Source organism: Acromyrmex echinatior, chromosome 9 (genome assembly GCF_024713525.1).
Source record: "Acromyrmex echinatior isolate Ae372 chromosome 9, ASM2471352v2, whole genome shotgun sequence".
Lineage (NCBI taxonomy): Eukaryota > Metazoa > Arthropoda > Insecta > Hymenoptera > Formicidae > Acromyrmex > Acromyrmex echinatior.
Window position 1 is genome coordinate 11051421 of NC_141860.1, and position 1153433 is coordinate 12204853.

A 1153433-nucleotide genomic window follows, 5' to 3' on the forward strand; every position below is an offset into this window, starting at 1 on the left:
TGTGAAATAAATAACATTCTTTCATTAAAAAACGCTACGAATTAATTCCAACACCTAATATTTAATTAATTTTGCTATGTATCATCTTATATATTACATTGTTTTGTATACTAATCTTTAATGGTTGATCTGTTTCTTTTTCTTCTTTCTTCTTTTTTTACTATTGTTATCTAGCGTTATAAAAGTCCATTATATTATAATTTACATTCATGTCATATTATTTCAATCTTACACTATAGTTTCACTTATATTATATTTTTCTACAGACTCATATTTGCGTTCACTTTTAATCAAAAAACTTTCATTCGGTTTACTAAAATTGATATTATAAGCATTTTAATGATTGACTACAAGTAGCTTTTATTATGCGTACTTCTTTTTCCGTTATATATTATAAATATGTACATTATGACATTCGTTTTCTTGTTACCAGCGTCAGAGCGAAAGATAATTTATTATGTTTTTGTTTTTTTTTCCCGACTGTTGTGTATGTTTTTAACATTGAAAATAATCCGATCGCAAAACGTCTGCTAGCTTTTTATATTAAATTTTTAACTTAAAACATTTGTTTCTTTTATTTTTTTTTTACATTCTTTGTTATCATGTTTATTTTACATAATAATTTTTGGCTCGTAGCCTTCTTTTTTCTTTGTTTTATATAAATAATAGATAATATATAAGACTTATAAGAAGACCCAGAGAGTATAAGTATATAAGATTAGCCCTTGTATTCTGCAACTCGTTACAGTCATATTTAGCTGCATATACTTTTAAATATTAAAATCATAATTGCGGTGGTTTGTCAGACCACCGAAGAGAAGCTAGAAGCGCATGAAAAGATTCTTGAATCTGCCTGGGATCGAACCCGGGATCTCTGACATAGCAAGTCTCGTGCGCTACTTACTATGTTCGTGCTCTCCAATGTATATTATATAACAATAAAATGTTTAATAATTATTTAATGATCTTACATTAAATATTTCGGAGATATTTCAAAATACTCTTGGAACGTTATTTTGAATTTTTAGAATCATTTTATAAATATTTCATAAATGTTTAGCTGAGATGTAACGCTTATCTGCAGTTACTACGCATAAACATGCGCAAAATCTGAATATATTTACTGAAAAAAAAACCAGTATATTAAATGGACTATGCAATACTTTAACTAATAATAATCTATTAATATTTACTAGACAATAATCTATATTTATACTAGGAAAACTGCTTCAGCTATTATATTGAATAAAACACTCGTTAAATTCCTCTTGAGTTTGAAAAATTGTCGTACACTCTCATAAGTGCTCTTGGCAGACAATGACAAACCACCAAGAGTATCTTTGCTAAGAACATAATGTAATGTTTTAATTAATGTAATAATAATTAAATATCACAAACTATAACTTGTGCGGTGGTTTCTTATGATCTTCTTTTTATACGCTTTGCTAAGAACATTTCTCTAACAAAAAAATTTTGATATTCAGAATCAATTTTAAACTAGGTAGGTCCCCCATATGACTGTACAATCATCGTGCGCATCACAGGCATATGAGAAAAGTCATCACGCTCGACCATGAGCAATAGGACTGAGGAAAAGAAGGATTGTTATAACTAATAAGAATATAGTAATACTAAACACTAGTTATTAGACAAATGTTTACAAAATATTTGTATGATGTACAGTATTAACAATGAAGCGGAGAGGAAAGATGAAAGAAAATAAATACTACGTAAGTAAATAATATTTATTGTTATCGTTATTACTAAGGCACTTGTTATCGATATAAAAATGTATCTCACAAATTATTGCCAATGAGCATATTTAAATACTGACATTAAACAACTAATTGCTTTTCATGTATAATCTCAGATATTATGGAGGCGAATGCGCAGCCTAAAGCGGGGAGTTTTCGATCTAAAAGTCTATTCAACGCATTAACATAGATCGGAACTTGCATTTTCGTCTTAAGAACGTCTTCAACATGAAGGCACTTACGTAAGTTTCGTATCGCAATGCTCTCCAAAACGTAATCTACACTGAGTTTAGACTAAAAGCAAGATACAGTATGGTAAATATTAATCGTTAAATTGCAATTAAAATAATACATTAAACGCGCTTGATTTACATGACGTTCCTGGAAGACTCGGTCGGGTCGATTTTCATGATACCAGAAAACGTTACTAATTTCGACGGTAACGTCAATTGGAAAAGGACATCGCTATAAATCATAAAACACGGCGAACTCGAATAAAACAAAACTAAAAAGCGACTGAATAAAATTGGAATTTTTAGATAAGAGGAAGCGAATAAAAAAGAGAAACTCAAAACTGTATAAAACTCAAAACGCGTATTTTTCATCCGGTTCTTAAAAATGGTATTAAAATATATCTCGAATACAATCAATTGTAAGATGATCGAACTTGTATATATAAAATAAGAAAGATCACGTTCTCAATTTCTCACACCGTGTTCAACGTGCGACGTCCCGTCTTCCAGAGTGTCGGTCCAAAAATACAGTGAATGACACAAATGTCAAATCAACGTTTACAACATGATCGCCCTTTCTTTACTATCTTAAAAGAAAAAAAAAATCAAGCGATCAAAAATTCGATATTCGCACGGTCAACCAGTTGAATGAATGAGACATCAACGCAGGAGCGTGCGAATAACGAAACGCAAATTTCTCCGAGACTTTTCCCGACTACAGGAAAAGGCGGGAGAATGCTGATATTACAAAAAGTTTTATATGATATAAGATTGTCGAAGTCCTTAATATACAAAAAGGTAAGAAATTCACATGACTATTTCGATTTCATGGCACAAGTGCGTTAATATTCATTTGATGAACATAATTCGATATAATTTTTGCCTTTGTTGTTTATAAATATTACCTTTGTTGTTTATAAACATTACATTGTTTATGAATACAAAAATTTATTAATCAATTATGTCAATTCTGATTATATATCAATCAAAATAGACATTGCCACTTGCTAAGTAATGGAAATAGTCGCGTAAATCTCTTTCCAAATATTTTCAGCTGCCACATGTAATTGCATATACGCGTTATCTTCTTTACCGGATATTTTATGATTTCCAGTAATAAATAGGCCGTGAGTTAATTCGCGATAACGAAAAATTCAATGTTAGTGGCCTTTTTTCTTCCGCGCTACTTCAGTACCCTTCGCTAGATACAGAACGCGAACTCCTTAAGATAAAAGATATATAGATCTATAAATACCAGATATTCTTCTCGCTCTGGCAATCTCCATTATATAATTGATAGTATAAAACATAAGTGAGAAGTTTACAATCTAATAGCATTTCTCGAAAAATATCAATATAATTGCAATTTGTAACAAGAGTATAGACTTTACATATAAAAAAAATATATTTTTTTTTTCTTTTGCATTTTTTCGCGGCAAAAATATTTAGCCGACGATCTAGAAATACGATTATTTTTAATAACTACATTTATTATGTTTTCTATGGACGGTTAATGCAGCAAAAAACGATGAGTAATGATGGTCACATTAATTGATTACAAAGACAAGGCACTCTGCTTTGAAGCATATCGTTCGTAAAAAATTATACTACAAACAAGATCGCAGACATAACATGTTTCAAATACATGTATATGCGATTTAAAGAGCTGATTAAACATTGTACAATTCCGTATGTCATATTCGAAATATTATTAACGTCAGTATGCTGTATTAAAATATCTTCTATCTTCATCCAGTAAACATTACAATTGCTCCGCAACTTCAAAGATCTTCAACGATCTTCGAGCATTATGACTTCGTCAGTATTCATAATTTACATCCCAAGATTGCCAGTGCATCTACAATAAGCCTGTAAGTATTAGTATCAAAAATTAAAAACCAATTATAGCAATAATTGCTATAATTGATTATTTATATTAATAACATTTATAACAATTTTCAATTACATGCACCCAAGATATAAATAGCACCAAATCCCTCACGCGCGAAAACGTGCAAGCAAATCGACTCGCATTAGAAAATGTTGAGACAAAATATTTTTGTATCAGGCACTTTGAAATTTGTTTGAAATTGTTCATAATTCATTCATAGTCTCTCTATATTAACTTTTACAACTAAACTGTTCTCCGTGCAAAAACCATGGGAAGATATAATTACAAGCTGGGAGCACAAATATTGTACGATCTCTTGATACCAACATATGCAACAAAAATCATGATCTTATAAGATTGTTAAGTTTAACGAATATGAATCCGGAATATATATATATATATATATATATATATATATATAAATTTTCGTTGCATATATATAAAATATAATATTGTTTAACAAAGAAAGAAATGAAAAAGAAAATTGAAGGACTAAATGTGTTAACAATTACGTTTAACATGCTTGCTGGTAAAATAAATTCGTATATAGTCCTTCATTTACTTCTTCTCTCTTTCCTTCCTTCAGACGGCATATAACGAAATATAAACATCTTTTTATTTGGATTTTCATCTTTACAAAAGAAATGCGATACCTACCATGATGTATTGCAAAATTATAGTGAATTTACTTTTTATTTAATCGTTTGTATCACGAGAAAATATTTTTTCATTAAAAATTCCTTATAACATATGCAATACTAATTAATAATCTCTCGTTTGATAGGAAAATTTTTCCATTAAGCTACCCAATACCTTCCAAAGACAAAAAGAGAGAAAAAGAGACTTATATATTTACAATGGCATATTTATAATCGCATGCACATATAAACATCTATATTTAAATTTGTTTCTTAAATTTTGATATTTTAGAGCGTCTGAGACAGCTTAATAACAAAGTCATTACGTATTGAGCAAAAATTCAATTCTCGATTCTATCATTCCGTTATGAGAAACTTGAAATGAAAAAGTATATTCCAACGATGTCCTGATTGTTTCGCGTGGTAATATATTCCCGCAAAAATCCAAATAAAAAGAAATAAATAAAAAAAATAGGTGTTTAGGTTCGAAGTAGACACTTAATCCTATCCTAATCTAATATAATCTAACCTACAAAATTATAAAGAAATAAAACTTGCATCATTGGTTGAAAATATTGAAAACAACATTGCTCAATGATGCAATTAATTAACCGCAAGTTAATGTCTAGATCTGAATAAAGTTTCCACTTCGAGAACCTGAATACCTATCCTTTTAAAAAGGCCGACATCCGCCGCAGTATCACTTCTAATCCTATAGCCAAGTCAGCACGTTCTCCGGCTTGGTCGTGTTAGGATTTATGAGTGACTGCACGTCGTCCAAAATATCGGTGCTGAACTCCTCGTTCAGCTGAAACAATAACAATTGTTGATACAAAAGACCGCAAATCAAAGGGTTTTAACAACAGGCTTGCAACAATCGTCACCATGTAAAATGACCTACCTGAAGTGACGGCAGGAGATCATCTGTTGAATCGATATTGTCACTCAAGGTTGAAAGATCCGGCGTGTCCATCGGCGCACCTCCGTCTGTAAAAGAATTCATCGAATTCAAAGTATGACTAAACAAAATGTGATATTGTGGCAAATACGTACTTATGTATTTATGGCTTCGGTATAATCGTTTCGTAAGATCATTCAACGCACAGTGCCTTTCTGCAATCGGAACAATCGCGCAAAACAATTATTCATAAATCGAAAATTGACTTAATGGCACAGCAAAGCAAGCGAATAAACATTCTTTTTAGCTTAGAATCTTATAAGCGTGATAATGGCGATGGATTTTGAAAATGCTGTATAAAAAGGCTTTATATTCCGAAAAAATTGTGAATTTCGAACGGGCCGCTCTTACCGCTCGTGCCATCCATGTTTTCGTCTATGTTTAGGAAGTCGTCGGAAGCCTGAGGCAGTGAATATGCAGAACCGAGTCCCAAGCCGCTATCGGCGCTCTCCTGGCGTGCATGCTGCTCGTTAATGCCTGACAAAAACGGATCCATGACGGCATCCGTGGTGCTCTGTCGCAGCATCATCTCTTGTTGCTGCAACGAAAAAAAATGCGTGAATATCGAAAATGATTATTACAAATGTCACGCGATCAAGCCTCCAGATTAAAGGACGACTCACAATGCCAACCTGGCGCATAATTTCCTGTTGTCGCTGCTTCAAACGTTCACGTTCTAGCTGCAGCGATTGAAGACGAATCTTCTGCTTCTGGCAGGCTTGTAGATTCTGGTTGCTTTGGATACCGGTGGGTTGTTGAAGTTGCCAGTTTTGTGGCAGCATCGCGCCAGCCGCCGGAGTTCTTTGGAGATGCGATGCTGAAGGAATGATATCTTATATGAATATACGATAAGAAATGAGGATTAGTCAACAATATAAAAATATGATTGATAAAAGTGAATCGCATTGTCGAGAAAGATTCCTCGCCAATTGATATAAATCTTGCGACCTATTTTAATTTTTGTCAAACTTCAATAATATTTAGAGCCACTACATTCCGATTTCTATTTTAGAAATTCTCAAGTTTTACACCAGAATTTCCAGAATTTAATTAATTACATTCAAATTCGGCATATTTATTAAAATAAATTAGACGAGAACAAATTCTAGTCTCCAGATGAAAGTCAGAAAATTCTCAAAAACTTGGAAAATGCGGAAGCGAAAAAATTTGAATCAATCTGGTTCGATGATTAAATAGTGAGTATCGAGAACTTTAATTCTTAAATTAATGTTTAGATTCGGGGTAGCGTCTCCATTGTAGTCTATATGTTGCTTAATCTGTAGGATTTGGGAAAAGAATTCAACTTACGAATTCGCGGATCGAACCAGGAAGTGGTGCGAGTCTGGTGATTGATGAAATAGATCTCGCCCTCGGCTGTACGCGCCTGTTCCCATCCATCGGGCAATGGACCGAGCGCGTTGGATTTGCTGCTCTCGACTGCCGCGGCTACTGCGGCCACGCTTGCGGCAGCGGCTGTTTTCCGCGGATCTTCCCATGTCGTGGTGCGTGTCAGGTGACTGCAAAAAGAAGTGAATAATTAGCGGGATAATACGTAAAGGGACAATGTCTGAAATTTTAAAGGAGGTTTATAGAAAGATCAAGATTCTTCAAACCGATTTTCACAGAGCAACAACGAGGATTTACATTCCACAAATGAGACCTTAAGATTTTAAATAAACATTTTTTTTTTTTTCAAATTAAATTCAGTCACAGCACAGTTTGTTCAGTCTCTCCGATGCATTCCGTCAACTAAACAATAGGAGTAAACAAACGAATAGATAAATGTTCGATAAACAAATATATTGTAAATTTTCAATATAAAAAGATAGACTAAAACATCGAACCAAACAAGATTGTATACGTTAGATTAAATTAAGCTTCGTCATTCGAAACAACTGAACATATTAAATATATCATTACATATCTTATTAATGTATAATTTATGATTATAACAGTCCTCTGCTACGGAAAAAAAGCGTCATCTGGGATACGTAATTTATCCTAAGAGTTCAACATTTTTCTTAATTTTTGTTTTAATTTATATCGTTATAAAACTGACGATATAAAACTAACGTAAGGCAAAACAATCGCGGTCTAGGTGAAAATACATTTATTCAGCGAATTGTGTCTCCATTAGGATTGTGCGAAATTTGACTTCCGTTCGATGTCACATCGAACACTTTAATGCTTGCTCAAGCCGCTCGATCCACGGAAACTGAATACGCGGTGCGGCGCGTACAGTTATCCACATATAGTAGGCGCGTGCTAAAAATACTCCCATTCAAAAGACCGAAGCGAAGCGACGAGGCGACGTGGGTTAGAACGTAGGTTTTAACGCCCGAAATAAAGCCGATCTCTTAATCTTGCCGATCTTTTGTTATAGAGAATAATATTCGCGATGATTCTCGCGAACGTTGTACACACTCTGGGTTAATTAAAAATAATGAGATTAGTCTTTTACATATTTCGCAGAGTTGAGTAGGTTTTCGGATGTTGAATGGCAAATAATACCATCCGCGATTAAAAGGAATAATTGTTTTTATTTGTATAAAGCAAAAATGTTTATTGCAAAAATAGGACATGTGTATTAGAAATAAATATTATATTCTGTTACGTAAACTTGATTGTTATTGAAAAATAAAGAAGTTTGTTATCTAATAACCATTCATAGTACACATATCGCATATCTTTAAATCAACAGATACTTTAGATCTCGATTTGGGCAACCGAATTATTTACTTAGCTTCCAGATTGTTATTTGATAACTTATCATTCCTAATCAAAGAGTCCTAATCAAATAAGTCTTTGTGTATTTTTTGATTCATAATTTTGTGTCACATTCATCTCGTTCAATATTATTTAAATAGAATAGACAGTGTTTTTATTCTATTGAACTTTGAGATTAAGTGAACGTGAACGATACTATAACTCATATTATTTATCAAGTAGGTACAATACTTCTCGTCGTCACAACGATGGATTTGCCGTGCCGTAGTTCGGCTTCGGACAACGGCAAAGGAACGGGAGGAAGTCTGTTTTGCACAGCACGCGCGTGTGACGTCATTGCGCGATTATATTTCTGCATCTACACGTCGAGCCACAGACGTACCTGGCGTGACGCGTACCTGCCTTGCAACGGGCACGCGTTTGTAAACACGCCGACCCGACGCGCTCGTTCAGGTCAATTTATTAATCAGATCGAAGATATTTGGACGGTACAGTTTATAATTAGCATTAATTTACTTTTAGGGTAAACAAAATCGAAGTTGGAGTAAAAATTTATTTAAATAAAAATTTACAAAACGTGATTCTTATAGTTCGAATCATTTTCCATTCATAGTCCATTTTTATTTTTTTATAAAAATATATTTCTCATATTTTATAAAATAATTGCAATTTCTTTCCTCCCTTCTCTTTCCTCTGCTTCAATATAAAACATAACGTTCTATTGATAATATATCGAATTTGACATATCTCGAATTTGGTCAGTCCGCGATTATATATACTCGCGTTCATACATTACTCTGAAAAATTAAAAACATATAGGGAATAACGAAACACCCTATATAACGGCGCAATTACGTTTCGCACCCTAATCGCGCGCTCTATGTGCGTGGTTCTCTATCGCTTTTCGCCGCTCTCGGTTGGCCGCTGTCCAATAAGAAAGAAGCGGAATTGCGCCGCGCCGCCCCTCCGCAGTTGTTACGGGCCGCGAGGAGCCCCGCGGAGGGGATGAGAGCAACGGCAGGGGGAGAGAGGAGGGAGGGAGGGGCATTGAGAGACCCGAGAGAGCTGAGAGAGCGCTAGCAAGCGCCTAGCGCGGTAGAGAATTATAAGAGTTTTGCTGTGTGTGCACGCGCGCGCGTACGGCATACGGACTCTACGCGGTGTATTTTTACTCCGGACATCACGGCGCCGGACAACTCGTAAATAGACACTCTCGTATCGACGCTCACCGTTGCTCTCTGCTCTCCTTCGTCGGTTCCGTCGGCTCTCGCCGACTCCTTGCACCCTACTGTTTTCCCATCCCTCTCGCCCTTTACCGTTAAGACACTCATGGCTCTCGTCCTTTTTACCCTCTCACGTCGCATTCGAATCGGTCCAAAGATCTGAAGTTCCAACGTTCTAACGATACGATTCCCCCAGTTCTCGCAACCCCCCAGTTTTGCGTGCGTCCGACGAAATCAAGTATCCAATGTTTGGGATGTTCTTCTTTATATGTTAGACGATCCCAGGTACATCTGTTTAAATACCCGTACATTCGTAAAATTCACAATTTCTTGCACAAAAGGTGATGCGAATCTCAAATGTCAACGATCTCATAATGCACAATTCTAGAAAGAAAGCCCAAGTAGTACATAACGTTTACAAAGCGTTAACAAAGCGCTAAAAAAGCGTATACAATCGCTTTTTTAGCGCTGCTGTGTTACTTAGGAGCTTACTACAGGGATTTCACAAGTTATTAAAATAACTGAATTTTATCACCGCCAATTTGATTTATCACTTTCAAAAAAATTTCAGAAAATAAATAGTCAATTACAAATTTATCTCAAACAAATCTTAATCGCAGCATCGAATATTTTTTGCATTTAGATTTTTGTTTGCGCAACGCTAAAAGGAAACGAGTTATATAAATATAAGCGGAATTATGCGCGAATAGGAAACTATAAAGTTGATATCTCATGAAAAGAGATTATCTATATCAAAATACGAATTATATTGACATTAATTAGTTTCGGACAATTTAATCTTCAAACGATAAATTAATTAAACGTTTTTTTGAAGGCAACATAAGATAAGATACATTGGTTGAAATATCAAATAATTTGTGTATTGAAAATATTAAATAATCAACGTGTCTAATTTGTATATATTTATGTAAAACTGTCCACGTTTGAAGAATTTAATGTATGCTCCTTTTTTTAAAAAAAAATTATTACAAAAAATATTTTCGCAAGTTATTTACGCAAAATTAAAATAAATTCTGAAAATTTGAAAATAAAACAATCCTTTAAGAGAAATATTTTCTTATACATTAAAAAAGTATATTGAATAATTTCAATCTGATACTTAAAATTCCAAGCTAATTTTCAGAAAGAAAAGAACCTATGAGAAATTTTTTATAAATAAAATATTATAATTATATGGAAGAAACGTGGACCATACAAATCAGTGAGATCCATTTTATATAGGATACAAGATTAAGATTAATGGAACAACATACGCGATGCGATTAAGATGCCACATGCGATATTTATGATGATTCTACTGACAAGCAGTCTACTAGCGGTACGTAAAATTTAGCGATAAAAACATTTCGACGCCATCCGGATTCATACGGATAACTATTTCTCGTTTCTCTACACGTGAAATCGCTGACGTCGCGACCTTATGTTCGCGAAAATGAGCAACGCGTGTTGGAACATAACGCTTCAGTTAATGGGATCCTTATGGGAGAACGATAATAAACGACCTGCACGTGAAGATCCACGAACTAAGTGCTTGCTTGATTAGTGTTTTAATGAAAGTATTTCTTACAGCCGCAATTTATTTGTGACATTTCTGTATCATTCTATTGTATAATCAATTTCTCCAATTTTTCAAAAATGTCATTATAGATTTTAATAAACAATCATTTATTTAAAAATACTGTTTATTATACATTCCAATTCAGGGTTGCCACAGAAAATGAATTTTAAAATTCCCTGATTTTTCCAGATAAAAATGAAAAATTTTCCATGAGTAACATAAAATATGTAAATTTTTACATTTAGACTTAAGAACAACGGAAAAAACTTAGTTTAATTTTGGTTGCAAATTCAAGCCAGCAAAAAATTAATTAATTTTGGAAAAAAGAATGTAGTTATGATGAAAAAGAGGAATCAAATAAAAAATACTGAATAAAATTTTAATTATTTTATTAAAATCGTTTAAAGTGCACAAGTTTTAAACGCATTTTATAAGGCATTTTCATGCTGACATTCGACGCTTGATTCTAACGTCAAACAGGTCACGTGATCAAAATTGACGAATACCAAGCATCAATTTTGATCACGTGACCTGTTTTAACGCTGAAAATGAGCGTCAAGCGTCAGCATGAAAAAGCTTAAACGTCAGATATAATATTTAAAAAATTATAACAATTATTTGAGCAAATTTCGAAATTTCAGACTTTTTTACATTTTTCCCTGACTTTTCTCGGTTTCCATGACCAATTTTAATTTCCCTGACTTTTCCCAGTTTTCCCTGTGACAACCCAGTAATTTTATCAAAATAGATGAATTAAAATTATATATTCATTAAAAATGTAAATATTTTTTATTATAAATTATTATTAAAGTAAATAAATTTATTTAAAAATACTTTTATATTTTAACTTTTTATTTTAAAAAATGTATAAATATATCTTATATATTTTTAGAGATACATTATATATTTTTTCCCGTCTTAAATTTGTGTTTGTAAATTACAAACGTATTTGTAAAACGCATTTGTAAAAATGTAAAGCAGAGCTTTAACAGCCAGAGAAGTAAAATGTTTTTATTCATTCCTTCATACATCGAGCAAATTTCACGCAACGCGCGTTGCTCACGTCGCCTTGAACTTTCGATACGTTCGCCCTGTACTCTCAGCGATCTGTCCTCGTATCTGGCATTCGCATTTGTCGTCTAAGCTCTCTCGCGTACAGGTGTGTCGGGGTCTTTAGCCTCGGTGCAGCACAGAGCGGCACGGTGTGAGAAGGTCGTCTTTACCAACGATGGCGCATCACGATGCCATCAACGGTAAATTTTGCTCGAAAATTCTATTGTCATTCAAATATATTCTGTCGTCGAGACATAATGTCTCCGAATTGGTCAAAAAATATAATATATATTCATACAATACGAAAACACTATTTAATTCTAAATTATACCTTGCGTATCTATTGTTTTTCTTTCTCATTCAAACATTTTACTGTGTTTTAGTGCCGTGTGAGTGATCCTAATGTATTATTTATTATTTTTCTTTTTAGCGCGTTTTCGCTGATTTCATTATGCTAGCGCTAGGATTTTATTACTGTCGCAGTCTCGAATCGTGAATAAAAATTCGGATGCACAGCAGAAGATAACAGAATGTGTGTTCAGTTTCGACCTTGCAACAGCTATGATGTCGCGTACAACTTTCACTTGCCAATGATCGGAAATATCCGGGTGTAACGAAATACTCCTCTGACATTTATGACAATAATTGTGTGTTCGCAAACCTTAATGAATTTTCTATTTTCATAAAGTTCAAAAATAACCGCTGACTAATGGTACAATTTGAAAAGGATCCCGCTTTTAGTGTCAATTTAGACAATGGTTCACCAAGATAAATGCAAAAACCTAATGGCTTTTCTTAATCAGTCCGTTATTTTCCGAGTTCTCTTGAACAATCGACCGAGGTATTGCGTATTCAACTCCGATAAGACGTGACTCGGCCGTAGTTGCTTCGTAAATCGGCGCGAACGTCGGAAACCTTGAACGAATGCTTGCGTCTCCTGCCTGACGAAAGACGAGCATCGCGATAAGAACACGCTCAAGTGCTAACCAAGAGCCATTGTCTCACCTATATCCAATAAAACGATCAAGAAGGAAAAACTTCTGATTTCGTGATTTTAAATACCTTGCATAATCGAGAAACGCGTACTTTTTCTAGAAAGAAAGGGCATTAATTTCTAAAATTAAAATCTAAACTTTATCAAATATCGTTGGGGCTATAAGATGTATGAAAAAATGCGCGTTTAATTACGACGCATTAAAATTGCTTTACAAGCAATTGCTATCACGTAAAATTCTCCAATACTTGGTCATATTAAAAAAGAATACTCACTCGTATATCAAATGGAACGTTTAAAGTCTGCTTTCACTAATTAGTTTTTATCATAATTTAGTTCATTATTACCTGTCGTAGACGTTATTAAGATTTAAATACTATATTACGTACAGAGAAAATAAATTTAGTTAACTGCAAACCATAGAAATAATTTGCGTTAATGAATCTAGCAAAAGTCACTTCCAATAATTAATTATTAATAATAAATTTCGATTTCTTCCATAAGAGGAATTATCATTTTTACAAACAAAGCGTGTACAGCTGCGTTATTATTAATTTTTCATTTAACGAGTACGAGCGCACACATTTCATCCAAAAATAATGTTTTCGAATAGCCTCGAATGTGTTGACACATGCGTGGAATATTTTCTTTTCTCTAGTATGATCTTCTCTCCGAGAGAGCGCATTTTTTGTCCGCTTAATTTACACGTGTTTTCCTTTCGCAGCTATACGGTATGCTTAAAAATTAAGAGTAAAAATTTAAGAATAGATTTCTTTGTAACGATGTGCAAATCGATTTTGCAGATGCGAGAAAAAAGACTATACTTGCTGATGCGATTTTTGCGAAGTGTTTATTGCGTCTGGAAGTTGCGAGAATACGCAGAAGTCAAATTGTTTGTCCGGACACGGACGCGTAATAGGAAAGAAAGAAGGATGTTTTTTCGACACTGAAATGGAGAGAGAGTATCGAGTATCTTTTTATGAGACAGTTGGACACCTTTTCTTTTTCAAGTTCAAAAATGAGGTAAACAAAGGATTTAAAATATACGCACTGTGTGATGCTTTTTTGTAATAAGAATGCGGAGTGAATGCGCGATATTAATACGCAACGGCGATGGCGTGCGATACGAAATCATCCGGTAAGCGCTCGGCACATTCGCGGCTGAAATCACGTTTCAATTACGCAAATTAGATTCTAATAAGCCTCAGCGTTGGATAAGATCCAAAAGCTTGGAACGGTCGATGGTAATTGGACAAACGTGTGCGGAAAGAAAGAATGAAGAAGAACGAACGAGTCAGTGAGTAAGTCTTCATGGAAAAGTTTTTTTTTCAACGCGCAAAAAACTGGTATAACTGGTATGAAGGCGTACTTTGGAAATTGTTGTTATTTTATATTATATTTTTAACTCTCCGTTTGCAATCATATTTTTATCCTTCATCTGTAGTATGGGTATCTTTTTCTTCAGTCTAGTTTTTTATACTGGCCTAGGCTTTCAAAAAATATGGAAAAAAACTCAGGATTACTTTTCAACATCTCTATTATATGAGATGTTGATTATCTCACTACTAAACAAAAAATTTTAAGAGGAGGAAATAAACTCCGCTTTCCTATATATATAATATATTTCGGATAAATTATTTGAGAGTGTTTCGCTTGTGCTAAAAAAGATTCAAGTTACAGAGAGTTAAATAATAATTAATCTTAAATAGATGGTGAGAGGTATCTGTTTTTTTTTAGTAATTTTTGTAATGATTTTTAATGATGTTACAATAATGAGAATAGATGTACTTCCTGCAGAAATATGAATATGCGCATGCATATTTTTATTCACTTTATGAAATTTATAATGTGTCTTTTTCGTTCTTTTTCGATAGCGAGAAACGATTAGCTTCAAAACTACAGATTTAGAATTAATATTATAGATCTATAATGTTAATGGTATTATATGTAAAATATGAAAAGTGCAAATATCACAATAATAACTTTCAATGAAAAACTTCAATGAAAAAAAACAAATAAGATATCAATTAAAATCAGCGAAAAGTATACATATTGAAAAGAAATGAGAGAAAAGAAGGAAAAATTGTATGTAGAGGAAAAAAAATAGGTATACGCAAAAATACGAAATATAAGACTTCGAAATATATAATATACGTAATATTACAAACAGTATCGCTGATATTTACGCGACAGATACTATTGTTTTGTTAGAGAAAACGAATAGAGACGGTCTTCCCGATGGTCATTACCGCATAATGCAGCGAGCGTGCAACTCGCTTCGCTGCACCTTGCATCGCGCTTTACCGACGAACTCACGCTCGCTGCGCTTCGTATTACGCCTACCAAAAAAAAAAAACGAGCTCTGCATTCTGTTTCCGCAAAAATCGCCGACGTTCCGTAGAAAATAGAATGCGCGTTAGACTCGAAAAACTGAACTTTAACAAGAAAAAAGAAAAAAAGACGCGCCCGCGTTCTTTTCAATGAGTTTTCAGATTCATTGTTATGAGGATGACACAAAAAAAATTACGCGTGTGATAAAATGCAAAAAGAATTGATTTATTTTAATAAATTTTAATATATTTTATATTGCAAAAAAATGCGCATAACTTCGAACATCATAATTTAATGTAGTTACAGTGTAAAGAGCCTTAATGGCTTTCGATAAGAATGAAATATTCATACAGCGATGATTGTCGATAATGAAATAAATAATTAATCATTAGCTATTAAAGTGCGATAAGCCACTTCCTTCCTTTCATGTGCCTTTGTGTTCTACTTCCCGTATTGGGAATGAACGCGGGAACAGGAGGAAGGTACTTTCAATTCGCGCATAAACGCGTAAATTAGTATAGGAAAAATTAGTGGCGTAACATACGGTAGAACTCCAACGTAATGCACGCCGAACCTTCTTATTTCCTTTATGCAAATTATTTGTTTTCTAATAATCTATTCTCCAATAAACCGTCCTAATATTAATTTACAAGATACATCTTTACGAATTTACATGACATTCACGAGATTCGTTAAGTTGCACTTTCTTTAAAAATCCTAAAAATAAAAAAATTTTTTAAATACCTTTATTTAACGTATTTAAAATAATAAATGTCTTCGTAAAAATGATTCACTGCGCATTTAATTCATTCGATCATTTCCCATTGATCTTCCATGCGATAATATATCAGCAAATATTGATAAGAAGTACTATGTACGCAAAAATTCAGAGCGTAATTAGAACACAATCAATCCATTAGTTTCGTTTTCTCTTAAATTACTTGATATATTAATGATAAGTTGTCTATAAATTAGTATAAATAGCGATAAGTTGTCTATGAATGATGATATCTATCTATTATCAAGTTTTATGATGTTTATATCGTAATCTGAAATAATATATCACTAATATAACCTTACTACATGTAACGAGATTCGTGTAAACTTTGGTCTAACTAACAAAAAAATCAGAAAAACAAATAAAAGAGAATAAAAAAATCAAAATTTAGAATAATATCTTACAAAAAGATCAAAGATAAACCGCTTTATATGACTGGATTTTGCTTTAAGAAAATTCTGCGTCTTTCTCCTCTTTTTTTTTTCTTTGAAAGAAAACTGTATTATCTTGCATTAGTTGTTTACAAAGACATTGAGATGTATCCTTTCGAAAAAAGCACGTTCTTTTTCAATTTTTCAATATCAGGTAGAAAACGAGCTACATAAATGGTTGACCAGGTAAGATTTCTTGAATGACCAAATCGGATCAGGTAAAGGGGAGCCTATCTTCTCGTTGGACTTCGACATGTTTAGACAAGATTTAAGAAAAAAAGAGTAGCATACAGGAATATACTTTCAGTAAATTTCAAAATTTAAAGTTTAAATTACAAACAAAAGTTCAAACACTTTAAATTTTGCAAAAATTGAAGGATTAATAAAGTTGTTCTTACAAATTTTAAATCGTCATTTGAAGTCATAAATTATTAACAAAGCAAAACAACAAGATAACGTTCAAAAACGAGCATAAAAGTTTTTAGATTACAATAAATACATATATATATATATACATATATGTTTGAGATACAATATCACTCAATTCTTATACATTAAAACGTTTCGACTCACAGAGTCTTCTTCAGTTAACAATACAATTAATCTAATAATCTAATCGCAAATTAAAAAACGGAACTAATTGTATCATAAGCAACTAAAATGTTATCCCATCATGTTTATAAGAGTATCGTCATGATGTTATACGATAAAACTAAATCCTTGTTCGAGAGTGACAATCACGTTAAGTCCAAAGAGAGAAGTCAAATGATAAAAAATAGTCTGAGAACGAAATTTATTAAAATTATGTAAGAATTGTGATGAAAAAGAAGTCTTTAATTGCTTATGATATAATTATGACATTAGTTCCGTTTTTTAATTTGCGTTTAGATTATTAGGTTAATTGTATTGTTAACTGAAGAAGACTCTGAGTCGAAATGTTTTAATGTATGAGAATTGATTGATGTTACATCTCAAATATATATTTTTATTGTAATCTAACAATTTTTATGTTCGTTTTGGTTATTTTATTATTTTGCTTTGTCAAATAATCGAGCGTTTTATATTATCGTAAATTTATATTATCGTAAATTATTATATAGTTAAACTAATGAATCAATAACAAGCGTACATCTGTAGTATATTCTAGAATTTTGTGAGCTTAACGATTTCCTAATGAATTTTAAATCAATCCCATCTTCTTAATAAAAAAAATCATAATATTCGGAAAAAAGTTCAATTTTATAATTATAATAAAAATATCAAATACAAAAATTGCGAATATGCGAAAATAAATATTCATTTCTTTACTTAATACAACTCTTCCGACATATTATAATATTTTAAAAATAAAAGTAATTACAATAAATTAAAATAAGAAATGTGCAAATACGCAATCTAAATACAAAAATGTAAATGTTTTATTATTTAAGTTCTTGTTTAAGAACTTGTTTAAGAATATTTAATAGAGCTGTCAAACCATCTAGTCTATAAAAAGATATATCTGGTCTAGACAATCAAAAATAGGAACGTATTCCGTATATTGAATATTTCGTCAATTTCAGAGATGAAAATGATGCTGATAATATCAAGATTTAAAACAGTCGACCTTGTATTAGAGTAGACAAGGGGGGATTATTGGAATAGGGAAGGGATGAAGCGAAGTATACGACGGAGTTTCCCACGACAGGTGACACGTGAGGACCCGGCAGTCACGGCTGTGCAGGTGGATCAGGTTGGGAAGCAAAGATGCTTGGTGGGAGGCCCAGGCATACCACCAGAGGCATTCAAGAGACTAAACCTCAGAGGCGAATCTAAAGGGTCCTTCTCGGGCCCTGTCCTACAGCGCCTGGAAATCGTTACCGTTTGCAACAATCATCACGTCAGAGAGACGTGATACAGACAATTCTAAAATCCACAAAATTACTTTCAAGGACAGATTTTCTGATAAATTTACTTTTTCTTGGAGAATCTCGGATAGTTTTCGAAGTTAGAAGCGAAATACTTGCAAAAAGACTATTCGTGAAAATTTGGAAGTAGAGGAAAATCCCCTATTATAAAATAAGCGTCCCTAATATGAAATAGCGGCGTTTCCACTAAACTAATAAATGCTATCTATGAGTTCCACCATAAATTTATTGTTCGTAGATTGAAAACTATTTAGTGGAAAATTCATTATTAGATCATGTCTGTAGTCATTGCAAGAAAAGATTTTAAAATTTGGATGTCTTCAAGTTTTGTTGAGATGACCTTGTTTATTATTTAATAAATATTTGGCAATAAATTCTTCATGTGAAGACAGAGTAAGATTGTATTAATAGAAAAATACGTGATATGTTGAATTACTTAATTACAAACGTTAGATTTGGTGATCGTAAAACCGTAAGGCATGAAAATCGTAATATGAGATACAGCGTATTTCTAATATGAAATAAATTATGCTTCATAGCTTCGTCACAGTGAAAATCGTTGCTGAAGTATAAATGTTATTACACAATAATAAAAAGGAATCGAAATAAACATCGAGTGCCTGTTTCTGCGATGTTTCCAACTATCTGAAAGCGAGCTAGATACAATGCATCGCATATTCATTTTGCATGTGCACTGGTTGTGTTTATTTGTATTTTAGAAATATTAAATAAAGTTTTTTTTTTTAATTGCAATACTAATGTATTTTGGGTTTTATTATCGATTTCTCGGGACATCTCATATTAGGAGCACAATTTTTTGACTTTGCGATTTGCTCACTTTTTACATTTCTTTAATTTAAAAAAAAATAAAATTTGAATTAAATTTTACATAACATTATCTTAAAGCTTATTAAATTTCCTTCAAAATGACCTATTATTTTTTGTAATTCTGCCAATACTAGATTTTTAGCATTTACCCAAAATAAATTCGGTATCTCATAATAGAAACCTTTCCTTTATATCTATATAGAGTTTTTTTATTTTAATGATAGAATTTTAATATTTCAGTCAATATTTCAGATTAATGTTGCATTAAAAAAATTTTAGTTACAAAAGACTTGTAATATTTAAAAATATAAAAGAGCAATTAATGTATATATTTTCGTTAAAATCAATTTAAAATTTTATTTGAGGAGAAAGAAACAAAAAGAAAGAGAGCATATGCTGTATATTTTATCACAAGTTACCGGAAACCTGACATGTTAGGCCGCTATCAAAAACTTCTTTCCATTCGTCTGTTTAATAGAAAATATATATACGAAAATATCTAAAATTTAGCTAGATACAAATCTAAAAAATAATTTTATTGGATCATCAAAATAATTATGTAGAACTCAAGCATAATGTTGTAAAAAATTCTAGCAACCAGCTTGAGCATCATACATGCTTATTTCGATGGTTTAACAAAATTATTCTCAAATCTGCATCTAGTTAAATTTTTCGGCAAGTTATTTCGATTATTCAGCAAAACCGTTCTTTCGGTACAAAATAAATTATAATGTGTACCAAGCTGTTCTTTTGTACGATTTTTTTTCCAAAATTCTTAAGATTCCTGCATCAATAATGACATCCATTTACCTGAATATGCTAATTAGCACATTCACACCGGTTGTATATACTACGTGACCGAGTGCTGTGACGTCCCTGTTCAGCTCCGAGGGCAAGGGACGTTGGCAGCAACGAAGAGAGGCTTAGGCTTAACGGAGAGACCGAGGTCTTTCTTTTCCCCTCCGCAAGTGATGAGAAGCGGCAGGAGTCTTGAAGCAACGAGCAAAGAGAGACAGAGAAAGAGAAAGAGCGAGAGAGGATGAGTAAACCGATACGATGATAAAGACAGTTTTCGGCATTGAGATATATGAGATTTCGATAAAAGGTATTATTACCGTTAGATAAATCGTAAAATAACATCTAATGGACCAAAGCAGATACACAATATGAAACAACCTTCCTAATCTCGAGAAGAACAAGAAAATTCTACCTGTTCCTACATAGGTACTTAGAAAAAAAAATCTATTGTTACAAATCCAGGTACATTGTTGATTTAAAAAAAAAAGGCTTTAAAAGTATAAGAGTTTGAAGAAAAAAGGCAAGATATATATATATATATATATATGAGGAAAATGCATCTTCAGAAAAAAGTTTCGTAGATTTCGTATACCTCCCTTTTTCCTCTTTTTCGCCCGGTAGTCTCGAGTCGCGTAACGAAAACGCGATGACACACGCGAAGGCAACGCGAAGCGACGCGAGACGACGTGAGTGACGCGGAGAGTGACTTACTTGAGGAAGTAGATCTGGCCCTCGGGGGTGCGCGCTTGCTCCCATCCGTGCGGCAGCGGGCCCAGGTCGTCGACCGTGCTGATGACGTCGTAGCTGCGCTGCTTCTGATGATGGTGGTGACGCGCGTGCGGTTGCGGCGCGTGTTGCGGCGCTTGCTGTGCCGACGCGTACGTCTGCTGGAGGGAGGCCGGGCTGCTGTGGGCGCGGGGATGAGAAACGGTGAGGCCGGCCGCGGCGGCGACGGCAGCGGCGGCCGCGATCGCGTTTGCGGTGCCGTTTGCGCCGCCGCCACCGCCGGCGCCTCCGCTGCCGCCACCGCCGGTACCCGCGGCACCTGCGGCGTTACCACCGCCGCCACCACCGCCGCCGCCGCCGCCGCCACCGCTGCCGTTCGTGCCACCGTTAGGCACGCCGTTGCCGCCGCCGTTTGGTGTCGCAGGAACGGCGGCACCGAACGCGGAATCCGCCGAGTTCTCGCGCGAGTGCGAGATCGAGGGGCTCTTGCTACCGGTGGACGGTGGATTGAAGAAGGAATCCGGCAGGTTGCGCAGGCGCAGCGGCACCTGCAACGGCCGCTTCGAGTCGGGCTTCAGGACGGTGTCGAAGAGAGCCTGGAGATCGGACTCGGAATTCTGGTCGACCCTGACGACGGGATTACTCTTGGACAACTGGTCCACGTCTTGATTCAGCGCCATTTTGGATCACACGTTCGCTGCTCTCTTACTACTCTTCCTCTGCCTGTTGCTTACGTCCTCTTCGTCTCTCCCTTTCCCTCTTCGTATCACCGCGTCCTCGTCGCTCTTTCTGCGCCTATCTATTCGCCGCTTCCGCGCTCCGACTTTACTCCGCGGATCACCTTCTTCACGACGCGTTACTTATATGCGTCGTATCACCCGCACGCGAACCCGTACTCCGTCTCTCCCTTTCTTTCCCTACGATCGTCTCATTCCTATAAAAGATCACTATTTCCTTTTCCACCTGTACGCGATAGAATAATACACAACGCCGTGATTGCCGTCGCCGTCGCCGTCGCCGTCGCCGTCGCCGTCGTCGTTGTCACCGTCACCGTCGCTGCTGTTGAGCACCAGCAGCGTTCCGCGCGATACCAATGGGGATAGTCTCTCTCTCAGTTCTCACCGCCCTCCGCCCTGACAATCTCCACACTGCGTGCTCCACAGATCGCTTCCCCGATCTCCGTCAATCTCGGTGTTATGGGTAGCCCACACTATTCGAGACTGCGAGAGTCTTACTCTTCTCGGAGAGTCGGTTCCACCTCTCCGACGATACGACTCGCCCTACCTGAGTGGACACGTGACGAGTGCGAGAGCACAGGAAACGAGACCTGAGAAAAAAAGAGTAAGAGAAACGGAGAAAGAAAGAGAGAGAGAGAGAGAGAGAGAGAGAGAAAGGGAAGAGCGCTCTCTCAATCTTCCAGAGATCCCGCCTATCGCTCGCTCACTGTCTGCGTTGAGCGTTCGTCTAGCAATTCGATGATAACGCACGACGTCGTACTCGATGTCGTACTGTTGTCGTACGTGTCGTTCAACAAGTCTCTTCCTGAACGGCGCGATGCACATTCGTCAAATGAACGAATTCACTGTCGTTGTTTTCGTGATCTCCTTACGCTCCACTATTCCTCGATACTTCACTACGGAGTATAACGACGACGTCGGCGGCGACGGCGACGGCGGCGAGGAACATGATACGCAAAACGGATTTATGGCACCGCGGAAGCGCGACGGCCGGATGGCCGAGAATCGTCGAGCATTAAGAGGAGCACTTTGAGGAAGTCGCGATCATGAGCCGCGACCCAACGCGACGCGGCATGCGGATTGCGGGGGAACGTGAGGACTGAGGATAAGGAGGAGGAGGAGGAGGAGGAGATGCACGAGCTTATTCTCCTCTGGAAGAGTCGCGACCCGACTCGGCCACACACCGTCCCGGTCTCCGTGTGAGAACTGCTGCTCCGATCCAACGAGAATGGTTCTGATACCTCGTCGCTGCGTTACGTCGACTCGGCTCAGCCCGCTCGGCTCACTCGGCTGGCGGCGATCTGGCAACAACCTGCGTCGCACTAATGATACCGCAGCTTTGGCAACTCTGTGCTCTGCTGTGCTGTGAGGCCGGTGAGCCTCCGGACGGACGGGAAAAAGCGATATCTCTCTCTCTCTCTCTCTTTCTCTTTTCCCCTGTCACTGTGCGGTGTCGGATCTCGCCCCGAGCTAACCCAAGCCAAGGCGAGTCAGGCGAGTGGCGTCAGCCTGTTGCTCCTTGGCGAGCCAGTGGCTCCGAAGTAGGCGCCGCTGGTGGGGGACGACGCGCCGGACAGCAAAGGGACTCTCGGGGGCTTTGACGCGTCGGCGGATGAAGGGGGAGAGAAGTACGCCTAGGCGAATACTCAATGCTACATTACCTTGCTTTTCCGTCAACAGTTTCCTCTAAAGGCTATTTCGATTACTTTCATTGATGATTAAGTAATTCAATCTGCAGAATTAAACTTAAAAAAAAGCAACTTAGAGCAACATTTCTAAATTAGTATATAATATATTATCCATACGTTAAACAATAAAACATTAATGATTCTATCTATTGACAAAATAATATATTATTATTTGACAAGTTAATCACCATTGATCACTGTTAATAAAAGTTTAACTGAGTTGTTTTACAAAAAAATTTTGAGGCTTAACACGTTTGGCTCTTCTTAACTTTTAATCGCTTTTATAGCACAGATTTTAAAACATTTTAAGTAAAAAACTCACTGTTACAACTTTGTTTTACGTTACTCAGTAGAAAAATTTTTAAGACAAATTCTAAAGACTCTAAAAATTTTTTAATCGTTGATCGTAAATCGTTCATCACGACATCGATGTGTATAATAATAACGATGCGTTAACTATTCAACAGCTCTGAGAGTTATTCATGTTAATTTTGTTCAAATAAGATTCATTTTAATTCAATTCAAATGGGATTTCTTAAATTCAAATGAGATTTAAATTTCGCGATTAACTATGGTCATTCAAAATATATCGAACTGCGATTCTCGAAATATCGAAACGTTCCAATTGAGAACCTCTGATGAGAGTCCGGAACACGAAGCAACTACTTCTGATTGGTCTGCCATGCTTTGACAACTTCTGAAAAAAAGAAAGAGAGAAAGAAATAAAAAAGATAAATAAAATACCTTCTCTCATGTGATTTTGGTAAAACTAGAGATCCTACATACAAAATGCGGCTTATATCTAAACTTTTATTAGAGAGTCTCTAGTTACAACGATTGTGAGAGCAACTATCAACGAGATGTATTAAAAACGACAGGTTTTAAGTTCGAGTGATTGTTAAAATTTAAATGATTAAGCATAAAAAAAACTCATAATATAGTATTAACTTTATGATTTGTTAGTTTCTTAGACATATATATTGAGTCATCTAAAAAGTATCCGCGGTTTTTTGTCACTAGATGTGTGTCGATGGTCATATATCTAGTAACAAAGTACCGCGGATACTTTTTAGATGACCCAATATATATATATATATATATATACATATATATATATATATATATATATATATGTATATATATATATATATATACATATATATATATATATATATATATATATATATATATATAGATGTTTAAAACTCAATAATATTCGATTTTATTTAAAACTATGATTATAATGTTATCATTCAAAGATTATCAATAAAAATGATAACAGCGGATAAAAAATTGTAATTTTTTCGCAATGTATAACCAGTATAACATATAATAGTATAAATTGATCTATAAATATAGCATTTACATGACAAAAGATCATAAATTTAATAATATATTATTCAAATATTTATATAATATTTATATAAAAAATACTATTTTTATATAAAAAAATATAAATACTTTATGTATATGTTAGTATATAATCGCAAACTTATATCAATTATCGATAATATCATCGTTCTTCTATTATCCCCAAATCCTCGAGGCCCTATTGATATTCATGAAAATTTGTTCAGGACCAACCGTCTCTAATATCTCGTCGATGATGTAACCTTCGCAGAATAAAGCCAGCAACACACTTTTTTAATATTGCCCAATAACAGCGTATTATCGATATTTGATGAACAACCAATCGCGTTTCAGCCAAAATGGCGCAACCAATCATTTGTTCACTTTTCTTTTCCAACTGAACTTTTTCTCCTTTCTATCATTTTTCTTTCTTGTAATCGTTTGTGTAACATGCAATGCCGAATCTACCTTTTTATATGTCTATGATCTAACGGATCTAACCGAAATCAAAATTTAAATACACGTTGTATCACATTGTACTTTGCTCCAGAAGAAACCAAGTACCATTAAAGAAGAAAAAGAAATTTGGAAAAAGATTCGAGATGTCGGAATTATATGGTGAGAGTGTGAATAACACGAAGATCGAGGAACATCTAGAAAAGAGCGTGATCAGTCAGGATGATTATAAAAAGATGAAGCAAGAGAATGAGAATTATCGACAGGAGTTGTATGTTTTGCGACTCAAATTGGAAACTTCCGACGCGATTGTAAGAGATCTTCAGGATTCTGGAGAGACTTTGGAAAATAATTTCAAAGAATACGTACGACAAGCAACCCTGTCATCTTCTGAGAAACAAGAAAAGTAAGAATCATTTTTTTTCGTAAAAGTTATCCTAGTACAGACAAAGTGAATACAAGCAGTTGCTTCTGAGCTTTTTGCGTTGATATATTAATGGCAAGTCGTGATCTTTAATTTAAACTGAAGGTCACAGTGTATCTGAGGAATACAAATATCTTAAGTCTGACAGTACTGACAGAGTTATCTTTTGTAACAAAAAAAAAAACAATATGAATACATGAAAAATATTATGTTTTATAACAATGCATTAAAATTTATATTTTTCTGTTTCATATTGTAATATGATTGACCAATTGTCTATCCAATCACATACGATATATTAGAATCTTAATGACTCGTGTAACAGCTACTGTTTATCCAATAAGTAAATAGTATCACTTGAAGATATTTATAAACATATATTATATATACCTCTCCTCCAGATATACCGCAATCTCCTGATGATTAATTAAAAAGACAGATTTTAAACATTTAACCGTTTGATATTTATTTTTTATTTTTCAATCAAGATTTTTTTATGTTAATCCTAATAATGAAACTTATTGTTTATTATATATTGTACATTTATAAAGAGATATATGCTTCATATATTTTATTCATTTTTAGGTATAAAGCTGAGCAAAAAGAATATGAAAATCATATTGCAAATCTAGAAACAAACCAAGTAAAAAATGAATTAGAAATTAAAGAATTACAAAAAGAGTTGAAGAAATATAAAAATCTTGTAAATAATCAATCATCTAATGCAATGGCAGATACTTTAACAATGTATAAAGAGGAACTTAGGGAAACACATATGCTGCTTCAAAATGAAAAAGAGAGGTTTCTTCAAAAAGAAAAAAATGAAAAAACATTGATGGATAAACTTGCACATAGAGAGGTTCAATATGAAGAGCTTCGACTTGATTTACAAGTAAAATAATAAGTTAGATTTATATTTATCGATTGTAATACATCAGACTAATTGGAAACATTTTAATAGAAAATAACAAAGGATCTAGCGGAAAAAGATAAAGAATTGGAAAATGCACGGGAATCTGCTAGAGAATTAGCTGCAAAACTTGAAGAATTGGAGTCATCAAATATAACTCCTGCTAGTGATATGTGCAAAGGTAATTTGTACATATTTAATTGTATATAGATTTTAACATTCATACTGTTTTAGGAAATTCTTTATTTGCCGAAGTTGAAGATCGTCGGCAAATGCTGTTGGATAAAATGAAAACGCTTTCCACTAAATATAATGAAGTAAAGCAAGCACTGGATTCGAAATCATGTGAAGTCAAGCTGCTGAGAGCAGAGAAAATCGCCATTTCCAGGAAATGGGAAACTGATATAATTGATACATTGCAAGAGAATGCAGATCTTTTGGTTAAATATAAGAGTAGAATCTTTGATCTTGAGAATAAGTTGAAGGTTGAAATGAGAAAAAATGATGAAATGGAAGAAACACAATCTGCAAACGATGACTTTAAGTAAGTTAAGAACACGTTTTTGTTTTTCAGCTAATCTGAATTAATATATCATTTATATAATAGAAAGACAAATTTTTAATTTTCAGTTACGCTCAATCATTGTTAGCCGCTAAAAAGAAAGAGCTTAAGGAGCTGAATGAAAAAATTGAGAAACAAACTATGCAGATGCTGATGCAAGATGAAGTGAACAACAACATCTCAAGACAGCTTCGTTACTGGCACTCTAAAGTAAAATTTTTGGAAGTAAGTTTTTACAAAAAAAAAAGAAATTGTATCTTGCTGTTTAAGATTTTTTTAATATAAAATCTCTTTTATACATTTTAGTTTCAAAACATAATTATAAAAGACCAACTGCAAATGCAAGATAATAAAATACTTCTTGAATCTATAAAGAATTGCACATTTCCTGATAATGCGAATTTTGAAAAGACCTATAGTGATTCACTTGTACTTATGCCAAAGAGTATTCTCGAGTCTGAACTTGCAGAGCAAGGAAATTCAACAGAGGTGATAGAAAAGCCAGCAGTAAATTTTACAAATGAACAGAAAGAATGTAGATTTGTAGATTTTACTAGTGATACTAAAAACTCTGAGAATAAACCTTTGAAAAAACATGAAAAAACGAAAAAACGTGACTATCCTATTATAGTTCATACAATTGATAACTTAAATTAATTTTATTTTACGCAAAAACGCGTCGAATGAGCCTAATTTCATCGAAATCGGAGATGAGGTAGCTCTTCTGAAGAATTACCTAAATTAATTTTGTACTGTCATTATATATCATGTTAGCGTTTTATCAAATAATTATTTGATATATATACATATACATATAGATATATATACATAAGTGAAAAAACATGAAATTATCAAAGTAGAGGAAAATAATTAGATAAGGATAAATGGATAAGATGTAAATATATTTTTTAAGCATATAATTTAATAAAAAACGCACAAGCTATTTTATATCTTTTTAAAATTGTGTTTTACTATTTACCTTTTTCCTATTCAACGCGGACCAATCACAGACTTCTAAAAATTGTCGACTTCGCTTTCATATTTAAAGATAGTGCCATATATATGTTCATTCATTCTTACATGTAAAAATCACGGATAATAAAAAATCCTTAAAAATTCTTTATTTATGTTTTCACATAAATTTACGCAATACTCACAGATAGGACATAAATACACATACATGAACTAACAAGAACAGTTCGGAATCAGAATTCATCTCTTTATCATAATTAATTGGAAGTTTATAGAAGTTGTGGGACCAACATATGAACAATGCGTTAAATTTTTCGAATTTTACTTCTTTTCGTCAGAGGACTCGCCTGTCGACGCAAGTCGTATCTTCATAAGTTTATACACATTGATACATATAGTGGTTGGCAGCACACAGTTTCTTTTGCCGTGTTTATATAAATTGTTGTTGTTTATTACAAAGAATCGTTTTTCTTGAATTATATTTGATGACAGCAAGAATTATTAAGATCATATTCTGTACAAAAACTACGAAACTATTTGATAGCGTTTGAATCGACATCCCACCTATTACGAGAAAAAGTGAATTCAACACGAACTTTATTATGTTGTTTCTCGCATTGATTACGATGTTTAAAACATAATTAAGGTAATATAATTTGTAAAACTGTTAAATAATGGAGCATTCAAAGAGAATCTCACCTAATGAGGAGCCAAAAATTCTCGAACCTGTTTTAATAAAAACTGTCACGAATGAACGCATAAATATCGACAAAAATGAGGTAAGGAGTCAATACGTAATGTTAGAAAAATTCGTATTGAAGATATTTTTACAATGTTGCTTGAAGACTTATTTCCAAATTTTTTGAATGTGTAGGATATAATTTTTTTTCTTTTTATACAGTTTAAAATTGGACGTGCCAGAGATAATGACGAAATAATATTGGATGTCATGATATCTAGAAGACATTGCATTTTTAGATGTATAGGTCAGGATGAATGGACGCTTAAGGATTTAAGCTCTAGTGGAACATTTGTCAATGGTAATGTCATTGGCTCTGGTGAAATACAAAATGTTCGTCCTGGCGATACTATACAATTTAGTCCTAATGAAATGTTTAGATATGTATTTACTCTTACCGAGAAAGATCATTGTGTCAAGAAAGCACGTATAGATGAAAAGATACTTGACACTGTACTTGTCAAGCAAAGAACATTTGCCGAAAATCAAGAATGTCAAAGAAAAGAATTAAAAAATAAGCTTGAAATAAACCAAAAAGAGCAAGTCAAGTTAAAGCAGCAACTTGAAGATCTGTTGTCTCAACAAGCTATGGCTAAAGATGATAACGAGAATTTATTAAAACAAGTTACCGTATTAGAAGAAAAAATAAAGACATGTAATTCTCAAGAAGAACATCTGAACAATATGTATTCTCAGTTATTGCAAAAGTTGGAGAACGAAAGGCTGCAGTTTGAAGCAAGGCTAAACGAGGAGAAACAGAAATGGCAAGAAGCATTAGACATGAGTAAGCAAGAAAAAGAAATGCTGGAAATAAAAATGAAAGATCAAATGGAAAAATGGAGAGAAGAACAGCAAGTAGAATGGAAAAACATGATGGAGAGCAAAGTAAAGGAAGAGAAAAACATTCAGGCCCAGTTAATGAATGAGAAGACCATGTTAGAAGAAAAATTGAAAAACCATGTGAATGAGAAGATTATGTTGGAAGAAAAATTGAAAGAAACGGAAAAAGCCTTAAAGGAACAAGAAGCCAAAGCAGAAACTTCGCAAGCAATATTGAATAGTATGTTATAAATTTATGTACAAATGTACACTGATCGTTCTATATTTATATAATGTTATTTTTAATAGTGTGTTTTTTATTAAAACTTTGAAACAATTGTTTATTATATACTACTAAATCATTGGTATTTTTTTCAGTAAATACATCAGGCGAAATTGCAAGTACATCAGAGTGTATATTCTTAAACTTGAATCAATTCGAGGTTCCGCAGTATGAAATAATAGACACGATAGATCTAACGGAAATAAGTCAAAATATCCTAGAGACTAATATTAATGAAAATATTCTTGGAAAAGTTAGCAACATTATGGATGAACAATTGACATGTGCCATATGCTCAGAATTATTTATTAAAGCAACAACATTGAATTGTGCACATACATTTTGTCATTACTGCATAAATTCATGGAATAAGAAACAGAAAAATTGCCCTGTTTGTAGGAAGCCAGTAATATCGATGATTAGATCATTAGTTTTAGATAATTTTATTGAAAGTATGATCGATAACTTGCCTACTGAACTTAAAAACAGAAGAAGAGAAATTATACAAGAAAGAGAAGGTAAAGTTTTAATTATAATAATGTGCTTTTATACATTAAATATGACACTCTCTAATTTAACTATTTAATTTGTCTAATCTATATACACTTCTGTTTCAGTATTAACAACGAAGAAAAGTAAAAGGATGTATTAAAATACGAATTGCACAAAATGCAAGGCTACTAATATTTTTATTTTGATGTTAAATATATCTTAAGAAGAATGTTTATTACTGTCTAATTGGTCGATAATTTGTACACTGAATGTTGAAGTTTTGTTCTCTAAAGTCGGTATTCATAGTCTGTTTCTATTTCAAGATTATCTTAAATAGCTTAAAATAGCTTAAAATGCTCTATGGCTCTCTCTGATTAGTGCAACTTATACAGGGTGAACCAGCTTTTTACTCTATGAAAAAATTATCGATTGTACATTATAATCCAATAGGTAGTCGATAATTTTCTCATAGGATGAAAAGTTGGTTCAACGATTCTGATTTATCCTGTATATATTAATATATATAATTTATATATATATTAATATTTAAGACTTAAATAAATATAAAATCGACTATGAATATTGCACACATGCTCTCGATATTCAAAAATTTAAGTTTTATTTTTATAAAAAGAGACCTTTGAAACATCTTTTTTTATTTCATCGTTTTATTAATTTGCATTATCTTTATATATATATATGTATAATAAATACGTCGTTGTATGTATTGTATGATTAATGAAGTATTTTTATAAAACACTTCGATCTTCTGTTCTATATTTTTATACTCTATGTAAATATGCACAAAGATATCTTTTAATGATAATCAGAATATTAAAAAAAATCTTAGAATAAAATTGCTTAATTGCGTATATCGCGTAATATATAGGAAAATTAATAAAATGTATAATTGAAATATGATAGTATAATATTCTAGAAACTTTTAGAACTAGAATTTTGTAATTTTTACAGTTAATATGCTGCTTTTTAATTTATAATATTCTTTTTTTCATTTTTGAGAATTTAAATGTTTACGATTTGCATAACCTTTACTGCGCAGAATCGTTGATAAAATGTTTTTTTACAATATCATAACATCATACAAAAAATTATAACATTCTTTCTGTAAGTTTATTTCAGTTGCCCTTTAATCTTTTGTTTTTTTTTTTAAACCGACTATGGCTGCGTTCCATTTAACGCTCACAATAGTCAGGACACTCGTGGAATCATATCATCCTTGTTATTCATCAAATATTAAACATGGACAAACAATGCTACGAAACGCAGCCCATATAGCCATTTCATTTTAAACCAAAGTGTAAGAAAGTGTAGCTAGAAGGAGCAGATCTGTTGAATCAGCTGTTACTGTTGGTTACTGTCACGTACAAGTGTTATTGTTGAAACTAAACTGTGTTAAGCCAGCTAAATATTGTAGTGACCATTAAAATGCAAAGTGCACGTTCTTTTTTTATTTGCTTCCAAATATCTAGATGTATTAGTTCATCTAACATGTGTTCAATTTCTAATAGAGAAAGTAGATTTATGAAAAAATTAGTGAATGGAAATCGTAAATCGAAAAAGTAAGATGGACTACGCTTCATATAAATTAAAAAAGTGAACGTTTCTCTTAAAACTCTGTTAAATGCAACTTCCTTTATTTTTATGTTGCAGAAAGTGGTATGACTCAAGCATGGAATTACGCAGTATCACAAACATCAATCCAACCAATACTTCATCTTCTTTGCATACCAGACGCAGAATGATAATTCGTGATAAACTTTTCATGCAACATATAACAGACATGATGTCAATGGGACAAGTATCTGACATTATAAAAGAAAGTATAGAGATTACTCATGTCAAAATAACGCAAGATTTTAAATGCGTCAATGTGTTTTATATACCTAGTAATGATGCCTCAGTTGATCAGGAAGCATTGCAGAAGTGCGCCGGAATTATTCGGCACGAGCTATCGCAGCTCCGTATCATAGGTATAGTGCCACCTATCTATTTTGTTGCAAATAAACTCTATTGCAGAGAGAAGGAGGTCGAAAAGAGATTGGCGATGATAACTTTCGAGGAAGATAATGAAATCTTGTCCAAACAAATGGAATCGGATATGTCTGATGTTAGTAGTATTGATCAGATTTTGCACAAAAAACCAGTTGTAAACGATAATTCCAAGATGGATGAATTTTATATCCAATTGCCAATAATGAAACACGATGTATTAGGACTAGATCATTACAAAATCATGTCTCGGGTAATCTATCTTATGTTTTTATTGATAAAAGATAAATGCATGAAATATTATATTTTAATTAATTATTACAGATTACTAGTGCAGTGTCCAAGGCGAAGAAAGCTGCGCAAATACGAATGTTGGATATGAATACCAGTACAGAGAAAAGCGATCCAGTTTCGAACGAAGTCGAGTTCCTAACCAAGAAAGAGCAACGAAAGGTCTTCTCTGATTTTCTAATTAAAAGACAAAGGGAAGCACGACGCATGAAACAGTCGGCTGGCCGGAAAGTATTAAATAATTTTGAAGAAGAGATAAGTAATGAAGAATCTGATTACGAGAATGATGTTGATGTCGACGAGTACATTGACGACGAATACGTCGATGACGAATACATCAACGAGCATGATAATTTCCAGGATGACACGCGAAAATGATTTCAAAATGTTTCATGATGTTTCAGAATAATTTTTATTCAATATAAATATAATACTAACGCTTGACTTTCTGTACATGTGTGTACAATAAATAATTTATTATTAATAAATCGTATTGTACAATATACATAAAATCTTGCTACAGCTGTGAAATAATACAATTAATAACAATAACAAGAATGCTCACTCTTCACTAGACACTACTATGGCCTGTGTTAGTAAAGCTAAGACTGTACATAATGTACAAACTTCCACTATGTAGTTACACCCCATACTTTTGATCCTTTTTGACTGGTGTAAATTTCTTATAGCACGCTATATAATAACTTAACTAATTGCATATCTAATCGATAAATAAAAATAATAAATCTTATTTACGACAAAATCATGCTATTCCTCTAATATTTTCCGCGCAGTAATACATCGTCATAATTTCCAAAATTGAAAATAAAGTATTATATTAATGATTTCGTGATATCTTTTAGTATCTACAGTCAATCCATTAACACGTGACCAATGTCTGTCAATTTACACGCTCTTTTACGTTATTATATTTATAAATTACGTAAAGTTCATGTGTCACGACACAAATATACATTCGTATGTCCAATTCGTATATCTCACAGCATTCTTACATCACAATATGTACTTACTATATTTTTTGTACCAGCTAATGAAACTGGAATGTCCTTTTTAATGAGAATATTTTACACTAGACTTTGATTAAATCTTTGATTCTGTATTCAGGTTTTTTTCCTCTGATCTTTGTTCATCAAGTGCTTCTTTGGGTAAATTTATGTGTATCTCTTGATCACTTATAGGTTTATAGGGACGTACATTTGACGATGTTAATTGAGGTATCGAGTCAGTTAAGGCACATGCTTCCAATACATATTTGTTGAAGGTTTCACTTTTGTCTGCATAGACATGATGACCAGCTCCAGTAATTACCTATAATAATAATTTATTTTGTATAAACAGTTGTAAGTTGATTCATTTTATAGAGCGTTTGCTGATTTAATTATTTTCTTACTTGAACATTAACATATGAGGAAGACCGGTATTGTTTAATTGTTTCACCAGCTGAATTGTCAACCCATGATCTACTGCCATAAAGTAATGATATAGGTATATTATCGTTTAACTGATCCATTCGTTTAACAATTGGATTTTTTGCCCATCCGAAACCATGCATCATCGCATGAAACGCACTCTCGCCTCTGTGAACCGAATATAATTATGTAACACATTTAATATTTTTTAATTGCATTAAAATGTTTAGTTTGCAACTTACGAAGGTGTCTGCGCATTGCATTGATGTATATATTGCGAAATTACAGCAGTGTCATCCTTCAGTACGGGAGTAAACTTCTTCACAATGTCAGGTCTTGTCTTTTCAATGAGCCACTGTCCTGTAATAAATATTTTTGCTCAACGATGTGAAAAGAAAATAATTGTACATTACTGCGTATTACTGCGTTTATGATAATACTAACCAAATGGTCCGGCAACTCTAACTGCCCACAGAGGATTCAAAGGCTGTACAGCAAACGCTATGGCTTTAACCCAGAATGGTATGTGTGTCTTGGCAACAGTATCTGAGGGTTTCTCAGGAAAGCCCCATGGATCAGCCAATATAAGATGTTTCACTCTTTCAGGATATTGCATAGCGTAAGATGCTGCAAGAAAGCCACCCATGGAGTGACCTAACAATACAAAATTCTCTAGCTGCATTTCTCTTCTCCATTCTTCCACAGAACGTACTAACTGCTCCTCAGCTTTTTGCGCTTCATTACTAAAAACAGGTCTACTACTTCTGCCAAATCCTAGAAGACAAATATAGTTGTGTTACAGACATACAAACCTGAGACAATGAACAATAGAAAATTTTAAATAGCAAGTATATACGGTTTCTGATAAGTTGAAATCCGTTATTCCTTGTTTAATTGTGCTTTTTGTGTCTGAAGCTACAGTCTCATAGAAATTTTTGAATATATTTTGATGTTCTTAAATATTTAAATATTTTGTATCTTGTTATAAAAACCTAATAGATTCATATACTGAATAAATTTATGTGCAACTACAAAGTTCAGATCTGATTAGTCATGTAGATGAGTCATGTATTTGTCAAGAATAATGGATGATAAAATAATGACAAACAGAAAGAACTTAGTCGTTAAATAAAATAACAGTAAAAGGAGAAAGAATATAATGTAATCTTTGTGTTTTTGCCATTATTTTAATGCATTATGTTATTAATAGTATATAAATCAGATAAAATCGCAGATAATTAAGCGATAGAGAACTTGATTCTTTTTATTTCTTACCTAATATATCTATGGCGTACACTGGTCTTTGGGATGCAAGTGCATCCAAATTCAAGCACCATAATGCTACTCCAGCTCCTAAACCGTGTAGTAAAACAATTGGGATCTTTGGCGATTCTTCGTTCAACGAAATGGTCCATATTTTATCCGCCGGTCCTACAACTGGTCCAATATCAACGAACCATCCTCGATATGCCGTTTTCAAGCCTAGTATTTCGATTAAATGCATAAATGTAAATTTCGGTCTTGACCTAAGTTTAATTAATAAGATTTGTCTTTTATTATTTATCTCACATGACAGAATCTTCTTCTCAGCAGCACGTAACATAGTCGAAGAAGATCCAGACCAGCTAAACCATCCCCAAATCCAGCTACTGCAGCATTTTATAAAATAAAATTATCTTTCTTGGCATGGTGGATTGAGAAAAAATTCCTCTCAAATTATCCAACTATATATGTATCAACAAAATTGAGATGCAATTATCCAATTACGTATCGATAAAACTAAGATGAATCGGCGTTATTTACAATTTGTATCAAGTCATGCTTGTATACATCATCGAGACAAGTATGCACATCGCGGATGGGGTATTAATAGTCGTTATATCACAGACCAATTATTACGCTCTTGCTCGCGCATTCGCCATGTGCACCGAAAAAGATCTAGCCAAGGGGCGGCCTTGAGATGCCTAACAAAGCTAAACTTTTAAAATCGTCGCAATCGTTGACACGATTCGATTATCTACACGCTTTGTTGATATAGCTCGTTCTTTCTTCGCGCGAACGATTTGTTGTCATTCGCGTCTTGCGCCAAATGACGTAACGGCGCGATACAATCACAGTTCATGATCGCGACGTAATCGACGAATTGTGACGGAGTTTTCCGACACCGCACAAATTGGCGCAAATGGTCAAATCCTCTTTCGCTCACCTTTTTGCTTGGACGACTTCATGGTCTGCCATGGATGCAAGATGACGACGACGGCCGATCTGCCGTCGCGATCGGGGCTCCTTTGTTGTCGGTAAATGCGGAAAAAACACGCGTGTGCTGTAACGCGATACTATTATCTAGCAGAAGTGTCTCGATCTGAATGGACGGATCAAGCCATCGAGCGAATATGCGGCCTCGTGGACCAAGAGCGGCGTGGTGGGTAACGGCAGCCGCGGAGTAGGGAGGAATCAGCTGATATCAAGTGTGCGCGCGTGCAAGCCGATTTCTGGAGCGTGTCTACTCGCGAATCTCTTCTATCTCTTGTTCTTGAGATCCTATCGAGGTTACCTGACCATCGATGGTCGGAAAACAGGTTGAACTGAATTAATTATTTCACCTGATATTTAACGCGAGAAAACGAATTCCGCTCTTTCTTCAAAACGAATCGAACGCTGGATACTTAAAAAAATCGTCTTCGATTTTAAAAAGTATCCAGCGCTTTTTTTATATAGCAAGACTTTGTTGGAACTTATAGGAGATAGAAATGGAAATGGAAAGTTACCGATCAGTGGCTTAGATGAGAAACGGCAAATTGGCATCATCTGTGTCTGCTTTAAAGTCGTGTTCCACTAGTTATAATTTAATAACAGAGAACCCAAATAGAATTTTAATAGTTATCAACCATAACTATTTAAATAATATATATTTCATATATATATATATATATATACATATATATATATATATATATATTTAAATATATAGATTCTATTCGGTTTTCGCAGTCAGTTTACATCATATTCTCTCGATAAAAAATTTCATGCATATATAAATATATATAAATATGTGTAATATTCATAAACATAGATGTATAATTATATATGAAATATTGTCCATACATGTTCATACATTCTTGTAAAATTATTTTTTACTAACTTTTTAGTGTACTAAAAATAATAATAATAATGAGAAAACATTAAAAATAATTAAAAGGAAAATTTTTGCATTGTTTGTTTTAGAAAAAAGTTTGAAATGTAAAAGAATTATACATATATATATTTATGAATATTTAGATATGTTTGCGTGTTTAGATATGTTTATACATATTTATATATAAAAAATATTTTTATATATATTCATATATAAAAAATTTTTTACGAGAGCTGTTAACGGGTTTCATCTTTTTACAATAAATTTTTTATAGCATGGGCGTAGCCAGGATCTTGTTTTTAAAGCCAAATTGTGAGTTGAAATTTTTGATCTCCGGAACTATTAGGCTTGTTTGGTTTTTTTTTATTAATTATTAATAGATAAATCACACATGTTTAATTTACTAATTTAATTAATTTTTTTTTTTTTTGCTAATATTTATTTATTCTATTACACATTTATAAGTAGCTATTTATTATTCTATTTTATTTCTATCAATATTCTATTAAAATGTGCAAGTCACTTTACAGTTTATCTACTTTCGATGGATTTAACTATCTGATATGTGTATGCATATTTCTATGTCAATCATATGTATCATTGTGCATGCCGTTACTTAGCACGTTGTTCATATCAATGTGAAGGATACATAATAATGTGTCGAAAGGAAGAGTTCAAAGTTACCGAGCCGAAACGCTAACCGAGCTTCCTGTTATATAGTTTTATTCCACCGTTTGCGTAAGAGGTGGAGCTACGTTCTGGAAAAAAAGTGTGGCGAATCGATCGCTCTTCTTATATATTTCAAAAGACATACGATAAAGCGTAAGAATGATGGATATTTACACTACGCAATGAGATTAGAAAAAGAAAGAGAAAGAAACAATTTAAGAAAGTGGAGAAGGTGGAGAAAAGCTAAAAAAAAAATAAAAAGTGTTCACCAACGCAAATTCTCGGCCTGAAGTCGATAGGATACCGGCGGAACTCCGCCATATATCCGGTTCAAGGCAATGAATCGGACCGGATACAACGCGAGTCTCGAATCTGGGACGTCAGCAAATGACGTGACCCGCCGTCGAGTTCGCGACGCCAACGAATATGGGAACCGCGTCCCGCGTTTCGATATTTTCTTTCATACACTACTCGTCCCTTGAATGAAATCTTCTGGAGAATCGCACGATACGGACGTCAATGCGCCTTGGTGATATTTCCTCATTTGAAGATCGTCATCGTCCGATGACGTGAGAGCTAGGAAACACATCGGTTCAAGGGTCGCGTCTCTACGTCTATATCGATGCACGATAAAAAAGGCAGCTGATAATGCGTCGCGATTTGACGCGAAATCTTATCACGCCAGTAATCGTGCGGCGTGTTATTGTTTAAAGCATTTAAAGTCGGAATAAAAAGCCCACGCTGTGCTGCGAGTGATAGCGCGAGCGCAGAACATTGCAAAGTCGTCCTCATCGAATTATATTTCGCCTTGATTATCGCGTTCCATTATAATTGCGCGTCCATTTACTCGTCGCAAATGCTGACCAACTTAATTGTTCACCGCGCGTGCTCGAGTTTTAAACCCGAACCGTATTACAAGTTCCAAACACGGACTTTGTGAATTTCAGCCGTTACCAAACTTGCTCGGATGAAAACAGTCAATACAAATAACGTGAAATCCTGTGTCTGTATTCTGTAACTTTTAACGACACTGTTGGTATAATTGTATCGAAGCTCATGTATTATTCTAATATTTCATGTGTCGTTTGACAAACTTTTGGCTGTAAAACAGAGAAGACCTCTCTGTCTTGTAACAGAATACTTAAACGTAATAATAAAACGATCTGTAAAATTGTTAAATTCCTAATATATATAATATTTTGAAAATATGTTATTAAATATCCTTAAATTTTTAGAAATTTTCTATTTATATCCAATCAATGCGCTTAAAAAATTTGTCGATAAATGAAATATTAGTCTTATACATATATCGTAAAAAAATTGTGCAACGATAGTATAACGATAATGGACTATTGTTGGAATGCTGGCATTGATAAGATCAAGCGAGAAGAAAACATCAAAACAACTTTTAATATTTTCAACATATTTGATGAAAGAATCACCAGAAAAGAATACGTCTTCCGTTGAAATGATTCTCGGAAGAATTGAAAAACATAGAGTGAACGGACGTAATAAAATCGTTTAAAATCGTTTTGTTTATCGAATTGTCACAGAGGAAGACTGTCTTCTAGTGAAACAAAATCGGTCCCAAGATTGACGTAAGATAATGCATCGTATTGACGCAAATGCTGCCGAGCGAGCGACTGTTACTTAAATTGGTGACCATGCGTAATGCATAGCTCGTATTGACAAGACACGTATACCAACGTATGCATGTATATGTGATCGCACCCCACACTTTTGCACGATTAATAATTACACAGTACTCCCGGTATGGCTTGACAATACGAAGCGGTGTGCACGTCGCTGGCATTGTCTCGCGAGTCGCGAGGTGGCCACGTCGCAAGTTTGTTGTAAAATCAACTAACGCCGATGATTCCGTTGACGCTTCTTCGCCCACGTCTTCATGCTAATTTTGCGAAAATTATAGAAGACACCCGACAGGGAATTATATAGGACGTATGGCGAAGGGAACTACGACGTATTTAAAAAAAATATGAGCCCCATAGTGATCATCTATGATTGCTAGAAATAATGTTATCATAAATAATATTTATGGTTATAATTTATAATATAGTAATATTATATCAACTATTAAATAATATTTTAACTAAGCGTTAGCTGAAGTTTTTATTTACACGGAATGAACGGTTTTGCCAAAATATCTAAGGATTTAACTACACTGAGAAAACACACACACTATTAGATTTTAATAAATATTTATTTGAACAGTATTAACTAAACATTTACTTATAATAAATATTTATTTAATAAAAAAATGAATCAAATTAAGTAATAGTTTTTAAATCAAATTAATTAATAGTTCTTGTGTATCGAATAAATACAATATATCTTTATATTTATAGTACCTAAAAATTTAGTTGGTATCATAACTCAAACAAATAATTTATTAAAATTTAGTTTATTTTATCAACGTAGATGCAATTCAAAAATAATTTTGTTGAACCAATTATGTCGAAATAATTATGTAAAATATTCAAGCTATTATTGCAACAATATCAAATCTTTTTACAGCATTGCTTGTCATACTTGAGTTTTCTATATAATTATTTTGATAGTCGAACAAAATTATTTTCGTATCTATCTAAATTTTTGAATATTTAACGAAATCGATTTTTTTCGCTTTGTACAATCGTTAGTTTCTCGATAGTGACAATTGCTAAATTATATATCATATGCGACAAAATAATACGTCTACTTAGAAACGTTTCGGAAAAAGAAATGGGTTCTGTGTACATTCGTGAGTCGTTGCCGAAGGCCTCGACAGAAAAGCTTCGGGCACTTTTTGCCCTCCCGACAATATAAGCCATTCATCCCAATCAGCACATCCTCTCATTGCACTCGTGCATGATTCTCATTATCCAGTCCAATTGTTTCGCGAATTCAACCGCACGGCTCGCCGCAGATCGCGATGTTCATTGTCGCGCGATAAATGCGTGACGATTGTAACACGCGGACCGCGAATGATCCTAATCGTGCATCGTATATCAATTATTCATATACATATCACGCAATTGACATGAAATGCACATACTGTGCAAAAATATGCTGTATAGATGTATGATGACTGTCGTTTTTGTCGGCGCAATATTCGCGCTTTTGCGCGGAATCCGATCCCGTCGGAAAGATCGTTCCAACAAAAGCATGCGATAATTCTCGTCGACGATAATCGCGTTACGCTATCGTGAACGACAGCGCGTAGCGTGCGACGCGGACACAACGTTGCCAAACCGCAACGGGAATGACTCCAATTTGTTTCGTGAGCACGAATCTCGTTTACGGGAATTGCAAGCGGTACGTAACGTATCGTGTGAGAAACGCAGTCGATTTCTCGGAGAGCGATGCGTTCACGGTATCAGCTGCGTCTGACGATCGAAGGAGAGGCGGAGAGACATGCGGTAGAAGTTCGCATTTGGCGAGGCGTGTTTCTCGCTGAATCGAGGAATTGGATGGACGGACGGACGAACGGATGAACGCAGGATGCGCACGCACGCACTCCTTCGCGCGCGCGTGCACGTACGTGTGGAAAGCCACGCACACTGTGCGTGGCGTAGGAATACATGCGCGTTTCGGGCGTCGTCTGCTGGGCACTACTTTCCGGCGACCGCCACTCCGTAGATGCGACGCCGAGGAGCAAAGAATGAGTGAAAATGTGAATTTTCAGGGCCGAGAGATCGGCGTCCCTACTAGCACAATTCATCGGCGCAACATTGGCCCAATATATCTTCAATGTTTAACCAATGTTTAATCAATGTTTCGCCAATGAATTGCGCTACTCGAGGTACGAATGCAGACGGAAGAGAATTCGCATAAACGATCGTGATGATGTCGCACGAAATGAATTTCCTACGATGAAGAAAACGTCTTCTATACGTTTCGAACATGGTACACAATTCTTTTTATTCTACATTTTTTGTTCATTCGCTGCAGGATATAAGTTTGGTCAACTAATGCCTCGTCGATGTAGATTAACTTTTTTAAATCTTGGTTCAATTTACTTTTCATCTTTTTCTAGTTCTAAAAATTAGAGAAAGATGATGAGTAAGTTGAGCTAAGGTTAAAGTTAATCTTTATACATTGGTAGAATTAAGCCTAATCAAAATAATGCATTGCTAAGCCTGCAATTGCTATCCACTATCATCGTTTTTATCGATATTTAATTGACAGAACATTATTAATTGATGGATTGACAGATCCATTAATTAATTGATGGAATTAATTAGTGCAAGGTATTTTTCGATTGCATAATAATTATGCTAAAGAATATTTAAAAATTATTCGATGTAAACTTTATAATAATATTTATAATATAAAATAATGATAAAATAATAAAACTTAATGAGAATAATATCTAAAATTTATTGTACACACACATCGGTAATAAAACAATTAATGTGAAAGATAAAAATATGAAGTTGCATGATGCATATTATTTGTATAATACATATGAAAGGCAGAATAGCCGATCTATACGACAGTTTAATTACTTAATAGGCAAAAACTCATCGAGTCACTTTAATAGAGTAACGGTTTTCATATAAAACATTAATAACATATTGAGGTTTTATATACTGTCGTGCATGTAATGTATGATAATTACGCAATATTTCTTATGGTGTACGTTTCTATTAACTTAATACTAATGTCCTAAGTAAATTTTCACAATGATGAATGAATTTATCGGCGAAAGACGATGGAAAGTTCTTCTTTTGACGTATCTGAGACAATGATTCATACGATAAAGGCGTGTATTTCCCCAAGATTCTGAACGTCGCTATTGTTTTATCGCCGGCTTTCAACTCTACCACATAAAAATTCCAGATATAAGATCACGCGATGAACGGATCGTCCCTATATTATTCTACGATAGCAAGAATGTACTGAATATTTATCGTATCCAATATCGTTTATTTTAGTTTAAATTCAAGTAGAACACAAGTCACTGTGACATCGAAATGATGTCAAAATGACTCCAAATGATTACTAATACTGATTAACTTTAATCTCGATTTAAATTATCCTTCATCTTTAAATTTTTAGAATTAGAAGAAGAGTTAAGTCGAGATTAAAATTAAATTGCATTGGTAGAAACAATCATAAAAGTCATTTAATTTTTCAGTCAGATATACTATTTATTTTAACATCATTCGGACATTACTTATTTTGTTTGGAAAATGTTGGAAAGTAACATCTTCAAATATCTCCAAATATCTTAAGAATCAGGGAATTCAGGAACTGCGTCATAAAAGTGTATAGATCGCATCCTGATGCTTTCCAGCAAGAGGTATAAAACATAGGCACATAGTATACATATAAAGAGTTTTGAATATTAACAGGTAATGCATAAAAAATGAACAAATTAAAGTTCTTAATTTTCTTTTCTTTCCATCAAATAAAAGACTCTGATTGGTTGATTTTCTCGTGTTTCATGCATTATGCAAAGATCTGTAACCTTAAGGGCCGTGGCACACAGAAAAACTTAAGCAGGAAGATATAAACAGAAACAAAATGTACATGTTGGATTTGTTATTATTTATATTATTATATGACCTTGCAGTCTCTATTGTAATTGTTAATTCGCTCAATGCTTAAATTCTTTTTTGCGATGCGATCTTATAATAACACAGTGACTTTCATTTGTTTAACACCGGTAAATATAGAGATGTAAATAAAGACGTAACTATTCACACGTAATTGTTAATGCTTAAATTCTTTTTTGCGATGCGATCTTATAATAACACAGTGACTTTCATTTGTTTAACACCGGTAAATATAGAGATGTAAATAAAGACGTAATTATTCACACGTAATTGTTACACTGTGTTATCTATCTCTAATTACTGAAAAACATTCAATGATAAAAATGTCGAAGAGGTATATTTTTGCATACTCGGTGAAACTGCTCGGCGACTCGCAATTCTTTCGATGGGATGACCGCGGTGGAACCCTATAAAAAAAGTATATATATATATATGTTCTTCGCGTTCTCCCCTTTCCCTTCGATTATTCATAGGAACAATTACATGGTCGCGTCATCAAGATCAGTTAGACGGATAGCGCTTCGTGGTATCGCTCCGCGCGATTTGTAATTATAAAGAGCGCGTAAGTGCATCAGTCGGGGATCGATCGGAAGCAGCTTGAAGCTGCTCAACGGAATCGGGCATCTTCAAAAATTTTTAGGTTATACCACACGGTGATCAGAGGGAATGAAACGCGAGTAGGGAAAAGGAGATGCGATGCAATGGGACTACTTCGCCGCGGCGAAGTAGTGAGTTGCACGCGTGCAGTTCGTCGCGATGCGACGCGACGCGGTGTGGCGCGGCACCTGCCGGGCTGTGCGCGCGTCCAGCACACTTCGAACGAACGTAGCAAATGACGATCGAGAACTTTACGATTGGCGATTGGTTGTTCGGCAGGGGCGCGCGGTTGCTAAGCAACGGCAACACCGCGCGCATTACCGGCCGGCGTAGCCGGCACTACGAACGGAAAGAGAGAGAGAGAGAGAGAGAGAGAGAGAAGGGGAGGGGAAGGGAGGGGAAGAGAGGGGAAGGAGGGAGAGAGAGAGAAAGAGAGAGAGAGAGAGAGACTTTTACTAGTGGCGCAGAATTTCGTCCAGAACGACAGTGGCTTTCATGGAGCGCGTACGCGGCGGATTGTAAACGATATACCGTGCGAAGCGGAGCGGACCACTCACACGGACGGGCACGCTTTCTCTCCCTCCTTTCTCTCTCTTTCTCTTTCTATCTTTCCTCTCTCTTTCTCTCCATCCTTCTCTTTCTCTCCTTCGTTCCAGTCTGTCTCTCCTCCGTCTGTCGCTTCGCGATCACGGACGGTACGACGCACGCTCCCTTTCTTGACGTATCCCCGCCGCCGGCCGCTGGAGATCCTCAGTCTCGCGGTAAAGGACGTCGCGTGAGCTTCAGAGTTTCAGGGCGTCTAAGAGGAAGAGGACATAAAGATGGCAGAAGACAAGAACGAGACTAGTCCGAGCGCCGAGGGCGAGAAGCCGCCGCAGGAAACGGCGGCAGCGTCGCCGCCGGCCAAGGAAGAGCCGACAAAGGAGCACAAGGAGGACGAGAAGAAAGTCGAGGAGAATGGCGAAGGCGAGAAGCCGAAGGAGAACGGCGAGGAAAAGACCACGCCGGAGCCGAAGGATATGCGGGCGATCGTCCTCAACGGTTTCGGCGGCCTCAAGAGTGTCAAGGCTCTGAAGAAGCCGGAGCCTGCCCTTGGCGAGGGAGAGGTCCTTATACGCGTCAAAGCTTGGTGAGTTCGTTTCGTTCTCTCTCCCTCTCTCTCTCTCTCTCTCGCTCTCTCTCTCTGTCTCTTTCTTTCTTTCTCACCAATCTCACGTTCGCCCTTCCGCCCTTTCTCTTTGCTCCGGACTGTTCCAAGTGTTCGCGCGCCAGATTCTTGGTCTATATTCCCTACGCATCGTTCAGCGCTGCACCGAGCCGTTAGATGGAACGCCGATAGAAGCCATATTTTCCCTATTAAACCGCTGGAGCGTCTCGAACTCGCGCAATTTGACCGGCCTGCCCACGATTACCTGCCCACGAACGAGCGAGCCATTGTCTCACACATATATGTATCATATCTTCGATGTCTAAAATTTCTGAAAGAATTTCCGATTTCGTCGATCCCAGTTCGATTGATAATCTGCCATTTTCTATCTTCCAACGAGAAAAACTGTTTGAATTTTCAAATTGCCTGTCAAAATCGCGTATAAATAGATAAATAGCGAATTTTCGTTTCCTCGTTGTTTTCGTTAAATCTCCGTTTTCAGTGAATATGAGATTCGAAGATCAGAAGGTCACGTTCGGAACGAAATAAGCGGCGTCCATATGGACTCTCGTTGGAGAAACCTTTGTCACGAAAATACACGGCAGGGTGCGGCACACGGTTCGACTTTGGGATGCCCTTCGTAATGCATTTTGCTGCACTCGTTCGCCGCAGTGCGAAGATGCGAAGGTCGAATAGGATCGGCATGAAAAAGAAATTATAGATAATTTCGTCTTTCATTTTGTTGCGATGTTGATATCAATTTTCTAGATTGTTTGACCTCTCGCTCCCACTTTCCCACGATAAATTATGAAAACTTTGGTGACTACATTTACACTCTGTGATATGCGGGTCGTAGTATAGCCAACGAGTAGATAATTGCGATCCTAATCGTCTAAACGAGTGGAATTGAGAAACATAAATGTTGAAGCTCGGTAATCCACGCCTCATTAGATCGAAATTATCGATCACATAAAATTTTTATTATTAACGCTAACTGTTTCATTTGTTTTTTTTTCCCCTCTTCAAGTGTAACATCGCGGGCATTGATCGCTCGAGAGATGCACTAAATAGTCGAAAAATCCGCTTGATACTGACACTTGATACCGCTACACTCCTGCCCCGATAATACAAAGCACAGGGGACGTAATAAAAACACCAAACGTCCAAACAACGATTTGTTAACGGTCAAAAGTGTAGCCCTGTTGCATTCTCACATTAGAATTTATCGATGCCCTTCGCCTTCGAACATCCCGTTCGCCACGCACGCGACTGTCGATCGGTGCTCGATCATCAATGGTCGATTAATCAATTTCGGAAACGCGGGCGTTGCCGCGAGAATTCATGAATCACGACGATCGGCTATTTATTACATTACGTGCGAGAAGGATGCCGGCTTGATTTTTCAATTATAGAAAGAAGAGAGATGTATGTATATATATATATATATCGGCCTCCGCTGGGTGTATCATATCCTGAAAGAGAGGCGGCTTTATCTCTCGCGGCCAGGGACAGTCGCGATGATGATGGTGCACGGGGGAGATGGCGAACATCGGATTCGCCAAAGGCTGCGCGCGGACCTTTTCACGCGTGAGTCACGTTTTATAAAAGCTATTGGGATTGATGAGAAAATAGCCCCCATAGAAAGATATCACGCTGCCAATGCCGGCGAATAAATTTGTCTGCCCCGCTGCAGACACGTTCGTTAAGCTGCGAGCACCCCCGTCATCGTCGTCGCGCGTCGGCTAAATAAAATACCGCTCAGTTTGTCGTTTCGATAAAATACCGGCACGGTACCATGATTCCGATAACTTTTAACGACAGCGTCAATACCGTTATATCATTGCGCAGGAATTACGTGTGGCAAAAAAAAAGCTGCGCAGCGACAATGGCTGCGTTCAGCAGAAAAAGCGGCTTTGCAACTGTTGTGAAATTTATTAATATGATCGGACTTGTTCTTAGTTCCTCATCGAATCTAAATGTATAAACCAATTATATTGATTATTAGAAATAATCTTATCTTCGATCAAAGTAGATCTGAATGCTTAATAATACTAAGTGCAAGATAAAGTTTATCTTGAAACGCGCAAAACTGAAGCTGAAAAAATTAAATAATATCAATACAATTTAGATTGATCGTCTATTTTAATAGTGAAGCTGTAAGCATCTTAGAAATTTGTAAATAATTTACTGCGAAAAATGATACTAAAGAATTTTACGACAGTTAAGTAAAATTATTTTTTCTGCTAAATGCAATCTATATAACGATAACAATATTATCGTTAAGGTTACAGAATCTGGGAACGAGCTGATAAATAATATTTCTTTTTTTGTTTTACGTCACATGACTGTCTTGAAGAAATTCAAGCGCGTTTTCTTTTCGTAAAAAATACTTTTCGTAGAAACGTTAATCCCGTCAAAGATATTCCACTCAAAGAAGTATAAATTCATGTGAAGGAAAGGGGGGATTTATATACGGGCGCTTTTGTTACGTGATTTAATTATGTGAACAATGTTTACAACAGAGCGCAATCGCTCTGTTGCTTTTTTTTTATTCATCTTTGCCGTTACAGCCCGAGGCATTCTTCCATTTTAATCGTGCGTGCGTTCACGTTCTTCGCATGTGAGCGTGAACTCCATTTGGGCGTACACGCGCCCTTTGTAGTGAAAGGGTTATTCGTCGCAGGAAATGTCGAATTTAAGATGTCGCGTTCGAAAGTGGAAGCGGTATTAAAAGTGCGTGAACTGTCGTTACTAGAACTGCATTTAGATCAATACTTTTTTTTTTTGATAACTTTATTTTTGAGAAATCATTTTTTTATTTTATCATACATATAAAAGGAGTCTTTATATTATTATAAATTCTCGATAAAAATATTATTCAACGGAAGTACCTAAGTAAATTTCTCTGAAATTTGACGGCGAGAAATTTGATTGACGGAAATTAAATTAATTGTTTTAAAATAATAATTATTAAAAAATTTTTTAAATAAAACAAAAATTGAAATTTGCAAAGAAGATTGCGATCTCGAATTCGTCTTTCTTCAATATTGAATTTTTTATTACGAACGATTACACTCGCGGATAGTTTCCCGTATTCTACGTATCTCGTTCTTGATTACTCATGCTGAATCTACTCGCCGAAGGAAATGGGCGATTACTCCTGAATAAAACAGTCCTTCCGCTCGTGTCTACACTGAGACAGCATAAAGTCCAATGAACCACCTTATTTCATGTATAATAGATATCCTCGACGACGAAAGAAAGCGAGCTCGCGAGCTGAGTTTGTTCAGATACTGCTTCAGAAGTTTAAACTCAAGCGGTCCCGAGAACCCAATAACGCATTCTTGTTTTGCACCATAATTTCTAACGGAGGAAGAACCGGGGATGTATATATATATATATATAATATAAACATTTATGTCATTTTGCAGCGAAGTTCACTCGGTATTCTGTAATCTTTTTTTACATTCCACGAGTATTCCCTTCTCTCTCTCTCCCCCCGAGATGTTCCTGTAAGAAATTGGAAGCGACGGGGAAAAAAGGCATACTCGCGATGAAAGGCGAGTGTTGGAAACGCCTTAAAGCACGGGGAGAGAAAGAGAGCGAGGGAGAAAAGGAGAGAGAGGCACACACGCGGATCGCGGTGGCGTATCATCGTCCGCTGAATGGTATCCGTTCAAAGTTTCCCATAACGCGATATTAAGACCTCATTAGTATGATAAACTCGACGAGACAGATACAATGACGCCTTTCATCGAACAGCGCTTCCTCGAAAACGCGAGCGTGCGAGCTTTCGCCCGTATAAATTCCAAATACGCTGAGAATTTTACGTGCATACGTCAGTCTATCTATACGCGATATCGCCGGTCATTCACACATAGATGATATTACGCAAACCTATTATCAGTACGTTAACCATGTATCAACCATGCATCAACGTAAGGCGCAAGAAAGAATTATTCGTGACTTTTAATTGCTTGAAATTGATTGAGTTTAGACCTCCAAATTCACTTCTAGAAATCTTCAATTACTAGTCATTGAATTTTTTTATCCAGATAAAACTTGCATAGCCGTATAAACTATATATTAAGAAATTATCCAATCGCATTTATGTCATAAGGACATAAAATTGGATTGGATAATTTTCCTTATACTCATGATTGTGGATCTTTGCAAATTTTGGACAGACCTTCGAATCTCTTTGAATTCGCGGATTGTTAGAGTTCTCATCCAGAATTCGAATCTTTAGGAGCTTTTATTTTTCCGATAATAAGATCCTGAATTCTTCGAATTTTTTTTTTACAACTTAGCTTCATCTCAGCAGCATTACGATATAATGTCACTCGCGGAATAATCGCAAAGTGCATAAGTGCCCGTTGCAGCTGTCGACGTCAAGTTCAGGTCTGAAGTGGACGTACTTTTATATGGGTATCGTTGACAATCTCGACGATCATGACGATGACGTCCAAGAAATCTTGAAATTATTATCCCGAGTAGTAATGTTATGTCTCTTGAATAAATTCTTTTTCGTGTTCTCGGATTCACTTCAGATTGTCAGATTCATGATTAAATTAAGAATAAATCAATGTATAACTTGGAGCTTTTTGGCTACGAACGATTACGTCGATTTCTGTGCGCACGCATTTACGTTGACATCCGCGTGCGTGCCGGGGGGAGGTGGAAGAGAGGAAGGGTGGAAGCGAGGTAGAGGGTGTAGGAAATACGGGTGTGGTTCGATCAATACGGACATCCCATAGATCTATCGGTGCGTACGTACCGTCGGATGAATCACACTGAAAATTATTGCTTGTAACATCAGGTCATAATTATACATGGATCGAGAAATGTTTTGCCCAAAACTTGGAAATAAACTGCCCATTGTTATCTGTTTTTATCTCAACGCAGCACAACATGATTAATCAGTTTTTATTTTTGATTTCTTTGTACGCGTTAAATATTGAAACGTTGATATAGGATATCAATTGCTTTATAATAAAGAGACAAGAAATATCTATTTATATATTTTGTACTATCGATTGGGAGGGTGTATTAAACTTCTTTGTAAATTCGCCCAATTTTCGCGTTTTTCCACACAAGACACATTATAGGTATCTAGTGATTGTTAGTTGTTTTATAGAAGTGCGGACATGAAAAATTTTTGAAAGTTTCTGATGAAACTAATAACTGATGTTTGCGATCACATTTTAATATTTGAAAATTTTTCTAATTACTCATCGTTTTCTATATTTTCTAATTACTCATCGTTTTCATTTAATCCGACTTAGTTATCACTGCAGGCCACTAAAGGAGATTGGATGTTATTAAAAGAGAAGAAGAAAACGAGAAGAAGATCAACGACTTATAAATCTTCAACTACTAGTCGTCGGAACCTTTAGAGTCTAGACAAACTTGCATAACTGCATAACTGTATGCATAAAGAAAACTATCCAATCGCATTTCTAATAAGGACGCACATAAAATTCGATTAGATAATTTTCTTTATGCATATGGTCATACATGCAAATTAATCTAGATAGATAGATAGATTCTTAGTGTCTTTTTGGATTTGCGAGCCTTAGAATCTTGTTCTAAAGCCCATGTCACACTATGTATTGGAGACTGAGTGAGGATTACGAATTAGAGATTAGAATTTGACCAATCAGATAATTTTAATTTCAATCCATTTTGTTCTAGTTGACTGAATTCTAATTTTAAATTCGCAATCTTTAATCTTCATTGTGTTAGTGTGACATGAGCTTGATACAATATATACTGCCAGTATTGAATTTCATTTTCAGTTTTAACAGTATATATCAGAGCACGAACCTAATTTTCGAATCTTCAAGAGCTAATTTTTTTACATTTTGATGATACTCACTAAATTTCTTGTGGAGTGAAATCTCATTTTAAAAGAATGAAAATTCTGCCATTATTGATAAAGAGTGTATAAATATATTTGCACTTTTGAATAAGGATGGTAGATTTTTACTCTTTTTTTTAGGGGGGAGGGAGGTGAAATTCACTTCAAAGGGAGAAAGTCTTATTCTTTTTTTGAAGTGAATCTTACTCTAAAAAATCGAAATCTCACTCCAAAAAAAGAGTGAAAATTTGTCATTCTTATTCAAGAATGCAAATTTTCACTCTTTTCACTAATATTTTTATTTTCACTCTTTTTCACTAGTGACAGTATTTTCATTCTTTTGTGAAGTGAGATTTCACCCCAAGAAATTTAGAGAGTAAGATTCCGAATTCTTTAAAAATTTACGGGTTGTGTTCCGGCTCGCGTATTTCAACACGATGCGTGCGATTTCGCGGAGCAAGTGAACAAAGGGACGTGTATCGTTTACAGACCCCACGCCACGATGCGTAGACATTCGATAGAGCGTATCTTAAAATATGCAAAACGACCGCAGTTTGACCATGACGGAATTGTTCATCGCACGCGTATGATGATTCACGTGCATATATATTGCAGGCGTGGCAAAACAGAGAAACCGATCGGCTAATCGTCGCGTCTCGGGTTATCGTCTAGATTACAAAGTATTTTCCGTTCCTTACCAGTCAATAAGCGTAATCAACGCGATGCGTCATCTCTGGCGTCTGTACGAATCGCTGATAGATTTGCTGATCGCATCATCGTGGCGAATCGACAATTTTTTTTTTATCGAACGCTGAGAAAAATATCTAGAAAATGGAATGTAATTAATTATATCAATCAGAATTCCAGTTATCTCATTTAAAATTCTAGTAGATTAGTTTAATCAGAGAGAAAATTTTGAGATACGATATTTTTAATCAGAATTCCAATTAATCAAATCATTTTTTTCAGTGTCTATAAACTGAAAAAATATGAAAAATAAGTTCAACCAAAAGGTTAAAATTAATCTATATCGGTAGAGATGAATATGAGGCCCATTTCTATCAATATAGATTAACTTTAATCTTGATTTAATGTATTCTTTACCTTTTTCTAATTTCCAGAACTGGAAAAAGTAAGTTAAATCAAGATTAAATTTAATCTATATTGATAGAAAGATGGACATAAAGAGTCAGTTAACGGCGTCGATGGAAATTATACGCGATGCTTATCGAATTACGAATGCGAGAATTCACGTGACTTTAGATATCGAGATTGATGGGTCGGATCGATAGGAATTATTTACACTGCAAAGGTATTACACGAGGCAAGTCGCAGAACGAAGCGACACTTACGTCAACGTCACTGCCACGTTGATGATTCACTACAAAAACAATATGACGGTACGCGTCTGTTGGATCCACAGCTGTTGTCTTACCGTTCGATTCTGTTTTTCGTATCTGGTTGCTTCTATGCCTACGTACACAGAAAACTTCGGCTATATACGTTTCTAATCTGATTTACGCGTTGTAATTACTGACGACATTATTTCGCAGATATGTTTTGTAGCTCGTAATATTTTCATTAGTGCTTAGCATAACGCTGCAGGTCTAAATCGAACGTCGTCATAAGAACGTAGTTGGATGAGATTAGATCTTCGCGTAGCGGATCACACTTTATCCTCGCATGCGTAACTAATCCGTGCTTTAACCTCTCCACGTCAGCTCCACATACTTTTCTCACCGTTACATCCGCCTGATTGCGATCCGTTTCACGCGAGTCACCATCTACACAGAGTAATCCGTCGCGGTTTACTTGCACACCAATAGACTGTCGTCCGTTGTTGTAAAAGTGCAGCAGCCTCTCTCGCCTTCTCTGTCATCGGAGATGATAAAAAAAAAAAACAACAAAGAAAAACTTTTATATATCGGTATACTATCATAGTCTCCTCTCTTACCCTCTGTTTAAAAACAATTGATAACTCCGTTCGATGGGGTCATCTGTCGCGCATGTCTACAGTAATTGCCGTGTACTTTTCTCCAAGTGCACTCGCACTCCCTGTATTTTTCCGTTACCTTGAGGGAATTTTAAATTTGTCTACTTTACCTTTATTGCAATGTCTACTTTATTATTTTTTAAATAAGTATTTTTCTTTATACTTATTTAATTTATATACATATTTAAAAATTATACTAAAAACGAAAAAATATTGGAAAATTACAATTTTGTTTACTTCTGGTGACTTATAATAATATTTGTTTTATATATATAAGTTTTATACTTGATATGTATAAAAGAATTTTGGTTAGGACTGAGGATTACATATGAACAAACAATGTTGAATTTTTAGAGAATTAGATTTATTTCTACCAATGTAGATTAACTTTAATTTTCTGTTCAACTTTTTCTAATTCTTAAAACTAAAAAAAAGGTGAGTAGTTAAAATTAAACTACATTGGGAGAAACGAGTAGATGGAAGATTAGAAAATTTGTACATGTGCGTGCGATATTGATAGTAGTGTGCAGTGATGTGTCGACGACACGTAAATCGTATATACAGGGTCATTTTAACATGTTTCGTCACCCATGAATAGATAGAGTGAATCGAACTGAGTCGAAAAGTCATCTATCACTTTTGCAGTTTACGCAATAATTAACGAGATATTAATTACTAAAAATTGCCAAATATCGATCTTGAATAATTTTTTACTCAAATACTATCATAGAAATCTCTCGAAATACTTTATAGAAAAACTGCAAGAGACAAAAATTTATTTTCTTCTCATAGAATTCTAAAAATTTTTTCAGAATTTTTTAACAACTTTTTAGTATTGCATTTTCTTATTTTTACCAACGTAAGAAAATACGGTATTTAAAAATTCTGAAAAAATTCTCAGAACTTTATGAGAAGAAAATAAATGATTTTTGTCTCTTGCAGCTTTTCTATAAAGTTGATAGTATTTGAGTAAAAAAATTATTCAAGACCGATATTTGGCAATTTTTAGTAATTAATATCTCGTTAATTATTGCGTAAACTGCAAAATGGTAGATGACTTTTCGACTCAGTTCGATTCTGCCTCTCATGATGGATAACGAAATATGTTAAAATCACCCTACTGAATCGGTAAAAAAACAAACTTTAGTTAAGATCCTCTTAAGTAACCTGCTGGTTTAATCTTCGCCTCTTTTTGAAAGAAATAACTGTCGCATTTGTCGCTTGAAATGTCAACAACAAAATTCCTCGGCCGATCCTCCTCCGATAGTTCGACGATATCACAAACTGCTCTCTCTTTTTCTCTCGCGTTTGTTCGCTCGGTAATGCAACGATAATAAATAATTCGTCTGGCCTGTATGGTATCGTATTAATTCGATTGTCGCGTCGATGACTTTACTCGTAATCGCACACATCTACGGGAAAGATAGTCAGTCGCTCCTCTTATCCGCGAATGGCTCGCGCGATTATTTACGAGCTCCTCTGCTCAATCCTCCTTGTTTACCGTCCGCCTCTCTTATGTGAAAGATTTAGGTTAATGAAATCAAAACCTGGCTTATCTCGAATAATGAGGTAGCAAGGAGAGATATTGACGTCACCGCCATCCTGCTTGGCCGATCAACCGCTTATCCCGCGACTTTACGAAGTAAATCGCGAAGCGACCGAGCGAGCGTAATATTCCGTTTGCTATTTATAGCCCTTCCGTTCCCTGCATAATTCATACGCGTTCGCGTCAATTCGCGCGTGCCGGCCCTTCGTAGCCTAAATTGAGTTTAATTCGTTTCTCCTTTTTTTTGTTTCACGCGTTTCGCTCGCGTTTTCTTTTTTTTTTTCTTTTTTTTTTTCGAGGTAGGAAAACGGGATACTTGGGAACTTTACACACCTATTCTCGAGATAAGGTAACGACGTTGCCAACGTCGATATCAGCGTAATGACCGCGGTGCGCAACCATCACATATCGCATAAACTGTGTTGTGCTCGTAATACCTTTATTGCCGTTCGTGGAAGTTCAGACATCCGCATAAATTTTTGAACCGAACGGTTCTGTAAAAAATGAAGACATTATAAAACAATTGTTATTCTTTTATATACCGTTGTTTTATATGTCATATTTTAGGATGCACGTACTAACACCAAGAGCTTTATAAATGATTTTTAATTTTACGTGCCAAAATTGTCTTTATTTCGTAGAACGTTGACAGTTAATCGATAATTCAAAAATTCGCTTAGAGAAGAGCTGTGAGCTTATAGTATATGTATTGTCAGTTTATTATTTCCATGTCTTTGAGTGAATATTGGAAATTGATCGATTACCAATGTCCTACGAAATAAAGACAATACATATTTGACAATACCTATTAAAATTGTAAAATAAAATTATAAAATTATGAATAATTTATGAAGATATTTATGTTGCAATTGATGTACAAATGCTTATTATGTATACAAGTATAAAATTGTAAAATATATAAAAGAATAAAAACACAATTGCTGTTTTACCATGTTCTAATTTTTAACCAATGACCATTCGATAATATTTATGCGGATGTCCGAACTTACATGAACGGTGTGTACTTTTGCTACATGTACGTGTAGAAATACCGCTGCGACGGGTTCGGGTGCACTTTCACTCGTCCGGACGTCGGCTCCGATCGAAGTCACGCGAGATTCGTGCATTTGATTTCGCCGTACGATTACGTAGTCCCCATAGGCGCCTCGGTGTCTTCCACGACGATCGATTGACGTGTATATCCACGGAAAACGCATGTTTCACGAGTGAGAGACGGTGCGCGGGTCAAAGGACGACGGTCTGCGGCTCTCCCATTTAAATACAGGCAGGGTTGTTTCCGATCAACGGCACTTCTCTTTAACGATGTACGCTGTGTGTCACTTTGAGATTGAGTCTGGAAATAATTAACTAGCCGGCTGTTAAAATCGTGCTGGGATAGCCTTTGTATTCAATGACGTGTAATCGGATTTGGTTAAACTTGAATTTCTTTCTCTCCGTTCAATGTGTCGATTGGAGACACCCTGTATACTGTGCGTGTCTCCGCGCCGGCTTTATGCGGCTTTGTGTGACCCTGGGGTGCGTTGCATGTCGCCGTCCGGTTCGGTCCGTCCGTTCAATTGCCTCTTGCCAAGAATGGAGAAAATTATTCCCCTCAATTCGACGCAATTTAGAGGAATTAAGCGATCGCGAGCCGCGAGAGCCGCACTTCTTCGACTCGTAACTTCTGAACCTTCTCCTTGTCCTTGTATTCGCGTCCTCGTATTCTCCCTTCCTTCTTTTTATTTTTTTGAGGAACCTCTCAATAAGAGCGAATCGTCGAATCACGGTTATTCTGGTTCCCACGAGACTTGAGAAATCCTCAGGTAAAAATCGCTGAGAGAACAGAAGACCCGCATTACTCGGCAAACATTTTCAGTTCAGTTCCGTTGTAAAATTATAGTCCGATATATCGCTATCATAGTATTTGATCGGCTTATAACACGATCGGAACTCCGAGCCAATATCGTGGAATTAAATTGGCAAATTCCGATCGATTAATAGCCGTTCATATTGCTCGCTTTATTATGTATAATCGATCGCTTTTCTTAATTATCGTTCGCCGTTACATTATTCGTTAATTATCCATGCGGCGGATATTATTAGCGTGCTGGTTACTCCGAAAGGGTTAATGACAGTACGCAGAAATTCTGCTGGCAGCGGCCGGAACGAACCGTTTTTCTCCGAGCGCGATCCCGCTCGTGCAGCTCCGAAGTCCGGCGCGCCGGAAGGAGCGGAAACGACCCTAAGTGCGACAAATTGTGAAAGTAATGGACAGTAATATAGTGTCTTACAAGGTGAATGAAAGCCGTCTCGCGTTGGTGCGATCGGCTTTAAATCACGCACGTTATCTCTACGGTTAACTGCGATGACAGCGCGACGCGTCGCGACCAGAATTTCATTACGCCACATCAGGCTCTCCGCAACTGTCGCCACCGCCGTCACCGCTACTGCCGTGCTGTTGTTTTATCTTTGTGAGACGGAATTTGTTTTCGTCCGCAGTTGCGTCCGCGCTTTATTACGTTTAACTGTCGTATTTGCGCTCAACGAGTTTGTATTAGCAACTGATAGAACGATGGATGGTCGCGAATAGTTGAAAGCCTCATCGACTGTTCGACGAGCTTATTATGTACGAAACATCCAGTATGGAAATTCTACGTAAATGATATAAAAATGACGATACACAATAAGCTGTTATATTTCATATATATATTATATATATATATTTTTTTTTTAATATAACTTTCCTATTCTTGCCTAGTCATTATTTTTCCTTGAAGAACACCACATTAATTATGTGAAAAATTGAGTCCTGGTAAAATGAAATGGTTTTTACATATATTATGGCTTATAATATGGTAAACAAAAAAAATGTTATATATACATGACTTAAATAAAGGATATCAAAAGTATAAAAAACTTGTGCTTTTTCAGAGCTTTTGATAGCTCAAAACTCTCCCTTATTGAGTCTCACATCTACGATATCTTTTATTCACCACATTATAGGCTACATTATGTGCGAAAACTTATTTGACTGGAACCGAATTTTCCATATAATTAGCGAGGTTCTTTTCAAGTTTTCCGACCAGAATATACACGGTCTGCATGCAACAATTACACGTTGAACCGCACGGACTGAAACCATATGTTGAAACCCAAAAGCCGAGAAAGGAGTTCCACGTAGCTTTATATCGTTGTATTTTACTGCAGAGAGGCTCGGTACATTAATCGCGACGACGCCACCCTCGTTCCGGCGAGCGAGGCACCTCGCGACCCCGGATAGTTTTTACGGCCATTTAAAATTGCTAATTTTAGACGGTGGATTTTTCCGCCACGCCCTGCAACTGCACGAGGGATAAGTTCGCCACGACAGCGCGCGAATACTCCACGTCAGCGGACGGGATTTAATAGAATCGGCTTAATCCAATGCGGCGTTTCGGATTGGCGTTCGCGGACGCCCGTACCTGTCAATAAGCCGCGGAATAGAATCATTGTGCTGTACTTCGACTCGTTTCGCTTCAATTCGTCCTTCGACGTTGGGGAGTGCGGTACCGTTCACGGTTATCCGGCGCAGCCCGGCAAATGATGCGTAAGTCGCGCGTGTTCCCACGTATTACATTCCTCCCCGATTTCCCCGTCCCGCCCGTCACGTTATTGGACACGCGGATGAATGTATACGCCGCGCTTTTCGATCCATGCGATTTATTGCGCACCGATACATTAGGTATAATCCTCGTATAAACTTGTTACTTGCGTTTGCGACTACACGAGTTGCACGTGTTCCGACGTTTTGTTTGACGTTTTTCATTGCTTTCGAATCCGTTAGGTTGAAACTCAGAGTACAGTAGAGCAGTAAACCGTAAGAAATTGACCAATCATAATCGATTATTTTTCTCACATTCGACTGGTCCATTTCTTATGACTTACTACATTGATTGTACTTTATTATTAATGGAGCAATGGAATTGGAGCAATTAATGGAAGTAACTCTATCCCTTGAATTAAATAACATTTGGTTATTTTTAATCTCCATACATATCAAAATGTAAATCAAATTCTGTATTCATCTGATATCATTTTTATAGTTAATTTCAAAATAAACATCGTCCGCATTAATGTAATGCATTTAGTAAATAATAAATAGTGAGTTAAATTTAATTCATTTTCTTGAGTTAAATCTTGCCTGCAGTGGCGATAGAAATGATTAAAAATAACTCAAATTGGATATAATTTAACAGTGTAGAATCAACCTTGCATGTCGTGACGATTTAATCATACATTGTCAGCAAGAGACTCTGTGAAATTCGAAAAGGGATACAATGTACGGTTGGTATATCCAGTCGTCGTTACGTGATTCGTGAGGGGAATTTTGTTCTCCAATGTAGTGTATCGTTCGCGACCGCAAACTTCCTTCGTTATGTTATCGGCAAAATGTATGCTATCGTACAGTACAGGCACCAGCTGCAATGCATCTATAGTACAGTAAACTCGGGAGGCTGAAACTATACCTCTTCGCACACCGCGAATGATTCATTCTCTTCGTCCGTCAACAGAAATATCGACAGTTTCTTCGATTTTCTTTTTATTTTTGATTTTATTTATATATGCAACGTGATAATACGTACACGTATACACGTGCAATGGAAAGAGGAAGGAGAGTGTAGCGAGATAGAAAAAACTGATACGTGTAGCGATAAGCTCCCACGTGGGCTTACTTCTGATACGTTCGCCAACCTTGGACGAGATTTCACCGAGTACGCGGTGATTCATCACGTGGTGCTCGCTGCTCCAGGAAATTATATGGTGTATCGCGTAAATTGATAACAATTTACGACATATCTCGCGAGAGGCGCCGTGCAACCGTCGGTGCAATCGAAAATGGAGTATTCGCATTCTCAATCTGATCGTGTTCTGACAGCCGCTTTATTCGGAATAAATAAATAATAAAAAAACGAAACGGAATAAATGCATGTATAAATTTACTGTCACATCCCTCCGTATTTCAAATTTATCAGATTTTCTTTACTATGGAGGGTTTTTTTTTTCATTTTATGTTATTGTTTCACTATATAATTGATATCTCCTCGGTATCATTTTGCCAAACAATTCAAATCCTTTTAAGACTGCGAGATGATATAAGTACATCGACATGCAAATTGCCATTTATCCGACGATTTTGGCGAAATCGGTCGACAATTTTCGTAGAAATGGTATTGAAACTTTTTTCGTCGGAGGCGCCAATGGTAAATATTTCTCGATGCCAATGAGTAACGTCGCCGTGACGCCGGTGGTCGCGTTGCGTGCGACGCCAGGCATCGGTCTAGGCGTCGCGGCGCCTTCGCCTTCGTACCCTCCCTGTCAGTCGGGCTGTTAGGTACCGGCGAAGGTAACTACACGTATATATATTTTACGCGAAAGACGCGAGCAAGTTCTTGTTGCTATGTGAAGCGGTTTCTATTCCAGCCCTATTCAATACTTCAAGCTAAGCACACGTACATATGATATCCCTACACAGCGTAAATTCATAGGATTTTATGATCTAACCTTCCTAAGATTATCCATATTCCGCTGAAAATGAGGACTTTCGTCTATCCCAAAGGACTAAGATCAGAATGAAATTCTAGACGATGACAGCGACGTCGAGATATAGTAATCGAAGAATAGCACTGTGTTAACAATGTTATGATAATTATGCTAATACGGATGCTGCGATTTAAAACAAATTAATTGGTTTTGGTTACAATCATTTTCGATTAGATAAATCCACATAAAAATATTTAGTTGCACTAGCAAGGGAATGTGCTATATTGCCAAAGTGATATAAAAATCTAACGTTACCAGTCGAAAAATCACGTTTAACATAGGTATTCTAGATGATCAAATCTATGGATCCTATGGATTTCATACCCGATTTGGAACATATTTGGCTATTTTAACTAATTGTTAGTTACAAATCTTGATAACAATGCATTTTTGAAAAAAAATATTTCAATAAACCTTGTAAGATTTGACGAACTATTAGATAAGCTCCTTAGATTTTGGGTTCAGGAACTTATCGGTCTACTTGGGAACAATTATAGGACTTTATAACCGAATATAGGATTTCTCTTATTTAATTAGACAAATTGCAGTCTGAATATTATATTTGACAAATTCTTTTTATGTTTTCCAGCGGATTGAATTTCCAAGACTTGATGGCCAGACAGGGCGCGATTGACTCACCCCCGAAGACCCCGTTTATCATGGGCTCGGAGTGCGCGGGTGACATTGAGCAAGTCGGCGAGGGGGTCGAGAATTTCAAAGTGAGTACAAGCACGAAACTTTTAATGAATCTGATTACGAGTGCGCAAACTTAAATTGTAAACAAGTTTGCTTCTTTAAGTTCTATGTATATTTGGAATTTCATTAAGAAATAAAAATGAAACGCGCGAGGGAAACTATTTTGCTCACTTCCTCTGTTCTCTTTCTAAAGAAGATTAATGACTGCGTCGTAAATAGCGTCGAATGTTATTGGTATAAATGTCGAAATGCGCGCGAGCGGAAATATAGATTTGCTTGCGTCGGAAACTTCGCCTTCAGACGGAAGTACGTATAACTGAATTACAAGACGCAGTCTCTTCCCTTTATATCAGCAGAGTAAAATCGCCTCCATGAATTCGACGAGGACTAGAGATTCTCGATAAGCCTAAACGACTAGCAAGTAACGGGCTAATTCGATTCGGCCGTACAATAGGGCTGCCTTTTACGTATCGAAATAGTAGTCCTGTATTGATTTTCAGCATTGACGTCACATATGGCTCAATGTTGAATTATTTTGAAAGCTCTCGAAACATGTTTCCTCGACTGGACTACGGACGCCATAAATAAAATGAGAGGTTACTTTCTCGCGGTCGTTTCGCTTATTAAACGTCAGGCGAAAAAAAGAACGCAGAAGTTTCCCATATCCCTGACATGATAAAGCGCCAAGAGGCTGTATTAATGATTACTTCGTAAATCGTCGAATATCATCCAAGGCGGCACTCCCGTTATCGTATTTAACGTTGTCCATATTACGGGGAGAATCAAGCTGGCTTCGAGTCCGCGAAATTTCTTTGAGGTACATTTTTCGCCAGCTGGCGTCGCCGTATGGAGAAACTTGTGCGCTCAGGGTGGTCTATTTTCGCGACTCGAAAGTCTTTTCGGGGTCAGAAGGCGAGCGAGCTTCTCGAAGCGCGTAGAGTCAGATATCCGGCCAGCACGTATAGAACAGGCTGCCTCGACTTGTCAGAGAGAATAATAAAGCGGAGGAAAAGAATGCGTTTTTTTCGAGCATACGGATCGAGAGTAATGTCAGCTTGTTTCTATTTCGCCTTGACTATCAAGATACTTTACAGCGGGAGACCTAATTCGATAAAACGAGCTCGCTTCGTCTTCCAGAAGGCCGCCAAGTGTAAAATCGTTAAACCTTCCTTATCCAATCACGATGCGGTAAATACGCGAGGAATTTTCCTGCGCGGTATAATCCTGAAAAGATAGTATATTCTATGAAAATAAAGACAATTTTTTACAAATCGATCTTTGAGAGAGAAGTTTCATTCCTAGTCTTTATCCTCGGAATGTATTTCAGGAATGTATTAGCATCTCAAAGTGAAAGTGATTTAAAAGCTGCCAGGCTTTCTACAATAAGTTATTAGTAATAAAGTTCAGTTTTCAGTCGTAAGTCAGTAACTGCAAGAGATTTAGAGACAACTAGAAAGGATTTCATTTCTTACGATTTAAAACTTAGATTACGTTATGACTGATCAATCATACAATATAATCTATTATTTGCCCTGAGAACTCTTTTGATTGGCTAAAACATCATGACGTAACGATATCTAATATAATTTATTCTGGATGTAAGTTTCCTAAGATTTATGACTTATAATTCTGTCTTACTACTAGTACGATATGAATAGTGACTAACAGCTTATTGTAGAAAGCCCATGAATCTAGATTCACTTACTTTAAAAGGTCATAAGCCATAAAACTATAAGAAATTGACCAATCACAGCCAATTACTTTTCTTATATTTGATTGTGATTGATTTCTTACGGCTTTATGGCTTACGCTCTCTTAAAGCAAGGTTGATGAGACAAGATATAAATGTTCTGCATTTTGACACACACAACATGCACGTGATGGTTTTTCCTTTTTTTTTAACAGGTGGGCGACAGGGTGGTCGCTCTTCCTGATCACAAAGCATGGGCGGAGTTGGTCGCCGTACCAGCGACATCCGTTTTCGCACTACCGCCCGGAATGAGCTACCTCGATGCAGCCGCCATCACCATGAATTACACCGTAGCTTACATTCTGCTCTTCGAGCTGGCCCATCTCACGCCCGGCAAAAGCTTACTGCTTCACAGCGCCGGCGGCGGTGTGGTAAGTCGAACAGAAGAATTCTTCTTTATATTTGTATTTCCTATCGGGCCGAAGTATCATTCCCCTTGAAAGATACGAGAAGGAAGAGATGATGAATTGGACTTTTTAATTACACCCCTTGTTCATGCTCGCATATCCTTTATCGTGACTTCAAGAACTCGACGTGCACTCGACGTGCTATAGTGTACTTACGAAAGTATCGTAATTATTATGGTTGATGCGATGTCTTCCTTACTTTCTTTCTTTTTATTAATTGCTTCTCTTCTTCCTTATAAATGCCTCGGTATATTTCAATATTAAAGATAGTGTCGATCGTATACATAATACATATATTGGAATAATACATATATTTTTAATATCCCTTCTACAATCGTAATCATTATCATAAATGATTCCGCTCGTTTCGTTATATTGAGAGGTTGTACAATTATCACGTTCAAATGCTAGATGGCTCGATCATTTTAACAACAATTGATATGTAAAAGCTATATTCTTTAGTTGTACTGAATGCACGATATTATTATCTTCACTGTGTATGAATTAATATTCTATTGCGCGCGTGATTGTATTAAGTTTCATGGCACAACGCTCAGCACGATAATAATTTTGAATTTTGCAGCAGTTCATCGTTAAAACGACAGAATGTAGACGAGCGAAAGCTCTGTTTTAGCGTGCAAAAATGCTCAACCAACAATAATGACTTTGCGAAGGGGGTGCTTTCGCGAGTTTAGACAGCTTTATCGCGGTATCACGTGTATAAGCGAGTTAATGCCTCGCACAAAGATGTTCCGCTCTCGTAAATGTAAACGGCCAGGCGTCTTCGAGGCGTGTGTATGTTACTTGGAACAGTACAAAACTCGATAAGTAGCAGCGTTACGATCGCGGTATCTAAATAGCTAAGAAGCGAGCGTCATTAACATTATTGCTTATACATTGCTAGAATGGTTTTACGGGAAGCAGGCATATGAGAAAGACACGGTACACTTACGACGTTTTTCCTTAAATTCATTACGCTACGTTTTAGCACAAAGATAATGGGGATTTGACAGACGGACGTCAATTTATATCCCGTAAGGGATTACCGTAGTATATGTAGTACCTAAACAAAATTTTATACGATAAATATTTGCACGCTCTTTCCTCTGTCGGGGATACCGAAATAAAATCTCCCCCGCGGAATCTCTCTACGAGTTACTGAAATAAAATTTGCCGAGCTTCGTTTATTCCCCCGTAGAGATCAGTTTTAAATTCTACGCCTACGACTTGAAGATTTTGAACATCTCACACAGGGTGTGAAATGCAAAATTTCATAAGAGTGACGGGTAGGTGGATGAGGTCGACGGCGGCAGGGACAGAGGGAAAGTTTAAGTACCAAGAGGTATTTCCGGGTTCTTCTGGTCATGCGAGGTGGTTTCTCTCTTTCCCCTCCCTCCCTCTCTCTTTCTCTCTCTCATCTCGATGAACGAAAAAGAGAAGCAGAAGAAGGAGATAAGAAGAAGAAGAAGGTAAAACCGTCGGGATCAATACGACTCAACAGGTTACACCCGAAGCCAACGACAAGCCATCCCCGCCAACCCCTCTCTCGACCCCCGATGGTTGAGACGAAAGGCGAAATCCACCGGGGGATGCCGGTGCGCGGATCGCACGGGGTGTGAGGGTTGCCAGGCAACCTTTCGCTCTCTCATCGACCACCGTCATGGACCGCACCCGTCTGAGACCATACCACCACCGTCGCCACCGCCGCCGTTACCGCTGCTACCATCACCATCACCGGCACGTTACTACCACGTGGCGCGGCTTTAAGCTGCTTCCACATCGTACCGGCACATTGCCACGTGTATACTTGGCGATCTGATCCGTCCTCTTTCCCAAAGAACGCACTAAGGCTCGTTTCTATCAATATAGATTAACTTTAATGTCGATTCAATTTACTCTTCATTTTTTTCTAGTTCTAAAAATTAGAAAAAGATGAGAAGTAAATTGAACCGAGATTAAAGTTAATCTACATTGCTAGAAACGAGTCTAAGTCAAGAGAAAGTCGAAATGACTTTATTTTGACGTCATGAAGGTCAAAATGATGATTTTTGATTAAAATCTGACTGTTGATTTAAGAATGAAAATAAAGTAATTTTGATTTTTTTGTTGACTTTTAAGTGCCCTTGGATTCTTCTTCGCTCTTTTTCCTCTTGTGATTAATATTTTATAGAAGGGCTTAATTATAACCAATTTCTGCAGCGGCTTATACTCTGCTTCGAAATGTTTCACGAAAATATTCTCGAACGAGAAATATACTTGAAGAGAGAATTATATATATTTCTTTATTAAAATCGGATTTTGAACGTCAAGAAACCAGCTATGATTTTTGGGATGTTATTATACGGGCCATGATCCATGATGGATGTTATTATAGGGGACATGATGGATGGTTGATGGTTTTTTCTCATCTCTTCAGTTCCAACTGTTGGAGAGGATAAAGAATCAATTAAACGACAATTAAGGTCGTTCCTGAAATTGATCCAACCGTTCACTTGTACTATAAATAGCCATCGAGCGATCCATCAGCTATTATTCTCATGAAACGAGCGCATGGCAAACGGTGCTTGTTGACATTCCCGTATTCACGCGACGTGCTCAATGCATCTGTCTCGAGCGAGAGGTACATGAAAGTACCGGGGTGGTACTCAGACGTTGTTCATGGAAGAAAGACGAGCGAAAGAGATACGACGCGATCCGTCTGAATCTGAAAGACTCACAAGAGAAGGAAAGTCCTCCGACGTGATCAGAAAATGGTATATTTTTCATAGGCCAAGTGTGGCCTCTTCTGAAGCTTTTTCATCGTACGTGACCAGTTTTTCTCGCGACTAATACACGGGAAATCGTAGCACGAGAGTGCTCGCGTTTCTCTTGTTCATATGAAATCCATTGTCGTCTTCGAGCATGAATTATCGCTCCTACATACATGCGGCTCTCATCCTCTTCGATGTCTCGACGAACAAGGGAGTGAGAAGAAGGGAAGGAGGCACGAATGAGGAGCGATGGGCGACATTGTTCTTCGAGTCCGCGGATCGGTTAATATTAATTAAGTCATTGTGTGTATCTACGTACGAGAAGAAAGCTTCCGCTCTCTGTATGGCGTCGTGAGGCGTCGCCGATGAAGATGCAACTATAAAATATTTCATGAAGATTTTTTTTTCGAATATATATTTTATATTAACTTTTAAGTTAATATAAAATGTATAATAACTTTTAAGTTAGCAAATATAATAACGAAATAACAAACATATCTTTGAAAAAAACAATATGTAATTATTAAAAAGTCGAAATATATTTTTCATAATTATTTAGAGATTCTAAATGATCTGTTCTGTCTTTGTCTCTTGCTTTCTTTCTCTCTCCCTCTTTCTTTCTTTCTTTCTTCCGTTCCTCTTTTTGCTTATCTCTTTTTTTTTTTCATTTATGCTCCTCTTCGAGCCTGGAGCACTCTGGCATCAGCTCGGTCGCCGGGTATCGAATTCTTGACAAGGGGCGGAGAGAAAGCAGCGAGCGCGATTCTCGGAAATAATGTATGCCGCTTCTGTTGAAAATCTCGAACGGCTGTGCACGCGGCCAGCGCGTTCTTTTTTCTTCTCTCTTAATCCCGTCTCATCCTTTCCCAAGACGTAGTGTTACGAGTAGCGGCCCGACGCCGCCCGTCCAATTCGACGCGTAACTGGATTTTCTCGACAAAAAGTAGCATGCGTTGCAAAAAGGGAGACTATGAGGAACGAAGGTGACGAAGTATATGTTGACGCGTATTTTTTTAAATAAAGCATGCAAAGAAAGAAAATATGAAAATTGTCTGTTCTGTTTCTCTATATATGTTTCTGCTGACTTTCGATCTACGCTGTTAAATTGATTTGGACCGTGTCGATGAGAAACATTATTTTTTATTCAATTTAGGGTCAAGCGGTGGTACAGCTCGCGAAAACTGTGAAGGACGTAACCATCTTTGGCGTTTGCAGCAAATCAAAGCATGAGGCTCTTAAAAATGCTGGAACTATCGATTATCTTCTAGAACGTGGCGCGGATTACAGCAACGAAGTCAGAAAGTACGTAGATGATGTCGCACATAATTAATTTTATTTTGTGTTTTCTTTCGATTGAGAATACGATCAATATTAAAAGGTCTAGCGAGGATTCTGTACATTTTTTACGTATCTGTACTTGTTTAGAATCTCCCCGGAAGGTGTAGACATCGTTTTAGATTGTCTATGCGGCGAAGAATGTAACAAGGGCTACGCCCTCTTGAAGCCAATGGGCAAGTACATTCTTTATGGATCTAGCAACGTCGTCACCGGGGAAACTAAAAGCTTCTTTTCCGCAGCACGATCAGTACGTAATTCAGCTTTTAGATTAATTCAATTTCTCATTCGTATTGATCAAACAAAAGCATTTTGTATCGCTATGTATAAGTATCTTTTAATACTTTAGTGTAAGATTTTATAAGCTTTATTCTTTCTTGTCTTGTTATTTGTGTGAAGATTTTTGCTGGAGTAATAATAACTTCCTTAGGATTATATCTCTGCCATATCCATGCACGTTTTATTATATGTTGTTTAGTGGTGGCAAGTTGATAAAGTGTCGCCCATAAAGCTGTTCGACGAAAACAAGACATTGTCCGGATTGAATCTACGCCACTTGATGTACCAGCACGGTAGTCACGCGTTCGTTCGACGGGCAGTGAATCAAGTGTACACGCTGTGGAGCGAGGGCAAGATCAAGCCAGCGGTGGATTCAACATGGGCGCTGGAGGATGTGCCCGAGGCCATGCAAAAAATGCATGATCGCAAGAACATTGGTAAGATCGTGCTAGATCCGAGTCTGGAGCCGAAGCCCAAACCAGCTACGCCGGCTAAGGGCAAAGCGAAAGACAAGAAGGCCGCGAATCAGGAGGAGAAAAAGGCGTCTAGCGTAGAGTCAGAGGAAGGGGAGAAAAAGAAGGAACCCGAATTGACAAACGGTACCTCAGAAGACAAATCTGATAGCGGTAAGAAAATAGAATGTGATAAATTAATATTACGTTATTTCGTATAATCTCTCGAGAATCAAATGTCCAAAGACTCGTCCGCGTTTCCTGTTCCAGATTCGAAAGAGAAGGAATCTAGCTGAATTAGCAGTAGTAACTAATCCTATAAGAACAAAGAAATGATACCCGTAAACATCAAGAATTCCCAGGAAAGTACTATTGCTGAGAGATCCATCGCTGTTATCCGAGAGAATGATAAATTTGAGAAATCCACGGATGGTATCGCGTAGAATTTACATGCAGATGATTCACAATGAGATACCTGTAATTCACATTGTATGATCTAATATAATGAGGAAAAGATAATCTCTCTCTTCGAATTTTTACTTGTAGAACATGGAATTTAAAGTTTTAATTTAGCGAATATTGCGATTGATTGCTTGCACTGTAAGCTACACACTGCTTTTCTTTTACATCGAAATGGATGTCTTTTCTTTTATCATCTGCATGTATCTATTCTACTTATATTTGTGTCGAGATTAAGAGTTCATGCGAGTTATAAGAGAATCAACTAGCATATTGCATAAGAACGAGAGAATCAACCAAATAGAAATAACAATCTTGATGCGGTCCACAGTAGTTTACAAAATATAAGAACGTTATGTTTATTTTTTCACACCGACCAAATGGTTAATTTTGCGAGGAGTTAAGTGAACAATTGTTGGATACTAGATAGTTATTAGGCAGCTTGGATCTTTTTTTTTTTATTATTGTCATTTTAGGAAATGGTAACAACTTTTCCGTACTTATCAAACAATCGTAAAGACGACATAACAGTAAGCAGTTTAATAATTGTGGATTATCCAACAATCTATCTACTTGGCTCTGTCTATTTGTATTGAATATTATCGCTGCTATTATGATATCTATATACTAACAATCTCTTACATTAATATAATATTACCTCTATTTGTAATTTAATGGGATAAAATAACATATTGCGCTAGTTTCCGTGGAGAAAAGTTAAACGCGGGGCTAAATTACTTTCGTATGTAAATTTTATGTATTAAAGATGTTTTTACGCCACCTTATTATTCATCGTGGTGCTTTTGTCACGATGAAATATCCTTTTAAATTTTAACAATATAGTCATGAAAGTCAAGAGTAATATTTAGCATTATATATATGGGGCATTTCGCTGGAATTTAGACACTCTTTTTTCATACTCTTTCATACTTTGTAGTTTTTATGTAAAATTAATTATAATCTTCAAGATTTTCCTACGCAAAAATTTAAAGGTAAAAAAAATTGAAGTGTCTAAACGTAACTGCCTGAAAACTCATTGCAATCGGTATTTTTCTATAATCGGGATTCTATCTCTTTCTTCAAATCACTGATATGTACTGATCTCTGCAACGATATATCAACGAGATGTTTTTAAGATGTTTCGAATTTCGAAAATCTGACGCAATGTAAAACCATTTAAGAAAAAATGCATTCGTTGATGTTTATCATGCGCTACAAAGTTTGGATAACGATCAGATTTAATATCTAATCTGATTATAAGAATTAACTGATGTATAACATAAATTAATTAAGCGAAAAATGTAATTAGACTGACTAATATGGCTTGAAATTATAAAAGCCTAATAGAGACATTGCTCGGCACAGAAGTGCTTTGAGAATTATCTTAGTAAATGTTGGCGTATTATTATTTCTACGTGAAAGAGAGACTTTCGAATCAGTTTCAACGAAAGGAATACCGAGCATAAGTGCTCATACAATACGCATGTCTCGTCGTTTTTATTCAGATTATACAAATCGATAATGTATTTTAAAGACTCCGAGTAACTTTTTATCGTTTAAATGAAATTTTATAAACATTTTAATGACGTTGCATCAACATATGTACATGAAGAGTAATTTAATGAATTAGCATCGTAGAGTATATCGTTTTTTTTTTCTACGAAAAGGAATGCCAGTTTAAAATACGCAAAGGCCTCACTTTTTAATTATCGCATACTCGCGTGAATGTAATTGTGTCGCTTGGACACCGAACGCGTGACTGCAGTCTGATAAATTATGTTCAAAATCCGCATTGCGGATTTTTCTTCGACTTTCGAATTTTTCGAGTTAGTTTTCCAACTGGCCGTGATATATTACGCGATGTATCGTAGGCCGTTCTGTGCGAATAAACAGTAAAGGATGCGTTATTAATGGTGATCTGTTAAACGAGAAGATTTCGTAGTAATATAAACGAAAAATTAAGGATTCTCGTGAGTTTCGAGGAGGTAAAGAAAAGGAAAAGAAAAGGAAGAAAGGAAATAGGAAAAAAAGAAAATGATCTCGAGGGCGTGTCCTCGATGGAACGCGGCTCGGTAGAGGAGCTGGTCGATGCAGAACAAAGTGTGCATATCTCTCCGGAATGTTGGAACAATTTTGATGTAGCCGATTTCGTTAGGATTTGATACTAGCTCTGTATACCGATATCTATATTATACAAATCACTATACGAGATGAAAAAGAGTCACGTGGACGAGGGGGAAGGTATGTGTCGACGATATTTCGCGCGCTGATCTCAAGTTCATCTTGGAAGAGGCGTGCGTAAGCGCCAAGAATCAACTGCCGTATCGAATCTCTCGGTCCAAAAGGTACATAATACTAATCCTTACTCGTCGAAAAACGTATCAGTCTGAAAAAGAAAAAGACAAAAAAAAAGTGTGGAAAAAACTGCGAAAAACATGGTAAATGTGGCTGCATATTTTGAGACATCTTTTAAACACGTAACGATAACACACGATAATTCCACATGAGGCAAACACGAGTACACGAGTACACGCTCACACACGGAAATACGACGACACCACACATCATACTGTATATTTTATTGTAAGGCTTTAAATGTTTCATCAAATAACTCTATTATATTATAATATATCTATATATTTGTATCGATCGTTTCCTCCTGCCCTGATTACTTTTTTTACTTAGGTCCGAACGTCGGGATAAGAATCCGGGATCTGTGCGAGGGATGTTACACGTGGGATCGGATGCGTGGGCTTTGAATTTAAAGCGTAGATTGATTAGCGCGAGGAAATGTCACTTCGGGATAATATTAATCAAACAGCCAAATTGTTTATATATAACTGCCAAAAAATTGCGTTTCCTCAGAGATATTTCGTGCTCTCTTGGTTGAAGGACCACGTGAATATATATTGCATTCAATATTTTCTGTACAGCTAGTACCTAGTGTAGCTTATATTCTCAGCTATCTCTCCCTCGAGGAAAGAGAGATAAAATATTTCAGATATGTTTTACGTGATTAGCTTTTAACGAAAAATAAAGAATAAGATCGAACTTATTACGTTAATTTACAGGGTTGGGAAAGTTACTTTTTAAAAGTAACGCGTCACCATTACTGTTATTTGTGGTAAAAAGTAACTCGTTGCCATTACTCGTTACCGTTTGTAAAAAAGTAACGCATTACCGTTACTTAAAAGTAACGATAAAAAAATCGTTATTTTTCGTTACTTTTTTTGTAATTATGGAGGATGAGATGAGCCTTCTACTCACCGATTTTAATGAAATTAGAGTCATTCGACACGTTTTTGCACAAAATGAACGAATCTGACAGAAAAATAAGTGTCGTTCTGCCCGGTAAACTGAGATTAATGTTTAAAGTTGATGACTATTGAGGTAAGGAAATTTGTCCTAATTTCAAAATCGATGAATATAAATATGTCTTCTGTATAATTACATTTTTAAAAATGGTAAAACAGGCTTCTAGGACAGTATAAATAAACTATAAGATTTATCTTTGAACATTTTTATCTTTTATTAATATTTTATATACTTGTGTTTAATTCTGTGGTATTTTATTATACAATAAATATTTTAGTTTTTAGTGTTTGTATGCTAAAGCGACGATAGTGATTGAAACAAAAATAGGCAAAAAGTTTTATTTAGTATCTATAATTTTATTGTCCGTGACGGCCGTGACCTATAAAAAGTAACGATTCAAGAGTAACGGGGTCAATTTCGTTACTCGTTACTAAAGAAGATGTAACATCGTTACTTTTTCGTTACTAATAAAAAGAGTAATGGCGTTATCAAATCATTACCAAAAAAAGTAACGAAAAAGTAACGTCACAAGTAACGTTACAAGTAACGCGTTACTTCCCAACCCTGTTGATTTATTATATTGATCATTATTTGATCGTCATAATTTTGGAAATGTTTACCTAAAGCGAATCTATAAAAATGAATAAAAATTGTGCGCTATTCTCTTTTTGATACCATACGGCGTCTTGTAATTATAAAACGTTATTTTAGAAATATTTTAATTAGAAGCGTAAAAACTATGTAAACTCTATGTGTTACTGGAATGTTTTTAGCAATCGAAAATTTTTAGATTGCTAAAAACATTAGATTTTATAAAAAACTATATATTTAATGTGTCACATTTCTGTGACGCACATTCACATTTGGATTGTTCGATCTTTTATAGTAAATTTTATGAACCAAATGAATTCAAAGTCTTTTAAATTGTGGGACAATCTGCGTAAACGGTATAAATGTGCGCAAATTATATGAAAACACGTTCAATTATTTTAAGAATTAAAAATCATATTTTGCATTATCGCAAGAATCAGATATATAATCTCGCTTATTTAGAGGGTACTCATTTATTGGGTATGCGACGGAACTCAGTTCTCAAGCTTCAATGATAAACTTTTTGACATTGGAAAAATAATTTCATTCTTGTCTCAAGGCTACGATCATTCCGCTTGGCGCGATAGAGAGAAAAAGCTAGAAAAGGAAGTTAAGAATGTTGTGCGTCTTATTAGTTATGTGAAACCGCATCAGTGGAGAGCAGGACCTACAATTTCGCGAACGTGATACATTATGATTGTGTAAAATTGTAAAATTTGTCAAGGGGTCCGGGCGAAAGCGACGTGCTTTTTCTAGCTGTGTGAGACTCTTGGATCGCGATCAGCCTCGCCGAAGATACTCACGAAAGAAGGAAAGGATACCTTCGCCCGCTCCCCATCAAGCTTGATATATAGATTGTATTTTTGGCTTATTACTGTAAGACTGACTATGTTGCTATATTAAAGATTGCTTCAAAAAGCCAATGAAACTTTATTACATCCTTTTTTTTCCTCCATTTTTGAATCCTTTATCCAATGTGCCATTAATTTTGTTTCTGAAATTAGTGATCAACTACTTTCACACAAAGATACATGTCACATCCTCATTTTTCTTAAATAAAACTGATTAATTAAAAACTGGATCTAGGGAAAAAATGCATACTAAAAGACATAATACATACATATTTTTTATTGTTCTTTCGTATAAAGATTATAAAACTTAAAAATATATATATCCAACGTGTTAAATGTTGATTTCGTTAATAACTAAAAAAAAGCGTCTAACGCGCGATATATCGTGCAAAATTTTCTTCGCAGTTTGAACAAATTGTTATAGAAATATTTTAAATATATATATATATATTTTTTTTATTTGTATTGTGAAGCAGACTTCTTCATGGACGGTATCTCGACATTGCTCACCTCACACGGATGTGTTTTAAGGGCTCCGTTTATTAATAGTGCCAATGTTGAGTCGCGTGTAAATAAATAAATTTTCCAAATGGAAATTTGCTGTTTTGCGATAGATAACATTTTAAATCCAACATACACCCTTAAAGCGCACCGGCATGTGACACGTAACTAATTATACTAACTAAAATCTAAACTTTTATATATATATATATCTTGTAATATACATATTTATGTGCTATGTTATTAAAATAGATCTTTGATGTTTTTCTCAAAACAGATACATATTTATACACGTAATTGTATAACTCTTGAGGCACTAATTATCAAAGGACGGCATAAAAATCTCTTTATATATAAGTATGTATATATAAACAGGACGGTATCATTATCATTTACCCGATTTTGTGAATCGGACTGGAATACATCTGTTTCTCCTATTCTATTATTTACACAGTTTGCCGATCACATTAATTTGTTCTGTATATCTCTTTAATTGATCCTTTTTTTTATATTTGAGAATAAAAGAATATATAATTATATATTTAAAATCAAGAATATTAATGAGTATATGAAAGCACGATCTACGAATAACTTCGTAAAACAGAATAAGAAATAGAGTAAGAATTAGGAAGAAATGATCTTCAAGCTATGAATACTACTAACAGAAAAAAAACATAAAGCAATTTATATGACAGCTTATTAAAAACTTGAAATTAATTTTTTTTTTTTCAGTATATTCATATAGCCACTATGAACACTTTTGCAGCAAATCTTTTGGTAATAATAGTTAATAGCGTAGCTGACGAAAATCGCCAGCTGCAACTATTACACTTGATTTGTACTTCAGATGCTTTGCCTCCAAAAGTACGATGCCCTAATCCATGTAAAACATAAAAATTTCATGCATTTTAAGATTTAAAGATTTAAAAGTAAAAACAGGACGGATAATCTTTATAGATAATAATATGCCTAATCGTTAAACAATATATAAAAATATAGACATTACATAAAATGCACGAAATTATATATATATATATAAAATACATTAATATTTCCAGAAATAATTACTTTTGATCGTGCAATCTTATGACAATCAGTTTTGTGCGCTTTGTATAATTAAATTATACTAAGTGAATATTTAAGTATATACTTATACTTAATCATTTAAATTTACAGCTGTAATTTGATGTTTTCAGAATTAAAGTTATATGTAATTCCAGATATACATAGATATACATATATGAAAAAAGATAAAACAATTTTAACTTCTTAATCGAGAGTATCGAATAGAAGCAAGTTTCCTGAAAAATAATAGACATATTGATCTTCACAAAGTATGAATGATTGACAGTAAAAATTAGAAGTTTAACGTTAGTTTCCATCTTCTGATAGAAGAAATATACAATCCAGAAACATTACACGAATGTCTTCTTGCTGATTTCATTTACTAGTTGCAAACTTTGTAAAATATAAATAAGCATATATATGTAAAATAAAGTTTTCTAACATTTATTTAATAACATTTATAATAAATTTTTTCGAACGACACAATCAAGCTGTTACGGTTATATAAATAAACGATAAATTTATTTCATATTAGTTGTATTAAATTACAGCTGTAAATTTAAGTTGCAGTTATAAGAAATAAAATTTTCTTTTTTCAATTAAATTTCAGCCTTAAAAAAATTTTTTTAATAATATTAAATTTTCTATATTTATATTACCTTAAGCAAGCAATAAAATATTAATTATTCTTATTTCACTCAAAATGATCTTCTAAAGTTATTGTTTAAAAGTGCAAACCTATATAAAAATAAATATACAAAAAATCATGAGATTTTTACAATTACAAAATATCCTGGGCTACAACAGACTGTGCAGCAAAAAAATCTTCAGCATGAGCATTGCATACAAAAACAATTAAAATTATAAAGTGATTAGCTTCACCGGAAATAGAAATTGAGAATTAAAACTCATCATTAACATTAGCCATTGCATACACGTGTCATATTTGAAAAGTTATATAAAATAGTTCTTCGGATATTTATAGTAATGAGATTCATGTGGACATGTACTGATCATTATAACGTTCCATATTTGTGCTCCGTTAGCAGAGGCAAATTATGGCAATTGAATAAGAATCGAATACTTTTACCTTTATATTACCGCTAAATAGAGCATGCTGTTAACAAGTCGTCGAATTGCTGCGTTCGGAAGTATCTCGTTATTGTCACGATGAGCGATGCGATAAGCAGGAAACCTGTTGGTGTACTTAATAGCATGGCAGCATTATAAATTGGGCAGTAGGGGCACTGAGAACTACCGCAAACCTCGCATATATTCAATGTGTATGTAGGCAGTGCGTCAAATATAGATTCGTTGAAACGTTCTGAAAAAAATAATAAATAAATATCAATATGCATATCAATCGCAATATAAGCAAATTAAATTTAGTGAAAATATATAAATACCTGGCGCATAGTAATCGTAAACGCGAATGGAAAGGTATCGCGACATATTTGCGACCGGATACCAACGTTCCATCGTGAAGTTTACGCACGTCTCTTCGTTGTCCAGATAATCAAAATAAAAGAGTACTTTCCTTTCTTGGAAACGTGCTCTCTGAAGATTCCTCACTTGCTTCGATAGGATGTATCTATCTAGAGTTTGCTGCTGGATTATGTAACCGGTTGGTACAGCTACATCCAACACAGCCATGCCGGACCGCATAGATTCGTTGAGATTCGTCCACCTGTGTAAAATCGTAATACATTTTTATGAGTTTAAAAATAATATTAAGCGAGATATGATTATATGCAATCTCACCTTTGACAGCAAAGATATGAGATGTGAGACTGATTTCTGCCATGGAAATTCGCTCTGGTGACTAGATCGAAGGCTTTGATCGGCGGTTCTATTTGGAATTTCTTTATATCAACGTTATATTGCACGTGCATCTGCAGAATGGCATAACCTGCACCCTTCGCCTGCACTTTTACAATTCCCCACGCTTGCGGGACCTGAAAAAAATCATAATCTTGCAAGTGAAGCGTTTCAATACGTTTCACGAAACATAAATGGTCATAAAATGTCTTAAAGGATGCGGTCCATTTGACGCTACAAATGCTTTGAAACTTTCGATTAATCGGGAAAAAAGAATTTTACTAATTGGCTAATAAAAAAATGCTTTCAAGTATTTGTAGCATCAAGTAGACCGTAGCCAAAATATTACATACCTCGATAGTTTGAAGTTTCGCTAGATTCTTGTGATTCACGATCAATGTCTTGGTCTTGTTGTCCATGGAACTAAATTCTATGTCTACAGAAAGCGAACTGACGTCCCTGATTCTCGATCTAACGGTATATTCCATTAGCGCCTTCGTCGCCCAAACAGTATCCTGAGTGGAGGCCCATCCACTGTTCGTTAATCTCTGTACGTTCAGCCATTTCACTATCGGCTCTAACATAAGTTCTTGTCGGGCGACATAAACAAGTAGCGCGTACGAAGTCGTCTCTATATTCTCCGAATCGTAATTGAAGGGTAAGCGTGGCAATCTAAACGTCTTCTGATTCTCTATCTTGCTCGGAGGAGATGGTACATGTTCTCTGCCCCAGTACCTATATTCGCCTTCTATTCTTTCGTTTTTCGCCAGGATGTTGTAGGCTTGCTCGGCAGTAGAGGCTTTCGCCACTAAGAGTGCATAGGCCACTATTGCTATCTCATAAGGTTTACCGCGCTGTTCCAACAACTTCAGGTTCCTCTCCAACCATTTGATAGCGTTGGCCGCGCTCAAGGCCACTTGAGAACCTAAGCCACCCGTGAGATCCTTGACACTTTGCAGTGTGATGAGTACATGAGCAGTGAGACTGATGTTTCGATAGGCAATTATGTCATTTTTATAGTTTAATGAGCTGTTCATCTTTCGATCCGGTAACCAGGTCACTTCATAGAATGCGCCTTCCGGTGTCTGATGTTTCAATATCCAAGAAATTGCTTGGGAGATCACTTCGGGATCAATGTAAAGATAATTCTCCCACTCATAGAAGCTAGCCTCTTGGAAAATCCGTGCGCAAAATGCCGTCAACCAAACACTCGGCATCGATTGGTTCCAATCAGTACGGAAAAAGCTAAAAGATCCGTCGGGATTCATGAACGATAACTGTTTTTGATAGCCGATGTTCATGTAGTAGAAGCTTTCCTTTTCTTGTGTGCGATTGCGTTGATTAATCAAGCGCATATATAGGGTGGTATACATATTAACGGCAAAACTAAACATGTTCTGCTCGGCACAATCCATCGGCAGATTCATAAGACTCGTTGCATTCACCGGCATTGTCGGGAAAATAGGCCCCACTACGTCACCAACCAAACTGACGGTTGCTTTGTTAGATCCGAATACATAGTAACGGTTTTCATCGTACGTTATGATCGGGGTTTCAGTGACATTCACGTGTAGATATTCTTGTATATAGGCGCGATTGCTAAGATCCAACAAAATTGCTTGATGTCGATATTGCGGTACTCCATCTGCTTCAACATGCAGATTGCGAGTCACCGAATCTTTGCCGATTAGAGTAGTCGCATAAACATGAATTTTAATATCGCCAAGTCTTACTGGTACGATGGGCAGATAAACAATGTTGACATCTTGAGCAGGGATCCAGATGAAAAATTGATGTTCGCCGAAAGAAGTACGCGGTTTGTACGACTGCACAATGCCATTGTCCTCAACGTGAATAAATTTATAGTCTTTGGATCCCGACAGTACCACTGTTGCCTCAATATTGTAATGCATGTAATTGAAGACAGACACACGAATACCAATTTGCTCGCCTTGTCTACTGTGAGCTGGCATCTCCACGTTTATATAGAAGGGTAAGACTCCGGTATACTTTAGCGTCTTCGGCAACATACCAAACCCGATACTAGGCGACATGCTGAAAGCGGTAACCATCCAATGTACTGGTCTTCGTGGTACATCCAGGTTGAAGATCTGTCGACCATGCGGGCCGATATTGATATCTTTCCACAGCCAAACATTTTCATAGTGCCTTTGGATTCGATTAAATCGGTCCTTGCGGAACTGTGCTAAGTCAGTCGCGTTCCGCTCGACGCATCGCGCCTCGTCTGTGCCGTCCTCACAATCAAATACACCATCGCATTTTTTCTCCAATCTGTAGCATCGACCAGTTAAGCATTCGCCGAAACCCTGCGTTCGATTGCATAGATCGGGTCGTCGGTATAACACAGCATCCGTGAAGACGACTAGGCCAATATAATCAAATGTGCGATTGACGTCAATACCAAAGGTGGAGGACGGAAAATATATCATTTCATCCGGATCACCGTCGTGATATTGCCAAGTGTGCGTGTACGTGCCGTTGGTCTGCTCATCAAAGTGAGCCATCTTTGAGATTACGTTTGCGTATGACAGTTCATTGCCTGCTTGCATAGTGTAAAATGAACGATCGATACCCGATAAAGCAACGTAGGCGCCAGGTTCGCCGTAAATGGCTACTTCGACGCGCTCGCCTGTTCTTGCTTTTTTGTTGTTGATAAACACAGTAAAGTTATTGCGCGAAATGCCATTCACTGGGAAGGTCAGGGAATCTGCAACAACTTCGCCATGGCGGTTCACGTAATACACCACCGCCGTTGCAATAGGAGCCATCTCAGGGCTCAGAGGAATCGCGAAAGTTTTTATATTATGTTGCATATTGTCTTCACCAGTCAAAAGTATAGTGCCTTTAGACATGATGAGATAATTAAAGACATCAATGTAGAAATTAGTCTGTACATGGAATATCATGTATTGACCGACTTTGGGATTTTCGGTAGATGTCGATATCTTGATGTGCTTCATATTCGGAGACTCATGGGCGAGCAGTAGCAGCTCGGTTTGAGCCCTGTAACCCTCGCCATCAGTAAAATGCGCATGAACCTTCATGGAGGTGATGTCGTCCAGAATTTGACTAGCGCGATCAGAATCTAGCCCGAGCTCTTTCCTGAGATCCATCTTCACGACCCACGCATCCGCTCGTTCTAGTGATGCTTTCGGATATTGGATGTCAATGTTGCGACGTCCACCAGATCGCATCTCGATGTCTGCGCGGATTTCCATCATGGCGTCCCTGAGCTGCGTGGGTCGTAGTGGCGAGTTGTCGTGAAAAGATGCAACTAAGTTCAAAGTAAACGGCATCGCTGGCTTGAAGACTTGTGGACTGCCACCAAGAAAATTAATCTTTGTGGTAGAATTGAAGATCCTTGCCTTAGAGAAACCGACGATCACCTCGTCTAGAAATCTCTCGCCCACTGTCGCAACCACGGTGACTTCTATTCCGTCAATCGACGAAGCGAAGCCCAGCAATTCCTGCATAGGATATTGGAAGTGATACGTTCCATTGAAGAATCTCAATACGGGTACTCTCTCCTCATAGAAATTAAGTATCCTAAACCATGATGGATAATACTCATTGAAGTTGAAGTATCTCTCGACTGGTTCGATCGCCGCTGAGGGATTGCGTATTCTATCCAGTGGCTTAAAACTGGCTTTTAGAGTCAGATTACCTCTCACCGGTGCGCCCGATGTATAATTTGCCTGAACGATACCGTAAATGTAAGGATCATTGTCAAAAAAGAATGCTGGCATCGTGACATTGACTTCGAAACGCGTTTGATAATATTCTTCTACAAGGAATGTCTTCTCCTCCACTTGATTCTGAGCTATTACTTGTACGATCCAATCTCCGAAAACCGGTTGATCAGAAAGCTGATATGACAGCGACACTGTACCCAGATTGCTCTGTCTGCTGAGCCATCGTCTCATAATCCTTCTATTTGGATCTAACATATATACATCCACAGGATTATCGTAAGCTTTCAACTCCGTATCGATCGGAATCGTTCTAAAACGTACTGTATCGCTCTGCATATACACGGGTTTGTCCAATTGTATGAAAATGGTCATAGAACGTTGCGAGAATATCAATTTGGTTTCATTTAAAAAAGCTTGGCCACCTGTTAAACTGTTAAACAACCCTTCTATGCGCAACTTATAGTCACCATCCACGGAAGTGGGTGGCATGCGCATCATTAAAGTTTCAGGTATACCCTCCTTTACTTCTTGATGGTCCGCTGCTATTTCCACACCATTCCGCTGAATAGACGTACGCACCATCATAGGCAGCGGGCTATGAAGAATGTTCACAGCAAGTCTGTACACTTGATCTGGTCTAACCATGCGAGACGCAACAACGAAATATGTGCTGCAAATAAAAATATTCGTTACGTTAAAGAATTTCGTATTCATATAATACACTTTTCTATTGTCACACATTCAATATAGCAATACTCACGAGTCTTTAATTATAACGTTTTCATTTTGACCTACAGGATTCCGAAAACCAAAGCCTGTATTCTGATCCCGTTCGTCATAACGATTCCATGGAAGTCTGGGAGTGGATTCTGTTGGCTCCTGGGTAAACTGACCATTTCCAGAAGCCAAGAACAATAAGAGTATCCAGACTAACATTTTTTCTGAAATATATAATTCATTATTAATTTATATTCTATGAAAATATTTGAAAATACTTTCAAAAAATGCTCTCTTGGATATTGTAATGAGTCAAAAATCAAAATGACACAAGGATCAATTTGTGGACAACACAAGAGTAATGATATATGATGTTTTCTAAGAATGTTCCAGAACAGAACTACTGTAAAACTATAATTGACATCACACAAACATAGTTTTAATTACTATTGCTACATGGAACATAATCTTGGAACATAATCTGATAAAAGATGAAGAACAATACAGTAATCATTTTATTTTTGTTTAATATCAATCAAAGATATAATAATTCACTGTATTATACTATGTTATCTATGTCTCTTTGGCTTTGGTTTTCCAAAATTCATTCCAATACTGAAAATCTGTAGTTTACATTACATACACTATAATTTTTCAGTAGTGGCAGCTCGACTGGCAGTTAATTTTGGAACATAGCTTTTGTAGAAAGCATCCAAGCCATGTTTAGATTCTCATTCGAATGTCACTCAGGTATCATTTTATTGGTCACCAAATGTTAAACAAAAACTGCGTTTAACAAAGAAAGTAGTTTTGCAACTGTTGTAAAATTCTTTAATATAATTGATTTTACTCTCATTAAATCTAAATATATAAATTAATCACATTGAAGAATTTTGCAATAATAACAAAGCTGCCTTCTCTGCTGAACGTAGCCAAAAATAAACATGAAACATCTGGGAAACACTCAAAATTAGAATATGCCTCACAGTATCAATTACAGTCAATTGTCCCCTATTCTGTATTAGCCATATTAAAAATCCATGACGTAAATAAATACAACTTTTGACACATATATGCGTCAGCCTTTTATGGGCAATACTCGTGTGACTAAGACGTTGTCGATTTTCTATGTTATTTAATAAGACGATATCATCGCTTTTCGGCCGCTAGTCGTCGATACGTTAAAAAATTACGCGAAACGGAATCGCTTTTGCAGGGTTAAGCGGCGCGCGGCGGTCAACGCCCAAACGCACATTCTTCGATTCGCGTGTCATCGGCGCTCACCTCGGGATCACGATTTTCTGATCAAGTCGAATCCAGCGTGTCAGCGTGTGTCGCGCACGATTAGCATCACCGCACTCAAGCGTGCCTACGAACGAGGATACTTAAACCAAGACGTCAGGCACGTCGGTTACACACATCGCGTGGAGTCACCAGCAAGAGGAGTGGCCCGTTACGAACGTTGCAAACTTGGAGTTTATTGTTACTGGTGAATTGATGACAGTGGAAATGCGCGGGGAATCGAAATCGGAGCCCTCGTTTGTCGTCTATGAACAGCGGCAAGGTTGCTAGCATTGAAATGACTGTTGTTTCCCCTAGATATAATCGATTGTTGTTTCTAGGTTTGTTCGCGTCACATGTTCCAATAATGGCTCGCTGTCATTGTATTCTTTTAGATCATCCAATCAGCATTTTAAATCTGAAAGAATACATCAATAGCAGTGAGCGTTCACTCAACTTGAGTCCACTGAACGCAGCCAGTGTCGCTTGTTGGAAAGCTTCCGAAGAGAGAGGAAGGATGGAAATTGCAAACATAACTTGAGGTGTGTTCTTTAAAGCTGCATTATATTCTACTTTCTATTTCTTTGCAGCAAAAAAATAATATGAATATACAGATGAATATTGAAAAGAGACAGACGTGAGAAGAGTGCAGATAGCTGCAAAGAACAAACATTGAGATCAATTAATAGATATATCACGCGTTTGATATAGGTATTGTACTGTGTATATATAAGATAACGCAAATCGATCTCGTCGAATACTATATACTCGCCACGATTCATCTTTTGCCGGTGTAGATACCTGTTATTTAAGCACAGTATAATTTTAAATAATATTGAGAAATTTTAACATGCATATCTCGAAATACGTTTCATACGTACTGTAGCATTGTTTCCCGTAGATATTTGTGGATGGATATCTGTTTTCCGTGATGGATGAACCACCTGAAAAATTACCATGCAATACGCTAACGTGAGTTACAGTTTATAACATTTTTTTTTTTACAATAGTTTCTTCATCAAAATAATTAACCAAAGTTATTAGCGATTTAATTGGCATTGCTCAAATATAAAGAAGTCGTGTTATTCTATTTGTTATTCTTCATATGTGTGTTATTTTCTTTTTTAAATTTTAATTTTAGAGAATTATTAAAAAAATAAAAATTTATTTTATTCTTAATAAATTTTGAATTTAAATCTTGATTGAAATAAAATTACGTCATTTGTTTCATTGAAAATTATAATTATAATAACGCATGCGTTTAATGATAATTAATTAGTCAAATAAAAATTGATTCTTTACTAACAGTGCCAAAGAATTGTTATGCAACAAGGGTATCAGTACTTGCTTACTGGAGGAATGGGAGAGATCTTTAAAGACTTTGCCTAAAAGTGGAAAGAAACATTTTGAACCTGATAACTCTTGGCTACAAAATATCCAGATTGAGAAAGGACTTAAAAAGCGTAAAGATTTGTTAAATGTCGAAAGAGTCGAACGTATCTCAGAATTAGCTAGTGCCGAGTGGCTACCATCCCAAAAGCGAGCTCTTGTTACTAAAAGATCTGGTCAAGACTGGAGCAACTTTGGTCTAGAGAGAAATGGTTCCTTATATTTGCTACCAGAAGAGGCATTATTCCTCATAGAAACAGTATGTTTTCTATAATTTGTATATTATATTTTTTAATAATGCTTCAATTATTACATCATATTTATTTAATGTATTCTCTTATATGAATGTATTCTCTTATAGAATTGCCTTGAACTCATTTGGAATGGATTATCATGCTCGATTCAGCAAGCATATGAAATCTTGATTGATGACTCAGTATGTACCTTGGAAGAATATAGGGTTTATAGTCAATTAACACGTTATGGCTACCGTATACAGCGCTATTTTTATGAAGAGTCAGATAAGTGCAATAGATCGGATGACCTTACTCTTGTTAAACGGAAAATTATTGTTGATCCTGAGAATGGATTGAGAATGTCTGATAATCAACCACAGAACAAGCAAAATGTAAAGAAATCAAAACTAACTTTAACAAACAATATGCCGGAAACATCGGATAAATCTGTTAATCTTAATGTGGAAAAACATGAAAAGACTACAGTACAAGAATTTGTAAAACAAGTAATATCTGATCTAGTAGACCAGGTTGTATGTAATATAGTGAAACGTCATGAAAATGAGCCAGCTACTTTCCGAGAAGTGGAAAATAATGTCATAGAAAAGACTGCAAACAGCGAAGAAAAAAATCGACATTCTAAACCAGAAATAATCTCTGATGAAACTTTGTTAGGCAATATCAAAATTCTCAGAGACACATCATGTAAAGTATCATGGCCAGGTGCTCGCATTCAACGTAACGTGAAGCAGTTGCCTAAAAGAAATGATAAAGTATCATTTCCAGAAATTTCTATAATCGATTCTGATACCAGTGAAAATTCCAGATATCCAGAGAAGCGAAAAGCAGTTTCGCAAATTGATGAGTTACATACGAAAAAGTCAAAGCATGAGGTAAGATATTCTCAAATATATATACTAATGTATAGTACAAAGAATTCGTCAATAATAATTTTTTCTCTTTTTAATTAGGTGATTGAGTTATCTGATGATGAAGTTCAGGAATTACCACGTTGTATGACAAGAATGGAAATGTTAAATCTACTACCAAATATTGCCTTCCAATCGGAAATTAACGAGAAAATTTCCAGGCGATATATACCGCACAATATAAGGCCTCAGAAGAGCACATATCAATATAATCGAACGATGATTTTAAATATGCAGGAAAACGACAAACTAGCGCGACAGAATTGCAAAAATGATAGAACTAATGCGAGACAAAACACGTCTCACTCTAGGAGTTCTCTTGCAATTAATAACAGAAACGCTTCTTTTCAAAATCAACGTTCACTCTTACGTAGTCCATCGCGATCTTTTTATTCCGTAGATCAAATGCATGGAACGCATATTAGCTTGCCTTACACATATAGATTTCCGTTCAATTACTTTCCAGACGTTTATCTACAGAATAGAGTTACGCAGAATGTATTTCATAATTTATTTGTCGCCTTTGGTAACCATGGAAACACTGTTCAGCAAAGAAGTTACACCATACAGATGAACAATTTCATGATACCGATCATAGAAGGGTATCGAACTAGACATTTTTTTACGGAGAATCAATTCCGACACAATTTCTATCAGAATATTTTATGGCAGCAAAGATTTTGTCAGCGGAGAATGATTGAAAACGCGTCGATGCACGGCAGTACACATTCTGTTGCAAGACGACGACACGATGATACTAATAATCTAGTCGGTTACGACATTATTAATCGACCTTCCTTTACGACACGTCTAGGAACTAGTTCATGGACAGAATTAAAAAAAAGATGGTTTGAAGAAAAAACTATTACAATCGACGATGAAGATTGTAAAAATTTGAATGAAAGTGAGGAAGATTGTACCGAAGTGCAAGTCGTAAAATTTCTTAATCCTTTAGTTAGTCCGAGAAACGTATCCTCAATGACAGAAATTTTCAGTAAACTCGCTATAATAAAATCAGCGCCAGAAAGAACTGTTAGAAGGAAAAAGAGCAAGTATAAGATATCGTATAATGTATATTCCTGTACACATCATTACAAAAAGGCGAATCCTGGTCAACCACTGTACAGCCTGGTAGTGATAAGGTATTATCTGGTAATTAAAAAAGTATATTTCTGTACAAATATTAACGTTTAATAAGTCCCAATTAAAAAATTACAGAAAAGAAGATTCGATCTTACAACCTGTTGAGTTAAATCGCCTGCAACAGGATGCGAAAGGTTCTCAAATAGTATTAGCATATGTGTCAATGTCGATATCATACATTCAACCGGGTATTATAACGATGCCAAACATAATTTAACTTTTTATTCAAGTAATAGTAATGTATTGTATAAGTATGTATATTTAATTGGTTACAATTATTTTGAAGCAAATGATGTGTAATATATCTATGTTAAAGATTATCTTGTAAGAATTATAAATTTTTTTTGTTATCTTAATAAACTTTTATATACTTATAAAAGATTCGTGTGTAATATACTTTCTTTAATTTTAATTTAAAAAAACGATAAAAATAAACACTATGTAGGCTTAGATCGAGATCTGTATGTAAAATAATTAGAATAATAATTACAAAACAATGTTTTATATATATATATATATACGTAACGTTATATATAATACATTATTATTCATTTTCTAGAGTTCTAGATAATAGAATCTGAGTATCTGATATTCATGTATCGAACATTTGATATCAAACAAATGTCATTTCAGTTGTTTTAAGACAGTCTCGGAAAATTGGAATACCATTCGAAATGGATTTTAATCGAAATTATTTAATTATTTCCTAAATTCTATTTGCTGCTTTGAGTAGAAAAAAAAAGCGTTAGTGATGCTTTAATATGACTGGTTCTTTCCTTTAGTTCTTTGTTGGATAAATGTAGAAACCAATCATATTGAAGAAGCACTAGTTAATTAGTTTTCTCTGCTGAACGCCAATCCATGTGGCCGTGTCTACCATGTGGTTAGGGAAAACAATCGGAATCTATTCCGACTTGTTCTTGTTGATAGGTGCCCTCCAATCATTTAGTTTTATATATACGTATATATACGCATACACACGACACGCGACACACACATATCTACTGTGTTTACGGTGCGCGTTGGTGGCGGGTTGGTGCATGTTGCGATTTGCGCTCTTATATTATTTTCACGATAGTGTTGCATTGTGTTATTTTACTGTGATATTTTGACAAGCGACTGGTTTAAATTGAAAAAGATTAATGGAGGATCCAGTACGAAAGAAAGTTCGAAAGGAAAAACCTAGTGCATCCAAAAATAATGATAGTGCAACGCAAAGCAATGAAAATATATTAGATCCCAGTACTTACCTAACCTATGATATTTTGAGAATTATCTTTCAATATTTAAATGCCAGGGACCTAGCGAGAGCTGCGAGGATTTGCAGGTACATATTGATGATACATTAATAATTCTTGCTTGATGTAATCTTAAACGCTTATATTTGATACAAGTATAATAGAATGATTATAGTTCCTGTGTCACATGCACGCGAATGGATACAAACAAGATTTGAGTTACATTCTGTTTACAATGTTTCACATGTTATGTCTTTAAATGTTTAATCATGATAAAATTATTGATATTTTATTTTATTGTCTGTACTGCAAATGAAAATACATACATTATTAACTGAACATAGCATAAAAATTTAAGCATAAAATTATTCTTTTCAGGTCCTGGTTAGAAGCCGTAAATAATGAGAAATGGACTAGAGGCCCTTGTTGCTTTATACAACTTTATGAACAGTTGTTTGTAGATTTTTTAAATGTCGAGAATCTAAGAGTTAAACCATCAGCCGGTTTTTTTTTTTTTCCTGAAAATACACCACGCGATGTAGAAGGTATATATTAAATATTTTTTATATTCTCTTAGATTACAAATAAGTAATTAAAGAAATAAAAAAACCTTATCAATAAATAGTTAGTAAATATTTTATTTTAAATTATGACAACTAATTTTTGATTACTTTAATATACATTATTTTAATTATATTATTACTATAGTAATAATATACTAGTAGTAATATAATTATATTAATACGATTATTTTAATACTATTCTTTTATTTATTTTTTTCCAAAGTTATAGAATAATCTGGGATTGTTAAAATCAATTTTTTGTTTTTGTTTAAGAGCGCATAGAGACTTTACTACCTGAACATTGTGAGACTATAATATTATATAGTAGAAGTATTATTATGGATAAAGAGATGGAAGATCCATTTCCAAATATGGTATGTGCATTTTTGCCACAAATTCCAAACGTGAGAATAAAATCATTTAAAATAGCAGACCATAGTAGTATACAGAAAACAGCCGAATATCGAGAGATAATGAACATAATTGTCAATCGTGAAACATCAGTGACAAATCACGAAACGTGTTTTATGTTATTCTGTAATTTGGAAGGCCGTACAACAGCAAAACGTTGGGCCAGAGCTATACAAAAAAGGTATAATTTATATTTAATCCAAGCAATACATATACCTAAGTAATTATTATGTCCAACTGTTATATAACAATGGCTGATAATACATATTTATTTCTTTTTGCATATATTCAGCAAAGAAAATGAAATAGTTTCTGTATGGGGTGGTGTATTGGAAGATTTTTACGCACAACATATAGAAAATGATGATAGTTTGTACAGAAGACAAACAAGACATAGAATAATTCATAGAATGGATATACCATCTTGTGTTGCTGTCCTGATTACTGGTTCTATACAGACGTGGTCCATTATTTTACAAAATCGTACAAAGGAGCAAGCAGAAGCAAGACTAAAGTTATTTAAGAATGAAATCAAGTTAAAGAAACATTCCATAGGATTTATGTTCATGTGCATAGCTCGCGGAAATGAAATGTATAATGAAACTAATGTAGAATCAACAATATTTAAAAGATTATTCCCCAAAGTACCTTTAGTAGGTTGCTCTGGTTATGGTGAATTTGGAAAATCTACTATCATTGATGAAGTAAACAAAGAAAGTAAGTCATTTCTTTCCTTTCTTAGTGAAAATATCTTTTTAGTGAAAATAAGTCGATATATAAGTCGATATTTTTTTTTGTTTTAGAAAACACTGAGGAATGTAAATGTAAGAGATCAAAATCTTGGTCTAATGAATTCTCTACTGTGTTTTTGATACTTACATATGGTTGATGTTGATGAAAAAAGACGTATGAGTGCTATGTGTTACAACATATTTTATCACTCATGCATTACTTTAGGTCTTGTATTTATCAATTTTTTTTTTTATTAGCGAGATCTAGCAATGGTGCTCCGATATTCACAGAACGAAATATGCAGTATAACGAAGCAATAAATCTGAGTATAAAGATTTGTACCTTATTTTTAGATGTAATTTGCGAACATGTGTTTTGTACGAGTCCTAAAATGATGTTACCGAAGAATAAGAAAACAAGTTATGACTTATAATAATATATTATTATATATTCGTACTATATAATGTTTTTATTTTTTTATTCTTTCGTGTTTCTTCCCAGATAGCGAAACATGTAGAACATATAGCAAGAATTATAGAAATAACAACCTTTGTCGATTTATTTGTCATTCCTATATTGCATTTAGTGCAATATGTATAGCATACAGAAGATCGTAAAAATTATTAAAAAATTAGGATTTTAAAAATATAATTTGCTTGTACGTGTATGAGTGCCTCCCATTTAGTGACACAAGTCGACATAAATACTATTCTATCTTTCTTTGCATTCCATGAGTAACAAAGACAATTGTGTTTAAGAACGCAGTGTTATAAAGACTTTGCTAGCTGAACACTGTGAAACTATGATGTTCTATTATAGTACACTTATTACGGATAAAGAGATGAGTCGACATCCAATATCAAACATGCACGTTTTTGCCATAAATCCCAAACGTCGGAATAAAATCGTTTAAATTGGAGTCACTTCATTCCATGAAAAAAAACAGCCGCATATCGGTGATGAATACAATTGTTAATCACAAATCTGTGCCAAGTCACGAAACATCGGCATGTTTTTTAATATTCTGTAATATTTTGACCTATGAAAAAGCAAGTCGTTGGCAATCAGTCATACGAAAAAGGTATAATGTATATTTAATTCGAGCAACAATACATATCAGAGTTTATTATTTAGTTGTGTATAATTTATGTTAAACTATTATACAACAATTTTTAACTTGCTAACATGTTTATTTTTTTTCATATATTTAGCATAGGAAATGAGATTTCTGTATGCAATGTTTTATCAGGTATTACATTCATATTACATATACATGCTAGTAATACTTTGCACAAAAGACAAAACAGGGGATGAATATTGTCTATTTGTACCATTTGGTATCCTGATTACTGGTTCTATACAGACGTGGTCCACGATTTTAAAAGAAGACTGTATTGCAGAGGAATCGAAGCAAAACTAAAGTTATTTAAGGATGAAGTGAAATTAAAGAAATATTCTATAGGATTTATGTTCATATGCATGGATTGTAGATATACATATTATGCAATTAATGTAGAATCAATGATATTTGCAAGATTATTCCCCAAGGTATCTTTTGTAAGTTTTTATATTGACTTTAACGAAAAACCTATCATTAGTGAAGTAAATGAAGAAAATAAGTAGTCTTTTTCTTTCTTTTTTAATGAAAATATAATCTGAAAAAACAAATATATATATAAGTTATCGACGTGCAATCGTATTTGCAATAAATTTATTTGAAAAAGATATATTAATGTATTATTTGCATTATCTTACTTTCGACTGTTAATAGTATTTCTTATACTATAGTTAAATAGTTTAATCATAACCAGTGATATCACATACTACTAGTAAAATCTATGTTCGTAATTACGCGCGCATCGACCTGATACCTGTATTTATAGTTAATATTGATTTTTTTTTATTGCACAACTGATTATTAAAAGCATTAGCAATTATTGTCATTAAAATTATTAAATCTAACACAAAAGTTTCACATTTGAGAACAACGTGAGAAATAATTATAAAATTTAATTTATTGCTTCTTTAACATTTTTATGTCTCAAGACGAATAAAATCATGTATTAATTAATTAATTATCGTGTAATCGTATATTAATAAATTAAATAGGATGTAATCATGTATTAATAAATAAGTCAAAGTAAGATTAAATGGCCCATATTTTTTCAACAATTTAAATATTTGTTAAATTGCAAATCTTGATTTATTGAAATTATACAATATATTCTCATCATAATACTTATTTGTACTTATTAAAAAAAATTCAATATTAATTGTGAATGCAATATCAGATCGATGTGCGTATAACTACGAACTGAGCGCGCGGACTTTTCGCGATATACTATTGGCTGTTTGATCGATTATAATTAAAAAAACGATTGTAACCTCGACATTTTCCTGTCAAGATTTTTTGCTCTATTTTATCTTTAGAATACGCTTTGTGAAAGTATTATGGTTGTGAGACATTCTGTATATTATAACTTTTTTTAATTTCTTTATCCCTTCACATTTATTACTTCTGCAGTATTTGTTTTGAATAATGCGAATTGTCAAGCAAGCGATTATCTATTCAGTATGATCCTTGTTTAAAATACACGTATCAGAAAAATAATGCAAATAATTCGTAATACTGAATTACTTTACGTTTAAAATTATCGGTTAAATAGCCCGTTTCGACGCTGATTTCAACGTCACCCGCGATATGCACGCACGAGATTGTACATTATTTGTTTCAAACTTGTACCCTTTTGAATGTAATTATAATCCCCCGCTTGACAGTACTTCCGCGCTTGCGATATAACATGTGAGATAAAACAAGAAAAACTAGGCCAAACGAAAGGGTACCAGCGTCTTATCGTAATACCGCCAGGATTTAAAAAGAAGTCTCCGTTTTGCGGCATCAGTAATTTAGTTGTGACCATTATTTATTAATGGTCTGCACAACTCGCAATCAATTCTTTGCTCATAACGATATTAAGTACCGCAGTAAGATGTTACCGAATCTAGTGTGGAAACAAATCTTCATTCTTGTTATATTGCGATATTCTGTTTATTCACAACAATGGGATAGCGGTTTGCGCCAAAGATACGATGGCTACGGAGAGGATTGGATTTTTATGCCTGACGGCAATGGACAGCCTCAAGTAGCAGTGTTAAAGGTCCAAGACAACGAAAAAAAAGGAATATTAGATTCAGAAATAGCTTACATAATTTACACTCGGTATCCAATTACAAGTCCAATAAATAAATATTATTTATAACAAAATGCTATCACATCTCAATTCTCTTTCATTATTTAACCATGGTTTCCGTAATATTCTTATTCTTAAGATCTAATCCGGAAAAAGGCATACGACTGATTCTAAATGACACCACAAATCTTGCTGGTTCCGACTTCAAACCCTCACGAAAAACGAAATTCATAACTCACGGATGGAAGTCGAGTGCCATGAGTACCAGTCTTATCAACATGAAAGAAGGTAGCTTGTTTTTCTAATTGATTTACGAATTCAGTCTTAATTCATTAGCAAAACGGATAATTTTCACTCTTTCGAGTAGCTTTTCTCACTCACGGCGATTACAACGTCATTCTTGTGGACTGGGAACCGTTGGCTGCGAGCACATTTTATTTGGGACCGATGCATAACACCGCAAGAGTTGGGACTAACGCCGCCAACTTCATAGACTTCTTAGTGAGAGAAACTGGGTTGAAAACGGAAGACGTTCACTTTATCGGTACACTGTCTTGTATAATACAATATTATTATTTATTTATTATTTATAAGTCGCAGTTTCATTGGCCATTGATTTATAAGGTCATTCCCTTGGTGCACACGTGGCTGGGAATGCAGGCGGTGCGACGACTTCCGGGAAATTGAGCAGAGTAACAGGTTTGGATCCAGCGTTACCGGGATTCCACATATTCGCCTCCGAGAAAACTCGCTTGGATCCCACAGATGCAGTATTCGTCGATGTCATACATTCCTGCGGTGGTGTGTTAGGCTTTCTTCAACCGCTTGGAAAAGCAGACTTTTATCCAAACGCTGGTACGGCGATTCAGCCCGGATGCTGCTGCGTTCCTGAGATAATGGGTAAAGTATTTCCATCGTTAGCGCAGATCTTTGTAACAGAAACATCTTATTCTTTCCATTTATTTTAGAGGCTTGCAGTCATGGGCGCTCATATGCATACTTTACAGAAAGTATAAATTCGAAAACAGGACTACCGGCTAAAAAATGCGACAATTGGGACTCATACTTAAGCGGTAAATGTGACAATTCGCAAGTAGTACTTATGGGAGAGCATGTTGAACATACCGCTGAGGGTCTATATTTTCTTAGAACGAGATCGGATCCGCCTTACGCGCATGTATCAGAAGTAACCAACAATAATATATCTAAATAAAAATTACAAGCAATCATATTCTTTCAAGATACATATTTCGAAATAATTCATATGACTTTGGATTCCATTTGTTGATAATAGCGAAAAAAGCAAATATAAAATATCTGGCTTTAATAAATAGTAATTACATTATTATACACATGATTGAGGTATAATAAACATAGCGACAAACCAACCATTTCTAAATATTATAATCTTCTACCTTGCCTCAAAGAAGCTCATAAAAATCTTATGCATTAATATGATGTCACTTGGGTACCTGTGTTATTTCGGGATAATTAAAAAATGTACAGCACCAACAAACATGGGAATGACTTGAAATTTAAATCGGTTTGTAAAGCAAAGTTGTAACATATTTTTTGCGATAACGATGTGTGGCTGATAGGACCATCACGCTGTCTTTAATGCTCAAAGCGTAAAGATGGTTCAGCATAACATGATTTGGTTCAGGTAGAAGAGTAGGCTCACACTGGAAAAAAAAAATATGATGGCAGAAAAAGTCTCATTGAATTTTCATCGAAATATATATTATATATTTATTATTTAACTTACGGATAATGGCGTGTCCTTGTTAAGGATAACTTGTAGCAGATGCGGCGGCAAAATAGGTGGCCCAGTTATTTTCTCCCAAGGTTTGTGCGGTGGTATTTCTTGACCATACTCCATTTGAGTACTACTGGTAACACCTTCGCTGTCTTTTGCCAGAGCTTGAAATACTTCAAAGTCAGACTTCCTTACAGAAACTAAATTGTTCTTGGAACCCATGCCGTTGTCTACAATTTTCTAACATTAAAACAACAATCTCTTTAATATGCAATACAATGAAGTATGATATGTTGTAAATAATGTACATAAAGCTGTTAAAGAAATGTAACATTCACCAGTCCAGGATCGTGTCTCCATTCTCCATCAACGAAAAATTTATACTGGTGTTCTCCTTCTGGTAGATCAATTATCGTGACGAAATCTCCATGGCTCTTTACCATCGGTAATGTTTTCCATCCAGTGAATGTCCCGCTAATATATACCTGCTTTCCACCTCCTTCCCACTTGAAAACAGTTGGTAGCACTTTGTTGTCTGCAACTTTTGTACCCTCAGATACTGTGTTAGATCTCGGACGCTGCGATCCAAAGTCTTCTCCATCCTGTTGACTGGTCTATTCATAGCCAAATAAAATAACAATGTAATATGAATATAACATATGTATATGTAAAACATATTTTTACATGTATGTAAATATTATTTTGATATCTTTCGACATTACTTTTGCAAAATATGACTCTTCTTCTTCGTGAGAGGACTGAAATACAAGCTTCTGACTAGGTTTTTTGTCGAAAACGAACGCCTGGCCTTCCTTTCCTGGAGAGGGTGGAGGATGATCTTTGCTATGTCGCTCTCTGTTTGCTGTAGTGCCGTGATGATGACCGACAGGCTGATTGCTTCCCGCATTACCCATTATTATATTTAAGTTCTTGACAAGTGCAAAAAAATACGATATTTAAAAAAAAAACAAACAATTTTAAAGCAAGTAAATTAATTATTACGCAGTAATATAAATATGATGACTATTTCGTAGGTTAATATGAGATTATTTAACATCATAATCCTTTTTAAGAAGCAATAAAAGATGATTGTAATAAAACAGTTTAAAAGTTCGAATATTATTTATTTCAGTCAATGTAAAATTCATTAAGTATAACAATGTTATTCACTTGTTTGCGATAATCTCACCTAGTGCTCCGATATACATCAACGACCAATCGAGAATGTAAACATTCACTGGTGACGTTAAAGCTAGGTCGGTCCTTCGCTCTCGAAAAGTAATTCCAATGCAATTCTATTTTTAATTCTATTTTCTTACCGATGATATTTAGATCGTTTGTGAGAAACGAGAATTACAACATTTTTATTGTAGATATGTGTACAACACGCCTATCATGTCACAAGACTTTTTATCACTTAAAATAATTACTCAATATATCGACAGTAAGATACTGCAGAATTTCGCATTACCGAAAGCATCAGGTAATGATATCGTAAGTCGATAAAATGGATAATTTACAGCTACTTTTACCACGCAATTTCTCGATAATGTAATCAGTTGGTGATAGAAAATCAATTTATAATCAATTGCGAGACGGAACAAAATCTGATAAGTTTATCGTTTGGAAAAGATACATCTGCTCGAAATTTATTCGCACTTATATAATACAAAATATTCCATATATTGACGCAATAAAATAACTATTTTCAGTTGCTTTCCAAATTATCTGAGTTTTATATCAAAACTCAGATAATTTTAACTTGTGACGTCAAAATTCAATTATGCATTCCTTTTCATTCTAACAAATGAACCTATACAGTCTACATAAGATCGAGATCATGTGCTTTACTGATTGTGAATCTTGTTAATTCAAATTAAAACTTATGTTGTCGTATGCAACAATTTTGTCACCGAAGTAAGCAATTAAGTAGTGCCTTCATTATTTGAGTATAAAATATCACATAATTTTAGACTAATAAATTTAACTCGTATCACTTGCGTGAAAATGGAAAGCAACTATTGAGAGCAAAAAGTATCAAATCATTTATAATATTAAGATTTCGCGCGCATGCGCAGTCGCCATGACAGTTTCGCGCCGCGGCGATCGTGCAGTCGTGTCGCGTCGCGATCTTCACGATTTTCTCGTTTTCCGCATTGCCGAGTGTGAGTTTCGCGTCCATACAGTGCCGGAAATACCAAACGGATTGCCGCGCGATCGTACGCCATATCCGTTCGACAATCGCGGTCGAGTCTCGCCATAAAACGGCATCAACAAGCTGCCAGTCAAACTTTTCGCGAGCAAGACTATCGCGAACGACAAAATCACGTATCGTGAATGCGCATGCGCGGCCATAACAGTTTTCACGTCGCGTCGCAATAATTCGTAATTGGCGCGAGAAGTGCTCCCGTGTTTTTTTTCTCGTCGTAAATTACGCGTTTGAACGAACATCGAGCTTGTAAATAAAGAGCTAAGTACCAGAAAGATGAAGTACTAACCGATCGTGACGTAAGTTTTTAATTCGCGTACGCGATTGCGGTTACCACGTCGCGTCGTTCTAGTTAAAAAGCAATAAACAAAATGTCGAGAGTGCCGAAGTACCGAGTGACTGTCGTATTCGTGTAATTGCGATCGTGTTGTATCGTGCCATTTTCGTGATCGTGGGTAAGTGCTTGTTTTCGTAACTTTGTAGGGATAGACTGAAATTTAGCTTTAGTACGATTTAGTTTTGCCTTGTCAGTCAATTACATTCTCGATTTGTCGTGATGATATCCGAGTATCTGAGGGTCGAGTTTGTATTTTCAAACAAGATGAAAATTACAAAAGCAAGCAAATTTACTAGATGTTAACCAATAAATAATCAGTATTCTAGTAAATTCGTTTATTTTTAATAAATTTTATTTTTAATTTTTTTAAATAATTAATTTTATAATTTTCACCTCATTTCAAAATACAGAATCGATCCCCAGATAAGATTGTTACAAACAAGCGAATAACGTTTTTTGAAGTAGACGATCCACCTGCCTGTCCCTTTTAGGAAATTTATTTAATACTATTACTGGATAATTAATCATTTATTTTGAATATTAAAAATACTGCTAACAGTACCTTTGATAGATAATAGATATAAAATTTAATATTAGTACTAGCGAATTAATCATTTATTTTGAGTATTAAAAGTACTGTATAAGTACTTAATAATACTTTTTGTGTAATAAATACTTTATTACATAATAAATACTTAAAATAAATGATTAATTGGTAGGTACTAGTATCAAATTTCTATAAGAGGCGTTCCACTTGGCACAACGTTCATAGAATTAATTTTTTATTCTCTTGTTGTTTATTAAACACAAATGATGCTCGCGAGCGTTGTGAGTGCCAAGTGGACCGCATCTGTAATGAGTTTTATGTCGATTAAATTAAGTAATAACTCGATCTTCAAATTTATTCATTATTATTATTTTTTAGCATGATGACTGGAAAATACGAGCGGCAAGAGCGACTACAGCGCAGCGATGCCAGCGACTTGTGAGTTCAACTTATTTCACGTATAATTACATAATTAATTGTTTATTTATTCGTGTGTTTTACGACGCGATCACATCCGGTTTTTTAGACGTAGGGGCGTTACATAGAAGATCAAATATTAAAAAATTTTCTACACCACATTGATGTCGCTTGTACTTGGCAAGTGTATCGCCATTGCGGCGCCAGATCGCAGCACAGTTAGTATTTTCGCGTGCACGATAAAAAATTAATTTACTGACGGGAACCGAACACAAATTTGGGATGATCGCTCGGGCTTGTTCCTTTCGAAAAATTATTGCAAACTATTGTTTTGCATTAACGAGACGAATTTAATTGAATCGAAATGAACTCCGCTTTTTCCACGTTTTCCTCTAAAGTTATCGAAATCCGTTTTTCAGCGTGAGGAATGTTGTTTATGGTAAAGTTACCGGTAGATATATCGGTCGTCGTGTTCTTCTTCGTTGCACATTTTTACTATCCCCCTCTGCTTCGCTTCTCTCTCCCTTTCCCCTTCGTTCAATTTTATTTCTTCCCCTTACCCTACCTCCCCTCCCTTTCTCTCTCTCTCTCTCTTTCTCTCTCGTCAACTTTTTCGCCCGTTTCCTGCGCGAATTTATTATTTATAAAGGCGAAAGCACACCCCGGGCATGTTTCGTCCTTCGTAGCCGACGGCTATACGCGAGAGCGCTTATATCTCGTGGCTCGTGTTACTCGCTCCACGCGGCTGCGAGGTCAGTCCGGAGGGATGGACCGCGGCTTTTTACATGCCCCCGTGTATTAAATATCCTGCAATAACAGTAATTACGGTTACGGTGCTTTGCGAAATTGCGCGGCTACTTCACCGCGGCCGCCTGCGCGGCCTGCGGCCGGGCCCGCGAACGCGAATGTGATCTTCTTATGGGCGGCGGATATCACGTGGACAGTGTACGCCGATTCCGGAGCGAATTGAGCACTCGATCCCCGAACCTCGAGTAACCGCAACCTGCTCATTTATTCTTTCCCCTTCGATGGTAGTAATCGCGAAAGGAATAGACGTGACGCGCGAAAGTATCTCCCGCGTGCCCATCTCCGATGTAATTATCTTTAAATGCACGGTGTTACATTTTAAATTAGGAGATACGTCCAAGTTGTAGAGAGCTGTTTTTACGTGGAGAATCGCGCATACCGAATCGTAATTAAATTGTTATTATAGATCATATAAATCACATTAAATTGTGTCTCCGCGGTAGGGATATGTGAATAATTTGGATTCGAATGAATTGAATCAAATCGTAGTGAATTCGTCTTTGAATTCGAGAGATTCGAAATCGAATAAAAACATTTGCTTATCGAATAAAAACACAAATGCTTGATTCGCACACCTTTACTTCGCGGTTTATAAGAGTGTTGTATTATCGTGTTGATATATTTTTTATTTGATTATTTAAAATATAAAAAAAAAAGATTTGATTCCATTGACAACGTGATAGATGCTTTCTGCCCAGTGACGATAACTCACTAACGTTTCACTTATCGAGATAGTATGAATTTCATTTAGCGCAGCATGCGGTGTATATTGATTATTAAATGTATTCCTTATTTAATGATGCTGATTAGATTAGTGTAAAAGGTTTGGATGATATCTAAAGTGGGAACATCTGTTCATGGTTTCTGGCAATTGCGTGTTCGTTTTATTACTATGCTTTGCACGATTAATTCTTATCTCGATTCTCGATAGACGTATTTACTTAAAGAACTCGAATTATATATAGAATTACGTTAAAAACAGTAATTATGCACCATTAATTTTATCAGGAGACATTTATTTCAAGAGTGAGTAGTAAAGTCTAAATAAAAAAAATAATTTTATGTTATATTTGCGTATGTGTGTATGATATTAAATTCTATATGATTTTATATTCCGGGATAGGCTTCGTAGAGACATTATTGCCTTTTGCACGTATCTGTTTTTTTGCATTAAAGCACAGCTAATATCTTTATACGTATATTATTCATTTATTAATCGAATTAAAAAGTTATTATCGTTGCAAGAGCTGCAAGACATCTTCAAAATTAAATTGGCTTTTATTCACTTTCAACATATTTTAATTGCGCATTATAAAATCGATCGTCTTTGTCATGTATCAACTGACGGAAGAGCGTAAATTCGTGACGGGCCCCGAAAGTCGTCTAGGCCAGATGTCGAGCGTTCAAGATAAAAAATACCAAAGCGTATTCGAAGAGAGAGAGAGAAAAAAAGGAGGACCAAGACGGGAGGGTGACGGAGGAAAAAGGATCGGCGAGAGGCGGTGTGTGCATGCGCTTAATCGATAATCACCGGCAAGTGGTTTCGTCCGAAAAGGGTGCGGTGGATACATCTGCGAGGTATCATCAGCGCCGCGTACAAAAGGCCGATCCATCATCGGGCCGACAATCCAAATTCAAAATTGGCCAGCCACAGTTCCCAGCGACTGCGCGTGCAATTACAATGGAGATTAAGAACAATCCAAACAACTTCTGCGTTGAAGTAACCGTGGCGGTTTTGAGACACGCCGAGTGAGAAACTGTCTGTAAAAAGACTTGGTCGTAGCGATCCTTGTGTGGGTTATTTTACTCGTTTATTTCATTTTTATTTATTTATTTCGCGATATCGTAGAGGGGACATTGTATAACGTAGTTGTAGCGTGCGGCGGGAATGCGTCGTGTTGTAATCTCGCGTTATTGCTACAATGGCGCACGCGATTTTCTGCTTACGCGCCCGGTTACTGAAATATCAAGTGAGTATCATGTGAAGCTGTTCATTGAGCGCGCGGTATGACAGATTGTCCGCTCCCGATAGAAGAGTAGCCTTCGCGGTTTGAGTGTAATAATAGGTATAACGTCAACGTCGCGTTTCAACATCTCGTTAAGTTTTTTGGCTCAATAAAGCTCTCTGCGACTAAGACCCGCAGTGGTGCTTTCCTTCTCCTCCGCGTATTATTATAATTATGATCGATTTGGAAATTTTATTGCGCTTTAATAATTCAATCGCGAGCAGCAGCGGGGCAGATATTAGTATGTTAAAAACTTTCGGATATAGTCGGTTTCTTAAACGCTCGCATTATTATGTAATGGCGCATGAAATATGAAATAGAAACGAGCGCTGACTGTCGGCTCTCGTTTCTGAAAAGGCGAGGCAGGTCTGGATAATCGTAATAATACGGAAATAATGTAAAATTGATAATTTTTTCCGTTATCTTCTGATACTTAATATCACATAGCGAAGCTTGAGACTTTTATCAGCGTATTTTTCTTTAAATTATTTTCGAACGGCAAAAAGAAGATGAGAATTGTTTCTTTTTTATTGTATGGCGAAAATCAAGTGAAGGTGCAAAAGTGATACGGAGTAAATGCCAAGCGAGAGAGAAAGAGAGAAAAGAGAAAGAGAGAGAGAGAGAGAGAGAGAGAGAGAGAGAGAAAGAAAAGAAAAGAGAGAGGTGGGAAAGGATTACGGTGCGTCAACGGCGATGACTGAACGGGCCGTAATCGCTGTGCCGATCTAATATTTCGAATAGTTCGCATTTACAATGGGCTTTATTGGCGGGAAAACTGAGGGGGTATTTTGAGCAGGCGGGACATCCATCACGGGGTGTCAACGCGATTGTCTTCCGCGGCGTTTGCCACGGGAAAGTATTGACATCGGGCTTGCGCGCAACCGCCGAAATAATACCGGTCGCGCTCATCGTCGTTCGGAAATGAATAAATGTCGTTAAAGTAATTAAAATTGGGTGCTGGTTGTCCCGCGATCTCGAATAATGACCAAGTTCCCCCGATGCGGCGATATCGATTCGCGCGACGCCCGTCCCGCCGAGGATGACGCGTCAGGAAACGCGATGGACAGTATTACTTCAGCCAACGAATTTATCCGGACGACACGGCGCCCGGCTTCGCCATTGTGTCGTATTTAAATGAGCTTTCTAATGTATTTAGCTTGAATACCGCGTGTGGCGAAAACTACTACCCCGTGTGCGCATTTTGCCATCGCTGCCGTCAATATCAACAAGAAGATCGTTTTCGGTATTCAACTTTTTTCTTTTTTTAAAAAAAAAAAGAAAAACAAATAAAATAAATAAAAACATGGTAAATTCATTTTATTCTCTTCACTCTATTCTCTCTAGTCAACATAAAAACAGAAATCTAATAGTAAAGCCCGAGATATATTCATTTTCGTCGTTGATATATGTTTCTTCCGACAATCTTTTTTTTTTTTCCTTATTAGTGAATTTCTAAAGAATTGAAGAGAAATTTGGACAAGCGTTCCCGCGATATACTATGTCTTATGCAGGAGATAATGTGTACGCGAGCATGCGCGCCGCAATTTGTGTATCTATCGCAATGTGTATCTATCGCGTCTGAATGTGCTAAAATAATAACGAGAAATTGCGAGCCGCGAGTATAGCTGCGTTTGCAGGGGATGCCGACGTATAATCGAGGCGCACCCTCTCTCCCGGCTATCTGTTTTATTTATCCGATAACACGCCATTATGGGCGAATCGTGAATGCGGCTGTGCCGGTAACGATTGGCTATTTATAATAACACGTGGCATACGGGTAATTAGTTGCGCGCAAGCCACAGTGAAAAACCGAACGCGGGTATCGGTATCGAGAAAAATTACCGTCGTTTTTCATCGCGCCTTTGTCTACTTTATTTGGACTTTCATCACCTTTTTTTTTCTCTCCCACCAACTTGTCTGGTCGAGAAACACTTTCGATCGCGGTTCCGTGCATATTCTAGTGTGCCGGTGCAATTAAATTTCGCATTGCACTCTTGACGATTTTATCCACGATTGATTTTTTAATCTTAACTACATGAGGGGCTTGCAAATAGGCCACTACTTATATAGCGCGTCAGATGAAGCGATCATAAAAAGATGGGCATCTTCAATACCTTTCATATATAATCTCATCGTGTTCCTATTCGATACTTTCAGTGTAAAGGAATATTATGATTGTTAAAAAAAAATTCATAAACGCTAATTAATTATTTATGTTTATGTAGTTTATAGTTTTGTTGAACGAAGCTAGAAATAGTATCATATCTTAGTATATACAGAAAGAGCGATTTTTTATTGAAGTATTTAAAAATTTGGCTGAATATAGATTTGAGAATAATTTTGCGTTGAATCATAGAAATAATTCTATAAGACATTCAAACATGATGAGCTATGCTACAAAAAATTTTGACATTCTTTCAATCAGCTTAAGTGTCTCTAATATCGGTTTCCACCAATGTAGATTAACTTTAATCTCGGTTCAACTTGCTCTTCGTCTTTTTCTAATTTTTAAAACTAGAAAAAGACGAAGAGCAAGTTGAACCGAGATTAAAGTTAATCTATGTTAGTGGAAATGAGCATTAAATGATTATATTGATAGTTTAACAAAATTATTTTTGAATTCGCATCTAGTTAAATTTTTAGATATTTTAGTAAAATCGTCTTTTCCGTATTATTTTTTCAAATAATATAATATGTTGCGTTTCGATACATCAAAATTAGAAAGTGACTTTGAAGCCAACGATGAAAAAGAAATTAAGAGACCGCTTCTGTTTAATTCGGACGGCTATTCGATCAGAGAAGATTATGCCGGGATTTCATAGGCTAGGGAGGCAGAGATATGGTAGCTCGGATAAAGGAGGGCAGGGGAGGCAGGGTGGCTGGAAAGTCTTGTCCATTGTGCCGGACCTGTACAATGCTTATCGACGGTGATTGCTTCATTGCGGACTAGAACGGGGATGCTGGATGTAAGGGCGTGATGCAGCTCGGCGTTATCGGGTTATCGGCCGTAATGCACACGCACGCCGACCACCTTTCTACTGGGTTAACATTTCAATCTGGAAAATGTAAACCATCCGACCCACCCTCCGCTTTGCTCGCTCGCTCCATCTCTCTCTCTCTCTCTCTCTCTCTCTCTCTCTCTCTCTATATATATATATATATATATATATATATATATCGCACTCTGTCTCTCTTGGCCGACACTCGTTCGTTTGCATATCGCCCGCTTGTTGTTCTCGCCCGGCGAACGGACAAATTTGACTACGGCGACTGCCGATTGATTCTGCGATTGTGATTCCAACAGCCGCGTATGCCGATACAAAATTAAAACGGTAGAATTGGCATTCGCACGATATTCCAACGTGAGAGCTTCGTAACGATCGATATTCATCTGCCGCGAGAGTTATCCAACGATGAAATGTGTACCGTTAAGAGAGAAAGAGAGAGAGAGAGAGAGAGGGAGAAAATACGGTGAATGCGTATGGCGTGAACATGGAAAAGAGCAATCGGGCCTGTTCTCGATGCAGTCCTCCCGACGCGAGTCTACTCAGCTGCGTCTAGATGTGCTTGTGTATTCTCTAAGCGAGATGAGCAAAAATCCGTCCGTGCGCGCTTCTTTTTTTTTTCCACTCGCCTTTCGCTTGTAACGGCGGCGAAACCACCCTCCACCCTCCCTTTCTCCATATAGGCGTGTAACGACGATGCGCAAACAATGACGAGGGTTACGTAACAGCTATGCACGATGCAAACACACCGTGTTGCGCTAAGCGCGTATCTGTAGCGGGGTGAGCAACGAGCGGTAACAGGGACTACGGTGGCGACGGCGGCGACGTCCAGGACGAACAATGCGTATCACACGGTGGCCTGTCTGAAAATGCCCGACGCTCGTTCCCCGTCGTGCCAAACCTCGCGCCAAACGCGAGCAAGAGGCGCGATATCAGTGTGCTTTCGAAAAATAGACAGGGATGCTAATGAGGGAAAGAGATAGTGAGGCAGGGAGCAAAGAAGCGGTATGCGTGATATCGAGCGTAATATCTGAAATAAATTTCCAATAATCGAGAGTTTGAAACTCTCTAAAGAATAGATTAGGAGAACTCGTCGCTACTAAATTTCTCGCGCGTCATTATTTTTGCTTGATGTTTCATTTATTTAAATTAACTTACCGATTGTATGATGAAGTTTTCTACATTGAAAAAAAAATGTACAACAACATTATATTAATAACATTTTAATTGAAAAATAATTTTGTTGATTCACACAATAATAGTAGTACTAATAATACAAATAAATTTTTAAATCCAGAGCACGTATTTTTTTCATACAGTATAGGATGTATAATACAATATAATACATAAATATTAGATAAAGTTGATATAATTAAATAATTAGATAAAGTTAATGCCTATATTATTATTGCTTTTAATTATTATTAATATGAATGTATTTGTTGAATTCGTTTTGAGATTTAATATTTTGATAACGTTCGTTTTTTCAAAATGCATAGTAATTACGCGAATCTATCTGGTAGCCGAGTCAAGTTTCTTAATGATTCAGGTCATCAATGAGATAAGATTAATTTTAATCTTAAAACTTATTTAAACTTACTGTTTTTATCTATTTCTAATTCTTAGAATTAGAAAAAGATAAAAAGTAAATTTAACCAAGATTAAAATTAATCTTACATTGGTAGAACCGGACTTTAGTGGAGCATTGCCGCACAGTTTAAATTATACCGATTAATGACGTTTTTCTAGATGCACAATATAATGAGATACATAAAATATCGATTAAAATCTGTATGTTCTCGTAGTTACGATTAATACAAATGTGTTTTACATTAAATCCTTCTTGAAATTTAATACTTTGGTAACGCTCGTATTTTCAAAGTGTATAATGACTGCGTGAATCTTTCCGGTGGTAGTCGAGCGAAATTAGCCAGTCTAGTTTCTTAACGATTCAGTGGAGCACCGCCGTACACAGTCTGTAAACTTACGGAATTTCATTGGTGACCGCAGAACAAGAGGAGGCGGTGATCGCGCTTCCACGAGCGAATGCATCGAGGTATAGATACGATGACGGGATTGTCCTTCATTACGCACGAAGGAAAGTGCAGTCATCGGCGCGCATACCCGTAGGTATGCACACACAGAGGCATTAGCTCCCCCAAAGCCCAGCCGGTATTAATTCCACTAATTGGACGTGGTTTGGGTCGCGGCAAACATCGGTCCCCTGCCGATCGCCCCCGACTTGTCCGGACAACGCGCATCGATCTCATGATCGATCGTCCTCTCGCAAGACAAAGGACGATTCTTATTCCATTCTGAACGAGTTGTTGCTCGAGCCTAGCTTTATCCTTCAACAGACAGGGTTCATGTACAATTTATCATATCCGCGGTGGTTTCGAAGTTGCAGGAATATCAGTTTGCAAACTTGTCTGACATAAATCTTTTTTCGGATTATATATTAGCGTAGTCAGTAGTGAATTTATTTGACCGTTATTAGATCGTTGTATGCGGCTACGTGAGCAATTATGATAAATAGATTGTAATACACATACCTACAGTTTTCGAAATTAAAATGCTCCACTTTTTCGCAATGCATTAAGAGAAACAAATGAGATTGCAATGATTTTATAATTTAACTATAATTTATCATTTTCGGTGTTAACTATATATTTTTTGGTAGAGAACTATAAACATAATTATTATCATTAACAATATAGCAATAATAATTACAAAAATAGATCTCTCATCATAATTATTTTAAAAAAGATATATTCTATATTTCTCTTTCGTTATCATAATTATTTTAAAAAGATTCTATATTTATCTCTCCTATCACCACAATTTTTATTACTCTATATATTGAGAGAAAATATATTTTAATATTAAACAAATAAGCTATTAATATCCATCCATAAATAATTTTCTTAAGTAAAATATTTTATATCAAGATATTTATTTTTACAATATAGTTATTCATAATTATTTTACCAAGCAATTATAACCATGAATACCAAATACTTTTCTCTCAATGCCAGTGTGTTACGATTTTCGTAAATATCAAATGTTAATTATCTGAGGTGACATATGATTGCTGAGAATGACCTTTACATTGGCACAGAGACTAGATTTGCAAATGTATGAACAGCGATTATCCTTTTCGCTTACGCTCAATGAAGAATAGGCTTAGAGGGTTTCGTTTTGTTTGGGAATCTACAAGATGACGAGATCAGCTGTTTCGAGTAAACGTACATCTATGGACCGTGGAATTTGTATGTGAGCATGAATACGGTCATGTGTACGAGTGCGTATGGTTGTGCGTTGTGCGTATGGTTGGACGTGTCGGTATAAACACACACGATAATACTCGCATCGCGAAGGGTCTCCCTAGCGAATCTGGGTCACCGGGCCGATGAGGGGTTGACCGGCCAAAAGAGAGGAGAGAACGCTAGACTCTTCTCCCCCCCTCTCCCCCTTCCTCTCGGTAGCTACGAAGCGTCTATGACGAGATAATCGGAGACCGGCTTCGGATCTACTCTGCTGTATATTTTTTTGCACTCTGCATGAACGGAGCTCATAAACACGCTTAATATACGGATTAAAAGTCCTTAAAAAGAAAAGTTAGTCTTTCTGCTCTTATCCAAGATGAGAAACGTGTCGCGCATATATTTAATTATTTAGTACGTGAATACTAATTCGACTTCCTTGTAGACTTTCTTTTAAACTCCTTTTAATCAGGAATATATCTACTCTCGAGATTAAACGTCTTGTTTGTTACATTCGCTCGAGTAATTATTTGTATCTGTGTGCACACACTGCACAGTTACGGTTTTCATCTCTGTCTCGCGAATCAAGGCACTCGATCGCGGCAAAGTTCACCTCTAGGAACTGTCGGCGGATACGGGCGCCTTGGGTATGGCACAAAGATATTAAGCACCCATACCCTAACCGTGTCGAGCTACGGAGAGCGTAGACTATCCTATGTGCTGGACTGGTGGGGATGGAGAGGCGGAGGAAACGCGGAAGCGCGCGCGGCAGAGAGGGGGCAGGTGGACTAAGGGTGGGCGAAGGCGCAAGGGGATGGCAGAGTAGGAGAGAGATCGCAAGGAAAGCGGAGTTACCTACAGAAGAAATAAGTGCGCGCGTGTAATGCTGATGGCGAATATGGTAGAGGAGATCTGAGGGAAGAGTAGAGAGGGTGGCGGAGAAGGTTGAGGTGGAGGAGGAGGAGGAGGAGGAGGAGGAGGAGGAGGAGGAGGAGGTGAAGGAGGAGGTAGAGAAGGGAGAGGAGCAGGGGCAGATAGAGGAGGAGTGGGCTCGCGCGGACGGCAGAAGGGTGAAGAAGGGAGGCAGTACGCGCGAAAGCGATCGATTCGAACGTTGGCGACATTCTTCGTCGTAGGGACAGGGAACAGTGGGAGAAAGAGGGAGAGAGATAGAGACACGGGCAGTACGTGTGTGCGCACGTGACGCAGAGGGGGATGACGAAAGAAGGAGATAAAGCGAGAAAGCAGAGAGGGCTGGCTGGTCGTACGAGAGAGCGGGAACTCGGAGAACGTGGAGGGTAGCGGGAGGCGAGGAGGGGCGGCAGACGAGAATAGTATCGGAAACATAGGAGAGAAAAATGAGTGAGAATCACATACGCGATTAACGCGACTCTCCGAAGAATCGAGAATGTGAAATGTGAGAAAACAACAGTACGGAATGAATTGAAAATAAAATAAAATAAAGAATTGTTGAAGGAGAAATCGGATGTGTAACGAAGTGAAGAAACCGCGATCGTACTGGAACGTATTGAAATGGCGTAGACAGCCGAAGAAAGAAGCAAGAGCAAGAGCAAGAGCCGAGAGACTTAGGAGACCGAGCGAGAACAATCAAGATGCCCGAGAGAGGAACAGCATGCGAAATAAGAGACAAGAGTGAAAGATATAAAAGCGGAGAGTGAGGCGAGGAGATATGTACGCGCGAGCGAGCGAGTCGAGGTGGAGGAAAGAGAGAACGTAAGACCTACAACGAAAGAAGACAAACCCGGTGAGGTAAAAGAAGAAATCCCCCCCACCATCGCGTCGCCAGTACGTTCCAGTCGTACTGTCCTCAGGCTCTCTGCGCGTCTGCGTCTGGTTGTCCCTCTGTGTTGGTAGCCCCCGGAACCGTCCTCACCGGCGTAGTCGTCGTCGTCTACCACGTCGGTGGCAGAGGTTGGCAAATAGTGGGGGACGCGGGGGGCGGGTGACCGAGCCGCCGCCACTCGGGGGAAGGTTCGAAAGGCGTAGACAGTGCGAGCCTGCCGTCCAATAGCGAGAACAGCCGCCCTGGTGGCTCCGCCAACCGGATAGTCGGTTGCGCGCACAGAACGCCCATCCTCCCCGTTTGTCGGGCTCCCACTGATGTTTTTATTTATTACATCTGTGACTGGGTAGGGAAATACTCCCGACTCGACCGAGAGAGCGTTTGCTACTTTGAGAACGAGCGACGCGCGTCCCTGCGAGTTACCGCGGCAGCCGCCTCCGTCGTCATCGTCGCCGTCGCTGCCGCCACCGTCGTCGTCGTCGTCGTTGCCGTTGCCGTTGCCGCCGCCGTCGCCGTCGCCGTCGTCCTCGCTGTCATCTCGTCGTCATTGACATCGTCACAATATCGTATTCACGGTTACGGTTCCCTCGTGCTCACGCGTTCTGTCGTTTAGAGCTCGGTGTTATCGCGATTCGCTTTTTGTTTTTTGTGACATGAAAGTATCATCGTCTTGAGCCAGTGAATAAGTTGCTAACGTCTCGCTGACGAACTCGGCGCGACAATTGTCGTCGTCGCTGTCTGCGCGATAACTTTTTGTCATCGTGTTGTCATCCTCGCTGTCGTTGTGTTATCATTGAGTTAAACATCTTCGCAATGGATCGGTGAAAATAAAATAAGTACGCGCTGAAAGTGGACTACAAAGTGGACTACAAGTTTGTTATGGACACAAAAGTTCATGTGTGTATGAAGACTGACAAAATCGTGCGGTCTGATTTGTGTAAAGACGCACGATCCACGACGTTTGTAGTGATAAGCGATACGTTCGAAGAACGTTAGTCGAGTGTAATTTTGAAAGATATCCTTCGAGTTTTTATCGAAGAGTTTATAACAATTCGCAAGGAGGATCACGAAAGAAACCAGCTTTAACATGCATTGAAACGATTCACGCTCGAGTCGTACCGATATTCGCCATCGGGCGAACACAGTGATACGGCGACGTGATCGACAGAGGCACGGAGCTTATCGCTGGCGAGAAGAGTGGCGTGCCGGAGTGTCTCGTCGTCTCTACAAGTCGTAGGAAGAACAGGGACGCGCGTTTCCGACCCTCCATGGACCACGGAGCGATGGACAGCTCTTCCGACCACAGCAGTCGTGCCAGTCCCGTAACCGGCAGTCCAAAACATCCTCACAGCCCGTCGACGCAGCAGAACCAACAGCAACAGCAGCAGCAGCAGCAACAGCTTCACGGCAGTCAACATCAACCACCGCCGTCTCATCAGCAATCGCACGGGCGTGATCAGATTCGCGATCATCCGCAGCAGCAACCGCAGCATCGCGGTGTACCGACACCGGGATCGCCCACGAGAGGTTCACCACCCCAGGGCCTTCCTCTGAGTCCACCGCCGTTGTCGGCCGGGGGCGGCCCCGGGGCACCACCGGGTATGGTGCCTCGTATGCCGGGTTTGCCGCCGCCGGGACTGGGACTGCTGGGCCAGCTCGGTGGTATGCTGAGCGGGCATCATGGCTCGCCGCTCGAATTAATGGCAGCTCATCACGCGGTTCTGCCACCAAGATCCTACAACAGTCCACCGCCGATTAGTACTAGCGATCCTACTGCCAACGAGTGCAAGTTGGTCGACTACCGTGGCCAAAAGGTCGCCGCGTTCATCATTGCTGGCGACACGATGCTGTGTCTGCCTCAGGCCTTCGAGCTGTTTCTCAAACACCTCGTGGGCGGCCTCCACACAGTCTACACGAAGCTCAAGCGACTGGATATCGTGCCGTTGGTGTGTAACGTTGAGCAGGTTAGGATTCTACGCGGTCTCGGAGCTATCCAACCCGGCGTCAATCGGTGCAAGCTGCTCAGCTGCAAGGACTTCGACATTCTTTACAGGGACTGCACCACGGCCAGGTAGGTCTGATTGAATTGATCCTCGGGGAGACGTGATAATAGGATTCTCTTATCTGTTCAATTCTTGTTCATCGATCGGATCGTTGCGATTCGCGAGCAGGCGAATTTCTAGATCAAGAAAAACTTGCGTCTGTCTAATTCGTGGCATTAAGTTTGTAGCTGTAGACAATCGACATGCTAAATATTTCGGATAAGAGAGAGAATAGGGGCTTTATTCTCGAAAAATATATGCACACAAAAATATCGTAGTATATGTTATGTGTATTATAGATTTTTATGCGATTGTGTAGGATTAAAAATATAGGCCTTCTCTCTTGAGAGATCGTGACTTAATTTCGACGAAACTAATTATTTTGATGTTGCCTCGTGGCGATCGTGTCATGTTTTGAACGTTTCTAAAAAAAAATCCTATCCATAATAGCGGTGAGTAGCAGCTGTTTGTCGACTGTTAGCCATAATTAATGCCAGTCCATTTCGATAACAAGATAAGGAGAATAAGATTCCGGAAATAACACTCACATACTGAGTACGTCTTAACGCGCTTCTTGGGCGCCGTTACTACGAACGGAAGCTACGATCCTCGCATACATTAATAACGCATGATGTCGCCGCTGGGCAGCACTTTATCTTCGCCCTGTACCTTGGCTTGGCTTTCACGCTACCAGTCCGCCAAAAAATACTTTAATTGTGTACCACCTACCGCTCCTTAAGACTTGATCATCGTCGAAAACAGCTCCTGGTGACCCTCAGGCCTTTTCGTATAGATAGTTCACGAGTGATCCTGATGCATCGTGAAATTGCTTCACGAAATTGCATTTTGTGGTTTGAAAGGAATGTCATTTCACGAATATAGCTTTATTCGCATTTAAGATAGTCACGCTAAAATGAGAGACATGCAGCTACTTTTAAAATAATATTTACGAAATGGAACAATCATTCGGTGAACCGTACGACAATCGAGAATTAAAATATCCGAGTCGTGTGGCAGCGGCACGTGCTCCTCGTTTCTAGGATTGTCACCGAGTTCCCGCGCCAACAGGTGTCCCTTTCACGGCAGTTTCTCTGAATGAATCGTCCCCGAATAGGGAGAGAAAGAGAGAATGTCGGGCGAGAGGAAGAGAGCCCGGTTGTACAAGCTCTCTCGCACCCCACCCACGAGGTAGACGACAGACGAAACGGAATGGTAAACGGAACGAGGGGATTTAAGGTCGTCAGAGAAAGTGTTGTCCTCTCTCGATGTCGTCTCCGTCAATCCGGATCATCCCATCGATCAACGTTTCGTTCTAGTCGATAGGCTCGACAATTTCATTCGATATACTCTCGACAAATTAATCACTTGCTATGTTTAATTGTCACGATATAATCGAGATTTTTCGGTATTAGCGGCGGGTCGCGAATTGCGTGGCAAATAGGCAATACTTATTCAGCGTGCGATGCGCAGTGGCAGTCACAACGGAAACGGATTCAACGCGACACGGAGAGAGAGAGAGAGGGACCGAGTGAGAGGGAACCGAGGGATATCCCGAGGGACAGAGTGAAAGAGCTAGAGAGATAGTCAGAAGGAGAGAGCGAGCGCGAGAGGTAGAAGGAGGAAGCTCGTAGGGATCGCAGGGATCCAAATAATCCCGAGTCGCAGTCACAGAACAGAGTTCCGCGAGCCGTCGGCTCGTGCGGGTCTCGTCTTTCCAGGCTACGTTTTGTCGTCTCGCTAGAGATTGCTCTTCCTCGCGATGTCAAATTCAAACTGTTCGCTCGATTTAAAAAATCGCCAGTTTTCCTCGATATTCTATTACATCTCTGTCCATTAGAAATTAATCTTACGTTTCCGCTTTCCGTTCACAAATAGTGTTATGATCTAGAAAATGAAGGCTTGTTCTCATTTCTTGAATAATTTTTTCTGATTTTGAAATTCTGTCTCTAAAGTATCATTTAGTGACATCTAAATTGGCATCTAATATCAAGAACAACATTTTCAATTCGTTGTTAGATAATCATACGTTTAGAAATATTTGTTGTATTAACGCGCATCGCGATGATGTAAAAAATTAAGCAACCTGGCTCTTGATTCTTTAGTTCGCTCTCAAAATTCTCAAAATTCTATTTCCACTGGTATTCCTACATTCTGATCGCAAAGAAACGAGATTGTAGAAAAGCGAAATGGCGATAGTGAAAAACAGGATGATCAAGTGGCTGCGACACGATCGTTTTGCGCAGTACGATCGCGTGTAACGTTGACGTCGTTACATTCTGATAATACACGGCAACGGTAGCGGCAGCAACACGGCGTGCACACGGCCGTGCCACGTCTACGACGAACGAAACCAACCACACACCCGCACGCGGACGATGTAATACGCGCGCGCATGCAGCACTTGCACACCTACGTAAAGCAGAGCGACTGCACGTCGACCCCGCGCCTCTTCTATCGGGCCAATGCAACAGCATGCGCCCAGAACCGCACCAATAATTCAGGGGGATTTTTCTTGCGGTTTACAGCGCGGCACCGGGTGCGTTGTTCCGTTCGGACGGCCCGTAGATACATAACCGATTGCGCCGGACGTGCCGTATTGCGTGCTCACGGGCAGCAATAGTGTTAAAAAGCGAGGAAAGCAGGCGACAACGACGAGTACAAAATATATAACGCCGTGAGAGAAAACGTGAGAGATTTCACTCGTGTTGGCACACGCGCGTTGGTACCGTGCTTGTATAACAAACGCACAACATGCGTTAAACTACGGGTGTAGGGTATGTTTAAATACCGCGTTATTTCTTATCGCGAGACTTCCTCTCCGTAGATGCCATCGTTCGAGCATGTCCTTAAAACGCGAATCCGAGACGGGAGGTCACTATCTGATCGAGAACGCCGACAGATATTCCTGTTACACGCTGAAAAGTAATCGACTGCGATAATTGCGCGCGTCGTATATCATGCATATAAGTCGATGCGAGCCCTACGATAATCGGCAAGAAAATAATAACGTGGCCGCGTTGTGCACAGTTAACGAGACGAGTCAATTATATTAATTAATTTGCCTAACTCGGTCGGACGAACGAAAGAACGATCGCCTCGCAAACTGCTTCTTCGGAATTGAGTCTCTAATTGGGAATTCGTGAAAAGAGGTCGCGTCTCGAGGAGACAAAGAGAGAGAGAGAGAGAGAGAGAGAGAGAAAGAGAGAGAGAGAAAGAAAAAAAAACGGACAAGACATACGGAGGGAAAAGGGACAATGCGTGGATTTTTCTTCATTCTTCCTTCTTCCTATCGAGCGCAGCGTTCAGTATACCTGATATAACAACAGCCAGTTGAAAATACGTGGGAGTGCGCGCGGCCCTGGACTATAATTCTATGCGCTATTAGCCGTTTAATTATAAAATTGTGCATAGATTAATTGGCTCCCGTAATGGCTCTAACAATGCACAGACATATTGTGAGAGAGCGAGAGACACAGGGGAGAGAGGTGGCAAAGGGGAGAGAGAAAGGAGGGGTATATAGAGAATAGAACCAATGAAAAGAGGGGTGAGGAGAGAGAGAGGGGGAGGGAGGGGGAGAGAGAGAGAGAGAGAGAGAGATGGCAGCAGAAAGCCGTTATTAATATTTATTTCCTCTGCTCGCTCCTCCCAGCTCCTGGTTGTTGCCGTGCGCCGATGCGTGGTTATAGGCTACGTAAGCTTTTAATATCTATGCGCTCGTGTTAACTGCACGAATACACAAATAGGGCTCGGTAAAGTCCTCGTATGAACGCGACTGTGCTCTCTCTCTCCGCGGCTATGCTCGGGAAGCGTCGCGATATTATTTGACGGACGTCTCGAAAAGGGATCGCTCGATTCTTTTGCTACAGCGACGTCGAGTGGAGAACTATCATCTCCTCTTCCCCCCTTCTTTCTCCGTCTCTCTTCCTCTTTCTTTCTCTCTGTATACGAACACGTATCTATCTGGTAATTGTATCGTTTACAGCAGCTGGCAGGCCTCTCGGCCTTTTTTCCCCGTTACGTATCCTGCACAGGGAATTGGGCCGCCAGCGTGATATTATAAAGGCTCGCATGACCCCATTGTTAGCATTACTTTTCATCGAGATATATACGCGTATGTTGTTGCCGCCGCACCGTTCCGTATGTACACGCGCTAGTACTCACCCACGACGTACATGAGCGAATGCGTGCGTGCGTGCGTGCGTGCGTGTCTCTCCATTAAATCTGCTTGTCGATTAATCCTATAACCGAAAACGAAGTCCACGCGTTTGCCGCTATATACTGTGCGTCAGTATCGTGAGAATAATTCAGGCAACTCCAATCGATGAAAACCGCGAGATGGATAAGCCTTGAACTTTATAATATATAGTAACAAAACACAGCCCCACTCTGGTCTTTTTTTTATTGATAAAAAGTGGGAACTATTCCACCTCGGAATTGGAAATTTCAAGTGCATCATAACGTATTCGGATGTTGGTTGTTATTGGTTATTTCATAGCTACCTATACAAGCTATTTAATGATACAGTCACGACATCAGTTTTTTGTTCATTTATTCATTTATTCGTCGGTTTAACAACTGTACGCTACAGTTGTTTATCGAGTTTGTTTAATTACTCGACGTCACTTTGAAGAGAAACCGGAGCGGTCTTCTCCATTTATAGAATCCTCACAGTCCTCGAAGCACGGCCAGCGGTCACTAATCTCTTCTTACAATCGTTCTTAATTTACGGAAATTAATTGAAAACACAAACCTGAGAGGGATGCTTTTCTTCCCAGCATCCGTCCTCCCCCAACCACGGTACCGTCCACCATCACCACCCAGCCTACTCCCGTGCTTCGCTCGTAATTCTCGGTAATTAATAATCTGCAACAAGTAATAATAAAGCCAGTAATCCGGCTGCGCGCGGCGCCGCGGCCGGGCAGCGTTCTTAATTCTAGATAATTAATGCAAAGACAAACAAGAAGGATTAAAACCGAGAGCTACCCACCCACCCACTCATCTTACTCTTTCTCTCGTTGTTTCTCCCTCTTTTTAACGCCGCTGTTCGCTTGTACAATGCTTACAAAGATGGCCGACCGATGTAGCGATGCGAGGTATACGCAATTTTTAAGTCTTTTATTTTTTTCCGCTCTTCACAAAACTTACAATGTTTAAAACACGCGCAATTATGTTATATGTTGTCTAAATTTAATTCGAAATATTCAATTATCACTCTTTCGGTATTGAACGGATCGCTAGGCGTCTGATTACAGAATGCTGCTGATTCTAATTGCGCAATTCGAAATAATTAAGGAGGGCGTTAATTTGCATTCAGGCAGAGAGAGAGAGAGAGAGAGAGAGAGAGAGAGGAGTATGTATTGGCTGCGCGTGTAACGATAAAGTCACAATATTATTATCACGATCTGCATCGTCTGCCGACTGTCTGCATGCGGCAAGATGAGATCGTTTCTCGAGGACGGACGATGGGAACCCGCGTACGATACGTCCAGAAAGGAGACGAGAGCCAGGAGAGAGCAGGATGCGAGCGGGCCCATGGCTATAATCACGGGGCCTTGATGGTGAGATACAAATGCAAGTCATCGAGGCCCCGTATTGTATCGCAATGGCGCCAGGCTCCCGTTCCGCGTTTCCCTTTCGGCGTTCCTCGATACGTTCTTCTATCATGCCGTGCGCTCGACGGAACCTGAGAAAGGTTCCCAATTTAGAGCGTTAAATACGCGACTGTTGCGCCGATACAGCGTTGGTATTTTGTATTTCCTGCCGTGCCGTTAACGTGTAGCCCATCACGATGGATCGATGGATACGGTTTGATTCAACTGCGAAGTTAATTTCTCCCGTCGTTTCTCGTATTATTATACAAGACAAATCAATTTTTTTCGTAGGACGATGATTTGCACGCATTATTTCGAAATATATATATATATATATTATATACAATTTTAGCAATATCGATTTTTTAATATTTTTACATTGTTGGAAAATTTGTGTGAAATTTAACGCATTTCACGTGTCCCAGACGATTCACTCAAATTTTTGTGTTAATTTAACAAAAAGATGAAGATGTTAGAAAGTAACATAGATATGTAAAAAAAATTAAAGATATGTAAATAAAATAGTAATACTAACACACATTTGTAAGCAAGCTGTGGAAACATTTTTCTTCAGTATAATTAACATTTATGATATGTTAAATTAATACACATTTTATTCATTCATCTTAGAATTTACGTTTTAAAACACATGATTTTTATGTTATTGGTTCATTTATTTGTAAATTATGTTCTTTAATACTAAGAATTATTGAAGATTAATTTAATACAAAATCTTTGTATGAAAGTAAATAATCTTTGTATAAAAATAACATAATCGGATTGTGAATTAATACTCGAATGTCAAAAATTCAATACAAAATTTTAACAAAGACGTGGATCGTTTCCAATACAAATATAACATATTTTTTTACTATTTTATTCTGTAGATATTATATAAAAGAGACAAATGCAGGTTCAACTATCTTCTAAGAATTCTTCTTTAAATAATTTTAATGTATAATACATCACCTGATGATCGAATGTAGGCTATGGCATTCGATTCTTGTAAATTTTATCTTGAAAAATCACAATAAGATTTTTCTGTGCAAATCGATTCTCGAGACAGACGGCTAAATTAACGGCGTTTTGACCGGAACGTTGATGAAAATGTTCGAGTTGCGTCACATATTTTTAACATTGGCCCTCGCATCACATCGCAGGAGCCGAAAAATCGATTGTTTCTGCGCGAGCCAGTGACCTACATTAAAACAGCTGATTGTAGTAGCGGTACACACGAGTCCCATTTTCATTGTTTCCCCTCGTTGCGATGCCACCCTCGTAAAGAACTATCCCCAAGAGCGCATCTTTCTCACTCGTCCGATAGGCCGGTGAAACCTAGCAACAACTCACCGAGCGAAACAAGGGGTTCTTAATCCTTCTCTGTTTTTATCGTTATCCCAGATTGGAATCGTTCCTGTCAAGCGAAGTACGCGAATATTCATTACACGTAGCAATAATGCGAACATAAATTCGTAAATAATTCAAGCGAATAGATTGATTAATTGACATAGATCGGGAAATCTCTTGAAAATCTCCCCTCTGTCTCAGGGAGAACGGTTAGGTATACATATATTTCATTATAAATGATGGAACGGACTGAAAGACTTGAAGAGAAAGGTTTACACGAAGTAATAAATGTATAGATCGCGATAAAGCGAAATTTTCTTTATCCAATCGATATTGTCTTATGGATTATTCCTTTATGCTATCGTGTCTCGTATTACGGAAAACATTCGACGCGGCCAGCTCTTAACCATCTCCCTTGGGAGACACGTTTAAGAATCTCGCGTTTATACATGCAATCGCGTGTTCACGTCGAGTAAGCCGTGCCTCGATAGTAGCCGGGTCTCGTCGTGGACGTGTCGTGCTACCGGCGCGCTCGGGTCCGTAAATCCTTTACGGCAACAATTTTATGCGGCCGCAGATTTAACGGAATCGATATCCGAGGGTCAGTACGAATCCTACCTCGACTATATTGCTTTCTTATTATCGTAATCGCTCATATCCGATAGTGGAGATTCGCATTAGACGATTAAGTTTCTTCTGCGTCTTTTTATTCCGTGCCTCTGTGTTTGTTTGCATACCTTAGATCCAGACGAGTTATTAGGGAGTTTTTGCAATACCGTTTATCCAGATATATACTATGAATAAAGTTCGTTAAGTCACGTTATACTTTTCTTAATTAGTTGTTGTGTAGAAAAAGATAATCTTATTCACCGTATCCTGGATTCACGTTATTGCAAAAACTCTCTATTATCTTCACGATCGTTATTTACAATGTCATTCGTGAAAAGATAAACTGCTTGTCTCGTCTTGATCATTCGAATGTTGAAATACATTGAGGAAATACCTTTATCGCAGTTTGTTTCGCACGGTAATAAAATATATATATATATATATAAAATTTATGAATGATTGATTAGCCGGAATGATACGGGGAACATTTCGTAAATATTCCAATGAGATACACGTTGCTCAAATTATTATTATTATTTACTATTAAGTAACAAATATCAACTTTCAACTAGAAATATCAAATTTCAACTAGATAATTACGTGTTTGCTGATATATATTTTCTTGTAAGCGTAGAATTGCTAAATGTATATACGACGCAAGAGAGCTTAATTTGCAAAAATGTCGCCGCGTTGGTCGGTGGCGTTGCGTAATTGCCACAATTATGCATCACCCCGGTAATATCGCTGTGGCATTATAATCGTCGTCGTCTTACGTCGGAATGCTGTAGTCGAATAAATTTCAAGTTTTCGTCGGCAATGGTCGGTGGAACGGTCAGCTGTATGCAAACTGCACGAAAGGCGCCCTTTCCGTCTCTCGCGAGGCGGCCTGTCACAACGATACTCGGTAATTTCGAGTGATTCGTGGACGACGTCAGCGAGCATATCGCACCCCTTTCGCGAGAGGGGTCCTTCGTGTGCACGCTAGCCACTCCAACTCGTTACACACGGTAATTAAACGACGCACGAGACCACCCGAGAAGCTAGGTGGCAGTTAGAACTTGGGCGTTTAAGAGAAATCAAGTCGTTGTTAGAACTCGTACGCTCGTCTTGCAATTATATATATATATATATATGTGTATGTGCTTATTCGGATCGATTGCGCAAACGTCGCGATTAGCATCGTATAGAGTAGTCTGTAATTTACTTTCTTCGTTTGTTACGATCGCGAGTATACGACGTGTGAAGGTGTGGTCTCAAAACGTCTTGGTGCCGCGCGATGGCACGATGCATGGCGCCGAAGTCGCGATTGTTTGCGACTTTGCCGAGGCGAAATCGGTGCCGATCGTGGAGGCAGCGAGCAGCTCGAGTCAAACCGTCTGTTTGGCTCGCGTGCCGCTGAGTTTGGCGCAACGTCGCGCGTCAATCAAAATCGGGCTCTCGGGTAGCTGCTCCTATAGTAATGATCCCTACACTCGATGTCGAGTCGATCTTACGTACATGGACGCCTGATAGCCCCTGTGATATACCCTTGAAGGGTGCCCAGGCTGCGAGTCGTCAGCCCAGTCAGCCCAGTCAGCCAACTCGACCGGCGTTTGCCGGTTTGTCGGGCGAACGGGCGAGGAGCCATCTTTGCACGCGTGCGGTCCGCTCGCGTGATGCACGCATGCCACCTCTCCTCCTTGCTATTCCGCTCCTTGTTCCTCTGTGGGGCCCATTGTCTCTAGTTTTCTCTCTCTCTCTCTCTCTCAGTTCTATGTACGTCTTCCGGCGATCGCGGATGTTTCAGTTTTACGCGCGTTTACGCACTTTTCCCTTTCGCGCACAGTTACGGATATAGGCTTACGGGATAAATACCGCGTGACTAGGAGATATCGATCGAGTGAGTTACGCGAGAATCCATAGTGAGGCAAGTTAGTGCCTCTAGGTTCTTCTTGATAGTCTTCGTGGTTGTTGATGATGATGATGCAGGAGAGAGCGAGATGGAAAAGGAAGGCAGAATCACCGCCGATAACTATTATCGATCGTTATGTGCGAACCCAGATTGGATAGTGATTCATTTATCTAACAATAAGTTGTGCGCACGATTTGCGTACTTACGGTTCTATTTGAGGATTCGTCGATTGAAAATCGGATATCTTTAGGGCGAGGAAAAACGGGCGATAGCGTGTTAAGTACGTTCTAAAATACGAGCGGTAATGTACACGATTGTTATCGTGGATCGCGGTAGGTTTTGCGATCTTGCGATATCGCGTAAGCAAGGATATTTATATTCTAAATCAACGGGCTATTAAGTTAGGGCAGAAATATATGCATTCGACAGTCGCGACTCGAGTTGTTTTGTCCGAATCGTTTTTGGCATCAGCCGAAATTGCCCTTTCATTAACACGGCATCGCGATCTCGGAGAGCCCGGCGAAGGAAACCGGCTCTAAACCGGCACGCCATTTCTGGTGCAATCTCGTGGAGTGAATCATCCGATTTCATCTTCCTTCTTCCTCTCTCTCTCTGCGATCTAGGCGATCTCGACGAGATTGGCGAAAGAGGTGGGGCGATCTCCGCGTGCATATACTCCTAATTCAAGCATAACAGCATGCAAATATAATACAAAACGATTCGGTCTACGACCTCTTCGATGATGACTGAAAAAAAAAAAAAACGAATGGCGATCCTCCAGCCACTTCCATCTTATAACGAATTCGATTGGATGCACTCAATGCACATGCACCGGTGCACATTAAAGCCTTTGTACACAAATTGTAAAAATGTGTGTTTAATATAAATATAAAAACAAATTAAACCATGAAATTTTCAACATTTTATTGTGCTGTTAAACAAAAGCTGTACATTATAATTCGAAATATTTTACTTTTACGCAGATTAAATCAGTGTATAACGGCTTTAATATGCACTAGTGCATACTAGTGCATCCAACCGAATTCGCTGTTAGATCTTTTTTGCTATTTAAGCTTCTGCAATCGGGCTCTCTTCAAAGAACTCACTAATGATTGTTGGATCATCTTTTTTTGCCACTTAAGCTAAACCTAATTTTTAATCTTGATCGGCGATTGTATGTGTACGACGGATTTCTTATGCGCCAAAAAGTCTTTAATACGCTCGACGAAAAAGTTACATTTTAATTTACATTTTCCATTGCAGGGTCTCATAGATTACTTCTCATCGTCGGTCATGTTAACGTGGTCGTAGTGTAACGCGCAATCTTTTAATTCGCTCGCTGTGTATGCCGCGCGTACTCGAGATAACGATGAATAATATGTAATTATATCATTGTTCGGAATTAGCTGCCAGCCGTTGTTGTTACACACAGTTCGGGGGCCCGTGAACGAGCAGCCGAGGTGTTATTAGCGCTTGACATTGATACATCCGACTACGTTGTATTCGCAGTGGCGTGGATATCGCGTTATCTGCTCCGATATATTTGATCGGTTCACCGATCGCGTTGGCGACGATTCCGTAGGCAGGTGCTCGCTGTATTTGTCGCTTTGACGAGGGACCCGAGCGATAAGCGTGAATTAATTAAGGCGGATGCAGCAGCGAATGATAGGGAGTTAAGAAAGAATTTTAATAACTTTGCCTGAGAGTGAAAGGATATTATTATATTTTGGAGGTTATATAAACCGTGAGTTTATTAAAAAAAAAAAAAAGAAAAAAAAAGAGAAAATAAATTTCAGGTTATTATTAATTCATAGCTCAGATAGCACAGAGAGTTTCATTCAGAAATAATTAAAAAAGAATTCGATCGTATATCATCAATTCTGAATTCATTTTTGGATGCAAAAAGAATTCTTTTCAGAACTTTTTTCGAGAAAAGAATTCTTTTGCATTTGAAAATAAATTCAGAAATGATGACATACGGTTGAACTTCTTTTCAACTCTCTGTGCTATCTAGAAGCGGATATCAATAATCAATATTAATAATGTTAATATCAAGAATAGTCGAGGATAATTTTCGATTGAAGTAGAATCGAACAAAACGGTCTGTTCGCTGAGAATCTTGACTGTTGCGCACGGCGAGTGTATCCATGAGCGAACATAGGCATGTAATTACGCGGGATTCTGGCTCTCGAAAGCGTTCGCTATTTATCAACGTCGCTCGTTATGGCGTCTTCTCAGGGCAGAGCTATCCGGCAAAAGCGGAGAAAACGTTCAACGATCGCGGATGGCGTTCGGTTCGGTTTAATTGTCAAACTCGAGAACGTTCGCCAAATCGAAATGGCATTTACGTCTTTATCGATCGTTGAAAAATCCAAGTGCATTAAACGATTTAATCTCTAATGGCGTTACGGTATATGATATACATATGTACCGCAGACAAGAAGCGAGGATCGAACCGCATCGCGTTGCGAATAAATTATAGGATGATTGTGCACGATCGTGACGTTTTGCAAGAAAAGTTATAGCCCGTAGGCCGTTGAAATTGCTTCAATTACTAACTTTACGTTTTCCAACGTGCCTCGCGATCGTACGTTCGATCGCGATAAGAACGCGCCGCCGATTTCTTTTCGAATCGTCCCGCTGACGATCCGAAGCGTCGAGAGTATTTCGCCGTGCGCGTACATACCGGAATGCGAGAAGACAGCGGTGGGGGCGGCGGTGTCTCGGGCGATTATTATCGCCTGACACAGGCCATAAAGTACATTTTAATTCGCGCACATCGCGCGAGATAAGACCGGCCTAGACTAGCTAACCGAGCACTGTGCGTGCTTGGGTACGTATCGAGAGAAGGGTGTACGTATCGTACGATATACGTAGACCGGGCAATCGTGGGACAATCAGACTTGCAAAAACGGGACTTAATTGGGCCTTTAATCGTGGCGGAATGATGATTAATCGCAGAAGAGTCTTGGGCGTAATCTGGGGTACTACGGGGTACTCGAAAACGGGCCGCAAGATAAATCGCAGATTTATCGTCCTCATGGCGAGAGAATACCGGCTACGTGTACGCCAGAAAACGATTGTAACTTAAACACCTGCGAGCCTCGCGTGTAATATCGCTGAATTATTTATCTATCGACAGATGATAGATACCCGTACTCCTGCGAGATGCGAGAAGAACCGTATCGACGATGGACGCGCGCGCGCGCGCGCGCGCGTTTAAACGTATCCAACGTGTGTTGCCGTTAACTTAATACGCGGTTTCGTCCGTAACCACATGTACAATATATGAACGTATACCCGGCTCCTCGTTGACTCGATCGTATCTCACGCCGCTAGAGAGTTTAGACAACCGTTGCCCGCGGAAATATCAGCATTGTATAAACTTGATCCCGCATGTTGGGGGATTCTATACACGCGATGTATTACGGGAATCTTCTGCTCGGCCAATTTCGGATATGAGGCTAAAGAAAGCAGACGCAGAAATAGGAGAACGGGAGAATTCCGTTCCGTTCGTCCGTCTATCCGTCGTCGCTCGAGAGAACGAGCGGTTTTGTTGGCGCGGATATTTTGTTGCTTACTCTTATTCTTCTCTTCTTCTCCCTTGACCGCGGTACTCTAAGACCCTACCATCTGCCTCTTTTTCCCGCGTTCGTTGCCCTTTTTCTCGTTTTCGTTTCTCGCCGCGTACGTAGATACTTCAGTGTATCATGTAATATTTTGCAAGGTATCTAAGATTACAGTATTAAGGAAAATCGACCGAGAAACGTTTAACGCAGATGGTTAAACGAAGATGGTTTTGACGCTTAATAATATTTTTGTGTGAATTTTTCCAATTCATGGAAATTGCGCACCGATTATTTGTCGGTCTTGTAACACAATTCTAAACTGAAGCTGGATTACGTAATTACAAATTAAATTTTCAAAGAATTTAATATTACTGAGGTGTGTGTCGGTGTGATATTTTTCGTGATAAATTTTTTAAACAGTAAAAACATTTGTGTATAGAAAACGGTCCACTTCAGTTCTTGTTAAAATTTTTTGTTGAACATATTCAAATATTAATTCAATACAATGTGATTATGTCACTTAAATATTTTGTGTTTTAAATCAATATTCAATATGTCTTAGCTTCAGAATGACACAATTTAATTTTTAGTGAACAAATAACAAAAATAATGTGTTTTAAATACTAAGACGAATGAATAAAATACGTTTAATATATAAAAGTTAATTTTACTGAAAAAAATGCTTCGACAGTTTGCTTACAAATTCCAGTGATACGTTTTTGTGTTACTCTTTTTTTACACAATATTTATATTACTTTATAACATATTGAAAAAGAGTGGACCGTTTGGAACGTGAAATGTATTAAATTTAACACAAATTTTCTAACAATGTTTGCAAAGATACTTATTAACATCGGTAATATTAAATTGCTCGTTAATTAATTCGTGATATTACGTGATCCAGTTTCAGTTAAGGATTGTGTGTCAAGATCATCAAATAATCGGCGTATAGTTTGTTTGAATTGTAAAATATAATCAAACAATAATATTATTAGATTCACTTTGAATCGGCTCTCTGTGCTTAATTGTGTTGTATTTAAGATTAATGAGAATAATATAGCACGAAATTATTTCAATTTTACAAATCTTTCAATCTATAATTGAAACATGAAAAAATTGTATATTCATGTTGACACGCGTCGAATGTTTTCGGAGGTCGATTTCATTAAAATCGAACGATCTCGCGATCGACATCCTGCTTCCGGTGAACCTGTGATGGCGTGACGACGCCGAGGATACGACGCATGGCGCAACTATATATTCCATTCCCTTAAGAAAGTTCGCAAACGAGCTGCCGTTAATGAGGCGATATTTCAGTTTTTGAATAACTGACCTAGCCCGGGAGAGAGAGAGAGAGAGAGAGAGCCCAGGATACACGTCGAACCGGTTCCGAGAGCAGTCTCGGCCGCGTCTACCCGTGGAAACATATGTCTCAGCGACGCGACTTCCCCCCTCATCGGCCTTTGTCCGGCGTATTGTACGCGCGACCGCTCGCGCGCTTGTTCCCGATTTTATCGGCTTGGTGCTCATAATTCGCGCGTTGCATGCGTATCTACTCATCTGCAGGCCTGAGTCCTCCGCGCACCTATGCGCAGCCTTTCCCCTTTTTTCGCCATTGCTTTTATCGGCCGCGCGTACATAGTATATATATATTGTATACTGTACGTATATATACGCGCATACATCATCCGGTCGATTCGGTACCTAATGGCCGTTTCAGTCTCGGACGTGTACCCTACGCTTCGATCGTCTCCTCCCTGGCCGCGAAGTTTCCTTGTCAAATCTCCTTTTTTCCCGCGTATCGCGCATGATATGTGCAACGAGAGCGCGCGCACGAGTGCACGCGGTTTACCGTTCTCGGCGAAACATATTTCTTTCTTTCTATCTTTTTTTTTTTTTTTTTTTCTTTCACCTGTAAATACCTTCGCGCCGCGCGAAATCGACTTGAAGATCGAGGATCGATCTTGGCGAGGCGAGGACATGCTTTTTTTCGTTCCGAATCACCGATCGTTTCTCATGTTAATAGACGTTTCATCGGCCGGACGAGGCCGAGAGGTTGTTCTTTGCTTCGCGACGAAAGGTCTGAAGTCTGAACAAGTGGCGGGAGGGTGCTAGGTCGATCGAACGAGGCTCCTTCGGGCAAACAAGAAGCCGTTGCTGCGGCTGCCGTTTGGTGTATACGCAACATAGTAGCGTGGAGAATGGAAAGAAGAAAGGCTAGGCCGTATCGGGTATTAAGAGAAAGAGAAGGATAGAAAAAAAAAAGAAAGAGAACGAACGAGATCGCCGATCGAGGGACACGGGCGAAAGAGATTCACTGCCGATCAGATATCGACGAATCGAAATGAAAACCAAACAAGCCCACCTCCCGCCAATCCAATCCCACCCGTCCTCGCGCCGCCGCGCCTCGCTCCATCGATAATTGATAGAATAAATTAAATCATTTGTCTTGGTGGGAAATTAAAAAGGTAATTTATATACGGATAGTCGGGGCGTACCTGACTGAGCCTCGCTCGAGAGAGGAAGTAAGAGAGAGAGAGAGAGAGAGAGAGAGAGAGAGAGAGAGGCGAGCTACACCTACACACGTGGATTCGCGTTCGTTTCCTCGTGGCGCATTAGATGCGCGAAGGAGACGATCCCGGGATGCATCATTTCGGAATTACCTAGCGCACCGCATGAGAAGGAGAGGCAAAAATCTGAGACAGAGTGCGTAGGTATATATGCGAAGGGTAAAAGGGTGGGGGATAAGAAAAGAGCGGGAACTATACGCGGTGGGTGAATCGTTTTGTTTTTGGCTCTTTCGTCTTTCGATTTATTCCTCGCTGATGAATCAGGTGTGGCTTTTTCTCTTTCTCTCTCGACCGAGGGCGAGATTACTTTTGTGGGCGGGTCGCTTTCTGTCAGTGCCTCCGAGGTTACATCCAGGTATATTCAGAGAGGGAGAGAGAGAAAAAAAAAAGAGAATCTCGCGCTAACGTTCGGCCTGTCTCTCTACGTGAGCAATTCTTGCGCTCCCGAGTTCTTCTCTCAGCTTGTCTTCCTGATTTGATGTAAATTGGAACACGAGAGTAGTGGATGGTACTCTCTGTGATATTCTCTCGCGCGATCGGATACTTCCATTTGCACGAGTGTATCAATTTCTAACATTGTATTTTTACGAATATAATATCTCATATGGGATATCAGTTTCTTTTCGCGTGGCGTCGATCTGTCGCAAGCTGAAAATATCTCTCTATCGCCTCGACAACGACTGCGCGCTAGAGTTGACGTATAAAAATATTTGTTATCATTTTAAATTGAAGATTTTAACATACGATGAAAACTCGACAAGATGCGTATCGAAAGGTTAACGAGAGGTCAGCAAATGAATTTCTTTGCGTTTAGAATCCGCGCGATGCGGATCGCCTATTGAGAAGAAATAAATCTACAGTACAACGAGGTCGTAAAATGTCCGGGTACCTACGGAGGCGGTCTCGGCGCGAGCTCACGTGTTTGAAATTACAATAAATATTAGGCGCCAATTAGCAGGGATGTTTTCACAGATGATACGCGCGCCTGATATATACCAGCCGTATGTGTACGGCTATACGTGATATTCCATAAGAGGAGGGAGGGGAATCGTACCGACGCCATGCCATGATCGTCATCGTCATTACCACCGTCATCGTTTTCAGCGGACCAACATCGAGCGCGGCGCCTCTGACGATATTGGTTTAGGCGCATCACTCCCCGCGATTGCTAATAAATAACGAGAGGAACTTGCCGAGCGTCGAGACGAACAAGAGTGAGCAAGAGTGAGGGAGGGAGGGAGGGAGGGGGAGAGAAGCGATTGCTCGGCTTTAAGGAAGAGAAGGAAGGGCTCTGCGGCGGGTCCGGGATACGTGTAAGGAAGAGAACGAGGAGGGCCCTACTTTGACGGGCCGATGGTCGGCCATGGCCCGACCGTCTGTTTTCTCAGGCAACAACAGAAAACGAAATATATGCGCGCGAAACGCAACACGCTCTCTTCCTCTCTCGCTTCCTTCCCCGCTTTCCTCTCGGATCTCTTCCTACTTTACTTCATTCTGCGCTCTCTCTGCTCCCTGTCTATCCACCACGTCGCCGTCTCGTCTCCGTCTTACCTTCCCTACCGCTCTATTGGGATGCAAAGCGCGAACAGTGTCGGTCGTTAAATTTGTTTTCAGCCGGGAATGACTGGGAGGCGATAGACCGTCGTCATCGTGGAATGATATCTTGTATGCGTTATTTCTTGATTATTTAATATTAATATTAATTACATATATATTATAATATTATACAAATAATAATTATAAATGTGCCCTATTAATGCGATAAATGATATAAAGCTACTCCGTAGCTTAAATTAATATACGCTAATTAACACACCTATAATTAATATACATGATCTACGGTTCTTAGTCGTTTGAAGAATCTTGTTGGATAATCTCTTGATATATGTAAACGATGATACGTGGACAGGTGAGAAGTGTTGGCGAAAGGTTGACGATGACTCGACGCGCGATGCCCCTCGCGCCAGTTTAAAACGAGCGAGCGAGAAAGCGATATCGTATACGGAAAGCTAAAGGGCGAGTAACAGGAAAAACAAAGCTCAGTCTCGAGAAGCGGCAGCGAAGGACGATTTGTTCGCGCCGCGGGAGTTCGGCTTAACGAAAATAAGCTAACTTCTCACATAATTCACTGAGGACTTGGTCCCGAGGGATCCGGGGCCCTCTCCCTCCACCTCCTTCTCACGAAACGAGCGAAACGGACGAATACAAATAGAAATCATTAATGGTTTTGTTTCGAGAGCTCAGTCCCGGCCCCGAGCCAGGGCGAAACGATAATGATTCGTTAATGATTGCCCGTACCCACGTCCATACGTCGTCGCTCGTGAGATTCGATTCTTCCCTTCTGCGAGGTGGAAACGACTTTGTCTTGCCCGACCGCAAGTACAAACGCTCTGGCGATGGAACAATCGCGATTTCACGCGGATCGAGTAACATTTCGTCTCGACCGAAACATCGAAATCATGGTGTATAACGGACACGAAGGAAGTCAGCAGGTATCGGCTCGGAGGACCATTAAAAACACCGCATCATACATCATTGGCTTTTCAGCACGAATGTTCGAAAGTGTTTTAAACCGTGTGCGTTAAACGATACCACCTTCATCTCTGGCCTTCGTGATAATTTTCTCATAAACAGATCCGTCCTCGTTTATTATAGTCTCAATTTATTATGTCCTCGTATCCCACGTTTGTTTCGAATGAACGACGGCTAAAGTTTGAACTTTATGAACATTGTAATTTGTAAAAGATTCTTTTAGAATCGGATTTGGAGGAAGAAAGCAGAGATGCATTTCGCACGATAGCTGCACGATAGCTTTCCACTTTGACTTCTCGACTTTTGGATTTGAAAATGATCGCTAGATATCCAACATACGGTTCGTCTATAGGCATTAGGGTCCACAGAGTACATACGTGAAAGCATTTCTTCCCAGCAGCCAGTCGGAACGCGGAGCGGAGCGTCGTCGTATCGATCAATGACAAAAATGTTTCGAACAATACGACCCCGTTTCTTTATTATAGTCATCAGTCATTCGGTATAAATATTAAATTCGCTAAAAAACTCGCCTCGACGGCTATGGGAGGTGGGGTCGAAATTGCACCGTCAGTCTGCGGCACAAAGAATACATGAGAGAGCAGCTGACCGATATCGTCGATCGAGGAGGGGTGTGCCGATCACGGTGGATTCTGTACGATCTGAAATCGACTTTTGCGATTGCTATCTGATAAAAAGGGATTACGCGCTGTCACGACGCATAAAGATGGAAACTTAGCTCCCTATAGCTCCGCTCAATTTTTATCCAATACACTTGCTGAGTAATTCAGGATTAAATTACAAGTATCGTATTTAACTTAAACCAACTCTGCCGTAGTTCTCTGAAAGCACATTTTTTTCACACACCATATTAGAAGGAGCGTGTTGAAGAGTGCACTTGTGCCGTGAGTTAATGCTTTATTGTTGTCTATAATTGCACTCGCGATCAACGTGTAACCAGCTTGCGCTTTCGCGAATATGCCAATTACTGGATGGCCTGGATACGACGACGAATCTCGATGGCGAGGAGGTCCCCGTAAATATCCAGAAGCAACGGTCGCGTCTCCTTCGTAAGTCCTCTCGAGGCAGGGGAATCATTGTGGCCGCTAGGAACAAAAGAAATTTCAAAAGAAGTAGCTGGGGGAGCCCATTGTCGTGGGAAGCGGCCGTTTAGTGTTCGATAATGAAGAACATCTGAGAGGGAGAGAGAAAGCAAAGGCACAGAGAGAGAGAGAGAGAGTGCCTCGGGAGGAAACAACGAACGTGTCCCGGGCTGTAACTAAACGCACGCCTCTCGTTCGAGCATCTACGAGAAGAGCACTTTGGCACTCGGGAAGGATAGCAGGATACCGGCTGTTCTCTCTCTTCTCTCTACTAGACAATACGTTCGACAATCCTCGTAATAGGTTTATAATTATTAACGCGACAGAATGGATCGCGCCATTAGAACGAAGACTTTTTCTTCTCAGCTTTTTTTCTCATAGTAATCCGGATGTACAATCGCATTGCGAGATATTCGAATAGATTTCTATCATTTATATTGCAAATCCAAGTGTGTAAAAAATGACTTTAATATATGTGTGCTATTAAACGTTTAAATGCGTGAATCTATTTGTATGTAGGATAGCGTATAATTTTTACACGGGAAACTGATCACACACGTATATTGAAGCTACTTTTTACACACCTGGATTTGTAGTGTATGTACTTTGCTATGTAATGCGAAGAACATTCTCAACAGCCAACATAATTTCATTCAGTCTATTTTGATCGCGAGAAAAATGCGAGTTACAATTCTATAGAGATTAACTCAGGAAGTATATCTTAAAGTGTTAAGATTTCTATATTTTGCTCGATCGAGGAGATAGAAGAAATCTCCGACGCGACCGCGCGCTTCTTTCGCGACGCGATACATGCATACGCATTTGCGTCCTCGATAACCAAGATTTCACGGCGGCCGATGATGGCGGGAACACATTGAACCGACCTCGCTCGAGAAACGGCGCGCCGTAATCGTTTCAGATAGAAAACAGGAAGCGCGAGCGTGTTGATCGACGAGCGAGCGAGTGAGCGAGCGAGCGGACGAATGCACCTACTAGTCTCTAACGCTAGGCAGCGCGCTAAATAATCGCTTCTGTAGGCATAAGCGAGCACAATGGTACTCGGCATTAATTAACGTACAAATTAGCATCACCGGGGTTAGCGAACAGTGATTACGTTTTAATGATACCAACTGGCAGCGGCGGTTGCGATTCCTCGGGTTTGTTGGCAACGCGTTGAGCTGGATACATACAGATAACTCGAGGATTGCCTGTCCCATTCCCTTTTTTTTGTATCCATCCAACGTAATTTCTATTGTCTCTCTCTTTCTCTGTCTATCTTTTGCGGGCACGTTACTTTTCCTGATTACACGCAGGAGGAGAAACGGCGCTAGCATAACTTGAAAGTATCGAAGCTGCTATAAAAAACGATATTCTATATTAAATTCTTTCGAAGGATGGTGAGCTCTTATCTATTCTCTTACATCCTTTGGCGTTGGAACTATCATGTTGCCATGTACGCTTCTCATGTATTTTTTTCCTATCTCTTTAATACTTTTCCGAAACGAGAGGAAATGGAATATATATCATTATCATTAGTCTTTACGTTCCTTTCTCGAAGCTGAGTTTGTATCTTCGAGCGAGTTAATACTTTTTTCTATAGTTGTGAAATATCGCGGAAATTCGCGGTTACTCGTTTCGGTTTCACCGCAGACGCTGTCGACGTGAACGCTAATTGCGCTAATTCGCATGTAGCGCAATCGTAACGTTATTTTGAACCGCCATGCCGGTGAATGCACTCGCCGCGCGCGACTCTTTTTTTCTTTTCCTTTTTTTCTTTCTTTATAGAAATGTCGTTGCGCAATTTTTTACTTTTTCGCGAGAGACCACGCGGAAGCATCGCGCCCGATTTTACCGTAGATCCTGTTCGTGCGAGAACGTTGCATTGTGATAATCTAACAATAAGGCGCGTCCTACCTATTCCTTCGGTCACGCTCTCGTGCACATAACATACCGATGCGTTTGAGGCACGTGGTGCACGCAAGACGTTTCGATTCACCAGAGGCACTGCTAAATGCATGCAATTGACGCGAGTATGTCGTGAGACTCATTGAATTTCTAATTACGTGCACCTCAAGTCGGAACTTTTTACATTTTTTACCAAATTGACATTGAAAATATTATTTTAGACAAATGAATTTATGCTGCGGTTCATAATTATTTTCGTGATGCATTAATCCAATCTATTTCTGTTATGTTAGAAATTTGTAATAAAGCCATCACATTAATAACTTCACGCTAATGCCGTTGATAATCACAGTAGCGTGTGGGTAACGTTAAATTTTCTTGCATTTAATACTCGTTTAACTGATAACATGCGCTGCTACCGTGCGAGTTCGCTTCTTTCCGGAATCCCCGTGCGTTCTTAATTAGTTTCCTCGCCCTCGACATTGTAATGCACCTAGCGAGGTCGTTAATACGCGAGTCGTTAATACGGCCAGTCCGGAGCACATTAGCGTTACGCGTGCACTCTTTAAGCTTTCGTGCGTTTAAGCATTAGCATACGTTCATATACAATGACGATGCATCTTGGAAACTTCATAAAAGAATAGCGGCACGAGTGACGTGCGAGATGATGAAAAAAAAAAAAATTAAAAAAAAATCAATTTTATTAAACATTGTCTCTTCTGTGTTTATCCCGCAATTTTTGGAGTTTTATTTGTGAGATAACATTTCGGATATGTAGTATAATGGATAGTCATATGACGTCGATCGCGTTATAGTGACGAAGTGCCGCAACGGAATTCACCTTTAGCAAAATATCGATCGAATTTCTGGCAAGTCTGGGAACGCCGTCTAGAAGAGAACTTCCGTTTTTACCGTCCACGGCGGTCTCGCCGCATACGAGGCATCTTAATTATTAAAGAACCCATCCGATCCTAGATGCTGAGAATCGCGAGGCGTTGCGCGACGTCCGTCTGCGCACTCCGAACTCGTTTCCTCTTCTCGACATTCGTCTCAACACGGACAGCTCGTACAACCCGCATTCGTCTACCGATCTCCCCGCCTTAGGATCCTCGCACGATAATTAGCGATCGCATTATTCCTCATCCCGTGCCTCTTACCAGCTTCGGAGCTTTTCAGCGACGCAATTTCTCGCACAATTCTGGCGCGTAGCGAACAGAAAATCAGATTGTCACTGAAACGACGGAAACGCGTCTCTACGCGGAATGGCGGACTAACGTGTCAACGATATTACACTACATATACAGTATGTATGGATCTTCTCCGTTTGACGTGCGTAAGACGATGTACGAAAGACGCACCGTGGCGTCAACGTTTACCCTCGCAATTCCGTCACCTCCTCGGATAACGAACGTTTCGAAATGTATGAAGTTAACACTCTATTAATATAAAAAAAAAATAATGACAATTCCAGTAGCACTCTTTTCGTGGTTCTATAGTTTCTTATAAAAAATAAAAAAAATTCCGTATTTTTATATTAAGAAAATAAAATTGAAAATATGGCATGCTAATTTTTTTATTTTTAGTTTTGATTTTTTAAAAATTGTTTTAAATTTTTAAAAAATTTTTTTAGTAAAATTGTACAGTAATTACACACTCACACACACACACACACACACACAAAACACACACATACGCGCATACAACACACAAAGCCTACATATTATATGTAATATATTCTACATGTCGCGTTTGTTATATGTAGAGTATATTACATGTAATGTATAATTTCTTGCAATTACTGTACAGTTTTAATAATGTATTCTAAAGAAATAATGAAAATTGAAAACTTTATGAAAAAAATTCTATCTATCGCCTTATTCATTCTCACACACCCAGATAATATCGATTTTTGGTGCTCAGCTGATTCCACCTTTGATGTCATTATGTACATTAGAAAAATCAGCTGAGATTCGTAAATCGATCAATGGTAAATATTAATTGTTACACGCTAATTACTGAATCATTTCACTTATTAAAAATTTGATTAATTTATTAATTATTCTATTTAAAAGGAATTATTAAATTTAAGTATAAGTAATCAAGTTTATTTTTGTTTTACATGATGAAAATATATTAAAATTTATTTATTAATTTTATTATTATTTCAAAATTTTTACCAAGAGGAGTGAAATTGTATGATTTCGTAATAAATTAAAAAATTGAGTTGCATTTAATGTTTGATTCTTTTGTGTTATCGAAATTCACACGTAATTTCTCGGGTCATAAACGTTTAGTAACATATAACAATAATTAATTAATTTACATGAATATTTTCTCGATCAAAAAGATACATTTTATTATGCATCAAATAAACATGTTTAATTTAATGCGATAATGACCAATCACTTATCTTATAATTTCTAATTAATAGAATAGGAAATTTGACATTTATCTTATACGCACGTTGATTATTTACAAACAGCAATGAGATTTGACTGACACTCGCACCTACAACACGTTGTTGTATTCACATAGTAAGAGCGGTGTAGGCAATATCTATGAATGTTTTCATACTTCTCATTGCTTCTTAAGAAGTTGCAACGAGTACTGAGAGATATCAAACGTGATCTTTCCCTTATATATTAACCTTTAGAGAGAGGACAAGAATTATTTTGAAAATCGTATATTGTACAATACTTTTTACATTGCATTGTAATTAAAAACAAAATGTAGACATATTCGGAGGTTACCGTATTAACAAGATTAAAAGGAGACTAATAAGAAGACTTAAGAAATTAGCGTCGCGAAAATTGCGTCACTAATGATGATTAGCTATAATTTGATAAGCGCGAGACTCGCGCGTCCTTCGCGCCGAGGAAGGTCCTAAAGCAGCTGGCGTGAATAAATCGTCCGTGGTTACACGTGTTTTTTCCACTTGCATATATGCAGAGGCCTCTTAAGATCTTAAGCGCAACGGAGCTTGAGAGTTATGGTAACCGTAAATAATCCCACGGGCACGGTAATGGCAATATACCTGAGCGCGCGGGCATCGTGATTGTGCGCGACGCGCGGTTATTTGCCCGCGCCGCGCGACGGTTCGACTCGGGGATTTCAGATAGACACTGTGTTATTATAGACGGCCCTTTTTATCCGGCGCATGGCGCCGGATGCTTATCGGCGACGCATTTTTCGCCGAGCGTGGTAAAACGGGCTGCCGGCCGCGGGGATCGAGAATACGCGTCGCGGATACCGTATGTGCTCCACGTTAATAACACACGCCCCCTTCGATTCCGGCTCGTCTCGATCCGGCTCGCCAGTACCAGCTCCTTTAGAAATTGGAGTCATCCTTCCTTCGTACTTGTGCGCCGTGTTCAACTCTATACTCGAGCAACGGCGAGTCTGTCGGACTTGTCATAAATTCGAAACTAAAATTGCAGGATAGAATTTCAGCCCTACAAGATTCCGCACGATCTTTAATAACAAACATGTCTGTGCGTTCGTTTCTTCTCCCTCTTTCTCTCTCTCCCTCTCTCTCTCTCTCAATTTAATTTTCTCTCAACATTTCCGCTAAATCACCCACGACGTGACCTACATTAAACTAATGAATTTCTCCACAGTTGATATTAAAATACACCATCGCTCGTCTCTCGATGAACGAGGGTGCGATGTTTTGTTCGGGTTAACACGCCGCGTAGCCCATGGTGCAACCGGGTTTCAGATTCAGAGAGAGAGAGATCACCCTGTCGTAATATCTCACGCGTTGCACTCTCGCGCTCGGCACGCTTGACCGTGTCTGAAAGGGCACCGCACTCTATTTTCATCGGTGTCCTCCCGTCGTCACATAATCGCTCCGCGGGTGTCACCTCGCGTTTAAAGAGGTGCCCGATTTCACGCCCCCGTCGATCGCCACGGGTGGCCGACATTCGGTTGTGCGACAGTCCTCGCCCGGGCGATGGCTAAAATGCATTCTGAATGCTCTAAAACCTCCTTGGACCGCCTCTAGAGATAGATAGAACGAAAGAGAGAGAGAGAGAGAGAGAGAAAGAGAACTGATGCAGGCAAAGATTCTCGCCGCCGCTACTGTTTCGTTGTCTCTGCCGTTTCGTTCCATCTGCCCTCCTTTTTCTCTCTCCCTCTATTTTTTCTTTCTCTTGCAAATATCGCTCACGCCCCGTTTATCGTGGTAAATAGCGGGATTTACGCATCCCCGAATTATCTCGGATAATTCGTCGAAAAAAGGAGACATCGACAGGAGGGTAGCAGCTACCGGGTGCGCAAACGTGGCTTTGGTTGTACTTGTTGATGCATTGTCGTTCCGATATTTATTTCTGCTTTATATACTTAACGGACGGGAACAAAAATTCAAAACGTTCGGTGAACAAATTAAAGCCTTCCAATTATACATGCTCAACTTATAGCGGTTGCGAACGGTATTTTTTTTCCTCTGCGCCTAAGAATTGTTCTAGCCTTTGGATTTCCAAGTCCTTCCGCTATGAGATATGTTTCATCAATCATGTCGTAGCAGCTCCCGTAACATTGTTCAGCGGAATCACGCGTGCGCATCGAAGAGTGCGTGTGTTCGGCCGTAAGATTTGCCCTGTGGAAAGGTGGGATAGGCGTTATATCTTTCACTCCGACAAATTGCCCTTAGCGCTATCTCATCGTAACTTCCGGTAGCGTTGGAACTTCTGATGCTCCTCGTACACATCTATCGCGTGCCGCGGAGCGGGAGAGACGGAAGAAAATAAAAAAACGAGAAAAAAAAACCGTGCGTGTGTTTGTCCAAGATTAACTCAATAAATAATAGCAAACGCGATGCGGCGGCGGGTGTTCCGCCTCTTCGTTTTATTATCTCGAGATGCGAAGGCGTACAGTCGTGCCATCGATCGTTCGTTTTCTTCATTTTCACAATGCAGATGCTACGGAAGAATACAAAATGATGTTGATAATGCGTAAATTGGAACTAAAATCCTACGCTATTATGTCGTGAATCATCGCTGCTCTTTATCTTGATCAGAGTTCACTAGTTTATACACTGGAAAAAATACTAAATTTTAATAAATATTCGTTTGAATAGTTCTAAGCAAGGGGTAAACCTCTGACTAAAGTTATGTACTTCAATGCTTGGCTAATGCCAAGTAGTGCCCAATTTTTATGCCCACTAATGCTGTAATAATGCCTATTAATACTCTAGTAATACTCATTAATGCCATAGTACTGCATAACCTCATAGGTTTATTATATTACACAATTCTCTTTATAAATTTACCTTTCAGTTCTAAGCAAATATTTACTAAATGCATATAAACATATATTTATTTGATACAAAAACCAACAATTTTATTTAATTATCATTTTTATTGAGTAAATATTTATTTATTATAAGTAAATGTTTACTTAATATTATTTAAAGTTTCTGATTGTTCTAGATTATTAAACAATCTGAAACTTTTAGAGTAAATTTCACTGTGAAATCCTATTCTTAAAAATTGAAAATTAGAGCTACACTTTTTCTCAACACTGGTTCAATTTTCATTCCTTAGAGTGAGATACCACTTTAAAGAATTTAGAGAGTAGTTACTTGTAAAACTATCTCTTGGTTAAAATTACTGTCGCAATATTTTCGTGACGTGACGCGCGTCGCAGATGTATATCACGAACGTCCGCTTTCCCCTTGAATCTGTCCAAGACTTGGCGCAATAATCACGTTTAAAACGCATTCGTTTCAATCTCACTCCGGTGCCCGCTCGCTCGCAAGAGTTTCCACTCCTTGCTTGGCTGGGCGAGAGATGAAATGGAAATGCAATAAAAAGTTGTAATCGAGAGTCGGAGTCGGGTATACTCGAGGGATCAGGCGAACGAGCCGGATAAAAGCCGGCGTTTGCAGATAGAGCTCCGCTCCGCGTCTCTCCCTTTTTTTTTTCTTTCCTCGGGAGAGAGTGAAAACGCATTCGACACGGAATAATGCCGGAGTCTTATTATTCCGACGCGAGCTGTACTACGTTTAAAAGAGGTCCAATTTCGCGGAGTTAATTCTTGCAAATGGATCTCGTTGACTCGCCAACGAGGTCCCGCTCTTTATTTCTCGACTTTTATTATCGTTTCTTAAAAAAAACGGATGATTGCTTCCGCCTTCGAATCGTAGTTTATTTGAACTTTCCAAGCTACCAAGATCTTCCTAAGATTTTTTTTCGCTGGAGAATCTCTCGAGGCGTGTTAGAAAAACCCACTGAACTATGTATAAAGGGACACGTAGGGCTAAAACTCTAGATATTTATCGCGCTTCGATTTGTCTCCTAATGCTCCTGAAAAAATCATTTCAGCTGCGTGGTGGAAAGAGAAACTGGACCTTCGACGATCTCGTCGGTGTTCCGCACGATTCAATTTGTCGGGTCGAGGGATCGGTCGCGGTGAGTCCGGAATTGAAACATCCGACGACGAAACGTCTCGCGCAGATATTGGGAAATAAAATACCTCGCATATTCCGTACACGAACGCCCGCGATACACATACACGTGTAAAAAGGTCGAGTTATCTGCGCTTCTCGACAAAGCCGAGGATATAGAGGTCCCCCGCGCTTGTGTTCCTTGGATTATCGTTTTCCTGACCGCGGCGAGAAACGACGATGCGGAATTATAATGCGGCGGTGTACAAACGAGTTGGCGTTTTCGGTTGTAATTTATTCGAGGCCACCCCGTAATTAGCGGGACGACCCGACGGGCATACTATTCCCACTCCTGTCGCGTTCCCCGGATTCCATTTATCACAAATCAGCAGCTGCCTCGGATACCCGTGGCCCCGCTTGCGGTGTGCTGTCATGGTGTCGGACATGACATTCTGATAAAGCTCATAAACGAAATTAGAGACTACGTTTTGTTTTTCACATTTCCGATATTTTTGCCCGCTAATTGGAAGCATAATCTTCACTCCTGGCTGAATATCTTGAAGCTTTCGGGACGTATATAAAATCACGGAGAGATACGGGATATATTATCTTCGAAAATATACGCTTGAAACAATCATGCGAAATTATACGGGGAAACAATACTGCGTAGTGTTATAACGAAAAATGAAACTTAATATATAACGTGTATTTTTAATTTAATTATACGTATGAAAGAGAAATTATGGAACAAGAGCTCTTAATTGAACAGGAACGTACATTCTACCGTTCTACCGCACTTCACACCAACCTGTAGAATCGTATTCTCACCGGTGCATTCATGGTGCGATAAACTTAAGCGGAATGATATACGATACAGAGAGCCGGAAAGAGCACACACGCGAAAATACCCAAAGCGAATGGCAGACGCAGGGACATTATTCACGGCGTCACGCTCACCTCCTTCCGTTTCAAGCGCTCCGGCTCGAGTACGTAGATTGAGGGTGGATCAATGAGTGCAGTGTTGCAGAATCACGCGCGATCGCGCTCGGTCGACACTCGGCTAGTGACGAGGAATCAGGACGCCGAATACCTCCAATTTCCTCTTCCCTTCCCCTTCCCCTTCCCCTTCCCCTTCCGTCACTTCTCGCTCGCGCTTCCGCGATCGACGATTCCCGTTTCTACGTTTCTCTCTTTGTCGTTGCCGCGCGGAGAGCAACAGCAACAGGTGTCCGCGGGGACATTCGCAGAAACTGCGAGGGATGCGAGAGGGTGGAAACGTCGAGGGCAACCGGGCGCTTCGAGAGAGCAAGGGAGAATTCCTCCTCTTTATTTATGAGCTTTTTATTCGACTTGTTGAGCTCTCGCTTTCGCCCTCCTGTCTCTCTCTCTCTCTCTCTCTCTCTCTCTCTCTCTCTCTCTCTCTCTCTCTCTGTCTTTACCGCTTTCTATCTCGTCCTCTCGATGAACGCGAGTACAAATCCAGAGAGAGAAAAAGACGAAGGGAATGGGAAAAAGGGCGGAAAGTACGCGTGGCGGCACTCCTTCGCCCGAGAGGGTGCCGGAAATCTCTCGTTTGCCAGGGGCGGAAAAAAATGCGACATTTTTCCGTGTAGCTGGTAGGGTCGCGCTTTCTGATTTTTCGTATAAAGCGACAGAGCGACAAAGTCACAGTTTAAAGCCGAATCTACTGAGAATAACGCCGAATATAAATTTGGTTGTTAACACAATTGTATATATTCATTATTTCAGAACAACAGTTTTTTCTCTTCTTTGTCATTTCATTTAATGTCGAATGTAATTTGTCGATGTTTTATTTATCTAAAAATCGTGTTAACGAATAAATCCGATTGGGAAAATTGATGAATACTTCTAACAACACTATACAGAATCGCCGCGGTCGAATCATCCGTTTAACCCAGTTTTCTGAATACCAACGCACGCCTTTAATACGCCGTTATAGCTTTTCACCGAGATGAAGATAATAAAATAGCTGGTCTTTGCACAATATTCTCCGATTTGCGCATAAATGTCGGTAGAGAGTATCTTCAAGCGAGAGAGAGAGAGAGAGAGAGAGAGAGAGAGAGAGAGAGAGAGAGAGAGAGAGAGAGAGAGAGAGAGAGAGAGAGAGGTGAGAAAGAGAGAGAGAGAGGAGAGACAGGAGGGAGAGAGAGAGAGAGAGAGAGAGAGAGAGAGAGAGAGAGAGAGAGAGAGAGAGAGAGAGAGAGAGAGAGAGAGAGAGAGAGAGAGAGAGAGAGAGAGAGAGAGAGAGATTAAATCCGCCTCTAAACTAAGTGCCGATCTTTTAACGATCTCCATCCTCCCTCTCTTACTCTTCCACTCGATCGCGTTATCGCGCGCAGGTGTAAGAAAATTTTCAACTCCGTTATCCGGAATCGCCGTATGGATCTTCGAAAAAATCAAGCTCTTCGCGCGTCGATGCACGTTTACCGCGATTCTGCCGCCAACCAACGCGATGCTGCAGCCAAGGAGTCGAGTCTGGCAGATCGTGACAACGATACCGATCCAAACGCCACCGACAAAAGCCAGTCGGGTGGAGGGTAAAAGACGAAGGGAAGAGAGAGAGAGAGAGAGAGAGGGGGGGGGGGGAAGAGCTGGAGAACACCTTGGAATCTCGTCGTCGGTTAGTCCGAAGAATACTTGCACAGTAGTGAGCGAGCCTCTCCTCCCCCTCGCTCTCTCGTCAGTTTTTCTACCTTCTTTCCTCTCTTCTCCTCTCAGTAAGTCCATCGGAGTTTCAGGTATTATAACACTTAGCCTCGGCTACCCGCCGATCCCTTACTGTTGCTGCGAAGTCTTCAGGTATACACAATGATCTCTCTCGGCAGCAGCGCGGGGACGCGAAAGGAGATAGATACGATTTAGGCGTAATCCGTCAAAGAGTTCTTTCAACGTCCGCCAGAACATTTTATCTATGATCTCCATTAAAGTTCAGTTAACGCCCTCTTGGCCCTCTTTCGCTTTCCGTCCGGAACCCCCTTCTTCTTTTTCTTCATTTACGTCTTCTCTCGCTACGCGCACGCTCGAGCACGGCTCTCTTCACGAGAACGGATACGGATTTCGACCGAAGTCTCTTTTCTTCCAACGACTCCTTTCAAAACGCATTTTCGCGCGTACGCCGCTATTACAGAATCGCTCTATTATATAATTCAATACGATGCGTGACCACTCCATTTTTCCATTCTCGTTTTTTTCATCTTCGCTTCAATATTGATTTAAGAGATACACGATATAATGCGAAATTAAAGAATATTTTATTTTTCTTTTACCTTTTCTGCGATACATATTAGGTGTTGGAATTAATTCGTAGCGTTTTACAAGTGATGGGAAGTACTTTCATTAATGTATTTTTTAATGCTCATGTGAAATAAATAACATTCTTTCATTAAAAAACGCTACGAATTAATTCCAACACCTAATATAATAAGATATTTATTGCGACTGAAACAATCAATTAACCACACCTATACACTTAATCGACGTCGGATGAATTGAACTTTAGAAACAACGAAGGATTTTTACGGCCTCCACTCATTTGATTCCTGCACAGTTGTTCTCGTATACAGTACACTGAGAAAAAAATGTACAATAATGTGTCAATTTTAATAAATATTTGTTTGTATATAGTACTGAATATTTATTAAATATAAACGTATATTTAATTGATACGAAACCATTAATTTCATTTAACTATTATTCTTTAAATTTAAGTAAATATTAAGTTAATACTATTCAAACAAATATTTATTAAAATTTGGTACATTTTTTCTCAGTGTATACGTTTACAATAGAGTGATAAAATTAAGTGTAATTTCTGTAAGTTATTTCATAACGTGGCACTTCAGTGTTTCACGCTTACCATCGTAGATTCTCTCGCCTCATTTTTCTCCGCGAGAAATATTAACGAGGGACATCAAATGTACGTTTCTCCGACGCCAGTTCTTCAACTCGCAAACGTTTCGACTTCTCAAAGTGTCTCGAAACAGAGCGTGGAGAGCGATATTCGGGCGCCGATGCCGAGGCATTGTAATTAAAATCTCCTGAATAAAGCAAACGCAATCTCCCGACTCGCGCGAGCGCGGAGGCGCGTCGTTTAATTTCACGTTCATTACATCGCGAATGCATGCGTGCACGCGTGCACGCGTGCGTGCGTGCGTGTATACGCTCTTGTAGTTGGGGAGGGGAGAGGGGTGCGTCTCTCAACGCTCAACCCTTCCTTCTTAGATATAACGCCCTTGAAAGCCTGGTCTCTCTTTGCCGTCTCGCCCCTCGACTGCTACTCCACTCACGATCCCTTCCCGCTACTCGAAAACGTATCGGGTTACCTCTGACATAATTCCGTTAATTATGATTTCGTAGTATGATTTTCTCCGTCGACTCAAACGAGCACACGAGTCACGACTACCCTTGAAGAATTATTATTTGACACGCCTCTTATGACGTGTCGTTATGTAACGCGAGTAAAATAAACACACGTCGTTATCAATTATATCTTTTCCGTAGTTTTTATTTTATTGCTCCAAAATTCATTTTTTATTCTGTTTCCGAGAATCTCAAATAAATACGAAAAAAAAAAAAAAAATTGAAACGTTAATGAATTTATTCAAGCATATATTTCTGCTTGCTATTCCTTTTTTTATATTTTCCTTTTTCACATTATGATTATTTCATGCTCATTAATAATTGCTTTTTCTGAAATTTATTTTAATTACGATAATTTGTATTATTTTCGGCATTTTAAACTGCTCGTTTTAGTGAGATATGGAAAACCGGGACCGGGTTGATCGTAATAGGTAGATCAGACAACGCAACGGTAGGTGGTACCAATTTAAACCTCATAAATGCAAAATCGCACAATGATTGCGTTCATAAAGGTCTCCGTTAGCCCGCGTGGCATCTTGGCGACCTCCTTCCGCGGGTCGTCTCTTACCGAGATAATTTACATTGATATTTATGCCGTGTCATAACCGAGTCTTCGCCGGGGGGTTGCGAAACGGATTCGTACAGCTAATCCCAGTCTTGCCGGGGGGTTGTTTTAATTGAAATCTTACTCGGTTCCTCGGATTCGCGAGCGAGGGCAGAAGACGATACACTCCATCGAAAGGGGTTAACGAGGGAGTGTTACGCGTGCCAGGGTCGCTACGCCGGTTTACTTTACACCATGCTCAGATACGAGTCTGGAAAATCTAATTTCGCATTAACCAAAGATATATTTGAATATCAAGACATATCTAAAAATGAAAATTTTTGACTCTGTTAACCTTATTAATTCTATTGTATATTTAAATGTTTCATCTATACTATGGTTCAATCATTTTTTGAAGAAAAATGGTTGAGTAGTTCTTTTCTTATAAGACTAATAAAAATATTCTGGCTATTTTTACTAAACTTATGACAAACTTTACTTGCCTGAAAGTAAAAATATCGAACATATAAAAAGTACATTGCGATTATAGTAAATCCACTCAAGTGATTATTATCTTACAGTAAAATAAATCGATACTTAAGACTGATAAACATGAACAACTTTCAAGACTTTACACTATTTTTTGCTGCGAATAAATTTTGTCTAAAGCAAAAAATACTCGTCAATAAAGTAAATTTTATAGAGATGTATAGCAATTTATAGATTTATTTTACGAAATGTAAAAAGTATACCTTACATAATTATAATATATAATGATCGCTCATTTACTAAAAAGGTAAAGTAAATTTTACATAAGTAGGCCTGTCTATAAGATGTATAGGTATGGATCTGTCAATTCTAAAATTAATTAGAATTCTAGCGCAAACATTACTTTACATTTTTTTGCGTGTAGGACCGGAATCACAACATCGAAAATTACGACATCAAAAATTGTATAAATAGAACATTGAATCTTATCTTTGATAATTTGGCGGCGCGAAGCGTGGTATATAAGTAATTCAGAATGCTCTTGGCGAATTTCCGCGGATCGCCTCACTTTTTGTCCAAATGACAAAAGTTGAGCAATTCCGCGAGATCATACCGTACACCAAAATGTCAACCGCGAGACCACTAAAGCGAGAGAAACTTTTAATTCGTTCATTTCGTCGGACTCAAAGGGTCGGCGAATGAGACTTATTAAAATTTATACAATCCGCCCTCCCCCCCCTCTCCCCTTCCCTCCCGCGTCTCCTCACCCACAATCGTACCATTATCTACCATTTATCAGTACAATAAATGTCGAAAAATTCTTCTATTTGCCAAGATGACCAAAATTCCTTTTCGAGAAAATTTTATTTTGTGGATGTTTGGTCAGAAGAGAATTGCCGCTTTCTATAACATAAATTTTGCATCTTGATTAAATTGTTATTAAATTTGTCGTTTATTAAATTTGTCTTTAGAATTAATAAATGAAATTGCGCATAAAATTTACGCAGTTATAAAAATATTTTTTCCTTCGGATATACGATAACGTTTTGTAGAACAGAAAACGACTGCAGAGGATTGAACCGCTTTTTTCTTTCTTTGGTGCGGTGGAGTATAATGTCGGGCATAAAGGAAGAGGAAGTTAGAAGATAAGGTATAAAAGCGGTTTTCGTCCTCGAGAAATTACACTTTTACTTTAATCCGCGAGACAATACCGCGGGCGGCTGTGGCCGGGAGCAAAGGGTTACGTTTGCATCGACCTTCCGCTCATCCGCCCTCCTCTTCCTCTCGTCTCCTATACTTTCTCTTTCTTTCTCCAGGAGTCTCTCTTCTCGACCGTGCTAATACTTTTCAAGGGGTTAAAATCTAATTCCTGCAACACAGCCCCTAACGGCAACCCCTCTATACGCAGTCTCGCGATGCGATCCTCTGCCTTTCTTCTCTTTTTTTTTTCCCTGTATCGTCGACTGCGAGAAGGCGCTTCGCTCCCAATAGACATAATAAAAACGCCATCTGAAATATGCATCCCTTAATAAAACTGTCCAATTAGCCAAGAATGGAATTAAGTATTTAGGGGGTGTCGGAGAAGACTTTTGCCTGGTTCTCAGGTGCTTTCGCGAAAATCCTTTCGCGAAAAGATTAGGTTCCCCCTTTGACCGTCGCGTAACGAGAGAAAACGGAGAGGAGAGAAGTGGAGGAAGACGATGCGAGGGAAACGATACTTCGTCCTGGACAGAGATTGAATTATTTATGACGTTGAGATTTCTTCGGTTGATTTTTTTATATTTTTCACCGTCGACTTTATATATATTTATTGTCAGTTCACGATTCGCTCGCTATTTTCAAAATTTTTCATTAGGTTGAATAATTTTCTCACAATTATATGTGAGATAGATTATAATTAACATTTTTATGGCGGTAGGTAAAAAAATTAAACTAGCAGAAAAATGGAATTTTCATTACCGAGTGTCGCATATCATCGTGTAACGTTAACCGTCCCTTTATGTCTCGTACGAAACGTAGAAGGCAGGAAACAGCGAAGCCGAGGTGATCGATCGAGCAAGGATCGTCAGCAGGGTCGCAGGGACAGGATGGTCATTTATAAAATTAAATCCCTGGAATATTTCAGTCGTACAAATCCCACCCCCGATGGCGTAGGGCAGGGAGGGCGGCGGTCAGGCAATCGTAAAAATTCCACGGGGTCTGGATGCATTGGAAATCCACGTAATTAACCGAAGGAATTTCAGAGTGTACGCCGGGGAGTCGATTAAAAACGCGAGCAACGCCTACAGTTAAACGGCAGGGAAATTTTTCGCGCACTCTCTCTCCCTCTTTTCCTCTTTCTCTTTCTCTTTCCCTTCTTCCGGCGCACTCGCTCGCCCATCCTCTTGCAGCTTCACCCTCGATCCATCCGCGCGTTTCTCGCTTTTTTTTTTTTTTCGTAGTCGCTGCTTCTGCTCTATACCGCTGTGCCGCCGTGTACATTTTTTCGGCTCCGATTAAAAATACTTCGGACCAATTATTCCGCAACACCCATCCGCCGGTCTTTCGCACCGCCACTCGTTCGCGCTTTTCTCTGCTTTTATTACAACTTACACTTTTTCTCCTCTCTCGTCCAACCTTCGTATTTCTCGCGTATATCGTTTTGCTTCAACGATCGTCCCATCATTGCCATCATAAAATTGGACCTTTTGATATGTCACATTCTCTAGCTTGCTTGTATCGCAACGTGTGTTTTTCCAGCCAATTTTCTTCTGTATCCCAGACTTTTTTCCGGCGAGATTGACGAATGGCAATTCCCTGACTCGCGAAAGAAGGCCAATTATGTAAATAATTGAGTAGCTTATTTGTATACGCCCGCGTGGTTCACCGACGTCATTAATCGTCAGCCTCGAGTATTTCGCCAAGTGACTGTAATTAATACAAATCGTCGTTATACAGCGTACTCGAGAAACGCACACGGAGTGGCGAAAGGAATGAAAGAGAGAAAGAGAGAGAGAAGGAGAGAGAAAGAGAGTGACGTTCGAGGGGCGTTGTGTGTACCGTGCTGCGGAGAACGAGAATCCAACGTCATTCGAAGTAAATTTATACGACTAATACACCGCTGCCGGAGGTCTTAATATCCAGCGGGGCGCGCGATGAAAGCAGGCGAGTTTAAAAAGTGCAATATCACGGAATACATAAATGCGAGATGAGGCCATTTGAATGAAGAACAAATAAATTCTGCCGGCGACTCCAGTTCCCGCCGTATCGTGTATCCAATTTCGTTTTCACGCCGGTTTCATTTATTTTAGCCGCGCAGCCACGCGTTTCCGTCGCTCATTCGGATTTATCATGTAATTACAGTACACCACATGTAATTATATACCGTCCGTGTAGAAATCGCTGCGATTTGTGATTCGACATCGTGACTATTTTTTTCTTCTACATATATCGTTATAAGTGAGATGGAGTCACGATAGATAACGATCGAATTTGATAAGTGTACGCTCTCACGCGGTTATCTGTTTAATCTAATATCTCCTGTGCTTCCGCTTATCCGTAAACGACAGGAAGTCGACGATCGATCGGTAATCGAATATCGTTAGCGTACTTTTTTTTTTTGTGTGTGAAACTGTACATTGCCATATCGTATCCCAGTAGATTTCGTATTACGATGAACCCCTCCGTGCGCGGGCGAGAGAGCGTGCTACTTTCGATGGATGCTCACTCGATATGACACGATACGAAGTATTCTGGGGATCGAGATAAAAGAATCGAGTGGGCAGAACGTGACGAGACAATGGATTGCCGATCCACTAGCCGTAATACAATCGCATCAGCATCTCGCCGTATTGTTTGCCTCGCTTTGATATCAGCCCCGAGCTCTCGATTCTTTTCCTCGCTGGCCGCAAGTTCTTTCTTTCCCAAAGATCATCTCCGAACGCGCCCCCTCTTCTTTCTTCCCTCTATCTTCTCTCTCTCTCTCTCTCTCTCTCTCTCTCTCTCTCCGTCTCTTCCCCCGGAATACGCCGCAGGCGGAATCCTTCTCGTAATTAACCTCGCAAAAGTAACGCTAATTACGGCCGAGTTCTACTTATCTCGCTTCGCGTCAACCTCACGGAGTCGCACTCCCGCAAGTTTTTTCTCGTTCTTTCTCGTCTTCCGCTTTATTAACGAGAGGAAAAACTTGAAAGTGAGGAAGATGACAGTGCACAAGCGGCGGGAAATCGTAATGATACATTCGGTGTATCTTTCATATCGCGAAGAGTGCATGAACTTGCGTATTACAAATGCTTGTACGAAACGTACGATACAGAATGTAAGTGACTTCTTGACGAATGTATAACGCGTTGTATCATTGAGGAAATGAAGAATGGCGTCTTTAAACGAGAAAAGATCGAAGGCGGATGAACCCGGGGAGATCGATGATCCGCGAGAGGGATGGAGAGAGAGAGAGAGAGAGAAAGAGGAGGAGAGGAAGCAAAGACGAGGCGAGCATGAGCTCCAGTGAGTTCGTATAGATAATAAGACGCGATAAATTCGTAACATTACCACATGAATATCCGCGATGTAGGCGGAGTAGGCACGGCCTCGCCACTGGCACAGAAACGCAGAGTGCATCAATTAAAAACAGCGCGAAATTATATACAGACTTGTGAATGTAGCATCTAATTCGCGCACTCTCACGCACGTTTTCTAACATAGCCGTGATTGCAGCTTAAGATAGACAGACAGACGGATCTGGAATTGCCACGTTGTCGTTCCAGTAGTGTCGGATATGTTGGCAAGTGAAAATTATATGTTGCAGTTTCTTTTTTTTTTGTTTTGTTTTGTTTTACTTACGGAGATCGATAGTAATTAAAAATTGCGCGAAAAGTTGCTCCGTAAAATTAATTATACGATTTATTTTTCCCTCGATCCGTTGCGTATCCGTGTTTGGCCGCGTTTAACGCGGGACGAAGTTTCCTTCGAGTGGAAAGTCGGTAGCTTTTCGAGGAGGAGATCGAAGATCGATGATTTCGAAGATGAAACCAGCAAACCCATTTCACTCACGGTAGACTGAATCAGCATTCCGCCGAGGGCTGAAGGTGAGGAGAGATGCGTCTTGGGATATCGTACATAGCGTGTACACGAACGTCTCTCGCGCTTTTAGAGAAAGAGAGGGAGAGAGAGAGGGAGGGGGGGAGGGGAAGCGGACTGGAAAGAGAGTGATCTTGGAGATTAAACGATCGGATTCCGTCGTATCCTTTTCCCCTCGATGGCGGCGGATCCGCGAAGCCGGTGGTGTGCCCTCCTCCGAGACCAACAAATTAGTACAATTAGAATCCCTTCAAAGAAAATTGATAAATTCCACCGGAACAATTTCGCGACTCATTTCACTAGGGCGCCCTTTGTTGCGCGAGTATCAGAAAGACGGCGGAGAATAGGTAGCACGGAATCCACGACAGTGAGAACTTATCGCGACAAATGGCCGCGAAATTAGCGGCAAATTGAGAGCTCATTTTTATCTCGACCCCAGCTTTGTTTTCCTTTCTGTTCTTTTCCTCTTCAGAAACGATAGTTTTGAAATTTCGTGAAATCGTACCAGCGGAATGAAGCTTCATTGATCGGCTTATAAATATCGTTTAAGATGCTAAATGCCTCAGAAACGGAAATATATGCACCTCTGTTGAACTATTTATCTCACCGAGTGAAATGTCCGAGAAGGTGTTCATTCTCGCAAGGCTACATTCTCCGTGGAATGATCGTAACACTGTTTCCAAGAGCGTGCGAAATAACGAGTTCTTCGCCTACCGTGCGAATGTGCCGCAATGCACTTGTGCTCTTATCCGAGCGAGATCGTCGGCGGCCACGCAGGAAAAGAAATTAAAAGACTCGTCCGACAATCGGACGGGCGAGGGCACGAGTAGAGCGCGCTGCGTGCACACGAGCGTTCTTTTAATTGTATGCACGTAAAACAAGGCGAAGACCGTTAATTTTTCAGTCTGCTCGTCTAACATCCGCGATAGTCATTAAATCGCGCCGCGAGGAAACGGGAAACATCGATTCTCGTGATGTGTTTATTTCCGATGACAGCAGTATAATTTTTTACGCCACGAGCTAACATAAGGATAGCTGTCCTAGCGATGAGTCGAGACACGTCGAAATTTCGTAACGGGATCCGGAATACTTTAGAAGCGAGTCGAAGTGAACCTCACACACGAGAGTTAGACCCTTTGGATTCTACCCTTTGGGTCTTCGCTCTTTCGTCTATCCCTCTTTGCGCCCCGCTCCTTCCGCCTTAGTCTCTTCTTTGCCCCGAATTTCTCCTTCGCCACGCTCCACCGCCGCTTCCGCGAGCACGGCAAACATTAAGAGCCTCTAGATTTATTTATAACTACATTTACGCGCATGCCAACCACCCCGGCAACTCCTTCCTTCTCGACCCCTGCGAACCGCCACTCCGAATTATTGCGTTTATGCGAACGCGAGGGCGGGGCGGGGGGGGGGGGTGCTCTCTGTTTCTCCGCTTTCGCAGCACACTTTGCTGCGAGGGTGCCGTCTCTGAGAAATTTACAAAGTTCCAATAAGATTCGCGGCTTTTACCGAGTTGAACGATGTCGCTTCGATGTCGACATTCACATTAACCCTTTAATTGCTAAGTGTTTCGTAGAAAGAAAGCGCTCGAACGATGGGAAAAGGAAAACGCAGCCAACAGCGAAGTCGCTTAATAGCAAATCAGTGTCTTGGCTTTTCTATTACCTTTTGAAAAAAAGATGAACGCGTGAGTTGCTACCTGATTTATCTTCCTGCTGGTGTCGTGTAAACACGATGTAACAGCCTAGAGCGACTCGCCTTATTTCGAAGGTCTTTATTAACTCGACTCGAGTAATCAAGATCAATGTGCGAAAGGTAACTGTATATACGAAGGTACATCGGTGCGACAAGAGTCGACTCTCAACGTTGCTATCTCCAGCGAGAACTTTTCTCGGTTGACGGCCCGCTGCTGATGTTGATATATATCGTTGGTTATATGAGCCCTTCCCGTTCTGCCAGTGGACTCGGGGATTCCCCTGACGGCGCCGCTTGTACTTACATCGCACCACCTCACCTCACGGAGAATTATTTGGGCTTTATATCAAGCCTTACGACGTCGCTCAACCGGAGGAATCTAATTTGAATAATACACGACTCCGCCGAGAATACTAACTCGTGCGATGCGCGTGTATACGAAGTGTTGTTCGAATGTTCACCAAGTCCGCGGAAGCGAATGCATAACTATTGCGAAAGGTTGTTGATCTATCTTTTATTCAAATCGTTATGTAATTCTCTCTACAATTTCTTTTCTTAGAACTTGAGGATTCGGAATAACAGTTCTGCTTTCCGGAAATACGAAAGATTGTAAGGATGTGACTTCTGTAAAAATTACAGGGAGAGATTAACATTTATATTTTATTAAAAACGGTAACACGAAAAATTCAAAAATCAAAGATACATGAAAAGAACGATTTTGCGGAAGCATATAAAAATTTAGTTAAGTACAGATTTTTGTAATAATTTCATTGAACTATCAAAATAATTATATAGTGTTTTCAAGCATAATGAGCAATGTTGCAAAAAGTTTTGACACTCTAGCTATCAGCTTGGATGTCTACATAATTATTTTGATAGTCAAATAAAATCTTACATCTTCAGATCTATATCTAAATTTAAATTTTTAGATACTTTAACTGTTCCTTCCATGTAACTTTTTTAAAGAATGAGAGTTAAACATTGCTCGACATTTATGTCATCTTTTAAAACCAAGACTTATCGTGATTTCGATATCGATATCGGCAAGCCGATTGGTTCTACATAAGATAAAGTAATGGTCGTATCATACACTGCAGTCTAGGAGCAATAAGGTATTGTCAGACATCGCGCATCGATTACTGCACGCGCGTCGTAAGCTTCACGGTCGAGAGGCGCATCTCGCGTAACTCCGAACTCCGTTCGTTCGGTGCTCTCTTCTCGCTGGAAGACAGCCGAATCGAATTTGCAAACTTGCAGATTGGATTCCAACTTGCCTATTATAGGGTGCGTCTGTTCCGGTTAAAAGCTGGGGGCAAGGGAATTAATGTCGATACGCCAAGGAAGGCCGGAGGATTACTCCAAAGGCTCGTATCTCATTGTCTTAGATGTTGCTCTCTGCCCTGCATTCACAATCCCCTCCCTTTTCTCCCCTCCTACCCTACTCCTTCGTTGTCGGTCCCTTGGCTTCTGGTGGAAGTAAAACTCGATAAATGGATGTAAACGTTAAATATTAACCATCTTTTCAGACTGATTATAAATCTTACTTCAGATTCTAAACAAACTTTTCACCTATGCAGCGCTCTCCTGTCTCTAGTCTTCATTTACCTTCTCTCTGCCTCTCGTGGAAACTTTGTAATGCATTTTATTTATTCACAAAGGCAAATATTCATTTACCGTGGAGACACGACGACGCGTCCGCTGCATTTCGCGTCCGGCAAAGTCACTGTACGAGAGTACACTTGCAGCCACTTTATCCTCGGCCACCGAGGGAGAGAGAAAGAGAAAGAGAGGGGGAAAATGGAGAGAAAGAACCGACCGTCTTCCTAGGCATACGGAATTCTAAAGCGTAATGCCACAATCCCTTTGATGGAGTTTCTGTAAATGGAGCCGCGTCCAACCGAGTGTCCAGCGAGCCGACGTGCTCTGCCAAGTCCTTTTATTTCCTTCCTTGGTTTGAAAAAGCGGGAATTTTTAATTTTCGAGGATTACGTTTGCCGGACGGAATGAAGAAACTGGGAAAATTCGACGGGGTTCTTCCGCGTATAGAGGTTCGTTTCAATAGCTATTTCAACAGCTATGCGAAAGCTTGTCTCTTGCTTGATTTTTTCCAAAGTCTGTTTGCCACTCGATGCTAATACCTTTGTCTCTGTGGACTGAATGACAAAAGTATCCTTCTTAGTCTCACTTCGTCGGCTCTCGATTCAAAAATATTTTACGTTCGATGAAAAATTAATTTCGCAGTTTTTTTTTCTTTCACGTCTTTCACGGTCAACTATACAGTGTGATCGATTCGTCCGCTCGTCACACTGTCTGCCTCTCTCTCTCTCTCTCTCTCTCCCTCTCGGAGAACCACTGGTTCCGTCCCAGCGGTAGCCTTTCATCAAGTCTTCATTAGGTCGTGGTAAATGTATTATGACTTCTGATTGAGTGCTGTCGAGCGTTATATCTACGTGTCTATATATAGCGAACCACTACGCTCCGACATTATACCGAGCGGCACTCTCTGCCGTCCGATATGCCTCGTTTCCCCTTCCTTGTCGTCGTACTTGCAACAGTCCGGGCTGTCTGAATTTTCCTACTATTTCCTACATATGTTGCTCACACCATGTGCAGCTATCGTATCGACGATATCATAAATTAATAAAATGGCGCCCGGCGATTTATCATGCTCGGGTAATTTAAAGTCGGGATTACGTTCAGAAAGTAATAAAAGAGAGATAATAAGCGATTTTTGGCAATTTCCGAGATATTCGCAAAATGGAGTTTAATTACAGCTGATGATTTCTTGGAAGCGCGCAACGAACTGCCAGTTCCACAGAGATCCGCCGCGTCACTTCCGTCGTCGGGACTGACTGTACCGGCGTATCGTTGACACACGTCGCTATACGCACGTATAATAATTAATGGTACCCGCGTAGGTGTGGTCCGCACACACGTATCGAAGCGGAGCGCGGCGTATATCTGCGCGGCGCGCGGGCAAAGATGTGTAATTGCGTTACCCATCGAATTCAGTTATACGGGCATGGCGAGTCTGATGCATAAAATGACGGGGCCAAATTCAGTTATAGTTCGCTTCACAAAGCGAATACGGCCGCGCGTCGTTAATATCGCGCGCCGTTGCGAACGCCGGTGTCACATTGTTACGACGGAATTTTCCGAGGCTCGAAAGTAGTCATCCAGCAGAGAGGAGGAGAGAGTGATGGGGGAGGGAACGAGGGAGAAAAGCGAGCAGATTGACGATAACCTTCTTAAGACGTGTAAAATCGAACGTCGATCAACCATATTTTGACAATCGTTGTACTGGAAGTCGTTCATCCGGAAACCTAATTTTTTTTATTGATATTTAAAATAGCTGCCATGTGCCATTGTTGAGAGAAAATTAAAGTTGCAATTTGTATTTTTTATATATACTCTTACATGTGTATTTATCGTATAAAGAAATATTTCTCTGTATGCGTGGGAAGGTAGATGGAATGAGAAGCAGCTAAAGAATCAGATTTCGTTTAGTATCTGTGCATTAATTCGTTTGGCGGGTCGAGAGTTTTTCCAAGACACCCATCCCTCTGTAAGAAATGTCTCGAGTTTATTTTTTCTCTCCTTTATGCGCTTTTCTCTCTCTCTCTCTCTCTTTCTATCAACGAGGTGAAACAGAGGGGATGAACGCGGTGTAAAAAATCGAAGGAAGAAAGAGAAAGAGAGAAAAAGAGTCCTATCCATGCTCTACCTCTTATTTTTCCTCGAAAGCTCGCGACTTAATTAATCGCATAACACAGGGCCTAATGAAATCAGAACTCCCATCCCATCTCCATTTCTATACTCGCTCCCTCGCGTTGTTCGTGCTACGTAAAAACGGAAATATTTCCCGGGAATACTTTTCCACCTCCACCGGTCTTTCTCCCGACCTATCCTCCCCCACCCAGTTTCTCCAGCGAAAGCCGAGGGTCGGGAGATAGCGAGCGAGAAATTAATTCGGAAATCGATAAATTCATTTCGACGAATTTCTCTTCGTTCGCGCTGCCGATGTGAAAAAATGAATTATTGCGGTGCGGCGCGTATTATCGTAAGATAATCGGCGATTTCTAAATTCCGAACCGTTCACGAGCGCTGTTAAAATCAAATCGAAGAGTAGTCTATGCAAGAGATTGATCAGTTACAAACGCACAATTTAGTAAAATATATAAATTTCAATCAGAATCTGCTTTTCTCCAAGATATATATCACTTAACGATAATCTCATCTCATTGTTTTTCTTTTTTTTTATCGTTACAACCCTATCATGATTAGGATCTAAGCGAAGAGCTGCAATTTTTCATTTTTTAACTTTGATCGCTTATGCCAGAATTATCAAGCAGTTTTTTTTTAATGTAACGAAAGCGGGATTTTGTGCCATTCCAATCACGATGTAATATAAAGATGCGATTGCCATTGATCTTTTTAAGGATAAAGGACAGAGAGAAACTCTAGGACTTGAGAGAAACTCTCTAGGAATGCCGGATACTCGATGAAGCGTGTATGGAACAAGCAGAATACCTTCCTTAGAGAGTTCCTTCGGGAATCGAGGGTTCGTTTGTCGATTGCTCCTGCGGTAGTATCGAGGGCAAGGCAATTTCTTCGCCGAGAGAGTCGATCACGCGTTGCCTCTTTTCTCTCTCTCTCCCTCCTTCAGGGATTAATTAAAATCTTGAACGTACTGCCGATTAATCAACGGCCCTCGATGCGCCTTACGACCTCGTAATGACAATTAAAAATGCATCGCGTGGTTTACTCGTTGAGGAGAGCAGAAGTTTGTTTTCTCGAATCGCGAATTTCTTCTTTGCACTTCGATCGATTTCATATTATTTAAAATCAAGGCATTTAATTAGGTTTTTGCCTAGTAAGAAGTGAAGAGGGATGATTCGAGATTGTAAGAAGATGAGTTTTTATTACGTCCGCTCGAAACATCCGGATCTTTCAACTAAAGATCAAGATTGTTATATTGCTGTCGATGAAACCGCTTAATCATGTAATTCATTAAGACCTCTGAGACGATTGGAGGGATCGCGAAAGGCGACGTGAAGCCGACTTAGAGCACAACGGGTGTGTCACAACGGTTCGTAACGCGGGACGACACGCTTTCCGAACACCTGATCTGTTCACACGGCGCATTTAGCGGCCGGTATTAATTTAACACCTACCGACAGGCGTCCGGCACTTCTACACCCGTTAAAATAACAAGTGTGCTGCGATGAATGCCGGAGAAATAGGCTGGAAACCCTTTGGGAAACACCGAATGTCGTTACGCAATTTTCCCGCCCACGATTAAGATTCTCATTCAATTTAATTACTTATTTTATTTTTGCGTCGAGCTAAAACATTTCGCCTCTTGGCCTTAGGTGGCCCTTGGTCTTCGTGACGATGAGAAATTACATTACAGCGAAATAAGAAATCGACAATATAAGTTCAGTAATAATTAGTCGTTGCATGATATATAATTGATTGTCGTGTATCGTTTATAGAGTGTATCAATTATGAGTGAGTTACGCTATTCAGTCTTGTCGAAGTGGTAACAATTATATATTGCGCCGTGTACACACCTCTAATAATTTATGATTATCACGAGATTAAATACGTAACCGCGGGCGATTGTTATTGCTACCGTTGTGCGTTGCACAAACCAAACGCTATATTGAGAGCCTTCATAGCCGTATATCTTTGGTATTCTTTTTTCCTTCGTTTCATGCTATATATATTCGTACAATTCCGATAGCGTAACGTTCACGCACATTCTAACCCGGTTCATTAACCATAACATTTTGGTGTGGTTAATGGACATTTAATCTTGCCATTTCGGTTGGACTAACATTCGATAACGAGCGCTTTCGAGTGTTTGTTTTGGAGCGTTTGTTCGGTCGATTGATTCGGATCGAATGAGTAACCAATGATAAGGTCACTTTATGGATATTCGCATCTGGACAGGTTTACATTGGCTTCTTTTTCCGACTGGACGATTTGATATGATATTATATTTGCACGTATTTCATACCGCGTTATTATTTCTTGCCTTTGAAAGCCGCGCTTGTCATCTTTTTACAAACATATATACTGCCTGGTAATTCGCATTTAACTGCAAATGTAACGATTTCATGAATGGACATCTGATTATCTTTTTTTTTTTATATATATATTAATATCTTCTGATACGTTCAAAGAATTTCGAAACGCAGTCAACAGAATAAATCGCGTTTGGAGAAATCTAATTTGATCCGACAAGAATATCTCTTCCTGATCGAGATTCGTCGGCCACAATTGGTGTAACATCACGCCGCGATATTGCCGGTACGTGGTGCTCGTTACGAGCGCATTTCTATCTCACGGTACGCACCGCACGCGTACGTGCTCGTCCGAGATATGCAGACGCCACTCGTCCCGAGTGCAAGCGCAGCTGCGTCTGGCGTCGTAGGACGCAGACGATAGTACGACGATAGTACCGGCTGACGGGAGCTTGTTCCTTAGCGGGGCATAATTTTTATCAGGGCGTATTCGGGGGCCCCAGATGCCGCGGCACTGCGGCAAATGGAAGCGGCCAATTGACACGCGCGTGTTTAGAAATAATGCATGCCGCTAAAAGCATTCGAGCGACTTCTGTTTCGTTGCTTACGTTCAAGCTTACGGAGAGCGTTGTTCTTTTCAGCGATAGAGATCCTGTAATAGGAGCTTGACTGAAGCGAATAAAATATATTTCTCTTTCTTTTCTCCTTTTCCTTAATTACTTTCACTTTTCGAAATTGTATTGGAACTGTTTGAATTCTGCATCGAATGGATCATAAGTGTGACGGCCAATTAAAAGACCGTTCCGTTTTAATCAAACTCTTGTTTAGAATCTTTAGAAGGCGAACACATTGTTGTGCCATAAAACTGGAAATAATGAGGAAAATCAGGGAATTGTGTAAAATTAAAATTCTTGGCTTTAAAGAAGTTTAATATACATATATCATATCTACGCGCACAGTTTCGAAATTATTAACTTAACAAATAGTGTAAGTAGTATCAGCAATATTAATAGTAATTTACATTGCTATGTTAAATTGCTTTCTTAACGAAATATTTGACGATTTCTAAATTAGGACAAAAGTACAAACAAATTTCAAAATATCATTGAAAATTATGAAATTTTGCCTGAAAATGAAGGAAAAATTATGGAATGTAGGGATGAAAAATGTAGGATGAAAAATGTGGCGCCTATACATTTAATTATCCGATGATTTTCGCTCAATTAAAAAATCATGGCAATAGAATATCACTATCGTACAATTATTAAAATGTATTTATAATTGTACATTTGAAACAACGAGCTGTTCCAAATTAGTAGTACAAACAGTTGTGCGAGTAGCACGCGTGCATGCGTGCGTGGCCGGTTGTTAATGGTGCTCGAGCAGAGTTCGCACCGGTACGTGCGTAAGGACAGGAATGACAATTCGGCATATTGCACGCGCGCTTTCGCGTTAATCACACCTGCCGGTTGCCTCTTGCTCGGATCGCGATTCTCCGCGCCACGTGTACGTGCGGGCGTGCACGTGTATCGGTGCGGAAAACGACCGGCGTGTCTTCGGGCCGAGAAGGTAAGTCAATGAGAGAGGAAGAGGAGGAGATAGCGGGAGGGGATGAATGTTGGAAGATAGAGCGAAGGAGCAAAGATGGAAGGAAGGTCGACGAGAGAGGTGGAGGATCGATAGTCTGCACCTCGGCTCGAATTGCCTCGCAGGCTCGGTGCGAGGGATCCATTAATTTCTGCACCTCGACTGTACGACGTTGACCGGTAACCTTTATGCCGTATTCTCGGCGAATCTCCCGAAATCTCGGTTACGGTATATATGAGTGCGATGATATCGGTGTTGTGATAACAGCACGTGACAGAGACGGGCGCGTCTCATTTCGAGACGACGCTGGTAGATTATTGAAATGCGAGACAACAACGTCTTGTTTGCTTCAAAGTTTTGTTGCGGAGAATGCATTTTCTCTGTGCCAGTTCATTGCGAACGACGAGAGAAATGGACAACGCCGGTTGAATCTCGCACGGTTTTGCCACTTAACTAACCGGGAGATAGATTCGATCGAACGATTTTCATCGCGACACGAGGGAATTACGGGGTGGGCGCGTTAATCCGGCATGCTGACAGCGGGCGCGAAACCTTTTTCCAGTGTCGACAGAATGATTGTTCGTATTCAATACGCAGTGGCATTTGGCAGTTGGCAGTTTGGGGCAGGCGGGCGGGAACGACGGAATAAGCTGTCAGAGAGTTGCAGGGCCGATGAAAAGTCTCTGTCAGGGAGAAAACGCTCCGGTGGGCTTTCACCATTATTTTCTCTCTTTCTCTCTGTCTGCTTCTCCTACTCCTTCATCATCCCGTGCTCTCTCTCTCTGTCTCTCTCCCCCATCCTTCTCTCACCTCACGTCGTTCCATCAGCCGTGGAGGAGGGAATAATCAGCGGAAATTCGACGGGAATATACGGATGCGCTCGTCGGATCGCGCAATGTATTCTGACGTATTTGAATATCGTCTTCTAAGGCATGTCGGAAGACGACGATATACGCGATCGATAAACTTGATATGTAATTAATGAACAATTTCCTCTCTTTGTCTGTCCCATCTGTCTCGCTCTATCTGGAACTTTTTGCATTCCCGCCTGTGGGACTTTTTCTTTCGCATGAAAGAAAGATGTTCGTCCAATGCATCGTCGACTCGGCTTGCATCCACAATGCGCGATTGCTGTAAAATATTTTCGCACCACGAAAGGACGACATTGCGAAAAGGACGTCATCGCGACGAGCCTTTCGACTGTGACGAATATCCGTCGGGTGAAAAGAAGCGTAACCGAACCCGCGATTATCGCGGAACGAAAAGGAGATCATTGGACGTCAGAGTCACTGGAGTATTTTAATTACCGCACTTGAGTAAAGTAATTACAATCAGACGCCCTTTTACGGGTTATAGGATAGACATAGACCGCTCAGCGAGTGGACAACGGAGGTAGGAAGGGGTATTGGAGGGTAGGAAAGAGGAGTCTCGGGTACCAAGGGGTCCGACATGTCTATGGTCTATGATTAGCTGGAGAGTGACCAACGCGGAACCGACCCACACCTCACTGAGCTCGCCCACTTGCGGAGGCAGGTCTAGCTAGTGTCCAGGAGGACCCTTTCAATTAATTACCTGCCGTCGCGTTAGTTAACTGGAGATTCATCGAGAGAACTCGGCGCGAAGAACCTGATAGTTACCCCAGAGATTCGGTGAAGGGGTTGTGATTAGCGCAAGGGACTCCGCACTGGCGACATGATAATCGGAGACGTCCGGTAGCGGCTACCCCTTGCAATTTCTCGTTACGCGATCCTACAGCGCGAATTCTTAGGAAGAAGAGAACCGTTGATTACGCTCGACATGTATAATAACATAAACGTAACTTACATCGCTTGTGAGCAATTGAGAAATATATCTTTCATTTTTTTTTTGTATAATGTTGGTGAGAGAGAAAACCTGATGGAAAGGGAAAACCTCTTCCCATAAAACATACTTGAGATCTTTTAACATTAACCGCGTACCGACTGTAGCTGAGATGAATTATGATGCATTCTCCGCTGCGACTGATAAGTGGTTTTCTTTTATGACTGGATGATTAGACGACAAAGAGCAAGTGGTTTACGCGGAATGTACGTAATTTGTTGTCTATATCCTCGACTATGTTCCGACTACTCGTTACGGTCACCTCTCGCGACGAGCGAGAGGCTCGATGGTCGTAAAAATCTACTGGGAAAATGGTGAAAACAACGGAGAGCGGGCGTTGAGGTGCAATATATTAAAATTTTTACCACGCCTTAATTATACCGATTTTATTGTCGTCCAAGCGAATTTTCGCAATTACCGCCATTTCATTGTCGCTGCCGAGCTGCTACGCGCACAGCGTGTAATTGTAAAAAAACGAGACTAATGGATGAGCCGCGCTGTTGTTTCCTGTCTCTTCCCTCTCTGCCGATGTACCGAGAGGCATAATTATTATACGACGGAAGAGGGCAGCGTCGGTACAGCAGGAGTGCAGATTCGATAGATAGAAGCCACCACCGGCGCTCCGTCTTTTCGTCCCTTCGCTCTCATCCTCACCTTGCAACCTTCATCGTATTCACTTTTGCTTTCATTTACAGCCAGTAATTAATTTTAGATAGATTTACAACGAAGAAGTAATTTTTTTCTAAAGCAGTAAAATTTTTACTTCTACTTCTACTTCTTTCGTTTGACATCTACATTGTTTACCACAATTACCCTTCAAACATCCTTCGTCCCGAAGGAGTGGCTCACGTCTCTTCCATATAGTCGACGCGTTTATTCCCATATCGAAAACAGAACGAACCCGACGATAAAGTCGTCGCCGTTATATTATTATTACCGTAAAACGGCACGGCTCGCAAGTAATTTAAATCCCATCCGGGGAAGTAAAGGCTCGGCGCTATGTCCGTATGTACGTACGTACGATCAGATTACCCGGCGAAGCGAGGCTGTATTTGCATAAGTCAGGTTGTCAGTCAGGCCGCGTGGCAACTGCACGACCCCCCTTGCCCTCGCTTGCCCCCGAAACAACCCCGTGAACCGGGCGAGCGCGGCCACAACCGACGTGCCGAGAAAACACTCGGCGCCTTGAAACGCTCCTCCACGCCACCGAGACCTTCGAATTTATTCCGCTTCTTCCTCTTCTTCTCGCGCCTCTCGCGCCGGCGAAATTGCTTGTGAGATCGTGCGCGGGATAGCTACACGCTCGATCCGAATCCGTTCAGAGTTCTGCGAGATACAAGATACGTTTTAGAAGCATGCTCTATTACGCGATGTATCGCGCAGAAATTACCCAACCGCCAATCCAACCAACAGCCAATGTGCTTTCTCCAATCGCATCTGGTTACCGAGTGGTTTATGCGGCGTTCCGAATAGAGAAGAAACTTGCGCGATCGTTCCATTCGCTTCATTTCCACTCGAATATATATGGTATTTCCGTTCGTCGACAGCATCGGTCGCATTAATTTTCGTATATTGGCCGAGACCGCAAGGACACCCGGTGTGCCATGGGCTTCGTGGTCGTCGTCTCGTGCACGAGTGGAGAAGGTAAAGGAGGTGGAGGTGGAGATGGAGGTGGAGGGACGAGCTCCGAAAGAAAGAACGAACGAAAGGGAGAAAACGAGAGTCGAGCGTGGCCGATTAATCATACTTTCGTAGGAATTACCCTGCTATACACGTTGGCGTTTGCAGGGTCGAAGGGCAGTCCTCGTGCTCCCTTCTCACCGGCGACTCGCACTCTGGTCTCTCCTCTCTTTCTCTCTCTCTTCCTCTTTCGTGCTTTTTGTCCGTCTTTCTCTCTGTCGCACGCGAACCGAGCTCTCATCAGACACGTGAATTACGTAAGGGCCTCGCAAGCATGTATAGTCCGGAGATTACGATATTCTCTGATTGGAGTGCCCTGTCACGAGTTCAAGGGGCAACCATGAAGACTCGCCTTAGCTCGTCCGATAGGGCAGCGCCGTGTCGGACGTGCAAATTCGAGTTAGGGTAAAGCGCATTTCATTAAACCTCGCCGGAAGACGTATCGCGAATTGCCACAACTGCGGAAGATCAACGCAATGGGAAGGGTTATTTTCTAAACGTTCAACGACAGGAATGATCTTCAGGTGATCGTACGCACGGCATATCTACCGATCGTTCGCTGAAAGCGAGAAATGACGAACGGCGATGGTTCGATTCACCATCGCTTCGTAAATGTCTGGGAAGAGACGTCGGTTGTCCGAGAAACGCAAATATTAGACATATCGCCGCGGGGGAGGTTACGGAGGGAAGAAGAGAGGGTGGACTATCGTTAAGGAATGAGGTCGAGGAGAGTATCCGACATGCGAGTACCAGCACGCCATTCGCAAAACAACGTTAACACGCGGCTCGCGTTCTCGACTGTTGTTGCCTTTCGCGACTTCTAGGATGTATACTTCTTTCACGGTAGGCGTGCGCGTGGAACGATTGTATGTACATCGTATCGCTTTTACGCTCGACGACGGTCAGGTACGGACACGTCTCGATCTCCCTTAGGTAAGGCCTTTCTTAGGACAACTTTGCCGTGAAATTGCAAATACACGTGAATCAATATCCGGTGAAATCAATGCGATCCGCATATTTTATTGGTGATGATTATTCTCGGAACTTTTTCAAGCCTAATGCCGATTAATTTTAGGAAGACATGGATGAAGATCTACAAATTTGCAATGAACGTTTAATATTTTTCGAGAAGTATATTTGGGCCCAAATGATAATCTTTTAATAAGATCGAATAATAAGATTTATTTGCAAAAAGTTATATTATATTAAAGATCGCTCGCAATTTTAGATGAAATTTGATGATAAAAACCAACGGAAGAGAGATTTTCAGCGAGAAACGAATACACTACTACTGGTTTCCGCGCTGTTTGAACACGAAATGGACAACATATGTAACGGCTATTCACGATCGAATGATTCTAGCACGGTCTAGGAAACCTAGGGAACCTAGTCGAAAAGAGACAAGGCAATTTGTAGACGATGAAGAGAAAGAGATGGTTTGCTTCACGAGAGATGGAAAGAGAAGGACGAAAGACGTGACGGAAGGATGACGAAGGAAAGTGCCAGTGAGACAGAGACGAAGTTATTTACCAAGCCATTCGCGCGATCGCCTGCTCGAAGCTTCATCGTCCCTCTTCTCCTCTAAATACATTCTCTTCCGCGAGACTCGATCTCTCGTGTATCTTTTCATTTCTCTCTCACGAAAATTACGTGAAGAAACGTAGCAATGACCTCTTGAACGAAATAGAATCTTTGTATTTGTGTTATTATTTAAAAATAATAATTGAAATCAAATTGAACACATTCTGCAATGTTCGCAGTTGGCGACCTTTGACCTCCTATTTTATGTCTAATAATTCGATAATTATATGCAACGAGTTTTTAATAAATTTTCTGAAAGGAAAAGTATCAAATCGAAGTATATTAATAATTAGATATTAAATTGGCCGATTGACCAAATATAATCAAGAATGTTATTCTGACTAGACTCTCGACTTAAGTCGACCATCCGACATATATTGCTCATTATATCCACCTTCTGCACGGTCAATTTCAGCAAACCCTAAATTTCTCTTCATCCGGACTCTCCATCGGCACTTACACAAGAAGTATCAAGAAGCACCGTGGATTGATACGGTGGGAAGAGAACACGAAGAGGGGGGGGGGGGGTGATGAGAACGAGAAGGGAGATGAGTGCGAGATTCGGGGAGAGCCACCTCGAGATATGACACCAATAACAAAAATCATAAACACTCGGATCGTTGATTAAGTCCCTTCGCGAGGATCTTCGAGGTACTTCGCTCCGCCGAGATGAGGCTCGTATCGTAGCGAGACGAGCGGAATCTCATGTCTTCTTCCCTCTCTTCCCCTCTGTCACGTAATACTCTCGGGACGAGTACGTAAGTCGGCGACGTACACACGTATACGTCGCCGGCGGTGCGGTGTGTAGTACGTACGTCCATCTTGAGTTTATGCTGCTTCGATTGCCGCCTGTAATTCCGGCGATATGAGCGCGATCGTGTTAACGCCGGCTGTTATTCGCCGTCCGCCTGTCTGCCTTTCCCTCAGCTTGTATCGATCGTCTGGAAGAAACCATGACGGACATGATTTGCTTGTCCAACAATAAATAAACGTACAATTAAGCGGAATGTTAAGTAACGACTGCCTCGAGATCCACGTTCCAGAGATCGAAGATTAAAAAGTTTGAAATCACTTTTTAAGAAATTTTTAAGACAGCGTACGCTCTCTCTCCCCCTCTCTCTTTCTTTATAATTTTTTCTTTTTGTATGTTATATTAAATATTATAATAATATTGTTTATGTCTAGTCATTATTGTTTATGTCATATTAATTGTGTATGTCTAGTAAGCGCGAGAGGATAACTATTCGAGAGGAGTACTAAATAAATAGCGATCTCTCTCTCTCTCTCTCTCTCTCTCTGTTCCTTATTCATATTTCTGCAGAACACAGATTGTATAGATATATGGAATTATTTACTATCGAAAGAAGTCTACAAGATTCTAGATTCGCGTAAATCTCGGCGATTTCAGATTTCTTGACGATACTCTAAGAGATGCAGAAAAGAAATGTACATGAGCGTTTTCGAGCGTGCGGTCGATTCACTTTCCGAGAAGTTACCCTCCGTGGCGGCTTCGTGTAACGCGAGCCAGTGCGTGCTGCTCGATCCGGGAGTACCAGGTCCTCTACGTGCGTGTACGCACTTGAGACTCCCTTGAGGAAAGTTACAAGAGACGAGAAAGAGAGAGAGAGAGAGAGAGAGACAAGAAGGTATGCACACGCGGAAACAACGCGGCGCATTGTCGCACGACGAGTGTGTATTATACCCGACACGGACGCGCGTTATTTCCCGTATTCGGTTCTCATGTCGCTGCGGCTTTGTCGACCGTGACGAGATGCGATACTTGTCGAACAAACTCGGAAATATTTGCGACACCCTGCACGCGTAGGTATCCCCGCGGCCGCGTTGCCGAGAGAGCGCAGGTAACGCACCGTACGCATAATAAACGCATGCGCATAACGAATGCGACCGTACGGTACCGCGTGTCCGGGGATAATTACATCGGTCGAAAGAATGATACGGAATTACGTGCGAGCCGATGGCAGCGGGAGATTACGCTGGCGATGCATTTTTTTTTCCTCTCTTACGAGGGAGAAATTATCGTGCGAAACTGCTTACACGGAGAGGAGCTTCTTGAACGCCACGAAGCGGCACGGAACCACTTGTCTTTCTGGATTTTCGTGTCTTTCTTGTACCTCCTCTTCCCTATATTAGTCTCCAATTATTTCAATATTAAAATACACTTCAACACTTTTATTTTAATTTCTTATATTTTATCGTATTCATCAGATATGTGCTTTGTTAGAATTATAAGGGGGTACACAAAATTAGAGATAATGTTTTAAATGGAATTTTGTATTATATTTTTTAAATAGCCCGACTTTAATCTGGTTGAAGATCCTTTGAAGGGACTCCTTATCGCTAAGACCCTTGCGTTTTCGAGGTCCAGCGATAATCGGCGTCGTTGTCTCGAGTGGCGCCGACTTGATTCCAAATTGATACAAGGCATCACGAAGGATCACGTTCTCCTTGTTTAACTAGGATGAAAAACAGATGTGACATCCATACACGGTACTTCAAAATTACTGGAAGGATTATATATAAATAGAATGTATAAGTTTTACGCGTGCCAGAGCATACCGATGTACGACGTGCCACTTGAACATTTTTTGTCAATCCTTTAACCGGGTCCAACTATGTAAAGTTCTCTGAAACCACTGAGACATTTTAAAGACTGTTTGACTGCAGCGCATTTCTCGAAGTTCTTTCCTTCTCTTACGAAAAAAAATTCATCTTTAAACATGTGTCGAGCATCTAAATATCACTTTTCCTTTGAAACATCGAAGGATGTTTCTGTGACTAATTTTTCTACTTTTGTTTCGGCACCATTCCGTTCGTTTGTTAGCCACCGAAGGTGCGAGCAACGAATATATGAGGAGCGAAATATGAAATATATTCTATATATGGAGGACTTGCGACTTGCGTGCGTGCCACGCGTGTGTGTCTGTTTTGCCAGACTACAAAGCCATCTCTCACACAATACTGAGAGCTCGGTACTGCGATATCCCGAGATAGTTTCCGTTCAAATATAGAGCTGACGTGCCTCGAGTTCGTTCTCAAGCCGCAGGTGTCAACTCTCGGCGACGCTTCCGGGCGCGAGATCTGTGTCATTACCTCCGAGAACGAGCGCGTTAGCGGGCACAGATATCCGGCACGACAGGTGCGCCCGTTAAGCTTTCGCAGCGATAAGGTATCAAGTTATCCGACTTTTTATTTTTCGCTCGATAAAGCGATTTATATGACAGAGCTGTAGTCATGCATTTCGTTTAGGAGGAGATAGATGTCTTGACTGTAATTACAGATAAAAAGTTGTAATAATATTAATATTTGCAAATTTATGCATTTAATGTTATCGAGACAGTGTAAATTTACGGATACTTTATAACTCTGTATAATGATTTTAATAGCGCAAAGACGCATATTATGCGTTCTAACAAAGAGTAGTTGTTGTTAAAAATAGCGATGTATTTTCTTAATAAAAAAAAGTCTCACTTTAATCATCTTTACGCACTTAAGTATTTGCTGTAGCGAAAAAAAAAGGAGACAGAAAAGGAGGAATGTATAAAGAAGGAAAAAGATACGTAGGCTTAACTATTATAGAGGGATCTTCTTCCCCACGCGACAAAGAACAAAACCGACAATTAGCCGTCGACGGGAGTTAATAAACAACCTCGCGAAGTATCAACGCGCGTGTACTCGGATAATTTGATACGTTCTTGTGAAGACAGATATCGAGGAATCACGGGGATAAATAGCCAAGTATTGTGTCATACCAATTAATTTAATCGTTATTAAGACAAATTTAACGATCTCGTATTATTTCCGGCTCATATAATCTCCATAAAGAATATATTTTATATATTTATGCGAGTTACTCTCCGATAGTTGTTTCGTCTATTATTATTGCTTCAAGAATTAATTCTTCTGCAATAACGTACTATACGTATTTTATGTCTTATTAGTGTAGCCTTTATTACACGGTTCTTCATTCCTATTCGATAAAAAAAGGCAAGAGATAACAAATGAAGATCATATAATAATCTCTTTTCCGCCTTCTTTGATATTATTCATGGGAATCGAAAGGTCGATGAACTGTTTCCCTTTAGGAACATCGATTGATCGTCCCAACGTCATCCGCAGGCGACGGGACTTATTCACATATATAAGTATTTACCATCACGGTGTCAATAGTATCGTCAAGTGTTAACTCTGTGCGCTTTAACCCCCCGGTAGTAAGAGTCGTCTAGATTGCTGATCTAGCATTTACGATTCATAACTCGCGAATGTGAACAGAGAGAAACGGAAACGGGGAGTGCGAAAGCTAGGGGATGTGTAAGGAGTAGGATCAGTTTCTGGACCCGGACATAAACCGTTTATTTATATGTTCTATTTAATGTTTGTCTGTGCGTTGCCTCATGGGACTCATTCATTATATCGCCTCGTACAAGGAGCGGTATTGAACGGGTCGATCGTTCCATTCCAGCAACGTTGCGCTTTCTTTCGCGAATTACGTATCTTGGATTTTACAACCGTGCACTCGTAAAACATTGAGACCAGAAGAAAATATTCTGGAGATCCTTAAGTGAAGGACATTAAAAAGGCGATCATTAAATATATCGCGGAATATGCAATAAGTAGATAAACGTTAATGTCGGCGTTGAGAACCCAACTCGTATAACGGGAAGAAATTTAAAATCCACGCGAAATTAACTTTGTGAAAATTGCCATGTGTCTTTTTTCTTCTTTGGTAAGGCGAAGTGCACTTGCTCCTGGCGTATCGTCGATTCAATTTCTACGCGATTGATCAATTCTGCGAGCGGAACGGCGCGAGAGAATAATGCCTCGACGTCATGCCACTCTCGTATAACGAAACAAACGAACGCAATTTCATAGGTGGCCTGCGCTCCGGCCGTCCGTCCGTACGCAGTATTACGCAATGAAATCTAGTTGTCCGGTCAATGGATCCGCATCCTCTGACAGACGAGATTCACATACTGTTCGAAGCTGACCGGTTGATTCGATGTAACCACTCTCGGTCTGCGCCACCGACGGTCTCCTCCTGGCCTAACGACGTCCACTTAACGCTAATAATTATTTTCATTGGGGGCTCCGCGCGTACACGGGGGTCCCTCCATTCTACACATAGCCAACTTCCTGCACGAACGGATATAAAAATAGAGCTCTGTACATCGGGACGTTGCGACCGTTGAGCCAATTCAAATACTTTTTCTCTATAGACCCGTGTTCGTATATCAAGAATCATTTATTTTAAGAGCAACATGAGTCAGAAATCGGAAATGACATTTAAACCGGATGATTCATACGTAATATTACGCTCGGAATATTAATTCCGCAAACAATGTATCCATTACTTAAACGTTTAACAGTGTAAAAATTTTCGCTTTCGGCTGCATTTATTTTGCGAAGCGCGGTGATGCAACGTTCTCGGATTTCAGCTCGTACATTTTGCCCAGGGGTGGATCATGGCTGGCCGGTCGTAATTCTTCACGAGAATACCGAGGAAGACGTGGACGGGGGTGATATAACTATACTAGGACGATTTCCGCAAATCTACCGGGCACGTTCGTCGTAGACAACGGAGAGAGAAAGAGAAAGAGAGAGAGAGAGAGAGAGAGAGAGAGAGAGGGACGGTGCGCTCGTAAATTATTTAGGACCGGGGTCCGAGGTGTCGGAGCTCGACGTCTCGATTGGCCCTCGCTGCCCAATCCAGGAGAAAATTAAATAACAACAAAACAATAAAAGACAATTGTTTCTAAGTTTTATGGCTCTCTCTCCCCGGCTCTCGCATGCCCTGTCCGGCATGGAGCTGACGAGGTGAAGGGCGTTTTATTACTCGTCGGTGTGCTTTTGGTATCGCCACTAGCCGCCCCTGATCCACGGGTTACTTTATTTAGGAGGCAAGGGCGACGGCGGCGGTAGTGATGCGATTTCATGACACCGAGCATCGCTATTCTCCGCTGTCGTTAACCCCGATTCGCTGGTCGTTTTAAATATACATATGTGCGTTCGTAACGCACCTCTCTCCATAGAAGAATTTGTGCTCGAGATCAATGCCGCGCGACACGAACGCTCGATTACTGCGACGACGACGTGTCGTCGTCGTTTGTGCGCTACGAAAGCAATTTTCAAGAGGAGTCACAAGTGGCTCTCGTGCGAAAGAAGCAGAATCAGGCGTTCTATAAAGCTCGCCGAGATTTATGCTGATTATCGGCCGGCTTGCGGAATGACCATGACGAAAGGTGCGGGGACGCCTCATTTCTGAAAGTTTGCTGATAAAAAAGACGGGGGAAAGATGAGACGTGCAACGAAGAGCGCTTGATGAAGAGGATGCTGAAATGCGGTCGGTACATACACACGATCGACGTTCCCATTTTGTGCGTCGGGTTCTTCTTCAGGTTTTTCTCTTTCTACTCCTTTTTGGTCCATCTCCGTTCTTCCTGCCCTTATTCCTCCTCTCCGTCGCGCTCTTTCGCGCGAAGTACGCGGCCGAGTCTCTCTATCATCACGGCTGTAGCAATAACAGAGGGCTTACGGTTCCCGCCATATATTGCGGCCACATTTTTATTTTGACACTAATAGCCACGTGGTATCGGCCACGAGCATGACTCGAGTCCGTCCGATCGTGCTAATCCCGCCCCGATATTGCCCGTATAAATCCCCGAGTATCGCGGACGACAAAGAGAGAAGGAGAGAACAAGTGAGAGCGAGTGAGAGCGAGAAAACGAGAAGGTGTGTGTGTGTATAGGGGTGAGAAGAAGGGGGTGTGAGTCGGCGAGATCGTGGATCCAATATGAAGTGGCGCCTAATGCTTTCCTGATTTATCGATCCAACGCGCGCAACCAGCAGCTCTTCTTGCCAACGAAAGACTCGTATCGCTAGATACATTGCGAGGAAAAGATTGCGCTCCACAAATCAACCCCGCTGCGCCGCGCCGCGTCTTTGTCTCTTGAGTCTCGAATTATCTTCGTGCTCGCGATCAATCGCGAGTCCGACTGAATTATCCGTATAACTCCTTTGTCCTCGCGATTCGTTTTCGCGCTTGGTAGACCTGCAACGTTGTTCTCGAACGCGAAAGGGCACCGCTAATTGCTAATTACTTCAATTCATTTTGCTGATAGCTGCAAAAAATTAATGGATTTCATTTTCTCTTTTTTTCCAGGTATGTAACGGATTGGATTCATTTCTCTACTGCATGTGGGAGCGACGTTTCGAGAGCGAGGAAGGTGAATGAAAAACGTGAGGATTATGATACCGCTATAAATTATATAGAGCTCATCGTTTTCTTTTTTAATCGTTACTCTACGTTATTGGATAAGATATTGGATAAGATATTGTTTAGTATACATTGAGTTTCGCACAGTCAGTTATTTCTTGCTGCGGCAACGTACGTATATTTTCCATTCCGAGGGAAAGGTAGACAAAGAGCGAGTTATCACATTGTCGGAGCTAGAGACAACCTTGTCGTAAAACGCGTTTGTCCCCCTATACGTGCAATCATCTAAATTATTCCATAAGACTGGTGTGTAGCTACTGAACGGCGTGCGTATAAAGGAATCCGGCTATATGGGCAAGCCGGAAGCGAGCGACCAGAACCGCGAGCTCCACAGTAACGTAAGAGAGACGGAGAGAAATAGAATGGGATGCAGGCATGGGAGAAGAAGAGTACGCGTTTACTGCTTCATAACTTGGCCCGAGCATGGACAATCGGCCGTTATGATTTCGGATGCTATTTTGAATGCTCTACTCGCTCACCGTGGGTGGCCCGGCCAAGCGCGCAGAACAGTGCGACCAGAAATATGCTACCTCGTAAAAGCAGGACCCTTTATCCTAACACGTTGCTACTAACCATCGCGCGTTTGTTAAATCTCTATCAGATGTTTACTCGTATATACCGTCGACAACCGTTTCACCTCGGATTCTATTCATTCTTGCGTCGCGAAATCATCGCGAGAGTCGTCAAAATATCAACTATCTTCGCCTTCTCCTTTCAAAAGTTCTATGAATATTACTTCAATATTTCAAACTGACTTTTCACTGATTTTCACTGATTTTCACTGATTTTTGAAAAAAAAATTAAAGAAAATCGCAGGATCGAGGAGGAAGGAAAGGTCGATCGATCGTTCCATTTCCTAAAGAGTGTCGGAGAGTTTTTGTAGCGAGCGTTCACACACAGACTTCCAAACCGAATTCGTTGGCAACGCGGGATATACGAGTAACTCAAGGCGAACGTGCAATACATCGATCTTCCTCTCATATTCTCATTTTTTTCTTCTTTTTTTTTTCGATATTTTCTTTTCTCGTTTATGCATAAATATCGCGTCCCGCACTCAGAAATGTGCTGGAAGACGAGGAACGCTTTTAATTTCGCCCGCTCGTGCCGCGTTAAGAAGCGGGCCGGTACGCCGTAATATCGAGGTTTTAACACGACTGTCAATATCGCGGAATAACGCCCGCAGTAAACGACATTAAAATCGTTTCGCCTCGGGCCACGATCCTTAGATCCGCGCGCGTACACATGACGCCGGTAAATCACTAGTTAACGTTTCCCCATAATGCCACGGCGAGAGCCGGAGACACGCCTCGACCATAAAAGACGACCCACGATACTCTGTACTTCGCGAGAGGTACTGGCCACCAAGGGTACCACATTCGTGACACTTTGTCCATGGTTTAATAGCAGTCGGCGCGATCGAAATCACTGTACAATCGGCCGCGGAATCGCGAAATCCTTCGATTTCAGAGTTTCAAGTGGGATCAATTTTATATAGAATTATATAGAATCTCTTCGTTATTCCCGGCAATTCTTGAATTCCATTTGATCCCAACTTGCAAAACAGAAATGATTAAAATCGAGAATAATTCAAATCACGTGAAATTACTTTTCGGATGCAATTAATTTAATGCTATTTCCAATGTTGTTATCGTTCAATCCATCGCTGCATTTACGCCGCTGCAATTCGTGACGATCGGTATTTGCAAATATCAAAATCATATATCGGGATTACATACATGTAATGTAAATATCGTTACAACCGCGCGTTATTCCGATATGTTCTTGAATTTCGTTCGACGGCGCGCAAAGTGACGCGTGAAAATATCCGCGTACATTAATAATAATTTGTGTACTTTGCGAATTGCATTTGAATAACTTATGGCCTGCTTGATAATTCAATGCCGCAAGAGACACGTCTCGCGTTAAATTCAACGCAAAATATAATTTGTCGAACAAAACGTGTTGCGCGCCCTGCTATTTCGTCGTATTTAACAACAACCGCGTTTAATCGAACGGTTTATTTTATTACGAGTAATTATCGCCCTTATTTGTACTGCGTGTTAATATTGTGGAACATATTAAACCGCATGTAATTCGCACACATGATTAATACCTAGGCGTATCGCCGGACTTGGTTGCGTTTTCTCAAATTTTTTTATTCTCGAGAGATCGCGCGATCTCTTCTTTCTTCGCCTTTAATGTCGTTGCGCGAAATCGCCCGCACGAGACAACGCGGTTGCGTCTCTTCTCGACTCTCGAAGAGAGATATAACTGTGATGTACTCCGAGAGGGATGAGCAGCATGGGTTGGAGGAAATAATATTAACATAAGCTTTATCTAAATGTTAATACGCGGACCATCGTATCGACCTGCCTACAAATATCACGTACATCGAGAATTCCCAGAGTATTTGGTAACCTTTCAGTGGGGATAGGTACGTGGATCGTTTCTCTTTACTCGTTCTCGCAAACCCCTGTGTACATCTATCTTCCTTGGTTAAAAGATAGAGGGAGAAAGAAAGAGAGAGAGCGAAACGTAGAGAAAAAGAGCCATTGGGGGGGTGGATAAGCTCTCTCGCCGCGGGCTCGGAAGCGAACGCTTAAAAATGTAATAGCGAGGAGCTCTGAACACGTCCAACGCGAAACCGTCGACGGCGCTGGGCCTCTTTATTTTCTCCATTATTCAAATATAAATGTAAATGTTGATACAAACGGATAGGTAAATGGAAAGAGAGAATTCAATTGTTCGGCGCCGTCCGTCCTGGGGAGGCGGGAAATTAGTTTATAAGGAAGCGGCGCGGCTAAAAATGTAAAGAGAAAGAGATAGAGGGAAAAAGAGAGAAAGAAAGAGAAAGAGAATGAGGGGTGGGAGCGGGGGGAGAAAAGGGGGCGGGGATGGAAAAAAGAGCAATAGATAGAAACGCTCGAGTGGAGGGAAACCGGATCGACGTAGCGCGGAATGAAGGACGAATGCGTCAAAAATAAAAAAGACCGTCTCCATTCGAGCGTGGTAAATTTTTAATTCGTCATTTTGAGAAATTCCCTTCTGCCGGAAGACCTTCGCTTGACTCTTCTTCGTTTCCGGAAAACAACGACTTTCCCGCGTGCGTGCCGGCTCGTTTCGTGGGCACGAAAGTTTCTCGGCCGAAGCTTCGGAGAGGGTCGAGTAATATCATCCGATACGTGTGTTCTCGTGTTTCCCCACGTCGGCGCATTGTTCTCGCCCTTCTCGGGCGGTATTGTGACGAAGGGCATGCCTCACGGCACTGGGCCGGGTCTGGCCCGGGCATGGCAGGGGTTGCAGCCGATGCAGAGTGCATATGCGCTGATAGCCCCGTAATGCCATCTCTAATTCCATGCGCGCGAGCTGATTCGATTTCGGCATTAAGATAAAGCGACTCTCTCTTCGGTCTTTCATCCCGCTCCGTCGTACTCGGCACTGCTTCTCTCGCGAATGTACGCTCTTCGAAATGACGCCGGGGAATCGAAACGCGATAGCAATAACTGTAATAACAACGTTACCGCCCTTAAACCCTTCGGGACCCAACGTGCCGTTGCGCGATACATACGCTCTGATGAGGAGCCACGATGAACGAAAAGCTTTATTAAGAGACGCATGCTTGCATACGAGATAATGTTTTAAACGAAAATGAGATATTTTAACGACAAGACAAATTACGCTTTTAAAACTTTTAGAGTAAATTGTCACGCTCTGAAGAGTGAAATCTCATTATTAGAGATTGAAAATTTTCAGACTTTTTCAAGACTGGCTTAATTTTCATTCTTTACGGTGAGATTTCATTCCAAAGAATTTAGAGGGAATCTTTTCCAAAGATTTTGAAATATTATAAATTATTTATTTTTATTAAAAAAAAAACGGATGGAGAGAGGTTTTTGAAAACTGAACATAACAAGCAACCACGTCTCAATCGGGTTGACCGATTATTCGATATTATCCCACGCGTTTTCTTCCAACGATCTTAATGCTTCTCGAAGTATGCGTGAGCGACGTTAATGTTCAATTCAAGATCGAAACCGACTAAATCGGTACGGTCGAGTGAATCGAGGAGACAAGAGACTCGAGGGCGCTGAATAGGTGGCAGGAAGTTTCAGTCGTTTTATCCGGATGATTCGTCTCTGCGATGGATGACGGCGACGATTATTTGTATAACGAATAACGAGGCTGACGAATCGTCCGGCTAATCTTTCGCGACTGGTCGCTTCGACGGGGTGCGAAACTCGCTCTCGCAAACGATTGCTCTTAAAACGATCGATTTACGCTTAACTTCTTTGGGCAAGAACGCTGTTCATAACCAAAACAGGGGTTTGGGTTATAATTGACAAAGATATTGCTGTTATTTTTATAGATGAGTCTATTTTTAGTAATCTTTATGTTTTCCTTCAATTAATCAGATTTTTTCTATTTCTCATAAAATTTATTTTAAAATGAATTTTCTGATATATATTATATGCCTTCTCGGAATATTTTTATAGCTGAGTCTATTTATAATAATCTTTAAGTTTTTATATATTTCTTCAATTAGTCAGATTCTTCTTGCCTCTTATAAAATTTATTTTTGTAAATTTTCTGGTATATGTGTTGCCTTCTCGATATAATAAATATACTGTTATTGCAAAATTAGTTATAACACAATCAGCAACATCAACAGTGTGCGTAAACACACACACATTATATATATACATATATATGCGAGTAAACACGAGCACGATTTTTACGCGCACTCGAATGCACTCGAAACACAAGCGCGATCGACGTGACGTTTCCAATCACATAGCCGTCAATTTGATTCGCTGGTGGACAAAATCAGTTATAATTACCGGTAATGTCTTCTCTGAAATTTTATACGCGAGTGAATTTTAATATCGCGATAATTAATTTGAAAATTATTTATAATTTTTTTTTTAAATACGATCAACGTGACACATGAGGACTGTATAATATGTTGACACTTCACATTTACGATCGCTCTTTTCATAATTTGTTATAACGTGCCGATAGACATCGAGATACTTTCCAAACTGGCGATGACAGTTTTAAAAAATATTTACATCTTAACGCATGTTATCATCTAACGATCATTATAAGACACCTGTGCGTGCGTTTAACGTCAAAAAGCCAGATAAGTAAACAGGATGGTGCCTTTGGCTGTACGTTGGTTAGTTCTGGAATTTGCTTACATGTGTTTACGGTCGATGACAGTCGGCCCGGGACATCCTTAAACGTCGAGAATCAGGGACCACCAGGGGATTTTTTTCTTAGACCTCGCGCGGACATTGTTACGGGCCCTGTGGGTAGCCCGGGTGTGTCGGCATGGTTGCGACCGCAGAGGTATCGGAGTGTGGTACGGCACGGGTCAACCGCAAACCGACAACCGTCCACGCGTGCGCTCTCTCTCTCTCGGCTTCTCTCCGACTGGGCACTGGCTGTCACGTGTACTTGTAACAACGTAACGACGCGCGCGCGGCTCCGTTCTGCGTGTGCGCTCGCACACGCGCGCACACGCGCGCCGTTCGCCGTTCGCCGCTACGACGTCGCCGTAAATCAAATTCTCTCGCGATAGACACGTGCTAATAAGAGACGAGAACGACAGGAACGCGGCAAAGCAAGATACAGGACCGCTGTTCTCCGGAGACAGCTTCGTTTCCGCCTCACCGCGATGTCGAATCAATCGCGCGCGTCCGCAAAAACGACTGCTCGCGAGAATCTCGAGCTGTCTTCTAATTATGAAAACGTTTGCGTTATCATCTTGTACATTTATTTTTGAAAAATGTAAAATATATTATTTATTTATATTGGAATCAAAAACTAATGGTGCTGTAATAATTTTATTGGAATAATCGTTTTGATATTGTAAAGGAGAGTTGTTGAATGCGTATTGTTTAAGTTATATTTCAGTTTTTCTTTTGTTTTTCATTTGATATTGGTTTGTACGCAAATGGACTTGAATTGGAAATGGTAGGTTTCGGACACTTATTATATTACACGTTTGACTTTTCACTAATAACAAATTAGTTTGTTATAAATCTTTTTGTAAACACATGTTGTAAAAAGTACAATTTAGGTAATAAAAATATAGGATTGATAAAAAGAAATCATTAATTAATATCTAATTTTTATAATTTATAAAAGAAAGATTAGATATTTAATAATTATCAAATAATAATAAAAAGACAAGAACGTCAAAGTAAAACTGATTTGAATTTATTTTTGCAATGACATTTATTTATATATTGTCAATTGCTCGCTTTTTATATTGTAGAGTGGAACAATTTAGGAAACTTGATATATTTTATAAAAATATTAATTTAATCTTTATATTATAATAATTGCAAAAGTGAATGTAAGATATTTTAGAATGAATCTTCTTTTATGAAAATGTAAAAATTCAAAATAAAATTGTATAATTACATTATTATTAACTACATAGATTGATTAAGAATTATAAATATCAGATATACCTGATGTTTTTTAAACGTCACTAACACAAAGACGTAACTTATTACTCATTTTTTATTTATATATTTATTACTAAATGTTGCTTATCTTAAGTAATACAATGTAAAATACTGAGATACGATATTTAGACGACCACGCATTCGCCAACTCTCTTCTATTAGTCAGTTGAAAGTTAGCGACACATTCGTAATGGCCGTGCACCTTTTATTGGCAATAATTTCTCTCTCGAAGAAATATCTCGCGATCGATCCCAGATATCAAGTTCGAAATTTATCGTCGAAGAACGTTCCCTTTGGAAACGGGTGATTACTAATGCGCTGCGAAGTCGACGAGAGAAGGAAATGCGAGCAGGTGCGGCGCGGTAATTGCAAACGTTTGATATTTAATTACAATTTACCCGCGCGTGCTAGCAACGAAGCCTCTCGACGTCCGATGGGATCTCCCTTTGGAAACAAAATATAATTCCCCAATTACTTCAGTGGTTCACGAACGCGACGTCCTTTGAATTATGGACCTCGACTTAATTACGTTATTAATTATCGCGGTTAAATGCGGAAGACCGCTCGAATCGGCGGACATTCCGCGCACAGTCCGATTTAACCGGCTTGCGAGCAAACTCGGATCCATTTACATAGTGCAATGAGAAAAATCCTAAAAGGAGGCGATTTATAAAACGCGTGCCCGCGGGTGCGTTTTATTGCGCAATAAAATCAATTGCGTTACGCGATAACGCGCGTATAATTCACTCGGGATATCCCGTACTCTGCGCGCGCGTACTAATAGTCGTCGCTCGATTTCCATGCGGAAGAAGAGGTTTATGCCGACGTGCACCGGCAATTTTCTCTTTTACGCAAATATTGGATCACCGAAGAACATACGGCTACCGATACAACGATAATAGATGCGCGTCTGCCGTTAATTGATGGTAATTAAGGACTATCTCATAGACGAAACTATCGCGCGCAACGACTATTCGATCCGAATGTGTGCTTAGAGTTGCTCGACAACGATTTTGCGATTTAACGACTTAATAAAGCCGCACGAATAACGGGGCGGGAGGAAAAAGAGGATCAGCCTGGGGGAAAGAGACCCATCGGGTCTCTTCGACGGTACGAATCTGCCATAAGTCGGCGTGAGTTTATGCTCGCGCAGAGGTATGCCTTTTTTCCTTCTCGCTGACGACTATCCTCCTTCCGCTTATTATTTGGATCTGGTACTCGGATATATTCTCGGATGTAGTGGTCATAAAAGCCAGACTAGAGCAGGGAAGGAGGGAAGGGGGAGGGAGGGGAAGAAGGACCCAAAGACGAGACTCGGCGTATACCAAGGTGTATCGCAAGGTGTATTGGTTGCATCGTATTAGTGTGAGGAGCTACGATTGTGCCCGCTTTATTATTTATTCCGTCGCGACTCGTAAAAAAGCCTAGGACGCGGATTTATCGTAGATTTATCATGGAAATATTGAAATGAGAGACACTGGGGCCAGGAGTCCCATCATGAAAGAGAGAGAGAGAGAGAAAAAGAAAGATCGCAGACACCTTTCCCTTTCACCCTATGTCAACATACACACGAGTCACTCACCCCCGCACAGCTCCACTCACACTCGATCTGCCGCACGCTCGCCATCCGACAAAAAGCCGACCACCGCAGTCGCTTTACGAGTCGATATATTTTATTCGAGGTAAGCACCGTCCTCTCTGGCACTTACACCTTTCACCCCCTGTTCTGCCCTGCCCTGCTCACACCTACCTTCTCTCCGTTCTAAGCCAGTCACGATCCTTCGCATTTGCGAAACCGATTTAACAACCAGATGGTTTTAGATCGAAATTTTGATCCGGATGTAATGTCGTTGATCAGGAAATTGAGATTTTTTTTTTATCGTGGATTATTCGAAAAGTTCGACTATTCTGATATAGTCCACGATATCGTGATAATTCGTAACGTGTTTGTATACGTCGTCTGAGTTAAGAAGGAGCGAAATTAAATTCCGACGCATCTTCGCGACAACACGTGAAGATTTGAATTGTTATTTTGCCGAAATCGAATCAAAGTTTCTCAACGCGCACGCAACGTTGTTACCCTCTCCTTCGGGGATAATCCGCGGCCCAAATTGGCAGGATTACTCTCGCCGAAGACTGGGCCACGTCCTCGAGATTGCCGGGATTACGCAGCTGTAACGCACGTCGCACGGGCGAGGTCTGTCGCGCCCACCACGTGCAAATACAGGTATTATCGGGTATTACGCCGAGTGCGTGAAGGAATAACGTCGTAGTCGTCGTCGTCATCGTCATCTCACGGATCGCGCCGAGTGGATTTACTGAAATCGTTCTGGGGAAGAAAGAAAGAAAACCGTCCCTCGCGTCGATATTAAAGGAGAGATAATTCGATCTACGAGAAATAATTCGAAGAGTAAAAGTAATTTACTCGGAGTCAAATTCGCGCCCTATTTTCGGGGATGACGGGATCTGTAACCTTTAGAAATATGGATCATATTTTTAGGGTCGCCTTTTGTTCTTCATTCCCCAGGAATGATCATCGCGTGTCCTCTGAAGAAAAACTGTATTTCTGTCAGTGTCAGTAATAGAGATATTTTACACCTTTGCGGGGGTTCCGAAATTGAAGTCGGTTTACTTCGAACTATGCGTGCAGGTTCTCGGAAATACGAGTAGATATATAATCGCGTTCGTCTCTATTAATGTCGACTGACGTCGATGGTGATCTCACGCTGCGCCCGTGGTTTCCCACAATTTTTTTTATATCTATCACATATGTACATTAATCAAATTCTATATACTGAGCAAACGTCATATGTGTACATTTCGAGTCTAAATATTTCGAGTCTAAAATGTTCGGCATAAAAAAAATTGTAAAACAGCTGAAACAAAAGTTATTACGATGTCTCACGTAATGATACAACGAGTATTTTCAAATCACTTTTTTGATATTATTCGCGATCTATTTCGTGATAAAATAATTTTTTATTTGACACACAGGACAGGAAAATGTAGGTATTATCTCTTTAATTCGCGCCACGCGGCCCTTTACCGAAATATATAACTGACGAAACATTCGCGAGATGATCTTCGCAAATAAGTAGGCCACGTCGAATCGTAATGTTCCCCAACGCGGCATGACATAAAAATTAAAATTAGAACCCGAGAGAGAAAGAGAGGAGAAGACGCTCGCGCACCCCAGCGAATATTATGCAAAGCTACGAGCAATAAAAATAACATATTGCGACCGAGAGAGGTATAAGTTTTAATCCAATATTACTAAGATAAGTCTCGAACCCCCGCCCGGGAGAGAAAAAGATTTCTTTTGTGTAACGCACCCCAGCGTTACATTGTGGTTATTAGAAAGTGCTCTTTCTTTCTCTCTCTCTCTCTCTCTTTATCCGGCACAACGTCGAGGGGAGAGACTTCCTTCGTTATTCCTCTTCCGTGTAACGGCACAAGGATGCATAAAATCATCCGCGAACCATATCATATGCGAATGCCTTTTTATTTCCGCACTTGTCTTTCTATCTTGCTGAGAAATTCTTGGATTTGAATGCTTACGCTAACTCGCATGGTAATTGGCGAGCGTGGAGGATTGATAGCGGTATATTTCATTACGTTATCCGACCATGAATCGCGACGTGCAACGGGTCTTCGTTAATATTGTTCTGCTATGTCTATAATCAATTAATTTTTTTCCCAATTAAACGATAAATCATTATTAAATCGAAATTAGAAATTATAAACGCGATATAATATTACATGCAATCTTCATATCGTATATGATGTACGATATGTAAGAGTACATGTGAGGAGTATATCTATCTTGGAGTATTTTCTTTTGCCTTTTTCCTGCTCAATGCACAAAATCGGACAAATCCAATCTGACTAACGGTATCGCGCGGGGGAAAGCGAGCGAATAGGGAAGAAACATCAGCGGAAACGAAGAGATAGGCACGTGGAATCGAAGGGCGAGTATTACGCGCGTCAGTCGTAAAAATTTATAATTTGGAAAATATCGCGCGGTAATAACGGCGACGGCGCTGGTGGCTGCCGATTTTCGTCCGGTATAGCGACCGGGTTTATAAAGCGGCAAATCGAAGGACCAGACCGTTGGAGGCGAAGGGGTGAGAAGGGATGGGGAGGAGGAGGTGGGGGGGGAGGGAGGGGGAGGGCGACGGCGACGACGATAACGGCGAAAGACTTTTGACGAAAATTGAAGTCGTTGTTATGACGGGAATTGCACGCGACGAGGCTTTACGAGGGGACGCTCTCGCCGACGCTTTCGCAAGTCCCGAAAAAAAGACAGAGCGCGAGAGGATAAGAGAAAGAGAGTGTGACAGAAAGAGAGGACTCGGGGAAACGACAAGAATGGCGAATGAGGGCAGGGACACGCGGAAGAGAAACCGGGGAGCGCGCGAAACACGATAATTCGGAAACAGAATGGTCGCTTGTATCATAATATCGGCAGGGGTTCTCAAAATTATGATCATTCTCAGGAAATTGAGATATTTCTTAAAGTTGGCGTAAAACGGATATTTAATAGTTGCAAAAAGTGACTCGTGCGAAGTGAATAAATTTTTTCCACTTTTGAATTTTAATATTTTGCAGCGATGGCACATAGAAAAATGTAAGATGTAAACACTGAGCGAATCAGCTAATCACGTAAAGATTGTAGGCAATGACATAAGCAGTAGCAAATATTATAAAAATGTTGAGTTACTTACTATTTACGTTTTTTTTTTATATCATAGCTCTCATTCTTCTGAACGCTAGCATTACCGAGAATTTATCTCTATTGTCATTTTTATAAAAGCTACCAGCTCATAAAAGCCAATTATGTAGCTGAGTTCCCCTAATAATACGCCGTTGACAACCACCGACACAGTTTACCAGCAGAATGTAAACGCTCTTAATATCTGATGACTGTATCGCTTCAAACCAGATGTAAGGTCACACGAAACCTGACTCCGCAATATAGATCAAATACGGAGAATAGTACGGAAAAACCGGGGTGAAACTCTATGAGCCATGACTGAATCGGGGCTTTTGTGACGTGTAAGGTCACGTGGCAAAGCGTAAAAGAGCAAGCAGCTCTCATCGAACCTAAATTCGAAACTCATTCGAGTCTCACTCATTCTACTTTCACTGTAGTCGCATATTCGGAGATATTCGACTCGTAAAGACTAACAAAGATCTCGTAAGAGACTCCGCGAGCTCTCTCGAGTCCTCGAGTAGTCTACTCGAGTTATTTTCCCATAACCCAATGCGGATGGCCCTTGTTTTCGGGACGCCTCGGAGTATTTGGACAGCGCAAGACGGTAGCGGCAGGATGCGATAAGACAACGGCGCCGTAATTCAAAGATAGTGTCGTGTTTGACTTCGGTATAGTGGGTCCTTTGTAGCTTTGTAGCTAGTCTCGCGAGAGACAAGGCGCGATATTTGCGCTTCAGCCGTGGCTGGAAACAGGAAACCGACAGCGGGAACACATAAAACTAGCGTAGTTTCGAAATGCCGGTTTCGCGTGCCGGTGTTCAAAAATCCATAAAGAAGGAGAGAGAGAGAGAGAGATTGATTCTTCTACATATTTAAATATTTCTTTAAAAAAAAAAAAGAGTGGACGTCTCGAGTATTGTAAAAAATCACAAAAGAAACTTACGAAAGTGAAAATAATCATAACGCTCGACATTCTACAAGTAAGCTTATACCGGGAAAAAATACAATTAGAGTGGAAACGTTAGTTTCATTCTCGCAGTTTCGCGCACAGGACGATATTCATCGTTCTCCAAACATTCCATGTACACGAACGTTAGACGTATATGAGAGACGGCAGTGCAACCGCCGCTGTTGCAGCAACATCAGAGAGCATTTAATCCGGAATACCGAATGCGAGAGCATACCGCCAGCCCCGAGCGATAGATTTGGGCAATGCGCGAGAACGGGGTTGCAACCCTCGTCGGTCCGAAGTGCACCCTATCCCTCGGCGGGCCATTAATAATATACCCATATTGGACACAATTCACCTTGAAATTAACCGGCAGCCGATTGGTAAGCCTGGCCAAATTGACTTCGAAATTGACAATTTACGATCGCTCGCTCGCGCACTTACTCGTCTGTTCGTTCATTCGTTCGTTCTCTCGTCTCGTTCTACTCATCTGAACTATTTTCTGGCGAGCGTCAGGCAGCCATGACGTTGAATTCATCAGAATGCCATCGCATTCGCGATCAAGACTTATATGTCAAGAAATGCGCTTTATTAAATCATAAAAGTCATAATACTATTAATAGTTACTGCGATAAATGTGTTATCGCGATAAATGTTATATTAAATTATAATGTACTATGCGATTTTTCAAATATTTCATATCTTAGCGATCGGATTCTTAAGACATTTTATTGTTAAAATGCAAATTTTTCTTTCACGTCTGGGAGAAGTCTCTTATCTTGATTTGTTAGTAAATGACACCAACTTCCCGTTGTGTTGACAAGACGTCGACAGGAAGGCATCATAAGGAATTCTACAATGTGTACCGATTTAATGTGGCGTACAGGTAGATAGGGTCAGGATGGCACACACGCGATATTCGCATGACAGACCACGCATCTAGTCTACATCTTCTCTTCTCCTTCTGCTCGACACGCTCTTGCCATCGTCATTTCCATCCATCTCTCCCCGAACGTGAAACACGAATGGCAAATATTTGCGTTACAATGTAATCATCGTTCTGCCAATAACGAACGAGCTTAGTGACGGAAAAAAACAAAACAAAAAAAAAACAAAAAAAAAACAAAACAGCGGAACTCGGTAACGTCAATGGTAACGCGATTCGAGAAAACTAATTAACGTCGCGTTCGACTCCATCCAATTTGTCGTGTGCCAAATGAATTTGCGAATGGAGAACGCAGACGCTGTTTTCTAACAGCATATGCGTTACCTTATTTCCTACCGCAGCGAATACACGCGAATACACGCGAATATAAATTAATAACCGTAATTGCGCTTGGGAGAAACGATATTCATATCCGTTCCATTTGTTTCCGTACGAAGGAAGTTTTGGACGACGCACAATGGCGGGACCTCTCGCGCATCGATTTTAATGGGGAATTATGGTTGGTTTATCGTCAGAGTTTATCGTAATGGGCGCAGGAACTGTCAGGTGCGGTAGGAATCGCGAGAAAACGCTCACGTTAAATTACATCGAGGTCGATTGCGCGCGGAGCGGTGCCGCGCTTTCCACGGAAGCGGCTGCCGCATAATTAAGACAATTAAGGTACCCGCGCTATAAATCACACCGCGCTCATCTACTTAAGGCTAATATCAGATCGGCAATCTAAGCGAGTACCACTTCCACGTACAGTTAAATACATGCTCGATCTATCTCGTTCCACCGTAGTCGCGTAACGCTCGATCGCTTCATTTTTCTTTTCCCCCTCGATTTCGCAAATTCCGTTCGTTTGTTCGTTCGAATTCGCCGCTCAAAGTTAGCGCGTATTAAAACACGGACAATTCCACCTGCGTCTTACACCTTGATGTCGATCGGACGCCGGACACCTTTCCAGCAGCGAATTCGAATCATGAATTCGATTCGATCGATTCGATTCGATCGGCTCGCTGCGTTTTGTTGAGGCCGTGTTTTTTGTCCACGTTGCAACACACGGACTACGCCGGATACGGACGAGCGGAATGGTTGGAAGAACCAAAGACGAATTTCGAAGTCGATAGATCGTTAAACGCCCCATCGCTTACGAAAGCCATGTAATTCCCCGCGAGTCGCGCCGCGCGATGAGTCTCTTTCTCTCTTTCTCCCGGGTTGTTTTTTTCTTCCCTCCCCCATTTACTTCTGTACGTTTCGTGTGCGTTGCCATTTCTTTCTCCACGCATTTCTCCGATCCTTTCCTTGCCGATTCCATTGTCGATCTGTCTGTCCTTTTCACGCGGAGCGATCCGGTTCTCCATCGGAGGTGCAACGATCATTAGGGCGGGGAACGATCGAGATCGGGGGCATAGCACCTGGCCCGATCATCGGCAACTCTTAATGCCCACACGCAATTCCGAATGAGAACCCGGCCAAATACAATACAGAAGTGTGCGCTGCCGGATCTAATCGATCGATCGCACCGTGCCGCGAATAACGTACAAAACGATCGTTTGAGCGATAATTTCCAGCCGTCTAACCGTTTCGACCGCTCGAAAACTATACTCGACGCGACTCGCTTGGCAATTAAATGCGGCGGACGTCTGTCTTATTCCGGCTGTGTAAATCACGCGACAAGAGACGGGACGGCTCGAGAAGTCGTCAAGTTTTTCGATCTTCGATCGTTCATTACGATTATGCCGCTCTAATTGCGGCTTACTCGCGTATACATGATTTGCACGAGATACGCTGGCACTCATAAATTCTTCCACGATCGCTTTCGCGGAGACATTTCTGGAGGACAACGTTCTGAGGAGGAAAGCAACCTATATAATTATCTGGAACCTTCTGGCAACGGCATTGAAACCACTTTTTTAATAATTACTTGCGATCTGAGAATATCAAGGACAAGCTGCCTGGATAAGCTGGTCGCGCGTTTACTTTGAAGGGAAACTTTTTCAAAAATTCTTGTTTTTACATTATATATATTTCAATTACATTTTATATATTTCTTTCCCGTTCTGATTATTTCGTAATAAAAGTTAATTTTCCTTGCCGTAATAATTGCAATCAATATGGCGTAAGTTGCCAGCTGAGTTCGCCCCGAAAGACGGATTAGTTTTCACGATATAAAATGGAACGAACGGTAGCGCGGCCGTTGTTGCCGCAACGCGCGTTTATTAGCGATCTTTTGATTCCTTGGCCAACGGTCTGATCCACGCCCATGGATCAATCGTTGACCCGCCATTGTTTCGCTGCATAATGCACGAGATATTGCGTAAATATCTCCTGACTCGTCGGCAGGAGAAAACTTGTGGAGAAACAAATGTTGTATATTACATGCGGAGGATTGTGTTCAATGCCGTACCTTTCAATCTTTAACAGATACTTATAAAGTATAAATTTTTTTTTTTTTTTTTTTTTTGTTGCGAATGCAGCGTAGTCGTTGGATAAATATATCGTTTCGACTCACGTTAGATTTCCGTTCGCTGAGAGAAATGTTTTAAACCGGCCACTGCTCGCGCCGGCCGGCGCCTCGTCTTATTTCGCTGATCGCGCGGCACGCAAACAAATGCGCATTATGCGGGGTCTAAGCGCTCAGAAAGTGCGCTCGTGTTTTCGGTGTAACCTGAAGCTAAGCGGTTTAAGAGATCACCGCCGTATAAACCGGCCGTCTGAGAATCGTCTGGGGATCCCGCGTGCGTGAGAAGCAGCAGTGAAAAAGGGATGGAGCGAGAGACAAGTAGCAAGGCGAAAAAGAATGTCGTAGAGAGTGAGAAAGAGAGGGCGGAAGAAGTGGGAGGAGGACGGCCGAAAAACGAAGAGAAGAGAGTGAGATACTGAGGAGGAGATGAGGAAGATTCTGGGCAACGAAGAGGCAAAGTGAGAGGGCAAGGCAGAAAGACGGGATGAAAAATTAGATTTACAAATCTGTCTTGACTACTATGAGATTGCTCGCTTACCGGTTAGTGGTGCTCAGCCTTCGTCTCGTTATTTCCCTAACGATTCTACGTGAATAATGTACGATCGTGTGAAGGATGCATGTATATAATTAAGAAAACGATCCCGAGTCTCTAAAAATGCGTCCCGATTATCTTCGATGTGTCATCCGATCGAAGGCGAAGAATTTAATTAATCGAAATTTAATTTATCATTTATATGGAGATGCATCGTCATGGGAAAGGTTGAGAACGTTCGCGATTGGGTGTTATATCGAGAGTAAAGAAAGGTAACAAGTCCCGGATATTCCCTCGCTAAAGCAAAATACATCTCTGTGTACATGCGTGTATTTCGTGCGTAACGTCCTAGTGTTGATGTGAATGCATGCGTTGTGCGTGTATGCGTGAGCGCCTCTCTGGCGCCTACCGCCTATGAAAAATGAACCTCCCTCTCCTGGACGCACCAGTATCATCGTCACTATCGTACAGATTGTTTCAACGGAGATCTTCCTCGTCTGCTTCGCCGCCGACAAAGCTCGAAAGGTGCCAGTGACGCTCATCAAAAGAAAACGCCGGCCACTCGAAACGGAACTCGATCCTATAATAAAGCACTGAATTTCTGGGAGAATAGATCGCGGAATCTTCCGTAAGATTTATTTTTAGACAGTCTTGTGAATGCAATGAAAATCTTTCATAATTTATTGCATAATTATTTATTGCATAATTAATTACGCAAGTATTTTGCCATGTAAGTATCTTAAATGTAGAACTCACGTAATTTCATTCGCCCATTTAATGTTTATATATTCAATCATTCGTGCATGAGTTTATTACGTATGTTACGTGAAGAAATGTTATTATAATTTAATGATAATGCGCAAAACTTTGCAGATTTGTTTGTTAGTTTGTCGATAATGAATTTAGAGTGAAAGTCATTTTCACGGATGATTTTTCTTTTCCCTTAGTCATGTAAGAGTCCGCTCTCGAAACGTTCACAAACGATCTACGTAGATTAGCCAACAAGACTTTTCAAATTGGTTCCTCGGGTAGTGAGCCGGGTGTTCGTTTAATGGTTCGCGCGGTTTCTTCTGGGATGCCTTTCCTCTCGAGTATAATCTTGAAATCAGGACTTGAGATCCACTCGAGGTATTGCAAATAAGACTTATTCACAGAGGAAAGATCAGCAGGCGGTCGTTAAAGCAGTCGTTTCTACATACGTGTCGTGCCACGCAGCAGTTTCCAATTTCACAGCTCACAGCTCGATTCATAATCATTGATAATTCGCAGTTACGGTATTCTCATTTCTCGCGATATCTAATCGGCCGAGACGATCTCGATCGTACTAATGAATCGAGAGACTTACTTCCGTGCTTCGCGCGCGAGGGCTGATATTTCCTCCTTAATCTTTTCAACAGATAATCGGTCGCGATGAATATCGCGACCACAACGATCGGGGTAAGACATTACCTCGATGACGGGTGTCTCTAACCACAGTAACTCTCTCTCACTGTACAGCTCCAGGCCAGGAAGACCCCCAAAGAGAGCTTCCGTTGGGCTGAGCCTTGCGGCGAGTCACCTAGCTGCGGCGGCTGGTCATCATCCTCAACACTCCCTGAAGAAGCACAGAATGGACAACGGCGATTATTACGAGAACGGACATCTCGGTGAGTACCCACAATTATTTCATTTAATATGTGTAAAGTTGCCTTAAAGTAAACCATTGGCTGCGTACAACGGACTCAACAGTGAGTGACTCTTGAGTGAGCATTCGCTGCTATTGATGTATTATTCTTTCTAGATCTAAAACGCTGATTGCATGATCTAAAAGAATTCACCGAATAACAGCGAGTGCTCCCTACTCAACCGTTGACTCAACTGTTGGCCGCTGAACGCAGCCATTGAAAGCAATTATATCTTATCGATGAATATATTAATAAGATCAGAGACCTTTAGAATCATCTCTGCTGTATTGCGATCGTTATTTGCCAATTTTAACTCGTTGTGTTTTATTGAATGATAAAAATGTGTAAATTTAAATGTTCTGATTTTTGATCGAGATTTTCGCGGAAGAATTTATACGTATAAACGCAGACGGTCGAGCGTGGGGTTATGCCAAATAGAGCACGTACGTGCAAATAGACGTACGTAGCGAGGGCCACGCGCTTGATTACTGCCATCCGTATATACGCTCTGGCATACGGTGACCCTACTGATCAATTAATTAGGGGAATCAAACACACTTGGAGTGAGCAAATTAACTGCGACTGCACCGTCGTGTTGCGGCCTGCGGTGGCGGTCACCGTTGCCCGGGATATCGTACGATCCCTTTACGTACGCAATTGATACTCGCGCTGTCTTCACATTCCCCATGTCGAATTCCGATCCAGGAAGTTCCTATGCCATTCTCAATTTATCGTGGCGTTGCTGCACCGCTTTGCGCATCCCATCGTCGTACGTAATCGTTCACTCATCGTCAGATATTTCATTAATTATCAATACTCAGTATTATTAATAACATAACGCAATTAACAGTATTATAATCTCGCACGATTTCGTTCATACTTGCGCGATATTCATCGCTCGCCGTGAACATCCGGAAGATCGATAAACGCGCATACAATATTCATTGGTTTATTTGCGCGGACTCTCTTTGTGCTCTTCGATAGCGCTTTGAAGGGTTATTTCACAGATATATTATCATCGGGGGACATGCAGATATATATATATATATATATATATATATATATATATATTAGGGGGGAGAGGGGGGAGGGGGGAGAGAGAAATGGGAACGTTATTGCCGTCAACGCTGAGAGAAGGAAATCGTTAAATCACGTCATACGGCGGCGGCGTCGATCGACGTTCGGAAATTGTTTAAGCAAATAATCGCGAACACGCCGGCCGATCAATTTTACGGGCAAATACGTTTCACGGTGCAACGTTAATGAATTAATGCCGCGGCGCGTTCGCGCGGGTCCGCGCCTGCAGCCAGCCGCGCTCGTTCTCTCGCGCGCTCGTCGGGGTAAACGTTGAAACGGCCGGCAATTAATTACGGCCGCGCGGTAATTGTATAATTGTTTTACGATTGGAGCCGGTCCCCCTGCTCTTGCCTCTCGTCGCGGCCGTATCCCGGTTGCACTCGATCTGCTCCCTTAAAATATATATATATCGGTATATTATATAGTATAACCGTCCGAGGAACAAATTAAAAAGGTTGAAACGTACGTACGTAGGAAACGAGACGTGGAGAATGAGAGTCCAATATATATATATATATATATTTTTTTTCAATTTCGCCCGGTGTACGCGAGGCACTTCCCATAACGCAATTAATAAACTCAACAAGCAAGATCCGATCGCGATAGCGGGCGCGAAACATGCGTTTCGGGAGCGCGGCTCACAATGGATTCGACACGACGCTTGTGTGAGTACGTACCCGTGCGAGAATCATCGCTTGATACGCATCTATGTTGTCTCTACGAAATTAAAAGCGGCAAAAGAAATGAATAGCGGGTGGAAAGAGAGGAGGTTTCCCCAAAAGCGGCAGCTGTGCGTTTATATAGCCGCATCATGACGAATTTGAATCACAAGCTTATCGACGGTTCCTATTTTTAATTCGATTCGGATCGCAAGATGACTCAAATCCGTAATTTCGAGAAACCGAATCTGTGTAATCGTTCGATGTATCGATCGTGAAGGCGTTAATCAAATTGACCCGGCGTAATTTATATTACGTGACCTAATGCATATCGAATTGTTTATTAGCGCGCGAACTAAGTCAATTATCCGGTCGGTTTGGGCGTTTGGGCGAGTATGACGAGCATTAGCTCAAATATGAGCGAATTTACTGTTAATAAATTTTCGACTTTCTCCTTAAGCACCCGAATATATAACACGTCACCGATGTCCGAGCGTGGTCGAGCTGGGCGAATGAACTCGATTCATCGGCGACGCTCGCGCGTTATAACTAATACATTACGTCGACGGGCGTAATCGTTCGGTCGTTTAAACGGATAGAGGCGTCTCGGTGGTGGTGGTAACGTAAATTTTGGGTAGTTGCTCGAAGAGCATGCGACATACGTACACGTGCGGAAAAGAGAGAGGGAGAGAGAGAAAAGAGGAGTGGGAAGCGTGTCGCCCTCGTTGGGTGGCTGGATGGGTGGTTGGTTGGTCGGTCGGTCGGTCGGGTGGATGGGTGGGTTCGGCTGAACGGGCCGCGGCTTGAAACGATGGTGTACTGCCAAGCGAATGCTCATAAAAGCATTGATTAACTATTGGCGGTCGTAGGTCAGCCGGCACACGGCTGGCCCGTGTACCAATAAAACCCGGCTAATAGTGACCCGACATCGCTTCAATATCATGCGTCGACCATCCCGAACCATCCCGATTCTCGTTGTCGCGTCGTGTCCGCGACAATTTTCACGCTCAAAAATAATAGCGTAAAAGTAAGTCTCGGTCGTCTCGTGTCAAGATTCGGCCTGCCCCTAATTCCAGAAATACGCGCGTTCCCCGAAACAATCGATTGAGCGAGAAATGATACTTCGATTGTACGACTACGGTAAAATAAAAATATATCTATATAGATATTGGATGCTCGTTGATATTGGCCGACGTTCAGAACACGTGGATCTTATACTTGTTCCGTTTTTAATTCGGAGAAGGATATATTCATACACAGTAAAATATACCCATATGTATTTATATCATCACCTTGCTGAAAAGTTAATTTGATTAATGATATTTATTACGAACGTACAATTTGATTAATTATACTTATAATTATTAACTGATTTGTGTTAACTTACTATTGCGTACCTAAATATCGCACCTGACTCATATATTTGACGTTTTCTCATTTATTATTCGTCTAATTTATGAGTCCTACTATACTTTTAGCTTGAAGAAGTAATCCGATGTGCTTGTAGAATTGCTTTACACATTTCCGGGAGTCACGCATATATAAGATTTTAATTGCTGCCGGCGCGCATGAGTACTTAATGAGCAGTTACGTTTTGTTGATGGTTTGATAGGGAGAATAGATTACTATGAATAGGTATCTCTCTTTTGACGATGGCGTTACTTGTATATTCATAATTAGATGTTATCAATGGATGGTGAAGAACTTAATAACTGGCGTTATTGCTAATTTGCCTAGTAATTACGATTAATATTAAAAATAGTATATTATGTAATTAAAATTGGCCGTTTTTTATATAGCTTTATCGTTTCATATTAATTTTCTAATCTAAATCTATCTTCTATGTTCATTATAACATTTATAAACATGTTTGTTTCATGTATCTAAAAAAATTAAAATCGCTGTATATATTATAGATGCGAAAACAAAGGTGTTAATTATCGGAAATAATATACTGTAAATTTATTTAGACATAAAAATACTAAATATTGCAAGTAACGTATGACGGATTATACGATCGTTGATACGGAAGTACCAAGTATATATTTCGTGTGCTTGTGTAAGTTTGTATCCAGTCCTCCTAACCGCGGGCCATCACAGCCCACGAAGTTGCGGTTGATGATTCCGACCAGGCCAGGTAGCCGCGCAAGATAATTAATGAATTGGGAAAACGATGACCGTGAGATGAGGATATGTGGATTGTATTGATAATTTTTGTCGGTTAACCGTATTAAAGGAATACGCATCGGAACACAAAAGTCGTTGGAGAACCCTGAAATTTTCCCGAGGTCCGGAATTACGCTCCGTGGAGAGAGAATCGAATAAAAAATAATCATTATGGTAAGAACGTCAAGAGTATAATCCATTTATATAGACTATTATTATGCTATATTGATATTGGAATATAACAAAAATTTACTCACACGGTCAAACTTATCGAAACATCGTTGATAAATGATTATTATTGCGGACGGTGATTCCCATGATAAATTTAAAAGTGAACTTGAATTTTTTATTATTGATGGAACACAAAGTGAAGCAAAATGGAATAGAGAGAGTGAAAGTTTTGAGATATAATCTCTATACAGTCGATCTATTATTTTTTGCCTTTGCGTCAGATCAGTAACGATTCAGTCGATTTTCTACTCCTCATCATTTATAATCGAGATTTACTGTTTTTTATCCGGCACGATGTGGTCGCGCTTGATTGTTTTTTATGAGAGGAAACAAACAGAAAGCGTGCACAATACAACGAAAAAGCGACTATATCTCGGCGGAGGCTGCTAAGGGAAATGTAAGAAGGCGCCAGAGTTAATCGGAGTAACAAAAGCACCGCATGTATTAACCTCTTCATTTTTGTAACACCTTTACTGCACGACGCGTGACCGTAAATCAATCGCGTCAAGAATTTTCGCGTTTCATCACTTTTTACGTCGCGAGGAAAGAGCTCGTGCACAGCCGGCGTTGCAAATGAAGACGTCAACGAGAGGAGGCCAAAAAAGTCGAAAGAGTTTGCATGTGCACGAGAGAGAAAGAACATGAGGCCTTTCTCTCTCGTTAGCATACGATGAGAAAAAAAGAGCATTATTAATATAATATATCCCTTTTACCGTAAATTGCTTCTCGCAATCACGCGTCAGAAAAATACAATTGTAGGTCCATCGCGTGAATGCTGAGGGATGTTCGATCGAGCCTTATCTCTGTGATTATGAGCCTTACGGCGCGGCGTAGAAAATGTGGCTAAAGCTGGCGCAGGAATGGTGAATCGCAGCACATCGTATAGAAACGTCTGTTTCGTCGTGGGAGACGCATTTGCAACGTTTCTTCGCACGTCTCTTCTTTCGACTCGTCGGTCTCGCGAGAAAATAAAGGAGCAGTCGACGAACACAAGCATGTATCACATTGACACGTCGCTTCGGCCGCAGCTATAAAATCTGTGCCGCCTTTCAAAGCTCTCACGAGGCACGACAGAATTTTAGTACGACTTAATTACGACTGTCCTCGCGCTCTGGACTGTTGTCCTTTTTATTCCACGAAGACCTGGAGGCACATTTACGATGCTCTCAGGGATCCGCTCATCCATCGTAAGATCTAGGATTCTCCGGAGATTCTGTTCCAAAGTTGTCAGTCGTCCGAAAAATCATTACTGTGTATATTTTGCGGAATTATGGATTTTAAGACTCAGCTATATGAGGTGCCATATTGATTGTATGACATCAAATTAATTGCTTTATTTTTTAATTTTCTCTTGAAACATAATTCTGTATTTCTAAAACTTGCAGTAAAATTAGTGACAAGCTGAGACGTTTGTCTGATTTGTCGCATAGAAATGTAAAATAATTGGTGAAATAATACAGCGATTTTTGACAGCTGAAGAATGTACCATGATAACAGTAATTGTTTTAAACTCTTATGTGACATATTTTGCACTGGAAAGAATTTATTACAACTTAATACGTATTCTATTTCTTTGAATGATACTAGGTAAACATTTACTTATAGTAAATAAATATCATGTTATAAGAAAATGGCAGTTAAATGGAATTATTTTTGTATCAAATAAATGTTATTTAGTGAATATTTATTTAGAATTATTTAAATAAATATTTGTTAAATTTAGTTTTCTTCAGTGTACAGGTTAAAATTAAAAATATTTTTAAAGATAAACTAAAAAATAAAACTGTATGTAGTAATTAATCTGTTATCATATTATCAATATAATGCCTCAAATTTTTTTTAGTCATGTTTGTGCCAGTCGTTGATTTATCGAAACCTAAGATATTCTGCAGTAGCTTTTCTAGAAAACTTTCTCTTTTGCATTTTGTGAGAAAACTATTTTGTTCCTTTAACACAGCACGATATTTTCTGTATTAATCTATATGTTTTTAATGCGATTCATGTATGGGACAGCGAGGTACGTTACATCGATCGCGCGTGCTCGAAACCGCAGAGTCCGACACCGACAGAGGAGATCAGCGAAAGTGAAACGCTTTTTGGGCAAAGTGACGGCAATTTCCTGCGATTAAAATCGCGACTAATTGGCTCAAAAATCTGTACAATTTCCGCACGCGGTCTCGCGCTGGCCCGGTGGCGCAATGACGATGGCGTTGCTGGTGGGTGGTGGTGGTGGTGATGGTGGTGGCAGTGTGGTGGTAGTCAACAATTTACTCGTTAGTGGTCCGACGAGTGTGCCGCGCCGCTCAATTAACTTGCGAATCAACGAGCCAGCCGCTTTGTCCGCGCGCGAATATTTCTGTGTAATTCGTACGCGCGGCCCTCGTGACCAACAAACGCGCGCGATGCGGGAAATAAAAAGCAAGGGCCGGCCGGTGGTAACCACCGGGGTGTGGGAGGGTTAACAGAAAAATAACAGAGCGAGCAAATGGGAATCGACACCGGCCGCTGTTTTCCGGCCGTAAAAGGTCGACCCGACGGCGGGGGCGAATGTCTTTCGAGAGCGATCAAAAAATGATGGGCTCGTTTGTGTGCCGCAACCGGTGCTACGCGCGTGAAAACAACCGTCCTCACAAATTAGCCGTGGCCTCTCGTACCTGGAAATGTCGAATTTTACAACGTTCTCTGCGAGAGATCCCGGCGTGGATCCCACGAATTGTTGATTCCCCCGTATGAGCGTAATTCGCGCACGTTGCGCCGCTTTAACGGCGCGGCTTAATCTTTGCTTTAATAATCGCATAAAATGATAAACAACGTCGTCCGCAGACTGGTAAGCGCGGATAAATACGGATGCGCACAGCAGAATGCGATGACGCGCGGGCTTTAAAACGCTTCAACAATTGGACTCACGTGGTGCATATCAAAGGACATAAACCTGGTCATCATAAAAATTTTATTTTAAACGTTCGTGGCTTTATTGCGACTACGTACGCGGAATTCTGTAATGTTGCTCGGTTGCAACTACTGCATCGATCGTGATAAATTTCTCTTTAGCTTCATTTGCTTTTATCAATTATCGATGAAATACAATCCCATCGTTAATTAAAAATATCCTATTATTATGTGTTATGAAGAAAGAGTATGTAACAAATTTTTATTTATATTCATTATTAAATAAATATATAATTAATAGTTATGAACGAACAATATGATTGAACAATATGTTTATATATAGTTCGGTGATATTTTTTATGCTAGATCGCGAATAATGAAAATACCTGGTGGGTATCGTACGATCGAGAAAACCGGTACTGTTCGCTCTCCGTCTCTCCCGCGCCATCGTCCTTTCCGTCTCGTTCTCTCCCTCTTTTTACGCTCGTCGATGCACAAAAGCGGCCCGTACCAGCTTCTGGATCCATCCAGTCAGAAAATATTAATAACAAAATATGATATAATGGGAGCATCTCCTGTGCGAAATACAATACAATGTTTATGCAGAGGATTAAGCGATGTTGCATGATCACGTGAAAAGTATCGACCCGGGTGGGACTGAACGAAAGTTCGCCACGCGGATAGCCGGGCCGGACTATTGCAACGCTGGCCGGCGGGCAGCAGAGGCAGATGGTTCGGGAACATGGGCCCCAGGTTTGATCCTTGCTTTTGATTAGCCCGCGGGAGAGATTTACCTTCGAGATTAGGCTCGGATACAATTTTTCGTGACGGCCAGAGCGATTTCGAAATGTAATGTTTTGTCTGTTTGTCTCTATCGTCTGACGTTTCACGCGCCTTTCAACAGGCCCCTTCTTTCTTATCTTTCGAGAGAAATGAAATCGATCGAGACGATTGTACCTTGCGTGCAAACGAGTGCGATCATGCCTCGAGCATATCACGGAGAACAACACGCGGTAAACGTCGACAATTGGACGAAATCAATCGGCGCTCGAACGGCGTCGATAGTCGGATCGCCGAAATTTCGGGCGGTTTCTTCGAGCCGATAAATTTCACGTCGAATAAAATATGCGTCGATTTATATTCGGCTGGCCGGTCCTTTTTTTTCTGCGGGGTGCGCTTTTAGACGCTGAACGAAACCCGAAATCTGGCCCCGCGGGTACGATTGAGAGAGAGGAGTGTAAGAGGTCGTTGGGGATAGATAATTTCGCGAGACGCAGCCGCGATCGTACCTAATTTTATAAATTCGGAGTATGTTCATCGGAGGGCTTGGCCCTCCTGGAGAAGATCAGCGAGGCAAAAGAAGATCGCGGAGAAAAGGAGGGGGCAAAGGAGTAGATAGGATAGGAACAAAAGAAGATTCAAGATCCCCAACGGCCTCCGGGTTGGCACTGTTATATTATGCAGGACGCCCGAAGACAAAGCGACAGAATACGTTGAGGAAATCGTTAAAAAGTTTACGAAAGGCCGGTGATCAAGATGAAGACGAAGGAGAAAGGAAGGGGTAGAGATGACGTTAGCTTTGACTTGGATGAGGAAGAAGAGGAGGAGGACGAAGAGATGGAAAAGGAGAGAATGCAGGAGAAGAGAAAGAGGCATGTAGAAAGAGAGAAAAAGATGAGATCTATGAGAGAGATGATCGTCTACGAAGCACGAGGAGTGTAAATAATACTAAGGCTGATTGTGGGCGTGGCTGACAGAACTCTAAAAACCTTCGACTATATATCAAAGGGTTTACTGCCCTTGGATGATTCTCTCTCATAGTGAAGAAGAGACGTTGGAAGAACAAATACTGGACTGCGTGCGAGAGGAGTGGGATGAAGCAGAAGTAACTCTAGCGGCACACGAAAAGATAGAAGGGAGAGGAAGGACTCTGAGGATGCGGCGCGAGGATTCGGTGTAGTCTCCAAAAGGAAAGTCCTGCCGTTTCTCTCATACGTTATTATCATTACTTACGCGAATAAGCTTGGTTGCTCTCTCTTCTTCCTTATCTCTCTCGTAATCTTCTCCATAAGCTTCTATTTATCGACTGTAAGATGCTTGCGTCTCAATACTCTCGTGACGTTCTCCATGGAAGAACTGTGAGAAATAGCGGGAAATATTTTTTTTATACGTACAACGCTGCATTATGCAGATAAGCATTGACTAAAATCAGTATTATTAACTTAATGTAACAAGTATTATACTATTATTATTTGTGAGTTATTAAATGATAATTGCGGTTAATGAAACATAGACTTGTTTTGTTCGTCAGTCGTGAGATACCTGTGCATCTCAATATATTCTGTTGTCCGATCGATCGATTAAGAAGGAGGACGAATGGTGGAGAAGGAAAACGAGGAAAGAGGAATACGGTAAAGCAGAGGAGGAGCAAGGAGGTGTGGATACCTATGGTATCCACTCTCTCCTCCGTTCTTTCCAAACTCAACAGACGTTGGAAGCTACCTCGATGGCTGCCCGCCTGCCTACTTGCTGGTCTGAGATGTTCGCCTGGTAAGCTGGCTGGTTGACTGGCTGGCTGGCTGGCTGGCTGGCTGTCTGACTGGTTGCTTGCTTCAGCTCTCGATTACTTGAAAAACCGGATTCCTTCTGCGCGAAACTGTGTTTCCCGTCTTGTGTTTATGTACTAACACACGCTCGGAGAACAATATTGGTTATTTCGTTGCATGTGTACATACTACGGTAATTGCACGTCTCTCCGTTACACTTCATTTTATCTTCAATCGGCCCAGATTCTTGCGCTTAGATAAACATCGCGATCACTGACGTACTGTCTCAATAAAACGAGAAATCGAGAGTCAGGGTTTACGATTCGACGATCGGAACGGACGCGGAAGAGAGCAGCGGTACTCGATGAGTCGCGATGTCATCGGCCGTAGCCGGAGGGTCGGTGTTCGAGGGTTAAATCCAAGGGTTTCGAGGGAGTCAGTGTCAAGGGTAAACGTATACGTGCCTAAGCACAAACACGCCCTTACAAGTATATAAGCGTGCTTATGATGGAGCAGGATGAGCGTGGACTTCGTCGTTTGGTAAGAACAATGGTGACGGGATCACGGGTACATCGAGGATAGAAAGGAGAAAGCGAGCACAAAAGGCATATCTTCCGAATAATTTCACGTGGCCCTCTGTTCACCGGTAGTTGCTCGACCGAAAGAAACGCACGGTCCTTTATCTAAAAAACGAAAAGAACCGCAACGGCGAATCGAAATCCCGCGACGCGCAAGCCTCGGGGAAAAATATTTTCGAAGATCAAACGAAACTGGCTGCACTGTTCTGAAATAGTTTCTATTGTTATCAAATTTATGCAAATTTAATTTTCGCTCGATAATATTAATATACCTACATTGACCTTTCTCTTTATGTGTGTGTGTGTGTGTGTGTGTATATATTAGGTGTTGGAATTAATTCGTAGCGTTTTACAAGTGATGGGAAGTACTTTCATTAATGTATTTTTTAATGCTCATGTGAAATAAATAACATTCTTTCATTAAAAACGCTACGAATTAATTCCAACACCTAATATATAACATATATATATATATATATATATATATATATATATAATGTGTGAATTTTTTGTTATTTAAATAAAAAAATAAATTAAATCAAATTTTTTGAAATTTGATGAAATACATCTTTGAATTACATACAGGGATATATAATGTTGTAGTTTATTACATACTAAGAGAAAAAAAATCGATTTTATGATGCTTAATAAATTCCATTTGTTGTTCATACGTGTGTGGTTTAGCCTTCATTCATTCGACCGTCATGGCGACGGCGAGTCGTAGGACGAAGGAAGAGACGTGACAAGACCGACGAGAGATACCGGGCACTCATTTAGCCTGGCAATTTATTCTCGCGTTTTGTAATTAACACCAGGAAAGAAGTAGCAGAAGTTATTCTTCTCCTACGGGCACGGGACGGCGTGGCACGGGTGGAAGCGACTACTCCGGTCAGTCTGCCTCCTCCCCCTCCGTCATTTCGCTTCGACTCGCTCCACCTTCGACTCTTCCTCACGTGAAGAAAACGTACATATCACTATTAAGCGTCAGGGCGGTTGAGGCCCGGAACCTCCTGGACCAACTTGAGAATAAGAAACACACACACACACACACATACACACACATACATACACACACACACACACACACACATACACGTATACATACAGAAGAAGAAGAAGAAGAAGAAAATGGAGAAGAATGGCGAAAGGAAGAGACGCAAATGAGAGAGGAGAAGAACGGAAAAGAGACGGAGAAGAATGGAGAAAAGGAAATAGGGGTAAGAAGTAAGAGATGAGACGACGGCGGGACGAGAGCGAAGGAGAACGGAGGAGGATGATGGAGGCCTCTCTTCTGCATGCCACCGCAGTCAGCCTCAGACAGAAAGCGGTCTGTATAATTATGGGTTGTCACCTCATCAGCTTCGGGAGGGGAAGGGCCAGGGGAGGTAGCGGGGAGCGTTCATCGTCTGCGCGGAGGCAGGGGGCGGGAGGTTATAGGAGTGCAGTCTTTAGCTCAAATTGTGTTTTATCGTCTTTCGCATTTGGCTTTAGGGTCCCAGCGACCGGAGGGTGATTGAGCCGCCCGGAATGGCCCCCTTCTTTCGGGGCTTTGCCCGATGTCTTCTCGAAAGATGTCCGTTCTTACCAGACGCGACGATTTTCAGATATAATTGTGCGTCGCATGTTCACTTTCTTGCTCGAGTATTCGCTTATACTGAATAGAGCGTTGAACTAGATGGATGTTTGACATTTAAAAAAAAGAAGAACGCGCACACATCGTTCTTATTTTTCTCTGAGGGAGACTAGCGATGTGCGTAGCGTTACGCGTCAAGGACCTCGAAACGTCTTCATTAATCGTGAAATGCCGACGCTGCATGCATTGTGGTTGGTAAATACGTATTGTCGGAGCTGTAAAATCGCGAAACGTGCGTTTTAGATACCTACAATATAACGTGTCTTCTTTCTTGCTTTTGTGTTCTCCGTTTCTCGGTCTCACCCTTCCTTTCTTTCGCGCATATACGTGCCAGTCCGTGCGAGGGCACATATACAAAAAGGGGCGCTGCGCGAGAAGGTACTGAGGCTAAGTGGCGAGTTTAGAGGGATTTCATTAAATCATATGGATTGGGGATAATGTATGTTATTGAGCGGAGCGTTCAAATCGCGCTCTATAAGTTGTAATAAGTCCAATTTTAGGGCCGGTCATGGGCCGGGTCCCGCAGTGGTTGTCGGACGATTCGGTCGTCCGTTGGCCATCGGCTGCCAATTGGCCCGCGGCCGGCACGGAATGACAGTCACTGGGACCGGCGAACCCGCCACTTACTCGTCAAACGGCCAGCCGGTCCGCCGAAATCACTGCCATTTAGATAATTTGTAATGAATAGGCACCACTCATTCCATACCCCTACTGCGTCTTCCTCTCCTCCTTCTTCTTTTCTCTCGCGCTCGATCTTGGGCAAAAGTACACGTCGGTCAGGTTGGCAATGACAACAGTATACTTTATCCAATATTTCACAGGTCGGCGTGGATGACGGGGATTCTGAGAAAGACACAATAAATCGCGATAGAGAGCCCTCTGAAACCATCGAATTTATCCTAGACCACTTAAGAAAGAATTCGAGATTTCATCCTCACCCGAGCGGAAAGGATTGACCTCGACACGTTTCAAATAGATGTGTGTTTTCGCTCATAGAATACGCCGCGGGTAGGCGTATAACGTAATTAAACGTAATTGTTAGATGCCGAAGTAAATCTACGTTATCCGAGTATATAGGATTGCATATAAACACCGATTACGTTCTAGGAGAAAACATATCGATGTTAGTTTCTGCGTGTCGGTATAACAAACAGCGAGACATGGCGCACGACGTCGTGTCGTTCTTCTCGCGAGTTTTCCCCGCGACGGGAGACACGTGCCGAAGGTACGTGGCATCGATCAAAAAACGTGACTGCGCATATATTATCGCTCCGTGCTGTCGACTAACGAAAGAAAGAGAGAAGGGAAAGAGTCGATCGCGCTTGTCTTGAAAAATCGAGGATTCGAGACGATAGCAAACCACGAAGAATAATACAGGCGTGCTGCCGTTCGATATCGAATATATGGGAAATAAGCCCGAAACGAGAAGGAGGAGGGGGAGGCATCGATACAGTCAGGCGATGAAACCCCGGGTCGGTGGTTTACCCGAGGCCCCACGGATTCGCGAGCGTATCCATCACGGTGGCTAGCTAAGGCGTCGCGCAAACACACGGGTCTAACGGCGGACGCGCGAATCAACGCGCAGATTATATGCAGAGGCTACGCGCCGCCGCCTGTTGTGATTGATATTTGGTTAAGCGGCACAGCGATCCATCAAGTCCGCAAAAGCGCTCTTTATCCTTGGCTCGCCAGAAGCTACACGTCTCACCCGATTCCGGTGAAATCCGGATACACGGCCGCTCTCCTCCCCCTTTCCCAGTCAGTCTTTGGTTCTCTCTCATCTCATGAGCCTTCCTCCCGGCCATTGCCGTAGCCATGAAAGGCGGAGGATGATCGATAATTGAATTTACGCAGTTTCTTCGCAGAGAGATAGAAGGGAGATTATAATACGTTGCGTATGTTGTTTAAATCATACGATATATAACGTAATCTTAAATGCACGTATATTCTGCTTGCAGACGTACCAAGGATGGAAAAGTCACCGCTTCTGGCGAATGGATACAATCACCCACCCACGCACCTGAGCCACATGCAGTTCATGCAGCTCGGCGGGCATCCAGGTGCTGGACATACCGCTATCCTGTCACCGGCCAGTCTACCGCATCACCTGCAAGCGCAAGCACAGGCTCGAGCCGAGCAGGGTCTCAAGGTCAACCCGAATATGACCAACATGGAAGCCCTCGCGAGGTGAGCCTTCCCTCCTTCCTTTCTCGGTTTATCTCGGCGTGTCAGGAGCGTCGAGAAACCGCAAACTGTCGTTTCTCTTGCGATGTTCCGGAAGCTGCGCTTCCCCCGCGCAGCGGGAAACATTTTCATTAACTTCCTCCCCAAGGAAGTTTACGAGCCAGGGACCACAAGTCGTATCGGACGAGATGGTAATAAGCGATGCACGAGGAGAGGCACAATAAAATTGACAGAGAGTGAAATGGAAACTCTCTCATTCGGTGCTTCTCTCAGAAAAATTAAAACTTCGAGTTCCGTTCTTCTATAGTAGTGCACCTATAGTTTTGCATCTGCTTTCGCGCTAATCGACAGTTCATTTGGAAATTGGATTTATCCGTTCTAAGTACCTCACGGCGATTGCTTTGGCCGGCGAGGCCAAAAGAATACGACTTTAAGAGGATTGGAAGAGACAGCGAAGCCGTGGAAATTCGAGGAGTCTTGACACCGCTTGATCTCTTTCTCCTTCTTGCACTTCTCCTCGTTACCCTCGACTTCTCTTTTTTTTTGCCTTCGCGTCTTCCTTCGATTTCACTTTCTCAGACGCTCGTCGTTTACTCGGTTTGGATTACGTTACACCGCGACGCACTAACGCGTCGATAATTAATCTTGTTTCTTGGATGTATATTCACGATCAAGCAAGTTTTGTAAATTTATTGAATTTTAATTTCCGACCGAGTAAAGCAGCTTAATTGTATATAATAAGTATAATAAGATTGTGTATAATTTTATAAAAAATAATTAAGAGAAATAATTGAATCTTGCATACTGCACGAAGACGTGGCAAATCTCTCGCGTTGTCTCAAGACGTGTTATTATTCATGACTCGGATCGACCTTGAAATTCTACTAGCATTTAAACCCCTCTTGTGGTGTTAGGCCATCTTTGAAGACATGAAGGCCTTCTTGAGACGGCAAATCCTTGCCGCGTTACGCGCGGTCTCAAGACGAATATCGGGGCTTATTCGGCTTCGTGAAGTGTGTGGAGAGCCGCGAAGACTCGAGAGAAAGAGAAAGAGAGACAGAGAGAGAAAGGAGCACCAAAGGAGCAACATCCTCGTCCTTACTCGAGGGGATAGACACGAGGCTAATCCCGGCATTTGTTAACGCGTTTCTAATAGATGTTCTCGGTACGTTCCTGCTTGCCGCGCCGTTCCCGCGATACACTCCCATAGCCGGCCGAAGCTTTCGAGGATTCGGAGATTCGCCTTAATTTTCGATTACATCCGCCCCGTGTAATTAGCCTCATCTTCCTAACTCTTACCCCCTTTGCTCGAGTGTTCGCTTTAGGCGGCGCGCGCTCAGAAAATCGGGACTTAACGACAGACGCAGGGATTTGATAATTTCTTCCTTTTGCTCGGTTCTGCGTTTCGGAGAATGATTTTTGGTAATCCCGTCGAATAACAAACAATAAATAATGACTGAAGACAAAAAAAAACATATTAAAGAGATATTTTTTTCTCTCACTGAACAGTCTGATTTACGCACTTCGTATATAAACTATTCTCGATGCAAAGCCGACGCTCCGGATTTTTAACGCGTCTCAATCTTTCTTAACAACATGATGTGCGTTCGTGAGTGAATGTAGCAACGTGCGAGACAACGTGTGCGTGTGTGCTAGCAACGCGCGTACACGCATACGCGCGGGCGTGTATAATGACACGGTGAAGGCGGCGCCGCACGTTTCGCATTATGATTTCAGCGCTTTGCTTTTAATTAAAATGCAAATCTATCGCGACGGAGGAGCGAGCGAGCGAGAGAGATCGGGAGGTAAGACGGATTACGTCTGGGGGCGCCACGACAAACACCGGAATATGATTAATTCAACGCAACCCCATCCTGGGACACCGACGCCACCACCGTCACCGCGTCCACCCGCTTTCCCACCCTGTCCCCGTCCTGCCTTGTCCTGCCACCCCTTAACTCGCCGCCGTATCTCCTTCTTCCCTCTGTCCAACTTCCCCGCGCCAACCTTTCGTCACCCTGCGTGACCTCTTCGACCAGTTTCCACGGATGACACGTACGGCTTTCCTCTCCGTTTACTCCTCGCTTTTCCTTCTCGCTTTTCTCCATTGACATTGAGATCCGTTTCCCGCCGTGCAAACACAACGAATCGTCAACGCAAGTCCGTGGAAACCGTGTCAGGCGTATTGACATTGGGTCCCGGAACTTCTCTTCAGGATAATGTACTTGGGCATTTTCAAAGCGCCGTTGATGCCTGATTTCCGTTTCATTTTTATATATTACGCAAACGAAGATCCGGTCCCCCCTGATTAACTTATCCATTTCTTTCCCCTATCTTTTTTTGCCCCCTCCCCCGCGACTGGTGCGATCCTAGGTCGCAAATTAACTCCGCTCCTACCGCGCTGACATCTCTTTTTTTTAATCAACGACATCAAAGGCTCTTCATTCTCGGTGCGTTCGGCAATGGTCGGAATCGTGTCGTAGCCGAGATGAGACGGAACGAGGACTCTTAATCAGTCGTGTCCTCTCACAGGAGGATGCCCCTCGCGATTATGCGACTAGTATTACGATCGCGAAACAACGCGTTTCTCCTTCCGTTTCCCTTTTGATTTTAGTCGCCATTTTATCCGACGCTTAGGCTTTCTTTTCCATTTTGTTCGTGTCGTAACCGCCTTTTGTTTTGTGCTCCACAGGTCCGGGACGGTTTGGGAAAACTGCCGAGCTGCCTACGAAGATATTGTCAAACATCTCGAAAGGTAGGACATCAAAATCGTACTAAAAAGAAAAGACAAAGGATGTGGAAAGAGGGGAAAAATCGTACCGGACCGTGGCTTGCGGTCATCGCAAGTTTTCACGCAAAAATTTTAAATGCGTTTCGAGCGCACGAGTGATAGCGCCCGTGCGAGGGGGAAGTTCCTGCAACGCCGTTCACCCGTGAACCCGTAATTCTCGATTAGCCGGAAAAATCGCGCTACATCACGGACGGCAGCAAAAATACAGAACGCAACGCGTATATCGAGCTCGATGACGCGGCCTAGGCCGCTGCTGCACTTCCGATAAATCAGTATTACCGGGGAAGCGGTATCGAGTTTCCGGTTGCGCGACAAGTTGAGTCCAGGCCTGACGTAGTAATGCCAACATGATTTGTATGGTGCGAGAGCCCTTCTCTCCTACCGCGCCGTGCACCCTATCCCTCTCCTATACGCCGCAAAATCCATCCAACCGACCGACGGCCTCCGTTTTCATCCGACACCAACACAGCCGCCGCTGCCGCCGCCGTCGCGGCCGGAGAGCGAGCCACCGAGGTTTCCGCGTGATCCTAACCACTTGTCACTTCACGGCACGCAGATCATCGTCGCGACGTGCCCGTCCATCATTCAGGGATTAAATCATTCGAGCGCCTGCGAAATACTCGCGCCTACCAACGAGCCAACGCTACTTCGAAAGGGTTGATTTCGGAAAGGGACTTTGCACCCACACCCCCTCGTCGATCTCAGCGGAGAGGGTGCGAAGCAGCAGGCTCTACTTCATTATGACTCTTTTTCTCTCTCTCTCCCTCCTCCTCCTCCTCCTCCTCCTCCTTCTTCTTTGGTCTTGTAATTCCGCAAAAACAAAAGGTTGCGAGGCACAAAGAAGACGAGGGAAGAGGCGCTACGTGCGGCATTCCGAAAATCTTGAATTTCACCCTCGCCGAGGAGGTGGTAGGTGCGAGAGGATGAAACGAAGCCTCGCGCCTCCACGGCGTCTGGCGGAGAGCCGTTAATACGGGGGGTGAAAATCGACACTTGGCCGTCCGAAACGTAATTTCCAATTCAAAGGCAATGACCACTGGTCGAGCCCCCGCCCCCGCCGCCGACCACTCACTCGGCCCCCGCACGCGCTTACCCACTCGCCTGTGCGCCGCCCTTTCTCTTTCTCTCTCTCGTTCTATTTGCTTTACCGTCGACCCCACCGTCGACTTCGTCAACCGGACAAACGCGTATTGTGATTTCAGCCTTTGACTGGTGGCCGTTCGATGGATATCGCAGGGGGTGGTAAATGGGCACGAGGCCACGGGGAGCGGATGTGGATGCGGGGAGCGGGCTGGGAGGGAAGAGGGAGGGGGGGACACGAGGGGCCGGGAAACGGACCGGAGTAGCGAGAGCGACGGGGATGGTTTGCTGTGGAAGGGCGGCGGACCGGCGAGCGCACCGTGAATATTCATGGCGAGAACCCTAGACGAATTCGGACTTGTTGCGACTGACACTGATGTAAACCTTTGTTTATCCTGCGTGGCCCGCGCGTTCGTTCATTCCCTCGAGATACGCGCCAGCAGCCGCGCAACCGAGGGCGATCCTCGAGTATTTAACTGCGAGTTAAATTCTGATTAATCGACGGCGCCGACTTTATTAATTGTTTGTCCTTTTGATTTTACAACGTTCAAGCCTGCGACCGAAGACTGCGTTGCTCCTTCTGCCGTTTGTTTCGCCCTCTCTCACCCCCTTCGCTGCCGCGTTTTAATCCCGATGATTTGTTCTCGCTAATCCATTTGATCTACTCGCTTGGAGGAAAACTCTCTCATTTCCCCTCAAGTCTATCCGCCAGGACGGTCAATTAAATCTTGTATCAACCTGGTATCACGGTACTGCTTAAGTTTTTTCTCTGTGCCACAGCCGCAAATTTTATCGACATCATTATAATTGCATCTATCGATTATTTCCCTTTTTATCATGAATAATATTTATAAAATCAAATTTTGGAAATGTATGACTGGCGGATAAGCAGTTGTTACAAGCGGATGAAGGCGGAGTTGCGAGAGACACGCGGCTTCCATCGCGCTCCCGTCGACCCTCGGCACGTTGCGGCAGCGGCTCGCGCGTTATGAAGTAAGTAATATTAATGGTTCCCCGCAGTCAGAATGTTCGGTATCAATGCGCTAATGTCGGCTTCCTGGCTTTAAAACTACCCAGTCATTCCGGCATAATTCAGGCGCATTGTCTGTCGTCGTCCAACTACCATCCGCCATCAGTTTCTCGCTGCCTTGCTACGGGTTCCTTATCGTCAGGCATCCCCTTACGCGTTGCCTGCCTCCGCGTCTCCGTACTCGTTCCCTCTCCCGTCACTCCCGATCCGTACCTTGTCCTCTGTCTCTTTTCAACCTATTCCGAACTTGGAGCTACCCTCCCCGTCGCACCCACGACGTCATTAATTACGACGACGACGGCGACGACGTCCTATCGTCCAGGACATCTGCTGGAAAATAATATTCATAAAGTTGAGCCTCGTCGTTACGATCGACTCTTTCTCTGCTTCCTTTCTCACTCCCTCTCTTTTCATCATGCTTGGGGTTCGCTTCTTGCTTCCTCTCCTTCTTTCGTCTTATCCCTCCTGCGTCGTACCGAGCGAGATGACGTCGCCCATTTACATTTACGGTCATGGTTTCGTAGCTGCCGTGTCCACAAAGAAATATATAAGTAGATGGTTGCAAAACGACGGACACGTCGAAATGCGTCGTAAGATATTTTACTTCTTGCCGCTTTGATAACCACGCGCGATTACCGCCGACGTTGACCGTCGAGTCGTATCTCGAGAATGACATGATCGAGATTATCCTATTCATTTAATAACACTTAGCTTAATATAAACGATTCGTTTCAATTCGATGAGCACATTAACGTTTTATCCGATTAATGAAAAGACTAAGGATAAAATGCTTTAATTTTCATAGAATATAATTTGATATTAACAAGCATTTCTTACGAACGTCTAAATAATTTAGAATTTTATTGTTTTTTTTTTTTTTAAATTAAACTAAATGTTCGCGGTGCAGATTCATGCATCATCATGCGTTAATATATTACATTTTATAATAACATTTTGATTTATCACGTTCGACTAACCATTATATATTATAAGACAGCAAACTAACTTTTAAATACAAGAAACTCGATAATAAAATGTACGCCATTTCGTGGAAATTACGTGGGAATAGGCGCTTATCACGTAACCGCGGATAAACGTAGATCGAAAAAATAGTATCTCAATGCAAGATCGGTCTCGGCTGTCAAACGATTGGCTTCTCTCGTCTATTGCAGCGCTACGAGCGCGGCGAAATGGTTAATTCGACTCGGCGATCACGCGGACGATAGCCGAGAGCCGTTCTCGTTCTCTTATCCATCGCGAGCGGCACGCTAATTGCGTTCAAACGAACTGTCAGCGCGCGGACAGGCACACGGCTCAAACACCTACAGAGGTACCTATAGTTACATGAACGGCACACGTACGGCAGCAATGCGACGTGCGCGCAAATACGCGTATTGTGATTAATACCGTTTACACGGCAACCGGTCCGGGCTTCGAGCTGTCAGCATACCGTCACGAGAATCCCCATAATTACGTGATATGCCGCGACGCGACGATTTCCGCCTTGTCCGCTTAATCACGCGTATATCGACATGAATTTGAACTATCAAAGGTCATGTCCGATTGTTCTCCTCCGCCCGTCAATTATACAAGGAGTAAAATAAAGGAATTTGGAGACCGAGCTCTCCATATCGAAAAAAAAAGTTGATACGTATATTAACTCCGCAAACTCGATACAATGTACGTATATTAACTCGGATTTATAAAGTTGGCATGATATTTTAGTAATGTAAAAAAAAAATAATGACAGTTTTAGTAGCATTTTTTATTGTTCTATAGTTCTTTATAAAAATACAAAAAAAGTTCCGCAATTGGTATATCAATAAATCAAAATTAAACATATGACATGCTAATTTTGGTATGAAAAGTGTGGAACTTTTTTTTATTGTTATAAGAAACTATAGAACTATATAAAGAGAGAGGGAGTGCTACTGGAACTGTCATTTTTTTTTATATTAGATACTAGAATGTCATGCTACTTTATAGATTCGGGTTAATATGCGTACATTTTACATCTACATAGTTTTCAAAGAATAATCGTGGAATTTTGACAATCTTGTAAATGTTTATATGAACTTTCTTTCATGTATGGATAATTCGCCCTAAAAATTTCTCTTCTTATTTTAATTACAACCTATATATATTTTAATTTATTCTCTTATTGCCGCGACTAATTTTCGCGATTAATTACGACGTATTATTACGTTGGCGTGATGATTGCTTCGCCAGTTATTTCCCTTTTAAAATAATCCTCAAGCGCGTGCGCCACGCCGTCAGAATGCCGTTCGTCGACGATGGTGGCCGTTCTCGCGTCTCAATACGCATAGATGGAGGGCTTTATCCGGGCATGATCGCAAGATGGCAAATTGCGTCAAAGTAAAGTGAATTATGCGCGAGAATCGCTATGCGATTATCCCGGCGCTGACAAAGCGCGCGTTTAGTCACGCTATCACTCTCGTTCTTCCATCTTTTTCTCCGTCGGCGCGTTGTTCCGTTGTATCGTTCTTCGATTCTCCCATTTGCCCACCCAGTAATTTTCCAACATAATTTTCGTATGTAATTGCCGGTGTGCGGGCGCGATTGACTGGGCAATTACTCAGATATTTAAAGAAATGCGATCTGCATTCGAAAGAAAGAGAGAGATAGAGATGGAAAAGGGGAGAGCGGATGCTCGCGATTGGGCTTTAGGGTTGCCTTAATTTTACGAGAGCGGACCTTGCTTGCGAAGCAGGTATAAAATTCATCGCCGGTCGCTTATATATATATATATTCTTCGCCTGATCACCTTCGATCGTTCTCCGTCGATCGATTATCGCCTGACAGTCCCGTGATCTAATCCCAACAACAGACGACAATTAGCCCGACGATTTTTTGCGCGACGCGTCTTCTCTTCCCTCGGCGTAGCGTCGTCGTTTGCTTGCGTGATTCGAAGGAAGATCCTGTATGGAAATCGATAGACGGTGCGGATGGTTTCAGTCGAAAAACAATAGATTCGCGACAGCAGCCTGGTTAGTTTGCGTTCGGCTTTAGGTATAACTTGATCGATCGGAGGGTCCTTCTCCGAAACCGATTATCGGCCGCTTATCGATGACGGGATGTTCTAAGGACGACACAGGGGCGATCAGGTTACGTCACGATCTTGTCGTGACCGGACGGTCGTGAGGTAGGTCCTTCACGTCCTCCGAACGATGATAATAGATCCGTCATTCTTCCACGATGCTGCGTGCACGTCTGGATTGATCGCGACGCGGCACGAAAGGAATCGTAAAAATCACGCGTCAACATCAATCGAGAGCGCTGGGCGAGAGCAGGATAAATAAAGCAGGACAGATTAATGAATACGCGAGGAATGAAAAGTGATATAAAAGCGAGTTTCGCGGTAGCTCCTCCGCGGAAGCACGACAAAGGAGGGAAGTAAGACAACGAGAGTCGGAAAGAAGAGGTACATACACTGGCTACATCACGCGCTTGTTACGTCAACGGTAAATCTTCCGACTCGTAAATTTCTCGGCCGAGCGAGTAGAAGAGGTCGTCGCGCCTTCTGAAAAGACGACAGGCTGCTCCCGAGAGAGGTGAGCGCGGAAAGGAAGTGTCTAGGAGAGACTGAGCGACATTTATTTTATTAACTCGACTAAATTATTTATCGACCGGACGTTGCAGAAAGTGCCGTGACATCGTTTGTCCGAAATGATAATTAATCCCTCAACGCTCGGGGAACGCCGACGACAACGAGTCACTTTTGTATGCAAATACTTTGCTAATATTATGCGGCATTTTGCTAGGAAGTAAAGGAATTTTGATGGATGCAATAAATAATAGAGGCAGATTATTTTTCGCGGAATAATATTACGATACAATCTTTCTTGGAAAGCGATCGTTTTTTGGGGTCATTTACGTTGAAGATACAAGCGACGAGAATACCTACTCGCGGCTTTGGTGCAAGCATAACAGTGCGTTGCACAAGGGATGGAGGAACTGACACGACGGGTATTACGGGGTCGAAGGGAATCATCCGGTAGAGAGAAAGAGAAGGAGAGATGTGTCATGTTGTGCCAACGTGCATTATTAGAACGTACGTCATCGGCCGGTAACGAGCCAAACCGAGCAAACTTTGGGATGCGAGCGACGTTGGCGACTTTAACGCGTCCACGTCGTCGTTGTCGGCCTCGTCGGGACACCGACAAAATGATGATTAATTAAAAACATAATTATAGTCACGCCGTCCGCAAACATGTCCGCCGGATACTCCTACCGGACACTAATGTACCGTGAAATTGTCATCCTCTTTAGTTCTCCTCAGTATTTTTTCCCACTTCTCGTTTCTTGTCTCGTTAAGCCGCCGTTTTTCGTCGGATATTTTCTCAACAAGATGTGGGCTATTCGTGTCGCGGCATCAGTAACGTTGACTAACGAGCTTGCGATCGGTGTGACACCGGTTTTTTTTATTATATTTGCCATTGGATGCGCCGCCTAGATGGGACCACCGGCGATGATCGCGATTTAGCCTGTTATCGCGAAAAAATTAGAGAACACGTTAGGAAACTTATTTCTTATTTTTTTATTTGTTTCATCACGCGTCTATTTTAGTAACCTTTTCCTTGAATACATTATTAAATTTATAATATCAAATTATGTCCGCACAATTTGAGTTTTTTAAATTATTTCTATAAATCGTAACTCAATATATCGTCTGTTTAATTAGAGAATTAATTTAATTCAAGAAAATATATCAAATTTAAGATTAATATTAAATTTAATCCAATTGTTATTTACCAATTGCATTGTTAATATGGACATTGCTTATTTCGAAACTAATCACATAAATGGATTGATTTATATTTTGAGACGCATGAGGTGGAAGTTAAAAATAAAATATTTTTAATTTAAAAGATTGGATTACCATTGCTCTATCTAATAAATGTAAGATTTGTTATAATTTATTTTTTTTTGTAATACTTAATTACTTCAAAATATAATACTATTTTCAGCGTCATTGTAGTGACTTTCCTGTAAAGGTTAAGCCATTCATCTATAGTTGTCCGTAACTATTATGTATCTTAATTAGAAACTAAACGATTAGTTTAGACCGTTTAGTAACGATTTGACGTTGAAATATCCGTCTTTTCACCACTTTCCGCTACTTCATCAGACGCGTATTTTTCACGCAGTATCGCGCGGTCGGCCAAGATATATTGTTATTAAATGGTTCCCCTTCGGCGCCGCACATGTCAGTATATTACGTAGTGCGGACCTCTGAACACGGCCGAGTGAGGGGTTACACGCTCGCTGATGTACTCTTATTTATACTCCCGCGACATGCGATTCCTCGCTGCACTTCCGGCGAACGCGTATACCTTTACACTCTCATCTCACCGTTATTCAGCCCTCGTGTATTCTACTAGTTTTACGTAGACTTCCGTGTATAATGGGGGCAAGAGTCGATATACTTGGAACAAATCTCGTCGAAGCCGGGCACCGTCCCGGTGCGTAACACAGATAAGAAATTAAGGAAACCTCCATTGAAGCGTGGAGGTGGCGATCCTCAACGGAGGAGCGGTCAACGAGGTCGACGGGGGCGAGCGGGAGCGGCAGGCGGTTAATTGAAAAGCGGCCGGAAGGGCGTCGTTAAATAAACCGCGGACGAACGTTCCTGTGGTTCCGCGGTGCTACCCATTCGCAGCCTCGGTTTCACTGGCACTTTTGGTAATGAACTAATATTTGCAGTGTCCGTCCCGCGTGGCCGCGCGTGTGCGCGTCCCTTACGTGCGTACACGCGTGTGTATGTGTGTGCCTTCATACCGGGCATTGGACACGGAGGTGGAGGTGTGTGGACACAATCGTCGGCGTGTTATCAGCGACCCTTCCGTAAATACGCGCTTGGCCCCGCGAGGTCGGACCCACACCACTCTCCTCTCGCTCTCCCATATCTCCTTCTCCCTCCCCCCCCTCTCCCCCTCATCTCTCTCTCTCTCTCTCTCTCGCAAACGGCGGTGCACATGCATGTACGTCGTCGCCGATGCATGCGCTTCGGCACGAGAGCGCGAGAGCGAGAACTGTTACGATATGCATACAGATCAAATAGCTCTGTGTGTGCTTTGCATTCCCGACGATTGCGCCCTCGAAATCAGATTCTTCTGCCTTCGTCGTCCACATTCTCCCTTCCTTCGGGGCGACCCCGCGTGCTTTGATCACATGCGACGTTTTGCATGGGCGAAATGCGCGATGCGTCGCGTTCTTTTGATATTTTCAGGCTTGCGTCTAATAATTCCTAGGGATCCTTGTGTATAACTTCTATTATATGAAAGGATTTATGAAATTTAAGTGCGGTTAATATTCGAACAAGTTTTTATTGACAAATTTTAACCTTCTGCCGACAATTGGAATCTTTAAGGGCACCATTGATATTTTGATTATGAATTTTGATAGATAAATTTATATTTTTTATAGATACATTTATTTGTAAAAAAAATAAGTAAAAAGTATTATGTAATCCGATTTCTATGGTGATGAAAATTCTTTGTTCAGAATAATAAAAGATAAGTATATGGCAAATTTTAGTTTGCAAAAAGGTCTTATGCCTAAATTCTAAGCAGAATCATAAAACTCGTAACACGTTCCTGTAACATTTGTAAGAATTTTTAATTATACCTTTTAAATTTTTGTTTATACCTTTATACAAAATTGTTACAGATAGTTTCGTACTAGTCATAAAATTTAGAGAAATTTCAAGAAATCGTAGATATTTACGAATAATCGTACGTCTTGCGATACATACGCATAAAATCAGAATATTAGTCATAAATTCTTATAAATTTCACGAGCTTACGATTCTGCATATAATTGACCCATTAGTCATCTCAAGTAGATATAGCTACGAAAATTACATCTAAGTTTGAAAGTATCTTATTTCAAATACAGAATGTAAACTTCACGGTGATTGATAGAGGAAGATGCAAAGTTTTTTTAAGATAATTTAAGACTTCATAGTGATCGTACAGATTATACAGATAATATTGTATAGATCGTCAATCGTCTAAAATTTTCGCTGCGGGTTTACATGATCCATTGCTGTAATCGAAAGTTAAAATCAAGAAGATGGAAAAGAAGAGGAGGAGGAGGAGGAGGAGGAGAACGAAAAGTGTAAATCTCCCTCTCGCGCGACGATATTTCCTGCGCGTGACAGCGCGAGGAAAAGAGAAACGAAGTTCTCCATCTCGGTGACAAACGAGCCGAAGTGGCAGCCACGGTCACTTGACAAGAATAATCGTTTTCCAATTGAAATCCAATAGCAACTTGGCGTGTGACTGCTGCGGCGTTGCTGCCCCTCTCTTATGTCCTCGCGTCCCACATTGATCAACGCTTCTAAAATGTTTTTGACATCGATTATGCGGAAGAGTACCGGCACGGGAATACTTTCACCGCCGTCTTGCCTTCGCCACGATGGAGATTCGAGACGATGGAGAATCGCGAGCGACCACTCTCGGGGAGAAGCCACTCGGGCTACCGAAGAGAAGCCTCGTCGGCGCAAAAAGCGGACTTTTCGAGAATTTAAATAATATCCTTTTATATTTTCTGTCGCGCGCGAGCTGCACAAGTAGCGAGGATATCGCGCTCGTACGTTTGCGCGTACGTCGGCCGTCATAAATCCAGTCGGGCGCTATGGGAGAGAGAAAATCTACAATTCTAAAGCTTTCCATAAAACACTCGACAAAACGCTTCGCCCGCACTTTTCGAGTGGCCACCGAGCCCTCCATCGCCACCTCTCTTCCTCTCGCCGTTCTCCTTGTCCTCCTCCTCTTCCTGCTTCTCCTCTTTCTCCCTTCCCTTCTCGTTCTCTTCCGCGCCTCTCCTCCCGCACACCACGAATCTGTTGAAATATGTAAAACCGTGTAACCTCTTCAATTTACATAGCTGCGCTCCGCGTACGCAGAGTGGCTGCCGCTCGTCGCGCTAATTGATAATTCCACGCACTGTACTCTCTCTCTCTCTCTCTCTCTCTCTCTCTCTCTCTCTCTCTCTCACGAGATACCTCCCCCGGGCTAGAAAATTGCGCGAGCACTCATCGACTAAAGCAAACAGTGTCGAATCGTGGCTACTGAGAATCGTTGAGCGTTACTATTCGCGCACGCGGTCGAAAAGATCGACTTTCTCTCGTATTTCTTGAGGCTCCCTATTACATAGAATCCGAACGCGGATCAAACGATTTCCGATGATAACTTTCGTGTACGTGTCGATTATATTGCATCAAAGAAAACTACTTGATCGTTCGGAACTCTGCATCGATATGCATCTACTTTCTTTCGAGATTCAGGCGATCTTTTTATCGGAAACTCGGGTCTGCCGAGAAAGGAAAAGTTCTCTCTGAAAAAATTATTTTCGACTAGCAGACGGAGCCTCGACAACGAGAAAGAGAAAAAGAGAATGGGAGGGCAGAAAAAGAAAAAGGAGATATAGAGAGGAGATGATGATGATGAAGCAAATGCCTCGGACGTTGTCTCACGTGATAGACGTCCATCATCGAGTACGACGAAAGCTCAACATCGCGAGGCGACACATAAATGTATATATATACGCCTCTGAGCACGTTGTGTTGATGCAACTATCATTTTTTCTCCTCTCGTCGCCAGTAATCGCGGTCGGTCGCTTCGTTTTCGCTTCCCTCTTCCACCGTTATCTCCTCCTCTTCCTCTTCATCCTCTTCTTCTTCCTCTTCGTTCTTTTTTTTTTTCACGCGGCGCACAACACCACGCGTGATCCACTGCGACGGCACGCCGTTGCCACTGGTATTTCGGAGCTCGCTGAACAAACAAGCGCCGATAAAAGTACCGGGGGTATACAGTACATCTGGAAGTAGGGATCATCAGTCACGACGCATCTGCGAAGCACTCTAGTTCTCTCTTCTGCCCTCTGCCTCTCTCTCTCTCTCTCTCTCTCTCTCTCTCTCTCTCTCTCTCTCTCTCTCTCTCTCTCTCTCTCTCTCTCGCGGGGCCGTCGCTGTCTCGGAGCGTTCACTCGTACCCACCCATTGCGAGCGCTAAAAACCATTTGTCATCGCCAGCGTAAATATGCTCTCGAGCGAAACGTGCATTCGACTTGCCTTCTCTCGCGAGAAATCGAAGAATTATTCTGATGGTTTGACGGCGGCGGCGAAATGTGATTTTACAAGGTCTTAAAGTTAAAAAAAAAAAAAAAGAAGGGTAATACCGTTTTATGAAATCTTTCAGGGTAAACGAATAAAAATTTTTTATTATACGTTAAAACTATTGATTATAACGATAGAACACGAGGACGAATCGATCCGCGTTTAGCTGCTTAAAAAATACACCCCGGTTTCAGTAACAATGAGAAGACAAAATGAAATCGCGGAAAATATGAAGGAGGAAAGCGAAGAAAAACGCGTTCGGCGCGGGGGCGCGGGGCTTATCTTTATTTAGTATAACCACACGTCCGCGCTCGGGGGAGTACCTTAAAAAGTTCGTCTAATAAAACCCCACAGCCATTTGTCAACGGGGGTGCGTAGCGCCCCGGGGGCCGCTCTGCTACAAAATGTATGTAAAACACATCCAGTCGACGTCGCGGCTCGTGAGGCCGTAACCGCCTACGTCTGATGGGCCGACATCTAAAATAATAAAAGTTGTCTCCGTCATTTGTCAACGCTTCCTCTAAGGAGCGACACGGCGAGTCCCACCTCGTAATTTCGCGATGTCGCAGCTGCGGACGCGTTTGCCGTCTCTCTCTTTCTCTCTCCGTTATTTCTTCACCCCTTGCGGAAGACACTGTGCTACAACGATTTCGTGTGTTACGAACTCCCTTAATTTTATGAAGACTCGTCCTCCCCGCATCCCTCGCGAAGGGAGCGCGCGATTCTCGTTACCCTTCACGGAATAAGAATTTGAATGAAGCTCGCGCGAGTCGACTTAATGCGATAAAACGCGCGCGACATGACGACGTGAGCGTCGTAAAAAGCACAAGCGAGGAATCCTGTGAAAGTCGAGCACTCATCTCCGTTCGGTCGCTTGACGATGCTTTTCAATTGCTTAACACAAATGTAAGTACACGGGAACGCACGAAGTGTAACGTTAAGTGTAACGTACACGACTCAATTGTAACAAGTACGTACTAATGTGTACGTTGCACAATTTTGGATAGAGTTAGGTGTATTTTTTAATACCATTTCTATGTCTTACAATTAGTATTTTTTAATTTGTGATGTGATGTAGTGGAACTTTCCACGTTTTTTTTTTTATTTATAGATGATTAATAATTGAGAAATGATTAATAATTATTTAATTGTCATTAAAAAATACAAGGTTACACAACCGACTAGTGTGAATACTTTCCATTTAGTGACACAAGTCGACACAGACATCATTCAGCCTTGATATTTAGAGAGTCAAGAAATAAAGGTAGAACAACTCTTGTGGTTGACTTGTGACGACATCAAATGGAAGACACTATATAGTTCTCGAATCGAGTACATGTCATTAGTGTTGTATCGATTACAACAATTAGAACGTTTGAGTGCAGGAAATTGTCTAGGAATATTGTAATTGAAAAGCATCCTGAGATGTTTGTTTGTGAAAATTGCAGCGATAAGCGAAATATTTTTTAAAAATATGCACATACGTATCTATGCATATAATACATGTATATTGTGTGTGCCAGCTTGTATGTGCCGTCTCTTGACGTTTTTCTCGCTACTATAATTATCTGCCTCTTTGAATTATATCGGACAATCGCGTGCGCTCGCGTTAAAGATTATTTACGGTCGAACGCGCTTGCATACATACGCATCGACGGTGTGCACAGACGACGATCGAAACTTTGTATACCGCGTTTTACGATACGTAGACGGTTGGCTTAATTAAACCACGCACATGAACGGTTCCCGAGGAGGCCAGAGCGATTCTGTAAGCAGCGTTTCTCTCGGCGCTTCGGGTATCCGCGGGGATCCAAAGGTGACGCAAAACGAGGCGTTTCCGTACTTTATGCCCGTCCGCCTTAATCCCTCGGCAATGCGGTGGCGGTGCGAGAGAAGAGAGGCGCGACGCGGCCTTAAAGTGAAATAATAAATAAAATAATATATCCCGCGTCCCAGTGCCGACTCGCGGACGGGGCAATAATCTAGGAGAACGAATGTGCCAGACGACTTTTATGAAACGATCCGAAAAGGCCCTCCTTCGCCGCAGCCCTTTTACGCGCGTGTGTAGCTGAAAAATAAAATTCTAACCCTTTCTCCTTCTCGAGAATCGGGAGGGAGAGATGTGCGGGAAAGGTGATGGAGAGGGATGGAAGCGACAGGATAAAACATTAAATACGGCTGCTGAACACCAGGGGCCGACAATAAAATTGTCGTAATTCCATTCGCTCGAATAATACACTTGCATAGATAGACTGTTGTGTTGTATCACTGTCTCGTCTAATGTCGATTGCAATTCGTCGACGTATAGATATGATATACGAGTATATTGCGATTATTGTAAGAGATATCGATCGTAATGCGTAAGCATACGCGTATCAATTTATTCAATGTGTCATGTCGAGTTTCGAGTCATATATTTCGAATAATAGTACACATACTATATACACTATATACACTGAAAAAAGATTTACTAAAGCTTAATACCTTAATACTTAATTCCTTTGAATAGTACTAAATTGTAAGTAAGTATTTCCTTAAAAGTAAATAAATATTTACTCATTGAAAAAAATTTAATTAATGATTATCGTATGAAATAAATATGTTTACATTTAATAAATATTTACTTAAAACTATTTAAATAAATATTCATTAAAATTTAATCATTTTTTTTCAATGTATGATTTCAATTTATTTGTACGTAATACGTAATTATAAATATTACAATTTATAAAATAATATGTCATCTCCTGTTACAGTTACTGTTACAATTTCCATGAAAATAACTTATACATATTGTTCGATAAATTTATACGTATACATTTTCCCTTTTCCACGGAAAAGAAAAAAAGGGCGCATTAGTTCTGGAATGGAGATCTCGTTCCCGTTCTCTATCGCGGATAAAACGCGGCCGAGCCTCGTGGAAAATCTCGGGCTGTCCATAAAGTCGACCTCACCCTCAATGGCGTGTCGTTTCTGCATTGAAAGAATGATCGAGTGCCGAAAGGGCGAACGCGAGCGAATGCGCCCGGCCGACCATCATCAACCGGTGGTGGTGGCGTTTGAGTGTAACCGCGCGCAGCACTCGCTTATTCCAGTTTATTTTCAAGTAACCCTTCACATTGCGCTAATGTATTTCTTTTAAGCCGCCATTCACGCCGCCCGACATTTCAATCCGGTCCATTCAGCGTCCGCATCCGCCCGCCCGCCTTTCCGTGAAACACACGGCCGATCGATCTAACCAACACCGCGCGTCAATATTCACACGACTTAATCCATTCCGGCGAGTGACTCGTCATCTTTTTTTTTTCCTTCCACCACTCCTCTCGCTGCCTTTCCCTCGCTCTCTTTTACATATTTCCCATGCGTAGTCATTTTGCGATACAGTCGCCGCTTTCTTCGTTGATTAACCGTTGATAACGTGGATTAATAGACAAAGTAGCCCCAGTTACGCGTTTTATAAAGTAGTAATTATTAAATAATTAAAATAATATGATAATAGTCGATAAAGATAAGGTAATTAAAAGTAGATAATTAAAATAATAGCTAAAAAACTTTATTGATTAAAGATTTTATTTATATGATTATTCGAGGCAAGTAGAAATTTTACGGCTGTGCCATTGCGAAATATTTGAAATATAGAAAGAGTGAACGAGAGAGGGAATCGAGGGAAGAAGAGAGAAAGATCTACGTGGTACTCCCTACTTACGTAGGGAGAGAGGGTTTGATCGGAAGATAAAAGTCCATTGCTGCGTTCGACGTTATAATAATCCAAACGTGTACGACACGCGGTGAAAAGGGGTTACACTGCATTCCTGTTCGTTTCGATGTCTATAACGGGCCGACAAAGGGGTTCGCCGATCGCGCGTGGGTTCGTTTCGACCCTATGGATCGCTAAATATTTCATTTCGCATCCCTCGAAACGTTTAATCTCGATTCAGGTATCGCGCGTATGTAGTTTTGCGCAATTCGTGCAGGTGACTACATAGATGGGTCTCGATTTGCTTTCGGTTCACATTACATCGAGAGCACATCGAGCTTATGTTGTGTTCAAGGTACCTTTACTGCAGAAAAAACAATATAGCAGGTTATATATTGATTTCAGTATTTACATTTATTTTACTGGCAATTCAAATTAATTAAAATTTTTCTTCGTGCGAGAAAAAGAATATGTTCTTTTTTTTATATCGTAAAAAAAAAAATAACTTTTATCGCGACGAATAGATGACGAAAGCGTAGATATAGAAACGTTGTATTTCCTGACTCTGATCGGACATCGAGGAGTTTCATTATTCGGGGTTGCGGTAGCTCCATCTTTCTCATCCCACCGCCCCATCTTCGTTTACATTTATGATTTAATATGATCGTCCATTGTTACGTCCCCTCCGGCTATACCGTCTCCCTTTCTTCCCGTACAAATATCTCGCTTTCTATCCTCGTTACCTATGTAATTTGGACAGGCTTTATTGTTGCTTCTTGCCAGAAGAATGTCTGCTGTTTCCCCCTTTTCGGTTTTCATCTTTTGCATTTTGTCTTCTTAACCCGTTATTTATCGCACATTATTCTCTTCTGCGTTTCTTATCAATCGCGTGATGAGTTAAGTTTATCATATAATCGAAGATGCTTTCATGCATACGTTATTCTTATATAAAAGAAAAAAAAAAAGATTTTCTGTAATAGTTTTAGAGTGCAAACTGAGTAACCTGTGTTAACCACAGTTAAAAGAACGTAAATTCCAGTTAAATCGGCGGCACGCGGCGGAATGACAGTGGCGTAACAAAGGCGGTACAAAGGGACGGTCGTGCGCGGCATATTAAATTCGCACAGAATTCGACGAACTTTTCACCGGAGCATTATGGGTCGGCTATCTGGATGATGTAGCACCGAAGTTGGGAAGACTTTTCCGAGCCAAGCTCCTGCCTCCCTTTCTCTTACTCTTTCTCTTCTACTGGTCATATCTTTCCTCTTATCTCTCTCTCTCTCTCTCTCTCATGCACACGCTTTTCCTTGCTCCCCCTCTCTTTGGCATAGCTTCCAGGGTAGCAATCTTTTATTATTAGCGCAGGCTTTACCAGACAATGAAACGAAAGGAACGGAATATGATATTGTAGTACAGAGGCCCGTCGGAAAGGGAAGCTATTGTCGGTCTCTTTGAATTTTAAAGTCAACGATCGATACGGCTCGGGGGATGCGCCTTTAGCCATGTAGCCATATAAACCGCTTCAGTCCGCCTCCTATCTCACCCTCCCGTTCCACCCACCCATCGTGTGCTCGTCCTTCGAGGTCCCTTCACTGCCACCGGCTTAGTCCTGCTTCTGTTTATTCGGGATCACCCGGTACGCGATGATTCCAAGCGAGAAACCATCTTCCGATTTGCTGTATTTTTCGCCTCGACGATACGAAGGAAGTGTGCCACTCTCTCGTGTGCACGTTGCTCGTTTCTTTTTCAATCGCGAATCCGAAGGATAATGATAGTTTTCCTGCCACTTACGATAATCTGAGCGGAAGAAGTTTGCGCAACAAGTCGATGGAAATTGATGCAAATTAATAGTGAGATATCGATATCCTGATTAATGTAGAAAGTAAATCTATGCTTGAGAAAGGAACTCGAATGCGCCGAAGTGTCGATACTTGAACGGCACGGTAAAATGTATGTATCTATTTGTGCGCGAGCGAAATACCCTTTCCTCTCTGCGAGAGAACGGAGGTCGCAAGGCCGTCACCAAATTGTCGGCGGACTAATGATAAATTGCGCCCTCGGCCCTCTACGGAAACACCCCACCCGTACGAGTACGGCGCACGGGGAATCAAATTGCAATTTGTTATTTGTAATTCCGAGTGTCGCTTAATATACTCTCGGCGCTCCCACCTTCCCTTCGCTCGCTCGAATGGCACGGAAGGGTTAGAAATTAAGCGTAGGTTGATGAGAAAGCGCGAAGGTGCGAGACGAAAGGGTGCGAATGTCATCTTGTTTCGTGCTAATAAACAGTGATTAAGCGCACGTTTCCGTTATTTTTATCGTACTACGTCTACTACGAGAGCTAAATATCGAGCCTGAAACTGTAAGTAGCACGATGCGTCGGAGCAAGGTCGTTACCTTCCAATTGTTCTTACGACGATTTCAATCTTTCTGCCGTTATCTTTTCGCTTTCTCTATCTCTCGAAGCGATTTCCAGCGAAGAATTGACATAGGGAGAGAATCGTCGGTTGAGTAGGCAAATATTCGATTTTGTCTATTCAATTTTCCAGAAAAATGACGCGGCTGCCATCTCGGGACCCCCTCCGCCTTTTCAACCAAATATTATCGCTGGAACTCGAATACGCGACGAGAGCGGGGGTTACGAAGGAAAAGAATAAGTTCGATCAGTCGGAGGGTGGCGGTTACCGTTTCGGTTATGGCTTTCGGAAGCGTCGTCGAATCCTATTCTTGCGCAAACCCGATAAGGGCTCTTTTACGCGTATATTTTCGCACACGCGTCGTCTGCATCTACGTACGTCGTACGCATCCAGAGAGTAAAATAGAAATATCACGAACGGTTTACCGTGCACTGAAAAAAAAATTTACTAAATCTTAATATATATTTCTTTGAAACATTTTAGTAAACATTTACTAACAAAAAATAAATAAATTATATAGCATAGAAAAAAATAAATATTTACTCAAAACAGTGACAGTGAAATCAAATTAACGGTTTTCGTATCAAATAAATATATGTTTATATTTAGTAAATATTCACCTAGAACTATTGAAACAAATATTTAGTAAAATTTAGTATTTTTTCAGTGTATCATCTGTATATCAATCACTTTCACATCAGAACATTTTTTTTTTGTTAAATTAAAAGTATTCAAAACAAAATTAATTCCTTAAAAAAAAGACATATATCAAGTACAAAAAAATCTTACTTATATAAAATTAAAAATCCTCAAGACAAAATTAATATTGAATCAGGAGCGAAAAGTGGAATTGGTAATAATTTCGATGAGTGTGGGTTATAAAAAAAACTTGTCACGTGGCTACGCGCCGCTGAAAACTGATCTTAGAAAAAGATATCGGATATCAATATTCGAAAAAGGGCTCTCGATATATCAGTAAGAGCACTTTTTCGTTCCACATGCCCGTTTCGCGAGAACAAAAAGGCCGTCTCGCGTCGCGCGTGCGATCATCCCTCGCGTCATGACTTTCGATTTTTTTCTCACGGTGTATTTTTCTTGAATATACTCTGCTCCGGATACGCAGGAGGGAGGGAGGGGGGGGGGATGCAAGGTACGACGGGTTAGCTGGCGGCATCAGTGGCTGTGGCAAGGGGGTCGGTATCCGTGAGTTTATTTGCGTTTTGCCTGCCGGCTGAGCATCGAGGCGTTCAGGAAAGCCGGGGAGCGATCGAACGGCGGACGACTTATCGTCGTCGAAAACGTCGAACAGAGAATCGCGCGCCATGTTACGACAGTCCCCTCCGCGCGCCTGCATCTCGCCCCCGTTTTACCCCGAGCCTCGGGGCGACGATACGAAAAGGGGTAAATCGGAATGAAATTATTTATGTGCGCGCACGTGGTCCTGATACACTGTCTAATCGATAGCGTCGATAGTTTCGGCAATCCTCCTAAAAACTGACTTGCTCGTCGGCAATGTCGATTTTTATTTGCTGCAATTGGAATTCTTATCGTACTTTTTTACACAAACAATCGTCAGATATTGGATTATTTTCGAAATAATGGGATCATTATAGTCTGCCAAATGCTTATTAGTGTCTCTGTATACTAAGAAAAAGTGATGTCACAATTAAAATCATATTACCATATTAAAATCATTAACAGCATTATTTTAATTAAAAATAATTTTGTATATATATATATATAATATCATTAATAAATTCTTCACTTCTCAGTTACTTGTTATTTCTCTATTTAATTACGCTGATGTCGTCTGCGTTAATCAACATCTGCTAAATCGTGTACAACATACATGACTTAAATATTAATCCAAAATTCTTGTCTGCGCTTCTCTTATTGCGTTCACAGATACAATCATATATCTCCGTATTACCAGAGATCTGGCTGGCTTAAGATTTGACAATGTTTTATTCTCCACCTGTGCTGTCTTGTATTTTTTCTCTTTCGCTCCAATAATCTTCTATATCTCCTTCAATTGAACTCTGAACATCATTCCTCTTTTAACCCTCTTGTCACCAGATACCAAGATTACTTATCCTTTCCCATATATCGGTCTACTAAGTTCCGTACCGCTTTCTCCTACACCTCTTGTCAAATATTTTAATTCCTTTCCTGATTCAATAAAAACCTCTCCCTCTCTGTCCTCTTTTCATTCCATTGCCTCGCGTTTCATCGCGTCACTCACAGTATTTAAACGAGACTAATGTAATTGGTGTGTTTTGCGGGTGTATGCGTGTGTGTATATGTATGTGTGTATGATTTCAGTTATTGATTTACTTCTTATTGCATTGTCTTATTCTGGTTTTATTACTGATTTGTAATAGCAATTTTGCTGACACCTAACCATTTGCAAGCTACTATTGTCTATTGTATTTATGTTTATGTTAACTATAGTCTATTGTATATTTTATGTCTATTATTTTATCTCTGTTAACATGTAGTATTTTTCATATAGCCACAATAAACTAAATTAAATCAAAATTAAATTAAATTAAATTAATGAAACAAATACGTCATGCTCTTGTTATAATAAAAAATTTTATTTGTTTCATTAACGGTGTGTTACTAAATTAACAAAATTATTTTCAATTAAGATAATGCTGTTGATATAACATCTTTTTTCAATGTATATTATAAATGATCTAACTTTGATGCTACTTCGTACGACATAAATCCGAATAGTTGATGAGACTCACGAGGATATACAATCTTTCGAACACACAGTACTTACCGAAGGGTATCGAAGATTTTTTTTCTGTGTTACGAAACTGAATCCTCCCGTTACTTTCACATGAAAGTGGCACGAAAGTAGCGGCGGGTTAGGCACGTAAAAAAGTTCACGAGGGACTGAAATTGGGGTAAAAACACCCCGGCGATTCGACGCGGCGTGAAACCCCCGCAGATTGACTTCATCCGAAACCGCGATAAGCCCCATCACGCTCTATCTTCCTTTCTTTCTATCCCCCTCTCACCCTCGTCGACCTCTTTCCGTGTGTATCTTTTTTTTTTTCTATCGTAAAGAAGAGAAATCCCGCAACGACCATCGATAGCCCTTAATCGAACGATCCACGGAGCATTGGCTTTCCCATTGCTGGAAAGTGATTTTTATTTTCCACTGATTCTAATTTATATCGGCCTTTATGGGCAACGTTGGCAGAACGAAAACGCGTCGCGACGCATACATATCCAAGATTGCAGTACGTATGCACGCGTGCGTTACGTGCGTACGTGCGTGCGTACGTCCGTAGTCGCGTTCAGAAAACCGAGGGGTTGACTCTCCGTGGTTATCTCTCCGTTACGCGTTGGCAGGCATATGCCCCCGATGCTTTCCGATGGGGTGGTGCGGAGGCAGGGTGCGTAGGTCATAATTTTCAGATTTATGTACAAATGTTTCTCTCGCGCGGACCGGGTGCGGAGCGCGCGTTTCTCTCATGGGGAAGATGCCTATCGTAAAGTTTCGCGGAGAATTGAAAAATGCTCTCGAGGCTTTTTCGCACGGGCGATGATGGAACGCGGGGTGGATCAGCCACGGCAAGAAAGCCGCCCTTTCACATCCGTGAAACGAGGGGGCGGTAGGAGGAGATAGAAGGAGAGAGAAGGAGAGAAAAGGCAGCGGTCGCGGAACATGACTGCGTCTTTTTCTAATACACCTTAAATACACCTTAAATAATACGGGAAGAGAAACGAACGAATCGAGTAACGATCGTAGTTCTGCGATCGGCGTTCTCTCATTTCCACTAGTATTTTACGAGAGACCGTAAAAGCGGCGAGTATAAAAAGCGGTTCGTTAAAATACAAATTGGCCGTGTTACGCGTTGCTTAAGCTACTTGGTACATACAGATGGCACGGACACACGCACACACGTACACGTACACGTACATAGCGACGACAACGAGGTACATTCCTCGAGAATCGGGTGGGTCCGTTTCATAATTCAGACCCTTTCTAGACACCCCTACTTCGCATACCCCCGAACGTCATTCCTGATGTATGACGCATAGTACCGGTGCACTCAAAGTGCTATCTGTTAACGAGCTTCTCTACTCGGGGCTTGTCTTACGCATTACACTTTATTACGGAAACCTAATATCTTCTCCACTGACGCTATCGCTCTGTCCAGTCGTTTGTACAGTACATTAAATATTAACAAGAGATAGTGTTACGTAAGAATATTATTCGGTTATTCTGATTACTTTCATATCCCGCCGATTCTCTCATATATAACTCTAACTAAACTTAATCAAAGGTATAATTTATTAATTTTTGATGAAACAAATTGTTTCACGAGCCACGTAATACTTAAAAAATTTTTATATTTAAAAAAAATCCTGATTTATACGTTCATGCGCGTAACACATTTTAAATCACGAGGTAGGTATGTCGGTGCGCCATGCGCGTGTGCACACACATATCTCTGATCGATCTCTTCAACGGGAGGTTGATTATAGATTTTCGAGTACACGCCAGTCGTTTTGTCGAGGCGCACAACATTAGCCTGGCTCCTTATCTCGCATGTAGGAGCACATGTAAACGATCGGTCCGGCCGCTGCGTGCGTACACGCGAGGACGAGTGGAACCGCAAGCGAAACGACGCGGAGTTTGCGTGGGTCGTGTTTAACGAAAGAGATAGCATCGTCTCAGTCTCTCTCTCTACCTTATATTCCGTCCCGCTATTTCCACTATAACTGCCGTTCCGACGCTTACGAGTACTCTCCGGATTCTCAGTGGACTGATGACAGAAAGATCGTTCTCGCGTCATCCGCTCGCTTCTCGAAAGTTATCACCTCACATGCAGAGAAAAAAAAAAAGATTCGTTAAAACGACTAAAAACTTTTCTGATTCAGCAAACCTGCAGCAGTAATGTACGGCAGCCAACAGCTTTCTATGTTAAAGCAAAGTTGTACAACTGAATAAAATTAGCGATTATAGGTAATCATATTTGTCGTAATAAGTAGTAGAGTAAATTTGTTAATATAGCAAAATTTTCTATGAAAATCAATCTAAAACATGCTGGCGTTTTTGCTACTGTAATGAAGAAAATTTGTTACACTAACCATTTTTATTGGCAGCAAAGAATTAGCTGAATTAGTATACTGATAATTACTGACATGATTTCTTTGTTGAATCATTGAACCTTTTTATGTTTAGTTATGAATATTGAATTCATGTAATAAGCTATAGTTTTTCTGAATCACGCAATCTATTTTTTTTTTATACATTAACGCTCTTGTCCGCGCATCGCATCATCGTGTTATATGTTGTTAACTAATGTCAATGGTATATTTTATCCGCTTACATTTTCCGTATTTAAACGAAACAAATGAATATTCAGCATATATTCTTGCGAGAGACTATTGTGACCGTTCATGTTAAGTCCTCCCGGCAGGATCGTCCTCTACGGAATGAATTAACAAGATTTCTATGTCCCGGTCGAAATCCGAGGCGAAACGACCGGGCCGTCGAAACGATCCGGGAGTCGTTTGACTAAACAGCCGGTTATCTCGTCGCTTAATCAGCATTGTCTCCTTAGCACCCCCGGAACGCGTAGGTTGGTATCCCGAGCGTAGAGAAAACACGGCCGTGCGACATTGAAGACGGTGTGTGTGCCCCCGAGGAAACAATTTAGCTCAATCAACATTTCTAGGCGAATCTTGGGCGTCGTCTAATTAAACCGCTGTCCCGCGCGAGGATAAAGTCGGAGGTTATCGCCGTCGTCGTATCTGATCCCCTCGGCCGGGCTTAATCCAACTGCGTTTCCACTTCGAGCTCGGGCTCGAAATCGCGCGGGGATATGCACGTATATCGCGGGGTGTCGCTTGCATGGATGTAAACGTATCCTTTTACATATATACGTGTATACAAAGCGGATAGAGGAACTCAGGGAGAGTCTCATTTCCTGTCCGCGGGGGTTCCGCAAGGGATACATAATTAGCCTGGTTCGTTGAAACGAAAGGAGGGATCATCACTCCTCCCGCTCCCGTTGCTGATCTTCCGCTCCTTTTCCTTTCATGGGAAGATGCTGTATTGATTTCTCAAAATAATGCCGACTCCTACTGTCAGAATTATATTCAGCTATACGTGGCTTTGTAAGCCATCATGAATCAAAGTTCTTGTCGCGATTCCGCCCACTCGCTCATTATTATTTTGCACCGTTTCGAATGTCAATTTTAGAGGATCGTAGAAGATCTCGAGAATGGATTCTCGCGATGTTGTGAGAGCAGGGCGATTTCCGCCGTGGAAACCATCTGAATTGTGTGCAGACGTCAAAGTCAATCGCGAGACACGCGTTGGTAAATTAATCTCAATCGTCGGGCGAGCCTCGTGTCATTTATCATGACTCGTTACGAGTGGAAAGGCGCGAGGGCGAATATACGCGGATTGATATGAAGTTAGCTACGGTAGTCTGTGTACGATTGCGTCGTGACCGCTGCTTGGATCTATCAGTCAAAACGACGAGGGTCTGAAGAAGTGAGAAGTAATTTAAAAAATACAGATGGGCACTCGGAATAAGTGATGTAAAAAGAAAAAAAAAATGTATCAAATGTCGCGCATCATTTTTTTTTTTAAATCTTAACTCGTAATAAAAATGTTTTTGATTGTGCGTTTCTACGATCACGTATATAGCGTTAGTTTTTATGCATTCTTGAAAATATAGTACAGTGCAGAACTTCAGTTACTTGATACTATATCCGGCATGAAAATGCCGATATGATGTTTATGGATTTTGCGATAGCGCTTCTCTTGTTGCCGAATACCGGCGATTATTTTCCGATAGACAAATTCCGAAGCGGGAAGTGTTTATTAGAGATACATTCAGCGTTTATTCAATACCGCTGGCATACTACACGAATATTGTACAGATGCTATTGTTGAGGATCGGACGCGTGTTTACGAAAAATTTTTTTCTTGTTTTGGGTCAAAGAATCCGCTTAAACTTTTCGCGGTGAATACATGATAGTTGTTTATAAACGAAAAAAGAGATAACTATTAATCATTTGCGATGTAAATTTGAATTTACACGATTATACTGTACTCTTGAAACGTAGCAATAATTTTCTATGAGATTTTAGCTTCGAAATAAAAGCGAAGAAAATCAGAAATTAATGTCAGAGGGTCAAACGTCTTACTTCAGCTACCCTATTGATGTTTGTGGAATGTCTGGCATTCGCTGATTGAAATCGAAAAGGAAAAGGGCTTTCCACGGGTTGCGCATGGTTTGATAAATGTTGTCCGTCTCTCGCGATATGCCGGATAATATCTGTAAGGATCTGACGGAGAACACAGAGGATAGGAAGCCCCCGGCCCTTTTTGCCGGCGACGGCATCGTTTGTAATTCGAGTCCATCGCCGTGCGATTCGCCCTTCGCGCGAAGGAACCGAAGTTTCGACGCTTGTATCACGTCAACGGGGAATCTCTCGGAGTAATTTATGATCTCGCCGCATTTTCGAATTAAGTCTCCCATTTTTTCCTCTTTGCCCCTACGTTTGTTTGAATTAGATCGCGTTCCCGCAAAATTGACGCACATCGTCGAATTCCAAGTTCTTTCTCTTACTCATAATTGAATAATTTAACGAGGTTCAGACTTCGATATCGTTTGCAGTTTGCACGATTATTGACACAACACCTCAGAAAACACTGTATTGCAATTGTAATGGGAAGAAGCCCTTTTAAGATCGCATTGCGTCTGCAACGAGGACACTCGTTACGAGAGTCGCGCAACCCCTTTAGCCTCGAATGTCACGGTCCTAAGGGTGGAATTTTCACTCGGAGAACTCGCGTACTCTGGATCATGTTACGACCCTCCTCGCAGATCCAAGTCGTTTATTATTTCGACTTGGTCGAAATATCTACGAGGAAACGACCCTCAAGATACATGCGCGCAGCGAAAACGCTTTGCCTTCCTACGAAATTAATTTTATATACGGAATATTTACAAACGAAATCTCACATCAAGTACTAGTTAGTTGGTGTATTTTTTTAACCCGGCTAACTATTTAATTCTGATACTATGAATTATTTCAACCTCCTGAGAATTTATCGTATGCAAAGTAGGCTGAAATTTTTTGACGGTGATTAAAATTTTCATTTCAATCAACGTCCCTAAAATATTTTCGTCTCGTTTGCCTGGTAGTTTTGAATGTAATAGTGTGTCGATCGGTATTACGACGTTCGGGCTTCCCGTTACTCGATAACGGGATAAACGCGCGAATAATTGGGGATTCGCGATTTAGGATAAAAAAAAAATGTTTACACGCCGCGACATGCGACGACGCGTCGTGATAAAAATTCATTGGCGTATGTGAATGCTGGAACGCCGATGGCACGTGCATCGTTTATTAAAAAAGCTGTTGGACGGTCGCCCCGGATCGAAGAGCGCGGGGACATACCTTCGCCATTTTACAGAGGCCCTTTGTCGTGCCGAAATTACAATTGCTATCGTCATTATCGGATGCGTTATGCGCACGATGCGTTTGGTGGACGTGGAAATCCCTCCCCATTGTTTGTCGCGCGCGTCCCGTTTTGATCGAAAACGTCAAAGCGGCCGAAAAAACATACGTCTCCCCGGAATTCCGATCGGAAAAATATGACCAAGAGGAGGGATCCCAGGGGGTGGAGGAGAGGGAATGATAGGGGGGGGGGGGAGGGGAAGGGGATGATCCATTATTGGATATAACACGTTCCACGTGCTAGATACGCGAAGAAGCGAGTAATTTCTGCTATAAGGATCCGCGAGGGCGATCCGATTTCGCAAAATGATCTACAAAATCCTTCAGTGGTCCTGCTCTCTCAGCCTTCGAAAACCTCGCCGCCTCTTAATGAACTCCCGCTGTTCGCGGCGGCCGTTTCTGAACGTCGGTCGGATAGGGAATCCCCGCGGAGTCCATCATTACCGACTCAAAATTAAAGCTAAAGATACAGAAGGGCGCGCGCTTTCATTTTCGGCATAGCTTATTAGTTTCGCGGCGCGCAAAACGTTTGGCGAAGTCCGCGGGGTACGATTCGCAGTAGTCTGGCGATTATTTATCAACGAATTAATAATTGCGACGAAGCACAACCGAATTTAATATAAACGTTCAGCTTACACCCCCCTCTCTAGCTAACGAGGCTGTAATTTCGACCGGTGGATGCGGCGCCTCGTTATTCCTCGTCGAGAAAACGGTTCTTTCCCCGCGTACGAGGCAACCCGCGCTCGGCTGAGGTAGGGCCACGATCACTAATTATTCCCGTATCGTCGAGATCCGTAGCGTCGTGAGCGTAGGAGCCGTATTACGCGCGCATAATGAAACCCGTATTAACGTATTCGCGCACGCGAATACGCGAGCGCGTACCTACATACGTATGGCGCGGACGGCGCGGCGCCCGCGTCGTAATTGTAGCCGTGTAGACACGGAGAGAGCACCGCGACGTCGAACGTAATATTCGACTAATTACAAATTTAATAACCTCGGTTCGTTGCCGGTTATTGCGAGGCCGCGACGTCTAAATGAATCGACTCTACGCTCTCGCACGTTCCGTCCTCCTTTCCATTCGCCTCCTTTGCCTTTTTCCTGACGTTTCCCTCATTTGCCATTTTGCTCCCGCAGATTATCGACGAGTTCGTCGTGGAAAGAGAGTTGGATACGAAACCGCGCGAAAAGTACAGAACTAAGTCGGTTGCCTCTGCGTCTTAATGGACTCGTATTACCAATTAAAATTTAACCATCGTGGAAATTAATTCATTACGCCATTCGAACATTTAATGGCGATATTTTGTCGAGCTGTTATTATGCTCGATGGAACTCTCTATCCTTTTCTCCCTTTTCTGTCACTTTTATATTACAGTTAGATTTTCGTAATATCCATGCTGGCCATTTCGATCACAAGGGTGAAACACTCTTTTTCTCGACTCTTCCTAGTTGGGGAATCTTTACATTTTGCGGCCTGCGAGGTGCGCATATAAAGGCTCTCTCCGTTTCTCTTAACACTGCCGTAACTTATCGCTCGTAGACACAGTATTTCTCTCCGGCTCTTTGAAAGCATTTTCTCATTAAAAAATTAAGGGTAGGGAGGGGGCCGGAGGCAAGCGGAGGGGAGGAGGGCGAAAAGGAGCGAAGCGGTTGCAGAGGGACGAGCGGGAGTGATGGAGAGTGAGGGGGACCGAGTTCGCGGTGCAGAAACGAAGTGTGGGTCTGAGACAGGAGGGTTTTGTGGCGGCAAGCAGGGAAACCGGGGGTAGACGGAGGGGTTGGTAAGTGCTCTGCGGCTCCCAGATGCGCCCAATATTATGTTTAATGATATTAACTTCTTACTTAATGGTCCGCGGTTCGATTCGAGGTGCGAAAGAGTCGCCGGCTCCCCCTCTTCCGAACCGCAGCTCCGAACCGAAGCCGGAAAAAGTATACCTCAGGGAATAATTTGGCGAGTCGAGTACGAAAAGAGTGAAAAAAATGAAAGGGCAAGAGGTACGTGAGAAAGAAAAAGAGAGAAAAGGGAAGGAGACTGAAAAGAAAATGAGAGAAGAGAAATGGATACAACGGTGAAAGAGCCTAATCACTTGGAGAACACGTCCATTTGCTTCTCTCCCTTTTTCCTCTCTCTCTCTCTCTCTCCTCTCTCTTTCTCTATACTTCTTGTAAAATAAATCCGCGACTACGTGGATGACCTCCGCCATAAACTTCGCAATAAAAGCCACGGCATCGGCGGGCACGTTCCCCTTTTTCTGCAGCACTGCTGCCGAGGGTCGTTCTTGCCCTTAACTCTTTACGCGCGATTAAAGAATCTGTCCCTTGGCCAAAGTGCTTGTACTACGAAACTTTTGTCACTCGAAAATTATTTTCTCTTTGCTGCGAGATAATATTATTTCAAAGAAGCAACCTCATTAATTAGATTGCTTCTTCGCGACAGTGTTAATTATTTTTAATTGTTCTATTAACCGCGATCTGTGAGGAATCGGCCAACAAGAATCAATTATGCTTAGTTGAAGGAACAACGTTAAAGTAATTTTGTTCGAAGCTTTTATCTTACTTGTTTTCGTGGTTTTATAATAAGAATACTGTCCGCGATTTTGCAATCTTCGCTCGTTTCTTATAATGCAAAACCGGAACATCGAGACAGAAATCTTAATGATTCTGAATAAGCCAAGATGGAATCCAGAGGCACGAGTGTCAAACAATATAAAGCTAAGATTAAAAGTTTCTTGTAGCTCGGGAGCGAAAAACCGCGGCGCCGCATTAACGACCTCGTAAACTGGGATGCCCGAGGAAATCGAAACAAAATATGAGTATAAAAGAGGAGCACTTATCGCCTTCGGAAATTCATTTTTCATTCGTCGTGGATATTCTGCTCTTAGAATATTTTTCAATGAATTTGATTAATTTATCATTTGGCGATATAAGCTGTGATTCTTTTATACGTGACGTCATCACGTGATAGGTTAAATAAATGCGAGATGTGTGTCGCGGCGGACAAGGCGATTAAGAACGATAATACGCGGTGTACAGTGATACGACGAGGACCGTCACGATGTGAGACCGGTACTTATCTTCCTACGCGGATCCCTTGCCCAGCGACTAGAATAATTATTTAATTAATACCCTACGTAGTGGCGGAGTCCACCTCCGCGCTCGGTCGATTTAAATCCCTCAGATTAATACGAAACCTTTCTTTTCTCTCTCCTTCTTTGTTGCAGGCTCCGTGAGGAGAGGGGCGACGCCGAGAGAGCGCTGGCTTTGGACCATAAACCCAGGGACCTCAGCTCGCACAATGGTAAGATCACACAAGTAAATCAATGCATGTATGTTCGTATATTTTAAATTTAATCATACGTATTAATTTAAAAAAAAAACGAATTCAAAGATTACATAAAAAATTGGTAAAGACTCTGATATTAGTCATCATTTACTGTAATTAATTTAACTTAATCAATTAGTTTAACTAATAACTCGCAACTAACATATGATATTTCTCATTAATATACAAATATCAACTTATAATTAATCGTATCGATAAATTGATTTTTTTTTTAATTTGATATATAATATCTAGAAAGTTTCTAAAAGGATGCTGTGAGTTATGTCGCATTACAGTTTCTAACGCTATTTCTCGTATTCCTATCTGCCTGTTGTAGTGCCTGTCATGGATTAAGTATGTAACGCGAGATTCTTAATCGTCAGAGTTCCTCCATGGAACATGGTCGATCGATGCGGACTCGAAGTCAAGTGGCGCAGAAAGATTTTTGACCGCGACACGGCGCGCTCGAGAAAGCGTATTTGTTGTTTTCTATATTTCTACCTTTTCGTTCGTCCCTTCTGACCCGCGTGTGTGTCCACAAAGCAATCGAACGACGGGCATTTTCAGGATCTCGGAGATTAAATCCGATATCGGGTTACGGCTTGGTCGCGGAGCCCTACATCTCCTTCTGATTCTCTATAATATTATAATCCGTCTGATGGAACTCTTTACGCGACGGGCCCACCTTCGTCCCGGAACACATTTCGATTTCTATCTACGTTTCGCATTTTTCGACCTGTCAAATAATGTAAACGCAAAAATTAATCGCATCTGCACATACCGGTGCAATTAGATTTATGAGATCAAAGATCAAAGTCACATTTCACGCAAGAGAGACTCTCGATCGCCATGGATTTCGACTGAGACTCGCAGCCTTCAACGGCGGCCGACGTATAGAAGTCAATTTAACGTAAAAGATGTACGATTCATTAGATCGCGTCGGGGAAGACCCGAGAAAACCGCGACCCTTCTCTTTCAGTGGCCAACGAGGTACATGGTGCTCTGAACGCGTACGTGTGTGAACGACCGAGACGCGCTGGTCTCACTATACATACGAGTATCCGTTCCGAGTACTCGTGAGATCACGAGTGGCCCGAAGCAATGCGTCAGCGCCGACGACCGTTGCCCAAACAGTATCTATCTATGTCAGGATTAAAATACTAGGATATCAAATACGCGCGCGAGCGCGCTTAGACGGCCGAAGCAAGGAAAAAGGGATGCGGAAAGAGAGAAAGAGGTGGTCGCATTGGGGGTAGGTGGACGATCGGGGGAGATTCGGGGAGTGGATAGTCCGCTTGTTCTCGTCTAAACGGGGGGATGCGCGGCGGTAAATAAAATCCATCAACTTGTCAGTTTGGTCGATGGACGCGCTTCTCGTTCTTCTCGTAACCGAACGTTCTCTGGGAAAGATTGACGCCGCTTTCCAGCGTTATCGTACCGAGTGGATACATTGTGATGTCAATTCGATTCTGATATACACCATGCACATATTGGATATATATATATATTTTACATACTTGATAGGTATACGAATTGTATCTTTAATTGATTTTGTCGCAATGTCTGTGTGTTTTCCAGGCTCCTCCAACGGTCACAGCCCGGTTCTAAATCTTTCAAAAACGGCGGGAAGTGGAAGCGTGGGCGAACAGTCCGGAAGTGAGGCAGGTGCGTCGCACCGTTCTCAAGATGACGAGGAAGAGGACGATAATCTGTCGGAGGACCTCGAGGATGACAATGAAAAGGATGAAGGTATGTTTTTCAGATGTGCGAGGCAATTGAACCGCAAGCGACAGGATCTGTGTTGTCTGCCATTCATAACTCTGATAAAGCGATCGGCTTGAAAGAGATCGTTCCACTGGCAATCAATTAAAACCGAGCGATAAAATGCGTTTCTTTCGCTTTTGACGAATGTCAAAAGGACGATTTCGATTTGAAGGCGCGAAAGAGAGAAAAAGAGAGGGGGGAGAGAGAGAGAGAAAGAGAGAGAGAGAGAGATGAAGAGAAAGGATTCGTGCTCGTGAAATAATTATATCGATTTTGCCGGACACGCCGCGTTTAAAGACGAGTTCTTCTAGACGACTGGCGGGTCAGGGCCTCTCATCCATCATCTCTACCGAGAGAGCGCGAGGGACGCTTCGGGATTCATCTTCCATCGCGCTCTGAGAAACGCACCGCAGCGGTTGCCAAGTCGCATGTAGAATCCAAACGTTTTTAATTGCTTCGAGTTTAGCGAAAAAAGAATTTTAATCATAAAAATATTAATTATTGCTTTTTTCAATTGATTTTTTGAGCACTCATTGAGCTTTGTGACACCCGTGTGCTTTGTGACATTGGATAGTCTTATTCTCTTATTGACTAATATCTCCAAAACGCGTGGCATCTACGTGAGAAGCGTCACTGTCGGGACAAAGCGATCATTAGACTTGTATCTTCAGTATTTAGTTTCATTTTTCTAATGAAAGATGGATCGAGAGATCGAATCTTCGTCTGAGCTTTACACCGCTATCCTTCCTTGCCTTGTTCCGGCGCTCCAAATTCACCGAAGCGTCATAATCATTTTGATTTCTAATCTACTCGACCATTGTCACGCCGGCATGTTAATTGGCCAGCCCAATTAATGGCTCGAGGTTCGCTCATAAAGTCGCGTAACTACGAGGGATCGATTCCGCATCACGAATGCGTTTCCAACGAAAAAAAAAAAAAAAAAAAGATAAGATTTGATCATCTCGCGTTGTCTCAATTAATTTCGTTTCTTTCGGATCGCAATTTAATGCGAGGTCGAGTCGTTAGAAGAAAGCGTGCCTTGCGCGGTCACGAGTGATTTACGGACGAATCGAGACATTTTGTAGTCTCGATGGGGGCGACGATACTGGTAAGAATTCATGGAAATCGTAAGATTATTCGTCATTCGTCCTTCGCGCTGCCAGAGGCTGGCTGGAAAATGTTGAGGACTGCCGCGTGCTCGCAAAATTAGGGGATCCCGCGTGTACTCCCGAATTAGTGGGCCTGTAAATTCCACGAAATACGCGAGTTAGACGTATAAATTCCGGGCGCGGGCCGTGTACGATGAGAAGAGGGAAGGGAATCAAATCCGTGTCTCGCAGCGTGTCGTACGCAATACATGGGTACATTTCTACCTACGATGCTCGCGGGTGATCGAAGTAGAACCACGTCGAACGCCCGTGGGAGTGTACACGCTTGTGGAATGCAGTTCTGATTTAATGAGACGTGCCACTATCTCTCGCTCTTGTTCTTGGAATCGGATTCACCGCGGATTCGTCGTCAATTTTGTATCTGACAATTCTCACTGAATTTTTCTCAGTCATTTTCTATTCGATTATCATATTTATTTGCAGTCCGATCGCAACTTTTGCCGAAACTGAACCGAAACACTCAGTTACATATCAATTTCAACCGAAACCAAAATTAAAAAATAGGAATTCTATAAAAGCCATATGTATAAACATGACCATATACTTGTATTATATACTTTTCCTTTATAAATATCATAATTTTTTGAAACAATAATTAAATTTCGGCCGAAATCGAAAACCGAAATTTCGGTTGTGTAATTTTGACTGAAAAATACACCGAGACAATTTTGTTTTAAAGTTAATACTTAAAAAAAAATAAACCCCGAAAATATGGTAGTTGTGGTACAATACAGTATTTTAAAGATTTTTACTATGCACTTCGGTAAAATTAATCAAATTTATTTTATACTTTATTGTAGTTTTATTAATGAATAAGAGAGATTTACATTAAAATTTTTGGAAATACAATGTTGTCTCATGACTATCATATTTTCAGGGTAAACTGTAAGAAAAAATTCTCTCTCCTTGTACAAGTACTTCTTCTTCATAAACATCATAATTTAATTATATAAACAATAATTATACATATTAAAATTAATATTTATGAAGAAAAGCTATATGGTTTCAATCGATACTGACATGTAGTGAGTGTTTGTTTTCAGTTTCAGCAAAAATTTCAGTCTACTTATTTGCTTTATTGGAAGATAATGTTTCTTTTTTAAAGTCTCAAACAAGCTATATTGATGCAATAATATATGTTTTTTGTATGTTTAATTGAACATGCGACCTCAATCTTTTATTCAATTTGAAAATTTATTTATTTATGTTAACCTATCCAAATTACTCCGCTTTACTCTACATTGGCTTTAAGTGCATTGTATTGCATAATTTTCTTACCGTCTTTCTGATTGTGAACATTCTTCTCATGTTCTTGTCAAGAGATTCTAAAGGCAAAGGTCGAACTCATGCGCTTTCGCGGTGAAAAGATTCCGAGAGGATGGCGACTCTTGTCCTGATAATTGTAATGGGTAGGAAGATATAGTCGCACGGAATAATGCTGAAAAGAAAAAAGAGAAAGGATCGTGTGCGATTTTAGGAGAACGAGAGATCGAAAGGAAAGGAGAGGCGACGCGTTTTCCTATCAAAAGATGCCGGCACCAAAGGTACGCTGAGCGTTAAATCGGCCAATGGCAATAAGTAACCGATTGCCGAGTGGCGTTGTAGGTGCGCGCAGATAATTAAAAGACGATACAATAAACTACATATCGTTGGCCGTAAAGCAGCCGGGCTGCTAAAACCCACGGTGTGGGCCGGTACCACGAGCGATCACTTAAGCCTGGAACCCACGCAGACATCTTGTCTCACCGCCACTCTTCGGAACCCTGCGGCAATAACCATAAGGCATCCTTTATTCCGACGATCCCGCTGGATCTCTTTTGCTGATTTTAAAGAACGATGACCACGGACCCTTCCATAATGCGACAGAATATCGGACATGTGTCAATGCGTTTCGAGTAGAACGTGTTTCCAAGAAGTGTCTCGAACGATTAGCCCAGGGTGGTCCAGTTTGATTTGCCTTTCTGGTTGTATAATATAATATTGATGATTCAATGTTTCAAGTTTGGAATTGATTTAATCGACAATTTTTTGTATGATTTTTTTTTGAAAGATACATATTATATTATATTAACGAAGAATATTAACTAAGAATTCTAATTTCACATAAACAATCGTATTAGCATCATATAAATTATATTGCTAGTCATCAATAATGATACTTCATTTCTTCCCGGTATTTCGCAGCGAGATGATAAACAGCCAGTTGGTCAGGACGCGACTAATCGTCTGAGGAACGTTGTGTAGCGTTTAATCTCTGAATTTAATTCGCCCACGTTGACATTAAATCAAAAAGTGGCGAAGGGTAACAAGTAGTCGTCGCGAGATTACGACTTTGAGACACGCACGCTGTATAAGTCTTAGTATGGGGCTTGCCCCTCGTACTTCGAACGTTGTCCGACGTTCGTTGGATCGAATTTATCATTGACGTTTTGCTCCCGACGTGGCGTTCTCGCCGAGGAGAAATCTCCACGCGAAATGAGCTCCGTACATTACTTAGACTAGACTCCGGCGTTTATTTATTATCAGAGAGAAATACTTTCTTTCCTGCCCGTTTTGTCGTCTCGAGGATATTCAGAAGGTAATAACGTGATAGTTTTGCTTCCAGATTTGTCGGACGTGCCGGAAAACCTGCCATTGCCAGCACCGGGGTCGGAAAGTCCTCCTCAAGCCCTGAACTACTCGCAGATAGCCTCGGCGGCGGTCGCCGTGTCTCAGAGCGCCCAGGACCCCTCGGTCTCGAGTACGGAGACCCTGCTGAGGAATATCCAGGGCCTGCTCAAGGTCGCGGCTGACAACGCGAGGCAGCAGGAGAGGCAAATCAACTACGAGAAAGGTCAGTGGCAGGGCTTTCTTAAGACACTTGAGGGCGCTCTCCACAATTTCATTATCTTCCAGCTCTCCCAGAACCACATTAAGAGGCATTAGTCCCTGTTCCGTCGACGAGACTCCGCTACTCCTCCCCTCGTGCTCCTCTCTCTCTCTCTCTCTCTCTCTCTCTCCCGCTCTTTATCCAGTCTCATCTACCGTCGCCTCCCTCTCACGCTTCAACCTTTGCGCTTGACTCGCTTGTACCGCGTTAAGACCATGGATACGTGAAATGAGAATGATAATAGTCGGGGAGAGCTGGACATCCGAAAGTGAAGACCTGTAGCGTAAAGGCACGATGTAACGTGCACAAATAATATACATGAATCTCGCTTTTTATCTTAACATTAACTTTTAACGAATATCTTGATACTATTTATTGATGCTTTTCTTTGCGCAAAGTGTTTTAATATCCATACGATGAATCGCAGGATATTCGTAACGCATTATTACTGAAAAATTTTTATTAAATCGATACACTGAGCTCACCTTCGAGCTGCATCTCGAGAATGATTCACGTAAATATTTTGCGCAAGAAGCTGCTTGAAACTCCCCAATGAGATATTGCTCGCAAAAACGTCGTCTTCGGCGTGTTAAGATTAAATTTAAGTGTCGCCGTTGCCGTAGATAGAGTTTGTACCGTAGATTGGTTACGATGAATGTAGGCAAGACCCATTAAGAACGAGTTGGCATGGCGCGAGATGACGTGCAGCATACGACTTCTTTCTCATTAACGCGCGTGATAAATCGGTCGGCGTTATTATTAAATATGTTCGTCGCGAGATCTCGGAACGCCAGATGAGAAGAAAAAAGGAGGAAAGAGGTCGGCGCACAGAATCGTTTCTCACGATGTCGAGGTTGTTTTGCGATTGAAGCAAACTTAACTTAACAACGTAACAAACATTTCGATATAAATCATCAAGCCGTTTATACGATATCGATTGAATCTCGTTGTGATTTGATTTTGCAATGACAATTGGCAGAGATTTGTGTTACAAAGGAAATGACGATAACGCGTAAGTGGCACAATATATAATGTACGCGTGTATTCCTATATTAATATGCTATCATATTCATATAACATAGAAGTTTGCAGCAACATTGCTAGAACGTTAGCAGTGTTGGAATATTAATTATAATGTTACTGCAATATTACTCGAATCTATGCCGTACGGAATGTATGTATACATACATAAGTAAATGAATTGCCAATTATAGTCGTTAGTTATTACTGCTAGTATGTGATAGTTGTATTATCGAAGGTATTATTATTAATTGCGATATGTGTATAACTGTAAGGGATTTCAGGAACGTCCCGTAAATTTGGAGAAAGGAATGTATGAATAAAAAGTGCTACGTAAAATGTACACGTCAAGTTGATTTCAGCCGAGCGATCGCAGTTCTTCGATGTAATATTGGTGAATATGTATTAAAAAAAAAAAAAAGAAAAAAAACACAAAATATGAAATCTTATTTTTAAAACAATTGTCCAATTTCGCTCACAAACTGTCGTCGATCGGCTATATCCACTTCTGTTTTAACATATCACTATCGATTATTATTGAATTATTATTGAAGTCTCGTATTCTTCGTGCCGATTTTCTATCATTTTTTAATTTGGGATATAAACATCGTCTAGTATATTAAATATATAGTATATTAAATAGTATATTAAAATCGTACTTAGATTGCTTTAGATACTTTTGTAAAATTACTCTCATTATATAGCATTAGAAGTACCAAGCGATTATTATTGACTATTTTTATTTTTTAAATTGATTATATTTTTTATGTAAAAGATAGGATTCTGAAATTTTTTTACAATAATTTTCCAATAATTACATTCTTTATACTGTTAAAATATTTGATTTTTTATCACTTTCCTTATTTTCATTATAATTTAATTGGCTGGTCCTGTTAGTAAATAAAAAATGTTGATACTTCTAGTGTTAAGCAACACCAGTTCAGGGATATGAAATCAAACTATCACATTTAGTGCCAAATATAGTCTCAACGCGCACAATCGGCGATTCGGTTCGGAAAGAACTGACCGACAAAAACGTATCGCAATCTTCAGCGAGACGAGCGAACTTTCGACGTACGAACGTTCCTTATCTGCGTTTTCGCAGATTTTAAGTGGTGGATCCCCATAAACGCGTCGATCCGATATCCAGCCGCGTCGAGTACCGGGTCGGAATCGCGCGTTTCAGCGGCACGTTTAATAAATTCCGAGCGAAACGTAACCCCGGGACTTTAATTACCCATTAGCCGATACAAAGTGTCATTTTCAGCCGTTAACTAATGCGTTTTGCTGCGGCCCTAACGTTAGGAATGCCGGGCATCGCGATCTTAGCGGCTGTGGTAAGGCTTAAGGCAGTTCCTCGCGGTTGCATGTACTCGGCCGACTCGTAGGTTAGATTCTCGAGGCGGAGAGATCCGATAAAAAGAAATCGACGATGCTCCGTTCGTCGTGCTTCCTCACCCCTTGTCTCCACTCTTACTGTTCACTGCCACCCTCGCGACACAACGACTTAAGGAACAGTTCTCGACGATCGTGCCCTCCTACGTGCTACGAAGTGCACGAGCACGGATCCACTTGCATAATTCGTGCTTTCCTTTCGATGCTCTCAACGACATCCCGCTAACGATATTGCCGAAACCGTGGGTTTCCGTTAAACGCGAACGGAAACAAGTACTAACGAGCGGAAAAATGTTACACTAAAAATTTTTTAATTTCTTTTTCAGTACATATAAGGGTTCTTTATCACTTGCGGATTCACAGGGAGAGAGAAAGTCCTCCTCTTGAAGTTTCGTTTTTATTAAAAAATATTTATACAAAGCGTTATATATATTTTTGATATTTCTGAAATATTTAATCACAATTTCGATTTTAAACAAATTTTTTAATTTAAGAAATTCCTATGGGTATAAAAATATACATAAATTTTATTACATTATTTTTTTTTATATTATTATAATTTTAAATAATAAAACGTTTATGAATTATATTAGGTGTTGGAATTAATTCGTAGCGTTTTACAAGTGATGGGAAGTACTTTCATTAATGTATTTTTTAATGCTCATGTGAAATAAATAACATTCTTTCATTAAAAACGCTACGAATTAATTCCAACACCTAATATATTGAAATAATACTTTTTCATAGTCTAATGTCAATAATAATCTCAATATTCTATCATTTCATATTTGATTTTAAAAAATTTCGCTTGTGAAACGTCAATGACGCTCTCTTTGACAAATTTCTGAATCCGCCAATGTTCTTGATCAAAAAACTCTTTGAACTAGTGAACAAGGAATAATAAGTTCAAGTTAAAGAAATAATATGTTACGTTTCAACTCATTACATCATCGTGTGCACTAATTTAGAGAGTTCATCGATAAAGAATAGAGCGATATCAATATCAATTTGATACAGATCTTTTAATTGTTTTTCATACATTGGTTTTCATATCGATAGTCTATGATTCATTCATCACGCAACGAGCGATTGATATCGCAATCGAGAGATCTCTTTCCCATTCCGCGACTCCTTGGTCGGCCCAATAAACGCGTGGATTTTAATAGGAAGAGACACGCTTGGTCGAGAAGCGGCCGAGAAGCCAACTCGCGGGCATCGAACACGTGAACGTTAACGAGTTCATTTGGCGCGCGTTGCGACGTTAAGCTCGGAATGCGCAGCGGTTGTTGCTGGTCGGCTTAACAGATTCTGCGCGCGCGTTCGACGCGAAGATCTCCATGCAGCGCGAGTCGATCGACAGGCCGGGAAAAGGGATGGAGGAGGAGGAGGAAGAAGAGAAGGAGGTGGTGGTGGTTGAGGATAAAGGGTGCTGCTGCGGTATATAGAGAAAAGAAAGAAAAAAAAAGAGTAGCGGCAGTCAACGACGACGACGACGACGACGACGACGACGACGACGACGACGACGACGACTACGACTACGACTATGTAGCAGGCGACGGGGGTAGCAGGGGGACCACGAGGGAAGTAGTCGGAAAGAGAGTAAGAGAGGCCCGATTTAATACTCGAACGAGCCAGCAGCTCGTTTTACACCAGATGGTTTTACATACGACCACTATCGTGTTACGAATCTTCAGCCGTATGGGTGCACGAGATCGGAGCGCCTTTATACGCACGCGGAGATACACATGCAAGCACACGCGTATCGCGCCTGGCCCGTCGATTTTAAGCCAATCCGGACGGGCCAGGATGCCTTCGATGCGAAATATTATCGATATTATTCGTCTTTGTCAGGCGGACCTCTCACGCGATCGACTTGTTTGCATCGTAGGGAGATCAAGAACCGTCATCGTTGCAGTCCTAAAAAGAGCGAAGGTTCTCGCAGCTACGTCGGAGATCTGGAAACGTTTATTTATCCTCTTGCATCGTAACTCGACTCGAGTTTCGCAATACGCTAATACGTCATGAAACACGTATGTAGATTGACGATGACACGGCCAGTGCAAACGCAAATCCTCTGAGAATCGCGACAGTTTTATTAGAAGGACTCTCGGCTCGAGATTAGATAGTATTTAAAGCAAAATACATTGCGGATGCGACAGAATGAGAATTACTTGAAAATAATCGCATACAACTAAGTTTTTGAACGATGATTAGGAAAAATTATCAATAATATTTAGTATTTTTCTTTACCTCTTTTTGAATCATATTTAAAAATTGTTTATTACTACTGTAATTTTCCCAATCTGTCAATATACAATTCAGAATCAACCAATCACAATCAAACATAAGAAGAATACTCGATTAGAATTGGTCAGTTCCTACGACTTAAGATTCCACGATCGTCTACGACTTCTACGCAGAGGACCCTTTACAGAGCGTTTTCTCGCATGGTTTATCTCGCATGGTTGTTTTCCCTACAAATGAAAAGGATAATTGCGACAAGAGGTTCATACGAAAAAAAATAATTCTATTATCTCTCTTTCTTTTTTTTTTATCAAAAATTTGCGATATTCTCATTTATCGTTCGAATATTTGCTCGTTATGTATGAAACGAGTAAGCACGCACGCATCTCTTAACTAAGAAGAAGCGTTTCGTGAGAAAAAGAAGCGATCGTCTCTGTCTCGTTACCGCCGGTAAGTTACATGCCGCACAAAAGACAATATGAGTCCGCCAAGATCCTGGCCAGGCGAACGCGGCACTGAGGCTACTATCTTCGATCCTCGACGAGATAAGAGGAGCGTAGGAGCCGTGGCGGGACCAACGACGAGGATTATGTGTGGTGCATCGTGGTGTCTGGCGTTCTGGGCCTCCATGGGGCCCCCCCAGTTAAGGCTCCTCGAGCGCGGAATATAAAGAGGGGATTGAGTTGTAGCTGCGAGTGGAGGATCTTATGTAGATTCCTTGTAGATCGTGCACCCGATTCGATCGCGATCGGTTCTCTGTGCCCGGTACCGGGTTAATTAAAATTGTAGGAGCCCCAACATCTCTTTTGCTCTCTGTCTCTTCTCTTTTCTCTCTCTTCGAAACTCTTCTGTCCCCTTTGCCATTGCCCCTTTGTGTCTTTTCCTCCCCCCCCCTCTCTCTCTCTCTCTCTCTCGTCCGTTCTATTCTCCGCCACTTTCCTCGACGCCACGAGCGACGTTTCTTCGCTCTCTTTGTATCTCCCGGCTTCTTCTTTTTCTCTCCATCCTCTTCTCTGTTTCCCTCCTTGCGTCTCCAACGGTTACTGCAACGCTGTGGCGACTGCATCTCGTTACATAAACTCCTGCGATTTTCGGCCACCACTGCTTGGGAGGCTACACTCACATGAAATCCTATTACCTCGAGCGATGATGCGGCACAACAGAGAGGCGGGACGTGGCCGCCGGTACCAGCCATCGAGTAGGTGTCTGCATTACGAATGAAACGCGAATTACCGACGTCGCTGTGATCATGGTACATAGAGATACAAACAAGACGAGATCGTTTCCCGCTCTGATCGGCATCGCGATTGAGAGCCATTACAGTCACGCAAGCAATGTCGTCAATCACGAATTTCTCGATTATCGATATCGCTTCAAGGTAGTGCAGTAGTACCACAACTTAAGACCTTCAGGATTGTTATGTATGAAACGAGTGAGCACGCACATAAAGGGAGATCCTTACACTTTCGAAATTGCGAATGATAAATATATATTGAATAAGATGCATTTGTGTCTCTTTATTGGTGAGAAACCAAGATTTCTCCGACAGGCAAACGGCAAACGCGGCACGTAAATATTTCGCAGTACAAACAGAAATGTTGATACAAACGTCCCGAACGTTCATCTACCGTGAACTTTCGAGACGTTCGAGGCGTTAGTTGCCTTCTACCCGCTCACGATCGAATGCAGACTGATTGATTTATGCTTAACCCTGCCAACCGGCGACCCACCTACTCTTCTCTCTTTCTCGTACATGGAGAGATAGGTTAGCTTAACCGAAGCTATCTCTATATCGCCCAGCGAGCAGCCATTATCGTGCAAACTATGTACGCACATGTGTATCAGCGGTACGCTTGTTTTTTTTCTCCCCTCTTCCGTACTCTCTTTATTTTCCACCTTCTCATTCTCCATTTACCTTATCTTATACACGAATCAATAAGCGATTGAGTACTTTCGCGCTATTGCTTTTCTATGTTACAAAATTAATTAATTAAATTTAAGTTTTTTTTTTTTCATGCGATTGGTTGTTACGCTGAATGGTTACGTAGCTCGATAAACCTAGAAATCACCGCTTTTACAGCATCTTTTCATTTCGCGTCTCGGCAATTTTTATTGCCGTCGACTGTTTGCTTTAATTAGCGTCAGGAGGAAAGGGGGCAAGGTATTGTCTTCTCTAGATTTAATTAAGAGTGGAATCGGTTTATTGACCTCCGAACCAGCCTTCCCTCGAACGGCCGCGACGCATCTCAGGGAATCGTTATATGGTGGCGCTTAGCAATAAATAGCTGGCACTTTTATTACCCTGTGAAGAGAGAGCAAAAGAAACCCGCTGATCTTCCCGCAGGTAGAAGATGCAGGAACAAAAGAGGCGCACGCCGTAACGCGCGCACAGTAAACAGTTTAGTTTTCAAATTTTAAACGCCATGATGCCATAGGAGATATTCCCAAAAGGATGAGAGAGAAAAGAGAGAGAGAGGCAAGAGCGGAACCTCTCTACGCCATTAAATATTTTCCACACGATGTATGTACAATATTACGTGTAACATAGGTGTATGTTTACACGCATATCCGAGAAGAGCGCACGGTGCCAGACCAGAACAACTTCCTCTGCATACATCAATTACGCCTCTCGCGGTTCCCATTATTAGCCGCCTATAATTTATTACTTTCCACCTTAATAAGCATAATAATTCCCATGCTATTCTTCGTGCCGCTTCGTATAGCTGCTACGATGGTGATGATGCTTGTTCATTCTTTCTCTTTCTATTTCTCTCTCTCTCTCTCTCTCTCTCTCTCTCCCTCGCGTTGTACATGCATATATATTATATATATATCCTATTTAAGAGAGAAGGCCATAAGTGTGCTTGCGCAGTGTTTGTACGTCTACGTTGGGTCTGACCTCTGACCCAGAGACAATCGTTAAGGTAGCGCATTGAGCTGGCGTGTCCGGACCACAGATATTTAATTACCTTCGGAGCGAAACCGAGCTGGGTCCCTGTCGGAGAATCGCGAATGCTGAAGGTGCGTTTGCAAGAAGAGGATAGATGGAGCGAATGGAATGATCGTCCAACGAAGAAGGATATTGTAAAAACCGACCGGTGGGAATCGTAACTCTCGGCTTATATCTTTGTTCTGCATGCGCTTAACTTCTACTTGCCCGCGTTGTAACAGAACTGACGGTGAAGATACCGTTTCTTGTTGCGACCGACCGTGTATGCTTTTTGGATATCCTCCTGGGGCGCGCGACACGGGCCTCTACATCTGCGTTTATAACTCAGAAGCCCGGCCTTAATATCGACTACAAATTGTTGAAGAATGTTTCGAACATCCATTATTTCATGGTCTTTTTTGTATTTCTTATTAGTTATGCCTCACTCCATGATTTTGTGAAATTATTAATTTTGTCATTAATTTATTATATTTTATTATCATATTTTATTATTTTTTCTGTATTACGGTCTCACGCGAAGTAAAGTAGCGTTTTGAAAATCAAATGTTTCCTGGTAACTTCTGTTGGTGTCTTGTTTCCTGGCGGGTTCAAGTATAATTGTCCAGAATATTCACAAGAAAGGCGCCTCTCTAATGAGACTTCTTGGCGCTCAGGTCAGGGTGGACCTCGTTGTTACCTCGTAAATCGCAAGGAAACGTAAAGACACAGGGAACAGCATACGCATGCTCATGCAGTACTCGTGGGACGCGTATGCACATGAAAGGTGTATACGAAAGATATCCCGTATGAGAGAAAGAATAATAAAAATCGCAAAGACAATACGATGTCGTCGGTCGATGCACGCCGTAGACATACGTTCCCACTTGGGTAACCGAGCTGGAGAACACCCTTGGATTGTCAATTAAAGAAATCGCAGGAGGAAGATACCGAGCTCGTATTCCTCGCATAAGCCACTAACGTAAAAAGAATCGAAAAAAGATAGAAAAGGCGAAAGGGAAGAATAAACGGTCTGCGGTCTGTAACGCGTACGAGAGTTGTGCTCCGAACGAGCTCCAAACGAGCACGGGAGATGCGGAAGGCGTTGGAGGAGAAGGAGGCGGTAGCGAAGAAACGGAGAGAAGCGGAGAGGAAAGAATTTCAGGGAGAAGGGGCTCCGATGGTGCTAGGGAGGCTAATAAATTATGCCTAACACGGGGAACAACTAGTTGATTATTTATTTAACAATAAAACGAGTCACGGGCCCTCTTCGCCCTCGGACCGACCGCGCTGCTTCTTCTTGCCGGCGTGCAAATAAGTTTCGCATTGACTTCACCGTGTTCGTTTCGCCATGGATATCTATGTTTGTCGAGCGGGGAAATAATTTCGTTTTAATGACATAAATAAATAAATAAAAATAGATAAATCCAACTCCTTCCTGAGTGAATAGAATAGGCGGTCGTCTAGAAACTTCTTTGTAAGATTCTAGGTGATAATGCGATTCACCGAGAAAATTGTGTCTCTAGTATTCGATTTTAGCAAGCCAATTAGTGTCCTCACCCTCCAGTGCTTGTATTCTGTAATTCTTAAAGATAGTGTATTATTATATTTGATACTTTCCAGCAAAAAACACAGTGTAACATAGTGATTATTTCATCTTTGTTTAGACTGAAAAAAAATTAAATTTAAAAAAAATATTTGTTTGCATAATTCTAAATATATATATTTACTAATGTAAATATATATTTAATGATACACTGAAAAAAAAATCTTAATTTCAAAGAAATGCCTCTTTGCTCGTATTTAAAAAAATTAATCCTTTCAATCAATGAAAATTTCTTTGAAAGTAAGATATTGTATTTTCGAAGAAATTTTCATTGAGAGAGAGAGAGAGAGAGAGAGAGAGAGAGAGAGAGAGAGAGAGACAGATCCAAAGAAATAATTTTTTTTAATAGGAGCAAAGAGATATTTGTTTGAAAAAAATAAGATTTTTTTTGTATAAAAATCATTAATTTGATTTAATAATTTTTTATTAAGTAAACATTTATTTACTGTAAGTAAATGTTTACAGTACTATTCAATGAAATATGTATCAAGATTTAGTAATTGTTTTAAATGTAACATTAGCAAACAACAAGGCTGTAATGATTCACTGTGTCATCTGTGTCTTTTTGTCATTGCATATAATAAAAAAATATTGCTCAACGACATTAGAACGATAACGAATTGTAGTTAAGAGATACAGAATGCACAGTTGAATTACTAGGTGTTTTTCTCGATTTCCGATCGGAAAAGATCTCACGCTGCGTGGAATAAAGGCGCGAGGTAGAAACAATAAACTGCGAGACGTTTTCACTCAACAGTGATGTCACTTAAATTCTGGATTTAACGATCGCGAAGAGACATAGATCCCAGTACTTGTCGTATTGCCACCTTGTACTTGCATACATCGTGAGCGCCTCGGAATTAAGTAACACGAATGGCCGTTTGTGTACAAAGGAACGATCGAGAGGAGTCTCTGCGAAGAGAAATCTTTGTCCCTGGTAATTTCGCATCGACGACGATTATAAACTGAAAATTTACGGCGCGTTGTAGTGAGGAGGGCGAGAAAACAAATGCAGCGAGGTAGAGAATCTTTCGTTACCTGCTTGCTGGTTCGCGACTTTGTTTCATCGTATAGTGAATTTTATTGCCTTCAGTATTTAAGTGTCATCGGGAGAAGAAAAGGAGAAGGAGAAGAAAGAAAAAGAGCACAGCACGCTTTTCCCTCGTCTGTTTCTTCTCAGAATCATCTCAATTCCACGCGATAACGATCGAAATTAATTACGCTCTGGGTGGCGCAATTCCGGCGTCGCTTACACGCACGCATCGCGCATTATCGCAATTTTTGTACGTATTTCCGTATATGATCAGACGTCGCACGAGATCGTCGCACGGCGACGTAAATTAATTCGCCGTGTTTTCCGCGGAATTAAATTAAAATCGCTTCCGCATCGAGCTCGCGCGGATAAGATCAATGCCTGCGAGGAAAAAAAAGATAGAGATTAATTACGAAGGAAATGTCGCGACGTCGCCAACGCGGTATCGATGTGGCGCGACGCTGAAAATAAAACGCGACGGAGGCGCGGCGACGACAGCAATGACGAGGAAGAAGCGAGACCAGGATAAAAAAGAGGAACTTGACCTACCGCAGTTTTAACTACCGTTCAATTATATAGTTTGCTTTCGGGTCGTTGCGCGAGCGAATAAAGCGTGTAATTTACCGGCAATAAAAGGGCAGTAGTAACGGCCGCGCGTGAGAGAAGTATGAGGAGAAAGGGAAACACTGTGTGTGTCGTTAACGACGTCGTTTATTGCCACGAGGAACGAATATTTTGTTGCAACTCGACGAAGCGACAAAGTGTTTCGATTCGCGGAGCGACGGAATCGCGCGGAGTCGCGCTTAGAGAGAACGAAACGGCCAGGATATGCGCGAGGATACGTTTTACTGCCGCCGAGTTCCGATAAAAGTACAATATAAGAGAACCGGATGCGCGAGAAGAAGAGAAAGAGAGAGAGAGAGAGAAAGGAAGAAGGAAAGAACGAGCTTTCGGGCTAAACGTTTTAAGACTATCGCTTCGTGAAAATGTCGTTGAACGCCTTTTTTCTCCACGCTGTGACGCGATAATTGGATTTCGAAACGACGCCCTCCCTCGTCAGTTAATGCGTATAATCGCGGATAATGCGCGCGATAATCCGCACCTACGACGCTAATTTTCTTGCGTGACATCAGCGAGGGATTAGACGAGGAGGTGCGGACTTAAGTGCGACGAGCACAACGGAGAGAGATGTAACTCGCGTGCATTAACTTGTTCCTTCTTCCTTTTCTCTCATAATATAATCTCTCTCTATCGTTACGTTCATCTATATTTAATTATTAATTTACTAATTGAGCGGTTGCGCTTCGCATTAAGAACTACATCAGTTTTATCTCTTCAACGAAGTCGAGTGCCGCTTATTCGAATCGGCTCGTCGTACGTATAGTGTGTGCTAGGGTATCTAAAAAAATATACAACTTCCGACACTTTTACATTCATAAAGATGGTATCAACGCTTAGGCGCTTGAGTTACTTGGTGATGTCTTAATACATTGGGCAGTTATTTACGATCGTTCGCAGAAAAGTAAGACGTGGAACGAGATGGAAAAAGTGCTGGTACCGAGAGTCGTTGAGTCGCTTCGACACACTTTCAACACGCGATGTGAAATAAAATCTGTAATATATGCGTGCCCCTTTTTATTTTTATTTTTAATATTTCCTTGGCAATTTTTACTTTCGAGAAACTCGAAAAGAGAGAAAGAAATACATGTTTTGTACTATAATATTAAAAAATAATAATGATTAATTGCACATGGCATTTCCATGGCATTAATCTTAGGTTTTCTATCTCTTTTTTTAAATTGCGATATTTGCGGTAGAAATAAACGAACGAAGAGACGCGGCTTAAAGTTAAATGCCACTGATGTAATTAGCGAATGCGACATCAATGAAATTAATAATTCGCACGGGACAGTATAATTTTAAATTACACCTGAATTGCGCGCGCAGGAAACATTTTTAATGCCACGTGGTGAGCAGCACCGCACTTATCATGGACTTTTTATGGACGCATTCGCATTTGAAAAACGCATTTGAAACGCGAGGAGTTCTTCCAACATTTGTTTTTCTCTCGTATCCTGTGCAACCTGTCGAGATAACGAGCGGACAGTCATCCGGTACAATGACAATCTTAATGATAATTTTATACCGGGAATTATTATCTGGTCGTAATAAGCGGACACTCGATTATAGGCGCGCCTCAAAGCACGCGTCACGTCGTCCCCATCGTGTTTGTAACTTGAGTGTATTGTGCAAAGATGAAGATAGCCAGAGCGAATTCATTAGAACGATTGTTAATTACGGCCTCGAATGACACGCGGGAGCTGATCAGGGGAGAAAGGGAAAGAGGGAACGACAGCTGTCTCTTGTATGGGGTGGAGAAGAGATAGGTTCCGATTTTTACAACTCGTGCTGTTTCGCACGCGATACGCTGCTGTGTAAACTGTCAGACGATCATGCGTCAAATCAATAAACCAGAACAATCCCTTACAACACAGACTTTCAAGAGACGTCCTAAAGATATCTTTAGAAAAGACGTTCCCAGGTTGTCTATTGGATAAAATGTATCGTATGGGATAAGAAGGAGTTTATCGCTAGTTGAGTGACTTTCGAGACTTGTGGGGACTTTCGAAAATGTGGGGACCATCGCGAAGAAAGAAATAAGGGCAGCAAACCTCTTTATAAATCGGCGTGTCGTTATCGTAACGACGAAATCGCCGATCTGATTAAATTGTATACTCGCGCACGGTAATTAAGCGGTGGGTTAGGAAGCGAAAGATGCGCGCCCTCGTTAAAGAATATGTATCCTGTCTCTGTCTCTTTCTCTCACTATGGATCGTTAAAGGATTATATTATTATTCGATAAATTGTGGAAAGAATCCTGGCCATACCGTCGTTTTACGGTCGCAAGCCATTAATGTCTTTGCGCTGTACATGGTACGTCGTAGCGGCATGCACGTGCAGACAGTCAGACAGTCGTAATAATGATAAAGATCCAGCTATACGTGTCATCAATTTCTCGACGCAAGAAGGAGAGAAAGAAAACGGTCAATGGTTTAGTTGCCATTCGTGCATTTTTTTTTTCATGGATCTTCTGCCGGCTTTGCTGATTTAGCTTGAAATTAATGCCTGTCTTATAAATGCAAAAAAAATGTCGGAAAAGCGTCAAGAGCGTTGACTTTTTCTGAAAGAATCCTTTGATGTAGTTACACTATTTTTAATTTGGTCTAATCCTTTAAAATAAATCATCGAAGTTTTTATGTCAAAATGTTCAAAAGACTAGCTTGTTTCACATAATTAAATGTTCATTATTGTTATCAGTCTAATATCAATTCAACTCTTGGATTGATAAAGTTTCAAGTTCTTGTTCGCATGTAACTCGAATGCGCAATAATTCCCTTGGATATCCCGTAGGATCTATCCCCGAGGGAGAGGGCGAGAATAGGATTATCTCGAAACGCGAAAACGCTCTTCGGCATATCTCTCTGGGTGAAGAGAACTTTAGCGTTGAGATATGCCGTACGACGAGATATCGGTTACATGATCGGTCGACGTAAGATTTAATGGAAATCATTCTGGCGGTTTTTAATTGCAATATCAATGGTTTTTTTTTATTTTATAGGATACTATAATGGAGTTTTAATGACTAAATTTATATATTAAACTTGATAGAGTAATGTGATATTATTATCATTTCACAAGGTGAACATCTCGAATGTCGAGGAATAAAAATACCAGATTCTTTTTATTTTTTTCGAAATTTTATAACTATAATAATTAAGAATTCTTTGGTTATGATTTTGTTTTTGTTTTAATGTAGTTCGAACAAAATTATATAGTAAATTCATGAATGAAAAGTAAAGATACATTTGTTGACACATTTTACGAATTTTTGTCTGAGTAATTTTCGAGAAAGACGAGATAAATCGCAAAACCGATTCACTCACAGTGCTGTTCGTGCGAAAATAATCGGCAGAGGAGAGACGACTTTGCATCCCCGATAAGATGAGACAAGAATCTTCGATAATCTGCCAATGAAGCTGTGGACAAGAAACCCGACGCCCATCTACGTGCGCCGGTAGTTTTAGTGCGTACCGAACTCGAAGACCTAGCTGCTGCGATCTAATCCTATTTTCGTTAGATCCGTTAATGGTTAATGGGAGGCAAAGTGGTCAGCGACCGGAACAAGGGCTAAGTCCGTCTTAAATCCCCGTAGGAGGAGGGAAACCCTTGTAGCCCTTAGCCAAGGACCGTAATCCGCATGGGATAACTATTGGCTGTGCTGTTGCTTCGCCGAGGCCAAGTCAAACTGTGCCGAGTGCGCGAGAAAGTTTTAATTATTATCGGCAACCTGGCATTCTGTAAATTTCGAGCGATAGGATGTGCTTATTTCGTGGAAAGCATGGAAATTGAATAACCGTGTGCACGTTAATATAAGCGTAATTGGAGCAGTACATTTCGTTAACTAAAAGTACATATATGTATATACGCATAGAATTTAATTACAACAATTTTTGCAATTATAACAATCTGTTTTGATTATAATATTCTTCGAGAGATCGCGAAGGATATGGAGATGTCGTTAACATTGGTCGACAATTGAAATTCAGCGGAAGGTATCTCCCGCCAAAGGACTTATACCCGGAGGACAGAACTAACTCGGGATATATACTTAATTATTATTCGGCTGTAATATGCAAGGGTAGAAACAACAATATTCTCGTTTCCAGCGGTTCAGCGCCCCCGCGGCGCCCCGCGTCTTGCGGCGGATCTTCTCGTAGGCAAATAGTGCAACATCGAGATTAATGAGGATTAGGGTGCGAAATTTATGAAATTCGAGTTCGCTGTTACCCGTCGACGGGCATTGGATCCCTTTGAGAAACACGAAACGACAGCAATCGAGATGCGAGAGCTCGCTAATTAAGATGCACGTAAGAAAAAGACATTTTAAGGAAACTTTTCGAGGGGAAACTTTCTTCTTTCCTCAGAAGAATCGCGGAAGATTACCACGCGAAACCGTACCACGATGGGTATGACGATGCAAATAAGAGAATGCCAGACGCGCGATCCCCGAGGCTGTAAATTACCGAAATAATCCGGCGGTTAATTCCTGCCCGCGCTTTATTACCGCTCTTGATCCGTTAAAATTAAATTCATAAATACCCGCCGATCTCGCGTGCGGTCTCGAGACCCCCGGGTTTCCTTCTCGTCTTGTCGTTCGTAAATATTTCATTCACCCACGAAAGTATCGCAACGATCCCGATGTTAGACATTTCGAACGGGTCACGAAAAGAAAAGGCTGATGTTTCGTAGGCGCTAGACGAGGCTTGTATACGAAGGAGAGAGTGAGTTGTAACACGAAAACTACATTATACTATTCAAACGATTGCGGGCCACGCCGGGCAAGTTGACATTGTTGTTTCTGAGGGTCGCCTTAGGGCCCGGCGAATATCTTAGCGTCGAGTGTACGCAACTACGTAGAGATATATACATTTGCCGTGGATACGTGTGTACGTGTATATTTATATGTATGCACACACATAATATCTTCGCTTGTGCGTGCCTGTGTGTACACCATGTCGTGGTACAAGCCCTCGGGGGCTGTGAACGCTATACCACAGCCTCTCTCGTCTTCCTGCGACCGTATATATATAGTAATCAATAACCATGAATCGCTCCGGTAACAGTGCCATGCACGTTCCGTTGCACCGTTATTGTTACTATGCGAGTGCTCGCGCCACCGTGAAAATTATTATCGCCAACGATCCTAGGTCCGCTTGAGCCCGCTCGCGATATCGTTCGCCGTCCGGTGAGAAACTCGTAAATCGTGATGAGCGCGGCTCTCGGAAATGTATCCGCTACTAACACTACTGAACACCATAGTCGAGAAATGCATATGAATATGTATACATAAAAGCGTAAGCGACTAAAAGCGACTTAATTATTTCATTACGAAAAGATCTAAAATGACATTGAAATAATTTGTCAAATATTAATTACACTTTCTATTCCTTTCATATTTTTCATTTTTTTTATACGGTATACGGTATGTTTTTATATAATATTTATCACTGAGGATCTTCCGAAAGAAGATTTACTTAAGAAAAATGATTTAGCAGTACAAATAGTACACGGAAAAAATGATGTATTAACAGCGTTGGCCGACAACAGTCTAATTGAAAATAATCTTACTGTCAATGAGAGTATTAAAAAAATTCACCATGCTCTTGTTCTACTAAAATGTCATGTGTTCCATCGATACTTTTTGAATTGACAAGATCGTTGAATTAACAACATTATTTTCAAAATTAGGCTGTTGTTGGCCAATGCTGTTAATACATCATTTTTTTCTATGTATTAGGTTGTTGAATAATTTAGTAGCGTTTACAAGGATGAGAAGTACTTTCAAAGTATTTTTAATGCCAGTGAAATAAATAACGGTTTCTTCATTAAAAACGCTACGAATTATTCCAAACCTAATACAAAAATGTAATATTAATGTAAATAAAATATATCGTATATAATTCAGTCGCTGTTTATATTTCTCTTAGACGTCAGATTCGGTAACGAAATTGACCGACGTACAGTCTCTCGTCATTAATTACCACCTATCTGTCGTGGTTAAAGCGGTCTCGCCCGTAGCGGTGAAGGAAGCGCGTAGGGCAAAATCCTGTTTCGCAAGCGGCTGAATACGACCGCTAAAATTAAAGATATAATTCTCGGTTTATGAGCCGGGTCGCGATTAGGGCTCGTCTAATTGACATAAGAATGATAGAACGGGCCCGGGCTTTTATAACCGAACGGAGCGGCGCGGCGCGGTGGAATCATTTCCTTACGAAGAAAGCGAGTAAAGCGCTTTTCACCACGGCTAATATTAATCCCTGCAATTTTAATGCTTACGACCCCCGCAGCCAAATTTCAATAAGGTTGCTTCTCCCTCACGGCGAGGAGCGCCGGGCTCGCATAATTGATTTCCAGTTTTTTCCAACGCGACAAACTTTTCCAGTCGTCCCTCGGCGAAACTCACGCCACTATGCGCCCGTAAAAAGAACGCAAGATCTGAGAAAAGGTATTTCGCACATGACGTAGCATCTGCCTCTAGGCAAAGAATAATTCGGACGATGCGATGCGTGTGTAGCGACATTGAACACGAATATGCTTTTAGGCAGGTTGTGTTATACATGTATCAATCGCGAAAGATAGTTTTGTTAAAAAATTCATTTTACATAGTTTTGTATGAACATGAAATCATTCACGAAGCGTAACACGCGACGATCGGAGAAACGGGAGCCGATGTACTCTCGAGATATTCGTCGCGGCATAGATTTGAGAGGCGTTTTCGCGAGTGAAAGAAAGATAAGCGAGTGAACGGAGTAATCGTTAAAGCATCTCAGAATCAAGTCGATCCGGAATAAGCCTCGGGGTGGATGCAAGGGCTGGTGTTTCGTCGACGACGATCTCTAATAAAGTTCAATTATCCCCGGAAACGTTCGAGAGAGAGCGGACCGGGGGTGGGAGCGGGATAGCAGAATGTAGAAGATATGGGAAAGGGGGTAACAGGGCGGGGCGGAGGGTACCCAGGGCCGTCGAGAGAAAGAGAAACCGGGAGAGATGATAATCTAAACGATCGCAAAGTGGGCTGCAGAAACGCGCCGAAATTGGCAATAACAGGGTGGCGAGGGGATAACGGGGGGCTAAGAGGGACGAGAGGGGGAGAGAGAGAACACAGCGCGCGTATATACCATGGGGCCCCGGCGCGAACTTCCTATTCTGGTTAGCATTCAAATTGAATCTTCGTGGCGGCCGGTCGTGAAGAGTTACCGCCGTTAATGGACCTCGCAAACGCTCTCAAATTGCTGGCAGACTGCTGAGACGACGCGGCCCTACCTAATCTACCGGCTTGATTCTCTGTCAGGCTTCATATCTCTCTTTCTCTCTCTTTCTCTCTTTCTCTCCTCGCTGCTTCAACCTGTACGTATGTCGCGAAACTTTTTGGATTCTCCACGAGAACCCAGGTCGGAAAATAATTGCTGCTAATGCGACGGTAGCGTATACACGAGTCTGCAAAAGAGTCTTTTAAAAGCTTGCGAAATGCGATAAGTGAATTAAATGTTGTTTCGAATTTTATTATACTTCCCCGATGAGGTATGAAAACGCCACACGCGAAAAATGAATACAGGAACGAGATAAATGAAAATGTTATTGAACGCGTTTCTTCTTTTGTATTCTCTAAAATCTTTGGAGTGGGATCTAACGAAATTTCACTCTTAACAATTGAACCTCTCTTTTTCAACATTGACTCAATCAAAAAATTTCAAAGAGTAAGTTCCTTTCTTTAGAATTAATATGTGTGAGCTTAATATCTCAAATTTATGTACAATTTTATTTATTTAATTAACAACATTCTACAACGTACAATTTCTTGTTAACAGCATAGCGAAAAATCTGCAAACAGTTCGGCAAACTGACGTGCGTTACGAGCTACGTGGTTCATTGCCCACCAATGTAATTCGAGAGGCCGGCGAGTCAGAGGAAAGAGAAAGAAGGGAGTCTCTTCCGCCGCCTTACTTTTCTTCCGTTAAATCGAATTAGCTTGCTTGAGTTAGAGCCCGGAAATGTTTTACCATATTACCAGTCTCAAAAATGATTTTGTGACCCTCTAAACTTTAAGAGGATAGAATTTTTTCAAAGCTCTATAATTCGGGGCTGTCATTTACACATTCACGTGTTCTTTAATTTTCTCATTTATATGCTTACACTTACCTTAGCATGTCACGTTTCGCGACGAGAGTGACTGAAAACTGGTCACCGTATGGCGCACATGGGTTTCTTAGTACCGTTCAACGAGTTTCTGGACTCGTCCTAACGACCCTCTAGCAGAGATTCGAAATGGCTAATTTAGCGCGGTGGCTCCCACGGGAACGGGGGAGTTCTACAAGTCGGAGACGGTGATAGGGAGAACGGGATGAGGAGGGAAGTCGTACGCGAGACAAGAAACATGGGCTAAGCAGGTGGAAGCGGGAAGACCAGGCGGGGGATAGAGACTCCATGTCTTAATATAATTCTATTAGAGGTAACTATGCGAGCTCTGGTCTGCCCATCGCCATTGGATTTAATCACGAACTCAGTCAACCGTGCGATATCCTCCCCGCAGCACCTCTTGGACGATGGCAGGTGGATAGAGAAGAGAAGGCTGGGAGAGACTCTTATTATTGTCAAATTAACCACTGACTATAGTTGATTTACAAATCCTTCGCACTTTCAGAATTTATGGTCGAAAACTTAATTTTCCTTGATGAAGTCTTTTCGAGAAGATGAGACAATTTCTAGTAATTATTCATGAAGAATGGAGACACTCGGTTGTCTCAAGCATTCTTGTGCGAACTAGGTAATCGAGCAATTAAAACTAACGATATGATAGGGGAAGCGAGAACTTGAGTCAGAACTGAATGAACAGTCGTATCCTTCGTATCCCGAGGTGGTTCACATTCTTTGGGGGAGTGCACAAGAACGTTTAAATAAATTTCCATTATCTTATGTGTGTTACAGCCGAGCTGAAAATGGACGTTCTCCGGGAGCGGGAGGTCAAGGACAGTCTGGAGCGGCAGCTACAAGACGAGCAGAAGGTGCGAGGTGAGTACAAGAGTACAAGAGTTTACCTGGTTGAGATCGCGGGAGGAGGTGTGTCCTTCTACGAAGCATCGAATCGAGACGGTCGGCTTACTCAAGTTTACAAGTGGCACCCAATCCGCTCCGCAGAAAATTGACTTGGCCGACAAGCAATGCATTAAAAGGCCGAGAACGCGCGATCCGCGACACACGGTAATATCACGGACGTGCATCGAGCGCCTCGAGCAGGTTCTCGAAGCCGAAGCTTAACTCGCCGATAAATCAAGAAGCCATAGAGGCACCGCGCCATAAAGTCTCGCGTCCGTGCGTCCGTCGATTCCTGCGTATCGTATTATTCCACGTTGGGGGTCTCTCGCCTTAACTCGCGTTCTCCATAACATTTTCTTCACCCACTTTAAACTCGCCCCTGACTCGACATCTTCTAGGCGTTTTCGCGTCTAATGGAAGACAGGGATCAGGCCAAGTTTCGCGATTGCCTAACCGAATTCATATCAAATATCAAAAATGGTTATAAAATAGTTATCGTTGTCGTTATCCATTTTTTTCTTATAACCCTCCATGGGTTAGTCTTAATTCCATGCTACTATTCTTGACCTTTTCGTCGAAGTTCTATCGGATATATGCAATTTCCCATTCATTCATTTATTTCTCTGTAATTCTGTAACGTGTAATCCCGAACAAGTACATCAACAAAAACGAAAATTTCGCGAGTGCCATTTATTATAAAAGCTGAATATGTTATTGAGCTCGATGAAATATCGAACGGACAGGTGAGAGGGATATACAGATAACTCTCAATTTACGCGATTAATGCGTTACCTGTAATCCACCATGTAAATTCGAATTCGCGTAAATCAAAAGCTGACATAAGATGAGAGTGTGCATTATACTGTGAAATTGCTGTCGTTTTAATCGAAAATTTTGATCACTCATTTTTCATTTTCTCCGATTTTCCTCGCGTTAAATACGTATGGATTTAGAATGACGTCATAAAAGTACGCAAACTGGGGGGGGGGGAGGGGGAGAGAGAGAGAAAGAGAAAGAGAGGGAAGGTAGCGTAGCGGGGATCAGAACTGGATCTTCGGTTCCAGCTTGCAGATATAATATCGCGGATTTTCGAGGCTCGACAATGTCGACGTCTCTCGTCTGACGTGACAACAATGCGAGGCTCGATAAATATGTAAAAGTCGGGAAGAACGGCCACGCCATTCGCGGCTTTACGAAACGCGACGTGCTATTCTATTCAAGAATAACGAGTGAAATAGTCTTTTGGTAACTGGCGTAACCATATGCCTCAGAAAAATGGTGCAGTTAAAATATTGTTCAGTGAAACGCACATGATATAAAATTTTTTTTTTTAGAGGCCTTTTCAGGGGGGGGGGAAGAGATCCGAATTAACATATTTGACATGAGATTCCTTACGATGTTTTACGATTACTGTTCGAAATGACTCACAATTCGTACAAGACTGAATTTTCGATAAACACGAGACGAATGTTATAGACGCGAATGCGTTTCAGTCGATTCTCAGGAAAAACGACTCGGCGAGGCCAGGCCCTCGCGGTAACACGAGCCTGTGACAACAGCAGTCCATTAGTCAACCAGCTCGGTGTCAATACATGAATATGACAGCCAGTCTCACGGAATATCCTATCCACCCTGTCTCTCTTTCTTTCTCCCTCTCGCGTCATCTTCTATCCCCTGCTACTTCGTTCTTCCGACCGTAACGTCAAGCGAAACCATTACTCGCCCTATGATATCGCAAATATAGTAAATAGTCTGCCCGCATTGTGCGGCCTATCGATAACTTTATCCGTGTGAACGATATATGTGTATTTCGCTCGTGTATTCCGCACGCGTGCAACATTACGTTATCACTTAAATGGCAGTGTGACGTGAGATCTCCGTGTATTATTATTGATTTATATTTTAATAATATTTAGATGAAAAAATTCTCCCTCTCGAAATGGTTTCGAAGAAAATTTCTTTTGCTCTCTCTACATTTTCATAGCGACAAGTGTACGTATATAATATACGAAGCCAAATTCTTAAAAAAATATCGTATATATTTTTTGTATTATGTACTATTATAAATGTTTTGTATGTGAAAAGGTTTTTGAAAGAAAATACTAGGGAAATCTGTAATATACATATTTTGTAGGTATGCGATTTTTGGAGAATACGTCACCAGGATGTATTATCCCCACAAAATTACGCCGAGACTCGGGAGACGGAAAAATTCCTTTCGTAAAAAATAATAGTTCGTTAAGAGAAACCCTCTATGTAATTTCGTCCCTCTGCTCAGGGCGGGTCTCGTGGCGTCGCGAGACGTAAGGCGATACGTAATTTCGTGCACAGCGAGCTCGCGGCTCGCAGGATTCTAAGATGATTGATGACCGGCCAGTCCCACAGATATTTACGCAGGCACTTCATAAGACTTCCTCCTCTCATTCGACTAATGACCGTCTTGTAAGAGATACCGTGTCAACCTTTACTGTTCGCCGGCGACGACGGCGAGGACAACGACGACGACCTCGGTGCGCTTTAACGAGGGCATATCCGTCGGCAGTTTTTCCGATCGAGTACCCCACTGTTGCAAACCCCTTTTTCCCGCAGAACAGCGCACGATGCACACGTGCGCGAACCTTCCTTGCCAAGCCATCCGGGGTTTAAAATACCAAGACAGCAGCCCACGCGCGCGCATTCGCTCGGGATTGTCAGGTAAGTCTCCGAGCGCCAATAATAAAAACGTTTAACGAGTTTAAAAATACGCGACAAAGTGTACAATGTTAATTAGGAACGTTAATGTCGATAAAAACAAATTGCTATTCCCTGGGAATGTGTCGTCAATTCTCGTCATTACGACGTTATTACGAGAGACGAGTGACAAGTGATGAAGGAGGCTTCGCTATATATACTTTTACAGGCAATTTGTGCGACAGAATCGAAATCATATATACGATACGACAGCAGAGTGTTGAAGGGAAAGGCACCGTTATTAGCCCGTTTAAAGCCCCGTTTGGCATTTTGGTAAAGGTTGAAATCTTCGACCTCCCGCCGGGTGGGTGGTCGTATTATCTTAGCAGGGGTTGCGAGAAATCCGGCTTCCTTCCTCGGTAGTATCGTGACGGCGAGGGAATTGCCAGTTGGATGCGCGACTTTGTCGACGGCGAACAATAAGATGACCTTTCGCAGCTGGTGAATGCATAACGTCTCGTAATTCTGAATGGAATAGACGAAAGAGCAACGACCTCCACGTTGGAACTCATTTCCGATTATTATCAATCTTCTGAAAAACATTAGAATGATTAAATCTGTTCTTTTTAGATAAACTTCTTGCGCAGTTCATTTTCCTCTTTTTTTCTCTCCAATGTGAAAAGAAAAAAAAAAATAGAAAAGGAGATGAACCGTGCAAAAAGTTTAGCTAAAAAGAATACTCCAATTATTAGAATTATAATTTAAATGCTTAAATTACCGTTCATTGAACACTTGAAAGTTTTATATAAGTGCTTATAACGTAATGATATACGAATACTTAACTGTGCTTAAATATCGTAGAATTTAAAACGCAGAAACAAGAAAGGCGTCATTGTTTTATCTTTTTTTCTATGTAACTGAACCATATGAGGAAATATCGTATCGATGCTTACGAAGTGCGTTTCCCACGTTTTTCTGGCGCTTACGCAAACGCGGAAGATCACATTTAAACTTTACGTTCAGATTCTTACGGAACTGGGCAAGTACACTTGGCTTGGTACTTATCTGCTCGTGCTAATATTAATATTAGTATTGAAACGATACGTGCGAACGGACGAAAGGATAATAAACACGATGGAAAGAAACACGCGATGGCTTCTGGAACTGATCCACTGGCGGATATTCTGGTCGGGCACATATCGTACCATCGAATTAACGAACGACGACATTTTCACGCAAAAACAAAAAAGCTCTCGACACACGTAAACCATCGAAACCACGGTAGCCTGGGAACCGACAGCTGCCTTTGCCGCCGGTTTACATGGAGCTGTGGCCTCTCTGTAATTAACCGAGCCGTTTGTCGCGAGCCCCGTCGAGAGAAACACCCCTTTCAAGCCCTCCTCCTACATCCCTTTTCGCGGCAATCTGCGAGGAGCGTTGTTAACTAACTTTAAGTTGTGCCGTGAGATTTTCTGAGCAAAGAAAAGATTCCGCGTGATGTTCCATCAATCATATCACGTTACTAAGCCATGTTTATCGATTCGCTTGTCTCTGACACTTTGAGAATAAATGAGAAACAAAACTTATATCCATTGAAACAGTCGTAAAGAAATTACGGGCGTACGTAGCATGGTTATTTCGTAGACAAAAACGTTTTCTCAGTAATTCATCGGTAACGCATTCGACGCGAGGTAGTTATCTTTAATGACAAACATTACGCTCAATCGTATCCGATTACAGTTATGGGACACGCTCGATCGAACGAGGCGTCGCGTCGCGTCGCGCGATTCTGATACGGAATTAATCTCTCCGGTGAAAAAGTAACTGTAACGACCTGCCGACGTGTTATCTCCGGCGTCGTCGAGCGACAAACGGAATTGAAACTGCACAATCAACTCGCCGAGATTTATATACGACTCTCCCCTCGAATTAGCCGGGCCGTAATGCTGGGATCGGGTGTCGGTGTAATTGGGACCCGAGGGACTTTCCCGCGTTTCAACCCCTCGGTTCGACCGCCGCCCACGCCGACATCGTCGTAGCATCCCCCGTTCTACTTCCGATGCCGTTTGTTCATTTGTTCCTCTGATGTCGTCACGATGGACAACATCGTCGATTGTAACGACCAAGAGAGCAACTAAAAATTATTTTACGCCAGTTTGACGATGACTACGAAATATTGGAGGATGAGGACCGTAAAAAGTAGGTCGTCGCACGGTCGATTGGCTCATCGCAAATAAAATTATGAGAATGGCTCAGGTCGATGGCTGAGGATGATTTATTGTATTTTTATGAGGACAATTATTTTTCTAAATACAATATAAGGGAGACGCAAAGATATTGAATTATCTTGAAAAAAATAATATTAATTCTTCTCCCACACATTTTTGTCTATTTTTTGCTTGCCATCCTCCATGTCGGGTCGAGAAGAAATTTTCATAAGAATTGACAATGTTGATGGCAACGTTCATATGCGTAATGGCAACTAATTTGCCGCTTTGAAGTGAACGTTTATAGCGATCGACGGAACCCTTCGCTATTCTAGCTACGTAAACCAGGGTAGAAGACGGACGCAATATTGCTCATCCCCGCCAGTTGATGACCGACGTGATGCAAACTCGCACACGCGGAAACGTGCCAATGACCATCACCCTCTTGTCGCATACGAAGGAACATCGCGTCTCCTGCATCGAGTATTCTGATTCATTGAATCCCGCGAAGCGCCGTTGGACGTTGGTCCTGGGCTGACTGTGCAGTGAAGTCACCGCAGTGGACAAACATAGGGAGATTCAGGCGCGCGTGGTGCGCGCATGCCGGAAGCTGGGAGGGGCGTATTAGCCCGTCAAGTGGAATGGGCGCGTTGTCATTGTTAGCAAAATGAGCACGAGGAACATGTTAAGCGGCGATCGAGGCGAAGCGGACGAGCCCGCTCGAAAAAGGTCGAACTTTCGAACGACGATGTCGAAACCAAAAATAACGACGACGATGACAACGAGGAGGTGCTCGTCGTGTTCCACTCCCGAATGCCCTGTATGCGCGCGCGGCCGTTTTTGTAGCATAATTCTCTGTGTACTCCCGTTTCAAATAATGACACGGCAAGAGCGTATCTAATGCACTGTGACAAAGAATTCAAAGAGAGCGCAGAGGAAAGGTTCCACCCCGATCCGTCGTTGATGACGGAAGAGAGAAAGAGATAGAGACGCGTGAGGGGAGAGGCAAGCAGCGAAAGAGAACTCGCGCGCGAGAGGCGCACAGAGAAAGAGAGAGAGAGGGAGAGGGAGAGGGAGAGGGAAAGAGAAAGACCGGGCAAAGGGTTCGACCGCGCTCATCGGCTTACCCCCTTTGTGGCAGTTTAGCGTTTCATGTCGTATTCCGACTCATTGGAAATTGAGGAATACAGAAGAGGCGCAAAAGGGATACGGCTTTGAGATAAAAAGAACGTTGGGCGGCGACGATGTGCCAGCCAGCAACGAGTACTGTGTAGCGCCACCCCGCGAAAATAAACCCTTCCCTCGCCCAGTGCCCCCTGTTCGCTGATCCACCCCCGTAAAGCAGGAACCGGCGCGGGGATACTGTGGCTACGTCAAAGGTGTCGCCGTGCCGAACTACCTTCGTGTCCACTTCGCAGACTCGACGAAGCGATCATCGGAAAGAATCTAGAAAAGAGGAGAGACTTTTCCCTAGCATACCAATTTATCAATTGAACGAGCTTGCTTCTACGGCTTTGGTCGCGTCGTAGTTTAATTTTCCGAGTTCAGAACCCTAGATTCTTGGCTCACGATCGGTATTCTAAACGGCCAGCGAGAGAGAGAGAGAGAGAGAGAGAGAGAGTGGTCGATGTCCAGCCGTCTTACCGATCGAAGTGACCGAGCTCGAGCTCGATGCCCCGTCTTTCCTCGCAGAACTCAGCGAGGTTACCGTGTGTCCTAGGACCACCGAGCTGTACCAGAGTCGAAGAGTTGATGGTGGCGGCTTCAAGCGGAGGAGGGTAGGTGCCGCGGTCACTTTGTGAACTAACCTGGCTTTGCCCGCTGTTTAATTAAGTCTCGCCTAGACTACTCGCTCTCTCCGTACCCCCGCCTCATTCTCGTCCTCTACCACATCGGTAGGAAAGAGGAGAGATCCCCCCTCCCCCCCACCCTCTCCCTTGAATTCGCTCTCTCAACTCTCCCCGTTTCCGTCCGGCCAGCCACGACACTCGCTTTGCCACGACCTCGTGAATATGACACTGGTCTCTCGGACACGCAGCGAGGGAGAGAAAGAGAGAAAGAGAAAAAAATTAAATCACACCCACTGTTACGACGCAACCAAAGGGTAACCAAAGCCGCTCTTCCGTCGTCTTCCTTTCGGTATCCTTCTCTCGCGACAGCGAGACACGGACAAAGCCAGGAAGGGTGCCGAGATTCGTTAATAACTACGAATGCGAGAGATGAAAGCGACTGTCGAGTGTCGTAGCACACGCAACGAAGAATAATGAAATTCCACGTAGCAGAGAAACGTGGTCCAAAGTTCGTTTAGAGAACGCGCGTTGATCGGATATTTCGAGATCCCACGAATGGAAACGCAATGTTCAGTCTTCGATACTAATATAATATAATAACTAACCCACGACGCACCCTATACAGAAATCTAATGAGGTGGTGTATAGCTACCTCCCTCCTTTCGCGATGTGCGTTTTTTCCCTCTGTGCGCAAGCCACCCCCCTCCCCTCTCCCCCGTCTGAGAGGGGGAGGGGGGGGGGCGGAGGCACGCGCGTATGAATTCGCTCGCGCGTAACAGTGAGCTTCCGTAATATAATTGTTAATGCGCTGATGGACCTCGGGCGGCGTTTATGCATTGCGCACGCCGATGTGGCTGGCAGCGCGGACGCGTCGTCGTCATGGGTGCCAGCCCTCCTTACCGTAAAAATAGACGCACAGCATTAGCATTAGCAGCGGCGGCAGCGGCGGCAGCGACAGCAGCAACAGCAGCAGCAGCAGCAGCAGCAGCAACAGCAGCCATTACGACACGCCTCGCTCGCCACCTCGCATTACGGATGATCACTGATCGCGAAGCGGAGAGAACGCCTCTTTAAAGAAGTACACGCGGTGTGTGCTCGTCTCATCTCGCGCGCGACACAAAGGGGTTGCTCGCGAAGAGGAATCGTTATCCGACAGCTTGGCTCGGTGTTTGCGTCAGACTTTTTCCTCTTTCACCCTGGGATATCTTCGCGCTATACTAAAGATAACGCACCGATAGCGCAACAGCGACGCGTACACGTATTTGCGCGTCAGAAATACGCCGGCAAAGGAGTTACAGTTTTCTCGATGCGCGCTCTTCCGCGGGAACAAACCACCCCTTCCCCTTTGCGCGCTCGTCATTCTATTTCCCTCGTCGCTGCAGCATTTTCATACATGCGAAGCTTAATCTCAACATCGTTACGATCGTTCATAATAGTTAGAAATCCGAAAATTATTTGATTCATACATATTATTACATTTGTTTTCTTTCGCGTTTTCAACGCGAGTCGGAAAGACGAATTAATAACACTTACCGACTTTTCAATATCATTCTCACAGGAAATTCTTCGGTTTGGTGAAATTCTGAATGCTTCCGAACGGAAGCCGGCCGATGATACTTAACTGGCTGGTGAGGGTGAGGCTGACATGCCGGAGGGGTGAATTTCTCGGTTACCTGGGCAAGTGTGCGCCGTGCGTAATATTTCCGACAGGGCGGACGGGAAAAATATACCGCGAGAGCGACGATGAAAGAAAGGAATAAAACGGGAGAGCTTATTTACGCGAGGGGGCGCATGAGCGTTCCGCCGGGAAATAGGCGGTGGCTCCGGCTTTTCTCGCGAATTTGTATACGTATGGGCCGCTGTGGTACGAGTGCAGATATACGTGTGCACATACTTTCTATGTATATACACGCTGCGGCCGCTCTTTCGCTCCAACGCGAGATAGAAGCACGCGATTTTCCGTTACGAGCGTTGAGCTCGGAAACGATTTAGCGCGTGGAGATAAAACCGCCGCGATTACTCTGCGCGAGTCACGTTATGCAACAAGAAGTTGAAAATCTGTACGAGATACCGCGGATAACGTCGCGTTAATGGCACGCATGGCAGTGTCGGGTTCTGATGATTAATCATAAACAAACCGCTGTGTGGTTTTTCACACTTCGAACTCGATGGTGATATTGCAATAGTACGTCTGTATTAGATTATTAATTAATTATAACAAATTAGAACTAACAATGTTATTCGTTTGTAAGCTTTGAAATTTCATAATAATAACGATGAATATCCATTTTTGTATTCCAACGAGGGAAACTGGGGTTAGTAGAGACTTAGGGGTAGGTAGATTAACTGAATCCACATTAAGAACAAAATATTAGAGATACGTAAACATATCTGAACAATATATTGTATCTTAAAAATATATATATATATATATTTTTCTTTAATTTAATAATCCTATAGATTTTTTTACTCCATATCATGTGTCATTCCCTGGTAAGGGAAGCTAATCGACACGTGAGAAATGCATTAGAAAAACGTTTTCTTTTCATTATTATTTATCAGTTTTCCATTTAATTTTATTAAAATATTGTTAAATATCGTCAAACATACATGCCTGTAAAAATTTAAAATTGAAAAATTGCTCTATTAGCTCCAGTCTTCTCTATCTAATGGAAACCATGAACTAAAACATCGGCTTGTCGGCGATTTAAATGCCTCAGCAGTACCAGAGCGACCTCCGGGCTCAAAGTACGAAGGGTTCGACAAGTGCATAGATTAATACACGTAGGGGAATCCGCCGTGTTTCGCGCACGATAAGCATTCCCGCGAATATTTACGCGGTGGCATTTAGAGTATCGGTCGCGCGCACACAAAGGCTCGAATGTCTAGGATGCTTGGAATCGCCGTCACACGAAAAGTCGCCGAGGGACACGACACAGGCGGAACGAAAGACAAAGAGAAAGGGAAAGGGAAGGAGAAAGGGATAGAAATAGAGAGAGAAAGCAAGAGAGAGAGAGAGAGAGAGAGCTTGTGGTGCACCTAATCATATTTCCCAATAATGCGCCACCGCTTATACAAACTATAATAAACAGAGCGAGTATAAGAAACGTCCCGGTGTACAACGTAGGTGCGCGCCACACACGATGCAGGAAATACGTTGTATGTATACCCAGGTGTTCGCATAAATTCGCGTATATACGTACATACGCGCATACACACACGTACGCATCATGCACGCGAAGGCAAACGGAGCATTTGTACGGGACGGCGCGTTTACATAGGCTCGCTCGCTCGTTCGTGCGAGGAGACGATGGCGCGAGAAATTTCGTCGCTACGGAATTTAGATGAAATTGCGCGAATTACTTGGGAGCCTGGGCGTACACGTATTTATGCTTGCGCACACGCTCGCGGGAGGATACACGTCGTCGTCGGATTCTGTGCGCGAAACACGACGTGAATGGCGCGAACATGTGTATGCGTGCTCGTTGCACGGAAATTCTGAGCGTTCTAACGTTCCGTCTTGTCGTGGAAGAGCTACGAGCGCGGAATGCAACGAACGAAGAGAAAGAAAGCGATATTTCGTAACGACGATGACACAGCCATCCTCGAGGAGGTGGATGGCCTGCCACCTAATAGTTGACTAGGAAGAACGCGGCGAAAACCGCTCGTTCGGGAAAACGGATTTTTCATGATCTCCCGCGAGATTCGTGTCGCAACGAGAATTATCGGTTTTCTATCGATTTTCCTTGCATGGCGAAAGACCGCGATTAAAAAACGTGCGAACGAATATTAGTACGGAAATCTATCTTACGGGGCGTGTGTAACGAGTAAGATTATTATGTGCAATATAGCGGTAGCTTTGAATCTCTAATGCGACCCGTAACGAGATATATGCACAGAGAAAATAATGTAACGCTCGCGCTCTCTTTTTTTTTTTTTTTCGTTGCGCGCGTAACCGACTTTGGCTCGCTCACCGACCGTGCGACCGTTAATGGAGATGTAATATTTAAATGCGCGACCGGCCAGCGTTGCGTAATGAAATTATTAATAATAACGATCGCGCGCGCTGCGGTTCTCGTAGTTTCAACTGGTTATTAGATTTTAATCGCACTCTCTCGCGCAGTGCCGCGCCGCGCCGCGTACGTACAGGGTGGGAGAAAGTACGAAGCAGGATTTCCCCGCCATTTTTTCCGGGTGTCGACAGAGGACAACCGGCTATTTAAAAGTGATTTTCCCCCATGAGAACGGAACCTCGAATTATGCGAAATTACCCGCTGGAAGGTGTAAATAAATAAACGTCCGTACGCGCGTAACTAGTAACCCGTTATTACGTGTCGCCCGGCTTCAGCACCGACGATCCCAACACTCTGAAACATCCCTCCCTTTTCTCCCTTCTAACCCTCTTCGTGTCATCACTGAAACCAACCCCCTCTTTTCCATCGGTAACACCGGTAACACGGGTGGATATGTCAATGCGGGGAATCACGCTAAGCTCAATTCCGGGCATTATCATTCTCGCGCTGATACGCGGCCTAACCGCCCGATGAGTCCATTAACAACTACAGTTATCGTTACGCGATGGTATACGAATCGCGCGTATCGAATCCCTCGTGAGTTTCGCGGCCAAACGTGTGTTAAAGAGGTATGATATATGATCTATAGCACGTATATTAATATTTATTCTTTAAACAAGCTATGTACATATGAAAGTTGTGTTTACAATATTTTTATTGAATAACACATTTTCATAGTTTATTTACTTTAGTATTTTTATTGTTATGAAATAAAATTTTTAAAATAATAAAAATCTAAATCTATTTTTGTAATAGTTAATTACTAAACTTAATGTTTTCAAAATGACTTACGTAAAGTTTCATTGCAATTTACCGATTAATTACAGATATTTAGAACAAATAAATATTGTGTCTATTTACAAAACAACTAATTTCTGGATTGCAATGTAACTTTATATAAATTATCTTGAATACTTAATGTATATTTAAATAAAAAAATTAAGATTTTGGTCATTATTTTCTCACGCACAAAAATAATAATAATAGTAATAATAATAATGACGATTTTATTGAAACGTAAATAACAAGAGAAGAAAATAAATATACAACAAGGACAGAAAGATAGATGCATTTTAAAAGATAAAGCATCAACGTAATACTGTTTTAAAGTCTGAGATCTGTGATACAACAGAGTTTAAAAGCAGTTACATATATATTAAAAAATACACATGTATATTTTAAGAAAGCACACACGACAAACACATTCACGCGCACTTATTCAATTAAACGGAAGATAATATGAGAATATCTACTGATAAATAAAATTACTACATATGAAGCAATAAATATAATGAAATATACTTTTTATTGAAATAACTTTGGATTCAAGTGATAAACCGTAGCTAAATTTTTTTTTATATTATTTTTAAATGCGATCTAGAATAATCTGTAAGATGTTTTCATACATTTTGGTTTATTTTGAAATATCTATCGTACATCTTTGAAGCGTCACGCGGTTATGATTTTCTGCGAGCAATTTTTCATACCGAAACACCGCTCGTAAATATGATTTTCAACGCCGTACGTATCTCGCCGTAAAATGTATCTCGAGTTACATTTAGGAATCTCAAAGGATAGTGTCGGGAAGTATGATCGGGTAGGATTCGATGTGTGTGGTACAGCGGAGGGGGAGAGGGGGGAGGGGAAGTAAAGGGAGGTGCTTGCGTATGAAAGACGACGAATCCGCAACCCTCGTAATACGAGTCGTCGTAAAGTAGCATTCTCTTGTAAGTCCTTCTGTCGGTCGGCCTGGCTACCATCTACGGCTTTCTATTATGCATGCGTCCCTTATTGGCAGTAAACGCGCGCTCTCACCCTCCTTCGACTGTGCCGCCACCGTCGTCGTTCTATCCCACTCCTCAGTATTCGGAATTACGGTCGTAAGCATATTTCTAATTATAACATCGCGAGGAGAGACCACCACGGACAGACAGAGAATTCCATAAATTATGCAGGAGCCGAGACTAACGCCTGAACATTTTGCCTGGCAGTAAGAACCACCCTACTTTCTTGTGCGCGAGGGACGCGCTGATGAACGTGGGGTGGGCGCTCTCGCGACGCGGAAGTACAGCCCTTTTAAAGCGATTTATCGACAGTCGCCGGCGTAACACCATCGCCAATAGTTAACAGTACTTCCGCAAAAGTGGAAAAAAAAAGATGAAACGTTTCAGAGTAAAGATTAAAAAGTAACGCGGTCGGTAACCGACATATCTCACACAGGTTATCTTGTAAAAGCGGATTTAATTAAAAAAGTACAAGCGGATTTAATTAAAAAGAAACGTTGTTTAACAAACGGGAGAAAAATCGCCGGGTTCGCTAAAAGCGAGTATGTAAGCAGCGTAATAAACGAAAAAACCGTGAATTGAAAACCGCGCCCGGTACGTATTCATGGCGACGTTAAATGAACATTGTGGCGCGATCGGGCGGAAAGTTGATTCGAGTGGCGTTATTAATGCCGCAACACGCTCCACGCTCGCGCACGCTTAATTCGATAACGTGCGGTGCCTTTAAATTTTGATTTGTCATAACGAGAATTAACGTCCACGTTAAATGCGTTCGTCATCACAGCCGCGTGTGTCAATTCGCGGGCAGTTCGTGCGTACATTCGCACCGCGGTTACACGCGCGCGCACGCAATTTCGCTCCATTCGAGCCGCTACCAATTTGGCATCGAGAATGGTCCATAGTCATTAATGGGTCGTACGCGTTAACGATTATGTTTTCGGCTGTAATCATCGGATCGATTGTGCCGATCGTCGGAGTAATAAAGCGTGATAGGAGAGGAAGAGAAAGAGAGACCGTTTTACGATGAGCGAGCATGCCGATGACAATGATGATGGCATGACCATAATTGCTGGACGCCGTAACTTTTGCGGTCATCGATGATCCCGTTCAATAGTCACGTTTCCGGCGACCATCATTTTCGATGAGACCCGGCTCAAGCTCACTACTATTATAGCTGCCATGTTTTACAACAGCCGTATCAACGTTTTTGTTACATTTTTACGAGTATGTATTACGATGTATCGGAATTTAAAGGACATTTGTGTAACATAAAATTACACATAGTTAATTTATTGGTATTGATAAGAATATCGTGACACAATTCGGCAGTTTTCCCAATGAGATTACAAACGAGACTCGATCTTATTTGTAGCACTAATTTGTAGCAAAAATTTACTTTGTATCAAATAAGAGGTTTCTTATAGATTTTTTGCATGCTGAAAACGATAATCCTTCATAACATGACTAAAAAGTAAGGTATTAAAATTCAAAAAATGCAAATTTAATAAAGAATGAACAATACATGACTTCTAATTAGAATTTAAATAGATAATCCTTTTTTACAAAATAATTTCAAAAATAGTAAAAAAAGTCATTTTTGCATATTACTCCTCAATTATTTCAGAAAACCTAACGTGCTGATGAAATTTCGCTTGCGGCGTCGTTTTGAGCATTTGATAACATATATAAGAAACATCTGGTCTGATTAAAAATAAGAAAAACATTTTATTGTAGACTAGTATAATTATAATGGAATCCTAGAAGTTCTAATCTCATAATCCATTTGGAATTTGGACGATAGGCTTCTTCGAGAGTCTCGCTTTATCGACACGCCTGAAGACGCTCGATTTCCCGATTACGGCATTCAAGCAATTCGCACGCGCGTAGGAGGGCAAAGAGGTAGAGACGATGGAAAATCGTAGAGGTCGGGAAATAGGTGGGGGTGGGCTGGGACGAGGGTAAGACGGCGAAGCTAAGACGTTCGCGGTTTCGCGCAAGAAGCCGACGGAGGTCCTTCGCCGTAATTACGTTAACCGCAACCACCAAACACCCGGTACTACCAGCACGAGGGGGTCCCAAAGTGCCCTAACCCGCGGCTCGAACCTACCACTTCGTCTACCCTTACGGCCGTTCACCGTCGAATTAGAGAGACGCGTGAGCCGTCAGCCTAGTCGTCGGAATCGCGAGTTAACCAGACTTACGTGCGATCGTGTCTGCAATTTATTCGCAGCGTACTAAATTATAAGATAGCTCACCTTTTTTTTCCCACCAGTGAGGGAACACACGCTAAAGTTATAATTTAAATCGACATTACAGAAGATAAAACGGATTCGATTGACGCGTCTTTTACGGTCGGCCTCGGAAACAAGAAATACACGTCTACGAACGTTGGTCTATTGACTATTTCAAGAGGGTTGAACCGGCTATCATGAACAAACCCACCGCCACCGCTGCCGCCGCAACTCGCCGGAAACATATCTCTACGCGTACATTGAATTAGTAATAGCGGAGGTCTTAGAGCCGAAGGGACTTGTAAGCTGTAATTGCATTAATCGCGGTGATATTTTGGGCTCAGGTGCCTTCGCGCCCGCCACGGCTCGTTAATAGCTGCCATTATCGTTCCTGTTCCTGACGTAGGACGAACTGCCGCTGTTGCACCCGAAACTCCGCCTGTCCCAAACTTTCGCGATGAACGCTCGTGAATCGCTCTGACAGTTAGGCTTTTCGGAGAGGCCTGACCCCTTCGGGAAGTGCTTTTCGTCGAAACACGTGAGATTTGATTCTAACGTTCAAGAAGGAAATTATAACGTTTCGTTTAATTATGAAAGCGTTGGCTCTGCAATGTTTCTTTCTTCGCAATCGTCTGCGTTCGTTTCACGCAACCACGATGTCGAGATAATTTACGTCTGCCAAAATATACACACGATCGCCAATTGCACGTGTTTACGAGGGAAGGTTCATCGATCCCTCGATACAGCTCATGCAGGATCGAATTGGCGGCGACTCTCGTCCCGGAGAGAGCGGAAGAGAGGCGCTTTCGTGGCGCGAATCACGAAACGACATTATCTCGCCCTCGATCGCCAGCGACGTGTCCAGTCGCGTTCGGCAACGCAGGAAAACGAGGGTGTGTGAGAGCGAGAGAGAGAGAGAGAGAGAGAGACAGAGAGTAAGAGGAAATCTGAAGAGAATACGCTCGCTCGCGTGTGTGCGTGCGTAGAACAGAAAGGACAGGTTACGTCGAAACATTAATCTCTCGCGGTAGCAATATCGGGCCGATGATATTCGAGGCACGAGTATTATACGAGGCGGTGTCATTAGTTCGCGGTGTGTGCGTGTGGCCGAGGTGAAGAGAACGAGAGAGCAAGAGAGTGAAAGAGACAAAGATAGAGAGCACGGCGCTAAGCGTTTGTAAAGGTGGTCATGTACATATATATATATATATATATATATATATGTTCATGTGGCTCTATGTGAATTCATGTGTGTGTGTGTGTGTGTGTGTGTGTGTGTGTGTGCAATGTGTGTACGCGCGTACGTGCGCGCGCGACGTTGGCCGGTGTCAGACGGTAGTATCGATATGCAGGACCGTGATAATCGATTGCCACATTCCTCGAGACGGAGCCGACGTTGCGCGCTTTGAATACGGCCAGAGCCAGAGGGGGTCCTCGATCGTGCACGACGTATATGAAGCGAACGCGCTGCAGCTATACGCCTCTGCCATATTCCCTCACTTCTGCCACTGCAGCCCCTATATCTTTCTTCCTCTCTGTCTGTCACAGGGTCGTTCGCGCACGTGTGAGCGATCCACCAGCGCCCACGCGATTCACTATGAGATCCATCTCCTCGAGTTCTTGCTTCTCCTCCTCTTCCTCTTCGCTTGGGGCCGATCTCAAAAATTGCTTTTTCATCTCGTCCCGTTCGCGAATTCGTCACGAGTCACTCGATATCCCGACGATACATCGGCGGTATATCGGAGTGATCGAATATATCGGAGGGCCCTACCAGATTTTTTTATTCATCCATTAACCGCATTGGTACCGATTCGTCTCGTAAGGGCTGCATCACGCGTCATCGTTATATCGTAGTCGTTAAACTGTCGAAATATTGTTCTTCTCGTCTATACTCAATTCGCGCGATGACGCGAAAGATGGGATGCTGCCGAACGCACGATGATGACGCGTCATCGCGCGTATTCAGTCAACAGCTGTCATTTCGCGATCGCTACAGGAAGGGTCCTATGCTTCTCTCTTCTCTCTCTCTCTCTCTCTCTTCCTCCTCTCCTTTATCTATCTATCTCTCTCTCTCAGCGTTTGCACTCACTCGCCGCCCTATAACACCCTGCACCCTTGCGCATCTCCCTCTCTCTCTCATGGCTCGGTTATTGTTCACGTTAATTGATGCGTTATGTTTGATGCCGTTGTGATAGCCATTGTACGCGGGGTGTCCACTGATAACTGAGTTACCGACTGCGGCGGCCGGAGTGCACTCAAACCTAATTATCTCGGCCCAACTGCGACTGCCGCATTGCGTTGCAGCCGCCGTTCGTCCCCGGAGTCATGCGCGAGCATTTCCCTGATGTCGATGACTCGCTCGCATCCTCGCCTACATCGAAAGTCTTGCATTACTATGTTTTTTTGATTGGATGGAAAATTTCAATCGTGATGAGAATCGTGATTTCAATTTCATAAATCCATTCTAACAGGGGAGTTTAATTATTTCTCTTGGTAACGAATAATTCGGAATTTTGCAAGAAAAGGAAGATCGAGAGAAAGAATTTTACGCCGGAAGCTGAACTATAAATATTACGTGGGAGGAACCGAAGCATTCGCCCGAAAGGAAACAAAGTCTCTTCTTTTCTGCGGCATGATTAGACAGACCTTCTAATTAACTGGTCGAAGGTGCTTTTCGGGTGTAACCTTGTCATAAATTTGGCTTCTTTACGCGCACCAACGCGTAAGAATGAGCCGGCGAACGGAAGCTCGCCACGATAAATTCCGAAAATCAATTCCACCGCAAACGAGTCGCCTCTTCGGGTCCTCTCTCGCGGGAGGGCCCAAAATGGAGGTAAACACCATCTTCTCTGACGATACAAAAAAAAAAGATATCCTCTGGCACAGTCGTTGCGTCGTTGACCGGTCCGACTATCAGAAGTCAGCGGCATCAGAGGGCTCCGTTGGCGTGGTATTTTTTTCGGCGGCTCTTTTAACGAAGAATATCCCCCGTCCACCGCGCGTCTCTTTATTGTCTGACGAAATTTACGATCGACACCGAGAATCGCGAGGCCCCCGCAATAATTCGATCATCGTGAATGCACGATGGGCGCCTGATGCGTCTACGCCTTGAAGCGACTCTCAGCATGCGGCAAAAAAAAATTGGCAGCACATTAAGCACTTTGTGGTAACGTCGTTTCGTATAATTTCTAAATCATGGCACCGAATCGAGTCGCGATCCTCGCGCAATGACCGTCGACCGGTGACGGTCCGGCAGGAGTGGCCTTCCGTTGCGAAACGGTGAAAAATATTTATCGAGGAAATAGCCAATCTCTCGTTATAACCCTCCCACCGCGAGACTTCCATTCCGACGACAATACTTTCCACGCGCATGTTCTCTCTTCCTCTCTCTTCCATTCTCGTCTTGCTCCATCTTGTCCTCCTCTTTTCCTTTTTCGTCCCCCGTCATCGTGTTCACACACATATCGCAGAAAATTACATTTTGTCGGTTGTAAAAGGAACGTCGTAAAAATCGTAACGCCGGCGACGCTGACTGCGGTGCACGCCGGGCGAAATTGCACTGGCCCTCCGCCTATCTGTTGGCCATCAACATTGCTCCGCGCTTGATAGACCCTTTGTAAAACGTCATTCTACGAGCTTTTATACTCTTGCTTCTAGGCGGACAACCCGGGCCCCGAGTAGTTCTTGTCGATTCTCGTTTCTATCACCGGCATTTGCACTACCGTTGCTTCCTCAACGCGTAGCACGGACAGTAGTACACCTAAGCGAAAGAAGTACACCTAAGTAGAAGATGATTTTATATGACTTTCTCGAAATAAATACACACTAATAATAACAGAATATACATGATCGAATGTGCTTTTTGGAGCGAGCATCGCGATAAGATTTTTATTAGAATAATTAAATCTGATTACGGTTCAAAATCAGTGAGAAGATTGTTGTTCATTCGCATTATTACGTAATTACAAGAGTGATCACGATGCTGACCATGCGCGCATGTATTGCTCGGTCCATTCGTGTATCCGTGTAGCTGGCAAAGCCCCGGTAATTAAACTCGGGAAACGTCTTAGATATAGAATGTACTTAGCACGGGCGAGATTCGCTCACCCTCTCGCTTTCAAAGGGGATCTTCGGTGGGAAAGGAGCGAGAGAAGAAGAACAGTTCCAAACGGGATCGAAGCGTTTCCTGCTATCTTCGTCTTTTCGTCGTCGGGCGTTGATGGGTTTTCCAACCCCCTCGAACTAGAACCTGGCTGCTCGAACCTGGCCCTGGCCAGTTTCGACTTGAACTACGGATCTAGTTTCCAACGCCCAGCGCGGAGGTAAAGAGAGAGAGGGGGGGGAGAAGAGAGAGAGAGAGAGACAAAATGGGATAGGGCGAAGGAACGAGAGAGGTATAGAGAAAGTCGAAGCTGGCTTCCATCCATAATGGCATAGTCTCTCTTCTGGGTTTCCACAAGTTGGCAAACTTGCTATTATTGGACAATACTGTTGTTAATTGAGGAAAAGGGAATTCTAATGTAATTCTTACATATTTTTCAACAACTTTTGTATGACTTTAATATATTTCAGATTAATATATTTCAAAATATTTTCATATTTACATTTCTTATTTACATGGACATTTTTATTTTTATCTGAAATTTTTATAAACTATTACCGATCAATAACCATAAAATGATTAATCTTAAATAATTTGACGACATTATTGATTAATGATATTAATTTGTATGATTTTTAAAAAAGATTATAACGAAACGATTATAGGTTGATATAGAGAAGATTTCGATATTATTGAAAGATTGGAAAGGTAGGAGAGAAGACGAACGAAATATCACGATTCCGTGCTCAATCTAACGAGGATTTAGAATACCAGGTGCGAGGCTATCACAGGGCTTAGGAACTAATAGAGACATATTCGAACGAAGGAGTAGGTTGGTTCTCGGGGATCCGCCCTAAGTCGTTGCCGCGACGGCAGCGAGCTTTATCGGAGTGTGCTTACGGGATTGATTCGTCGGTGTGTTCGTCGATTGCCCTGGCGGGAAAAGCTCTTGAGAGAAAGAAAAAAAGGGAAGGAGAAGGAAAGATAGAGAGCGACGAGGAGTAATAAAGTAATGGCCGCGCCGCATCTTCTTACGCCGCGCCACGGCTCGCCTTCTTTTTCCCCGAGCGAGGAGAATAGACAGAGTCCCGCAAAATAATGCTCAGGTAAGAGATGGTGCTCATTCACGACGGCGACGCGACGGTTTCACGTTCCAAAGCGAGACACCTTTGCCGCTCACGTTCCAATGGAGACTCGTCTCTCTCGCCGCGCCTCGCCTCGCCTCGCGTGTCAGACTCCGACGTTCCTCCGTAAGTGTCTACCGCGTGTCCGCTTTTCGAAGCGAAAGCGCCATGGTAGCGAGCTTTCAGGTGCGAAACCCTCTCAACGCGACGGCGACACCTCCGCCGATCGCTGTTTCACAAACGAACTCGGCCTCTCTCCTCTTTGAATTCGAGACACCCACCGCGCATACAAAGTTGGCTACCGCTGATTGTAATTACTCAGCCCTCTCCGTTAACGAGACATCGGCCCGTTGCCGCCGCTAACGCCGCCGCCGCCGCCGCCGCCGCCACCGCCGTCGACGCCGCCGCCACCACCGCCGTCCAACGCGGTATGATGGATCGCTTGCTATGCGAACACGGTGACGAAAATCGTCTCTCCGTCGCTTCCGTACAGAGTCTCACCCTTGTTTTCGCATGAAGGGCGCGTTGAGTAGATGGAAAAAGGAAGAAAGAAAATTAATTAAGTCCAAATTCCGCATTCTCCGTATTCCGTTCTATCGCTTTTATCGACACGGGGATCAAAATGTATGTGGATATTATTTAACAATTGGACAATCGACAATTGCGCGCGACGAAAATTGTTTACATCGAAAAGCGCGATTAACGTCCGTGAGACGACGACCGACGCGGATCGATTCTTCAAACGTGTCTTGACGGCGCTGCGGCATTAAAGGGGTAGGCTGTTTGGTAATTGTCGGCAAATATTAATAACTGTTGGAGGGGGACGCCAGCTCACGCGGATTCAAAGAGAGCGAGAGAGGAGTGAGCCGCGACGGGCGGAAGAGGAGGCGTCGACTACTTCGCGAGGGTGAGCCCGTCGAACCGGTTATACTTGAGAGCAAATACATAATGCCTCGATGATTTTCCTGCCGGAGGGAAGAGCTAACCGTGATTGAAATTTGGAAACTCGCTTTGACACAATTATCTGAACCGTTCTACTCAGGAAAACACTGTACCGTCACACTGATTCTCTTCTCGAAAGAAATATTACTCCATCTTTCGCGAGAATAGGCTGCTCACGCAGACGTAGACTTTCTTGTATCGTTCGTTTTGATGGATCTAGTAAAGGCTGTTCAATCACTTAGATTAGCACGATGACAGCTGTCGAACGTCAACCTGCGATCGATACCTGCGTGCGAAAGCAAGGGGTAAATTGACTTCGGACTTCCACGAAATTCCACGGAACTCGTTATGAAAGGAAGCCCCAGTGATGCGTATCATAAGAAGCCCTTCTCTTCATCCTCGAAGCAACCTCGTACCGGACTTATTCATCGCCGATCATCGGCGTTACGTTCGTGATAATACATGACACTTTGTGTCGAAAAAGGCATTATTAGTCACATCCGTTATCACCGAGTTAGGTCTCGCGTATTCTATGACTGCGAAAATCAATAACTTTCCTTAATTGATGACTCACTGGATAGAACGATAAAGAGGATATTTTTATATCCGATAACGAACGTTTAAGATGATAAATTGCATTGTTTGCAAAGTTAGATTCATGCAGTACGGAAAGCGTGGTAATTTTGCCGTCATCACAATTTAATTTGATTATATTCTTCCCTTAATATAACCGCAACTACAGCCGGTGATTGTTGTTATTCTCTAATACCTGGATACTGTTACGCAGAAATATTCCAGGCATACGTAAATCCTTATCAATCTATTTATCCATCGATAAAGTCCGCGCTAACATCGATTTAGTGATCTATCCACACCGCATCCTTCCTCGCTCGCTCATGTCGTGAAGGAAAAACGACGCGACGATACGCATCTCGTTACACGTAAACAATGTACCCGTGGCAATATTATCTGGGTAGATTGTTCCAAGGTACTCGTGGCTACGGGCACGAACGTAAAATGATTCGTTTCCTTCGATCTACGCGCCAGCCACGCGTGTAATGCGATATCATATACCTAGTTCACGACGGTGCCGAGATGCCGATCGCCAGGGAGGTCGCTCGTCTTCCATCTGCCATAATTTCGTAGATCCCTGTACTCCCCTCTCCTCTGTGCCCTCGTCCTCCCTGTACAATCTTGAATTTCGAAACGCGCCATTTTCGGACGGGGCGATCAAGCGAAAGGGCAGCGAAAGGATGCAAGACGGAAGGAACCCAATATTGAATTCTGATCGCGCGATGGCGAAAAAAAGTAGTAAATAATTGGTTGGACGTTGTCCATTCTCGGATAAACTCGCGAACGGTCAAACAAAATGGAAAAAGACTCTAAAAGTAAATAATAGGAGAAAGAAAGAGAGAGAAAAAGAAAGAAAAAGAGAGAATGGAAATGGAACGCAAACTTTCCTTTTCACGTGTAGCAGTAGAAAAAGAAAGAAAAAGTGCGAATGGAGATCCTTTCAGTCGTGAGCCGTGGCGGTGTCGCGCAAGGGTTGAAATTCCCTTTACTGGATGTTTAATGCGGCAATCTAGGGGCGTGATAAAGTGCCAAACGAATGCCGAAAGGGAATCGCGAAGTGAGCGCCAACCTCACGTCACGGCACGGTCGGTACACCGCTAAACGTTGGTACAATACTGGCACAAGCTATTACATTGTATAAACACGGCTTTCTGCGGCTCCCGCCAGAAGAGTGGCAGGCGAGCCACTTCAGAAATTGAAACGTAGGAAGAGAAAGCTGGTGTGGTTGCACTCGACGATTGAAATCGCTTCTACCCTTCCGGTATACTTTTTCCCTCTGTTCGATACTCTTTCTCTTTCTTTCTTCTTTTCTCTTTAACCCCCTTTTTATTTTCTTCCTCTCTTTTTTCCGACGAGAAGACTATAAAGATTTCGTTCCCTTTGCGGCAGCACTTGAAAGAACTCTTCGTAATCTTTCGTCTTTCTTTTTTTTCGTACGGTCCGTCCGCTCTCTAGCGCAATAGACGGTTCCTCGCCACGAAAAAGTCACGCAACGAAAGTCCATTCGCTCCTTTAACAATTAGTTCAAGAAGAACACAAGCGCGTGTCTGCGCCCAGCTCACGTTCGAATTATCACGATCATCAAATTTCTCAGAAAATTGCCGCGCCTCAGTCAAAATTCATGCAAAAGTAAGCCTTCGAGCTATTTAAGAAATAATGCAAATTCTGAGGTCTTTCGTCCCAAGACCGCTTGTGCCTCTCCTTCGAGCACCTATTTTCCCGCTTTTTTGAATCGTGCGTCGGTAGAAGAGAAGAATAACGTTCCTTGCATACTCCCGGATTAAAAGGCAAACAGTCCTCTGGCAGTGGTATGGGAACATACGTACCCGTTGAAAGGAAATTTATGGGAATTAATATTGGCTCCCTAGAGGGAGAAGGAGAGTTAGGCGGGGGTGTAGGACGATTTTAGATGTCTCGGGGACTCACGGAATGCGACTTTCCGGCATACATTGGAGGGAACTTTAAGAATTTAATTCCTGTGCGTCTCGTGCCTCTTTCCCATCTTGCTCGTGCGCTCTTTTTCTCTCTCTCTCTCTCGTTCCCTCTCTCCGTCTGTTCTTCGCACGGAGAAGAGACACACGGGACTTTCAGCGTCTTACATGCCCGCCGAAACGATACTCGAGCGAGCGAGCTCCACGGCATAATTTCATTCGCCGCGCGATCTCGACTCGCCCTTTGTTCTCTTCTTCCTTGTCTCGCGAGACAAAAGAGTTACTTTTACCTTAACTTTTGCCAGTAGATAGAATTCATATTGTTTCGAGAATCGCGACAAAAAATGTTCTATTTGTATCGAAATTCATAAAAACCTTCTGCAACATCCAACGTTGTTTTGATTTTCATATTCTTGAAATTAAGATAAAAAAGTTTCGCATCGTAGAAGGGATAGAAAATAAAAGTTTTTCAAGGGAACTTTGCGACTTGAGATTGCTCGCTTTCCGCAACTTTAGTCGCCGTGACATGGCAGAAAAATTCTCCTCCGTATCTTCGAAAGAGACGTATATCGCGTAACGTCGTCCGTATTGGTGTCGTCACGAAGCGAAAACGACTGCGTAGCAACAAAAAATCACCATTAAGCCGTCGTACGTCTCCCCGGGGATGGACCCTACATCATATAGGTAGCGGAGGAAGCGGTATTAAACGTACAAACGCGATAAGCTAAAACACTTCTCATCGATGCGCTCCACGGGGTCTTTTCCTCACGTCTCCCCTCGAATTTACTTCGGTCCCCGTCATGTGCTCTTATTCTTTTTTTTTTTTTTAGGCATTTAGGGAAAAATGTCCGGGAAAAATGAAATGTCATCATCGACATCATCGCGTGTCTCGCCTACGAAGGAGACAAGGGCAACAATGGGGAATGCATGCTGTGCGAACTGTCGCCATGAGATTTTTCTCGACGAGCGAGAGAAAAAAAAAACATGCCGTGGCTTTTAGTTGAATAAACATCGCATAGATATCGGCATAATCTATGCACGCGTGGCGTGTCTATTCGGGAAATCGATATCAAGTAAACTAGTGCAATATCGGGATTCTTATTCGTTGCATATACATTCTACGCTAACAAAAGATTTCTTTTTATTCTTATAAAATAATCAGAAGAATATTATTTACAAATTGTAATTATTTATGACCTCAAATTTAGAATTATTTTATACAAGGTGACAAAAAAGTTTGCAATTATAAAATTTTAATGTTTATGAAATTATAATCCAGTAGTAAGTGGACTTAAAACATTTTCCAACAAAGACACAGTGTAACACAATAAATCATTACATCTTTGTTGTTTGCCAATGTTAAACAAAGAATAATATACAAGATAACTAATACAATGATAACTAATACAGTTATTACAATGATAACTGATACTTCAGAATTTATTTTTTTAAATGTACTAATGATTGATAAACATAAAACTTTGTTGTCAAACTCCTGTAACTGGATGTATAATCACAACGAATTAAAGTTATAGAAAAAAAGAAACATCAAGGTGTACAGTGTATATGTGTATATCAAGTAAATAACTTTTAGCATTTCTCTCGTGTATGTATACACGGCACATCCTGTTTGACGGCTATTTAAAGAATACCCAGGGATTAGAAGTCGCAGTCATCTTGTTTTATCGACTCGAGTCTCGATTATAGTGATAACCATCTAACCAGTGTTTTTCGGACTCGGTATCGCCAACCACTAGCTCTGCCATTTCGGCATCACCACCCATCATCACCACCACGGCCGGAGCGGACGGCAAACACGATCCGTTTGATTCGACTATCATCCCTTTCTGCCCTCCCACCCTCGGGAATCGTCGCTTCTCCCCTCACCTCGCCTAGCCTTTCCGTGCCGCTTATTTTCTGCCAGAAAGCAATATCCGTTATGGCCAATAAACGCAACCGTATCGAAATAACTGACGATCATTCGTCTGTCCATGTACGTCGAATGTCCAGCGAGAATTATGCTTCTTTTAATAAAAATATATCGATCGCTTTTATTACAAAATTAATGAGGCAAATTGAATTGTGGGTTTATAAAAAACTTGTACAATTCAAATAGAATTTTTATATTCTTTAATTTCTAATTAAAAACAAAAATTCCATTTTATTATTGTTGCTAAAATAATTTATAAAATTCTAAAATGTTTTAAATTTTATGACATTTGATGTAATAGAGCTTTAGCTTGCATAATTCTTGATTAGTTTTCTTAATTATCATGTAACGCGGTCGTCTTTTCGTAACTTTGAAAAGAAAAAGGGAAACTCTTTCGAGTTCGACAAGATTTGCGGAGGTGTAGACTCGCGCGTTTTAATGTTTTTGCCCTTCGTGCCGAGGGTTGGCACCCTCGCGCGCGTCGTATTCTACCCTAGCCGCACGTATCGGCCGCACTCTCGGTGCTCCTCCTAGTCTCACCCGCGACGAAGCACATAATCCTGATATCTGTCGGTTTTCGGGCAATAAAACATGCGTCCCATACAGACGGAACCCCTGAGAATCACTACTGCTTCCGGCTGATAAAGAAACGCACGGCAAGATATCGAGTAATCGCATGGTCCCCGCGTCAACCGATGTCATCGGCTTTCGCCATTTGCCGAAGGTCGGCAGTTGAACGGAATTACCAACGTATAAAATCTTTGAATTTTAGAAAGCTTGAGAAATTCTATCTAAAAGCTCTCTATTCAGATTAAAATTAAAAGATAAGTATTATTGAGAAAATACATGTGTTCTCATGACGCAAAGTGCGCCGTTGTTTAGGTCGTTTAGATTGTTATCCATGTGCCTATCATTGAATATTACGCTTATCGTGATTACGACTGTCCGACGCCTATCCCGCCTTTTGAGCGAGGCGTCGAACCGCGCTAATGCATTCGCACGCCACAAAATACCCGGAATAAATCTATGATGCTACACACAGACGTGCATCTTTATTTCACGACATTACAGTATCAAGTCGCGAGTGCGATGCGGTATTCAAAATTATCGACCGTCTTGGAACGGCTTACCTAAGGCCGAGCGAGACCTCCCTCCTCGGGTCCGTGAATACTTATCGGCGGATCGAAGCGTTCAAAAGATCCGCTCGGTGGCCGCGAGGCAAAACGCCAAGCTATTCGGCTATTACGTTTCTGCATACGGGAGAGAACCCGGTAACCAGATCGGGTGGTCTCGAATGACCCGCGTGCTCACCCGGGGAGTAAATATTTTCATATTATTTTACCCGTGTAATTCAAGCATCGCAAATCTGGCGTCGATCGCTAAGTTTCGGCTTCGGCTTCTTCGAAGATTCTCATGTCGAATATCGGGACTGTACTTTACATCCGTTTCCTATCCGGTAACGAACCTCGATAACTCTCGATCGCGAACGGTATAGTTTTCGCATAACGACTCACGCAAGTTCTCTTTCAACGCTCTCAATCCGAAGCGTTATAAACGTGGCAAACAAAATAGCGCAGTGCGCGCCGTTAAGCGGACGAAGTCCGCGAATAAAGTACACGGCGGATGTTAATAGGATAAATTAGTTTATCCTACGAAAACATCCCGACGAGATGAAACAGATCCGCCGCGATCTCCATATATCGCGCGATAGATTCGGCCTCGGGCGTATTGTCGAGTCTATTCAAGACGCGGCGGATATTCCTGTGAATATCGCCGGATGCCACTACCCTCATCTTTAGATCGGATAAAGGAATAATACGCAAAAAGCGAAAAAGCTTTCGACTTTACGACTTTACGGTTTATATACCGTGTAGAAAGGGGATTGGTGAGGAAGAGGGAAGGTTTGGAAAAGGAAAGAGCGGATAAGACGGCTGACCCTCTCGGGATGTTTCCACTCGCAAACTGGATTTCGATGACCGATCTCCATTTCCATATGGAGGTCGTGAGCAGAAGGGTGCTGAGAGCAACCAAGAAGTTGTCACTGGGAAATTGATATTTGAACGAGGCCGTATAGCCCCATCGATCGCGGCGACGAAGAGAGCTGGTCGAGAAACTTTCGCTCGCATCGCGATTTGTCCTGACTCGTGAAGTAGGAATTCAGAATCGGCTTCGGTCTATCGATCGATCGTTAAGACACGCGCGGTCTTCCTCTGTCGATGTTACAATTTTATATACCGTCGACATCGATTCTTTCCGCTTCGCCGCGAATCGACGTCGGCGACCGAAGCACGCGTCGTAATTCTTCTTTCGAGTTAGTTTCAAACGGAGGGGGACCCTCCGAAATTAGCATTCGCACAGGATGCACGGTCTAACTACTACTATCGACGTTGCCTCCAACTATAATCGTCCGAGTGGGTACGGGCTAAGTGTAATATTATTCAACACACAGCTCTCACAGTATGGATATCGAGAGCCGTAGAGCGCAGATGCTGTCCGTCGGAGAAGAGCGCGCGAGCGCGCGTTACTGGAGCGACCGCAGCTTTTCTAGTAGGTGCCTAAGAACCTAAACGTCCTACCATCCTCCGAAAACCCTCCCGTCACGAATAACGGGTGTTTCGGTTGGTTTTGGGCCCTCGAGAAACGCGTCCTGTGGAGATTACGAGCTCATCCAGACGCTCGTCTGTCCGCCTTCATGAATCGTAATTACGCGTTTACCGCGTTACACGCGCTCTGTCTTGCTCACTTTACGCAAGTCGGATCTCCTCGAGGGTGTAACAACTCGTAACCATCGTCATCGTCCGACGCCATTCACGCGATTAATTCGTGAATACGGATAATTAACGAGCGACCGCACCCAGATTGACTTAAAGCGAACGAGTGAGTCTGACGGACAAAAGAAAAAAAAATTTGTCATCAAAACGGAAAAATCGCCGGATATTATTAACCCTGTTGTCATTCGTTGTGGCCGAGGGGCGAAACATTTAGATAGAAATGCACTGGAAAGTAATTATAAAATTGCGATTTATTACGCGCGACGTCGAGTTGTTGCAAAGGAAAAAAAATGTCGATCGCAGTAGCTGGTATTACCGCGAGAACGGGAATGGCGATCATTTTAACGAACCCGAAGGCGAGTCATTATTAATTTTTCCGGAGTAGAAGCCGGTCATTCTTGGCGCAGCCCGGGGGCCACGAAGGAGAGCAAGTGCTGCAGGTGGCGAGAATGGTCAATATAACCACAAAATGTAAATCATATTGCTATTCCCGGAGGGCTCCTCACTCTCCCTCTCTATCTCTATCCATCCATCTCTCTCTCTCTCTTTCTGCTGCTTGGCTCTGGGTATTAAGCACAGTCCGGGTAAGACGCCCTGACTCTATATTAGTTTCCACGGGTTCCTTGATTGGATTCGGCTATTACGTTTCCCGCACTGATTGTTTGCGTCCAACAGACACGATCCCAAAGCGTTATCCACAATCGACCGCGATGATGTTTCAATGACGTACAAAATACACATTTTGAAATTTGTTCAAGAGTAATTTTCCCTTTTATAGTTAAAATCGCGAAGAATATGCATTACTCGATGAAAGCTATAAGCATGTTGATTTCACATTGGGATAATTCGGTGGTATAAGTTGGAAGTTACTCGATTCCAAAGGAATCTCATGTGGATATCTCAGAATAAATCAGTCGATGCCAGGATGCTTCCACGGCCGAGGTTAAATAGCCTCGGTACCGCATTCTCATACGGAACCCGGCGATTTCTGACCTACCCGCTGCCGCGGAACTCGATATCGACGATCGAGATCTATCGTGTCCTGTCGGGCGGGCGAGCGTTAAACACACGGTGAACTTCGGGAGAGGGAGTGAGAGAGAGTCACCAGTCAACGAGTCTTCGACGTGGGGAGTCCACGCCGAGAGCGGTCAGAGGATTTCTGAGCGAGCGCACAGTGGTAGCTGATGTATTTTGACGTGCCCGATGAGAGAGGCCGCTCTCTCTGTTGACTGCATTATCTAATGGACCACCCTCCCCGTCTTCCCCTTTGTCTCACTCTGCCCCTTCGTCTTTCTTTATCACTCATCTCTCTCTCTCTCTCTCTCTCTCTCTCTCTCTCTTTCTCTTTCTCTCTCCCCCGTGTTCCCTTCGTCGCAACCTTCTTGCTCGATGCCACGACAACTCGGCGTTTCAGTTATCTACGATCTACCGCATCGGGAGACAACCGTTCGATGAGTTGCATGCATCTCGACTCTGGTTTCATAATCGACCGCGAATTTCTTCCCTTTTCTGTTATGCATCTTATGTAACCGCGTAATGTCATCGGCGCATGCATGCACATATATAATAGTTGATCCTATGCTGAATTAATTGCTGAGAGATTGCGACAAATGTTCTGGTTATCTCCAACAAGAAATATAAACAAAACGAATTCTGATCATACAAGTCAAAATTCTAATTATCATAATTAAATTTCTGGTTATCTCGACTATTTAATAAATTTAATTACAAGTGTCTGATTTATACCTTTTTTTTTTTAGTGTTGAATCTGTAAGAATTCTAATTAATGCAACAAGACTTTTACCAGTGAAAAGATTCGAATAAAAAATATTTTTAGTATTCCTAGAAATATATGGATGAGTCGTTTAATAATTTAATTAAAAGCACAAATATGGAAATGTTGCATGACATACGTATATAATTAAACTCCAAAGTAAGTATGCAATTACATGTGCTTAGGGTTAATTAAGATTGCAAGAGATACATAAGAAGAAGATACACGCGGATGATAACGATTGAATACCGCAACGTTTTTCCTCCGATGTTCGTAGGAATGCAAGAAAGAAGCTAACGTTGAAATCCCGAGATGATATTGCCCCGATAGTTACCGGGTTACCAGCCCAGAGCTCTAAGCGCGAGCTCAGTACCGAGCGCGCTCGATTTGGTCGGGAAAGAAGTTACGTCGCAGTTACATCCAAGGCGAAGTAACGTGCAAAAAGCCCGAGCATCTCGGATGAATACCGAGAGGAAGTAAGAAAAGAGGGAGAGAGACAGAGAGAGGCAAGCCGTGGAACAACAGAGTTTTTCGCGATCGGCAAAGTATTGTCCGTCGTCGTACTCTCGCGTCTCGTCGGAACTCAAGAGCGGGATCGTGCGACCGTGACTCTGGAATCATCCCTAAGACCTTAGACCCCCGCGCCCAGCCATCACCAACACCGTTCCGCGACCCGTGCAATCTCTCTCTCTCTCTCTCTCTTTCTCTGGTATTCGCCAGCATCAAATTACAAGTTCCTCCTCGATCTACGATCCGCTGTCGTCGTCGCTCGATTGGTACCCTTCGAGGGAACGATGTTTTCTGTCAAGTTTGCACAATGATCACGAACGAACTCGTTTAGACATAATGATTCCTGTCGTCGAAGCAGCAAATTCAATATTCACAATAATAATGTGGCTCTTTTGTACCACACAACTGCAAAAAAAAAAAAGAAAAAAATATGTATCATATATAAAGAATATTCCCTAGACTGTGTTTAAGAAAAATCGGGACAATATAGTCAACCGCATAAAAGGATCCCGTCTGAGTTTACAATCATGGGGATCGGCGCGGAAGACCCTCACGCGATTGCCTAACAAAATATCACGGAAGAAAAAGACTCGTCCTTCGTCGCGAGCCAGCAGAACTGGCAGATCTGGCGACTATACTCCTTGTCCTAGCCTGGCACTGTGGACTACGTCGTTGAATCCTTGGAGCGAGCAGCCCCATTCGGGGCAATTCTTTGCCGTCTCGCGTGTATCCTTAGTATGCAACGTATGCAGTCGGTTGTTACCGAAGGAGTGGTTTGCTGAGCGGCCAATGGCGAGTGCTCGAGCTAATTCTAGGGTGCCGCCGCCGCGCCATCTTTGCATCATAATGCTGTCCCCCCGTGCCCCGGCGCTCACTCGCGTTCTCTCTCCCCCCGTTTCCTCTTCACCGCCCCTCCCGTCACTGCGAGAAGTCTGCCCCCTTCTTCCTCCCTGCCCCGCTGCCGTCCCGCAACCTCTTCCCTCTGCCCTCCTCGTCCTCCTCTCCGCCCCCACCCTCTCCCACTTTCTCTCCACCCTTGTTTCGTTTTGCGTGAGAGAGAAAGAGAGGACGAAGAAGACGAAACATCAGGTGAAAGAGACAGAGAGAGAGAGAGAGAGAGAGAGAGAGAGAGAGAGAGAAAGAGAGAAAGAAAAGGAACGAAGAAAACGTCTCGGAGGCGCGTTATGCCAAAGTGGATAAGGAGAAGAGTGCACGAGAGGGAAACGGAGAGGTGTATAAGGCAGAGAGGAAAAGGAGGGGCACACAGCCATGGTGAAGAGGTAGAGGGGACGAAGGGGTTGTCTGCGCCTTGTCTGCCGGGAATCAATCACGTATCAGTGATGCTCAACCAGTGGCCACCTGCGAGACACGATCGATAGGATCGCGATACCTGTTTACGATGGCTCATCGATGGTATCCGCTGTTATGTTACTTTGAATCATAGAATCATGACGGATCCGTGAACGTTGAATTTTGGTTCCGAGCGACAACCGATGCTTCCGCGATGTTTCATCATGCACACGTATACACACATACATACAAACACGCAACGAGATTCAAGAAAAAATTCTTGATATTCTCGCGATGCTGATGTGTGGCCGAATGAGAAATACATTTGCATCTAAAGTGGATGGATGCTTTTGCACGACGATTTATTTTCACGGCGGCAATACGATCCTCTGATTACCGTTCCAGAAATGACGCGCGAGTGGAGGGCGATTAAAGCTGCGTGCCCTAATCTCCATGCTATACCGGCGCGAAAGCGAAGGGAAGGTAATGTCGTCGTACTCGAGTACGCCCACGGCGACGTCGTACCTACGCCTCGCGCTACCGTCTTACCTGTCAGGGTAGGGTAATGTTAAATCGAGAGAACGCGAGTAGGAGCTACCGTCTTCCGCCGAGCCTACCATCCTGAAGAGAATCACGACAGATCCATTTCGGCACGTCAATCGACGAAGAATCCGACTAATGCATATAGAGTTTTAATCACATATACACGTGGTTAAAAACGAAGAAGATAATTCAATGTATATATATTTTTAAATAAATTTTTTTTTTTAAATAAGAACTTTAAAGAAGCGTTCATTTGTGATATCGTTTTTGTCTCCGATGGTGTCTCAGAAGATCGAAGAAATAGAATCGAGGAGGCGTAATCGATCGAATCTTAATCTTTTTGCCCTGAGGTATCTTTTCGCGGGATTCGGGCGCAAGAACCGGTCAACGTCTCATCGGACGGAGACGCGCCGCGCCACGCCATTATTCGTCGAACCCGGCGCAACGAGAAACGATTAAGGCAGAATCGTCGTCGAACAAAGCCAGAGCCCGCGAGAGAGGTCGAGCCAAAAGTGTCGAGGGCCGAGATGCGCTCGAGAGAAGATACAATGGCCGGACGCGCCGGTTCACAATGACGGAAAATAATTAAAGCGGGCAGGGGGAGAGAGAGCCCGTTCAAAGACGCCGACGCGGGGGTCTCGACCGATCAAACCGATCGCCTATGCGCTGTATCTGAGCGAACCTACGCGCACACCCGTCGACGTGACGAATCCACGCCGTCCTACACGTGTATCTAACACGTTGCGCGCGCGCATGTTACCTGTATGAGTTCCGACACGAATTTGTGTGCGCGCATCATGGTGGATTGATTTCATATACGTCTGCATTGGTGACAAAGAACGGGACATTGGAATCCGGAAAAGAAGTCTGAAAGCGCGGCGACCAGAATGAATGGTCTGACACGAAAGAGCGAGCAAGCCTACATTGTTGTAATACTTGCGGTAAACGACAAGTTGCCTTGGAATGCTACGTGACATAATTTTAAAACAAGTACAAAGAGAAACTTTATGATAGATTGAAAATTCGTCTCGGTCAAATCACGTTTTTTATGCTGAATTTATTTTAAAATTAAATTATTTTGAAAACAAAATGTTATATATATATACTTGTATAAAATTAATTATTTTTCTTACATGTTTTATTTTTCATTAATATACTTGTTCCTTTTGATTACCCAAGTATCAAAGTGAAATAAAAAGCAAAGAAATTGATGAATAACGAAATGTAAAGAACAGTTTTTCCTTCTTATCGTATTTTTTTTTAATACTCGTTTGCATATATTCGCTTTAATACTCATATATTATGCAAACGCGGGAGTCCAATGTAAGCTCCCTCATCTTTTTAACGGCGTGACTCACTGTGAGAAATCGATAAACGATTCGTCTCGGGTGTTCGACTCGACCGGCTACCGTCGGATTCACGCACGGTAGCTGACGAGACGATCGGACCCCCGCTTAGACGTGTACTTTGAGTTTTGGGGCCCGCCGTGCTCGGTGTGAAGCCCCCCGCTGTAGAATGATACGCCAGGATAATTCCATTGGACTTTGACCACGCCGGGGTTCCGCCACCTGGGGGACGGAGATGGTCAGCGCGAATTTGCCGCGTATTTTCATCACGCCGTTCGAAAACGTGTGTCAACATTCACAAAATATACAATACGTTACAAATAATAACCTTTAGTCTATCAATGATGCTGTAAATGATCGCATTATTCTTTTGTTACAGTGGTTTATCAGAAACGGTTAAAAAAGGAACGGCGAGCGAGGAAACGGCTGCAGGAGCAGTTGGACCTGGAGATCAAGAGGCGCACACAATTGGAGGAGGCCCTCAAAGCCACGGGCGCGTCCTCGGAGCAAGTCAGAGCGATTACCGGTATGTGCGAATCGTCTTCTCTGTGAACAAGTTTTTACACCGGTAGATATATATCATCGAAATTGGAAATTGATCATTTATCTAAGAAGATTATACTTGAGAGCTTGAAGAGAAATTATACTTACAAAACGCTCTGTTCTCACGCTGAAAACTCTTTGCTAATATCTTGCTCTACAAAAAAAAAAACGTCTCGATTTTCATCGCGTAGATTAGACACGAGATCGCTGCAAATGGACGAGTTTTCTTAGGATCTCGCGAGCTCGTCGTCAGTCTCTCCGTTAAGAGCCCCGGGGCCAGCGGTGATCTCGGAATAAATTAATTAATACGCCGAGGCAGAGCAAACAGCCTGACACCCGGCAGAATATGATTCCTTACTTATCCCCTGCCGGCGGTGCAATCCCTCTCCGTCGTCGGCTGGCTGATGGCAGCCCGTTCCCCTCCGCCCCCCCCTCCCCTTTCCTGTTGCCTCTCTCCCCCGTCGTTCCAGCACCTTGACTAGGCACTGCGCGTCTCGCCCCATGATCCTCCGGCAAGTAGAAGTAGCAGCAACAAGCGGCACGCCACCCTTCTTCCTGTCACTACCAAAACTCAAACGCGAAACCCTTTAAGTGAAATCTCTTATTCCGATATAATGTTTCGTCCTGGCTCCTTCACCTCTTGCCTCCCCACCGTCTTCTGTTCCACCTCATCGTTTTCGCGTTACCTCCGCTACCGTTGCCTCCGTCGCCGTCGCCGCCGCCGTTGCCGCCGCCGCTGCTGCTGTTGCTGTTGCCGTCACTGGTACCGCTGATTAATCCTGTCAAATCCAGAGAGTCGCGATACTAATTTCAAATCAAACGGCACGTCACTCCGCCACTTGGTGTCGCGGAGTGAGTCGTAAGATGGTCACGATCTTATGGGTTACTTAGAAATTTCGCTTTCCTGCTGACGCTCAAATTTTTCCATCTATTCCGCTCGCACGTCAATGCGTTCGAGGAAAGATTTAGAGACGGAGACGAATTTTTTTTTTTTTTTCTTTTAACATCGCGTTAATCGGGCGATTGCTATCTTTCTATGACGCAGAAAACGTAACGGCGGAGGCGCGCACGAGTTCGGAGCCGCCGGAGGCTAGCCCGGTACATTCTCAGTCGCAGCAGCAGTCGTCGCAACAACAACCGCCGCAGCAACCCCTTCAGCAGCAACAGGCAGCGGCCCAGCAGTACCGGGAGGCGCAAGTACCGCGTCCTTCCCAGCAACCGTCGACACCGGAGAAGCCCGCATGGGGATACGGGCTGGATCTCATCGGTAGCCAGGCATCGGCCTTCTGGCAAAACTACCAAGGTCAGTTCTTCCAACGGCACGCTACTTCACCCTCGTCGTACCCTGTTGCGTTCGGTTTCATCGTCGATTTACAGTTCCCACGGTATTCCCACGGAACCGCGCGCGGAAAAATAAACAGGGAATACTTAAGCCACTTATCGTTAACGGAGGATCGCGATAGCCATGTCGTTCCCGCCTCCGCTTCTTCCTCCTTTCCGATATATCTCGAAACATCCCGGCCGTGTCCCAATACGTAGCGTTCCCTTCGAGTCTCGCTATGTTGTACGTATTACAATTACCTCGGCGAGAGATATTCTGAAAAGAATTCGAAAACGTCAAAGAGATGCCTGACGGGAAAGAATAAAGCGGCCCAAGGAAACTAGTCTGCTATCTACATTGTAAAGTTTACGGTAATTCGAGAAAGTAGCGGTCGCGTGTTAGAAACTTGGGGTCAAGGGAGTACGGGAAGGGGGAAGGACGATTCGAGGATACAGGTCCAGAGCCAGCGGCGGGATCCGCTAATTCGGATAATCGCATTCCCGTATTAGGATCCACTCAATTTTTCTGATCTTCCGGCCGAGTGCTTTCGATCCTCGATTACCCTGACAAAAAAAAAAGAGAGAGAAAGAAGAAAAGAGAGGAGATTGACCCCGAGGGCTAGAGAGACGGTGGAGCGGACGGTGGTAGTATGTCGTGGTGGTATCGTGCAAAGTAAATTATTCGAAAGATCTCGAGCGAGAGCAATCACGCCGCCGGCAATAACAACCCCGTGCACGAAGAGGGTAGGAGGAGGGCGGGAGAGGGAGAGAGAGAGAGAGAGAGAGTGAGGCAAGGAGAGGGGGAAGGAACCGAGCAGGTCCTGACGAGGAAACACGAGGTATTTGAATAGGGTCCCGCAGCCACTCGGGCATCATGATGCGGAATCCATTTGCAATAAACAACGGAGATTTAGACGGGGGTAACGCGGGAGAGGAGAGACAACGAGTCGAGTAGTAGCGTCAAGAAGGAAAGAAGGGAGGGGAGGGGTGACCATCGAGAAGGAACACGGGGAAAGAGGTGGTTCGACGTAATGTCGTCTGAGGTGGATACTTACGCCACTGAGGGGACCTCGGAGGCCGCCGCCGCCGCCGCCGCCGCCGCGTCTTCGAGTCATGCATTCTATACGAGCGATGGCTCTCAATCTTGTCACATTGTCTAAATAAAGAAAGTATGTTTCGTAAGTTTCGATCGTAACTGATAAATCTCTCCTCGTTACAATCTGAAGCTCTCGTTGATCCGGCCGTTAAAAAATATTTCGCGTTAATTCTATAGCAAAATGTTTGCCATGAAATATAGGTTGATTCTTCTTGCCTTCAAGATCTATCCTTTATCGTCGCCTTTATCAGCTGATCCTAAATCCCTACTAACTCTGGCTGAGCTGAATCCTTTTGTGGAAGAGTATCTACTGCTTTCAATGTCGCGTCGCATCCCTTACTTTTCCAATAATACAATCACAGTTTCGCGACCGTGTTTTCCTCCCGCGCATATAGCGCACTTACATGAGCGCCACTGACTGTAATGCAGAGTTTATGCACATCTCTCGCAAGTAAGGAAGGAGCCGTAATTTCCCCGGCGGCCAACGCGGCTCTCGGTGGCGTTACCTGTCCTCCCTTCCTTCTTCCACTCTCACGTTCCCTCCGCGCTTCCCTTAAACCTCCTCCAGCCTCCCGCCTTCTCTTACGTCGCGTTGCTCTCTTCCTTTCTCTCTCTCGCGCGTGCATACACGTACGTACATACAACGCGGTGTACGTGTACAAGTATGCACGACGCGCGATTCCTCCACGTCGTCCACCATCCACAGAGTACGACGAAGCACTCCGCCACGCTTTAATATTCAGACTATATGCAATAATTTCGCAGCAACCATAACCCCCTCCCTCTATCTCCCTCCTGATTTCGCAACACTCTTGCTTTCTCCGTCTTTCCCTCTCTCTCTTTCTCTCGCTCTCGCTCTTTCCATCCTTCTTCTCAAACCACCATCTTCAGCTTCGCCGTCTCTATCGTTTATTTCCTCCCCCCTTATTCCACCTTGCCTAACTCTCCCTGTTTCTTCCCCCTTCCTATCCTGCCCAACCGTGTTTCTTCCATCGCATGAAGAGACGTAGCACGTACGAACACACCCACACCGAGACTTTGCGAGATTGCTCCACGGTGTGGTGCACTGTACCTCCATCTTCCACCCTGCGACCGCAATCACTCTAAATCGCCGCGCGGGCATTAATATTTGATGGACGAAGTCCTCGGGAATTATTCGAAATGGGAATAATCGCGATCGAGACACGCCGGTATCATTTTTCACATCGATGTCTTGTGAGATCAGCATCAGCATACAGCTACGGCTTTAACGTCGTTAAACGCTAAACCCTTTTAGTCTTTACACGCCGCGCTCGGGCGCTTCCACGAATGAATTAACCTTGAATACCGTGCGGTCTACAAACTGAAAAAGAGAGAAAAATGAAAGTCAAACGTTGTCGAGAAGTAAAAAGTTTTAAGCTTCAGTCCCGCAAATCAAGCGTATCGCCTCGGGAGGAAAAATGACGACGACGACGACGGACGGACGGGCTCCGTCGAAGGCGCGCGCATACGCTGGATTATTTCCAGCTTTCCAGCCGCCCACGCGGCCGAGAAAATGCGAGCGTCGCACCTGCGTACGTACACGTGCGTAGACCATTACGCGGAAAGACAATAACCCCGCGGAAGAGTGATAAAGCGTGACGCGTGTGTACGGGCGATATAAAGGCTGAAGGAAGCCGACGCGCTGACGTGGGCGGCGGAGCTGGAGGTAGGGTGGCAGAGGGCTTGGAAACATCCCCCGCCTTGAATATATCCACAGGGCACGACGACGTGGTTTTCCGGTGAACAAGCCGGGACAGGAGAAATCGGACAGGGAAGACATGAGGGAAGAGGGGAAGGCGAGGGCAGCAGAAAGGTAGAGTTTCGATCTAAACGCGATGGTAGCTCGCGTGGTTGCAAGCTGACGGTGAGGTAGGTGTTGTGAGGAATATTGGGGTTGTTTCAAGACCCTCCCCGCACGGCGACCACTGCTTACTCGGGGCGTTTTCTTCCGCTTTCTTATATTTGAAGAATAACGAATCTAATTATGATCTTTCAGGGTGGATTAGACACATTTTTTTTTAGAAAAGTGTAATTAACATTTTTTTTTTTAGTTTATGAGAAAGGAGATAAATCGATCGTTATTGTTATTTCGGAGATTTCCAAGTTTACTATGAATACATACGAAAAAGAGAGAAAAGCCTGTCCTCGACTTATTTTGCGACGCCGCAGGCGCCGATTGGAAAGGCGCCGGATTGTGAGGGGATTAAATTCGTTACTCGAGAGCTTTGACGCGAATGGCATACGGAAGAGAGAGATTTTTATGTGGCTGGGAGAAAGAACAATTACCGAGCGAGACTCATCGATCGTTTTGGATATCGTCGATTTATTTTTAAATATTATTGACATTGCTGAGACTTCATCAACAAGTCGTGATTGAATTAATAATGTATTTGTATTTTCCCGAACGGACAAATTGATGCGGAGTGTCTTGGTGTAGCATTTCGATTTCGCGGTACAGAGAGGAGAATGCGGGCGAAAGAGGATGGAAAAGAAAGTAAACAGACTGAGGTAGAGGATGGTAGGTGATCACACTTAACGGAAATTTGAAATTATAAGATTCGTGCGATTCGAAAGCGAGGAAGAGACCCGGGCACCGGAGATTCATCCTCATTTCTCCTCCTCCTGCATCCTCTCTCCTTCCAGTTCCTCTGCTTTTTGTGTCTCCGCGCTGCTCCATGCGGCTCCTTGATTCATACAATTTCATGGTCGGCTTGGCGCTCAAGCGCCTATCCCCACCCCTATTCGTATCTTCCGTTCACCCCTCCTTCATCTATATCTCGCTTTTCGGCCTTCTGCTTTCCGTTCGTTGCTGCTGCTGCTGCTGCTGCTGCTGTTGCTGCTGTTCTCCGTCTTTCAAATCTCGTCTGCTTTACATAAAGATCGGAACATTAAAAACGCGATGCTACACGAAATCAACCCTCTAGACTCTTCCCTCTGCCTCCCTCCCCCTTTGTCCTCGTCTCATACCCTACATCCCTTTTTGCTGGCGAACGTCACTAACCCTCGGGTTCTTCGAGATTCTCGAGTGAGCAAGAGCATTCAGCCAATTACCATCGTTTCGATGTGATACTTAAATTGCTTTTTTCGCCGTTCGCGCAAGAACGAAACACGTCGAGTGCACTCATCACGTTGACGATTACATCCGATATCCGGCGCCGCCGCGGCAAATCCGGTTAAATCTCAAGGCCGTCGTTCTCGGCAGGTTTCGCGGAGGTAGTTTCTCGGCAGTGTGTAATCGCAAAAAATTCCTATATGGAATAAAAAGCACGAGTGTCTGGCGAGAGTGCTTATCAATTGCGAGTTATTGGTTGTCTTCGTGGAATCCATCTCGTCGCAGATCGGGTTTTCAGGGGAATATAATAATGAAGTTCGCGAGAGCGAAGGTGTATTCTCGATCTTGGGCGAACAATGCGCGGGAGTTTTTCCAGTTCTTGCGAGACCCCCGACTTGCGACCGTGCATTCTCGCCCCGTCCTCGGTTTCGATTCGGTTCGTTTTCTTCTTCTATCCATGAGGCAAGGTGGCCTCTCCTCGCGGACCGCATTGTGTCGGAGTTAATTACGTGCAGATAAATGCGGAGTCATAGAGGGGCGAGCCCTCTTCTTTTTCAGCGGACGTCTTTTTTAGGGGGCCCTCGCCTCACGCCATGCCGCACCGCCACCCCCTCCCTCCCTCCTCCTCCAAAAAGCCAGGGTGATATGGCGCGCGATGCGATGGTACACAATACCAACCGTTTAGGGCCCCGCCGAGGCCCCCGTACGACGGCCACGGCCTGAAATTGTTTTCATTGTCCGGACGATTTGTCAGGGTGTGTAAGACGGTAGCGAAACTATTAGCGGTTCATTCTTCTTGGAGTCTCGAGATACGCTGTCTGCAGAATTCCACGGGATCGAGCGACGAGCTCTCTTCTTTCTTCATTCGATACGCTACGCACGCAACGATACCCGCGAGAAATCGCGAATCTGGATTTCCAAGTCGTCGTCGCTGTGCACGTCACTTTCTTACGTCGGGCGGATCGACGGACAATATAACGGTGGCGAATGTTCGCCAAGTTATTAGAATGGAAAAAAACGAAAGACGAGAGAATACCCCCCCTCCCCTTCCCCTCCCCCTTCCTCAAAAAAGAAGTACGTGCACAATCAATCAAATCACTTTTTCTGTGGTCTTTATCTCGGCTCGATGTAACAAAAGGTGTATTCTCAACCGTTCCGAATGAAGCAAGAAAGTTTCCTTAAATCGGTCCTTCGCCTCGAGGTGTCTTCCCTTTCCTACGTACTACTCTCCACCCTTCTCCGTGAGACTCGCCGAGCGAGTGTTATATCTGGAGCAGTTAAATTGTCATTTGGATATCAAAGGGACGCGACACCCCGCGCGCGGATAAGGGCGCGAGAGGTAATTTGGCTCAGCGAAACGCAAACATTGCTCTCCGTGTGCCCCAAAGTCGTGGAATATAACGGCCCTGACGAACGCACGAATTCACACCCACGTGCCACGAAACAGCCCTCAGCTATTGTTGCTCAAAGCATAATGGAATCTCGGCCCCGTCGTCTCTAGTCCCGACGATAAAGATGGAGCGGGATAGAACGGGGGAAAGGGAGGAATGCGGGACAGAGAGCAGATCGTCGATGCCGATTCCTCTCGCACGTCCGCGTGCACGCCGGTTAACCGGGACTTAATGGCCTTGCAATTGGATTTTACCATTGCTCTTTGCTCAAGGAGGCGCCATTTCACGCTTACCGATCAGATCTGCGTCCTTTCGTCGCACGCTCGCGCGCCCTGTATAATCTTCCTCACCATTCTTCTCTGCACTGAGAGATGACTTACAAAAACTTTTATTATCTTTTAATTAAAAAATTTGGTTGTAATCAAAATTTGGTCATTGAAATTTGGATTAGAATAACAACATTTTTTAATTAAAAAATAAGAAGATTTTTGCAAGTCACATATCAAATCAAATATCTCTTTCAGGACGTTTATGTGATTTTTATGTGATTTATTTGTAATCGACAATCAAAGAAAAAAATTCCTTTTCTTTCTAATCGTGAGAATCAGTTAAATATTACCTTCGAAATGTTGATTTGGCAATAAAATTTAATTAATTAATCATCAAAATCGCTTATAAAATTTTCAATTCATTTTGTGTTTTTTGTATTATAATAACCTACCACTAGCTCGAAGAAAATGGCATAATTTTGTAAATGACGTCCATTGCACAAATCGCTCGAAAGGACAGGAGCGAGACGCGTGTGCCCGGTTAATTCGGCGCGATATCATTAAAGGGACATTTTCCAGTTTTCACCCTAATCCTTGCGAAATTCAGTGAGCAAACCCGCGGCCCTTTCACGCCTGCCTTCGTCCGTTATCCCGCTCGTCCCTTTTCCATCCCCCTTTTGCGCGCGGCTGACGGTAGCTGCCGGTTTTGCACTAATTACCGCTTCGTTTCATCCTTCGCGCGCGTGGTTCACGCCTCGTCGAATCCGCGCGTCGTTCCCGCCGCGCCGTCCGTGCGCGTTGCGAGCCGACGGACTTCTCTCCTCGAGGCGATTCCTTCAACGCTGTCGAGGCAACGGAGCGCGTTATCCGAACGCCGATATTAATCTTAAGCCGAGAACGCTAGTGAGACTACATTATGCGCGTTGATTACATAGCGGAACAGTATTGTATTATGTAGGCTATATTATAAATGCTTTGCCACACACAACATACACACGCCCTGCGCCGTTTTGTTGTTCAGTTGTCTGTCAATTTCGTATACTTTTTTTTGTCGCAGAATCGCTGGTGCAGGAACTCGAGCTGGAGAGAAAATCGCGGCAGCACCAAGCGGCCGAGAGGGACCAAGTCAAGTCTCCTCTTCAAGGTGCGTTGTATAAAAATACGAGATTATTTTCGCGCGTGTTTACTCGATAGAATTTTTTTTTCTTTTTTTTTTTAATTATTTCATTTTATTGATGTGACATTTCTTTTTCATTTTGCCATCGCGTTAATCGGCATCTTTTCACGAATACGATAGTATATTCACGATCTCGGAAAGTTTCTCTCTCACGTTCTCGCATTTGGAGAGCGCAGTTTTCGTGCAGTACGCGTAGAGCGATTTCTTGCTATACGGAATAAAGTTCGGATCTTTAATTAGAAACTCTTCGGGGGCGGTCGCGTCTCGAGGGAGGATGGGCGAGACGGTTCTTGCAAAGGCGTCAGCGGCATAGCCCCGGCATATTCGAAACTTGGCCTCGCTCTCCTCCGTGGAAACTTGTCCGAAGGAAGTTTCCAACTCGCGCAAAAACTATATCCGTAGCGCGATTTCGATGCTCCAAGGCCCCGGCCGGCGTGACGTTGCACGTAAATAATCGTTTTTCACCCGCACGCCCACCCTCTCGGGGGCTCTCGAAAGGAATTAACAAGTCTGCTCTTAATTGGCAACGTCCTTGCAAAATCAACTCCCACATCTTGGGCCAGAGCTTTTTATCTACGCTAATGTTACTTACTGCGGTAGATCTGTACCACAAGAAGAATGAGAGAGAGAGAGAGAGAGAGAGAGAAATTAAGTGGTAAAGTAGCATTTTTGCAAAAGCTCTCATTATCGATTTTGTCTTTTATTACGAAATTTATTGATTTAAAATAATATATATTATGTAATAATATTACACAGTATATGATAATATGTGATAATACATGATAATATTATATAATAATATAATTGTTGCTAAAATTTGTCCAAGCTTTCTTTTTTTTTTCACCGAATGATTGGAACCAACCATTAAGAAAAGAATAAAATATTATTAAAACACGCATGTTGAATCAAACAAAATGACGTATCCTGAGAGGGCTATTGCAGAGGTCGAGCAGATTGAAGCGATCCGAACGATAGTGGGCGCGGAGAGACGAGTAAACCGAATCACGCGGACTATTAACGTATAGTGATTTTCAATCATAAGCGACAGTTCGATAAAAAGTAGAGTGGCGGCTCGATCACAAAGGCCGCGCTAAGGCCGATGACTCGTATTTACGAACGTATGCGTACACGATAGGGTCTGACACTCAATCCCCTCCCCCTCTTCCCCTCTCCCATCCCCTTTCGCCCTTTTTCTCGACTCTCGGTTCGTCCATCTCTTCATCCACCTCGCGCGTCCCTCCTCGCGTTCATCTGCGTCTCGAGAGCCAACGATAATTAGTGAGCGGCGCCTTCTTTCTAACGAACGATCATCGAATGACCCAGCTGGTCCACCTTCACCGTATCGCGCCGCAAGGCATCACCGTAAGGCACCTACCACCGAATCCTCCGACGAGCTCCATCCCATAGCGGAATTACGCCCACGACCATTCATCTCCTGTATGCATCTTTATCCGCGAGACATTCGCTCCTCTCTCGTATTCCCATTAAGAGTCGCGACACGCCTAACACTCATGGCTACATCGGTGCTGTAAGATCTAAATTTAGCACTCGATACGTCAGTCTCCCATTCTCCTTGCTATTATCATATGCGCAAACGCGACACGTTTCATATATCCGATAAGTAAAAGTCACCGACACAGCCCGCGCTCGTTATGGCGCGCACAATCAAAGGAACACAGACTCTCAAAGTGCACCTGCGATCGCTTCTGTTTCAGAGTCGCGGACGGGTTACTACAAGAACTCCGTTCTGTTTACGAGTGCGACCTAGAAGAGGCCGGACGACGGCAGACGGGGGCAGCAGGCAGATCGGGCAGATCGGGCAGATCGTGCAGCGAGCAGCCGAAGCGAGTGATCGATCGGACAAAGCAGAAAGCGCAATTCGAAACCACGAGAGCGGACTCACACAACGAGAAGCAAACGTGAGGAAAATGGAATCATGATGGTCGACCGCGAGAAGAAATGTACGGATTCGACGAGGAAGAGCGAAACTCCGAGTGACGATCTCGCGCGAGTGACCGCGTAGACTTATTGTACAGCTCGGCGGACAAAGTGCGAATACCGAGAGTAACCGGAAGGCTCCGCGAGAGTATTTTATCATCGGGAGACTCGTAAGTTCCGGATAGAATCGTATGAACGAGCGTTAAGCGACGGTAGACTCGATTTCGACGAACGAATAAAAACGTGCGGCTATATTCACGCGTTTGTACAGAGCCGCGATCACGTTTTCCGACGCTCGAAGGGAAAACTCGGAGGGATGAAAGAGGGGGGGGGAGAGGGTAGAAGGATAAAAACGGGGCTCTCGAATCGAGATCGGTCCGGTCAGCGTTCGCAACCAGGAGGACCGATCCACACACATATCAACGATGCGATATTCGCCGATCTCCCAATTCGCGTTCACAGTGATCGTGGAGTCGCGTCGTTCGTTTCGACGACGACGGAATTCCGAAGGGAGATGTTCTCTAAATGTACGCGCCATCAATTATACCCGTGATGGATGACGGGATGGAACCGAACATTTGCGTGACTCTCGCGGTACCGAGACGATCGCGGACAGTAGACGGGGCAGAGAAATCGGGAACGAGGAGAGAGAAATAGAGGCAGAGACGAGAAAGGGAGATAAGAGAGGCATATTTCTAAAGACTGCTGGAGAGTGCGTGCGTGAGTGCATGCGTTCCTAGAGGTACCTATCTCCTAATTATCGAGCGAATTAATTAGATAATCGTTTTTAAGGGATTCTAGGCGATCGGCCGCGCCACGCAGTCGTCGTGAGACGCGCCGATTTCGAGTATTATTATAATTATTAATATTATTATATACGTCGCCGCGGCGGCGCGAGGCCCGATCCGATCGCCACTGCGAAACGAATGTCGAGTCGCGGGCCCTCTCGTCGCGACCGGCCCGATTCGATATCTCGGAATCGGCGTCTTCGGCGGCGCCGATCGATGCATCTCGACGTCGCGACGATTTTTCTTTTTCTTTTCGAGAACGCCGTCTCTCTTACTAGGCACACGTCGCAGCGCCGAGAAACGCGCCGGCTTTTTTGTAAAATGCGCGTAAGAGCGCGAAAATTGACGAGTGAGTCTCTTCTGGTTTCAACGTGGAACGAGATTAGAGCCGCGACTCGAACGCTGTATCATAAAAAAATGAGAGAGGGAGGGAAAGAGAGAAAGTGAGAGAATAAGAGTGACGTGACGAAAAAAATGATCGACTGAATGAAGAAAGAATGAACAATAGATATATAGAGAAAGAGAGAGAAAGAAAGATCGTGAGAGAAAGAGAGAAAACGAGAGTAGAAGTGTCTTATAGAAAGAATCTTACGAGTATATGCGTACGCATGTGTGTGTGTGTGTGTGTGTGTGTGATTGTGTATGTACGGTAAAAACGGAAACAACGGAGGATTCTCTCCTAGCGTCTTAAATCGTAACACCTTATTTATATAAATAACTTAGTTACTACCGAAACAAGTAAGTCTAATCCATATTGCGTGTGTCCCGCGTTTGCGTTGACCGCCCAAGAATCCGGTGAAATATCTCTTGACGAGTGCGAAAAACAAATAGAACGAGAAAAAAAAATGAAATGACAGGAAAAGGACATTTCGACGAATCCGTAAGATGCGCGCGATACAGAGCGAGGAAGACGCCAAGGATATTTCCCCGGGGATGGTCCCCGTATTTAAGATCCATGTACAAAGTCTTTTGCCGTAAGGTTCTTGTGTTGTAAAGTTCACATAATCATAGTGTCTAGTATCGTACCAGCTAAAGCCCGTTAAGACGATGCTAAACGTAGAGAAACGAAAATTTAACCACCGATAGCTGATCCGTATTTGCCATCGCCGCTACCGATTGACGGAAGGAAAGGAAGGAGGGAGGTTGAGAGGGTTGACAGGGCATTCAGGTAACGTTTTTCACGATCGAGAACCGCAGGTCAATTTTCTCGTCGTTAACGTCGATTGTAAGGACTTTGGCCGATGCCAATTAGTACAAATTAAATCTCGAGAACAGAGATTGACGGAGCGACCGATTGAACCGATTTCTCACGCGAGATAAGCCGCATTGATGATTATCGATACGATTACGCACAAACTATATCACTGTAGATGAGAGAGAGAATAGCGAATATATTTCATATCGTTTAATTTTCGGTGCAATAAAATGAACGTCGAGATGATCGCCGAACATGCAGCACGTACGGTTTTCGATTGAGAAAAATGTTACTGAACTGGTGAGGGTGATATAAAGGTGACATGGGGGGGGGGAGGGGTGTGCGCGTTAAGAAGAAAAGTGCGAGACGTTTGCGGAGCGGAGTTGGGAATGTGGAAGAAAGGGGGACATGGGGACTTTGTTGTCGCCACACATGCGAGTCACGGCGACGGTGACTAGTGACGCCGATTTCGCGACCGGACTTATACAATCTAGTATCGAGGCAAGAAGTGTATTCATTGTAATTCAGCATTATTACCTATAAATAAATAGTTGTTATTGTAAGCCGGATTTTTCTTTCATTCGATACCACCACGTGATCCTTTCCCTGAAACGTCTTCCATCTTTCAGTCTGCATTTTCTTTTCGTACGCTACATTCATTTCATGTAAATGTACCTCAAGAACTTACAAGGTTTTGCTCTCCCCTGAACTCTTTACACCTGAGAAAAGAATATCCCGTGGTTAATGAATCAGACTCTTATTCCGTTTTTCAGCTCGTCGAAGCGCGTAAAAAGTACACGTGTTTTCCACTTTGTACGCATATCGGATCTTTTCTAGGGAATAGACAAATTGCACGGCCCTCAAAGATGACGACAAGAACGGCGCGATAAGGCGATCGCCCTGGGTGCGAATAAAAATGTATTCCGCGTCCGACATCTTCGCTTGGACGGAGAAGCGGGAGAGGGCTAATGAAGGACTGAAGGGTACGGCGATGTATTCTTATCAATTTGCAGGTTCCGTAACGACCTGAGGCACGCGACGGGATCCCATTGGTCGAGACAGGCTCCACCCTTTCGGCGCGAGGAATATATTTTAATAGTAAATATAACGATAATATACCACACGAGCACGCTCCGTCGAAGCACCAGACACAGAAGGCTTCTTAATTGAATCAGTCATTCAGCGAGATCGCTACGTCAATGTCTTAATTGCTCATTCCCGCGCGTTAATTAGACGTTTTCATTTCATTGTCGATGCTGAGCGGTTGGTACAGCGCCAGCAGAGTCGAGAAGCAGAACCGGAGCTAAAAACTCGAGGCTAATTGTAGGGAATACGCAATTAGAGACAGTAATTAACACTCTGATCGATCAATTAGTCCGAATGTGAAATAAATCCTAGATACGATTCGCTTATGCATCAAGTTTCACACTATTTTCCATTCGTGAAAACAGTCGGTTAATCTTTTGCTTTTAAATAGAAAATTCTCTCTCATAAATCTAAAATAAAATACCTTGGACAATTTCGTGCCAAATACTGGCACCAGCATCGTGTATTATAATATCAAATCGGAAGAAGTTTTAATAAACGTAAAGAATATATGAATTTAAATTTACATGTGTTACTCATGTCTCAAGATAATAAGTCTTATTTAATTAATATAAGCTTATTTTCGAGGTAAAAGAAAACAGGAATTATTATCTAATCTTATATCGTTTTATTTTTATACTTTATAAAGTTGTTATAAAATTAAATATATCAAGAATATTTTTTTCTCGTTATCAGAAATCCTTGAAAGGATGCAATCTAAAATGTAACAAACATATACGAGCGTTATACGATTTTTATCTTTATATACATACATTTCATAAATTTTTATATTTTCTTTTCTGTGTAATATAATAGTTCGATCGAAGATACGCAACTATACAGGAAGGCATTAATTCAAGTACATATTTCACTGCTGCTAAAATAACGACGTTGATCGCAATGCGTCGTCGCATTCGCGCATAAGGAGGCGAAGCCAGAGGGCCATGTTTCGATGCAAATGAAGGGCTTGACTCTTGTCGCCGAGGATTGACGAGCCTTTCTCTCCCCCTTTCGCCCCTTGGGTTCCTGATTCCGCCGTGTTTCTCTCTCCTTCGCCCTACGACGACGGCCGACCCGAAATCATAAAGATAACCGAATTGCTCCAGCCCGGTACTTTTATTCCGAGGACATATTGCCCGACAATCATTCCGGCATTTGCATAATTATCGAATAAAACGGGACTGCGCGCGAGAGCGGGGATCGAGACCCCGGGGCGCGTCGTCTAACGCTCTCCTTCGCCGCGAGTACGACTAATTTCGTGCTCTCGAACTTTTTTCGACCCCGGAGGGTCGTGAACCCCTCTTTCACTCTTCGCCCGCGCGCTCTTTCGCATTTTAGCGTCTTTATCTCTAATCCCTCCCCGCGAGAAACGCGCTTGCCTATCTCCTTGTCGCGAGCGATTAGACTTAATTCGTCCAGCGGAAATGGCAAAGTCTTCTAATTAGAGTTGCAATGAACAACGGTCTTGTCACGACTCGCGCTAAGGTCGATTTTTTTCTCTTCGGCATCGAATGCTATTCCGAATGGCAAATGGTTGCAACGATAATAAAATATTATCATCCAGGTATTGAGAATAGATGTTTATTTAATTAAAAATAATAACTGACAATTGTATAAATCAACATTTTATATATAAATATTTATGTATAAATATTTTAGAGATCTTTCATTTATAATAGTAATGAATTTCTTTAGCAGCTTTGACAGCTTTTCATAATTTCTGAGAGAAATAACACTTCGTCCGTAAAGAAATAGATTATAATCACAGATACAGAAGAAAATAATTGTAATTAGATTACTGTTGCTCGATTGTTTATTAAGTGATCTTTTTTCTAATAAAAGTTTGGAAGATCGTAAAAAATCAGCACGAGGCGAAAAAGACTTTTTATCAAATTCTTTGCCAAGTCTCTCAACAGTCTGCGGAATCAGGGGAATCATAATTTTCATGAAGAAGACGATGTTAATTTTAATTAAAGCGCGAAAAATACGGGACTCCCATGAGATTCTTCGCGGTTGTATTCTTATTTTTCATCCTGGAGTTTCGTCAAGATGTCATCGTGGCTAACAAGGAGAGTTAAGCGGAGCAAAACAAGGCATTTTTGTCGGCAGCGAGCGAACAAGCGATCAGGCGACTGGGACCCTCTCGCAACGTCCTCGAATTATGCTAAACGCTCTTACCGAACCTCTGGCGTGTCCGCCCCGAAGAGACGTTCGTACCTCACGAACCAATAGGGACGTCAGGGAAAAAAACGAAGTACAAATTTGCGGGAGGCGAGAGCGTCCTTTCCAAAGCGTCGCCATAAAACAAGTACATCTTTTTTATATAATCGACATCGCGAATATTGAAGTCGCTGAAATTTTATTTTAAAAATCAAGGAAGAGTATTTAGATTAATCACGGAAAAAAATAGATTGAGTATTTCAGCAAAATTATAGCTTGCTGCACGAATTCAATATTTATAACTGAGAAGATTTGATGGTTCGACGAAGAAATAACATGTGTATGCAATTATCAGTATACTAATTCAGTTAATTCTTTACTGCAATAAAAAATGCTAATGTAAGTTTTCTTCACTCAGCAACAAAAGTACGTGCCATTTAAGCTAACATGTTTTGTTAAAAATTTTGATTTATTGATTTTCATAGAAATCTTATCTTTGTTGTACCAACAAATTTGCTGTGTTATTACAACTATTGTACTTGTAATCTCTAATTTTATTCAGTGTTTGCTACTTTGTTATTTTAATATTGAAAACTGGCTGTCTCATATTACGGTTATAGAATTTTTAAAATACAATTTTAGTTATACAATTTTTAAAATAAAATTAAACAATATATTCACAGAAAAAAAAGATTTGCTAAATCATTGAAGTTTTAACAAATCTTTTTTTCCTGTGAATATATTGTTTAATTTTATTTTAAAAATTGTATAACTGTTATGAGACGTTACGAGCGTTTCTGGATACATTCTCGACGAAATTGTCTGAAACACAACTCTGTATACACCAGCATCGCAAGGGAATGAGAATTTTCAAGAATAATACTTTGACAGGCAGATCGGGGATACGCGAAGTACACAATGGTGTGCAACGCATACGAGGTAAAACACACACTTTGTAACGTCAGGTGGTGAAGAGCGTCAGAATAGCCAGTGTTGTTACCCCGGCGCTGTGTTGCGGCGCACAAGGAGCCCGGGCTTCTCTCACTCGATAGCCTTAAGTGCCGTATCTAAGTGAGAAGCGAGCAAAAAATCTCAAAGGAGTTAATTTACGCTTCCGCGAAGAGACTAAATGCAAAAACGGAACGAGAGAGCGAGCGAGCGAGCGAGCGAGCGCGCGTAACGGGGCGCAGCGAGAGATGAGACAGCAGCAGGGGTTCGATTCTTTTGCACGAGCATGAAACCAGTAATCACGAGTGTCCGGACAGGACGAGATGAATCGTCCCGTGTACGCGCGTCACGATGAACTCTGGCGCTGAACTTATGAGGGAGGAAGACAACGTGACTTCGGGCGGCGACGAAGTTCGCGACCAAAGATAAATCCTTCGGTAATTCGACCCCTCGGTATTACAGCGATGCACCATGTGTATTTTTTCGCGCCTCTCTTTTTCATCTTGAAGCGCGTCCACGTAACCTGGATAAAAATTAGAAACGAAAGAACGCCCTCGCGATGTCCGAGGAGGGCTTTTCCTTCAGGGCGAAAGGACAGAATGTCGAAGGTTTATTTACCGGAACTCCTTGTTATCTATCGATCCAAGTGTAAACGAGCAGAAGAGAATCCTTCGTTTTACGCTATTTCAGTCACGGTTTAAGCGAGAGAAGCACGCTCTCTCGTAGGGGGAGGGGGCCATCGGTCGAGGATGAGGACGAAGACATCTTCGACGTGCGAGAACGAGCGGGATCAAGCGCGCGAACACGCTGAGAGCATCTTCGAAGGGCCCTCTCGCGATTGGCTCGGACCCACGGACGCATAATTACACCCTTGCGCGTCGTGAGAGCGGACGAGAGGGCAAGAGAGGGAGAGAGATAGTGAGAGAGGAGACGGAGCACGGCTTCGTCCATGCTCAACACTTCCCAACACGCCGCGCGAGCAGACACGAGGAATTTCGTAGTTTGATTTACAGCTGGCCGGATCCCGCCGTCGTCCATCGAGGAGTCCGTTTTGATTGCGCTTCCCTCTAATGGAGGGTAAACGCTAGGACGTTCATGAATTTGTATTAGAGAATTGGTTCCGAGAGTCGATTCTGGCCCAGGAACGATCCTCTTATGCTCGACGTAGTTTCGCCGAAACTTCGTGCGCTGGAAACCGCGGAGACCTTGACGGAAACCGTTAAAGGGCCGAAGGGAGAAGCACTTTTCGACGGCGTCAATTCGGTACCTGAGTATCGGATAATTATTCGCCGCATCATCGGCACGTCCAGGCGGTTCTCGCGATCATCCGTTCGTATCCTGATTACCTCGAGGTTGTTGCAGCTCGTGACTCTATAATTGAAAAGTTGTCGAAACGGAGAAAGAGAGAGAGAGAGAGAGAGAGAGAGAGAGAGAGAGAGAAAGACAGTAGTTTTTCTCATTTAAAAAGCGTTGCGTTTGTGTATAGAAATGTAATGATAAACAATTTGATTCTTAACAAAAATTCTACTGACACTTTTACGAAAGAAATTTATTACTTTCTAATTTATATCGTTTATGAATTACATTTAGACTTTTTGTACAAAAATGTCATAGACTCGCGATACATCTGACAAGGATATTTTAGAACTACGAGACTCCAAGAAGGATTAATTTTCTGGAACGAGTACCGCATCGGAAACACATAAGATGCCCTCCCGGGACCGTCGTATCGCTAATCTGTTTAAATAACGAAACATCCCTCCCCTAGGGGGGTGTTCACGGGCAGAAGGGACTCGTCGAGACGAGGAGACGGCGACGGGACGAGAGAGGCGGGTAAACGAAAATCAATGCATCCGACACCGAGCGAGGAACGTCGTTTCGCCTACCTAATGAAACGTACAACGTACTCGAGACTCAAGTTTCTCCGCTTTGGATATATTCCTCCCCTGAGGAACTTTCCTCACGATCTTTACTCACTTCGATTCTTCATCAAGTGAACGAAAAACTTTGATATCAAATATTCGTTTCTTAGACAAAAAGCACTTTTATAATAGAAATGGTAAAGATTTGACATGGAAAAAATTTCGATTTGTCAGGACTTTATCACGTAATAGTGTCGATCGTGTCGCATCTAAATGAGTCGCCTTGCTGCGTCGCAGCAACACGGAGCGATTCTACGATGATACAAATTTCTTCGTCTTGCTTCTTCGTATACAGCAGGGTGCGGCACTTCGGGCTGCGAGAACGTACAGAAATGGCACACACATGCGCGTACACAGCAAAACGAGTCTTACGCTAGAAGAACGTTCGCTAAACTAACTCGCTTGGAATGCGGCACGAGGGCGGGATGGCAATGCAAATTTATTCAAAACTCGAAAGAGCCCTCGGCTCGATCCACATCCCCCACCTTCCACACGCGTCCCTCCGATTCCAGCCTTTCTCCCTCAGTCGCCACTCTTTCCCGTCGTCTTTGCCCTTTCAGGAAGACGCCCGCAGGACGTGGTTCACCGCGAAAAACGGCCAATTATACGCTCGAAAATTCGGGGTATGATTCGTTCTATCATTTCGACCATTAAGATTATGGGTACACAATAGAAACGTACACAGTAAAATATGAGTATTAAGCAAATTGATCAATCACAGCAGAGATGCAAGGCAATAACGTAAGCAGTAACGTCTAAAATCTAGAATATTGTAAACTTTCCTTATCGCTTAGATCTTACTATTTAAGTCTTTTGTCATAATATTTAAGGTTAATCTACAATGTGCTCTTCCTGTTTGTTGCTTTTTACCTCTTGTCTTTTTCTCTCTTTGTGACTGTTTTATCGATAATCATGTTTTTTATCATGTGTTTCTTGACTCTTTCGAAGTTCGTCAACTTTTATCTCAGGCGACAGAAAATGAAGAAACAGAATAAAAGGCAAAAAGACAAAACGTAAAAATGAATAAAAAAAGCAAGAAACAGGAAGCAAAGAGCGCATTGTAAATTAGACTTTAAGACTCCCTTGGAGTCTTATTTTTTAAAATTATTCATGCAAAATGTTATTTAATAACATTTTTTATATTTCTAAAATGCTCAAATCACAATTTTGATTTCAAAAATATTTTTTAAATTTCTATAACTTCTATATAAAAAAATATACACAATAGATTCCGTTAGATTATTTTTTTTGTATTAATATAATTTTAAATAAAATATTTTATAAATTATACATTTAAATAAATATAATACTTTTTCAATGTAATGTTAACTATAACTTAAATATTCTATCTTTTCACATATTTGACCTAAAAAAGATTACGCTTATAGCGCACTAATCCTTCGGTAGAAAATGGCTTTCCTATTGACAAATTTCTACATCTGCCAACATGCCTATATGACGTGATAGCGATCGAAAAATTTGTGCGAAAAATTTCATGTCACGGATATCAAAAAGCGAGAAGACGTGCGAGGAAAGAGCATCGTCGAGCTTCGCGCAATCTCACAAATCCCGCTCGTCTCGACCGTAGCTTTCATCGTCTCACTCGCCAATGTAACGCAGGATCATCGTACAGATCCGCGGGCAATCTGAGAAAAATGAGACAAGAACGGAAGGTCTTGACTACACGTAGACTGCCCGCTTGCAAGTGAGTTTCTCACGGAAGAGATTTTTCCGTCTGCCCCCGATTAAGCGTCGACCACATCCGGCGATCGTTACGAGCCAAGGTGTACCGCCGCTTTGCCACACACTTACCGATCACGCCGCATTCTTGCGTGTACCCTGGCTCGAAACACGACCTGGCCCGATGAAGAAGAAGAAGAGGCGCCCGTCTTGTCAAGGTCTTCGGGGCGCCACCGATGGAAAAAACGCGCGTATGCGGCGCGATTGTGTGATCCGGTCGCCGTTGAAGAGACGACGAGCAGCGACGTGCCTCTCCTCTCCCGTTGTCGTCGTCGTACATCACGTAATAAACGATCGACAGACGTTTAGCGTCTCTTACACGCGCATAATTCGCACGCAAAAAAAGAGGGGAGGGAAGGGGAATAAAAGGAAGAAAAAAAGAAGGAACTCACCCACGTTCCTCTCGCCTCTCTCGTTAATTTCCGCATTTTCTGCCAATCATATCGCCCGCGCACGATATCCGTTTTCTCTCATAAGCCGCGTGCGTGAAAAGGTAATGCATCTAATTACCGCGGGAAAGCATCCGCGCACGTCGCGGCAGATAAATTGTAACGCCCGCTTTTCATTAGTTTCCCTAATTATTTTCTCAGTCTGACGCGCTCCTCGCGTCCGCCTGATGGCTGCCGTGCGAACGGCAACGTGGACCAAAAACCCGCCGAATCGTACAATATGCAAAGCTCGCACGAAACCAAGTTCTCTCGCGAGCAATTTTCACTCGTAAGATAAGGAGCTTTAATCGTTGTTCTGATTAACGTAGGTCACGAGAGCCGCAACGAACAGGTGAGGAATAGGAGAGAGAGCGCAGTGGATCGTTGCCTTCCTTTCGTCTCCTCGGTAATTGAAATGCTCGGTTCATTCACACCATTAACGCAATATGAACATTACACTACAATTAAGACGTCGGACAAGTCTCACGATCCGCCACTGGCTTTGTGGGCTAGATTAAATCGCCATGCTACATTTACCTCGCGCGAATATTATATTTTTTTCCTCGATGTTTAATTATTTTCCTCTTTTTCAGAAATTAATTCCATTTATCGCACGGAATATTCAGAATAGGCGCACAGATAATAATAATATAATAACATACATTTGCTTCAGGCCGCCCGATTTTCATACAACTCGGTTTGCGCGCCTATTACTTTTCTGTTCCCAACTAAATTTAACGCCACCAGCTCTCTTCTCCCTTCTCCTTCTCTTTTTCCCTTTTTTAGCGCTTGAGAGGATCTGGCTCTAGAATGTTTAATAAACAACGATATTTATTTATTTACATTCTCGGTCAAAAGTTTCCGGACGAAAACGTTTAACGATATCTTAGACGGTTACAAACGTTAATCGAAACATTTACTAGATGCAACATTGTTGACGTAACTGCAAATTGTAATAAATTCAAGTTAATAATCAATAATCGCTATTTTTGGCGATTGTTTAATTTATTCATTATTATGGCTTTCTACAATAAGCCATTATCTAACTTTTTAATCTTAAGTCATAAGACCAGATATTAACCATTTATATTCGATTTCTTCTTATTTGATTATAATTGATCAATTTCTTATAGCTTAAGCTCAGATAATGGTTTATTATAAAAAGCCTATTGTAATTACTGTCAGACCCGTCATATTTATAAATTTGATTTAATTTATGAATATTGACATTCCAGTGGAATATCAGCAATATTTAAACGCTTACAGAATTTTCACGTAAAATAACCTACTTAAATATAAAACTAAGACTTCAGAAAATATAAGAAATGACAAATTTATTAAGCATTTACCGATATATAATGCATATTTACCGATATATTATGATATTGAAAATAATTAAAATTGGGATACTTACATGTCCGGAAATTTTTAACTAACAGTGTATCTATTTATTCTCTTTTGTTTTTTCTCTTGGTAAGCAAAACGCAAGGTTAGTACAATTTATATTTAATTATATTCAATTTATTAGCATGTGCGCACATCGTAGAAAACATGGGCTGGATTACGGATCAAAGCTGCTGCTTTCCTCCCCCACGGTTCCGTGAGGCTTCATAACATTATGCAAGAGTACACTCGTTTTTCTAGCTGTACACACGATAAAGAAACGCGCAGAATCCTGGAGAAAAAGAAATAACATGCCGCAGCTAATAAGATCCAGAAATCTAATCGCATAACTCAAGTTAGTACGCGTTATTAATATAGACATCGATATTTTTATCTAAAAATTTCGTTATGAAAAATTTCGGGAGTAATAATAGCCAAGCGTTATGCGATCAAACGGGGATGCCGCGCATACCAGTATGTCGTCGCACGCGGAAGCGAGTTAAATACGTTGGATCATCAGTCGTCGATCGGCCCGCGCCAGGAAACGAGTCATGCGATAGCACGAGGCGTTGGCCGATGATCGAGGATGTCGTCCGATGATCGCAGCGGGCGGCAGTCATTCCACGTGTGTGTGTGTATATATGTTGGATCGAACGAGTCCTTGCGGGGAAGTAAGGGTTGGGGAGGGGAAGCTTAGGTGATCTACGAGAGAGTTATACGGTAATGGAATAACCACAGGGACGACGAGTAATTGTAAGAATTAACTAATAACACGGCAGCGAAGTAGGGTCGTGCGAACCTGGCATCCCCGGGGCCCCGTAACCTGTCATTCCTCGATCCCTCCTTCGCCATCTAGAAGGATCTATCAATTACTTCGCCTAAGTGGAGATCCTAGATCAGACAATAGAATTGGGGCCCCGTCGACGGATCCTCCACAACCGTATAGGTCGGTTCTACTGGGTCCGCCGGGGACCCCCGGTTAAGATTTGCATGTGCAATTAAAGCCGCGGGTCTCGATCCTCGTGTCGGGTCGTTGCGTCGCGCCGTAGGTCCTACCATCTGCGAAATTACAAGCAAGCTCAAAAACCTTGAACGTTTCACTTGAATCGCACCGATCGCGGTAGCGATCCTGAAGCCTGAAATATTGTCGAAATTGTTCTCACGTTCATTATAAATTATAACAACGATGAATGATTAATCGTCGGAGAAATTTAGTTATTCTTACTTCCTGATATCTCTTCTCTCTCCATTCTTAATTTCGATTTGATTCGTTCTTCTTATACATCTGTTAACGCGTTATGTCGTATTTTTCCGACAAGCTGTCTTCTCTCTCTGTCTTTTTTTTTTTTTTTTTTTTTAATTAGCGACATCGACCGCGCGAGAACGCGCCTTTTACTCAAATACTACGAGTACGCGAGTCGCATGCGTGGAACAAAAAGTAGTGGCAGGAACGCTTGCAGTACGCGGGCACGGTACAAAGCCAAAAAGTGACTTACCGGCGGAACGTTGAAATTCCATTCACGTGGCCGCGCTATCGCTGCGGGCTTTTCGCGCTCCAACGTTTTTAAGCCGACAATTCGCCCTCTGCCGCGCGCGCGCTGCCATACGATGTGTCATTTAATTTCCGCAATAACGCTTTTGTTACCGATTAAAAACAGAAAGAGGCACGAGGTACGATGAGAAAGAGACCGTGTGGAAAGCGCGAAACGAGGCGGACGCGGACGCGGGAGAAAGAGAGAAAGATCGGGGGTGAGTTGGGATGGAGGGGTGGTTCGAATAGGGTGGGAGCGACGACAGCGGAGAGACACGAGAGACGGAGAGGAAAAAAATGAACGAGCGCGAGCATTGTTTCGCGCTCGCGCGTCCATCCACCACGGAACGGCGGGACTCAGTCCGTCGCGGCTAAATGCCGTGAAATTGTCATCCTACAGTCACAAAGGGAATTCACTCTCGCAACCGGTGAAATATAAACGCGTTTTTCCAGCCGGTCGTTTTTCTACTCCGATTGTTTTTTGGGACGGATTATTGTTTTCCGTCGCTCTACGTTTGCCGCGCCGCGCAATCTTGCCGACTATTATTTCCACTAACAACGACGATCGCTCGTTTATTATTAATACTAACGAGAGGGTGAGGAGATGAGAGAAGGGGGGGGTGGACGAATGGACCAAGTTTTATTCGAGCCTCTCGGTGGCGAAACGAAACGGAGAACCCTACGCGAAGGTACGCCTACGATTTACGATCGAACGAAAGATCGATCTTCGCCAGATTGTGGAATAATTTTTTATTTCATACTAAAAATGAAGAACGCAACGAGGGGTCCGGGGAACGCAGAGAAATGGGAGGAGGGGGATGAACGAGCGTTCTCGGCACGGCAATTTCGGTCGCGCGGTGAGATCGATCGCGACGACGTGCAGATAATTCTTTTCTAGACCGCCTGTGGAAAAATTCGCGGCCACGGAACGTGCCGTTCCCGAAGCGAATTAAAAGATTATCCGTGTGGCTGCGGGCGAACGGGCGAACGGGCGAGCGGTACGGGCGCTTGAAATTGCTCCTTCATTTCTGGAGCAATGCACGCGAACCTTTCAATCTCGATTCGAGTCAAGAGAGGGAGAGAGAGAGAGAGCTCACGATCGATTAGGGAATTTCGAAGCCCGAGACGACGTGTCCCTCGGGTCCGCTTAACCCCCTACTCGTCGACCTTCCTCTCCCCCGTATTCGCGTCGTCCTCCGCACCCGCTTCACCGTTTCCCCCGACTCGGAAATTCAACCGTGCGTGATCCGATGGAGTCTCTCTCTTCGTCCTACGTCCTTCGCTCCCCGTCGTTGATGTAATATTGGAAAATAATGCACTGCCGTATACGAGCCGCGCGGCCCAGGCGCGGCCTGAGAGGAATCAGCACCCTCGACCGATCGAATTCCTCGTATCTCAAAGGGTAATCGAGCAAATGAGAACGAAAAGAAATCAACGCGATATAATGATACGTTTTACGAAATATTAAAATTAAAATAAAGTGCGAACAGGAGCAGGATGCACATTAATAGCGTTTTCGATCTCAGCGGGTTTGAATCGACCTGGGTTGGATTAATGACATGCTCCATTGGTTGACGTAACATGCTGTACCAACAGTGGAACATGCAACATTGGTTCAAATCCGATCGAGAAAAGAGATCACAGGCTCATTGTGAGAAGAGCGGGAAAAGCGCACATGGAAACCTTTCCGCTGATTTTCTCCCGCGCGAAGGTATTCGTTTTCAACGAATGGGTGGAGACGACCGGTATACATGAGATACGCGTTAAGATCTCGATGTGTATACGCACGGACGATGAAAACCCAAGGGCAATTAAAGGAGGAGCTTAACAAGCCGGAATCACTATCGTTTCCTCTGCATCTACTCATACTGGAGGAATCCAACGCGTAATAAGGTATGCTAGTACATACGTTCAACGTTCGCCACCGCACACTTGAAGTGCATACTTAGGCGGCGTAATACGTGTACGATATTGCCATCAATTAGATCGTTTCTTTCAAGCCGGCCGAGTCTCTCTCTCTCTCTTTGGTTCGTAGAATGCCAACGCCTATTTAAATGCGAGAGACAATGGTCTTTCTATGGATCGAAGTCATCAATTTCTACTGCGCGAATGTCGTACGATAATGTTTGTCAAAGAATAAATAAATTGATTAATCGAGCCGTTTAATTAAATCTTTATAAATATGGCTAAATCGTGCGCGTTGAAGAGTTACTGTTACAGAGGTTTTCCATACGTTCCTTCTTGAATGGTGTAACAACGAATGAGTGATACAGACATTATGATCCGTCTTTGATATCGCAAACGCGCATCGAACCGTGATATGCAAAGTAACCGAAGGAAACGGGGAAAAAATGAAAATGAAGAAATCGCGGCTGGATCTCGTTTGTCCATCGGGATTCACATGGTTGCGAAGCTAGTCAACGCAAATTCAACAATCCCAATTTCCTGCTATAGTAATCAAATCCTACAGATAGATGAGCTCTCTCTCTCTCTCTCTCTCTCTGTCTGTCTGTCTGTCTTTCTCTTGACACATTCAGCTGGCAGCTAGTTATCTGCCGAGTAGTTATCTCGCATCTTTCCCACTGGCATCGTTAGCGCCTCCTCTTCTCTCGTTGGCACCGAAGACGAGGTGAAGCCGGTCGTAACCCGTGGACACGTAAAAGTTTTGTTAGACAGCGCGTTCCGTCGTAATATACGTTTGTTTACAAGCCGGATATACGAGACGCATCGTCGTGCCATCGCATAACTGTTTTACCGCTTGAATCTTTTACTGCGTATGATTTAAAACGAAATTATCATTAATAATATTATCGACGATTAGAATACGAATGAGACACTCTCGAGTTTCGCAAATCAATATTTTCATATTTTCTCCGGTGATTATTTTGGACGTCTTTTAAAAATGCTAACAATAAATTATTGAATATTATCACTTACCACAATGCTAATCACTGAACAATCAATTTTAAACAATTTATGAATTGAAGATATCTCCAGGATGATTTTTAATACATCGATGATATTCGACGTCGACATTTTCTGTTTTCCGCAGACGCGAAATTCTTGGCAAGTGCGTTTGTGTGCCAGAGCCACGGAGCAAGAACGAGACGAGACGAGAAAAGAGTAGAAAGATAAAGGAGCAACGTTCTATGGCAAAGTCGAGGGTGAAGGAGAGCAGAAGAAACGATTGAGTAGGCGCTGGGCAGCTGTCGAAAGATTAAGATAACCCTGAAGTTAAGTGAACACGGGGTGTGCCTGAGCTGTGGATTTAAGGTGATTAAAGGCACCTGATATCGAGAATTATTATACCATATATTTCGTAGTGGCGAAACCATATTCTGACGGCTGCATAAATTTCGTATCGAAGCCAATAGTTAAAGGGGGCTCAATGGTCTCGATCGCCATGTTGAAAAGTCTCGAGGCGTTGAGTGCTTAGTCCCAAAAGATCGGACCGAAGAAAATCTTATAAAAATCCCGCATCGTCGAGTCATGTATCAACTATCGTCGTTGGCGTCACTCGAGTAATTTTTTTTCCGAAAATTCCGATAAAGCGGAGTTTACAATGAGATTTTAAGTAAGTGATGTAAAACTTAAGCTTTAAGCCTTAAGAAATTGCGATTAATCGGTTGAATGTGAAAAAAATAATTCGCCAATTTCTTACGGCTTAAGTTTTAAAGCTTAAAGTTTTACGCCTTAAAATCTCATGGTAGACGCCGCTTAACGAAGAAAAGCGAACGATCTCTTCCAAAAGATTTTCCTAGGATCCTGAAAGTACAATCGTTAATTGGGGTAAGATCGCATCGTTGCACCGTAGACTTTCGTCACGAGTCTCGAATGATGCAGGTTCTTGTGCAGGCGCAGAGAGAGAGAAGAACGGGGTGACTCCCGACCCCGTGGCAAGGCAAGGAGCGTGACTCCGCGAGAGGTAGGAATTGGTGAACCCGTCCCCACCCGATCAGATGATCCCGAACGACTTCGTGACTTCGTATTTGCTCAGCCATTTCAGCCGGGTAGTGAGCTTACTATCCGCCCCGCCGATCGGCGTATCCCTTTTCCAGGATACATAATTATATTATAATAAACTGTAACGATACACGAGCCTGGCTATCCTTGCTGCCCTTCTGGCTCGCCTCACGGCTTCGCTGTTTCTACGGGCTCGCCTCATTCTCATCGGGGTCGCCTACGACCGACCGCGGGCATCCTCCTAGCTTTTTATCGACGTGAGCCTCCGAGAAATCCTCGACGTGGTCGCTGCCGTTAGCGCAAGCAAGACGACGGTCGAGTGGAGGAAGAGAGAAACGCTAATTCCTCGCGGTGGTATTCTCTCTCGAGAGAGGGACCTCCGTGTCAGAGGGTCGAGTTTATCACTGTCATCTCTTGACGCCGCGGCTCTGCCGTCTTAATAGGTTTAATGCCCATCGTTCGCTCAGGCCCGAGGTCTGACTCTCGATAGCTGTAACCACTGACACGTACGCGTACACCGGTCCCTCCCCCCGGCACCTTGCGCACATTTTCTAGTCTCTCAGCTTCCGGGAGTATCGTCATTTAATCGACATGGCAATCGCGAGAATATAAAAAAACGCGCGTTTTATATCTCGAAATAATTTTCTTTTTTTAATTCTCACGGAAAAAAAAGAAGACGATTAAAGAGAACCTTCTTCGCAGATTGCAGACTTTGTGGGAAACTCCTTTCTTTTTTCGAAACTAAAATTTACTGACGTTTCCGAGGAATCGTGAGTGCTCCTTTTTCCATCCGATGTGCTACGTTGTTGGTTAAATCAAGGCGCCTGGGTGTGCGCCTTATCTTTCACGATGTTTACTCGGAGAGAAGCTACGCTCTACGAGCACTGCAAATATCGCAGAATGCGGACATTGTCGAGGCACATATATTGGTACAGGTAAAGGAGAGAAGTTCCGAGGCCTCCGAGTCGAGAGACGGATGAATCTTCATCTCTCTTCTCTTCTCCTCTTCTTCTTCTTCTTCTTCATCCTCTTATTTTTCTCACATTATTGTTCGCTCTGGCTGCAAGAAACAACAGTATCGATCAATATGTTTCCCCGAGCGGAGCGACCAGAGGGAACATTGCTATACTTGGTACTGTTTTGCTTACCTGATATTATTACACAATTATTTGTACGTATCTTCGAGAAAAATTAATCAAATAGAAACTACAATCGAATTAAAAGCAGTTAGATTTGGAGCATCGCAGAGAGAATCGCAACATGGCATGAGATCCGAGGTGTTAAACAACAAAGAGGCACTTCGTATTGAATGAGGAGGCGTTGGAGAGCGTGTCGGCACGATCGTACGGAAACGAATAAAAAGGAAGGTAATGAGGCAGCGAGGGTCGGGAGTCGTTGACAAAACGGATTACCCTAAGACGTCGAGCGGCAGCGTAGGTATAAGATGGAAGCGTCGCGACGCGATGTGACGCGCCTCGTCGGGGTCGAAGAGCCGAGCGACGAAGAATGAAACGGCCCGAGATCCGAGACGCTGTCTAAACAACCCTTTTCCTTAATCATTTAAGTGATTCGGTAAGCACTCGTCTCCGCTCGTCGAATCGTCGGTAACTCTTGCGTAAACTCAACCCTTTCTTATGGGAGAGCCCCTCCCTCCCCCCTTCCCTCTCTTTATCCCGCGCTGTCGTCCGTCCCTTCGTCCGATAATGATAATACTTCTTCACTCGACTGGAAAGGGAAATAATGCCTCGCCTTGATCGCGCCCCCATCTAACATTCGGAATGAACTTCACCATCGCTACACAAAGTCGCATGAATAATTACTAAAAACAAAAAAATTTACAAAGACAGTGGTTTTCTAGAACAATTCTTGTGTACATTAAGATAAACAATTCCTTAAAAAGGAAAAGAGGAATATTAGAAAAAAATTCTATATTAATTGTCGTAATTAAATTTTAATAAATATTTGTTTAATAATTATTAATAAGATACATGAACGATATTACTCAATATTTATGTGATCTAACATCACATAAGATTGCAACAAAAATTATATAAATTATATCAAGTCACGAGATTATATTTTATTTTTTTAAATTGTACTTTTTTGCATTTTATAAATATCTATTCTGAATTTTAAAGAAAATGTTCATAAAGTTCTTTACACATTAGTTGAAAATTTCATACTTATTATTTTCGTATTTAAAAGAGGGAAATTTATAATCATTAATTTGGGAGAAAATTTGGGACGCGTTGTAAAATGGAACGAAGAATTTAAAATTTAGGATTCATCCTAATTTTGGATGATTGATTATTATGTATCTTCTCAAATAACTGTCTTTGCATTAAAAAAGTTCCTTCGACTCAGTATTATTCAAAAAGTAAGAAATATTATCAAATTAACAAAACCAAGATAAAAGTGTAATTCTTTATTTCAACATCCTTATCTTACATTTTTCATAGTGATCGTACCTCATAGTCGCATGAATCAAATGCGATTCGTTTGCCAGCAGCAGTAGGTTGCGACAGATTTTACATTCGAATTGGCACGTTGGTAGGCGAAAGTTCACGAGGCGGCAGAAGTCGAAGCGACGGGCCGACGTCGAGTTCGATTAATTTTCCGGTCATTATTTTTTACGACTCCTTATCTCCAGCTCAGTTCCCTGAGCTCTGTCCTTTTCCTCCCGCCGATGCCGGAATCCCACTATATTCTGACGTAAAGATCCAACCGTCCCCGTGACAGAAACTATTGGATCCGCTTTATTCGCGCCACGATTATCGAAGTAATGCACAGTGGCGTCGTAGAGACGTCGGATCGTGCTTATTCCGCTTTACATAAACGTCTTTGCGGATCGTGATGGCCCTTAAAGATGTCCTCGAGATAAGCTGTGATAGCATTGGAATTACGACATATAGCTGAGGAATGGAAAAAGAAATGAGAGACTGTTCGTGGCGCGCAGAACGAATGAGAGATCGTCATTCTGCTCACGATGCAGGGAAATACGTCGCATATTAACGTCTCCTTCGAAGCTATAGAAATTGCTGGCGATATGGTGGGGCAAGCGATATTAAGTTGGCACGCAGTAATTATTGGACGATAAAGGAGCGCGATAAGTCAGCGAAAAATTCAATATTTCTATACGATATATCAACGTTATTTACGCGATATCTCTCACGTTAAGCCGTTATTACGATAATGGCTAATTACTTGAATACTAATTTCGCCTCAATAACCGAATCACGTGCGTACGATCGCCAATACGTCTTCGATTTACATGGCAGAAGTAAGGTGATGCTTGACGAAACTGACGCGTCGATCCGATACGATAATGACAAATTAACATGAGAGAACGAACAACGCAGCTGGTCGAACTCTGGACAATTCCTTGCGGACGTCGTCTCCGTTGGTTCCGTTTGATGGTCTCTTCTCCGTGTTCTACTCGGGGGTACAGGGAGGAGCCCCGGAGTCGGTCTGGGCGGAGCCTCAGAACCGCAAAACACCAGTCGACTCCACTTCACGGCACTCCGGCTACTATTAATTATTTATGCTGCGAGTGCTGCGCCGCTACCAACCCCCTTCGTCGTAGCTGCACACGTGTGTTGCACACCGCGAAGCGAGCGAAGGGGGCCCGGACCGCCGCGGCGCGGCGCCGGGTATCGGCATTATAGCCCGGGTATCGCGAGCCAGGGACCGGGCGAACCGGGCCAATCCTATCGAGAGCCGCAATCGATTCGCCCGGAATAATAATCATGATTGGATTCCCCGGGGTTTTGGGGGCAGGACTTTCCGGTCCCCCTGAGCGCGCGCGTCGGGCCCCGACGGTCGTTGTATTAAAAGCGCAAGGTTGCGCACTCGGACCATCTTTGCGTTCGCCGACCATCAAATCCAATCGTTCAATGGTATCAACGACCGGTGGAGAGAAACCGATGATTAATGATTGAGCAAAAAGTATATACGCACACCAGGGATGAATTTAAAAAATAAGGAGACATACGAACCTTCGATTATCAAATAAATCGCACTTAGGATGTAATTACCATCTGCCGATTTTCGTATTTTTTTCGTAACAAATCGTTTCGAGTATTTGCTCGATATTCTGAAAAGTCGTACTCGACGATGAGGTGTTTTTCCTCGTCGTCGAACGACTCGATCATCTTTAGTTTGTGATCACTCGGCGCGATCTGTATGTGAAATTTTTGGCGGCCAAGTGTCTGCCTCGTGGGGGACAGAACGCGGGGGAGAAAGAGGGGAAATATGAAGGAAAAGGAAGAGACTGCGAAATAAAAATAAATAAAAAGAGAGAGAGAGAGGAAGCGATAGCGATGGTAGAGAAGATGAGACGGATCGTGATGTGAGGACGATGATGAAAAGAAGAGACAGGAATGGGGAGGGGGCGAGAGGGCAAAAGGAAATAAAAGATGCGTCCGGCGAGGAGCATTTTTCTTTGGACCGTGGTGAAGCAGCCACCGTGTGATTACCCGGGACGAGGAGGCATATATGAGTAATTTGTATTCAGCCCGATCATCCGTATCGAAATTCGAATCTACTTAGTTCTGAGAAGCGCTGGTGCCCCGACCGTCCTCCTCCATAGCTTCGATCTCTCCACCTCTCTCCCCTGTTCCTCTTTCCCTCCCACCCCTTGGACCCGATCCACTATTCCACCCTCTCGACTTCGACTACAGCTTAATATAATATTATTCGCCGGTTTAGTTTAATGGTGCCGGGCGATTATTACGTGGTCAGAGTCCGACCGACTGGCTGGCTTCTTCGGCCTCGGGTACTCTCCTCTGTCTCCCCTGCCTCTTGCCACCGCTCTTCTTTCCACGGTGCTCTTCCTTCAGCTTTCGTTCTCTCGTACGGCTCCATCGATGCCGACGTACGAATATACGAGGTGTACGTACAGTTTACTTGTACACACGCGCACGCATACATCTGTAAAGGACACAGCCCGCACGAACGTTCGCGTCTACATACTCGCGCCTGTAGACACCCGCACCCTTTGGTAACGATGGAGAGATGGGGGGTGAGGGGAGGGGAGGGGGAGGATCCTCTTCGAACAAAAAGCTTCAAAACAAAACCCCATTATGATTAGTCCGAAGGATGGGTGGTCCAAATTACTGCAGATTCGCGTTCCCGCATCGAGAATGACGATACAACGCGTTCAAAAGTGCCTCCTCAGCTTGCACGTCGAACGCGCCGTAAAATTAGTTTTACGCACCGATTGGAAATTGATGCATATGGAAACGACGATAGAATTGATCCGCGGAGCTGTAGAATAATTCGAAAGAACGACGTTTGCATACGCGCACACACACACACACACACACACACACATATACCCCGTCTTTGCAGAATCCTGAAGATCAAGCGGATCCAAGAAGATAATCCCACCTAAGCGAGAGCTCCGCCTAATGAATCGCCGCGGAATTTGCATTGTGAAAAGGGCACGTTTATAATACATTGCTCGACGCGTTCGAACTCGTTATGACCGCGCGTAAGAGTCATTAAGAGCCGAATAATTACTCGTATCGTTCCGGACTTGATAGATCGTCCGATCCGTGGCCGGTTTGACCCGCGACACTCGGGACAGGATGAAGAACAACGGCCTCGGCAGTCGGAAAGCTGCCCTCGAACGCGAACCGTAACGATTATAAGCGGCACGATCTCGCCTCGATACAAACGAGCGCACGTGGATAATAGCATCGCCATTATGCCCGGCCCCAGCGCACGATGTGAGACTTACGAATTCATTTCTGGCTGAAAACACTTCAAGATCCCTACTCTGCAGGTTTCCACTATCACGAGGAAAATCATTGTGTTTTCCCTTACATTCGCGAAATCTCATTTATCCGTGCGGGAATGACAATGTGACGAGTGACAAGCCGCCCCGGTCGTAATCTACGTACCGAGATCGATTAAATGGTGGCAAGAAGTCGAGGTAATGCATGCGGTCTCTGCCTGTGGTGGCGGGTGGTTGTAGCCGGTAGGATATTAATGAAGATATTCAAATGAGACAAAAATGAGGGGAGAACTGGCCTTTGTCGGGCGTAAAGGTTCCACCGGTGACTCGGCCTATGTAGATTACTCTTCGCCCTCCTTCTCGAGACTTTCTTTCTCTCTCTCTTTCTCTCTTTCTCTCTTCCTCTCTTGTTCCTCGCCGCTTCTTCTCTTAAACTCTTCATTCTCAATCCGCCTTAACCTCTCCACCTACCGATCGTTTACCTCCCAGAGATTCTTCTTCCCAGAGATTCGATCGTGCACTCTCGGAACGAACGTCCTTTTAACTCATAACGCAAATTTCCATACTTCGTCAACGTGGAACAGAAATAAATTTCAAGGACGTTTCTGTGAACTCGCTAATGTATAAAAAATAAATTATTATTTTTGTTTTATTCATTGTTTTATTAATTTTTCCAAAATATTCCATCGAAGCTTTCGCTGAATCATTTCTTCAATTATTCTTTTCAACACAAATAAAAAGAGTACATTTCACCGACAAGATCTCAAAACAAGAAAATCCCATTCGCACGACGAGCGAAAGGGAAAACCGCACGACGAGCGAACTCTTTGCCCGCGCCACTCGTCGGTGGAAGATTATTAAAACGGATTAGCATCGCGAGAACGCATAAATTGCCGGAATATCGTTACACACGGAAGACCAGAAGCGGGCGAGACGCGGCGCCTCGCCTCGCCTCGCCTCCGTGAACCCGATCTGTCATTAGCGGGCTGCTTAATTCACTTGTTTCTTCAGTTTCCACTGGGATGAAATTAGAGCCGCGTTCGCGCCAGCCCAGTGGATGTCATTAAGAGCCTTTTAAATCGCCCTTAAGACCGCCAGGCCATTAGAGGCTCGCGCGGGAGAAAAGGGCCAACCCTTGTACATATCTTTTTTCCCTCCTGCCACGCCATCACTACCGCGCGCCATCCTCCAACCTCCACCTTCTGCCGCGCACTGAGTTCGTGGCTCCTAACGTTAACGGTGTTTCCCCGCGCGACGCTCCTCGCAATACGCTCGGCTTACGGGTCTCGAGACTCGGTCTCCTATGCGCGCGTACACTTTGCGCTTTATCCAGTTAGTTGCGACTAATGTTATTACGCGTCTTGGAGCGCGTTGCGACGATGGAAGGAGCCGCTCCCATCGGTGCTTATTTTCCCGCGCGCTGCGAGTCCTCGATCTCGTCGTTTAATGGGTCAAATTGGTGTCTTGGGTATATTTTTAAGATATTAACTATAACGAACTACGTACAAAATAAAAATAAGAAATCTTATAAGATGTGAAAAGCGCGATAAAATTTGAGCAATCGAGAGAAGCGAAGAAATTTAATTTAACGGCACCACATGCTACCGAACGTAAGACAGGTAGCCACCTTTCGATCCTATTTTTCTTTTCCAGAATGTTATTCTGTTCTTCAATGAGAGACACAAAGAACGGATGCGTATCGGCCCAATTTTAATTGATATTTCGTCGATGACGACGGCCCCCATTGTTTCCTTCTCTTCCATTATCGGTATACCTTTATGTTTCGCCGGTGCGATACAAAACGTCATTTTCGCCGATGCTCCTCCGTCTCAGGTCGACGATCCTATTTGTCAAGTCATTTCAGGATGCGTATACCTGCGCCGCCGGAATTTCAACTGTTCGGCGACTGGAACGATCTGCCTCTTGGAGCGTACAATGCGGCAAAAATGCATATTGTAAAGTGAGATGCCCCGGAGATGGACCGCGATAGGGGATAAAGTTACCAGTAAATGAACGCCCACCCCCCCTCTCTCTCTCTCTCTCTCTCTCTCTCTCTCTCGTTCCAATAATAAATAAGTTTCGTTATACGGTTGAGATTACAATATGTGAGTTTAAAATGTGTCTAATAGGGAGGTTGTCGCTAACGTGCCTTTAAGTCAACTTATCGATTGCTAAATTAATTATTAAATTTAATTTTGCCTGCTTGAAATCAATATTAGTTTTTAACTATTTTTCTTTCTTATAATATTATATTTTATTTTTAAAAATGTTAATATTTCATTTTAAAAATTTGACAAAAATGAAGAAAATATTTCTGTTCTTATAATTAGTGTATCCCTTCAAAGAGCAATAGTTCTATTAATGTGCCTCCAATTTGTGTGCCTATCCGCATTGAACTCATTTTAACATATAATTATTAAAACAAATAATAGATGTAAGTTAATTGTTTAAGATAATATTGCGAATCATTATTTTGATTATATTTACAATTTCATTGTAAATACTCACGTCACTCACACAATGTTTTCAATTTCAAATCTTTCGGACTTACATAAATTCCTCTAAATTGTGATACGTATCTTTCAAAAAATGTTTACTATACTTTAATAAAATATTAACTTTAATATCGTATACATCAATTTAATCTAATAAAAAAGTATCTTTTCTTATTTATTTGTGCTAATTCTTTTATAGCCTATTTAAATATAAAGGCATACTAATAGGAGCAGATACAGTAATAGACATAATTATTGAAGTCATATTTTGTAAGGAAACATATATTTTTCTTGGAGGCCAAAATTTTTATTATATTCTATTCAAGCTCAATTTAAAATATCGCGCGCGATAGAAAACATTTCCTACAAACTCCCGGAACCAGGAAGTGGTCCGTGAAGTAACTCGACCGCTAAATGGCAGATGTATGGCGAGTGATTAGCGCATGCGAGCAAATAGGTAGGATTCGCGATAACACGAGCCAGTTTTGCGGGAGAAGGTTAAGTCGCGATACTCCCGATAACCCTATCTGGCGGGGTACGGTAAATCATAGCCCTAGCTTATGAGTGGCAGAGTCGGTATTTACGATACAAGAATAAAAAAATAGTGCCGAAGGCAACGCACCGGTAAGCACCACGCCACACAGCACCGACGGCGGTCCTGTGCGACCTAACAGGTCGCGGGAGGACACGCGGTTTTTTAATTAAACTTCAGCCGCTAACTAGACAGCTCTATTATTCTCGCCGCAGAGAAAAGTAGGAAGTGGGAAGGGAGAAAGGAAAGAAAAAGAGAGAAAAAGAAAGCATTCTATCGGCCATCGTCAGAGTGACTCCGGAATAAGGAATCGCTTCTGGAATCCAAACAATCTAGCGCGTTCCCGAGGCGCGTCAACGTCGAGAAGACTAGAAGAGGATTCCATCGCGGACGAAGTCTCGGACGCGTAACTCGGAGAGACTTTGTCCGTCATCTAGGAGCTCTCTTCGCGTAGCACGGGGCGAAGAAGAGAGGTCGCCATTAGTCACGGACGGAGGAGGAGAGAACGGAGCGCCCCGAGCTGCGCAATTACCTCGTGCATTAATCTACCCGCGATGCTGATTATTAAGGCGACGACAATAAGAATAAAGCCGAATGCGAAATGCGAAGCACCGTGGCGTAAATCGCCCTAGGAAACTCTACTTAATTGTTGCACTCTATATGCTAAACGCGACGCGAGATCGGCGGTGGTGTGCCGCGACGGCGTGTCGACGCGGTAGCCGCGTGTGCGATATCGCGAGCTCCGAGCGAGCTCTGAGCGAATTATGGCACAGTCGCCGCCTCCGTCATGCGAACCGTCGAATCGCTTATCTCCTCCCTTGCCCGCCGGCGAGAACGATCGCTTGGCGAATTAATTAATCTCTCCGCCGAGAGCGCAGTCCCGTCGACCGTCGTGCCGACCCGCGTCTCTTGGAGCCTCGCCCATAAAGAATAAACAGTGTCACGAAGTTTTGCTGACTCGCGTTTGCAAATACACGGCAGAACTATCATTACGCGGCACCATCGCTCTTCCAAGTCGGTCTCAGAGCGACGCGATGCTGATGAAAATTCAGAGACCGCGATTTACGATTTAGCATATAACGTTATCTTTCATGACTCTTGCAAATAGTTTTGCCAACCATCCTCTTTTCCTTGGACACCATTGGCGGATCTAGAAACTTTTGGGATGAAGGACATTGGCTGATCGCATGCGAAATTTTTTTTTAAATTAAGTATGAAAATATAGGATATTAAATTATTTAAATCATTATAGAATATAATGATTAAATCGGACTCTCAATATTTAAAATAATAATAATAAATAAATTTAAAAGCTAATGAGAATCAGCGCAGAAGAAATTGCGCACAATTATTGATGAGTAAAAATTATTTGTTCAAACATTGATGTCTTCTTTATTTCAAATAGAGAGGAAATCTAATTGTTATATTGCTGAGGATAACTATAGCGAGTTAAAACGAAATTCAAGATTTTGAAATAAAGAAGACATCAATATTATGAAGAAATAATTTTTACTTATCAAAATAAAACTGTCTGCAACTCCATCCGCGTTGGCTCTGATTAACCTTTAAATTTATTTATTATTATTATTTTAAATTATTATATTGAGAAAATATCTTTATTAGTCTCAATCTATAATAAACGCGGTAAGTCTCAAGCCGTGAGAAATTGAACAGTCACAATGAAATATGAGAAGAATAATTGACTATTGGTCAATTCTTTATGTTAAATTAGTACCACTAATAAACAATTAGATATATGAAATAATTATTCGTTGACTGTTCTGACTAATTTTACTAATCTACACGCATTACAGAATTACAAACCAAATGTCCGGAGTTTTTGGCTTTTATCTAATTCTAATTTTGTAAATTTTAATATGGCCTATCCTATTCGCAAATCACACGTAGTCAAAGTAAACTGAACGTGATCGAATTAAATTCAATAAAAGTTTTATAGTGAACACGACTCGTGATGTCCATTATATTGGCGGATGCAGCCTCAAGTGTCACGTGGCGCGGGAACGAAGTTCCATTTGGCGTCACTCAATATTCCATCAAAACAGACCTTCGGCGGCGCGGCGCAGTCTTTTGTTTCACGATGCGGGCGGCACAGGTGGTGCCGCCAGAGCAAACCGGTAGGTAGGCACTTACAACAAAGAAGCCCGTGGCACGTAATATTCAATGACAGTTCGCCCACGCGACCGGTCGTTATAAGGGTAGTGTCGTGTGTCTCATTGTGCGATCGATAAATCATCGCGGTGGCCGAAGAGTTTTTAACGAAGAGTCTCTCGCGAGACGGAATCTCGCTCTATAGTTTTTAACTACGGAGCAAATAATAATTAACATTGAACCGACGTCGCTGAAGATTACGTACGACGACGCACGACGACGCGAAAGTAAAATCAATTGGCGAAATTGCGTTCCATCGTCGCACACGACGAAGCGCAAAGGTACTCTTCTTTGCGTCTCAATCGCGACGGCGCTTGATAATTCATTAGCCGATGTATATCATTAACCGATCCGGTTTTCACGATAATTAGAGGCGCACTTACGTCTTCGTCCATATGCTACGTGTGTACGTAATCATTTTCATTAATATTTTATCCTATACTTTGTGCGCGCGATCGCGCGTCGTTACGATGTGCTTTTCTCTTTCTCTTTCCAGTTTGAGAGATTCTCACGGATGGCTGCTCGCGCGACGATAAAATCGAAGATCGCGGCGTCCCCGTCACGTCGATCAACGGCGCTTTAGCCGGGAATATCGAGCGAGGAGAGAACGATGACTAGAACGAGGCGTGTTTGGTGGGACACGACCGGCGCGGCGGGGTGACGATAATTGCGATCAGAGCTGCCCGATGAAATCCTAATATTACAGGCGCGGATACGCATCGAATATGAGCATCTAGGTAAGCCGTCGCACCACTAGTCGCGCTGGACGACGCAAAGCGGGTTGGAAGGAGTGTGATGAGGCGAGGGGATGAGGTTGACGGGGGTGGGCAGCATAGCGGAGGGATGAGGGGGGAGGGGGAGGAGGAGAGGTCCGAAGGGGGTAGCGCGAGAGGGAGGCTCGACGCGGCCGAGCAGGTATAACCTATTGTAATCAATATTAATTACTCGAGACAATGGAATCTCATTGGACTCGATCGTTCGAGCGGCCTCACGCGGAGGGGCACCGATGATGGGCGACGGGAAGAAGAGAGAGAGAGGGCCGTTACAAGGGCCGTAGGGTGGGACATAGGGGGGACGCAGCGCGGGAAGGGTTTCAGAGGAGAGGAGGTCGTGTTTGGCTCCAACGGACGGACACGTAGTGTTGTAACGCGCTGCGCGTTTATTCGCGCGAGTGCGAGCGGCGCGGTGCGTCCGTGAGAGAGCTCGCTCGGTCGCCCGGTCGCCCCGCTTGCTGTTCTACGTTAGAGCATTATCTATTGTTGTTGACGTTATGCGTTGTGCACGCGCGCAGGCCGCTGCAGCCGATGATCGCTGCGGACGATGTTGTCGTTGGATGCTGTCGGTGCGTTGTCGGTGGCGGTGCGGCTGTCCTCCCCCCCCCCCTTCTGTACCCTTCCGCCATTTGGAAGCCCTCACCGTCAACTATCTGCCGCTGCCACCGCCGCGTCGCCGCCCGCCCCCCGAGATCCCTTTCGGCCCTCCCGATCCTTCGCGCGACGGACTCGGGGACAGGCAGGCAGGCAGGCGCGGGCGGAGAAACAACAACAAGCACAGCGGCGACGGCATCGACAACGCCATCCGATGCGAGGCCATCGGATCGTCGCCGCTCACGCCGAGCTGGCACATTCTCTCGGCCACCCCGGCAGCCGCATATCCGATACCCATACACGGAACTTACGTTCTCGTTACGCGGGACCACGTTCCGACTACGACGCGGCAACTTGGCCCTCGTCATCACAGCGACGCGTTGTTATTAGAAATTAGATAGCGTATCTGACCGCGCCAATCGGTCGACCGGCTTAAGTATGATCACAGAGTTTGGAAGTAACGTGTTACTTATAACATCGTTACCGTTAGCGTTACTTCTTTCTGTCTGTAACAGCAACATTTTTACAGTGACGAATTCAACTTTTATCGTTACTTTAATTATTATCTTTATAGATATTCAATAGATCGCATTATCTAAATAAAAATATTTTAAATAGAAATTTTAATCGACAACAAACAAAAAAGTAACACAAAAAGTAACGAATTGTACGTTACTTTCTAATGGTAACGTGTTATTTTTCTAAAGTAACGTTCCCAACTCTAGGTACGAATTATTGAGTGAGGAAACGTACAAAACGTATCGACGCGATAAATTTCGCGAACGAGCGAATGAGTAAACGAGCTAACAAACTAGCGAGCGAGCGAGCGAGCGAGAACGGCACGGCTCGTTTATTACGCCTCGCGCGGACAAGGGTTATGATTATATGAACGCACGACAGTTGCGCAGGGAAAGTCGCGATAACGCCGGGTGCAAACGGGATAATCGCTAATTATCGGACATTAATTAATTAACCGCGCGACAAAGTACTCTTCCGGCTACTTGACGACGGCGACGACGGACGAGGACAACGCCGACGACACGACGATGACGATCACTTTTTACATTGCTCGCCGTGCCCGCCGTGTCGCACGGCCGGTTAAGTAAGCAACGTTACGCGGTAGAAATTAGTTCCCAGAAGGGATCGGTTTCGCGTGTCCACCCCTCATCACAGTCCAGTGCGTGCTACGACGTTATATCTGCCGTTGCCGTTGACGGTTACCGCAGGGACGGATTTCCTCGTGGGGAATTCATTAGAGATCCAGCCACTTAGATAGAAGAATATCTGGAAAATCGCAATGCTGAAAATCGTACTATCCCGCATGGAATGTAAACACCTATGGATAAATATCTTTGCAACTTTATCTATTGTTTCTATAAAAAAAAAATTTACGTGCTTTTTGCTACGCGCAGAAGAAAAACGATGTTTTTATTGACATTAAAGCAGACTCGAATCAATCGAGCAATGCTACCTGAACCCGTCCCTGTGAAAGGGGCATAAAAATGGTCCCCTTTGTCCTTTTTTGTCCAACTCTTAGGCGCCGACGGTCCCCTTAACGGTGGCATCGTGGCGCAGTTTGAAGGAGAGCCTTATACCTTCTTGAGTCATATCGTTTCCGTTTCGAAAGCGCTACGACCTCGCGCTATAATAAAAGTCGCTCGATAGAATCGTGATATATGCGTTAGCGCAATTACGTGCTAATTAACGCAGAATGCTAAATGAGAGGAGAAAAGAATGATAATGCTCGCGATACAACGATGAAATGGGAATAGCATAAGGTAGAAATTATAACGTACATATAATTGAGAAGACGATATATGAAATTAGTTATTTTCAAGGTAACAGTTCTCTTTTAAAACATTACACATTTATGTTATATATTAATACATATGTATATGTATTTTTTTTTTATTATGTTATACATAAAAATCGGCGCCAATCTTCGTGCATGCGTTAGTCCATTAGAAACCGGTAGCAGCCGGCGTGAAATAAACGCGGCATTCTGTCAAAGCGTATAACCGGGGTAGCACAAGGTGGCAGGTGCCAAAGGCTTTCGATTATTCTGGCTTTGATCGGAGAAAGAGGTGGAGGAGGAGGAGGAGGAGGAGGAGGAGGAGGAGGAGGAAGAGGAGGCTGGCGCAGCGTAATGGGGTTTCGCCACCTCCACGGTTACCATATGCCCGATCTAATTTTTATGGCGTCGATGGGCCGCGTGGATGGTATATCGAAGTATACGACGACCTCGGGCAACCTCGCCAGAATTTATGGCTTTTCGACGCGATTTTACGGGAACTCCACTTCGCAAAGTCTGCGCGGAGTGTTACCGAAAGCCGCACTTCAAATCTCTTCCTTTCCGTAAAACATAAATTATAATTTATGTTTTAAATAATTCTTATTTTAATATAATAAATTACATGATAAATAAAGATTTAGGAATAGATTTAGGACCAGTAATGTTGATCTGTGAAGATATTTTGAGTATCAATCAGAATTTTTGAAAAAAAAAAAAAAGATAAGTTTATATTAAGATAACCAAAATTCTGATTGATAAAAAAGGTGTTAAGAATATACGCTTTAAAAAAAAACTGTGTATCAAATTAAAAGCAAAGTCCAAGCGGCGCCTGCGTTAATACTAACTGTATTAACTTATTTATTTTATTAACTTGTTATATTTATACTTGTTATATATATATAATGAAATCTAATAATGAGAAATATATCTCAATTAGAATTATAACAGATTCAACCAGAAAATTCTAATCGGTTTATTTTCAGACAAAATTCCAATGAATGCGACCAGACTTTTTCTAGGATGAACTTACTTGATGTTTATATATACAATACAATAAAATATATATAAATTAAAATTGGACATAAAGAAAAAGCTAAAATATATTTTTGCTGTAATGTGTTATTGATGCGAAATAATTGTTTCTCAGAGGTACTAGAGAATTCTAATTTTTTCAATTAGATGTGCTTAATGCGGGAAAGTGTAATTGCTCGATAGAAAGGGATAAGGTCGACGGAATATTGAATGCTAATTTAATGGCTATCAGGTTGCTATACAGTGTGCGGAGTAATTATGTTTGCGGGAAAACGGAAAAGGAACACGCGACTGTTTAAATGGATAATACGTGGGGCCATCCACTTTCTCGTAATTGACTAACTGCGGGATCTGATTTCGGTTGTAATCGCATTAGTCCCTGACATGCCATCGGATCGTCTCGCGCGTCGTGCCAGTTCTCGCACTTAATTCCCGCAAGAACGACGCCTACTTCGATGGCGGCTACAGCTGATTTCTCGTGTGTGCCTCTGCACCATAGGTACATTCTCATTTTCATAGATTGCGATCGCTATGTAGCAGTCGCATTATCGCCGCATGAAGCCGTAATTAAAGAAAAATTGCTAAAGGCGCGCGCACGCTCGCCTGTCCCGCGACAATGAATTTTACGCGTAACTTCCGCCCGTCGAAGGATTCCGATGAGCGGCTATCGATAAGAACTATCAGCCATTCTTGATGCACCGATACAAGCCTACGTCGTTGTCGTTGTCGTCGCCGTCGTCGTCGGAGTCGTAAAGCACTAACGTATGCCAGACATAAAACACTAACGCGAAATGTCGCGGTCTTATCGGTCGATATTACATTCGATGACGAGGACCGCGAGGAGAAACGCGATATCGATATTGCGATAATATAGTAGTCGCGATAGTTTTCCATCCACCTGCGGTCTAATCTCGCGAAGTGGTGAAGCGACTCGCGATATCTCGGCTACTACAGTCTCGGCGCGGATTTAAATCAGCCACGGGGCAACACACACTCTTCAAGCTTGAAAACTATCAGAGAGAGAGAGAGAGAGAGAGAGAACTATAGAGAGAAGATACGAGAGTAGTTAATGTACTTACCTAGAGGCGAGATAACGCGACGCAGCCTAAAGTAGGGGAGAAATGGATGCAGACAGGCACACAACGTAGATGCAAGTAGATGCGCCACGCCGACAGCATGTTCCGTTCACGCAGGAGGCACCGAGGAGACAAAGTAATCGAATGCTTATTTTATCCAAACTGAAGTGATAATATAACAGGCTGTAATAAAAAGCGGCGCACACTTTTATTCTTAATGTAAGCGAAATTTTTTGCGGGACGGATATTTATACTTTCATACGCGGCATAATTCCATAATAATCAGCGGAAAATGTGAATATGCATTCTTATCGTGCGCTGTTTTATTTGCGAGGGCATATATATACATATAGGCGGCGGCGTATGCGCGAGATCGAGTCATTGGACCGAGTATACCTACGGATCACGGATTTACGTGTACACGCACACGCGGCTCGCCGGCAACAAGCCCTGAGGGGGCTTCGGAGGACGGGGCAATAATTAGAAAATCGTCCCGCCACCGAATAACCGGACCCTGTCCCTTGTCGAGGCACAACCCGACACGTCGCTTCCATCCATATACCGGCGCCTGTGGCGCGAAGAAGCGAATTTCCATAGGGTCGGGTAATCTACGAAAATATTCTCTCACGTGTAATCGTCGTGTTTCGCAGGAAAAATCTGCTGAGGAAAAGAGAGAAAGAGAAGGAAGGAGAAAAGAGAACGACAGGTGGGGGGGGGGAGGGTTACGAACGACATGTTGAAATTCGCAAAGGATCATTCGGTTGATTAATAGTTTGCGCGTTTTTATTAAGAAAATGTTTACAAAGAGAATGTTTTAGATGTGCGTTGACAAAAGTATGATTTAAGAATGTATTACATGTATTTTTTATAAAATTTTATTATTAAATATAAATATTGATTATATTGAACTGTTTTATAAATATATATATATATATTCATTTTTTTAGAGAAAATATAAATTTCTAATTTCAGTCACTTTTTGCAGAGACTATACTTGATATATCTTTAAATTAAAGAAAATATACATTTTTAATAAGTTTCTACTATCATATTTATATCTTTTTATTTAGATCTTTTATTGTAATTTGTGCTCAAATATCTTTTATATATCGGGCATGTCGAGTCTTCGACAGGTGACACAAGTTCGAAAGTAAGTAACTAAGACCACATAGGAACAGCGAAGTTGCTGAACAGTGGCCGATTATGATTCCGAAGTATCCGTGGCATGTCGGCTACTTGTCTATTAGACAGTGTGAAATCTGGGAATATTTTGCCAAGGTGATCTTCGCACCTCGTAAATAACACGTGAATTTTCCGGGATTATATGATCAAGATTGAAACGTAATTAAGAATCCAAGTAACAAGTTGACGTTATTTATTGTCCTGATGGAAAATGATGGCAAAATGACGGCAAATAATATCAACTTGCTACTTGGAAAGTCATATCGCTCGGCTCTTTGTACGTTTACATTATCTTTAGAAAATTATTTTCTCTCAGTATAAAAGAAGAAATATTTCCCAAAAATAGATCGACGACTAGATTCTACAAAAGTAAAATACCGTCGCGTTTGTCAAATCGAAGAATCGAAGATTTAGATCCAACCAACTGAGTTCAGGAATACGAGATGTTGTCACACGGAGGCACCCTTCCGCGTGACTTCCTTCGCGTATGAATCGCGGATAGGTAGGATAAGGTGTAGGTAGGTGGAGAGCCGGGTCCGGGTTCCTTCATAATGAGGTTCGGTTTTGATTAGCACGGAGACTGTTTAACGGTTTGATACCTCGCCGGTAATCGAATCCGGACCTAATCTCTCAAGTTATAACCAGATTATTGCCTCCTCCATGCACTTGCTCTCTGCAACGCGCTCTCTCCACGCCCCATTCCGTACAGTCAGCTAGTAACATCAACCCTCCCCCTGTTCTCTACCTCTTCCTACACCCCCGCCGCCACCCACAACGCCCCTTTACATCGTCAGTAAGGACTCAACTACTTTGCTCGCTTTCGTCTCCTTGCTGCGATTGGCGTCTTATCGCAAACGTCGTACACGAATTGGTGGGGCAAAGCATTGCGTTATCAGAATGCGAAATATGTGAACAATATATGAAAGAATGCACGACAGCATATTTCAAATATTTATGTAATAATTCGGTCGCCAGTTGAATTTTCATTAAATTATTCTGGCCTTTCGTTCGCCACAAACGAGGCGATGCAATAACGTGTCGTAACATCCTAGCAAACATCAGCTAACAACTGTTAGTTATAATTTCTCACTTAACAATATATAACTGCAATATAACACATGTATTATATTACAGTTATATTGTTGATATTGGGAAATTGTAACTAACAGTTACGTTATTGTTAGTATATTGCTAGATATTGGAGTGCAAATGAAATCGTTGAGACCAGCGTGGATCGGTTAAGAAGTTGATTAAAAGTTGAAGAAAACAAAAACCAATTCTAATATTCATCGATCGATCAATTGACTGACCAATCAACCGATCGATTCCAATTGGGCACTTTACAAGAATTCCTCCGAATTGTCCGTTTCTTTTACCGCACTGCATCTCGCAGCGTACAAATTCTGAGCCATCATCCAATTTATATACGGCTGCCATCTTGGATCGATAGTAGTCGTACAACGTTGCGCCGCGTTATATACGCGGCATCGCATCGCATCGCATCGCATCGCATCGCATCGCATCGCGGTGCAGGTAGTCGTGTTAGGTTACAGTTTTTAAACGCGGCCAAATTATACGGTTTGCGCGCAAGGCACATCGCCCGCGCACATTTAAAATATTCCGACGTCGGATGGCGCGGGAAAGGGCAAAATAAATGTTACGGCATTACGATGGACAGCGTGTGCTCGCTTACGTTATATACGTTATACCGCGGGGTGGTGGTCCCCCCTTTAAGACCGCTGCTGCTACCAACGTCTCCCTCCCCTGAAAGTCCTCCGCCTCCCCATCCTTCTTCTACACATCTTCTTCCTCCTCCTCCTCCTCCACATCGTCCTCTTTCTTCTAACGTCATCGCATCCTTCTCGCCCTTCTGAAGCCTTTACTGACAACAGCCAGTAGCACTGTTGATGTGCGCGTGTATGCGTGAACGTCGTTCGCGTGTTTACAAGCGGCCGCGATGTAAGCGTGAGTTTGTGTGAATGTGTACACACCGACAGTAACATTCTCAGGCAATGAGTGAAAGAAGGAAGAAGGAGAAGAAGAGAAAAGAAGAAACCGAAACAGCAAAAAGAGAGTGGAGAAGGAGGAGGAAGGAAAGGAGGAAAAAAATAAGAGAAAAAGTAACCGACTCGATTGGTGGAAATGAATTCAAAATGGCCGCTCGCGACTCAGTCTCCGGCTAAAATGGCGTCGCGACTTTAATAGTCGGCTATTACGCGCAAATATGACGTTTCTATTCGTGATACCTCTTATAAAGTCGCGAGTCGCGCGTGATATCCTCCCATTCGAGCGAATAAAAAGAAATCAATTTTCTCTCGGTCAATCTTCTCAATCTCACTGTCGTGAGTTAAAAAAGCTTGAACGATTTACGATCTAAATTTTATGCGAGCCTTGCCTCATGAATTACAGCCATCGCGTACATGTCAATAAAAAATAATCCAAGAGATCTCTCGGTTTCTCCCCTGAGAAGTCAACAGAAATTGGTCGACCTGGTTATCTGCGACGAAGAAACCGATCGGCGATTTCTTGTTTCTCGCGTTGGAAACGTAATTCGCGTTCGAGGCTCGATCGTGAGTTTATTCGCGGGACCAGGCAGGTCGATCGCAGATCGACAACGCTCAAAAGGGTGTCCCGAGTTTTGAAAAACAAAGAGAAAGGGCAAGCAACCCTCCTCGCCCTCGAGGCACGTCCTCCTCTTCCTCGTATACTCCTTTTCCCTCTCCACCGCACCCTCCGCCTTTCCGTCTGTTTCGAGAACGTCGATTCCCCGCGCTTCCCTTTCTTTTTTCCTCCACCCGCCCTTTCTCTCCTCCGTTTCGCCTCGCCGCAGCACGGATTCTTAATCGGGCCCATTATCTCCGCGCGATCATCATCTCGAAAACTAATTCGTATTTTTTACTACGAAACCGAAAACTCATAAATCAAAGCTCGCGCTCGCTGAGACCCTGGCGTGGCCCGATTTTGACTCCCTTAAAAAAGTTGCGCGTCGAGCCGGGGGCCCCCGTGTGGACGCGCGTGTAGACAATGGACGCGCGTCCATTTAAGGGATTCGAATGGACGCAATTTTCTATGGAACTTTGTAATTATGGGTAGTTTGTTGGCGCGGTTGGTCGAACCAAAAGCTCTACTAGCTCCGAGCCTCTCTTTGTGCCCTGGTTTGACCATAAAAATTTTCGAATTAAATTAAAAACGGCGCACACATAACGCACGGTCCCGGCACAACCGGCGATAATTTACTGCGATGACGAGACGCCGTTCGGAAATCGCGGAAAAAGTATCGTGCGATATGTACCGGTCTATTCACGGACGTCGATAAAACTTTAATCGCCTTCAACGAGCGCGTATTCAATTATTTAACCCGTTATACTCGCACGAACGAACGTCGTGCCGTTTTTATATACACATGCATACACCAGTCGAGAACATCGTCTGGAAATGAACGGGAATTCAGCGCGCCATTCGCAGCAAGTGGCAGATGAAGTTGTGCACTCAAATCTCTACTTGCAGCAGGATTAACCTTAATCGGAATAATTGCATTGATATTCGTAAATAAAAGTCCATTACAATATGCTTCTTTTTATATTACTTCATCGACAAATTGCTGCTTGATATTTGTTTCATTTTTAATTTTAAGTATGTGTGTGTGTGTGTATATATATATATGATGCCTCGACATCGTAAATTAATCAAGACATCGCATCGAAATTGTTTTTCATTATCTTGGAAATAGCCGGTAACAGATATTAACTCGCGGCCTAATCATAGCCTGTGACGACTTTATGCCTGTCATAACTAAATGTAATTAACGAAGATCTGGAGAAAGCGATAAAAGAAAGAAGGAGAGACGAAGGGGATATTTTAACGAAACGTATTAATTTCTTATTTTCTTTCTTTAGAACAAAAAGTGAAAATGATGTATAACTCATGAACCACCAATGGATATCTACTATTTGTTTTCGTTCAATATTATACGATAGGGTTGCAAAATTGTATCGAAAAATAGATGGCATGTCATCGTTCATTGTATTTAATAATGTATCAGCACATTGTTGGGAAAGTTTTCGACGAGAGTACCGAATCGATCCCGAGAGGCATTCTCGCACGGCTGACCACCGAGATTTATACCTTGTAATGAGAAATCATTAGCCGCGAGGTGTATTAGATAATCTCGGTAATTGCCAAAAATTGGCCGGTCGTTTCCGAGTCGCGAGCGAGCCGATCGTACGAATAGCCTTTCGGTACCTGCCGGTCCGGATTTAAGAGGGCACCGTAGCCCGGGGCCCGCCGATTTTCGAGGTTTCATCTTGACGGGCCGGAAAAAAAAGAAAAGAAAGATCCGATTCCGAATTAAACGAAATTGGAATACGCATCGCAGAAACCTAAATCACGATCGAATATACGTAAGCAATCGAGATCGGCAGTCTGCGGGCGTGCGCACATTATATCTGCTTCATTAAAGAATTCATCCCAAAATTCCGTCCGCAAGAACAAAAGAAATTCTTCTATCTTATAGCGAGAGCCGATGTTTTTTTTTTAAAACAAAACTTAGATATAAAATTCTGATATAATCGTCTGACAGACGTTTAACTTTAGCGTGTAGGATGTACGAATATTCGTTGAAAAATAATTTCAATGCGGAAAAATATTGGTATGACAAATGACGGTGAGGGCGTCAGAGAATCTATTCGATTACTCGACACGTCTGCTCGCCATGAAACGATCAAACAATAGGATCGCGGGGATCGGACAGATATTAAAAAAGAAACAGGCGAGAACAGGAGATAGGGACGAATAAGAGACGAATTCTCTCGCGATCAGCAACATATGTAACCACCTTCGTTTCCCGAGAGTGAAGCACGACGTCAAAATCAATCACGTCGGATGACAACCCGATGGCGATGTTGAGAAACGCATAATACATTCTGTCGACATGAAGAAGAAAACAAAAACGAAAAGGAAATTCCAAAGCTTTTGTCGAACAAGCAGCTGCTTTCCCTTAATGAAAAACTTTTGCACGCGTGTATTTTTTTTGTTTTATGTAAGGCAAGCATACATCGGCGATATTAAATCGCAACTTTTCGACGTCATCCTGGCAGAAACGAAGGCGCGCCGTAATTCATTAGGAGGGTCGGAGTGGCGTTCTTTCGCGAAAATCGGGAAGATTAAAAGGATATGTCGGAGGGGAGGGAGGGGGGAGAGGAAGGAAATGAAGATCCAATTGGATGGGGCCCACTCAAATCGGGAGAATGCGAGGTGAAGGCAGCAACAGCAGCAGCGTCCGAAATTAAAGCCGCGTCCGATAATATCGCCGCGGCAGAATCTGCATATCATACTAGGCGTTCCCAATCAAGTAATTAACAAAAAACCGCGGAGAACGTGCCATTAATCATCCACTCGGAGCTGCTACTCGGAAACGGGCGCGTACCGAGGTATCAGATTAGCTTAACCCCTTTGAATCCGAAGCGCGGCCGCTGAAGAGACGGAGAACCCCTCGCGGTACCACTAATTTCCGAGTGACCCTCAGGTCCCGCGTTCATTTACCCTGTGTCCATCCCAAGATATTATCCGCGGTACACACAAATTGCCGTTCTCGCTCGCCGTCGTCGAAGATTCTCGCTCGAGACGAACCGACGATTTGAGATTTTGGTTGAAGGCGAGCGAACGCGAAGGGTGCCAATGAGGTTCATATATATGCAAACACGTGATGCGGAATAAAGACAATGTATCCATTCTATTGTCATAGCGTTGCATGCGCGGGAATAAATCCGTCGACTCTCAAGAATGTCTGTCGCATGCCGTTGCATAAGTTTCGCACGAATTGCACTTGCACGTCGTGCGACGTGCGACGTGCGACGCTGGTACTTCGTCACCTCGTGGCGTTTTTCCTTTTTGCGTTTCGCTCGTCTCGTTTCTCTCGTTATCTCTGGCCTTCTTTAATTTTACCGTCCTTTCTTGTTGTCACTCGATCCCTCGCACGTTCTCGACGCTGCCGGAAGGTCGATATATTTACCTCTTTCCCCCTCTCCCTCCCTTTCACTCTTTGTCCACACGAGCATTCGGAGATCATTGCGCGCTGCAACGTCCAATTATTCCAATGCAAGCCGAGTTCAAAGAGGTTAATTCCGGGGCTAATGTATTCACCCCTTTTTACTTGAACCCACGCAGATTTCGTATGTATTGCCAATTTTGCATTTATACCCCCGCTTGCCCTTCCACCCCCCCGCTCAACCTCGTGCCGTCCATGAATAAATTCATCCCTCGGTTTCGCTTTCGATCGCCTCTCCTCCCTTTCCCTCCCCTCCCCTCCCCTCCCCCCACCGCGCTTTCTTTTGCTCTTCGCGTGCCTTTCTAATTTTATTACTAGCAGATTTATGCGCGACGGTGAATGCCAACGTTTTCTCCTAGTTCCCTAGGTGAAAATTCCTCTTTTCGCGTTTCGCCTCTCGCACTTGAGCTGGCGAAGTGGAGTAACTCGCTATGCGGCGCATGACTATCGGATGATGCGATACATTAATTCTCGGTGCTTATGATTGCTCGCTGTTAATTGCATTCGAGATTTCCAGAGTGAGAGCGAGAGAGGTAGAGCGAGAGAGAGTATCACGAGAGACGAACGGAACGAAGGGAAGGAGAGAGCAAGGCGTGCGGCCGAGTGCGACGAGGAGGACGAATGCGTATCAATCAGAGCGGTGTCTTGCCCATGCAACCCTCCAACCCCCATATACGCGAAAACAGCCCCCGAATGCTCCCGCACTCTCCGCTAGGACTCTCACGCTCCTTGTCAACTGATCCCTCTCTCCCTTTCCTCGTCTCTCGACTCGGATACACAGCCTGGAGGATAGAGGTGCGTGCCATTTATCACTGACGGGGAAAAAGTGCGCGTCATCGCCCGTACCCAAACTCGGATGACTTCGTGAGACGCCTGTCAACAATATCGCCCCTTTTCGCACGACAAGAGGAAGCGGCCGCACCGATTTCGCGACGAAACGAGACCAATGCACCCTTTCTTCGCTCTCTCTCCGGCTCTTGTTCAGATTGGAACTGACTGATGCCGTAGGAAACAACAGAACAAAAAACTAAGAGAGCGATTTTGGTTTCACGAGGATATAAGAGGAGATATGTATTTTAATAACGAGATAAAACATTTATTTCAAAATATGTGTATACATCGTAGATGAATATATAAAGAACGTTACATTATTTTATAACGCGAAACTCGAAACTGTCACGAATAAGAGATCGAATAAGAGATTGCGGAAAGTTTGTCGCATTTTCATAGCACGACGTCGACGATCTACTCCCGTGGACAAATAGTTTAAGACCTATTATGGTATAAGAAAGAGGCACGCCTCGATATCGGTTGGCAGATATCAACCTGTCGAAACTCCGCTACGGAAACTTAGTCAATCTGCTGCGCCCGACCCATCCTTATTCTACCCCAATCGACCCTTAAAGCTCGGTGACGAGCACCCCGCCGGGTAGTAGTCGGTAGGGCGTCCTCACCAAGGTAGCAGATCGTATTTCGAAAACTCCCTCTTCTTGCGGAGGAGGCAAGAACTCGAGAAACAAAGAGGATGGGAGGATAACTCGAGCCAAAGAGAGGGAGGCATTCGCGCGAGTTTACTTGCAAAGTATCAAAAGCTTCGCTAGCGGACAGGTGAAAGCAAAGAAACTGAGATCGATGATCGTACGTAACCGATACATTACAAAGAGATGTCCTTGCGGGAGAATTCAGAAGGGAAATAATAAAGATTTATGAGAAAAATTCGAAAACATGTTTTGGTAAACGGAAAATTATACAAAATGAGTTGTATGTTTTAATTTTCATGATCGTGTTTTTATTATAGTTGAAAAAGAAGAACAAATGTTCCTATAAATATCAGATTGTAAATACTTCGTTGTCAAAATAATGGATGCGAATGCAGTAATATTAAATGATGATTTTATTTAAAAGTTTCAGACGAATATTTTTTGCTCACAAGAGACTCACTGATCTGATCTAACATTCAGTCATTATTTCAAATCTATTTATGTTCCATTGTTATTTCGATAACAAAGCATTTTCGACCTTTAATATGAATATTTATCCTTCCTTTTTATCTAGGAACGCTTATTTAAATTTTAAAAACATACTTGACACTCTGTATGTCCAGATAATAAAAATAAAGACTTTACAAAATATAATACACATTGCAGAATTAATATAATGTATCTGCAGTTTTTCTAGTTGATTTTTTCTAGCCTATTTTTTTCTAAATGATCGAATTCTTCATATATTCTTAATATTCATATAATTCTTCATATAATTCTTAATTAAGATAAGAGAGGTAAGTTTTGCTTGAAAATCAAAGTATCGTTTTCGTGTATCTCGAAGAACGCGCGGCGGAAGTTGCATCGGGCGGTCGCAGCATATAGTTGGGACAACGTGACGCCCCGGGCAAGCGAGAAGACGCACATACCTGTGTGTAAACCGTTAGGTTACCACGGCATAGTTATCCGAGACGCATTTTTCGCGCCCCTAACCCCATGGCACCTGACCTCGTACGGTCGACAGACGTGTGCGAGGGTGGCAGCGGCGGGAGGCGGCGCCGCAGATACGGGTCGGAACCACTACGAAAGGACCAGGGAACATGCCTTCCGGAACTCAAAGACATTCTCGTCTTGGGGACCGCGAAGTTTCAACCATCCTCGATGACAGCGGCGGAATCTCTGACCGCATGATATCCCGGGGGCGCGCTCGCTCGCCTTAAACATCCCCCGGATTGTCGGGACTCTCGCCACCGCCACCGTTGCCGCCACAGATTCGGGAATATACCCCGCGGTCGCATCGATGCCGAGGAAATATTTTATTAGCGCGGCCTAATGGATCGGAAAAAAAAAGCAACAAAACAACACGCCGCGTTGCGGAGCAGGACTGGCCGAAACGCGAGACGCGAGCGCGTAACTTTCAGCGCGCGTGTAATAATTGATTTGCATAATTATGTATGTGCATAATTATGAATTTAAAGCGTCCCGCGCGGTGAGTACATCGTATCTGATACGCTTTGGCGGTAATAGTAATAAGTTTGTGCCAGACTTGCCGCCGAGAGCCGAGCCGCGCCGAGCCACCGCGCTGCCTGCCGTCCATGACGCTCGTCGTGCACCGCGCGTTTATCGATCGTATAACGCATTTACGGCGTATCGAAATATAATACCGCCGCTCATCGGCAACTCGAAACATTTAGCGGAGCTCGGAGTAACTTCGAGAGCTTCGGTCCAAGCCGGCGGCCCGGTTGCCTATACGTTATATGCGTATGTAAGGTTGCGCGATGCATTAAACGATGCATGTTTCCAACTACTGAACCTATTTACGGAGGCCGTTCGCCGAGCGGATAACGAATGCGAAAGGCGTCTCTTGGCCGCTCGAACGTGATATCCGTCTTTATATATTTGCCGATCGACTTTTAAGCGTAATTACGGCGCGATATTAGTGCGCGCTCGATCAACCGGATCTTTCATGTATTAAGAAATAACGAGATATGAATATACGAAACACGTTTATCCTTGAATCGTAAATAGCTCAATAAACATCATAAAAATATTTAAATAAAAGAAAGATTTCTATTTTCTTGATATTTATATGCAAATTTGCAAATACACTTTTTAGTTTTATAAATGTGCATCGATTTGATTTGTTAGACTTGAGATAGAATCATGACGCTGTCATGTATTTATAAATTTGCATCTGATGTAAACATTATTATTATTAAGATTTAATTTATTATGTACTCACAGAATTACACTAAGGAATGCAAGAGACATGTGAATACATAAATACGATGAGGCATTAGCAATGCTGCTTTTATAAAGCCTATCAGAACGATGATTGACTTACATGAGATAATACATACGCAAAATTAGAAATTTATACACTAAATTTAGATGTTAATGAAATTTTACATATGAAAAATATAAAGTACAAATAAAAAATAAAGAGAGAAAACAAGACGGAAAACGGAATGGCGGCATAATTACTGATACAAATTAAGATCCTCTTTGATGAAAAATGGGAATTTTTCCCTCATTTAATTTATTCTTATCGCTCTAAATTTTACGTATAATTAAAAATATTTACTTTTTCTATAGAGATATATAATTTTTAATTAAAAATGCTTATTTTTTTCTACAAGTTTGATTCACATCACTGTGAAATAGTGTTACCATTAAGGAGCCAAAAGCGAAATGGAAAAGCGAGCGATAAGTGTGGCAAAATGGAAACTGGGAGAGTTTCCGCGATACGTAACTCGTCCGAGAGAGGAAGAGAGAGCGATAGTGAAAAGGAGATGCGACAGAGAAAACGGGGGAGAAAGAGCCGTAAAGACGAAGTTATGGCTTTTCGCAAGATTCTCCTACTTCCACCCCTAATAATGGATAAAACGATCATAAATTCGACGGGGAAGCTCTTCGGCCTCTTTAGGAAATATTAATTAAAATGTAATTGTTCCATACGAAGTCTCGAATACAGATAGGGTTACAGAACCGTTTCCCTTAGATCTCGCATCGCCCGCGCGAACCTCTTTGTTTTCGCATTCAATAACTCAACCGCGTATCTCCCGCTCTTAACAGTTAATGCGCACACAATTGAGATCACCAATCTAGATCGGCAAAGTCAAAGAATAAAATTGCCGAGGATAAAGATCGGCAGGCTCTCTCTATAAATCGTCAAATTTGTCGTTATTCCGGAATTAAAATCTGTACAGCTCCGAAAACGTGCGTTTTACATATAGCGATGCGAAATTTGATCCGCTTTCAGCTCTCATTCGCCGTCGATTAACGACATTTCCCCTGTGCGAATAACGACAGTGACAACGACAGTGAAAACGATCGTAAACGGATGTGCGCGTGGCGCATCGGTTGATACCAAAATGATCGATCGCGCCGTCGAGTTACCAAATATTTCCGTCGTCGATTAACACGCGTCGGGAGATCGCGATTAACCCGTCAACCGCGGTAGCGTAAATTCGCAAAAGCAAGAGCCGGTACAGCCGGTCGTGGTGCCGGTGTCCATAGGTATCGGTGCCGGTGTGTGCCATCGGCTCGAAAGTAATTCCGTCCGGTGCACGATATTCCCGAAAACTCGTGTTTTCGGTATATCGTCCGCTGTACCCGGGCTCTCTCGGTTCGAGCTTACGGGGTACGTCGTTTCTCTGTGAAGTCTGCCGGGTCTAGGCTAGCACATCAAAGAGAGGGCAAACAAACGGAGGGGGTGGGTTGGGTAAGGGTCCTACCGATGCGATGCAATTCGGACATGGGACACAAAGTGATGACGTCACCAACCGGCCGAAAGCCCTGTTCGTCGTCGGCCATTGTATGCTCAGTCACTGGTTTACAAGTTCATTGCACACTATCACTTTATACCGACACACCGACCCGACCGGCCGTCCAGCGACGCCCCACGATACCCCGCGCGCCGGCACGATGCTCCTGTCTGAAGCTGACTACCCACCACTCTGCCTTGTTCAGCCTCCCTCCCCCTCCCCCCTCCCCCCTCAGCGTGTCCGCAAGAGTCGATAAGATCGGGTATCGTATGAAAAATCGAGATTTTCAATTGAACGGCGATAAAATCGCCAGGTTCAACGATTATATTATAAGAATGAATGGACATTATGCTGTTATGTGATACAATTGCAACATTTTAAGATTATTAACGTCACGAGTCAGAAAAAAATATCAAGTTTCTATAAAGATACTAATCAAATGTAATGCAGTAAATAAATTAAAGTTTTAAGTTAATACTTTTGTAATAAAGTTTTGTCGCGTTTTAATCGTCATCATTTTGTAATTACCACATTTTTAATTATGATTAGAGGCAAGTATGAAATTCGAATTTCGGAGGGTGAAGAGCCATGTGTACAACTCAAACGTACAAGGCGTCGACGCGATATAGCCCACCTAGCCGAATTTACGCCATTTTGAAAGCGAGGTCGTCGATCGTTCGTTCTGTCGGAAGTCTGTCGTGGTGCGCCGCAGCTGCCACGAAACTCTCATATCCGACAATCGATCTCGGCGCGTGCTGGACTCGCCATTTTGAATGGGGGGAGGAGGGGTTCCGTTCCCCGTCGCCATTTTCTCTCTTTACGCACGAATATCGGTCTCGGTCACGAATAGCCGCGGCAGCAGCAGCGGCTCGACGACGTCGATGATCGGCACGCACCTACATCATGGGGCCCGTCCAGAAATAATCGTCCCCTGTAACGCGAGAACTACTTCCGAGCCGCTGCACTTCCAAGCGCGCCTCCTACGAATTCGTCGGGCGAGCTCGATAAGAGTTATCGATAACGTCGCAAATGTTGGAAAGAAAAACCGTTATCGAGGAATCATTAAAACTTACGATTGCGATCGTTCATTACCTTAGGTGTCATGTTGAAAACTGACAAAAGTCGCGTGCACGCGAAACATTTAATGGCAACTAATTATTCCAATTCTCATTACTTATGTGAAACATTTATTATTATATATGTGTACATATTATAATGTACATTATAATTGTACCTATATATTAGATATTTTTTTATACTATATATATATTTTATGTTTATGTATATTTTTTTTCATAAAACATGGAATGGATCTAATCGAGATTCATGATTAATTAGTTAATAAAAAGACTGTGTGCGAGGACAAGATTTTATCGCTTGCTGAAATTTGATCTCGCGGCGATCAGAGAGTATCAGAGAGACTTTCCGCAACGGCACGAGTAACGACTTAACGCGAGTTCGGTGCCGATATTGCGAAATCCGTCGATCGGCGCGTCGCTGGTTGTACACGGCGCCAAGGGGAAAGGGGAGGGGCTGTAGGGATGAGGAATGACGAGGGATAGAATGAGAAAGAGAGAGAGAGAGAGAGAGAGAGAGGGGGGGGGGAGGGGAGGGGAAGAGCAAAGAGGGACAGAGTGAAAGACAGAGAGGGGGAGAGAGTGGACAACGCCGAGCCGAGCGTACCACCCAATTACACTGCAGTTCAAACACATGCAAATCCGGAGAATAAGCTTTATTTGTTGTGCAAATTAGCCGCATATTGGCGCACCGAACGAACGGGTTTTGTTACCACGAGAGTGAGAGACGGAGGAGGTGAGAGAGGGTGGAAGCTGAGGGGTGTGGAAGCGCGGGACCAGCCGGAGGGAGGCAGAGAGGCCCTGAAAGGGAGAGGGAGGAAGAGAGAGAAAGAGAGAGACTATCGTGGGTCAATTGCTTATTTTGAATCAGGCCGGTGGTGCACCCACCGTCCTGTAAATACCGCATACTGCCGCATGCATACTGCCATCCGCGAAAAATTTATATATATGCATACACCGAAACACTATCGAAAAATTGCGATAACGATAGCGGAGACCAATCTCTGCCGCCAAATTGTGCCGCGAGCGAAGGGTGAACCCGATCGGAACAAGGTGATTTGCGATACAGAAGAACTAAATTCGGAATCGAATGTGTATCGCCCGTTTACATCGAACGTATTGTAAATCGTGTGTTGCGTGAAATGAGTATCGTAGGATGCGTGATTTTGTCGGGTCTATTGTCGGACTCTCATAATCGGTCGATTGATCATCTCGAAAAAACGAATCGACCCCTCCGACTTGCGTGGGTCTCGCGAGGAATTGGCCCGTAATCGAAATCAATAAAAATATAGACTTGTCCTGCCCCCGTGGAGAGATGCGCCCGGAGGCGCTCTTCGCCATGACTGACGAGGGGGTCTCGAGGGCTCGATCTATCCTTGAGGGACGAGAAAACCAGGGCAGAAGAGGATGAGGGACTCCGCGATAGCCCCTGACCCACGGCTATCCTTCACGGGCATCGAACTCGCGCACATCCCGCGGGATCTCTTAGTCAAGATGCGGGTGTTCTCATATATCGAGCTCGCCAAGTCGAAATACTCACGAGCAAGGAGTCTCGTGAAAGTATATACGCGCAGATAAAAAAAAAGTATAACGTATGAATCATATAAAAGGTATCAAAGTCATTGGAAAATCTTTAACCACGAATTTTATAATTTGGAATTAGTTTCCTTTTAATTTGATGCAAATATCTATTGTTTATTGTGAGTTTCTAATTTTTATACACATTTACAAAAGACTTTTGTTAAGCCTTTTAAGGATGACTTTGGTATTCTTTATCTTTACGAAATTTCCATAAAATCCGCAAGTGAGGAGAAGGATGGATTTCTAGAGCATTTCGGTGATACACAAAAAGAACCACGCTGTGTGCGGACGAATGTCGACAGTCATCGCTCGAATTAAAAACTGCGACCCTCGTCGACTTTTGTCCTTTATCACTCCGCCCGTCCTTGCGACGCGACGTATAAAATCAAAATAGAGCTTCGCGTTTTAACGATTCCCGGTCGTTTATCCAGTGACTTGCAGTCTATTGTTATCCCCGTTTTCCCGTTCTGCTCTGCCATTCTCTGCCGCCCTCTGCCCCTCTCTTTCTCTCTCACTTCCTCTTTTGCGCGCGCGTCCACCCCCGCTCTCCTTCTTTCTCTCTCTCTCTTTTTTTTTTAAATCCGCGCCGATTTCGTCCGTGCCGAGTTGAATTTGAATCGACGGTGCAAAACCGTGGAGTCACCAAGGCTTCATATGTTAGCCGCCGGCACGCGGCAATGGAAGGGTGCGCGCCCTTTCTCAACCCCGCAACGAGAAACCGTCCGGCGCAGGAGCGCGCAAGCCGCGCCGTGGAACGCTTTTTCCGACCCACTTCTCGCGGCAAGATGCTCCTGTCATCCTCCATACGCGACTCGAGCAACGCTTGGCCGAAGAAACGGATAACCAAATAATGTACGTAAACAAAATTACAAGGAAGTAACCTGCGCCGAACATTTTTTGACCGATATTAACTTTTAAACTAACTCGATTTCTCTGCGGTGACTTGGTTAATTTTTTTCTAACAGTTTTAAGCACATTTTAGACTGAAATTATCTTAACTTAAAAAATGTAACGACAAATGTAGAATAAATTTTTTTAGATTAAATTACATATGCAGTTGAGTTACCTTTCTCTTAAATTCCCTTTCACTTATCAAGCAAGATTCCTCGAGGAAGTTTTGTGTTTATTCGGAACATATCTGGAGTTTTGATACGAGAATGAAATATACGCACATTGATTATAGCTTATACCTTTAAACTGTCAAACGATGTAAATCGCCGTAACGAATGTAACGAGCGACAACAACAGGAACGAGAAAGAAAATCTCACGATGCTTTGTAAGAATGAGCGGACGATTGCAACAAATCGTGATTTACCGCGCTCGCTCGCGAAAAAAGAAGGAACGCTCAACTGACGATAGCTGGCGGCTAGACTCGTAAGTCGTAGAAATTCCATTGAGTTTCCCTCTATTTCCATAAATCACGTAACCGTGACAACAAGATTGCAATACGCTATCGCTGCGACGATGCATTTCGCTTGCTCGCGGCATCATGCATTCCGTTAAAGCAAAGGGAACAATAAAGCAACGGTGACGTAATAATAGTCACTAAGTTGCGAATGATCGGTAATAGTCTCGACTGTCTAACTAGCAGCGCCGGGATAATCGCACTTCTTGCACAACCGCAAGTAGTATTAAATCAGAATCGCGATCGGTTTAAACGATTGAATTCGATCGAACTTTGAAACTTAAATTCTTAATCACGCATCGACTGTTTGAGCGTTTCTAAAATTTATTCATAAAATAAAGGAGGATATCTTTTAATTTTAAGTTGCACATTTCGAATTCTCATATAAAAGTATGATGAAAAACAAGAGCTAAAAGTACAACGCAGTTAACAGTACGCAAAAAAACAATGTAAAAACTTGTACTTCTTTAACTCACAAAGAAAATGACGTACGTTTCATCGTACGTTTCTCACTTTGGACTGTCATCCTCAGCGATTGTATTACATTTCTTTCTTGATTAGAAAGAAATATAAGTTTTTCCATTGTTTTTTTACGCACCGTTAACTGCGTTGTACTCTCATTAGCCCTCGCCTTTTCTTACATATCTTTTAATGTACAGATATGATAAGGCATCGATACAGCAGCACGGATCAAAATGATACAAAGGCGTACCTCTTCGGCGATAGAAAAGACGAAGCTAAGGGTGCAATGACAGGCGCAGGCGTCATAGGAAAAGAGGCCAGTGAGTCGAGAGTGCCGTGGCGACACGTTCGCTTCAATCAATATGCAAATATGACTGACACTAATTATACGGAAGCTCCGCGCCCTCTTTGATGTCGCTCGACTGACTGCACCACTCGTCTACGAGCGACGAGCGGCGAGTAGGAGAGTCCTTAGTTGCCTGGTCGTTCGGCGGTATTACTACCAGGACCAGGGAAAGTGAACTCGTAACGAGTTACTCCGAACTACGAATAAATCAACCCGCCACGAGTTCGCTTTCGTTACATTCACGCAGCTTCGCGTCGGGCGGACACGATGACAGCTTAACTATCGGCTTTGTTTTTAATCGGCCTCGCCGCGCAATTGCATTTCATCGTATTTAAAGATCGGGGGTTTCATGAAGTAAAACGACGCGAATCATTCGCGTATGAGAAACAATTAAACAAATCTGCATTAAAAACGACGATTTACGCAGCTGTTCAAACAGAACAAAAAAGTCATAATGCCATCGAAATGATTTCAAAATAATTATTAAAGGCTGTATATACAACAAAAAAATCTTTAATTTCCTCTACTGTTTCCGTTATTGTTTTACATTCTCTACTGTGATTGGTCGATTCGCTTATCGCTTACGTCTTACTGTTATACGTTTTTTTTGTGTATCACAGCTTTAAAAGTCACTTTTCAATCATTTTGACATTATTGTAACCTGTTATTCTGCTTAAGTGTGAACGTAAGTAATTTATATAAATTTTGGAAGGACGATAAGTATGCGCTGAAATTGAATATCCTATATATTTCCGACTTCAACGTAAAGATTACGGTGCGCGATAAAAGGTGTATCTGGCGATGTTTCACCCCCTCGTTACTCGTCGCTTTACGCGCGAAGTCGCGAACAAACAGGGAGGAGAAGGAGGAAGGAGGGAAGCAAGGAGACGACGGACGCTCGCAACTCCTATTAAGGCCGAAACAATTCAAGTGCAGGCAAGATGGCCGACGTCGGGCTTTGAGACAGAAGCTCTTTTCGCGATGCATCTGCGCTATACGCGCGAGAAAAAGGCGTGGTTGTGGAAAAGGAAAGGGAACGAAGGAAAGTGGAACGAATGACGTCGATAACAACGACAACAGAATCGCGAATAGCAATTCTCTCTTCGACATCGCTAATTCCATTATGAGGGCAATATGTACTATTATGGAAGAAATAATACAGCCACATTCAGCAGAATGCTTGTGTTGCAACTGTTGGAAGTTTTCCTTCAGCTGATTGGATTATACTTTTATAATAGATCTAAAGAAATAGTCTTATCGTAGCGAAGAAAACTCTCAACAGTTGCAAAATAAACATTCTGCTGAACGCGGCAAATGATAAGCAGTATGAATCACACGTGGAAAGTTTCACGAATGGCGAATAGCCGAAAAATTGCGACATCGTTACGATGAACAAATTAAACGGGACGATATCTGTGTCTTCAGTGAAAAATCGCGAGGAGACTTGTTTTCCATCGCGGTCTGGCTGGCTGCGAATAAATATAGCCTCATAATATACCGAGGGCGTATAGGTATATATCGGTTAGGTACACTCGGCGGTGCGTCAACGCGCGAAATAATACCGCTTTATATGCATACGCGATTTGACGCGTAAAGCCATGATTTTTCCACGGGGGTTGCCCTTTCCCCCAAGCGCGCATATGCGCGTGAGGAAGAGGAAAGAAGAGTGGAACGAGCAAAACGTGGCAAAGTGACGGCGCGGGGGATGGTTGGCGGGCGCGTTACTACTTTACGGTTATTACACCGGAGGGCTAAAGCTCTCTTCGAAAGCCGCCATTCTTCGACTCGCCTCGGGAACCTAATCGTATCGCTGACGAGAAGCGTTTCGTCGTCTTGAGCGAAACGATGCGCGTCGAAACGCGTAATCGCACGCGACGATACTTACATCTGAAAGATTTATTCAGGAGATTTCTCTTAAGTTAGGAGAAAGGTAAAAGATCCTTGATATTGGTTAGACAACAATCAGTCATGTATAGTAATTAATACACATAGAGTAGCACTGTTAAAATAATGAAATTAGAACTCTAGTTATAGCGTAATCCTTTCATTTGAACCGAGCGCCGACAATTTTCCTAGTGACTATTTTGATTGCTATTTTTAATCTGATGGTCTCTATCATGCAATATGTAAGTAATAAATAATAAGTTTATTAAATAAATAATTATAACTTTTTAAAATAATATGATTATTAAATCAAACATGACGGATCTTTGCGCTACTCTGCTACTATCTAGAGCTTTAGAAGAAATGGCGAAGGCTCCAACTATCTTTAATTTGCGCTGGCGCGACTGAGAAAATAAAAGGACGATTGATAAATGCGATCGTCGAACACAGTCCCGGCGCGGGATGAAGTTGTCGGGACGCGCCCCAAACACTTCCCGAGAAGTTCCGCGAACTCGGCGCGGACCCACGTCAAGACATCCAAGGAGAAGACGGGGACCTTAATCTTGGTAGCCTTAGACAAGGAAACGCATATACACGGCAGGGTGGATGGGTGCACGTGCAAGGAGCCGACACTAGCCCCTGGCACGACAATCCACCATCCTCCCCATCCACGAACCGCCCCCTTCTTATCTCGGGGGGGGGGGGGAGGGGGGACCGAGTTTCCTCGGACAGTTTGCCGGCGCTAATGAGCTGGCAAGATAATTAGCATTATGTTAATGCGTGACGCGTGGGGCGGCTGTACCCGGAGGTGGCCCCCAACGGGGTAACCTAACGTTACCCGACCACTCTCTCCCGGGTAAGAACTTCCGGTCCGACCTGCTTCCCCTGCCTCTATACCCTTGCTCCCTCAAACTACTCTAACGGTGTTTGTGCCTTATGTTTGGACTATCGTAAGTTCTAAGCAACATCCAGCAGCAGCAACCCTCTCTCCCCGTCATTGCGAGCACCGGTGGTTACGGAGAGCTACGAATCTAAGGGGGAAGCTTGGATTACCGGATACAAGTTTGTGGATCATCGATCTAAAATGTCTCGACGAGTGAGTGAGGGTCTTTCCTATAGAAATAATATCACTCAGGCCTGAGAGAGAGAGAGAGACAGAAGTTCTGCGAACTTGCATCGACTTATTTAGTTCTTTTTCTACGTTTCTCCTACATTTTTTCGTTGAAGTCTTTGACTGAAGCTGACAAACGAGTCTTTAATTATGCAAATCAATGTACAACACTGTCAGAAATGTCATAAACGCGTACGCGTCTTGCATATTTTGATTGTAGGAATTATTAAAGAGTAATTCAGCCCGTGATTCTATCTTAAAAACCAAGCAAGTTTACTTCGGCATCTGGCGAATTGATCCTCTGAATCCGTCTCTCGACTTTTTGAGAAAAGAAACGAAGTATACTCCACAAATACTCCACGAGAGTACTTACGCTGGTATCTAGAGTAAACGTCCGGGATCTTGTCGGAGGCAGATACGCGTTTAGGCCGACATTCGGAAAGTTAATATCCAAAGGGTTGGTCATTCAGGGTTATATTTGCCGAACGATAGGATCACCGAGATAGGATTGTGCGCCTGGTCATCTCGTCCTGCGCACTTGTATACCTGCGATAACGGCCGGCCACCACTCCGTCGCCATGTTTGTCCAGTCTATATTTCATGTGACTACTTAGTGACCTGGACCTCGCGAATCACCAACAAAATTATACGATACGATGAGCGAAGACTGCTAATGTTGTCCACGAACATGGCAATAACGTATCAGTCGATTAAAGTCATCACTATTCAATATAAATGATGTGTAGTTTTAAATTTTTATAAGAGCTATTAAATCTGTTTATATTATTAATTTTATCTTTTGTATTAATAATTTTAGCAATAATATTTCAATTAATTATAGTCACCACTATTCATTATGGATGTACATTTTTATAAAAGCTATTAAATCTGTTTATAATATTAATTTTATCTCTTGAATTATTCATTTTTCTTTCATATTGAAAATAGAACAATATTATTTTACAAAAATAACTACCATTTCTTTCGCTAATTATATCATTTTCTACTTTTCAGATTTTTCGATTAAACTGTCACGAAGAGGCAATAAGAAAGTTCACTGCCGACTTACACAGCCTCCTCTGATTTCCAGGACTATTCAAGCGCGTCAATTAACGCGTGTAGCCCTTAACCTCAGCCTTAAACGGCCTCTGAATCGCTGGGCACATCATCGTCGTCAAGTTGATAGAAAGGAAGGAAGGAAGGCGCGATCATCGATCCGGACACGTTTCAATAACGGTTAAGCAAAGCGGATACGTATACACACGTATATCATAGAGCTATGCGTGGATCTACCATCGCCCGTCCTAACTGGCCCGGACTAATTAATTAATCATGCGCCCCTTCCCAACCCTTGGGCAGCTTATCCGGAGGCCTCGCCGGGCCAAGTTTACCGCCAAGTTGCGTATCTTCGGTATTGTCGGCAGCGGTTCAGAAGTGTCGAATGTCTCGTCCAGACGGTGCTGCTTCTTCTTCCTCCTTCTTCATCTTCATGCCACCACTCTCGTTCCTCCCCTCCTTCTCCATCCCTACAGTCCACCCTTCTCTATTTCTGCCACCCACTTGTCGACCGCCTCTGTTCCTTACGTACTAGTGCTTCACGGCTTGACTCGGTGGCACTCATTATCTTGATTAATTGACCGATGGCCTCCTCCTCGTCCCACCCTCGGCATCGGTTCCACCCCCCCCCTCCCCCCGCTTCTCAGCACCACCAGGTCGTGCCCTTCTTCTTCTGCTCTATTTTTCTTATATCATCTATCAAGTGTTTTTCGTCTATTTTCCCGCGACGTTTCCGATAATGGTTATGAGAGTGAGAAAGAGGGAGAAAGAAAAAGAGAAAGAAGGAGAGATAAGGAAGATATCGTGTTTCTATCTATTAAAATTAAACTATCCACGCGATGTGACAAAATCTAATTGATTAATATGTATGTGAAGTTTCGGTAGGCTCATACTTCGTCGAGATATCGATTTAGCCACGAGATGCAAGGCAAAAGAAAGTCCAAGAGGAAGACGACGAGTCGTCGCAATTCCATGCGAAAAAAATCGATGATGAATATCGCATGGAGGCGTGCGACAACTCGTTACCCCACGCGGGGTCGTTATTTTATTATTAACGTTCTCGCTAACACTAGACAAAAGCGCGGGAAAACTTCGACCGCGTCCCTTCGTCTTCTTCGACGTGCTCTCGACTTCTACCTCCTACCCGCCGTCTTACGCGGATGATTCAGCCTCTGCGTCGGTCGGTCGCGGCAACAAAGAGGCAACCAGGTATCGGATGGAGTCTTAATTTAAAGTTAAAATTAATTTCTCTTTTCCAAGCTTTCTCTCTCTCTCTCTCCCCCCTTTCTCACTTTCTCTCTTTTTCTCTCTCTTTTGGTCGCACTAAGAAAGGTTTCGCGTTTGCCAGCCTTTCCTCCTACTCATGCGCTCTTCCGTGATATACGAAATCAGCTCTGTCTGATAAGAACGAGTTGTTATGTATGATAAAATAAGTCTAAGAAATTAATCGCAAAAATGTAATTTTAGTATCAGAATCACATCATCTCTCGCGATTCTCCCAAAATACGATACGTTGCGCGCACGGCACGATAATAAACAGATTGCACGTGATCTGAGATGACTGATTAAAAGAAATCCTTGATTAGCAAGGTAACTCATCTTGAAAATATTTACGTCCGCAATCGTAAGGAGTGTGAGAGAGATAGAAAAAGCAAAGCCATCCAAATTAAGAGACTCAAAGGAACTTGACATAATTAAATCGCGATAATGACGCAAAGAATATCGTCGAGCTACAGGATTCGTCTCCCTTCTGTTCTGTAGGCCGACAAACCCTTCGACCGTTCGCCTCGGCTCTGGCTCGCTGATTATTTCGTCGAGTGCTTTGATATTCAAGAAACCAGGAACCCAGCAAGTTTCTATAATTATCGGGGGCGTCTTTAAGGTGTCTTTTTCCTCTTCGATGCCGCGCCGTAAATGGCATCCATTTTTCCCATTCCATCTTGACAGACGCAAATAATTCAACTATATTCATCTACAAATCGAACGAACGCTTATCTCGTATTAACAATATCAATTTTAATATGATAATTAATTTTCTAAAGGTCCTTGTGTGTAAATCTTAACAAAATGTTTTAATAAAAAATTTGTAAATAAAAAAACATTTTTTTGTACACTAAAATTATATTGAGATTTCTTTGTTCAGATATACACGTATTATTCATTGCATGGCGCAATCTAATCGTTTGTCCTTCAAACGTCAATTTACGAGGGTAGACGATTGCCGAATAGTTAACAGCCGCAGGAAACGTTGTCGACCAAGCGGGTGCCATTCGATTTTCCAGAGTCAATCGTTAAACGCCTGTACGTGAGGCGTCTAACTGAGTTCCGACGAAAGAGAGCGAGAGGTGGGAGGGTGGGGGAAATCGAGAGCGAGAGAAAGTACAAAACTCCATGCATACAAATGGTATGCTAACAAGATACATTTGTCTACGGTGGTGTATACCCCGCCGTTAGCTAGTGCGTAAGCACGAGACACGGTGGTGTTGGTGAAGGCAACGCACCCCCCCGCGAGTCGTGACGCGTAACTCCCCGGATCCTTTCCTCTCGGTAAGCAGATTTATAGATCGATTATAGACTTCGCTTATGATTGGAACCATTTGCATGATGTAGGTATATACAGTCGGTAGCTCCTCTGCTGCAGCCTCTCCCTCTCGTTCCACCCTGCCTGTCCTATCACACGTTCTGTCCCTTCCCCTCCCTTCTCTTCTGTCGCCAGCGCACTTCAGCCACCATGAATCATCCGTGCCAACTGCTCTCTTATGGCTTCACGCGATAAACGTTTGATGCGCGGTGAACGATGCGTGTAACGCGGTTGTTTGCATATTCTTCGTTTTGCTCACCTCCTTATCCCTGCGCGCAGAAACGCCAGCTCGCATCGGCGAGAATACCCCCCGCTGGCTGCATCCACCCCCTCACCTCACCTTCTCATTCTTGCGCATCCTCGTCTTATTGATAGGGATATGTAAATTCGACGTCCCGAAGTATAAATCGGCTTCATTCTCACGCTTGTTAAACGCGAATTAAAATTCCCAAACTCTTCCGTATTCTATGCAGTACGAAACAGAGACGTCGAACACTGTCGTTGGAGATCATAATTTTTAATTCAAATCAGAAGATAATTTTCGATATAAACACACATCGCAAAATATAAATAGTAACCTATCTATAATTCGATAACGATAAGATTCTAAATTATAGTATAAAGGGAGTGGGCGTATAAATATTATAAATTTTTAATTAAAAAAAGACATTAACAGCATTCTTCGCGTCACATTTTATGATCAATCAAGAGGATCGGATTGAAGAAAAGCGACCGTCCAAGTATAATCAACCTTTTTAACTTGCACACTTATTTATAATTTAATTTTAATTTTCTTAAAATAACAGTAACTGCACTTGGCTATTTAAATATCTTTATTCTTATTAAATTGTTTAATGTGTGTGATTGTAGGGCAACTATATTACTGATTATTTCATTCTCATTGTAATAAACAAAATCTTAATAACACTTTGAATAAATAACACCTAGAAATCTCTACGTGAGGAAAACTTGTAAATCCGACAAGCGGATTAAATTGCACGAATGAGAATTTATAATCATCCGCGGGGCTTTGAGAATCTCCGCGGTCTGCGAATGGCATTCGTCGAGCAAACCCGTAAGGAGGGCTGGCATAGGAAAGGGGCGACTGACGACGATGGGAAAGACGAAACCCCGTCTCGGAGTCCCTTACTCGTGATTGATTAACTACCTTTTTTTTCTCCCTTCTCCCCGACGACGACCACGACGACGATGAGAAACGTAATTATAATTTTTATTCATTACCGGGCGCAGCGGCGACGTCAACGTTGGCGGAGATCGCTCCGTTTGATTTCCCATTTAGAGGCACTCGCTTGCGGTTTCGAGATACGATTCTTTCCATCTCGCCCGCGGTGATCAATATTCATTTACAGGCCGCGGAGGGTGCTGCTATAAGGGATTAGCTGTCTACGAGACGCGCTAATCAACGTGGTATCGCGTGTCTTTTCTTTTAAATTCGTTCCCTTTGCTCGTGTCGATCGAATGAAAAATTAAGAAAGCGCCATACGTGTGTCGGACGAAGAAGAGAAAGAACGAGAAAACGTGAATGTTTAAAATTGTACGTGTTCCTTTGAAATTGAATAAATCGAGACAAATACAAATTAAACTGGAATAAATCATTGGTATCATTTTATTTTAAAGCCATCAATTATCCTGTCGTGTGCATTTCAAACGAGTCGGTGTCGAATAATTGAATCGATATAATTCAATTTCTAAAGATTTTAATGAACTGATGAAGCGACTAACGTCAGCGATTAGAAACATTAAATGACGATATACCGTCCTTTCCATCTGGCCGACCATTGATCACCATTCAAGTAGCTGTTCGTCCCTTCCGTCTCGCTCTTTCCTACTTTTTCCTCGTCCTCTCTTATCTCGCGTAGACTCTCGACTCGACTCGACTCGACACGGCATCCATTTATCTTGTAATTAGTTCCGATCGTCTTGCTTTCTTATATCACACGCGCGCGGGCTTCGTGCGCTCGAGCGGAGCACGAGCGAGATATGATTAAACCGCGCGCGTCGTCGAGTAAACCCGCGAGCTTCGCTCTCTCACGAAAGTACATTTCCAGTATTCTCCTTCTCGTGAGCTGATCCCTCGACGTGGTGCACGAAAGTGCCGTCAACAATAATCCAAATCGCTTTCTTTCGTCGTGCGACGTGCCGGCGGCGGTGGGACGACGTGCCGTCGGCAACGATTCTCCCAACGACGATGATTCTGACCGACGCGAGCAATAACTTTAAACCGAATCGAACCCCCGAGACATCCGGGAGTGGCTTATTTGCATACCGACCTGAAAATCCCGCACCCTCTGCCATTCGAAGTCACCCACTCGACATAAGGTGGCACGTCCGCGCGCGCATATACTTACACAATACACACACACACACATCCAATACACACGTGGCACGCGTACAATACACGCGCACATTGCTCGCCCTTCTCGCTGATCGTTTAGCACTTTGGCGTAATTTTTTCCACCGCCCCCGTCGTTATTTGCATAGCCGCGAGAGAAGTCCCCATCGAAGGAGGAAAAACCGAGGGCGTCGGGGCTGCGATAAAAATCGATGTCGTCTAATCGAACCAAAACAGTCGGCCCTCATTATTTTTGTATTCCAGGACGAGCTGTGGGAGAGGGAGATTGACGAACGTATCGAATTCGATGTAAGAGCCGATCCCACTCGAGGAAATGTGCCGGCATCGTGAGCGTTGTAAATAGAGGGCAAAAATGAATCTTATTGGTCCCAGTGAACTAAGAAAAGATAATTTTATAAATTTTACTCGAATTATTGGAGATTGTCTAATGTCAACATTTGCATTACAGAGAACATTACGTAAAAGAATGTTGAACTTTTTCTCTTGATATCTTTTCTTAATTCTTTTTAGAGAAGAAAAAATGTTGTGCGTCTCTAATAAGGAAAATGAAAATGCAAGAGGAAAATTAATAAAATAAATTTGTTTGAAATCTATTTGGAACGTAATAAATTATTACTGACAATCTAATCAGCAATTATTATTGTATTTCTGCGATTAACATTTTTCCTCTGGCAGCTAAAATATTTATATCTCGCACGGATCATTGATCGTATTTCGCTGTTATTGATGCGCAAAACCTTATGCTGCATAAAGTTTATTACAGTTATCTCATTTTAAACAATATAACGTGCACTTTAATTTATCATTTCCTTATCTTTAGCTTTGTTCAGGTTTAGGTTTCCTTTACAGACAGCATTATTATTAATACTTCACCTCTTTATCGCAATTTCTGTTTTACTTCACTAGTTCAATTTTTTTATACTGTACTTTAATAAAGTTATTATTGTTACTATTATTACTATTACTTACAATTCTTTTTGTTTGTGTTAGAAGTTTTCCGTTGAACGCGAATATCTCTCTTGCTTATTTCAAGATCGAGAGATCTTTATTCGCGAAACTGTAAATAATTGTATCAGACTTTCGTGTGTTGTGTGTAACAATTTTATCAAATATATGTTGCGGTTATCTCTTCAAGTTTAAAAATCGTGTATGTATTTCTTGCGTGCCGAATTTTTAATTTCTTACTCTCTGTCCTTCGTCTAGTCGTGTTCGAAACAGGCCTTTTAATGCGCGGCGAAAGAGTAACGAGCCGCAACGTTTCTTCCACTCGTATGATCTTGCGGCCTCCTTTCTCTGGCAATACCGCGCAGTTACGCTGATATAAAATAATAGTCTGTTTTCTGTTCTCGGACTGCACTAGAATTCTCTTTCTCGCTTTCGACAAATACCTATTTCACTCTAAGTTCCAAAAGTGTACACTGGTTCAGCCACAGAAAACAGATCCTTAAATAGCGCGCCGGCGGACGACAGAAATATTTCTCTCGCTAAGAAGAGGAGCGAAGAGGAACGGCGTAACTGCGTGTAAGTCACGGTATAATGCAAGGTCTATCCCTCGTAAGAGGTACACACGGAGTCTCGGAAGAAGGTTCTCGCTCCGGTATTGATAGGGTATCCCCGGGGCTCCCGTGGTTTACTGCGGGCATTACTTTGAGGATAACACCCCGGAATAAAAACCTTTATGACCTTACTTCACTTTCCATCCATTTTATTCCCCCCGCGCCCCCCGACGTCCATTTCGTACGTATATAATAACGGTGTTACCGCAACCGCGAGTACCCCATACCTTCCCCCCTTCCTGCGTTCCCATCTACCTCTCCCTGCGACCTCCTGCGTCTCGTCTCTTTTTGCGAAATAATTTACGACAGGAAAGGCGAATTATGGGACACGATCGTTTCAATTCCTTGGTCCACGCACTGGTTGAATTCCATTTATAGCCCGAGGAATTCGTAGCAAGCATTGCGAGGCGCCATGGATCTCTCCTTTTTGAATCAGCAACAGATTGCTCGACCTTCGTCATAAATGCCTTGACATTTGCACGACGCTGAGTTTACTTCAACATAAACATTGTAAAGATTACATCATGATTTGAGTTCAAAAAGTATAAGTGAAGGATCAGAAGTTTTTTTTTTAAGTACTTAGAGAGACGAGTGGCTATCAAAATATTAAATTGATAAAAAATCAACCAAAAATTAAAGTTTAAATTTCAATAAGAGTAGCAAAAGAAATTTAAGAAGTATATGAATGAAAATCTTCTATCTTGCATGTGGAGGCATCTGGAGAGAAATGGCGTAAAGCAAATGGAACTCGGTCGATATTCAATGAAATAGTTGTGAAATCTCTCGTTGTGAATATGCATATGTTGTTTTAATATTATTGTAATATAATACATTGTTTAATAAAAAGTTACTGTATATGTATAATATATATGTAGTAACTTTTTTTCGTACAAGCAAAATGATTTCCAATTTGATTAATAAATCGTAAGAATTTACAAATAAATAAGTACATTAATAAAATAAGAATTCCAAATAATATTAAAATAAAAATTTAAATAACAGATTAAATAACAGATAAGAAAATGCAATAAAATTAATTTTCTAAAAACTATTTATCGAAAGAATATTAATGAAACTCGAAACTTTTCTTGAGAAGAAGTCGACTTTGTCTCAAAACTATCTCTTTTTCGTGCTACCAGATTCTTTTAGAATAGACGGATAATATTATGCAAGCCCAAGAACAAGTCGCGAGTCCGAGTTTCGCCTGAAGCAAAGAGACGCTTTTTTATAAAAACGTATAGCAATCTCTCAAGTAATAGTATACAACATGTCAACCTCGCGATGTGGTCTCTTTAAAAAATAAAGACGCACGCAGCTCGGTGTTTGCACCCCGAAACTGTGCAATATGACACAGAGAAAGTCGAAGAGAAAGAAAGTGTGAGTGCGGAGAACATGACTGCTTCTTCCCCTCCCACCCCAGTATATACTCCAGAAGACTGGAGAGATGGCGAGGGCAGACTGGTGACGCGGGGGATGGCGGTGGTCGTCAGCGGCGACGGTTGCCGCTCGGTGGTGCAAAGGCAGACGCCTTCCCCGGGTTTCATTAACCCCACGCATTCATAATCTCGAGTGTGTTGGACGTGCGAATATAGATTGAGATGGGAATGAGACCGTTTTTGTCCCGATGGAATATTTGAGGCGCGCGAGACACCGGACGAGAGAGGGCTCAAAGGGGTGAATCTGAAAGAGGAGAAGAGGGCTATCGTTTGCGCCGCGCACCCGTTGTTTGGCGGGTAAATAGGCAGTCGATTGAGACAAAAATGGGAGGGGATCCTCTCTCCCCCACACGAACGAGAAAACGAATTCGAGAGACCTCCCCGCGAACAGCCGCTTTTTGGCTTCGTCGAGTGTTCGACAGAACGATACGCTTATCCAGCGATCTAAGTGAATTCTGTCGGATTGGATATGCGCCTAATCGACAAGGTACAGACGCCGAGGGTCCCTCGATTGTAAGAATGAACAAATGATGATCCACATAAATATTTTGCATCTTGTTTCATATATCAATCGATTCTCAGTACGAATCTATTAATAATTTAAAGTATCGTTTATTAAATATAATGGAATGATAGAAAAAAAATTAAAAAATATGGAACATAAAAATGCCATATTGTAAACTTGGATGAACGGAGAAGTTCATGACCACGGATAGAAGAAAAGACGCTCACGATGGCGAATCGAGTCGAAATTCCAGCGTGCCGGCAACTGGAGCACAAAGTTCACGACACGTCGGTCGTCGAAGAAAACACACAGGAACGAAAGGTTGGGAAGAAGAAAGACGAAGAGCAGAGATACCAGTAGAGAAAGAAAGAGAGGCAGGAAAGAGGCGAGGATCGAAGCAGCTATGCGTAAAGCGGAGAAGGTTCGCAAGAGATGAGGGAAAATAGAAGAAGAAAACGAGGAGGGAGACATAGGACGAGAACGTACGGTCGCTCTCTCCATTTCTATCCTCTCCTCGACTTGCTAGTTGCATTTGCCATTGGGTGGCTCTCGCTCACGGCACGAGAGGCGGACACGTCGGCGGGCGGCGAAGGGTGGCCACCCCGACGACATGAGGGTGGCGGAGGTGAGGTAGGAAAGCTACGACGAGGTGGGTGGTTGACAGAGAGAGTGAACCAGCCAGGCAGGAAGGGATGGCGGTCGAGCAACGCCGCCGCCGACGACGACAACGACGACGACGACGGTAGGCAATGCCGGTGGTTGTCGCGAGAGGACCGACGCCACTCGGAGTAGCACCGAGAAAGCGAACGGAACGGAAAGCGGCAAGAGAGAAAACGGGAGGAGGATTGGGAGGAAGAGGAGGAGGAAGCGAGAATTCCAACGAGAAACGAAGAGAGAGAGAGAGAGAAGAAGCGATGGTAGAGAGCGACGCGCGTATGGAAGAGACACAGATAGAGAGAGAGGGGGGGGGAGGGAGGGAAGGAAAAGAGAGCGCGAGAAGGAGGGAGGGGTGAAAGAGGGTAAGAGAGGGACCTCGGCTTGGGGTGTGCTCTGTGTGTAGCCCGGTCGATTCAGCCCCGGGCACTCGACTCCAAGCTACCTCTATCTGCCGTATTCCCTCTATTCTCTCTCTCCGCAAGCATCGCCACGGTGTTACCCACCGACCCATCCCCTCCCCCCCCCCGCCCTCCTCCCGCTTTTCCCGCAGAGGTCCACCCCGCTGCTGCTACTACTACTGCTGCTGGTGCTGCTACTGCCGCTGCTGGCTGCTGCTGCGGTCGTGACACTAGGTCCCGATACAACTTCCCCAACGACCACATTATTCTACCGTACGTCCGTACGCGCGCTACTATCGGCGTTACCAGGCTCTCGCAACCACGACCGGAGTTAGAGAGGTCGGGGATAACGAGTTAAGAATTCACTTTTGCGTTCGCTCTCAGCGTTAAAACTGGGCTCTTCATCAGCTGTAATCTCGAAAAAAAAAAGAAGGATTTAACCAATTTCGATCAGTTTCGTCAATTAAACCAATTTCTCTCAAATTTACGATCAGATCGAAAAATTTATACCGTATAATAAAAAAGATCTCATATTATCACGAGTTTTATTATTATAATAAAATGCAGAGAGGTAACTCGTATATAAGAGTTTCTCCAAACTACTCCAAGTTGTCTCTTTAGCTGCTATCGTCCAATGATCGGGGTACCTCGCGACGGCGACAAAAACCATCCTTACTCGCGAGTCGCCATCTTGAGATTTGACGATTTCTGGCGAAGAGTCGCGGGTTTCCTGAGAGAAGGAGAGGAGAGGGGGGGGGGGCGTAAGGACGGGGGGGGGGCGCAAGAAGAGAGAGTACCCGTAGTTCTAGACTCTCTCTTGGGGCAACAAGCAATGGCAGTCGCTCGTAGTCAGGCGAGACCGGAGACCCTGTGTCTCCCCCGCGAAAGAGAGAGAGAGAAACGGAGAGGGGCGGTTCTCCAGGCGGGGGCGTACGACGGCGGCCGTGTTATTTGTACGCAGACGTAAAGCAGCCACCTGGGCCAACACCGTGGCGCGCATTGGTTTCTACGTCTGTGCCGTTTGTCTGTACGTCTGATGACGTCAACCACCAGGCTCCACCCAAGGTGGTGGTGGGCCCTCGGCTGCCTCCGCGAAGCCACCTATCCTACCTACCTCGATCTCCGCCGCGAACGAGCGCGAGGTCGAAGAGAGGGTGGTCGTCGTAGTCGTAGTCGCGGGGGGCGCTTGCGCGAAATCGCCGGATCGTTTATTTGTATCTGTCATTGCCGGCTGAGGTGGCGGTAGAGGGAGAATGCCTCTTTTACTCCCAGAGGAGAATTCCCCTCCTCTCCTTCCCTCCCGCCGCCACTTGCTTTCTTTTCGCGTCTTTCTCTCGCTGTTCCCCACTTCCGCCGCCCATCACCATCGCTGCCGCCATCGAATCGCAGAAAATTCGAGGGTACCGATCGACACGCACATTGACTCATTGAATGTCTGGTAATTCGATTTTATCGCGACTTGTGGTTTTCTTCTTTTATAAGATTTCCCTTCCTTAGAGAAAAAAAATTTAAGAAATGTCGAACAGTTCGCATCGATTTATTGTGTTTTGTAATGCTTTTTACGCCATAATGTCGTACTGACTTAACTAGGTCGATAATCGGAGGTTCGCGTTTTGCAATGCAAATTAGGCAACGTCGCGCGAGAATCTTCGAGAATACGGACGGTCTTCTCGCTTCCGGCTCTAGTTGCACAGTGGCGAATTTATTTCTCGTCTTTCGCATTAAAACGTTGGGAAACAGAGCGCTGCGACGAGCGCGGGTCCGTTCACACCGGTCCCGCTTGTGGTCTAGACTAAAGGGTTTTAACCCGCACTTTCTCATCCTCCCTCGGTCTCTCTTTATATCGTAACCTAGCCGCCAGCGACCGTGTCGTCGCCGTCGTCATCGTCGTCGTCGTCGTCGTCGTCGTTGTCGTCGTCGTCGTCGTCGTCGTCGTCGTCGTCGTGGCGGTGGTCGATGCTCGGAAATTTAAAAAAAGATTCCATAAATAAGCACAAATAAGGGGAGTACACCGCCGCGACTTTGAAACCAGTTTCAAACGCCTTCACGGAGCGAAGTGAACACGTTATTAATTTTTTCCGAATTAACGATCGAGAAAAAAAAATTGTTCTACTTCGACAAAGGAGAAAGACGAAAGAGGACATTTGCAAGGAAAAAAGCGAAGGAAAAAACCACCGACTCTCTCTCTCCCCCCTTCCCCGTCCCTCCCCCCCACCCTCTCTCTCACTCTCTCTCTCTCTCTGTCTCTTTCTTTCTTTCTCTCTTTTTCCCTAATTTTCGTTTTGTGAAAATATTTCCGCGGAAAATAGCATGAAAGTAGAATCGGCTTCGGCTCGCCTCATGCTGCGGCGGCGCCGTTTTACCCCTTGCGACCTAGCGGGGTACTTTGATGAAACCAATTAGCTCGTTTTTAACGACGCGTCGTACGAGCGCCCCGCGGTTATGGGAGCGCAAGTAAAATGTCAACGCCAAACGGCTCGTCTCGGCATAGCACCGCTCTCTTACATCTCTTTCTCTCTCTCTCTCTCTCTCTCTCTCTCGAGAGAGAGAGAGAGAGAGAGAGAGAGCCTCCTGTCGAGAGAGCTCGTCAAGAGGCGTGCACAGGTGTGTTATGGTAACCTTGACTTATAAAAATAAACGGACCGTCGCGTCGATTGACCGTAACGGACGTTTTAATTGCGACCGAGAAGGCAGCCCTGTTGGCTGCGCCATTAAAGAACGCGCGCCCGCGTCGTCGCCACCACGTATAACTTCGATAATTTAATAACGATTATCTGTGATGCGGCAACGCCGCCGTAATTCGATTAAATCGTCGCTCCACCCGAGTGTCAATGCGCAACGTCCTATCGACTGCTTGCGTCGCAAGCGTGTCTCGACCATCAGCGTGCTAGCGTTCACCGAGCCAGGCTGGAAATAAGAGAGACTGGTTTTAGACTAGTTACAACCAAAATCGAATTCCACTTGAGAGATCCGAAGAATGTGCCTTTGCTTAAAATCATATAATATTATTTATCCAAAGGACATTCTTTATACTTTTAATAATTAAAGATTGAAAATACATCTAACATTTCAAAGGCTAAAAAAAAAAGAAAAGAGAGAGAGTTGAAAAAGGTTTAATAAGAAAGATTGATTTTTCAATTTACAATTAGTCTGATTTAAATTGAAAATAATTCTGAGCGTGTAAAAGAAGGACAAAAATGTTCTCTGGACTTTTAGGTTGCTATTTTGCGAAGTAATTGATTGAAGACACATTTCTTCGAGGGTGGCTGCGAGAAGTAGCCGCACGAGAAGTATGGTGTGTATAAGCGCGCGCTCGCGCGCTCGCCGGCGTTACCTTCGCCGCACAAGAAAAACGAAATTTCTTTTCCGACGCTCCAGTCGGAGCACTCTCCGAAAGAGGCGAGGTAAAAAGTGACCGCTCTCCGTGAGGGAAATATCGTGCTTCGTACCGAGCTTTTTCCCCGTTCCACTTCCTCCGACCTTCCAGACCGGACCTCTCTCGTCCCTCTCACTGCGAACCTGCTCGCGGCCGCCACCCCTCCGGATACTATTTCCTTTCTCTATCTTCTTTCTTTCTCCTTCTATCTTCTCCATCGCGTCGTTCTTCGCCGCGTTTCACGAGGCACAGCATCTGCCGGCAGTAACAAAAAAATCCTCCAACCACCCTCGACGATCCTCCGGCAGCCTTAGCTTCGCGCTTCTGCTTCTGGGATGGGTTTCCCTTCGCGAGAGTGGAACGAGAGGATCGTAGAGAACGCCAGTGCAGAGAGAGAATAGCAACGGAGGGCGGGAGAGAAAGGGAGAAAGAGGAGCAAATATATACCGGGTGTAAGGCGAAAGGAGCGAGAGTGGGCGAAATAGAGAGACGGAACGACTATAAGGAGAGAGAGAGAGAGAGAGAGAGAGGGAGGGTGAGGGAAGTCGGATCGGAGGTTCGCTATGGGAAAGCGGCGAGGGGATTGCACTGAGGAGTACGGATAGGGCTCGGGGGAGGACGGCGGCGGGAGGGAGGATGCGGAGGGTTTAAGTGCCGCCGAGTGTCTACCTCCTTGTGGGATCGAACCCAGGACTCTCCGACTCTGTCTGCGTCTCTTTCTCGGATCGAAGCAAGGCGTCCCTCGACCTCCTCCGTGCTTTCTCTCTGTCTACCTCTCTTCTTCGCTCCTTCTCAGCCCTCTCTCTCTTTTTCTCTTTCCCTCCCTCTGACGGAGGGAGCTACATAGCTCGAAGCTGCGCGCATATATATATGTATGCGCGGGTGTACGTACGAACGCGCTCGCTGGCATAGAGAGAGGGAGAAATCCCTCTTTCCCTCACGGATGCGGAGGCACGGTCGTTGCCGGAGGAAAGAGAACGAACACACAGACAGACGCGCAGAGACGACGAGAGATTCCGCTGCGAAATTCGCCGTCTCTTTCCGCCAGGATTTATCCGTCCTTCTCTCTCTCTCTCTCTCTCTCTCTCTCTCTCTTCTTCTTTATCTCTCTTTGTCCGTACCACTACGCGCCCACTCGCATATATACGTACGCGCCGCGCGGGGCGTAACCTACCCCCCTGGAAAACCACACAGCGACACCGACAGTCGGCATTTCGCTGTGCCATTGGCCCCAGACGACACTCGGAAACCCAATGGAAAGCGCAAATACGACGCCAACTTCCGGTCTGTGGAAATGAATTCGCGAAACTCCTCGCAAATCGCGCAGGACCATTCCTCTCTCTCTCTCTTTCTCTCCTCTCTCTCTCCGCCGGTACCCGCCGGCCCTCGTCGCGGGATTCGACCCCCATACACCGCCTCCACCTGCTCGCAGTCACATCCGAATGCTGGAAACTCGACGATTGGTCGTGATAACTGCTGAATCGCGATTGGTCGTACCCGCACCGCGCTTTTCCTCTTTTCGTAGAAAATGGAGCGGATCTCAATAAGTCGCCATCCTGAGAGAAATCTTAGGGAATTCTATATATTGTAATATCATGTAACTACACATGGTACCACATGTAACTACATAAAACGTATTTTTCATAATTTTTCAAAAGTCAAAATTCTTTTATTGTCAATCAAATTCTTTTATATTTCCTATGAGATTCTCAGTTTAATATTTTTATTTTATATTTATTTATTTTTTTTATCAGAGAATATAATATAATATCTTACAAAAGACTGATTATTCTTTCAATTGTAAGAGGCTGTCTACAATAAGCCATTACCTAAGCTTAAATCTTAAGCTGTAAGAAATTGACCAATGACGATCGATTATTCTTTTCATATTCGACTGTGATTGTTCAATTTCTTACGACTTAAGACCTAAAGCTTAGGTAATGGTTTATTATACAAAGCCTCTAAGAGTTTAATATAATTTTTCCAAATTTAGAACAAGAAAGTTATATATTAAAATATATATAAAGTATTCTTCAGCTGAATAGGAGGGATCAATGGCGAGACATCGTGTAGCTTCCGCGAAGACGAAGATCCTGCCAGGAGGTTATCGAGTTCGGGATTAACGGACGGGCATGATCCTGAAGGACCGCCACAGGAACGGTGGCCATTAATCCCAAGTTATATCGGGAGTAAAGCTTGAGGTTGCAACGCAGACGCGGTTGCATCGCCTTGGAATCCATTTCGGCCGCTTTCGGTCGGTGTCTTTCTCAGACGTCACGAGAATACTGAAAAAATAGCGAGTCTTGCGCAATGAATGATTCAGACAAGCGAGACATTCGCCGAAATTATTTTGTGCACCTGGCACGATATATTTCTGAAGGAACGATATATTTCTGAGACGATCGATTTTTCGAACGAGATTACATGCGAGACGTAAGACGCTAGAGGTGTTGAATGCGATTGCGTTCCCTATCGATCCCAAAAACAGAGGCTTCTTAAAGAGATGGAACATTACCTTCGCTCGCGGTACCATTTGGGAAAATATGTTTTATGCATTACTATTATTTACAGAATCTTATTCTCGATAATAACTTTCACATAATAATTGTGAGTTGTATTTGTAGTTTCTTGAAAAATAGAGCGTTTAAATCTTATTTTTCGCGCAATTCGATGAATGCAATATGATGAATGCAACGTGACTGTAAAATGAACGAATGGCGTAAATAAAGTTCGTAAATAAATGCCATATTATGTTTCGAGGGAATTCCGAAGCGTTAAAGTATGTAAATAATCTTGCGCATCTTAATCCCGATCGTTCTCAATCAAGCTGGTTTTTCTTCGAGTATTTCACGTTGCGTAATCGTGTAAGGCGAACGACGAGACATTTACTAGTATCTCACGCAAGAGTTACGTTAAGGGTTAAATATCGCTCCGCAGCGTCCTACGCGAAAGAGCATACGGTGGGAGAGGGTGGGCGCCTCCTTTTCATCCTCGCGCTTCCTTCTTTCTCGCGAATTCTTGCGGAGAAACGCGAGGGTACGAGAGACGAGCTACGCCATTGGATAATACCGGAGGCCCCGGGTTCTCCGAGGGAACCATCCATTTAAAATGTCTCCCTTAAATCTCCAACACCACCGGCAACCACCGCCGCCGCCACCACCACCTCCACCTTCGCCGCCGCCGCTTCAGCTACCGTCGACTTTCAGTAGTTGCCCCCGCCTCCACCCCCTCATTCACCCTTAGGCCACCTTCTCCCTTTCCTCCCCCTTCCCCCCCGCCTGGACCGAAGTAGGTGCCACCCTCGCTCGCGCTACCGCCGGTTTCTTCTTCCACCCCTCCACTTTTATATCCACCTAAATCCATCCATTTTAAATGACGGATATTTTCTCCTCGCGACTGTATGGATTTTCATATTTTGCGCGAGCAGGTCGCTTTCTTTCTTTCTTCCTTCCTCTCTCTTTCTCTTTCTTCCTTTCCTTCTTTCTTTCCCTCGCTGGCATTTTAATAAAAATGGAAAGAGAGAAAGAAAACGACGGGGATTGGGGGCTCCGCGAAGAGCTGCAAGGAGATAAATCCCCTTCGCTCCGTCATCACGTTCACCTCGCAAAAGCGTTTTGCGTTTCCGGAATATCCCTGAGCGGAATACTAAGGTGAACTTTCGATCAAATTTGCTGCTATCTGAAAACATACTAATCAAAGAGCGGGAACGAACGTACGAATTTTTTAGTCTCTGAGAATACTCGCGCGAACGTAAAGGAGTCCAATTTTACTTTATATTTCTTTACATATAAATGAAGTATAACATTTATCATTTTCAAATTAATATTACAATAAAGCCGGGCAAATTAGAGTTAATACACTGTTGTTATTTGTGTCTTATTATACAAAAATTTCCTTTTCATTTATTCATATAATACACAATAGTTGGTCAACGTTTCGGCAGCTTTTTACAACCATCTTCAAGATATTCCAAATAAATTTAAGTCCAATTATATATTCTTATTAAATAATAAATGTAAGTGCATTCCCAAAAAATCCTGAGTGGTTCCTCATTGAATTGTGAGCACAGTTTTTCTTAATCGATATCAAAATTATAAATACTAAACGAAAAAATATCAATTAATTTAATAACCTGCATTATATTATGGGTAAAAATTCTATTGTTGATAATAATCATTCATCGGTTTTAAGAAATTGCACATCTATTACGTTACAAAATTCTTCAACAAAAATCATATAAATTTAAGATAGTCGTTAGACACGTGTCCACGTCGGCGTAAAAAAAATCATTTAATATACATTTCTAATTTTCTCAAAGAATGTATATTTTCCTAGGAAGTTAACAAGAAGTTGGTTCCATTGAATTCTATCTGCAGCGTTATCGATTCGTTCGACGTAATAAAAATCAGTCGTATTCCTGGAGCTTAAAAGCACAGTGAAAAAAAATCGGTCATCGTAAAAGAAAGAGAGGCAAGTTGGGAGAGAGGGAGAGAGTGAGAGGGTACGAGAGGTTACTTGCGTCAGAGCCAGTTATAAGCTTCGGAGATCATGGAAGACAACGAAAGGGGGCAAGAGGTGGAGCAAGCAGACGACATGTATTATTGATGTGCCTGTGTCGCCGGCAAGCCTCTGCCTCTTCTCTTCTCTTCTCTTCTCTTCTCTGTTCTTCTCTTCTCTTCTCTTCTCTCTTACCCATCTCTGCCACTCTACTCTTCCGAGTATCTGCACCTCCCGTCTCGCTCTCCTCCCCAAACCCTCCCCATCCTTCCTTCCGTCCCTCTTTCCTCCCTTGAAAACACCCGTACGAGTCTTCCAGTTTCCGATACATTCCACCAGGAATCCCAGCCGTCGTCTCCGTCACTCGATATCTCTCGCGAGCACGCACACGCGTGCACGCTCTCAACAAAATCCTTCCCACTTTCCGCCCGGAGGATGGGAACTCAATCTCATAGTCTCATCGCGCAATTAAGTCTCTCTGCGTTTTATCCGTATGAAGAAAGTGCACGTCAATCGATCGCGTTTTTTTTGCATCTCATCCTTTTTCTAGTTAGAAATATGAAGCGTATTAGTTGACAAGAAGAGAGATCTTTATTATTTCTTTTTTTTTTTTTATGAAAGTGGGTTGTTAGAACAGCGGTCGAGCCCCGAGTGAAGCGCGCTCGATCGTTCGACCGCTCGTTCTCCCGAGGGCAAAGGCACACTGCTGCGGGATTGAAACCGACCGAGGATGGATCTGCAATAATTGCAAGTCGAGTGCATTATGCACGGTCGGCCGAGTGCGGAAAGAACGTCATGCTCCCACCGACCGACCGCTTGTGAGAAAGAAGGAGAAAGAGAGAGAAAGGGAACGCGAAGCGTTCGGAGCGGAGACGCCGCCTTCTTCCATTAATCTCGCCGCAATCGAAATTAGCATAATTGACGGAGCGGAGAATAGCGGCCTGTTCGACTCCGAAACGCCATCTCGCATAATCTCTCCATATATCTCACTCAGTGTTTTCCGATAAAGCACGCATCCGCGAAAAGACCGTCCTAGACATATAGTCCGTGCAACGTATCGAAATACGTATCTGCAAATAGACGGAATCGGGAAGAAGCGTTCACGAGTTTGTATCTCGAGATACCGTTATCAGAACAAAATCTAGCCAGTCTTCTTGATCCTCTGGATGGATTTCCGATCTGTCTAAAGGGATCACAATACCATGTAATAAAAGAGATGAAACAAACGATTCAGTGTTTAACCCTCCCCTTCTCGAGGGAGGCGGGAGAGGGGAGGGTGTTGAAATCTTTAAAAGTGATAAAAAGGGAGCCCTGCGGTCACAAATATCTAGCCAGTCGTGATTCATAATTTGCTGAAAACTGCGACTCTCTCGCACCCTCTCCCCCTCCCCGTCGCGAAAATATGCGCGTCGTTTGTATTCACGGTACGCGCGGAGAAACTTAAATTGCCGCGATTAAACTCGACACCGCGCGCGCGCGCGCGCGCGCACGGGAGATTAATGAATTTTCGGAAGCGTAAAATCTCTCGATACTCTACGCGGCAATGTTTCTACTCTACGCGGATCGATCTGCAAATTTCGCGGCGCGCTGTTCGACTGGTTTTAATAAACGAGCGCGCGAAGGGAATGCAGATCGCGCACGAGATATATAGGATAGCTACATCTCGGTGGACCGCGGGAACGAATCGACGGCTTTTTCTCGCCCTCGTCGTCCCTTTTTCTCTCCCTTTTCTCTTCCCTCGACGTCGTCTCTCTCTCTTTCTCTCCCTCAGTCCCTCTCTTTTTCACTCACGCGCGCATCTCCTTGAGCAAGACGTATCGACGCGGATTTTTTTTCCGCGTCAGTCATTTATCAAAGCCCTTCGTTCTCGGCCCTACCCCACCCACCTGATACACGCGGATCTGGCCGAAGGATTTAGGCAAAGAGACTAGACGGAGATGGAAAAGGAAAAGGGTGGTGGTGAGCGGAAGGGAGAGACGTGCCCTTCCTCGGACCACATCCGGCAGTACCGGATCGAGACCTAAAAGCCATTCTATAATAAGCCTTTCTATAAGTGAGTTGTAAATAGTTGTAAGAATTGACCACTTACAGCCGACTATGAAGAGAATATTCGGTTGTGATTGATCAATTTTTATTAATACACTTACAACTATACTACGCAATTAGAATAGAATGGGCTTTAAATATCCAATTAGTACTTGAGTTGTATCAATATATGTAATTTAAAGACAAAATTTCAACAATTACCAAATTTAATAGACTTTAAATGCATAAGACATCACGATACTTGAAAAAATATGTCGTATCGTTAATTTGTCGCAATTTCAGCGATTTCTTGTTAATTCTTTTAACAGAATTCTGTATTCTACAATTATTTTTAAAACAGAGTTCGTCTGTTATTTTTTCAATTTTGTTTTTTTAGTATAAAAATGCGGAACTCTTTTTTACTTTTATAAGAAACTATAGAACTATGAAAAGTGCTACCAGAACAGTTATTTTTTTTTTTTATTTTAATAAAATGTGCTACCTACACGGATTTTATTTTTAGATATCCATGAAATTTAGACATTCTATTAATATGAAAGAAATAATGACAGTTCCAGTCACACTTTCCATATTAAAAAATCGAGACTGAAAATATAGGGAGCTAACTTCGCGAATCTAGCATGACACTTCCTCTAAAGTACAAGAAAAAGAAAAATATTTTCACTTATGACTCGATTCTCCCGTTCTCCTCGATTCTCTCGTTCCGTCGTTATTAGTAATACAGTTTAACAAGAAAGAACAGCCGCGAAATAGAAGCGACTTGCGTCCATCGACAATCGCGCTTTTTACCCATTCTTTTTCTAGCGCTCACGTCCGTGGCGTGCCAGATCTTTCGGCTATGACGAATAATGGCAAAAATACAGACGGACGTATTGGAAGGTACGACGTAGCTGCGAACATGGTAATTAAGACCAAAGCATTAATCCTGAAAAAATTCGACGGCCGTGCGCTGCAGTTCCCAACGTTGGCTCGGGCAATTTTTGCCCGGCCACGTCCTCGCACGCAACCTTTTCCCGAGGAGAGCTTCACTTCCTCTCTGTCCTCCGCCACCCCCGTTACCTTTCGCAAGAGCTCGATCGAGTATCGGATGCTTGTGGTTTTAGCGCCAGCACGAGCGGAGGAGACCAACGACGCTACGGTAAATCCTCTGCCAACTCGATGACCTACAACGCGCGCGCGATTACGCCTGCCAGATCGCTCTTCCATTTCCGGGGAACATACTCGCCGTCGTGAAATCTTGCGAGCTAATATCAAATTCGATTGGGTTTACCCAATGCGCACTGGTGCATATTAAAGCCGTCGTTTACACAAATTGCGGTAAAAGACGTGTGTTTAATATAAATACAATTAAAAACGGATTAAATCATGAAATCCAATACATTTTATGGTGCTGTTAAGTAAAATATGTATTTTATAATTCGAAATATTGCATTTCACTTTTATCCTTAGATTAAATCAGTGTATAATGGCATTAATATGCACCAGTGCGCACTAATGCGTTCAATCGAATTCACTATCAGATTTCGGAGGCATTAGAAATGCGTTGCACTCGCGAAATTTATACTCATGGAGATATACACGTTCAATTAAATTGCAACAATAAGCGAGTTGATTCAACCCTTCATGCATTTTATCGTGTTATTCTGCTATTTTTCTAGAGGTTCTCTTTGATTATGTTATTATGCAGCGATCGAGCAACTCGAGGAGGAGCCGAAGACAACAGGTAGTAAAAGAAAGCGACGTAATTTCACTCTATTATAAAAAGGCAAGCGCCATCAACTTGGTCGTCGTTAAAAAAATTTACAGCAAGGAGGTAGTGCGTAGGTGGCAGCTAATCTGATCGAGCGCGATGAAAATGACACGTGATTGTGACAGCGGACTGTTGGTTCCGGCTGGACTCAACGTAAGAAACGTATCTTTCTATCTCCCACTCCGTTTTCTTGCAGGTCTTCTGCTTCCGAGCTTCTATAAACTCCGGATGGTGATGCGTGAACGCGAGAGCGAACGCTACGCGACCTTTTGTTATCTCCTTTGAAAGAGACGCGAGTGAATATTGCATTACCTTGCGCAGAGCGCAAGGAAAATGGAGATAGACAACGAAGGGAAACGAGAGAGAAGGAGAGGGAGAACCATGGCGTCAGAGAAGAGCGGGTCAACCCGCCGAGTTTCATAAATATTTTCTGTACAGGCGTCGCCAAACTAATTTATGGTAGCTGAAGTATATACGGGACGTAACGTTACGCAATGTAACGAGACTTGAAATGCGTTACGTCTTATTGTGTCAATTGTTAGGGAAATTTTGTAAAGTATGCAAGATAGTCGATATAATATATACAGAAATCGATGTTCATTTCTATCAATAATTTCTATCGATGATTTTAACTTTAATTTTCTTTTATCTTATTATTTATATTACTTTTTTAAATTCTGATCGGCAATTAGAAAAAAGGATAAAAGCAAATTCTCAAAGAACACACGAAAAAATGACTTTATTTTGATTCTTAAAGTTAATAAGCAGTTTAATTTTGTAACAAAAAAAATCATCATTTTAACTTTTGTTGTATTATAATAATGTAAAAAAAAAAATCATTTTGACTTTCTCTTAACTTGATATGGTCTTTGGATTATACATGCCAAGATTAAAGCTAATCTGTACATTAATAGAAATGGTTGATTGACAGAAAAATAATTGACAGAACATGTAGAAGTCTTAATTGAAATTGTATCGTCGATTCTGTAAGTGAGATAGAGCAGGTAATCTGATATGCGGCCAAATAAAGCTCTTTTGATAGTCGAGTGTATAATTTAAAGTACAATTTAAGGGCCATTCGGATAAGAAAAAAAGCGAAGAATCCTTCGCAGTGAAATACGAGTGTTTGATTAGGAACACACCGTGCACATTATTCATGAGCGTGTATGGAGTGTGCTCGTGCATATGCAAATACACGGCGTTGTCCAAAAGGCAAATACATGTTACCGTAAGATAAGACCGGTTCAAGGGCTCCAGGATTGTTGGGGATATCAGAAAGGACTCTCGCGGTCCCGATCGAACCACGGATTATTAGCGATAAGCTCTTTCGTCGAGCATGGTAAAATTCGTCCTTTCACACTCTTCCCGACGCCTCTTTGCCGCATGCACTTTATATTAGATTTAAACTTACGCCGCACTTCTGACTTCGTTAAAGGTTGACTAATTAAGCGTAAACGGCGTAACAAAAAATACAAATCAAGCGAAAGCAGAAACAAGAAAGGATCGTTTGTGCACACAGAAGAGAAGATTTTAAGTATGTTCTTCGCACTAGAATGTATAATAACTTCGGTAATAGCGTGCAGAAGTTTAATGAAAATGATACTGTTCGCAAGATGTTGGAAGAAGTTCTTTTAAAGAATCGGAGATAGAGAGCTCAGCAGCTGCAAATCTAAAAATAACTAATAGATTTCTTCTGTTCTAAAAGTCTTATACCCTAAAATATAACATGATCCTAAATTCTGCTTAAATTCGTGTCATATGTTTCTTGTTCTATACTCTACATTGATTATTAGATGATTGTATAGATGCTTTTTTTGGCTTTCTATTATATTTTACAAATTTTAATAAATATTTATTTCTCAATCTAGCTATTATTATGAATTATATTTTTAATAAATTGAAGGGCGGATAAATATGTTTGTTTAAGAGAAATTGTAAAGAAATTGTTTCTTCTTAGCATACAAATTGAAGTAATAAAATTTTAAAAATAAATGTAGAGCTACGAGCCAAGCTAGATTTTAATGCTGTGTTAATTAAAACAACAAAAGCTTATTACAACAAACATTTCGACTCCAATTGGGCCATTCTCAATGTTATACTAGATACAATTTGAATTAATACTCATTTAAACGGCAATAACATAACGAAACATATAATATGATTAGGACAGTAATTGTAATATTATATAATCCTCATTGTGTATATCCTACAAAAGTTATATGTGATTGTGAACCTTCTTAAATATGTAAAATGTGTAAAAATAAATGCTCCATTATTCGAAAAAGAATTTGACATTGTAAAAACATTACGCCGCTTGGTGGTCATCAACGGTTACCATTAACGGTAGCTACCGAGTGGCATAATGTTTTTACAATGTCAAGTTCTTTTCTGAATAATGGAGCATTTGTTTTTACACGTTTTACATATCTCGAAACGTGTTTGTTGTAATAAACTTTTGTTTTTTTAATTAACACAGCATTAAGACCTAGCTTGGCTCGTAGCCCTATTTATTTTTAATTTTACAAATTATTTGAGCCTTTTTTCTTATATTATTTAATAAAATTTTTTTCTTCTATTTTTAATAAGTTATTTTTTTCAGTGCATCCTCATTCCCTTTTTGGCATCCATTTATTAATATTATCTAATATCAAGTGTGACCTATGCAACGCAGTAGACCACGACTAAATGACCGGATACAAACAGTCTGTGTATACAATCTGTGTGTATCCGGCCATTTAGATAATTCAATTTCCTTTAAGTGAAATAATAATAGTAGCGTGGCCCCAAAAAGAATTTGGATGTTGGGGTAGGTACAGTAGACGACAAAGAATAGGATAGGTTGGTAGGGAGACGAGAATGGGAGAAAATGGGAGAACAGTGGAAGAGCAAGTCATTTGTACGAGTCGCCGAATATAAATACCAAAGACGAAGTTAAAAAGTCACCAGTAGAGGAGCGGACCCAGTATTGTGAGCTATTGCACATATATCAGCCTTGAATTACTTCTAACGGAGCAAGAGGACGTACGTCGTAAGATCAAATATTAGCATTAGTGTAGTTGCATGTGCTTATGCATACGTAATAATTACATTTCCTTTTTTTTTTTTTATATGCCTCCGAATCGATATAAGCAAAGATTTTTTAGCATCGATTTGTAAATAATATCTCAAACTTGGTGAAAATTTTTCTTAGAATTTTCAAAAATTTTTCGAAATTTCTGAATAATTTTGTAACTTCTAGAAAATTTTTCTAGAAACACTTTTTAAAAGTGTCCAAAAAGTTTATACATCTTTTTTAGAATCCTTTATGTATATAAAATTTAAAGTATTTTAAGATTTAAAAGATTTCTCATTCTATAATTTTTTAGGAAAACTTATAATAAAAGACTTCAATGCGTCATATATAATAATCACATATTCTGTTTCTTCGTGCGTTTTAAATTGAGAGAGACAAATATTCTTGACAATTTCTTTGTAAATAGTGTGATCTCTCTCTCTTTCTCTCTCTCTCATGTCGACTCCTCATAACCTGAGGGTCGCGAGCCCAAACATGGTTAAAGAGTATGATACCAGATCGTTTATATAAGAATCGTACAAATACAAAAATATTCAGTATGTTTTAACGTTGGAACGTTGTAACAGAGGGTGTACGAACTGAAGATTACATCGCAAATCATGGAAACAGTCGAAGACTATATTAGCAGCGGAAGTAACATGCAACGTCGTGACGCTCAGGACGTCATAGATGAATTTAATTGTGAACTATCAAACATGCGAGGAAAATGTTTAGATATCGGTTCAGGCCCAGGGAACATTACCAAGGAGCTGTTACTTCCGATCTTGCCACACGATGCAGAGATAGTAGGTAAGAAAATAAAAATTTGGCGGTATGCGGTTTCTTTTAACATAGAATCATCTCGTAGGCGTTGATATATCCGAAGCGATGGTGAATTATGCCAGTCAGAAATATAGTGATGAAAAACGATTATCTTTCGTTATTCTGGACATCGAAACATCGGAATTGCCAAGTGACCAAGTCGAGCAATATGACAATGTCGTGTCTTTCTATTGTCTCCATTGGTGTGACGATATATGGTATTTTAATTACTTTTTTTTGGGTAATATTTAAAGAAAAAAAACTTTTGTAAATAAAACAATTTCTATAATTAATTTTGTTATTACTTAAAAGAAAATTATGCGAGAATATTTATATATGTTATATTAATGAGTGCTAATCAACATTAAGAAAATATTTTGATTTTTTAAAATTAAGTTGCTAAATTTTCAGGCGCGCTTTACAAAATATGTATAAGTTACTGCGACCAAATGGAAAAGCGCTTGTGATGTTTCTTGGACATCATTCTGGATTCGAGGCATACCTACAACTCAAGCAGTATCCACGATATCAATCATATCTTCAGGTATTTAATAATTAAAATAAATAAAACACATTTAATGATAATATTAATATTAAATTCAAATGCCTTCTCTTCTTTAAGGATGCATGCCGTTATGTACCGTACTTCCAACGAAGAATGTGTAAAGATGTCAGAGCGAGTCTACGAAAAATGCTTGAGGACGTCGGCTTTGAAATTCTGCACTGTAGCAAAAGGGAAAAAAGTTATCACTACAGCAAACAAAGCCTCAAAAGTAAGATACTGAATAACAAGACAAATTATTATCTGTCTACACGTATAAGAATAAATTAAAGCATTAGAACAAAAATTAACCGTCGCAACTAAATAAGAATTTTTGTCTCTTTGTTTATATAAAATAAAATACATATTTGTATTTTTGCAGATCACGTATGCGCTGTTAATCCTTTCATCAAGCGACTCCCCGATGATATGAAAAGCGAATTTATAGACAATTTGCTAAACGAAATCATGAACCAAAATGCTCTAATTCCGCTTAAAAGCAAAAGCAAAAACAGCCAAGAATACTTAATATTGCGATATTATCTATTAATAGCGTACGTACAAAAACCGCCATCGGCTATTTGAACATTTTTAAATTATTTACAAAATGTGTATATTTTTAGATTATTTTTAGATAATAAGTGACGGAAGATTAAAAACAATAAATTTTAATCATTCAAATAAAATTCAATCATTATGTAAAATAATGTATTATTATTATTATAATTAGATTTATATTTTATAGTAATTTCTAAGAATGTAATATCTTTAAACGATTATTACATATATCGAGGTTTTAAAATTGATTCTATTTGCCCTTCTATTTTCCTAATATTTTTGTTGATCTTTAAGAATCCTTTAACTTAATTATATTTATTATTCTGACCGTGACAAAATAATGATGTAACATTTGATAAATCAAATAAAGAATACTAATTAATTTAAAACCTGTTACTCGATATAGTTATATTCCATCAATATCACCTTAAACAAAAATTTACGTTTTTACGAAACATGTAAAAGTGACAAAAGGAGGAAAGAACAAATACATATCACTTTCAACAGCTTATGCCTCCTACACACTAAATTTTATGTGTATATTGTACGCTATATCTTTGATTTTACAATAGTACAGCCATTTATAGAATATCGTTATTATAATTTATGGATCATATCGTACGGATACAAGAATGGGCGTTTCGGTATCGATATTCGTATAGCGGGTAATAATACTTCTAACTTTGTTCTAAAAAATACACATCCAGGCTTACAAATAGTCTTAAAACCGACATCGATCGTGTTTGTTGACACCCAGTGCGCGCCTCTTAGAAAATACGACTAGCAAAAGGTCATACGTACAAGCTCATACTAATTCCTCATAACGTATATAACGATAATTAATCGCACGATTATTTCCGTACAATTACAAAGGTTTCTCTTCGACAGTTGTTCTAAAGAGTGCAAATAGTCGTATTTCGAGCGGCAGCGCATTTCAGGATGGAAGCGGTCCAAACCATTGTGTGTGCCACGAAATATCCTCTATTCGAAATTTCTCCGCATTCATTTACAAGCTATTTTTCAGTTATTTACGTTGCAACTGACCTCCCCTTGACTCTCACCGCATAATTCATAAATCACCGTGCAAAGCAAGTTCGGAGACATAATCTCGCTGTGAAATCAACACGGCGCGGATAGAGGATTCCTCGGCTGAAAGCATGAATTTGTTGCACCTCGATATTCAAATCGAGTGTTTTAACAACGCCGTAGTTAATCGCAACAGAAGATGTATTTTAAACACCCGCCGCGTGTAACGTATATTCCGTCTTACGCTCCTGTGAACGTAATCGATAACGCGCGAAGACTTTTTTTTTTTATCTCTCAGTATATTCTAGTTATCGAGACCTTCCGCAAATACCCGCCTATTTCCTACATTACGAACGAGGACATTACCTGTCACAGCAGTAACTTTCCACGATCCGCTGTGATTCCTGATTAGCATATAATACGTAACAAACGCGCTCTCGAGTTCGAGCAGTATACTTTATACATATAATAATTGCGAGAGTCGTAAAGCATCGGATCTCTCTTATGAGTGTCAATCTGCTCTCAAATCTCACCGATTTAGCCTTCCATGGCATTTAAATTTCCATATTTAACTTTACGGAAGATAATATCATAACTCCAAAGAGCAGATTTTACGAATACGTGTTAAATACGTATATTTTATTTCGGTTTACGGAGGAAAAGCTGTAACTGGAAAATTATATAAATTCCAAATATTTTATATATATTAGATCGTCTAAAATGCCTGAAACGTGCGTTTCGAGAGCGAGATTTTCGAGCGTCTGTAATCCGAATGCCTTGCAATTAGTTTAATTATTAGTTATTAGCTGTCTTAAGATATCTTAAGATGCCTTAGAATGTCTAAATCGTTTGGGACGATATTACTGAAACATACTGTTATCGATTATGAGCTAAATGATAAAACGGAGTGAATAAGTAACGTTTTCTTAATGTATCAATCGCTTAATTGGTAGTTTCTTATTTCGTAGAAAGGACATCGAACATCAAATACGATTATTTATAGAAAAGAGGGATTATACCTGGATGAGAACAGCGAAGGATGATCGAGGGCAAGGCACAAGTGAGTCAGAGAGAGGAGAAATTATTTTGTATGACCCTTTACGCATTCTAGCATCGCGAGGTTTATCGATTAAAATCGATACATCGCGAGATATACACATACACACACGCACACATATGATGTATATTATATTATATAATCAGACACTGACATAAGTAATCGACAACTATTGCTAATAGCGGGACAAATATCTTATTTCTATCGATACTTCCACATTTTTTTGCGCATGTTTACCTCTCAGCGTGAAGCGATTAATAATTCATTTTTTTTAGACCATTCGTAATCCGAAAACATCGGATTGAAGCAATAGAGATGCCCGTTTGAAAAGAATAATTTGAAAAACGCGTAACGTAAAAGTATATTGTAAAATATCACAAGATCTACGTATTTTACAAAAATAGACACATTGAATGAGAATTGAATCGTAAGTTTGAAACTTTATAAATGAGAAAAGTCACGAATTCATAAACGTTAAAGAAAAAGATCTATCATCTTGAAAAATATCAGCTTTTTTTATAAAGCAAAATATTTAGATAAAATCAAGAGTTACAAAGAATCAATAATTCGTTCATAAATTAGGATTAATAATTTATAAAGTCGTATAGGAAAAAAAAATCACAAAAAGATCCAGCAGGGAAAAATCTATAAAAATCTTTTTTCTAAAGAATTTGTAAAATCTATAGAACGATGATATCTGCAATTCCTTAACAATCTGCGAACAAAATCTGCAAGTACCTATAGAAATCAGATCTCCGTTCAAGATTTGATTCCTTCACGGAGCTTCATCACATCGATGCTTCATTAATCACCGCGTAAAAAATCGCTACGTGGCAAGAAAGCATAGCCGAAATTACGTATAGCTTTAATTCTCGGTAGCGTTTCCTTTCGATTCTTTCGTCGCGCATATCCGATACATGCCGACTAAATACGCGCCATGTCGCTCGAGAATCACGCTTACTATAAATTCTCATTTATCGCTTGATAGCGGTAGAGAGAACGCGAATAGAATACATTAATTACGCATTTAAGACCGTTGCTGCTTAGGTACTTTCATAGTGGGATGTTCGTCGTTGGATTTAGCATGGATGAAATGCACGTAATCAAAATGCGACACGCGCGATAAAAATTACAGGATTTTAAACTTAATTATCATAAATGAAATAAATAGACAGGAAGCATGAGAAATTAAAAAGTAACACAATAGTAATTCAATAGTAATAATTCAGTAGTTGCTAGAAATCGATCATCATTATGCATATCAAATCATGCTGCCCTATTATGTTTAACAGCAGAACCGCGGATCTAAATTAACCCAATCACGGTTCAAATCATTAAATTTGGCATTCTCTACGAGATAGGATTGTCACCATAAAAGTAAAATTAATTACTTGTAATTAAATGTGATTATTTATGAAAAATCACAAAAATCTAAAACTCTACGTGCAAATTCAATTCATTGAACTGTAAAAGAAAAACTAGATTAAAAATCAAATAGATTAAAAATTGGTCACGGTTCTAATGTTATCGCAACATATTCGTTCTGGTTTATTTCTTATATATAATAAGCACTACATAATCTCACATCCAATTAACGTTTAAAAACCTGCATCGATACTATTATAAATGCACGATACTCCGATCAATATCTATTCAACTGAAATTAATCAAGTTAAATTAATCATAAATGGAGAAAGAGGAGCGGGAAAAATACAGGAGACAAAATGCGAAATCAAAACAAATTTGTAAACACAACAAATCGTTATAATCTCTCGTCGCTTACAAAAACGGAAGAATACGGACCGACGAGTCGAACTAATCGTCGATTAAAGAACGAGAGGTTACATAACCGGAAAATACATAAAAATCACGAAACATATTACGATAATAAAACGATAACGATAATGGATCGACTTGGACGAGACGATCGAACACGAGCATGTGGTCAGCGTCGAACGGCCAACGCTAATTGTAAGTATAACGAGATTCGGCGCGGCACGTCGTTCGTGCTGCCGCGACTAATAGCGAATTCGATTGAACGCACTCAGCACGCACTGATGCATATTAAGATATTACGGCGTGCGCAAATTGATGTTAAGTTTATGTGTTTGATATAAATACTGGAACGAGTTAATGTAAATTTAATATAAATATAATTAAATTTAATATATATATTTATTTAATGTAAGTATTATTTAATATAAATATAAAATCCTCAATATATTTCAATAAAAATGTATAATTCCTTGTTGAATGTATAATTCCTGTCCCAGCTACTGATTGTGCGTGTGAAATGGATTTATTATATTATTAAATGTTCGTACATTATAATCCACACTTCGGATCCTTTCCAATATACAGTGCTATCTGAAATTCGTCCAAATATCTTTGATTAGGTTCATTAGGTCATTGATTATCATTGTTACCAGGAAGTATAATGACATAATCAAAGTGATATTTAGACGGATTTCAGATAATACTGTATATTGGAAAAGATCTAAAGCGTGGGTCGAAACATATGTGTATTTAATAATATAATAAATCAATTCCATACAACCAGTGGTTGGCTCAACAAGGCATTATACATTTGATTTCTATCAACTGAGCTTTACGTATTATTGCTTCCATATTCTCAATATATTTCATTGTTTTGTTAAGTGAAGTTTTATATTATAATATAATTCGAAATATTTGCATTTCGCTTTTATTCTCAAAAGGTCAATCATGAAACTTTTTTTCCCTAAGACGGAAACGCGAAAATTGAAAATTTGTTGTATGTAAGTGACTATATATGTATATGCACAAATACCTAAAAAGTTTCAACTTTTCACGTTTTCACTCCAGAGTTAAAAAGTTATGATCGATACATTAATAAGTATACAATTGACTTTAATATGTACCAGTACGGACTATAAGTGCGTTCAACCGGATTCGCTACAAGTTAAGGAGGGAAGACAATTATTTGACAAATCATTTTGTACGGGACGCGACTATTCTCAGTACAAAGTAGATAACGTATACGTCTGTACATACCGTATTCCGCCACGAGGTGCAACGCCATCAGGCGTCGCGTTATCGATCGCTACCGCGTCACAATCATCGACGAGTTTGCTCTTTTCCCGCTCTCTTCGCGCTTCTCCTCTTTTTTTCTCGCCGCCTTCTTTCCTTTTTTCTTTCTCTTTTTCTTTTATCACGAACAAGCGTTACAATCAAACGAGCACCCTACGATGCTACGTTACAATGTTCTCGATCGTGAAGCGGATACGGGATCGTTGAACGTAAGATTCGCGCTTCAATGCATTTTTTTTTATTTTTAAAGTAATACGTTTGCTTCCTACAAATCAAGACGCTATCGATCGCTAAAAGTACAGGTAAATGTGCAGCGTTGTAAGGCGAGATTCCTCGGGATGCGGAGTTCATCGTCAACTCAGACTAATAACGCAGGCTTTCTGTAGAATATCGTCGTTGCATCATATTTATACATACATTGAGTTTACTCTACTTCATTGTAGATTGAGAACTGATGATAGCGTCGCTGTTAAAACTGATAGACGATTCAAAAATGCGGCGGCGGCTATGCAGCGGTAGAATTCTAATTTCTTCGTAATATCGGTGCAGCCTAAGTGACCGCCAGAATATTATGTCTCTTGCGAACATTTGAAATAAAGAAATTATATATATGAATATATATATATATATATGTATGCATATATATGCTTTCTTCATAGATATATATCCGTCAAAAGATTTTTTTTTTCGCTGTCTTCGACACGAATAGATCGAAGAGGGACGCAATGTCGAGGACAATAGTACGGTCAGGTACAAAGAATCGTTGTCAAGGAGATCCTTATTACACGTGGTGAGCACGAGGGATTGACGTGACGGAGGGACACGATAAACACGGATAAAAGTAGGCAAAAGATCACCGATGAACTTGATGCGGGTAATGATCTAACGCTTAGTTTATCGACAGCGGCGGACGTTTAGACGCTCCAATTTGAAATCGGGACTAAAGCAGCTAGTGCAATATCTTCTTGACAGAACGGAACGGTACAATAAGCTGAGCCAAGTCACTACAATCGTTTGTAGGCCGTTTCAAACTACGCATACCTTATAAATATACACCTGCGAACTTCGCGGTTACTCTACAACGACAGACACGTCCGTTACGGCCGTTCGCGACGCAGCTCGACGCGTTTCTATAAATATCTATTTGGCAAATCTTAAGTGTAGTCGGTACTTCCGAAAGACACCGGCACTAGAGTCGACCACCTTGGCGTTAAGCATCGATAAAGAGATTCTAGAGAGAGAGTGAAAGCGATCCTCGAATCAGGGATCCTTCATTAAAAACGGAAAAGCAATGTTCAAGAAAAAAACTAACGTCAAAGCGGTCAAGACTCAAGATATAAGATCGATAAGGTACAAATTAATAACATTGTGACGCACGCATCAATTGACGTTGCGATTAACAATCCGCGAACGTGTTCGTCGTAGCGTAGAGAATTCTTATTTTCTTGTTTCCTGTAGTTCTTATATTAACAACGATTATATACTAGCGCTACAATTTTTCTTTTTATGACTATCCTACGATTAACAACATCAACAACAACAACACATATAATATCAACGTGAATATATATGTATATATTATATCTATATATTCCGTTAGATCTAAACTTATCTCATGTATACACGCAACTGTGTGTAACGTACACGTGTACATATGTACGTTACACGAATGTAGGAAGAAAAACTACACCGATCATGTCCCAAGTAAGTATGTATGATATTCATCCACATACAATACGTGGGAAAAGATCTCCGATAAGATTACATACAGCGATTTGATCTGATCTAGTCGTAGGACATAAATGCACAGGTAAATCACACGCAAAGTGACTGTAATCGAGGAATTGGATGCAGCGTAAATAGCTTTGGAAAAATGTACTTAAAACTTATACAATTGGAAAAACAAAGCGACAAATAATCTACAGTCACAATATTCTGATATAAGTATAATAATATTCAGATGCAATATATAATTGTATAAAGAATAGCAATATGATTTCCAACTCCTCAATTGACGGAGATAACAAAGCTAAAACTTGAATAAATATCATTGGAAACCTAATATAAGAGAAACCTAATATAATTGGAAATACGCATTCTATTTGTTCACTCTTATCGCTTATATCTCAATTATCTCAATATCGTCATCAACTATATGACTGAGTATAGTTTAATTAACGAAAATATATCCAAAATGATCGTTTCAATGCCGTAACCGACATGAGAGAAAAATCAATTATCTCTATATACATATATATTAATATCGCAAACTCGAAAACAATAACGCAAGTAAAGCTCATATTAAAATCTGCTTCGTTACAGAGAGGCGAAACATCGAAAAATTTACGAACGTATAACATATAAACTATAACTAACAAGATTCGGGATAAAAAAACATTTCAAAATAAATATTAGCACACTGGATAAAAAATATTAATATGCGACGATAGAAATACAGTGTATTGTAGAATTTATGCATCGTATATTACGCACTTAATCGATTTCTTCTGTTACACCACCTCAAAATGCCGCAGAAGATACGTATTTCACCCAACGTGGCATTCGTCCAATTTCGCAAAAACTTTTATGTCCACGCATATTGATCTGTTCGCGTATATTCCGAGCGTACCAAATAGAATTAAACATACATTGCATTAAATATCGTTCGCATTATTCTTAAACCTATCTACCATACTCGAATAAAGTCAGTCGCGTCTGCTACAACCTCATGAACAATTAGTAACTTCGTTTATGAAAAAAAAATACTATCGTGATAATTAGTTGACTAAAAAATGGTAACTCTGCGTATTTTTTAGAGATAAAGTATAAAATATCAGCTATTCCCCCTCCCTTTTACACTTTGTCTCTTTTTCTCTCCCCTCGTCCCTCCCTTTCTCTCTTTCCTTCCTGTAAAGGACGCTATAGCAATTGTTCAAAGATAAATTAAATGCTGTACTTTTTATATCTATTACAAATGAAATATTAAATCTGAGAGAGGTGCACGGGATATAATTAAAAAAATTCTTAAGTTTATAGATGCACTATCGCTTGCAATAATAAATGCGTATGTCTTAATTGCTCTTTCAGTTTTTTTCTGCTTGTTAAAACTCGATAACCGCGAATAGTTTATTCAATATTTTTTCCTTCACTCTCGACAACGCTTGCAAAAAATAATGTACAAAAAAGAGCAGAATTACATAATAAAATGATAATAAAATGCTATTATTGCACGCGATGGTACAATTATAAAAGTGATATTTAACATAAAAGTGATATTTTTATATATAAATATATAATCTATAAATTATATAATATATTTATAAAATTTTGTTTAAGTTTATACAAATAATATCATATTTTCCAGCATTACATCAAAATTACGTAATTTCAAAATATTAAAAACGCAAAAATAGAAATCAACAAAATTGATATAAGCTCGACAAAATTGTAAAACAATACAGGTATAAAAAAAGAAAAAATTAAACAAAAATATATATAATTAAGATAAACATATTTTTTAAGAAGCTCAATGTAAAATGTATCGATATAATTCGTATTGAGATTCGTTCAAGTTTGTTCAAATAGTTATACTTTCATATCTATGAATATACTCTTATTCGAAAACTATAATACATGTAATTGATCAGATCAAATTATGGCTCTTTCGATGTAAGTACATGCAACGAAGGAATGTACTTAAATTCATAATTATAAAGCGTAAAGAAAAAAATTTTAATTTCAAAAATACTAAATGCCTTGAGATCGCTTATACAGTACACTTGTGCAACTAAATCGCAAACACAATTTAACGATAATTTTGTGCCTAATTGCCAAATATTTATCAACAAAAATAAGTTTATCAAAAATTCAAAAAACTAATTCAGTCTTTAGACTGATATAAAGAAACGCAATTCCTCGAAACGTAAAATATAAATAATAGAAATTGCAACGACAAAGTAACCGTGTGTTTTACTTAAGTATATAGATGTAACATTATTAAATATATTATCTCCATAAAAGTTTCTTCTTTCTCTATTTGATTTGATCATTGTTTCTCATACGATTATCGCCAAGCAGAATATGGTTCACCCCGTATACCTCTGCCTTTACTAAATCAACACGTTGAATAAATAACAGATTTATACGATAGACTTACGACGGGATAAATTTTAATTCTAAATTCGTTATTACTACGAAGAACTCCCTCATAAATACTTATATACACGTACCATAGTGAATAGCCTAAAATATCATATAATTAGAAACAACAAGGACAATGTTACGACGTAACATTTTTGATTGTCTTCCTCAAAGAGGTTTGCCCAACCGTAATCGTTCAGAATACGAAGACTCTATAGACTACAATAGAATACTGGAACATTCTCGTGCCTCCAACACGACAGTGTCAGTATTTCCACGGCATGGGCATCCTCGGAAAAAAAAAATTTACTTTATATGGAGTACTTTCAGTCAAAAATATATCAGATCACGCGCGTTGTAGACTTCTCTCAGCATTTTCCAATGTTTCTCCTCTAGGCCAAAGAGATTTCATCCTCTCAGTGTACTTCTTACATTATTCTGACTGGAATCTCCTGAGATCTGATCTTTTAATAGTCGAAGACCAATCTAAATGGAGTATCTTGGAACAAGATTTGAGTCAGTTTATGTAGTTGATTAAATAACGATGCCTTATGCATATAACAACAATATTAAATTAGCACTTAGGAAGGTTGTTTGTGTTATATTATTTTTTTCTTATTTATAATTATATATATATATAAATTATATATATATATATATATATATATATATATATATATATATATATACACCTCTCTCGCACATATTTTTCGCAAATGATCTTAATGCTTCATTAAGATCATGCAAATATGTAATCGCAACTGTCTCAGCGACTATCATAGATCCCAGAATCTCTCAGACTGCTTAATACTATGTGCAAGTAATGCAAAACTCATATTTCTCATTAAAATCTGACTTTTGGTATGTTCGGAGAAACACTATTAGCGCTACTTCTGTTATTCTATCGTCATTATTTATTAGACATAAAACAAGAATAGAATGACACAAATAGTGCTAATAATATCTCCCCGAATGCACCTATTGTCTCTTTCTCTCTTTTACTAAGCAGATGTTTTATCATTAAAGAGATCAAGATATAGGCGTTTTCACGTGAGGCATAATCGATTAAGGAATCGATCGACATGTACGATCAATGCTTATCAGTCGAATAATGATCATCGTAGTAAAAGACAACGTTAAAGTAATAGAAAATTACTTCGATCCACATTATTCGACATTTAATTTTTTTGAAGTATTAAACGATAAAAGATCAGTATATGTATATATATATATATATATATACATATATACAATTGTACCGTACATAATAGTCAAGACGTTAACTCGTCATGCCTCATGTAGCACCGAGCTGCCTGAAATCACGTGATCTCTGGTTACAATACCGTCAATACGGTGGCAAATTCCCGGCGGGAAACGGTGGCAAGAACGTTTTATCATCGCCGAGCAACTATAGATAAGCGCTACGTGCAAACGTTCTTAATCATTATTGATTCGTTTTCTTGTACAAGTGTCGGGAAAATATTACGTCCAAGTAATATCTTGCTTTTTTTTCCACGTACCTTTCGTTACAGAACTCGGATTGCGATTCGCGTTTGGTGCACCAGATTACATAACTGAATGCTTTGGACGATGCGTACAATGGCACGAGACACAGACATCCGTGAATCAATGTCGTATCCTTATTTAACACATAGCTAGACTCGTTTCGTGAGTCAATATGTATTCTCGCTAAGTGATTCGGGTAAACTAGCTCCGCCAGACGGTGACAGAGGTAACTCACCACTTTCGTATTTGCTGTAGCGGCTACTATACTCGGCCAGCAAGTTAGCTTTCACCTGTGTTCACATTGGAATATATAAAAAGATTTCACGAATAAAATATATATTATTCGTCATGTTAGAATACAAACCTTGGCTCGCTCCTCTTCCAGTTTTTGCCGCACTTCTTCATGCTGTCTTTCCAACTCTGCTCTCTTCTTGTCATAAATTTTCGTTAAGCGTGTACATTCATTTACACCTTTCTCCACAGTCGATTTTGCAACTTCTCGTTTTATACGTTCCAACTCGGCTTTGTCTTTGTGCACCTTGGCTAATTGTTTGACCTAAAGCGATAAAATATATCCAACGATCATTTTTGTTATTTCATATATTTCGTAAAAAAGTATTGTAATAGATAAGTACCTCGCCTTGTCTCGTAGCTTGCAGCTTTCGTTTAACATCTGCAGTTTCTCTATCTAGAAGCACTTGAAGCATTTTTAATTGATTGGATTGCGATGCTCTCATCACTTTCTCGACAGTTGCAAAAAGATTCTCGTAATATTTTTCCTGTAATTCACGTTCTTGTTGAACATGCGCCTTGCATACGGCTAAAAATCGTTCACTTTGACTTCTAGGTAAACCTCTGGTTCCTTCGATTCCCTCACGATTTTCCGTATCCTCCGGACATTCGGAAGTCTCAGGCATGGTCAAAGTGCTTAAACCCACTTCACTCGAAAAACTGCTTAAAAAATAATGCGACTGAATATTGTAGCAATTTCCGCCATCTTGTTTCGTATACTTACATAGTTTTACTCGACAGTCGTTTTACCAGCCTGTTGCTCATATAAAATTTCGATCTATGCTTCTCCCCGTCGATCGAGGCTTTCTGCGATTGTAACCGCATTTTTTCTTTCTCGTGCTTTTTTCTCAGAGATTCAAGTTTCTTCTCAAGTTCCATCTTTTTCTCCTTGACTAGCTTGTTTTCCATGAGTTTTTCCAAATTTTCGGCTACTATTTCGTCACTTACTATAACAGAGATGAGTTGCCAACAACAACAAAGTGAAAAAAGAAAGATAAATTGATTTTAGTGAAAATAACTAAAAAATAAAAACACTTACTATTGCTAGCATTGACTGGGCTTTTATTTATAGACGTATCGACTGGTTGAACTGCAGGACAAGGAGTGTCATCGTCCACATCCACTGTGTCCGAACTACCTAAGCCACCGATAGATGGTCTACTATGTAAGCTACTGGAAGTTGGTAAAAGACTTGGCAATTCGCCTATGGATTGTAATCGTTTAGCTTTTACAACTTCCTCCTGCAAGAATAACATTGTTACTAATGTATCATAAGAGAATCAAATCGCACGTAAAAAACTTACAGCTGGTTTAGCAGTACTAGGAGTATCGCCAACTTTACTCTTATCCTATAAAATGTTAGTAATGTTAGTAATGTTAATAAATTTGGAAAAAACAAATTATTAGGAAGCAAAAAGATTAGTAAATCGTTTAACAATATTTTAAATCATACTTCGATTTCTTCCGGTTCTTCCAAAGAATCTGTAAGAACCGATAATTGGTTCTCTCTCTTCTCCACTTCGCTCTGATATTTAATGGGATTCGCCAAAGCTTCAGCAAGTTCGCTCAAACCATCAGGAACGTAATCTTTTACGATAACGTGTAAAAACAGACTCGCTAATGGTAGGGGTTGCCCACATTCTGTTCTTAATGCTACGTGTCTATATCCTGGGCATAATCCAACTACGGGAAGTACCCTGTGACCGATTAAACGTCCAGATTCTTCGTACGCTGCTATCCTTATCGAGGCAAGTTCCGGCAAAACTACCTGAGAATGCGCAAACAACACATTATACAAAAAAAATATTTTATAAGAAAACTTACAATTAGAAATTTATACGAATTATTATTTCACCTTCTTAAATACGAACGGCTCTTCATCGTATATAGGATTAATACCATTATTTGGTACAATTTTTGTACGGAATTTCTTTCTTACGGTATCCGCTGGTAGACCGTACATGTCGACTTCCACGTAAGTCCCTACTCTTTTGTCGGTTAAAAATTGTGCGGATATTACGTGGATATGAACCGTACCTGCTATAATACCATCAACAGTAGATTCAGCAAAGGGATCTAACCGTCGATCTTTCCTTCTCATAAATTCCGGTTTTAATAGATAACCGCAACGTTTATTATACTCAAATATTCCCAGATTTAATTGCATTGACAGGTCTATTATAAATAAAATCAAGTTTACTTTAATAGTAAATGATAGATAACAGTAAATAAAAGATTACTTTAACAATAAATGATAGATAATATACTAAATAAAATTCTTATTTACCGAGTGTTTGATAATTTAACGCAACCAATTGACATCCCGCATTCCAAAACACTTGTGGCATAAAATTACTGGAATCAAATCTCGTTCCTGCTGGATAAACCCTAGATAGTTGATGTTTGTTGTAATTCACAAACTCTAGTGGTTTTTCTTTCAAGAGAGTCGTAGCTTGTTTTTCATCAAAAGATGACATTTCGTACATGCGTTTTTTTTCTACAAATATAGATGACATAAAAACTCACCGTTTTCTCAAAATATGAAAAGAATGCATATAATATTCGTATTAAGACACTTTACGCACTTTCAGCCGATTCGAAACTATTGAAGTGTACGGGTTGCACATAATTAACTAAAGCTGAAATTTCTGCGCCCGCCTCTGTCTCTTTGGCTGCAGATTTATCTGGTGCGCCTTTATCACCGATTTTTAATTTTATATCTTCCACATTAGACTCATCGTCTTCCGTACTCGATTCATCTTCTTCGTCTAAATAAAAAATCAATTCATCGAATATGCGTGTCTCTTCCATCAACATATTTGCAGTTTCAATTTCCTATTACCAACCTTCATCATCCTGGCCACTGTCTTTACTACTCTGTCTTTGTTGCAACATCGGCAGGTGAGGAATATCGCCATTTCCAATTTGCTGCTCATTTTCAGGTGCGACATCATCCATTTCATTCTGAGGTATAATATCCGGCGGAGGACCGTTTTCTCCTGCAGCAGATAGATTCGCCGTTCCATTAGTTTCATTCTCTGTGGTACCTTCAACAGTATCTAAAGCTTGCTGCTGCTTTTTCTGATGCTTTTTATGATGATGGTGATGCTTCTTTTTATTTTTTATTATTATTTTGCGCTTTAGTAACTCCGGTGGTGGAAGTTCTTGACCAGGCTCTAACTAAAAATAAAAAATACCATTCAATTACAATCATAATTTTTGCGCAAAATTAATTTAATTTCTCCATTAAGCGTAATATTTAAAAATACCTTGTGCGATTCGAGTGGCGCATCAAGCAACATTTCCCCGAAAAAGTCTCTGCAGTACTGAGCGATTTTGGCTTGCTGCCTTGGATTGCAATGATTTTCAAAACTGAGAATAACTGGGTAGTCAGATGTTTTAAAAGCAGTCTCAGCAATTGCCTCTATCACATCTCGAGCACATATTTCAGGTACGAATGTGTATCTAAAAAAAATTTACATTTTTAGTTATCAATTAAATACTTTTTTATGTAAAAGCAAAATAATTGTCATGATATTTATACCCGTGTACAATAACAGGTTCGTCAAATTTTCCATTCCAAAAATCTAATTCAACACATCGACAACCAGATAGAAGACATTGACGATAAATTTCTACAGAACTTCTTCCAGTAAGTTGATGTCCTTAATAGAAGAAACGTTTTATAAATACTCAAATTAGTGTGATGTACTAAATATAACAACATTTGTATACCTGTTAAATATGTGTTGTGACTAGAATTTATAAAGTAATGCGGAAGCGGTTGATCCATATCGTCAGACAATTCAAATTTAGAGACAGCAACAATCGGATTGTCTTCACTCATAAGATATCTCAAGAATCCGTCAAAACTCAGTTGCCCTTTATTTGCATTACATTTATTGGGTTCGTACTGATTTATAATATCCTTTGCCCTTGCTTCATTTGCGTAGGGATACAATATCTCGTTGAGGCGCGGATCTCTTTGCGACTTGTTCAAAAAGTCCACAAATTGCGAAACAGACATTATTTTACGTCTACTAATAATTCCTTCAAACACTTTTTCCACGTCTGATCTCTGAGTCAGTGACTTGTAAAAGTTGAAGAAATCTTCGAATTGAAATTTTAACAACGGCACGACGTCATTCTAAGAAATAATATTGTCGTAATAAGTGAATATATGTATGTACAAATTTTACAGTAAAACTTTTCAAAATCAATATTTACGACTTAGAACAGAACTCACTTTGCCGGATGGAAAGCCAGAAATATCGAGTGCTTTCTCAACACGCTTGCGGTCATCTTTGTTTTGTGCGAACATTTTTACTATACTGTAAAATAAATCAAATATAGATTTTATCCTATAAAAGAATCTTACAGACAACGTTAGAATTGCACATTATAGTATTACTCACTTTTTTACTGGTATCTTTTCATTTTTATCAGTAGTAAGTATAAGTTTAGTATGTGCTTTCAATAAGAACATAGTTGTACTAGTGTTTAATTGAATCAAATTGTACGCCATTTGAAAAAGTTGTTCTGACCAATGTTGTGCTATTTCTGCACGCGTTGTGCAAAAATTAATAAAATTCATATTGACAAAGTCGGAGCCGTAACAGATTGTTACAGTTTTATCTTCTAACGAGTCTTGAGAACCCATCGTTACAAGCGATTTCAGCTTTGGATCCTATAGAATAGAATTTTTAATTCGACTATAAATTTATCTGTTATCTCCTCTCTGACACACAAAGCTTAAGACATATAAACAAATGAAGTTCCTAATAATGCCACTAACACACCTCAGCGAGAACAAACAAAAAGTTTTATACAATGAACTAACTAAATGCACACAATGCTGCATGCAGAAGTATGTCACTTCATTCAAAGTTCTGCTTATTGATTTATAGGAAAACTGATCCAGCTAGGCGTGTTATTTCAATGAATACGGAACTGCCTTTATCTACCATTGGTGCTAGTGGTAGTAGGTGTGATAAAAAAAGCAAACTATGTATGGCACATAAAGTAGGTAATGGTCTATTTATAAATTAGTCAATAATTATTATGTGATGATGCTCTGTGCGTCATTGATATAATTATGGAAAAATTAGAATTCTCTTTGATTATTCGTTTTGGAACATTCGTAATTCAGTATTTACTTTATCACCAATATTTACAATACTATATTACTAAAGTGGTTGCTTATCGATACATCAGTAATGGATACATATGCAAACATTTGTTATTGTTAAAAGGAACACAAGTAAAATTAATACCTTTGGTACTTTTGCATATTTTCCTGTGCGAGTATCTCTTATAATTGCTATATCCAGCATATCCATCTCATTATTTTGATCCACCCAGTGTAAGTAAAAACCATATTTATCCACTTTCAAAGTCACCGGCGTTGCCACCCCAGAATCCTACGATTACATAGCATTTGATATTATGAAAGATTTATTTTTGCCGCGTTTACTATAATTGCTGTTTACTATAATTGCTGCATAATGTACTTTCCGATAGTGTCATGTTCAGTTGATTTGTATCGGGAAAAGAAAATGACACGAGTTATTATCATGGAATTCTAATTCCTTTTTTTTTTTTTGGCGTTGCTAAATTAGGAAGAAGCGCTCTTTTATGCCTAAAGTGACCTTTTACATTTATACTTTTACTAGCGCTCGACATTAAAACTGTCGACTACCAGCCGTAACATTAAAAATATACACGAACCTCGTCCCACTTGATAAACTTCTCTCCAGTTTGCAGCTGCTCGGAAACTTCCACCGGCTTTATGTGCATGGTGACACCTGTACCCTTATTGCTTGCCATCCTGGCTCCTTGTTACCGCAGAACTTGCGCTGTTCAACACCCAATCTTCTTTATGAACGTAGTGGCAAAGCGACAAGCGGCGTGGAGAACGGCGGTAGCGAACACGCGGACGTTGACCACGAGGATGATGATGACGATAGCGGTAGCGACGGCGACGACGGCGACGGCAACGGCGACGGCGACGGCGACGACGACGATGACGATGACGGCGACGACGACGACGACGACGATGACGATGACGATGACGATGACGACGACGGCGACGACTCCGACTCCAACTCCAACGGTGGTGGCGACGACAATAACAGCAACCACGACGACTCCGACGGCGACGGCTTCGACGACGACGACGGCGGCGACGGCTTCGACGACGACGACGACGACGACGACTCCGACGGCGACGACGTCGACGACATAAGCCTCATTGAGATTTCAAGCATTAGGAGCACCTGGATTACCGTGTTTTGGTCGCCGCTATTGGTACCAAGGCGAGAGCGACTGTCGCCGTCGTCGTCGTCGTGTTGAGCACACTTCACGCGTATAAATACACAGGTATATCTTAAGGACGTGCGCTCGACGCGTCCCCGGGGAGTCTGCGAAGGACCTCGAACGTCGAACCCAATCACTCGCGAGTCACGGGTTCAGCCGGTTCGTCGCGACTGGACGAAGATCATCCACGGAGACATTTCATCGAGGAGGAGGAGCGTGCCGTGATGATGATTGTCCGGAGCACAAATCGGGTGTCCTTAACCGAACGCGCGCGCGCGCGCGCACATACATATACACACACGCACACGCTCACGCACGTACACACAACACACACAGGACAGAACTCGTCAAGAGAGAATGACGGGACAACGATGATTGAAAACACGACTAGTCACCGACTCTCTGCACGTGTGATTGGATGTAGCAAGCACTCTCAACAGTCTCAACGCTGCTCTCACGCTGTCTCACGCTCAACCGCCCGCTTACTCGTCGTTGATCCGGCACGGCCGCTCCGAAGCTGCAGCGGCGGCAGCAGCAGCAGCATCGTCATCCTCCTTCCGCGCCGAGTATCGCGCCGCACGCCAAAGACAAGCACCGACAGCACCGCGCCGTCCGCGCACCGTCAACACCAGGAGGCGCTCTATACCGGGAAGCAGCCGCGCGACCGCCGTTCACGCTTCAAAATTCATTTCCACGCCGCGACAATCCACGATCACCTTGATCGCGACGTTGAAGAGATTCATCATTATTAATTTCTCGCGGCTTACATTACAGCGATTTCGTCCGATTAACATTAATTTATTTGATTAACTCAAGTGGCAGAATTACTGGAAAGATTATTTTTAGCTGTATAATTCTTTGTCCCTGATCTAGTCGATCTAGACTCTAGTCTGCGTTCTAATTTCCTTGAAACAGCAAAAAATTAATTTTATGTTAACAAAATTATGTATAGGATCTCTTCTTTTTAACCAAGATTCTTGCATTCATCTTTTTTTTTTCCAAAGCAGAGAACAAAAAAGGAAAGATGAAAAGTAGCTGGAAAGAATAGATCTTTATAGATATTATTTGACAAAGTAAAGTTCAAGAGTTCATCTCAGAGTCACCCTCAGCCTCTCTTGAAAACTGATCAAATCAATTTTTTATTTCTTAATTTCTTAATTTTAAAATATGCCAAATGTGATTTTTAGTCTTAATTATGAAATTAAAAAAAAGTTTGTTTCTCTTTCCGAGAAAAAAAATTCTTCAAAATTAAATTCATCTAGCATTAATCATTTCAGCAATTATTGCAGCAGCACTGCAACATTCTATGTACAATATATCCTAGTAAGCAAGAAATTTTGGAATATTTTAGTAACATTGCAGCAACAATTGTTACAACGTTGTAACGTTGCAATATTTCGAAATGTTTCTTACTTGGGATTGCAATAATATTGCAATAATATTACTGCAAGTTTCTATGTGTGTGTATGTATATATATATATATGTATATATATATATATATATACATATACTGTATGAGAAGCGACTGGCGATTCTTTTCTCTGCTTTTTAAATTACAATATGTGTTTCTATATTTAAAAAAGAAATGTCTTTCTTCACTTTCATCTTTTGGAATTTTTTCAATCTTTCCACCGTAAAAGGACATGATTATCATTATAGTATCGCTCTCTCTTCCACTCTCCTCGCACAAAGTGATTGCGGCGAGAAGGCACGAAAGGCTGTGTACGCGAGAGAAAGGCGGTGAAAGAGATTGACCAACGAGCGTTAACGAGGGCGCGAAGAGTGCCGAGAATTAACGACACCGGGGGGTTGCGCGACCCTCTTCGATTATTATCCCCTCGGATACATACGCGCGGGGATCGATTTGCGGTTCTCCGTTCCGCAAATTCCGGAATCCCGCCGCGCGGGGCCTCGTAGCGCATCGATTTTGCATTAGTTCCGAGCAATTTGCACGACGCAACGACATGGCGATGAGAATTAAATGGGTTTCCGACGGCTCGGATGATAGACTCCGCCCGACCGAGGGTCCTAGATTTTTCGGAAAATACGAGATAAAAAAAGGTCTACACGCGACACACACATGTATATGTCTTGTGTCTGTTTCTATCAATGTAATTTAATTTTAAGTTCGGTTCAACTAGTAGCATTTTCTATCGTAGCGCGTTTAAAACGAACTGGGTTGAATTAATTTAATGATGTTGCATGCTCTATTATTGAAAGAGAATATAAAATCAACCAATGATGGAACATGTGATTTCATTCCTAAGTCGATTTCACTACAATCAAAAACATAACTTTTTTGTGTAACTTTTTTTATCTTCTTCTGATTTTAAGAATTAGAAAAAGACGAAAATTAAGTTAAACCGAGATTAAAGTTAATCTACATTGATAGAAACGGATGTTAGGATGCATTCCGTTTCACGCATGATGTGCATGATGGATCATTTTACTCTTCATTAATATTCGGCCAACAAGGATAAAATGGTACATCAAGCGTGAAACAGAACGCACTCCTACGCGACAACTATGTAGATTCCGCTTTGAATTCGATCTAAAAATAAGCGTGCCCTTCCACAATAAAGAGAGGATGGACTAATCACCTACACCGCACCCATTAAATCGATCCAATCTCATCCAACTGCCATTAAACTTAAGTCAACTTGACTTGGCAAACATGTGAAATAGAACGGCAATGACAGTGACGACAATGAAGTCTCACGTTCCCGTGTATTCTCTTCCTTTGTGTCTGCAATAGCGTCTCTTATCACCAACTTGGGATTCATTTCAACGACAGTTGACAAGAAAAATCGTGATATAACGATTGAGAAATCGCAGGTCGCGGCCCTCCTAAAAAATATTTGTTGCAGATTATCGCATTTGAAGGAAACAAGGAGAAAGGAGAAACTTCAATGGGTTGCATTCCCGTATTCGGATTAAGATATAATGAAATGTAATATTAAAATATTACGATTGTATTATTATTCTTAAACACGCAATCTCTACTATGATACAGACATTCACTCTTACATCGTTTACGACTAGAAACTTAAGATTGTTCGCATACGCAAATGGACGTGATAATTTGGTATTCATTTGATATCTATACATTTCCCATTTATTTTATTAGGCCTTAGCGCGAATAATAGGCCTTGAAATCAAAAGTATTATCAAAAGCATCAAGTAGACGAGTGAAAAATATTTATCAGAAATTGTTATCTTGAAATAAATTGGAACCAAAATGATAGCAGTTATTTGAGAGCAATACGTATTCATCTAAATATTTAAATAAAAATGATTCTTAAATAATGGGAAAAACACTTCATAAATAACACTTATTGTTTAAAGAACGTGATGTGCCGTGTAAATATAGTGGAAGTAAAAAATTTTTATATTAGAATATAAGATAACATAAATATAATATATAAAAGAGATTTTTTTTGTCTTAATTTCTGTATGTTTACAAATCTATTATGTCGTCGTTTCTATTGATCGGGTCTCCCTTGAGCAACGTCACAATCATGCTAAAGAGTAAAACAACAATAAATATTTTCCATTTCTTACTCTACTACTATGTAAAAATACATATCTTCCATATTTCTTTTATTATGTATAAATTGTATTTATGTAATACTTACCAATAAAGATAAATGAAAAAGAATATAATGCAATATCCGAGATGAATCATGCAATCACGCGTGTATTTCTTCAGCTTGCTGCGATTGTGAATCTCTGTAGGATCATAAACTCCCATATTACCACTGGGAATACTAAAGTACTCGTAAAACAACCAAATTGACATCGGTATGTTCATCAGCGTTAATATAAACTGTCCGTGTATCAATAAAAGAAATACCACAAACGTATGTCCTATCAACTTTGGCAAAACTCCCTACAAATGAAAATTAATGATGAATAATTTACATACACCACATTTATATACAGGATGTCCCGTTTTTGCCAATCACTTTTATGTAGATAGAGCGGATTAAACTGAGTCAAAAAGTCCTCTACTATTTTGCAATTTTCGCAATAGTTAACTAGATCAATTATTAAAAATTACCAAATATTGGTCTTGAATAATTTTTTACTCAAATACTATCACTTTATAGAGAAGTTGCGAGAGACAAAAATCATTTATTTTCTTCTCATAAAGTTCTGAGAATTTTTTAAGAATTTTTTCAAAATTTTTTTAATACCGTATTTTCTCATGTTGGTAAAAATAAGAAAATGCAGTATTAAAAAGTTGATAAAAAATTCCGAAAAAATTCTTATTATGAAGAAAATAAATAATTTTTGTCTCTTGCAGTTTTTCTGTAAAATTGATAGTATTTGAGTAAAAAATTATTCAATATTTGGCAATTTTTAATAATTAATATCTTGTTAACTATTGCGAAAATTGCAAAATGGTAGAGAACTTTTCGACTCAGTTTAGTCCGCTCTATTTATACATAAAAGCGATTGGCAAAAACTTTCGGGCAAATATCCCCTGTATACACGTGTGTACATACATACAGATGTCTCACAACTATCGAACTTCCTCTTAAGGATATATTCTTGAGGTAATTTTGAGACGAAAATCCTAATACAAAAATGTCGAGGCTACAACAGTTTTTGAATTATATAATTGGTTAAAAATAGTGTGTAATTCGAAAACTATTATAGCCTCGATATTATCGTATTAGGATTTTCGTCTTAGAATGTTCAAAAGAATCCAGAAATAATAATAGACTCTAAAAATAAAATGGTTTTTTACTTATAAGCATTTAAAATTAGCTAATAATTCAAAAAATTATTGTAGCCTCGACATTTTTGTATTAGAATTTTCGTTTCAAAATTACCTCAAGAATATTCCTTAAGAAGAAATTCGGTAGTGTGAGACATGCTGTGTGTATGTATGTATGTATGTGTATATGTGTGTGTGTGTGTGTGTGTGTGTGTGTGTGTGTGTGTGTGTATATGTTTGTATATAAATGTATATATAAGATATGCTATATGATATATATCATACCATGTTTAACTTGGAACAACATTCTTGTGCATTCAGATAATCACACTCAAGATCAGACAGAGTTATAATCTTTACACTTCGGTCAAGGAAAGTAATGATATGTGACATTAATTAATGTCTAATAACAAATTCAATTATTTGCGTTACACAATTAGTGCAAAGCTGTTATACATGAAATTAGCAAAATTAAATGTAAATATAAATATTTTAAATAACTAAATATCCAATAATGATATTGTCATATTATTTAACAGAATATACATGTATATATTATTTCATTGTTGATTGTCACTGCATTCAGATACTTATATAAAACAGCCTTTTTTTTTAATGTACACTAATCTAGTAGTAACCCAGTAAAAAATACAATATAACACAGTGAATCATTACATTCTTGTTTGTCAACATTAAACAAGGATGGAATGGTTCATTGTGTTACACTGACTGTATTCCAAATTTACTACCAGCATTGAAAATGCTACAGTTTACATTATGTGTTACACTATAGATTTTCAGTCAATTTTGCAATCAATTCACTAGCAGTCAATTTTGGAACACAGCCACTATGTTAGCTGTCTCTCGCTGGAAAGCATCAAAATTCTGATTCTTTCTTGCTTGTGCAGGCGGGAGGAAGATTTGAAATTGGCGCCATTGCATCGCTGCCAATTCCAAAATAACCTCTTATTGCGAAGAAAGTCTCATGCGTAGAAAGGCTATCGTTTCGCGAGCCCAGCGTTGAAATTGTCAAAAGAGATGGAATGAACCTGGGTGACAAAAAGGATACATAATACACCAGAAGAAACAGCACACAGCCCGTTACAAATAGTGCGATTACGAACAAAAACGGATCCGCGATTAGGCTCATGACGCTGCTGCTTCTGCGTGAGAACGCTGCTGAATGCTGATCACATGAGATTCGCGGCTTCAGTGCTTGATAAGTGCCTCTTCCGAATATTTGTCAGTATCTGTCAGTATTCGTACTCGAATACTCGCTCACCGGTTAAACTTTTGCTCACTTTTGCCGTAAACTTCCGGGATATCGTTTACGATTATTAAAATGCACACTTCACAGGGTTGCCAATCGCCAACGGCGGCCAACGCTCAATCTCCTGCAATATCCTGCGATGTCACGGATGACAGACCATCCCTCGCCCCTCGCATTTACGCAAACTCCAATTAACTTTTACTGAATAAATTACACAAAGTTGATCAAATCTAGAATTCCTAATAAAAACACTAATCATTAAATTGCGAATTCCAATCGTTTTCGAAGAACAAATCGATCGACTTATTATGAAAGATTCATTCAAGAATTTGCAGAAAGTGTGTGAAAATCCAATACTTAATCGGCTTAATATATGTATGTATGTACGATATATTCTTAATGGAATAATTAATTCGATTTTTATCAATTTCAAACTATTCTTATATCAATCATACCAACGTGCTGGTTTTAAGTTAGACTGGCCATTGGCGATTGCTGCGCATGCGTGAAAAATGTAGGAATATTGGCTCTAATTCTGTTGGCCATTCTGCAACATATCCGTTGTTCGAAAAATCAAACGAATTTTGTGTATTATTTGCGTGTGTACAGTAACGGAGGTTTGTGTACTCCGTAATTCTCCAGCGACTTTAAACACGGTGATGCCTGACAGTTATGGAGTTATGGGAAAAAGTTATCTTAGAATGGGTGAGTAGTAATTTTACGTATAAGCGCCAAATATTATACACACAGTGTCTCTGTGGTCTTTCGTGTATTCACAATCACACAAACGTCGAATTCTCAATTTCACAAATGAATTTTTCATACCTTTTTGCTTGTATTCTTTGCAATTTTTTTATGCAAATTTTTAATTTTAATTAAGTATTTTAATTATTTTATGATCCTAAAGTTTTAAGAACAACTTTTTAATTATGTTTAATAGAGAACTCAAGAACAAATGTTTCATAGACATATGTTTAAATTTACAGATCAATTGTCTGGAAGTGCAAGACGAACCAGTGAAAAATATAATAGAACTGCAAGATGGAATATTTTATATCAATTTCCTAAAATTAATGTGAGTATATTGCAATGCAAAACCTGTTATCTAAGCCTATTGTTATTCAATTTATTATGTTATAGAAAATGGAAGAAGCTCCAGGATTTTAATCAAGAGCATATTATAAAATTTATAGAAGGCAAGTAAATTCTTGTTTTTCATATTGCTAGTTTTCTAATTGTATCATCTGCAAGTTTTTGAATTTGAAAAATAAAAATTGAAGTTAGTAGGAATACAATACTAAGTGGAATAAAAATTCCACTTAATTTTTAAAATTTTAAGTGATATATATATAACTAGGAAAATAAAATTTTATTACATTGTCTGTTTACAGAGGAATATCCTACTTTTAAAGTTAACAAAGATGATAACGAAGAACATATATACATTGCATCTTTATTATTGTTACATTTGTGTCGAGTACTTTTTGCAATACATCAATCTCTGCAATATAATATGTGTGACAACTTGAGAAACGAAACACAAATTAGAGTTAAAGCCTTTCTCGAAAGTGTTCTACCTATTGGCAAAGATATTACCAAGGAAACTATGAAAGAAGTTATTATGGAGGTAGAAGATACGTCAACATCTATGGATAATTGCAGAACACCGCGAACATCGCCCAGTAAGGAATTTTTGAATTCGCCTCTAACATGTTCTGGACGTAGCAAAAAAATTTTGATTGAACGGGTTCGAGAGTTGAGAGATTTGAAGTGTAGCTTGGCGATAGAACGATTTACTAATGCGGATTTACGGGATGACATATTAGTGCAGCACAATAGAATAAAAAAATTGCAAAAAAAGCTTGACGAAAAATCTGCGAAAATAAAGGAATTACGAGATGGACGGTTCAAGCCAAGCACTCCTCAACCATCTCGTATACAAGAAGATAATTCACAAGAGGATTATTACAAAAGATATATTAATGATATGGAAAATCAATTGAGTAAACAGCAGGATGAAATTAATAAACTGGAGACAGAGAAAGATGCTATATCAAAGGAATTATGTTGCACGCGTAGAACATCTAAACATTACAAGGAAAGTTTTGCAAACTGCGAACGGTCCTTGGAATCTTTAGCAAACAAAATTGAATTAAAGGACAGAGAACTGATAGAACTTAGAATGCACAATGAAGAATTACGCGCGCATATGAAAGAATTGAATAGAAGTACTAATCCAGAACAAAGTTTTGAGGTTGAAGATCTATCATGTCCTGTCACTCGATCATTGAACACTAGTGAAGTTTTAAGTACTGTAATTGATATTCAACTCCAGGAAGCCAAAGAAGAATCTGCTATATTGCATGCTCAAGTTGATTCTTTAAAAGGAAGATACGATCTTCTTATGAAGGATTATAGAGCTGCAATAGAATCCAATAGAGATTTACAAGAAAAGGTAAAGACTCTAGATAGAGTGCAAGCAGAATTAAATAATGTGCAGAAGGAATTGGATGTATCAAATATAGCTGTCGCAAGTTTACAGGTAGAAAAAGTCTCTCTTGTTACTCAAACTGAAGATTTGAAAAATTTACTTTCATCTAGAGAGAAAAAATTGTCTGAAACAGAACAATCGAATGTCGCATTGAGTACAGAATTGGAAAATTTGAAATTAGACATGAAGAATTTGAATGAATTATTTGAAAATGAAAAAACAAATTCCTCACATTTAAGCATTACTTTAGAACAAACAAAATCACAGATAACAGAACATCTTGCATGCATTCATAAGCTTACCGATGAAAGAGATTCGTACAAATCTTCTATCGAAAATTGTAGTAAAAAATTAAGAGATATTTTACATTGTGATAATCAACAATTTGTAGAAGTTAAAACTGATAATTTAAATAATTCGACGCTTAATCTTATCGATCTTACAAAATGTATTGAAACAATGTTACATAACTGCAATATAATGCGCGTTTCATATGAAAGTGATATCGAAAAATTAAAAACAACAATAGGTGAAACAAATACAAATCTATGTAAGCAACAATTAACCATTACAGCTTTAGAAGAACAAAATAAGCAGAATCTTGTGGAACTAACTAATATCGAGGAAGAGAAGAAGCAAAAGGATTTATTAGTAAATGAACAAAAGCAAATTATTCTTACATATTCACAAGAAATCGAAGTTCTAAAAGAAATTAAAGAGGAGAAACTCGTTTTGGAACAAAATTTAACAAATCGAGAATCACTGCTGAGACATACTATAACACAGTTAGAAGAGCTACAGAACATAAATAAAGATCTGAAATTATTAAAAGAAGTAACTGAGCAATATTCTGGAGAATACAAAAAATTTGTTAAACTAACATTTGAAAAATTGCAACATGAATATTACACATTGCATCACGATTATCATAAAGTACAACAAGAAAAGGAAAAGTTAGAGTATAATTTCAACTATAATAAGGAAGAATTATCAAAAATTCAAGTAATAAATACTACATTACAACAAAACTTATTAGAAAATGAAGAAAAAATAGATACTTTAGAAAAGAAGGAAAGAAGTCTCTTCACTGAATTAAATGAATACAAACGCAATGTACAAGAATTAAGAGATATGAATCAAACGTTGGAAGAACTATACGCAGTGATGAAAACTGAAAAAAATAATAAATTTGAAAGTCTCAAGTCGGATTACGCTAAATTATTACTCGAATTGAAAGATGCCACTGATAAGATAAATTTATTACATCAAGAAAAGAGTGATACAATGTCGCAAATAGGATTAAAAGAAGCACAAATTAACAAGTTACTTTTAGATGTTTCAACTTTAAAATCAGAAAAGAACGATTTAATGTATTCTCATAAAGAAACACTTGAAATGAAAGATAAAGAACTAGAAATAAAAGAAGAGGCTTTATTGACATTACAAACTAAAATGGAAAAATTGATCAGCGAAGCAAATGTGACGGAAAAAAAGATGAAAGAGATAATTATTAATCTTCAAGAAGTAAGATCCAGTCAGGATGCTGTCTTGGCAACTCAAGAAGCAGCTCTGAAAGAAAAGTGTCAATACATAGAAGAACTTGAAGAAAGATTTGATAATTCAAAGGATATCTTGAATAAAGAACTTGAAGAAACAAAATTATCATTACGTGAGTGCCAAATTAAATTCTTTGACTTAGAAAATCAACTTAATAACCAAAATAGGACAATAACAGAATTGCAAGACATGCTGAAAACAATAAATGTAGAACTTGAAACTAGTAAAGAGTATTGTAAACACATAGATGCAAGTCAAGAGGAAATTATAAAATTATGTCAAGAATTGGAACATCCAACCAAAAATTTAAATTCTACGATTACAAAAACGTGCTCAGACTTTGATATACATGATGTATTGCAGTATGAGTGCATTAATATAGAGAATAAGTATAAGTGTATTAATATAGACAATAATGCAAATATCTTAAATCTTATTAAGACGACTCTTGATGAATTACACAAATCTCAGAAAATTATCTCGCATTTATCATGTGCAAATATAGAATTGAATGAAGCTTTGTCAAAACAAAAAGTACTTGTAGAGAATAATGTAAAAGATAAAGAAGAAGTTTGCAGTCTCAAGAATAAAATACGAGAATTGGAAATAATAGCACAGAAACGAAATAATTATATCAAGAGTCTCATAAAAAATAAGGAATCTTTGCAAGAATCTTTGCAGAAAGTTTTCGCTATGCGCAATGATTTAGATACTATTTTAACATCAACTAAACAAAAATGGAATGAAATACTGACAAAGTTTCAAAATATTTTTTACATTGAGCATCCTATTTGCGATGAGCTTAAACAGCTTCAAATTAAAAAGACAAATCTTGAAGATACATTGTTGAAATGTCAAATTGATTATTTAGAGAATATCAAATCTCTATCTGACATTTTATGGGAAAAGTTCCTATGGACAGAACAAAAATTACATGATACCTATTTATGTTCAATACATGAGAAGGAATGTTTGGATATACTAACTAATGTAGAAGAAGATCAATTTTCTAATGAGAAAATGGTAATTAATATGGAGCTGGAAAAATATAAAACGCTGCAAACTGATGTAATGAAATCTGAAAAAGAGATAGAATCTTTCACTGCTTTAATTACTTTTTGCAATAACAGTTTAAAATTTGGTGAAATCAAGAATCAAATAGAGATAGAAAAGAAATTACAAAATCAAATTAATCAGTTGACAAAGGAAAGAAAAGATCTAAAAACTAAAATGGACACTATGCGTTCGAGAAATATAAAATTAGAGAAAAATATCGATGATCTTAGAACGGAAATGAAGAAGTTAAAATCAACGGAGTCAGCGCTGGTGGAGACAGCGTCGACGGAAATTAACTTAACCATCTCTGAAGGATCTGAAGTGCAATCCCTAAAAGAAGAGTTAGAACGTTTGAAAGAACAGAATCAACAGCTATATGAAGAAAAAGATGAATCAAGTAAACTAGCAAAACAAAAATTTGACAGTCAAATAAAAGAAATACATGCCAAATATGAACAAAAATTAGAAGATATCAAACAACAAATGGTAAGTAGAAAAATATCTATATTTTAAAATTTTAGGACTCATGTTTCACATAAATGTTACTTTACGTTAAATTTACAGAAAACACTCTATGATGAGCAAATAACGAAGTCAAGTAAGGATCAAGAGAAGATTATGCAAGAAAAGTTGCAAAATCAAATGGAAATAATGTGTTACAAGCAGAGAGATGAACTTAACAGATATAAAGCACACGTTGGCGATTTAAGTTCACAACTTTGGAATGTGGGAGAAAAACTCCTAATCGAGCAACAAGAGAAGGAAAATGCGTTACAGCGTGTAAAAGTACTAGAAACTAATTTTAAAGAATTCCAAACAAGCAAGCCAATAGCCACAATTTCGCGTAAGACTTGCAAGTACGCACAACTATTTCTTAGATAAGAAACATATTGTAAAAAAATTGTCAATTTAACGATTAATTAATCTATTATAGAATGGAGAAACAAGAAATGTTACCTGAGAATATACAACAAGCACATAAAGTAACAACACTTATAACCGAAGAAACACTCGAAAGGAGGCACAGTATTAGAAGCATGCAAGCGATGGGCAGTATATTTAAAACGGAGGACGAGGAGGAAGTCTTTGATAATGTTTATCTAAGTATATTTCGCACATTATAAATATTTCAACATAGTTGATAAAAGATTAAATTTAATTTTTCTATGACATGCATTAACTGATGTTCTCTCTTTCAGCTGATATGAAAAGAGGTAATTTCATGCCTATCACAGATATCAATCGTTTGTCTGTTTTACAAATGAGAAACTCTCTCTGTAAGCCTCACTTGAAATCTTCTTATCCAGCAGAAATGCAATTTCTTCCTCCAACTTTGACTGAAGAAGAGATTAAGGTAAGTTTCTTTTTAATGTATATTACGTCTTTGAAATTCTTATTGAATGTATTAAATATTTTATCTCGAATAATATATGTCTTGTTCATGTTTTTTGTTTTTTTTTTTTGGTTTTTTTTTTATAGACGGGTTCTTCAGTAGAAGAAAATTTTAACGATAGTCTTAGTCAAAGTCTTCTTCCAGAACAGAAAGCCAGGAAAAAAGATAGATCTCAGGTAAGAATAATGTCTATCGCGTTTTATGAAATCATCTCTTAAATATTTGCAATACTTTCAATATTTATTGATATCATATAAAATATATAGATATCATATAAAAAACCAGGTCCTCCAACACCAAGCAAAAATGGAGGAAAATTATCATTGCAGGTATTTGCAGCATATCTTTGTACATGCTATTACTGTGCATATTCTTTGCACACAGTTACAAAAAAATCTGTTCAAGAATTCGCTAAAACTGAAAGAATAACTTTTTACGACGCTTTTATTATGCAATCGTATCATTAGAAAATTATTACTACAAATTTGTATAGGGTAATGAAGTAAGAAGCCCAAGTTCGCGTATATTGAGAGAGCGAAATGTGGATAGAAGAACCACGACTACTCCTCATTCGCTGAAGAACATATTCTCACTAAAACGACAAGATGAAGTGAGTATAAAAAATCAATGTAAAAAAATAAATATAAACAATTTTATATCAAGCGATATTAATATGTTAAACATATTTTTTTAATAGAATGCAACCAGCACGCCAAAACGCAGACTCAGTAATCTTTTTCGCAAATCTCGTTTACAATCGGATCGCTGAATAAATATTGTAGCCATATGATTATGTATAAAAAGTAACAATATGTGTTAGCATAACAATTAAGAGTTTTATAACTACAAATTATATTCTCTTATTTTACATAATTTACATGACATCTGCATTATTTATTTAAATATTACGGATGTTATGTAAATTATATGAAATTAAGTAGCTATAATAATTTTAATCTATGACTATTCTTATTTTTTGTCAAATATATATTGGAAGAAAATTGAAAATTATTGTAACTTTTGCAATGATACGTGTAATAATGTGTAAATAGATTTGTGGCACATAAATAATATTTTATCAATTTATATGAAACATTCAAGTGTACAAAGCATTATCACAGAATGTACAGGAAAAGCAAGATATAAGTATATCAAGTTTACCATGTGCCTCTACAATGCCTTCACAAATAAAACTATTAAACAATTTTATCTATGTTGTATATTTATTTAAAAAAGTTGTTAAATGGTTGATAAAAGTAAGATATTTTTTTTTAATATTCATTTTTATATAAAAATGAAATATATATATTGTATTATTATAACATGAATAATGTAATAAACTCAATTCTGAAAACTTAAAATTTTTTCTTTTATGTAATAACGTATATGTTATAACGTAATGTCATCTGTCGAAACATATTAATACTTGTTCTATACATATATAAAAGCTCTATGTATCTACATAAATTAAGTTGAGATTAGATTTGTGTAATTTTCAAATCGCGTAACTGCTTTGAATACATATCACAATCCAATCGTCTAAATTTAAGAATATGAGAGAGCGAAGCTTTTAATAATTAAGATGTCTCCTACTCAGAATCAGATTCCTGTAATTTAATTTAAATCAATATATATCATGTAACTTATAGCATTATGTTCATATTGTAATATTATTCGAACTTACCATATATTGTCCCTCAACATATCTTCCTGAGTTTCTAGAAGTTCTCCGCAATTCCCTGTGCTCTACATGATCCTGATTTCGCCGTCTATTGAAAAATTATGTTCCGTTTATTTTATAATTTCAAAATAGATACATGACAGCATACTTACGATCTTGACTGGATTTGTAAAGTTTTAAGTCTGTTATCAATATCATGTGAAGGACTCGTCGAAGTATCTTCTATGGCTGCTGTAGGAGACGTTTGCATTTCTGCGGTGTTATTATTATCATAGAAAGCATTTGTTTTGGCTCCGCGTATTACCACTTTAGTAACTGGTAATCTAAAAAATGAAATGATTAGATAGACATTTATTAAGTAAATATATTTTATAATTTAAAAATGATCTATATTTCAATTGATGCATTACTTTTTTCTACTCATATTTAAATCAATAAAAATATGAGAAAATAAATTACTCACTGATTTTTCCGTGGACCACGCTTTTTCTTTTGTTTACTGAAATAAAAATGCCCATTTTCAGGTGGAAGTGCAATTATTCTGATTACTCGAGATAAAGGGACAAAAATATCAAAATTACGAAAAATTGTCAAGTGCATATATATGATCGATTTGTATACTAAAATATATATGTATTTAGAATTTTTTAAAAATTACTTTTTAATAAGTAAAATATTAAAATCGAAATAACAATATCAAGAAATGATATAGATGACACATATAGAATGACACATATTTGTGAGTGGTGGATATAGAGAACGGCGTGTCACATGAAGAGGAACATAGGCATCATTAATTTTAGGAAATATGAAGCAAAAATGATCAATTCTTTTATTTTGCTACATGTTAGTGATTAATAAAATATGTTTTTTTTTGCGCTTTTTAATGACTCTTTTTAATTTTGATAAAGTAGGATCTAGGAGCGCTGGGAACAGAAGGTCTTATTTGAAGCAATATTTATTCATATGTCTATATCACACCAATTTGTATTATTAATATATAAATAGAATACAAAGTTTTTTTAAGCTTACTTGATTTTCAATCTCGATAAAATACACACATCGTTCTCTATGCACTATTTTTTCAATTACCTCAAAAATATGATACGATAATATTATATATTTGTAATAATCTCTTATTCTAGCAGAAATGCTTTGTTGTTAAAACAAGCACGAAGTATAATAGATTACATCGAAAATATACAATTTTTGTCCCTTACATATAGTTTTAAATATACACGATTGATATATAATTTTCATTTAAAAATATATTCTTAAATTCTTTTAAGGTCGCCTGAATCAAGCGGTTAGGCTCACTACTCATGCAAACATATATGTGTATACAAAAAATAATTTTTTTTTAAATATTATGATTTTAAGTAACAATAGATATTTACAAATTAAGCACAAGCATGCAGTTATACTGCAAGCAGATCGCAATTTTTTAAATAAAAAAACATACAACTAATGATTCCACATTCTCTCTTTCTTCCTCTTTCTCTCACACGCACACTTTCTCAATAGTGCTTTAAATTTTCTAATATTTCAAAATTGTAAAATTATGATAATTATAAAATTTCGTATTTTAACATATCAAAATAATAGAGTTTTTAACAGTATACATCGATTCATCATACATAGAATTCATTCTTTTTCATAAATTTATCATAGCAATGAGTCGTAACATACTGAAGTTTTACAAATACATCATAAAATTAATAAAGCATTAATGAAAAAATGGCAATAAAATAAAAATATTATTAGTAATGGGACTGCTACCACTATTTCTACAGAACTACATTTTGCAAGCAACGTTACTATCTTATAGCAATAATAAAAGAAGCACATTAGTATGTGCATAGAATTTGCGCACTTTTAGTTTTATAATGTATATTGTCTACGTATATATTATAATATTCTAATATAATATTTTTTTTGTTAAACTTATTAGTATGATCTTAATTATAATTACAAGTAACTTATATGTAACTAGATAACACAAAGAAAATTTATTAAGCACTTGAATATTGTTACAATAAAAATTAAATGCTTTACTAGTTGCTACAGTACAAACTATATATATTGTACACATATAAATTATAATATATAATTATAACATATGACTTGAAATGCAAGTTACACACAATATGTAACTATAATACATATGCACATATAGGTAGATAATATAGTTTGCATTGCAAAAGCTAAAATATTTTGTTTTTATTGTTTTTATATTCGAGCGCTTGCCAATTTTTTGTTATCAAACAGTTACGTATAACAATTATTTTCCATTATTTTACAGTATAATTAAGATCATCCTATAACAAGTGTAACAAAAAACAATATTATATTAGATTTTCTCTATATTCGGGTACTTCCAACTCACCCAGCAAGTTCGTGATCAGAACCTTCGTCAGGTTCATCAGCATCTTCTTCTTCTGCAAAATAAATATTATTGTTTAAACGATGAAGAAAACAGGATAACTTAAAATTAATACTCTTATTACTCTTAATGCTTCTATAATTACAATCATAAATGCAATTATTTCTGCAATTTACGATGTTTCAAGTTCTCAGTTCAAGTCCAAATCCAATTTTACAGTATTACGTTATTTTAATCTTGCATGAAAACAGCAAGAAAATAAAAACTTTACAGTATTCAAAATTATGATACATTTACCAATTTCTTATTCAATTAATTTTGAAAACCGGAGTTGTGTCTCATGAATATATACATCGAGTATTTTTCAAAATAATCATAGTGACACAAAATCTTTTACCTGCTAAATCTTTCTTGCGTCTTGTGTAAGCTCGTTTACTTGTAACTGGTACTTGATCAGTTTCACCATGTAATAAACTATTTCTGTATAATAATAAAGGCTGCCAATCCTCTCCTCGTGAAGATGGCATTCCAGCTTGTAGTCGTCTATCCAGAAAGTTGAGTCTACAATTGGATACATCATATTAAAACTCATAAATTTGAAGAAAACTATTGGCACAAATTAGATGTAAAATATAGTACTTACACTAGACGTTTATCTTGTTTGAGAAGTTTATTCGTGAATTCTGACAGTATTTCCAGGAACGGTAAATTCGGTGGTGGACCTGTAGGATCCTGTTCGATACCATCTGGAGGAGTAATGACGAATAACACTCCTGCACGATGCAAGGCCGTAATTGCTTCACGATTTTTCACAGCGTCCAAACCAAAAGATAAAGCAAATCGTTTCGCGAGTTCCTAGACGTAATTAGATTTTAGCATACTTTTATCTCATTGCATTATAAATTATATATCGATAGTTACATACCTTTATCGCGGTAAATTCTTCGCTATTTCTATTCACCTTGCCCTTTTCAGCCATTATCTCATTGTATAAAATATTTAAGCTTTGTTGCATCGTTAATGCACAATTCGTTTTGTTGATGTCTCTCGCTTTCCCTAATGTGGTTTTAATAATATCGCCATAGTCGTTGTAATATTTGACGTAATGTTTAAACACATCTGCCGCAGCTTTCGTGGGAATCATATTATATACGATTAACTTGCAGTAGCCAGCCAAAAAATTTCTTCGTTTATGTAATTCTTCGATTTTAGAATGTTCATCATGTTCATCTGTGAAATAAATTCATTTTATATATTTTTCAGTAAATTTATTTAATATATCACTCCTTTATACTCTTCAAAAGTACATTACTTAAAAAATTAAATTTCACAGAAAAGAGGAAAATTATTTTACAACTTGACAAAAAATTATTGATTAATCAAATAATATCGCTAAAAAGAATATATCCTTAATGTGGTCGAATATCATTTTTGTTATTTTTGTTTACAATCTTTAAAAAAAGGACCATCTTTTTTGAGCCAATTTCTTTATAAAATTAAATTCATTTTTAATAATTGATAGGATAATGTTTACTTAACTTGTTCATGATAACACGTAAATATGGTTTTTTTTTAAATTTCTTTATAGTGTTATGTATTGTACAAATAGACTGTATTTTCCTACTTGTGTATAAAATAAAATAACATTCTTCTAATAAAAATCATTGATTTAATAATAGAGCTATTGACGAAATCTAAACATATAATTTAATTATAACAAAACGTGTCTGTATGACACATAGACTCATGTTAATGACTAAATGCTCTCATATCAAATTACTTAATTGTCTTAATTTTTTTAAATCACTATTTTATCAGCCTTAAAAAATTACCGAGTAATTTATCATAATTTACAGGATAATATTTATTTATATATTTATTGTCAAATTGGGTCATTTTCATCTCTAGTTGAAACACTGAACTGTCTAATAATAAAACATTTTCCTATCAAACAAAAAATCTAAGTCTAATTCCTAGTCTTACTGTCTCGCATATAAAAAAAGATATTATTTTCCACTATGATATAAATAAGAATTAAAATAAATTTTAAGATATATAATAAATAAATCGCTGTATGCATGTTCGGAAAATAAAAATAAAAATAATCAATCACCATCTTCCTCTTCGGAGAAGACATATTCTTGTATAAATCTATTGAGCATGTTTTGCATTGCTTGATCCGGTTCATATACCAACTGATGCATCAAGGGATTAGTATGGGTAGTCAATTGGTTGCAGAATACTACTAATAAATCACATATGGTATTGTATGCAACTTCTCTTAAGATCGGCGATGACGGCTATTTAACATTACAAATATTATTTATAAAACATTTTATGTTTATAAACATTTAATGTGATTTTGTTCTCGAATTTGGGTAAAAATGATAATTACCGTGCTGCTACTATCACCACTGACAAAATGGCGCATCAAACCTATAAACGAATGCAGTCGTTCATTCAACTGTCGACATTCATTCTCGCCACGACTACCAGAGTCTACAGCTTCCATCAAATGATGTTCGCCCCACAAAATAGCGAAGAAGCATGCGCTTATGCAATATTTAACTGCCTTAGGTGGTAGGCATCTGCGTATAAACAATTAAAATTAAAATATATTTAAACATATTTGTATAGTTTCATAAATATAAGGAAAATTACTTTGAAGGGTCCTTTGCATCTTCAATATCCTTATACAATGAATCCCATATACCCCAAGGATTCATATTGTGACAGGAATAAAATATAGAAACTTTTTTGAGTGATTGGACAACGTTAAATATTTCATCTTCGTCTGGCTCCTCATTTCCTTCAATCAAATTTCTATATTCGTCGATCGCCTCTTTATATTTATTTACGATTGAATCAATTAAAGTTGAACGAGCGACGTCACACCTATAAGAAAATAATTTGAATACTGAATGCTTTAATATATACAATTTGAAAAAAGCGATATACATACCTAGTGAAGATAGCATGACCTTCCACGCACATGTGTTCCAATGTTTTAGACGCTGTATCTAAAACTTCAGTATCATGCATTTTTTCTACAATCCCGTGAATTTTACTTAATAAAGAGTCTAAATTCATTTCCTGTCTAGATTTGGTATAAATATCTAAATCGAAATATTGCGGGATTGCGAGTAAATTTGCCAATTTTTCGGGATCCGCTCTGTACTTATCAAGTAACAGTGGTAACGTTTGAATAAAATGTTCTGTCAATTTTTGCTTATCATCGTAAACTTGTTTAAGTTCTTTCACTGACAGAATTTTTCGAGTAGGTCCACGGCCGACTGGTGCTTCGCCCGTAGCAGCCTGTTTTATGCAACACACCATCAATTCAATGAGGGATGTTTCTTTTTGATTATCCAACGCTTCCTCATCGGGACCAGCCTCCTCCAATAAAAGATCCGTCATACATTCCCAATCCTTCATCATTTGATTAGTTTCGATCAGAGAATCAACTAGATATGCCCCGTGTTCGTGTAACTCAGATTCGATGAAGAACAGAACAAGATCACGTATAAGTGGCGTATTCGGTAATCGTTTCTTACCACGTCTGGTCTTAACACTCGCCATAGTTATTTCGTCCAGACGGAATAAACGTTCGTTCAAAAATTCACCGGCCGCTTGCGCGACCGCGCGATGCGAGGAATAAACAAGCTCGTACACATGTTCGCAGTCTTTATCAGTGAGGATTTCTCTATGATGTTTCAAGATTGAGATAACGAGTTTCACAGCCTGGACCGCCACATCGTATTCTTTGTCTAACGTCATTGCGACGATTCTGTCTTTAAACTTACTTGTGAACAACTCGAGTTTCGTTTTTAGTTCCTCTGAGGCATACAATGGTTGTAATGCCTGTAAGCATTTTAGTCTAACTTCTCCAACTTTATCATGTAAAGTCCAACCTACAAAATTCAAACACGAAAATATAATATGACTTTTATTTTCATTGTGTAAAAGTGAAAAAAAATATTATATACCAATATATTTCAAATAAGAATCATCTAAGAAATTTTGATGAAACTTCTTCATCCAGACTCCGATTTCTGCCATACAAATCGCACGTATTTCCGGCAAGGTATCTCTGTATCTATGAACGAAAACAGACTTGAACATGTATGTAAGCATGTTCTTTATTTCGTCCATATTCTCTTCCAATTCTTTTCGCTTTGCCATCAAAGATTCCAATCTGTCTGCTGCTCTTTTCTCCCGAGCCTTTTGTCTCTCTGCTTCATACTGTCGTTGCGTGTTGTCCAAATTTATAGATACAGTCAAAGCAACATCTACCAAAGCTGTCATTAATTTCATGGCTACAAGTCAAATTGTTTTATTAATACACATTCTGGAGTTCACAGTAAAATTTTATAAACACAGTTACTCAGTTCGTTGAAATTTACCTGCAAGCGTTGCAGTATGTCTAAACGCTCTTACTTGTGAATCTGACAGCCCAGTTAGTAAAGAAATAACATTATCCATTAAAAATTGATCATAAATAATCGAATATTGGCACTGTCGGACGAGAATTTGAACGAATTCACAAAAATTTGCACGGAACTTCTTCCACTGTTGTCCCGTCATTATCAACGGATATTCACCACTTTCCTGCAGAATAAAATTTTATAATGATAAAGTTACTGATCTGTTAAGCATTATAATCTGAGAAACATACTTCATCAAATTCCTCGGTCATCTTGCGAATTATTGCTACATGTTCCATGGTCAGTTGCATCTCGGAAGTAATGCGACCTTTGCAACCACTTGCATTAATAAAAAATTGCATCAACATAAGAAGGGCGTTCTCTCTGTTACTTTTATATTTTTCTATCCAGTCATCAACAATAGTCTGTCAAACAATTTTGTAAAAGATTTTGGTACACAGCTTTTCTTCGTGTACTTATTAATACATAAATCAACTTACAGTGAGCGACGAACGATTATTTCTAATAACATAATAAAGACTAGCTTCATCTTCTAAACTATGCGGATGGTGTGCTCTTTTATTACGTCCTCGTCCACCGCCACCTTTGCTTTTGCTGGTGGATAGTGGAACATAGTCCGTATCGATTTCTTTGTACTTAGGTTGCTGCACCACACCTCCTTTAAAAAGTTAAAGATTATAATTTTTCATATTATTTGTATGTTACAAGGTGTGTCCATAAATATTGACAAAATACACATTCATATATACCACGCATCCTGGCACGTGTGTTTCTTGTAATCCTCATGTTAGAAGCTGCTGGTGTTGCAGGAGCTTCGAATTGTGTCTGATTATCAAGATTTCCTGATTGTTCCTGATATTGCTGTTGAGTTGTACCTGGCGAACTGTAGCTCTCAGAGGAGTAATGTTCTGGACTGTAAATATACAATAATTAGTTAATACAATAATTAATTAATCTCTTATATGCAATTTTGATATAACAACTGACTGATTATGAAGGAATATAAATATATTCTTTTAAAGTGCTTTCTTTCTTTCTTCAGTTTCTATTTTTTTTTATAAGCAAATAGAAGATGACATTATCGTAGCAGATAAAGTTATTTATTTCAATAATATAACTATGTATACAAATAACATAACTATGTATACTAATTCAGCCACAAGGAACAAACTTAATAACATCAATTCGCTAATTGGATACTTACGTAGGATTGTGCAGCGGAGTCTGAGATGGAGTCTGATTGTACGGTGTATACGCATTGTAAGAATCGTTCGCGTCCCCGCCGGAATTGTCATTCATGGGCGTCAATGGTGTCATCGGCGTATCATACTCCGGAGGCACCGGATCGTCCATACGGATCCGCTTGCCTCCCCTTCTGTGCATCATCGTGGCGTTCTCTAAGTTTTAGTGCGTCGTTCCAGAAAGATTTCGTGCCCCCAGGAAAACGCGCGCTCGGCCGCGATAACCGCGCGTTAGGTCGCCATAACCGCGCGTTAGGTCGCCATAACTGCGCGCCAGAACCGTACTTTGCCGAGAATCTCACTAAACGTGTCGAGACGCACCATTCGGATACTTTTGACAAAGCGAAGGCTATTCCTCGTGATTCTTGATGGTGTTTAAATTTAAACTCGTTTTTAGCATTCAGTGTCCTCCCTTTTATTATTGACGCCTGATTTCCGATACAACCGTCCGCGATGTCTCGGAATGTCTCGATATTTAATGTTCGTCAATTAATGCCAAATTCCGTTGCAATCGAGATAAGATGGGGACATCTTGAGACGCGTCTCGACGAATGATTTTCATTGGTCGTCCAATTGAGAATTCCCTAGATATGTCTAGATTCATGAGAACGCGCCCACCATTTTGTTTGACCCCCACCATTTTCCTTCCAGCCGTAATTTGAATTGTCTGTCTCTTTTCTCCTAACGCTTCAGTGATCGTGTCGGAAAGGACGGAGAGTGCATTATTCTATTGCATTATTCTTGTAAAGTACGTTCCGTTATGCGTTTACAGCGCTTGTAAGTATCATTTATCTTTGTTTAATATTCGATAAATCGGATAGACAACAAGGATGATATATATGATTACAGCACGGAGTGTGAAAACAAAACACTTCAGTCACGATTCACGATCCTTCGCGCGCGGTGAGGAAAAGTGGAAGCGCTTCGCGCGCGTGCAAATGTGCTTATGATTGCACAGAAATTTCACCTGAGTCATCCAGGTATCAATTTATACTTGTTTAATATTTAGGGAACAAGAATACTCGGGTTAAAGTTTCTGAACGCGGCTTAAAAATAACGAAAGTAATTTGAAATATGTCTAATGCCCGTTTTTACCGTAGATTACTTTTTGTTTTTTTTTCTAGTTCTAAGAATTCGAAAAAATGAAGAGTAAATTAAATCGAGATTAAAGTCTACATTTGTGGAAATAGAATCAAGATTAAAATGAAACTACATTAGAAATGGACATAAAGGAGGGCGAAAGGTCTGCTTTCTAGTTGAATTACATTTTTGAAATTTAAAATGAAATAGATATAATTAATATGTTTAATATGTTTAATATTCGATTAAAGTGAGAAAAAAAATTCTAGTGGAGGAATAAATAACAGATCGGAATAAATTCCTTGTAATCTACAATTAATATATTTTGTTGATTTTCAGAATGTGATTAGCTGATTTTCCTGAAGAAGTTTTGACGATTCCCTTTCGAGACGCCGAACATCGATCGTCATGGCGGTTGTAATCTGATAAAATTATTTTTCGAAGATCGGAAGGGTAAGTCTGTTATCGATGCAATAATATAAGACGCCTGCGCTCTTTTTCAGCTCTTTTATTACTCATATACTTTCGTTGTTATAATGATACGTAAGATTATACAATGATACTCTACAAGTTAGTTTTGATAAGAAATAAGAGAGGCGCGGATTCGAAAACGTTCGCGCGGACGCCGACTTTCCCGAGAAAATACGACTTTCGTGTCTCAAAGGTGATCTCGGTTAAGTCCCGATTAATTTAATCAGCGATTTATACCAGATCGGTTAAATTGTTTGAAACAAAAATTTCTAATTCCAAAATTGTCCCTAATCTTTTTTTTTAAATAACATGTTAATAATTTAACAAAATTAATAATTTGACAAAATGGTATCAAGTAACATCATTTCGTTAAGTTATTAATTTTGTCGAATTATTAATATATTGTATAACAAAAGATTAGAGACAATATTATATAATTAGAAATTTTGTACTGTTAATAAGTTGATCACTGATTAAGTTAATCAAACTTTTAATTTGCCCTTAAGAAATTCCCCAATTACAGCACTCTCCTCACCCAAATTTTTAATATCATACTACTTTGGTTTTATTAAATAATTTTATATTGATCTTTTTACGCGTTCAAAATCATTGCTCAAAAAATTACAATTCTATATATTTTTAAGTCATATTAAATCATTATAAAAAAACCAATTATAACTCATACAAATTACAATACATTCATAAGTTATGATAATGATCTCTGCGAACTAATTGATGTACGATTAGTAATTATTAATCGACGTTAATATCAGTAATTAGGTGATTTAAAGGTGTAAGCGAAAAGTCGGCATTTTTGAAAGAGCGAACGTCGATCGGTTAATCTGCGGTACAGAGTAAGAAATGTACAAAGCGGGCATGTCTCATTTTCTTCTCTCGTGCCGTATTCGCTTAATTGCCTACCTTTTTTCTAAGTTTATATGGTTTCACGAATAGTGTTACTTTCTTTCTTTCTTTTCGCGCATTTGCTTACGCTTACCGAAATCGTCACTGATAAACGCGCCGCGAAATCGCCATGCGAACGGAATCCTTAAGGCAGTCGTTATTAAGTACTATGATAAGTTTTGGCACTTACAGATTTACGATTGCACTAATTGCGAATGGTACCGGCCGCGCTCTCCGAGAAAACGCCTATCTTCTACATTATGTATAACATATGTATATTTGATATCAAATCTCCGCTGTGTGCGGTGCAACGAGAATCGCAATCCTCGTGATTTTTTTTCTATGTTAGCTGCGCTTCCTGGGACGGTATTGCTATTAATTTGTCGATATTGCTCGTAATAACACTCGACATTGTTTACTACGTTATTATCGTTCAAAAGAATTTTACAAGAATCTCCCTGCCTACACATCGCGTATACACATATCTGTCTACAAAACTTCGCTGTACCATTTAGTTTTACTTCGCTACGAAGGCCTGGAAATGTTTTTGTCGTCATTCCTTTTGACGATGAAAATTAGTATGAAAAATGCCCAAAATATAAATATGCATGAAAAGAATAATTTTGTTAAAGTATCTAAAAATTGAGATAGATACAAATCTGAAAATAATTTTGTTACACCATTAAAATTATTATGTAGGAAACTCGTGAGCAATGCTGTAAAAAGTTTTGACATTCTAATCATTAGTTTGAGCATATCCTATTCTATATAATATTATTTTGATATCCCAACAAAATTTATTCTCAAGTCTCTAGTTAAATCTTTAAATACTTTAGCAAAACTGTTCTTTCCATGTGAACAAAAAAGTGGCAGTGCTTTAATTCGGAAAAATTTATTCTTGTTCGCTTGTGAGTCACACGTGACGTTGTACACGAGAAATGTTATTGTTTTGACAAATCACTTTAGCTCGAGTAAAGCGACGCAAAACTGTTGATGTTACAACGTTGCGATGTGCTCGCATCCTTTAAATTTAAATGTTAATATTAAAGCTTTACAGCAAGAAACACAGTGTAATACAATTGACACAATGATCATTTCATCTTTGTTTAACAGTGGCAAATAACAAGAATGTAATGATTCATTGTGTTACACTGTGTCATCTGTGTTTTTTACTGGAAAGTATCCTATATGTCTCAAAATTTGAAAAGAGCTAGATATTTTGTATGCTCAGGTTGCTACAAGCCGGTTCTATACCTTTGAGAATATTAGACGGCAATTGTCGCTTGCCTTAGTAATAAAAATAGAACGCAGTTTCAATGTTTAATATTTTTCCATTTTAAGTGCAAATGTGAAGATAAAACATGTCTTGCTTATTTGTTACTTGATTATACGGTTTACAAAGTAATTTAATATGAAATGTAATGTATAAAAAATATTCCGTAATTCCGATAACAGAGAAATTATTTCAGAATAACATTTTTGAGAGATAAGCTTAAGACTTAAGCTTAAAGCAAAGCAATATTAATAAGCGAGATTGAAAATTTGATCTTATTAGTTCAGATATAGGTAATATAAATAAAACTGGCACAGCGAATGTTCAAGAACATGAACGGTTCGTTAAAAGACACAAGAAGAAGAAATGTACGTAAACGACAAATCATTGGTAACTGTTCCGTGTGTAATATTCTTACGCAAGCCGTGACCTTTTTCCACTAATAAACAAAAATTTTAAAAAGTAGCTCTCTATTCTCACATATGAGAAGCAAGGCGTTAGTGACGTTTCTTCGATACTGCTCGCCTCGAGGCACGTTATTTTTCATGGACGCAATGTGTTCAGATAGGACGTAAGGATCAATAGCTCCTTGTCCTACCTTCATGGTATAATAATCGATGATGAGAGGAATGAAATTCAAACAAGGCCAAAATCCGTGTGAACGGTGACGTCGCAGTTGTTGGGTTTATCGGCGGCCGCCATGTTCACCTCTACCAAGGTATCCACGCTGTTAATCGGGCAGCCCTTGAGGATTTTCTGCGCCGCTAGGCTGGTGAACTGCACCTGCATGTCGCTGAGACTGGGATAAGAGTGCAAATCCGAGCCTCGACTCACAGTCTTCTCTAAGTTGGGCTCGGAGCCCTGAGGAGCTCGTTGCTGCTTTACCGTCTCGAGATTCTCGATATATACGTCATTGAAAGAGCCACCGAAACCATCATACGACTTGGTAGGTGACGGCGGGTTCGAGGCAATATTATTCTTTGAACCGGGATGAAGTAGATTGCGATAACTCAGCGCGTCCTTCGATAACGACAGGCTAAGTTTACGCGAATTGTTCATCGCGTCGTTGGTGTTCTTCGTGGTAGACAACGCGGCAGCCTCCTGTACCAGAGCGTTCTTGTCGACGTTATTAGCCGAGGCGTCGATCAAGTGGGCCTGACTATTATTCAAGCGGTTCGTTAGCTTCAGTTTGTTAGGCACTTCATCTTCGACTTTCGGTTTGTTCTCCTTGTCAGATTCCGATAGCAGAAGACTCGTTTTTGGATCTTTCGACGTGTAAAGTGACGACGGACGCTCGGCCTTGATCGGTTTGTTCAGCTTCTCGTCATCTAGTTTCGATTTAAAAAGCTTCTCGTCATCCACCCGGGTTTTGTAGGCCTTCTCGGCCACTAGCTCTCTCTCCTGCTTCTCCTTGCAATCGATGACTTCCTTCTCGGCAATCTTCGTCTTCACCGTGCCGTTCTCGAAAGTGATTACGGACCTCATCGGTGAGTTATTCTGCTGAACGTAGATCTTCGTGCCAGGCGAGCCGGAAATAGTCGTCGTACTAGTCGTGTTGGAGGCCAACGTCACGCTATTCTGTATCGTCCGTTGCTCCTGTGATGGGCTTAGATTGGTGGACACCTGAAGAGTTATCGAGTTCTGCGCCTCTTGCAGAGGAGTCAGCGAACCTTGCTGAACGACTTTGAGCGGTGACGATTTCGTGGACAGTGTGGCCGTTTTCAATGGCGAACAAGTTAATTTCGTGCTGGAAATTGACTTGCCGCTAGAATGAGACGAATGACCCGACGAAGTTTTTTGCAGCACCTTGAAATACAAATTTTTTTATTGAAGAGACTATAAAGAAAAATTAAGAAGGCGAAAAAAATTAAAAAATTAAGATTAAAATTGTAAAAATTAATTTAATTGCTATATAAAGAACATTAAAATGTTTAATATTTTGATACATTTCAAATGGATAGAAATATTTACGAGTACCTTTTTTTATCAGAAGAAAATATATACGCATGCAAAAATTTTGTTACATATTTATAACGGAGCTACATCCACCTTATGCTGCGGAGAACCGTTGGTCGATTTAGTGCCACTGTTGCTGAAGTCATGACTCGGTCTTCTTGAGTTGGACTGCCTAGTGTTGGGCCTACCCAACGTTGTCGTCTTAGCCAAACTCGCATTCATTGTTCTAACTGAACCAGAGCTACCACCGCTTCTGCTGGGTGACGAATTCGTCGAGTTTTTATCGTTCTGCGTTTGATTACGCGTTTGATAACCCTCCTGATTGGTGGTGCTGGGCGGTAGAACAGATGCTCTAGACGTACATCTGCTCAAGCTTGAGCATTTGGATCTTGGCAGAGTAGAGCACGGTGATCGATGCCTTCGAGAGCTTCTTGGCGTCGAGTTGGCCAATAAACTCGAGGAGTCACCGCTGGCTTGACGCCGATGTCGCCTTGGTAAAGTGGCCGATCGCACCGAGCTCGAATCATCCCACACTTGGAAACTAGCTTGCGATTGGTCTAAACCTTCCATCATCTGAAAAAAAAGATTTGATCGATCTGATTTCGCGGGATTCGAAACTCTTCAAAATCAAGGAATTCTTATTTTTCACCTCCAATTCAATTCCAATTAAATTATTTAAATTGTTTATATTATCTCTATTTATTACTATCGTTAAATTTTCAAGTTCAGCGTTATTGATAGCGCGATACGTTGTCGACTTAGGAATTTTCATTAATTGTCAGGGGAACCGGTTAATTAGTCTTGCGGCGCTAGAAGTGCTGTGCAAAAAGTTTTGTTTTGTCTGTTCTTATTGGGAAATACTTGTATGCAACTTACCGAAGGGCTGGCGGCCCTTGTCTGCGTGGCAACGCTATGCAAATGTACGACGCGCGGATTAAACCATTCGGTGGGGGGATACTGAGCACTGAAAGTGCCCATTAACGGTGCGCCCTTCCTCCTTGTGCTCCGCCGAAAGAGCCTGGAGAGCAGGCCTATCTTCTCTGAAAAAATCCCAGAAAAGCCTTGAGGAAGGGATTTGGATTTTTTTGTGCTTTGTTAGAAAACAATAAGGATCGAGAAAGAGCTTGCCAGCTATAGGGTGACTAAAAAGCTACAATCTGGATTATATTATACGATCTACAGATATTATGTATATATATATATATAGGATATTTCGCAGCATATTGTTTATAATTGTCCTAATCAGAACGTTCTCGTTAGTCTTAAAGAATACTTAATATACTAGAAATAGCCGTCCGAAGCAACGACTAAAAATCGTTCGAGCAGCTTGCAAATATAAATATAATTAAATGTGAAAATTTTTGGCTGATGCAAAAGTTCTGAAATTCCGCTTTTAAAGGAACAATTATAAACAATCGAAAGCATTTTTAATAAAACTGATTCATCCATCACCCATTAAATAAAGCAGTCACCCATCACCATGCAATCCCTTTCCCGATTAGACTCACTGGTTGGACTGTGAGGCGCACTGTCGGTACTCGCGTATTCCGCGCTGGAAGACGTATCACTCCTTTCGGGTCGTCGCGGTAAGGACCGTGAACTTCCGCTTCTGTGTAAACGTCTGGCCGAGCCCCAAAGCCGTAGAGAGTGTCGCCTTTCGAGACGGCCGGGCATCGACCGACACCTGGCGAATAGGACTTTATCATTGGGATTTCCTAGAAGAAAGAAACGGAACAAAATTGTTTTTGACTCTTTATTACATTACATATGTAAATAAAATTAATTATATGTATTATATTATATGTAAAACGAATGAAATGCTTAAAAGATATGCTGATAATTTCCATATCTTGAAAATTTAATGGTTCTCATGCTTGCTATCTGTCAAATAAGACGAATGATCGTAGAAAGTGTCCTCATGTATCAGGTAAATTTAGATTATCACATGGAGCAGACTGACTGGGAAGAGTAAATTCTACGCGGCACGAAGACACAAATGCAAATATCAGACTGCCGAGACGACGTGACACTCCAGTTAAAAGGGTTAATATCACGACCGAGCCGCGCGTTGTAACTTAAAAAAAAAAAAAAAGTGGAATACCCTCATTCCTGAGAGTTTCATCTTGGTATATAGCCACGGGCGATACGCCGACGTAGCGACCGAGGACGAGTGGGTTACCAGCGTGAGAATCAGCCGAGAAACGAGTGAGAGAAAAGTAGGAAGATTATATATACGTGTGGTCCTTCCCCCCTTTTCACAATGATGTCGACAGCGTATGTAACGGTAGACAATGTCGTGACCAATAGCTAATATATTGGTTGTGCTAAACGCTTTTCAAGCATCGCCAGCTTCTCTATTTTGTTCTCTCTCTCATCTCTTTTTCCTTCTTTCTTGTTCTCTATATGTGTTGATGGCGGCTCTATTCTGCACGTACGCACACTCGACGCATGTTAAAAAAAAAAGAATGAAAAAGAATATACCGCAAGAAACTTCTGCGTGCGTGTGGTATAAAGGTCTCTCTCTCTCTCTCTCTCTCTCACCTGGCGATATATCACGAAACATGAGAATTTTTTGTCAAAGATAATAAAAAGCTACAGGTAGAAGAGAATTCCTCGAATTTCTGTTGTAGCAATAATCGAAACGACAATTGCGTTAGGATTTTTCATATGTAATCAACGCCCCAGGTAGAACACAAAATTATAATAAGAAAGATGATTATCAAGTAGAAATAAAAGAAAAATTCATAATATCATACAATGATGAATAATTAAAAAAATCTCATTATCATGTTCAAGAATTCATCACAAAATCATTGTCAAAAGTATATTAAATGACATAATGACTTCTATTTGACTTCTATTCTTGTCATCTTAATCATGTTATGATTTTTTGTGTTCTGCCTGAAGCAGCGTTTCTTGGCTGAGAGACACTGACATCGAATATCAGGAATAAGAATGTGGACATATGGCAGAGGGCAAACATTGTTTCTTCCTGACATTTCCGCGAACGTGGTAAAAAGTGAAATTAAGATCGCGCACTGATTTTTCGTACGCGATCGCAAGAGGAATTGATGATCTTCCGGCGACGAGGCTTGCGTGGCTACCAAGGACGACAACAACATAAACGTTCCCCCGACTCGTTCGTCGAGTCGCCAGTAGAAAAAGGCCTCGGAGAGTGAACAGCTTCGCGAACTGCTCTCCTCCTGGACACAATCGGAACGTTTCCCGAACACGTGCCGAACGAGTTTGCCTGGACCGACCGGTCTGCCGGACAAGCGAGTTCATTCTCACAAGTTTTACGAAGGCTCCGACTTCCTGCGCATCCTTTCGTGAGACACGGCGAAATCGATCTCAGCGTCACGCGTTTATCTGTTCATCTGTATGCTTTTGTTATTGAACCTCGACGTCACAAAAATTATGTGAGACATTACAAGTAACACAAACGCATTTCTATGTACTCTTTATGTTACGCCTGCAGCGTACACTGTAATGCATTAATTCGCTTCATAGTAGCGCCTCGATTTATCGACGTTTATTTTTTATTCAAATACTATCAACTTTATGGAAAAACTGCAAGAGACAAAAATTATTAATTTTCTTCTCATGGAAGAATTTTTCTCTCTAAGAATTTTTTCAGAATTTTTTATCAACTTTTTAGTACTGCACTTTCTTATTTTCGATAAGTTTCGGGCCGCTACTATGACCCAGCGAATTAATGCACCGTACTGTACATTAATTTCTCTCTGCAACACTCGGCATATTACTTAATAACAAGAATTTCTCCACTCTGTTCAACTCTATATTTAGCACTTTCCTGAAACAATTTCGATCCCGCGTAATGCACGTTCATATCGCGTCGATGTTAATGCGTTAAATTGATCGGCAATGTGTTATAAATTAACTATCTGATTGATATCGCGAGATGGTGCGGCAGGAATGGTTACGGGAAACTTTCCCTCGCGGATAAGCCTCGCGCACCGCAGGAGACAACGGAATACGCGACACTCTAATAAGACGCAGAGAACTCTGCGGTTACTACTGAATGAAGACGAAAGCACGTTAATCGCGTCATCACCCAACACCATCTTTCGTGCGCGATGTATACAGTCGATATTTTCGAAGCATTAACTTCTTGCACGATAACTTCCTCGTAGAAGCTCATAACATATGTCTATGCTTCTTTTGATTAATAACCTGTCAGTTCTAACAACATTTACACGTTTCTTACATCACGTTTCCACATTTTAACTAAAACATTTAAAAAAATGGCAAGGGAACTTTTTAAAAAATAATTTTCTTTGAAAGTCATCACGTTTACATGAAGCTAGCTAGTAAATTATAGACTTTGTCTATTAAGAAAATAGCTCGAGGTGATGTCAGGCGCAGAAAATAATTAGCGAGACTCGTCTTACCTCCGCAAATAACGTCCGCCAGGTTCGTCTGTACAGCCTGATGCGTAACATCGCCGTCTCGTAGAGTGAGCATCTCACCGTGTACGAGTGCCACCGCCTCGTCGTTGCTCATCAGCATGCTACCCTGACCTCTGGACCCGTTCACGTCCCTGGAACACCGCCTGGAGCTACCGGAGTCACGTCTAAGCCTTTTGGTCTCGGGCGTTACAACGAAGTAGCCCTGAGACGTGTGATAGATCTTTCGTTCTTGCATGAGCTTGGCGAGCGCATCGTAAACGAGCTCTCGGCTGGGCCTCTGCATAGCCGGGAAGGCGTTTCTCAGGGCTGATCTGAGGGTATCCAAGGTCGCCGCCTGCCTCTGGGAAGTCAGCTCCAGAATCGCCCAGCATAAGGCTTCTGGCAGCGGCGTGAACTGACCTTGGGAAACTGGAGCCACTAGACAGTCCTCTATATCACCTGCAAAACGGGAAAGGCTCGAGGTTAATGCGCGAACGTCTTCGTCTGGGCATCCGGAGGCCACGTTATTTTTCTACAAATTAATTAAACGGCGAGTATTCATCCGGCCGAGTCATTTTATGTAACTTGCTTCAATACCAATTTTGCTCCGTTATGATCTCGTGCGTCGGATTTTACGACCGTTCATCGCATTAGCGCCCTCGGAGATAAAATGAGCAATAAGATCATACCATAATCTTATATTTTTTTATTTATTTCTACCGTCACTGCAGTAAACTTCTGTTTGTCTTTTGACACAGTTATGTAATTTTATTTTCAAAGCTGTCGTCGATTGAACGTAATAGCTGCTCCACTACGAATCTGATGACACATACAAATTAAATTATATTCATGTTAAAGCCTTTCTAAACTAAATCGAGGCTGTTTGCATTTCCGTACGTGTAACGATACCGCTAAGTATTTCATTAAGAATATACATAGCGATGAGAGTCACGTTAGGTGGTTTTACGTCGATTTCATGATCTCATGGTTCCGTCATGGACGGAACAGAGATACAGTCATTCCAATTACGAATTAATCGAATTCCTTCCACGAATAAAGTCAAAGAACAAACGCGATTGGTGAACATGAAAAAGACGGCGAATTTATTAAGCCCAGGCGGCAACGACTCCGTGGTATTATGAGAGAATCGAAATCCTTATTCTTCCAGTCACGTTTTACGGTAACTTGGCGACACCGCGACTGCGTGCTCTCCTACATCTGGTTTACGCCCACAAAAAGAATATGGATTATTCTAAATTCGAGGTAGGACCTCGAAATTCCCCGCGTTTTGTTCGTGCGTCGAATCTCTAATGTCTTTTCGAAGTCGATACGGAGAAAGTCAATGCCAACGTCACCGTAAAACATACCGTTCGTTTATGTATTATCACAATATTGTGTGCGATAAAATATTTTATTTCAGCCATAAAAGATCCGTTGCGTCCCAGAAATATCTATTTGTGAAATCACGTTTGATCGCGCTCATAATTAAGAATTTCTACTGATAGAGAAGTTCCGTTTGAAGTACGAGAAAGTCGACTGCCAACGCCAACGTGAACCGTTCTTTTACACTTCTTTTAGATCGCTGAAATATTTTAATCAATGTAATCGCGTATAGTATGCCAGAACTCAACAATGTATTCGCGAAGCCACTTGCTCCACCGATTGTGTATAATTAAAGGTTTGAAGCCGGCGAAGAGGAGCTCTATTTAAAGTTCGTGCGATCGCAGGCCCGCCTTCTCTAAGGCGCAACTCTACAATTTCCCTGCACGTCTGTCAACGGTTGCCTTTGTTATTCGCAAGACAGGGCAAGACAGGAAAGAGCGGATCTCCAATTACGCGTGTAACTAACGTGTAGAAAACGCCCGCCTCACAAGTTCCCGTTAAACAATTGCTGTAAATAGGCCGAATAAATCCGCCTTCCTAGCTCTTCTTTGCTCTTATTCTTTCAGAGTATCTCGCTGGCAGGACAAGTTGTCTCGTTGTCCGCCTCTACACCGACATCTATCTCCGCTTGATATATACGCGTTTGCGTTTCATAAAGCCGGATCATACGCAAAAGGCACACAGCCTCGACAGCGATGTTTCCACTTTCGTCTTAAACATTATTCTCACGCTCGATGCTCATTGAATACGAAGATGTCTATTTAGACTTCGACTACTCTACACTCCGGTTATACTTAGTGAAATTATTCTCACGCTTAACATTAAACATATCCAGTCGAGACTCGAGTGTACAGTTTAGTTAATGAAATAAAATATCCTCGATCATTCAGATTCTGAGATATACGATATCTCATTTAACGCTCAGTAAAATTAATCTTGCAGTTAATCTCAGTAGTTAATCTACTTCAACTCTATACATCATTTATTTATGTGTCGTTTATTTACATATCTTTCCTCGCAAATACGACGGTCAATTGAATTACCGCGTTGTAGCTTTGAACAAGCGGCATCTATAAGAGTATAATGCTCACGTGGGAGCGGCCAGTTTCGGTTTCATTGGCGCGAGCGAGATCTTATCCTGCGAACGCGAGCGCGGCATAAAAAAAGGTACATGATCTACGTCATCGTGCCGGGGAGATCGCGAAGAAAATGAGCCATGTTGCGTTGCACAATTTTCAAGGAACTTTGTCGACGACAGACGGAAAGACGGACATCGTAGCGAGGCCATCGGGATCGTGGAACCCGATACGTCGGTTTCTGGGGCGTGGATGTTTACTGACTCGCCGCTCCATGTCGTGAGAATCCCGTCCCAAACGTGTCCTGAACATGTTCTCCGCGCGCGTTATCTAGCACTCATTATCGGCGTGCACTCCGAATTGGAGAAGTATTCGATCGACCGGCGAGATACGTATACGTGCGAATTTGTCGCGATCCATATAGCACAGAAGATTTAAGCAATATTGCTGCAATGTTGCAATTTGCAGATTGTAATGTAACATTGCAGAGATATTACAGAAATGTAAATTAACAATGCTTGCAAAATGTCAGTAATATGCTTGTAATATTTCATAAACATTGCAAACCTGTCATTCTTTAATTGTTACACAACAATAATATAAAAATATAAGTTTTTACATAATACACAATATTTATATCGTACAGTCTTTTAGTTTAACAGTCGTTTTTATGCTATAATAATTAATATAATTCATTTTATATTTAGATAAAAAATTTATTGATCTATTATTTGATGGCCATTTCATTATTTAAGTTTTATATTTATTTTAAATATGAAATCGAAAGATTGTATAATATCGAGTTTGGATACAATCAATCAATGCATCATTATCGAATAAGACGATAAGCAATTAAGCTGCTGAAAACGATTTATCGAAATATTAATTTTGTGATCGATGATGTATTTACTAACGTGAACGCAAAAATAAATCAGCGCCCAAACTTTATTGATAAATTTCATACCGTCATTTTTTGATTGATTTCAATTGACTCGGAGTAGTTTCGTATTAAAAAGAATCTGTGATTAACTTAATCCATGATTAACTTACCAAGCGACTATAATATGAATAATATTTGTGTAGTTTGTTCGGGTCACACACATACATACTTTATCCTTACGAATAAATTTATCTTTTAAAATCAATACTACATTTATTGCAATATTTTATGGTTTTATCATAAAAAATTGCTTTTGGAAAGCACATATCACTAGAAACGCGATTTATAAAAAAATTAAAGTTAGTGAGATATATGTATAGAAATAATTTTCATTTTAGAGTCTTCGTAAAAAATTTATCCAAATACATTATATTGCAATATTGCTGGAACGTTTTGTTGCAACATAACAAAAAGCAGACATCTTAACATTGTTGGAATTTTGCAATGTTTCTGCAATCTTTCTGTGCTGTATGGGGGGGGGGGGGATCAAACTCTCGAGGGAAGACTTCTCGCGTGACATCGCGAGACTTTTGCCTCGTTTGCCATCGTGATTTTCTTTTCTTTTACTTTTATTTCTTATCCTCGATCTTTCTTTTTTTGGACGATTAGATGACGTCGGATAACTCGGCTTAAATCTTACCAACTTGTTTTTGCTCTTGAAATTAAACCGTCAGAACGATACATGCGCAATTTCAGACGTACGCCGAGAACACCGACAATTAGACGCGCGCCATAAATTTTCCAGAAAGCGTTCTGTGTGCGTCAAACCGCTCTATTTGTCGTTTTGTTCCAATGTTGCGGCGCGCGATATATAAGACCGATCGGGACAGACGATTTATGGCCGATGGACATTTACCACCCAACTAGCGGTTGTGCAAATGGCCATTAACGGTTTATTCTTATTTTTGTTAGGCTTATGCTTTATGACTCGTCTATGCCTATGGGTAGAATTTAAAAGAAACGATCTCAGCATCGACGGCTGTTTCGATTCCTGCGTCGCTTTATCGTTTTACGGCTTTCTCTCGATCGCAGATCTCAATATTGCAATGTCATTTTGTTGTACAAAGCCACTCTTATTATCCGAGCACAAAGTACTCTAAATAAAATCAGGTAACTGGATCGGGGAGAAGGGAGTCATTCTGCATTTACCTTTTTGTTTTTATTGCGCCCAAGTTAAAACGTTTCTTTGTCAACTTGTTCTCAACGCGACTACGTCACGAAACTCGCGAACGTGAAGTCGACGACACTGATCCGTCGAGAAACAGTAGATATACCGTGAAGCACACCTGCCGACCTGCGGCGACCCTGCGAAAGGCTATTATTAGCATCCTGCACCTTTCTATCATTCCACGAGACTTTATTATAATACTACTCCACGCTGCCCACGTAGACAGCATTCGTTTGGCGTCCTGAAGTAAAAGGTAGAGCCGACTGGCATTCGGGTCGGTCGATCCGCGCCCACGCGAAAATATATCGACAAATATCACCGCGAGCAATGGACGAACGCAGAAACGCGGAGACAAGACACGGTGGCTGCCGACGATGGGAACGACGAGACTTGTTACCTCTTGGACTGTTCCTCGAAACGCGCGCGCGCGCGAACGCGGTGGGATCACTTCCGGTGTACAGTACAAGCTGCAGAACATGTTGCATATATCCTTATCGCTGTGATCCATCGTGTTGGTTGGCTAGTCGGGTTGGTCGGTCGGTCGGTCGGTCGACCTCCGCCGCCTTTATGGCTATGCTCATGGGAAATGGCAAAGACCACTCGCCACTCGAGGAATCACCTCGTAACAAGGCGACCTTTGAATCGCGTATATATCTACTCTCCTCGAGTCCTCAGCGCGGCTACCCGTTCCCTGATTATATGTAAATCCTTTAAGACGCCACTTCGTACCTCCGGCCATATATCGATTCTAGCGACTCATTCTCCCTCATTTGTTTATCTTACGCCGGTTTCTTTTTGTCGGATTGCGTCAGTGTGCGCGAGAGCAAATACGGAAATTGTACATTAGATTAATCATACGTTAGATTGTTGATTGCACGGTATAACAGCCGTTGACAGCACCGCGGAAACCATTTTATCTTTTCACTCTTCTAAAAGGTACCGCATTTATCCGAAAGATTAAGTAAGGTTGAACATTTTACTCTCTACAGACGATGCTCCTACAAATACATAACGCTAATGTCTGTTCCTATCAATGTAGTGTAACTTTAATCTTGGTTCAACTAATTTTACATCTCTTTTTAGTTCTAACAATTAGAAAAAGATGAAGAGTAAGTTGAGGTTAAAAAATTAATCTTTATTAATAGAAACGGACATAGATTAATTAAAGTCGACGGACTCTTAATTCATTTCCCCTCTTAATCTTGTCCATAAAAAAGAATGGGGTGATCAATTAACTCCAACGCTTATAGAAATTGCTTTAAGGATCGATACTATCAACGTTGATCAATTAAATTAAACGAGCTTCTTTCTTTCGTAAAGTTCAGCTGCAATACAGATGGATGATTTATTTAAGTCTGATAAACCGATATGTTGGTGAAATCAACCCTGAGAGCAGCAGTTTCCGATGAAAGTGAAACTCTCAGGTGCACAAGAAGATGAAGTGCATAAAGAATCTACAATTCTTTCGGACAAGGCGTGGTTAGTTAATGTCTGGTTCGCACGAAGGTTTCTCATTCGTTCCTACTGGATTTATGCATCCCTGTCAGCAGTCAATAATCCCGCCGAGACGTTAACCGACCGTTTTGTTATCTGTACGCGGAATGCGAATGCAGTTATGTAAGAGGCACGAGTCAATTATAAATAAATAGACACGCGCGTGTGTACCCAGTATTCCAGGCTGTTCTGCCGCTGCTCCTGCTGTTGCACTGTTGGAAATAAATTTTCCTACTGCGAAAGCAAACGCGAATTCTCGACGTGACACAGAACACGAGGAGCGAGTCGAAATCAAATGGAGCACTCATTAAATTCAAACGATCTGAAATGCAAACTCGATCTGAAATGCAAACTTGCGCCCACGTCGAAATCATTCCCGAGTACATGTTACATCATTCACGACTAGATCCCCGGAATATTATTTCATGTAATACGTCGTATCGTTTGGAAAATTAAATCGTATATAATTATCCGACCTGTATTTAATGAGATACGAATGGTATTATTTTTGGAACGTACTTTATAGCGTTTACACTGCAAACGCGGGATAACTTTTGAGTACATCAAGTTGGTTTTTTTATTGCTTCGTTGAATGATACGAGAACTTTCCTTTTCGCTTTCACCAAATTTCAAATATATATACCTATTTCACTTTAAGTACAAAAGTTGTAAAAATGGACCTCTAGATTTCTTGTGACAACAAATCACAGCGAACGATACGCGTTCGTGATCTTTTCGAAGAGTTATTCCACTATCGAATCCGGGTCGCGACAATGTGCAGACCACTCGACAACAGTGACAAACACATCGTGTTCGTAATGATCTTTGCCTAAGGCTAACTCAAACATCATTCGGTTGGCTCAGACATCGCGAAATATTCAGTCTGTAAATAAGAAGTGCTTAAACGATTCGCATCGTAAAGAAAATATCTTGAACGTTTCGAATAAAATATTCCAATTTAATTTGATGAAAAAATTAGAATGTTTTAATTAAATTCTCGAATATAAACTTTTAATTATTGCATTATCCAATGTCTCTTTATATATAAAATACAATTTAATCACGTCAAATAACTCGTATTACGACGTGAACGTTGCTATATTTTACAAGTTTTTATTGTACATCAAAGGTGAAATCTTCTGATTGAATTTGAGTAAAATCAGAAATTTTTAATTAGATTCTCGAATATGAGTGTCTTTAGATGTTGCAATATCAGGTCCTATATCTTTTTATGTATGACACGAATTCATCGTTATATAATTCGTATTACAACGTGCGTTGTGTATGACTGCTGTTATATTTTACAAATCTTTATATTAAAGATATAAAGAACTCGAAATCACGCGCACGACTGCAATTCAGCTATGAACGCGGGAGATTTTAACAGCTCGGAGAATACCTGTCTTTCGTGCAGGACCCAGTTTTTCAATAATGTATATTTTACACCACGCGTACGCCTACGAGCAGCACGTGGTGTCATTGGTTGCAAATTCCTATGGTCCTACGCAGGTGGCGAATGACGACATATCGCGCGGACAGCGCAGTATACTTGTGCATTTAACTACCGCCTTAAATAAAGCTTTCATGAGCTCGGTAGCGTGTCCTTAATCATCCGACGAAACGTCGTCGTTAAGTGTCATCTCGAATTATTAGCAGGAAATATTCTTATATTTTTTTTTTATCACCTCCGAATGGATACGCTGCGCGTAAAACTATTCCCGCGCTATCATCCATACGAGAAACAGAGTATATACACAGACTTTCTCTAGCCTCTCGCATCTATCGAACGTAAGCCGCTTAACTTTCCGAGAAGACGCATACACACGTACACATGTGCATATAAGGATCTGCAAGTTGCATGCGTCCATGACTTCTAGATGTACGCAAATGCGCGAGCGCATACATTATCGGAAACAATACGCAGCGAAGTTATTACGAGGATAATCAGTGTCGCAAGACACGTAAAAAAAAAAGTCGCCATTCTTTATTGCGTCATCGCGCATCATGATATAGATTGCGGTCAAGTATTCTTTTTTTCCCCTGTCGAGGCTAAGTCATTAGATCTTTTTTCATTCCCGCCCTAGAACTCTCTTTCTTTCGTCAAATATTAAATATATATCTATCCGATTTTAATAAAAAGTGTATAGTTCAGCCACACACAGAAAATAAGATTTGTCTATTGTGTCTGGAAAATTTATTTTCACTTTGCGCGATAATGCGTACAACTTTCGGTACGTTCTTATCCGGTATCGCGAATGATCATACAGAATGTCGTGACACACCGGCCACTTTCCATCCCGAGGCCTCCTCGTATATCGTGTCTCGATGCAGGTTCCGCGCGCAGTATATTCCTCTCGTGCCACATACTCATATTATAACCGCCTGGCATATCAAGAGGACGGCATAACAATGCAGAGCATTTTAATCCTTCGCCTAGGCCTAGGAGAACTGCATATCAGAGGACGATGTAGAGGGGAATGATGTAGAGCGTGCAGCCCGCGTGGTACTTGCGAGATCAATTTTTTTGTTATTGCGGAAGCCGCGCGAATCCCCGTTACGGTGATATTAAATTTCGCTGGATCGCCAACGGCGGCACGGAGACGACGACTAGATCGCGCTCGGATTTAAATCCCGACCTTACGGGTCGTGTGATTTTTCGTTCGACGGAAAGACGATATAAGCCGAGGCCATGAGAATCGACTCGTAGCCTCGATTCCGCGTTCGACGCTGCTGCATCACGCGCCGCCGATACCATTCGTTCTCTTCGCGATAAGGGCGCAGCCGTTCGCTCGCTCTCGCTCATTTGACACGAGCCATTTTGCAAGTACGATCACTCAATGCGCCCGTCCACTTCGTTATAATTGGACAATGTGCTTGTTCTATCCTAGCATTAATAAATTTATTATTAATATATTTCAATTTAATTTCTTGTAGGTAATATTCAGCAAAATACGTTATTAGGTATATATGAAGCGTACAGATTTGAGATTTTCGTTGCCTCATCGTTCTGCCTGATCACGACCGATAATGGCGTAATTGAGTTGAATCAAAAGGGATTGGATTCGAGTAATAAATCTCACGTTGTGCTCGTTGTGATGGCTGGTTTCAGCCAGTGCGGTTTTAATGATAATTAGGAAGCTTTTCTACGCGGTGAAACATTGCATCGTGCTCAGAAACGAACTATCTTCGACCTGCCACTCCCAATCGAGAAAGTTTTTATATTATTCTTGCCCATTGTTTCTCGAGCAACAAGTTGTGTAAGATTGTAGGGCTCACTAATGCGTTTCTATCAATATTTTATCCAGATTGAATTATCCGGTGTTGGAAGTGTAGACTCGATATCAGATCGCTGTTGCGTTAGTAGACTAATAATTACCATTTAAAAAATTTTTTGAGATATGACTATGCGAGAGGAATAAAGTTTGTCCGAATGATTCATATTCACATATGTATCCACTTAAAAAAATGACGTAATAAATGTCAATAACGATTTAAACCTGACATTTTTTGAAAGAATTCATATAAATTTATAATATATAAATTTGAATAGGTTTTATTTCTTTCATAATCATATCTCAAAATTTTTGAAAATTATTGATATATTTTTTTAGATTGCATTGAAACTATTAAAAGTGATCCTTTTTTTGCCCAACTATTCAAAATTTGACAAAAAAACGGTATGTATTATTCTATGAAAAATCACAAGTCAAGGAAAATTATAACAGAGGGCTAACATTTGTTGTAGTGATTTCTTATGAAGGTAGGTCATAAGGTAACACGGAAGTGATGCATGTATTTATCTGCAGATGAGGCGAATGTGGTCGCTTGACTATCGAGGCCAACGGAGCACAGGTGAAATGTCACGACTGTTTGCTAGTGATGAAATTCACTAACCGGAGATTAGGTGGCTGTAAATACAACGGTGAACGTCTAAAAACGTCGCCCTCGCGATATTAACAGCGAGACTGCACTGCTAATCTCATTTAATTGCGCTATTAATTTACTCTTGAATTCTCTCCGGCAGCTACTTAACGTCACCGATGAGCGAAAAATAAATAAGTGAATTCTCGATGAGTCATATTATCGATACATTAAAATCATTAGAAGATATAAGAGAACTTCTCTAGAAAAAAAAGAAAACTTTTCAAAAATGTTTCTTTGGCACGATAAATCGCCGTCCTCGGCTCAAAACCGCCGCCTATCCTTTTAAAGCGCAAATTATACGTTGGCGAATCTCCTTTTCGTCGTCGTAAATTAAAAGCAACGTCTTCAATTCCGCGCGGAAGAATGGGCGATTGCAGCACGTCATCAATCACGCCGAAGATATATTAGCAGATTATTGTACTCCCTTGACATTAACCTACATATGTGGAAGTAATGCGACTTACGCTTGTAGAGGCCAACGGATTTTACAAACGCAGCACCACGCCTTTCGTCGCCTCCATGGACAGGCGGTACACACCTTTGTAATTATGTCGCTCGTGGTTAGTCGTGCCTAAGAAGTAATCGCCACATTGAATTGCCTTGTCGAACAAAGTGAACCACCGAATCGGTGTCGACGACCCGATGCGTTTCTTGTCGTAAATAATTCTCCAGAGAACTGTGATTACCTCTCCGTTTTATCTAACAGCAATTTGTTTTATATATTAAATCTAACAGTAAGTATGTCCGGAACAAAGATTAGAGCCTGGACTGCGCCATAGTACATCGAATCGAGAAAAATAAGAGAGAGGGAGCGTGAAATCGGCCAATCTCCCTCTCTTTTTAAGATTATGATTGGTTGAATAGAAAGAGATTGCAACCAACCGTTTTCACGTCCTATCTCATTTTTGCCGACCGATTTTACACATACGGATAGTCTTATGCTCTACGTCCTTGGTCCAGAACATTGATGTTGATCGGCAAGTATTCCGACTCGTCCGAGTCTTCAAATCGATTTACTTCGCGGACAGAATCGCGAATGCAGCGAAGAGAAACCGATGCGGGTTTCCAATTCTAAAACGTGCGATCGCGCGGTACGACCTCGTGCTCGGCTTAAATCGGATTCCAGGACGTGTGAAATCGCGTCCCCGCGCCGCGATTCGAGTGAATGCAAGCAGACGAAGTCACGTAGCAGCGCCTAAGTGGTCCCGATACCGATGCTGTCGACAATGTCCATTCGATTCAGGCCCTCATCCGATGCATGCACGCACGCACGCCACATGGACTTAATGTAAACCGGTATACACTCGCTATTAAAGCCGATAATAATAATAATCTGGAGCAGAATTTATTTTATGATCCGCCTGTAACGCTGTAACGCTGATACGCGAGCGATTCTAGATTTTTTTCTCTTTCAACCCGCAATTTCGCGAATTTGTACAACGCCCATCATTAGCCCCGCCGTTCGCTTCATCATTCCAAAACGATTGTCACGAAGTGATAGATACCAGTTTACGAAACTGATGGTATCCAAGAAAAGCGACGTAAGAAATCTAGAAATCATAATTTTCACGGAAAGCCTGTGTGAACGTAGGATCTTAACATGAAGAAATAAGCCATTCCAACTTGACTAAACGATCTCGTGGTACGACTTGTTTCGATACTTTGCACCGCTTATGTTCGTTCCACGTCGTAACACCGCGACGTTGTAATGAATTAGTCGTAATGAACCTACAGTCGCGTTTCACCTGAAGAAACCCGTTTTCCTTAACGGCTACTAACAATAGCAACGCGATCGTATACCCACGTGAAAAATTAGCAACGCGAATGGCTACGCGATATCCGACGTACGTGCATCCGTGAAAGTCTCAAAACAACATCTTCGTGCCTATTTTTTGAAAAATATCCGGACGCGCGCCGCGAATAGAGAAAACCGGTTAAAAACCACCGGTGTGTGAGATAAACCCTGTCAACTTTTATAGTTATTTCAGAAAATACTAGCCCGATTCGTTGTACTTTGCATTTGAAGAGCGTTATTAAAACGACCGGAGACGTTTTTATCTTGTACGTCCGATCGTTTCGAGAATACAAAAGTATTGCCGTCGCCTTTTACTTTCGCCTCTTCGCGACGGGAATCCACACCACCGCGATTCTAATCAAATTTCCACGACAGGAATTCGCGCGCGATTGAGATGCAACGGGGAAGATAGTTCGGCAAATTTATGCTCAGGATGACATCTCGCTATTCCAGCCCGTGTCTTTTATCGTCGGTTCAACGAAAGCTACGCAATGTCGCGATTCTTGGCCGACGCGCGCCAATTTCCCTACCTACATTTCTTCGAAGCGAACCGTGCCAGACGAACAGCACTCCGGTATGCCACGATACCCACGTGCGTTTCGCGACGATCGGTCGACGTAAGCAAGTGGAGAAAAAGAATATACAATATATTCTCTCGCTGGTGTCGAAGATGGTGAGCGCGGGAGAAAGAGAGAGCGAGATGACGAGAAAGATATACTTGCGAGAGCTCTCCAGAACGGTCCAGTTCTCATGGATAGTTGGACGTGGTATGAGGTATTGCCCGACTTTGCCTGGTCTGCCAGGCTATTTCTTATTCATAAGCTCCACCAGCCGCTCTACAAGATGTTTCCAGCCTTTTCCCGTACAAGTTTTGTCGGATTATTCCACGATAAAGCAAGAAAAAGATACCTCGTCAGATAATTACCATAGAATATCTCAGACTCAGCACAATCGACAAAGAAATTCTTATGTTCTATCAAACTGGAGGTTGAGATTGAGATTGAATTGGAATTTAAATCTATTAGAAAAAAGAAAATCAATATCAGGTTAGTGAACTTTGCTTTAAATTCCAATCCAATCTCAATCTCAATTTCTCTAGTTTGACACGGGCTTTAGGATGATAAAAGAAAATTAGCACGTACTCTCTAAAACTTTTACAATGAATTGTCACTCTGAAAAGTAAAATCTTACTCTTAAAGTTTGTAAATTGAATTACTCTTTTTCAAGTTTGACTCCATTTTCATTCTTTAAAGTGAGATTCCCCTTCAAAAATTTTAAGGAAACATAAATACTTATAATTGATTGTTATATTTAAGAAAATGAACAAATCAGAAGATTCTAATTATATCAATCAGAATTCTAGTTATCTCAACTAGAATTATAATAGATTCAAAGAAAATACTGATTTATCCATTTTCAAATTTCAGTATTCCAATTAATGCAACCTTTTTCTAGTATATCTTAATTATTAACTAGAGAATCGGCTTAAGATAAACGGCGTTTCCATGATGAAAAATAAAATCATTATTCCTATTGTGTTTCATTCATCGGAACTACTCAGGTGAAACGTTTCCGACTTTTTGTATTTAGATGAGAAATTGTTTCGTTATTTTTATTCACAGATTTTGGTAAGATTTGTACGAAAAGAACTAAAACGCCTGTACAGCTTCCGCTCGGGTTAACGTTCGACTTTGTGACCCGCACTTTGAAACGGCATAAATTTCGCTCGTACATAGAATCGTCCTTCGCGGATTTTATCATCTCCTCGTATGCGTTTTAAACCAATGTTCTTCAACCTGCGCGCATATTATGGCGCACCGTGAGCTTATCCCGCGAAATGCGAGTGCTCCGCGAAATATCTCGATCACGCGTCGGCAAACGAAGATAAAATCCTCGCAACAAATTTAAAGTGAACTGGATACTACCGCTGAGAAAGTGTAATATGCAAAGGGGTTATTTCACGCGTGCATAGGACGTGTCGGAGATTTTACTGGTCGCTCTCAACAATCTCTCGGGAATGTTGCAGCGGGCGTGTTTTCATCGAGACTACTGATAAGCGATTTAATCCCAGACGCGATTCGCGTAAAAACGAAATATCCGATTAAATCTTTCTTTCCCCTCCCCTCTCTGCGTCATATTTAGTGTTATATTTAACGTGCGCAAAACTCGCTTTGATTTAAATCAGTTATGACGCGAAAGAACAATTTCTCAAGGACGTTGAATTTCTCAGAAATAGCGCAAGAAATAATTTCTCAAGGACGTTGATATATATGCCGCGATAATACGGAAGAGATAAGAAATTTAAGCCATGACAGTGGCATTGTTTTTGAGAATTTATTATACCTGCGAGACGTCGCTTTCGAAAGCGCAGGTTTCACTCTAAGTCAATTACCTGAATCGCGACGCGGCGCGGAAATTTTCGCACGCTCCCTCACATATTAGCCGTATTTCGCTAAAACACATAAACTGTTTTCCGTTGCACGGAACAGTTAGTCGGAAATATACAAATATGTGTACGCACATGTACGTGTCTCGCGTACACGCCTCGTGCGTGTATCGCGCTCGTTATATTGTTTTCTGCTTTTACCGTTTCTACCTCTATATACTGTGACTATCGCGGTTCAGGTCGTAATCTAAATATATACCCCGGGATGAAAAAGATACATTAAGATTGCGAGAGAAAAAGTGCGCACGAATCAAATTCATTTCATTCCTGGCGATAAACCGCTCGCCTGCAACATTCAAAAAGAGAACACTCTGAATCTTTTAGAGTGAATTGCCACTCCGAGGAGTGAAAACTTGCTCTTAAAGATTGAAAATTAAGTCACTCTTTTTCAAGATTGGCTCAATTTTCATTTTTTAAAGTGCATGCGTGGAAAGAACGGTTTTGCTGAAGTATTTGAAAATTTAGCTGGATACAGATCTGAAAATAATTTTATTTGGAGCGTTAAGATAATTATGTAGGTTGCTAGAATGTTAAAATTTTTTGCAGCATCCCAAGAACAGAATGTCAAAATAATATTACAAATTGACTAAATTATGACCAAAAAAATGACATAAATTTATCAATTCGTCAAATTGATTATTCATTTTTTATGTTGACTTTCTTGTTTTCCTTGGTATTATCATCAACGTTTAGCGTCCTACATAATTAATTTGATCCAGTAGTTATTTTTGGATTTAGCTCGAAAGTGTTAAAATACTTTAACAAAATTAATCTTTCCACGTGAGATTCTATCCCAAAAAATTAAGAGAATACCAAAGTCACGATGCAACGATGACTAATCATCGGTACTCCCGATTACGGAAATGACTCTCGGTGCAGAGATATACACGCGCGAACGGGATAGATTTTCCCTCGCGTAATGTGATGCGATATTACGATCTCTCTTGAAACATTGTCCACTTGTTTGGCGAGGAGTGCCGAGTTACTCGCGCACAATTCGCGGGCCGAGGAGAGCACCCCGGCCAAGTATCGGCTTTCCATCCAAGAAGGTAAATGCTGTATATATACGTTTGTGCTGCACGGCGTATCGCGTATCGTCGCTGAAATTCTGCAGTTTTGCACGAGGCACGATGCGCCTCGATAACGAAGGATGCCTTTCCCTTTCGCGGCCAGAATGCCACGTTCTTTGCTCTCCTCTCGACTCTTCTCAAACTGCACGAAGATCGCGCGGGGTCTCTTCTTCGGGCGCTGTGTAATTTTCCACTCGTTTCCCGTAGCGGGTCATTATATGCGGCCGATTGTCCGGATTCTCCGACGACTCCGACGAATCCTCTCTCTCGTGTCTTCATTTCGAGAGGCGCGCATATCCACGGGATTAACTCTTTCGGCGTTTACGAGCGTCCTCTTCACATTTGTTTCACGTTTTATTGTCCACGTTGTTACCTTAAACGTTTCCAAGTTGCGCGTCAATCAGCACGCGCTGTCACTTCGTTCGAATGATCATTATCATGGTAAAAAGGAGAGCCAAATGACGCGCGTATATCACGTTACCCTCTTCGAATGTGTGCCACCGAGGAGAGAATCGTTGCAGCTGCGCATATGTCACATTAACCGAGTACGCTCTGTGAACGCGGGAGGGTGGCTTTGCATTTATTATCCGTACACAATTTAGGGTGAAAGAGAGAGAGAAAGAGAAATGAACTCTCCTCCCGCGATTCGCCTCTCTCCCGAGAACGAGACCGCGGCAATAAACGTTAAAATTTGATACTCATCGCCAAACATCGCACATGTGTCACGTAATAACGTAACACTCCGCATTCACTCTCATATATGTGATTAATACGAGCCAACGCGTTAAACCGCTTCGTATAATTGCCAATCTATGTCTACGCTAATATGTTTACGTTGCATTATCCAGAATTGGGCTCGCGGTCTGTACGCAAATTATTCTCCATGCCGATGAATGTGATTTGCGGTTTCATAGCCTGTTCTTACTTTGCGTAAGAATCGAGGAAATGTAGTAGGCAGCGTCTATAAGTACGTCGTGGACGCACTTCCCGTGCGTTGGTTGCAGGTGCGTTTAAAAGCGAGCGCCTTGACCTAGACAATCGCCTGGAATGGCGTAAGATGCTTATTAACAGCGACTTAGACGATACTGCCACGCGTCTTTCTTTCTCTCTCTCTCTCTCTCTCTCTCTCTTTCTCTCTATCTCACGTGGGCGTACGCGAGGGAGGTCGCGGATTAATTTATTAGCCGATGCAATTATCCGTTACTCAATGCCGCAGCCAGCCCGTTCATTCGCGACGTGCCGCGGTTGTCTCTCGACATTTCGTATCTCGTGATGTTGATTTAAGTCGGCGAATTATCTCGTCGAAAGGTTGAGGCTTCCCCTCTCTTTCTCCCTTTCTCGCTACCGGTCTTAAATTTCTCGCGCAATTACGATCGCATTAAACACCACTCGGCTTCGCTCTCGCATCTATATTAATCACACCCGACTACGTAAACGGTGCGCTGTTTATATTACTGCGTAATATAAACTAATCGCGGTAAACGCCGATAAAGCGAGGTAACTACGAGTTTCATCATTAGAAGTATGAATATGTGTTCATTCATAATCATACGCGCTCATATTTATCGATATTATAGACTCATGTTTAACTAATCCTCATCAAACATTCAGCTAAAATTACGTGTAATTAGTTTACCGTTTGAACAATCACTAGTGAATATGTGTACGTAATTACTTAATTATTCAGATAGTTAGAAGCATCTGCGTTCTAAGAGACGTAAAGTAAACTTCCAGCTATTCTGCGACAGGTGCTAGTTCAGGAGTCTGACACCTTCTTTCAGAATCACGCAATAAGATATTGCTTGTCCAGGAAGTCGCGACGCATCTCTGGCAAATTGTTGCGCAAGTTATTGAACGAATTGAATAGGAACGCGGTACGTTAAACTAACCGAAGGAACTGTGGGGAAAATATCCGTAATGTCTCAAGAACGACAGGAAGGAGCGAAGTAATAGCGAAGTATGTCGTGTCTCGACCCCACCATCATCGAGGTAATCGTCGATCTACACGAGGAGGCGGCCACCAGGATCCAGCTGACACTCGACAGGAAGTTGCCACTCGAAAATACCGTGGCACACATTGATGGGCCCCTACAAACGTTTACACTACGGTGGTAGATGGATAGACAGATAGCTCCGTTGCTCGACTCTGTTATTTTACTCTCCTGTACACGTTTGCACATGTGGAACGTACGAAGGAATCATAGGACCGTGGGATCTCGTCGTTTGAAATTCTTATAATTGCTCCTTTTCAATTCAAGAGAGACGACTAATGGCCCTTTAAGATCCTTATAATGTTAATTAATGTCAGGTGCGCACATTATAAGCAATTTTCTTCATATTTTTACCATCAAACTCGCAGTTTTAGCGCGAGAAACATAATGTGTTAAATCTATGACAAAAATAAAGTAACAATTCAATAATATGAATATAATCCTCTGTTGATAATCGTATTTTAATATTATTCTACAATTTGGATCTTTCTTTTTCAGCCCAAGTTTTTTTATTGTTAAAAATATGAAAAATTGATCTATTTTCTAATATACATCTCTACATTACTTAAATAGATATAAGATATTTTAGGAGGCTCTTCGCATTCTTTTAATTCGGAGAAATTTAAGAGTAAAATTCCACTTGTACTAAAAAAAAGCCGATAGATTACGGACGAAGGATTAAAACTCTGAAAATAACGATAATAATAAATAACAATGAAATAGAACGTAACAATTATAATTTCTGATGGGAGGGATACTAGAGTATTATTACAAGGGTGCGATATCTGAAGAGGGATATCGTTAATCCCTTGCCCTTGACTCGCAATATTCGTCAGGTATCGATATACTGATTATACGTTTAGGCAACAACGTGCTCGCGTACAAATCTCTCGCCTCTAATCAAATGGTGAAAAGAATTTTTTCCTAACACGGGAGAGGTAATCATACTCCGAAGCTTATTCTGATCGAGCGAATAGCAAAATCGTGACAGGGGAGGCGTGAGAGGCTGACCGACCTTACGATTACAGAGACGTGTTTAGAGCGCGCCGTGGCCTTAAGGTATCGACATCGTGTTCACGGTTCGCATTTAGCGCTAAATGCGACTCCTCTGTGTCGGATTCTCTTGGCTTAACTTTGCCCGACACAAAGATTCGATTAAAGCGAATATGGGATGTAAGCACGCCATCGTCATTGTTTGCTGAATAGCTGAGTGAAAGATTTCTGACGTGGTGCTTGCTGCGATTCGAGATGGAGACAGACGATTCATGAAGGGAAAAAGAGTCAAATCAAAAGTAATCTATAAGCACCACTCATGGAAATGTCAATCGAACTGGGTAGACTAAGGGAGACCAGCCTTGGAATCCTGTTGTCAGGACTGTAACAAGGCGCCTTGCACCCTTTAACGAGTTCCAATCGACGTGCCATGTGTATATTTGTGTGAATCGAGCAAGATATTTTCTTCGAGTAGAGATATGAACTTTAAAGTCGACAAACAAAGTAAATATCAGAGCCATGCATAAGAGATGCTTCTTAGAATTGAATGAATTATTTACGTATTAATCATTTAATTGATAAATTACACTGAAAAAAAATGATGTTATCTCAACAGAATTATTTTAATTAAAAATAATCTTGCTAATTTAATGACAGTATTAATGAATTAAATTGCATTTAATATATCTTGTACAAATAAAATTTTATCAACAAAAGCATGACGTATTTATTTCATTAATGATATTATTAAATCAACAAAATTATTTTCAATTGAAATATTGCTGTTGATATATTATTTTTTTCAGTGTATATTTTCTTTAATTTTAATCTGTTCACGCGCAATCAATGAACATTTATATCTATATTTCATTCTTATAACAGAAAAATTATGTGGCGTTCTCAGAATCATATGTGCCACGATTTCTCTCCCAAATCAATTTCGCATGGTTTCCCGATAATTGAAACTTAACGGATCGTTTAAAGTGATATTTCTCGCGGGCTCGTGCATTTGCAAGCAGCATGGCACAATCATGATTTCCGACGATGTTTCGGATTGCCATTGACGTTCGTCGTAATAAAATGCGGCTGCATATTCTTTAGTTTACGCCGCACAAACGCAAACGTCTTAACAACGTTCAACAATCCATTAATACGTACATTGCAGTGCATTAATTCGCTGGATCATAGTAGCGGCTCGACTTATCGACGTTTATTTTTTACTCAGATACTACTCAACTTTACAGAAAAACTGCAAGAGACAAAAATCATTTATTTTCTTCTCATAGAACTCTAAGAATTTTTTCAGAATTTTTTACAACATTTTAGTACTGCATTTTCTTATTTTCGATAAGTCGGGCCGCTATTATGATCCAGCGAATTAATACACTGTACCTATAATGAATGAAGCACGGCACTTAGTCTCGTACGAAAAGGTTGAATCACAATCGCCACGATCGGTTCGACACGTACAAGCTAGCATTCCGCGTTACCGCACGCGTTACCATCGTTTGTGTGTTACGTCAGTGTGCGCCCGCACCTATTTATAGTACAGACACAAAGTATAGAAATAACTGGATGTCGATACGGCGACTATTAATTATCCGATTCCATATGCGTTCCGGCACGTCCTGGAGGATCCTCGTCGTTACGCGAGTCCGAGTCTGAACTCCTTATCTTCTTAATACGTTGACTTTGTCCGCATTAGCATTCGCGGCTTGCAACCAACTATATGTGCAATAAGTGCCTGAAAGAGGTAATAACGTACCCGTCGTTTTTTCTGCTATTAGACTCTGCCATTAGACCTTTACCGCAAACATCATGGATCTCATTCACTTGACAGGAATATCTTCTGATTGAAACGTATGATAATAATGAGAATATTAATTGCATTTAATATATCTTGTACAATCAGGTATGTCTAATTAATAATAAATAGTTGCTCACACACACATATTGCTGCTCGGTCAATTATTACTCGGCGAAGTAGAAGTGGTCGATGCACCGTACATGTACAAGTTTCATGACTGCGCCGAGATAAATAGCGAAATGAGAATTATGCGTGGAAAACGCGTCGCTTATCGAAGCCACGCGTCTCCAATGGGGTACCACGGCTTAATCGATCGCCCTGGAATGCCGCTACTGTCGCACACCGAAGGAGGCCGATTTATTACCTCGCGTAAGCGCACTGTAGACTGTATGGATTTCAGTTAGGGCGTGGAGGAGACGAGAGGGAAGGTCTGGCATTCCAGACAGGCTCGCGCGCGCACACCTCGTCGTCCCTTTCGCTGCGCCCATCGACGCGACGACGAGGATGCAGGATTCTGGCGTGTGCGACTCGCGTACCAATCGGGTCATTTCTATGTGGAGCGCGTTGTGTCATTTTCTTTTCTTTTTTTTTTTTTCATAAAGCATCCCGGATCTTCTTGGATCGAGTTGCTGCAGGGAAAGCTTTGCGATTCGAAATAGTTGTACAATTTTAAGTCACGTTCTTTTCACATTTATTTCATTTACGATAAAATCATAAATATGTGATATTGGAAAGTAAATAGATTTAGCAAGCTTCGAATGAAAAATGCAAAATCTCGAGCCATTTACATTTGCATGCTTTTTTCTGTCTAGATAAACTCGCAAACCAGCTGCATAATCGTACACTGGAAAAAAAGTTTCATTGGAATTAATTGGAATTCTGATTGATATATAATCAAATTAATGTAATTTAGATTAATGCAATCTTCTGTTTCGCCTATTTTCAATCAGAAATTTTTCTCAGTGTACGGATAAAGAATATTATCCAGTCGAATTTTATTTGCTTCCTTATGATAGAAATGCGATTAGAACATTTTTATTTATACATATATATGTAGTTATACAGTTGTTGCAAGTTTGTCTAGACAAACTTATGAATCAGCACGTGCGAAATACCACGACTGATTAAAACGACAAAGACAAAAGCTCCTTGCTAATGAGTCACCGCTACACGCATTTCACGCGTACTGACCGTCAGCACGTTTTGCAGTAAAGTCGACGGTAACTAGAAAATTATGCGAAAACTGCCGCTAATATTTCCGGAGCCACTCGTCGTCTTATCGAGAAAGATGGAATGCGGGAAAGTAAAGAGGTCGGATATAAGCCGGACGGCTCGACCGTCCGCGAAGTGGACAGACCAATTATGTGGCGGCGCAAAATCCGCATTATTGCACGCGCATATAAGACGCGCATTATGCGCGGTGGTGTACCTGACCTCCACATAAGCAAATAGCGGAATGTTAGCCAAGCTCGTTTGCCACACGGAGGTATCCGCGCGCAAACCGGAAAGCTCGGCGCAGCATCGCGACACACAGGTGGCCGTTTAACGTAAAAACACTTTATAATCTTCGCTCGCTGTGATTTACGACAATTAATCGCATTTGCCGCAATTAATTCAAATTACGAAAAGTCGCAAATTAATATATCCCGCTGATTTATTAATACGCTGATTCATCTCGAACTTAATATCTCTAACTTGTCACGTGGAATTATATAAACATAAAATACTATAAAGTCAAATATTTATTGTTATCTTATTATATAAATATTTACTTTTATTTCTTATATGAGCACAGAAAAAAAAATCAATTTACTTTAACATAAAAAATTGACTGTCTATATACGACTATTACGACTATAGATTTGCTGAATCAGTGAAGTTTTCAGCTGTGTTTTTTTTTCTGTGAGTATAAATATGTATATATCAATTACATGTTACTGTTGCTGTTATATTCTTCGCACATACGAAGCGGATAAAGAAGAAAAATCCTAAAGCGACCGCTTTTCGATCTGTGATGCAACTTTTCGATGTTTACGCAGGCAGCTTTCCCACACGGGGATAAAGTCACGTAACGCGTTCTTTATCGAATCGCTTCGAATAATTTTCTTTCGTTTTTGCGAGAGCGTTTTCACGGCGCATCGTAATAACGAGTCAAGTTTCTACGCCGTTGCGCGGATACGCGCGTGCATTAGCATAAGCCCGGTATGCGAGATAGCTGAGCGTAGGCGTGTATATAGATACGAGCGCGCGGAACATAAAAGGGAGCAATAAGATCGGAAAGAAACGGCGGAAAAAGACCGGGGACACCGACCGAAAAGACGTAAAGGCCGGGAACTCGAGAGAAAAAGCGCGACGCGACGTAAGGAAACGGGAGTGCATACGGGGGCGCATGGATTACCCGATAAGATATGTGCGAAGCTATTTCTGTGTAGAACTTACGTTGACGACAGGCACGGATTACGGAAGATAAGCGGATAAGGACTGTAACGCGTACGTAAAGGTCGGACACCTTCTGCGCGATTCGATCGCTTTATTTACAAGGGGTCGGTTTGTACTTTCAGCTATACCTAAGACTGAAACGTCGATATGTGAAACTTATAATATATAATTTACAATATAAATATATGCTTGTATTTATCTATAGATATTAAAAATTGATTAGATTATGTCCTGAGCATTGGGGAATGTTAAAATCATGTGGCTACGTGGAGTATTATTAACAAATGTTTCAATAATACATTGCAAAACGATTATAAATAGAATCCTCGTTACTCGAACTTATCTGGATCAAAATAAAATGTATATCAATATCCAGTCACGGCAGTTTATTATCAGCATAGGCGTTGAGTAAAGGTGAAAAACAAAAAATATAGTATAGAAAGAAACGTTCGAGATTGCAATCGTGCATTATTTTCGTGTATTGCATTGGCATTGGAATTCAAATACACCAGGGTCACGCAGGATTATCCTCTCGCTCGTAAGAACTCGTTCTTATTAAAATATCGACGCTTTCACTTTCACTTTCACAGATTGCTTTATCTTTAATTGAGCTCTCCTCGATTATCTCAGTTTGAATAAAACTGATTTAATCCGATTGTACGGTGAACGCGGTCGTGGCCGTCAGGTTGAATCGACCCTACGGCGATGCGGGAGTTAATTCGATGGTACGTACCGAGGCAGGTGATCGAGTGGTCCGCGGGTGGTCGTAGAACATTTCGCGCCCATGCCGCCCTCAAAACCTCGAGGGCGCAGGGCGGTCCGCTAACCATCAGCACACCCGGCGACACGTGACCCTTGTACCTCAGCTGCCGGGTTGCATCCACCAGGGCTGCGTTCCACCAGCATTTGGAATTCGCTTCCAAGAAACTCTGCAACATACAGCACGAAATAATCTTTTATCGCACTTCGTAGCGAGCAAAATTTTGATATGCTAAAATGATGAGCCAAATTATGCTCAAAGTTGCGCAATGAATAATTATTTTTCAATTTTCTGAAATTTTTCAATTTTTAAATGTCAATTGATTTAACGATACTCTTCTACTGTTTGTTTTTAAATATTTCTTACAAATTCTCTCCATGTTTGTGAATGAAAAAGGTATTACGGTAGAAAGATATTCTTTATGGAATTCACACGACTGTATGATGACTATCGTACGCACATTCATCGTATTTTGCATTACTAATAAAAAAAGCCGTTACGCGTCACGCGATGGAAGCCAGCGAGTTATCTTCAGAAATATATGGCTCGGTCGCTAAGTGTTTATCTCTCCGCGGAGCCGTATGGCGTTTCACCCTCGTCGTAACTCGGGTGAAACATGGTTCTACCCCTATGGATATTTCCTAGAACCCCCGCGTAGTTCCGTGTCACAGAATGAGCCGTGATAGGGTCGAGAGCCCCGGACAATGCTCATAAACGAACGGCTCCGCAGGATTTTTCTCTAGCCCTGTCTTCTTTTCCCTCTCCATTCGGCTAAACCATGAAATTAGTGCGGAGTGCTGGAATCGATCGGCGCCAACCTAGGGTGATTTATAACAGCTCTCGTTCGAATGAACCGCGATCGGTCCCCGCAATTGTGAAACAGTTTCATGTAGCTTTTTCCTATTGTATGAGCAATATACACGAAAAGAGATTAATCCGCTGTATCGCGAAAATAACGTCAACTTCTATTCAACTTTACTCTAGAAATCTGTGGATATCATTGATTATTATCAGTCCCAAATCTGTCATTGGATAATCAGTGAAATTCAATTGAAAAAGAAAGGAAATTAGAGCATTACATAATTAGAACACCGATATTTATACATCAGTTATATCATCAGCTATACACATTGAATTTATAAACTAAAGCAAGATTAGATTAGGGATTTCACGTTTTATTATTTTTTTAGTTGAATTTCACTGTGAATTCACTGATTACCAGTGACATACTTGGAACTTATAATCAGTGTTTATCCACTGATTCAGATTTAAAAAAAATTATGCTCATTCAATTTCATCGATCGGTAAAATAATTATTTTCGAGATATATATTTAGAGTATATCTTATTGTTATATGTAGTAAATATCTCTGGCTAAATGGCGCGATTTACTAGATTGTACCAGTGTAGGTAGAACAATATAAGATAATATCGGAGTGTACGCGAATGCGATCGTTAGAATTTCACAGTGGCGTCGATTTGAACCACTTTGCGAATCGCTCGAACGGAAAAGCAACGTCAGACGGGACATCGCAGAGACAAGGAGTCCAATTTAATTCCATGTAAAGAATACAATGCGCGCCGCGTGCATAAGACGATTTTGCATCTAACGGCAACGTAGGATCTCCGGACTTTCACCATCTGGAAGTCACCGTATAGCGGAGCGTACAGCGACGGCGTAGTTACCCACTACTAAATGACGGAACCTTCGTGTAGCCGCTGCAAATTACACATCCGTGATCGATCTGATCCACCGCTAGAACGGCCAGCTCGTTTTGTGCCTGTGCAACGGAGCACGGCGCAAACATCCACCCTTGCCAAGGCTGCGTTCCGTATTTCGTCACTGATGTACGTTCCGTCGTTCACGGATCACCGTTCTTTCACATACATATATAAGTCGAAACCTTCCACGAAATTTTTACGATCGCAATAACGTCAATCCTGTCGGTTGACATGACGTTTTTTTTTTTTTTTAATTCGATATTTCATAACATCTGTAGCGCTCAGTGATTTTCACATTTAATCGCAAGATATTCCCGTCTCGAGGGGACACGCCTCTGAATCACTTCGTCGCGTAATGACGTTACTTAACGTCACGAAACGAAGCGCACTTTCGATCGCAATCGGATTCTTTTATCCCCGAGGTATTATTACAATCTCTCGGAGCGGAGGACAAGCTGCAGCGTCAACTTTCGTAATCGCGGCACGATTACGACATCGGCGTGGATTTTCGACACTCCGGTGAGGATGATATTGTAATAAAGGCGCAGTGCTCGCGTGTATGGGCCGGTTTATTAAATTGCCTGCGAGGCGCAGACGGCGATTTTCAGCAGGTGAAACTTTTTGGTTACGTCAAAGCCGTGCTTCCTCGAGACTCGGTGTACGGCAGCTCTGAGCTCTCCACGTGGGAGCTGCCTCTCGGTGTGTCGGATCAACCGAGCGGACACGATCGATTTCACGAGATCGTGCCTTCCACCGATCTCTTTCTCCTAACGCGCGATCGGGACACCTTCTACAATCGAATTACTCTTAACGCGCTTCGTTTTTTCCACCCGGTTGAACACGATAAACGGAGAAAAGCGGCACTTTCGCAATTTTAAGGAAATTTCGTTCGTCTCTTAGCCGTCCCTTTCGTAATCTTGACTTAGGCTTTACGAAAACATCCTGAAACGCTTAATCATGCACTAACTGCATCGATAATCAAATCTATCCAATTTGCTCTGTTATTTATGGCTTACGCCATATGCGATGAATAAAAAGTAATTTTTATAAACGCTTATATATGTATATCGTGTATGTACACATACACATACATTTAAATATTTATTTTTATATTAATTCTGATATATATTAATTTTTAACGCGCGATACAAGTCTCTAAAAGACTGGCAAGAAAGTTGCACAGGCACGTAAAAATATCGCGTTGCATCGCAGAATGTACCCGGAGTGGGCAACAGGATATGCTGATAAAGTAGACACTCTTATTGTTCATGGGAGGATCTAACCGTGAGAGTGCGACAGTTCTGAGTTAACCATAATTAGCGCTAAACCAGCTACCATGTCTCCTGTATCCAGCCCAGCTGCACGCCAACTAACTGTGCGAAAAAGAGTGCTTTTGAGAGGGAATCGCTAAAAGCAAATTAACGTTACTGTATTGCAACGTACGTTACGCGAAGTAACACAATTCCCGTCACCGGGAACGTTTTATGTATTCTCACTTAATCTGCAGAAAATAACAACGAGCATTGTAAACGGACGCCTGTTAGGTCGGAGTTATATAAAATAGGAAGCCAGGAAATATAAACGATTCCGTATTGAATGAATCGAGTGCCATCCCTCGAGATTTCTATGATTATCTTGTATTTATTCTCGAGATCTTGTATACATTCTGTCCCCCCTAACTGTCCCAAAAGATTATAAGCTGCAGATATCGAGGGGAGTAGCGAAATGTAGAATGACTGCAGGGAATGAGGGTGAAGCATTTGGGAAACATAGGATAACGATGGAGAAGAGATAAGATGAAATTGGAAATCAGATTGGAAATTGTGATTTTCTTTACACATTTTTTTACAAAAACTGCACGGAGAAACGATTTTGTTGAATTACCTCTAAAAACTAGATGCAGATTTAAAAATAATTCTCTTGAACGATTAAAATAATTATGCAGAAAACTTAAACATAATCAACAATAATGCAAAAAATTTATATGTTCTTACAACCAGCTTTGTGAGCATCTTACATAATTATTTTAGTAATCTAACAAATTTATTTTAAAATCTATTTCTATCTAAATGTTTAAATACTTCAGCAAAGCCTTTTTTTCCTATGGAAACTTGACACACGATAGTTTTCTTTTTATATAATTGCACTATTTGACGTTATTTGATACCGAGATTGAAAGAAAATAAACATACGTTCATGTTTTGTGAGCGCGCGAGATGAAAAAAACAAATCGCGGAGAAATACAAAAGTATAGAACGAACCTATTGTTGTTCGGTGGCGCAGTGCTTGGCGCACGTAATATACGTATTGCGATTTCCGTGCCGGCAATGAACTTGCGGCAATACGGTCTATAGGGTGTTGTACGGTCGTTGGCTGCCCGTTAATTATTATGCAATATACTCGCTGTGCTCTCTCCCACCGCGCCTATATGGTTATCCTTTTAAAGCCCTAACTTGAGACGCCGCGCACGAACGTGAGCGGTTAACGGAGTCGAACGAAATATACCTGAAACTTATTGCCAATGCGCCATTCGCATTGCGGCATTATTACATTGCGACGGGCTTATCGATCTATCAAAACTCTACTAGTATTACCACAATTATATTATATTATATATATATAAAATCCTTTAATATTTATTCATCAAAGCTACTCTATATGTATCATATTTTATTTATTATTGTAAAGAAATTAATGTGTATTACATGACAGAAAAAAGATGAGTGCAAAATTTTTTTGCAAGACTTGCAAGACTTACAATACTTATATTATTGACGAAGAAACATAATATACGAAACGTTTAGCTGCTGAAGGTCGTTTCGTCATTGCGAAATTGATCTATTTATCAGCCATTACCGGATGACAGGCATCAAGGCGTTCGCCCGTGCCCGTCGTCTCGAATTTTAATCAGCAACCCCTTATAGTCCCGCGTGAGTACACGGGCTGCAAGCATAAATCACGATAACATAATTTATATGCTAATATCGCGAGTGCAGCGTGCGAATAGTATTATACGTTGAGAAACGCAAAGATCTCTCTTTCTCTCTCTCTCTCTCTCTCTCCCTCTCTTTCTAACGGGGTATACATCCAGATATTGACACATAGGCGTCGATCACATATTCTTATTTATCATATCAATAGAGAATCAATACAGATTGTCACCGACAAAATCGATACTTCCCAAAAAAATTTGTTTCTTCTAATCGAATTGAAATATAAACTACGTCTCATAAAGTTATAAGTATTATAAATGAAAAAAATTTAATGACACTTGGCTAAATTTCTTCTTGTGTTACGCCTTCTTGTTAGAAGATATTATATTTCTTCTCATATTACAACATACAATAATAATAATTGCAATTGTTATTACCATTCTAATATATTATATTATAGTTGAGAATTAACTATTATGTTTTGTTATATCTCGCACATGACAAAACTTAAAATTTATGTAAGAGTAAATTGTTCAAGATTAATAAGGTTAATTAAATGTTAAATATAAAAATAATATTGGTATCTATTAATAAGCAGAAAATAAGCTCTGACGTTAATCTAGGATTCACGAATGAAAACGCAACAAAGAGGCACCGACGGCACCCCCTTACTCGTACATTTTTTTTCAATTAAATCGGCAAACAAATAGACAATCGCGCGCGAATTGCTTCGAGGCGAATGGGTATCCCGCGGATAAACGAGTTCTCGAGGTGTAGGAGATAAAAGTCGAACTGGCTCGCGATATATGTTGCGTGGTGCTGATTTACGAAGTCGGCAATGGACGAGGACGACGACAACAGCTACGATTCCGCTTTCAACGGGGCGCGATGTCGGCCAGGAAAAAACGTCGATGAACGGAAGAACCGGAGAGCGAGGTGGCTGAACCTTGGCCGAACCCTCGGTCCAACACCGAGTCCGACCCGCTCGAACGATACGCGCTTGATTTTATTGTTCTGTTCGTAAGTGCCGCGCACTAGTTACGTTCCGGGTGCCGTTTCTCGGTTCAAAGTCGATTGCCTATTACGCTCCGACGATATTCGCAATAGGTCATAACCAAGTATAGCTCTGTTTAAGTCTTCTTTTTACTAAAACGAATTTATATCTAAAACGATACAATATGAGACTGTAGTTTAAAAAATGACTGATTTTTTTTAATACAATGCTTTCATTAAAATTACTGCAATAAATTCAAGTAAAAAATTACATCGCAATCAAAGACATCAATTTTATCACGATATTCGAGAGCTCTTATATTCTGACAGTGGATTAATCGTAGAGATTTTTGTGATCGAATGTCAATTTACAAACAAGATGTGGTATAAACGAGTGATTGTAACCAACATCGTGGTTATAAGTAGCTCGATAATAAACTATCGTGCTTTTTGTTGTCGCGGCGTGGTGACGGTGCTCGTGGCGGAAATCGCTATGCGGATGGAAAGTGTCCGCCAGATCGTTGGCTGCGTCGACCATCCCCGAGGCAATGCGCGATCGGTGTATCGTAATAACAGTGATTTAAAAACGTCACAACGAGCGGCGACGGCCGGCAATGCATTCGAGAGCCGTCGAGGAAGCGTAAAGTACCTTTTCTCGAATGCAGACTGTGCACCTGAAAGGCCTCGATAAATCTTGTAAACAACTTTGCGGATCAAAAGCCGTATCGAACAATGCCCTATTATTTAGTAACCCGAGATTACTATGGTAATAGATCCGTATTGCCGTTCGTTCGTCATTGTCGCTTTTCTACCATAAGAAGATGTAAATTAAAAATCTTTGGTCATCAAATAAAATATGTGCATACAATCCGATCACGCTGTCGCATAATTAATTAATTTATATATATATCTATATATATATCTATTAGTCATATAAATATACAATATTATTACTCCCAATATAATAATTAATATAAATAATATAATATGATGATAAAAATTAATTAGATTATTGTAAAAAAATCATATATTTAAATTATTTCATTTTATGCATTTTGTTTTATGCATTAATTGCTACCGTTACTGTTAATTATATGTGATAGGAAATTGGCATAGAATCTCGTATATAATGTTCTTCTTTGGATAAAATTAATTGATGAAACATAATGTTCTGAGCAATGATCGTATTGCACTGCGCACAGCGATTCTTTTGACGATCGTTCCGTTGAAAAGCGATCGTATCTTCGTCAATCGATTATTATCCGCAGACATCGATGAAACGGTCAATATATAGCGCGAAACCACGCGGAACCATAATATCGATGAAACATACATAGAACGGTTTCTTCAGTAACGTCTAATTACTTTAACAATTATAGAACGTTGATCTAATTCACTGTGTGACCTCGAGATTATATCTTCTCTCATACGAACAACGCTCAACACGATTTCTTGATTTTACATTCGAGATATTCCAACTTCCATAAGCATTACTTCACATTCAATTTATTCCACACGGTTTCTTTTTAACAAAAATATTGAAACTCATTTAATTTTCAATCAACTTAAGAAAATTTTTCCATCTTAAATTTAGCTACAAAGCATTAAAAATTCTTAGTTTCGAATACTTCAAAAATAGGTCATTCCTGAGAGTATAAAAATTGCTATTCCAGCATATTCAACGGTTCAATACCTTTACTGTCATCGTTATCGACGTTTCCTTATTATTAACTCTGGAAGCAAGAGCCTCGCTCGTTGATTTTTCTGCAAGGGTGCTTCTCCGCCGAGCACGCACTCGGTGAAAAGTGAGAGCACTTCGTTATTGCGGAGAGTCACGTCCTAACTTTATTTTATCACGAATAATCTTCATTTTTATTCCCAAAAACGTGATAAAGATGTGATAATGTATTGATTTTTCAAACTATGTCTTGCAAACAATTTGTAACAACTATTATATATTCATTATTAATTCAATTAATTTATTATTTATTATTAATTATTAATTTTCTATTCTTATATTTCATAATGAGAGTAAAAATAAAAAATTCATAACATCGCTTATTACTGGTGCACTTTCCTCTCGTCATTGGCTTACGTCGGCACGAGCATTAATGTGATTTTCTCGACCAGACAGTAGACCGCTGTTGAATATTCAGCGGTTACATGTTACGCATTGGTGGCGATAAATTCGAGACAAGCTACATTACGACGCGCACGGCGCCGCCGTCATCGTTCAGCGACGCATCTCTCGTTTCGCCGCCGTTTATTTCATCCATGGAAGGAATTCTGGACGTAAAACGCGAAATTTATTATCGAAGGGTCGGATGACGTCGGCGCGAGAACGTCGGCCGCGAGAACGAGCTTCCGCCGTTTAACCTGCCGCTCCTCGATTATGCTGACTTTTGCGAAATTGCTCGTAATTCACATTGTCTCATTGTGGCATAACGGTGCGGGCAATCAACGTTCGCTTTACCGTAAAGGACCCGCGCGCTACGGGTCAACAAGAAGAAGGAACAAAGAGAACATGAAGAGTCGACGGAGTCGACTCGCAACGTCTTCCAACATTATCGCTTCCGTTGAACTTTTCCGGCGCCAACGAGCAAAAAGAGCGCACAATGCTGTTTATCGAAAGATCAAAAGCGTGTATTGTCGACGAAAATTTAACGCGACAAAAACACATGAATGACGTAAAATATAACGCAACTAACCTGAAACAGATTGTAGCCCTTATCGTACATCCACATCTCGTCGGCTGGATGTTCCTTTGGACTTTCCCGTTGACCAGCGTTTGCAACGTGAGGAGGTGATCCTCGAATCAGCTGAATCGCCAGGGACCTCTGCAGAAGCAAGAGGCATCGAGAGGGCCCGGGGCCTCCAGGGCCCGTTCCATCTCCTAAGATCGAGGCCATTGTGAGGGCCCACCTAACGATATCGATAATAGGGCGGTGGCATCATGAAATCTGTAATAAGAAAAAATATATATATATTCAGCAATTTGATCTGAAATAAACTGTTTAGATTAATCAATACGTTGAATCATCAAAAGTGATCAGTGTAAATAAGAAATATTTTAATAAACAATTTCTAATTAATTCTATCTCAAAACAGAACTGATCAATAATCTTTTTATTTATTGTACGAATATAATAAATTGAAGGAAGTAAAAAATTAAGATTAGACTTTGGATTAAACGGAAAAATTCAATGAGAGATGTCAGTACGATTTGTTCCATAAAGTTACATAAAAAGGCGCCTGGACAATTTTGTACAAAGTTACGTAACCGAAAACTGTAGACACGCTTGATAGCGGAGGACTGCGAATGACCTGCAATTTTACGCAACGGAGACCTCCGTCTCTCATCTGCCGTGCTGTCTTACGTCCAATTATTCTTATCGTCGTACCATGGAGAGAGATAAAGTGGCAGCGAGTTCATCGCACTATGTATTATACGAGTTCACGAAAGTTACAGACGAGAGAGACTGCGCGAAATCTCTACACGCGTTTGTCCGTGACACATACAGCTGCTTTATTGAACGTGCTTTGCAGACTAACTCCGCTCACAGGATATACATAAAGAATCTAGGATCAGTGGTTCTCGACTCATGCAGATTTACGTTCAGTAAAACGTCCAAATAAACCAAACACGAATTACGTGTCTTATCAGAACTTCACTAATATCGCCTCTATTCAATATAATAAAAAAATTATATTTTAAATTACATTTTATATCATCAATATATTACATTATATATTATATTTATTGATTTCTATTTTATTTTAGAAAATAATAAAATACAAGCTAGATTTTTCTAAAAAAAAATTATAATTCGATAATTATAATTGGACCAACGAAAATAAATTAATTAAGAGAAAAACAATCCTATTTTCAAAGCGGATCTTAGTGCTTAAGTATTTCAGTAAGCACGTTGTATACAAATTTACATTGAAAATAGGAGAAATTATTTCTCTTAATTGATTTTTTAAACTCGCATTTGACATGCAAAGATAGTTGAGAGATTCTGCGTCGTTGTTCTTTATCTTCTAAAGGCCAGAAAGCAACGTCACGTATTCCTATATTGTATCAACATTTCCCACCTCGGACGCCTAATTGATTTAGCCTAGCCGCCCATAGCTAGGCCGAAGGGTGAAACCCTTACTCGTGAAAACTTCACTCGTGGCACCACAGCAGAGACGGAACGCCGGGTAATAAGAAAAAGGGATGGATGCTCGTCATCGCCCTGCTCATTGTCGCAGCTCTTTCTCTGGAATCGAGCCAGAGGCGCAAGATAGCTTTATCGATTCGATGGTCCGTAAATTCGATCTGACCTTAGTTACCAGACGGCCCTGAGCGGCCAAATGTATAGCAGTACATTTCCGGATAAGAAAGAGATGTGGCAGATGAGCTTTGACTTACGTTAAATTATTGGTTTCTTTGAAACAAAACACAAATATATTTTTAAGACCAGTGTTCATAATCTGTTCTTATTTTAAGACTGAAATAATGTTTTAAAATGCTAATACGGCTCTGTGATTGGCTTATAACCGCAACTATTGCATTATTTTTTAATCGGACCATAATTGGATAGTTAGTGGTACACGATCTTCTGTATCGGGTAATAAACGATATTGAATAATTCCGCTGATGATATCCTGCAGGGATATGTATCAAGAAAATAAAAGATACACGCAGATAGGGAAGGAGAATAAGATTTAATAGCGCAAATTTCTCGGCGTTGTCCGTCGTGCCATCCGCTCTTCGAACGCACTTTTATCCGCTGTATCTCGGCGTATCTCATTCTCACCGACACAATGGAGCAATTTTCGCAATGTACTTGGCAAATAGTTTATCCTATCTGCTTATCTAGAGAAGGTCGACGATTGATCTCGATGCAAAAGAAATTGTTCTAAAATGAAATTGTTCTAAAATGTAATTCAAGAATGAGGGAGAAGGAAGAAAGGATCCGTCCCGCGAACGTTTCGAGTCGTTAGACCTCCTTCGTGCCGCGAATCGAAGCTCGATTTCACCTTGTACCAGTTCGTCGGGCGGAAGGTGTTCGACCGTGCCGCATCGCGGAAAAAGGACTTCCTGTCGCATGACTCACTCGCCACGCGCGTCGTTGATCGCGACGGACTCTCATTAATGTCTCACCAATTGTGGCCGCATCGCGACACAGCCGCATGCACGCCGATGCACGCCGAGGATGCCGTTGCATCTCTGAACCTGAACCCCGATTCGCGTGGGACCGACGAGGCACTGACAACATTAATTAGCGCCCGCTCGTTTAATTTTCCCTGTCCGCGCGCTTTTCCCAAAGCTTCTTACCGCTGGAAAGCGGAATGTCTCTCTCTTTGATTCCTCATAGCGCGCGAGTCACGAGCGACCTGGATTCCCCGATCTCGTCTATTATAATCGTAATTATAGTAATCACGGCCGTCGATCGATTCACCGACCGGCAAGGCGGCAACGTCTCGTCGGAAATAGGAAGAATGCTATCTGCGTTAACACGACTATTCTCCTTGCGGTCAATCCACGGCTCGATCCCCAACCGATCGCTCGTAGAGACAAGGTAATTTCCTGCGAGATTAACACGTTTACAGAAACATACAAATCGCTACGCGGTGAAACGACGGATACCGTAACTTAATTACGCGCCGCCCCGTAACTCTATAAGTAGGATTACGTCCGGTTAAATCAAACGATAACTGCGCAGATACGTTGAAATGTTGAAGATACGATGTAATACATTCCGATCTCGTCCTATTTAATCGACACCTTTTCTAATCTAGAATACTACGTTTATAACCCTCTCCAAGATATCGTTTTATATTTTTTAAAGCGCTTTTTATACATATAACTCGAATCGAGTTCCGAATCGCTTTTATTATCTTGCTTCTGCTGAAATAGCCGCGTCATTAATTTTCTGCTGGACGACTTGTCCGACAATTTGTCGACAAAATCTCATCGCAAAATCTCATCGATAAATTCCTCCGCCGTCTTTCTCCGAAATTCTTTCCTTTTTTTTGCTTCGTTATACGATACTTGTCGATCGATGAGTATAGCTAGGCCGTAGGGGGTTGTTAAGAAAACAAACTTTCATATCCAATGAGCAAATTCATTCTTCGCGTGACATCGCATGCGGGCTTGTTCTGCGATCCTTTGATGTATCGTCGACCTTCTCGACGGCGAAGACCAACCGCCGGACCTCAGAGTGTCTAGAAAGTACTTCTCGCGCGGACCATTCTCGTAAAACGTGTAACGGGAACGATCAAACAACGTCTCGGCCTAATGGAAGTCCAAATAAAGACAAATCTACGTCCGCGCCGCCGTTGATCCCGCTGGAGATGGCCATTGAGAGCTTAAACGAGAAACGAGCAGGTTATCAATGACTACATCGACTCGCCTTCAAGTCCCAAAGTATGATGAATTCTTACGTCAGTCTGTCGATGAGAACATAAATAGAAAGTTCCGAACGGCTGTCATCTCTGTTTGACATTGTGAAAATTGCGTGGTAGATATATACGTTAATCTACGTCTACGAATTTCTTTTTAATTATGATAACTGACAGTGTTATCAATATTAATATTTCCAAGAACAGGGGCAATTATTGTGAGAGAAAACGGGAGTGAATTATCTCGAGTACGAGAGAATTATCTAGCGAAAAAGCGGAGATTCATCGAGCTATATACCGACGCGCCTTTCGGTGATTCGGGGAAAAAAAAGTTGCGTGACTCTCGCTTGGTATGACCGACATAGCTCGACGTAATAGGATATATCAAGAAACTCAAGACGCGAAATTACCACACACGCCAAGTTTCCATTTAAGAATCACATAATTGTATCCTCCGGACTCTGGGCTTAATTAGCGTTACGCAGAGAGTTCGGCTAGACCTGTCGCATTAGTATTATATGCGCTCGATTATTGCATACTGAGCGATCATTGGTACCATTTGGTACCCACATCCAAACGCGTGCATCTGTTTTGTAATTCGCTTTAAGCCGATCACGATACAAGACGTAAACGAAATAAATAACATTAGCAAGTAGCAATAATAATATCTTAAATAATATTGATATGATATTTCGAATACAGTCAAAACTATAAAATATAAATAATATCAACACTAGAGCTAATATATTTCAACGTAAGTATTAAACACTCGGTAAATTCTTTGAAGTGGAATCTCACTTTAAAGAATAAAAATTAATAGCCAGTCTTGGAAAAGAGTGACTCAATTTTCAATCTTTAAGAGTGTGGCTTCACACTTCAGCTTCACCCTGAAAGTTTCAGAGGGTACGTTGTTGATTTAATCTTTGTAAAGCGAAACTGTATAGAGGGAAACAGACGTCTAACTTCCTCGTGGCATATATTATACGATACCTAGTGAGGAGGTCAAGCGTTGAGAGTATATTCTAACATATACCCAGCGGCGTATCCCGGAAACCCGGTTCTCACGCCTCCACCTCCGGGACATTCGCGGCAATGTGGAAAAAGCGGAGAATGCACGCTATGTGCGTCGTATAAATAATAGTTAGGGGTATACCCAGGTGAACATAATCGCGGTCTTGGTTTTACGTTTTGCAAGATAGACTCTCACGTATGCTTCGGAGGTATTGACAGGGGGTCACCGAAGGGGGCTACCATGGTATCCCAAGGTTCCTCTCTCGTAATGACAAGCAACGGTAAAGCGCGGATAACATGGGCGACGTCACGCGGTGTGCCTTAAAGGATGTCAATTGTGAGCGCACAGATAATGTGCCGTACGTGAGCATTATTGAAATAACGACAGGGAGAAAGGCCTCGTCGACGATCGACGGTGTCGGTCAGTCAGTTCCGATCGACTCTGGAGAACATCGGCACTGATATCACCGCGGTGAAGTCAAACGATTGTTCAATGACGCGCGGGCTACCGCGTCTCGCGAAAATCGTTCTCCCAGGGAAGCACGCACATCGGAACAAGGAGCACGTGGGAGTGCGATTTCTGATATCCGAGTCGCTGAAATCATCGTCGACATTATCCCAGATCGCTGGCACGTGCGCTACTAGAAAGTTTTAAAACGTAGATACTACGTATGTTCCCTCCGGAAATATGGCGCAAGAAGACATATAATTTTATTACGCTGGAGTCTGATTGTATTAATTTTCAAAATGGACAAATCCAAATTTTCTGATTGGATCTATTATAATTCCTGTTCAACTAATTAGAATTTTAATTGATATGATCAGAATCTTCTGGTTCGTCATTCTTAATCAGCAATTTTTCTCAGAATGTATCGATACTTGTGTGATGTTTAATTAATAGCTAATTAACAATATTTTACTGCAAACGGTTAATCCTTTTATTTTTGTATATAAAAAGAATATTTTCGCGAGAGAAAAAATTATGCAGTAGTGAGGGGTAAATCGAATAGTCGTTGACATATTGACGTCAACTTCCGAGTTCGATTTACGAAAAATATTCACATACTCTAGAAACTGAAACGCGAATTTTGGAATTCTATTTCCATGGCGACGCATTTGGAACATTTCCAGGCACGTATAGAATTATTTGGAATGGATTCCGATCAGAATTCCGTTTGCCTAGAAAAGTACAATAGAAATTTAGGGGAACCGAACAATTCCGCTTGCAATCCATTCCGAACAACATAGTTGTGCACATAATATGTGCGCAGGGTGTATACTATGGAATTATTTAGAATAGATTTTGATCGAAATCCATTCAGTTGGTCTTTAGATTTTTTCCAGATTGTATTTTCTATAGGAAATACAGAATAAAATTCCGATCGGAATCCATGCAATTCTATGATACGTTTATAGCTCTAAATGAATTATTTACACACAATAAAGATACTTTAAACGTCGTTTCTAATTAACAAAAAACGTTCGAATAATAATGACGATGTATGATTCTCCACGAAGTGGGAAATTCATTTGCGGAAAGTAGATTTCGTAACGTACTAATGAGTAACAAGCATAAATCGAGACACGCGAGCGAGAATTTGTACATGGCAAGGATATTATATACGGCTGCTCGGATAAAGGATGTCAACCGCACTCGAGTGTGACTCGGTCCGCGACGAAGGTGGTTCAACCTGGCAGGATAAATTATACCGGACGTAAGGACGGCCGGAGTCCTTGGCGAGGTGATGGCGTAATTTTTCGCGGTTAAAGAATCCCGAGCGAATTATTGCCACGCCGAGATCGCGATAATAACCCGTTAATAGAATACGCCGCACTGTAGAGCGCAGCACGAAGGCATCATCATGAAAATAAAAGTTACGGACTTTCGAAGCTGCGTGGTGTTCCACTTACGGTAGATATTGAGAAAACGCTATTTTCTCGATATGGATAACTTCTCTATATATTCGAGTATAATTATTTTAAAAAGAAATCGCGTGTGATGGAACGGCCTGCGTGGTATTAAAATTGTTTTCCCTGGTGTGCGATATAAAATATACAAATATACGTGCGATCTTCCACTCATCTCAAGCCATAATAGGTTTCGCGTGTATGCACTAAACAATTTTACGTACGCGCGAACACACGTTATTCACGCGCGTGCAAGCAAGTAACGGCAATACGTATAATTCATGTCGTAACGTAATTCGGAACAGCATTTAACGCTTCGTTGTAATAGATAAGACGGTTTAATTCGTTGAATAGTCGGTATTGTAATTGCGAAATATCGATACGCGAAACTTTCACGCGAACAGTGGTCTTCAAGTAGTGCATACACGAGTTTCGTGCTTTCCTGTCGTTTTAATAAGTTTCGATCACACCATTGCGCATTTATTACATCAAGCGCGAAATTAAACGCGCCGATGCGTTGCTAAAAAAAAGTGAACACGTCTGTTAAATGAAAAAAAAAATATATATATATATACTTATTGAACCATCACGAAAAATTTGAGTTACATATAGATTTAAAAGACGATATATACTTAAAAAATAATTAATTACGATATCTGTTTAATAATAGCTCGAGTTAATTTGAATTACTCTGCTCACATGTATGTGTGTGTCGAAATGAGAGAGTCTGTTAATTAATTTAAACATAGGAGAAAGCGAGAGTCGGAATGAAATCGTAATTTCGTGTAATAATTTGTCCGAAAGTATCAAGTACAATCGCTGTAGGAACTTTCCACCGAATCCCACGAAGAAGCAGCGACCATTTCCGATTAGGTTGATATCCCAAGGCGTAAAATCATTTGCGAGACTACCGGAAATACAATACTATAAGGATTCGCCATATGGGGCGAATCGTAACCGATCGTTAACTAACGTCGGTTTAATAAGAGATATTCAGCGACGAAGAAAGCTGTTGTATGCTTTTTGTAAGAGTGACTTTTATGGATATAAATCAATGCGGGAAATCTTTAAAAGAGTCGCGGAGATCGTGCAAGGACGCGTACTCGCGTGCATTATTAACGGTAGAAGCGCACACGTACGTAATTACGCGTTATCAATTATCGTTCCCAACGCTTCTCTTCCTACTTATAAGGGAAACTAATGACGACCTGGCGGTGCATGGTTAATTGTTGGCACGTGGATCATTATCAGCTATTCCTACGTCGCACGCACACTTATTGTCACGCAGTATATCAGAGAATTCTCGGAATATTCGTTAATGCATTGTAAACTAAACTCGGTTTCGAAAGTCCGTTTAAGGAATTCGAGATCAAAGCTAATGAACTTTAATTAACTGAACTTTAATTACTGGACTAATTACTAAGTAAAAAAAAAACGAAAAAACAATCAAAAGAGCGATTAGAAACGATAAAACAAATTGACGTAAATTAGGTAACTCGGTTGCAAGCTTAAGTTGTTATGAGAGAGAAATCGATCGTTAATTCTCCTTCATAGAGGAAATCCTACATCACTATAGTATTATTCTATCCAATAAAGATTGACAATGTATAATAAACAGCCTCTTTTAGCGTTAACGTATGCACGATATGGTATGACAATCCATACAGAAGTCACTCGTTTTCACTTTCCATCGACCTCGAGGTTGAGCGTATACTCACTCACGTGGGTACACTCACCACCACAGAGAAGCGTCAATACCGGAGTACATACATACGCGGCCATTATTCTCGTTATTTGCCGTCAAGCCGATCAGGCAGCGACAGATCGAGTCGAAAGTCTATTTTTCCGCGGTCGCTCGAGGAGAGGAAAGTGCGATCGTAGGAGGAAAACAATTTAACCATAGCCGCAAAGCTCTATGTGTTTGTATATGTTTCTATACTCGTATAGAAAAAGCAACCATCAGAAATACCGAAAGTGCTTATGGACGAATAAACAAATGTCATTATTTTGACGATGCGCGAATGAAGAAAGAAATATATCTGAGAAAGTGATTAATAATTTACAATTTTATTTTATTTCCAATCTCGATGAGTTTTATTAATTATTAACCCAGATCTGGACAAAATAAAACTTGAAATTAAACTGTTAAATTTTATCCTTACTTTTGCTCAAATTTCAATGTCTATCAAATGATATTTCAGTTAAAAAAAAACTATTTAGCAATATAATACAGCTGTTGAAAGGTAACTTTAAATTCGTTTTTTTTAAAAGTCAATAGAACGGTAAAAAAAGCTTCGGTTGAACGAAAAAGACTCAGGATCAATAAATATAGACGGATCGATAAATATTAATTTTTTCAAAGACACGCTTCGCGTCCGCAACAGAAACGCCGTTGATTTTTGCCGAAAATCGAATTATGGGATCGCACACTGCTTCTTCTCCACGAGGAACGTTTGTTCGTGCGCACTTAATAGTCGACTTAGTAGTTGTTTTTGGAAAGGAAAGTCGTAAGAGGAAATCGATCGACGAGTTGTTGCAAAACAAGCAATGTGTATCTTTGTTATACACGCCGGTCATTAATATCTCGCTGCTCTCCAGACTCGAGATACCGGGCGGCGACTAGACCAATTACCGTTATAGCGCAAACACTGTTGCTGCCGTTAGAAAATGATTTATCGCGGATTGTTCTCGGCGGGGGATTTATTGGAGCAAGTCGCCGAGCTTTATTGAAAACTCCTGCGGGACTTGCACGGTACGAAATCGCTTTGCGCGCCCCGAGCTTATTCGATTTCTGCCGTGGAACACTATCGGTGTCTTTGAAGAAAACACGAATCGATTAGCTGTACGTATACGTGCCGTTACAGCGCCACGTCCAATTTATCAAAACGTTTATTCTCTCTTAGTTTAGAGATTTTCTGGAGCGGATCCGTGACGGTCCGACGATAACTGCTGCATCGATCTCGATGAATCGACCTACCTCAAACTTGTGTACATTTTTTTTGTCTCCATAATCTTCGAGTGTACGCACACATGTTCGAAATTTATTGCTCTCCATTTACGAATTAAATCAAGACGCTTAATTATGCGAATCAATCTAAAACACGTCATAGGACACATTGGAGACTGCAAAGGATTGTATTAGAGAATAGAATTTGATCAGTCAGATAATTTTAATTCTAATCTGTTTAGTTCTGAGTGACTGAACTCTAATTTGCAATTCTTAATCTCCAATGCGTAGTGTGATACGAGTTTAAATGGTATCCGAACGAATGTCGTTCGACATATTAATCTTGAAAATTCACCCGAGACGCGAAATTAGTTTACACGCGGCTGACGTCGCGTATTCATTTCTTGCCATAAACTCAGGTATTTATTACTGGTTTGTGAACATTTACGGATTTTGTCCTCTTACGAAACTCGTTTAACTAGCGTTAATAAATTACTCTATTCAATCGCCATGCACCTAATCTCAGCGTTAATACCTTACCAGCGTTCAATACTGGCGATCATACGGCGAGACATTAGCTCTCAATTTTATTGTAACAGACAAGTAAATGCACCACCATACGTAAGACACTTGTAAACTTTCGCACACGCGCCACTCGATGCGATATATTAATTAATTAGCGGTAATTCCGCGCGACGTAATAATTGTACGGCTGAAATTATCATATTTTATCGTTGCTCGGCAGAACGTTCGATCTTACAAGCGTGATAAGTCTCGCGAGGCGAGAATGCTAAATGCTTAGCGATAAATTTCGCAGCGGTATACCCCGCGTGCGGAAAATTAAGCGTTATTTGTTCAATCGAGCGCCGATCGATCAAACGTTGCGTATGCGCACCGTAAATTCGTGTTACATCGTCGCCGCGTCGTCAATCAACAATAAATAAGCGTGATTAATCGCGCGCACATTGTATCCTGGGTCACCGTGAGATGCGCTGCCGCGAAAGAAAAAAAAAAAAGATCCGTTCCATTAATTTTCCACGTTCCGTTAAGTCTTCACTCTCTAAGCGCGACGCGGTCGACGAGGAGGCAAATAAACGCGAAACACGCGAGTTTCTCGGTTAAAATCACTCTTCCTTTTCTTTTCTCTCTCTATTTCCTTTCTTTCTCTCTCTCTCTCTCTCTCAGCGAGACCTCTCATTTCCTCCAAGCTTACGTAAAAACCATCATTGAGAGCCTTGTTTTTAAGTGCGAGCTAATTACGGACTGCAGATCGGAGCTACGATCGTAATGTCCAACCGCGAGTCGCCTTCGCGCCTTATTTTTACCGAGCAATTGGTTAAATATCGTCACGATCGTGACATTGTCTCCGTAATTCGATATTCCGATCCGTTCGCGTGATGTAACGCCAGTTACACGGCCGTTAGTCTAGCGTAACGTCATCGTGAACACGCAGAAACGATGCTCGTTTTTTACCTCGCGGAGATTACTCGTTATATAGATTAGGAGGAGGAGCCAACGGGGTTATTTTTGTGCTTCTCGAGCACGCAATTTATAAATATATTATATTACCGTTTGAACGTACCGATGAAAAAGTCGTTTCTCGTTTATTTGAGAAGCGACGCTTTTCTTCTTACTCTACGTCGTGTTATTCTAAATGCAAAATCTGGGTCTTCTCCGCTTCCTTATAACGTTAATATAAATCTCGCTCCAAGGCTTCGCCAATAGCTTCGGGGCATATACGGTGCTTTTATAAATCTCGCAAAACGTCTTGCTCAGAAACGAGGGAGAAACCCCTAAGAGAACGAGGCGAAAAGCGAAAGAGGGATGGAAAGCTTAAGACCCTCTTTAAGGGCGAGGCTGCTCACGGCTGTACTGAACACGATTAGCGTTCCTGGTCGTCCGATGAATCCCACAGATTTCTACGTTTCGAGTCGGCTAATCTGGTTCGTTACAGCTCGCATTCACGTGAAGGACGAATCCGAGCGACGTGAAAGGTCAAATAAAGCTTCGTGTGGAAAGGCATATCCGTCTCATAATCTGGATGGTCTCTTGCCGAAAGTGCTCGTCAGGATGATTTCAAATATCTTGGCCATGCTTATAAAAAAATTGTCGGATCTAGACGTGTCTTAATCCGTCATTATTCACTCGGTTTCAAGTGCTTCTCGAATTGGACATTATGAATCGTTAAAAGCGTGTAGCGATTTATCAAGGCGCGATGACAGCGATTATTAGCTACTTTTCGCGGGAATGGTGGGAATATAATTGGCAAACGATTATTTCCACGTAAACGACCGAACGATTAAGTTATCGGCGATAATGACGGCTCAAATAATTCGACGCCGATAAATCGAATTGACGTTCCATTCGTAGGATTGTTTAATTTAACGTGCACTCGTAATTATTGCCTGACTGGTCGATCGAGAAAAGAAGGAACGAGAGTTAAGAGACGATCGTAAATCGTGCCGCGAGGAGAACGATCGTAAAATCCGCCGCAAAAATCTATGCGCGTGGATGATGCACTTACAGTCGGAAAAAAATGTAGATGTTCCCGGAAGTAGTGAGGGCTAGGGGAAGACGTGATGCAACCGGCTTGAAAGACAGGGATTCTGAAGGAGGATACGCGCGCATGGATATTACATCGCTCTAGGCTTCGGGTGTGGTCGATCATAGGATAATATGTCGTGAGAAGTTGAGTAAGACAGACTAACAGGGAAGATGTTTCCGTTTAACGCGCGGAGCAACGTGAAAAATGGTCGTACGCAATTGCATACATTGTCGATCGCGATCAGCCGACCGGATATGAGCCGCCGGTCAATAAGCGTCTCTATGAAAAAAATCAAAGTAATTTATACATAGTATATAGATGGTAAAAAAGAAATTTAATTGTAGCAAACTATATGTATAAATACATATTGAATCATATATAAATATTTATATATCGATCCCTTAAAGGGAAGTAAGGATCAGATATAATTAAATCATAGACAATTTTGTAGATAATTTTTATAGATTAAATAGTAGAAAGTAAAGATTAAATTGTAAACGATTTTGCGAGGATAGGCATTATTGAATTGGAGATTTACGAGATATCCCGTCCCATACGCTCCCAGGGATCGATATATCAATGAAAATATTTTAACGGTTGATAAGTACGACGACGTTTAACCCTCTCGCTGCCGAAGACAGCTGTAGGCGCTAGGAAGACTCCGTTCCTATATAACTTAAAGGCGACTATAGTCGTCCGGGTGGAACTGACGTTTCCTCGAGGCATTCGCCCGAGCCGACAGTTAAAGGTTTCCACTCGTACGATTTACACGCGCGATACTTGTACGCACATTGCCGGAAATTACGTTTCACGCCAGGAAATAATTCTCTTTCAATTACGTCTGATCTTCCATTTTAATTCCGTTCTAACTTAAATGCACATCTTCTTACTTCTCTCCTTTTAAAGAAATAAAATCCACCTCTCCTATACCTATATATACTCCTACAAAATTCTAATTTCTATTTGAAATAAATATACATTTCGATGTAACAGGTTCCTTATAATGTGACAACGAATCGTTGACGTAAATGTAGTATCACAGTCAGTTTCGCACCGCTCGCATCGCGATGATTCGAAAACAATAGGACTCGTTAGAATCCGCGGTTACCGTACCGCTGACAATCTCGGCGCTCATCTTCGGTCGGAGACTTCGTCGGCGAGGAACGCCAGTCCGAAAGGGAATTCCGGAGGAAGATGTACGGAACGTATGCGCGTGCGATTCCACGACGGATTTTCGCTGGAGGGATCGGGTGTGGTCGATCGTAGGATAATGCTCGCGAGGATACGAGGGAGGAGAGATATGAGAGAGGGAAGAACCACGGTTCCTCTTCTCGCGAGATCGATGCCTGAAGGCGAGACGCGCGGTCCTCCTCTTCCTCCTCCACCCATCTAACTATCCATGTACATGCGATATACGTGCGCGCAGAAGGCGGCAGCTATCTTCAAAGAGGAACTTCTCTTTCCTAGGAATTTTTCTCGGCTTTAGCCAAGGCGGTTTCCTCTCTCCCTCTCTGTTCCGTGAACTCTGGATCCGCCTCTGCCGTGTACAGGGTGTTCGAATAGTCGTCGATGCGTACGAGCGATTGCGCAAGCAGTGGCAGGATAATGGCCCATTCAAAGCCGTATCTTTTTTATTCGACGTAGTAGAGATTATTAATTAAATTAATGGAGTATTGGACAGGCAAATAGACACTGACAACCAGCCAATCGCTCGTAATAAATTCATTTCATTTTTTTATATAATAAAAATTTCTCTCTCTCTCTCTCTCTCTCTCTCCCTCTCTCTCTCTCTCTCTCTCGCTAAATTTGAATCAGTGAATTTCACTGATTATATACCTCGTGGCATACTTAAGATTGATGTCAGTGATTATCTACTGATTCAGATTTAGAGAGCAAATAAATAAAAGAAATTTATAAAATATAATTATTTTAGAAATTAAAAATTCCAATCTCGCATCTCGTAAAAAAAAAAGAGAAATATATCTTTCCTTCGGGGGCGTTTCCGGTACGAATGCAAAATGACAGTAGCCTGCAAGTGGTGTATTATCCTACGCAATTCTCTGACTACAAAGACGCGATATTGCGACAAAAAGTTGGGCAAGAATGCGCAGAAAAAAATCATCGTAGCGCCACGCTAGAAGTGGCGCTTACGGCGCAGCAAGAAAGTCAAGTGGAGGAGCTCGTTACCGTTTCTTTGAACGGACGTGTTAAACGGCGGCTGTACATAATTGAATGGTCAGTTCTATTCAGAATCAAGCATCGGATCCATCAACAAAGAGAAAGAGAGAAAGGCCGAGCGCTTTTTGCCGCCGTTCTGATGATTTGTTCATAGACCGAAAAGAAGATCTTTCCTCAGCTCGACTCTCGGCTTCGAACTAATATCTCGACAGGAGAACGGTTGAATCTCTTGTTACCGTTATTACGAGTCCACGGAGGTATCACGTGCAAAAGCACTTTGCTCGCGAGCCATTTTTCGTCGATTAAACGTGAAATCCGGAAAATCCTGTACTCGGTCTGATTTAATATTCGAATCTATATTGGCGAACATTTTAATATGTTTTTAAATTGAACATTTTTCCACCGTTTATACAGTACTCACTTTGACATTTAATTCATGGCTATAAATTAACTAAAGACATATTTAAATTATCTTTATATCGGAATCTTTATAGAGCGTGAAAACAAAACATTTTTCTCATTAAGCAACATGCTACGGAATGCTATTACGGATAAGATCAGTGATATTTCCGATTCTGTAGCTTTCATAACGACAGTCGGTATCATTATATTATCACTGCGCAACGATATTGTACTAAAAACAGAATAACAGAATTACAGAATTGGGGTACGGGATGCGATAGTCGTATTAGGTGTTGGAATTAATTCGTAGCGTTTTACAAGTGATGGGAAGTACTTTCATTAATGTATTTTTTAATGCTCATGTGAAATAAATAACATTCTTTCATTAAAAAACGCTACGAATTAATTCCAACACCTAATATTAAATGATTATGCAATAATTTCCCACGGAAACCTGGCAATGATCTCTCTTCGAACCATTATACATTACGGTACTCGAAGAGACGATAGCACGAAAAAATTAAATCGCGTACAGACCACCATGCTTGATCCATGCGAATTCCACCACCCGCCCAGATGGTATATAACTCACGCCGACGCGGTATCGGGTTCCTCCTCTTTCAACGATAATTCGATTTGGATCTCGATTTAAATCACGACGCCGTTGCGCTCGTTGATTACAGACCGTGCGGTAGAACGTAAGGGCGAAACTGTTCGCGATAACGAAACGAAGTCCGCGTCGTCCTACGCGCGCTACGATCGTCTACGGGCACGATCGATCGGCACGTTTGACCTGCCGTGCCGCCGCAAACGTGAATGATCGATTCTATGCGCGATACCCGCACGGGATTGATATCGTTCCCCGACAGCGATAGCGACGGCCGTTTCCTCTCGCGGAGGTCGGTCCGCTTGATCTCCGGTGTTATGCGGGGTAATTCATGACTTTCCGTGCCGTGACTCCAGGGGACGATTCCTGGGCTTATTCCCGGTGAAAAATTTCGCGCCAGTGCGCGCCTCACGTCAGTGCACGATTCTCGTATACCAATCTCTCAGCAGTATGTCAGAATCTTAATTTGTTTTCCCTCGGATGCTGTAATTTATGATGATTTAAAAAAAAAGTTTATAGATTTTTGCAAAATTAGAATTATATTATGAACAGGAGAAAAAGTGTTTGACTGATTAGAAAGATTAAGAATGTTATATATTGTTGTGACAATTAATGCTGATTTAAATTATATTGCAAAATGTACTTGACACTTTTGTCAGTAATTTTTCACCCTTTTTGCTATCGTGTTTCATCGGCTGAAAGTGTAAAAATGAAAATGAGATAAAGTCTATGCAAAGCTGTTCTTTGTTGCTCAAAAGATTTGAGGTGTCACCACGAAATTTGCACAAAAATATAAAAATATTTAAGTATCATTTTTAATTTGAAATGGATAGATGGGTACTCAGACAGGAGGATACAAAGTTTAAATTTTACAGAAACATAAATTTAATCGAGAAATCGATCGCTTCAAAATTCTCACTAATAAGCGATCCTTTGTACAGTTTTATCGTCACATGGCATGATAATAATTACATCACGCCTCACTGTCGAGTGTCGACTTTGCACGCCGCTTATTTTCCAGAAACGAAAGTCGGCCATTTAATTCGAAGGCAGCGCTTTGATACGCACAACTTCTTACGGTGAAACGAACGGTGATTATTATTATGGTTGCCTTATCTCTTGCGCGTATCGTCATCGGATATGCGCTCAAGATAAGGATATATCTATGCTCCTCGCCGACAGGAACCCGCGTTACTTTCCTCTGCTTAACATTTAATGTACACTCTATTTAGCGTTCAATGTCCGCAAGACTCTGTCCGCATCGCGGCCATTCGTACGAACAAGTCCCCGTTTTCGTATATCGCATCTCAATACGCGGTTATTACTTGCAAGAGCGTCAGCTCCAACGATGTAAATTTATAAGTAAAAGTAACGCGGTGCGGTCGTTTTCACAGATCCGTGCACAGACACTTTCGTATCGCACAAATTTGATGTTTTTAGCTCACCTCGTTGGCCGAGAGCTCAAGCCGCGCGAAAGTACATCGCATGTGTTTCTACCACATAAGAGGGCGAGATGACTAGCAAGAGAGAGGAGGAATAACGAGAGAGTAGTGATGGCCCCTGCGAATATCCATGTGTGTACAATCTTCCAGCTATATACAGACATACACATATTCGTTCCGTTAATCCTATATCGCTACGTGATTCCATTTTTGAACTTCACTATGATGCCTATTACGGATATTTATATTTTCTCTGCTAGATAAATAATGCATTTTATTATAGGGCAAGTCCTCTAAGAACATACAGAAAATTAAGATGTACAAAGAAAAATGACATAAAAAATAAAATTTTAAAAAATAATAATAATAATGTCGACTAATGCTTATTAAAGCCACGTCTATTTTCTGCGATTATGTATTTATATTAATAATAAATTATAATAGATTAAAAAGAAAAACGATGAGTTGATGAAATAAAATCTTAACGGTATAAATAAAATTAACCTAGTAGCATAATTCATTGACAATACGTTGGTTAAACATTGACATGTATTATTATTATTTTTACGCAAGATCGCCGTGTGAAATAATATCGTTTGCCGATCATTTTAACAAATTAGTGTTAGTAATCAATGAAACTATAAACTGGTCACGGTTCAATGTTATAATGTAAAAAAAAAAAGGTTTCAAAGATAGAGAGACAGATGTAGGTCTAACGGGCCTCACAGACAACAGCTGATAGACGAAGAGTCAAGTGTGCATCTACCATTTTGATGCACCAGAGCAATTTCCCGGCGTTAGAAAATCCGTTGAAGGTAAAAGGAAAGCTTCAGTCAAGATGCCAGTCATCATCAATCGTCAAAGTCATCCGTTGGCCGACATTGTACGATACCGGCGGCGTTATATTGTTATTATCTTCGGCGTCGTAGCGAGTATTGATCCCTCTCCACAAAGTCCATTTACTTTCTAGCTGCAGATAGTCCCGGACACGCGACACTATCCGATTACAGGAAGGAAAGCAGAAGTTCTCGTAGCTGGGAGTTTCTTTCATCTCCGTAAATTAGATCGAGTCGTAGATGACTCTTTGAAATGGTTCCCGACGAGTGTCGAGCCGACCAGCTTCCAGAGTTCCAGGAGGACATAAAAAAAGGAGGACTCTCCAAGAAAGTCTAAACCCTCGCATCGTCATAAGGCCAATGTGACGGCTGTGTACGTTCGTCACGTCTCTCCACGTCTGATCTGTTCAGTCACGCGGTGTACGCAGTAATCGTTTCGTCCACGACCTCGAGAATTCTCGCAATTCGCTACAAATTATTCCTAAATGTTCTCTAGTTCAGGGCTAAAAGTGTGAAAGTCGCGCTAAAAAACCTTGATCGTTTTGACATGATTGTACACATACACTCGCGAGCGCTATGCCATGTGAATTAATCTAGAAAATGTAAAAAAAAATATATATATATAAATATTATAAGAGAAAGCTGTGAAGTAAAAGATAAACAAATATATCATTGGAACGCGGTTTGTAAAATATAAAAACTAGAACAAAATATATGTACATTTTCTCTATTTCTTTAAATATTAAATTTCACACGTGGACTTCATAGAATATTACTTCATAGAATATTACTTGATATGATTGAGCATAACACTGTTCTAATTAATTAGAAAGATATTCAGACTTTTTTCTTCAATGGAACAGGCGAGACCAGCAGTATCGATCGATTAGCAGGGAGTTTTGATCGACGAGAATCCTGCTGGACGATACCACGAGCTATCGCAGAAACTGGAAGTTTCACCCATTATAACTGCGCTCTTCTTCGATTAGGTCTCTCTCTAAGCGCCTCTCACCGCCGCGTAGCGGCGACCTTCGAGGCCACGGTTGGCCAGTTCTGGCCTTGACAACAGTTCTGGAGAGGGAATCTAAACAACAAATTGAACTAGCAGCAACAGCAGCAGGAAAAGCTACTACTACGTCATCAAGTTCTTCCCCCCCCCCTCTCTCTCTCTCCCTCTCTCTCTCTCTCTCATCGCCACCGAAATCCGAACTCTCGGCTTATGAATAGCGGACTCCACTCTCACACGCCAGCCGGTCCATTCTCATCGTCAGCTGAATGCACCGGTCGTATCTTTCTTTTCTCCGCCACGCCCCACTCTCTGAAACGGGCTGAACGAAGTCTTACACGAATCTTTAACTTAATTCAGGAAATATCATGTTTAAAATTTTCGTAATGCTAGATGCGAAGGATTTATTCACCAAATTGAATATCATAAATTATCGAGTGATTGTATTATTATTTATTTTCTTAATTTAGGAATATGATAGAATTTTGAATATGTTACAATTTATACACAAGTCATCATGCAATAAAACGGCAGCATTCTATTTTATTTTTTTTTGCAAAACTGCTAGGTATTCTAAAGAGATTAAGTTTGTAGAAATTTCTAATAATAGCTTATTTATGCAGCTACTTTATATGCAAATTGGACGTACCGGCCATTTTACATCCATTCTTGACACTTTTAACTTCGAAAAAAATACAATACAACGATTAAGAAGAACGTTAATTAATGACGATTGGTAGCGGTTGACCAAAAATGGGTACATGACGTAACGTATTACGTAAAGTGGACTGTCCATAAAAGGACATCGGCGAATTTGAATGATGCTTCGCCGAATAAAATTACGAGAGAAGATATTTCATGTGAAGAAATAAACATAAGATGGCAGGTTTTGCGAAATCTAGCAGGACTACTTGAATATTTTCATAGGTCAATATTTATAGTCGATTATTATATTTACGAGAATTCTAAGACGTCACAAAAACTAATTAAAAAGCCATATATAGCATCTTAAGATCTTACTTAAAATGGTCTTTAAAAAAAGAATGGATTATGAAACCGTCCTTACTGATAATTTTCTAACAAGAACGATGGATTCTCAATTAAATGAAGTTGTTACAAAGTCCGTACATGTTTTGAAACATTTATAAAGGAAGAAAAATAGATCAACTTTGCAACTTGTAAATTCCACGAAAGACGACTTTATACTGAAAGTGAATCTTACAAATGATAGACTTGTCCACTCTTATTATAAACGCTTCGCATGCACGGCATAAACACGAGACGGACATTCCAGAATTTTTTGCGAGCACGATCGACGGTCAAGAATGAGCGAGGGTATCTTATAGACGTCCCGTGCGAATCGTTTCGTAAGGAGAAAGAGCCGGTTGAGAACCCTCGAGATTCAGGTTCTACACAGGACGACCTGACCGCGGAGAGTCTTGGGTGGCATGAGAGCCGGTGGTCGCGCCCTGCGCTAACCCAACCTAACGTAGCCTAAGATCGACTCCTCTCGGCTAGGATTCTCTCCGTTCGAAACCGCATATCGGCCAGCGGTCCACCGTGTACGATCCCTTAAGTAGTCACGGATATCCGCCGGCTACTTACCCTTGCAAGAACCGAAACCACTGCCGAGCGAAACTGCCTACCTGAGTACAATAACTGCGTTATAAAAGGGGGGTCTGGGAGAATCCGGTCTGAGAATAGATCGGAGGACCGTTGGAATAAGCGCCGACGTTATAAAAATTCAACAGATGCACCATAAAGATCTTCCTAGATCTTCCTAGAAGTGAGATCTTCGTTCTAATTTTTCGGATGAAGATTCCTTAGATTTTTATGTTCTCAGGCGGCACTTTTAGTAGAAGTAACGATCGCTAAAGAGGACTGTGATTGGCTCTTCGAAATCGGCATGAATGGAATTGTTGGAGGAGAAGTCCCATTCGTTTTTAGCGACAAAGAAAAATTATCTCATTTACGGAGAGGGAAGTCGACGAATTGAAGGCAACCTCGTTCGCCCAATTTCTCCCGAACGCGGCCGCCATGTGAAAAGCAAAATTTCACCTGCCCGACTTAAGTGTCATAGCATAAATTATTCAGTTATTGACCGTTTAAGGAAACGTGCATTTGTCATTGATGAATAGTTGAACAATTGAATATAATGTGCAGATACGCGGAAAATCTTTCTCATTAATTTATAGATAATGTGCAAGACATTTCTATATCAATTCTCTTTATATATGTATATTAGTTCTTACTATATAACTGTCCTCTTAAAATTTACATGTAAATCTTTATTATTTTTATTTTATCATCTGACGGCTTGCAAATAACGATATTTTCCGAAGGCGAAGATCTTCCGGATTCTGTCTTTGCCGTGGTACACTGTGAAGCATCAATTTGGCGTTTAATCGATTTTCCACGGCATCCTCTACGCCGCCACGTTCATAGAACGATCATGAGACTACAATACAGCACTAGGAGAGAACTTCATCTCAGCGAGACAGCTCGCGGATGGATTTATTCATCTGGATCTCTCATTCGTCGTGAGATGACAATACATCGGTCCAATTAGTCGCAGTAATAATGATTAACGCAGCCGGATTTCTCGTTACCGATTCACCGCGAAAATCGATCGGATTCACGGCACGGTAAGAGGCTGGTGTTGATGATTCCTTCATTGTGCACAAGTGGTACGTAACTCGCTCGTCATCGTTCGAATCGTACTCTCACGTTATCGTCATAATCGTCTCGCGGCGTAGAATCGCCAGATGGATATCCGGAAAATTACAAGATGAAGATCGATAAATTCGATCTGACGCGAGTGAAGCCGACACGCTCATCCTGGAAAATGGCGAGCAGATAACGAGTTATGAAACGTGATTTGCATACGACCGCGATGCGAGACCCCTCGGCGCATAGGACTTCATTCCGGACCAGTCTCTTTGCGTTTCGGGAACGGGATCCGGTCTCGAAGACGAATGCTATGCCACGCTCGGAACCTGTCGCGATGTTGTGGCTGGTAGCACTCTTTCACGATGCTAGAAATATGATCTCATCGTTTTATCGTGTATCGTGTATCTGATAGATATGCATCTGGTAGTTGTAGTCTAGGCTAAAACTCTCCTACGAATCTAAAAATGAAATGGTGTTAAACCCTTGTATCGCATGCAGTCGTATCGTGAAAAATGTAATGTTAATTGCTATCTAAATCACGAAACGTTAATGGATATATTATATCGATGTCATTTGTCCAGTTTTTAATCTTTCGAGATCTCTGAGAAGGCGGAGGACCGTTAGACCGCTGGTTGCGCTGACAATTATTTTCATAGAGAATCTCGTGCTTAACGATCCACATCGTTTACAATAAATGTTTCGTCTCGACCGCCGGCGAAGCAAAAACTATTCGTTATTCTCTATTATCGTTATACTAACTACTATATCATAGTAACTCTTGTTGCCGAACCGAAGCGACATGTATGCAATACAACCGGCTGTGACGACAGTCAGCGTCTTGTACTTATTTACGTATTCTCGTGTCTCGTTATCTTTTAAATGACGCAATAACACACCGATTGCACGCGTAAGCGTATGATACTTTTTCTCGTAAAAGTTTCGTTAATTCAGACATCGTTAATAATTTAAGATTTAAGATAAGTAATTGGCTATAAAGCACCTGTGACAAAAACGCATGATACATAACTAAACATCGGATTCTTATGCAATTTCGTATTTTTTTAGAAAGCAAATTGGAAAGTAACATCAAAATAAAAATTTGTCCTATTAAAAAAGCATTCTTAAAAATGCATATTTATTTGTGCATATTGTGTAAATTTGCATATTTTGTGCATATTGTCTGCAAAAAAATATCTACATAAAAATCCGATGTCTATACATAACTAACGGAATAGAACCGCCTATAGGAATTGTCCTCTCGCGCTTTATCAACAACAAATAATCCTTGATAAATAAACTCAGCTCATCTGGAAAATCTAGTCCGATGCTTCTCTGCCAGTAACACATAATTTTCATAATAAATCGAAACGAATAATACAGCATTAATTACAACAATATTTAATCGATTAACTAACAATAGTTGATTAATAGTACTATTATTGTTGAAAAAGGAAGAACTGCGCTTGTATGCACATACGAGCTAAACGAATTTATGACGTTTCGAATTCGCGACCGTCGCGCACGACTGAATCGATCGATCGATTGGCGCGTCGCAGTGCAATTAAGTGAATCGCGTCCCAGATCTTAACTGGCGATTGTATATATACTATCAAAAGTAAGACTGGCTGGTAGACTGACGCGACTTATGACCTCGCGCTTACGGTATCGTTCAACCTTTTTCATACTCAACAAAGAGATCGTTGTCCTCTCACCCGCGAGGGAGGGTAGAATCTTTCGATGCCTACGGCATGAAACTCGTATCGAAATTCAAGACGATGACAGAACGCCACGTGGGAATTAGAACGACGTGTCGTAATTATAGATACACTATAAACGTCGTTGTGACTAAATATGTTAAATACATTTAAATATAAATCTTGCAGTAAGGAAACGTGATATTAGTTTCAAATTCTCTTTTGAAATTCTTTTTTGAATAATAATATTTTTATTCTTGTTTTTTTCTTAATATGATTTGTAGAGAGAAACCTGAATATCTTCCTGCTAAATTTTTATGAATCTTAATCCGATATGTACGTTTTGCAAGGGATTAACTTTGTAACGGAATTAACTTCCGTTGTTGGCAATCGGAACCCCTTCCTGCGTGCGAACGCAAACGGAATCAAAGACGATAGCAGCGATAGCGCACGTGTGGGAACCGGGATGGAAGTAACGGCGCGATATGCATGATCGCCGGTAGCAATACGTGTATATGCAAATGTCCGCTCGCAATTCGTTTACATATGCAAAACATATGGCAATAATGAAACGAGGCGGCAGAAATTCTAAATCGCAAAGATGTACAAATTGATCATCTCGTTTATCTTGTAATCTTATAACTTTAAAATTCAAGATTCTAAACGTTTACGATACAAAATAAAAATCATCTGTTCGAAATCTAATAGTTCAAGGAACCACAGTCCGAAAATTAAAATGGATGTAGAATCCAACTCTGCAATTCTGTAGGATTTAAGAGCCCAGAAGTCCAAACTCTTCCGCAATCACAAATTCTGATTCATCCATTTTCAAATGTGTAATAATCGCAGGGGAGGAGAATATCAGGTGGAAGATTATTATTCCAGGCCGATCGTCGATTTATCCATCGTCAGTGGCACGAAATTTAGTCTGTTGTAACGGATCCGACATGAAAACCTGGGAACACATATGCAAGCGACACGCATAGCCCGATATTTCGTCCCGTATAGATGCAGGATGCAGACGGGATATGCAGGTTGTACATACATATACGCGTGACACGTGATACATAATACGCACGCACACCCATATGCAACGGAGAAAACACTATCGAGAAGTCTCTCGGTGCAGACACGGCGGTCTCGGCAGGACCGTTAGGAGGTTTCAAGGATATCCTGCGTCTTGCGCTGGCAACCAGCGAGAAAATTATTTTATACACTTAGGATCGTTAAGGATCACCACTCTCGATCACGCTTTTACGGAAAAAAAATGAAAAAAATAAATAACATCTGATTTTTATAAACAAGTAAAGATTCACATAAATTCTCGGCAAAGTGGTTTTATTGACACTGAAAAAAATTTATTACATTCTAATACGTATATTTCTCTCGATATATACTTGAATAGTACTAAGTAAACATTTAATTTTTACTTAAATACTGTTCAAAGAAATAAGTATTTACTCAAATAAAAAAAACTCAATAAATCAAATTAATGAATTTTTTATCAAATAAATATATACGTGTATTATTAAGAACTATTTAACAAATATTTATTAAAATTTAGTTTTTTTTTTCAGCATAGTGTATCTTTACATGAGCAAGCATTAGTTGTCATTGAAAAACATGCGGGAACATTCGCGTGTCGAGTAAGGCGATGATGCCGGCGCAAATAATTGCAATTGCCTTCCGTAATGAGGTATTCCGATCTCGCGAAAGGTGGAGTTTCCAAAACGCGACCGCAGGCTGTGCATGAATAACCGTTTTGAATCAGGCGATCGTGTGTATGTGTATGTGTGCACGTGTTATTTCAGTCCGCAGAGATGTGATAAATAAGACGTAGGTAAAAAAAATTGCGTATCATATAATCATTGTATAGTACGCGTTTTGTGATACATTGTCATAGCGACGCTGCCGGTGAGAAGCGGAGTCGAGCTGATCGCCGAGAGGCAATGATTGGAGAGCGGCTTATATGGCCTACTGGCCCAGTAAGGAGGCTTCGCGCGTGTCGCCCATCGCGTACTTGGCGCCAATCGGCCAATATTTCCTTGCTCCCGAGGCTTATTACCGCCTGTAATTAAGCCCCGGGGTCTCAATCGGGAGGACAAGCGAGTCCCGCGTGCACGCGCGAAGTATCACGCGGAACGAATCCGACTTCAGATTTCGGAGCGGAAGGTGTACAGCGCGGCGGCTCGGCACAAAGAGAAGCGCTAAGTTGCATGCGCGATTAATAACGCTAGATAAAGCCTCGCTAAATTACGCTTGGGTCGCGACATTGAACGTTAGGAGGATGAGGCGGTCATCAATCGACGCCAGCCGCCTTAATGGCGCGTGGGGTGCAACGACATGCTCCAAAAATGCGATAATTCCGAGCTATGCCACGCCTCTCTGCGGTAACGTTACTCTTTCTCTCTTTCTCTCTTTCTCTTCAGTTAGATCAAAGTTATAGTGGATCGAACGTGACAATCCGAGATATTAGGAAGGCAGCTGTTGCTTGCAGGGATCAGTGAATGCAACCAACCGTAAAGGAGTATAATAAAGTGCTAACGACGTTACGAAAGTGTAAACACCGAACGGCAACGGGAACTATCGAAATCTCCGGAATAAAATCAAACAAGAACAGTATTTTTAGACGAATCGTATGTGCTAAGTGAATGCGCCAAGATATGCGTCGTATCACTTGTGTCTTTTTTATTCGACGGTTTGGATAGGCCGACCTCCGCCAAGCCGTGTCAAAATTACACCCACGGCAGCAGTTTATGTTTCTAGAAAGATCTACAAATAATTGTACTACTTCCTTACATCAGTATATGTTACCCACGTGAATCCCATTTAGAAAAAACTGTCTATTTTTATCAAATTAAATTGATAATTATATTTTAATATAATTGGTAATTAAATAAATTGGTAATTAAATTTTAATCTCGGTTCAATTTATACTCTCCATCTTTTTTAATTTTTAGAATTAGAAAAAATGAAGAATTAATCTACAGAGATTAAAGTTCATTCATCTACATTGGTAGAAACGAACATAAAAAAAATTAAGGCCCATTTCTACCAATGTAGATCAATTTTAATCTCGAGGTAATTTTCTCTGTATCTTTATCTAATTCTTAGATGTAGAAGAAGATAAAAAGTAAGTTAAACCGAGATTAAAGTTAATCTCTATTGATAGAAATGGACATAAATCTAAACGGAGGTCTGCTATAATAAGATTAAAATATCGAGAACATCAATATTATAGGCGAATATTTTTACCTGCGCATAGTAATATTATTATAATATTTACTTACTGTATTTATTATGACCGATATATTTATTTATTATTTCGAAATGATCATATGCGATTGTACGTTCCGATCATCACATCTCTCTGGCTCTGCAAGTGATTCTGCAAGCGTTGCTTTCGAATTACTATTATATGCGAAACTATTCCGAAGCAGGTTGATAATGATTCGGCTCCGATTCCATCAACCAACGAAACGAGCGGGAGATTGGCCGCTTCGTTTTGTCGGTAGCTGGAGAAAGCTGGAAATTCGAGAGCTCTCCTCTCTCAGAAATCTATCGCCGCCGATGTTCGCACGTACGCAATGGCGATGGCGGTGGCCGCGACGTCAAAGTGAATTACGCGCAGAACGGAGATCGCACGAGCGGCGATAACGGCTGCATACACGGTATCGCACGTTGTGTGTTCCCGTTCTATTCTCACTCTTACTTTTCATTGCGCGAAACCGGATTTTGAAACTGGAACTTCACCGTGCACCTCTCGGACCTGCGATGCACATCGGCGAACGGAATGAGAAAACGGTGCGTCTCACGAGAGCTTCGAGCTCTTCTTCGCGTCAAGTGTTTTCAAAGGGTGATCAGTATTCTCTAGATATCGAGGCCGGAGCACAGACTTTTGCATAAAGTCGACGTCTACAATGAGACCTCAAGGCGCAAAACTTTAGCCTTAAACCGTAAGAAATTGACCAATCATAATCAATTATTCTTCTTACATTCGACTGTAATTGGTTAATTTCTTACGGCTTAAAGCTTAAAACTTAAATTTTACGCTTCAAAATCTCATTGTGAACGCCGCTTAACGCATAAGTCTCGAAACAATAGGTATATAGTAAGCCTTAAAGAATTAATTAATCACAGTCGAATGTGAGAAGAATACTCGACAATGATTGATCAATTTCTTAAGACTCAAGGCTTACTACATCTATTGTGTTTCCGAACTAATACGTAAAGCATAAGAAAATTAATCAGAGCTTTTATTTTACGCGAAGGAAGAAAATAAAGGATTTTGATTGATCCATTTTCTTTCGTTATGCAAAACTCTGTGCCCTTATCGTAGTTCACGAGGGCTAGTCAACTGACGCACTCGATCCCGAATGGTCAACAACAACGGAAACATTCTCACGGCGAAATTACTTTCTAGACACCGCGAATCCGACCTATTGTTCGTAGCTTTCGTGATATTCTCAAGGGAGATGCACGTATCACATTTAATCCGGCGATAATAGCGCGGCTCATTAAATAGATGATGATCGATTGTGCGATTACGGAAGTGAAACTCCATGATTCTCTTTTGGAGTCTCAGATTTCGAAGATATCTCTTCTTCTTTCCCAAAATCAAAATCGTAGATCGGTATTCATAGTTCGGTTCTTATTTCAAGATCGACTTAAGTAATGTCTTAAGACGCTAATGCGGCCCTCTGATTGGTTCGTGACACCTCAAAACACACAGAACTTAAGACGGTCTTGAATATAAGAATAGATAGGGTTATGAACCGCCCTTAATCAAAATCTTAAATCAAAATCTCAATAATCTTAATAAACTCAGCTCATCCCAATGAGAAATGACAATGGACTTGACATCGAATTGATATCGATTTGATAATCGAAATCAAATTTGGCGTCGACATCAATTCGACATCGATTCCAACCGATTATTTCTCACTGGAATGCCTAAGTATTACTAAAAACATCCTTTCTGAATTTCAAGGTTTTTAAATTCAGGATTCTCTCTTAAATTTTAATAATAAACCTTTAGACTTTATAATTTGGAGGAGATTAAAAGATTCAATTATACATAGAAAAAAATTTCAACCTTTTCATACCTACTACAATATTCAACACGCCACAGCATATATTCTCTGTGCCTTTTGCAATGCAAATTTATTCGGTGGATCCTGCTAACATAAACATTTTACAATTCTCAAGAATCACAGTACATCATCGGCAACACACGGAACAATCCGTAAATCTCTACGAAACCACTTGTAAAATTTCGGCGCGTGATTTGTGGCAATTTTAACCGGCGGATCGTAGAAAGTCAAGTAAGAGACGATTTATAACTTCGTTACACGGAAATTCTTCGTTCGTTCATTCCGACGAGTTTCCGCGCGCGCGCGATTCAATCCGTTCGGTCGCACAATGCCTATCTCCGAGAGACATTACGCATCGAACATCAACCGAACGTTGAAGGGAAAACGTACAAGGTGCACTCCTTTAATAAGGAGATACGCCATAAAGTCGCCGGTATCCGTCGCAAAACGGCTCGTAAATATCCCTGCGAATACAACACAACGGCCGTAGTGTTATGGTAATTCGCGCGAATGATTCACGCGTTGCGTGGAACGACAACCTTTTGACAAATTTACGGCTATCGCCGGAAATCGTTACCTGTGCAAAGCGTCCGCGCGTGTATCGTGAGGCCAATTGTACTATGTTGGAGGGAGGGGGAGGGGGAGGGGAGGGGACGGGGAAGAAGAAAAAAATTACACGACGCGATCCTTTTGTCAAACTTGTCGGAGGAATTCTTCGATCGAAGGCGTGAGACACGTCTCTACGTATTTCTACGTCTCCCTTACGTCATTGTTGAGGGTGTAAAGGCGAATTGTATACGCGAGGATAAGGCACACGCCGCGAATTTCTCCCGACGGCGATACACGATTTGTCACTTAAGTGTCGCCCGCACAATAGAATGCAAGGGAGATTCGTCTTGCGAGAGAAGATTCATTCCGCATTTGAACTTGCGCCGGCCGCGAGACTCAGCCTCTCGCTTTTTTTAAGCGGCCCGTGGATGATCGTGACGAAGGGCGTGGGAACGTCATTAACCCTTTCCTCGCGGCACGGCGCGGTGTGCGAGCGGCCTCGCAAGCGAGATTTTCGAGCGCGACGACGAGGGGATGTGTAAAATTTATGGTGGATAACATCTACCCTCGGACGTATTCAATTTCGACTTTCAATTTCTTCACAGCTCTTCTCGAAACGAGAGAGAGAAAAGATATACTTACGCAAAAGGGAAAAAATTAATATTAATCTTAGAACGTGTCGTTTTAATTTTAACTTCATCTTCGTGGACTAGTAAATATAATTAAAAATATCACGAGACTGAATGTTTGTATTGCTGTGACGATACGTTTCGTACGTGTTGAGAAAAAAGAAATTATTCAAATGTTTCGAGAATTCTATGTTGTTAGAAAAATAATCGTACATTCTGCAATTATTATTTCTTATCCCGGAACGCATACTAGAGCTAACATTACCCTTCAACGTAACGTCCATTTCTCAGACTACCGTAGGTTTCGCGTACTGATCAACCTTTGTAATTACATCGGTGAACTACGTAATTCTACTCTCTGGTCTAAGTTCACCGTAACTGTAATCAGATAACAATTTACGTGGAAGGTGTAATGACATATGCATATGCGAGCGTAAATAATACAACGTTATACGCCCGTCTATTGAACAGGCAATGGAATCCGGCAAAGAGATTCACGCAGACCTGCTAATAACGACATATAAATAGCGGCGATCGTTGCAACATTTCGCTATTAATTTACACATTTGAATATCCATTGCTTTTCACACCTGTGAAACGTGAGTTCTAGACATAGATACAAAAATATGACTAGGATAGATTTCATTTTCTTCACACATGGAATGTGTCGTAATCATTTAATTAATTAATTAATTAATTGAAATAGTTTTCAATTAATTAATTAATTAATTAATTGAAATAGTTTCAATATATTTTGTAAAGTAACAGTACAATTAATTTATAATATAAAATACAATTAATTGGTTATTATTAATTATTAGAAATATAATTAATTTCTAAACTACAGGAATGTTTTAAAATCACTGACATCGGAGACGTTCTATATTTTGCATAGCTCATAATACGACTTCGTATATCTTGTAAAAATATAGGCCTGATCCAGTCTTGACTGAAATATTAACCCCGTTGAACGATCGAATGCCACACACAAGCCAATTGCGCTCATTAACGTTGCACATAATAGAAATTCCTTCCCGTTAGGACTCGAAAGTCTTCGGCCGAGCGACGTGTCCCTTGCATACATTATTGTAACGTAAAGTCAAGATATAATTCGCACTTTCCACAGTTTCCATACACACGAAACAACGAAGCCAGCGAGCGTTTTACCTGAGCGAGATTGCAAGTAAGCGCCTGTGTTTCTAGCTTGACGTACGATCGATAGAGTAATGACGTACACTCGAGAAAGTCACTAAATTGCAAGTTGCCGTGTAAATTCAGCAAGTTCGTTACTACGGCGAGAATTAACCGTGACCAACACCCTCGGCGGTTCTGCAAATTCGTGCCTTTCGATACGCCGCTAATCGAACAAGTTATGCCCGTCAAATTGACATTTACAGCTTTCGCGCGAGAGAGAGAGAGAGAGAGAGACCTTCTCTCCAACGATGCGCGCAATTTCGGTTGCGCGCGGCTAAATTCGCCGTGTCTAATTGTCGTCCAATTGTAATTATCATCAGCCGATTATCTTCAGTGTCTTAAGAAAGTCGTTTTCATTGTCTCGAGGGTAGAGATACGTGAGATGGCTGGGTAGAGAGGAATCTCGCGCATTCTCACCTCTCGGAAATTTCGAAACGTACGAAGCAGAGTCGCGTGCCTTCGCCTGAAGGCGTCGTGCTGCTGCACGTCGTGTATCCCTACATCGTCCAAAGGTGAGAGAAATAATGAAAAAGTGGGCGGCGGAGATTGTGTCATTACCAACTCGTAAAATAGTTTGTAGGTGGGAATGTATCGAAGCGAAGAGGCGCACGCCGAGAACCTCGTTCCATTTTTGTCGCAGGCACGATTCTGCAAGCGTCGTGTGTACGAGAAGAATACGCTTGCGGCGACCACTCGTGTCGTACACAATAAAAAACATTTTGTATTTATATTAGAATTTATTTTTTCATTGATCCACTTAAGTCCTTGTCCAAATTTTGAGTCGAATTTTTAGTACATCTAAGTGTCAATTTAACATAATATAATTATAATTGAATATAATGTGATAATATTATTTGAATATTTTATAAATGAATATTCAACAATTCTTAGTCTTAAGATAACACAATTTACGAGAAAGTAAACAAATAACAAATAATATTTTTTAAAGAACGTACGTAAATTTACATAAATTTTAAGATAGATGAATAAGATGAATTAATTTAACATATTAATAATAATGTGATAATATTTGAATATTTTATAAATCAATATTCAACATTTCTTAGTCTTAAGATGACACAATTTACGAGAAAGTAAACAAATAACAAATAATATTTTTTAAAGAACGTACGTAAATTATCTTATAATTTACATAAATTTTAAGATAGATGAATAAGATGAGTTAATTTAACATATTAATATAAATGTTAATTTTAATGAAGAAAGATGACTCACAAATTGTATCAGTATACATTTTTTGTGTTAATTTTTTACATAATATTTGCGTTACTTTCCAACGTATTCATCTTACGTTAAATTAACCCAAAAATTGGAGTGAATTATTTGGGACATGTGAAATGTGTTAAATTTAATACAAATTTTCCAACTGCGGCGCATGCGAGCCATAATCAAATACGTGATCCATCTCAGAGAAATTCCCGGCGCGCGCGTTATCCTCTGATAGTGGGGGGATCCTTTTAATTGAAACTTTCAAATCTATCCAAATCGCGCGCGGACGTCAATTTCACAGGCGGTCTCTTCGTCCAAAGCCGCGAGAAACCGTCGAGGTGAGTGGGAGAGACTGATTACTGTCATTACGTAGCACGTAGATTGAAAATTTATCTCGCGTTTCCCCTCGCGAGAGCCGCGAAGCGGAGACGGTAAATAACGGGCGATAAAGGCCCGTGCGCCCGTGATTTGCATTATGGTAAACGTCGTGTGCGTTTTACGCACCCGTCCCATTTGCGGAATTTAATTCGGACTGCCATAAAGCAGTCGGACTCAGGCGGGAGCATTATAATTTCATATCAACGTCGTATCTAAGCGGTACGTAAGTAGCACCGGCGCGGCGCAAAGTCTATGATCGATAAGTCTATATCATTAATAACGTTGGAACGATTAACGGACTCCGCGTGTATACCGCGGAGTATTAATTAGGACTATTTTCACCACCTGCCGATCGGACGGCGCGCATTAATAAAATCGGCGTGAACGGACATCCTCGCTTTTCCAACCGTCGGTGGCGGCCTCCAGTATAATTATTCCTAATCGGTTTATATAGAAAACGCGCGATCACGAAGTCGACCAGGCGAACGGCCTGATCCGTTTACCATTCCGCTATCTCTCCGCTTTTACGGAATATGTAATTTGCAGACACAGACGTTCCTCTTTATCAGCTTCGACATCGACATGGAAAAGAATCGGCGAGTTAGTTTTAAGATTCACGCACGGCAAATGTAGCACGTCTTACTTTTAATTAGAGGAAAGTGTAAATCTCTTACATCGGTCAAGTTTGACATGCAGATCCGCTGAATTGAGATTCTCGTTAATTTGAGGACATTATGGTGTCAGTGTAATTCCATTCTTATTTTAAGACTGTCTCAAGTAATATCTTTAGATATTAATACGATTCTGTAATCGGCTTATGACATCTCAAAACTGTACTTAAGAAGTACGGTTAACTACACCGTCTAATAATTAAAATTCAGAATGTATCAGTAAGGGACTTGTCAAAAACACCAAATAATTTTAGATCGTCTTAAATATAAGAACCAACTATAAATACCAGCCTATCTGACTTGTCGAAACAGTTCACAGCGTTTCCACTATCCTTTTCGCAGATCTCTCACATCTTGTATCTCTCCTCTGCAAAATTATTCCGGCGAAATCGCGCGCACATCGACGTGACTTGTCGGAAACGATCTCTCATTAACGACACCGTAAGCCCGAGGTCAAATGCGCGTCGTTATTAGTAGATATCAAGGACCGATGATTCCCGTGTGTGCTTTTACTTCCGGTCGTTCCGACGATCCTTTTTTCTCCCGTCTTTTCTCTCTGGCTCTCGGTCGAGGACGGGAGTCGTCGCGAATCAATTAATTAAGATCCGGCGATCCGCGGGATCGCACCGACTTGTCGTACGTCCTTACTTTTCCAGCCTACGGGCTGGCGTCGACGCAATTATTTCTAATCACTTTAGAAAATCCCCCGCTGTGCGCGTGGTCGATCGACGACGATCCGATCGAGTGTGTGCCATCTTTCTAGGCTGCTCGACCTCCGCTTTCTGAATCGCGCGTCAGAGTTTCCTCGCCGCTTGTCTCCAGCTTGACCATAAACGGTCGATGTCTCTAGCCAACGAGATAGCGATAGATCGCTAGCAGTGTCACATTTACGAGGAACTGCATGGAGATTAATTGAAGCATCGACACGCTCCATCGAACGCGAATATAGCAGTTTTTACGTCCGCTCGAAATACTTTTATCTTTCGTGGGATATATTATCTAGTATTTCATGTGTTGGGCGTGTGTGTGTGTGTGTGTGTGTGTGTGTGCTTGGTGTATATCAACAATTTAATTATTGTCTTCAAGCTTTTTTCTGCCAAATTTTAAATAATAATTATGTCTCTCGGTCGGGGACGATAGTCACTTTAAATAATACTGAGAGACATTTCAAATAATATTTAGATATATTTTAAATAATAATTATGTAATAGTTTATATGTAGTAGTTATTAATATTAATTATTGTTCGTTTTTCAAGCTTCCTTCTGTCGATTTTAAATAAAAATCCTGTGAGAAAAATCTTGAGGAGAAGGCAGGTAATTTCTATTTATTAAATCTGCCGATGTGTGTGTATGGAGACTTCGATTTACTTCGAAAGTTCCAATTGTAAGAGTGAAACACTATGTTCGCTCAAATCTTTGCCGCACTTAATGCGGATAGTCTGCTGAGTAAGTGACAAGTGAGTATGTTGGCTGCGATCGTACCTTTTCCTACTTGTCTTGTTTTTCCCGCGGAATCTAGCGTAGGAGAAATTACCTGCGTTCGCGGCACTTCGAAAAGCCGACCAACACGATCGTTCTTCCATTAGCCTTGTTACCACCGGGAATAGGTTGAGGAACTCTCTTTCTCTCTCCTTCCCTCGGTCCACGTCACCGTAAGGTCAGCGAACGGGAAAGTCGCGATAAAGATTTTTCGAGGATGTTACATAAAAATGAATTAACTCGCGAAATTGAAGAAATCGGATTGCACATAGCGCGACTAATTTCGCCACCTCTGCATTTCGGATTCGCAATTAACATTATCTAATATAACGTCGCGTAAAGTAAGAGTTTGGATATGAAAATGTAGAGGCCGTATAAAAGAACATCTTTAAAACGTCTTACAATATATGATTTTTAAAAGTGTCATATATTCGTAGTCCGTTCTTATTTTAAGATTGTCTTAAGTAATGTCTTAAGACGCTAATACGGCCCTCTGATTGATCCGTGACTTCTTAAGACTACACTTAAGACTACACTTAAGACGAATTAAGATCTGACTATGAATACGAGTACCTTAATGACGTCTTTAAGAGGTCTTACGTCCACATTTTGAGAACATACCGTTCTCTGGATTGTTTCGAAATCGTACGACAATCGAATTTTCTGAAGCTAGAAATACATATCGCCGGATGTGTTCCTTTTTTTCAGGAGGGAGGAGAGACGCGTGGTAAACGCGCGCGAGTCGATAATTTTCTCTACCATCGTTTCTGCCACGCCACGTAACGTTCTTGGGAAAGATAGTTAGCTATCGATCAATTACGCGCTCGATGCACACGCCGGTCGCGCCCGTAAAATGGGCTTTTACCGTCCAACTTTCCTTCGGGATATATAAAAGATCCGAGTAAGAGTAAAGGTCGACTATAAATACATCGAGAATACTCGGCGGACGTAACTGCGTGTGCGGGCGCGACAAGAACCGATCGTTCGTGAAGGTCGTTGGGACCGCGCACCTCGTCGGCTTTATCAGGTACAGTCCAGTCACGTATCAAAAAAATACATTTGATGCTTTTACTAAGTCTTAATGAAGCATTCAAACTGTCGGGCGAAACGAATCCGAGTGGAACAAGATAAATCGACTCAAGAAACGCGTTTGACACGATATCGCTATGGTCACAGAAACTCCCGCGAGACATCGTCACGACAACGAACGACGATACAACGAACATCTCTACAAGATGTCGAATTAATTCACAACAATTTTCTAATTATCGCAAAATACTACCGGGATCTAAATCGTTAAGTTGAAGGGTTTATGGAATTGAATAACTTTGAGCCGGCTTATTTTCAACCTCCGGATTCCGCGCAGCCGTATTACGCGAGGAGAAGTCCCTTTCGCGATCGTAGTCCGTAGCTCGGGAATCGTTGTAAACAGTACCTAAATGACGATTTGAGCCGGGCATAAAAGGCCCCGGCGTAACGATGTACTCAGGGCGAGTACATACCGTAATCTTCTTTTGCGCCGCCACGTTCGCATTTAGCGGCTAATCTTTACGGCGACTCGACTGCCCGTCGACTTACTTAACGATCGACTTCGCGTCCACGGACGATCGCGCATATCGTTTTCGAACTTGTCTCGCGAAGATAACCCGTTTTCCACACCTGTACCTGTTTGCTATATCTCGCAGCACACGCGTCCGATAATTGCAGAGTATGGCAATTAATCTCGCAACGTAGGCACAATTTTTTGTTTCATTTCATTACATTTCTGAAGTAATTATTTATGACAAAATGATTATATTTTTTGTTTTGTTTTAATAATTGAGAAATTCTATGCACCGCATTGAGAAACGCGTACCGAATATTTATAATTTCCTTTACACCGTATATGAAGCAATACGCTGTAATTAATTCACTTACCATTACTATCTCAAATTGACGTCAGAAGTGAGAAAATATAACTTGTAAACATAATAAAATTTCTTACAAAATGTATTAATGTAGAAACTTGTATCAATAAAACAATTCTTACAATCAACAGAACCGGCTCGTAAAATTTATTAAAAACTCTTTACATCTGTTAAATAAATATAATCATACATTTTGAAATAAAGTGTACGTATTCAAAAATAAAATAATATTACATTCAACTACTGAAAAACTGTTAAATTAATACAAAATCTCCCGAAACAAAAAATAGCTTTCAATATATTTTAGGTCTATTTTATCAATTGCAAATGTCGTTTTATTGGAAAATATTTTTATTCTAATTTACAAAAAAAAATGCTTTTATTGCATGTTTTCTCGCTTCTGACATCGTAATCTGACAACAGTGGTAAGTGAACAGGAGCAAAAGTTTCTCACGTATTAATCGCTGATTTTAATCAATCTACATACATCAAAAAATACTGATAAAGATACATGCGAGCACGTATCTTGTACTTGGCGTTACCAGTCTTTCGTAAAAGACGTCAAACGGTACACGGATTTATATTTGATTCGCATGAATCAGGCGTTACGCAATTTTCGCGTACAGTTTTTCACCCGTTCGTTCTAGTCTAATCCCGTTCCCGAAGACAAATCGGAGATTATTATTAAACGATAATAGGAATGAGTTTGGCCAGCCGTTTCTTACAGCTGTTATCATTGAAACGGGAATCGATGTACGCATTGTACGCCATCGTCCCAGTATAGAATTTATATGTGTCACGATAATATATGGGCGCTAAATATCCTCAATTAATACCGCATTGAACGCGTACCCGCACTGGTGCGGCGTTTATGTATTTTTCACCTGCTTGTGCTGTACGTGCCACTTTTGTAACTCCCATGCGAGCGATTTTACAGAGCTACATGAACAGCAAGTTTTCCATGCTGAATGCTAAACGCACGGGTCATAAAGTTCGAAACGATAAACGATACCGCGAAAAAAGAGTAGTCCTAAATCTCTTGTTATTTTTAGTATTTACAAGATAAATAGTAAAAATACGAGAAAGCCGTTACAGGCACTGAAACAGTCATATTTTGAGATAAGAAATACAATAAAATAATGAATTATAACAAATCTCACTCAAGTGTAAAGCTGTAAGATTTTTAAAATTGATATCTGTCGTCTAAAGGTTATTCTTGTTTATTATTGTGAAAGTTAGATAGGCTTTTAAAAGCTCTCCAAGGGGGGAAAGCGCCGTTTATGTAAGAAGAAGATTCAGGCGACCTTTCTTCAGGATGTTATTTTCTACTTAAACGTCCTTTACGATATATATATCGTATTACCGAAGCGTTCTGTGTGAAACATCGACCTGGCGTTCGCTTTCATATCCCACACGATCGACGATTAAATGCCGCAACATTGTGCACGACGAAAAAGTCGCTTTCCCGAGGTAGACCTTTTAATCGGTGAACGCGACCAAAGGTCCGAAAACCGTCAAGATAATTAAGTAGATTGCCATGGAAATTAGATTGAGCGAGTTTCTCGCGAGCGGGGACACACAAACTAGTTTAATTGCCCGGCATTGTGTCGGAAGTTTAATGACTGCACTCATGGTTGTCTTCCTCGGGACACGCCGTCGCCATGTCGCTGAAGACAAGTTGCGACTTTAATTGCAACGCGCGTTAAACACGGAAAGCCGACGCGGAAAGCGAGTCGAAGATCGTAAAAACGAAACGCTCGTGATCGCGTCGAGACTCGTGAGAAAAAGCCACGCTTACGTTGCCAAAATTCGGACGCGAATCAATCGGAGAGTATTATGCTGGTGCAGCCATAATTTTTCACCTCTCTCACTCTCAAAATCGGAGTTCCAATCTGATAGCGCAAAAAATTATTGATCCAAAAATGATTTATCTGAATAGAATAATTTTCAGCTAGGATGACAAGATGAAACAATATGAAATTTTTGTAATATAACAAAAAATCAATTAAGAGAAATAAATCTACTTTCTTATTTATACATGTCCAATTTTGCAAAACGTGCTTTGATTTGGTTTGTTGTTACACAATCATGAGCAGAATTATTACAGTAGTAATATTACATACGAAATTGATAAACAATTTAATGATTTTTTTATACTAATTAATTTCTTAAATCTACTCTGAAATGTTTACTAAAATTTGCTTTGACCGAAAATAGATTTATTTCTCTTAATTGATTTATTCTTGTCGGTCTAATACGCATTGTAATTAAAAAAAAGGCTTCATATAATATTATGTGGCATGATTCGTGGAAGCAAAGTGAGAAAGAAAGACAAAGAAAGAGAGAAGAAGAATAGTTCGCGATTAATGCAACACATTAGCGAGAATTGTTGCGACTATACTGTAGGCGATCGTCTCTCTGGCCTCGAGGTCCCACGTTACATTATCTCCGGCTGCTTCAACCATCCGGGATGGTAATTCCGCGTTATTTCCCGAGGTCGAGGTCGCGGCAGGTCTCTTGTCGATTCGTGCGGAAAAAGAGACCATCGACCTCCGCCGAATAAATCGTCGGGACGGTCTCGTCGTGACGAGACAACGCGGTAAATCATCCGGGTTCTCAGGCTTTCAAAGGACCATCTCTCGTCGACTAGCATTAATGAAGACCCCCGCACGGCTTGCCATTATTAACGCTATTATCGTTGCGTTATTGTAAACCGCGTGGCGGAAGCGCGAAGATAGATGTTGTTTTTCTTCCTCTTTTTTTTTCGACGATGAAAGAAAGGCCTCACGTTATTTGTACGAACGAGTATCTTCGGGTAATTTATACGGCAAGTAAGTTAGACAACGTGTTCTGCTAACGAAATGCCAATCTGAGCACGACGATCAATACGATTTATCGCACCGATTAAACGGACAAACAAATTTCATAGCTGAGAATGGATTTAAATAGATTTAATTAATTTTAATTATCACACATATTTCTAATTTCCTTACTTAATTTCTTTTGATACTCTAACATTGTATTTCTACTTGTTTCCATCTCGGACCGTGTGTTTCATTATACAATGATATTACATCATTGAAGTAGAACATTTAATGAGATCTGCTCGTAAAAGTGAAATTTTATGAATAATCGATAATGAGACTAATTTCTCCAATTTCGAAAAACATAAAATGTAGTAAAACTATGTTGTTGAAATAAAACCTTTCTAAGTAAAATCCATTGAGTACTACTAATTAAAAAGTGAAAATTATCAAAAGATCGAAAAGAAAGCGGCGCGTAATCTTCCGTAATCAAAGTTAGAACTCGGCCGTTGAAAACCTTTAGATGTTATCAAGTTTCATAATCCTAAGACTCTGAATTCGCAGAGACGGTCTCGGTCGTCGCACGACGAGAGGTCTGACCGCTCTTGACCCTCGAGACTGGAATCAGGACTCACCTTGTCGCGACGAATAATCGTCGCGCTATTCCGCGAAGTCTGCCTGCTCTCGTCTAATTACCAAGGTTATCACCGATGGAAGTCAGTCCGATACAAAGTCCAATAAACAAAGACGAAGGACAAATTTTCACTTTTATAGTCCAGGAGGGTCCACCTCGGTGTATCCACAGTTCTTCTCACCCGCGATTACTTACTCGCCCGGCGTGCGTCCACCTGGATGCGACACGTGCACGAGTACGTACGCTTTGATGAATCTCGGCACTCGTCGACGACCAAGGGAACGAACGAAGAAGAGAAAGAAAAAAAGATTTGCGATTGCGATTCCCCTCCCAGCCGATCGATCCGTTTCCTTGGAGAGGATCCCGCGGGGATCCCTCAACGGGACGGGAACGGAATTTGGAGACGCGCGCGAAGGTCCCGTTCACAATCAGAAGGAACGCCGACGCGCGTCGCAGGCTTGGCGGAGTACACGATGATCGCGCGTTGTCGAGGACGATGCGGCAGGTGCAGCCGCTGCAGCTGGCACGGTTGTCGGCTTCATACTGAAGGGGAGAGATACACGGCGAGCACGATGCCGCCGCAGGCTGCCGCCGCACGAGCAGCTACGAGAAACTGGCTCCGCCGTCGTCGCCGCCGCCGCCGCCGCCGCCGCTGAGTGCTCCGAAAACTCAGAGCAGCGCCGGTCTCTCTTCTCCGTTTCTCTCCACAGATCTCTCTCCGTCCTCTCACTCTCGTCCTGCCGCTGTTCTCTTCGCCACCCCGTCGCTCTTCCCCATCGTTGTGCGTTTGCCATTCGTGGTGGGGTTTTGCTCTCCGCGAATGGAGGGGTCATTCTCTCTCTCTCTCTCTCTTTCTCTTTCTGTCTCTCTCTCTCTCTCTTTCTTTCTCTTTCTTTGCTGAAACGACGGGATCTCTCTTCTTCTTCGCATAAGATCGGGGGCCCGAGGATATTTTTGGATTTTTCTTTCGATACGTTGTCCTGCGAGGAGTCACCCGGTTTAAGACCCGTTCGGAGGGATCCTTCACGATAAATTCTCTCGCGAGAAACAGCTGCACTTGCCACGGCGTCCGAACGAATTTGCTCCGCAATCCTTCGGATTTATAGATTTGTAGGTACATAAGAATCGGATTTGTAAGACGAGAGGTGCGCATCAGTGCTTCAGGTACTTCTACTTCAGCAACAAGCTTTTGTATTTTCTTCAACGTCCACTTTTAATCTAAATTTAGTAGCATGATTTTCTACTTTCGACTGTTGCTAAGGAGGAAGTTGCTCTTTTTCAATGCTAACGCGTTCCTCGCGATTCATCCCAGCATCCATAACGAGATGTTCCACATTGGAATATCTTGATAGATCATTCTTTCACAGACCGAAGCTTGTACTTTTTACAATGACGAGACACAACTACTCAAACGTTTCAAATTATTACTATTTGCATTTTTTTTACGAGATACGAATAAAAATTGTAAACCCCAAGAAACACACCAAGTTGATGTGATTTTATTTTGATGTTATGAAAATCAAAATTATTTTTTGTTATAAAATTTGACCGTTTATTGACGTTAAGAAAAAAAAATGAAGTCATTATTGTTTTTCTATTGACTCTCTCTTTTATGTGTTCCTTGAAAAACGATTTATATTCAATTCCGTGAGAATCTCATCGTGGATCTTAGGAAATGGACGATGCAAAGATTTTACTTTCATGTCCTCGGGTTTATCGATCCAGAAAAAGGAAGCATCGACGAAAATCACAATAAAATTTCCACATGTCCGTTTCGTCTTTTCATACCTGGTCCAGGTTGGGCTCGAGTCCGGCGCGATGCGTTCCGGTAGGTCGGTGACGCCGAGAACCGGACCGGCTACAAAAACGATTACGTTTTGTGAAGAGCGAGAGAGGGGAAAGACAGAGAGCAGCCGTGGGTTACCGACGGGTCCTCTTGCCTGGATCGTAAAGATGCCCAGATGCATCGCCGAATATGGCCGAAAACACCTAAGTGCGCCCGGTAACAAGACGCCTCGTCGCGAAATGCTATACCGAGAGGTGTGAAATTTATCAAATCCCAGAGGTTATTTCCAGCTGATTTATCTAGGCAGAATAAAATTTTTTTATGCTTATTGTTAAAATGTAAAACATACTACACTGAACAAAAATTATTAAAACTTAATATATGTATATTATTCTTTGAATAGTACTAAGTAAATATTTATTTACTGTAAATAAATATTTACTTAGTAAAAAATAATAGTTAAATCAAATTAATGATTTTTGTATTAAATAAATATATGTTTATATTTAGTAAATATTTACTTATACTTAAAATTATATTCATACAAATATTTATTAAAATTTAATATTTTTTTTCAGTGTAAAACGATGATAATTTTTACATGTTAAAAAAGAACTTATAGTTTTAATTTTAGATTTTTTTTAAATGTTCATGATCCTAATAAGTCCGTTCACTAGAAGTGAGAACCAGCTTTGGTCGTTCAGTATTGCACGACTCTCCCCTAAATAAATCATAAATAAAATAGGGGATTGTTTTGAAATTTTTGAAGTAATCAATTTTGAATTTCTTAGATTAAAAAAATGAATTCGAGTCTAATCCACACTGTGATTTGATTCAATTCGATTTAAACTGTTCGCACACTTGTAGGGTGTAATCCACTTAATGCTACAGATACTTCGAAGCATTTGCTTGACTAATTAGAAAATAAAATGTTATCAATCAAAGAATGCTTAAGTGGAAATATTTATCGTTTTCTTATACTTTAGAAGGAAAATATCATGCTAGATTCGGGAAGTTGGAACACTCCATATTTTCAATTTTGATTTTTTAGTATAAAAAATGCGAAAAATGTTTAAAAATAATTGCAGAATATAAATCTCTGCTAATATTAACGAGAAATATCACTGGAATCAATAAATTATTATCAGCACGATATTTTTCCTTCAGTGCCGTGCTGTCTTTTTTTAGATGTATAGACTAATTAATATCTTTTAATTTACATAAATCAAGAAGCACAAACTATCATAGCAATGTGAGAATAACTTGATGTTTTAAAGATATGAAGGATTTCAGACTTCAACTGACAGGAAGTATCGAATGGCGCGAAATTGTCTTGCGATGATCTGGCAATTTTCACATCGCTGTAAAATAATTAGACTGATCTTTGACGGTGAGGGCGGCGTTTAGCATCCTCGTGGATATTAGACCACTTCGCACTCGCAGAGGAGCGATAATTAACGATACTTGGACTCATGTACTTTCATAAAGTCCACAACTTTCTAATGTGCTCGGCAAGTATCTCTGTTTAACCGTAACGGGGCTACGTCGCTCCGCAACACGTATAACAATATCTTTTTCACCTTTCGAAATTAAAAAACGGCCATGGCGTTAGGAAAGTTTGGAAAGTTCAGGGCAAGGCGCGTGAATTTCTTCGCGTATCAATTACAATAATCTTTTATAAATATCTAATTATTCGATCAGTCTTCTAATCGTATAATATCGCTTGAGCAATTCGATTGACAAAGGCGATATTGTTATATCCTATTCGGTATATTTCTTATTTTGTCACTTTAATGTGAGCTATTGACTTTTTTTCATGAATAAGCGATTCATACTTTGAAAGTTGACGAAGAACGTTAACTTCGTTTCTTTGCTAATATTTTCATGCAAAAACGAGAGAAAGAGATTGCAAGGATAAAGCATCCTCTGGAGGCGCATGCGAGAGTCGGTCGTTGAATGAACACCCTCTTCGCGTCTTTCATCCCTTCGCGTTCGCGCAATGACTTTATTATACGGCTCGGCTTGCAGAACGACTTTCCTTTAAATCGAAGGGACGTTTCGCGTGCCTTAGGTTGACATTTACAGTGAAATCCCGAGCAGCGGGCGCAGCTGGTTTACCATTCGCTCAATGATGCCTTAAGGATCTACGGTACCGTGGCTGGAACCTGTTTCTCTTGTTCCTGGTTGCGCTGGTTATATTTATGCGCATTTGCACGCGTGTGTCTACGCATACGCGCACGCATATCACCGCCATACAAATTGAATTGCAACTAATTATGAAATATTACCGATGCGTCGTCCCGTGTGAATGCGAGAATTTCACGCCGCGTCACGAAAATGTCCACCTAACTAAGACGCACAATCGTCCTGCGTGAAACTTATGCAATGTAGGCGCGGATAAAGTGGTATTTTATTAAAAAAAAAAAAAAACCGGAATTTACGTGAAAAATTTTGGGATAATAATATTTACGTAGACATTTCTTTCAAGAAAGTAGAAGAGTCAAATAAATCTTTTTTCTTGCATTTCAAGCATTCAAAGAAATAAATTTTAATGTTAAGTTTTAATGTTAAGTTTTTTTCTTTATTATAGGGAAGGCTCGAATTTTAATGTCTTTACAATAAACGCGTAATAATTTTAAATTAAATATATAATATGTATATTTGTATTTTTTATCTTTTCTTTCTCTCTTAAAGTGTTAGAGAATTTTTTTTTTAATTTTCTCAGAGAATCCTTCTTATCATTTCAGATCGGTCAAATTTCATATCTCAGCGACTCAGTCTATCAAAACAACGGAATCGGAGGTGACTTTTGTGTTGCCTTTCACGATTCTCTCGTCAGTGTGTGTGTGTGTGGGCACATTGCGGGGGCCGTTTGGGAAACCGCGACCGGCTGCAACGCGCGCGCGTTTTAATGCCCGGAGATTCACACGTATGTATGGCGGCGGACCGGGCCGAGTTTGACTTCCTGTCGACGGCCGAGCGAGCGGGTCGCACGAGGTATAACGCAAGCCGGATACAGAGCTACGTAATTGTACACATCGACTATGTTTCTGCCGTGTTAATCTTTGTCGTACGAGCGCGTCGTGCGACCCTTAAGGTTGCGCTCCCCCAAGCACGCCACGGAAGTGCGAAATTAGTTCGGCATAAGAGGACGAAATTATTCTACGCAGCTGCATGCACATACAGTGTCTAATTCCATATAACGGTAAAATGCGATGTCTGGCTCTTCGTGCTAATTTCATTAAAAAATATTATATAATATTTTCGTATATATTTTTATTTTTTTAAAGCATTTAGAAATCGAAAGTATGTCTTTCGACTAATCGTGAATGAATAATTGTGAAGAAAAGCTCGTTTTGCATTAAGTGACTCCTTCTTTTCCTTCTTTTAGGTTTTTTTTTTCCTGAAAGCAATACAATTTGTTGAAGTATATACGAGCCATTCTGCTCTATGTACGTTTCAGTCTACGAGTAGTAGTCAGAAGGGGCGAAAGGTCCAGATAGTAACGAGAATAGGGTAAAACGTCCCAATCAAACACTAGCAACTTGTTTCAAACGATCAAAGAGATGTGCATTCGAAACAAGTTGCTGGCGTTTGATTAGGATGTCCTATCCCATCCTTTTTATTCTCTGTAATTCGCCTCTTCTAACTGTCACTTGTTCCTTTCTCTAAAAAATTGTCTTTGTAATAAAAAATTCAGCTCTCCGAATAATATAAAAAAATCGCCTCAATTAGTATTTTATCAAAAATTTTAAATAAAAAAATTTCGAAATTGCGAAAAATTGATATCATGATGAAATTTTCAGAGAAACGTGATGGAGCAGAATAGCTCGTATATACTTCAGTAAATTGTTCGTTCATAAAGTAAAAAAAAAAAATACAATTTTTGGGATCCTAATAATAAAGGAAAATTTTGTATCAATATCAGTTATACATTTGTTTATTTTTTTTTGTTGCTCACTAACTAAAAGTTGCTACATAAGTTTTAATAAGTCATGTCATGTACGCGAAACATTAATAATAAATTTATATGAATTTATAAATTTTATTTAATGAATCTATAGAGCGCAAGAAATGTATCTTCATATTTTAATAAATTTATTTCTTTTGTTGACAAAAAATTCTCAAAAAGTGCATAAAACGGTAACATGATATAGTAATATGGTTATATGGAAATTTCCCATTATCCGTGATGATTAAATAATAATAATTAATTTAGCTAAATATATAAATAATTTCATGTTAAATAACTGTTTACATTTAATTCGTCACCTTTATGAAAAATTATCCAAAATAGTTATAATCTCTAAATCTATTGAACTATGTGTTCTTTTAATATTGATATCCACTATTACCACCGTTTTGTCTATTACTTCCAACATTCGCATTGTCACCGCCAATGTTGTTAGGAGAATTGGAAAAGCCGCCGATATCATTGCTCAAATCACCAGCATTATCTCGGCCAAAGGATTGTCCTGCTATAAAATATAAATCGATTTACAATCAAAGAATTACAAATAATTAAAATATAGATACGCGTAAAGTAATTTATTATTTTTCTGCGAAAATTATATGTTCTCTTTATTACTATATAAACAAAAGTGAAAGAGAGTGAGAGAAAAATCAAATTTTTAATAGTAAGATATTAATACTTCTTAATTTTTTAATTTGATTCTTTAATATAGGATTTAATATACAGAATTTAAATATCTCATTATTATACAAAAGTTTTTCAATACATTCTTAGAAATTTCCACTTGTCTTTCGCGTCACTTTGATTCAATTAAACGGCAGATCGCAATCTTATCGCACCTGGTCTTCCCGACTGATAACCGCTGTTGCCTCCGCTATTAAATCCGAGCTTTCCCTCACCGGAGCCACCACTTGGATAACCACCGTTACTACTGCCTCCATTAAATCCTGAGTTATTCGCAAAGCCACCGCTTTCGCTACCCGGTCGACCAGAAGAATAACCGTCATTGTTATCATTCAGTCCGCCGGAGTCATATTCTCCGTCGGCATTCGCTTCGCCCTCGTATCTAATTTGCGGTTTAAATCCATCCTGATCAGCCTCATACTCAACAATCTGCTTCCTACCATCTGGAAGCAAAACGTTGAACTCGCCTTGAGCATGGTCACCGTCTCTAGTCTCCGTGTGACTGTAATCGCTGCCGGTTTGCTGATCCTTCACTTTATATGAAAACTCGTACTTCGCCGGTTCCTGAAAAAAATGAGATATAACGTGAGATAATTTTTAAGTCTATACTAACAGTAAAAATATGTAGTCTGACAAATATCAGAAAATCCGGTAAATATTTCTGAAGAAAATGTTTCTACAATTTATCTCTGATAATTGTCTCATTCGCTTCTGGCTCAATTATTTTAATGAGATTTATATACTGTACTTACAGTACTCTCTTCTTGCGCGTTGGCATTGTAACCCTCGCCAGTACTTCTTCCTCCTCCTTCTCCCCCTCTGCCAAAACTTTCATCGCCGTGTCTGAAATTCCCTGCGTTTCCATTTGGACTTCCAGAGGGATAGCCGTTAATTCCACCGTTTACAAAACTTCCTCTATTTGAGTCTCCCGATGGATAATGATTACCATTTCCATCTCTATTAGATGGACTGTAACTGGTTGATAATCCCTTGCCGAATCCATTCGGAGATCCATAGCTATTCGATGGTCTTCCGCCACTATTTCCATTGAAGCGACCTTTACCATTCGTATTTCCATTTCCTCCAGGTACGCCGTAATTACTCGAGGGCCTTCCGTTGCCACCGTTTCCGCCTCCGTGGTTTCCGTTCGCTCCGGGAATGCCATAATTAGTCGACGGTCTTCCTCCGATATCTCCGTTTCTGAAACTACCCCCGTTGTTACCCCTCGCATCAGGAGTACCGTAGCTAGTCGATGGTCTGCCTACGTTTTCAAAACCACCACCATTGTTCCCATTCACACCAGGAACACCATAGCTAGTCGATGGCCTTCCTCCGATACCTCCGCTTCCAAAACCTTGGTTCCCATTCGCACCGGGAACACCGTAACTAGTTGACGGTCTTCCTTCGCTACCTACATTTCCGAAACCACTCACTTTGTTTCCATTTGCGGGAATGCCATAATTAGTCGACGGTTTGTCTTCATTGCCTACATTTCCAAAACCATTGCCGTTGTTCCTACTTGCATCAGGAAGTCCGTAACTAGTGGATGGTCTTCCTTCGCTACCTCCATTTCCAAAACCACCCCTGTTATTTCCATTTGAGTCGGGAACACCATAGCTAGTCGACGGTTTTCCTCCGTTACCACGGTTTTCACCAAAACCACCGTTAGGAGCGCCGTAAGAGCTAGAAGGTTGTCCACCCTCAAATCCATTTCCTCGAAACTGACCTAAACCATTTCCGCCAGCATTTCCTCCGATGGGTACATCGTAAAGTTTTGACGGACCATTACTTGCGCCTGGCCCTCCGAAACTTGTTGCGCCACTGTTTCCATTAACATTACCCCTGTTATTGAAATCCGACGCTCTGTACTGGATAGACAAGTCAGTTTGACCGCCATTCGCACCAGAGGTACCCGGTCCTGGAGGTAGATACGAATTAACCGGAGGTTCCGAACGCACCACGACTAACATGGCAATAAACGTTCCACTGATCTGTGACAAGAATTTTATAAATAAAGTATGTATTATAAATAACAAAAGTATTTGAATAATGTTAATTTTGCGTCAAAATGTTAAACAATCCTCTCTGTATCTAATCTCATATTAATATCATCAGATTAAATAATTAATTGTACGATTGTAAGTATTACATAATTTCCATGCTATATAAATTTTTGTCGAGATAAAATCTTAATATAACGTTGTCAAAAAATATATCTAAAAATACATTATATTTATGATTTAAGCACAATATTTGTTATTGATGCCAAAAATAAATATACTTTCTCATGAATACATGATCAACTTCTTCTCAACAAAGTAATTTCTCAATTTCGATATATTTGAAGATACAACCATTAGTTTCATGTTTCGTGTGAAGCTAGATATTATTTTTTCTCACCTTAAGCATATTGACGATTCTCATAATGCTCTCCAGTGACAAAAAGGAAATCGAATTTCTGTTATTCTAGCTATCCCTCTGGGGGAGACTCGCTCTCCCTGTCTCTCGTTGCTACCCTTTTAGCGCAGGATGGATTTCTCGAGGGAATGACAAACATGAGGTCTGCTCCGCTCTTTATATATCCCGGGGCTCATCCGCGTTTCTAGATCATAGTTTGGTGCAATCGGCAAGATTTACAGCAACGTTCGACGCAAGTGTGTCACAAGATGCTGCACGGGATCGATGGAAAAGAATCGGATCGGCGTGTACGTAAGCGTATGCTCACGAGAAGATTCGCGCTCTATATCTCGCCGATCGAGACTCCCGTCAGAGTTGCACCGCAAATCGTTAACTCGTAATCATCTGGAGCGCCTCTAAATCGTCTCACGTAGTATCTTTGACGTGGTCCTTGATATATCGCTCCGATCTATGCGAAAGAACGTAAAAATGTATGCTTAGCAGCATCTTTTTTTAAGCTTTATGATGTAAAACTGAGGAATTGCCTACATCATGTATATGTATAGATATAAGACTTAGAACACGTAGCGCAGACACCGTTGTTCTTTATGCTTAATTTATCATGGTGTACGTAACTGCATCATTCAATTTATTTTATTAATTTTTCCTCTGTCAGTGAAATGAACAGAAAATCCACACTTTAACGCAAGAGTCTTCAATTACAGTGACGTTATTATTTATATGCGTATTATTATCTATCTACTATATTCTATTATTATTATTATTATTATATTATCAGATATTTTGAATTGAATAAAAAATTTATGGAAAGTTTTGATTTGCAAAGCTTAAAATGTTTATATCTGGTCCTTTACGGAAAAAATTAGCCGACCTCTGCTCCTCGTGGTTGACGCGTTTAAATGCCAATGGTAATAACAAGCGCGTAAAATGTATGTTCTCCAATTATAAAAAGCCTAAACATCGCGACTTCTCTGTCTGCACATAGAACTGACGATCCACTCTGACGCAATAGACTTCTCTGTGCTGCAAACTTGCATAACGTATCCCCGTCTCATCTAACGTGCCACCGCTACCGTCACCTGCATTCGGTACAAATGCTCGGATTGCACAAATTTTCCCCGGACGACGTGCATGCACGTGCATACATTTGCACACGAAGTACCAAATAAGTACGCGAGGTAACTTGAAGTAACTCTCTAAGCATTCATTAATCTAATTGATCGTTTTTAACGTCGATTAACTTTTATCTTATTCCAATTATTCTAACCAGGATGATGTTTCAATTTTTCAGTGAAGAACGATAAAAAAAAAGTGCTTTCCTTGCATTCATGAATTTAATATACTTTAAATTTGTTTTATAATTAATGCAATTTTATTTTCGGAATATAATAATACTTAAATAATTTGAATGACGTAATTTATATAAGAATCGAGATTTAGTCTTGTGTAAATTTATATTATTATCTCTACGTTTAGATTATATCTTTGTGACAGAATCACTTCTGATAGAAGGGTTAAAGTAAATAAAATATGATGTAATAACGAGATGAAAAATCCTTTCGATCCTGCTCGATCGCTCGATTATATTTTACGTCAAGCAGACACGATGAATGCAATCTCCTTGAGCGAATACATGTCGAGAGAGGATCTTTTTGTGTATGGCATTCAATTCCTCTCTAGATACGTATCTCGTCGGCGCAAGCTTTGTGTCATCTATGTAAATCAGAATGTATATGCAGTTCTATATACAATCTTCTCCTACATCTCCATCAATTATCCGCATGATAATTCCTTATTTCATTATCAGAAAACGCAATTTCCCGCATTATTTGCTAGTGACAGATTATGGCTGTGTTCCAAATTTTACTGTCAGCGCTGAAAATTTGTAGTACAGTTAATGTAAGCTATAGATCTTCAGCGCTGACAGAGAATTTCGGATATAGCTTTATTGATATTAAAAAAGTATTATTATTGTCACCACAATCCAGTGTGCAAAATATCTAAAAATCTGTGTATCTATAAAATATCTCAAAGATGTTTCTTAAAAATTGAATTTGTAAAGATATCTTAAAAGTTATATTATTTATATCGATTTTAGACATTCTACATATTAGAAAATGCATTACCTATATTATTTCCAATAATAAGTTAAGATTTACCATTGTTTCATACGGCCTAGGTATTATATTTTTATTTTGCAATGAGTTTTTCATATAACATATATATGTATATTTATTTACTATGATTATGTTGAACAATTGATTAAGATTTTAAAAAATTAGGGGAAGCAAAATAGTTCAAAACAGAAAAGAAATTAAGAATTATAAAAGAAACATATAACTTGAGAGGGAAAACAAAAACCTCTCAAGTCTCTTAATTGAAAAGAGACAAAGGTATGTCCGTTCTCGTTTTCTTATGTATTATTCTCACGCATCTTTGTACATTCTCACATCCTTATGTTACACATCGCGCAGACTCACGTCATATAAAAGTCCGCATAGTTTGCATATGCATGATTCATAAAATTATTGGGTGCCTTCCAATAAGCGACTCAGTACGATATAGTGATCATCTCAGCCTTGTTTAACATTGGCGAACAACAAGGACGTAATGATGCACGTGTCACACCGTATGTGCTTTATTGAAAGGCACTCATTGGTTATCGTAAAATAGATGTATGAAAATATAAGATTATTTATAAATACATTGTATGTATACAGGATGTATCAAAATTCACAAATCAAAACACCACAGTAAGAATTAAATTTTCAAAGGCCAATTACTATGTATATACTATGTTTAAATGGTGAAGCGCATTTATTATTAATACTATTACACACGCAAAATTCATGAACAGGTGGCCGTCTAAACGTGTAATGTGTAATTAACTATATTTAAACTCTTTCCTCTCAAAAACTATTGTTTGAAATGAAAATATACATATAACTTTTTTATTTAATTTTTTAAAAATTTTCTTGCTGTAATATTTTGATTCGCAAAAATTTGGTACACCCTGTATGTATACATGAATGGATGCAGCATATATGTCGAATGCTATGTGCATGTATGATGTATATATAACGTTCCCTCCGCGTGTGTATGTAAACACTAAAAATGGCTGCAACGTGAAAACATCGTTCGGAATTGAGGTAAACATCTTGCTTTACAATGGTTAGAGTAAACGTTAACAAATTCTTACATACGTGTATGCTGATCGTCTGCAGTGTCATGTACACGATAATTCGTTTGATACATTCGTACATCAAGAGACTGAACAATTGGTACAAGAAGCATAAATCCGTAAAGATTATGCATCGCAGCGAGAACTTTTTAATAATCGATAAGCCTTACGACATGTATATAAATAGTAATAATCCTGATCGAAAGGTGAGGACATTCTCATTCAAGTGCTTGCAATTAACGTGTCTTTAAATCAGGTATTAATGTTTTCAGAATACTCTTCAAATGGAATTGCGACAGATGCTGCCGGACTTGGTTAATCCACGATTGTGCCATGAATTTCACTTTGTGCATCGGTTAGATTATCCCACGAGCGGCGTCATGTGCATAGCGTTGAATAAAAGGGCGGCCAGAGCAGCGTCGTCCGCTTTCGAAAATCATAAAGTGCAAAAATTTTATTTAGCATTGGTACATGGTCATATACACGAACCTCATATCGTAATCGACAAGCCTATTGGTTAGGAATTGTGATAATGCAACAATGGGTTCCAGCAAAGACTCTACACTGTTAGAGATTTTCTTAAATTTTATTAACTTTTAAGTTACACAATTTGAATTTAATTTCATGACATTACATTAAATTTAATGTATTTTTCATGAAAATTTATGAAATTTAATGTACACGTTCATTTCATTTAAGTAACTATTGTAACTTAATTTTCATTTAAATCATTCATTACTTTTAATTTCGTTCATAATCATGAGCTTCATTTACATGTAAAGGAGGCTCGTGGTTACATTTCTAACAATATATATAGATCTGTTTTTTATTTCTGCATTAGAAATCTCATCACTTTACCAAATATCAATATCTCACTTCAAATTTCAAAGTATATATTAATTTAATCACAAAAAACAGACCTATAACACAATGAATCATTTCATCCTTGTTTAATATCGGCAAATATATGTCCTTGCTGGAAAATGCTAAATATATAGTAACAACTTTGACAAAATCTCATCTTGGTTTCTTTCTTGATCTAGGTGCTGATATTCGAGAAAAAACTGGTAATCACAAGATGTGCATAAGTGACAGTATCTTTTGTGACAAGCCACGCAGATCTTACACAACACTGGTTGTATTGGAACATGGGTTTTGGAAAGGAAAGCCTGCCACTAAAATCTTACTAGCACCTGGTACAGGTAGAAGACACCAGTTGAGAGTACATTGTCATTACATTGGTCATACAGTCATAGGAGATTACACATATAGCGAAGGCAAAGATATAGAACCTCACAGAACTTACCTCCATTCTCTCAGGTACAATTAACATATCACCTTTTGGGATACACATAATTATTTTGTATTAATATTATATTTACTTTCAAGGTTAATATTAAACTGTGATATTGAAAATATAGATGTGAGAACGGCGGATCCGTTTGATGCCACTATATTGTCCGATTATAAAGCGACAAATGTAACAAAAATCTTGGACGAAAATATATTTCGCGATATACACAAACTTGTGGAATAAAGATGTTTTTGTTTTGTATAATACAGATTTTATTCAACTGCTTTGACACCAGATTCTTCCACCTCAAACTGAAAAGTAATCCTCGGCAAATGTGAAGCAAGCATTACGCAAGCGTATCGCGAGGACAGTCTTCTGTAGAAATATATGGAGGTGGTTATCATACTCGACCATGCTAATCCTAAAGCTGGCTGCTCATTCGCACCTTCAGAAATAAGTCTATGACCATCTATAACTGCAGAAACCTGGAAAACAGATATATCAGCACACAATATAACAATACATTTATTTAAAATATGTTTACCTGGTTAATGCAGATCACGCACAAATCATCGTTTTTACAAAGTTCATGTAACTGCCTTCCGATGCTTCTCTTAGTTTTGCATTGTAGCACATCATTCCAATCTTCTATTCTATAAGGGGCAGCTATCGAATCGATAATTAACAATCCTATTTTACGAGTATTCATCAGCACTGGAACTCTATGTTGTAGGCACAATACCAACTCTTCCTTTAACATTCATCAGCAATATACAATTAGAGATATATAATTTCTTTACATTGCTTTATCCTTCAATTAATAGATAATATAATATCTTAATTACACTGGTAGCTATATGGCCCACAAGTATCACATCCCCATTCACAAAATGAGTTTTGGCTATTTCTGATTTCGTTAGCAATTGTTGTAACCGTTTTGAAGGAAAAGCAGTTTCTGTGCAAATGTATATGGCACCTGTTAACATCAGTAATTTCACCATAAACATTTCATAATAGCATAAAATATTTAAAAAGGATTCTAAATAAAAGAAAAAGAGAAAAGGTTGAAAATAGTAATAGTAGAAATTTATTATTCACAAATTTGATCATATTAAATTATCTAATTTTTTTAATATATTAAGTGCTTTACAAGGATAATAATTCGTATAAAGAAATATAAAGGTATTGTGTTTTAAAGCAGAGTATTAAAGTCTTTTGTTTATTCTGACTCGTGGAGGTTCATGCATTTTTCCTAAACTTTTTGAACGTTACCAGCTCCGAGACCGCCAGCGGTTATCGGCAGTTGGACGGTGAGACACAACTGCAGAGCCAATTGTGTCTTCCCAGTACCGGCAGCACCATAAAGTTGTGTGATACCCCTACAAGGTATGCCACCCCCGAGTTTTGCATCCAGTCTCGAACAACCGGTTGTCAAAAATTTATCTTTAATAGAGGCTGCATCCATCACTGCATCCAGCATTAACAATCACACAGATAAATATCATAGTGTATATAAATATATGTGCAGTCGCAAATGTTAAAAAGGCGATTCACCTACTTTTTCTTTTCTCAGATAATATCTGGCAGATCTATCTCGAAAAGGTGATTTCCCAATAGTTTGTTTTTTTTTTTATATTATATGTATCACTTTTACATTGTTTACAATTGTTTGACAATTGACATTTCGGATAATCGGTTTGAATTTCAATGTTGTCGAATGTGTTCTGGTAAATTGGATATCAGATGGTACTCATTATTTTCCTCGCGATTGTAGCGCCGTCTTTTGTCAACGACAAGAAATATGTTAGAAGAAGAAAAGTACTAGATAATGTCAAAAAAAGAATATAATACACGTATTTTCTATCAAAGTCAAATTATGCTTGAACATTTTTTAAATCGCGTCTTATTATTCTTTTTTTTTCTTAAAACGTTACTTAAGGGCTTAAGTAAATTAATAATTATCAATGCATGTTACATAATTTTCTTATTTTTTTTAAATACAAATATTCATTTTCCTCCTCTTGATACTTTTATTTTACGTTTCTTCACGTGCTTTTTTATCTTGACTTTCCGCTTCTCCGCCTGCTGTTCTTTGACTGCCTTTTTGCGCGCCTAAAATTGAAATATGGAGATTAATTACACTTGAAATGAATAAATATATAATTACGCAGAAAAATAAATAATACTTACTTTTCTACTTTCGGGACTTTCATTTCTAGGCCTAGCCGAACTTACAAATTTGATCTTATTATTCTCGCTATCCGTTTCACTTTCGTTTTCGCTATCTGAATCGTCACTCTCCTCGGAAGAGGTACAAATATCACTTCCTTCCTTCATACTTTTACTATCTGCCTTGTGTTTATTAGCAAGAATCTCTGGTTTTTCTGCAGGCTTCGATAAGTCCGCTTTTAAGCCTATCAATGTCTTGTAAATCAAATCTTTTCCAGATTTCGCGAGATTTATATCGCGTTCCACATTGATCACCTACCAAAAAATACAAAATGGAATAAAGATCATGCATTGTATACATTTACAATAATCATCGATACCTGTGTCAATCTTTGAGGTATGTAAGCTTGCTTAAAAACTGCCTCCTCTACTTCCTGTTGCTGTGGATCTTTTTCTTCATTTCCCTCCTGCATTTGTATATCCAGATATTCGTCCATGTTATTTTCGTTTATAGTTGGGTCTGTTATAAAGTCAAACAATCCTTGGAGCGTCATAACTCCCACGTTGTACTTTTTGAAAAATGCTGAAAAAATTATATATTTCAAATATAATCTACTTTTTTAACTTCAAGTGATAAAATATTTCTTTGTCATACTTGTAATATTGCTACAGTCATTTCTAAGGAATTCCATTGCGTTACAATGATCACGATCTACAGCTTGCGAAACGTCAATGACTACGATCGATCCATTGTAATACAGCATGTTATATTCGCTTAGGTCAGCATGAACAAGCCTGCATTTGTTGTACATCTTCCACATAATTTCAATACACTCCCTGTACAATGTTCTCGACTTTGAATCTGTAAGTACAGCATCTTTAAGTTTGGGTGCCGCCCAGCCATCTGATCCCAGGAACTCCATCAACAACAGATGACCACCGGACAAAATTGGTCGTGGTGCTCGGACGCCTCCTTGTTCCAAACGCTTTAAATTAGAAAATTCCTTCTCCGCCCAGACTTTCACCATTTTGCGTGGATTGCTTAAGGAATGTACATGGTCAAAACGATATTCACCCCTGATATACTTTTCTCGATTTCTAAATGTTAAAATGGATGTTCTGTATATTTTGATAGCGATCTCATCTTTATTCTTCGACTTGGCATAATAGACATTGGCCTCTTTTCCAGTCGAGATACAACCATTTATCTCTGCCAGTATTCCTTTCTCAAACAGCTTGTGCAGTTTGTTTTTAATGCGCGAATCCAATACATTCTCAATCGTCGCATGATCACTTTTGTCTTTCATCCTTATGCGATCTCTATCGACCCGTTTATCGCTTTCGATTAGCACATTGGCCACGTAGCCTGGTAATGACGGACCCGCATATTTCTCCAAATTAATTTTATTGGCATAACGAGATAACAACTTGTGTTTAGGTTGATAATTTATTACCCTCGTAGATTCAGTTTGAGTGTTGGATCTCTGCGAACTTGTTTTTATGACAGTATTCTTCTTTTCATCCAAATCGTAATCATTATTACAATAATAATCGTCATCGATATTGTCTCCATTATTCTCTTTACTATCTGTAATGTGCAGATTGGCTACTTCTGTTTCGAGTTGCTCCTTAGGATATCCATTAGATAAAGGTTTTCCTTTGAATTCGTTCTGCCTGTACAAAATGATATAATGTAAATAAACAGCCTTTTTTATAAAAATGGATACAACAGATTTGCAAACAATTTTATAAATATTCTTAATCCTCGACTCATAATTTAATTAAACTCTTTTGTGTTTTCATTATTCTTTTTTTCCCATTATCTTCTCTCTCTCTCTCTCTCTCTCTCTCTCTCTCAAGAATTAAGAATATAAACACATGGAACTTACGCCCAAGGCAGTGTGTCCTCCTCAACGTCGCTGAATTGTCCGTCCTCGAATTTTTCTGACATGATTGTGAATGTCTTCCAATAACTTATTCTAATAGTTATTTATTACTTCTAAACTTTATGTAAACTTTATGTTACAATACGTGCTTGCAGGATATTATACTATTGTCGTCTTGCTCGCGCACTATTAAAATCGCGATATGAATCTTGTTTACGGTGTGTCTAATCTTATCTAAGAAAATTCTTTGAGCAATCTTATGCAATTATAGATTTGCTCACGATTCTGTAATAATGAATAATTATTAGAATGGAGTATCGTTAGTTCATTTGTCACGTTAGGTTCGGTTTTTAATCGCGACTGCTAGTGACTCTTTATGTTTTCCTACTTTTGTGTCCTCTATACATTTTATGTTCGTGGTTAAACACTGTGAAAGATCGTTTCTTTTGTTTACATCAATATTTAAACTACAAAATTATGTCGAGATGACAGAGAGTAAGCATCTTTCGATAATTCTTGTAAAAATACTGTCCTCTGACATACTTATAATTTGTTTCAACTTTATATTGATGTATTTTTATGTCTCTTCGAATTGATGTCGTCAAATCGATCACGCTTTTTAATTTACCATAAATACGGAAAATATTAAATTATTATTTATAAACATTAATTGTAATTAAAAATTCATTTTCTGGGCTATTTACTGCACGAGTAGAACATTGAATACTTTATATCTTTTTTAACAATTAATGCTAACAAGTGTAATATCTTTTTTAACAATTAATGCTAACAAGTGTAATATTTTGTAATATAATTAATTGTATTAGCATTCTTAATATTATTTTATGTAATGCTGTATATATATATATATATATATATATATATATATATATATATATATATATAGATTGTATAAATAGATGTTTATAAACGAGGACATAAAAAGTATACCCAAGAGTATTACAATTTTATTTACTTTGTTTTTCTACTTTACTGATGAAGTTAAAAATATATATCCAATAATTTCTCATGTAAACTTAATGAAAAATGATTTTCTAAACTATTATATTTGAACAAAGATTCAAATTTTGCACTGGAAAACTATTTATAGTTAAGTGTCGAGCAATTCAGAGTGATAATATTCGATCATGGAGAGTATCATGCGATCCATGCAAGAGTGTAACGCTATTCGTTATCCATCATATAGAACTGCTGCAAAAATGCAGATATTACATAGAGAATTGAATAGTAAGTAATCAATCTTGTCTGATCTTCTGTTGAATGAAATATCACTGGTTTTCTCAAATTCCTTTATTCTCACTTAGTGACACACGTACAATTGGAATTAATAGCAGGAGTATTCGAACGTCATAGACTCTCCATCACTGAAAATTGTGTCAATTTAGAACCGAGTGAAATTGAGGATGTTCTATCTGACATCTATTTCGCAGCACAGAAAGAAAGTAATTTCAATTTTGACGTTGACCTTGTGACCAAGCTTGCCACAAATTATATCCTTAATACTTTTGACAAGTAAGTTTTTATCTCTCCATATAATAGTGTCATATTTATAATTTCTCAATGTAATTTAAAGTATCTCTCTTTAAATATGCACAAGTATACTCTTAATAATTACAATAAAAAGGAAATTTTGAAATAATATGAAAATGTATTTAACATTACAGACAAAATACTGGAAATATTTTAGTATTTTCAGTAAAAGTTGCATTAGTATTGCTGTGTAATGGTAAATTACAAGAAAAATATGGGTATTTATATCAACAATTAGCTGATCATAATGCATGTTTGTCTCGGGCTGGTTTGCATACTTTATTAACAAATATCTGTAAAATAACAGAAATGCTAGGAGAAAGTATAGCATATGGACATGAACAGATTCAGTCACATATAGATGCCTGTTTTATAAAGGTTGTATGAACAGAACTATTTTTGTGTACATTATCTATTAAAAACGAGTTCTTTAATCATTTTGTCAATCCATTTTAGTCTCAGGGTGGTCTTGGGATTACTGAAGTAGAATTTGCTGCATGGATTATGCAGGAACCTTCATTGTTAGTCTGGATAACAACATTCAATCGAATAAAATCTGCAGAACATAGTAAGTGACAAAGTTAAAATTTCGCGTGTATCTAAATGTAATAATGAACAATTTTTACTTGCAGTTGTACATAATATCAGATGTTCCTCGTGTAAGGTAACACCGGTACAGGGACCAAGGTATACGTGTTTAAAATGTACAGGATATCATCAATGCCAGGACTGTTTTCTCTTAGGAAAGACATCGAATAAACACAAATTGAAACATCCAATTCGTGAGTTTTGTGTAAAGGTATATTTAGATTTTTTTTCTGCAATTCCTTTTTTATGTATGAAATATATTACTCAGAAACAATTCTTTCGTAGACTTCACATCGTGAAATTACAAAACTGATCCTTGAACTGATCAGAAATAAGCTGAGATTATGTCCTACCAGAACAGTGCCGGTAGAGGATTCGGTTGTAAATGCTGCCAGGTTTGTTGTTATGTAAACTGCACTTTTACGGTTTTAAAAACAATTATGCAATATTCTTTAGTAAGAAAATACATTTTCTTTTAGTAATGAAACTAGACGAACGGATTACAACTCGTTAAGGAGCACAGTTAAACGAAAAATTCTAACTGATCCACAAAAAGAATTACAAAGTATCATAATGCACTTGGAAGAAGAAAATCGACAATTGCAAATTGAGTTGCTAGATATACAGGGCACAAAAGCAGAAAGATTACAACGTCATAGAGCGACTATCGAATCTCAACTGCAACGATTGAAATTACTTAAGGTACATCAAGTTAAAGATTCTTTAAGCATTGTTCACTGATGTTTAATTTTTATAGAAATATTTATTCACCGATACGGCTCAAGTGCCACAGATTATCACTCGTATGCAAAGTACCCCGATGCTGCCATCCTTAGCATCCAGATTAACGGCTTTGCCTTTAGAATTCGAATTGAGCCCGATTATCAGGCAAGATAACACAAACCAGTCAGGAGCCAAATTGCAACGTAGAAATGACACATTAACATTGGATAATTTTAATACATCGTCACCTATAGAATGTACAACAGAGGAGAATAATGCTAATGCTCTTCCTTGCATCGAAGAGGCTTCTATGAGTACTGGATTCGCTAATATATCAGAAAGTAATCATATAGAATTAAGTACTTGGATTGGAGGTGAGTGCAAAATACATTAACATAATTAGAAAGAAATTCTTAAATTTATATGAATTTGATATATAATACTTGTTAAATTAGGAACAAGAAGGAGAGAATTGAATGCAACCGACAGTGGTTTCTCTCAATGGTTAGTCGCTGGCAACTCATCAAATTGCAAAGAGGACAATTACGTGACCAATACGGCAATTAGTAGTACAGATAACGATACATCACTGATGGCTTCTCAATCTCCGAGTGGCATTCATAGAGACAATACGCCGTCTTCCCTGCAGCGTCCTGACAAACATTCGCAACATAGTAGTTTGCAAAATATTCAAGGAGATCTTAATGATATATTAGATAGATTGCAAAATATGGTTGCCAATGACTGCTTTGACGGTAAGTTATGCAGCATGAAATGTAAATATGTACATAGCTAATGTATACACACGCTTTTGTAGAATCGTACGACGGCAATGACAATTGTAAATTGAAACGTGCCACCACAGAGATGGAAGATCTATTGACTGGCCTCATTGAAGGTATGGAATCTCGTAAAAGTAAACTTACTACTATCGTTTGAGAAGAGACATCTTGAACATAAATCTAAGTATCATATGTTTACAAATTTTTGTATCGCACCGACTGACTTTCTTTTCTTTTGCAATTTTGATATAATAATCTTAGATAGTTGTTTCTAATCCCTCCTCGGCCTGATGTATAAATCGTGCCATTTTTTTGACATTACGCGTTATCCAAAGGAGATCATTACATTATCTAATATTCTAAGCAATATGAAGATTGTATTCGATATTATTAATAATTAAATAATTATATTTATAGTGCTAATTGTGAAATGTGATTATGGACATTATATTTGAAAGGATATTTTTTCATCTTTTTTACATATATATTTATTGTCATATCTGTGCAATCATGAAAGAAACGATCTATTTTAAAGCGTATCGATAATGTGTGAAAAATGGATAATTTTTATAATTCTATATTTAATGTGTCTTAAACAAATCTTTTATGTAGTAATTAATTTACTCTCAGTAATTAGTTACAATGAATCTTTTATAGCACGGAAAACCATTGATAACTCCGTCCATTTAAATCCCTCAATGTCACGAATAATTTTATTATCGCTATTCGCATATATATATGTGCCTTGTACAAGATATTATAAAATAAGTACCTTATAATCTATGTTTAAAGTAATGTAAGTTGTTATGTCAATTTTTTTACGACGCGACTAGATAATTGATATCAATGATGTATAATCTATATAATCGAAAGTATAAAAATTTGTACGTGCATAATGCTAGCGTATAGTACAAAGTCTTTGAAATTTAATACTGAACAAAAATATATCGGACATTACTACATGTCCTTCTCTAGATGTAGCGTATCGGTTAAATAGGTGACTTTAAGGAATCTCGAGAAATGCACTTTCTCCGACGGCCGATTCACCGTCCATGCCATGACGCGGACATCGCGATCGCGCCATCGTTCAATTTCGCGTCTGGAATGAAAATCATACATACATACACTCGTTCTTGTGAATACCTATATATATATATATATATATATATATATATATATAAAATGAAAATTTGAGTTATATAATAACATTACTTACGGGTTTACAATGTCCTTGTGCAACAACACGACGGAAATGCCAATCATATAGTAGACAAAGCTCGGTAGCAGCCATTCGTACAAAATTTCCAAGATACAAGCTGCCAAATGCTTAAACAGATTATGATATCGTACTGGGCCGGATGCTTCTAGACCGATGTACGATACTCTTGAAAAAAAATACGGCCTCCAAGCGAGACTCGAAACAATACGCGGCTCTTTCTTCCTAATCTGAATATAAAATTAAAAATATATTCACAGTCGAAGTATATATAATTTAAGATATATAATTTAAGTTATATTAATCAACGTTTGTATTACACATACCATGTATACTACGATTGGATTGAAACTCGACACGACGCCTCTCTGGAACAGTTTTGGGTATTTTTTGTAGGTGTCTAGAATAACTTGCACGACATCCAGCCTTGTCTCTTTTATATCTATAATTATTCTTTGCTCAGTGGTCAGACATTCTTGCAATACATCGTCTAACAATGCGATCCTCTCGCCTTCGGAAAATTTATTCCTTTGGCAAAATAATTATTTTCTCTGTTAAAATACTCTGAGAAACATTATAGACATGTATTTTATACAAAAGATTATGATTAAGCTGAAATACATATAATCGTACTTAAGTGGGTGATTATAAGTTATATCAAATTCCCTCAATTCTTCCCATGTCATTTCACTAATCGTTCCTGTCTGGCCTGTGAGTCTTTCAATTGTTGAATCATGGAATAATATTGGAATGTTATCCTTTGTTAGACGTAAATCAAGCTCCACTGCATTACAACCCTTTCTTCTACTCTGTAAAAAGTTTAGATGATGCACCACAAAATACATCTAAAATAAACATGCTTGTCAGACAATAAGTAAAAAAAAAATTAGTATGTTTAAGTTACAAGAAATATTTAATAATTAAATAGAACAATGCATTATTATACATTTTTAGTTCCTTCTTCCTTACATTATCAAGCAATAATAAATGTTAAACAAGCCAATAAGATCAAGACACACAAAAGACTAACTACTACAAAAATCTTAGACATTGTAAAAGTTAAGCTACATCGAAGGGTGTAACTTTACATTTCGGAAAGCCGACAAACTGTTCTCAGGATAATCATATCCTCCACCACGGTGGGCCACCACTCGCATGCAATATTGTTCTCCATTACCGTGGTTTTCGGACACGGAGTTATCTTTGCTCAGGAGGAGCGGATTCACGCCAAGCACCTCTTGTATAGTGCTGGTGGGCGGAGGGGACACTCGGGCCAATTTCAATGCTACTATGACAATCATTGAGCCCCAAACGATCCAGGGAATGCAAAACTCATACAGGATGGTGACCAGCACACTCATCGCGGTTTGGAAGAAAATCCACAGCAAAACGCTATTTGCGACCAATTCGACAATACGATGCATCTTGACGTTAACTTTCCACCACGCAGGATCACGTGCTTTTGAGAATTCCCTTCACGCTTATTTTGCTATATACAAGAGCGAGAGGATTTAGGCAGGGTGTTTATCGCGTGTCTTTTACTGCGTTACCTCAGAGATAAGATTATTACTTCATAAATCACGACCACAGCTAACTATCGAAAAATGCATGACGTTAATTATGTCAAATGTGATAATTCGCGCAGTGAAAATCCTGGCGGAACACGTCATTCTTCCCCGCTCACTCGAATCAATTTGCGACAATTTGCAGAGTTCATTCGTGTGAATTTCGTACTCTTCGAATAAGTGTCTCTCGCGAGATATTTGTAAAATTAAAGTCGTCGAGTATACGTAATGATATGTAAACACGTTTTTATCTCTTCGAGAAGAGATTGTCGTTTCCCTTATCTCACTTTTTATCTCACTATCTCTCATTCGCTCTTGTCTCTTGGTAGTATGATTCGATCGCGTAGCGTGCAATTTACTCATGCAAACTCCCAAACAAAAACAAAGCTACTTGCAACTTGCGATCATCGCGACGCGAGTTGACGCGAGTAAACTGAGAAGTACCAGACTCTTGCATAGCGCATAAAGTTAGTTCTACATTAAGGCGGAATCAAATTATGCATTGAAGATTGAGATTAAAGATTAAAGATTGAAATTTCACCAAGGACAACGAAGTTTTAGTCTGATTGGTCAAACTTCAATCTTCAATCTCATTCAATGCGTAGTTGATTCCGGCCTAAAAAAATATACCAATCAAAGTCCTTCGTTTCCTTCTTTTCCATGAAATAGAGGACTCTGATGGATTGATTTTTTTATGCCTCATGTTTTATGCGTTATGCAAGAATCTGTGTTCTCCGCTTAACGATACGACTGGATACGACTCGGTGCGTTCGGGGAGGTGCTATTCGCGCTGAACGTAAACGCTATGAACGCTATTCTTGGAGCCAATAGCGCGATAGCATTAGCAAACTCCATGAACGATAGCGTAGCGTTGATAGCGTTTAAGAGGATCCTAAAGCGAAGCTCGAACTCCGACAAAGTCATTAGAGGTCGTGCCACATTCGTATCAATTTTCGTATAACAAATTCGTCGCCATAAAGCGTCTAAGTCTAATTCTAAGAATTCGACGTTATTTGTTCATGTAAACTACGTGTTTGGGAACCACTATTTCATACGTGCAGGTTGCAAAGCAATCATTTCAAGTAAATGTTGTCACGACTTGACAGCTGAGATATATTCCATATTTCATTATAAGAAACAATAAAAAATATATCAATTTTGAATTTTTTGATCGTTCTAGGCATAGACTCCACTTCTCAGACACGTATTAATGCATATACTTTAATCCTGGAGAAGGATTTTCGAATCGGTGAAAGTAAAAAAAGTATTTGTTAAAAAATTACATGATTTAATCGGTAAAACAGGAGGCTTTAGAATCCCCTTAACCAGAGAGATATATTCGTCGAAGTTAAGTTAATGTAGGGATAGTTCTGTTTTCAATCACCAACCAAACTTTTCTCTATAATTAAAATTTGTAAGGTTTTGTAAAGTATTTGTAACGTAAATTTTTAATTTTCTCGTAGTGAATAACAGAATGCAATCTCAATTGCAATCTCTATAATAGCTTGCTGCTAGGCCGAAGTGAACAATGTAAACTAAATAAAAAAATTAATAGTTACACTAAGTAAATTAATCAGATAAAAAAAAGAACCCTTAAGTATTCGTTGTTAATTTCAGAAGAAGAAACATATCTACATTTAATAAGGACCTTAAGCATCTGCAGCGGAATATCCTGCCGCGCAATAGTAACTTTTTTCCATACGCGGGAATTAAAAATTGCCAGTAACAAGATACCTCTGACTTTTACATTTATAATGAAATTAAATGCACAAGTTGAACTTCGCAGAAACTTTGAAAAGTTAAAGATGATACACAAGCAAGAATTACGTTCACTCCAGCCTAGTGGCAAACCATCAGCAGAGATTAAAATTGAGATTGCATTCATTATAATAATATTATGATAAAATTTGAAATTTACACATTACATACGTACTCTAAATTCCAAGAAAAATTTGGTGCCACTCGAGAATCGAATCCCCTCAAACATAATAATTAATCTAACTTTGACGAATGTTAAACGCTACCAATGCTACATAGTTAATCATTTTCGATTAACTATAAAATTGGCTACTTAACTTAATGAAATTGCTTAAATTAAAATTTTTTACTATAATTCTGTTATGCTGAAATTAACTTTTTTTTATTAAACAAAAAGTCAATACTTGCGTCCTCATTAAGCTGAAGTAATAAAGTTCTATTCTACTTACGTCCTTTCTCAGAACTGAACACGCTCTTTATATTTTAATCAATATATAAATACAAAAAATAAATATATAAGTCTGGGAAAGAAAAAACATTTAAAGCCATTTAGAAACATTTAAGTCTGTTTCTACAATGTGTTTTTTGTTTCTTGTTTCTTATCTTTTGTTATTTTTTACAGCTTATCTTTTTACTTCTTATCCGGTTTATGTTTTATATCGCTCGAGAAAAAAACTTATTGAAATTTCGAAAAAAACAAGAAATTTATTACGTAGCAAAAAATATTGTTGATAAAACAGTTGCAAAAGAAAAAAAGCAAAAGGTAAAAAATAAGGAACAGAAAACAAAGAGCATATTGTAGGGTTTATAAAAAGGACGTTTATTTTGCAACTTGGAAGTTTTCTTCGCGCTGATTGGATTATACTTTTAGATCTAAAAAGAATGATCCTATCTCGGCAAACAATCATTAAATAGTTGCAAAATTGTTGTGTTCTGCTGAACACAGCCAATAATGAAGATATAAAAATTGTATAATAGTTAAAATTATAAATCTCGAATGCAAAAAGATCACGAAGCATTTAGAGCGAGAGGAAAAAAGATCCAATTTTGCAGTTGGCAATTCTGAAGTTTAATCGGCCGACTTAAGGGTCTGAGCACAAGAATTGTCGTAACACTTAGGGGCTCCGCACAATAAAAGGAACAGGGAACAGAGAATAAAGAATAAGAATTTTAACTTATCAGAAATCATGTATTGTGGAATACACAGTTTCTGATAGGTTGAAATTCTTATTCTCTATTCTCTGTTCCCTGTTCCTTTTATTGTGCAGAGCCCCTTAATTAGACTTAAATTGTAGATGTAGTAACACACAAGCTTTCACTTATTATAAGCTATGACGTACAACTTATTGTCATCTCCAAGAGACGGCAATAAATACGCCAAACTTGTGCGTTTTTTACGTCTACAATTTAAGTCTTTAAGTAAGTGTTACGATAATTCTTGTGCTCACACCTTTAGTCGGAATCGGAGTTATAAATTATGTGTGACTGTGTGTTTTGAGATCGATCCTGAGAGAAGTGGGAATTGATGTTTTGGTGGGAGTGCGGAATTTATAAATTCATCGTTCACGTCGATCACTCGACTCTGTTCCACTAAAAATATGTATATCATTGCAGAATAAAAAATCGCTGAGTGAGTTGCAATTCAAAATGCTTGCCATGTTTACCTCGCAATTTTCTTTTTTATAAATAATTATATAATGTTCGAAGGCGCATGATTAAGGTTTTTTTTGTTATATTTTTTTTGGTTACATGTGTGCATGTATTAAAGAGTGATTACATTCTTTAGGATCGAGCAAGAGTATCAGCTTAAATTTAGTTCATCGTGAATTATCTGAGAACGTTTAACGAATTTCCACATAAAAATGGCAGGAGTGAAATCCAAGAAACTAAGCTTTTTCTCGAAGTTGTATCTGGCGTCGTATAATCTCGGCCAGACTTTGGGGTACGTTTTCTCTTGTAAATAACAAAATGAACAATCACGAAATTCTCTGAACTTTTTTTATATAATTAATAATTTTTTGATGCAATATATTGTATAACTTTTTTATTACTCTGTTCTAGAATTTATTATAAAGTTTTCTTTGTATATTTTTTCTTTTTAAATTAATTTGAGAATAAATCTTCTATTTCAGATGGAGTTACTTATTGTATCAAATTATACAATATTATCTTGAATCTTCCTCCTCAGATAGTACCTTGTGGAATAAAACCAAACTACCTGTAATCATTTTTCAAAATGCAGCTCTATTGGAGGTATTCAATAATCTTAGAACTTGGTTGAATATAATAAAGCAGGCAGATAATTAATTATTTTTATTAATTTCTGAAAATATATCAAATAACAAAAACTATTATATAATAAAAAAATTGTTAAAATTAAGACTAAAATTTAATTAAAATTATTGACAAACATAGCACTGAGATATAAATTTCATGAAATATTTTAGTAGATTAGAGACTGTAAGTATTATCTAGCTTCTATGTATATTTATCTCTAAAGTGTTGTGTCAATTATACATCGTTTATTATATAGAAACTTCTTATTTCAGATAATACATGCAGGAATTGGACTGATACCATCCAATGTTTTAATCACATTGGTTCAAGTCTTCAGTCGTATCATGGTTGTAAACGGAGTCCTTTTGGTTACTCCTTACACATACGCTGCTTCGTCTCTAGGTCTTCCACTAGCTCTCATCGCATGGTCCATTACAGAAACCATTAGATATTCCTATTATTTCATAAATCTCATCTCTGGTATTATGCCACGTGTATTAGTCTGGCTGAGGTAAGTTTAATCTCTTCTATCATTTTTTAAGTCTAAAATTACTTTCATATATATAAGTCGCATTAAATGGAAACATGTTTTTAGATATACTACATTCATCATATTATATCCATTGGGCATTACTGGTGAACTATTGTGTTTATATACCGCCACAAAATACGCTAACGCTAATCCTAATTCTTGGAGTTTTGTTCTACCAAACAAATGGAATTTCACATTTAGCTATTTGTATCTTCTGATAATAGTTATGCTATTTTACATTCCAGGTGAATATAAAAAGCGTGTAGATACAAAAATAAATCGTGAAATTATGAATTTATGAAATTATTCATAACTACTTATATTTTTCACTGCAGGTTTTCCACCACTTTACTTGCACATGTTTGCACAAAGACGGAAAATACTTAATCCTGCTGCCGCGAAGAAAACTAATTAATTTAAATCTATATACATTTGTTGTATATTTCTTATTTCTATAATCATATTTATATGTACAAAAAAGGGATGGAGGTGATATGTCATTATATGAAAATGGGTACACATATGTTAAATACAAAAATATTTTATAAAAAGTGTATGTATTTTGCTGAAGTTGCCAAGGCTTTGTGATAATTTTTTATAGAAATAAGACTTCTAGTTTTGTCCTAATTCGATATCCGTTAGAAAAATTTATAAAAGAAATATTTGCTTACTAATTAGAATTTCTAATTCCATTATATGTATATCAAGTCTCAATCCGAATATAACCTTCATTATCAAAAAGGTCAAGATCATTTTAGATAACATTATTTTTTCCTTGGAGTTCGGGGAGACGCTTTTATGTCATTTTATGCTTTATCATTTGTAGACATAAAACAAGGATAGAAGAATCCTACATTACCGATATAACTTTTATTGTAACCACAGACTTCTATATATATAGAAATCTGTGATTGTACATGTAGATATGTTACGAACCGGAAGATAGGTTACGCTTTACCCCGAAAATATATTGAAGATTTAAAAAAAGTATTACATACAATTTGATTTCATTACTTCTTATCGTAAGTTACGATATCGAATATTATCATACGATTTTTTATATAGTTTGATAAAAATTTAATATTGATAAAAAGAGAAGCTTTTCTAATAAACCGCATAACCTCGAAATTTTTGCAAAGTTTATATTGGGTCATCTAAAAAGTATCCGCGGTTTTTTATCACTAGATGTGTGTTGATGGTCATATTTTTAGATGACCCAATATTATATTATTAATCTTCCTGTTTCAAATAAAGAACAATGAAGCTCACGGGGGTATTATACAAGCAACATATAGGTAGACAACTTAAAAAATTGTGGTATGTGAAACGAGAACGCAAAGTGAGTGATACCAAAACAGAAGGACAATTGTTGAAATTGGGAATTGAGGTGAAGGATCCCTTAGAAGTGATCAGTCCAAAACAGGAATTTTCAAAGTACTTTTTTTCTATAAAGTTTGCATTTTTTTTCAAATTCTAAACTGCATAAGATATTAATTATAAATTGTATTTTATACAAGGTTAAAGATAGAATTTTTGAAGCCAAGACCAATAGTATTTGACGAAACGCATCCTGACTGGAAAGCTAAAGCTTGCTTGGTATTTAAGGATAATAACGTTTTGCAAGAAGGATTTCGTCAAGCACAGACATTGACGAACACTGTATGTCTGTCGAACAGTTCTTCAAATTATATCCAAGATTTATTTCCAGATTTACCGGAACATGTGGACAACATAGCAAAAAGGTATATTAAATTATTTAATTTTAATTTTATATATATATATAAATAAATATATATATATATATAAAATATTTCTTGTCATTTTAGGATAATTTATACTTCGAATATATTTGATGCTCATCAAAAAAGACTACCAAAGAGGAAAGATTCTGAAAGACCTGCATGGGTGTTTCCTAGAGATTATGGGATAACTAATCGTAGAAAAATGTTAGTGAGTTAAGAAAGATTTAAGTATTATTTTTATACAGCAAAAATGCAAAAATACATTTACACACTTATTTCTTGAATATTTTTGCAGGCAGAATTTGTCTAGGAAATTTTTACAACTTTGCGAGTCCTTGTCGGGTCCAGAAATCGCACAGAAACGATGCATATTTTATAATGGAATCACAAAGTTAAACTTAGGTAGCTTACTTAGATAATTAAATATTGCAATATTTTAATATTGCATTCAACTTTATTCAAATAACATAAAAATGTTTTCTAGATAAGGAATCAGACCTTATTCAATTTACCCTAAGCTCAGATGTGACGGTCATGTCGGCAAATTCTCTAAAACCAATAGAAAATTCTAACAGCAATATGGAAATAGATATTCCGAATATGCAACCACTGCATTACACCATTGGTTTGGACAAGACAAATTTCTACAAAACTGAGGATATGTATCGTAAGTTTAATGCTGATTATTTTCTATATATATATATATATATATATATATATATATATATATATATAAAATATATATATATATATATATATATATAAAACAATATATTTCTAATATCATAAGTATATTAATAACAGCTGTCAGTTCAACTATACCTTGGATAAACGTCCACACTATTTTTGTGCATTACGATCCCATTCGTGTGAAAAATAAGACGGAATTACCTGTGACACAGAGTCAGATTTTTAGTCGCACTTTGATAAAAACGTACACCATGGCGGCGTCCTGTGCACGGCAAAAGTTTGGCTCATCCGTGAAAAAACTACCAGAACCTGTGACTGTGCAATGCATTCAATCAGATGGAAAGAATTATCACTTTTTCATATTTCAACTCAATTCGTTAGACGCCAATGACGTCAGTGTAAAGAACTTCTGGTGTCCTTTACCACCGTTGATGCTTTATGAAAAAGCTGAATATGATAATGGTAGACCAGTAGTCGAAGGATACAATCCAGAAGTATTCAGAAGAATACTTGCGCTTTACAGAAATGGAAATTAAATAAAATCTATTAAATTAAATAAAATTGTTAAAGGATTTTCTAATCTTTTCTATGAAGAATATTTTTATTTGTACCAATAACATACTATTAATATATATCATACCAGTCATCGTTATACAATGCTTAAAAGATTTTCAAAAAGCGTGCTTGGTTGCACATTCGGATTGATTTCTTTCGATTTTACGTGGAGACGATGATCCGATGGTGGTTTTATCAGAGTCTTCATAGAGGGATATGGTTTGGAGTAAAAGTATGTGTGACACAATGCCTGCAACAATAATTTCTTATTTTTATTTATGTTATGTCTATATCTTCTTTTGCTTTCTCTTTAATGAAATGTAAGTTATGGAAGAACAGTATAAAAATAATAATTACTAATAAAAAAATCGAGGATAATAGGGATCTTATAACTCTGTGTTATATACCTCATTATCTATATGTCATTATATAATTTTGTATATTACCTGTTCAGCTGTGAGACGTTTCGATGAATTGTAAATCAAAATTTGCCTGATTAGATCGATAGCTTCCGGCTGAGCATCTTGAATAATATTTTCCCATGATGTGCTTTTGTGATAAGGAAAGGTAATTTTGTTGTAATCCGGTAACGAAGTTAATTCAGGCCAGGATTCGGACGTAGGAGAACCCAGATACTTCAGAACAATGGCCAATTGTTCGATATCAGTTTCACCCTGCAATTACAAGCAACAGGATACTGCTATATGGATTAATAATTTATTTAATATAATGGAAAAGGAATTATTTACTGGAAATAATGGGGAAGTGTTCAACATTTCACCGAATATGCAACCGATCGACCAAATATCGATCGCAGACGTGTAATAACGTGCTCCATAGAGCAGTTCCGGTGCTCGATACCACCGTGTAGCGACTTGATGTGAATACGGCTTTGTACCGTCCTTCCACATCAATCTGCTTAAGCCAAAATCCGCGATTTTCAGGATACCCTTCTCACTGATCAACAAGTTCGCAGGTTTCAAATCCTAAAATGCGATTCCAAACTCTTTAACATTGTAAAAGATTCGGATTACATACATTTGAATCTGAATTATTTTTAAATAAAAAGTTGTGTACCCTGTGCATTATATTTTTACTATGCACGTACGCTATGCCCTCCAACAACATTTTCATGTACGTTTTAATTTGTGCCAGTGTCAAAGATATCTCGAAGTCTCTTAATACTTCCCAGAGACCTGTTGGCATATATTCAAACACCATTATGAAGTCTAAACCATTTGGGAAAGCATCTAATAATTCCACGATCTGCAAACAAATGGTAATGCATGCAAATTCCGTTGAATTAATTCAGAAAATTACAGTAAACGCTTTAAATATAATTTTTCCTTGATTTGAAGAAAGCTAAGAAGATATCAGATGAAAGAAAGTTTACATAGGGATGCTTAAGTCGTTGCAGACTTTTTACTTCGCGTATGATGGATGTCGGTAGACCACCCTCAATTTTTTTAATCAGGATTTTCTTTAATGCTACTTCTTGATCTCGAGATGAGTCGTGCGCTTTCAGGACTAAGCCTTGCGCTCCTTCACCGATTTGACCATTGATAATATATTTGTCCATATTCTATTTTATTCAACAATTCATATTATTAAAATTACGAATAATAAATATTTTTTATTACTCTTGTATAAAAATAGTCGCTTATATCAATCAATATAAATAATTAAACTATATAAAATAATTAAAAGTATATTTGTTAAATAATTAAAATATAATCAAAATTATTTGTTAATTAATTTATTGTTATTAATGATTATTATTGTAAATGTAATACTTAAATACATAATATTTTATATAAAATATAATCGACAGAAACTCAATATACTTACTTTTCAAGATTTTTTATTAAATATAAATATATGAAAGGAAGATTAACGTGATTATGTGAACTAAACACTTTTATGTAAAAAGAAAATTATCAGTGTACGATATGATTATCCTGCAGCGTGGAATAAGCATGCTTTACAGTTTCCATGGTTACCATTGTGGTACACTGTATTATCATACAATCGCTTCACAGCGCATGCGCGAATCTGTCAAAGATATCATATGTTTTATCATATTTCGTGATATGCGTCAAGCAAATTTTGCAGTCAGATGCACAGTGAAAGCAATTTTTCTTTAATTAACAATCTAAAAAAAGTTGACGATTGTGTGTTCAAATTGTTTAACTTTTTTTTTTCTGTAAACGATACATTTATACATTAAGTTACATAAGAAAATATTAACTATCCATAATCGAGCCAAAACGATATCGTCGAACAACGATGAAGCAACAGATAATTGATTCCAAAGCGAATCCTAGCTCAACCGGGGAAGCAGACGACTGTCTCTTCGAATATTTACACGCCGAGCTGGTCAATTATGTTTTGAGCAGATCGTCTAATGCTACGGGCACATCTAATGCTGCTTGCTCGTCTAATGCAGTGAGTAATCGATCATGACAAGAGTAACCCAGCAAATACCAAGTTACATGTAACGTACCTATTAATTATAATTTCCTATTCAACAATATAACTATAATCTAATATATTGTGTTATATTATAGTTATATTGTGTTGAGTAGGAAATTATAACTAACAAGTACATATAACTTACTTTTAGCTGAGAATAGTACATAGTCCTGTTATTTACCACAAAAAGAACTCTTTTTTTTTTATTTTCAATAGGAAGGTGAGGAGGAGCTCTCGCGTTTAGAATGGATGGGATTTAGCGTTGGATATAGAATTATTGAACGACTGACAAGAGAGTGGAGTAGGTTCAAGGACGAGCTAGACATGATCAAGTTTATCTGCACAGATTTCTGGTCTAGCCTGTATCACAAACAAATCGATAATCTCAGAACTAACCATCACGGAGTGTACGTGTTGCAAGACAATGCCTTTAGGTTGCTAGATAAAGTTGGTACGAGCAATAGTAAGCAATACCTCAAGGAGAGCCCTCGTCTATTGGCTTTCACTTGTGGCCTTCTCCGAGGTAGTTTAGCGAATCTTGGCATTATTAGCACTGTCACAGCAGAAACTACTACGTTACCAAGCTGCAAGTTCCATGTTCAAGTTCAAAAGATTTAATAGCCATTCTGGACGACTCAAGAAATAAGAAGGTACAGAAGTGTAAAAAGGTACATATATAGCAAATCTCTTATGTGAAATATAAGGAAATATGACTAGATATTCATCATACCATGTCATATTTTTATTGTATTTAGTGGAAAAAATATATTAATATTCCCAGGGATGAAACACTTTCTGATATTCATCTTGTATAATGTTTATATCCATTTGTAAACTATGCTCCGATCCCAAAATATAATGAAAAATAAAGAATTAATATGTCTACATTTATACAACGATTTTCGTTTCACATTTTTTTTTATTTTGTTCGTCTGTATTTTGTTCGTATTTGCATTTACATTGGTAAATATTCATAAAATTACTACAAAATTACTAGAAAGTATAACTTAAATATACTTAAAATGTATAAATGTGCCATAAAAGACATTAAGAAAAATCATATTAGTTTAAAAACGACATCTAGATAGATGTATAAATTCCATATTGACAATTCATTATGTATCGTAAATAATTTCCAATTTATACGAATGTAAGAATATAGCATCAAACACAATATTAAAAAAGAAGAAACTTCCTGACGTAATTAATTAATCTTAATTATCTATGAATATACACAATATAAATGACAATCTTGATCACATACAACATGTCAATCATCCTTAGTGATAAAATCAAAAATTTCGCTTCGACTTACAAGTCCGATTAAAGCATCATTGTCGTCTACAACCACAGCGTAAGATTCTTTTTCAAGGATACGCGACACTTTACCGATTGTCGTAGAAGCTATGATCTTTGTAAACTGTTTAGTCATGATTTTCTCAGCGAAATCAGTTCCATTCACCGTACCGGATATTAAATGAGATAGAAGAGCATCTAATGTGATAACGCCTAGCACTTTTGTTTCCTTCGCATCAGTTACTAACAATTGCTGAATGTGATTAGAGGATTTCAAAAAATCTATAACATTTTGACATGACATCCCTCTTAATAATATATGCTTCTTTAGTGATAACTTTGATACTGGTAAGTTCCACCACTTTTTATTTGCTTCTGTTGAAGGTTCGGACACCTGAAAGTAAATTGTAACTTAATAAATATTTAATATTTACAATAAATTTACGATATTCTAGAAGTATAATTTATAACTTTACCAAAAAGTCTCTAGCTTCCATCCATTGATCTGACACAAATTTAGTCATGTAATTTCTTATACTGTCCGGTAAGAGAACGACCAAACGTTTATCCGCAGACAAGTCTTTGGCGACTTTCAACGCCGCCGCGAGTGCTGCACCACTACTACCGCCACACAACAATCCTTCTTCCCTAATTAATTCTCGCGCCATTTTTAAAGATTCGTCGTCTTCAGTTTTTTGCCACTGATCAATCATTTTACGATCTAAAACGGTAGGAATGAAATCATAACCAATTCCTTCTACTTCGTAGAAACCAACGCTGTTTTCATTTAATTCAGGTGGTTCTGCCAAAATGCTTCCCTTAGGATCCACTCCGATAATTTTTACATTAGGCGATAATTCCTTCAATTTTCGTCCAATTCCGGATATAGTGCCTCCAGTACCGGCACCAAGTACCACATAGTCTATATTGCCGTCGCATTGCTCCCAAATTTCTGTTGCAGTTTGGTCATAGTGCGCCAATGGATTACCAGGATTTGTATACTATATGTAACATTTAATAGTATTTATATTAAAAATATAATTCATTAATTTAAGGATGTTTTCATTCTTTAATTTAAGAAAGATATTGAAATGAAGATATTGAATAAGGCACCTGATCTAAAATAATACTATTGGGTATTTCCTTTTGCAATTTTTGGGCCACACTGATATGCGCTTCCGGACTGTCCCAAGAAGCTTCAGTCGGTGTTCTAACTATATCTGCACCCAAAGCGCGAAGCACATAGACTTTTTCATTAGACATTTTCTCTGGCATCACGATGATGCATTTATAGCCCTTGACCACTGCGGCCATGGCTAGACCGATTCCAGTGTTTCCGCTTGTTGGTTCGATGATGGTATATCCCGGTTTTATTAGACCCTTTTTTTCCGCATCCGAAATCATTCTCTCCGCTATTCTGTCTTTGACAGATCCTCCGGGATTAAAGAATTCACATTTAGCGTCTGTATAACATATAAAAATTTTCTCATCAGATTTTTCTTATTAAAGAAAATTTCTATTCTATAAAATATAATTAATATAATATCAAATTTGTACTAACACATTTCACATTTGATCCCATGAGCCTTGGGAATTTTATTAAGTCGAACGAGAGGTGTCTGGCCAATTGTACTTAAAATGTTTGGCAATATTTTTTTACGATTTGGAAACCTAGAAAATAACGCAAACATGTTATTATACCTGTTAATATCTTACAATAACTATCTAAGTCATGTTTATTTGCATAGCTCACATTAGTTTATGGCAATATTTATGACAAATTTTATAATGTTCTCTTCTTGTTTCATGACAATGTAGTAATAACACATATTTGTGTAGTCTACTGATAAATTTTGATATCTATAAGCATGTGGTGAAATTTTTCTTCTGTTAAAATTAGCACAAGGCTGTAATGGATATTGTGCAATTGCGAAAAGATGTGTAAATTATATGGACAAAATTCTTTGTAAAGCTTTCAGTTATGATAAACTTACTCCGTTTGTTTCGTATGTGGCGAATTTTCCCCATTCACTTTATATGTACATTTAGATGGTCGGTCTGGTCGTATCAATTCCATTATATAGTCTTCTTTTGTTTATCAATCAAGTAAAAATTAGCTGTAATAAATTATAATAATATAAAAGATGTTTAAAAAAATCATTTATTTGGTAGATATATACTACACAACACTGAATATAAGATCTTAATAAACATAGACCAAAAATTCAACCGTTTCTGAGATATAAACATTTTTTTTTATATGTTAGCATCATGAATGATTTCTTAATGGCTTCAATGTGTTTCATGTGATGTTTATCTCAGTGTTTATAATATATCCTAAATGTCCATTCAATTTCCATAAATACTTCATAACAGAAGATTTCAGGCAGTTATAACTGTGTAATCATCAAATAATATACATCTGCCAGTTGATAACAAATGATTTATTGTTAGTGAAATTTTCTGTTATGAAATATATAAATGATGAAATATGAATATAGGAATTAAATGAGAAGCTAGAAATTGTAGAAGCTAGAAATAAATTATCCATAATGCTAACATACAAGAAAATGTTTATATCAGAAACAGTCAAGCTTTCGACCTATGTTCATTAAGATTGTTTTATACAGTATTGTATGTACTATCTGTCATATATAAATGCTGAATGATTTTTTTTAATACTTTTTATAAATTATATCTCTCAGATATTTAAAAAATATCTTAAATTTATAAATACATCTTGAATATTTAAATATCTTAAATATTTAATTATAATATCTTGGATATTTAAATGTGCATTTAAATATATCTTAAATACTTTAAAAGATATCTTAAAGCTTATATGTATTTTCGTTATTAAGTTTAACAGCGAGACATAAATATCAATGTGGAAATAAATAAGTTACTTCTTTTGCAATTTTTTTTCTTGTTTTTCTTGCACAATTAAATTCAAGTTCAAGAATGTTCTAGAAATAGAACTATATAGAAGAAAATGTGATAACCCAGAATCTGACGAAAACAGATTTGTTACAAACTTTGTCAGTAAATACTTTATCAGCAAAAATAACGAAATTTGTCATAAACATGATAGCAAATCGACTATGGAAAAAGCCGAGCAAACGCTACCATCTCGTGACTATTTAAATGATACACAATGATTTCAATTTACTTACCACTATTATCAGCGTTAATTGATATCAAGATTAATCTATAAAATTAGTATGCCGGTTCTTGCTGGATACAGAAGCACGCTTTATCACAGAACGCGAAGCTTAAAGCAAAATACAAATGTGAAATAAAAAGGGAAGCAAATATAAGATTCAAAATGTATCTAGGCTGTATAATATATCACGGTTGCGTTATTGATCACAATGGATCACAACCTAGACCGGAGTTGGACTGAAATGCACTGAAAATCGACTCATACACGTGATTATATTCTCCTTTATCTCCCAACCTTGAATTCTATATATCACATGATCATGTTCGACAGCTGAATTTCAAGCTTCGTCATCGATAGTCGGTTATGTCGGCACTACCGATTATCCATTCGTAAAATTTATCTACAGCTATCACTGAATCTTCAAACATGCTGTTTCCAGCTGTTTTCCGTTGTATTGACTGACGTAACCCGAAGTTACATCGATAGCACGCGATCATGCCGCCGAAGAAGAACGCCGGTGCCGCGAAGTCCAGCAAGGGAAAATCCTCGGAGGAGAGCAGCGGTGGGAAGACAGAGAAAAAAGGAGGAACTTCGGTGAAGGTGAGGATGTATTTTAACATATTTGGAATTTATCTGATAGCGACGTGTGTGTCATATGTAATCAGTCTTTCAATAATTGGTTACTCCAGTTACAAATGTTGTATATAAATAGACTTTTATTATTGACTGTTATGTCATTTACGTCATGCAATTATTTCCCTGAGCATAGGTTAGACATATCTTGTGCGAGAAACAGTCCAAGATATTGGAGGCATTGGAGAAGTTGAAGGCTGGTCAGAAATTCAATGAGATTGCGGCAACATACAGCGAGGACAAAGCCAGATCTGGGGTAACACAAAGAATATATTTATATTCTTTTGATATATGAATAATTGGAGAGGAAATGTATTATAAATCTTGCATTTTGTTAATGCATTATTTTAAAGGGTGATCTTGGTTGGATGACGCGAGGTTCCATGGTGGGACCTTTCCAAGACGCTGCCTTTGCATTACCAGTTTCTAGCCTGGGATCTCCAGTTTATACGGATCCACCGGTAAAAACGAAGTTCGGGTATCACATCATAATGGTGGAAGGTAAAAAGTAATCAAAAATAATTGCCAAAACTTTTTTAAACTCTTTTGTGAATACCTTGTCTTGTTACATATCTGATGGAGTAAATATATATTATATCATTTAGGTATTGATTTTTTAAACATCTGTGATACTTATTGTAATAAACATATCTTGAATTTTTACATGAAGAAAGTCAGGATAATTTAACCCGATAATATACTTGCCATAAATTGACATATAAAGTAAAATGATGTTTTTTAATAATAAATAAATTCGTCAAATTATTCATCCATAAATTTATTGCTATCTGAATATATATAATTAGTATAATATTTTAGGAATATATAATTTTTTAATAAAGTGAACTAATCTATAAATCTTGAACTGCAGTCTCTTTATTAAATATAATTTTTCATGTGTATCTATGATTATATCTAGGAATATAAATAGTGATATTTCCTGAAGTTACCATTCATAAAATTTCCATTAAATAATTTATGTTTTTTGGGCAAATGAGAGTATGGAAGTATTAAATACAATAAATAAGATGTTCTATATACTATTCAGTCGCTTCACTGGCGTGTCATATAGATGCGCTTTTGAACGTTGTAACTTTATAGATATGCTTAAACCTGCTCAAACCAAGATAAAGCTGTCATTGCTTAGTTTTTTTTCCATTATATACGAATATTAGGATTAGTGAAGCGAACATATTTCAAAAGAGACTCGTTATCTTCGCAAACCCATGGTTTCTTGTGATGACATGCCACGTCGTGCCAATTCACTCCATCGTTGTAGAATTGATTGAGGATTGCAAGGCAATTTTCAGGAGCGCCGCCCTGAAGAGCCTCACGATTATCAGGTTGCGGTTTGCCGATGCTAAAAATGTACATATTGTCCACAATAATTCTTGCGAGATACATACATTATTGTTTTTGTTATTTTGTGTCGTATATATTTGAGGAAGTTGAGTATTAGATATACCCTGAGTATTGATATGCGTGTACATACAGAGATCATTGATTACAGAACAGATAATAACAGGGATTTACACTGAATAGAAAAAGATCTAATCACAACCGTTCGACATCCTTGATCTCAATAATGAAAGTAGCATTTGTACTCTCTTGGCTCATCTTGATATAAGTATTCTAATAGGCGTTATTTTCACATACAAAATTACAGGTTGATATATGCTATAAGAATGCGTTATAATGCGAATAATAAGTCTTACCCGCCACTCTCAGACCAGTCATTTTGGCTACGATCGTTGGTCGGCGCGAGCTTCTGTAACTCGGCGGTCCAGAACCAGCCGTTGATATGAAGAGGCTGTAGATCCGGCCGGTCACAGCCTTTGAAATCACATAGACGACCGGAGGTCCAGATGTACTTTATGTTGTCTACAAGAGAAACGTTTCATTTCGTCATCCTTTGTTTTTGTTTCCACAAATACAGTCTCAACTTGCAGAATCATGCATACTTTGAACGATGTGGCTCTTGATGAACTCGTTCTCGGCGGAGGTTTCCAACGAAACCAGGTCCATACAACGTTGTCGGCAGAAGTTTCTACCAGACAGCCAATCTACCTCCTGTCCAGTTGTCCTCGAATCGGCCCATGAGAAGTAATAGCCTTTTCCATTGAATCGTCGATGGATGCTTCCTGTGAAAAACCGTAATTAGAAGATGAAGCAAATCAGATAGGCAATAGACAATAGGCCATAATCTTTATGAATATCTTTGAACGCGAGAGTTTACCGGGAAGAGTCGGAGTGAAAGTTACGAAATTAGTGTCAGTCGTGATGGTGACCTCAGGGGACCACAGTCACGACCTAGACATTGGCACCCGTATAGTATGCTGATTACATCGTCACTTTCTAAATAAAGAAAAAGAAAGTTTTTTATGAGGCGTGTCTTGGAACGCGTGGATAGGCTACGCCTAATGAATGAATAATCGGTTATCTGAGTTCCGTACATACCACATTCTTTCGTCTTAGAAGTCTAAAAGCTCGACGATGATGTTCAGATAGTTTTGTATTATGATTTAATTCTTCAACTATTAGATTTTTTATAAGATTTTTATATGGAATAGAGAAAACAAATTCATCTTATTTTAATAAAGATGAAAAATGAATAAAAATAGACAATTAAGAAAATAATATATAATCAAGGCGACTCCATAAAAGTCAACCACAGGTTGTTTATATTTATAATACGAGATATAATTTTAATTAAAATTTTAATGAAAGGAGTCTTTCAACTTATAAGTTGAAATTATTTCATTATCTTTAATAAAAATAGAATTTAAAAAACAGGAATAATTTAAATAAAACTTAATCTTTTTTGGGATATATTTAATATATTCTTCAAAGTAGAAAACTCGATTGATAAATCTTTTATTACGAATTATTTTGATTAATAATATAGCTTATCAGAATCTAGGAGCCGGAAGTTTCCTAAAAGATTTCTTATTCTTGATCAAAATCTGGGAACCGATTCCAAAAGATTTCAAGATTATATTCTTGGAAAAAAGGAAAATTTTATTTATCTACGAATTATCTTTGTTTACAATGTAGCTTAGAACCTGGACTGATTCCCAAAAGATTTTCCATTCCAAAGCAGATAAGCATGAACGTTCTAGCAATGATATATTATCACCATTTCGATCCAATCAAAAAACGATGAACATGAAAATGCCAACCGACATTCCGTACTACTTACGAGGACGAGGACATTTCCAATTCAAATGCGTTCGGGTTATACTGCTGTCGGTGTCATCGTCACACTTTCTATAACGAGCGTGAACCCAGAAAGACGCGAGGTATAAGGCTGGATGGGCACGTATAATTAGCCATGGTGTTAACTAACGATAGATCGATGTAAGAGGACGTGTTGGACGGGGATGGCTGAAGAGTTAAACAATGACCTCGAAGCGGACCGAGGCAGAGTAGGAAGTAAAAAATCAAAGTAGAAGGAGAATTCCGTCATAGGATTATGGGTCACGGCCTCTCTTTAATAATAAATATTGAAAATACTTTCTCTAGTTCGAGGTTTTCTTGGATAAACAATCTTCTTGGATAGTCAATTGTGAAGGGAAACAGGAATAAGGAAGACTCTCTCCAGCGTGAATCTTTAAGCATCGCGGGAACACATTACTTATCTAAGTAGAAGATCAACAAAGGTTCTCTAAATGATGATTTCTACGACCAATCTAGTAGCATAAAATTAATAATGACAACAGCAATTTCCTCTATCAGCCGAGAATAATACAGCATCAAATTAATTACTTCTAATTTTTAAACAATATTTTTAAAAATTAATTTTACACGTCATTTTTTTTCATTTCTCTCTCTTTCTCATTTCTAAGCAATATAGAAATTTAAAGGCTATACAAAGGATAAAAAATTTTTAATGTTTTTAGAAGTTATTTTCAAGTTCCTTAGCTAGATTAAAATAATGATACATAAATGTGCGAAAAGTAAACGATATAATTTAATTAGGTATGGTTTATTATTTTGATATACTATATAATTTTATAATTTCTTTCTAGATCAAAAAACTGCAAATAATATGGTCAAAATTTATATTTTATATTTTTTTGTTATGAAATGTTTAATTTATGTTATATAAATGTTTCCGCTACAGAACAAACTTGCGTTGACTTTTATGCTTTTTAATAATATTGACATAAAAATGGGACTTACTCTGCGCGCAAAGTGCTGGATTCGGTGATTCTAGAATTCGACCGCTGGGTTGTGGTTGAAATTGGGCAGAGGACAACGTCACCAAAGCAGTAAGAAGTATGAATGTTATCATTTTTCTTCTTTTTACGCCACGGTCACTAAAGAAATATGAAATTAATGTGCATGAATATAATTTCCATAATCCGTTCTAATTTAAAGAAATTTACATTTAGCCTATTGTGATCATTAGTGCTTTCTTCATTATCTGCGGATTTACATAAATGTCCGAACTTTCATGAAGAAGCAGAACTCTTAAACCGGTTTCGTGATGCCAAAATTATATAGGGTGGTACCTTATGCTCAATCAGCTTTTTTTTTGTGTGACATAAATACTTCAATTAGTGTCAGTAAATATTATTTTTCTTGCAAATAATAATATTAAAATATAATATCAATTATACAGAATCCATTCTCAATAATTTTACTGAATGTTAGATATAAATATTGCAATTTTTTAAATATTAATTACATTGATTAAAATTACTTTGTAATAATTTGATTAATTCGTAATAATTTGAAATTTAACATTTAATATTTTACATAGAATGATATAATAATTGAGGTAATCTAACTTCTTATTATAAATCATCAAAATATAATTTTAACTGCATAATTTACACGTTAAATTATTTACACGTTAAATTAATTTACCAATTTTCATCTGCGATCGAGTGCTTTCCTTGTTAAATTTACCTTTTTTTCTTGTAATTGATTGTAATGATTGAGCGGTTGAATGTCTCCACCAAAGAAATGTCAAAAGAACGAATATCCACTGTTGCCTTGCAGACGTTCTGCAAAGAACTGCAATGCCTTCTTGGCAGGCACCCCTATATATACACAAGGAGGACACGTCGTGTCAGTACTTTTACCACCCAGTGAATAACGTTTTCGAGAGACTCGCCCATCACGAAGACTTTGACGCTGTACGTTTCGTGAACCGCTCGTTCCCTCCCTTTCTTCCTCTCTTGTGTAAGGAGGACCATGCTTGGGCATGGAGACATATTTCCGATGATATTTCAAGTGATGCTCAAAAACTCTTCCGTCCTCGATACGGAAAGAACCTTTTCTCCAAAAAATACGGAATATTGGAACAGCCTTGTCTTAAAGAAAAAAAAAAAAAACTTTCCTTCTGTTATTGCCATGCGGCAGCAATCGCGCGAACATGAAAGCGGACAATACGCGTAATGACATTTGGATTGCAGAATGTACTTCTAAAAATAAAATGAATAGAACAGTTATTGCAACCACGAAGAGATTTAAAACCCAGAACCATTGCATCATTTGAATTTGATATGGTTCTAATTCCGAGTTCTTTGCGCCTTACGATAGTTTCTAAACACACAATTATTCGGATGTCTGCTTTCGATTTTCACTTATTTGTATGTTAATTAAACTGTGAATAATTATTCATATTGAATGTAGTCAATATTTAATGAATGCGTGCAAAGTTGACGTATACATTGACTATATCATTTGGAAATGCCTTAAGGTCGCAATATATCTAATTTTTTTTCATGTTACTGTGTTTATCCATTTATAATCATAAGTGATTCATAGATTTTTTTATGCCGAATTCTAATCCGTAGTCAAAATTACTTCATCACATCAGATTTATGAGATATTTTAATCTAAAAATGCCGAAATAGGCCTTTTTGGCCTTTTGAATTCGAATATCTCGGAAACTTGACGCGATGGAACAATTTTGGTTATGGATTTGATTTTAACATGTCGAAAACTTTCAGGATTATATACTGCTATTTTTAGGTAAAAAAAATTTTGTACTCCTCTGTGTAATTAATGGTTATTTCTCATTACATTGACTGCGTTCAGCAGAGAAAACTAATCTGCAGTTAGTGCTTAGTGGTTCTTTAATATGATTTTTGCCTTTAGTTTTTCGCAGAATCCAAGTATATGTATAGGAATCAATTATATTAAAGAATCATTAAGTGTTAATTGATGATATAATTTTTTTCGCAGCGCCATACATCCCAATAAAAAAGTCCAATAAAAAAACAAATTTTGAAGACTTTCAAAAGTCGAGAGTCTGAAGATAATATATAATTTCTCTAAAATAATTCAAGAGAATTTTCTACTGAAACATTAATTTTCACATTTCAAAACAAAATTATTCTTTAAAGTTCAATTTTCGCAGATTATATGAAAAGTGGAAAGTAAAATCTTTGTTTGCCAATGCTGAGTGAAAGGGGAGTAAAGTACACGAAAGCATGAAAATTGAAATAACGCTGCGTCAAAAGTTCTCGGAAAAAGCATACATTCCGCAATACCCGCAAATATGTAGAATTGATTAACGGCACGATCATGTTTGCATGTTTGTTCAGCAGGACCGTTTGACTGCGTTTGACATGATGACTTTGCGAGAAAACGTAGACTTTCGCTAACACGCCCGTTGAATTTTAAGCGGTTCGTCCAGACATTTTTATGGGACCATCAAATAAATGTTAATGCGCGTGATTGGCTTGTGTGAGCTTCATTCTTAGATCCTGAGAATTTTTCGTTGTGTGAACATTTAATTTCTGCAAATTCTCACTCTACAAAAATTCAATTAGAATTAGAATAAAAATTTAGAATTAGAATAAAAATGTTACTTATTGAAGTTGTCTGTATGAACTTAAACTCAGAAATAATTTTAAAAACAAGATATTTGAGTTTCTTTTTTTAGAAAAGATAATTTGAGTTTCAAAAAACGATTAAAAATATATAGACATATTGGCGCTAATTTCAATGTCTTTTGTTATCAAATAAAATTGACCATTGGCTTTCCTTTGTCTCTCGATTGATGCGCTTAAATAATATACATGATATAACATCATGTAAGACAAGATATTAGAAATCAGGGACTCAGATCGAAATAAAATTTCAGTCCGGTTACAGTCACGGTCAGAGGTTGTATTCAATTTTCGGTTTCAGTCCGGTTCTGGTCTTTTTATCGGATTACGATTTCGATCTTTTTCGATCCCGGATCGGAAAAGTCCGAAATCCAAGCGATTTCAGCTCTTTTATTGACAACGGTGACCGTACCTATTTACATTTCAGTTTTTTTTTTGTTATGATTATGGATATGATTTATTGTAGAAAAAGGTATAATATAATAAGCATAAATTGCATATAAAAATTCACGTTTATTGAAAGAAACATTTTTTAAGGGAGTCTTTTATACATTTGAGAGCCGATTTTAAAGGTATTTTTTAAGAATTTTTTTAATGAATAAAAATTTAAGTATACTTCAAAAATAATAACAGATGTAGAAAGTGCATACATGTAAAAAAATTTTTTTTAATGTTTATTTTTTATAAAATAGTAATAAGTACTGAAGTTAGACCTGCGAACACAGTCAAACTGTGATAAAAGTAAAAGTGATATTGTTGGTCTGGAAGCAAAATTGGAGTTTTTTCTTAATGAGTGGACTTGCTATTCTCGCCTGAATTAGGATAATTAATATCACATACATATTTTCAAAATATTCACAGTTTGAAAAAATGATATGAATTTTACTTATTTTTTCCTTTTATTTGATCTTCTAAAAAAATAGAAAAAAATAACGTAAACTATTAATTCTAGTTCAGGCGATAATGTTCTCCGAGTGTAAAAGTAGAAATCGGACTAATAGGTTTTTTAGAATCATGATCACCATATTCGAAAACACGATTTCGAGAAAAACGCGTTTAAAGTTTTGAAACATTTAATAGACTTTGTCCACTGTCATTTTTAACAGGGACCCGGACCGGCCGAAATCGAAATCGATAACTCGACTGTAACCGTTATTTTATTTAGTACAAGTATCGCTCCATTTTCCGTTAGAAATGAAAGTGACGCTCAAAAGGGAACGAAACTCTGCTCCATTCAGTTTCGGTTCGGTCCGAGTCCTTGTTAGAAACCCAGCAAATGAGAATGGATTGAAATAAATTGAAATGGATTTAAATTTTCAGAAATATTGATTCACGAATATTAAAATGAATGCTTTTCAATGCATTTTTATTCATTTATAGAGAATTGCATGGAGTATATCTCTAAATCTAAAAATACCTTTAAATCTAAAAATAATATTAGCTTTTTCTGTGTGTGCATTGTGAATACTGTACAATTCAAAATTTTGAATAGGAAATGCAGTTTTTCAATTCAATTGAATCTAATTGAATCCAATTGAATCCAATTAAATCCAAAGAAAGGTATTTAAAATACGCATTTGGATAGAACAAAATTTCAATCCATTTTAATCCATTCTCGTTTGCTGGGAAATGACAGTAGACAAAATCTATATGTATATGAGTCTAGCAGTGATACTTGCTTAACAAATCATTTCATCAAATTTAATAAAAAAAGACAATAAAAAAATTGTTTTTATTTTTCATTGAAATAAAAACAAAATTATAAGAACAAAATGAAGGAAAAAAAATGTTTGCCAACTAATTTAATTTCTGTTTTAATAAATTGCTTATTATGTATATATCTCCGTTGTATCATAAATCATTAATCTTCGTGTAATCAATATCTATTGTTTAATTTGCTTTCCATGTGGAACAACTAAAACATCATTCATGATCCATTTGATCCATTTCAATCCGCAAATAATCTCTACTTTCCAAACAGTCATGTTTAATTTTTCAAAACAATTTTATTATCACACTCGACATTACCGACCGTCAGTAAATATGGTCATCAACTATATCGACCAGCCGGATAACATATGCGCGTGCGCACTCGTAAGTCTAATGTTTTTTTTACTCCAAACAAACGCTCCGACGATTGTATATGTTTTCGTGGGACCATTGCGGAGTATATTGGAATACACGGACACACGCGACGTTTTACTCCCTGCTTCCGGGGACGAGGTGGATAATCGCTGAGTAATCCGGCCCGTCGATCAGCGGTGTGTCGCGTAGAGGAGCAACAAGTCGCCTTGCCTCTCATCGCCAGCGCGCCCGTGGTCGCGGTACCTTCGTTGCACGAGCGTGGATACAACATGTCCGCTACGACCCGGGTCGGTGTGGTCCCCGGGATCTCGTACTACGCGTGCGGCGCGATACGATGATGCGCGCGCGACGTATACGATCTTAGGGGGTAAACGCGATGCGTCCACGCGCTACGTCGACGACGGCGTACGACGATCTCGCGTACAACGACGACGACGACGGCGACGACTTTGCATACGCATTGTACGACGATGACGGAGTCGGAACTTTGCCGGCTATGCGCCGAGACCAAGGACAGTCTCATCGGGATCTACGACGCCGAAGGCCAGAAGCTCGCGATCGAGGCCAAGATCGCGAAATGCCTGCAGATACAGGTACATGCAGTTATCACGGTCAACTGGCAGCTCTGTTTCCTCGTCTGCCTGATCTAAGAAGATGAGAATGTATTTTATTGAATGTAACTACTGTTACACAGTTTCTTTTTGAAAGAAAAAATTTTAAATATTAAGAATAAATATCTTAATTTTAAATACTAAGAATAAAAATCTTAAATAATATATTATAATATGTAAGTTCCATTTCACGCATAGTGTGCATGATATATCATTTTATCCTTGTTATTCACCGAATATTAAAGAAAGATAAAAATAATAACATTATGCACATCATGCATGAAACGGAATGCATTCAATATATCCTCTTATTTTGTTATATTTTTATATCCAAGAAATCTAAGTTCTTTAAAATTCATTAATTTATTTAATTCTTGAACGAAAATTGTCTTTTTCGAAAATTTAAAAAATAGAGATGTTAGGTCAAACAAACTTCAATTTTATGCATAATTCTTTTATATTAGGTGTTGGAATTAATTCGTAGCGTTTTTAATGAAAGAATGTTATTTATTTCACATGAGCATTAAAAAATACATTAATGAAAGTACTTCCCATCACTTGTAAAACGCTACGAATTAATTCCAACACCTAATATTAGAAACTTAATAAATTTTGCAAAGATAATGTTTAAGTTTATATTTCATTAAAATAATAAAACTATAGTTTTTATTTAAGAAATAATTTACTTGTAAACTCAATTTCCTTATTTTGTAAATTATATTACTTCTGATATATTTTTATTTGTAATAATTATTACGATTGCACAGGTTGTAATAACAGATGGCTTGCCACTCATGGTTTGCATAGACTGCTGTGATTCATTGAACCAGTGCAATGAATTCTTTGAGAAGACTAATCAAGCACAAATATCTCTGAAACAATTGCTAATAGATCCAAAGTCTGAACCACAACCGACCGAACCAAATATAGATTGTGTTGAGGAGACCGTAGAGTTTCCAAAGAATGAAGCTAACAATAAGGAGGAGATTATCCAATGTCAATTATCTGGCAATTATATCAATGAAACAGTCAATATCTTGAATAATTCTTACTTCATTGAGGGATGTAATAAAAACGCGAATTCCGAAACTCAAGAAATGCAAGATAATGCAAAACAGAAGAAGTGTAAGATACAGATAAAGAAGAGCTCTCCCAAACAAACTAAGAAAAAATTAAAGAAAAAAGGTCAGATACAAAAGATTGAAGAAGAATCTGAGCTTGATATACCTTCTCAAGTAGACAAGGAACAGAATGATGTCGCAAATGAAGTCATAGATAATTATATGCCTGGTAAGATTAATTTATAAAAAATGTGTTTTTTTTTTATTATTTGTTTTATTTCTTAAAAATTGTCATGTATATATATGTATATGTAATTAATGACTATATCGATCTATCGTAAATCTAATATAATATGTACTTTTAAAGTAGAGACAGAATCAAATTTAGAAATAAGAGAAACACGAACGATAGACCCAACAAAGCATGGAAGAAAAAAGACAGAAGGTTTGGAGAGATATCCTTGGTTATGTACAGATTGTAATGACAAATTACCATCTCTAGAAGCATTAGAGGAGCATCATGAAATGGTGCATAATCAGCAAGCCAAGTATATGTGTGTGCAATGTTGTAAGGTTTATGATAAATATTATGGGTTTCTTACTCATGTTAAAAGGCATAAGAATAAAGCGAAGTTCAGGTAAAAATTATTTGCTGTTATATCAGGATTGTTTAAGAACTTTGTATATATTCGTATATTAATACAATTTAATTTATTTTTAGCTGTGACGATTGTGGAAAATCATTTGTACATAAAAAAGTATTAGACTCTCATAAGACAATTCACAGCGAGGAACGGCCATATGTGTGCCAAACTTGCGGTAAAGCTTTTAGGCAGCAAAGTGCTTTATGTATTCATAATCGATGCCATTTACCTGAAACTATGAAGAATAGATTTCCATGCGATCAATGTGATAAAAGGTATAATCTATTTTTTTTAAATTACACATTTTAGAGAATTTTTATACGTTAATAAAAAAGTTTACTTTTTTAGGTTCTCAACAAAACCAAATCTTGTAACACACAAACGTATTCATTCTGGTGTCAGAAACTTCACGTGCGATCAATGTGGTAAAAGTTTCATACAGAAAGGAAATTTAGAAGCTCATTTCTTAACTCATTCACCAGATAAGCCATACAATTGCTCTCAATGTACAAAAGCGTAAGTAAAAATATAATATTCTTTTTTTTCCTTAAGTCTATAGTTAAATTTAATATTCAAAAATAAAGTAAGGCTCTATATGTATAAAACAATGAATATAAAACATGAGTAGAATAAAATGATGGCAAAGAATCAACGACATAAATAATAAAGAATATAATAAACATAATATAATAATATAATATAATAAACAAAATAATAGCTATAATAATTACATACATTTCGACTCTGATCGGATCATTATCAATGTTACAAAATATAAAAATAAAGACCTTAAGAACAATCAAATAAATTACATTAGTTCGTTTCTTGTTAACTGTTTAAAAAAATTAACACTTCTTGTTACTGTTTAAAAAATTATTTTTATATTTTGTAACATTGATAATGACCCGATTGAAGTTGAAACGTATGTAATTATTATAGCTATTATTTTGTTTATTATATTATTTCTTTATTATTTAAGTTTAATATTATATGTTTAAATTTTTTTACAAATTTTTTTGGTATTCTTAAAAATTTTAATATATATATTTTTTATGTACAATTGAATGAAATTTTGAACGAAGCTGCCTCTTTTATATTTAATACACTTCAGAATAGCATAAAAATATCATCATCATTATGATGAGATGATAAACTGGTGGAATAAAAGTTAGAAATAAATTCGGGATTTTGAAATAAGAGTATAAACTTTCAGATTTAAAACACCCTTACAATTGAAAAAACATGAAACAGTACATACTGGTGCCAAGCCGCATCAATGTGCTGTATGTGGACGAACTTTTAGAGAGAAAGGAACCTTGAGAGAACATCACAGAATTCATACCGGTGCAATGCCGTTTACCTGTGAATTCTGTGGAAAGTGCTTCCGTTTTAAAGGGATATTAACTGTAAGTTATTATTATGAAATCTAATTACACTTTGCTCTATTTAATGCGATTATCTCACATTTGCAGACACACAGGCGACAACACACCGGAGAGCGTCCGTACAGTTGTTTGGAGTGTCAGCATCATTTTACGAATTGGCCAAATTATAACAAACACATGAAACGTAGACATGGAATTAATACTTCTCACACTAAGCATCTAACCAATAATCAACAATTGCAACAGCAGCAGCCGACCGAACAAACACAGACTCCGATACAACAGCAGTCTGCTGAAGAGGATCCACTTCCAATACCTCAAACAGAATCAACGACAGTACAAGTAGATATACATTTTTTATAATATTACATATACATATATATTTTTATAATATTATTAGGTGTTGGAATTAATTCGTAGCGTTTTACAAGTGATGGGAAGTACTTTCATTAATGTATTTTTTAATGCTCATGTGAAATAAATAACATTCTTTCATTAAAAACGCTACGAATTAATTCCAACACCTAATATATATACATTTTCTTATTTGTTAAGTATTGTTTGTTTTATTGCATTACAATGGGTCCTGAGAGGGTCAAAGTTTTCAAATTTATTTCATTATAATTGTAATTTTTATGAGAAAAAGATTATAAGCAGCATCCTATATATTCTCTACTTTGCAGAATTACTGGATTCAAATTTTCTTATAATTTTTTTTAGAAGCTTTCAAATAATGGATATTTAAGTGCCTTTAAAGTTAAGTAGCACATAATTTTATCATTTAGGTGTTGAATTAATATTCTATTTTATGTGTGTACAGCAATAATAATTAAAGTAATAATAATTGAAAAAAATATAAGATAAATCACACTGCATTCAAGATAGACTATATTTAATTGAAAAATGTATGAGAAAGCGCAAATCTTATTGTTTAGATAATTTACAGGTATTTGATTAACGCAAAGGATCATTTTAATGTTGTATTTTTACAGGTAATACAAGCAGTTCCTCATGCTTCAGCATCACAACCGATAGTCATCCAAGCTATTCCAACAACTGCTATTCAGACTTTTCAAACGGATGTCACTAGTACTGTCCAAGAAACGGTATTCAGAGATCGAAACACATATTTCAATCCAGTGCCAGGGTTACAAAACTTTTTGCCAACGAACTTGCCGTATAACTTTTACAGCATTCCTAATGTTACGGAAAATGATTTAATTCAACATAGGTAAAAGTTAAGATGAAGCTTGAATAAAGACGACTATGTTTTTGTGCCGATTGATTAAAGTTGGAAAACATGCGACAATAACGTATTAAATCAATATAAAATTTCTAAATATCTAAATTGGTTTACGGTCTAAAAATAAGATACTTATTGTTTAGACATGCAAACAGAAAAGTCAATAATTATTTAAATATGTTATAATTTAAATAATTAGTTCGCATGTAATCCTCACAGAATCTAAAAGCTAAAAGATTGGAACAAAAACATGGGAACTAGTTAAATGCATAAGTACATAAATAGTATCAGCCTTTTGTATAGAATCAGACAAAATAATTATATACGTTTTATATTGTACCATTATTAGTATTGATAATACTAGATCATTGTATATATATATATATACACTTGTTTAATCACATTAATTATCAAATATACTTGGTGAACACATTTCGTAAAAATTTTTGTAATAAAAAATGTATATTTTATCTCCCCAACTCATGTATCATTACAAATGTTTGTGTTCTCATTGTGACTTTTTACGATATCTAAAATTTTGTTTCCAAGTTTTACATAATTTATGCATTATGCAATATTAGTATAAACATTTTATTGCTTATCAAATCAATTATTGAATCTTACTCTTCTTTGCTCGATAACTAGACAGTAGAGGGTTCTCTATCAGGGATAGAAGATCACGTGTAGGATTAATGCTAGATATCGAGAGGGAGGGAGACTCGTATCGTTCAATACCGTATCTATGTGTCGAAATCTGATTGCGCAAGCATAAATATTAACATCTGCTTTTTTTATTACGGAGCGGAACCGTTAATTTGAAACATTACGTCATTGATAACGTGCGTTTTCGGGCAGCTGCTATTTTTGTCGAATAATAATTCTCGTATTACTCGAAATACAAAAGAGATCCTTATAAGAATTCCGCCGGATTATACCGTAGATAACCTAAAAAAATCAGTGATTAGAATGGATTTTCATGATGTCACTCATTGCATTTTCGACATGGATGGTTTATTACTAGGTAAGAACATTTTGGATTGTGTGTGTTATAAATAATATTTACACAATTTTGTATTTTATAACGATTTCAATATTAATTGATCCAGCAAACGAGAATGGATTAAAATGGATTGAAATTTTTTTCTATCCGTATTTTAAATAGCGAATACTTTTTTTTGAATTTAATTAGATTCAATTAGATTCAATTGGATGCAATTGGATTGAAAAACTGTATTTTTTATTCAAAATTTTGAATTGAACAGTATTCATAATGCACAGAAAAAGTAATATTATTTTTAGATTGAAAGGCATAGAGATGTACTCCATGCAATTCCTATAACTAAATAAAAATGCATTCAGGATTGAAAAGCATTCATTTTAACATTCATGAATCAATATTTCTGAAAATCTGAATCTATTTCAATTCATTTCACTGTATCATTGTGCTACTGTACAATGTGATGACATATTTTTATAATGACATCAATTCCTTTTGGCGATCGTGACATTGAGATATTTGCAGAAATGCATTTTTTAAAATAATTTATATTAATTTATTTGATTTCCTTTATAATGTAGATACAGAATCTATATATACAATGGCGTACAATCATGTCACTCAGGAATATGGGAAAACGTATGGCTGGGAGCATAAAGCGAAAATTATGGGTAATAAAACTACTGAAGCTTTGCAGAATTTAATAGAAATGTTACAGCTTCCGATTACAGTGCAATCATTTGAAGATAAGCTCATTCCTATATGCAAAGAAGTATTTCTTCAATGTAATCTTATGCCAGGTAAATTATATAAGATGAAAGTGATTTAGCATTATATTCTGATTGATTTTAATTGTATGTAGGTGCAGAAAAGTTGTTGCAGCATCTTAAAAAGAATAATATACCTATCGCATTAGCTACAAGTTCAAGCGAGGAGAGTAGCGATTTAAAAACTCAAAAATGGAAACACTTATTCGATCTGTTCAATCATAAAGTGTATGGTGGTTCTGACCCAGAAGTCATCCGAGGAAAACCACATCCAGATATATTTTTAATTGCCGCAAAACGTTTCCCTGATAATCCTGATCCTTTAAAGGTTTGTTGTATATTTCAATATATATTTTATATATACATTTTTAAATCAAAATTCATATTTATTTATCTATATATAGTGCTTAGTCTTTGAAGATTCACCGAATGGAGTACAAGCTGGTATCGCTGCTAAGATGCAAGTGGTAATGGTGCCAGATCCTCAGCTTCCTAAACACCTCACCAACAACGCAACGTTGGTCTTAGAAAGTTTGGAAGACTTCAAGCCAGAAGATTTCGGCCTACCGCCATTTATAGCATAAAAATATAATTAAATCATTTGCCTTCCTATATACAAAGGAAGTATAGATTGCAAAAGAGAATATTATAACATATTTTATAGGCAGGTTTTAATCATTAATTAGCATTAATTAATTAAAGTCTGACTGATGTACATAGATCTGATTTGAAAAAAGAAAAAATATGTTTCTGCAGATATATATTTTCATATAACATATGGAAGTTACTGCCTGAAATCGAAAACGATGACTGCACATATCGCATACAAAAGATAATTCTTCGTTCCCTCCCATATGTTTATTAATAGGATGAAGTTCCAATTATAGATATATTTATGTATCGATTATATTTACTGAACGTTAACTTTTTAAGTTGACCAGAAAGACGACCAGAAAGTATTAATCGGACCTAGACTTATTTTTCAGATAAAATTTAAAATAAAATACAAAGTTTAATATCATAAAGTGATAATAATGCTTAGCAAAGTTCTTCGAATCGATCAAAAACTTAACACCGCAATATTTAAAAAAAAAATAAGATCGCAAAAATAATACTTTTGATTTTTCAACTCTCCCTTGTCTTTGAGTCTTAAAGTGTAAAGAATATTGCACATATTCTACAAAATATTAGTTATTTAATGTATAAAAATTACACAAAGAAAAAGTAAATATTTTGTCGTAAATATTTTGTTGAGAAGATAATTCTTTGTGCAATTTTTCTTTAATAAATAAAATTTTAATTAATTAAATCTTTTATTAATAAATCTTTAATAAATTAATTTATATCTTTATGTTCAATCCATGTTCTTTCATATACATATATTAACGTACAATATACATAAATATCGATAAAAAAAATTTGTTACCAGACAAAATCTGACAGATTCCTGTCAATGCCTTCTTTCATTTAATACAACTATTTTATTAAAACACTATACATATTATAATACATACAAGATTAACACAATAAAATATATCTATTTTTGACATGCCAATTCTTGAACCCTTCCAAGTATCTCTTCGGACTTCAGGTTTGATAGAGGCATGCAACGTTCTACGCCACATTCTGCAAAATTAGTAATTTACAGGGATTATGATTATATAATTTATATTAAAGTTGCATTCCATTATTCATGTATCGAAAATATAGTATACGTTATGCAAATTATGAAAATTATTTCACTATGTGGAGTGAATAATAGAACAATATTTAAATAAACAATATTTATATTGGAAAAAAGAAAAACAAATGTAAACAATTTGTAAATCAACTTTATTTTAGACTTCAATTTGATATTAGATGCTTTCTATTTAGGAGACATAGTCGACACAAATATCATTCTAATTTTGTTATTCACAGAATGCCAAGGATAGAAAGCCGTTTTTGTCGATTATGGGTGCTTTCCATTTGACACAAATTGACACAAGTGTTGTTCTATGTCACTCTCTGAATATCAAGAAGGACAGAACGATGCTTGTGTTGATTAAATGTGTCATTAAATGGAAAGCACCCTTGTTTCTTCATTCCGTTTTTTTAAAGAAACGTAACTATTGTGTCTTTAGATTTTTACATACCGTAACGTGCATACAGCTTTGGCTCAATCGACGAGCATTCCCTGATTAAAACGGGAAATCTCGGATTATTTTTTTTTAATGGTACATACTGTTGCTCGATGAAGTCTCTGCAAGGTTCACACACAAAAATTAGCAGATTGAAATTAAATTGGATCGCTGACAGAACATCCGTCTATATCGTACAACTTTTTTACCTCACGCCTTGACTAGATTTGGATGTTTGACAAAGAAGGATCCTCAACTCTTTCAAGTGCTTTCCGAATTTTACAGTAGCCATTTTTTATAGCTAAGAACTTGGGAAAATACAAATCACTTTCATCACAATTTCAACCATACACAATTTTATGTTTTGGTTAAGTTAGGTTAGAATTCCGTTGTTATATCATCTGATTCACTAGAAAGTCTAGAGACTTTTAGACCACAGACTCTTGCATAATGCATAGTGCATAAACGAATCAACTAAGAGCCATTCCACAAATTTGCATAGCCGCATAAACATATGCATAAAGAAAATCATCCAATCGTATTTTACGTTTGCCTTTATGACAGAAATGTGATTAGATAATTTTCTTTATGCATATGATTATGCGGCTATACAAGTTGTGTAAAATACAAAATATATGGTGGTATGGTGATTCCTAATCAGGATCTTTCCTTTCCTCCCATTCTATGGAAAAGAAGAATTTCGATTGGTTGATTTCCCTTATGTACTATGCATTATGCAAGAGTCTGTGCTGTAGCTATTTAAATAAAAGTCTGGGTATAATTCATGAAACTTTTTTCCTAGGATGAAAAGTGAAAAGTGAAAAATTTCTTCATTAATTTCAATGGTTAAAATTTTCACTTTTCACTTTCCATCCTAAGGATAAAGTTTCATGATTGATACTCTGGACATTTTCAACTGTTTCCTGATAGGATAATCTTAAACTTAGACAAACATGGCGAAACATTACAATTAGGAATGAATTTCGTTTCAAGTGCGACTTACATATATGATGTATCAATTGTTTTATCCTTCTTTAATATTTGGTGAACATAAAGGTAAAATGATATATCAATATGTATTATGTGTGAAACAAAACGCACACATAATTTAATAATTAGCATTTTTCTTCCAAGGAACAATTAAAGTCAATAAAAATCAAAATGACAGCAAAATGACTTTATTTTAATGCTTAAAGAGTCAAATTTTGTAACAAAAAAATAATTTTCATGTACATACGTCTATTTTCACTTTCTCTTGATATGTTCTTTAGATATAGAAGAAAGGTCTCTATTATTATATGAGATATTGAATTCATTTTGGATAAATGCTAGAAATTTATAGGCACAATTTAAAAAAATAATAGGTCATTTTGGAAAGAATAATAAATCATTTTGAAGGCAATTTAATAAGCTTTAAAATAATATGATATAATATTTAATTCAAATTCCAATTTTTTTAAAAATTAAAGAAATGTAAAAAGTCGAGCAAATCGCAAAGTCGAAAAATTGTGCTCTTAATATGAGCTGTCCCGAGAATTCGATAGTAAAACGCAAAGTATATCAGTATTGCAACTAAGAACTTTATTTAATGTTTCTTAAATACAAACAAACATAGCTAGCTTGCGCGAAAAATCAGTATGCGATACATTATATCCAGAACTCATCTTCAGGTAATTGAAATCAAGCATCGCAGAAATAGGCACTTGACGTTCATTCCGATTGTCTTTTTTGTTATTGTACAATAACATTTATATTTTAGCAACGATTTTTACTATGACATGGGAGAATGGTTTATTTCATATTAGAAATACCCTGGATATCTCATATTATACGATTTCTATGCCTTACGGTTTTATGATTATCAAATCTAACTTCTGTAATTAAGCAATTTAACATGTTTCGTATTTTTCTATTAGTACGATTTTACTCTAATTATTACATTATAAAGAATTTATTACTAAATATTTATAATATATTAAATAATAAATAAGGCTTACAATGACTACGAGCATGATCTAATAATAAATTTTCTACTAAATAGTTTTCAATCCAAGAGCAATAAATTCATGGTGGAACCAATAGATAGCGTTTATTAGTTTAGCAGATACATCGCTATCTCATATTAGGCACTTATCTCATAATAAGGGGCTTTCCTCTATATTTTATATTTATATATAATAATATAATAACTATTATTTAAATGAAGCTAGTTTTATTACTGATAATTTGCTATTACAAGGTGACTTTTACATTACTTATTTCTTCTATTCCATCGAGTAACTATACATTGCAATAATAATATTATTATAAATAGCTTAAATATCATTATTAGCATAAACGATATTATTATATAAAAAATCATATTTAGATAATGTTACATCTGTATCAACAGAGACAATTTAATTACACGTGCTCGGACTGTATTAAATATAATAATCAGTGTACTGCTGGTTATAAAAATATTGATTACTTCAAAAAACATTTCATATTATATAATATTATATGGATTATTTTTCAATACAGAAGATTAACGTATTACATAGATTCTGTTATAATACATATATGCATAGCTTCTAGACTATTAAGAAATTACTATAAATATTATAGCATTGAAAAATATTAGAAATAATTAAAAATACATAAAAAATTATTCACTGGCAGTAACAAATAAAAATAATCTTTTTAGAAAATTTATGTAGATAAATGTATGTTTTGTACTATATTTTTTTTTGATTGATCAACTCAAGAGTCGATCATTAAAGTTGATGCCCTCCTAAAAAAAACCATTTTTTAAAAGTATCTAGGTATCTTTCAAGTTTATATTTACGCTCTTCTATCAGTGTTTTAATTGCATTCGAAGTTTTCGGATGATAATCAAAATTAACGTCCGAGAATACTTTTATCTGAAACAGATTAATTGGAGATGTTTGATAACAAGTTTAATTTCTTATACCATAATTTAGTTCAGGTTTTAAAATGCACGTCACGGTATTATTCGATTTTTAAATGTGATTTTCTTCAAAAATAGTTTAAAGATGCAAACATAATTAATTGTTAATACTATTATTAATTGAATTATATAAAGTTGAAATAATTTATATCCATCGCGACAAATGATTTTTATTCGAAGCGCGCCACAGTTAAAGTTTTATCAATATGATAGTCAATAAATTAATAAGTATGTAAATTTAGAATTATAAAGTACACCTTATCGATTTGTTCATCATAAAAAACATTTCGAAGAATAAGTTTTATTACTTCAATTGTAGTAAGATCTATAAAGACAAAATAATATATTCATGATAAATCTTTATGATTGAAAAAACTATGTTTATAAAAAGAAATGTTATTACTTGGGTTTTACAGTTTCAAAATTGTTCAATATGTCAAGGATAAAATTGTTTTTTTAATGCTTATCAAGAATAGACTTGAAAATAAGAAAATGATTCTTTTCATGAAATAATGAAGTGTTGAATATAATATTTAAATAATTGATGATAATATCAGAATTTTCGGCGCAACTCAAACTGTTCAACAATATTTCTTTTAATTCTTCCTTCTGTGGATCTGTCTTTTGATATAATTCTAACATTTTATCCCAAGTAGTCCTATTGGCAGTCATCATACCAATACATTACATAAAATTATGCCTTGGTGAAAAAGTATGTATGTCTCTATCAAGAAAAGATATATACATTTAATTTATATGTATAATAATTTAATTTATATGAATAATTTCCTATTTTATCAAGTATTATATATTAATGTTCTATGCTTTATTACGCAACTTTATTTTGTAAAATTAAATGTTCTCGTCCTGCGCTACTATTATTGATAATACTTGTTACATAATCATTTTATAATGACGAAACAAAAGAAAAAAGATTCTATGAGTAATGTCACTTAACAATGTATATTTTACAACATTATATTCATTTTATGCATTACGTTATTAGAATAACATAGAATGTTGAGTGAGAGAAAACAATGAGGATGCTTTGGCTATATTGATATGCATGCCTCGTGTTCGCACACACGCACGCACACACGCACGCACGCACGCACACACAAATACAATTTATGAAATAGCTAAAATTGCTTAAAAGTTAAAGTTCAAGATCCGCAAGATGTCGACTTAATTTAAAGGCGATCGTATTCTTACAGAACCCATCACCGAGTGTACATGCCCATTTTATGGCTTCCAGTCTTACCTGCTTCATAATATAATGATCATCAGTACTTTCTAAGTATCCTATTTTTCGAAGAAGGTCACTAAGGATTGTCATTATAGTTTCCTTGAAATTGTGAAATAATAATGAATTGATTTTATATTTGGCTTATTGGTATTTGTATTCATGAAAAATTTAATTTGTGTCTCTCAATGTGCCGGAACGACAAAAAAATTTGCAACGTTTAAGTAGTAAGTTATGTCGAGTATTTTTAAATTTTATAAGTTTATATTGTTAATATTTCAATGTTTTATACTTACACATTATTTTTTCCTTTTTCTGTATACGGAAATATCATAAAACCAGATTTGTGAATACTATGCTCAGACATAATGCCGGCAAAAAAATTTCATATTAAGTATGTACAAACCGGGTGATAAAACATTTTTGAAATTAAATGTTAAAATATCTGTGACATTATTATAGGAATGTTCGATCGGTTTATAAATTCTGTTGTTGTTATTAATTAACGTGGTCGCCATTTCATTTACTTCTAATTCATTAGAATGCAAACTTATGTTATTTAACGATGCATTACGAATCTCAATTTTGACACTGGATTCACCGTGAAAAATAAAATTGCCTTCTTCAAGATTCAGTATCAGAGAAATGTCATAGAGAAGTGGTAATGTATTGTTGGGTAAACGATCAATAATTTTTAAATCATTATTGGCACAAAATACGCTGTTTGTGATCAATATTATATATAAACTGAAATTTAATAATAATTTCAGAAATCCCATGTCGATGCGTATCTGCAATGTTTTAAATACTTTTAACTTAGAAATTGATCATAAAAGTGTATCTTATTGCAATTTATAATGAGGACTGCAAGAAACGTAATAATTTAAGCAAACTGACCAAAAACGTTTTTTTTTTTTTACATAAATTATAGGATCCTTTCGTAGTTTTTTTGAATTTGTCATTCTTTAAATATAATTTTATATTTTATATAAATATATTTTTATATTTTTAACAAGACATAAATACCTACATAAATTCTTTTTTTTTTCAACAACTTTCTTTGTATTACATCTATCTATTGATTAAAATACTGTTAAATTCCAATAATTACAATTGATTAATTACAATTATCGCAATGAGATGTTAATATTAGAAATACATTAGCATAACTGCGAGTTACGTGTTATCACCTCAAAAGATTCACAAATACTGACTCTACAATTTTAATATCATAGGATGTTATAATGAATGTGTTAAGTAAATATTACAAGGACGGATCAATATAAAATATGTCCACATAAATTGACAATGAGATTTTTTTTGTTCTCAGTAACGACTTATATCGACGATTGAACTGGATATCTTGTTGTTAAATCTGAACCGAGCAGAATGCATTAGCTAATGGAACAATATGGACGTCAAGGCTCTTGTTAATCTTACAACAAAATTTTAAATAAAATGCGAATTTCAAAATCAGAAAACAATAATTAAACTTATGCTAATCCTGCAAATAATGCTGTCCTGCAAGAGACACATTATAACGCAGTGATCATTTCATTTTTGTTTAACATTAGCAGAGGGATGGAATGATTTATTGTGTTACACTTCATCAAATTTTCCTTTTAGAAGACATAGAGTGTATTTGGGGAGGCGCGAGTTATTTATACTATTCTATCATCTTTATCATTTATTAGACGTAAACAAATATAAAATACAAATAGCTCTAATAGCGATTTCCTGAACGTACCTCTGGATTGTAACGATGCAGCAGTGTAGACTGCATTGCTTTTTGCGGCGCGCGATTGGTATGAGAATTAACAGCATCGTGATTCAGACTCTCTGCTGATTATAAAATTTGAAAAATCTTGTCGCTCGGCGGCGACAACAAATGTTTCAACGAACACTATAATTCCTAATGGCACCCGCATACTATACGTAAAAACACTTGCTACACGTCAAACGTTTCCGCGTCCAGTGTGCAGAAGCCATAAATTAATGAGTAATTAACAATCATATAACGTGTATTTTATGTGTTTCCACATGTGACAGTTCATTACTAAAAAGCCAAAATGTTTTTTAACATTTTCTCTATAACAATGTTGCAAGATTTGTAAAACTTATGTTAATATGTATTATATATTATATTTCTAATATTTACAATATTATAGCGATATTACAGCGCAATCTATAATATTGCAACATTTCTGCAATGTTACTGCAAGTTTCTGTGCTGTATAAGGAAACTCTTGAGTAAAAGTCTGAACATTTTCAATCTGCTTCTTAATAGGGCAATCTTGAAGAAGACAAACATAGCGAAACATTACAATTAGAAGTGAATTCCGTTTCATGTATATGATTTACATGATACATTATTTTATCCTTCTCTAATATTGGTAAACATTAAAGATAGGATGATGTATTAATGTGTATTATGTGTGTGTAAAACAAAACGCAACACATAATTTAAAAATCTGCATTTTGCTTCCAAGAAACACACAAAGATTAATTGTAACAAAAAAAAATCGTCATTTTGATGTACGCTTATTTTGACTTTCTCTTGACTTGATGTGTTTTTTAGATATATATTTTATATTTATATAATAATAATTATTATTTATATATAGCTATTTTTATTACAGATAACTCATCATTACATTATCATTACAAGGTGACGTCATTACTTATTTCTTATTCCAAATCGAGCAAGTATACGTTGTAATAATAATAGTAATACTGTAATTAGCTTAAGTATCGTTGTTAGAATAAACGATATTATTATAAAAAAATTATATTTAAATAGTATTATATTTTTTAACAACAAAGACTATTTATTTAATTACATGTGCTCGAGCTGTATCAAATGTAATAATCAGAATACTGTGGTTATAAAAATATTTTATAAACGACTTCAAAGATCGTTTCATATTATATAATATTATATGAATTATTTTTCAATACAGAAAATTGACGTGTCATATAAATTTTGTTATAACATATATATATATATATCGTATAGCTTCTATTAAAAATTACTAAGTATTACAGCATTGAAAAATGTTAGAAATAATTGAAAATATGTAAAAAATTATTCAAGAATGGCAGTAATAAGTAAAATAATATTTTTAGAAAGTTTAGGTAAATAAATGTATATTTTGTATTATATTTCTTTCTGATCGATCATTAAAGTTGATGTTTTTCTAAAAGAAGTTCTTTTTAAAAGTGTTTAGGCTTTCTTTAAGAAAATTTTCACGCTCTTGTATCAGTTTTTTAATTGCATTCCGAGTTTTTGGATCATGAGCAAAATTAGCGTCCGAGAATACTTTCATCTGAAACGGATTAATTGAAGATATTTAATAATATGTATAATTTCTTATACATAATTCAGTTTAGATTTTAAAACGCGCGTCACGGTATTATTCGATTATACGTGACATTCTTCAAAAATAGTTTAAAGATGCAAACATAATTAATTATTATAATGTTATTATGAATTTAATTATATAATATATAATGTTGAAATAATTTATATTTATCGCAACAAATGGTTTATATTTCAAATACGCCACAACTTTTTAGTTTAGCTTTATTGATTTGATAGTCGATAAGTCAATAAATATGTAAACTTAGTAAAACATACCTTATCGATTTGTTTATCGTAAAAAACATTCCCAAGAATAAGTTTTATTATCTCAGTTGTAGTAAGTGATCTATAAAGATAAAGTAATATATTCATGATTAATAAACCTTTATGATTGAGGCTAACTACAACTATTTACAAAGAGAAATGGTGTTACTTGGGTTTTATAGTTTCAAAATTGTTTAAAATATAATCAAGGATCAAAGTGTTGTTCAAATGCTTATCAAGAATAGACTTGATGATAAAAGAACGTTCCTTTTCATGAAATAATAAAGTATTAAATGTTGTAATATTTAAATAGTTGATGATAATATCAGAATTTTCGGAGCAACTCAAACTTTTCAACAACATTGTTTTAAAATTTTCCTCTTTTGGATCTGTCTTTTGATATAATTCCAATATTTTATCCCAAGTAGTTCTATTGGCTGCCATCAAATCAATACAATACATAAAATTATGTTCCGGTGACATTCTAAAAAATATATTTGTCTATATCAATAAAAGATACATACAAGAAACAATTATTCATTTGTATGAATAATTGTTTATTTTATCAAACTTCATATTAATGTACTATGCTTTATTAAGTTACTTTACATTGTAAAATTAAATTCCCGTTATGCGCTACATTTTCATTCTATATAATACTTGTTTTACGTGTTAATCATTTTATAATGAAAAAACAAATTAAAAATGATGATATCAATAAACTGCTTAATAATTTATTGAATATTTTTACTTACAACGTTATATTCATTCTATGCATTATGTTATCAGAATAACATAGAATTGATTGGAGAAAACAGTAAGGAGACCGTTTGATTTGGCTATATCGATATGCTACTTACACTCGCGTGCGCAAGCACTCACACACACACACACACACACACACACACGCGCGCGCGCGCGCGCGCACGCACAAATTCAATTTATAAGATAATTGAAATTGTATAAAAGTTCATACCTATAAAGTTCATCCACGAGATGTTGATTCAATTTAAAATCGATCGTATTCTTGAAAAATTTGTCATCGATGATACATGCCCATTTTATGGCTCTTAGTCTTACTTGTTTTGTAATATCATTATCATCAATATTTTCTAAGTATCCTATATTTTGAAAAAGATAGCTAAGGAGTGTCATTATGGTTACCTAGAAATCATGAAATAATAATGTAGTGGTTTTACATTTGGATTATTTGCATTTATGAAAAGTTCGATTTGTATTCCTAATGTACTGAAAGGACAAAAAATTTTTGTAGAATGTTGAAATATTCATGAAGTGTGCAAAATTATATGTACATACGTTCGTTATTATATATATATTACAAAAATAAATTCAGTAAACATTAATTTGAGGATCTCCGCGCATGAAATTTTTGAGATTATTACAATTTTTGCAGGATATATATGAAACATGTTTCGAATATGTAACGATATATACATAAATGGAACATTATTCGAACAATTATTCGAATGTTGCTCTTACATTCTGTAAATATTTTGCAGAAAACTTTCAGAATGTTATTTTAAGATGTTGGGAACACTTTACGAATATGTAGCTTTAAACGGGGTAGTCCATATATTAAGTTCTTTAAAAGCTTTTGAAAAATAATACTTTACAAATTTAAGACGTAAACTTCATCTGACGGATGGCTTAACTTTTTTTTTATAAAAAAGGCCAAATTTTTGACCAAAATGACTTCTCAAAAAAATACATCACGTATGATATAGTTATACTTTAAATATATTTGATATTTAATACCGTTATATACTATTATAGTGATTTCATTATGATTTAAATATCACTACTATGATAAAATGTATGATAAAATGATAAAATCTGAAAACAAGATAATATAAAATACACTAAGAATTGCTGTCAATATGTATTCATACTATTAATTATAGCGAGTATTATGAAATGTAAAATGATTATTATATTATTATATATACCGTATTGATAATATTCTCTGTTTCTACTATAAGGATAAAATATGACATAAAATTATGTACTATAAATGTTACGGCTTATTATTAATTTATATTTATACTAATAAAAGAATTCTATATAAAAGAATTATATATAATGTCAACAATATCATATTTACGATGTAATATTTCGATTAACATTACAAAGAATACATAAACGTAGAACTAAAACGTAAAATAAAAACTAAAGAGTCGACTATAATATTTAGATATATCTTTTTGAGAGAGAGAGAGAGAGAGAAAGAGAGAGAGCTCTCTATTATCTCTATTATCTACCTTGATATATGTGGCCTCTGGTAGGAAAATAGTATTCTTTAACGATGGTATAACTTGGAACAGTAATGGATACCATGCCACACAATCGACTTCTCGCTGTAGATATTTTACAAGATTAAGGAAGACAAATCCACTTATTCTTCCATCCACAAAATCAAAAAGATCATCGATAATTTGAGCACGATTAATAACGTGTATATTCGTGAAGTTCTCAGAATTTAAATAATTTGAAATTTTTTCCCAATTCTTGATATCATAATTTACACGATAGTATCCTATGCACCATTCATTTTATATATGTATATATATATATAAATTGTTATACATTATTAAATTCATTATATACGTATATATACATATATATACATCTATATATACACATATACACACACACACACACACACACACACACACATATATATATATATGTGTGTGTGTGTGTATATAAACGTATATAAAGAATTTATTAATGTACAATACACACACACACATACACACACACACACACGCACACATATGTATATAAAAATTATTAGATCCTTTTATTTGAAATTATTGAGACATATTTTCAGATATTTATAATTATTTTTTCTTAATATAACAAACACACACACACACACACAGTCATTCAATTAATATTTGGCTAAAGTTTCGGAGAATGTAATTATATAAATTTCTTTTAAGTTTTTATAGATAAAATAATAAGTATAAAGTTGAATGACTTAAAACTTTTCAGAAGGATGTAAAACTTGACAATAGAACAAATAATATAAATCAAACACCATTAATTAATTGAACCATATTTACCAATTTGTTGTATATTAACAATAATCCAATCATTTGGATCAATTTTAAAGGTTATATTTTGATTTGGTTGTAACAAATATCGGGGTGCAGTATCGGAGAAATTCGGATTGGACTGCGTGGCAAATGTTATGGGTATCCACCACTCATTATTAGATTCCTGTCCGCAAACACATTTTTGAAATATTGTTATTTCACCAGTTGTGTAATTTTTCATCACGTTCACCACGGGATAACTGTTTTGATTCGACCATGTATCCATTATTTGTTTTATTTTATAATGTCCGTGTGGGATATCAGATTTGTCTAAAGCAGTTTGCATGGCGTTCCATAAATCATCCGGAGTAGTTGATCCATATTCACTAGAAAAAACGATCGTTAACATCATAGTCATGTATCGGGAAATGTTTAAGTTTACCATTGACGAATCTACGTGAATGTTGATGTATAATTTAATATATAAATATCATGCATGCAAAAATTTAGAATATAACTGAAAATTAATTTGGTTAAATTATAATTATTAAAAAATAATGTGTGTATGGTCTATAATTGAATAGTAATCCGATATCTCAAGAGTGTGTAATTTTATGTTTCTAATAAAATAGTACACTTTTCATCATGAATATAAAAGATATTACATTTATGATACTTAGTACTGTGATATATATTAGCTGTTGGAATTAATTCGTAACGTTTTACAAGTGATGGGAAGTACTTTCATTAATGTATTTTTTAATGCTCATGTGAAATAAATAACATTCTTTCATTAAAAACGCTACGAATTAATTCCAACACCTAATAATAAACATTTGTTACATACTGCGTGGCTAAATATATGATAAGACCCTTTCGAAATACCTCATCGGTGATAGTATTTTGTAACATACGCAATATAGTTGACGCTACAATAGCGCAATCAAATATTAATGATACAGACAAAGTACATATAAAATTAAGATAGATACGCAATGTAATACACTTATGCAATTATAAAAAAATATAAAATAGAAAACTGAAACAAACAATTCATTTGTACAATATACAGGATGTTTCAAAATTTGCTCCATCGAAGTAAAAGACGTGATACTTTGTGCTAAAACAAACTTCGCGGGCGTGAATTTTGCAATATCCTGTATATTGTGCAAAAGAAGAATTTGTTTATTTCAGTTTTCTATTTTATATATTTCTTTGCATTGTGTACATTAAGAAATTTATAGATAACCTATCTATAATAGAAAATAGTTTAATTATATTTACATAATCTTACCTTTATAATAAATTATAAAAGAAAGCAAATCTAGTCTTTTAAAGTTATTATCAAATTCAAATGTCATAGGACTCAATTTGCCTTTATCTATCCTCAAGCAGTAGTGTAATATGTCAACCACAAAAAAATCCATTGTTCGCCAATCAACGAAAATCTGAAGAAAAATTAATATGTGGAGTGAGTGAAAATAAAAAATTCCTAATTAGAAATAAAAAATCAATGTGTTCGTTATTTCTAATTTTAAAACTTCGCAACTTTACTTTGTGACACCTACATTCAATTAAGTATTCCGTGTCAAATTTTTTAAAAAGAGTTATATCTAGTTAATTACTATTAAATATATTGGAGATTACTTAAAATTGTTCAATATTAGAATATAATTCTAAATTAAAGCACATGCTATATTTTATTTAATTCTATATATTATATATCTTAATACAGATGAAAATTTATTTAATACTAGTATCACATTTAAATGTTACATTAAATTGTAATTCAAAGTTTTTTTCAGTAATAAGGACTTTGCATTATATAATAATATTAAATGACCTTGTCAATGATGTATGTATGGAAGAATGAAGCAAGTCCCTCTTTTAACCACAGATAAGACCACCAAGACGGTGTGACCAAATTACCAAACCATTGATGTGCAATTTCATGTGTTACTATCGCTGCTATTTCTTTTTTCCTATTGGTTGGATATTGGTTAGCATCGTAGATAACTGATAATTCTCTGAAAGACAGAACGTAATATAAAATGTTCTTTGTGAATATGCAATCTAATGTATTCTTGAATAATTACGTTATTTGCGAATAATTCGATATGAGAAATTTTTTGTATACATATATAATTTTTTTAATGTACAATAAGAATATTTTCTTATGTATATGAGTATGAAAAAGAGAGAAACCTCTGATGGCCTTGACCTTTAAATAAAATTATCAAAATTGTGATCTCCTGAACAATATTCAAAATGTTTTAAAAGTTGAACATCTTTTCATTATCCTAATGTCGCCAATTTTTTAAATCACATTTTTTAAATCTTATATATGTAATTCATAAAATATTTAATAAATAATGATGTTTTATATAGATTGTTTTGAAAAGCTCTTAAAGTATTATAAGTTACAAGAGTTGTGCGAAAAATAGTGGATTATATATAAGAAAATATTGATCACATTGACTTGGCCTTGAATAGGCTCTTCCAATGTTCAATTTCATCACTTTCAGATAAGTTGCGGATAATCTTATTCAGGAGATATCTTCGTTGTAATCTGGGAGATATTTCTTGGATAAAGTTACCTAGAGGTGAAGAAATTGTTCATAAATCTATGTTTTTATCATCTGTTCCCTTAATATACTAAAACTTTTATTTTTCTAAAGCCGTTACCGAGATTCGGGGATTGGATCACACTTTAGCATTATTTTGTATATACATATACGTAATTAAATTGAAAAAAAGGAGAAATTCGTAATGTTTAATATATATATATATATATATATATATATATATATATATATATATATGTGCAAGAGCGAATCAGAGCGAGAGCGCTGACGTGAAATTTTAGAGTGATGCGGCGTTTGTCTAACAATGTTTCTCGCTAGTTCAAATCCGGCTCGAAGGACCAGAAAATGTGCGAGAATGCACCGCGCGGAAAGGTTCAAGTGAGAGAACGGCACACGGTTGATATGATACACGACAGTAAAAAGAACTTCGTTTCCTTTTAATTTAACAAAAGAATTTTCTTTAATATAATCAGTTACAGAGTCAAAAAATATAATTAATTAAATATTAGATTAACAGAATATCAAATGCGGTCACCTTTTCCAAAATTGTATTTGGAATCGCGGTGATGGAAAATCTCGGCGATTTTCTCGGAAAGATTCTTTTTATAGCGGTTTTCACTAAGCGGTTAGCACGGCGGTTTTACGAAGCGGTATAGTAGCGAGACTATGATTCTGAGAACTCGAAGAACTTTTAGAAATAAGAACTCTAAGAAGTCTAAGAACTCTAAACGGTGTAAACGGTATAAGCGGTGTAAACTATTTAAGCAATCTGCTCTGAGGACCGGCGAGATCGAAGCATGTATTGCTTTCGGTCTGGGCTTTCTTCTTGGAAGAAATCCAATTAAATTTTGCCACAATCGTAATTATCACGTGGCATTGATTGTACAAAATTGATTGGCGCTTTCGATTCTTTTCTAGCGACGTTCAACGTAACAGTCATGCGCGACAGAAAATCCGTACGCGGGATTGGTGACAGCGCGTGACGTATTCGTCGGAGCGCGGCGCTCGCGTGCGCGAATTGAATTGTTCTAGAACTTTCGATGGTCCGTTGCCGATGCCTGTTTGCGTGAACCGAATTGTTTTGAAAAGACTAAAGAACAATGAATCCCTGACTTTGACGAGGCTTAATGTCAGGCTCGAGATGAAATCACGAGCTCGCCTTGTGCGTGCGTTCAATAACAATTACTGTAGGTCGACCGAAAGAATTCTTTTTTTTTCGAATTACCGATCTCAAACAATATATATATATATATATAACATTTTAGATAATCTAAACATGAAAATATGTATTTTTTTATATCTGTGAAATACGCACACATTCTAAATTATCGAATTTTGAATACTAAGAATAATATTTGCGAATAGTTTCATTAATTTTTTTTTAATTATGTACATTACTTGTAAGTGATGAGTCCCCATTGTTCCATGCCCTTAACCGGAAAATTTGGTATGATGAAGTGATCCATTTTCGGTACCTTTCCGGAATTATTGATGTATTGGATCAAGAATGGCGTAACCATTTCAGTGATATTAAACATAAATGTCATTTGCGATATCAAAGACGATCTGCACCACACATTGATGGTTTCTTTCTCGTTGGAAAGATGGTGAAAATCAATCATGGGGAATACGATAACCTCTACAAGGTAAGTGGACATTATTGGAGAAATGTTGAAGTACGTACAGGTCATATCATTTTCAAAAAATTCCCTTTGTACTAGAGGCATATTTGACAATGCCAGATATTTCACATGATGCATTACAGAAATATTAAAGATGGCTTTTAACGCGGGTTCGTCCCAACACGGAAACATTCGTCTAGCTCCTATCGGCTCCGAATACGATGCAACCAATCTACAATTTAATAAAATGTTTTAAGTAATGACAAATTTTCACTTACATTGGATGATATAAAAATTTTAGGAACACTCAGCATTTATATTGTTATATGATAATATTAGGTCATTTAAAATGTATCCGCAGTTTTTTGTTCAATTTTTGAATGAAAAAACCGCGGATACTTTTTAAATAACCCATTACAATAATTTTTTTTAAAAGAAAAATTGATACGTAATATTTTTCATTTTTAATTAAAGCTACTAAATATTACATTATACACACAATATATATATTCTAATATTAATTATTACTTAATATATACATTATAATTACATTTACATATTGAAAAATGTTTTTAAATATATTTGCAAAAAATATATTTTACAACATGTTATCGAGTATTTTTAATATTTTACAAAAGTTTATATAATACTTTTTAGTATTTTAACGTTTTATACTTACGTATTATTTTTTCCTTTATTTGTATATGGAAACATCATAAAACCACTTTCGGAAATATTATTCTCATTTATAATACCGGCAAATTTCATGTTAAGAGTGTAAAAGCCGGGTGACAATGCATTTTTGAAATTGAGTGTCAAGATATCCGTTTTATTGTCATGGGAATGTTCTGTTGGTTTATAAACTGTACCGTTGACATTAATTAACGTTGTCGCCATTTCATTTAATTCTAATTCTTTTGAATGCAAGCTTATATTATTTAACGATGCATAACGAATCTCAATTTCTATATTGGATTCACCGTGAAAAGTAAAGTTGTCTTCTTCAAGATTCATTAACAGAGAAATGTTATAGAATAATGGTACTGTATTATTGGGTAAACGGATAATTTTTAAATTATCCGTTTTGTTGGTACATAAAACGCTGTTTGTGATCAGTATTATATGTAAACTGACAAGTGTTGTGAGATTTAATAATAATTTTAGAAATCTCATGTTGATATCTGTTTTAAATGTCTTTAACTTACAAATTTAACATAAAAGTGTTTTTCCAATTGCAATTTTTAATGAGAGCTGCAAGAAATGTAATAATTTTAGCATATTGTCCGAAAACGTTTTCTACACATAAATCATATGGGATTCTTTAGTAGTTTTTTTGGTTTTGGCATTCTTTAAATAGTTTTTATAACGATATTTATATTTTTTTAACAAGAGATAAATATCTATCGAATTATTTTTTTTAAACTACTTACTTTATGTATTACACCCTTCTGCTGATTAAAATACTGTTGAATTTTAATAGTTATACAATTGACTAATAGTCTCGCAATGAGCCATTAATATCAAGAATATATTAACATAATTGTGAATACCGTTTTATCATCTCGAAAGATCCTCAAATACTGAGTTTACAATTTCACTGTCACTGATACAATAACAAATATGTTATACATAATGTTATGTAAATACATAAGTATGTATTTGTAAGGTCGTGTCAATATAAAAGATGTCCACATTTTAAACTGTGATTTTATGTTTTCAGTAACGTATAGTGCGACTTATATCGATAATTGGACTGGACGTTAAATCTTAATGGAGCAGAATTAGAAGTGAATTCCGTTTCATGCATATGATATATTTACATGATATATTATTTTATTCTTCTCTAATATTGATAGATATTAAAGATAGGATGATGTATTGAGGTGTATTATATGTGTATGAAACAAAACACACACATAATTTAACAATCTGCATTTTACTTTCAAGGAACATACAAAGATTAATTGTAACAAAAAAAAATCGTCATCATTTTGATATACACTTATTTTGACTTTCTCTTGACTTGATGTGTTTTTTAGATATATATTTTATACTTATTTAATAATAATAATTATTAATTATATAAAGCTATTTTTATTACAGATAACTCATCATTACATCATCATTGCAAGGTGACGTCATTACTTATTTCTTATATTCCAAATCGAGCAAGTATACGTTGTAATAATAATAGTAATACTGTAAATAGCTTAAGTATCGTTGTTAGAATAAGCGATATTATTATAAAAAAATTATATTTAAATAGTATTATATTTTTAACAACAAAGACTATTTATTTAATTACATGTGCTCGAGCTGTATCAAATGTAATAATCAGAATACTATGGTTATAAAAATATTTTATTAGGTGTTGGAATTAATTCGTAGCGTTTTACAAGTGATGGGAAGTACTTTCATTAATGTATTTTTTAATGCTCATGTGAAATAAATAACATTCTTTCATTAAAAACGCTACGAATTAATTCCAACACCTAATATAAACGACTTCAAAGATGGTTTCATATTATATAATATCATACGAATTATTTTTCAATACAGAAAATTGATGTGTCATATAGATTTTGTTATAACATATATATATCTAACTTCTATTAAAAATTATTAAATATTACAGCATTGAAAAATATTAGAAATAATTGAAAATATGTAAAAAATTATTCACGAATGGCAGTAATAAGTAAAAATAATATTTTTAGAAATAATAAATTTAGAGAGATAAATGTATGTTTTGTATTATATTTCTTTCTGATCGATCATTAAAGTTGATGTTCTTCTAAAAGAAGAATTTTTTAAAAATCTCTAGGCTTATTTTAAGAAAATTTTCACGCTTTTGTATCAGTTTTTTAATTGCATTCCGAGTTTTTGGATCATGAGCAAAATTAGTGTCCGAGAATACTTTCATCTGAAACGAATTAATTGAAGATATTTAATAATATGTATAATTTCTTATACATAATTCAGTTTAGATTTTAAAACGCGCGTCACGGTATTATTCGATTATACGTGACATTCTTCAAAAATAGTTTAAAGATGCAAACATAATTAATTATTATAATGTTATTATGAATTTAATTATATAATATATAATGTTGAAATAATTTATATTTATCACAACAAGTGATTTTTATTTCAAATACGCCACAACTTTTTAGTTTAGCTTTATTGATTTGATAGTCGATAAATCAATAAATATGAAAATTTATCATAAAACATACCTTATCGATTTGTTTATCGTAAAAAACATTCCGAAGAATAAGTTTCATTATCGTAGTTGTAGTAAATGATCTATAAAGATAAAGTAATATATTCATGATTAATAAATCTTTATGATTGAGAAAATTATATTTACAAAGAGAAATGGTATTACTTGGCTTTTATAGTTTCAAAATTGTTTAAAATATAGTCAAGGATCAAAGTGTTGTTCAAATGCTTATCAAGAATAGACTTGATGATAAAAGAACGTTCCTTTTCATGAAATAATGAAGTGTTAAATGTTGTAATATTTAAATAGTTGATGATAATATCAGAATTTTCAGGGCAACTCAAATTTTTCAACAATGTTTTTTTAAATTTTTCCTTTTTTGGATTTGTCATTTGATATAATTCCAACATTTTATCCCAAGTAGTTCTATTGGCTGCCATTAAACCAATACAATACATAAAATTATATCCTGGTAACATTCTAAAAAATATATTTGTTTATGTCAATAAAAGATACATATATTTCACATGTATGAATAATTGTTATTTTATCAAGTTTTATATATTAATGTACTATGCTTTATTGAGCTATTTTACATTGTAAAATTAAATTTCCAATCTGCGCTTCTTTTTCATTCTATATAATACTTGTTTTACGTGTTAAGTATTTTATGATGAAGAAACAAATTAAAAATGATTCTATCAGTAAACCACTTAACAATTTATGGATATTTTTACTTACAACGTCATATTCATTCTGTGCATTACGTTATTAGAATAATGTGCGCGCGCGCACAAATTTAATTTATAAGATTATTGAAATTTTATAAAAGTTACCTATAAAGTTCGAGATCCGCGAGATGTTGGTTCAATTTAAAAGCGATCGTATTCTTACAAAACTTGTCATCGATGATACATGCCCATTTTATGGCTTCTAGTCTTACCTGTTTTGTAATATCATCATCATCAATATTTTCTAAGTATCCTATATTTCGAAGAAGATAGCTAAGGAGTGTCATTATGGTTATCTAAAAATCATGAAATAATAATGAAGTGATTTTAGATTTGGATTAATGATATTTGCATTTATGAAAAGTTCGATTTGTATTCCTAATGTACTGGAAGGACAAAAAATTTTTATAGAACGTTGAAACATTCATGAAATGTGCAAAATGATATGCATGTTCTTTTATTCTATATATATTACAAAAATAAATTAAGAAAATAGATTAATTTGAGGATCTCAGCGCCTGAAATTTTTGAGATTATTATAATTTTTGAAGGGTATATATAAAACAGGATATATATGTTTCGAATATGTAACGATACATATATATAAATGGAACATTTAAAAATTATTCGAATATTGCTCTTACATTCTGTAAATATTTTGCGGAAAACTTTCATAATGTTATTTTGAGATAAAATACTTTACGAATATGTAGCTTTAGATGAGATACTTCATGTAATGCATTACATTCTTCTAAAGAACATTAAGTTCTTTAAAAGCTTTTGAAGGATGATTCTTGACACAAATTTAAGATGAAAATTTCATCTGACCATATATCTGATGGATGGCTTAGCTTTTTTTTTTAAAAAAAGGTCATATTTTTGTCCAAAATTACTTCTCAGAAAAATACATCACGTATGATGATATAGTTATAATTAAATATATTATTTGATATTTTATACCGCTATATACTATTATAGTGATTTCACTATGGTTTAAATATCACTATGATAAAATATGTAAAATATGTAAAATATGTAAAATATATTATGATAAACCAGACATGTAAAATACACTAAGCATTGCAATCAATGTGTATTAATACTATTAATTATAGCGAGCATTACGTGTTCGCAAAAAATGATTATTATATTATTATATATACAGTACTGACAATATTCTCTATATCTATAAAGATAAGATATGACATAAAATTACGTGCTATAAATGTTACGGCGTATTATTAATTTATATTTATATTTTTAAATAAATTTACTAATAAAAGAATTTTATATAAAATATATGATGCCAACGATATCATATTTACGACGTAATATTTCGATAACATTACAAAGAATACATAAACGTAGAACTAAATCGTAAAATAAAAACTAAAGAGTCGACTATAATATTACAGATATATTTTTATGAGAGAGAGAGAGAGAAAGAGAGAGAGAGAGAGAGAGAGAGAGAGAGAGAGAGAGGAAGAGAGAGAGAGAGGGAGAGAGAAAGGGGGGGAGGACTCTGTTACCTACCTTGATATATGTGGCCTCTGGTAGGAAAATAGCATTCATTAACGATGGTATAACTTGAAACAGTAATGGATACCATGCCACATAATCGACTTCTCGCTGTAGATATTTTATAAGATTAATGAAGACAAATCCACTTATTCTTCCATCCACAAAATCAAAAAGATCATCGATAATTTGAGCACGATTAAGAACGTGTATATTCGTGAAGTTCTCAGAATTTAAGTAATTTGAAATTTTTTCCCAATTCTTGATATCGTAATTTACATGATAGTATCCTATGCATCATTCATTTTATATATGTATATGTATATATATATATATAAATTATGCATTATTAAATTCATTATATACGTATACACACACACACACACACACACACACACACACACACACATACACACACACACACTCAATTAATATTTGGCTAAAGTTTCGGAGAATGTAATTATATAAATTTCTTTTAAGTTTTTATAGATAAAATAATAAGTATAAAGTTGAATGATTTAAAACTTTGCAGAAGGATGTAAAACTTGACAATAGAACAAATAAAATAAATCAAGCACCATTAATTAATTGAGCCATATTTACCAATTTGTTGTATATTAACAATAATCCAATCATTTGGATCAATTTTAAAGGTTATATTTTGATTTGGTTGTAACCAATATCGGGGCACAATATTGGAGAAATTCGGATTGGACTGCGTGGCAAATGTTATGGGTATCCACCACTCATTATTAGATTTCTGTCCGCAAACACATTTTTGAGATATTGTTATTTCACCAGTTGTGTAATTTTTCATCACGTTCACCACGGGATAACTGTTTTGATTCATCCATGTATCCATTACTTCTTTTATTCTATAATATTCATGTGGGACATCAGATTCGTCTAAAGCAGTTTGCATGGCGGCCCACAAATCATCTGGAGTGGTTGATCCATATTCACTAAACAAAGAACGATTGTTAATATTATGGTCATCGGGAAATTTAAATTTATCATTGAAGAATCTACGTGAATATTAATGTATAATTTAATTGATAAAGATTATGTATGTAAAAATTTAGAATATATTTAACTCAAAATTAATTTAGTTAAATTATAATTATTAAAAAGTAAAGTGTGTATGGTCTATAATTGAATAATAATCCGATATCTCCAGTGTGTCTAATTTTATTTTTCTAATAAAATAGTACACTTTTCATCATGAATATAAAAGATATTACATTTATGATACTTAGTACTGTGATATATAATAAACATTTGTTACATACTGCGTGGCTAAATATATGATAAGACCCTTTCGAAATACCTCGTCGGTGATAATATTTTGTAACATACGCAATATAATTGACGCTACAATAGCGCAATCAAATATTAATGATACAGACATATAAAATTAAGTACATATAAAATTAAGATAGATACACAATGTAATACATTTATGCAATTATAAAAAAATATAAAATAGAAAACAGAAACAAACAATTCATTTGTACAATATACAGGATGTTTCAAAATTTGCTCCATCGAAGTAAAAGACGTGATACTTTCTGCTAAAACAAACTTCGCGGGCGTGAATTTTGCAACATCCTGTATATTGTGCAAAAGAAGAATTTGTTTGTTTCAGGTTTCTATTATAAATTTTTCTTTGTAGTGTGTACATTAAGAAATCTATAGATAATCTATGTAATAGATAATAGTTTAATTATATTTATATAACCTTACCTTTATGATAAATTATAAAAGAAAACAAATCCGGTCTTTCAAACATATTATTAGGTTCCAATGTGATAGGACCTAATTCGCCTTTATCTATCCCCAAGCTGTAGTGTAATATGTCAACCACAAAATAATCTATTGTCCGCCAATTATCGAAAATCTGAAAAAAATGATATGTGGACTGAATATAAAAAATTCCAAATTAGAAATTAAAAATCATTTTGTTTGTCACTTCCAATTTTAAAACTTCGCAACTTCATTTTTTATGACGCCTACATTTAATTAATTTTTCGAATTCTTTAAAAAGAGTCATATCTAGTTAATTACTATTAAATATATTGGAGATTACTTAAAATTGTTCAATATTAAAATATAATTTTAAATTAAAGCACTCTGATATATTGTATTTAATTCTATATTATATATCTTAATACATTTGATGAAAACGTCTTATTTAATACTATCACATTTTAATCTTACATTAAAATGTATTAGGTGTTGGAATTAATTCGTAGCGTTTTTAATGAAAGAATGTTATTTATTTCACATGAGCATTAAAAAATACATTAATGAAAGTACTTCCCATCACTTGTAAAACGCTACGAATTAATTCCAATACCTAATAATTCAAAGTTTTTTCAATAATAAGCAACTTTGCATTATGTTATATAATAATATTAAATAACCTTGTCAATGATGTACGTATGGAAGAACGAAGCAAGTCCCTCTTTTAACCAATGGTGAGACCACCAAGACGGTGTGACCAAATTACCGAACCATTGATGTGCAATTTCATGTGTTACTAACGCTGCTAATTCTTGTTTCCTATTGGTTGGACGTTGTTCAGTATCATAGATAACTGATGATTCTCTGAAAGACAGAACGTAATATAAAATTATAAAATGTTCTTTGCAATCTATGTATAATGTAATGTATTCTTGAAAAATTATGTTATTTGCGAATAATTCAGATATGTGAATTTTTTATATACATACATAATTATTTTAAAGTACAATAAGAATATTTTCTTATGTATATAAATATGAAAAAGAGAGAAATCACCTCTGATGGCCTTGACCTTGATAAATGAAATTATCAAGATCGTGATTCCCTGAACAATATTCAAAATGTTTTAGCTGTCAGTTGAACATCTTTCATTATCCTAATGTCGACAATTTTTTAAATTTCATTTTTTAAATCTTATATATGTAATTCATAAAATATTTAATAAATAATGATGTTTTATATAGATTGTTTTGAAAAGCTCTTAAAGTAAGTTACAAGAGTTGTGCGAAAAATAGTGGATTATATATAAGAAAATATTGATCACATTGACTTGGCCTTGAATAGGCTCTTCCAATGTTCAATTTCATCACTTTCAGATAAGTTGCGGATAATCTTATTCAGGAGATATCTCCGTTGTAATCTGGGAGATATTTCTTGGATAAAGTTACCTAGAGGTGAAGAAATTGTTCATAAATTTATGTTTTTATCATCTGTTCCCTTAATATACTAAAACTTTTATTTTTCTAAAGCAGTTTCCGAGATTCAGGGATTGGGTCGCACTTTAGCATTATTTTGTATATACATACATATACGTAATTGAATTGAAAAAAAGAAGGAATTCGTAACGTTTAATATATATATATATATATATATATATATATATATATATATATATATACATATATATATATATATATATATATTAAACATTTTATTACTTTTAAAATCCGAAGCGCCACTACGATCTGAGTATTGAGATGTTAAACTAATAATATATATATTTTCAAACAAATGAATTAATTTCAGAAATGATAATTACGCCGATATGGTTGGCATTAAACGCAATTGATCTGAAAATATTAATAATCCCTCCAAATTTCCTAAATTAATCTTAATAAACTTATTGCGAAAAATATTGCCTCGGCCGGATCTCTTGCATTCCGTCCTGAGACATTAGACTACCGAGACCTTAGCAATAATTCTTTGCAATAACCAATATGTATAGAGAGTAACACATTTTTTCATTGTTTATGTTATTTAATATAAACGGTCTTGTTTTCTATCTTATTGTTAAACATTTTAGATAATCTAAACATGAAAATATGCATTTTTTTATATCTGTGAAATACGCACACATTCTAAATTATCGAATTTTGAATACTAAAAATAATTTGCTAACTTTAATAGTTTAATTAATTTTTTTTTAATTATGTATATTACTTGTAAGTGATGAGTCCCCAGTGTTCCATGCCGTCAACCGGAAAATTTGGTATGATGAAGTGATCCATTTTCGGTACCTTTTCGGAATTATTGGTATATTGGATCAAGAATGGCGTGACCATTTCAGTGATATTAAACATAAATGTTATTTGCGATGTCAAAGACGATCTGCACCACATATTGATGGTTTCTTTCTCGTTGGAAAGATGGTGAAAATCAATCATGGGGAATACGATAATCTCTACAAGGTAAGTGGACATTATTGGAGAAATGTTGAAGTACGTACAGGTCATATCATTTTCAAAAAATTCCCTTTGTACTAGAGGCATATTCGACAATGCCAGATATTTCACATGATGCATTACAGAAATGTTAAAGATGGCTTTTAACGCGGGTTCGTCCCAACACGGAAACATTTGTCTAGCTCCTTTCGGCTCCGAATACGATGCAACTAATCTACAATTTAATAAAATGTTTTAAATAATGACAAATTTTCACTTACATTGTATGATATAAAAATTTTAAGAACACTCAGCACTAATATTGTTATATAATAATATTATAATAATTTTGTTTAAAAGAAAAATTGATACTTAATATATTTTATTTTGAAAGCTACTAAATATTACATTATACATATAATATATAAATTCTAATATTAATTATTACTTAATATATACATTATATTAGGTGTAGTAAAAAGAAATCCATTATTTTTCCAATAGATGGCTTTAGTAATCTGTATCACGCGTAGACGAGATACAGATTACTAAAGCCATCTATGGGAAAAATAATGGATTTCTTTTTACTACACCTAATAATTACATTTACATACTGAAAAATGTTTTTAAGTATAATTGCAAAAAATATGTTTAGCAACATGTTATCGAGTATTTTTAATATTTTACAATATTAATATTTTTACATTTAATATTTTACAATATTAATATTTTTACTTATTAATATTTTAACGTTTTACACTTACGTATTATTTTTTCCTTTATTTGTATATGGAAACATCATAAAACCACTTTCGGAAATATTATTCTCATTTATAATACCGGCAAATTTCATGTTAAGAGTGTAAAAGCCGGGTGACAATGCATTTTTGAAATTGAGTGTCAAGATATCCGTTTTATTGTCATGGGAATGTTCTGTTGGTTTATAAACTGTACCGTTGACATTAATTAACTTTGTCGCCATTTCATTTAATTCTAATTCTTTTGAATGCAAGCTTATATTATTTAACGATGCATAACGAATCTCAATTTTTATATTGGATTCACCGTGAAAAGTAAAGTTGTCTTCTTCAAGATTTATTAACAGAGAAATGTTATAGAATAATGGTACTGTATTATTAGGTAAACGGATAATTTTTAAATTATCTGTTTTGTTGGTACAAAAAACGCTGTTTGTGATCAGTATTATATGTAAACTGACAAGTGTTGTGAGATTTAATAATAATTTTAGAAATCTCATGTTGATATCTGTTTTAAATGCCTTTAACTTACAAATTTAACATAAAAGTGTTTTTCCAATTGCAATTTTTAATGAGAGCTGCAAGAAATGTAATAATTTTAATAAATTGTCCGAAAACGTTTTCTACACATAAATCATATGGGATTCTTTAGTAGTTTTTTTGGTTTTGGCATTCTTTAAATAGTTTTTATGACGATATTTATATTTTTTTGACAAGAGATAAATATCTATCGAATTATTTTTTTTAAACTACTTACTTTATGTATTATACCCTTCTGCTGATTAAAATACTGTTGAATTTTAATAGTTATACAATTGACTAATAGTCTCGCAATGAGCCATTAATATCAAGAATATATTAACATAATTGTGAATACCGTTTTATCATCTCGAAAGATCCTCAAATACTGAGTTTACAATTTCACTGTCACTGATACAATAACAAATATGTTATACATAATGTTATGTAAATACATAAGTATGTATTTGTAAGGTCGTGTCAATATAAAAGATGTCCACATTTTAAACTGTGATTTTTTTGTTTTCAGTAACGAATAGTGCGACTTATATCGACAATTAGGCTGAACTTTAAATCTTAATCGAGTAGAAAGCATGAGCTAGTCTAAGAATTTGGATCACAAAGGCCTCGTTTATAAAATTTGAAAAATCTTGTCGCTCGGCAGCGACAACAAATGTTCCAACGAACACTATAATTCCTAATGGCTCCCGCATACTATACGTAAAAACACTTGCTGCACGTCAAACGTTTCCGCATCTAGTGCAGAAGTCATATGTTAATGAGAAACAATAATATAACGTGTAATTTACGTATGTTTCCACATGTGACAGTTCATTACTAAAAGTCAAAATGTTTTTTAACATCTCTATAACAATGTTGCAAGATCTGTAAAACTTGTATTAATATGTATTTTATATTACAATCCTAATATCTACAATGTTGTAGCGATATTACAGCGCAATCTGCAAAACTACAACATTCTGCAATGTTACTGCAATGTTTTTGTGCTGTATAAGGAAATTCTTGAGTAAAAGTCTGGATATTTCCAACTTGCTTCTTGACAGGGCAATCTTGAAGAAGTCAAACATAGCGATACATTACAATTAGAAGTGAATTCCGTTTCATGCATATAATTTACATGATATATTATTTTATCCTTCTCTAATATTGGTAAACATTAAAGATAGGATGATGTATTGATGTGTATTATGTGTGTGTGAAACAAAACACACATAATTTAACCATCTGCATTTTGCTTCCAAGGAACACACAAAGATTAATTGTAACAATAAAAATCGTCATTTTAATGTACACTTATTTTGACTTTCTCTTGACTTGATGTGTTTTTTAGATATATATTTTATATTTATATAATTATAATAATTATTAATTATATAAAGCTATTTTTATTACAGATAATTCATCATTACATCATCATTGCAAGGTGACGTCATTACTTATTTCTTATATTCCAAATCGAGCAAGTATACGTTGTAATAATAATAGTAATACTGTAAATAGCTTAAGTATCGTTGTTAGAATAAGCGATATTATTATAAAAAAATTATATTTAAATAGTATTATATTTTTAACAACAAAGACTATTTATTTAATTACATGTGCTCGAGCTGTATCTAATATAATAATCAGAATACTGTGGTCATAAAAATATTTTATAAATGACTTCAAAGATCATTTCATATTATATAATATTATATGAATTATTTTTCAATACAGAAAATTGACGTTTCATATAAATTTTGTTATAACATATATATATATATATATATATATATCGTATAGCTTCTATTAAAAATTACTAAGTATTACAGCATTGAAAAATGTTAGAAATAATTGAAAAAATGTAAAAAATTATTCACGAATGGTAGTAAAAATAATATTTTTAGAAAATTTAGATAGATAAATGTATATTTTGTATTATATTGATTTCTTTTGATTAAAGTTGATGCGCTTCTAAAAGAAATATTTTTTAAAAGTCTCTAGGCTATCTTTAAGAAAATTTTCACGCTTTTGTATAAGTTTTTTAATTGCATTCTGAGTTTTTGGATCATGAAAATTAGCGTCCGAGAATACTTTTATCTGAAACGGATTAATTGAAGATATTTAATAATGAATATAATAAATTAATTATTAATGTTATTATTAATTTAATTTTATATAAAGTTGAAATAATTTATATTCCCGCAACAAGAGGTTTTTATTTCAAATGCGCCAACGTTTGAGTTTAGCTTTATTGATTTGATAGTCGATAAGTCAATAAATATATAAATTTAGAATCATAAAACACACCTTATCGATTTGTTCATCGTAATAAACATTCCGAAGAATAAGATTTATTATCATAGTTGTAGTAAGTGATCTATAAAGACAAAGTAATATATTCATGATTAATAAACCTTTATGATTGAGACTAACTATATTTACAAAGAAAAATGGTATTACTTGGGTTTTATAGTTTCAAAATTGTTTAAAATATAGTCAAGGATCAAAGTGTTGTTCAAATGCTTATCAAGAATAGACTTGATGATGAATGAACGTTCCTTTTCATGAAATAATGAAGTGTTAAATGTTGTAATATTTAAATAATTGATGATAATATCAGAATTTTCAGGGCAACTCAAATTTTTCAACAATGTTTTTTTAAATTTTTCCTTTTTTGAATCTGTCTTTTGATATAATTCCAACATTTTATCCCAAGTAGTTCTATTTGCTACCATCAAATCAATACAATACATAAAATTATGTCCTGGTAACATTCTAAAAAATATATTTATCTATATTAATAAATATGCATATATTTCATATGTATGAATAATTGTTTATTTTATCAAGTTTCATATATTAATGTACTATACTTTATTAAACTACTTTGCATTGTAAAATTAAATTCTGCACTACTTTTTCATTCTATATAATTCTTGTTTTACGTGTTAATTATTTTATAATGAAGAAACAAATTAAAAATGATTCTATCAGTAAACCGCTTAACAATTTATTGGATATTTTTACATACAACGTCATATTCATTCTAAGCATTACTTTATTAGAATAACATATAATGTTGATTGACAAAAACAATAAGGAGACTGTTTGATTTGGATATATCGATATGCTACTTACACGCGTGCGTGCTACACACGCACACCACACACACACACACACACACACACACTCTCACACACACACACACACCCAAAAATTCAATTTATAGGATAATTGAAATTGTATAAAAGTTACCTATAAAGTTCGAGATCCGCGAGATGTTGGTTCAATTTAAAAGCGATCGTATTCTTACAAAACTTGTCATCGATGGTACATGCCCATTTTATGGCTTCTAGTCTTATCCGTTTTGTAATATCATCATCATCAGTATTTTCTAAGTATCCTATATTTCGAAGAAGATAGCTAAGGAGTGTCATTATGGTTACCTAGAAATCATGAAATAATAATGTAGTGGTTTTACATTTGGATTATTTGCATTTATGAAAAGTTCGATTTATATTCCTAATGTACTGAAAGGACAAAAAATTTTTATAGAACGAATTGAAACATTCATGAAGTGTGCAAAATAATATGCACATACGTTCTTTTATTATATATATATTACAAAAATAAATTCAGTAAAGATTAATTTGAGGATCTCAGCGCCTGAAATTTTTGAGATTATTACAATTTTTGCAGGATATATATAAAATATGTTTCGAATATGTAACGATATATATATAAATGGAACATTAAAAAATTATTCGAATATTGCTCTTACATTCTGTAAATATTTTGCGGAAAACTTTCATAATGTTATTTTGAGATAAAATACTTTACGAATATGTAGCTTTAGATGAGATACTCCATGTATTGCATTACATTCTTCTAAAGAATATTAAGTTCTTTAAAAGCTTTTGAAGGATGATTCTTTACACAAATTTAAGAAACTTCATCTGACCATATATCTGATGGATGACTTAGCTTTTTTTATAAAAAAGGCCATATTTTTGTCCAAAATGACTTCTCAGAAAAATACATCACGTATGATGATATAGTTATAATTAAATATATTATTTTATACCGCTATATATTATTATAGTGATTTCACTATAATTTAAATATATAAACCAGACATGTAAAATACACTAAGCATTGCAGTCAGTGTGTATTAATACTATTAATTATAGCGAGCATTATGTGTTCGGAAAATGATTATTATATTATTATATATACCGCGTACCGATAATATTCTCTATTTCTACTATAAAGATAAGATATGACATTATAAAATTACGTATTATAAATGTTACGACTTATTATTTATTTATATTTATACTAATAAAAGTATTCTATATAAAATATATGCAAACGATATCATATTTACGACGTAATATTTCGATTATATATATATTTTACAAATATACATATATATATATGTATGTTTTATATATATATATAAGTGTAAAACATTTCAAAGAATATATAAACATAGAACTATAAAAACTAAAGAATCGACTATAATATTACAGATATATTTTTATGAGAGAGAGAGAGAGAGAGAGAGGGAGAGAGAGAGAGAGAGGGAGAGAGAGAGAACTCAGTTATCTACCTTGATATATGTGGCCTCTGGTAGGAAAATAGTATTCTTTAACGATGGTATAATTTGGAACAGTAATTGATACCATGGCACATAATCGGCTTCTCGCTGTAGATATTTTATAAGATTAATGAAGACAAATCCACTTATTCTTCCATCCATAAAATCAAAAAGATCATCGATAATTTGAGCACGATTAAGAACATGTATATTCGTGAAGTCCTCAGAATTTAAGTAATTTGAAATTTTTTCCCAATTCTTGATATCGTAATTTACACGATAGTATCCTATTGCATCATTCATTTTATATATGTATATATATATATATATATATATATGTATATACACATATATGTATATATACATTATTAGATCTTTTTAAATGAAATTATTGAGACATATTTTCAGATATTTATAATTGTCTTTTCTTAATATAACAAACACACGCACGCACGCACTCACGCGTGCACGCGCGCACGCACATACTCAATTAATATTTGGCTAAAGTTTCGGAGAACGTAATTATACAAATTTCTTTTAAGTTTTTATAGATAAAATAATAAGTATAAAGTTGAATGATTTAAAACTTTGCAGAAGGATGTAAAACTTGACAATAGAACAAATAAAATAAATCAAGCACCATTAATTAATTGAACCATATTTACCAATTTGTTGTATATTAACAATAATCCAATCATTTGGATCAATTTTAAAGGTTATATTTTGATTTGGTTGTAACCAATATCGGGGTGCAGTACCGGAGAAATTCGGATTGGACTGCGTGACAAATGTTATGGGTATCCACCACTCATTATTAGATTTCTGTCCGCAAACACATTTTTGAGATATTGTTATTTCACCAGTTGTGTAATTTTTCATCACGTTTACCACGGGATAACTGTTTTGATTTGTCCATGTATCCATTACTTCTTTTATTCTATAATATTCATGTGGGACATCAGATTCGTCTAAAGCAGTTTGCATGGCGGCCCACAAATCATCTGGAGTGGTTGATCCATATTCACTAAACAAAGAACGATTGTTAATATTATGGTCATCGGGAAATTTAAATTTATCATTGAAGAATCTACGTGAATATTAATGTATAATTTAATTGATAAAGATTATGTATGTAAAAATTTAGAATATATTTAACTCAAAATTAATTTAGTTAAATTATAATTATTAAAAAGTAAAGTGTGTATGGTCTATAATTGAATAATAATCCGATATCTCAAGTGTGTCTAATTTTATTTTTCTAATAAAATAGTACACTTTTCATCATGAATAGAAAAGATATTATTACATTTATGATACTTAGTACTGTAATATATAATAAACATTTGTTACATACTGCGTGGCTAAATATATGATAAGACCCTTTCGAAATACCTCGTCGGTGATAGTATTTTGTAACATACGCAATATAGTTGACGCTACAATAGCGCAATCAAATATTAATGATACAGACATATAAAATTAAGTATATATAAAATTAAGATAGATACACAATGTAATACACTTATGCAATTATAAAAAAATATATAATAGAAAACAGAAACAAACAATTCATTTGTACAATATACAGGATGTTTCAAAATTTGCTCCATCGAAGTAAAAGACGTGATACTTTATGCTAAAACAAACTTCGCGGGCGTGAATTTTGCAACATCCTGTATATTGTGCAAAAGAAGAATTTGTTTGTTTCAGGTTTCTATTTTAAATTTTTCTTTGTACTGTGTACATTAAGAAATCTATAGATAATCTATGTAATAGATAATAGTTTAATTATATTTATAGAATCTTACCTTTATGATAAATTACAAAAGAAAACAAATCCAGTCTTTCAAACATATTATCGGGTTCCAATGTGATAGGACCTAATTCGCCTTTATCTACCCTTAAGCTGTAGTGTAATATGTCAATCACAAAATAATCTATTGTTCGCCAATCATCGAAAATCTGAAGACAAATTGATATGTGGAGTGAATGAATATAAAAAAATTCCGAATTTGAAATAAAAAATCAATTTGTTCGTCATTTCTAATTTTAAAACTTCGCAACTTTACTTTTTATGGCGCCTACATTTAATTAATTTTTCGAGTCGAATTCTTTAAAAAGAGGCATATCTAGTTAATTACTATTAAATATATTGGAGATTACTTAAAATTGTTCAATATTAAAATATAATTCTAAATTAAAGCACCGCTATCTTTTATTTAATTCTATATTATATATCTTAATACATTTGATGAAAACGTCTTATTTAATACTATCACATTTTAATCTTACATTAAAATGTAATTCAAAGTTTTTTTCAATAATAAGCAACTTTGCATTATGTTATATAATAATATTAAATAACCTTGTCTATGATGTATGTTTGGAAGAACGAAGCAAGTCCCTCTTTTAACCACTGGTATGACCACCAAGACGGTGTGACTAAATTACCAAACCATTGATGTGCAATTTCATGTGTTACTATCGCTGCTAATTCTTGTTTCCTATTGGTTGGATGTTGTTCAGCATCATAGATAACTGATGATTCTCTGAAAGACAGAACGTAATATAAAATTATAAAATGTTCCTTGCAATCTAATGTAATGTATTTTTGAATAATTATGTTATTTGCGAATAATTCAGATATGTGAATTTTTTGTATACATATATAATTTTTTTAATGTACAGTAAAAATATTTTCTTATGTATATAAGTATGTAAAAGAGAGAAACCTCTTATGGCCTTGACCTTTAAAAAATGAAATTATCAAAATCGTGATCCCCTGAACAATATTCAATATGTTTGAGCTGTCAATTGAACATCTTTCATTATCCTAATGTCGGCAATTTTTTAAATCTCATTTTTTAAATCTTATATATGTAATTCATAAAATATTAATAAATAGTGCTCTTTTTATAGATTGTTTTGAAAAGCTCTTAAAGTAAACTACGAGAGTGCGAAAAATGGAGATTCTATATAAGAAAATATTGATCATATTGACTTGGCCTTGAATAGGCTCTTCCAATGTTCAATTTCTTCACTTTCAGATAAATTACGGATAATCTTATTCAGGAGGTATCTCCATTGTAATCTGGGAGATATATCTTGGATAAAGTTACCTAGAAGTGAAGAAATTGTTCATAAATCTATGTTTTCATCATCTGTTCCCTTAATATACTAAAACTTTTATTTTTCTAAAGCATTTTCCGAGATTCAGGGATTGGGTCACACTTTAGCATTATTTTGTATATACATACATATACGTAACTGAATTGAAAAAAAGTAGGAATTCGTAATGTATATATATATATATTAAACACATTAAATATTTTAGATAATCTAAACATGAAAATATGCATTTTTTTATATCTGTGAAATACAAACACATTCTAAATTATCGAATTTTGAATACTAAGAATAATATTTGCTTAATTTTAATAGTTTAATTAATTTTTTTTTTAATTATGTTCATTACTTATAAGTGATGAGTCCCCATTGTTCCATGCCATCAACCGGAAAATTTGGTATGATAAAGTGATCCATTTTCGGTATCTTTTCGGAATTATTGGTGTATTGGATCAAGAATGGCGTGACTATTTCAGTGATATTAAACATAAATGTTATTTGCGATGTCAAAGACGATCTGCACCACACATTGATGGTTTCTTTCTCGTTGGAAAGATGATGAAAATCAATCATGCGGAATACGATAATCTCTACAAGATAAGTGGACATTATTGGAGAAATGTTGAAGTACGTACAGGTCATATCATTTTCAAAAAATTCCCTTTGTACTAGAGGCATATTTGACAATGCTAGATATTTCACATGATGCATTATAGAAATGTTAAAGATGGCTTTTAACGCGGGTTCGTCCCAACACGGAAACATCCGTCTAGCTCCTTTCGGCTCCGAATACGATGCAACCAATCTACAATTTAATAAAATGTTTTAAGTAATGACAAATTTTCACTTACATTGGATGATATAAAAATTTTAAGAATACTCAGCATTTATATTGTTATATGATAATATTAGGTCGTTTAAAAAGTATCCGCGGTTTTTTGTTCAATTTCGAATGAAAAAACCGCGGATACTTTTTAAATAACCCATTATAATAATTTTTTTAAAAGAAAAATTGATACTATTTTTCATTTTGAATTAAAGCTACTAAATATTACATTATACATACAATATATGCATTCTAATATTAATTATTACTTAATATATACATTATAATTACATTTACATACTGAAAAATGTTTTTAAGTATATTTGCAAAAAATATGTTTTACAACATGTTATCGAGTATTTTTAATATTTTACAAAAGTTTATATAATACTTTTTAGTATTTTAACGTTTTATACTTACGTATTATTTTTTCCTTTATTTGTATATGGAAACATTATAAAACCACTTTCGGAAATATTATTCTCATTTATAATACCGGCAAATTTCATGTTAAGAATGTAAAAGCCGGGTGACAATGCATTTTTGAAATTGAGTGTCAAGATATCCGTTTTATTGTCATGGGAATGTTCTGTTGGTTTATAAACTGTACCGTTGACATTAATTAACGTTGTCGCCATTTCATTTAATTCTAATTCTTTTGAATGCAAGCTTATATTATTTAACGATGCATAACGAATCTCAATTTCTATATTGGATTCACCGTGAAAAGTAAAGTTCTCTTCTTCAAGATTCATTAACAGAGAAATGTTATAGAATAATGGTACTGTATTATTGGGTAAACGGATAATTTTTAAATTATCCGTTTTGTTGGTACAAAAAACGCTGTTTGTGATCAGTATTATATGTAAATTGACAAGTGTTGTGAGATTTAATAATAATTTTAGAAATCCCATGTTGATATCTGTTTTAAATGCCGTTAACTTAAAAATTTAACATAAAAGTGTTTTTCCTATTGCAATTTTTAATGAGAGCTGCAAGAAATGTAATAATTTTAGCTAATTGACCGAAAAAATGTTTTTTATATATAACTCATGTGGGGTTCTGTAGTAATTTTTTTGGTTTTGGCATTCTTTAAATTGTTTTTTTTTATGACGACATTTTTATTTTTTTAACAAGAGATAAATATCTATCGAATTATTATTTTTTTAAACTACTTACTTTATGTATTACACCCTTCTGCTGATTAAAATACTGTTGAATTCCAATAATTATACAATTGACTAGTATAATATAATCTCGCAATGAGCTGTTAATATATTATCAAGAATATATTATCATAATTGTGAATACCGTTTTATCATCTCGAAAGATCCTCAAATACTGAGTTTACAATTTCAATATCACTGATGCTATAACAATATGTTATGTAAATGCATGTATTTGGAAGGTCGTGTCAATATACCATAAAAGATGTCCACATTTTAAACTGTGATTTTATGTTTTCAATAACGAATAGTGCGACTTATATCGATAATTGGACTGGACATTAAATCTTAATCGAGCAGAAAGCATTAGCTAGTCGAGCAATTTGGATCACAAAGGCCTCGTTAATCTTCCGGCAAAATTTTAAATAAAGAGCAAATTTCAATATTAGAAAACAATAATAAAACTTATGCTTGTCAAATAGATTCCAGCTTTTCAGTAAGAGACACAATATGACGCAATGATCGTTTCGTTTTTGTTTAATATTGGCAAACAGGAAAGTAAAGGATTTGTTATGTTACACTTTATCGAATTTGTTTTCCTTTTAGGAAATATAGAATTCCTTTGAGGATTAGCGCTATTTATTCTATTTCATCTTCATCATTTATTAAACATAAATAAGGATGGAAGGATAAATAATGCTAATAGCATTTTTTTCGAGCATACCACAATCAAGTGTCATCCTAGTTTTATTATTTATTGAATACCGTATGATAAGACGATATATGTCGACTGTATTTTCTGAAGATAAAGTAGTTATGGATCTAGATAAAATGATTGTTCGTGAATTCATTATTCGCACTACATTGGATTAGTACACATTAAAGTATTTTTATATAAAATATTTAAATATAATGACATAAAATAATCAACTTCGACAATAAATTTATTAATATAGTTTCCAGACTATTAATAAATTATTAAATTTCAACAATAATATTAAGAAATATTAGAAATAATTAGAAGTAGATAAAAATTCACAATATGCAGTAATATGAATAAAAAAATTTTTAGAAGAATTATACAAATAATTGTATGTATTACATTTCTTTTGTATTGAATCAACGATCGATCTCTCAAAGTCAATACTTTTCTAATAAAATCCTTTTCTGAAATAGTCTAAGGTTTCCCTAAGTTCGTTTTCGCATTCTTCTATCAGTTCTTTAATTGCAATCTTAGTTTCCGGATCATCATCACGATTAACTGAGTCTGAGAAACTTTTTATCTGAAACATATTAGTTAAAAATGTTTAATAACAAATGATTTCTTTTTATATGCTAATTCGATAAAGTATAATTTTCTAATTTCATTTTTATACACTATATTATTTTTAATATAACATAATATTATAAGATAAGTATACATGTATAAAATGCATAAGTATATAATACATATATTTAACTTCTTAATGGAGTAGTATAATCTATATAATGAGAAATAAATAGTGTCTCGAAATTTGTCAATCAAAATACACAGTAAGAACGTTTTTAAGAAATTAAGTAAAGAAATTTATACATTTTTATTTTAATCAATAAAGTTTGTAAAATAATAAGGATTTAAATATAGTCAATTACGGACTTTGTTTAAAATGTTTAAATTCTGAAATGCGCGCTTATTAATACTACTGCACGTGCAATTCATGTGACTGTCTAATGTAATCTGTAATAATTGGCTATACTTAAGCCTTTATGTTTCAAAAACTACTGCTTGAAATAAAAATATATATATATATAGTTTTTCTTACTTAATTTTTCAAAAATTTTCTTGCTATAATATTTTGATTTGTGAATTTTGAGATACTATACATATGAGAATCTATACATACATACATACATATATATATATATATATATATATATATATATATATATATAGACGCTATAAAAAGTAGTTTTTTATTTACGGAAGATATATAAATATTCACAAAAACTGACTGAATCATTCATCCACAATAACAGGACGTTGAAATTTTTCTAAATTTTTATTAGTTATCATCGGTTATATAAATCATCGGTTTAATATTAATTCATGAATTACAATAAATTCAGTTTATATTTTAAAATACGCACCGCTACTCAATTTTCCACAAAAATACAAAAATACAATTTAAAAATGCAAACATAATTAATTATTAACAATATTATTAATTCAGTTGTGTAAAGTTGCGTTAATTTAATTTTCTCCACAATGAATGATTTTTATTTGAAACATGCCACAATTAAAGCGTTATTAATAGTCAATAATTCAATAAGATACGTGAATATATAATATAAAACTACTTGTAATTATAAAACATACCTTATTGATTTGTTGTTAGAAAACATTTTTGTAAGAGTAAGTCTTATTATTACAGTCGTAATAAGTAATCCATAAAAACAAAATTATATATTCATGATTGATAAATCTTTATGATTGAGAAAATAGCATATATTTACAAAGAGAAATGTTATTATATTTTTCATTAAAAAAAAACAGATGCAGTTTAAAATTATTGTAAGATGTATTGTATGTCCTACGTACAGTCACCGTAATCATACAAGATCGTGACGTAAGTGAGAAACATTAAAATATACATTTTGCCATTTGTTAATAAAGAGAATTTAGATAAAATAAAATAATGAAATTGCTTTTTAAAACACTTGTTACATAGTCAGAGGCTATATCTTTAACCCCCTCCTCCCCCCCTCCCCGACAGCCAGTAAATAGTCGTAAAAAGCACGTGAAGAAGTGAAAATAAATTAGATATGAGTTTGAGTAAACGGTGGTAAACGTAACGTCACGTGCTTTTTACGACTATTTACTGACTGTCAAGAAGGATAAGCATAGCTTCGGCCCATTTTTACAAGAGTTTTAAAGCGATCATTATTTTATTCAAATTCTTTTTAATTACAAATGACAAAAAACATTAACGTCATTTCTCGCTTACGATGTCATGATCCTATATAGCCGAGGCGATTATAATTTAGAAATCTTTATATTAATTTTCATACGGTAATGGAAAGACTGAAACAGAATAATTTTAGCAACTTTTGTTAAAAGATATTTGTATATAATTCTTTTAACAAAAATTGCTAAAATTATTCTCTTTTATGTCCACCATAGATTAACTTTAATCTCGGTTCAACTTACTCTTCTTCTTTTTCTAGTCTTTAGAACTAGAAAAAGACGAAGAGTAAGTTAAATCGAGATTAAAGTCAATTTATACTATACATTGGTAAAAACGGGCATTAGTTTTTTTTTTATTGCCATATGAAATATCGTGTGTGTGTGTGTGTGTGTGTGTGTGTGTGCGCGCGCGCGCGCGCGCGCGCGTGTGTGCGTTCGTGTGTGTGTGTATGTGTGTATGAAATAAATGTATATCTGCGTGTGTGTGTGCGCACGCTCGCGCGATGATCCAGCGGTAGATGAAATTGTAGAATTATATAATCATATATTTTTACTATTATAATTGTTACTTTTATAATATTTTCAGTATGCATGCGCATACACACACATACATAAGTGCAAACTCATGTAAACAAATGAATAAACGAAAATCTCAATAAAAGATCAAATGTCTCTAACTAAAAATAATGATGTTTCGCCCAATGAGATTTTTAATGAGAGATGCAAGAACTGTATATATCATATGTTGACGCAAATTAATTGAAAGCGTTTTCTTCATAAATCATCCGTTAGTCGTATTTTATTTTTATTCTTTAAATACGTTTTATATAGGTATACTTTTACATTAACAAGAAATAAATATTTATTAAATTATTTTTTTTAACAATTTACTTTATAAATTATACCTATGTACTGATTAAAATACGGTTGATTTGCAGTAATTACAGTTAATTAATTACAGTTATCGTAATGAGCCGTTAATATTAGGAATTATATATCAACATAATTGCCGTTTTGTCATCTCGAAAAATCCCTAGATACTGACTCTGCAATGTCAATATCTCTAATGCCATAACAAATATGTCATGTAAATATGTTATGTAATCGTGTCAATATAAAAGGTGTTCACTGTTTTTGAACTTTTTATTCTCTGTAACAAATATTGTAATTTATAGCGTCAATTGAACTGAACATCGATCTAATTCTCAGGTCAATGAACATTAATTTAATTCTTCGCTCTTCAAGGGTTTCTGGTCCTCTTAATGAAAGAAGAACCGCACCCAAGACAAACATTCTTGTAATTGCTTGCATCGTCCCGACACCTATTGTACACACCTTCTCGTTATTAACTCTTGTTATAACTTTACGATATATTTAAGGATGAATAACGTTATCTGTAACAAGAATTCAAAGAACTTCAGAAATAACATTCTTTCTAAAATGTGAAAATAATTGAGCCAATTTTGAAAAATAAGTGGCTCAATTTTTAATTTTTAAGAGTGAGATTTTACTCTCCAAAGTGAGCTCCACTCTAAAAGTAACTCTAAAAGAACGTATTTTAATCACAGATACACACACACACACACACACACACACACACACACACAAACACACACACATATTAAAGCAATCAATTGATGAAGCACATAAGAGATTCCTTTTTACTTTATTAAAAATTAATTTCTGCACATTAATTTAAAAAAAGAAAACAGTTTCATCAGTTAAGTAATCTATGTTTAGCATTTAGGTTAATGGAAATAAATATATATATTTAAAATGATTCTAAACAACTGTCTCATTTTTTATTGTTAGTTTTTAGAATTAAATTATAATATAAATTTAATCCAAAGCCTATTAAACATGAGTTTTCTTATTTATAAATAATATACAAATATGTTAGAATACATATTTAAATACAGTTATTTTAGAAAAAATATATTTGTCGCATATTTGCTTAATATGAGTAATTTATATCATATAAAACATAATTTTTATGGAAGATCAAATACGAATTTTTACGAATACAGTCTCTCTTACATAAATACTGCAAAACATTCCGAGGTGTTTAAAACGTTATTGAACTTTAATCATTTTTTTCTTTTTTACATTTGATGTTACGGAGTATTCCAATGGTCAATAATAATAAGATTTGTCGGAGCATCCCTTTGTTCAAGTTTCGGAGGTAAAGAGCGCTCACTCAAAAGAAAAGTAGCGAGCGTATCGCGCTTAAAACGAGATCGCGATCATGAGTTCTGTTATTTATATTAAAATGTTCGCCGTTGGTGGTCGCCTTGAGACAATTTAATTCGTTCGTAATTAAAGCAAATATTGCCAGACCGATCATGTAAGAATTAACTTTTCCGTCTGACAGGTTCTCTAGCAGCTTCTCGACGCAATGGCAAACTGAGAGATTACAAGTTAATTAAACAAATCTATCATTTGTTCTACCGAAAGTCGGCATATTCTCATTGCTGCGTATATTTCTTAATTCTGGGTCTTCGTTGTTACGCGTGATTTATGCTACGCGTACACACATATACGGAGTGCCACGTGACAGGTGTATCTATTTTTAGAAATCTCATTTAGAATATTTAGATCATTAATTCATCGATGTGTGAAAAAAAGCAGCAAGATTCAAAAGAACGTAAATAAATTAATTAAAAATTGATTGTGAATGTGAAATCACGTAAAATTCCACTTTCTCACCAATTTAATTGATTTAAGCAAATAACTTTTTTTGTTCCAAGTAAGAAATACTATTTTAATGTAAAATAATAAGAAATTTTATCTATAAAATTAAATTTGATACTGAAAATAAAGAGAAAGTTTTTATATGTTATATTCTACATTTTCATTACGTTCTATATAAACTTTGATTATTTTTATAAGTTCCTTTAATGTGTATTGTAAACCACACTTTCATAAAAAAAAAAAAAAAAAGAATTTTCAGAGCTTAATTCTTGCGAATATTAATAAATAAATTACATACATGCGTCTTCGAGTCAGTAATAATAAAAAAATATGTGATAATTGCAATAAATAAATATAAATAAATAAATAATTTGTTGCCAGATTGAATTTTTACAACGTTGTGCAAGAGTTGCGTCACATATTCTATTACAAGCACGTTTACAATAGATATTCGTAACAGATAATTACTGCGACGCAAGTGCATGTATGGAATAACGGACTAGCGATCCCCAATTGTGCGAGCGGTACGATAAGTGGGGAAGGATTTTCGGATTGCGCCTACTCGCGCGATCGCGCTCCCGTTCGCGAGGAAGGTAATATTTAAAGCGCCGCGACGAGCAGCACCGATCGATACGTTGATCTATCGTCATCAACGAGTGACGCCGTGACGTCACTAAGGTCTAAGGGAGGCTACCGGTGTTTCTTTACCATCCACGATCGACAGTCGCAGATTAGGCTTCTTCGTAACCGACTTGACTGCCGTAGCTGCTTCTGGTCCTGGAAATTTTTCAAGCACATCTCCACTGCATCATGGTCAGCCGCATCTCCACCATTTCTCTTTCTATAGGTCAGTCTTGTATTCAGAATATTTTCAACAACATCCAATGTCTAAAAAGTAAAAATTGAAAGATTTGCATTGCAAGCTAAATAAATATTGTGCACGTTGAATTGATTTTTTAAGATCGGAAATTAAAATTTCTGTGAACTTTTTCCTATAACGCTAAAGAGAGATTAATCGTAGAATTGAGATTAAACTTGGGACGTTTTAATGATTCTGTGAGACTTCAGTGGAGCGCGTTTCAATACAACACGATTATGAGACGGAAGTTGAAATCTATTCTTCATTTACTTTCTCGTTTGGCACGAATTTGTGAGATATCTTTGGGTTTCGCCAACTGATTTAAATCTGATTCTTTAAAATTGGTGCGAACGTTGCCTTCCCATTTTGTCGCTTCCGCTTGGTGCCAAGTTTTCGATTTGCTTTTTTACACGAGCAAAAAAAAAATAAATACCAAGCCTAACCTAAATATATTTTTTCAATCAAAAAATCTCTCTTTAACTTTTCTCATTATCATCACACAATCTAACATATATATCTAAATGTTATTACATACTCTGTAAATGATTGACTTACTGTTTATACAGAGTTATTACAATATTTTCATTTTCAGAACTTGTTTCAAAATATTCCATTGCGTTTGAGTCATAAGTCATTCAAAATAAAAAATATTGCAAACCATAATGTAATCGTTGCGGCATCAATTCTGCTGAAATGGCAAAAAGCAATTACTCTTCTACTTATTACTGTAACTTGCCACTTTATGTGTAATTATTCGATTAAAATCCGGCAAAGTTCTTTATCGGACGCACGTGCCACTTAATCTTATGTCGCTTCACGGCAAATGACATCAAAATTGTCATTTTGGCGTTAAAATGATATTTTTAACACCACAACGACATCAAAATGACGACATGAGTAGAATTGATATTAATTTGCACTGTACATTTACGCAAATTTTCGAGAGAAAAGTGCTAAGATATTTTTCTGAAGACAGTTTAATTAACCATGACAAATTGCCATTGCATTTTACGAACAATTGTTTCTCGCGAGGGACAATAGTAGAAGAATTTGCGTACCACTCATTTCATAATTATTGTATCTATAAGATAATTGAATTTCAAGAACTGAGTAAAAAAATTCAGTTCACAATAGCTTTTACGTCAACGCGGTGCAACATACTGATTTACGTTTGCATCAAAACAATCGGAAAATAACATTACTTGCACGAGACGAATACGTGCAGTTTACTAGAAAAAATATGGATGATGAAATAAAGATGAGTTCTATAGTAACTTTACTCGAAGATGTTTCATATTTTCATGTCTTTATCCGAAAAGCTTCTCAAAAGCTTTAACAAATAGAATCAGTGTTAGAATGATATTCAAGAATAATCACACTACGTTCACTTATGACTCTAACGTAGATCTAAGCAAATTGTCAATCAGAATTTTATGATGACAACAAAGCGTGGAAATTTTCTTGAACAAACTTGGGAAATGTTTACAATGACACAATGCATCTCTTGCTTGTGACATATATTAACTGTTTTTGATGCAACACGTGTTGATTCAACAGAATTTAATGAATTCGTTCGCTACACTTTTAACGTTACGTAGCGGCGTTTTTTTTTCTATCATTTGCAATATTGAGATATTCTTCTTGATTCTCATACACGGAAAGAACAGATTTTGCTAAAAAATTTAAAAATTTACTTAGATACAGATATAAAAATAATTTTATTGAAAATAATTAATGGATGCTCAAATATAATGAATAAAAAATTTTGACATTCTAACAACTAATAAACGAACGTCCAATAATTACTTTTATATAGTCTAACAAAATTAATATAAAAATAGTTGTGTGTGTGTGGCTCTAAGACTAAATCAAATATAAATAAATTGTCTACATGCGCTTCTGCGATCTAACAAAATTATATCCAGGTCGGTATTTAGCTAAATTTTTAGCAAAACTGTTTTTTTCATGTATAATTTTGGAGAAAGAAAGAGAGAAAGAGAGAGGGAGAAGAAGAGAGAAAGAGAGAAACTTGATAAACTCATTCGTCACTTGATATTACGCAGTATGTTTCTTCTTTGATCGCAACATCAAAATACTCCTATATTGACGCAATTAATTTCAGAAGGATTTAACTAGCTCATTTTGTGCATATTTAACATTAATTATCAGTATCACTGCATCAATTAGTAAGTCAGAAGCAAGCCATCATAATTCTGTTAGTCCGCGTAAATTTTATTATCTTCTCCTCCTACTCCAAGTTAATATTTCCGCATACACGCGCCTAGATGATATTGTTTACAATAGTTTGATAGGAAAATAACTGAATAATGAAAGGAAACCGCTGTTAGAAACTGCACTTTGCAGTCAATCGCGGTAATGCACAACTTTTCAAAGATTACAGATTATCGTACATTATATTAATTTACAAAAAATGTTTTTTTTTATTGCTTTGGGCCAGACAGATTTTTTTGTACACTTTTAGATGCTGAAAACGATACTGCAAACCAAATTTCAGCATAAGAAATTCTTATCAATCGATATTGCGTTCAATTAATGAAGATAATAATAAATACATACACTTGTGTCATCCGATAACTGTTGACGTCTATTTACTTAACTCCAATCAGTTACAAAAAGTTGATACACTAATTTCAATAACTTCGATGTTTCTTTGCGAGATGGCATAGTGAAAATATGCATCTTTATCACGAGAGATATGGCTAAGGCTAAATGATGTCGACGTTACAAAATGCGCATTATTTTAATTTCACTTCGTGTGAAGATGTATAACATAGGAAAATTTGGGCGCGCGTAATCAATTTATACGTGCATGACATATCGTAAAATTTTGCGGCTTTATCAAAGAAACGAAGTGTAAATAATAATTATTTTCTGTTCGGATCTTGCACGTGTTTTCACATGAATTTATACGGTGTACGTGAATGCGATATAGTTTGAATTACGTGTTTACAGCGTAAATTCTACAGATATTTCAGACATTTTATTATGTAAAAAAATTTTTCTAATTTTAGAAAAAAAATTAAAATTAATATTAAGATTAGAAACAGAACTGCTTATATGAATATCGTAGGTAAAAGAAGTACTTACTATTACGATCAAAGTTAGATGTTGGAACGATACATTTGTGTATATGTATTTTTAAATAAATTTATTAGATATATGACTGGGTGCTGATTGCTTTCGTACTTATAACAATTGAACTAAAATTAAATATTATCATTTAGGCGTAATCTTAGATGGTGTATCCAATTTTAGACATTTTGCATTGTTACAAGTACCGTATTGTTATCAGAGAAAATTTCTCAAATGAATAAAATCATTTTGACTTTTTAGAAAAGGAGACTAAGGATCATGGGACCAAGGAAGATATCGCAGATTTTGAGAAAGCCATGGAAATATGTGGTAAGTCATTGTGAAAGAGCATTTTATTGTAAAATAATACATAACTAAAAAAAAAATATTAGAAATACATAAATAATATTATAAATAATATGAATAATAGTCACGCAATTTTCAAGATTCTTATTAAAATTTGCTATAATCATTTATAGGTAATGGAAGATATCAATATACTTTTCTGCTGGTTTGCGGCGTGATGTTCGTCTGCGTCGGCTGCCAATTTGGGGCGAGCGCGTATATCCTACCGTCAGCCGAATGTGATCTAAACATGAAATCCGAAGAGAAAGGATTGTTAAATGTCGCTTTTCTTGCAGGTAAATTTTTTTAACACAACATTTCACGTGTCCTTTAGATGATCCATTCAAATTTTTGTGTTAATTTGACAAGATGGATATGTTAGAAAGTAACATAAAAATATTATGCAAAAAAATTAATACAAAAAGTGTAACACTGACAGTCATTTTTGTCATTTTCGTTATATAATTCTTAGAAGATCACCTTTTTTGAATTGTGTGATAATTTTGACGATTTTTGATGAAGTTCACTTTTAATGAAATTGATAATGGTAATGTTTACCTGACTCACAGTGATAATTTGAAAATCACATTTTCTGAGTCGTGTTACTTTTGAAGTAAAGAAATGATACAGATATATTATTTAATGGAATTACACATGTTCAATCGCTTCAGGCTCGGTGTTCAGCGCACTTTTCTGGGGAGTCTTCGCAGGTGTCTATGGAAGAAGAAATATTCTGCTGATAACTCTCTTCGGCGACAGTATCGTTATGCTGATCACGAGTTTCTTGCAAAATTTTGAGCTGCTGCTAGCGTTCAGAATTATAAGCGGATTCTTGTAAGTATAATACAATAATGAAAACGGCAAATGTGTAACATATTTTAATCGTGCTTCCATATGATTTTTTTTTTGTTACTTTTAGAATGGGCGGACCCGGTTCCTTGATATATATGTACCTCGGCGAGTCTCACGCGGAAAAATACAGAGCGAAGAGCATCTGTTACTTAGGTTTTTTCTTCACTCTGGCTTGGTTAATATTGCCTGGTAATAATTCTTTTCTTTAAATTATCGATAAAAAAGAATCTAGAATTGCTTTCTTTAAAAATGCTCTATTTATGTAAACAATTAAATGTATCACAATAACAGAATAATATATGAAAGCCAATATTAACTTATGGATTTGTTCATTCAGGTTTAGCATGGATAATAATACCATTGCCGATATCCTTCAATTTTTACGGTATTCAATATAATTCTTGGAGATTATTCCTTGGCGCTATTAGCGTACCAACTTTCATTATTGCCGTAATAACTTTAACGTATCCGGAAAGTCCGAAATTTCTGGTGTCGCAAGGCAAGACTGACGAAGCTCTCGCGATTCTTCAAACAATCTATGCGGTGAATACAGGACGTGATAAGAACGAGTTTCCGGTAAGTATCAGGGAAAAATAATTTTTATTTTTCAAAATAGCATTACCAGAATCAACTACTGATGACGTCATGTACCTTTATTAGGTGAAAGAACTTCTCTCCGATGCCGTGTTCGAAGTAGAAAAGAACAAGACGCCATTGTCTTCCTCGGACATGCTGATAAAATTGTTGAAAAATATTTGGTGGCAATTGCGCATAACTGCAACGCCACCTATCTTAAAGTACGCTTCTCTCTTGTGGATAATTTATTTCACGAATATGTTTGGGTGAGTATTTTTAATTTTCTAATTTTTGAAAGAGTCTATCTTTAATATATTCTCTTTAAAAAGCACTTAAAGAGAGAATTATGCAATTTTATTAGGTGTTGGAATTAATTCGTAGCGTTTTACAAGTGATGGGAAGTACTTTCATTAATGTATTTTTTAATGCTCATGTGAAATAAATAACATTCTTTCATTAAAAACGCTACGAATTAATTCCAACACCTAATATATAAAATATTGTCAATGAAAAGAGGATTTCTATATCCCAGCAAACAAGCTGATATTATTTATCGTCATTTTTAACGTTAAATTGACATTATATTATATAAAGACGTTACTTGAAATGACAATAAATAACGTCAACTTGTTTACTAAGATATTAAACTTACATTCTCTTCTTTTATTTTTTATATTGTTAATTTTGGCACAATAATCAAGAATTTATCTGTTATATAAATAAAGTATTACTTAATAAAAAATATTATATACGTAATATTATATATGTATTGTTTTCTATCATTATTATCGATCATTTGGGTAGGTACTACGCTTTTAATCTCTGGCAACCGGAATTGTTCAATCGGTTCGAGAACTATCATCAATCGCATCCGAATGTATCCGTGACGGTTTGCGAACTAATACGTGAGTCGCAGACGTTAAATCACACTGTTCCAGAAGAATCGCTCTCGCTTTTAACAAACAAAGGCACTACGGAATGCAAGCCGCACATAGATGAACGAGTGTTCATTAATTCTCTGACAATCAACGCTGTTTGCTTGTTCGGTAATGTCGCCTCTGGATATCTAGCAAATAGAGTTGGTCGTCGAACAATGCCAGGTAAGAATTATCTTTAATGTGAACAGAGGAGAGTTTTTTAAATAATACTGTATAAATAATAGTGTCGTTTGATAAATTAGCATTATCTACAATTTTTTTTTCTCTTTATCTCTTTTTAACGAGAATAAGATTCCGACGGTTTCTTCTCCCTTTAGTGACCACAATGATGATAGCTGGCATCGCTAGCTTCGGTATGTACTTTGTGAGATCCTCGCTGCAGATCCTTATAACTGCCTGCGTGTTCACTCTGATGGCAGCCACGGCGAATTTCGTGATTACCAGCGTTGCGGTCGACATCTTTCCTACGCACGCGTCCGCCGCCGCGGTGTCCATGATGGTGTCCTTGGGAAGGTTCGGCGCGGTGACGAGTAATCTCGCATTCGGTATGCTGCTGGATCTCAGCTGCGAGATCCCTATATTCCTGGTGGCTGGTATCACCACATGTAAGTACAACGAAATGTCTATCTCAGAAAATATTTATGACGACACCAACATAAAATCAATATTGCTCAGAGGATCGAATTTACTGAACAGCTTTCCTAAAACTTGGATCTAACGGATAGAATAACTTAGTGATGTTCAAGTAAAAAATAAAAAATCCACTTGATTTGATAAAAAAATGAATAATTGATTGTTTTCAGTTGGCGGATTGTTATGCTTCCTGATACCGAGTAAGGAAAAGAAATAAATGTTATTTCGACGCTCGAGGAAGAAATAAACACGTTAAGAAGAGAACAATCTGAAGTGTTTCGAATGAAGTGTTTTGAATGAAGTGTTTCGTGTTAAAGTTATGGCATTCAAAAAAATGTAATTAAGCAGTAAAATGCAATAAAACGTAAGCAGTAAGCAAATCAATATTTTTTATTTGCTATTGTTTACGTTATTTATCTTATACAATTTCTACTGTGATTACTGTAATTCACTTACTGCTTACGTTTTACTACCTTACGTTTTTCTGTGTGTCATCGTTTTTTTGGGGGGGGGGGGGGGGAATACGAAAGAAGGCCTACTGTAAATAATAAGCATTCGATATCGATAAGTTCTCGCAAAAATCTATACGCTTAGCTTTCATAATCGCATCAAAACGTTCAGTGAGATTAGCATAATTTATTTTCAACCAACTTATTCTGAGAAAAGCGCAAATTTACCGATATTTGTTTAATTACTAAGAATTGAACGACGAGCCGTCCTTTATCAGTTATTAATTTTATCGGCTCGTCAATGGTGATCTAATTTCACTGATCGACGATACACATTCCATATCGTTTTATTACTAAACGTTTATCGATTTAAGTCATTTGTAAATAATTATTTCAATATTTATTAATTCGTATAATGCGTAATATGTAGGTAATACGTTAATTGCCGCCATGTATTTCGTCGCACACGTGGCAGATGTAACGAGCGATTCTTCGTCGCGATAATGTATAAGAATAGAAATAAAATGTATGACAGAAGGAAAAGGTATTTTAATTATCATGTATGAAAAAGTATATATATATATATATATAGGGGCCAACCATTATCTGAAATATCTTACGTCAAACAGGGACAAACTAACGCACTGCAATTACGCACTAATCATCGTGCAACAAATAAAAGATACTTATCTATCAGTTTCTAAACGAGTCGGATTAAATATCGTTTCTTGGTAAGCCCCGCAGGAGTTTTAGGGTTTAATCACTCGATATTTATGGTGCACCTATCATGCATTAAAATCGCGTCCGTTCCTCATATTATCAATAGATAATACTAGAGGCCACATAGAAGTTTCTAAACTAGAAATCTATTACCATCGCGTTTTGTCAATATTAAATTATTTTTTTAATATTAAATTATTTTAACATCGTCTTAGAAAAATTTTTTTTCTCTTTAAAAGTTTTCTTATGGCAAAATTATCAAGCTAAATTTTTCTTGCAAAAACGTTTGTAATTATTTTTCCGCTGGAAAAGAATTAAAATAATCTACCGCGTAGATGTAGTCGTTGTATACGTAATATCACTAGACACTTAACATAATATGTTAATAATGAGATTCGTTATTATTAAAGAGATACAAGCAGGATGTGATTTTGGTGATTGATGATTAATAACACGTGGGATACAAATCTGCAATTTCGTATATTTGTTTTATTTCTTTTTCGTAAAAATGAGTGGAGAGAACTTCCTTGATCTTCGATATACGATCACGTTCGCTCAGTAAGCGTGTTATCTCGTTTCAGAATCGAATACAATGATATATTGAAAATAATATTATGAGTTCTCGGGAGTTACCTAATAATATCGTTATTTCGTTACACTATTCGCACTTACTCTCGGTACCTGCTTTCTTTATTATTATTCGTCGTTTATTATTACTACCATTCGTTATTATTGTTATCGTCGTCGCCGACGTAATACATAATATATACATAATATGTATAATATATATGCGTATGCGCGTGCGTACACATCTTATGTACAATATATACAGCAACGTTTGTTTTATCTCGATTCTTCGTTGTGCACTCCTTCCGCATCGATGTATAATATATATATAATATATATATATATATTTATATATTTATATATTTATATATACTTTTTTTGTTGCGTATATTTTATTGCGCGTGATTCGAAAATGAGAAATCGCGATGCCTGATCGAAAGCTCTTTCATCCGTGAATGTCATCGATGAATATCAAAGCGAATATCTGCGCTCGTCTGCGTCGTGACTTAATTCCAAATTCGAAAGTTAAACAAAAAAATTAACGCCAATATTTGCATCGACGAATTTCGAAACTGTTGTTACAGCGAACGATTAATAAAATTATGTCCTAAAAAATAAAATATATTGTATAATTACTATTTAAAGAATTTATATTCCAATATTAATTATTAATATTTAAAGATTTTATATTTTTCTTATTTTCATATCCAAACTAGTATTTTCAAAATTATTATAGAAACTATCCAATAATTTGTCGAGAATTTTTCTCAATCAAACGCAAGCAATTAGAAATGTTACTTCTTAGGTCATTTTTTCTTTGAGTTTCCAAATTCGTCGACGAATTTGTGATAAAAATCGATCGATCTTTAAAGAGACGATCACAATCGATAAATCATCTGCGAAGAATAAATTTTTTATCAATTTCGCAAGGCTACGATTTGAAGCGCGCATTCGCGATTGGGAAAAATCTAAGTTGTCCGTATTATAAAGCGTGTCTCTCTACTCTCCAACTATTTGAACTTTTAAAAAGCACAATATCTCGTGGTAAGGCACTATTCGTTTATTCGTTACATTCTAACGGGCTTAAAATGTACCCCCAGAACGTAGGACACGGTAGGAATCGTCGAAATTCATCTATAGATTCATCTATAGATTTATAATTCAAAATCTTTTCTCTCTTGTTCTTTTTACTCAAAGTTCAGTCCATTTGGTGTATACTGTTAATTTCGAATGAAGAGGAGACAAGATGAATGAATTTGGAAAGAGGAAAGATACGTATGAACCGAGAGCTTCCTCTTACTTTTCTTTCTTTTCCAAAAATATGGAAATATCGTAATACCTGATGCTGATGAAGCGCTTACAGTACTTATCTGTAACAGTAGTATTTACGGATACGCTGATAACCGCTAATTGTCTCTCTCGTTCTAAACACTAATTAAATGTAAACAGTGAACGGCTATATAAAGGCACTATGTGTCACAGACGTAGGGTCCTTATAGGGAAATCAGCTGCCTTCATTCATTCATTTGTGCAATTTTACCTTTAATTCGTCGTTCCATTTTACTTCCATCTACGAATATTTCCCGTGGAACTCCTCCCCCCCTCCGCTACTCCCACGGCAACCTCATTTTATTTTATTGTCACGTATTTTTTTTTTCTCCGCACGAAGAAATTTTGAAATCAAATTCTGATCTTAATGATAAACCGTCAATTAAATAAGACTTGAAGGCATCTAATCTCGCTAACGAGGAACTATCGTATTGCATGTTGTGTGTCTATGGTTTAAAGATTATTTAAACCTAGCCCACAGACACGTGGAGTGGTCGGTCGGCCGATAGCAGTTATGAATTAGTAGACGCTAGCAAACGGCTCTAATTGTCGTTCGGTCGTTAACATTAATGTTATTACTCTCTCGTTATTACTACTACTAGATAATAGCACGTCGCGTCGCCCGAGAGAAACAGTAACTCGTCGAACAAGTGACCGGCTCTTTTATTGGTGAAAGCCAATCGTTCTGTTTGAGATAAATCTCACAACGAATAGGCGTAAGAATAAATTATTCTTAATCAGAAAGCTCAGTCTTGCTTGACGTGCTTCAGAAAAACAGTCATTTGCCGACGTAACAATCTCTCTCATTACGCGCGCGTGAAATAAAATTGATATTAATCTGTATTCCATACAGATTAACTTTTATGTTAAAGAAAACATCGGATGAAAAATGTATTAAAAAATTATTAGTAAAAAATATAATTTGGAAAAAAAAGTATATATATATATATATATTTGAATGATATATATATATATATATATATATATATATATATATATATATAATTTTTAGACAAAACAGTTCGCATTGATAATCACCGAAAATCAAGTAAATAAAAGATAATATATCAAGATTAAATGAATAAAAGATCAAAAAAGCGGATTGTAAAAAAAGGATAAACTAATAAAGCGCGAAAGGATATGAAAGGAAAAAGAAAGCAAAACGAAGAGGTAGAGTGAAGAAGACAATCCATGCAGATGAATCTATGTTTTCTATGTTTCAGTCGAAATGCAAAAACGTTCCACGCAGTTTACGAATGTACACAACAGATGTATTTAGTCTTTCTTATTTGAAAAAAATCTTCATCGAAGATGTATATTACATTATTCACATCCGAACCTCCTTTTCCACTTAGATCAGTGTAGACTCGTGCTTTCGATCATTTTTACGACGCTACAAAAATTCACGAAAATTATCAAGAAACCCGAAAGATTTCTCCACACTTTATATTATGTATAGATACAATCTATAAGTAACACTTTTATGTATCTACAGATATTTCGAAAAAAACGAAAGATAGAGCAGTATGCAGAATGTCGACGAGATTGACAATGATACAGAAAACATAATTATAATAATAGCGTTCTATTAAAAATCATCCAAACAGACAGAAACGAAACTCCGTAAAATTTTAATTCACATGAGATAAAAGATTCGAGAAAAAAAAAGAATATCATGAAATAAACTTATTTTCTTGCTTCTTTTTTCGATAATAATTCATTAATCAGATTTATTAAAGCGAGAGTTTGCTATTGGACTTTCTGTAAGCGTAGATGTTTTTTCTTCTTCAAAGTTTTTTCCAGGAGAGATTTATACGATTTTTTTTCGCATTTTCACGATCGTTTCTCTCTCGAAATTCTCGAGACAAAAGAGAAATCGCTCTCGCATTTATCGCGACGAGGCATGTCGCAGGGGAAGAAGACGTCCGAACGTCCCCGCAGCGATATTTATGTCGTAGGACTGTCCTACCATTAATTTTAGAGTGCGCCTTCGTAAGTTTCTTTTTGTTCCTAACGTACGACCGCGACGGCTCTTTTGAATGCTTGAGCGCGATAAAACGAGCACAAAGAGGTACAAATATGAATCATTACGTATTTTGTATGCGTACGCGTAATATACGCCACGGCATAGATCTGCGAATCGACACGAATTACCGACTCCTCGCATCATATTACATTTTTCGTTAATTAATTAGTCCTTTTTTTATTTCTAAATTATTCTTATCGTATTTATACTGGTCGTCTTTTTTCGATTTATTGCAAATATAACATTATCATAATATACGAATATAAGGACACGGACGTCGCTGACAAATATTAGTACCTCAAGCTCAAGACGGTAGGTTTAAATTACTTGTAATCGGATTCCCTTGAGGATACGAATGACGTGTCTGTCTCATAAATTGTCAAATGCAGCTCTTACATCGCGCGGATAGAGGCACGTAACAGCATTTCAAACACATTCCAAGGCGGTGCGCACGTTCTTAATTCGTGGCACAAGAGGCAAAGATGGATCTCGACCACAACAACGTGTTGGAAAACAGCGGGAAAAGAGACTACGAAAAACAAACCGGAGTCATCCAAAGCGAACAATCTGCCGGCGGACGTCCCCTCATTCCTCGTTACAATTATTTTCGCCGATGATCCAACCCGACTGTCGCGCTCTCTTTCTCTCTCTCTCTCTCTCTCTCTCTCTCTCACACACAACACACACACACACAGTTAGCTACCTATGAACATCTTTTGTATACGTCTCTGTATACATATCAATATATAACATTTAAGCGGCGTATACGCATCACAATATATCGTTTCTCGTAGCTCTTAATCCGTTCAATTATTACAAAGTAACGGCCACTTTTACGTTCGATAAAAGCGGTAGTACGAAAGTAAAGTAAGGGTCGATCAGTCGATTGTATATGTTGTGTATGTGTGTTTCATGTACGCGTGTATGTGTATTGTGTATCGTGTACTTGCGTGAATGAATACGTATGATGGTACACGTTTATATCGTATGCACTTAAACACATTGTTCTGAACACCGTGTACGCTCTTTCCTTTTTTCAAATTCATTCGTATATTCTACAGAGTATGTAAAAAAAATGTCCGTATATATGCGTCTCGTGTATAATCTTCTTCAAGTAAAATTTCCGTACATCGGAAGTCAACGAGGCGTGCATAGCTACAGCCAGAAGAAAATAAAAAACAATACAGAAGCCATCCTTCATCTTGGTCGAAATGTTTCGACGACTAGCGCGACTAATTGTAAGCTAAGAGATGATCCTCGTGAAACTATCAGCGATACCTCATTCCTCATTTCCGATGTACAGAATCTCTTCCGTTAATTAACCGTTAATTAATCGTTAATTAACCGTTATATGCGAACATCTCTCTCTCTCTCTCTCTCTCTCTCTCTCTCTCTCTCTCTCTCTCTCTCTCTCTCTCTCTCTCTCTTTCTGTTGTTTCGCTTGTTTCGTAATCGTAAAAAAAGGAAGAAAGAAAAGACTCGCGGTCAAACTCTTATCACAGTACATCGTATTACTGTAGTATAAAGCTCCGAATCAGGAGGCATAATTTTTTTTCTTTTTTCATGCGAAACGAGCTTGGCACGTGGCGCACTTTTATTTCCCGAGAGTACGCGCTGCACCAAGAAGGGAAGCTGGGAAGGCACAGTGTATGTACATGTACTATACGTATGTACAGCACCGAACGACGATCGGAGATAATACACCCGGGACTCGTGGCACATCAATCGCTTTCAATTTTAAATCGATCACGCGACTATTCGATTCAGTACAGGTCCTCTCGCGACATAGGACTCGCCATAGAACTTATGTTACTGTAGCAGCCACGATTTTTTCTCTATTTCGAAAATTAAAATTAATACATCAATTAATAAATATCTTATTTAAATAAAAATTAATTCATAATATATAAAAACTCATCAATTTATATTTATATTATTATGTTACTTAAGATTCCGTTTCGTTTTGTATATTTTTAACTTTCTTAAAATAACGATATCTTAGAGAAAGTTTGCAATCTGTATAAAAACTTGTAAAGAAAATTGCAATTACAATTAAAAAATTTAAATATATATGTATATATCAAACATGATTAATATAGCATGATTATTTTTACAAAGTTCTAAATCTTTAACGTTTAATTTTAAACGTTAATTTATCTCTTTTGTCAATAACATAAGTTCTACGAAATAACGAATTTATGTACAAAAAAAATTCATGATAAGTTTCTTTTTAACTTATCAAAAATTATCAAAGAACAGGGATGTTCAATTATTTTCTGTGCTACGTGTATTGAATAACTATCTTCTTTGTTTATTATTAAATGCCAATAAATCCCTGCTGTTCTCTGAATTTTTTTAAACAACTGACAAAAGCGATTATCCAAAAAATATTTTTTAAAGAGCGATCATGAAATAGATACTCTTTATCTACTGTTTATCTTCTCTGTTTCGTCGATGTTACTCTTTGCTCCATGCTTCATCTTTACGAGACTAAGAATTTTCCCTGCCATGTTGAATTCAGAATCCACGCGCGCGATTCGCGAGTTAGCGCGCGTAGACCATAAACGCAAGTGACTAGACCTACCGGAAGCCCTACCGGAACTCTCTGCGCTTCCTCTGTCGGAAATTCTCACACGAATCTCGAGAATAGCATCGACGCCTAAGCGATCAGAGAATAAAATTAAAAAAAGAAAAACTACGAATCAAACGCACACATCATAATGATCCTAAGTCCCATTCGTATAAGTCTCGATGTGAATCTCTCCGTTCATACGCGCTCGATGAACACGCTCGCGAACGATCTCGTTCGTTCCCGTCTCTCATTCTATTGACGAAAGTGGAACGCGACGTTGTTCCTAAACGTATTATTTTAACGGCGTGTACTTTGGTAAGACTGCTGGGGTTGTTGGGACGACCCCGGCACGTGCTGCTGAGGATCGCCCCCGGCGCACACACACACGTGTTCTTTTTATTTATTATTAACACAGCTCTCGCTAGGACGGAGCTAAAGGCCACGGTCGCCGCATCATTATCACCGATCCTCTTCGAGAACAACGACGACAACGATGACGATGACGACGAGGAGGAGCAAGAGGCGCGAGTTGAAAACGGGACTTGACGATACTCTTCGGCCTGGCCAGTCTTGGGGATAATCACCTACACGGCGCCAGGAGCACCTCGAGCCAACACGGACAGGAAGTGACTTCCTGCCGCGAATACTTGGGTCCCCAGCCTTTGGCGAAGCTGATGCGGACGGAGTTAATGTCGACGGGGCCGGAGGTGGTAAAACCAGCGGCCTGACCGCCGCCGCCGCCGTATGGAAGCTGCATGATCTTGGCGCGGTCAAAGATGTTGAGACAGAAACCCGGTGGCACTCGGTAAACCAGTAACGTCCTCGATTCCGGATCGTCCAAGGTGGGCGAGTTCACGAAGATTGGGCTCTCCGATCGATTGTACGCCCATACACCGTCCGCTTCCTGACTGAGCGTTAGCCCTACAATAAAAAATGGGATTTTTCTTATCTATATATTGAGATCTTTAGGAATTAGTACTATCAAGTGGATATACATTATGCTTTTTAAAAATATTTTTTATTTTAAATATAAGTTGTACAATAAAGAATTAAAAGTGTTTTATAAACTCTCTAAATTCTTTAGATGGGAATTTTACTATGAAAAGTATATGATGATAGAGTAAAATGAACCAAATCTTGAAAAAAAATTTCTGAGATCGGACTTACCAAGACCGATTTTGCTGCGCGTACGCTGGACCGCGGGCGGAGCATTGTGATTTTCAACCAGAGTCGCTAAACAGAGACCGTCGCCATCATGAAGAGAGTCGAAGACATTCACTGTCGATGGTTCCACGGGATACAAACGACCAACTCGGCCGCCCAATTCCCAGTACGCCAAGGTGCACCATTCCCTCTGTCCTGTCTCACCTGTAAACAATAAAAAAAAAGGAACATTTAAAATTGATCTAAAATATGATAAGAGTTACTATTGTTTGTCATCGATCAATGACCGTAAATCGTTTACGACATTCAGTATTGTTTATCAACACTACTTATATTTTTTTTGTGCTTGTCATTTACGAATTAAAAAGTCGTTATCAATACAATTGTATCAAATATATTAAATTTCTTCTTCTAAAATACGATCGAATTGTGATAAATAAATGCGAAATAATATGAATGCATTATTATATGCTAAAAAAAAAATGTAAAAAGACGTAAAAATTTTTTTATATATTTTATGAATGTGATCTTTCAAAAGTCTTTTATTAAGCTGTCTTTGCGTGACGATTTAACCTAAGTATAAAAATAAAATGTAAATATTCGAATTATAAAATAATAACAGCATAATAATGTGTATTGAGGATTTTGGTTTAATCAAAACTCAATCAAATTTCTATATTTAATTAAACACACATCAATCTATGTATGATAGCTTTAATGTGCACCAGAATATACTGGATAAGTCCAATCAAATTTGTCATAATAAGCCATGTTTCAAATTTCCGATATACATCAGTACTAAAAATCTACAATATGTTATGTAGATTTTCAGTTCTGGCGGTGTAATGGGAATAGACACGGCCATAAACAGAAGCAGGATACAGTATAGGATACTTCTAGTCTATTCTGCCTAGCTCTATCCAGTCAAGAAGAATAATACCGAGACTTCCGCTATTGTTGTCAGCTCAGAAAAAAAGTTTAAATCTATCTCTCATCACTATTGTTCAAAAACTATTTTTCTTATCTGCCCTGTCATATCTGTAAATAATAATCGCTATACGTTTCAGGTATGAAACAGGCATGACATACCTTCAGTAAAAATGACAGACTTTATCGAGCACAAGCCAGACTATATACTTCTATGACCGTAAAAGGTTAGAGCATTGTCTTTCTCCTAATCGCGTCTGTCGAAAGTAATATTCGGAATGCTTTTCCGAACATTTTATCTACCGGATGTCGGCCCGACGAGACGTTTCTCTTCGGGATTCTTTGTTAACGAGTGGTCCTTTCCGGTAAAGAGGTTTACACCGAGAGATTACAAAGGGACGCCGGCAAATCTCTCATGCTTTTAATCGTCACAGCATCTCCGGCGGCGTCACCGTCGCCTGGGATCGGCGCCAGGATCCCGCAGGCCGGATGTAGCGGCTGAGTGAAATAAGAATTCGGAGACGGAGGAAGACATAAGACGTACCGTACGATGGTGCAACATCGAGTGCCGATTTGTTTTGAGCCCAGAATACAATGACACGAGACAGTCACGGATTAATGTTAACACGGCCATCCGGTGTTAACGTCTTAGTACGTCGTGTTATACACGGTCTTAATATTATTCTTATCGATTTAATATTTAATATTATGGAGGGTCATTTAATATTTACATAATAATTTTTCCTTATATATGTATATATTTTTATCGATTCGATATTAAATATTATTTTAATCTTTACTTTCATCAGTTTGACATTTATCATTATTTATTTCATATTTAATAACATCTAATATTATATTTTAATGTTACACATTACATGTAAATAAAATATAAATTAAGATCCATTTTAAGCTTAGAATGGAAAAGCCATTATAAATTATGATGTCAATGAAAGCTTTCGTTATAATTATTTTAAATAATGAACATGTGAGATAATTTTCAATTCACGTTGAGTACAATTTCTTGTGTAGAATGTTGGACGATTAATTTTAAATTCATAATCAAATTATATCCAATTTGAGTTATTTTTATCATTTTTTTATTATCATTTTTATCACATTAATAAATAAATTTAAATTTTTTTGAAGAGTTTAATGAATAAACCTGCATGGTAATTTCATTCATAAAATTATACAAAAATTAACATCAATTAAATATTTTAATGTTAAAATCCTTTGCTTACTCTTTTTTTATATTCTTCCGCTCCGCGACGTGATTCCGAACGAGTAATTTTGCGTCACCTAGCGCGCAGCCGTTGAGGATGATCTCCCACGTTCGCGATTTCTTGCCGATGATCGGTAACGCGATCGACGAGTGTAGCAGAGTCCCGGAAGCCAAAGGAACAAGAAGATTCAGAAATTCATCAGATCGGAAGCTATGGCACGAAAATACGCGATGCGACCGAAAACAGCCTTATCGCGACCGCAATAAACATCGTTCGATTTCCGAGGCTCCGCTCGGACATCTCGAGGCTTGACTCGGTCTGGCTCTCTCTTCTCACGGGTCTACACGACACACGACGAGCTGGCGTGTGTGTGTGTGTGTGTGTGCGTAGAGCAGCGTCACGCACGGGAAAGAGAAAGATGGGACGCAGGCGGGCGACGGCGGCGGGGAATCGGGGAGCCCCTTGCTTCCACCACAGATAAAAATAGATATTACGAGTTTACCGCGGCGCCAAGATTGCGGGGTATCGCGACGATTACGTCATCGGTAGTAGCGCGAGTGGTTGGAGCAAGGACGCCTGTCGCGTCGCCCGCCGTCGCCACCGTCGTCGTCGTCGTCGTCGTCGTCGCCGTCGAATTTTCATGTTTATCTGCGATCGTCTGCGGTCTTTCAGCAGTTTCTGGCTGCCGCCGTCGCGTTGTGCGTTTTATTCCCCATCGAGTTATCGCATCGCGGACCAGAAGCGCGAAATCAACCGCGAGGTAGATACGCCGGATATACAGGGTGTCTCGAGAGGCGACTGCCGTTACTGGAAATCCTCTGGATATTTGGGGGATCGCGTACGAGGAGAGAGGTCTGTTCTTTGTGGCTGAACTATATAGAGTACACCTGTTGCATTGAACAAAATGTTTTGATTTGTGAAATGTTTTGTATCAACAAGAAGTACAAACAAAAAATTCTAATCATATCAATTAGAGTTCTAGTTATCGTAATTGAATTTCTGGTTATCTCTAGCTAGAATGTTTGAGTAGATTAAACTGTAAAGGTTGCGGCCATATGATGCATTTTCCTGTTAGATTTCTTGCGTTTTATAATTAAATTATTACAATTACATTACACAGAACAAAGAATTTCTAATAATCTATTAAAACGCAAACAGGAAAGTACGCATCTTATGCGTACTTTCTGCAGACTTTAAAGTGTCTGATTTATACGTTTCTGAATCACGCTGAGAAAAATATTCTGGTTGATTAACAAGAAGTATAAACAAATTACAAAACGAATTCTGATCATATGAATCATAATTGAATTTCTGGTTATCTCGACTGGAATGTTTGATACATTTAACAAATGTTTGACCAACACCTTTCTGATTGAATCTACCTGAATTTCAATGAATGCAACAAAACATAGTTTTCAATATGTACTTAAAATACAAATAGATGCATAAAAAAATAAATAAAAAATAGGTTATATATCTGTTTGAAGTTTAACGAAAACAAAATAAAAAAGTTTTAGTGTAGTTCAGAGACAGCAACAAAAAGCAGATCTACTCGCTTTCTTTCGATGCACCGAGGCACTTGCGGCGCAAATCGAGAGATTGTGTTTCGAGGTTCCAAGTGATTTAACGAGGAGATTTCGCGAGTTTCAAGCGTACGGAAACGGACAATTTAATTTAATAGGTACAGCGAGCGCATTAAATCCGTCATTTGCTGTCGGAATTCTCGATGTTGAAGTAAGAGCGCTTCTCGATCCGACGATCGCGTCGCTATCGTGGGAAGGGATAAATCGTGGGGATAAATGCCACGGGGAGGAAACGAGCTAGCGAGGGACGAGTTAGCGAGAATCGTGAGGTGCGTCCCGCGCGCGATACATACAATAAACGCAGTCACTAAATGTGGGCCACGCAGAGACGCGCGGCGGGCGGCGTATGTAGCTCGGAAAATTGGAAGCAGACCGAAAGCCCTGTAATAAAGCAATTCTGTCGGTTCTCTGAAGATCACGATAAAGAAGCAATTACGGAATTGACTGCAGCTTGCCGCGGCTCTTAAGTGTCCTCATTTCTCTATATCCGAGATAGAGAGGGAGAGGGAGAGAGAGAGACAGACGTAATATTTCACGTCGCGACGTACGTCCGCGAGTCTTTTATTTTCGTAATCGTTCTCGTTTTCAAGGATTTCAGCTCGACTAAGAAAAACCTCTCAATGAATTGATGCCGGCGACCGCACCATGCCACGAGAATTATCCCGCCGTCCTTTGTACTGCCAGACGGTGCAGATAACTTCCAGTTCGTTAAATTAATAAAAAAAAAAAAAAAAAATAATGACAGTTCCAGTAGCGCGGCTTTTCATAGAGTTGTACAGTTCTTTTTAAAATAAAAAGGACTTCCGCATTTTTTATACTATAAAAATATTATTTTTAGTATAAAAAATCAAAATTGGAAAAGTAGTAGCTGCAACTCTCTGTTAAAATGTAGAGCGTAGAATTCTAAAATTAACGAGAAATGAATAACGCAGGAATTACGATTAAATTATTAGCACAACACTTCTTTTCCAAGTGACGTCTTCTACATTACGAAATTTTTTTTACTTTCACGGAGGAACTGTAGAACTATGAAAAGAGTGTTACTGGAACTGTCATTATATTTTTTTTATTGAACGACGCGCTAACTTCGCGATCCGGGGTGTCGCGATCGGAAAGGATCGCGTCTAATGGCCAACTTGGAGTTGGTCGCGCAGATATTTATCGTTTGCAGCGTACGCAGATCTCGAGTGTCGACCTTCCCAGTCGCATACCAATCGCCACGCGGAGCGATACGCAAGGTGTTTGCACGGGAGCGTGTGTAAACACGGATGGGAGAAAAATAACGCTCGCCGTCCCGAGACACGCGACAGCGTCGGCTAAAGTGTCTGGAGTCTCGTTTGGAATGCGATACCATCGCTGCTGCAGTTGGTTCTGCTGCTGTTGCTACCGCCCCATCGCCGCTTTGACACAGAACGCGTATACATATACATCTTGTAAGATGAAGCATAAATGATGAAACTAAAATCGTAAAATAAAAGTGGATATTAAACTTATTTAACTTGTTCTGTAATCGAGTGAGCGTAGCTGTGATTGTAATTGTAAAAACTGAACGATCACAGTCGAGCATTCTCCTCATATTCAACTCCGATTGGTCAATTATAATCGCTTACAATTATGGTTGCGCAATTGTAGAATAGGCTTTAAATAGACAAAGTCGCGATCGTGAAAGAGAGAAAAGGAAGATAGAAATTTGTACGTACGTACACTGAGAAAAATTTATCTCAACTATCTCAAAAATTATAATAGATGCAATAAAAAAATTCTGATTTATCCATTTTTAAACAGAATTAATGTAATCCGATTTTTTTTTCCAGTGTCAAAAAACGTAATTGAGATCGCCCAACAAAAGTCAGCTGAATCGTTCATTACAGAATCGATCAATTATTTACGGATATCAAGTTCGCGCAAAATTTCCATTTGTTACACATTAATTCTAGAAAAAAGAAAATATCGTATCCGCGAGATTACGGCTCGCACTTGTCCAGTGTTGCGACGCACGCGAATAAATTCGGACTCTAGAAAAAGAAGCGCTCACGGGACCGTTCGTAATAAATCATCGGGGAACGGCCTTTCCGATAATAAATTTCGGGGTGAACGAGAGAAGGAGACGCGGAAGAAGCGGAACAGCCCGAAAGCGAATTTCGGGAAGATTGGATGCAATTACTTATCGACGCGCCATACCACCGCGATCTGCAAGAATAATGCCCGTCGGTCTTCCATTTCACCCCCGACGCGACTTGCGCACGGCTTACCGGGGGGAGTGTTGTTTTGATCGGCCTGATATTTTACGATCGTAAATTAATCCAGCGAGATTTATATTTGCCTGGTTCCATGCGCACGTTCCATTCGATTTGTGTTCGGGCGAGGAAGAAACGGGGTAGACAGGGAGAACCGCTGTGGTTTTACAATCCGTGCATTTTTTAGAAGAGTTAACATCAACGTTCTATCTGTGCGACGTCGTCGTGTCCGCGTTTCATGTCGCTTCGGTCGATAATAAAAGCCAATTGTGAACAGCGCTTTAAGTAGATCGCAAACGACCGATGCAAAGCCACCAGAGTGCCAATGTGTTTTCCCACTTGGGTCAAACACCCTGAAGCTTAGATAAGATTCCCAACCTTAGCATGGCCGGCCAAGTAACTGCGTACGTAACGTAGGTGCACATGTACGTTGACGATCACGGTTGTTCCGCGTATCAAAAAATCTTGCACATAAAAAGATAAGCCAGTATAAAAAGATAAGTCGGTACAAAATTGAGAGAATGTATGGAACGTAGGAAAAGTACTTTAAGAGTTGTAAGATTTCCATCCTTCATTCATCGCGATGAAAAACTTGTGAATTACGTGATATACGATGTAAAATATTTCTCACCTAAAAAGAGTCGCAAAAACAGCTTAAAACGTAGACGTATAAAAATTTAAAGCATCGTACTTTAATTATTTTTATCACGCGTTTGTTTATCAGAAATAAATCAGCCAGACCTCTTGAAATCTCCGTGCAGAAAGTTACGGAAAAAAAAAAAAAAAACACAAATTGTGACGCAAATTCGCCTGACAAAATATCTTCCTCGCCTTTCATATCTTCTTCACTAATCTCGCGTTAATCTCTGCAATTGAATTTCATAACATTACATATTTCCAATTGAATCGTTTGTCTACATTTTTCCTTCTCGTCCATCTTTCCTTCGATTACCAATGTTAATTTAATCTCGGTTTTAATTAATTTATGTTTTTCTAATTCTAAGAATTAGAAAAAGATGAAGGAGTAGTAAGTTGAGATGAAAATTTAACCTCATTGGTAGAAACGGGCATAAATCCGCTCGCTGGATCTTTCTAATCTCGACTCTGATTCCAGCGTATCTACGCCTATATCTACGCCTACCTCTCCATCTATTCGAAAAAAAGAAAAGAATTTCGCGGTCCGTTCGTTCACGAGGGTACGCGTGTACGCGTGCCGGCCAGCGAGGGATAAGCGCACGCATCGGGGTCGACGGCTATACGGTAAAGGTAGTAAAGGCAGCGGCCGCGTCTCGTATGCCGTATATATATATATATATATATATGTATATATCGGCGCTCGGAGAGACGTGACCCTTGTCCTTCAAACGGCCTTTCTACGACCGTGCGCCATAGCGGCGTATAGGTGCGCATTGCATACCTAACGACACGCGCTCTCGCGTACGCTCGCGTAGCAAGAAAGCCAGCCATCGCGGCCGCCTGACGCACACGCGTGTGCGTGTACTCTCGCGCGTATACTCCAAGTTGCGAGCGCGCAACTCCAGCCTATAACCTACAATTCTCCGCTACCAGGGACGTACTTGCCAAATTCCTCACCTTCGTCGCGGATATACCGTAATCGCCAAGTCCCCACTTTGCCGAGGACAATGTATAAAACGTTCATTTACTTCGCGCTGTTTTGCTTTTACGTTAAAAGCGCTCGTAGCTTGTTTGTAATTTATTTAGATAATATCACATAAATTCATCTTGGATAGTTTTAGCATGTTACAAATTAAATAAATGTAATTAATACTGTAATATTGAGTGAAAATTGATCGAGGAATGTTGCAACACGAATAAGCGAAGAAGGCTAATAATATTTTTGTACATTTTTATAATTAGAACAAACTGTAATAATTATTACTTAATCTCGAGACTTTTTATGTTTATTGTAAGAACATATAATAGTTTACTGCAATTTATGTATACCTATTTTGAAAGCTTATTATATATTGAAAAAAAGGAAAAATTATTCTAGAATATATTAATAATGTAATGTGTTTTGGTCTAATTTATGATCACAGATTATTCATCAAGAACTTACCTCTTGTATTTCAATATATATACATTGGCGCCTAAGAAAGATAACATAATATATAGATCATTTATGAATATTCTAATTCAATTCACCAGACTAGAGCAAATACGTTTTTACGCGCGTCTTTATCTCTCAACAATCCTTATTATTTATTGTCCTATTGCATATGCAGCGTATCGTATAGTATATTCATTAAAGGCTAAGTATCGATTTGATCGGCAAATTAATCTCCGTTAAAGCGGCGCGATGCACTTTTTACTTCTTACGCGCAATAGACCCTCGTCTATTTTTGTTCCCGCAGGAAATGCAGTGTTCGCTAAAAATAGTCGCCGTATCCGCTTCCGTATCAGATACCGTGACGCGAGACGAGACGATTCGGTGGGTGTGAAACTACGAAGGAAGGACACCCTGTATATACGCATGATACGTACATACACTGTCATATTATATGCATATACCATATGCACGATTGCACGCATGTACCCGTGTGTATGTGTGTGTGTGTGTGTGTGTGTGTGTGTGTGTGTGTGTGTGTGTGTGTGTGTATATCTAATTTGATAGACGAGAGCGAACGATAGGAAACTACGAGTTTAGCCGAGTGGTGTTTGCCCGTGATAAGATGAGCGTAGCGTGTCAGTGGCGCCTGTGTTGTGTACCGAGAGACTCGGAATTTCAGTTTATTTTGAAGACCGCCGAATCGCCGCGCCGCCCAGGACGAAGCTCTCAGACGCCCAATTTTGTAGCCGACGACGCCAGATTACAGGGAAGTCCCGTAGGAGGGATGAGTACTGATACCGAAGAAAGAAATATCTTTATCTCCTTCCACTTATCATTTATTTGTAAATTCTATCTCTGTAAAAATAGAATTCCATCGAGAATCGGCTTTAACACTCCTATCCTTAAAAAGATAATCCCCCGTCGAGTTCCAGAATAAAGAAACCTCACGAGGGAAACTTTATAGCTCTCACGCATTTTGCTGAAGTATATTTAAAAATTTAGATCTGAAAATAAATTTTGTCGGATTATCGAAATAATTACGTAGGACGTTTCAATTGATTGCCAGAATGTCAATATTTTTGCTCATCATGAATTTCCTATATAATTATTTTGATGATCCAACAAAATTATTTTTCAAATCTATTTAAATTTTTTAATATTTTAACAAAATTATTCTTTTCTTTCCGTGCATATTCTTTTCTTTTTTTTTTCGAAATTGAATATTAAATCTGGCACATCGCGCAGATCTCCCTAAGAGATGCGCATAAAAGATTTTGGATTTTCACTAATTAAACACGCAATTCTATCATCTAAATATTGCAACTCGCAAATATTTACATAACCAGTGGCGCTAAGTTAAGTATGTTTAGATAAATACGAGAGATATGTATACGAATTATCGCACGGAGGCCGTCTGTCTTATTGTGTTGCGACAGAAAAACTTGGAATATGCGTTAATAAATACATGCTAAATACACGATTAGAAATGATAATTAGCTATGATAATTAGCTGAATGTCCGTCAACTGGATCTCGAACCTTCGTGCTTTCTTGGGTTCGACAGATCGACCCAGACAGAATAAACTAGAAGTGCGCACGAAGGAATCATTTTCAACCTCGTACATGTAATCGGAAACGAGGAGAAACTAGATGGCTAGACTAATTGTAAGACGTGCGAGAAAACCGGATTACCTTGAAGGAGAGATCAATGAAGATATACCACCGTGGTGATCCTTTTCGCGACGACGACGACAACGTTTGCGTTACTTTTCCTCGGGGAAACCGGTATACAATTTCGCCGAATTTCGGAGAATGTTTTATCGCGAGCGTGTTACGAGTTCGTATTCAAATACATCAAAACTTGAAACGTCGAAGTTGCGTAATTTGTGTAATATGTGTCAACCTGGTCACGGAAAGTACCGTCAAGAACTGACCTCGCGAAAGCAACGCGATGCCGTTCGATCGAAATTTATTACGCGACCTCGCGAAGGAGATTGTGATCGCGCTAGGAACATGTTTGTCCTCGAAATTCAATGGAAAACAACGTGCATATGTTTTCGATTAGCAAAATAATGGAAAGACCGTAATCGCGTATTTTATCATTGCTTCGTAGATATAAATACCGTTGAAGTTTCCTTATTTACACACACACACACACACACACACACACACACACACACACACACACACACACACACACACACACACACACATATATACACAAGCATTATTTTGTATCAAATATTGCGACTGTCAAAATATTGTTTGACGATATTAATCTCAAAACTCTGCAGATCACTTTGACTTTCACCACTTACTTAGTCCACTTGGATCGCTGAAATACAGTTTGTGTTTTTCAAAAGATTTTTTGAGAAGGCTCTAAAGTATCTGAAAAAATTCTGGGATATTTTCTCAACGTTTATAAATACAATTGTACAATTATATCACACGAAACATTTATTTTTTGTACGTGTCGGAATTTGAGACAGGAATCGACAAAAAAGTCATAATTCAAAGTTGAAAAATCGCCTCCAAATTCTTACGTGCACTGAACAAAAGAGTTTGGTAATAGCTACCAAATGTTTAATAAAACAATGCTAATTAAATATTTGGTTAATACAACCAAGAATAATTTGATTATACTTTCCTAAATATTTAGTAAATATTACTAAACGGTTACTGTTTAGTAATACTTAATAAAGATTTAGGAAAGTAAAATTATTCTCGGTCACATTTTAACCAAAATAACTATTAACTTAATAAACTATTATCAAGCTCTTTCTTCAGTGTGACCTGAGGAGGATTAATTTTCTGAAAAAATAAAAGTATTTTCATGTGTAATTTTAAATATATCAGAATACATGATAAGAAATAAGAATGCGCTCTTTCGATGTTCTTTCTAAAATTTTTCGACGCTACTTTTGGATATCCAGCAGCGACGATAGATATCCAAATAGGTGCTCATAACCAAGCACTCAGACGGAATCGATAAAAAAAAACTCACGTGAGGATACAGGTATATGTGGGTGGGAAACTCTCCCTTGTCCAATCGAAACGACGCGACGGTATCGGCGGGAGCCACGCGCGTCAGAGAGGCGACGGATGACCGCGTCAGCGAGTCGCCAAGTCGAGGACAGACGCCTTTTAAACGAGACTAGCGGGAAAGGATCGTCCGCGTCGCGCCGGCGAGGCGCAACGCGGTTTGACTTTCGCGTGGGATTCTATCCACGACGGCTCGAGTCGGGCCATGAACGAGCATTCAAAAAAATCGCACGCGTCGCCCGTGCGATGAGACGACGGCGACGACGACGGCGACGACGACGACGACGACGAAGCCATAAACCGCTCGCTTCCTGCGTCGCGCCGCCCGTCGCTTCTGAATGCATTACGTCGCCGTCACCGTCGTCATCGTCGTCGCCGAGCTTCAGTCCCGCACGCAAACCTGACACGCGTGGCATAAATATCGGCGGAATAATATCGCCACGTGCATTCCGAGAAAATCGAATATCTCATCTCTGACAGGAGACTCCGCGCATTGTTCGAGACATATGCATTGTAAAAAGAAAATAGTTATGATTGTCGAGTAACAAAGTGATATAATAATGATTGCGAGTACAAATGAGATTGAGTAGATATGTCGTTGTAAATTATTTAATAGAACGCAAAGAACGACGCGTGTATAAATAGATCGAAGAATCGAAGCAGCGTAAATGCAATATGCATTTATTAAAACTTTGATCGCGTCAGAGTGTCGCCACACCACGCGTCGCTGAATAGGCAAGAGATAGATCCAACGGATAAAGCTCGTGTTTAAGAATTGCATCTTCCCCGAGTAACTCCCACGCAGACTTGCAAAATTACAACGCGCATTGCGTATATAGGCGCGCGCGTATAGGGTGTCTCCTTCAGACTCATTAAATGTCAAGCAATCAGCGAGTTCTAATTCAAACATCAAGTTGAACGAATCGCTTGACTTCTTTCCAACATTCCTCATGAGAGAAGAATCCATTTTGAGCAATTTGAATCCATTTTAACAAAGATGTATTATCGAAAAATAGGACAGCGGATAAATGACACCGCGTATACATGCAGAGGATATACAAGTATATTCGCAACGAAATGCGTACGCGCTGTGCGTACGTACGTGCGTAGTGTACGTATGCGCGCATAGTAAACGAAGGCATAAAATCATCGGGTGTTTGCTTAAGTGCGTGTCATATTAGAGAACGGTACAGCGAGAATATTATTGGCGCCTGCCTGGCAGCACCGCAGAGAATGCGGCGCGTGTTGTGCACGTACGGAATCTAAATAAAATGTGAGAGAGGAAGAGAGATATTATGTATGTACAATATACATAATATATATGTCTCTCTCTCTCTCTCTCTCTCTCTCTCTCTCTCTCTCTCTCTCTCTATATATATATATATATATATATATATATATATATGTATATATGTGTGTGTGTATACATGTATATATCGGAACATCAGGCATTGTGAAACAAGTAGGCGGGCGCGTCGCGAATAGTATCGCAATAAAATCGTTCAATTTATTTCGGTTCTCCTGCAAGCGGAGAGTGTCGGCCGCGGCACGAGGGTCTAAAAAAAGACTTCTCGCTTCTATTACGCGCGAGCGCACGGCAGCGGCGGCAATGCTCGATCAAAAGGACACTTGGCAACGCTTATATTTTCGTTGGCCCTTATCGACATCGTACCATTGCACCCACCCGCAACCCCCTGCGATGCACCGCCAAGACTTTAATAGACTAAAGTCTCGATACAGAACTTCGTAGAGAACTTTGAAGAGGATCGATATTACACCCTCATTTACAGCTACGAAAGCCATATCTAAGTTCGAAATCCTATGTTTGATAGGATTATCAGAGTGTAAATAAACTTCCGCCTTACGGTGATCGATAAAGAAAGGTTTGAAGTGTGTTGTTTCTATAATTTAAAAAAAACCCGATACTATTATTAGTATACAATCGTACACAGAAAAATATCATTCTACTGCTAAGAAACGTGATTACTCAACTTACTTTTTAAAGTAATGGTTACCTTTAACAAAAAATGTTTTTTTTTTTAATATTGTGTAATTATTACGAATTTTAGAAACTCATTATTATAAGAATATTATAAAATCGGTCGAAGAAACTTTATATAATAAGCAAATCAAATTTGTTTTAATTTAATAATTTTGATTGAAATCAAATTTACTAAGAATCAAAATATACAATATTTTGAATAAATTTAATACTTATGATAAGCTTATAACAGATTTACGGATGTATAAACTTTTAAAATAGTCGAAATAAATAATTATTACTTACGTAATTATATATATTTCTGAGCGTACAGTATATATATTTCTGAGTGCGGAAAAAAAGTTTTGTTGAAGTATCTAAAAATTTAACTAGATACAGATTTAAAAATAATTTTATTCAAACTATTAAAATAATTATGTAGGACACAAACTGGTGGCTAGAATATTACAATATTGCTATCAACATTTAAGCGTATATTCTACTATTTAACAAAATTATTTTCGGATCTGTATCTATAACTGAATTTTTTGATACTTTAGCAAAACTGTGTACAGCCGTGTTTTTTTTTCAGTTTCAAATGACTTGTTACCGTAACCGAGGATTAATAATCACTTTTTTCAAGATTAATAAACAACGTAATATACATAATCAAAGTATCATAATATACATAATCAAGTCAATATACATAAGCAATATATAATTTTCAAGAAATTATATATTGCTTATGTATATTGAGTTGATTACTCGTCTTGAATATATAAACATCTATAATACGAACATTATTATTAGTACAGTAGTGTACAAATCTTTAAAAAATTCAACAACGATTACATCATATTATAAATAGATATTACAAGATAAGACGGAGAAAAAAATTCCAGTCGACAAACAGTTTATGAAAGAAAGAAAGGAACCTTCGGTGGTCCTGTTGAACATATGTATATAGATATACAAGGCTACGATGTGAGGGGATGTACGTGAGGCGCATACAGGAAAAAAAAAAGAAAAAACTCGATCATAAAAAAATCGGGACGTGGGAAGGCAGAAAAAAGTGCACAAACTAGCGCAGAACTCGACAGCGATGCTCGTAAAAAGAATCAGGTATATCCCAAGATCATAGTCACGACCCTTTCAAAGCCAGAGAGCTCTTCTGAAGAGCGAGTCCATAACGCAGGACACGTGTTTGAAGATCCTGAGATAGAAGAGAGAAAGAGATACGAAGAAAAAAAAAGATATGAAAAAAAGAGAGATCGAGAGGGCTTCCTAGACGATTCTAAAAAAGGCCAGTAACAAGAACCTTGGGATCGTCGTCGTCATAGGCTTCCTTGTCATTGTCCGCAAACAATGCGTCCGTAAGGAGATACGCCGTAAAACGCGGGTACATAACGCAAGCGTTACGCATGGTCGCCATGTGGCGTGTGCATGTATAACCAGTACACACACACACACACACACAAGCGGACGCATGGGGAGATACGTGTTGACGCTTTGTAATGGCAGAATAAAAGATGGCCCGACGCCAGTGAAGGCGCCACATACCAGGCGCCGCCTAACCACTCTTTTCCTCCGTCCTACTCTCGCGCGCGTCGCGGCCGTTCGAAATCTTTCTCTTTCTCTTTCGCCGATGCACGTCCTTCTCCCACTGACAGCTGTCTCTCCTTCTCTTCTCTCTCTCTCTCTCTCTCTCTCTCTGCTTCTCATGCATTCACCCTCCGCACTTCGCCTCTATATCTTCGACTCCTCGACTCGCTCGCTCTCCTCATCCGCAAACACGCACCCTCTCTCTCTTTCATTCTCCGCCCTCTCCCTCAAGGCATATTTTCTCGTCTCTCTTTCTCTCTCGTATTACTTTATCCTCCCCCCGCGTCCGCCCGTTCCTCTTTCTGTCTTCCTCTCTTTTTTTGACCAATTCTTTGACCCTATACAAACAGGGCCGCGTGCATACGCGCGTACGTATGCGTAGTGGAATGTGTGGGGATTCAAGTCGCGCGCGCGTACTTTGTTGCGTGTATGTACACGCATAACGACGACGGTGCATCTCTCTCTTTTTTTTTCACCGGTTCACACCCGCGGAGGGCCCCCCCCCCGGTCTGATTTCTTCTCTTTCGTCCCTTCTTCCTCCCCCCCCCTTCTGCCTTATCTCTCGTTCTCGCACACTCGTTCGAGATACGCACATCGAAACTGCGTTCGATAATTTTGCAAGAGCGCTTCGGCGCACAGTGGCGTCGGTAGTAGGACGAAGTTGAAGAATTGCTCGCAAAATTCGAGGAAGAGACGATTATCGAACGATAGCGTGCGATTCTCGTGAAGATTCGAAATGTATCGCTCGAATGCATGAAACTTTTGTTACGAACAAAGTTGGTTACGTTCTAACATGGTAAATGCCAATTGAAATTGCAGCAATCCACGACATATGCTAATTTCTTCGTGAAAATCGATCTTATCATTGGCGGATTAACTCTGTCTTGTTTCTTTCTCTGATAAGACTTTCCCGGAATCAGAAACTCTTATGTCCATTTCTAGCAATGCAGATTAAATTTAATCTCGGTTCAACTTATTATTCATTTTTTTTTTCTAATTCTTAGAACTAGGAAAAGATGAAGAGTGAAATTGATATTAAAATTGAACTGTCATTGGTGGAAACGAGCAATAGGCATTAGTTGCTTTTCTATTTTCATATAAGTGATCTTACTACTTCAGATCCAAAGTTATATATTTTATATTTAGATATATAATGATGTCACTACTTGCTTATTTCGATGACAAAATTATCGACAAAATTATGAAGTCATAACACAGGTTTATAACTTCATTTTTAACGTAAGTTACAGGAGTCAGTAAAGTACACAATCTCGAGCCTTGCAAATTGTAGGTAAAAAAAACTAGGGATGCACCGGATCGTAAAATTATCGGATATCCGGACAGAATGTAACATCGGATATCCGAGAAGGCAATTTCTTCGAGTCAAATATCCGACATTTTCCGGATATCCGACCGGATTCTGAAAAAGTGTCTTCTAAAAAAAAGCCTATAGAGAAAAAGATTATAATTTTGCAATAATGAATAAGATATTAGCATCATGAATATACATACTTATTTCTAGAACATTTGAAAAAGCATAAGAAAAAAAAATCAACAATTTAAAGATATCAAATTTCAATCGGATATATTCCTAGATATTAATGATATCCGGCTATCCGGATTGGATAATAAAAAAGTGCCGGATAATACTGGATTCTGAATACTTTCCGGATATCCGGAAGTGCATCCCAAGTAAAACTCCGTTGAATCTCGATTGTCAAAATGAAAAGGAACGTGCATTCAACTGAGTGATGACGTCACAAATTACCCGAGTTTAGTGTAAATGAGGATCACTCCCTTTCCAAATTCGAAAGATTTTATCAAAATTGTTATTTGATAACAAAAAGACATGTGTCCCAGAATATCATAGATAAATCATCGCGCCGTCCCTTCAGCGGAAAAGGAATGCCAACTCGTAACGACTTTCAATACGGCGAAAGTATGCGATAGACAACGCACGCGCCGGAAGATGCGCGCCAAGAATCCCGTGAGTTTTTGACACGAGTTGATTTAGCGTTATACAATCGATTCGGTGCACGGCGAATTCTCTCTCGTCGCAAATTCCGTTTTCCGCGTAGAGCTTTCGCAACACCGCGACGTCAACCAGCTGACGCTTTTTGCATGCTCGACGGCGATTAACGTTCTCGTAATAATTATAAGTTTGTCAAAAAAAAAAAAAATATATATATATATATATATATATATATACTGCGAAAAATTATTGCGAGTGATGACGACTGCAAGTCGTCACTTTCAAGAAAAGAGTCATATTTAAAATTAAATAGGTAGGTAAAATTTACAAACGAATCATTGAATTTATTTCACGAAATACTTTTGATGTGTCTTATTTTTAAAGATTTCTCACTTGTGCAGCTCCGATTTTTCAAATATCGCTTTGTTATTTTGCGTTGCTAGTAAACCGCATGACGCATGTCATAGAATTCTCGCGATTCGCAACAAACGCGCACACAATAGTGAAACGAAACTATCCATCCTGACCAAGTGGACATCTGTAATGGAGTGTCATTGCACCGACGGAATTCCTGCGAACGACCTTCATATTTTTTTCATTCCACGCGTATTCGCGTGCGACACGCGTATCGCGTGATGCACGGCATGCGCGTCGCAATCGCGCGTATCGCTCCGATCGACGACAAAGGGGTTTGTTCGAAGGCGAACCTTGGAATTAGACAGAGTCCTCGATATGCCTAGAATCTCGGAGGGACTATTTCGAAGGGATTTCGAAGTGCCAAAATTCGAATGCCACTGAATTTATTTATGAATCGTCGTACAAGTCGTGAAACTATCGAAAGAACAATTTTGCATGATCAATCACTCCATTAATTTGCAAATTCTCTCAAATTTATGAAAAAAAAGTTTCCATTAAATATAATTTTCCACTCCGAACGATTTGCAATTTAAAATATAGTTTAATTTCTTGTTTTCGAGAAATTAAGCTATATTTTTAACTATGAGTCAAACAAACTCATTCTCGAAAAAACTCCCGATTGCAATTCCAAGTACTACTATAATTCCAAGTACTATTAAGCTATATTTTAAATAATAAATCAAACAACTCAATCTCGAAACAAATCTCAATTGCTATTCCAAGTACTGTTATAAACATAACACTTAAATAAAGTGGTAGCAATTATACAGGTGACAATTATAGGGTTTTATACATGTAGAATTAATACATATAATACATATATATAATATAATTGAGTAAACTATTTTATAGTTATTGCAGCTATAAAACAGCTTAATTGTACAATATAAAACTTATTTAGTCGTCACCTATACAATCGCTATTATGTTAATTTTTCTGAATGTAGGTATTATTGACACGCGTATGCTATAATTTCGTTACAAATTACGTCATTTATCCTCACACATTATCCTCTAAGTAGCAGTTCAGTTGAAATCTGATTGCTCTTTCGCGGTATTTCAATTTTCACGGAAATACAACGGTAACGTTTCACGATGTATATAAATGTGTTATACGTATAGAAACATGCAACCAGTTGTTATTGCCGTTGATACGATCCCGATAAATCTGCGGAACACCATGCGGAACATTGAGAGGCAGTCTATAGGCACAGATAGCGTCATCACCATGTAATAATCGTTCGACATCGTCAAACGATGCAAGAATTGCGGAGGATTGCTCGTCCGAGTCACGAATTAATGCCACGATAACGATCAAATGCGTCAACGTGCGCGTGTTTGTATGCGGAGAGCCGCATAATAAAATAATAAAATCGCACGGTCCGTTAAATCGCCGCCGTCCGCTAAATCGTCGGGAGGCAGAAAACGCGCGTAATAAATTCCTACGCGCGTCATTCCTCTCTCGGGACTTTTATCTTCTATTAATAGTTACAAAACAAGTCTCGCGCGCGCGCGCGCACGCACGACGGCCGGGATCCTTTAATCCTTTCGGCGCTGAACGGCCCGACGAGGCGTAACTTATGGCAACAGTAGCAATGCATGCTTCTTGCGCGAGCGTACGCCTTTCTATCGATCGACAGGTTCGATATCGATAATCGCGTAACACGTGTAACTCGACGATACGCTATAAACTATTAATATACAATTTAGCGTGCGACTTTCGGAAGTTTCGAAAAATTACGATCGCTGAATGGATCAAGGCCGGTACCGTTTCTTATATTTTCAATCAAACAGCAATTTTCCGTGAGTTTGGTGATGCTCGATATCACTTTTCGCATGAGTGTAATCGTATAAATAACATCGAAGATAAATAGGAGATGAGAAGAAAGCCAGAGAGTTTCGTGATGCCTTGACTTATCTCCTCATACGATTTATCATTTCTCTTAAAAAAGTGACAGATAGTGCTAAATGACTTAATCGTGACTCAGAATATATCTATTAAGCATACTGAACAACTTTAAAATCATGTTTGCATTTTATTCATTCATCATAAAGGACGACAGTGTCTACTTATCATAATTAAGACAGATAATCAGATCGGATTTTAGAAATCGTTAATGAGGAATGTGTTCAAAATCGTTGGTTATTATTTTCTTATCTGCTTAATATTTATCCGTATAATTATAACTGCTTTACTAACAAGGTACAATTTTTTTCAGATTTTTCTAAATTTCCGAATTTGTCTAATCTTTTTTGTAAGAAACGTACTTGATAAAATTAGTAGACTGACAAGTAAAATCTTCCTGTCCATGAAAAAAAAGACGTATCAATTTGAGCTGCGCTCAAACTAGAAACTAGTCGCTATAATCATAAGAAAGGGTTAAAATATTATCGAACGATCGATCACAGGCTCGTCCAAGTCTCGCTCGAGTGGTAATTGATGTGCGTCTGAAATTACGATAGCAAAAAATCTGGGGCACGTATAGCAAAATTACTTGACAATCATTAGCGAGCGTAAAAGCGTATACGTGCTCGCCGTTACGCGAGACTTAATTCCTGAGTCTATCTCCCCTTCTCTCTCCCTCTCTCTCTCTCTCGCTCGCTCGCTCTCTCATGAGCACTGCTCTCTATTTTCCCTTCCCCGTCGCGCCTCGATCACTCTCTCAAACGCTCCTATTTGTTCTCTATATCTCTCCTCGTTACCCACAAACACGCACTAACGGAACGCAAACGCGATACGTAAATGTCTGCCTGCTTCGTCCGGATCCGAATGGGCAACGACGTTTGTCTTCTCGCACGCATAAAACACTAGCTCGTGAGAAAAGAGATCAGGAATATTCCCTTTAAATTCTTCAGCTATCAGTTCAGACCCTTCGTAGATACTTCTAAGGAATTATATAAAATTCTTTTCTCTCTAAAAACTTTTAAAATGAAATGTCACTCCGATTGAAATCTCTCTTACTCTTAAAAATTGAAATTCGAACGCCATTCTTTTTCAATCACTAGCTCAATCTTCATTTTTTAGAATGAGATTCCACTTCGAAGAATTTAGAGAGAAGGGAACATTTTTTTTTTTAGGTAAAAGAATATAAAATAAAATTTACGTTCTATTAAAGCCTGTAATAAAATGATATCGCATATTATGGGAAATGAGCCTAAAAACATCATTCGTCGCGATGTCCATGCCCGAGTTCCTGGAAAACATCGTTACCTCGATGCGAAATTAGTTCAGTTTTTCCGGACGTTTTCGTCGGTGACGCAAGCACGCTCGCGCGTTCACCGACGCGATTTCGCCTCGATCGCGCCTCGTAATATCAGAGTCTGCTGATTGAAACACTCAGCCGCGGCTCGATAGAAGAGGAGACGTGAGAGCGGGCTTCTCGGAAGAGCATGCGAACTTTGACAGATGGCCTCGTATACGTATCCCTCCTCTCTCTCTCTCTCTCTCTCTCTCTCTCTCTCACTCCCTCGAAGGCTTTCAGGGAACGTTTATTTCGCCTCGTAGATCGTCGGCGCGGTATAATTTAATTATTAATTTAACGACAAAGTAACGATCGCGCGGACAATGAGCGAGCAGATTATCTCAACGCGACGTGATAGGAGTGCTAGGCCTATAAACCGGGCTTACCACGGGCTTGTATTATAATTTACGCCGGTATTTATGCACTCGCGCATACAGCAGGTCCGTACACGCAGAAATGCGCAGAATGCGCTGTCGGGATATTAGTAGTGGTGCAGTTCCCTCGTTACAGAGAGTTAAGCCTCTCGTGGAATAAATGAGAACGTCTCCGTCTTGCTTTCGTAAATGCGCACGGGCGTGGTATGCAAATTATTTCTCGAAGATACTCGATTTAATTATATATAGGTCAATAATGTTATCGATAAGCATCGCGATCACGTACGCGACGTTTATAAACATGTGCCGCGCGTCTCTGGGAACAGCGAGGTATATAACTGACGATCTTCGAAGTTCGAATCAAGGCCGCATAGCGAAAACGACGAAATGCAGGGATCCGGAATGCGATAAACCACTCCTGCTTCTTCTCTCTCTCTCTCTTCTTTCCTTTAATACAGCGGTAGTAGAAAATAAATCTGTACCGCTATCAAGTTTAATATTCAGTTAATTATTCGATAACATCAGCAAGAAGCGATCGCTGAGAAACGCAATTTGGAACTCGCGTTTACGCGAACGATGCCACGGCTCGGATATACAGTTAACGAAGCGCACTTCTGGATCTATTTTCGCTCGATCGAAAGATCGAGGCCGTCGACCCAAACGGATCTCACGAGAGCCGAGAGAAAGAGAAGGAGAAAAAAGGAAGAGATAGCGAGAGGGACACCGAACCGCTTCGCGAGTCGCGATATTTGCTCTCTCTCTCTCTCTCTCTCTCTCTCTCATTCTCTCGCACTCAACTACGACGATGAGGACGATGACGACAACGAGGAGCAATCAATCCGTCATTTTATATATACATTAAGAGGCTTATTTCGCGCCGCGATTTCATTCCCTCTCAAGTGGCCTGATCCAATTCGATTTCATAGCGTTCTCCGCTATGCGCGCGTGCATGCGTCGCTTAGGCTCTTTTCCATTGACGGATGGCTCGTGTGCGATCGTCCGTCGCCTTCGTGACATCTCGGTACGCGAACCACAGCGAACGAAATCATCCTTTAACCCTTTCAACTGTTCGGCACGCGCGAACGAAATTGCTGGCGAGAATCCGCTCGAGAGAATCCGCGATTGCGACATCACCGCACAGATTTATCAATTGGAATGTAAACAGTGATCTCCAAAAACAGCTTAGTAGTTTATTTTTATCGCATTTTCAAGTAAGAGAAGAGAGAGAGAGAGTGGCAACAGTAACGATGAAAACAAGATGGATAAACAATATAATTGTTTTGCTAGAGCAGACAATTTTTCCAGGAGAGTCATAATTATTAACGAATGAGGAAACGGTAAGTTAGATGAGTCACGGCAAAGTCTAGAAATGATAGATCTCGCAACTGAACGCACCGAGGCCGCTAATTGAAGCGCTTTAACTCGTCTACTTATTTTCCCGCTTAACGAACCGTTAACTCTTAAAGCTAACGGCTGCGTAAAAATTCTTTCCGCTCTCGTCACGACTACCTTTTGGAAAGCGTATCATTATCACTGCGCAACGTTTGCCGTCGTTATCCATGATTAACTCTTCGACGAGTTCGGAAAGACTCCGTGTGTATGTTTCATGAAATTCGTTAATTTCGCGCAAGTTATATTCCGATGGCAGAAAAGATGGTGTAAGAAGCCACTCCCATCCGTTTCTCTCCCCAACAGTCCGGGACAAATCTCTCCTCTTTAAAAACTTCGATCCGGCTTCTCCGCCAAATTGTAGCGACCTTGATTCTCTCACTTGAGTTAGTTCGCGTTGCTTAAAATCCCCCAAAAAAAAACATTTTGCACTTAAACGAGATAAATAGCGTGTCCCAAAACTGACGATCGTTAGTTAGTAATATTTTGAGACAAAAATGAGGGCGTTAGAGAGAGAGAGAGAGAGAGAGAGAGAGAGAGAGAGAGAAAGCGAAGGTTCTGAGTGCAACAAGTGCAAACAACGCAAATAATATACTTCGTGACGTACGAGATGCAACTATTTGAAACCAAAACGGAAAGTCCGTGGTTTGTTGAGATCTGTGCCGATAATCAGTAGCTCTCAACATGTCATTGTATTGTCGTTACGCATATATTATACGTATATATTAAAAAAGTTGCGCAACGACAATAGAACATTCTGAATTATTTATCCATAAAAAAGTTATAAGATTACAACATATATATTTGATGTAAATGAGAAAATGTTTCATCTTAATAAATCCGTACAATTACAAAATATCTTAGAAACACAGAAATTTAAATGTTAATTTAATTAATAGCAATTTCAGCCTTAATTGCTAAAAAAAATATTTGGTTTTAAAAGGCAATTTAACTTCTCCGGAAATATTCCCATAACGCCCAGAGGCGAACGTGGCACCAGTTGATTCGACGCAGGCACAGTAAAAGTTACGAGACGCTGTATATTCACGCTTTTGTTCCCGAGAGTAAGGACCGACGACCTCGACGGGATTCCAATTCAGAAAAGTCGTTCCGGGATCCGATGAATGAAAACGGTCCGTCTGTTTATCTCGGCTATCGTACCAGGGGATGGCGCCAGCCAGTATTTCGCCCCATTCAGAAGGGATGCGGAGGAGGGTGCTCCGGACCGACGCGACGTCGCCGCGGAGGAGAGGAATGGACACGAGCAACCTGTTGCTTTCACCGTACGTCAGGATATATCCACGTGCCTCTCCTCCAACTCCGCTGCGACGCGGGACAGCACCCAGCACCCACACGCAACATGTTGCAATCCCCGAACTTACGATTGCAGTAAAATATTCGCGAGCAACGGATTATCGCGAGCGTTCGAGAGGACACATTCGAGAGTCGAGCGTACGTAGGAGGACAATTTATTGTCGTGTAAGCGCGGAAACCGAGAGCTTCATGCTTGAATCGGGAAGGCGAGAGATAATTGAGTATACCGGTAGTCGCGTTCTTGCTCGGCGTTGACAATTTTTACAAGAGACAATAGAATAGTTGAATATGAATAGGGTGATGAAAATGTGATGACAGTAATACAATAGATATAATAAGAATATAAGAGACGTAATGAAAGAGAGAAGAGAACATAAATCTCACATGATTATATATCATACGATAATGTACATATTAATGGTAATGAATCATGAAATTCTTGAATAAACAACAATAGTCTTATGAATTAGAATATTCCAAATGTACTCGTAAAACCAGTCATCGAAGCTATTATCTAATAAGAATATTAAATCGCAATACCTACAAATAAAAACAAATATATTTTTATACGTAAGTTTTTTATAAATCTTATTTAGAATTTCTATCAGTTCTTAAGAATTATGAAGTGTTATTCGTGGAGTTAAGTACATTTCCAGAATCGATTGCGAGAATCTTGGAAACTAAGCTCAGCAACAAGCGTCTTCTTCGTCAGGAACTCTGTGCTCGAGATTCTCGAGAAACGAGACCGACGCATTTCGATCGATCGTCGGCCGAAGGCAGCACGACGACGGACGTCCAAAGCGAGCAGCACAGAGAAAAAGAGCGAGTGAGAGAGAGAAACAGAGAGCCTAGCGCCAAAATAAATCAATAAAATAGCGGACCAAGTCGGGCACGTAGGCGCATACACGTGCATACGACGTATGCATGTACGATCTATACGTATTGGAGAAGCGAGGCGAGGAGAGCCACGAGTACGGCGCGACGGTTGAGGAGAGAGAGAGAGAGAGAGAGAGAGAGAGAGAGAGGCCGAAGCAGGCGAACGAGCTAGCGCGAGCGAGGTCGAGACACGCGGCAGCTGTCTGGCGCCAGGGGTCCCCCTGTTCCCTCAAACAGTCGCGCCGAATGCCACCCACCTTAGCCGACCGACCTATCGTGCCATTCTCAAACCTGCCTGCATCCCGGGAGCCGGCTTTTCCCTTCTCTTTCCTTCCTACCCGCGTTCCTGCACGGCCTTCTTCTTCCCCTCGTCCTGCGGCAGATGCAACAGCCTGCGTCCGACGACGTACGGCACCGTTTGATGGATCGACGATGGATCCATCGCCCGTATTCCGCGAAGTTGAAATTTTTAACCAACGGGTTATTATTAATTGATAAAAAAAAAATTATTAAAACATCATCGAATTGCGTCCATAACAATAGTGAAAGATATCTTAATTTTTTTAAGGTATAAATGTCCCAGTGACTGAATACTTTCTTTTATACTTTCTATTTTTACACAAAATTTATTATTATTAATTTTACAAATGCTTTTTTATTACAATATTATAATTTAATTGTATTTATAGATTGTAATTAAATTGTAATACATTTTAGAAAGCACATTTTGAGATTAATAATAATATAAAGTTTTGTATGTGTTGTAAATGTCTGGACAAATACTGGGACGTTTACCTTATGTTATTTCTTAAATTGCAATTAATCGTGATTTATCGCTGAATTTATATGAAAAGAAATAAATGAAGCATCCCGAGTTGAAAAAGCCTTCTGAAAAGACGCCGATGGTCGCGGCGTCAGTTGGAAAACGCTCGATCGAATCCTGATATTTCTGTTCTCTCCCGGAAGCAGCGCGTTCTATCTATAACTCAAATAAAAAGGTAACCACGCGCGTGTTTATGATTCCATGTCATCCCTTTCGGTGCTCCACACTTCGCGTATTATATTGCAGCGCTCAACATCTCGCGAATATACGCGACATTTGCTAAGCCGACGAAAGTGCAATCCCGTCAGGATGATTCTCGTTTCCGGTAAATGACCTGCTGTGACGACAGGCCGAACGTGCATTTTTTTAATGCTATACTGTAAAATCTCAGAAATTTCAAATCCGCCTGAGAAATACTAGCATGTTTTTTTATTCAATGGATATATAGTTTTAGTGTTTTATTTATAATTTCAATTTTTTATTTTTACCTCATGTAAAAAATTAAGACACTATAAATAAATACCAGAAATTAAAAAAAGGATTTAAAAGAGAGAAAAAGTAAAATAACTTGATAGTTATTTAGTAATTTAAGAATTTTCATATGCATCTGAAATGTAATTTAAAGGAATTAAAAAATTCAAAAGATTTGAAAAGTTTACACTCTTATAATAATTCTTATATAAACGACGATTCTCTTAATCCGAAATTGCTGGAGTAAATTATGTTCTACACGATTACTCTGATTAAATGCGTGAACATACGCATCGTTTCTTATTCACTCTTGTAAAATCGCAAGATGCGCCGGACAGACGCAATTTGTCGACTTGAGAATGTTTGACGTCGTTAGAGCAGCAGCGTTTGCATTGGCGAAGGCAGTAAAAATACATAAAAAGACTTCGACACACGAGAGAAAAACTCGCCGCAACGTGTTGTCGTGAATATTATAATTAATATTCGTTTTTCTTCACCGGTATGGGAATTTGCGATCAATCAAGAGAATAAATAAAGTCGTCATTCGCTTATATAAAGACTTAATCTTCCTACAGATCAAATTACATCTCATAGAACGTAATCCAAAAAAAAACTGCCTATAATTGAAATATTCTTTTAAAATCAATTCAATAGTAATAAATAAGTAAATAAATAAATAAGTATAGACGTACATTAATCGTTACATTAATCAGTTTTTTATGTGTATTTTTTTATCTTTCATTCTTGCAAATTATTTTCTTATCGCTAATACCCGCTAATATTTTCGCACTTTCATCTACACCTCGAAAAAAAAAATTTGTATACTCAGTCCGATATGGCGCAACGACAGAGAAAATTATTGAACGACGTTGCGGAGAAACGAGAGTAATCGTCGTACGAGTCGACGACGAGAGAGCAGAGCGCGTTCACTTTCCTGCTTCTGGCTGGGGCCAAAAGCGTTTCAGGCGTTCCACGAAGCAGCAACGCGAGAGCGGCCCGAGAGCGGTCCGAAAAACGACGAGTCCGCGATCCGTGCGGTGCGTCATGCGTGAAAAGCTACGTGCACGTCAGCCCGAAGGAACGTGCGTGCTGAGGAAATTTCTTCGATCGAGGCCGGTCGACATTGTGGAAACGTTGTCTCGTTCTTTCGAGAAAATCTTGGGGAGCGATAAATCATTACCTTTTACACAGGCATATTGTAAATCAAATGTGAGAACGATGATTTTTATATATACTCTCTCTAAAACTTTCAGAGCGAATTTCACTCCGAAGAGTGAAATCTCTTAAAGAATGAAAATTGGAGCCATCCTTTTTAAAGACTGGCTCAATTTTCACTCTTCTGAAATTTCATTCTAAAGAATTTAGAGAACATAGAATGCGAGTGATTTTTTTTTGTAGAAAGTATAATATGGAAAAAGGGAGAAGATAATTTATTCAAATCCTTAGTGCATGTAAAAACTGTATGCGTTAGAAAATGTAAAATTAAATTGAATCGCAATTATCTCTTGCAACCTGCCGTAATTCGAAGGGGAATGAAGCACGCTTAAAATTAAAACCCGCTTTTATTTCTTTCGGACAGGGAAGAAATGCATGAGAAAAGAAAAACTGATCGTGGCGCCGATCAAGGTTAACCACGTGGATGTAGGTGTAGTCATCGATCAGTGGCGTAGTCGGAGGTATCTCGGGGACTCAACCACGGGGTTTGAACGATTATTCAAAGATAAAAAGAGAAAAAAAAATTGGATATGACACGACGAGAAACGGATCATCTTATTTTTTCGAAATTTCATGTCGAAATTTCTAACGATTCATTATCGTTAGAATGACTCAACGGGGAACATCCCATACATCTCTCATCGTGGGATCTCTCATCGGTGAACATATGGGGTACATATAACCTTGAAGACATAGTTACCTTCTCCGTTGGTGGTAAGCGAGCCGGGAAGTGGCAGAGGCGTGCTGTTTCTGCACCGACGTTGATCCCCTTCACTGGGTGCACAATCTGAAAATAAACGGGCAACCCCTTGAGAAGCTGCTTTCCACACCGAGACTATTTCTTCCTCTCTTAATTCCTTTCCCCCTTCTCACTCTCTCACTCACTCACTCACGCTTTTTTTCGCTCTCGCACATGTTTCGCTTTATAGAATAAAGATAGAGAGAAACATAATCATCGTTGTACTATACTTGAGCAGAGGAAGGGAAAAAAACAAACATTAAAAAATGTGTGTATCACTGAGTCACACAGCGACGACGCTAACACGATTTTACAACATAAAAGAAACAATTTTTTTGTTCAAGTACTATTTAAAAATTTGTAACTCGATACAAATCTGAAAATAATTGTGTCAGATGAGTAAAAAATTTTGACATTTTAGCAAACCCATTTTAAATTTATATTTTAATATAATAGTTTATTAAAATTATTTTGAAATCTGTGTCTAAATAATACATATAGTTGAAGCTTTAGATACTTTAGCAAAATCGTCTTTTCTATGAACGTAAAAGCGTCGCCACTGAACAGAGACGTTCGTTATCGCGCGAGGATCGAACGACGAGAATTTTCCGACGCGAGCCGGGTGAAGAAGAATTTCACGACGCGTGCGTTGCATAAAAGGCTTATTGTCGGTAAACACCGGCAGCGAGGTTCCACGTAATTTCATATGAGACCATACCTCGTCCGTGCCTCGTCCCGCGCGCGGTTAATCGACGTAATACCTAGTCTCGGATTTCTCCGCTTCAGCAGACGGAATAAACTCGATTCTCTCGGCGCAGGTGCGCGCGAGAGATGCGTTCGCCTCTTAAGTTGCATCGTGCCAAACGGTAAAACGATTCGTCACCACGTCCTATGCAGCGCGGCGAACGCGCGCGGGAGATGTAAATCCGATAGCAAAATAAATCTCCTTTCTTATGTATCGTCGAAGAGAGATAAACTGTACGCTGTCACTCGATACAACCTTTAGCGCTTAGGCTGAATGTTAAAGCCGACAGTGGCGATCAATGGCGATTAACTGTTCGCAAGAATTCACGATCGATCGCAGAGCGAGAACAATTAAAAGTAACAATTTCCGCGGGCCAGAAGAGACAGAAACGGCCAAGGTATAATCGCCAGACGCATGATTCATAAGCATCACGGAAATGTCTCTCTCTTTCTCTCTCTCTTTCTCTATCTGTGCTTGTTCCTCCTTCATGGCGGCACAAAGGAGGTGACAGAATCGTCCAAAATAATTATTCGCTCGAGACGGTTAATTTATTTGTGTGCACTGTGACAAAAGTCTCGTATAACAAACAGAATGACCAACTATAATTCGCGATGAAACAATGTTAATCTGTTCGCATAAATAACCTACGTTCGATTTTAATGTCTTTTAAAACTCGTTCTTCTTACATCTCACAGTTATTTATTGGTCTCCTAAAATCTATCATTTTATTTCGAAAATCATTTTATTGAGCTTTTATAAAAATCTACTTTGTTTCGACAAAATTATACTAATGATATATCTAATCTAATCACTGTATGTTTTTGACTTTATTTAATGAAATAGATATTTAACAAGATAAAGACAATTGATAATTAAAAATAAAATGTCTCAAGATAAAATATTGTTTTTACGAGTATTGCGAATAGTATGGTTACAATATAAAAGATTTTAGACTCGACACAATATGCCAATAGTTTTAGAGATAGACCATAGAAGGTCAGGTCCATTCACTAAAAGAGAAGATGATGTCAGACGGACAAGTTGGATGAGAGCTCGGTCGCATTCCTTTTGAATTCCAAAATCTCGTACCTACAGGAGAAGCATTTCCTGCCACATCGCACCCTAAAACATTAGAGAAAGCGACGAGGGATGGGCAAAGCCAAGGAATGGGACTTCAAGGATATCGTGAAGATAGAAGAGAGAGCCGTCTATTTTTAGGAACGCAATTATTTAAAAATCCGCTGGCCTCGCCCCCATCGTTGCCGAGTCGCGTCGAGCAAATTTCACAGGAGAATTCTCTCCTCCTCCTCCTCCTCTCTCTCTCTCTCTCTCTCTCTCTTCTATCTTCACCAAATCCTTGTCCTGTTTCCCACGCGAGGGCTGTTGTTACATAAATAGAAAGCAAAACTCACTCGGCGTTTCCTGATAAAAATTAATATTTTTTTCGCTCATCTCAACAAAAAATAATCTTAATGATAAAATAATTATATAACGTACTTAATCCTGATCATCAAAATATATCAGCAAAGAAATATTATCTCATCCAATTGACGAAAGATCTCGCAAATTATTTTTAATTACGAACAATTAATTTCAACAAAAGGGATGATTCCAGATATAACAATCTCCATGAACTTGCTGAACGTAAATCAAAGGTATCGAATGTTCATTGTTCACGGAGATAGAATTTTCCAAGTTTTAACAATTTTTTTAGACTCCCGGCAACAACGCCATGCAACGTGCGACAAACAATCAGAGCATACGAGCGATTATCGGTGCAAATATTTATCCGACCGATAAGGAACAAATTGACATACGCGAACCTGGTTTATTATACTCGCTGTCGTCGGTCGACGTCCAATATACAACGCCGGTGCGCGTCGGGTAAATACAATTTATTTACAAAGTAAGGCCGGACGGGTGAGCTCGCTGCGCGATTTTGGCACGCGCAGCGAGCGTCACTCCACAAAGGGAACGTAAATATAATTCCGCGAATTACGCGTGTCACCGTAAGCTGCTAAGTGCCGCGCGAATCTGTGAGATAGTGTCACCGCCGAGTTTGCAAAAATATATAGCCACGCGGAAGATTCGACCGTACCGGCGGCGCCACCGCGCCCGCTCGCTCGGCTTCCAAGGTGAACGGATTCGTGAATTACGAGCTTTGGCTTCGGAAGAGTGTCACAAAAGAGAAAAACAAAGTAAGAGAAAAACGACAGAAGAAACATCGTCTCCGATCTTTTCTTCTCCGATGGCACCGTCGGGGACGTTAAGTGTCTACATATGGATTTCGGTGGATTTCGGTTGGATTTGTGAATAGAGATTTGTGAAGTGACCCTAAACGTTATCCTTATTTTTCGAGACTATAATAGCGAATTCGTTAAACACACTCGGTGTTCACACACAATTCACCTTGGTGCACATTAACCTTTACAAGATGGGAAAACTACTATGTGGCACTGAAACAGTGTCACAGTTTAAGATAAAGAATATAATGAATTATACATTGAAAAAAAATCTTAGTTTCAAAGAAATATCTCTTTGCTCGTATTTAAAAAAATTATTTCTTTGAATGAAAATTTCTTTGAGAATACAATATCTTATTTCTTTGAAAGAGTACAATATCTTATTTTCAAAAAAATTTTCAATATATGAGCAAAGAGATATTCCTTTGAAATTAAGATTTTTTTTTTCAGTAAGATAAGAAATCTTGTATACTCAAAAGCTGTAAGGTTTTAAAAATAGACTCTCACTCTCTAAATAATAATCTTCACAAGACAGCAAACTACTTTAGTGAAGCTGAAACAGTATATTTTGAATAGAGAATACAATGGAATAAATATATAATAAATCTTACTCGGAAAAAGCTGTAAGATTTTAAAAAGATCCTCGTTCTTTTTCTTGATTAATCTTCACAAGATGAGAAAGTCACTATAGTGACGCTGATGGGGTTATATTTCGAGGTAAAGAATACAACGAAATAATGAATTATAACAAATCTTATTCAGAAAAAAGTTAGAGTAAGATAAAAAATAAATTTCGCTCTCTAAAAATTAAAGCCATCGTACAAATTGACATAAAAATGTGTGTTTGACATAAATATGTAAAAAAATTAACGGATTAAACCGCGAAATCCTCAATACACTTTATTATGTTGTTAAGTACATATGTATTTTATAAATATTTGCATTTCATACTCAGATTAAATCAATTTGCAACGATTTTAATATGCAGTGCACATTAGTGCGTTCAACCGAACTCGCTGTAAGACTCGATCTTAAACTTTCACATAACTTCATCACTTTTCCTTTTCACGCTGGTGATGTCCAAAATTTCAAGTTTGCGCGATATCACGAATTTATCTCTTCACGCGACGTCGCAACGCGGATCGTCGCCGAGCTGAATGTCGTGACATTGAGAGGCTGAATCGACGTCATGCATTATAATGCGTCGCGGCGCACTCCCGCGATCCGTCTTCGCCGAGATACCGAGCGGGCAAAAGCTGCATCGAATTAGGATCTTTGCCGGCGGATCTTCAAAAGCGGCATCTCGTCGGGCTTCTCCGATCCGGAAATCAGTGTGCTTGCTGTTCGGTGCAAACGCTGCCGGCGCGATCGGTACGGTGAAGAGGCACCGGAATGCGAGAGAGCCACTCCCGCTGATCGCCGGCGACTCGTGGCGGTCAGACGAGCGGAGACGAGCGGAGACGAGAGGAGATGAGAGGAGAGCGAAAGGATGGAGCGCGAAGAGGAAGATGTGAGAGAGAGAGAGAGAGAGAAAAGGGTTTCATCATACCAAGTACGCCGGCTCCTCACCGCAATAACCGATAACAGATTTCCCGACGAATCTACGATCGGCTCTTCGTAAGATCGACGATAAATCGCGATTGCTCGCGATAAATAATAATCTTCGACATTCCATATTTCAACGCGAGTCAAGTTTTATCACGAAAAGAGGGAGTTTGCTCGAAAGTGGAATATCAGGGTATTACTACGGTGATCTTACATCCTTTATTACAAAGTTCTTTATTTCAAGTAAGTAGCTGTCCTTTAGATTTATTAATTTTTTTCTCGAAATTCAATTTTGTCCTTTATTTTAATAATATTACGGGAAATTCCTTTCTAATTAACATTCCAATGTCTGATGTACTAATGAGCGAATTTTTATTGAAACAATCGACAAATAGTTTTATGCAAGGACAATATTAGTCCAAGCAGAACAACAAAGTCACAATAACATAAAAATGAGTTGCGATTGATTGACTTTTAATAATAGAATTTACAGCTATTTTGATGTCATTCTGATGTTATGATGACTTGTGCTTTTGTTGAGAGTTATCTCATATTGCGCAAGAAAATTTCAGAAATTAATGAGTAGATTTCTGAGAGTCATAAATTTGTTTGAAAATTTTTAGGAATAGTCTTAAAATTTTCAGATTTGTCTTTTAGTTTCTCTAAGAAAATACAGTCACCGTAATAGATATTACTTTAGAGAAAAAAACTGAATGAACACTCAGTAGCAGGCAAAAAAAAGGCTTAATAATAAACGAAGAAGAGCAGAAAGAAGCTGAAGGCTTGGTAGAGAGTGAGAAGGGGCAAAGTGCGCGCTTGAGTTTGCTCTTTCAAGCGAAGCGGGCGGGACGGTGAAAGATCGGGTGAGCGACGAGGAGCAAGAGACAGAGGAAAGAAGACGTAGAGACGGAGAGACAGAGAGAGAGAGAGAGAGAAGGACGGAAGGAAGGAGAGAAGGGATGTATTCAAGGACGTCGTGGCGAGTAGGCAAGCGTTAAAGGCAGGCGACAGGCGCCCACCGCCTCCGTTCCCTGGGATCTCGTCTTAGTCCGCTTAGTCAGTCCCATCCTTTGACCGGCGCTAAGGTTGGTCTTATCTCTATATCCTCCGTACCCTTAACCTCAACTAGGGATTAGCGAGCAGAGATTTTACCGGAGCTGTGCTCGTTCTTTCAAGGTTGCCGTACAAAAGTCGCCGCTCTATTACCGAAACAAGCTTGCACCATGAGAAGAGAGCACTTTAGGGGATGAGAGATGTCCTTCGATTCTTTTCATCTTAATGTTTCGTCTCCCTCTCACGATGACTTGTTTTGTCGGTAAAATAACAAAGCCCAGCCCATTTTAAAACCGGTTATATCCACTACCGCGTTGTACATACATACATTCTTTCAAGACAGGTGGACCGTTAGCAAATGCACTTAGCTGCACTTTCTACGATTTCTTGTAGCTTCTGTGTTTATCTTTTTTTTTTTTTTAATTCACGAACGTTAGATAGTACTCGGTTTATTTTCGACGACAGACGATCGGCATCCGAAAGAACGAAACACGCTAACGTAGCCATTATGGGACAAGGATTGCATCTAATCCAAGAGACGAATTGCAGGAAAGCAGGATTAAAAACATAAGTCGCATAACACGCGACATGCGTCTGTCCTCGTGCGTTTGAAAGGGACTGCGCGGCGCGTTGTGTCCTTCGTCGTATTCGTTGAAATTTGCGCAACCATAGAACTCTATACGTCTGACACGGAGCAAGATAGCATTTGCGAAAATCAAATAGTCCCGTTGTAAGGATTCTCAATCACGTCTAACAAGAATAGTACATATTTCCCAATATAAATAGAAAAAAAAAAATTATAAGTCACCCTGGAAAGAGTCTGATTACATTAACTGGAATTTTGATCGAAAAAAAATGAATAAATCAAAATTTTCTGGTTATATCTATTATAATTTTAGCTTAGATAATTCGAATTTTGATATGATCAGAATTCTAGTGCGTTCATTTTCAATTTTTCTCCATGCATCCATCATCATGATTTAAACTTTGTAGACACGGTCCATAATCCCTTACGATGTTTTAATTGCTTTCTAAATCTGAATCGGTGAATTCAATTGAAAAAAGATTACCAAAGATTCCACGTTTCATTGATTTTTTATTTAAATTTCACTGATTACCGGTGGCATAGAACTAATGTCAATAATTATTTACCGATTCAGATTCAGAGAGTAGACAACGGGTACGTGGAGAGTTACGAACAAAATGTCTGATATATCGTCATAGAAGGGAAGCGAGATTGCTCGGAGAAGGAACTTGAAGGTGATAGCTCGAGAAGATTCTGCCGCGTTCTTTTCCATTGGATCACCCCTTTACTTTCCTCCCGCGAGCGACGAGAGCGCGCGCATTCGCGGAATCTCCTCGCAAGTCACCGCCGTCACCGTCGTCACTGCCGTCACTGGTTCGCTTGAATCGCTCCGTTTCGCGTTGCTAAAGCAGCAACAAGTGGCGGACTTTTATCCGCGGCACGCAGCGACGCGGTGGCCCAGTTTCCGCGGCGGGGCATAAATTCGCGCGGGCGCCCGTCGTCGCCCGAAAGACAGATTTACGACGAGAGGCAGAGGCGAGTCTCCTTCCTCCGAGAAGAAACCGCTCCGCTTCCCCACCTACGCCGCCAGGAAAAACGTACGCTTCCTCGCCCGCGCGCGTTTCTACGTTCTATATCATATCGGTGTGCACGCGCGCGTGAAGTAGAGCTGTCATTATTGATTCACGAGTTACTTTATATACGATTGACAAGCGTTAAACACGAGCTTTCTAGTCATTCGCGCTAGAACGGCGAGAGCGAGTCGACTATAAATACGAATTCCTTGTCATTCCTTGTCATTCAACCAGGGTTGACGCACTTGAGCTTCAGCGGTGTAATTATAATTTAAATGATCGAAGCAACACGAAGCACAAAATGTACACAAAATATTTAATTTGCTTTTATTCAAAATTTCTAAATATTCATTTCTTTTTATTTCTGGTAAGGATGATTTTGCTCAAATTTCTCAAAAAATTTAGCTAGTCATCGATCTGAAAATAAATTTGTTGGGCTATCAAAATAATTATGTAGATAATCTCAAACTGGTTGTTAGAATGTCAAAACTGTATTACTTATTATATTTAAGAATCCTACATCGTTGTTTTAATAGTCCAATAAAATTATTTCCAGATTTCTGTATCTTATCTAGTTTTCGGAGATGTCCTAATAAAATTGTTCTTTCCGTACAGCGAAAAAGAAATTATAATGAAAAAATCCTAAATAAAAAGAAATTAAAATGTAGAATGTAGATTTTGGTTTGTGTTAGCTCTGATTAAGTTCTGATTATAAATCCGCTCAAGCTCAAGTGCATCAATCTCGATCAAAAGGACGACGAGGAATTTGTATTTATAACACGCCCTGAAGATTTAATAATACCTTCGAGAATTGGACCTTTGGCAGGATCCTCCTTTATACTCGTATAAATGCGAGTCGCTTTGCAGTACGTACGATACGACACACGGTCCTCTCTCTATCGACAGGAGATATTGACCTCAGGCGGTATACACACCAAGCACCCAGCGGTATCTCTTTCTCTCCCCCCCCCCCTGCTATATATATATATATGTAAGTGCGTCCACTATAATCTATACACACGCCTAACGTCATCACGAACGTGTAGCTCTCCTCTAACTGCAGGCGCTATTATTTCGTCACATCAAGCTTGACACACATATATCGCCAACATCGATGAGATAGACATTCATTCGCTACTATTTTTAATAAAGAAAGAAACAGTAAAAATATGTTATGCACCAACATCGATATTTTATTTTACAATATAGTGACAGTCTTGACGATACCATTATCTTATATGTGTTACACGGAAAGGACAGTTTTACTGAAATATCTAAAAATTCAGCTGATCTAAAAAGTAATTTCGTTGGACCATCAAAATATTTGTAGAGGACGCTCAAACTGATTGCTAGAATGTCAAAATTTTTTGTAGCATTGCACATCATGTTTGAGATTCCTATACTTATTTTGATATACACTTTAACAAAATTTTTCTTTCTGTGTACGATTACATACCCGAGGCTTAATTTTAAAAAGAAAACATCAGAGAGAGTTCGACAGATCTGTCGTATTCGCGTAATCGGGCGATCCCGCGAGAGGTTTCTCGGCGAAACGAAAGGCATTCGAATCTATCGATGACCGGTGTGGTCGATCTGTGTTGTGTACTCGTGCGTTCGCATCGATCCCGAGAGAACCAGTTTAGGTTCGACCGCGGAAGGAGAAAAGAGAGAAATACATGGGATAGTCGAAACCTGATGAGGAGAGCGATAACGTGGGAGGAAGCGAGAAGAAAATATAATTGATAGAAAGTACTGTTTCAGAATCCTTCCATGAATTAAGAAGCAATTCTTTATGTATCTATCAGCTATTTAATTCTACGGTACGCGATATTGTACTTTGCATTCCATAAGTCAGAATTTACTCAATGTATCAAAAATATAATCTCGAAAAGTAAACGATGTGACTTTGATTCTTTTGCAAAAAATTATAAAAAAATAAAGAATAAGTTAACAATCTTGCAAATAAAAGTATTTTGCAGCTAAATAGTAATATCGATGTCTCACATATAAATGAGACTATTCCACAGCCTCCATCTGATGGACCAGTACTGGCTAGCGGATACATTGATCAACCGCTGAAACGACGATATCATGAAATCTATCGGCACATTGCGATCAACAAGATCGGTTTACAGCGCGTAGTTACGATCATAAAGAACCATAAGCGTATAAAAAGCGTATAGATACTATTTTGATTTTTCATTTAGCTTGTTTTATTTCTTCCGTTTTATTTCTAATATTGTATATATTTGAAACTGTCATAAACATATCCTACACGCATGCATATGAAATGTGTATTTTATTTATTGCAAAAATTTGCAAGAGGGTCTTCTATTCCCGTGAGATAATATTACTGTACGCTTGGTTGAGAACCTTTGATGTGTGTAACTAGAATGCTATCGTAAACCAACCTCTACGAACGCTGCGCGTCTGTTCTTGCTCAACTCCATCTAATAAAATCGTCGATTTTATTCACGACTGGACGATCTATTTATCATTTCAGGAATCCGCAGTCGGTGATGTGCAGCCGCGTGAAAAATGTGAGAACCTCTGTGTCGTACGATCGGAATGTCGTGTATTTGTCATCGTATAGATCTTCTTGGTATTTGTACTTTTTTTCGCGTTATTCGAGTTCTCGAGGCACAAAGAAAAATATAGGTATCAATATATTATATGACTTTATTGTTCTCGTGCTCGATGAAACTTTATTAATATATCATATATACCGACGAAAAAAGATTAATTAAAAGAAATAATCCTATTTTCGATCTTGAAACATAATTATGAATAGAACTAGAATAGTAATAATAACACACACATATTATGTATATATTAGCTTTACTCTGAAATATTTGAGTATTTTAGCTCCGCTTTAATTATTAATGAAAATAGATTTATTTCTCTTAATTGAAAAAGAAATTGAATAATCTCTTAATTATTACGTATTGTTCGCGCAATCTCGATATACATAGAGATTAACCAGCGCGATACTCCGAAAGACGGGAACGTTACGTTGGCACTTACATTCGTTCCGGATTATCCCCAACCTTGCTTTGGGCTAGGTCATGAGACACGACACGCGTGCTAGAAGAGACGAACCTCGCTGCTTGTACGGTAAACGTTTGCAAGCAATAAACATGAGTTATCGCCGGTATGGGTACGCGAAGACAACGCACGTATACACAAATATATATACTGGCACTCGCACACATTCGCTAGAGACATTCTTGATTACGGAATGAAAGATGAAACACTCACCTTCGGGTCTCAGTCTATCGGCGATAAGGCAATACGGGGGTGGTGGCGACTCTGAAATAGAAAATGATAATCGTTATGTATCATGATACGACTAAGAACTGGATAAATAGACATATATAGGCAATAAATCACGTATCGTTATTAATAAATTCAATAAATTTTAATGTAAAACGTAAAATATTTTTCATTTTAATACTTTTTAATAATATAAATAATTTTATTTAATACTTTTAACTGTAATTTATAGTATACTTTTAATAGCGTGTAATTATTAAGTAACTTGTTATTTCAATAATTATATTCGGCGTTTAAATAATTAATATTAATATTAAATAATAATAAAATTAATATTAACCCTTAGTGAGCTAACTGGGAGCCATTTGAAATTCCTGGGAAATTTCAAATTTTGAATTATTTTGTTGGACATAAAAAAAAACAATGAAAAATGTTACGAGTGACATCATCTCCCTAAATCTCACTCCAAGAAAATGAAAATACCATTTTGTGAGAATAAAAATATTTCATTTCTTGAAAAAAATTTTCACTCTCAGAGAGAGAAAGATTTCATTCCAAGAAATTTAGAGAGTATATCAATAAGATAATTTCTGTTAATTTTGACCAGAGTCGCTACTTATTGTTAATACATTTGCATTAATACATTCGCATCAATCATGGGGGCATTGAAAAACAGACTCAAGGCTCCGGTAACTTTTGATTAAATCGTATTAATGACATCGATGGCGAAATATTGTAACAAACGACAGGCGCCCGTTAGAGAACTCCAAAAATGGTAGGTTCTATTATTAGCGTAAAGTAAAACCGGTATGCCATTTTTCGTCCTTTTACGTATTGCCCTGAAAGTAATAGAGGACAAACCGCGGCGCGAATATCTCGAACGTCAAGGTAACCTGACGCTCTCCGTGTCTAAGAGAACGAAACCGCCTTCGCGTCATTCGAAGCCCACTGAGACCACGCGTGTAAGTGCATAACTGCAATCCTCAAGGAATCCTTGTCACGAGAATCTTAGTAATCAATTAGCTTTATTTAAACATTGAACGGTTTCAAATAATTTTTACAAATTAAAAAAATTTTTTTGTATAATTCGAAAAATTGATTTCATACTTAAAAAAATATATATATTGTAATTATTCCATGAAAAGAAGAATATAACATTTTTCGATGAAAATAATTAGATGTTTACTTTCTTTAACCATTTTTATCGATCGTCTGATTAAAAATTCACACAATGAGAAATACAACAATAATAATATTACATAATCGACGATTAAAATCATAGATTACGAAATCATTACAATCACATATTGATATTGTATTTAGAATCGGCGTATCTAAAATAACATCCGGTTTTAAGGCCACTTTTCGAGGAAAGTACAAATTCGTCGACTAATGACTAGTGCGCCGAAATTCCTAGATAATAAGCGTGGCGCGGCGTCGACATGTAATGGCCGTCTGTCGCGCCTACACGCGGATCCTCTTCGCGACTCGTTTCTCTCTTTATCATTTTCTCTTTCTCTCTCTCTCTCTCTCTTTTAATCATGCTCGACTCAATCCCTCTCCAGAGCCGACCGGCCGCCGCGTCGCCGCCGAGCTTTAATAAAGCCGGCGCGGCATGTCACTCATCGACGCACTTCAAACTCCGGGCCAGAGTTGGCACGATTTGAATAACAAGATGGGAGCGCGATTTAAACGGCGATATTTCAGCCCCTAATTAAGGCACTTATAATAAACGCGCGGCGCTCCCGTGGCTGTTACGTAACTCGCGCCGCTGAGCATCTCCCTCCAACCGAGACGCGCCTATTTCTAGGCCTGTTTATCAAATTGTCAGCCGCGGGAGATGAACTTTATTGCATTTACTGAATCGATCGTCCGCATCGCATATCTATCGATCTCCAGGTAAAGATACTGCACGCGAACGATACAAAAAGATGTTTGGATCTTTTTATCGGATAAAGAAAAAAAATTACACGTGTCGTCCGTTCATAAATAATTCCCGATCGAAATCGAGTAAAAAAAGATGTAGGATAAAGTGGTACAATTTTTTCGAACATGGTTGAACAATTTTAATTATTAAGTAAGATTAGAATCAAATCCAATTTTCGAGGTTTAAATTTGTTCTGTTCGAAGTTTAAATGGTTCCCTTTACAATAAAATAAAATTAAATAATCATTTAATAAAATTTATTAAATCCAAAGAAATCTTTGATACTAAACTTGAACCTTGAATTTGGATTAAAATCTTACTTTATTCAGAATTGTATCATGTTCGAAATTGTATCACCTTATTCTTAGAATTGGAAAAAGAACCGAGATAAATAGAACCGAGATTAAAGTTAAATTGGTAGAAAAGTCGCGGGTATTAAAGTCCCTAGAGACAGAAGGTGCGATTCATTTAACGCTGCAAATGCTTCATTGCTCAATCAAAAGAAAGAATTTTGCGAATTGACCAATCAAAAAATGCTTCAAAAGCATTTAGAGCGTGAAGTGGATCGCACTCAGAGTCTGGGTATCGTCTAGACCCCTTTTGATTGGCATGCATTCACAATGGCGTTACCAATCAAAGTGTAGTATACACTCACACCAAACGCACACACATTTTACATCTACGTACGCCATTTTGTTTGCATAGCGAGACTCTCTAGGGACTCACTTACAAGGAACCCTATAATATGAAAGTCGTCTCCTCGCGCTTTCGAGTATGAATGAATATCGAAGCGCGCGCGCGCGCGGGAGAAGAAGGAGCGGCAGAGAAAGTCACGCACATTAGGCGCTGAATCGCGCGGCTCGGTGATAAAAACCTGCGCCGCAACGATTTGCGTAACGACGACACACAGCCGCCGCCGCTGCCGTCGTCGCCGTTGCCGTCGCCGACTGGCCGATGATAATCGATTCGCTGGCGTGAATTATTAACTGGCTGCCGCGGCAATGTGTGAACGAACGACCACCGAACGCAGAAAAAAAAACAGATAAAGACGGCGGGTTTGCGTCGTCGGTACAAACGGTACGTCGTCTTTCGTTACGAAAACAAGGCGCCATGGGAGCGATTTATGCGCGATAAAATTCCGCGATTTGATGCGAAATTAACGTACGCTATCGACGGGATCGCGTTAACAATGGTCACGTCCGGTGTCTGTTTGCGAGCCAGCGAGGTTGCACGTAAATTGAGCCGACGGGAAAAATAGGCGATCGCCGGTCGCCGTACACGCGTCATTGCATATTGAATACGCGCGTTATTTCGAGCGATGCGGGGTAAATAACGCATGCGTCACGGTATACTAAAATAAACGTGTACAATGAAAAAAGTATACTCAATTCTAGGTGAATAGTTGAAAGTATTTACTAAATGTAAATATATATTTGTTTGGTACAAGAACCATTAATTCGATTTAATTATTTATTTTGTTTATGGAGTAAATATTTATTTATTGCAATGTAAGTAAATGTTTACTCGATTCTATTAAAAAATATATATTAAGATTTAGTAAATTTTGTTTCTAAATATTTTATGTATATAAAAATATATAAAATCAATAAAAAAGATATTTTTTGCATATGTAATACGATGCAATTTCTTGACTTGTTCAAAGTTAGCACCCTAACATTAAAATTCCATAGTTTTGACTATTTCTTGAATGATAAGTATTTTTTTACAAGACACTCTGTAGAATTTTATATACGGTTATGGACACGGTAATGTTCGCGAATGCCAACACGTGGAGACCCGAGCGGAACATTATTTCAGTGCGTGGTCAGTCTTTGTTTTGAACAACGGAGTCTAAAGTGCCTTTGGAATTCTCCGCGATGCGCAGCGAGAGAGAGAACTCGAATTCTTAGGAAACCTATTCCCGATCCGTCGAAATCACTAACACGCGCGTCCCAGAGATTGAGAATATAATAAACATCGGTACCAGCCAAGATTCCCGACGCCTTCGCTGTCCCCAATTCCGATGATTCTCAAAAATTTCAACGATCGAAGGTCAGTACTGCAAGCAAATGTATTTATACTACATATTTGTCTCAGAAAATGTACATAATGATAATAAATTAGCATACACTCTAATATTAAAACGATTATACATAAAAATCGAGTTCTAATCATTGTCACCAAAACGAGGAAAATTAAATGCTTGAAAATGATATTTTTATACGAGAATTCACAAATAACATCTCATTTTCCAATTCCAACGTTAACAGAAGCCAAAGGCGAAATGATTAATTTCGGCTCGAAGCAGCATGGGAGATCTATTACCAGGATTTTTACACAAATAGTCAGTATAACAAGTCCGAGACGAATTAGGGGAAGAATCAGTCGGCGTGATTGTTCAACCGGCATGGCGCGGCGCGGCGAGTCGACCGCACAACGCGACCCAAGTCGGGTCGGGTCGGAGCTTGGGATACTCGTCGTTTGCCTGCTCGCTTGCCTGCTTGCCTGCCTGCTTTCGTGGAGTTCGACTCAGTTCGGTCAGCTCCTCGGCTAATGCCGGCTGGCCTCGACAATTAGCTGGCGCCAGCAATGACACGCAGCGGCGCCGGGCTACGGTCCCCTCTCTCTTCGCGGCCGTCGCGGCCGTCGCGTCCCACCTCGTGCCCCTTCCGATTCCCCCGCCGACGCGCCGCGACGGACGGTGCCCCCCTCGTCGTCGTTTGCCCATCCTCAACCGCACATGCTCGACGGCGGCGCCCCGTCCTTACAGTCTGCCATCCGTTCCTTCCCCCGTCTCTCTCGCATTCTCTTTCCTCGTCGGTTTGTCCGTCCATCCCGTCGCGTCTTCTCTCTCTCTCTCTCTCTCTCTTTTCGCTTCCCTCTCACCGCTGCCCAACCCTTCCCACTTTCTCGCGTCACCGTCTTTCCACCAGGCGCGCGACTGATTCGCCCATATATATATATGTGTATGTGTTTTATTTTTAGATTCATTTCCTTCTGGTAATAACTTTGATTGTGTAGCCATCGATAAGTGCCGTTCTCTCGCTCTTTAATTCTCATCCGTGTAATACGCAGGTCCTACCTACATTCGCTCAATTTCTTCCCTTTTCTGTCTCTGCAACGTGCGCGTCGCGCTCTTCTCAAGTCTTTTTTCCCGTCCTTCTCCCGCGCAGCGCCGAGAATCCGATCTGTCTTTCCGAAGCGGGGTGTCTCCGCGGAACTGACGCGACGACTATTTCGTCATTACCCGCCCGCTTCTCTTTCATTCGCTTTCTCTCGCCTCTCTTTCCCCAAATGTGTCGGCTTCCTCGAGCGTACATGTGCGGCGCGAGATTGCGCGCTATTATTAGCCGTGGAAACCTCAGCATGGAATTCGAAGGATTCGTTTATTTTCTTCGGTGTCGCGCGCCATTAATTACGAAACACGGCCGCGATTTTATCTCGCGCACCTTCGCGATCTTTTTCTGCGGAGGTGTCGCCGGCGGATCGGTCGCGCCTATTCGATACGATTTTCCAGCTATAAACGCTCGATATTATCGATAAAACGTGCTTGTGGCGCGCTCGACTGTAACGAATCGTCGTCATGATTAGGCCACCGGCGCCGGTGGGCACTCGCGTGAATAGTCACGTTCACGAGCGTCGTGCTTACGTAGAAAAAAACCGCACTTTTCTCAGCAATCTCGTACGGAATATATATTTCCGTCTTTAATCTTTCCAACGATTAGAGAATGTCGATAGGTACTCGCTCGCCAATTTTATTAGCTTTGCCGAGGCGAGCGACACGGTCGCAGCCGATGACTGCGGGATTTTTGATCGAGCACTCGCTCATTTGATTTATCATGATTTATACTCATTTCTATCAATGTAGATCAGGTTAATTTATTCTTTTTTTTCTAATTCTTAGAACTAGAACAAGATAAAAAGTAAGGCAAGAAAAACCAAGATGGAAATTCTTTATCTTTTTTCTAATTCTTAGAACGAGAAAAAGATAAAAAGGTAGTTAAACTTGTAAGATTGAAATCAATCTACATTGATAGAAATGAACGTAAGTGTCCCTGGAGTAATGTCCAACAAAATTATTTTCAAATCTATATGTAGCAAAATTTTAGATCTTTCAGCAAAATTTGTTCTTTCCGTACACATTTTGTACGTCATTTTAAGGGACTTTAGTTGAGATATCCTGACTCTGCATTCTAGATACTAATCATACAATGTGAGAGGTGATAATCCATGACATCCATGCGTTCAGCAGACTCAACAGTAATTGTAATTGATATCAGTGTATTCTTCTAGATTATCCAATCGGACGTTTAGAATACATTAATCTATAAGAATACATCAATAACAGTGAATGCTCACTCAACTGTTGAGTCTACTGAACGCAGTTCATGATAGAAGGGAGCATCGTGGCTCAATGACGTAATTAGCCGGTATTTATTTATCGACTTACGTGGCATATGTACATGAATCTTCCTATCCGATTATGAGAAATATTATAAATACGTTCTCGAGGCGTGGTCCCCGCCGCCGATTAACGCTCGTTAATCTTATACGGATTAAACTTGTTGTTATAGAATATTTATTATATAAAGTTTTCTATTTATAATCTAGGGCGTGCCGTCTGATGCCCGAGTGCGAGTGCACACGTACGGTGTGTCCAAGAAGCGCGAGTTAAAATTAAACTAAAAAACATAATTTCGCGGTATTGGACGTAACTTCCGATATTGTATAACTTTTGTCCGTTCGGCAAAACGAGCTTCAACGATTTTCGTAGGCTTTCTCCTTCAAAATATTCAAAATTTAAAAGGTATATTTTTAAGTACTTTTTTTGCTGTAATTTACAAAATATATTCGAATATTTACCGAAGAATTTAATGAGTTTTCTATAATAAAAAGCCATTATCTAACCTTAAGCTAAAAACTTTTAAACTAAAAAAATTGATCAATCACAGTTGAACGTGAGAAAAATAATCGAATTCAATTTTTCACTTAATTAAGACTGCCGAAGAATTAGCAAATATTCAAATATATTTTGTAAATTGTAGCGAAAAAGTATTTGAGAATATAATTAAATGTTAAATGTTAAATGTATACATTATATTTAAAATATCTAGAAAGCAATTATTCTTCTTTTCAATTTTATATTATTCCGATCGACACGTTTCGATATAATTTTCTTTCATCGAAACTCGATGTACTTACTGAAGTGCCGTATCGCCGCGGTTCGCACGATCGAATTCGTTCGGCTTGATGGCGGCGATGGCGACGGGTTAAACGATCGTCGGGGTTACGTAAAGGCGCATTTTGCTGGCGCCTGCTCGTTCGCTTCCTCTCTCGTTCCCGCCCGCTTTATAGGACGCGACGCTTTTTTGCGGACAAAGTCACGTCACTGAACAAGGCAGGCGACGGACCCGAGATAACGACGAGTCATAAGGTTTCTAAATTCTACAATTTCTTTAAACGTGACGAATATCGACATAAATAGTGAAGACGTGTGTCAAATTAGGAGTTATTATCTATTTATAAAGACATCATTCCAAAAAGGTGTCTTTGAAGAATTTCAAAAGCCGACGTTTAAATTAAATATGTAAAATATAGTATCATTATATTATGAAACAACAAAAGATAACAAAAAACGATAATTACTCGAACCTCATTGAAATATTTTCTTAAATGGTAATTATATTTGCGATATTTTCTTCGTTAAGTTTCCTCAGGAATACACAAGCTTGTACAGTTTACCGATGACTCATTGTTGGTTCTCGCTTTCCCACCGTCAAGTATTGATGAATGAATTCCTTTTGAGCACATCCGTCTCGTTTCTTTGTATTTTACAGAAAAAACTCTTGCCAGGCATGACAAATTTAGATTTGTGGGAAAGCTAAAATAGGCAAAATAATCTCTTGGTTTGACCATTTATAACTGTTAGAACGTTATGTTATAAGGTTAACCTAGCATAAACTCTAAGCGACAAAAGCGCACTCGAAAAAAGAAAAGATTGACGTCTATCAGATTTAAATGTCTACCTGTCAACACCGTTAGCATTTGAATAGAAGAATGAATTTTTTTTCAAAGAGTACCCGAAAAGAATATACAGTTTTACTAAAGCGTTTAAAAATTTAACTGGATACACAGATCTAAAAATAATTTGTTAAACTATCAGTAATTAGATGATTAATTGCTAAAATATTAAAATATTTCCAACATTAATTTTTTTTTATCATATTACATTATGCGTGAGTCTAGAAAATAATTATTTTAATAATTATTTTCAGATCTGTATTTTATAATTAAATTTCTAAATATTTTCTAATATTTATATATTTGTTTACTAATATTTCAGCAAAATCGTTTTTTTTTTGTATATATATTTCGATATTTATATTTCAAACTAAATTATTTTTTAATTTTAACTAAATTATTTTTAATAAGATTCTTATTGTTTAAATTATTTTTTTTAATCAAAAATTTATGACAATACCATAATTTACTTTTAATAATACGAAAGTTGATATTAAGTTTCACCCATTATTAAGCGTCACTTTATGCGTATACAACTATTATGTTGTTAATATTTTATATTATAAAAATCTATTGATATCGATGAGCGCCAATCTTGCAGAATTTTATCTTGTGATTTTACGACGACATTTTTTATCTGTTATGGAAGTAACAGGTGTTTCTATTTCTCATTCACCTGTTCGGCTTTCTCGGCGATGGAAAACTATTAGTACTACGATCCTTTCTCTTGTACGTATTGCCTATATTTGTCTATATTTTGAATGTAAGCAGATAGACATCGGCCTACCGTTAATAAATTCTGTTTTACACTAGCCTGAGCCTTTAAGCTTGTTAGCATCGAACAGGTGACGATTAGCGCTCAGTTTGTGGCCTTATAATGTAGCCAGTTACGACGTCAAATTATTCCGTCATTTAGACACCGATGGCGCCGACTAGACGTGTTCGATAAACGTTAAACGATATTGTGCGAAAAGTCCCCGAAAATGACGTGTATGCTAATGTAACTCGTTTTTTACTTATTTTCCACAAATGTAGTTTCACATTCAATTATCAAATGATTTTAGTATAATAATTTCAATATAATAATTAAAATTTAACAATACGTTATTTCATACTTATTTTAAATAATATCTTTCTCTACATCAATTTTAACTAAATCAATCAAAAATTATTTTAATACCGTAAAAATTTTAGCATATATAACGTTGAAATATATATTAAATTATTAATTACGTAATTCGTACATTTCGGAAATTCTAGTCGGTTAAGTTTATTATATCTTTTTATACGGATCTGCCAATTTCGTTTCAAAATTTACTAGAATTTTAAAGTATATTAATTTACTCCGAATGTTTCTCCGTTTATCCGTGTACAAGAGAAGAAAGAAAGCAAGGACGTTTCGCTTACCGGGTCTGCAGAGTCGGCTCCAGTGATAAGGGTTGCAGCATATGTATACGGGATCTTTAGCGGAATGACATATAGGTAGTCTCTTAAGCTCCGAGGAGTGCTCGAGATCCGGCCACCGCCAGATCTGGCAACAAAGGAGGTGCGGGTCGTACGGAGCGCCGGTGCTTCTCTCGACCGCTGATCCTCTCATCGGCACGACGGCACTGCTACCGTTTCTCGCCGATCTCATCGGCGACGCAGAGGAGGAATCCTCCGACGCGGAGCAGCAACTCTCCTGATCGTCCTCGACGGAGGACGAGCGATGATGCCTGCTGGAGCGGTGATGCCGATACTGACGATAACGGCGCTGATGAAAATGACGGGTATGATGACGATGCGGCCTGCTGCCGTGATATTGTTGCTGTTCGTGCTGCTGATCGTACGGATAATCCTCGACCTGACGCGGCACGAGAACGCAAGAGCTTAGGTCGGCGCCGTAGCTCTCGACGGCGGTGAGCAGCATCTCCAGTTGATTCTCCTTGAGCGACTTGAGGAGTTCCTTACACCTCAGCAACCGACCGGGATCCTGCTGCTGTTGCAGCTGTTGTTGCTGCTGCTGCTGTTGCTCTTCATCGTCATCCTGACTCGTATCACCGCCGCAACAGCCCTGATGCAACCTGCTGGCCGCGGTGTTGCGTCCCCCGTAGACCACCGCTCCACCACCACCACCACCACCACTACTACCACCACCACCTCCTCCTCCTCCTCCTCCTCCTCCTGCCCCCGCGCCGCTCCCTGACAACGTTGGTCCTCGCGCCGTAACCCTGCTCACTTGTCGGCCCGTCGTTGTCGCTTTGTTGTTGTTACTGCCCGTGTTGTCGTAGCCGGCGGCGGCGCCGCTCGCGTTGCTGCTGCTCGTGCGATGAAACGTACGTGACGATGAATCCTCTTGAGCTTCACACTCGGTTTCATGCTCCCCACGGACCTTGGCCTTTAGCAGACGTCTAGTGAGCACCGTCCGTTTGCTCCAGAACATCAACATGAAACAGGATTTGCGGTACGCGCATTTGGTGGCCAGTCCTTTTCAACGTAGCCGCCGTAGGAAAACAATAGGAGACCCCCCAACGACCGGGGGGAGGGGACTGGATAACACCCTCGCACTCACACACGCGCACTCTTGCACGCGGTCGGTCGCAAGCAAGCAGGCAAGCTGCCGCGACCTTCCTCTTCGAGCACCCTTCTCCGCGAGGTCTCCTTCCTCCTCTTTTTCTTCTTCTTCTTCTTCTTCTTTTCCTTTCTTCCCTTCAGCGAGCATCAAATACGCACTGTCAACGGAAAACACCTCTCCGACGCACACGAAAAAATCACAGACGATGGAGCCCTCACTCTCTCACATACACACACATACACAACACAGTGGCGACGCTCGCGTGTATACTTATTTGTGCCCACGCGCACTTTGGATCACGGTCCCGAAATAGTGTGACAGTCCACAACGGCGGAGCTCCGATTCTTCTCTATCTTTCTCTCTCTCTCTTCTGTCCTCTCTCCGACCGGCTGGCGACCAAGTGTGCGTTTCTCCGCCGGTGATATTTCCGACTTCCAACGAGCGACGGCGAGGAACGGTCCGCCTTCTCCTCCGGATAAGTTTTTTTGGCCGTGTAAACGAGTTCGGGTCCAACAGCAGTGCCGGCTGACCTTGAACTCTCATTTACTTCTCGTTCTCTTCTCTCGTAGCTCGACACTTTTCAGCTCACGTGTCCTCGATCAGATCGTCAACGGACATCTCGTGGTATCCTCGCGGGCAATCTGTACGACAGCCGTGTACGCGAGGCACTGTCGGCATCGCGGACACCAGTGGACGTCGTCGTCCGACGACGTTTTATAAGACGCACCACGCGGCACGCACGTACGCGTGTACGCACGCATGCACACAATACCGTCACCGTCACCGGCGAAGCTTTACCACCGACGAACGAGCGCGCTGCTACTGATAGATGGTCGTACACGCTTCTTATTCGTCACATATATGACAGAAAGAGAGAGGAGAAAGAAGAGACCAGGCGTGAAGGGAGAGGGAGGGGAGGGGAAAGGCGATGCGGTGAGAAGAGAGGTGGGGGATGGGGACGAGAGAGGGTGAGCACGAAACGAATCGGTCGGCGCACGCACGACACCCGGCCTTTACTTTCCTCGGCCGTCGCGTATCGAGGGCGACGCGGTGCCTTAACCTCGCGACCCGGCGGGCGTGTACGTTTGTGTGTGTGTGTGTGTATAAGTGTACGATATACGTATGCACTTTACGAGAGATGGTGTATATAGTATATCCCGGCGCGACGTCGCGTCGCGAAAAAAAATCCCTCTTCAGGAGGTGCTCGCCGCGATTCTCGCCAGCTGTTGACGCAGCGACAATAAGTAGCGCGACGACAACGACAACGACGTAGTCGTCGAGCGGCAGAAGGAGTCCGATTTCGATGATGCCCGCGGCTGCGGAGAGACGCGATAACGTCGTTCCCGGTGACCCGGCGCCCGTGCCGTCGCCAATGCCGGCACCACCGCGTCGGCGGCACCACGTAGCGACGATGACGACGACGACGACGACGACCGTCGCTGCCACCACCACCACCGCCGCCGCGGCGACACTCTAACAACCTCAGACTCGTGACCGTCGCTCCGTCGATCACTCCCCGTCATCCGTGCGCGCGTATCACCGAGTGACATTTTCCGCTCGCATCGTCCGTCTTTCTTCTCCCTTCTTCTTCTTCTATCTCTTCGTTTCCACGGGTCGCTGTGCTCTTTCACCGTGACACGACGCCGCGACGACGGTTCCCGACATCCATCATCGCCGCTGCTCCACCGTCACTGTCCCCTGCTCCTCGCTCGATGCACCACTTCCGTCCAACCGTCCAACCGTGAGGACACGCACTGTCACATTCTTGAAATCGCTGGCTCCCGCGGGATACAGCGCGGGCAACACTCGCGGTTTAAAGTACGAGAGAGCGAGCGCGAACGACGAAGGGGAGGAAAGGGGGTGAGGGGAGGGAAGGGGAGGAAGGAAAGAAAGACCCTCCAGAGAGAAGGGGGGCGGTTGGAGAAACCGGCGCACACGACGAGACGGGATCTGGACGTGTAAAGTGTAAACTCGATGGAGAGGGCGAGAGAGGTCGTATGTATGGCGCCACAGAGAGAACGGCGCTTCTCCGATGATCAGCGATGTTACCGAGTTTGGCTCCTTTCCACAATTTGACTTTTCGTCCACCGTCCTCTTGCTCCTTCTTTTTCGATCGCTCGCGCGACGAATCGTTTCAACGTTGGCGAACGGGACGAACTGTTGCACACGACCGACCGCGGCGCACGCAATCGTTCCGGACTCCGGCTCGGCTAAGCTCGGCAACGCGACTGGCAGGCACGCACGAGGTTCTCCGTCATGAACGCGCGCACCGATCTCCACCGCCACCGGCCGTCGTCGCCCCTCTTCCACACGTCTCTACTCCGCTACTCGACCGATCCTTCCCCTTCTCCGCGTCTCACCGCTTCGACGGCTCGGCTCGTCCCGGCACCGTCCGTTCCGTCCGTCCTGTCCTATCCTCTCCCGACGGCGCGCCGATACACCGACCGTAGCGTACTAAACACACAAGAGCGAAAGAGAGACCGTCAAACATGGCGTCTGCGGTAGCGCTACTAGCGCTACGGTCACCCGAGTAGCGGCGCTGAGGACTCTGGCGTCTCTCTCGCTCGCTTCGGCGCGACGGCGCGACGGCGCCTCGCGGAATCGAGGCACGTAGGCCACGCGAATCTCGGCGAAGCCGAAGCGCCGCCGCCAACCTCTTTCCACTTAAATTCGAATTGGAACTTTTACGGCGTTATGCAAATACATGAATCACCTCGCGCGAATCACGTCTGGATTTGAAATTGTCTTCAAATATGCTAAATAATTTTACGGCTCTATTTATTTACATAGTTTTGCGTAAACTAAATGTAGCCGCTTAGGAATTACGTCGCGATTTATTTACGTGTTTACGTTTCAACGAAAACAGTCGAAGCTTTTCTACACGTAAGAGGGCGAGCAGAATTAGGCGATCGTGGGTAAACGGGGAAGGAAAGAACGAAGTTTTAAAAATTTTTGCTGAAGTTCTAAAAATTTAGGTAGATACAGATTCGAAGATAATTTTATTAGACCATCAAAATAGTTACGTAGGAATCTTAAGGGGATCCTAAAGTCGTATATTTTTATTGATCGAATACGATTGTTTACATTACAGATTTTTTTTAACTGCCTACACACTAAGATTAAAAAATTCTTTTCCACAATTAAAGCATAAACGATAGTGTACTTAAAATCGATTGACTTTATACCGAAAAAAAGTTGGAAATTTATAGTTTCGTTACTCTGGCATCGACTCGTAATAATATTTGCTTTATATACAAGTGTTATAAAGCACTTGTAAAAACAGACTTGATTTCTACTAGATATCACGTAAACAAATGTTGAGTTCTTAGAATTAGGTTTGGATAATATAAAAGATTAGTTACTTAGAAAATTTAGAAACTTTGTATGCGTGCAACATTAATATATAAAAATGTGTCAATGACATGTAAATCGTATGTATGGAAGTCCTGTTGAGTCAATAAAACAGACGACTTCGAGATCTCCTTGATGTTGAAAAATGTTGCAAAAAATTGTGATATTGTACCAACCAATTTGAACGTCCTATATAATTATTTCGGTAGTCCAAAATGATTATGTAGAACTCTCAAATTGGTAGACGGATAATACTTGAGTGAAAAATACTTCCGTCCTTTCCGTGTACGAGGCGACGTAAAGCGAAAATGTAAGGCCACTGGTCGCCGTCGTCGCCGAAGAGTAGACTGACGCCGGCGTCTCCGCGCAACGTCGGCGTCTTGTCAGCGCCAGTCGCCGCGCTGCGTTCCACCTCCGGGGTCAACATTCCAGGACGAATTTTAGTCACGATATCGCACGCGAAGGAGATGCCCCACTCACCGGCGAACACAAAGAAACACCGCGCTATATCGAATGACAAAGGAAACGACTGGGAGACGCCGCGGCGCGGCGCGTCGCGACGCGCCGGCTACGAATTTTTGGAGAACGCGCGTCGTTGCGCGCTGTTTTTCAAGCTGCCATGCGACGCAAAGCATCTCTCGCAACGTAAAAGTAATCGCGGAAACGAAATATATAAATAATAGCGGAAGTTTCCCGTCTTCCGAAGTAATAAAAGTGACAGTTATACTTTTCTTTTATGTCCATTTTTACCAATGTAGATTAACTTTAAAATAAAATCGGTTTAACTTACTTGATACAGTTTAACTTACTTTTAATATCTTTTTCTAGTTTTAGGATTTAGCAAAAGATAGAGAATAAATTATGTTGAAGTTATAACTATTAGAAGGAAAAAAGAATTTTTTTTATAATAAATGACAACTTACGTACTTACCAAATTTTGTAGATCACATTGACCGCGTTCATTAATATAGAAGCTTAATCTGCAACACAAATTTATTATATATTTCGTTTTATTACCCATGTATTTACTATCATTCATTTGCTACAACAATGACACAACTTTGAAAACAAAGTTTTCAGAAAATAAATCTGAATGTTTTGAAACATAAAAATTTTGAAATATTAATCTTAAAATACAATTCTGACATAATAACTAGAGGAATAAAAGTATATTCTTTTAAAATATCTTTTTCTCTTTTTTCTTTCTTTCCATTTTTTTCTGCAATCAACTACATAATATTAATTTGAGAATGTCGTTGTTGTAACAAATAATTACTTTTCACTGCCAACGAAACCTGTTTAAGACTTAACTTTCGGAAGTAAAAGACTTACGTCTGCAATCGAAGTGGATCAAGATGGACCTGGGAAAAATTTTGGCCGCAAAGATAGATGGAAAGATCGCACTATATTTTTATCGTTACATCGGTATCGTTGTCTAATCAGTCACTTAATAGCGCGTGTATATACAAATCTTGCAATTTATGTACGTTACCAAGAGAAAAATATCGCGACATATTTAATTGGGATTGCTGTGCCAACCAATACGAGAACGAGGCCGAATAGTTGCAGGTCGAAATGCTAAAAAAGGATCGCGAATGGCATACCATTCGGTTCACGTAGAACCGAAAGGATCGTCGCTCATAAATTTTCTAATTTTAGAAACTCGCTTCGCACGATCCCGTGAACGTAATTTTGTAATAGGTCGCGTATAGCCTTCGTCTCGGCGACGGTTTTATGGTTACGGGAGCCTGTAATTTCGTTTTTCTAATGATCAAAACGCCCCCGTCGTAACGTAGCGTGACACGTCGGGCTCCTTCTCGAAGTGTCATTATGTTTCTTCCGATATTTCGATGTCCATATTTCGAAGCTGCCCGGTAGCGACGTTTAGAGAAATGAGATTGTGTCAAACCTGTATTAAAATTGGAATTCTTGAGCGAACATAAAGTGTTCCTGCCAAACATATATGTATATATATATATATATATATATATATATATATATATATATATATATATATATATACGACCGATTGAAGGTCTGCAATTCAACGGAAGTCACACGATTTATAAATCACATAATAAAAGTAAAAGTAACGAAGCCATTTATGGCGTTCCAATTTGATATGTCGGCTACCTTAAAAACATGAGATTAGATATTCTCGTCGCCATAATTTGCACTTTACACGAGATCTCGCGAGTCACAAAAAATTAACTAGAAACTATGATTCGATAAATTTCCTTAAAACGTTGGTAATGAATGCGACAGAAGATAGATAGCATGAAATGGTTCGTAGAACAGATTATTTCAGATAAACAAACAAATAATAATGCGGCATTTTGTGGGATTGATAAATTAAAAATTAGAGGACATATGTATGAAAGGAAAGTGTGTATATAGAATAAAGTATAGTGTATAAAGAATAAAAATATAAACAGATATAAAAAGAAAATATATCGTTCACTTGCTATAACAATGACATAATTAAAAATTCATTATTTTAATTGCTTTCAGAAAAAGAATGGTAACATAAAGAAAAAAAGCGTAAAGAACAGTTTAAAAGAACATTTTGCCACATTAAATTGCGTTTCAAAATTAATTTTAATACTTATATTATAGAATATTGAAATTAATTAATACTCAGAATATTGAAATCAATTAATACTTAGAATATTGAAATTAATTTTCTGAACAATTTTGTTTCTCGAGTTATATCGTTGTAACAACACGATAATATATGTACATATGTATGTACGTATAATCATATATTTTCTTTTTACCTTTAATCGACTAGGACGGAACGAATCGTGGCGAGCAGTGACAGAAATCACATTTGCCAGACTCCGACGTGAACCTGTCGCTGCTAACCCTCTCTATCTCTCTTTCGCAACGAGTCGCGACGTGGGTCTAGACACGTTATTTCACCCGTCGGAGTCTGCTCCAAAATGATATAGAATTTAGGAAGTTATTTAGTTATGTATGTCTGGCGTCCTGCGTGTGTTGGCTAGTAATCAGACGCCTGGCCTCCTCACGAACGCAATCTCTCTCTCCTTCTCTGTCTTTCATCTCTTTCCGTCTTTACCTTCCTCTTCCTTCGTACCACATCTCTTGTGCTCTCGTTCCTCGCCCGGAGAGTAAATTCCCCTCGCTCTCCCTTCCGGCTGGTAAAGCTCTTTTAGTAAACTCTTCAGGGCCGTCTGCGTTTCTCGGTGCCTGGATGTCTCGGCCCAATTAAATGTCGATCAAGGCGGCCCTTATAGCCCAAGGTATACGGATGTTGGGAACAAAAAGTATTCGTTTAGCTCGAACGATAAGAAAGAAACAGGGAACAAGAGAGGAGAAGGAGAAAGAGGACGACAGGGTGAAGAGTGTTCATATATCCATAACGAGATGCACGAATTATTCCGACTCGAGAATACAAGGCGTCTCTTCAGTAATTCTGTATTTACTCTGGCAAATAGATTTTGCGGAAATAAGGAAAATAAATGAAGACCTTCTTCTAGCAGATGTCGTAATTTTGAATGATCATCTTGTGCACGCGCATTGTACATTTCAAAAGTTTGATTTTTATAAAGTAAAAGTAGATTTTTAATTAATTGCAGCATCGAAATTTGCGTACGAAAGATCAAGTGTCATGACTTTTCAAGAACATGAATATTTGTATATCATTTAATATGCGCAAATTAATTTAACTTAGGATATACTCGTTGTCGTTATAATTACAATATTATCCAACGGTACGATCATGCGAGCCACTGCAAGATTTAAGCCTGGACGCAAAGCAGCGGACCTAGGATCGCGCGAAATCGTACTTTTATTTCGTTCTATTTCCAAACGCGAAAATTACTTGCATGCTCGCCACTCCGCGGGACATGGCGCCATTCTTGACATATCGCACCGATGGCACCGCCGGATGGACGACCGTTGTGCTATGCATCAGACGAAACGTTGATGTAATATGTCTCGTCGAAATATTTCACTTGAATGAAAGAATTAGCTTTCGAAATGTAAATCTGCGAAATGTAAAACTCCTAAATAACCGTATTATTATTAAGCTTGAGATATTATTTCGATATTTGAACAAACATCAGATAGTTTTATGACTATTTAATCAACTGCGTTCAGAAAAACGCAGTTGATTTATACATTTAGATCCGGTGAAGAACTAAAGGCAAGACCAATGATATTAAAGAATTTTACAATAATTAACATTGTGTGTATAATCATCATATTATATAAAAATTGGATTATATAAAAAATTGAAAAAATTCTAGTATATCTACTTGTCAAAACTTTAATAACGAATTTTTACCATCTTACCGGATTGTATTTTATTTATTTTTTACAAATGTAAATTTACCAGAAATTACAATGAAAGTATTGACAGTGTCTTTAAAGATTACTCTCTGTGTTCTCAAAGAATTAATTATAATTGTTTAAATATGTCTACCGATTGAATATTATTAACGTAAAGTTGCGTAGAATGTTCTTAAAATGTACGTCGCCACACATGAATCGCTTGGAGACGTCGGCGTATAAGCACCGGCGCCTGTTAAAACAATGCAGCATGATAGGAATGTCCGGCTCGCGTAAATAGAATAAGACAAGAACCGTCCTCTCCTCCCGAAAGGTTGCCATGTCACCTTTCGTTTCGACGAAGTTCTCGCTCGCAATGCTCGTGTACTTGTCGTTGCACGGCTGCGTCGAAGAGGATTATTAATGAACGTCCGGTAAACTGCCTTCCGTCAATTATCGTTGGTAAACGACGTGCTTTTCCACTTCGCGCAAGATTAACACACGCGCACACTCGTTACTCGTTAACCGCCCGAGTGCGACTAGACACTTGAAATTCTGCGTATCGCGTCGGTTAATCGCGACATGCATTAATTGCGCCTCGCGAACTTGAAAAAAATAACGACGCGCTAGATAGGATAAACATTTGCGACGAGTAGCCGTGAAGCTCACGCCGCGACATCTCAGGTCGCCGTAATGAATAGCTAATTTGAATTTACGCGACGTCGAGACTAATAGAAAGATCACGCGAAAAGTGAGAAAAACGCGTCAAGTGAATTCTCCTAGAGACTTTCCGAGAATACTCGGCGCCGCCGCTCGCGCCGAGAGACAGAGGAGTATGATTGACGACGCGCTGACGTTGTCACGCCGCTCGCAACGAGGGAGCGGCCTCTCTTGCATGGAAAAACATTTTTAGTCGTCGCATTTTTGCGCCTTAATGATTACGAATACGAGTATGAAAGGCGAGTACAGAGCGAGAAGTATAGAAGCTTCCCACAGGAATTGGAAGTAACTCGTTATTTGTAACGCCGTTACTGTTACAGACACTGGAACGGCATTCTTTTTTTTTATAACTGTAACGATAATATTGTTACATTTTTTTGGTAACAATATTGAATTTTACAATTATTCTATTATAAACATCAATAATATTGTCCAAAATATATATAACTGTCTAGAGGTCACTTTACTTTTAATTTCTTTGCTATTGTAATGTACATATGTGATCTACAATATAATGTTTTAATTTCAATGGAAAGAAGAACGAGTGACGATTTCACCGTTATCTTTCATTCGTTGTCTTTGCGTTTCGTGCTTCTTTGCTGTCAGGATGACCTGACGTTTTTTACGTTAATTTTACTTGACCGAATGCGGCGTAATTTTTTTGGCCCGGCATGTCGGACTCAAGTGTTTAACTCTACTCCGTGGAGGCGCCGATGTCAACGCTCCAAATTCCGCGGGAGAGCGATCGTCGTCGTTCTTCGAAGCGGCGACAAGATGAGCGGACCTGCTCACGATTCCGCTATAATTCATCTTCCGCGAAGCGCGAAGACGTTTCGGGCTATTCTTGGGGCCGGCGCGGAATCTTTTTCAGTAACCTCCCCGATGGACCGACGTGTTGGAACGTATGTCGGGGATGACCAATCATTCGAGGCTTCTAGCTGTTTATCATTGTGCGTCGCGCGAACGAGTGTTTCTGTTAGTGTGTTTGATGAAATAAAAATTTCTAATTAAGCTCTATATATATATATATATACAAACTCTACTTGCTCGAAATTTTTACGTTAAAAAAATATATTCATTCAAAAATTTTCAAAAACTTTCATTCATAAAAATATTATGATTATTTTACGAGTACATACACACACACACACACACACATATATATTCATTTAAACATTCAAACAAAATATAAAAAAGAAAACTCCATTAAAAAACCTAACCTAACCATTGTCCCTTAACTATGATCAACACTTTGATAATTCTAAGTGATTAGATAATAATACATTGTTAAATCTTGTTTTTATAAAATCTGTAATCTTTAGTTGGATGTGGAAAAAAATACAAGTGTGATAATGATGGTTCTATTATCGCGTATGTTATTGTTTTTATATTTCTTCATAAATGTACATTTTCTTGAACATAATTTTAATTAAGAAATTGAATGCAACAAGAAAGTATGAATCCTATTAAAAAAAAAACTTATAAAACCTGAATGTTATTCCTCTGTCAAAATTTATTGTTTTTACAGATTTGAAATTATTCTACGCTTGCAAATTATAGATAAAGGATGCAAATAAAGGATGAATCAAAAATATTCATAATCATATTCACAAAAATATTCATTCAAATCGAATGAAACTTTTTAAATTCTTTGGAATCAAATTTCATTTTAAAGATCGAAAATTGAGTCAATTTCGAAGAATACTCAATTTTCAATCTCTGGGAATAAGATTTCACTCTTCAGAGTTCACTTTAAAAGTTCACTTTAAAAGTTTTAGAAAGTGTTTATTCATTTCTCGATAAATATCAAAAAAGTAGCTTTCATTCAATTTGTATTTATATTTATTATTCATTCATTATCCGAAAACGGACGAGGAACATCACGGAAAGTTTAGATAGACGTTTACAACTTAATAACAAATTATTTTATATTTACAGAAATGCTTAAATGGGCGAGATAAACGGTTTTTATAAAATATAAAAACATATTATTCCGTATAAAGAAAACGCGCGTGGCTCTAATCGATTAAAGTTATAATTCAGCATTCTTGCGCGAGTGGTAATCAGTCTTATCAGCAGTATCGAATAGCTCATTTGCGTTATATTTGCAAGTGAGAAACAAAAAAGAAGGAATGAATGCCCATTGTAATTGACGGCAGATTTACAAAGGAGAACAAAAAGCAGTCGACCAAGACGGCGCCCCATTGTTCACGCTCGCTGCTAACAACGTTTTGTGCACCTGTCAGTCAGACAGCACATGAACTCTCTCTCTCTCTCTCTCTCTTTCCTTCCCTTCCCTCGCCCCTCTCTCTCTTCTGCTCTTTTTGCCGGTTATGGAAATTCGGCTGGCATTAACGACGTCCGTTTGCAAATGGAAAAACCCGGTCGGCCGGCATGGCACCTCCGGGCGACGCGACGCATTGCACGCTCGACGGACTCGGGTACGTAATCGTCTGCATCGCTGGCGCCGTGTTCCTACTTAACTCCTCATTGGATTTAAATATATTCGATCAACTGGTCGCGCATACGATTAACGATTGTTCCATAAAAACGAGGGACACAGGCGTGTACACGGGCGTGGAAACCCACTGGTACCGGCTCGCCTCCGTCTGTCCGTATCGCCGAGATATTTCTGCCGGTGGTTGCCACGAGGAAATACGTGTTTAAATCGCTGCGATGATATGTAACTCGAGTTAATCCGCGTCTCGCGGAATAGAAGGACAGAAATACGACATGAAAATGTATACAATAACAATTAAGTGCATATATAAAATGATCTATAAACGATATCCTTAATTGCTTTTACCGAGAACGAGCTTTACCTTGTTAATCTTTTTACGTACGATATTTTTTTATATCTTCTCAAAACATTGAAACTTTTCCCGTGTCTTAGTTATAACGAGTAACAAATAATGCTTTATTTTTAATGGTTATCGGGATTCTTTTTTATCGTCGTATGCGAGTACGCAACAATCTCTCCATAATCGGACGGATACACGGTGCTCGATCATGCACCTCTTTTTTTTTCGTGCCGGGATACGAGGCTGCCCCCCCCCCCCCACCGGAAGTCTTCGTTTCGACGCGACGCGAAAACCGCCTGACGGAACACCTGCGTCGACGTTGTCTCGGCGGGCGCGAGAACGTGCTGCCAGTAAAAGCGACGGGCGACGGGCGACGGGCGACGGGCGCGAGGCGGGTAAAGGAGGAGAGGTATGACGGGACAGGTGCGGCCTGCAACTTCCTGGATGATATCGGCCGGGTCCGGACGCGCGTGCGACCGGCGCTAACGCTTACGTTAGTGCTGGCGCCACTTGGATCCGCGCCGTAGGCGCCTGTCCGTCCCGGCTGCTTCCCTCCGTTCCCCGCTGCCGTTCCCCACGTTTCTCTCTCTATCTCCCCCTTCCGCTCTTCTCTTCTTCGGTGCTCCAACCCAACGTCGCGTCAGCATCCGTACCTCTTTGGTCCCCGCTGTAACCCGTACGCGAATGAACTCGGACTCGTTTCGCTCGCCATCGCCGCCGCCGCCGCCGCCGTTCTCGGCCGAAGCGTATATCGCGTGAAACCGCCGCCCGGCGAAAACGATGCTACCTTTATTCGCGCACCGGCACCAGAGCCGCCTGAAAGATGCACGTAATAGAGGAAGAGAGAAAGGAAGAAAAGTAGAAGGAGAAGATGATACCGTGCATCACGTTGAGGCGCGCGCATACGAAATTATACCGCGGCGAATCTAATCTTCCAACCGTTGCCTCCATCGGCGATTTTCATGCCGACGATGCACGGCGCATCGCTAAGCACGTCGTGCCGATAGTGTTTAAACGAAGACGGAAAAAAAAATGTGACCGATGAGAAAAAGAGATAAAATATCTACGAGCAAGAAGATAATGAAGAACCAAGACCGATATTCATAGTCCGTTTTTATTTTAAGACCGTCTTAGGTTTTAAGATGCTAATACAGCTCTCTGATTGATTCATAACATCTTAAGATTGTACTTAAGACTATCTTAAATATAAGACTACCGGCCTCCGGCATCCATTGATTTATGATATCTTAAAATTGTACTTAAAACAGTCTTAAATGTATGAATCAACTACCTGTCCAATTTTCGGAACTGAGAACGAAAAAAGGACCAAGTTCGAACGTTGAACCTAGGAGAGTTTCGGAAGCCTTCAAGACGTATAAATTTGCACATGCCAAGTCTAAATACAGCAGTCATCGCAGCATAGATAATAGGGAGAAAATTGATTCTTCCGAGGCGGCGATATTTACAAATCGCGTTGCGGCATTGCTATATTTACACCTGCCACTCATGGCATTCGCCAATTAACGGAAAGTATGCAGGTAATGATTACATCGCTCTGCCTTCGAGACGCATTCCGCAATCGCAAACTGACGCAACCGCGCGCGATACCAAACGGATTTGAAATCCGACATTGTTGAGGCAATGTTAATTTATTCGGCGGTTCTTATGTAAGTAAGGTAGAGAGATGCGAATGATGCGATCTTCCCGGTATAATTATCTTCTCCCAAATACAATATACAGGTACATTTATCTCTCTACGTACAAGCTTTCCTCGTTTTAACGTCCACGTTTCTTCTTCAGTCAAACAGTCTTATAATCCTCTACGTTCATTCATAGCGTTGCCTTTTTTTAAAATATATCTCATAAATTCATTCTTTTGGATTTTAGAGAGAGAGAGAGAGAGAGAGAGAGAGAGAGAGAGAGAGAGGATAGAAAAGTGCACAAATTTTATTTTCTGTCGTACCCTCCTTTAACGATACAATATCTTCGCTCCAGAAAATTTGTCCCTTGATATTTTCGTAAACTCACATCGCCAAACTCACACGTTATCTCTTACCTGTTACAGACTTTCCGCTATTGGCTGAAATACTGCGCACGTGCTACGCCGGCGTACAAAACGCCGCCAATTACGAGATCTCCAAGGGAAGATCCCGCGTAAAACGTGTCGCTGAATTTTATGCGTGTTCTTTATCCCATCGCTTTAACGAGGCACACGTATCTGAAACACATATGTCGATACGTTTCCCACGTTGAATCGGAAATCACGTGAAAGCATTACGAGTTGTACAGAAATAAACTCTTAGCGCATAATTCATGACTAGAGTACAGCTCTAATAAGAAACAAATAATTTTTTTTTTTTTACAATTCATTCCCGACAAATTAATTTATTCTATGCATATTCGATTGTTCATATTTTCCAATAAAATCCATGAAACTGTAATCTCCGCGTCGGTACTAAAAAGTGCAACTTAATATCTGTCTATAAATAAATCTGAATAAAAAGATGGAAAAAGAGAAATTCCCACTACAAGGTTTTGAATTTAGGTTTCGACTGACCGACTCGTAATGACCATTTATAAATCGTCGTAAAAGTGACAAAACCTTATTTTTGGATTTAAAGCGCGTGGTCCCGATGGATGAAAAACTCCCTACGTATTTCATACGGTGGGCCCAAGACAGACGATAAGGAAGACGATAGCAGAATCTCGCGCGATCGGCAACACGCCAGTAGCAGACTCGACTCTCCGATCGTCGAGCGTCGACTGGTCGCGGTGCCGGCCGGCAGTCGCACAATATGTATAGCAGGTACACCAGGGCGCGCCATGCAATACGCGGACGACTGGAGCCAGAACTACCGCCACGATCTCTCTGCTCGCCACCCCTGCCTGCGGGCCTGTCGACCGTCGTCGTCTATTCGCCTAAGGGCGGCCAGCGCGGAGTGGCGCGACGCGGCTTGGCGCGGCGCGAATCCGCGGCGACACGGCGAGCGGAGCGGCGGCGCGTCAGTAACGTGGCGACGCGGCTCCTGACGCCATTCGGGATACACCTCCCCCCCTCCCTCCTTCCCCCCCTGATGCCGATGTACACACGTACGAACGGCAACGGCGAGGACGACGACGAAGACGATGTTACCGTCGCCTTTGTACGTGCGACGTACGTGCGCGCGACGATCGGAGAGTCGTGGCGTCCGACACGAGCGGGGGTAGTTTCTGGCGCGCTTGCATGACCAACGAGAACGTCGGAGGCCGCTGGTACACACCAGGGTGCTTGACCGAGTCAAGCCAAACGACCGACAACGATTCTCGTATATACATAGTTCTGGCGACTCTTCTTGCTCCCACGGCGGATAAACAATGTCATTTGCAGCGCCGACGGCGACTGCGACGATGAAGATGAGGACGATGTCGCGCCGAAGAGTCGGAAGACCATCGGCTACTTACCGTGATCAGCCAGAAACTTGTGGAATTGGATATACACCGTATTCTCGCAATCTGCATCCAATTATGTAATACGCGGTGTCTACAACATACAAGAGTTAGTAAGCTTTAAGCTGTTTGAAATTGGCCAATCGCAGTCAAATATGAGAAATAAGAGCATTCGAACTTGAGATTTTAAACAAAAGAAAGGCCAGTGTTCATAATCGGTTCTTATATTTGAGACTATCTTAAAATGCAATCTTAAAATGTCATAAACCGTTAAACGATAAATGAAAACACGGGCAATTAAGAGCTTAAATTCGCAGTAATTGGAGCGATTATATCAACATATATTTCTCAGTACTACATATGTATAACAAATACCGAACGTACTGAGAAATATATGTTGATATAATCGTTCCAATTATTGCGAATTTAGGCTCTTAATTGCCCGTGTTTTCATTCATTGTTTAATTTTTATTTCAAGAGCCCAACTTTAATTATTCTTTGTCATAAACCAATTAGAGCCGCATTTAAGTCGCAAAACTTAGTCTCAGAAAGCAACTGGTATCTATATGAAAAGGAAAATTTTGTTGAAGCATCTAAAAATTTAGATAAATAATTTTGTAGGATACTGATTGTCAGAATATTAAAATTTTTTGTAGCATGCTTGAGATTCCTACGTAAGTGTTTTGATGGTCCAACAAAATTATTTCAAATCTGTATCTTAAATTTTTAGATATTTTATCAAAATCATTCTTTTTAGTAGATAATGCGTTCGTGACAATCAACGTTCGTGATTATATTTTTTAACGAACAGTTCTTTATCAAACAGTGTTACATGAAAAGTACAGATATTCGACAAGAATTATTACAATAATAATTATATAATCGACTATAATTGAATTTCTTAAATGTTTAAGGCTTACCTATAGATATCGCGATAATTACAAATCGCGCATTCAGAAATTATTGTTTCTGAAAAATCGTATGCATGACATTTCAGCTCTTTGTTTTTATCTAATGAAGATTAATTTCGTACCACACATTTTATATTTTCGAATTGAGAAGACAGTTGTTTTATGATCTATTCAATATTTTTGCTGTCAGAGTACGAGGCGCCGGTTCTTTCTCTTCCTGACGTCTACGAGTCGCGATGCGATTCGATTCCGGTGACATTTGAGATGATTCCCGATTCGAAACCGAGGTACTTTACGACGTGCGAATTAAACGGGCGTTTGTGACGCGTGAGCGCGATTTCCTGCGTCTTAATAGCGGGAAGCGAGTAAACATCGGTACCATTCTCGTTTTCGTCGCGTTGCTTACCCGCGAAGCTGAGCTCTATTTCCGTCCAGTATACGCACTCAAGCCTCTTCACTCTCTTCGCGGATCGCAAGAAAGGAACGCGGATAACGAAGAGCACGTTTCTCTCTGTCAGAAATAATACCAATTTTTAAGACGATATTCTTTTTCACGAATTAAAATCCAATATAATTAAATAGAAAGACATATACTTTTTGTAGTAAAGGGCACGTTTTTCTTAAAAGATTTTCTTTAAAGATTTTTACGAAGTTTGTAATATTATCAAAGTGTTTGATTAATATTAAAATATTAGTAGCTGATTAGTCATTTATTCCTAGCATTAAAAGCAACGATTGATTTTAATTTCGGTTTGCGCGCTGTAACCGGAAATTTCCGATCACACGTACATTCGGAAGCCGCGTCGGCGGCGCCCCCGGCATCGCCGCTAACGACGGCCGTCTTTCCGCTCGGGACGCCAGTGTTCGGGACAACAAGTTAGAAAAACGGAATGACGCCGTAGTGTGTCAGGATATCAATTCTTTCGTAATGACACGGGTGCAGCCAGTCGGTCGGACGTCCGTTCCAGTCGAGAAGGGGGAGGAGGGGGGGGGGTGAGGACGGAGCGCGACGGTGATGATTCGGTCCGTCCGGCACCAGCTCCGTTCTCCGTCCCGTTGTTTATCAAGCTCCCCTTCGCATAACAAGCATCAAAACACTTGGCGCCCCACGCTGGAGCCGTCGTAGTCCTTTCCCTGTCCCGCCTCCGCTATGCGGGTGCCAGCCGCTTCTACTACTTTCCGCGGATGTTGCCGGGGGTAGGCGTTCTGGCATGGGTTAAAACGGCGGGTGTACTCCCAGGGCGGGAAGGGATGTCTCTCTTTCTATCTACACGAGGCGCCGTCTATACCGACCTCGAAAAAAAAAATGAGTTATCGTGCTGTATGTAGGAACGTTGGTGCCGATTGCGATCACCGGGATTTTCCCCCTGCTTTCCGCGCTGTAAACTACGCGGGATCAACGGGAAATTATAGGATTGCCATTTGAAGGAAATTATAAGCGGCGCTATAGATTTGCTTCTTGTGCGGAGAAGATATATTCGCGCTATGTGCTATTAATAATATGAATATTTTTTTATCTGACAATTTAAAGGAAAAATTTCCCCAGACTATCTAAAGTTTCACTAATTTTTTTCAAAAATTATTTTAAATCGTCAGAGAATATAACATTTTCAAAAGTAATCGTGTTGTACTTAGATTAAATCTTCTCTTTTAATATAATACAATAATAAGAAATTTTTTCGCGATAAATTATTTCGCGGATTTAAAGATTCTCGTTAACATTAGATTATTTTTATAAAGATGCTTATTAGCGTCAAAAATTATGAAATTGTTTGTCAATTTATAATAACAAGTGGTATTTACTACTCCAATTCTGCTCACGATTGCATTTCAAAATCGAAAAAGACTTCGGGGCGCAGAATAAAAAATGTACATAAATTCATATAGAAATATTTAAGCAATAAGACTTAACTGCTTGACCAAATATAGGATTTCTCTTATTTAATTAGATAAAGCTTTCTCCTGATTTATTAATAAATCTAATTCGTTGTACCCAATGTAATAAGACCAAAGTGTGCGAAAAACTTGAAGAAAAACAATCCCTCTTAATTTACAACCAACTATACTCGGACAGATAGTATCAGCCTCCTCCTTCAATTATCCTCGTATAGGGCGCGATAGGCACTGTCGACACTTCTAAGAATCGGGGATTTCAGATGACAATACCGAATAGGGATGGACCCTAAGTGCATCGTGAAAGATAAACAGAAACAGAGGGGGCTGAGAATAAAGGACAAGACGAGGCAAGGCGAGGCGAGGCGAGGCGTCCGGTCTTGGCGGCGTCCGACGAGCAACGCTCGTCTCACCCCCGTGCGTCGTGGTGGTGCCAGAAGAAGTATTCTTGCATTGGCCGTCGTCGTCGCCGTCGCCGTCGCCGTCGTCGTCGACATCATCTTCGTCGTCGTCGCCGTCGGCCGGCCTGATGGCGGCAACGACGACGTCAGCGACGCCGCTCCACGCTTGGCGTCGAGGTTAGCGCCGGCCGGTCGCTCGAATCGGCGCCTGACTGTCTCTTTCTCTCTGTCCCTCTCCCTCTCCTTTTCTCTTTCTCTCTTTTGTTTGTCTGCAGCCGGGAGAGAGCAGCCGTCGTTTCGTCGTCGTCGTCGTCGTCGTCGTCGTCGACGTCGTCGTTCGTTCGACGGCGACGACGTGGCTCTGCCAGCCGGCTGTCGCCATCCGCGCGGTCTCCCCTTCCTCCCTGTTCAACCCATCGCTCGCATTTTGGTTTCTGTACCCGCCTGCTCGATCTATTTCGTGGCATGGATGCGTTTAGGTAATGAAACGAAGCCGTTCGCGAAAAATCGCTTTCAGGTTTAACGCCGTTGAAGCCGCGTTATGTCAGTTATGAGTGATCCAACACTCGGGGTTAAACGGAGAGTACAGACTCTTGCGTAACGCATAACGCATGAGACATAATAAATTGAATCAACCAGAGTTCTTTATTTCATGGAAGGAAATAAAGGATTTTGATTGGTTCATTTTCTTATGCATTATGTGTTATGTGTTATGCTATGCTCCTTGTCTTAGCCGGGGTATCGTCGTTAGCGAGCGTTGAAATTACCGCCCGTGCGGTCTCTGTCTCTGCCTCTGCCTCTGTCTCTAGCAACCATTCATTTATCGTACCACCACCATTTGTGTTAATTAATTTTGTGTTAAGCATGACGATTCGCATTACTGTGATTAGCGAGTAAATCTATTTGATCGCGATAACATTTTTCAAAGTTTAAAAAGTATTGACGCATTAAAGATTGACGCATATATTGTCGTTTTTCGGATCCTTCTGATCGCTTTTCAAAACTTTTTGACATGCTTGAATGCTTTTTCGAAACGAAGGAGAACCGTTTCGTTATTTTCATCGTCGTGAGTTTTGCAAATAATCTTGGAAAATGTTTGATCGCAATACGCTTCATTTCAATGAATTTTGGTACGCAGAAGTTTAAACGAGATCAATATATTTTTGAAATCGCTTTCGATTTATCAAACTTCACGGAGAAAAATGGATAGTCTTACAAGTCTAGTAAAGATGTCCTAGCTATTTTTGCCAAACGTATGACAAATTTTACTTGCCTGAAAGTAAGAAATGCCGGAGATATATAAGATCAAAAGTATATTACAATTATAGTGAAACCATTTAAATGATTATTACTTTGCAGTATAAAGTAAATCATATTATTCTCAAAACTGCAAACCCTCAAGACTTTACACACTTCTTGCCGCGCAATAAAGTCAATTTTGTTAAGGTAAAAAATACTCGTTGATAAAGTAAATTAAAATGTATGGTAATTAATAGACTAAGAAATAGTAACAAATTGCAGCATAAAATGTACTCTACAAAATGTAAAAAGTACCTTACAATGTGACCGCACGACGATCGCTCTTTTACCAGAAAAATGAAGTAAATTTTAAATAAATGGACGCGTATCTCCCAATATGGACCTGTCAATTCCACAAAATTTACTAAAATTCCAATGCATAAACTTTATATTTTTCTCCGTGTTCGATGATTCGTTCGAGGATTAAGTGGCTTTAGAAATTGTTTTAAACGTGTTTCTATTCTCTCTCTCTCTCTGTTGAGAGGAAATCGATCGTAATACACCGCGTCGTCGGGGCCCGCGGGGAAATTCCTGGGCCCCATCGCCATAACAAACAAGGCATCAATCCGGTGGTAACTGATGCTGCAGCGCGCGCCGCAAAATTATCGTTCGCGTAATTAGATCACGATTCTGCGGCGCGTAGCCGAAACCAAATGCGAATCGTTTCATAGCTGAGGGCCAGCCGGATAATGGGACTTGGCCGAGCCAACGTGATTCGTGAGCCGGCGAAAGGATCGTCCCGATTGCCGTCCGTCGATCATCTCCCATCATCACGAAGGTATCGGCCCTCCGAAACTATCGGGGCTATGTTTTATGAAAGAGGCTTTGGTACCCGGCCCCGGCGCCGCTGCTGGCGACGAGTATACACGTCTTCCTCTCTGATTTCTCCCTTTCTTACTTTTCTCTTTTTCTCTTCATCGCCTCCCTCAGTGCCAGCCCGACATGGCGTCCCTTAACCCAAACCATTATCTGTGTACCGTACGATTATAGGGCAACGGGACCGACAAATAGTCGCAGGCTAATCCATAGGCGCCAGCAAAAAGGGACGCGTTCTCTTCGAGGATATTTTTAATTTCTGCTGATAAGGGTGAACCAAAAATATTAGGTGTTGGAATTAATTCGTAGCGTTTTTTAATGAAAGAATGTTATTTATTTCACATGAGCATTAAAAAATACATTAATGAAAGTACTTCCCATCACTTGTAAAACGCTACGAATTAATTCCAACACCTAATATTATCTTCCAGAAACGTAAGGCTCAATTGAAAAAAGAGATGACGATTTTTTAATTCATTGATCAATTGAATTAAAAACTCTCGCCTAAGATTATAATCGAAATAATTGGAAAGTTTCTAAGGAAACTTTGAAATTTGATGAAAGTGAAAAGGAAAGTTTCAGTACAGCTCTAACGTAGTTTTAATTCTAGTTGTAGTCCAGTGGCAACAAAAAAGTGGCATAAAAAAATAAACCTAATCAGAAAATATTAAGAGAATCGAGAAAATATTTTTGTATATCATAAGCTATATATCAGATATATATATATATGTTCTTGTTATTCTTTGTATTGTCCTTTGTATTTGAAAAAGTATTGTACGTCCGGAATAAAATCGTATATTCAATAATGAAAATGTTTCACCATCGAATGAAGATTTTTTCCTAGACGTCTCCGCCTCCTTCCGAGAATGTGACCTTTGACGCCCATGTGAAGCACCCCTGGCGGAGATCTTCGCCTTGTGGAGCCGGCACATACGATTCTTCGCTACGCAAACAAACCCACGTAAACTCGTGCATCGTTAACAATCCGCCTCTTCTACGTTTCAGCCCTCGTTGTTTGCAATGTGCTACCAAGATCGTTGTCGGCGTCCCTATGTTTGGATTATCGTCAGATCCAGAGTCACTGAAACATTTGAGTCTAGAAGTTTGCTACATCCCATACAATATAAATACTTTATCCAAGAGATATCCTGAGAATATATATATATATATAACATACTTTCTCCAAGAGATATTCAAAGGATATAGAGATGTCTTCAGGACATCCTTTAAAAATCTGTTTTGCGTAGGATCCTCTACTATAATAAAAATGCAGAAAAATATCTAAAACTACATAAAGAGATATGCTTATTTTCTTTATTATCGAGCATCTTGACACAATTTAACTGTTTCTGCTGAAATTCTCTTGGAATTCTCTGAGGACTGAGGAGTGTTTTTGCATGCTTGATATTTTCAAAACGTGCTTTATTTTCAATTTCTATAGTCAAAGATATTATTAATAACTCGACGATGTTTCGCGAAGAGGAGATCGAATGCAAATCGATCGAAGAGTATCGCCTCCTCGAATACCACGTTTACCTTCGAGAAAACCTGTGTTATCTGTTAAGACACTTGGAGAGCTCCTCAGATAATACGGCACTCGCGACGATCAACAATTTCCCCTGCAGCAGGTGCAATGCAAACAGGTGATGCAACGCCCACGCTCCGGAGACCGCCGATAAGGCAGCTCGCACAATCTCCTCTCCTTTTACCTGGCTGTCTCTCGAGTTACCTCAGGCCGATCTCGTTCCGCACGCGGAATTGGATGCATTTAGTACTACAGTCGCTCACTAAGACCCAGTTCCACAATTCATGGTTCCACAACTCTTAAACGAGATTCAATTTGTTTTTCATCTATTCTAGAATTGGAAAAAGACAATGAATAAGTTAGAACCTCGATTAAGAGTTAACTGTGAGTTATGGAACTGGGCCTAAGCGGCTAAGTAGCAATTTAATGTGATTGGCTGGATCTAAAGAACCAATTACATTAGCCGCTCAGTAAGCGATTGTAGTACTGCAGAATAAATTCATTGAACAACACGATAAGACTATCCTTTTTGTATACCCCAGGATTGAACATTCTTGCATGATTTATATTTTTTCTTTTTCTTTTCACATTGAAAAGAAGCAGACAAAAGATAAAAATGAAAGCTGCTGAGTTCTGAGATATGAAAAAAGAACGGGATGTTCAGTTTAGGCTTAAACTTTCATATAACCTTTACAAACTTTATTCTATCTTCCTTCAGTATAATGAATAATAAAGAAAATAGAATAAGAAAAAATGAAGCTTACAGTGCGCGAGCGCTCAAATCGAACGCGAACATTCTTATGGCGCTGTCGCGGTACCGTTCACTCTCGTCGCGCCAGCAATCTCCAGGCAGATCCGACGAGGAAGCGTTACGTTACGTAACGACAAGAGAACCTCGTTGATAATGAAAACGACTCGAGTTCATTGATAGCTTATCAAGGATTATTTGCCGCTCGCGGACCGAATCGCGAGCAAAATCGCGCGTAAGCGCAACGCGCGTGGCGTGGCAACGACGGCGTCCAAAGTGCGTGGCGTAGCGACGGCCGCAACGACGGCTACGACAGCGTCTAAAGTGCGCCGCGAGGATGTACGTGGGCCGCGCACAGACCCGCGCAATCGCCCGCACGCTTAGTCCCACGAGTAGCAAAGCGGCGAGCGGACACGTTGCGGGGAGCGAATAGCCACTGTCACGTTCTTCCCGTACCGAGCCTACGCCGATCCTACGCATGAACGGGAGCATGGAGCCGTCGACGGCTACGTATCTGGGTCTGGACCTGAGCACGCAGCAGGTAAAAATGACGCATGCTCGCCGCTCGGGACACGCGGAGATTGACACGCGAAGGTTCGAGTGCACTCGATCGATTTGCATTAAATATGGAATTCAAATAAACGGAATCGCCCGTGAGTTGGTTACGTATCTTGATTGAAACGAGGTGAAAGTTACAAAAGTGAATGAATTTATTAAAACATTTACAAGGCAATAAATTTTTCGCGATAAAATATTTGCAGATTTACGGTTCACGATTGATGTCCGATCATTAATATTCTTATATGCTTGGTAAAATAATTGATATAACTTACTTAAAATAAAAAAAATATAAAATAAGTTCCAGAAACTCGTTTAAAATATAAAATATACAATATAAAAGTCGGTAAAAAAAATTGATTTATTTATGACTTATTTAAAATAAAATATATAAAATAGGTTTCGAAAACTTATTTGAATTTTAAATAAGAAATAGGTCAGAAAAAGTTATTTAAAATAATAAATAACTCTTATTTTTTTTTTAATTTACATTTTTTTTTAAATATACATTTTAAGTAACTTTATTATAAATACGATCGAGCTTTGTTTATTAGCATTAAAAATTACTAATTTAATATTACTGATTCCACTAATGATGATTGCGTTTCAAGATCGAAAAATATTTTGGCGCACAGCCTGGCGCTTGCAGGATCAGATGTGTATATAATTTCGCACAGAAATATTTAAACACAAGCTTTGAAAATATAGGAATTCTCTTATTTAATTATAAATATTTATTTTCATCGATTCGTATCATATTATTTATAATTTTGTTAATCAATATCTAAATTTGCTTATATTCATATTTTTTACCTCATTTCAAAATACATAGGATGTTTTTCATTTGTGACACAAGTTGACTTAAGAATCCTTTTATCTATGTTATTTACTGAATGTCAAGAAAGATAAAATGATATTTGTGTCGATTTGTGTCATTAAATGAAAAGCGCTTTCAATTAATATCTTAGAGAGAAGCGGAAGAGAAATGTTGCTATTTCTAAAACTATTTTTGAATTCCTTTTGAATTTTTTCTAGACGCATAATTCAATAATCCTTATTATATTTGTTGATGCACTCGTAAGGATTATTTCGATGACCACTTGAAACTCGATCCAATCGTCGGCACCGACGATATTGATACGATAATATGTTTAGCATTTTAATTTGCTCCCAATTCGCTCCGGAAACGAAACTCGAATGCTGTGAAGTGAAGTTTTTTTAATCCCGCAATAGACTGCACTAGAACTTTCTTTCTTGCTTTCACCAAGTATCAAACATATATGTATATAACTTTAAGTTTCAAAAACATATACGATTTCAGTTACCAAAAAAAAACCATAAAAACATAAAAACAATCAAAGTTATTATTCATTGAAAAAAAAAAAATATCGGATATATATGATTTATTCTTTTACGTTCGTAATCGTAAAAAATTGGAGTCACCGAAATTTCGGTTTCCTAAAGCCCATGTCACACTATGCATTGAAGACTGAGAACTGCGAATTAGAAATTATTCGAACAGTTAGATAATTTTAATTTCCATCCGTTTCGTTATGATTAGTTGAAATCTAATCTTTAATTCATAATTCTCCAATCTCCAATGCATAATGTGAGTTTTAGAAAACTAAAATTAAGGATGAACGAAAAGTTCATCTTCATGAAAAAGTTACGTGGAAGAATTTGCAATTATGCGTGATATTCTTTTTTTTTCGAAAAACTGCGATTGCACGAAGCATTTCAAGATTATTATATGCTGAACCGCTATGCACGCGATAAATCTCATTTCCTTAAGTATCCCGGATGTTCCTGGGAAAAAAATAACAAAAGAAATTATTATTAATTGAATTGCGATGGCGCTAATTACCTGAAATCCACGTAAGCATAGTTTAAACATGAGCATCTTTGAAACTTTCCATATATTTTACGGCAGCGTTCATCCGCTTTTAATTCGATTTCTTAAATTCTTCTGTTAACCGCCACGCAATTCAATTAATAATAATTTCTTCGTCATCAATGCCCCCATTCACTTCGCGAGTGATAACCTTAGGACGAGTGTTTACGAGTTTCATTAGCGTCGAATAAAGATGACCCGGGAGGCTGAGGTTTACTCGGCGCTCGCGTTAGGCAGTCTTAAAGTATGTCAATACGACAGTTAGCTGTTTCGTAAGGTATTTTACGCAGGAAACACGCGATCAAGTCAGAAGAGAAGTCTCGAAGCGCTCTGACGTCTTCAGGAGGGTCACTATTATCTAATAGCATGATAACACGAGTCTGTCGGCAGATAAAACGAGCATGGAAGAAAAACATAATCTGCGAAACCGTAAAAATGCGACGAAACAGAAATATTATGGCCGATAATTAACATCCGAAATTGATTCTTTTACAACGTAAAAATTTGCATACCGCGGAGTACAAACATTGAGATGCACATAAATAATTTGATTGTCGCACTGTATATAACATATTCAAACTACACAATATATTTGTAAAGATTTCTAGCGCAATATTATAATTAATTGATGTATGCATAACTCAGAGAATATAAAAAGATTGAATCCTTTAATAAGTAACTTTTTACTATGGCCGTATTCAGAACGCGCTTTTAACTCTAAAATTCTATAGTATGCGTAACGTAAATTATAGCATGTTAGCACGCTAACATCGTTATAAACGCGTTCTGAAACGGGCTTATATAAATATATATATTAGAAAAGTATAATGAAATAAAAAATAATGCAAGGAATATATATACAATTTTTTTTTACAATATGTAACTCATGAAGAATAGTATTTTAATAAATTATAGTTTCTCGAACATTAAATTGAATTCATTATATTCAATTATTTAATATCATCGATATTGCTGTTTATCCGAACGTATGATCATAGGAACTATTCGAAAAATCATTAGTCATGTCTGCGTTTAGACTAACTGATCAATTTGATTTTAGCTGAAAGCAGTAGTAGTTGATGATAATCTAGCCATTCTTCATGAGACCAGCGTACAATTCGACAATGATCTACCAGAATTTAGGTATGATTAAAAAAAATCTCTAAATATAAGAATGTTATTTTGTGTTTTGTCTTGTTAGTAAGTCGAATTAACTGCTCTTTCCATTGAACAAAATTAAAATTATAATTAAAAATTATAAAATATTTTCGTATGTTTATATATATATATATATATATAAAATACGATGGCGAACATGATAACAATGATTATCTGTACATTTATCAAGATATATGTACACTAATTAAAAATGTCAAGAAAACACTTGTAGTATTCAACGAGATATAAATTACGTTTATATAACAAAAGTACATTCCAACTGCAGAACTTACGGAGGGGTAATACGGAAGAAGGAAGAGTCTCATGTTGTGGTAGTGCCTTCTCTGATGTGGATTAAGGCCTTAGACATGATACTAGACAAATTACGCGTCTGCGGCGTCGACTTTAGCAAAGTAGCAGCCATTTCTGGTTGTGCGCAGGTGACACGGCCGTATTTAAAATATATATATTTAAATATATAATTTACGTATATATTTAAAATAAAATCAATTATTTTATAAATATGCCATAGATAAACGTAAAATATACTTATTTTATGATATATTTTAATGATACGAACAGCAACATGGCACAGTATATTGGAATAAAGGCAGCCGAAATCGATTACAATGTTTGGACCCAATAAAATTTTTGCACGAACAATTCGCTACGTCGTTTTCCGTGACTCATTCACCGATATGGATGGATTCCAGTACGTCAAAAGAGTGTAGCGTTTTGGAAGAGATCGTGGGTGGCCCTCACGTAAGTATTAAATTATCCTCACTCGTCGCCTGCGTGTAATAATGATGGATACAACGTACACAAAAATATACGCCAAAATATCTGGCGATATACGTTAAAGTTTATATGAATGCACATTTATTGGCAATAGCTTTCACAAGGATTTATTTCCGCGATGTGGAATTTTCTAAACAATTCACAGTTGTAACTATACGAGACCAAATTGGCTAAATATTTAAAGTAACCGGCTTAGATTTAGTGTACACACGAGTTGACAACGTTTATCCATATGGTGCTGTGATTTCAGAAATTAGCGGAAATAACGGGTTCACGGGCATACGAGAGATTCTCAGGACCGCAGATTGCAAAAATAGCACGCACGAAGCCGGAAGCTTACTGCAGCACTGAGGTATTACCTACTAAAAACTCATGGCTTCCTTCGAAAAAATGAAAACGGCAATCCGACCGAGGTATTCGTTACGTATGACTACATTGATTGAATTGATTGATTTGATTGAAACTTATTATACAATTGTTTATTTCGAGCGCTTCTCTCATGAGTGTGTTAGTTTTCCAAAGTATTAATGCACAACATCGAATTTGCAATAACTCGCCGTTGGTTTAGCTCACATTACATTTGTACTTCCTTTTAATATTTCGCTTGACAGAAATAAAAGTTCCTGCGATGTAACCACCGTGTGATTTGATGCTTCTATAATAAATATATAACGATGATCGAAGCTATGCGTCATACGCTTGTGCCGCTTCTAAAACGCGTCTAAGGCGAATGTGTTATTATTCATGTATGATCCGTTGTATTTCTCTTTTTTCAGAGGATCTCGTTGGTGAGCAACTTTATTGCCTCCTTGTTTCTGGGTGATTACGCACCTATCGATTGGTCGGATGGCTCGGGTATGAATCTGTTAAATATCTGTACGAAAGACTGGGATGATATGTTGTTGGAGGTAAAATTGCATTTATATACAGTATATTGTGTATACTTCATTGTATACTTAATGTACATATTTATAATAGACCTGCGCATCAGGACTGAGAGAAAAACTAGGAAACCCTGTTTCATCATACAGCGATATCGGGCCTATATCACCTTATTTCGTAGAAAGATTTAGTTTCAATGAGAAATGTAGGATAATCGCGTTCACTGGGGACAATCCTGGCTCATTAATAGGTATGTAATATTACTCTTACACTCAGCCACGATTTTGTTAATACGAACAAAGAATATCCTGTTGTATTCACAATAAGAATGATACATAGGTATGAGGCTAAAAGAAGGTGATATCGCTTGCAGTTTAGGCACAAGTGATACCCTACTTCTATGGTTGAACAAACCTAAAACTATAACAGATGGTCACGTATTATGCAATCCAATAGACGATGAGGCCTATATGGCGTTACTTTGGTAAGTATCATTTATATTACGATTATTACGATGATAATATAAAAAAATGATTTTGCAGCTTCAAAAACGGTTCTTTGACACGCGAAAGAATACGGGATGATGCTGCGCAAGGTAGCTGGCAGATTTTCAATGAATTATTAGAAAGTACACCGCGAGGAAATTTCGGCAATTTTGCCTTATATTATGATATTCAAGAGATCCTACCTTTCGTCATAGGAGATTATAGATACAATAAAGCCAATGATGAGATCTCTCGATACAGTTCAAAAGAAGTAGAAGTGAGAGCGTTAATCGAAGGTCAATTTGTTGCCAAGAGAGCATACGCTGAAGACTTTGGATTTGTTATCGGTAAGTAATTCTCTGCAAGCTTCTCTTTTACTATCTTATTTTGCAAAAATTTTTCTAATAATTTTTCTTTTTATGAAGGACGTAATACTCGGATAATTGCCACGGGAGGTGCATCTATAAATAAAGCTATACTGCAAGTACTTTCCGACGTATTTAATTCGCCAGTGTACATCTTGGTAAATATATTATTATATTAATCCTCGTTATATTATTATATTATTCATATTTGCACAAAGATATGTCATATTTGTATAATTACGTCCGATAGGAAGCAGCTAATTCGGCTATGATGGGTGCAGCATATCAAGCAAAACATGGTTTATTGCAAAATAATTGTAGCTTCGATGAAATTACATGCTGCTTGCCAGAATTGACGCTGGTATGCCAGCCTTATGATGATGCCGAATCGGTAAGTAAAGTGAATTTTTGAATATTTTTTATTATCACAATTGATTATATATTTTGATTATAAATGTTTTTTTAGATTTACAAGCCTATGACTGTACGTTACCGCAAAATAATAGATCAGATATTGAAGAAACGGAGCGAACAGAAGCATGTATAAAAATCTTGTATATAACATAATGTTCTAAAGAGGCTTCTTATACATGATATGGTTACTAAAGTAAACACAAAAACAACAGATCTGTACTTTTTGAGAGAATTTTTCTATATATTTTCGAGTTATTTAGAAATTTATACAATATATCTTTTTGTATTTAAAAAAAAAAAGCATTTCATATATGGGGTAAGGATCGTACAATATTTTGTACGAATGTATAAAAAATGCTCTTAACCTCAATTTTAATTAAATAAAACTTAATTGTAAATATTTTTGAAGATTTAAAAGTAAAATGGTGATTCTCTAATATATGAAGCCTAGAGAAAGATGTATCTATGAAACATCTTGAAATAATTTATAAATCATGGAAATTACTATCTTAATTTTGTAATTTTAATAATTATAGAGATACATGTATCAGTCAAATTCAAAGTAAAGCATAATATTACACGAACACTATGCGATACAAAAGAACTTGAGCTTAAATAACAATAAAATAATATTTAATGTAATATTTATTATTAAATTATAAATTTTTATTGTTATATGTTATTAGACTGAGCTTGAATAAATGCAATATATATTTTGATATATGTTATTTTAAAATCATTAGAGCAATACAATTGTTAAAGCATTGATATAATATATCATAATTATAATTTTATATTCTTAATTTATATAGTCACCTTTTTATATATTCTCCCTTACTTTTTCCTACCACCTCTCTCCTTTGGCAATAGATTGATAACATTACCTGAAGTTAAGTTATAATACGCAAGAGTATTGTTGTCTTTGAAGAACATTCCCTGGAAGCAGAAAATTATATTGCAGAATTTCGTAATAATTCGTGTACAATGTGGAAAAACTTATTAATGATCATTACCTCATACTGCAATTTTTGCTTTCCAGGTGGCATACCAATTTGCTCGTGAATAAGCGCTTTCATAGTTGCTACAGTATCGCTTATTTGTAAGGTAATATTCAATGTCTGTCCGTTTAATTTCCATTCAGCCTTCTCCGTCATCATAGGTACAGCAATGTTAATTTGTACGGGATCCTAAAAAAAAAGTATATATTTTTTTAATTCATCACTTAAACTTTTCGATAAATTAATAAACATTAATCTTTTCACCTTATTTCTAGCAAGGAATTGTTGCTCCGGAATTAATGAATCCTCGGTTCTCAATTTCTTAGCCTGTGGCTCTTCTTCCAGCGGTTTACTAGCAGGATGTTTTAATCCAATCTTCAAAAAAAAAAAAAAAGAAAAAAATTTAAATTAATTAAATCTTAATCCTCCCCTATGATGCGACTACCGGCTTCTATTTTACAGAGCCTATGCGCTGTTTAATAGAAAAAGAAATTTCATGATATATTCATAATTATTGATTTCTTTTAATTATTGATTTTTTTATTTATTGATTTTTTTTATTTGATTTATTTTGTTATATTGATTAGATGAAATATGAACAAAACAGCATTGGGTCGCATCCGATCCTACCTTTCTGGATATTTTGAAAATTCATTTTACCATAGGAGAGTTAAACTATAATACAATAGTTCATGCAATTGTATTTTATTCCAAATTACTTACAGCAGATGTCATCGGCGGCTGTATTGGCGGTGGCGTTGGCATGAACGGTGACATTGCTGGAGCTGTCACAGATTTATTTCATTAAGATTAGCTTTATATATATATATATATATATATATATATATATTAGGTGTTGGAATTAATTCGTAGCGTTTTACAAGTGATGGGAAGTACTTTCATTAATGTATTTTTTAATGCTCATGTGAAATAAATAACATTCTTTCATTAAAAAACGCTACGAATTAATTCCAACACCTAATATATATATATATATATAAATAAATACAATAATAAAATATATATTTGTCAAGATGTATGAAAAAATTTCGTACTCATTAAAGGTGGTGGTCTGGGTGCCATAGGTGGCATAGGTGCCATCATCATCATCGGTGGTTGTGGCATCATCGGCTGAGGTATACCCATAGTAGGCATACTCATTGTCGGCGGTGGAGGAGGTTGAGCAGGTACCGGTATAGGCTTCGGTGCAGGTGGCTTTGGAGGTGCTTTCAATGTAGCTTGAGGTTTTGAAGCAGCAGCAGCCATATGGGAGAGTTCGGTCGCACGATTAACCGGTTTCGGACCAATCTTCTCTTTCTCCTCGTCAGGCAGAAGACCCTTAACCTTATGAATTTGATGAATCTGTTCTTCCAATGTAATGTTAGCTCGCGCGGCTCTCGTTGCTGCTTCCACACTTGAAGTATGACCGTCCCATGTGACTTTATCATCCTTCTTTTTGTCTTCTTCACCGATTTTCTTTCCAATCGCAGTTTCTTCGTCACCAACACCGAAAATATCAGTACGTCTCTCGGCGAGTTGTTTGAGACTTGCCTCGATTGCTGTGCCTGGCGCGAATACGGTCTCCTGTGCCAGTTTATCTAAATGTTTGTCTCTCTGTTCAACCCAGCGTGGATCCAACAATCCGATACGCATATGTTCTTGCACCTTACTAGCAGGAATACGTTCGCCAGTAATAGGTGAAATCAAATACTCATCCGGAGCCGCGGGACGAGTAGTTTTAGTCGCTGTTAAGAAAAATATTGAGAGTAAAACCTTGATATATTGAAGTAAAATTCTAACTAATGATTAAGAGGAAAATATGCTTACCATGTTGTTTCGGATCATATCCTTTTTTGACTACCACGTTTCCTGGTGTCGGCGGTAACGGAGGTGGTTGCATGTTTGTTTCTCGTGGTTTGGATTCTTTAGATTTGTGAGTATCACCTGGTGGAGACACATCATCCTCATCACTAGAATCTTCCTCCATATCTTGTACCTGAAATATTAAGTCATAGTATAATATTATACAAATATTTACATTAAAGTGAATTCATACAGTATACGATAATGAAATAAACTTACTTGATTATTATCTTTTGCACGATCTTTCTCATTTTCTACACGGGTCTGTGTTTCCTCTTCTGCGTCACTATCAATCTGCATCTCTACATCCTCACCGTCTTCTATGCGCTCCTACAAATATTTTTAGTTCATATATTTAATTAACAATTGCCATATGTAGTATTTTAAATCTCAACAAAGTAAAAATTTTAATAATACAGAAAGCCATGATCAAACCTGCATAAGGACGCGTGCGCCGACTTCATCCGGTGTTGTAGGCGCTGGGAAATTACCAACTTCAAATTGTTGATAGTCTACAGTTTCAACCACAACAAAATCATGCCAGTCAATTTGCGCATAAGCCACTCTTTCTCTTTCTAATTCTTCTTCCTCTTTACGTCTTTGTGCCTCCTGATATTTTAAATATTCAGCACGGTATTTCACTTGCTCCAAAATCTTATCCATATTGAGTGCTTCATCCTTGAGACGTGGCAACAAATCTTTCGGTGGAATCAATACCTATAGAAAATGCATTAAATTAGAAATTTCATAATTAAATAAGAGATTCCTATATTCAATCAAAGCTCTTAGTGCTTAAATATTTCTATATGAATTTATATACATATCTGATTCTACAAATTGCACACTAAAATTTTTTTTGGAAATTTTGACTCTATAAATAATAAAACCACATTAATCTTAAAACAGGATTATTGCTATTCGTTTACCTTGGTGTACTGCTCTAAAAGTTTAGTAAAGTACTGAAATAAGGAATGCTGAGGCCGCAGGAAATCAAATTGGAAATTTCTTTGCTCGCGATTCATTAAATTGGTCAGAAACTGTCTCCCATTACGTGCAACAAATTGAGCGGTTAGCTTCACAATGTCTCTGAAAAATAAACGTTTTATTTAATTTAATGAAACGTAAAATATCAATCATCTATATATAAAAATTACATACAGATCCAAAGCAGATATAGAAGGAGGATCTGCAATAAATTCAAACTCAGTTGGTGGATCCTTAGGTATAAACGGTTGTTCGACTTGTTTCAGGATTTCCTGCTGCTTTTGATGTGCAGTAAGATTGATAGTTTTCCCAGGAACTGAACCAATCGTAGGTTCCTGACCTTTTCCTTCCTTAAACTCTTTTACTTTGTGCTGATAATAAGCGTGATAAGGATCACCGAAGTTTAAGAAATTGAATTTTGGATTGCCTAATTCGTTCTGTCTGATCCTGGATTCGAATTCCGGGCCATTCCTGGCCACGAAACTAGCGGTTTTGTCGACAATATCTGAATTTCTATATAAGGAAAAACAAAAGATACATCAAACAATATCGCAGTTAGCCAGTGTTTTACGGGTGTCATACAAAATACACTTATCTGCATATCTTGTATTATTTCTAATTTTATTATCATTTTCTATATATTCTTTTACAAAATACACTTTCCACATCATTTTCCATTCAACCCTGTAATGATTATTAGTAAAACATTTTCATATTTCGATAATCTTGGCAAAGGATACTCCTAACCTCAGGTGGTGGATAAATAATGCCCACAATCGGTTGTGACGAGGGAACATTGTTCTCCTCGTTTTCGGTGGCTGGCGGCTGCGGTATCGCAAGTTCTTGCGTAGGCATTTTGCTTGTGATCGATGTATTTATAGCAATAAATACATTCACATGTACATAAAATTATTTTCACAACACCAAATCGAATTTCTACGAATTACAAATTGCTAATGCTTGGAAATAGGATTATAGGAATTGCCATGATGGATTCTCGCCTTATTTTGAAACACCTCCATATGTCCACAAAATTTGGATATTGAACTACGTAGCCACAGTCTACGATTCTGTAGGTAATGTAGGTAATAAGTCTACGACTTCGTGATTCTGTTTTGTCCATGATTTTGTGATTCTCTTTCGTGTTATCTAAGAGTAGGATAATATCGTTATACATTTTTTATGTGGTTTGTAGATATTTTTCTTACTTGTATAATATTTCACTAATTCTGTACAAATTTTTTCCTTTTCTTCTTACATTATACATATTATGACGTATTATTGTATACAGAATTATAGGAAGGAGCCATGTTGCTTTTTGCAAGATGACTGAAAATGACTATGCATAAAATTAGCAAAGTTAAATGTAAAAATAATAAGATCTATATTGTCACAAAATTACAATTTTTTTCTTTACATTCATCATTTCTGTCCATAATCAAACCCGGACGATAGAACATTAAACTCAGAGTTTTAAATAAAATTCGAGTATTATTTAGTTTTATATACTTATTATGTGCAAAACTAATAAATCATGGATTAGCATTATATTATCAATTTTTTATCCTTGATATTTATCCACATAAATTTTAAGTTTCAGTGAACGCAGCTTCAAAAGGACGCGAACTCCGGAAAGAATTATGTCAATCTTTAGGGCTATCACAGATAAAATTTCTGTAACATAAATTTAAGCCGATGAGCCATTCAGGATATTGCTTTAGATTTTAGATCTACGTAATCTAACGGAAATAGAAGGAGCAGTAAATTTATCCATAAGACAAATTTCAACTGGTTTTCTATTACACACCGAAGTCCGGACACGACAAACACAATGAGTGATGAACGACGAGTTGATCCAATGAAACCTCTGCTTTTTCTCACATGACGATGTAAAACAGAATTCTCATTGGATATCGTTCGTCGCTCGTCGTTAATCGTGTCCAGTGTGCAGCAGGCATATGTTCGTGAGCGATGGCGCCCTCGGACGGCCACCTCCGCCGGCTACGGTCGGCCATAACGCTCCGTCGCAGCGGTCGCAGACAGCCACAGATGGCTACGTGAACATACAACAACCGGTTCCAAAGTATAATCGCAATCGGAGTAATCGTGCTGCATATTGTCATCCTCGATTTTTTACATTTATTCGCAACTTCTCGTGTTGCATCGTAGGTGTCGCGCATTGTGTTTCTTGCTATTTGTTTCTTGTTTTCGATCACGCGTCTCCTCGTTGCAACTGCCTCTCCCCGTTGTTCCGTTGTTCCGGTACACATATCTGTTAGCCGCGTTCTAACTCGATCGCGGAGAAGTCGCCGAAGATGAGCGCTAACAATATGCAGGCGCTCTTCGCATGCTCCCGGTGCTTCTCCAGGCATCCCTTCGAAGACCTTTCACCCGGACAACAGTTGTGCAAGGTACGTGCACCGCGTGCTATATCTGTTCTTCGCGAGCGTCTGTTCACGAGGGTTCCTTGTTCTCGAATCAACGCGGAGAATTCGTAGCATTGAAAAAATTCTAGATAACTGTGTCAAATTGAAATCACTACGGAATATAACGATTTATCACGTGCTTTATTTAAGATCGAAGTTTTTCCGTTTTTCGATAAAATTTTCGTCGTGTTTGAAAAATGTTAATTTTGCGTAAATATGTTGTGCATGTACGTGTATAACTGAAAAGAAATTTCAAGTATGATTCAGTAGGCTATGTATTTTTTATGTTTGGATATTTAGTTCTTTGTTGCGTTGTTCTGTGAAACGTGATTATTTGCGAAAAAATACTGTCCGAATTAAGAAATTTAACATAAATATGAGAAAAATTTAATCGAAGCGAATCTTTATGCCTAATATATTTTTTTTAATTTTACAATTTTCAGTTCAAATAAACTGAAACAGATTCGAATTTCTAAGATGATATTATTTGCAATCATGGAAATTATACTGGAATTGATAAATGTTCAGTATGACGTCACATACTCTGATTTTTTTGCAATTTTGTAAATTTTTACACGTAGAATATTTTCCAAAAAGGAATATTATCGCTCAAATCTCATTTTTTTAATTAATTTCAAAGTTTTTTGATGTCGGTATTGGAAAATGATAATTTAATATTTTACAACTGCGCCTGCTCATTAATGTTGTCATTTATTAATTAATTAAAAATCAATTAACATCAGTTTAATATCAGTTTAGTTATAAATGAACGTAGCCGCGTTTATATATAATTATAATGTGTGCTTTAAAGAAATGTTAGATTTAAAGTTTAATCCACATAAAAAAAATTAAAAAAGCATAAATTTTGAATCAAACTTTGAAACTTTTTACTATCATTTAAGTTATAGAAGAAAAAAATTTGTATTTAATATTTAGATATGTAGATACATTTTGGATCATGAATTATTCAATTCTTTACTATAATTTAAATTATATAAAAAAATTTATGCTTTTAATTAATTTTTAGGAATTTATTTGTTGATTAAATTATTATTTTCCAACTTAACCGACATCATAAAACTTTGAAATGAAATAATAAAAAAAATGAGACTTTTTCCTTCGACAATTTTCCTTCTCAGAATATATTCTACACATGAAAATATACAAATTTACAAAATTATAGGAAAATCGGAGTAGGTGGCCATACTCAACATTTATCTTGGTATTTTATGTACTTTGACAAATTCCTGGAAAACCTCTAAAATTTCAAGGCTGGCCTGGAATTTATTATACTTTTATTCTAAAAAAAAAAAGCGTAAAAAAAGGAAGAAATAATATTAAGAAAAATTGTGTTTGCAGGATATAAAACTGTTATACAATGTGTTTTTTGTTTCCTATTTCTTGCCTTTTGTTATTTTTTACATCTTGTCTTTTTGCTTCTTACCCAGTTTTTATATCGCCTGAGATAAAAGTTAATGAACTTCGAAAGAAACAAGAAATATGTAGCAAAAAATATAATTGTTGATAAAACGATTGCAAAGGAGAAAAAAGCAAAAGGTAAAAAACAAGAAACAGGAAACAAAGAATACATTATAGAATAGGCTTAAGTTCTTTCTTAAAGATGCATTAAATTACCAATAGAAAACTTGGATTTAATGTCTAAAATAGAACATAATAGAAAAATCGTTTATGTTGATGGAATCGTTTATGTTGATCGTTTATGGAATCGTTTTTGTTTGAATGTTTATTTAAAGTTATAAATAATATTGTTTCAAATATGTTAGCATTTTAATTTATTCGTATGGAATACTAACTTAAATACAAAGCATATAATATTGCGCGAATCGATGAAAATCAATTAAATAATGAAAATTAATCAATGGATAAATCTTCGAAAAATCAGGATTTTTTACCTGAAATTATCTTTAAATTGACTAACCAGACATTCACTGACATCATGGCAATAAATTCTTTAGTCACAATATAAAAAGGAAAGAACTACAAGCCAATAATAATTATATTTAGTCAACAAACATTTCTACTTCTAACGAGATCATTTTCAATGTTAATTGTTGATTTTAATTTTAATTTGTAAAAAAATTATCCGCAACTGCAGTAACATTAAATTATTTATCAATTTGTGACATTTCAGTTAATTTAATTTTAATAATCCAGTTGATTGATTTGTGGAAATTGTAATGATAGACATTAAAATCCGTTTTGAATATGACCTTACATATTTGTATTGAACATTTTTCGATCGATTTTCATTTAATATTGTTTAACAAATTTAAAATACTATAAGGCTTGAAAATAAAATTTTAGATTCTTCTGTTAATTTTCTTATAAATTATTATCAATATTACTTTGTTTAAATATTTCTTTATACTATAAACTTTAAAAGCTGGCAAGGATATTGTTAAAAGAATATGAAAAATTAACCCTGCATGTGAACCGTGGATCTTTCAAGGAACAGTCACAATTTTAACAAAGTTTTCCTATGTATTTTGCTAAACAAACAATATAATATCTGAGTTTAAAAGCGTTTAGAATTTGAAGTAGAAATAAAAAAACAATAAAAGAAATTTTTTTGTCGATTTTGCACACTGATTTATTAGAAGATATATGATTTATTAAAAGATATATGATGTTAGTATAAATGACTCACGGTTCACATGACGTTGGTGAAAAACAATGGTTCATCCATAGGGTTAAAATAAAAATATTTGATAAATTAGCAATTATATTTCTAGTAATATCTAAGAAAAAAAATTGTTCATATAGGAATGCAGAGGAGCCTTTCCCGTAGTAAAATGTACATACTGTAGGTCAGAATTCCAGCAAACCATGTAAGTGTAAAAACAAACCACTTTTGTTCTTATAAAAATTGTTAATAAAATGGAATAAATATTATTGTATTGCTTCAATTACTTCCACAGAAAGGGTAACACGAGCACCATATGTAAAAAATGTGAGCAAAATGTAAAATCCTATGGCAAGCCATCGGCTTGCGAATACTGCAATACCATTGCTGCGTTTATCGGTAGCAAATGCCAACGGTGTACAAATTCGGAAAAACGCTATGGACCGCCAGTTACATGCGAGCAATGCAAGCAGAAGTGTGCCTTTGATAGACAGGACGAAGATAAGAAGGTAACGACAATATACTCCTGACTTTCAATATTCAAAAGGACCATTTTTCTGACTGTATTATATATATATATATATATATATATATATATATATATATATATATGTGTGTGTGTATATGTATATAAATCAGATTTTATATTGAAATCTATTTGTTCTTCTAATATCATTTTTCTTTTTTTTTTCTTATATGCGTTGAAACAACTCACTCCTACTCCTCTGAAAATACATATGAATACATGACTTATATTTCCTAAATCTCGTATACTATGAATTATTGTAATGCGATTACATTTTTATTCTTATTTTTTAGATTTTAGAGTTTAATGCTCGAAGTATTCTTTAAATAATAAATATGTTCCATGAAAAGATTACGTATAAGACAAAATATGTGATAAATTTTTAGTGAGTTATATAAAAATACATATATTCCTTCATAAAAGACTATGAATACAACACTTTGTGATCCTTCTTCTGAATAATCGATAGTAGCTGTGTATCTTGATTTGCTACAATATTTACATTTTCCGAGTCCATATATTTGACTTCCTGTCACGACTTCTTTTCTTTTTTTAGAGAGCGAATAAGCATCAAGTATAATTTCTACAACTAAGACCTTGCTCTCTTGTTGGTACATGGTAATGAATTTACTCTATCGCAATGCTATTTAATCGGTTACGGTGATGTTTTGGTTTTTAGGTGGATGGCAAGTTATTATGTTGGCTGTGTACACTGTCGTATAAACGAGCATTGGCGAGGACAAAGCAATCAAATGCAGAAAGAAGAGCGCATATGAAATTGGCGCAACAGCGGGCTGCGAAGCATAAAGAACAAAAGTAATTATCCAAATTTGTAATATCATAAGGTAACTCTGTGCTCGGTAGTTTTAATATTGTGTGTACATCACAATTTCTCGGAACATGTTTCATGCGAGGTGTAATATTAAACACACGTTTTAAATTGTATTCGAATTTCTCAATTACATGTCTCACATTTTTCTTATAGACTAAAGGGCCACAATAAAAGACCACACAGAGTCGATGTAACAAAGTTGCCGCCACAGTCAGAAGGCGGAGACACAAATGGTCCTATTCCTGCGAAAGCAGCGCGCATGGCCGGCGTGCACGATCCTCACGATCCGAATAGTTCGGATCATGTGGTAGCGGTTACACAACTCAAAGAGAAGATAGCGAATCTTCAAAAGCAAATCAGCATAAAAGAGAGCCAATTATTAGCAAAAGATAGACAAGTGAGTAGAAGTTTTCCGAAAATTTTTTGTTAAACGATAAAACAAACACATACATGACTGACATTTTGCTTACAGATCACTGAACTCAAGGCAAAAAACTTTACGTCCGAAACGGAACTTCGCAATAAGATGAAAGCATCGGAGAAAGAGTATGAAACAAAAATCTCTAACATGCAGCACAAGATATCTAGTTTATTGAAAGAAGTAGCATCATTATCGAAAACGTCCAAGCGAGGTGATAGGGTGGCTGCTACCAAAACGGAAGCTGGGACCAACAGTGGGAGTGGAACAGACAGCCCTGTACCTTGATAAAGTAGGTATATTTGATTTCCATCGTCGTCTTCAGGATGTTCGCATTTTAATAACGTATTAAATAAAATCGTGATAGCAATTTACGAAATATATGAATGAAATTTCGTCATCTGATATTGTTTATAAATGAAAAGTTCCTTTTTTCCGTATTGTTTCCAGAGAATTGGTTAGCTGTGACAACATACTCAAATGATTGTACCCGTGTAAATCATGTGATTATGCATATAGTTAATTGTTTTCATTAACAAGGCAAAATTGTATTATTTTTCTAATTACTATAGGAATGTATATTATTCTCTCAATACGCATTCAAGAAAGATCGTACTAATATCTCCGTTTAGGGGAGATTGATTACACGAGTGTAAAATTTATACATGATAATTTAAAGATACACTGTTAAAAATATGATATTTCATATACTCTTAAATTAGAACAAGTTCAATTTAATTTTATAATTAAATTCCATTAATTACATTTTTTATGTATTTCTAACTGAAAAGTATATTTGTGTAAATGCATATGTACCTTTCATAAAATTTAATGTACCTTTCATAAAATTTTATGAAATTTATATAGTTTTCATAAAATTTTATTATGGATTTACTGAAATTTAATGTACATATTCATTAATTTAAATGTAATTTAAATTAATTTAAATTACATTTAAATTAATTTTAATTTTCAGTTAAATCATTTCATTACTTTTCAGTTATTTCATAACAGCAAGTTTCTTTACATGTTACTTCAATTCATAATGAAAATTTTAACAGTGTAGCTTTTTTTCTTTTTACTTTTCGGCGACTACCAGTTTTGTGCGATTTGTTCGCCGAAGGTATCGATTTTTATAGCAAAAAACTAGTGAAATTTAAATAATACAAATTAAATCTTTCTTTTTGCCATGAAGTAATACAAATTTATTGTGGAAACTTTGAGGCAAACTTGGATTGATTGTAGACGTATGTGGAAACAATAAGTGACAGCTGTGGCATTTTATTTATGATGATGATGTAAATGATAACTGAATCAGGATACAATGATCTGTAGATCAATTTACAATAAAAGCTGAAAAACTTATTGTCCTATGGTTCCATATATCCAGTTGATGTCCATATTCATATCGTTCGTTATTTTTTTCCCCTCGTGTGATCGTTATTGAATGTGATTTCTGTGTCACTTCAAGCATCGTTATAATAATATCGAATTTTATATAACAAGATATGTAGGTATGGTAGTGATATGTGCATATAAATATCCAACAGCCATATATTTATTCTTTATTTTAAGAAACAAATGCTAATTGAGCATTACCTATTCAATAATTATAATGATAATAAATGCGTAACAATTTCACTATATATATATATATATATATATATATTTATATATGTATACGAAGTGTAAGGATAATTAACATTTAATTTATAGTCGTTTAAATACGTACGAGCGCGTGCACGCGTACGCGCGCGTGTGCGTGCACGGTACAGTTGGATCGTTATCGTTTAATTATTACGAGATGATAAGAACTAAATATTGCTTGTTTGTTTTCGAGGCGATTAGTCGCTCTCGCTTATCGCTTCCTCTCGTTATTTCACTACTTTCAGCGTATGTATTTACATGGTCTTCACCGTTTGCCTTTTTACGCGCTGTGCCGTTTGTGCTACTCCTGTTTTTTCCACTCTCGACGTCTCGTTATTAGCTTTTCAAAATCCTAAGCGCCTAGGTTTCTCCTCTAGCTCCGTTTTAACTTCGTTATTTGTAATAGTGTTCTCAAAATACAGGCAAGGTGGAGAATCGAGACAGTATACAGAATGACATTCGGTCGTGAAGAACGTCACCAGGAACCGCGACCGATATCACTAAAGGAATTTTCATTATTGCTTGCAATGCGATATTATTGTGTAACGAGTTTCGAATAAAAATGTTTCCTAGGTTTTGCTTCGTCTTCCATCTCTTGTGTTTTCAGTGTCATTCTATAAGACAGGACGCCTTACAGACTGACATCGAGAACACGAGCACAAATTCCTCATACAATATTCGAGGAGTTCCTGGAGCGTAATCTCTAACATACTATCGCTATAGCATACGTCATATTGTACAGATATTTTTTCATTACTCGACATCCCGTAGAATGTCTGCGAGTCATCCACATTGCCTGGTTATTAAAGGGTATCAGCAAATCAGTGTAAAGGCCTTGTGAATCTACGATACATCGTCGAGTCCAGTTTGAATGCTCGTTAAACTTATTACGGTATAATTGCCGGGAAGGTCGAGGAAGGACTTTTCGTTTAACGGTGCCCGGCGGGCAGGTAGTGAATAGTATGAAGATAATAGGTAATTTTCGGAGTATGGAGAAACGAGGGTCATCAGTTTCGTAAAGATCTCGCACGCGAGCACCGCGGTTTCGGCATAAGGGTGAATGGTGAATATGGGTGATCGCGTATTCCCGCTACGTCCTGAAAGGATTTAGCTAAAAACGGATTTCTTTGGATTCAAAATTGTTTAGCGTCGCAACGTCGGACGCGAGGGGGAGATTTTTGCGGAACCGAAGCCTCGAAGGATCTTGCGAAGGAAGCCGAAATTTAGAAACGATGATGTAACACACTCCTGCATTCTTGAAAATCGCACACTCTCTCGCTTTCGCACTCTCTTTCACTCTCTTTCGCTCTTTTTCCCTTTCTCTCTCGCTTCGCACGGAATCGTATCGCGATGCACGTTACTCTTTAAAATCTCACAAACGCTCGATAGCCATGTGTATATCAGTCTGCGATACGTCCTTTAGATTAATATCTTTACAGAATGACGACTCGGAGGTTTTCGATCTCGTTTTAAAAATTCTTATCGTTTAAAAATTAAATCGTATCGTATTGTTAAAAAATTCTCGTCCCTGTGCTTTGCGTCGACGAAACCGTAGAGTCGTCGCTCAGTAAAAAGTGAATTGTTTCGCACCACGTACGGTAAGCTGCGCTTAGAATTAACTCGTTCGATCTAGCTTAGCATTAATGGAAGTTATGAATTCGCTGAATTTGCATAAAATTAATGGAAGCTGCGAGAAAGAAGAATAGCATTTCGACGATTTTCATTAATTCTAACTTTTACTTTCTGTGCTATGTATAGGAAGCACAATGTGATCGAAGAATCGATTCGCGTACGCAATATTTGATAATCGTTGCCGCGAAGATTTTATTCGACTTCGAAATATATATTTTTCTTAAGAAACGTCGTAATTGCACTAGTATTTTTTTCAAGACATTTTGACTAGATTTACTATAATTTCTGATTTATTACAGACGATTGTCCTTCCCACCTTCAAATTTTGATCATTTAAAGCTACAAATATCTTCATCGAAACGTACGATGAAAATATAAAGAAATATTTTTTTTTGTGATCAAAACTTATGATTTATACAAAATATATTTTTCTTTAAATTAATGAACGTTGAAGAAAGATTCAGCATAGCTGAAATAAATAGAAGCATGGATGCTAATAAAGACAGTAACATTATAAATACGTATATAATATAATATTTATCCGAGAACCGAAAAAATATGCAAATAATAAGCGCGATTAAAAATTTCAGTACATGATTCACATGTACTATAACTTTTATCGCGATTAAAATTCAAGAAGAGCAAAGTCTCGTTATCGTAATTACACTATGATCCACTATATGAAATTCTCAACGTAAAATTTTGATAAATATTAATGATCTCATTATCGTAAATCTAGAATTTCTTAAAAATGCTAAAAGAAAAGAACACTTTTAAAATGCTAACAAAGTTGTGTGCCGATCGTGTTCAAAACACGAGTCGCATGAGTATAATAGAAGCGCACATCGACAGTTTCAACGTCTTTTTACACACGCATCAATAAATTAATATCATTAATGAAATCTCTAATATAAAATTTACTTCGCAAAAGTTAACGTAAAGCGCAGTCTACCGTCCGCCAACCGATGACGACGGTATGCACGCATGTATGTGCGTATACACGCAAGTACACATACGCATATACATGTGTACACACGGATGTATATACACATATATAGGTATATATATTTATATGTATAAAGGTATTCATAAATTAGAGCTCCTTATATTACTTCTTTTTAAATTATCGAATAAGAAATAATAATAATATTAATATATATACAGGTACAGGTCTCGTATAGTTGCAGTCGTGTCGTCACTAATTGTTCGAGTCTTCTTGTTGTTGCTCCTTGTTATTGAGCATTCGCTATTACGCGAACGTTAATTATGACGGGTGCCGACAAAATCCGCCATTTTACACACGGGCCTACAATTTTAGCACGTCGAAGACCGCACAAAATTTTATTTTAAAATTTATATCTGTAATACATTTAAAGTTAATTTTTGCAATGTAATTAACGCTATGATCATTGCGAGTTTCTGATAGTATACATGTAGTAAAATTTTGCTAAATTACAATTTAAAAAAAATGAATCATTTTTTAGAACCTGAATAAACCTGAAATGTTTTTCAATGGATTTTTGTTCGCCGAAAACGAATCCAAATGCGGATTGGCCTAACATGTTTCCGAGAAAATTAAGATTAAATGTGTCAAAATTGGCATTTGTAATCCTATTTTTGTGGCCAAAGTAAATTTTTTTTTTCAATTTTGTTTGTGCAACTTTAAAGTCTCTTTTACCTATTCAAGTCATTGAAAATTCATTGTATCATTATGGTGTGTCTTCGACGTGCAATTGCAAAATGCATTGTGGAAGAATAATTGAGAAACCTGATTTTGGTATCGTTGCTTATGCGACTGTTCTTCCTATTTCTACTGAAATGGCAGTATTACGATCTTATCAAGCAATTAAACCTAATTATTTCACCATTCTCCCTTTCGTTGATAACGCTACGATAGAAAAAATATAGAAACGAGTATTTACAAGGATAATTTACAAGGAAGGAACTTTATGCGCGTTTCTAGATAGAACTTCGTCAGCTTTTCTAGAAAAAATCCATCTTCCCTTTTTCGTCTTCGGTATTATAATAAAACAACAAAGTTCAAAGTGTCCGCTAAAAAATTAGGCGGTTTGTTGATTAATCGATTAAACTTCTATTGTACAATTAACGATCATTTTATGGATTAATTAATAATTTCTCATTATTTTGAGAAATTATTCATTAATCGTCTCAAATTTTGATGAAATATGATCGAAGAAAAATTAATCAAATTAAATAATTGAGCCTAGAATTATTGTAACAACAATTCAACATCGAAATTACAATTAATAATAATAAAAATAAAGAAAAACAAAATAAATAAAATTTTTAAATATATTTTGTCATATTATTTTAGTATTATGTATTTTTGATTTCCAGGTTACACAATTAGAAAAAGAATTTAATTTTCAAATTAGATTAAACAAAATATTAATAGAAATCTATGAAAATTATTTTATCGTTTTAAAAATCCACCATAATATTTCATCGAAATTAAGAAGAAGAGCTTGCGAAGATTTTCTTGTGCGACACTATTTGCAAAAGCTCTGTTCTTTACTGCCATTCCAGAATAGGAAAGCTCCCATGTCCATTCTCTTTTCTGTCGCGAGCAACTCTCTTACGTTTCCACGATTGCATTTTGCGTTCGAGCAGAAGGGGGCTCATACCCCATCATATGACTTATGTATTTATGTAACATTGTAATGTACTTATGTACACTCGATAATGTGTGGTTGGGACGTTTCTATGACGCTCGGTCGACCCACGGAATTTTCCAGGTTGTGGAGGGACGTGGAATGCGGGCCATGTGTCGATCCATGCCTGTCGTAATTATCAATGTGCTCCAACTCGCATTCCTTGGGCATATTTCCTGCAAGGATCATTGTTCATCCAGCGTTATCCTTATTTCCTTATCTAATACCTAGCGCATTTATTCTGTGCTTTTGAATAATCGATCAATTCTTTTTGAGATTCTAAATATGTCGACAAATTTGCCGATTAATAATATATTTTGAACGTTTTAATGAATTTTCTTTACGATTATCTCATCAACGAAAGATAAGTAGTTCCTTTACTTTGACTGTACTTTGATTCATCGAGAGTTCATACTTACCAACATTCATATCAGGGCCATACTCGTAATATGTCGGCGAACCCACGGCCGCGGCGAGCGCGAGCTCGTCCTCGATGTTATTTGGTCTGCAGCTCGTTGTCTTCCAGTGGGTCCTGAGGCCGCTCGCGCTAATGTACTTTTTATCGCAACCTTGGCAGGTGTACGGTCGTTCGTTTGTGTGTAACCTCTTGTGCAGTTTCAAATGAACAAATTGGGTGAACTTGGCGGGGCAAAGGTCGCAGGCGTACGGCTTTTGACCGGAGTGCAGTCTAAGGTGGGTCTTTAGATTCGAAGTCGAGCTGAACCTCTTTTTGCATATCTCGCATTGGTGCGGCTTTTCACCTGAGGACAGTCGTATTTTATAAAAATGTGCATATATTATCTGAAACATTTGATAATAGATAATATCTTAATCAAACTCTTGATAAGCAAGTTGTATCTATTATGACAATTATTATCTCCTTTGTATTTAGGAAATGTTGCATTCGGATGTAAAGAAAAGAATCGAGAATCCTTTTTACGTATATATATATTAATTAGTTGTCCAGTTATAACGTTATATGATATTACGATTCGCAGTATAATGTCTGTTAGATCTTTGCATAGGAACGAAAACGGAAAGTAATTATTAAAAAAGTTTAAAGAGTAATATATAAATTTTTTAATTAAATCTTAAATAAATAAATTAAACGCTACAAAATGAACATTTCATAAAATACATTAAGAGGATCCTAAAGCTGTCTGTATTATCAACTAAATCATAATTTTTGTATAACAATTACTTTTTTCCTTTTTTACAAATACAAAAAATTTTTCCTCAGGATTAAAGTATACGCATTAATAGTGTCTGTGAGGTAGAGATTATGTCGAGAATGACAAAAAATTTTTCTTAAGATTTCAATTTCAAAATTTTTTGTCGTTCTCGGCATAAACTCTATCTCACAGATACGTATACTTTAATCCTGGAAAAGGATTTTCAAATCTATAAAAGAGGATAAGTAATTTTTATATAAAAATTATGATTTAATCGATAACACAGACGTCTTTAGGTCTCTCTTAATAATAATGCGCTGAAAAACTGGAAATATCACTTTATTATTTCCAATTACTTCGACAATTACATCAAGATTAATACTCGTATTAGCTTACCGGTATGCACGAGATGATGCTTTTGGAGATGCGCGAGTTGTGTGAAGCTTTTGGTACAAACGTTGCATTTGAAGGGCCTTTCGCCAGAATGCGTCCTCAGGTGTACCTTGAGATTTGATAGCTGACCAAAGGTTTTGCAACAGACGTTGCATTCGTAATGCATTTTGCCGTCTTTTTTCTTGAGCGGATAAGGCAGCGACCTGTAACCCCTCGAACCCTGGGAATTGGGGCTAAGGGAGCCGCTCTGGGAACAACCATGATCGTCCGGTGATAAGGAGCTCGCCGGTGAGTATCTGTTGAGAGATGACGAAGAATTTGGATGAATTGTAAGACCCGGATGATGACCGAGATGAAGATTGTGCGTGCCGGTGATCAATGCCTGATTGCCATCAATTTGCATAGTTGATGAGGTGGGCAATTGATGGCCGCCACTGCTAGTGGCCTCTAGCCGTCTGCCATCCGTCGTCCTCTCGTAAACGACATTGCCGCTCGGCGTGGGCGAATAGGCGGTGCAATTGATAGACAACGACGAGCCCATATTGTGATGCAACGAACTATTCTGATGACCGTACAGACTACCGTACGGACTGTAGGATGAGGGCGATTGAATCGGCGAAATCGGCGAGATGCTCTGATTACTGCTGGTACTACTACTGCTACTGCCAGCAGAGTTTGGGTAAACTGGACTGGCGGACTCGATCTGACAGCCAGCGGTCCCGGAGCTGCCGGAGTAAAGGATCGTTGTTGGGGTGGATACACCGTTCTGGCTTGACGATGGCGACGGCGATTTAGTCTTCCGCTTGGGCAGACAACCGTTTGCCGTTGTGGATGCCGAATGCGGGCTGGTAGACGTTAGCATCGCGCTAGATGAGAGCACGCTCGTGCTGGAATGTATGCCGCCACCGGCATTGCTAGACGAGTGCAAACTTCCCGGATGCGGCGGTAAGCTGCCGTTGTTTCCACCGGTGCTCGAATGCAGCCCTCCTCCTGTGCTAGAGTGTAGATTACCAGTGGGACTCTGCATACTAGATAGCGCACCACCGTTGCCACTGGTCGAGTTTACGCACGAGTCCGTTTGTAGAGGCAGATTCGAACTAGAATCCGGGCTGCAGGGCAAAATGTTTCCGTAACGATGAGACTTCTTGTAGGAATATGCCATCTCGGTGGGACTGGAGGGTGGCGGCGTTACTGAGTCTACGTGAGTCTGATGATGCAGCTGATGATGCTGATGGTGTTGTTGCGAGCCGCCATTGTGATGATGGTTGTGGCTATTGTTGTTGTTGTCTGTGCTGTTACGTAGTAAAATGTTCTCCAAAATAGAACTGCTGGGGTTAGCTATGTAGGCGGATCTGCCGGACATCGGCAGATTACCACCTTTGACTTCCGGCTCGTAGAAAGGTTTCATGTTCTTCTCAGATATCTCATCCTCAGTCACAGTCGATAGAACTGTGCTTTTCTGTAGAATGACGGGTGATACTGGCTTTTGGAGTTCCGGAGTGACCGCTCGGCTGGACAACTCCTGCTCCTTATCCTTCGTCGGGCCGTCAGCTATGCCCTTTGTCGCCTGGAAGTTACCGTAGGTCTTGGAAATTTTGATCTTAACTTTTCTATATTCGTTCTTCGCCGCGGTGTTGTCTTCCTTCAGAATTTCATCGTTGCACACTGATGATTTGGCATTTTTACTGAAATCCAACACGTAGTTGTTCTCACTATCGGACTCACTGCTTTCTTCTGGTGGTGTCAAAATCTCATCGTGATAGCCATTTGAATGGTAACCCTCGTCTGACCTCACGGAACCATCCGTTGGTGTCATCTGACGTCTCTCGTAGATTGATGGATCTTTCAGAGGTGATATCACGTCAACGGCGGGCGAAATTTCCGTTGGTAGCGTTGATTGTTGTACTTGTTGTCCTGAAAATAATTGATAATGAATATTATATAAAAATATATAATAATAATAAATATTGTAATATTTAAGAAAGTGTTATTACTGTAAAAAGAAACTTAAATTGAACTTAAATTGAAAATTTATACTTTCTGTATAAAAATAAATATCATATGCATATTAAACATTTCAAGGTCAATATTTATAATTAGTAAATCAATTTTATAGTTTAAATAAAATTTTTCTCAATTTAATTATTTTTTAAAACATCTACTTATTGAAATCATTTTTTATTCAGGTCTCTAAATCGTTATCAAACTTTTTGTATTGCTTTAAAATATAATATAGAAAAATCTATAATTTTTCATAATTTTTTTGTTTTGTTGAAAAGTATGTGTAATATATATTCTTAAGTAAATTTGGACACAATCCATGCAATATAAAAAGATTACAATTTGGATATGTGAGCGAGAAAAATATCGCCTTCTATTATTATTTAAATAACTTTTATTATTATTATTTAAATAAATTTTATTATTCTATTTACGATCGAACGCTCGTACCTATTGTGAACTCATCGAAACTAAACACTGTCCTTGTTATGAACTTTTCCTTCTATATCTATTTTTATTTTAAATGTGATTAAAACAAATATAATAAGAAATGAGAAAATAGACAGAAGAAATTCATTTTACGAGTTTTCAGTCCACAACCAAGACAAGTTCACAAAATGGGATTTTGTTATACGACATTCGATTGCACTGTAAAGATTTTTAAAGACAGCTTTCGTGTGTATCTATTTTACTTACTTATTTGTCCGTGCCAATTATGCTTACGGATTATGCTAGTAGGATTTTATGTATAACATCTATTGAAGAGATTTATAATCCAATATATCCATAGTTTTGGATTTATCATAATTTTGGCTGTAACTTTGCTATATTCTACAGAGTGCCCCAAAATTCTAAATGCTATAGCAAGAAAGTTCTCGAAAAGTTTAAGTAAAAAGTTATCTGTAAATTTTTATTTTATGCAGTATTTTTTAAGAGATAATGAGAGTTAAAATGTGGTCAATTATGATGATTATCTATCTATGAGTCACGCGTAGTATTAGTGCGTGCTGATGAGCGTGCACGCTTCAGTTTACTCACAGGTGACTAAATATAATCTATAATTACACATTTAAATCTTTATACCTCAGTAGTTAGTTGAAACAAAAATTTACAAATAATTTTTAATTAATTTTTTGAAAACGAACTTGCTGTAGATTTTCATTCACGAATTTTGAGATACTCTATATATGTCTACAACAGGGATGGCTAACCCATAATATACGTGTTACTAGCATGCAAAGACATTCTCGGTAGTAAGTGCGTCTAAAGAAGTACGCGCTGTGTATGAGAAAAGAAATAAAAAATGACAAAGTAAAATAGGAACTGTACTTCACTAAATTTTATTTTTTACATCTGAGTTTTCTGGCTGCATTCATTTTGTTCATTTTCATGCTAAATTATTTACCTTAAAACAAATGTAAAACAGAACACAGTAAAAGAAAAAAACTTTGTTTAACAGAAGAAGTCTCTTTGCTTTCAATTGCAAGAGAAGAAGTAAGATTTTTTTTGCTTAATTTTGTAGTAAAGTGACACACCAAAAATTTTCGAATCTCCATAATACGCCAGACAAAACAGTTAATCACCCCTAGTTTACAATGTTTCTGTAATATTACATTATAACTTGCAAAATCGTTTATACATATAGTTGAAAGATTCTTTGCTGTATAGGTGGACACAGATGGCACATAAAATTCTCTTAATTCGAATTAAATCGTATTATGTGACACTAGCTACTTAAATAATCATAACTTCTATTTTATACAGAAGACTATTCATAAACACAGACAACAAAAAATGTCATGAAATATGGTTGAAATATATAAATAATCAAGTGAAATTTAATACAAGCTATAAATGATAGCTTTCCTCACAACGCTAAACGTTTTAATGTATTACAAGTTAGCAGTATATTGAGATTTTGATTTGCACATTAAATTTTCATATTATAATTTTATTTCCACATTATATTAGCTTACGGGGAGTATATATCTACTTACGTATTCTCTGAAGCATCAGCTCACCGGTGAGCGGATAATTGAGCCTTTCCGCGAATTCCCTGCAGTACCAAACCAGCAACTCTTGATGCGGTAATATTGGCTTGATCGTGTAAAAATAAATGTTCATCTGAAACACGGATGCAGCAACAATTGTGAGCTTTTTTTCTTGCGCATAATCTAGACGCGATTTAAAATATACACTCTCCTTCGCAAGATGCGATCTGCAAAATTACTTTACCTTATACTGGCATGCTATTAGGTTCTGCGATTCGGACGAGTAGGCGGGATTCACGTAACGCATCCAATTCGATTTCTGGACGTCGTAACCGTCGATGTAATAGAACAGTTCATTGTTCTTGTATACCTGAGCAATGCGAAAATTATTTTTGTATTTGCGACGGTTGAAATGATTTCATTATAATATCGCGACAGTTTTTTAATTATGGACGCATTCGTTGATTCTAGATATGTTCCATCATATCCCAAAACATATAAACGTCAAAAAAGATCTGAAAATCTTTTAAATTTCTTATATGTTCTTAAAGTTTCATGTTGGTAGCAATTTTTAATTAATGCTATAAACATCGATCGCTTACTATTACGTTGTTAACTCTTTCGCGTCATAATGCATGTTTTATTATGTATACAATATTGAGTATTTTGTACAAATATAGTATAAAAATGAACAGGTAAATTTTTTTTTCATTTGAAACATAAGACATTAAGAAACGTAATAATAACAAGTAAATATATGTAATGTCTTTATTAATCTTATTTTTATTAATAAAAGAAGTTATAAAGCATATAAAGTAAAAGAAACAGTTAGATTACATGATACTTATCGAAGAGTTTATAATGCAAATGTTATCAATGAAAATATTAATATATTTTCTTGATAACTATAATATGATTATAAAGACCCTCTAAAGTTATATTTTCAATCAAGATTACAATTTAAATTTTTACAAACATTTTATATTTTTTCAAATATTTTCTTATGAGAAAATACTGAATTATTACAAGAAACTATTGCAAAGGCACTGATTAACGTTCGTGTTTGTTAATTCTCATCGTAATTTGTATCGTACGTTTCATGAGAAAATTGTGGAGAAACCAAATAACGAATTGATAAATTACGAGTTGTATCAACGGTTTCTCATGGATTTTTGCTTTCAGACTTGTTAGATTGGTTGAAACCAGTTTCTGGTTTTCTGGATCTTTGCTGGCTTCTCATCTTAAATCTTTTTCTGCGTCTTCTTTTTTTAAATTTTCATTCATATTATCGAATCTGTCTACGTTAACCATTGCCTCGACAAAGAGTTATTTGTCGCTTAATCCGAATAATATCTTGGTTGAAGTAGAGATGTAAAATTGATTTCTTACCCGCCAGAAGTATTTTCGGTTCGCGTCTGCCGGTACCGAATCCTTCGTATACACCTGACCAACCAGAGGGCCAAAACGTGTCCCTTTGGGGATGTAACTGGTGCTCCATACACCCAACACCTGTCACATGTAATTTCCGATTAATCAAGTCAACTAAAATTGAGAAATGATGCATATTTGAAGCTAAACATCAATTAAGCTTTTAGTTCTCACCATTTATACATCCATAGTTAATTATTTAGTCTTTGCGATTTATACATCAAATAAACAATTCTTTCCAATAAGTTTCGTCATATTTTATAACTTGATATAAAAAAACAAAATTTATGTTTTGATAAAAGATATGACGAATTTACAAAAAATAAATGAAGTAGAAAGAATTATAATAAGTAGTTATAAGGAATTACTTTTACGATGGCGCTAATTCGAAATCATAAATCAATTGTATGACTCATGGATTCGAAATCCGATAGAAAAATTTGCCGTTATCGACAAATTTTTCTTTGTGAGTCTTTAAGCTTCGTTCGGGAAATCGCAAAAACTACTAAAATGTATAAATGATTGGTGATTGGTAAAAGCGTATTGTTTGCTTCCTCCGATATTCTCATCGCCCGTTCTCATCTATTCCGGCGTTGTGTTAAAATACGTGGCAGAAGATAGAACCTATTTTCATTCCGGCTCACGTTAGAATAGAATTCGCCCTAGCGCATAGAAACGTCCATTCGGCAAAACTAATTTAACTCTTCGGTGCTTTCAGTCCAGCGCGCGCTTTCGATGCTTTTGTTTCTCTTTTGACAAACGGAAGCTCGACCGACGTCGATTAGCCCATCGCGCGCTTCTCGTTCTCAATATATTACACCGTTGCGCGATTCGCGAACATTTCGATTTCCACGCCGGACTCGAAATTCCGTAAGCGGCGTAGAGAAGCTTCGAGCAAAAGTTTCGCGCCGATTGCATTGAACGTTCTCGATTCTTCCTTTCCTCTATCGCGTTGAGGAAAGTGTAACGATTCAACTTCGCCTCTAGGTCATGCTTCGTAAGTTAATTAGCTTCGTCTCTCGGTCAAGTTTGATTTCATGGTGTCGTCGTTCGGCCAACGCCTTCTCGCGCACTTCATGTTCTTCTCTCCGCGCCATTTATCTAAAACCTATATTTATCTAAAAATTATGTCTTTTTGACATTTCAATCATTAACATTCACGTCATTGCTGTTTATTATCTCCTTTCATGCGGGAACTTTTGATGAGAAATTGGAAAAATTAAAAAAAGAAAAAATTATTTTATAAAAGTTTTTGTAAAAATTATATGATATATATATATATGATATATATATATATATATTCTGTTGAATAAAACTAAGCTTTATTTGGAAAAACCTAGAAAATTTAGAATTCTCAGAGATTTCTTTTTTATCCTTAGGGAAATTAAGGATTTTTACGGAATTTTTATCAGTGCTCAGGGAAAGTAGCTTGATATTGTAATGAACCATCTCTATGTAGGTTTCGCGGCTTCAATTGTAGACAATGTTAGATATAGTCTCGTGGGGAATCCCTTTTTGTTAATTTGTAATATATAATTTGTTTTTATTGCTTCTAATTTATTAATTCCAACTTATTTCAAAGTTGCATTAAAAAATTCTCTAATATATTATCTAGAATTTTCAATAAAAATATCTAGAAAAAATCGAAGAGTTCTGAGAAAATTTTTTTACAAGTTTTCAGTGAACATCCTGAAAACTCAATATGTTATGTAAATTGTAATTGGAACTTGTGCTGATTATAAACTATAGCAGACAGATGAAAAGAAAACTTTAAATGAGAGACTAAAAGTAAAATTATTACCAAATTTCTACTAGTAGTTTTCTTAGTCTACGATTAATATTTCTCGCGTGTACAAATATCTATTTAAATTCCAAAATTTTTACAGCTTGATGGCGTTTAATGTTTCATTCTAGTAGATTGTAATTTTTTTTTCCGGAAATGATTAATTTTTTCGCGTGACTTTGCGTGAGCTTAGATAGCGTCGAAGAATTGATAATCTGATGCGATTCACGATTAAACACGCAGCTTCTTCTCTCTACTTTCGAGACGAGTTTTGTTTTGCAAAAGAACATACATCGTTGAGGGCCTGAGAGGGTTTGAGGACCAGGTTCCGTGGCAAGGACGACTCGGCACGATTGGTATCGCCCGGTGATGCCGACACATCCGGTACCAAATACACGGCATGCTGCTCGAATTCTTCCTCTCTCAAGGTCGCGTGATCCCACTCGCTAGCCTCCATCCTTTGCTGCAAATAGAATCGAAAACTCTTTATCATTTGATGTCGGAAGACGCGAAATATTTGCGCGAAAATATTCCTCATTTTTTAAATTGTTTCTAATCTTATTGTTTATTTTTTTAATTTTAATAACATATAATTACAGTTTGAAATAGGAGAGATCGGAGAGAAAATAATTTTAATTAACTTTAATAATATATTTTCTATATTTGGAATATCTACTGTATTTACGATGCATAGAAATAAAGATTAACAAAATTATTTCACGGAATTTATCGCACGAAAAAAAAAATAGTTTTTTGTTAAAATATATAAAAATTTAGCCAGATACAAATCTAAAAATAATTTTGTTGGAAAATAATTTCTAGGAGGATAGTTCCTAAAATATAAATATTTTTCACAGCATTGCTTATCATACTTGAGTTTCCTACGTAATTATTTTGATGGTTCAACAAAATTATTTTTAAATGTGTATCTCTAGTTAAATTTTTAGATATTTCGATAAAATTTTTCCGTGCGCAAAATGATCTCAAATTTCATCGTTATGAATTATAGGTAAAATCTGCATTACAGCTTAAGGACTTCTATAATATTCTACAATATTCTATAATAGTAGTTAATTTATATTCTTGTGGTAGCCACGGAAAGTACAATCGAATGACGGATTAAATGTCCTTTTAAGCGGATTATATGTACATTAGAAAGGCTTTGAATTTTTATAGTACGTTTTGAGATTATTAATTTTATCGTATATATCGCTGTCACATGTGTGTTATCTTTCGCTTGTTATTCGATCCTACTTGCTAACGATCTCTAGGAAGTGAGCTCGTATATTCCACTCTCGTCCGTTCAATAACACTTCGAATGAATAATCGAAGCTTCGCCATTGATGCCCACTATTTTTTACCTGTTATTTTTTTTATAGGTTTACGTTTTTTATTTTTATCACCGAGCAAACACTCGATTAAGCTCAGGCGTCATCATTAAGTCTTGCAAAAGTTAATCGGCGCGATCGTTATCGAAGGAATAATTAAAAAGTCCTGGCAATGCGCAGTTCTATTCCTTGCTCCATATATTCGCGCAATTCTGGGAAATGATAAATTTGCAATATACTCGAATCGAAACATAAACTATTTGGAATATCGACTAAATTGATACAAAAATAAGTAACAAACGAATAAAGACACTTAATGGTCAGTAATCTAGAATAGTTATTTCTCGACCATATTTTCCATTACTTTCGGTCCGGAGATCTTATTTTAGACAATATTCGAAAAGAGACGCATAATCCATGCTCACAGTACGGATTCGAAATAATACCATCCGTTCACGTGTAATTAGAGATGATTAAAACATCAAATTAATATCACAAAGAATTTTTTCTGTGAAAAAAATATCAAATAATTGCCAGCACGGAAAATGTCATTGAACGAATCGCGATCCGCAATCCAGTTTTCTCGACAGTGCGGGCTCTTCAATTTGCGGTGGTGCAACACTTTAACACCGCGAAAGTGAAACCCGTCCACGCATTGATCGACTGCAGGGGTGGGAGGGAGGGAAGAAGGAAGGAAGGAGAAGCAGGGGGTGGTGGGGTGGACGGGGGCATAAACTCCGAAGTCCTCTCCGCCCGCTACCACCCGCTGAGGGTTTTCGCTACCCGGTGGATTTCGATTTCCATGAAAATCGCGCATCGCCGGTATCGCAAACCGCTCGCTCGCGTATGCTTTCGACGCGATTTTCCGACCAAAAGCGTTTTATCACGTTCCCGAATTCTTAGGAAAATACATTTCTTACAAAATAGACATCGCATCGAGATTAATTCTTTTGCTGAAACGTAATAAATGTAAATTTACACGCCGGAAAGCTTTGCGATTTTTAACAATCCTTTTTAAATCATTATTCTACAGAGATAATTTTATCTTCATACAAGTAGAAGCTTAGCTTTCCAATTTTTTCTCGACGACAAACAATTGGTTATTTTCATCTTTTAAGATTCCTTCGAAAATTGATTTTTATATTCGGAATCCTAAACTTTCTTTATTTTCTTCCTATATTTCCTTCACGGAAAATATCGAAAGGGCGAATATTATATAATACGGTTTCTGTTTGGCACAGATATATTTGTCTCGATTATTACATATACTGTGTGATACTTATTTTTCATCAACTTTCAATTATTTATATATCTATTTTATTCTTTTTAAACAAAAAAATTAATTTTCTATATCACCAGAATTAATCGATCGTTTCTCGATATAATAAATTACTTCTTTTAATTAATATTTATCGATGCTGGTATTTTATTTTCTCTTTCTTCCTAGAATTTCACCTTGCAATAAAATTTCCGAACGAAAAATTTGGAAACTGCCACTGCAATTGTTAAAATGACACGCAATGCATCGCATTTTACACGGAAGAACGCTGCAGACGCAACATTGCAAAAATTGCAGCCACGATTGTACAGGATCGATCCCCAGCAAAAGGATATATATGGTGTTTTGGTCGGTCGCTACGCGTTGCGTTATAAATTTTTTCAATTTCTTCATATCACTTATAATTATCAATCTTTTTCGAATGAAAATTATATATATATATATATTTCCATGTTTTATTATCCCTTCGTAATATACTTCATTGAAGCTATTCGAAATTTAAAATGTCTATTGGCCTTTGCACTAGTCTTCCGAAATAAAACTCGTTAAAATAATCATACGTACATAAAAAGAATATCTATATATCAGAGAACTTATTTTCTCACTATTTTTCAAATATTTGGGATAGTGAAGGATATACACAGAGCTCCATTTTTCTCACCACTGTTAGTTCCGAGGCAGCGATGTCGGCCGCGTACATCCCTGTGTTTTTTCACTTTAGATTCCAGAATAGCAAAGGACTTTGAGAAAATTTGTATTGTTATTTTCAATTCTTATAGTGGCATTCTATAATTTGACGAATGTATTCCCTCGTACTTCGCGATACGTGTTAATTGTGCGATGTCAATCGGTCGGAAGCCGGATTTATGATACTCACAGCTTTTGGTGCATCGGATGCCGCCAAACACGACGACAGTGTTGTTCCTCGAGGTGGTGGCGTAGGTAGGTTCACCACTTTGGATCACTCGGAGAACACCCTCTTCTGTCACGATCCCTTTGCCGTTGCGCGACCGTGCGTGCGCAGTACGAAGGGCTCTAAAATCGTCGCGGACCGGCGGGCACCCTTTATGTGATCCTGTGGTTCCTCAGAGAGACCGGCATCGCGCCGACCCCGGTTGCATTTAGGGCCCGATTCTCCTGGCCTCGCGTTAGCGGGCGACGCAGGGCGCCGTTTACCCTCAACATTTATTTAATCCAACTGTGATCACGTCGAGGGTTGCACGGAGGACGAGGGTGAGAAATTACGTCGGTAAGGCCGATCGCTGCTCCGGCTCTCGCTGCCTAGGCGGTCCCTACGCGGCCACCTACGCGTCGACGACGCTTATCGATTATCAGGACATCGAAAAAAGGGAATTGCAATCGATTCCTAGTATTCTTACTGATCGGACGACATTTCCTTGCCCGAATCGTCACTTTCGTTGTTTGTCAACAATGCCAATTCTCGCCGCCACCACCGAGCGAATCGACGATCGGAATCTCCTTCGAGGAGATGTCTTTTCTCACTTCTCTTTTTTTACTTCCTTCACCTTCCTCGGGAGGAGAGATTGAGAGGAAATCGATTCTAGCTTAAGGCCCGACACACGCGCATCAACACTAGCGATTATTCACTACCGATCGGGATATCTTTTTCGTGTCATCCTTTTCGAAGCGTCATCCGACGAACGCGCACTGTCACCGGCTTTCCCGTGCGAACACACTCTTCGGCACCGATCTATCCGTTGTTGCTGGCGAACGCGACGAGCGGATTTTTTTTTTCTTTTCAAAATTTCGAAGCGCTTTCGGAGAACCCACTCGCGAGTACCGGGTGGTTCGCGGCGGTTCTCTCTTTCGTCAAGGGGTTGTGCCTCCGCCTTCGTGTGGTTCTCTCCTCGGCGGGATGGCACACGCAAGAGAGCACGGTGTGTGTAGAACTCGGGTAGACCTGACCTAGCCCAACGCGACTTGGCTTGGCTCTCCTCTCGTCTTCCTCCCCCTATGTCGGTATTGGTCGGCGGATATACGTCGGTCTCCCTTCCGCTTCCGTCAGTCCCTTTCTCTCTCCCTCTTTTTCCATCTCTCCCTCTCCCGCGCCGTCGTTCTCTTTCTCTCTTTCTGACGCACGCGGACGCGGTGGTGCGCCCGCAAAGCTGCCAGACCAGAGCAGAGGTGGTGCATTTCTCTGCGCTGCGCTTTCGATCGACCCGTTGCCGGAGGTTCCTCCCCCCCTTCTCTCTCTCTCTCTCTCTCTTTCTCTGTGTTTCCCATTTCTCTCTCCCGCTCCCTGCCTCGGTCCTCGCCACCCCGAATCCTCCCGTTCTTCCCTCTGTGCGTCTCGCTTCATCGTACGCCACTTTCCAACCCCGTCTATCATCCCGATCCACACCCCGCTCATTGCTCTTCGTTCGTCCCTACCATTCTCCTCCTCCCCCTCCTCTTCTCTTTTTCTTTCGTGCATTTCCCTCTTGCATCCTCGTCTTGCCGTTTATCGCTACACCCTCCTCGCGTGTCCCGCTCTTTCTCTCTTCAGCCTCCCGTTACCCCTTTCAACCCACCGCCCGCTTCGACGCGCGTGCAACCAACCCCCCTTGGCGCACTACCCCTATTCCATGCGTCGCTTTCTCCCTTTCTCTCGTCATCATCACGGTGCTTGTTTGTTCATTCTTCGTCATTGTCGATGACAGCAGAAAACAGTGTCGATCAGTTCTGAACTTTAATTCTTCAGATTATTTTTTGCGATATGTTTACTTTATAAGATACAAGAAGAACCGACAGTTTGATTAATTTGAGCGGAAGCTCGATTAATAGGTGAATGAAAAATGTTTTTGGAAATTTTAGTGACGTTCAAAATGTTAGCGACGCCAAATATAAAACAATATTATTATAGTCAATATTATTTTAAATAATTCTAATCATGTTTAGGTTTAAAAAGTTCCAAAATAAAAGGTGATTAATGTATTATTGATTAACTGAGCATTACGTTTCATTATAAATGCGATGCAACGCATCTTTACTGTCAGTTATTAAATAATTTTCAGTTTTTATATAAATAATGAGATTTTTGTATAGTCTTCTAATTCAGTATTACGATCGTTTTTTTCAAAAAATCTCTCGTCATACTGTTACCACATATTTGAACTATTTTAATTTCATCTTGGCATTTTCATGTTTTTCTTCGGTGCATCCTTCTCGCTATTTCTCCTTGTCTACCGCCCTCTCGTAACCTCTTTACGAGAACGTACGTTTAACCCCTCCGACTACTTCAGACCACCCCTCCAACCATCTATTCTCATTCACGACTTGGTGCATGAGGCGACTACATACGATGCGCACGAATACAAATCAGTAGACAATTTATTATTATCTTTAAATAATCCAACAGTCAATGACAGCGAAAATATGGAAATACTAACTCTTGGATACACACGATTGGAACATTCGTATTCTGTATACTTCTTTTCTTCGAAAAATTAGGAGCATTAAGTAATTAGTTTTATAATATTTATATACATTTTTTTTTAAATACACAACCTTATAAATATTTTCTAAAAATATGAAAGTACATTGAAAGAAATGTTTTTGTATGTACAATCAAAATTTTGTTGAGAGAGAGAGAGAGAGAGAGAGAGAGAGAGAGAGAGAGAGAGAGAGAGATATGTGACTAAGAACTTTTTTAGTTTTTTATTTAAAAATTATATTATAATCAAAATTGGATTATTCTAATTAAATGTTGGTTAGGACGAAGTTTTAATTATTTTAATCAGATTTGTCATCCTAATCAAAGTTTTTAGGATAACTAAATTTAATTAGGACAACCAAATTTAGTTATTCAAATTTTGATTAGAGTAACCAAATTTTAGTCAGGACAACACAATTTTTAATTGAAAAAATAAAAAAGTTTTTGTCAATCACGTATCAATAAAATGAATGGTGATTATACGTACCAAACATTTCTCTCAGTGTATGTGTAAGATCACTTAATAATTTTTGTATATTTGTTAAAATGATGAAAATTAACCCGAGAAAAAAACGACATGGCGTATGTAGTACAAGTACATATAAAGAACTGGAAAACCATCGTGTATACTAAGAATTAATAATTCTCGAGTTATGAAGCGATGAAACATTTTGCGAATTAAACGTGCAACTTATTTAATTGATCGATGCTCGATAGTTTAATCGCAATTTTTGTATAAACAAAATCGGTCGTTTCGCGTACGTAGCATTGCGATTTATTATCGAATTAAGCAAAGACAGCAACGGTACATATAATGCCCACGCGTCCCCGGCATACAAATTCTCGGTCGGTTTTTTGCGCGTTGACTTCACGATCACCGGGTACGTGGAATCCGACTGGCCCAGACCCTGGCCCAGAGTCACGGCCATTTGAGATCGGTAACCCCGTTCACTTCGACTATGCGAGAGAGCGTGCGCAACTCGAGTCTTTTCGAGCAAGATTAGTTGATGGAACCATGGAACATGTCGCAAAATGAGAAGGAAGGTCGTTGAACTCTTGAAACTCTCGGACCCTAATCCGAAAGACCAGTCTCGATCGCGCAAGGTTACGTGAGCACCGGGGCTTACTGGTACTTCCATAAATTCAATCTCGATTTGAAGACAAAAAGACAAAGAAGTCGATCACTATAAAATTTTGGAAAATAGAAAAATATCGTTTTCTAGATTTAAATGTCCTAAAAATCGCAATAAATCGTAATAAATCTTAATGTGATATTACAATCATTTATAGGTGTTAACATATTTTTGAAGAATTTCAGCTTTTAGATTTACCATAAGATTAAGATAAGGCTACAAGATTTTGGACAATGCAATATATTAGGTGTTGGAATTAATTCGTAGCGTTTTTAATGAAAGAATGTTATTTATTCACATGATATTTTCACATGAGCATTAAAAAATACATTAATGAAAGTACTTCCCATCACTTGTAAAACGCTACGAATTAATTCCAACACCTAATATATAATACAAAGTGTATAAATTCAATATTATTTAGCGATTATTCGATCCATGCTTATGATTTATTATATTTATTATTTATGCGGAAAAAGAATAGGGGTTTTCAACGAAGAACAGAAGCAGCAGAATACATATTTACTATAGGACGATTTAGCACCGCTATAATTCATTGGCGCTGCACCCGATATTAATAGAATATTGGGTTACACATGATTTATTCGTAATTTTATCGGAATCGAGCGAACTGTAGAATTTCATTTGCGAGCAAGATTTTTTCCCAACGCTGCTTTGACCATACATTCTACCCGAAACTCCCATTACAAAATTTACGTTTAACTGATCATTAAATCGTGGCAGATCATTAAAAAGAAATCGTTCATTTTCATGCGTAGAAAAAAACATTGCAAATTAAAATAAATAAATAAAATAAAATAAACACAAAGACCTATAGGTACATGCCAATAAAATATGTCGTTCACACGTATACCGTGGCAAATCCGGTCTACGTGTGAACGATGTTCTCGTATTACGCTACGATTATATGGCCGGTGAAGCCATTGACCTCCTCCTCCTCTTCTTCCTTCGCCAGTGTGACGAAATTTCGGCGTGGGCATACGTGATACGACAGCTCACGTCAAATTTCACTTTTCGACGGAAGAACACGTGCGATTCGCTTCGTTGCGATTTCCACGATGGCGAGCCAGTCGACGGCGGTCCCGCCTAGCGAAAGAAGTTTCCGCGTGAATCGCCGACGACTACTAACCCAGATACGTTCCTTGGGGTCGTCGATCTTTTCCCTCCTCGGCAGGAGAACGACTGTGTACCAGATATATTAATTTCCTACGGCACGACCGCTTCTTGCACACGAATCGCAGTCGAACGTCAGCGTTTGCAAACTTTCAGAATAGTTCGTTTTCTGTAGGTCAATACTCTCGGATGCAGAATCCGAGCGTTTGACGTGGACATTGACATCATAGTGACACTATAACCGAGCCAAAAATATTTTTGTCACGATTATTATTATGATCTAACTTTAATGCTTCATCATTCAATCTCAAAAATCTAAAATAAATTTGTTTAAATAAAATTAACTGACAAATTAGTATTCGCTTTTCGAGTGAATTAGAATTTATGTCTAGATAAAATAAAATTTATTTACAGATTTTGTATTCAAGTTTTTAATAATCTTTAAATTACGAATTATTATAGAATTTTTTTTCGAAATATGACATTATCCATTCACAAATTTATACTTACATAAAATTTTAAATTAAAATTTGCTTAAAAAGATTATCGCAATGTTACTCAGTTAAAAATGTTTCTTGAAGATATAAAAATGTAATTGTACGTCAGATAATTTATTTTTCTCCCTCTCGAGATTTCTAATTGATTTTAATATGTAATGAAATGAAAATATTTTATTCAGTTACTGATACATCACGAAGATAATTTTTAATCTCATTCTTCTCCATTTCATTTCATTCATATATATGTGATAAATCTCGTTGTATTGTTTCGTAGAAAAATATCAATTTTCGAGAAAGAAGAGAGAAATTGGGATGCCACCGACGTGAAAAAAGGCGGAAAATCGACGGCGCGGCGGCGGCATGTCGCGCGTCACTTGTAGGTTTCTAATCAAACGCGTAATAGCGGCCACCACGGATAGAAAACCGAATGTGAACCGGAAACGTCGTTTCCACGGAACCCATTCGGATCGAAGCAAGGTGTTTCGCTTCCCCCCGCGTACGCCTGCCGCTCCATGCACTCGTAACTGTTACTTTAGAAGTATATAACGGACCGTCCGGCGTACGTATATATGCGTGTTTATCAAGTAGATTGCGTGTGCGTAAAGATTACGGCGAATAACGGGGAGAAATTTGTTTGCCGCGCGAGATGTCTTCAGAATCCAACTAAATAAAATCATATCATCAAACTTCAGATTTGACGACATGCACGATACAGCTACGTTTGTTTTTGCATAATTAAGGAAATCATTATTACACAAAAAATAAATATATTAATGAGATATTTAATTTATTTTTTTGTGTATCCCTTAGCTCTGTGCATTATTTCGTATTATTCGGATTACTTTAATTTGGATAGTTTTGTTGTATCTTTAATGAAATGCCTTAGATCTCAATATTTTGATTTTCGCAAAAAGAAAACTACATTATTATTTTGAAAAATACAGATATGATATTATATGAATATTCTGAGAAAATCTTTTGTAATAGATTTCAATATTTTGATTTTTCGCAAAAAAAAAAAAGGGAATATTATTTTGAAAAATATGAATATTATATTATTATTGTTATAGAAATTTTCCGAAAAAATATTTTATGAAAAATATATATAGCAATCTTAGATTATTATCTATATTGCTGTATACAAAAAAATTCCATTAAACACAACGGGCTACATCTTTTCATTTCTTTCGGATCATTAATATCTTGAATTAAATAGCTTAATGCGTTTTTAAATGCATAATTTGCTCTCCAATATTACTGCTCCATCGCAAATGAATCAGCTCGGATTCTCGTGTGCATTCACGTAAGTGCTTGTTCAAGTTGAAGGGCAGAATAATTGAAACGCCACGGTGCGGCACACGGAATCGCACGCGAAAAACGGTAAATTGTTCCGCGGCAGGCCGGCGAGGATTCACTTTAATACAAAAGTAACGCGGAGTAACAGCACTTTCTACAAAAAGCTTAAACGCAACATGTCCCGGTTCAAAGCCTTATGGGTCATCGACCTCTCGCACAGTCGGCGAAGCATCGACCTTCTTACAGACGTCCAGACCTTTCTTAACCGCGGAGGACACGAAACGAATATTTGATGCGCCTGTTTAACCAGTTGTCTGACCTTCCGGGGAAATATAATCCCTGATTTTTCTTTTCATTATCGGCCATTGTAGAATTGGCAGACGCTAATTGAAACATTAATCGGAACAGGTGATACGAGTAATTTTACCTATTTTACGAAACAGAAAAAAAGTTTCTGAAGATCTGCACAAAATCTAGTTAACTTCGTTGCGATAATTTGTAAATATCGAACTCTTACCTTTGCTAATAGCTTTAATCCTTAAAATTATATGGATTTCTATCTTTACTGTTCTAATGTTTAAATACTCGATGATTAAATATTGATAGGTGGGAATTTTCTGTAAATAAAATATTAGCTATTACCGCGAGGCTGATTTAATATCAAATCTAGCTTTTGTCCGCTTAGGCACATCATGTATTCTCGCCTATCGATAACGGTGCATCTAGCAGGAAACTTACTGAAATATTTAGCATCCTGAACATCAAGAAACTACCGGTTCCCTGTTTATTGTTTCCTGTCACTTAAAAAGTTTCAAACAGTGCACGTCCAAACGTGCACTGTTCGCGACAGTTACAATCCCGAACGGATTTAAAGAATAGTTTCAAAAATAATTTTCAGAAAAGCTTATTATCTTCGCGGATCTTGACGTCCATAAATATTTTTTGCATCATAAAATATTATTAAGAAAAATATTCTTGCCTCAAAAATAACATGTTACATGTTTACTTAGCTGAATTTTAATTAATACATTTTTAGATTATCTATAACTCGAAAATCATATTCTTATTTCTCAATATTTCGATAAGAAAAATATTTAAACTGGAAAATGAAAAATACATCATATAATCTAAATGAAAAACGAAGTAAAAGTTATTTTTTCACGGATTTTCTGTGAAAACAAAGAACCGTAGAAATATATTAAATGCTCTAACATCAAAATAGCGCGTTTTTACAAACTGCCCTATATACTCTCCATTTTGAGATGACGGGCGAAAAATCCGCATCTTCGATTTCGGCGAGTTCCCATTCACGGCGCGTAACATTGAAAATCTCGTTTTCCAGTCGGCCGAGCGCGGCTTTAAAGGCCGTCGTACCCGGCTGGTAGCAAAATGTAAACCGGAAAAGCAACGAGCAAGTGAATTAGCAAAGTGAGTTCGCGATTGCCACTACCTCCTTGTTCCCCTCGCTCGACCAACCTCACTCTCCCCGCACCCCACCCCGCATCTGAGTGAGCTTCGTCCTTCTTTCTCTTCGTTCGCCACGGCACCTTCTCCATTCTCTCTTCGCCACGGATCTGAAAGAAGGTCTCTGCCGGTCGTTGTCCCACTTGGAGGTCTACTTGGACTTGGACTTGGACCACACCATAGGCATGGTGCACTGAGTAACGAGGTTCCGATACCCCCATAGGGGACCCTCTTTCGCGCCTGCATGGCGTATACGGGGTGTCCCGGAACTATCGTCGTTACTTTTGTCTATACAGATTCTCTGATGCATTTTCTTAATAAAAGTATCGAGATTTAGATCTCATCGGACACGAAAAATGTTAACGGAATCTTATACATCATCAAATCAGAATTTTGCTGTAACGAAAATTTAGTTTGAAATATTACTAAAAAATAATATTATTTAAAAAATATATTATTATAGATTAAGAAGATATGCAACGATGTTCATGCATTTAATTTCCGGTTAATTCAAGTGAAGTGATATTGGGATCGTAAGATTTTAGAACATCCTGTACGCTTATTGCCGCAGAAGCGATCAAGCGATGGAAGAGACAGTATCGCGTGTCGGTGAACAAACTCGAACGCGTGCAGATTTGCGTAATTTCCGCTACATCGAGCAACGTTCTCTCTTGATATTTTTGTCGCTTTGCAATGATTTTTCCTAATAAATTTTATTACATATAGAAAAATAATTATAATCGCCCGCTGCTACATCTATAATATTATAAAAAACTAAAATATTAACAATATATTTATAATATGATTGCAAAATAATTATAATTGCTAGTCTAATTTCTTCAATTTAATTATTTTACCTAAATTCAATATCTTTAAATTCTTTATCATTATCTAATATCATTTATCTTTAAATTCAATCATGTAATATAATGAAGTGAATCTAAAATTTTATGAATTAATTATATTAATTATATTAAAATTTTTTAAATGTGCAAAAATAAAGAATTTATTATTCATTTCACCTCTCTATAGGATTATTATTTAATCTCACGTAATAATATTATTTCATAATAGATTCTTTATAACCTAAACAGACTTTTAAAGAACATCCTAAAAATCTCCAGAAGATGTCCATGTGCCTTTAGAACATTCGTAGGACGTCAGACAAAGTATGCTGTGTAGGAAGAATCATAAGTTTTTTTATTGTTCTTTAATTATTCGTTTTATAGTAAATGTTGTGGTTTGCAGGTCAGCGCTTTATATCCTTGAACGTGACGTGAGACGTGTTCGAAATGCGAAAAACAGAATGTATCGTCATAGAGAACGCGCATCAGCCGAAGTGAATTGGGCCCACGAACGGTACCGCTGTATTTACTCGCAACGCAACAGCGCGACAGATATGATCGCATAGGGTGCGCATATATATGTGCGTATATATGCGCGTGTGCGTGACGTGAAAAGATTTTCCAACACATCGATGTCTCCGCGATTTGCCCCTGTATATTATTACGTTCCGGCATCGAAACAGAGCCGACGGACGAAGCGCGTCATTCGCCTAACTGTACATACCCTCGCCTTGTGTATATACCGAAAGTACCGTACACAGGTATATACAGCACCAAGCGCCGCCGCGGCCGAACGGTCGTAAAATGCGTGAATACGTGAGGACGGCGTACACGTGAGTCCACACTCCACGCTATGCACGCGTCGCGAGTCTATGCGTGTACAGGTGCGTAAAAGCACCGTTGTACAGTGAAGAGGAGGAGGTGGAGGAGGAAATGTGCAAGAAAGAGAAGTACGGGAGAAGCCAAAAGTAAAACTGAATTCGTTTTCGGTAAGGCTCGAGGCGACTGACTCTCCGCTTATCTCCGGCTTCTTATCACGAGTCTCTTCCGGATCTTCCTTATCCGCGTATATGCGTTTTCTCTTTATGCATATTATATAAGAGTGTATTTGTGCCCTTTGTGCATCTTTACTTTTAAACGACGAGTGCCTCTTTCTACTTCTAGGAGAGCTGCGCAAATCCTGCATTTTATCTTTTATTATTATCTCAATCTTTTCTTAATCTTTTGTTCTTCAAACATGTATTTCATGAAAATCTTCAACTGTAAATCTGCTTTTCTTAAAGTACAATCTATAGTACTCATAAATTAATGAAACGAAAAAGTACAACTCGAATTGTTAAATGAAGTAATGAATTTTTATTTTTTACCTTTTTTCGAAAACAGAACATTTCATTCACGCACGTATATAAAAAAAAGATTAGAACTGTATTAAAAATATATATTTATATAGTTCAAAAATTTATCATTTAATTATTATAATTCCTTTTAGTATAATTATTTTCCGATTTAATTCAAGCGCTTTTTCTGTTGTTGGAAATAATTTTCAAACTCTCTTTTTTTACTACTCCTCAATGTCTCAGCGATTTTCTTTGAATCTTGACGATGTCAGCAAATCTTTCCTTTCTGCTGTATTTTTATTTTAAAGAATAGGAAGAAGCCGCATGAAGTCAGATCGAGAAAATAGATGAAAGACCAAAGATACGTTATCTGTCAAAATTCTTGGACAGAGAATAGTGCTGGTACAACCTTTCTCTTTGTGTCTGTGTGTGTGTGTGTGTGTGTGTCTGAAATTTTTAATAAAAATTAATATAATTATAATATATCCTATTTTTTCTATTTTGTTGACTCAATTCCATGCGATTTTTTTCTTATTTTTAACATAAAAATACAGCTGAAAAGGAAAAGATTTACTGACAGTACCGAAATTGAAACAAAATTGAAAGGAGCAATGAAATGTATTGAAAATAAGTTTAAAAATTGCTTCCAGTGAAAACGCAGAATTAATACATTAAATCGAAAATCTTTCTAAATAGAATTAGCAATAATTAAATTAAATAAAGTTTTATTTAAATAATTTGACCATCGAAACGTGTACTATTTAAATGTTTTATTAAATGTTTCATTTAAATGTTTTTTTAATATTATTTCGAGATCTTATATTATTTTGCAATGATAGTAAGAGTGTATAATGACAATACGAATATGTGATATTTTATATATTAATATTTATTATATATTTTTATTTGGTATTTTATTAAATAATCTTTACAATAAAAAATATAAATTCTTATAGAAATGTTATTTAAGATGCAAAATTAAATTGTGTACCTGCTTATCGATTTAATTCCTTTTTAAATTAATACAATTTGTGACATATATTTTATACAACTGTGAATACAATATGTATTCATGTTTAATGATTAAAAGAGTTCAAGATGAGTCGTTTCGTGAATATAGAAGAAGCTGTTAGCCTTGATTTGTAAAGTTGGATTTTCTTAACGTTGAATTACTTGCATTTCTCGAATGCATTAGGGAAATAGAAAACATCGTTTAGTTCAAAGGACGACTTGTCTGTAATTTACATCTGTGTCGCTCTGTGCACTTCGAGCGTACACTTTGCTTTCGCAAAGGTCCTTATATACAATGGCAACAGCAAAAGGAGAGCATCGTTTGATCAGCGAATGATGGGAACGAGACAAGATGTAGTTCACTAATCGTGTTTAAACGCGATGTTTTCCTCGATATGATAAAATAGTTATTCTTTCATGCTAATGAATATCATATAGCGTAGAAAATATAATCTAAGAAATTAAAAAAATGTTAGTTTATAAATAATAAAGTTATGTTTTATAAATAATAGAGTTTAGAAGTTCATTAAATTTTGAAAAATATTGCAAGTCTTTTACATTTTAAATGTTTTCCATAATTTTATTTACTTTAATGAAAAGTAATATTTTTAATCGTTTGTTGAAGTAATTTGTTTACACGTATACATTGCTCATTTGCTTCGATGATAAGATTTGGTTCCATCAATGTAAAGAACTTTAATCTTGGTTCAATTTACTCTTTATCCTTTTCTCTAATTCTAAAAAGAAGATAACTAGAAGAAGATAAACAGTAAGTTAAAGAACAAAGTTTTTTTCAGAAAATAAGTTTCAATATTTACATTCTAAAAATTTTGTAATATTAATTTTAAAATACAATTTTGATGTAATAATTACTTAAAGAATAAAGTATATTCTTTCAAAGTATATTTTTGCTTTTTTTCTGTATGTTTTTATTCTTTTTCTACAAACAATTTAATAATAATTTATAAGTTATATCATTGTTATGCAAATGAGCAAATATTTGTGAATGGCCGTGTTTCTCCACTTTTTTCTCAATTATTCAAAAGCGGTCCCATTGTTCGAAAGAGATCCAAAATCATGTTTCAGGACATAACAAATTATAAACCGATCCAATTTTGTATGTTTCTCTTTAACGTCTCTTGCAAGAGAATCAGAGAACACGGCGAGCACGCCGAAACTGATCTCCTTCGGCCGCGAGTACATCGACCCCCGCGGCCGCCGTGCTGTTTCGCAAAAGTACAAGTGGAAACGGACGTCGGCCGCGCCGGCCTCGACGAGTGATGCGGCTCGACGCTGAGCCGTACGGCGCGGACGCTTTCAATGGGGACACGTGATCGCGCGTACTCGTGGTCGGCCGCCGCGCCGGTTCTTAGCCGCACGACGCGCATTCGCTCGCGGCCGACCAAAACGCGTCCCTCTCTACTTGCTAGCGCGAGCGAGCGAGCGAGCGAGCGAGCGCGCGCACAGTCACGGACGACCGCTATATCATTTTCGCTACCGGGCTGCGCGCCTCACGGTTCACCGTTCTCGCCGGTTGTTGAACCCGACTCTCTTTGCGCGCTGCATAACCTATTTTGTAATAGCACACTTCGTGCCGCGCTAACCGGCACACCAGCGCGGCATCCTCATTCCGAAATGGGCTGCGCGCGTTCACGCTGCCTCTCGTCGTAGCGTGCTGCCAATTGAACGTCCAGAATTTTTTCCTTCTTATTTTTGACAAATTTTCGAACTCATGATTTTTGAAATTATCTTAGTAGAAATAATTCGTACAGAGATTGGAGAGAACATATTGAATATTAAAGTACATTAATGTTACACAATTTTTCAATTTTAATTTAATTCCGCTTAATCTTTACAATTTAAATTTATTTAATGTTTTAAAATCTACCATTCCCATTTTATACTTTATATTCTGTTCTTTAATTTAAAAATTATATTACAATCACTCAGTTTAACAATTAATATTTCAATATCTTTAATTCAGTTTTACATTTCACATTTTGTTCTGTAATTTAAAAAATTATATTTGTAATATGTTTTATAATGTCTTTTTGTAAAATACGATAACTTATAGATTTCTTTTTTTCCTTAAAAATGCTATTATTTTCCTTTAACTAATTTCTCTTAAATGACATGAATTCAGCAAAATTTTATTTTGAGTATGAGGAAATTTTTTTTTCTCTCTATGTATATAAATTAATAGACCGTACATGACTTTAATAAACTTACATGATCGCAAGTATTATTTAAATAGAATAAAATAGATAAATTGAATGTCGATATTTCGTTTATATTAATTAAAGTAGAATATTTGATTTTTTCGCGTTTAGTAAAATGAGACAAAAGTCAAGAATAGAGAAGATTGAGTCTTAATCACATCTAATATAGAATTATGTAAAATATTATATAAAACATGTATGTATCTATTAATTTCATCAATTTTTTTGTGTCATATAACAAAGAGTTATCTTTTTAATGAAATTTAATAAAAATATTTCACAACTGTGTTCTTTTTATGCATTTAAATATTTTTATGGAAACATTAATTAATTGAAATTTAGTAATTCAATAGAATAAATCATTCAGAAATTTCCAACGCATTTAATACAAAATGGACTTAAATATCTTTCGATTTTTTACATTAAATCTAATACAAATAAAATGCCTATGTGAGCTCAGTCTTTCTATTAAACTTTTCAGTTTTTGAATTATAACATTCATTGCAAAAGATAAATGCAAAGATGTCATTGCGTGGCAACGGCACGAGAGTAAAATTGTGGAAAAACAAGAGATTAGTCAAAGCGAACAATGTAGATAAGGTTTGAAAAACATGTAAAAAATTTATGTACCTACTTATTTGAGCTTCTTCGATGGTTAGCACGTGTGTTATAAAATATTTCTTAGACAAAATGAACGTGCTGGTAGCAGCACGTGATACGTCGAAACGGAGAAATTGTCGCGGACAGATAAGAACGTCGGTTATATTCGGTTATTGTGTTCAACGTGGTGTGAGAGAATGAGGCAGGTCAAGTGTTTCTATATATCTTGCGCACACGTTTTTCGCTTTCAGGATGGGGGTTATCGAACGCGTGCGGAACGGCTACGAGAAAATTGAGACTTCATCAATACGCGTCGCACACTTTGCAACAGCGTGAATTCTTTTTTTTTTTTTTTTCATATTGAATAACACGAATAACGAAGCACACGGTATAACGATGTATATCACAGAGATTCAACAAATTGAAAAATTTCGCAAAACTTTTTTCGGTGTTATAGAAGTATATATAAAACGGAACCTATTAAGTAATCGCACGATTTATAAAACTAGTATAACCGTAGGGAATTTTGAAAGCGGAGTTTTTAAAGTGGTTTTGTTGATTACATTTGATTTTTCCACAATTCGAAATATCGAGATGCAAATAGCTTGTAAACTAGAGAAGTGGAAGATCGAAGCTTCAAAAATATTTCGTCTCCATTGTTTACTTAAATTCAATTGTACCTAATTTTTTTTCAGTCTTTGAACATGTGAAATAAAATTGCAAAAATAAATAAAATGCAACGCGAGTGATGTGTAAATTTTTCAAAAATTTCAACTCATCGTTAGATTTGTTGCAAAGTCACTTTTCATATTATTATCTTTGTACACATTGTATATGATTCGTTCTCAATTATTGATAAGGCGAGAAATGTTCACGTAATCGTAAGTATCATAACTTTGCCAAGTAAAGTGATATACCCTCTGTAATCGTTGCGAAAGAGATTAAATAACGGAGTTTATGCGTTTCCGCATTGAGCGGCTCGGAACTTCAATGTCAATGTCAGTCGCCCTTTCACCTTATATAACGAACGAGCGCGCTGACTCGCCGCCGAGACTCGGGCATATTATCCGCTTAATGCGATTCGAACGTGCGCCGTGGAACACGACGAAATAATTCCGCTGCCTGTTTTGCCGCTCGCTGAAGAATCAGGAAATGCGAAAATTATGCGCTCTTGCGTGTCTAAGCCTTCCTAATCCTGGAATTTTCTCTCCGTGTCTCCCTCTCCCTCTTTCTCTTCCATCTGATCTCAGTTGTATCCTGTTTCGGTCCGCAGCTCCGACTAATTATCTAACAAGTGTAACATTACACGACATTTAACCGAAACGAGTCAATAGTCATCTCACTATTTTTATCTCAGAAATTTGAAAATATTTTTTTAAATCCTTGTTCAAAAACAATTTTTCCGATATAAGTTTGTTGTGTTTAGAAAGACATAATCTTCTTTCATTTCTTGAAAATGTTTCTCTGTCCTTACAATATTTATTATATTATAAAATAAAATATTTCTTCTATTAGACTTCACGGATTGGTTAGTATAATTACCGAAAAAAGATAATTGATACACATTAATATAAAAACGCTTATATTATTCTATTATAATAATCATAATGAAATTTTACTTATCTAATTCTTATCTTTTCTGTTTTTTTTTTAACCGAGCAAGAAAAATATTTATAATGGGAGTTAATTAATTTTTTTGTGCTGAAAAGAAATGTTCCAATTAAGGTATCTTTAAATATATAATAGTAACTTTGCTGATATCCGATGAATTTACTTAGCTTAATCGATTTTATGGATTCTCGAATTACTTTTAGGTTACGAACATTAGGGTACGAACTTGTATAATTAAATAATAATTATCTAATATATTAGGATATTTAATTATTCATATATTTATAACCTAGTGTCGATTGAAAGTCTTTAAGAATCTTCAAGAATTTCTCGATTCTACTGGGAAAGATTAAAGTGAAACCGCAAATGACTTTTGAAATACGTTGCTCTGTTATTCGTTTGCAGAATTAAAGGATACCTTTTTTTTTTAAACCATTAACCCAATAATCTCGGCTTTTTTTGAATTGCTAATCGGACAAGACTCGCTTCTTCCGTCCACTCGCGTATATAGTATTCCAGTAGCGTTCGCGGATACTTGAGAAAATGGAAATTCTAAAAGATATCTTTCTAGGTAAGCGTACCTCCTTCCGTGGCGATAGTAAAACGCGTTTATGGCTGTGGTGAGAGTAAAGGATATGTTCACGGTATGAGTCGCCTGACGAAATTAAATTTAGCGCCGCACAGAAGATGGACGATTAACTTTTCAGCATTGACAGTAGAGGAAGTCGTCAGCTGGTTGAGAAAAGTAGGTAAATCCGCTACGTGAAAAAATCCCTTCGCGCGGTACGAACCTTCGCGACGCGGACCATCCGATTTCGTGAGCCGTTTACTCAATTTTCTAACCGTATATTCATCATTTGTCACGACGTCAGAATCCAAAAGAACCGTATTTAACGATAACGGATTCGCGACTTGTTTTTATTCGCGCTCAAGCGTCGTTCACGTATTTTCCTACCGGACCGCTTCCTGCTTTACAGTCTTCTGGTTTTGTATACCCGCTGATATACGCAGCGGGATCACGCAGGTATTTCATCCGCTTTGCTGCGGGCACACATCGACTTTAATAATTGTCGCATTCTCGCGTATTCGTCCGCAGAATTTTCGAAAGGGCAAATAACCCTAAAATGTATATGGAAAGTTTATTCGTCTCAATGAAATAATCGTAAAGTTCTCTTCGCCGTTTCTCTTGTCAAAGCGGGCAATCAAATGACAAATTCGCTTTAATTTGGTGATGATGAATCACAACTGGCAGCATTAGCACGAATACATAAATATATAAATAAAGCGTATATATATCGTGAGTGACAGTCAAAGAGAAATGCATGTTTGCCTTTTGCCAAGTTAAAAATACAGTCTAGATATGTATATGGAATGAAGAATTACAATGGAGGAATGATTATACAATCCAAAGTTTCGTAAGAAGAGGCTGAGTTTTTGTCGGCGGCAATAGTTCGCTTTAATTAAATCAGAACGCAAAGAATTCCGCATTACTGAATTTCTCATCCCACGGTGTAATGTTATCGGTAACAATTTATCGTCACCTTTCATTGTTCTGCGCGCACGCGACCTTGATGCATCGATAATGCCAATTTAATTGTGATCGCGGAATATAGGATATTTTAAGCGTGCTAATTGAAATCTTAATTTAAAAAAAGACCGCGAAAATATTTTTGCAGAATTATTTCTTTAGCAAGGTCTTATATATCAAGATCAAAAGTATATTATAACGTATAAACGAACGAAAAATAAAATTTTAATAAAAAGAATTTAATTATAGGTTCTTCAAGTTTTTTTTTTACAAAAAATCAATAGCGATACTAAATTATTGTTTTGCATGTATAATAAATTAAGGAATTAGGAAAAAAAAATTTTATATAAATGATCAAAAAAGAAAATTTTCAAAAGGTTACATTTTAAAAGTAACATTTAATTATTTAAAAGAAAAGATTTATGTATATATCAACAAATACTCAACATCTATTTTATTCTTTAAGATGTTCACAAAGTATTCTCTTCAAATATTTAACAATACATATTTATGCTCTCCAAAAATATTTCTCTGAAATATTTCAAATATTTAACAATACATATTTATACTCTCCAAAAATATTTCTTCAAAAATGACCCCAATTATTCATTATCAAATATTTCCATTATAATTTTTGCAGTATCTCATACATACAGTCAGATTCAGTCATCTTTAACAGTCTCCTCTTTAAGATCGATCACCGATACATCTATCCCAATTTGATTTTATTCGCCCCGGGGAAGAAATGATAAGTTCATTACTCGCGCGCGGCTCGTCGCCGTCGCTGGGCCAACCAGCAAGGCTAAAGCGAAGCGAAGTGAAGTGAAGGGAGGGAATCTCACGGCTGACGGCTGGCCGTGACTTTACTCAACTCAGCCGGCACTCGGGCCGGAGCAACGCGTCAATGTAGAACGGTCATTGACTCCTTGCCTCGCGAGCCTCCTATATACGCGAGCGCCCGAGTCGATTCCGCACCGCTCGAGCCTTCCTTCCCATCCGTAGACGTCATCCTTTCGCCGGTGGACACCCGGTACATAAGCGCGCCGCGCGCGCCCGTGATACTTCGACGCTCGATGCGCGCTTTGACCTCCGCGCGATTCGATTCTCTGCCGATTTACGCTAATTTTCATCTAGATCGCACACTCGGTACACCAGGTAACTCAGAATTTTCGCGTTAATCTCTCATTTTCATTGCTGATAATGATCTCGCCACATTTTTTTCAGAGTAGAACGAATCTCGCATTGTGATGTATAAATAAGTGAAATAAATTACATTTATTTCGAGATGTAAATCTTTGACCTTAAATATTCAAATATAGACTCCAGACTAAGATTTCACACAGTCGAATTTCGGTTCACTGAATTCAAATATTTATATCTTTTGATGTTTTTGTCGAATATTTTTTCGATTTCAAACATGTTTTTACCGTTGTAAACCAATTTTCGAAATATTCAAATTCTGAAAATCTCATTTAATATATTTATAGTTTCTTGTTATTTGTAACTATAATTATATATTACAGAGAAATAAAATACATAATAATAAACTTTAATTTGCGTTGCTTTTGAATATTTATTTCGCAATTTAACGACGATCGACGATGCTGGGCGAGTTTAAAAAAGTTTTTATCCGTAAACAAACGAGGATTTAACGAGTTCTTATGATAAACACTGGTATAACTCGTCTTACGCGTATTCCGAGATGTTGACGATCCGAGGTGCGGTGCTTCGCACAGGCTGCGATGGGAATTTTATCACGATAAATTCCGCGGGCTGCGATGTAAGTGAGAATAAGGAAGCGAGCATAATGACCGCATACGACCGCAGTTGCACCGACGCCAACGCGGCACTTTTGTCAAGCAAATCTTGCTTTCACTGACGGACTTCCAAATCTTAATGAAAATAGCCCAGCCAGTCATCAAATGCTCGTGTTATCAGCATTAAAAAATCGATTTTCCATTCTTCGCGTGAGATTTTCAAAATATTAACAAAATATAAGGCAGACTTGAAGGAATGAAGTAAACATTATGCATGGAAGTCATGCAATGATTTTGATAAAAATCTAAACCTTTAGTTAAATACAGATCTGAAAATAATTTTGTTAGACTAATAAAATAATTATGTAAAAGGTTCAAGCTAGTTGCTAGAATGTCAAAATTTTTTTGCAGCGTTGCTTATTATGCTTGAATGTTCAATGTAATTATTTTGATAATCCAACAAAATTATTATTTCATATCTGTATCTATTTGCATTTTTAGATATTTCAACAAAATCGTTCTTTCCGTGTGATATTTTCATTTACACTGATCGTAGAGAACAGTATTTTGAAATTATCTTACGATGAAAAACTGCATACAAAGGAGACGAGAATCCATTTTGTTTTAGAAGATAAGAGTAGTGACTTTTTTCATTCAGCAAACGCTGATTTTTTCGCGGATGTGCCACATAATCATCGTGCGACGCGTTTTATTTACGAGTTGTGTCACATCACGTATGCAGTACGGTTGACACGAATTCAATTTATTTTCATTGTTTCTGGATTTATCTCCTCATACTGATCGTATACATTAGGGCCGCAGGTTCATAAGCGATCTAGCGGCACCCGATAAACACGGACGTAACACTTCCGAGTTCAGTGCATAGAAAAACAGGGAGATAAAGTGAGTGAGAAAGAGAGAGAAAGAGAAACCAAGAGAGAAAGAGAGAAGAAACGGAGGTAGAAGGATGAGACAGAGAGAGAGAGAGAGAATCGATTATGTGTAAACATTTTTTCATATAATCTAAATAACGAATTAGGCTTAGTACGTTTCGCAGTCACCCTATAGATAGCATAATCGGGGTTATGGTACCGCGTAATACTTTGGAGAGTCTAGCTTGCGCGCCGCAGAAAATGCAGGCCGAGTTTATTGCACTCCGATCGCCGGGAGAAAATTTGCACTAATTCGGCATGTCTGTCCGCTAGAGCCTTCACTACGAATGAGAAAACCTTCAGCGGAGCAAGTCCCTCTTTTCGAAAGTGCTAATGATAAACAACGTGAAATGCCAATCGTTCGAACGAAATTTTATTTTTATGAGCAAAATATTAAATAATTAAAATGGTCATTCGGTACTGCATAAAATAATAATGAATAATAATAACGAGTTCGAATTGTTTGTGCTAATTACAATTTCAATATTACACAGTAAACATTATATTACTGTTCATTAATACGTTAATAATCGATCTTAAAGAAAAATTTAGCCTCTTGCAAATTTATCGAAATTAACCGAATATCATTCATTCGTTACTCGTACAATATTTATAGTTTCGAAATACAATTTTGGCATAATAATTGATTGTGGAAGAATAAAGTACGTTATTTTAAGATACGTTCTTTCCTTTTTTCTTTAAGTTTCCATTCTTTTTTTTTTGCATGTAACTCACAAACTCATAAATGATAATTTCTGAGTTATGTTGTTGTAAATAGCAAACGAGCGGTATTTCAAATTGCAATGGTGTTTCAAATCGTGAAGAATTTCACTTCGTCATCGAGGTAATGCGCAAAATAAGATTTTGAGAATTACGTTATAAGAGATATATATATATGCCGTTTATTGAACATAACGACGCGCCGAACGGGACACCCCGTATACGCACGTCGGACGGTCATCGTTACGGTAGCGCGTAATACTTTACGGTTCGGTGTGCGTATTATCGCGGAATCGCACAGGACAAGCGCAATTTTTGCATGGAAAATGGCGCTACGGTACTTTCAGCCTCGCCGCTCGTCCGCGGCGGACGACGAATCTAGGCTAGGCCTAGGAACGACACGGTCATCGACTACCCTTGATTTTTTTTTTCTAAAGACGGAGAAAGCCGCGCCATGCGCACAGTCCGATTTCCCGTTGATTAGATTATGACACCGTTGCTATATGTGGCGCCGAATAATATACATATCCCGAGACACGCACGCGTAATTATCTGTCCGAAGACAAAACAGAGTTTGTAGTTGGATCTTATCTACGTCCTCAATTGTGTCGCTATATATGAATATATTGTGGTATATTTATTTATTGGAATTTATACATTGATAAAAGTTTAGTTGCATTAATGGTAATTCTGGGTTAAAAATGGACAAATCAGAACTGTTTGATTGAATCCATTATAATTCTAAAAATTTTCGAAAGAATCAGGATTCTGATTGATACGATCAGAATTATCTTCTGGTTCGTCCAATCAGAAATCTTTCCTAGTGTATCATTTAAAGAAAATATTTCATCACCATGTATTCTTTTTTTTTCCATTTCTGTTTTTGACAATGACAACATAATACATTTATCGAGAAGAATTAATAATCTTTATTATTATCGTAAAGATGAAATTTTTATTATCCCATGTTTAATTGATTTGATTGACAATCGGCAGTGACAGAAGCAAATAAAATATTAAGTCAGATCGAATGATGCTGGATTGGGAATATCTCTCGATCTTCGGGCGCTTCGCGGACATGCAAGAAAGTACGGATCTTTTCGATCAGTGCCCCCCGTACGAAAAGTGCAACGACCGTTCCAATAAATCGACCGTCCCCCTTCCCCTGTCTCTCTTTCTATCTCTCCCTCTCTTTCTCTCTCTTTTCCTTTCTTTCTCTCTCATCTCCACCTCTCCTACCCTTCACCCCACCTCCAATCCCAAAATGATTACATATACGCAAGTTCGCAGTGACCGCGGATACGAACCGCGGCTACGGATACCGTTATGTCACATTAGTAGGCACCTGCAAGCGTTATTATCCTCTCCCACAGCGTGCCATTCTCAAAATCGAAAAGCACTTATCCTGTAACACGCGAGAAAACGGTACTGGCCATCGACATCGAACTGGTATTTGAAAATATCCTAGTATGGCATTCATAATCGCAGAATATTTAGCCGTTGGCAGCAGGATGAAGAAAGAATGTTGAATTGATAATTGAAATCGGTACGATTCCGGGAAAGTTCGATTTGCGAATGCATGAACAAACCGTAATGGATTTTCCGGTTTGCATTCTTAAACATACAAAACTATTCTTTCTCAAAATTATATATAGAAAAAATTTAAAAAAAAAAATAGGACAGCATACATATTTATATGGCATATATGTAGCAATTTCTTTCATATTATTTTTTATCAATTTCTTATAGTTTACAGCCAGAGTGTTTTTTAAATTATGGAAGGTTTTTTAAAGTGCTTATAAAATTGACAGATTTTCATCCGTAATAATCGATCCGCATAATTTCAATTCTTATTTTACATTATACTAGAAATGATTATTTATTTATTAATTATTTGTTAATTATAAATCGTGATATCTTTTCTGATTAGTTTTGATCAAGACACATTTTATCAATATTATGTGTATTAACGCAATTTTTTATATCATATAGAAAAAAGATTGTTGAAAGTTTTTCTTCTTATTTAATATTGTCTAATTTTTATTTATATATAGGACGAACTGTTGTTATAAATTTCAAATGTAGACTCTATTTTGATATATTTATGCTGTAGAGAATATCTGAACTGTTTTGATATGTTTATTATAATTTAAACATATTCATTATATTCTCTATAGATAGTCATACTATTCCTTATACAGTAATTCCCTATCAGATACATCATATTAAATATATATAAAATTAATAATTATAGTGATACATTCATAAATTATTTACACGCACATACATTTAGATATTTCACATTTAATATTTAAATATTTAATATATTTTTTAAGAGAACATTTATATTCTTATACTTTTATTTTCTTATATACGTCATATTTTTAAGGAAATTTAAGTTTTATAAAGAATTATAATGAATAATACACTGCAACTGTTTAAGATTAAGCATCTTCCCTTTTCTAAAAATTTTGTCTAACTTATAAAACCAAATTATCGAATTTTCTGAAGATACATTTTTCTATTTTATGATTATTAGATCACAGTGCGCATTCGATAAAGATAAAATCTCTTCGTACTTCTTGAAGCAACGCCCGATAGCAAACGTGGGCCGCAGATACAAAGGATACTCGTTTCCGCTCTCGACTTCCTTTATACTTTGTAATCCTTTGACGCCTCAACAATTTTCCACTCGCTGTCCCTTTTCGTTCTGCGTCCCACTTCCTCTTTTATCATCGTCCGTAGTGGGATTTTGTTTCAAATAAGAAACGTCGTCCTTCTCCAAGCCGAGATTTTCCTCGGCCGTATCAAGAGTTACGAGCCGACGAAAATTTCGTTCGGCCGAAGAAAAAGTGGGAGGCCGCATACCGTTATGTCATATTAGGAAATACGTGCGTTTAACGGTGTTTCCTTGCACTCTTCTCGTTCCTATGACAAGTAGACGGTTCTGATCGTTCACGATATTACGTTCGACTAACGGATGCGCATTAACACGCATTATGTCACGTAACAAAATTAATTGTTTAGTTCTTTAAAGAGAAAAGAAGAGAATCGGAAACAGGTGTTTATAATTCATGGCTTTGCCGCAGAATAGTTTTAAATGCGGCAGATAATTATTTATTTTTGGCCTCAATGACCTCTCGCGAATTCACACTGTAGAAAAATTACTTTTTAATGATTTTTCACTTTACATTGATTCACAAAAGAGAAGATAAATCAAATGTTGATTTGTTGAGTGAATTATCGGATAATATATATTTAAAGATTTTCTTTATTAGTGACAATCTTAGAATATTGAAATGTGCTATCAGTAAATCTGATTATGAAGATAATACTTTATATTGTTACAAAACTTGTATAATACAAAATATTATCAGACAAAATATTATTTAGACAGAGAGTCTAAAAAAAATCTCGAAAAATCTTACAATTTTTAAGATAATGGCAAGAATCGTTAATTGACTTTATAATATCGCAGAGAGATTTTGCTGAGATAACATATCGGTTTTGAATATAACCAAAAAGAAATAAGATGATGTATTATATAAAAATCAATTGCGGGGGATCCGTATGTTGCAATATCGTGGAACACTTCGCAAAACACGAGCAGCGTTATTGCTTTTACCGTTGTTTTTTTCCAAACTTTCGGCTTGGTCCCGGTACCGTTAGGGACACATGGAGGCTCTCGAAGAACGAGCGTGAAGAAACACTTTCTGTATTCGAAGAGCATCTCCCGTGACGTAACGCGTATATCGAAGGGTTCAAAGTACTCGGGACTGCCTCGTATATATTCATTTTCGTTCCGCGCGATTATGCTCGCCGTTTTATTCGACTTGCTTTGCCGACACCGCGCCGTCCCGATGGACCGTTATGCAAAATTGCATAATTGTTGGGCTCCGTCACTACATTGTTGTTAATTTATTCATTTTATTTTCTGCTTGTAAGTTCGTTGTACCTGGTTTTATTAACCACGATAACACGGAGACTTAAAAACACGATCAAGTTAATATGATTTGACCAGATGAATGTACATCGATAGTCTCCTGATTTATTTACGATGCTCTGCATCGTAATGATATCTCGATGAAATGGCGGATGCGAGTATTATTAACGAATGAGGACAGATTTGCACATTTTATTCAATAATATGGAAGAAAAGCGTGAAGCTTTTCGGAATTAGTTCTCGACGATGATTTTAATAAGATTTCCGATCGTTTGCCGATTATGTCGCACATTAATTTAATTCGCTAGACATCAATTATATTATAATGGAAGTAAAATATCATTCCTCACTTGAATTTTACAAACGTAAATTTATATAGTGATTTAAATTTTAATGTGAATTCAATATTTTTAGATTAATTAAATTATTTTAGATTAATTAAAAAATACAAGAGAAGTGCTTGTATATAAAGATACCGAGAAAAACAATTTAAATTCAATCGAGATTACATAAAGTTTATAAATACTGTAATCATACTTGTAATCAATCAATTTCAATTCATTATTAAAGTATACTATAATAATAATCCTTGATTATAAAATTTCTGAAGAGTATTATATTACCATAAATAATCTCAAAATCTAATAATTTATTGTTACATACAACTTTCTCAAGAGTAAATAGCTCGATTCTTATCTCCTTTAAACACACACGACAAATGACATAACATACAATATTTAAGTTTAGAATCCGACGTAAAGATAATTCTCCGTTCAAAAATAAGTAATCGTAAAATTAAAGTTTCACAAAACTGCTAAAAAATAGCACATTTAAAAAAAGTATTGACGTCAATTAAGTTTTGTACTAAAACTGTTATCCGATCTCTTTTCTTAGTATATCGATTATGTTTTTAAAGTATTTATATTGTCATTTGTCTAATCATGGGTTGATTTGGTGTACAATTTAGTTTATTTCAAGAATAAACAAAGCGATTATTATTCACGGCTATAAATATATCTCTCATTGTCACTACATCCGTACTTTTCGAATTGAAACAATCAAAAAATTTATTAGACTCACCTTACAACGTGTCTGCCTGGCAGCCGGTAGATCCTTTCACGACGAACTGTCAAAGTTCACACGTTGAAGTCACGAACATATCTCCAGTCCGGCGACGACCGGCTGATAATCCACCATCGATGTCGTGTCAACCGATTGTGTTGCCGCGATTCACGTCTCACGAAAGTTTCTTCGAATTCTTTGACACTGAAATATCGGATACCAACCGGTGGGACAATCTCGTAATGCAATGTCACTATATTTTGACGGTATCTCGCATTCACGGGGCACCACTGTGCACCACCACCCTCAACTGTATCGTTGCGTTGTTGATGTTAGTTTATTATCGTCGCGGAACGTTTTCGCACCCTTTTGCGCGTGCTAGCCGGTTACGACGAGATGGTCGAACTGGGAGTGCGGCTCTCTCGTAATCGCGCGCGTCAGGACCTCCTCTCTCTCTCTCTCTCTCTTCTCTCTTTTTCTCTTTCTTTTTCTTGATCCGCGCCGGCAGTACGTCGAGGACTACCTCGTCCTTGACGTACGGTCGTGTACACCGTGCGGAGCCGCGTGGTTCCAACTGACGAGTACGAAGCGGGTAAGGTGAGTCTAGGTGTCTCCTTGCCTGTGCTCTCGCTCTCGCACGTGTGCGTGACCCACGTAGGCAGGCCGCGAGCAAGCGGGCGGGCCTACGTTCGTGCGTACCGTAAGTAGGTGTGTGCGTGTCGCGTGTTTCTGTGTGTGCATGCGTGTGTGTGTGTGTGTGTATACACGAGGGGACCAGCGAGGGGACCAAGGAAGGAAGAGGAGGCAGAGTCGCGATGACGACGATGGGCCGTTGGTTCTCTCGGCGTTGGTTGTTCTCTCTTTACGGCCACGCGGTGAACACCTCGTGCTGCCTCTCGGCTCCTTCGTTGGTTCACTCACTCGCTCACTCGCTCGCTCGTTGGTACGATCGTTCGTCCGTTCCCTCTTTTCTTCCTCCGTGCGCACGTTGTCTTTCCTCGTTCGTTCCGTCCAGGTTGGTACTCGCCGCGGTATACAGGCGGTTATTCGTTTCGTTCGTGCGCGCACGCCGACATTCCCCATCGACAGAAGCAACGGTACTCTTCCCCACCCCCGTTTCAGCATCGCTCGGCATCGAGTTCTTCTCTCCCGTGTGTACGCTATCACTCGCCTCCTTCACCTTCTCTTACACCTCATCCTCCTCGTCATGCTCGTCTCCCTTTCGCCTGCGATGAACCCCTCTCGTCCTCCTTACCGCGCCCTCAGTCTCTCTAATCGTTGCTGTGTTTTCTTTCACACTTTTCTGTATCCTTTTATTCTTAGATTCCACCCTCTAAAGCATCCAACTTTTTTTTTTATTTTTATCATGTTAAAGCAAATTCCTCATTTACAGGCCTTTGCTCTCAGTCTTTGCTTTATCAATAGCACAAACACGGAATAAAATGATTGATTTGCAGCATTCTCAGCGCAGAAGAAGATGCTAAAAAATACAGAAGAATATTATAAGGAGATTTCAGATTCCAGACTTTTATTAATAAATATTTAAACTTTGAGAAATTTCTTTCGTGCTCATCACCGACTCGTTTCGTTTCATTCTTCGTTCCATCTTTTCTTCGATTCATCTCTTTTCTTCCGTGGGAGCTAATGTTCTCTTCTCTCTTTTCCTCTGTCTCTTAATTTATCTTTCCTCTTTCCTTATTCTGTCTTTCCTCTCTCTTCTTTTACCTTCCCTATACTGTTTCTCCTTTCCTCTTTTCCTCTGTCTCCCACTTCATCTTTCCTTTTCCTAGTTTCTTTTCCATGCGTCCTACTCTGTCTCTCTTTCTTTCCCTTTCCCTATCTCTTATTTCTTTTTACTTTACTCCTACTCCGCATCTTCTCTCTCTCTCTCTCTCTTTCTCATATATCCTACCTTATTCTTCATTCTCTCTTTATCCTTTTCCCTGTCTGTTAATTCATCCTTTCTCTTCTCTTTTTCTCGACCTCTTATTCCGTCTTCCTATCCTTTTCTTTCCTTACATCCCTTCCATCCCGTACATTTTCCTCTGTCCTCTTTGGAGTCTACCTCGAGCGTATACGCGTGTAAGTCTCTTCTTCCGTCTCCCTCCTTATGAACGGCGGACAAGCATGCCTTCCATGTTCTCTGGTTACTGACCTCCGAAAATACAAGCCAATGATCATCATCATATTCGCTAGTGGATTTTATTTAAAAGCATTTTTTCCTACAAGATGCCGTATATCGACGATCTGTCCGACGAACAGTAGTCCCTCCGAGCGTTCGTATGCACCTTTTCCATTTCTTCTGGTTACTGACCTCCGAAAATACCTGAAAATACAAGTTGTCCGATTCTCAGTGATTATATTTGCATCAATTTTGCTTACAAAATTCTGCGGACAGCAGAGCTGCTTCGAGTATTCGTGCCATCAGTCCTTGGATCTCTTAACGGCCGAGGGGCAACGACGGGGAATCTGATGATCGCTGATGAGATGGAGATGACCGATAACGACGGCGATCAACGTATTACGGTTTTGTTTTTAACTACCTTCCACGACGCGCAAGAAGTGGCCCTCTCGATTTCGTCTGCGTTTCCGGTATAACCGATCGCTAAATAAGAATATTCTTATTATAATCGGTATTCTCTTGTAAAAAAAAAAAAAATTATAGTTTAACTTTACTGGTTTAATCTTGATAATTTCAAATTTCTGGCGATTCGTAAACGGATTATATTTTAATAGATAATTGCAGGGAATATTGTATGAGATGTCTCGAAAACGCGACGTTAATCAAATTTTTATAAAACTAATTTAAAACTATTACTTATAAAATAATGTATTCTTGAATATGGAAAACTTATTTTATATTATTTAGACTTTAATTTTAATTTTAATGACAAATTCTTTAAATTACTTTTATAGTATCATAAATTTAGTAGTATCATAAATAATAGATAAATTATCTAAGCTATCCATTGTTTGAGTATCATTAATTTACGCTGAATTTTAATTAAATGCGATGTGAATTTGAGAAACGTATTGTCCTTATTTTCTAGATAATAGCTGTTCAAATTAAGGTTTTCTTAACTTTAACTTACATAATTAACTTTAACTTACATACGGATATATTTAACTCATAGATAATTAATGTCGAAAAAATTGCAATAAATCATAATCCTCACTTTTCTATTTTTATCACTGCATTCCTTGCTGCATAGATTTTATTTATCAAGCTTACGAGATATCGTTGATATAACGTTACTACAATATTGTTGCAACTTTGTACTTTGCAATTCCATGCCTCTGTAATATCTTTGCAATATTATACCATAATTTAAAAGTTCAATGTTGCCGCAATGTAGCCGAGAGGTACTATGTTGTACAGATCCGATCGTCATGATTACGATAAAGCTGCTTTCCAGTTGAAGAGCGTCGATTTTGTGCCGTTCATATTTTTTGCATTAGCACAAAAAACATCAGCCTTGCGAATATACGAATGGATACAGAGATATGGCTATGGCTTCATTGGCATCTGCTGAGCTTCGCGCTCACAGAGTTCTCCTATCTAGCATTAAAGTCTCCAGAGTCGACGCCTACGTATAATTCCTTGCACGGCCAACGAAACCAACTCTATCCAATTTATAAATCTATATGATTGTTTCGAGTTGCGTAATACGTATGAAGTAGTGAGGTCATTTTATAACAATATACAGAAATATTTTTATTTGAGAAATGGCATAAATTCAATTTTGTAATATAATGAATTTATAATTAGATACTGATATAGTATATAAATTCGAAAATTAGGAGTTTAACGAGATTTTCGAAATTGGATTCCGTTTCCCTGGAATCGTGTATCTAAATAATGACGAGTTAGTTTTTAATAAAAATAGTCACTTTTTATTGAAAAGATATTCAAGTATAAATTATGAAAAAATTGGTAATAAATTTATAAGCAATGTCGAATTGTAACTTTTGTGTGCAACTCGTTAAGTTAGTTTTTGCTATTTGAAACCGTAAATTAATATTTTTGTTTATTAAATTTGTAATGTAAATTTGTATTACAATATATGATGCATGTATTGTAATAAAAAATTTAGGAAACATTTATATATCTATTGTTACGTAGGTAAGAATATTTTTTAATGCAAGTGCTGTCTTATCTCTGAAAAGAGAAAAACGTGATGATTTAAGATAATCCGTGACCACCGACATTTCACATCAATCACCATCCAGGAGCACTTTGGGTGGCAAGAATAAGATGAATACTCGTGGAAGGAGGATGCGATCAGAACAGGAAATCGCACAGTAACGGAATATCATTGAACGATTCGCGGATGGAATGTCGTTGCTTTGAGGCGTAATTTCTCAACATTCCCTTGTTCTTCAATTAATTTTTTCATGGTCGATAATTATACTCCGAATTGCATTTCATTAGTGCGAACTCGACTTGTTCGAAGAATAAGATTGCGCGATTGAAATATCTTCTTGTTACGTGATGTTATCATGAATGAATGCAATCGGAGGGTGAATTGAATTAATGTTAAAGCCTTGCGTTCCGTAAAAAGTAAGAAGGTATATCTGATAATTGGAGCTCTGAGAATGTTAGTGCATCCTCATTGAAAAGAAAGTCACGGTTGCTAAGAGCTAGGTTTTTATAAAAATCTCTGTTAATAAAAAAGGAGAGAATCATGCTTCATTTAGTTAATTAAAGTCAAGCTAAAAACGCATTATCGTTACACCATCTCCACACGAAAGATAAATTATTTGACATACTTGAAAAACATCAATTACACAATTCTTTTTCATCGAATATACAATATATACGTATATATCTACATTTAATCTATAAAAATATATATATATATCTGTACTTAATTTATATAAAAATATATATCTACACGTAACCTATAAAAAAATCAAATTTATTACTTATAAAATGCAAACTTATCGTTAATGCACTCTAATCTATCGTTTTCCTGGGGCCAGGAAAGTTCCCTCGGAAGGACTGCGTAAATGGAGACTTACGATACTTATCGCATTCGAATAACGGTGCCGCAAGAGAACTCTAACGTCATTATACAACGTAGGGCTTCTGTGATGCAAAAAGTTGGATGGAATAGCTCGTCGTTTGCTTCGAATGCGAAAACGCTAATAAGTGAGTTCTAGGGAGAAGGTTGCCCATGCTGTGCTGGAGCGGGTAACCGGAACGGAACGAAGCGATCGCGAGTGGTTACTGACCTCTAGAGCCGAGCACTCTCTTACGCTTGCACTACTTAGCTAACTTGTCGTTACCGCGTGCATTGCGTACAACGCGGTGGCGGTCCGTCGATGGTCACGCTGAATCGCCACTTTTCACGAGGATACCTTCACCTTGAGAGTAGTTGCAGCATCCGCGCGGTTTCACGACTCGCATAGTTCCTAGATTATATCAGATTGTGAGGTAAATTGCAAAGATATATATATATGTATATATATCTCGTTTATAGGTATATTCATCAATCATTCAAACGTTGCAGAAATTTGCCAACTGCTGCCAAAAATAAAATTTCGAATAACCAAAATATTCCTATTAAAAGACAATTGATTTTAACCAAAATTATCAGTTATATTTGCCAAAGTTTGATTTATTAAATGTATCTATGGATAGGATAACTCGGTTCACTTTGAAAAAAACGGCGAAATTTAACAGTGGTTTTTTACTTATTTATTATAAGATCGCTACGGGGTACAGGGGACAGAAAAAAGAATCTGGTAATAAGCACAAAATGTTGAGTGAAATAATTTTCTATTAAATATTCAGTTAATATAATCAAAAATAATTTTACTTTCCTAAATATTTAGTAAGCATTATAAAAAAAAAAACAATAATGTAACCAACCGTTGGTAATTACTAAACATTTAGAAAAGTAAAATTATTTTTGATTTTATTAATCGAATATTTAGTTGAAATTATTTCACTCAACATTTGGTAGCTATTATCAGACTCTTTTTTTTCAGTGTGCAAAGCGGAATGAACGGAGCGCTTACGAGCGAGCTGGACGTAACGTCGCGTTGCGCCGGGCTTTGTCCGTGGAGATCGACTTTCGAACGGAACTCAAATTAAAATCACGTTCGCGGAATCGGGAGAAAAGATGGCCGATTTCCCTCAGCTGTATCGCCGAGCCGGTGGCCGCGTCGTTCGCAAAGACAAGCAGGCTCGTAAGGTGCCGGGGAAGCGCAAAGTAAGACACGACCGGCGAAGATGGCCGGCTCGGCGCCTCTCGAGTTCGTTAACCCCCCTTGAAAATACTCTCCTTACAACACGTCGTTACGTGTTGCACACGCCGCCGCGCGCGGTTCTCCGACTTGGGGATGCACTAGTTTACTTCGCGCATCGCCGCCACCGCCGCTCCTCCTCGTCCTCTTCCGTTTCATCCTCGTCTACTAGAAGGTAGCAGAGGCGGACCCTCGCACGATTCTTCATGTGGTGAGCGCGTGAGATACTTGGACGTGTCTTCGTCAGCTCGCACGCTTCGTATCATTAGAAAAGCCACTTCACCTACATCGGGGCAGATAGGAGAGGATGGCTCTCTCGTCGCGTCTCGCTTTTAGATCGCCGCGGAAGAGCGATTACGGTCGCCATCCTCGAAGGCAATCTTCCCTCGAAGGCAACTAGTATTGAATATTTGAACGAGCGAGCGAATGGGAAAGAAAGAAAGAGAGATTACGTCTTTAGAATAATTAGCGATTTATTAACCGTTTATTAAGATGCAATTTTTTTATATATTGATCAAAAATATTCGTCACGAAATAAGTAACACTCTTCATTTCTTAGATGTGAATTATTTTTATTTTTGTCTACAAAAATATTTTGAACCTTTTTACAAATAATAATGAAATTGCTGACAAATAATTACATTTTTCGTGATGCGGAATTTATTTATTATTGGAGAGAACAAGAGAGATCAGACCCCGCTCTCGCCGTGGCAAAATTAGAGTGGACGTTTTAGAGCGATTGCAGCAGCTACCGTTGTCGGAAAGATAAATAGCGCGATTTTGTTCTTCCCGAGAGAGATACTGACTTGCATTGTATATTTATAGTGACGGATGTAACGGCATGCAGCTCGTCTGACCGTTGCTAAATCTGATTTTTTTTTATGAACAGAAAGTCTTCCAAAATCATTCGTAACATCGTTAAAAAAGTTTTCAAAAAAGCGTAATCATATGTTGACGCTTTTGTAATTTAATTATAAAACTTTCTGTTCATCGAAATCAGAATTAAGTTTTCGAACGCCTTAATTATAGACTTATAAGGTATCTCTAAATAAAAAATAATTTTTTACAAAATTTAATTGTTTTTCTAAATTTAGTTTTCCAATTTTAATTGTAAACTAAATTTTAATTAGAATTTTTTTAATGACTGTTATTTTATAAGTCTATAAATATCCAGATGATATAAAAATGAATAATTCATGCAATTGAATGGTCGCTGTAAAAGAAAGAATTGATTAATAGTTTTTTTTTTTTAGAAACTGAGTTGAAGAAGGAGAATCGTTATATTTTAAGTAATATTAATATTTCTCAAAATATCTTGAAATTCTACCATTTCAATGCGTCATTGGTTGTATGACATTGAATTAATTGCTATGCATAACTTTATTGGTTAGTTTACTCTTACAAATATAAAAGTTTCGTTATCCTAAAATCTATAAAATATGCAGCAAATTAAGACATCTATCCAATATACATATATTATATAGAACTGTAAAATAACTCTTGAAATAATGATAATTTCTCAGCTGTCAAAAACAGCTGCATTATTTCAGAAATTATTTTATTACTTTTACGTGATATATCAGATAGATATCTCGGTTTGCCGCATATTTTACATGTTTCAGAAACAAAATTATTAAATTATTATGTTTTTAAAAGAATTAATCTGATGTCATACAACATGACGTCTCAAAATAGCCAAACCTAAAGTGAGCTTTTTCAAATGGAAGGTTATTTTCCCTATTATGAAAGAAGGTATCTATTTTATTCTTGGGAAACTCAACTCACTTCACCTACATTGAGAGAACTCTTCTCGTGTTGTATCCCGTGCGAGAAATTGATTATCAAGAAAGAAATTATATTTTGACCAAAAACATACATTTATGGATGAAAATGTGTTACATGACTGTTAACTATATTATTCGCATGTATACATATATAAGGGAAATACTTTTATAAACCACTACATGAAATTATAACTAAATAATTAAAATTATTAGATATATTATAAATATTTTGGAAGTGAACTTTTTAAATCGGAATTAATAATATATAAATATGAGAAATTATCCTGTAAAAGTATACGGTTTTTTTTCCATTCAAAACGTTACATATTTTAAATTACATTTAGATTTTTATATACTATAAGAGATATCCTATTTTTGCACACCATTATTAATTTATATAAAATGAGCAAAACTTTTAGACACATGATAATTTTGGAGAATGCTAATCCCAAAATATCTATGTCTAGCCGGTTAAAACGAGATTTCGGTCATTTCTGTTTGAGTTTGCTATTTTGTGAAAAAGAAACGGTACATCATCGATCCGTAGTAATCCGTCTAGCAATCGAAATATCTTCTTCGAAAGCTTGTCATAAAATACAATATATTAATGCACGATTCTAATTTTGTTTTTTTGAACAAGATTAATGAAAGTTTTAATGGAAAATTTACGATTATATTTACTAATCCAGTATTAAATATTTGAACAATAAGGTTTAATAAATTAATAGTAGAATTATTTGCAATCCATATTGAAAGAAGCCATTATTCATTTTTGCTCTTGGAACATTCCAGTGGAATTCTTTTATTTCTAACATCAGTTAGCTGGGCAATTGATAAAAGCATATATTTTTTTGTCTGTTTTCCACGATAAAAAGGATATCCGGCATTTCTGGATCTATTAAAGAACCTATCTTTGAAATTCTCTCTCTCTCTCTCTCTCTCATGACTATATAGTCCCGTAATAACTCTATGAGAATACGACCCTCATTCTCAGTGCCACGTTTGAGGTATTCGTTTGTCGTACGGTGATACAACAGATCGTAGGATCCCGTTCCTCGAAAGCCGATACCGTGAGCCCATCTGCGGCCCCTCCGAAGCTCGTTCTCGAGTTCGTTCCTCGGAAAGGGCACGACAACGGAAGGTGGGCTCTGAAATTCGAGCGGTACGTCCCTGACAGTCTCAATGTCTGACTAGCCTAGCCAGCAAAGTACTGTTAGCTCTTCGGGTCCTAGGGAATAATCAGTGCGAGAGGGGGCGTCTGATGGACCTGAAAGATCGGGTGCCAACGGGGGACAGCATCAGCAGGAGACAGCAGCAGCGCGCTTTGTACGTAATCCCTACGTATATGTGCATCACAAGTAATATCGAACGAATCGGTGAACACCGAGGTTTGTTCTCGCTGACTCGCTGCGCAAGGATGAGAGCGGAGGCCGTTTCATCCGCTTCGAGACCGCTCAGAAGTGAAGTGGCACACAATGCGTAAGAGTATTTTTAGGGGTCGACGACCGCTCTGTTTCCTCGAGGTTGCCACCGTCCGTCCCCTCTCTCTTTCTCTTTTCTCTCTTACTCTTTTCCGTTGATTCGTCGGGCCCCCTCTCGCTTCGTAAACCATCGCATCATCGCGCCATGGGACCCCATCGGCGGCGAATCGTCCGTGTGCGGGAGACCAATGAACGGCGACGCGCGAAATCGCTCTTTTAACCGTCTGTTCTCCAATCTTCCTTCACACGGATTTTGCGTGCTTCTCTTCTTCTTTCTTTCACGCATCGAACTCCGTGTGAACTTTAATGGATAAACAAGTGTGTTTCTTGTTTTTTCGCATATAATTTGTTTTTTTGCAATTAGAATTGTCAATAAGGAAACTACTGAATTAAGTTATATAGGTAATGGCGACGGAGAATGACTTTCCTTGTTGCTAAATGAGATTAAGTTTGAAATATATATTATAGATGATATTACGGAAAAATTCATTTTAAAATGTGTGCAAGGGATGTACAATTTTATATCGTCGGAAAAGATTTTAATTCGTAAAAATATAACAGAGGTCAATAAATAGCAGCGGAATATATTTTAATTTGTAGCACTGGCAAAATATACGCTAATTCGCGATAATATTTCTTTTTAGTTGAAAATGTTTCAGATGATATTTGAATTTAAAACTAAGAATAAATGATGCTTATTTCAATGTAAAAATAAAATTCCGATTTTTGGGAATAGCTTGCACTTTATATGATAAATTCCAAGATTATCTCCAACTATGGACATAATCTTTCTGAATAAAGAGATAAAGCAATTTGATACCTTTTTTTACGACATTTCAGCAGTGGTTTAATATATCGTGGGTATTAATCCACGTCGTCCACTTCTCAACTTTTGCGGTTGATTTACGCCGCGAGGGTTCATCTGAGGAAGAAGAACGAACGCGAGTAACAAGGAGATAAAATCAAGATATCGCTCAGAGGTAACAGTTAAAAAAATTAGTTTTTTGTCATTTTTATCGACCGGTTTATTACATTTGTCAATCACGTGTGTACAATTTGATCGGACGTTTCATTTCGCGGTTATATGCGAAGTATACAACATGTGACTCACATATATACAATTTTTCACTTTTAGGTAATGAATTCATAAACCACTTTATTTATGCTTCAAATCGTCATCAAATTTACATCGTAAATCGTATGTCGTGCACGACCTCGTTCGATGAACCATCGTTCCGCGAGCTTTTTGCCAAGAGTTCAACGCTCGAGGTAAAAGTTACGCCTTCGCTTATACCGTCGAAGGATTTGATCGTACCTACTTGTATAGATTTTTTTACTAGACTTTTATCTGTACCCTTATCCTTGTCAACGGTTTTACAATGTGCTAATGAAAACGGACATTGTACCTCGTATAAGAATTTAATGATATAGGCTGGAGTAACGTATTATCAGTGACTTGACGAATATATCAGTGACTTGATTTGCAAATTTCTCTTATTTTTATTTTTATCGTAAGATTTCGCATTAATTATACTTATACTTTAATAACATCTTCATTTTGCCAAGAAATCAATACTATGGATTTAGTTAGGTATTATATCGCTCATTTGTCAAAACAGCAACACAACTCAAAATCAAAGTTTTCTAGAAAATATATTTTAATATATTGGATCATTAAAGTTTCTTAATATTAATTTTAAAATTCAATTTCGATTGTAATAATTGATCGCAAAAAAATGAAGGTATGTTCTTTTTTTTAAGTATATTCTTTCTATTTTTTCTTTACGTTTCCTATTCTTTTTCTATATGCAATACAACGTATTACATGGGTTATGTTATGTTATATTGAAACAAATGAGTGATATTTACATAGCATCTCTTTTTACGTCAAAATAAATAATGGAACTAGTAATTATTTCATGCAGTTTATCGCGTCGTAAATAACAGCGGTGGATCTCGATGTGAGAATCGGCGACACCAGGATTACTGCGGATTACGCTTTGAAAAGGAAATTCCCGTAACACATTCGTTTTTATCGCTATCTGGACTCGAGCATGAATCTCGGGTAAGGTTTCTGGGCATACCTTTACGGAAAGTCGGCGAGGTATACTGCTCCGTATAAGAGGCATTGACCCCGTTGGTGTTTCGTCCGCAGTTAATACATATTCCGCCACAAACACGTATGTAGCATAATACGAATACGGGCGAACGCAAGCAAATTCTAACGGTGCCGTCCTAATGGCGGCTGACGTACATAGGTTTGACCCGTCTTGCGTAATCGCCCGTTTCGGTATTCCGTCTGCGGTCCGTGCAAATTTCGTTCCTCATAAAGAAATGTTGCAACGTACGCCGAGTACACTAATCTAATATTACGTTATCCAATAGAACGCCACAAAAGAATATTAATGCATATTTGTAACGAAATACGTATTAGTATCAATTTAACTTCTAATTGAATATATTCTGACTGAACATGAACATTTTGTCAATCAAATTAATTTTGTTTGTACTGTAAAATTTGCGTAGTATTTGCAATTCTATAAATGAAAATGAGGTTTAAAAATTACCAGTACGTTGACAATTAGGAAACGCTAATATGACGCCAAAGAATTTGAATGCTGTATGCAAATATTCGCGTTTGAATTCGGGACATTTTTCTTTTTTCTTTTTTTTTTTATTTTAACCTAATGAAACGCATAATTTAATAAATCTTTTCCATTTGTGATTATCCGTGGAGTCGCGACGTTTATTAAAGTTTGAATAGCATTACTTAGACTAATAAAACTCACAGATAATTTAACGCAATGAATACTTCCCTGGCGATTATTCAAAGAATTACGATATCTATTATTAATTCGATATTTGCAGAAATTGCCTGGTTTTCGTGCGCGTGATTTCGCACGCATTACTACATTATTGTAATTAAGTTCTATAATTCATCATCGTCGCGAGAAACGTGAGCGCAGTCTGTACATGAACGTGACCTAGAATCGCGCGTGCGACATGTTTTGCAGGAGTTCTAAGACTTACGGCGGAGTCGTATACATTCGAGAGAACTTCAGCACTCGTCGCGCTCCGCATTGTCCCTGCGCTGAGCTCGCGCGCGGATAAACGCGCGTTAGACACGCGCGGTAGATGCACCCGCGCGAGAGGTGGCCCCCGGCCACCGTCGTGTGCGATGTCGGTGCATTCTCGTTGGCCTTCTACGCTCATTCGCCGCCTTAGCGGACTTAGTTGGGAACGAGGAAGACCTAGTTCGAAGGTAGAACGCCGCCGCAACGGCACTAGGTCACGCATCGCAGTTCCTGAACGGCTTGGTCGCGCGCGCGCGCGCGCGCGCTTGTGTGTGTGTGTGCGCGAAACGTGCATGTGCAGCGGCGTGCAGCGCGCTGCACGCATGCAAGACGTTACGAGACGTGAGAGCTCCGACCGACGCGACGAGCGAATGATTCTTCTCATCGGCGGCTTTGTCTATCGGAGTCTTTACGTCGCCTTCGATAAATCGCGGCAGGCGTGTCTCGTATTCGTATATAGCATCGATGCACGTACTTTGATTTGTTCGAATTTTCGTGCACTATGTACTATTGTATATTATAGGATCTTTCGAGAGAAGTGGCTTGATACTCTTATTGTTAGCTTTGAGTGAAGAGCGAAGATAATGTTCGAATGTACTTTCGGAAAAGTACTTTCTCTATTCTTTTTCTTCTCTAACTCTTTTCTGTATTATAAGATTTTATTGGGTACATTAGGTCTTTTTTTGTTAGTACATACACTCTTTGTGCGCACTCTGTGAGTGATATGGTTCTTTTTGTTGGTACATAATTTACGTTATAATTTATGTTATTATTTGCAGTAATAAAAAATTGTGAATTAAAAGTATTCAGTTTAAATATAATATAATCTAACTAAACTTGGCCGTTTTGTTATATACATATCTTGTGTGTCTAGTTTTTATCGATTTATACATTTTACAAGACATTTTTACGAAACATTTAAATTGCACGATTTTATACAGAAAAAAAAATGTAAAATGATAATTAGTTAAAAATGTTACGGCAATGAAATAAAATGTGTGCTACGTAGATAAAAGAAAAATTCATTGCATTTGTAAAATTAATAAAAGATATACATACAGAATTAATTAAGATGCGGTAGTATCAATGATCCTGTTTTAAGATTACTAATGGACACATATGAACAAAAGAACGTCGATGGCTTGACGGGAAGTGTGTCTTCTGGCCGAGACGATCGTCACATGCGTATCTGCAATGTATTCTGTGCAGGAAATATCAATTCGATATCTTGCATGATAGAACGAAAAGTAGTTCTACATTCGAACTGTTTACGCCACGATTCTGCTCAGTCTCAGTTGTTATATTAAATTTCCTCTGGTGTAGCATCAAATATATTTTTCTTTTTCTGATATTTACTTTTGCAGAACTATGGTATCTTTAAGAATTTCTATTAGTATACCCGAATACGAATTAATATACAAAATAGATAATAATCCGTGCATTTTGTCATTCTTATTTCTTTCCTTCTTTAACCGATATAATTGGATTTAATTTATTCAAAAGCAATGATAGATAGAAATTATCTATTAGAAAGTCGTTGGTTGTCACTTTTCAATTTGCAATATTTAATATCTAAAATTCATCTAAAATTAAATTAAAAAATACAAAATATTATATATGTAGGTATATCATATTATATTATATTTTATTGTTAGTTTTCTTTACAATTATCTAATTCAATGATCTCAATACATCACAATTACCTAATAATTAATTTTCTCTATTTTATATTTTAACATTGGACACCTTATTGTCCGTATTCTGTTTCGCTTTCTTTAGAATTTGTATAGCGGAACTTTTAAAAAATTCCTCAGAACATACGTGTTCCAACGGTATCGAAATGATCATTGCAGTCTCGTGCGAAGGTGCTGCAAGAGTTTCTCTACAGGATTAAGATATCCCGATGGACGTTGACAGGACAGCTTCTCGCGATCACGACGCATGTTTCTCGCACGCCCGCTCTCGCACAGAGCGATTTCTACCCACGTCAGAGCTACGATAACGATAACGGTGTCGAGAGTTTGTTGGTCCATTCATGTCGAACGTTCTCATGGCGTTTCCTACTTCACCTTCCGCTCTCCCTTCTCGTACATCTTCTGCTGTGCGAGCGATTCTTCGATGCTCGACGAGGAACGAACCGAAGCTGAGTCAAGCGATTACCTTGAGGGTAACGGTATAAAATACGCGCCACATTCGTTTCATCCCGATCGCGTTTAGGGTACTTTTTCACTCGGCGTCAACGAAAGTACACGGATTGGCGTAACTGTATAGGGATGAGAGTGAATTTCGTCATGATGCGGCGACGTCAACGAAACGGAAGTCTTCTGAATTCGCGATGACAATAGCAACAGTGACAACGACGTTCTTCATTCTCGACTTGTTTCTTATCGTGTTGACCTTTCGTGCCAGAAACTTATCGCCAACGTGGGAGTATAATCGGTTTTAACGGGTATAAATGGCCGATTTACTTTACATTTGTTGCCTGAGTAACGGGACCCGGAAGCTAGTAATCTCAGTTCGCTATCATTGAATATCTTATCGATATTCTGCGAGCATAAAATTGTATACACTGAAAAAAATAATAAATTTTAATGAATATTTGTTTATATACTTCTAAGTAAATATTTATTAAATATAAACATATATATATATATTTATTGCATACAAAAATCATTAATTTGACTTAACTATTATTTTTTTATTCAGTAAATATTTATTTAGTGTAACTTTATGTTTATTTAAATATTATTCAAAGAAATATGTATTAAGATTTAATAATTTTTTTTCAATGTACTATGTATTGCATGAAGTCAATTAAAACTTTTTTCTATATTATATAATTAATACAGAAACAGATAAAGTATGTAAAATTGATTATTGGAAATTCAAATAAATTTTATCTATTAAAAAATATTATATATCATCGCAAAATTAAGAAAATTAAGAAAATATATTTGCAAGTATATACTTAAAAATTTCATTGTCAGAGTTATAATGTGTATAGAGTTTATAATATTTTTAAAGTCTACGTATTTACATAATTCTGATAACAACATTTTTAAGTATATTTTCAAATACATTTTTAAAATTTTCTCAGTTAAGTTCTTTCTACAGTTAAGAGTTACAGAATAGGCTCTTTAATTTTGCACGTTGACATATTTTTTTAAAAGATAAAATTTATTATTTAAATCTGTTTTATATTGTAGTTTATTGCGTTTTTTGCATTAATTTTATAATTTTATATGTTGTTATATGTACAACGCAATATTAAAATTAATTTATACTTTAATAATTTAATAATTTATAATAATAATTGGTAAAATTCAACAAATTAAAAAAAATTTTCCGAAACGCTGTGAAATAATATCGTCATGAAAGTTGACAATTCCGAAAACGTAGAATTATATTAAAGGATTCTAAAATCATGTAAGACAATGGAAATAAAATTTCTTAACCGTATGTATAATTCTCTTATGTATAATTCAATAATATCTTGCACTGTGTGTGTGTGTGTGTGTGTGTGTGTGTGTGTGTGTGTGTGTGTGTGCTATTTTTGACAAATTTACGTTCTTTTATGTTTCAAAGTCACTGTATCTGAGAACCTGAGGCGGTTGCATCGCGAGACGATTAAAAGTGAAGCTTCTTGACCAAGTGCCCGCGGGTCGTAGTTGGCATAGGCAGACGCTTCGTCTCTCCTCGTCCGATCCACGGAAGGTGGTAGGAAGCGGGACGCACACTAACGCTGCCATTGGCCTCGTACAGTATGGTAAGTGTGTTAACAACGTAAGCGGGGTGAACGCCCTCAGCAGACCTAGACCCAAAAAGCGCTCTCGTTGTAAGCCACGAACAACTGGCCACTGACACTAGGTTAAGGCGAAGTCACGTGACGTGAATGCACATAAGTCGTGCACGCAACGCGTACACGCGTATCCGCGTGCACATGCATTTACTTTCACGCACCCGTGCGTGAGCGATACCGTTCGTAACAGTGCCATTTTCCAAATCAAGGTTCGTGAGAACAAGACTTTTGGCGATAATTTTGTTAATTGTAATAGCGTTATAAGCTCGATAAGTCCAATGTTGATTTGCGTTGTAACTTTATTCTAGTCTCATTACATTGAAAATGAGCTCAGGATACTGTTCAGGAGCTGCATATATATGTATTTCCTCTTAAGAAGTGATATCTTAATTATCTTGACAATTTTTGAACACAATGACATAATTTTCCATACTTCTTTCGATCAAGAAGTTGAATATATATTTACTTATTTGTTCAATTAAATAAAAATTGCTATTAACGAAAATGTAAGTTAAAATTAAATTTAAAAAGCTTTACTTTATCAACAATACAATTATCAAAATAAAAATGAATAATAATAAGATATCATTATATATGAAATAATAAGAAAATGTTATTATACTATAATGAGATATAATTATAATTTTTTTATATCAACGCAAAGCTCATTAAAAATTTAAAGAAGAAAACTCGTTTGCAATTTAGCATTCGTCCCTTAATGCGCATGTAATTTTGCGATTCGTTCCTTAAGGGGTAATTTTTAACTCGTTATGATCAAATCAAATTCTCAATCTTGATTACCGTTAATTAGCGAAAGTATAGTGTGACTAAAACAGATTTTGGAGAGGCACGCATACAACGTGGTCGTTACGACGTGCGTGAATCGTTAGTACTCCGATTATTACTGCAAAACACTTTCTTTTTAGATGGTCAAGTTCTGGTTATCGTTTCGAGAATTTCGTGGCGTATAGTGAGTCACGAACATCACAGGTAGGTCTTAACGACGATGACATTCGCGTTGAAATACGTTTCGAGGAAGTTGATTCATTTTCGAAATAAATAAAATCAATGATCTTAGTCATTGACCTTAAAGTTAAAATTATCGAATATCGGATATTGAGAGAAGAATTATACAGTTTTTATATTTTTAATTTATGAAAACACATTTATAAATTAAATAACATAGTTGCAAAAAGAGGTATATTCGATAAATTCTGAAAAAAATTAATTAATATTAATCTAAATAAATATATACAAGTAATTCTGAGTCTTTTTTTCAATTCTGTATATTTGTGCACAGTCTTTTTAATTTTAATTTTTTTTTAATTCGACACTGAACTATTTTTATAGGAAAATTCTTTAATAAAAATATTAACATAATTATATAAAAATAATTATAAAAATTATATAAAAATATGAACATAATTATATTGATTTTTTCTAGTTTATTATATCTTTTAGCCTAAATTTCTCAGTCTTTAAATCTTACAAATTTATCAATTATTAGATTTTGCAAGGTTCTTTAATTTTTAATTCTTCATTAATTATTAATACTTCTATTTAAATAATCCTTATACGAGATTTTCTTATTTATTTCTGGAAATATTGTAGAATATACTTAGAATATGCTATGTATATACCTGTTGCTTAATTTTTTAAATTTGTTTTTCACAAGTGTGATATTTTTTGCTAAAGAACCGATTTCGTTGTTAAGATATATGATAAACTTTCTATATGAAAACCGAAAAGAATTTCAATGATTTCGTAATGATTTGGGAAAACGTTCGATTACGAGATTTTACGAGCATAACGGGCTTTCGTATAATTAGAATATCAACGAACTGCATTTCCGAAGCATATAAAAATTCGAATGTATCTGTCGATTACTGAGATTAAGAGACAACCGCATAATGAGCACGTTCCACATTCCTGTACTTCTGTTTACTCGAATGCCGATCGTCTCTTTCAGCAAGCGTTGACCTCACTTCTCGTTTCGCGCGTTCGCCGAAGGAAAACACCGGAAATTCCGATTTATATCGCGCGCATGTACTCGCTCAGTTATAAAATATGCGAATGCGTAATTGTTTTACCTCATTCGCATAATTGGGTGAGGGAACGCTATTCATAAAATTGAATAGGAGAAATAGAGTAGAAGAAATATTTAGGCATTTAGTATAATTCACTATATTCAAGACAAAAAAATCATTTAACAAATTCCATTAACTTTTATTAATTTTATAAAGTTTTTTATGTTTAATTTTTTCTTTGTATATGTATTTACACACACACACACACAGACACACATATAAATGCATGTTACGATATCTGTATTTAAATTATTTTACATTATTATTAAATAAATATTTATAATAAATTGAAAAGAGGTAATACAATATTACATCTATACAAATATGAAATATAATATATTATACATTATGTACATATATTTATTATAAGTACCGTTAACCGTGAAGCTTGGGCAAAAAGATGATGTCAAAATTGTTCAAAGAATCTTCTAGCTGAAGAAGGTACGCGAATTCTAGGACGGCGCGTATAAAAACTCTGCCAAATCGCGATTTCGATCCGTTCTCTGGCATTCGTCGAGGTGACCGAGCACCGCGGGCAAAGCACTTTTCTCCGCGAGGAGAACTCGCTTTTCCGCGCGCCACGCGTGGTTTCGTCTTCTCGCGGATCGAGGCCGTTTGCCGCTATACAGTGCCGCATTTAGCAAACGTCGAGCCTTAAGTGTGAGAAATTGCCAAGTAAGAAAACGGCCAATAATTTTAATTGCTGCATAAAAAATTGTTTAATATTTATTTATATCACGAACATTTCGCGCAAGAAACTTAATCGGGAAAATATTTATGTGCATCGCTATATAATTTTAATCATTTATATTTTGATTAATACACCTTTTAAATAATTCATTGGATCTTTCTTCACGCAGTTTAGTCGAGAAATTCATCGAATCTACTGTTACAAGATAATCGTCCAGACGTGTGTAACAAGGATGTATAATGCATCTTGGGGCCGCCGTCGCCGCCGTCAGTGGATGGTGGAAGTCCATCCTTGATGGAGGTTACTCCGGGGCATCGTCCCACATCTCCTTGGATATGAACTTGCGTCTTCGTTCGACTTGCCGGTCATCTCCCTTCGGCTTCTCCTTCCTCGTCTCCTTCGTCCTTCTTCCTGCCACCTCCACCGTGTCCGTCGGCAATACCTTCCTGTCTCCCTCCATCCTAACCCGGACTTGTCCCCCTCGTCCGACGTCTCCAGACTCCTCTTATTTCGTCTTGCTTCTCTCCCTCCCTCACGTTTCTCCCACTCTCCTTCATTTTGCATAGAAAACTGCACTACATGCAACGCGCATTCTTCAGATTTTCGTGTCTTTACTCTCCGTTCTTTGTCATTATTTACCGTTTTATTGACGGAATTTTCGATAAGACGCAGTCTCTTCTCACGGTTAATAAATCTCTGTTTTTCTCTCACTCTCTCTTTTGCTTTTCCGCCATTTCCCGCCTCTCTTTAGTCTTCTCTTTTTTCAAAGTCTTTCTTTCATTTACAATAATGGATTTCATAGAATAAGTAAATCATTTTTTAATCAAGATGTCAATTTTACTTGTTTTCTCAGTAATTTCTATCTACCGTAATTGCTTGAAGAATATTTCTTATACATATTACATTATAACGCAAGTGATCGTTGCCTAGGTCCGCCAGAAGTATCTTTCAGTGTCCTTGAATGGCTATCGACTTTTGATTTATGCCATCTTTATTAGGGGTCCATGGCCAAAGAATTACATCATTGAATCTCCCTCTGCCTTCCTCCGGTAGCGACGAACTCCCTCTCGACTTCTGTGAACGCCACGGAAAGTCAACGAACAACAAGGTAGCGACCCGGATTACACTCCAAGGCATCGGTTCCTTCGCACTTTTCTTCTCTTCTTCGTCTCGAAGAGACTTCTCTGCGCTCGGCTCAGGGTCAAGGCACTCTTGGAGGAAGCAACCAGCGGAGGATGCCTCCTCCTCCTCTCCATTCTTTTGCGTCCTTCCACGAAGCCGAAAAGAGAAGTCGAGTTCCTGCCTTAATCCTTCTCTCGCACTCTTCCGTCATTCCAGCGCCGATCGAGGCGCCAATAGATGGGATGCCGGCGAGGTCATCTCTTTCAATTTCATGAAGATTGTTTAACTCGAGGACGCGCACGAAAAACGGCGAACGCGTAGGGCGGCTTCGTCGCACTGGTCATTCAACTCATTGAATTATCTTCACTCCGAGTAACGCGTTTCGCTCTTGCTTACTCGCTTCTGCTCGCTTTTCAGATGTGTGTAAATATTTTTCTGATACGGTTACAATTTATTTTTCAATTAAAAAGATTCAATAAGAATACTCTGTAACGAAGTCGATACAAATATTATTTTAAAGGAATTACGAAGTTAAATACAATAAAAGATATTAAATACAATAAAATAAATTAAACGTTATTTATTAAGTGTATCTTGGATGGTATTTTTTTTTACTAAATTTATGATTACTTTCACTATTTTACTGTTACGTCTCTAATAATTATGGCTACTCCGGTATATTTTTACTTTCTGCAGACATTAATACGTAAGTTTTGTTGGGACAAATGTTTTTTCGTTATTGCGTCTAATATTCATCTTTGATATCTAGTCTCTCTCATGATTTGCTTATGGTATATCTTTCTACGTCGGTCTCTCTGTCTCCGAGGTGTTACAATAGTCGCCCGCAAGCGGGATGCTAATATCGCAATGTCAGCGACCAAAGATTCGAGTTGGCGGACAGGTAAATGGCCCGAACGTTGAACCGACGAATGACCTCCGACAACAACGGCCCTCGTTTTCGGTGTCGAAATCATCTTGCGTCGGAATAACACCGCTACAACAGTATGGTGGCTTTTTATTCGCCTCGCCTCCCGTTGAGCCGATTTGCCTCTCCAAATGCCTTTCGAATCGATTTGTAAAAATTTCAAACAATGCGACTGCCGATTCAGTTACATATTGATGTTGGAGGCGTGGAAATTTTCATGGCGAGCTGTAACTCTTATAAAATCACGTGCAACCATGGAAAGTGATTAAAAATAAAAATAATTCCTTGAAAATAGATTGCTTGTGCGTCATGGCTTTGTCAAGGCTTTGGATTTTTGTAGAAAAAGCGGAAATAACATTTTGTAGTTCGTTACATTGACGTCTCAGGATAGATGCTTTTTTTCCCGGATTATTTTATCTTTAATTTATAACGATAAGAAGTTGTAAACATGAGAGATATTTTTGAGATTTCTGACGTTAATTTAAATCTGTTTTTACACAAGAGATTATGTGAGAGCAGGAATTTCTTTATTTTCGTCATAATGAACGCATTTAAACCGATTAGTTTAAGTAGCATCGATCCTTAAATTTCATTAGCCACGGGTTGAAAAAAATACTTTGAAAATAATTTTGTTTGCTTCACAAATTTATCAGATTTGGGGGAAATTAAGTGGTTATGGTTTGAGAATATTTCTCTTGGCCTTTTCGATGTGCGAAAGAAAAAAAAAAATAATGATTTTTATTTATATCAAGAAAGAGGCTTTATATAGACTACACGGCAAATGCCACTGACCCCGAGATTGAAGATTTAACAATCGTTCTTCGAGATTCCGATGTCAAACGTATATCTAAGAGAGACAGGCGCGGGAGGGACATGAGAAATGTATCAAAAAAGAGAGATGACAGAAGAGAAACGGACGAAGTTGCTGTAGTACAAATCTGTCCGTTGAGAATGTAACGTTATGTCTATTAGATTCCGGAGAGGGTCAAGAGGAACGTCATGACCAAAGTCCACAAAGACACAAAGAGCAAGATTAGGATTCGAGTGGAGCATCCGAGCTTTACCGTCTCCTTTGGGATAAAGACGGTTTACGAGAGTTTTCATACAAGCTGACATATATGAAGATGCAGAGGCGATTTATCGTGTTATTATACATATATTCTGCTGCAATGTTCCGTCCTGTCCGGAATTACATTATTTTGTATTTAATATTTAGAAAGCTTAAACATATCAAATAATGTTTAAGCATATCAAAAGAGGTTCACGGTCCACATACTTAAATGTAATAAAAATAGTAAATAAGACGAAATATGTATTTAAATATTGTTCAAATAATATTTAGATAATAACATTTTTTTTAATTTGAGCTATTAAGCGAAACAAATTAATTACAATTCTCACGAACGTTCTCTCTCACATGTTTCTTAAATATTTTTAATTATTTATGTAGTAGATAGTATTCAGCTTGTGATGAATATCCCTTTGTTCGTTGGCTCGATAATAATTACAATTACAAGCGAATGCCTATTAAGTTCGCGCTTGCGTGGATGAGTTCCGTGGAGGGATTTTCAGGGACAGTGTCGAGCGCAGCACGAGCGGGACAGAGTCAAGGCGAACAGTGACGTTCGTGGGAGACGAGGAGAACGGAGGAGAGAGAACGAGGGAGTCGGCAGAGCCTCTCCGAGGAGAGAGGCAGAGCTCTCGCTCTCCCTCTTCGGACGCGGTCGAAGACACGAGACACCACCATGGTCGCTCGTTACATAAGTAAGGTAAAGGATCTCCTCTTCTCTGCTCTCCTTGAGTCGATCCACATTCGCGATTATACCACTTTCCATCGACCTCACTTTACCCCGAGTGCGGTGCTCGTTCGCTCGTCTACGTGCACATGAGTCTGTGTGTATGGGTATCCGCGTGTAATTAACAGTTCTGTTCGGAACTGTTCGCGGGATTTGGCTTACAGCGTTTAGAACAGGCGTTCGCTACATCAATAGAACAACTCTGTATCGGGAACGCGCAGTCGGTTGATTTAAACACGATGGGAAGCATAACTTCGAAAAGGATTAATTTAACAGAAACGGTAGCTTATGCATACATAGAGAATCATCACTCTAAAACTATCGTCAATGCTTTTATATGAAGAGAGAGAGAGAGAGAGAGAGAGAGAAAGAGAGAGATTTTGAGACCAAGTTTGAGTTCATTCATTCTGTATTAAAATAGAAAAAAGAAACGCTCAAAATAAATCTCTTTTTTAGAAATAATCTGACTTAGAAACGTAGATATGAGAAGTACTTATTTTTCTACATTTTGACTTACATTAGCTTAAAGAAAAAAAATCTTAGAAACTTGAAACATTACGTTTTTATTTAATTGTTTTGAAAATAGTTTTGTACGAGAAAAATATAGAAAAATATAGAAAATTTATTAAATGACATTGAACTTTTCAATTTAATACACTCTATTTGTGAAGATATGACAAAAGATTACAAAATTGTAATATTACAAGCAGATTTAGGCAGTACATGATTTTAAGATATATCAACAAAACAAAAAATAATTATTAGAAGCTGTAATATGATTTTTTAATTAAAGCTTTTTGTGAAAAATTCATAAAACTTCACATATAAACTCACGAATATTTTCTTGGAAGGTATCTCCCATTTTTTTGCGGAGTCCTTGAAATTCCACAATGCCTAGGAGCCCCGTAGTGTAAAAGAGCCATTGTAAGCGGACTTGGATAAATTGATGTCGGAGCTAATGAAGTAAAATTGTAATTTGGAGGTCGTCATCCAATGGGTGGCACACTGTCACGCAGGAGAATCGAGCGTGCATTGACCTATCGTGTGACCTCCGACAACATGACCTTAATGTCGATGATGAATTTCGACAGGGATTTATTTATAGTGACTCTGTACATATCCAATTTTCCAAAATGAGTTCTTACTTTTGAGATTTATATCTGTATGTATGGAAATTAGTCTTCAATCTTGTACAAATTGTTGAAATTGAGTTTGAAGAAGAAAACATGAAATAATTAGTAGAATAAAAAATTACAGATCTATTACATTGAACGAGTGTATAATCGTCCAATATATATTATTCATGGTATTCCTATTCATTTTTTTACGCAGTTTAAAAACTTAATTCAATTTAATGGAAATTGAATTAATTTCATTAAAACTTTGTTAACATTGATTTAAATTGAAAAGTATTATTAACGTTTTTATTATAACAAAATATTTAAAAAGTTGAAAATTAATATAATATAAATTAATTAAGAACATATATGTTAATTACAAAATTATAATAATTTTTTAATTATAATTTTTATTCTTGTTTTATAACGCTTAAGGAAATAGTATAGACATCTACAGAAGAAAGAGGAAACTAAATTTTATATCTGTAGATCATCAGCAGAAAATGATTTTACCTAATCTGTTAGATGGCAGCAGAATACGTCATCAGATATTTAATTATATATTTCTGTTTGCATTAATCTATTTAATCAATATCATACGGTACGATAAATTTGTACTGATGAATCATTAATTAAATCAATTTGATCGTATCATAATTCAATAATCATAAATTAAAAATGTGCTAAAATTGTAATTCTAATTTTTAAATGAATAAAACTTGCAAATCATTATATTTTATTAATATTATTTTAGATTTTGCATAACATAATTAAATTAAAGAATTAATTCTGTACGTGTAAATCACATTACCTACTTTTCAAAAAAGCACATGAAATCGGATTTGATTATCTAATTGTATTTCTTTTTTTTATAATATATCTGTTTAACATCTCGATGCATATTATGTATATTGCTTCTTATCATGATCTATAATCTATTGAAAAATCTTCGACTTCAGAAAATAAGCAGTGTCAGAAAATAATATAATTCTAGTTATATTAAAAAATATAATTTTATATAAAGTAAATAAAACTCGCAATTTTCTTTAAATTTATCTTTGGATTCTAATGTATCTATTAATGTATTAAATGATGTTTATTATTAATTAATATATTAAATAACTACTAATTTATATGAAATATTATATTTCTGTTAATGTTAAAAATATATTATAAGAAAATCATAAATTTTATTAATTACAAGATAAATGAATTGATAATTAATGAATTGATTATACCTGTTTATAGAGAAATGCTTATAGAGGAACGCATTATCATTGCGTTTCTCTGTAAGTATTCTCAATTTTCAAAGAATTGTTGATAACTTTTAGGAGATGGGATACAGGACTCCCATGTAAATAATTACATTTATTTATTTATCAATTTTACAGTGTAACAGTGTATAGGATACGCTGAATATAGAATAATCTCTTTTTTATCATTTACTAATTAAGGCGATTAGTGTGTGTAAGTGACTCCGTCGGATAACATACAATATTATATTATAGCACGTGTGTGACTTATATTGGTTGCGATTAACAATTCGTGATTCGAATTGGTCTCGTAGTTTCCGTGTTCGTGGACTCGGTTCGCGCGGCATTACACTTACCTTTGTTCGCGTATAACAATAAATTTGATATTAAATGTCTCATAATGAAGTAAATTATTGTGTAAGTTAGTTCCCTTTTTTTTTACTCCTATGGTATTCGGTGCGAATAAGGCCACAATTAGTATTTCCACGTGTGCGTCCATTGCACATTCGTTCGTATGTGTATTTATATGTGGGTGTATATTTGTTTACGCTTGTGTGTATGCGTGCATGTGTATGGATGCGAGTTTTGTCCCTTTTTTGCTGTATCTTTTTCTTTGATCAAAACTCTTAATATCTATTGCAAAAAATGTTTGCAGCATGTGTATATGTGTATGTGTGTATGTGTATCGTGTATGTGTATCGTGTATGTGTACATATTTGTTGTGTTATATGTATGTATGTGCTGTGTGTGTGTGCGCGCGCATGCGATTCACACGGGATGATAATGGATCCCTACGTTGCGCGCCTATTTTTCTCGACGAACGAGAGAAGGGGAGAGAAAGACCGAGAAGAGAGTCGGGATATCGTGAATCAAAACACATACATATTGTTTATCATATCTTGTGTGTAACGCATGTAGAAATCAATAAATTTGTTCATACAAAAATTTTCATCCTACCGATTTCTGGAACATTAAAATAATTTTCTCTCAAATCTGAATATATATATATATATATATATATATACATATTAAGTTTTGGAAAATAGTTATTTAGTATATGGAAAATCGGTAACAGATTTTTTGTATTTTTCACGTACAAAATTTTCGTAAAGTTTCTACAAATTAATAAATAGTATTATTTATTCGGAAATTAGATGAACAACATCGTAGATGCAAAGAAGGCAAGAGAAAAAAAGTTATGATGTGTCAATCGAGTAGATTAGTGTCGGTGTGTGATATAGATTGTGTACGTGTTAGACCGTCGTGTTTTTCGCGTGAGTACGAGTCGAATAGAAATAACATCGTTATACGTATATATCAAATTTTAGTTTTTCATAAGAATATATAATACGTAGGACTCTCTTTGTGCGCACACGGGCGCTTATCTCTCTACCATTGTACAAAGCAAAAAAAAAACGTTATTAATATTAGTAACATCACGAGAGCACGCGAAGCACTTAGGCTTATTCATTATCCTAATCGACGTGTCCGTATCAACGATTTTATTACAGTAAGGCGATTTGATTTCTTTCCATCAAGCTCGCTGTTGGTTGCGCATTTCTTTTTTTCCCTTCTCTCCCATTCATATCTCTTCTACTCTTCGATATCCCGACGCGATGATCGAGCAGATCATCATTTCGAACACAGACGGATTCGCGTCAGTGTTCTCATAAATACACGTAGAACGAAATAATGAATAGATTAATGTCGCTACGACTATGAAGCTAGAAGACTCTCGCGTCGCCTTCCTTTCCGAACGATTAATCGGCGATCATGAAATCACTATGCTAACCAAGACGAGAACTTGGCCAGGGGATTCTTGATGGGGCTTCGTTATCCTCTGAAAAAAAGTCGGCGCGGAAAATCTCGTCGAAATACGTCGATTATTCGTAACAAAAATTCACGCGAAGAATCTTATTCTTTTTCTTATATTTATAATTTTTATTACGTCTTCTCGCGATCTCGTCTCTCGATGTGACTTTGCGAAGTTCTCTATCGTTTGCATACGTCTTAAATTCGAATTGACGGTCAGTAAGATCGCGACGACGGTATTATTATGGCGTGCAACGGAATCCGCTTGACTATACGAATTCCATATCGGAAGTGCGTCTTGCTCCTCGTCCTTTCTCTCCCTTCGATCGCTCTGTCATCTCGTCGATCTCGTTGTCAATCTCGACGTCATGAAGCCGCGTGCTTTACATCAGCTTCATCTTAGCGCACTCAGGGCAGATGATGTCGTCGCCATCGGTGATGAAGCCACGTCCGACCAGCGAAGTTTTGCAGCCCGCGCAGATGAAGCAGTCGTTATGCCAGTGCCTGTCTTCGAATGAGATGAAGCGAGTGCCACCAATACCTGCAAATTAATCAATGCAAATTACACTCAGATTGAATTTAACAGATTTTCATCTGTTCATTGTTATTTGTATATTGCTTGTATTAAGAATTGGTTCTAATGGTAGACGCACATATATTCACTAAAAGATCTATTGTCGAATGATAATAAGCACATCATCAATTTGATGATTTTTTTAGAAGATTCAATTTCTCAATTCTTTCAACATATTTTATTCTTTAATTTTGTTTTTTATTAATAACTAATAATTACATAAAGGCAATACGCACCAGTGATCGGCTTGGAGCAAGCGGTGCATCTTTTGGCGAAGAGCTCGCCGAAGCAATCAGCGCAGTATGGTTTGTCGTCGCGCGATGTGAATCGTTGTCCCGCTAGAGAGTTGTTGCAGTTGCTGCAGGTGAAGCAATCTCTGTGCCATGGCTCGTTCTTATATGTCACGCCGCCGCTGGTGATGATCTGCGATAAAGAGTTCATGACATTTTATAGGACAAGTCGCTTCATCGAACTGTTACATCTCATTGCGAGTTTCATTCGCATTTTTTAGATAATATTTAATAAAGCTTACTTATTTTTCAAAATTTCTCCCCGAAACATAATGCAAAGAAAACAAGGGAAATATAATGTAACAAAAATCGATTAATATGTTATACAAATAAAAGCACAAGTTGAAGAAGAGAATAAAAGAATATGTCTATATTATATATTATTATATATATTATGTAGATATATATTAATATATTATGTAGATATATAAAGGATATAAAATATACATATATAAAAATAAACAAGGAGAAATATTGATGCAAGCAAGTGATATCGATGCAATACATGTGTAGTTGAAGAGTCATTTGACAAATGACTTGAAGTGACATCATGCGCATCAATAGAAATGAGTTCCGCAAAGATTGCGAGTGACTATGAAAAATTTAGAAGAATGTTAAAAAAGAGATATTTAAAAGCATGCAGAATTCGTCGAAAATAAAAGAACGCCTGTAATTCAATGACTGATACGTTTAAATGAATTAAATGAATATTGAATATTATTGACCGTTTTATTTTATGACCAAGTACACAAAGCATCAATACGCAAATAACGACTATATCAGCGAGTTTATCGTATTGAGATTTATGGTCTCACAATGAAATCCCGATTTTGATTCGCTTGTTACGCTCGATGAGCTTTTTGCGCGACACGCAATAAACGAACGCAAGACGACATACGAAGTAATCATCGATACAGAGGAGTGGCCCACCTTGTTGCACTTAACACACCGGGTAGCAAACTTGTCCTCGTAACATCCGGCACAATAAATCTCTTGCTCGCGCGGGATGAAGCTCTTCGTGCCAATCGGATTCTTGCAGACCACGCAGCAAAAGCACTTCTCGTGCCATTGTCTGGTCTTGTATTCCATCTTCTTAGTGCCTAAAACATGCAAATGCGATAAACTTTTATAAAAGGAAAGTTATAAAAACAAAGTTATAAAAAGAATGCCTTTTTCGGATTGAACGATATTTATATGCAATGTTCTGGATAAAAGAGAAAGAGAGAAATTCATGCACATTACTAAATTTAAAAAAAAATACAATATAAAAAACATCTAATTTTTAAAAGGGCGAAATTGCGAAAGGGCTAATGAGAGTGGTGCGCAGTTTAACAATCAATAAAAATTTTTTTTTTCAATCTTTCTTTTTTTCCGTCTAATTTTTCTTTCAATTTTTCATTCTTATTTATAATCTGCTTTTTATTAAAAAAAAAGTACTCTTTTTCCATTTATTGAATTTATATATTTATTTCAATCAATGAAAGCCTGAAGCACACTGATGATTTGCTTCGCAAGTCGTGGCAAGTTGTTGCATAAAAATGTTAATCTAAGTCTGAAATAAGTGTAACGGAGGTCGTCGGTTCACGCTTTAACATCAAAACGAACGGATAGTTGCGTGTGGCGACTGGCAGGCTGCAGTGCTGTAAATCGCAGTCGCGTGCATCATCGCGTGTTTCGTCCGAGCACTCCATCAGCTAGCTAAATAAATATTTTTGTGAATTTCTTTGGGAGCTCCCTATTGGGCACTCGCCTATAAAGCACCCTTCGTTGCAAGCGAATTAGATCGATCCATGGAGTTTCCTCGTCTACGGTTTCACGTTTCGCCTCGTTCGGAACCTCGTTTAGTCATGGAAAGCATCGTGTTCCCGTTTTGCCTGCCGCATATAGATTCGCCGTCTTTCGCGATCCGCAATTAGCACATGCACAGGTGCAGATAGTCACGTAAAAATAAAAACGGCCGGAAGAAATTAACCGCACTGCGGTCACAGGACTTTGATTGGCGAACCGTATAATTACATCAGAGAATTTAAATTATTGAGACGTATAATAGGGCTTTTATCAAAAACGAAAGCGCTAATTTAAATGTAGCTGTATTAACCGAATATCTTTGTCATCGATCTCTTTAGTTGATGACGTTTTTCAAAAATATATTTTAATACTTAGACATAAAAATAAAAATATCGCCGAGTAACATCAGAACGTAACAGTCATGACATTAAGATTTATTTTTTAAATTATTTTGCTCGTCTATCGCGAAATTGCCATAATTTATAGCTAGGAACAAGAGACGATCTCGGTTACTTGTTTTCATTAAGATTAAGAATAATATGCGAGGAACGTGAACGTGACGTAATGTTGTCTGGCAGATGAATATTGTCGATTTATTATTGTGGTCATGTTCTGATCTGTGATTCGAAAAACGGGTAGCTTTTCGTATTTCGATCAAATTGAAAATCTTACATCATCTTAATATAATAACGCGGTGATTACAATATATTTTGTAGAAAAAATGACTAAACATATAAAACATAAAACATATCCTTCAAAATTTTTCTAAAAATATTTAAATTTAGAATAGTATCTATTTAAATACTGAACTAAATTAATGTGTTAAACAATCATTTCACATTAATTAAATTTCTTTTTAATGTTTTTATTTTGTTATTCTTTAAATTCTATATATCATTTGTTTGCAAAATGTTATATACATTCTTAGTTTTTCATTTTATTAAGATATATATTATATACATTATTCTGTTTTTCTTTTTCTAACATATAATGAATTTTGTATCTTGTTTTAAAATTTTTTAAATGTAATGTATGTATGTACATACATTATTATTACACATGTAGAATTCAACTCGATTTATAATTTATTTGTACAGATTTCGAACGAGACACTGTAAGAGGCGTTCATTTTTTCACGGTTTTTTAATTTATCTGTCGTGTCTGAGAGACATGAAGACGAATTAATAACGAAAGGTGATCTAAGGTCCAGCCAAATAACATATTTAAATGTGACATTAAGTATAATAACTTGTCCCGTGAATCATCAGCTCAATTTTAAATGTTTATGACACAGGATCACGTCTGAAAGATGAGAGTCTGTCTCTCTCTCTCTCTCTCTCTTTCTCTTTCTCTTATTCTCCCTCCCCCTCTCTCTCTTAAAAACAATCGGAAATTTTGTTTCATTAAAAAAATATTCAGATTTCTTCGTTTTTTCTTCAAAGATAGACGGATCTTAGATCAGAATGTCATACAATAAATCGCAGCTTTGTTAAAACTAATTTTTAGTCTTCTCCTTGACTAAGCTCTTCAAAAATTGTCTGTAAAATATTCATTACCCTATCAGAAATAGCATCCATATTATGGAAAATCAACATGAATGTCATGTCGATAATTGTCTCCTTCATCGCCGATGTAGATGTGATTAATAAACAGCGTACAATATCTGTTCAATACTTCGTTAATCATCGATTCGTTGAATTATTCACATTCGCAATCGAGCACTCCGTCCAATTTTATTTAATCTAGTCTTCAGGTTGTAATTACATTGCAGTCTACAAAATTGCCAATTATCTATCCATTATGTTATTTAAGCAATCAATTACATCTCGATCAAATGTATAAAAATGTGCTAATTATACAATATTATTATAATCAATTTAAGATTGCAGAATATTAAATTAAAAAATCCAATTCTTTCTTAATTGAAATAATTTATGCCACTTTTGAAAATATTATGGTATAAATGAAAAACGACATATATAAAAATTACTTTTTTATTATACTTTTTTCGTTTCATTTTATTATAAATATTTACATTCCAAACATAAGGTCGAATTTGATCTGTAGATAAATGAGATTTTTATTGGAATATTTATCTATGGTGTTCAGAATGATTTTTTATTTTTGTTCAGAATCATTTTTATTTTTTGTCTTTTATAAATTCCTAAATATATTTTTTAGAAAAACATACATATTTCAGATTTTTTATTTTTATTACTTACAAGTATTTATATATTAAATATTCAAATGCATTTATTTTACCTTTCGATGCTTTTTAAGATACACTAAAAATGGTCATTTTGATATCTATATGTATCTTTCGTACACGACACGCTGACTCTTGGACCACTATATGACTCAAGTGGAAATTCGTGACGTCACATCAGCCAGGCAATACCTCCGTATATGTATAAAGCTTATAGCCCAAGGCCGATGTTGTAATCTTATACGCGTCGCGTTGTAATCCGCGTATTATTCGCGTTATGTGATGAACGATGTACACATGTTAAAAATTAGATATTTACATATTCTTCATCAAACATAAAACGTATGTATAGTTGCCATTGTGAAATATTCTTTTATATATAATCTTATCAGAAATCTAATTTTTTAAGAGACGTGGAGAGTATTTAAAAAACAATGAATGACATTATACATATATGTACTCACAGATTCCTAATAATTAAATATAAATCCACCAAAAACTGGTTACGGAATATATGAATATATGAATATAAAACGGAGAATATTTGTGAAGCACTCAGAGATGTGTATGCAAAAATATAAGTGTTTAATATAACAATTGCTATATTTTAATACATAAAACAATGCTTTTTGACACGACATGAGTTAACTGTATGGAATCACCTCATTGTCAGGCACGAAAGATTTAAAACCTACTTAAGAAGTGTCATTCATGCTCTTAAATGACCTGTTCGTTTGTTACGGTAATGAAGCTTCTCCCGGCGCCACGTAACAAGAAGATTTTTCGATTACCATAGATAAAAGTCGCTTGAGAAACTCATTCTATTCTTGTATATAACGCAATATCTCGCAATTCTTATATGTGTTTTCGTTGTTACATTAACATGAGATACACAAAGTATTTTAAACTCTACTGGGGATCATTTAAATACTATATATTATAGATACATTAATTATTACATTAATTGTTTTATCCATTTAACTACTCTTTCTTTAGCAACATAAATCCATTAAAGCTTGTTAGTTCCTCCATTGGTTAGACAAGTAAACAATCTAATAGAGACTATTATCTATTTTTAACTGTGGATATCATCATTAATTATTTAATGATCATTTATCATTTAATAATTTTTCTTCTTGGACATCGATTGTTAAATACATTTAAACAGATTTTATGGTTATCATACGTTGTGAAATTGGTAACACGTCTTCCTAAGCTGATTCTATGTCGAGGTGGAAGCTACCTCCTCTTTCCTACGTCAAGTCTAAATATAATGTAACGAGAAGCAGAAGCTGTCTTACACTGTCGTGTGCACAGTCCTAAAATTTTCTGACTCAGGCAAACTCTGTTCGCTAAATGTACGAAAATCAACGATCAAAGTAAACTGCTTATCTCATGCCCGCAAAATTATTTCTAAATAAAAATTTCCTTCTGTTTTATTTTTAATTTTGTGATGTGCTTTCTCGACTTTTAATTTTACTTATCTATAAATATATTCATATTTCTATATATAATACGAACAAGGAATGTTATACTTTCCTTCATTTGATTAATTAGCTCGGCAGAAGTACAGTAAACGCGTAATTAAATGTTGAATATTTTTACACGAAATAAAACACGAATTTTTCAGGTTCAAGATCAGAGTTGCGGAAGAGATTGCAACTCGATAATGATACGTTTGTTTGGACACGTCATCAATTGCTACATTCGAATACGGACAATGTATTGACGATATGATCTACCGTTACGCAGCGATTGATGATATCATTCATAATAATACATCAATATCGAGATCCTTATTCGAATCACGATTTCGATGATATGCGATTTCGATAATCCGGCACATACAACTGCATCGATCATCAATGTTTTTTTTTCCATTCAACTCGATTTGTTTGTACATTAACCCTTTTTTACCATTTCAGTAATAAGATATACAAATAGGACAGTTTTTTATGAATTGCACAATTGTTCGCTTTTTTCGAAACGCACATATTAATACATGTTAAAAATTCTGGCCGAGCGATTGAAACGAGTTATATAATTTTCTTTCTCGCAGAGCCTTAAACATGCAACGATGCGCGATGCTTTTTCATCGCACTAAAATGAATTCCAAGGTATTTCATCACGGTTTTTACGTCAATCATCGTGTTTGATTGCTGACAACGTCCGATTACGTATTTAAACGAACAAATTACGGCATGTCAGAACGTATGTGTTCTTTTAAACATTAATGTAATTAAAAGAATATCCTCCAATAGCTTTCGTCATCGTAACTTCGATGTTTCGAATATTTCCCAATTTAATGGTGCATAATGAAACGATTTTAATAGTTAATTAATTTTTTTTTATAAATTAGTAATTGGCTGCCGATTTGTTTCCTTTGAAATTGTTCACTTAATTCGATGAAATTGCAATAGAATGCGCAATTATATTTAACCACAGCGTACACGTGCTGAGACTATCTTGACGTTTACGATGTCATGAGTCACGTTTGCAATAAAATCAATCATAGATACGCGAACATGCACAGTCGTTGAGCATGCAAACCTGCCCGCCTATAGAGAGTGTCCAAGGTTTCCTCGCACTTCCTTTTATTTGATCATTTTCCGATCAACTTGAAATTGAATCGAAATCACGAATTATAAACGATTAAAAATTCAGGAAAATTCAAATAAAATTGAAAAAATATATTATAAAATTATATCATTCAATTTTTCCAAATCTGATTTTGACTTTCTTTTAAAAGAATTTTGACTATATGATTTAGCTAAAATATAATTAAGATTAATAAATAGTTAAATGATATTTTATAAAACAAAGATTTGTGAATAATTATTACAATATTTTTTAAATTTTTCTTAATTTTCTCTTTTACGATAAAGAAATTTAATGCAAGATGTGACTACGTATTATGAATATTATTAACTAATTTGTGAAGAAAAAAATATTCAAATATTTTCAATTTCTGCTAAAAAAAAAACATGGATTTTAATTTAAAAAAATGATAGAAATAGTTTTTCTTATCAACTTGTATAAGAATCACTTGCTTTTAAATCACATGTGTGATTATCTCAAAATTAAATTATCTCATATATATATAGTGCAATATCGCGTGAATATAAATGTTTCCATAGAAAAGAGATTAGATGCAAATGCATTGAATGTTATTATCATATTTTAGTTACCTACGTGATCATATTGTGTTTCCGCATTTTCACACACAACTAGCAATCTAATATCGTTCGATGATGTAATCTATATTTAATGCAATTACAAGCATAAGTGCGATATTAAGTGCGATTAAAATCTTGACTTAGGTAAATTTTACCAAATAAGATCAAATTTTAATTTTTGTGTGTATTTGTTTGCCGAATGAATTACATATATAAAAACAAAAATAATGTTTTAAACATACAATACGAAGATAAAGAAGTTTTTTTCATTCTTATACGAAATCTAAAAAGGCCTTATTGAATTAAATTATTTTTTCTTAGCTGTTTTTCAAGATTAATTCCAACTTATCGGACTTACTCGTCTCGAAAATTCGAAGTTATTTTTATGGATGACTCTCGCGCGCTTATATCGCTATATTACTGATGATACTATTGAGTGGCTGATTTGAATAACCATATTTGTCAGTTACACCTTCGTATCCATGCATGAGATTAAATTAAGAGAATAAGGACGCATAGTGCAGCATTTGCGTTGTATAACCGAGATTTTTTCATAACCGAGATCTTCGCATGCTACGATTTCGTGCAAATATTTACTAGGCTTAAGCATAATCATGCAAAACCTACACACGGACATACACGGTGACGGGAAGACTCCGGTAATCTTCCACGTGGACATTATCATCGACGATAACAAGGAAGGGGCCGATAATTACAGAACAAACGCATTAACATCGGAATAAACTAAATCGCATGAAAAAGTTCGAGCTGATGCGTCGCATCGATATCTATTTGTTTTTGAGAATTGTTTTGAGAATTGGCTTTTCATCAGATGGCAATTAGCAATTAGATAGTAACACCGTATACAACAGAGTAACTGCGCGCACTGATGTTTCCTGATAAGGTCACGCTCGGAGTTCTCCATTTCCCTTTCTCTTCCTCTCTTTTTCTCTTTTTTCCTCCATATATGTTGGGGTATCATTACGTTCGATAGATTCTAATGCATCACCAATTGCTTCCCTTGAATGCTTCCCTTAGGAGAATTTTGAAAATAGTCCCTTATCCCATACTTGTCTTATAATCAGAGAGCATTTGCCCCCTTCTACATTTTAGCAAGGAGAAATAATTAAATTATGAAAATGGTTTTTATAATGAAAAATTAAACATTTATTGCTCAATTTATGGCTGTTATTCGTAAGAAAATTTGTTGAAGAATTAAAGGCTGCCTTTAATACAAGTATTTTAATAAATTTTATGTAAAGTTAAATTTTTCTCCCTGACTGAAATCCTAGATACGTCCATGGACATGTTTTATTATACGTATTGTCAAACGTGATTGTATAATAAATTGAAATAAAAATTATTTCATTAAATTATCAAAAATAAAAATAAAAATATCGAAAAATTATTATCTCACTAAGAAGATCATCCTAATTCCTTCCGGTAATTTTTCATCATTATTGAAAAATGTAAAGCAAAAATGTCTGCCTAATATAGTCACAATATTTATATCATATTAATATTAATAAATTTCAACTCTCGGTATATCTTCTTTTGAGATGAGCGATCATTAATTCATCACTTGTATCTATTTTTCTCGGATCTTTGACCAGACAATCCTTGCCTAGAAAATATGTAAACTTAGGATCACTCTCCATAGAACGTATTCAAAATCACGACACCTTCGGTTTTCTCCTTTACTATTCCTCTCCTCATTCGCCTTCATCTGCAGGCGTTCTATGCCATTCGTTCAACAAGTACTCGCTCAGAATAAACCGATTTTTATGTTGTATGAGATATCTTCCATCGCAGTTGAATCTTTCTCTCTAAATGTTTGTACAAACAAACACACGTGCATTCACCGGCTGCCACAAAGTTTACATGAAACGCAAACTCACAGACGCAAAACTTTTACATGTTTCTTTATAAATTTTACGATGATCACAATTAAGTGATTATAATTGGCCTGTAATAATGATGAGATAGATTTACATGAGACAATTGTGAGTTAATTATAAATATTTTGAATAAATGGTTGAAAAAATTATTAAATTATCATATCAATATAATTATTTTTATTAAAATATTAGATATTTATACATATCAGTTTATCATTTCAATTCCGGAATGTAAATTCAATTCTTTTCATCTTGATAAGCAATCAGAGAATCGAGTAATTAAGTATGAAGTAAATCGCAATTGAAGAAGAGAAAAAAATCATAATAGTGTACCAAGTAATCGAGCGTATAATTGGGTCTACAAGCCATTGAAAGCTTTTCGGTTTTCATTGAAATCATTATTGTGAGATGCAATATGTGTTATCGTATGATAACTTATTGTTGTACAGGCAACGAGAGAGCATTCTATTTTTCTTAATTAGTATCCGCGAATTATATCTAGATTATATCGCGTGTTCATATCACAATCATGGATTTGTGCTGATCAAAGACGCATTGTGGAGACCTTCAATTCTGACTAATTTGCCTTTTCAGTCATAACAAATTTGCATAAGATATTATATTACACTAATCTAAATAATACGAGATAATTTACATAATATTTTTATAATGCAAAACTACGTATAAAAATTAATTTTAATCTTGGTTCAATTTACTCAACTTTTTCTAATTCTAAGAAAAAGATAAGCATTAAGTTAAATTGAGATTAATGTTAATCTTACATTGGTGGAATCGGACTTAGTCTTTTATGTATTTCATAATGTTTCGGGTTTCACAAAAAAACACACACACACACACACACACGCACCTTGTAATACTTCAATATTGAGAAGATTTATCTCCCAATAAATTTGCGATGTGTAAACTTCCTTTTCGATTAGGATATTTCTGTCGCAGTTATGTTATGGAGATTCTCAAGGATTTAGGATATTATCGTGAATTTGATTATCAATAGATAGACCTATGAATTATTATTATATTCATCTAATGTAACATATTTCAATATATATATAGAATTATGCAGACTTCCTATACCCTAATTTCAACGCTTTTTTGTCTAATATAAAATCAATTTTTTCACAATACTAATTAATACTCTAGTAACTCTGAAGTTACAGATAATTGAATGAAGATTCGGCAAATTAAACTTTCAATGTCAAAAATATTATGGCAAATAATTGCTTCTGTAGAAATTTGTTAAGAAAATATGAATTCTCATTATTCCACCATTATTAACTCAAAGTAGGAATATATGTTTGCCAAATATGATCGCGATATTTATACCATATTAATAAATATTAATTTATGTCAACACTGCAATAATTCGTCTTTAAGACGAACGATCGTCACGATCGTCACCTGGGTCTGTTTTCTTCGGGTCTCCGAGAAGGCAGTATTTGCCCAAGCAGCATCTGAACGTAGAATCACCCTCCATAGGGAACATGCTGAAGATAGCAACATCTTCATCCTTCTCTTTAGCCCTTTTGATTCTCTCCTCACCTACCGTCTTCGTCTGCAGGTGCAGCTTGCTCGACAGCCGCTCACTCAACGCGTCGGTGGCCATATTTTCTCTCAAAATGTTTATACAAATAAACACGCGTGCATTCACTAACTGCGGCGAAGTTTACACGAAAATGTAGAACTTGCAGAAACAAAACTCCGCGCGCCTCTTTATACGGCGCTGTGCAACGATCGTGATTGGAACTGACTTGTGATTATAATTGATGACGTCAAGATGTCAAGATAAATTTACGCGAACAGTCGCGAGAATCAGTTGTAATTATTTTTAATTAAAAATATTTAAATTAAGCGGTTATTTGCCAGTTCATTTAAACTGTCATTTTAATTCCGGATTGTATACAACTCGATTTTTTTTAATCAAAGGATTAAGCTAATTAAGGTGTGAAATAAATCGCGAGGAAGGACAGAGAAAACTGTAACCCAGTGTACCAAATAATCGAACGTAGAGAATCAAGCGTGCGATTGGGCCGAGGTCTTACGAATCACTGAAGGCAGACAGCTCTTTGGTTCTCGCTGAAGTCACCGTTGCGGGCAGGCGCAACGTGTGTTACCGTGTGATAACTTGGCTGTTATATAGCCAACGAGAGAGGCCTTTTACCATCACTGCTTGATGTTTGCAGATTATATCTGGACACACGCCTCCAGATTTTAACCGTAGATGCGTGCTGATCAAAGACGCATATTGTAGGGATCCTCAGTTCTAGCCAACCCACTTTCCAACCAGGAAAAATTTACATGTAGGTCCGAATTATACTGATTTAAATAGCACGAAATAATCCATGTAATATTTTTATGACGGACTGAAACCCGCAAAGCTATGAAATATATGACAGATTCATTGTTGAACGAATTTATCTCTTAATAAATTTGCAATTAATGCTGTATCGCACGGACTTCTTTTTCGATTAGGATATTTCTATCGCAGTCATGTCATAAGATTTTCAAGGATTTTGCATATTGTGACCTTCGATTATCAACAGAATTTGAACTGGAATTATATCCACTAAAGCGACATGATTTCAAATGCAAAATTGTGCAGAATCCCAATTTTAATTTTAACAATCTTTTGTTTAATTTAAAATCAATTTTTTACAATATGTTAATACGACTCTAATAACTGAAGTTAATGGAAATTAAAGATAAAAATACTTTAGCGAATTAAACTTTTGATGTCAAAAATATTGTGACAAATAATTAAATTATTATGGAAAAACAAATTCAGTTTTTTTAAATACTAATTTATATATTATTTTACACAACTATTCTTCTGTCAAAATTTTATGTTTGAAAGTAAATGACAAATTTGCGTGCAGAAAAGTTTGACACTCTTAATTTATATTTCTCGGCAGCTTTTCTATTTTTCTTGGGAATAATAACAGTTGCAGAAAATGAAACTTTATGTTAAATAATTTTGCAAATAGCAATAAGTACATTACATGTCATTTATATAAAAACAATTCTGCTATTCATAGACTGTTATTTTTACATTTTGTTAAATTAAGGTGCCCAAAGATTTATCTACGGACATCGAATGATTAATGATGCATAATTTCTTTTACGAATACCTGGAAAACTCGTTCCACGTAACTTCGCGCGTAAAACGTTCGTAAGTACTCTTTTCAATCTATTTTTCAATTGGCATCGGAAGAGAAATATGGCGGAAACAGACATAGGAAACAGGAAATCTCGATATCTAGACAGATCGCATGTTCGCAGTATCATGAATGCAATCGGATTTCAAAGATTGATACGTAGCTCGTGAAATGTCAAGTATATAGATACACGTTCCGTATATAGATACACGCTGGTACCAAATCATTTGCGCCGACAATTCCTCGATTGACCCCGACGTCAGCTAATTCTTTTTATTTGTCAGAAATTGGAATTCGTCCCAACTCCCACGCCATTCGACCTTCCCGAATGTATCACGCAAATTATTCCTAACGAACAACTACGTTGTGAGAATAGCGCAGGCTGCAGCCTGATGATAAGTGCATGCCAATATTATTAGAGCGAAGTGCGTCACAAGTTTCAATAAGTAATAACATAGATTTCAGTAAAAATTATAGTGTTTGCGATATTTGAAATCTCTTAACATCAAGAGTCTTACTTTTTTTAAAGTCTTCTAAAATCTTCTATTCTAATCCAGAACGAAAAATGTCGCATCTCTATATCGCTTTATCAAAATCTTAAGTTTACATTCTTTTGAATGTTTAGATATTCAAATTGCTATCTATTTGGAATTAAGGCAAGATCTCATCTCTCTCTTTCAGAGGCAAGATAATAAGATTTCATCTCTTTTATCTCATCTAAAAATTCATGCATAAGTCAATACTTCAAATGTTCCGATATTAAACATCATAACTATGTCGAATAAAATAACATTTGTGCTATTCAGCCGAGATTCTCTGTAATATTTTTTAAGCACTTCGTAATCTTTCGAATGAATAGCGGTGCGCAACGTGAACTGTATTGTAATATAGGTCATCGTGGTATCTGCCGGTTGAAGGTTGCGTATATGCAACCTTTAAGCAAACTTTGAGCAATAAAGTGGATATGGCGATTATCATCCCGGATAACGACCGGTTCCTTCGTCGGTTTATCTTGAAAAATGTCGATTGTCATGGTTGACCACTAATCTTCGCAGTTGACCCACTTACGTGAGCGTTTCAATTTCGCATTGAATGCATCGGAATGATTGTCTTTTGATAAACTTTATTAATTCATGCTACAATTTATTTTCCGTTGTAGGAGTTAAAGAAAATATAAAGCTTGACATCACGTGTCGTGTTTAACTTTTATTAATTTTTTGTTAAAATTTTTGTAAAACCAATCCTGTGCTATGACTCTTATTTATTACTTTTATTCTATAAATATTTATAGAGTAAACAATTTTTGAATAAAACATAATCAAGAGCTAAAATTAATACTTACGTGGATTATCAAAATAATTACATAAATAATTACAAGGAATTCAAATATGAGCAATATTATAAACATTCAAAATTTAAACAAACTTTAATCGTTGCAAATAAGCACTCCTATCGCCCACATTTATTAATCTCATTGTCTGTCATTCAGTCTCACAGACGGAAAAAAGTTTTACGTAAAAAGATCAGTGGCTTCAAGATCGATCTATGAAAAAAGTCATTTCAAAAGGTCGGACAAGATCTTTGAATACAAGAGAAAGGTAAATGCAACTTAATTAAGATATTTATGCAAAATGATTTAATGCTATTAGAGCTGACGAATTAGATATAAAATGACGTACTCAGTCTCAAAACGGCTCATAATTGGCCAATGTCTGAAGCCCGAGCCTTGACTCAGTTACCTTAATAAGAAACGCCGAATGCAAGATCTATTGGTTTTCTCTTTCTCTCTCGGTCATTTGCGTTCGTACCTGATACCATGAATCACTGTCGGGGAACGATTCTCTAGTGATTGATCAAGAACAGGTGTTAACGCGATCGTAGGTGGAAATCACCAGGAGATTTGTTTCTGACCTTTCATTGTACGCCACGACTGTTACTCCGTATTTGTCTCTCTCACTTCGTAAATTATACTCTCCTCACGTTCATTTACGTTTCATGATATAATCGCTGATGTGATCATTCAGACACGGATAGCCAGTTAATCAAGACGTTTATCATTTATGTTTATCGATTGTATTGATTGTGCCGTATATTGGATTTGTATTTTTTACATTTGAACTTTTTTTTTTATTAATCGCCTTTTAAAAAGTCTCATTAAAATCTAATATTTTATTGCATTAAAATCTAATGGCTCTATAAATTTATCAGAAAGTTTACGCGATGTAATAAATTACAAAGGCTGTATTAAAGCGTCGTAAAATTTGTAACTATTTTCAAGAACATATTTATATTCTAACTTCCAATTTTCCTACTTTCGTTCGAAATGAAAAAAAAGTGAGAAAAATGATGATAAAATATTCTCGTTCATTGTATAATATCTTTTTTTCAATAATCAAATTTTATCGTGTAGCATCTAACAAGTGCAAATTGCTTTTGTAAAATTTCAAAGAATCGTTTTGCATCATTATTAAACACAGATAGAATCCACGTTCTTGCATTTCTCACCGTTCGCGTGCATGTTATAAATAGCTAAACAATTGTAATATTTGCGTCACACATAAATAAATTATGAGCATATAAACGTATTTACATTTGAAAGACTAGATCGAGACTAGATCCCATGTGACATTTTAAGGATCTCTCTTTAATTCCCTGTCGTAAGAAAAATTAGCTACATTAAGATATTACGTACCAGCACGGAAGATCTCGCCGCATCCATCACAACGACTGGCGAATTGGGCGTCGTAGCAGTTGCCGCAGTAAATCTTGTCCACCTTACTACCGAATTGTTTGTCCACCAAGGACACTCTGCACCTGTTGCAGAGGAAGCAGGCCTCATGCCAGTGCTTATCCTTGTATGACAAATCCTGAAAATGACATCAAACTACGTTAACCCTTTTATATTTATTTTTTACTTTTATTTTATGTGTAATTTTTATAATTAAAAAAATTAAAAATGTTTCTAAAATTAAAAAAAATACTTTTATAACTTAAGAAAGCTTTCATGTAATTGTTTTGTCAAATATATTCAATAAAAAATTACTGCTTCATTTAAATGGCGATGCAAAAGCGATTTATAAGGGATTCAATATTTCTCAAACATTTATTTCCGAGAGGACTAAAATCGCTTTTCATCGTGAATGTCATTAACGTATTATGTTATACATACTACAAAACTTTAATTAATTTGTTTAATTTCTTCCGCAAGTAGCGTCGCATGCGTTGTATCTAAATAATTTCAGGAAACCGTTGCGGATGTTGAGATCACGAGAATTATTAATCGTACGAATTACGTAATTCCGCGTGGTGATGGTTACGAGGAAAACAACATCTTCACTTTCCCACCACAGGTCGATGATTTTTGCACGTAGGAGCGAACGAAATATTACAATAACGGCGACCACGCGCGGAAAAGAGAGAGAGAGGAAATCGGTGCTCGAAGTCGGTACATGGTTAGCCGGCACCTGCATCATCGCTTCTATTTCTAGAAATGAGTAAGTCAACGCCCATGCCTCTCCATCTATTGACACCGGGTGTAATCATTCGACGGCCGCTAATTACGCCTTTAGGCTATACGAACGAAGTAATTTATTGTTCGCATGCGTATTAAAGTACATAACTTAGTTCAAAAACACTCAAAAATGAATTTATGGACGATTTCCTTTTAAATTTAGTATACTTTTTGAAATTCAAACATAATTTTCAAGCTATTTATCACTATTTTCACGTTTTATGAATTATGACGTAAACCACTGTTATGATTTAGCATCGAATTATGATCTTCGTTTTCAAAATTGATTCATTAAAAAATTATAGAAAGATTTTTTTGATTTAAATTAACAGCTAATAAAAGCTTTCTTAATCTTTCTTTTAATTAATGGAGAATTATCTGAACAAATTATAAATTTTTTTTTCCGAATAATAGAATGATACCTTGGAGTCAATGCCGATGATTTTGCTGCATTCCTCGCAGCCATTGGCGAAAACGCTTTCGTAGCACTTAATGCAGTAAGGATGCTCGTCTCTAAGAACGTAGCGTTGTCCTGTCAGGGATTCGTCGCACTGCCAGCAACAGAAGTGACCGCTGTGCCAGTCCTTGTTCATCGCCTTTGTGTACTCGCCACTGAAAATCAACTGCAACGCGAATACCAAGAGTTTAGAAATCATAACAAATTCATAGAGAGTCGTCTCGGGACGTTTACATCAGTCGACTATATGATTTTGTATTGAAACTAATTCTAAGTCAAACTTTGTGCGAAATTCTTTAAATTGGAAAATCATAAGGAGCTAAATATATTAAAAATATTTAAAATAAAAATATGTTAAAATTAATATTTTATATAAGAAAAAATGCTCTTTTCCATTAATCTCTTGTCATTAAAGGAACATTGTCATCTTAAAAGTATTATGATAAAAAATTTAAAAATTAATAAATTAGTTAAATAATTGTTAATAATGATAATACAATTTATTTAAAAAATTTCAAATTTTTATGTTATTTTAATAAAAAACAATATACATACTTAGCTCCTTGTAATTTCTGTCTTACAATTATATGTTGCACATGAGTAAGTAAAAGGAAAAAGTAAGATTTGTAACGGAAGAAATATTTCAAATTATGTTTGTCATTATAGTTTGCGTTGCTTTGTATATTTCCATGTAAACCATTTTAGTTTGTTTTAATAAAGAGAATATTTTGTCCATTGTTTGCGTAGTGGTACTTTGACTTTTCTACAAACTATGACGTAATGTGCAACATGTTCATGTTGGTATTGGCTGGTAGTTCTATGTTTACCATGTAACGATTGTTTAAAATATGTTGAGTTTTAAATTCTGTTTTATAATATTAAATTTGTATACTAATTAATTTTTTTGAAGCTTTTACGAGTATTTTCTTCAGAGGAGCTAAAGAGTTTACGGGTTATTGCCATGTTGGATCGTGATCTATTGCCAACGTTTCGTAAATCTTATCGATTATTTCATCAGGATGAGGTTCAACAAAACGTTGGCATTATATACTAATTAACAATAGTTTAATGTTGTAATGTTTATGTATGGTTTAAACATTTCAGAGCCATCTCTATTTAAAAGCAAAAATAATAAGTTATTAATTCATAAATTATTGAGATTCCTTGTACTCATAAATTTCATTTATAAGTGCATAAATGTACCGTGAGAATTTATGAATTCTAATTGTTAATTATACATTTGAATTAAATTTTTGCTACATTATATTTGCGTTACGTTTTCAGATTAATTTCTGAAATTTGATGATATCAATAGAAAATCACTTATAATAAAATTGGGATGTTTCCTCAGAATTTTAAACATAAAACATCCAAAAGCTCTAGAGGCAAGTAAGAAAATCGCTTCTCTCCATCATCATGTTTTACAATCTCGTTGAGAGTTCTTCGATCGCATTTTTCAATCATGTATCATACGCGATCATGGCGAACGGAATCGTTGATACGTGCTGGTAATATGTACCTTGGATGAGTGCTGTTGTATGTGCTGGCTGAGTATTTCTGTACAAAGTCATATTTATCGTGACACGCGTATGACTGTACAAATCTTGTCTTGAGCGTTTTCATTGCGCGAGTTGAGCGAGTGTTCTTTTCTGCTTTCTTAAGGCATTTACATGCATTATCAATCTTTGAAAGACCATTAAATAACAAGAAAGATTCGAGGTGTTTCAATCAGACTTACTGAAAAAAAGTGAGTATTCCAAATTATATATTTTTTTCAATAAGCTATATGACTAAAAGGTACATATGTAAATCACAAGCAATATTTTTCGAAATATTCTGATTATTTTATAATTTTTTTACATAATATTTAGTAACATCTGTCTCATTTTATTTTAAAAGTTTACATAGAAAAGTTTTTTTTATATAATACATAAAAAAACATATATTAATATAATTTAAAACAATTTCTAAAATTCCAGCTAAAGTACTGATTTATGCATGTATATATAAGTACACATAGCACTATTTAAAAATATATTTTAAAAACTTTAAAATTGTCTCCCCTTGTTTTCAATATTTTGGTCAACTTGATTTCAGAAATTATTAGGTGTTGGAATTAATTCGTAGCGTTTTTTAATGAAAGAATGTTATTTATTTCACATGAGCATTAAAAAATACATTAATGAAAGTACTTCCCATCACTTGTAAAACGCTACGAATTAATTCCAACACCTAATAAATGCATACTTTTCTGATTTTTTAATAACAAAGAGAATCATAACTAGTGGTTTTTCAAAGGTCGATAAGACATTTAACGGTCTCATGAAAAAAAGAATCGTTTTTCTTTTTTTTTTTTTCGTGTAATTTTGGAAAGATTTGAGTTCCTGGAGCGTCACCCCTAGTCCTTACCAAGATACGGCAAGGTACGTCTGTCGAATTGTAGCCCGCAGTCACGAAATGTCAGAGGATATCCGGAGAGGATCATTCACGACAAGCGATATCGTTTTAGATACGGCAAGTGCGGTCTTTGCGTGACGAGATGGAAATGCGATGGCCGAAGTTAATCTTTCTTCACTCGCGAGTATTTTCGGCCGCTCGTAAATCGCCCGAGTTCGAGCGAACGCAATGAAAGGGTGTTTGAAATTAAATGCGCCGTTTTCCAGGTACATTGAGCCGCGAATAAAATGAAATTACAAAAGCACATTTATAATTTTCGCGTGATACTATTATTTTAATTCGTGTAAATTACCCGTAAAGAGCTCAACAGGGCTGATAATAATTTTAAGATTAACATTTAACGTCGATGGAAATCTCAAGAAATATTTTCTCGCGTTTATAATATCGAATATATAAATTAAGCTAATTTTTCCGATTTTTTCAAATCAAGTTTTTCAAACAATATCAAAATTCAAAAGACTTTCAAAATATTAAAAAGCATCTTTTGTGCATTTTATTTTAGACTGATTGACTGATCAACAGTCTTCGTTAATCAATTTTACTTTACTGTTCCCCAATAATCTACATTGCAGTCCTACTTGATATACAGAAGGAGATTCACTTAACCGAGAGCAACGTTAAACTTGGTGCAACCAACCCTCCAATATCTGTTTTGCGTACTATTATCATTGCAATCGCAATCTTCCGATCGTCCGCGCATAATTTCCGGGATGACGCTCGCAGAATCCCGTTCCCGGATGTTACGAGAGTCGTGAGCACGACAGTGATTACGGCGACGATGGGTCACCGTTATGACGAGAAAGAAAGAAGAAATGATAATGAGATTATGCGGGTCTGCCGGATTGTATCGTCAGCCAGCACATACTCTTCGATGGCATGGTGGTTGTTCTGCGTGTTGTCGACCTCGGTGATCGTGACCTCCGATGCTTGGTTGTCGTGGCTCTCCCGACGCTTGGTCGTCTTCTTCACTTTGCGCACCTTGCGCTCGGTGGTCGTGTACACTACACTGTCTACGTCCGCCATCTCTTCGTTCTACCCTCTTCCGTCTTCTGTCGTCGCGATGCGCTCTCCCTTAGGCGACAGAATCAACTGCGGACTGTCGTATTCGGGTAACTCTCTCGAAAGGGTAAGAAGGATACGAGGGAGGAGAATGAGAGGGGGAGAAAGAGAGAAAAAAAGAAAGAGAGAGAGAGAGAGAGAGAGAGAGAGAGAGAGGGAATCCGCGAGTTTTTCGACGTCGATTTGGAAAAAGAAATCGGAGCGGCGAGACTACTGGATCCGGGGCTACTACTGCTCAGCGGCTTTCGAGCTTGCGAACTGACTGAAATCTAGGATCGGCCCGCTCCGGGCGTCATCATATCGGGACGCTATTTTCGGCGTCCCGACGACTCCAGAAACGCGCCGCGCGTGTCCCCTTGTCTCCTCTTCGCCACCCTCTCCGACGTCCTTCCACACCCTTCTCCCTGCCATCCGACCGTTCTCGTCTCTCTCCTCCACCCTTCTACTCCTTCGTCTCTCTTTTGGCGTAGTCTCTCCTCCTCCTGAATCTTGATGCAGTGTGCCGGGTGCAACTTTTCTACGCCCGCGTCTTCTCTTTCTCTCTATCTCTCTTTTTCTCTCTTCGCCTCTTTTTCCTCGAGTTTCTTCGAGCTTCTTCGAGTTTCTTCATCCCGCTCTCTTCATCTCCGTGTCGCTCCTTTTGTATGATTTTCCAGTTCAGATATCAGTGGCCGATCTTCTCGATGACATCTTCGCTCCTTCTCCCACTTTCTCTTCTTCTTCTTCTTCTTCTTAGAATTCTTCTTTTATGAGTATTTATGGAGCAGCCTGTATCTCGCAATTTGCGCGAAGAAACGGAACGGGGTCGATGTAGTCTGACGCGAATTCCGGAGGAACGGTTTTGCTTCGCGCAGCTCCTGAGAATTCTTCGATCCAGAAGGGGAATTTCCGACGCGGGTGTACGCTTCATTAAATTCATCTCTCTCTAGTTTTATCCTCCGTGTTAAATCGTTGATGTCGCATCGCCGTCGCTGTCGCCGTCGCCGTCGCCGCCACTGCTACCGCATGCGACAGTCGCGAAAATACTCAGCGAGGATTCATTTTTCATAGCAAAATGCATGTTTGAATAATCGGTTTTAGTAATTTACGGCTGCGAGTTACTATCGACCTCAATCGAACTAATGTAACCAAGAATTGTGAACATACCACTTCTATTAATATTTTGGAAAAGGAATAATAGTTTTCCTAGCAGCGCTTCTCATGTCTAACAATAAAATCAGACGAATATTAATGCTTAATTATCGCTTCGTCTATATAAGTAATCTATTAATTCTCCATAGCTGACGTAGGTTTATTAGATCTATTCAATATTATGTCCCTTCGAAGTTGACGATGGATCTTCTCAATTATAAATTTATTTGTAAAAAGTATTAAACAGTTTAATTTTCTTTATTACATTTGCAATTTTAGATTATTCTTGTCAAAATACAAGTATCTAATTTTTGTCATTTTGATTTTTTGAAATTAATACCTTCTAATTAACATAAATTAAATGGATCTTATAGACCCAGCGTCAGTAAACAGATTTTAGTATCAGCTCCGGAAGATTAAAAGTGCAAAGTGTAATTAAACGTTTATGGTTTAATTCTGATAGCTTTGATTTGAATATGAAAATCGTTTCTTCAATATTCTTTACAATTTGTCGTGTGTGGAATGAAAGTTCTTACAAATTTACTTTACTACAATAATTATTTATTTAAAAATGATTATTTATAACTCTCAACGTCTTGATCTTGTATATTCGCAAATAAATATCAGACGTTGCTTATAAATAAAGGGAGAGACACGAGGAAATATAAATGTTGCGTGTGTTTCGCTTCATTGGTGAAGCTTGAATAATGATTAATTAATCTGTTCGCAAAGGTTACTACAATAAAAGTAACTCGCGTTCGTCGGGAGACAACAAATCTTTGATAGTTCATAAAAGCACCGTATAAATATTGTTTAAGAATGACGGCGAGCGATCATAAATCGGACCGTTTACGATCAACTGCGGACGCTCCACTCGCAACTTTTGACAGCTTTGCAATAAGACGCGCTGTGTCATCGTAACGTTGTGACATTTAGTGTTATATCTATATTTTTTAATTTTATGCCTAGCATCAAAAATAGAAAGATCATCCTTTATTAGTGCGTTCATTCTTACTGTCGTACGTTCCTCGAAAGTATCGGATTGCCGAGATGCACGACGATAAAAATGTACAATCGACACTCAGTATTTCTGTCGAATTTTTTTCTTCGAGTCTACCGAAAAAAAGCCTCGCTGCGGCGCCTTGATCTCCTGCCAAACAGGTGGTTCCGGGCGTGCGTGGGAGTGTGGAAAAATAGAACTCGAATGAAAAGTAAAGATAGAGACAGATAGAGAGAGAGAGAGAGAGAGAGAGAGAGAGAGAGAGAGAAGAAGCAATCGGCGAAGTAATTGGGTCGGAATGTTTCACACATCACCAATATCCCCCTCTCCCCCAACCACCTACGCGCGGAGAAAACTCGCGCGGACATTAATCCGCGTGACGCGAACTGGCAGGTTCTTGCGAATGATGAGAATGTATATAAGATTCAAAAATATATATGTGTCAATATATCTTATGTATATATATATATATATGTATTTTTTTTATGTTTAGAATTTCTAAGAAAAAAGGAATATGTATATACAGGCAATTTTAAAATTGACAATTTCTATTTGTGATTATTGGAGACTACCGAAAGAAAAAATATCTTCTATTCTTTCCAATTTTTCTCGAAAAGCTATGGTTTAACTCATAAGATGCTGCCAAAATAACGTACTTTAGCAATAAAAATAAACTATCCTCAATTTATTGCGTTTTATTGGAAGAGGTGGAAATAAAATTCAAAGAGAAACTGACAAAATATTAAAATTATTACAAAAATAAATATTCAATAAAACTGATTTTTAATTTATTTTTCGTTAAATGTAGAACGTTTAAGTAAATAATCAAGACATCGAAATGTCGTAGCAGAAATATAATATCAGTAATATAATATCTTGAAGGCCGGAAGAGAGGGTGAATTAAAAATATTCAGACGACACTTCGCGACGCGAAAAAAAATGAGACATCTGATGAATTTCGGCGTCGACGGCAGAGTCTTGTCGCCGTGTAAATGTCGTGCTAGATGCGCGCGCGCGCACGTGTACATATATTATTTGCAGGCGGGTATGAGATTGATATTTTGGGAGACCCCACGCGAGAAGCACACGGCACCAATAAACGCCGCGGCACCGCCGAGGATTCCGCGCAAATATCAAATGCGTTTTGTTATGGCGTTTACGTATTGTTCAATTGTGAAAGCACCCCCGATTGCGAAATTGCACCCCTCACATGCTCGAGGAATCGTTGATATGAAACAAAGCGAGCGGCGTTAATTGATTTTCAGCGCCAACTGCTCATGAAATCTGAATATCGTTGTTTCATGAGACATCTTGAGCATAATTTAATTCTAATTTTGATGGACGCACTCACATGTTAATATTAGTCGGTTCCTCGACTGGCAGAATGATTTTGCATTGCCAAAATAATGGCTCCTTTACTCATCTGCTATTAGATATTTTTAAATATTACTTTGCGTAGTCAATTTTAAAATTGTTTGTATATATAAGAGATAAGATTGTACAAATACGAACGAACGAAAAGAGCCCTTTCAAAACAGATTTTGGTGTCAAAAATAATATTTTTATGTAAATTTTACAGTTTCCAATTCAAGCAAACTCCGCACCGATTATTTTGAAATAAACATTTTACATGTTCGAGATATTATATTGTGATTATATAATCTGAGAGATAGTTGAAATATTTATCTTTATATTTATTAAAAATTTAATATGCTTTAATTACATTCAATGATCAACTAGATTTTCATATATTTGGACAGTTGTAATGCCAATACTTGGCTACTAGTTTCACGAAAGTGGGCGAATATGTCTGACAGTAGAGAAGTGCGTGGGATTCTTTAGTAACGAATGCTTGCTTTGCGTAGCCAAATATTCGAAATATTTTGGGAACAAGTATTGCGCAAGATCGGAAGCAACTTGTGCGAGATTCCACGCGCCGTATGTCCGAACGTGAAGGAGCTTTTCCTTGCAGTAAAGTATGAAAAATAAAGTTAATGAACTACCCGGTTCATCCAACTTGTCTTGTCGAATAACGTTTATTGACACATTGGACGCGCGAAATAAAGTAAACCAACAATCAACGGAGATTATTTTTAGTCGTCAAATAACGGTGGATATTAAAAGACTCCATTCGTTGAAACTTGCTTGCTGTGCCTATAAATATATGATTTTTGAACGTAACAAATAAATGTTCTAACTGTACGTAAATCCCCGCTTTTTTAATTCATTTCATACAGATTAAAAATCCGCAATAGCTACTTCAGCTGGTCGATTATAATGTCAAAAATGCAAGTTCACACATTTTTTTTATAGCTAACGTAAATGGCTTTCGTCAAATATAAACTACTTTAATTCAATAAATACATACCAAATGTTCCATGTTTAATAATTTACGTATAGAATAATTATTAACACCGTTCAATCTCAACCGTTTCTTTTTAAACTATTTTAAATTATTTTAATTTTTATTTTATGTTTTTGTTATTATATATAGATTTTTGAAAGAATTTCTAACTTACTTTATGAGAACATTTTATTTGATTTTTGCCACAAACAATGTTTTATTTGTAGGTACATAATTACAAGTATTTATATGGATTTATATACCCTCCTCCCTCCTTCCTTATAAATTTCTCATATAATATCTTATAATAGTAACTAACTTTGTTAATTAAAATATGATGAAGCTTATAAAAATTAAATGGAATTAATTAAAAATTGAAATTAGAAAATAACAAAGAATAAAATTAATTATGTCAAATGTTTCGCATAAAGATTGAAAGTAATGAAGATTTTTTTTTTTAGGAGGACAAAATAATCAAATTACATAGATTAAAATTATGATTATCACTTAAAATACATTTTTCAACGATTTATATATCAGACGATCATCTAATTGTTTGAAAATTTTCCATATTTTCATTCAATTACAGTATCTTGAAGAACATAATTATAGAAACGATAATAAATTTTATATCGTTTGCAGTGTACTCACGTATTGCTGAAGATTTTTGCATGTTGTTATTGTATTCTAGAGATCGATTATATCGCTGAGCTATAAAAAGAATTACCATATTGTAGTGTATTAACAGAAGCTGAGAATTTTATAATTGCACGAATCTGATTAATTATTAGAAAGTTCAATATAGAAACGTAATAATTATTTGATATTGTTTTTTAAATCGGAGTATATTTATTATTTTCTTAATAGCTATATAATCGAATAATATGTAAAATGAATTTGTAATTTATTATTTTTTATAAATTTTAAAGAAAAAAATTGATATATAAAAATATAGGTGCAGATTATTATTTGATAACGAAAAAAAACCAAATTTAAAAATCTAATTATCTGTAAAATATAAAAAATTAATTAGAAGCATTGAAATTATGATAAAAGGTATTAATAGTAGCTCTCTAATCAAATTAGCAACTATTAATATTTTTTATTATAATTTCAATATTTCTAATTAATTTTGTATACTTTGAAGATATAACAATTAATCTTTTAAATTTGGATAATAAATTAGAATTCATATATTTTATAGTATAGAATAAAAATTTGAAATATTATATTATTTTATATCAGTTCCATCATCTTAGATCCGAATAATGATTACACGATTATTTCCAACTAAGAATTTATGCAATTATAAAACGCATGGCTTCGATTCAATTACCCAGAATGCTTTGTTCTGATCGGTGTCAGGGATTGTGTACTGTATAGGTGGTCTTCCGGAACTCACATCCTCCGCGTCCACGAATTCATCATCCTCTTCGAGCGATGATTTCGATCTCGAGTCTTCCCTTCTCCTCCAAACGCTCGACCCTTTTGAATTGTCGAAAATAACATCTTTGATTCTTTCGTGGTCCTCCTCGCTGGCGTTTTCGAAACTAGATACTTTCAATTCCTTCGTCTTTTTCTTCCGCGATCTTTCTACGGACGTGACTGCATTGGTTGCCGTGTAAATCTGTTTATCCTGATCATCCGACTGATCTTTCGAGCTGGACCGAAACCTTTTGCTCTTAAAGGACTTTCTAGCGGAGCTACCTCGAAAGGACATATCCCTTCTGCTCTCGGAGAGTCCGATGACATTGTTAACTAGCTCCTCTAAGGCTTCGTCATCCAACAGCATCTCCTCCAAAACAGTCTGTACTTCTACCGAGACGCTCTTTTTACTTTCCGATCTGGATAACGATGGACTGTTAGTTGGAGACGTATTCGTTGACATATCTCGCAATAAGTCGCGCACCGTCTGCACGGATATGTCAGATTTGCGACGTTCCGGATCTTTCTTCGACTTCTTTATGCTCAAATTTTCTGCAGATTTACTGATCTCCGCATTCTTAGATTTCAGTTTGGTAGGTTTTCTCAAGATCGTCGTGGAGGATTTACCCGATTTAGGTTTTTTCTGGCTGACGAAGGTCTTCTTCTCTTTTTCAGTCTCTTCGATAGTTGGCTTTTGGGCAGTCGAGTCAATTTTCGTAAGGTCATTTGAAAATTTCTTAATTTTTTTGGAAACGTCGACATTCTTCGATTTCTTTGATAAATCTGGAGATTTGGAGGAAGATTTCTTCAGTGTTCTTCGCGTGATCTTTTTCTCCTCGTGATCAGATTCGTCAACTGACGAAGCCGACTGTGAATCCTTGTACCTCTTGATGATCGGAGGAAAGCTATCGAAGGAACTCATGGTGGGCGCATCGTTGCCCGAGTCCTTGTCGAAGGATGTGTCCACTTCGCTTGAGGAGACAGATATTTTGTTTTCTTCGTGAGCAAACGTCGGGATCGGTGTAGGTACCCTGACATACTTTTCTGGCTCTGGCGGGGCTAGCGATCGCACGACTTGCTGTAAGCTTTGTCGAATTTCCGTATTGATTTCCTCCAAGAATCTTTTCGTTTCGTTATAATCATCGTTATAATCATCGTTGTCATCGTTATAATATCGATCGGCTTGGATGATCCACGTTTCATCGTCTTCTCGCATGAGACAACTCCAGTCTGGGCTGAGCCTTGAATCTGGACTGAGCCTCGAGTCTGGTCTGGAGCCGCCAAGCAAATATCTGGTGCTGCATTCCGATAAGGTACTTCGACCGTCGAAGTTTTTATCCAAAGACCGGAGTTCGCTTCGCACTCTCAGACTGTATTCGTGCAGATTTTCGAGTTTGTGCTTAGCGTCACGAGGAAGTCTCACATCGGTCGAGTGACTAAAACTGCAGAGCGAATCATGAATGCTCTGAATGTCATTGTTAGCCGGCTTGTGATATGAGAGGCATGGTGTTGGCGGATTGATGCTAATCACTACGCTGTCAGATGCGTGTCGTAGGCACGCCAGCAGCTCCAAGACGCCGACGCAGCCGACCAATACCGATAGCAATAAACCCATCTTCGAATTAATTATTGAGAATGGTTCAAGTTATCTTATGATACTTGGATTCATCTTTGAACAAGGAATTTTATGAGCTTTTCTTGTAGAGAAAAATTTAAATACATTTAAATTTTTACAAGACTTTTTTACAGGGAATTCTTCGATTATTGAAATTGCAATTTCGTTTATATCGATTACTAGTTATATTTGTTGTCTCGTTGCCTAATACATATGAGTAGTCTCGTTCAATTAGCTATAAATAATTACATTCTGGCAGCGTTTCGAAAGATGATCTAATTCTTCACTTTTCATCAAATAAGATCGTATCGTTGCTAATATTAACTTCACTGACGTCAAAACCAATACTAGGAGACTTTTATTAATAATTACAAACATATGAACCTTAATTAAAAATTTTTAAGTAAAACTAAAAGATTTGTTTCTACTCTCGTTGTATGCGATTTATTAATTTCTTTCTGTCTCAATTGAAATGATTAACTAATTGTTGTCACATAACCAAAGAAAGAGAGAAAGAAAGAGCGCCAATTCGCTGAAGATTATTATACGAGTCTTCGGAGTTACACGCCTACCTTCTTTCAAATTAGTCACGATTTCACCGCGCGATATACGAATTTTCTCTCTGCGTATATAATCGAAATTTGTAATCTTACAAGTTTGTACGAATACTCTGCATTTCGATCGATGAAAAATAATTTTGGCACACGCCAACGGTACGAGCGCGAAAATCCAATCGCAACACTTGTATTGTGCTTCGCATTCGCACAGGAATCTCAGCGAGATATTCTTCGCCTGATGTCAATGTCTTCCCGAGAGAATATTCAACGAGAATCCCGACGTGAGATAAATTCGAGATTTCGTGATATTTTTCACAGTTGTGTTCAAATAGAGAGAGATACAATTGACGAGAAATTCCATCTTAGGTAACGTTCTCAGGGATATTTTTCTGCATCCTTCCAAAGATTCATCTCATCGGTATTCTGATAGTTCTTTCTGAAAGCATCGTCCGGATGGGAGCCTTCGACTTTTCGCGCGAAGCAACCTCGTGGCCTCAGCGACGTGAGCACCGGTCTCTCGTAAGCACGGTAGTAATTCTTGGTGTCGGTGACGTCACTGAGAAGACAGACGACGATTACGTGATTCTGAGAGGGGGGCCGGACCACCCACGCGTCCACCACTAAGAAACGTTCTCCACTCGTCGACGAAGGCGTGTTGCGACGTCTCTCGCTCCCTCTTTCTCCTACTTTTCCTTTCTTTCTCTCCCTTTTGGCGCTCGGTATCGGAACAAATGAACGGCTACCCGAACGCGAGGATCATGTCCGATCACGCGATTATCGGCTTATCCATGCAGCCGGATGGCGGCCGAAGCACTGTTTTATTTTCCGCGGGCAAAAGCGGCTGGCCAGGCTGGTGGCCGTCGGCTCGTTATGTCTCGACGTCGACGTCGACGTCGCGAAACGTCGGTTACGACGTGCGGGGCCCGGCTAAAGGCTAAAGTTAGCCCGAATGTCCCTGAACACGAATCCCTGTCCTTAATGCACGATGCGATGAACGGCGCGATCGATCGGTGCGGATGATAATTAACGATGCTGATCCGCAGCAGCAACAGCAGCAGTCGCCGCTGCTGCCACGCTGGTTGCCAATATCGTTGACCATTGATCGTATCCGTTCAATAATCGCAGCTTGTTAACGAAGAGAAAAGCAAATTCACCGATGTTCGAATGCGAACGCATCGAATGCGACTCTCGTTCGTTAGAACGACCCGAATATTTCAACCACGTGATGACGCTGGTAATTTCATATGGCTGCCAGAAGAGCAGATCTGACGTATTCAAGGAGGTAAACAAAATTTTTAATATATTTTTGATGAACGTGATACATCAATTTGGCTCTTAGCCACTAATGATTAACTGATTCATCTCGAGTTCTGATCGTCTGATAGCTCAGGTCGATTTCGCTCGAGTCGGTTAACTTTAATTGTAATCTCTTGGATACTGCGCCTTTCTCTATCATAAGGTAAGATTAAGATAAAGACTCCATTACATTATTGCAACGTTAATGGAACATGAAGTATAAGAATTAACTTCACGATAATCCTATAAGCAGTTTTATATATGTTATAACACAATGACAATTCTTTGTTATCGCTTTACATCGATGATTAAGCATCTAAAGTCTCTCTCGTATTTTTATTAATTGCAAAAGTTTCCTTCTATTTTCTTTCAACGTATGCAAATTGAAACAAACAAAATATATCTAGAGATAGAGTTTAATTCATTCAGTTCAAACAATTCTAAATTTATTGGAGGAAAAGGAAAATACACATTTCCATACGCAAACAACAAAGTGGAAGCTGAATTTCGCGCGACTATTAACACGATCAAGAATAATTTGATTGCAATTCTAAACTCGCTCTGCGTGCAGTCTCTGTATTCGATCCGCCAGATACACTCGCTCTGTACATTCGACGTTTAGAGGCGCATTGCGCCGAGCGATATTTACGCATGGCCGACTGTGGTAAGCCCGCGAACAGAGTGAGTTTCTGGCGTCACCCGATAGATTTTATTTCGGTTACTTCATCGGTTTGTATGGATCAACGTCAGGATTCACGATTCCCGATACCGCGAGTTTTGCGCGCGGTACATCGCTCTGGCGCATCTCCAACAAGAAGATATCGGTGCGGCGGCCCCAAATCGAGCCTCTTATCGAACTCTCGATGATCTACATTCGCGCGATGCGATTCGAATGCGACGAAATCCAAGGAAGTCGGATTTCACGGAAGAGATGAGCGTTTCCTACGCAGTCACTCGTCAATTTATCGCGTCCGCAAGTGAGCAAACAAGATAACGATGTGACAAAAATGCAGATACAACGAGAACACGTGCTAACATGCTTTGTCTCATCGACGAATTGAATACGTGCGATATTCAGAAATATTTTACTCGACATAGCAGGCGCAACGTTTAAAGACTTTTTAATGTCTAAAAAAAAATATGTTATAAAAAAGCGAATTTTTGAGTAAGAAATAAGGAATAATAAATTTCAACCTATTAAAAACCAGATATACAGAAATACGTGGTTTTTGATAGGTCAAAATCTGTTATTTCTTATTCCTTTCATTATGTGTATTAATTGTAAACTACAAGCAATAAGATCCATTTGTATTAGAACTTTTACGTAATTGATTCAAATTGCTATAATTGAGTCATTTTCGAATAACCCGTTAACGTAATTAATATCGAATATTAACTGTGTTCAGCATAGAAAACTGATCAATGATTCTTAATATGATTCCTACACTTACTAGATCAGCGAAAAACTAAAGGCAAAAACCAATTGTATTGAGGAATCATTTTGATCAAGTTTCTTTGTTGAATGCAGCCATTGTCTTTGAATGATGCATTTATATCGCGAGTTTTAAGATAGTGTTAATCTCGTTTTTATTTCATTAACAATGAATAAATTTTGCAACGCTAAGTACCACGTATTTTATGTAGGATATGATTCAGTCTTTTCTTGATGCAATTTTATATGATACGTATTATCTATAAATCCTATTAAAAGTTGTTAAGATATCATGTTAAAAAATCATTTTTTTAAAGGTGTTAGAATAAGTATTGAGATAATAAATATCATAAATGTGAAACATTTTTCCCAGTATCTGTCTACTTTTCCTTGATAAGTAAGTTCAGAAAATTGCAGACGCACTTCCAATAAAAAATAATCGCGCCAAGGACCGCTGAATTTATAAAAAATCTCTCCATAAAAACAGCAAATAAAGAATTATGAAATCATTTGGAAAAAAAAAACAATAATATTATACTTTAATAACTTTTAATAATTGCCACATAATAATTGTTTAAATATTATTTTAATTAATTTTTTAGATCAGAATATTCATAAAGCACTCAAAAAAGAAGTGTTTAATTTTAAGATATTAAAATGTTTTATTCTTGTCTCCGTTCCTTAAACGCTTAAAGATGTTTTAGTTTTAAACTTTGTCAATAAACTAGTGTTTTAAATCCAAATACATAGTGTTTTATTTGTTGAAAAAGTTTAAAGCATTCTTTAAGTGCTTAAAAAATGGAGACAAGAATAAATTTCAATATCTCCAAATTAAACGCTTCTTTGAGAACACTTGTAATATCTTTAATTCAAGACTCAAGTTCTCGTTCATATTTTATTAATGCTTTTTCGTTGAAGCGCGATACGCTCCATTAAAATTCCACGAAGACGTGCAATGGAATCGGAGAATGAAGAATCGCGAAACACGCGAGACACGAGTGGGTGATGGAGCATCGACTGCGCAATCCACCCGGACCACTTCCCTGACTAGCGCCGAAAATAAACGTATACGTCGACAGCGTATCGGATGCAAACTAAAATAAATCGGCGCTGCCTCTTGCGACGCGACGTCTCGCTCCGCGAATTTACTCGTCAGATTATCCGACGCCTCGTGTATTCACTGGCACGCAATTAAGAAATCATAATTAAGAAATCTTTCACTCAGTAAATGATCCGCAATATAAAAGAACATAGCCTCAACATTAATCTCTATACAGTTACGTTTTTGTAAATACGGTAAAAGATCATTTTCTTCTTATGCAATCTACATGTAAAAAATATATCGGTGGTTTTGAAATTGATTCGAAACACACATTATTTTGTTAGCTCTGTTAATCATTGTTATCGTGCAGTTTTTTTGACACATTGCTTTTATTAATAATAATGCTGCTATTAGCGATTTTATGAATTAAATTTCTCGCTAAATTAAATTTGTATCTTTAGCATCTTGACATTCTATTGAGAAATAATAATAATATCGGTATAACAAGTCTTTCACTAACTAGATATTACGTGAAGAAAAGGCACGAACTAAAGAAAAAAAAAACAAATAAAGGAAGGTAATATGAAAAGGAAATAAACAATAACAGAGACGTCAACAAATAATATCATTGATAATATCAATTTGACGTTATAAATAGCGTCATGGTATTCAACAGTGAGTCGTTAAAATATTAAGCATACAATTCGGACTACTACGTTGTCGAAAAGTAAATTGGACTCGCTGAGTGGAGGACCTTGACTCTGCCCGTAAAAGCCAAGAACAGACTCGGAGCAGGTCTTTCTCACGCGTGTGCGCGCCTTTCGCAGGTAATAGCTAATCGATGAACCGTAAAAAAGCAACATCAAACACTTTGACTCCTGAGAAAGATCGATTGGTACGTAATCTAGACGTAGAAGAAACGCGTGCTCGCGACATCGTATCCTATCAGCGGTGGCGGCGGCGGCGGCGACGGCGACGGTGGAGGTCGAAATTAGTCGACCTCCTTGCCCGCACCCGAGAGAGCCGGTTCTTCTGGAGGGAAACGGAACAATGCCAACGCTATTTCGGTCGATGATCGAACGGCGGTGGCCACGGTCGAAGAAAAGCGGGCCACCGGATCTGAAAAGCCCCGCAACTCGTTCGCGAGCCGACCGATTTAGATTAAAACGGCGGAACTAAAGTCCAGTCCGTCAGGATTATTCCCTCAGGACCGCAAGTCCTCGTCTTGCCGCTTGGCATCTAGGTATGCCTATAATATCGAATCGGCCGTGATCTCGTTTCGCGACTCACAGAATCGTTGATATACTGCTCTTTCTCTCTTTCCATATATCTTACTCATTTTGCTCTCCGCCGTTTCTTTTATCTTAACTTTAATATATGTTGGTGGCGCATGACCCAAATTACGTCGTACAAACTTGTTTTTGTCGCGAAATATTTCTTATTGGACCCTGTAATCCATTATCCTATCGGATTGCATAACTCTTTGCAAAACGACTTGGAACAGCGAACTTTAACGAAAAGTAAATATTTTTTATTCACAAAATTTCTTATTGGAATCATTTATGATAAAGCAAATTAGCTATCTGCAGCAAGTGTAATTTATCTAAATTGAGCTTTAAATCACATACAATTTAAAAATAAACATTCTCGAATTAATTGAAAAGTTTTAATTTATCGTAAAAATATTTTTCGGACTGAAAACTGTTTATCTTAATCAATAAGTATCGGAAGTAATAGTGACAGGCTCAGTCTGGCCGATCGAGATGAGAGACGTAACTCTGGCAACCAGGAAATGGTCAAGTGCAAAGACCTAGTTAGAATGCCTGGCGTCCGAGAGACGTGCAACCCCTTGCCATTACAAAGCGTTTCTTACTGACGAGTGTCACTGACATTCTAATTATTTTTGTTAAACGTCTCATTCATCAGCGATTTACGAAACGTTGGCTGTTATTGCAGAGGAGTGGTATTGCCATTTATATCGTGCTACTCGATCGTAATAGTTTATCATCCGTTTAAATATTAATAAATATTATATGTATAATTAAAATAATTTAAAACAAATTAGATCTCGAAATAAATTGGTTAAAATATTATTTTTCAAGAGAAATGAATTATATTATTATATAATCGAGTGAATGAGCTATAATTAACACAAATCAGCGCATTCACAGATACATTTTTAGCTGTTTGAGTTGGCATCGAATTTTTACGAACAAGTAAAAAACGATCTTTCGCTACTAAAGCTTTAATCAAGATTCAAATCATAATAAATCGCATCTAAAAGCAAAGCTCGACCTTGCAAAATTGGCACTATAACTAGACAAAACGGCAAATTTTCGGTACACAACTATTTGTTTGCGTTATGTTGTTTCTGTTATGTTTTCAGTTTATGACTTTGCCAACAATAAATTGGTACACGAAATGACTGCTCGATAAATCACTTTAGCACGAATGTCCGTGTAATGTTGCATCTTCGAAGCACTACGATTAATTTACGTGAAATATGAAAATAATTTTAAGCGTTTATTATTTTTGTATTATTTTTTTTACATACAGTATTAATTTTAAATTATTTTTTTAACTTATTTCTAAGATGACAAAAAATTTATTTCATATTAAAACCAGCCTTCAAATTTTTATGCTACAAATATATGAAAATCTATATGATTTATAAATTAATATTTTATATTATATATTAACGTCTCTAAAAACAATTTTTTTAGTGCATATACACACATAAATTAATACTCAATTGCCTAACTAAAATTCAAGTTAATTCAGCTATACAAAAAAATGCGATATTAAACAGCATAATCTACGAATCCGTTCCAACTTTATATATTGATTTTAATGCGGCAGTTGTAAAACGCTGTTCGCTTGAAATAGACAATGTGCCAGAATTTTACACTGTTACGACACGTTGCGTCATTGTTACGCCATATTTTCGTATAAAACCCGCTCTTTGCTTGTTCAAAGGCTCAGAACATTCGCAAAGTCTCGATAGAACGTTTCAACCGTGCCACAGAATCGCGTGTTTCTCCCCATAAAAAATAAAAACTTCATTTATACAACTCGTATTTTGCGCGATTTATATCGTAAATATCTCACAATTACACCGATATAAATTATCTCTATATTGTACGATATTTCGAATTAAATCGTGTTATTAAGACATATTAATTTTTAATACAATTTTAATCAATTCTCACTATACAATGCATTATCACATCATTTTTATCGTAAACGGACCGATTTCTAATTTACATCGTCGCGACATTGTAAATATGCAGCGTAAATTGTCTTTGTGTAAATAGTTTTTGTATCCTCAGGCTCGTTGTAATTTTACGAAGTGTTCGCGCGGGTGCGAATGGGAGGGGGGAATGTGTACTCTGTTCTGGGGAATAGTGTTTGCGTACTTTATTATCAGATATACAGACATAAATCGATTAGCGAGTGGGTCATTTCACCAGGTCCTTACCATCCCGCGTGACTTTTACGCGACGACTTTTCTTTCCGATCATTCGCGGTTGCGGACATCTTGGCAGCCGACCCGTAAACACTTATCCTCGAGCGATTATCGCGCAACCGTGTCTGACTACGCGCTGGCGCACTTCACTTACCGAAATCCAAAACCACCTTTCTCGAGTGACCGCAGGCCGTGGTCGTCACGACGGATTTCGTATCGGGAAAAGGCGCGGTCACTTTCCTTTTTTTTTTTTATTTTTCGTTTATTAATCAACGAAATGAAAAGAGATATCTATTTTCTCTTAAACGAATGAAAAAAAGTACGAATCCTAATACTGCATTAAGGATATTACGTCGATTTATTCGCGCGCTTTCGTCGTCTTTCGTTCCCTTCCTGAAACTCTCTGACTGGCTCTAATAAAAGACCCGAACGGGTCAGTCTCTGGATCCATCGTGGTGGGAGCTTCGACAAGGAATCAAAATAGATTACCGGCAGGCGAGGTTTCCGGTTGGATTAAAACCAACTCGAGGCAACATTTCTTGACGAAACAGTGGCGAAACGCTGGCACTTTTCATATTTCAGTGAATTTTGCAACGAAGGATCTCACGTTACATAATATAAATTATGTAAAATAATATTATATTCCATAAATTACAGCAATACTGTAATCATTTTCATTGTATGGATTAATCTGTAATAAATTCATAACAATTTCAGAAAAGTTTGAAAATAAAGTAACATTATCATTTTTATTCTATAAGGAATTCCGAGGAATATCTTCAAGAATTTTTATTTTAATGACTGATTTTTTTTTTTAATCAATCTGAAGTCATTTTCGTTGAATTACGTTATCGATACACTAATAATTTTTGATAGAAGATAAAAGACTCGTTGCATTACTTTTAAACAAATAACAAAATAATTTTGGACTGACGTAAATAAGTTTATGATTAATCCAGTTCTTCAAAAAATTCAGTTCAAACTTAATATTTCTAAATTGTTGAAGATATGATTGTCGGCTTCAATTTCTAATTATTTACACATATATTTCGTATAAATTATTACAATCCGCCAACTGGCTTGGTGGATCACAATGAAAAACTCAGAATCTTGGCGCAAATCGACGGTTCATGTTGTCGCAGAATAATTTGCATTGCGCAGTTCCAAAAGATGAACCGACTATGATGTTCCTCCGCTATCCTACTCGATCTCTATTTTTGTTCATCTAAATAAAGCCGAAAGTGGCCCAGTTTCTACGCAACAGGCGAAACAACGGCGTGTGATCGCACGGCATTTAATATTATTCTTCAGATATTTTAAGAGATAGCTAACGTTTCTCTTATTTCCACATTTTATGTAGCATTTCGCAATATACAATTTAATGTATAAACAAACGCGATAAACAGAATTTTATAAGTGTTGTACTTATTAGAAAGCGCAAATAATTAACGGGCTCATGTTGAAAAAATTGCATATATATAATACAAACACATACCTATTAGTTTCCATGAAGGATCGGTGGAGCTTAGAGAAAATATATTCATTGAAAATCAAATTGTCAGGACGCTCGGCTTGAACCTTGACGACAACTTATATTTGGGTCATTGAGATTTCAGGTTTTCTTAATGCAAAAGCAATGCCATCGGCGTAATAAATGTCTGGCGAAATGATGTACGGTACGAGGTATAACCTTACAGCGTCGCACGAGAATACCTTAAATGGATAGGACGACTCCGTCGACATCCTGGGAAAGAGCGTATTCGAGTACAGATATGATCGATTTGCGTATAATCGATTCTGTACAGTTTTTCAGTTTTAAATTGTAAATCAAGCTACGATTGTGATCTTTCATTTTTGTATTCTTTATATATTTATATTTTGTATTATTTATATAATTTCGCTTTTATCGAGCTCACACATTTTGCAAGTATCAGTGCCAATTCTAGTTACACAGGCCATTGCATTTTGTAAGTAGATATGTACCGTCGCCGGTAAGGCAGATGGCTGAGGATAAACTCGCTAACCACTGCGGTCTGACAATTACCTACCTCGACTACTTCGGCAGCTTTCCTTCGTTAACTCCCAACGATAATTTTGTTCTTAGTAGATATTATCCACTATTGTTTTATGTGGACAGCAAATATCTTTTTAAATTTTAATTAAACATTTTAAGTATCTTTGAATGTCTTTGATTACTTATTTTGATATCAATCATGCATTTATTTACATAACTTTTGAATAATTTTGAAACATCTTGACGCTAGCATATTACAAAATTTAATGTTATCAATTAAACGATTTTTATACAAAATTTGTATAAATTTTGGCTTTAAAATTTATTTATATTTATATGGAACATCGTGTAACTTGTATAAACCATCAAACATCAAATCAAGATATTTGAATATAAAAAGAATAACAACAAAGACATTCAAGGCTGAAAGTCAGCGCGAGAAGGGATGCGCAAATTATTAAATCAGAAAATTTACTCGTCACTCTATTTGATGTTTGACATACTCAATATTCCGCATCGTATAATTGGATTAAATAATTTTCTCTTAACATGTCAAACTCAACATCTATTTATAAAAATTCAGTCATATATTGAAAGGTATTAATTTGTGAATTAACCATTACGTATTATAAAAATCAGTATAATTACTTTGTAAATTAACAATTAATATTACTGATAATATTAATATCATTTCAAATCTTCATGACATGTTTGACGTCTGTCGAGAATTCATTTTAGTTTTGGCAATCTGTGAATAATCCAATTTTGGCTTGCTATACCGATTAAGAATGTATATCTGATTGCTGATGACTCTAAAGAGAGTTGAAACATTCAAGAATTCTGAATAAAGAATTTTGAATATAAATAATTAAAGGTCTTATACAATAACAGTGGATTAATCACACATTTACATTTTGTAAAAATAAAAAAAAATAAATAAATGCTAAAGTTAAAGTGTAAAGTAAATTTTTTAATTCGAATAAAATTGCAAATGAAATTTAAAATAAATTTTCAAGGCGGATATAGACATTATTTTTTCAAGTCATAAAATTTCGTATTACATTGTTATCAGTCGAGGTACCACAAATTTCTACAAGTTTTATGCATACAAGTAATAATTTGCGAATACATGAGTTCAGCAATAGTCGCCAATATTATTTTATATGTAATGTAAACTCTCTTTTTTTTTGTGTGTGAGTATAAATATAGGTACTTACCTCGTCGCATGCAGCGCATCTTGGTTTAAGTTGTTCCGCATAATGCCTCTCGCAGAAAAGCATGTCGTCGTGCACGCAATAAGCAAGATCGACCAGGAGCTCTTTACAATCCGCGCATCTAAAGCACGTCGGATGATAGAGGAGGCCCAGTTTACTAGCTGACACAGCAAGGCTGCCGTATTTCAGGGACGATTCGCACACGCCGCACTCCTGAAAGAAAAGCCTGGATATTAGAAACTTCTATGTTATTGACGCGGTTTCGTTTGTTATTATCAGAATTATATATATATATAAAATCTCAATATTAATCTCCTAAGTTTCATTACTCTTTCATTTTACAGAAAGAAAATTGCTCTCTCATTTTGCAATTGGTGAGCAATTCTAGTGTCGATTATTTTATATTACATAAAATAATAGCATTCTTTTTTTTAATGATTATATTTTCAGAGGATTATTTTCAGGAATATATCAAATCTTGCAGGTCGTATAATGTTCATTTCGTTTCCATAAAATGGAAAATATGATTTTTTATTTTTGGCTACGATTCGGCGGATAGGCTAGATTGCACATCATAAAACATTGTATAAATTGTAAATTTTTAACGGGTTTTCGATCGCGCATTGTTTAAAAAATGCGTTCAGCAAATAAAATAAGCACTTTGTGCTTAATTAATTAGATTATATTTTTATCTAGAGAAATAATCTTTATCTCAATTCAAATGTAAAACTGTAATCCAAGAAATGCAAGTGCTTATTAAATTATTTTTACTGAACACAACTAATGAGAATCCAGGAAGAGACAGAAAAGAGTTGAATCACGAAAAGCGCAGATATGTTGAATACTATAAATAAACATATTCATTAATTCATTATGAATTAATATTTCGTATTCGATAATCCTGAAACTCCTTATATTAACTTTCAGAATTTTTTTTACTTGCTATTGAAGCTGAAAGTTCTATACTCACGAGGTCTCTCTCGAGAACTTCTTGTACACTACCGATGTCCAGAGCAATCTCATTCCTGGCGGCCATGAAATCATCAGCGCTGCTGGCATGTTTGGGATCCAAATGGCGACAATAGGCCCTTGCTAGATCCTGTTTAGGCAACTGAATCGCTAACTGACGATCTCTGTGCCGTTCGCCAGGCGTGCCGAGTCTTGGTACAGCGATCTCCGGTAGCATCGAGAAATATTCTTCCACCTGCAAGAAACAATTTATCAGTTTTAATATTACATAAGTTGTAATATACTATTCTACTTGTAGATGTCAATAAAATATATACAAACAAGTAATTCACTTTTCTCTAGAATAACTATAGAATGTTAGCTTTTTTTCAACTTTTATATATAATTATGATTTTCTTTCGTCCGTATCGGTCTTCGTGAAAAAAATGTGTGCGCGAAAAAAACGATCTACGCGATGCGGTTTCAATATTTGGTATCAAAAACATCATAAATGCATGATGCTGATCGGCCGCAAGTAGCTCAAACTAAAAAAAAAAAAAACGTGAAGAGTGTCCATAATAAAACACACCGGCGGTGATAAAGACTAGTTCTAGGCTGTAAAGCTTCGCGCTGGGATTTTTTGAAAAATACTGAAGGCTGGCGGTACGCCAGGATTCTCGTCGGCCGTCAAACGTCTCACACGTCTATTTCACTATGCATGCTTCGCTTCTACCTTTCTTCCGCCCACAACTACCCGTTATTATCCCATTCGTTTTGCGATATAAACTGCAAACGGTCGTTTAGGGAAACCACCTTTGTCAGCTGTGAGAACTCTGTCCGTGCACGAACAACGATAAACGTATTTTGTGAGATCCAAAAATTAGAATCGTGATAGACACAATATGTCTAATTAGAAAAAAAAAATGAGAATATTTTTAAAAGACAAAAATAAGATGGGTGTATGCTGATATAAGAACATCAAATTGGAATCAAAGAATTTTTAAAGAATATTTTAAAAAGTTTATTTAACGAAAGGAAGAAGAAAAGAATACGATTTATGCGAGTTATGATCTCTTCTACAAGCATTAATTTTTAAATATAGAAGATACTGATAATGAAATACGCTTTACTTTCTACATAGCAACTTCTCTTGATATTTCTTTCTTCATGTATAATATATGTACTAATTTGTATATAATTTGTATAAATTTTATTTTAATGCTCGTTTTCAATTTACAAAAATGTAAACAAAGAAAAAACTTCACCTTATGCGATGGAAGTCCAGGAGGTACCCAAGCGAGACCTTTTTCTCTCGGATCCACTCCGATAGGTCCGTTCGATTCATCGCCCTTAAGTCCCAAACGGGATCTGACGGACACCCATTCTTCGTGACAGACATCGTGGGCCTCGCGCGGACATTTACAGCTAGTGCAGTTTTTTCTGGAAAAGAAGAAAAAAAAACATTGTTATTAAGAATCAGATCTTCTATGCGTGTGCAATGAAAAATTTTTTTCACTATTCAAGACAGACGGATATAAATATTACATGTAAGATCTCGACTTAAAACTTTTTTCAATTAAATCTTTTTCGTCCAAGGAAAGAAGTTCTCTGATAAATATTTGCTGTGTGTCCTTTATTAAGACATGGTGCGCTGTGATGAGGTACCCAATAAAGTTTTATTACCTTTACATGTGTCACGTTTGTGTGTCGATAATCACATAATTAGGCCAAGTGCCAACAATTTTTTTCATTTTGGAATTTGCGTTATATTTTCTCTTTAATTTTACCACGATGCTTTATTAGTCGTTGCTACATTAACTTTAAATATTTGCGAATAGCTTTGCGACAATTATTATCATTTTACTAATTACTATTTTATCATGCTACGGAACTAAACGCCATTGACGCGTTAATTAATTAAGTAATTGATTAAGTGTAATATTAATTAAGATATTATAAAAAGATGAGGACAACAACTGTCGCTATGATGGATGATATCCAGCAAAAGTATATTTTCAGATCTGTATCTACCTACTCTCTAAATTCTTTGGAATGGAATCTCATTTTTAAAAATTGAGACACGCTTTTTCAAGATTGATTCAATTTTCACTTTTTAAAGTGAAATTCTACTCCGAAGAATTTATAGAGAGTAGGTAGATACAGAAAATAATTTTGCCGGACCATCAAAACAATTATATAGAAAACTCAAGCATGACAAGTAATACTGTAAAAAACTTTTGACATTCCAGCAATCAGCCTGAGCGTTTTACTTAATTATTTTGATAATCTAACAAAATTATTTTCAGATTTGCATCTCTAATTAAATTTCTAGATACATCAGCCAAATCATTCTTTCCATGTATATACGTATAACGCGTGGGTGCGACAGGAAATTTTTACTGGCGAAAAGAGCGCGCGAAAGGCCTCGGATCGATATTAGTACTGTATCGAACGGCGATCGTATAATCAAGGGGATGCATTTGCGCCGGACGTTTATCACAGCTTTACCGCACCCTTCCGGATGTCGGTTCCAAGGCCGCCGAGACCCTTGCCATTAATGCGAGGGGACCTTCTCTCTCGCAGCTATATCTATGCTTTGTACACGATAGCAGCTGGATAAGGATTCGAATTATCACGTAGGTAAGAGTTTATTCTTTTCTTTCTTATTCTCGTGCTTTTTGTTTTCATTTTAGGACTCATTGGCGTAAAGAAAAAATGAACATTCATTGAAAATTAATATAAAGGGTGTTTTTTTAAGCCCGATAGAACTTGAAATTGTAAAAAATAAAACAAAAAATTAAATTAAACAGCCGCGGTGGCCATATGCCCGAAATCATTTTCAAATGTTAATGCCATGCATTGATCTTTCGACTAAAAAAAATTTTTTTATTATAATTTAATTTTTGTGTTAGTTTTTACAATTTTAAGTTCTATCTATATTAAAAAAATTTATCGGGCTTAAAAAAACACCCTTTATAGCATTTAATAGTAATTTATTCCTTGCCTTACTTATTCAAAATACAAATTTTTATTTAGTTTTTATAGCAATCAATCTTAATGGGTTATTAGTTTCACTTTGAATGTATGATGTATTTTTATTTGTAAGTACGTATGCTATTATTTAAATTGTAAATAAGATTTACTTATAAATTATTAATATGCAATAGTAGATATTTTATTGTATTTATTTAATTTCTTTTCTGTATGATTTTTACATACTACAGTTCTCGATTATGTATTACATATACCAAAATAACATATATATTAAAATTCCGCAAGTTTTCAACTATTTTTATTATTTTAATGTACCTTTTTATTAAATGTTTGATTTATAAAATATTTTTATTACATATAAATATAAAAATAATCTGCTTTATAAAATAATAAATTCTCTTTTAATTCTATATTTTATAACTTCCTGTTATTAAATATAAAAATGTAAAATATATAAATGTAAAATTTTAAAATCGATAAAAGGCAAGAACAATAATACATAAAAATGCAGGATGTCAAGGACGATTACTTCTCATCGTGGAAAACGTCTCCTGGGTATCATTGGCGATGTCCATAATGTCACGTTGATAATGTCAGTCGTGCAATCATCTTATTTGCTAACGAACCATAACTCGCGGTTTCACGGAATCCTGCGCTATAAAAAAAAATTCTCGTAGATCCTACAGAAGGCATCCGTTCGTTCGCTTCCTCAATGCCCTTGTTACAGCTAGGTTTAATCTCGTGTCTTGTCGAACGCGTTTCAATATTTTACGCGAGGTTGGATGCAAATTAATGTTGACGCCTCGTTAATTCGGTGAACGTGTGTAATGTTATACTTGCACGTGGATCGTAATTCATTCCAATTCACGTCGACGATCGCTGCGCGCATATACACTTATCGCCGATATTAATCGCAAACACATTCGAAATTTTTTTTATTTTTAACTCTTACCTAGTTATGGCAAAAAAGTCAAACGCTCGATGAGTCACGGATGTAAACAAAAAATAAATGAATATAAAATATATTACTAAATTTATGATATATCCATTTTTTATCATTTCCTATTTTTAGAGACCATAAATTTGACAATAAATTTTAGTAGACGGTAACTTTTTTTTTATAGAAGTTCACGCAGAACTACTTCTTATCATTTTTAGAAATTCGTTATTTACTTGCGATAATATATCTCCTGCCAAGTGTTCAATTTACTTTATGATTCAATACTCGAGACTTAAAAACCTCAAAGAGGAATTTTATTTTGGGTTTATATCAGATATCGATATGGCAAATTAATTTTATAAGTAGCAGACGTGACGCACGAAATAGCACGATAAATTTCACGAGAGATTTTTTTTTACAGAGGCGTAAAATATGTCGAGAACGCGCAAAGAAGAAACACGAAAATCGAAAGGGTAGAATAAAAACGCAACATGCCATACTATCGACTTACATTAATGCGACTAAACAAGAAGAAAAAAGGGAGATGAAAAGCGTTTTTCGTGTTATAAAAGATCTGATCTTAAAGAAAAAAATTATTTCTGTAATATTAGAAAATCATACATAGGACAGATGATAATAATCTTTGCATCTTGTGTAATGATAAAAGAAGAGGCGAGAGAAGCTGCGTGCTTGATAAAATCTGGTTCGCGCAAGCAAACGTGGCAGCGTGAAAAATCAACTTCGTTAACCTACAAACGTAGTCCAACATAAATCATTTGGTTGGGTTTGGCTTGGCGCTGCTTGCCCGTCGTTTTCCATCGTAAAGCACTGGGGAAACTGTTAGAAGCTTCGCCTAATAGATACTAACGCAGCTAATTGCATTCGTGCTATATTCACTGGGCTTTAGCGATCTCCTAAAAGCCACGTTGGTGGATCGAACCATGTAAAATCTTTCGTAAACAAATCCGGTTAGCAATTCCGAGGAATTCAATGGAATCAAAAGGTTAACTTTGATTGAGATTTTTAAAAGAAGCACTTTTATTCTCTTTTTAGAATATTGAAAAAGATCTTATTGTTAGAAGAATTTTCTAGATATGATTATAAATGTCACGTTTCATTTTATATTAACTAATTGATTTTTTTAGTCTTATCTTGTGTGATCATTTTATGAATAATTTAATAAAAGAAAAATAGAAGTTTTCCCAATATTGTAATTAACAATATTTTTCTAACGATTGTTTTAACCGTCTGGAATTGACAGCGGATCTATTGGACTTATTTAATTATACATCACTTTATAAAAAATGTCAAACGATTTAATTTTCATAACGTTACATCTGTAAACTTGGATTATTTTTATCAAAAATTTAGTATTCATTCTTTTCTATATGAGATTTGTCATTTTTGTTTTTCGAAATTAATTAATCCTTTCAATTAACATGTAAATTAAATAGATCTTACAGATTCAGCATCAATAATTATGTTATAGTTTTGGTCAGCTTCGGAAAGTTAAAGCTCCTGATCACTCACCACATATCTTCAGATTGATGCCATCAAATTGAAAAAACACATAAGAGACAAAATAACATGAAGATTCTTGCAAAAATATATTAAAATAGAAATATTTTTCAATAAAACAATATTTGCATTTGATAGAATATATGTGTAAAATATATTCTATATTGTATTGAATTCTCCTTTTATTCCAAAATAGAATAAAATTATATTTATCTCAATTTGACAGATCATATATAACTTGTATATATAATTTGTTTCATTTTTTAATTAGACATAATTCAGTTTAAAATATATAGTTATTTATTGATTACCGGCATATAAAGGGAATTTTTAATACATTTTACAAATCTGTTCTATCAATTCTAAATGTTGTTTTATTAAAACTACTCATATTTTAATGTAATTTGCAAGAATTTTCTTTATGTATGTTTCTTGCTTCTGATATCATGATCCAAAACGGCTGCAGGAAATCGGCAAGAGTTTTAAATCTAAAATTTAGTACATTGTGAAGATAATGAAAATCTTGTGAATGTAATAACATGTTAATAATATGAGGTAGATTCAATTGTACACACAATTGTACACACTTTTGATTTATACGAGCCATGTTTATCAAATCAGGCATGTCATTATAGCCACCACATGCAATTACCTAACGATCAGCTCAAACAGCTCGAACTGGTCGAACACCTTGCAGTAGAGATGCAGCACTCGAACGCAGGCCCATTTCATGCCGGGCCACGGTGCTAAGCTGAGATCCAGACCGTCCTCGAGAGGACATTTGCCAATCGCCAAACTCCGTTTGAGTTCCGCACCAGTGATAGTCGGATATCGATTCCTCCGGTCCAACATGGGATTCCGTCTGCGTGTTTGTAGTGGCTCTGCGGAATTTGACATAAGGCCCCGCTTAATCTCCGTGCCGGACAGAGTTGGATACCGGTCCCGCCGTTCCAAGGACGAGGTCTTCCGGTAGAAGTCTTTCTCCGGGACCGACGGACACCTGGTTCGCATCGTGGACTCGAGAAGAGGTGGGCTCATGGGCCGTTTTTTCGGTTCCGGTATACGAACGCGGATATCCTGCGGTTCGGCGCCGGGCGTCGGCACGCACGACACCCGCACCTCCATCTTCGGGCCATCCTGGCTCCCGGGTCCCTTCGGGCTCATCCTCGTCGGACCCAAGTTCGGCCCCGAAAGTAAGGTCGGCGTCGTGTGACGCCTCTGCAGTCGCTCGTTCAGGATGTCGTTTCGGCAATCGGCATCATTTTTTTATTTCTTTTTTTGTCACTTTCATTTTCTTCATTATTGTCTTCAAAGATACTAATTTCTTTCAAAACTGAGCTTATTTATCTTGATTAATCAACTTGGATCCCCAAAATAAACAAGATAGTTTATGATAGCACAAAGAGTGTCATTTGGGGATGATTTTTAAAGATAATTCTATTATTCGTAGTCCATTAATTAAAAGATGACAGTCATCAAAGTTGTCTGTTGTTAAAATTACTGCGATGTGCCCGAAGAAAACGAGTCATAGCTTAGGGATAAAAAAATGTATCCAATTAATCCTAAATTTGGCAATATATTCTATAAGAAATACATTCGTATATAATATAAAGTTTATTATTTCTAATTTAGCTGTAATATGTTCTCAAATTTTTTAAAAATATCTTTCGAAAACTACTGAATAAGATTTTCCAATTCCTTTTTTGAAAATGTAATGTAAGGTACACAAAATATGTCTTTTGTATTTTAAATAATAATAAATATAAATATATAATAATAAACATAATATAATAAATATAAAATGATAAATATTTAAAAAAATAAATATAAGATGTCGAGAAATTTAATAATTAATGTAATGTTTAACGAAAAAGACATATTTCATCTTTTCAAAAATATTTACAGACTAATTAAAGACCAATTATTAAAGAAAATATAATAGAATATTACAAAAAAAAAATGAATACATAATAGTAATAGATATTACACATGCAAACACAGCAAATTAGTTGCAAAAAAATGGAAAATGTAATTGCGATAGTGGCCGCATCCGTTATCTGGATACAGAATACATCGTAAGCTGTGAGAATACTTAAGAAAGTCGAGCACACTTATCAGATGCGTTTCGCGTAAGATAATCTGGTTTATCTCTTCGCATTAAACGAGACGCGTGGACATCATAATGCAAACACCATGTCAGTGTCATGCATCGTGAGCGTAGTTTATAATTTAGGCAAATCGATTTTCGCGGTTTATTTTACGATCAGGGATGAGTGGGTGCCGGTTGTCTTCGTGAAAATAATTGCAGCTCCGCTATGCGCATGTCGTGCACGACGGGAGAACGAGAAACGCTCGCTCATACATACGCACATACATATCGTTGAATTTATTTTCATTGCGGAAATCACCGCGATTCACAGTCATCCGGTTATTTATAGTGAGAAAAGCCCTCCCTCCCTTTCCCGTTATAACGCATGAAAAAGGATTCGGAGGAGCAGAGATCGAAACCCTCTTGACATTAAAAAAAATCAAATCGTCAATCATAAGATTGACTGCTGGCCAAGTTAATAAGCCATTTATTTGACGTTTCGAGGGCAGCCTCGTTTGATCAGTTTCATCCTTTCACCCCTCCTCTCTCTCTCTCTCTCTCTCTCTCTCTCTCTCTCTCTCTCTCTCTCTCTTATCTCTCTCTTACTGAACATGCATGAACTGACCCGATTAAGTAAGTACTTTGAATTACATCATGAGTAATGACTGGATGGTTCGAAAATCCTTACAAATAAATCTGATTTTTTTATTATGTTATGCTTCTTACATATAAAGATATTTTCAAGTTACTTCTGATTAATTTTATTGTTATTTAATATACTGTAGCTTTTAAAATATTCGTAATTAATTTTTTATTTAATTATTATTATTAAGTGTCTGTTAAAAGAATTACATTGATAATAATAAGAATTGATTTGTATATTTTACTGTTTTGAAATTTATTTTTTCATATCTTTAAAAAGTATTTCATTGCCCATCAAATATATTTATTATCTAGCAATATATTGTCAGATGACTTCGAGTAATTTTCAAAAATGTGAATGTCAGATCGTGAAGCTAATCTTTCGATCGATACATACGATCGACTTGCAAGATAGTTTAAGGAACGTGTTCATGATCGCATGTGGTTTCTCATGTACATGTTAAGCGAATAATATCGAAGTGCCATGTGCTGTCCGACTGGCAGATTATCCCGATAAATCTGACAGTGAAGATAGCGGAATGCGGTCAACTTCTCTCTCTTTGATTTGTCAAAAAAATGGCAAAATTTTTAGACGCTAAAATAATGAAATTTTTTGATTGTTGACATAGATAACTCTTTATGATTCTACATTAAATTAAATTCATTGTAAATTAATTTTTTGTCGTCATTTTTCAGTCGCTGGAAATAATGAATAATATTTTACATATAGTAAATTTATTTTTAAAATTTTTATAAAATATCGATTTTGATATTTAAATATTTAACATACACTGCTTAAATTATATTAGTAATTAGGATTACATTAATGTTATATTTTGGAACTAAAATATATATAAATATTCAATACTTGCTTGTTTCTCGAAATTAGTTTAAAAAAGAAATTGTGATTTACATTTAGAAAGTAGATTACAATTTCTTTTTTAATCTGTTTCTCTTTAAAAAGGAATTGCACGATTAAGATAACTGCTAACGACCGCGTGTAATATTCCCACAATATTCAATTGCAAAAACGCAATCAAGAGAACATGAGCTCTTCGATGTTAACATTTTCCATGATTCGCAGAAGAAATGTATTAATTCGAATTGCTATTTTTGCACAATTGCACGCGCTGAATAAAATATGCCGGCGTCGATGAAAACTATATAAAGGCGGATTGACGTAAATAAGAAAAGGCGGTACCTATACGCGGCACGCACCCAGTGAATTAATGGATTGCTTTAATCGAGAGCAATAACGTTTATTTAATGGGGCACGTATGCTTTTCCATCACGGAAACGGCTTTACCTGGAAAATGGCTATTTCGTCCGCAGGTGAATCATCGTGGTAGAGAGGATGCCCGTTAGTCAGTCACAGATTCGCTCTGCCAAGAGTAAAATCTCAAACTAGGCTCTCGGCATATCTTGATACATGTATGGAACAATAATCGTCCGCAAAATGCAACATATATCGCTACCAAAAATGGTACAAAAAGCATTTCGAAATATAGTATCTTTCACTTCTTTAAATGAGAATTATGCTCATCTATGAAATATACATTCCACGTCCAAAAGTTTCGAAACATTTCTAAAAAATTGACATTTTCATTACTTATTTAAATATCCATAACAATATTATTTTAAAAAATAATTTAGTTTTAATAACAAAATTACTAGATCTAAAGAATTATTATTTAAAAAACACAATGTTATGAATATTTAATTGAGTAATTTTAAAAAAGAGTCAAATTAAGAAAGAAAAATCCTGTTTTGGATCAAAGCGGACCTTCTTAGTGTGTAAATATTTCGGTGTACATTTATATATTATTCAAACCGTGCATTGAAATCTTTTTCAGTCTTGAAACGCAATCATAAACAGAACTGGAGTATTAATGTCACATATTAAATTGACAAGTAATTTAATAATTTTTATGATAATAAGCATCATATATAAATAATAATTCGATTGTTAATAAGACATTTGAAAATTACGAATAATTTTATTGCGAAAAATATTACCTCAGCCCAGATCTCCCGTATTCCGTGCGAACATCCTCCTAATTCGACTACTGACTGAGGCTTTGGTAATATTCGCAATAACCAATAATTATAGTGCAAGAACATCACATTCCAAGGAGACGTGTATAAACAATATTCTTAGAAATATAATTCGAGATCTAGTCTTGAATTATAATTCTAAAAATGTCACTATTTTATAAAATGTCAATATTTTCCAAACTTTTGGCCTGGATTGTATCTAATCACACAGGATAAGTTAGAATAATAAATATTAAGGTTCATAAGAAAAGGAAGAGAAACGATGTCGTCGTACGATAGCATCATTAAAATCTACGAAAATATTTTTGATGTATTTTTCATCAGGTCACAAGTTCGTAGATCACTCGATGCGCATAGCGGTGTGTAAATTGCTCGGTTGAACTGACAGGTGTCGGCGCGGAAGAAGGCGCCCGGAAGCTTTTGACTTAGCACAACATCGTGCCGACAAGTCGACCGAGAACCAGAGGCCGCGCGGCTAATAGCTATTAATTAGATAAATGCACGCTATATATAAACGCCAGTAATAGTCCTCGTCGGAAATAGACGCAATAACGCACGATAAAACGCAGCTTCTCCACGTCTCGCACGAAATATCTCGGGCGTTCTCCTAAGATGAAACGGGGAAAGTCGTGATGTCTGACTAATCGTCTTTCCTAACTAAGTCTTTCCTCACTACTGTTGCTTTATATCCTATAAACAGAAGAAACCGACCTAGTAATCGAAATAATCGTGACGATTATTATAAGATAAATATGAAGCTGTTTTCATTTTACGGCAATCCTTCATGACGTTATAATGACAATGGTCTCAGAACGTATGGAACTTGATAAAAAAAGATGTATTCTGCATCCAATAATGAATTGAGTAAAAGATTTCTTTCATTTAAAAAATTTTACAATTTCTTCAAACGCAGTTATTACCTACGTTTTGTATTTATCGAGAAATAAATGTTAAGTGATAACAAAATATTTTATTATTTATAGTGATAAGCATCGATACCAAAGTCGTCTGAATCATATCATGATTCAAATTCTCGAAGACAAACACGTGCACTCACATATAATACATCATATATTATGGCACGCGTTTAGACGTTTAGCAAATTGTAATTATCTCATTATATGTTATTACACGTAAAATATGTGCAGTTTCTCTGCGATTAATAACGAATTCACTTGCATTACACTAGATTAGCTATGTACTAAAAATTATTACACAAACGGAAGCAAAGTTAAATGTAAAAGCGTATAAATATTTTAAACGATTAAATACCTAGTAATAATATCATCACGTTATTTAGCAGACTATACGTTATTATTTCGTTGTCAAAGTTAGTTATATTATATACCCACTGCATTTAGATACTTTATATAAAATAGCCTTTAATTCAATGCAATATGAGTGATCAAATTCATCATAAGTTTTCTAACTAGCTGTCAGTGTACATTTCGTAGATCCCGATGTAAATGGAAAACCAAGTCTTTCTTAACATCACTGTCATTTTCCCAGAATCATCGATTGCGAGCTATAAAATCGTTTTCCGACATCGCATCTGGGAAAATTGACGTCCAATTCGACACGAAGAAACGCAATGCCACGAAACTATGCCACGCGCGTCACGTAAGAGTGCATCCGCAAGAGAAGCATGCTTCAAACTGGCACCACGCGGTGTGACGACGACAACGTCAGTAGGTGCGTACCTATAGTTAATACCGGGTGACTGCGAGAAACAGCGCGCCATCATGATGGCGCAAGCGCGACTACGATCGCGTTCGTCGCTCGTGGTCGAAAAGCTTAGCTAAAGCTCCCACTATGCTCGAACGAGTATCGCAAGGTAGCTTGCAAACCTCGATCGGGCGTTCACGAAGGGCTCCGGAACATTTGGCGCAAATGAGACTCGTCTGCTTGATGCGACGACGCGTCAAGCAGAAGGGAATCTCACTGGATGACGATGCAACTGTTGCATTATGCGTGTCCCTCTCCTCGTGTAATCCAGAAACGTCAGATTCATTCCGTGAGCGCTCAATGCAGTGAATAAATCGAACAAATTTTGAAAAAGATATTTTGATTTGTTTTCTTTCTGTTTTCTTTCTATTAAGAAATAATTGTGCCTGTTTTAGAAAAAAATGATTTGTAAATTGTTTGTGAAAACTGTTAGTCTCTTGATAAAATTTAACTACACTGAAAAGAAATGTATTAAATTTTAATAAATATTTGTTCGAATAAACTTAATCCAAATATATTTATTTGGTTCAGGACCATTAATTTGATTTAATTATCATTTTTACCGAGTAAATATTTATTTACTGTAAGTAATTGTTAAGGGTTGTTGAAAAAAACATTAGGACAAATACAATTTTGATCGCGATTTTTCTTTTTACTCCTTCTAGATGATTTTCATATTTATATTAGATAATTACAAAATCTATTTAATTGCAGATATTTGTGTATAATCCTTTAATACAACACAAATACATTTTTACTATGAGACCGATCTTTTATTCACATGCATGATCATTCAACATATTTGGGTCAATTTTTATAAGTATATAAAAATTTAAAGTGATTCTTACATATATTTTAACATCTTTAGAAAATTGTGTATTTAAAAAAAAAAGAAAAGACACAAATGACCCAATCGTATTATATATAAGGGATAATTACATTATATTATATTAACACTTTAATTTAATTACTTATATTAAGATTGCAAATTTATCGTTACTATCCTTGATAAAAAATTCTGGATTTGAAATGAACAAGAATAACAGAGAAATATGTATTTTAATAAGAATCATGTTGCAAGATTGACGTTTAACATCGATCCAATGAGTGTAACATGCCATGTAAAATGACACTATAACATTTCAAAACTTTCAATCTCTATTTAGATGCACGTATAATTAAATATTCTTGGTATTTAGGTATTTATTTCAAAGGAAATGTAAAATTTTTTAAATATGAAATTTTGCACAAGTTTAGAAAAGATGACCTAATCATAAAAAAAAAGATTTTTTAGTGACTATAATCCGGTTTTGGATATGCAACACTCTTTTTAACTTCTCTTATTAATATTGAACTTGTATATTTAAGTTGCTTCATTTTACTTGCGATGCGAAATATACAATTTAAGCATCGGTCCATGTATGCAAAGTATGTTGCAATTGATATTCAACTCCAAATCATACTTATAGTTATTCCTGAAAGGGAATTTCACAATATTTCATACTTGCAGAAATATAAAGTAATTCGTTTATAGTAGAAAGTAAATAAAATCTACGACTTTGAAATCTATGGCATTACTAACTCCATATTGATGTTCGTTGTTATTTGCACGATTCCGAGCCAGTAGCCAATCACTTTAATGTTCCCAGTAACTTTAATTACAGTCGTTTTGTTAACTCGCTGTAAAACGTTACACGTTGAAGAAAGATTGCAGTGCGCGATGCGATTCTCGTCGCCGCCGCCACTTTAATCGTAAAGGATTTTATTATCTTTAAACAGAGAGAGCACGTAAAAGTCCTGGCGCGCTTTCTTGGCGAAGAAACGTTTATCATGCCATGCCAAGAGTAAATTGGTTAAGAAATTTCAACAAAAGAAAATTTCTACATGGTTTTTTATCTGGTAGATATGTTTTATAAAAAAAAAAAGATTGTATAAGGAAGAATAAAAATAAAAGAAATTAAATAACATAAAATTCCTGTTTTTTCACTTCTTATTTCAAATATGTAGTTTCACTGTCAACAACAAATCAATATAGAACCTAAATAAATCAAAGTTTATATTGAATGGAGAATTATGTAGAAATATTAAATCAATATATAACGTTTCTTCGAGAAAGAGAAAGAAATAAAGTAATTAGTTTATCAATTGAAAACTCGATAATATTTATTTCACGTCAATCTTATTATTTATAATAACAAAGATTATCTTTAAAATAAAAAATTTAATATAGATATCTAAGTATATTCATATTTCCTTTTTTTACTCAACTTCTTTTTTTGGAGCAATTCTCGTGACTTGATTGTTAGTATAATAATTTTCTTTCTTCTTTTTTCGCAATCCTTGTCCCAGCGGGAATTTCTTCAGCAGATTTTATTGACCAGCTTGTCTCTGCGTTTCGCTACGACAAAATTACCAACCGTGATATTGCGGATTGAAACGCGAAGAAATGCGCGAAAGTTAGTCGTCGTGCTAACACTGTAAGAAATACTCAGAAAATTTAATTGGCAGATGCACGTTAATTAGTGCGTGTGCACGTAATTATACGCTTCGCAATAAGTCCGTAAACTAAATCATCATGAGCATCGAAATTGTCTCATTATCTCCAAAAACAATTTTTGATGTGAATATTAAGACTTTGATCCAAAACAAACATTATCGAGTTTTTAATTGGTAAACTCATAGACATTTCAAATTAAATTCTTGTTATAAACATCTACCGATGTGAAATATTTTTTATATATTATATATTTTATATAAGATATATATAATTATACATTTATATGTGTATATGTATAATAGATTGTAAATATATAATTATTATATATATATTATATATATAATGTATATTTTTATAAATATACATATATGAAAAATAATTCTTTAAAAATGATACTTAACTTCATATCGCTTAAAAATTAATCAGATTTCACGTCGTTAACGATGTGGAAGTTAAGCAAGCCATATTAAATGGTTTCAGAGGAATCCTACATTGACCAAGTTTCCGTGATAAATGGCAGCGGATTGCGTATTCAAAAATTTGCGTCACATTTGCGACATTCGACGGGAAGACGTCCGAGCATTTAATTCGTTCGGGTTTACGTAAGGGAACTTTGATGAGTAATCCGATGCGCGAGCACATTAGCCCAGCAAGTTCGGCAGTGTAGCTGCGTAATTCTGTCGCACGTGACTTGACAAGGTTTTGGCAGACCTTTTCGACTAACATGTTCCCTCTCTCTTTCTCTCTCTCTCTCTCTCTCTCTCTCTCTTTCTCTCTCTCTCTCTCTTTCTCTCTCTCTCTCTCTTTTACTTTCGAGATAGGATGTAAATGCAACATATCATTGCTAGACTTGACGTACACCTTGGTCGATGTACGAGATTTACGAGACACGGCTCGCAAGTAATTCCAGTAGTACTAACAATGATTAGCAGCATCATTAACAACTGAATTACAATAATAGATCTTGGCCTCTCGGGACAAGAGCGCAATTACGTTTTCTTTTAATATATAAATCTTATTTTATGTTTTTGCAATTATCTTGAATGTACCAATTATGCTTTTTTACTTTCGTAATATTTATAATAGTAATATTACAATTTAATAATTAATAATAAATTATTATTTATAATTGAAAGGAACAATATAAAGTGTATAAATTATTTCGGAAACTGTACAATCATATTAAAACAAAATAAAAATCTAGAAGTCACATTAGCATTGCTAGTTATATGTTTCAAAGAGGTCCATGTTTTCGTTTCTAAAAATATAAAATAAATCCTATTTAAATAATATTGTATATTATCTTAAGATTTATTTGTACTGGATGCCAATTTGAGTTTATCAGTCTAGTATTTCCATTTAGCATTCACATAATTTATAATATTAAAAAATTTCATAAATACTTCTCTATTTTGCGCAATCCGAGGTTCAGTCCCGAAAATTTTCCGCTTTTTGGCTGTTTATTATCTTTCTAGATAGTATTTCAATGGATATGAACTTCAATAGAATCGAGAGTCAAACAGCGATCTATACAGAGAACATCGGACTTGCCGGACAGATCACCTTGGCAATGAGTCCGCAACTTATTCTGGTTCACGAACGCACAAAGATTTATCTTCCGAGATTTTGACATCGCGCGTATGTGGTGAATAAACGGCAACTAACTTTTCGAGTAAACTTGGAACGTGTGGCACGTGCGACTTTGTTGAAGTTGGCCTTCCTTTTAAATAGCCAACTTAATTAATATTTAACCGTTCTATTTAGCGGGACCGCAACAGTATTCCCTACTCTTGTTCATGATTCACAGAAATATATTTATATAATTCTATATGTTCAACATGCTTCTTTATACTATATGTAGCTAAAACTGCAATCGATCTTAAGATAAAATTAACATATGTCAGTACTGTGTGTGAACGTGTATACGTAAATGTAGAAATATTAATTGTAACATGTTTATACACAGCTTTGTAATTTTTAGAAAAAGAAACTGTTACTTATGTACAGGGTAACCCACATAAAGTGTTACGAGCTACTATCTCTGAAAGTCTGGGTCAAACCAATAGTTTCATCTTGTGTTTCCCTTGAAGTCACAAAACTTTTGTTTGAACATATTTTTCATTTGACATATACTATATTATAAGAAGTAATGACTTGTAGCACTTTTCGTGGACCATCCTGTATATTCTTAATTTAGCTATTTTTTAAATACAGTTTAAAAATTTTTTAGACCAATTTCTGCCAATGTAGATTAACTTCAATGTTGGTTTAATTTACACTTTATCTTTTTCTAATGCTTAGAACTAAAAGAAGATAACAAATAAGTTAAATTGTATTGAAGTTGAACTACATTGAGATTAAAATTAATCAATATTAATATAAACATTAATGCATTTTTTATGTATATACATATATATGCACATTATTTCATAAGTTTTTATCTGATTATATTGAATTTAAAGTTCTCATGGCCGTGTACTTGTACTCAATACTCGATCCTCAAGCGTAGAAGGGAACATTGTGTATGCACATTGCGCAACTTTAATGAGAGTTATGCATGTTCGTCAATTTAAAGCGACGCAATACGAAATCTTATAAGGCCATCGATCGAATTTTGTTATCGACCACAAATGTGTTGATCTCACAGGTGTAACTTATCATGGAGCATCGTGAAAGATCGCTTATGAAGTTTCTGCTTCTGAAACTTGCCTACCAATAAGATCATGTTCATGCGATTCGTATTACGCAAATACGTATGCCTGAAAGGCTTAATGCGAGATTATATATATGCGGAGCTCGGACAGGTCGATTTAAGATATTTCAAAGTCTGTCGTAAGAGAAGATTTAGGAGTACATCAGATGTTGCACCATTAACATATAAATAAATACGGAAGGAACGTGAAAAGATATAAAAGAATGATTTTAATCGGATTTTAGGGGATTATAATTTTTAAATAATTAACCTGAGAAACATTAAGAGACTCCTGTAATCACGATGAATAACTTCAACGTGATTTCATTGAATATGTAATATTTAACCCGAAAATAAGATTCTTTCTTTTATTTGATTTATTCTTATCGATGTAATTTCCATTTATTATTATATTTATTTGTAATATTAAATATCCTCGATTTTTTTTCAATTTATTTCTGATCTTCGGATAAAATATAGTTATTGCAATATCTGTAACGTCTAATTTCATTTTTTGTGAAATATTTTGAAAAAGATATTTTTTATAAGAAAATATAAAAATATAAAAATAAATAATATAAGACGATTTATTTTACATGCCTTTTTAATAATACTCAAAAATACAGTTTATTATATTTTATTTCTTTTATTAATAACATTATTAATTATCTTTTTTCACATTATATCTATTTTTATTGTTTCACCATTATTTTGTTTACTATTTTTCTTCAGTTCAAAATATCTTCTTCGCTACGCAGATTTTCTTTGTATTGACGTTCTACAAATCGTTTCAATCATTAAAATGACAAATCAGCCGTGATTTAAAGCGTTCTGATGAATTTCGTTCTCAACACGCGCTTATTATATATATGGCTCGACCAAAATAATTCGGAATAAACTCCGTGACGTGCCAACTCAACACGATCAAGCAGAAGACGTCTCCTCTGTATTTCCCATTTATCGAGAGTTCGTGAGTTTGCGATTTAGCTCAACTACCATAGGCAATATCTCGCCTATCACATCCGCCCACGAGTGATGCACGCTTAGCTGATCAAAGCGGTCCATTGCGGCGTCGTCCTAACGAAGACACGTGCGATGATTCCGTGAGAATTTATGATCGCTCATGCAGATCTGCAATCATGGGTCTGCGAACGGATTAGTCGCTCGACCGATGATCGTATGAATCCGATGAGCCGCGTATACGAGGAACAGTCTGAAGAAGCTCATCTTCCGCTACTGTCGTCGTCGATAAATCACCGCGCGAGCTTATGAACCGTGAAAAAACGGACAGGTTACTGTCCCCCGACGCCCAGTATAACGAGGATGTTTCGTTAATGACCTCATTAAATCAACGAAAGGACAGCCGTCGGCCTCTATGCGCGAACGATATCTCGTTTTCTCTCACGACGATAATTCATCTCGACGGTCGCTGTTGCTGTCGTCGCCGCCGTCAACCAGCAAATTGTTACGCAACATAGATAATTTGTTGCACGTTCCGCCTCTTAATTATTGATCGTATAATTCGTGCGAGATCGCAAGAGTCGAATTTATCCTTAGTAACCGCACTGTCATTTCGCATAAATTTTTTTATAAGCAACCTTCATATTTTGTCTTATTATGGTTTAATAACCTTTGCGTTAATTCCTTTAATATCGATCATTTTCTTTATTATTACATATTTATATGATTTGAATATAAAAAGCTTTCGTATAATTTCATTACTCGAATTTCATTGGTCCTCCGTTTAAAAAAATTTATTAGATAAATTACAAGATAATTCTATTTTTATAAAACATCTAAATAAAACATCTCATGACTAATTATAGTACAGAATATATTTGACGTAAGTGCATTATATATGGGAAAAAATTTCGCATATGATGTATTAATTATAAAAATCGGTTTTTAGATAATTTTATATCGAAATTACGATATCAATTATATCGATCATTATCTCGATCAGATAATATCTATAATATCTGTTTTATGTGTGTGCCCAACTTATGTATTTGTATCTTGTCGAAAACTCAATTTACTCAATGTACTCTCATAAGCATGCACATTTTCATGCGACAGATTGAGTTGAACAGCGACAAATCACGCGGCTTCGTGCACGCATCGATAAAATAAAATAAATTCTTACACGTTACAATCGCTGCTGCATGGATCCTCGTACGTGCGACGATCAGGTTCCGCGACGTCCTGCGGCTCGATCGGAGGGGCGCCGATCGGCGATGCCCCTCCGATGATCAGGGAGGATCTGCGAGGGCCGCGTCTTCTCATCGCGAAGTTCCGCTCGCGCGAAGGAAACCGCGGCGTTTTCTTCTTCATTTCCGTCACCTCTTTCACCGAGAGCCCATTGTCCCAAACCATTTTGTTAGCGATCTCGTCGAAGAACTGCTCCGCCGACAGGACTTTAATCGCAGTTGACGGAAATTCGCACAATTAGGTAGGAAGGCAAATCTTAACGCACGTTATTGCGTTGATGAAATGACACGGAGGATCGAAGCAGTAACGCCTGAGAAAGCGCGCGATGACTTCGTTGCCTCGATCTTCAATTGGATAAAACTGAAACCAAACCAAACGCGCGATTGCCTAAGGCTTGTGGTAGCAACATACTTTGCTGAAATATACACGTGATTTGATAAATTAAGTTACGTTAACGCGATTATGAATCGATTGTGCTCGTCTTTGCCGTTAAATTCATTTGCTTGCGAAGATGATTTAAAAAATTTATTTTTTGAGAAACTCGATTCCTCAAAAATCTTTAATGTTCAATGTTAAATTCAATGTTATGTAAGCCTTTTAGAAACTTTAACTAATTTTTGCTATGAAAAAGTTGCTGAATTATAGTAACAACACAGTCAACACTAACTAAAAATTATATATATTATATATATATATGTATAACATTAATATTATAATTTCGCACACTCAGTAATGTAATATCATATGTTATATTATATTTATATTGTTGAGTGTGAACCCAGTAAGCAAGAAACATTTTGGAATATTTCAGCAACATTGCAGCAATGTTTCAACATTACAACGTTACTGGGAAATTACAACATTAATGTTATTATGCTACTTTTAGTATGTATTAATTAGAAATTGACGTAATAAAAACCAAACATATGTAAATGTTTTACGTCATTACGGCATTAACACGATATAGTTGATCATGCGTCGAGAAAAAAAATGTACATATTTTTGCATTATTTAACAACGTTGATTAATCATATGCAACTGCGTTTCCAATATTTTCATATTATAATAATTTGACACAACAATGAATCGCGTTTTTCTCAAATGTAAATAGCAAAAAAAGATACAAATCGATGATATCTATAACAATACTGAAAATGTTTTCTTTATTCATACATTATGACTCGTTGCGTCTGTAAAGATTTTATGATCTACGAGTTCATATGTCAATTAACATATTTCATATGTCGGAATTAATAAATAAGATATATGTTGGAAAGAGAAAAACTGGCGTTATTAATTGAGAATTCTGAGAAGATTTTAAACAATAAATTTCTTGAAATATTTTTTCATTTTTCACTATACAATGTGATAGGCATTATTATCAGACATTATTATCAGAGTCCGAATCTCGGTGCCGTTTTTCCTACTCCAAGCGAAACGCGAGAAGCAGTGCCGTCTACGCTAACTTATCAAAAGGAATTTATGAAACATATCGCATACATAAAAAAAATATTATTTGTTAGATCTGTAACAATGACTCATTGTTACAGGTCTAATAATAAGCTGAGCAGGTGAGACTAGAACAGTCCCCAATATAACTTAGATTATTACATAGATTTAAAAAATTCCCTTGTTATACTTCCTGTTTGTCTACGAGATTAACTTGGAGATTAAGCAATCAATCCTAATCCTATACCACGCATTGGGATAATAAGACTGCTTACTCTTTTTTTTTCTAGGGATGTGATCCACTTCGTTGACCAATCAGAAGAAAGAATTTTACGAATTGACCATTCAAAGATTGCTTCAAAGTATTTACAGCGTGAAGTAAATCGCATCCTAGATCCTCAGGTTCAACAAACATCCCAGTAAATACTAAGTTACATGTAACGTACACATTAGTTGTAATTTCCCGCTCAACAATATAACTGTAATATAACACACGTGTATATTATGGGATGTAACCTCAGGATCTATATTTTTTACAGAAGAGCAAAGAACAGCGGTACAAAATTCACTCTTCTCTCTGCTGCCTAGCCAACAGTTCTTTTGCTGCGAGTCCAAGATTATATAGGTAATGTTTATTCTGAGAAACTAATGTATACTCATATGTGAGAAACCCAACATCATTTGTCTTTCTCATTATCATCATCAGCTCTTTTGTTCTCATCGGTTTGGAATATTTCATTGACTGTTTGAATTGTCGATAGCCCTTCGCCGCTTCCTAGGAGTTCAATTGTCTCTACTCCAACCAGTTTTTGAGAATCACAAGTCTAACAAATAATATACTTCTTTCCTAGCGACGTAGACGGCACTGCTTTTCGCGGCGCGCGCCGCTTGGAGTGGGGAAAACGACACCGAGAGATCCGGACTCCGGTTATTATTGTACACTATCGTTGAGGAAATCATATGACGCAATTCCGCTAGATGTGCATTTAATTAGCCGGTGTATCATCGTGCATTTAATTAAGAAGGAAAGACATGATAGTGATAGTGCTTCACGCTCTGTGTAACATAACCATCGTTGCATCGTTACAATTCTGCCTCACCCGCAATGGGATATTTTTATTTCAAGCCGCACAGCTTTTAATCGAACCAGCACCGTGTTGCAATATTCGACTTTGTAATTTTTAAATTACTTCGTAGCGAACAACACATTCAGATTTTTGCATTCGGTTATATCGACGTTGTTTTACGCGCAAATAAACTAATCTTTTCTTTTTTATCTGATACTGATTGCGAAACGATCTTGGCAGTTGTGCTGAAATCGTGCGAGAATATACGTTTCTTATCTCGATGCAGAATCTTTTTTTTTTCCGATCACGCGTTTGTGAATTCTACCGATTAAATCGTCTTCCACGCTTATCCACGCACAAGTTTCGACTGGCTCGTCCCCTGCGAGGCGAGGCAAAGCGACACGGTCTGGTCGCAGAAGAAGGCACGGCGGCGACCTTCGGACGTTGGTTTTCATTACGACTATTGTCCTGGATAGAGCTTGTCCGCTTTATGTCACTATCTTCCGCGCTGCTTCTCGATTGCAGCAAGCGGTCAATCGTGCTCCATGCGTCACTAGACGCATCGAGTGAATGGACAAACGTATCGTCTCAATTTTTGTATTTTCTTTATGCATACCGCTTTCATACTTCAAAGTGACACAAAAAGCTAAATCAAAAAGTTAAATCTTTTAGAAAAGGGAAAAACTATTTTTTTTCTCAATTTAAAAAAATTATTTAATTAAATAATCAAATAATATCAAAAAGAATAGATTAACATGATCAAATGTTATTTTTATTATTTTCGTTTCACAAATTTTCGTTTCCCTTAAAAAATCACTCTTTTTTCAGTTGTAACGATTTTGAGAACTTTACAACACAGTGATCATTTCATGTTTATCTAATATTAACGAACAATAAGGATGTAATGATTATATTGTATCATCTTTATCCACGGTTGGACATGTATTTGAAATACTTTTATTTAAAACACACTATTTGCAATACAAGCGTATTTTGTACGTTTTATTTCAGCGGATTACATAAAAGCATTACATATTTTGTACTTAAAATTGAAAGATTGAAAGCTTCTTATATTTTGTAATTCAAATAATAAGGTTGATTATCAATATTAGTATTTGAAATACAAAATACAAAATACAAAATATAATTATCTTATCAATGTTTTTCAGATAAAAGTTTTTCAAATAAAAATGTTTACTTAACGCATTCATGATAATAAAATCGTGTTTTTTTAATAAATACTTTTGAAACATGAGAGTGATATATTTGAATACACACACACACACACACACACAAAATACATGTAACATATATATATATACTAAATATAAGATATAAAAATCAAAGAGAAATATATTGCATGCGAGAGAAGTACTGACGACATGAATGACACAACAGTTTGAAACGATTAAAATATATATATATATATTCATTTTAATCCGTTTCAAACTGTCATTCATGTCGTCAGTACTTCTCTAAATTGCACCAAACGTCCATACAATATATATATATATATACACATACATATCGAAAATACGATAAAAGAAAACGTTATAAGAACCTGACAGAATTCTCGACCAATTTGCGCGTTCGTTATATAGATCATAAATCATCCCACAGATTATTCGTGGATCCCGGTACGTTCGCGACTGTTTCATATTACGGCCACATTAGCCACGTCTGCGTTTATCTTTATTTGCGTGTTTCTGCGGCGCGCGCATCGAAATGAATCGCAGTTTCAAGCGAACTCATTGTATACTGCACCGATTATACCACTTTGCTAAAGCTAGGGCACCTTTTAGGCGAACAAAGAAAAAAAAATTTCTTACCCGGCATCGAGTCGGGCTTTGACACCGTGCAACTAGTAACATCCTGAAATGCTGACATTAGCTGCGTTCAAGAGAGAAAATTGATCAGTCAACATTCAATTGCTTTAATATGATTTTCCTACACTCTAAAAATTATCGGTGCAAATTTAACATCACGTTATATAATTTTCATTTCAATTTGTGTTGATATTAATATTAACACCAACTATAATATAGATTTAATATGGATTTAAAATCCATATTATGATGTTGATATAAACGCCAGGAATTATAAATCCACACCATGTTGATGTTAATGATTAATAATAACATGATTTTTTAAGAAAATTATATAGACATTACGAGATGTTAAATCCACACTGATATTTTTAAAGACACATTGTAAAAAGTAAGTGTGTGTTTTATTCTTGTCTCTATGTGTTTTAAACACAAGATGTTTTAGTTTTAAACTTTTTCAATAGACAAAACACTACGTGTTTGGATTAAAAATACTATGCGTTTTAAATCCAAACACGTAGTGTTTTGTCTATTGAAAAAGTTTAAAACTAAAATATTTTTAAATGTTTAAAAAATAGAGACAAGAATATAACATTTTAATATCTTAAAGTTAACTTAAAGTTACTTCTTTGTTTAGTGCATTGAGCACTCACTGATTAGTTTTCTGATAATTATTATCGAGGAATTATTATGCAGGAATGTAGTATATCACACGCGACAAAAACAAATTTATATATCTTGTCAAGATGTATTTCCTATTAAAAACATTATTTCCGTAATAATAGTCAATATCCGCGAAATTTTATGAGATATGATCACTGTGATCTCGATTTTTATTGAAATAGTAATTTCGAATTATTTATCGCCTACAAAAACGTTTACGAGCAAAATATGACGTAAATCGCTCACATTGCATGAGGGCTCGTCATCGTTACCTCTGATGTGCCTATGTTATGCACGCTTATGGCCACGTTTATGAGAATTTAATGGCGATGCACAAAGTGTCGGGTAAATCGATTAACGAAAATAACGTGTTCCTTCTAGAATCTATTTTCTTAATCTTCTATCATATTTCTTAGTCTCAATTCAATTTTCGTTTATTCCTTTTGAAACAAGATAATCGCTCCAATCTAAGTCGGATTTTAATATGAGCTGTGCTATAATTTATTTTTCTTTTATTTTCAAAATAAATAGACGCGTGATTTTTATTAAAATTAAAATGAAGGATGTATAGTCTGCAAAAAGTGACTGGAATTGTAAATTATATTTCCGTATAAAAAAAATGAACGTTATATGAAACAGCTCAATTAGGTCAATATTTAATATTTAACAATGCAATTTTTAGTTTAAATAGAAATTTTATCATTTTAACTTAATCATTTCTTAAAAACATATCTATTTATTATTGAAAATAATTTATAATCCAAGTTCTAAACCGCTAAAGTTTTGTATTACTTTGTAAATACAATGTAGAAAAATCTATAATTTTTTTTTAATCTTTTCATTTTGTTAAAAAAATATATATTAAAATAATACAATATTATACATTCTTCAGAATGAGACTACTGACAAAAGAACCTACTTGAAAGTATCTCAAGCAGAAATATAAAATTATCATGATGTTAAAATGGTTCCAAAACGATTACCTATTAAAAATTACTTTTCAATTAGTCACAATTTACTTCAACGTCAAAAAGACATTATGACCTGTTACGTCTGCTTGGGATACGATTTCCGTCACATACACACACTTATCATAGCAATGACTTCAAACGTACTTCGCGCATGGATTAGTTCGAGCTCGCGGATTGGTTTGATGGACAACGCACTCACGAAGGAATTAGCATAATACGACACGAAATACAATACACGAATGACGATTGCGTTGCATTCGCTTCAGCACTGCTGAATACGACTGCTAGCGGCTGGGGACGCTGAGGTTCCAGTCAGTGACATCCCAGTCGATAAGGATTATCACGAAGGAATGACCTCGTTATCTCGAAAATCCTCGACCGAAGCGACAATCAGGCAGTCGACGGCGTTAATTGTAAAGCAAATGTTATAAACAAGAACCCACTCGACTAGTATCTCACGCGTCGTTTTACAGCCCTTTATCATTATGCTGATCTTCCTGCCGCGCGCGAGATTACACTCGCATTATATTATTTAACCCACCAGTGATGACCAGATTGGCGCAAAGTGTATCTCGCAATGAGATGCATGCAATACACGGACGCTCAGCATCTAGGCGGGAATATTACGTTTCTCAGTACAGAAACGAGTCATTCGCGTGCGTTAGGTGCCGTGAAATTTCTAAACAGCAGGATTTTATTCCTCGTGGAATTCAAACGCAATAACTTTCCTGCAGGAATTTCATTTATTGCTTGATTATATGCTTATATACATTATACTTTATAACGAGCAACGTATTAAATATACATACATCACAAGTAATCATTATTTCTTATTTTTGAATAAAACATTATTTTCGCAATACAGATTTAACTCGAGACCTCACTTTTTATTGAAAGAAAAGAATTAATGTAAATTAATTAGTAATAAAATTATAATTTTTTTCAATATATTAAGACTATTTTAATCTCAAAAATACACGGCTAACAGATTTCTTCTTGTCTATATGTCTTAATATGTTTCTTTCATATACTTTTATACAATAAATTATTACATATTAATTTGTCAAATGTCACATCTTCTCAAGACACTTACGTTTATTTCTCTCATCAACTATTTTTTCTTTTTTTTGTCTTTTTTCAAAAATTCGCAATGTATTGTACATAAAAAGATACGATTAACATTAATAATTTGATACTAAATATCATCTTTATCAGCATTAACGCCATTTCTTAAACAGTTTAATCAATCAAAAATTTTATCTTTCTATTTATAACAAAAATTATATCATATTAGCTACTTAACGTTTCACGAAATGCATGAAATACATTATGAAGTGCTATACGATATGATAGTCTCGCTAGCAGGTTTCCCAGACCGAGAATCCTTAGTAGCGAGACTGCTAACTGACTTATCGCGTTTTACTGTTCAGGAGGACGTTTAGCACGAATCTCTTTCCGTCTCGGAGTAATAACTTAAGACGATTTACTCGCAGCATTTGTTAACTCGGTTCTCCGCAGGGGTTTAGTCGTTTTGCGACACTAGACCTTATAAACTCAGTGCTTGGAGTCCACAAGCTTCAAAAAAAAAATTAATAATATTTGAAATTCGTATATAATTATTAACTTATATTTACAAAATTATTATATACACATCACGTGTATATAATTTATATAATATGGAATAGGATTAGAGAATATTTATGCCGGATGTCATCGACGAAATCGCAGCGTAGCAACAGAAAATATTAGCCGTGTCTCCGCGCCGAGTTTAGAAGAATTGCGCGTAGTGCAGTTTCGGACAATGACGTGCGCTTGTCACAACAAGCAAGATGCATTTATTTACTCAGATCGTAAAGACGGGTGCTCGATCACGAGCGTGGCGCGATGCCAAGAATCGAGTTCGTGCGAGTTCGAACGTGGTGCCCGATGTATACGTGACAGTCACAAAGAAGCTAATCATGAGTTTTTGACGTTTTTCGAAAATTAAATGATAGCGTTTATTTAAGGCAGCCAAGAAGGAATCAAAAAGGCTGTTTGTCTTTTCCATTAGGACGGAGATAAACCTTTCCATCATTTATTTCCATCGTTAAATAGGATAAATAAATATTAATTGCACATAAATATAACATTTAACATTTATTTATAATTTTGTATGTTGTTATAAAGCCTTTTTTTCTTTAGTTTTTTTTATATGTATTGTATTTAAAATAAAGAATATTTCAATTAAATATCTAATTTATTCGAAAAAAAAATTTTCATAGTGTTACACTGGAAAAGAAAGTTTGGTTGTATTAATTGAAATTCTGGTTGAAAATAGAGAAATCGGAATTTTCTGATTGACTGTCTTATATAATAGTATTCTATTTGAGATATATATATTTTTAATTATATGATTACAATTTTTTGATTCGTTCATTTTTAATCAGAAATTTTTCTCGGTGTATACTAAATGACGATAAATATCTATTCAAGTAAAATGCTACTCTATATGGTTGCAATATAATAGCACAATACAACTGTACGTATATTACTTGTGAAGAGGTTTTAAAGCAAGCTGCTGACAGATGCATATAAATTCTTCTGCATCTGAATACGCGTAATGACACGTGCAGAAATCAAGCGTCCGAGAATAACCGCTACGAAAATGCTTTCTAAATCACCTTCGGGCAATATTTGCGAAATATATTTCGACGAAAATACGAAAATAAGCACCTTCTAAATAGTTCATGCAAACCATCTAGATCCAGAATGTCTCAAATCTATCAGATGCATTTGCTCGGCTGTAAATCTTTTGAATGTATAAAAGCACATTTCTCTTAAAATCATCATTCTGATACCTCATTTTTCAACTAATATTTTAATAATTTAATTAACAGTCGCGTTAAACAAATTCCGATACTTTTCTTATTTACAAATAAAACTCACCGCAGGTCGTGACAAATTTCATCCTCCCGATGCATCTTGCTCTTGAGAATGTCGCTCGCGTGCCACGAGTTCTCTCATTTAGCCCCCATCTCGAATGCAGCAATTGAGTGATCTGCACGTGGCCACCACGTGGAGAAACGTGATGAGAATCGTGAAAGAATTCACTGACCAAATTACGAGTCACAGTCAATCGATCAATCAAATCAATGAAAACGACACAATGAATCCGTTTATGATCGCCGGGCCGAAGTAAACACAAATGAGACCATTCTAACCGAAAACAATCTTCATTCACGATTTACGAACGCAAAGAGGCATCGTCCAACAAGGATTCGTCACAATTATCTACGTTCTCTCTCGCCGACTTGTAGCCTACTCTCAAACCGCCCGTTCAATAACTTTATCGTCAAGCTGTTTGTCCCGATAGCGCGGACAACTGGTAGATCATACTCTAAATTTAGCGGTGGCGCACGAGCGAAAGAGAGAGGAAATAATGACAGAAAGAAGAGAGTAATGTACGCATGTATGCACGCAAGCACGTATACGTTCGGAAGAGAAGACGCGATCGTACGCACTGAGAAGAGACGCGAAACGTGCGATTACGATTCGCCGCCATGCTCATACGTTGTCAATGCCAGCTGATCGCGTCGATAGTTGATTTTCAGATTGATGATTTATCGAGTGTATTCAATTACCTTGTTGCTTCGACACGTAAGCGTATACGTGTTCCTCTATCTCATCGATTGAATGGTGTTCTTAGTCACTTCATGAATTCTTCCAATGATTTGGTACCAAATTATTTATTTACGTTGTCGAATCGTCAAAAGAAGGAAACAGATAAAGGAACAATTTATTATATCGCTGTCTTCAAAAGCGATTCAAAGAAACGTGATTTCGTAGTTATTGTCATGAATGAGTTTTATATATATAATATATATAAGTAAATATTACTCTATTAATCATCAAAAATGCTAATTTAACTATATAAAGAATTAAACTAAGTATTTTTTATAAAATATAAACTATATAAAAAATCATCACAATTCGAAAAGGTTGTTAAGAATTGTTAAAAATAACAAAGAAGACATTTGATCCTGAGAATATATTCTTAAGAATTTTTGTCGATATTATTTGATGAAGCAATAATTTTCTGTCAAGTATACATAAATATAAATTATACGATAACATTAATATTAGTAAAAAATTGTCATGATGCTCCCTTACATAATTTAAAGTTCATAACTTTCATTTAGTTACATATATAGTTATAATTTAGAGAATAAAAATAACAGAATATATATAGGAAATATGTACGAAATACGTTTTTAATTGTGAAACCAAATATATTGGAATTCGGAGATTAAAATGTAAAATCGATTGCAAGAGATAGCAGAAGAAATTCGCAATGAAGTGCCAGCCGACAAAGCGACGTGTTTCCTGCCATGGCTCGTGCATGGATTGCGCATTACAAATTTCCGTGACAGCATACATATACGCGTTGTGTCTGTCGCGAATGAATGGACGCCTACGCTTGCGTCTATCTGCCTTTCAATTTATATAATAAGAAGAATTTATCGACGTCTGTCATGGATATTACTTAACATTAGTTATTCGATAATTTTAAACTCTTCATCGAAAAACCTAGCGTTAAACATTTGCCTTCATGTGTCTGCTTTTTATAAAACCCTTGTTAACTAGTTAGCAAACCAAACGTGCTTTATTTACGTCATATTTTTAATTGATAATGTAAAATTACGTAAAAAAATTATGTGGTGACGTGATAACGTGAACATTACATTTAAGAATTTTGTTGGTAATACTGTTGGTAATTGAAGTCTGATAAAATAAAATTCAGGATACGTAGGATCAAAAGTACAATAACATATTATTGTACGGTAGGAAAGATTTGAAAATAGAATATTCCGGCATAAGTTAAAAAGTACAGTACGTGTCAGAGGTCGTCATAGAATACGTTAAAATTAAAGTATACTTGAATAAATCAAAACAACAAAGATTGCGATCTGGAGTGCGTTAGAGTGTTCATTCTGATAGCGATGTACAAGTCTTTTCAATCATGCCAACGTCACGGTGACCCCACTGAGCATCACCAAGGTTGATTTAATCGTATTCTTCCGTCACTCTTAATTTTCGCTCCGCCTATTGTAGCATCGTGACATCCGTGAAATTTATACGGTGCGTTTACTTCAGCGCTTCCGACGCCCGTTCGCGTTATAAATTATTTGTGCGTGTTCCATATACGTAGTGCGGCATGTGCACGGCTACATCAGATTGAATCAAAACTGCTCCGACAAAGATATCAGATAAAGACGTCGGTGAAACGTTTTCTTAAATGTAACCGCTTAAATACATAAAGCGCTTCTTCAGCTTCACGTTTGTCAGAAGTCAAAATAAATGATTTGTGACGAGTCGTAAAAATAATAAAATACTATTTAGCAGAAAAAACAGCTTTGGAAATGTTGTAAGATTCTTTAATGTGATTAGTTGTACATTTGTTATATGCTATTTGTAATACTAAATAATAACCAATCATATTAAAAAGTCTTACAACAGTTGCGTGCAAAGCTGCTTTTCCTGCTGAATGTAGCCATTGTATTATAAAGAGGAAGCTACTTTCAACTAATGTTCACGATATTCTTCTGCTTAAGCGAAGGACACGTGGCTTCATGTAAACTGAAGACGACACGCTTTTCACGGGGAATTTTAAACTCCTTCGTGCTTGAGTTCACCCACGCATTGCATTCTCATGTGACGGCAACGAAGCGAGGGGCAACGACGACGACGTGATTATGCGTGTGCACTTCGCATGCAGACGAACACGCATGCATACACAGCGTGTCGCGTGTCTATGCGCCGGATACTGACACGTTGAAGTATATAATGTGCTACGGCGAAAATGCGCACTTTGCATCAAAGAATAACGAAGAGAGGCTTCGAAATAATCGTGCGACCGGCGAGTTCAATAGATTCTCGTTATTATGCCAAAGGCGTAATAACGCGTAATTAATTTTACGACCGCGTAACATATTTTGATGTTGAAATTTTCTTATTAAAGTTAATCAACAAAAAGAGAGAGTTTGCTATGGAAGGAACCGTTTCCGCTGAAATATCTAAAAATTTAGTTATAGATCCGAAAATAATTTTGTTGAACCTTTAAAATAATTCTGTGGGACGCTCAAAATTTTTTTGATCATACTTTAAATTTCTACTAACTATTTTTATAAGACAGTACAGATCTGAAAATAATTTTGTTGGATCAGTTTGAGCCTATAAGTGAGTTCCGTTTCACGCATGGTGCGCATGATATGTCATTTTATCCTTGTTGTTCACTGAATATTAAAGATAAAATGATACATCATGCGCATCATGCGTGAAACGGATGTGAACGTAGCCCATGTATTTTAATTCAACAAAATTATATTTTCAGATTTGACATATGTGTGTATATTTCTAATTTCTCACAAAGAAGCTCGTTTTTAATTTCTTTTTTTATCCGAATGTTGGTATAAGTGATCATCATAAATAAATAGTCGCGTGAATGACGCGAAAAAAATGCATTTCTCACAGGCAATTAGATTGGTTTGTTTTTGAGCTTCGTTATGTGATTTTCAAAACCGCATCAAAAATATTATATTCTAAAAATTAAAAGTTTAATTTCAATTTTCCAGCTGTAATTTTTGTAATTTACATTATACTCTTATTTACTTAATTTTTATTCATTTATATATCTCCATGTTCTCTAAAAAAAGCATTTACAGACTTTTTCTTCAGAATCGGTCCTGCTTGGAGTGACACGAAATCGCTGCCAAGTCACCGTCGCTGTTGCCTGAATTCGCGTCCAACATCCATCCATCCATCGGACATCGTTTGAAAGTAAAAAATTATTCTGTTTATTTCGCATCCAAGTTACCATGCAGCGAGATTATTTTACACGCAATGCGCACGCACATGTGCCGCAAACTAAATTCGATACGATGTAATTCAGCCGGCCGATGCAATTCAGAAACGGTCGTGAAGAAAATCATAAATATAATCGCGCGCGGAGATCAAAGATCCGCGGCGATTATTATGGATCGTGATAGTAAGAGGCGATCGAGCGAGTGAGCCGAGCGAACCGAGCTGAGCGTAAAGTTAAGTCGATTATGTCTCTATTACACGACGCGCGGGTGCCCACGGAATTCGTGACGGGGCTATTAACGCTGAGCATTAGACGCAATAAATGGGTAGGCGCGTCGTGCCGTGATCTCCAGAAATAGTTCTTCCCGGAGTGCTTGATTATATCATCAAGCGGTTGATAAACGTATCGGAGTCCCATTCGTTCGCGCTATAATGTAATATTCCACTTTTCAATTTTTCCACTCGAAGATGATAAGCGATACCTTCGACGTTAATTATACCTGCATGTCGTGGATCATGATTTCACTCGGTCGTAGTTCCTTAAAGAACGTCTATTCGCCATGACATGAGATCGGAAACTGCGATAGTAATGATATTAATTAAAACTGGAGTAAAATTAGTAGAAAAATAACAGTGGATAAAACGAAATCAAAAAATACTTATCCACGATTTACAATATTCTCACAAACTTCGTGGAATTTGTTTGAATCGGCTCTCTCTCGGCTCTCTCGCTCTCTCTCTCGAACTCTAAACTTCGCCGAATGCGTTTCTTTATGCTGTTCTTCGCGTGCAAAGACTATACGCGTTATTTATTTCGATAAACGAGTGCGGAAAGAGCGAGGGATATGTTCTTTCAACGTCCTTGCGCGCACGTGAACCGTTGAAGGAGATGAAAGAGGAATATCACGCGGGTTTTTTCGAGTTTCGGTTTGTTTAGCGAATGCCTTATGGCCTCATCGCTAAACGACTTAATCCTCTCTTTTTGCAATGGTGGCCATGACGCGGGTAAAGTAACGGGAAGCACGATATTTATCAGAAATGTCGCTGCCTGACCTTTCCCTGAAATTCTCAAATTACGTGGGCCAAGAAACCGGCCTATGAAATTATGATCAGCCGCGCCTAGATTAACCGTAAATCCGATGACCTCGCATTTTTAATTGACCCATTCCATCTTGAAACCAGCACTATCATCGCGACACATCCTTGAATGTAACGTTTTTCGAATTTGTTCAATTCACAGCACATTAAATAACGAGTCACATTTTTCGAGATACTCCTCATTAGGTGTATACACTTGAGCATAGATCAGTCGCTAACATTCAAAAATATAAAAAGTAAAATGAAATTTTCATTTCTTACTTCATCATTTTAAAATTATTTTATTGTAATGATGATATTGTTTTGAAATTATAAAATAAGAATAAACATAATATGATTTAGATAGATTTCACAATTTTTGAAACATTTTTTATTCGCGTTTCTAAATGATCTAATTCAAAATTTTTTTGCTCTATTTTTCTTTCTCTAAAATTTTTGCAGCACATTTGGAGACCTTTTGTGGTACATAGATTGGAAAACTGCTTATTCATTTTTTGAATCGTCCTCCAAGAACGATCTAATTCTGACGTTCTTGCTTTTATATCATTTCCGATGAAAGAAAGAAAGAAAACTATGGGATTCAATATCTTTAAGGTTTTATCCTTTTTTCGAAGAAGATTCGTCGCATGGCACGTTCCTGCACGTCCGCAAATTAAAACGTCCCGCACGAAGACGGTGCATGTGCGAACAAATCTGAAATGTCCGACACTAAGCCGAAGTAATTTGTCAATATGACACATTCACACGTAACAACGTCGTGTTCGCTGTTGCACATAATTTCTACTCTTGAAACTCGCTCTCGACATTCCCGATGATGGAAATGTGCGTCGTTAGAAATAATACGAGTATCGCGATCGTTAATAATGAGATTCTCCTTCGAGAAGAAATCATGTCGAATGTAAATAGAGAATCCTAATCGTGTCATTACGCGTTAACAACTTTTAAAGTAACATTTTTACACGTCTTAAAGTATTGTATACTATCTGTATTTAATGATTATTTGATTATAAATTTAAAAAAGACTATCTGCTAATATTAATTATTATTTATTAGCAATATTAATAATTTCCTTTTATTGCTTAAATATTTCTCATAAAATAAAAACTAATATCAATGTTTTTGCAGCAAAATAAAATTTTTGTACTGAAAGAAGTATGTCATAGTATTTCTAATTAATTGAAAAATTGAATTCCGGTGAAATAAATCAGTTTTCATTTTATGTATAATAATAATACAATATAACTTATAACGTGAATAAAAAATGTTACAGACACAAGGCTCAATAATGAATAATTTTTGAGCTATAATGCGTTAAAAGTATTCCACAAACACAAGTTTTACACTTTTGATATATCATAGCTCAAGAACTATCCATTATTGACAATTGCATCTATACATTTTTTATATCATATATATATATATATATATATATATATCATTTTTTATATTATATTTATATCATATTGTATTATAAGCTCAATATAAGCTACATTATATGTAAAAACTAATTCATTTCACCAAAACCCAATTTTTCATATAATTAGTGCGGGTCCTTTAATCTATAGATGTTCTACGACATTTCAAGAACTTACCCGCACGACAATAAAAAAGTGTGACGTCAGGGCATGTGGGTACAGAAACATTTTCGTAAGTCCTGCGGGCTTATTTCACAAAGGCATTATTTTTCGCTCGACAATACGACAGTTCGGCGCGGTCGTGACTACGGAGTTAAAGTATAAAGGTGATCTCACTGCATGTCGCGTGGGTGAACGTATCCAAGACCCACACGCATCGCATAACACACCTGCGTGTGATCGCTGCACAATAATTCTGCTGTGCAAATTATACTTACACGAGCATTTCTTAAGACAAACGCACAACAAATCCGTAAACTCGCGAAAAATCCAGAAAATAACAAGAAAAATCGCTAAGAATAATTAGTATATGTTGGCAATAGGAATTTTCAATTATAAATAAAACTAACTAATATAATAAGCTTAATAAATTCTTCTCTTTACGTGTCCCTTTTAACGTAATTTTCTATAAAATAACAACTATATCTAATGCTACCTTCGAGATACATCTTCTTTTGTCGTAGAACATTGCATATCGTACTTTCTAAAATCTTTAGAGTGGATTCTAACTCTAAAAAATGAAATCTCATTCTTGAAAATGGACAATTAAGCCACTCTTTTTCAATATTGGCTCAATCGTCACTCTTTAGAATTAGATTCCATTGCATTCCAAAGATTTTAGAGAGTACTCGAAATGGTTCTAATGTATTGTATTCTTAGGTATTTCACGCTACAAGTTATACACTGTTACAGCTTTAAATCGTACTTGTTAGATGTATGCAAGATAGATCGCTGTAGAGAACGCAGATCGGCCTTTCGCGGCACTTAACCGTAAGCTCTCCAACGAAGAGTGCAGGGACGTCGTCGTCACTGGTCCAAGACCAAGAATAGTCTTTTATCGTGACTTCGGAAGGAGGTGGGGTATCATAAATCAGCGTTTAGTGCGTTTAAAAACGCGATAGGTGGCCAGATTTAAGAATAGCACGGGTCGAGAGAGTACAACAGGCTCACATGCGTGCCCAACGAGATGCTCTCTCGCTTTAAATCGTGCAGAACCGCAAAGAACCGTCCGTTCCGGTACATTTTCTGCATCCCACTGCTCGTTACGATAATTTGAATATATACATATACAATCCCGTCTTCAAGGATTCTATTTGTATACAACGTTGATAAAAACAAAATCAAAGCAGCTTCAAAGCTATGTCGTCTAAACGAGATATTTCTTAAAAGTCAAAAGTTCGCGAAATTTAAAAAAAGGAAAAATAATAAATGGCAAAATAGCAATTTCAAACATTATCTTGTTATTACAATCCAAAACAAAATTAATAAATGTTTGTCCGATGATGTTACAAGCGTATTAATTTGAACATTTAATTTTATCACTTTATAAAAATTATCTTCAAAAATTATGCATCCGAGAAATGAAACTGGTACATTCTTAACAGGATGCAATACCCACAAATGTCAGAATTATATTAAAAAAGAAAACGACTTTCGACTCTCTCTCTCTCTCTTATTATTATTATTAATTACAAATTGTGGTGTGAGAACAAAAAGGTGCATTGCGAATTACTAAAATTTCGGGTCAACGGACCATCGATCCGTATCGAATTCCCGTTAGCTCGATATCATTTCCGCCTCGTCTAAAGCAAGATCGTCATAGAAAGAACCGTTTAATTAGTTTCTGAGAGATTCGATATCACAGAATGCGATCTTACCATAGCTAAGTTTAAAGAACCTGAAATAGTTATACCTGTCCGGTTCTAAAGATAAATGTCGAAAAGATTAATATGAAATAACTGCACACAGAAATAATTGCATAACTGGAATTCAAATAAAATAAAATAAATAATTATTAGAAAAAAGACAAACACAATGTTGAGAGACGTTGATAGATTTTAAAGTACTAATTTTTTACTCAGTCAATTGTTACGTATTTAAAATTCTGTTAAAGAATTTTATATTCGCATGAGAGACAGATTTTCAAAACATTACATTTTTAATTGAGGTTTTTTTAAAAAAATATATTATCCTGTATTTACAAAAAATAACTATAATAAATTACAAGATATATGAGCAACTTTACGAATTGTAAACGTTCAATGATCAACACCGAAATATTAGGTGTTGGAATTAATTCGTAGCGTTTTTAATGAAAGAATGTTATTTATTTCACATGAGCATTAAAAAATACATTAATGAAAGTACTTCCCATCACTTGTAAAACGCTACGAATTAATTCCAACACCTAATATTATTTATGCAAAAAATGAAGAATTTTGAAAGTTTATCTATAAACAAAAAGTATTATAAATTTATGCAATAAAAAGATCTTTCTTATAGAACATATTGCCAAGTTTATGTATATATAAAATAAAAAATTAATGAATTAATATGGAATAAAAACTGGATAGAAACAATTTTGAAAATAATTAGCGAAAACAGTCGTTAAATCACTTAACCCGTTTCAACTCATGAATGTATAAAAGCTCGTAAAAAAGCGTATTAAATCTGCTCTTTTTCCCGGAGCAGGCATGCGAGCAAATGGATCTTAACGGTACGCGGTTGAGTTAACGTAGATAATAGCGGATTCAAAGATTGCTTGCGAAGCTTGTTACAGCGACATGTGAGCATACGCGCGAAAGAATCCAAGCGGAGATAAAGAGAGTAAGAGGGTCAGTCTTTCCAGATAATTTCGTCAACGTGACATTATCTTTTCTTTTCGAATTCTTAACAACCCTGTTGGCTTTTATAAATTGTACAAAATGTAAAATCAAATAAAATTAATGTTAATAAAATTAATCAAAAAATAACCACGAAACTTCTCAAGAAAACGCAAATAAATGATAAGATTTTTCTTGATTGATTACATAAATTCTAAGAAAAATAATTTTGAAGCATTATATTGTCATGAGCTCTTATTAATATATTAAAACATATTAATGTAATCGCAAAAATTAATAAAAATATGAGTACCTAATTCTTAAATAACATCATGTCAATAAGTTCTGACATAAGAAAAAAATCAGACATAAGAAATTATTACTCAAAACAATATATATACCAACATAGTCAAGTGTTGATATATAATCGATTATCATAAACTATGATATGATATTGATTACACATTATAATACTCAAACTATATTTTTTAATTACTATGTATTTTTACATATTTATGTTTTAATATTTCCGTGTGTGCTCTGCCATTCTTAAAAGAATGTAATATTTAGAAATAAGAATTTTAATATTAAAATGTAACGTAAAGTGTGCAGTTTTTAAATGTCTGAGAAAATCAAACAGCCGTTGTTAATCTAATTATACTGAGGTTCAAGTATACTATTTCAAACGGTGGATATAATACATTGCCAACGCAATCTTACACTCGCGTACTCAACTTTTGCCGTTTGACTGATTAGGAATACACTGAATGTAAGACGCCGATAGCGATGCGATCATCGTCAGCTGATCTCACCTGTTGCATTCTACGCGGAAAACAATCCGCACACGCGGCAACACTATCGCACTCCGATCTCCCTATTCCTTCTTTCATTCCGAAGTTATAGTTCTCCCATAGTCAAGTTGTCACTAATTAATTTTTAGATAGTAAACAGAAAATCAATATTTCTCACACACAAATCGTAACGAGAATTACTCAAACTTCTTACGAATCACTTACAAATACAATAATCTTCCTTTTTGATGTTATAATTAAACTTTATCAATCTTATCACCTATCAAATAGTTTAAACTTTAATAAAATCGTTTACTTCAAATTACTTAAGATCAACTGCCATAATCTTGTTAACCTCTCTAAAACTATTCAATTGACTAAAAACAAAGTTGTTCACATAAACATATCATTCGCGTTCGCGAAAACGGTCGCAGCACCTTTCGGAAGCACCAATCGGTCGATCCGAGAACGGATTCGCGATTAAGTGGGAATTTGGAGCAAGCGCGATCGGAACGCCGGCGGCGCGGCGCGGCGCGGCGCGATAGAACGCGACGCGACGCGACGCGACGCGACGCGACGCGTCGCGGTGCGGTGCGGTGCGGTGCGGTGTGAGGCGTCGCGACGGCGACAGGTGCCAAAGGAGCGTGTCGTCGGCGTCGGTTCCGCACGTATGCGGAATCGGGACGCGGTCGTGTGCCGATGCGCCTGCCAATCGGCCCCGCACTGGCCACCACCGCATATAACGCTGCCGGAGCACGTGCGCGGCGTTGAGATCGACGAGAAGAGCCGAGATCGCCGCGTTGCAGGCGAGAGCGAGCTGTGGCCCGCTCGAGAATGACTCACGACTCACGAGCTCTGTTCGCGAGCGCGTACGTATGAGAAACACGCGAGTACGGCGCACATGTGTTTACGGACGCGCGAGACAGCGTGTACGTATTCAAGCAGTGTGTATACGCTAATTGCACACTCGCGGTCAATAATGCCTTTTCGCTTCAAGTTAGCTGCGTTTTAGACAGACGCATCGCATCTAGGTGTTCGTACATATATACATCGTGATTGTTAAGTCTAATTACTCGTCCTTAAGAAGGTATGATAAATCTGTGCAGCACGCAATATATTAATATTTACACTTTAAACAAATTATATGTATATGTTATGTTTATAACATTCTATTGGACAACACATTGTTGCGGTTAATTTGCAACAAAATTTAAAAAATAATAAAAATGTGCAAAGGTTTTGTATAAGTACTTTAAATATTTAAAATGACTTATTTAAAGTTTCATTGCAATTCATTGATTAATTACAAAGATGTAGAACAAATAAATATTTTGTTTATTTACAAGGTAACTAATTTCTGCATTGCAATGTAAAAATTATCTTGAAATACTTACATAAGAAAATTATTATACTTAAAATTGTTATAAGAAATTAATTAAATAATAGAAAGAGAGCTAAGTACATTTTGTATAAATTGTATAAATTTTGCAAAAGAGAAATTTATAATGTTAGAATCGCGGTCTTTATGCAACTTTACGAATTATATCACGCATATATGTATAAATGGAAAATTACACGGGTTACTATTTGATTTCGCTGTCGCAGTGCTCAGAAAAAGTGTATACCTAATAAGTATACTTAGGTGTTTGAGCAAACCGAGATGCGTAGCACATGCATTTCACGCCAGTGAATAATCCTATACTTAATACGCAGCCGTACACAATTCACAAATGAAGAAAGTACGCGAAAGTACGCGAAAGTATAGAGATTTCCCATTTCTGGAGACATCAGCTACCATTTTATTAATAGTGGAAGCCCCCCCCCAATTCCAAGATCATCGTTCGCTGAGTAATGTAGCGGGATCAAAAATAAATTTAGATGCGCGTTGTATTATAAATAAGCGGTAACGCATGTATCACTTTGAGGAATGATTATTTACGAATTTTCAAAAAGTACACATCACACCGATTGCTTCGCGGTTCACTGTCAGTCGCCTGTCGCGTCCGACAATCACGCACGAAAAGTTCGAAATAAACCGAGCTGAAAATTTTCGGCTTGAAGTTCCTTTGACGCGATACGAAAAGCAAAAATAGAGATAGATATTCGAAAGAGTCATGTAAAATTCGCTACGCATTCGGTTTACTCTGAAAGACTCGTTTGAAATGGATTCAGTTCATCGTTAAATGACTAAAGTAATCAAACGAAAATAATCGATGGAGACTTTTCAATAAAATTATGTATTTTTAATATTTTGCTAATATTAGAATTGCAATGTTTTTTTAATAATAATAGATTCGTACACTACAAAAATTTGAAGTTGACTTGTAAACGGAATTTTCACGTCACAGTTTCACATTTCATTTCATTACTTTAATTATTTCTGTAAGATTTTTTAAAATTACTTAGTTTTAATGCAATAGATTTCTAATCTTACTGTAATGTAGAACGTATTCAAGTGTACTGTAAATGCATGTTTAAGTTATAATGTCTCGACAGAGCCATAGAATTAGCTGCCACTGCATTTGCTCTCGACTGGCTTTGATACGTTATAAATCTATAAATACCAACATGATGTTAGTTGTATTCGAGGAGGCGCCGCACCGTTCATCGATAGTCCAAATTCACAAAGCCGAGACAGAGCCGCGTGCTAGATTTGGCGGCTGGCCACGAGGGAACTTTATTTTGAATCAGTATACAGTCATCGTAAATCAAATCGATTTTACGTCCCGGACGAGCAACACATGCCAGAGGACACTCGTAGTTTTACGCACGCAGTTTTACGCCCCGCATTGAATGACAGTCGAAGATGCGAAGAGTCCTGTCGGCGCGTAACTCTATTATATGTGTTATTGGGATCCGTTGGAGCAGAACCTCTTACTTGTTTTAGGAATAATGGTGATGATTATACAGGGTGGGCCATCTATTGGTACGTTTTTAAAAATGCGATCAAATGAGCATACATTGATATTTTTTATTAATTTTTTTTTTGTTGTGAAGCTAAAAGTATCCGCGTCAAGAATGAAAAACGATTTCGTTCATGTGGCTCCCTCTACTGGCCTTACAGTATGCCATTCGGTCACCCCAATTATTAATGACATTTTGGACTACCTCGGCGCCAATTTCACTCAAAACAGTCGTAATATAATGTCATCCACTAACATCCCTTTCTCACGAACTTTCCTCACCAATTTGCGTATAGCTCCTTCGGTGGGTGCTCTATCACGACCCATATTTCTTTTCAAAATTCGTACAGTTTCGGCGACACAGCACTGACTTTGAAAATAAGTTTTTAAAATTTCAAAACGCTCTTCAAGAGAAAACATGTTGTTTCGTGCCGCGGACGGTATGACTAATAAACTGTCAAAATTTCGGGTCTGTAGCTCGTTCGGTGTTGCCATACGACGAAATTCAAAAACGTACCAATAGATGGCCCACCCTGTATATTAGGTGTTGGAATTAATTCGTAGCGTTTTTAATGAAAGAATGTTATTTATTTCACATGAGCATTAAAAAATACATTAATGAAAGTACTTCCCATCACTTGTAAAACGCTACGAATTAATTCCAACACCTAATATAATTTTGATATTAATTATTTATCCTAATTTTATTATTTATTTTACTTTTATCTTTTTGCATAAAATACATTTTTTTAATAAAAACTAATATTGAAAAAAATTAATATTGAAGCCTTAATATTTAAGGCATGAATACATAATACACACAATATTATATTTTATTTATATTTTAATAATATTATATTTAATAAAAAAATTGATTTATCTAGTAATATTCATTAATTAATTATTCATGTAGGTGCATCTATCTTATGTTTAATGCAATCTTCGAAATATACTTTACATTATGGTAGTTACGGCTACCAAAAAAGATAATCATGAATGACTTATACAAGTTGAAAATTGTGCAATGCTTATTCTAAGTCAACGAGATCAGCAGTTATTAATCATTCGAAGCCGAGACGTGAGCGAGAGAGACATCTCCGAAAGCACCACACCGCCCATAAATGTCAACGATTTATTTTTACAACACGCGTCCCGCCGTATTACGATCTCGAGCGTAATCGCGCCCCGTGTTCTTCGCTTATGTTCATACTTGTTGTTTCTCTTCCTGCTTAACGAGACTAACTTCCAACGAGTGCAAAACGGTACGTGGAGGATACAGTGGCACCGATTTATCATCAATTTTACGTTCCCTGTCGGATACATTCGTCCTTTCTCCACTTTGAGTGACGTTAACAAGTGTTTTCCGCGATAAACAGCCTTGACTGTAATTTTTTTGAATCTCATTTTTGTTATGTACTAAGAAGAATTCTTTATGATTATGAATTTATATTTTAGTCAATTTGTGTGTCTTCTAATATTAAATATTTTATTATTAATCGAATTTACTTTTTATACTTTGTTATTTTTTACTTTATTATTTTATACTTTACTATTATTATTATACTTTATTATTATACTTGTTATTTTTTATTTTATTATTTTATACTTTGTTATTTTTTATACGCGAAGCAATAAACGTTAAATTTTAAGTGATGATTTTCCGTAATATCTATAAAAGATTTAAACTTTTAATATACTTTAACATTTCTTTCATTTAATCTATTTTTTTCTAAATACTTAAGATAAAATAAATGACTAGAACTAAAAATATAGTTCTAACATAAAAACTATATTTTTTTTAAATTTATGTATTAAATAACGCTTATTGCAATCATTTTTAAATCAAGAAAAACTATTTAATATCATACACATATTTTCTAATATCAATTAAGGAATTAACCGCAGTTTTCTTTTAATATTGAGTCTTATACTTATTCAATTTAATAAGAATAGAAAATAGTGATGAATTATTTATTTTGAGTATTAAAAGCATTATTGTTCAGTGTTTAATAAATTTAATTAATTATCTTCCAATATTAAATTTAAATGTCTAAATGTAAAAATAATCTACGTAATCTTACAATAATACTATCGTCAATATCGTCATTTATCTTCATTATAAAATAGAAATAAAATATCGATGTGTCTTTCAAGTTAAAATTGTGACAATAGCAGTGCTGTTATTTTTAGGAATTCGTTTTTTTTTTTCAAATATTACAATCACAATTATTACAATCACGCGCGGACCAAGATTTCCGTGTTTCGACTCATCCTCTTAGGCGGGATAACTGTGAATCCATCTCGATACCATAAATGCACTACACGACGCAGCGGGCCCGCCTTTCTCTTTGCAGCAGAGATGCTGGAAGGTGGCCCCGCCTCTGCTCCCCAAAGCCTCAGGCAATTAATTCGCTATTACCGCATTGCTGGGCCGTAAGTCACGGAGGGTAATTACCGAGCGGTAATTTCACCGCTGCTGGGTTACGCTGCCGGGGTAATGGATCGTCGTGCGGTCATTGGAACCTAACAGTTTCAGCATGATTCGACAACCCGATTACGTGATCAGATTCTCGTCAATTTGATTTTGATTCTCTTGATTTAACGCGTCTGTGGATAATAACATTATTTACACGATAATAAGGTTTCATCATAGAGACCTTTTTTTCTGCAATTGTAAATAATATATATTTTGATGATTTTATATCTCAAAGTTACAAATAGATCAAAAGCGATACTCATGTTTATGTCACAATTGACGTTATTGAATCCGACATTGTGTTCACAGTTATATTTTTGAGTTTTGCTTTCGTCACAATGTTTATTATACAAAACGTTATACAAAAAACTTACCTCCAAATATGCGGTGAGAATCCGGAACATGTTTCTCCACACTGCAAACAGGGTTGCCCTTCTTCTACGTCCGTAATGAGGACGCCCTAAAAAGTAAATAAATTTTAATAAATTATCGTTGATAAATAGATTAGCATGATAAACAAATATATAAATTAATATTATAATATAGTAAGTCAATATAATATAATAAAATAATATATTTTAAAATATTAATGTAAGTATTATCTTAATTCTTAATTCTAATAATTTGTTTTGTTTTGTATGAATTAAATTTGCAGCACGTAAATTTATATTTTGCCTATTCATCAATAATATAATCTTCGAAAGAATTGCCATGCTCGATCCAAATATCCGAAATATCACCATTAATTTTTATTAAATAATAAAAATAAACGCAAAAATTAATTTAATATATAGTTCTTTTCGTGAAATTAAAAATTTAAAAACAGTTTTTAAAAATTCAATAATTAATGTACATTTTAAAAAAATTCATAAATCAATGATAAATATCGAAAACAATCAGCAAATAAAAATTCAAATTAATTCAACAGATTATTTATCTAAAATGTCTGAACGTAAATGTCCAAATTTCAATAAATGCAAACGTCCTCGATCGACGTGACCGATGAAATCGCATTAATTGCAGAATAGTGAAAGGTCTTGATCATTGTAAATGTCAAACAAACGCTATGCACGCAAACGTTGTTTTATGAATCTGTGACTTGATGACAATTTCATAAACGAATAAAGATATCCTATTTAAATATAACAAAATATCAATATTATTTTACCTATGGTACATCATACTACAATATTAAATAACTTTTCTTTTTCAAAGTCGATCTCTCGACATTGCAGTCGAGAAAAAAAGTTTGCAGCTTTGAATAAAAGAATCACTGCACAAATTAATATATTTCAACATACAATAAATATATTTTAACATGAAATATTGAAATAAAGACGTATTGATTAAAAAGATATGTATATAGAATTATATTGCAGTTTTGAGCGTTACAATATGGTTTTTTTTTTTTTTTACTTTAAAGTATCAATAGCTAAAATAATTCTATGTTAACATCTAATTGTAAAAAAAAATTGATACTAGAAATATACTGAGTTTCCCAAAAAGAAGTGTTAGGACTTTGGAATTTTAACCCACGAATTTTTCCTCGAAACGAAGAAAAAATTCACGCGGAGAAAGTACGACGTTGTTTCATATATGCATGACGTTCGCTGACACGTGCGAATGAGGACAAGGTCCAAACTAAATGATGAGCCACGTGCAATTAGGAAAAGTTTTTAATTGCGAGAGCCTTGTTATGTCACTATACAAGGTGATGTGTATCTCATTCATAAGAGAACGATGAACCGCTAATGAGCGCACGTCACTAATAATAATCGCTGATGCGTCAGCGAATCAGTGACACGAAACAAACGTTAACTGCGACTGGTTGATTGCATTAAAAGTAAAAAGTTTATTATACAAGTAAAATTATGTATCTCTTTCTGATTAACAAATAATAATATCTTTTGCTTCTCTCTTCTTTTTAATTTTCAATGTCTATTTCTACGACTTTTTTTAATTTAAAAAGTAAGACTTAAGAGCTATCGCTATAAAGATTAAGAGATTTCAAGGATGTACTAAACCAAATAAACGGTATCCGGAAATTTAATGTCGAACGAATAATAAAATATTGTTCAGTCTACAAGTTAAGGAAGGAAACTTTAAGTACATTTATTAACAATTTCCACATTAGATAAATCGACGAGCGGGCAGGATGTAATAGGTGTATTATATTATCATCGAGTCAATTTATCGGCCGCTTCTGGTGCAACTATCACCTCGTATTACCGTTCAGGAAACATTAATAACGTCGATTTCCTTGCACGCCTTAAAATTGCTCAGTCTCGAGCAACGTAAATAATAGATGTTTCACCGTGCGTTAGTCACCGGCTGCCATCGCGTTTTTTAAAAACGTTTCAAGTATTTTTGACAGCGTTTATTTTTCTAATATATCGGAGATCACCGGACATCAAGTTGAGATAGATTTTGATTTAATTAGTAATCATATAAAAGATTTTTAAAAACGGAAATATTATTTATTCATAAAAATATTAATTATAATAATTTAAAACTAAGTTTTTAATTTATCGAAAGCAACTTTTAACAAAATATGTGGTTGCTACGAATGGTTAAAGAAATATGTAAAATAGTAATAGGATAAGATAATATCATTTTGAATATAATACAATTCTGAACAGAACAAAAGTTGAATTTAATCTTCTCAATTCAAGTTTGATTTTTTTCTCTTTGATTTTTTCTCTTTGATTTTTGTCTCCCTCAATTGAGATCAGTATTATCAAATTTGAACCTCGAAAATTGGATTATTTTATTTCGTTCAGAACTATATTACGTTCGAAACTTTACAATATACTAAATATTGATTTACAGCATGCTATTTGCATGAAATGGAATTATTGAGGACTAGCGAGAATGCGTAATATTAAGGAAAAAGTCGAAATATTCACAAGTTATATGTAAAGTTTTTTTTCGATATTTGGTAATAAAAGATTTGACTATTTTGACATGATACATTTGTTATGATGACGAAATATATTTATGAAATATATATTTCTATGAAATATATCTCATTAACTGTAAAAAAAATAAAATAGATGGTTTATTTGTCAGGAATACGCCGTATTTAAATAAAGAATCTCAGTTATATAATGGTTAAAGAATTGATATCGATCTCTGAGATCATAAATCACTGCACTAAAGGAACCGCTGAGTGTCTGGAAACTGTTTGCGCCAGTCGGGTCTACAAGAGGAGAGTTTCTAAGTCTTGGCCCACAGTCACCGGTTTGTCTACAAAGGGAGAGGAGAAGAAGAAACCGCCGTGTTGGATGGAAGAAAGTGCCCGAAGCGCGTTGGATGCGTTCAAGAAAACCTTCCGGCCGGCGTATATGGTCGGTCTACCCACGTTCGGTTCTCTCGCTGCTGGCCTCATCGCCAAATATCGAGTAGACGCGTATTAGAAAATATGCCGGCAGTCGCCGATCTGTCTCTAGCTGCCTATATATAGCAATACCGAATAACGATACTCATAGCGTGCTGAGCGTTGCTATCTAATTAACATATTTTTCGTTCTGACTCACCGCGCGGTGAAGGGCCTCTTTTCCTTACGATGTCAAGGCGGATCGCAAAAAAATACAGAAGAAACGAGAGGTTAATTATTTCGAGTCTGCAGAAATATTTCGATATCTGACTTTTCTTATGTCTATATAATGAGCATAAAATGAAAAATCACGATTGCTGAAGATTTAATAAAGATTATTTTTAATGAATTCATAATAATAAATTAATGTGACTTCAGTTTAAAAAATTCGAAAGTATTGAATTTACAACTTTATTGCGTTAATATGTTTCTGATTAATTATCCCTCTAAGCATTAAAGAATCTTTCATCCATCTACAATTTTATGCGCAAAAGTAGCTCTTGAAATGATTAAACGATGCTTTTGATTGCGGCTGCGTTGCTCAAGAAGACAGATTACTTAGAATTAACATACCGCAAGCATTGTGAAGAATTATTCCAATCATTTGCCGCTCGAAATCAACAGCACTGCTGTAACGCAGAATTGTAGCGAGAATGCAGTTTGGCGAATCTGGTTTAATTCGACAGTTGCGCACTTTCGCTCGATTGCTTTTTAACGAATCATAATCGCTGTTAAAACGTCGAAATATTAATTCGCATTTAGAATTATAATTATATAAGCAATTAAATGTATTTTTCCAAAAACTAAACGATTTTCACTTATAATGAGTTAAACTGTGTTTTTGTAATTATTCCTTGATTAGTGTAACATTCTCAATACCGGCATTAAATATCGTCAAAATTATTTATTATGTATTGTTTCCGCATTCGGCCAATATAATTAACGTTTAAATTCATTCTGTAGATCTTGGAAGATTGATTAGAACATAACGGATCCACACTCATACCTACCCCCTTAACGAACCGATCACTCGATTATCCCGCGGACAAAGGCCGCGATTTTTAACGCGACGACCCGTTTAAGGAGAGATGTTATCCGTAACGACGTGTCCTACGCGCGATACTGGCCATTCAGCTCGTGGGCGGTTCACTAACATTTGCATGACGCGTTGGCCAATAGACAAGGTGATTACGAAAGTTCGCGCGTTGAAAACCTGTACCACGGCAGCCTCGACGACAAATTGATAAGTAATTCCCGCTGGAAAAATTTGGTTTGCTTCAAGATGCAAAATGCGAAATCGAATTACATAATCGACTCGATGATCTCAAAATTGTCGAGAGTCATTTTGCTCATCTTAGTTACAATGATTAGAGTGAAAATTATTTCTTCTATGCTAGAGCTATTTATAACAATACTTAATTGTATGTATTCTTTTGTATAAAAGAGCAAAAATAAAAATCCACTTCTTTAACAGTTATTAAATAAAAATCTAGATTTTGAATGCAAGTAATAAAATCTTACTTTTTTTTTATTAACGTTATATGTATGTGTAAATTATATGATGGGAACTCCTTTACGAATTTTTTATTTTCTCGACTTATTTTCTCCTAATTAATTATTGTTTTAGCAGAAAATAATATTTACTCGATGATAATAATATTATGCGATAAAATTGATTTTACGAAAATTTTTCACGAGTAAGATCACAGTGAGTCATTGCGTCATTACCATTTAAAGGATTAGCAATGGTAGCAGTCGAGCTACCGGTATTTAGCTTTCACTTAATCGGATTGAACCGCGGTGAAGCGTAATTTGTGCACCCTGTGGACGTAAATAGGCGTGGATGATAAATGGAGATTATAAATTGCTCGTTCTGGATGGGTCTAAAACGTTTACGAAGTTTGTTAAGAAACCAGTGTGCCATTTGAACATCGATTGGGCATTGATATTGTTTAATTTACAAAAACAGTTCTTGCAAATCGCGTAAAATATGTTTGCAATTAAAAAATGAAAATAAAAGTAATATTAATAATGCATGTACAAGAATAAATAAAAAAAGCACATTAATAATATTAGCGAGAGCAGATGATTAAAATATGGAAAAGAATAAATATAAATTGAATGACAATGAATTTATGAATAAAATTATTATAATACATTGCATTTTGTATATCAAGAGAAGGAAAATTATTTTATTATTTTATTCGGTTTAATGAAATGTAACGCGTTGCGAGGGTTGGAGAATAAAAAAATTGATGAGACCGATTATTCAGGAGAAATCTTTAATAAAATCCTGCTACACACAATTCGCTGTTGCGTTTATATTCACGCAAGTTACGAAACTTATCATCTCCAATATAGCCACTTAATTTTAAGGTATCGCGCTCTCTCGACCGTAAAACGGCCATCACGAAATTCCAGGCAAATTGCAATTTTAGTGCACGAGGCCGTAATATTGCGCAAGATTTCCATGGTGATTCAATCGTTCATACTCAACGTACGAGAGATAACAATGCCGCTTTTCGCTCGCCAACGATCGCGGAAAATCGTCGATAAGTAAATACACAAAGTGCGCACAAACTACGATACTGCAAATCAAACCAGTTTAGTATGTCTCATCATTTAATGATATTGTATAAATCCATATTTTCGAACTTTTCAAATTCTGCTCGCGAGAAAATTGCTACTATTGTAAGTGCACCAGTAAATGAGATCATCGAATTTATGTTTATTTCTGTGATAATTATATAAAAAATGTTATATTTTAAAAAAAATTTAGCTTCTTATAATTTTCAACTATAGCTATAAATGAATTAATCCTTCTCTCTCTTACTGAAGTTATAATAATAACGCTTGCACGCTAATTCTATAATATTCAGGTATTAAATGATAATTCTGCCAATAGTCTGTAATTATGCTTATTAGCTATTATAAATAATATAGATAATATTAAGTCCATGATTTATTTAGTGGACATATCGTTTAATTGCATATATCTGATATCATTTAAATGACTATTAAATACGCCAACATATATTTTATTTTAAAAAAATCAATAGCTAATCTTTCCAATATTTAACTATCAAAAATTTATCAATGATTTATGACCACAATAACCTTACTTTCAAATTAAAAAATATCATCTTCCGTTATTAATTGCAAATGATAACCTGAATCGCTTTCACGAAACCAATTTAGAAGAAAATTTAAAACTTATTCAATGACTAAGCCATATGTCGGCTATAAATATAATACTGTTTAGCAAAAGGATTGAATTATTGAATAATATTTCTTAAACGACCATCCACTAGTGCCTTGCTATACGAGATGAGAGTAGAACAAGAATTACGACTCTCGCATTACGACCACACGCGACATTACAATTTCACCTTCACACGACTTCAATGTTGGAACAAATTTGCTTCGAGTCGAATTCCAGGGACGGTGGAAAATTGACACAATCGCCGTAACTATAGGCCGATCATTCCAGCAAATGGTGACGAGGGTCGAAAGAACGGGAAAGCTGGGCTTTCTCTTCCTCGGGAACTTATCCTCGATATAAACGCCTCGAATCAACATTACGTGACGCTTATCGTTTCCAATCAAGACTGCTACCTTTTTCATCTCCTCCAGCGATTTATGAAAATCGCCTCGCGCCTCTGAACCATAAAGGAACGATCAAAAGCAATTGACTCATGAAAGTGCCATACCCCTTCGCGGTAATTCCAGATCGTTCTCGAGGGCGTCGCACCGCCGGCGTCACCGCCGCCTCTCCCCGGCAGGATTCCGCCGTCCCTTCGAGTCCTCCGCCAACGATCCTCTTCCTCGTCCTCGTCACTGTCCTCATCGTCGTCTTCGTATTTCCTGGGTCTAACCGCGCATATCTCTTGCGCCGGACGACGCCGCCGGCGCCTCTCTGCTGCGCTGCCGGAATCTTCCGATGATCGTATCCTGATGATCGTTGCACCGTTGCGATCACGAGTCGAGGAAAATCGCGGCGACTCGCTGTCGCCCGATTCAATTCTGCCACGCGTCTCGATGCGATTCTCCTCAGGATCATTCGTAGCTGTCTCGACTGTGCCGCCCCGCGTGTCTTGCAGGATCAAGAATCCTCGCTCCGGCGAGACGTCGACATCAAGTTGTCCTTCTGGAGCATTTCGCACTTTACTGTGATCCCGCAGATACTTTGCGGAGAAAATCCGGTTGTTCTCGTACCAAGTTTTGGCGCAGAAATTTTTCGAGTTTTTGGCATTACTCTCTGCATCTCTCTCATCTTTCTTCGGTGGCGACAACGTTCTCGCGTGTCTATCCGATTTCCTATCGAATATTTCGTGATCTTTGCTTCGCAACGACGGGCGTCTTTTCGGGGAAGCATCACGCTCCTTGAAAGAATTTGTTCTAACTATTGCTTTGTTCTGCTCCTCGAAAGGACTTGAAACACGTAATTCGTCATCTTGCGTCTTAAAGGATACCTTGCCGAACTCTATATATCGATCATTCGCAATTTTCCTATCGATATTGTTTTCGTAATCGTGATACAACGTTCGCCCGAATTCCTTATCATCGTCCTTGAAACTGTTCTTCCTCCTTTCTAAATTTCTCTCATGATCCTTGTAAGAGATCTCACCAAACTCGATGTTCTTTTCCTTAAACGAGTTCTTCTTCCCGGAATCTTCGTTTACATTCTTAAACGAGTTGCTTCTGCTCGCTTCGTCATCAACATTTCTCAGGACAATCCTGCTGACGCCACCCGCATGTTCCATGGATGAGACTCTCTTCTCTGCATTGTCATTCTGATCTTTTAGGAAAGTTTTATCAAATTCACCATCTCGTACCCTAAAGAAGCCTTTTTTATTTATATCTGTGCTTACATCTTTGAAGGAATCTTTACATGATAAGTCTTCTTGATCCTTGCCGAAATAATTGATCTCGTGTTGATTTTTCGAAATGTGCTTCTTATACGCTTCGTTATCACGATCTTTAAACGATGTTTTTTTGATCAAATTAGATTCACCGCGATCCTTACTAGCTGTCCTCTTAGATTCAGCTTTGAAAGAATTCTTTTTGGTTATCGGTTCTCGATCGTACTCCTTCAGAGATTCCTTCCTAGTTAGATTTGGTTCTCTGGACGAACTTCGTCTAGGCGAACTTCTGTCCAGGTCTTTCCTAGGTTCAAGAAGAGCCCGATCGTACCTCTGTATCCTCACGTCAAAATCCTCCGGCGAACCTTCATAAATGTAACTCCTCCTCTTCGAAGAATTGTCCCTCGATCGAGGATGATTTTCTTCGTCTTCTATTGATTTCCTTCGATAATTTCTCTCAGCATTGTAAGTGTCGTTCGTTTTTCGGAAACTGTCGTCTCGTCGAAGCTCGCGAGCCTCGTTCCGCCTTTCAGAGCTTCTCGATTTTCGATCAGTAGATCGCTCACGTTGAACCGCATCCTCTTCTCGATCATATTTTCCACGCAGCTTGGACTCGCTCGATCTACGCGGTTCATCCTCGCGATCATCCTTTAGTTTCCGACCTCGTTCGTTGGATAAATTATCGTGCGGATAATTAATGATCGGCGATCTTATATCATTCCTGCCGTCATTTTTCGTCTTGCCATGCGCTTCCTTTTCAGGACTCGTTGATCTCTGCTCTCTCTTGAATCGTAGTTTGTTCTCCTCTCGTGACTTCAATCGCTCGATCATCGCTTGGATTCTACGGTCCGGCGACTGACTGCCATCGGTAGCTAAATTTTCGATCTCCTTAAGCAATATATCTCTTTCGTCGACGGGTTGCATCAAATCGTTATTATTGTCGTTGCTTCTGCTAATCTTAGATATCCTTCCTCGATTCCTCGACTCCACGTCTTCTTCCCAGGATTCTTTCATTCTCGATTTATAAGAACCGTTGAGGTCTCTCTCGACGAACTCGCCTTTTTGTCGACCCTCCCTCGGTAAAGATCCCACGTATCCTTCATCTCGATACTCCGGACGATCGTGCGATTTATCCGGCTTTGCACCCAAAAGCTCGCTCCTGAATTTTCCATTTGTCAGTTGCATATCCTCGGGATCCTGTTTCCTCGATTTTCTTGTGTCATCTTGGACGATGTCTTTAATGCCCCAAGAACCGAAGTGTTCTCTACTCTTCTTGTACAACTGATCGGCATTGTTCTCTTCCGTCTGTGCAAAGTTCTTATTATATTCCTGTCCATTCCGCTCTACCTTGTTGTCGTGTTGCTTTGACATGCCGAAATGATAACGATTGCCGCGCCCGTCGTTCTTGCACGACCGGCTGGAGTGTACTTCCGTCTCGCTTCGATGGAAATGATCCTTGGCGAACGGGGCGGCCCTCGGCGTGTCCTTCACTGCCGAAGGGCCGCGCAAGCGGGACGTCATCTTCGCGAGGAACGAAATCTTGAAGACAAGAAGTGTTATATCTCACCCAAATGATATCGTTTATATGTATGTATATACAATGTACAAGTGGATGTGATTTCCGATATAGATAGATATATAGCAATTAATATCACTAAAAATTCTTCAGTAAAAGATTTTACGAAGTAATCTCTTTTTATGAAAAAATTTGTGGATTTTTCACCAACGAACGCTGTCGTTAATTTCTCGTGATATCTTCGGGCATGAAAGAGGAACGTAGGCGCTCTGAGACATGCACGGTTAAGTGTACGAGCGCTAACCTATTATTATTCGCGTATATCGAACCAGCCCAACGGCTACCGTCGATGCCGATCGATCCCTGATCCTTCGTCATCCACCGTGCGTATGTATTTATACTTGACGTTAGTGCACGAGCACTGAAACTATCTAGGTACACTAAGATTTCTGAAAGTAATATCAGAAGCACCGTTCAGTGAAGATAAAATATCGTGCCACCTTAAAGTGTATCTGTTTTTTCACCAACTATCCCACATCCACGAGATCTCTTCAACAAGAAGAGATTAACTGATGCTCTAATACAAAATGTGACGCTTTGAATTAAGTTCTGAAATGACACAAAGATATGTCACTAATAAAACTCCTGACAAAACGATTAAATTAACTGAACCGATTAACCGCACAAATTCTTCACAGGCTTAAACCATTTCTTCACCTTAAACAGAAGCTGTTCATACAGATCTCCACAATCTAAGCAAAAATCAAACTGGAATTTCTTCAGATATTAAAGGGAGCGTCACACCAGGAATAAACAAACACAACAACGTGGACGATGATCGCGACTGAATGATACACCTGAATCTCTATTGCCGTTGCGATAAGTAGCTGACCGAATCCTTTGTACTTCTCAAGTAAGGACACACCTTCCGAATCTCACGGTCACCGAGCCGTAAACGTCTTATGTCCAGATATTCTTTGTCTCTCTCTCTCTCTCTCTCTCTCTCTCTCTCTTTTTCTCTGTCTATCTCTATCTCTCTCTTTCTTTTTTTCTTTCTTCACCTTTGATGCTTTTTCAGGAGACAAGTGAAGGTCAATCTTTGACGGATCCTCGCGAGTCCTCGCGTCTCGCTGAAACTTGCAGGAGTGCGAGAGAGCGCCGATCTTCTCACCTCTCGAGGTGGCTTCTTCTCGACGAGAAGCCGCCAGCCGGCTTCGGGATGGAACGACGACGACGACGACGACGACGAACGCGCGCAGCAGACGACCCTGAAAGTCGTCTGTGGACTTTCACGAACGCGAGCACTTTGCCGGTCGGAGTCACCACGAGAGTGTGCACCGGAGGGAGAGCGTGTTCCTCCCGCTCTCTCGCCCCTGCCCCCTATCCTGTCGAGGCCCCCCTCGCTTCCAGCCGTCCGCGAGCCGTCCCCTTCCTCACTAAGCCCTCTCTACCCCGTCTCTCCCGCACGTCACATCCTCCCCCCTTTTCGTCCTTCCTCCTTCACGCCGCCGCCGACTCCTTCGCCTTCTATTCGCGGTCCTGCGGTCCTTCTTGAGGTGAGATGGAGCACGAGTCTCCCGTTAATCCGCCGATGCTTTGGGCAACCATAAAATATGTCTTAAGCATATAAGCTCGACTTTAAGGTTCATCGGCCTCTTTGACTAATCGATGAAGTCTATGAGACAATAGAAAGCTTCAAGGAAGAACTAGAGTTTCCAAGAGTGTTGGTTAATTTGAGAGAAAACTTAAGTCTTTAAAAGCCAGCGATGACTTTGAAGTAATGTGAGACATTAACAGCATGATGCGATAAAGTACAGCGAAGAAGATACATCCACCACAATTAGCTATAAATTAACTACTAAGCTAAGACTAATGATAGAAGCATGTTTATCAACGTCGTTGCAACAGCTAACATAAGAAATCAATGGCGATATACTTTTTCGAACGACAGAACGAGAGCGGAAGCATCGTCTTTCACTTTCGAGGCGTAGCCAGGCGTTCGCGCGGAAATTAATGGCACACTTCGAACGTGAAAGGAGCTAAACGCGCGAAAATATAGAAAAAAAGGTGTATAATGCTCTCGTTATACGTCGATGAGAGATTTCGCAGAGATTTTAGATCATTCATATTTACGTTTCATTAAAACTTTCCTCTTGGATTCTTATTTATAGTTTAAATATCAAATTAAGAAATTAATAAATTCCTCGAAAAAAAACAAATAAGGAGCAGTTACACCAAAGATCAACAAATTTCTTGAAATTAAGCCAAGAAATTAACAATTTAACTTGACGTAGCTGCGACATATTAATGAATCTAAGAATCTTTGAACATTCGAGCGTGCCGCATAACAATTCTTCTCGTGCTGTGCGCAGCTATTTATTAAATCCAGGCGGAGGTGGACGTCGCGGATACTCTCGCAGGAACTTGGAGAATGTCGTCGATGCTAAAAGGCTAAAGGCGCCGCTGTCTCGCATTGACCGTAGTCCCGCAGCTTAATGAGATCTTAGCGATCCCTTAATGGAGCTGGTTGAATAAAAAAGAATAATATTCCGTAGAAAACGTTATTTAGTGCACGTTTACGTTTGCGCCAAGGAAAGTCAGGCGACAAAATCGCTGACGGAGAGAAAACTGAAAAGGAGAATGGGAAAAAGAAGAAGCGTCTTCACACCGTATCATATGATTTAACTCTTAAAATCGTTTTCTCTTATCTTGCGAAAAATTACAAGCGATTTAATGAAACCAGCACTGGCGCGAATTGCGATATGCCAGAAATGGAAAGTTGAAGTTATCACTGATCATCAGCAGAAACGTTTTAAACAGTTTCGAATTCTTGGTGGTATTAAAATTAAATTATAACGCAATTTTTAATGTAAATTATGTGCGTAACATATAAAAGAGCAAATAAAAATATAAATAGATAAATTATTTATACATAAAATTTCAGCAGATTTTTAATTGCCAATAAGATTACGCAGCAAAACTTTTAATAACGGTAATCGATTCTTGACAAAAATATGCTCTTATGTTCATAATTACAGTATTTAACACTTTAAATATGTTGATAGTTTAAAAACACGCAAATTAGTATAGCTAGGATGCTCAGAATATTAAAAGAAATTTTTATTTTATAGTAATATTTTTTAGTAATTTATTATTTGTACATTCCTTTGTCTCATAAGGGTTTAATATAAATTTATCTATAATATAATATGCTAGTAAAAAATATAACTTAAAATTAAATTTTTTTTGCCTACGGCAACTTTTTTATTTTTCTTGCCCAGAATAAGATTTTAAAGAAAATTATATTTAAGGTGTCGTGACCATCCCAGGATTAAATTAACAATGCAAAAATTCAACATCTATAAAAACTACGAGAGAATTTTTTCTTGTAAATCGATGCGAAGCTTCGAGACAATAGCGGTAGCATCTACCTACAAAAGGGTTAATGAACGACCCATTGGTGAAATGGCAAGGAACCGGCCCGTGAATCATCGCCAAATAAATGCTAACCTTCCAAGGCACAAAACGCGTGGCATAAAGGGAAAAAAAGATATTTTCTTCGGTGAAATATACAATCGAGTCGTCCGTACGCGCCTAATCGCTTCTCGACCTCGCGGGTGCGGCGCGAGATTTTACTGCGAATCACTACGTGATGGCTCGAGAAATGTTCTGTACGAATTTCTTTTTATATATTCTGATACACACAAAAAACAATTTTTTAAATACAAATAAAAAATAAATGCGGGCATATGAAATATTAAACAACGGTTTTGATCAATAATAACATAACGATGAAAAAAATTGATTATTAATTATATTACAAATGTGGACCGATAAGAATAAATCTAATTAAGAGAATTATTTTCAATCAAAGCGGATCTTAATGCTTCAATATTTCAGTGTGAATTTATTTTATATAATAATATTACATATTCCATAATGAATCCTGTAAAAATATAATTACATTATTTCCTACGATCGCAAAAACAATCGAATCAGTGATCACTCATTGCTAATTGTTCACTGTGCATCCATCCATTATGTTTCCACGTAAACGGCACGCTGCGATCTTTCCGTCCTATCGAAGACAATGAAAGACCACGGCGGCATTGAACGAGCGAAATATCACCGTTCTCCGTCGCGGTGAGGATAATCGCTAAATTAGCAGAATCGTTACTCGCGCGCATCGATGATTAGCTATCGCGGAATAATTTATATCACGGCGGGCAGCGTGTTTACGGCGATTAAAAGTCTATCGTGGCGAGCCGATGCGGCCCGATGGTTCTCGATCGAGCGCGTTTCTTTGCCTCGTATCCGATTCGCGAAACGTGAACGCGCGTTATTAATCACGCGTGTCCCATAAGCGGGCTTTCACTCTTGCGTCATGCCGTAAAGCCAGACAATCGGCCTGTGCTTCATATATCACGTCTGCCGTCTCGAGCATCGAACGCGCAACAACGACACGATGATATCTTGATCAATTGTATGACGCTCTCGCGACTCGTCCTCGTCGAGTACTTCGTTAAATCGTCATGCAAATGCACGGCGATATCGATTTCGAGTGATCGCCAGCGAGAATCGTCCGACAATAAAACTTAGGTGCATGATGCTGCAATAATTATCGCGGCTCTCGAGACAATTAATTTTCCGGTCTCATAATTAATTTATCGCGTGCTTCCAACATCGCGTGGCGTTTCGCGAGAAATCACGCAATCGATCGAGGTGAGCGCTAATAGCCGTGATCGCTTAACTTACGTTCATCCTCTTTTATTTTTCTCGTAGAATTTTTTACAACGATTGTAAAACTTTCTCAAACGATTCTTAGCTGTAAAACAAATGAGAAAAAAATTGAGAGAGAAAATAGTTGCAATTATCGTAATGTAACTATAATTTATAACCACTTTCAGTGACTATAAATAATTCAATAACCAACTATTTTTTAATAAAACTATAAACATAATTATTACTAACATTAATTATAATAATAATAATTAAAAATGAAGCTTTTAATCATAATTATTTTATCACGAAATTATAATCACAAATACCAAATACTTTTTTAAACGGAAAACAAAACTCTCACTTTAATGAAAATTGAATGAGAATTGAATTATAAAATTCAATATTTGTAAAATATTAAATGGCAAAAGGAAAACCAACGATATTTCATTATATTTTTTTTTATTTCCAATTTAGCTTGTTGGAGAAATATTTTTATCATTCTTACATCTTCAAATGATCGCTTAAGCCATCGAATTTAAGAGAGCATTTGAAATCGAGGATTCAGCTTTTTTTGGAAAATATTGAAGAGATAGTTGAATCGAAAGTTGCACCTCACTTCATGTTCTAGAAATCGCAAATGCTGGTTTGCAATTTTACGATTCCAACAGTGAAGTGGAAGGGTCGGTTATCCATAATCGGAGAGGACAAACCATTTCCAGGTAACGCGTCGGCTGTTTAACGGGTCCCAGCGCCGCGAATGCGCACAATTAAGTTCCGCTTTGCGCTTCGTTCGCCTCTAATTGCTCGATGAATTTCCAGTCGCGCGAATCCACTCACGATTCTTTGCCGAAGAGATGAAAAAGAACGAAAGAAAGAGGTAGCTGTTGCAATGAGAAAAGAAGACTCGAGTCCCAATGTCGTTTTACAGATGTGGCAATAATAAAGTTCTTGAGAATTTTTATTCCTATTCGTAGAATTTTTTTAATTATTTCCCCGTAGAAAAATTAATTCTGGCGACTCTTACGAGAAATCATTAAATTATGCTACGTATAGCTCTTAAATAGAATTCAAATTAATGTGTTCATCAATTAATTAATTAGATAAAACTTTCAACAAAACTTTAAACTCATTTTTTTTGCGATCATAATAACATTTCCTAATAAAAGTTCTTTTTTATGCATTAAGAACGTACGTTTGTATTTTACATGCATTACGCTTTCAAATATAAGAAATAAAAAGCAATGAGCACGAGAATTACTTTAAAACGATACCACTATCTCGCACGCCGGATACACTCGTAGAAACGTTTTTATTCGTTAAAAAATATTGAGTAGAAAGTTAACGCAAGAGATAACAGCTAAAGTTTAGAAAGTAAAATAATGCAGGAAAAAGTGTCGCGCGCACTTTGCAAAGAATGCAACGTGAAAATAAATTGAATCCGGGGGCGTATCACAATTACCTGTTCAGGTGGCGTAAGACGCGTGTCAGATAAGAACTTCATAGTTGGCTAAGTCACTTTGTTCCGCGGTATGGAGACATGGTAAAACTGTTGCTGGTATCAAAAGCCGCGATAGAAAGAGAGTAAGAAAGGGATCACTTTACTCGCTCGAACGGTTCGATTATTATGCTTTAGATGCTATCTCCGAGATAGAATATATAAACAATTACGAGTTACGTAATCGGAATATTAACTTCCGTTTTGAATTTTGCAATTTCAAAAATTGAAGTAATTAACTTATAGATAATAAAAAAAAAAGCATTCTATATTTAAAATATTCCTTGTTAAAATTTTTATGTGAATTTTTATGTTGAATTTTTAATATATCCGAATTTTAATTTGATATATGATTGTATTATTTGAATTAAATCGATATTTAATATTTCTTACTAAAATAACACAATTTATATGTAAGTAAATAAATAATACAAAAATAATGTATTTTAAAAGATAAATTTTAATAAATGAAGAATATTATATAAATGAAATATACGTGGTAACTTAAAAACTTTAAATTAATTCTATTGAATGTATCCTAATCTTATTTAATAAGAATTTTAAATAGTATTTAAAAGTATGATTTCAAAAAATGATTAAAAAAAGTTCTGCGATAAAAAGTTTCAATTTTGAGTAAATAAAATCAAAGTCAATAATTTCGTATATGCCATTCATCGGCCTTTCTTTGTTTAAAATCGCTTTTCGTGAAATCTTCGGATACGTCCCTGTGTGTGGGCCGCGACAAGGTCCTGTCACAACGCCCCCGCTTTTTGCACGCCGTGCTGTGACCACACAGTGAATGGTGCCCCTTACGCGCGTATCGACCTTTTCGCCCGAAATGGCAAGACTGAGGGTATACCTCGAGCCGAATCGGTTAGCACTTTGACTATCCGTGCTGTGAAAAATGACTCTGTTGATTCACTGGTCGCAAAGAGATTTATCAACTAAATCAACATAAACATGGCATTTAATCGACATTTAATCTTTCTATTTTTATTTACTGCCAGGACAGACGTATCTCCATCTCTGATCGCGTTTTTTATAAGTTATTATGGAAATTGCTTATTTTAATTTAAATCTATAAATGTTGCTTATAAAACATATTATCACGCACGCGAATGAAAATATGTTGAAATAATAAATGGTATTATTAGCAAAAAAATAGTTTTATGACAGTGTAAGATTTTTTAATACGATTTATGCATTTAGACCTTTTAAAAAAAATAAGGACAAAATCATTCATATTAACAAATTTTACAATAGTTACAAAGTTATTTTTTTCTGCTAAACGCAGCCAATGAAAGATGCATTTCGCATAGCAGTTTTAAAAAAATCAGAACCTTTATTTGAGCGACGTGCTCGATGCTCGTCTTTGGGCGTGTTTCTTTCGAGAAAGCGCATGAAAACGAGAGTACGATCCGTAAGTAGATACAGACATGCATAGTCGTAATGTAGACAGACGTTGCCCACATATTTCTCGGGATTCAAGGGCGCTATCACACGCACTGCAACGGTTTTAAGGCGTCATTCACACCGATAAGACCCTACCAGCTAATAACCGGAGGAGTTAATGGACGCATGCTGATTTCCATTCCACCTAGTCGTGACCGATATTCCTTGCGTCCGTCAACGAAGGAACGCAACGCCAACAACAGTCGACGCTTCTTATATAGACTTTGTTATTTTTTTTGCTCTCTTGCATATATGAGATTGATTATATTACATTTTATATCGAGTATAAAGTCATCAACACTTTCTATCAATTATAGAATCAGTTATAGATAAATCTGGAATGACTTATTCTAAATGAGCATGTTATAAAAATGTTAGACCTACAGCCTTAGTCATAAGTGTAAAATACTCTCACAAATTGACATAAACATTTTATATCTAATGAAAAATAAATTAAAAAACAGTTTTATTGAAAAATAATATTTATTGTTATGATATTTTATTAGTCCTCCTTTAGCTTTTATTACCACTTTTATCAAGAAAATGCAATAAATTGAGAATTTATACTTATGGTCAGGACTGTATATAAAAATGTGTAAAATAATTAATATTTATTATCGAATTAGATTTAAGATGTGAATAAATTTAAATTGTTTTCGGAAAATTTTGAACTATAATAAATTTAATTTTAAAGCTAGCCTTTTTTAATTTATAAAGGAAAAGCTCCTATTATGAGATATCGAGCTTATAATTTTACGATCATCAAATCTAACTTCTGTAATTAAACAATTCAACATATCCCATATTTTTCTATTAGTACGACTTTACTCTATCACTACATGAAAAATTTATTGCCAAATATTTATTTATTAAATAATAAACAAGATTTAAAGGCTCATCCCAATGAAACTTGAAGACATCCAAATTCTAAAATCTTTTTTTACACTGACTGCAGGCATAATCTAATAATGAATTTTTTATTAAATAATTTTCAATCCAAGAGCAATAAATTCATGGTGGAACCAATAGATAGCATTTATTAGCAGAAACGCCGCTATCTCATATTAGGTGCCTATATAATAGAGGGCTTTTCTCTATTGTTAAAATTTAAGATGCAATGATTTTTCTTGTTAAAAACCAATGTCAAAATTGAAGAAAAAATTTAAATCGAATAAATCATAGGAACTAAGCATTGAAATTCCATCGACCAAAATTCACTTTTCCTTAAAGACTATTTTTTATACATATATCATCGTCTAGTGTGACGTTTAGAATCTACATATTTATCTACCACTTGTCTGGCATACTTACATTTATCTACATTTATCATACGACACCTACGTGACAAATATCAGCGTATCGGAAGGCCGTTTTCTCTCTGGGACGTGCTACATGCGAAAAAAAAAAGTGTTTCAGTGTGCGAAGAGTAGCTCAAGAGCAGTTTAAGCGTGACAGTATCTGCGAATCATCTCGCGCGTCATATTTACAAGTCAATCGTTCTCGGAATGTTCAGCGAAACCGGAGACCATTTTTCGTTTTTCGTCAAATTGTTGCGTCATTCTCGGTTATCATCGCGTTAATTGTGACCTTCGGATACGTGACGAATTGCAGATCCGGGTACGGCTGTGCGCGGAGGCACGCCGCGCGAAAGAAATGCTCTAATTGGATTTACCGCGGGCGACCCGTTAAGCATTTAGCGGTGCACGTCACAATTGCGTTCTGTGCCCCGGCCCTCTCGTAATATAGCGGTGACTCACGCAGCGTTCTCGTTTCATTGGAGAGAACGGTAATCCCGGCTCATGCGCTCTGGCGCAACTCGAGAGCCCGCCGGTATCACAATCTTATCGATATTAAAAGAAGGCGCAAGAGATCGTCAAATTGCTCCCGAAAACTCGGTGGCGAAAGGCAATTTGTCGTAAATATTTTTCACTGATTGTGAGTGTAGATACATTCATGTGAAAGAAGTATTATTTTAGTATATCTTTTAATATTTTAATTTTAAGCGTCATTTAATCAATAATAAAAGAAATTAATGTTAATAAATTGTGATTTTTATTTAATTGTGAGTGTAGATACATTCACGTGAAAGAAGTATTATTTATCTTTTAATATTTTAATTTTAAGCGTCATTTAATAATAAAAGAAATTAATAAATTCAATAATAAAAGAAATTAATATTAATAAATTGTGATTTTTTTATTTAAGTTGCTTATTTAAGATGTTAAGACCTTAATGATATACGATAAATTTTAAAACGTGACAAGCATGTTATATTGAATTATTTCGTCATCTGTCAACGTAAAAATCAAAAGAATAATACTGTATTAATGTCTTATAAGAAGCTCTTATAACGACCGTAATTCCGGTCGAGTAAAAGTACATGTACCACGACCGTCTAACTAGCAACTGCTTTTTATTGGCAGTGCCGTTATGCCGTTCATACAGCGAAAAACTTGACTGTTTGAGGTAGCCCGACGTAATGGATGTATCTATTAAGGAACATATCGCGTTCTCAGAAATGATCAAAGTCATATAATGATCAAACTCTTTCGAGAGCTCAAATTTATCTTCGTCGATAATTTATCGTCTCTATGAATAAAAGACCGTTTACTAAAATTTTATGTCTCTTGGTTAAATTAATGAACCACACATAAATTGATACAATCTTATTTTATTATTTTTTAATAGAAAGGCTTACGAAAAAATTAGCAAGCTCGATCTTCCTATCTCAAATGGCTCATAAATATGTATTACGTCGATCAATTTTATATAGACAGCGCTTCGAAATTTTTACGCATTCTTTCGCAGATTGATTTTTTTTTTATTTAGCGCAGAATCATCTTATTGCGCGACTTAATCACACGGCGACATCGTAAAGCAATGATGAGAATCTTTGTTCGAGGCCCGGCGTTATCCGGAGCCGGCATAACAGCGCTCTGCAAATCAAAGCCCGCAATGATTGAATCATGACGCAAATATTTTTGTTTAAAAAATCATGTAAAAAGAGATATTTTAAGAGAAGCTATATTTATTTGCAAGAGACAATTTCAAGAAACAGAGCGATCGTGTTACAATTCGTACGAATTGAAATCCTTGAATATCTAACACGTAAAACATATCTATTTAAAATGTATATTAAAGCTCCACTACACACAAATGATATAAACTTAGTATGAGATCTCTATAATAAGTATCTAAATTAATACATCTATTCCTTAAAATTTTTTAAGTAAATCTCACTTTGAAGAGAAAAATCTCACTGTTGAAGACTGAAAATTGAGCTGTATCTCTTTTTCAGAAACTGCTGGCTCAATTTTCACTCTTTAGAGTGAGATTCCATTACAAAGAATTTAAAGAGTCGTTCAATGGTCCAGTGACCTTATATTTACGCATTCATGTCATTTTGTATGTGATGGTCTTTACGTGAAACGTGTCTGATTCAGGAAAAACTAAATGTACATTTTTATATTCTTTCTCTTTTATACTTCCATATGGAGAGCAAACGATTATGACTGCGCCGTATTACCTATGACCTTTTAAAAGCTGTCATAACGATTGTAGTGTTCTCGAACACTCAAAAAGATACTTGGAAACTGGATTTATAATACCCCGTAATATTGAAATCCAATAATGACCTCGATCGTGCATAATGTTCGTTTGAGCTGGAATCGCGTACACACGTAATATTCAATACAGATTGATCGCATTCGCGGATTATGTGCACTCGCGCGCGGTGCTTTAAAAAGTCATTAACCAATAAGAGAAGCAGTGATGTAAATTGCAATCAAATAATCGGTAATAATCGGTATTAAAATGGTTAGCATTAAAATGTACAAACTAAAACATTATGAAACATTTGGAAAGTTTTCTGCGCCTTCGTCCGAGTTTCATGCATCTACTTCTAAAGACGAGTAAATTGCTGAATATATACAATATGTCATTGCGATATAATTTTAATCATTTGCAATTCACTTGCATCACGGAATTTTTTACTCTCTTCTTGTATTTTCTTCTTGAAAGCTAATCTATAATACGTATAGTATATCCTCTCAGAGGGAATAAGCAGGTATACAGGAAGTCTCTGATTATTGTAATCTCACAACTCGTGACAGCTGCAAACTGAGAAAGGACGAATTCTCCAGTGGGCAGCCATCACTGATGCGAAGACAAACATTGACATTGAGCCGAGACATAATGATGTCACTCGCACGGAAGTGACATCATTTCGTCTGCTCCTTGATCCGACTCACGAATAATTTACAGCTCGTCCGGACTGACCTTTATTTAAATCGCATTTTTGTATGCATTGTGACTTTGATGTATGCAGTCTAGATTTTAAATAAAAACATTCATAATATAGGATTAATACAAAGTCATGCTAAATTGATTAATCTTGATGTATGACGTAAGTGTTTTTTATTTATTTTTTATCTAAAAGAGTTAAGTATTTTTTATCTAAAAGAGTTAAACTTCTAGTTTTTATGGACAATATTATTCAAAATTGTTAACGTTGAATCGTCAATATTATTTAAAAATCTAAAAGATTGAAAACCTTGTGATAAACCTGTATATAAACTCTATAAAAATACACATGAAATCATTTTACAAACGATTGGAATGCAAGTTTACAGTATTACGAGATAACGATAAACAAGTTATAGTTATAAAATCGCATGATGTCACTTATCGTAGTTCAAGTATGGATCCATCCTTGAACTACGCAACCGAGATTAGACCTTTCAAAGATAAAGTTTATGTTTCTCCGCATTATAATTGTGATTTTTTTATTGTGACTTTTCGAGCTGACTCTCGAATGGATCTTATAAGGTAAATCGCACAACTCGCGCATCATTTTTTTCCTTTCCCGATCGTTCCGTCGCATTTTAATCACTGTCTTCCTGCGAGATTCGCTCGCAATGCAGTTGCAATGCAATTCTTGCGCGTTGCTAATATAATTAGATTCTTAAGTTATCTAGCTCAGATCATTAAAAACGGAATCATCAACAAAGAAAAGTTTATTAATACTACCATGATGGCTGTTGATTGCTGACGTACTTAAATTAAATTAAATTTAATATATTCACGATTGCGCTTATATCGGCGCCGTTTTACTTGTCATACGTCATGTTTCTTTCACTGTTAACTGACCGTTTAATTTTCTTTTAGTTTCCGCAACGTCTGTGTACTTGAAATCGCTTTACGAAAACACGATTCCATTTCCAGGATGAACACAGGAAGGAAATTGCAGTAGCAGAAAAAAGAGAGGAAAAAAGAAGAAAACTCAATTTCATGGATGTTTCGTCTCAATTTCGTGTGAAAAGATTCGCTTTAGCGATGCTTTGATGTTGGTTAAATCCTTGGTTCGACATGAAAGCAATTCCTGATGAAGGATTTCACATCCCACACGAATTATGCGTCTATAATATACAGAATGAAAAATAAGAGTAAGAAATTGACCTATCACAGTTCTTCCCACATTTGACTGTAATTGTTTTCTTATTCTTATACTTCTTACTCCGTGTATTGTAGTTAGGCTTTATAGTTAGTCCAATAGTTAGAAATTAGGCCAAAATATAACATACATAAGGCACTATGATTGGTTCTGCTCCCTGCGAATGATTACTTAAGAATTGCTATTTGTTTTTGTATCATTTTTATCGATGTAAAATCTAAAATGCAAAATATTACAACGTTTTTTTGGTTTCAACGTGCTACGTAGTATTAATATTATTTACACGCATTAATATTTTCTTGAGTATAATGCCATTATTATAATTTTGGTTACCAAGAAAAATACATAATAAAATATAGAAATAGAACAATTCCCGAATGATTAGGAAAAAGTGAAAGTTGTATCCTCCTTAGGCGTGTTCTGAACATGCCCCTTTTGACTTTTAAAATGAGATTTTTAGATTTTTGTGTTTCCATAAGAAATGCACGAATGAAGATCGCGAGGATCTAAAGTTCTCCGACACTGGCATTCCCGAACGATTGTGTCATGCATACCGATAGACTCCCGTTCTGCAATTCGGTTCACCCTGTATACAGATACTGTCAGAATGTAGTTGCATGCTGTTCGTTACGTGTCAGAATGTGTCCGAAACGATCATGTTAAATCTGCGGCACGTGATATACACGATCCGATGAAGGCCAAACAGTCGCAGAACGTAAAAGAGATCGTGTCGCGTTAGTGCGATATCGTTATCAGGCTGGCGTTTCGCTGCGAAATACGTACACTGTTGGAAAAAAAATGTGCCGAATCTTGCATGTCTCAAATGATCCACTCAAATTTTTGAGTTAATTTAACACAAGATAAATATGTTAGAAGATTACACAAAATATTATGTAAGAAAATAGATATAAAAAAAGATCGACATAGTTTGTAAACAAATCACGGAAGTATTTTTTCATTGAAATTAACATTTATGATATATTAAATTAATCACATTTTATTTATTTATCTTACAATGTACATATAAAAATACTTTATTTTTATGTTTTTTGTTGACTTACTCATGAATTGTGTCATTTTGACTGCACTAATAAATGTTGAATATTGATTTAACACAAAATCTGTAAATAACATAATCACATTATGTTAAATTAACACTCGAATATGTTAAAAATAACAAAATAAATTTAACAAACTGTTAACAAAAATATGAGTGGACTTTTTCCAATACAAATACACAATTTCATTATTGCATATAAAGACACGAAAGTGTAATACACTTATTAATTATACTACTCTATTAATTATATATGTATTTAAATAAAATACGCAGCTGGAAATATTTTTTAGTATTTTTAAATTTTTTTAGTAATTTTCATAAATTTTTAAGATAGAAAATTAAATATTTTCTAGGATTCTAGAAGAGAAGGATAAACGAAAAAGGTATACAAGAATGGAAATTTTTATTTTATGCTATACTACTTTCTCTCTCTCTCTTTCTCTCTCTCTCTTTCTCTCTCTCTCTCTCTCTCTGAATAATCTGTTGAAACAAATTTAATAATATATTATCTTGAAATAACATTATTTCTTTAAAATATTCGAGATATATAAATGAAACTTCTTTTCGATATGTCTCATGGTTTCTCGACAAATATTATTGGAATCCGCAGGTGGACGCAAAGACGTCTCGTATTAGTTCGCGGACACACATAAACGTTCGCGTGAGTTTAGCCAACCAATGTTCATGATTGGAATGCCGTGCCACTCGATCGCTATATTTAGATACACGAGTTTTAATTAAGTAGGTACGCGACAACCTATCGCATATATGAGGTGGTGGCTCAACGGGAGATCGAGAATCGATATTTCCGATAGTCGATAATACTGACGATTGTGCAAATCTGTATATAATTAAATAAAGCTCAATTTCTGTCATAAAAGTCGAATTATATTAGATATGAATAAACCTTGAGTTTCCACTATCTATTTTATCATTATTGGTTTAATTAGAAGAACCACTGATGAGTTGATATATGTCGAAATGAATATAAATGACTACGTGATCGTAACATATATGAGCACTTATTTGTATTCTTTGCATGAAATTGTAATAGAATAATAAAATATAATTGCGCTTTAGAAATAATTTATTTGTATTCCAAGGGAAACTAAATCAACAAAAAATTTAAAATGTCGCTCAGTACTAATTGAAATTTTTTTCAAATAAATTAACAAAAGTCATTTTCAAATAGAATTGCTGATTTATAATAAGCGTTTTGCGGTTATCGTAGAATTAGACATTAAGTAAAATTGCACAGTTTAAGGTTTTAGAAGGCGATTCAGTTAAGTAGAATTTAACATCATGCGGTTTTAATAGCAAGATCATCCCTCGTTTCTCATTTATGCCATTACGCATACAATTCCACAAACTTTGCGAGATTACAGTTTCTCGTGAAATAAACACAGTGCCAGTAATTGTTAGAAATTCTGCCCGTGATGCTGTATCTGTTCACGTCTGGCTTACTTATAAAGAGTTTACAGTTTATAAAATTTAATTTCGGATTTATATCTACATCAATATCATTTAGGATATAAAAATATGTACATATAAAATAATTTTTAAATATAAAAGTGTTCAAATATTATTTAATAATTTCATTAAATCAGTATATTAGGACCCCTATATTCTGTAATTCTTAATGACACAGCTTCATTAAAAGTCTATAAAATAGTAGTCCAGAGATAATAAGCATAGAAGAATTAAAACCTTTTACAAAATTTTATCTTTCTTTTATCCTTTAATACATTTTTGTCTTTTAATTAATTATTTTTCATCCTGTATTACACTCTAACTTTTATAGTGAATTGTCGTTCTAAAGAATGAAATGTCACTCTTAAAGATTGACTTTTTATCAAGACTCAATTTTTATTCTTTAAAATGAGATTTCATTCTAAAGAATTTACAGAGTATATATATATATATATATATACATATATTAGCAATATATTAATTTTCACTTCTTCAATTTCAATTTCAACATTCTATTAATTTTTATCTGTGATATTTAAATTTCTCATTCATACTTTCTCAACTTCTGTTAATTCATTTTAAAAAATTCATTTTATCGTAATAATTTTTCAAGGCATATATCTCTTCGGTCGCGGCTGCAAAAAATTATATAAAAATCTCATGTATCGATCTAAAACGTTTACCATGAAAGTTTCACTTCGAAGAGTAAAATCTCACTTTTAAAGATTGAAAATTGAGCTATTCTTTTTCAAGACTGACTCAATTTTTGCTCTTTAGAGTGATATTTCACTCCGAAGAATTTAAAGAGTAGATATATAAAAATAAGGCATCGAAAATGCATTGTAGCGTAAATTACAAGTCTTGTAGACTTATTGCGACGAAAACAACACGCGAAAGGATTAACACTTTTAAGCCACAATACTCAATGGGAATATATTCAGAAGCGGCTGTGCTAGAAAGGATAGACGGAATCATAATTCGTAAATTATGCAATGACAGTTAACGTGCTTACCCACAGGACAATTGACCTTTATTATATTAAACGACGTAACCCTAACACAATTGAGAATGACGGTCATGCCTGTCATAAAATGATTCAATAACGCGTTTCCGTAAGATTTGCGAAATCAAATAGCGAAGCAATGTATCTAATATTGTTCTAAAAAAATCGCCTTGATATATTCTCCGTATATTATGATCAGAGATTTAATTGCTCGATCATAAAGTTTCTAATTGCTATTAACATAAAAATGTAAAACGTAACGTATGTATTATTAATCATGCCTAAAGGTTAAAATTGCATGAAACGACATAAATAGATATAATATAATAAAATTTATATAAATATAAAATAACAATCTCATTTTTATAATATTTTTTATCAGTTGTCAAAAGTATGATGTAAATTCAGTTAAGAAATTGTTTTTATCTACACTGTTAGATATTAAAAGTACAGTGACCCAATAACTTGATTAAACATTTTGTTATTTTTAACTTCCATGTATATCCAAATGTAAATCAATCTATTCCTGTGGTTAGTTTCAAAGTAAATAGCGTCCATACATAACATATGGATATTAACATAACATGTACTTAAATAATAAATTAAAATTGAGTCAAATTTAATAAATTGTTTAAATTAAATTTTTTACTTTATTGTTTTAATTAAATTAACGACATATTGAGTAAGACCAGTGGTGACCTACAGAAATAATTAAAAATAACCCAAATTGAGCAAAATTGGCATTATGAATTTAACAGTAGTGCAAGACTGTAACGGTAAAAGTAATGTTATAATAAAGGTAATAAGGTCTTAAGACTTACCGCTAGACTACACACCATAATCGGAATTAGTAAACTGTGAGTTTGCGATTTGCTGTCCCGTTGTGTGATTATATAGACTTACCTGTAATATAAATAAAAAAGGGAAATTTAATCGCTTGCTTACGAATATAATCAACGTGAGTACAACTTATTCCTAATGTCTATTAAGATAATCAGCAAATAATATTACTCTCTTAAAGATTAAACGCAGAAGAATAATTTAACCGTGAAAATAAAAGAATTAAGATTCGCGAGGACACGCATATAATTAATGAAAAGAAATTTCTCTAATTCTTTAAAACCTACTTTTTCAAGAGAATACAGAGAAATCATTTTATATTGCAAATAAGTCTTCTTATTAATTTTTTAAAAGAATGGATTTTTAGAAGAATGGACAGGAAAATATAGAATAGAATTGTTATATTTTTTATGAGAGATCTAAAATAAATTAATGTGCCATGAATTGTCAAGAAATTCTATATACGTCATTAATAAAATAGATTTGAAATTACTGCCTGCTGTGAAATTAGATTGCTGCTTTGTGCTTTGCACAAGAAAGAGTTCTCAAAATGTCCGTGATGGGTGATCTCGCGAGAATTTCACGGTGCTTGGTCAAGACGAATTTAAGCGTGGCGCATTCTCCCATGTCTCAAAACGAGACACAGGAAGACAGATAATCAGCTGGTACTACAGCCGTTTCCGGCAAGCACTGCGGTTGTAATTAAATTGCGATATGTGAGTAATGCATGAGGCTTTTTCGCGTTAATGCGCGTTAACTAAAAAACGCGAGATGGTGTCGCGTTCTTTTGATTGCTGAGAAGAAAAAAGCTAACTGTGGTCATATAAATTGACAAACGGTAAAAATACACCTCAATTCCACAGACAAAACGTTTTCTAATTCATTTGTACTGACATTTATTAGTCATTAAAATTCTTTTAAGAAATAAAATCAGATATGCGAACGTCATCGAAAAATTAAGAAATGAATTGACAATAATTAAAAATTATATAGGACTTGTAATCCTATATAAAAAACTAATATAAGATAAACAACGTGACACATGTTTTCACCCAACGAATTAACAATAATTAAAAATTATATAGGACTTATAATATAGGACTTAATTATTGTTAATTCACGCTGGGTGAAAACATGTCCAATACGTTGTTTATCTTATATTAATTTTTCAGTTTTATTTATTACGGATTTACTTCAAATGTAAGATTATCTATTAAATTGTATTCAATTATTACAATTGCGCATCAAATACTGCGTTGACTCTTACTTTCCATTATACTCTTGAATTTGTTAAGAAGTGATGTCATAAAAAAAAACCTGTATCTAATTTCAACTTGAAAAGCAAATTTTCTTATTTTACAAAAAAATATATTCCATGCTGTATTCACGTATTGAAGAATGAACGATGCCATCTTTATGACGATATGATTTATGTGTTGTGTAGGTTTTGTAAAAGAATGACGTATATATTTTACCCTGTTGAAATTTTTTTCATTATGGAACACAATAGTTGATGAGTCTATAAATCGTCGATCTTTATTACGCCGCGAGTGTAAAACACGTTGCTCAAAATGTCGCATGAATAACAGCAAATGAGAAGAGAAACTCCTCTCTTGCTTCACTGTTTGTCTGAAACAATGCGCGCGTAGGTTAAACTTATCAAGCTGTCTTACTTAGTAACGTCAAGAAAGATCTTCCTCTATGTAGTAGCTGTCCAATGATATGCTCCAATGATTCTCATTTCAAAATTCTGTCGCCAAATATGATAGTATACACGATGCTAATATTAATTTATTTCTACATTTTTATATATGTATATTATTTAAAAATATACAAAATAAATTTGCGTAATTTTTTACATATAGATAAGTGAAAAAAGTTATATTTAGTTCAAATAGATCTTGGTACTTAATAATATTTTGTGCAAATTTTACAATTTTTAGTTCAAGCAAACTGAGCTGATTATTTGTCGGTTTTGAAATCTGTCCTTGACAGGATGGATAGTTGATGGATACCTCATTCCAAATATCACAAATTAAATTGACGAGCAATTTAATGTTACTGATACTAATTAGCATTTTTAAAACATTATAAAGAATTTATTGCAAAAAATATTATCTTAAACAGAATTCAAATTGGAACTCTTTCATACCGTGCGAGTGTCTTATCAATTCAAATAAATTCTTTACAGTGTTTTAAAGATGCTAATTAATATCGCAATAATATTAAATTTTACGTATTCCAGCGCGCAATTTGCTTGAACCGGAAATTGTAAAATCCATATAAAATATTATTAGTACCAATACAAACTTTGACCTAACATGATATCTTCTTTGCTTATTTGTGTGAAATATTTCACGGTTAATTTTCAGTTAATATTAAATTACATGTAATTTTTAACTTTAAGCTATTCATTCTTAATCCTTAATTCTTAATTATCTGTCTATTTTTATGAGACATAAATTCAAGATTTTAATTATACTTCATACATCTACGATTTTTATAAGATTTTTGTTAATTAACTTACTTAATATAACTCTCATAAAAAATAATTAATTTTGAAGAATTTATAAAATATTGTATGCATGAGAAAAACTTCAAAACTATAAATGCATAATATATTCGATAATATATGATATAATTGTGTTTCAATATGATATAATTAGAAAATAATATTTTTCGTTCGATACTGCACATAGTTTTTTACCACATTTATCGCACAGCGAAACTTTAAAATGCATAACGCTTCATATTCATACGATATAATTAAAAAATAACATTTTTCGTTCTATAACGCTCATAGTTTTTTTATTACGTTTATCGAATTACGCGATCTTGAAGGTTCAAGGATACTCTCATCAGTTATTTCTAATTTCCCTCCTGTCTTCAAAGAAACCTGATCTTCCTCGGGATGGTACATGAGATTATGTCTACTTTCAGGGTCACAAAAGACGAAAAGAGGTGGAGAGTGATCACGAAGGGTGCAGCCTAGATAAGAGCCAAAGGGTGCGGTTGATTATTCTTGTGTCCAAGCTAATATCACAGAGTACAGGCTCACCTTTCCATAATCGGCATCTCATTCCGAAAGTTCAAAGCTATAATCTAATAACTAACTGGACGCCTAAACAGAATTATTATCAAGCTTTTAGTCTTAAGAGATATTAGGAATTTCTTAATTTTATTAATTTTAATTAATTTTAATTTTAATTAATAAACTCTTTATGTAAAGTCTTTATGGAGGTTCGAATTTACTTTGTAATTATTTACTTATTTTATTTCAATATTATTGAGCACACAACTGTTGGTAATTTATTATTGTTAATAAAACACATTAAAAAATATTAGTAAGAGTGATATTTTTTTGCACTAAATTATTTGAAATACTCTAAAAATACTTATTAAATTGATTAAATTGATGATCAATTTAATTTATGACTTTATTATTCCAGCTTCAGTTTAAAACTGCATTTGAAAATTAATGTATTCGACACGCAGTTCGAAATACTAGAAAATTTATATAAATTAAATACAGGAAAAAATTATTGAGAGCTAGTTTTAAGATGTTTTCTACTTATTTGTGTTATTCACTGAGTTTCATCAATCTAAATTTTACTTATTCTTGTGTACTAAAAATCATAATACTTAGCAATTGCTCACACGGATCCCCTACGAGGATCAATTTGACGCACTTGATATATGACATCGTGAAAGAAGCTCATTCCTGACAATCTCAAGTAAAGATACGCGACGTTCAAAGCTATCTAGCTTACCGTTACGTGTCTGACAGGCGCTCACGGTCGTTTGCTTTATCCGGATATTCGTTATATGTGTCGTTACAATTATAAGATGACCATAGTCTTCCGTACGGACCCACGGATTTATTCTGAGAGATTCAAGAAATCCTCGAAGAAATCCTATTCTCGTTTCTCACGTAGGAAATCAATACCCTTTTGTATCAGTTGAATGAGATATGATTAACGACACGATTATTATGTAAAAGGCAATTTAAAATCTATTTATACATGATTATCGTAATGATATCAATAGGATTTAAATATATCTATCGAAAATAAATTGAAGAATTTAATTGCTGCAACAATAAGCTAATACGTTTTGTGAAAACAAAAAAAAACTCTAAAGTTAAAATGTTGGGAAAAATACATTTATTTGCAAATACTAATAAAAGTCTAATATTTTTTAGAATATGTCCAAAAAGTTTATTACGGATTGTATGTAGATTGTGAATAAGGAATAAGTATTATGAGAAGAATAAAATTTCTCTGCAATAGATAGTTTCATTTTATTAAACATATCATTAAGTGATAAAGATCATTGTATAAACATAACAGTGATAACAGTAGTTAGCTCAACACACCTTTAAAATAAATAGAAGATTCTGTACTTATCTATATTTCTATCAATAACATATATTATATTTAGTTATGTTATGGATTAGCCTATTATTGACGAATAAATTCTTTAATTCAGAACTATCGCAAAAAGAAATTAAAATAAATAGAATATTGTATAAAAGAATGACATATTTCTTATAATTATAATTTTTTTACTAATTTTAATAATTATAATTTTTTTATTAATTTTAAAATTTTTATTGTTTAATTTTTTTATATTTAAAACGTATATGTTTTTCAGAATCTGTCACCTGAATTCAGTGATTCCCAGTATAACATTTATATAATTGTCATATTGATTTTACTGTTTTTTATAGTCTGCTGACTGTAGTGTGATTGAATTTGATGCGAACGAATACAATTGAAGCGACGATATCGTTCGCCTACACACGACATCTCGTTAAATTAATTCATAACAACTATATGTTGAGATAATTCTTCGATAGCGTAGTTTGTAATATTTTTATTATAATTTACACACGCACATGCACACAACACACATAGTTTAATTTGTCTAAATTTTGTTTTATAAATTATTAATCATATTACACGACCGACTCTTTGTTTCTCTTTAAAATTTTAAATTCTAAATAATAAAATATTAAATGCCAACCGTTAAAAGCGATAATTTATTAAATGACCAATTATATCAAATATGAATTAAATTGCTACATACGTTATTGCTTCAATAAAAAGCAAAATATGTTACTTGTTAGACAACGTGTAATCCAGATAGCTTAAATTTAATACGCCGAATTTATTATTCAACTCATTCCGATTTTCTGGAATATAAAATTATTATGTAATTAAATAGTTATAATCGATAGATATAGGAAGATATCCTTTAAAATTTAATATTTATGGCTAGAAAAAAAATCAAAGCAATACTGAAAATATTACTAATAGTCAGACATTTCTTTGAAGAAAGATGGCATTGCTCGTATCGTGGAAATTGGATGAGATAGCAAAATCTGAGCGAAGGTGCACGCGGCGAACCATGAAATTATAAATGATTCGGATAATAGTTCATAGGAGTTCGGATAGTCGTTCATCTAACTCAACGTTAGTCTATCGTCGTTAAATTATAATTATTAAACAATTATGTTTGTCTGATAAATACACTTTATGTTTCTTCCTTATATTCTTTTGTTTTTTTTTTCTTTTCGCTTGAGTCGCGGAACCGTTTAATTTCAAACGTAATAGCACTTAGAAAGCACTAATGACACAAACGGACATCCACGCAAAGAATTCGATTTACCACGATAATCAGAATCATCACGCCATCACTGTTTAATCATGAAACGTGACTCATATCATTTGCGCACTTTGCTCTGTTTACACGATTCATGCAAATTGTAAGTTATTAGTTTCTCGCTGGCCGTTATTGTGCCAGACTCTTTCGATATAATCAAAGGTTTATAAGATTATAATTGATCTGTTAAATACAAAAAAATATACTTTTGCAAACGATACAGGAAAGCTGAGAATTTTTGTTCGTTAAACGTTTTGCTTCATTAACGAAGTACATAATGAAGATACACATGAAACGCACTCAATTTTAATGCACTAAGTTTCAAACTATTATAAGGATAATATAAGGATATTGTAAGAAATTGTAAACTGATATACTATATTGATTTTACCAAAGTTTTTAAGAATAGAATTACATCATCAAAATAAGCTGTGTATGCTCCAAATACTCTCGTATTTACAAAACCTTTTCTAAATAAACATATAAATGATATATATATACAAGCAAATCTTCCACAATTAATTAATTCGTTTATTATAAAATACAAATAATTATGATTGATATAATTTCCAGTATTAGTACATTATATAAATTAAATTTGCTACTTTCAGTAGAATATATCATTTCCTATTTCATTTCAGTTATGAAATTCATAACTGAGGCTGAACCGCAAGGCTACCCTAATTATGGTGCTCTCTTAGTATATTAAGTAAGAATCCCTTAGGAGTTTTTCGGAGGAGGAGTAAGTCCCGGAGGATTACAAACTGTCGGTAGTCACGCGATCTCGCTGACTGTATTACACGCGATAACAGCTTCACCGTCGTTCTTGCAAGAGAAGGGCTCACTAAAAACATGAAATTCTGAAAGGAATCGAATGTCTGACAAAAAGCAGCGCATCGCGACGATGGTCGCGCATTGAAAAGCATCCATCGATCTGCGTAAAGTATGACATTTCCTCTCTGAATGTCTAGCTGAAAAAAGATATGCATCGCTAGTGGGCTCGAAACATTCGGAGTTCTATACAAAGCGTGGCCTTCGCGCAACAAGGATAAATCTCGTTAGGTGGAACTGTCACTCCCCGTTTCCTGTTTATAACGTTACGTATCACGTGCTCGCTTTGGGCGCTGATCGCGATATGTACGAATGAGAAAATAGTGGTACGAAATGGCGCAACGCGCGGGAAACGTTGAATCACGGTGTACCAGCTTTATAGGGAAACGTATTGATTTTATTACCGATATTTATCGCAACGTCAGCGTATAGCATTTCTGTACTATAATCGTATATACATCGTTGCCAACAATTGAAATCTTTATTTGGAAAGCTGGATATAAAAAAGTGCAAATTCTTCTGAGTATATCCGAAGCTGCGATATGTATATAAATAGCAACCATCTAGCTATCATAAAGTATTTTATACCGTTCAAGATACGACCACCTTCGATGTGTATTCGTGCGACAAATGGTGCGTAACAATGACGTAAAAAATGACGGCGCTACTGCGTGCTCGGAGCGAAACCGCAAACGCCTGCTAACTATCGATAATTGACGTCTAACAGTCTACCTGCTGTTTATGAAAACCCGCTGGTTGCCTAGCAGCTGACGTTTCTTTCTCGTGTGGCAAGGTAATTGCCTACCTCCCTCAAAGCGAAAAAAGAATCGCCAGTAAAGCGTAAACGGAAGCTACTTACTCATTTATTTATGTAAGAAATTCCGAGTTATTATAAGGCGGGTTATTATATGAAGTACGTATTCATAGTTTTAGGTATTGTACATGTGTACACTATCATTGTATCGCCACCCACTGTAATACTTATGAAAATGAGTGTTTCATATAGCGCTTAAATTGCAAAAAGAATGCAACGTGGGCACGGATTACCCCACTTTCTCTCTTGTGACTATTACGAGGTCATGTCACCGCGGAAGTTCGTCTCTCACAATACGTCATCATCCGCGACCGATTTCTTTTGCAGACGCATCACGCCAAACGCAGCCTCTGTAGATTAATATATAATATATAAGAGCAGAAAACGGCGCAATGATATTGGAGCATTCATATTTATTTAAATGAATAAGCATTTTCTAGAATTTATATATTCGAAGTTTTGTTTTTTCATACTTGGAGTTGGATAAATATTTTATTTATATTAAATTAAATTTAGAAACTGGAATAAGAATATATATTTTGATAAAAAGACATATCTCTTATATTTTTTCTAAAATTCGAGTAGAATAAAATATCAAGAAGATATAAAAATGAAATAAAGTAAATTATAGATTAAAGCTGTAAATTATAGATTAAATTTGTAAGCTCTGTATAAGAATTACATGATATAAACAAGTTTCATTGTTAAAATAAGAGTGCAAAAACTGTTTTTGTTTTTTTTTCTTTTTTTCGAAAAAAACATTGCTTCTCACTTTTGTTGCGTGTGTATGTGCGAAACGTATAAGCTCACTTTATAACGAGCTCGGGTAAACGATAACAATTGATCTAATTGTAACGGTATGTGCGTTGCGTCGACGATGTATGATTTGCGTCTCGTATTTTACTGCAAACCATATAATTTACACACGAAAACTTACATTACGTTTAATCACATCGTTTGCGGAAAAATTGTTGTAAAATTTAAATAAAAAAAAAAATCTATTCGAGATAGTTAATTAAAATAATTGATTAAATAAAACAAAAATTAATAAAAATATTCAATCAAAAAAGTACATAATTTTATTTATTTCATTTACGAATATTTTCGCATCTAAATTCATGGTAAATCTTAATGTGCTTACTAATATGAATTAAGTATAAAATATTATAATAAAAACTATAAAATATTATAGTTGCTTAATTTCTATTTAAATTCATTCAAGCATTAAAAATCTAAATTTGATTCTATATGTGCGAAACCGATTCTTATTGTGATAAAAAAATAATATAATAATATATAAAAAAATTAAATAAAATTAATAAAATAGGCGAGGTAGTAACATTAGACGATTAATAAGAAGTAAAAAAGAAATATGTAATAAAAGATGTAATAAAGAAGCAAAATCTGTTTCTCTTATTTCGCACCTTCGCTCCTGTTATACGATCCAAATGTAAACCGGCTTTATCGTCATACATTATATTGTGTCAAACGATCCTGGATCACATCATTAGCTTTAATCGCCAACTCTCGTTCTGTCGTCTCGTTCGAAAGCTGCGACTTTACGATTCAGGTGATCAAGAATATTGAAGCACTTTTCGAGGTATGCATCACATGGATCGTGAAAGTCCAGCGCATGGTAATATGAAACCGAAAAAGTCATCGACAAAAAAGCGTCCGTACGTACGCGAATGAGTTCCTCGTTGCTTTCACTCGGACTAAGATAAGAACGGGTGGTCTTTCACACAGCAGACTAAGCTGATTGTCCTAATGATATAAAATTACAGCATTAATCATCACGATAGAGATGATTAATGAAAAGCAAAAGTGTTAAGTATTATTATACATATATTGTATATTAATGAATTGTAAATTAGCATGAGTCTTCATTGTTTAAATATTGTCAATTCGTTTAAATTGTAACAGTATAAATATAATCGTGACAAATAAGTAAAAAGATCAACATATTGCATAAGCATTACTAAAATATTAAAGTTTTTTATTATTAAAAACAAATATTCATTGTGCATCATTCAAGAAAATTATCGAGAAAAGGGATTGTGTACAATACGAATATAATTAAAATGACATGATGAAATTCCAAGAGAGGAATGATGAAGGACGATTACAAAGCAGAGCAAAGCTATCGCGTATTTGTTTCACTTTTGCGATTAATTAAAATCAACTACCTTGACAAGCCAAGAAACATTTTGTAAAGAATATTCATAAAACGTAACGTACAGTCTTACTTTAATAAAATCTATTTATTAGTTACACATAGAAAGAAAACTATCCAACCAAAAATTTATTCAATCTAAATCAATATAATATTTCAATCAAAAATTTTACATCAATACAAATTCCACCAAATCAAGACTAAAATCTTTAAAACAAATTACAATATTTTATATATAAGCATATTACGATTTAAAAAAGTCTTTTTTTTTGTGTATATTTGAAATTAGATGCCGTGCAAAAATATAGAAAGGCCAAGAAAAAAATTTTCGATATGTCACTTATGATTTCATTTCTGCTTTTATTATTTTTGTACATTTCTTTATATTTTTTCGTATCATATATCATCTTTTTTCTCACAGAAAGATGATATATGTGCGACTGTAATTAATCGCGAGCTTTCATTGAATTATTCGCATGTGATAGCGTGAAAACGTCTCGATCGAAGTAGAGCGGAGTATCACGAGGTATCGAAAAACTGCGCGAAGAATTCTAATGATATCGCGAGAATCAATGTGCTCTCTCAAAAGAAAAAAAGTCTCTTTCCAATTAGCACAGTCCCATAACGGGGAAACTGGATACCCCTTTATAGGTAGGGCGGCATGCGACCGATGCTCGTGAAACTGGGTTGGCCCGACGACGTCGCTCATGCGGCCGTCGCCGTCTCTCTAAAGAAGGTCAAAAAATGCCGAGGACAATAAACCTGTCTTGTTTAGCTTCACCCATGTGTCGAGGACAACGACAAAATTCGAAAAGACGAGAACAACGCATACTTAGATGTATATTCTATGATCAGCTGAAGTCGTGCATATCAAGGTGTCTCAGACGTAGGAAAGAATTGCCAAATTCTTATTATATTTTGCATTTAGTACTGATTTTTACGTAAATAAATATTGAAAATTGTAACTTGATGTTACAGACAGTTATTATAACATGTTCAGCTTTTTACTAATAACTAATTAATTTGTTATAAGTCTTTCTGTAACATAAAAAGATACGATTTAAGTAACGATTAAGTTAACTGGTTGCCTAAATCGTATCTTTTTATATTATAGAAAGACTTATAACAAATTAATTAATTATTAACGAAAAGCTGAACATGTTATAATAAGTGTCTGAAACAAAATTTTGAATTTTTATATTTTCATAAAAAAATGTATTATAGAATATTTTATATTCGTTGTATGTATAATACAATGTACGTATTTTATATAATTACGTACATTATACATACAACGAATATAAAATATTTTATAATAAATGTTTTTCATGAAAGTATAGAAATTCAGAATAAAATCGCATAATTATATTATCAGCTACATTTGAGCTACATAATTTGAGCAAAAATTAATATCAACTGTTTCTGATTTTTTTAAAATGCAGTTGATACTCAGAAAAACAAAACGCAACCTATTAAATTTTTGTCTATATTATTCATTTCTCATTTATTTCATATTTTTTGACTAAACGCTGCTTATATTGAGTAATAGGTAATATGAAATATTAATGAATTATTGAAATGATATTTATCAAATATAATTTTTCAATAATATAATTATTGAAAAATTAATTAGGCAGTGCGCATTCGGCAACTCTCCTCTAATCGATGTGAATAATAAAAAAATGAGAAGCAATGTATGAACATTATCTTTAAATAGTATACTTTTACTCGATCGAATCATTCAATATCTGATTATATCATGACAGATAATATCATGCTCTATTTACGAGACAACATTATTTTAGGAACAAAATTTCGAATTGATAAAATGATCACTATAGCAATCTTACGTGAGAAGAAGCGGTGAAACCCAAGTAATAAGAGTTACCTGTTCCAGGGAAATTAGCATAATCCCACATGAGTCGTTACCATCCGGCCAAAATTAGCGAGTACATGCGAATAAAATATTAAAATCATTTCATGGCGTATCTGGCACGAACTCATAAATAAAAAATCGCACAGGAAAAGTTGTTCGTGCATTTAAATACGTATGAATTTCGGGCCGTGACGTAACGCCCGAAATTTATCATTTTGCCTTTCGTCACGCGATAAATCGGTTTGATTTGATTAAGATTAATAATGTTGCGTTACCAAATATGCATTCGGTGCAGCATTCTTTTCTGTTATTGCTGTTTTAGGTCGTGTGATATAATTATTAAAATTATATTAGAGACGACAAATAAAATTTATTTTAAAATTTTAATTTTGTATACTAAAAATGTGTATTAAATTTTGATAAATATTTGTTTGAATAGTACTAATTAAATATTTACTAAATGCCATATGTAACTATATGCCATATGTATGTATATATAATTTATTTAATACAAGAACCATTAATTTGAATTAACTATAATTTTTTTATTGACTATATATATAAATATTTATTTACTGTGAGTAAATATTTAATTAGTACTACTTAAAAAATATGTATTAAGATTTAGTAAATTTTTTTCAGTATAATATTTACATCTGCACTCGATTTATAATAATTATAATCAATAGATGTCATATATAATATATAAAGAGAGGTATATGTATAACTTTTAGTTGCATTATTCCAAATTACATTATTGAGATCAATTACTATTAAAGTTGGCACGTGCTCTATCATATTATACAACCTCGATGTATTATACAAACCGAACAATTAAATCAATATATAATTTTGTTACTGCAAATTACATTCATAATAATGTTGCTTATTAATTATTTTGCTGGATATGGAATGGTTTTAATTTTTTTTTCTAAAATATTGCTGTTTCTTATTCTATGTAATCTATTTTTGAAGAAAATAAAAAAAATTTTAAGATTCTATATTTTTAAAATACAGAATTATTTTGAATTTTAAATAATTATTCGTTACATATTAGATGTTGGAATTAATTCGTAGCGTTTTTAATGAAAGAATGTTATTTATTTCACATGAGCATTAAAAAATACATTAATGAAAGTACTTCCCATCACTTGTAAAACGCTACGAATTAATTCCAACACCTAATAAAATTATTTTCTTCGGGATTATTTTTGAAAAGGATATATATATATATATATATATATATACTTTTATCACATTAACTATCAATCAATTATGTTCCTAATGCGTCAAAATCATATCAAAATCGAGGAAAGATCAACGATGTAGCAATTCTAAATAAGCCTTTACTTCTATCGCCATAGATATCGCATTACATCAGTAACCGGTCACGGCGCGCGTTAAGGCACCTAATTACACATTACGTTCGACCCACACGTACGCACACGCGAGCAGATTACCGAATGGTAATACTCTCCGCCGCTGGCTACCTTGAGGGACAGACCGAAAGGAAAGTGGGTGAACTCGACTCGATTTTGCGGCAAGAAACCATCGCGTTGCTCGCTCCACCTGTCTCCGTTTTTCCTTTCCCGCACGTAACTGAATCTCATGTTTAACCGAGATTAGCAGAGATTCATCTCGGGAATTCAGATGACACCCACGCAAAGCTAAAGTTGATCGGCGATCTCGCAAGCAGTGAATTTATTCCTAGTTGTAAACTTGTATCAATGAATATCTACAATGAGTAAAATTATTTTCTTCTCGACATATTTGACATGCCTATTACAAATTACCGAAATTACAATGAAATGTAATTCAACAGAATAATTTATTCTCAATTAACAAAAAATTAAATTTGTTAAAAATAATCAAAGTATAATATATCTAAAAATAAAAAAAAATAAACTATATAACATTATTATAAACAAAACACAAATCTAATCATTATACTTCATTATTTATTTATGTTTTATTATTTTTCTTTTATCGCCATCACGCATTAGAAATGTTACAGATTATTTTCGTTTTTCTGTAACATCGAAATATCAACCTAAGGAAATCTTATCGATACGGTCTTAATCACGACGCGCAAATAGCTATATACGCACGTGTAACAAAGATAAAGATACTCGGCGGTAATGATATGATAATGATATTTCAGCAAATACGAACGATTAAAAACTACGTAAATACATTGTCCTCGATGAGAACGGGGTGCCGTTCGCTATGCTGCATGAAGTTATACACGGCATGCGAGGTCGCGGATATAATCTAAGCGCGATCGATTTAATGTTCCGGTGGAAAAGAGCGTTGTGCCATTTTACTGGATGAGCCGACCGAAATAAAAAATTCTCGCATAATATGCTAAGCACGTAATCAGAATGTAAGCAATATGTATAGTTGGTCTATAATTTAGAAATTTGCATGGAATAGCAAATAAAAAACATAAAAAAATCCCTGATGGTAAAAACCAGCATTGTTAAGATGCTAGTAAAGTTCCACATATAACTCAGCCGAGGTCACTTGTTAAATAATACATTTGGTTCCAAATAAAGATGATAATGCGTCTTACGTTTGCTGCAAGTTTAATAATAGTAATGTATATACACAAAATTTTACTACGTAGTAATTAAAGAACTGAAACGTTTAAAATAATTCTAATTCTTCTCCTACCGAATGAAGGAAATTAATTTTAAGAGCAAATCTTTTTATCAAATATATAATCCTCGTCATTTTAATTAAGTTTTTTTCACATTATTTGTCTTTTAACACGATAAACAATCTATCAACATTATTCGCTTGTAACAAAAAATACGTAAAATATAGAAAAATTTGCAATCAAATTTGATATAATGTACGATTATTAAAGAACGTCATTACCCATCTACGTGAAACGATGCATGTGAAAATTGAAAAGGATGTGATGTGTGTAGATACATTATCTTGACACTTAATGACATCACTGACAGCCGTATTACTCCTGGATAAGCGCGGAACAATCCGGTTCAAGGACATCGCAGGTACTAGGTTACGCAGGCCACGGTCATCGTGATCGTATTGCACATGTGTGACATGGTGAACCTTGCACAAACTCAAATCGCATCGATTCGATCCATTAGGCACGAGCCTCCAGTGAGTCGCGCTGCGCCATGGAAAAATACGCTTGGAAATTTTCGATTTGACCTCACGTATCCCTTGAAACTTTAACACGGCCCGCTATTCTGCATTTCGCTTATATTACTTGAATTTAAATTTCCGTAAATCAATATCGATATCTCGTACCGTCGCGGTATTTTACAAATGCGAAGACGTAACCTTGCAGATTCGGAGCAGGTGTAGCTAACAATAAGTTTCTCGTACCTGCATCGAGTTTCTATAGGCAAATTTTACATACACTAAAAGTGGGTATTATTTTTATTAAAAAATTTCTAAATTTCAACGATATTACTGGATTCGTAAAATTTTTAAAGGATAATGCAATTTAAACAATTTAGAGAACAGACTAGAATAATGCGCAGATGTGGGTTAGCTAAATATATAATTGCGTGCAAATAAAAGCGCATCTCGATCAATAAAAGTAGTATACTAAAGCATGCAGTTAGCGAACTACATAGCAAAAGATTCAAATAGTAGTCGGTAATCTCAGAAATATTTATTAATTTTCATAATCGTTTCGCACATTTTATATAAAAAGAGATTGTAAAAAACATTGAAAGAACACATTTTAAGTAGTGCCAGAGAACGGAATTTTCTGTAGAAGAAAAATTTACAAATAAGATTTTATTTATTGTCTGAAGTTCTCTATAAAAAGTTTCTTAAAAAATTATAAAATAAAAGATATTTTTACAGAAAATTTAATCAGAAAATGAATTTAAGTGTTTTGAATCATTAAAATTGTGTAATACTAATTTTGAAATGTAATTTTGGTGTAATAATTTTGTTGATTTTAAAGTAAAGTACATTCCCATACAAAGCAGAAACTTGCAGTAACATTGCTGCAACATTGTTTGCAATGTTATTACAATTACAAAAATATGTTACATAATATATAATTAATATAATAAATATGTAATTATTATAATAAAAATTGTATAATATATATAATATTACACAATATTACTGAACGTTGCAATGTTACGATATTGTTAGAATAATCTGTACTGTACAGGCTCTTTTAAAGTGTGTTCTTTCTTTTTTTTCTTTATGTTTTCATTCTTTTTCCGTAAGCAGTTCTAAGATTATAATTTTTTAAATTATGAACGATAGTATAAGGCCGCTCTCAGAAACTGCACCCGAGTGCATCCATATATCATATTATCCTTATTGTTCACGGAATATTAACAAAATTAAAATGATACGGGTACACCGCAGAATCTAAATTGCCTAAAAGATTCAACTAACCTTAACGTCGAAAGCCTCAACGGGCGTCCGTTGCACACCGTTCATCTTTCGATGGGCTGACACTCCCGATATTAGATCAACTCACAATCTTTAGTCCTGTTCATGCACTTCGTCCACTGTCGGGGATTAGTAACGAGAGGGCACAATGTCCGATGTCACTTTTCACTCCGCGGCCGAGAGTTCACAGCATTGACAAACTCCATTTTGATCACCGTCATATCGCGAAACTCGAACGTTCATCCACGTACGGTGAAAGATTTCGCGAATCCGAGTCCGCGCGTACATTCGCGAGATCTATGACCAGCTAACTACATGGTATGTTGATATTAGTACCAAGCAACGAATCGTTACCGTCGCGGCCGGAGACGTTGGGAAGAAGACGCCGTCGCGACATTTGAGCGAGGAACGCGCGTTTCCATCTGCGGGACGCGAGATTTGAAACGCGGCGTCTCGAGACGCGCATGCGCGCCGCGACGATCGCGAGCACGTGCTATCTCGGAGCATGCGTTTGTTTTTGCTAACTTGAAGAAATTATAATATGAAAAGAGAGAGAGAGAGAGAGAAGGCGAAAAAAGAGTAATGTAAACACATATTACGAAAACGAAGAGATGCGATTGTTATTACGTTGTCTATTATTTCAAGTAAGTAATTAATTATACAACACACGCAATATTGTTTTTATTCTATCATCATTAATTTCGTTTTTGCAGCATAACTTTTTCAGATTATCTATGACTTCTACATGTATTTCGTAATATCTCGTTAAAAAAGTAGAAAAAACAAAGCTTGAACGTGACGAGTAATATGTGATGATAGTTTCTAAGAAGAATGACTTTTCTAACGATAATTTATTCATAATAATTTTAGATTTATAAACATAATCGATTTATCATTTATGAAGCATTTTTATATTTTTTTCTAATTGACAAGTGTAATATCAAAAGCTATACCATCTATATAACTTTCTTCGAATATAATTAGTTTATAAAAAAAGTTACAAAGAGAAAGAACTATTAGTATAAATAATTAGGTAAGAAATTGTCAAAATGTCCTCTTTTTCTTAATAATTCAAACATGAGTTAGTATTTATTAAAAATAATTTTTGTCAATTAATACTCGATTTATCTGTTATATTATGTACCTGCAAAATATATATAATATATATATATATGTATACATATATATATATACTCAGTTTTATCTTATTTTATAAGATACGTGTTAATAAAAAAAAAGAAGTTTACAATATGTGCTAGTAATTATCTAATATATATCTTATTACATAATGCTGTTATATAAATTGCTATTATAGTCTTACAGGTAATATTTTATTCTTCTTTAGTGTTTCCTAGAGACATTTTTAGCTGCTTATCTTGATACGTGTCTAAAAGGAAGCTCACAATTTTTATCTATCCGCAAACCACGATGCGTCATTATCGGTGCTTTAAAGCATATTAAACAATCACTGTTACCTCAGTTTACAATAGCTTAAGTTTGATTATCTCTTTATTGTTACATTAGTATTTTTAACTTTACTAACACAAACAAACTGACTATTCAAATATGATAAAGTCAATGTCCTTCCTATTATCGCAAACTAATACTCTAAATATCATAAAAGTAGTAAATGCACAAAAGATAATTGGATTTCCAAAATAATATTGTTTATATTTCTTTATATACGAAAATTTTACGATATTCATAAGCATCGACGTGCGTTACATGTTTGTGAAAAGCGCGAAATATCACGTTCAGAAGCGCGAAATAACTCATCCGCAATTACAAGACGGCTAATGAAAAGATTCTGAAAGGAGAGATTCCCAGCGAGAAAGACTTTCAGGAAGACACGCTCTCGGATACTTCAGCTGCTCGAAAACCCGTCGATGTATCCGATGTCTGAGGGGGAGTACAGAACAGGTTTAAGAACGCTGCGGCTGACCGAACTTCAAATCCGCTCTTCTACAGCCGAAGTCAGAAACGACGCTTCAAAATCAATTCGTTCCTTCTTGGAGAATCGCATGTTGGATATAATCGAAATTACTGTCGTAATTTCGATGAATTCTGACGCTACAAGCAAACCAAAACTAATGTTGGATTTTATTAACGACAACAAACAAGAGATGATTCCGAATTAAATTGCCATCAAATTTACGCAATACTGATATAAAAAACAAACACAATTTCGGTAAACCTAGTTTTAAGATGCAAATTCGATGTTATATAAGATAAGATAAGAAAATGTATATAGATATAAGGTACAGAAAATGTATTATATATTCTTACGACACTTTTTCAGTCAAATATAAAGATTGCCGTCGTACTTTGATATAGCGTGGAAACATGAACTCACCGAAATCGTACCGGTTTCAATTCCCGGTTTCTGACACGCAGGTAACGCGAGAACTATCATGCGTGACGGCATCCTACATGGAACCACGCAACAGCTGTGCATTGTGAAAATAATAATCATATGGGATTATAGAAAGGACAGTCACACACCGCGAAGAAAGTCTTCACTATGCAAATTACACTCGTCAAGAGGCAGAAATATCTCTAAAGTATAGCTTGTTATCAACGCACGTTTCTCGTGAAAGCGATGCTAAATTACGGAGAAATAAAGAATGTCCGTGTGAATAAAAAATCATATATAAAAATAAACCAACTATTGACTGAATCAGAAAAAGTGCTCCGTTTTCTGTTAGAATTTTATTCGATCCTCAAGAATATCCTTTGCTTTCTACAATTGACATTAACTACGTGCGTGCGCAGTATTATTTCGAAGTAGTATTTTCTAACGGAAGTGTTAATCATCGCAAAATACCTTTTCAATAGGACTCACTCACTTTCTCATGGTTACCAATTATCAAACATCTGTATATAGAGACAAATTAAATTTCTGTCTCGTCCTGAAGTTTGATTGTGTATCACACGGTTTGATGAAAATTATTAAAAAATTATTTAAAAATGAGCGGATTTACTAAAATATTTATAATTCCATCAATCTGTAATACATATACTTAGGTCGGGATTCATAATCGATTCTTATATTTCTTATTCAAAATCATCTTAAGATGTCATAAATCAATCAAAAGCCAGTATTCACAGTCAGTTCTTATTTTAAGACCGTCTTAAGTAATGTCTTAAGATGCTAATACAGCCCTTTGATTGATTCATGACATCTTAAGACTATACTTAATACCTAAAATAAGAATCGACAATAAATACCGGTTACAGAGCCGTATTAGCGTCTTAAGACAACACCTAAGACGATCTTAAAATAAGATGTGAATTTGCTCACTTTGTAATTTTCACTTCATTTTAAGATACACAACGGACCCTCTGTAAGCGGGTCCTCATCCGACACCAACTGTGCGAGCTCGAGATCGCGTCGCTCGCAGGATCTCCTCGCGGGATTTTCATTTGGGAATTCACCCCGGCGCGAAATTCGTGATGTCGTCCCTCCCTCGAAAGACGGAATGTGCGAAAGGATAAAAGGAGAGGCGGAGTTCTGCTCCGAATTCACCTCCTGCCGGAGGACAACCTGGGTGAACTCGCGGGCACGCTGAAACGCACGTGGCACGTGGCACGTCGTCGCTCGTCGCATATCCCGGCTCGCTCCTTTGCTTGCGCGCTTGCTCGTCCGCTCGCTCGCAAGACTACCGCTCGCTCGGCACCTAAACGGCAACGCATGCAGCGGCGGCGGCAGCAGCGAGAACGCATGCAGCAACGGCCGGCGTTCGGGCGCTCCGCGTCGCGACCGGCGACTGCCGGCTAAAAAACCATACGATGACCTCATCCGCACCGGCAGTGCTCTCCTCTCCTGCTCGTGTCACTCTTGCTACGAACCGTCCTGAAAACATCGCCATCGGCGCCGCGCCGCCGTCTTCCGCAGGTTGCCGACTTGCCGCGCCGCAGATATCGCTTATCTGCGGGCACAGCAAACGCGAGCGCGAGGGAGAGAATACGCCGCGTTTCCTAATTTTTGACAATTTTGACAGATAGAAATTATTCAGGTTGAACACACAGTCATAATTAAGTCATAATGATATCATGGAACATCATCATGACGTCATTTGATATTTAAAAATGAGGTTATATAAGTGACAAATAAGATCAAGATAATGTTCTTATGATATTATGATTTCTGTGTCCTATTTAAGTAAAGATTTCCTTGAAATCAATTTTTTTTTTAATTCAGTGAAAAGTAATTTAACGATTTCGTAAGTTATACTCGTCGAATATATATCTTATTCAAATTTGTAAAATCAGAAGCGCTTTCGATAAGATATTTAATTTGCGAATTTCTAAATCCAAGTATCATTAGAGAAGCCATAAAGGGATGTTGGCGTAACGACCAAACTCTAACAGGATTTACTTGTTAAATACGATTTACACACATACGATTTATGATACAAATATTTACAGGGTATTGAAAGATCATTGTGGGTGCTTTCCATTTAGTGATACATATCGTCATAAATATCGTTCATTATATTTATGGAATGCAAAAAAAGATAGAATGACGTTTATATCAATTTATATATCTAAATGGAAAGTACCCAAAGTGTAACATTATTTACAATTTAATTGGAACAGAATTCGAATAGAAAATTAGATTAAATGTAACTTAATTTTGCCACCTGTATTGAATGAAAAAAAAAAAATGCCGGTCGCGTTCAATGTCTTCCAATCTCATTTATAGCTGCGATTAGTAACATGTAATTGTCATTAGAAAACATAAACTTACACAATCGACTAGTAGTTCTTGGGCTGAGTGCGGATGTGTTGTGTCAATGATTACGGCAATTGGGAGCATTTTCTAGTAAGGACACAATATAATACAGTGAATCATTTCATCCTTCAATGTTGACAAACAATAAAGATATAAAAGTGGAAATACCTTTAAGTAAAAGAAATAAGAAATAACTATTTTAATTTATTAAAAATCGTACATTCCGATTTCTGGTAGATTGAAATCGTTATTCATTATTCTTAATTCCTTGTTCCTTCTATTGTACCTTAATTTATGCGCTGTGTTACATTAAATTTGTTCGCGTCGCAACAAATTCATGCTTCAACATGTTCAAACATTCTTTTATCAAAGCTCCTACCAGAGAAAAACTTGAAAGTGGATATCCTGATTTTTGTCGTGTATTAAACCTCGTAGGTACCTAATGTCCACGTTTTTATGGTTCTATTATACTAGAAAGAAACCTGAGAGGACATGACGGCCCAAAACCTGTAATCGCAAAATGCTGCCGCGCATTACTGCCCTCTGACAAAGTGGATGTAAACTACATAGCAACGTCCACTTTTCTTAGGATAGTACGCGGCAGCATTTTGCGGTTATAGCTTTTGGGCTGTCATGTCCTTTCTCAGTTTCCTTTCTGCTGGAACACAATTTATGTTGCCACGAAAAGTTTTACTGTTTTAGTGACTTTACAACTGCCCAAAAAAAAAATGCCCAATAAACACGTTCAATTGACCCAATAATTGAATGAACGCTTGTTGTTATTGGTACTTTCTCTAAATCTAAATGTCTAATTAGATGATATAATTAGACGTTTAAAAAGTACACAACAACGATTACTTGCTAAACTGTTGAGTTCACTAAATGAATGTTTCATATTTATTTATCGTAGGTAACGGTATTTCTTTATTACCATCTGTAATTATATTGGTTTATATAATTGTAACCCCTAGATCCACGGATTGCGAAGCGACCACTTAGGTCCGCACAATAAAAGGAACAGAACAGAGAATAAGAATTTCAACCTATCAGAAACTGTGTATTCCACAATACATGATTTCTGATAGGTTGAAATTCTTATTCTCTGTTCTCTGTTCCTTTTATTGTGCAGAGCCCCTTAAGGTATGTAATCACACGTGTCGTCGTGTCATCGCATTAGTGTTATAGAATAAACAACTAAACGTTGAAAGGTCTCGGACAGTCCAGAACAGTCTCAAAAGTTCTTGCTGGACAGCATCCTATATCTAGAGTTTTGCTTCCAAGTCTCATGACGAGCGTGAACCAAACGAGGACGGAATCTCGGCGTCTTGGTATCTTGGCTTGGATATTACGTTCCTAATTTTTTGAAAGTTGCCGACATCGATCGTGCATTTTTCATACTGAAGCTCTCTGGACGAGCGTCCGTGCGGCATGGAAGCATCGTAGTCATTGACGTAGTTATAGACACAAGTGCCCAACGGCCCAGTGTATTTATAAACAAGAGAGCTATTGAACATTAATTGAACATGTCTTCAGACAATTCTGTTATTTCGAACAACGCTCCTCACGCGAATATTCGAATAAAAATAGAACCTGGCACGTCAGAGTCCAACATGTCAGAACCTAGCACGTCCGTATTACCGTCGACGTCGCTTTCAGAGAGGGTGAAAAGCATTAAAGTAGAACCAGGTTTATCCACCACCACACAGAGATTGATATCCTATCGGCTACCACGAGACTTGACACTAGGTGGAAATATTAAGGTTGAAAAACCAAAGAAAGTGTATACACCAAATCTGAATGTACAAAGGACTAAAAAGAAAGAGTAAGTTATTAATCAACTTATGACACAGTACAGATGCTAAAAGTAATTTGATTTCAGCGGTCCAGTGATTTCAATCAAAACTGATCTGGTGAAACCGAAAAACAGCGATCGTGGAAGGGAACGAGGGAGAGGAGACAGAGGACGTGGAAGAGGAGATAAAGGAAATGTAATACAGGTAATATTAATATTCTAAATATCCTTCAAAAGAGTTCTTCGTTTACATAAAATTACGTATTATAAAATATAATCTACATCCACGTATATATAATGTAAACTATGTAAATTATGTTTTACATATCATCTATGTAAACGATCCATGAATCATTGAAATTTATATTCTTTGTCGTTGCATTAGACTGCACTAAGTTATTTTTATTTCGCTTATATATATTTATCAATACTAAATGGATATATTTAATTATTTTTTTCTGTAATATGCTATTCAATTTATAATAATATTTTATGTAATTTTACATTGCTTATAGTGTTTACATGATGAATAAAATTCGTGTAAACTTAACATAAACATTACATAAACGTTCCATTATTTGTAATACGTAATAATAGTATAAATAATTACCTCAACTTATAAACTTCTATTTTATTATCTTTGAATTTTATTCTTAAGTCTTCTTTACATTTTAATTTAATAATTCAAAAAAATCATAAGATTATTCTATATTTCTAGTCTGTTGGCATTTGGTCAGAAGGAATCTATGTAACACCTACCACTAGAAAGAGTGAAGGTTCCAGAGCTTCTAGTAGCACAACGAGTGCTGTAAAATATCTGGAGAAATCAAAAACAAGTACAAATAAGATTAAGGCAGAAGAAGACAAAAGATTAAAAAATCTGTTAAGAGATGATTTTATTGATGATGCTCCGGACATTGATGAAAAAATGTGTCCTCTCACGCTACCAAGAATTAAAAAAGATATACATGATTCGATCGATAATGATAAGATCGATAAGAAACCGGTCATTTCGGAAAATGGTGAAAGTAAGTGTATAATATTCTTTTAGGTAATTTTATTAATTTAAACATTTTTTTCTTTCATAGTCATAAATGAAGAAAAAAGCAGGCAAGACAGAAAGGAAGAATTTACCATTTCTCAAATAACCGAAAACAAGGCTAATTCTTATACATTAATTCAAGTAAGGATATCATGTAATTCATTATAATTGTTACTTAATTTAATAATTGATCAACAGTTTCCAGAATCTTTGCCAGGTTTGGAATCCAGTAGAGAGGAAACAAAAACAAAACAATCAAATAATTCGAATACTCATAGTGAGAATGATAATAAAACAAAAACTGAGTTTTGTACTTTGAATAATTTAAGAAGTGGTCTCTTAGGCAAACTCGAAATTTTGAAGTCTGGTAAAGCTAGATTACGTCTCGGCGAAATGAGTTTTTTCGTTGATATTGGAGTGCAGCAACGTTTCCAACAAGTATAAAATTATATTTGTATAAATTATAATTTAAGGAATACAATACTGTTATAATCCTCAATAATTAATTACTTTTCAGGACCTTTTAGCTGTAAAAATAGATGCATCACAAACCGGCGATCTCGTCAATCTTGGTTCAGTGAACAATAAATTAATTTGTTCTCCAGACTTTGAATCTATATTAAAAAATTCATAAGAAATTTTATAAATATGTATCATTTATAAATATGTATCATCTTTAATAAAAAATGTTTGTATAAAAGGATGTTTAGTTGTAGGAGATTCATGAACAATATATATAATGCGGATAATAATTTTTAATACTTCTATATTTTTTATACTAGCAAATTACGTAAATTATTAAATAAATTACATTACGTCTGCAAATTCGGTATGGCGATTCTGATGTCTAGGAGAAATTAGGAGTCACTGTAAAACAGAAACGATTATATCATTTGGGAACACATAGTTTTTGCAAATGGGTTTTCGATTGTTCTTCGACTTGTACAAGTTGCTGTAACATTATCATTCAAGTATACTATATTTATTATTATCTAACACTATAATGAAAACTAATCTTTATACAAATTAACTCAAATGAATCGCTGTATACGAGTCCTAATTTCACTTGAACTTAGGAACTAAAAAAATGTACGATATTTTCTATTGGATTCTTCAAAACATGTAAAATCTTTACATTATATCAGTATACATGAATATTCGTATCAATATGAATAAGTACACTCTATACACTGATACGAGAAAATGAGTCATCACGTAATTCTGACAAATCTTAATGAAATGTGAAAAGAATATCAATTTTATGTATATATATAAATATATATGTATTAATTATATATATATATATATATATATATATATATAATCATATAAATATAATTATATATATATATGTATATATATATATATATATATATAGTATATATGTTTTTTCAATATATTTATGTGAATTATTCACAATATGAATGCCATTTGATCTTGTTCCGAAGGGATTGAGTGATAAGTAAGAATCCAATTATTAATAAGAAACGAAAGTTATTCATATTCATAATACAATTAAAATGTTTTGCGATAAAGAGATACATGCATGACACATTTTCGAAGATCATATATTAACCTCAATCACTTCGTTCAATGCTATGTCCTTTTTTCATTGATTTTAATGCCTTCTCCCGAAGTTTCTTTTCCAGTTCTTCAGTATTACCTTCACTTACATCAGATTCATCTGAATCCGCAACTTTCTTCTTTTTGTGCTTTCTGTGCTTCTTATGTTTCTTGTGTTTCTTGTGCTTCTTTTCTTTCTTTTTTTTCTTTTCTTCGATTTCACTTTCCTGAAAGTATCAAAGCTCAATTAATAAACGATTAAAGATAATAAATTTGTTGTAATAAATTTGTCTATAAAGTCGTTACCTCCGATTCACTAGTGCTAGTTTTTGTCTTTTTCTTACGCTTCTTTTTCACCTTTTCATCGTCCGAACTATCGTCAACTTTTCTTTTCTTCTTCAAATCTTTATCTCCAGGATCGTCATCTTCTGAACTGGAATCTCGTTTCGATTTCTTCGATTTTGATTTAGAGTCATCTTCACTTGTCGAATCTTTTCTGGACTTTCGTGATCTAGATTTTTCATCATCAGATGAGGTATCTCTCCTCTTTTTCATTTTTTTAGGTTCTTCATCGGAACTAGAGTCTTTCTTCGATTTTCGAGATCTTGATCTGTCATCTTCGTTTCTACCTCTTTTAGATTTTTGCTCTTCTTCACCCGAAGAAGAATCTCTTCGTGATCTTTTTGATTTTTTTAATTCTTCTTCCATTTCCTTTCTTGAACGCTTTCGCGAGTCATTTTCGGCAATTTCGCGTTTTCTAGTATCCTTTCTATCCTTATTACGATCATCTATTGAATCTATAATAAAAATTATTTATTTGAATGTTATTTATAAATTATACTATGTATTTAAATAAATTATAACATGCCAATTATTTATATTTGGTACGAAAAACTTACCGGTTCGGCTAGTATCTCTAACTTTCTTATTTTTATCTGAATGCTTTCTATCATCTTCAGAATCCGAACTGGATCCAGCTCTGCTCTTATCAGATTTATCTTCATCTGTCGAAGTTTTCTTCGACTTCTTCGATTTTTCTGTCTTTTTCACTTTTCTCTTACCTGTAAAATAAATTTATAAAAGAGAAAAACATTAATATATTTATTATATTAATATATTTATTAACTATAATTAAAATGTATTTTTTTTTACCTTCACCATCACTATCCTCACTGTCTGTAGAGCCATCACGCTTTTCTTTTTTTGTTTTTTTAGCCATTTCTACAGGTTTCTTGGATGGAAGTTCCAACGGCTTTTGAGTAGATTTTTTATCTTCCGTTACTTTTGTCGATTTCAAAGACTTCTCATCCTTCTTTAAAGGGAAAGCATCTCCAGTGGTAAAATTCACTTCTCCAGTCTTCGTCGTTGGTGATTCGTCCTTAGTGTCTTCTCTGAAAGTAAAATATACACACAATCGTAGTAATTAAAATTTTAATTATGCAAATATCTTGCAACATACTTAATCGTCTGTTTAATTTTAGCTACTGCCACGATGTCTTCGGTCTTCTTAAATGGCGAAGGTGTACGCGACAAACTCTTCGAGAACTTGAAAATAAAGAAAAAAAAAATAGAACTTTTATAAAAGAGTAATAATATTTTCTTTTATATTATCAATATAATTTTATTTATTGTAGATATTATAAAATTGAATTTTTTAAATTAATCTATGTGATAAGTAAATAATTAATGAACTTATTAAACTTACTCTGTGTCTGGTAACAGGAAGTGATGTAGCTTGAATTTTTTTAGGAGAAACACTAGGCTCAGGCTTTTTCACAGCGACCGGTTCTATCTTCTTAATTTCTTTTTCTGGACGCTTAGCAGGTTCTTCTTTCACCGTTTTTTCTTTCTCCTTCTTCTTGGCATCATCCGCGTGTTCGCGTTCTTTTTCCCGCTTCTCTTGTGGCGGTTTGCGTTCGATCGATTTCCTGCAAACAGATCACAAGCACGTTTTTTGTAGAACATTATTCAACAAACATAGATACACCACGACCAAGTATCCATCGATTGCAGACTCCGTGAAAGTATCGTGTTCAAAGAGAAAATTTCACTCACCTAAGTGACTCGTCCTCATTGCTAGAGGAACTACTCTCGCTACTTTCCGAGCTACTTGATTTAGACCGGCCATTTCGCAATTCTTTTCGCGATCCTGTATCAGGCGGTCTTTTAGTTTTCTCATCCACTTTCCTGTCCTTTGCCTTATCCTTGGTACCCTTTGAACGATCAGGAGACCGCTTCTCGTCTCTCGAACGATCCACCGATGATCTTTGATCCTTGGATCTCGATCTACGATCCTTAGATCTAGATCGACGATCCTTATCCCGTCGTTCTCTGGAGCGATCCCGTCTACTTGATCTGTCGCGTGAGGAAGATCTATCATACCTGCTCGATCGATCCCGTCCATCCGGCGAACGACGGCTCCCACGTCGATCGGGCGAACGGCGCCTATCGCGTCTCTCCGATGATCGTCTTCGACGATCCAGTGATCTCCTGCGACGCCTGTCTTCAGGACTCGGTGACCTACGACGATATCTCGCCGGACTTCTGCGTGGGGGACTGCTAGAACAATTTCTCATGCACACAATGCAAAGATAAATTTATTTGATATACAAAAGAATACCAACCTTCGCCTATTAAGCGGTCTGCGCACCGAAGGTGGTCGCATGCTGCGGCTGCCGCTGTATCGGTCTAATCTCTCTCTTTCCCTCTCCCTTTCGCGCTCTCGGTCTCTCCTCCTGTCGCGATCCCGGTCCAATGATCTTCTAAAAGATAAAAGGCATCAAAAATTATATAAATTGTCGATTTCGTTACTAAACTTTTTGTGGCACAATTAGATTAAATATATACCGCGAACAATATTGCATTGTAATATTTACTGCACCTGATTTGGCGCAAAGGATACAATTGTGTTTCTTGATAATACAAAGAAAATTGTAATACGTATGTATAAATAATTATATGCACATATATATATATATATATATGTATATATATATATATATATATATATATATATATATATATCTTTTAGATAACTTTTACAATTGAAGATTAAATTTATCATCAAAGATTTATAAATCTTACCTTCGATTCCTATCTCGTGATCTATCGCGTGATCTATCTCGTGATCTATCTCGCGATCTATCTCGTGATCTATCTCGTGATCTATTTCTGTCTCTATCCTTAGATCGTCCTCTATCTTTACGTGGCGAAGGACTTCTTCGCTTAGGAGCTGATTTTCTTTCCCGGCTAGAGTCGCTATCACTACCACTATCATCTTTGTTGGTTTTTCTGTAGGATCTCTTAGCTTGCACACCATCCTTCTTCTTTCGTATCTCGAAGTCGCTTTTATCCTTTCCATCTTTGTCCACTTCTGATTCAGAGCTGCTGCTCGTACTACCATTGCGTTTTCTATTGGAATCTGTATTGACCTTTAGCTTTTCCGTAGACTTCGAGCGGGACTTGGATGATCTTGAGTCACTCGAGACGGATCTTGATTTTCTCGACTTGCTCCTGTCCTCACTCTTGGATCGGGATTTCTTAGATCGCGATCGTGATCGCGATCGCGATCGTGATCGTGATCTTGGCGATTTGGATTTGCTTCGCTTAGACTTCGTACGGTCCTGCGAGCGCGATTTTGATCTCCTAGATTTAGATCGAGATCTTCTAGATCTTGATTTTGAACGAGATCGTCTTGATTTCGAAGCGGGCGATCGTGATCGACGCGTCTTTGAATCTCGGCTAGGCGACTTACTTCTAGATTTCTTTGAACGATTCGTTGGCGATTTAGATGCAGATCGCGATTTTCTTGCTGACTTGTCCACTGATTCCGGCGATGGTGTACGATTATTTTTTTTCTTTCCATCAGCAATGCTCATCAATTTGGCTTGCAATCTTGATATTGCTACTGCGGCTTCCCTATAAAGAAAAAACATAAAATTTAAAATATACAAAATAAAATATATTTCAATACAACACATAAATACGATTTGTTATTTACGGCTTGGTTTTAACTGGCATCAAAGGTATAGCATTTTCCGGTTGCGGCGAATCTTCTCGTTCAATCTTAACGTCGGGCATATCTTTTCCGTTATCCTTCGAATTTTTATTCGGTGATCTTGAAACGGATCTTCTCTTACGACTCGATCGATCACGATCCCTATGTCGATCACGTGATCTGCTCCTTTTACTTCTATATTAAAAAAAATAATAAAGATAAGTAACATGATATCTATGCACTTTTTGAAAGTTACCTTTCTTTTAATGATAATACCTATCTCTATCACGATCCCTACTTCGATCTCTTCTGCGTTCCTTAGATGAGCCTCTATCTTTCTCCTCCTTCTTCACTTTATTATCAGCATCATCTTTTTCTTTTTCACGCTCCTTTTCTTTCTCTTTCTCCGCCAATGATGCTTGAAGCTTCTCTTGCTCTTCCTAATTTGATATATTACAACATAATATAAACCAATGCTTACAAAATATCGTTTCCTTACAACTAAATATAACTAAGTTAAAATTGATTTCTTCCATTTGGTTATATTCAACTGAACATTTCTGAATGTCAAAATATAGTAAGTCAATTGTTCGTTCACACACCCATACATGTCTAACAAACTTCATACTTAAAAAATGTAATAAAGTAAACTCCATAGTGGAAAAAATAAGTATATTAGTTTATTTTACTGTGGTAATAAAATTGCATTATATATATATATATATATATATATATATATATATATATATATATACATGCTAAATATAACTATCGAATCCTAAAAATTATGATTATTCAAAAAGAGCGATTACAATAAAATTTATCATGTCTCACATATATGAATGTATCAAATATTTGATAATATAAAAATTATAATTGCAATATTATTAGATAGTTATATTGAACATCGTGTTGCGCGCGCGGGTGCTTAGAAGTCTTTTTGATATTCGATTATTACACAAAGGTGAAAACTAATAATTACCAAACGCTTTTTAATTTGATCTTTCTTTTGCTGCAAAAAAGCCTCGGGAATGCCCGTAACACTTTCTTGAGCTGAGACCAGAAGGTCCCATAATTCACCCATGAAAGAACGGGCATTCCTACCGTTCAGGAAGCCTGTCAAGTTGATCTGCATTTTTCGGGGGTCAGGAAACTGTAAAATATACAACGTACAAATTTAATTCTCCATATACAATAACAAAAAATTTTTGTGCAGATTTTTCACGACGAAATCAAAATAATAGATTAAATTTTGACTGCAATTTTAATCGATATAATCTCTATTTCTATTCTATTATATGAACTGCTTTTCCCCCTCGAAAAAGCAGATATTTATCATTCTATATCTAAGCCTTACCACCGATGCTGCCGATCGTACTCTTTCGTACCTGCATTAAATAGTTATATGCTGAAGAGAAAAAAGAATTATGTTAAATGTAAGTAGCAGAAAATAGACCGATACCTCGTCACCCTTCATCATCGATTTTAATATTTACACCGCTAAGGTGCGTGTGCTGAAACGAGAGAGAAGCCTGTATATATTAAATATCTGGCGAAAATGTCCGCCTGAAAATCGGAGATAATGTGGTATAAAAGGATCAACCTTTTCACCAACCTGTGGCAAAGAGTCAAACCATGTGTAGGGATACCTCCGGGCGCCGTTTTCGCCTCAATCATGCCGACGCGTGATTGACAGTACATCCGGAAGAATATCGAAGTCCATCGCAAACTGAGTTTTGGTGCTAAGTAAGCGCCAGGTTGACGCTCGAGCTTGCTCTTGGCGTTTGACATTGGCGGTTCCAACGGAGAATCGTAGCTTGCGGTAGACGAAAGTTCCGAAGAGCCCAAATTGACACGCGGATGCCACCTTGGGACGATCGGAGAAAACGATGCCATCACGAAGTTGAAACTCCTTGAGCGAAAGCTGCGAAATCTCGCGGCTCGACGATAAACTACCTCGGTTGAGGCAGCTACATGAATGGAAGTGATGCAGCTCCGTAGCAGGTGACTTGTAGACATTTGCAGACTCATGTGATGGACGCGAGACAGGAACATGACGTGATGAAAGTATCGCCTCCCGATGCCGATGATGTCTCGTGATGTTGATGGTGTCAACGATGCGTAGTCATCGTGGCGATGATCGGCAGCGACGGCGACGTAACTGCTGAAGCTGAAGATTTGTCGGCAGTTCTAAGGTGACGTTGAGATACCAACTGCCACAGCTGACACTAGGGTTGACGGCTGATAGAAAGGCGGCCAATCGGATGTAGAGAGGAGCACATCCGAATGCCATTTGGACAAAAGGGTTGGGCCCCACCAACGGTCTCTACTTATACTAACGGGGAATTCAAACACATATGATAAAGACTGTCTTTGCACAGTTCAATGTGGCAGGATCAGCTACAAATCAGTTTTTTAACCTTTTTTCTGTTTTTTTTTGTCGAAAGTGGATATGCTTGGAAAGGGATACATAGGTTGATTAAAAACGAGGAACGATGAAATATATTACTGAATGGCGATGATACTTATGGAAATAAAAAAAAAACAATGTGGCAAGTATGCCAAAAGGCTAAGAGAATATCTGCCTCATTGCTTTGTGTTATCCAAACTCTACACGATGTGCCGAGTTTGGATAGTAAATTCTTGCTATTTGAAAACATCGTGCTGAAATAATGCATATTTATCGATTTCCTATAATGATGAGGGGAAAAAGCCAAGTGATTGCATTACTATATTTTACTGCTTTTTCACAAACTGTGATACTAAAATTGTATCTCTTATAAAACCATCTAATTTCATTCGAAATTAAGTGCGACACATCTCTTACCTTCTCCTCAAGCTGATTATACACAAACTCTACCACCACATCGTCTTCCATTCCTAGAATCTGTGTGATCTTTGTTGTAATCCATGGCTTAATTACATCAAGTTTCACTTTGCTCATATCCACCTATGACAAATATGTTAAAGATTTTATTTTAATTTTAAATCAGAGATTTCAAATCAGAGAGTAATTTTACATATATAACTGCTCTGTGATATATATATATATATATATATATATATATATATATATATATATATATATAGACTCTTAATTTAATAACAATAATTATTAAAGTATTTCTAATAAAATTGCACTTAATATAAATTCGATATATATTCTAAATATATTGATACTCCGAATTAAAAATAAATATTTTATTATTAATATTGATATTGATTAAAAAAATTTACATATTCAAAGATATCAATTAAAAATTCAAATATCATTTGTAAAGATATTCATTAAAGATTCAAATATTATTCCTATAAAGAAACAGCAAAATGGAGTACTCTAATTATTCAAACTTTACGTCAGATATTTAACAAACTTTATTTTCATAATAATTAACTTTTGTATTAATCATCTTGCTAAACATTCTCGCTAATGTAAATTGTTGTCAATGCAATAGATATATTTATAAAATAAATAAAAAAAAATTTTTTTTAAGTATAAAATATTAATTACTTTTTGTGTCAATGAATCTCCAAATTTCATCTGTTTTAGAAGTTTTTTCTCCTTGTCGCTGAACCTGGTGTCCTGCGAAGCAGTCGTTCCCTACAAAAAGAACATGAAAGATAAAATCATATACAAAAAAATATGCTTCTTGATATAGAGACTAGAAATAACAAATTATCAATCTCTATAAATATTTAACATTACATAATCAAAAATTTTATCACTCTTTGGAAAAATGTAGAGAAGTCATATAATACGACTCCAACTTCGTGATGGAAAAATCTTCCAATTTTCCTAATCCTTAGAATTAGAAAATTTTTTAAGTAAAGTTTTGGACTTAAATGGGAATATCTTGCTATTATACGTTTCTTGAAGCCTACTTTGGAAGGACTACTTTGGATTAAACGATGAGTTTTTTAATCAGTCTTAATCGCTAAAAAAATTACGAAATATCTTTGGCATTCTCGCTGAAAGCGAGTTCGAAAATTAGGTCAGAAAATAACGCGTCGATGACGCGGCCCCTTACTGTGTACATCATCTTGGCAACGTGCAGCAGGAATCCGGATCTCGATGAAGTGAGGCGCGCTCAATCAGTGAGACACCAGTTGACAGCTTGTACTCTGTGATGAAAAACAAATAGATTAAATCACATCCATGATGATCATTGACGAAAAACAATGTACAGGAACGATACAAACGATTTTCCATGAACAATTACCTTGCTAAAAATCATGCACGGACGCTAACTTGGCTCGATTTACTAATATGGCGGTCGTGCCGTTTGATCGCTCGGATCATGCAACAGGAACAGAGAGAAACAGAGAGGCCATGCTGGCCTTTTTCCTGTTATCGTCGAAGTCGCCCGTACACTATCGCCAGTATCCATTTTTAGTTTGGGAACTACGTGGCTACATCCATTTTCTGACCCTGTCGATAAAATCATAACACAGAGAATACGGGCGATCAGCAAGGGCGAGGTAATGTACGAATGATTTCGACAGTAACAGGAAAAAGATTGGAATGACTTCTCTTAGTTTCTTTCTGTCACATGCTAAATCATGTATTAAATTGCTTTAAAAAATATATAATATAAAATATAATTTGTGGATCATTTGATCATTTTGTTAAAATATAAAAATATATATATTATTTATAAAGTTCTATAACAATATATTCTTCAAATTAAGATATTAATATGATTTATTCACTTAGTTCTATTAAATATTAAATACGTCATGATATAATAAATATTATGCTCATTTAACAATTTGTAAAATTAATGATATTATCATTTTATCATTACAGTTCGTTTTTCTTTCATATAATTTCTTCGATAGCCATCATTTATTTATTCTAATTAGTTTTTTTTAATTTTCGGAAAAAAAATATTTTTTAGCCCGTATTTAGAATATGCACTTTTCTATTTGAAATTTTAGAATATATATAACGTGAACTGTATGCTAAATACGCGCTAATATCGTAAAAGTATTAAAAGCACAGTCTAAATATGCCCAGCAAACGAGAATGGATTGAAATGAATTGAAATGGATTCAGATTTTCAGAAATATTGATTCACGAATGTTAAAATGAATGCTTTTCAATTCTGAATACATTTTATTCATTTATAGGAATTGCATGGAACATATCTCTATGACTTTCAATCCAATAATAATATTAGCTTTTTCTGTGCACACAAACACAATTGTGAATACTGTTCAATTCAAAATTTTGAATAGGAAATGTAGTTTTTCAATTCAATTGCATCTAATTAAATCTAATTGAATCCAATTAAATCCAAAAAAAATATTTATATATATATATATATATATATATATATATATAAAATACGCATTCGGATAGAAAAAATTTCTATCTATTTATCCATTCTCGTTTGCTGGATGTATAGGCCTATCTATCCTCGCGAAACGCGCAGTGCCAACTTCTGAAAAAGACTGAGATTTTTCGTGCATCGCGCTTATATACTTCAATCGAAAGCTAGCGCGATCCAATGAGCGCTCGAATACGCGCTACAACGACTCGCTACGCTCATTGGCTGGCACGCGAGTGGTGGGGTTCGCGGTCTAACGGCGCATATAAATAGCGTGTAATTCGCACTCTTATGGTTTTGCGACTCGACCAGCGGAAGGAGTACGTCCAGTAATATTACGTTGAAATAGTTCGCACCCCTGGCTTCGAGTGAATTATGGACTTTCCTCCAGAAATATCCCAATCCTTGTAGAGAATAAAACGACGGAAAATAGCTCGAAAGGATCGTTCGAATTATACTAACGAGGTAATTAATAAATATTATCAAATTATTATTTTCACACGCGACGCGAGAAATATTTGAAAATCGCTGCTTTTAAACTGCCGCTTTGATAGCACGCTAATGCTCATCAGTCGTCCGTCGATCCCGTCTCCACCGCGATTTCATTAAGATGGCGATACGGCGTCGTTTTTCGCGCGCGGTCGACTTCATGCATCATCAAAATTAACGCGATATATTACTTTTAATTCGACCGAACGAATATTGAGAAAAATTTTTTCAGCGTATAGTTTAATTGAGAAAAAAAATTTGTATTATCACATTGTACTTTCTTCATTTGCAATATTCAACTGCAATTTCGATGCGAAATATTAATTTGGCATTCGTATATTACTAATAATTAGTTAAAATGCATATCTCAATATTTGTTTGATTAAAGGTGTATTGCGTGAATAATTGAAAGCAGTTCTTATTACGAATGCCGCGAATATACATATAATTATGGTATCAATATGCCTATTCTGTTACAATGTAATGCGTGTATACTATTTATAGTTCAAAATGCAGAAAATGTATAAACACGAAGTTAAGAGTGAGACGACGCTACGCGTCACTTTTTGCGCGTGAAGTTGTTCGCGGTCCGCGTCGAAGACAAAGCTTTCTCGCTATCCTAAGGCGTTCACGTTTCATTTGCAGGACGCAACAGCTTGGAACAGATTGGCTTCGGATGAGGTGGTGTCTTAATAACTGATTTCATAGGTAAGTGAAATTCAGATTTATTTAATAACTTTTTTATTCTTTCACTGAAATATTGCATAATAGATTTCGATAATCGTGAGCTGATAATTCGATCGAACGTGCATTTCGCAGTATTTGTTCGATTGAAAACCAAAACATGTAGCATCGCCGCGTTACCGCTGTGTTATCGAATCGCTTTTAGCGTGAAATTGATCGCATAAAAAACGAGTCTCTTTATCATTTTTAATGCAATCCAATGCGTTTTATTTATGAAATATCGCGGATATCAAATGTGTCATAATTTCATATGCTCTGATTTTTCATATTGTATAAATATGCGTGATTAATATCGGAACTATTGAATAAAGTATGATAACAACGCGCAATTGTTATTCCAGTAAATTGTAATCATAGTTAATTGTAATTAATAATTTATTTGTTTTTGCAAATAGATATTGTACCACGAAGAAATCGCAATACATAAAAGAATAAATGAAATAAAAGCCAGGGCGATGACAGGGATGACGGCGCGAAGAATCACTAGGTGAGTATTTCATAATTAATTAATTTTATTATTTACTATTGGTGAAAATATTTATATGTGTAGCACAGTATTTTAGATTTATTAATTGCGTACTATATATTTATTTGATATAATGTATCAAATAAATAAGATATTTTATATTATTTTTTTAAGATTTTTAAAAATATTTAGTAAAATATTTATAATTGTGAACAAATGTATATATAAATATTTCAAAATATTTATAATTAATATAATCACCTTAAGTCAATTAAGCTTATTTTTAAGTCAATTTAATATCAAATATTACATATTATAAGAGTAATCTCGATATGAAATGAGAAACATCAAAACGTATTTTATAATTACTTATGTATGTTATTTATAGCAACACGATTAATTAATTAATTATAATTGCAGTATTAAATATCCATATATCCAAATAAAGTTCAAGAAACCGTCATATTACTGTCAGTTGTTGATATCAACAAACTAGAGACAAAGTACTTTCTCTCTTATGCGTGAAATATTTCATTCTCACGTGAATTCTAATAAATTTGATGATAGTGAGTTAATAGCATCTTGATGGCATGTAAAATATACATGTCATCAATTTGCCATTATGTTGCTGGCATGATACTATATATAAAACGCGGACTCATCGTGTGCCATCATTTTGCCATCAACATTTCGCATTATTAATTCTCAACGTTTGATCTTGAAATTTCATAAACTAGTAATATTTACTCCCGTATTGCTAACCCAGTTTGCATATAACATTCCGATATCAGCAAATTGCCGCAATTTCACAACTCGTTCAGTACATTAGTTTTGTCTAATATGTTAAATCACGCTTGGTTATCTGAGAATATTTTAAGTTTTAGTTTTTTTAAATCTCGGATTATGTATTTTGTTTTGTGTGTTTTTGCTTGATATGCTTTGAATGTGCATCAATATGCGGAGTAAGCTTGTTATTAAAAGTAAAAGTAAGAAATTGATCAATCAGTCAATCATTCTTCTCATATTCGCATGTCATATATTATTAGTAAAGTTATTTGTTTAGAATAGCAATCAATATATCATTACATAATGCCATAAGTAAAGTTCTTTTTAAACTTAAATAATATTCCAAATTAAAACAATACGTGTCGCGAAGAAACATTCGAAATTTTCATGTAAATAATGGAATTTATGAATACTTTTTTCAAATAATTTCTCGTTGTCTTAAATTTTTTGATTTTTTTTATGATTGTCGCATATGTATACTTATACAAATCGAACGTAGGTAATATTGTCTGCCGGCGATAATAATGGTGACAACAGAAGTTTTCCTTTTCTTATCTATTTTTAATTGAAATATGATCAGACTGTAGTCAGTTGCGATTAAAAATTAAAGGTAAATCTGGTCCGAAGAAAGAAGAAGAACATGACGAAAAGAATAAAGTAAGATCAATTTTGACTATGTGGAATATAATAAGATAATGTATAAATTAGTTTGTTTATTTGTTTGTCAATTTTCTTTATATTTTCCTCTATTTTCTTATATATGTATGAGATTGGAAAGATCCCATTTAAATCTTAATTGCGCGCATATAATTGAAACTCTAATTCATAAAATTATCGCTTGAATAGTTTTCAGATATCCCGCTGGATTAACCAACAAACCGGTCCCCTTAATAAGTCTCATGTCGCGTCGTGGTTTTAATTAAAGATTTTTTTTAAGTTAAAATATACGGATAAGTAGGAAAATGAATAGAACAAAATATGGACAAGTAGAAATATAAACTAAAGTACGGATAGAGAGGAATACGATTAGGAATCCACATATTATAAAAATACGGCGGAAAAATCTAATCACATTGTTGGATCTTCTATTTAATGCAGTGATAACGCGTTAAATGTTTTCTCGCGATTTTCTGAAGATTCATAAAGTCTATTTTGCTACTTAATTATATATGTGTATATATATATATATATATATATATATATATAATATATATATATATATATATCTTTAATATTATAATATATAATTAATTCATATCAATAAATTATTTATAAATTTTTATTCTTTATTTTATTATTATCGCAATTATAAAAATTACAGATTATTACTATGGATTAAATTTAAAACAAAGACATATAAAATGATAAATTTAATGTATAATTTCAATTACATGAAATATCAACTTATATTATTTTAACTGAAGAAATATAGGATTCTTCTACAGCTATTAAAAATTATTGTGATATCTTAAATACAGCAACTTAAGTAAATCACGCATAATATTTCGTTTAAGTATAAAAATCTCAATGGCAGTCAAGTCTATACAGATCAATCTGTATTTGATTACAGAGATTTAAAGATATATTAACAATATAAAATAGGCTCTTCGTTATGGCTAATATCTCCACAGTTCTTATATTTCCAATTGAGAAACATAGCACATCATTCTCTTTGTTCTCATTTTCTTAGATTCGCTTTCAATTTGCAGTTTGTATTACACAAACGTATGCAACTCGTTCATGAATTTACCTTCATGGATTGACTTATATGTAAGTATGAGTACTCAGGTATTTCATTGCGATTATACTGTGTTTCATTGATTAAGTACTGAAAAAGAAATTCCTTTTATTTTTATCGTAAAATACTTTTATCGTACAAAGTATTTTTATTGAAAAATAATTGTAATAAATTGTCAAAATCGAAACATTTTATCTTGTGTGTATTCTAAGAAATAATTCACATATCTCTCTACCTTTTGCAACAATAGTTACATTTCATCAGGATTATTCAGTTGGAACACACAAATGAAGATAATTGCATGCTTCTTCGATAGACAAGTCTACAAGTAGTAACCCTACAAGTTCTATGCTATACGTCTGTACAAAATTTGTGCATACAATGTTCAAAGTATATGGCAAACGATTACATAATTTATTCAATTCAACTTCAATGCTAGTCTGAAACATCAACATTATTATATCGAATAATCAAATTTAATATAAATATTGTTAATATAATAAACAGTAGACTAATACCTTAGTTTTATTGCTTTTAATAGCATTATAAATCTGCGATATTGCAAGCAAACAGAATGCACAATTTGGTTTATTTTTTGTGCTAATAAAATTCTTAGGAATTTCTTCCCATATATTTATTGATGATTCCGGTGGGCAAATACGTATCATAGAACAAACCTTAAATTGCAAACCTTAAATAAATTATATTTTACTAGTTCATTGTTTTAAATACAAAAATATATTACCAGAAATGGATCGATATCCATAGCAAGTGTGGTCACAATTGCACTTCCATAAGTATTTACAACATCTTGACAATCACCTCTAATGAAAGTAGGTACTTTTATATTACACACTCTTCCAAGAAATTCTTTCACTTCTTCCTTAAATTTTGGTATATTTATGAAGCTTATATAATATTATATACGCAGAATCATAAAATTTAATATTTATTACCTCATTTACATTTGTAATATCTCCAAAATAAACAAATATTAGCAATAAATATTCGCACAATGTACACGTTGTCGTTTTATTAGTATTTCCGGATTGCAAAGGATAAAGCAGTAATTCAAGTGGCAGTTGCATTTCATCAACTCTCGATGATGAATATTTTTTGAAAGAAACCTCTTTTCGAAGTTCTTTCTCCATCATACGCACTATGGGATGAGTTGTGATCATTTCAGCTGTGACTACTGAAAATTAAAGAATTGCATTCATGTAATTTTCAGTTTTATAAGTTAGCCATTATAAAAATCTAGAGTTAAAAAAATTATTTTCAAAATAATAATCTTAATGTTAACAGGACACGTTCAGCAGACAAAACAGAGTTCAGTATTTCTTCAGAACGTTTAATAATTCTTTAATATAATTAGGCTTTGCCTTTAGTTTTTTTGGGTTTAAGTGTAAGAATCATTAGGTGTTTACCGATCTGCTTCGTGTGCTGAAGGTGAATAATCTTTAATGTAGATAATATTGGCTTGTCTTTATTTAACAATCCACTGTTTCATGTAATTTGCCGTACATGAACGAAAAATCCGTGAGCTGGTACTAAGTTCAGAAAACTTTAAACACATCATTTACAATTTTTTATTTCTGCTACAATTAGTGTATTCGTAGATATATAGATATATATCATTGACTCAACAATATAGAATTTTGAAATATCATTTTGTAAGGAAATATCTTACTCGTATTATTATTTAATAATAAACATTATTGGTATTAGCATATTATAAGTATAAGCTATTATCGTTAGTGTAACGTTACAATATTATATTCCACCAATAACAATCGTACGACATTCTATCTAAATAAATTAAAAGTTCGAATCAACAGATCTATCCTGTTTATACAGTATTTTCAGTACATACAGTTTGCCATGAGAATAAAAACAAATCCCGCGATATAAGGACAGGGATCAAAAGGGATCAAAACAGAAAGACAGTAATAATAAAAAAGGAAAAAAAAGAAAGGAAGATTGAAAGAATTTCATAATAGAGAAGTAAAAGAAAACCGATGAAATCTAAAGTCATTATACTGAAAATTAAACATTGTATCCAAATAAAATTAAAAGGCTTATAGATAAAACTAAACTTCTGTTACAAATAAAAGCTAAGGTCAATAATCATAGACAATTCTTATTTTAATCGTCTTAAATAATATGTTAAGATACTACATATAGATAATACATACAACTCTGTAATGATTTGTGACATCTTAAGATTGTATTTAAAATAATTTTAAATATAAGAATCGACTATAAATGCCGGCTCGCAAATAAAATTAAACATTGCTTGTAAATAAAGATTTTAAATGTCACAATATTTACAAGGAAAAAATATTACAAATATTACATGCGTGTAACTGCCAAACAAAAAAAGTATTTTAGAAAGAAGTGCGCATCAGAGTGAGATTATCGATGTGACAAAGGCTGCGTTCTGAAAGTATGTTTTCATAAATATGTATGTTTTCGTTAATACATCATTCTATCGTTAGACGTAAAAACAAGGATAAAGAATGCACTGATAGTACTGCAAGCGCGCTCTCGAAACGCAGTAAAAAAAAAACAGAATTATAACGTAAGACAACTTAGAATATGTCTATATACTGAAAAGTTAATAGATAATTTAAATAATATGTAGCAAAAGTATTCTTAATATACGTAATCTATCTGTATAAGTATATCTTTTATTGCTATACTGGAATGCACTAAAAAATTTTCTTTTTTGTTTTTGAGAAATTTAAACTTATATATTTCATTTTAAGTACAAAGAATGCATATATATAAAAAAATTGTTAAAAATTATGGGGAGTAAAACGGATAGAAAAAGTGTGACGAGATGTTAACTTACCAGTTAGAATCGCACTGAGCACAATCAAAATTTCTTTCTTGCTTTTCGTCATCACTTCGAAATCGATTTAGCAAAGACAATTTGAATTTTACGATTCAAATTGTGCACAATTGCGTTGCGACGTAATTGAGCGCGTGACAATCAAATCAAGCGTAAAGTCATGAACGACACTTTCAGACTAATCGACTGTTGGACCACGAATCGTTGTAACTTCAAAAACCGTTTCGGAAAACAATTCATGACTTCGGCAATAATCGGTAGTATTCGTCTTTTCACGCAACTCACATGTAGTTCGACAATAAATCGACGTGCACGCTTAAGTGTGCGCACATATTATTAAGCCATTGCAGCAACCACGTGTTTTCATTCCCCATGTGTATCACGCAAGGCTACTTTATCCAATTTTCTAAATGAAGGAAGTCTTTTCAAACATGTTTGTATGAATAAAAGTACCGATAGAATTGTATCTATGATGAACTGAAAATTTTTATGCGGCGCCATAGTTATTGCCTTTATCTTAAAAAAAAAAAATATATATATATATATATATATATATTTATAATCTAGATTATTGTTATTGTAATTGAAAAAAGGAAATATTCCAGACAAAATATCTCATGCGCAGAGAGAGAGAGAGAGAGAGAGAGAGAGAGAGAGAGAGAGAATATTTTATTCAAAAAATATAACTATAAATCATACATTTTTAGAAATACAATTCATAAATTTGGAATCAAATATTTTATTTTTTTATTTTGCAATTATTATAATTAAAAATAACAATTATTATTGCTATAAGTTAAATATATATAAAAAAAATACAAATAGAGAAACGGAATTCAGATTCATATATTGTTTAAATTATATAAAATACTTGATCAATATTATATTTCATAAATGTTAAAAATCATATAATAAACTAAAATATAAATGTTAAAAATTTAATATGTTTTTAAAGCTATATATAAATGTTATATAAAAATATTTATAAAACGTTTGTAGCGTATATTAAACATTTTTTTAAAATTGGTTTAAAATAAACCTTTTCATATAAAACATTGATAGTTTTCTAAACATATATTTTTTATTTAATGTCAACATTTTTATTTAACATCAATTAAAATTAAATAAGTTGCTATATTTCAAGTAGACAATTTATGTTTTTAAATAATATAATAATAACAAAAATTATAATTTATTTCTTGTAATTTATATCTTAGATTTATAATATCTGTTTGCAAAGACCTAGCCGAGTACATATCTCTTTAGAATTGACACCTTTTGAGAGGAGATTTATTATAGAATCACCATATTTATTCTCAAAATAATTGCATTCCGTGGCAACTATTTGTGGAAAATAATTGCACGCACTATGTGCAACCTTTGCAATTAACTCTCGTGTGTCATCATTTATATTAATAGTTTTATCCATAATTTGCAATACAATTTTACAAATTATACAAACATCATCAGGTTCAATATCAGCAGATTGTAATGATTGTCCAGGTACTTCACTGATTACTGAAATAATTTTAAAAAATTTATTTTAAATATTAAAATTTTTTTTTAAGTATTCAAGCATTTCAGCAAGTATAATAAAAAGTAAAAAAATAAAAAAAATAGTGTGTGCTAACTGCGTGTCTATATGTATAGTCCAAATTTGTCAAGGAAGGAAGTTTTAAGCCCCCAGTACAATAAAAAATAAATTAAAAAATAAATTTATATTATATTAAGGAAATATTTTTCATACATATTATATAATCAAATTAACTATAGTCATCAAGTATAATATATTCTAACTCTATAAAACATATCAAGTTACATAATATAACGTAACTTATTAGTTGTAAAAAATTTCTCATTCAATATAATATAATTGTTATATAATTGTAATATAATACATATATTATATTAGTTATATTGTTGAATAGGAAATTACAACTAACAGGTACATTACATATAACAACTTGATGTTTATTGAAAATAAGTATTCTTATGTCATTAATCATTATTTCTGTTATTTATCACTTAGCAATAATCTTTCTCTGATGTGAGCTTTTTGGAAAATTTGATAGTTAAGCGCATGTAATATTTGTAATATTTATACTTTAATTTTGCAATATTCCGATATTTGAAACTTTGCAAATTTAAATTTGCGAGTAACATTTAATTTTAATTGCGAGTGACATTTAGTTTAATTACAAGCAACTTTTAAATTTACTAAATATTTTTGAGTACAAAGAATATAATGTGAAAATTATTAGAAAGAAAAAGCAGATATGAAAAGGACGACAAGATGTCAACTCACCAGCTAGAATCGCTCCGAACATGATCAAAACTTTCTTCATGCTTTGTCTCATCATTTCAAAGATAACGTAGTGAAGATATTGTATTTTAAAAAACAACAAATTGTGCGTAGTTAGATTATACTGAGTAGTTGATGATCAAAAAGCATGAGTAGTGTATGCACTAAAAGCACTTCCAGACTAAATGACATTGACTGCTGAATAACGAATTGTTATAACTTCAAAAACTATTTTTCAATTTATACGTAATCCAACAATAAATTCATCGACAATAACACATCAAGCATGCACACATATTGCTATTGCGACAACCATGCGTTTATTTCCCCGTGCGCATCACGCAAACTTTGTCCAATTTTCTGCATGATCCCAAGAGAGGACAAACATCTCCATGAATAAAATAATATTATACAAATATATTATATATTTGCATTATGTTTATTTTTCAATTTTAAATAATTTACGAATTGTTATCTTAATTTATATTTTAACGTACGATTTTCATTTTTTAAATATATATATATATATATATGAAAACTTTCCTTCTTGTTTATGCAAATTTTCTATATATTTGTTTCATTTTAAATGACGATTATGAGAAAATTGTCGGAGGAAAAGCGGCGAAATACCAGCTAGAATCGCGTCAAGTGTGAATAAAATTTTCATCATATTTTATCTCGTCATTTAAAAATAGACACGGAGAAGACAATATTATATTTCAAATACAAATTGTACATGGATTACTGCGTGATTGAACACGTGATCAAACGATATGAGTCGTGAACACTAGACCCTTCTAAATTAAGTAATAGACACCAATTACTGGACGATGAATTATTATTTTAACTTCAAAAGCCGTTTTTCGTTTCCGAAAACAATTTATGACTTCAGCAGTCGGTAATATTCATTTTGCATAAGTTATATGTAATCTAACAATAAATCCATCGACGTGAACGTACTTTTCATTGTCCAGTCATCACGATATTTCATTCCCTATGTGCGTGTCGTAAGATTATTCTGCATTATTCTAAGAAAAAACAAACTTCGTTTGAATTAAGCGGTAACGATAGAATAGTATTTCTGTCTCGAACTAAAAATTTTCGTATTTACGCAGTTAGAAATTTTATCTTTTCAGACATTCTAGATTATCGTAATATTGTGATTAGAAAAGTAGAAATTTTCCAGATAATATATCCCACATGCAAGAGAGAATGTTTATTAAAAAAAATATATATATAATAATCATACAATTTTAAGAATACAATTAATATACAGAATCAAATGTTTTTATTTTATCATTATCACAGTAAACATAACAGATCATTGCTATAGGTCAGTTATATTAAAAAAAAATACACGTAGAAAGACGGTATTGATATTTTTTAATACAATTATTTAGATTGTATAAAACAGCATTTTATTTTAATTGAAAAAAATAGATCCTTACGATGTTATTAAAAATTAGAAATTTCGTCAACATAACTTAAGTACGGCAAACTACGCGTATTATTTTGTTCAAATACAAAAATCGCATGGCATTCGTCATGTCTACACAGATCAATATTATCCAAGTACAGTTAGAGAGATTTAATAAAAAGATCGATATATAATTTCATAACATGAAATAAGCTATAGCTAATATCTCCAGAAGTCTAACACTTTCAATTGAGGAGCATAGCGCATCACTCTTTGATCTCACTTCTTACGTTTGCCTCCAATTTGCAACTTGTGCAATCATTCGCAATTGAAAAAATTATTGAACTCCACCATTTTTGCGGTCTTCGCACTGCTTCGTAACCTAATTCAAAATCAGTAATTTAAAAACTTATTCATCCATTTTTAATAATAATATCATAGGTTTGTGTACTAACGTTGCAAAGTCTCGCTATTTCTTCGTTTTTGCACACGAAATCTTCGCCCCATGTACATTTTTTAGACTCGGTGATTTCAATTGATCGTGATACACGTAAATTTACAAGTGACATTGCAAGATAGTCACTGGAAGAGCATAAAGCCATTTTACTGCACATTTGTTCGCTATTAATATTATCTTTCAGCATATTTATTATACTGGGCCCGTAAATGTTCACCATCTTGTTGCACTGTATAAATTAAAATTTTAGTTTCAAGCTATATTGGTTTTTTATAAAAAAAAAAAAGAAATCGTAAAATAATAAGATATTACCATATCTTGTTTATCTGTTGGTAGATACTTGCACACCTTCTTAACAATTTCTTCAATCTCAGCGTCCACTTTTGAATCACCTAACAGTTTATCAATTTGCGATATAATTGCTCGACATAAGGCACATTCAGTTATAGATTCTGTAATAATAAATAATTAAATTACGTATATATTTTCATATAATATTTTAATATTGGCAAAATTTGTAACATATAATTATTATTTTTGTACCTTGAATTTTTATCATGCTTATGGTGCAAAGACCTAACACACTACAGGCCTCTTTAGGACTGACATCTTCTGAAAGAATTTTTATTACGGTGTCAGCATAGTTATTCACAAAGTCATTGCATTCCTTGGCAACTGTTTTTGGTAAATGATTGCATACACCATGTACCACTTTTTCAATTTTATCCCGTGCCTCTTTGTTACCAATCTCTTTGTCGATATATTTCATTACAAATTCACAAATTACACACTCAGTATCGGATAAAGAATTTGTGGGTTGAATTATATGTAATGGATATTCAGGTATCTCATTGGTTACTGAAATATTAAAGTTTTCCGATTTACAAATATTTTTGTCATAAAATAATTGTAACAAATTACTCTATTTCTTATTTACATATATAGAAGATAACTTCAAAAAATAACTTACATATTTCTCCATCCTGTTCAGCAATATAGTTATGTTTTGGACCAGGATCTTTGATTGACACACATAAACGAAGGTATTCGCATACTTCCTGGGGAGACAAATCTGTAAGTATCATTTCTATGAGTTCATCGCTATATGCTTTCACAAAATCTGTGCATTCGTCGACTAAATTACGTGGCAAATGATTACATAATTTATCCAATTCAGCTTTAATGTTAGCCTGTAATAATTATATTGCATTAAATAAATTGTATAATCAAAAATAATCATTATAAACATGATAAACAGCGGATTAATACCTCAGTTCTATTATTTTCGATTGCATTATAAATCTGTTGTACTGCAAGCAAACACAATGCACAACCTGGTTTATCTTTTTCTTCTGTAATGATAAACTCTTTAGGAATTTTTTCCCATATGTCTAATAATGCTTCTGATGGGCAAATATGTAGCATAGGACAAACCTTAAATAACACAATAAGTTGTATTTTTTATTGACCTCTATATTTTAAATACAAAAAAATTACATTACCTGTGATGGATCAATTTCCTGGACAAGTATGGCTACAACTGCATCCCCATAAGTATTTACAAATTGTTCACATTCGCCTTCAATAAAAGAAGGTATCTTTGTACATATTTTTCCAAGAACTTCTTTCATTTTCTCCTTAAATTTTGATATATTTGTAAGTATGTATTGTGTTCTATGTTTACATATACACATTTCATAAAATTTAATATTCTTGTTACCTCAGTTACAGGATTTGTAATAGCGTCTTGAATATAATGCAATAAATACTCGCAAAATGTACACGCTTTCTTTCCATTAACACTTTCAGATTGCACTAAAGGAAGAGGCATCAATCTTTCCAAAGGTAATTGCATCTCTTCAGCTTCAGATTTTGGATATTCTTTGCCAATAGTAACTTCAATCCCTTTTCGAGGTTGTATCTTTTCCATTACCTTCATTCCTACATTTGCTACTTCTATTGGAACCAGAGGCCAAATTGGTCCCTATTTTAACATAAAACGATATAATCAGATATTTTAATCTAGACAGTATATTTTATTATTTATAAAATGCAAAATGTCCTTACTTGTACTGTTTTGTCAAGATTAGGACAAATTCCAGACATTTGACAGATAACATTACTATTCAATCCTTTTGTAAGATATTCATAAATTTGTACATAATACTCTTCAATTATGGCTTTACACTAAAAATAATCTCCATTAGTACTAGATACAAAAAATATAAGACTATTTAAAATACAAACCTCATCGGCGAAAGATTTAGTTTGCTTACAAATACCTAGGAGAATTTCTTTAAATTCAATTTCCGTCGTGTTTGCAACTAAAAGATCTTTCAAGTGACCCACAAGTTGCTCACACAACTTACACGGGAGATCATCTTCAACTTCTACCATGCCTACACTTGATAATGGTGTTATTTCTACTTGTGGAACCTATTATTACAATACATATTAAAACAAAATTGAGCTAAATAGATATTATTAATATATATGTGTTATTATACTTACTGTACTATTTTCATGTTTATGATATTTGCTGCTGCATTGTCCTGATAAGTGACATATATTATCCGCATTAAAATTATCCTGCAGATGGTTATAAATGACATCAAAATGTTTCATAACAATGGCTGAACAGGAATCAGAGTAAGAACTAAGTTGACCGCAAATATTCAAAAATTGTAGAAGCATTGTATTCTGTGGTGTACGATGCAATTTATTTTCCATATACTTTGCTATCGTGTAACATTTGGTGCACTCGTCAGGCTCAAGTTCATCATTCTTTAATACAACTAATTTTGTTTCATCCTTCTAGAAATATAATACATGTACTTTATCAATCATATTGATACATACTAACATTCTTTATCCATTGTTATTTATCAAACATACAGATATAAAATTCCATATATAATGTTTATAAATTTTATTATTGTGATAATTAATTAAAATAATAAATATATGAATATATATGAGAATATTAATGAATGCTATTTTCATATAATCTATCGCCTTTGAATATTTTTGAACAATTTAAATTAGATTAGTGGGACTTAATCTGCATTACATAGCATTTATTAATATTTTTATACACGTTCATACATATAGAATACATGAAAAATATTAATAAACATTTCTTTCGGAAATACTTATTTTCCGAAATATTGAGATATTTTGATGATTATGCATCAGTGCGTATTAATGCGTCCAATCGAATTTACTATAAGATTCGGATTTAATTCTTGAACTTATATTGAACACTAAGAATTTTAAATGCAAAAATATTTTAATAAAAATAAAATCTGCAAAGCAAATTTAATCCCAATCCACAATAAACAATAAATAAATTAAGATAGTTATCATTAGGAAAACAGAAATTGTAAATAATAATAGTTTAAAAAATTAAACTTAATTGTTTCTCTCAGAATGGAGGTTAGGCACAAGGGGCTACAATCTCTTATAAAAACCAAAATTGTAATGAAATCAAGTTTAGAAATTTTGATCCACATTCAAGGTGATTAAGATTATAATAAAATAAGGTAATATAACAAAACAGAATTGATCCTTACCTTTATCGAAGTTTGATATTCTGTAAGCAATTTATCTATATGAGCATTGTTACACAATCCTGCGACAGAGCAAACGACAGACGGATTCATTTGAGATGCCAGTGTCTCTACAAGTTCAGGAATAAATTGATCCACAATTTTAATACATTCGTCAACAATTGATTTAATGTGAATCAGTTTGCAGCTTCCTTCAAAAACATCTTTCAAATCTTGTTGAGTTTGATTACTCTCCAATTGATCCCGCGCCTGTTTTACCATATCTTTACAAATTCCACATACACTATCATTATCTTCTGGAACTTCCATCTGCTCCCAATATTTACCAATACAATGTTTGACATTGTTACATTGCTTAGCTGTCCTGTTAATATTAGTAATATTAATATAATCATTACTATTATTAGGTGTTGGAATTAATTCGTAGCGTTTTTTAATGAAAGAATGTTATTTATTTCACATGAGCATTAAAAAATACATTAATGAAAGTACTTCCCATCACTTGTAAAACGCTACGAATTAATTCCAACACCTAATACAATTTATTATGTTCGATTATAAAAAAATTAATTAAAATAAAAGATATAGAAAGCTGGATATAGAAATTTCGATATTTTATCATTATCATTATTGTTTATTTAATAATTATATTATGTATTATAAATACATAATGAACGCGCATTTTAACGTTTCATAAATCTATTTCATTTTACTGCTTTATTTTAATGTGCAGAAAATATATGTTAAACTTTTATATTTAATATACATTTTAAATTATTAAAATAATTATTAAAACCTACTTTAGGTTTTCACACCAGTAACTTGGACCCCATGTACATTCATCTCTACCCAAAAGACCACCTTCTTTAGCAGATATGATCACTTTAGCTGAAGTTACTGAAAATTAGAAAAGTGCATCTATTTATAGTTATATCTATTTTATAATTGTATATATTTTACAATCTTATAAATTAAATATTACAAAAAAAAGTTTAAAAAAAAATAAAATTTGGTTTAGTTTTCAACTTCTTCAAACAATGAATAATCCTCAAGACGGGAAGCATTCATTGCCTTGTTCATAGTTTCCATGTCTGCTATATTTGGTACATTCATGGAAATAAATGAGCAACTCAATAATATAGAATTTTGAAACAATGCTGTTTTGAAAGAAAACACTCGAGAATTATTCATCATTCGATGATAAGCATTATCAAGAATGTTATAAGTCATTGTTATTATCGCCATATAATCGAATAATTCCATTCTCAATTGTACATTCCATCTAAATTAACAAATTACAAGCTCAAATCAACTGAGTCATCCTATTCATCCTAGAGTTTCTTCGCAATGAGTAATGGAAACGTGATTACCCGGCAACGCGAGAAGGACAGAGAGAAAGAGACAAACGTTAAGAGAGAGCAATAACAAAAGAGCAAAAAAAAAAACTGCAGGGAAGATCCGACAAATGGACGAGGAGACCGATGAAAGTCAAGAGTGATGAGTTGGACGCTAAATATCGTTCAAAAATCAAACTAAAGGCCGTTCGTAAAACTGTAATGTCCTCAATAATATTATCATAATATTTAGGAGACCGAGGTACATTTATAGATTATGTGTAAGCACGAGTTGCCAAACAAAAAACATTCTAGATAGAAGTGCGCATTGGAGCGGGATTGTCGCGAGAATAATAGGACCGGGATGACGCAAAGCAGGGGTCACTTTCGATGAATTATGGGAGAAAAAGCAGAGCGGAAATAAGAAATATAATAGGAGGTAGGTGGAGCATAAACTCACCAGCTAGAATCGCGCAGAGCGCGATCAGAATCTCCTTCATATTTCCACGATGTTTCGTTTACTCCGCCAGTCCGAAATCCGAAGATTTCACAATATGAAGTTATGCGTAATTGAATTGTCGATTAAATTCAATTATCGATCAATGATTAAATTAATCACACAGTCTCCCGATCTAGTGACACCAGCCGCTGGACGATGAAATGACGAATACGCTGCGAGCTATAAGCCGTACTGCAAGAACCGCTTTCCGTCAATTTCATTCCGGAAAACGCAATTCATGGCTTCGGCAATACTCGGCAACGTTCGGCGTTAATCCATTGACAACGTGTACGTGCACGTGCGCACACACTGCTGAATCGTCACGGCGACCAATCACGCGGTTCGTTTTCCATGTGCATCGCACAGGCCACAGGGCTGTCTTTGTGTAATTTTCTCTGGCTCCAGGTACCAAATATAAATTCTATTTTTTTTCATTCCTACACTAGACAATACTGAAACTTTCTCAGAGTGTGTGTGTGTGTGTATGTGTTTATTACTTGGAAACATCCTTGAATATCAGGAGATTTTTTGTTTATTCTTGAAAATTTTTTTTTTATGAAATGTTATATTAGTTCTCAGAGAAATTTTTGGAATTTTATTTTTAAACTTAATTACTGTCTTTTTGAAAAAACAATGTTTCTTTAATTTTTGCTCGATAATGCAATTTTAATGTCACATATATCCACACATTCATCACATATATTCTTGTGTGTTCGCGCGAGTATAAAAGAATCAAGATGTGACAGTAGCAAATAATACTCAGCTAACACAGCAGAATAGAATAGCTGATATTATTTTGTAATAAGCCTTTTCTATATTATTCTATAGGTTTCGCAGCTCTCTAATGGTAGAAAATAATAGAATAGTTAGTCTTTTGCTAATTTTTAATATATGTCTATGTTCTAAAATTGACTACTGAAAATCTGTTCTGAACGTAACATAAACTATAGCATTTTCAACACTAACAGTAAACTTGAAAGTCGCAATAGCTTGTTTACGTTGCATCCAAATTTATTTCAAAATTTTGTATTAACAAATATTTTCTAATCTTATTTGGAATCATTTTTTTATTTTTCTTTAAGTTTCAAAAATGTACTATGTAATTCAGCTATAGAAAACAAACCATATGATAACTTTTTCTTTAGAATAGAAACGTAAAAATGAAAAATTTCTCGTTAAAGTTCATGATGAAATTGCACTTTTCATATTGTATTTCCGTTCTGTAGAGAAACTTATAGTTAATATCAGTATCCTTGAAATGAAGAACATTTAAGTTTGCCTAGAATAAAATTAGACCGATATTTCTGAACGTAATAAAAGCTTTTATTTCATAGTTACAGAGATTTTATCTTATCAAATTTAAATATTAGGTGTTGGAATTAATTCGTAGCGTTTTACAAGTGATGGGAAGTACTTTCATTAATGTATTTTTTAATGCTCATGTGAAATAAATAACATTCTTTCATTAAAAAACGCTACGAATTAATTCCAACACCTAATAAATATATCAGAATTCAAATTAAGCCTACTTTAGGCGATCTATAGCTAAAATTTATGTTAAAAGTTCAAGGGGAATAAAATTTTATGATTTTATACGAAAAACATTCGCAGAACCAGAAATGCGTATATAAAATATATGTCAAACGACAAATAAAATCTTATCCTAAAATCTGATACGAAATAAAAATCATCTAGAATCTAAAATGAGGTTAAATCTTTACGATACGATTGGAAATGAATGTATGTATTCGAGGAGTTCACTGTAAACGCTGCAAAAACAAGCGTAATAAGCTTCGCAATTTTCATTATGAAATTTAGCATTAATAAATTTTGAAAGCAAAAACTGATGATTTGTTCATTTCATCATCTTTTAAGCTGATATTTTAACTTGTTCTAGTAACTCCGTTTTAGCAACTTTCAATCGTTTCTCCTATAACGATCTTCTTGTTCTCGAGATCATGTGACATTCTGCGCAAAAAAAATGATCGCTGCCGTTAAAAATAAAACCTAAGATATAAGCGTTACCGATTGCGAAATCTAGAACGGAATGATATTTATGCGCGAAAGTCGAAGCAAGTTATAACACGGTCGATGACGGAATCAATGGTGAAACGATCGTGGAAACTTTTTTTAATTCATTCCAATTTACCTCCTTGCGATCTTATCGAAAACGTACGAAATAGCTTACGATGTTTTGACGAAGCGCATGTAATCGCAACATGAGCAATTTTTTTCTATAAAAGCAAGTCGATTTAATCGGCGATAAACCAAAGCGGTTGATATGGAATCAGCTGATCAGGAGATATATGCTGCGCGCGCGCTTGGTTGATTGTTCACACGATATTTCTTATTGCGTCTTATGCACATTCAACATCTTCCGTCAATCTTGAAAAAAATTTCGCAAAGTTTATTACGCTTATTTTATGAATTTTTTAAAAATAATATTTGTTTCGTAGCGTGTTTTAAGTAAATTAATGATGTAGATAAATATAATATAGAAATAAAAACTTAATCCCATGCTAGATGATTTTCATGTGCGAAATGTCTGTATTTACAACGTTTACGATCCTACGTTTTTTATTTTATTGTCGCTTTATATGTACGTCGAATTATTTGAACCGAAGGCATCGATTATACTTACTAGGAATATTAATACGGAATAACACAAGCGTTGATAATTCGAATCGTGCATAATACTACAATATAGACAAGTTGGAATGATGTTTTTGCGATAAAGTGCGTTGCAAATATTAAGACAGTAATATTTTTAATTTTTTTTTTTCATCGTCAATGAAATTAGATAACAATACATAACATACGACGAGTGTCTCAAATAATATCGAGGTATTATCCCAGAAAAAATACAGTGAAGTCGCATTTCCAAGAAGTTTCCGTGGTGTAGTGGTTATCACATCCGCCTAACACGCGGAAGGTCCCCGGTTCGATTCCGGCCGGAAACATTTTTTTTTTTCGTAAATTTGGTCATTATATAATAAAAATTTGGTCCTACGTGACAAACTTTTACGAGATAGAAAAAGATATTTTTATCAGATCATCATTGTTATCGCATCATTTCTTAACAAAGAGATATCTTGACAAAGAGACTTGAATTCGAAATTATTTCTTGGATTGGGAAGTGATATTTTTCAAACAATGATGATATTTTTCGAGATTTAATGACGAGATAAAAATCAACGAGATAGACAATAGCAAGAATGTTTTTTAAGCAAGAACATATAAAAAACAAATTTTAGTAAAAGAATCAAAACCGAGAGTTTTAAAATAATAAACATATAATTTTCAATTGTGATTAGCCAATTCGTTTACTGTTTATATTTTATTGTTTACATTTTTTTTTTGTACATGATTTTTAAGCCATGAATATCGAAGTGTCAAATTAATTGACAGTAAACATTTAGGCTGTTATATAGCTAGCTAGATTATGTTTCAATCAAGAAATGTTATAATCGCTAATATAAAAACATTAGCTACATATATTCTAAAAAGTATCTTATAAAAGATATATCTTTCCAGAAAGTTTTAAAGATGTCACTTGAAAAACCTTAAACAAATATTTAACGTTTGTTTAACAACATTATATGTTTTAACAAATATTTGAGATGTCTTATTTAAGCACATGTATTGTATGGATGATGTTTATTTTTTAAATCGAGACTTAGTGTGTCCGATGAATAACAAAAAACTCGTAATTGAATTATCAATTTTTTCATTAAAAATTTTCACATAAAAAATATTTATTTATGTATTTATTCAAAACTATGAGTTTTTAAAAATATGCATTTATGAATATTTTACATATTTATGAATTATTACATGTATAATTAATATTTATTTGAACAAAATAAGTAAATTAAAAAAGAAAGCTTCAATAAACAATCCTTTCCCCTTATACATTCCCCTTATAATTAATGACTAAATATTCAAATATACTTTTGTGGTGGAAGATCATTTATTTTATCGCTTTGATACTAAATTCTGTTATACTAGCTTTACTTTTCTACTTAAGAATTAATTTTAGATATAAGATTACAAAAATATGCTTATCTCACTCTTAAGTTGCCGGAGACTATCTGTCAGCTTCTGATGTAAATGTATAGAGTGTTAATGATCTTGACTTGTAAACAAGCGTAATCGCTTAACTGTAATACAGTACGTAAAATATTCTAGCTTGATTAAAGGGAAATATGATTATACCGAAAAGAAAATGAAAACTATTGCCGATGCTTTCATCAAGGAATGTATTAAATAATGTTGTGGTTACAGAGTGGGAATAAATGCGAAATAAAAATTCATATATTATATTCATAAATATATTTATTTAAACCAAATAAAAAGTATTTATTCATTTTCCGGTAATACCAAAAACATTCTATTCATACGTATTAATTATTCATTTATTTATTCAAAATTGAATATATTCATCAGACACATTAATCAAGAGACACAGTATCTAATGTCTCGACGTTATATTGCACATGACGAAATTGTATATAATTCCACTGGACTTCAAAGAATGACTTGGTTAAAACTCGAATCTTATTTCAACACAAAGAGAAGTGTAACTCGATATAATATTATGGTTAACACGATCTGAATCACGATTTCGACCAACTCTTTATTTGTACGATATGAAAATAGAACGTAAAAATATCACCAGGCCAAAAATACATTAGGCTCGATTTATATTAATAATCATATAGTATATCAATGTCATTAATTATTGATCAAATTTCGTATTTTTTTTTATATGACGACATAATGATTTGACCAGAGTTGTTTTATTAAGTTTTGCATTGTGTGAAAGTGCATTAGTTTAAATGCGAGTTTATATTCAGGTTGCGTCTTGTAATCTTAAAAGTTTATATAAAAATATAAGCCAGTGGGATCACAGGAAAATGATACACTCTCATATCCGTTCTCATTAAATTTATCATTCAATGATACGTATGTACATGCAGAGACCAACCTAACTGTCATAAAGTCCACTGTATACTTATCAGTTTGTCGATACCAACAGGGGCAAAAAATATAAATACCAATTCTTAATTCTTTTATAATACAATTTTATAATTATTGCGCATTATACAAAATATGTATTTTTCATCGCATCATTTTACTATACATAACACAATAATTTTTCAATTCATGCATTTACCATACATTGATAATGTAACTTCAGATTATCGATTAAGTAATTTTTCTTATCTTCAGATAAATTAATCGCACGTTTAATTTCACTAGTGGCCCACAGATGGCAACTTCCTTATCACAAATTTGACAATGGACGATAATATTTCATTTGAACTACATTATCAGAAAGTTTTACAGCTTTCACCTCTTATTCATATATTTTACAAAATCTCATCCAAGATTACACTGATAAAGTATTTTAAAGTTAAAATTTTTAATTAAAATTACAGTTATCAAATTCAATATATTGTAGATATAATTTGAGATGACATCTACATTAAATTTATATTTTAGAAGCGATAATATTCTATCGCAAAATCTTAATGTCTGTATTCTTTAAACATTTTTTATACACACGGAAATTTCAATATTCTAATATTTCTATATACATATAATATTCTACTTTTCTGCATATATGCTGAACATGTTGTAAAATTAAAACTAAAGATAAACTAAACGTATACATTTTTAATGAAATAAGTAAGAGATTTTTTCCTCTTTTTATGTTTATCTAGCTTAAAATGATATCAGAGTAAAATAAAGGAGAGAGGGGGAGGAGAAGGGAGAGAGAAGTGAATTGTTCCAATAATGTTTTCGTGGCAAGATATTTACATACTCGTATATTCTATTATGAACTGTAGATACACTTTTTATTTTTCTCTAGCAGACTGAATCAATTCTAGATAATTCTAGAAGATTCTTTCCTGTTCTTTCCGAAATGAGTTTTTTGAGTATTCTCTATTCTGAGATCATAAGGGATACTTGTTTGCATAAATCTTCATTACGATTTCCTATCACTGAATGTTCGTTTCATAGATGATATCTGCTAGCGTAAAAACGATAAATCAAGAAACTTGATAGCGTTAATAAATAATGTTAACGCGACTGCGTTATTAACATTATTTTACGAAACAACGGTGACACGGCATACACGTGTGTATCTGCAAACTCATTGCGCGCATGCCAGCAGCTCACGTTCTTACCCCTTTGTCATTCGTTACGTAAATTTATTCGGGCCCTTCGCAATCGACATTGTCGAGACGTTGTCGCAATATCGGACCAACGATACTGTTCGCGGGACTCTCGACATCGCTGGTGTGAGTGAGAATATCTTGTTCCGCGCCAATAGAAAAGGGAAACGTGGTCTCTTCGCTTCGAGAAGCACGCTCGTATTTTCCTAATATTATTCCGGAATTTGAGCTCCGATTCTCTTATGAACGGGACGACGATTCCGCGCATCCGTGTCCGCACTTTAACGTCGTTAGATCGTATAATATCTTTTCCGAACTTTCGTTATTTGTTCGTCAACTTACAACAAACATATTAATCTCTCTCACGTTAAAGAATAATTTTAATCTAATATAATTAAAGAATCGACAGGATCGATTGCGGTACTGAACATAAAGGGAAATATTAAAATACCTAATTTCAAAAATCAGAGATTCAGTTTTTACCAGAATTTTCATTAATTTTCTTTAATTCAATTGCATTGATGAAAATAATTGAGAGATTACTTTTCTTAAAGTACTTCCTATTACTTGGAACAGAAAACCAGTAAAACTTACTGCTAATAATAAAAAAACTTTTCTTGCGCATAAACTTATTTATCAAAGATTTCTTAAATATTAAATATTAAGAATATATTTACCCAGATAATATGCATGGAAATTTTCAAGAAGCATCTTCCTAATTATTTCAAGCGATCATTCTGCGGAATCACCATAAAACGATAAACGCAAAGTGACATAATGAAAAACGTTTCAAAATTAATTTGTAGAAATCACTGCGGACTTCTATACATATAAGTATACTCTATTAATTAACCCACCTAATGACGATAAAATATAAAGCCATATTACTGTGAAATAATATGTACTGTGCAGTAAGAATGTGTGGCTTATTAATCTAAATAAATAAAATATAATTCGTCAATTTTAAATAAAAATATTGAAAAATACCTTAACGTATACTCAATAATACGTTCAAATTTTACATCTTATATGTGGATTTTTATCCCACACTAAACATAGTCATACTTCATTACAAAAAATGCTGTTAGTAGCATAGTGTAGTATATAAAAAAGTCTGTGGTAAAAGCGCTCTTAAATTTATTAAGCAAGTTCGTCGCGGACGTTAGCATATCGTTCGTCGCGGATTACGAATAATGCGAACAAATCTGTTCTTCCACCCGTGAAGAGCGCAAGAACGTTCGGATCTTATTTGGTTCGGCGTGGAACACATGCGTGCGCGTCGTGCATTGCACGCGCGCGGGTGTTGGCCCACGCACGTGCGCATTGCACGACGCGGGCCCACGCGTTTTCTTAATACGTGGCGCGTCAGCTGCGTAAAGAGCCGTAGGTTAGATGTATATATGAGATAGGTGTATACACCCCCGTAGCCTTTGTCCGGCACAGATAATTGTCCACGCGCCCGGTCGGCCATCGGCATGATATTGGTGTCGGATTCTGCCACACCTTCGGCCATTGTAAATCAATCGGCGTGCAACGAGCCCCACCCGGTGATCGGTCGGCGTGCACTAGTGCCGAATCGTGCATGTCCGTGTTCGTGTCTTACGCGTGTGAAATTGCATCGCGTCGCGTGGCGTCGCGCTCAGAGAGGGACAAACATTATATACGTGCGAATATTATGCGACGATCTCATCGCCTCTCGGGTCACCTTTATATATGTTACATCTGTAATACGTCGCTTTAACATTAAGCAGACAAGCGGAGAATATTTTTGCTGCAACGTTATTTCACATTGCGCCACGGACATAAATATCTCAGACGTGAGTTTCTAAACTCGCTAAAGTAATTCGTGCGCTACGCATATGTAAACATTCAACATGGTTTCCGGTCCAGCATGCCCGATGGGGTCCCGATGGTAATCCGAGGGAGAACGCCTCCGCGCTTCTCTTGCGCGAGATACGACAACGATGACCCGAGACATCCTCGGGGCGATGTGCATATGCAATTAATTTTTATTCGTCGAAACGCGTGCTTGCCATTTGTACGCGCGCGCGCAATCGGAATGCATACACCGGAATGCATCGTCCTCTCTTGCCAGTCTCATGGACAACCGTTTCACTTTTCCCACGTCTCTCGCATCTCCCCCCCGCTCTATCGAGAGCTGCTCGCGTTCACCGTAGAAACTCGAAATTGGAAAACGGTCGGCCCAGAACCAGCGAAATTAATTGAAGTCTGAGTGGCGAGCGATGAAGGGGCTGAGGCTGCAGCGACCGCGCGCAGAAAGAGGAAAATGCGAATGTAGGCTCAACAGGGGGTAGAAAGGAGCAAGGAGGGAAGTCGGGGGAGGAGGGAGGAGGGGGAGAGGAGCTGGAGAACGGAATATCGGGAGAGAAAGAACGATCGGTTGAACAGGAGGGGGCGGATGACGCGCGAGAGGGTGGACCGATTGCAGAACTTGGCGCAACTTCGCGCAGACTGGACGCGATGCACGACCGACCAACCGGACCTTCCTGATAGCCAATACGGGGTTTCTAGGCAAATTTCCTGTACATCCGCGAGAGAGCGAGCATACATCCCTCCGGTTGGTCATCCTTCTCCCGCCCTCTGCCATTTATTGCGAGGAATTTAGGTTTTCCCTCCGTTGTTTTACCGCCGGCACGACCATTTGCAGATTGGTGGCGGATAAGCAATAATCTATAACGGATGCGGATGGCGTGGCTTCAATCCGCACGCGAGTCCAAGTCATGGAGGATTGTCGATAATGCTTCTGCTCTCGCGCTTCTCTCAATTCAATTCAAGAATAACGCGGACTCCATAACACAAGTTAATTAATCGATTAAACTGATGGTGTACGTCTGATTATTATAGTGTTTGGATTGTAAAATTTTAAATATAATATATTCTTGAACTTTATAATACAATATAAACATTAAAATAGAGAAACGTTTAGATTGATTTAAATTGAGTTCGTCACAGCGTAAAAATTGGCACTAAACGAAATTCATATTTTTATATTTATTTATTTATTATTATTATTATATATCGAGAGGTTTTACTGAAGTACCTAAAAATTTAGAAGTATCTAAATACAGATCTGGAAATAATTTTGTTGAACTATCAAAATAATTATGTAGGACGCCCAACCTAGTTGCTAGAATGTCAAAACTTTTTACAGCATTATTCATCATACTTGAATTTCCTACATAATTTATATTTTGATGGTCCAACCAAATTATTTTCAGATCTCTATTCAGTTAAATTTATAAATACTTCAGTAAAATCGTTCTTTTTGTGTACTTTTATTTGTCCTCATAAATATCTGCCTTTCAATTTTTTACGTAAAATGGAAAAATACGCGCGAAGCAATAATTTTTAAAATTAATAAGAGATCGACTATTAAATTTAACTAAATAAATTTGTACTTTCGTTTTTATAATATTCGTATTTCTTATCGATTCCGGGGTCGATGCATATATATTCTCGAGTTATTACTCGAGAATTCATCGACCCCGAATCTCGATAATTCTTTTTTTATAACGTCAAGACTATGTTATGAGGAGGATTCACTTGTATCAATTGTAATTCTCTGATACAGTCTGTGTAATGGGACGTCTCTCGGAAAGATAATCTCTGGAAATAGCAAACAAGTAGCAGCTGGACGCCCCGATCGCCGAACGGCAAATACCGATAACCAATTCGCGAAGGATACGACAAGAGGAAGTGGAGAATCGCACGGAGGGGTGTGGGTGGACGATGCGCAGATATGACGTCGCACACCTTCCATTCGCGGAACTGCATTTCCTATAATCTGCGAGCAATCACTTGATAATTGGCTAGCCTGACCCTACGTATATATACACACGCGCCGGTCCATCTGGACATGTCCTCAGATGGTCATTCGTAGAATGGAAATCCGGCAAACGAACGTCAAGTAATTATCGCCTTCTCTCACTTTGTACACGTGACAGTCACGTGGACGCATCCCGAAGGAAGTCATTGATAAAAATTTTCCTATTTGCTTTCAATCTTTGATAATTCTTGGAACTATCACATCCCAAATATATTAAAAAAAAATTTATGAACAAAAGAAAATATGGCTTTCTCTTTTTACAGATGAAAAGGAGGGTAGAAATTTTTAAGGGGTTTTGTGATCGCTCGTGAATCGTTACATTTCTATGTTTTTTAATATATTTTTCTTCATAGAAACCGAAAATAATCATTATAATAACGTCGGACTTAAGGAAAAATTGGAACATTGAAATAAAGTGAATAAAATTCCTATTCGCAATCGTATAAAAGCGATGTGTGACACTTGGGGTGAGGAAAACGGTACCGAGATGACAAATGTTAAATAATGAAAAATATAATCTAATTAACGTTTTGTGGTGCAATGTTACTCGCATTTGATCCAATTTAGAATTAATTTCATAAATAAATTATGGAAGCATAACTGACAATGATTTTAACGATACGAATAAGGATTTTATTCGTTTTATTTTAACGTATTAATTTTTCCTTAAATTTTTGGCGTTATTATAATGATTATTTTCGGTCTCTACGAAGAAAAATACATAAGAAAACATAGAAATAAAACTATCCCTGAGCGATCACGAAACTCTCAAAAATTTCTATCCTCCTTTGTAATTAAATTCACAATTCACTTTATTGATAAATGTGTACTTGACATACAGTTTATGTTACATTAAAGAATCAAGGCAGACAAAACAAACTTAAAGAATAAATCGTAAACAGTAAGCAAATCAACACAATTACATTTTTTTGTGCTACAGTCTTTATAGAATTTCAGAAATAAATACATTCATTTATTTCTAAAATTTTATAAAGACTGTGGTACACAAAAAAACGTAAGACAGTAAGACGAAAGCAGTAAGCGAACGCGTGCGTTCGGCTTCTTTATTACATCCGAGCGCGTCCTGTCGATCTTTTCTGCAATGACATTGGAACCGTACGCTTGTTGCGCCGTTCGTAAATCAAAGGGGTAAATCAGCAGCCGCGGTGCGCATGGGAACGTTGCTCGAACATTTCGCGAACGTCGCGGAGGCGGTTTCCGGCGAGCGCGACGGCGTTAACGCGCCGAATTTATGGCACTTTCTTCCGCTTTTCATGCCAACAGAAAGCGAATTGTGCGCTGCATCATCCACGACACAATCCGCTACTGCGCCTGCATTCAAATACACGAATGTGTCCGCGTGAACGGTAATCTCGTACGTGTACACGTACGCGTGTATTGGTAAATTGCTGGTACCGCGAATAGAGTTTATTCTAGTAACACAGTTTCGGCTGCTCGTTCGCGAGTTTGTTTGGGTCCATCTCGCTTAAGAGTGGGCGGTTCCGTGAAGGATGCAGGAATGCCGCTTTGATATTGCTGCTGCTGCTACCAAGGGGTGGAAGATCATTGGCGTGGAGTCGCAAGTATCTCGCGATGTTTTTAGGATCCATTTTTTAACTCGGCCACGTGTGTCATTGATGCTAGTGATCTTGTAAAATATAGAACTGTTCCAATTGCCAAAAGATAAATTTTTCCAAACGACAATAGCGAAATTTAAACCGATCTATTTTACGAAAAATTGAGTTTTCTAATTAAAAAAGACTATTTTAAACCGATATTTGTGTAAAAAATCGCCTCCTTTTTTTTAACAAAGAGGAATATTTTGCAGCGATTTTTTTGTAAAGAATTGATTTTTATCCAATTGATCCGCATACTGTTAGTAAAATGATATGTTAATCACGTAATTTTCCAAAGTAGATCAATGTGCATATTGTTCATTTACTGTAACGGCATAAATAAAAAAGCGAAAATTTTCTTCCAGAAAATGAGTTTGAATCATTAAAATTTTGTAATTTTAATTTTGAAATGTAATGTTAATATGATAACTAATCATAGAAAAATGAAAATACCTACAGTAGCACTAAAAATTTTCGATCAACACATAATTTTACGATAATTTTTGTCAAACTTCTGTCTTTCAGTTTTGAATTCAAAGTTAATAAAATTTTTGATATAATCAATTAATTTATTATAAAAACACGATATTTTTAATATTAGAATATATTGTATTATGTGCTTGTATACTAAATATTTATTTATAAAGATTTTTAACAGCCGCTGTGTGTGTGCATGCACCTTTAAAATATATTTTATAAAATATATTTTATTAAAGTTTTTTTTTCTCTTTAGTTTAAAAATCACATTTTTACGTACCAAATGAGCAATATATCGCACTTTGAGAAGAAAAGCATTATAATTCAAAAAAGTCAATTTAAAAAAAAAATATAAACCGAAAGAATTTATTTAGAAGAAATATTAATAGAAAAAATGACATTCTATTATCTCGTTAAAAATTTTACTTAATAATATAATAAATCCTTGAATGAAAGAAAGAAATAGTTTATAATTTTACTTTTTTGTATCACGATCTTAAAACTTGTTCTATGTATTTACTTTCAGTTGCACTATTTTTCTTTTTCACGATATGAGTCGTGTTATTCTGTGACAACCGTAAATAGCGAAATCGGAAACTTTCTTACGAACGTGATGTGAGATACGAAAGAAGAATGGAAGCACGTTCTTCTCCTCACTCGGTTCTTCTTTGCCAAACTGATTCGCAGCGATTAACATTGTCATTAAAAATCGTAATAGGTTTACAGTTTTTAAAAAAAAAAAAAGCCACAGAATAAAATCTCTGCGAGTACGCGCGCGAGTGAATCTCGAAGGGGCATCATCGCTATTAAATTCCTCGGCAACTCGTAGATTTGTATAACGGGCTGCAAAGCAATTATGCTTTTGCAGCTCTCTAAAGTTAGCTCGGTGCGCGAGCGCGATCATCAGGAAAAGTAGCGACTATCCCGCCGCGCATTTCCCCGCGCGGTGGACATTTCCATTCAGAAGTTGCAACTGCGGTCGTAGCGATAAATAAATTCGTTTACGCAACGGGCGGCCCCTCAATGCCATTGACGAAAACTGTTTATCGCGGGAGTTACGTGTCGGTTTGATACTGATAAAATACACACGGAAATTCACGCCGGAGGGGGACGCGATGCAATTAAACTCCCGTATTATTATCCCGAATTTTAACTTTGATAAATAGCCGCTTATGATTTTTCGCAATTATTTGCTCGCAGGGCGAAATATAATTTTAACGAATGAAATCTGACGCCGTGCAATTAAACCCCCGTAATATTACTCCGAATATCGATTTCGATAAATAGCCCGCGCGCGTATATAATTTTTCACTCTCTGACAATTATCGCCCATACAAAGCGACGTGTAATTTTTGCGAGTGACGAATTTTTGGAGATCCGTCGTCTCACGATCACCTAGCACGAACGAAACTTTTAGCATATTTTTCAAGGTGCATACTCATTGCAAGCAGCAAGGCATTTATCTTTTAAGTTGCACAGAAGGCTAGAAATTACAGCCAGCTATCCACTCCTGGCTCTTCGCTTTCCACCTTAATCTTGTTTAACTTTTTATAAGCGCACCTTGGTGGTCTCTGTAACAGATACTTACAGCTACTATTTAATTCCGCTGTTTCTTGTCCAAATTCCGTTAACGTGCATTCTTAATAGTAAGAAGATATATCGAGCGACGAATACAAATTATCAATTACATAAGTATGAATTATTTATTGACCTTAAACCTTTACCGCTGCGCTCGGTTACAACCATCTCTTACCTATATATGTATAAACATATTTCTCTCAAGGACCTGGACGTTTTAAGAATATATTATAGTGCATGTGTGTGTGTGTATGTGTATGTGTGTGTATGTGAGATATAAAACAATAATAACGACGCGAATTTGAGACGGTAAAATTGGTTCTTGAACAAAATGATCTTCACAAAATGATATTCGTCGGATTCACTCTTAATTCAGAGCGAAAATTATAATTCATTTGCTATAGCCATATATATAACGCAAAGAGTAAACTCCGCACAACAAAGTTTAACAACATGCAGCCACGTGCGAGAAAGACGCATCTGCGCGTGCTGAAAAATTGAATTGTCGTTTTTTTATCATTCTTTTTAAAATGTCCGTCTTGTGTCTCGAAGAAAACAAGGAACGAACCGATGACCGTGTGAATCCGTATGCGAGCTGATTCGACTGAGGAGGATCCAATCGTGGTTATAGGTTGCGTTTTCGTCGACGAACGGCGATCCTACACCGTTGCTGCCACCGAAGGGGTTGTTGGATCGCTGAGGGGTAGGTTAAGGGTTGGAAGGCGGAAGTGCGGCAAGACGGTGCCGGCAGCGGTGGAAGGCAGCGGACGACGACGGTGTAGGGGCGCGGGTGGGCCGAACGGCCACGAAGGAAGGCAGAGGCAGGCTCGTCGAGGGGTTGAAACGCAGAGAGCGGCGAGGGGAGGAAAACCGTCGTGCACGCGGAGGCGGGTGCGAGGAGGGCGCGGTGGTGGTCGGGGGAGGCCGGATGGTGAGTGGGTGTACGGGGGGTTGGGAGGGCGAAAGGGCGAGGGTTGAAACCGACGGCTGAGACGCGAGGGGGATGAGAAGGCAAGCAAGACCACTACTACCGCCTCACCTCGCCTCTTTGCTACGCCACGCCTCGCCTCACAATGCACCGGATTAGCGATTGTATTGATCCGCCCTCGCGCTAGTCCCTACAGAACCCCGCTTTCGTCCTCGTCCTCGTCCTCGTCGTCGTTGTCCTCGTCCTCGTCCTTGTCCTCGGCGTCCTGCTTGCGAGAAGGAGCCACATTTTGGACCGCGTGTAGCCGCCCACCCTGCTTGGCCACCCGCCGCTCGTTGCCGCCAGCCCGCCTTGTCACGACACCACCGACGCCACGGAAACGCGCGAAAGAGGACACTAAGAAATTGCGCCTCCCTCTCTCGATCGATTATGCGAATCTATCGTCGCGCGTTTCGACGATGAAGTTACGTTATTGAGATGTATTGACTCGCGTAACTCGGATTGTTATTTATTTTTATTCTTTATTTTTAATCGAATTATTAAAAATTAAATAATTCAGAAAATTCAATTTATATATTTCTTAGATATATTTGTTTACAGTTAATCGATAAGGCATTAGCCTCAAATGTAAAATGTAAAAACAACAAATTATACAAAGTATAATGTATAAACAATAATTGTTTTAAAAATATTCTAAAAAATTTTACAAAGAGATGACAAATTTTTTGTCATCTCTATCTGTGGCTTTATTATTTTTCAATTAATGCTCGTAATTCATACTTTTTAATTCAGCTTTATATATTTTTATCGTTCAATTCGCCAGCTCGAAAGCTATCAGTGCCACACTCCTCCCTCCATTGCTATATATGAGAGCCACGTTCACCCTATTTTGGTTCGTTACCCAATGCCTGACGCAAGGAAAAGTGCAAAGCAAGATGCCATCGGAAGGCGTACTGCTGACGCGCGTACGACGCGTCAAGAACCCGAAATGATCGTGGGAGTTCCCGTGCTGTGCTGACTGAATTTATCCGCGTTGCTCCCAAAAAAAGAACTTCCCAGTTGTAACCTCCACCGAGCCATTCCGCGCTCGTCGCGTTTTCTACGTGTCGTAACCGTCTTCTATTCTGCCGTTCTGAACCGCGTTCCGAGACTGGAGGAGGGTCGTAGATGCCGAGGAAAAGCGTATACAGGACGAACGGTTGCTGACACTCGCACGGACCGCGCGGTTCGCCGAGTTTACGCGAATCTTTTTTTTTCTTGTTCCACGAAAATTATCTCCCGTAAACGCCGCGCATTTCCCTTTTCTCGTCTCTTTTCTCCTCTCTTCTGCGCTTCCAATTTTCAATCCTCGCTCTTCGTGCTGACGCTGACGCGACAGACAGGGAAGAATCGATGCGTGCATGCATGTACACGCGTGCGAAAAATTCGAAAGAGAGACAAGTATATAGCGAAAAAAAAGGGCTCGTTCACTCCGAAGAGACGATCCACTCCAAAAATATATCGAAATCCCCGAAGATTTCGTTTCTCTCTCTCTCTCTCTCTCTCTCTCTCTCTCTCTCTCTCTCTCTCTCACTCACTTCTCGTGTCTCGATTTTAGCCATGTGCCATCCGAGAATATTGACTCTCAGCAAGCACCAGCTTTTGGTCCACGTCGCGTCCCTGATTCATCCACTTCTACCGCATCGGACTAACATCGCCACGGCGGAAACTCTGTGAAAAGAGAGGGATGCGGGAGGGCGGAACGGCGCTCTGCTGACACTCGCTCGTCGCGCCCAGAAATCCGAAATTCTCACAGAAATCCCTTTTTCATAGCACGTAGCACCAGCGCGACCGTTCTCGAAAAGCCGTCGACGACGACAACGGCGACGACGGCAACGAGACGCGGTTAGAAAATCGGGGTCGCACGTCAGAAGTCATCGCAACAACGTATACCTTAGGGCGTGTTATCCGTCCTGCGAGAATTCACGAGCGTTACGACGAAACAGGTTTCCGCTAAACGAACAAGCTGGACCAAAATCTGGGTTGATCAATTTCACAGCTAGGACGGGTTCAAGGACGTATATTGTGTCTCCGTACAAAAGGATGGATAATCGATAACCGATTGGGATGATGTTTGCGATTACACGTAATCTACAAATTCATTCATAAAACTTTCCAAGCAATAAATTTTATATTGTTATATAATATGTACCATATATATATTTTTTATTTACTAATAAAAATATATAGTAAAATATATATATATATATATATATATACAATATAATATTTGTAATGAAAATATATATTATATATTGTCATATTATTTGATGTAAATATGTCTTTATTAGTAACGTAAAAACTGCAAGATAATTTAAACATGGTAGGGTGAGAATGGACGACGCAAAAGAAGAGTCGGTAGTAATTAAATCACGGAAAAACTTTGGCTTACCTTCCGTGAAACATAAAGTGTTGTTAGATATATATATATATATATATATATATATATATATATATATATATATATATATATATAGAACGAACACGAACAGAAGTTACGGAGAAACTCTTATTATTTTTCGGGCGTTACAATAGTGTGACGAATAGCTGTCGGACCTCGGGGACGGTGGTATACATCACCCAGTTACGAACTGGGTTGAAGTCAGATAGCGGAAGGTCGGGTGGCCATTTTGCCGTGGAGATACCATGGCAGAACGGTTGCCAATGGGGTTTCAGGGAGAGAACGACGGGGGCGTACGAAGGCGAAGGGGTCGCGAAGTAACGCGTAGTAAGCGGCCCGAGCGTTAAGCGTTAACGTCCGACGAGGGGTTGTGCATCACACACGAAGAAGGGCTCCTTTGCGCCTTGGCAAGGCAATGCCCTTTCGCTCATGGGTAGGAGCCTGCGGCAGAGGGTGTTACGTGCCTATAGGTCCTCGCGAACCGGTGGGGAAGTCAAGGGGAAGTCGAACGGGGGTTGACGTGGCTCGACGTAGGGTCGGATACGGAGATGGAAGAGGAGCGCGGGGATTTGGGGGGGCTGATGGTCGGCGTACTTACCATCCTTGCTACGGACGCCATGTCTCCGTGTCTCGTTTAGTCAATGTCGAAAACCGACTTACCTAGCCCTCTTCCTCTCTCTCTCTCTCTCTCGCTCTCTCGCTCGTTCGTTCGCTTTATCGCTCTTTCTCGTTGCTCCCGTTCTTCCTTATACTCCTTCCTCGCAACCCCTCTTCCTCGCTGCGCGGAGCAAGGGGTGCTGCTTCTGCCCCTTTTATCGGTCTCTCTGTTTGCTCTCTTTTCCGCGTCCGCGGCGGCGCCGCTACTTTGGACCCCGAAACTTTTTGGTCGTGTTCGTAGACTGCTGATAAGTTGGCCTCGTTTATCATCTTCCGGGCTGATATTAACGAGATGCTACTCTAGCCGCAAAATCTACCGGATTCGAATCGCGAGAGATGTTACAAACACTTTTTCGCGAGGGCCACAATAATTTATGCGATCGAGCATGTATGCACGACAAATCTCAATGTCCGTGAATAAATCTACACTTGTTGCGAACCGATGAACGCGAACGAGCTACTTCTCCACACGCCGCATTCGGAAATTCCCATAAAATCGAGGCGATTTATATATCGTCATCGATTTATCGAACACGGTACGGTTCAACAGACAAATAATTGAAATAATCTGAGATTAAAAGATTCGTCGCGCGTAAAACTTCCGTGGTTTCCAGTTAATAGATAAGCTCAAATATAATATTGCAAATATATAAATATGCATGTAACAAATAAAAAAATATATACACGCATAAATACATACACACACACACACATATACACACATATATGAAATGAGATTGCCTGTAGCTTATGACATCCGGATTGAAGCAATTGTTGTTTTAACAACGTCTCTCTCAACGGTGTCTCCATCTCGGCGACAATAGCGGCACATTTATATGCGGAGACGGAGTGTGCATTCGTTGAGAGATGAAAAGCTCCGATATGCAAACGATCGCACGAAGATACGTACCGGGAAGTTTTTCACGACGCACCGGGCGGTTGAACGAGCGCGTCATTAAGATCGCACTTCCTTCCTCTCACGTCAGAGAGGAAAGGACCGAGGACCATAATTTCCTTCGCTGTTGGTTGGTCCGTCCTCAGGTCCGCCCCGTTCGTGCGATAAAAGTAAAAAGTCGCGCGGAAGTGAGGGAACAGTCGCGCATAAAAAAGACAGGCCAGACGTCTGCCGAACTTTTACTCTTAATGGAACGGGTCAGGTTCCTCTTATCAATTTATAGTTAGCCCCGTCTCGTGACCCATTAATGGCCCGAGGCGAGACAGCACTGTCCCCGGCCATTTCGCCCGCTTTACTGCCGTCTGGATGTAGTTTATGGTCGCAAAGCTAAACTCTGTATTAATTCCATGAAAACACACCTAAAATCCTGCCATAAACTCGACTCGCGCCGGTGTGAGCTGAATTCTACTCGTTGTTGCATTCTCCTTGTTTGGCACAGGGGAAGGGATTCTTGAGAGTGGCAAATGTTGATAACGTTAAATTATTTTATTTTTTTTCTTCTTTTTTGGTTCGGGTTGTCACTTGCGCAAAGAGGATCGAGACGGGGAAGGCAGGGATTAATCAACATATTTGCATAATAATTGCGCGTACGTAGCTTATTATTATTCGAATAAAAAGGAAATTTTTTTATTTTCGTATCTTACAAATAAAATTTACGCTGAAGATTGTCATCATTTTTATTATTTCAAAAATCTTAAGATTTTTTTTTATACCATTATAAACCTTTTTTTTATATTGTAAGCTTATGCTATAGTACAATTTTGGAGTAACGGAGATTAGAATGTATTTCTTATTTACGAATATCTTTTATCAAATTCGTATCTCTGTACAATCATAAATTTCTTCATAAATTCATTTTGATATTAAAAGTTTGATACCATATGTCACGTTTGTTTAAATATTAAATATCTGAATGATTTGGCAATTTCAGCATTTTTATCATTTTCAATTTATGTTAGTTTTCATTTATTTTATTAATTCATGTTGAAACAAAATTTCATAAATAATATTATTTATTTAAAGCTTTCAATCGGAATGTGTCAGAATATATCAGTTTTTAATGTTAAATATTTCCATAACCGTTTCTTTCTATTAAAAACATTTTATCTCGAATTTTTCACATAAAAAAACACTCTTATACTATACATATATCTAAAATATGATTCGATCGCATCGCTTCTACTAGAAATAACGGAAAGCTTTATTACCATATTTTTCAACTGTCATACGGTCAAGCAAATTTTCCAGAATGTTAACTATCGTCGTAATCGCCATCCATTGCCATAAAACGGTGATTTGGCGGGCGAGGATTACTCTCGCAAAGAGCGGTAATTATTCAATCGAGCGATCAGGGTTTTTTTCTCATACCATTGCAACGATCCGCAATATCTCGCGCGCATTCCGACAGCCGCGTGTCGCTGACGTCGTCGTAAAAGGCATTTAATTACCGCCAAAAAGTTTGGAAACGAGCGTTCTTAACGATTCGTCTGGAGGAGTCTTGAACGAAGGCTTGGTAGGCAGGCAAAGCAACTCCAACCTCATTCACCTTCGGCCGGCTCTTCCATGGAAGGGGTTCCCGTTTAACTACTCGAACCTCGATAATTCTCGACGTGGACTCGAACAATTTCGCCGAAACGAATTCGTGATCCTGCAGCGCGCGACGGAGCGCGCAGAGGGTAGTGGAGTGAGTCGGGCGTGAGGGGTTGCGAAAGGGGGGAGGGGTGTCGGTCGGCGTGGTACCACCGACGGTGCCGATGGAATTACGTTCTTCCCCATACCTCTTACGAAAGATCGTATATACTCACATCTAGACGCGTATACGTGCACGCGTTTATAGGCGCGTGGACGAACACGATTTCGCGGACGCATGCATGCACACATACATACGCTCATCTACGTATGCCTGCGGGCGTACGTGTATACTTATGTACGTGTGAGTATGCTTGTGTATGTGTGTGCGTGTGTGTGTAATACGTGCTCGTATCCCAGCGGTAGCGGTGGCGTGCGTGCGTGTCAGACAGACGATGAGAAAGAGCTGGTGCATTCGAGGTATCCGTGCGAGCTTGAAGGGACGTGGAGGGTGGGTCGGGTCGAGGGTGGTCGAACGAGGGTGAGGATGGAACGAGCGGTAGAACGGAGGATAAGAGAAAGAGGGACAGAGAGGATAGAGAGAGCGCAAACGAGACAGAGAGGACGGGAGACGCAGGGGTATAGGTTTACGACTTCGGTGTGTGCTAGTCTGGCCGAAGGGGGTGGAAGGTCGTATAAGCGGGTGGGCCACCCCATGGGAGGACGAAGGGTGGCCGTCGGGTGGATGGTGGGACTCCGGCAGTGCCGGAAAGGGGGTGGATAGCCTGGGGGCGGCTAGACTTCCGAAACAGTAAAACCACGTCGGTGTGTGCGTCCCCGTAACCACCACCGTCCTATTCCACCGACCCGTCCTCTCATACCCTTACCAGAGGCCTCTCTGTCCTTCTCTGCCTTCACCGCATCTCCCGCGCCGTCTCGCCGCTTCTCGCTTTCCTTCTCTCTTTCTCTCCGACCGAGCCGCCATCCCTCGTCGTGCCTGCAGCAACCCTATAAACCCTGGTCGTCCGCTGGCGCTAGCTCGTTCACTCGAGCGATGTATCCAGACGTAAGCGAAGGCCGTAATTTCGCGAGTGTCTGCGTGAACCTATTCCTACCTCTCTCGCTCTCTCGTTCTTCTCTTACCATCTTTCTCTCTTCTCGTTCTCTCCCTAGCCCTATCGCTATCTCCCTTTCTCGACACTCTTCCTCTGTCCTCTTCCTTCACACGTCTCTGTTCTTGTAAGGTTTCAAGAGTACGTATATACATGCGACGGGCACATCGCCACGCGCACGTGTACGACACGCGTACACGCGCGTCATACTGCGCATACATACCTATACACACGCACACACACACACACACACACACAGAAACGTGCAGACACGCACGGGGGAAAATTCGGTCTGTCAGGACGTCGGATGGCTACGTGTCCAAGAGATATCCCGAATGACGGTACCTGATCAATCGAAAGACAACCGGAATTCTGTGCGCGCGGGGCTATATTTTGTTCGTATGACCGTAAACGGGTCGATTTGCACGAGATGCCTATGAAGTCTTCAGAGATTTCCAATGTTATTTTCGAGAGAAATGATGGGAGAAAGAACGCTCGGAGAGTTAAGAAGATAGTCTTGGCCCTCTTGAGACGAAAACTCGTCTGAAAACTCTTTCCAATGGTTCTATATACGCTCGCCGCTTGGTAGGATCAACGAGGATTAAACTACGCGCCGTTTAATCATTCAGATAAATATTCATTGAGCAGAACTTCGTCGGCGGCCGATTATTATCGTCCCGGCGCGACTCTATTTCGCCTATACCTATTCACGCCGCGCTCTCTCGTCGACCGACGACCGTTATATCTCGCCCGATATGTATATGCGTTTTATATATCGGACTTATGACGCGCGACGAGGCCTTTACCCGAAGCGAGGACTCTCGATCTCTTTTTTCGTGGCGGCTTTGCTCTTTTGCGATTTTATGGCATCGCTCATAGGCGGGAGAGCGAGCGGGCGGGTCCGGTAGACCCGCGATATTTCGCATATCAATAGCGGACGGCAGGGCCGCGCCCGATTTGAATTTCAAAACCTTAAATAGGAGGCCGTGGCTATAAGATAGTACAGGCGATATACCAGTTTTAATAAAGCCCGGGGGTCGCTCGTAGCGCCTGCCGCGTCGGGCGCAACGGGAGCCTTCTCCAGTTGTGCGGACGTAACGAGGCTAACGTGCCGCTTGACAATCAAAAATTGCTCTTCGTCGCGTCGCTTCGGAGCACGTTGATCGCTCGCGATTTATGTTTCTCAAGCGAGCTGTCCTTCCCCAGTTATGCATATCGCACGTTGGACGATTCAATCCTTTGAAATCGCAGCTCGGCGTACATGCAAAGTGGATCCACGTCAATCGTCCAATTTAGAGAATTTTTTTCATCAATTTCGAATCGATTTATCCTTTACAAAAATGTCGAGGCGACTATAGCTTAATATATCGTATGCGATACGGTTAAACTATGGAGACGGAAACTATTTTTAATTAATATTCGTGATGGTTTTATTGCCCTGTCTCTTATTTCCTCTATAACTTAGTATGAATAATGCTATCGTAATTAGCGTGACCTCTTTCGGGAATTCTTGCATCCTCATTCTCTTTCATTCATCAAATCGATCCGCAACGTGACGTTAAGCAAGGGCGCTTTATCGCCGATCTGACAATTTTAACGAGTTAATCTTTCGTGAGAAGAAATTAATACCTCTTCGGTAAATAAGAAAAAGAGAATAAATTCTATATTATTTTAGTTTATTGTGAAAGTGATATAAGTAAGATGTAAAATTTTTTTAACTTTATAACATACCACATTTTAATCGCTCTGACCTTTAAGTTGCAAGAATTCTTGCCTTACTATTAATTATTGTATGTTATATCTTTTGTAAGAAGCTATATAAATATTTCATACATGGATAAGGACGACCTTTTCAGTTTCATAGATAGATTTTTTTTAAATGTCTAATATAATTTTGAATTCATTTCAATTAATCATTATACGTATTTTATTGTTGCAGACTTTTTGATTTTGACGACTATTCTACCTATTTACGAATTACAGGCCACTCAATCATTTACTTTTCATAACGAAATTGCAAATGACGTTAATACGTGAGAAAGAATTTTATACGTCACAAATTACTTTTTTTTTGGTAGCGAACTAATAACGGCGTTATCCTATTCTTTTGTTACTATAAAAGTAACGAATTTTACAATTATTTTTATCATTATTTTTTTTATTTTAAACCTATTTATGATGTAATTTTTTATATATTCTTCAATCTTTGGCCGGATTTATAGTTCGCTCTTATTTTAAGTCTAATACAGCTTTGTGATTGATTTATGATGTCTTAAGAATACTATAATATAAATAGTATAAACCAATCACAGAGCTGTATTAACATAAGAGCAAACTTTATGAATATTCAAGAGAGTAAACTGGTTTACGTCGTTTTCAAAACAAATCCTTTTCTCAGAGACGCATTAAATGGACTATAACGGGTTAATATTGATTAACGTTTTCTTGGAAAATTATCGTTCTTGAATCTTTAAGCTTTCCTCGTTTGGATTCTTTGTTCTCACTGGTTACGGCTACGGTAACGATATTGTACATCGTAAAACCGACCTACCCTAACTCAATAATTCTTATTTCCCTGCTGTACTCTGTATTTTCGTGAAGTCCTGATGAAGCGGTGGACCGAACTCGGGGGATGGCTTCATCCTCCAATCGTTCCACGTTGCTCTTGAAAGTATCCTCGATGAAAGTTTTTAATTTGTTTTTCATTATGGCCATGAAAAGACCATCTCTGTTCCTCCTTTCCGTCATTCCTCTCGCTCTTCGCGCCTTCGATGTTAGCTTGGCGTTATCGTATACGCGCGTGTATATTTGTGTGCTGGGTCGGTGGCGGATTGTTGTATACACATGCACATATACTGCACATATATGCGCATGCACACGGCAGAATGCACGTCTTTGCGCTTGTTGGGGTTTACGGTCCGTATCTTTATGCGCGTGTACGTGTTCGAGAGTACGTGGTGCGGCATTAACGGTGCGGAGGGAAGCCGAAGGGGACGGGGACGAGGACGGCGACGGTGGTGGTGGCGGCGGCGGCGGTGGGTGCCACGGCAGTAAATCTACGTCTGTGTAGGTGAGGAGAAATGGCTATGGATGGGTGTCGGTGAGATACGGCTTTGCGAGGGAACGCGAGAGAGTACGAGAGGGTGAGTGCGTCTAGACCGGGGTGAGACTGCGTCACAACCCTGGCCCCGTATCGCGAGGGGGTTCTGTTTAACGACAGACTATCGAGGGATGGGGATTCACCTGCCAGAGAAGAGCGCTCTGCCCCCTGATACCCTTTCCTTCTCTTTCCTTTCGCGCTGCTTTTCTCTCGCTATATCTTTCTCTTCCGCCTCGCCGTTCGCACTCTTTACGACAGTCAGCGACGGTGTTAATTGCCCTGTTGCCATCGACATTCCGTTCCCTTTAAACTTGCGGGTTAAAGGGCGGATGAGAGATCATCCTAAACTGTCCTCGTACGACGTATTTCAATCCTAATCAGTAGAGGATTATGTTGCACACGTCGCAATACATAGAAACTAGTCGAAACCTCACACCTATCTCGTTAAGCATTGATTAGTATGATCAAGAATTCGTTTTATATTGAAATGTAAAATTTCCAAATCGTGATTTTATAAATTCATTTTATGATATTCATTTTCGAACTATTGTTACAATCAATTGTTGAAACGATACAATATATGTTTATTATAATGTTCATTATATTGCTTATTGTTATTTATTAATATCTATTATTTAATATTTAACATATTATTTGTTAAATGCAATTTTGCATTCCTTATTCTCATCATTCGCCAGGTTTTTTTAATTTATAACGTTCTCACTCCATTTATTCTAATATTTTCAGCAAATTTTCCGCAATTTTTTTTCCATTTTGGAAAACTCATTTATATCTGTTTTATATCACATATTTATCTGTTTACGTAACATTATTAGAGAACTGATTTTTTTCGAGGCAATGCAAATTAGCGATTTAAAGCGTCATTTACTCAGGATTAGCTTTAACGGAATAAACAATAATAGTTTATCAGATCTGTGTCGCGCATGCAGATAAATGATACCGTGGCCACGAAGTGAATGAGATTTTACGACAACGCGGTGCTCTCGAAATTGACGTAGCTCTACGAGTGCTCCTTATAAACTTACTTTACTTCCGTCGTTTTAAATAATTACGCTCTTAATGGGGAAGCTGCGTCTAGACTAGGGAGAGACTGCGTCATAAACCTGGTCCCGTATCGCGCACGGAGGCTCTGTTTAACACACTATCGAGGGGTGGCAGACTCATCCGCCGTCCCGACTACCCTTCCGCCCCTCGTTCGCACCACCTCACGCTCTTTGTCCTACTCTTTACGACTACCGGCGCGCGGCGTTAACTGCCTTCTTCCCGCCAATATTACGTTCCCTTTAAAGCCGTTTCGGGGTATGGTGGTCAAGTGCTCACGGATATCGCGTTTCAAGGTTTAAACGTGCACCTGCATGTATCTCTATATCGCGTCTTTAAAGCTGTGTACAACGGTCGACGAACGACGCATTGTAATGCGTTTAACGACATTAACTATATCAACGTCCACTATAGCTCTGTTCAATTACCGACCATTCTTTGTTCGTTAATTTATCACTGTAATTACATTTGAAAATATTTTCGCAGAATAATCATAAAGTTTCTTGCATATTTAAAAACGAATATACATTTCAATTTTGAAATATTCATGTTCAATACGTTCAATGATACAAACATGTATTTTACGTATACTTGTAACAACTTTTAAGAAAATGAATTAAATTGATGAGTAAATTTTTCTTATCTCCTTTTTTATTTTTTTATTACTAGTTTTTAACATTGCCAATCATGATTTCGCTGCAGTCGTACATTCTAAATTTCTTACAGTGAAATCTCACTTCAAGAAAGTGGAAATACAATTACCCTTGAAAAAAAGTGAAAATATTTCACTTCTTGAAAAAGAGTAATTGTATTTTCAAGGTTGTATTTTCACTCTCTTGGAATGAGATTCCACTGCAAAAAATTTTTAAAGTGTAGAAAATGATGTTTTACAATAGTTTTTATTATAATTAATTAATCATTGTTGTAACAAAATTTATGAATACAATTTCTTTTACTAAAAACGGCCTGCGTAAATTGATCAAAATGTGCTGGAAGTAAGTAAAAATTAATTTTAGTCTCTTTGGATCGATACGTCTTTAAAGATTATATTTACGAATATGATATTTAATACAGAGATTTTTTATTTATACAGTAACTATATGGAAAAACGAGTTACGTATTTTATGATTAAAATAATTATTTTACTTATATTAATATTATAATTATATTTATGCTATAATACTATTATTTTCTAAAAGATAGAACTGTATGTTTATTCATTTAAAATATATTATATTAGCAATATATATTATATATATAATATATTTTAAAAAATACAAAAAATACAATTTTTATTTTAATGTCACTTCTATATTTATCCGAATCATGTGACAATCATATCCTTGAATACGGATCCGAATTTTTGCATTTTTATTTAAAATTAAATAACTTATTTGTGTGTATATGACATATATGACGCGTAACATATATGACGCGTATTCAAGAGTAATGTTTTTTTTAATATTTAAAGGATATAATGAGATATATTACAACGTATATAATATTTTAAAATCTTACATTCATTTTTTTTTTTAAATAATTATTCGAAGACTATGACAACTATCCCGGTCTCCTTTATATCATATTCGAAGTGTTTGAACTTTGGACTGATGAAAAATTTTAAATTGCACAATTTTGATTTGTATTAGAAAGAGAGTCTTAATTAATAATAGATTATCAAGAAATATGGAAATTCACACACACATCTGGCAATCTCGCCACCTCCGCCTCTGCTCTTACATTTACTTCTATCTCGCCCTTTACCGCAACCAGCGGAGTGTTAACTGCCTTGTTTCCGGTGATATTCTGTACCCTTTAAAGTTATGCCGAGGGTGCGAGCGAAGGGAGGACAGAACAAGCTGGCAGACCGTAACTTTGAAACGACACACTTCAGAAGTCACATGAACGATATATGGACGAGCGACATCGTCACGTAGTTGTGGTGTAAAACATGGTCTATGCTTTTTCGCATCCTCGTTTCGACATCTAAATATGCCGATCGGCATCGATATTCTAATGCTTCGTGCAGCCTCGCACATACGCACGCATACATATTTCTTTATAACTCACGCGATACGATAATGGACATAAAATTTACATTCCAGTAATACTGTTCTGAACTGAATGCAAGCAAACGCATTTTTTTTTACGCTCTGCAAAAGTGTTAATAGTTTATGACTGATTCCTGCGACTTCCACTTGATACATGCATGTTATCTGGTGATACAGAATTCATGATAAAAAGACGCGTTTTTCGATCGACATGTCGCTATATCATTTTTTCATTTAAAAATCGCTTAGTAAATTTCTAAATACAACAGACAGCCTTAAATTATAAGATATTGGCTACTCACAGCCGAATGTAAAGAGAATAATCGACTATAATTAATGAAGATTTCTTACAGCTTAAGTAAGATGTACGATCTTCGGATCGATTCGCTAAGCATTGATTTTTTTTTTTTGCAAAAGATCGCTTCAAAATATATCGTTAATTTAAAATTATTATTTTCGTTTGGTAAAATCAAGCTTTTGAAGATTAGAATATCTCTGAGTTTTAAGACCTTCTACACCTATTATATTTCGGGATTAAGAAAAAGCAACATATATAACATAATCCCCAATTTAATTTTTATACACATGATTGATATATATCTTGATAATTAAATAAATTTAACAACTACCCTTCGTCAACGCATCTCGCTGGGGATGCATTGTCGTAGCGGCGACTTAATGCGAGCGTCATCGGAGTGTCGCGCGCGTTCGCGCTTACGCTCGCCCTTGCTCGCGCCGGTGTGCGAGAGCGTGCGAACGGAAAGCAAGACGGTGCAGTGTGGTAGTGGGGCAACGCGGCGGGTGGCGGGCGGCGGCGTTGTTAGAGAGCGGCGTGGGGCAGGTCCGGAGCGTCGGTCGATACCGCCGTCTGTGCGCGCCTCCTTCCACGGACTTCCACTTCCCTTCCGTTACGCCACCTAGGTCCGGGTCCGGCTAGCGTCATCAGAACCTCCCCAGCCTCCCAACGATTCCGTATCTTAAACGCAAGACGTAAGATGCCTAGGCGCCCGTCAGACGTGCGATGCTTCTCGTCTCTTCCTCTCTCACTGTCTTGTCTCTTTTTTCTTCGTTTCTCTCTCTCTCTCTCTCTTTCTCTTCTTCTTCTTCTTTTCTTCTTCTTCTCTTCATCTTTTTCTTCTTCTTGTCTTCTCTCCTTTCTGAATAAAGGAACTCTGGACGATCAGACCCTCTCTCATCGACATCTCCCGTCGCACGTGCACTCTCCTCTCGCGAAATACGTGAAGATTTTTGCGCGAGTCGCGCGCCGTAAATACCACTCATCTGCAATTCCGATCGGCACACGATCGATCGCTATTGATTTCTTCGTCGGGTTACGACGTGCCCAGCTATTTTCGTGCCTCCGCGTATCCTCCATTCTTCCGTGCTTCATTCGCTGACCGAATGGTTGAGAGTCTTCAAAATATGAGAGAAACTTCGAAAGCTATTTCTTAGGTATTTAGTACTGTACTTCGCAATATTATGTGCCAGGATGTAATCTTTTCGCTAAATATCCAGTATCTACGTACGAAACATATATTTACGTCGCTCATATCTATTTGTCCTACGCGCGCGCGAGTATCATTTACAGAATTTCTCGAGTGAATTCTCGAGTTTCATTGATTTACGGCGGTCCTTTATCTCGCGTGATACGCGCAGTTGGCTCCGATTTTCGCCATCGGTGTGCTCTGATTCCTTTTTTGATCCAAATGCTCCAAGACTTTTCAAACAGTTACGTGAAAATATATATATCTTCTATCCTACATGTTTATCCTCGCCAAGGTGATATTATTGCCAAGGTGAGATAGCCTTGCTTCAATTTTAATCATCATCATCATCATCATCATCATCATAAACATTTCCGCAGTTTTCAATCTCTCACGTGTTTCGAATCCTTAGGGCGGTACCGCAAGTACGATCGTAAAAACTTAATAAATGCACCTTTCGCCTCGTGTTTTACACTTTCAATACTCGTTTCATCTTCCAACGTCAAAATTCAATCACGATATCGCACGCAAGCCTCTCTTTGTACCACGACATGATGCAACCAACACATCTAAGGATAGGATTCTGTACTCTTCAACGCATACTCTTCTTTCTCATAGCGCTTCAACCTTCGCACCATCGATATGACCTCATCTCCTCTCGCGGGAAGCGGATGCGTGAGAGACGATTTATCAGGCCGACGCGTCGGCCTCGTCCTTTTTGCGTTTCTTGCGCTCCGCCGACAGGCAGGCAGGCAGAATCCCGTAGCATGAGAAACACACGCGGGATACACGTGTCGAAAGGGCTACGAACGCACCTGAGCGGATCGACCGATCGCGAGAAGCGCGACCAATCGATTCCGTCATGGGCTCCTCTCGTCGCCCGCCGTGAACAGCGCGCTATTCTTTGTCCGTCGTCCTTGAGGTGTATTGACCGATCTAGATGTCTCGCGATCGAGCCAATCTCGATTGTCGTGCCTTCATTGTAAACCCTATAAGGATAGACCTGTCAGTTCGCTCGGTGGTATCTTCGTTTGCATCAATCTGACGAGCTTCGTTCGCACGCGCTTTAATGTTTTCAGAATCGTTTATCGAGAGGATAAGCGGCGAGTATAAATCGTGAATATCGAGATCTATTTCCTACATAGAATCCTACATAGAGTTCGAAAGATCGTACGATCGAACTGTTGGATAAATCTTGCCTCCCGTTTCTCACGCCGATCATCGCGGCGTGCGTCGAACTTGAAGTCTATAATTGCTCGCGACGGGGGTAAGGCGGTAAATCCGCTTCCCACTTCGCGAAGCGTGAGGCTGCTGCGTGCATAACGCGTAGCTACGCGAGTCGGCTGGCTGGCTGGTTGGCTGGCTGGCTGGCTGGCTGTCTGGCTCGCTGGCTGATGAACACGCGTGTAAACCGTGTACCGTGGCCGATGGTATACACGCGGTTGTATCGAGACGCTGGGATGGAAATGGAGGAGAGAGAGAGAGAGAGGAACGGGCGGATCTGGGATGGCGTTCGCGGGGGGTTGGATTGTGGCGCATGAGTAGATTACGCAATTATCTTATGAACGCGGCGCGTACGAATGCTCGCGTTGCCTCACGCGAGGAAGGATGATAGTTCCTAACCCTGAAAGAGTATCCACACGGGGGCGCAGACACACGTACCGATCCTGTGCGAGTACGTGCGCTCGCGTTCACATCGCGGTACGAAAAGAAGTTCCTTAAATTGGCGGCATTACACAATTATCCCTCTGTACATCCTTGCGGTCTCCCATTGCGCGATATCTAACCCCGCGTAACCCCGGCCTTATAAATAGTAGGTGTGTTCCTTACCGTGCGTGTATCATACGCACGGCTCCGCGAACTACCTGTCCGTCCAGCGAGAGTATACGCCCATCTACTCTCGATGCTATTCAATCTAACACCTACCTAGCTTACACGTTCGAACGATCACGCATCGCTTTTAATTCGGGCTTTCGACGCCTGTCCAACGAAACGGCCAATGGCACGAGAGTGCACGATCGGACACAGCATCCTAAACTTTCCCCGCTTATATGGTGAGCCGCGCGCTTCGTTCGAATAGCGATTTAATGACAGTTAAAAGCAAACGAGCGTTCGCCAATACGATTACCCGTCCCAGTGGTTTTATCCTTAGTGTCCACTTCCCTCATTTTGGCCGTTGTATTTGCGCGATAGCTTCTTCTTTATGCGATTATGGATCGCTCTGCTTTTTAGTAATGCTAATTCACATTACTGTCGATGTATTTCAACGATGAAAATATGTGAGACTGGCGATCATTATTGTACCGAGTCCCGTATTATCGCAAATGTTTAATTATTTCTATCAGTCTGAGTGACCGCGGATCGCGGTGAGCGCTATCTCCATTAAATGGTCCGTTAGACATTCAGTTACTAATTAAAAATCAGTAGGAAAGTCGTTTCTTCGATTTCACGAGATTCTCGCTGACAATCGGGGCCAAAAGCTAAGTATATCTTTTCACGTTGATCGTCGCCTCTACTGCTCGCTTGTCTGAAATTGAATAAACGCCATCGTGCTGCTCTGTCGTGGTTAAATAATCATTATCGAATTATCGTGCCATTGTTAGAATCATACTGCCACTCCGCTTAAATACACCAGTGGTATCGATCGTTTTAATGAATTTTATTAGTAATCACCACAGGTCTTGCCCCCCCGATAGAAGAAATTTCAACTGGAGAGCGTAGCAAAATAATTCCATAAAATTCGCTTAGGCACTTAAAACGATATGATACCCAATCACAAGAATAACTGATAATCGACATAATCAGGACGATTAAATAAACCGATAATCACTTTTCTGAAAGTACATTTAATTATTAGCTGTGATTATTTCGACAGGCAGATGATTCCGAATGATTCCGCGGCTTCCGTACGTTTTACTATGTATACATCCCGAGCGTGTCGGGCGATTGATTCACCTGGCATGAGTTATTCACCCTTTCTCTACGTTTACGCACTCACACACGCACGTACGCACACGACGGGCATACGACGGGCATACATGCAAACACGGAGGATGACGACGACAACGACGACGACGACGACGATGTACGATGCAAAGGTGGCGTGCGTCGTTCGAACCACCCTTCTCTTCGCTGCGGCATCGTCCTCCTCGCATTCTAATAGAATTGTCTCCATTATTAATGAGGCTGCGCTCGGTTTCAGTAGAGAGGCTCGCTTCCGAGTTACGGGCTTCCGCGTTAGTGTGCGTCCGTGCGTGTACCGGACACGCGGCTGCGTCCGGGACGCTCCTTATTTATTCACGCACGCGGTAGAGTATAACTGCCACTACGATAGCGACGCGCAGAGGGAAGTTTTCTCGCGTCGAGAAACACGCACGTATATATGTATGTAGTCACTTCGCAAATATACATACGTCGCACGATCACGGGATCAAAAGTTGGCGGAGACATTATTATTAATTCGAAAGTAATGACGAATTTGTTAGATTAGTTGAGAAACGCTGAAGCGAAAGTTTGTCGTTTTGCAAGAAAAATCGAGAATCCCGTCACATAAAATATTTCAGAACATACTTATTTTTAAAAAATAATTTTTGCAACTACTACCGTACAACGTAGTTATTTCCCCATTTTTCAGTAGCTAGATTTTATTTTTAAACGGCGATTTTATTTTTTAGCGAATTATATTCCGACATATTTCTATTAGCCCCAACATGCTTTTATCAGAATAAAATAGAGTAGAGCTCTTTCCCCATGCATTCTATATATTTTTAACGGAGCGAGAGGGATATGGCACGTCGAAAATCGATATTAACGTAAAACAATATTTTCCTATGATCCTGGTCATTAGTCTTTTTTTAGCGAAACTGTATCACGTGTTGTACTCTGACAGATATCCTACTGTCAATCCTCTCTACCTTCGTAACCCTGAGCCCAGCAATTTCGCAACCCCCGCGTGCATTGCATCGACGATGCGGAACGTCGTATCGCACGTAAGCGCGCCGTTAACTCAGAAATCGATGCACCTGCCGAAAGTCCGGCGGGCCGTAAATCGCGATATATCGACACGATATATAGTGCTCCCCTCGTTTTCTGCGATCGCGCCTCGTGTCTGTATCGAAGCAAAGATAGGATTAGCACGAATATACGAATGCAGGCGCGAGAAGGCGGTTAAAAATGGAATGAAAGTTGCGGTACCGACTCATCGATATACTTCAAGCTGATTTCTTCAATGCATCACTCAGCGCTTTTGCGCGTAAATGTTATATGAGCCACAAAAAGATATACTTAAAATTCTTATCTGGACAATCGAAATAAATCTTACTTGTAAATCAAAAATATAAAAAGAACTTTTGCATGTTCAATTTTATTTTTCTTCACTTCCAGCACTTTATTCATTTTATTTTATTTATTTCGTTATCTAATTTTTTGAATTTCTAACTTCTAACACATAAATATTTTTGTTAATAATAAATTGATAGAAAGATTCTTTTTTTAGTAAAGCATTTGTCACATTTTTTATTTTATTGTACATCATTTTATATTTAAGATATTATGTATGTATTTTTTATATATTTTTAATTCTTAATTTTTAAACATTCTTTTATAAATATATAATTAATTAAGACAGATAATAGAGAAATTGTGCATATATTAGAAGACAATAATAATTTTCTATATTGTTTATAAACTATTTTTAAGATGGAAAATAAAAGAATAAATTGTAAGAAAGACATAATCATATAGGTACTATTATAAAATTAAAAAAAAATTCCTTTTAGTCATAAATAGAGAAATATAGATATCTGATGGAATATCTGATCAAGTGTAAGGTTCAGAAAAATTCTCGCAATATACCGATACTTTTGTAAGTAACAAAGAGTTGAATCGGACGGAGATGAAGAGACAAGAGGAAAATATAGATTACTTCAGTAGAGACCGTAATTGTCTCTAATATCACGGACTTTGTTGGACATAATCAAAGATCGACCGACATACCGTGACTCTTTCCTTCCTGCCCTTGTTCTTTTGCTAGCCTGATTACAGATCTACAGATTGATATACATGTATCTTGCTTTATATATATTGGTTCGGAACAAAGGTTCAATGCTGCTTCATTTGTATTATATTTATACATATTTAAAAAAATTTGGCAATTATATCATTCGATAGAGCAAAGTTTCAATTTAAAGAATTTGTTTTTTTAATTGCGATACACGCGCGCGCGATGATTTTTAACAAAATAATAAGCGGTATTCATAATCCATTCTTATTTTTAGGACTATCTTAAGTACAATCTTAAGATGTCATAAGTCACTTAGAAGGTTGTATTGGCATTTTAAGATATTATATTATTTAAGACAATCTTAAAAAGATATAATAAGAACGGACTATGAATATCGGCTAATGAATAATCAAATTCAAAATGCTTTTTTTTTTAATTCAAACAATTCAATAATAAAAAATCTTTGAAACATTAAAAAAAATATAATTTTGTAAGAAAAACTTTAAACTTTCACATTAGAGAGTTAAAAATTTTCGCAATTTTTTTTGAGGAACATGTGACAGACCCACAAAGTGAGAAAAACATTTTTCATTTTGTCCAACATGTAGTTTTCTACAAAAATTACTAAAGTCATAGAAATTCAAAAGACGGTGACTACTTTTTAAAGTAGAAATTTTAAACTTAAAAACTCCTTTTTTAAATTTAAATTTTGTTTACTTTTAACAAAATTACAACTGTTTGAATTTTGAAGTTCATAGCTATACACTTTTATTCCAATCCAACATATGTATCACTGTTACATACGTGATGCTATATACCATATAAATTAATTTTTCGAAAAAAGAATTCTTTAAATTAAAGGGTGCAAATTGAGGAATACAGTTTCACAAAATTCATTCAGCATGTTAAATATATACGGTTCGGCTTTTACAAAATTGACATAGTATTAATAAATTATATATTTATATAAATTTCCCAGGATAAAAGCGATTATGCTATTAAGTTTCTTTTTCAATTTACATATGGTTTCTTCTCGACAAAAATTTCATTGATTACTAAGCTTTTCAATTGGAAAATAAATGTCAATTAAATGATTATATAATTAACATCTGGCTTTGAGTGCATGGAAAAATCATCGAGTGAATTGTTGAAGAAGGAAAATCCATTGTCAATATTCATGTATTTTAGGATGTTCTGTTTTTAGGATATTCAAAGAGAGTATCACACATACACATACACATTTATGCGTATATATGTACTTCCATCTTCTCGAAGAACTATATACTGAAGAAGTCGCAATTGAATGTACCTGGTTGCACCTGTAGTCGCCAATCCGGAACAATCGAAGTCGAGACGATAATGAGAACGACAGACCCGATTCGTCGACTTTTCTTTTACCTTGACTGCGTTTGCAATTTTTTTCTGCCATCCACCCTCTCCACTCTCCATCACGCTCATTCCTTACCGAGAAATCTCGGAGCTCGCCTCTATCAGTTGGAGATAAAAGCGCCCTTTTTCCTAAGGACACGAGTAGAAGGACACGAAGACGAAGAGCCTCTTGCCGTACTATCCTACCTCTATAAAAGACCAGTCTTGCGTACGATTGCACGGATTATGTTTGTATTGGTGAGCGCAATGATGTAAACAGAAAAAGACGAATACACTCTAAGAAAAGAAATTACTAAATTTTAATACATATTTAAATTTTAATAGACATACATATTTATTTATTTAATTTAATTTACTAAATATTTATTTATATTAAACAAATATTTACTAAATACAAAAATAATAGTTAAATTATATTAACAGTTTTTATATCAAATAAATATATGTTTACATTGAATAAGTATTTAGTTAATACTATTCAAATAAATATTTATTAAAATTTATACACACACACACACACATCTTTTTCAATTTACTGAGAGAAACGAGCTTTTATTCCAATTTTGGACCATTGAAGCATTCCAATTACAAAAAAAATTCGATTTTATAGTTTCGTATTGACATCCTAATAATTTTTTTCGTAAGTGATAATATAAGTATCTATAATAAAATATATTACTGTAACAGATAAATAAAATTATACCGATATGAAGTTTCATTTTAATTGAATGTTCAAACAACTCATTGTTAGAAAAATTTTTCATTAAACTCATAAGATTGTGATAGGATATCATTATCAGGTCGATAATTTCTCAAGTTACTCGGGAATACTGACATCTCACACTAAAACCATTTTGCGAAATAATATTGATAGTAAGAGAAAGAATGATCGATGCAGTGTTAATCCGACAAGAATATTGCATAATTAACTCGTATGAGATGTTTCGGGAAGAAGTGTTTCCGATAATGATCACGTAATCTAATTAACATGTTATACCTGCGAAATCCTCATCATCCGAACATAGTTCGTAATTGTACCGGCAGCTTTTCAGATAATCGTATAATACCTGGAAATAATCAGCGGTCGGGTTTCGCGGACGTTGAATTTAAAGCTTGCGAATTACTTCCTAAGATATTAAGCGATCTCGGTCTTTCACCGCAGCTCGAATTTCACCAGGTTGATGCAATTTCGTTTCATCCTATCCCGAAATTCGCGCGCTAACTATGCCGTACACGACGACACGCACGCGTATACGTGCGCTTGCGTGTACGCGTTAATGTTAGAGGAAAGAGGAAGATAGAACAAGCTCCGGTTTTCGCAAAATCCTCATTCGCCGCGCGTCCCGTGAGGTTGGATCCTAGCCACTTCTATCATCCGGGTCTCGCTACCACCGAAAGCCGCATCGGATGCGGCGGAACGAACGAACGAACGAACGAACGAACGAACGAACGAACGAACGAACGAACGAACGAACGAACGAACGAACGAACGAGAGGGACGGAAAAGAGAATGGCTCAGAAGGGCAAGAAAGACAGAGTGCGTCATGTCGGGTCCCTCTTACGCCCCTTCGCGCGGCCCTTCACGTCTCCCTGCGCACCTCGCCCTTCCTTCGCCGCACCAACCAGCCGGCAGCTTTGAGCTTGCAGCTTTTTGCGGGGGTTCAACCACCTCGCGACTCGGAGCGACGCACGCAGAGGCCTTGTCGGGCTCTCACGCAATCCCCGGTCTCTCGATTGCCGAAAGCGGTACCTAACGTCGTGGCCCACCGCGTCGTCTCGTTTGTACCCTGCCACCACCATCCCCAACCACGTCGGCGTGTCCTAGCTGCCGTCTCAACTTGAGGTTCACCATCCCCTCCCCCCCGTATAATCCCTTGTGCTCCCAACCAATCGCCGCCACCACCCGCGGCCGACACGAAAGACCTTATATGAGAGAACCTCGCGCCTGCATCGACCACGCGAGAATATTGCATCGTTGCGCTTTAAGTGTTACGAGTGGCGAGCGTGGCAAATCGCTCGGTGCTTGCTTTCAAGACTCGTGAAACTTCCGAGGTCGACGGCTACAATGCACGCGTATTACGTAGCAGATACGATATTGTAATTGCGACGGGGAGAGAAAGCATTTGATATCCTAACAAGATTTGGGGTTATAATAAAGTAAACTGAGAAATTGTTGGGTGTTGGGAAAGTTATAAGAGCACATATATTTTATATTCTGTATAAAAGTAGTTCACAAGTGTATCCGATACAGAGCTACAAATTTGCTGACAAATAGAGAGTTAATTTTTTGTCGATAAATCAATATAGTCATTCATTCATAACAGGTAAAAAAAAAAAAACAACGCTCGCTTTAAACTTTTCACTTTCTTAACTAATTTTCAAACTTTCCTTTTTATCGATACAGAGAACTTTTCATTGATAAGACGTTACACAACATCTATACAATATATGACGATAGGAAACTATCCGTAGGATGTATATCACTTCGGGTATTTCACGTAAATGAGAATGACGAAATTGGCATAAAGAGCGGAACGATGGGGTTTCGTGGTAAGGTGCGAAATGTGAGAGGGGGAGAGGGAGCAGAGGGTGTATGTGCGTGGTGCAAACGGGGTGTGCACACGTGCGTCGCGCATCGCTTCGCTTTCCACGCAGAGGTTACGTGAGAGAGGAAGAGGAGAGGAGAGGAGAGGAGAGGAGAGGAGAGGAGAGGAGAGGAGAGGCGAAGGACGAGGGTGCGGAGAGGGGCTTTACGTGAATCGCGATGGTAAGAGGGAGAGAACGAGAGGGAGATAGAAGGATACGAGAGAGAGAGAGAGAGGGGGAGAGGAACCGAGAGTAAACAGAATTTGCATGGAAACAGTGTGCCAGTGGGTCGCGTCGAGCTGCGGGTATTTAACGCTGTTCACTTCACCCCCTCGCCGAACCCCTCGCCTCTTCATCGCCATCCTCTTGAACCTCCATCTCTTCACCCTCCCTAACTCTATCTTTCTCTTTCTTTTCACTCGCTTTCCCACTCGTTTCGTTCTGCCCTTTTCGTCTTTCTCACTCTCTCCCTGCTCTCTGTTTCGCGGTCTCCTCTCGCTTTAATGTAGCCGCGAGGAAATTGCTCTTTTTAACCGGTAGCATAATTCTTCCACAGCCGACGCGGTAAACGCATTACGGCGGCGACATTATGCATGTAAACGTGGCATTCAGGGGGATGAATGGGCGCGCGCTCGTCCGACTCGCGTCGGTTTCCGAGGGGAGAAATGCGACGCCGCTCAACGATCTCCCAATGACGCGCTCTCGCGATGTTAGCTCCACTTTTGAGGTCGTTCTGCGATAGAAGAAAGAACGGGATCGCGGGAGGGAAGAGATTTTTCGGTATCTAGGTCGGTTGACTGGAGCGTTGAATCGAGACGAATCCGACCGTCGGCGATTATTTGGGACGCGAGGCGCAAAGGGTGGCCAAGAGAATTTACGATCGCGTATTTCTGTGAGATCTTCGTAGGTACACATACGTATAATACATACACACGGATGTATAACACATATAAAGGAGGCCTTTCGTGCCCTCGTCGCTCCTGTCGCGAGACGCAAAATAAGGGAGTTTACGCAAGGGTTTCCCTTTGCGCAATGGGTCCGGCGGAATATATCAGAATAAGTCTCTCTCAGGCTTGAGAATTTACGTTCGCGGTTAGTCGGCAACCGTCGCGAGTTACCAACACGTCGTCGTTGCATAAACGAAGGAGACTTTTTTCGTTTTCGGAAGAACGGGAGAACGCGGTATGACGTGGCAAACAGGGCGGAAGCGCTTTCGCGACATAACAGACGATTACAACGCCTAATAACCTTGCTACTTGACTGGTATACTACTACTTACTGGAGAGTGGAAAGTTTCGAGTTTGAAAGCTACTTTGACTAGCGGCAGCTAGTCGACGAAGGAGCAGCCAAGGAGCAACGGAGGCGGTGGCAGCGACGGCGACGGCGACGGCGACGGGGACGGCGGCAGCGCGGGTGCCGGTGTAACGAAGTTCCTTAACGAGGCTACCCATTTTGTCGACTTAAGTTGATCGATAACTGTTCGCCTACAACGTGCTTTTCAGACACGAGAGCGGGCACGTCGCGCGAGCTCGGCATTATGCGGATTTCAAATGCGGATTAATCTGCTTACCGAGCGCGGCGAAGGAGAAGCGCTCGGCCGTGTAAATTAATAAAAGGACGGGAAAGAGAAAGAGAGAGAAAGAGCGTTTTTTCGACCTAGCATTCCAGTTTTAATTGCGCCTTGTAGAGCCTAGAATGCCTGATAGAGTTCACTGATGATCGGAGTCATGTGATATGAGATCAAATGTAAAAACAGCGACTACTTTTGGCCACACTAATAATACAAATGCAATTCAAGCGATAGTTCGCTTTATGATTAGGGATGCACCAAATATCCGGGAAATATCCGGTATCCAGTATTATTCGATACTTTTTTTTATTATCCAGTCGGATAGCCGGATATCGTTAGTATCTGGTGATATATTCGGCCGAAATTTTATATTGAAAGTTTGCATCATTGCTGCCGAATTTTATTTTGCACCTCTCCCCCCCCCCCCTCCTTTTAGAAGAATACCAGATTCCAACTGAAAAATATCTAGTATCCGGTCGGATAATTACCGGATATCGGATATCCAAAAGAATATGACAGAGGTTCGATATTCGATAATTTTACGATCCGGGGCATCCTAGTTATAACTGTCAGAATCATAAACATATAATGACAATGAATTAATTCTTTATGATTAGTTAATTTATAATTTGTACAATCAATTTTTAATTCAAACATTTGTTTAATAATAGAAGAAAATAATAGCGTGACGGATAACAGAGTAGAAAAAGATTTCACAACACCATTATAACGATTTAAAAGACGAAAACACAACGCGCTGGTAAAAGGCAACGAACAAAATAACTAGTTGAAACTCCGCCGAAGTTTCTCGCGAATCCTTGCTCGCGCATACCATGTTTCAACGACAAATTCGTTGTGTTTGTGTCCTTTTCTCTGTCCTCCTTCCTGTATTCTAGTTAACAATACGGATCGCTTTAAGAAAGTAACAGAAAGTCTTCTAACGTCGCCAGTTTTTCGAGATTTGTAGGTCGTCCTTTCTATCGTATAGCCTTGTATAGATCCTTATATGCATCTATCAACACCTACATAGAAAGAACGATTTTGCTGAAATATCAGAAAATTTAGCTAAATAGAGATAACTAAAGATAACTTTGTTGGATCATCAAAATAATTAGGAATCTCAAATATAATGAGCAATGTTGCGAAAGATTCTGACATTCTTGCAACCAGCTTGAAGGTCCTACATAATTATTTTAATGATTTAACAAAATTATTTTTAAATCTTTTAATATATAAATTTTTAGATATTTCAACAAATTGTTTTTTCCGTGTGCAGTATCATTTCCTTCTGCATTCAATGGTGTTACTGTTGATCAACAAGACAACTATCAGTGATATTATTTAATAATGAGCTTTAAGAATACAAAATAAATAGTTCAATAAAATAATTACAGAAAAATTATTAGCTTTCGTCAGTTTACAATTAGTCAAGTTCTTAAGAACATTTATCCCACAAACTACACTTGATGCGGAGAACCTTTAATAGCTCACACCATAAATTTGAAACCTAAGAAGCGAAGTCTAGAATGATGCATCATCTCGGGCGCCGTTCTAGGATTAACGCGTGTACGCATCTCGAGTCTGCCCTACACCCACCCGATACCCACCCGATCCCGTCGTGTCCCGAAGAGAAGGCGCAGGCGACGGCGGTAGCGACGGCGGCGGCGGCGGCGGCGGCGGCGTCGGCGGCGGTGGCGGCGGTGGCGGCGGCAACGCGCGCGACGGCGGCGGACACATCAATAATTACCCATGGTGGCGCGGGGTGGGCAAGACGCGACGCAGGGCACTGGGCGGGAGGGAGGGTGGACGACGGAAGAGAGAAAGAGCGTGAGAGGGAAAGAGAGACGGAATAGGGGATGAGGCGCTAGAGAGAACGACGCAGAGAGGCGCGGGAAGTTGGGGTGGAAGAAGAAGAGGAGAAGGAGGAACGGAGGAGGTGGTGGTGGTGGTGGAGGAGGAGGAGGAGGAAAGAGGAGTCTCGGGTCAACCGGGGTCAAGTCGCGCCACCAGACGCAAGCCGCGCTACCACCCTCCTTCGACCCCTCGCCTCCTCTCATCCAAACGACCCTGCCACACTTCCCCCTCTATCCCTCTCGCCCCCGCTACCTCTTCTTCCTCCACGCTTACCTCCCACGCTGTCCCCCCTCTGCGCCCTATCCAAACCTCCACTGTGCTTCTACCTTCGCTTCCTTCTAGCCGCAAGGGCTGCGAGGGGTGGTGGCTGGTTGGGTGGGTGGTCAACCACCCCCCGCGCGACGTTCGGCTCTCACGCACGCACCACAGCCCCGCGACTGACGACATCTCCGCTAGTGCGCTGCTTCTGAGAACGGCTTTACGACGACGGTCTTACGCTGTATAAATTCGGCGAGGTGATTTGACGGGATGTCATCCCTCTTCCTTGCCCGATGAGACTTCCTTCCTGGAGTATCGAAGACCCGACCAATATATCTATCTGCGAATATTTCGTTATTTTAACTTTAAAAAATTAAAAGATTTTTACTCGCAACGAATGAAACTTATTCTTCGAAGATTATAATCTAAATGTTATTACTCTGTCGTATATTTTTCTTGAGTCTTAAACGCATAACGGGAACTTGAAATTATCATAAGACTCTAGACAGTCCAAATACTGAAGCATAATTATGAATAAAATTGAAGTTAAATTGAAGATAATCTTCAACCTGTCTCGGGGGAGAGATAAAGAATCAGTTGAACCTCAGTTAACTTGAAAAAACTAATATTTGTTTGAATGATCCGCGTAGAAAGCTAACGAATAAAATAAAAGCGGGAGGTGTTCCCTCGTGTTATTTCGCTGCATGCGGTAAAAAAAAAAAAAAAACAAGTGCTCTCGAAATAATTGTGTCAAGCGTTTCCGCTGAATTTCGTCGATGCGACGATGTTATCGTTCTTTATTTCGTTAGGTAGACGTGGCGAGTCTCTTCGTTATTCTATCAAAATCCCCGGACGGTTCATCCTCTCTCATCCTCTCGGTCGACGCTTTAGGTAGACGATATATATACTGTATATACGCGTGCACACAAGGGGATCACGTTGATCTGTGTGCCGGTCTCACGCACGCAAGGCGAATACGCGTCCACCAGGGTTCTCGATTTTGCTCGCGCGGCACGTTGCCCGTAAACGGAATCTTCTCGGAGCTTTCACGAAGCTCTGCGTACGGACAACACACTATATATACCGGGGGCGAGAAATAAAATGCCCCACGTTTCTCGCTTTTTATCGTTCGTCCACTGTGGCCGGCCGAGCGTGTCCAGAATTCCTTCTACGTAACGTAAGTCAGTGATACCGTCGAGAATCAGACGATCCTCGCGTCTTCGCGTCTACCTCTCGGCACATCGAAATTTTATCACCGTTTTCTTCCTCTTCCTTCTGCCCTTTCTCCTCTTTTTACTCTTTTCCATTTTATTTTTTTCTATTTTTCTTTGTTTCGCTTCAAAGAATACTAAAATGTTACACGCTTATTATCTGCGATATCGTAGCACCCGCAAACTCATTTCGCTCATAATCGGATATGATTCAGAGGATTAAGAACGAAGGATGCAATATGAAGGATAGAAAGTATCGCTGTTTTCATCTCCGCGGATGGTTACTATGAAAGCATGGGAATCAAATTTTCGAAAAATTTCAGGTATGTATACACATGTATATATATATATATATATATATATATATATATATATGTATATATCTTCATATTTTCTTAAATAAATAATTCTTACAAATACACGAAGCAGATATGTATCTATTTCGAAAAGTACTCCGTTAGAAAAATACGAGTACGAGGATACTTTCACGATTGAGACAGTGCAAATGCACTTATCCCATCGATATACATCCCGGCGTGTTCCCAGGAGAATCATACACGTCCGGTCAATTACTCTCCGAACCGTCAAAGGGCCCGGGCGCGCGGACTTCGTGGAAGAGAAATGACATAATTACGATAATTGATCCAGAATACTCGGCCTTTGTCAACCTCCGGCGCGCGAGGTCGAATTCCACCGACAAACGTGAGTCGCGCACTCCCTTCGCGGTTTCGCTTGATCCGCGTAAACCCACCCTCTGCCATCAACCTCTTCCTCCCTCCTTCCCTCCCCCCCCCCCCCGCTGGTCGTTCCTCCGCCTCTTTGGGGACGGCGGGCACGCACGGACGTCGAATATCCGTCTGGCCGCCCAACTTTACTGCGAGGGACTGACTAACTGGAAGGGGGGGATAGTCGACCGGGGTGCGGGAGAAAAGGGGTTTGAGGGACAAACCCGAACCAGAGTTCGTTCACACCAGGCTGCTCGTCAGACAACGGGCCGGAGGAACGATAATATTCGGGATCGGGGTGTAAAACTTTGCCCCGGGAAAAGAGATAATCGGTCCCTCAGAAATTGCTCGCCGAAGTCGCCGTTGTCATCGTCGTCGTCGTCGTCGTCGTCGTCCAATTCCTCGTCGTCACGATTTCACAATTCGTCGGAGACGAGCGAGATGGTTGGACGCGTCCCGCAATAAATCGCTCGCGTTTGCGTCGCGCACTTTGCTGATTTGCACACTGAAGCGCCGTCACTTTTCGTCAGAATTATTCCTCGAGAAAAAAAGAAACACGAAGCAAGGGTAACGATTACATGAGACTATTATAGGAGACAGAACTTTACAATCTCAGTTGCTTATATAGTGAATTTTTCGAATTTAGTAGATTGTCTTATCAAAAATTTTATCTTGAACTTATTACTATAGTAATTAGCAACATATAAATAGACAGCACATTGTCTTTTCTGTTAATCGTAAATAAAATTACGTAAATTAATTAACTAAATACGAGAAGCGCGTATTATGGTCAAAGTTAGATGTTGGACTAATTCACTAATAGGTATATATATATATATATATATATATATATATATAAATTTATCTTAGAAATATGACAGCGCGCCGATTAGTTTTGGATTTTCAACATAATCTAAAATATTAATAATTCTAAATTAATTAATTAATTAATAATTAATAGAAAAGGCATGTTCGCGTCTTTTGAGATCTCAAAAAATTTTTGAACTTAAAATACGATAGATATATATTTGGACATTGAAAAGAGAGAAAACAAAGATGCTGAGTATAAAAAGTATCATCGCGAACAGATCTATAATCGTATTGTTTACTTATTGAAAAGATCCTATCTATCATTAATTAATGATTAATGTTGTTAATGAATAATTAATGCAAAGTGATTAATGGAAAGAACAGTTTTACTAAAAGTATCTGAAATTTAATTAGATATAAAGCTGAAAATAATGTTGTACTATTAAAATTATTACATAGAATATTCACATAATAAGCATAATAAGCAATACTACAAAAAGTTTTGACCTTCTCAGCAACCAACTTGAATATCACACAGTTATTTTAATTGTTTAACAAAATTATTTTTAAATCTGTATCTAACTAAATTTTCAGATATCAGCAAAATCATTCTTTCGATATAATGTTTTCTCGATTGAAATGATTCTATACATAGACGCATTGTTTCCTATTCAATATCGCTTTTCATAAAAAAATCTATTAGGATTAATATAAACACACAGAATGCGAATATAAGTATACGCTACTTTTTATCCTTACTTAAACAAACGCTTCAATTAATTCTCTCTTACTTAAAGCCATTCCGTCGGTGAACGTGAACACGATGGAATATAATTATCACAACTTTGCGCGTGTTCCATGCCGAAAACGGCTGCGTGTACAGAGCAATAACCGGCGCGTTCGCGCGTCAACGCCACTTGTCTCTCGAGGGACACGCTGGGAGTGCTGGGACCCTCGAATTTTCGAGTGCTCCCGTCCGAGGGTAAACGCGAGGGTTCCACCGCATCGGTTCGACCCCCTCCTCCGTTTTCGCACCACGCTATTTTCGGTTGTTCCATGCACGTTACGGCGCGCAAATTAAAGCGGAGAAAGTGATTTGGCAGCCGGACGTGCATCGTTGCGTGGCGAACGCTCGTTCGTCAGCCGCCTAACGATCGTCCTTTTTTTACACATTTAATAGACCTTATATATGTAGGTACGCTCTCCCTGTGTCACCTCATTTAAACAGATTCTCTTTGAAGCATTCCTCTCTGCGCTTCTCTTAATGATTCGACATCTTTACCTACTAATCCAATCTTTACTTTATCATTTTTTCTTTCTCTACAATTCCTAATTTTTTTTTTTCAATCACAATTTATCCAAGTGAGAAAATCATGAATAAATTTTCTTTAATCTTTATTTCATTGTGACTTCTTTCGTTTTGACTTCTTTCCATTCATTTGATGCCTGCTTATCTTATTATATTATTTTTGCATCCTATATACCTATATATCTTTCTAACTTCTAATTAAGATTTGTTTACAAACACACACAAAAGCAACATTAGTGCTACGGCTCTTTAATTTTTCATTTCTTCCTCATTGAACAAAAAAGTGTACTTTTTGCTATATCTAATAAGTATCTGTAGTCCAGACGAAAAAAGCGGTAAAAAGCTCTAGACATTACAACGTAAAGACAGTCACGCTGCCATATCGCTCGCGTATATCAAGACACAGTGTCATAATCGACGTAAACCGATATCTCTTACTAACGCAAGTAGCGCTTTTATCTACCTACTTCCCTCCCGACGCAATAAAACAATCGATTCGCTCGGTGTCGCTTCTTCTTTCGCGGCGAGAGCGCGGGTTATCGCTTCGACAGGTGGAGGGCAAGAAGGAGGAAAGAACGTAGAAAAGAGTACGTGGTGAACGTCGAGGGTGTAAGCGGGCATTGAAGGAGGAAGGAGATGGAGAGTCGGTGGAGTATATCGTCGGTTGGTTTGGAACACGGCATTGGGGATGGAGGTCGAAGGGATGGCGACGGGTCGTTGCCCGAAAACGCGGCACTGTTATTGTCCCTCCCTTCATCCCTTTCTCTCCGTTACTCCTAACTCCGACTTCGGTGTACACACGCTCTCGCATGCACGCATGCACGCACGTACGCACGCATGTACGAGAACATGAGAGGGATCGTCGAGCGCGCCAACAAGCGCCGACTGCGGCTACGACACACACGCATCGCTCCGTCTAACGATGCGTGCAAAATATTTGCGCGTGTGCGTGTGTACGTGTGACTTTATAACAGTAGTAGAAAACGTACGTCTCCGGGCACTCGCAGCAGTTTCTCACGGAAATTCCGATGGCAGAGTCTCCGCGTTAAACGAACGAAATTTTCGCGCGAACTTCACCATTCGGATCACACGTTTTTATCGTCGTTAATCAAGGTGATATAATTGCGCCCTTGCATAAAAAAGCATCGCGCCCTGCGAGAACGTATTTCTGCAATAAGACGTCTAGGATATTATAAATGAGTGTAATCTAATTAGAGAATATGTAAATTGAATGAAAATGAGTATCTAATTACAGAATAGATTAAATTATAAAAACAGAAAAATCTACAGAAAAAGATTGACACTACAAAGGTAGTATAATATTTATTAAGATTTCTTCAAATTCGTGATGAGATATAACAAGTTGAGTTCGTTATTGTCACACTCGCAAAATCTAGTCTCAATTTCGCGACGCGAGAAATAAATTCACAATGAATCTACGAGTATCGAGAACACGTACCTATCCCACGAAGATGCGTATATACGTGATTATCGACTACTCCTGGGCGCGTTCAATAGCTGGTAACGCGCGAACGGAAATTAAAGAACGAATCCGCCGTGAGACGCGATATGATGGCGAGGGAAGGGGGAGGAAAAAAAAAGAAATCCTCGCGCGAGCACGTACACTTGTATTTCCGGAAAAACTTGCACCGCCAGCCGAGCCCAATCCACCGACTGACTCCACGGAGAGATGGGAATATTTCACGTGCGCGGATGTATAATCGAAATTTCCGCGCTGGGCCGCATAAAATCCGGCCGTCGCGATCAATGGTTAACCAGGATCGTCGGCGCGGTGCGTAAAATTCCGTATCTGCATACTAAAATACGCGCGTGTCCGCTCGCTCGTTGAGCCGGTGTTCTCCATTTTTTTTTTCCTCCCCATTCTTTTTCTCCCCTTTCAGACCAATCTGCCAGAGCGTGGTAAGCCACGTTCTCTCTCCGCCTTTCCTCCCCCCATTACTTTTCGTTATTTCGCACCCGGTGAAACGCCCCACCCGCCTTAATCAGATCGTGAAATTAGACGCTCCTTCTATCCCACGAATAATATCACGTGCGACGTCGCGCGTGAACGGTGGCTCGCCGTGTTCGTAAATGCAAATGCTATTCGCGAAGACTTAGCAAAGCCAGAGGAAAAGAAAAGTCTTAAAGTCTTTCTCGACTAAAAACCATTGTATACAAGATACATTGAGAGTTGCATTTTCTATTACACATTCGTTATATATTTTTTGTTGGTAAAGATTATTAGACTGAAGTTATACTTTTCAAGAAAATTAAATTTTATAATAATATAGAGGATGTATTATAAGAATATATTTCTGGAACACGTTGATAAACTTTAGAAATAGATTCTCCTCGGTAGAGAACAAAGAAGAAAGTTCATACGAATACCCGCAAACGTTTAGAGTTAGAGTTTCCGAAGCATAAAGCTCGCCAACGTGTTGCTTCACGTTCGCAGTTATTATTAGTATAATCATTAAAAATTCAATTTAATCTTGTCTGAATCATTATATGTATGTGTGCTATAATTTTATAATTTAAAAAAATGTACATCTTGTGTGACGCATTCAAATATAATAATTGAAAAATAGTTTGCAGATCATCTTCAATAATGAAAAAAATAATCTTACAAGTTTTTTTATCACATCATATTACTATTTTTTAGCTCCATTACGTAAAAAAGAGTGAAGGAAACAGTAGTAAATAGTTGGAAAACTTGTGTTAAATTTAACATATTTCACATATTCCAAAGAATCCATCCTAATTTTTTATGTTAATTTAGCACCATGATAAACATACTAAAAAGTAATAATTATGTAAAAAAATTAACACAAAAAATTTAACATTCACATAATTTGTAAGTAAATTGTGAAAATTTTTCCAGTAAAATTAATATTTATGATGTATAAAGTTAACGCATATTTTATTCACTTATTTTATTCACATTAGAATTTACGTTTCAAAATACATTGTTTTTATTTTGTTTGTCCATTTACTCATACATTATGTTATTTGGATACTAAGAGATATTGATCAATTTATAATAATAAAATATTCAAGCAACGTAATCACATTATGTTAACTCTTCACCGGCACAAAACTTTTAAAGCAAATCGATATTTTGATTGTAAATTTTAAGAAAATAGAAAGATAGACTCGCTATTGCGATCTTAAAAAAACTAGATGATGATGACACCGTATATGTATATATACAAGACCGTCATTAAATAAATAATTGATTGTTTAGTTGTTTAGAGTTACAATTATGTTTTTAATGATTTAAAATGCAATCCACGAATTTTTTTCCAAAAGAAACTTTTTATTCTTTTTCATGTTATTTTACATATTTTTTACAGTAATTTCAATGGTTATAAAAACTTAAAATGAATCTTTCGATGTTTTTTATAATCTTTTTGATTTTTTTCAAATCGTATACATTTTTATATAAAAACTGTGCCATATTTCATTTTTTTGGACTTTTACACTGATTATAATATAAATAAACACATTTTCATAATTAATGTATTGAAAGAGTTACTTTACTATTTTTTCTTAAAAAAGCTTGATTTTTATGTTCATAAAAAAATCTTCATTTCCAAGTGTTCAAATAAAACTTTTTAAAGCCAACATTATTAAACTATTTTTTTTTTTCAAAGTACATATCCTCAAGTCTTGCAGCTTAAAAGGTTTTTTTTTTCATTTACTCATATAAAAGTTATGAATTTTTAACCGTTTCACGATGAATTTTTAACCGATATCACGGTTTTTCAAAACTCTTACTCAGATTTCAATATGTAAAAAATGAATAAAATACAATATGTTTTCTATTACAGTAAAAATTTGTTAAAAGTATCACAAGTAGGTATACAAGAACATTTTCAGATTTTTAGTCCAGAATAATAAAAAAATACGTTATGGTTCTCAACAGCCCAAAATGCAAACTATGATCGAAAATTTTACTGTGCCGGTGGAAGGTTAAATTAACACTTAAATATATTAAAAATGCAATACAAAATTTTAACAAGAACTTGAGAGGACTTTAACAAAAATACAATTTGACCAAATGTTTTTACTGTTATATTAGGTGTTGGAATTAATTCGTAGCGTTTTACAAGTGATGGGAAGTACTTTCATTAATGTATTTTTTAATGCTCATGTGAAATAAATAACATTCTTTCATTAAAAAACGCTACGAATTAATTCCAACACCTAATATATCATCTAATATCATATAGAACATGAAGAGAAGCGCATTGTGGAAAGATGCATAAGAAAAATGTAGCGAAATAAAAGAAAACGAGGATGTGCGTAAAGGATTGCATGTAGATTTACCGCAAACACCATCGGGAGGGTTATATGGCGAGCCACGATCGACAACTGCAGAGGCTGCATTTTGCATTGTCTGCAGAAAACGGACGGAAAGCCGAAGTTTACTATCGTCGACGTGTCAATCCATACCGAGTTTTACGATCGGCTGCGTGAATTCTGCGGTCTTGCGCCGCCCGTCCTTGTCGTCGTCGTCGTCGTCGTCGTCGTCGTCGTCGTCGTCGTCACCGTCGAGGTGGCCACAGATCGACGACTATCCTGCCAACCGGGCCAAGACGAGCCCGTTGCATCGTCAACGACAACAGATGCATTAGACTTTATGGCCGCTGGCTCGTTAACCCCTTCCGACCGACTCTCTCGCACTACTCTATCCCGACTATCCTCCCTTTTCCATCGACATCCTCGTCTCCGTGCCACTCCGCTCCTGAAACGACCAGACTTTAGGCAGACAGCCGCATCTGGACCCGATCGTATACGCGCTCGCCGTCGCGGATTTTCACGACCGTCTCACCCTTGCACACCACCCTTGCACTACTTCCGTTCGCGCTACCCCTCTTCTCATGAACTGTAACTAGCGAGAATGGAAATCCTCTGTACGATGAACTAGGTCGGCACGATGATAGAACTTTACGACATATTATTTTAACTACATTACAAACGAACTCCATTCGTCTGCACTTTAAGAGTGTATCTGCTTTGTTTTGGTATACAGGATGACCATTGGGATTGTGTTGAAAGTAAATTGTTATATTTTTCCTCTTTTGTTTTGACGATCGTTTTTCTGATATTTGAGATTCATCAAATTCATTTGAACCCATGGTGATTTTATCTCTTGAAACCTTTTTCCGCACTAACAAATATTTTCTAAATTTATTTATTTATACAAATAATAAAAAGTAATAATAGAAAGTATATATATATATATATATATATATATATATATATATACAAAGTAAACATATATACGTGTACAAAATTTTATTAAAATTAGAATTTGACACTTCGCGAGGTTTCCTGTACTTTCGCTTGAACTTGTTTCCATATTTATAACGGAATCTACGATATGTTTCTGTATAACTTTTGCTTTTACTGTAGAAATACACAATAAGAAACATCTTTGCTTTGATAGTTAACGCATTCGTGATGACACTCAAAACTGACTTGTACAACACAATGGCTCAAATGAAATTAACGAGTTTCAAAAACTTGATTCTAATCAGAAAAATGATCGTTGAAATGAAGGAAGAAGAATATACTTTTGGTTTATTTTTAACACAATTACTTTCAACATTCTACAGTTGTTTTCTATAAAGAAGAAGAATATTCTCTATAAAAGAATTTTGTGAGAGAGAGAGAGATGACAAACTTGAGTCTAAGCAAACGCTAAAAAATATCTACAATAGTTCTCAATCTTAATTTCTTATCACAAGTGTGTAAACAATTTGTATTTATTATAAAATTTAATCAAAGTTATCATGAATGTATATAATTAAAAAGAATTCAACTATATATATATACTAGATGGGGTGAAAAGTTATGAATAAATCAATAGAAGCGAATTATATATGCAGAATTTATTTATTTCTAGTGGTTCTGAATAATTATTTAAATAATCAAATCACAAATTTTATGGATAAACATATAAGTCACAATTTTATTTCCTTCGATATTCAATATTTCATAAACATTTCTTTTGCTAGATCGTATTATATAAATATATAAATTTCATTAACAAACGCTTATCGCTGATTATATTATTATTAATTAAATGTGAAGGCGATAATCTTAAAATATCATAAATCTATCTTCATTTACTTGGTCTTTTATTTGTGGTTAGATAACACAACCTCGCGAATTTGTTTAAATTGTACTTGTATCACGCGCTTATGTGTTATTATGAAATGCAGAGCTGCATGCCGCGAGCAGGAAGCAAGTGAAAAGGGGCGCGTAATAAATGTGCTTTAATGAAGCGTAATACACATGTGACACGAAAATATATCATTTCGGTAAAAATATTTTTACGCGAATGAAACAACACAGATAAATACAAAAAGATACTTATCTGCCTTCCGCTACAATATCGTTATCGAACATGCGCATTATACGTACAATTATAAAATACAAGCACGACGCGATCGAACGGCAAGAGATAAAATAATTTTAATCAAGTGTGAAAAAGCAAGTGCTAACAATGTACACTAATAACGACTGGATGGAAACTGAATGTTACAAAAGCGTTATACTTTATTTGTTTACTATAAATATTATATATAAAATATATTAAAAATAATCATAACCAAGTAATATACAATTTTAACAGCTTTTTCAAACGCGAATTATTATCTTAACACGTGCACGCAATGAGTGCTTTCCATTTACGCACATTATTTCTCGAATATGAAAGTTTTGAATTTAGCCACCTGCATACACAAGTGTACCAGAAAGTGGTTCGCTGAAGACCAGCAAAAAGGATTCAATCTTATAATAAATCTACGTAAAAATGTTCCATTTTATTATAAGCTCTTACAAAATTAATATTTCTCTAAAAATATACATATATCTGAAACTTAATCATATAAAGAATACGACTCTTTCATTGTCAAATTAGACATTAATGACGTTTATAATGACGTTTAGAAGATAATTTAAACGAATTGAAAAAATTATTGTATCACTGTACGCTGGATATAAAATTCATTTTCATAATTTTAATCCAAAGCCACTCTGAGTATGACAATTTTCTTTTTTCATTACTTATAACTTTTTTATTAACAAAGACACATGGAAAGACCCTGTTTGCCTACAACATCACAAAAATGCCTGTAAGCAATCGAGCTGTAGACAAATAAGATGTAAACAAACGATGATATAGGCAATCAATTTGTAGGCAAAAGGAGTCCTCGCAAGATACATATATGTATATTCCTTGTTGTATTCCTTAATGTCTAACGTATTGAAAATAATGTTTATTTTTGTGGAAATTATGTAAACAATCGAATTAATTGCCATATCTAAATATGTTGTTCCTTTTCTATGTCACATATAAGTATTATTTCTCAAAAATGAACAAGTATTATTTATAAAAAATTAAATATAGCCTTTAGAGATAGATAGATAGAACTTTTATTATGTTTATTTAGGGTTTCTAGAGCGGACTCTCTAAGAACTTATATATAAGAATATATAAGTAATATGACAACAAAAAGAAAATAAAATAACAAAGATTATTTATAAAATAAAAAAAAAAGAAAAAGGAAATACAAAATAAAGTTTAAATAAAATAATAAAAGAAGAGAAGAAATCAAAAGAAAAGAAGAGAGAGAGAGAGAGAGAGAGAGAAAGAGAGAGAGAGAAGGTGGAAAAGAGAAAGAGTTACATGTAAGCTCGTCGAAGGTGGCTCGTTAAAGATCAGTAAAAAGCGTCTTGGTCTTCAGGAGAAGAGTGGGAAAGGCGATGGAGGCGCGCGGTTCCGTCGCGCCCGGAAATTGTTCGAGTCGCTCAAAGTAGCGGAAACGCCGCGAAAAACCTCGACAGGGGATGTGGAAGTGGGGTGGGCATCGACCGATCCCTCGGGAACCCTGTGATTAGGCGGTCGGAAAAATGCGACCGACATTAATAGACCCCCTTTAAGGGCCACGACCTGAGATAGCCGGCGCGTCTGTTTTTCCTCCGTCTTCCTGACTTCTAACAAATGCCAGGCTATCCCCGTCACGTTCTCCGCCCGATAGATTACCGTCTCTCTCTCCCTCCGCCATTCCCGCCGTGCGATGCTGGTGCATCACGAAAAATCGGTTATCGGCAGCAACCCCGTGAGCAGCATTACGAACACAATGGTCGAACGGATTTCGAGTTTAACTTGCGACGTGCCATCAATAGTTAACGTTAAATTTGATAATTTACCATATATAAAACAGAGCCTTCCAATTCGCTTTACGTTATGGAATCCTTCATCCTTCTTCCTCCAATTAGATTTTTGACCTACAGAGGTGGATCACACAGTATCATATCGTACTATCATATAGTATTGTGATCTATCTCTCGAGATCAGAAACCTAATAGGGGGAAGGGGAGAGGGGGGACGAAGAGGGATTTCATGACGTAAAAGGCACGCCCTACGCGAGTTGGAAGGCTCTGATATAAAATATGTATCTTCCTCATAACCCATATTTGTAATTCCTTGTCCGTTGTCAAAACAATTCTTTCGATTCTTGAGATTAAAGAATATTATGATCTCATATAGCTTCTCTAGTTATTATTACTAACAAAAAAATATCTTGAAAAAATAATTAAAAAAGAAATATTGACAATTTTTGCACAAATATTAATTTTATCTAATTTATATTTGCCATTATATATAATTTTAAATTTGCATTCTCACAATTTTAATATAATAACAATTATGTCATCGTAATTTAAGTTATATAAAGTGAAAATTGCATTAAATTAATTTAAATTATATACGATACAGTCAAATCAAGTTGAATTAAATTATACGTTAAGCTAATGCTAAATTTAAAAATATTTCAATATTATAGTCTTATTCGCTCATTTAAGAAATCCGATATCTCCTTGCCGATTTGATGGTATCGCATATACAGCAGAATGTGACATCGATTCCGCCGGAAATAAACCTGAAATACAGCCTCTGATTATTAAATGCTTCTGTCGATAAATCGCGGGACGGACGCGTCGCAAAGCATGGCTTCTATTTCCGAACGTTTTGACCCAAATTTTCGTCGTCGTGGATGTATGTATATGAGCTCGAACGAATATCGGATAACGGCGAGACTCGTTCTCGCGAATACGGCGAGTAATTAAATTTCCGCCGCGCGTATTAATCCAGTTACATCGCGGCGGACCGAATGTAGTTGTTATAACGCCCGCACGATTTTCGGCGAATTGTGCACGAGCATCAAACTATTATAATAACGATTTCTTATATGTTTTTCTTTCGTCTATATTCGCGTTTTTCTATATTCGCGATTATATTCACGACTCGATGTATCCTCATCGAATTCACACGAATTCGTATACGATCGACTACAAACTTGTCAGATATTGTCAAAAAAATATATTTGGCCAATCTATACATATATTGGCAATTTATAGCGACATGTGACGTGACGTCGACACGCTTTGATAATTAATTAGTGTACAGATTTATAAATGTGAAATTTTAATGATAAAGATGTAATTGATTTCGGTCATTAAAAAAACAAAATCTATTTTAGCATTATAAGTAATTCCTCAATCTTCTCTGATTATACCTCATCATAATTTATTTAAAAAATTATTTTTTAGATAAAATTTGCCATTCTAATTTGATTTTTACTATTTCTTTTAAAGCTGACCAGAATGAAATTAAAAATAAAATTAGAATAAATATTTCTCAGCATAAAAAATTACTTCTAAATCGTGTAATTACTTTTATAAATCAAGTTATTTAATATCGTTAATTATATTATTCTTGATAATATTTGAAAGGAAATCAGAAATTTATTATTTTTATAATTTTTAATTTTTTATTTGCAAGAAATACGAAATAAATACACTCTAAATTTTTTGGAGTGAGATCTCACTCCAAGAGAGTGAAAATTCTTACTTTTTTTTACAGGAAGTGAAATATTTTCATTCTGCTTCGAAAATAGCTGTATTTTCATTCTCTTAGAGTAAAATTTCACTCCAAGAGATTTAGAGGATATATAAGTGAAACATGACAACAATCGCTATATGCAGTTCTTATGATTAATGATTATGATTAATGATGCTTATGATTAAAATGAAAATAGATGACACGTTCTAGAGTTGATAGTAAGAAACTAGAGAGTACCGTCATCATTGAGAGGACGGAGGGAGAGAAAGAGATAAGACGTTTGATCGCGGGGCAATCAGTTTCGTCGGCTGCACGGCATACGTAAGATCTGGCGCAATCGTGGAGGTGCACGTACGGGAATTAAAGCCGAGCGATATTCCAGGGTTAAGGTTACCCTTGTCTTAACTAACACCGGTTACGATTCCTCAACGTGGCGCGCGCTCAACTGCTCGGGGTTGCCGACCTCCGTCGACTCGCATAGCTCTCCCTCTCCCTCTCCCTCTTTCTCTTTCTCTCTCTCTTTACTCTCGCATCTAGCTGGGAGAGAGCCGGTTGTTTACAGTCTTCTGGTATATCGCGTACCTCCGCGCACGCAAATTACAGTCAATTAAAGGCCCCCGCTTGCTATATCCACTGCGAGTACTCCGTGATATCGACCTCGCGAACCGGCAGCATCGTGCCCTCTTCGCGGCGTACGAGATACAGATGACCGCATACCGGAGAATTGTTTACCGTAAATAAATAAACTATGACAATGTATATTCTTTCAAAGAAATTGGTATACAAATATCACAACGAGATTCAGAAGTGTTAAACGCAGTACAATATCAATAACAAAGAATGCGATTCGTTTTGATATTTGAAGGTTTGACCTTTGGATGGGCGCAAATTTTGTCATATTTGAATTGTTTCTCTAATTAGAAACATCTACTTTGAGACAAATGCATTGTACAAAAATCTGTTTGAATTTCCCTGAATAGGGGGGAAGGAAAAGAATAAGTACTTATAGATTTTTTTTCCACGCGAAGAAATTATACGTGTCAGACACCGAAACTGCAGAAGCGCACTTTGTCCACCTTGTCAGAATCGTTCTCGAACGACGTAAAAGCGACGAATGTATGCGTGTACATCACGCGCGCGCGCATACTTGCGCGAGGTAACTCACGTCCGCGTGCTCCTCGTATCCACCACGTACGTAGAGACGTACTTACGTGCGGCGCGCGTGAGATAAGATAGCACGGTCGCGCGAGCGACGGGGGTGGCAAGGGGGAATATAATTGCGGAGGGCGAACCGGGTGGGAGGGAGGCAGAAGCGACGCAAACGTGGACGTGCACACGCACGTGTGCCTGTTCGTGCGAGCGACGGAGAAAGAAAGATGCGCGAGATGTTCTCGCCAGGTCAGCATGGGGTCACGCTTGGAATCCAGAGCAAACTATCCCCTCCTTCCATCTCCCTGCACCCCGCACTCTCTCTCTCTCTCTCTCTCTTTCTTCCACTTCTTCGTGCTCCTCTCACTCAGCCAACCGACCGCTTGCCTATCTACCTGCCTTTCTCCTCGATCTCCTTCTCTTCATCTTCCTTCTTCTTCTTTTCTTCTTGTTCCCCTTTTTTTGGTCGATGCCAAGTAAGAAGCTTATATACCATCGGACCTTCGTATAACCCTTCGTCCCCTTTCCCTCCGTTCCCTCGTAACTTTGCCATCCCCTTTGGCGATCCCGCTTCGTCTACGAGCTGGACGTGGTACCGTTTCGCTCTTCCTCGGCATAACTGCCACGTGAAGTCCACGTCTTCCGCGTCATTGCGGCGCGATCTTTCGTCGACATCGACGAGATCACGACCGACCTGGACGTAAATCGAACCTTGGAAACGGAAATTGGAGAAAGACGCAGATAAATAAATATCACCAATTTTCCAATTTTCTTTTCAACTCGATCATGAAGAATAATAATCGTTGCATTCGTCTTTTAATCGTTTTCGAAATTAAAGAAGACAACAGAGACGGTATGGACGAAGAGTTACAGTGGCAGATTAATTACATCATCTCATTACCGCTCCGGCATCTTCACCCTAGCAAAAATTGATCTGATATCTTAATTTCATGCTGTTCTACTTTACGATACTTCACCGCGTTTAATCGCTCTTAATAATACTTAATCGTGCTTCGCGAAGCACGCGAGAATACATCCCTTTTACCTTACGAGAGAGAAACTTCGCTATCGTACGATGTGCACGCCCGCTCGATCTACCGCGTGCGCGGATTGACCTTTGCAATTTTTAACCAAGGACGATGTCAAACGAGGGAGATTAATAGCCGGCACGCTAGGAGGCGAAAGTTCGAGTTGGCCGCAATCGCGCCGATTGCGCGTGTCGAGCCTAACGCCGAAGAGCGAAGCGTGTCGCATAAACGCGCTCGAAAGGTGCGGTATCGATAAAACGCGTTTACGCGCCACCACTTATATGGTAAATCGTTTCGTCTCGGCAGATACCTTTACGGGCGCAACGATCTCTCTTCTCTACGGCTCCGCTTCGAGATATCCGCGTTAGACACTCCAAGTCCCATCAAAAAGGATAACAGATACAAAAAGAAGATGCACCGCGATATATCGAAAATGCATCGTCACAGTCCCAGTAGTGCCATTACGGACTATGACGACATAATACGCGTATCAAATGAAAGACGCGTAATCCCGACAGAAAGTTATCAGGATTTAATAATTCATAAAGACGAGATCGTGGAATTCGTAAGAGAATCGTTGAACAATAGTTCTAATAATCTACACACGCTATGTGAATAAAACAAGTGAGGAAGGAAAAGAGAAGTCAAATTTTGCCTATAATATTTCATACATAATTCTTAATACATTATTAAGTTATATAAATTCTGAAACTTCGTGTCGCTTACCATCGGACTTGAAACACAGTCATAACCTGAAGTTGAAATAATATCGTAACTAAATTGATCGTTGACTTGATAATAATGCTACTAATATCTTGAAATTGTGATTTCTCAATACATTCCATTTTTATACAGAATGGTACACGAAATGTCATATCATTTAAATTTATCTTAAATAAAAAGAAATGTTATATGTAAAGCAAATGATATGACATTTTATTCGCCATTTGCATTTCATAAATTATATGCGCTTCCAATTTCAAACTTGGGCTCCGCCCAAATCTGACTAGTCACGCAACACTTATCCTAATTTTTATAAAGTACAGAATTTGCTTACAAAAAAAAAATTAATACTCACAAATATAGTTTAGTAAGATAATTGAATGGTATGATATTTCATGCGTCACCATATTGATTATTGCGATAAATATTATCAGATCGAATAGGAAAAGACATTGTTCTGACTGAATAGTCGAAAAGTTTCAGATTCGAATTCTGGCTGAGGTAATATTTTTCGCAATAAAGTGTTTTAAAATGTTACACAAAAGAACAGTTTTGCTGAAGTATCTAAAAATTTAGTTAGATACAAATCTGAAAATAATTTTATTTGGATCATCAAAATAATTATGTAGAAAAAACAAACTAGTCGCTAAAATGTTAAAATTTTTTGTAGCATTATTATCAACGTTTAAGCGTTCTACATTATTAATTATTTTAATAGCCTAGCAAAATTATTTTTAGATCTGTGAAAGACTAGTTTAATTTTTTATAGATATTTTAGCAAAACCATTTTCTTCGGGTAATAGCGTCTCCCATTATCAAGACAACGATCAATTTAATTCTAATTGTTATTTCAGTTTCAATTTATGATTATGTTTCAAGTCCGATAGTAAACACGCAGTTTACATAACTGAAAGATATTTAGAATTTATACATAAAAATATTATTAAGATCTAGATTCGACCGTATTTCTTTGTTTCTTTGAGAATCGCTAAATATTCTTTCATTTAGCAAAAGTTTGGTGAGAATCATGACACACAGAAAAATGAAAGGCAGTAAGATGTAAATAATAATCGAATCAGCCAATGGCATATTAGAATTGTAAAGCCTGTTCTAGAATTGCGTAAGTATAGTTGTAAGTGATCGTAGTTGTAAGAATTGATCAATCACAATTCTTACAACAAAATCAATCGGATATTCTTTTCATATTCAATTGTGATTGATCAATTCTTACAATTACAACCACCTACAAATATCGTCAGTATAAAAAAATGTTGATTTATTTACGTTTTTTTATATGCCACAGCCTTTATACTTGTGTGACAAATCAAACTTTGCCAGTCTCTTGTTCTCGCTATTTAAATGTAAAAATTTACATGCACATGTGTTTTATCTGTATATGTTATAACAGAACAAGTTTGTCTTAAACTCGAGCTAAGCTTTTAAATTGCTGATGAAAGCGAATCTCCATTTAGTCGTATTCGATTGGATATTCTCTTGGTCTATAATTCTTCCGTGCATAATTCCTGCTGCAATAAATCTGAGTGCTCTAAGATTAGAAACGACTGCGCGTTGAATATCATGAATAAAATGATAAGTCTACATAAAAATATCCATTCTTTTCCTTTCCTTTAATATTGCTACATACCAAAAATATAAAATTTGAATTATTAATTCAAGTTATTTTCGAATATAAGCTGTGGACGATTCTAAATAAAGTAACAGCCATATATTTCTCTCGCAAATTGTGTAATATAATCAAACATTTATAAAATAATATTGGAAATGGAAAATATTGTATCACAGAAATTACATAATTAATATAATTAACAGAAAGACTATTAAAGAATTAATACTAATTCTTCTCCATGAAATACAGAAATTTTTCATTGTATTTGTATTAAATAATTGCAATTCATGAAGAATGTCGTAAATCGAGAGATCTATAGACAATAATCTTACAAGATAAGAAGTGCTTTTAATCATTTCTATTCATAATGAAAGTATACAATTATTATCTCGTAGAGGTATGTGTTCACTGATGGCACTGATCAATTATCAGGAAGCCGAAGGTTTCCCAGGTTTATTCTATTTGGTACAGCCGTGAACTCTTATCGAACAATCTCAAATGAATGGAGTCTCGCGGCGATAGGACGTAGCGATCGTGCGCGCGCGCGAGGCAATATCCGCCAGCCGTTAATTATAGCGACATATCCGCGCGACGTTACACGCGTATGAAGTATTTCCATTTCCATGATTGGACCAACGACGACGCGAAATCGGCGATGCAACGGTCAATGCAACCAGCGCGGCGGCGGGCGCTATAGATGCGGATCCGTGATTCCCGTGAGCGAGGTGGAGAGAGAGAGAGAGAGAAAGAGATGCGAGTAGCGTGAAACGGAGAGGCAAAGAGAGAAACAGTGGGAGAGGGAGAAGGGGGTGCCGAATGGGGGGTCGCGACGTGTTAGGGACCCGCCGCGTGTCAATTAAGTGGCTCTGACCGGTGAGATACGGGGGCTCCTTCTCATGTGGGATATTCTGCATGCGGACTACGTTCCTCCGGCTCCGAGTAGTCCGAGTTCGAGCTCGACACACACACACATCGCGTCGACCACACGTATGCACACGCGTGCACCACACGCTCTCACGCACTCGTGAAACATGGCGCGTGATACAAGGGTGCGTACAGGTCCGGTCGTGATGTTGTGTCAGTCGACTGTTACCACATCCGGGAGAAAGTTGATAAATTTGCAAGCACTATTAATCTTTATACTTTGATCAAGCAACTTACTTAACGTTAGGAATATAGCACGAGCTTAAAAAAAAGTTAAATAATTAAATAATTAGTTTTAAGTTTGTTTGAAGTTTCGGAGAACCTAAGTGGATGTTTTATTTTATGAAAATAAACTATCTTTAATGTGTAACTTACTGTATACCTATATAAAATATATTTAATAACGATTTTTTTATCACTGATTTTTCCTTCTTTACATCGTAGTAGAATTGAGTACTAACACGAAAGAAATAGTTTTGCTAAACCATCTAAAAATTTAATTAATTATGCATTTGAAAATGATTTTGTCTGTCAATGCACATTTGTGTGTGTGTGTGTGTGTGTGTGTGTATAATTTCGTTTATTTACTCCGCACTGCGATGTTCATGGTGGACCAACGATAGGTACAAGAGCAAAGGTACACGCCACGCTTAGTGGTTCCGCTCATCTTTTTGCTCTTCGTCTTCTTGCGTCCCATTACGAAAGCACGTCCTTCTCAACTCCCTCTCCCCCCCTCCCTCTCCCTTCTTCGTCCCTTCTTCTTCATTCCCTTCTGACCCGACATCCTCCCTTTCTCCGCGCGTGACATGAGACCTCGTTATGATGACCCCAGCTCGAAACGTTCACGGAGGCCCTATCTATCGCGATCGAGAGCCGATCCCTGTTTACCTTCGGTCTCAATGACCGAGTCTGTACGAGCGTATTATCTTCCCCCGCTTTTGTTCGCCGTGGAGTCCGCTATTTTTTCGGTTTAGCAAACTCGTTGCTCTCGCAGGAACATTTTCTTTATGCGAGTAATATATACTTAACGAATATCGATTCCGGGATTCAATCATTCTCGTATCTTATCCTCCCTCGTTATCGGTCTATCTCTATAGAGGTTCTCTCATTATCTAATGTATAACATGACTTAATTTTCTTTCTAATTGGTGCTCCTCGTATTTAGTTTCTTTCTACTAATTTGTTTAATAAATTATATCTCGTCTATCACACATACATTAAACTTTAATGCCCGTTTCTACCAATATAGTCATTTTAATTTCGATTCAACCAATCCTTTATCTTTTTCTAATTGTAAGAAGAATTAGAGTTTATTGTCACTTTCCTTCGTTCATTATTTATCTTTCTACATCTTTTATAAAAGAATGAGAACAAATTTATAATCAATCGAACAAAACAATACTTGAAATAAAGTTAAATAAGTCGAGTAGTAATAAGTCGAGTATGTTTAATTAAATATTTATTTTTATTTAAAAATGTTCAACGATAATAAAAATTAAAGAGAAAACATAAGCGCTTAAAAGTGGATCAAGGATCTGATATTCTAATAATAATATTTTCTCTTATTATATTTTCCGACGAAAAACAATGTAACGTAGGAAAGCGACTTGAGAAACGCAGCATAATAAATATAGTGATCGTAAACATGTAACTACTTCACCGGAAAAAGCGAAGTGCAAGTAACTCATTTTTTAAGAGATTCAGATCTTCAACAAGCTTGCCGATCGCACTGTGTGCGTATAGTAATACGTAAATATGAGATGTTTGCGTTATTTAAATGCATACGTGAGGCGGCGGCGGGCCGTAACAAGATTAAGATTTACGACGTTACACCGGTACGAACTTATGAAACATCGTTGCGCTCGTAATGCGGCAGCCAACTATACGCAAACTTGCCACCCTTGATATTTCATGCCCTGTTATTACGCACGCAAGGTTGCGCACATTGTAGGTAGCATGCAAATCCTCATGCATCCGGGCCGAAGGAAATGAATAAGCCTGGCCAGTAATCGGCGCATTCCCTATTTAGATAAGCTCACGATTTCATTTCGATTGTTTTCGCCAAGGAGAAAACACAGTTTGTGGATAATCGACCAATATCGTACCCCGTTATCTCACGCGATCGTCTATACCGCGATAAATTGCAACGATTATCTAAGTTGTCCGTATGCAAAAGAAGTATAAACTCAAAAATCATATTTCCTTTATACCCCGCCCTTGTCCGACCGTCGCACTAAAAAGGGCCAATATCAAGCTTAAGTTTTCAACGTGGGATCAGTATTTTTCGTATTTCATTTCAAGCAAACGCAATTGCCGCATCAGTTGTGGGTCATTAATAACATCCGTGAAATAATATTAACAATCGTTTGTCCAAATTTATAAACCATGTCTACGGATTTATTTTTTTTCACGACGCACACACGCGTGTATCTATACACATATGTACGTACATACACGTAAATACAGCTCGCGTATAACATAATATTCAAATATTTGTTATCGCTGCGTTTGCTGTCGGTATTACATGCCATTATCCAATTTCAAAGTCCCTTGCGGATTTTATACAATACGCCCGTTGTTCTCGTACAAAGCGTATCAACAATTTCATTCGGCAGCAGCGATCGTTATAATTGTCTCGTCATAACAGCGAGGCCGCGAATGTCCTTACAGAGAGAGAGAGGATACACGTCCTCTGAAATCACGTCACTGTTCAATTTCCGACTTATTGAATTCTCCTATTAACCGTTCGCCGCGGCGATTACACTTTAAGTGAAGAAAAGAACTCCCGTCTAATTAAGCGCGCTAATGGAACCCGTTCGCTCCAGGTGGAAGCTTCCTACGTCGTAGCATCAAAGTGCAAACATTAAATATGCCGCGGACGATTTTTAAGGACGCGATACGGCGCTGGGCTTACGCTGTTAATGGAAGGATAAGAGGACGAGGCGAGTCGGGGGATGGCGCGGGGGTGGCACAGCGGGGAGGCTGCGACGACGGCGGGGGTGGCGTTGAAGGATGCGAGAGGACACGAGTATGAAAAGGGCGAAAGGGTCGAGGACCGGAAGTGCACGAAGTGTAGGGTTGACGCGCGCGCGAGAGGATTGGCGAGGGTTGAAGAGCGGTTTAACGCGTTTCCGCGGTAGAGCGGTTTAACGCGCACATACAGTGCCGCCATGTACGTACGTATGCAGCTATGCGTGTGTGCAGTATCTATGCCGTGTGTATATACGAATGCGTAGCACACGATTGTGGATACGTTAATGCATACGTATGGTGTACGCGCGTTGTGTACACGGGGCTGTGTGCTACACGGTAAAATCGTTGCAGCCCTCTATCGCGTTTCAAACTGGCGTTCATATTACTTATTTTCAACAAACTTTCCAATTAGGTGATCTGCAGTTAGAAAAGCGCGCCGATTAATCGCCGTATTGTCAATTCGTCGTCTTGGTTGCCGACAAGATAATTTTATGGCTCACGAGTATCATAAACGTCGGCGCGCGGAAATTTCGCGAGGACTGAAGGTCGTCGTGAATTATGCATACGGCTTTGCGAATCGCATATCGAAAATCGATACACAGATCGTTTGTCATAGTAATATATAAATTACGTTCTACGGATTCTCTCTTTCTCTCTCTCTCTCCCATTTTCTTGCGCCTCGCAACATATTTTTATCTTATTCTACCCCCGATGTTAACAATATTCGAATCATCTGTGCAACGAGCTTTAATGAAAACACGGAGATTCTCTTGTTGCATGCACGTTTATTACACATGCGAAAGGCTCGCTCGCATCCTTGCAAATTTGCCGGCGGGATTAGAGGACCTAATAAGTTTTCGCACGGACAGGAACACGTGTAACCCCATAACAAAGAAAGCTTTCTTGATTATACATCCTACGCAGCTTTTCTTAGTTACACAGAAAGGAAGAGAGAGAGAGAGAGAGAGAGAGAGAGAGAGAGAGAGGGGGGGAGGAGAAAGAGCTTTCTCGATTATACGTTGTAACCAACCTTTCTTGGTTATGCAAAAAGCTCGCCTTGATTACGCGTCGTAATCAAGAGACCTCTTCTGATTGTGCTAGTGAACGTATTTGCCTTCGTCTTCTTGCCTTGCATCTCTCACGATATTCCTCCCAACATGGGGCAGACGTTATCTCGCAAATACATTCTGAAAGTGAAAATATCACCACGTCGTCAGGGGGTAGTTGCTGAGATAACGATCTCTTAATTGAACCAGAAATTCTGCTTATCCCGAATAAAAACTTTCGTCGCGGGATTCATTTGTCTAAATTGTCTTCAACATCTTTTGATCTTTTCATCTTCATATGGATGACAGTTAAAGTTAAAGAATTTATTGTTAAATCGTGCGCTACACCGTAAGAAGCTATCGTGAGAAGGCGCGAATTGCTTCCTCGTATATCAACATTACACGCGGTAACGGCGTGTGTGGGCTGCGTAATGAAATGCTAAACGCACAGCGGGGGGTGTGGCGGCGTAAAGAATGATCGTGTAAAACTTTCGTGACGACTTGTGCGCGCGCGACGTAGCGCCGCATTATCAGCGACACGATTGTAATGCAGATTCGCGTCGGACTAATTGCTAGAAATCGTTTATACACCTTTAGGTATACGCTTTTTGTGAGGGAGCTCACTTTACATTGCTTCTCGTGTCTTTCTTTTAAAGTATAAAAAGAGGAAAAGTATTACTTTTCTACACACCGGGAAAAAGGAATGAAAAAACTGGAAAAATTTCTGCTTGAAAATGGACAAATCAGAATTTTCTCGTCGAATCTATTTAGTTGAGATAACTAGAACTCTGATTGATATAATCGAAATCTTCCGGTTCGTTTATTTTCAACCAGAATTTTTTTTTCGATACAGAATATTACGGAAATGCCCTACTTACATCTACATTTATATACCAACAGAGTTTGATGCAGGAAAATTTCTCAGAAAGTAATCTTCCCCTCAACGAATTATAGCGATTTTTTAATAAATTTGCATTTTTTTAACACTGTATATTAAGTAAGTACACGATCGTGTGTCGTGTTTGAGAAGTTTAGGATGGCTCGGTGTTAAAGAGTTAGTTCGGGGTGTACGGAACGAGGCCTTGTCGGTGCACGAAACGGAAGCAATCAATGAGGGCGCGCTACTGTATACACATAGCAAATGCATAGAAGAGGAGAGAGAGAGAGAGGTCACGCGGGTTTCGTTTAAAACGGTGTACTGCCTGACCAGCGAGAGCCGATGCACGTCCAAGTAGGTGCATATTATCGAGTTCGCCGTTCCGCCATCCGCGGCTGGGAGGGGGAGGGAGTTTTACGCTGTCCGTGAACGAATGCACGATCACGAAGCGAGAACGGGGAGAACGGCACGAATACGGCCCGGTTCGAGCATAATGTCGAACAGGGGCGGATTAGGGCTAGCCGGTGTTAGCCGCACGCGTGATTATCCGCAGCAACGAGCGCGAAGAAACAGCCGCGGTCGCGGCCGCGACTGTGTACTTAAGCGCTCGGTGCTCGCATAACGCTGGAATTAAGTATTTATTCGACCGCCGGCGGTGCGCACGCGATATTCAGCGACAGACGTTGTATTCGACGTTAAATGTGCGATAAACATGAAAGCCGCGGCGGGCGCGGGAAAATTTTCGCGCGAACTGGATGGATCGGGACGCGCGGTCTGGATATTCGCTTAATTGCGCCGTTTTAAATGTGTGAAACAACGAGTTATTCAAGGGAAACGCGGTTTGTTCCTTTTGTAATTAACAAAAGTACATGAATGCGGTATATTTGTAAAGCGGAGGAGAAACTTAAAAAATAGTTGAAAAAATAGTTAAAAAATGTTCGCGTAAGTTAGAATACTGATAAGCGATAATTACGATGCGTAAATTCAATGAGTTATTAATAATCAGGCAAAAGTGCTTTCTATTTAAATAGCCATTTTCAGCATTAGCAAACATATAAATCTTTTACTAATACGTATTAAGCAAAATGTATTATTGAACAAATCAACACTTTTAGCTCAACCAACTATTTAAATTTTTAAGTGTCTCGTTTGAAGAATACAATTGAATGAACCTCTGCCTTACGGCAATTAATAGAGAAAGGTTCAAAGTTTTTTTTTACATACAATCTAGAATCTCTCTCTTCCAATCGTAAATTATACAATCATCTAAAAATTTTCACTTCGAGTCCAAATAACTCGTTGCTACAGTCAAAGATTGAGTATTTCAAAGAACATATATAACTTAACCTACATGTCTATAATATAATTAGATTCTTCATATAGATCATTTTTTCACCAATATCGAGCGTAAAATAATGCCTGATTGATTCAATTAAGATATACTGCCTTTAATTTAATTGACTGCGGCGTAGAAATAGTATTCATTAGGGGACGCGAATGAAGAGAATGTTGGTTCCTCTTCATTGGCTCGCGTTGGCGAGCGCGGGGAAACGATAAGAACCACCACGTAGGGTGGGATAAAAGAGCCACGCAAGCGGTGGTAATCCGCGTGGTACTCGTACTTCGAAGGGAAGGAGTGAGAACAGAACGGCGGAATGACCATCCGCCCCTGGAGGCGGTCCGGGTTAGTCAGGACTAAGCTCGGCACGATCTATCCGCGGTCGTGCGTGTTCGTGACTTGGGTCAGGCTGGCCTAGCCTGGGCCAGGTTGCACGGGCCCGGGGTCGTTCTCTCCACCTGCCCCCACCAACGTGGACATACGTACAAACGTACATACACAAATACGCGAACGCTGCCGCCGCATCGCAAGCGTCGCGTTACCGCCACCATCTCCTTCTATTGCTTCTGCCTTCGATCCTGCGGACCTAAGGAGCAGTCACGGAGCAACCCTTGCCGTAGCGGGCGTTAGAATGCCCAAGGGGGACGGACGAGGCCGTGATGCAGCGGTGGGCGAAGGACGAGGCGGCGGTGCAGAAAGCAAGAGAAGGAGGTGGAGGTGGGCAAGAGGGTCGACTTGGTTTGGAAAGAGGAGGGCCAGGGGGAGAAGGAGGAGGGGAGGGGGGGGAGGGAGGCAAAGACTCTCCGCAGGTCGATACCATCGCTAAGAGCCACCAGGTTCAGGTCTCCCGCTGCCTTCATGCACCAAGAAAGGGGACAGAGGGATGGAGGTGGGTGGGCGAGAGTAAGAGACGGCGGAGAAGGACGCGAGCGAGAGAGACGCAGGGTTTCCCCGTAATTATTCAGCAAGGAGGACCCGCGGGTCAAGTCAGGTTATCTTAGCACTAGGATGCAGGGTTATCTACCCTGCCTTACTCCCGTGCCTCCCTCGGCTTGAGAGCGAATGAGATCGAAGGATGGAGAAAGGAAGGGTGAGAGAGAGAGAGAGAGAGAGAGAGAGAGAGAGAGAGAGAGAGAGACTTTTCTCCACAAACGTCTCTTACCTCTCTGTTTATACACGCTCATAGAGCGTAGATGCATGTAAGTACTTGCGATACCAGACCGTGATATTCACCGAGATATAATGGACACATGAAAAATGTCCTTCGTCTTCAAAGACAAAAAAGAATTATCAATTTAAGGATTATCGCAATATCATTGTTCGCGTGGACACGTATGACACCTTGAATATCGCTCACGATAAAATTTCGACGCAAGCCGAAGATACGAAAAATTAATAAAATCATTGCATAACGGTTGTCAGCTTTCGACGAAAGCGGGTCGAAATCGCCAACTGTATCCTCCGAGTTTCCTTGTCTCGAAGAAGTACATACGCGGATGCACGCACGTGCGCGTTCCCACGTCTTCGTACGTGTGACGCATTTGTATCAGCTACAGATAGAAAGAGTGAAAAAGACGGAGAGAAGGAGAAGGAGAAAGAGAGCCGCGACAATTGCGGGCTACGCGTCCGCGAACGTGTTCCATTCGCCGGTTCGGCGGTACCCCAAGATCCGAAGAGTATTATGTGGCTTTACGGCACGAGCGTGAGGGATGCAGCGCAATGACGCGGGCGGAGAAATGGAAAGGGGGGGAGGGGGAGGAAAGGTGCAACGCATATGGCGCGATAGGGCGTAGCGCACGTAGGGTCTATACGGAGACTCCAGCTGCGCCATGCGCGTCGTTTGCCGCAAACGTGACGCTTGCTCGTCATACGACGAACGACGCGAGGTCCCAAGGAGATGACGATGCCTTTTTATATGAAGCTTGTCGCTCGAAAGAAAGAAAGAGAAAAGAGAGAGAGAGAGAGAGAGAGAGAGAAAGAGAAGTGAAACGTCGCACAGTCACCGCACTTGCCGTTCGTCTCTCTTCATCGGACGGGAACGTACCTGGAATAATTTTTCCAAGGGTACACCGCGCCCGGTACACGTGGGAATCGAATTACCGCCGGCTTTCCGATATCCGGTTAGTCGCGCCTGGAGCGCGATTCGCGAGTCGCTCTTTCTCTCTGCTTGCCTCGTTTCCCCCTCACGTCCGCCTCTTGTTCGACGCGCGAATGAATCTCGGCAAATATTGATTCGACTTGACGCCCGAAACGCCGGAGGTGGTGGTGTACCGGTACCGAGGCATTTAAATCGCCAAGAAACCACCGACGTGGTATTCCATCGCCGTTATATGCATCGTGAAATTCTCTCGCCAGACAGCTATAACTGTGTGATCCATCTCGATTGCAGTTCATATTTTACAATTCACTCGCTTTTCAAAATTTATTTTCGCGGTTTGAAAAACATATCTGTGAAAATATTTATAACGCCCGATATTACAGAAATTCACAAAATTGCGATTAATCGAATTTTTAGTAAATTAACGTCGACACCAAATTCCAAAGTCCAGTCGATGAAACAATTAAAATGCAAAAGATATAAATAAATTCGAATTATAAGTAAGACTGTAATCTGTACGGCATACATTGCGCTAGGAATTACCGAGAATATCGAAGGAAATCCTTCTTTTTATTCCATTGCCGTAAGCTCCATTTTCTCTCCGTGGAGGCTGACCTCCGAAATGCGATTTTCGAGCACCCAGGATCTTCTCGATACGGATAATAGCGATCGTTCCAGGGCTTGCAGTGAAAATTAAAGAGCCAGAGAAAGACAGAGGAAGAGAGGGAGAAAGAACGAGCTTACGAAAGAGAAGAAACGAAGAAAGGGAAGAAGAGAAGGCGAGCGGAAGATCGCTGGTCTGATTTCACGCTCGGGCTGTTTAGCGATGGACGTAGATACGAGACACCTTCTCGAGCGTGCAGCAACAGCGGGATACCAATCCTCCGGTTCGCCGAGATCGTGACCTTCCATCCCGCGAGAGGGTTTTCGCGAAAAAGGGACGAGGACGGAGCGAGAGGCACCGAAAACCGATGCCGAATATAATCATCGGAAGGCTAGCAGCGTTGCGTTTACTACTCCCATGTATTTGCATCATCGCTCATTGTCATCGTTACTTTTTCCATATATCATATAAAAAGAAAGATTTTGCCGAAATAAAATAAAAATTTAGGTAGCTACAGATTTGAAAATGATTTTTTTGGACTATCAAAATAATTATATAGGAATTAAACTCAATCATAATGAGCGATGCTGCAAAAAATTTTCAGCAACTTAATTATTGTACACAATTATTTTGATAGTCCCACAAAATTATTTTCAGATCTACATCCAGCTAGAAAGCCGTTGTTTCCATACATCTAATCTCGTTTCGCTTATTGTTACTTTTTTAAATCATCCGAGATTCTGCCACTTTCGATCGTAATTGTATCATTCTGTGAATCATCCCTGAGCTTTACCTTTTTTCCTTACGAAAATAGTTAACAAAATACGAGATTTCGATGATTGAGACTCGTTTTGATCGCGCATTTTAACGAGTCTGCGGAAACTCGAGATCCTTTCTTTCCAACTTGCGCAACAGAACTCCCGCCGACGACGCGGATGTCGTGACGCCGTGGCGGGAACGCGAGCACGGCTCGATCTTCGTAGTGTACGCGAGCAGCGTAACGTGTCTATATATCTCGAGCCGGGATGCTGTAGATAATCCGCGCCGCACCGCCGGCAGAATCAGGCCGGAGAAATTACCGTCCGTCCGCGATTTCCCACGCAGCTCTACCCCTCTCGGTCCGACTGGCAAGGAAAGAAATGTTTTTAGAGAACACACCGGCTAGGAGGAGACGGAGGAGGAAGAAGAGAAGGGAAAGAGAGAGAAGATTTCCGAGCGAGATTAAGGACCAATGCTATCGCCGCACGATTGCCAATGGTCGTAACGTACAAAGTGTTTGTTGTTCCTGCCGCGATACCAATCGCGCGCGATCCCGCGGAATATTCACGGAGTGCGTTCACCTTCGATTAGTTCTTGAATACGATACGGAGCTATTCGAATTTTTCCGATACGCTCTCATCGACCTGCTATGTGCATAATTGAGGGACCGGATACGAGTATCAGACAGCTGCATTTTCGATTAATGCTCGCTTGCTGAAGAAAATGCGAATAATTTGTTTAAGAAATTTCGAAATAATTTGAATATAATATTTACTGGTCGTTGAGAAAATGACTTTTCATTAATAAAAAAATCATTCGTAATTTATCTTAAAATATATGTTTACTTGTATTATGTATATCTCAAAATATATAACGGTGAATTTCATCACTCGACTACTCTGGATTAGTATATATTAAAAAAAAAAGCTGCTTTATATAAAGTATGTAAATGCAGTGGCATAATATAATCAACTTTAACAATGAAATATCACATGTACCATATATTTTGTTAAATAACGTGACTATATTATTATTGAATATTTAAGTGTTAAAAATATTTATATGCTTTTAACTGTGTTAATTTCATATATGTATAGCAACTTTTTAGTATGCATTAATCTAATATAATGCAAAGTGACTGATTCGTAAGAATTATAAGATACATTTTTCCAATCTGCAGTGGCCAATTTTCATAGGTATTCACGAAATTACCCGTAAATTCAATCAAAATTTATTTATTACGGTGTTCAAACAAATTTTATTTACTCGAAATAAATTTTAAATTTATATTAAATAACACAAAGGAGAACTTTTACAACAATCAACTTCCATTTCATAAAATTACTTGCTGTCTTACTTTTGTATTTAGCTGATCTTCAACTTGCGAAAGACTGTACATTCTGAATCCTTCTTAAGAATCAGCCTGCATATGCAACGACAAGAATAACATATTTATAGCTTATGGAATAATAGATCACTTCTCGGTACGGGAGACATCTGACGTATTTGTCCTGATCGTGTCGCGACGTAACGATCGGACTTCCTCCCCCTCCTTCTCCTCCTCTTCCACCACCTTTCTCCTTTCTACCCCGTTCTCCTCCTTCGAGGAGGAAAGCGGCGCGTTTCCGCAACGTTATCCGCGGTGAATTAAATTAATCTCTCTCGCAGACGGCGGGATTGTTGCGGGAATAGGTAACGCCGCGTCACTCGTGAGTTATTATCGCACGAAAGGCGCGTCTGTGCATTCTCGCATCCGTGAGAGGAAGACGTCACGGCGCCATAACCATCGCCGCCTGCGACTGACATTGCCCATGGAAACCACCCGCGAGAACTGTATGCGTTCGGTTCAGGGCGCGGTTAAGGAGATTGCTCGTGGTTGTATCTGAGGCTGCGGTTCACTGCGGAACCCGATGCGTTTACGTATGTCACTTCGAAAGTCCGCGACGTCATGGGAGAAGAGGGGAACGGATAGTTTGTGATTTTATTGAAGCTACAGATAGCTATATTTCGAAAACTTTTAGATTCCGAAAGACGATTAAAAACACTCTAAAAAAATGTGGATTTATACGGTGGATCTATATAATTCTCACAGTATTGGTGCGAATATTAATACTAATATGATGTGGATTATCATGGATTTTAAATCCACACCGATATAAACGTCACGGATTGCAAACCATATTGGCATTAATATTAGCACCAACACGATGAGAATTACGTAGACGCTACATGGCGTTAAATCTGGTCACTAAAATTTTTTTGAGAGTGAAGAATCGACAATTCATTGAATGGAATTTCAAATTATTCTTTTATGTCTAGTTTATAAAACCATGCAAGTGTATAAAGCCATTATTTTGGCATTCTCAACTTCCACGATGATTGCGATAATTCGTTTCAGTTCGGATGTCACATGCGACAAGGTATTAAAATGAAATTAAGGTATGAAATTAATACGAGGCGTGTACGAGCTGCTTAAGTCGGCAGTGCTACGTTGCGCATTCGGTTATCTTTGCACGGCTTGGCTTTCTGAGAAGCTCAAAGACTTCCGAGTCGTCGTCTTGCAGGTCGCGCAACCACCGGAAGCTGCGAAAGGGCTGGCGAAGATGTGCGCGGGGAGGGCCACGTCGAACAATGGCCGGAATAATGGAAACTAATGCAACGTCGAGAGCCAGGCTCGCAGTCTCGCTATTGAAGGAATACCGTCCGTTCCGAGTATCGTCTCATTGTTTGTCGGATTCTGCGAAGTCGAAGTGGGCGGTGACGGTCCTCGGTTCTTGCCACTCGCGCATTTCGCGGCTCAAATTTCGCAGACGCGTTAGCTGTGGGCATCTTTCTCGGCTTCTTGCTTCGTAACTCTGACTACTGAGTAACGCAAGAAGCGCATCTGAAAGAGAGTTTACCGGCGCGAGGCACGTTTACGTTCCTAATGCTATTAAATTAAAAACTAGATCGATATATATGTGATCACGGTAAATACTACAATAATATTAGCCTTCTCAAGTAGAATAAATACAAATTGACTAATTAAAACTAATCATCTCTTTAAAAAACAGGGATCTATTTTTAAAATAGATCCCTGTCCTACAGTTCTTTCTTAAATTACATTTGTTACAATTCATTGTTTCAATGTACTTATTCCTTAAGATATGACAGTTATATTTCAGTTATTTCACTATAATGGTTTTTTCATCTTGTAAAAGTTAAATATACATATTTTACACTCTAAATCAACTCCGATGTTATTAATAAAATATAATAATAGAATGTAATAATGATAAATGATAAATACATTATTAAAAATTATAACGTATTTTAACTTTTTGTATGGATTAGGAAATTTTTGATTGCAAAGTTAATATATCCAAAATATATATCCAGTTTCGTTTTACTTGGAGCTCTATAATGCTGATTTCTAAACTGACATTCAGCTGGAACTTCTTTTATTGAAGATTACTATTCTTTTAAAATTTGACATTGTCAGACTACATTCAAATTTAACACCAAGAACTTTCTGACACCTAGTTTTTACCTTTCGGATAATCCCGCGCGCACATCAAATAATCAGATTATTTTTGAAAATTTAAATTTGAGAATTCTAAAGTCAGAATTGAATTCAGCGACTTAGAAAACAAAATCTTTTTTAAGTTTCTTTGTTAAAAAGCTTTGATCCTCAAAGAGTTAATATCAATAAATCAATCGTTTAATGCACTTACAAAACTTTATCATCGCGTTAACTTTATCTTATATAAACTTTATTAATTTTTAACTCTCACATAATCGAGGGATCAGAAATAACGTAGAGGCATTAGCGTAAGTTCTTCATTGAAAGTGATCGACGTGCGGACAGGAGCACTTCGACGATACCTCAGCATCGTTGGATTTAAACTGTTTACCGTGTAAATCGAGAAACTACTATACGACCCTTAAAAGCGTAGCGAGCGTTCACGGTCGATCGTATACCGTATACGGCGGAACGGCGATTATCGCGATGCAGCCGCGCGTCGGCGGCTGCGGCGCGGCCGAGTTAAGAAATAAATCAGGGCAACGGTTTGGCATTAATTGAGCCGCATTGTATAACAGCGCGTCGGTGAAATACGCCGCTCCATCGATTTACGATAGATAAAACATACTTTATGGGGATGTTTCCAGGAGGGCAGCCAAGTTGTTTACAGCTCTCGCGCGGCGCTTCACGAAGGATGAACGTGGAAAGAGGAAGAAAAAGGCGCACGAAGCGGCGGATCGAGGTAGGGAGTCGCGGAACGAAAAGGGCGAAGACGCGGGCGTGAAAAATGTCTCGCGTGCGCGATGGAAGCGTGAACGAACGGAGCGAGGGTTTCGTCGTGAAGAGCTATCTGTATTTTTAATTTGCTTCCTTGGGCGTGAAAAATATCGTTTTACGTTTATTACCCATCGGATTTTTTTCCAATCTTACTTATTCCACTAACAATAAGTTGTCAAAAAGGAGAACGCTCACACTTTACAATGGCATGTCTTCAACTTCAATTTTTTATCTTTCATTTTTATATCTACGAAATTGAAACTTTTTATCTGTAGATCTAAAACACATAAAGCGGAAGTTTTTTTTGATACCAGATAATTCTTGTTCCTTTAATATATTCACAGGCATGAAAAATCTCTTGTTCGATGGTGCACGTAATTGAAGGAATTCCTAGAGTTAAGTCGACTCGAATTTCACGGAACATTCTAAGTAAATTTCCGTAATTTTATCCACGCACGTACGCACGTATCATAATCAGTAACAGCGGAGGTATTGCAACGTGTTACGGGTTACGCGATAGACGCGCATGGATGCAACTACGGCGGTGCGTATGTATAATACGTGCACTTAATGATCCGTGTGCCGCGGACCCTCCTCGCTACCTCCATCACGTTAAAGCCATATATCAAACGGCTAATTAATGCCGCGTGTAATTACTGCCTATCATAATGCGAGTGAGAGAGTCCACGGGATGGGGAGGGGACGTAAGCACCCCTTCAACGGAGCAACGAGAGGCATCCTTGCACGAAAAAACATATCTCGAGTATGATTCCTGCTGTTCTGCACTATTTTCCGTGCACTTGTAAGTTATATAAATTTAGTATAATTATTTATTATATGTAGAAAAATTTAAATCGCAAAATGATGTATTTATGCATGTCACGACAGAAATAAAAGAAATTTTAATTACATTATTAATGTCGTAATATAAGAGATATTTCTAAAAAGATAATCTTCTGTGAAAGAGTTTGTTCGGAATCAAATGAGCCACTTTGAGAACTTACTATAAGTAAATTATATTAAAAATGATACACAAATATTTCTCGCAGTTATTTATTATCTTTTTAATCCATGACACTACAATAACAAGTAATTTAGATCCGGAGAGAAATTTTTTTGAACGATTGTACAATCGTAAGATTCTAAATTGCAGGGAAAAATCTTTAATTGAATCTTTCTTTATCAACCGCTGTAAAAGAAGGTTCACTTGCATTCTAACTTATAACAGAGCGTTTTAGAACCTATTATAGGTATAGTTTTCATAATTATAGTTGAGGATTAAATATACGCTTCCATATTTATACTTCTTCTTTTCACCATCTAAGTATTTCCTAAGAAAATCATCTTTTTTAGAAGTATATCTACGTATCCTACGTATATATAAACACTCTTGCTTTTTATCCTAGAGAAAAATACTTTATATAGGCAATAGCTATGCAATTTTAGTTTTATTTCACATAAGTTATTCTCGAATCTTAAGGCATGGTTGATCTTAAAGCATCTCCACGTTATCCTTCGTCTGAACTATTAGTACACACTAAGGTTGTGGAATTTTCTCACAGCCGTTATCGTGCCACCTCGCCATCTTCGTTTTACTCATCGTGCACCATGCGGCGCCGCCGAAATTCTTAAGCGCTCTTGAACGGTTTTCCAATAATCTATTTTCGTGTAAATGTCTGTGCGACTTTCCGCTTTAGTCCCTGGTAATTGCTAGCGACTTTGTGACTCGTGAAGCCAGTACACTATCAAACAATGTTGAAAAAAAGAATCAATAATCGATTAAAAGGTATTCAAAAAAAAAAAATCAAAAAATATCTATTATTTTAATTAATTAAAATTATTTCTTTTTTTTTTTAATATCAGGGATAATCAAATAGATTATAAGAGCGCGTTTTAAACATTCAATTTCCTGATTTAAAGATAATTAAAATTTCTTACTGCGCGTATAAAGGTCGAGAGAGAATAATAAGTTCCATCGCTCAAGTTAACGATTAAACGTTGCAATAAAATGCAGCCTCGTCGCGAATTTCGTTGGACACTTCCCTCCCTCCCCCCTCCTCCCTCTTCTTCGTTTCGTTTCTCCATATCTGCATGGGACACGCACGTGCGTCTGACGCACGTGCACGTTGGCACAGACGCCACTCTGCACCCCGCCGGGATTCGTTTACGACGTCGTATAGTTCGTACACCACCGCCGTCGTCGTATCGTTTCGTACGCCGCCGTCGCGTATCAGTTTAACGCGTATCCGCATTACGTGTCCCACCCCCGAAGTGCGCGTAAACATTTGCTTGCGTCTGGTGGGCGAAGAACGTGACCTAGACCAAACAAATAAAGCGTCGACAGAACGAAGGGACGCCATTGATATGCCTTTTCGACCTTATCGATGGCTTACTGGCGGCTCGGCAATTCGCCTTCTCTCCTCCTGAGAGGCGTTACGATGCAATAAACGTAAAAAATAACATCAAAGCAAATCCTTAAATATCGCTTTACTGCGATTATAGGACGGCTAATGCCCAGCACGCTTTCTGCACCGACACGCGAATCGTTCCGCGAACGTATATCCGGTGTCGGAAACTCACATTTGAGGAGACTGTCTGAATACTCACTATATTTTTACGATACTGATTATATATATATTTTTTTGCGAATATTCTTACTCGATAATATTATTACTCGAAAATTTTCGGTAAAAACATTTGAAATTTTACAAAAGTCACAGGATGTGCTAAAATTTCGACTTTAAAAATGAGACTTCGATATAAATAAATACTCTGAAGAAATAATACATGTGGGTGTGAATCTGACACCATGCGGTATTTATATAATTCTCATCGTGTTAGTATTGATATAAATATTTTAATCAACATCACGTTGATATTAACATCACACAAAGATGATAAGAATTACATAAACATGGTATTAAATTCACATACATATTGTTTAAAGTGAACGGATGTGTTAATAAATATATATTAATAATAATCGATGATTATAGGCGAAGAAATGGTATGACAATGATAAACGCGCGTTATCGGTGTAAGCGGATTCCACGTGTCCGTGTTTCGATCGGCGCTTATCTCCGCGATTATGCCAACTTTTCCGTGACCTAAGCCGCGACTAATCGAGCGCGACTATCGACCGAGCGTAAAACATCGCTACGTATTCGATAAATTATGCATTCCGTCGTCTCGTGCGTGCGCGCGCGTTTGCGGAATGGGCGGCGAATATGTCAGTATTGTCAGTGCCCGCTTGTTCTTCCGCGTTTTATGGAGTTATACGGGCGTAGGGTAAAGTGTGTATACGCGGCCCCGGTGTAAAAACCGACAGAAATATTTACACGCAAATTGCGCAGCTTCGCGCTTGAAAGCAACGTCGAGCACGGGGCAAGGAGGGAATGGTTTCCCTTCCCTATCAGACCTCTCCGTTTCCTCCCTGCCGCCTCTCTTCCACCGGCTTTTCCACCCCTTTCACCCCTTCCACATCCCCGCACACCCCACTGAATCCCTCGCCCTGCTGGACAACTGTTGCTGGTAGTGCATCCATTATTACAGCATTACGATTTGCCGTCGTGCTGAGTATGTGCAGTCTTATGCATATATGCAGGAGAGTTCGTGCTTGTACGTGTTATAGAGTTCGCATGCTCTCCCTCTCCCTCTCCCTCTCTCTCTCTCTCTCTCTTTCTCTCGCCACGTGTACGTGTAACGAAGTAACGGGATGCGCGCATTAACACCTTTCTTCGACGTCGCGATGTACAATACTTATTTCGGCGTGTCCGCGGGCAGATACACAACATTAGTCTTGTAACGTATCATTATGTACGATCTCATCGTATTCAGAATATTCAGATCATCCTAAGAGCAGGAGAAACATGTCGTGAGTCTTGTCCGCCTCATGTCGACGCGTATAATTCTAAATCTTAGAACCACGACGCCAGTTCGATTTGCGATTAATCGTACATCTTCGGCGCATCGAGCGCAGCATCTTCGTTATTACTTTCCGATTATTAATCGCAAGATCGTACCTCGCGGAGGTGAACGTACGCGTGCGTTTCGTACAGATATGCCATTAGAGATACGTATCTGTGCGCGCGCGTGTCTCTATTCGGCCCCGCACGAGAAATGACAAATGTACGCAATACGTGTATGCGCAATACGTACACACCGTACATACGTACCATCGTGTCGGTGTCGGGTGGTCTTATGCGAGCGATCGAAACGGCCAACCAACCAGCCAGCCAAGCCATCCAACCGACCAACCCGGCTTTATTATTACGCGGTGGCACCGTGCAATTCGCGCGAGCCGGAGCTTAACGTTCGTAAAGCACGTAGGCATTATCGCGCGAACAAGGGGTTCCTTTAATATTTCGATCAGCGCGCTCGCGAGTTATTATCCTCGCAAATCCCGCCGCGGGCCGGCCCGTGCGCCCGCATGAAGACATTACACGAAAGCACCAACCCGCCGAAACGTTCGAACGCCGTAATTACAACTGCTGTAGGGGAAGAGACGGCGGGGGCGGAGGAAGGAGGGGGGGGTGAGAGTCGCGCGTGACAAAGGTAATTACTCCCGTGTTAATTCTTGCCAAATGTATCGACGGCACGTCATAATTCAGCGAGTTAGCCTTGCGCAAAACGCTTTATGACGCTCTTAATTTTACAGACTCATCGTTGACCTGTTTGTTAATCTGATATCTTTTTGAAGATTTTTGTATGAAGAGTTTTAATCTAAGTATTTTAAATTATGAACTGTTTATTTTCTTTTACCGCAATTTCTTAAAAATCCGTGTAAAATTTTATAATATCTTTTGAAGATAAATAATGTTTTTTAAAAAATATTTTGAATTGTGTAAGTTATTTTGTGTTAATCAAACAAAAGGATTTGTGTAAGAAAGATGCTACAACGAGATTCATAAAATATTATCATGATAAAATGTCGCACGAGTATTGATATATTATATAAAAAATCATGTAAGTTTTTATACAGTACTTTTTTCCACTGCTGATATCTGCCGATAGTTCTTATTGGGACAAAGTGTTTGCAAAATGGATTGTCGAAAATGTAGAATGCTTAGAAGAGAGGAGAATTCATGACGGAATCTGATGTCATGGATACATTGCCTAAAGCGATCGATCATCTCTCCGGAGAAATAACACCGACAAAGATATGCAGTTATTTAGGACGTAGCGATTTTTTTAAAACATAAATTTGACACGTACTAATGCTTCACCTAAGGCTTGATCTGAACAGCAGAAACTCGCTAGGCACGTCAAACTACAATTGTCGCGATCACTTTCATGCTTCTCGCGCGGCAAAACCGGTTTTGCTCCCTCGGAACCATTTTCATCAAAGACATGAATGATCGACAAACAGACAAATAAACAGGCGAGTCTCTAATTAGCCAATGAGAGGAACCTTCGTCGTCCCCTTGTCGTCGCTTATACATCAAGTTTGAATACAGAAATACAGTGCCCTAGGCAATCGCTATCTCTGGCAACTCGCAAGGTAAACTGGGATTTTGCTGACTTTTATAATTGGTATCAGACGCTTCTTCATTTGTTCTAAAAGCAGCTAGTAAAAGAGATACCCGTTTGCAGAATATGTAAATAGCTTGTACAATTAATATACAAAATATTATATGAAATTTAATAATTTTATAAAAATTAATTACTAATATTAATTTAATGTAATACAATTTAAAATTACTTGATAAGTATTAAAAGTTAATAAATTAAATGTACAATATAAGAAAATTGATTACATTGTAAAATGCAACTATTTACATATCAATGGCTATTAATGTTTCGTAATTTCGTATGTAATTCATTATCTATATAAATTACAAAAGTTAATGGCTATATTTTATTTACGTATTTTATAAAATTATGAAGTCATAGAATAAATTTCTAAAAGCGCACTTAGATATATTTTACACACTCTATCATTACTATTACTAATATATAAAACTGCAAAATTTCAATTTTCAATAAATAACTGAAGTCAATTGTAGATAACACCCGATTATCTATCGGGCATCATGTATATCATTGTATGCACGTGTTATATATTTGCGTCGATTCTGGTTTTAACTGCCGGTACTCCCCTGCCCATCCATTATTTTTTTCTCGCCACGACCGATAATGTTGTATACGGCCTTGAAATCGACTATAAGAAGAGCAAATTTGAAAACGATTGAATTCAGACTCGCTGAGAAGTTCGTCGCGATGAAGCGAATCTTGGAATTATTCGTCCTCGCGACGATCTTGATCGTATGTTCGGCTGACTGTCAATCAAACTTACACGGACATCAAAATTATTACCAGTGTGAAAATGTCACGAATCTGCAGGTATTATTTTATTGATTTATTTAGGTACTTTATGATTCAAAATTTTAACTCTTTTTGAAACTTTCCTTCAAGAACAAAAAGTTTTTTTTCAGATTGCTTACTGTAGAGATAATTTGAATAATCGTAATACTGAAAAAAAAATCTGTCACAACGGAATACTTCTTCAACCATAAAATTAATACTAATTAATTATCAGATTTAAAATGACATTATATAACATAAAGTTATTATATTCTTTAAATCGTATGTTTATCAATCATATCTCTGTATGCACCCATAATTACAGATACTCTCAGCGATACCCAAAGGAGTAATAGGCATCAATATTAAAAACTCGACCATCAAGAAAATACCGACAGACGCATTCTTGATGCATGCCGATTCTCTGGAGGAACTTAATATCACCGGATGCGGCGTGGAGGAGATCGAGACTAACGCGTTTCGGGGTCTCAAACTACGTGTGCTGGGTTTGGTAGACAACAAAATTCGTAAACTAGACTCATTGTGGATTCAGGATTTGACGAACCTTAAGGCGCTCATCGTGTGGCGCAATCGAATCGCCGAAGTTGATGTGCAATTATACGATTTGTTGCCGAATTTAGAGCTGTGGGATATCGCGCACAACGAGATGAACGCTTGTTTACCTACGGAATTACTGAAGAAGTTAACGAAACTGAGAAAGATCTATCTCACTGGCAATCCATGGTCGTACCGATGTCGTCGCTCGATGACGTGGTACTTGGGTAGTAATCATATCAGTTTTGTCCAAGATTGGGGTAGCAGCGATATGCTAATTGAAGAATGTCTCGCCCATGAGCTAAACGCCGACGTCGACGACAAAGCTTTATCCAAATGCGTTGATCGCAGGGCGATGTACCAACCAACCAACATTGGTCTGCTGAAATGCTGCACTATTATGTGTGAATTGAGTACACAGAACATCTCAGGAAGAGTCACTAAATTGGAAAGCGAAGTCGCCGCTTTGAATAAAACCGGATGTTAATTCATCAAAGCTTGGAATCTTTTTACTTACTTATGAAATTGCGTTAATATATAATGCGTCAATATAATAAATTTCAGCAGAACATACAACATTGACATATAATAATTCAGTACTTTTTAAATTAAAATTAAATATCGTTGCCCGATTGCAATTGTAGCTCGAAATAACACTCCAAATACAATGAGCTTTGATAAATTGATAAGACCACTTATTTCAAATGCGATATGCGACTTTGAAATTATATGACTTTTCAATGAGATACAAACGATTGAATGTAAAGCGTAGAAAAACTTTCAAAATTGAATATCAAATAAACGTTCAAAATAAACGCTTCCAAATTCTCACGTAAGAGACAATCGGTGATGCGATTATTCGCGCTCAAAATGATTGAAATATTATACAGCAATGCGCTCTGTAATAAGAACATCTACTTTGATATTCAATCGCGTCGCATCCCCATATCATCGATATGAACGATATATCGAATTTCAAGTAAGTTTCTTTCCACAATTTTTTTTTATATCTGACAATATGCTCGCCGACAGTTCTGTAATCAGTAATAAACCGTATATGTGTTTAAAAATCTTTTCGTTTTCGTTCTTTTCCAATTAAATTGAGAAAATTTACAAAAATCACTATACGCACTTTTGATCCGCAAGATATTCATAGATCACAGTAACAGTGTCGCTTAATACGCTAACATATTAAATCATCCTACGTCCGTGAAACTACGGTTCTCTTTGCAACGAGACAAGAACGTTCCAGTTCAGTCGCCATTCATCAGTGTCGATCAAAAAATGCGTACCGCGCGCAAACGTATAGCAGATCGCACCCGTACTTGTATTCATAAGAGATCTTTAGGGCGGTTTCCGCGATCATTAATAATTCCAAGACGGCAAGGTGAGCGGGAAAAAACGAGAAGGGCGTTGGCAAGCTAAGAAGGTATGTACTGGCCTGCAGCGTAATTGTAAGTGAGAGTTTGGTTACAATGTGTCTGTTGCACACATGTCATGCTAAAAACATACAGGCGATATCTCGATGCTAACGAGAGATATTTGATACAAATGTAGATTGCAAGGTTTCTTTAATACGATTATTGTCGACCTCAATAAATTTTAAAATTTAATGATAATTATGAAAATGAGCTCTTAATCTTTTCAGTATTCACCAGCTTTTTCCCAATGTTTTTTCACTGCTTATAACTTTTTTATTAGGTAATAAAGAGACATAAGTATATTTATTTGATACCGTTATGTTTCTTAATATTTGGTATTTTGATTAAAAACAAAATTTTTACAATATGTTTGTTTTTATAAAAGTTAAATTGAGAGATGAGTATGCCATATTAATGTATTATTCCTATAGATAGGCGTTTTAAGATTAAACTACGTTTAAAGATTAAAATATAGTATAACATTCTTTCAAGAAATTAAATTCGGATTGTAAGATGATAACTTGGTATCAATTAAAAAAAGTCGTTAGAAGAAGATTAATGTCATAAGAAGACGATTTAGTTTATTTTCAAATTATAAAAAAATAAAGAAAATATGCTTTAAAAAAGGTCGGCTTTCCATTATAACAAATGATTTATGAACAGATTGTTTCATTTTATCCAAAAATATGGATAATCGCGCGAAAATACAGAGATCTTTAAGTATTGCAAGATAACAATTTTGCTTACACTTTTAGAGAGTTTTTATCCTACAGCTCAGATAAAAGTTTTTTTAAGTAATTTATTATATTTGTTAATGCGCGTTCTAGAAACCATACACAGTAAAGTTGTCTTAGGTATCGGTTAGTGATGAGATGAATCGGTTTACTCGGTCGTTTTATCATATGATCTATGACGGATTTCACGGTGATCGACGCGATTCGTAAAGTCGACACGGTAGAAACATACACACCCTCACCTTCACACACACACGCACGCACGTACAGTAGCCATGTGGAAAGGACATTGTTCCACCTACTGTGCGCAAGGAAACTACCGGTTCTCCGTGATTTATGGAGAGGGTGCCCGCTGCTCGTGCTGCTACACCGCATCCTCGGGGTCCTCCTCTTCATCGTCGTCTTCGTCTTCGAACTCCGTCCTCGTCGCAATTTCACCGTGAAGCATTCTCCGTATGCAGGGATTGCTCCAGTTCCCACGTGGCGAGGACTGTGCTCCTTCTCTCTATCTCTCTCTCTCTCTCCCTCCCTCCCTCCCTCTGCTGCTATCCGTTTGCCTCTCCAAGAGCGTTCGCTCGCCCGCCGATGCGAGTCATACCGCACGCTACGCGCGGTTATCTATGCACCGCGCTGCACATGCATGCCCTACTACGCACGCCGGTACCTACCGATGCTGCACGCGGTGCATTAACATCGCCGGCTGCAACCCGGAAATCCGAACGTAACATGGGCTCGATGAAGCCCCATCACGTACCGCTGTACCGCGTACCGCCCGTTGATCTCGGCGAAAGCTTGGCGATGCAAGACACCGCCAGATCTCGAGATCTTCTCGAAATTAACAATACCGACGCAACATTAGTTACACCACGTATGTAATATATGACGAGAGTTACAGTATTAAAGAATACAGAAAATAAGATATACATCCTTTCTCCCCCCGAGTATCTCATAATATATTTTAATACGTCCTAACGCCAAACAGGATCAGAGCTTTTCAGGCTATATCCTACCGGCAATACAGCCATTGGCAGGATTGTCAAATTGTCGTGCACGGAAGAAAACGTAAAAATCAAGAGAATGGTGTGTCGTCGATATACCATGGTTCACCTGTCCGCTGAGCTTCACTAGTACAACGCCCTTTTGTTCGACAAATAGAAAAAAAAGAAGGAAGGAGGGTGGCTGTGCCTAAGATGAAAGCACCGAGGCGAACCTCGCGGCCGGCTGGAACCCCGCCAAATAATATACCAGCGCCCTATCCACGCCTCTCTAGTATATAACTACCTCTCTGTTCCTTCTTCTAACGAGGCAGCAGCCGTGTTACTATCGGCTATACGAACTCCATTGGCCCGCTGGAGTACTTTTATATTTATTACGAGAACATGAGAGAAAACGCGGGCGAGGGAGAACTTGCCAACTGACAGAAACGAAAAAGGAAAGAGAAAGATGGATGACCGTTGTTACGTAGCGCATATAATCGAGGAGGAGCCGAATGATTCTAGTCCGTATTTCGGCTTTTGTCATATCGCGAATTGGTAAGCCTCTTCATCGTCATTCTTCCCGTGAGAAAAGCTTACACCGGTCTTTTCCGCGTGTTGCCGTTCCCTGGATTTCGTAGACGTACCTGCATTCCCATCTGTAACTGTCAACGACTGAGTGTCTACCAGCTGAGAAAGCGATGCGAATGACTTACGGGTCAACGTCGAAATTGCCACGATTGTTTTCGACATTCGTTTAGTTTATATCCGCAAAGAAGGCGATATCTTATGTCTTCTTAGCAAGCGTTTATCAATACGCTCTAATTATTAACGCAGCGTGTGAAATAACAAATGAATTATGTAAATTATTCTTTATACAAGATGATATCGACTTGTCGCTGTAATTATCACATGTAATATTTTCTCAGTTGAATAAGGTATTGATGATATCACTGATAAAATAACGATATTGTTCTGGATTTTTTATAAAATAAGAGCAACAAACTACGGAATAAAAATAAGACAAAATAAATTTTATACAATTTTTTCTAAAAAAAAAGTTAGATTGTGATAGAAACGTGATACAGTATGACTACTAATTTACGAATTACAGTTTGTTGATCTTTGTTACAAATATATTCTCATGATAATCTAATAAACAATTTATTTTCTTCCCTACATTTTTCTATATTATAATACCTTATCATACATTATTATATGAAATTTGACTAGAAATGCTTTATTGCAAAGTTATAAACAAATATTGAGATGAAGTATTTTTATAGTCTTTCAGTAGTGAATAGAACATTGGCATTTTCATGGCAGTTATTATTTCACAACGAGAAATCTAATAGTTATTCTTTTCGAGCGTAGTCGCTGTTTCAGAACTGAACAAATATCATATATTCACAGGTTGAAGTGATACTGAATCGTTTAAAGATAGTAAATATAATGTGAATATACACATGAGATAAATGTTCGACTTTTCATACACAAAATGTATGTTTTCATATTCTACACTAAGAAAAATTCATTATTTCATCATGTTCCATTTTAATATTTGTTTATAACTTTTGTAATAAAGTATTCTTAGCCAAACTTCATATAACATTTTTTAATTTCCATTTATAGAATATATTCCCACAGTTTGTCTGTTAAATCCTGAGACACTTTATATATAATAAAAAAAATATAACAATGATAAATGACAGGTTTTTAGAAGAGAATGAACGAGAGATGCTATTAAAACACGCGAACAGGAAGCTATGGACGAATTTGGGAACGACGATTACCAGCTTTTCGTTATTTCTCGTCGCTTTTTTTCGCGCCATCCGCTCCCTTTTTCCGCCTTCGTGTAACGAAATGTAAAAAGAAGAGAGAGAGAGAGAGAAAAAAGAAAAAGAAGGGGAAGAAAGTAGTTCGCGGCGTGCACGAGTCGGCTCTCTCGCGTGTAGCCGAGTTAAACCGACGCGGCGGTGATTGATGACGCTTCGGTGTAACGATCGCCTCTGCACCCGCGAACGTGGCGCCGAGTTAGGCTCCACCGGGAGACACGAATGAGAGAGAAAGAGAGCCGGGGGTGGAAAGGGAGCGAGGAAGAGTGGAAGGAGGCGAGGCAAGTGAGACAGATGGACGTAGGAACGGACGAAACCCCTCGTTATCCTCGATTTTACAGGAATTAAAGGGCCGATTACGCGCGACCGCCACACCCGCGATTAAGACAGGCGCGGATTAAAATCGTGCCGCTTGGTGATTTTACATCTGACTAAACGTCGCTCGCTACCAACGTATTTCAGTTAACTCAGAACTTTTGGTTAACTCGACATGATACATAATTAACATTATAGCGTCGCGTTCGGTGTTAGCGATTAGCGTACTCAAGTGCCTTTATTTTTTTTGTTGTTGTTATCAGCTACTATCGTCCAAATTAATAAAAAAACTAAAGCAAATGACGAAAACTAAAAATGTTGCTTTTAAAATTTATATAAATTAATTTATCGATTTCATATCAATAAATTAATCTATATAAATTTCATATCAAAATTTTATCGTAATAGTCAAAATTTTAGACATAGACTTTGATTTTCAATATATATAAATTCGTAGACACTTATTGTAGAGATAATTATCTCTCCCAAAAGTATCAATTTAGAATAAATATCATATACGTATTAATCATATCATATACATATTGTTATGTATCACGTTATACAGATTCTTGAGCATAACAGGAAATCTGTATAAAGCTTTTCTTTTGCAATTTGTAAGACAGTAGTAAATTTACGGCGAAATTGAAAAATTTATCGCGGCAAACGACCAGAGAGAAAAGCGGAGGAAAGGGGGAGAGAGAGGGAGGGTGGACAGAACGGGTAAGAATTTCGACGGGCGAGAAATTTATCGCCTGTTCCACCGAATTCGCTGGAGAAGCCGTCATTCGGGCTGTTAACTGTCCCGTTGATAATGGGAAACGTCTGAAGACAGTCTGGTAGGTACGTATACATGTATATATAAATATATGTGTATGTGTGTGTGCATGCTCTATATATATATATATATATATATATATATATATATATAAAGGCAAGACAGTGACAGCTTCTCAAGAGAGGACACGACCGGGTCGCTAGTAACTAAAGCCATTAATCGCCCGCCATACTGCCTACCTCGTCCAGTCATCCCTCCTTGGCGGTTCCGCCACTCGTCTGAGCATCCACTTGCAGTATCCTCATCCCTATCGTTTTCTCCCCCTTTCCTCCCACCACCTTCTCGTGCTCCATCTCGCATTGAGTAGCAGCCGTGGGCCTTGAGCTCGTCAAGTCGCCAGCTTGGAAATTGCTTTCCTCATTTATAACCGGGCCACTGTCTGACCCTTGTTCGTCTTGCCCCTTTTCTCGATCCTTTGCCACCCTTCCCTTCCGTTAACCTCATCCCCGAACTGTCCCTTCCGCCTTCGCACATCTCCTCGTCTTTGTATATCATTTTCTTTCTCGCTCATTCTTATCAGCTATCGATCCCGTATAATCTATGTAGTTCTTCAGCACCTTACGTCTTTCGAGATGGCCGATTTTTATTACATACCCTGACCCGAGTCGTTAGACGGTGACCGTTTAGTAAATAATGTATTGCCACGCTTTGATGGAAGAAAAACTGTGATTCGTGATAGAAGATCATGGAAAATAAAGCGGCTGCTTTAATGCTAGATGCTTTTATTTGATTACTTAAACACTATGTAACTTTCTTCCGCTGCTGTGCGATCTAAAATTTCGTTGACTGAAAAGTTTCGTAGCTTCAAGTTTTGTAGCTTCATAAGGATAAACAAAAAGTGATTTCTTACTGGTCAAAATGTTAATTAACGCGTCTTGTTATTCTGAAGAATGCGATTCTGTTTACAGAAACAGACTACTCGCAATGCAAACGACTTTAACCATTTCGAGCGGAAAACATTACAATATCGAAAAGAGATTTTTCTGAAAGTCAAGATGTGTACGAAATATTTCCAACTTTTACTCTTTCTCGAGTCTTTGCTTGGCCGAAAAATAAGCTTAACTTCAGATTACACTCCGTCCGTGCGCAGTCGCGCGATTATCCAAAGCCTCGTGTCTACCTAATGGACTTAGGTTAACTTGGTAAACAGGATTAAGATTTCAAGCGAGCCGATATGATCTTTCCTTAAGAACTCAATTACACTATGCTACCGTCTAAGGGGCAGACACAAACGAGAGAAAGCTCACATGCGACGCGACACAGGTAACCAGATTACAGAACGTTACGTTAGACGGCGGATTAAACGCGCTCGTGCACTACGCTACAATCAGCCGCATCAAAATTACAGAAGATCTACGGCCGATCCCGATAAAAGCGTCGCCTTCTCCGCGTCGTCCTCTTCCACTATCTCTCAGGGTGCCTCATTTGCATCACTCCATTTGCATCGGGCATCGAGGTTCGCGAGTAAACATCCGCATCAAAGTCTCACGGTTTCCTTCCCTAAATCCTATCGTATTCAGAATATCATTTTCGAGCAGTTGATTGCTGGCCAAGAGATATTAGGTTGTCGTATGAAACGTCTGATTTGAAAAAAACTCGTGCTCCGTAAAACGTTTAGATAAAACAAAAAAGTTCAGACATTTTACTTTTCTGCATAAAAATTGTATTGATAAAAAATTGTAAAAATAATAAAAAAAAAAAAAAGTAGAACTAACAGTGAATAAACGCAGTGTCTCAGGGCATCATTAATAATGATTAGAAAACACTTCGCAAATGAAAACTTCTCTTCATAAATGTGTTATCCAAGATTTTTCGGTGAACTAAGTACGTGAACGAAGCGTAAACGGAAGAACGAATGAGGAAATCTCGCTGAAGAATGCATTCTCGGCATTGCATCGCATTACGTGTCTCGACCTCGAACAGAGAGCAGAAGGCGGATGCTGACAGAGAGATCTGTGGAGAGTATTGAGAACAGGCGAGTAAAAAGGATCGAGTAGCGAGTTGCGGGCAATTATGCGCGCTCTCGGTATCCGCAATTACGCGGTAACGGCGCGCAGAAATCGGCGATTCCAGCGAGGCGAAGCTCCTAGCCGATTGCAAAGAGATCCCCACGATGGTATCATCCGCAAGGTGCGAAAGAAAGATTCGTTTTGCTCGAACAGCGCTATTCAAACAAATAAAGCACGACGTCGAGCGATCAAAGCGACAATATCATCGATGCTAAAACTCATTTCCGCATATACGATAATTTATATTACATAAGTCATGAAATATCAAAATATTTTATAATAACGGTAACATGAATTTTAATTCTTTCGCAATAATCTTTGAGAAACAGAGCAACTTTTTTAATGTTCTCGATTAATATATGTATAAAAATCTATAATTATATAAAAATCTGAAAAAATTCTGATACGTGCTTGTCAAAGCTTCAACAATGAGTTTTTATCATCATAAAAGTTCATCATAAAGTAATCTTTTTCCAAATTTTTCTGATAGAATCTTTTTGTATCGTTTAATATAAGATGAAAAACTTAAAAAAAAAACATAATGGAGAAAACGAATGAGCGAGAGTTGACTGCAGAATCGATGTAGTTCGATCACTGGCCTGGATTGTACAATCCAGGAAGTGAATGAAGAACGACATGCAAGCGACGAAGTAGCAAAAGCGAGTCGACGGGAACGAGTGCACACATCGTCGAAGGAAGGAAGTCAAATCAGCCTTGAAAGAAGAGGACTGATGCCAAGGAAGATACTATCTACATTCTCTTTGGAAATTGACGATTCAAGAGATGCAACTTGCAAAGACAAAGAAAAAAGCAAAAGGAATAGAAAAGAGAAGGATGAGAAAGAAGGATTGACCGGGTAGCGCGTCTGTCGGACGATCAAAGAGAGAGGGTTGGTAGCTGAAGCAGGTTGCTATTTATGCCGCTCGCAGATCGAAGGCGCGAGTCGAAACTACTTCGGTGCGTTGTCGTCGATTGAGCGAAGACGAAGAGCGACGCTTTTCGCTTTCGAAAGGAGAGGAACGAATCGAACGAACGAGCGACCGGCAATGATCGTCGACTGTAAGAGCGCGAAGTCAAGCGAAGGTAGACAAAGGATTGCCGAGTCGCACGGTTAAGCTGCGGAGGGTGGGTCGAGGGAAAGAGAGTAGGGTTGGTAGAGAAGAAGAACGAAGTCGAAGAAGATACTATCGACACCTCTCGGAAATCGACGTGCCGCGGCATGGAACGAAGGCGCAAAGAGGATGAGGACGAGGGATGAGCGGGTTAAAAGAGAAAGACAAATTGACGGAACGAGCGGCCAGCTCGAGCGGAATAGAAGAGGAAGAAGGACAAGGGAGGCCGCTATTTACGCTTCGTAGAAGTCATCGACTAAGAGGGCTCGTCCCCTCAACGAAGAACTACGGAGACGACAGAGAGAAGACGAAGGAGCTGAAGGGAGAAAAAATCGAACTAACCGCGTATCACGTGGTCGAAAGTCGAAATCAATCGAAAGGAAAACTGCTATCATACTCTTTAAAATTCAATATAAAATAGACATAAAATACAGTTTAGGAGTTTAAATAATCTGCAAGTAGCTCTCTCAAAGAAATACGGGAATGACAAAACTGTTTGATTGTGAGAAGAGTTGAAAAATATGGAACAATACAATCTTTTATATTCTCCAAAAATCTTTGCGATAACACAAATTGCTCGGCGATCAATTATTTAATTTAAATTAATATTAAAGCGAGGTAGGATGTCTGTATTGCAATGTCAGATCATTGAAGAAAAAAACTGAAGGAAAAAGAGATAAATACTAAGGAGTTTTATAACTCCTAAGTTACGTGCGTTTTATAAAAAGAGATAGAATATAAATAAACACAGACATTGACAAAAACCAGAGGTAAGATAGGCAAAGTTACGTATGAGAATTTGAGACGCGGGCTTGATTAAACGCGAGAACGGCGTGTGATAAACGAGCCAACGGGGCAGCCGGGCAGACAGATAGAAGGAAAGAGCAGGAAAGAGTGAGAGATGGAGAGAGACACATCGACGGAACCGCACTTCTCGTGAAGAAAGCGACCGAGTCTAACTGAAGACTGCGAGAAGTAAAAGATGAAGAGAAGGGTGTCGGTAGAGAAAGGGAGACAGGAGCGAGAGAGACTGCTATCTACGAGAACACATACGTACTACATCGCGCGCCTCCGAGGCATAGATTGCAGCTTACGAGGAAAGAGCGCGGGAAATGATGAAGAGTAGATGTAGAGAGAACGCAAGAAAGGGGAAAAGAGAGAGACAAAACGCGAGAAGAAAGAGGAGATGCTCGCAAGAGGGAAGAAAAAGGGAAGAAAAAGAGATTAAGCGGAGCGATGGGGAAAGAAAGAGATTCCAGCCCGATAGTACACACCGTGGCGAACTCCTCCGCTCCTCTCCACGTCCTGCTTCCCCTTCACCGTCAGCGCACACACACGCACACACGCACACACACACACGCACACACGCACACACGTTTCTCCGGAATGAACCAGATTATTGGCTGAACCCTGACCGTGGAATTACGTATTCGGTAAAAAGTTCCTTCTTGCGAGGAGAGCCGGGACGGAGAAAGCCCGAGAGATAGAGACAGAGGAGAAACGAAGGATGCGTGCACGCCAGTTTGCCCTGGCGAAGCTCCTCGTTCCTGTCCCCTCTCGCACCCTTCGTGCGTCCCCCTTTCCTTCGACATGTGCCTCGCAAAGATTCCTCGTGGATATACGTGAGCGTGCGTGGATGTGGGTGAGAGCTAAGGTGAAACCCGTAGCCGGGGTTGTTGAGGTAGGGAGGATCCGGGTCACAGATCAGCGGGCCCCGCGTGAGCCAGCGCTGGAGAAGCCGCCGCGGCGCGGAGGGGCCCTGGGTCTCATCGAGAACGCGTATCGCGAGCAAAACTCGCGCTCGGCGGTGTACCTGGCTATCTGCCTGCCAGCCTGCCTACCTGTTTATCTTCCTTCCTTCGTTCCTTCTCTCTTCCTTTCTCCGTTCATCCCTCTCAGTCTCTCCTTCGCATCCTTGGACCATCTGGAGTCCTCCTTTCCTTCCCGAAAACATCTCTATCCTTTTTTCTTCATGATCGCCCTGCCTCTTCCTTCGTCTATGATGCGTGAACGATTTTCCGTCCTCTTTCGTTATTTCGTGCGCTACGCTTTCTACTACATTCCGCTTTGTCCTCTCTTCTAGTCTCTCTCTCTCTCTCTCTCTCCTCTCCCTTCCCTTCTCTCAATCCCTTCTCTCTGTTTTCCTTTCGTCCCACCGTCTGTTCCTTGCTCGCTCCCCTCCCGATATATTCCCTCACTGCCTACCTGTCTCTGACTACCTAGTACTTGGTACCGGGTACTCGGTACTCGGTACTCGGTACCTAGTATATAGCCCGACCACCACGATTGGCGAACACACCGTAGCGAAGCGACGCCACCCTGAGGCCACCGCGTTCGTTTCCTTCGTTCTTGTTCCTCTTCTCCTTCTCCTGCAGGCTGGCTGGGGGATCCTTCGTCTCGGTTTCTAGGAGAAGAAATGCATCGGGCCAAGACATCACGAGCTCACGCACTCTACCTCCTCCTCTTAGTTTTCCTCCTCTTCCTATTCCTGCTTCTCTTTCTCACATCTCTTTCTGACTTCTGTCTCTTCTTCTTCTTCTTCTTCTTCTTCGTGTTATCGTCTCCTCGTAGCCTCGTTACGAGAATCCTCCTCCTCGCATCTGTCTATCCGCCTTCTCTTCGAAGAGCAGGCCCGTAAACGGACGTGCCTCTTTGTCCGAATGACGTGATGATCCTTCGTGCTCTCGTCGGAGTTACTCGGGGTTACCGTGGGTGATGGCGACACCCCCGGCTGCCGATGAGATCTTGATGTACGTCGAAATTACGTGTTATCGTCTGCATTCGTAACTTCTCATTTACTTAAAATTTTTATTATATATTTCTTACAGCAATTATAATTAGATTATATAATTATAATTAGTTGTATCACACTAAATTGGATTATGAGTAGGTACTCAAAAAGTGAGAGAGAGAGAGAGAGAGAGATCTAATTTATCTATCTCCAATAAATTATTAAATTGTACTACTTTATATTAATTGTCAATTTTATTCCAATTTTAAGATTCATGGAAAGTTCCGTTGCTCCATTAAAAATATCAAGTTAAAAGTAATATTATTTTACAATTGTCACTAATTGCACATCTATTTCGTATCGGAATTGCGTGATTTCTTTTGCGAAACGTGCAATAGCAAACTAAATCAGGTATGTTGTGGTATTCCCACGGATTGGCCGGATAGTAGTCGACCGTAAAGCGAACGGCTCCACGAAGATTTTTGATCGAGATGTGGTATGCGCGGCGCGTTAATTGGATTGCTATATTAAAAGGCCCGCACACGCAAATACGCACGCATATTAATTTCCACCGTGAGCGCGAGCACGAACGTTCGTTCTAACGCTGCGTCAGCTTCGCTCCGGCTGGAAATGCGAGCGGACCCCTGACCTTTCGCGATATACCCGTTACGCCGTGCCTCCACTACGCATTGCGCCTCCTTTTTATTGCTGATCGGCGAGCGGTAATAACGTAAATTCAGTGCCCCGCGCGTAGGAGCTCCTCCGACAAGCGAATCCGCTTAAAAGCCGGGCATGACTAGAACTCGCGGCTTGGATTCCATCGGGACTCCGGCGTGCCGATAACGGGAAATCTTCTATGAATTATTTTAGGAATGCTTACGACATTATTTGTCCCAATGGATGGTATATGTAGGATATACTTTCCTGATTAAACACGCTTTCTCTTGACGACATCCTGAGCGCTACAAAAGTTGTTAAATTAATCATCATTTACATGAAAGTGATTTTAAAAGTCCTGTTGTGTTATATATCTTAAATTTTACATAGAGTTATAAAAATTATTATTACTACCAACTTTCTCAGTATATATTAACCTGTCATAATTTTATAAGAGAAATATTATTCCTCTTATTTATATATATAATTATATAACTGTATATGTATATAATTATTTCTGAAAAATTGATAAAATTGATAGGTCAAAATAAACTAAGAAAACTGAATACTAATAACTAATAGAAAAGAATTCTAGAAATATAATATGTGTATTACACGAAGCCTGTTCCTTGTACATCTTTTTATCTTCGTGTGTCAGTACAGTTTTTTATCATTGATGCAATATTTTAAATAATTATTATTAGGTACTTTTGAAAATAATTTCTATATTATTATAGCCTTACAAATAATCTAGTTGTGTCTATCCAATTTTTATCCTTATTAGTATCAGCGTGCATTTAAAAAGTAAGACGATACAAATATTAACTCTGCGCTAAAAGCTTTCTCATGAGGTTACGAAAGAAATGTCAATCCGGATATTATCTCATACAATGGACCGTTGAGAGGAAAGGTTCTAGTTGCATAGGTACACCTTGACACGGTTCACCGACGATGATTCACCGATACCAATCTAATAACAGATAAATAACAAGAAATAATCGAGATATCGATGATCAAATAGCATCAATGAATATAAGATCTTGCATGTGAGAAGTATAAGAAATGTCGATAAATATTTAAATAAATGTACTCGCGTAGATCAGACTAGTTTTCGCAACGCGCGACTCTGCTCGCATACTTCGTATTTTACGCATCATGATTGGCGAAATGCCGGAACTCTTTGATGCATTATCTTTGTATCTGCAATGTGAAAAGAACAAACGATTCAGTGTAAACCGATGCGATAAAGCATCACAGGTTATTTGATAACGTCGAATGAACGATTGCGATTAGATCTACTTATATGTCCTTCATCTTAGAAATTATTGATAAAAATATATATCTTTAAATGCATGCTGTTTTTTGTTTAAGCCTTTCAATAAATTGATCATAGATAAGAACTACCGTGTCTCCTGATTTATACATCATTGCATTAATGATAAATAACATGTTTTGTTTGCTTTCATGTATTGAATATTTTATCCTATTTTACACCCATATATATATATATATATATATATATATATATATATATATATATATATAATTGTGCTTTAATACTTAAAGTTGCTTACTTTTCTTTCTTAAAAATTTATTTTTAATCATCATTTTTTTCCAAGTATTGTATTTGTAATTTGTAAACATATATGCAAAGCTATATTTTGTTGATACAGTGCATTCTTGGTATTTTTATCAAGCACAGAGACATGCCTCCAAAAACAATATTAATTTTAGAACTAAGCTTATACGTGAAATTAAACTAAAATTTATAAGTATCGTTTTACTATGCTACTAGATACTTTAAATGAATATCACGTTCATATTTACAATTAGTCCAAGTGTATGTTTATTCTTAAAGAGATTTTTTTTTAAAAGACATTGTTTTTTCGAAAAGTTCAATACATCTAAAGTAAACACGCTGTTTCTGTTTAACAGAAGAAAGGCTATTATGGATCGAAAATCCGGCAAAATCGCAGAGAACATGTACCGTCAATCACGGTTCAGAAGTTTTTTTCTCCGAGATATGTTTGCAACGCCAAGCCGATATTTTCACTGCGAACTTTTAACGAATAATTAGAGACGCTTTTATTTTAACGAATAATTAGCGCTTTTATGAATGGATATATAAGCATGTTAACGTTATTACAACAGCTCTGAAATATATTTACAATTTCGACTTCGATATTCAAATACTTTCCGTTTGATATACTCTCTACTGATGAATGTATCGATAACTTCTTAGTTATATTAATATAGATATTAATTATGCACAGTTATTATGCACTGTAAAAAGGATATTCTATGCAAAATATTAATTCTGAAATTAACAGAAATTAACATCCATTCCAAATTTTTGTCTTTAAATTTATTAACAGTCAAAGCTTTTTAATTCAATTGAATATACACATTTTAGGAATTTTTATTAAAAACTTTAATTATGATATCGGTGATATATATGTCGATATTCAATGGTAACAGATTTATTTCCAGTTGTAAGTATAATATATAATATTACAAAGCAACGATTAAAAAAGGTAAAAATAAGGCTAATGAAAGTACAATTATAATATTGTAATTTTTTTTACAAACAGTAGTGTTCAGCCTCATATTTTGTCTCGACAATTCTACGCTTATGTTGCTCTGAATATATCACGTACAGAAGCGATGCAACGGTGTAGCCGTTATAGTTAGGCGGATCACACGAAAAAGTCGATAGTTATAGGCATACGAGATCATCGAGCGCGGAGATCTCGACACGCCCGGAGTTCATGCTTCGACCGACGGGGTCATTGGGCAGTCTACTCGACAACAAATCATTGCTAATGATCTACCCGTACCTTTGCAGTTACCGTGCCTCATACCGACCTAAGGCATCCCTCACTAGACCTTAACAGCCCTCCTCTCCCTCCCTCCCCCTGCCATTCTGCCGTACTCGTCCACGATCGTTAAATCCTAGAACAAAGTATGACATGCCCGTGAAACACAAAAGAAACGCTGAACCCGATATAATTTCGAAAGAGAATAGGAATACGTTGTGCATATCTCGTTTCATCTCGATGAAGCATCACAACAGTCAGTAGATAACAATTTCGCAAAAATATACTGTATGTTCTCCCCAAACAATCAATTCAATAATATCAATCAATTTGAAAAGATACTGAATTCAAAACTGAATTTGCCTAAAAATAAACTAGAAACAATTATTTTCCTCCCGTTAAAAAAAAAAAAAAAATCACCATTCTAAGTTCAGAAATACATAGTCAAATTGCATTTCATTTTAAATAATTTTTATGGAATAAAGGATTCAATGATGTATGATCAAAAAAAAATTCTCTTATTATTGCATCAACAAATTCTTCTTTTATGTGCGTGTGTGTGACGTGTTTTCTTCCCAACACAATTAATTCGATCGAATGGTAGCGAAGTTCACAAACTGCAGTTCGACAAATAAGCAGTATTTTGCAAATAAGCAGTATATTGCTTATAATAAACCACATTTTATAAAACGATTAATACCTCGTCAGGAGATCTCAAATCACTCGCTCGTAAATTGTCACGGACCGCTTAATTAAATACGAAATAATAATAGCGCGCACGATGACGCGGCGATGACGCGGAGGTGGACAACAATTATGAGCGGCGGATGACCTCGGCTGTAGTCCTGGAGGCTACAGTGCGAACGAGAATTACGAACTACCTACCTCCCTATTGCCATCTCGCCATCGCGCGAAACGAAGGCGGAAACGATGACGACGACGACGACGACGACGACGACGACGACGAATACAAGGACTGACTGTCTTGCGCAAATACGAACCTCCCTACGCGGAGGTAGTCTCTGGGGGTTAACCCGGGTCAAAGAGTACTCTCTGTGGCAATATATCGACGCTGCGATGCCCCGCGGTCCAGTCCGTCGGGACACTCGTTCTTAGAGAAACAGATCACGGGCGTCGATCAGCGTCATGGGGACGACTTGCCATTCGGACTTGCCGGTTTTATAAAAGAGAGACATAAGAATAGATTCGTTCGCTTCAGTCGAAGACGTAAAATATACCTTAGTCTCCTTATCTAAGTACAAATACAGGTATTTACAATAGATTGTATCTAAATGTAGATACGGTTGCTTTAAGTATATAATTTTGTGATATATAAAGTTGTAAATGATACCGTATCATTAAGCGTGAAGTAGCAACGTTACATAAGTTAAGTGCGCCAACTAGAGGGAAGCAAGCTTATAGAATAATGTCGTAATATGCGAGATACTACCTACACGCTTGTACACAAGTTGCTCATTTGAAACATGGATAAGTATCTCAGAATATATGCAATATATTAAAGTGCAAGAAAGATACTTACTTAGATATTTTCTTCATTATTAATATTAGAGTAGTCCAACCACATTTTCTTTCGTTTAAATACTTAGAATTGTCAAAGATATAAATAAAAGATAAATAAAAATTACAAAGTATATCTGAAATAAACAGTTGTAATATATAACAGTATAAAGTTAAGAATATAGAAAAATTTGGTATTCCAAGATCAAATTAAATTAATTTCTGCTATTTTCTTCATTGCAGAAAATATTTTACGGTTCAAGATAAACACAGGGTGTAATAAGATCTTTCTTTCATGATTATTTTATAATCTTAGAATTTGTTATCACGTTTTACTTCAATTTTGTATAATAACGTCTAGCAGACATTATTATGCAAAATTGAAATTCTGATCCGAATTCACACCTTATTTTTATCAATAAATACGCGCAATTAGCATATATAATTTATCTTACATATACTATAGAATCTCAAAAATAAATGCGTGCATTTATTGATAAAAATAAGGTATGAATATGGATTTGTCTCATTAGATCAATTTTAAGAATTGAGAAACATAATTTAAGAGAAATAAACATACACTACTCAAAAAATAGATTGGGTAGTTTAGTAAAACTATAACTTGCTACACTAATTCAATATTTATAACTAAGAAAAAATATTGATAATTCAATACAGAAATCATGTCTGTAAGCAATTATCGGTATGCTGATTAAATTAATTGCCTGATACAATGAAAATTGCTAATGTAACGAATTTTCTTTATTACAGCACGAAAAGTACGAGCTATATTAACCAGTACATTTTATTAAAAATTTTAATCTATATATTGGATCGAAATTCATGTTTGCTTTAGAAATTCTTTGCTTCAGAAATTATGTTTGCTTTATTGACAAATTCCTATATTATTATAACAAAATATATGATCACTTACAATCGCTAATTTTATTCTGCTGTATAACTTTGCTATTTTAACACAGAAAACTGACTGTCCGTACATTACAGTTGTAGATTTGCTAAATCAGTGAAGCTTTTAGTTAGTTGTTTAAACAAATCTTTTTTTTTCCTCGTGATGAAAAACACATTTAGGAAGAAAAAACATAGAAAGTGGTACTGCTTAGCGAGCAACCGACCGCGCTAATCTTTGCTATTTTAACACAGAAAACTGACTGTCCGTACATTACAGCTGTAGATTTGCTAAATCAGTGAAGCTTTTAGTTAGTTGTTTAAACAAATCTTTTTTTTTCCTCGTGATGAAAAACACATTTAGGAAGAAAAAACATAGAAAGTGGTACTGCTTAGTGAGCAACCGACCGCGCTAATCTTTGCTATTTTAACACAGAAAACTGACTGTCCGTACATTACAGCTGTAGATTTGCTAAATCAGTGAAGCTTTTAGTTAGTTGTTTAAACAAATCTTTTTTTTTCCTCGTGATGAAAAACACATTTAGGAAGAAAAAACATAGAAAGTGGTACTGCTTAGCGAGCAATCGGCCGCGCTAATCGAGCATTCCGCATCGCGCTCGTCGATCCGAGATATCGGCAGCGGTCGGCCGAGGTTAAGGCGGGTCACGGCGACGTTCGTTCGAGCGATTCCTCCTACGCGCCGTTCGCTCTCGCATTCGCCGTAGCCAACAAGCGAGAAGGGGAACGAAATCGAAAAATGTCCGCGGGCACCGTTAGTCGTGCGCGAGAAGCGTGCCCGCGGTCACGCGTGCGTACGCGCTTACGTGTAGAGAGCAGATGTGGGTGCAGCATCGGCAATATACTCGCTCACGGCCGGAGCGTGTAATGTCCTTTGTGCCGCACGGTAATAGCGTTCTCCACCTTCGCCAGTCTACGGTTAATAACGATCGCGATATTCGCATGGATAATCGGGATCAATATACGACCGATCGCATGCAGCAGCGATCGGATCAGTTTTTGTCGCCGAGCGATTGTAATCAGCGAGCGATTGCGATAGACGATTGATTTACAAACTAGAATTAATTAATATAGAAATATCTCCGTTGTATAATATGTAGAAATATATGTGTGTACAAACGGTATATCGGTACACGAGTTATTTGGCGATATTTATGAAAAATGATGACAGGAAATGAGAAAGGAAATGCAGACTCGTGATAATATTTTAATATCCGAAGGAGAACCACCATGATAAAAGCGGATTCACGCGTCGCGGCGCGCAATACCAGCTTCGCGCGGAATGATTTCCCTATCCCAGGCAGGCCGCACGCACGTGCGTTTGCGCTCGCGGAAAGAGAGTAGTTTGGAATCCGGGGCGAAGGGGGTATAGAAGGTAGAGGGTTCGTGGGGGGACGCAGTGGGCGGTTCGGCGTGCGTGCGTGATCGTGATCAGGATCGTGAGGTAAGATACCGAGGTCGCCATCATAAGGCTCTCGTGTGCTATACGGGGTGATCCAAATCTCACGGTCGGTCTCGGAATCGTTCGACGAAATCCCCGCGCGCGCGCGAGAACGTGCCGCCGTATTTTTCTAGAGCGCGCTTTACCGTAGCGCTTAGTCTGCGCCGCGGAATTATCGATCTTCAACGACCGCGCGTCGATCTCCGCGTTCCCTCGCTCGTCGAGCGGATAAATTCAAACGCCGTGAGCACGAATTGCACGGCTCGCAATTGGTTATCATCGAATATTCGCTCATTTTCCTAACGATAATGCAATGCAATTCCAGGTCCGGCTGACCGATGATAACCTTTATCACTGAATTTCGGGAGTAACCATCATAAAAAGTATCGAAGATCTGTTTCAAGAAAATGTTAGTATAATTTTTAGAAATTGAAATTAATACAATTAAAATATTTTACTTGTTATACATATATACATAAATGTATATATCTATAAGGATCTATATATATATATATATGGAATCTACAATTTAACGCCGGATCCGAACGGTGCATTAATTATATAGCAAAATACTACATATGTATGCATCCAAAAAAGAACTATTACTGCTAATTATAAGATATGTAACAACTGATTTTTACACTTACATTACTTACAATTTAATCGTAATAAACTCAATAAATATCAACTAAAAGTAACATAACATTAATAGGTTATTTTTATTTGGTGTTTACTGGAATTATTACGATGAAATTGTGAGAGTAATGTATAAAAATTAATTGTTATGTATCATATATGTAATTAGTAGTAAGTTCTTTTCTGGAAGTATACATAGTTATTCTACTATATTACATATAACTAATTTTAATTAATGTTTATTAGAAACTAAGATGATATATACTATACAAGATTATATTGCCAGAAAACATTCTTGGGAGACAAATAAGTAATATAAAGAAATGAGGATAATCTAATTTATTTTCTGTTTCAAAATAACAAATAACAATTTGTTAGACTTTTTTTTTAATATGGGTTGGATACTAATTAACACGAAGTCATCACAGCTTGAAAGCGGTACTTGGTACCGCTATGATATTAATCTGCTTCGTGGTAGAACTACGTAGTTCTGCGAATCTTTCTCGCGTTTAAAATTCGAAATGGTGCGTATGACATGAAAATTTGCAACGGTATTCCGCGTAATCATCAGGCATTATTTACGCTTGTGTAAATTATGACAATCAGCATAAATTATCGCAATAATACGTGACAAATCAGCTGGTGATAAATATCGAACGGAGAGCACTTTCGAGTAGGTCATCGATACCAGTGATATCCCGACTCGCTCTTGAAACCCGTCAGTCAGTCTCCGCGACGTTTAATATCGTCGACGTCCACTTTTACGCGGCCATTCGGCGCCGATTTATAACCGACACGGTGCAACCGCGGAGAATAGAGAATTGGACGTCGCGTTAACGGATTCCGGTTATCCTTGGTGCTGTGAGTCGCCGCTGAAATGTCTTCGGAGATCGTTTCGCGGGGAGAGTAAAGATCGCGGGTGAGGTCGGGTCGAGAGCGGTAGGCAACGGATAGAGAGTAAGGTGGAAGGAAGATGAGATTAAGAGAGAAGAGAAAGGAGGAGGAGGAGGTAGAATAGGAGGTGGAGCTGTGCGGTGTAGGGAGGTAGACGGGAAAGAAGAAGCGGCGGCAGAAGAGACGAGGGTATTGTTAGGAGGGCGGACGAAGGGCGGGTTGGTTCTGTCACGTTTCGCATTGCACGCACCAGAACTTTGTGCGGAGGTTGCCGAGCAAGAGAGAAGAGGATCCTCTTCCCTCTTCTACGAGAGCTGCCTTCTGCGAGCGAGGAGCTGATCACAAGCGCGATCTCGCCGTCCCTGGACGCCGCGGAGGATCACGACTTTCGACGTGATCCGTCGTGACGACTATATACCCCACCCGCACTCGCGTTCGTGCCGATATTATTATTATATCCTTCGCGAGCCACGTACAGAACGAACATTCCTGCCGCGCGTATCTGATATTGCTTGTCTTTTTTTCTTTTCTTTTTACTGGCTGTCCGCCGCGATTCGTCGCTCCGAACTTAATCAGGGAAAATGAAATGATCGAACCTTGCGATGATGAATCCGACACATTCAACAAGGTGTTTTTGGAAAAATATAATTATAGCGGAAGAAGTTTTAATCGTGAACAAAGGAAGCGCTTACTTTATTCGGTTTATAAGCAAGTTTTTGAACTCGGGGATGACTTTAAAAAGACTATTCGGTTGTATAATCGATACTTGAATTTTGTTATACATTTTTATTAAATTGATCTATTAACAGAAATATGCTGAAAGAGAATTAAGGTTTTATTTAGCTTAATCGTATCGATTATATTTATAAGAAGAAGAAAAAAGGAAAAAGTTGAATAAGCTAAAAATAATGTTACGCGAATAATATTATTCTTTAATATTGTAATATACATTTTATCATCTGTGTATAATTTATCGTTTCATGTCATTTATTAAAAATTGAAAGAATATCGAAACTTGTTACGTACGAATTACATATAAATAGAATCATGCTACGATGAAAAAAAAGACGATGACGACGACACATTTTGCTATTTTGAACTTGTCTTCATCATATTAAAATGTGCATGTCTAGTGACATAATTCTCTGGCGAAACTGATCCCGATCAGCAGACTTTCAATAATACATACGTAAGAAAACGAGACATGGAGAGAACGTGTGGAAAAAAACGTGGTTTCTCGAAATGTAATTTCGGGAAAACGTCAAAGCTTTGCGCGCCACTCTTCTGGAGAGCTTGAAGTTTTAACAAGCTCGGTTCATAGAACCCTCGTATTTCTACTACGAAGTGAAGTCGGGTGGAAAGCGGATTCGTGATCTCGGTAATAATTCATGTCCGCCGCTCGATTTTCAGAAAAATGAAAAAAAAAGAGTCCTCTCATCGCTCGCGATTGCCAACCAGAGAGGGGAAATGGAGGGGGAAGAAGAATTGCTGACCTCGTGATTTAATCATTCTTAATTTAGGCACAGAATCAGATGTTGTGCATTTTATTAATTTAATCGTGTTATTAAACAAAATTTTTATTAATTAATACAAATTAATTTTTTTAGATTTGATATAATTTCGTAACTATATGAGTCTCTAATAAAAATAGTAGAGTTTATTAAAATTATTCTACTTGTAGAACGTTCGATTCAAATTTGTAAAAATCTTTATGTCCTCTATTTTAAATACAAAAGCTGTCCACTCCGAATTGATCTGACAGTTATAAAAGAGAGCGCGCTAGAGTTCCACGATATCTTGTACGTACTCTGGGTGTACACGAGGAGCAGAGAGGTGAGAGAAAGAGGGGTGGAGTCTAGTTTATATCCATAATTCATACTACTCTCTGTTATTCAGTCGCGATCGCGGAGTTGTTATTAAGAGGACACCAATAACGTTACCGATACAGCTTTATTACGGCGCTCGCTTAATAGGCCCCAGTAAGTTGAGCTATCGATTTATAGCCCTGATTTATAGGGATTCAGTCATTTACAAGCGCGCTCTCGCATCTCGAGGTTCTTCGAGCCGTCAATGCGCGCGCGTGTGCGCGAAATGCCAAGAATTATTCGCGATACTCTCGAGGCGAGCAAGGGTTAATCAAGCTCGACCGTTATGCGCCTTCGAGATTGATCATGGAGGATGAAGACGTGACGCAAAACGATCGACTCGTGTCCGATAATATGATGGCACTTACCTGCATTTCGTTATTATACAGGTGCAGAACGATTCAGGATTTGCAAGGAGCGAACGATGACAGATGCCTCCACAGATAAACTCGTGCCAACTCTGTAAACATATTTACAACGGATGAATTTAAATGTTTTCTCATGAAGGGAACAATTTTTTGCTAAAACATCTAAAAATTTAGATATAAACACAGGTCTAAAAATAATTTCGTTGGATCATCAAAATAATTCCGTAGGAAATTCAAGCATGAGTAACGCTACAAGAAGCTTTGATAATTGACAAATTTGGACAACCCAGTTCGATCGTCCTGCACAGTTATTTCAATGGTCCAACAAAATTTATTTTCGAATCCGTATCTGTGTTAATTCTTAGAGGCCGGAATTAGACTACGCATCGAAGATTGAGATTGAAGATTGAAAAATTGAAATTTCACCAAAATGAGGACAAAGAAATTTTCGCTCCTTTTATTTTGATTGATCAATTTTCAATCTTCAATCTCAATCTTCAAAATGCGTAGTCTGATACCGGCCTTAGATACTTCAGCAGAATCACTCTTTCTTCGAGCATAAGAAAAACATAACGTATATTGTTCTATTATATTTCGAATCGAATATAATTTCTCTTTATACACCTAACATCTTTTTCATCTAATACTAAAAAAAAAAAAATCTATTTTTAAGACTAAATCGGAATGATGAAACAATATTCACATATATCGTAGAATTAACGATATAACTCTGTCACGGGAGAATTGCCTCTCGAATTAGAGGCCGAGAGGTTTTTGCGGACGAGGCAACGACCTTCTGCTGGGAAATCCCCCGGCGGCTACGCCTCTGCTCGGTAGATCGTGAGTCAGCTCTAGTACGGTTCGCGGCTCGATTGCAGCCCGCGCGCAGATCTTCGCTCGATTTTAAATTAGCCGACTTTTAATACGCGTACTGTTGCACGTTCCGTGAATAAGCTTCGTGCATGCCCGCCTTTTCTCCGGCCTCGGCGCGCTTTGCACGGCGATTCATTTACCCCCTTTTTCGCCGCGACGTGCATGTACTGTTACATGTGTGTTTACACACTCACGATGTACACTCGCGTGTGTCTGTACCAGTATATATCGCGGTTTACGCTCATTTATTTACACGGCGATATTTAAAGGATTATTTATCGATCGACCACCGAGACCGATCCATAATATTGATACCGCGATGCTAAATCGTCAATCATTACTGCTCGACTTGCATCGCAACGTTACATCTTGGCGCGTGACAGCAACAATCTTAAGAAAATCTGTACTTCATAACAATGCTCCATAACACGCAGTCTGGTATATCAAATATTTTTTGCTTCTCTTTAATGCATCAAAGAATGAACGTTAATCTGCGTATACCCTGTTAGATGTCAAAGGAGTAATAATAGCTAAACTTTTTCTATTAAAAAAATTACATTTCATTTTTAACTTCCACATGTATCGAAATGTAAATCAATCCATTCTCGTAGTTAATTTTTAAGTAAACATTCATATTAACGTATGCACCTAGTGAATAATAAACTAAATTTGAGTGAAATTTAATATATTTTCTTGAGTTAAATTAACGACATATTAAACAAGATCAGTGGCGACTTAGAAATAATTAAAGGTAACTCAAACTGGATATATAATTTGACATGATGAACAGAGTGCAAATTTATATATTTAACTAATATACTATTTCTTCGTAAATTTCGTAAATGTTTAAAGATCATTGCACGCATCATGTTTTATCAAGTTACATATTTTATTTAGAGACGTAGAGTTAAGACACATACTATGTTGCAAAAGAAAAGAAGATCCCGATTGTAAAAGAATAAATTCGTCAGTACGACAGTATGAATTATCGTAATTTCTGCTTCTTAATTACGCGAAGTAAGAAAGAAAGCTCTGTGTTCATGATACGATTGATGAAAAACGCAAAAAGAATTTCTACGACGAATGAAAAAGATAAAATATCTACGCGTACAGTCGCGCTCCGATATTTGCGCAGGAAACGCGAGCACGCGATTACGACGGCACGGCGCGAGATCTTTCTTACGATCGCTCCAAGTACTCTCGCACTTCGCGAAATAATAGCTCGCGGGCGGGCTCGTTCTCGTGCTGTATTTGATTGTGGCAAACTTGCGGCCGCGGCTCGCAAAGCACCCGTCGAGGAGCACCGACGCACGAGCTGCATTATGTGCAAAAGTTGGCCGCCCGTGCCGATAATAATCTCGTTGCTCTTTCTGCTTGGCTCTTTCTACTTCGCGCCTCGGACGCGAGATGCGATTCGCATGTGAATTATGTGGCGAGGCGTGTTGAATTAAAAATGCACGCACTAGTTCGCCTCAATTAATCAGAGTAATTTACGCGCGCGAGAGTCTGGAAGCAATTAGGACGATATCGTGTCATGCACATCGCGCTTTTTCTGATCTTCTCTAACGGCAATACGATGCTTTAAACTTTTGTTCTGTGAGATAAGATCGCGCTATTCATCACTTTCAAATTTTCGGCTCTCCACAGTCATTATCTTAGAATTTAGAAAACTCACATAATTAAACATTTCTAATCTATGTAATTTGTTAAATAATTTTATATATCAATTTCTATGACAATTATACTATTCATATATACGCAGCACGTATACATTTGTTGTTATATAATTCAAACTTTCCTACCTTCATTCATAGGCTTATATAATTTATGTGCGACAACATCGATCAAAAAGATGAATCATCGTCGAATGGAACCTTTCGTCGATTTGTAAGAATCGACGATCTCTCGGCGAAAGCAACAAAAGTGCACGTCACGGACGCATACATTAACTACGCACAGGTGCGTGCATCGCCCTGCATCACGCATCGCCATCATCGCATCGCGCTGCATCATGGTGTTGCAAATCTATGCGAAGCGGTTAGAAAGTCAAGTTCGAAAACGTCGGGAGAAGATTAACATTATAATGCATGCTTAATTAATGAACGCGCAACATAAAATCTTCATTAGAGCTGCAAGAGCGATCGAAGAGCGACAGTCATGCTTCGATCGCTGTGTAGTACATCTTATTATATAGAAACGACATTTTTTGAAATACCACAGCTCAGAAATAATTCAGTAAGAATTATAGTTTTCTTTCTAAAGAGTCCAGTATACAAAACTAAATATTTCCAGATAACTTGAAAAATTAAAATATTTGTCTAATGTTTATCAATTCTCTCTTGATGTAAGATTAATAAAAAGTATAAAAAATACAAGTAAAAATATATAGTAAAAAATATAATAAGTCATTAAAGTTGAAAAACGTTCTTTTATAAAACTCAACATTCTCTAACTCTATTTACAAAACTTTATAACTGTTGAGTTTTGCTTTAACGGACATGAGCTATGTAGATGGACCTGCGTTTTTAGTTCAAACCCACGCAGGAAACGCACAGCCCTCGTAGCACTGTCGACCTATGACACGCACGCTATAAACAATCCTCGAAAGCAGTAAATGAATATGTGCTGTCGAGGCACCGAGTTGAAAACTGATCAGTTCTCTCGTGAAACGCTTATTGGATGCACGCCATCTTCCTATGCCAATCCGACAGAGACGTCGGTGAATATTTTCTGATTCATCGAATAGATTTTCCATGACATTAGTCAGCGCAATCATTGCGTTAATCATTGATGCGCGTTAATACATTGCGTATCATGAAGAATTTTATATTCGTACGATTCGTTACGACATTGCATTACGTACAACGAAAAAATGGCTGAATCGGAGACGATAGAGATCTAGTAGGAAGAGATTTTTTAGAGTAAGAAAGAAGAGAAGGCAAGAATCAAAGAACATTGATGATTAAAATGTCATGTACCTAGAATCGTTAGAACTTGATGAACTCTCGGTATGTCGGAATTAAATGCGACATTTTAATGGCGTCCGAGTTACCTTCGCATCTTAACCAACATGATTTCGCATTTATCTAGATTTTATTACGAAAATTCGTATTCTCCACCTCCTGCGAGCTCTCCTGTGAAGCGAGAATCATATCTGCCTTGACTTAATAGTTTTAAAGGATATAGTCGGCATGCAACTTTAAGAAGACTTCCCTCAATTTAATCCTCGCCCGTCGAGTTTTGCAAGCGTCTCCTTACGCTTTCGAGAAGAGCAGCCCCGCGAAGTTTCTTTCGAGAAACGGACATGAAAGGCGTAATGCTATGCCACTTCGTGGAATGGTACGTAGTAGTAGCTACCGTCAGCCAGAAGATTCGTAACGAATGCTCCGCAAGTTCTTAATTCCGGATAGGCTCGGAGTTCATCCTAGCGAGACTATTGACTACTTTGATATCCTTCTAGTTCAACTAAAATGTCCTACAACTTGAAAAACGAAAGTATTTCATTATATTTCATCGTAATTTTAATCTCCTATTAACTCATTTCATTTCGAAAATTGACTATGGCGAAAGTGAATAATTACGTTCTCATTTAATACTGTTAGGTATATCTATCTATCTAGACATTCCATTCATTTCTCTAATAACGTATGATGATTCAGCAATTATTTCTAATTTATGTATATAATATGACTCAGTAATCATTCTCAGATTTCAATATGTATATTTTAATAAACTATTAGCAACGCATCCACTCTAATTTATTCCAAGTACGAGATTAAGACATTTTAATCTGTCGACATACAGTACCAATTTCGTTCGCTTTTCCTCTCTTCGCACTAGTCACTTCCTTCAAAGTTCATCTTTGAGAAACGGACGCGAAGAGAGAAGCGTAATGCTATGCGACTTCGCGAATAGTTGGCGCACGTGGAGGCGGGTAGTTGCTTTACGGGAGCGAGTTACAAGCGGGATCTTCGTGTAAGCTGTAAGATGATACTCTCTCTCCAGTAGGATGGATCCGAGACGAAGGTCGTACGAGGAGAAGGCAACCAGCACGGCGAAACTTTTGTTATTAAGACCGTCCTGAGAAGAGAGAAAGAGCAAAGGGAAGAGAAAGAAGGAGTCGAATACTTGAGACAGGTACGATCGCGTGTATTAGAAAACGATGCCGTTGGATTTCGTCGTAGCTCGCCGCTTCTAATACGTATACCATGTTAACCGAGCAATTCGCATTTCAGAAACGTGACGCGATAATATACGCATGATGCAAAATAGCTCCGTATCATGACGGAAGTAGGCGGAGTAGTAAGCGGAATATCTAATTCGATAAGCTCTCTTTAAAAAAAATTCTGACATGATGTTTATCGCGATATTCATCGTTACATCGCTTATTTGTTATAATAATGACGTAACTCAAAAATTGTTATTTTTTTTAGTTGCCAGAAAAAAAAACGGATATACGGAAAAAAAGAAAGAACATATTTTTATTTCTCTACAATCAGTTATTACACCAAAATTAGATTTTAAAATTGATATTACAAAATTTTAATAATTCAAAAAATATTGAAATTTATTTCTTGTAAAATTGTGTTTTTTTTTTTTTTTTTTTTTTAGATGTGTCGTTGCTGCAGCAAATGAGGATACTAAGAGAAATTGAGAAGCAAAGAAAATTATTATTTAAAACAAACTTAAATATTCATACGAGGAGTAGAGCGAAGATAAAATGCAATTCAATTATCGTGAAGACTTTTTCATTCTTTTCTTTTCCCAATCAATAAGAAAAACACTATTCAAATTTCGATTGTATACGAGTATGCGTAACGCATTATGACTATTAAGGTGGGCATCGCGTGTTTCTTGTGCCACCACAAAACTCGCAATCGCGTCCGCGACGAATCGGCGAGAAAATTACGACGCGGATGGCCGCGGAAATCGGCGAGACCGAAAGGAAATTAATAGTTCGTCCCGGATGCTGTGCTCCTGCCGTGGGATGCGCCGCAAACGTTGACATTACCGTTTCCCGTTGCTCTTCCTCGCGAAGGAATCGAATCTTGGCATTCGCGTATACTTCTTTCCGGCGACGCACGACGCACGACGCACATTATCAAATTCAGCAGAACGCATATAATCGGATTGACAACCAAACGGTTTTTTTTTTACTGTTGTTCGCATTACTAAAAGTATCAAAATTTTGCAACAACAAAATCCTAGCGCGCTTTCTTGGAGAATCGCTTCTATAAAAGATTGTATTCTCTGCATATTCATGTCACACATTTAGCATTAAATAAATGATATTATATAAAAATAAATTCTTCCAGTAATAATGTGAGATATCTAAACTAAGAGGGAATTTTACAGAATTTCATATTATCAATTTAGTTTTAACTTTAATCGTAGATGTATGTACCTATATACAGCTTATCTTTTTGCATTTTGATAATTCGTTTTTGCAGTCATCATTGAAATACGATCTCATTTTTCAGTCGAGACGTATCGTGCAAGATTTATTACAGCTGTAGCTAATTAAGACTTAACATCAGAAAGACATGACTAATATTAAATACGTAGATAAATAAATAGAATATAGATTCGAATTTTACATGAAATTTTGTCGCAAATTTCAGTGTTTCGCGTATTTTTCTCGATATTTATAAATTCCGAAAGTGCTGTTTGTTCGGGTAGGAGCTTAGAGCGGATGCTGAAGACGATTAGAAGCGCGTTCCTCGACAAAGTTAATCGCAAAACTGAAGAAACCGAAGTCGAAGTCGAATCGTTTCTAAAAACTGGTCGTAGCAGAGAGTGTGTATCCGCGTCCGCCGCGCTTTCTTTCGTGCGTCGCGTGCGTGCATACGTGCGTGCGTGCGTGCATACATGCGTTGCGTGCACACGCGGTCAGTCTGTCCGTCTAACCATCCATCCATCCGACGTTTCATCCGTTCGTCCGTTCGTCCGTTCGTGCGTGCGTGCGTGCATGCGTGCGTGCGTGCGTGCGTGCGTGCGTGCGAAGAGGATTCGGTCGGGATGAGTTCCTAGAAATGGCGTGCGGTATCATCCCGCTCCATCCCGCATGCCGTCAGCTGCGTAGGTGATACAGACACGCACGTCTCACATGCGCGTATTCGTCCGCTGGCTCGCACACGCACGTAGATACTTAGGTATCTACATAGGCGCGGATATATATACGCGCAAACAAACATACGCAGACACTGCTGCATAGGTCGGATTCGAAGCGAAGAGAGAGTCCACGAGAGGGGCCCACCACCAGGTAAGTTTTGCCGTTCATGGCGGTGCAAGCGATGCGAACGACAGGAAGGACTCTGGGAACGACTCGGTTGGTGATGGTGGTGGACGAAGAGGAGCTTCGAGGAGGTCGAAGAAGCGGGGGAACCGAGCCACGCGGGGAGCCGGAGGCGGAGGAGAGAGAGACGCAAGAGGGAAGAGTAGAAGGGCAGCAATCTCGCGGTAATCTAATTTCAGCGTGCGGAGGGTTCTAGGAACGCGGCGTGACATTAGCGAACCACCTTCAGCATAGTCCGTTCCTCCCGTTTCTCCTCTCGTTCTCTCTCTCCCTCTCTCTTTCCATCTATCTATCTTCATCTCCGTGCTCCTTCCTCTCTTTCTCTTTCCCGCGTTCCACCTACCGCGCCATCTCCACCACCTCCACCATCGGCTCTTACGTCGAGGGAGGCTATCTCCTCGTCTGGTTACCAACGCCGAATAAAGCGGTTCGACGTTTACGCCAACTCGGCCTAACGAGTAATCTCCCTCTGCGCGCATCCCCTGCACCCGACACTCTCCCCTCACGAGATGCCGTACTTCGATACGGAGGTATCGGCATTTCCACCTCGTAATATATCAAGTCGTGGAAGCCTCACTTTTGCGGATCATAGTTACGCGGAATGTTAAAGGCGTTTTGTTAAAAGCGTTTGGGTATCATTTATTCTTAATTTAATGCTGCAAAAGTCTTTTCCATAATAAATCGCAAAAAAATAGTGATTGTAATAAAATATCGAAATATTTTTAGGAAATATCAGTAATATCGATATTTATATCGTTTGAAATGCAAAATGCACAAATATATAACTTAATTAAATATAACTGCTAATTAATACAATTGATTATGAATAATTCAAAGTTGCACATTATTAGATGATTGCGCAATAAATTATTATTTCGAAATACTAGTCTTATATCAGCATAGTATCGAAATTTTATTTTTATTTTAACCAATATTATTTTTTCTAACACATACATCATATAAACAATCTTTGTATTAAAAGATTCGATAAGATTCTTTAAGATCTTTCATAAAATTGTGTCGATAAATTCATTGCTGTACAATTTCATCTAATTGTAAATGTCTTGTTCCTCAAACTACACTGCGCGTAATTCTCGCTGCGGTCACATCCGCGAGCAGACAGCTTCACTGCGAGAATTCCGCCAGTACCGGACAGGTGCACGCATAGGCAATTCACGCTGATTCCGGGATCGTCGTGAGGAAATGGCGGCATGTGTGGGAGATAAGTCGAACGGCCATTAGAAGGGGTAATAGCTAGTTATGTTAACCGAGCACGTCGATTCCCGATTTCTAAAGGTGACCCTACGGTCAATAATGCTGTCAGTATTAACAAATACTGGCAATATTACTGATCGTGGGTATGGTTAATATTGATGGATTGATTTAGAATACTGACGATGATCTGGAATTTCTCGGGTAAGTATCGGATCCATTTATTAGGATCCATATTACAGAATGTCATAGTTCAATAATGATGTACGTAAAATTAAAGTGAAATATATTTTCAATAATACTGATCGTGTGAAGATTGTAAAAATATTTAAAATATTGATACATACTGTCAATATTATCGATTCAATATTACTGATCAATATGACCGTGTAGAGTTATCTTAACGAGACACGATATTTTTGCACACGGTCATCCGATTTTCATCTCGCGTTGTCATGCTGTTGATAGCAGACAAATGAATTCTTCGTGTAGAATTTCTTACTATTATATTTTCGATATTTAACGATCATCCGATGTCACGAAGTTATATTAATTTAATGATAATAATGTGAAAAATAGCCGTTATAAAAAATAAAGTTCATATATGGACTACAGTATAGAGAGAAAATGAAAACCTTATCTTCGATTTTCGTCGAAAATTCCGAATTCCGTGTAATTTCAACTTGCAAAACTCATCTCTTGAACGTGGCTTCTTTAAAATTAAATCTAGCAAGCGATATGTGGAAAAAGTAAAAAATAGTTCCAATATTTAGCAGATATCTATTAAAATATCGAAATACCTACTGAAAAATATACAATACAATGAATAAAGGGTAATATAGGAAACCTTTCAACCATTCGGCAGTCCGATTGATCTCGAATCTAGTTTCGGCAAAAATCAAAAATCATTCGCGCATCTCTTCGATACGGCACACGATAGTGTGCCGTACAAACAAAGGGATTTTTCACGCATTTTTTATCTCCTGCTCGGATGATTTTAAAAATCTCTGCGGTTCCCAATCTTTCTATAGTCCCCAAAACGTCAATGCGCTCGTACGTCTGAAGATCTACGACCGCCTATAAATCTAGGTCTAGCGGCCGTTAAGTGACAAGCGTATTACATCCATACACGTGGTATCGTGACATTCGAACCCCCGAGAAGGATCCATAAATCGCGCGGGGCAGCCGGCCGCCGCGCTCTTCCACAAATCCATAAATCCGAAAATCCATAATTCGTTGCACGGCGCCCGCTACGGAAGGTATATAAAAAAAATTTTCACGACGCGTTTACAGCAATATTTTATGATTGTCTTGACCACGCGGCTGCGAACGCATGCATCCGTATATTCCGCATTTCTCTTTCCCGAGTCATCGTTCGTCATTTCGTTGGTACATCGAGAATAACAGTCCATAATTCGCGCTACTGAATGAGTAAAGGTATAAAAAAACAGTGAGAGAAATGTAACTTTTAACTTTGTTCCATGGGTTTTTCACAGAGAAAAATACACTTGATTGGAATTTTCTATAAAATTTCCTGTAAAAGTTTGATAGAGACATTTGGAAAACAATACCAAACCATATAATTAAGCAGAAAAGTTTACAATATAACGGCGAGGATAAGAGAAAAAAATCTGTGAAAATTCGTAACTTCCTTTTGTTATCCTTTTTATTATAATGTAACTTTTCTGCTTAATCGTATACAGATCTATTATTTTTCTGTTCACTATCCTGTATGTGTTCACTGATCTTAGCCAAACAAATAAAAATAATATCAAAGCAAGTGTTACAACGTTACGTGGAAAAAAATCATCTTGATAAGCTATAATTGCATAAATTTTAAAGCAATTTCGTATAAAATCTCTCTTCTACTAGAGTCTTTAATTCTTTACAGTTAGAGATCTTTAATCTAAAAGTGGATCTTTATTAGGACCACGAGTAGGAAACGCGTGAGTTCAGAGAAGAGAGTTCTGCTTTCCGCAATACTCGCGATCGACGGGAGAGGAGAGAACGCGTGCGAAAGAGCATTCGGTCTCGTAAAAGTAGCAGACGATCACGTAAATCACTACGACGAGAGGTTGGGTAATGCCGATTAGGTAGATGCGTCTTGAGACGCCTTATATGCGCTGCCGCCACATTGAACGGTCGAATTCTGCTTATGTAAAAGCTAAAACACTGAGTTTCCTGATTGTACGTTTGTTTCGTATTTCTTTGTAATTCTTGAGAAGACTCAGTTTCATTTGGACTCGGCAATTATTGTACTTTGCTCATTAAGACCGGTAAAATATCAAATGTGTACTTAATATTTTATATAAAATGACAATTGATTAAAGAAACTTTTGTTTTTCCAGCTAAAGATTTTTTTTTGCTTTCTTGAAACTCCTGAAAGATGGCAAGTGCGATGTACAAATATATTTATTTGCAATATCCCTATATAATGTTCATCGACAGTGCTAATGTTAATTAATAAGCAACTTTCGATTTAAAAGATTAATCATTTATTGATAACATTCCTTTTACGTAATAATTATTAAATTGCTGTATAATTGAAATTCGAATTTTTCGAATGCTTCAAACTTATTCGAAATACTTGTTTTCCATGAAATTTAACCGATAAATTCGTATGCTAGAGATTATCAAAACCGCGATAAACATCGAGTGATAATTGTGCGCCTCGGATAAAGCGCAATTTGATTTTCAAGCTATGAAGCGTAATGTAGACATAGCTGTGCAGTGACGAGCAAGGAAAACAGTACCAAATATATCCACTCATCGTTCTCTCAACTCCATATTATTCCGTCACTGATTAATTAAGGTAACTCGCTTGAACGATCCCTACTACTCGGCGATAATGCTTATTGATCGGCGCTTCGAGTTTCGTATTATTACTCATAATTTCGCGAACGTTGACGCCGGTCTATGCTGGTCGATCGGTCGGTCCGATACGACGACGATTCGATCATCGTGCATACAGAACAGGGAGGTCGCTCTTTTGTTAATTAATCGCTGGGATTCTGTCGTCTCGCAATTTGGAGAACGGCAATGCTCATTCAGCGTGACCGTTTTATTTGTCCCGCTTTTTATGTTATTACTTCGGTTTCTATAAATATTGACGCAGAATTCCGCGTTCGCCCTTAACATTTATTGCCTCCTGTCGTTATTCGTTCTCCTCGTTTCCGATGCGTCGCATTCTCCGATTACTCTCTCGATGATTGACACGATGCAGATTTAACTTGTCAATCACCATTCAACTTATCGGCTTGAATGATCAATCTAACACATAGCTTTGTTATTTTGTATGGTACTAATATACATAATAATTATAATTGAATGTAAAGACTTGTTTTTACTAAAACTGATATTACGTTCAGTATATTAATTTCTTCGTTTATTTTCATTTTAAAAAAGAAGAAAAATATCAATCGATATTTTGGCTTCAGTGAGAATGAGTCTTATAAGGCACAATACAACCCAATATAAAAAAAATAAAACGTAGAAAGGATTTTACCAAAGTATTTAAAAATTTAGACACACATCTGAAAATAATTTTGTTGGACTATCAGAATAATGATGTATGACTCTCAAACTGGTTGCTAGAATATCAAAACTTTTGCAATATTGCTTGTCATTTGAGATTTCAACGTGATTATTTTGATAATGCAACAAAATTATTTTCAGATCTGCATCTAGCTAAATTTATAGATATTACAATAAAATTGTTCTTTCTATATAAACATGGCATACGCAAGAGATGACGTTTGCCTTTCCCACCAAATTTCGACAAGAAAAACAATTATAAAAATCATAAAAAAATTATTTGACGATAAAAAATTGAACGCTCATTGCCAATTTATGACTTACACGTTACTTGTAAGAAAGTTTGAAGATCTCCGAAGGCTGGCTCTACTGTAAGTATTTTAATAAGTTTGGTGTGAAGATAAATTTTTGCCTAACTGAAATCTTAGGTATGCGTGTAAATATACATACTTAAATATCCTTTTTTAACATTAGAACCGCCAATAGCTATTACAGAACTCAAAGGTAATAATTGCAATTGGTAATTATCGATTAATAAAAAATTATTTTCATAGATATTATTTAATCGAATTATTTGTATTATATTTACATATTTCCAATATCTGTAGAGTGTCTAAGAAAAGAATTGAAATGATTATAGCGAAACCAAAAAACGATTCTAGTGTTAAAACTATTAAAAGACAGATCAAATATATAGTGGTAAGAAGTAATAAAAACGAGTAATTCCACAAAGCGGAATATTTCAACAATTTTACGTTTAAAAAATAATAGTCCCTCCTCTATTTTTTACCTCCGCAAGTAAAGGCTTTGGATCGTTCAACAAAGCGAATGGCGTATACACGCGACAGCGACTGCTTGCGTAACCCGCGTAAACGCGTAAATCGCCGATCCTGCGGCGCAGAAAGTAGGAGAGGACTCGTAGTACGAGTAAGTGCATCGCGGGAGGAAGAGGTCGAGGCAGAGGTGGCGGCCGTTCGCGCGGCGCTAGTCCCTACGGATTATTAATGCAGAGTTAAGGAGGCTACGCGACTTATCGTTAGAGCCGCGTGTCCCCCGGGTCCCTCTCTCGGCTCTCGACCGTTTCTGCCTTGCCGGAGGTTCACGATTCTCGCGTGACCCGTGAACTCTCGCACGTAACGAGATCTGTGCTCTCCCGCGTACCTCCGTATCCCGTCGAGCCCCGTTCCCTGGCCGCCACCAGCACGACGACGACGACGACGACGACGCTGCTCGCAGCCGGCAGCAGCGCCGTACCGATGCGGCCTCGGTACCCTGCGCGCGTTCGCCTCGTGTACACTAGCTTGTTCCGTAGAAGCACGCCTCGTAGAAGGCCGCCTCCGGGCCTAATAAATTATCCCTCTTATATATCTCCCCGGACTCGGGCCCGACCATTTGAACTCCCGCGCGCCTCCACGAGTACGTGCGAGAGGGACCTCCTCCGCCTACTTACTATACATCGCCGCGCCGCGCCACGCCGATTGAATTGCCGCTGCGACGATACGCCGCGCCGCGCCGCGCCGCGCGCGTTTCTCTTTACTTTACGCTCCGGACTCCATGTCATATTATACTTCGGTACACAGCCTCCGGTCGTTGACCTCTTGACCCAAAGCACACATTTTTTTTTTACAGTGACTTACTTGATTTTGTTTTTATTTCTTTAAATAATTATATCCGGGAAAATATACAGAATAGATATGTAATTTAAGAAAGAGAAAATATTTTTCCTTCTCTTTCTAATATCTTTCATATGTGTGTGGAACATTACGCGAGCTAAAGTATATGGATCTCTTTTTCCTTCCACCTTCTGTTTAGATCTTCCCTCACCGTTATCCGAACGTGCAGGTATTTTTCCGCAAATTTCGCGGATAGTTTGTCGCGGCGTTTTCTCGTGCACCGCTGAATGTGCGACGCATTTCTCAACAGTATTCCCAATATACCGTGCCGTGTCTCGGGCGCACGATGACTCTTCGAGAGGAGAATACTCGGCGAGTAGTTCCGGTTAAAACGCGTTCCCGCCCGAGGCGTGCACGCGCGCCGATCGAATAGCACATCCCGATAGATCTCGATTCCCTTTTCTCAGACGGTTTGCATTAACGTCTACCGGCGATTTTCCAGCATGGAGTTTCCATTTTTCATATCCGCGTGCACGGTTTTGCGTGCGCTCTTTCCTCTACTTAAGTATCTCTCTGACGAAAGGGAAAGAAAAGAGAAAAAAAGGAGAAAGAGCGTTACGCTTTTCGCGAACGCTTTTCTTGCGTTTTTCATCTCCCGAGTGTCTCCTCCCGCGGCCCCGTTTTCCTCGCCGTTTCCACGTATCCGCTTGCGGCTTTGCTCTTTTATACCTCCAAGAGAGAAACGCATTTTCTTTCAAGACTCGCGAGTCCTATCCTCCACCCCACTCTCTTCATCTCTTTCTTTCTCTTCCGTCTGACGAAACCAGTCTTTCTGTGTTTAGCTTTTCCATTCTTCACATTTCTTCTTTGCACCTCCTTTCTACTTCGCAATTTCGTTCTCTTTTTTTCCAACTTCGTTTTTGTTTATACATTTGTCCGCCTTGGAACTAAGCCTGTGCTGCTCCATCAGCTAGGCGCTAAGAGATGCTTCCAAATGCATCAACAACGCGAGGTGATCACTAGAAAAGTCGGCACAGGATTTTGATAAATTTCCTGAATAATAATTGCGCAAGCTGTAAGTCATTTATAGAGAAACGACATACATCTCTAATAATGGCCAAAGACTGGCCGTAAGAGCGTGTCCTAGCAAAATTCTATTTTATTCTGCAGTAGTGCGAGAGAGATAAAGATATGAGTTTTCTTGCTCTAACTCGAATTATCAAAAAATACCTATGGCTTTTCATTTCTCAAAGAATTGATTAATGTTTATCCGTGAAAAATACATCATATGAAATTATGTCAGCAAATGGCAGGCATCATCGGACGAGAATCAGAGAAACGAATAGACTTTCGCTCACATCGATTCGAAGCAAACGAAATCGAGGCTCGTTCATAACATTCAAACCGGAAGTTTGGCGCGGAACCGCCGATATTCGAGGTTCGTTAACTGTCGGATAGATAGTTCAAAAGTCGGCAATTCGATGAAAAACGAGTTTGCTCAAGAGTCCCTTGTTCCAGAAACGTTCGCAACTGCAGACGCAAAGTTTTCGACCACGACTTGCTCCTTGTCTGCGCTCTCTTTCCTCTTTCTCACTTAGCTTTTAATAATCCGGTCGCACGTACCAGCTCCTGACCCGGAAACGTCGAGTTGTTACGCCTTCTTTTCTCACACGTTAGAAATTCGACGAGTTCTCGAAGTGGCGCGAGCTCGAGAATTTTTCGCTGTGTATGTGTGCGCGCGAGCTTTTGGTTCAAGATTAATTACTCGAGAAAAATGTTCTCTGTGTTTGAGATTTTTGTTTAATAATAAAAGTCAATTTTATATTAAAGCGTTTGGAAGCAAGCAAACTAGACCACAGTTTTAATATGTGCGAAATAATTTTACGTTCTTCATTGGGATAATATAATTCTAAAAAATAAATATGTCTATTACCCTCGCAGCTGCTAGCACGTATCAAAGCATTATTTCGTGTAAACGTACCATTTTATTGAATATTTTGTTAAATACGGAACGTCGCTTATTCGCGTTTCCGCAGTCGGATAATGGCATTTGTAATAATGGCGTTTTTCCACTCCGGAAAACCCTTCAATTAAGGACTTTTTCTGTCGCACCGCCCGATTCTTGATCCGCGTTCCGTCAAATTGATTTCCATTCTCTGGATTTTATCGCCCCGAGGCGAGAATTCGTGATCGTCTCTTTCTTTCTTTTTTTTTTTAATCTGTTTTTTATCCTTTCTCTTTCTATCTAAGTATACGGAACCGCGCGCAGCTAAGTATCGAGGAATACGTGTATATAAATGAGACATGTATATCGACGCCATTGTTCTAAAGTCGTGACAGCGCCGGGTCAGGAACGCGTGTTTGTTACCCGTGGAGGTCGGAGGGATGCGGGTGGGAACCCGAGAGGGCTCCTCTCTCGCATTAGCATACCCCCGTTGCCGTTCTACCTTCACGACCCCACCTCTCCTTCTCCTTTCTCCATATCGGCAACTTAATCTCCTTCGATAACACCCGGATAACATAACGGAGAAAATATTTTGACGAGAAAAAGCACAATAACCAATAAGAAATCGTTCGCTGCTCATTATCGTATGATTCAACCTGCTCTTTAAATCCTGATATTGTACAGAAGAATTTATTTATAATATTATGCAAAAAATGATATTTAATACAAAGCATGACAAATCATTATGTGAAAAAGAAATGATTTTGTTGAAATATCTAAAAATTTAGCTAGATACAAATTTGAAAATAATCTTGTTAAACCATCAAAATAATTATGTGGAAAACTCAAACATCATAAATAAAGTTATAAAATAAAATTTTGACATTTTAACAACCAGCTTGAGTTCTCCATAATTATTTTGATGGTCCAATAAAATTATTTGCAAATCTATATATTTACCTGTATTTTTAGATAATTTAGCAAAACCGTTCTTTGCGTACAAACATAAAGTCCTTCCAAAAATAAATCGTAAAATTTCTTTTTAAATATCGGAAATTAATATAATAAAATTAAATAGCTAATGTAAAATTAATGTAAATTAATATTAATGTAAAATGAAATATATATTGTCAAAGTACATATTTAAAAGCTAAAAATTGCTGTAAATTGTAATTTCTTAAATATTTTTTGTAATGTAAACATTAACGCATACGTCAAATAATTCATCAATAAAATTATTCTAATCATAAATCATACTTTGTATAAATGTAGATATATTTTTAGAATGCTTCCATTTATTGCTATCTTTTTTTTTATTTATTTATACTTTGATCCGATCGAAGACTCATATGCACATCCATTTTTCCCTTACTTATAAAAATCGTTCGTTACAAACGATATGATTGATCGATATCGGCGCAGTTATTCGTTGTCAATATTACCATTTTAAGAATGGTATTTGTGGGCATGCGAGGTCGTCTCTGTGGTGCAACATAGAATTTAAAAGTGAGGGAAAAGCTTACGACCCCATGGGATCACTTTACTCCACCTTCCTCTATTAATAATACACGGAAAACTACTTGATCGCATACTACTACAAGCGACTTTTCCACTTTCCAGAAGTAAAAAATGTACTAACAACGGACGAATAAACTTAAATTTTTGGGCAACAATATTTGCTTCAAATCTAATCGAAAATGGAAAAATATTTTTGTACTCGAGAAATAAAAAGTAGATTAAACGCTGCTTGAACGCTGCTTAATTGCATCTTAATTATAGAAATACATTGAATCTTCACGTTTTTATATTTGCATAAATCAAACGGATTAAATAACAACTTTGAGTTGTAATATTACTTATTTCTACATTTATAGTTGACCGCAATTCTATGATTGTCAAGATTAAAATGATAAAGTTATGACTTTAATCAAGACGATTAAAGTTATTATATAATTAAAAAATTAATAGAAATTGCGCGCAATCGTAACAGAAACATATAGGAAGTTGCGATTCTCCAGACACAAACGACGCAAAATCGTAGCAGGCCATATTATCGAGGAGATGGCGCGATGTGAAAAAGGGATGAAAATAGGACGTGACGAAAGCGAATATATATGTATGCATGTATATGTATGCGTATATGTGTACGTACGTGCTGGAGGACGGATGCCGAAGGCTCGCGAGGGTTGGAAGCGCAATTTTGCAGCGTAAACCTCTGGCACCGGGCCAGGGGCGTGTATCACTCCGCATCGGAATTCGTTGTTCCACGCCTGGTTACTAGCAAGAGTGTTTTCCGCACTCAGGCCCTCTTCCACGTTTTATCTCGTCCTTCTCTCTGTTCGCGACTATTTACCTGCATAACACTCGCGAAGGACACGCGGAAAACGTTTCACGCGCTTCTGTGCATTCAAGGTCGTGTCCTATAAACCTCGCGCGATCAGAAGAAATCCTGGAGGATTCCTGGAATAAACTATTGTATAACGTACTTTCCATAAATGAATCTAGCTAAAACGCATAAGTTTCAGTTGTCATCAACATAAAATTATATTACACGATGAGAGATGGCATATTTTATATTTTTAAATTTATATCGCTCTTGGAAAATAAAGAGAAGATAATATCACGATTATATTGCACAATTTTTTGTCGGTATTAATCAGCGTACGTAACATTAAGATATCAATTTTAATTTCTAAATCAATTTATGCGCGAAAAACTTGTGCAACGTTTATTATGAATTTATTATGTGCGGCCTCGTAGCTTTCGAATCGTCCGATCATTTTCTGAGAAAGATCCGCTTCAATAATCGTCGACCATTATCGATGATCGGCGTGAACTGCAAAAGCTAGACCGTGCGCATTTTCAGCGTATGTACGAGTGGCATTGGTAGGTTGTGGAGTGTCCCATGAACTGACCGCCATTCGCGTCATCATTGAGTGGTCTTCGCGTTCGTTTTGGAACGAGGTTTACCGCACCCCTTGTGGCAGATGAATGACGCCAACATCGAAACGTGCCTCAATATCATTTGGTTTGCTTTAACGAACGACGGCAAAACAAACATGTACTGATTTAACTTAATCTCATTAAAAGACTTTTAGTGAGAAACATTCAAAACGTACCCGTAAAAGACACATGCTAAATTAATATCTTGAGAATGTAATTATTACGAGGATGGGATCTTTCTTAAATAAACGAGAACTGTAGAAAATACATAATTTCTAGGAAATAAAGAGAATTATTAAATATTCAGATATATAACCATATATTATCTTAAACACTCGAAACTAAGCCATGATAAGATATTATGGTACTTTATTTTAAAAATTCATACAACGAGATTCAATAATATAAAGTGTAATTGGGTTCAACTACTCAGTTGTCATAATTAAGAGAATTTTCTCATTTTCCATAAAATTATATAATTTCTCTCATAATAATGACGTGAGAAATTCAAGTAATTTCAAAATTCACGACGATGACGACACTCCATCGTTGCCACAATATCGAACAAGTTACAAAGTGAAATTCACCGCGCAAAGTTTACTAATATTTTTCAATAGCCTCTCTTTCGGCAATACGTGCATTGCGCTGCGGCAGTCTCCATTTTCTCCTGTGGTTGTCGCCCGTTTTATCGCGCCCACGTGGCAGTCCTGTAATGTAATAACGGGGTCGACGTAACCTACCCCAATGGTACGCTTCGTAGCCGAGGGAGAAAGAAGGATAAATGGTTACGAAACGCAGAGGACCGGGACTGGCGCGGAGAACCGTAACGCGATTTTCCCGATTATCTTTTCGACGAGGACTCGTGGAGAACTTGAGCTGGATTATTATGCTTAGGTCACGTTTTACCTGTCGCTTAACTCTTTCGTTGCGGCAGGCTTGCGAAGTGCTTGCAACGAACCAAGTCGGCAATCCATTAATATGTCAATAACACAACTGAGAAAATGCAGCGAAGCCAAATTTCCCTATAATATAATTAAGGGATAATGAAATAAGTCACGCCAAAATTCGCGGCTGTTATAAACGTATCATAAATATTGTAAAATTTTACATTTATGAGCAGAAAAGTGAAAACATTTTATAAACAACGTTAACGTCTGCGAATTAAAACGTATGACTACTGTACGGGTGAAAATTGTATATGTTCTTCAGTAGAATTGATTGATCCTTTTTTGGATGTCATCAGGACGTTCTTCACACCTAAAGAGTTAAATGGGACTTGCAGATACCGAGAGCACTGTCCCTTGGAGCGAATCGTCCGCGAAATGCGCGATCGGCTGTGATCGTTCTGAACTACTTCGAACCCTTCTTACGCCTTCGAGCCCTTCCTACTCGCGTCATATGCTCGTCTCGAACTTCCCTTTCTCGCCAACGATTTACACCAACCGCATGATATAATAATGGAGACCGACGTGACCTACCTCAACGGAACACGCGGTGCCGAGTGCCATGGAAGTAGGAGGAAGAGGAGGAGAAGGGAGTCAGCCAAAGGGAAACCCCATCCACCCCGACGCGAGAGTCGAGGGTCGTAAAACCCCCTACACTCCAACTCAGACTCGTCCTACCGCCCTACCAGACAGAGACCCTAACCTACCTCACGTCTAGCTGACGTTGGGCGGGCTAAAGGGGCGACGAAACATCGTTCCTCGTGCCACAGAGACACACTTTTGTCACGGCCCAACCCCACGATTCCCCAAGCCCTCTTCACTTTCCTCCTCCTTCTCCTCTTCCCCTCTTCCGCCTACCTTTCTTTCGCACCCCATCAACCGGCATGCTACGTTACTGTTCATTGTTGAGAAAGTTGACTCTTATCCACGATAGCCGCGACTTTTACCGCGCTTAAACTCAACGAAGTTTGACTATATTAAATGAGGTATGAATGTTTACTTCTAATTATTTCGACAACGAGCAAAAACTTGTTGCCAGAAAATTTCAATAGACATTAAATGAAAAGGTTTTTGACAAATTTCTTTCCTCTAATATAAAAAAGATAAAAAATAAATACTAATATAAACATATTTAAAAAATCTCGATATTTCAACTGTTCTATGTATAAAAAGCTTTTTTAAAATCAGTAAAAATAAAAAAAAGATGAATCACGAGACAATGAAATCTATGGAGTGCATGATCTAACAAATGAAAAATCCGCATGCGATTTTTTTTTTTTTTAGGAAACCTCTTAACCGCAAACAACGTTATTTGCTGATAAATACTAAGCGATTGGACGGATGCTATATGTGATCCAGTAGATGCCCTTCCAGTAGAAAACCTTCCGCCGTAATTCCGCCGAGGCAAATTAATCGGGTAGAGATTGAACCGGCCAGTAGATATTTGATGCCGAGCGGAATTCGTTAAGTTTAATTAGATGCGGCAACTCTACGGCACGCCACAATGCAGTCGATTATCGGACTTATTAAAAGATCAGGATATCATGGAATTCATGGAGCATTAATATTTTTTACTTTCGTGAATCCAGCCGCGATCGGAATAATATAAACAAGAGGAAGCTTAATGATCCGCGAAAAAAAGTTTGGCCGAGAAAGAAAGGAAAGTGGAAAAAAACGTATACGAGAGAGAGAGAGAGAGAGAGAGAGAGAGAGAGAGAGAGAGAGAGAGAGAGAGAGGCCACTCTTCGCGCACGAACTAATTTATCGAGATTCGCCCTCCTTCGGCGCTCCGAGGCAAAGTTTCCGCTCGACAAGCAGGGAAGGCAAGCAGGAAGGAGGTCACGACAGCGCTTTAACCCTTCCGAAGCCATCCGAGACGATAGCGGGCGTCTTGACCCGTCCTATCTCCACTTTGCCGTGCCCTATCCTCCAGCGTAGCGTGACGTAATTCCACTCCGTGAGCCCAAGTTCGACCTACCTACCTAGACGAGAAAGCAATATGTATGTGTGTATTTGTGTATGTGACTGTGTGTGTGTGTGTGTATGTGTATGTGTGGGGGGAGGGGGTGTGTGTGAGTGTGAGTGTGTGTATGCGTTCACACAGAGACGCACATGCACGCGCATGTATCCAACGCGGTATATCTGAGATTCGTGCGCGCAGAGAAGGCTCTCTCGGTTGAGGAGAGCAGAGAAGGGATGAACACGACGACAACGACGACGCGACGTCGTCGTCATCTCGCTTGGCTATGTATGTATTGGTCGCGTAGCTGCAACCATCAATACACTTTGCCGAAGATAGACGCGTTCCGTCGTGTGGTAGTCCCTCTCCAACTACTCCTCCGCAGAATCCTGCGGCCTCGGCGACTCTCATATCCTTCGGGCCTCTGGGCATTCACCGACGTCGTCATCGTCGTCGTCGTCGTCGTCGTCGTCGTCGTCGTCGTCGTCGTCGTCGTCGTCGTCGTCGTCGTCGTCGTCGTCGTCGTCGTCGTCGTCGTCGTCGTCGTCGTCGTTGTCGTCGTCGTGGGGTTCTCTCTAGCTGCTCGCTCATCCAGCAACGTCACTAACGTCACTAACGACGACGGACATATTGGTATCGCGTCTCCTTAAAGAGAACCCCCTTAGACGACGTCGTATAAATTCAAAGAGACGATTAAATAAATGGAAACGTAGAAATGATACTTAAGATAAAACTAATATTACAAAATAGTCAAAAATTTGGATAAGATAAATATTGATATTTAGATCACAGAATGTATTATATAGTGAAACTTTATTACATTATTATATAGTTTGAGTCAGTTAAGAAAGATTACGTAGAAAAAGTTTTTCAATTTCATTAAAACATTGAAATAGTTATAATAGTTATGCGATAAAATTTTTAATAAATATCTCTTGAACTGTTATATTTTATATAATTTTTACTTCTTTTCGCTTGCATTTTTTTCTACTTGTCTCTATCTTTATTACATAGAAAAGAAATCAAGCAGGGATAATCTCTGCTTAAGTATCGGAAATAATTAACGTTTCGAAAGAAAGCATAATCATAAATATGCTTCGCGCTTCATTACAGTATCTTCTACCTAAAGTAAAATAGAGCAATTCGCCTTGGCGTATCGTCTTAATGAAGTTTTAATTACTTAGATGCTTAAAAATAAAAACTTGCGGCGCCGATGATCCAGCGATAAATTGACGCATCGACAAATCTACCGGAGATGCTAGCGCATTAATGGCGCTCGCATCTCCATTTTTATTTCTCCGTAAAATTAGTATCGGACAAGAATTCCGCGGTGGACGAAACTATCGGAAAAGCGGGGTATACCGATAGTTGTTCGTCACTCGTCAATTTAATATCTCGCATACGTTACGGATATTCGATTCGAACTTTCGCGCACTCCATATACTACACCCTCACTCTTGTGCGCCCCCTCCGGTGCACACAACATCAGCGGCAGTTACCGTCGCACCTCTCCTCCACCTCAAGAAAGTTTCCTCGCTGTTCTGCATAAACATTACGAGCAAAAGTGAAAGTACCCAGCGTCACCGTGGCAAAGTTTCTCCGCGAGGTGGGACAGCACTTGCACCCTCGATATCGTTAGAAATATCCCATTCGCGCAGCGGAGCGCCATTGTCCCATTTACCATCCAACCATTAAGTCAACCCATTACCATATACAACGTTGTATAACCCGTCGCCGTGAACTTCCATTACCATACGCTCTTTCCAATTGATCGCCAATTGCTATTAATTAATCGGAAGTCAAGTAGCGCGTTATAATCGGAGTTGCAACACGCTCCAGAAAAAAATTATACACTTTTTTATTTTTTATTACGATAATTACGATACTTATTTTTCAAAATGTGTAATAAACACATATTCCCGTCGAATATATATATAATTTTTTTATAATTTGGAATTGTAAAAATACAAATTGTATTATATATGAAAATATTTAGTATTTAATACTTTCCTCATAGTAAAATCTAAATATGCACGATGTTAAATGGAACGTAGTGGATTGCAACAAAGAAAAATTTTCAAAGCGCGACCGGCAAGAGTTGCATCCGTTTTCAAGTCCGCTTGGAAATTACCCGTTGGCCTTAGTGCTCCTCAGGGAAGATCCAGCACGTTTTTCACGGGGCTCATCTTCCTAATCTTCCTCGAGAGCCGTCGATACGCCGGGACCGTCCAGCGGAAGTTGCAATCCAGCATTGGCGAACTAAGCACGGGATGTTCGGGTTACGCGATGGGAAGGGAAGGAAGGAAGGAGGAACGGGAACGTTTGCAACGGAGCCGACTGCAGTTTTTCCACGGTGAGAAATAGGGTCTTGGGGTGTGTAAACCCGGTTACTTATGGAGGCCATTCCGGTCTGCGGGCTCGCCGGCCTCCGGCTGAGGGGTTTTAAGGACTTAGCTCGACATTAGCGTCCCTGGGGGAGGTGGGCGGCGGGCGGCAGGCGACGGTGGATATGGACGTCGACGATGTGGATGTGGAAGCGCCAGTTGTCGGAGAAGGAAGGAAGGAAGCCGAAGTTAGACCGACGGAAAAGAGCGAGAGAGAGAGAGAGAGAGAGAGAGAGAGAGAGAGCCAGAGAGCTGAAGAGTGCAGAGAATGAGAGAGATAGAGAGTGAGAGGGACTCGTTCTCTCTGAGGGAGTAAGCTCTGGATAGGGTTGCGAGGGCCGAGAGTAAGGGTGAATGGTTGGCAGTCGGAGGATCCCCGGGGGGACGGGGTAGTAGAGAATCGCGGAAGCGCAGGGGTGAGGTGGCAGCAGCGGTGGCACGAGGAGGGGGATGGATGTGCGGCGATTTGGTTTCCAATCATGGGACGACGGGACGCGCCTCTATCGAGCGAGCAGAGGCCCGGCCATCCTACCCCATCCTCTACTTCGCTTGGAACCATGTCGGTGCTGGTGTGGTGCTGGTGCAAACCAACCCAACCCAACCCACCGGACTCACTCTCCTTCGCCTGCACCTCCGCGTCTCAACCGACCGTTTCTCCTCCTCCTCCTGCTCCTTCGCTTTCCACTTCCTCCTTCGTCTCCTTCTCTTCCTCCATCGCCTACTACTCGTCCTCGTCCTCATCCTCTTCCTTCTCCACCTCCTTTTACTACTGCTACTGCTACTACTACCGCTGCTGCTGCTGCTGCTGCTGCTGCTGCTGCTGCTGCTGCTGCTACTGCCGTTACTCCTTTGCCACCCTTGGCCTGCCACCCACTGCTACCTACCGCCGTCCTTTACTTCCATCTAATGCTTCACGTTCTCTTGCCTTCGTCCTTCGGCCTCCCAAACTACTACACCTCCTCCTCCTCCTCCCCCCCCCCTCCTCTCGCACACTCAGCATCCTCTGAAGTAACGCATACACACGCGTACATCTCGTCTTTTCGTCCTCCTCATCGATGTCGTCCGCACTTCCCACAGCAGTCCCCAACCCAAGCCAATCGCGCGAAATCTTAATGCTTTCTTCAGCTGTCGAATGTGAAAGCAGAATATATATTCAATGCTTCGAACGTACGATCGCAAAACATTCCAATACCGGTGAAATTTTCGTTTCTGGCTTACAAATTCTATACAGACCCATTTTTTATTTTGGTGCAATTTTATAAAGTTTTATAGCGAATATTAATATTCTGTGCAGAAATTGAAACAACAGCTTCATAAATATAAAAAATTAAATATACAATGTTTTCGATTTTTATATATAAGGTATTTTTCAATGTTCTAAGAATAAATTTGTTCAATTTTTATTTTGTAACTTTTATTATTTTTCCGTCCGCAAAGAAAATCATTGATGCCGCTTAATAAACAACGATAATATATCGAGGCAATGTCTATCAAACTTCAATTTTAATTACCTACTATGCCGAAATCGATCGATTTTGGCAAAAGTAAAACTGAAACTAGCCAATGTTTGAATAAATTTCTGGCTAAAAATACATATAATTTCAAATGAATATTTCTCTGTGGTATCGTTTATTTGTACGGCGTTTTGGAAGTATACATCATCAAAATAACGCGTAAATCCATAACGGCGAAATGAATGCGATGCTTCCAGCGACAGTTGTGATTAGTACGACAGCAGCAGGAATTTTTCCCGTATGTCGACATACGTGCTATCCCTTGTGGATCAACAATTACCTATCCTCCGGTGGTACCTTCCAAACTGGTTAGAAGCAAGTTATTGCGAGGCAAATAGTTCCCTATAAGCATATCGTTCCTAATATCGTAACTGTATTGCTGCGGGTGACAACGCGATTAGAACGGGAATATTAAGGAGTTAAAACGCTCGCTCGTGACTTAAAGTGCTCAGCTATCTATATACTTGACACTGACACAATTAAATGCTTACTCAACTATAAAATCATTCTAATTAGAATATAACATTTAATAGCTTAACATTTAATATCACCAAAAATAATGATAATTAAATATAAGCTTTTGTTAATTTCGTTCACTTTCTATCGTATCTGTCTCTACTGATAAATTTCAATAGTAATTAAAAAAGTGAAAGAGAACTATTGTTAATTAAATAATTAGTGTATACTATACCGATATGTGTATTTACATAATCTATTTTTCTTATATAAGGGATATTAGAAGAGCATTGCTCTTATTCAAACCAATAACTTTTCCCGCAAATGGTTAAATGCGTTTCCGCTGCGGTTTATAATCTTTTTTGTTTACGGGAGGATGCTTCACAAAGCGTCCCCCACGTCTCAGTGGAGCGCTCTCAAGCAACCGAGACCACCTCGCCCTTTACTTCCGCCAGGAATGTTTAATTAACACACTTCGACCCGCTTCTTCTTGGCTTTCATTACTGAAATTTTTCTGCCGGAAACACCGCGGTCCTTCCCACGAGGGACCATCCAACTTCCTTAATCGCGTGCCCAGTGGCGCGCTCTTTAAGCATTATCAGTATGCACAGAGTGCAAAGTTTCGCGGAAACCGCGGTTGGGAAATATAAGAACAAAAAAGAAAAAACGCAAAGATGAGTCCGCCATATTTCCCGCGGAAATATTTTCAGCCGCCGATAATAATGTTGAGCTGCCATAACTTGGCACTCGCGCTTCCACGTGGATTCCGCGCGTGTTAAGAACTTACGAGATCGATCTGCGTACGCCACGAAGAATAGTAGCTCGTATAATCGAACATGTCCACTTTTATAATAAGCGAGCGGAATTCACACAGAATATACACGCGGTGATTAGCAGCGATAAAATATTGCGAAGGATCGACGCGGCCTCAGTAATTGATCTAGCTCTTCAGCGGTTCTCAGCGAGTAACTTGGTTGGAAGTTTTATCTTTGCCAACTACGTGCGGAAGGAGATTAATCGCCGCGCAAACTCACGAGAACTGCATCTGCTATGTTAATCACGGAACTTGCTCGGCGCGAAGAAGAACCACAACCTCGCATCGTGGACATTACGATCGCAAGAGGGAAACTCTCTCGATCTTCTATCATCCAACTGGCACAAATCAATTACGCATCAAAAGTTCTATGTAATTTCTCTCCCGACATAGTTATATATAATAGATAACGTGAGAAACTTATGTTTGTCAAAAATAGACTATTTTACTATTTTCACTGATATAAATCGAGATATAAATCGGATATCGATCGTAAATAATGTATGATATATATACATTACACAAAGAGCAATTTTGTTGAAGAATCTAAAAATTTGGCTATAAGACAAAACTGAAAATAATTTTGTAGGACCATCAAAATAATTTTATCTTGATATTCTATAAGCAATCAACTTTGTCGTCTTATCTAATTGTTTCGATAGTACAGCAAAATTATTTTTCAGATCTGAATCTAGCTAAATTTTTACATTCTTCAGCAAAATTGTTCTTTCAGTATACATAAAAAAAATTTTTTATTTCCTTTTCTTTTTCATTTGCGACTTCTTATAAAAATATCATATTAACTATTTTACGTGACTTGAATCTATATTATTTTTGGCATTTCGTTTACGCGTGTTTAGAACGTCACAAGAGAAAGTTCAAGAGAAAGATCTACTGAAGCGAGCGCAAAATGCCGATATCGGACGCGTCCAGCTTAAAGCGGGGGAAACGCGGAACTCGTAGAAGACATCTTATCGCAAGGGGCGACCTTTCCATTCGATAATTTCCTCCCACGGGAAATACGCGGGGGCGGCTGCTACTGCTGCTGCTGCTGCTGCTGCTGCTGCTGCTGCTGCTGCTATACTGGAATGCTCAACTTCGACGTCCCTCGTGACGTCATGCTGGGCTTATCCACTATTATCACCCGTAACCGGTATGCACGTTCGACGGCAGGAAACATTTGAGAGCAAGAGGCGAGGCGAGGCGAGGCGAGGCGAGGCGAGGTGAGGCGAGGCGAGGCGAGGCGAGGTGAGGGGAAGAGAAGAAGACTCGGAAGTTGGCAGGGGGTTGCAAGAGTCGGCTTGTCGTTCTTGGACAAGACGCTCTCCCGGAGTGCGTAGGGGTTGAGCACCCATTTGATGCCCTACATAGCGGAGTCTCGGAGGCCGGAGGAGTTGGTCGGGGGCGGTCTGGGCAGGGACGAGGAAAGTGGCGTGAGGATGGTTGGGCGACGTAGGAGGTGAATTCCGTGGAAGGAGGTAGACGAGGATCGAGGACGGAGATGGCGTAAGAGGGAACGGGAGAGAGAGGCGGTGTAGGACGTTGGAGCTCTTTGGGGCTCTGAAAATGCAGCGTAATTTGTCTTTGTCTGGCGGGGGCGAGCGCGTAGTAACGGCGAGAAGGGCGGCTTGAGGCGGCATGGGGAAGAGGGGCTAGGAAGGGTAGATGAGGGCGAGGGAGAAGGTGGTGGGCCGCGGTTCTCGGTGGCGAGAAGAGTGCAAAGGGGGGTTCTGGTAGCGGCCCGTGGAGAGTGATGAGGAGAGGGCTGCGCGCGCGGGGGTGAAAGAGAAAGAGGAAGAGGAAGAGGAAGAGCGGCTGCGACGCGCGAGGTGCGCGGAGGAAGCGTGGGCGAGGATCGAAAGAGAAAGAGGGAGACAGAGACAGATTCCGTGCTTGACCCGCCTGGGATCGATGCGTTCGTCTGCCAGAACGCCGAGACGCCCGCGTCCTTCCTTCCTTCCTTCTCTCTTCTCGGCTCTTCTCTTCCGTCGCCGTCCTATCTTACTCGTTCGGTGGTCTCTCCGTCTTCGTTTCTCTCTGTTTCTCTTCCTATCCTTCTCTCTCTCTCTCTCTCTCTCTCTCTCTCTCTCTCTCTCTTCCTTTCTCTTTCTCCGTGTCCCTCTTTTCCTGTCCCTCTCTCAGTCGCTCCTTCTCGCGAGTTTCGTCCTTCGTGCTTTCATGTCGTGCTGCTGACGCTGACGCTGGTGCTTCTGGTATAGCTGCTACCGCTACCACCCACACCCTCCACCTTTCCCCGTTCCACCCATCACTCCCCTTCGCCCTTCAGTCCCTCCGCCCTCTCTACCCTTTTCGAAAAGCAGCGTCGTTGGCCGTCGGCGCAACGCACACGCCGTTAACCGCACTGCACAACGCGTGCAATCCGCCTCACCCACCCATCCCAGCCACCCACCGACCAACCGACTACCATCCGCCCTCCATCCGCCGCCCGCTCTTCGCCGCCTCGTCCTCCACCCCACGGTCCTCTCTTGCCACGCTGCCTCTTCGACCCTCTTCCACTGGTTACGACATACCGCACACACGCAGGTACACACACATATATACGTCTGCCTTTCCCTGCACGCACGTATACCCAGCGTACGAAGTAACACGCACGTATCTGCTCTTTCCAGCGGTCGCCTCGTCGCCTCTCCTCTCTCGTTTCCTCTTTCGTTTCTGTTCTCTTTTCCTATCTTGCTTCCCCCTACGTCTCTTGGCCTCTCTTGGTCCCTTCAATATTCCTCGTCTCTCTATCTTTCTCTCTCACTCTTTCCCTCGCCCTCTCTTGGCCGTTTTGCTTCTCTCTCTCTCTCTCTCTCTCTCTCTCTCTCTCTCTCTCTCGCTCTCTGCCATGCTTCGTTCCCTTGCTCACGCAAACCCAGGACCTACGGACCTAGGAACCGCACCCCGAATATCGAGCCGCTCTCTCCGACGTCGCCAAATGCTTTTCGGGAATGCGGCCCAGTCCGATATCCCTCTCACTGCCTGCCTGCCTGCCTGTCTGCCTGCGGGCTTGCATTTTCGAGAGACCACGCACACGCCCGACGAACCAAGTGGGAAATCGTAAATTCGCTTCTCGTCGAGAAGCACGATTTCGAAATCGGGATTAGAGTCGCGGTTATTCTTATTTTTGCAAACGATTAAAAAAATAAGTCACTTGTATGTATGTATGTATATATATATATATACACACACACACACTCTCTCTTCCTAAGTTTTTTTATTTAAACGAGCTTATAAAAATAATATTTATTATATTTATTATTATAAATCTTTCTAACCTACACTGCCAACAGATACTGCTCTTTATTTCATTAAAATAGTGAATATAATCCTTTACTTTAATCAGTTCGTTGATTTCCTTTATTATTATCACTTTTCTTAACAGTATTTTTATAAATAATTAAATAAACCGTAAACCAGAAATCACAAGTAATACAAGTTTTATATTTTTAAAAGGATGCCTATATTATTACTTTGGCTAAATAAAATGATCAATGTGCGAGATCTATTGACGACAAATTTTCGTGTGATACAACGCAAAAATTTCATGAGAGCGAGCAACAAATTATCACATTTCGAAGGGAAATGTCGCGACGTACTCGCGGCGAAATGTCGCGACATGCTCGCGGCAAAACGTCAAGTTTCGATCGACTGCACTGAATTTCGAATGCGTTGAAAGATTTAAGCGGAGTTGTCCACGAGTTGGATGCAAAAGACAACGAAGGTAGGAGGTGGAGAGTCAAAAATGGCAAGTATTTACCACCCGGTGTCGTCAGCTACGTGGCCGTGCAAATTACATAATCAAATGGCTAGTCGAACGCTTCACGTCCTGGAACATCCCGCGGGTGCACATTGCGATTTCCATCCACCCGCCAAACCATTCCCATCCCCTTGCAATCGCGTTACATATTCCAACCCGTCCGATCCTCCGGCGCTTTCGCGAATCCTGTCATCGATCCGCGGCGTTTTATTCCCACCGATAATTGTATTTCCGTTCATTGCTATCAACGTGAACCGCGGGACGCTCGTATACGTGGATATATTTACAATCCGTAGGTATGGGGAGAGTAGAACTGTAATGTATAATGGAACGTGGGAGGGGATAACGAGAAACGCGTCTCGGGGCTATTGTTTTTATTATCACGGGTGACCGACCCCTATTAGAAAATGCCTTACATTCACATAGTTTAATATGTAAACAAGTAGCAAGAGTTGAAATCAGATAAAAATCAATCGAAAAATTTATGACTAAAAAATATTTCATTGACTATTTTAAATTATATTTAATCTTTTAAAACTGATTCAATTCTTACTTTTTATCATCAATCATTATAAATCCGTAATTTTTAATAAATTAATTAATTGGTTTGAATATTAATTATCTTGATTTATTTAATCATTTTGAGATAAATATATAATCTAATAATACTCCATTCTATTCTATCTGCTCTTCTCTCTTCTTCTCTCTCTCTCTCTCTCTCTCTCTCTTTCTCTCTCTCTCTCTCTCTCTCTCTCTCTTTCTCTCTCACTCTTTCCCATTCTTCCTTTCTCCCTCGCATATATACACATTTTAAAATTATACAAGAGACTAATACACTATTTTTAATTAAAACTTGTTTTAACTAAAAAAAGAAATTTAACTAACATTAATGCTTCATTTCAATTAAATCTAAATCATCTATTTTTAATGTTTACAAATCGTATCACGATTACGTATGAATAAATGAGAATTGAAGAAGTATCGATAAGAATAAGAGAATTAGAAATTGTCATATTCACTATCTTTTACATGGCAAAGTGCAGCTTGGGTAAAGCAATCCGACTGTTTCGATTCACTTAACGGGTAATATTAAGCCGCGTAACGTATTATGTCGGGATGTAAATACACAGTAAAGTATCTTTACGACCGCCGTCTACGAGTCTGCTCTTATCCGGGCGATAAAATTTACAGCGCCTGGAAGCGGCTCGCGCCGTATAGACGAGAGTCCATAGCATACCATGTAGCATGTGTGTACGTGTGTATAAAATATCCATGCATATTTCACTCGGCACTTGCGACTTCACTGTCCCGTCTCGTCCACTGTCTGCGCCCCTCTAACTCTACCCATGATTTTACATGCGTCGGATGCGACCTGCCTTAACGCTTCTCGATTTACCAACTCACTCGTTTTATATACGAACTTTCACAGGCGTCTCGTTGGATAATTTTCAAACCTTCGAACGCTCCGAGATCATAACTTCACCAAAAATTCAATGTCATATGTAGTAAAGACTGCGCTACAGTCTAATAATTTTTAATATCGTGTTTCAGAATTTTAGGAAAAGTAAATTTTGTAATATCTCACAAACTTTCATTCGTTTTTTTTTTATTATGAAAAATATATTATCACTATAATGTTAAACTAATATTTTTTATATTATATTGAGTTGACTTTATATATATAATTTCATTCTATTATAAATCTCTGTATTCTTTGTAAAGAAGTATAATTTGTTTTGTTAAATATGTAAGAGAAGACCAGTAAAATGTTAAGTAGGATTCTAAGTAGAACTATAACACACAATTGCAGATACGTAGAAAAAACTCTGATAATATTTTTATATAAAGAAATGAAATTTTTTCTTCAAAACGTTTCATGCTATCATGTGAGTCATTGGTCAAGCTGAACTTTTCGTTCAAACCGATTTTTGTAAAATAAGCAAAAAAAGTTAAAAAATAATTTCTAATATCATGCGTGAATATACAGAGTAAAAAATTTCAAACGTAATATCTAAATATGTCGAAAAATATGGAAGATACGGTAAAAACGTTCCAGAAAAGTTGTGTGGCTTGAGAGGACGCAAATAATGGCTTATTAAAAAAATTATACATTTTGTAATATGCAACTACATATTTGTTTTAAGTAACTATTGTGTTTTCTTTACATAAATTAATTCATCTCATCATTCTGTGCATAAAAGTATTAAGGTACGATTATGAAAAAATTAGTAGTTTCCGAGATATTTCATATTTCTTATCAAAAAATATCATGCCGAAATAAAGTATAAAATATCTCGTAAATTATTGATTTTTCAATAGTTTTATTATACATAATAATTAGAGGAATCATATAATTCCATTTTAAAAATGACGATAATCTCCACATGATGTTAATTTTTTTAACTACTATAAAATATATTTTTTACTTAATAAAATATAATAAACACAAACAAAAATATTATTAATCACCGGTGATAGACAATTCATCTAAAACGAACGCGACGAATCGTATTAGTATACAAATGTATTATCAAGTTATTCACACAATTGTATCATTCTCTTGTTTTTTACATTTTATATTTTACAAAGGATTCGCTACACGCTCAACTTTTATCCGCAAAACAAAATTGACACGATTATGTGCTTAAGATCGTCCGACTAATTTTTAATCATCGTTAAACTATAGTAAACTATAATAAACTATAATAAAAAAATATTTTACAACATATTATTTTTATTTCGCAAATAAATTACAAAATCTATAAAAAAAATTCATGTAATTCTCGGATTTTGTGCGTGTATTACATATATCATAACATAATTCCATTAAATCCGTTCAAAAATAAACAAAAAAGGCTCTCGAAAAAGGCAAAAATTTTTTCTTAACATTGTTTTTAATTTAGTAATAAAAAAATGAATCTATTTTTACTTTTATTTTCTCAATTTTAAGATTAACTTTTTTAGGTTCTTGAAAAATGATTAAAAATTTTTAAACTTTAAAACCCATTTTTCAAACAATAAAAAAAATTTTTTTTTTATTTAATTCTCTTGCTTTGAAATTAATTTTTTGATAAACAAAAGAAATTTAAATAATATATTTGAAAATATTCTTTTTTGAGAATTTGAACACCAAATACTTTAAGTTTAATTTATTCGATATAAAGACGTAATTGTCTTAAATTCTTTTAAAAAGAGAATAAAATTATTTTTCCCTAAATCCTTCAATTCTATAAACAAGTACGCACTAAATTAGAAGTACGCGATCATTTTCGCGCGATGGCAACGAGGACGACCGCGGGAAGCGAGACGAGAGGATGAATGAGGATATGGGAGGAGGGCCATCGAGGCATCGCATTATTAGATACCCGATCTCTGGTCGAGCGTGCTCCCAAGCAAAACGCGCCGCCAGCAGAACAGCGCCGGTTAAGTTCCGAGAAGAGGCGCGAGTTCCGGCTACGCAAGTATGTATAAGATATACGCCAGGTACCTGCGAACGGCCCGGCTCAGGTTGGTCCCGCTGACGACTAAAACGTAAAGCTCCGCTGTTCCAGGAGGCCACGGTATAATACACGGCCGGATGGAATGCACCCGGCCAGCTAGATAAAGCAAACGATGGTAGTTTACATATCATGTGTCACTACGATACAAATAATAAAGCAACGAGCCAGCTGTTATACTCGCGAATTACAGATCCACAACGCGACCGCGCTCATTGCGTAAATTTGTTATATAATTTTTATAATTTTTATAATAAATTGTTGGTAAAACAATTTAGCTACTCTCTAAATTCTTTGGAATAGAATCTCATTCCAAAAAGTAAAAATTTAGCCAGTCTTGAAAAAGAATGAGCTTTCACTCTACAGATAAAATATTTTAAAGAGTAGGGGAGACCGGAGCTAATAGACTTATTTTTTAGTTTCGAATTTTTACAGATAAAATTAAGAGACTTATCGAAAAAATGAATTCTATACTAGTTACTATATACATTTGACTACCTAATAATATTTTAATAATAAGGGGAAACTATAATAACTAATATGAAAAAAAAATGCATTTTTCTAATTCCATCTGATTCAACTAGAATTTAAAATAAAGATTAATGTATTTTAAGCTACATCTTTGGCTACATATTAATAAAACTTTTATAAAAATATATTTTAAACACAAACATTCGCTTCGCAGGGCAAACAATACTTCTTTTTGCAAAATTTGTACATTTCGTACAAAAACACGTTGATAAGACTAATTTTCGAGATTGGACATGAGGGAACTTATAATATTTATCACTGAAGAAAATCTTTTTAAAGGAATAAAAGTTTGAGTAAGTATTATAAGAGTCGTCACTAAATAAGTCATACAGTTCTATGCTGTGATTAGTCTACTATCTCCATCCGTTCATTTTTTAAAAACATTAACAATATTAATAATATACGATAACAGAGACACACAAACAAAAAAAATCTGTTGGACTTTATTAAGTAAGAACTATACTTATTATACTATCTAGGTAGAAATCAAATATCTCAGACAATCATATAGTAAAACAAAAACTTTAAGAGTAAAAATATTTACTTAGGTGTACGATTTTTTAAAATTGTGGCACTTCTATCATAAATGTATTCACAACAAGATGTTACAGCAGTCACTGCTGCGTGCTCAGATATATTTACGCATGTCTCGCGTGTTTTATTTCTAATATAGCCTCGAATATTCTACTTACCCCTACATTCAACTAACTCCGATCTCCCCTACCTTAGCAATGTTAATTACCTTTTTTCCAAATGACAATAATATATTCAAAGATTTGCTAAAAGCGAATATTCATAGTCCGTTCTTGTTCTAAGACCGTCATAAGTAACGTCTTAAGATGGCTAATCGTCTAATATGGCTAATCTCTAATTAGTTTATGACATCTTAAGATTAGGTCTTACTTGAGACGGTCTTAAATTATAAGAATAGTTGAAATAGCAGTCTAAGAGACTTTCGTCTTTATTAAACGAACATCTTATCTGTTACGGATGTCTTAACATGCGAGATATTATACAGCGATTTGATCTGATTAATAAGCACGATGTAGTGCCCAAGTTGCTAACGTTGCGTACGTAGTCACCGTATCGCCGCTAAACGATGCGAGCGACTACGTATGCAAGGGGATGCACCAGAGGCGGGAGAAATTCCCGCGACGTAAATGGAGACGAAGAATCCGATCGAAGGAGTGCGTCTCCTTGGCGCCGTTGCGTCTCTGCGTAGTCGAGACGATAGTCTGGGAACATGTCGTCGCGGAGCGTCCGTTTACTTAGCGCTTGGCCCCAGGATGGGCGGGCGGGCGAGCTGCAGGGCGAATAGATAGAACAGACGGATAGATGGAGAACGAGCGCAGTCTTACGAAAATGCACTTGTTTTCAGCGACTCCCGGATCCCGGGTAATCGATAGCGCTGTTGTTACAAGCTGCGACGCCGTACGCGTCCACCGTTTTTCCCGCAGCACATCTTCCGGCGCGATACGTCGTGCCTTTAAATCCGGTCCGAATGATCGATAACTTTTTGCGAAACGACAATGATACCTTACCTCTGTAAATCTGAGAACACGTATCACACGTAGCTCCCAGACAAAAAGATGTTTTCTGAAAATCGCAATGGTAAAATACTCGGGAGAATATTCAATACGCTGCACAGAGACGTTACTCCGACATACATCGAAGAGAAATTTATCTGAACGCACTCAAAAGATAGTAACTCGGTATCATATAAGAAATAAATGTAGATGTAGTACGTCTTTGCTTGATGTATTTGAATCTATATCAGCTGAGTGATTGAGTGGTCCGACTGCTATATAACATAAGGGGTAAAATTGCCGTCATTGGATTGGCGCGGGCTTGATCGGGCTTCTTAAATATCTTAGAAACTAGTGACGATCTATTTATATGAAAAGGTGCACATCTTCCCGCAACTTTCAACGCCACATTAGTTTTTCCGCGAACGCAATTGCTGAGTGTCGAATATCATAAATTAGTCTTGCGAAAATTTTATTTTATGTTGCAAAATTATCAATGTAGGTAAGTACCAGATTTGTTAAATTACTATATTTCTTTAGATTAAAAAAATGGGGGGCCAATCTCAACCTTATTCTCTCATTTTTTTAAATATTAACATTCTTGAAATGATGAGAGTCAAAGAAGAACAAAAAGGCTGTTATTAGATAAAAGCTTGTATATATTTATTATCCCTGTATCAACAGTTAAACTTTAACTACAATTATAGTGTAGACTTTTTTATTTAGTTTTACGAAATGTTTTGAAAACAAGGCGATCTAAAGATGTTTTAACGTAACGTATCTTCTCCAGATCAGGCACCATCGAGAGTTGGCGACGTCGACGCTGGCTATGCCGAGACGCAGAGTTTTCACGATTGAGATAATATCAAGCATTCGAGTCATGGATTTCCCGAGAGAAAGAGCCGCGTTGCGCACTGCTAAAAGGTACGCGCAATGCGATCGGTCCATGGATTCGACATCTCCTCCCCGGGGAGACGCCGAGGCGAAGAAGCAGCGCGAGCGTCCGGAAGAGATGGACGGAAGCGAGAAAGGAGCGACAGATAAAAAGAGAAAAAGAAAGGAAGACGGAAAAGCCGGTGGAAAACGATGAAAAAGGATCGGCATGAAAGAAAGAGAGAACGTAAAAGACGTTGCCGAGCTAGAAGAGTAAAAAAGAGAGAAAAGGAGAGAGAGGAAGAGAGAAAGAGATCGACACCGAGAGTCCGAAAGGAATTAGATTTGCTCGGCGCTAGCCAAGCGCGACGGACAGAATGCAACGCAATCCGCCGGTAATTCGAAACGCGTTCCTCAGAAACACGGGGAATTATTCCTTTGGCGCTGCTGCTGCTACTGCTGCTGTTGCTGCTGCTGCCATTACTACCTCGACGATCCTACCACCGTTACCTCACAGTGTAGTTTCCCTGTACCTGGAAGATGACCGGACAAATCGCTCGTCCTCATGTTTCACTCCGCATCTCAACGCCGGCCGCGTATCGATCCGATTGGTCATGGTGAATATTCACGTTGAATACCGACGATGTGCCGACGACGATGAAACGATTAATTAACTCTTTAAACCTTTATTTGTAATGAGCGATTTATAGCTATACTCGTTAAACACGTACTTTCCTTATTTAAAAAATTATTAGAAATAGATGGCCATATTCTAGCCTTAAAAATTGAATTAAATAATTATCGCATTTCATTACACAATTTGTTTGTATTATTCTAATTAAAAAAACATATAGACAATTACAAAAAGTGCAATGTTCCATGCACTTAAACATAGCGTTTCCTACATGGAAAAAGGACTGAAGTATCTAAAAATGTTGGAGATACAGATATGAAAATAATTTTGTTGAACCATCAAAATAATTGTGTAGGACGCTCTAACTGGTTGCTAGAATGTCAAAACTTTTTGCAGCATTGTTTATTATGCTTGAGATTTCTATGTATTGTTTTGATGTTTAACAAAACTATTTGCAGATCTGTATCTGATCATATTTTTAAACACTTCAGTGTTCTTTCCACTGTGTAATAACCTGCTAAATCAATTGAATGATACAGGGATAATAAATATAGAATTAATGAACTATATGGAGATGATCATTTTTTCTTATTTGAAACACGCGATATACGGTTCTCTAAAAAAATACTATCCGAGTTCTCGGCAAGACTTTCGACAAGATTGAGAAAGTGAAACAGCTCAAGTTGATAGCCGATGCCATATACAAGTTCATCGAGCGAGCAATGCAATCTGGTTAACCGCTATTCTCTTCATTTACGAATCCTTGCAGGTTGTGTCGAAGTTTCCTTTGCACTGCCGCGTTCGCGTGTGTTAAGAGCGATCAAGATCGAGGAGTCTTGCCAGAACCCTACGAGGTCAAGTAAGCATAAGTGCTTGGAGTTCAACCAGCCGAGTTAATTGTCTGGTGAAATCAATTCTGATGTATAATCCTTAACGTATAATTTATAATAATGGTAAAATTTTATAGTATTTATCAAAATAGAATATTTATACGCTACACATATATACAATTGTGTTGCGTTACATTTTATGTAAATATAACGTCGCTGATAACATCAATCGGTTCATTAGCTTAGAGGGAAATGAGAAAGCGTTCAGACTTTATCTCCTGCCTTACAAACTTGAGAAATTCTAACTAACTAGAGAGAGACATCGCATCGAAAAACAGGTTTCGAATCTATTGCCGATCGCGCGAATGCTGCTACGCGGACTTCTCTTCGTGTTGATTAAGTAATTACCGTAAATTGGGTTGAGCGCGGGCGCTCGCTACAACATAATATTAATTAGCATTCAATTAATTACAGTTAATCGATTCGCCACCGGGTCGCGCCGACTCTCTGGCGTTTATCTCGAGCGATACCGATCTCTACGACACTATCTCGCGAATAGCTTATGATAAAATTTTTCATGACCACTCTCTTTCTTTCTATTCTTTTCTCTTTCTTTTTCCTTCTATTTCCTTATTTATCTCTTTCCCTTCCTCCTTTCTCTGTTCCTTTTTCTCTCTTTCTTTTGTAACGGATTCGCGGATACCTACTCGAATACTTACGTAGAATTTACTGAGCACTAATGACGGCGTAAATGTTAGCAATGTATCGCACGATATTCGATCGCCCCGTCGAAACCTATAAATTAAGACGTAGTAACAGGAGACGGTATAGCCGGCGTAACCGGAGATTTTGGTAGAGCGCGTTACGTGTGCATTAAGTCCGAATTAAGCGGCAGCTATGGCTCACTTTATGACGACAAGAACAGATATCCGACATTTATGTACCCCAAAGAGATGCGACCTGCTTGACAAAAATAGATTTTGCAAGCAGAATTAAATTAACATCGTTCGTTATTTTTAAAAGTGCAAAGTATTCCGAGAGATTGTCTTAATAAATCTTATCGATAATACTGGAGAAAAAGATTATTGGTTTTATTCTATGCAACGTGTTCAATTAAATTTTAATAAAGAAAAAATTGTCTATATTCATGTTAACAACAATGGATTACATTACATATCTTTTGAGAGAATTAGATTTCTGTATTTCTCTGTGCACTAAAAATGTTTTTTAATCGTTTAAAAATGCATTAAAAACGTATTTTATCGTGTTAATTTCTCTCTTTTGTATTATAAACTACAAACGTTTTATAACGATTTAAAAACAACCTATGTAATATTTATTTAACTCATATATTCGTGATTCGAAACATCTTCATAAAATGACGTTTCAGTTTTCAAAAAATAGCATCGCGTTACCCAACAAAAGAAGTCGACGAATGAACACTTTACGTACATCTAATATCACTGTGTAATAGCGGGTGGCAAACCCGCCGCAAAGAAACCAACTGAAATTTAACTTTATCACAGGCCAGCCCGCCCGCCGTGTATCCGTGTATCGCCATACTCCGGCATACGTCAAACCATGGCTGTACAGGCTAGACGGAATAGGGTGGTTGCCACATTTAGTATATTTTTACACCGCGCGCTCCCGTTGTGCGCTGCGATGTCCCCTCGACCCTCTTTCTTTCTCTCGGTCTTCCCTCCCCCTCCCTCTCCTCTCGTTTCCATCCCTTCATCGGCGCCTCTCTCCCTTTCCCTCCCGCGTGTGTACCAGGTAATTGGGTGTGAAATGAAATCTAACGAAAACCCTTTTAGGCGTGTGCACAGTCGCTCGGCTGTCGGCAGAGTAGCCCAGCCTCCGCTCGCACCACCCTTTCTATCCCCCGTTCTCGATACTGCACACCTACGCTTTTCCTCCTGTTCTCCATCCGCTACCAGCAGCGATAGACGTCCTGTGTGTATCACGATCGCAGCCAGGTGAGTGTACTACGTCAGAGGGTGCAACGGTGAGGGGAGATATAAACGTCGAGAGAGAGAGAGAGAGAGAGAAAGCACAGGCGGTTCACGATCAAATAGTTTCCATTTTTTGTCAGCACCGACACCCGCCCTTTCTCATCTACCCGTGCCGCCGTCACCACCACCGCCGCTGCCGCCGGAGCAACAGAATATTACGGGACGATGGTTAAACTCCTCTCTCGCGCCCATCTCTCTACCAACGACCACTGCCTCCCCCCCCCTTCTCTTCCCCGTATCCCTCTCTTTGTCCGTACTTCTCTTTCGCTGTCTATTCGCGTAATACATACCGTTCTTGCTGGGCTCCTGCGCGACGCGATGCGACGCGATGCGACGCGACACGACGCGACACGATGGACGCGGCAAAGTCGAGCTACGTGAAACGCATCCCGAAACCAGCGACGCTACCGAATTAACTCCTGTCGTCGGTACCGACCATGCTAGGAAGTTGCAGCACCGGGCCGTGTAAGAACGCACCGGCAAATATCATCGTGACCGCAACGACGACCTAGTCTCCGTTTTCTTGAACGAGACGCGAATGAGGAAAATATAAACGAGACAAAGGAATCGCGTCGGAGTTGCGGTATTTCATTCGCGACGTTGTCGTTTCGTATATATTTTCTTTCGTCAAAAATTTACATTCGTAATTAATTCTTTCCATTCGCGAATTGTTTGAGAAAATAAGTGAACTTGTTTTTCTAACATCGTAAAACAAGCGTGGCAAAATTGTAAAATTAATACGTTATTAAGAATACTTGGATATATAGATCTGATTTGAGTTAAGGAACTCTGCAAATCATTTTCAGATAAGCTCGGTTTTTGATCCTCCTTTTCGCTAATTGCGAAATAGTACCACTACCACTTTCCTGTTCTATTTTCCTCAGCGAAAAGCGCATCGTGAATTACTTTCGTCTAAAACCTTCGACGCCATTGCCTAAAATAGGTCACTACTGCACATACACATTTTATGCGCGCGCAAGAAACCCGTAAAAGTTTATATGGTGATGCACCGTCAATATGTTTCACCATTTTTGGAAAAATCTCCGGTAAACCTTGTGGTACACGTGCGCGCCAAAAATTACGCCTTTAAAGCACAAAGAGCGCTACGCTACTAGCCATTATTAGCAGTATACTATACAGTTATGGAGAGAGCTTGTGTGCTACAAAATTTATTATAAAACTATTAATCTTTAACACTGTCTCGATTTTGAAATTCAATATACAATTCACAATTATATGTAAAATAATAAAATTAATTTAAAAGATTTTTCAAATTATATATTGTTAAATTCGTAACATCAAATTATACCAACTTGAGTTATTTTTAATCATTTTTTTAGATCACCACTGCTCCTATCCAATGTATCGTTAATTTGATTAAAACAATCAAAATAAGAAATTAATTCAAGATAATGTACTAAACTGAACTCAAGTCTTGATTATTTACCAAGTTATTTATTAGTTGTTAAGTACATATGGATGATGTTTACTTTGAACTAATCACAGAAATTGATATTGATTTATACAGACGGATTTTGACAGATCAAAGTTAAAAATAATAAAATTTGACTCGAGGGATTGGATTACTATTGCTCCTTTCATATCAACAATGTTTACTTAATCAAAAACATTATTAAAAAAAGCTTAGATATGAATTATTGTATAGTAAGTAATGAGGACTCTGTGTGACAATGCTTATAAATACCAAAATAAATCATATCTTCAAAGTTTGCTTAGTTTGGCACTCCGAGACACAGAAAGAAATATGTCACGTTACAATAATGCTGTTGTGAAAAGAATTGATTCTCGATAAAGTGAAAACTTTTATCCTGTTAATGTCACATTTATGTCGTAAAGAATATTGAAAGACCTCACGAGAAGACGAGCAAGAAGTATCGAAAACGCTGGACGAGACACAAGCGCAAGTTTTATGCGTGGCGAACACAATCGACCCACAATGACTTTTAACGCAAACGTGAGCATGTCTTGAACAATAAAAGGGAAGCCGAGAGTGGACGGGGAATGAGACCCTTGGTCAACCTGGGTTTGCTTTATTGGCTCGTAAACGACGAGCCACGTCGAAGGGGAAGTCAGTAGCCCTTCTGGCCGCACATGTATAGATACGCGTTTACGCGTGTTTGTTTGGAGCTCTCCAATTACGTTTGGATTTCACGAGACGTACATACGTAAGAATGGACACGTTGCATAATCACACATCCACCGACGGGACGGACGAGACGAGCGCAAGTGGGACATGAATCATTGCGAGCGGAGTGCTTCGTCCAGAAGCTAAATCTCCCGTTAAATTTCAGCGGCTATACGGACGCGTCTATAAATTTGCATAACGATCGCTGTCGCCTACGTCGTCCGCATTGCTCGAGTACGTATAAGCGGGGACTACTGTAGCAGCTTAATACGGATTGAGCTGCAAATCATTTTCACGCATTGATAAATATAAATAATCATTTTCATGCTCGATATTATTAAGGTGATGATCCCAATTAAATTAATAATAAGTCATTTAAGATTAAGTGATTTTCGTTAATTCGTGTAAATTTAACGATCAAATATTTAAATAGGTTGCTAATAAATTTTATATTTTTAAAAAGAATTTATTCTTTGTATTCTATGTTCAATAAATTGATTGTAAATTTTGGAAAATATTTAAAAATGTTTATATATAAATCTCAATTACGGGTCGGCAAGTTATTTCATGTTAAACTTTCTTTAATGTAAAATTATTTAAATCTTTCTTTAATCTTTAATATTAAAATTCGAATTGTTTTAGCTTATGTGAAATAAGTAATGTACTATAATAAATACAATTTATTATAACAGAATCGTAATTTTAAGAAATTATTAAAGGAAATAACACACACTCTACACTTCTGCTTTTTTTCTTAAATATGAACAATGAGAAAGTAATTTCACAACACAATAATTACAAAAAGTTATAGAATGCAAAATATTTTCCGTAATTTTATTATTAATAAATATATCTATAAAATATTATTTAATTTTGAAAATTTGACACACAATTGGGACTTGACCTATAATTGAGACATTTTGTACCGTTAACCCTCCATTTATAATCTTTTTGCACAAGCAAAATTTTACTTTCAAATTTCTCTGAAATAAAGGAGGGCGAAAGTCTAATTTCCTTTCTTGTTAAACTAGTTGGTAATATAATAAAGATGTTGAAAAGTAACTGAAAGCTGAATTTTTCCACACTGTTTGAAAACGTAGAACAGTAAAAAAAACTTGGACAGGACAAAGAAGATCTCGATTGCAGACGGAGTAAAAATATAATTGTAGGCGGAAGGTTAATTATGTTTTCATTATGCAACAATTATCGCGTGAGGTAAATATTTCTTTTTAGCAGCTATAAAGACCTAACGTCAAATATTTCAGATGCCAAGTTTTTCATAAATGTAATCGCTGCGAGAATCCTTTTGGGAAAAAGGAGTGAAATGCGAAAAGTTGCCAATCGTCACGCGACGCGCAACCTCCTTTCTTATCGGGCGTAAGAACGTTCTTGGATCTTTGCCTCAGAGATCGCGCGTCCGTGAAATTCCATCGTTTTTGTCAATTTTGCCGTGTCGAAAGTGGTAGCATCCGGTAAGTATTTTGAGGCCGAATTTCACCATTTTTCGCTATCGTGCGTCGCATTCGAATTCACCGCGAAAAAAGGCGAATTAGAGTCAGCATCTCTTTCTCTTCCTCGTTTTCTATTCTGTGATGCGCAACGATCCTATATATAACGATAGTCGAAACTATGCCTGATCGTTAAAATTGTATCTCTCGTATTGCCATCTCTCGTTTATTTTAGTATAAGATATTCTAATTTGAAAATATTTTTTAAACTGTCATTTTATATTCTCTAAATTTCTTGGAGTGAAATCTCACTCCAAAAAAGTTAAAATATTACCGAGAAAACACTACTGAAAAAAATGAAAAATTTGCACTCTTGAATAAGAGTGACAGATTTTCATGTTTTCTTTTTGGAGTAGGAATCGTTACAAGAATTATAAGAAACGAAATTTCATTCCTTTTTTCGAGTGAATCTCACTCCAAAAAAATAAAAATTTGCCACTCTTATTCAAGAGTGCAAATTTTATACTCTTTTTCAATAGTGGTGATATTTGGAGTGAAATTTCACACACCATGAAATTTCGAGAGTATTAATATTGTAATTAACATTAAATTATTATAAAATAATTTCAGTGTTATATATATAAACTAGAACACAATAAAAATATATGTAACTTTGCCGTGATGGTTTTGAATTATAATCGTCACGTAGCGAAATCGCATATCTTGAATAGAACTCTGGAAAGGAAAATTTCAGTCAGACTAGACGGCTCGCCATAACTTCGCGATTCTGGGAGCGCAGAGGATGTTCTTTATCACTCTCGTCGGTGTTATCTTACTACCGGCGTCGGTAATAAACTCGAAACCTCGATCGATCCGACGAAATACCACCGTCTCTACCCTCCCCTCCCTTCCCTCATTCTTTCTTTTCTCTTTCGCTTTTCCATCCGTCTTCTTCGCTATTCTTCCCCCATCGAGCCAAGTGCTTGCACCTGTGCGGTAACCTTTCTCGAAGGAATCGCCAAGCTGGCGTGATTGCGCTCGTCATAACGGCGAAAATAAAAGTTAGTTGCCGCGCGCCAGTTAATGAGCTGCGTGAGACGTGGAACAGAAAGATTCGATAATATTAGGATTGAAGAATTATAGAGCTCTTTCGCTTTGTTCTTTCAAAATGCATTCGTTGAGACGTTCAAATGTTATTTTATTAATTCCATTCATAAAAGCATACCTTAAAGTGCCATTTATTTATTTACATATTTATTCGAACTATGGTTACCCAATTTAGAAAATTGAATATTATTGATATTATGATATATTTATTTTATGCGATACATAAATATATTTTCGCGAGTAATTAAATTTTAGAAAAACATGAAATATTTTTATCGCAATTGTTTCAATATTGTGTTTTACAGTTTTATAAAATTTCTTTGATAAAACAATATCTTACCCCAAAAATAATATCTTTCTACAAAATCTTCATATATTTTTCTTGAAAATGATATGTACAGATTTTTATCGTGTAACTTTATAACATCAAATGTTTCAAAATTTGATCGGTATCCGTTTCTTGAAAAAAAAAAAAAAAATTTATCAATTATCACGTACGTTATAACTATTTCTGTTTTACATTCACCAACAAGCGATATTCACTTATTCCTGCTCTATAACGTCATTCCGAAATTGCAAACAAAAATACCAAATACTAATTCAATTGGTCTGCCCGAATCGACCCGCCGGATATTTATCTCGCTGTCATTTAACACGTAACCTCGTTTTCGGCCGTATTAATTGGGTCGGACCGCCGCGTTAATCTTCGCGCGATGATTCGGCAATCAGCCTCCGCCGCCGATCGTCATTAAATCCACCATCCACTGTACTGGTTCGTCGCGCTCGGCGGTTGGAACGATTCAGAAATAGGTCCTCCGCAGTCAGCGATTGGTCGAACCGGGGTTGCCATTATTGATAGCAGCGTATATAAACAGCCACGGGATGAACGATAAAATCGATAGCTTCAGACAACGCGACAAATAATGAAAACGAAACGCACATCTCCAACACGGAGCTTTGACGCGACGCGACGCGGACCTAGAACGAGAGAATTGCATTACGCTCGACGTTTCTCTGTTTAAATGCTCGTTACGGTGAAACGCTCAAAGTGGGCTCTCATAGAGTGACAGGAGAATCTAACATTTCGCTCGTTACATTGAAACGACGTTATACGCAATGTTGTCGAAAGTGGTCTGGACGAACGCGAGTAACAATCAGACGAAAAAAATTTATCTACGAGTTGTAATCCGATTTCGGAGCTCGAAATGCCCATTGTAGCATACTTTGAAAATATGTATGTATGCTCACTGTATGTTACACACATATCACGCCATCAAAACGTAACGATTCCACCGATTTAATCTTTGCTGAGAATCGACAACGGCATTTACGCGATCTCACTTACGTGTTTCCGGTTGCAGCGACGCGACGCGACGCGACGTCTAAAATCCGAAATATATTTGTACATTGCATATGTAACGGTGCATCTCCGATTGCCGTCGCCGCCACCACTTCCGCGTTGCACCTATACCTACTGCCTATGGTTATACGCGTTTCTGCACTCGGTAATCGCATCCGTTTCCCCGAAAGCTCTCCTCGTGCGCCTTTTGCCTGCCTTCCTTCTCATTCGCGCTCGCTCTTGGAAATCGCCACGCAACCGTGAAAGAGAAACGGAAGGTGGCGGGAAACGAAGGAGCGAGAAAGGGAGAGCAAGGAAGAGGAAGAGGGAGTATCGAGGGGACTAAGACTCAGCCACGATAAATTCTGTCTCACCTTATATAGGACAAAGTGAAGTGTAAGATTAATGGACAGAAATGTCGTTTCGAAAGCTTATTGGAAATAACCGTAGTTAATTCAATCATTCTATCTTTCTCTCTTTCTCTCTCTTCCTCCTTCTTGATTCCTCTTATCGCGATCAAATTGTGACTTACTATTAGATAAAAAGTTGATGTAATTCTTCAAAGAGACAGACAGCTCTTTATGAATTTTCTAAAAAAAAAATCATGAATTTATAAAACAATAAAAATCTCATAACTATAAGTGAAGGAATTTAATTGAGAGGTGTAAAAAAATTCATACATCTAACTACAACAAGATGGTAGAAGCAGAGAGGTGTAATAAATCAAAGAAACGCATTTCTATATTTCTATTTGTAAAAGAAAAGTATGGATTCTTATATATAATATCAATGTAATATTATATATTCTACACTTCTATTATAGACGAGACGTGAATATTTTTATTTATACAATCATATGATGTGACAGAAATTATTTAATAAATATATAATGCAATATACATATTATATATGCATATTATATAGAAAAAGTTAATTAAAATTATTGTTAATGTCTAATAATCTGTAATTGTCAGTCACGCGATGGGACATTTCGATTTCTCTTACAGTTGAATTCTCTCAGGAGAATAAAGAAAAAAACAGCGATAATGTCCAAGGCGATATTTAATTATCAGCGAACATATCCGATGTTCGTTCCGGATGCTTCTTTAATAACAAAAAATTGTCTCAAGCGAGAGATAACATTTCAATTGTACGATTTTCATCGTTAACAATTGCGAAGCGACGCGCGAAACGACATCATGTGGATTCATCGCTCGTAAAGAGCGGAGAAAATCGCGAGCACCGTTAAAGCAACGAGGCTGAAAGATCGTGCCAAAAAGATCGAATTGCAGTTCATTGTATAAATTTTCTGATCCTAAAGCCAGCATTTATAATCCGTTCTTACTTCACAGATTACAAGATTGTCTTAAATAACGTTTTAAGGTGTTAATACGACCCTCTGATTGGTTCATGACATCTTAAAGCTGAATTTAAAACAGTCTTAAATATAAGAATCTTAAAGACTATGAATAGCGGCCTAAGATTACTGGCGATGATCGTCGATCGCAATCGATACTAAATAAGAAGCGAGTCCAATCGGCGACCGTCACTTTTCACACATCTGTGCTTCCTGGGTTACGGATAATGGTTGGTTGTCCGACCCTGCGGACAAGACCGGTAGTCCCTCATGTGCACGCCCATCTCGCCCATCTCGCTCATCTCGCCCATCGCCCATCTCGCAAAGCTCACTCTACTCAAGGCAAGATACACAACGTGTACACACACGTGGCGTCGCGTCGCGAGACTGGGAGGTGGCAGCCCAGGATTCTCTCCTCACTCGCGCGCGTTTATGCATGCTCGCAGCATCTGTTGGTACAACACGAACGTTTCCCGCATCGCGTTACGTTACGATAGCCTAGTATTTAGGACAGCACGGTGATCTTCTCTTGATGACCGTGCTGCAAATCGATGTTAGAGTTTCTTAAACTCTGTTCCCTTCGATTATTAATTTATGAAACGTTTCACATATTCAAATATTACCTAAATTAACAATTTAATGTTACATAAGTAGCTTATAATTTTCTTTCACCTATTCATTTACTTACAAAAACTTTCCCAACTATTTCACATAATCTGAAGTAATAAAAATTATTTATTACCTAAATCTTGCTTCAATATTTTATTTCTAGTTTTTTTCCTAAGAATTTTTTGTAAAAAGAATTGTATAAAGTATATTATAATATAAAGAAAATTTGAGAAACACTATTTAACAGGAATACTCGTTTTACCACAAGAGCAATTATTTTTAATTTTGTATATCTGAGAGTTATTATGTATAGCAAGTTTTTGAGCGAAGACAATCAATTTTTCCGACAGCAATTATACGAAAGCACGCGAAACACATATTGGTAATCTTTATTGTCTTTATGAAACGTCAACTCTCTGTGAAGCATAAGTACCGCTATGGTCATCATCATTCTGTACGTCTTCAACGTTTCTCTTATCATCTTCCCTAAAGCAACAGTCATAAGCGCACCTCACGATTTTCGTCGTCCTTACGTCAAAGGAAACTTCAATGAGAAAAGCCGAATATTAACTTGGCAATGAAACATTTTTCAATTACCATATCATAAAGCATTACATAAATTAAATTTTAAAAAATGTAATTATTGTTTTGTAATATTTATATTATCGAAAGATAAATTTTGTATAAATTTAATATAGCCGCATTTCTGATAGAAATGTATTTTCTAGATATCGTAACATTTTACGTTTCTCTGTTTTGATAATTAACGATACAAAATGATACAAAAGAAGAGTATCATTTACAAACACTCATTTCCAATAATTATTATCTGCTTGATCATGCTCAAATGTTCATTGGAAAAAATGTCTGAACGACAAGTTGCTCTCAATCGTCGGACACCCACACGCGACTTTGTTAACTAGTTCAGAGTAGTTTTCTCAGAACGTATCGATTCGTGTACAATGTAGGGTTACACGCACTACAAATACCCTTATTAAGAAATTATCGATCTCTGGCAGATGACTCATGCTTTTTATTTGAATTTACTTTTGTTTTTTCGCATGACTGTATGAATCTATTTCCAATAACTTTATTACATTGATATATTAAGAAACAATTCTTAATTTTATAATAATAAGTTATGAATCATTTTCCATTCTAAAAAAATGTTTTCTTAACGCTTCACTCACTTAAAACAAAGAACTCACTTAAAACAAATCTCAATAAAAAAAAAACAAAAAAAATAATAAACAAAGTTACAAAGATTTTGTATAATATTTGAAGTGGAATTTATCGTGAGAACATGAGAATAAAAATTCTAAAATATAATGAAATGTTTATGTAATATTTATTTATTCACTTAGCATGAAAAAAGAATGATCTAATATTAATATATTTCCCTGGAAATCTTTTCAGCCGTTTAACGTTGACATAGTGAGATATGATAAGTACATCGGAAAAGCTCTTACGATTGAGAAAACGATATATCAGCTTTTGAAAACAAAAAAAGGAGGAGAATGAGAGTAGGCATATGACCGGTCAAAGTTTCGTGGTATTCGTGATACAATTCCGCGCAACTTTGTGACCCAACTTTTATTCTCGGCGAAGTTCACCTTCGTTTTACCATTTGCTAGAAGGAAACAGGTGGGACCGAGAAAAGAAAGAAGAAGAGAAAACGCCTTGAAAACTGTGCAATAGATTTTATCAAGATCTTTATCAAGTTTAAATAAAAACTGATTTCCTTTTAATTTTAAATAAAAATTAATAATGTAATTAATTATTCTTGCCCTTATCAACTCTACTCTTATTATTTTATTGTTGTTATAATTATTCTTATCTCGTTATACAGAATATATACATATATAAAACGACAAAGTTTTTGTTATTGACACAGAATTTTTAAAGAAATTAGAGTTGGGTGTCTCTCTTATAATAGTATCTTCTAGGATATTTCGTTAGATAACAAATTTTCTCCATCTTGCACATTTTTGATTGTCTATAACCCATATTAAATATATTACTTATTAATAATATTAAATCATTCTTATTGCACATAAATTAAAATAATTAAATAAAAGTCCAAACTTTTTACTTATATATTCACCCTAGAGCTTAATTCACTCAAGAAATCTTATTTCTGACCGTGTTCCGAAAATAATAATACGTATCAAAATAAATTTTTCAATTCATCTGTTAACAATATTAAACCTGAAAATTGCTTGCATGAAGATCCGCACATAGAATATCCCGCATGCGCAACTTTGTAGCCATCTGTCTCTTATCTTCGAAGATTAGCGAGCGAGATTCGTATTACATAACGCGCGGAGAGGGAGGGATTTTGATTGTGAGACCGAGGCAAGAAGAAGCGAGATAGGGGTCTCCAGGAGGAATGGCGGAGCCGAATGGAGCTCGGTATTTCTGAAATCGGCATGCCTACATAATGAGCATACAACGCGCACGGCGAGTAAACGCGTATGCGCGGCGTGCCATGGCGCGAAGTTAATACAGGTGCATTCTTCTTCTCTCACTCTCCGCATCTCTCTCTCCGTCCCTCTCGCACGCCGTTCTCCCGCTTCTTCTTGCCTCACAATAAGGAAGCAGTGGCGCGGGTCGACCTTCAAAGATTGCCGGTGCTGGGCAGCCCATGATAATTATCATCGCGCGCGCGCGCGCGCGGGCGCGGGCACGAGCGAGCGCGACTGGCGCGCACGTTGATCCTCGCTGCAAATCGCTAGTCTCTCCTTTTTTTCGCAGGAGTATGGTAATGTCGATTTAAACCGAGTTTTCGCGATACGTGCATTCTGCTACTTGCGAACTTTCAACTCACTTTCGCAAAAACTTTCGTACGAGACTAACTGAAATCGGTCAGCGCCAATCCTGCACGCGTTGTCCCCTTCATGTAACGCAAAATAATTTAACTGCTAGATTGATACTGTTTCGTTTAAATTGTTGGTCTGTTCAATCAAATTTACTATACGATTATCATATCGTTTGATTCAATATGATTAAAAAGTACTAAAAAATAAAAAATAAAACGTTTTCAGAAAATAATTTTAAAAAATCTTACATGAACAATGAAAATTATCAAATACTTTTTTCTCAATGAAATATCAGTAAGAAAGAACACTGGATAAAAAGTCTAGTAGTAGTTAATTAAAATCTGGTAATAAATGAATAAAATAATTTTAATTAAATGTTTGATTAATTGAAAATAATCAAAAAAATAATTTTATTTTTTTCTAAATATTTAGTAATTATTAATAAATGAATGATCATATTATTATGTTTAGTAACACTTAGTGAAAATTAGTTTAGTAATACTTACTAAATATAAGAAAAGTAAAATAATTTTTAATTATATTAACCGAATATTTAAATAAAATTATTTTATTCATTGATAGCTATTAGATTCTTTTCTCAGTGTAAATTATATATTTTGGGTGAAATAGATTAAAACAAACCAGCAGGTTTGAATGAAATTTTATTGCACAAAGATACTTTGATAACAGTCTCTTAAATTTCTTAATTGATTTATATTTACTCCTAAATATTTCACGATAACAATTAAATCGGTCAAAGCACAAAGTCACTTTGGAAATTCGAAATTATAGAATATGAAGATGTAAATATTTCCATTCTTTGATCTATTTGTAGATAAATAAAGTGACGTGTGACATTATCAAAAGTCCACTTTATTATAAACTTGCCACTCGTGCCAAGAGCACGGCGTTGCAAAGACGTTACGGTTCGCAACGCATACATTCTCACATGCGAATGCACACCGATGCAGCCGATTCTCGCCACACGATATAGAATCGCGTTGTACCGACGGCGACCGAATCGAAGATTTGCCAAAACATCCATTAGATTGGATCCGCGCGATCTCGGAACGGTATTCTGGCTGGCACACTCATTTGCATTAATCGCGCCCGATTTATCTTGCTCGACGCGAATTAAGCGGCTTCCAATATTCACTTTAAATAAATAAAATTTCAGAGAGTTGCATCGCGAGTTCGGAGAAGCAGACGAACGAAATTCCAATACGTACGACCTGTATCCTATGCACGAAAAGATTTATCCGTAATGCAATCACGCAGTAATTAAAATAAATATAAACGTGTCAAATCAATAATTAAGCCTTGGAAGAGAGAGAGAGACTAAAACTTCTGTTCTGTCTCTCTAAAGTATTAAATTTGCATACGGGTAATGTATCACGAACAATCGGTGATGCGACTTGTTGTTTTGCCTTGACAGAAATAAATATTGGTATCGATGAAATAGTGTAGAATAAAATTTCCCCGTCGTCATTTTGCACGATATAAATCTATAACAAACAACGACGAACAAACGGAACGTAAACCGTGCAATGTTCGCTCAGCGGGCGAAGATACGCGCATCAGAGGATTAAAATCGAGCCGCCAAATATTACAGCGCAATGCGCTGTTGAGAAAGGTCGAAGAGCCTTCGGGAATCTCGAGCACAGAAGCGGCGGGCAGTTCACCGTTGCAATTTCGTCCGGGATTTACTGGCGGACGCCGAGGTATTACTTTTCGCGGAGGAAATTCCAGAGTGTAACGTCGCTCCTGACGTGCATACCGTAATGATCGTCTCGGTTTTTGCACGGACGGAGAATCTAAGTCGGTGTCGATAGTATACGACACCGCGCGCGGAGTTTTCTCGGCTCCCTCGCGCAGCAACTCTTTACCAACCGTTAAATCGTTTACAACCTTCGTACCTTGTAAACGAAGACTGCCGGTGCACAGCTTAACCGACTCTGCAGCGCGTCTCTCTTCTCTTTGCTAATGACGAGCGGCCAAGAAAGAGAGAGAGAGAGAGAGAGAGAGAGAGAGAGAGAGAGAGAGAGAGAGAAAAGGAGGGAGGGAGGGAGAGAGAGAGAAGGAGAAACGATATTCCGCACTATCTGTATCTACCAAAGGATCCGCGGAATCGCAGAAATTACGGTTGCTGTGATTCGTGCGTTCTAAGCCGCTCGCCTTGGAATTTAACACGTTGTATACCGTGCGAATTGCTAGTGATTGCGCGATACAATATTGCCAAGTTGTATCGACGTAGAAAGAAAAGAGAAATTAAGAGAAAAGATAAAAGAGTTATATATTGTTAGATATTAAGGAATCAACTCAATTTCTTGAGTTAAATATAACAATTTGTTATTTTTAACTTCCATGTTAAAATGTAAATCAATATCCATTTCTGTTAGTTTCAAAGTAAACATATTAACATATGTGCTGAGTAAATAATAAATTTGAATCAAGTATAATATATAATATTTTCTTGAATCAAATTGTTTATTGTTTTGGTCAAATTAATTATTGGATAGTGGCGATCTAGTGGAAATTATAAAAAATATTGCAGTGTAATAAAAAGTCGAAATTAAAACATTGAAAATAATAATTATATTCCGAACGAGACATTTAATATATTAAAATTACTAATATTTCTTTTCTAGCAATTATATACAAAATTATATACAACAGAATATATTATATGAACGATATGTTAATTTAATTTAAGATTCAATGTAGTAAAGTAATATATTAATATATTAAACAAGCATTAAGTATTATTTTCTCAACATCTCACACATGATAATCAATTTACAGGTTTATACGGTTTATGGTTTCACCACTTCCGCTCGTTGACAGCGGAAGTCAATCCGGATCTATCGCGTGAAGTTAGCAAGAAGGTGGCTGCGGACCTCGGTTGCTAAGTCCGAGGAATTACGGTCTTCCTGCACTTCGCGAACGATGCGTATCTACTTCGCCCATCTCATAATTTCCAGGGAGGCTAATTGCTCACGCACTGCAAAATAACGCGGATACGTGGGAGGAAGTTAGTTCGAAGCATCGGCTCGAAATTAATTTTTCAAGATGGTAAATTACATACACATAGACACATACAAACACGCATCACGCATCACGTCCGCGATGCGCATAATTACGACAAGAGGCAGCTGCAGCACACTTGTCTTGGCAAAAATTATACGTCTACCCGATAATTGTCGAAAAGGTCTTTAATTACTTTCGGTTGGTGTATAGCGTTTGATCCATTTAATTACGAGTTGCGCACATATATCTTCTTATTATTCATTCTGCGATGAATCCCGCGACGGAAGTTGCTAGCCTCGTTACGCCTCGCCTCCTGTATTCCGCTTTATTTGCCAAAAATTTAACTGCTTTGAAAATACTTCATTCAATATGTCAATATTTAATCCTTGCAAATTATTACAATCCTTCGTTAATAATCTTTCTCAGTGCGAGCTATATCCGAGATAAATGTATCATTATTTTTGCTATAATTTCTACTAGCATCACTAGTATTACTAGCAGACAGAAACGGATTCCGTTCTCGTTCGGGCAAGATGCATTGCGCGCACCTGCGAAACTACCGACAGACAGATATTGGCATTTGAGAATCCGCCACGAGGGCCGTGCACGGAGGGTAGGAAAGGAGGGAAATAATTATTCCATGACCGAGTGCGCGTATCGAACGCGAACCGAGGTCGCCAGGCGGTTATCAGGCCACAGGTCCAATCAATTACAATGTTGTGCAAAATGTAGCCTACCTGCGGACGCGGATGGCGACGGGCCGGCACATCAGCGCAACTCTATCGGAAATCAATGAAATTCGCCAAAAACTCCTGCTTTATTGATACCCAGTGGTTTAAATAGCACCGCTACCTATTCGTCGAGCGCTGACACGGCAAATACTGTCGAGAGAAACGCTTCGTCTTCAAACGCGTCGATTCTTATATTTCCGAAATAAACACATCTCTTACATCAAAATAATTTATAAAATTTAGATAAAGAAAAGCACATTTTTACTTTGAATTTTTTTAATTTATAATAATATTTTTATAAATTTTAAAAATTCAAAAAACGCAATGTGATCACTTATATACTCATGCATATATTATTTGATCCAATCCCGATAAATCTCCTTACGTGATGATATCATATGTAATTTCTCTCTCACTGTGGAATATTTCAATAATATATTTGCGATAAGTAAAATATAAATCGTTAAACAATCAAGATTATCAGACGCAAAAACTGGGATTTATATTTCACAGATTGGAATAAATAGAAATCAAATATATATACAATATATATATATATTGACAGATCGACGGTATACAAGTGGAAGAATTAACCTTTTAACATGACGAATAACAAAGAACTCGGAGCGCGAACAATATTAGTTTTTTTCGCAAATTGTCTAACGTCTTTGTTCTCGTAGGGATTTTCAGCCAAATGACAGCCAAGGGAAAAGGAAGAGTTCCGGCCAGCGTGGTGCACGCTTCGTCGAGCTTCTTCCTCGCCGTGTTCGCTCATTGGACAACGACGCCCGCGCACAACGAAATTCAGCAGAAAACCGTGCACCGGTCCGCGCGAATCCCCATTTTTTGCTACAGAGACCGAAAGAGCGACAGAGGGAGAGAGAAAGACAGGCAGAGAGACAGAGACAGAGAGAGAGAGAGAGAGAGAGAGAGGAAGAAGCAGAGAGGAAGGAAAGAGAGAAAGAGAGAGGAGGCGTGCCACGCTCTGACCGCGGAAAATAATCCAAAATAAGTCGCCGACATCGATCGGTGGCGGCCAGAAAGAAGAAGTCAACCACGCGGTAGCGTGTTTTGCAGTGCACGCTAACCACGCGCTTATAAGCGTGGGATATGCACGCTGATGTTTTCCACCCACTCTCTAAACGATACTCTCTCCCCCTTCCGCTTTCCTTCCCGCATCGTTCTCCTTGTCTCTTCACACCCTCTCGACAAACCTTACAGAGCCTTCCTCCTCTGTTTCTCTCTTTCCTCTTCTTCCTTTCGTCCTGTCTCGCTTTTGTATTTCGTTTATCAGGCTTAACATGCGACTTTACCTACCACTACGCCCGGCGGGAGACGTTGTACCGCGAATAAGGATTACGACGAAAATAAATGGTTGCTAATCATACGAGATAAGGCTCGCGTCACAATGGCGATCGTACTTTAATTAGCATCGTAATAATGTGGCTCACGCATAAGTGAAGGAGAAATATACGAGTTATGTAATAAAAGCAGAAATAGGAGAGAGAGAGACTCTCTAATTTTTTCGGAATTTAAAAGAATGGACCTTGTGTATCTTTTATCACGTATCAATTTTCAATAAAAATATATAGCAACATAACGCAGTTGAGATTCTTACTGTAAGTTTAAAAAAAATTCAAGCAAATTTTTAATTCTTCCAAACAAATTGAAGACAGTAGTTTATTATCCCTTTTTCGTAATTCGTGTTTGATGCGTGCAAATATAAAAACAGTCCCTCGCCGTACATATAAAATGAAGTCAGCATCCGTTATTCTCCGTTACCGCGATTCGTGTAATCTGTTTCAATGAATTTGGCGTTAAAGAATGCACGGATGGTTGTTTCGAAAGCACGCACCGGGGGGCTTTGTGCCGGCTGTTAAAAGCGGATCCCGCTTTTACCTCGTAATCGTAACGTGTTCTCTTTCCCGCCGCCGTCGTCATTCGCCCGCGAGCATCGAAACGAATAATCGTACTATTTCGTGGAGAGCACGGCCGGTCAAAGTACGTAATTCGCTTACCCGCCACCGACCCGGGACCAGCACACCGGAGAACGGGTGTGCATTAAAAATTAACGAACTGTAAAGCGGCGTACCGCCGCGCCGCGCCGAGTTTGAGCGAGCATACGAGCAACGCGCACGTTCATCGAAAGGGAGAGAGAGAGAGAGAGAGACAGAAAAGACTCGAAGAGAAAAAGGAAAGAAGAATCGCAACGACATGATGGGCGCTCGCGACAAATCTATCTAGATCATTATCGCGATCATTGGAAGAAAATAAAACAATAATCGTAAAGGTCGCGCCGTTCCTCTCGTTCCTTTTTTTCCTTGCGACCGACAACGTGCCCGGCAATTGCATGCGCGCGAACGAGATCAGCCGCATGTAAATTTGATGATCACGGATGAAAAACGAGCGCCCAGCACGGCGCGGCGCGGCGCGCGAAGAGTGACAAATACGCCAGTCACCATCTGTCTTGGCCCGATAGAATTAACGCCGGGGCACACCTCTGGGAAATCTAGTCTGGGAAACGAAGAGGGAGGGAGGGAGGGAGGGGAGACGGGGGGGGGGTGCCTAACGCAGACGTAAATTACGCGGTTCCTTAAAAGACATAGCATAAATCACGCTAACGGGGCATCAATTCCGAGGGCGGGTGGGCGCGCGCGCGCGCGCGCGTGCGAACGCGCAAAAAGTCACCGCGCGGAACGAACTATACGTTACAATTAAACCCGTGGAGAGAATCCCGGGATAGTCCCTGGCAATTAATAATCCGGCCGGACACTTAATCACCATTTACCATGACAAATGTGCGGTGAAATGCATCCGCGCTCTTTCCACGGGGTGCAAGGCCGCGCGCAAGGCACGTTCGTTCGCGAGATATCGTAAGATGAGAAACCGTCAGACACAAAAGCTCTCTTTAGGATTTGTGTGTTTCAATCTATATATTATTATGTTGATATGACTATTGTGTAAAAGAGAACTCATCAATATTCTGCAGATCATCAATATTTAGTGAAAATGTGTATCGTGGAAAATAGGATAAATAGTCTTTTTGCGATTTTGTGCTTCGACGTGTTCAGGAATAGCACGGTTATCCTTGACGAATTCAAGGGGTGGCACGTGCTACTACCCCTCACTCCGTGATTTCGTCGAGTGAGCTCGAGGACGACCTTACGCGTCACCTCGACGCGCACGTGCGAGCCTCGTATACGTCACACGCGCGCGCTCATGTCATGCAAACGTGTATGCGTGAACGTGTGTGCCCTGTGTGCGCCCTGTGTGCGCCCTGTGTGCCAAGAGAGTATAAGAGGGGTATGAACGGGTATATAGGGCGGGGGAAAGCCGTGGAGGGCGGATCGATATTAAAATAGTGACCGAATTCCGGCGTGCCGCAACCTACCCTAACGCTCTCGGCTTCGCCCTTAAACTACCCGTTCTCCTCCCGCATTCTACCTCTCCCTTTCCCTCTCCCCCTCGCTCCTTGAAACCGCGTTCCCGTTTTACGCCCCTTCCCGGACTTTTCCGCGCGAGATACGATGTACGCGTACGCCGCGCGTTACAGGTCCGGAAAACTTTTCCACCGGCGAAGAGGAAAACATCGTCGTAAACCGCCAGTCGAAATTTCCAACCGTGGCGCAAAAGCCGGAGGATAATACCGAAAGAGCCGGCGGAAGCGAAGACGTGCGACATAAAAACACGTGGCGTCATGAAGATCTTCGGCGAGCGTGTATCTCAATATATGGAGCGAGCAAACCTCTTCGGAGAGGTCCTTGGGCTACGAGCTTTGAAAATCGACTAAAATTTTCGATCATTCTTCATCCCTAGTATCCCTACGTCGCGTCGCGTCAAATTTATGAGTTTTTCCAAAACACGACGCGCCAATCGTCTTCGTTTCTATTCCGCGCGTAAATATTGGAAACCATTTGCCTTTGAACAAACATTCTGCGAATGCAACATTTAATCTTATCTTCGAGAAAACTTATTTCTACAAATTAATTAGTAGCTATTTATTATTTCTTTCATTTGGGATTATTTGGATATTACATGGAAAAAAATAGATTGGGTGGTTCAGCAAAGCTACAGCTCGCTGCGCGAGTTCAACATTTATAATTAAGAAGATTCAATAATGAAATTATGTCTGTAAACTATTATGAACATGATATTTTAATTAATTCTCTACTATAATAAGAATTGCTAATGTAACAAGTCTTTTCCATGACAACAAAATTGTGCACCATCTTAGCTAACACGTTTTGATCATTGGATAGATTTTCATAAAAAGTTATCTTTATATTAACAAATTTAAAGTGCTAATAATAAATACAATTACCTGTAATTGCTAATTTTATTCAGATGTATTTATACTTTGCTACTTTAACATATAAAATAAATAATTATCCGTATATTACGGCTGTAGATTTGCTGAATCAGTGAAGTCTTGAATTATTTCAACAAATCTTTTGTTTCGCATTGTAGAGATACAAGAGACAATCGTCAATAGATTTAGTCTTATTTTCAAGAAACTTATTTCTATAAAAAAATTAATTAGTATCTATTTATTACTTCTTTCATTTGGAATGAAATTCGGACCATAGAGATACAATCGTGAATTCATTTAATCTTATACGTTTGAGAGAAAATTATTTCTAAAAATTTAATTAGTATATCGCCTTCTATTTATTATTTCATTCATTTGGGATGATTCAGGTTTTAGATACGATCGTTGCTTCTACTTTTCATCGAGATCATCGTGAAATGTGAATGTCTACTTTGCAACTTTGAATTATGAAGGAGGGCGGCTCCCTATTGCAAGTGCGTGAAAAGATATTGTGGTGTTGCGCAATACTTTGAAACAGGACCGTGCCTACGGGCTCGCATCTATCACACGCAAGAGTGTACGAACGCAAGAAGCGAGAAAACGCCAGGTCGAGAGATAAGTATTGGCTTCTTCCAGCGTATTTCCCACGTCATTAGTATATCGCCGGTATGAACTTTCGAGCTGATCGTCGGGACTGTCGGGAGAGCATCGTGATCGCCGCTGGTAGAAACAGCGTGTTGCTGCATTCCCGGCCGCGCAGAAAGCCTCAAATTCCGTAACTTTGTTTTACCAGCGTTCACGATTTTTTTACGAAAATCGCTGACATTCGCCGTAATTTCATGCATAATTCCTCAACCCCGCCCGACCTGAACCCTCGTCGTTTTACGGTTAAGGCCGGGTTCTACCGACTCGAATCAATTGATTCTTTACCTTTTCTAAGAATTAGAAAAAAAACCTTAAAGAATTCGTACGGTACGTATCGTAAGTATCGTACGTTTAAGAATTAGAAAAATATAAACAGTACTCTCTAAAACTTTTAAGTAAATCTTACTCTAAAAGAGTAAAGAAATCTCACTCTTAAAGATAAAAAATTGAATTTTTTCAAGACTGGCTCAATTTTCACTCTTTAGAGTAAGATTCCACTGAAAAAAATGTAGAGAATAAATTAAACCAAGATCAAAGTTAATCTTACATTGGTAGAACCGGACCTAAGAGTTTAAAATTTAAATTTTGCATTTAAATTTTACTTATAAACTGACATTGGTATAAAACGATCAAAATCGCGGACCGCGTCAAACCGACGTAGTTATCGTTTATAATCTTATTGCCAGAAAAATTCCACGCCGGTGATATTTCCATTCGAGTTACGCCGGGGATATATTTGACACGTGCACAGTTAAACGCTCGTGAAATTCGGAATTGCATCCGCAGCAATGGACTGTATTCGATTAAACTGCGCACGTTAAGGACACGAGAAGGACATGTTCCCTTCAAAAAGGGCAAGGGATGAAATATCCGACGACGCACGATATCGCGCGAATCGATCGAAGCCGCGGACACGACTGTTCGATAACGACGACGGCCGCTCGACGTGCTTTCCCGACTATAGAAAGGTCTCTAGCAAAGGCTCTTCTGGGTGTGCGTTAAAGAGCCCGTTTAACCTTTTACAAGGTGTAAGCGGGTCGCATGCCGCGAGTTCCCACGCGGCGGATCTTCCGCCCTGCTGAGGACTGTACATGTGCGCACAACGCGCGCCCTGAGAGAGCGCGAAATGTGACGTAACCGTCGTCGCCCATAAAGCACTATATGTACTATCGAGCAGAACAAATCGTCATATTATATCGCACTGTTATTTGCTACTAAACGCGCCTAAAGCCGTATAATCGGTGAACATCCTATCTTTGGTGACAGAAACTTGGGTAATTCTAAAAGATTGCGATTATCGATTTACATGAATGGCCAATGCGACTCGTACTTCTATAATCGAAACATTATAACTGTTACACACGATTATATTATCTATCTTTTTATCCCCAGGATGATGAATTAGATTGAGAGAATCTATAAAAGGGTATAAGACGAGTGCTATAATTTTAAAAAAATTATAGGTTATAGGATCGGATACATTTATAGATCAGCATAAATACACATTGAAATATTTTGAAAGTTGATAATTATTTTTTTAATAGACTTATGACAACTAAAGTGACTTATATAAGTAGTTATAATTCTGATTGTTATAATTCTTATAACTCTTGTAATTTTGTAGCCTCGATCTTTATTAATGCATCACAATTTTGTGTGTGTGTGTGTGTGTGTGTGTGTGTGTGTGTGTGTGTGTGTAGAAAATTACTCCGATTAAAATTACTTTAATTATGATTTCAATTGACAGCTTTGACTCTCACTCATGTAATATCTATTACTTGTATATTAGAAATAACAGATGTCATGAAAAATCAACGTAACACGCGCTTTAGTAATACATAGTTTAAAATTCACATCTTTATACTAATTTTCCGAAAGAATTTCATTATCGATCAATCTCTTTTAACATTTTGTGCGCACGATCGTTCTTTGCAGAAACATGCGTGGGTTCGCTTTTACAGTCGCAATCTGCATTACAAACCATTGCCATTTATTCGTGAGACGTAGCTGTTAAATTCCAAAAGGTTAACCGCTGTTTGCGTTGGACTAGCATAAAAAGTCTGAAATAGCTGAAGAGTCGAACTATAAAAACTTTTCTTCGAAATCAAATGGAAATTGGTACGCTATCGTGGAAAGACTAGACAAATGCGAATATAAAATTGTCATCTATACTCCAATTACTTATACATTGTCGTCTGTGTAGTAATCGTATTTCACTACTTTGTTTTATTGCTAACTCGAGAGTGGCGTATAGAATATTTATAAAATCTCTCAGTTTGGTATTTATTGTTTGCCTGAACGTTAACTAAATATTTTAATGGATAAAAAAATTATTTTTGAATTAATTGAAGATTAACGTGACATAAAGAAAAGTTTAAATTAAGTCCTACATTCAATTTTCTCACTAAAACAAAATTTGTGTAAAATCAATTTACAAAATCTTTTGAAATAAAAAACAGAAAGATATTAATGCATATAAATTTATTAATACGGAATAATAAAATATCTATAAAACGCGAAAGATCGTCAGGAATAATATAAAGTTTAATTACCGACTATATACTAATTATTTGTTCCTCATGAATTTTGATCAAAAGCTAGTGTTACGCGTTGTGGGAAATTAAACGCATTGTGCATGATTAACATGCCTGCATGTGTATTGAATAACGAGAGTGTCACTCTGCAAAACAGACCGCTTGTACTTTTTTTCACTATCGCGTACCAATTTAGCATATTTTCTTGACTCAGTTCCAACATGGCGCGTCGTTTTTAGAGTGATAATCGCGTTGGCGATCAATCAACTTTGCTCGCGATGGAAAGAAGAACGCAAATAAAACAACTTCCGACGAGGCGGAATAAAGCGAATGGAGAATAAAAGAGATAAAAAAAAAAGAGCAATGCGGAACGTATTTCTGTTTTCGAGACGCCAACACGACGATGACACATTCTAATCGTAACCGTTTGCATGTATATAATATACATGGAATAATATATAATATTTACTCTTATGAATCATAAATTACGATGAGTATACCGTAACGAAAGTACTTTAGATGTAAACACGAGAAATCCGAACTGATCATATACTTTGTTTCATTTTATTGTATTGTATACAAAATTCTAAAAACCATATTAAAATAGATTAAGGCCTAGTTTTCACAATTTATAGTTACCCATAAAGATTAAAGGTTATATCAAGAAATCAATGAAATTCACTTCCAAATTATTTAGTAATCTTTAATCTCTAGATAACCATTGCATATATTGTGAAAACGGGCCTAAGACTGCAAAAGTATGTTTAAAATATGTTTGAGGAATATCTTTTATAATACGTAATTTTCTTGTTATTACAAAAAAAAAATGCCATTTAATTTCCATAGTTGCGCGGAAACGTGTATAGTGTTTAAAAAATCTCATGTTATTTATAGAAATAAATACAATAGAAGAGATCAACGATGTTTAAAGACAGAAGTGTTTCTATACATTATTTGTGTTAATACATTGTACATGTACTTGAATGGGAGATGAAGAAGACGGAGAATGAAAGAGGGAGAATGAAAGAGGGGATCGCCGATGGGAAGGAGGCGAGAAACTGAAGATAAGTCATCCCATGTGTACAGAGAAAGCCCAACAGACGCGCGACGACCGCTTCGGCTTGTCGAACGGGTTGTAACTTGTAACTCGCCGCCCTGTTACTCACGCGCTCGCGCGAAATTAATCAACGGTAAAGTAGAGGTGTGCGTCCAGCTTTAAACGTGCCGCGTATATCTGCATCGTTGCGCGTGCCCTTCCTTTCTCAACTCCATTCGTTTTGTCTTATCCCGTTTCATGCTACAAGAATGGTAGATGACTATTACAAGGCTATCATAAAACGACGCTTGCATTCGCACGTCTATGTATCACTATACAATAGCATAAAAAATATCAACATAATGTCTTGAACTCTTCATTGATATCGGTAGTATTAAATAAGATGTAAAAGAAATGTTCTTCATTCTTCAATATCGTTGTATTTCATTTCTCATCTGTAATTGAGGAGCAGACTTTCAAAAAATGTAAAAAAATGTTCAGGGTTACTTCCCAACATTTGTATTACATTAGCGAATAGATTTTTAACGAGATATTTTGGGAAGGAAAAACCGAATTCCGTTTTCGAGAAAATTCGAGAATGAAATTTCGTTTGTATTAAAAAAAGATCCAGATTGCGAAGGTTAAATATTGATTTTTTAAGAAATATTAAACAATCAAAGAGAGATTGTAGAATTAAATCAGAATCGAGTTGGGATAATACAAAAAAAGAAATTTGTAATCGCGTATCACGCAATAAATTATTACCGCGTATTTGTTTATGAATAGCATATTCTCGGTACGTTAAGATCACGAGCAAGTATGTCTTCTATAGCATTCCCGCATATACATATGTACTTAGACAACATGACTACCGCTGTGGCTGACTGACAAGTAGTAAGGCCGGATTGTTACTCATGCATTCGCGCGAAATTAATCAGAGGCAAAGTAGGCGTACATTCAACTAAAAGGTTTAAGCCCGATTCTCTCTTCTCTTAGCGATACTCGCGTCACTCTTTTTGTATCTCCATGCTACTTGGCCTTTGACTTCGCAGAGTCGACTCTGGGAAATCTAGATTAGATGGTACCGCTAGATTAGTTTTACTCTCTGTTGTATCATGTAACATATAAAATGTCAATAAAGCGCGGCTATAAATGCGCAGCTGTTATCATGATACATGTAATCAATTCTTTACATATTAAAAATAATATAAAACTTATACTTTGAGAATTGTGTGCGATTTAAAATACTTAAACAATAATAATAAGATTATTTTCAATTCGATTCTCTTCCTCTCTCTAAGAAATTTATTTATATATTCAATTTTCACAAAGCATTTTCCCCAAGATCTTTCAGAAATTCTTTTAAAAAGTATCTAATGGTGGAATATGACTCTATAATATAGTGCAATGTTATCGTTTTATCCTACTTCCTCTCACCTTTCAACTACACCGCTCACGTCTGCTTCTCGTTTTGAATTAATCAAGGACAAAAGGCATACTTAACGTCACAAATAGACACATTGCCGTAGCAATCGCTCTCATTTTCCTTTCAGCTCTCTCTTTCTCCCACGATACAAACAGCAGTAGTACCTTTCAACAGTTGCCGTCGCGCGTAAAGCTTTTATCGAAGTCTATAAGAACGATAAATAAATGCTGCATGCATAAAACGGCATACCGTTCATCCGTTCGAGATTAATATCAAACTGCTTAGAGTCAACTTTTTGTAAACTCATAAAGACCTGACACTCCATAGTCACGCATCGTAGTTAGCGCGAAGCGAAGACTGCCGGACAACTTTGTCGAGGATCTCGTGGCTAACCAGTTGCTATGCAAGTCAACGTCGCGACTTCCGGTCGAAGGTCGACGGATAAATTTTCCTTGGCAGAGTGTTAATTGCTTGCGTTTTCGTAGCGCCGTTTTAACCGCGTCTCTCCCCGGATCTCTCATAAAGTCGTTCCGTATTAAATACATTGCCGCCCCGTGTCCGGCGGTTATCATCCTGAAAGAAACGGGCCTCCCTTCCCTCCCACACCGGGTGAATTAGTTAACGTCGGTTAATGTAATTTCGTGTATGAAACAACGCCCGGACGTGAGCTGGCACTCCGGTAATGCCGGGGTATATAGATAATAGGGCGAGTTCAAAACATTTTCAGATGTACAATATATATAGAATATATATAGAATACCTCATTCATTGCTCGCGTTTTCTTTTATCTGTTTTGTTTTGTTTTTTTTTTTGTAGATTTTTATATCATACAGGTCTTTGAAAATTATTACTGTCTCTACTGGAAAGATAATAATATTGTAATTTCAAAATTGTATGAATTAATCTGATGATTAGTCTACGGATCTTCACTAATTATACAATGCAAATATTGACTGATAAGCCGGTAAAATCGATCGGATAACACATTTATAATAACGGCTCTCGCGAGCAGCATCGAGTTACGATCGATTAATGCGATTAAACAAATTATTACGGTGCTATGACATTTCGCTACAAACGCGCGTATTTTCTGGGCGGGCATCGCAATTCTTTCTCTTTCTCTCTTTTACTCTTTGGGTCCCATTATGAAACGCATTATTGCAAAAATAAGCTCTAATCGCGGGTAGGTGCGCTTGTATCGGCGGATATATTGACGGCGCGGCGTGCGATATTATATGTATATGTATATGCTTTAAAGAGCCGCGCCAGCGAGATACAGCGAGATACGCGGTAGCGAGAGGCCCGCTTTATCCGTACCGTACCGTGTAATAGCCTCGGACTTCCTGTTCGTGTAAAGAGCGACGTACAGCACGTACACACCGGGCGTTCACACGCACGGACACGTATATATACACACACACGCGTACGTATACATGCGGTCGCTGCTCACCGTGGATAAAAGTGAATCGATAATGATACGCGGCCAACAAAAATGCCGCCACACCAGCATTGCCGCCCTCTCGGCATCCACCCCGTGGGAATGCGCGCGGGCCACGTCGAACGTTCCGGCTGATAACCGTGTTACAATTTAACGCTGAGAGAGCCCGGTGCGCGGTGTCAGTTTCGTTGGCGCATAATAGCCCCCATGTTTGTGTCGATTTATGCCGAACGCGCGAGGTGTAACCCTGTGCTGCCGTGGTTCCGAAATCGAACTCGACATGGTCGTGCAAAGCACACGTTTAACGATATCATAGATATCGGGATAATGGGAAAGATGTCAGTACATACCCTAAAAGCATTTCGCTCTTCTCTGTTCTAAATAGCTCATACAGCTATTTAGAATAGAATATTATCAATGAAAAGTGAAGCTCAACTATCGGTTCATATTTTCACGGAACTTTAAATTATCTGTTTTTACTTTTCATAAAGTATCGATGTTTTTATCGATACATTTGGGTTATTCATATATATTTCCGTATGTGTTTTCCGAACTCTTCTGAATGACGATTTTCTACACTGAATAGAATTAACTAAATCATTTGTTCGAATAGTACCAACTGAATATTTATTAAGTATAACATATTTTTTTTACAAAAACCATTAATTCAATCATTTTTTATTAAGTATTATATATGTATGTGTATATATATATAAATGTTTAGTTGGAATGAAATAAATATTTATTAAAAAATACATTTTTTTTTCAGTATTTATTCGTACTTTATAGCTTTCATCAATGAAAAGATAAAAAAAGATATCAAATGCAGATCAAATGCATTTTTCAGAATTATTCATTATTTCTGAATATATTTTACATATATATATTTTATTTCGCACAGATAGAGCGATTAGAGCGACTATAACGGGCATGCATGTTGTATGCGTTGATAGGATGACTGAAAAGGGATGTTTGCGATCGCAGTAGAGAGCATGAAAGAGCGTATAGGTATATTGAATTCAACGGTTTTAGAATGGGATTGAATCCGTATAAATTACGCAATTTAAATTATGCAAATTAACAAACTGAGTAGGTGGTGTGCATTTATAGTATTGTTTGTTCTTTTACTACATTTTTTGTATTCGGATATACTAAAAGCGGAAATTCTTGTTCATAAATTGACAATATTTGAAACATCTAATAATATTTTATAAAAGAAAACCCTATAAAATTCTAAACAGATATCTATTTGTTATCAAGTTAAAAAAAAAACTTGCTCAAAAAAGGCTCCGACGCCTTTACCACGCGGACGGTACATCCGGTTCATGATCATCAAGGGTGAAGCGTGTAAATTCGCTTTTACATACGCGCTCGCGCGTACGCAAGAAGAACGCGGCGCGCGGTGGCGGCGCGCCACCGATCTTGCAACAAATCTATTTCCACGGTGTGCAAAAACAGAAGACACGCCGTGCCGGGTAATGAACTAATCTTGCGAGCTTCGCCATGAACGTGGCGGAGGCCGGCCGGCCGGCCGGCCGGCTGCAGAGGGAGGGAAAAAGGACGAGAGACGCAGAGGACTTTTGCCGTGGCTTAATAACATGAGTTTTTCCCGACTACTGGTCGGAGTAAACGCTTCGCGAGAGAACGGGAGATCGTGAGAGCAACGTGGAGAGCGTTATTCCGTCGCCGCTCCGGTGAACCAGCGATCATTCGACAATTGAAGGATTCGCGAAGAGAGAACGGATTAAATCTGTAATTTTGTAAGACTCGTTTAATTCGCGTAAGATTGCTTTTGCACATCAACGAGAAGTACAGTTCAACTATCGTTCATATTTTTAATGAACTTTCAATGATCTGCTTTTACTACTTAGAAAATATCGATATACGTATTTTCGCAAATAAGTTTAATTATTCATACGTTTTTCCAAATTCTTCTGAATAATAAGAAAAAGTATTATCTTATCCAAAGTTTAAAAAGTTACTTAAAGTCTTTATTCTTTAAAAATTATGAATTTATTTCATTTTGTTTAATCTTCTTCGTTATAAACAAAAAATTTAAAAGATATTAGATACACAAGATAGGTACTTAAGATTAAATAACTTTATATCCTTATCACAATTAATCGCGTCGATAGCATTATTTTTTCGAAATATGTATATGGAAATTGTATTGTATATTTTACAGTGCTCGATCAATTGCACTTTACATGCGAGTATAACGCATGACAATGTAAATCCCTCTGAGACTTATAACCCACATACTCGAGTAAAGAGTAAACGCGCGCGGTGTCCATAGATATGTAATATAAACGAGTCGATCGACATTTCTATTCGCGCACTTCCGAAGTGCGATGTCGCAATTAAATGTACAATAGACAACGCTTCGCTGTCGCATCGCGGCATCCGCGCGACGCGGCGCCAAGTAATTAGAGGTGTTGCGTCGACTAATTTCTGAAACATCACGACCGTCCGTGTACAGCACTCGCGCGAGTTGTGTCGCTTCTGGACTCACCGCGAGTTATATACCGCGTAGAATAAGTTTAATAACCGCACCGCCGTGGCTTCTCAGTCACCGGAGCATCGTCTGTCTGTTGGACTGTCATTATCCCGGCGGCGGGCTAACTCTCGCCCTTGCCATAACCGCGCGCGCGAGTCTCCTCTTTCTCTCTCCTTCTCTCTCTCTCTCTCTCTATCCTCGGGATAATGACGGTCGCGAGGGTGGCCAAGATGCGGTATAATGCGTGACTGCTGCGTGGCGCCGCCCGCCAACACCGCAGAATTGCGCTCTCGCGACTCGGGATATTGTGCGCGCTGAAAGTTACGCGCGCGGAAAAATCTCTCGGGACAAATCTAGTCTCCGCGACCGATTGAGCGCAATCTCTATGAGTGTGCGTCGCGTCAAGCGACGATTCAGTCTATGTGCCATAATTTCCGACACGTGAAACCTGACGCCTGCCCGATGATTCATACACATTATATAACTATGTCACGAGATTACAATTTTTGATGGGAATTAGATTGTTCGCAACCATGCGGAAGTTTGTACGAATGTAAAATTTTTTACAACGTTCCGTACGATAGGTAAATTAACGTTCCACGTTGCAAAAATTTTAAATTCCTTCGAAAGCGTACGATGACGGTCTCTCGGCGTTATAAAATCTCGATTCCCCAGATATATCTGGCCTCAGCGGCAAATACGGTTGATCGAGCGCGTACACGTGTATGTGTGTGTGTGTGTGTGTGTGTGTGTGTGTGTGTGTGTGTGTGTGTGTGTGCGTGTGTGTGCATGCCAGGGTGTACGCTCGCATGCAATCTCAGTCACGACACGCGAGAGAAAGAAACGCACGAACTCGCTTACCTCCAATACTATTCAAGTATTGATACTTTACTGTAGATATTGGGTATTGTTGACACCGATACTTTGCTTTAGCTACGTATTGATATCATCAGAGTATTGAAAAATAGAAATATCAATATGGAATAAAGACACTAGTTTCACGGAAATGATGTTTTTGCGATTATTTTATATATTTTAATAATAAATTTCATTTTACACTACCATTATATTTAATTTATATTTTTTTAATTAACGTAACTTTAACGCGATCTTTCGTTAATTTACGTGCGCAGACACATTTCTTTTTATTAACTTTTCTGAAATTTCTGAAATTTCTTTACAATTCTATGTCTTTTAAATGTCTTTAAATGTAGGCTGACGCCTTATTAATTATTAACATCTGAGATATCTAATAATTGCTTGTCGTAGCTATCAATGAGTAAGTATATCAATAACTAGTTAAATTTGAATTTGTAATACGCAGCTGGCGACAAACGCGCAAAGGCGACGAACGCGAGGAATCGGACGCTTTCCAAACGAATGCGACTCTTAATTTAAGCGTCGTTAAATAACACCGTAATTAACCACGAACGCGATGCAAAAACGTCACGTTAGCTGCATCGAGCTGCGTCATGCGTGCGGGATGTGAACGCGAATGATAGCGTTTTATAGGATAGGACGCGCTGGCTGAAAGTTCGTGAGCAAGAAGCGACCGTCGTAAAATCTCCCTCGCGATTTTCCCTCGAGCATACCGTCCTGAGAGGAGAGCACGTAGCCGACCGGGCTGGTGCGTGTGTTTCTGGGCGACGTGTGCATTACACCTAAGCTCGGTACGTGTTTACACGACGGTGGTGCGGGTACCTCGGCAACCGCCAGTGAGCTTCGCTGCCCGCATGACTCCGATCCCACGTAAATCAAGTTCTCGAGAGCAAATGCCTGTTACCAAACGCCATACGTTCCATCGTTAATACCATTTTCTTCAATGTTTTTTTTAATATACTTTGTTATTACGTATCTACTATTTGTTATTTACTTACGCAAACTGATATGGTTTCGCGATCTCGGTTCCAAGCTTTTGCATTTGCAATAAACAAAAAGGAGAGGTCTTCTCATTTAAAATTTCAAATATAGCTACTACAAACTACTGTCTATCAATATCTGTTTATTATTATTACTATTTTATTTTACTTTATTTTCATTTAAAATACAGAATTAATGTGTATTATTCAATATTCTCTGATAAGATATATCTATACAAACATTTTACTTTTTATATTAATGTGCTAACATTTTTTTACATTACAACAAATTTTGTACCTTTATTACAATAATAATATGAAAAAATTGCATATTAAATAAATTTTGTTATTTTGTGTGATTATGATTCGAAATAATAATTCTGTTGATAAATGTAATACGTACATCTACATTTATTGTAAAGTACTTTTTTTTATAATCTATACAAATGATCATAATGTTCAGAAGTAAGACAAAAATAAAAGTACTTCTCGCCGTAGCTATTCATAGATGGAAAAAAAATGATACAATTTTAATGTGAATTATTCCGCAAGTCCGACGCTCTTCTGTTTGAACGACGGTAAGTAAAATGAAAATTGGATTTAACATTTTGATCGCTTAATTAAATTTTCGAGAACCATGTCTCTCGTAGAAAAGAGAAGGAAAGAAAGAGGCAAACCATTCTGATGTGTTCCGCGAGAGGAAGTCATTAGTTCCTTAAATATAAAACCGTGGACCATAAGATAAGACGCGTCAATTTGTACCCTTCTCGAGACGCATGAAATCCGTTGGTTTATCTCAGAATAATCGCAGAGTTCGATGACATCGCGTGATTACTTCACGGTCACCTGTTTTAATGACCACTACTACTCGGCCGCGGTTCTTACGAATGTAAGTACTCTCACAGAATTCGTTTACTGGCCTCGAAAGGCCACATGAAAAAATCCATAATTCCATGAAATATAAGCTGCTTATAACGTTATAATCAATCAAAATACCGTAAGATACAAAATATCGTAAATCATAATGCGATTTTATTATTGTCTGTAAATAAATAAGTACCATTCGAATAAAAAATATATACAATTCTATAAAATATTTAATATCGTATAATATTATATGCAACTTTTTGAAGAAATACTAACGTTTTTTGCATTATCGACGCGATCGATTACACATTTTGTACAATAAAAATTATGAAATTATGATTATTATAGAATGTAACAAAGATATAAGCATACTCTGCTAACTTACCCGGAAATTAAAATATATTATTAAGAAGCTACAAAGAGAGCATACTGTTTACTTTAATTCTAGGTGCCCATGTCATTACGCCAGCTTTGATAATGCAACATCATATACGCCTGCGGGATATCTGTCCCGGGGTATAATTAATATCATCTCATCTATCTATCTGTATAGCATTTTTATATTGTCGTCAGAAAATTGAATAGCAGATTAAGTCCGCGCTAATGGACTGGGCGAGCGGAACGATCGATCGATCGTCATGCGAGAAGCGCAAATCGGATCAAACTTAATCGACCGCTTAGCTAGACTAGGTCTTCACTATCTCGACTTTAATATTTTCCGCCAATACATCGGTTCCATCGACGCGATAGTCTCCGAAATTCCATTGCAGCGAGACGTTTCGTCGTTTCTCGCGTGAGATTCAAGCACCGAATACCGACTTGGCGCGGCAGCATTGTATACCGTGTTGCGCAATCGGCATGAGCACAGAGTTTTGCGCAACATTTTCTAATTACGAGCCGCGGGCAAAAGCAAGAGTATAGGAATCGTGACATAATTAATACCTAACACCGCACCGAGAGCGTGTGTGCGTGTACGCGATACATTACGTTACATTACGTTACACGTATGCGATAGCCGCTGCTTCAATTACGACAAATCACGTGCGTGCGCGACGAGCGCGCGCGCACACGCGCGCTTTTATTTTCATCGTGAATTCTAAATAAATCGCGCGAAACCGCTCCTCCGCGCGGAAGGATCAAACGCAATCATGCCGGCACTCTGCATTATAAAGAGGATGCCTGGCGTGAGGGATTTCCGGCGTTAACTTCCAGCCTTGCCATGCGACTCGTGCGTGCGTGCGTGCGTGCGTGCAGCAAACGTGCATGCGTGCCTGCATGCGTGAGCCGACCCGCTGTCACGCACATTACTAAAGGTGGGCGGGAGAGCGAGAGGTAGCAAAGATTCTATCTCTGCTCGAAGTGGCCTCGTCATTAATGCCGCCAGACTCAGAAGGTCTCGTGTCCACGGCGGGAACTTGATTCTGTCCAAATGCTCTTTTATCGAGTCGGCCAAAATTTGTGATTAAAATTATTTATACGTCAAGTAATTTTGACAACATGATCGATAAATTTTTTAAAATTTTAATTTTTTTCTTTGAATCGTCGCACTTTTTCTTATATATATATATATATCTTTATACAATTGTGTAAATAAAGCAATCTTTAGTTTCTGCAATTTCACGATGGAATGCTTATTTCTCTTTCTCCCTCTTTTTCTTTTTGCGCACTATTCGATTAATTTCATTAATTTATATTTGTTATGTTTAAATCTTTTACTATCGTTCTTTTTCCTATTTTATTTTTATTATTTTTATTAGTTCATTGTTTTTATTCTATAAATTTGATTCTTAATATTCCTTACATTTTTATTGTTAACCATGATTGTTTTCAGCATTTGAGAAGATGCAATTTTTAAGAATTAATTTTTAATAAATAACGATATTTTTCTATATATTTATCTATTTCTCTCTCTCTCTCTCTTTCTTTGAAAAAATTATTATATTTAACATGATTGCTAATTAATATTTAATTACACTGATTTGTGCAGATATAATGTATATACAAGATAATTTCTTGTTTAATTACTTATAATAGCTTCAATTATAGCAGTCATCGTGAAAAAAATTGAGAGCAGATTTATTATCATTCTTAGACTACTTAACTCTGATTACTAGTCTTAATGTACAGTTCACAGATTTTTCTCAATTACATATCTGCGCGCGATAACGAAACCCATTACTGTCGATATATTTTCAAAGTTAATCGATTACTAATGAAGTTTGAAACTTTCATGACATTTCGTAAATATTTATATTGCTTTGAAAATAATAACACTAACAATAAAATTATCAACCGTATAAAAAATTGTTGACCGTATAAAAAATTGTTAACCGTTAGGATAAAAATTATTTTCAATATAATGTAAAAATTGATCCTTAAAATAATGAATTAAATATATACAGAGTCAATACTACAAAATCTTGTATTTTAAACTTAATCTCCTCAGAAAGCTACTTCTCAGGAGTAAATACATTTTTGCATAACATGACTGTTCATTTGTGAGCTGTAAAAATGGAATGTGAAAAGGAAAACCTTTTCTCGAGTAAATGTTCCTCCTTAACGACTTAACTGCGTTCGGCATCGAAAGGCGATGTGCGTAACAATATAGCGAGTTAACCGACGATAGCCAACGGCGAGTAGTAGCGTCTACCGAGATATTCGAAAATTGTACGATTAAACCTCCGAAAGTGCCTGCAGGCAAGACTCAAAATACCAACGGCGGACGTTATATTCCACGGATGCGCATTCCTGCAGGTTCTACAGCTGCCTCTCTCACGGTGCTCCCGCGGAAAACTCCGGGCACAATTGCGGAATTCACCTCCCTTCCCCCCCCCCCACTCGTACGCCTACTGAAAACGGAATTAAATGCTAATCACAGTTACAACTGTAACAATGGCCCAGTCAGCTACTCTCGACTACTGTCTTGCCGCTGTCTCGCAGGAGCGAGAGGATATGTAAACGCGCTCACGCAACGCTGTGGCTCACATTGTCTACGTATAAATAAAATCGGTCGACCGATCCAAATCGTTCTCCAAATTCGAACGAAGAAACATTTTAACGGCTTAAGTACGTTAACAACAATCGATAATTATTCTAATATTTTTAAAATAAAATTGCGTCTCACAAAAATGTAATATATAAATCTTTTTCACGAAAAGTATCAAAATCCTAGATCGTTTTGCAACAAGCGATTAAAAATTTCTAAATCATCACAATCGGTGCGGCATGTCGCTCGCTCTCGCACTTTGGAAAACAAAATAAAAAAAAAACATCCGAGAGGCGTAAAAGAAAAATGGACTTACTATTATCTTACGATAAAGCACATGCAACAGCGATACTGTCACGTACAAACGCAATCGATGGCAATCTACAGTACTCGTAATATGTCAAGTGTACACGTTATAAGCGGTGTAGGAAAAAAAAAAAGAAGACGGCTAATCGTTAACACGTGGAAAATCGCGGAATCCAGCGGTCTTCTTTCGTGGAAATTGTTGAATTTTAGCGCGGCGATATTCGTCGCCGCGGGCAACGAAGTAGTGCCTTCCGCAAAATACAACGTCGCACTTTAGCGGCTTTAATTCGAGATACGATACACTCCTCGTCGGCTTACGCCTCGCGTCGCGTCGTGCACCGTCCGCACGTACGTGTTACGTACATACGTGCGTTTTCACGTTCGCGTGTGTGCGAGCACGTATACTCGCATGCAACCACGTAAGGCCTTCTTGTTCCGTGACGAGCGACGTCGACGATGTCGCGTTTCCGACAAGCACGAGCAACATGCGTGCCTACGCAAGATTAGCGGAATGAGCCTACACACATACACACACACACACACACACCACGGTACTGCCGTAATGCAATCGCTCGAGCTGCTGACGACGGTCAGACTTCCCGAAGAATCGCGAGGGTCTTATTAGTCGTAGCTAATTATTATCTTCGGTATACGCAGCGAGGAACGAGACAGAAAAAAAAAACACGAGACAAAAAAATAAGAGAACCGACTGACAACCGCGACTCGCGATGAATCGTTGAAGAACGAAAATTAAATTGCGTTTCAACACGTGAGAGCACATGGTTATAAGACCAAAGCTGGAAGAGAGTTAGCAAAACGGTCAAGAGCTACTATGAAAACGTAATTTAGAAAACATTCTGGCTTACTCCGACTTATCCTGAAATAATCCACCGCTCACCGATTTATCATAATGAGATAAAAAAAGTTAATGCAATTTCGAACGTTCATATTTTTTAAGTTTGATCTAAAGATAAAAACTCGGGTAAAAAATAAATCGTACACGCTCGCGCGTATGTGTGTGTTTCATATAGAGATAAAATAAAAAAAGTTTTTTATAAATTTTTTATAAAACATCCATGATATATTTATAAAATTCTTTTTAATAATTTAATTTATAGTTCAACGTCATTTTTAACTTATTTATAATTTAAATCAATTTATTCATAACTATTATTTGAAAAATTAATTATTTATTTTTCCATACCGCGACCTGCAAATCGCTCTTTGTGGATTACTTAAAAAACAGATTTGTATATCTTTCTCTATTACGTCTCGCGGAAATCGTTCTAAGATCATTTGAGAATGCAAATGCTTTAAGAGAAATCGAGAAATGCACCTTGACTTGAGGGTTTAAAGAAGCACATAAGTTAGATACATTACAGCCTAAAGTCAGACGAAAAAGCCTCTTGCGCCGAGTTAAAGAAATACCCTCATCAAAATATAATTTATTTCCAATTAAAATATTTCAACTTTATCACTATACGCGTTGGAAATGGAGAAGGATCCTGTTTGCAGTATAGAATCGACCGACGAGCTTAAATCCCACACTACTTCGATATGCAAACAAGCGAACGTCAAAGTGATTTGAACATAGCGCGCGCGCGCGGTTACGTGTGTTATTTCTTCCACGATAATCGCGCTCGCTCACGCGCGAAGTGCGTCTTCGCAGTTGCGGACGCAGACTTTTCGCTGGAACATTGCATAATTTTTTGCCGTTGCGTAAGCGCGCCGAGGAACATCGGCTCTTACGCAATCGTAACGTTCGTCTCTGTTGGAAGCACCTAACGGCCATCGTCGTCGCCGCCGCCGCCGCGGATAAATCGCACGACGTATGATTTTTATTGTGGCGTTTAATTCCGCTCTCGTATCCGCGTAAGCGACGTCGATAGAGGATAACGGTGCGATATCCGAACTCGCGTGCACGAATGTAAATATATCGTAAATATGCAAATGCACCTATGCATGCGTATCGACCGTGCAAGTACACTTAATGCCCTTTGTTCGCGCGCCGATTCGATTTAAGTTTCAAAAACATTAATTTTCTCGCGAGTTCTTCCGCGAAGAACTAATGTCGCGCGCGTGTTAATTAATTTTGAAGACGCACATAAATATTATATGTATGTAATACAATATAATACGAAGGATGAACGATGAACGATCTGTAGGAACGATGTGCTAAGAATACATACAATCGCGTCGTAGTAATAATTAGAGTCGAATAAAATATTAATAATCAATTTATTAAACGCAGTTACTGAGCAGTTGAATTAGCAATTATAACTTTTAACTAACCGATATCACGATTAATAAATTATCGATACAATCAGAGATAAAATAATCGTCGCATACGATTAACTTATTGATCAAATAAATAATCAGGTTTTTTGACGATTGTATTAACGGATAAATCAACAATTATGCAATAATAAAGTTCACTCACCGATCGATGCGTTGCACACTTTACAGCTTTCCATGGTTCTTTTTGTCTGCTTCCCGTTGCTCCTTCGCTCCTTCTTTGCTGAAAAAAATGGTAGTAATAATGAAAATTAGATGATAATTATTAAAGCTTTGGTAAAATAATTTTAATCAAATATTCAGTTAATACATATATTATAACCAAAAAATTAATCTTTTTATTTTTTTAACTCTGGAATGTTACTCATATTTTCCTTACATTAAAACTACTCTTGATCAAAATTCACACACAGAATTTTTTTACACTTTTTATTCTACTTTATAGGCACAAAATATAGAATAGCCAAGCAAATACTATTTTAGTGTAAAAGAAAATAAACTTTAATATTAAACAATCTTATTGAGTGTTTCAGTTTTAACACTTAAATGATTAACATTTTAATTATTAAATGTTATTTAAACTATCAAATTTTAATAATGAAAACTGAAATTGAACTAGGATAAAAATTTTCCCACAGTACTATTCCAAAGTTAAATATTATCCTAATCTTTTTTAATTATAACGAATAGTCTTAATATCGTATTAAACAATAAAAATCTTATTAGATCATTCATGTGAATACACAACCAATAAGAAATAGAGCCCATAATAGTTGAAGCTGGATTTTAAATGCTTGTATAATTCTATGTGAATTTATATACTTAATAATTCTATAATACGAATATAGTTCTTTAAACTACTCATCGAAATGATTTTTTTGATCTTGAAATAAACTACCGCAATAATATCAAGTTAAATTGACTAGCATTTTAACAATTCGATGCTCAAGTGCATTTTAAAACAATCTTAATAATGCTGAATGACATGTTGAAATAATAATCTGTAAATAATTTTATTGCGAAATCGAAACAATTTGAATTTATATTCTTTAGAGTCTTATATCTAGAGAGTTCATACATAAACACTTGCGTATTATGATCATTTCATTAATTCACTAACTCACGAACCTATTCACCCTCTGCAAAACTTTCAAAATCTACCACATACCATGATGTTATTTTCAAGTTATCTCGATGACACTTAAGAACGTCGAGAGACGCATTACTACAGTGAAAATTTTTTTCATAATTTTTACGCGAATTGGACCATTCTTTTTTTTAGAAATACTGAGAAAACTGGAAAAAATAGTTTAATTTTTTTCATATTTTATAAGAATTCATCAAAAATGACAAAATGAGAAATCATAGAAATTTTAGAATATTTTAAAATTGACATATATGAAGAATTCTAGAAAAAAATATAGACTTTTGTCGGTACTTTTCTAAAAAGTGCTCCAATTTGTATAAAAAAATTTGATAAATTTTCTAAAAAGTTTATAAAATTATTCAGATTCTAAAAAATTCTGAAATTTACATACAAATTCTAAAAATTTATATAAAAAAAGTTCTCAAAAAAATTTTTATCTGGATATTTGCTAACGCAGACCGATGGATGCACCGAGACGATGGCCCGTCGTTCGATTCGGCATTCACGATCCGCATTTACACGCGAACCTCGTTCTCGACGAATAAGAAAATGCCAGAAAAAAAAACACGAACACAATTCAGCCACAGATCCGCAACGTGATCATTAAAAATTAGGAGAGGCGGGGAGAAAGCGTGTCTCGCCGAACGTTCTCGACGTGAGCGCGTTTTGTAAGTTTCAGAACGCGAGAAACTCTTCGCGACGTAAACGCGACAACTCGGCGATTCACCTGCATGGGAAACGAACTTTGAAAATCCACGAGACGATGCGAAATTCACTTTCGATAAGCAGAGACATGAATTCGCTAACTCGTTTGCGTTACGCAAAACGAGAACTACTTTACAAGGCAACGAGCTATATTGCAAAAGTGATATCATAAAAGTTACTGGTCGAAAGATCACGTTTGAAATAAGCATTCTAGATGGCCAAATCTTGGGATCCTATGATTCTCTATCCGACTTGCGCTGGAACATACATTTAGCAATTTTAACTTAAAAGAACACAATCAACTGACCTCCTTCAATTTTAATAAATTTCAATTTTCTTCAAAAGAGGTTTGCATCTCCTTAACGTATTTATTTCTCTTATTTTTGTCTATATTTTTTAGACAAAAATAAGAGATATAAATGCGTTCATATCCAAAGCGCATATTAAAATTGGAAAAAAATCAGTTGGTCTCCTTATTATTAGATACCAAAATCTTGAAAACAAACATTTTTGAGAAAAATGTTTTAATTAAATCTTGTAGAATTTGAAAAGGGCCATCAGATGAGTTACTTACATTTTGAGTCCAAGATTTGGATCCAATAAGGCCTATGTCAATTTTTTTCGATAGAACCGCCTATATTTTATTGTAGATTCATATTCTATAAAAAAAAAATAGATCATCTGATTCCAAAGTTTGATTATCTAGAATGTCTATTTCAAATGTGATCTTTGACGTGATGAACTCAAGCTGTGTTTCAAAATTTATTGTCAATGTTGAAAATCTAGTGCACATAAACTAGATTTTCACGACTAATAATAAATTTTAGAACACAGCTTTGATTCAGCACAAAAAGCAGCAGCTTTGCAACTGTTGTAAGATTCTTTAATACTAATTTTTGCCCTTAGTTCCTCTTTAAATCTAAATGTATAAACCAATAATGTTAAAGAAAATCTTACAACAGTTACTTTTTCTACTGAATGTAGCCAATTTCGACGCCGATATCGAAAAAGAGGAATGCGCTAATCGCGATCGTGACATTGACATCGAGACGACTGTCTGTCGTTCGATTCGACATCCTTGACTTTAATTCACACGCAGAACTTTCTTTCGATAGAAAAAAAGGTGTATGAAACATGGAACGAGCACGATACCGAGATTAACGTAACCAGTCCTAATAATACGATCCCAAGCAGAACAACAAGTTATTATGATCAAAATGATTCCAAAATGATCATTAAAAGTCATTTTTTTAATCATTTTCGATTCACTTTAATATCATTTTGACGTTATCGTGTCTTGCTGTTCTGCTTGGGATGCAACTGAATGTGGAAAATTTGGGTAAAAAGAGGAGGGATGCCGTCGAACGTCCCGAGGTGAGTGTGACCGTTCCAAAAACATACTTCAACATAAACAACTCATCTTTATGTGAAACAGAAATTTTCAAAATTCACTGCATGCAACGAGACGATACATCATTCGGGCGTGAAATTTATTTTCAACGAGCAAACAAAATGCGAATTTGCCAATTCGAATGTGCGTTATACTTACACAGAACTAGAACTTCTTAAATTCGCCGTATTTTATAGCAAGCTAAAATTAATTAATTCGACGTTATTTACCAACGAGAGACGTTAATCGCAATCGTACGGATTTACGTGTACATTCGCACTAAAATCACTCAATACTGACACTCGCGATACTCGTTCGCATGTAAAATTCACAAACGGTGGATTAGAAAATGTGAAAAACATAGAGCGAGCGCGACACGACCACGAACTGCCGCTAATACGATGTGACTAAAGTAGGACTATGGAAAATTTAGGAAAAAACGAGGGAGGGGGCACGCACAACCGAATGTTTCGAAGGGGGCGTGTCCCTTCCAAGTAATACTCCGCGATCTAAACAACTCATCCGTTTGCAAAACATTCGAAATTCACTGTACGTAACGAAACGGTAGATAACGGTGGACGTGACATGGTGCGTTCGAAACTTGGAAACCACGCCTCCTTTTCGCGCTGGGACACCGTTCAAATAATCTAGGTCTGCCAACTGCGAAAAAATAATGAAGGGAAGAATAATCGACTATGATTGGATAATTTCTTACTCTTAAGAACGTTCTCCGATTGCAGTTGTGCTCAACTTAATGAGCACATTATAATGCTCACTATTATGTAAATTTTTATGAAAATTTATTTCTCTCTCTTTTATATAGTATAAGATATTCCATAGTGTTAATGTGTTTATACAAGATTTTTATACAATATAAAATGCCTCTCGCCTTCGCTACTGCTGTCGGTCAAAAAAATAGCGACTTTATTTACTTTGCTATTTACTTTGCTCAATGATTTCTTAAAAACGAATACCGAAAACCATATTCAGACAAATTTCATATTATTCTTTGTGATATCAAGTTTTATGTCTCATTGTTTCAAAAAATTGTTAAGAAAAACTTTTTAACAGTGAATAAAAAGACCATTTCTTTACATACACACACACATATATATATATATATATATAAAATATATATATATATTACATGTTTGTCTCATGTCTTGATCAAAAGGGCAAGAGACAAACAACAAGAAACAGAAAACAAAGAGCACATTGTAGAATTAACCTTAAAGCACATATGTTCAGGACATTAAAACACGCTCTGCAAGTTTCAGAAAAATCTAAAGAAAATGGATTTTTTCGGAGAACGTCCTTAAGTCGACACGGCACAAAATACTTATGCCCGTATTCGTAGTCAAGCCTTATATTTAAGGCATCCTTAAATTTATCTTCAGATGTTCTACAAATTATTTTGTTGACTACTATAAAGCATCTAAAGATAAATTTAAAGAAGCTTTAAATATAAGATCCGATTATGAATAGGAACATAATTGTTCTACTGAATTGCTAGCTGGATTACGATCTTGCCACTATCGCAGCCAATACGATGGCAAGAATCTAAGTCTGGATCTACAATAGATTTTTAAATCTTAAGCCATAAGAAATAAATAAATCACAATCGATTATTCTTCTCGCATTCGGCTGTAATTGGTCAGTTTCTTACGGCTTAAGACTTAAAGCACCTATTATAAATCCGAATTTAGATCCTATTATAATCCAACTAACAATCCAGCAAAACAACAAGCATCGCCGGATTTACTTCTTACTCATGTATTGTAGATGACGCATTAGGATGCGTTTCCACTAAACGCATCATGCGTCGCGTCGTCCATCTACGTCACGAACTAATCAATCAAATTTTATCAAATCATCCCATCTTGAGCTTTCCTCGCGTCGCGTAATGACGCGAACAAACGATGCGACGCGTGACAATGGAAATGTACTTTTAGTCTTTAAAAATTCATCTTTTTCTAATTCTTGGAAAAAGATGAAAAGTAAATCGAACCGAGATTGAAGTTAATAGATAAAAGCAAGCATTACATATCGAGATAATTGCCCAATGATCGCTCGAGTCCGACACTCGTTCGCACTCAAAATTCACGATAGATTAGAAACGATTGCCACCTTTCCGATTTTCAACCGGAGGCTTTTTGAATGAATCTCCGGATCTTCTTTTTTTTTTTAGAGAAAAACATTACAAGACAGGAACAATTTTGATGGCAATCGATCTCCGACATTGATAGTGGTAATCTCCGGTAGGAGGATAAAATCTGAACATTTTTTTTTTAAAGGAGTATACTACAGAAAAGTATAACAATTTCGGCAATTTTAGCAACGGTAATCGATCTCCTACAAAAGGACTATCGATCTACAGCGGAATACTAGTTGAAAAGTGACAACCGTGGTTAGAAAACGCGAAAAACGTGAATCGAGTTCAGCATAGCCTCGAATTCGTGTTAATACGACTGTGATAATATCGAAAATTTGAGATCTATTCTTTGTAGCTGTACTAATATACTTACACTCGTTTCACTTAAAGTAGATACAATGAACACAAAAAGTACAATGGAGATATCTTTTTGGAAAAACTCAATTTGCAAAAAGTAAACAAAAATTAGCAATTTATTAAAAAAATAAAATAGACTTTATTTATCAAAATTATTTTATCTAAAAAAGTATGTAATAATTAAAATATATTATTTTAAAAATAAATGAAAATGAAAAATTGTATTATTATATTTGGGCGCATAAAAAGTATCCGGTCGAGTTTTATATCGATGGTATGGAAAGCTCCATATCCTCCATAAGGAAATTTCCGCTTCTTTTGTGCTCGAAGTGCAGCTGTTACGAGCGCAAAAAGCGTAAGCAATTTCAATGACATAAAACAATATACGAGGATGAGACTCAAGCGATACTTTTCAAATTCCGTTCAGTTCTCACTGCTAAATAATCGATAAATAGAAATTGTTTTTTGGCCGATGAACGAGGCAAGTAGAAATGCGAAACATGGAAAGCTGCTAATTTCAGCGCGTCGATATGCCTCTCGTGCACGATTTTGTAACGCGAAATTCATACGCGGAGTGTTTTAACATTATGCAAAAATGAGTTAATCCGTTTTGAATACATTAAAATGTTATTTCGACGCAGCTGCGTACATACATAACTCATTTTTCGAAATTTCACGAGTTTACTCGTTTTCGTATAATACTGCTATTCAATGAAGCTGGCACGGTCGCAACAAGAATATTTGTCAAACGCGCATCGAGCCTCCCCTCTCCTTCTAATTTTTAGCGCGACTATATTCAGGTTCTACCGCGTAGTGCGCGGATTCGACACCGAATCGCGACAACGTTTCGCACTTCTTGCGTCTTTTTATTTGTCGAATGTGAATTTTGTACGTGAATAAGTGTCAGAAATATCGAATCTAACGATCAGCAATAGGCGATCATCTCGATTGTATTGTATGATGGTATGTATTGATGATTTGCATGTCGAGATTAAGTCTGATATTAAATTTGTCCGTATGATAAATTTTTTAAGCCTAATTGACTATAGAATACGAGAGATCTGAGAACATTTTCATCCTGCGCAGTCAATGAACATTCTTCAAAAATTTGTCATGACAAAAATGGACAAACATAATATTAACTTAAGGCCACGATTTCATTTATGCGTTTTTGTCGTACGAAAAATTTTTCAAGCTTGTTGATTGGCTATAGAACAGAGAGGACCTTCTCCACGCATTTGTTGTACGACAAAAACGCATAAATGAAATAGCATCATAAGGGGCTGCGTATAATCAAGGAACAGAGAATAAGAACAGGAACAAAGAATACAATTTTCAATCCGAAATAATGCACAATAGAATGCACAGTTTCTGATAGGTTGAAATTCTTATTCTCTATTCCTGTTCCTTGAATGCGTGAAGTCCGCAACGTGTTTTGACTTGTCTTCGACATTTTGAAAACGACAGCGATACACTCTACTCGTCCATCATTACATATAGTAGATTTCAAATAAATATTCTAAGGTTTGTTTCTTATTGCTGCATTACTGCAGAATTTTCCTTCTCGTTTTCGCCAAATTTCAAACATATACCTATTTTATTATACAAAGTAGAAAAAATATATATTAGTTTAACTGTAAAAAAATTATTTGACGAACGCAAGTAAATTTGTGCAATTACATCTCTTTATCTGCTAAAAATAAACTGTAAGTACGAAATCATATTAATTAAGAGTGGACAATCAGAATGAGCAAAAGCCGAAGTTATTTGAGCTAATCAAACATTGCATTATCAACAGTTAATATAATATATTGTTCCTTTACTAAAAAAAATAACACAATTCAAAAAATGTGTAATTTTCAAGTTACCATAAATGAGGTTAGATAAATATTACAAACTGTAGTAGAGATTTTGTCTTAAACGATTCTGCCATTCGGGTTAACTGCTTCAAGTTAATCGAAGTCACCCCGAGAAGAAGTTTTACGTGCAAACGAATATCAGAAGTGTCAGAACCAATTGATATAATGATCTCGGTGCATATATATAAATCTGTACGATCGCGATTAACGTCTTTCGATGTTCGCAAGTGGCGTCGAAATATAATCTGCCTAATCGCGTCACTGCATGTGGCGAATTTCGATCGAAAGTTTGATTTCGCGGGAACGTGAATAAATTAATGAGTAGTATGTAGTGAAGAGTGTATTTTGTGCGTATGATGGATATACACATAAGGTTTGTTCGCGTCGGTTGCTCCAACATGCTCGTATCATAGATCTTACTCTCTCTAATGAGTGCGTTGGAGTGAGTTGGAGTATGCGACGCCAACAAACTTTTGGTTTGTTTTCTGCACTAGACTATTATGGAACTTTCTTTCTCGCGTTGACAAATATCAAACGTATCTATCTCATTTTAAGTTCCAAAAGTGTACATTAGTTCAATCACAGAAAACAGACCTCTTATATCCACTATATGCACTATGTTCACAAAATCTATATGTATATTGAATACAGAATACCAGGAAGGAGCATGAAACAAAAATGCATTGTTTTCAGTGTAACATAGTTACAGTGGACAATATGTGACGTCATGAAAGTAAATCAAATACGATTATATTCGATAAGATTATAAATTGAACAAAACTTTATGATGTCGTGTACCTCGTTAAATAGCACTTCTTTACCATTTCTTTTTTCGAAAATAAATGAAAAGATTAATTGTTGTATGCAGCTTTTTTAAAATCAAAACGTTCCATATGTAATAATATATTGCTATTTTTGTATTTCTGGTAAAATTTCATTATACGTTATAAAATTAACCTAGCTTACGGTGTTTTTCATTGGCAGAACTTATATATTGTTCAAATCTGAATGTAAAAGTGAGATATCTCAATTAGTAAAATGCTCAATGTATATTTTATCAAATAGCACAATAAAATGTATGAGGATTTCGCGATTTAATTCATTTCTAGTTTTATTAAATATACATCTTTATGTCGATTTATGTACAACGGCTTTAAAGTGCACTGAGTGCGCACTAGTTCTGTCTATAAAAACATTATTAATCCAACAATATCGCAATATGCTCCTTTCTAGTATTCTTTATTCAATGTAGATATACAATAAAAGTAGGTATAATTTGACTCTAAATGTACGTATCTAATTAAGAATATGTATCATATAATTGCAGCAGAATGAAAAAACCAAAACCGAAAGGAACGATCAGAAACAAAATGAGCAGATATATGCAGCAGTGGTATATCGACCGGTGAGTCAATTCGTTAATTTTATTATGCTTTCACGACTCAATTTTTTATTTTATGTCACTACGAAATATTCCATTATAATAATCGCTTCTTAGATGTTTCTTATCGTTTATTATAAAAAGGATCTATTTTTTGTTTTTATTCATTTTGAAGCAATCAATGATTGAAATATAGAATACGTGATTGATAGATAAAAAGTAATAAAACATTGTAATTCGGGAGTATACCTATATATTTTTTCGATATTTTAGAAACGAGAATTTTAAAATAAATTTTTCAATTTTTAAAATAAATTTGGAAATATATTTTTTAAATTAATCTAGATGAATTGTTTACGGTACAAAAAATATTTAAATATTTAAAGTAAAAAAAAGTCAACCATACATTGCTTTATTAGTTATTTTCCTCTTTAATCGGAATCGATCAAATACTTCATGTTGGTTACAGAGACGATAAGATCAGGATTTGCGGAATCGCTACAATTAGTAAACGCGCGTGCATTTCATAATACTGTTGTGTAACGTTATACATAAATAACTGAGAAGCCAAGCTAGAATAGATTAATTATATATTGCAAATTGCAAAGGATAATAATATTGTAAAATAAATCAGATTATTTAATAGAGAAATATTTTAGGTTAAAGGGAAAAAGATAGATATTCTAAATCAATTTTTAAGCAACTCGCTGAAGTAGTTATGTTTTTAATAAAAAATTTATTTTTATATATACATTATAGCGTTCCAGTAAAATATATCTAATTTCATATAAATATATAATATTGCACATATAATAATTGTATAAAATATTAACCTTTACAAGACAAAAAGTCATTATATCGACGCCAAAATGGTATCATATTTTGAAACAAAGATATAATGAAAAAATTAATTGTAACTAATTTTATTTAAAGAAAAGCTGTAAGATTTTAAAAATAGACTCCCATCCTCTAAAGATTAATGTAATAATTATCGCGGATATTATAATTCCGTTATTATTAGAGATGACTACTCCCCATCCTTTCAGTAGAAATTTCCTATTTCAGTCTTTGAAGGCTAAACCGCCCGAATAAAAATCGAATAAAAATTCAAATCGAAAGTGTAGTTACGGCTTTAGCGTTGATGCAACATCGACGACAGATAATTCTCGATAATCTAGCAATTACTATTTTCACGTCCATTCCCTTCCTATCCCGTCGTCCTCCGCTAGGCTCCCTCTTTGCAATGTATTGCTACTTTGATCTTCACCCCTTCTCCATTTACCTCGTCTTCGTTTTTCTTCGTTCGCGACGCCAACGACGCGGCGGCGCGGCGCCGACGGATCGTCGAATAAATTTTTTATCGCCCTCGTCGACGAGCCGGCTCTCTAACCCTTTGTATCCCCTCCCCCCCCTCCCCCCCCCGATCCTCGACTCAGCCCTCGTCTGCCTCTGCGGGATCATTTTTGAACGCGTTAAACGCCCCCACGGGATCGTCAGTATTACGGTCGACGCATCGAGATTCGTCGATTCTCCTCGTGGTGGTCGCTTTTCGACATGTAACTGGCATTTACATCGCCGGGAGTACGTGCCGCGTGGAGGTAAAATTGCTTCTCGTTTTCATTTTTGTCGGGAATAAATGCGCGTGTTCTTTGCACTTTCCTCCTCGACAGCGAAAATGAATAATCGTGTTTATTCTCGGCTACGTTACATTACGCCGTATCGTTAATCGTACACCACCGGCGAAAGGATTCGCCACAAAGAGATATTAAAACACCGCATGCTAATTAACGTACAGATTAATTACTTAATTAAACACTATGAGAATGCATTATTCGCAATGCCATTATCCTTCTTTTTTACGATATTTAGACGGTACGCTTTTAATGTACTGCGAGATTTTTATCACTATACATTTATATGTATATGTAATTGAGTTTTAGTTATAAATAATTAAAAAGAAAGATTTTCAATAAATCAAACTTCAAAAATGTAAAAAAACAGATGATTGCAAATAAAAATTTTAGAACGAACCCGTCATTATTTCTGATAATGATTGCTATTCTGAAAGTAATCTCACTTTATATAAACAATAACAAAATGCCAAGATAACATATTATAGCAAAAATTTCGCGAATTATCCCGTGCGTGTTTATTCAACGATTCACCGATACTTAAATGTCGTCATTGATGCTCTCGGATAATCAGCGAAATCGTGCATCAACAATTTCCCTAAGTTTGTCTGAGGCCGAGGTTCGCACGGTCTTCGGGCGCGATAATCTCTGAAAATTGGCAAGATGCAAACCGGCATTCCTCCATGGAAAAATCAAGCTTGCCGAGCCGCATATATACACCGTGTATGCGATAGTCGTTTGCCTTTTCTTCTCTTCTCAAGAAATCCTTTTGCTCATTTCTCTACTTCAGCAATCAAAAATTATACCTATTAAATTATTATCATAAAATAAACTAAACATGAAATTTCGTTTTTTAATCATACGGAACATTATAATGATCTTCGATTTCGGGATTTTTGCAAACCAAGCTTTCAACGTATAAAAAGAATGTACGATTCTTTTTATAAAACTATAATACTTTTCTTTAGTTGTATTTCTATACAAAAATATTATGTGTGTACTCATATTTCAAAATTTTAATAGAGAGTTAAAATTCTCTCCCTTTAGATAAGTCAAGCATTCATTCATCATTGTTTTCTTTCTTTAATTTCATCATGTTGCCCATGTATGGAAATTGTTAAAACTGTATAGTGCCAAACCAATCGTTATTTTTTAAGTTGACTTTTATTATCTACGGGAAAAATACGTAATTTCTGAGACACCGTGTATATACGTAATATACAAGCCGCCGATGTGTACGTACAACGGAGACTGCCAAAGTCGTTCCGCAGGCAGATATTTACAGAGGCGAGCAAATAGTTCCCGATCTCCCCATGCTTTTCTCGTGACTACTGTTTTCAGTTCGTGGTCGACTTCGATCGACCTTTGATCGATCGTGAATGCACGTTTAATCGAGCGTGCAGGGAGTCACGCGAGAATGCACGCTCTCCTCTCTCTCTCTCTCTCTCTCTCTCTCTCTCTCTCTCTTTCGCTCTTTCTCTGTTTGCTTATTTGCAAGAATTTTTTATCGTCTTGAAGAAATTTTATTTATTCTCATTCAGCGTATTGCGAAGGCAAGCAATAAGGTTTAACAATTAATAGCGATTATGTATCATAAGTTTAGAATTTATCTTTTCTATATATAATAATCTCGATTAATTTTAGGCAAATTGAAATATTTTTTTAATTTAAAATTTGATACAATCGTACTATAGCTATCCTATTGAATTCGGTTTTGTTGTAATACAATGGCATGTTCAACAAATTCGTTTTAAAAATTTTGTCATTTTCATTTAAAGCTAAATAAGTATGTTAAAGAATACTCTATTATATAGTTAATTATTTTAATCTATATTTTTAGAAATGTCATACGTTTATGTTGTCCGTACAAAAAGCTTAGAGAATCGCGTTTTCATTATAATCATTTAATACGATGTATTATTTAAAGTTTAGAAATTCTCGTGTTTGAAGAGCTTATACCGAATCGCCCGAGGCGAAACGATCAGACTACGTTTAAGGACAGTCTGCAGGTCTGCAAGTTAGAGAGACTATCGCTAGGCAGGTAAGCGGGTCCGTCTGACGATAGGGGTCCAGCTTAAAGACGAAACTCTCGGAGCTGCGTTTGAATAGCTAATGTTGCGTGCGCGATCCCGCACAGCGTGCAGCGACGTGCGTTCTCGCAGAAAATGTATGCATTTGTACATCTCGTCCATTTCACGGTACACGAGCTATTCATACAGAGAGAAAGCGCTTTTGCTACATTTCGTGAAAACATCGTACGCGAATTAGCTTTTTTTACAAATGTGCGACCTTGGAACTGGAAATTAACACCCTGCATACAAAGACCGGCCCACCAGTGGTCATTATTACTATCTTTTTTAGTCTAGCTTCAGAGTTTTCTACAATTCTACTAAAAAAAAAAAAGGAAAAAAAAACGTAGAATTATACATTAACATATGAACCTTTCAGAATTGTATACAACCCTCAAAAAAACTTTCTTTTAAAGTTGCATGAAAAAATATTTCGGTAACATTAGGTGGATTATTTTCTGGTATGTACAAGCAGTGCTTCAAAGTCAAAAGGAAAGTTTATTTTAATACACAATGTTTGTTTTCTAAATTATTTTTTACACTTAATGTAACTTATGAAATATATTGTATTACGGAAAACTAATTTTCAAAGGAGGTAGAAAATTACAGTCCCGTTACCTCGAAAACTTGAAGTCACACAATAGAGGGGGAGGGAGGGGGGAATCCTCAAAATCTTCTTTTACCAAAAAAATCTTCGGTCCGTTCCTGCTCATCGTTGCGAACTAATTCGCATCACAATGCTACCGTCAAATCGTCCGTGAGACACCTTGTGTCCTCGGGCGGATTGTCGCAGACGCAGGAACTGTAATCTCCTGATTCGATCCATGCTATTATCCGCAACTTCGTATCATAACTATGGTATCCTTTCGACCACGACAGGACCTGACATTCTCATAAGCGGTCTCCTGCGTTCAAGCGAGCTCACGCGATTCGCCTATTTCGAAAATTTCACCGAAATAGGCTCGGATTCGTTTGCGGCTCGTTTTGCACAACGGCGATCAACGTTGTTATATGGTCCGCATGTATCCGTGGAAAAACGGCTATCAGATTTGCGCGACGTCGATTCTTCGACGCGGGAAATGACTTCCGGTCGGAGACAGAAGAGTAGAGAGGATCTTTTCTGTTTTTGCATGATCGTGACGCCGACGAGTTCAATCGAGCGGATTTAGAAGCATTATTCCGCGTCAGTTGATAGAGTATAGCCATCGAGAACGATTAAGTATACAATAGGAGTCGGCGATCTCAGTGTTATATTGTATTATAGATGCTAGCTATTATCTATATAAGATCGCATAATAAAAATACGTACCTCATTTAATAAGAACCGAATATCTAATAATGCAATAAATTAATAATTTAAACGATTGCAAATGCCACTGAAAACTATCAATAAGCATTCATTTTCATTAAATCTTTTCTTTGTCTTAAAATAAAAAATTGCTACTTGAAATAATTCTAATTATAACAGAATATATTGTATCATTTCCTTACAATAAGACAAATAATATAATATATTTTAAAGGATTATTATTGCGCACGTATTGGATGTGACCTTAATTTATCGCTATCTCTCAAAAATCTTGAGAGACTTCATCTTCGATGGACCTTTCAATTCAGAGCGTCAAATTAATCGTTTTATATTAAAATAGCGTGTTGTTCTTTCTTTCTTTACCCCTATTTTCTCTTACGTTCCAGCCACAGTAGCCACAGGCAAAGATTCTGCTTCGCTGACGAGCCTTCTTCGGTATACCTAAGACGATGATAATTATTAGTCGTACAAAAAGACTACGCAGCGGTCGGGCATCCTGCGTGCAGGTCAACGTAATGCTATTTTTGTGTTTTAAAATATGGTAAAAACTGATGGTCTTTAGCGATGCCGCCTGTAGCCGCGCCGTTGCTTTTTCTCGAATCACTCTCTCACGTTTTCTACGAAATCCTTTGAATTCTCGTTTGATTTCCGGTCGTCATGCGTGTAACGATATCACTTTACATTGGACAAACTAAAAAGAATTATTTTCTATTATTCGGATATTCCAAATTTTGGAATCTTTTTTGACAACAACAATAATGATTGTATTATTTTATTACACGTAACCTATTGATACAATAGGATCAGTTTGAAAATGTTCGGAAAAAAGGAATAAGGAAAAAAAATTTTATAGCAATAATTTTATGATTCCCCCTATCACTTTATACTAATTAATGCTTCCAAACAATTTTTTATTTTTTGTTATTAAAAAATTAATATAAAAGGATTGATATTATAAATGAATTTATAACAACGTTTCAAGATTCCGTGTGTTCCACAATGATAAAATTAAAACAGAGAAAGAAAGATGACTTTACAAAGCATTATTCAGCTGATCTATTATATATTAATTTGCATAGATCATAATATGTTCACGAAAGTAGAGAATCAGAGAAATTAAATATTTTTAATCTATTATATATGGATAAAAAAAGAAGAAAACATGATATATTCCATTATCTTATAAATCATCAGACCGATATTCATAATCCGTTATTATTTCAAAATAGTAAAGTCTTAAGTAACATCTTAAGATGCTAATGCGACTCTCTGATTGATTTATAACATCTTAAGACAGTCTTAAATGTAAGAATCGACTATGAATTCCGGTCATATTATAGATATACGCTGAGAGAAATACATTGAATTGACTCAATTAATTTCTTTTTGGATATGGCAAATAAATTCTTGGTTAATGCAATAAAATAATTTAGTTGAAGCAAAATGAAGCAATTGCTTATTATAACATTATATTTATTTCTAAAAATTAATATCTCATAAACTTATTTATCAGAGACAGATAAAATGTTACAAAATAACCAAATGTTTTGCTTCAACTAAATTATTTTATTGCATCCAACCATATTGTTTGCTTATATCCAAACAAAAGGTTAATTGATTCAACTAAATGGGTTTCTCAGTGATATAAGAAAAACAAAGAGAATATCGTGAATTATAAAAATCAAGTGAGATGAAACATTCAATATCTGTTTAAATTTCAGGCTAATAAGTTAATTACGACAGTCGTGACGATTGTCAGCGAATTTTCGTGTTTTCCATCTCAATGAGGCTATAAAAAATGTATTTGCGCTGCTCTCGCGAAACTAGGACTCCTGTCGTGCGTCAAATTATTCAAGGTGCTCCACATGAGGACCAACAACGGAGAAACTATTTTCATACTCCAATAGCTGCATAATTATATCCATTGAAGTGCGCGATTCGGTGTCGGTTCAAGAACTGATTCTAGCTGGTTAAGGCTAGGAATGACAACGCACAGTTCTTATCGATATTTTGCTTTCGTTTTTGATACTGTTTCTTTGTACGAATAATACGGAAGTAGTGGGATACTTAAAATAATGTCAATTAATTATTTTACAATCGTTTTCATTTCGTTTATATTAATAATAAAGAAGCTTATATTAATAATAGAAGCTTATATTAACCTTAAAATTTTGATTCTTTATTATTATTATTATTATTATTATTATTATTATTATTATTATTATAAATATTACTATTGATTTTGCCAAGAGTTTCCAACACGAAACAAATATTACAATAATGTTATAATAAACATTATACAAGAATAATAAATAAATATAATAATAAATTTTACAATATGTGTCCCACCTTTACATATTTTCAATGGAGAACGTACAAATTATGAACGGCCAATTTTCCATTTTCCGCTTATTTATGAATTATGCTAGCGAAACCGACGTTCCAAGGTGGATTGAAAATAAATTGTGAGATAGAGGATGTTTGATTCTTGTGAATTTACGCGATTCGTGTGATTTTACGTAGTTGGTCCACATTAGCATTCGTGCCGCGTCGCACTATTCCGTAAGAGGAACCGATTCGAATCGGTTCACGTTAGCCGTCTAGAAAATAAGCCGAGTACACTTGAAGGTTACCGAAACGTGAGTACCCGCAACGAATCGATTCGCGAAAAAAAATCGGCCGAACCGATTTTGCGGTTCCGCAAAATTAAGGAAATTGTGGGACAGATCGGCCACGCGTACAATGAACTTTCTCGCAAGTGGTGCGAATCCGGAAAACTTGAAAGTTTATCATGAATGATAGAAGCAAGTTTTGTGCCGTTATACAGGAAATATAAATATTGCGTCCCAGAATTAATCAAATACATATTCCGTATTTACTTAATTAATTATATTTTTAATTTTATATGTCCTCTCTGATCAAAAAATAATAATGATTTGAACTGCAGATGGATTTTTTTTGTGAAGACGGTGTTGAAAGTCCATTGATGAACAGGTCGGTCTAGATGGATGCACGAGAGATTGCGAGATTAAACGAGAGAGGATATAATTGTCTAGGGTGCGGATAAAAGACGTCGTTGAATGTGCGATGTACGAGGAAACGACGACCACCCATGGTCGAACGAATCTTGCGTAACGATTCCTATCCGTCTTCGGTCTTTCTTCAAGGATAATCGAAAGCGCAATCAATCCTTGCCGCGTCATGAAAGTGCGACACGAAGCATACATTTATCAATACAATGTATTTATCTCGTTTCTAGAAAAGATTCGTAAAAATGTTTGTCCATAAGATTTTACAGCATTTTAAAATACATAAACATAATTAAAAAATATATATAACGAAAAAGAACTGTATTAAAAGTCAATTTAAGGATATTTAAATTTTGTGTATGTATATTATATTGTTTACTTGCTGCAATATATGTAAAAAAACAAAGTTTTCCAGAAAATGAGTTTGAATATTTTGAAATTCACTTTCCGAATTATTGGTCATTAAATAATATGGTCATAAAAATTTTGCTTAATTTTAATTCTAATTTATATTATTCATTTTAATTAATTGTTTTAATTTGATATATAATTTTGATGTAATAACTGATTATAGAAGAATGTAATTTAAATATGTTTTTTTCCTTTATATTTCCTTTATATTTCTTTTTTGTAAACAGCTAAAACAATTATAATTTTTCATTATTATAGTTATATCGTTGTAGCAAATGAACGATATGTAGCCTTTATATTATTAAATATAAGTATAATACATAGAAGCGATTGGAAAAGTATTACATATGCTCAAACGCACTGTAATTTGATTTATTGATACGAATATCGCCCGTTATCATCAATGAGACATTTTATGTGATACGACAACGCATATTAGACAATTGTATATATTATCGGTTGATCACGTACAGTCATCAGTGCCGGTTCAGTGACGCACAGTGAAAAGACAATTTTTGCAATTTGACCGTTTTCCTGTGATTTGTCAAGGACTAATATTTCTCAAGTACAAACGCATAAATGTACATTCGCGAATTTTATATCTATTACATATTAACGTCAATTACGCTCCGACAACTTTAATTATCGGTACTTCAATCAACACACATTTTACGCACATTTCATCGTTAATTTAAAGAAATTGCGAAAACAAAAAATTTCAGTTTTGTAGATAGGAACATACAAGCGAAAATAGAATAAAATATTTATTATATTAATACGCACTGGGTTTAGCGTTAATTTGTTTTGCTTCTCTATTATTTACATACTTCGGATTTATATTCGATTCATTTACAGAGCAATATTTTCGAATGATTAATTTCTTTGACATTTGCATCGATTGAGAAATCGATTTCGTGCGATGATTCATAACTAGCTTACTCATTTACCCTTTCGTGAGTAGGTGAGAGATACGCATCGTTCGTTCCTTAGCGCGGCGGCCACGCAGATAACCGACCACAGAGATAGGACCAGTTTTCTTTATAGTTCGATGAGACTTTGTTCTAGGTATAATCGATGCTTTTTCTTGCGCGATTACCTCGGCAACGATGGTAAGAAATATCGGTATTCTTGCTACTTCCCGTCAATCTTTTCATTCTCATCATTTTCGCTATAAATCATACTGAAGTGATACTTAAACCAAAGAGAACATGAAGTAATTTAAATAATGAAATGCAAAAAGATACTATTTAAGTTTTGAGATAATAAAATTTTTTGTACTAATTGTTTTACTATTAATAAAAGTTTTTTATGTAGAGAAATAATATAAAAATAAAAAACACATAAAACTTAAATCAATTACAAAAAAATTGTACTTTATTGTGAATAAATTTAATAAATTTTATCCTAAACAAAACTGTTTGATAATTTATAATACTTGTGTACATATAACTCTTACAATATTTATAAATTTATGAGTTATATATATAAATAATTATATATATTATATATATATATAATTCATTTGATATTAGAAAAGCTCTTGTCATTTTGCATTTTACGTAGCTTAAATTGTTGCACAAACAAATGTATTTCTTTTACTTTCACTTTTCAAGCCAATTTTAATACAGTAAGGAATACAATACGTCATTAGCGAAAAACACAATAATACGAGAGATTAACGAGGAGGCAAGATAAGTAAAACGGAATGCAATAAATAAACGCATAAATGCGTTTATGCGGAAAAGATTCGCGGCACTGTCGACGAAGAAAAATGGTGTGTCCCTCACTCTTTTTCTCTCTTTCTTTTTTTTTTTTCCCACCCAAAACTACCCGCGAGCTCGTGGCAGCTTGGGTATTTAACGGCGCGTTAAAAAAGTAATGCGGAAATATAATGGGAAACAAAGGAAAGAAAGTTTCCACGCTCGCTCGCTCGCTCGCTCGGGCTTCCAACGGCAGCGTGCCGCAATTTTACTCCCCCGCTATTTGGTTTGGATAAAGAGCTACCTGTTTGTTTACGTTTCGCTTTCAGCCGTTTGTACTCCCTCTCGACGGTGCACCACGACGGTGCAGCGAACGTGTGCATGTGTATGTGCGCACGTGTTCCGTACATATACGTATCCCTCTCTCTCCCCCTCCCCCTTCTCTCTCTCTCTCTCTCTTCCCTCCCCCTCCGCTTCCCCATCTCTCTTTCTCCCTTTCTGTTGTTCTATCTCCATCTCTCTTTCGGTTGCGACGATGTAGTTGTATCGTGAGCGATAAGCAGTCGCATGTGCATACAATCACTGCATGCGAGCGGATCCGTTTCGCAGACACTCGACGCGGGTCCCGTATCGTAATCACTGCACAAAAAGCATCAAAACCGAGTTATCGGGAAAGCTTTATTATCCTTGATGGAACTGAAAAAGGGAGTAAGAGTACACCTTATCCGGAGAAAACTGAACCGTGTTGCGCATAAATCGTACGACGGTTATAGGGGACAATGAATTTTATGTCATTGTAGAATCATTACCGTTAAAACTATTTGAATCGTTCTCTCATTACAGAACGCGTACAATTTGTGTGAAGCTCACATTGTATTAGACGTTATAATTTCAACAATTACAAACGCACCTCTATACGCGTGTCTGGTTCATGTTATTTACCGAATAGCTGTCTGATACATAATACACGACGTAAGAACACATCTCACCGGAACATTCAGCGCGATGCCATTGTATCGAGACGAGCGTTTGTACAGAGACATGAAACGCAGCGGGAAAGGGCAAGAAAGTTCATCGACCAAACGGACGAAAACCTAACAAAAGAAGCGGAAAATCCGATGTGCGTTTTCAACGAACGAGATAATAAAACGTAAAACTGGATGAACGCGAATCGTCGAATCGCATGCCGTTATCCAAAGAATAGGACTAAAAAAGAATCGACTAGAAATGGGATGAAACGTACATACGTGTGTATATCTGTCTGCGTGTACTACTAAAAAGAGACGTAGCTAAAATAAAAACAGAAGGGAGAAAACGAAGAAAATGCAAAATTCTACGGGGATACGGAACGAATAGTTTAGTTCCGTTTATTACCGAGAGGCATACATTTTCGTGACGTGAAATCTTAGGCCACGACAAAATACATCGTTAAGAAACACGACTTTTATCGATGACATCCACGACATTGACGTTGTCTAATGACTACTATAAGGATATAGATACACGCGTTATCTCCATGCCATCGATATCTCTGATATTAAGTTTTCTCTTTGAAATCCACGTATTGAAAATATATTTCGATACATCCAAGCTCGAGAACCGTAATCCGTCGATCGTAGATAACTCGTGAAGACTTCGCGACGCTTCTTGTAAGACAAGAACGCTTACTAATTAGCGCGGAAAACGCATTCTGACGGGACAAAGACGGTCTTTTTTATAGTCATTTTTTTTTTTACGACCGTGAACGTTTCAAAAGCATGTCACGCTTCGCGAGAAACGAGAGAATCGGGGGCGGACGCGTGCCAAGCGAGTTTTGCTCTATCGTTGAATCGATCTAACGCTATTCGACACGTAAGTAATAAATAAATACGTTAAAATAAATTAATAAATAGAAGCGGAGATCTTGGACTATAATGCGTCATTAGAAGAAGTTCTAATCATGCTAGATAATTAAGGATATATAATACTAATATCACATAAATACTAGATAAATAAAGACATAATAAGCATGCAAGATAAATAAAAATATAATATAATTAGGAAAAAATATCTCGTTATTTATAATAACGTAATTTTTTTTTTACTTGATATAATTTTTTTTTTTAATCAATGTCTCGGGATACGAAAGAAGGATAATAGATCGCACGGTGGGCCTGAATCGCCACGCCTATAGGAGACTGACAAGAATTATTAGTGGGTGAAGGTAGCCAGTTGCTGAGCCGAGGATCAATACTAGGCAGACGTCCGTGTGGTGTGGTGGAGTGCACTTCTACACGGCTCTAGGCTAGGCTAGAGCTAGGAAAGGTTGGGACAGAGGGAGGGTTGGGTAAGGTTGGATGGTGGGACGTCTACGTAGAACTTCGGTCCCCATAAACCAAGCGCCGGCTGACTTGACGATGCAGCCATACGGGTTTCTGATAAAAGAAAAAGGGGAAATACCAATTTTGATTATAATCTCAACAATCTATGAAAAGAAATTGCGTCTTAAATTTAAGTTTTTGTTATATATATAACGTATATCCACGGTATTGTAATCTTAAACATCAATGCGTTCGGCTTTTATGATATTTGTATACGATGATTACAGTGAAAAAAATTTTAAGTCTTATGCAAATCATTTCATACCGGTCAAACTATTTTATCTTTTACGAATCTATGGATTATTTAAATTTATATTTTTTATATTGAATTACGCTCATTTCTTTTTAAATAAAAATTTATTTAAAAAATTGCAAAAAGATATTTGCAAAAATATTGTACCTCTTAGAATCTATCCGCGAGTAGAATCAACTTTCAATATAAGCATGTATTTAATTTATGCGTTCACCGTGAAGTAGTCTTATGTAATAAACCTGCATAACTGCAATGAGGGAACGATTTTTTCACCTTCATCACGACCGAGGCTAATCCGATCTCGCCATTGCGAATTAGCCGCAAAAAAGCCGTGCGTTCACGATCGATGTATTTTATGATCGGCAAGCGGACACGCGGCAGCAAGGCAACAAAAATAATTCTCGCAAAGCGCAAGCGGAACAAGAAGTTGCGAAAACTAGTTAAACCGCTTCAAGGTCGGGACCGTGAAACTCGTCCAATTCGCAGTGCGATTCCGCGCACACATCCTTCGCTTCGTATAACGCCGCGCGGAGTTGGATATAACATCACGGCAAGAACTATCGAAATTTTACGATACTTCCTGAATCTCTTCCGAGTGTTTTGTATTCGATATATATTCTCGATATCAAAATAATAATATCGACCGACGTGCCTTTTTAACGATGTAAGAATTCTAGAAGAATCAAAATTATATTTCAATGCAAAGATATTTTCAATCAAACTTCAATAAAGATTAAATACAATTAAAAATTACATTTTATTATAGATGTTGTTTGAAAATTTATTACGTTTAAAGTATATACCTAAAAAATATTATTTAATTTATTATGCAATAATGAGTTTATCTAGATCGTTATGTGAATAAATCAAAAGAATAAATAAAACATTGATAATTTATTATATTAGCTAAGTTCAAAGGTAATTTAAATATAAAATTTCTGCGAAATATGTGTAAAGAAATAATTCATGTGGGCGGGTAAATTAATGTTATCGAATAATTCTATAGTTCAATACAAATGCAATTAGAAAATTTCTGGAATCACCAACGTAAATCGAGGAAACGGATACGCGTGGGTACGAGATTGTTCAAATGTTCCAGGGGAGATTCCATCTTAACGCAGCAACTAATTTTCAAACAGCGCATCTTGATAAAGCAAGCTCGCGTGAGTGCGGGATTAACGGGATCACATGTTACAAAGAATTACATCTTTTAACATAGACGTAATTAGTCGAGTTCTAAGAATCTTGGCTGCACGCCGACGGTTATTCGAAAATCGTTGATTGTAAATGAATTAGGTTAGTCCGCAAGCATAACATGAGTCGAAAAATTCAATCTCAACAAGATGTTTTTTTCCTTTTATTCTCTCTCTCTCTTTCTCTCTCTCTCTCTCTCTCCCTCTCTCTTTTTCCTTTTTATCATTCACATTAAAATTTCAAGAATATTCAATGTTAAGAAATTTTACAAATTTAACGCGCACTTATAAGTGCGTTTCGGCAAGACGCTTATTAGCGCTATTTGTGTCATTCTACCTCTGCTTTACATCTAATAAACAGCGAAGATGGAAATGATAGAAGTAGCGCTAACAGCGTCTATTTTCGTTCTCCCCGAACGCATTATGTATGGCAGATTGAAGAAGTAAATTGCAATTTTTTACTCGAATGCTTATTCTCGCGAAGTCTCCGCGATGCAATCGTCGAATCGAAATTGTGTGAATGCGAATGAGAGTCGAATATGAGCGTGAATGCACATCGAAGGGAAGAGGGGGTGCAAACATCGCGTCGCGTCGCGTCGCGTCGCGTTGCGTCGGTTGCGTACAGACAAACGGGCACACATACGCAAGTACACATACGCATACTTGGGAGCGTACACGAGCGTTGTGTTCTCCGCTCACCCACCCGCTCATCCGCCCGTTCGCGCAAATGCTGATGATCATTCACGCCACTGACCTACTCTGTGCCGCGCGAGCTTCGCCCTCCGATGCCGCGATGCGGCGGCTGGGAAAGCGGCAAGAGGCAGAGAGAAAGAGAGCGAGGGAGAGATAGAGAGGGCGAAAATGCTGCACGCGAGAAATAGAGAGTGAGACGAGATGTGGAGATGAACGAGGGATGAAGAGAAGAAGGGTGGCGAAGGAAAAGGAGGCGAGGAGAGAAGAGTGTCTGATGTCTGGTCGGTGGGTCTGGGCCTGCGTAACGACGCGTGCACGTCGACGGTGCAAGTACTGCAAGTACGCGACGGCGGTCGGACTACAACGAGGGTTGAGGGCCTCGTGCGAGTCGCGGGATGGTGCAAGGGAAAGAGGAGGCCGGGTAAGGGCGACTGAGGGATAACGGGAACGGTAGTGGAGGGCACGAAAGGAGGAGGCGAGATGTAAGGGGTGCTGTAGTAGTTGAAGGGGCGAACGAAGGGGAAGGGGACGAAAGTCGACCGAGGGGCGGTAGGGAATACGGAAGGCTACGATTGATCCGTGGTCGCCCTCCTCATCCTCTTCATCCTTCTCCATCCTCTTCTATCCTTCTCTTCTCCTTCTATCCCCTGATGTCCCTTCCGCGCCCTTTCGTCCTCAGCCCTCGTCTTCTTCTCTTTCTCCTCCTCCTCCTTCTCCTCCTCTTCCTCCTCCTTCTCTTCTTCCTCCTTCACCTCCTAGCTCTACGTCGCCGCGACCTCACGAATTCATTGTGCGCTTCCGGCTCTCGTCCTTTTTCTCTCGACGGCCATTAGCTGTCCGTTCGGGTCGCCTCTTATTAGCATAGTTGCAAATTCTACGCCACGACGTCCGACGGTGTCGACGGCGGCCTCCTCTTAACGCTTGATTGGAGGCCAACGTGACGCTTTGCGCCACACCAGATACGTATGCACCTTGCTTGAAAACTGAAAACAGAGAAAAGAACATCGAGAAACCCTCCTTTTATCACCCGAGTGCTGAAACTTTTTAGACTTCCCGAATCTCGGTTCAATATAATTCTGTATATTTCGTATAGAACTTTTCCAGTCAGTTTTTAGCTTTCACAATAAAATCACTCACGCAATTTCATTCATAATTAATTATCCATATCGCTATACCATTTTAGCGATAATACACTATTTTAACGGTACTGTTTAAATCTCGTGTAAAAAATACATCAGCTTTGACTTGAGCACACACTGCTTCGTAATAGACGCAAGTTCTACACATAATTAATTGTCCTTGTCCGTTAGGTCATTCTTAACAATTTTTCACTTTGCGAGTTAGTTTAAAAGAGCCATTTGAGTTTTTAGATATGCGTTAAAGTAAAAAATATATATATATACATATATATATATATATATATATTTGTAAACTTTGCACTAATTATTTTATACAAGCGTAAAATTCATAAAATTCGCAAAGTGACAATTTCTCGCGAAAGAGATCGCAAGATATTAAGATATCACGACATCATGAGATAGTAAAACAGCGCGTCCATATGTATAATACTCGAGTTTGATGGCGCAATTAATAGTCTGTGCGATGTCACTGATTGATGATAGGGCGTTTATCGGGCGACGAACGACGGCGACAAGGCTGGATTATCCGTCGCATTAAAAAGCGTTTTCGACACGCGCGCATTCATTCGGGTGTTACATTTCGATAAATGGAACTTAAACAATCGCTCCGTAGAAATTGGCACGGCCGACGCCATATGACGTATACGTATGTATGCGTCCACGTCGATACCGCGCGACCTCCCTCGTCCATCGTAAACAGAATTATACAATACCGAACGCGCTACCATTAATTAGCGCGACTTCATGTCGACGAAACGGCTGCACATGCGCGCGCTTTTATTTCAGCATTTCCCAACAAAATGTTTTCGCGCCCCCAAAACAAATTGTGGACTTTTAATTGAGATCCATCGCACCGATGATTCGGGGCTGTGCTCGAAAACATTTTCCCCTTTCCCCGTCTAACCTCGTTGAATTTCGCCCGCGTGTATTTTCGAAGTAATATTCCTCGATAAATCAGCAAATGCGATTTGACGTTTATATTTAAAAACATTGTTGTTACAATTAATTTTGATATCGGGCGCTTCAACAATTTTTATGATTAATACCGGTCGCTTCTTCACGTTTCGTCTAGACGATGCAGTTTTACTTGTTTAACCATTGTGTTATTCCATTATGTGTCCAGTAAAATTGAATGTGCTAAAAAAAAATTTTGCGCAGTAATATTAAAAAATATCTAGATATATACATTGATATATTATTAACAAAATTATATAATACATTGTCTCGAATCAGTGTTAATATGAATGATTTTATATAATACTACTTTTGAAGATCGGAGATCGTGTGTACTGTTTAGAAAAATATGACAGAGATTTTGTAAGGTATAACAAGTTTGCTCCACCGATGCGTATTGCTGAGAAGAAAAAAGGTTTCTATATACGGCAAGATGTATTACTTATGTATATAGCGTGTCGAGCTCTGATTACACGGCTTGTAAAGCGGAAAAGTTCCTGCTGTTTCTTGAAATCCAGTATCGATCGAGCGCATCGAAACGCTACCACGCGACGAAAAAACTTGGAACACGACCGGCTCAGGCAAAACCATCTTGACTGTATACTTTGTAACATAATGAAAGACGCGAACACGCAGGAATAATCGGTTACACCGGCGAAGTTGCGTTCCATGAAGCAGCTATCATTCATAATATAATGAATATCGTTACGCAATGCGTCTATTATTATCGGGTAAGATAATTTATCATCATTGAACAACGAGAAAAATAATGTATCTGCATTGTACTGGTATATAATAGTTATACTCACATTTTTAGATATTCTAACAGATTTCTGTAGATGCGATTTCTATATTTAAAATATCCTGAAAAATTTTAGAAATTCACAATGCGGTCTTTTTCGATTGTTTAATTTACGTAGTGGGATCTATTATATTTCGAAATAGATATCCAATGCTTTTAGTTTGTTCGACTAATGAACTAATTAACTCTAATTAAATTTATTTTACTATATTAGAATAATCTAGATTACGCTGACCAACCAATTTAAAACAGCTTTTTATCAAGCTATGCAAATTTTTTAGACAGCATTACTTTGAATTCTGCGCTGATTGCAATAAAATTTTAAAATAACAATATGCAAAATAAAGTATCAACATTAAAAAATTAAATACATTTGGTTTATAAATATATACATTTCGTAAAAAATATGAAATGTTTTAAGATACGTTGCATTTATCGCAACATTGATCGATTGATCATGTACTTGACCCATGCTCCTCGTTAAACTTTTATATTATTAAATTATACAACTGATTATTTGATTTGCAATCTAATTCACTTCGCCAGTGGAACGAATTTTATTCAATAATATATATCTAGACTACGCGATAAAAGTGTGCATTATAAAGAGCAAGGTGCTCATTACTCACTGTTTTTCGACAGATTATCTGAGGTCTCAGATTAACGTTTCATTTTTCAGTTGTCATAATAACGGAATAATTGTCCTCCTAACTAAAAAGTTGTTTGTTTGATTACTATAAATAAAAAATAAAGATATGTAACACGACATTTGTCGATATCTGCTTAACGAATTCATCGCAATGATTTTATAACTACTTCATAATAAACATTCGAAAAAAATGTTCTCAAAATTACATTTCTATTCAATGATAATCTTTCTGACACAATTTTTTTGTTGAATAAAAATTTAGTAGCAATTTTTCTCATGATTTTTTATTTTATATATATTGAATAAAATAAAAATCCTGTTAATTTATAATTGTTTATTCTGAAAAATTATTATTAGATATTAAGATAATTGCTACTATTTTTAGTTAAATTCATCTGAAATGTTGCGTTCTAAAAAAGCGATCTTTAGTTTCTTAATAATAAAATTTGCAATTATATTGTGAAAATAAGCAAATATATATATATATAATGAATATATCTATTTCTATATATCTATTATACAAATATACATATATATATAAATTGTTTGCACAGATATGTACATTATCAAGCATCTAGATAGGAATATTAAGTGATATTATATCCACACAGATATTGTCTCTACCAGATACGTATGAATCCTTTTCGATTTTATCGTCACAGTGATCCCAATATCAATTCGGAACATTATAAATAGGTTACTGGGATATTTTTAAGTTTCGTAAGACGTGCGATCGATGCGATTCGCCGCAAATTGTACGCAGTCGCTACTCAAAGAATGAATACATGTATTTTTTTTTACAGAGCGAAGATCTTTGTTGTGTCTCTTTCTAAATAACTAAAATATTGTGAATGAATATGCATAATTTCTTAGGAACTGATTAATGAAAAAAGATATACAATATTATGAATAATTGGGATAGAAAAATATAAAATTGAACTTAAATATTTTGTGTCTTCCCAATCATTTAATTAATTTAAAAACATTTTTTTGTGTTATATAAATTTAATATTTTAAATACATGTATATTGATTAGATAACATATTTATATTTAACATAATTAAATACGATCAAAATTGTCAACTGTAAATTGTAATGTATAATTTTATCACGATTACCATACGAGATCATTTATGATAAGGAAGAAATTATAATAGAATATAAAGCTGATTACAAATAATCGTAATCAGTGTTCTATCAAAGAATGATAGAACAAACATTTCAAAATGTTCAAAAATATTAATTTTTTTAAAAAATAATATTGTTATTTATCGAACACTTTTACATGAGAAAAGAACTATTTATATTTTCAAATTTCTATATCTCTTAGTAATAAAAGATTTTATCGAAATAAATCAATATACATTTTAAAACTAAAAATTGCTATTTTGATGTGGCATAATGAAATTAAGCAAAAAAAATAGTTTACAATATTTTAAAAACAAGCTCAAAATCATCGTTTCTACCTCTTTAACGTTATCTCAAAATTGTGATGCCAACAATTATGAATAGCCAACTTTTGCCAACAGATTCGTGTTCAGCATGCAAAAATACGTCGGAAATGATTCATACTTATGTTACAAAATGAAGTTTTATAATATAATTATTGGATTCAGGTTAAAGGTTATATTATATAACTCTTTTTTAAGTTTTATAGAAAAATAAAACAGAATACGTATTCGATTAAAAAAGGTTAAGATCGTTTAAATAATATTTTAATTTATATTTTTCATGTTTTGATTTTATTATTATATTATTTTTATTATTAGAATATATGTAGATATTCTTTTTAATGTCTCAACATTTAACAAATTTATCCAACATAGTAAAGTTACTACACAGAATATTTATGCGATTCCATTTAAAATTTAATAAAAAAATACTGATATAACTTTTGTTGCAAATTATTAATTAAATATTTATTAAATATTTGATTGCTAAATGTGACAAGAAACAATAATATAAAACGCTCGATTATTTGACAAAGCAAAACAACAATATATATATATATAACGACCAAAAACGAGCATAAAAGTTGTTAGATTACAATAAAAATATTTGAGATACAATATCACTTAATTCTTATACATTAAAACGTTTCGACTCACAAAGTCTTCTTCAGTTAACAATACAATTAACCTAATAATCTAACCGCAAATCAAAAAACAAAATTAATAGTATCACAAGCAACTAAAGTGTTATCCTATCATGTTTATAAGAATATCGTCATGATATTATACCATATAATTAAATTCTCGTTCAAGGGCGAGAATCACGTTAAGTTCAAAGAGAGAAGTTAAATGGTAAAAAACAGTCTTATATTTTTATTGTAATCTAACAACTTTTATACTCGTTTTTGGTCATTATCTTGTTGTTTTGCTGTAACGAGAAACTTAATTAACAGTGAAATTATAAAAAAATAAATTTTAAATAGAAATATACAAATTTTCATAATATGAGTTGTTGATAGCGTCGTCTTTAAACAAAAATTTTATACATTTATAGTTTTTACAAATCTATGAAGATTTCTTTTTTAAAGAAATAATATAAATGAACATAATTATTTTGTAAGTGTTTGATAAACAAAACTTCAAAATATGTTTTTACTCAAATATATTACAATGTTATCTCACTGTCACAATCACTCATAATGGCCCTTCTGCAAAGTACTCTTTAGACACCTTTTTATTCGCAATTTTTGTGATAATATATAATAATGATTATATATAATAATAACATAATAATTTAAACATATAACACAATGAATGAGTTATAGCGAGTGTGATAACAAAATTATTTAAATCTTCTTATATATTCTATTCTCGCGTATATTCCGTAATGCCTTTAATCCATATCAGTTTTAGCGGTTCACTTAATAACACATTCTCGCAGCAGTGAATATTTTTTTGCAAGAGGTGGAACACACGCGTAAATACAACGCGCTATATAAACGAGGCGATACGTAACGTTTGCATGAAAACAACGAGATAAGAAATTTTCACGTCACAAAAAGTCTAAAATTGCTATCCTGAAAGGTAAAACGGCGAAATTTGGCTCGGGAGTCGGCAGATATTTTACGAGCACGTTTGGATTTGTATTCACTCTGCGCATATTTAGCTACTAATGCAGTTGCGGTATATATTTCCGCGTCTCTCTCATATTTCCACGATATTCAAACAAAACTTAGAATTAACTGCACATTTAGTCATTTAAATCGTAATGTTTATGACGCAACGCGTAACTATTTTAATCTCCTATTCAATTTCTTTTTTTTTCTATTACGTGTAATAATACAATGCCCAATCACTTTGTTACAATTCCTATAACTTTGCATTTGCATTATTATGCAGAGATAACGATTGTAACGGTTTTAACACGTGTATTAAAGGTTTAAATAAATTTCTGAATAACAGGAGAAACGGGAGATGAGAATGCGAGCCTAGATCGTGATCCAACGATTACGTTCTGTAATCGTCGCTGTAGCGAAGAGATCCGACTGATGCGTCGCTATCTCAGGGTTACCTAACAGCACGCGCGAGGATGCACTTTCGGGCGACGTCACGAGCGTCCGATACGCTGGTCGGTCGGCGCTAGCACAGTCGTGCAAAGTAAAAATAAAACGGCAGGCTAGAGAGAGAGAGAGAGAGAGAGAGAGGGAGAGTAATTCCGTTCACGCAACACGCGCTCCGTGCGTTACCTAAGAACGCGTAGACGCGCAATTCAGCGTAACCGCACGGTTATGAACAAAAAGGATGCAAAAAAACAATGGACGCGTGGTCGCGCCGGATCAATGCATATGCACACGACGTCGGACGCAGACTATAATCGCGTTTGACACGCAGGACCACAGGTGCCCGAAAGCAAGTGCAACCACTTTAGCTGTAGCCCTTTCGCCTTTTTATTACCTTTCTCAATTCTTGGTGAGAAGATCTTTTCGGTCTTTTTCAAAGGGAT

At 37.8% G+C, this 1153433-nt stretch overlaps 50 protein-coding genes, 8 long non-coding RNA genes, 1 other non-coding gene and 1 pseudogene across 118 annotated transcripts; 30 read left to right on the plus strand and 30 right to left on the minus strand.

Moving 5' to 3' along the window:
- Positions 1-1731: 1731 nt before the first annotated feature.
- Positions 1732-23077, minus strand: yki (Transcriptional coactivator yki). 9 transcript variants are annotated; one of them, XM_087409712.1, is made up of 9 exons: positions 22294-23075; positions 20835-22176; positions 6783-6991; positions 6098-6291; positions 5826-6012; positions 5570-5629; positions 5418-5503; positions 5182-5324; positions 1732-3856 (listed from the first exon to the last, which is right to left on the minus strand). In XM_087409712.1, exons 2-8 carry the CDS (start codon positions 21527-21529, stop codon positions 5229-5231), a joined length of 1527 nt encoding a protein of 508 aa, XP_087265838.1. In that variant the 5' UTR covers positions 21530-22176; positions 22294-23075; the 3' UTR covers positions 1732-3856; positions 5182-5228. The 9 variants fall into 9 exon arrangements, 8 of the variants coding, with proteins under 8 accessions (XP_087265838.1, XP_087265839.1, XP_087265837.1 ...); XR_015546212.1 differs by having other exon boundaries at positions 5174-5324; positions 20835-23075; XM_087409713.1 differs by having other exon boundaries at positions 6107-6291; positions 20835-23077.
- A 1734-nt stretch (positions 23078-24811) lies between these two features.
- On the plus strand, positions 24812-27937 carry Spindly (spindle apparatus coiled-coil protein 1 spindly). Its single transcript, XM_011068166.2, has 6 exons — positions 24812-25486; positions 26090-26396; positions 26466-26595; positions 26649-26958; positions 27045-27201; positions 27283-27937. Exons 1-6 carry the CDS (start codon positions 25227-25229, stop codon positions 27631-27633), a joined length of 1515 nt encoding a protein of 504 aa, XP_011066468.2. The 5' UTR covers positions 24812-25226; the 3' UTR covers positions 27634-27937.
- A 353-nt stretch (positions 27938-28290) lies between these two features.
- LOC105153378 (E3 ubiquitin-protein ligase RNF8) lies at positions 28291-31040 on the plus strand. The gene is made up of 4 exons (XM_011068165.2): positions 28291-28727; positions 28850-29747; positions 29885-30307; positions 30407-31040. The coding sequence occupies exons 1-4, from the start codon at positions 28623-28625 to the stop codon at positions 30439-30441; spliced, it is 1461 nt and encodes a 486-aa protein (XP_011066467.2). The 5' UTR covers positions 28291-28622; the 3' UTR covers positions 30442-31040.
- A 419-nt stretch (positions 31041-31459) lies between these two features.
- LOC105153376 (uncharacterized) lies at positions 31460-33070 on the plus strand. Its single transcript, XM_011068161.2, has 3 exons — positions 31460-31861; positions 31953-32544; positions 32616-33070. The coding sequence occupies exons 1-3, from the start codon at positions 31728-31730 to the stop codon at positions 32958-32960; spliced, it is 1071 nt and encodes a 356-aa protein (XP_011066463.2). The 5' UTR covers positions 31460-31727; the 3' UTR covers positions 32961-33070.
- Positions 33023-36390, minus strand: puml (pummelig). Its single transcript, XM_011068162.2, has 7 exons — positions 36219-36390; positions 35582-35661; positions 35288-35494; positions 34457-34786; positions 34255-34372; positions 33994-34180; positions 33023-33911 (listed from the first exon to the last, which is right to left on the minus strand). Exons 1-7 carry the CDS (start codon positions 36248-36250, stop codon positions 33684-33686), a joined length of 1182 nt encoding a protein of 393 aa, XP_011066464.1. The 5' UTR covers positions 36251-36390; the 3' UTR covers positions 33023-33683.
- Positions 36391-36499: 109 nt separating this feature from the next.
- LOC147908621 (uncharacterized) lies at positions 36500-38078 on the plus strand. The gene is made up of 2 exons (XR_015546215.1): positions 36500-36591; positions 37423-38078. It is a non-coding gene; the product is annotated as an uncharacterized LOC147908621 (long non-coding RNA).
- A 6361-nt stretch (positions 38079-44439) lies between these two features.
- LOC105153375 (putative NADPH-dependent quinone oxidoreductase VAT1L) lies at positions 44440-73063 on the plus strand. Its single transcript, XM_011068159.2, has 7 exons — positions 44440-45104; positions 60691-60820; positions 62703-62918; positions 66858-67006; positions 67130-67289; positions 67518-67944; positions 68041-73063. The coding sequence occupies exons 1-7, from the start codon at positions 44797-44799 to the stop codon at positions 68064-68066; spliced, it is 1416 nt and encodes a 471-aa protein (XP_011066461.1). The 5' UTR covers positions 44440-44796; the 3' UTR covers positions 68067-73063.
- Positions 45368-60683, minus strand: LOC147908622 (uncharacterized). Its single transcript, XR_015546214.1, has 2 exons — positions 55532-60683; positions 45368-55015 (listed from the first exon to the last, which is right to left on the minus strand). It is a non-coding gene; the product is annotated as an uncharacterized LOC147908622 (long non-coding RNA).
- Positions 73064-73245: 182 nt separating the features above from the next.
- Mcr (macroglobulin complement-related) lies at positions 73246-82383 on the minus strand. Its single transcript, XM_011068158.2, has 6 exons — positions 82085-82383; positions 80844-81024; positions 76724-80753; positions 76314-76507; positions 75959-76239; positions 73246-75876 (listed from the first exon to the last, which is right to left on the minus strand). The coding sequence occupies exons 2-6, from the start codon at positions 81017-81019 to the stop codon at positions 75656-75658; spliced, it is 4902 nt and encodes a 1633-aa protein (XP_011066460.2). The 5' UTR covers positions 81020-81024; positions 82085-82383; the 3' UTR covers positions 73246-75655.
- A 113-nt stretch (positions 82384-82496) lies between these two features.
- Tsen54 (tRNA splicing endonuclease subunit 54) lies at positions 82497-86157 on the plus strand. 4 transcript variants are annotated; one of them, XM_011068157.2, is made up of 6 exons: positions 82497-82623; positions 82983-83053; positions 83390-83729; positions 83832-84599; positions 84678-85777; positions 85854-86157. In XM_011068157.2, exons 2-6 carry the CDS (start codon positions 83013-83015, stop codon positions 85993-85995), a joined length of 2391 nt encoding a protein of 796 aa, XP_011066459.1. In that variant the 5' UTR covers positions 82497-82623; positions 82983-83012; the 3' UTR covers positions 85996-86157. The 4 variants fall into 4 exon arrangements, with proteins under 4 accessions (XP_011066459.1, XP_087265836.1, XP_011066457.1 ...); XM_087409710.1 differs by lacking the exon at positions 82497-82623 and adding an exon at positions 82630-82874; XM_011068155.2 differs by lacking the exon at positions 82497-82623 and adding an exon at positions 82630-82792.
- Positions 86158-86646: 489 nt separating this feature from the next.
- LOC105153372 (F-box only protein 22) lies at positions 86647-89186 on the plus strand. The gene is made up of 5 exons (XM_011068154.2): positions 86647-87105; positions 87395-87561; positions 87853-88171; positions 88283-88707; positions 88794-89186. The coding sequence occupies exons 1-5, from the start codon at positions 86921-86923 to the stop codon at positions 88877-88879; spliced, it is 1182 nt and encodes a 393-aa protein (XP_011066456.2). The 5' UTR covers positions 86647-86920; the 3' UTR covers positions 88880-89186.
- Positions 89187-89413: 227 nt separating this feature from the next.
- On the plus strand, positions 89414-93301 carry LOC105153369 (pancreatic triacylglycerol lipase). Its single transcript, XM_011068152.2, has 5 exons — positions 89414-91942; positions 92053-92201; positions 92281-92457; positions 92538-92813; positions 92882-93301. Exons 1-5 carry the CDS (start codon positions 91653-91655, stop codon positions 93124-93126), a joined length of 1137 nt encoding a protein of 378 aa, XP_011066454.1. The 5' UTR covers positions 89414-91652; the 3' UTR covers positions 93127-93301.
- On the minus strand, positions 92468-95104 carry alc (5'-AMP-activated protein kinase subunit beta-1). Of its 2 annotated transcripts, XR_015546213.1 has the most exons (6): positions 94859-95104; positions 94392-94598; positions 94008-94283; positions 93679-93909; positions 93386-93595; positions 92468-92801 (listed from the first exon to the last, which is right to left on the minus strand). XR_015546213.1 is itself a non-coding variant. In XM_011068153.2 (5 exons), exons 2-5 carry the CDS (start codon positions 94581-94583, stop codon positions 93449-93451), a joined length of 846 nt encoding a protein of 281 aa, XP_011066455.1. In that variant the 5' UTR covers positions 94584-94598; positions 94859-95104; the 3' UTR covers positions 93221-93448. The 2 variants fall into 2 exon arrangements, 1 of the variants encoding a protein (XP_011066455.1); XM_011068153.2 differs by lacking the exon at positions 92468-92801 and having other exon boundaries at positions 93221-93595.
- Positions 95105-108229: 13125 nt separating this feature from the next.
- On the plus strand, positions 108230-306096 carry dac (dachshund family transcription factor). 4 transcript variants are annotated; one of them, XM_011068148.2, is made up of 12 exons: positions 108244-110135; positions 187359-187507; positions 201263-201491; positions 204181-204243; positions 233372-233448; positions 235051-235221; positions 239011-239238; positions 259045-259128; positions 293123-293269; positions 294332-294589; positions 301493-301579; positions 303328-306096. In XM_011068148.2, the coding sequence occupies exons 1-12, from the start codon at positions 109333-109335 to the stop codon at positions 303378-303380; spliced, it is 2349 nt and encodes a 782-aa protein (XP_011066450.2). In that variant the 5' UTR covers positions 108244-109332; the 3' UTR covers positions 303381-306096. The 4 variants fall into 4 exon arrangements, with proteins under 4 accessions (XP_011066453.2, XP_011066452.2, XP_011066450.2 ...); XM_011068149.2 differs by having other exon boundaries at positions 108255-110135; positions 187365-187507; XM_011068151.2 differs by lacking the exon at positions 294332-294589 and having other exon boundaries at positions 108230-110135.
- Positions 306097-382240: 76144 nt separating this feature from the next.
- jhamt (juvenile hormone acid methyltransferase) lies at positions 382241-384685 on the plus strand. 2 transcript variants are annotated; one of them, XM_011068143.2, is made up of 6 exons: positions 382241-382496; positions 383108-383330; positions 383389-383560; positions 383754-383886; positions 383965-384115; positions 384266-384685. In XM_011068143.2, exons 2-6 carry the CDS (start codon positions 383141-383143, stop codon positions 384466-384468), a joined length of 849 nt encoding a protein of 282 aa, XP_011066445.1. In that variant the 5' UTR covers positions 382241-382496; positions 383108-383140; the 3' UTR covers positions 384469-384685. The 2 variants fall into 2 exon arrangements, with proteins under 2 accessions (XP_011066445.1, XP_011066444.1); XM_011068142.2 differs by having other exon boundaries at positions 382291-382489.
- A 254-nt stretch (positions 384686-384939) lies between these two features.
- Plc21C (Phospholipase C at 21C) lies at positions 384940-401398 on the minus strand. 4 transcript variants are annotated; one of them, XR_015546099.1, is made up of 19 exons: positions 401258-401398; positions 400804-400950; positions 399946-400217; positions 399777-399861; positions 399266-399677; positions 399075-399195; positions 398800-398995; positions 398377-398710; positions 398116-398298; positions 397818-398027; positions 397386-397705; positions 396984-397298; positions 396835-396879; positions 396570-396771; positions 396255-396477; positions 395875-396193; positions 395604-395795; positions 395254-395529; positions 384940-394232 (listed from the first exon to the last, which is right to left on the minus strand). XR_015546099.1 is itself a non-coding variant. In XM_011068146.2 (18 exons), the coding sequence occupies exons 1-18, from the start codon at positions 401354-401356 to the stop codon at positions 395407-395409; spliced, it is 3795 nt and encodes a 1264-aa protein (XP_011066448.1). In that variant the 5' UTR covers positions 401357-401398; the 3' UTR covers positions 384940-395406. The 4 variants fall into 4 exon arrangements, 3 of the variants coding, with proteins under 3 accessions (XP_011066448.1, XP_011066447.1, XP_011066449.1); XM_011068146.2 differs by having other exon boundaries at positions 384940-395529; positions 395875-396190; XM_011068145.2 differs by having other exon boundaries at positions 384940-395529.
- Positions 401399-404797: 3399 nt separating this feature from the next.
- On the minus strand, positions 404798-407937 carry cnir (cornichon-like protein). The gene is made up of 4 exons (XM_011068140.2): positions 407639-407937; positions 406855-406923; positions 405482-405735; positions 404798-405367 (listed from the first exon to the last, which is right to left on the minus strand). Exons 1-4 carry the CDS (start codon positions 407717-407719, stop codon positions 405304-405306), a joined length of 468 nt encoding a protein of 155 aa, XP_011066442.1. The 5' UTR covers positions 407720-407937; the 3' UTR covers positions 404798-405303.
- Positions 407938-407942: 5 nt separating this feature from the next.
- On the plus strand, positions 407943-415545 carry mud (mushroom body defect). Of its 6 annotated transcripts, none has more exons than XM_087409776.1 (11): positions 407943-408218; positions 408313-408544; positions 408826-408914; positions 408980-409035; positions 409231-413429; positions 413508-413800; positions 413878-414047; positions 414143-414297; positions 414423-414512; positions 414603-414665; positions 414830-415545. In XM_087409776.1, exons 2-11 carry the CDS (start codon positions 408512-408514, stop codon positions 415028-415030), a joined length of 5349 nt encoding a protein of 1782 aa, XP_087265902.1. In that variant the 5' UTR covers positions 407943-408218; positions 408313-408511; the 3' UTR covers positions 415031-415545. The 6 variants fall into 6 exon arrangements, with proteins under 6 accessions (XP_087265902.1, XP_087265900.1, XP_087265901.1 ...); XM_087409774.1 differs by having other exon boundaries at positions 408317-408544; XM_087409775.1 differs by having other exon boundaries at positions 407943-408214.
- On the minus strand, positions 414988-424566 carry SA1 (stromal antigen). Its single transcript, XM_011068137.2, has 18 exons — positions 424050-424566; positions 423595-423758; positions 423325-423503; positions 423076-423249; positions 422804-423008; positions 422387-422716; positions 421363-422311; positions 421062-421295; positions 420796-420988; positions 420514-420700; positions 419326-419630; positions 419044-419255; positions 418798-418961; positions 418404-418455; positions 416481-416516; positions 416170-416340; positions 416021-416105; positions 414988-415943 (listed from the first exon to the last, which is right to left on the minus strand). The coding sequence occupies exons 1-18, from the start codon at positions 424229-424231 to the stop codon at positions 415926-415928; spliced, it is 3840 nt and encodes a 1279-aa protein (XP_011066439.2). The 5' UTR covers positions 424232-424566; the 3' UTR covers positions 414988-415925.
- Positions 424567-424721: 155 nt separating this feature from the next.
- LOC105153360 (uncharacterized) lies at positions 424722-510360 on the plus strand. Its single transcript, XR_847090.2, has 4 exons — positions 424722-424863; positions 424936-425066; positions 425506-425619; positions 509850-510360. It is a non-coding gene; the product is annotated as an uncharacterized LOC105153360 (long non-coding RNA).
- On the minus strand, positions 425659-506038 carry knockout (Stork-head domain-containing protein knockout). Of its 2 annotated transcripts, none has more exons than XM_011068135.2 (8): positions 505318-506038; positions 465820-466071; positions 457438-457633; positions 434182-434637; positions 431278-431484; positions 430646-430809; positions 429863-430342; positions 425659-429619 (listed from the first exon to the last, which is right to left on the minus strand). In XM_011068135.2, exons 2-8 carry the CDS (start codon positions 466018-466020, stop codon positions 428450-428452), a joined length of 2874 nt encoding a protein of 957 aa, XP_011066437.1. In that variant the 5' UTR covers positions 466021-466071; positions 505318-506038; the 3' UTR covers positions 425659-428449. The 2 variants fall into 2 exon arrangements, with proteins under 2 accessions (XP_011066437.1, XP_011066436.1); XM_011068134.2 differs by having other exon boundaries at positions 430646-430830.
- Positions 510361-511197: 837 nt separating the features above from the next.
- Positions 511198-515147, minus strand: LOC105153357 (resilin). 2 transcript variants are annotated; one of them, XM_011068133.2, is made up of 4 exons: positions 514160-515147; positions 512512-513750; positions 511915-512323; positions 511198-511577 (listed from the first exon to the last, which is right to left on the minus strand). In XM_011068133.2, exons 1-4 carry the CDS (start codon positions 514181-514183, stop codon positions 511435-511437), a joined length of 1815 nt encoding a protein of 604 aa, XP_011066435.1. In that variant the 5' UTR covers positions 514184-515147; the 3' UTR covers positions 511198-511434. The 2 variants fall into 2 exon arrangements, with proteins under 2 accessions (XP_011066435.1, XP_011066434.1); XM_011068132.2 differs by having other exon boundaries at positions 511198-511580.
- Positions 515148-516628: 1481 nt separating this feature from the next.
- On the plus strand, positions 516629-518916 carry LOC105153352 (pseudouridylate synthase RPUSD1). Of its 4 annotated transcripts, XM_011068124.2 has the most exons (5): positions 517206-517326; positions 517402-517564; positions 517631-517874; positions 518402-518678; positions 518748-518916. In XM_011068124.2, exons 2-5 carry the CDS (start codon positions 517406-517408, stop codon positions 518893-518895), a joined length of 828 nt encoding a protein of 275 aa, XP_011066426.1. In that variant the 5' UTR covers positions 517206-517326; positions 517402-517405; the 3' UTR covers positions 518896-518916. The 4 variants fall into 4 exon arrangements, with proteins under 4 accessions (XP_087265909.1, XP_011066426.1, XP_011066427.1 ...); XM_087409783.1 differs by lacking the exon at positions 517402-517564 and having other exon boundaries at positions 516629-517326; XM_011068125.2 differs by having other exon boundaries at positions 517230-517564; positions 518780-518916.
- Positions 518901-520540, minus strand: LOC105153353 (DNA repair protein XRCC3). The gene is made up of 5 exons (XM_011068127.2): positions 520211-520540; positions 519925-520119; positions 519498-519628; positions 519197-519403; positions 518901-519137 (listed from the first exon to the last, which is right to left on the minus strand). Coding segments are annotated over exons 1-5 (747 nt in total). The 5' UTR covers positions 520212-520540; the 3' UTR covers positions 518901-518924.
- A 77-nt stretch (positions 520541-520617) lies between these two features.
- RIOK1 (RIO kinase 1) lies at positions 520618-523009 on the minus strand. Its single transcript, XM_011068128.2, has 5 exons — positions 522711-523009; positions 521477-522495; positions 521202-521404; positions 520843-521136; positions 520618-520764 (listed from the first exon to the last, which is right to left on the minus strand). The coding sequence occupies exons 1-5, from the start codon at positions 522770-522772 to the stop codon at positions 520660-520662; spliced, it is 1683 nt and encodes a 560-aa protein (XP_011066430.1). The 5' UTR covers positions 522773-523009; the 3' UTR covers positions 520618-520659.
- An 82-nt stretch (positions 523010-523091) lies between these two features.
- LOC105153355 (uncharacterized) lies at positions 523092-527017 on the plus strand. 2 transcript variants are annotated; one of them, XM_011068129.2, is made up of 11 exons: positions 523092-523202; positions 523819-523955; positions 524033-524240; positions 524393-524636; positions 524715-524826; positions 524891-525057; positions 525132-525241; positions 525326-525548; positions 525604-525943; positions 526025-526324; positions 526387-527017. In XM_011068129.2, exons 2-11 carry the CDS (start codon positions 523856-523858, stop codon positions 526506-526508), a joined length of 1926 nt encoding a protein of 641 aa, XP_011066431.1. In that variant the 5' UTR covers positions 523092-523202; positions 523819-523855; the 3' UTR covers positions 526509-527017. The 2 variants fall into 2 exon arrangements, with proteins under 2 accessions (XP_011066431.1, XP_087265906.1); XM_087409780.1 differs by having other exon boundaries at positions 523110-523202; positions 523787-523955.
- A 19-nt stretch (positions 527018-527036) lies between these two features.
- On the minus strand, positions 527037-529521 carry LOC105153356 (glycerophosphodiester phosphodiesterase 1). Of its 2 annotated transcripts, XM_087409781.1 has the most exons (6): positions 529118-529521; positions 528656-529056; positions 528201-528376; positions 527894-528095; positions 527568-527797; positions 527037-527450 (listed from the first exon to the last, which is right to left on the minus strand). In XM_087409781.1, exons 2-6 carry the CDS (start codon positions 528989-528991, stop codon positions 527309-527311), a joined length of 1086 nt encoding a protein of 361 aa, XP_087265907.1. In that variant the 5' UTR covers positions 528992-529056; positions 529118-529521; the 3' UTR covers positions 527037-527308. The 2 variants fall into 2 exon arrangements, with proteins under 2 accessions (XP_087265907.1, XP_011066433.1); XM_011068131.2 differs by having other exon boundaries at positions 528656-529521.
- A 2627-nt stretch (positions 529522-532148) lies between these two features.
- Positions 532149-534250, plus strand: Hacd1 (3-hydroxyacyl-CoA dehydratase 1). The gene is made up of 7 exons (XM_011068121.2): positions 532149-532309; positions 532390-532520; positions 532677-532832; positions 533023-533143; positions 533440-533678; positions 533763-533944; positions 534035-534250. The coding sequence occupies exons 3-7, from the start codon at positions 532753-532755 to the stop codon at positions 534112-534114; spliced, it is 702 nt and encodes a 233-aa protein (XP_011066423.1). The 5' UTR covers positions 532149-532309; positions 532390-532520; positions 532677-532752; the 3' UTR covers positions 534115-534250.
- Positions 534251-534394: 144 nt separating this feature from the next.
- mRpL37 (mitochondrial ribosomal protein L37) lies at positions 534395-537769 on the plus strand. Of its 4 annotated transcripts, none has more exons than XM_087409199.1 (7): positions 534395-534721; positions 534911-535133; positions 535217-535441; positions 535526-535645; positions 535737-535843; positions 535926-536108; positions 536246-537769. In XM_087409199.1, exons 2-7 carry the CDS (start codon positions 534958-534960, stop codon positions 536665-536667), a joined length of 1233 nt encoding a protein of 410 aa, XP_087265325.1. In that variant the 5' UTR covers positions 534395-534721; positions 534911-534957; the 3' UTR covers positions 536668-537769. The 4 variants fall into 4 exon arrangements, with proteins under 4 accessions (XP_087265325.1, XP_087265324.1, XP_087265327.1 ...); XM_087409198.1 differs by having other exon boundaries at positions 534954-535133; positions 536246-536711; XM_087409201.1 differs by having other exon boundaries at positions 534395-534686; positions 534954-535133; positions 536246-536711.
- Positions 536781-538653, minus strand: LOC105153348 (cyclin-dependent kinase 20). The gene is made up of 6 exons (XM_011068119.2): positions 538535-538653; positions 538080-538268; positions 537764-537952; positions 537436-537672; positions 537133-537360; positions 536781-536936 (listed from the first exon to the last, which is right to left on the minus strand). Exons 2-6 carry the CDS (start codon positions 538263-538265, stop codon positions 536781-536783), a joined length of 996 nt encoding a protein of 331 aa, XP_011066421.1. The 5' UTR covers positions 538266-538268; positions 538535-538653.
- An 84-nt stretch (positions 538654-538737) lies between these two features.
- Trs33 (trafficking protein particle complex subunit Trs33) lies at positions 538738-540054 on the plus strand. The gene is made up of 2 exons (XM_011068116.2): positions 538738-539131; positions 539375-540054. The coding sequence occupies exons 1-2, from the start codon at positions 538973-538975 to the stop codon at positions 539774-539776; spliced, it is 561 nt and encodes a 186-aa protein (XP_011066418.1). The 5' UTR covers positions 538738-538972; the 3' UTR covers positions 539777-540054.
- A 3-nt stretch (positions 540055-540057) lies between these two features.
- Positions 540058-543767, minus strand: Cbs (cystathionine beta-synthase). 2 transcript variants are annotated; one of them, XM_011068117.2, is made up of 6 exons: positions 543628-543767; positions 542449-542571; positions 542016-542125; positions 541568-541917; positions 540931-541455; positions 540058-540848 (listed from the first exon to the last, which is right to left on the minus strand). In XM_011068117.2, the coding sequence occupies exons 2-6, from the start codon at positions 542529-542531 to the stop codon at positions 540429-540431; spliced, it is 1488 nt and encodes a 495-aa protein (XP_011066419.1). In that variant the 5' UTR covers positions 542532-542571; positions 543628-543767; the 3' UTR covers positions 540058-540428. The 2 variants fall into 2 exon arrangements, with proteins under 2 accessions (XP_011066419.1, XP_011066420.1); XM_011068118.2 differs by lacking the exon at positions 543628-543767 and adding an exon at positions 542208-542314.
- Positions 543746-544923, plus strand: LOC105153345 (peptidyl-prolyl cis-trans isomerase NIMA-interacting 4). Its single transcript, XM_011068115.2, has 4 exons — positions 543746-543883; positions 544057-544217; positions 544387-544506; positions 544604-544923. Exons 2-4 carry the CDS (start codon positions 544113-544115, stop codon positions 544760-544762), a joined length of 384 nt encoding a protein of 127 aa, XP_011066417.1. The 5' UTR covers positions 543746-543883; positions 544057-544112; the 3' UTR covers positions 544763-544923.
- Positions 544924-545106: 183 nt separating this feature from the next.
- On the minus strand, positions 545107-549594 carry LOC105153344 (hypothetical protein). Of its 2 annotated transcripts, none has more exons than XM_011068112.2 (5): positions 549165-549594; positions 548433-548569; positions 546212-546391; positions 545966-546131; positions 545107-545610 (listed from the first exon to the last, which is right to left on the minus strand). In XM_011068112.2, exons 2-5 carry the CDS (start codon positions 548542-548544, stop codon positions 545409-545411), a joined length of 660 nt encoding a protein of 219 aa, XP_011066414.1. In that variant the 5' UTR covers positions 548545-548569; positions 549165-549594; the 3' UTR covers positions 545107-545408. The 2 variants fall into 2 exon arrangements, with proteins under 2 accessions (XP_011066414.1, XP_011066415.1); XM_011068113.2 differs by lacking the exon at positions 549165-549594 and adding an exon at positions 548639-549120.
- A 2187-nt stretch (positions 549595-551781) lies between these two features.
- Positions 551782-558606, plus strand: LOC105153343 (Parkin Interacting Substrate). 3 transcript variants are annotated; one of them, XM_087409197.1, is made up of 8 exons: positions 551782-553776; positions 554562-555084; positions 555223-555493; positions 555577-555774; positions 555848-556015; positions 556713-556905; positions 556972-557226; positions 557605-557677. In XM_087409197.1, the coding sequence occupies exons 1-8, from the start codon at positions 553654-553656 to the stop codon at positions 557647-557649; spliced, it is 1776 nt and encodes a 591-aa protein (XP_087265323.1). In that variant the 5' UTR covers positions 551782-553653; the 3' UTR covers positions 557650-557677. The 3 variants fall into 3 exon arrangements, with proteins under 3 accessions (XP_087265323.1, XP_011066413.1, XP_011066412.1); XM_011068111.2 differs by lacking the exon at positions 557605-557677 and adding an exon at positions 557877-558606 and having other exon boundaries at positions 551787-553776; positions 555226-555493; XM_011068110.2 differs by lacking the exon at positions 557605-557677 and adding an exon at positions 557877-558606 and having other exon boundaries at positions 551790-553776.
- Positions 558607-558804: 198 nt separating this feature from the next.
- Positions 558805-561438, plus strand: LOC105153342 (pseudouridine-5'-phosphatase). 2 transcript variants are annotated; one of them, XM_087409202.1, is made up of 4 exons: positions 558805-559148; positions 559706-559924; positions 559987-560219; positions 560303-561438. In XM_087409202.1, exons 1-4 carry the CDS (start codon positions 559094-559096, stop codon positions 560360-560362), a joined length of 567 nt encoding a protein of 188 aa, XP_087265328.1. In that variant the 5' UTR covers positions 558805-559093; the 3' UTR covers positions 560363-561438. The 2 variants fall into 2 exon arrangements, with proteins under 2 accessions (XP_087265328.1, XP_011066411.2); XM_011068109.2 differs by having other exon boundaries at positions 558813-559148; positions 560296-561438.
- On the minus strand, positions 561350-562445 carry ND-B8 (NADH dehydrogenase (ubiquinone) B8 subunit). Its single transcript, XM_011068108.2, has 3 exons — positions 562221-562445; positions 562027-562133; positions 561350-561517 (listed from the first exon to the last, which is right to left on the minus strand). The coding sequence occupies exons 1-3, from the start codon at positions 562301-562303 to the stop codon at positions 561429-561431; spliced, it is 279 nt and encodes a 92-aa protein (XP_011066410.1). The 5' UTR covers positions 562304-562445; the 3' UTR covers positions 561350-561428.
- A 6862-nt stretch (positions 562446-569307) lies between these two features.
- Positions 569308-578416, minus strand: LOC105149886 (aminopeptidase N). Its single transcript, XM_087409527.1, has 11 exons — positions 577775-578416; positions 576872-577327; positions 574732-574915; positions 574183-574336; positions 573736-573817; positions 572916-573274; positions 572109-572383; positions 570806-570993; positions 569999-570313; positions 569842-569911; positions 569308-569530 (listed from the first exon to the last, which is right to left on the minus strand). The coding sequence occupies exons 1-11, from the start codon at positions 578266-578268 to the stop codon at positions 569402-569404; spliced, it is 2706 nt and encodes a 901-aa protein (XP_087265653.1). The 5' UTR covers positions 578269-578416; the 3' UTR covers positions 569308-569401.
- Positions 578417-579785: 1369 nt separating this feature from the next.
- Positions 579786-589265, minus strand: LOC105149888 (aminopeptidase N-like). Its single transcript, XM_087409697.1, has 11 exons — positions 587516-589265; positions 586531-586986; positions 584991-585174; positions 584311-584464; positions 583857-583938; positions 583156-583529; positions 582583-582857; positions 581155-581345; positions 580484-580798; positions 580332-580401; positions 579786-580018 (listed from the first exon to the last, which is right to left on the minus strand). The coding sequence occupies exons 1-11, from the start codon at positions 588007-588009 to the stop codon at positions 579890-579892; spliced, it is 2724 nt and encodes a 907-aa protein (XP_087265823.1). The 5' UTR covers positions 588010-589265; the 3' UTR covers positions 579786-579889.
- Positions 589266-589921: 656 nt separating this feature from the next.
- LOC147908623 (aminopeptidase N-like) lies at positions 589922-592893 on the minus strand. Its single transcript, XM_087409528.1, has 5 exons — positions 592644-592893; positions 591287-591477; positions 590492-590806; positions 590339-590408; positions 589922-590128 (listed from the first exon to the last, which is right to left on the minus strand). Exons 1-5 carry the CDS (start codon positions 592791-592793, stop codon positions 590003-590005), a joined length of 852 nt encoding a protein of 283 aa, XP_087265654.1. The 5' UTR covers positions 592794-592893; the 3' UTR covers positions 589922-590002.
- Positions 592894-593217: 324 nt separating this feature from the next.
- LOC105149889 (aminopeptidase A-like) lies at positions 593218-598623 on the minus strand. Its single transcript, XM_011062615.2, has 7 exons — positions 597763-598623; positions 597004-597575; positions 596107-596562; positions 594997-595180; positions 594440-594593; positions 593986-594067; positions 593218-593655 (listed from the first exon to the last, which is right to left on the minus strand). Exons 2-7 carry the CDS (start codon positions 597495-597497, stop codon positions 593274-593276), a joined length of 1752 nt encoding a protein of 583 aa, XP_011060917.2. The 5' UTR covers positions 597498-597575; positions 597763-598623; the 3' UTR covers positions 593218-593273.
- Positions 598624-604001: 5378 nt separating this feature from the next.
- LOC105149805 (synaptic vesicle glycoprotein 2C) lies at positions 604002-611672 on the plus strand. Its single transcript, XM_011062479.2, has 10 exons — positions 604002-604231; positions 607598-607666; positions 607816-607977; positions 608353-608515; positions 608601-608722; positions 608871-609109; positions 609194-609375; positions 609914-610209; positions 610365-610652; positions 610851-611672. The coding sequence occupies exons 1-10, from the start codon at positions 604195-604197 to the stop codon at positions 610895-610897; spliced, it is 1605 nt and encodes a 534-aa protein (XP_011060781.1). The 5' UTR covers positions 604002-604194; the 3' UTR covers positions 610898-611672.
- A 646-nt stretch (positions 611673-612318) lies between these two features.
- Positions 612319-667966, minus strand: Dad (Daughters against dpp). The gene is made up of 5 exons (XM_011062478.2): positions 666819-667966; positions 657450-657500; positions 646968-647054; positions 619511-619711; positions 612319-619264 (listed from the first exon to the last, which is right to left on the minus strand). Exons 1-5 carry the CDS (start codon positions 667837-667839, stop codon positions 618924-618926), a joined length of 1701 nt encoding a protein of 566 aa, XP_011060780.2. The 5' UTR covers positions 667840-667966; the 3' UTR covers positions 612319-618923.
- A 119-nt stretch (positions 667967-668085) lies between these two features.
- Positions 668086-690060, minus strand: LOC147908624 (uncharacterized). Of its 2 annotated transcripts, XR_015546095.1 has the most exons (4): positions 688697-690060; positions 681733-682650; positions 681187-681348; positions 671744-672296 (listed from the first exon to the last, which is right to left on the minus strand). It is a non-coding gene; the product is annotated as an uncharacterized LOC147908624 (long non-coding RNA). The 2 variants fall into 2 exon arrangements; XR_015546094.1 differs by lacking the exons at positions 681187-681348; positions 681733-682650; positions 688697-690060 and adding exons at positions 668086-670419; positions 674396-678006 and having other exon boundaries at positions 672248-672296.
- A 322-nt stretch (positions 690061-690382) lies between these two features.
- LOC105149806 (xylulose kinase) lies at positions 690383-697494 on the plus strand. The gene is made up of 12 exons (XM_011062480.2): positions 690383-690690; positions 693659-693741; positions 694043-694196; positions 694339-694518; positions 694805-694906; positions 695331-695462; positions 695533-695686; positions 695776-695920; positions 695979-696268; positions 696347-696444; positions 696537-696677; positions 696753-697494. The coding sequence occupies exons 1-12, from the start codon at positions 690628-690630 to the stop codon at positions 696831-696833; spliced, it is 1623 nt and encodes a 540-aa protein (XP_011060782.1). The 5' UTR covers positions 690383-690627; the 3' UTR covers positions 696834-697494.
- Sf3a1 (splicing factor 3A subunit 1) lies at positions 696921-701583 on the minus strand. Its single transcript, XM_011062481.2, has 11 exons — positions 701286-701583; positions 700720-701050; positions 700488-700647; positions 699997-700278; positions 699781-699891; positions 699526-699694; positions 698754-699443; positions 698422-698483; positions 697963-698073; positions 697714-697887; positions 696921-697636 (listed from the first exon to the last, which is right to left on the minus strand). The coding sequence occupies exons 1-11, from the start codon at positions 701398-701400 to the stop codon at positions 697535-697537; spliced, it is 2307 nt and encodes a 768-aa protein (XP_011060783.1). The 5' UTR covers positions 701401-701583; the 3' UTR covers positions 696921-697534.
- A 930-nt stretch (positions 701584-702513) lies between these two features.
- On the plus strand, positions 702514-768893 carry LOC105149810 (protein FAM76A). Of its 5 annotated transcripts, XR_015546090.1 has the most exons (9): positions 702514-702956; positions 705756-705820; positions 705911-706124; positions 706821-706957; positions 707127-707370; positions 707446-707683; positions 761600-761739; positions 767419-767599; positions 768559-768893. XR_015546090.1 is itself a non-coding variant. In XM_011062485.2 (7 exons), the coding sequence occupies exons 1-6, from the start codon at positions 702861-702863 to the stop codon at positions 707677-707679; spliced, it is 990 nt and encodes a 329-aa protein (XP_011060787.1). In that variant the 5' UTR covers positions 702514-702860; the 3' UTR covers positions 707680-707683; positions 761600-764790. The 5 variants fall into 5 exon arrangements, 2 of the variants coding, with proteins under 2 accessions (XP_011060787.1, XP_011060785.1); XR_015546091.1 differs by lacking the exons at positions 767419-767599; positions 768559-768893 and adding an exon at positions 761895-764790; XR_015546092.1 differs by lacking the exons at positions 767419-767599; positions 768559-768893 and adding an exon at positions 762685-764790.
- Blimp-1 (PR domain zinc finger protein 1) lies at positions 712675-754752 on the minus strand. Of its 4 annotated transcripts, none has more exons than XM_087409242.1 (9): positions 753469-754752; positions 751261-753392; positions 722403-722573; positions 720289-720408; positions 719144-719269; positions 718906-719032; positions 714911-716821; positions 713762-714103; positions 712675-713518 (listed from the first exon to the last, which is right to left on the minus strand). In XM_087409242.1, the coding sequence occupies exons 3-9, from the start codon at positions 722565-722567 to the stop codon at positions 713358-713360; spliced, it is 2952 nt and encodes a 983-aa protein (XP_087265368.1). In that variant the 5' UTR covers positions 722568-722573; positions 751261-753392; positions 753469-754752; the 3' UTR covers positions 712675-713357. The 4 variants fall into 4 exon arrangements, with proteins under 4 accessions (XP_087265368.1, XP_087265367.1, XP_011060784.1 ...); XM_087409241.1 differs by having other exon boundaries at positions 751261-753397; XM_011062482.2 differs by lacking the exons at positions 751261-753392; positions 753469-754752 and adding an exon at positions 725595-726284.
- Positions 725584-731835, plus strand: LOC147908625 (uncharacterized; annotated as a pseudogene).
- Positions 768894-774094: 5201 nt separating the features above from the next.
- Positions 774095-777383, plus strand: LOC147908626 (uncharacterized). Its single transcript, XR_015546096.1, has 2 exons — positions 774095-774226; positions 775105-777383. It is a non-coding gene; the product is annotated as an uncharacterized LOC147908626 (long non-coding RNA).
- Positions 776727-871964, minus strand: Lmpt (four and a half LIM domains protein limpet). 4 transcript variants are annotated; one of them, XM_087409229.1, is made up of 10 exons: positions 869277-871964; positions 862565-862650; positions 819775-819949; positions 818532-818765; positions 817565-817774; positions 795475-795675; positions 794234-794408; positions 780231-780400; positions 779247-779433; positions 776727-778977 (listed from the first exon to the last, which is right to left on the minus strand). In XM_087409229.1, the coding sequence occupies exons 1-10, from the start codon at positions 871947-871949 to the stop codon at positions 778820-778822; spliced, it is 4269 nt and encodes a 1422-aa protein (XP_087265355.1). In that variant the 5' UTR covers positions 871950-871964; the 3' UTR covers positions 776727-778819. The 4 variants fall into 4 exon arrangements, with proteins under 4 accessions (XP_087265355.1, XP_087265356.1, XP_011060796.1 ...); XM_087409230.1 differs by lacking the exons at positions 817565-817774; positions 818532-818765; positions 819775-819949; positions 862565-862650; positions 869277-871964 and adding an exon at positions 804837-806555; XM_011062494.2 differs by lacking the exons at positions 817565-817774; positions 818532-818765; positions 819775-819949; positions 862565-862650; positions 869277-871964 and adding an exon at positions 798832-799305 and having other exon boundaries at positions 795475-795664.
- LOC147908627 (uncharacterized) lies at positions 825247-840832 on the minus strand. Its single transcript, XR_015546093.1, has 3 exons — positions 840419-840832; positions 837805-838229; positions 825247-825492 (listed from the first exon to the last, which is right to left on the minus strand). It is a non-coding gene; the product is annotated as an uncharacterized LOC147908627 (long non-coding RNA).
- Positions 871965-910955: 38991 nt separating the features above from the next.
- RpIIIC53 (RNA polymerase III subunit C53) lies at positions 910956-913466 on the plus strand. Its single transcript, XM_011062496.2, has 6 exons — positions 910956-911751; positions 911809-911926; positions 912440-912749; positions 912810-912904; positions 912962-913201; positions 913281-913466. Exons 1-6 carry the CDS (start codon positions 911453-911455, stop codon positions 913395-913397), a joined length of 1179 nt encoding a protein of 392 aa, XP_011060798.1. The 5' UTR covers positions 910956-911452; the 3' UTR covers positions 913398-913466.
- A 46-nt stretch (positions 913467-913512) lies between these two features.
- Srrm1 (Serine-arginine repetitive matrix 1) lies at positions 913513-922697 on the minus strand. 7 transcript variants are annotated; one of them, XM_087409235.1, is made up of 17 exons: positions 922544-922697; positions 922352-922445; positions 921835-921924; positions 921151-921273; positions 919306-919476; positions 918600-918763; positions 918327-918518; positions 917411-918244; positions 916951-917088; positions 916382-916885; positions 916032-916254; positions 915786-915871; positions 915479-915717; positions 915226-915387; positions 914633-915123; positions 914437-914553; positions 913513-913630 (listed from the first exon to the last, which is right to left on the minus strand). In XM_087409235.1, the coding sequence occupies exons 2-17, from the start codon at positions 922361-922363 to the stop codon at positions 913628-913630; spliced, it is 3549 nt and encodes a 1182-aa protein (XP_087265361.1). In that variant the 5' UTR covers positions 922364-922445; positions 922544-922697; the 3' UTR covers positions 913513-913627. The 7 variants fall into 7 exon arrangements, with proteins under 7 accessions (XP_087265361.1, XP_087265360.1, XP_087265364.1 ...); XM_087409234.1 differs by having other exon boundaries at positions 913513-914553; positions 916382-916882; XM_087409238.1 differs by having other exon boundaries at positions 913513-914553; positions 916709-916885.
- A 1217-nt stretch (positions 922698-923914) lies between these two features.
- LOC147908628 (uncharacterized) lies at positions 923915-940263 on the plus strand. 2 transcript variants are annotated; one of them, XR_015546102.1, is made up of 5 exons: positions 923915-924118; positions 924788-924850; positions 925282-925373; positions 939811-940028; positions 940125-940263. It is a non-coding gene; the product is annotated as an uncharacterized LOC147908628 (long non-coding RNA). The 2 variants fall into 2 exon arrangements; XR_015546101.1 differs by having other exon boundaries at positions 923918-924118; positions 939811-940263.
- LOC105149818 (prosaposin-like) lies at positions 927496-931258 on the minus strand. Of its 3 annotated transcripts, XM_087409276.1 has the most exons (7): positions 930731-931258; positions 929304-930316; positions 928833-929071; positions 928622-928759; positions 928395-928553; positions 928112-928316; positions 927496-927966 (listed from the first exon to the last, which is right to left on the minus strand). In XM_087409276.1, exons 3-6 carry the CDS (start codon positions 929055-929057, stop codon positions 928143-928145), a joined length of 696 nt encoding a protein of 231 aa, XP_087265402.1. In that variant the 5' UTR covers positions 929058-929071; positions 929304-930316; positions 930731-931258; the 3' UTR covers positions 927496-927966; positions 928112-928142. The 3 variants fall into 3 exon arrangements, with proteins under 3 accessions (XP_087265402.1, XP_087265401.1, XP_011060802.1); XM_087409275.1 differs by having other exon boundaries at positions 928833-930316; positions 930731-931257; XM_011062500.2 differs by lacking the exon at positions 929304-930316 and having other exon boundaries at positions 930731-931256.
- Positions 934304-940515, minus strand: LOC105149817 (prosaposin). The gene is made up of 14 exons (XM_011062499.2): positions 940270-940515; positions 939276-939372; positions 938479-938839; positions 937418-937720; positions 937154-937342; positions 936974-937093; positions 936627-936890; positions 936409-936543; positions 936176-936340; positions 935877-936096; positions 935450-935764; positions 935219-935358; positions 934905-935135; positions 934304-934831 (listed from the first exon to the last, which is right to left on the minus strand). Exons 1-14 carry the CDS (start codon positions 940307-940309, stop codon positions 934787-934789), a joined length of 2625 nt encoding a protein of 874 aa, XP_011060801.2. The 5' UTR covers positions 940310-940515; the 3' UTR covers positions 934304-934786.
- Positions 940516-943195: 2680 nt separating this feature from the next.
- On the plus strand, positions 943196-943268 carry TRNAV-AAC (transfer RNA valine (anticodon AAC)). The gene has a single exon. It is a non-coding gene; the product is annotated as a tRNA-Val (tRNA).
- A 78351-nt stretch (positions 943269-1021619) lies between these two features.
- LOC105149819 (uncharacterized) lies at positions 1021620-1023350 on the plus strand. The gene is made up of 2 exons (XM_011062502.2): positions 1021620-1021764; positions 1022051-1023350. The coding sequence occupies exons 1-2, from the start codon at positions 1021642-1021644 to the stop codon at positions 1022765-1022767; spliced, it is 840 nt and encodes a 279-aa protein (XP_011060804.2). The 5' UTR covers positions 1021620-1021641; the 3' UTR covers positions 1022768-1023350.
- Positions 1023351-1040919: 17569 nt separating this feature from the next.
- LOC147908630 (uncharacterized) lies at positions 1040920-1057446 on the plus strand. The gene is made up of 3 exons (XR_015546180.1): positions 1040920-1041047; positions 1050247-1050375; positions 1050850-1057446. It is a non-coding gene; the product is annotated as an uncharacterized LOC147908630 (long non-coding RNA).
- The last annotated feature ends 95987 nt before the right edge of the window (positions 1057447-1153433 follow it).

Coding starts and splice junctions, on each gene's coding strand:
- LOC105153343 (XM_011068110.2), top strand. CDS start 553,654: ATGACGGAGTCGGAACTTTGCCGGCTATGCGCCGAGACCAAGGACAGT. Junction 556,016..556,712: donor TGCTCTCAATGTACAAAAGC/GTAAGTAAAAAT, acceptor ATAAACTTTCAG/ATTTAAAACACCCTTACAAT. Junction 556,906..556,971: donor GTTTTAAAGGGATATTAACT/GTAAGTTATTAT, acceptor TCACATTTGCAG/ACACACAGGCGACAACACAC.
- Hacd1 (XM_011068121.2), top strand. CDS start 532,753: ATGGCAGGAGTGAAATCCAAGAAACTAAGCTTTTTCTCGAAGTTGTAT. Junction 532,833..533,022: donor AATCTCGGCCAGACTTTGGG/GTACGTTTTCTC, acceptor CTTCTATTTCAG/ATGGAGTTACTTATTGTATC. Junction 533,679..533,762: donor CGTGTATTAGTCTGGCTGAG/GTAAGTTTAATC, acceptor ACATGTTTTTAG/ATATACTACATTCATCATAT.
- knockout (XM_011068134.2), bottom strand. CDS start 466,020: ATGGCCTCGATCTTAGGAGATGGAACGGGCCCTGGAGGCCCCGGGCCC. Junction 457,634..465,819: donor AGGGCTACAATCTGTTTCAG/GTTAGTTGCGTT, acceptor TGTATGTTGCAG/AGTTTCTTGGAAGCGAATTC. Junction 430,343..430,645: donor CAAGGGCCGCCAGCCCTTCG/GTAAGTTGCATA, acceptor CTTTTTTTTCAG/ATGATGGAAGGTTTAGACCA.
- Plc21C (XM_011068145.2), bottom strand. CDS start 401,356: ATGGCAAGCAATAAGGGTACAGGTGTCACCATGCACATAAAGCCGGTG. Junction 397,299..397,385: donor AGCCGTTCGTATTTAAGAAG/GTGAAATAATAA, acceptor GCGCATTCTCAG/GTAGTTTTGCCGGAACTTGC. Junction 396,194..396,254: donor CGACTGTCGAGTAAAACTAT/GTAAGTATACGA, acceptor TTATTTTTTAAG/CAGTTTTTCGAGTGAAGTGG.
- LOC105153355 (XM_011068129.2), top strand. CDS start 523,856: ATGGAGAGTATCATGCGATCCATGCAAGAGTGTAACGCTATTCGTTAT. Junction 524,637..524,714: donor TAGATGCCTGTTTTATAAAG/GTTGTATGAACA, acceptor AATCCATTTTAG/TCTCAGGGTGGTCTTGGGAT. Junction 526,325..526,386: donor TGCCAATGACTGCTTTGACG/GTAAGTTATGCA, acceptor ACGCTTTTGTAG/AATCGTACGACGGCAATGAC.
- mud (XM_087409776.1), top strand. CDS start 408,512: ATGGAGTTATGGGAAAAAGTTATCTTAGAATGG. Junction 408,915..408,979: donor ATCAATTTCCTAAAATTAAT/GTGAGTATATTG, acceptor ATTATGTTATAG/AAAATGGAAGAAGCTCCAGG. Junction 414,513..414,602: donor GGAAAAAAGATAGATCTCAG/GTAAGAATAATG, acceptor TAAAATATATAG/ATATCATATAAAAAACCAGG.
- LOC105149889 (XM_011062615.2), bottom strand. CDS start 597,497: ATGGGATTTCTAAAATTATTATTAAATCTCACAACACTTGTCAATTTA. Junction 594,594..594,996: donor AAACATACATCATAGACAAG/GTTATTTAATAT, acceptor ATTTGTCTTCAG/ATTTTCGATGATTGGCGAAC. Junction 594,068..594,439: donor TTTTGTAATTTATCATAAAG/GTAAGATTCTAT, acceptor GCGCTATTGTAG/CGTCAACTATATTGCGTATG.
- LOC105149806 (XM_011062480.2), top strand. CDS start 690,628: ATGAACGGGAGCATGGAGCCGTCGACGGCTACGTATCTGGGTCTGGAC. Junction 690,691..693,658: donor TGGACCTGAGCACGCAGCAG/GTAAAAATGACG, acceptor ATTTGATTTTAG/CTGAAAGCAGTAGTAGTTGA. Junction 696,269..696,346: donor AGACTTTGGATTTGTTATCG/GTAAGTAATTCT, acceptor CTTTTTATGAAG/GACGTAATACTCGGATAATT.
- cnir (XM_011068140.2), bottom strand. CDS start 407,719: ATGAGCCTAATCGCGGATCCGTTTTTGTTCGTAATCGCACTATTTGTA. Junction 406,924..407,638: donor TGTTTCTTCTGGTGTATTAT/GTATCCTTTTTG, acceptor CGAAGTGTAAAG/ATTATAACTCTGTCTGATCT. Junction 405,368..405,481: donor TTTTTCATTTATCTTTATTG/GTAAGTATTACA, acceptor TTTACTCTTTAG/CATGATTGTGACGTTGCTCA.
- mRpL37 (XM_087409199.1), top strand. CDS start 534,958: ATGAAGCTCACGGGGGTATTATACAAGCAACATATAGGTAGACAACTT. Junction 535,134..535,216: donor CCAAAACAGGAATTTTCAAA/GTACTTTTTTTC, acceptor ATTTTATACAAG/GTTAAAGATAGAATTTTTGA. Junction 535,646..535,736: donor ATAACTAATCGTAGAAAAAT/GTTAGTGAGTTA, acceptor ATATTTTTGCAG/GCAGAATTTGTCTAGGAAAT.
- LOC105153342 (XM_011068109.2), top strand. CDS start 559,094: ATGGATTTTCATGATGTCACTCATTGCATTTTCGACATGGATGGTTTA. Junction 559,925..559,986: donor TCAATGTAATCTTATGCCAG/GTAAATTATATA, acceptor AATTGTATGTAG/GTGCAGAAAAGTTGTTGCAG. Junction 560,220..560,295: donor ATAATCCTGATCCTTTAAAG/GTTTGTTGTATA, acceptor ATCTATATATAG/TGCTTAGTCTTTGAAGATTC.
- LOC105149819 (XM_011062502.2), top strand. CDS start 1,021,642: ATGAAGCGAATCTTGGAATTATTCGTCCTCGCGACGATCTTGATCGTA. Junction 1,021,765..1,022,050: donor AAAATGTCACGAATCTGCAG/GTATTATTTTAT, acceptor CCATAATTACAG/ATACTCTCAGCGATACCCAA.
- LOC105153372 (XM_011068154.2), top strand. CDS start 86,921: ATGGAGGATCCAGTACGAAAGAAAGTTCGAAAGGAAAAACCTAGTGCA. Junction 87,562..87,852: donor TACACCACGCGATGTAGAAG/GTATATATTAAA, acceptor TTTTTGTTTAAG/AGCGCATAGAGACTTTACTA. Junction 88,708..88,793: donor TGATGAAGTAAACAAAGAAA/GTAAGTCATTTC, acceptor TTTTTGTTTTAG/AAAACACTGAGGAATGTAAA.
- Mcr (XM_011068158.2), bottom strand. CDS start 81,019: ATGTTAGTCTGGATACTCTTATTGTTCTTGGCTTCTGGAAATGGTCAG. Junction 80,754..80,843: donor AACGTTATAATTAAAGACTC/GTGAGTATTGCT, acceptor TTTTATTTGCAG/CACATATTTCGTTGTTGCGT. Junction 76,508..76,723: donor CGAAACTTCAAACTATCGAG/GTATGTAATATT, acceptor GATTTTTTTCAG/GTCCCGCAAGCGTGGGGAAT.
- SA1 (XM_011068137.2), bottom strand. CDS start 424,231: ATGATGCACAGAAGGGGAGGCAAGCGGATCCGTATGGACGATCCGGTG. Junction 420,989..421,061: donor GATGCAAAGGACCCTTCAAA/GTAATTTTCCTT, acceptor GTTTATACGCAG/ATGCCTACCACCTAAGGCAG. Junction 418,962..419,043: donor AAACAAGATAAACGTCTAGT/GTAAGTACTATA, acceptor ATCCAATTGTAG/ACTCAACTTTCTGGATAGAC.
- LOC105153356 (XM_087409781.1), bottom strand. CDS start 528,991: ATGCATCGTATTGTCGAATTGGTCGCAAATAGCGTTTTGCTGTGGATT. Junction 528,377..528,655: donor GTTTGTCGGCTTTCCGAAAT/GTAAAGTTACAC, acceptor AACTTTTTACAG/AGTAGAAGAAAGGGTTGTAA. Junction 528,096..528,200: donor ACTTATAATCACCCACTTAA/GTACGATTATAT, acceptor ATTTTGCCAAAG/GAATAAATTTTCCGAAGGCG.
- LOC105149888 (XM_087409697.1), bottom strand. CDS start 588,009: ATGAGATTTCTAAAATTATTATTAAATCTCACAACACTTGTCAGTTTA. Junction 585,175..586,530: donor TGGGGACTCATCACTTACAA/GTAATATACATA, acceptor TCTGTCTTTCAG/AGAATCATCAGTTATCTATG. Junction 580,799..581,154: donor GCGGATCTCGAACTTTATAG/GTAACTTTTATA, acceptor TATATTTTTTAG/AATGTTACCAGGATATAATT.
- yki (XM_087409712.1), bottom strand. CDS start 21,529: ATGGCGCTGAATCAAGACGTGGACCAGTTGTCCAAGAGTAATCCCGTC. Junction 6,013..6,097: donor TTATGCGCCAGGTTGGCATT/GTGAGTCGTCCT, acceptor TTTTCGTTGCAG/CAACAAGAGATGATGCTGCG. Junction 5,325..5,417: donor ATCTCCTGCCGTCACTTCAG/GTAGGTCATTTT, acceptor TTATTGTTTCAG/CTGAACGAGGAGTTCAGCAC.
- Trs33 (XM_011068116.2), top strand. CDS start 538,973: ATGAAGCAACAGATAATTGATTCCAAAGCGAATCCTAGCTCAACCGGG. Junction 539,132..539,374: donor CTGCTTGCTCGTCTAATGCA/GTGAGTAATCGA, acceptor TATTTTCAATAG/GAAGGTGAGGAGGAGCTCTC.
- LOC147908623 (XM_087409528.1), bottom strand. CDS start 592,793: ATGGATGGAAGAATAAGTGGATTTGTCTTCATTAATCTTATAAAATAT. Junction 590,807..591,286: donor GCGGATCTCGAACTTTATAG/GTAACTTTTATA, acceptor TATATTTTTTAG/AATGTTACCAGGACATAATT. Junction 590,129..590,338: donor ACGATGAACAAATCGATAAG/GTGTGTTTTATG, acceptor AATCCGTTTCAG/ATAAAAGTATTCTCGGACGC.
- LOC105149810 (XM_011062485.2), top strand. CDS start 702,861: ATGAGCGCTAACAATATGCAGGCGCTCTTCGCATGCTCCCGGTGCTTC. Junction 706,125..706,820: donor GACAGGACGAAGATAAGAAG/GTAACGACAATA, acceptor TTTGGTTTTTAG/GTGGATGGCAAGTTATTATG. Junction 707,371..707,445: donor TATTAGCAAAAGATAGACAA/GTGAGTAGAAGT, acceptor TTTTGCTTACAG/ATCACTGAACTCAAGGCAAA.
- LOC105153369 (XM_011068152.2), top strand. CDS start 91,653: ATGGTCTGCACAACTCGCAATCAATTCTTTGCTCATAACGATATTAAG. Junction 92,202..92,280: donor TCTTATCAACATGAAAGAAG/GTAGCTTGTTTT, acceptor TCTTTCGAGTAG/CTTTTCTCACTCACGGCGAT. Junction 92,458..92,537: donor GGAAGACGTTCACTTTATCG/GTACACTGTCTT, acceptor TTGATTTATAAG/GTCATTCCCTTGGTGCACAC.
- LOC105153353 (XM_011068127.2), bottom strand. Junction 519,629..519,924: donor CGCTGGCGGTCTCGGAGCTG/GTAACGTTCAAA, acceptor TGATGTTAACAG/GTGCCATATACATTTGCACA. Junction 519,404..519,497: donor TGGGCCATATAGCTACCAGT/GTAATTAAGATA, acceptor TGAATGTTAAAG/GAAGAGTTGGTATTGTGCCT.
- RpIIIC53 (XM_011062496.2), top strand. CDS start 911,453: ATGTCTTCAGACAATTCTGTTATTTCGAACAACGCTCCTCACGCGAAT. Junction 911,752..911,808: donor CAAAGGACTAAAAAGAAAGA/GTAAGTTATTAA, acceptor ATTTGATTTCAG/CGGTCCAGTGATTTCAATCA. Junction 911,927..912,439: donor ATAAAGGAAATGTAATACAG/GTAATATTAATA, acceptor CTATATTTCTAG/TCTGTTGGCATTTGGTCAGA.
- puml (XM_011068162.2), bottom strand. CDS start 36,250: ATGGCAGACCATGAAGTCGTCCAAGCAAAAAG. Junction 34,787..35,287: donor GTACGCCATAGATATATTAG/GTAAGAAATAAA, acceptor TTTGTCTTCTAG/GATTTGGCAGAAGTAGTAGA. Junction 34,181..34,254: donor TGCAATGCGCAGACACCTTC/GTAAGTTGCAAA, acceptor TTCGGTTCACAG/AGGCGAGAGTGCGTTTCATG.
- dac (XM_011068148.2), top strand. CDS start 109,333: ATGGACCACGGAGCGATGGACAGCTCTTCCGACCACAGCAGTCGTGCC. Junction 204,244..233,371: donor ATTGTCAAACATCTCGAAAG/GTAGGACATCAA, acceptor TCTTTGTTGCAG/GCTCCGTGAGGAGAGGGGCG. Junction 235,222..239,010: donor TGACAATGAAAAGGATGAAG/GTATGTTTTTCA, acceptor TTTTGCTTCCAG/ATTTGTCGGACGTGCCGGAA.
- LOC105153378 (XM_011068165.2), top strand. CDS start 28,623: ATGGAGCATTCAAAGAGAATCTCACCTAATGAGGAGCCAAAAATTCTC. Junction 28,728..28,849: donor TAAATATCGACAAAAATGAG/GTAAGGAGTCAA, acceptor CTTTTTATACAG/TTTAAAATTGGACGTGCCAG. Junction 30,308..30,406: donor AATTATACAAGAAAGAGAAG/GTAAAGTTTTAA, acceptor CTTCTGTTTCAG/TATTAACAACGAAGAAAAGT.
- LOC105149805 (XM_011062479.2), top strand. CDS start 604,195: ATGGTCAGCCGCATCTCCACCATTTCTCTTTCTATAG. Junction 608,516..608,600: donor AGAATTATAAGCGGATTCTT/GTAAGTATAATA, acceptor TGTTACTTTTAG/AATGGGCGGACCCGGTTCCT. Junction 610,653..610,850: donor GGTGGCTGGTATCACCACAT/GTAAGTACAACG, acceptor GATTGTTTTCAG/TTGGCGGATTGTTATGCTTC.
- jhamt (XM_011068143.2), top strand. CDS start 383,141: ATGGAAACAGTCGAAGACTATATTAGCAGCGGAAGTAACATGCAACGT. Junction 383,887..383,964: donor GATATCAATCATATCTTCAG/GTATTTAATAAT, acceptor CTCTTCTTTAAG/GATGCATGCCGTTATGTACC. Junction 384,116..384,265: donor CAGCAAACAAAGCCTCAAAA/GTAAGATACTGA, acceptor GTATTTTTGCAG/ATCACGTATGCGCTGTTAAT.
- LOC105149818 (XM_011062500.2), bottom strand. CDS start 930,782: ATGACGAAAAGCAAGAAAGAAATTTTGATTGTGCTCAGTGCGATTCTA. Junction 929,072..930,730: donor GCTCAGTGCGATTCTAACTG/GTAAGTTAACAT, acceptor TTTAATTTTCAG/TAGTCACAGCTGAAATGATC. Junction 928,317..928,394: donor TTAAAAGCAATAAAACTAAG/GTATTAGTCTAC, acceptor TTGATGTTTCAG/ACTAGCATTGAAGTTGAATT.
- Spindly (XM_011068166.2), top strand. CDS start 25,227: ATGTCGGAATTATATGGTGAGAGTGTGAATAACACGAAGATCGAGGAA. Junction 26,397..26,465: donor AGCTTCGACTTGATTTACAA/GTAAAATAATAA, acceptor ACATTTTAATAG/AAAATAACAAAGGATCTAGC. Junction 26,959..27,044: donor TCTGCAAACGATGACTTTAA/GTAAGTTAAGAA, acceptor TTTAATTTTCAG/TTACGCTCAATCATTGTTAG.
- LOC105153376 (XM_011068161.2), top strand. CDS start 31,728: ATGCAAAGTGCACGTTCTTTTTTTATTTGCTTCCAAATATCTAGATGT. Junction 31,862..31,952: donor GGAAATCGTAAATCGAAAAA/GTAAGATGGACT, acceptor TTTATGTTGCAG/AAAGTGGTATGACTCAAGCA. Junction 32,545..32,615: donor ATTACAAAATCATGTCTCGG/GTAATCTATCTT, acceptor TAATTATTACAG/ATTACTAGTGCAGTGTCCAA.
- Tsen54 (XM_011068157.2), top strand. CDS start 83,013: ATGGATGAACCACCTGAAAAATTACCATGCAATACGCTAAC. Junction 83,730..83,831: donor CATTATTCCTCATAGAAACA/GTATGTTTTCTA, acceptor ATTCTCTTATAG/AATTGCCTTGAACTCATTTG. Junction 84,600..84,677: donor CGAAAAAGTCAAAGCATGAG/GTAAGATATTCT, acceptor CTTTTTAATTAG/GTGATTGAGTTATCTGATGA.
- Dad (XM_011062478.2), bottom strand. CDS start 667,839: ATGTTGATGTTCTGGAGCAAACGGACGGTGCTCACTAGACGTCTGCTA. Junction 657,501..666,818: donor GAGCCGACTCTGCAGACCCG/GTAAGCGAAACG, acceptor TTTCTATTTCAG/AGTCGCCACCACCCCCGTAT. Junction 619,712..646,967: donor GCTTACCACCAACGGAGAAG/GTAACTATGTCT, acceptor TATTGTTTACAG/GTGAGACAGGACAGAGGGAA.
- LOC105153344 (XM_011068112.2), bottom strand. CDS start 548,544: ATGATAACATTCATACTTCTTACTGCTTTGGTGACGTTGTCCTCTGCC. Junction 546,132..546,211: donor CAAGAGCCACATCGTTCAAA/GTATGCATGATT, acceptor TTTCTCTTGTAG/ACAACATAAAGTACATCTGG. Junction 545,611..545,965: donor GACTGGTCTGAGAGTGGCGG/GTAAGACTTATT, acceptor GTACATTTTTAG/CATCGGCAAACCGCAACCTG.
- ND-B8 (XM_011068108.2), bottom strand. CDS start 562,303: ATGGCTACTGTAAAATTCGGAAAGCACTTGAAAGAGTTGAGGATCCTT. Junction 562,134..562,220: donor AAATCTAGTCAAGGCGTGAG/GTAAAAAAGTTG, acceptor TGAACCTTGCAG/AGACTTCATCGAGCAACAGT. Junction 561,518..562,026: donor AAAGCTGTATGCACGTTACG/GTATGTAAAAAT, acceptor CTAATTTTGCAG/AATGTGGCGTAGAACGTTGC.
- LOC105153348 (XM_011068119.2), bottom strand. CDS start 538,265: ATGGACAAATATATTATCAATGGTCAAATCGGTGAAGGAGCGCAAGGC. Junction 537,953..538,079: donor AACGACTTAAGCATCCCTAT/GTAAACTTTCTT, acceptor ATTTGTTTGCAG/ATCGTGGAATTATTAGATGC. Junction 537,673..537,763: donor GTAAAAATATAATGCACAGG/GTACACAACTTT, acceptor ATCGCATTTTAG/GATTTGAAACCTGCGAACTT.
- Srrm1 (XM_087409233.1), bottom strand. Junction 919,477..921,150: donor ATAATCAGCTTGAGGAGAAG/GTAAGAGATGTG, acceptor TATATTTTACAG/TTTCCTGACCCCCGAAAAAT. Junction 917,089..917,410: donor TCACGAGATAGGAATCGAAG/GTAAGATTTATA, acceptor TTTATCTTTTAG/AAGATCATTGGACCGGGATC.
- Sf3a1 (XM_011062481.2), bottom strand. CDS start 701,400: ATGCCTACGCAAGAACTTGCGATACCGCAGCCGCCAGCCACCGAAAAC. Junction 700,279..700,487: donor TTTTAGAGCAGTACACCAAG/GTAAACGAATAG, acceptor CATTTTCTATAG/GTATTGATTCCACCGAAAGA. Junction 699,444..699,525: donor ATATGATCCGAAACAACATG/GTAAGCATATTT, acceptor TTTTCTTAACAG/CGACTAAAACTACTCGTCCC.
- Cbs (XM_011068117.2), bottom strand. CDS start 542,531: ATGGAATTGATACGACCAGACCGACCATCTAAATGTACATATAAAGTG. Junction 542,126..542,448: donor CCACATACGAAACAAACGGA/GTAAGTTTATCA, acceptor GTTATTTTCTAG/GTTTCCAAATCGTAAAAAAA. Junction 541,918..542,015: donor TGGGATCAAATGTGAAATGT/GTTAGTACAAAT, acceptor TATGTTATACAG/ACGCTAAATGTGAATTCTTT.
- Lmpt (XM_087409229.1), bottom strand. CDS start 871,949: ATGACGTCCCGCTTGCGCGGCCCTTCGGCAGTGAAGGACACGCCGAGG. Junction 818,766..819,774: donor CTGGACTTCCATCGCATAAG/GTGAAGTTTTTT, acceptor TGTTTCTTGCAG/GTGGAAGAATATTTCTCGAT. Junction 795,676..817,564: donor GATGCGCTGCATGCGACGAG/GTAAGTACCTAT, acceptor TTCGCGTTGCAG/TTGATTTTCAGTGGCGAGTA.
- LOC105149886 (XM_087409527.1), bottom strand. CDS start 578,268: ATGAGATTTCTAAAATTATTATTAAATCTCACAACACTTGTCAGTTTA. Junction 573,818..574,182: donor TTTTATAATTTATTATAAAG/GTAAGATTATGT, acceptor GCGCTATTGTAG/CGTCAACTATATTGCGTATG. Junction 570,314..570,805: donor CTCGTGGATGAACTTTATAG/GTATGAACTTTT, acceptor TATATTTTTTAG/AATGTCACCGGAACATAATT.
- alc (XM_011068153.2), bottom strand. CDS start 94,583: ATGGGTAATGCGGGAAGCAATCAGCCTGTCGGTCATCATCACGGCACT. Junction 93,910..94,007: donor GGAGACACGATCCTGGACTG/GTGAATGTTACA, acceptor TTTTAATGTTAG/AAAATTGTAGACAACGGCAT. Junction 93,596..93,678: donor ACAAGGACACGCCATTATCC/GTAAGTTAAATA, acceptor TTTTTTTTCCAG/TGTGAGCCTACTCTTCTACC.
- LOC105153357 (XM_011068132.2), bottom strand. CDS start 514,183: ATGAGAATCGTCAATATGCTTAAG. Junction 513,751..514,159: donor GAATCGTCAATATGCTTAAG/GTGAGAAAAAAT, acceptor TTCTTGTCACAG/ATCAGTGGAACGTTTATTGC. Junction 511,581..511,914: donor TTATCAGTCGGGAAGACCAG/GTGCGATAAGAT, acceptor TATATTTTATAG/CAGGACAATCCTTTGGCCGA.
- RIOK1 (XM_011068128.2), bottom strand. CDS start 522,772: ATGTCAGAAAAATTCGAGGACGGACAATTCAGCGACGTTGAGGAGGAC. Junction 522,496..522,710: donor GAGGACACACTGCCTTGGGC/GTAAGTTCCATG, acceptor CATTTTGTACAG/GCAGAACGAATTCAAAGGAA. Junction 521,137..521,201: donor TACCTCAAAGATTGACACAG/GTATCGATGATT, acceptor ATTTTTTGGTAG/GTGATCAATGTGGAACGCGA.
- LOC105153375 (XM_011068159.2), top strand. CDS start 44,797: ATGGCAGAAGACAAGAACGAGACTAGTCCGAGCGCCGAGGGCGAGAAG. Junction 67,007..67,129: donor TACAGCAACGAAGTCAGAAA/GTACGTAGATGA, acceptor GTACTTGTTTAG/AATCTCCCCGGAAGGTGTAG. Junction 67,290..67,517: donor TCTTTTCCGCAGCACGATCA/GTACGTAATTCA, acceptor TATGTTGTTTAG/TGGTGGCAAGTTGATAAAGT.
- LOC105153345 (XM_011068115.2), top strand. CDS start 544,113: ATGCCGCCGAAGAAGAACGCCGGTGCCGCGAAGTCCAGCAAGGGAAAA. Junction 544,218..544,386: donor AAGGAGGAACTTCGGTGAAG/GTGAGGATGTAT, acceptor CCCTGAGCATAG/GTTAGACATATCTTGTGCGA. Junction 544,507..544,603: donor AGGACAAAGCCAGATCTGGG/GTAACACAAAGA, acceptor ATTATTTTAAAG/GGTGATCTTGGTTGGATGAC.
- LOC105153352 (XM_011068123.2), top strand. CDS start 517,346: ATGGTTAGAGTAAACGTTAACAAATTCTTACATACGTGTATGCTGATC. Junction 517,565..517,630: donor GTAATAATCCTGATCGAAAG/GTGAGGACATTC, acceptor TAATGTTTTCAG/AATACTCTTCAAATGGAATT. Junction 517,875..518,401: donor CGTAATCGACAAGCCTATTG/GTTAGGAATTGT, acceptor TTCTTGATCTAG/GTGCTGATATTCGAGAAAAA.
- Blimp-1 (XM_087409240.1), bottom strand. CDS start 722,648: ATGAGGAATATTTTCGCGCAAATATTTCGCGTCTTCCGACATCAAATG. Junction 720,409..722,402: donor CCTCTCAGGCCCTCAACGAT/GTATGTTCTTTT, acceptor TACATGTGACAG/GTGTTGGGTGTATGGAGCAC. Junction 716,822..718,905: donor GCTGATGCTTCAGAGAATAC/GTAAGTAGATAT, acceptor AATTATTTTCAG/GACAACAAGTACAACAATCA.
- LOC105149817 (XM_011062499.2), bottom strand. CDS start 940,309: ATGAAGGAGATTCTGATCGCGCTCTGCGCGATTCTAGCTG. Junction 936,891..936,973: donor ATCTTGACAAAACAGTACAA/GTAAGGACATTT, acceptor ATGTTAAAATAG/GGACCAATTTGGCCTCTGGT. Junction 935,359..935,449: donor AAGCATGATAAAAATTCAAG/GTACAAAAATAA, acceptor TTATTATTACAG/AATCTATAACTGAATGTGCC.